This window comes from Heliconius melpomene, chromosome 12 (assembly GCF_056956725.1).
Source record: "Heliconius melpomene rosina isolate 202511_hmr_F chromosome 12, ASM5695672v1, whole genome shotgun sequence".
Lineage (NCBI taxonomy): Eukaryota > Metazoa > Arthropoda > Insecta > Lepidoptera > Nymphalidae > Heliconius > Heliconius melpomene.
This window is the reverse complement of record NC_140400.1, coordinates 15,790,650-16,944,082: the sequence shown is the minus strand read 5'-3', so window position 1 is coordinate 16,944,082 and position 1,153,433 is coordinate 15,790,650. Positions and strand designations below refer to the sequence as shown.

General features: G+C 34.6%; 50 protein-coding genes and 3 non-coding genes across 135 annotated transcripts; 22 read left to right on the top strand and 31 right to left on the bottom strand.

Moving 5' to 3' along the window:
- Positions 1–30,937: 30,937 nt before the first annotated feature.
- On the bottom strand, positions 30,938–34,798 carry LOC146534210 (uncharacterized). The gene is made up of 3 exons (XM_085193865.1): positions 32,524–34,798; positions 32,140–32,403; positions 30,938–31,875 (listed from the first exon to the last, which is right to left on the bottom strand). Exons 1-3 carry the CDS (start codon positions 34,796–34,798, stop codon positions 30,938–30,940), a joined length of 3,477 nt encoding a protein of 1,158 aa, XP_085049991.1.
- Positions 34,799–74,303: 39,505 nt separating this feature from the next.
- Positions 74,304–77,290, bottom strand: LOC146534209 (glucose dehydrogenase [FAD, quinone]-like). Its single transcript, XM_085194932.1, has 3 exons — positions 77,004–77,290; positions 76,521–76,651; positions 74,304–76,259 (listed from the first exon to the last, which is right to left on the bottom strand). The coding sequence occupies exon 3, from the start codon at positions 76,221–76,223 to the stop codon at positions 74,652–74,654; it is 1,572 nt and encodes a 523-aa protein (XP_085051058.1). The 5' UTR covers positions 76,224–76,259; positions 76,521–76,651; positions 77,004–77,290; the 3' UTR covers positions 74,304–74,651.
- A 19,426-nt stretch (positions 77,291–96,716) lies between these two features.
- LOC146534208 (uncharacterized) lies at positions 96,717–98,244 on the bottom strand. Its single transcript, XM_085194641.1, has 2 exons — positions 97,909–98,244; positions 96,717–97,650 (listed from the first exon to the last, which is right to left on the bottom strand). Exons 1-2 carry the CDS (start codon positions 97,981–97,983, stop codon positions 97,396–97,398), a joined length of 330 nt encoding a protein of 109 aa, XP_085050767.1. The 5' UTR covers positions 97,984–98,244; the 3' UTR covers positions 96,717–97,395.
- Positions 98,245–116,341: 18,097 nt separating this feature from the next.
- Positions 116,342–119,105, bottom strand: LOC146534207 (glucose dehydrogenase [FAD, quinone]-like). Its single transcript, XM_085194847.1, has 3 exons — positions 119,002–119,105; positions 118,509–118,639; positions 116,342–118,289 (listed from the first exon to the last, which is right to left on the bottom strand). Exon 3 carries the CDS (start codon positions 118,251–118,253, stop codon positions 116,688–116,690), a length of 1,566 nt encoding a protein of 521 aa, XP_085050973.1. The 5' UTR covers positions 118,254–118,289; positions 118,509–118,639; positions 119,002–119,105; the 3' UTR covers positions 116,342–116,687.
- A 9,453-nt stretch (positions 119,106–128,558) lies between these two features.
- On the bottom strand, positions 128,559–134,947 carry LOC146534206 (ras-related protein M-Ras-like). 2 transcript variants are annotated; one of them, XM_085195422.1, is made up of 6 exons: positions 134,806–134,947; positions 134,585–134,671; positions 133,617–133,770; positions 132,911–133,064; positions 131,973–132,135; positions 128,559–131,239 (listed from the first exon to the last, which is right to left on the bottom strand). In XM_085195422.1, the coding sequence occupies exons 2-6, from the start codon at positions 134,621–134,623 to the stop codon at positions 131,153–131,155; spliced, it is 597 nt and encodes a 198-aa protein (XP_085051548.1). In that variant the 5' UTR covers positions 134,624–134,671; positions 134,806–134,947; the 3' UTR covers positions 128,559–131,152. The 2 variants fall into 2 exon arrangements, with proteins under 2 accessions (XP_085051548.1, XP_085051547.1); XM_085195421.1 differs by having other exon boundaries at positions 134,585–134,677; positions 134,806–134,946.
- Positions 134,886–166,854, top strand: LOC146534205 (kelch domain-containing protein 3-like). 4 transcript variants are annotated; one of them, XM_085195416.1, is made up of 8 exons: positions 143,127–143,328; positions 148,871–149,071; positions 156,179–156,335; positions 157,476–157,630; positions 158,062–158,251; positions 158,818–158,964; positions 159,219–159,371; positions 160,805–166,854. In XM_085195416.1, exons 3-8 carry the CDS (start codon positions 156,182–156,184, stop codon positions 161,512–161,514), a joined length of 1,509 nt encoding a protein of 502 aa, XP_085051542.1. In that variant the 5' UTR covers positions 143,127–143,328; positions 148,871–149,071; positions 156,179–156,181; the 3' UTR covers positions 161,515–166,854. The 4 variants fall into 4 exon arrangements, with proteins under 4 accessions (XP_085051541.1, XP_085051542.1, XP_085051540.1 ...); XM_085195415.1 differs by lacking the exons at positions 143,127–143,328; positions 148,871–149,071 and adding an exon at positions 134,886–135,023; XM_085195414.1 differs by lacking the exon at positions 148,871–149,071.
- Positions 166,269–179,425, bottom strand: LOC146534204 (double-stranded RNA-specific editase 1-like). 3 transcript variants are annotated; one of them, XM_085195420.1, is made up of 12 exons: positions 179,354–179,425; positions 178,370–178,428; positions 178,215–178,246; positions 176,412–176,498; positions 176,016–176,084; positions 175,277–175,388; positions 174,228–174,349; positions 173,535–173,640; positions 168,543–168,665; positions 167,992–168,173; positions 167,622–167,871; positions 166,269–167,385 (listed from the first exon to the last, which is right to left on the bottom strand). In XM_085195420.1, exons 4-12 carry the CDS (start codon positions 176,463–176,465, stop codon positions 167,306–167,308), a joined length of 1,098 nt encoding a protein of 365 aa, XP_085051546.1. In that variant the 5' UTR covers positions 176,466–176,498; positions 178,215–178,246; positions 178,370–178,428; positions 179,354–179,425; the 3' UTR covers positions 166,269–167,305. The 3 variants fall into 3 exon arrangements, with proteins under 3 accessions (XP_085051546.1, XP_085051544.1, XP_085051545.1); XM_085195418.1 differs by lacking the exons at positions 178,215–178,246; positions 179,354–179,425 and adding an exon at positions 178,734–178,911; XM_085195419.1 differs by lacking the exons at positions 178,370–178,428; positions 179,354–179,425 and having other exon boundaries at positions 177,680–178,221.
- Positions 179,426–183,200: 3,775 nt separating this feature from the next.
- On the top strand, positions 183,201–195,173 carry dx (deltex E3 ubiquitin ligase). Of its 2 annotated transcripts, none has more exons than XM_085195413.1 (12): positions 183,201–183,512; positions 183,754–183,975; positions 185,754–185,890; positions 186,422–186,650; positions 186,874–187,137; positions 187,525–187,712; positions 188,495–188,591; positions 188,931–189,025; positions 189,474–189,713; positions 190,634–190,818; positions 191,226–191,334; positions 193,076–195,173. In XM_085195413.1, exons 2-12 carry the CDS (start codon positions 183,777–183,779, stop codon positions 193,277–193,279), a joined length of 1,947 nt encoding a protein of 648 aa, XP_085051539.1. In that variant the 5' UTR covers positions 183,201–183,512; positions 183,754–183,776; the 3' UTR covers positions 193,280–195,173. The 2 variants fall into 2 exon arrangements, with proteins under 2 accessions (XP_085051539.1, XP_085051538.1); XM_085195412.1 differs by having other exon boundaries at positions 183,202–183,427.
- Positions 195,174–196,234: 1,061 nt separating this feature from the next.
- Positions 196,235–198,388, top strand: LOC146534202 (uncharacterized). Its single transcript, XM_085194546.1, has 2 exons — positions 196,235–196,692; positions 197,167–198,388. The coding sequence occupies exons 1-2, from the start codon at positions 196,371–196,373 to the stop codon at positions 198,078–198,080; spliced, it is 1,236 nt and encodes a 411-aa protein (XP_085050672.1). The 5' UTR covers positions 196,235–196,370; the 3' UTR covers positions 198,081–198,388.
- A 20,127-nt stretch (positions 198,389–218,515) lies between these two features.
- On the top strand, positions 218,516–279,182 carry LOC146534201 (uncharacterized). Of its 6 annotated transcripts, XM_085195401.1 has the most exons (19): positions 218,518–218,711; positions 240,548–240,602; positions 241,584–241,698; positions 241,931–242,056; positions 242,166–249,130; positions 249,523–250,783; positions 251,066–251,283; positions 251,961–252,327; positions 253,506–253,598; positions 254,129–254,344; positions 255,482–255,618; positions 268,253–268,351; positions 271,537–271,612; positions 271,889–271,957; positions 275,183–275,272; positions 275,965–276,058; positions 276,463–276,610; positions 277,897–278,048; positions 278,620–279,182. In XM_085195401.1, the coding sequence occupies exons 2-19, from the start codon at positions 240,549–240,551 to the stop codon at positions 278,741–278,743; spliced, it is 10,404 nt and encodes a 3,467-aa protein (XP_085051527.1). In that variant the 5' UTR covers positions 218,518–218,711; position 240,548; the 3' UTR covers positions 278,744–279,182. The 6 variants fall into 6 exon arrangements, with proteins under 6 accessions (XP_085051523.1, XP_085051525.1, XP_085051527.1 ...); XM_085195402.1 differs by lacking the exon at positions 271,889–271,957; XM_085195397.1 differs by lacking the exons at positions 276,463–276,610; positions 277,897–278,048; positions 278,620–279,182 and having other exon boundaries at positions 218,516–218,711; positions 271,889–274,882; positions 275,965–276,016.
- Positions 279,172–284,643, bottom strand: LOC146534200 (uncharacterized). 6 transcript variants are annotated; one of them, XM_085195407.1, is made up of 8 exons: positions 284,435–284,640; positions 283,828–283,954; positions 283,479–283,592; positions 282,889–282,988; positions 282,487–282,638; positions 281,877–282,103; positions 280,669–280,889; positions 279,172–279,691 (listed from the first exon to the last, which is right to left on the bottom strand). In XM_085195407.1, the coding sequence occupies exons 3-8, from the start codon at positions 283,512–283,514 to the stop codon at positions 279,438–279,440; spliced, it is 990 nt and encodes a 329-aa protein (XP_085051533.1). In that variant the 5' UTR covers positions 283,515–283,592; positions 283,828–283,954; positions 284,435–284,640; the 3' UTR covers positions 279,172–279,437. The 6 variants fall into 6 exon arrangements, with proteins under 6 accessions (XP_085051533.1, XP_085051534.1, XP_085051536.1 ...); XM_085195408.1 differs by having other exon boundaries at positions 284,479–284,640; XM_085195410.1 differs by lacking the exon at positions 283,828–283,954 and having other exon boundaries at positions 284,479–284,643.
- Positions 284,644–284,882: 239 nt separating this feature from the next.
- eIF6 (eukaryotic translation initiation factor 6) lies at positions 284,883–285,933 on the top strand. Its single transcript, XM_085195411.1, has one exon. It carries the CDS (start codon positions 285,035–285,037, stop codon positions 285,770–285,772), a length of 738 nt encoding a protein of 245 aa, XP_085051537.1. The 5' UTR covers positions 284,883–285,034; the 3' UTR covers positions 285,773–285,933.
- A 670-nt stretch (positions 285,934–286,603) lies between these two features.
- On the bottom strand, positions 286,604–298,649 carry Usp30 (ubiquitin specific protease 30). 2 transcript variants are annotated; one of them, XR_014878603.1, is made up of 10 exons: positions 298,225–298,649; positions 297,370–297,542; positions 296,575–296,743; positions 296,194–296,363; positions 295,737–295,824; positions 295,362–295,507; positions 294,551–294,682; positions 291,827–292,041; positions 291,072–291,476; positions 286,604–289,044 (listed from the first exon to the last, which is right to left on the bottom strand). XR_014878603.1 is itself a non-coding variant. In XM_085195403.1 (9 exons), the coding sequence occupies exons 1-9, from the start codon at positions 298,493–298,495 to the stop codon at positions 291,347–291,349; spliced, it is 1,494 nt and encodes a 497-aa protein (XP_085051529.1). In that variant the 5' UTR covers positions 298,496–298,649; the 3' UTR covers positions 286,604–291,346. The 2 variants fall into 2 exon arrangements, 1 of the variants encoding a protein (XP_085051529.1); XM_085195403.1 differs by having other exon boundaries at positions 286,604–291,476.
- Positions 298,650–304,608: 5,959 nt separating this feature from the next.
- On the top strand, positions 304,609–315,072 carry Wdr24 (WD repeat domain 24). Its single transcript, XM_085194970.1, has 14 exons — positions 304,609–304,966; positions 305,055–305,171; positions 305,367–305,482; positions 305,983–306,089; positions 306,768–306,981; positions 307,635–307,723; positions 310,004–310,163; positions 310,512–310,696; positions 310,947–311,235; positions 311,979–312,357; positions 312,806–312,957; positions 313,228–313,460; positions 313,941–314,043; positions 314,743–315,072. Exons 1-14 carry the CDS (start codon positions 304,867–304,869, stop codon positions 315,031–315,033), a joined length of 2,535 nt encoding a protein of 844 aa, XP_085051096.1. The 5' UTR covers positions 304,609–304,866; the 3' UTR covers positions 315,034–315,072.
- Positions 315,073–316,925: 1,853 nt separating this feature from the next.
- On the bottom strand, positions 316,926–336,789 carry Rala (Ras-like protein A). Of its 3 annotated transcripts, none has more exons than XM_085194972.1 (5): positions 336,165–336,508; positions 323,554–323,730; positions 322,944–323,104; positions 322,252–322,426; positions 316,926–317,680 (listed from the first exon to the last, which is right to left on the bottom strand). In XM_085194972.1, exons 1-5 carry the CDS (start codon positions 336,216–336,218, stop codon positions 317,570–317,572), a joined length of 678 nt encoding a protein of 225 aa, XP_085051098.1. In that variant the 5' UTR covers positions 336,219–336,508; the 3' UTR covers positions 316,926–317,569. The 3 variants fall into 3 exon arrangements, with proteins under 3 accessions (XP_085051098.1, XP_085051099.1, XP_085051097.1); XM_085194973.1 differs by lacking the exon at positions 336,165–336,508 and adding an exon at positions 336,629–336,789 and having other exon boundaries at positions 317,581–320,922; XM_085194971.1 differs by having other exon boundaries at positions 317,581–320,922; positions 336,165–336,507.
- mio (GATOR complex protein mio) lies at positions 329,432–350,809 on the top strand. Of its 4 annotated transcripts, none has more exons than XM_085194968.1 (12): positions 329,432–329,814; positions 337,911–338,105; positions 338,473–338,616; positions 339,954–340,106; positions 344,676–344,868; positions 345,294–345,396; positions 346,658–346,805; positions 347,327–347,490; positions 347,587–347,680; positions 348,565–349,082; positions 349,425–350,110; positions 350,247–350,809. In XM_085194968.1, exons 3-12 carry the CDS (start codon positions 338,544–338,546, stop codon positions 350,410–350,412), a joined length of 2,298 nt encoding a protein of 765 aa, XP_085051094.1. In that variant the 5' UTR covers positions 329,432–329,814; positions 337,911–338,105; positions 338,473–338,543; the 3' UTR covers positions 350,413–350,809. The 4 variants fall into 4 exon arrangements, with proteins under 4 accessions (XP_085051094.1, XP_085051093.1, XP_085051092.1 ...); XM_085194966.1 differs by lacking the exon at positions 329,432–329,814 and adding an exon at positions 337,112–337,372 and having other exon boundaries at positions 345,294–345,393; XM_085194965.1 differs by lacking the exon at positions 329,432–329,814 and adding an exon at positions 337,113–337,372.
- Positions 350,810–350,944: 135 nt separating this feature from the next.
- Positions 350,945–410,847, bottom strand: HDAC4 (histone deacetylase 4). Of its 13 annotated transcripts, none has more exons than XM_085195374.1 (14): positions 410,575–410,846; positions 410,071–410,119; positions 364,204–364,316; positions 362,007–362,078; positions 357,808–357,930; positions 356,718–356,891; positions 356,569–356,636; positions 354,979–355,130; positions 354,478–354,582; positions 353,734–354,361; positions 353,206–353,586; positions 352,752–353,127; positions 351,987–352,513; positions 350,945–351,890 (listed from the first exon to the last, which is right to left on the bottom strand). In XM_085195374.1, exons 2-14 carry the CDS (start codon positions 410,102–410,104, stop codon positions 351,830–351,832), a joined length of 2,814 nt encoding a protein of 937 aa, XP_085051500.1. In that variant the 5' UTR covers positions 410,105–410,119; positions 410,575–410,846; the 3' UTR covers positions 350,945–351,829. The 13 variants fall into 13 exon arrangements, with proteins under 13 accessions (XP_085051500.1, XP_085051499.1, XP_085051505.1 ...); XM_085195373.1 differs by having other exon boundaries at positions 410,593–410,846; XM_085195379.1 differs by lacking the exon at positions 362,007–362,078 and having other exon boundaries at positions 410,593–410,847.
- A 495-nt stretch (positions 410,848–411,342) lies between these two features.
- LOC146534192 (transmembrane protein 222) lies at positions 411,343–414,900 on the bottom strand. Of its 3 annotated transcripts, none has more exons than XM_085195392.1 (5): positions 414,760–414,900; positions 414,261–414,395; positions 413,942–414,152; positions 413,731–413,861; positions 411,343–413,427 (listed from the first exon to the last, which is right to left on the bottom strand). In XM_085195392.1, the coding sequence occupies exons 2-5, from the start codon at positions 414,392–414,394 to the stop codon at positions 413,349–413,351; spliced, it is 555 nt and encodes a 184-aa protein (XP_085051518.1). In that variant the 5' UTR covers position 414,395; positions 414,760–414,900; the 3' UTR covers positions 411,343–413,348. The 3 variants fall into 3 exon arrangements, with proteins under 3 accessions (XP_085051518.1, XP_085051519.1, XP_085051520.1); XM_085195393.1 differs by having other exon boundaries at positions 414,620–414,766; XM_085195394.1 differs by having other exon boundaries at positions 414,624–414,766.
- Positions 411,379–412,539, top strand: LOC146534193 (uncharacterized). Its single transcript, XM_085195396.1, has one exon. It carries the CDS (start codon positions 411,379–411,381, stop codon positions 411,766–411,768), a length of 390 nt encoding a protein of 129 aa, XP_085051522.1. The 3' UTR covers positions 411,769–412,539.
- A 378-nt stretch (positions 414,901–415,278) lies between the features above and the next one.
- Positions 415,279–441,103, top strand: SMC1 (structural maintenance of chromosomes 1). The gene is made up of 27 exons (XM_085195371.1): positions 415,279–415,507; positions 415,575–415,695; positions 415,770–415,869; positions 415,958–416,106; positions 416,448–416,616; positions 417,066–417,278; positions 421,505–421,644; positions 421,760–421,868; positions 422,591–422,749; positions 422,958–423,065; positions 423,443–423,604; positions 424,223–424,434; positions 424,693–424,867; positions 428,031–428,153; positions 434,123–434,254; positions 434,437–434,502; positions 434,607–434,740; positions 435,022–435,143; positions 435,322–435,503; positions 436,531–436,653; positions 437,275–437,384; positions 437,452–437,596; positions 437,956–438,060; positions 438,291–438,365; positions 439,947–440,125; positions 440,370–440,547; positions 440,834–441,103. Exons 1-27 carry the CDS (start codon positions 415,396–415,398, stop codon positions 440,891–440,893), a joined length of 3,663 nt encoding a protein of 1,220 aa, XP_085051497.1. The 5' UTR covers positions 415,279–415,395; the 3' UTR covers positions 440,894–441,103.
- Positions 441,104–441,152: 49 nt separating this feature from the next.
- On the bottom strand, positions 441,153–459,902 carry Rbpn-5 (Rab GTPase-binding effector protein rabaptin-5). Of its 6 annotated transcripts, none has more exons than XM_085195387.1 (15): positions 459,692–459,902; positions 459,512–459,622; positions 458,717–458,854; positions 457,481–457,581; positions 455,869–455,991; positions 455,389–455,496; positions 452,364–452,430; positions 452,025–452,116; positions 451,228–451,460; positions 450,585–450,678; positions 447,248–447,423; positions 446,724–446,826; positions 446,390–446,506; positions 445,427–445,537; positions 441,153–445,199 (listed from the first exon to the last, which is right to left on the bottom strand). In XM_085195387.1, exons 1-15 carry the CDS (start codon positions 459,735–459,737, stop codon positions 445,032–445,034), a joined length of 1,788 nt encoding a protein of 595 aa, XP_085051513.1. In that variant the 5' UTR covers positions 459,738–459,902; the 3' UTR covers positions 441,153–445,031. The 6 variants fall into 6 exon arrangements, with proteins under 6 accessions (XP_085051513.1, XP_085051515.1, XP_085051512.1 ...); XM_085195389.1 differs by having other exon boundaries at positions 455,869–455,958; XM_085195386.1 differs by having other exon boundaries at positions 452,025–452,125; positions 459,692–459,901.
- A 705-nt stretch (positions 459,903–460,607) lies between these two features.
- LOC146534189 (uncharacterized) lies at positions 460,608–493,700 on the bottom strand. 2 transcript variants are annotated; one of them, XM_085195369.1, is made up of 4 exons: positions 493,265–493,700; positions 472,090–472,219; positions 461,725–461,869; positions 460,608–461,336 (listed from the first exon to the last, which is right to left on the bottom strand). In XM_085195369.1, the coding sequence occupies exons 1-4, from the start codon at positions 493,642–493,644 to the stop codon at positions 461,014–461,016; spliced, it is 978 nt and encodes a 325-aa protein (XP_085051495.1). In that variant the 5' UTR covers positions 493,645–493,700; the 3' UTR covers positions 460,608–461,013. The 2 variants fall into 2 exon arrangements, with proteins under 2 accessions (XP_085051495.1, XP_085051496.1); XM_085195370.1 differs by having other exon boundaries at positions 472,114–472,219.
- Positions 493,701–497,775: 4,075 nt separating this feature from the next.
- On the bottom strand, positions 497,776–500,232 carry LOC146534188 (uncharacterized). Of its 2 annotated transcripts, XM_085194672.1 has the most exons (5): positions 500,010–500,205; positions 499,343–499,757; positions 498,981–499,263; positions 498,389–498,529; positions 497,776–497,928 (listed from the first exon to the last, which is right to left on the bottom strand). In XM_085194672.1, exons 1-5 carry the CDS (start codon positions 500,053–500,055, stop codon positions 497,791–497,793), a joined length of 1,023 nt encoding a protein of 340 aa, XP_085050798.1. In that variant the 5' UTR covers positions 500,056–500,205; the 3' UTR covers positions 497,776–497,790. The 2 variants fall into 2 exon arrangements, with proteins under 2 accessions (XP_085050798.1, XP_085050799.1); XM_085194673.1 differs by lacking the exon at positions 499,343–499,757 and having other exon boundaries at positions 500,010–500,232.
- A 229-nt stretch (positions 500,233–500,461) lies between these two features.
- Positions 500,462–514,057, top strand: Cp110 (Centriolar coiled coil protein 110kDa). 3 transcript variants are annotated; one of them, XM_085194670.1, is made up of 6 exons: positions 500,462–500,590; positions 506,962–508,902; positions 509,298–509,486; positions 510,259–510,416; positions 510,931–511,016; positions 511,792–514,057. In XM_085194670.1, exons 2-6 carry the CDS (start codon positions 506,986–506,988, stop codon positions 511,857–511,859), a joined length of 2,418 nt encoding a protein of 805 aa, XP_085050796.1. In that variant the 5' UTR covers positions 500,462–500,590; positions 506,962–506,985; the 3' UTR covers positions 511,860–514,057. The 3 variants fall into 3 exon arrangements, with proteins under 3 accessions (XP_085050796.1, XP_085050794.1, XP_085050797.1); XM_085194668.1 differs by lacking the exon at positions 500,462–500,590 and adding an exon at positions 506,009–506,517; XM_085194671.1 differs by lacking the exons at positions 500,462–500,590; positions 510,931–511,016 and adding an exon at positions 506,279–506,517.
- On the bottom strand, positions 500,611–505,624 carry Icmt (isoprenylcysteine carboxylmethyltransferase ste14). 3 transcript variants are annotated; one of them, XM_085194674.1, is made up of 5 exons: positions 505,238–505,624; positions 504,758–505,016; positions 504,346–504,455; positions 502,683–502,790; positions 500,611–502,274 (listed from the first exon to the last, which is right to left on the bottom strand). In XM_085194674.1, exons 1-5 carry the CDS (start codon positions 505,451–505,453, stop codon positions 502,080–502,082), a joined length of 888 nt encoding a protein of 295 aa, XP_085050800.1. In that variant the 5' UTR covers positions 505,454–505,624; the 3' UTR covers positions 500,611–502,079. The 3 variants fall into 3 exon arrangements, with proteins under 3 accessions (XP_085050800.1, XP_085050802.1, XP_085050801.1); XM_085194676.1 differs by lacking the exon at positions 505,238–505,624 and adding an exon at positions 505,089–505,203; XM_085194675.1 differs by lacking the exon at positions 505,238–505,624 and adding an exon at positions 505,105–505,168.
- On the bottom strand, positions 514,046–527,063 carry Uba1 (ubiquitin-like activating enzyme 1). Its single transcript, XM_085194667.1, has 8 exons — positions 526,010–527,063; positions 524,384–524,794; positions 522,951–523,209; positions 519,769–519,944; positions 518,869–519,090; positions 518,022–518,273; positions 517,317–517,622; positions 514,046–515,139 (listed from the first exon to the last, which is right to left on the bottom strand). The coding sequence occupies exons 1-8, from the start codon at positions 526,742–526,744 to the stop codon at positions 514,366–514,368; spliced, it is 3,135 nt and encodes a 1,044-aa protein (XP_085050793.1). The 5' UTR covers positions 526,745–527,063; the 3' UTR covers positions 514,046–514,365.
- A 250-nt stretch (positions 527,064–527,313) lies between these two features.
- retm (real-time) lies at positions 527,314–580,069 on the top strand. 2 transcript variants are annotated; one of them, XM_085193908.1, is made up of 16 exons: positions 527,314–527,632; positions 539,861–540,010; positions 541,596–541,727; positions 548,072–548,201; positions 549,355–549,531; positions 563,091–563,206; positions 566,100–566,289; positions 566,609–566,697; positions 567,407–567,665; positions 568,052–568,170; positions 569,463–569,513; positions 572,640–572,765; positions 572,955–573,087; positions 573,835–573,956; positions 574,279–574,391; positions 574,863–580,069. In XM_085193908.1, the coding sequence occupies exons 1-16, from the start codon at positions 527,570–527,572 to the stop codon at positions 574,948–574,950; spliced, it is 2,058 nt and encodes a 685-aa protein (XP_085050034.1). In that variant the 5' UTR covers positions 527,314–527,569; the 3' UTR covers positions 574,951–580,069. The 2 variants fall into 2 exon arrangements, with proteins under 2 accessions (XP_085050034.1, XP_085050035.1); XM_085193909.1 differs by lacking the exon at positions 569,463–569,513 and having other exon boundaries at positions 527,437–527,632; positions 574,863–575,102.
- Positions 580,070–587,868: 7,799 nt separating this feature from the next.
- hfw (leucine-rich repeat domain-containing protein hfw) lies at positions 587,869–623,774 on the top strand. Of its 2 annotated transcripts, XR_014878534.1 has the most exons (12): positions 587,869–588,123; positions 612,093–612,191; positions 613,617–613,809; positions 617,374–617,499; positions 618,681–618,881; positions 618,972–619,141; positions 619,429–619,617; positions 619,933–620,091; positions 620,469–620,573; positions 620,860–620,955; positions 621,281–623,167; positions 623,199–623,774. XR_014878534.1 is itself a non-coding variant. In XM_085194097.1 (11 exons), exons 1-11 carry the CDS (start codon positions 588,097–588,099, stop codon positions 621,461–621,463), a joined length of 1,548 nt encoding a protein of 515 aa, XP_085050223.1. In that variant the 5' UTR covers positions 587,869–588,096; the 3' UTR covers positions 621,464–623,774. The 2 variants fall into 2 exon arrangements, 1 of the variants encoding a protein (XP_085050223.1); XM_085194097.1 differs by having other exon boundaries at positions 621,281–623,774.
- A 414-nt stretch (positions 623,775–624,188) lies between these two features.
- Positions 624,189–631,812, bottom strand: ais (DExD-box helicase 52). Its single transcript, XM_085194331.1, has 12 exons — positions 631,612–631,812; positions 630,728–630,979; positions 630,117–630,302; positions 629,005–629,257; positions 628,504–628,576; positions 627,879–628,091; positions 627,424–627,536; positions 627,240–627,340; positions 626,876–627,021; positions 626,422–626,502; positions 624,712–624,855; positions 624,189–624,434 (listed from the first exon to the last, which is right to left on the bottom strand). The coding sequence occupies exons 1-12, from the start codon at positions 631,687–631,689 to the stop codon at positions 624,218–624,220; spliced, it is 1,857 nt and encodes a 618-aa protein (XP_085050457.1). The 5' UTR covers positions 631,690–631,812; the 3' UTR covers positions 624,189–624,217.
- Positions 631,813–632,699: 887 nt separating this feature from the next.
- On the bottom strand, positions 632,700–735,689 carry br (broad-complex core protein). 9 transcript variants are annotated; one of them, XR_014878531.1, is made up of 10 exons: positions 735,627–735,689; positions 735,298–735,462; positions 683,422–683,453; positions 652,168–652,394; positions 649,771–649,953; positions 648,595–649,065; positions 646,772–646,931; positions 646,458–646,505; positions 639,735–640,052; positions 639,118–639,255 (listed from the first exon to the last, which is right to left on the bottom strand). XR_014878531.1 is itself a non-coding variant. In XM_085194030.1 (9 exons), the coding sequence occupies exons 4-9, from the start codon at positions 652,351–652,353 to the stop codon at positions 638,909–638,911; spliced, it is 1,395 nt and encodes a 464-aa protein (XP_085050156.1). In that variant the 5' UTR covers positions 652,354–652,394; positions 683,422–683,453; positions 735,298–735,462; positions 735,627–735,689; the 3' UTR covers positions 632,700–638,908. The 9 variants fall into 9 exon arrangements, 7 of the variants coding, with proteins under 7 accessions (XP_085050156.1, XP_085050157.1, XP_085050155.1 ...); XM_085194030.1 differs by lacking the exon at positions 639,735–640,052 and having other exon boundaries at positions 632,700–639,255; XM_085194036.1 differs by lacking the exon at positions 639,118–639,255 and having other exon boundaries at positions 639,287–640,052.
- TRNAL-UAA (transfer RNA leucine (anticodon UAA)) lies at positions 650,180–650,263 on the top strand. Its single transcript has one exon. It is a non-coding gene; the product is annotated as a tRNA-Leu (tRNA).
- Positions 735,690–777,329: 41,640 nt separating the features above from the next.
- On the bottom strand, positions 777,330–824,738 carry LOC146534179 (uncharacterized). 3 transcript variants are annotated; one of them, XM_085194613.1, is made up of 6 exons: positions 824,430–824,738; positions 811,186–811,970; positions 806,876–806,981; positions 801,971–802,067; positions 781,092–781,205; positions 777,330–780,910 (listed from the first exon to the last, which is right to left on the bottom strand). In XM_085194613.1, exons 2-6 carry the CDS (start codon positions 811,877–811,879, stop codon positions 779,942–779,944), a joined length of 1,980 nt encoding a protein of 659 aa, XP_085050739.1. In that variant the 5' UTR covers positions 811,880–811,970; positions 824,430–824,738; the 3' UTR covers positions 777,330–779,941. The 3 variants fall into 3 exon arrangements, with proteins under 3 accessions (XP_085050739.1, XP_085050741.1, XP_085050740.1); XM_085194615.1 differs by having other exon boundaries at positions 806,876–806,963; positions 824,430–824,737; XM_085194614.1 differs by lacking the exon at positions 824,430–824,738 and adding an exon at positions 817,257–817,302.
- A 7,788-nt stretch (positions 824,739–832,526) lies between these two features.
- Positions 832,527–856,266, bottom strand: LOC146534177 (uncharacterized). The gene is made up of 19 exons (XM_085194317.1): positions 855,929–856,266; positions 851,905–852,048; positions 851,565–851,689; positions 850,484–850,659; positions 849,760–849,890; positions 847,746–847,945; positions 846,245–846,430; positions 845,666–845,805; positions 845,139–845,290; positions 844,294–844,469; positions 843,892–844,058; positions 842,608–842,750; positions 841,741–841,998; positions 837,368–837,551; positions 835,691–836,100; positions 835,213–835,382; positions 834,632–834,741; positions 833,891–834,005; positions 832,527–833,651 (listed from the first exon to the last, which is right to left on the bottom strand). The coding sequence occupies exons 2-19, from the start codon at positions 852,044–852,046 to the stop codon at positions 833,229–833,231; spliced, it is 3,408 nt and encodes a 1,135-aa protein (XP_085050443.1). The 5' UTR covers positions 852,047–852,048; positions 855,929–856,266; the 3' UTR covers positions 832,527–833,228.
- Positions 843,379–843,452, bottom strand: TRNAS-ACU (transfer RNA serine (anticodon ACU)). The gene has a single exon. It is a non-coding gene; the product is annotated as a tRNA-Ser (tRNA).
- A 3,057-nt stretch (positions 856,267–859,323) lies between the features above and the next one.
- Positions 859,324–877,979, bottom strand: LOC146534176 (ATP-dependent RNA helicase DDX42). The gene is made up of 15 exons (XM_085194799.1): positions 877,546–877,979; positions 877,370–877,460; positions 876,794–876,960; positions 872,702–872,942; positions 872,346–872,502; positions 871,625–871,764; positions 870,799–870,898; positions 869,419–869,547; positions 868,246–868,420; positions 867,947–868,043; positions 867,453–867,603; positions 866,440–866,633; positions 865,870–865,979; positions 863,640–863,781; positions 859,324–859,513 (listed from the first exon to the last, which is right to left on the bottom strand). Exons 1-15 carry the CDS (start codon positions 877,785–877,787, stop codon positions 859,379–859,381), a joined length of 2,271 nt encoding a protein of 756 aa, XP_085050925.1. The 5' UTR covers positions 877,788–877,979; the 3' UTR covers positions 859,324–859,378.
- Positions 877,980–879,491: 1,512 nt separating this feature from the next.
- On the bottom strand, positions 879,492–881,080 carry Pym (partner of Y14 and mago). The gene is made up of 3 exons (XM_085194806.1): positions 880,906–881,080; positions 880,194–880,457; positions 879,492–879,878 (listed from the first exon to the last, which is right to left on the bottom strand). Exons 1-3 carry the CDS (start codon positions 880,937–880,939, stop codon positions 879,613–879,615), a joined length of 564 nt encoding a protein of 187 aa, XP_085050932.1. The 5' UTR covers positions 880,940–881,080; the 3' UTR covers positions 879,492–879,612.
- A 363-nt stretch (positions 881,081–881,443) lies between these two features.
- Positions 881,444–885,574, top strand: mip40 (Myb-interacting protein 40). 4 transcript variants are annotated; one of them, XM_085194804.1, is made up of 6 exons: positions 881,446–881,659; positions 881,753–881,867; positions 882,130–882,327; positions 883,524–883,674; positions 884,078–884,226; positions 885,231–885,574. In XM_085194804.1, the coding sequence occupies exons 1-6, from the start codon at positions 881,575–881,577 to the stop codon at positions 885,238–885,240; spliced, it is 708 nt and encodes a 235-aa protein (XP_085050930.1). In that variant the 5' UTR covers positions 881,446–881,574; the 3' UTR covers positions 885,241–885,574. The 4 variants fall into 4 exon arrangements, with proteins under 4 accessions (XP_085050931.1, XP_085050930.1, XP_085050929.1 ...); XM_085194802.1 differs by having other exon boundaries at positions 881,448–881,659; positions 882,124–882,327; XM_085194805.1 differs by lacking the exon at positions 885,231–885,574 and having other exon boundaries at positions 881,444–881,659; positions 884,078–884,230.
- On the bottom strand, positions 885,357–888,107 carry LOC146534173 (rRNA N(6)-adenosine-methyltransferase ZCCHC4). Its single transcript, XM_085194800.1, has 6 exons — positions 887,687–888,107; positions 887,319–887,560; positions 886,821–887,024; positions 886,428–886,632; positions 885,663–885,989; positions 885,357–885,493 (listed from the first exon to the last, which is right to left on the bottom strand). The coding sequence occupies exons 1-6, from the start codon at positions 887,981–887,983 to the stop codon at positions 885,395–885,397; spliced, it is 1,374 nt and encodes a 457-aa protein (XP_085050926.1). The 5' UTR covers positions 887,984–888,107; the 3' UTR covers positions 885,357–885,394.
- Positions 888,108–888,345: 238 nt separating this feature from the next.
- On the top strand, positions 888,346–893,322 carry P32 (complement C1q binding protein P32). Its single transcript, XM_085194801.1, has 5 exons — positions 888,346–888,701; positions 889,820–889,970; positions 890,764–890,960; positions 891,375–891,463; positions 892,873–893,322. The coding sequence occupies exons 1-5, from the start codon at positions 888,464–888,466 to the stop codon at positions 893,020–893,022; spliced, it is 825 nt and encodes a 274-aa protein (XP_085050927.1). The 5' UTR covers positions 888,346–888,463; the 3' UTR covers positions 893,023–893,322.
- Positions 893,323–897,018: 3,696 nt separating this feature from the next.
- On the top strand, positions 897,019–940,982 carry Pat1 (Protein interacting with APP tail-1). The gene is made up of 13 exons (XM_085194789.1): positions 897,019–897,205; positions 929,248–929,361; positions 934,836–934,950; positions 935,269–935,395; positions 935,744–935,911; positions 936,327–936,491; positions 936,738–936,945; positions 937,290–937,448; positions 937,953–938,058; positions 938,503–938,645; positions 939,154–939,319; positions 939,791–939,919; positions 940,512–940,982. Exons 1-13 carry the CDS (start codon positions 897,047–897,049, stop codon positions 940,622–940,624), a joined length of 1,872 nt encoding a protein of 623 aa, XP_085050915.1. The 5' UTR covers positions 897,019–897,046; the 3' UTR covers positions 940,625–940,982.
- A 2,219-nt stretch (positions 940,983–943,201) lies between these two features.
- AnxB10 (Annexin B10) lies at positions 943,202–951,940 on the bottom strand. 8 transcript variants are annotated; one of them, XM_085194791.1, is made up of 8 exons: positions 951,752–951,940; positions 951,193–951,369; positions 949,879–950,083; positions 949,419–949,498; positions 947,770–947,895; positions 947,145–947,277; positions 945,398–945,579; positions 943,202–943,598 (listed from the first exon to the last, which is right to left on the bottom strand). In XM_085194791.1, exons 1-8 carry the CDS (start codon positions 951,761–951,763, stop codon positions 943,539–943,541), a joined length of 975 nt encoding a protein of 324 aa, XP_085050917.1. In that variant the 5' UTR covers positions 951,764–951,940; the 3' UTR covers positions 943,202–943,538. The 8 variants fall into 8 exon arrangements, with proteins under 8 accessions (XP_085050917.1, XP_085050919.1, XP_085050916.1 ...); XM_085194793.1 differs by having other exon boundaries at positions 943,202–943,595; positions 951,752–951,939; XM_085194790.1 differs by lacking the exon at positions 945,398–945,579 and adding an exon at positions 944,708–944,889 and having other exon boundaries at positions 951,752–951,939.
- A 1,108-nt stretch (positions 951,941–953,048) lies between these two features.
- LOC146534169 (SPRY domain-containing SOCS box protein 3-like) lies at positions 953,049–963,799 on the bottom strand. Of its 2 annotated transcripts, none has more exons than XM_085194721.1 (6): positions 963,459–963,792; positions 962,979–963,175; positions 961,901–962,129; positions 958,738–958,968; positions 956,144–956,214; positions 953,049–953,730 (listed from the first exon to the last, which is right to left on the bottom strand). In XM_085194721.1, exons 1-6 carry the CDS (start codon positions 963,589–963,591, stop codon positions 953,644–953,646), a joined length of 948 nt encoding a protein of 315 aa, XP_085050847.1. In that variant the 5' UTR covers positions 963,592–963,792; the 3' UTR covers positions 953,049–953,643. The 2 variants fall into 2 exon arrangements, with proteins under 2 accessions (XP_085050847.1, XP_085050848.1); XM_085194722.1 differs by lacking the exon at positions 953,049–953,730 and adding an exon at positions 954,246–955,552 and having other exon boundaries at positions 963,459–963,799.
- Positions 963,800–964,559: 760 nt separating this feature from the next.
- LOC146534168 (uncharacterized) lies at positions 964,560–974,348 on the top strand. Of its 6 annotated transcripts, none has more exons than XM_085194727.1 (6): positions 964,560–964,697; positions 964,829–964,938; positions 967,159–967,282; positions 967,932–968,199; positions 968,632–968,835; positions 970,693–974,348. In XM_085194727.1, the coding sequence occupies exons 2-6, from the start codon at positions 964,863–964,865 to the stop codon at positions 970,864–970,866; spliced, it is 846 nt and encodes a 281-aa protein (XP_085050853.1). In that variant the 5' UTR covers positions 964,560–964,697; positions 964,829–964,862; the 3' UTR covers positions 970,867–974,348. The 6 variants fall into 6 exon arrangements, with proteins under 6 accessions (XP_085050853.1, XP_085050851.1, XP_085050852.1 ...); XM_085194725.1 differs by having other exon boundaries at positions 964,567–964,701; positions 964,837–964,938; XM_085194726.1 differs by having other exon boundaries at positions 964,567–964,701.
- Positions 974,349–974,786: 438 nt separating this feature from the next.
- On the bottom strand, positions 974,787–991,282 carry LOC146534167 (protein HID1). Its single transcript, XM_085194720.1, has 17 exons — positions 991,131–991,282; positions 990,845–991,058; positions 989,608–989,753; positions 989,092–989,145; positions 987,070–987,269; positions 986,533–986,674; positions 986,090–986,161; positions 985,738–985,932; positions 984,815–984,905; positions 984,197–984,427; positions 983,408–983,572; positions 982,935–983,067; positions 980,519–980,622; positions 979,974–980,116; positions 978,880–979,073; positions 978,302–978,460; positions 974,787–977,578 (listed from the first exon to the last, which is right to left on the bottom strand). Exons 1-17 carry the CDS (start codon positions 991,194–991,196, stop codon positions 977,515–977,517), a joined length of 2,373 nt encoding a protein of 790 aa, XP_085050846.1. The 5' UTR covers positions 991,197–991,282; the 3' UTR covers positions 974,787–977,514.
- A 426-nt stretch (positions 991,283–991,708) lies between these two features.
- ND-ACP (NADH dehydrogenase (ubiquinone) acyl carrier protein) lies at positions 991,709–993,202 on the top strand. 2 transcript variants are annotated; one of them, XM_085193989.1, is made up of 3 exons: positions 991,709–991,918; positions 992,261–992,374; positions 992,803–993,202. In XM_085193989.1, exons 1-3 carry the CDS (start codon positions 991,754–991,756, stop codon positions 992,980–992,982), a joined length of 459 nt encoding a protein of 152 aa, XP_085050115.1. In that variant the 5' UTR covers positions 991,709–991,753; the 3' UTR covers positions 992,983–993,202. The 2 variants fall into 2 exon arrangements, with proteins under 2 accessions (XP_085050115.1, XP_085050114.1); XM_085193988.1 differs by lacking the exon at positions 992,261–992,374 and adding an exon at positions 992,112–992,231 and having other exon boundaries at positions 991,710–991,918.
- A 758-nt stretch (positions 993,203–993,960) lies between these two features.
- Positions 993,961–1,002,919, bottom strand: LOC146534165 (uncharacterized). 3 transcript variants are annotated; one of them, XM_085193985.1, is made up of 7 exons: positions 1,002,666–1,002,919; positions 1,002,507–1,002,592; positions 999,644–999,790; positions 998,959–999,065; positions 998,503–998,646; positions 997,225–998,324; positions 993,961–997,016 (listed from the first exon to the last, which is right to left on the bottom strand). In XM_085193985.1, the coding sequence occupies exons 1-7, from the start codon at positions 1,002,802–1,002,804 to the stop codon at positions 995,941–995,943; spliced, it is 2,799 nt and encodes a 932-aa protein (XP_085050111.1). In that variant the 5' UTR covers positions 1,002,805–1,002,919; the 3' UTR covers positions 993,961–995,940. The 3 variants fall into 3 exon arrangements, with proteins under 3 accessions (XP_085050111.1, XP_085050113.1, XP_085050112.1); XM_085193987.1 differs by lacking the exons at positions 1,002,507–1,002,592; positions 1,002,666–1,002,919 and adding an exon at positions 1,001,763–1,002,050; XM_085193986.1 differs by lacking the exons at positions 1,002,507–1,002,592; positions 1,002,666–1,002,919 and adding an exon at positions 1,001,228–1,001,674.
- Positions 1,002,920–1,007,819: 4,900 nt separating this feature from the next.
- On the bottom strand, positions 1,007,820–1,033,658 carry Pfrx (6-phosphofructo-2-kinase/fructose-2,6-biphosphatase). 3 transcript variants are annotated; one of them, XM_085194714.1, is made up of 10 exons: positions 1,033,378–1,033,612; positions 1,016,023–1,016,148; positions 1,015,449–1,015,609; positions 1,014,814–1,014,948; positions 1,013,978–1,014,238; positions 1,013,007–1,013,225; positions 1,012,341–1,012,575; positions 1,011,785–1,011,912; positions 1,010,146–1,010,175; positions 1,007,820–1,008,696 (listed from the first exon to the last, which is right to left on the bottom strand). In XM_085194714.1, the coding sequence occupies exons 1-10, from the start codon at positions 1,033,535–1,033,537 to the stop codon at positions 1,008,607–1,008,609; spliced, it is 1,545 nt and encodes a 514-aa protein (XP_085050840.1). In that variant the 5' UTR covers positions 1,033,538–1,033,612; the 3' UTR covers positions 1,007,820–1,008,606. The 3 variants fall into 3 exon arrangements, with proteins under 3 accessions (XP_085050840.1, XP_085050842.1, XP_085050841.1); XM_085194716.1 differs by lacking the exon at positions 1,033,378–1,033,612 and adding an exon at positions 1,017,139–1,017,346; XM_085194715.1 differs by lacking the exon at positions 1,010,146–1,010,175 and having other exon boundaries at positions 1,033,378–1,033,658.
- A 4,435-nt stretch (positions 1,033,659–1,038,093) lies between these two features.
- On the top strand, positions 1,038,094–1,043,662 carry LOC146534163 (uncharacterized). The gene is made up of 4 exons (XM_085194719.1): positions 1,038,094–1,038,562; positions 1,038,923–1,039,011; positions 1,039,206–1,039,380; positions 1,039,856–1,043,662. The coding sequence occupies exons 1-4, from the start codon at positions 1,038,326–1,038,328 to the stop codon at positions 1,039,880–1,039,882; spliced, it is 528 nt and encodes a 175-aa protein (XP_085050845.1). The 5' UTR covers positions 1,038,094–1,038,325; the 3' UTR covers positions 1,039,883–1,043,662.
- LOC146534161 (neural cell adhesion molecule L1) lies at positions 1,040,131–1,095,547 on the bottom strand. The gene is made up of 7 exons (XM_085194717.1): positions 1,095,314–1,095,547; positions 1,095,083–1,095,234; positions 1,062,508–1,062,619; positions 1,052,323–1,052,513; positions 1,051,204–1,051,333; positions 1,049,182–1,049,322; positions 1,040,131–1,045,832 (listed from the first exon to the last, which is right to left on the bottom strand). Exons 1-7 carry the CDS (start codon positions 1,095,360–1,095,362, stop codon positions 1,045,675–1,045,677), a joined length of 933 nt encoding a protein of 310 aa, XP_085050843.1. The 5' UTR covers positions 1,095,363–1,095,547; the 3' UTR covers positions 1,040,131–1,045,674.
- On the top strand, positions 1,082,934–1,083,007 carry TRNAT-GGU (transfer RNA threonine (anticodon GGU)). Its single transcript has one exon. It is a non-coding gene; the product is annotated as a tRNA-Thr (tRNA).
- Positions 1,095,548–1,095,675: 128 nt separating the features above from the next.
- Positions 1,095,676–1,125,683, top strand: ksr (kinase suppressor of ras). 2 transcript variants are annotated; one of them, XM_085194857.1, is made up of 18 exons: positions 1,095,676–1,095,978; positions 1,098,143–1,098,280; positions 1,098,732–1,098,870; positions 1,099,333–1,099,449; positions 1,100,042–1,100,171; positions 1,100,657–1,100,759; positions 1,101,202–1,101,386; positions 1,109,911–1,109,993; positions 1,110,133–1,110,224; positions 1,110,595–1,110,733; positions 1,112,754–1,112,858; positions 1,113,302–1,113,396; positions 1,117,774–1,117,950; positions 1,118,426–1,118,611; positions 1,118,782–1,118,915; positions 1,119,197–1,119,328; positions 1,119,613–1,119,742; positions 1,120,385–1,125,683. In XM_085194857.1, the coding sequence occupies exons 1-18, from the start codon at positions 1,095,814–1,095,816 to the stop codon at positions 1,120,535–1,120,537; spliced, it is 2,403 nt and encodes an 800-aa protein (XP_085050983.1). In that variant the 5' UTR covers positions 1,095,676–1,095,813; the 3' UTR covers positions 1,120,538–1,125,683. The 2 variants fall into 2 exon arrangements, with proteins under 2 accessions (XP_085050983.1, XP_085050982.1); XM_085194856.1 differs by having other exon boundaries at positions 1,100,039–1,100,171.
- Positions 1,125,684–1,126,663: 980 nt separating this feature from the next.
- Rrp40 (exosome complex component Rrp40) lies at positions 1,126,664–1,127,627 on the bottom strand. The gene has a single exon (XM_085194858.1). It carries the CDS (start codon positions 1,127,403–1,127,405, stop codon positions 1,126,695–1,126,697), a length of 711 nt encoding a protein of 236 aa, XP_085050984.1. The 5' UTR covers positions 1,127,406–1,127,627; the 3' UTR covers positions 1,126,664–1,126,694.
- A 284-nt stretch (positions 1,127,628–1,127,911) lies between these two features.
- Positions 1,127,912–1,131,550, top strand: Rtc1 (RNA terminal phosphate cyclase 1). Its single transcript, XM_085194855.1, has 6 exons — positions 1,127,912–1,128,335; positions 1,128,461–1,128,646; positions 1,129,179–1,129,348; positions 1,129,770–1,129,904; positions 1,130,300–1,130,470; positions 1,130,798–1,131,550. Exons 1-6 carry the CDS (start codon positions 1,128,044–1,128,046, stop codon positions 1,130,996–1,130,998), a joined length of 1,155 nt encoding a protein of 384 aa, XP_085050981.1. The 5' UTR covers positions 1,127,912–1,128,043; the 3' UTR covers positions 1,130,999–1,131,550.
- Positions 1,131,551–1,153,433: the final 21,883 nt, after the last annotated feature.

The following is a 1,153,433-nucleotide window of genomic DNA, read 5'->3' as shown; positions in this document are numbered from 1 at the left end:
TGGGTAAATACGGTTACGGCGAACGAAATGAAAGGGGCGAAAAATTAATAGAATATGCCTTTGAATACAAATTAGCAATTATGAATACGTTTTTCAAAAAGAAAGCTAATAGAAGATGGACCTGGATTTCTCCTAATCAAAAAATTAAAAATGAGATAGATTTCATAATGACAAACAAACCAAAGTCCATTACAAACATAGAAGTCCTAAGTAGGATAAATTTTGCTTCTGATCATAGGCTAGTGAGGGCAACAGTAATTTTAAATACGCCAAAAAAAATCAGGACGACTTTCAGACCCACATTTAGTAAGTTAAAATCGTCAGAAGAAATAGAAAATTACACTAATCAATTGAAAATTAGCATTGAAAACCTAACAATGAACCAAAACGATGTACAAATGTACTATAATTTGCTTGAAGGAATAATATTAAATAGTTTAAAAAAGAAAAACGCGAAGAGAAATGTTAAGGAAAATTCTATTTTTAGCAGAAGTACGAAAGAACTTATAAAACAACGCACTGAACTAATTTTAATTAAAAACAAAGACAAAAACACAAGAAATAAACTTACAGTACTATTTAAAGACACAAATAAATCAATTAGAAAAGACTACGCCAAGCACAGGCACAATGTAATTACAAAAAATTTAAACAATTATAGAAGTACAAAAGTAGAGCTGTAAAAGAATTGAATATGCAGAAACCCTGGATACTAAAACTCAAACATAATTCAAAAGAAACAAGAACGAGGAAAGACGTGACAAACCTTGCGACAACATTTTACAAAGAACTATATAGAAGAAGGGGTGATGACAAACTAGTGGAAGGAAAGATACAATATGAGATGACATCCAATATAACGATTGAACCAATCAGTATGAAAGAGGTTTACGATAACATTAAACACTTAAAACCAGAAAGAAGTCCTGGGCCTGATGGTATAACAAATGAGGCTTTAAAATTGGGTGCCACTATCCTGATACCTCATCTTACTCTACTATTCAATCTGATACTTAACACAGAATCCATCCCAAAGCAATGGTGTACATCGGACATTATTTTATTGTACAAAAAAGGGAACCCACTGGATATAGTAAATTACAGGCCCATCAGTCTGCTTGCAACTATGTATAAACTTTTTACATCAATTCTATTAAAACGCATAACCCACGATATTGACATACAACAACCTATAGAACAAGCCGGTTTTCGCTCGGGCTTCAGCACAATTGATCACATACAATCATTGGAACAATTGATAGAAAAGTATAGAGAATTTAATAGAAGCCTATACATAGCTTTTATTGACTATACTAAGGCGTTTGACAGCATTAGCCACAGTTCAATTTGGAAGGCACTAGAAATGTCCAACGTTTGTAAAACATATATAAATATAATAAAAAACATATATAGAAACAGCACAAGTAAAGTGAAATTAGAAAACAGGGGAAATCAGATAGAAATTCAAAGAGGGGTGAGACAGGGCGATCCACTATCGCCAAAGCTTTTTATTTCTGTTTTAGAATATGTATTTAGAAGAATAACCTGGGGACAAGGGGGAATCGATATAGACGGAAAGTATATGAGCCACCTTAGGTTTGCTGATGACATTGTTTTATTATCTGAACAACCTAATGAATTAGAAACAATGATAAACACTCTAAATCAAGAAAGTCACAAAGTTGGTTTGGAAATGAACCCTTGTAAAACGAAAATAATGACAAACAGCTTTAAGAGAGATATTACAATAGATGGAATTGACATAGAATATGTAGATAACTATATTTACTTAGGAAAACAAATATCGTTTAGAAAAACAAGTAATGAAGAAGAAATAGAAAGAAGAATTAAATTAGCTTGGAAAAAGTTTTGGACACTTAAAGATTTTTTAAAAGGTAAATTTAGTATGAAAATGAAAAAAACTATCATGGACACTTGCATCTCACCCACTCTTTTATATGGATGTCAAACCTGGAATTATACAAACACAATAAAACAAAAAATTAACGTAACGCAGCGAAAAATGGGGAGAAATATATTAAAAGTCAGAAAAACACAAAAAGTTAACAATCATAAGATAAGACAAAAAACAAATATATTGGATGCATTCACCCAAGCCCTAATATTAAAATGGCGGTGGGCTGGGCACATATCACGTTACATTGATAATAGATAGACAATTCAAACAACACGATGGAAGGGCCCAGTTGGGAAAAGATATGTTGGTAGACCAATTAGCCGGTGGGCTGACGGTATAGCAAAAACTGCTGGAAAAAATTGGATGACTCTGGGGAAAAACAGAAAATTGTGGAGCGAAATGGAGGAGGCCTATACTCAAGAAAATGGGATCCATATCACCAAAACAAGATCTAACATTAATATTAATAACTAACAAACTAATTTACTTACTACTAAGATATTTAATTATTTACTTTTTACTACTAATATCTAACTAACAATATTTGTAAAAAAAAAGTGATATGTGAAATAAAAGGCTTATTATTATTATTATTATTATACTATTTAGTGTTAAAAAAAGATAAATACGATTTCATTTCAAATTATGGACCAAACTTATTTATATACTTACTAGTGGGCCCGGACGCGGCTACGCCCGCGAAATTATAAGCCTAAATAATTAAAATAAGTTAAAAAATAATAATAAGTGGAGATTTATTATTAGAAAAAATATCTGAGTAACAGAAATGAACAAACAAAAGAAGTAAAAGTAACTAAAGGAAATTCTTAATATTAGAAAAAGTACCTAAAGTTTGCCGTGCGCGCGTACTTATCATTTTTCTATTTTTCTATATTAAATAATTATAAATTTTTGCGAACAATATTAAATAAAATCCCAAATGATTAAAATTACGATATTTTAAGTGTATAACATAGGTATAGACAACCGAACTGAGATAAATTAATTATAAGCAGCAAATAATTACATAAAAAATAATAGTAATTCGAAAATATATAAAAATTTACAAAATTATCAAAGTCAAGATCGTACTATACCACTCGTAGGCTAGGTCATTTGGAATCAGTGACATCTTAATTATGTAAGACAATTGTCAGTGTGAGGGTATTTTACAGAATATAAAATAATAATACCCACATAATTATTTATAAAAGAGGAAGGGAACGGCTATAAAAAGTGACGTTTTTGATGGATTGAGCCAGTACGTCGTTATTCTGCCTGTCGTAAGGTGTAAAATTGTGACAGTGTTCAAGTATTTAAAATCAGTGTCATTGTTGGAACTATGAGTTTTAAAACGTGTATAAGTGTAAAGTGTTATATAGAAACAGTGTTAGAAGTGTGTATACGTAAAAGAGGAACAATAAATTGTGGTTATTAAGTATTTTATTATACTTAGCACCTGACATTTTTACAAATGTCAGAAGTGAGATCCAACACCTAAAGATAACTGGTGTTGTTACTACGCCCAAAGCAGACTAACCGGCGCACGACGACCAACACGGTACGTCTGCGACGGTGATCGTAGACAGAATAGACGCGGAGATAATCAGCGGAAGCGATCACGGCAACCGTAATAACCGAAGTTGTAGTCAAAAGCATAGTTATGGTCGCCGTCCAAGTAGCAGAAGGTACAGTCGAAATCGCAGAAGACGTGAACGTGAGGTACAGGGACGTCTCAGCAGGCGTAGGTGCGTGGTAGCAGGCGTGCCAGTGTGCGTGGTAGTAGTGTTCAACAAAGCAACAGCGACCATGTTTATAAGCCGAAGCGTGAACAGTATGTTTGCCGCTAGCGTGACAGCCGTCCAGATAGCCATCTTCTAAAGAAGACAATGAAAATCGTCTTCCTTGAAGTAAGCATCGTTATGAAGGTACGAGGATTTTATTAATAGTAACAGTAATATTAATCATCAAGTAGAAGTGCAGAAGCGGCACAATATGATAACAAAATTTTAATAAGATTTTAAGATTCAAAAGTCAAAGTAGTCGCTATAATTAAAGTCTCCTTTATAACAAATCTAACAGTGTGCTAAATGTCATGTTATAGTTTATTTAGTTAAAGTCTGTAGAAAAGTGAATCGCGTAAATGAACTAAGTGAAAATGTAATCAAAAAAAAAAAAAGTAATACAATTAACAGTGACGTGTTCTCAGTAAACGGCATTGTTTTAAATTCTTTCATTAAACTAGGAACTTTAAGTGAAATAAAAGGTCAATAGTATATTAAGTGAAATAAGGATGAAACGGAGCCTTCGATAGGTTTTGGTAACTCGACAGTTACACCCGTAGACAGTTATGATATTTAAATTATTATTGATGGCATTTTGGCAATAACGGAAGTGCTTAGTGTCTAATGAATATTTACTTAGGTTATGCTGTTACAGAACAAACATTTATAATGTTTAAGACTTACGATAATTTTAAAATAATAGCTAAATAAAATTATAATACCCGCAGTATTATCATTTAGTAGAATTGAACAAAAAAAAAAGTCTTATAAAGTCAAAGCATCAAACAACGGTTTAACAATGGTTAGTGTATAGCAATGGTAGATGTAATAAACTTATAGACGTGTAAAGAATATTTTGTTTTATAAAAATTAAATGAATTTGACGATAAAAATTGTAAACTTATTCTAAAATAACTTGTTGAAGACAAAAAGAAATAAGCTGTCAAAATAAAGTTAAAAGATAGTTATGTGTTTAAAAAATTATTAAAGTAATAATAGTAATTTAAATAAGCAGACCCCAACTTAAAGTAACTTAGAAATAGAAAATGAATAAAAAAAATAATAAGTGTTAATGTAGATATTTCATTAATGGAATACATATCGAAATTGTTTTGTGGTTGGTGATCTAGCAAATTAAATTAATTGATAATAGTGCGGTAGTTTCTCCGTTATGGCTCTTTAGATTTTATTCACTGGTCTAAAGGTTAATTTGGTGACATATTGTATTCATTGCGGGCAACTTTTGAAAAACGTGTTAATTCCTCGAGTTTCTCGCTGCTAGCGCTAGATTCCATAATGTAATTGGCACATCGAATAGTATGGCTAGTAAAATGAGCCACGCGGATGTTTTAAGTCTTAATCCAGTTTTAAAAGATAAACAGAACACTGATGTAGTCATTTATGTTTCAAGTAAATTCAACAAAGTGCAAAAAAAATACGTACGGTTATATTTATATTGTGTTTATCACAAGGCACCTAACAAAACCTAAAAGATTAGTAAAAAAAATAGTTAATTGTTTTGAATCATTGACATATTTTCTTAAACTATGAAATAATACAACCAGTTAGAGGAACAGATGCTAATTATGCAATTACAATATAACATTTTATTTTATATTTACTACTTCAGTTAGACTGACCAGATAGTTGACTTATAAGACAGACATTTAAAAACACGAATGACGTGTTAAGCCCATTGTTACCGTTATCTCTACTCCACGATCTAATGAGCAGGTGGAGATATATGTTCCAGTAGTGGTTTCAATATAAGAATAGTAAGGCGAGCAGCGCCATGTTCTGTTGGACTCTCATAGCTAAACAAATTGTTTATTTGTATATTTTCGAGCTTACTATCAAATGAGCTACTTTTATATTTTAAATTTGTACAATATAGAAAGTAAATATATTTGTCAGAGTATTATTTACAAATCAAGGTGTCATTAATTATTAGTTATAATTGAATTGAGAATAACAGTCTGTTTAGAGGTCTTATAAATAAAAGTTATACAAAAGGAAATAGAATACAGTGTTGCTGGTGCTAGTTACAAGTACTTTTTATATAGTAAATGAATCTACTTAATTCAAAGTGTCATTACTATTAATAAATAGAAATATTCTATATAGTATTGCTAGTGCTGTTTAATACGTACTTTAATTCAATCGTTAGCAATTGTAGACAATAATTGTGTTGTTAAATTATATTCATAATAAAGGAATCGGTTGAACGCCGACTAAGGTTTGAAATGTGAGTAGCAACTCTGATAGTCTTATGTTAAAGTCATTAAGCGTAGATATAGAAAATAAAATAGAGAAACAATTCGTAATAAAATTATAGATCAAGTATAAAAAAAAAAGGGTTAAATATATAATAGTATAAAAGAACCGCCGTGTAAGTACCAAAACGAATTTTTTGTTAGTTTTTCATAATATAAAGGTTACAAGTTTTTAACAAAAGAACAAATATGACATTTAAGATCTTCTCCCAATTACAAAAAGTGTAGAGGGGTTTTTATAGAGCAATAGTGGCTATAGATAAAGTTAGAGCGTGGGTAGTGTTGACCGTCTTTCTGGCGATAGTGATTCTCAAGCCAAATCGGATAGTCATAATGATAACGAATGTCAGTCTCGAATTATTTAATTTAATGAAGTATAAGTTGATAAACAGTCTAGATAAATTTTAATACTATTAAATAAATAGCATGTATGAAGGTTGATGACGGTGGACGAGGCTAGGGAGGTATGTAGGGGCCGTGGCGTTTGGCACTCCTTTCTCTCTGATTGCCCCGCTAGGGATAATGCTTTATCTATATAAAGCATGGAGTTAAGTGAAGTTAAAAGTATAGTATACAGTGTATACTTATGTCACGTAGATAAAGTATACATGTATATGGATTTATTTACTTCTAAGTGAATTGTTATGTTTAATGTATAGTTTAAGATTTAGTTTTAGAGCAATTGCTCTAGTTCAAGATGGCCAGATTGCCCTAGTTCAAGATGGGCAGATTGCCCCAGTTCAAGATGGGCAGATTGCCCCAGTTCAAGATGGGCAGATTGCCCCAGTTCAAGATGGGCAGATTGCCCCAGTTCAAAATGGGCAGATTGCCCCAGTTCAAGATGGGCAGATTGCCCCTGGTTTTAGTTGGGCAGATTGCCTCCAGTTTCAGTTGGACAGATTGCCACAGTTTCAGTTGGGCAGGTTGCTGCCAGTTTCAGTTGGGTAGATTGCCCTCGGTTTCGGTTAGGTAGATTGCCCCCAGTCTCGGTTGGGTAAATGGTCCCTAGTTTCTAGTTTGTCCCAGTTTTATGTGGACAGATTGTCCCAGTTTCATGTGGACAGATTGTCTCAAGTTTCATGTGGGTAGATTATCCCAGTTTCATGTGGGTAGATTGCCCCAGCTTCATGTGGGCAGATTGCCCCAGCTTCATGAGGGCAGATTGCCCCAGTTTCAGGTAAACAAATTGCCGCAAAGCTGATCACCTACCAATTTGGGCCAAGTAGACGCGCAGGTAGCTGCTGCGAGCTACCTCGAGCAGACCATCAACGGTGACATCATCTTGGACTCCGCAAGGTGCCTAGCAGGCTTCTGCCGCCACGTTTCACGGAGGATTCTAATCTTCGCTGGCTCGCAGCCAGTGGGAGTCGAGGAGGAGCACTGTGAGGAGGGACAGATTGCCGCAAAGCTGATCACCTACCAACTTGGGCCAAGAAGACGCGCAGGTAGCTGCTGCGAGCTACCTTGAGCAGACCATCAACGGTGACAACATCATCTTTCACTCCGTAAGGTGCCTAGCAGGCTTCTGCCGCCACGTTTCACGGAGGATTCTAATCTTCGCTGGCTCGCAGCCAGTGGGAGTCGAGGAGGAGCACTGTGAGGAGGGACATATTGCCGCAAGTTAAGGTAAACAGATTTCCGCAAGTTAAGGTAAACAGATTTCCGCAGGTTAAGGTTAGTAGATTTTTGCAGGTTTAGGTGAGCAGATTGCCACAGATTAAAATGGGCAGATTACTGCAGCTTAAAATGGGCTGATTGCCGCAGTTTAAAATGGGCTGATGGCCGCAAGTAAAGGTGGACAGTTTTCCGCAGGTTAAGGTGAGTAGATTTTGCAGGTTTAGTTGGGCAGATTGCCGCAAGTTAAAGTAGGCAGATTGCCGTAGGTTAAGGTGAACAGATTTCCGCAGGTTAAGGTGGGTAGATTTTAACAGATTAAAATGGGCAGATTGCCGCATCTTAAAATGGGCAAGTTATCGCAAGTTAAAGTGGGCAGATTGCCACAGGTTAAAGTGAGCAGATTGCCGCAGGTTAAGGTTAGCAAATTGAGCCAGGTTACATGAGTAAAAATTGGCCCTAGTTTAACATGGCAGATTGCCTTTAAATATTGTTTGTAAAAGCTGTAAATCTTTTTTGTAAAAGACATTATTACAGTCAATTATGTAAAAGTTATGAACCATAGTTCTTTTAGCTTTTTGTTTTTTTTTTTTGCAAACACGAGGTCGTGTTTCGGTGCAGGACGGCCGAACTGTAAGACAATTGTCAGTGTGAGGGTATTTTACAGAATATAAAATAATAATACCCACATAATTATTTATAAAAGAGGAAGGGAACGGCTATAAAAAGTGACGTTTTTGATGGATTGAGCCAGTACGTCGTTATTCTGCCTGTCGTAAGGTGTAAAATTGTGACAGTGTTCAAGTATTTAAAATCAGTGTCATTGTTGGAACTATGAGTTTTAAAACGTGTATAAGTGTAAAGTGTTATATAGAAACAGTGTTAGAAGTGTGTATACGTAAAAGAGGAACAATAAATTGTGGTTATTAAGTATTTTATTATACTTAGCACCTGACATTTTTACAATTATTTATTAGAATGTTACACATCCTATCCTATATCTTATAAAACAAAGTCGCTTTTCGTGTCTGTCTGTCGTTTCTAACTCTTCTTCTTCTAAACCACCCAACGGATTTTGTTGCGGTTTTCACCATTAGGTCGAGTATTTTTCGTAGAAGGTTTATATATAGTTTATTATTTGTACATTCTTATGTAAATTAACATAAATACGATAAATATGAATAAAGTCCTACCCGTTGAGACACTTTCGCGCATGCGCTGCTTTAATGGTAAGTACTATATGAAAAAAATGTACTGGGGTATTGTTCCTCTTAATAAGATCTACAAAAAAGTCCGCGAGAGCATATTTTTATCTTTTAAGGATAACGTGTAGTGATCATTTTTCTGTCTAAAAATAATAATTTCAATATATTTTTTATTGTGAGGGATATTTTTCCATAATGATATTAATCCTTATCCTTTAAAATACTTTATTAATTTTCTACGTTAAACGAAGATAAAATTTGCTTTTTACACAATTTCGAAATTGCGAATAGTTTTACAGAAAAACGCATTTAATTGTTGACACATCCCGCCGTTGACACATCAGCTGTATGTTACTCAAGTTTCACTTATCCCTTACTCTCAGCATGTAAATAAGGTTCTGCTTCTCCCTATTATTGATTATGCCGACTCGTGTTACTTAGATTTATCTCAACAACTACTAAATAAGCTTGAACGGATGCAGAATCTTATAATCCGATTTATCTTTGGATTGCGAAAGTTTGATCACGTAACACAATACCGTACTCAGCTTAAATGGCTCACTGTAAAAGACCGAACACAACTACACTCTCTCACTCTCCTTTACACAATCCTTTACCACCCTGTCACTCCTTCGTACCTCAAAGAACGGTTTAAGTTCTTGGGGTCGAACGCCCTCCACTTCAAACACCTTCGTTCCCGCAACAACAACCTCCTAGAAATCCCCTTAAGTCACACTAAATGCTATGGAGACTCTTTTACTGTCCAAACAGTAAGACTCTGGAATGCGCTGCCAGGTGAAGTTAGACGATCTCAGTCAATAAATATTTTTAAGCGTAGGCTTAAAAATTACTACCTAGAACAATATTTAAGATAAAGTCTCATAATATGTACGTTTGTATACATTTTCGTATTATTTTAATATGTATGTATGTATATTAAATAAATATATATATATATTACTTTCTTAAGTAATACTTATTCTTAACTTATACTTAAGTACTACTTATAATTTCTTGCATAAGTCCTGCACTTTTAATGGTTGCCTGTAAGAGATCACTTGCAGTGATAAGGCCGCCATTGCACATGTTAATTTAAGTACCTATGTATCCTTCTTTTTCTTTTCTTTTTCTTTTTTGTGTAAATTTTATATATGTGTATTATTTTTTTATTTTCTTTTCATGTGCAATAAAGTATTATTATTATTAAATAAGTATATTAGTTACGTTGGCCATTTAATGTAGATCAAAACTGTCTTTTACTGTTTTTCATTTTAATAAGTACTTTAGAAGTTGTTACAATATCAAAAAATGCTTGCTGCGAAACGGCTCACCACTCGCCATGCGTCCGCCGCGCTCGCCTGCCTTACACGCATCGGTGGTTCAGTGGTAGAATGCTCGCCTGCCATGCGGGCGACCCGGGTTCGACTCCCGGCCGATGCATTCTATTTAATTTTCCTCACCGCAGCCACATAGTGCTTGCTTTTTAACCACAAGCTCGAAAAAAAAACCCGCCTACCTCTATAGCAAAGATTTAGATGCGTTTGCACGTATTGGATAATTGGAGTTGAATGTATTATTTAAGCGCGATATATTTGGTTTCATATTTTTTATAGTAGTTATTAGTAGGTAGGTTTTTGTTTATAATTTCTTCCGTTTAAAAATAGTCATTTAAGTATCTAAAAAAAGTAATTTAAATATATTTTAATAAGTACTTGAAAAGATTAGTAGCACAGATTTAAAATTACGGTACCTACTAAAAAATCCTTGCTGTGTAAAACAATTGGAAAATCTTTATTGAAACTACGAAAATGCGGGTTGCATTAGGGTTTAATTAATCTTAAGTGCTTTGCAAACATACATTATATGAATAATCCAGTAGTAAAAGCGGGCGAAGCCGCAAGAGGGTCGCTAGTTACACTATAATTTCCATCAAGATGAAATGCTAAAAGTGACTATTATATTTATTTTCATAAGGATGAATATCAAATTATAGAAATCATCTAATTTTTGTTAATGTATACAAATCTATACCGGCGCGCGCCATGTATGCATTAAGCAAACTCACTTTGGGTGACGTTTTCTTAAAACAGCAAACTTTGCTAGCCGTTGCTTAGCAACGCGTAGCGACGATTGTTATTAACATGGCGGAATAAATTCCTTGTCAAATTAATTATTTTAATATATTGTTATATAACGAAAATATTACAAATATGAGAAAAAAAAGTATCCTATGTTCATCCCGGGACCCTCAAGTATCTCTATATGAGTATTTTATCACAATTAAATTAGCGGTTTGGCCCTGATTGCGTAAAGGACAGACAGACAGACAGACAGACAGAGTTACTTTCGAATTTATAATATAAGTATGGATAGTTGAATATTAAAAAATAAATAAGAATGAAGTACTTAATAAAATGAAATTTTAAAATAAAACATTAAATATAAAAAATATAGATACATGTCGATTTTCGAATATTCTTCGATGTTTTCTTCAGTTACAGTTAAAAAATGTTCCCTGAAATGTCACATTCGAAATCTGCAAACGACTCGATATCTGCAACGACGCAATTTTACGATTTAATGCTAATAATTGCTTAAAATCATAGCATATTCAAAAATTGCAGAAAAGGATATAAAACATAATTTAAATAAATTTAGGTATCATAAAAAATGTACATATTTAACTATACCGTATACAGTAGGATGTCCAGAGGAAACTTTGAGTCAATTCACTCTGTTCTCCATTTTAATAAGACAAAAGAATAAGAAAAACATATATAATACCTTTTTTAGTTCCATCCTGTATCCCACGCATATCACGGTAGGCATCGCGTTGGGTGGCGGGGCTCAAACCCGCGCTTGGTCTCGTTACCAAAATCACCATAGAACCGTAGCATAGTTTTTAATTTTGTCGAGTGGGAATTGAACTCACAATCTGTCGTACGCCTGTGTCACCTCTGTGTCTGTAATAGAGTAGTTAGGAGGAGTAGGTAGGAGCATAGGGCGTCTCAATTAATATTGAGATGGCGCGGACAACTCAAATAAAACCTAATTGGACAAATGTCTGGACGCGTCGTCTCAGCGCTCACGACTTCTGTACGACGGTCGTTATTAAACACAAGTATGTCATATACGCAATAATGGCTTCATTATAGACAATTTAAGGTTAGTGTAACATAACACTAATCTAAGAAAAAGTATAATAAATTAATGCCAAGTAAAACAAACAGGCTCAGTAATTACATATTGTAGTAAGGTTGTCGTAGCAGTAGTTTGACACCGACTTCAAAATTATAAAATCTTTGTAAAATTATTTTTCACTTTTTAGTTCGTTGTTAGAAGTCGGTTTTTCTTTTTGTTATTAAAAATTAATTTATTTTATGATTTTAAGTGATGGGTAGATCTTAAAATTATGCTTCTTAAACGAGTGGTGATGGTGGTGGTAGTGGTTCTCAACGAGTGGTTGTGGTTGTTCTATGTAAAACTTCATTTAATTAGGTATTATTTTTGTGCAAAGTTACATTTTGGTATATTAACAAGAACATACATAAAAAGTATTCGGGCGAATTGGGAATCTCCCTTTGAAGTTGGTTGAAAATGAGAACATCCTCTTTTTTGAGGTTGGTTGAAAAGAAATGTAACGATCAGAAATCTCACTTCTGACATCGAGTTAAAAAGTTTTTGCTTGTAACTATTACAGTATAATCAATATTTTACCAAAAAAAAAACAAACTTTCTCAATTTCACCGGATTCCATAATCGGAATCTAACCAAACTTTCACCAAATTATCCTTGAAGTGTATCCTTTCAAATAAAAAAAGAATAATCAAAATCGGTTTGCGCGACATTGAGTTATTCGTCTATTTGTCGCGCACATACCTAATGCAAATTTAAGACTTATGTGATTTTCTCATGGATACCATTGTCAGATATGGACCAAAAAAAATGGGACCATTCGGGAAGCTTCACCTTTCAAATAAAAAAAAAATTATCAAAATCGGTTCACCCAGTCAAAAGTTATGAGGTACATACATAAAAAAAAAATTAAAAAAAAAATACAGTCGAATTGATAACCTTTTCTTACAGAAGTCGGTTAAAAATACGACACAATGTGGGTGTAAAACTTCAAAAAGAAAAAATATGTAGTCCTTTCATATTTAAATAAAAAATCCTGAAATTATAAAATGATAAATGGTCCCTTGTAACACATGAACACATAGTCCGGTTGTAATTTCCCTTGTTTCTTGGTCGACTCCCGTGTCTCGACTCACTGGACGTCATGGGTCTAGCGCGTCTATTGTGGATTCAATCCCCAACTTTCTTTTATTAACCAAACAAACAACTTCCAAGTATATAAAACCATACAAAACAGTGAAAGCTTGAAGCCGCTCGCTGGAATACGTCTCCACAAATCCACGTCTGATGAGTTTTTGTCCATATCGCCTGATTTGCGACTTATAAAGCGTCGTCGATTTCTTATTATTTGTTTGTTTAATATTGCGCCTTTTTAAAATTATTTTTAGAACACTTATAAACATTTACACGTAATGGAATTTGAACCCAGGGTGAGTTCTCTTTCCTCTTGAACGGTTTCAAGGAGCACGGGATTTTATAAGGTTACTATAAAAATATTTTTCTATGCTATATTTTCCTTAAAATTATAATAAATTCTTAGAATTATTCTTACGTTTTCTAACACTTTTCTCATTAAAAATGGTTAGGTTCAACTCGCTAACATTCACTCAAATATCTGATTCGAGTAATTTTTGTTACCACTACCTTATCTACAAACTCGTAATTTCCACCTCGTGAAAATATTAACTATATGGTAAATCTGTTCCCAACTATTTGTCAATACCAAAACTTTAACAATATGGGAAATATTACAATGTCCTCATTCTCAAGTGACCCAAATACTTGAAACTCCACACAATGCCTGTTGTCAGCTCATGGAGCTTGGAGTGTAATCTGAGTGCCATCTCAGGTACCACACTCGTTTAAAATAAAGAACGAAATATAAAGAGTGAGCGGTAGTTGTGAAGAGAGAGACCTCGATTGACTAACTATCGATTGCTCTACACTTAACCTTAAATAATATAAGAATAATTATAATCCTCATTTGCAAACATAATTCAGAAACATCATTTTCAAAATACAATTGGCGGCAAACTTTTAAAGGCCAATAACCAATTAACTGAGGAAATGAAGCGGCTCTCCATCTTCTCTATTTATCGTAATACGAGATGATGATGATACTCTACGTATGTAATGTACTGTACAGTGTTTACAATAAGAAAACGGGAGACGCAACTAGTTCTTAGTTAATATGTTAACCTGTTTTCCGCTTTCAATTTGAATTCGAGTCATCGTGTTTTCAGTGACGGAACACAACGCCGCGCTTCGTCTTGCCATGTTGGGGACACGAGAACTATCTACTGCCCGGACCATCGCATTCGCAGCCAAACTTTAATAAAGTGGCCGCCCGTAACTTCATTTCAAGGGAGCTACATGTCTAAATTTCAGCGTTCTACGTCGCGTCGTCGTCGCGTCGTGCCAGGGAGGGACGCTCAGTAAACATCTTCAAATATTGTTGAGAGCATTCTGCCAGTCCTTCATTTTAGTTAACAACTATGACAGAAATCAAATATTTATTATTTGTCGATAGAAAAGGACCTCATTTATTGGGTGTTAAACTGTATATATTTTTTTTTTAGCATTATGCCGTATCTCACTTATAGTAGTGTTGGCAGAGAAAACCCAGTGTTGACATTTTCCGTTCTTCACATTCTGCTCCATTTTCAAGATATTGCACGGAAAGCGAGAGAGCAGCAGCAGCAGAGCGAGGAAATAAAAATAATTAATTCTCCGAAACCGAAACTACAACCGTCGCGCTTACAGTCATTACATTCAAATATATAAGAAAATTATTTTTTAAAGTAACATTTATACCAACCAATATTAATAAACCGATTTAATAAAACATTTAATTTTGTTTCGGTACAAATTACAAGTGGATTAGTGCGAGCAGCGGCGAGTCGCGTTACTTACACTCAATTACCCCGCACTCGCCCTCGCGTACTAACACTGACACTATACATTTCTCTTTCCATAATAATATTTTAAAAAGGCACAAACGTGCAACTGTAAACCCGACAGGTTGTGGGTTCCATTCCCACTGTAGGAAGTAAAATATTTAATATTTTCTTTTCCTCGCTCTAGTAACAAGACGAAGAGCGGCGCCATGTTCCGCCATTCAACACACAATGCTTCCAAACTTTCGCGGAAGGCAGAGAATGGAACTTAACTATAGTTCCCCGGGTGCCCTCTACCTACTCTGCTAACATAAAGCTGAGCGGAGCTGCCTCGAGCAAGTCGAATGTATCGTAGACACCTCTTAGTTACTTCAATTTGACAAAGCGGCGTGTGTGGTAATTATAACAGCAGAGCAAGCCGAGAGAATATATTATTAAGACACTCCGTTTTCCTCTTTCTACCAATTTTAGAGACTTACTGGTCTTGCGTATTATGTATTAGGGGTGGAGCTCAACGCTGTCAATCAATTTTCGTAGAAATTTCCTTCCACGCGCCACCGAACTGTGGAATGGCCTACCCGCGTCAGTGTTTCCAGGTCGGTACGATATGGGTACCTTCAAGAAGCGCGTCTATTTCTACCTCAAAGGCCGGCAACGCACCTGTAGCTCCTCTGGTGCTGCACGGGGTCGTGGGCGGCGGTGATCACCACCAGGTGACCCGAACGCTCGTTTGCCTTGTCCTTTTTCCATAAAAAAAAAAAAATCATACCAAACTTGGAAAATAAAAACATGTTGATTGTATATCGAAGCAAAGCGGCGTTGAGTTCGCGACAAGAGAGACAGACATCATAGCGATCACTGCGAGTCGGACTTCCGTACCAGTTCTAGTAAACTTCTAACTTTAGTTAGCGAGCAAATGTCGACATTCTGAGTTCACGGGGTAGTCCCTGTAGGTTTTGATTTTCGAAAATTTGCGGCAGAAGTCGCTGTATCTTTTGGCTTAGCGCGTTGGCTTAGAAGCTTGATTTTCCACGGCTCCAGGGACAGTATACCTGTGTATTTGATATAAATTTCAGCTTAATACCTCCACGTGTTCTTGAGAAAAAGGTGATCCTATTGAGTGATCCTATACTGGTTCCGTTATTTTGAACGATTAATACGATATGAACGATAGCGGTAACGATAAATGTTCTGTAAGGTTAGACTTGAACCCACAAACATTGTATCTACGACTGCACCACGGCGGCGTCAACACTAGTTCCGCAAAGCGGAGTAGGCAGAAGTCTATAGTAGCCGTGCAATGTCTACCAGAACAGTAGCTCGCGGCGCGCTGCTCTGGACCAGGTAGGAGCGAACATTTGCAATTCAATCGCTGCTATTTTAACTTATCCTGCTATTTCTGTCGCGAGAGGTCACGTGCTCCGTCACGTGCTACGGCGGCTACACTGCGGTGCGGCTGCAATCAATACATAATATAAAACTCTTCCATTCCAGGTGGACGATACGGAGCCAAAACTCTGAGGAGTGTAGGGAGCCACTAAGAGAGAGTTTCCCGGAATTCTTAAGGGAATAGGATAAAACGTGATTTTACCTTAGTAAGTCCTGGCACCATGGACATTGCGGGTGGCAGTTCGTAATAAATGTCGCTGTCATTACCTAGTTTTGTTACATTATTATTTGAATAAAGGAAAAATGAGGTCTGTATCTCATTTTTCCTTTATTCAAATTTCCTTAATTCCTTTATTCAAAGTCTGTATCTGTAATGAGGACTGGAGATTACTCTCTCCAGTCTCCAGTCACATAGAAGCTTTGTGACTTTTATAGAGAAACCCAGATTCCATGTTGTGTTCATTTAATATGTTATTTTTAAGATTTTACACTGTATTCCATATAGTAGGATAAGCAGAGGGAACCTAGTGTTAAATCATTCTGTTCGAGTCCAGAACCGTCGCGGGTCGACGGCCTCATTGTCTCATACAATTTATCTTTTTATTACTTTTCTGTAGTTTAAAATCTTACGTCAGCAGCAACATACATACGTATACTATAGTTATATATGTACTTAGGTTAGTTTGATATAATATGAGTGTAGGAAATTATAAGACATCGGCAGGCGGAAGCGGGCCGCGGCCTCGACGCGACGCCTGCATTATAAAACTATGTAGTTAATTTCTTTATATGTTTACAGATCTTTTTTCTTTTACGAGGAAAGATCTTTAAAATCATTTTAATATATGAAAAGATAAAGTAATCAAATAAGAAACGCTACGGCTGTCAGTTCAATCTGCAGGTTGTCGTAGTTACTAATAAGTTCGACTCTCTCCTAAGGTATCTATTCAGTATTGCACCTAGATTTAGTTTAATCATCGGGAATCTCCAAGCGTTCCTGAGATAAAGGGTTTTGACAGACAGACAAACTTTTTTTTCTTAAAGGGTACGGTACCCTAAAAATGGATTAATCATAAATTAAATCCCAATTATTTTATTTTCATATTCCGCTTTTGGTGAAAGAATCCCGCTTTTTTACGTAAAATTTTAAAAAATCCCGCTTTTCACCGAGAAAAAATCTGGCAACGCTGGTATCCACAGACCACGCCCCCCAGACCACCCCCACCAGACCACCACCCGACACCCTTCATTTATCACATTTATGAGATCGCGGTATTGTTTAGCTCTCCAATGATTCTGTAAAACATTATTATCTGCATTAACAATGGGGTCGGTGTAGCGCCGCGATGGTCGTGGATTTGATTCCCATTTGTTTTGGTGGTTATTATTTTAATTTCCTTACTGCTAACAAACCAAAACAAAGCGCTGAGTTCCGCAACCGAATACAAAGTCTCATAAATTAGGCGAGACATGGGGAATGGAGCGTTTCAACACTAAGTAAGTTTCATTTTACTATCCTGCTAAGGGTTCCGTATCAGCTTCATCAGTAGATTGTAGATCAACGGGAGGTACAACTTACAAAGTCACGTATTTAAGATTGCGGGCATTTGCACCCTTTTATAAATTACATATAAATTTGTAATGGTTTTTTCCTAATATAAATATAATTTTTATTTTCCTTACGCGTTCTTGACATAAATGATCTTGACAGACAGACAGACACAATAACATGCAGTGCTAGCTTTGGTCACGCAGTCCTCTACACTCTCCGCTCTCCGCTCACTGGAGGTACGTACGCGTTCAATTAATTATACTTACGAACTTGCTCATTTTGTGTAAACAAAATATTTTTCTTTTTTGATATTTCTTTATGAATTCCCTTTAATTTCCTATTTACTTTGCAATAAATCAGGATTTCGTTTGTATAATATATTTATTTTTAATATTACAAGGCTAACGAGTTCATGTGGTGTGTCAGGCAGTCCATTTATTGAGGAAGATTAAAGGCGAAGTCGCAGGGCGAGTGTAGTGAGACACTCGACCCGGGGGAGTCGTTTACTTAAGTATTCTGTTCAATTACCGCGCGAGCTGACGTCGTCTTCGGGGAGGACTATCACCTATTTGTCAATATTCGTAGTTACATTAATAAATACTTTTAGTTTGTTTTACTTTTATTATTCATACTTCCCTGTAACAAGACAATGTGCAGGGTAGAACGTAATGTCTTGAATTCAGTCGGAAAGCCGAGCTTGGTCGCGCATATGCAGGGTAGGCAGATGGAACCTTAAGTTAAGACACTCCATTCCCTACTCAGTCTTCAAGACATGCGTTCCGAGACGCGGAACCCAACTCTATGTTTTGTCTCATCACAGTATATAGATTGAACTTATTTCATTCGCCCTACAGGAAATCGAACCCACACTCTGCCTTTGTGCTACGAATGCCTCAAATATTTTAGTAAATGTTTCTAAGTGTCTCAAACGTCTCTTCTGTTATATTGTATTCGTCAACAAGTCTACCTTCAGATCAGATCTGATCATCACGGGCGGACGCTGTTTGTACTCCAAGTTCCAACATTATTATTAGACCTCGTTATTATATTACGTTCATATTCTATCATATTCTTTTGTATTTTTATTTGGTATCGAAGGAAATGTGGCTTAAATATTGGATTTTATTAGTAAGTTATGTGGTAGAAGCAGGTTACATTCGTTTATTTCGATATAAGATTACTAGAAATAGCCTAGAATAGCCTCTACAAGACCTGGATGAAGTGAAACAATGTCATATTACGTATTTACGGCTTTGGCTCCATTGTAAAATTTAGGCAAACCGACACGAAGATTCAGAAACCTACGAGTACACATACGAGTATGTATGTTGCATCTATATTTTTTATTGTTTATAACTTTTGTCTTTTACTTAAAGCTATTTAAATCAATCTCTCTCTCTCTCTTTGATGGGCGAATTAATCTTCGGAATAAAATCCCAGTAATATAATATTTATTTTAAAATAAACTCAATTAAATTCTAAATACCAAAGAACAATATAGTCTAAAGAAACCACTCAAAGTACTTAAGCAGTTTCAGATTTCTTTGGAGTTAATATATTCGTGGAAAGTTGGTAAAATTGCATGCAATCTTACTTTTAGATTAAATATGAGAGTCTCTCACGCTCCCGCCCCCGGCCCCCGCTCCCCGCCCCCGCCCTGTCCTCGCACGGAGCATCTCTACTTTGCATACAACACGCCACAATATTGCTCTCATTTGTCTAAGTGATACGCTTGAACAAATTTATTCTAAAACATATTAAATTCTCCTCTCCTGTTCAATCTAGGCAGACCTCACCACACCTCACGCCTGACTGCCATATACTCTATTTACTCTGAGTCACATACTATCTATATAATCTATATAATATATATAAAAGGACATGTTCCCACTGACTGAGGCAAAACGCACGCGCAGCCGTAATCGCTGATAGAAACGTGAAATTTGGACAGATGTTTAGTTTCGTAATCTGGACATCCACCAAGAAGGGATTTTGAAAAATTTTTATCCTAAAAGGATGAAATTGGGGTTCAATTTAAAATTTTATAAAAATCGACACCGATTTATATAAAATTTAAAAGGCCAACTGCCTAGATGTATACGTTGTGTAAAAAAATATTTTTTCATCAAATTGAAATTCAAAATATTCTTTATTCAAATAGGCAATTATTACAAGCACTTTTGAATCGTCGAATGAACATATGAACAAAAAGCTACCACCGGTTCGGAAGACAGTTCTGCTGAGAAGAGTCGGCAAGAAACTCAACAGTTGCTCTTTTCAAAATCAATAGTACCTTCAATACTTTTTAAAATAAATCAGCTTCACGTTGTATCTCTTAAATAGCAGGGCAAGGAGAGGGAACCCAGTGTTTAGTCACTCCGTTCTACACGCCAACTGATGCGAGTGTGGCGAGTGGCACTCGAATCACGCTTCCTTTGCTTTTAAATACTCACTATACTCAGTCAGTCGGCCCTCACCTTGACGTGCCACCAATACTTGCTATACAATATAATTATTGTTCACTAATTTCACTAACTACGCTGTATTTTAAATTTAAACTAAACTAAAATATATTAATATTTATGAGCTACCACGTCGTAGCGACCGTCACGGCGACGTAAGTGTTCACTGTAATCTATACTAACATTGTAATATTTAAAATGTATTGTAGTAATAATAAAGCTGAAAAATTTGTTTGACTGAATGCGCTAATCTCGGGAACTATTGATTCAAATAAAGAGATTCTTTACGTGTTAGATAGTTAAAGTATTAAGAAAGACTGCAAGCATCTTATACACTCTACATATAGTATTGTTTGAAATCAGAAGTGAAGTATATTAAAAAAACGTTAATAAGGTACAAACACCTGTTAACACATCAGAGGTGGATGGTAGTTAGTTACAACTTAATATTATCCACGGTCTCTAAATGAGGCGGAGCATGGAGCAGCGCCAGGTACCCTATCCGATATATCAACACTCGCTTTGCCTGCTCCAGCCCAGTGTTAACCACCAACAGTATACATAGTACGAGTATAGCCACTGCACCCGGCCCAGGGCTCCCGCGGGTGCTGCGGACGTGTCCGCGGATAGTTAGTGCTATCTAAAGATAAAGAAAACTGCATTCCTTCAGTTATCTGTAGGCATCTCCTACATACGCTACGTATTGCAATATATGCACTTAGATGTTTAGATATCTTTGTCTGGAAAATATTTGCATATCAATGTTTTCACACTTTTACATTTTTTAAGAACTTTTTTAGTACGTAGTAGTTCATACGAGTATGATACGCATAGTCGTTTGTATTTTGTATTTAATTTGGATTACGTATATTTAAAACACGATACGAATAAATATGTCCCCGCAGTATTTTAGACAAATTAAAAATGGCCCATTATTGTAGGTATGTGGTCCGCTGTTACTTTTGTCCTATTGAGGTGGACGAACATATTTAATTGTTCTACCCGTGTTATTTTTACTTCCTTATAAAGATTTTTATTTTATTTAAAGCTTGGTCATTTCAATTTGATCTTCAAGTTCGACGTTTATAATTAATTAACATTTATTATTTAATAAATTTATTTAAAGTTGGCAAGTCAGGTACGTTTCACTTTACGGTCATTTCAAATACAATACAATATTACAATTTTAAAACTCAAAGACTCAAAATACAATCTTATTATCGTTAAATATTTGAAATTGTCATTAAATAATATTAATTTATCGTTATTTAAGTTAGTATTGATAGTATTGATCATTTAAGTTACGATAAATTAATATTATTTAATGACAATTTCAAATATTTAACGATAATAAGATTGTGTTTTGACTCTCTTATAGGACGCATTCTTTCTCATTTTTAGCACGCATCATAAACTTTAAAATCTTACCTTCTTATTTTCAGTTTTCAATGACCAACTGAAATCAATTGATGATGTACTCTTCTATTATTAAGTTAACAGTTAACAAACTTATTGCACATTAGATCAAAGAGAAAAACTAATACAGTATAGTTTAAATGTACACAACATGTATGGCAGCGCGGCGACGGCGGCGGCGGTAGTAGCCAGCAGGAGCACGTGCGCCTCCCCTCGCGTCCGCGGCCTCACTGCCGGTGCCGGACTGCCGGCGCCGAGGACCGACCGCCGCTATCAGAGCCGCTATTCTTATGTTATAAAACAATATTTATGTATTTGTTACATTTTCCTTACCTTCAATCATATTCTGGCTGTATGTAGAGAATCTAGAGTTAAGAGTATTGAAATGTATGGCGTTGAGCTCTGCCACTCAACAGTCAGCGTCTCAAATCCGATGAAGACTGGGGAATACACTAGGACACATAATTTGCCTACCTTACTATGCGGGAAAAAGCGTGAAGTTGCGTGTTGAATGGGAAGATTTATCGCAATTATATTTAAATTGAAATTCCATATTTATTATCTGCACATTATAGAATAGAAGGACAGGGAGGGCCGTACACCGTCAAACGTAACAGCACAGCAGGTCGTGACGCGGCCGTAATAATATGATATAGTTAACGTCCTCCCGATGAACTAGAGCGTGAGCGTTGAGATCAGGGTGGAACTGGTGATTGTTTAGTAACAAAGGTGATTACTTATAGTACACTAATATGTTACCTGTGTCCTGTAGTATAGCATCCGCAAACTTAGCAAATCATACACACGACACGAACTTCACTCGTATAAATAATTTTAGAATGTACTTTAGAACTCGCAATTTACAAATTTAGTTTGAATAAGACAAGATTGGGCGTCTTACAGCACTTGGTGACGGTGAGGCCGTACGCGTACGCCGCAAGGGTAAATCTATCTGATCTACATTGCACTTCCGGGCCGCGGCTTCTTCCGACACCTGAGAGTTTGTACACTCGACTCTATATTACAAATTAGTTAAATTATTTTGTGTTTGTTCTTAAACAATATCTATATATATAAAATCGAAAGGTCACTCACTCATCGCGAATTCTCACAAACTACATGTGCTAGGAATTTCAAATTTTGCATAGGAGTTATAGGGTTGTTTTGGGGTTGAAAGTTTGTATGGAACTTCGTTACTACAAATGCTAGGATTCTCAAATTTTTCATGGACGTCACTTATAGGACGCCGGTACTCATGAAGACAGAAATAAATAATAACGTAGTTCACAAGGGCGAAGCCGTGGGCGGGCCGCTAGTAATATATATTATTATTATTGTATAAATAAAATATCTGTTTTTTTTTTTATTTTAAAGTTTTTTTTTTCTGAATTGATTTTTAATTATTCGAGTTGTTTCTTAATAAAATTTAACACAGTACATAATATCTTTTTTTTGGTTTTCATTTGGTACTAGAATAACTTAGGCAATGTTAAGGATGTTCGATGAATGTATGCAAATATTACTTTTATGAGAAGATTTTTTTGCTTTGGCTGGACAAGTCGTGGCATTGAGTTTCGCCAACAAACTCGCAGTGCCTCAAAGATAGTGTGGAATGTGAGGAGCACGTGGCGTCCTCTGTCTCAACGTGCGTCACCTCAGGAGGAGCAGTCACTCCTAGAGTGTTGCAGGCGCTGATGAGTAAGTAGCGAATGTTGTCCTGTGAATCTGTCGTGGGGCTGCATAGTGTCTGCGGTGGTGCGATAATTTAATTCAAATTATTTTCGTTTCTCTGGCAATAAAGCAGAGCGTGACACTCTCTCTCTCCCTGCTGCGTCAGATGCAATGCGAAGCTAAAAATATTAAAACTAATATAAAACTAAAGAAAATACTAAACTAACCGACCATAATAATAAAGTGAGACGCACCCAGCACACACAGTTCCAGCAACTCCAATTACCTGACAATAAATTGTTCCTATCTGAAGAAGTATTCATACATCAAACTTAATATCGAAAAGAAAAACATTGAAAACATCCGCCGAGATCTGTCGAGGGTGTCTGTCGAAGGTATCTGGCGAGAGGAGGGTGGTTTGCAAATAAATTGGATATGAGATGTGTTGCGCCTCGTGTCGTCTCATCGCGGGAAATAAGGAATGAGTAAACTGAGTTGAGTCAACCTCGTTACGTCTGTTACGCATTGCAGAGCCGTCTCTAAATCGACATGTAGAGATGCTTTACTACGTTTTATTATACACATCTTTTTAATTAATTTAGTTTGATTAGTAGCTCTAAATGCTACGGCCTTGCGTAGCGTGAACCTCTTCGTACATGACCTCCGGACGGGTCCTCCTCATCATTTTTACTTCTAGTGTCATCAATACTACTCGAAGGTTAACCAAGGTCTCCCGCTAACTTGATTTTGTATGATTTTTGGTTTTTTTAATATAAATTATAATATGACTTTGTCGAGTTGTATCTTATAGAGATGGTGTACTGTGTCATGGTTAACTTAATAATACTCTATGTTTAATATTAGCAATGTGGACGGAGGGAGAAAGAAGAAAGCGGAGAGCAAGTCATAATGAGTGTAGAGTGACCTATATATATCATATTATAGGGAGAGACGACTTGTGTTCACATAAATTGTTCAGGACGTTACAAAGTTTATCGCCCAGATGACAGTTCAATATATCAGAAGGAAGTCGGTCGATGATCTCTATAGAGATGGTACTTGACGTTTGTCAGTAATAATGTTTTATTAGGTGTAATACGACGGACAAGTGACCGCCTGGACGCTGCACGCCCCGTGCCATACGTCCGTCGTCAAGGCAACCGCCTTACAAATACAATACGTTAGCACCAGTCCCAACGAACAAGGCAATAATTGTAAACATGTGCCAAACGCTCTATTCTATAATAAATACATACATGTATTATTATAGAATAGAGCTAAAGAATAGTTTCTGGACAGAAATGTATTTAGTTTACTCCCTTCGGAACAGTGTCCGGTGTAGGTCACTCTAGAAGTCTAGACTCTAGTTTAAGTATTCATAGATATAATGTGGACTATAGTGGTTTTCGTAACAAAAGCTTTATTGGAAAGTAAGAAGTTAATAAAATGTTATCTATACCAATGAAAAGATTTTCTCACTCTAAAGGTTTTCTAAACAATTTCAAAATAAAAATACAAATAATATTTTGTCAGAATTTTCAATTTCAGTTTTAGTTAGACCCTCTACACAGCTCCAAAACAAATGTCCAACAATGCCCATTGTCCGCTGAATGTCACTCTAAATTCGTAAAACATGAAAATAAAACGTGCTACACGGCACTACCTGCTGTGTCGTAGAGTAAACCACATATATATATATACTCGTATACTCGTACATACATATACTGCCCGGTTAACCGGTAAACAATTGTAAATACTAAAAGTTGTTACTTTTTCCATACACATTAGTAAAGTCTTCTACAGAGTATCAATATATTTTAGTTAAAGATTACATAACAAAATAATTAATTAAGGAAATGAAAATCTTAAAAAAAATAGGGGACCGGGGATTAATGTAACGGGGGTAGATAGTAACAGCCGTTTTCATGCGTGAATATGAATCTTTTTGTTTAAACGTTTGAGCCAACTTTAGTTTTACAACGACAGTCATCGCCCAGGCCCGACCAATATCCCACCAGATGGCGTAGTGAATAGACGTGACCACGTGTTGCGACTAAGCCAGGTTACATAGAAAAAATACTTACGTAAACTTTGATTTTTGACACTAAATTGAACTACTGTTATATGTTGTTAATTAAGTATTTGGCTACAAAAAAATATTTTATTTGCTGTATAAAGCTTGGAGGTTTTGAGATTTTTGAATATGTTTATAAAACGAGCTCCTGAGGCATGTTGTACCAAATTTTTGGGGTAAGTCGTAACATATTAAAATTTTCCCCTGTCTGAAGGCTCCTATTCGTAAACGTAAACGTAGATCTGATAGGTATCAGGGTCGACGTAAGGAAAAATGTTCCGTTTTGACTGACACCCCAGAAAAAGAGAGAGACTATGGAGAAAAAATAAACAAATAACAACAAAAAGGTATGAAAGAAAAAACGAAAAGCAAGACGAACACAAAAGTAAAAGTAAATATTACATCAAAAGGCCAATACCAAAAGACAAAAAATAACAAAGAAAAATTTAAATTCCTATATATAATTAGAAGATGAAGATTGATACTGTCCTACATGTAGTGGTCTTTAAAGAAGACTGGATCCAATGCATGTCATGTTGTTTAGTCAAATTGAGAAGACTATTGAACAATATTAAATTAGAAGTTTACCCATTCATAATAGTGCAATCTAGTTTATTTACTGCCTGGAACTACGCTGACCTAGCCAATATAGATTAAGAGAGATCTTTTTTTAGCAGATTACATTTTTGCTAAGTGTGAAGCTCCTAACTAACCTAATTATCTATTGCATCTTAAAATAGAGGGGGAGATTAAAAGAGAGTCTACTTAAACATTTTGGATGCAATTCTAACATGAACTATAATTTATGACTTACAACTACACTACTTTACATGTATTTACATTTGCATACACAATTTTACTGAAACAAAAGTAATTGTTCAATATGCAGCTGCTCCTCTGCAGCTCTCTGTGGAAATCTTATATAGAAGTTGCAGCTTTAATATTCAGTATGTAAATGACGGGCGGCGCGCGCCCCGAGCGCGAGGCGGAGAGCGCGAGGCGGAGAGCTGGCTGGAGGACACTCCACACGGCCGCCACACACCGTCGTAACCGACATTATTAACTAATAGCTTAGGTGCTGTCTATTTAAATTTGATTAATGAATTTCTTTGGGTGTTCATTGAAATTAACATTGCTTTTTATTTTTTATTCTAAAGTTTCGGAAACGCTGAATAAAAAATAGTGAAATATTTAATGCTATGCTAAAATATATTCTCCGAAATGATATATGGAAATTCTATTTAATAATACGTTTTAGAAAATATGTATTAAAATTTGTACGTAGCGGGATTGGAACCCGCACCTATGAACCCTTCTTAACGCAATGTAGGTGTATTTGAGTGATAGTAAGATCTTACATTTCACGATGATTAAGCATTTTAAACGGAACTTGAAATTTCGACGGATTTTTGGGGGAATAATGAAATACAAAATAATCCGAATTTCAATAGAAAGGATGGTTGGAATTTTTTTTTCACCCTGGGACTAACCATACCACAGGGCAAGCAACAGTCCGGGGCGGTCGCTGGCGGCGTTGGCGGTAGTTTGATATAATGATGATATGATGATAAATAAGTATGATAATAAATTTATGATAATAAATTAATGTTTACTCGTTGTGGTTGACATATTGACAGTTGACATTTAACTTGTCAATGATCTAGGACAATATCATAAACAGTGGTTTTTGACACAGATAGCATATGATATTGCAATGTTTCGTTTTACGCTCACTATTGTATTATTTATATTAAGTACTCTATTTGATTTTGTCTAATTAACTTTGTTTTATTTTAATAACTGATTGCTGGCAGGCATGTGATGTAATTTAATTGATTACTATAGATTTTAGGTTTTTCTTTTTTTTTTTTTATTGGTGTTTTTTATTATTATAATATTTTATTATATATATATATTTTAATTTTGTTATTATAATATTATATTATTTATTTTATTATTTAGTTATTTATATTGTTAATTTACGTATAATCATATTTATATATAAATAAAGTATGCATTATAATATGAGTTCTAGTAGCGACAGCACAAATAATGACACATTTCACCAGTGTGCTTCAACGGCATCCGATGACAGTTTCCATAGCATTCCTGACCCGGAGCCTCTTAATTCCTTGTTAAATTCCAAACTTAGTTCCTTTTCCAAAAACTTTAATGTCGTGCACATCAATGCGCAAAGTATTCCCGCCCATTATCCAGATTTACTCGACTCTTTTGACGTTACAAACATTCACGCATTACTTGTATCTGAGACGTTTTTGAAACCTTGCTTGCCTTCAACGGCTTATGCTTTACCAGGTTTCCATCTTATAAGGAATGATAGGACAGAAAAGGGTGGAGGGGGTGTAGCTATCTACCTTCGTAGTCACATTCCCTTTACTATTTTAGATAAATCCCCTTCAGCCTACTCGAATTCCTTAGAGCATATAATTATTGAAGTTCTGTTTGGCTCGCTAAAGCTTTTACTTGGTGTCTTTTATAGTCCTACGCTACACATCAACTATTTTGATGTATTTGAGACTCTCCTAGAAAAATATATTCCTGGAGTTGATCATACTATTATAATGGGTGATTTTAATACATGTTTGATTAAAAAAGACACACGCGCAAATCGACTCAAAACTATAATTGACAGTTCCAACCTTGAAATACTACCCTCCAATGCAACCCATCTATTCCCTTGCTGTGCGCCTTCCTCACTAGACCTTATGATAGTCTCTTCAACAGAGAATGTTGCTACATTTGGCCAAATATCAGCTGATGCCTTTTCGTATCACGACTTAATTTATCTATCCTATAAAATCCGCCCACCTAAGCTTAAACCTACAGTGGTGATGCGAAGATGCTTTAATAGCATAGACAACGAAAAATTCATGCATGATTTAAATTGTATCGACTGGGATTGTATATTTGGCGCTAAGTCTGTCAACGACCAAATAAACATCTTTAATTCCCTTTTGATCGAACTATTTGATATTCATGCACCTCTTAGGCCTATTAAATTAAAACATCTCCCTGCTCCGTGGTTGACTAAGGATATTAAGCTACTTATGGCCAAACGCAATACTGCAAAGTCCAAATACAAGAAAAATCCTACTAATGAAAACTTGCATAAGTACAAAATACTACGGAACAGATGCAATAGGACTTGCAGAGATGCTCGGCGTAGCTACATTCACGCATCAATTGACAGCAACAACTCTAAAAAAACTTGGAAATTTCTGGACGCGATGGGTATAGGCGGAAGGCGTACAAAACATTCATCTGTCATAAGCAACTGCATGGATTTAGAAAGCCTAAATAGGTTTTTCTCAACTGTCAATCGGATGAATAGTAATACCAAAATGAAAACCCTCCAATCACTATCACTACTTCCTTATCCTTTAACTATCCCCTTTCTATTTACATCTGTCACTCCAGCAGAAGTACGAAGGCATGTGATGGCTATCAAATCTGATGCGACAGGTAGCGACAACATAAGCCGACGCATGATTTTGTTAACCCTTAATTCAGTTCTTCCTATCCTATGTCACATTTTCAACTGCTCCTTATCCTCTTGCGAATTTCCTGATGCTTGGCGTCATGCATTAGTGATCCCTATTCCAAAAATATTCAACCCCACTTCCTTTTCAAACTATCGTCCAATTTCCATACTTCCTTTCCTTTCCAAAGTACTTGAACGCATTGTGCACGACCAGCTATACCTGTTCCTATATAAAAACAATATCCTGTCCTCTTTCCAGTCCGGCTTCCGTCCTGGCCATAGTACAGTTACAACACTCAACAAAGTATGTGATGACATTAGATATGGCATTGATAACCAACAGGTTACTGTACTTGCGTTATTGGATTTTTCTAATGCGTTCAATACAGTTGACTTCGACATCCTTTTAGCAATTCTAAGGTCCATTAACATTTCTTCAAAAGCTACTGAATGGTTTTCCTCATATCTTCACGGCCGCACTCAAAGCATTAAGCATGACGGGAAGCATACTTCTCAATGTCATTTAGGCGCTGGCGTACCGCAAGGAGGTGTGCTGTCTCCCTTACTGTTCTCCATTTTTATTAACAATCTCACTCCACATATATCAACATCTTATCATCTCTACGCCGACGATTTACAAATTTATAAGACGGTACCTGCTAATGACACACCCAGAGCGATAGATGAAATTAATTCCAATTTACAATTAATTAGTTCTTGGAGTAAATCGTTCGGACTATCTATTAACCCAAGTAAATCTAATGTATGTATGTTTGGGCATCCTAAGCAGTTATTTAAAATAAAACCAAATCTCCCTCAAATCCTTTTTGACAATGTCTGCTTAGAGGTTAGTGATAGTGTCAAGAACTTAGGAGTCAGAATGGACAGCACATTTTCTTGGTCGCCTCAAATTGCCGAGCTCAGCCGTAAGATCTTCTGTGCTATAAGAAGTTTGAGAAGATGGAAGAACCTACTACCATTAAAGACTAAAATCTCATTGGCTCAAACTCTTCTTCTCCCTATACTTGATTATGCCGACTCGTGTTACTTAGATTTATCTCAACAACTACTAAATAAGCTTGAACGGATGCAGAATCTTATAATCCGATTTATCTTTGGATTGCGAAAGTTTGATCACGTAACACAATACCGTACTCAGCTTAAATGGCTCACTGTAAAAGACCGACGACAATTACACTCTCTCACTCTCCTTTTCACAATCCTTTACCACCCTGTCACTCCTTCGTACCTCAAAGAACGGTTTAAGTTCTTGGGGTCGAACGCCCTCCACTCCCAACACCTTCGTTCCCGCAACAACAACCTCCTAGAAATCCCCTCATGTGACACTAAATGCTATGGAGACTCTTTTACTGTCCAAACAGTAAAACTCTGGAATGCTCTGCCAGGTGAAGTTAGACGATCTCCGTCAGTAAATATTTTTAAGCGTAGGCTTAAAAATTACTACTTAGAACAATATTTAAAATAAAGTATCATAATATGTACGTATGTATACATTTCCGTATTATTTTAATATGTATGCATGTATGTGTCTATGTATGTATGTATGTGTATGTATGTATGTGTATGTATGTATGTGTGTGTATGTATGTATGTGTATGTATGTATGTATGTATGTAGTTTGTGTGTATATGTTTTTATATTTGTATGTATGTGTATTAAATAAATATATATATATATTATTTATTTAATTATATATTTTTTTTACTTTGTTAAATAATACTTTTTGCGCTACGACTTACTACTATAATTTCTTGCATAAGTCCTGCACTTTTAATGGTTGCCTGTAAGAGATCACTTGCAGTGATAAGGCCGCCATTGCACATGTTAATTTAAGTACCTATGTATCCTTCTTTTTCTTTTTCTTTTCTTTCTTTTTTTTTCTGTGTAAATTTTATATGTATATATTTTCTTTTCATGTGCAATAAAGTATTATTATTATGTTTTTTATTTTAATTTCTCAGCTTTTAACTGGCAAAGAACCATAAAAACGGGCATGCGCCAAGTAATTATGGAGTGCAGTGTGTTCAATTTTGTGTGTTAATATTATTTTCCTCTATCTGCAAGAACTTCCTCACCATCCTACACGTATTTAAAATAGCAGCTTTTTGTAGGGTGTGTATTATACTTTCTTCTAAGTCTATTATCTTTAAATAATGGTGAATGGCTTTTGGTACGACGCCAGTGGTGGATATAACAATTGGGACGACGTAGACTTTGTTTTGTTTCCAAATACGAGTGACTTCTTCTTTAAGATCTGCATATTTATTAATTTTTTCAACTATTGTTTTTTGAATGTTGTGAGTATTAGGAACTGCGACGTCTATCAGGTAAACAGTTTTATTAATTTTATCTTGTAGTGTTATATCTGGTCTATTGAAGTGTATGGTTTTGTCAGTGAGTATTGCGCGATCATAATATATTTTATGGGAGGTATTCTCCAGAACAGATTGGGGGGTATATTTATAATAAGGGATATTTGTGTCTTGTATAAGTTTGTGTTTGTGTGCTAAGATTTGATGTATTATATTTACTAGTTGATTATGTCGATGAGTGTAGTCCGTTTGAGTGAGGCTTGCGCAGGCTCCTGTTATGTGTTGTATGGTTTCTGGTTGTGTATGGCACCTGCGGCATTTATCACTTGTAACTGTGGGGTCTTTGATAATATATTTTCTAAAGTTTTTGGTATTAATTATTTGATCCTGAATTGCAATAATAAAACCCTCTGTTTCCGGGAATAAACTGCCTGTCTGTAACCACTTGTTTGAAGCTTCAAGATCTATATGGGGTTGTTGTAGGTCATTAGGGTGTCTACCGTGCATTACTTTCTTCATCCATTCTTCTATTTTCTTTTTTTGTGGATCTGTGTTTGCTAAATTTTCTGTACTTTGGCAATCATTAAGATTTAAAGGCGTATATTTAAAATCATTTTGGACTATTGATTTATGTATGTCACTTGACTGAGCTTTTGTATAAAAAAAATTTGATAAATTATGTAATTGTTTCTGCCATAAATGTTTTATATCTATTAGACCTCTTCCTCCATGTTTTCGTTTTATAGTTAATCTTTCAATTGCGGATTTAGGATGTAGATTGTTGTGTTTAGTGAGTGTAGTGCGTGTTAAGCGTTCTATTTGTTCGATATTACTATTTGACCATTTTACGATTCCAAATGTGTAGGTTAAAATTGGTATTGCGTATGTATTTAAGGCTTTTATTAGATGTTTACTTGATAGTTGACTTTTACAAATGGCGTTAATTCTCCTTTTATATTCATTCGTTATTGTTTCTTTGATAGCTGTGTGGTTTAATCCTTTCAGTTGCTGAAGTCCTAGGTATTTATAAAATTCGTTGGGTTCCATTGCAGTAATTTTATCTATTTCATTAATCACGTAATCGCCGGGCCGGATTTTACCTTTAACTATATGAACAATTCTACATTTGTCTAGTCCAAAGTGCATATGTATATCTTCACTAAATTCTGTTGTAGTATCTATAAGTGTATTCATCTCTTTATTGTTTTTAGAATATAATTTAATGTCATCCATATATATTAAATGTGATATTATTGTTTCATTATTGTCATGTTTAAGTCCATATCCAGCTCGGTTACATTTTAATAGGTAAGAAAGTGGGTTTAAGGCTAGGCAGAACCACAATGGGCTCAGGGAATCACCTTGATAAATTCCTTTTTTAATAGCTATTTCTCTAGTGTTTATATTGTAGTTAGAACTATGTAAATGTAGTGTAGTTTTCCATTGGGTCATAATGTTTGTTAAGAAATTAATTATTTTAGGGTTTATTTTGTAAATATTTAGTATATGTAGCAACCAAGAGTGTGGAATACTATCAAATGCTTTCTGATAATCGATGTACGTACAGTGCAAATTTTTATTTTTTGATAAGGCATGTTTCATTATGGTGGAGTCTATGATAAGTTGTTCCCTACATCCCATGTGGCCCCGCCTACAGCCTTTTTGTTCTTCTGCTATAATGTTGTTGTTCTCTATATGTTTATTAATTTTCTGTGTAATAAGTGAAGTGACAATTTTATATAAAGTAGGTAAACACGTAATTGGCCGATATTGAGACGGTTGTGTAGAGAAATTGTTTTTGGGTAGCATATAAGTTATTCCGGTAGCTAAAAATTCGGGTATGTTTTGTTGTCCAGAGATGATTTCTGATATATTCTTAGCTAATGAACTATGAAGGAAAGTAAGTTTTTTAAACCAAAAGTTATGAATTTTATCTATTCCTGGTGATTTCCAATTATGTAACTTATCTGTAATTTCTTTAATATCTTCTTTTACTATTTTATTGTAATCCATAACTTCTAGGTCATGCCATCTTTGTTCTTCTTTTGTTATCCAATCTGCTTGATTATTATGATATGTTTGCTCTTCCCAAATACCTGACCAATATTTTTCTAGTTCTTCTTTAGTTGGTGTTTCTACTTTATCTTGAATCAAATTTTGTGGTTTAAGTAAATTTCTATAGAATTGTTTTTCATTTCTGACAAATGTATTATTTTGAGCTTTTCGCTCTTGCGCTTTATTATACGTCTTTAATCTATGTGACTTAAGTGCTAATTTCTGCTTTAAAGTATCTAAAACTTCTTCCGGTCTTTTATTATTCTTTTCATGTTTTGTATGTACCTTTGTAGTTTTTAGTAAAAATTCTACTCTTTCTATTATTTTTTTAGATCTATTATTATTGATGAATTGTGTTAATTTTCCTATATCTGCTCTCAGTTTTTGTATATCCTTTTCTAATCTATGTTGCCAGGCTGGTTTATATTTGTTGCTTTTACTATTAATTCTTGAGTGTCCTGTAATTTTGTAGTTCAATTCTTCTGTTATAGTTAGCGCAGTGCAGTATATTAATGTATGTAGGTCTATAAGTTTTGTATCTGGAGAAATGTATTCTATAAGAATATTTTCATTAAATAAATTCGAAAGTTGATAAAGTTTGCGACAGTATCTGAGCTTTGGTAGTTTTGGTCTCATCTTTGGATCCATGCCTGCGTATAAGGTCAAATTAGTACGGAATTTGTCTATTATGATGCGTATGTATTCTTCATTAGGTGGTTGCACATTTACAAAGCCTTCAATGTCGTTCTCTAATAGCTGTGTTATCGTTTCAGTTTGTGTAAAACTATGAGAGGTTTGTGTTTGTTGGCTATTTGCGTTATATTGAAATGTGGTTGGCGAGGAAGTTCTTGTTTGTATATATGTGTGATTTGATATTTCTGTAATATTTACATTATTCGTTTCTTCTTCCTGTAGTTGTATCCTTACTTCTTCTTTTAATCGATTCAGTATTTCTTGAGATAGTAATTTATTTCTTTCTATTGTTCTTCTTTGATCTGAAATTCTTTGTTCTGATACTTTAATTTGGGGGTAATTTAGTAAGAATTGTTCGTGTAATTTTTTTCTGTATATAGTCATATCTGTTTCTAATTTAGTGATGTGGTAGTAAGTGCGCATGATAAATAGGTTTACATCTTTGCTCCATTGCATACGCACTCTAGGTTTACCAGCTTTGGTGGACGCGGGTAAAAAGGCATTTGCCTCCTGCGCAACATCCAAAAGCGGTGTAGGTGGACCTCTACTACAGACCGAAGATGTTGGTGATGAATGTACCGAAGGGTTATACGATGCGGTACTCGGACTGTACGGTTCACTTGGGCTATTGACTCTACTTGTGTATGTGTGTAAGTGTTCGGCTGTCGATTCTTCGGGTTGTAAATCCCCGGTGGGAGCCCGCCTGTTCAGCTCCTCACCACTGACGGTCCGTATGCTGAAACACCCAGCGTCAGCTCCAGGTGCGCCCCGACGATTGCCCTCGGGAAGCTGCCCTCTCAGTTTCTTTCTTAATCTGGTCTTCATATTTAATGGGTTACCATCGCCACGTTGGCCACGCCAGCAATTTATTCATCGTGTGTCCGCCCCCTACGTGATCAGGTGGTCGATCAGGACGTGTGGTTGGATTTTAGGGGGTTATTATTATTATTATTATTATTATTATTATGATGATGTCAACAGATGTCGGGTTTCCAAAAATGTATAATACTAAATATACGCGATTAATTCGGTTAAATAATTTCTTTTAAAAAGTATTTAAGTGATGTTCAATCGCATTTGTTTATATTCCGTTTAAAAGCTCACATTCAATAAAGCTCGTTATTACATTAAACTATTAGTAGTTGCATACATTTAGATAAAACTATTATTTAAATGAAACAAGATGATGAGCTCAAAGTATTTCAATTTATATTTATGATAAAAAGAAATCAAATAACATGTGTACTGTGTTTATACTTATCAAATGTAATAAAGGCCAATCTTTTGGTATTCCTTAGAAATAGATCTCGCGAGGCGGAGAGCAGCGCCGCGCCCCTCACGTACAGGCAGACTTGTGCTAGGTGTGTAGCTTAAAGTTATTTACATTACTAGTAAAATATATAATTACAATTAATAAACTAAAAAATGACCTCACGATTTATCTATTAGATTGTAACGTAGAGCTAAATGTTTGAAGCGCAGCTAGCTGTAGGTATTTACTTGAAAGTGCAGAATGCTAATATTCTTATAAAAAAATGCACAAAAATATATTAAATTTATAAAATAAATACAGCAAACAATACCGCATTATGATTCAAAATATACTTATAGTATAAGACGATCTCCACGTTGCCATGGCAACGTCTCTCCCGCGTCATTTCGTCCACCTGCAAGCACTGTACCACCTGATATCACCTATACCCCATTAGGAGCTCCGCTCGGGTGGAAGTGTTCAAAGCGCAAAGCTTATAAAGAGGATTTAATATCACCCCCTAGTGTGCGAGATAAGGAAGCTCCCCCGTCGCTCCCCGCCGCACCACCTGCATATACGGGAACCTGCCACTGCCCATGTCCGTACGCTTACATTAATTATTGAATGAATTACTTCTGTTTTTACATATAAGTAACCTGCGTACTATTATCTATATGTATAAAATGGAAAGGTCACTCACTCATCACGAAATCTCAGAAACTACATGTGCCAGGAATCTCAAATTTTGCATAGGACGTAGGTGCTCGCTAAGACGGGAGTTTGCAATATTCGACTTCTAAGGGGTTGTTTTTGGGGTCGAAAGTTTGTATGAAACTTCGTTACTACAAATGCTAGGAGTCTCAAATTTTGCATAGACGTCACTAGGACGTAGAAAGACAGACAGAAATTAATAATAGCATAGTTCACGCGGGTGTAACCGCGAGCGGGCCGCTAGTTAAATATAAGTCGCCTTTTGTATGATGCTTAGAGTGCTTATGTGCGAAAATAGCTGTTTGTACCAAGGGAAAAATAATTGAAAATGTAAATAAAATAGATGCTTAGATGGCTTAGACTTTGTTAAGAGAAAGAAACATGAAAGAATAGTTAAATGTACAAAATGATAAAAGAGATGCGGTTGAAACTCGGTTAACCCTTCAGTGCTAATGCAACTGGAGAGGGTTCTCTGTTAGACCGACGACAGTGCAGGAAGCTAATTAGAGAGGTATTTAATAATATTACCTATATTTAAATATTAGAAGGTAAAAAAGTGGGACATTCATTATTTTATTTTTATTTTTTCACTCTAGTGCAGCCAGAGCACGGTATCGGAATCCCGTCACTCAAGTACCCACTCGAGAACTAAATAAATGGTGCTAAGATATTATACTGCGTGAAGCTCAAAATATATATACACATGGATGAGAGAAAACGAACCTCATCTATCTAGTATGCCGTATCTCTAAACGAAAATGGCCGTGCAAAGTGGAGTAGGTGGAGTAGGAAGGCAGACCCTGGCAACAGCCGGGGCTAATGCCAGGAGGAAGTCGTCCAATCTTAAATTTATAAAAACTTTAATAATACTTTTTCCTTACAGTGTCTAAGTCTTCCTAAAACGAGCGCTTTCATGATAATAATTATATTTTACTGAACTTCTTAAAGTTTTTCCGTGGCATTGTTATCACTAAGGTTACTTCAAAAACACTGCCCTTCCCAATGAGTGAGGAGGGACCGGGTCTGGTCGCGACAGCTCCGAGGTATTCTTTTGATCGTGGCTTTAGAATATACTGGAAATAGAAATTATAAAAAAAATAATATAGAATTGGTCATTTGGTTGGTTAAACAAATGACGACTTACACTATATATTTTTTCGTGTTTCTGTCGTCATATTGGTGCCTAATGCTGCCAAACTTTAACTTAAACAACCATAGTAAACTTCCAACATTTTTTTCTGTTCTGGGTAGGCAGGGGGAAATTGGGAACCTATTGTTTAGTTACATTCCGGTCTTCATTATGATAGGTACTTCCGTTCTCCACTTTCCGCGGATTTCTAGAGGCATTGCATGTTGAGCGGCGGAACTCAACTCGCTTTTAGTCAGTTACTAGAGAGAGAAAATGAAAATGTTAAATATTTTGTTCCTCCGAGTGGGACTCGATCACACACTGCGCCCTGGCAGCCTCGATACCATCCATCAGCCTTTTAAGGTCCACTGCTGGACATAGGCCTCCCCCAATGCTCTCCACTCCGTCCGATCCTGCGCCCTTTGAATCCAGCGGGTTCCCGATACAATATCTCCAATTAACCAAAGTCGATATTAACATCCAGGACGGAGCTTTGATAAGCTGGTTGGTACCACTGCGCCACCACACGCTCCACCTACACCTAAGATACCCCGTTCCCCGCGCTTTGCCTCGACACAAGAGCAAACAAATAAAAATATAAATTAAAATAAATATTTAATTTCCTTGAGTGGGGATTGAACTTACAACGCTGGTCAATTTATAAATTAAAATAAATTATTGTATTTTTATTTACCAGTCAAGTTTAATAACATTACATGAGGCTGGCTGGCTGGCTGGCTGGCTGTATTATCTCTAAATACAATCTGTTTGTGCCCTAAAGCCAAACATGAAAGTGCCAAGAATAGGTCCGATCTGGGCACCTTTATATACCTACTCGCATAAAAGTAACACGGGGCGGGGGTGCGTTGTTTGTGACAGGTTATGTTTCGATTAGAATTCCGTAGAATTAGGTAAATTGTATCGTTTGTATTACCGTTGAACGAACTTCGTAACGTTATTCGAGTATGGGTAATAAAGTAACACTTATCATACGTATTAGAAATATGCATCTATACAGTGTTGTGAGGTAGAGACAGAGACGGCCTTTAATAAGTTACAAAATATATTAACTTCTCGACACGCAATGCCTCAAAAAAAAGGCGAAAAATGGGGAACGAAGTGTCTTAACACTGCATTCAATCTGCCTTCCCTACTATATGGGGGTACAGCGTGAAGAGGAATTAATTTAATCTTTTTAAATATTTGCTTTGTACAAAAATGTAGTTTAACCATTTTTCCTCTGAATTTTCATCAGGTCTGTATGGGCCGGCTGTACTCTAGAAGGAAGCGTAAGAGCCTTCATAAAGCAAATGGCTCCGAGCGCTCATAAAACAGTAAGCGCAAGGTAACTGCGTACGCGTGCTCTATTATATAGTAAATCTTAGATTTTTAGTATCCAATACACTTATATAATAAAATTAATTGATATTCCACGATGGTTCTAGGTTAGAATTTTTTAATTTGATGGTTCTAGATTTGAAAAAAATTAACATTTTTTTTCTATATTTCGAAAATATACTAAAGAAAGTCGATAAAATAGAAAGACGACAAAAAACCTTTACTTCCGCTAAGTTAGAATCAAACACCCAACCGCCGCGACCGACAGATGCCACTCGACGACGCCGCGAGCTTCAGTTACAACTCTAGGTAATTGTGCTCCTCTCTCCGCTTTATTCTTTATTATACAATGACAAAAGAAATTATATCAAAAAAGTTTTAAAAATTTTCCCAATATTATTATCAATACCATTCCAGCAGAAGACAATGGCAAGTAAAATTATTTGGCTTCGAGTCGAAAGATTCGCGTAAAAAGTCGAAAATGATTCAAAACAATGAATATCGTACGTAAATCGCGAGGAAAGGAAGGCAAAGCTGCGTTAAATGAATGAAATATGACTTGTGGAAATACTATTTCTTCCACCAAACGTTTGGCTTCGAAAACATTTTTTATCAATATTAATCGTATTCAATGATAACATTTTATTATTAATCATTACGATTTTGCTAAATGTATTCTCGGTTCGCGATTTTCTAAGCAAAGCAGAGTAGTTAAAACTAGTGCTAAAACACTCAGTTCCCCATATATCACTGAATTTATAAGACATTGCGCGGTGAGTAGTGGAACTCAATACCACACTTTTCCACAAGAACGATGAAATGAAAATTTAATTCATCGCTCCAAGTAGGAACCGTACTCAAAATCAAGAAGCCTCAAAGCTGTATCGATATATTTTATGTATTATATCAAATATTATTATATATTTCAAGAACACAGTATGAAATTGGAGGACGGTCAGATAAAAAATATGAAGACCCCCAGCGGACATGATGTCAGTCGACGAGGCGAAACAGGCATGTAAAGACCGTAGCTCTTAACGCTCCGTTCGCTTTTCGGGATAAGGCGAGAAGCTAAAAATAAACAAATTAAGTATGAGCTATGAGTTGTAAGAAGTCACACTATAGGAGTAGGCTCGGCCGTCTCCTTCCTTTGTAATCTCAAAACCAATTTCAATTTTTCCAATAGCCATAATTCTAAGAAACGAGTTCGTGCGAGAACATTCTCTACAGTGTTTATGGTTTGAGCTGTTCGGGATCAACGCGAGGCCGCCGTGGCGCAGTGGCACATGGTCAGACTGTAAGCGCATCCTCCGGTTGCGGGTTCGATGACACCCGTGGTAATTAATTATTTTCATTTCCTCGCTCTGGGAAGGAGACGAAATGCAGCGCAGAGTTCCGCGACTTACCACGCTGAGTGTCGGCGTGAAGCTGAAAAACTAACTTATAATTATTCTTTTACAATATACAATATATTTATTCGGTACTAACGTCGTTTTGGTTGGCCATGACGCGTCAACCCATTTATTTACACTCAGATAGCAGATGCTACTGCTGGTACTGCTGCTGCTCTCAATGGATGACAAGTGCAGTGAGAGTCGCCCGGGTCGATGTCGACTTGGGATCTGTCGCCTCACTGGACGTAAACAAATGTGCAATGGCGGTCTTATCACTAAAAGCAATTTCTTACAGACGACCAAAAGAAAAACGAAACAATTTAATATATAAAAGAATGCAGAAACGTGCAAAAGTACTGACAAATATATATCTATATATATAAAATCGAAGGGTCACTCACTCATCACGAAATCTCAGAAACTACAAGTGCTTGAATCTGAAATTTTGCATAGGAGTTACTTATAAGACGTAGGTGCTAAGACGAGAATTTGCAATATTCGACTTCTAAGGGGTTGTGTTTGGGGTCGAAAGTTTGTATGAAACTTCGTTACTACAAATGCTTGGAGTCTCAAATTTTGCATAGACGTCACTAGGACGTAACTATGGAGACAGAAATGACAGTAATAATAACATAGTTCATGCGGGTGTAACCGCGAGCGGGCCGCTTGTTTCTTATAAATATAAGAAATTAAAAAGTGAAATCACAAAAACTAAAACAAACCAATAAAAAACAGTCACAATTATGTGAACAAATAATTGCTTGAGGGTTTTTTTTATCAAATATATATTTTTTAAATGTTTCTAACTAATGTCTGATAGTTGTAAGTGTTCATTGACAAGAAATTATTAAATCTATATTTCATTTACTTTTTTGCAGTCTCACGCATATATCAGGGGGGGCAGAAGGAACTTAGTGTTAAGACACTCCTCTCCCCATTTTCTGCCGATTTTTTGAGGCATTGGGTGTTGAGTGGTAAAACTCAACGCCGCCTTTGTCTTGGTAACGGAGCGAAGAAATAAAAATATTAATAAATAATAATTCATCCTATGATGACATCAAAGAGTAAGCAGCGAGGAGTGAGGAGCCGTCGAATAAACAACACGAGAGACGACGGAGTGGCCGCTTCGGAAGAAATCAAAACAATTAAGAAATTTCATTATGTTTTAATGAGATGTTTACACCAAACTTCCGGACCTGGCCGCTGTAAATACACGCTGAAATTATTAATTAGTGTTTAAAATGTTTTTAGAAAACGTATTGAAATTCAATCTAGTGGGATTTGAACTTGTGCCACGTGGAAACCGTCTAGGCACTCTGCCACACCACTGAGCGTATATACTCCTCACTCTACACAGAAGTTCTCATTTATACTGTTAGCTCCTACTGTGTGGGGGAGGTTATTATCAGGTACGCTACGGTAATTGCTGAGAATAATATAATAAAAAATAGAAAAAGTATAATTTTGTTTTTAAATTTTTGTATATTATAAAAAATATTTCATCATCCTTTAGTATGGCATACTTTAAAAATGTTTTAATTCTTATATAAACAAAATGTTATATTTAAAAATGTTGTCAACATTTGTGTATCCCGGGTATCCAACCGGATGAGTTCCGCCAACAACATCAATTCATTTACCAGAGCGAGGAGTGGGGATCGCCCTCCGAAGCACTACTCTTGCGTTGCGTTTCTGAGTGAGTGAATAATGAAGAACAGAGTGACTTATCTTATTATGAAAATAATAAAGTGAACATAATAATAAGCGTTCGAGGTGGCCATTATCTAAAAGAAAAGCTTCCTAACTCTCACGTAATCCCTAGAGAAGGGAATTGCTCACGAAAATAATTAAACCAAAGGTGTGATCCTGAACCAACAAATTATGGTGAAAACAAAATGAAATATCTCATTTATACTTAATTCGTTTAATTGTCTAATGTACGTACGATATAAAATATAATATAAACTTCTGCTTTACTGTAGAAAGTAAAAGGTTTGTTTAATGCTTATTTGTTCTTCACGTTGTGTCATGCAGCAGGGTACGGGGACGAGGGAACCTAACCTAGTTAAAGCAGCCCGTTCCTCACTGTTCCTCCAGTTTTCCTCATAGATTTGACAATGAGTGCCGGAACTTAACACCGCAAAAATAAATCATTGCCCCGAATTAAACAAAAGACCGTCGTATTTACACTCAGAGCCGCCTCAATGATCTAATGTGCGATATCAGTATATCATTAGCTTTACCATATTAATGTTTAAAAGTGAAAAGTTTGTTGTGAGAGTGTTTGCTGTCTCCGCCGGTGCCAAGAAACCTAAGATTGATGGCAGAGTGCTTTACTTGAACAAAAACAAATATCTATACTTTATTTCTTCATCATTCACAATTTTGACGAGACTTTTAGTTTCCGTTCATTTAAACTCTTATTATTTCCTTCAGAAAAAGTTTATTTTGTTTAATATTTTCTTCCGCTTCCGAGTTATAATAATATATTATTTAAGCACGACATACTTGGTTACATCTTTAGGTAGGTAGTCTCTTGTTTATGATTTCTCTCGTTGAGGTATTCGTTGTTTAAGTATATATAGATAAGTTGTTTCTTTAAACTGAATTGAATGTCCATATGGGAACTACGAAAATACAACCAAAATACATACAAAGTATTTATATGGTTTAGTAAATAGCATTCAGCTATAGTCCGACCCAACTAATATTGCGCAGAATGCACGCTCCGCACCGATTCCATAGGAATCCCCGGGAATCGGTGCGGCGTGAGCAGGGGTGTATTTGTGCAAATCAAAATTGATTTTTAATATTGATTGATTGTTAAATATAACACTATAGTTCATAATAAATGTAGATTATACTTTTTACGCATGATTTGATATTAAAATAATTGATAAAATTGTCAATACTATTTACAAATAATTATTAAATATTAATTTATTTCGTATTGAGTTTTCGTAGATTCTCGTATAATATTATAAAACTCGTTTACTATAATTAATAGTATATTATATATAATTAGTTTAATATAATTTTTATACGATTTTCTATCAAAATAATTATACAAATATAAATAGTAATGGAAATCCTAATAAAAAATTTAACAGTATATTCGATAAGTATTTTAGTTAATGGCAACTATTACAATGTTTTTAATTATCTGTGTAAGAACAGAACTTAGCCGCGGAACGGCTAACTGAACTTTAGACGTTGAATAATTATTAAGTGTTTTAAATTATTTGGATGTTGTGAATATTAATTTTATCATCAATCTGATTTCTAAAATCGTGATTAATGTTTCGTGATCGTGATGATGTGACATGTGATTACTGAGTATTTTTCTCAAATGTGAAACTATTGTGTGTTAGTATTTGAGTGTACTATCAAAACATACATTCTTTTAAGACATTTAAACAAATGTTGAGTTTTTAATATTACTTATGATGTAAATATTAGTGCCAGTAAAAGGAGAATGCGCCAACGACGATGTAAAACAAATGTTAAATGTAAGTACCTTTCTATCGTAGTTCAATATCATTTTGTGTGTTAAAAATTTTGAATATAATTTCGTGAGTGGTTCAATAAACATGCGTTATTTCTAAATAATTTAATAATAAGGTTATATAATAAATTGACTTAAAGTAGGATTTTATTAAACAATTTTAATTAGGTAAGGTAATTGCGTCAAAAAGCACGAGATATCGTTCTTTCTCGTTCGGTTATGTTTTGACGAATGAAAAGTAGAAGTTAGACAATGCTTAGTATATTTGTAGAAGTATGTGTATGTGTGCGTCACACGAAATACAGGTATGGAGAATAATCGTGAATTGAAAAAAAAAAAATCCTACGTCCAAACTGTTGAAGCATCTTGATTAATTTCTTTAGCTCCGGGTTTGAAATATTTTACCCTATATGCAGTTTCGCACTAGCCTACGCTGCCTCTTCCACTCTGTATAGGAACGTAGTTCAATGTATTAAGTAAATAATTGAGTAGTTTAAGCGGGCGGCATTTCAAAGGGCGCAGGACCGGACGTGGCGAGATTTAGGGGCGGCCTATGTCCAGCAGTGGACGTTGAAAGGCTGATGGATGGATGAAGCGGGCGAAGCCGCGAGCGGGTCGCTAGTTGACTTATATAATAACGTTTTTTTATATATTCCGTAATGAAACAGACACTTATGCCATTATTCTTGTGTCATGTCTCTCATGAGAGCAACTCTCGATTTGAGCTTTGAGCTTTTTACAGTAAATTAGTTCTGTTTCCGGCAGTTCAGAGAGACGGTGGAATCCATCAGGAGTCTAAATCAAAGGTTAGTCTAATGACTCCCGAGCGGGCTCGAGCTCACATCCACTTCATGTAACATCAGACGTTTTACAATGAGGCCATCACGACGCCTACGAACATGATATATTTTTCAGAAAGTTCTTCACAAATTATTATTTTAGCTTTAAAATTTCGTTCGCGTTTAATAGTTGAAAATATTCTCGTAACGTAGAGGTGGGTGGACTTAGAGAGGAGCCAACGGGAGCTGAAATATTAAGTATTCTCTTTTGCCCTCCCGTGACATTGCCTTAGACCCGTGTTTATTTGAAGCGTCCACTTAATTAATTCTGGTGAAAGTAAATTTTGTAAACACATTTCTTGCTTGTAGTTATATTTAAATTTAAAAAATCAGCTTCACGCTGTATCCCGCACACAGCAACGTAGACAGAGGGAACCGAGTGTTGAGTGGCAGAACTCAACACCAGAGGGAAGAAAGTGGAAAAATAAGCGTAAATAAATATTTGACTTCGACGACTTCTTGTTGTTAGGCCAGTCTTGAGGGTTCCAGACTGCCTAACTATATGAAACAATTAAATTAAAACTGTGTTTCAATTCTCAAAAGTAAATTAATTAAATTCAAAAGAAAAGTTTTATTTTTTACAAAATATTAATTTCGACAACATTGTCGTTACAATATTTTGATTAATAGCTTGTAAAATAAATTAACGAGAGACGGTCGTTTATTTCCATGAATCCTGGAAATAAACGGTAGGATTATTGAAACAATTTATATTTTATATGAAATATAAATATTTCTGTAAAACCTTAATTCTAAAATACAGCGTTTGACCACAAGCGCGCCGGTTGTCAGTTTGATTCCCACTCAAAAGAATAAATAGTTTTTATTTCCTCGCACTTGTGGAAACTGGAAATTTACATTTTATAGTTTCTGAAAATATTGATATTTATTATAAAAACGTATGACTTATGGCTTTCAATAAGTTTTTTTATGTGCTCAATTTTGTTTTCAACAGAACATTTAATAATCCATCCATACCTACATATATTATAAATTCGAAAGTAACTCTGTCTGTCTGTCTGTCTGTTTTTTACGCAATCAGGGCCAAACCGCTAATTCTATTGTGATAAAATACACATATAGAGATACTTGAGGGTCTGGGGATGAACATAGGATACTTTTTTTCTCATATTTGTAATATTTTCGATATATACCAATACTAGCGGACGCGCGCAGCATGAAACACATGTTCAATTAAATATTTTTAAGAGTCTAAATATCAAATTTTATAAAAATCGGTGGCGATTTAAGAATTTTTCCATACAAACTTTCAACCCTTTATTTGCACCCTTAGAGGGAGAATTGTAGAAAACGATGAAACACGTGTTCAATTAAATAGTTTTAAAAATCTAAATTTCAAATTTTATAAAAATCGGTGCCGATTTAAATTTTTATCCATACAAACTTTGAACCCCCATTTTACCCCTTTAGGGATAAAATTTTTTAAAATCCCTTCTTAGTGGATGTCCAGATTACAAAAGTAAACATCTGTCCTCAGTCAGTGAGGACAAGTCCTTTTATATATATAGATATAGAATAGGTATTAAAATACTTATTAATTTGACATGCAATTTATTCCGCCGTGTTAATAACAACTGTCGTTGCTAGGCAATGATTTGCAAAGTTTGTTGTTAGAAAACGTCACCCGAAATTGCTTAACACACCTCTCTATTGAAAACTGAAAATAATTTCATAAATATATTTAATAAATATTCGTATAGTTCAAGCGGGCGTTGCCGCGTTCGGGTCCACTAGTAGTTATATATATTGTACCTATATTACCTACCTTTCAGAAAACCATGTCACTGCATATGATATTGAACTTTGAAAGTAAAAACTAAACTTCCCATCAAAACTTCCGAATAAGCTCGCAAAGTAATTTAGAGTGATCGATCCCCGCTCCCGAGGGGAGTGGGAGAGGACCTCCTCCTCCATCCTCCCACGCCCGTCTATTTGCGTAACAATACGATGTTACCAACATATTGGTTTCGGAGGCCGAGAGCTGGAACAGAGCCACTAGTCAGTAGCTTATTGAGACCCTCTTACAGCTACTGTATAATAGTACACGGACTCGTATACGGCCACCTTTACTAATACAATAAGGGCGAAGTGTTTGTTTAGTTGAACGCCAGACAGCCCACTGATCCTGGGGAGCCGGTAGGACATCGATTACGTCAGGTCGAGTGTCACTTGCCATTCACATCTATTACCCACAACTAGAGATATCATTATTTATGTTAAAGTAGAAAATTAAAATAAATGTATAGATATTACTTACAACTTTACGTTACTTGTTTAGTCCGGCGGAACTCGACGCCGCAAAAGAAAGGTGGAATTTTAATGTCGTAAATAATGAATCTTCTGAACCACTACGGCGAACGACGATTCATTTGTAATCCGACCGACATTATAACTATTATATAATTTATTATGTTAAACACTGTTGCCTAGTCACTTAAACGCGACTAGAGAAGACACTGACACTAAACGACGCGGTCTGTTCCGGCACCAGAGTGCGGACCGAGTCAGCGTCAGTCAGGTCTTACATCTGACCGTCATGACTCGTATGGAGTGTAAGGAAGCACTAAGAGGATATCTCCCCAAATTCCTACCGGAACGAGAAAAATGGGACTTTAGAACAGGAAGATGCGGGTTCAGATCATTTAGTATATCTCCATTAGCATCTACATTTACAAATAGAAACAGTACGCAATACGCCGCACGGTGTAATTGCAACTGAAAGCTTCACAAACTTTGGAAATAAGGCTGAATTAGTATCTCTGTTTCTAAGTTATCCATAACATCAATCATCCTCAATTAATAATAATTAAATAACTAAAGAGGCTACTCAATTTTTTTTGATGTTTCTTTAAGTTCGTTCGTAGAGCTACTCTCTTTATCCCGTGTAGCAGGGTAATACAAGAGTGAATGGCGACACGGCGACACGGCGTGGGCGAGAGTGCACAGAGATATGCAATTAAAATACACTTTGGAACTTTATTTATAACCGCGAGAGTGAACTTTTAACTAATTACTGCTGGTTATTGACAAAGTTTTCATTTTGTTCATTTATATGTATCATACAAATTTAATATTATAGTTTTATACAAAATACCGCTCATAATGTATCCCTCATAGCAGTGTGGTCAGATGGAACACAGTTCTGAAACACTCCGTTCTCCACTTTCTGCCAGAACTCGAGACATTGTGTGTTTCTCTCGCCAAAACGGGGATATAAGTAATATTCAATATAAAAAGGGATTGAACTTACAAGCACCACGTTTACAGTCAGACTCTCACTGTACTACGACGCCCTTTACATTTAATAGAGCAATATTAGGCATTTGGATTTTAAATAAATCTCTAAGAATTATATTTGACCAATTGGGGAATTGAACATCATTCCCTCAACACAATTCCCCATCAGCCACGAGTCCCACCACCGTCACGTTTAGAGACAGACGGGTCGCTGCGCCGCGGCGGCTTCAGAATCTAAATAAGCGCCACATACATGGAACCTTTTCTGCGTTGTAATAAAATTATATTAAAAATTTCGGTAGCGTAGTAAAAATAATATTATTAATAGTGTTATTTGTTCCATGCCCCAATTGTAGGGTCGGCAGGAAAACTAATTGAATGTAACAAAAACCATAAGCAAAGCTCGTAATTTATGAACAATTTGTCACCCCTTCTTTACTTTATGTGTGGTGCGCATTTAAACTTTACGTTTCTATTCCTTGACTAATCCAGATGACGATGAATCCCGCATACAGCAGCTTAAGTAGAGGGAACCTAGTGTTACGTCACTACGTTTTCTATTTTTACGAATTAATATTGAATTATATTTATGAACGGAGTCCCTTACCACTAGGTTCTCCCTGCCCTGCCTATGAATGACACAGCCGGGGGGTATCCGCGTCGGTACGTGGGGGGTACTCTAACCTTGTTTGTTGGGCGCAGCGCCTGGACGTACGTGTAAGTGTGACGGTAGTGTGTTACATCCTGGCGTGCCTGGAGGCGGAGCGCATTATTTAAATACTCTGGTATACCTACATGTCTTAAAAAGTTACATGTAAAAGAGTAAAAAGGTGGTAAAACATTTTGTATTTTTTTGAAAGCAATAGTAATGCTACTAATTTATACATTTAATATTTTCTATAGTAAATAAAAAGTAAGTTAGAAAAATTAACAGTACAAACCAAAAAATAATAATAAGAACCTTACGTTACTGAGTGACTGACAGAGAATACTCACACAAAACCAGTGGATTCAGAAAGTTGAAAGTTGGCATCTAGGTAAGTGAGAAGTGAGAAAATATTATCAAATAAGATAAGTATAAATCTGTTAACAACCCCCCGGGGTCCCCCCGGCCCGACCTCGGCGCTATCAGTATTTTCCACACGATCGACTAACAATTTGCCAAACTCATTGCGTAAAATAAATCTTCTAACGCAAGGTGTTTCTGTACTTTTATAAATGGCTACATTTTTCTACACCTCGTTGGGTGGCTGGCTTTGCTCGTTGAGTTTTCTTTTACTTTATACAAGTATTGTTGTTGTTTATGTTGTGTTAATTGCAAGTTTATTGATTCCCGCGCGCGTCTTTCACTTTCTCAAACTGAAATAAAATACTTTATACATGATGTCTTCATGAGTCCAGTCGTGGCGCAGGTCCTCACGTGCAAGTGTGACAACATCTTCTGCGCGGGCGCCGGCGGACGTACCCGTTCCCGTTGACCTACGATCGTGAACTTACTACGGATACTACTACTAGGTTCCCTCGGCCTACCCTGCTGTGTGCGGGATACAGGTGAGGCCTATATTTATAATTATTAAATATAGCACACCTACATAAAATGCAATGAATTTCGTTACGTAGAAACTGTATATCTTTATATAAATACTCTTTCTTTCCCTTTGGTAAAACAGATGCGTTGTTTCCAGTCTGTGCAATGTAATGTACTATGTATGTATGTATGTATGTATGTATGTAATATTTAGATTTATCTAAGGAAGTACACCCCTAAGGACACCTTAAGGTTGCCTGGCAGAAGCCGCCTGCTGTACAATAAAGTATATTATTATTATATTACTTTGTATAGTTTCATGCTGCATTAGGAAACTCTGAAATCTAGTGTTAAGAAAATTCGTTTAGGAAATGAAAATACTTCTTTCCCCAAGAGGGAATCGGATCGACAACCGTCACGTGTACAGTGAGACGCAGTCATCCAGTGAGACCAGGCCAGCACGAATCAAACCTCATACTTCTGGAACTTTTACAATCAATTTTAGTAAATAGCCTAAAGCAACATATTATAAGACAATCTTCTAAAACACAGAAATTTAGATTGTCCTCATAGCGGCATACTTCGCGATGACGTCACACGGTTAGCGAATGTCATCAATAGTTGCTTTCATCTTGTGAAAGCTTGTGGAGGCTGTGAGGGACGCGGCGGGACGAGGCGGGACGCGGCGGGACGGTAACTTGATTTACCTCAATATATTGGGAAATTACTTCGGAATATTTACTTTTACTTTGCTTTCCTTCGTAGCAGTTGTTTTAACGTATTTCAAGTGAATACATGTTGTTTTTCTTCAGTACTTGGCTGTTATATTTAAGATAACAAAATTTTTAGTGTAAATGGTAAAATTTTTAAGGCTATCCGGAAATATTAATTTCAGTGTTATCTATTACTTTTTTATATTTACCTTAACGGTGCATTCCGCATATAGCACGCAGGCAGGTTTTGAGTCATACGCTTGTGTCTCTGCGCAGCCGGTGATAATACCCGCCGTCATTTAAATTCTAATTGGCTACAATGAGCTACACTTAGAACGTACACTTCAAAACCAATATTATAAACCAGAAGAGTATGTTTGGTTAAACGCATCCCGCGCTGCCTCACGCATGTACACATAACACCACACCGCATGCCAAAAGAGTCACAGGGAAAAATAATCAGGCTCTATTTACCTGTCTCAAGGCAAGAAATGCAGATATATATATATATATATATGAGATATGAAGTTAATCTGTTAAATATCAGTATTTGTTAATTTCCACTCGTCACGGGTTCCTCTAGAATCAGTGACAGAGTGTAGAGGAGTGCCTAAACGTTTTCCAAAAGTTGAATTCCATTAGCTAACTCAATACAGCGGAGTACGGGAAAGCAATTTACCGCGGCCGCCTCTCGCGTACGAGGCACGTCACATGTCCACGCGAGTGTTAGATTGAACGTTGAAATATTGGATTCGATGTTTTTCTTAACTTCAAAAACTAATTTTAATATTTTTTTACCTTTCCGCTATAATCGGGGTACAAAACGGTAAACAGAGAGAACCTGGTGATAAGTAAGCTCTCCGTTTTCGACCGCCTTATTTTCGAGACATTGCGTATTGTGACGAATCTCAAAGCCCCGCTTTGTCTTGTTACCAAGGCGAGAAAATGAAAATAATTAATTTCCCTAAGCGGGAATTGAACGACAAGCCTTCAGGCCTCATTACAAATAGGCCTAGGGATTCTTTTTCAGTTCGGTTGCTCGGGTACATACATATGTTTTTAGTACTAAATAAAACCTTAATGTCACGCTAAACATATATTACAGTAGTGTATACTTGTATACTAATATTAAAAGCCGAAAAGTTCGTTTGACTGAACGGCGCAATTACATTATCTTGCTGTTTTCCGGAATATTTCGTAAGATTTATGTCGTTGATAATGTTTTGTGATGATTAAAAGCTTATGTTGAAAAGAAAAATATTTATAATACTATTGTATTATTCTCTTTAAAATTTCCAAAAAGTTAGATAATTGCGAAACTGCAAATGTGAACCTTAGAAATTGTATGAATGGAAAGACAGAGTAGCGCCAAAAGTGGGCTTCTGAAGGTAAAGACAAAAATAAAGCGTGAAAATTCAGAGAAAAGAAGAGATGAATTCTTAACAAACAACTTCCGGGAAATCACGAAGCTTGTCTGGTGAATGTTGTTTGTTAATCTGTAAAATAAAAAGGGTGGTTGCGGAGAGCGGAGACATATAAACAAACCAGCTTTTTATAGCGATGAAAGAGATGTATCAATGTGGTGACGCCTCAGCCTCATTTCACAGTGAAAAGCTGTGTCTTGATGAAGCAGTGAGAAGAGAGAGAGAGAGAAAGAAGTTGAGAGTGCCATACGGAGGCTGAAATGTAGAAAGGTACGGTAGAAAGGTGTAGGAATTAGCTGGAGTAATGTAATATATCATATAGCCTTCCTCGATTACTTAATTATCCGACACAATAAGATTTTCTATTACTTCGTAGTATCTTATAGGCTTGTGTGGTCTGACTCGTGTACCACACAAGCCCTTCACATTATATTTCTATACATATATATGTATATATATAATAACAACTGTTTCCATAATGTTGACAATTGTTTCCATAGTGAGCAATATGGTTTCACCAAAGGCAAGTCCACTACGGATGCGGGTGCTGCACTCCTAAAGCACATTTATGACGCATGGGCTAAGTCACAAAATGCTATTGGAGTGTTTTGTGATTTATTCAAAGCCTTTGATTGTGTAGACCATGAAACTCTGTTATTAAAACTATATCATTATGGTATACAGGGTACCGCCCTTGATCTTATTGCCTCATATCTAAACCAAAGAATCCAGAAGGTTAGTATAAATAATGTAAAATCATCTGGATCTCCTCTAAAGATGGGCGTTCCACAAGGATCTATTCTTTGGATCGGTCCTCTTTTATTTCTTATTTATATTAACGATCTGCCTTCTTATGTAAAGAACCTATGTGATATTGTACTTTTCGCGGATGATACCTCTTTAATATTTAAGGTTGACCGAAATAAAATAAACTAAGACGAAGTGAATAGTGCATTGTCGCATATTCTTCTTATTGAGTTTACTTTAATACAAAATGTTAAAAAACATAATTTTAGTCTACTAATTAAAGGAGAAGCTCTTAATGTGTCGGAATCAGCTATTTTCCTAGGTGTAACTATAGATTCTAAACTCCAGTGGAACGCTCATCTGGAAGCACTTGCAGATAAACTCAGCTCTGCCGCGTTCGCAATTAAACAAGTAAGACAAATGACGGACGTTGAAACTGCCCGACTAGTCTACTATAGCTATTTTCATAGTATTTTATCTTATGGAATGCTGCTATGGGGCAGTGCTGCAGATATCAATTCAATATTTATTCTCCAAAAAAGAGCCGTGAGATATATTTATAATCTAAGAGCTCGAGATTCTCTGCGAGATGTTTTCAAAGATGCAGGTATTATTACAGTTGCTTCCCAATTTCTATATTATAACATTCTCTTTGTCCGACAAAATATACTTTGTCATAGCAAAAATAGTGACAGTCATACGATAGGAACGAGAAATAAAGATAAGCTTGTTACACCAAGTTTTCGCCTCCAGAAAGTTAATAAATCCTTTATGGGTCTGAGTATACGTGTATATAATAAAATTCCGCAGTGTATTCTTAGTTTGCCACTACAAAAATTTAAAATATCTGTAAAAAAAATTCTAACAAGTAAAGCGTATTACACTGTTCAAGAATATTTAGAGGATAAGCATGTATGGAATTAATGTCTATTGAATGTAATGCAGGATAGCTGCCAGCTAATGTAATAGATTGTATCATTGATTTTGAAAAGAGCAACTGTTGAGTTTCTTGCCGGCTCTTCTCAGCAGAACTGCCTTCCGAACCGGCGGTAGCTTTTTATTCATATGCTCATTCGACGATTCAAAAGTGCTTGTAATAATTGCCTATTTGAATAAAGAATATTTTGATTTTGAATTTGAATTTGAATATATATATACTACGAGTATGTTTACATCCATACAAGCGTGCTGGGACGAGTCAGAGCTATTTCCAGCAGGTCGTCGCAAGCGTACGAGCTCCCGGTCAAATACTAAATCAGTCATGTTTCTAATTTCAGTGTTCTACACATTTGTAAGTAGTAGTAGGTATTTTTACGGCTGTGTGGAAGCTAGTTACCGGCCAGAAGAGTGAAGGCAAATGTTATATCTTTTCTCTATAGGAATATTATAAAGTTGAGAAGTTAGTGTGTCTGAGCGTGCTTATCTCATGAAATATCGAAGATCGAAGATTTATTTTGTGACGTTGTGAAATATGGTAACGACACTTTGTTATCGTAAGCAAACCCGTACGGAACACCAGTCCAGTGAACCTAACCTAACGTTCATCACGACAATAAAACTTCAGGGTGCTTCATCTAAACTACTACTGGCCGGTGGTTATGCCTGTATATGTGCACAGGCAGCGAAGTATTAAGACACTCCATTCCCCGGTGCTCCGTCGATTTTTCGAGACATTGACCATATTGAGCATATTGACCAGAGCAAGGAAATTAATATAATATATCATTCCCTCGAGCGGAGATCGAACTCACAACCGTTGCGTTAATAGTCAGAGAGTCCGCTGTGCTACGACGGCTATATCTTTTAATTAATAATACTTACAAACACACAGACGTCTGTAAGCGTCGCGTTTTAATTTTTTCTTTAATTAATTATTACACAGAAAGTTGGAGGTCGTTGTTAAAACTTTTAATGGCAATTCTGAAAGTTGGCGGTGATTAAAATGTTGTTCTTGTGTCTCTCTTATACGGATTTATATAATTTATGTTGTTTATGTATGTAGTGCTTTTTTTTTTTTTTATTTTAAAAAACTACATCCACGGGCGCATAGTTGCCCGTGCCTTTTTTTATTTTAAGAAAGTTCTTTTAATGTGGCGTACTTAATTTTGGGACAATTTAAACTGTACTTATATCTAGAGCTTATACTAGAGAGAGATATATATATAGAGATAGATAGAGAGAGATATATATATATAGAGATAGATAGAGAGAGATATATATATAGAGAGATAGATAGAGAGAGAGATATATAGAGATAGATAGAGAGAGAGACTTATAATAGAGAGGGTCTCATCCAACCCGGATGAGACCCCTACCGACATTTTTTTTTTTTACACATATTATTATAGTCTTTTGTATAATTATTATGTATATAGGTGTGGAATTTTAGATTTGGCCTGGCTTATGCAGAACGCCTTCCTTAAGTTTTTGGATCAGTGCCTCTATCACCCTATCGTCTCTTTGTGACATTGCCCCTTTTAGGTTCGCCTCCACCACCTCCGTAAATGAAGCGCCCACCGCTCGGCTGATGAAGTTGCCTATTGCGTCACCGCCATCGTCAGAGTAATAGACACAGGTGTTGGTGTGTCTCGTCACTGCGACGACTGCGTGAGAGACGCTCTCATGTAGTCGGATCCGTGCACGTCCGGTTCGGACGATGACGACGTCTGCGAATGTCTGCCCCTGGTCCTCATGGATAGTCATGACTCGCGAACCTGCTCCAGCTCCATATCCCTGGTCTTTCAGCTGCTCTTCTCCTCCTGCGTGTGGACCAGATATAGGGTGCCGTCGTTACAGTGTGGTATTCGCGCGTCGATATATCCGAGAACCTTTAGGGAGTGGACAATGGGGCTTGCGGAGTAAATGCTGTTATATACTCCGGCGAGGGTATAGGCAACGTCCATTGGGCTCGCTCGTCCAAGGCAACTCGCATGTGATGTTGGTTGTCAAGCTAGGCCTACAGTACCTTAATTCGAATAGATTTTGTCTGTCGATGTAAGGCAGCTGATTGATATCTCCGATGAGTGTGACCTCGTTCGCTCCTGACAGTCTGGCCGCCATAACAATGGCCCCGAAGTGGTTCATGAGGGCTTCGTCCACCGTTAGCCGGTTTATAGCTATTCCCTCATGAAAACCGTTGACTAAGATCGAGGCCATTGTTCGCACTCTCTTTGTCGCTTTCGTGCCAAGGCGGTGCGCCAGCTTCTCTCTTAGATCTTTCGCGGCCTCTACTGTGGTTGTCGCTACTACTTCCGTGTCCTCATCGAAGTGCTTGATAATGTGAGTTGTCTTACCACACCCCGGAACCCCATTTACCCAGGAAAGTTTTGGTAGCTCCCAATTCACGAAGGCTGCGCCCGGCTCAGGATCGCTTGAAATGGCGTTTGCCATTCCGAGTATCCTATCGTCCAGCATCACCCTCGTGCATTCGGCCACTACTACCACTTGGTCGCTCTCTGATGTAAGGAATTTGGGGGGATCGTCTACTCTTTCACTTTCGACCAGGCCTATAAAGCCCTTGGTGCTGCTATAGGCCGCCATGTACTGTCCCGTGAATGACACGGGAGCTGACGTTGTCATAGATGGCGGCTTTGGCTTCATCGAGTTCCATTTCCAGGAGTTTGAAGTTCCCTCTCTGGAAAGTCTGAAGGATCTTTTTACAGACATTGGTGTTTACCTCGCGGGTTGCCTTTAATGTGGCTAAGAACTCGATGAACGCATTTATAGCATGTTCCTTTGGGCTTCTGGCTATTTTTAGGTCAGGTAGTGTTATGTTGCCTCTGCTGTGCTCTAGTACGCCTTCGCGGTGTCCTTTTTGTTCCCGTTGATTTCGGGTATCGAAAAAGGCTTTGACCTCTCTCTCTTGCGTGCTAGTTTGGCGCACAGCCTTAGAGGCAGAACATTTTGGAGTTTCTTCGACTCCCGGAATGTCCTCTCTTTCTTCGGTGCTGGTTTGGCGCGCAGCCTTAGAGGCAGAGCATTTTGAGGTTTCTTTTTCCCTTGGAGCGACGACTCCCAGAATGGCCCTCGCCAAAGTCCTCGAGATGTTATGTTTGGGGGTGGGTGTGTTGGTCTTGCTTGTGGATGGCTCGGGGTACAGCTTCTCTTGCAGCCTCTCGGATCCGCTCTGCTTCGGCGTTTCGGTTGGAGCCTCTGTTGAGGGGGAAAGTAGATGTTTCTTTGCCTTTAGGAAGTCAAGGCATTCCCCCCTGTCTTCGTAGACGACTAGCTGGTGTTTGTGGGCGACCTTGAGGCATTCGTAGTAGTTTGCTATGCTGCCTCTATAAGGTTCTACCCTCATTGCGTCTACGCTTATGGTCTCAGGGGCTCCTTGCGGCGTGCATTCCCGAACTCTTCGGAGGATCGAGTCAAGTTGGGCAAAGGGAGATTTCTCCCCACATTCGAGCAATGCGATCACTTTTGGCGGTTCAGCCAGCCTTTGCCATGTCAGTGAGTCTATTTTTGCTGACCTCACCGATGTTTTACTCGTGCTTCCTTTGAGTAGGGCTGCTAGTCCTGGTGAAATTTGGACTCTATCCGGCGGTTCCGAGCGACTGAAACAACAACTGAACAAGGCTAAGCTCCTGACCCTTATTCCGGGTTGTCCGTCCGCTGCCTTCTCATTTAGCATTGCCATCACGTTGCTTGTGGCCAGTGTTGGTGGATTGTGCTGTGGCGGGTTTACTTTTGTGGTTAGTTTTTTCCACTTCTTTGGCAGGCCTCCTGTGATCTTTTTGAGGGAGGCCAGTAGTTTATTTATTGTTGGTTTTGTTGGTATTGTTGGTGTGGGAGAAGCAGGTGTCGAGTGTGTTTGTTGGATTAGTACGGGGATTGGAAGTGGTGCGGAAGTTGGTATCTGGGGAGCTTGTGGAAGCGGTGCAGGTGTTGTTGGTGGTGTGGGTACTGGTGTTTGGGAATTTTGTGTGAGTGGTGCAGGGGTTTGTGATGGTGCACGTGATGGTGTTTGGGATGTTTGTGAGGGTGGCGCGGGTATTGGCGCGGAGGGGGGAGCCACTAGCGAGCTGTTGCGTTTCGCGGCTGTTAAGATGGCTTCTGATTCTAAGATGGTGTGGAGTGATTGCTGGTCTAGGTTTTTGTTGATGGTGACCTCCAGCATCGCTCGATCTGAGCCGTATCTTGGGCAGTCCAGGATTACGTGCGTGACCGTTTCCTCACATTGCGGATCGCAGAGACAAGATGGGCTGTCCTTTAAGTGGAATCTGTGCAAGTAGGCGGCGAAACCTCCGTGGCCGGTCAGTAGCTGGGTGTCTGTTGGTGTTATTTTTGTTTTCCTTACCAGAGTATATGCCTTTTTGACGTCTGGTAAGAACAGCTTTGTGACTGATCCGGTTTGGGAGGCCTCATATCTCGCTTGCCATGTCTTGACAGTCTCCTCGCGTATCTGCTTTCGGATGTATGATACTGGTACTTTGTCATAGTCCGGTGCCGTCTTCTTTTTTATTGCCGCCTTTTTCGCCAGCTCGTCTGCCCTTTCGTTGCCGGGTGTTCCAACGTGGGCCCTCAACCAGAAGAACCGCACTGTCCTGCCCTCGTTCTGGATGTCACGTATGCAGCTCTTCATTTGTAGGCCGAGAGGGTGAGTCGTCGATGGGGATCTTAGTAGATCCAAGGATGATCTCGAGTCGCTTAAGATGTTGGTAGCGCTCGTTTTCGGCTTTTTCACCATCTCTATTGCCCTGAAGAGTGCATACATTTCCGACTGGAAGACGGTGTTGTGCGGCTCCAGGCGAAATGTGGAGAACTTCCTCTCCCTACCCTGGTCCCACAAGGTTAGGGCTGCTCCTACTTTACCCTCGATTTTGCTGCCGTCGGTGAAGATTAGGGGACCGGCTATTTGGTGTTTATCGAGGGTCTCCTGGTCGAGGCTCTCCAAGCGCATGTACTCAGTTGTTTTGAGTTGTGATGGGTGTGGATTTTGTAATGGTCCCACCCTGCGCTCTATTTCGCGTCCTGGTGCTAGGAGGTCCACGCAGTACCCCTTTTTGATCTTGTACAGATTGGCGGCTTCCTGGATTCGAAGGTCAAGGGGGATTAAGCCTGAGAGGACCAGTGCCGATGTCAGAGACACCGTCCTGTACGCCTTGCATATTTTTTGGGCAAATCCTCTTTGCAGCGAGTCTAGTTGTTTCCTTATCATCAGCTTCTCGGCTGCCGAAGACCACGCGCTTGCTGCGTAGAGGACGATTGGCTCTATCACCGCCACGTATATGGTTCTCACTATCTCGCCATTAAGACCCCACGTTACCCTCGCCGCGCACGCTAGTCGTTTGTAAATGTCTGCAGCTTTCTTGCATATTGCAGATGCGTGCGCGTTGAAAGTCAGCTTGGAGTCTATTACGAGTCCTAGGAGTTTTATTTCCGAGACCATACTCAGTCGGGTGCCGGACATGTAGACTTCGGGGGCTTCAAACTTGTGCTTCTTGGTAATTACCATCGCGTGGGTCTTATGCGCGGCGAAGCTCAGTTTATTTAGCCTTCCCCAGTCCTGCACTTCGGCTAGGGTGGTCTCGGCTTGGGCTTATAACTCACTAGTACTATGGCTGGAGAAAGCGAGGACCACATCGTCAGCAAAGGCCTGACAGTATATCCCTCTGGACGCCATTTTGTGCAGGAGTGAGTCCAAGACGAGGTTCCAGAAGGTTGGTCCGCCGATGGATCCTTGGACACAACCCTTCGTGGTACCCTTTTCGCTGGTTGCTCTGGCGTAGTTGATGATGACTCTTCGATCTTCCAGGTACGAGGCCACCAGGGAGTAGAGGTTTTTTGGGCATCGTTTCCGCACCAATTGGCTCTTAAGTGACGGCCACCAAGCATTGTCGAAAGCGCCCTCCATGTCCAGGGATACAAGGAGTATTGTCTTTTTTTTCTGTTTAGTTTCTGTTTTTATGTGTTGTATTAGGTCATAGAGTGCGTCCTCGGTTCCTCTTTGCGGCGTGAACCCATATTGGCTGGGATGAAGCGTTGGTAAAAGGTGCCACTGCAGTCTTCCCACTAAAAGCTTCTCGACCGTCTTCCCGAGGATCGGTAGTAGCCCTATGGGACGGTACGACTTTGGGTTGGTGTAGTCGTCCTTTGCAGGTTTACGAAGGATGCAGACGTGGGCGATTTTCCACTGCTTGGGGAAGTATGACAGTGATAGACACTTATTAGCTATCGCCAAGAATACCTCTCTGTCACAGTTGATCGCCATGCTGCATATGTCGGAGGTCAGGCCGTCCGGTCCCAGCGCTTTCTTTGGGTTCTGGCTCGAGAGAACCATCTCCAATTCCGCGTCCGTGAAGGGGGGGTCGTCCTCCGATAGGTCTTCAATCTCCGCGGGAGTTCTTCCTTCAGTGGCCTCTCTGACTCGCTTGTGCAGTTCGGTTTCGCCATCTACTTGGTCGTCAGGGTAGAACGTCTTTGCCAGGAGCTCCGCCGACTTATCTGGTGAAAGTGTTTCGCCAGCTATGTTCCTTAGCAACATATCGTCTTGTCTTTTGGACGTCTTCCTTATAACTCTGTAGATGCTGTCCCAAACGCTCTCACGGTCTTGAGAAGTGCAGAACTCCTTCCAGCTCTGGGTGGCTGCCTCTATTGCTTTCTGATGGTATGTGTCCCTTGCCTGCATGTACTCATCGACAGTGAACTCTCTTCGTCGGGGCGCAGCGTTCCGGATTCGGCGTTTCTTCCTAAGCACGTCAGATTGTAATTTGTCTAGGGTGGTTGACCACCATGGCGGCCTTGGATCACCTTTCCGGTCTCTAACTTTGGGTATTGTTCCTTTGTGTGTGTTGTGGACTATGGATGTGTAGATCGATAACATCTTCTCCAGTTCCTCCGGGCTCGAAACTCTGTGTACGTTATCTTTGGCTATGTTGTGTTCGGCTAGTGCGGCCTTGAAGGCAGTTACGAAGTCCGACCACTTTGCTTTCTTGGTATTGTACCTGCGTGTGGTGATAGGCTTCAGGGGTTCCAGTGCCTTTTCCAAGCGCAGCGCAAACGTTATTGCGTTGTGGTCGGATGTTACCAGACTTCGGTCCACTCTCCAGTTCTCCGCTCTGCCAAGCAGGGTGTGACTTATTAAGGTCACATCCACACAGCTCTCGTAACACCTCCCTCCTCTGTAAGTTTCGAAAGTTGGTATATTGCCCGAGTTTAGGACGTGGAGGTCCAGCTCTGTTGCGAAGGAGTGATACTCCGCTCCGCGATGATTTTCGGATTTGCTGCCCCACCAATGACTCCAAGCATTCACGTCGCCCGCAACTATCCGATGGTTGGTGTGAATTTTGGTGGTAGCCTTTTTGATTTGGGATAGATATGGGGATAAGTTCTGGTTGCCTTCTAAGTACACGGAGAGCACTCCCAACGACAGCGGTCCGGCTTTGAGATGGACGGCAGCCACGTTTTCGGTCACGATCTGGGGATCATGGATCACCTCCAGGGTGTTTCCGCAAATTATTATGGCCGCCTTAACCGGTTTCTGGCGGTTTAGAGTGCACTGGATGGTGGTTGTGCCTGGTTGAGATTTCATCTCACCTGTCCTTCCTACATACGGCTCTTGGACAAGTGCGATTGAGATACCTTCCTCTACCGCCACCTTGTATATTTCCGCCGTCGCCAGTTTGGAGCGTTGTAGGTTCGCTTGAACGAACCTTAGTTCGCTCCCGGTTACTCTGCGCACCTCGCAGGCGACACGTGGTGAAGTGTTTGGGGGGCTCTTAGCAATACTGAACCCTGGAACGTGCTATACCATCCCATTTTTGTCTTCCCGGGCACTCTAAGCTATAGGCTGTATGTGCCTGGTCCGCGATTTCCCTTTTTAATTTTGCGCAATTTGCACACCGGGGAGTTTCTAGATTCTGCCGTTTTTGGCAGACCTTCCCCGCGTGGTCCTCTCCGCAGTAACTGCATAATTCCGTTCCGGCTTTGCAGAGAGTCCGGGTGTGCCCGAAGCCAAGACATTTAGCACATTGCACTAGTGGGGATTGATCCTCCACCGTGCACCTGCCAAAGCCTATGTAGATCTTCTCGGCCTCGGTGAATCGCTTATATATCACCGGGGAAACCTGAAGTACGGGATGGCATTCATGGGGGTTCCGGGCGCGCTTCCTGTATCATAACATCCAAGAGGCAGACATGAGGATACGAACCCGTATCCTCATGTCTGCCTCTTGGATGTTTTGGAGTAGATGTTTGTTTTGAGATATGGTGTATTCCACAAGTTCCTCGTTTGTAAGGCAGCTGAGGACTCCCCTCACGCACACTATCGGGTCTTGATTGGTGGGCTCTTTTATTGTGAGGTTTTGTGACTTTTCAATTTGGCTTTTTACAATGTTCTTGTCCTCTTTGGTAGGGCACCGTATATGTATGTAGTGCTCACGCGGAGGTTACTCTAGTACAAATATATTTTATGATTCTCGTCCTGCTCTTGTTGTTTATTATGACCATTCTCGGAGAGGATAAAAAGAAGTAATAATTTCTTATTCCCATTTTGTGTTTATCAATGTGGAAAGTGGGGAACGAAGTATCTTAATATTAGGTTCCCTCTGCCTGTTCTGTTTGTGCCGGATACAGCGTGAGGTTGTTTTAATTTATTTTTAAGCGTTTTTACGCTTTTCCCTAGCATTTCCATAGCAAAGTATGTAAGGAAACCTAAGACGTTCTCTTTTTGACTATTCAACTTTGTAGTTTATCAAAACCACTAATTGATCAACAAGACAAGTTGACAAGCGCCAGTGGGTCGTGGGCAGTTGGAGTCCGATACATTAATGGAGCCGATACATTATGTGACATTCGATCACTTTTGTTCGCTTAATGGAAGCTATTGTTGTAATATTATTTTAGTATCAAGAGAAACAATAAAAAATATATACCTATGCATAGAGATATCTATTCGGCGCGACTCTTATACAATATTAAAGAAGAACTACGCTTTATCACGCATCTTTGGGGAACGGAGTGTCTTAACAACAGATTTACTCTGCCTACCTAACCTGCCTGCTGCTATAGGCGGAGATAGCGTATAAAAAGAAAGAGAAGGAAACAATATTTAATGTAAACCTTTATTCTACTTTGTAAACTATTTGCCTCATCAAAGTTACAGTACATGTAGAATATGATGCACAGCGTTAGCGTCTCCTTGTTCAGGTGTGGAGGAGTCTGGACGCAGGCCTCTCTGATGGTGCGCCGCTGAGCTCGAGCTAATTGTGTATTTGTTTAAGACAGTATCAGTAACAGTCATTTACAGGTGGCTGGGTGGCGCTGTAACGTGATCACTGTCACTTTGTTATTTGAGCCACTCAGGCAATTAGGGATTCGGTGTAGATGACATTTATTTATTCGATACAAAGTAGGTACAAGTTATTTTAGTCAGAAATATATGGTAATTAGATTTCGAGTAATGATGCCTGGGTGCGATGATTTTGGACTCGACTTTCTCACATGGTAACGAGTATATTTCAATTAAGTACCTAAAATTTCGAAAACGTTCGAGTTTTGCCATTTAATATGTAAGGTCGCTAGAAAAGACAGTAATTAAATTCATATTAGATATGACAATAATAGCACGATAGTTTCGCCATTTATTTATTAAATATGTTTTTTGTCTAAACAAAAACTATAAAAACGCACTTGGGGTTAACCTCCTCGTCTCACACAGCCAAGTAATAAAATAACCTAACCCGTTTAAGTTTTCATACGATTAAGGCTTATCCTGTACCGATCACGTCGTAAAGTAGAGGCAGTAAGAACACTGAAGCTCTTCCACGCCTCTTCTTTTCCTGCGATACAGTCTACGTACCATAAAGTATTTTATTTGAATTAAAATTCATGAGAGCTTTTTGAACATACTATTGCAGTATTAAAAAACCGCCAGTAAAAATCCTTTCATGAGAAAGTTATTAAATTTTATGCGAGAGATTAAAATCTTTCTGTAATAAAAGTGTATATCGGCACCCGCGTGGTTATTATAATGTTAGTATCATATTTCTACATTTTGAAAATTACCTCTTTACGCAGAGTGATCTTGCTCTAGTGCTGAGTTCTCTTTGTACAGAATCGTTCGCCGCATAATGCAAATGAAACTGAAATACGAGTACAGATGAAATATTGTACCTACTAAAGTTACAAGACTGACAATTTAAGTATAGAACATAGCTCAAGTATTTATTTTTTCATAGCGGGTGAATATTGTAGTACACACTACGGGAGGGGGGGTCGTTCGTATTTTAAGGTTTACAGTAAGACTTACACTCAAAAATAACGATAAATATATATATGATAAATTTAAACATGCTTGTGGCCATTTTTAATTTATTTTGAAGTGTCATTACATACTTAGAAAGAAAAATATTTTTTTTAGAAAATATATTCAAATAATATGTCCGGTGGGACGACCCCCTGCTAGATGGACCGACGACCTAAAGAGGTTGGCGGGAAACGGGTGGGTCCAAAGAGCTGAGGATCGAATGTGGTGGCGGGAATTGGGGAAGGCCTACGTCTAGCAGTGGACGATCGATGGCTGTCGATGATGATTATGATGATGATTTAAATAATTCGGAACGGCGCGGCGGACGGCGTCTCTCGAAAGCCGTCCAAGCAATATTGAAAACCACATTTAAATTGATTGAGCCGTTTCTAAGATTAGTTGGAGTTGTGTTGAGATCTATTGTATTGATAAATGTCTCCATAAATAGATTTTCTGTAACACATTTGTTTCATGTACAAACAGTGGTGAGTCACATTTTATTATATGTTTAGTCAATCTGTATTAAGTAGAACTACATTCTATTGATTGAAGTACGTACAGTGTACACAGTGCTCGTAGATTGATTTTTTTTTTTTTTTTTTCGGACTTGAATTTAATGCTGTTAGCCTTACTGGCCTTTACAGCGACACCGGGTGGGTAGTGCAGAGGGTACTCTGGCCCTGAAAATATGCAGGCACTGTGTGGCTGCCTGTGGGGAGTGCCGACGACGCAAGGGCGCCCCCTGCGGGGCTCGAACCTCGGCTTGCGGTCGTCGAGCGGACTGGGAATTTCCCTATTCTAAGCAAAGCCGGCCGCGACACAGAAGCCGCGACCGGGGGATAAAATTAGACTAATCTAAGGGAGCTAACGGTCCCTAACCGCTGGACCCGACGGCGCCGAGGCGCCGCCGGGCCGTGAGATAAGCTTGACTACGTCGTCGGTTCCGGCGACGACGGTGTGTGTGTCGTGCGTGTGTAGTGTGTTTCCTACCTACGTACGGGCCGTTTGCTACGGTAATGGCGTCATCGGGGTCTAAGAGGACGCTACGCGGGCGTCTACGAATCGCGTGAGGCGTGTAATTACACGCCTCGACGACGAGGGGGTTCGCGTGCGAGCCTGCGCGCTCAAAGTAGCGCTTCGCTAAGCGTTTGCAGTGCTCGTGAATCGATTCCAGTTCAAAATCTCTATGTAGGTCGACGTTGCGCACGTACCAGGGGGAACCTGATGCGATACGCAGGAATTTATTTTGCACTTTTTGCAAGGGAGCAAGCTTGGTGTGCGCGAACGCAACGCAAGCGTAAGTAAGGACAGGTCTAATACAAGCTTTGTATAGTGTCAGCTTATTTCTAAGTGACATTTTACTTTTCTTGTTTATGAGATAATATAATCTATTGAGAATGTACTTTGATTTATTGCAGACTTTTGTAATGTGGGGTTTGAAAGTTAATCTAGAGTCTAGAGTGACACCTAGATATTTGACCTGTTTTTCCCAGGGAATGGGTTTGTCTAAGAGATGGATGGTAGAGACTCTTATATTTTTATTGAGAGGGAAGAGTATTGCTTTACTCTTCTCGGGATTGACTTCGATTCTCCATTGGCGGAACCACTCACCGAGTGCGCGGGCCGCTTTCTGGAGTCGATCTTTTAATAGGATAGTACAACGCGAGGTTGTGAAGAGGGCTGTATCGTCGGCGTACATAGCCAGGTGAACACCCGGAGTGAGCGGGATATCACTGGAGTACAACGAGTACAGGATAGGACTTAGCGTAGAGCCTTGTGGCACGCCTGCGCGGAGGAGGCGGGGGGAAGAGAGAGTGCCTTCGACTTTATAGCGAAAGTATCTATTCGAGAGAAAGTCCCGCAGGATGTGTACGAGACAGTCTGGCAAGCCGTAAACGGCGCGCAGCTTGTAAATCAAGCCGTTATGCCAGACTTTATCGAAAGCTTTCGCTATATCGAGAAAAATAGCAGCTGTATTGCTGTGAAAATGATCCCTAAGGTTGTGTCGAGCGATATGCTCTACAACACGGTGGACTTGATGTATGGCGGAGTGTTTCTTTCTGAAACCGAATTGCTCATTACTGAGCAGAGAGTCGGCCTCTACCACCTCTGAGAGTCTAACGAGCTCGTGTCTAGATTGAGACACGAGCTCTGCAGAAATACGTACGCGTGAACGCCGCCAACCCGCCAAGCCGCCAACCCGCCAACCCGCCAAGCCGCGAGCAATTATGTAGGAGCGGGTCTGCGGAGTGTGCTCTTATGTTATACCAACTTGTGGAAACATGTATTGACATACTATTATTTATTATTAATCATATAACGAATAAGAAAATTAATAATAATAGTAACACTTTATTACACATATAACCTTGCAAGTTAACTTCATTATGAACATTTTAAAACGTTTTTATTAAGTGGAACGGTAATCATGTAATCTATCTATATATATAAAAGGACTTGTCCTCACTGACTGAGGTAAGACGCACGCACAGCACACAAATTTGGACAGATGTTTACTTTCGTAATCTGGACATCCACTAAGAAGGGATTTTGAAAAATGTTAACTCTAAAGGGGTGAAATAGGGGTTGAAAGTTTGTATGGAAAAATATTTAAAACGCCACCGATTATTATAAAATTTGAAATTTAGACTCTTAAAAATATTTAATTGAACATGTGTTTCATGACTTTCTAGAATTCACCCCCTAGGGGTGCAAATAAGGGGTTGATAGTTTGTATGGAAAAATCTTTAAATCGCCGCCGATTTTTATAAAATTTTAAATTTAGACTTAAAAATATTTCATTGAACACGTGTTTTATGGTTAATTAGAATTCACCCCTAAATACGTAAGCGAAGCTGCGCGTGTCCGCTAGTAATAATATAATAAAGCGGGAGAGTTTGTTTGTGAACTTCCAAAAAGTTTATAGCTTTTTACCGCATTATCAAACTGAAATTTATAAATCGCCTGAAACATACGGGCCTCTATAGAGCCCGTATGTTTTAGGGCCACAAGCGGGCGACATACTCAAATGTACTGGGTGTTTATGTATATTAGTTGAAATTATGAGCCGGTTTTATTTAAAGTATTATTCTAAGCTTAAGCATACATTTCCTAACAAACATGCCAGAAAGAGTTCTCTTTACAAAATCATAAAGTTAAAATATTATGCGGTATTCAAAGAGAGGACGCCAACGAAGTTATGAGGGTCCATGACTCCTGAGGGATGGAAATATGCGAGGAAAAGTAAATATTATAGATGTTTTACGTCCACGTATGAGATATTTGTGGTGTTTATTGTATGGGGGAATGAAATTCACAATTTTCACCTTTACAGTCACACGCTGTGCCACTGCACACGCTATTCGGCCTTCAAAAATGTTTAAAATATAAAAATATATGAAATTAAGATTATTTGAACTTCTTTCAGGATAGACATTAAGCAATTAAATTGTAACCATTCCAAAGTGAGATGTTCATTTAATAATTCAATAGTACTTGCAGAAGTGTATTTGGGTGAAGAATATTTTACAATCAGATATCCGCCTCACAATATTTTAGTCACAAATACGTAGAAGCGGCGTTCAGTCGTTCGCCAGTAACTGCATCTGCAAGACGCCGTCGCCTCAAACTATTTTCCTGAAACGCAAAAATGTAGTTATCCTGAACAAACAACGAGGCCGCTCTGCTTCCGGAATATTGAACGACCAATTACGGGGATGTTCCCAGTTTATGAAAATATTTGTCTGTGTTCCTTTTCCTGCTCATTCATAACTGAAACAGTCTTTGAGTGTATATGTGAAATAAATAAATGAAATATATGTTAAGGAAACAGGGAATATCCAAGTAGTAAGTGAAACCTAAACAACGTTCAACTTCACCGCCGACTTCACACCTACGACTCGACTTCGTGAATGGGGCGTTCATCACTCTTTACAAATGGCGTTTAATTTTTTATTTTGCTTGAAAAATCACTTTTTCATTTGTGGCAAATCTCTTACGTTTTAATTGCATTAGTATTTGATAGAGTGATTAAGACAAGACCGCTGTCAATGTAAGAAACACGGCTTCCAACAGATTGTCGTGCAGCGCGCGATCCGGCACGTCGCTACCCGCGGGGAAGTACTTAAATGTTCAAGTGGAAATAACCTCCGGGAAATCAGAATTCCATTAAAACATTATAAGCGATTTAAAACGTATTCATGAATATTGGACGTTAATTATTTCCTTCGAGACAATGAAATTAGGGTAAACCTAATTTCAGGTTAATTATAAAAAATATAATAATAATAGTCATAATTTCTTTTTCAGAGCTTCACGCTTTATCCCGCATGTAGCAGAGCAGGCAGACGGTGTATTTGCCTGGTGTATATTTCACTCTCCCGAGTAAGAATCTAACCTACAATCGTTGCCTACACAGCCAGAGCCGTGTCACTGCGTCAAGACGGTGTCCATGATACCTATTATATTTACTTTACCTTTGTAAGTTCATAATAATTCACCATTTTAGTTTTAAGTTTAATAGATCCTTCATTATTATAATATGTAAAGTTGCACAGACGCACCTCCGCACCCCCGCCGCGCCCCGCGCGCCGCTCCTCTCGGGGGCTCAGGAACTAATTAAACTGTTGTAAACTGCATTTTAATATAAAACTTGCAAGCTATAGCATTATTTGTAATATTAACTTATAATATTTAAATAATCAGATTAATTCTGCCTACCCTGTTATATGTGGGATAACACTTGAAACTAAGAAAATGATGTATCTATATCAAAAGAGCTCGTACGAGCCTCCGCCGGTCGTATATCACAGACTTAATTGACTGTAAAAGCTGTCACATATTTATGTTATATAAAAGTCTCAAGTACCATCTGCGTACTCTATTTTGCTAAAGATAGAAAATAATAAAAAACAAGAATCACAATACAACAGTTCAAAACACTAATTCAAATAAAATTTTACAAAACTACAAAAGCAATCAATTACGTTATATTAAGTTTCCAATATTTTAATAAACATACGAGTATTGCATAGAAACGTTAAAAATATTTCAATTTCCAACCGGCACAGGGGTAACTATATTGGTTGAATACTTGATAAATGTTCCTCTAGTGATGGCTGATATCCTTTACAACACTTTTAATATATGACTAAGGATGTGGCGCGTCGCGGGATGGGCAGAGGGGAACCAAGTGTTACATAATGGGGGTGAAACGCAACGAGGCTCTTTGTCTTGTTACCGGAGCGAGGAAATGAATGGTTCATTCCTCGAGAGGAAATTGAACCTACAACTATCGTCGATTCCTTCAAATCAAATTCAAACATATGTACACTCTCTGGTCTGCCTTCCTACTCAACCTACTCCACTTTACACGGTCTTTTGCGTCCTCGGTGCGCTTCGTTGGGCGTCCGGGAGGTCTCACTCCAACAAATTATATAGCAAGGCACGTAACGTGGCCAAACCATCTCAAGCGACGCTCTTGGAGCTTATCCGCTACGTCACGGACCCCAAGACTATCTCGAATGAATGTGTTGCGTATGCGGTCAGACCGCGGTACGCCGCACATCCACCTCAGCATCTTCATTTCCGTGACGTGAAGCTCCTGAGTGTGCCGAGATAGTGCTGGCCAACATTCGCTGCCGTATAAAAGATCCTTTTTTTTTTTTTTTTTTTTTCGGACTTGACTTTAATGCTGTTAGGAGGAGGCGAAAGTACCTATTCGAGAGAAAGTCCCGCAGGATGTGTACGAGACAGTCTGGCAAGCCGTAAACGGCGCGCAGCTTGTAAATCAAGCCGTTATGCCAGACTTTATCGAAAGCTTTCGCTATATCGAGAAAAATAGCAGCTGTATTGCTGTGAGAAGGATCCCTAAGGTTGTATCGAGCTATATGCTCTACAACACGGTGGACTTGATGTATGGCGGAATGTTTCTTTCTGAAACCGAATTGCTCATTGCAGAGCAGAGAGTCGGCCTCTACCACCTCTGAGAGTCTAACTAGAATGATTCTCTCGTAAATTTTACCTAAACAGCTGAGAAGGCTGATAGGTCGATAACTGGACGGGATATTCCGCGGCTTATTAGGCTTGGGAATGCCTATGACTATGGCCTCCTTCCATTCGTCGGGGAATGAGCACGACTTAAGAAGGGAATTGAAAATAATGACCAATAGAGATATGAACTGAGCCGGTAGGGACTTGAACATTCTATTAGACAATTTATCGGGCCCCGGGGCCTTCCTATCTTTGAGGTTTTTGATGATGACTTTGACCTCGTCTTCAGAGGTCGGGCGGAGCGGATATAAAAGATCCGATCGGACGATGCTCTTGTATATCAGCCCCTTGAACTTGGGCGGTATTTTGCGGTCGCAGACCACACCAGTGAACTTCCGCCAATTGGCCAAGGCAGCGCTTATCCGGCGTTGGACATCGTGATCAATGCCTCCAGACTCGTGCATAACGGATGCAAGGTACCTGAACTTTTCCGGCTTAAAGGCTGGCTCAGGACCTATAAGGATCGTGCTCGAGTCCGGGCTCCCGCAGGCCATGTACTCGGTCTTCGACACATTTAGTTTAAGACTGCCGTTCTCAAGCGTACCCTTCCAGAGATTCACTTCACGCTCCAGCGTCAGTCGGTTCTCGTCAATGAGTGCTATGTCGTTGGCATACATCATCAGCCATGGAGGCTGGTCCTGGATGTAAGCCGAGACAGTATCGAGCACTACATTGAATAGGAACGGACTAGAGCCGAACCCCGGTGAACCCCCACTGTAATCGGGAAGGGTCTAGTCTAGCCAACAGCAGTCCTAACCATAGAAGCGGTCACTATGTATGTTTAAATTAACTGAAAGTAAAAATCAATCCTTGTACAAGTTGCAAGACTTTTTACTTTACGTTGGAATGTCATAAAAACGTTTGCGTTTGATGATGTCGGTTCACAAAGTATCGAAAGTTTACAATTTCGTAAGTAAAATTATGAACTAACTGTTTTTATAATATTACGGTGACATATACATACGAGTATATATATTGGGAGTCGGTCGTGCCCACCCCGCACTCCCAATATAATCTGATTATTACGGAACTCAATTACGCCTCGCTTTTTATGATTCACGTTTAAATTGATACTGATTTTAGCTGACGTTTTGTTTAATGCCGCCGTGATGCAGTGGCACCACGTCTGTATCTGCGCCGGCTGTGGGTTCGATTTCCAGTCGGAACAATTTATTATTATAGTGGTAAAGTGGGAAACAGAGTGTATTAAACTCTTAACACTAGATTCACTCTGCCTTATTTACTATATGCGGGATACAGTCTCACGCTAAAATAAAAAAAAAACTGATGTTACTGAAAAAGAAACTTACAAGAACAAAAAACTTATTTCCAAAATAACCAAATTTAGAATAGATTAGTTCAATAAAAGCACATCATCTCACTACAAAGTTGTAACACTACGCTACGCTAGTTATTAATATATTTTCCCCTTTTTAAATAAAGTTAAAGCTCTTGCAAGAAATTAATGGGCATAAAAAAGAGACTTCCAAATGGATTAGAATTCTTAATTGCTTGGAGTCACTACAGTATTCATGAAGCGTCCCCCCCCCCCTCTCCCCCCACCCCCGGGGAGCCCCCGCGATCTGTAATCGATGGGACAATTACTGCAACAGCCTCACGCCACGGTCTCTCACCTAAATGCTTTAATTAGTCCTCCTCTGATCGCTATTCAGAGAGAGTTTCTTTTATTTCTTGAATTATTTTGTGTCTTTTGGTTGTTTATTGCGACTTTGCGTTGAATAATTTATAGGTTTTTATTTCGAGCGGAAGTAGAAGGATTCCAAAATTATATGCAGTTTGCTCTTATTTGTATGTATTCATGCACCAGATATGCACCAGACGGTCTTATGTTGCCCCTACGCCATATGAGCCTGTATTCTGTTGTACACTTAAGTGTTTCCTAATTTATTGTAATAGTTCTTGTAAAAACAAAAAAAAATGTATATTTTGTTGTTATTTGCATACCTATCACAAGCCTACATTTCACGACGTCCCAGGTCGTCATCAGGTACAAGAACCCGACAGGAACTCACAAATGTTTAATTAATTAACGGTGACAACGCACAACTACGTGCTCTGTAGAAGTTGATACTCATATTAATTAATGAACTAAAGTGATTATTCCGCAATGGTTTCAATTTAATTAAAAAGAATGACAATTTACTTTCAATGTAATGAGTCACTACAAGCCAGGGCACTACAACAGTACAGCGCGCCGCGCCCCACCTCCACAGATATACAACAAAAAAAATCAATTGGAATTTTCCGAACAGATTATCTTATAAAATATTCCATGCATTTAATTTTCATTTTCACTTTCTATGTATGTAGGTCAGGCGCTGTGGCGTGTTTCTTTCATTTCAGATTTGCTCATAGGATTATACAAAATACTATATAAAATAAGGTCGCAGTTAAACTTTATCTATACGTACTAACATGACAGTGCCGAAAAGTTTGTTTGTTTGGACGCGCTAATCTCAACAACTACGGGTTCAAATTAAATTATTCTTTTATTGCATAGTCCACTTATCAAGATAGACTATAGGTTATATTATTTTACATTGCCTTTTATTATTTATCATCTTCATCTGTGCAATGGTGGATGGAGCGGCTGTCTGTTGACACCATGATTGCAGCTTTGATCTGGGACAGAGAGAGATACCGTGGCAAAGTGCGGCGTTGAGGTTCGCCGCTCGACACGTAATATCTCGAAAATTGGGAAAATAGGGAATTGAGTGTTTTAACCGCTATATTTTAATACAGCATGCAAAATATAACTTTTCCATTAGTATTTTAAAAATCAAATAATAAATATTGTGAAAAAAGCCACAAGTGTTCCTAATCGAAGTGTTATCAGACCGCGCACTTCCTGTAAAAAGCAATTTCCTCGAGGCTCTGCTTGAATATTTCAAAATGAAGGATTTCAGTTCTTATCTATAATTGTAATCCTGCTGGCTCTCGGTGGGCTAGTCTGACTCGCTCTTGACCAGTTTTTTTAAATTAAAATCATATCTATATTATTATATTTTTATAGAAGCCGACGAGGCGCAAAAGAACAATGGAGTGACTGTATCGCTATGGTTGTGGGTTCGATGCCCACTCGGGGGAATTAATTATTATTTATTTATTTCTTCGCTCTGGCACCAAGGCACAACTCTGACGTTGCGTCCTCAACACGCAATGCCTCGAAACATCCGGCGGTGCGTGGGGAACGGAGTATCTTAACACTAAGTTTCCTCTGTCTAGCCTGCTATGTGCGGGATACAGCGTGAAGCTGAAAAAAATAAAAGTATCTATATTACAATGATTTTGTCACTTTACATCCGCCTCATCTCATTTAACAAAGTATTTAAGTATCGCTGGTTAATGTACACCAGAGGCACACCGTCAGTGACGTCATTTGATTTTGCGGGTCTGGGCGAGAGCTTGCATATTTATTAAGTATCTTATAAGAAGGAACATTTCCAATATTATTATACGAGTACATGTCCTAGCACAGCTTTGAAGGTCTTTCATTTATTTGGACACTCGATGCGATACCTTTTTAAAAATGGAAACCAGATTAAGCTGACATTATATTCCACTCCACGCTTCATCCCAGAAATAGTGTATAGATTAAAACAAGAGGTGAATTCTATAGTAGTAAATATTATTAAAAAAATATAATTATGTTATCAGAATAGGGATTACGACAGTAATTTGTTGAATTATTTCCATTTCACCTTTGGTGACATGAGAGCGACGGCGAGTTCCACCACTTATCACGCAATGTCTCGAATATTGGTTATAGCGGAGTAGCGGTAACGGAGAGTTTTGACGCTAGCTGTAAGAAGCTAAAAAAATAAGCAATAAATCATTGTATTTAAATGAAAAGTCGCTAAGAAGTTGCCAGTTTTACTCTGAAGAGGATGTCGTTGTTCCCTGAGACTAATTTACTTAGTAAACAAAATGAAGTTCACTTTGTTAACGTGACAATGTACAGTAGACAGCCTTGTCCGGGTTTGTTAGCTTCTCAGCTTTCTAAGTCTATTTCATGTTATAAGAAAGTTTAAAATGAAATTAAGTTTTATCTGTCCTGAGGTGCCAGATTATTCTCTTCCATCTATACTAATGTTATAAACTTAGAGAGTGGTTCGAGTTGAACAATTCTACTTGCGGTCAGAGCTGCTGATATCGTGTGTGAAACACAACTCATACTTGTCTATTAAAGACATTATTAGATTACAAAAATATTATTAGAAGAATAAAAATGGCAATTTTGTACAAAATCTTGTTGAACTGTATGTTGAATATAGTTATGAAGCTTGAACCCAAAGCTTAGTCATCTGATTTAATAGAAAACTGTTAATTGATTTAAATATTAATTAATTCAATGCATTAAATATAATAATAGCCATTGCAACCATATAGTATTTGACTGTAAGTCCGTCGGTTGTGAGTTTGATATCCGGCCACCCCGGAGTAGTCGGCGGCGTTGTTTCTTAATCATCCAAAGTCGCGTCCGAGGCTAAGAGATCGCTCAGGAGACCGACCTCTTTCTTTCGCTGTATAGACCAAGATGTCATTTCCGTGCGTAACGGGGGAAGCGAAGGCTGGCTAAAATAGCCAAGTGCCGCCTTTGAAAGCGCCCAAAACTGATAAGTTCCAGTTCCAGAGGGTAGCTTTCAAGCTTCTCGCCGATTTTGGCCATATGCTCGGACCTTGCTCTGGCAATTTGCCACTTCAAGAACCTAGAGGTTTGGTTATACTTCCTCTTCTTCGGATCCTTAATAACCAGTGCTTCGGTCCAGAATTGACGTGCTTCATGTTTGCTAAGAGCAGCAAAGCTTGCAAGACGAATCAAACCAAGGCTAAGATAAGATGAGTAAAATGTAAGCACCCATCCCAATCTGCTGCCGCGCTTAATGGGCACGGCACTGCCACGGCACATACCAGGCAGTGGTCTGAAAACCCAAAAGGAGCATCGACGTCGAACTGGTACGTTTCTGAATGTCAGCAGAAGATCCAATAAGGAGGCATTGTGTTACTGTTATGTACACGTCCAGGAGCCGCCAGACCCTACTATCTATTTATTTTCTTTTGTGGGAGTGATTGGAAATCGAACTCACAACCGTTAGTATGTTAGTATAGATATAGTCAGACGGTGTGCCTAGCTATAACAAAATAAAAAATAAATGAAACGCCACACTGTAATAAATTATATATTTTATTAATCTTCTCCGATCCTGCCAACAGGATAAACATAATAATATGGTTAAATCTTTCATTTATGAATTTTGTCACTCTGTGAGTGTTAAAGTATTCACTCTGTCTATGAAGTTATTTATTTAGTAAGTAAAGTTGTTGCTTCGTATAATATAAAAAGCTTACTAAAACATTATTTTATTGTTATTAATATAATATCACGTCTTAACTAAGTTTACACATCTTCAGTATATATGCACAGGCACTGCTTGCAACCTTGAACAATAATCTTCACAGCTTTGGCTTTATAGTAGAGTACTTTATTCTGAGATAGTCTGCTGCTGCTAATTATTGTAATATTTATTTTTGTATTCTAAATGCTGTATATTTATCCTGTAGCAAGAAATCTGATAAACGTTCTCCAAGTGCAATGATAGCCGCAGCCGTATTACCACGAGGTAAGAGAGGAAGTGCAGAAGCATCAGCCACCCGAAGGCTCTTGATACCTTTAACCCGCAACCTCTCATCCAATACTCGGCCCAAGGCTGCCGTGCCCACGGCGTGTTGTGCTGAGTGAGTCGTGTGTCTTACGTAGCACTCCCAGTAGCCGTCGGTGTCGAATTCAGGGCAGCCTCGTAAACGTAACATTTGTATGGACGCGTTGTATTTTTTATACACAGGCGTTTCTAAAGTATCTTTTATTATTTTAATTGAGCGGATAATTTCTTGCACGTCGCTATCGTCGGCTAAGTAATTGGGTATGATAGATGGAGGTGCCAGCGGATTTGAACTGGATAACCGAACCCAGCCTTGCGATTTCGGACGCAGGACCACGGGAGATACGTTTATATAAGCACTGTGCTCGTTGTCAGATATAACCTGCTCCATTATATCGTCATTGTATGCAGTGGAAGCTTCAATGATGGCCCGAGCTGGTTTCGCAATGCCTTTATCTGTGAACGCGTAAATGAACTGTGTTGTGGGTATTTCACACTCAGGACGATTATTTACCAACATGTTCGTTGTAAAATTATAACAATTTGTGTTAACGAAAGCAGTCACATCTGTCAAACTATTTGATGCAAGAGGACCGCTTCTGGTGGACAACCACCGTAGTGCTTGATACCCTTTAGACGCGATGGACAGGGGGTTCAAGATCGATCTGGCATCGTGATCTACCTTTATGTTTATCAATGGTAGTACGTGATCTGTCATTCCGTCACCAACAGGTAAGTCTGCCTTAACGGGAATGCCGAATTTCTCCAAATGTTCTTTAGGTCCCACACCTGACAACATAAGCAGCTGCGCAGTGCTGATGGCGCCAGCGCTCAGTATTACCTCGTGCTTTGCGAACACACGTAGAGTATAATTATAACCTCTGGTGATCGTCACTCCCTGGGCAACATTATCGTCATCAATGATAATACCACTGCATTGACTATTTTTTGCAATTTTCAAACGCCTCTTAACACTTTTACGGTTCAAGTAGGCCGTGGCTGTGCTAACTCGCTCGCCGTTTGAAGTGAAACCAAGTATTTTAGACACTCCAATTTGAGATTGAGCATTTACATCTGGGTTATACGGGAAATTTAATGATTCCATTCCTTCTATTATTCGTTCATGCCAGGGATTTCCAGAATTCTCGAAATAACTAATAGGTACGATGCCCGATGTGTTATGATACGATTGAGATGATTTCGGAAGGCGTTTGAGGTCTTCTAAGCCTTCGAATCGCAGAAAATAAGGTTCTATATCTTTCCAAGTCCAGCCCGTCATATTAAAATCGTAATCTTGCCTGTTGCCTCGCGTGTACATCATATAGTTGATACTCGTAGAACCTCCTAGACATCGGCCACGGGTGAAACGACAGCGTTGATTTTTGGATCCCAAGCACGACTTGTTATTAGGTACCGTATCGTAGTTCCAATCCATGGAAGTGCCGGCAAATGAAAATGTTGCTCCTGGTACCTAAAATGAATAATCTTTCTTTGTAATGTTAAAATACAGTTCATTCGTATATAAACATTATTCAGCTTATAATTTGAAAATACATGTATGATGTAAATAATATTTCACAGCCGTCATAGCAGCCGGCGGGTCGAGTTACGGTGTGCGTGTACTGTTCCCATTTATGGTACGTGGCGTTGAGTACCGCCTCTCATTACGCAATATCTCCAAAATCGGGCCAGAAAACGAGGACAGCAACGTTTTAACACTAGGTCTGTATACCTTAGTAAGTACATGCGGGTCTCCTCCAGCTTCAACCAGCAGCACACTGAGCCCGGCCAGGGCGAGGCGCGCGGCCACCGCACTGCCGGCCGCGCCCGCGCCTACCACCACGTAATCGAACTCATCACCATCTAGAAAATAAAAAATTGAGAGAAAAAAACATTAATTATATTTTACGACTTTGAAGTAAAGTTGTTCCACACTAAGAATAGAAAAATATTGCGCATAATCAATTTGTTTTTGTTATCCGCTCTAGTACGCGGTATGCACTACGCGGCGATGAGTTCCATCAATGAATGCGCAATGTCTCGAGAATTTGAAGGAAAATGGGGAACGAGGTGTCTTAATTCTGTGTAGCTTACGAAAACAGCCCAGGACGATGTTAAAAACTTTATAGATAATTATATTTTTAGAAGAATTTAATTTTTATACGGTTTATAGTCTAAGCAAAAGCAAAATCATTAAAAGTAAAACCATATTTACCAGATATATTATCACCGAAATATGCACTTCCATCCCGGGCAGTGCCTCCGTCGGCTAGCCCGCTTATACTACCGCCGAGCCATATCGCCGCCAGTGCTGCTAGCGCTGCAAGGTAGATACAACTTTACTCGGCCTGATACAGGCTTGTCGTGGCCCAGGATCACAAGCGTGTGACTGAAAACGTGATAAGTTGTGGGTTCGATTCCCACTCAATAGAATGAAATTTATTTAATATTTTTCTTTCCTCGCTCCGGTAACGAGGCGAGGTGTGGCGTTGAGTTTCGACACTTAACACGCAATGCGTCCTAAATTGGATGAAAAGTGGGGATAGGAAGAGTCATAATGGAAACGTAGAGTCTTGTCTCGTCGATATTGCCCTACATAGAACCGAACCAAACAAGGAAATAAAGAAAACTGAATATAAAACTAAAACATACTTTTTTATGTAATATTAATAACAGAATATTGTAGGGGACGTGGCCTACACTATTTAGCTGGAGATTAGCGGCTCGATAATAAAAAATAATATTTTAATTAAAAGTTGCTTTATTGCTTGCTATATGATAATACGCTAATGAATGCTACCGGTCCGCGGTCCGAGTATGCACTGCCCTATAATAGTAGCGCCGGGAGCGTGCTGAAAGGCTATGCCGCGGTGTTCGGTTACAACATTTGGACCGAACATGCTCCCGGGCCAGAGATAAATGATACATAAGCTATGATGAGATGAATGAGATGAACTTAAGAACTATTACAAGATGATAAACAATTTTTCTTATAACTAAGTTAAGACTAAATTATACAAAACAAAAATAAAGATTTTCTCTGATTAAAACAAATTATTTTGCTAAAAGATTTCGGCTACTAATGATAGGGGATGTTGCTTGGTTTTTAAATATAACCCTATCACAAACATATGGCTGACGGTCAGCCTTGCTCTGCTTTCGCGCACTTTCACTGACACTGACACTATTACTAACACTTGCACTACGGTTATGAAGAGGAATCTCTGGTGAGATGGCCACGGTCCGTCGCTGCCGCCACCTGCGCCATCCAAACGCTGCTACCGCTGCTATCGCTGCTATCACCAGGATATAGCATATTGTATACTGGTGTATGTCGTGGTAAGATATGATGTCCACTGACTCACTATCTTTTCGAAGCTGCTTCAATTTTAAATCGAGATCGTTTAGTGAATCGTTTGCGAAACTTGTAAAATTTAATTCTTGTTTTGGCATAGGTATGTTTAAAAGGTGATTAATTTCTGCGGGTATCGTAGGCGTAAAAATATCTGTCATTATCTTTAAGCTACTCTTTTTGGATCTTTGCGCATATAGAGAAAAATCCTTTCCTTTAATAAGACATCCTTCCTGCATGGTAACAATACCGACCTTGCTCAATGTTCGTGCTGTTATTTTATCATCGCATATTACACGCACAGTGTAAGAATCACAGAAGAAAAATAAATATTTATTTTCAGCTAGCTTTATCCATTTACGTTCACATGATGATTTAATTATTTGACAAGTGTGTGTCATTAAATCCTTTATACAAAAACGCTCATTAGTATATAAAAATGATATGATATTTTGCTGTTTACATATGAAAAACTGGTCGCTTTTTAAGCACTCTTGTAACTCGGTCTGTTGCAATGTAAAATAGGCATCTCGTTTTAAATTGATCGCTACGTAATCTGCTATAGGAATAACACTGACGGTGTTATTCTGGACTTGTTGGGGTACAGCTATTAGATGATAAAGTGTATACGAGTCTCGGTGTACCAAAGGTAAATTTATCTCAAATAATAAAAATTGCTGAGTCATCCTAACTCTGATATTTAAAAGACTATATATTTTAAATAAATCGGTGTCTAAATTTCCTAACGGTAAAGTAAGTTCTTGTGATAAATGTCCTGAGATGATGTGTAACTGTTGTCGAAGTTGTTCCGGTTGGATAAGATGAAAGTTGAGTTGTCCATGATGAACGTCGGTGATGGTGTCTAACATGGTATCTTGAATACGACGTAGATTTTGCAATAAGTTATTTGCTGTAATTGCGGAAAGTGTAAATTCCTCGTTGAACGAAATATTATTTAATTTCTGATCAATAATGCTTATTGAGTTATATATGTTATTTATATGCTTATTTATAATTTTATGCTGTTTCTCTATAGTCACTTCAGTACGTTTTAATAAATTATATTCGCCCTCAATAATAGACGTTTGATTTTTCCATAAGTGCAGTAGATGATTATTGTTTGCCTGTATGAGTTGAATGTCCTGTTGATACTTTTCTGCGAAATGTTCGTCTAATACGCCGAAGAGACTGTTTGCAACGTAGCCTACTCCATTGATAAGCCCGCGTCTCCGTCGTGTGCCGGTGTCCCCGCGCTGACGCATGAGCAGCTCATTGTAGTACTCCAGCTCGGTGTACTCATGTTTCAGTTGTAGCAAGGTAATGTTACAGTGATTGTTTAAATATGAGCTATTACATACTTTTTCCATATAGCCCGTCAATTTATTATATGCTTTAATTCCTTGCCAATAAGGTGACGTATTATAATAAACCACGAGTGTCCATTTGTCTTGAATTAATTTCATATTGTATAATGGGTTCAAATACAGTAAATTATAATTTTTTAAATATGTAATATTAAATTCACAGTAAGACGGACTTATAACATTCATAAATAAGATGAATGTAGTTGCTAGTGATAAAAGTGATATGCGTTTTGCTGGCCTCTGTATGCTTTCCTTTGGATTTTCTTTAGATTTACGGTCTTTGATGCTATTTGATGTTACATTTTCCGACTTAATTGGCAAGAGTGATAATTTTGTAATTGGTCGTTTGATTATTCCACTTGAAGTACGCAGAGTGACCACACGTACGTGATTATCCGTTCCAGGGAAAATTTCTACTACTCTCCCTAGGCTCCATTGTTGTGATGGTAGCGGCGACTAGTGTGACCGATGAGTTAACACGTGCATAAACTACGCATGCGTATGCCTTTTGAGATGCGTCGCAGAATCCATGCAACTCTATACAATCGCTCTCTTTACTATTTAACCACCTAGGTATATTAATTTTATTTATATTTATTATATCAGATCGTACTAAAATCCATTCAGTTAAGATTTCGTCGGGAACTACTTGATCCCATCCTAAATTCGATTCCCACACCTTTTGAAATATTAATTTTAATTTTAGTATAACTGGTGCTATCCAGCCTAACGGATCGAAAATTTTTGATATTTCCGAAAGCAAAATTCGTTTAGTAGGCTTTGATTGTATTTTTTCTGTTATATTGCTGTTAAATGAAAAGCTATCTTGTTGCGAATTCCAATATAAGCCTAAAGTCTTAGTTTTTTCTATTTTAAAATTAAATAAATTTGACTCCGTGCTAAGCTGACATTCCTGGTCGATATTGCTTAATAATTCCGCTTGATTTGACCTCCATTTCCTTAAATTAAATCCTCCAGACCTTAAAAGCATGTCCAAATTTTTTACTAGCTCTTGACCCTGCTGAATACTATATGCTCCGCTAACTAGATCGTCGACAAAAAAATCATTTTCTGAAATGTTTGCTGCTTCGGGATAATTATGCCTTTCATCGTCTGCGAGTTGCCTTAATGTCATAAGTGCTAAGAAAGGCGCTGCTTTAGTTCCGTACGTTACAGTTTTAAGCTGATAAAATGAAATAGGACACTCAGGAGACTCTCGCCACACGATTTTTTGATAAACTTGATCAGATTCATGTACAAAAATATTTCTGAACATTTTTTCTATATCCGATGTAAAAACGTATTCATATTTCCTCCATTTTAATATAAGCATCTGCAAATCTTGCTGTAAATTTGGACCACGGTACATAAAATCATTTAAGCTACTTCCGTTCGAAGTTTTTGCTGAGGCGTTAAACACTACACGTAGTTTCGTGGTGATAGATTCCGCTCGTTCCACACCGTGATGTGGCAAATAACACTCCGGTATCATATTTCTAGTGTTTTCTGTACACAATACCATGTGTTTTAAATTAATGTATTCATTTATAAATAGCTTGTAATCGTCGGCATATTTTTTATTTTTATTAAATTTACGCTCTAAATTTTTAAATTGTGCTACAGCTACGTGCTTCGACGAACCTAAATTCTGAATTTCGGGTTTCAAGGGCAGCCGAACTTCATATCGGCCACATTTTAATCGTTTTGTTGTTGATTTATATGTATTTATGCATTCATGATCTTCTGAAGACATATTTGAAACCTCGGAAATATCCTCTATTTCCCAAAATTTTTGTATGTCGTCAATGTTATTTACAACGACGTTGCAATTAAAAAATTGAGCATTCCCACATAAAATCCAACCTAACTGAGTTTGCTGTGCTATGGGTTGGTTTTCGCTATTATTTTTTATAATACCGGCCAAAACTATGGTTGAATAAATATCGGCACCTAATAAAAGATCTACTGGGCTGCTAATATGGAATTCTGGATCCGCTAGATCAATGTGCTCTAAATGCGTCCACGCTGGCTTTACGAAACTTCTATTCGGCAAATTTTTAATTAAATTATTCATAATATAAACTTCAGTATCAAAGGAAAAATTATTGTGTATTGAACAACAGGTGATATTGAGCATCCCTTTACAATTGCTTTCCTTTTCACCTACTCCGAAAATTACACCTTTACACTGTGATCTCTTTAAGCCTAACCTTTGTGCTGCGTTTTCAGAAATTAGAGAGATTTGAGAACCTTGATCGATAAGTGCTCTCATAGTGATTTTTGATCCATCTGAAGATATGACGTTTATTTTTGCCGTCGATAATAATATTTCTTTACAATTATTGTTAGGTAAATGTAAAGTGCTGACTGAGTGGTCATTGTTTTCCACATAATTATTTTGCGCAATGGCTGTTGTTTGATGTCCGTTTGGCGTCGTATTTATTCCGGTTTCGTGTAACAGCGTGTGGTGGTTTCCATTGCAAAGGCGGCATCTTTTCAATGAAATACACCTATTTCCGTTATGATTATACAAACAATTATTGCACAATTGTTTTTGTGAAACGATTTTATGTTTTATTTGTAATGGATATTCTATGAATTTTTTGCACTGGAAAATTCCATGCGGTTCTGAACAAATAGGACATTTTGTGCTTGCCACGTGTAAAGATTTTAAAGGCTTTGATGAGTTTTGTGGCTTGTAATAGTTGCTGCGAAATGTATAATTTTTATGCTGCTGAGGATGATTTTTATTATTAAAACTATTAAAATGGTTATTAGATGCTTCCTGTTTCTTTCTTGTTGATTCGAGAGTAGAAAACTTCCCTTCTAAATATTTTAAAAAATCTTGTAAAGTCGGCAATTCTTGTGGATATTTTAAAGATTCTATATAAGACGTATACGACTCTGAATCTAATTTTTGTGACAAAATATGCACAATAAGTGGATCCCATGAGCTAGTATCGACACCCAAATTGCGAACGGCGTGGATACATTCAAAAGTTGTATCATGTAGCTTTTTAATAATGTGTTAATATGAGCAGTAAAAATACGTTTTTTGTTATTATAACGATGATTTAGAATTTCCCAACATGTTAAATAATTTTCATGGCTAATAGTAAGATGTTGTATTAATCTTTCGGGTTCCCCTTGAACTTTACCTTTAAGAAACTGCATTTTTTGCGAATTAGATAAAGAAGAGTTTTTATGTATGGCTTCTGTAAAAAGATTTTTAAAAGCCAACCAATGCTGATAGTTTCCATTAAAGGATGGAATATTTATTTGCGGTGTGTACTTTTCGCGATACGACACCGAAAACATATTAGAGTTTAAAAGTTTCTTTATGTTGCTATATTCCTTTTCATGTTTATTAAATAGATATTCGTACTCTCCGTCTTCTCCGTTCAATTCAGCATCGATTTCCCAATGTAACGTGTCTATAGCTGTCCAACGGGTTTGTATTTGCTTGAGAATATCATCGTATTCCCATCTCTCCGATATTGATTCCATATCAATCGCTGATATAGTCCTAGAAAATGCTTTGAAGTTAAAGAACTGCTTTTTAAGCATGTCATCCAGTTTGCTATTTGAATCCTGGCTAACCTTCTTAGTACTTACGTACTCGCTCGCTTGCTGTCCTGCCGCGGAAGTTCCCGCTTGTGCTCCTTGAAATTCATCTTGAGGCTCCCCTAACTGATTTAATTGATTAAGTATAAAAGATTTATTTTCAGTATATTTCTGCTTTGTGTTTTCGTATTCAGAGTTAAGAAAATACGGATGACTCAGATTTTTAAACTCGCGTAAACGATCATCATTGGCCTCGTAATCCGACCAGTATGCCTCTAAATTATTTAATCGCCTTTTCAAAGACGTTTCTGATCTTCTTTCCTTGCTTTCTTTTTTGATATTAATTATAATCTTATGAATAGCTTCGCTAATCTCGATTTGTGTTTTAAATAAGTCTTCCATTTTTTAAAGATGAAAAAGTTAGATATATAAAAAAATAGGAACGATCTTACTTGATATATGACGCTACGTCCTGATGCTACGTCCTGCTGTTATTTGCTGATTATATATTTTAGCCTCGTGGCCAAATATTATTCTTCTGCTTGCTCGTTACACTCACTCACTTAAATAATTAGTAAAGTCACGATAATTCACTAAATGCTAGTCTTTGCTAAAAATGTCTTTTTATAAAATTGCTTAAAAAATTCGCTAGATGCTAATCCGGCTCGAAGGACCAAAATGTAGGGGACGTGGCCTACACTATTTAGCTGGAGATTAGCGGCTCGATAATAAAAAATAATATTTTAATTAAAAGTTGCTTTATTGCTTGCTATATGATAATACGCTAATGAATGCTACCGGTCCGCGGTCCGAGTATGCACTGCCCTATAATAGTAGCGCCGGGAGCGTGCTGAAAGGCTATGCCGCGGTGTTCGGTTACAACATTTGGACCGAACAAATATAATAATATATCTTATAAAACAAAGTTGCTTTTCGTGTCTGTCTGTTGTTTCTAACTCTTCTTCTTCTAAACCACCCAACGTATTTTGATGCGGTTTTCAACATTAGGTCGAGTATTTTCCGTAGAAGGTTTATATATAGTTTATTATTTGTACATTCTTATGTAAATTAACATAAATACGATAAATATGTATAAATACTACAGGTGACATCATTAAGCCTTCGTCTTTTAAACTTATTTAAATCTTTTAATTTGTTTAATATTTTCTCTGAACCAACTCGTATAACGAATACGTCCGCTACTTGTATAGATAATGTTTTTTGTCATTGTGAGACTGTAGAAAAACAAATTATTACTAATCTTAGCTCGGATCATTGTGGTCAAATGTTTTCGGTAATAGATAAAACAGTCGCAGAACGTAAACAAATATCAATTAGACCAATTACTGAAAATAAAATTAATCTTTTTAATAATAAAGTGAGTGAAAAAATTGCAAACTTAGAAATAACCGGATTAAATCCGAATCAGCTATATTGTAAAGTTTTTAATTTACTCACTACAGAGTTTGATAACATTTTTAAAGTTAAACAGATATATAAAAACTCGAAGTTAACTTTTAGCGACTGGGCAACTGTTGGTATATACCGAAGCAGAAATAAACTATATGAATTATATAATATGAAGCAATGGAAACAAGATCCGGCGTTCTTGTTAAAAGTTAGAAATTATTCAAAAATATTTAAAAAGGTATGTGTCCAGGTCAAGTCTATGCATATAAGAGCAAAAATTTTCAACTCTAATAATAAAATTAAAGCTACATGGGATGCTATCACTACGGTAACTGGGAGATTTAGAGCTGTCAGTGAACCTATTAAATTAAAAGTTAATAATATAATCTTAAATTCAGATTTAGAAGTGGCAAATACTTTTCAAAATTTTTTTTCTGATATATCTACTGAAGTAACACGTTCACTGCCATCATCTCCTTCGGAAGCAGAATTAATACTAAAAACCCATGTAAATAGTTGTAGACAAAATTTTGTGTTTAAGAATGTGTCACCAGATGAAATTGTCAAAACTTTTAAAAGCCTTAATTTAAAGAAAACTGGTGACTTATGGGGCATGTCTGTTAAAATTTTTAATTCAATTATACCTAATATTGCTCCTTACCTTGCTTTAATTTTTAACAATTGTGTAGAATCCGGTACTTTTCCTGATTTAATGAAATATAGCTAAATAGTGCCGCTTTACAAAAGTGGAGATAGATCTGAGCCTGGAAATTACAGACCGATTTCTGTTTCGCCATCCTTAAGTAAAATATTTGAAAAAATAATGTTCAACCAGCTCACAATTTTCTTAAATATTAACAAGTGTTTCCATAGTGAGCAATATGGTTTCACCAAAGGCAAGTCCACTACGGATGCGGGTGCCGCACTCCTAAAGCACATTTATGACGCATGGGAGAGGTCACAAAATGCAATTGGAGTATTTTGTGACTTATCCAAAGCCTTTGATTGCGTAGACCATGTAACTCTGTTGTTAAAACTAAAACATTATAGTATACAGGATACTGCCCTTGACCTTATTGCCTCATATCTAAACCAAAGAATCCAGACGGTTAGTATAAATAATGTAAAATCATCTGGATCTCCTCTAAAGATGGGCGTTCCACAAGGATCCATTCTTGGTCCCCTTTTATTTCTTCTTTACATTAACGATCTACCTTTTTATGTGAAGAACCTATGTGATATTGTACTTTTCGCGGATGATACCTCTTTAATATTTAAGGTTGACAGAAATAAAATAAACTATGACGATGTGAATAGCGCATTATCGCATATTCTTCGTTGGTTTGATGTTAATAATCTAATGTTAAATGCTAAAAAAACTAAATGTATTGAGTTTGCCTTACCAAATGTTAAAAAACATAATTTTAATGTAATAATTAAAGGAGAACCTCTTAATGTGTCGGAATCAGCTATTTTCTTAGGTGTTACTATAGATTCCAAACTCCAGTGGAACGCTCATCTGGAAGCACTTGCAGATAAACTCAGCTCTGCCGCGTTCGCAATTAAGAAAGTAAGACAAACGACGGACGTTGAAACTGCCCGACTAGTCTACTTTAGCTATTTCCATAGTATTTTATCTTATGGAATGCTGTTATGGGGCAGTGCTTCAGAGATATTCAATATTTATTCTCCAAAAAAGAGCCGTAAGATATATTTATAATCTAAGAGCTCGAGATTCTCTGCGAGATGTTTTCAAAGATGCAGGTATTATTACAGTTGCTTCCCAATTTCTATACTAAAATATTCTCTTTGTCCGACAAAATATACATTGTCATAGTAAAAATATCGACAGTCATACGATAGAAACGAGAAATAAAGATAAGCTTGTTACACCAAGTTTTCGCCTCCAGAAAGTTAATAAATCCTTTATGGGTCTGAGTATACGTGTATATAATAAAATTCCGCAGTGTATTCTTAGTTTGCCACTACCAAAATTTAAAATATCTGTAAAAAAAATTCTAACAAGTAAAGCTTATTACACTGTTCAAGAATATTTAGAGGATAAGCATGTATGGAATTAATGTCTATTGAATATCAGGCAGGATAGCTGCCAACTAATGTAATAGTAAAATATACCATTGACTTTAAAAAGAGCAACTGTTGAGTTTCTTGCCGGCTCTTCTCAGCAGAACTGTCTTCCGAACCGGTGGTAGCTTTTTGTTGACATGTACATTCGACGATTCAAAAGTGCTTATAAAGTTTATTTGAATAAAGAATATTTTGAATTTGAATTTGAATTTAAAGTCCTACCCGTTGAGACACTTTCGCGCATGCGCTGCTTTAATGGCAAGTACTACATGAAAATAATGTACTGGAGTATTGTTCCTCTTAATAAGATCTACAAAAAAGCCCGCGACAGCATATTTTTATCTTTTAAGAATAACGTGTACTGATAATTTTGATGTCTAAAAATAATATTTTTTTATTGTGAGGGATATTTTTCCATAATGGTATTAATCCTTATCCTTTAAAATACTTTATTAATTTTCTACGTTAAACGTAATAAAAAATTTGTAATATAAAATTTGCTTTTTACACTATTTCGAAATTGCGAATAGTTATACAGAAAAACGCATTTAATTGTTGACACATCCCGCCGTTAACACATCAGCTGTATGTTACTCAAGTTTTACTTATCCCTTACTCTCAGCATATAAATAAGTATATTAGTTACGTTGGCCATTTAATGTAGATCAAAACTGTCTTTTACTGTTTTTCATTTTAATTAGTACTTTAGAAGTTGTTACAATATCAAAAAATCCTTGCTGCGAAACGGCTTATACAAGCGCGTCCGACGCGCCCGCTTGCCTTACACGCATCGGTGGTTCAGTGGTAGAATGCTCGCCTGCCACGCGGGCGGCCCGGGTTCGATTCCCGGCCGATGCATTCTATTTAATTTTCCTCACAGGCAGCCACGTAATGCTTGCTTTTCATCAGGGTCAGAATACCCTCTTCAGCATTAACCACAAGCTCGAAAAAAGAAAGATTTAGATGCGTTTGCACGTATTGGATAGTTGAAGTTGAATGTATTATTTCAGCGCGATATATTTGGTTTCATATTTTTTGTAGTAGTTGTTAGTAGGTAGGTTTTTGTTTATAATTTATTCCGTTTAAAAATAGTCATTTAAATATATTTTAATAAGTCTTGAAAAGATTAGTAGCACAGATTTAAAATTACGGTACCTACTAAAAAATCCTTGCTGTGTAAAACAATTGGAAAATCCTTATTGACACTACGAAAATGCGGGTTGCATTAGGGTTTAATTAATTTTCACATTATCTTAAGTGCTTTGCAAACATACATTATATGAATAGTCCAGTAGTAAAAGCGGGCGAAGCCGCAAGAGGGTCGCTAGTAATAATATAAAGTCCATTACTATTTTAAGGAACAAAATTTTCTTTTGAAGCATTTTTTTATGAAATATCACGAACGAGTAGATAAAGAAATTGTTCAGAGAAATCAGATCTTCTAGAAAAATTACAATGATCAAAAAGTTTAAACAAGCACAAAGTATCAATTAATGTCTTAGAATAGAAAAGCATCAATCAATCTATATGTATACCTATGAAGTTCAGTAGAGATACGACGAGAAGGTCGATCTGGAGGCGGAGTGCGGCCTTCTTAAATCGGCCAAGTGTGAGTCGGGGTATGCTCAGCTTTTTGGCATCAAATGGTCGAATTATAATAAGTAGGTAAGATATAGGTTGTAATCGTCAGGGTATCGACCGTAAAGTGTGGCAGGCGTGCCCGCGACGGTGTATCCGCTTACACTGTAATACCACTATCAAACGCTAACTGAACTCTGGGCATCATGGACACAGCTTGAAACTAGAAAATTACAATTATAATTTACGAGTAGCATACAAACCGTTCAACTCCCCCATATTGCTCGCTTCCTTGTTTATTTACACACGTTTTTATTACTTTCTCGAATAACTTCAAGTCGTCAACATCCACTCAGCAAGCCCCACGACGAGTAGGCCTCCCGACCTTGCCGGAGTTCGTTATATATACAAAACTTAAACGCAAATCTCATTATAATCTTCCCCAATATGTCAAACTGTGATCTACTCAAGGCTAAGATTATCGTATTTAAAGATTCTTTACAAAACAGTATTGAAATGTATTATACGACAACAATTAAAATAATATTTATTTGTATGTACATTACGGAGTGTATATTTACATGTATGTAACTGTTAAATAACTTTATGCAAAATAAGAACTGATTGCTTAATTTGAACGTTAAATACATAAATAATCACCTCGGACCTGACAAGAACCGGCGCAAGAAAAGTTTTTTACAAGATATTTTCTTATATTGTTACTTAGTTAGTTTACGTCGTCGTCGTCACTAGTAGGTGCCTATGCGCTCGTATATATGTAATATAGTACACAGTCCTCTCCTATCTCTCCTCTGGACCTCGTTGCTTGCGACATTACCCATTTTACATCAATAAGTGATTTATTTAACCAGAGTTGAGACAACTAGTTCATTATGAAACAGCCTTAATAATTAGATATAAGGTTGTTGTAGCATCAGCTTTCTTTCTTTAATTTTTTTTTTTTTAATAAAAACGAAGTACGTTTTGGTTTATGTTAAGTAAATTTATTTTATACTTTTTAGGGTATGGTTTAAGGCAAGTTTGTTTTTTGTTATAAATTTATTTATTTTACGGTTATGTAAAGTGATGGGTAGACCTGAAAAGGATGCTTCTCGAGCGAGCACGTCGTGTCGTAGTACACATAGTACATAGTACACCTCAATCTTAATTTGGTATAGTTACAAGAACATCCGTAAAAAATGTTCGGATGAATTAACCTTTCCCTTTTTTGAAGTCGGTTGAAAATGAGAACATTAACTTTTTTTAAGTTGGTTAAAAAGAAATGCAACGATCGAGGAATCTCATTTTTGTAGTCAAAAATCAACAATTAAAACTTTTCGCTAAAAAACTACAATTACTACTAAGTAATTGTAATTTTCGTTGTTTTTCCTTGTAACTGTTACAGTAAAGATAGGTATTACCACTACTTAGGACATCTTTGGCCTTTATCATCAAATTGTGATTTCCGAAAGCAAACACGAGTCTTTATAAAAATTACCCAAATCCTTGTAAGTGTGCCTAAAACATTTGAAGGGTTCCTCAATTTCTCCAGGAACCCATCATCAGATCTTGATATGATTACCATGCGACCACCTGTGAGGTATCCTGTGAGGTACCTTTCAAACAAAAAACAATTCTATTTGATCAATAGGACGAAGGCACAAATAAAAACAAGCTAGGTTTAAACATTACTGATAGTCTCGTCAAGTATTGGTACGCCTTCACCGACATCACTGTCAAAATATTTTAATTTCATAATAACAGCAATTAAAAACTCAATTCACCACATTCAGTGATCAGTGTTTGAACTACAGACACGAAATGGTTACGTTGTGTTTGTACCTACTCGAGGAAATTAATTATTCTCATTTATCACAAGAAAAAGCGCGGCGTTTAATTCCACCACTCTACGTGCAATGTCTTGAAAATTGCGGCGGTGCTTGGAGTACAGAGAGTGACTTTGGGTACTGCTAGAACTTATTTGATACGTAGGCAAGAGCGCCGCGTTGAGTTCCGTCACTCAACGCGCCATGCCTCGGAAATCAGGCTTCCCCTGACTACCCTCCTTTTAGCGGGATACAGCGTGAAGGATCGAAGACGTTCACACCAGTTCGTCCATATCACACTTAATGTGCCGTGAAACGAAACGTCTATTTTTTATTAAACATAATTAATTACTTTCTGAAATACAAAAAAAAGATTAGATTTAGATTTTTTTTAACTCAAACCAATCGTGTCACGTGCGTCGTAGAACGCTCGCTGTAACCCGCATATAGCAGGGTAGCTAGAGCTAGAGTTAAGACACTCCGTTCCTCACTTTATGCACAATTTGAGACTGTGTTCCAGCACTCAATAGTGGTGGAAATCTATAATTTTGGAAAAACAGAGCCTGTAATCATTGTATTTATAAACAAAAAAATAATTATTAATTTACTTCAGTATCGAAGTTAACGATCCGTGTGACTACATAATTGTGGTAATTACACGTTTTTCTTCACTTTATTCGCAAGCGTCGTCCACGTCAACACTTAGTTGGTTAATTAAAATAATTTTATCCAATATTTTGCAAGTATACATATAATGTACGTTTAAAAGTTTATTACATTTTAATAATTATTAAAATTTAATATTCTTAATTAAGTCATTATCTCAATAATTAATCGTTTTATTTAATTTAGCATTTTTTAAAGAATCTATAAATTTAATTTATAGTTTTTTAATGTAACATAAATATTATTTTAAGTGGTAATATTCGAAAAAATTCTAATTCAAAAAAATACGCGCTTAGCCTTAAACCGATGAAATGAAAATCGACGAGTGGAATCGAACCTACAAACTCCTCCCTCTCAGTTCCTACCAGGCAGACCACACCCCGAGTCACTTACAGAATGCGTCCACGAGACTGATGAGACGATGAGAGACAGTTGACCTGTTTACGATAGTTTATTGGCCAAATTCGCTAAGTACTATGTTTCGGTTATAGATACAGATTTTCAATATGTAGGTATTCATTTCCAAATTCAATTTCCACTGAAAATTTGCTCAGTGGAAATTGAATTACTAATATAAGAATTATTTGTAACTTTACGAAAATTACATTATTTTGTTAGTTATGTTTTACATTTTAAGATTTGTTGAAATATCTACGGAATGATGAAAAAGCGAGATTTCCTTCATTCTTACATCATAAAGTTAAAGCAAAAAACGCTGCGGCGAGTTTTCTTATTTTGAAAATTAAAAAAAGTAACTCAAATATAAGATAAAAATTCAATGACACAGGTACAATGAACACTTCCTGATCCTTACAAAGCTTACGATTTCATATTTACACACATGGTTACGTCATTTAGGGGTAATTATTCCTTCTGTGCGAGCAGGGTCGATTTGTTTTTAGAAAATGAAAGATAAATTGATCGCAGCGAGACCCGAATCTGCTTCTCTTTGTAATCGTCAAAGCGCTGACTGCTAAGCTACTTGGTACTTGTTTATGCTACTACCATCTCAGTTGGGAGATTCTTTCAACCTCAAAATTATTGCAAGGAATTTGACAGAAGAGATATTAAATAATTGTAACAATTGGGGGTTGATCGCTGTTATCAAATAAATAAGGAACATCTGTCAGCAAGTGCGATGGTTCTAGGTTCGTGACCCGCTCTTAATGGGTACCTATCTAGCATCACGTTAAATCGACTACAGCGTGCTCTAGGGGACTTATTATATTATCTTCACAATGTTCCGTTGGGTATCAATTAATGAAAGAGCTTTCCTAGCACATTTGAAACAATATCAGCTGTTGCTCACTGCGGATATATCTTTTACATTCACAAGGAGGTATAAATTCTAGTTATTTTGTGAAAATTGATGAATGAAATGAAGCCGAGCAGGATGGAACTGTTTTTTTTAAAAGTAGTATCAAACCTTCAAGATCTTAAAATACAGTGCTCGCTCTAACATTATATATGTGGAAAAAAAGATTTTGAAAATATATCTTTACATTATTTAATAAATCAATTTATCCCATCAAAAACATAAATGTAAAATGAAAGCCAAGTTTTGTAATAAAACGTATTTTTTCAGCGATAAAAGAAGTGAGATGTAAATGTATGCCAAGTTCAATGGTCAGTCCTGAAATTTATTTTTAACAATATAAAATATTTTATAACAACTGAAAATGCCCATTCTTCTTACAACTTGGAGACTTTATTTATGTGTAATATCTGACTTGGCTAGTTTTCATAAGAATTTACAGTAGAATCTGAGTAGAATAGAATTTGAATACATTCATTTATATCGATGTAAATTAATTTGAAAACTTTCTAGTTTTCATAAGAATTTACAGTAGAATCTGAGTAGAATAGAATTTGAATACATTCATTTATATCGATGTAAATTAATTTGAAAACTAGCCAAGTCAGATATTACACATAAATAAAGTCTCCAAGTTGTAAGAAGAATGGGCATTTTCAGTTGTTATAAAATATTTTATATTGTTAAAAATAAATTTCAGGACTGACCATTGAACTTGGCATACATTTACATCTCACTTCTTTTATCGCTGAAAAAATACGTTTTATTACAAAACTTGGCTTTCATTTTACATTTATGTTTTTGATGGGATATCATTACTTTTTGTTCAGAAATTATAAGTAGGAAGATTACAAGTAGTTTTCCTATAGGAAGCTACTACGGCAAGAAACTCAAGAGTTGCTCTTTTTAAAACATAGTTTAGAGTAAGCGCTTCATAGGACATTTCTCTTCGCCAAATAAACCAAGTAGGACACCATTGTGATAATACACTTCTATCTTAATATTGTACAAATCTACTGCAGCCTTTATTTCGGAAGTAGCTCCGTACGTAGTTAAGCAAAGCATGTCTTCTTTAGAAGAGTAAGGATTCCCGTTTCGAGCGCTAGTGTAGATACTTAAATCATTCCAGTTACGCCATACGTACTCTACTATAGTCTCGCGAAATTTATTAGTTTGTTGTATATCAATACGCTCAAACAAAGAATATGCAATAGCATGGAAGAGACAGCTCCCATCGGGAGGCATTGGAACAATTCGGTGTAAGTTCTTGTTTCAACCACAAGCAATTCTATTGAACGACTCATTGTTCAACATGTCTTGGAAAAAATATGAACAATAAGTTTATTAAGTGCTGACGGAACCAATCTGAATTGATATGATCCCAAGGTCGACTTCGTTCTCTGCCGTTTTCATAAGTGAACCTAAAACCACTAAAATCATGAAACCCAGGCCAAAAAAACCATTAAAATATGAGCGCCTTCGTACAATAAAATATATCTAATATAATTAGGTATTTACTTTTGTATTATGGTCAATAATATTATGTTTTATTACTCTTAAGACGATATTTAATTATATATGAAAATAGATTATATTTATCTATGAATCTCGACTATACTTTTTATTTTGTTGATTAAATGACAGTTGTCAGATTTGAAAGTAATTAATGTATGCTGCGTTTAGAAATTTGAAATAATAATTATTATTTTTTTCTAATTTTATTATTTTGTTGGAATAACTCAACACGCAATGCCTCCAGAGTTCGATGGAAAGAGGGGAACTGAGTGTCTTAACACTAGGTACCCTCTGTCTACCCCGCTATGTGTGGGATACACCGTAAAGCGGATTTATTTATTTTTTATTATTTTGTTTAAGTAATTTTTAATTTTCTCTTTTTTTCTCTTATTTTTTTTATTAACAATTACTTAAATTTTTACTGTTAATAATTACTTTACAATTACTTCTGTTAAGATAGCTGGTAGGCTGACAATATATCAAATTAAAAATCAAACCAGTTTCACGCTGTATCCCGCACACAGCAGAGTAAACAGAGAGAATCTAGTGTTAAGACACTCAGTAACTCCACTTTCCATCGAATTCTAGAGGCACTGCGTGTTGAGTGGCGGAACTCTACGCCGCGCTTTGCCTTGGGGGAAATATAATTTTAAATAAATATTTCAATTCCTCGAGTGGGAATCGAACTCACAACCAGTCGGTTTTACAGACACACTTTGTGCCCCGATGCCACGACTGGCCTTACAGATAGTATATTATTATTAAATTTTATATATATTTCTATCAATATATATATATTTTTTATATTTATTTTTTAGTGTATTTTTTTTCTGTCTTAGGGTTCTGTACCTCGAAAGCAATAAAACAGAACCCTTATAGGATCGTATATAGGACTTAGTACTTAAATATTGTAATAATAATTTAATATCAAATACGTTAATCGACTATGCAAATACTCTTAGTATAATAAGTACTAAAACATATGTTTAAATTATAATAAATAATAATGAAGGATGTTAATCCATTTATTATCTATATATATAAAAGGACTTGTCCTCGCTGACTGAGGTAAGACGCACTCACAGCCGTAACTGCTGATGGTAGAAACGTAAAGTTTGGACAGACGTTTACTTTCGTAATCTGGACATCCACTAAGAAGGGATTTTGAAAAATTTTAACTCTAAAGGGGTGAAATAGGGGTTGAAAGTTTGTATGGTTTTTTTTTTAAATCGGCACCGATTTTTATAAAATTTGAAATTTAGATTTTTAAAAGTATTTAATTGAATACGTGTTTCATAGTTTTCTAGAATTCTCCCGCTAAGGGTGCAAATAAGGGGTTGAAAGTTTGTATCGATGTTTTTAATCAGCACCAATTTTTATAGAATTTGAAATTCAGACTCTTAAAAATATTTAATTGAACACATGTTTCATGGTTTTCTAGAATTCAACCCCTAAAGGTGCAAATAAGGGGTTGAAAGTTTGTATGGAAAAATCTTCAAATCGCCACCGATTTTTATAAATTTGAAATTTCGACTCTTAAAAATATTTCATTTAACACATGTTTTATGGTTTATTAGAATTCACGCGCGTCCGCTAGTATTTTTATATGTTTACGTGAAGCCCTTGAAGTCCACATGATGACAGGCTTTCTCAGGACATAAATTAGAGTCATTTTCAGCTACAAATGGAGACATATCTTATCTTAGAATATACTTGAAAGCATCGTGTTGTTTTAGATGGCTTACGTAAGTAATAGTGAAGTTAGTCTACAAAACAAATAAAATATTTACTAACGTGTGACATAAATAAAAGCAACATATATATAAATAATGCATTGCTCTTATTTTGTTGGCAGGCGCTACACTATAAGTAAATGTTCCTAATTGAATCTATTTATTGAAAAATTATAAGAAAATGTTAAAAAAATACTAGTTTCGGATTTTTTCCTTTACATACACCCAATTACTTAACCGGATGCTAAATTTCACCATTCCAGGTCATCTGGAACTTGGTTAACATTAAGGTCTATAGGTCAGTCACCCCCCTAAAAATTTACGATTTTTGGACGTCATTATCTAAATAACTGTTTGAGCTGTGTTTATGAAATTTAATGCACGTATACAGGTAGGGGGTCTAAATATTTGAGCCAAATATGACAGCTTTAGGTGGAATAGTTTTTGAGTTACGAATAGCTAAAAAGTGGCTTCAAATGGTTCGTGTAAAATAACACACGGTGCTGCTCGCCAGTTCTGTTCGTAAAAAAACTTGGCCACGCGCTCCGCGCGTTTTAAATAAAGTCCAGTGTCAATCTTGACGTAGAGAGTTTTATAAAATTTTGTAAGAAAGAAATGACAGAATCTAGATGTCTTCAAGTAGAAGAGGGTACGATAGCTCAGTCAGATACAAATTTATGTCTTTTTTTTTTATTTTAACAGCGGGCGCATAGTTGCCCGTGCCTTTTTTTATTTTATGAAAGTTATTTTAATGTGGCGTACTTAATTTTGGGACAATTTAAACTGTACTTATATCTAGAGCTTATACTAGAGGGGTTGCATGAGACCCCTACCGACATTTTTTTTTAAATGTTATTAACATATATAATTTATTTTATATAATTACTTTATACATGTATAGAACACCTTCGCCTATTAGATTTAGCCTGGCTCATGCAGAACGCCTTCCTTAAGTTTTTTGATCAGTGCCTCTATCACCCTATCATCTCTCTGTGACATTGCCCCTTTTAGGTTCCCCTCCACCACCTCCGTAAATGAAGCGCACAAATTTATGGTTTGAAATGCGTTATGGACGTATTACAGCTTCAAAAATGCACGAAGCTGCTCAGTGCACTACAAAAGATGGGTCTCTAGTGGAACAAATGTTTGGTGCTGTAACATTTAAGGAAGCTGCAGCTATCACAAGAGGAAAAAAGATTGAAAAATAAGTTATACATGAAGTTGTGCGTATTAAACCCCAGTATATGCTGTATATGCAGACCCCTATATTGATTGGCGCCTCACCTCGCCTTTTATTACATACCTTAATAATGGTAAACTAGACGCGAACTATCATGCACATGCGTATGACCGGAAAAAGAAAAGGCCTTTTTTGTATTGCACGTCGATTTTGAAACCTCAAAAAATGTTGATATACATGAAGTATTCTATGATACAAAATATTGTGATAATCTCTTTCAAAAATGTGTTAAATTTTGGGAGGAAAATATTTTTGATAAATTAATAAAATAAAATGATGTATTTTATGGTTTTATTATTTTTTTTACAATAAATTTAAAAAAAATGTATACCACTACTCTAAATGAAACAGACTGCTTTGTAGATTAACTATTCCACATGCTGAAGTCACCCCCGAATCTAGCAGGTCGACTTGTTTTAAATCTACACAGGCGTATGGTAACATGAACTTAAAACCTCTAAGTCTGCCGATATGCCGCTGCTATTTTCTTGGTCGGTTTTATTTTAGTGCTAACGCTAGGAGGTCTGATTAGAATATGGCCGTTTTGTTGCAGCAAATGCGTAATATTTTTAAATCCTCTATCAGCTAATACAGCTGATCCTTTAGGTAAAGCTTGCCAAATACCACAATCTTCAAAAATTTAAGTATCGGTTGCTCTGCCACCATAACCCGAAGTTGTTGTCAGGATTATTTAAATGTTGATGAGGGTTATATATTTCGTATGAAGAGGCGTTAGAAGATGTGTCGTTCAAACTACGAAGCGATACTAGATCTGGACGAGATATTATTTTCTTCTCTTTCTTAAAATATTTTTCATTAGTCATGGTTGATTTATGGACACAAAGGTATACAGTATCTTTTATTTTTACATGCACTCCCTTACTTTTTTTTGATATTTCCAAATACTCTTCCTACTTCCTACTACTATCTCTCCTACTTCTATCTTCTATTACTTTTTATTCTTCACAGCAAGCAATAAATATCTCTTCAGGTTTCTCAGTTACACTTAATATTGGAGTAACGATTTCTTCTTCATTATTTAATAGTGTCTCGAAATATTTTATTCTATGGCGTTTATGCACTGCAGATCTTTCCACTTTATCTTTCTTTTCTTGTTGACAATCAAATTTGTGAGGAACTGTACCTTTTTTAAGTTTTAATCTTCCACCAACCAGCTTATATTTAATATATTTTCCCATATCATTCTCAATCTAGAATAACAAAAATCTTATTATCTTAATTTCTCAGAACTAGAAGAACTAAAGAAGTAGATAACTTATATACTTATAGGAATTAAACGGTAACTCAAATAGTGTTGTTTTCGTGTACTCGGTTATAACGTATACATAACGGGAAATTTATAAGTTTTGATACCAAAGGCTCTGTACCCCTGGCCAAAATTACCAAACCAAATAAATGCAAACTACAAAAGTAAGCCCACTTTAAAAATGATCACTATACATACTTACATTAAACTGGTCTTCACAACAATAAACTTTGCTTTTATCTCCAAATGGATTTGCCTTTTCATAACTTTTAACCATTTTTTTCGTAATTTGGTAAAAAAAAACAACTAAAAAAAAAACTTAAAAAAAAACTAAAAAAAAACAACTTTTCCGGCGCATTTTTGGTTGTATTTGTGCATTTTGGCACATCACACCATTTTCTAGTTTTCACTGTACTTGACATTTTAGAAATTTGTGGTGGAACGCCAGCTAAAGAAGAGCGCGAACTGCGAGTGAACGAAGACGAACTGAGCGAGCGAGTTTTGCAAGACCTGTGACGTCACGCGAGTCGGTTATGGCCCGACGGAATCTCACGTCGCGCGCTTACTTTAAAGGACAATATCTCCAAAAGCTAATAGACGTATCAAAATAATTCTTTCACAAGTATTTTTTGTTTTTAAAAGACAATACGATGAGCTAGAATTAACCTAAAATATATTTATTTGCCCCTTTAATGTTACTTAAAATGTTGTTTTATTACTTGCCTAAGAAAAGTATTTCAAGTTTTGTGCCTTTATGTGTCTTCCGACCTTGCTCCTGCAAGTCTTTGAAGTAACACTGCTCCAAGTTCTTCATCTTCATTATTCTGGGAAAACAAACGATAGCTATAATAAATAATATAATAGATAGATAGAATATAATATTTATGTTTCGTGGTAACAATAGATTATGTAATAATCATTATTAAGAAAATCTTACCTTATAAGCTCACCCATCATTTATAACAACTTCTTTATTAGAATTATATTTTATAAACGTGAGTTTTTCAAGCACTATAGAATAATGGAAGTTTAACAAATATTTAATTCGTCTATTTGAATTTATATTAACATATAGATATATACTTAACTCAAATAAAAGTGCGTGCTAACGCTAAGGTTCCCCTTAGGCTATTTGAGCACGACTCGCGGCATCTTCTTGTAGCACCTATATATATGATTTGTACGTGAGCTCGCTAGCGTTGCTTTACAGTTTAGTTTACACACACATATTTAAAATTTTAAGCTATCATGGAAAATTTGATTTTTTATTCAATTGATATTATTTTTGAGGTTCCTTAGATTTTTAAGGAAAAAAAGGAACCCTTATAAGATCACTTTGTTGTCCGTTCGTCTGTGTGTCTGTCTGCCTGTCAAGAACATTTATCTCAAAAACGCGTTGAAATTCAAACCATATCCATAATTTCCTGACAAAAAAAATGTTTCTACATTTACTCAAAAAAAGATATACCTAACCGTTTATATCGTAAAAACGCGTGTTTCGACACTATCAAGGGATTCAAAATTCATAGCGTACATCTTGTTGCTCTAGAATTATGAAATTTGGCGCTAGCATCTACAGGTAGTACTAGTTCAGGAACAATTGCCAATCCGCCTTGAAAAGCCACCAGTTCAAGTGAGGTATCAAATGAAAGGGCTCTGGCTAAGCTAAATCTGAATTTCAGAAAAAGCTCAAAATCTTTATTTTTTTTAAGGAACCGTAAATCTTTATTTTTTTTAAGGTACCTACCGTAGCATAACCGAACAGTTTTCACTTTTGTATGGCAAACTTCCCTTAATGTTTAGTTAGTGTAAAAAGTTGTATCAATATGAAGCATTTTGTTCGACAAAATTGATAACACGAAAATAACTTTGATTACAAAATAAACAGCCCATTTAGGAATTGGAATTTGCTAATTTTTGCTCTACTAAAAACTGGGGAAATAAAAATATTTAAAACAAGTGACGTTCTTGAGAAATTGAGTGGTACGAATGGATTGTCTTAAAACTAGATTTTTTTGGTCTTTCCTGCTGTGTGCGGGATATAGCGTGAAGCAAAACTTATTTTTTTATTTTATTTACGGCTATAAAGCATAAAAACAGAAAAATGCAACATGGACTCGACAAATACACCCGCAGAAGGCGGATCTCTTGAAGAGCGTCAATATCGCGTTATCTAATTATCATATTTAATGGTTCTGTTTTGATTCGCTTTGTTGTGAGCGCGCTCGGACTATAGACGTATGTTTGAGCAATTATAAATTAGAAGTCAACAACAACTTAAATGATTTCGTAGGTCATCTGCATTAGTGGTATAAAGAAAAAATATATACTCGTATATAATTATAAGAATTTATGCATTTTTCGTTTTCCGCGCCGTCACGCGTTGAGGCATTGATAGCAGGGAAATTAAAATAAGTTGTATATAATACATCCCGAGTGACTTATATCACAACATACAGCTTGCTGGGACGGCAACAATTGTGCAAATAAAGAAAATAAAGACCCTAATTACTGTTAATTGGTCGTTCTACTAATTAAATGTTAAGAGGAAATAATTATAATTATTTAAAAAGCTTATATATTTTGTTTGGCTTCAGCCTGTATCCCGAAGGCAAGTAGAGGGAATGCCGGAATTTTCGAGGAACCGCGTTTAGAGTGGTAGAACTCAACGCCGGTGGCGAAATGGCTAAAAGAAGTGTTTTATTGACAATGGAGTGTCCTAACACTAGGTTCCCAGGTTACCTCTGCCTACCCCTACTACGTGGAGATAGTGACGTTTAAAAAGTACCGATATATATAAGCCGCGACAGCTAATATTCATTTTAACATATAACTTAGCCATTTCTTCGTTCAAGTTCGAAATTTACGTTTTATACCAAAGGCATTTTATAATTTCACTGTAATTGTTACGTAGTGCTTTACTTCACTGAAATTGTCTCAGAATTGATAGATTAATTATGAAAAGTAAATACCTTACACTTGTTTCCTTTAGTGGTGGTCCCATACATACCCCACTGCGGTCTGTCCCACAACGCCCTCGAATTATTCAATGTACTCACAGCTTTGAACAACGTACATGAAGGAAAACTATATTAGTTTAAATTAATCGCTGACAATCTTCTCAAAACAAACAATAACGAGTTACAATTATTATGAACATTTTAACTGTGGAGCCAAAAAGTCTCAAACAACCTTTCAATTGTTTTCTTGTTTAATCGGATAGATTGTTGACATAACTCATGTGGCTATATCAGACATAGTGCCGCAAACAGCAGGGCAGAGGGAACCTCGTATTAAGACACTCCGTTCCCCCCCCCCCCCACTCTCCCGGATGTAGAGAGATGGAGTGTCGTATCATTAGGTTTCTCAACCCTATCCTCTACTGTATAAAAAACATTATAACATAACAGTTTTTTAAACTGTTAAATGAAAAAAAAAGAATATTTTTTGTCATTTGTCACTGCATCACGGCGGCGTTTGGTATTTTATATAAGAAATTAGTTTTGTCCATAAACTAACAGTACTAACAAGTTGATAAATAAAACTAAAATACCTTTAGGGATACCTGTCTCCGCTTTATTCTTTATTAGACAACGACGAATATTATGTCAAAAAAAACGTTTTTTTTTCCCAATTTTATAATCGATACTATTGAAACGTCGAACATGATTCAAAAGAATGAGTATTATACGTAAATCTGGAAGTAAAGCTACGTCGCTCGTAAATGAGTGAAGTATGACTTGTGGAAATACTATTTCGCCAAACATTTGGCTTCGAATACAATTTTTATCAACATTTTTCTTCGCTTCGTTCTTGTTATTCGTCATTGACATTTTGCTAGGTTTATTCTTATAAGAATACAGCAGTGAAGCCAAAGGCATTACGTGGCGAGTGGCGGAACTCAGCGCTGCACTGTTCTCCAAGTGTAGTTGAGGTCGCGGCGGACACTTACGAAGAGATTGATGACAGTGGCGCAACGTGAGGCGCAAGAGGCATCGAGAGACCGCAGCGTTTGGCTAAAGCGGGAACCAAAAAATATACAGATTTAAAATATGTACTTGAGTATACTACAATATTGTAATAGACCTGTATAAGTTGTAAGAAGTTACATTGCAGGAGAGGCTCGGCCTTCGCTTTCCTTTGTAATCTCAAAACCAATTTCAATTTTTCCAATAGCCATAATTCTAAGAAACGAGTTCGTGCGAGAACATTCTCTACAGTGTTTATGGTTTGAGCTGTTCGGGATCAACGCGAGCCCGTCGTGGCGCAGTGGCACTCGTGGCGTCAGACTGTAAGCGCGACGGTTGCGGGTTCGATATTCCGCCACTTAACACGCGGTGTGTCATCATACTGCGTGGAGCTGATAAATATTTTTTACAATATTGCAATTGTCAAAATAAAAACATATTTATTCGGTACTAACGTCGCTTTTAGCCCATTTTTATAAATGACACGGCAAGCCCATTCATCTTCATCAACTTATTTATTTACAGTCAGATGGCAGCTGCATGTTTGGAGAGAATCCTTTTAACCCTGCTGTTTCGGAAAAAGTTCTAAATAACAAATGAAAATAGTAATAAATTTATTTGTTATTGTATTAGAAATATTAGACAATACTTTTTTATCAAATATTCTATTCTTTTAAGTGTTTATAGTATAAACTGTCAAATGTATTATATTTCTATACTAATATTATATTTGTTTAACGTGTTAATATCGGGATTTTTTCGAAACGTATGTAATTTATTTGTGTTGTAACTCACTCCGTGCACTCTGACCGCAGGTACCAGTGGCCCTTTAATTAAAGACATAAAAACAGACGCTTTAGTATCGCCAAATTTATTATTTTATTGCGCCATTACCGTTAATATCATCATATAAGAGCGAGAATAACAACGTGGAAACTCCCTTCCTAAATACAGACTGCCTACCGCTTACAACTTCGTTTTGCGTAGACTATTAAATGTTAAATTATACTCGAAATCCGTTTTTTCCTTACTTCTGGTTACTAGCATCTAAAGATAGTACTAATTCAGGAAAAAAATCAGAAAATTATACATTTATGGTTAAATCTTAGTAAATATTAGTATTAAAAGGGGGCAACATTTGGTATTAAAGCCGCTAGTTTAAGTGAGGTATCAGATGAAAGAGCGTTGGCTAAGCTAAGCTTGAATTTCAGAAAATTTTTTTACGGAACCGTCAGTGTGCGAGCCCGACTCGCGCTTGTCCGGTTTTTTTAGATTTGTCCGGCGTCGTCGAGTGTATGTATTGTATACAGGGGGCCCCATTATGCAGGGGCGTTCATACGGCGTGAAGCTAAAAACATATTCTTTTTCTTCATATTCAGAGCGATAGGCTCGCTCGCGTGTTAAGACACTATTCCTTAATTTCCGCCAAATTCACTCACTAAATCACTTAATATATATTTATTCTGGTTATTTATTAGAATCGTGAACACTTATTTCCTGACTAGCATTGTGTTAGATTGAAGTTTTACATGGGTCAAGCACTACGTACTCGAGAAGGATCCTTTGATCCATTCGGTCCTCGTCTAGAACATAAGAGGCTGAAGTGATCTACAACCTATTTTTGAATGCCCTTATAAACAAAAAAAAATGAATATGGATCAAGGGAAGTTATAACTTTAATCATAGGAAAGTAGTAAATACTTCGTCTACAAAACGTTACGGGAAGCTTACGCTATATCCCGCACGTAACAGACTGGGCAGACGGAACCTTCTGTTGAGAACATTGCGTGCAATGGTGACCTTGAAATGGTGAATGGTTCTCTGGAAGAGGTCATCTCTTCCAGAGAACCATTCAAAGTGTAGCGCCTGATATAAGGACACACAGCAAAAAGTACTACTAAAGTAGTCGGGGAATGGTTATATTTACTTTATTTACCTTTCCCACCTCTACCTACCTCTGGAAGACGAAGCGCGGCGTTAAGTTTCGTCACCCAACATGCTGTCTCTAAAATTCCCTTACTTACCTTGCTATGGGAGGAGAGGCATGAGTCTGTTTTTTTATGAATATACATACCTATCTACATTTATTTACCACAATTTTAAAACATATAACGTAGTAAAAAAACCAATTACTTTTAAAACGAACTTTTAATTAAATATAATATAAGCGAGTCTGCCGCGAGACGCGACTCGACGCTAATTACGACACCCCCCCCCCCCACACCCCCCGCGTGACTCACGTTGTCGACGGACTAATAGGAATATTTAATTTTACCTTATAACGAGGCTCCCTCAGCCTCCCGCTGTGTCCCTCATAGCAGGGTAGGCAAAAGGAGCCTCGTTATAAGACTCTCAGTCCCCCACTCTCCGCTCAATTTTTGAACAGAACTCAACGCCTCAAAGAATTATTTTATGAAGCAATAGATATAGATGAAGAAGACAAATGATGCAAGAGCGAGTGTTATATAAGACGAGGGTGGGCCGGCAGTTGCGCGGAGTAGAACACAATTAATCTTTATTTTGTACTGTAATGTTATCAGTGACCAGGCAGGTGGTAGTGCCCCTGTTTCAGGTGTTTGACTACCTTACCGGGTAGACAGATAGACACGATTCTTGCGTGAAAAGCTGAAGGTAGCCCTCGTCAATGTCGAATGTACGATAAATCTTCTTGACCTAGAAATCTTACAGTAAATTATAATGGCTTTTAAAATTGACAAATATATAAGTAGCAACTTGCCAGCATTTTCTAATAATGTTATTATTTTAAAACGAAATATGACATTGGATTCCACCGTTCAACATGTAGGTACTGTCTCGGAATTGAGTGAAAGAATACAAGAAAGAAGGTGCAGAAAGGTTAAGGCCTTTCATATTTTTTTAGTGATGTTTCCTTTGATCGACCGTAAATGTTTAAAACATTTACGTATGAATTTCACTGTAATTATTTGAGGAAACAGTAAATCCTACCCGTATGTAGGACTATAACATACAACATACACATGATCTTATCTAGATAAGGGAACATAAGATATAGACTCGTGTGGACCTCATCCATCAATAACAAAAGGTCGCTCCCCAGGGGTGGGCACCCGTCGACACTTGTCCATGGTTTAGTGACAATTCACGTTAAAGTCCCTTGTAACGATCTTTTTATAGAGGTCTTGTATAATCCTTGTTGCCTATTATTTTGCTTGTTGATATATGAATATTATTTTATGATTTTAATAACATTGAATTGAAACATCAAAATATATTGTTAACAAGGTAACAACAACAAAGGTGAGGCCAGTCGTGGCGCAGGGGCACAAAGTATACTGCCGCATCGATCCCCACTCGAGGAAAGGAAATATTTATATTTCCATTTATATAATGACCAGTGTGTTGTTTAAAGCTAACTATTGAGTTATTGCAAACAGCGTGACGCCCGTCCCGCTGAGCGCGGTACGGGCTCGTGTCACGTGTCACGTCGACTTCTATCAATTAGGGATGATTGAGTGGAAGGCAAATTTGTATTATATTCAATCACTGACACACCGTTTCCACGCTTTATAGTATAGGAATAAAAACACACGTGACTGAAACGTGAAACAACAATTTCAACGAAAATACGAGTTTATAAATAAGTTCAATTTCAAATAGTTTCACCTAGTTGCCTATATTGACCGAATACTTGATAGCGCCCCTGGTGCTGATTGTTTTGTTTTGTTTTAACCCCTAATTGACATCCCTTTAATCCCTGAGTAGAAAATATATAACAAAATACATTTATTTATGACTGAGTCTATGTCGCAGTGGCACAAGCGTTTCATACATGGAATAAGCAGAGGAAAACTAGTGTTATGACACTCTATTCCCCATAATTTCCAATACTACGAGACTCGTTGCCTTGTTAACAGGGCGAAGAAATACAAATATTTCATTTACCTGAACGGGAATGGAATCTACAACTGTCGCGTTGCGTTTACAGTTAAGCGGTACACCGCTGCGCCACTACGACCTCAAAATGTATAATAGTACAAAAAAAATCCTTATATATGACATAGTTGCTAGCACAGCCAGTGTTTAACTGTACCGTACGAGCGCAGTCGCGCGGCTGTCGCTGTAACATTCATACGCAATCGCCTCACGCGACAGACATCACACACACACACACACACGGTCAGGCTATGTGTTAAAAAATACCTTTTTAGAAAAACATATTACGTTCCTTATACTTTTTCTAGATAATATTTCTCTTTCCTGTGTGAATTACATTGTATTTTTTTAAATATTATGTTCGTAGCAGTGTAGGCTTTATATGGGAACCTAGTGTTAAGACACTCTGGTCTCACGCACCGCCCAATTTTCCAGACATTACTTATTGAGTTAGTTTCGGTACCAGACACTTATTTTTATCTCACAATCTCTATTTACCATCGAGGGAGCTGTTGCTCTACATACAGACAGACGCGAGGAGGCAACATTTCATATAAATATTATATCGTAGGAGCTGCGCTGCCCTCTGAGGGCCGCTGTCTTCAACTTTGTACTACTTGTATATAATATTTACAAAGTAAAACCCTCTTAACACACTCTCTCTCTTAACGAATGTATGCAAAATTAATGTTTGTTCTGAGCTCTAATATTAATACGCGCTGTATGTTCATTCTGTATTGCTCAGCCAGTTTATGAATGGATTTTTATTTTTTTATAGAAGAACATCTTCAAAAGTGATTCCATATAAAACACGTTATTGCGAATTGAATTATCGAATTCAGTGAATATTGCCTTATCCTTATACTCTACTGAGGCGTTTCAGTTGGTGTGCACAAAGCTCGGATCTGGCACCTATATATTTACCTAATACTAAACTACTGGTTTTTATAGTCCATGTTTCGAGGAAGGCTATAGGCTACGTTTCACACTGGCGGCGCCGGGGCGGACGTCTGACAGCCAACGAACTGATGAAACAACGACGTTAGAAACTTGAATTTTTGCATGTCGGTAGGTTAAAGAGAACTCGAGAATGAAATACGAGATTTTCCATTTTACATATTAAAGTTCATGCATATAAAATTGCGGACGACAGTTGACTAGTATAGCACGTAGTATTCAATTGTATTTCTAGAACACTTGTACAAATACAACGCTACGTAGAATGTCAAATACGATAAACACTGAAAAGGAACGTCTCTTATGTTATTAAATAACGAGAAGAGATCGCTCGAACAATACGAATACTGAAACAAAAATACAATTATATAAGATACCTTTTAACGTACGAGTAGATATCGTTATTGTATGTTTATTTTTGTCTACAAAAATATATTTTGTAACATTCATTTTCAATAACTGAATTAAGAATTATTTTTATATGAATCGCAGCGCATCGTTGGCCTACCCTCCAAACCCTCTTTTAGTGCTCTCCTTTACTTCTCAAGAAACCCACCTACCATTTTTCAGTGTTCTACGCCGTGTACTACACGTGTTCCGGTGTGCGATGTCTGTCTGTGAGTGACACTTCTTTCAGCTTTGACATTGAAGTCTCTTAAAGACTAGGGAGAACAATATATTTAACATTTAATTAATACGAGTTGGTGAAACAATAGCTTAGAATGTTGTTTCTCTTTTCAGGTCAGTTTGTGATTGATTAATGTTATACAATGTTTGTAAAAGTGTGAACATTTATTTACGTAATAAATCTCTCATCAGAGCAACTCAATTCTGGTTATAGTTTTACTGTTCTCCCTATTATCCAAGTAGCCACTTCGGAGATATTTACTAGGGAAGGCAATTTAGTTTAAAACTGACCTTTAACCGTAAAGGTTTTTTTCTAATTTTTCAGGCTTAACTTTTCGGTGGAGTGCGCATGACAACGTAGTCTGACGTCGTCCCTGTACCCCACGACCGGCCGGCAACGCACCTGTAGCTCCTCTGGTGTTGCACGGGGTCGTGGGCAGCGATGATCACTTACCATCAGGTGGACCAAACGCTTCCATAAAAAAGGTATATAATTTCCTCCCGTGGGAATAGAACTCACAACCGCGCTGTTGCGCTTACAGTTGCACGCGCGTGCCCTTCGCCACGGCTGGCCTGAAGTTAGTGGCTAAGTAGTTTCTTCTCTGTAATGTTAGCAAGGGAACGTCTTCGTCATTATTGTAGTCTGATATATTTATTCCTCACACATTTCGACATAAGAACTTGTCAATTTTTACCAATAAAATATTTTTTCCTTACAAAAAACGTTAATATTAGAGAGAGGCTTCGAAGTTAACTCAGATCAAAGAATCAATTTACCCATTTCAACGTCCAATTATGTAGTAACCTACATGACCAACTCACGATACAAAGATATCGAGTTACATGGTGAGCTTGGTGAAGGCCTGTGCCAGATTAATAAATAGTCAAGTGCAAGTCGGACTCCTCCACTATGGATGAATTCCACTCCTCCATTATTCCGTCAAATTTTATAATCGTGGACGTGTGTGTGCAAGGGAAAGTATAACATATAAAAGTTGACAAAGTTAAATTGTGGTCCGTATGCATTGACTTTGTATGAAATGAACTACAGCTATAATTTTGCGATGATTTTCGTCTACGTTCTACCGGATCCACTTCATACTAAATTCCACAATCATAGGTCAAAGGGAACTATGTGTATTGGATTTGATTAAGCGACAAAGTTCCATTTCGGTCTATTTTTTTCTGTTGAAGTGCGGAATCCTATAAACAGTACAAAAGCTGTAATTTAAAATAAGCTGGAGTAAAATACTTAAGGTCGCCGTAGCGCAGGCTAGCCGTGCCACTTCATACGCGACGGTCGTAGCTTCGATTCCCGTTTGGAGGAGGGAATTTATTATTTGAATCTATATAAGTGAATATTTCATATTTTTCATAGATGAAGGTAAAATAAATATACTTTAATGTCTGTAGTCTAAAGTTATAGTTTAGAGTGTTTCACTGAAACCAAATGTTATGCATTCAAATCTGTTCCTGGGGATGGCCCCACATGAGTTTGTTATAAACTTTAAATAATTCATTAAAAAATATATTAGGTCCAGGTGTCGCCTGTTCGTTGTCAGTCAGCCGCTAAGTAACAGAGGAGTGTTATCTGCTTATATCTAGGTGCATTGGAGTGGCGCAAGTCTCCCGACATAATCTGATTACTGTGAGACTCAATTAAGCCTCGTTATTTATGATTCGCGTTCAAATTGTTACTGATTTCAGCTGACGTTTTGTTAAATGCCGGGCTGTAGGTACATGCGACGGTCGTGGGTTCGATTTCTAATCGGGAGAATTAATTAATTACTCTTAATACTAGGTTCAGTCTCCTTGCTATGTGTGGGGTACAGTGTAACACTAGAACAAAAGAAAATGTTACTGCAAAAAGAACAAAAAGTCTTCAATTCTAAATTAACCAAATCGAGATTAGATTAGTGCTTTAATGCACCACATCATCTTACCAAAAAATTGTAACTTTACGCAGATACCGATACATTTTTCCCTTTTTAAATAAAGTTAAAGCTTCAGCCAGAAATTAATGGAAATAAAAAAAAGACTTTCAAATGGATTAGAATTCTTAATTGCTCCGAGTCACTACAGTATTCATGAAGTGTCACTCCTACCCCCCCCCCTCTCCCCTTTCGTCTCTTCCCCCCCCCCCCCCCCCGGGAGAACCCCGCAATCTATAATCGATGGGACAATTACATTGCAAACAGCCTCACGCCACGGTGTGGTGTTTCACCTAAGTGCTTTAATTAATTCTCCTCTGATCGCTATTCACTTTCAATAATAATTTTTGAATACATGATTTGAATACATGTCAACATGTAGAAACACCTAAAAGCCAACTTCTCCTCAAACTTGAAACATATTTTAATAGTAGGTATAAAAATAATTTACATATATCTATATACTGTAATAATGACGAGCGAACATTTTATATTTAAGTATTGTGTCATCCGTCAGATTACATTCGCCATTTTCAGTTATTTTCATTGAATTTTCGTGATTCCGTCCGTGGTTACTTTTGTTGTGTTTATTAATAAACACTATAACAGTATTTGCCGGAGACATGTCCCGTACGCCTCCGTCACTTGCCTCGTACCTTTTCCATAATAAAAGTGGACGGACGGACGTCTTTTCCATAATAAAAGTGCAACGTTGAGCTTCGTTACTCAATACGAAGTATCTCGAAAATTATGTAAATATAGAGAGTGGCGTGTTTCAATAGCTTTATAGCTTTACGAAAGTTATATAATTACACAGATCCATTACTTTCACAAAAATCCACGAACCATCGACACTTTTCTAAAATCATCTACTTTGTCATTATTAAATTCCTCACTCAATATAAGTGTTCCATTAGTATTTTAAAATTCAAATAAGAAATATTGTAGCATAAGTATTCCTAATCGAAGTGTTATCAGACCACGCACTTCCTGGGAAAAGCAATTTCCTCGAGGCTCTGCTTGAGTATTTCAAAATGAAGGATTTCAGCTCTTATCTATAATTGAGTAGCAACAAGATTTCGGTGTGGGCTTGTAACAGCTGTAATATTGAAAAAGAAAAAATACTTCACACTGTATCCTGTATATAGCAAGTGAGACGTAGAGTTAAGACTCTCAGTCCGCTAATTTTCGAGAACTTAACACTGGTCTATGTGTTGTTACCAGAGCGACTGTGCCGCTATGCCACAAGGACCGAACGAGGCTTTTGTTGCACATTGGGTTGACCCCTATATACTCCCTAAGCATTATACTAAATCTCAACTTTGGAAGCTGCTTAACTTCCGATATTGTGTCAATATCTGAAGAATCTTATATATAATATGATATAATGATATAATATGATAACGGAACGGTGGGCGAGTCGGACTCGCACTTGACCGGTTTTTTAAATAAAATCATCTCTATATTACGCCTTCGCCTCATCTCATTTAACAAAGTATCGCTGGTTAATGTACACCAGAGTACACTGTCAGTGGCGTAATCTGATTTTAAGGGTCTGGGCGAGAGCTTGCATATTTATTTAGTATCTTATAAGAAGGAACATTTCCAATATTATTATACATGTCCCAGAACAGCTTTGAAGACGCTTTTTCATTTATTTGGACACTCGATGCGATACCTTTTTAAAAATGACCAGATTAAGCTGACATTATACTCTACTCCACGCTTCATCCCAGAAATAGTGTTGGCAAAGGGAACCCATTTGAAAACTAACTGTATAGATTAAAACAAGAGGTGTATTCTATAGTAGCAAATATAAAATATAACATATATACATTATTAGATTAAAGACTACAATAATTTAACGAATTATCTTCATTTTCCTCGCTCTGGTAACATTTTATAGCGTGACTAGTTCCACTACTCATCACGCAATGTCTCGAAACTTGGATGGTGCGTGGAGAGCGAAGTGTCTTAACGCTAGGTTCCCTCTGTCTACCCTGCTGTACGGGATGAAGCATGAAACTGCGATAGTAGAGCGCTGTTTATTTCCGTAATAACAAATAAATATATTGGAGCCTGTTCTGCAAGCAAACAAATATGTTTCGTTGTATTTTAGGAAAATAATATTTTCTTGTAAGAGCTTTGAGTCGCAGCTGCTGGCCGAGGTTTTCTTTTATTTAGATTCTTTACATTTTCTGTAGGTACTCTACTCACCATAGTACAGTCCTTTTGATTGAGTTTTCGTACGAGCGGAGTGATGAGAATACTACAAAATAAAAGTCTCGCTAGCGTTCTTGCCGTACAAGATCAGATCTGATGTAAGTCCGAGTTCCTGCCTCCACACATCCACACACGTCACGTCACCCTCTCACGCCACGTCACGCTCGCTAGTCATTTGATTGCTGTACCAAGAAGCATTCATAATAATTTATCAGAAGTGTTAAACTAGAAATTAAATTTTAATAAGAATTTTATTAGAATTAGTTTCTTCGTTGAAACCGTATATTTTTTGCCAAGCGTTGCACGTTTCTAGTTCACTGTTTGTATGTACATAGATTGACTCTCTTCATGACTAAAGCGACGGCGATGTATAGAGTGCATGTTCATAGCCAGGAGCAGGGTTATGTGGGGGGATGGGGGCTAACTCAGTCGCCGGTGTCGCAGTCACCAGCTTATGAGATTATCTTGGTGCTTAACTAGATTGCTACTACATATCTATATTAGTTTCAATATTACCATTGAAAGCGAAATTATCATCAAAGCTTAGTAACGTAAGTATATAGACGTCATTTCGTTCTATGTTCTTAATATATCGTATGTTAAAAAAAGATTTAAAAAATAGATTCACGCGTTTTGCCGTAGCAGTGTTGTTGACACAGGGAACCTTATGTTACACTCCGTCCTCGTGCTGGTACTCGTCACACTTTCCACTCGACCGGCGGCTATATAAACTTATATCGATGTAAGTATACACACACAATGTTTTGAATGAGAGTATCTTTAAACAACTTTATGATAATAGTCTGGATCGTACAAATAATCTAATTAAATAATAATTGAATTTTCTTGAAAGCTTCAATAATTTGTGAAGAATAAAAAATACAAAAAGGAAGTTCGCCGCAAATTTCGTTACACTTGGCTTCGATATCGCGGTTCATTGAAGATGTTATACATAATACTGTGAATAATTATCTACAGGTATCGTAATTAGTATGGAAATCGTAAGAGTATTCATTTTAATGAATGATGTCGTAAATATATTTGTATTTTATATTTATTAATAAATGATTCAAAATATAATTTAAATTATTTGAACACGCGACATTTGTAAATCCATTGAAGGCAGCTGAGGCAGAGCACGACGTAGTGATAAAACACTTTGCTCATCACTTCCCAGCTGTGGGCTGTGACATCGCGACGATGCTGATGAGACGAGACTCAACATTCAACTCATTTATTATATTTTAAGAAGGCAAGCTCTGACTAATCTTTTAGAACCTAACCAATGACTTTCTCTGGATATCAGAAGAGTCAAGAGAATCGCCATGGGGACCACTCCGTAGAGAGAATTTGCTTCTAACTAAAAGCAAAAAACGGCCTTTTATAAAACGTTTCAATCAAGTTTTTTTTTTTTTTAAATTACTGAAGACCCGATTTTTTAATTAATTATTTGCTTTAGAATTTTTTGACTTCTTTATATTAAAAATGTACGGCCTTCCTCCTGCCTTACCCTTCTGTGCAGGAAAAGTCGTTAGGCGGAAAAAATAAGTTAATATAAAAGTTGTATGATACAATTGTGTGGGGAGTGTTCTCCCTATACTATACTAGAGCCCACGGTATTCTATTACTTTTTAAATAAGTTTTTGCGAAATTGGGCGAGGGTTTGTGATTTAGCTTTCTATTTTTGTACTACCCATAGTTCTGTACTAATATTATGAAGCTGAAAAGTTTGTTTGATTGAACGCTCTAGTCTCAAACACTATTGGCTCGAATGTAACTAAGTATACTAGTAGTACACTATTGTGGGCTTAACAACAAATAAAAGATATACTTACAATAAATCTGCCAGTCCATACCTTCTTAACAGTTAAGTTTAAGTCGTAAATAATTCAACACAGAAATATCTATACTTTTTTTAAAAGCGTATAAAAAATTGAACGAAGGGGGATTTGGGGCTCTCACTTTTGGAAGTAACCCCTCAAAAATAGTCTCTCAAAAACCAGACCATTTGTTTACAAGATCATTTTGAAGATACCTCAATGTTCAAGTTCCCTACTTGCTCCCTCACAGCACAAACAATTAATCTTCTAAATCATTACCATCACATGATAGGTTCCCGTTGATCTACAATTTAGAAGTTACGGTACGGTAACCTACGGTACGTATAAAGAAAAATTCCAAAAATTATTTTCCAAAAATTGATGATTTATATATTTTGTTATTGTATTTGTGTCACAGAAAAAAACTATAGCAAGTTTTTAACTGTACATAATTTCATACAAAATGTCAACTTTAATAGGTTATACTTTTCGTTTATCTACATTTATGAAATTGGTACGGAACTCTTGGTTCTCGAGTACGACTCAAACTTGACCGAAGATATTGATTGTTCTATAGATCTACCTTTCTACGTTTTATCCTGTAATAACTATATATTTAGCAATTATGTATTTGACTAGTAATACAAATATAGGCTTGGATTTTGACGTTAACAAATAACAAACTAACATTAACGTAATAACGGGCTCGTTGCTTATTACATTCATCTTCCACCAGATTTGTAAAAGGGAATATTAAATTGAATCATAGCCTTGAGGTAATTTGTTCCGGGAATTTCTGGAATCGGGAAAGGATCGCGGAATTTGGGGTAGATAATAATGAATGTTGACAAGCCTCCTTGGATCAGTGGTTAGTGGTGGTTAGTGGTGGTTAGTGGTGGTTAGTGTGGCTCCGTGAGGTTGAGAAACGATGTTGTGATATAAATATGGGATTTGAAGATTCACATGGATTTCTTTAAATTACCATTTTTATACGAGTAGAGTAGTACATATGGTCGATGCCCGAAGTAGGTAAATTACTTTTATTTCCTTTCCGCTCTGGTGTACAACGTCTCGTCATCTGGTGACGTTCTTTCACTTCGTCCCGCCAGGCCGCCACTCAACACGCAATGTTTCTAAAATGGGGCGATGCGTGGTGAACGAAGTGTCTGTAGCAAAACTAGGCTACTTAACACAAAAATAATTTTTATTCGAGCTAGTGGTTCATGAGGTGATAACTTTATAAAATTAATAAAGATTAGTATAAACCTTCAGGTAAATTAAACATTTGCTACAATTTCTCCAGAAATATTTACCCATTTTAAATAAAGTCAGTTTATGAAGAGCCCATGAATAAACCTTTTGGCGTAATCTTATAAACACAGCGACAGTAAGCGCTGCTCCCCTCCGCGACGTTAGCAAGGGTGAGACGTATAGCACAGCATAGCGTGTATCCAGTGTGTCGCCAGGACGACCCTGAGACTGACTCGTCTTTACGATTCAAGGCACGTCTAGAGACGATCCACGATCCTAAGATCCTACATCAGCTGTGTAAACTACAATTACCCTTAACGCTGACAGAACTTACAGCTCTACGACAATACGAGAGACTGGAAACAAGTCATGTACAAGTTATATTTTACAAAATTCGCAAATAACTTTTATTATTTGGAAAAACAATAGATAAAAAGGAAATATTAAAAAGCCTTATGTTCCTCACTTTTGATATTAATATTTTCATTTCTTCTCTGTGGATTCGAAGCAAAAGAGCGGCGTTCAGTTGCGTTCCTCAACACGCAATATCACCAGATTTTGGCAAAAATTGGGGAGTGAAGTGTTTTTATAGTAGGCTCCCTCTGAATACCGTGCTACATGCGGGATACAGCGTGAAGTTACAAAACAACACATTTACAAACTTTCAGAATGTCATAGGTTACTTCCGTCCGCAGCTGTCGCGCGAGATATTTATTTGTACCATTCACGATAAATCTACTTTATGAGACAGTATTAAGAAATAATGTTTTTGTTATATCGCAAATCACAATGTTATCTAAAATATCATATAAAATAGTTTCTTAACCGCAATCTTTCTTTCGAAATGGTAGAGGTTATATATTCATAAGCTTTATTGTTTTTATGTAGATATATAATTATCGATGATGATATCTCGATTTCTTCGTAATTTGTAGACTGATTTTAATATTTTTTTTTTATTTGAAAGAGCGTACTTTCCCTTTGGTCCCATTACTACCAAGTTAGGATATTTCATATATTTCTTATAACATTCATAATATATTTGTTTCTCGTAGTCGTCGTCTGATGACATTACTTATAGAAGGCTAGCTGTATACTAATAAGTTATTCGGGTAAACTTACGTGCGTGCCCGAGCTCCGCAGTAACTCTGACCGCAAGTAGAACCACTCTCTAAGTTTATAACATTAGTATAGATGGAAGAGAGTAATCTGGCACCTCAGGACAGATAAAACCTAATTTCATTTTAAACTTTCTTATAACATGAAATCGACTTAGGAAGCTGAGAAGCTTAAGCTAACAAACCCGGACAAGGCTGTCTACGGTACATTGTCACGTTAACAAAGTGAACTTCATTTTGTTTACTAAGTAAATTAGTCTCAGGGAACAACGACATCCTCTTCAGAGTAAAACTGACAACTACTTAGCGACTTTTCATTTAAATATTATAATGAGCGGTTACAAGTATTGCCTTCTCACTGCACCCACGCTACAACCAATTTCCGAGACAGGGTGTTGAGTGGCGTAGCTAAATGTTGCCCTTTATCATTATCATTCGTAGAGGGAACAATTATTACTTCAAGTGGGAATCGAACCCAAGCATGTTTCATGGTCTCCACGGTCACAGTTATCAATAACCAATGCGTATGTATAGCGGTGACATAGTTTTACTGTATTAGATCATGCCACTCTGCGCCCTGGTAATCCGGAAAGCACTATAAATATTCCCATAAGTGAGATTCAAACCCATAAATATTGTCATAGTACACATAAATGTAAGCGCTAATAGCCTCTTCAATATAACTAGTGTTACTCTCATATATATTTTTCTTTTGTGGGAGTGGAAAACCATTTATTTATTTTCCCTACTATTTATTTTTTTACTTTTGTGAGACTGACTGGGAATCGAACCAGCTACTAACAAAATAAAAATGAAAGGACACACTGCAATAAATTATACATTTTATTAATCTTTCCTCTCCTTTCTTTTCGATCCTGCCAGCAAGATAGACGTGTATGATATGGAAGAATATCTAATATTTGAATATTGTTACCGCATATAATGTTACATGATTATAAGAACATCTCATTTCATTAATATAAAATGTCTAACTAAATTGACTCATCTTGAGTACCTCTACCTATGTATTGGACCGCGGCACAAGGCACGGACACTGCTTGCGACCTTGAACAATAATCTTCATGTGTTAAAAATACACCACGGCTATAGCTTTATAGTAGAGTATTCTAGATAGTCTGCTAATTATCTGTAATGATTTTTTTTTTATTTTTTATATTCTAAACGCCGAATGGTGGTCCTGTAGCAAGAAATCTGATAAACGTTCTCCAAGTGCAATGATAGCCGCAGCCGTATTACCACGAGGTAAGAGAGGAAGTGCAGAAGCATCAGCCACCCGGAGGCTTTTGATACCTTTAACCCGCAACCTCTCATCCAGTACTCGGCCCAAGGCTGCCGTGCCCACGGCGTGTTGAACTGAGTGAGTCGTGTGTCTCACGTAGCACTCCCAGTAGCCGTCGGTGTCGAATTCAGGGCAGCCTCGTAAACGTAACTTTTGTATGGACGCGTTGTATTTTTTATACACAGGCGTTTCTAAAGTATCTTTTATTATTTTAATTGAGCGGATAATTTCTTGCACGTCGCTATCGTCGGCTAAGTAATTGGGTATGATAGATGGAGGTGCCAGCGGATTTGAACTGGATAACCGAACCCAGCCTTGCGATTTCGGACGCAGGACCACGGGAGATACGTTTATATAAGCACTGTGCTCGTTGTCAGATATAACCTGCTCCATTATATCGTCATTGTATGCAGTGGAAGCTTCAATGATGGCCCGAGCTGGTTTCGCAATGCCTTTATCTGTGAACGCGTAAATGAACTGTGTTGTGGGTATTTCACACTCAGGACGATTATTTACCAACATGTTCGTTGTAAAATTATAACAATTTGTGTTAACGAAAGCAGTCACATCTGTCAAACTATTTGATGCAAGAGGACCGCTTCTGGTGCACAACCACCGTAGTGCTTGATACCCTTTAGACGCGATGGACAGGGGGTTCAAGATCGATCTGGCATCGTGATCTACCTTTATGTTTATCAATGGTAGTACGTGGTCTGTCATTCCGTCACCAACAGGTAAGTCTGCCTTAACGGGAATGCCGAATTTCTCCAAATGTTCTTTAGGTCCCACACCTGACAACATAAGCAGCTGCGCAGTGCTGATGGCGCCAGCGCTCAGTATTACCTCGTGCTTTGCGAACACACGTAGAGTATAATTATAACCTCTGGTGATCGTCACTCCCTGGGCAACATTATCGTCATCAATGATAATACCACTGCATTGACTATTTTTTGCAATTTTCAAACGCCTCTTAACACTTTTACGGTTCAAGTAGGCCGTGGCTGTGCTAACTCGCTCGCCGTTTGAAGTGTAACCAAGTATTTTAGACACTCCAATTTGAGATAGAGCATTTACATCTGGGTTATACGGGAAATTTAATGATTTCATTCCTTCTATTATTCGTTCATGCCAGGGATTTCCAGAATTCTCGAAATAGCTGATAGGTACGATGCCCGATGTGTTATGATACGATTGAGATGATTTCGGAAGGCGTTTGAGGTCTTCTAAGCCTTCGAATAGCAGAAAATAAGGTTTTATATCCTTCCAAGTCCAGCCCGTCATATTAAAATCGTAATCTTGCCTGTTGCCTCGCGTGTACATCATATAGTTGATACTCGTAGAACCTCCTAGACATCGGCCACGGGTGAAACGACAGCGTTGATTTTTGGATCCCAAGCACGACTTGTTATTAGGTACCGTATCGTAGTTCCAATCCATGGAAGTGCCGGCAAATGAAAATGTTGCTCCTGGTACCTAAAATGAATAATCTTTCTTTGTAATGTTAAAATACAGTTCATTCGTATATATAGATTATTCAGCCTATAATTTAAAAATACATGTAAGATATAAATAATATTTGACCGTCATAGCAGCTGTCGGGACGAGTCACGGTGTACGCCTCTCATTACGCAATATCTCCGAAATCGGGCCAGAGAACGGGGAAAGCAACGTTTTAACACTAGGTCTGTATACCTTAGTAAGTACATGCGGGTCTCCTCCAGCTTCAACCAGCAGCACACTGAGCCCGGCCAGGGCGAGGCGCGCGGCCACCGCACTGCCGGCCGCGCCCGCGCCTACCACCACGTAATCGAACTCATCACCATCTAGAAAAAATATATTTTAAGTGAAAAAAGAAAACATGAATATATTTTACGACTTTGAAGAAAAGTAGTTCCACACTAAGGATAAAAAAATATTGCGCACAATAAATTTGTTGTTGTTATCCGCTCTGGTACGCGGTAGGCGCGACGCGGCGTTCCGTCACAGTTCCATCACTAAATGCGCAATTTCTCGAGAATTTGAAGGAAAATGGGGAACGAGGTGTCTTAATTCTGTGTAGCTTACGAAAACAGCCCAGGACGATGTTAAAAACTTTATAGATAATTATATTTTTAGAAGTATTTAATTTTTATACGGTTTATAGTCTAAGCAAAAGCAAAATCATTAAAAGTAAAACCATATTTACCAGATATATTATCACCGAAATATGCACTTCCATCCCGGGCAGTGCCTCCGTCGGCTAGCCCGCTTATACTACCGCCGACCCATATCGCCGCCAGTGCTGCTAGCGCTGCAAGGTAATACTATGTAATTACATCAGTTCTAATTCTGCGTGATAAATTTTAAAAGGCCTAAATATACAATATAGTTATTTAAGCTAAATTCTGGATGTGTTACGTGTTAAGTGGCGGAACTCAACGCCGCACTGTGCCTCATAGTCCTCCACCAAAGCGAGGTAACGAAAATATTAAATATTTAATTGTCTCGAGTGGTAACCGAACCCACTTTTTTTGTTGTTTGAGTGGCGTCTAAGTTCTTGGCTCGTCGATTTTACCCTAAAGAGAACCGAACTAAAACCCAATACAATAACAAAATATATCGAATAAAGCCATTGAAATAGATATTATATATTTTATAATAATAATTAACAGAATGTCAGCATCACGCTGTACCGGCATGCAGCAGGGTAGGCAGAGGGAACGTTAAAAAATAATAATATTAACAGAACATAATATGGTTAAAGCCCATTATTATTTAAAGAAATAAATTTTTCTTTTGAAATTTTTTAATGAAATATCACAAGATTGTAGAAGAAGAAATTCTTTTAAAAATCTAAATCATCTTTTAGAAAAAATACAATGAAAAAAAGTTAAAATAATAATTAATTAATATAAAAACATTAACATCAATCAGTATAATTTCTCATCGACACCGGAGTCGACTCCAGCCATCATTAAAGTTTCAGATGCGGCCTCCTAAGTCAGCGAAGTGTGGGTCGTGGTGTCAACTTACTCAAGCTCCCAGGCTCAAGTTTGGTGCTCAAGATATAGTCCTAAGTCGATCAGGCAGGCGTGCCCGCGACGGTGGATCCGCTTACACTGTAATACCACATCAAACGTTAACTGAACTCAGGGCATCATGGACACAGCTTGAAACTAGAAAATTACAATTATAATTTACGAGTAGCATACAAACCGTTCAACTCCCCCATATTGCTCGCTTCCTTGTTTATTTACACACGTTTTTATTAATTTCCCAAATAACTTCAAGTCGTCAACATCCACTCAGCAAGCCCCACGACAAGTAGGCCTCCCGACCTTGCCGGAGTTCGTTATATATACAAAACTAAGATTATCGTATTTAAAGAGTCTTTACAAAACAGTACTGAACATAATGTTTATACGTACATAATCATGTACAATTGTACATCACAGCACGAGGCACGAGGTACGAGGTATAGCGAATGTGTGCGATACGTAACATGTGTTCCTACAATATTTGATATTAGACAGAATGTTTTTTTATTTTATAAAAACAATAAACATATACATATTTAAATCCCAGGTGCCATCTGAGGCATATACAAAGTCAAAAAGTTATTTACTCAATTCACCGGCAAATTGACTCGGCAGACAGTGCGGCAGACGTGCGGCAGGAAGAGCCGGAAGGGAACTCGACAATCGACTCTTTTCAATGTAATTTAACAATAATTTAATTATTACATACACAGTGTCAGTACACTAGCAGTTATCCCGTATTATAGATATTTATATTAACTCCTATGTCCCTCATATATCTGTGTTAATATAAAAATATCATTTATAAAAATACTGTTTGTTTTGGATAATCTTAATCAAATATTGGTGCATTTTAATTCTCATAATCCTATGTACTATAAACAGTATAGTTTTACGGATAGAGTGTCTCAACACTAAGTTCCCCAGGGTTTCTGGGATATGCGGGTTACATAGTGAAGGTAAAAAAAGGGATTATTTAGCCTTATAGTGAGTGTTCTATGACGCACGTAAACTCATTGGCCTTGGATTTCGACAGAGTATTTTGTATTTTAGTAATTGAATAAAAAGGGAGTGATCGTTGCACGGCACATTAAGTGTGATATGAACGAACGTTGCTCGTATTCTTTATAGCTTCACGTGTGCACATATTATTTACGTAAGGTCACTTTTTATACTATTATTGGTATTATTACTGATACGTAAGTTTTGTGGGCCAGGACGAAGTCGGAAAGGGAGGAGAGCAGCCCCGTCGGTTCAGTGTACTGCCCCCGTGGAACTCGTTGACCAATACGGAGGCCACAGTACGAACCTTTGATCTGGCCTGCCAATACGGCACCCCAGCTTTACTTCAAGTCGCGTGCGGCCTCCACTGTGGTGGTTGTCACAAAGTTCCTGACTATGTGTCAGGATCTATCAAATTCAATTTTGGAAGTCTCCAGCCCACAAGATTTACATTAGACTTTGAATTGCTTGAGATGTTTTTTGCCATATTAAGTCTGTCATCCAGCATTGCCTTGTCGACAATCACATATGTTCCCGCTGCCTATCCTGCTATATACGCAAACAGGAAAAAAATATTTTCTTTATTTTTTCGATTTTTACAAATTTTGAATGAAACCTTAACCGAATTGATAACGTACTTATATTTTAATACACATGCGTGTGGCCCTGGACACAGGAAAAGTATTAAAATCATCGAGTTTCTACAAACATATAATACCAAATACTCGACTTCACTTCTTCTTTTAAGTCGGTTAAATATATCCTATCAATCCAGTTAGAGTACAGTTTCTTTTAATATACCTATGAGGATAAAAAGTGTACAACCTCGGTCTTCTAAATAAGGTGGAGGAGGAGAAGTGAGCCGTCGTCACGTCCGCGTCAACGAACACGCACACGAACCACTAATTAACCCTTGCAAAGATAAACACGAACCTCTCGCTCCAATGTTTAGGTCTGGATTTATTCAAATTACTTTTAAGTAGGTACAATGGGAATAAATATTTTATTATACAAATGTACGTTCCTGAACGATTGTCGTCACGACGCGCGACGTTACGACGTAAGCTTTCTCTCAAAACAGTATCTCTACAATAAGCCTAAAATATATTTTAAAATAATAATAAATATATTTTATTTGCCTTACCTACTAGGAATTCGAACACACCACCATTAATTATATTGTAGCAGAAGTAAATGTCAATGATATTTTAATGTTACTTAAAATGTTGTTTTATTACTTGCCTAAGAAAAGTACTTCAAGTTTTGTGCCTTTATGTGTCTTCCGACCTTGCTCCTGCAAGTCTTTGAAGTAACACTGCTCCAAGTTCTTCATCTTCATTATTCTGCGAAAACAAAACATAACAAATAAAGAATATAATATAGATATGTTTATGTTCAATGGTAACTTGGAGTTTTCGAATCTACGAGTACATGCTGTGCTTGCCATGAAAACGATGAAATTTCATTCTCACAAATGATGTTCTTTTAACTTTCCTTATGTCAAAAAACCGGAATCTTTATAGGATCTATCTATTATGTTTCTCGTGTATGTCTGTCAAAACCCTTTTTCTTAAGAACAAATGAAAGTATTAAATTGAAATTATTAACCAAAGGCAGAGCACCGCGTCGAATTCCACCACTCAGCATAAATAATTTGGCAAAAAGTGAACAGAACTGTTTGGGGGGTGGGTCTCTCAATCCATCAGTTTATATATTATATGTACCTATTAACGATTACGGCTAAACACGACTCAAATATGTAACGACTATATCAGTATACACGAGGATCGACGGTAGTAATGTCAATCACGGGCACCTACAACGAGAACGAGATTCCTTTCATTTCTGCGAGTGTCTCACTAAGAACTTCGCTATAAACGGTGTGTAATCACACAGAGTCGCACTTGTTTTGTTTATTTTTCAGCTTTACTTTACGGTCTGATCCACACAAAGTAAGGTAAAGCATTGGACACCTACACTAGGTTAATAAGACATTCCGTTCTCCAAGCACCGCCCAATATTCGAGACATTGAGTGTTGAGTGACGTAACTCAGCGCCGCGCGTTGTCTTACCTCAGCATCTACAAGCATCTGACTTCCTCGATCTCGGAAACGCGACGTGTCATAAAATAGTCGGTGCGTGTATACTAGGACCCGTATTTATAAACCGCTCTCAAGTTTTGAGATCGATCTTGAGATTCCGTTTTCACTCATAAAATGTATGAACGAATACGGGGCCCACCCATGCTATATATATCTATGAGGGATGAAAGATGCAACGTGAAAAACTATTAAGAAACGAAAATATTTAAGAAATGTTTAAGGAAACAAAGAGTCACTTCATAACACCAGTATCTACAATTATAAGTTACATAAATTCCTTAGTAAATTACTTAATTGATATTTGAATAATTAATCACAATTATCACAAAACAAAGAAAAATGCAACAAAGCGTCTTAGCGGAAGTATGTCGTAGTTACACAGCGAGTGCAAACTCGGTGCGCACGTACTGTGTTCACGCTGTATCCCGCAGATAGCGGGGGGGGGGGGGGGACAGGGGGGACCTTGTGAGGCAAGACACTCCACTCTCCACTCAATGTGCAATTTTAGTGACGAACTTTTTTTTACATACTTTTGCATTTTATCCGGGACGAATCCGGGAAAATAGAAACAGTGTATATTATATAAATAAAAAAACTCACCGCTACCCTTTGCCAGAGCAGGGAAAATAAAGTAATTGTAAATTTAACATTTTTTAAAAAGTTCTGAGGAAATACTTATTTGAGTTTTACGATTCAAAAAGAAACATAATATTTATGTATATAAAAAGTTGATAGCTAAGTGATTTATTTTTAGGTTTTAAGAAGCCAGAAGGGAGCCTAGTTCCGACACATTGCATAATGAGTGATCGGACTCAACGCCGCTTAGTCGTGTTACCAGAGCAAGGAAATGACAATAATTCATTGTATTAACATCGTGCTACTCCTGTCCTTTAAATAACTTATAGACATGTAGAGTATAAACTCTCTAACACAAAGTGAGTGAGCAGTAGGTTCTAACATCCCGACCCGCCGAGTCTATTTGAATAAACAATATTTTGAATATGTGTTCTATTTCCGAGCTCTTTATATAAGATACGTCCCACCAGACTTCAACATTAACTTATAATCATTATTAAACAAATCTTACCTTATAAGCTCACCCATCACTTATAATAACTTCTTTATAAGAGTTATATTTTAGAAACGTGAGTTTTTCAAGCACTATAGAATAATGAAAGCTTAACAAATATTTAATTTGTCTTTTTGACATAATATAGGTATAGGTATAGTGCGTGCTAACGCTAAGGTTCCCCTTAGGCTATTTGAGCACGACTCGCGCCATCTTCTTGTAGCACCCTATATATATAATTTGTAGGTGAGCTCGCTGGCGTTGCTTTACAGTTTACAAACACAGGTTCAAATTCGTCCCCGTGGGGAACGGCGTGTCTTAGTCTAGCTAGGTTCCTGTCTGACTAGGTTCCCTGTGCCTACTCTGCTGTGTGCGAGATACAGCGTGAAGCTGAAAAAACAATAATTATGTAGTTCAAGCGGGCGAAGTCGTGAACGGTAATTAACAGTGTTGAGTGGCGATCCCCGCGCCCTTGAACTATATAAATATTTATTAAATATATTTATGAATTTATTTTCAGTTTTCAAGTAGAAAATATAAGCCTAAATAATCAAAATAAGCCGAAAAGAATAATAAACAGATATAAATAAAGGAAATAAAAATTTTAAGATTAGGAAAAATACCCGAGTAAGTAATTGGAAGGTGGCTGGCACCGGATGGATGCGAGAAGCCCAAGACCGGGATGGTTGGCGCTTGATGAGGGAGGCCTACGTTCAGCAGTGGACGACGATAGGCTGATGAAAAAAAAAGTAATTGAAATGAACAAACAAAATAAGTAAAAGTAACTAAAGGGATTTTTTAATATTTAAGATAATAAATAGCACCTATTTAAAGTGAACACAAAGTAATAACGTACACGTAACTTATGGAATTTTTACTAATTGAAATGAATAAAAAATAACAAGTAAACGTAACCAAAGGAATTGTTAACAAAATAAACTAAGCAAAAACAGTTATGTAACGTAAAGTAAATGTTTAAAAATAGGTAACTACTACTTGAATAAACCAAAAGAAGTATCTTTATCAATGCACTGCATTTATTACTCTCCGCCCGAATTAAAGACTTTTGTCTTAGAGAGCCAGTCCTCCGACCACCTCATTTACTTTTACACTTTGTCCCCCGGAGCTGAAGCGCGACCGCAGGCAGGTACAGTGTTCGTAAGGTGCCTCAGATTAGCGCGTTCAAATAAACAAACTCTTCACATTTGTTAAACTACATTTGTATTATTATATTTCATAAATAAATATTTAACTCTCACTTTCCAATACAGACGAGCTACCCTACACTTGTTTGTTCACTTTATTCTATTTTTTATTTCAATTAATACTAATTTCAAATTGTTAGGATTTACTCCATAACGTGTATAGCACGTTACTTTTGAAACAATACTCTTATTCATTATATTATTCACATTTTAATTTTAAATTATTTATACCGTATGCAGCGCAGGTGAACAGTGACTGCTTGAAAACGCATTGATTGTAAGTAGGTTTGAATCCAATTTGTACATTAATTATTGTGCATAATAAATATTATAATTTCTTCTTTACGATGAAACAAACAACGGCGTTGGGTTTCGCAACCTCATTTCTCTATTTCTCAAAATTAGACCACAAATAGGCAAAGAATTCCTCTAGCACGAAATTCTTACGGCTTACACTGTTTACTTCACGCTGTATCTCAAACTTGCAGGGTAGGTAGAGGGAACTTGGGAATGTAATGTTGACACTACGTTCCCATTAAGATACTTCCGTTCTCCATTTTCTGTGGCGGACCTCAACATCGCGCTTTGTCCGCTACCAGAGTGCTTCACGCTGTATCCTGCACACAGCAGGGTAGTGAAAGGGACATAGTGTCAAGAAACTCCATTCCCCACTTTCTTTCGAATTTTTCGAGGCATTGCGTATTGAGTGTTGGAACTCAACGGCGGGGCTCTTTGCCTTGGTGCCAGAGAGGAGAAATAAAATTTATAATAAATAAAACTTCATTAACTCGAGTGGGGATCGAACCATTGTGACCATTGTGTCATTGGGTCCATTGGGTCATTGTGACCCCTGCGAGTGCATACCAGAACAATGTTCTCGGAAAATTGAGTAGAACGTGGGGAACGGAGTAAAACTTGGATTTGTTCGCCCTATCCTGCTGTATGCGGGATACGGCGTGGAGCAAACTTATTTTTTTCATTTTACTTACAGGTTTAATGAAAAAAAAAAATAAAATGCTATCAAAAATGTAGTAGGTATAAACTGGACGACCCGCACATAAGGTGGACCTGTCGACGAATGCAAACAACAGATGTAGGTACGCTAAAAGCTTATCGCGTTATCTAATTATCATATTTAATGGCTCTGTTTTGATTTGTTTTTTGTTTTGTGAGCGAAACAAGCACGCACAGACTTTTTGAACAATTATAAATTAGAAGTGGTGAAACATAGTTAGAGACAACAACAACTTAAATGATTTACGTGGATAACCCGCATTGGTTGTATACGTTTATTTAGAGGAAGGAAAAAACAAATAATTATAAGAATTTACGCATTTTACGTTTTTGATATAGAAGCTCAGATCAGATAGAAGCTCAGAGCGTCACTTGAGGCACTGATAGCAGGGAAACGAGAATAACTTTTATATAGCCACTACTACCCGAGCCACTCATACCCCGGGTGGGATCGAACCCACAACTAACACAAGCTAACTGATGACTGGGATAGCAGCAATTACGCAAAGCGGGCGCAATATATAATATCTTAGCTATAGCAATAAGTAGAGAACATTGTTAACAGATAAGCTTGCGAGTGTTTATTTCTACGCTTGATATTTTCAATTTCACACGCAATGTCTCCAAAATTGGGCGAAGTAATGGAAAACGTAATATGGTCTGTGGTTTTCTTGATTCCAACTTTAGTCATCGATTTAGTCTCGAATAAATATTAATAATTCACCTAAATTTTTAGCCCATTATCTCAAGCGGTTTTCCAGTTTCTGAAAAAAAAACAAATTAAATTTTATCGTTATTTTCACAGTAAACTCAAAAATAATTACTTTTTTTTCTTAACTCTTAGAACTCCAAGAGTTACAAAAGAAATATAATTATGATTTTAAAACAAAAAATATTCTTTTTTACCGATGGAAAAAAATATATTTTTGGCTTTTTGAAAAATGTCACTAACTAAATTTTGTCAAAAAATATCTTTAAAAAACTATTTTTCCCAGAATCTTGCGTTGAAACGTCGTACGATATTGTTATTTTTGTAACAACAAAATAATTTTTTTTCTTTTACCGAAAATATATCTTTGTAAGAAATAAACATTAAGAAAAAAAATAGCATACTACTTATATAGATAAGTTTTAGTGCGTTTGTAAGATTATTTTAACCGACTGCGCGATGCAAAGAGGGTAGTGTGTTTATGAAACTATGTATATGTGTGTTCCTATGGGACCAAACGCCTCAGCCAATTTTTATGGTTCTTACGTCAATCGATCAGTCCTAACCTTGGAAGGATCACTAAAGACATTAGACATCACATTCATGAATTTAGATTTAAAATTTCGTTAAAACAGTCATAATGGAGATGATCCTTTAATTTAAATCAGTTCATTAATTTGTGAGATTACGCTGTGTATATGTATATATACTTACGTGTAATTTCATTGCAATTACATGAAATGTTAAGACGCACGTGAATAAAGTTGGATAAAGATAAAAACAAGTTTATTCATACGCGTCCTAACATTTCACAACACTTCATTGACAAATTAACAATCAGCAAATTAAACAGTTTTCTTATAAAATGTAATTAAGTAAATTCCCATTATCTGTCTATTCATAAAAGAATTGATGTTAATAATTGATTAAACAATTACATCGTGTAACTTTATAATTTATTATGTTAATCATTCGTATTACTGCTGCCAAATACATGTAATAGTTCTATACCAATATAATAGTGAAGAGATTGTTTGGTCGAATGCGGTAATCTCAGGAACTACAGGTTCGAGTTGAAAAAATATCTATAAAAATAGTGGTCATTGCAGGATGGCCACCGGTACTTGTTGATTAATATAAGTTACTGTTGCCAATGCCGCTAGCTATTATATTATATTATATTCAAAGTAACGAACAATAGAATTAAATTATAAACCAAGTTCAGAGGCGCAGGGGCACGATCGTGCGACTGTAAATGCGACGAAAAGTGGCGTAAGTTCCCTGGGTCCCTTTGCCTACCGTGCTATGGACGTAGTACGTACAGAATACAAGAATAAATATAGAATAAATAAAAATACAACATTAAATTAACTATACTTACTTTCTTATTACCAAAATATTAGCTTTTAACTACGGCTTCGCACTCATGGTCAATATGGTGGGAATAAGAGTTGTGTAAGACACAGGACAAGCACCAAGTGCCCGGGGTGACTTGGGCCGCAAGTGCAGTGGGTTACACATCCTAAATGAATACGGAACCCGTAGTTGGCGAGATCGACGCGCACTCGACCGGTTTATTTTTATCAACAATTTTTAACTTCTAAAATCCAAATAAAAGAATATATTTAGATAAACATTTTTAATAAATACACGTTTTACATGAAACAGGAGTAACATCTACATACATACTCTTAGTTACTTAAGCCTAGCTATCAGCTAAGTGGAACACTTATATTAACTTCAATTCCTTTTTTGTCGTTATATTATTAAATAGTAATTATTTCAAAAGAACAATGTATACTGTAACAGTTTCTTTAGTTTTTATATTTCTAACGTATCGAAATGATAAACGTGATGTCTATAGAGTATAGTCCACTTCTATAAATGGACTCAACGCGTTCAAGCAAACTCTACTTTTATAATATTAAGTATGGATAAGAGAAGATTAGTTAGATTTATATTTCAAATTTGACCAATAAAAGTTCTAACCAAATAATAAATTAATTATACAATTCTATTTTTTATTTGTTTAATTAAGTTCATAAGAGCGAAAAACTTGTATATTTGCTTGTTTGTGTTTTATATAATACAAAAATTTTATGCATTAGAATACTTAAAAATGATTGATGAATCTGAAGTTATTCGTCATACAATACACATTGTTCTTACACTAATACTAAATATAAATATTTTGGAATAAAATAAACATAAAAAGTAGACAGAGATGAGTGAGACAGAGAATAGTTGTTTTCAACTATTACATCTTTTTCATTTAAAAAACTTAAGTCTGAGAACTTGTCTCAGAATAAAATTTAAAAATATATTGTGAAAATACAATGATACCTAAACTAACTATTTAATTAGCAAAGTAAAATTATACTTAGCAATTAATAATTGAAAGTTCTAAAAAATTAGTTTTATTTTTACTGTAACTCTAAGGCATGATCTAAAATAAAAATGAAAAAACATAGTGGTACAGAGAGATGGAGAACATAAAAGTATTATTATTTATTTATTGCGTACATTATCAATTATATTTATTTATTACATACATATTACATAGAATAAATGTCTATATAAAATATACATATAAAAACAAATTAACAAAAAGCAGTCACACCAAAGGAGAAAAATGCATAATAATTATTCATGTACAGTTGGTGACCTAAACGAAAATTACATATATTTATTACATATTTGAATTGATATATAGACATTTTTATGAAAATATAAATAAATCACTATAATATTTCACTCAACTCTGTCGACATTTATTAAATAACTCCATTATTAATGTTGCGATTCAGCCTTTATGGGTTCATAGTATGTCTAAAAGCACTAAGTCATTCTGCATTTATTTAATAAAACAGACAAGATTAATTTAAAATATCTTTGAAACTGAACGATTATTTATATAAAAATGTAACAATCAATAATACTTTTTAAAGTACAATGACTAGAAGAAGACTGGTGTAAATGTTTATAAATAAGTTATATATAAATAAATACAATTAATAGATAATTTGAGACATTGACCGTGACGGATTCGACGCCACGCTTGGTGTACCACAACGGGCTAAAGGAACTTCGCTCCAGTGTCAAGAGTACGTGTTTGAAGTTGAATCCCTCTATGATCAAATTATTTTACTTTAATTATTTTATCACATTATACATATATTCTTAAAATATAAGCCATTTCTTTGGTTTAGCCAGACAAAGAGAGCAAAAAGCAGAAAGTTTTTTTTTATAAATAAAAGACAATTTCTATTATTTTCAATTTAAAAGTTAGGCAATATAGACTACAAGACACAGCTAACCTCTTACTTTCAATATATATAAATAATAATAAGTGAAATTTGGTTCACATTTAACATATAAACGTTCATTATTATACACTAACATACATACATATATATTTTTTACATCTTATAATACTTTGGAATTTTAATTAATTTGGAATACATCATACAACTACTGGTCAAAACACTATGCAACATTTTAGTTTAGCTTATGCCAAAAAAAAACATTAGACTGAATTGCCTTTAGGTCGTAGTCAATAAAAAAATTAACAATAAAAATAGCTGATGAACAAATTGCATTTCAAGTATTCTGCATGTTCTTGAAAAATATTTCATTTAATTTTTAGCTTAGCTTTTGTCAAAATAAGTCTAAGGTATTGCCTTAAAATCATTGTCCTTAATAAAAATAAAAGCAACAGCCAATAAAAAAAATAAAACAACAATAAAAGAAAAATAGACAAATAAGTTTCTATTAATATATTTTTAGTTATATATTCTATTTATAATAATTTCTATTTATAATTATATATTGTGCTTTATACCAGAAGCAAATAGTAAATTCTTTTATGAATACTTAAAAATATATATTGCCATACATCTAAATTATTTTGTTATAAAAATATAATTCATGACCACCAAGAAACTTATTTATATTCTGTTTATCATATTATTTGTGCATAGTTTTAGTTTGTATGAAAAAAATCAATTAAGTCATCGAAACAATCGAGATTATAGTATAATCGAGTTTAATTATATATTATTGGTTATAGATAGAAGTAAAATTAAAACACAAATAAAAATCAAATATACAGATAAAATAACTTTTCTAACTCTAATAAACTCGAATAAACTATATTTATATTTTTGTGAATATCTAAATTATAGACAATAATAAATATAAATTAATATATCTACTTATTTATAGTAAAATGCATCGTCCAAAGAACTTTCTGCGACGTCGTTGTTTCTCCTCCTGTTGCGGATGGTTGCGGATTATACGGACTAGCTGTAAGGAATAATAATAATATTTTAATGTACTTATTTTCTTAAACGTCATACATTAATTGTGCGTTATAGAGACGTACTCAAGCGTAACCTCGTGGTTAGCAATATACCAGCGGAGTGTTGGGAGGAGGGAGCACATCTCAGACCGGAATGGCGACGCATCGTCCATAGAAACGTGGATGAAAACATAAAACAGCGCCCAGAACATCACGACGCTCAGCGTTAATTACTCAAGCGCGCATCAGGTCGTAATATAACTACATAAAACCACAGAAAGTCGCCATCGCAAACGAAGCGACTGTGGGTGAGATCACACATTTTGGTCGTAAAACAGAGCTTAACCCTAAGTTCTCTCTGCCTACCTGTATAAGTGACTGTGTGTGCAGTGTGTATTAGTCTCCTTGGCGTCGGCTTCTATGTATACAGGGTGTAACACGATCATTGAAGCAACAGAGGTCTGTCACCAGAAGTACCTATCCATTTTATATTTATATACATATATGTACACTGTACGGTCACTGATTTGCAACAGTTCAGCAGATATTTGGGAATTTGTGATAAACTAGAAACAATTGCAACAGGCAGGCTAGCTGTTCTCGTGGGTCTGCCCTTGTGATTTTTTATATAGTACAAAATAAACGTTTGTTTTATTAAAACTGGCCTTCAACTTTAATATAGTATAAGAAAAAATGTTTTGGGCTTATGAAAGTCTATTATTATTAACTTACTGATACCTCATGAAAAGCCGCATCAATGTTGAGAGGGGGCTCCTTTGCGCTGGTCTCGATATAGGGCGCGGCGAGCGCGCGCGCCAGCTCGCGGCCCGCGTCCTCGCTCACCGCGCGCAGGTGCACCAGGTCCACCTTGTTGGCCGCCACAAGCATGGGGTATGTTTCACTTTAAACATGGGAATATTCATTTAAAGGCCACCGTGGTGTAGATTTGCACTCAGGTGAATGGTTACTTTTAACTCAACACACAATGTGTCTTAACTGTGTAAGTCCTTCCCTTCCTTACCTGCTATAAGCGGACAGAGTGTGATGCTATAGGAAAATTATTATATTATGATAAATATGATGCAGATATGGTAGTCTCTGATTGTTTATATATACATATATACCTTTATGATATATATAACCTTATGTATGTATAATAATCTGCCTATTTAAATATAACTTATCAAAGCAAATCCTTACTAATATTTTAAATGTGGAGGTCAATGATGTTCACCTTTCACACAAGACCACTGAATAGATTTTTTAATGGAAAAAGACAGACCATGCGGGAGCGTACGGGTCACCTGCTGGTAAGTGATCACCGCCGCCCACGACCCCATGTAACACCAGAGGAGCTACAGGTGCAATGCAGGCCTTTAGGATGGACATAGATGCGTTGTTTGAAAGTACCCCAAGTCGTATGGACCCGGAAACACTGGCGCAGGTAGGTCATCGAACCTACGAAACCGCACAGTAGTGGAATGGCAGGAATCCAAGCTGTGTGGATGGTGTACTTGAGTTTGTGACATGTTTGGTGGTTAAAAAATTCAGTGTGTTTGATTCAGGTAACATAGCTTACATATCACAAATAACGCATAGACTATAAATTACATAAAGACTTTGTACAATTTGGCTACAAAAGGCCACCAGTATGAAAAAATAACAACAATTCTCACCGGTCCTTAACCCTTAATATCTGTGTGTGAAAGTGTCTTATATTCTCAAAGCTCTGTTTGTCAGTGACTGAATAGACCAACAGGAAGCCATCACCCTTACGCATGTACTGTTCACGCATTGCACTGAACTCTTCTTGACCTGCTGTGTCCAATACTGGAATGGAACATATAATAATAAATATAGTTAATAAATATTAGTTTTCTTATTTTTTTGTACAGTTTCATAACATATCCCACATGCCAAACGACAGGCAGAGGTTTGTTGTTTAGTTTTCGTCAAGCTTTGACGCATTACGTGTGGAACGACGGAATTCAACGCCGCGTTTTGCCTTGACACCAGAGCAAAGAAATGAAAATATAAAGCACTCAACAGGCAATACCTCCAGAATTCGGCTGAAATTGGGGAACAGAGTGTCTTACACTTTCTTCTGCCTACCCTACTATGTGCGGGATACAGCATGAAGCTGATAAAAAAATAAGGTTTTAATATTGGAGATGTTACTAATTAAGGTATACCTTAATAATTTAATAAACTGGATTAACTTAAGAAGGACAGATGGAGCCTTCTTTTTTTGTTAGAGTACTCGATTCCCTATTCACTGCAGCTAATTTAAGAAATGTTACATCTTAACTGGTGAAACCCAATGCCACACTTCAGCCATTTGCTGTGGGACTGAGTAATTGTTTTTTAATATGATTTACTTACCATCAAGTATACACCATTGTCCATCAACCTCAGTGTGTTGTATATAAGAGTCCTCTATAGTGGGGTCGTAATCTGTCACAAATAGCTTCTGAAAGAACTGAATGGTGATAGCACTCTTGCCCACACCACCATCACCTACCACTACTAGTTTTACCTGAAATGTGTACTTATATTACTATATATTGTAAAATATGGTAAAGACACTAGTTGATTCACTTGTTTTTAAGGGAGCTAAATTTATTGTAAATAAATCATTAAATAACAAATCATATTAGTTATTTTAATGTGGAAATATTTTTGCCATGTGAAATCAATGGCTAAATTAAATTGGTACATAAACAACTATAAAAATTGTCAAGAACTTTAATATTACAGATAATGGCAGGCAATCTAAAAATTAGATTGCTTGTCGTGCTCACTGAATGAAGGCAGATACATAAACATAATATTTTAGGCAGAATCTACAGGGGAAATAATAAGCACATACACCATCACAGTCTTTGAATATCGACACCGACATGGCTCTATGCAAATCAATTCTGAAAAATAATAATCAGCTCAGAGAATAATGTCCTTTTTATAAACATAAAATATCTGATTAATACAAAATGCTTGTTATTAGTGCAAAATTACTTGATTTTAGTTATTCAATATTTAAATAAAATATAAGAAAACATATGTGTTCCCTCTGCCTACTGTGTTATGTGCAGAATACAGTGTGAAGCTGATTTTAGATTTTATATATTTTTATTCCAAGAGATAACATTCTTATGTTATTTAAAGTAACAAAATTTCAGTAAGAAATACATGTTTTCGTAAATTTGTTTCATATTGTAGGATATAAGCAGACATTATATAATGTTAATGCAAGATACTAATTATAATCACAATTCATTCAAAGGTAAAAATATATAAGATGTAGTAATATTATGAGAATAGCTTAATTAACGAATTGCAATGAATCTTACCGTGGGTAGATTTTCGCTGGGAGGTCCTGGACGCGTCATAGTGACCTCTTTTGTTATCGAGCGACGCTCGTCAAAGCCTACCTCTATCTGTAACTAGAATTAGAATAGTTTACCTCTTAGCTCAGTTTATCTTCAATCGTGTAACGCCCAACTACAACTTGGCGTTTTCCCAAAATATATAAAATTATTATTTTATAAATCCAAATAATCATAAAGCTCACCTCATAACTTGTGCCTGCGTCGTTTAGTGTTTGGACGGCTTGTAATCAGTTTGACGGACGGAATATTGAATTTTTTGTGTGAATAATCGGTTTTTAGTGAATTTACAAACATAGGATAAGAATGACAGCGCCTGTTTTTGCTATCGTTTTTTTTTCTTGGGCGATTGACGCAAACGTAAATATTCAAGTGTCTATGTGACTTAAACAGATAACACAGAGTGAGTACAAATTATAAATTTAAATTTTTGTCAAAAATTAAGGACGAAAAAATAAAAACAAAAACTTTACTTTTTTAAATATTTATAATGTGTTAATTTTAAGATTTTAAAACATTTTGCCAAGATATATAAGGTTAAAATAGGTGCCGTAGCATAATATAATTTCTTACTATAATATAATTAGATAGTAAACATTGAATTGTATTTTTTGTATGCTTTTGTATTATTAGAATATGAACATGATTATTATATGTTCCTTGTACACAGATACAATATTTTCTAATTTATAAAAAAAATCACCTAGCCTTACAATATCGTTATAACTTAATAATTATTTTAAAACCTACTTACATTTAAGAAATCACCATTTTTTGTACTAATAATATAACATGTGCACTCCCTGCAACCGTTCCTATAATAATGCTATTTTTCTTACTTTGTAGATCGTGCTTCAACATTAGTTTCCAGTTGATTGAATCACATCAAACGGATGTATTTTGATTTCATGGTTCATATCTAACATAAATTTCATACAACTTGAATTTAAATAAGGTCGAATATTATCGTGAACAGTCGAGGAAAAGCGCGGCGTTGAGTTCCGCCACTCAACACGCAATGCCTTCAAAATTCGGCAGAAAATGGGGAACAGAGTGTCTTAACACCAGGTTCCCTCAGCCTACCCTGGTGTGTGCGGCATATAGCGTGAATCTGATTATGAATGTTATCTTTTAACCGAACTGCGACGAAGATTAAAAGAAGGTCTATGTTACAAGTGCATATATATTTTTTTGGACTTAGTGCGGTTTTTTAAAGCTATGGATCAAAATAAGAAAACTCAATACAATTACTATAACCTTTAGTTATATTTTAGCTTTGAACGCATTAAAAAAATATATGAATGTTTTCGTAGATAATATAGGGGAAAAAAGTCCTTTCAAGTTCTTTTCAAATGTATATTTTAGCTAAGTATTTCTCGGCATTCGGTGTTAAAATTCATTGATAGTTTCTTATACCTAAAAAATTAAATAGTAAAATAACCCTACGTTCACTAGGACGCGCGGAGACGCGCGCTGCCGCGCGGGTCACTTCTTCATATGGCGGCGGCTTGCGCGCGGCATTCTAGTGTATACATTTATCGAGAATGAACATGGAGGACGCTAGTTGCTTGTGAGTTTTATATCACAAACTAGGACGTCGTCATCGAAAGCAAAGACGATACTAGGTTCAATCTATTTTGAGTCAAAGACATAAGCCTACTTCTCTTACGACTTTATATTCCATACTAAGACTACACGAAGGTCGGTTTTTCAAGCACTTTAGGGTGTTGATTGCATCCTTTGCATGCTGGCGTTGAAAAGTGCTGTAAGATATTGCATTTTACTCAAAGAAAAACTGATAGTACCTTTAAGGTATAATTCACTTCATAAATCAATAGACGCCTCGTCCTTCATTTTCGTAGTTCTGTGCGTCCGTACGGCTCAAACCGCATGGGTCAACTGAATAGGTCTATATAGAATAATAAGAACAGGTCTATACTATCTACCCTGCGCGCGGTGCACGGCGGTGCGCGCGAACATTCGCGGCGACGCGCGGTCATGTAAAAAACAACATTGATTTGTTACAATCTTAAACCAGGCGGTGAGGGTACCACGCGTCGCCGCGCAGTCATGTGAACATAGGGTAACAGAACCGGGTAGAACCAGAGTAGGGCAACTCATCACAAATTTCTACCCTACCCAAAACCTTGAGAATAAATCACGAACAAAAAAATCAATACTCTAAAATAAACATAAACACACCAACTGTAGATAATATCGCGTCAGTGGGTTACTGACGACCTACTTTGCTTTCCTTTCGTCTGAACACCCAATTACTTTCTGCTGACCAAGCAACGACCTTCGCCACTGCTCGAGCTCAGCGAGAGATACTTTATAGTGATGATATCTGTTTATTAATTTTATACTCAAAGTTAACATATTTTTTTAAATAAAATCAAAATAAAATTAATAATATTGTTAAAGTAAAGAAAGTCAGTACGTATGATTTTAATTTCTGCACTATATTCATTATTTTGTGCTACTATACATTCCTGTCTATTTAATAAATTATTAGTACTGATTTCCAGTACACCAATTTAAAATACTTTTAAACCGATTTAATATACTTATAAATTGGTTTATTTTAAATCAATATTATTTTCTTTTACAAAAAATGCTGGTAAGAGTATAATATATAGGTACATACGTCTCGGGCACGGTAGAATAAAAACCAATCTATATAACCCTACAACTTCAATACTTATATTATAGAAGATTTTTAAATAATAAAATACAATTTAAATATTTGATGTGTTTGATTTATGAACTATTTTTTAGAAAATAGTCATGACTTTCAAAACCTAAAATGACAATGCTAATGAAACTTTTATGAATATTACTTTAGGTACTATTTTTACTAACATTACTTTTTCGCTTCCTATGTTTTTAATGAGTACAAGCAAATACTAATTAATATATAAGGGGTAATTGGGGGGGTGAAGTTGCTCGCGTCCGTAGGACTTACCACCATTTCCTAGATCCACATTACACGTGCCCCCCGGGTGGTGCAAAACGAGCAACAACGCCGAGTCACAGGCGGCGGTAACTAACCTGTCCGCAGCTGGCAGCCACAGGCCAAGAGGAACTAAATACTCTTCAAAAATTGTGACAATAGTACCTTGGGAAAGTACTGTTGAGTCATTCTCCCAACCCCTTTTTTAATATGAAAATGTCAGATGAAAGCGATTGTGATTTGTCATGCAACCCGGCTAACCCCCGGCGCCCTCCAGTATCCGGGCTGGAAGGTGTGAAATATGTTACCGAAGACTCCACGAGGGTGGATACCCAGGCCCCCGTGTCAGTAAATGCTACTGGTCAAAGTAAGAAATATATTCAGCAAGCGTTTCACCCAAGCCTGTTCACTAGACCAAGGAGTTTCTCAACTGGAAGTAGCAGGCCCAGCACAAATAAGGAAAAAACTCCCGAAGTATCTCTAGAAGACAAAAAATGCTTGCCAGACTGGCAGAAAGTTCCAGTCAATCTAAAGAAGAAGAGAAAGCTACGTGATTCACAGTCTCCTGAAATCACTCCTACCTCTAACATGTTTGATGGATTACCCCTTACCCAAGAAGCTGAAAACCCTAAGGAAAAGAAACCCAGTAAACCTCCTCCTATTATACTATATGGAATAGGAGACTTAAATAAACTGACCGATTTCTTAGAAACGGCAACAAAAAAGTAAACTTTTAAATACAGGATAGTGAACAAAACTCAAATGAGGATCATGTGTGAAGATGTAGAAGCATATAAAAAGCTCATCACAGCGGTTCGAGAAAAGGGTCTAATCGGCCATACCTTCAACAGAAAAGAGGATAGAAACTGCAGACTTGTTATCAAAAAACTGCACCACACAACTCCACACCAAGCTATAATAAGTGCTTTTGAAGAAACTGGAAACACTGTACTTGGTGAAATCATTAATGCTAGGTATGGACCTGATAAGAAGCCTACATCTACATTTTTTGTAAATCTGCAACCTGGACCTCAAAACAAAGCTGCAAAAGAAGTTAGGTGTATCTATCACCAAATTGTCACCATAGAAGACCCTAAGAAAAGAAATACTATTGTACAATGTCAAAGGTGCCAACAATATGGACACACCAAAAACTATTGCATGAGACTACCTCGATGTCTGAAGTGTGCAGAATCTCACATTACCAAACACTGCTCTAAAATTGATCGCTCCACTCCAGCAACTTGCGCTCTATGTCTTGGTCCACATCCCTCAAATTATAAAGGTTGTGAGGTCTATAAGGAAATCCTTACAAGAAAAACATCAAAGAGAACACTACCAAGGAGAACCGAACCCCAATCACAGCCTCTTAAAAACCTCTACGATAGAGAGAAGGATGGAAATGGTGTAATAATCAACGACATTAATGTAACAGGAAGATACAGTGAAGCCTTAAAAGACCCCATAAAAACTTATAACCTACGACCGAACCAAGAAACTGACCAACATCCAACATATGACCGAATAGAGCAAATATTCATAAAACAGTCTGAAAAAATTGACATTATATTACAACAGATGAGCACCATGTTGGGGCTCTTGACAACACTTGTTAACAAACTGTCCTCAAAATAAATAAAATTAAAATAGCAACCTGGAACGCAAATGGTCTTTCGCCCAACAAACATGAAGTTGAAATTTTATTAAAAACACACCAACTTGACATACTCCTTATTACTGAAACTCATTTTACTAACAGTAGCCAAGTAAACATGAAGGGTTATAACATATATACGACAAACCACCCTGATGGTACGGCACACGGGGGCACCGCTGTAATAATTAGATCCTCGATCGAACACCATGAGCTGCCACAGTATAATACGGAGTCTATTCAGGCTACCTCAGTAAATATAAAAGATAAGAACGGTCACTTCAATGTGTCATCAGTCTACTGTCCACCAAAACATAAGATAAAAGAAGAGCAGTTCACAGCATACATCAAAAGTCATGGACCTAGATTTATAGCTGGAGGAGACTGGAACTCTAAGCATGTTCATTGGGGATCAAGACTGATTACTACTAGAGGCAGAGAACTCAAAAAATGTGTTGACAAGAACAATCTAACGACGATTGCCACGCCAGAACCTACCCACTGGCCAACCGACACAAGCAAGTTGCCTGATGTCTTGGACTTTTTCATAATGAAAGGACTTTCTCGATACTTCTACCACATTGAATCCTGCTTAGACGGATCTTCCAACCACATTCCTGTGATTCTAACAATCAGTGTTAATGTGCTAGAGAAGCAAAGAAAATTGAGGTTGTACAGTAATAAAACCAACTGGGAATTATTTCGAGCCCTTGTTGATGACTCCTTACAACTACAAATATCTCTCAAGAATGAAGATGAAATTGATGACGCAGTTATGGCATTTACAACCTCAATCCAAATGGCTTGCTGGAAGAGTACAGAATCAATCGTTGCTAGAAATATGAGACAAAATCCTGTTCCGCTTGAGATTAGAGATATGATTCTCGAAAAAAGAAGACTACGCAGAGTATGGCACAATAGCCGGCACCAAGATGATAAAAGAGAGTTTAATAATTACAGTAAAACCCTTAAACAGACTATAAAAGAAACGGAAAATACATCAGTTGAGGAATTATTATCATCTCTAACCGCCACTAGTAGCACTGATTACTCACTGTGGAAGGCGTGCAAGCATAAAAATCACCCACTAAACCCTAAGCCCCCACTCCGCTTGGAAGGAAACAAATGGGCTAGAACTAAGCAGGAAAAAGTTAAAGCCTTCGCATTGCACCTCGCTAAAGTGTTTGTTCCCAACGAAGCTGCTCCTGGTTCAAATGAAGCCGATATAGATAATGTCCTACAACAACCCTTTCAACTGGACATCCCCCTAAACGCTACGACACCATCCGAAGTATTAAGAACCATCAGACAACTACAGAGCAAGAAAGCTCCAGGGTTTGATCTTATCGATAAGAGAGTCCTGTCAGAACTGCCACGCAAAGCAATAGTATATCTGACTGCATTGTTCAATTGTATCATTAGAGTCGCCTACTATCCTGCCCTGTGGAAGGTCTCCCAAATAACCATGATCCACAAGTCTGGTAAACCACCACATCAAGTTGCATCCTACAGACCAATCAGCCTATTACCCATCATACCTAAAGTGTTTGAGAAGATACTGCTGAGAAGGCTTATATGCGCTATGATCGAAAACAGTGTAATCCCAGACCATCAATTTGGTTTCAGAGCTGAACATGGTACAATTGAACAAATACACAGAGTGTGCAGACATATCAGTGATAGCCTTGAGCGAAAGGAATACTGCTCGTCAGCATTCCTTGACGTCCAACAAGCCTTTGACCGCGTGTGGCACAAGGGCTTGCTTTATAAGATCAAGTCACTCTTACCCCATAGCTTTTATAGTATACTGAAATCTTACCTCACAGATAGGATATTTCAAGTAAAAGAGGATGACTGCACATCAAGCTTCCATGAGATAAAAGCTGGAGTGCCGCAAGGATCTGCACTTGGGCCAGTGTTATACTCAATATTCACATCAGATCTGCCGCAGACACACGGAGTCACGTATGCAACTTATGCAGACGACACTGCCATATTAGCCTCTAGTAAAGATTCTACAGATGCTACTGTGAAACTTCAAGAAAGTATCTCCAAAATAAATGACTGGTTTAACAAATGGAGAATCAAAGTGAGTGCTAACAAATCGGTGCAGGTTACGTTCACACTGCGAAGGGAAACTTGTCCTCCAGTAACCCTGGGTGGTAAGGTACTGCCTCAAAGGGATACAGTGAAATACCTTGGATTACACTTGGACCGCAGATTAACATGGCGAAAACACATTGAAACGAAACGCAAAGAAATTAATCTAAAGTACAAAGGTTTATACTGGCTACTTGGCAGAAACGCAAAACTAAGGTTGGATAACAAGCTACTCATTTACAAAACCATCATAAAACTAGTCTGGACACATGGCATTCAGGTTTGGGGAGCCACGTGCAATTCCAACATAAAAAAAATTCAAACTGCCCAGAACTACATTCTGAAGCAAATTAGTAACGCACCATGGTTCATTCGAAACAATGAAATTCATGAATTCCTAGAGATGCCTACAGTGAGAGAGGAAATTCAGACATTTGCAGGCAAATACAAACTAAGACTGGACCGCCATCCCAATCAGCTTGCTGTCCAGCTAACCTTACCTGCCCTACTAAATCGTCTTAAACGACCTAGAACATTGAAGCTTAGCAACACTGACTGAGTACTAAGTCTATGTAAATATGGAAGATGTTCCTGCTGGGGATCATTTTCACACTACAAATCAACTCCAAACACATCTGCTCATAATCAGAAAGACTGATTGCATGATATATCAATTTAAAAAAAAAAAAAAAAAAAAAAAAAAAAAAAAAAAAAAAAAAAAAATTATATATAAGCAACGTTTAAAAATATATTGACAACAAGAGCGACAATTTTAATAATCAAAATAATTTATGTATTCGTTAAGGTACTCGAAGTGCAATGAAAAATATAAATATTTTTGTTATTTAGAGCTTAAATTAATTGATTCCTAACTTACAAATAAACATTTATTGGGAAAATATAAATTCGCAAAGAAAATAATAAAATAACGGTTTCGTAGCAAGGGTAACGCTTTAAGAAATGGCGGCGGCAGTTTCCCGCGTTTTCCTCGCGTCTGCTCTATCGATCTTGTTGCGTTCAGAAATGTTGAACTTTTTACTAAATTCTAATTAATATAAAATAACAATTTATATTTATTTTATTTCAAAGCAATATTTTTTTATTTTTGTTTTACTGTTTGTAAAAATTTAAGTCATACCAGCATACAAAACCTTTATATTATATTTTTTAAAAATGTTTTTCTGTAGGTACTGAAGAAAAGGTAAGTATTGTTTGTATACATATGTCATCTTAATTCTTATGAATGCTAAATTTGTGCAATTTATTTTCACCCTTCTACTACATCAAAAAGGTATTTACATTAGTAAGTTTCCCTCACAGTTCAATGACCCTGGCCACCCTAGAATTTTGTATAATGACCGCAAATTTATACGGCCTATTTTTAGTATTGCGGTCGGAGTTAACACAAACTCTTATATTATAATTAATTATCTAGATTACCTATATTATTTTCTACATATCCTATAAATTTATAGGAATAAGAAATATCTGATAGTTTTTTATAAAATCATAAGTGTACTTTTGTTACGTTACATACACTTTCTTTAATAGTTGGACCAATACAAATTGTGTGTATTAAAAAGTAATATTCTCATAATGAAATTGGATTTAAATTATTTTTTTTACTTAACTTTGTAACGCTTACCAATTTCATCATTACATACAAGCAAAAACTTAGTAAGCGGCCATTCTATAGTACATTTACATATATAATATTACTTAAACTTACCCCTACAACAGTAAACATGAATACAAATCTACGAATTTTAGAAGAATAAGGCATTTCTAAACGAAATCCTTCCTAGTCACAATCAGTGCGTCGCCGACTTTTATGAACTGCGCACGTTTCGTCCCCACAAACCTCATATGAGGGTCTATTTAAAGGAAATATAAATAAAATGTAAATAGTAAATATATAAAAACATATATATTTAAGCCTAATTTAATTTTGAATAATTGTGTGTGTCTGTGCGTCCGACATGAGATTGGGATGCTGAGCCGGTAAGTACTTTGTTTATGTATAGTTGACTGATGGAGACCCGCGAAGCTTGTATTTACTTATTGTTGTGTTATTTATCAAAGAAAAGGATGTTTCATTTATAGGAAATAGCAAATAGTTGTATGTTCTTAAATTTTTCATGTAGTATCGATTGCTTGTGTTGGGTTTATTGAACTTGGACTGCATTTATAATTATTTATATTAATATAAATACATTTAATGAGAATTGACACTAACTTAAATAGGTAATAGATCTTTTATTTATGAACAAAAAATATATTTTATTTATATCTAAAAAGGTTCATACATGTAAAACAAAATAATTACTTATGTTAAATTCACATGAAATATATTTTTGTAATTTAAAACAAATAACACTAAAAAATATATGAAAATATAAATAGCTCCTCCGGCCTATCCTGTTACATGAGCGAAAAAAAAGGAGAATGTAATCCGTAATTATAGATCGTTGTGGGGCAGCATCACAGCACCTGGCTGTATCCTTACCGGCTGTGGGTTCGATGGTTTAAAGTGCTGTTAATTACACTACAATACAGCGCCGTCTTTATACTCTTTACAATTCTATACAACTAGATGAAAGTAATCAAGAGATCAAAGGTCACTTCTAAGTACATCCCTCCTTAAATTAAATGAAGCGTAAGCGAAGCCAAACTTTAAAATGTCACACTTACTGGTATTTCCATTTGTCGTATTCTGCAACTACGTTTTCGTAGATTATATAATGTAAATCCTATAATTTTGTCTGCGCTTTGTCTTTCGGTCAATCGATAATTGATTTAACGTAAATTCATTATTTTTAGCAAAAGTAATCAAAATAAGTACTGGTCTTAAAATAAATGTAATCTAGAGATATACCCCAGGACAAGGACAAGAAAGCTGGTATCGATATAGGTCAAGCTATGTACCTACTTCTACTATTATATCCATACTGTGTGGGTGGAAGACAAAAGGAAAATGGTCAATTTGTTTATATGTATGTGTATATCATTTATTGTAAATGCTATTTCCTTTCTTCTGTCTGCTAAAGTTCTTTTGTACGCGCTAACTTCAACGAGTACTAAAAAACTCTTTCTGTGTTCGATACCTCATTTGTAGAGGAAGGTTATAGATATAGGATGTAACCTGTTCGTGCTCGCAGTTACTACCACTTAACCATGGACGAAGCCGCACATAAAAGCTAGTGCAGTATAAATCTGGAAGATAATCACTAGATATATCAATCGAACCCAAGGGACCATTCTGATAGGAGTGATGTGGCTCGCGTGGCGCCCGACGTGAGGCATCTTAATATATGACGGACTTATGATAAGCTTTGTTTGTTTGCATTGCTGTTACAGCTTTACAGTGTTGGGCGCTCACTCAATACAAACTGCTTCTGAGCTAATTATCTTTTAATATTGTTTGTTTTTGGTGATTTTTATTTTCTGATACTTTGTATCTAACTAATTGTTTCTTTAAGGAAAGCTTAAAGAAACACTTAGTTAAGAACTAATACAATACTTCATTTTCCGATTGTTGTGATTTTGATATATATATATATTACGAAAAACACGAAAAAAATGAGAATAACTTGAGTAGGCATAAGCATTTTAGATTTTAAAAACAAGCTCAGTCAGCTCAATTATAATTGAAAATTATCTCCATATAAAAATAATTAAAAGTACGTATTATAATCAACTTATTTTTACAAAGCAAATATAATGAAATAAAAGAAAATCGTTATACAATGAAACCCTCACAAACGAAGGCTCATTATCAGAACATGGGCTTCCTATTTACTGGGAAAATTGGACGCAGGAATAACATCTGACGTCACACATGAATCAAGTCAAAGAGACATAGAAATAAACGATACAATATAGACAAAGTATATCCATACCTATATTATAAATTCAAAAGTAACTCTGTCTGTCTGTCTGTCTGTAAAAGATAGTTTTACTTAATCAGGACCAAATCGCTAATTTAATTGTGATAAAATACTCATATACAGATACTTGAGGGTCCCGGGATGAACATAGGATTTTTTTTTTCTCATATTTGTAATATTTTCGATATATACTAATATATTAAAATATTTATTAATTTGACATGCAATTTATTCCGCCATGTTAATAACAACCGTCGTTGCTAAGCAACCATTTGCAAAATTGATGTTAGAAAACGTCACCCAAAATGAGCTTGCTTAACACCTCTCTATTGAAAACTGTAAATAAATTCATAAATATATTTAATAAATATTCTTATAGTTCAAGCGGGCGTAGCCGCGTTCGGGTCCACTAGTTTTTATATAAATGCTTGCTTTTGACATGGAAGACGACTTCTTACTCGTGTTAATTATTTTTTTTAATTTACTCGCTGCGGCAAGAAGACAAACTGGCGTAGAGTTACAGCACTCCACTGAGTGGTGAGTGGCTCTACTCAACTCAATATTGATGTCAATATAGTTGTGTTGTGATTTTACTTTTTTACTTTAAAGTAACAAAAGGAAAAAAAAATTACATTATAATATGCATTCAGAATTATGACTTAAACAGAATAGAAATTTTATTAATTTCTTAAAATAACGGTTCTACTTCCTATATTTGTAAAAAAAAAATCTTCAAACCCTCATAATTTTAAGCTTTATAAATAATAGTATCCAGTAGGGAGCGCTTTATTCAAAGTCACGCATGGATAACTTGCAATAGCAAGTAGAAAGGAGGACCGTGTACACCGTGTACACCGTGTACACCGTGTACACCGTGTACACCGTGTACACCGTGCTGGTAGGCGCAGGAAGGTCTAACTAAGCATGCCCTAGCCTTGTCGCGATGTAAATCGTGTTGTGTCTCGCAACGTCGTTCGCATGGACTACAAAAAGTAATTTCTCTGCCCCCTACAATCCATAAGAAACCTACGGACTTGTACTGTCGTCTGCGCTTTGTATATTTCAAACCTACAACCCAGGAGTAATATTACTACTTGCTATAAATAATTAAAAGACAATCGTTCAATCCACAACGACAACTGGAATAGAGTTAGTGACCCTCAAAAGCTACTGATGTTAGCTCAGTAAATACATCAATACACGACACAACACTACAGAAGGGGGAGTTGTTCTATTAATTTCCACGTACCTCCCTAACATCAGGTGGATTTCATCTCCTGTATTCGATGCTGGGGTGAATGGAAAAGGGAGGTAAGGGGGGGTGGGGTGCAGACATATTGCATTACCACCCCACGGGCCTTTCATAATGCATTTCAAAGCTGTGTATTGCGTAAATGCTTTTTTTTCTAATATGAATTGAGATATAAACTACGTATGATAACAAAGCGAAAACAAATATTTTATGTAGTTTTTTTCTTAAATAAATAGTAAATGTTGTAATGTAGTTGTTGTAATCCACGCCACTCTTATCTTCTCCTTTTTTTTAAAGGTTTCAGTTTAAAAAATATATAGAGAGGTTAAATTCAAAGAACTAAGAAATGTGTATGTGATGCGACACATTGCGGATTGTTGAGTGGCGAATCTTAACGCCGCGCTTCGTCTTGTTACCAGAGCGAGGAATCAAAACTATTTAGCCCCCCGAGTGGTAAACAAACCCACAATGCTGTGTCACTGCGGCACGACGGCTTCAGAAGAGCTAGCCTTCAACAAATTCTTAACAACGCTTAAATCATTATTCACCCCGACGCGACGTAGAGACGGGGATAAATTGACGACAGGGAGACAACCTGGCTACCTGGCTAGTGGGTGCGCACCTCAGGGTGTACTGCTGGTGCACTGCAGAGCTAGCTGTCGAGGTCGTTGTAGCGCAGTGAGACATCGTTGTGCATACGTTTCCCACTGTGAGGAATAATTATATTTTAATTATTTTAATTTCCCCCCACTGGTAGACAAAAGGCGGCGTTAATGTCCGCTATTTAACACGATATATTTCGAAAGTCGTTGGGAAATTGGAGAACGGAGTGCCATAGCAAGCTCTAGCTTACTCTGCTATGTGTTTCTTAAATCGTTTCGTTGATTAAATGCTACCTATTGCTTATGCAATTAATATAAGTACATGCTTCTATTGAATAAATTAGATTAAACTGAAAAATAATAAAAAACGGACTGAATGTTTAAGTCGACCTGTCCTTCATGTCGTAACGCTGGGTTCTGGAGCCTTCGATAGACAGCACGACTGAATACTGTTTGCATTTTAAATATTTGTTAAAAACTCCTTATTATAGACTATATAAGGATTTTTGGACCTATTTTTCTTAGTTTTTAAATGTTTACAAACATTATAATGTTCTCGTTGCCCTTCCTGCTATATAGTATAAAGCAAATAATTATAATTACATACGTACGCACCTACGTATTACTCTTCCGAGTAAAAAGTAACAACGTTATCAGTGGCATGACACATTTTAAATTTAATAATATTAGCAATAGAAACATTAACAGCTCAACAATTATATTAATTTTATAAAAATCCTTGATTTCACAGCAAGGTGTTGTAACTGTAAGCAGTTCACTTCCACAAGTTTGTCGCGCTCCTTATAGAGTACAGCTACAGCGTCCATTTGTTTGACTTGTAGATATAAGTTCAATTTACATATACTTGAAGCAAATCCACGAAGTTAAAATACACAAGTACACATTGCGACAATGTACATTTTATATACTTGGTGTATATTTTTCAAAACAGACATTATACCCGGAAGAAATATAAATTAACAAATATATTTCTTTTAACATTAATTTATATCTCAATTCCTCGATTTCACGCTATATCCAGGAGAAAGAAACTAGTGTCAAAATCCTCTGGCTCCACTTTATATAAATATAGAAAAAACACCATAAATAAATCGCAAAATACTTCGCAAATACTCTCAATTAGTATCGATATTCATCGTTCAATAAGTAATGACAAGCTAAGGAGTTAAGCTGCCTCGGAGCTGTCGGCCGGAGTGTTGCGTAACACTGAACTAGGGAGGGTCGTTCACCCTCTTCTTTCTTTCATCACCCTCACTTAAATATACACCCTATAGCCTAACCGTACAGTCTTATTTTAGAAAATACTAATATTTATAAATATTCAAGAACATGCAAACTTGCAATTTAGTGGTTAATACTCTACGTCTATTAGTTTTGAGTTCATTTCCCGTTGAGTTTTAAGCGTAGTCTTCTCGAACATTCCCCATGTTTCAAAATATTTAAGCTTTTACCAACTATGAGGTTGTCTAACAGGAACTGTGTTGATCGTGATCAATAATAACAAAAATACATTTGCCTTCATTTTTGCCATTTTTTATTTTTAAGTATCTTTACTTACTCCATTTCATCCACTTGTAAACTCACTTTTTTCGAAATAGCTTTCATCTTTTGTTCAGGTTCACATCCTGATACATTCAAAATTTATACGCTTTCAAAAAATAAGGCATTTTTCTTTCCTAAGTAGAATATTACTTTTAAAATGTTGAAAATATTGTATGTTAACTTAACTATTAGACACATCTAGTTGATTAATATAAGCTTTTCATTTTCCTTATTGGCAGTCCCTGCTACCGGAAATTGTCCCTGCCCCACATACAATTGAGAGCGGAAGGCGGCGGAAGCTGAAACACGTCGTCTTTAGCTAGCACTTCGCTCATCTCGCGTCCCAGTTCCCTTTTGAAAGGATCAACACAGTAACACATATGAATGTATAGCAAAGCTATAAGAAAAACATATCCAGCGCGCAGAATTAAATAAAACAGGTAATTTAATGACACAACAGTTTGCCGCATTCTGGCATTTCATTCAATAAAGTGCCCTGTTTTTCGAGTGGGAAGCGGAGAACGGTGTGACTTAATACAAGGTTCCCTCTATCTACACTGCCATATGTGGTAAAATATGAAAAATACAACATTTAAATAATACAAATATTTTATTATAACAAGATTAGCTTTATAATACCTGCTAGCATAAAACTTCAAATGAGCGTTATCAAAAGCATATGACCACAATTTACCCATGACTTCCCCCATGAATTGTGGATGCAGGTAGAGTGTTTTTGTTCTCATCAGACAGGGTGATAAGTACAATCGATGTCCAAATCCAATTTGCCACCCTCGTCCGCCGTCATCCCTGTCCCCTTGCCTTGTTAATGTTCTGAATTTTAGCTTTCCTCTCACATACCTATGTTTAGCAAGGTACGCAAATAAACCGGAGTGTACTAAATTATGAAATGCCAAAACATTTCTAACCTTCAAGCGTCGTTTAAAGTTACACTTTATGTCACTTTAAGACTTAGGTTCTTTTTCTTTTTTTTTTCTCTCTGCCATTACACATTTTATTCTTACCATTTAGTTCTTATCTTTATCTATGTATGTATGTAGTTTATATGTATATGTGTATGTATTTGTATGTATATATATTGATACGGCTATATTTATTTACGTATGCTTTGTATGTGTTATTTATGGTAAATATATTCTTATTTATTTTATACCCTTAATTATATTTTTTTTTTTTGCACCCTACCCCTATCTTAATTTGCTATGTCCTCTGCCTTAAGGTTGCCTGGCAGAAATTGCTATTAAGCAATAAGGCCGCCTTTTGTACATTTATATAATGTTATTGTATTTTTTGTGTCTTTTCTTGGGTGTACAATAAAGAGTTATTATTATTATTATTATTATTATGAAACCAAACGTGATTTGGGTCGTGGATTCGATCTTCACTCAGGTAAATGTTTATATTTCTATATAGGTACATTTAAAAAGAGATATGACGAAGGGAATAAAAATTAATAGGGTACTACCGAATAACCAATAAATATTTGGCAACTAGCATCTACAGGGAGTACCTACTAGTTTAGGAAACATTTAAAAACTATACGTTTGTGTAAATCCTAACTCGAGACTTCCAATTATTGTACGGAACCTTATATCAGCGAGCCCGACTCGTGCTGGTTTATGAGGTAAAGTGGTGTGCTTGGGCACGGACGTTTTAATTTTAGTACCTAGTAGGTAGGTATCTACTTAAGTTTACCACGTGCTTCGAACATTCCTCACAATGACAGATTATCTAAAGTTCCGTTAGAAGGATCATCAAAATCTTTTTTTTAAGTTATCAGTCGTATGTTTTTAGCTTAACTCCTGTATATCATATAAATAAAATAAATAAATAAAAATAAAAAGAGCCTTTATTTTCTCTGACCTGTTTACATAATTTATTTTACTTATAACTAACATTTTACACAATATATGAAAATATTTACTAACATACAATAGAATATTAACTGAAATTGTCCTTTTTTTTCCAAATGTTATTTTTTTTTTTTAATTTAAATTTATTATTCATTATTATTATTTATGCTAGTGTCAGCTACCAGGTCAGGCTGTCCTACGACATAGGCCTCCTCAAGTTCCCTCCACTTGTGCCGGTCTAGTGCTGTCCGTCTCCACCCCTTTGGCAGGTCGTCTTCCCATATTTTAATCTGTCTCCCTCTCCGTCTTTTTCCATTTCTTGGGTACCATTCTGAGACTTTTTTGGTCCACTTTCCTGCATGTGATCTCATCATGTGACCAGTCCACTTCCACTTAAGAGTTCTTGTTTTTACTTTGACATCCAACACTTTGGTAATGCTCCTGATTTTTGTTGCTTTGCATTTGTCTTTCAATCTCAGGCCCATCATGCTCCTTTCCATTCCTCTTTGGCATACTCCCAGCTTGTGTTCAATTTTCTGTGATAATGGCCAAGTTTGACAGCCGGGCGGCTGTCAAACTTGTATATCATAAGGCATAAGTATATGAAAAGAACCTAGTGTCAAGATACTTCTTTAATAAACAATAGACTTTTGGTCTATTTTTGACAGAGTGTGTTGAGTATCAGAACTCAATACTACATTGATAACAGCTTTGATGACACCAAGTATTTTGTCTAGTAGAACATATACATAAAAATATCTCATTCCCCCGAGTGTTCAACAAACTCACAACCATCACAGTTTACAGAATGTTTTTAGCTTAACGCTGTAACCCACAAAAAGCTCGGTAGGCAGAGGAAACCTGGGAGCCTAGTGCTATAGTGGGATACTCCGTCTCCATTAAAACACTATCTGTCGAATTCTGGAAGCATTGCGTGTTGAGTGGTGGAACTTGACGGTGCGTTATGCCTCCATAGTAGAGCAAGGATACGAAAATATTAAATATTTAATTTCCTAAAGTGGGAATCGAAACTACACCCTGACTCATTGCCAATTTTACTCTTGTGCCTCTGCTCCACTTTACACGAAAATGTTACTTATTAATAATAGAAAACAAGGCCAGCCTTAGTCTCCCACCAGATGACATCTGAATTCATTTCACCACTTTTTGCCTCACTGCGTTTGTTTTTACTTTTGTGCTTCAACAGAACGCTTTGTGGTTTATTCTTGTAAGCTCTACTAGAGTGCAGTCTAGAGTGAATAGAATTAGTAAGAAAATATAAGCCTAAATAAACAAAAAGAATAATAAGTGGAGACATATTATTAGAAAAAATATCTGAGTAATTGAAATGAACCAACAACAGAAGTAAAAGTAACTAAAGGATACTCTTAATATTAGAAGAAGGGACATTTGTAGAGATGAGTCATTTTGTTCACCAATTTTATGTTTCTTACGTGTCTAGCCGTAATCTAACTCAGTTACAAACCTGCTTACACCTAGACCTGGGAAGCATATTTGGGACAGAATGGGATTCATCTTCACTGTGATATTAGGTATAAACGTAAATTGACATAACCTCTCAACTCTAACTTAGACCTGCAACGAGAGCTACAGCCTCGTTAAAATACACACGCAGCATGGTACATTTATATTTTACATTTCATAGCGATCTGGTTGCGAAGTTGTGAGTAGCAGTCGAGAGGCCCTCAATTAAACTCTCCGGCTGCAGTTGGGAGGACGTAATCGCTCCCCCACCCCCTACCCTCCCCCCCCCAGTCACCCCCGTTGAATGCAACCAATGTAATAGACGGCCAGAAATACATTGCGTGGAATGAAACGTCGTTGTAGAATGAAATGAAATATATCGCTTCTAATTCTTATTTAATAAAGTTTTAAAATAATCTTACGTCGTAGATTTGATCCGACCCGATCGATTGAAAAGTTTAATCCCGAAATACATAACACAAAAAAAAAGTCTCAAAAAATACCAATTACACTAAAGGTCAGGTCAGAGAAATACATATTTCTGTTGAAACCTAAAAGAGCTTTAAACAAAAAAAGCGAGTGTTATTATAGCAGAAACGACGCTCCTATAGAGCCGAGCGAGTAGTCAGATGCTCATATAAAGTCTGCCAGTCTACACAAAGGGTACCTGGAGCAGGACGCCGCAGGTGCCTGGGACGTTGCAGCATCACGCCATTGTATAAAACAGTCATCCATAGCTTTTGTCTTTTTGCACTTGCTGACTTTTAATTAAGAAAATATAGGAATAGGCTTCGTGCGAGTCTCTTAAGTTCCTGTACTCAACACAAATGTATTTGTTGAGGATAGAAAATGGTTAATAGAGATCTATACTTGCTTTCGAATAAAACTAAGAGCTCACCGTTGTTAATCTAATTTTTTTTCATTAGTTTAAATTAAATAGTCGTAAACTACGATAATCGTTTACGTTGATGCTTAATGGCAAAACCACACGTCAATAGTGGGGATTTCCCCCAACATGGAAACCAGTACCTTCGTTACTCTACCAAATATCTGTCCCTAAAAGTAAAATTATAAAACGTTTTAGAATTTATATAAACAAGACAAGGCGCGTCGTTGAGTATCGTGCACCAAGCAATGCGTGGGGATCGGAGATTCATAAAACTAGTTCCCTTCAACAGATATATTGGGAATACAGCCAGATGATAAAAATGTATCAGTGAAGAACTAAATGACGAGACGTTGGGTTACGTTAAAAATCTGCAATGGATAACTGTGTAAACAAATCTTCAGTATTTATTCCAAAATATCTAGAATTATTACAATCACTATTACTAATTAGGATCACCCTTACAGCGCATGTGCTTATCTATCGTGCCACAACCCGCAGCTCACAAGGCACGAGGGGCACGAGGGGCAAGAGGGGCACGAGGGGCACGAGGGGCACGAGGGACTCCCCTCAAGCAAAACCAAAACGAAAACCACCCTCATCGCTCAGTCCACTTGTAGGTTTGTAAAAGAGAGGAAATATTTTGGTGTATTTAGACCAGACGTTTGCTAAACAAAGGGTTAAATTAAGAGGTTGCTTACCGGGCCATTCTGAGATTTGAGCTGTAAAGTAGTTAGACAGTGAGATTTATACAGTAGTTATACAGTTATATCATTTATATATTTTTTATTGCTTTTACATTTGTAACCACGAGGTCAAATACAGTCTGGCTTACTTTTTAGTTACAGTTAAGGGGCGAAAGGAGATTTTGTACAAAAAAAAAGGAATTTTAAAATATTAAATAAATATAATTTCAAAGATAAACTTAATATCCCTGGATATTGTCTGTAGATACTTCCATGGTTATATCACTGATAACAATTATCAACATTTTGGCAGTGAGTAGAGGAGGATATGGCTCCGATGGCTCCGGCTCCGCCCTCGCATAATGCTTGCAAATGACTAAAAGTTGCCACATTAATTACATTGGATTTATACTTTCTGCGAGGACAGCTAAGTACCTGAGATTAGTACCTAGACCTACCACGTTAATGGCGCTGATTGTAAGACCACGTGTGCCAATATGTAACGTAGCCCAAAATCAAATAATCGCAAATGCGTGTAAATTCGCTATGTAACTTTAGATAAATATTGAAATACATATGAATATGTGTTTCAATTTCAATGTTCATGTAACATAACTAAACTTGGACTACTTCCATGACGATTTCCGATTGCTCTTAATCTTTCCAGCTATAATATATCATCATTTTATCTGTGATGCTAAAAATAACTAGATTCACAGAAAATTGGCAACCGGCGCAGCCACCGGCCGGTCTAGTTCCGGCGAAATTTACGGTTATTGGCAAAATTCAAAAGATTCTGATTCTGTTGTTCTAGATTTTATATTTATTATATAACTTTAGTACCACATGCAGGTCAAAACACGAGGCCCGCAGACGACGCAGACGACGACCGAGGGCACAAATTTTATTACTTGATACTAATATTATAAATGTGAAAGTTTGTGAGGATGTTTATTCCTTTTCCACGCAGATACTACAGAACGGATTGAAATTAAATTTTATAATAATATACTTTATACATGAAAATAACATAGTTAGACAAAAATATTTGGCTATATTTAACAACAACTCTAAGCGGGCGAAGCCGCGATTAGATCGCTAGTAGTCAATAAGCGGTAGTTATAGAGCATGGAGGGGCCGGGCAACAAGCCCTGAGGGACACCCGACCATTTCATCACCGACATGCGGAAACTACAAAGAAAGCGAGGGGAATAATGCATAACGCCTTTTAAGTAACGGCAAGGCTTTAAAAGGGTGCCTTTTTATGCTTGAAATTGAAAAAAATTTGTGAACAACACTTTGTTCCGATAAAAATATGTATTTAAGTTTATTTTATAATTATATTTTATTATTTTATTGCACCCCTAGGGGATGAATTAAAATGAACCACGAAACATGTATTCAATGAAATATTTTTAAGAGTCTAAGTTTCAAATTTTATAAAAATCGGTGGCAATTTAAAGATTTTTTCATACAAACTGTCAACCCCTGATTTATACCCCTAGGAGATGAATTAAAATAAACCACGAAACATGTGTTCAATGAAATATTTTTAAGAGTCTAAATTACAATTTTTATAAAAATCGATGGCGATTTAAAGATTTTTCTATACAAAATTTCAACCCACATTTCACTCCTTTAGGGTAAAAGTTTTTCAAAATCCCGTCTTAATGGATGTCCAGATTACGAAAGTAAACATCTGTCCAAATGTCACGTTTCTACGCACAGCGGTTACGGCTGTGCGTGCGTCTTACCTCAGTCAGTGAGGACAAGTCCTTTTATGTAGGTATATAGATTAACAAATCGGTGCCAACAACTGTACCTAAAAAGTTAAATTTCATCATAAATCTATAAAAAGTTACAATACACGCATGCTTAGATATTTAAATGACACATGCAAACATACGAGTATATGTACCTGCCTGCATACTATGCAGTCGCCATCTCGTATAGTATAGTGAGTTTAGTTCCCACTCCGGCAGTTTGTGTAATTCACTAAAGTGATGCATCACTATGTTCTGTTAAGTTTTCATTTGATGCAATTATTCATGTTATTATATCAATTAAATGTTTTTTTACGAAGTGGCGTTGTTTATGATTTCTAAAAAAGTATTGAAATCCTATTTTGTTATCTTCTCATGTAATTGATAGTTTGAGAAACAAACAATATTGTACATGATCGAAGAGCAAAGTGGCCATACAACCACACTGGGCCTGGGACTGGGGGCCGTCACCACACACATACCACCACCGAGTCCACACCACCGAGGGGAATAATTAATTTCTCGAATAACGCCTTAGAAGTAGCGATGTTTGATTATTACGTCAGAGAAGGGATTGATATATAACGTTATTGTTTTTATTATTTACATACATCAATATAGATACTTTATTTTAGCTCAACGGTGTATGTGGCACCTAATTTTCGAGACATTGCGCGCTGTGTGGCTAAACTAAACGTCGCGCTATGTGCCTTGTTGTAGACCGAGGACAAGAAACCTGGATATTTCATCTTAATTTCATCTTGAATTGAACCACCAACCGTCGCGTCTACAGTGAAACGATGTGCCGCTGCTCCACGGCCCAAAGTATATAGTCATCGTTCCTCTATTCCAGGCGATGTGGGTGACGGTGGACAGCGGAGAGATAGTGACGGCGCCGTGCGCTCGCGGCAAGCACTCCGCCACGCTGCTGGGCGGCTACGTGTACGTGCTGGGCGGGCGTGGTGCGGGCGGCTGCGTGCCCTTGCGGGACTTCTGGAGGTACTGTCTTGGTAAGGCGTGCTCTTTTTATTAACTATAGTCGGTGAAGTGAAACATGTAACTTGTTATTTTGTTTTTAAACTTTCTCTTCAAAATGTTTGAGGCCGTCTTGGCTTAGCCGTTTACAGCTTCTTACTGTAAACGTGACGGTTGTAGTTCGTTAGAAATTACAATAATTGCAAAGAAAGAAAGGAATTAATCAGTCAGCCCCACCAGCGCAGCGCCGCAGGGCGACACGGGGGCAGAATATAAAAGCTCAGCGACACTTCTACGTACTAAATAAGCTTCAAGAAGCCAAACGCTTACGTAAAGCTCTACACAAAGCTTATACAACAACTTTGTTCCGTCGTTTATTTGCAGAAGCAATAAGAGATATCTATAATATTCTTAGTATAAGTTAGAAAGGAGAAAAAGCTTTATAGGAGCTCTGTAGGACGAATTCTTGTGAATTGATCTATATTTTAAAGCAAACGTCAATACAGATTACTCGTTTTACTCTTTATCACCCTTTACAAAACGTTTATTTACAATACGAGTACATACCACTCCGTTCTCTCGGACTATCCACTAGAGTCACTAGAGATGAAGCGTCAAGCTAAAAACGATATACCTTAATACATTTTAATATTTTACCCAATGTAATATCTTTTATTAATATACATACACAATATATTAGTGTGACATTTATCGATCCAATCCAGCGATTTTTTATTTATTATCCAAAATAATAATTTTTAAATTTTCTCATTTGTATGTGCACACTAACCTCAGTTATCATTATCGGGTTTAGGCAAATTTCCCTTAGCATTTAGTGCTTGTTCAGGCGGAAGGGTTCCGTACCTCAAAAGGTAAAAACGGAACCCTTATAGGATCACTTTGTTGAACGTCTGTCAAGACCATTTATCTCGAGATCAGTCTCTCAAAATACAAAAGAGTCAACGCAATAAAACAAATACGAGCACAAATGTATGATAATGTATAATCTGTCTTTGACTACAATCCTGAAGTTGTTACTGAAGCCTGATTGTTGTTAGATAGAAGCCGCGAGTAGTTCGCTAGTAGTTAACTTAATGGACTGTAAGCTACTATATTACGTTCTTTCGACCCTGTTATATGTACGAGCTATAATTAAGTAACAGGTTATCTTCCAGCATCAGGCAGATGGGAGCGCCTGCAGTGCCGCGGCGAGGCACCGCCTGCGCTGCAGGAGCACAGCGCGACGCCGCACGCCGGCAAGCTGTATGTGTTCGGAGGCGAGGCGGGCGCGCTTAGCTACGAGACGCCCTTGTGGATATATGATACTCAGGTGGGTTTCGATATTTTAGTACGCAATGCCTTGAGAAAGTGTCTTAATGGAGGACGGAGCGTCTTAACACTAATTTCCCGGGTTTCTCCTGGGTAGGCACCCTGCTATGTGTACCCCACCCATAGCAAGGTAAACAGGGGTAATCTGGGTAAGGTTAGTGTTAAAACACTCTGTTCTTGAATCCCAAAAAACCTTCCGACTTTTCGTTATTTCGTGTGTTAAGTGGCATAACTTAACACCGCCATTCATCGCTTTGTTACCAGAGCGACTTTTGCTTATTTTGCTGAATACGGGATACAGCGTGTTTTGAGTTTGATGAACAATGCACATTTCCACTAATATTAAATATTTCATTTTCTTGACTGATAAACGAACCCACAATCTGTCGCGTTTATTTTATACACGTCACGTACACGTCCGTGCTGTTACAGATACAAACGTGGCGCAAGCTATGCGGACAGACGAGCCTGCCTAAGGCACGCGGGTTGCGGGGCGCGGGCGACGGGGGGCCGCGCGGCCGCCGCGGGCACTCGGCGCACGCGCTCAAGGACTGCCTGCTGGTGTACGGGGGGTACAAAGACCTGAGGGGCTCCACCAATGAGCTGTGGGCGTTTCATTATGGTGATTGTTGGTTTTTGTTAAATTTTGGTTTTGGCAATTATTTCTTTTTCTAAAAACTAAACTATTCATTTAATGGTACAAAGTCATTTATTTATTTTATTTTCTTTATTTATTAAGGTTTGTTAGTGGCTATTACATTGTAAAATATATTAGTATTATGCGAAAGTCTTGCACTTATGCAAGTGCTGTGTTCGGCTTCACTACAATTACTTATAGTTAAACAATCATTTTAAATTACTTAATACAAGCATAAAGGAGTTGAATATTTACACTTAAAATAAAAACATCATCTGAAAAGTTCTGACACTTTGATTTTACGTAGGGAGGTCTTTTTGCTGTGTGTTTGCTTTTTGCTCTATCACATTTACTATGGGGAGTCTTTCTAACTGACCTGTTACCTGCCGCCGAATTCTCTAACTGCACAGTACGTCACAAACTTAAATACCATACCGTCACCACCTTCCACGCGCTACGCAACTGTGGTAGCCTCGATACGACTTGGGTACCTTCAAAGAGCGTATCTATTTCCACCTGAAAGGCCGGCAACGCACCTTGTCTACCCGCAGAGTCGGAGACGTGGCAGCAGGTGCGCACGGCAGGCGCGGGGCCGGCGCGCCACCGCCACGCTGCCGCGCTTCACCGCGGCCGCCTCTACGTGCACGGCGGGCAGTGCGACCTGCGCGACTGCGCCGACCTCTGGCACTACGACACCAGTAAGTACGCACACGTATTGTGCGCTCCCGCTCCCGTGTCTACAGCATGAAGACAAGAGAAAGTAAAAAAAACCAATTAAATCTGTTAAATTTACAATCTTTTTATTTCTGTTTTAAGGAGTTTTTCTCGAATTGCCTACATTGCTTCCAGTATTATGCAAAGATAATAAAACTCAGTACTTAATACGATTTTAATTTATCAAAAAATATCCTTACGCGCCTTGTAATAAGCAGTACATACTTACTGTGCGCAGTGTCGCGCGTGTGGAGCGCGGTGCGCACGCCCACCAAGCTGTCGCCGTGCGCGCGCTCGGGGCACGCGGGCCTGCGCGCGGGCGCGCACCTCTACATCTTTGGGGGCGAGGCGCGCGGGCACCCCACCAACGAGCTCTGGAGGTTCCATTTCGGTAACTATAACACGTCTATTTGAATATTCTAACAATTTCAGATGACATGCGGTATCAAATTTAAATTACCATGTAATACATGAATTCAGACCGGAAAATTCAATTGCATTGTTCTATTTGGTTACTTCTAATGTAACAGTCATTAAGGAGGTAGTAAGGTTAATTCGAGCAAAAAAAGCATATTTTCAATCATTTTTTTAAGTATTTAGTTTAATTAATATTTATTTATTTATATTATTTCTTTAATTATAGTATAATTACATGATAGCCACCAATACCAATAACAGCAAATCTTTGCAGACGTCTCAAAAAAAGTTGATTCATGGTGAACCGCACTAATTACCATGGATCAACTGAAAAACCAAATTGATTTCATTAGTTGTTAAGTTTCCTCAGGAAACGCTGTCGAGTTTTTTTTATTGATTTTTCAATTTTTACAAGGTTTGGAAGTCAAACATGGATTTTTCATTAAAAAATCAGAAATTTTGGTGTTTTAAAATAAGTTAAAATTAACATTACAACAGCATTACCTCGTAATTTATGTAAAGAAAGAGTATGCAAAATTTCAAAAGTATCGGTTCAGTAGATTTTCAGCTACAGAGTTCACCGACTTCGGAAAAGCTAAGTGTGAGTATACAACTGATCGGTAGAATGTAACGTTTTCAGCTGAAATGTATTTGATACATAACATTTTTTTTACCCAAGTGGGCACAAGTAGGTAGATACAAGAATTTGTGAATGTGGGGAGAATTTTCCACCAAGAAAGGGAAACCAATTTGAATATTAGACAAAAGAATCAAGCAGCTGCGAAAATTTCTCTGTACTGTCAGGTGTCAGGTAGGGAGGGCGGAAACTTACAACAGTATATCTCCGGAAGTTTAACTTCAATTTCTTTCAATTTTTTACAGAATATTCTTAAGATGTTGTACATTAACAAAAAAAAAATGCAAAAAATTACCTTACTACCCCCTTAAGTCATCTACATCATTCCTTGTATTTGAGCACGCCCGGTGTGAAAGTATAGTAGTCCGGCTAGAGTGGCAGGCACTGGACGTGCCGTATGACGGGAATACGCGTCTCAGTACTCTATTCCTTTTGCCCACCTATGGAGAAAGAATTCTCAGAATGAAAATTGGACTACTCAGTAATAAGCTCGCGGGCTTAAAATTTTTCATCGACTAATAAAAAAATGTAAATATTAATATCAACCAATTTTTGTAATGTGTGTCCACATAATGTGTGTCCACATATTCCTCCACTAAGAAGAAATTTTGAAAAATTTTAACCCTATAGGAATGAAATACTGGATGAAAGGACGGATGTTTCACGGTTATTAAAAATATATTTAATAAATATTCTTATGATTTAAGCGGGCGAAGCCGGCTGAGCCTGCTAGTATTATATAAAAAGTAATATTCATATGTTATTTTTAGCATCAGAAACCTGGGAACAAATAATGCAAAGTATAAAATGGCCGTCACCGCGCGTGGACAGCTGCGCCCTACTCATAAGTGGCGGCGACTCACGTATTCGCAGCGCCCCACCAATCACCCCCCGCATTATAGCACAACCTCCAACCACCGGGTTCCTTCGAGAGATCTCCAAGTTATCTGGTTTTCATATCCGACGAGCCGCGCGATGCTCGTACAGCGTACTAGCTGCGGAACAAGACTCCACCGAGAGCCTTCTACGGACAGATCGCTCCGACCTTACTAAATCGCGATCGGCCTACATAATCGACGAACGACAACCAGCAGACGGCGACGAGGGGCCTCTCTCCCGCAATCCTCTATCGGTTCCCGATTTCGAGGCCCTATCTCCTCGTGCGACCCTGGTGTACGTGGACTCTGACGACTCGACGAAACTGACGAAAGACGAAACGACCACGTCCGACTACGCGAGCGCGGACGCCGTGGACGCGGCAGCGGGGTTCAGCAACCCGCACTACCTGGGCCCCGACGTGCGCCGCCTCGCCGCCGCACGCACGCCCGACTCGGGCGCCGGCGACATCGAGCTGCAGGAGCTGGGCGCGCCCCGCCACGACGCGCGCCAGCTGCACCTGCTGCTGGTGGGCGGGCGCGAGCCTCCGCACGTGGCGCTGCTACAGAGCCCGCTCTCCATGTGGAGCTACAGGCTGCTGTAGGCCCGGCCGTCGCGTCCAAGGGAATAGAGTGAGAATACAGTACGATCGACGAGTGGTAACCGCCCTGAAATTGAGCTTTTGGATTTTTGCACATTACTCGCACGCGAGGAAAGGAAATAATTAATAATAAGTATATTCCTAAAATCAATCTACAGCTAACTTAAGGGCGGCCATTACTCGTCGAACGTATTGTATATGTATGTTTTAGTTAAGTAAACGTCGTCGTAGTCACCGAAGACTTATTATAATAAGCTGTTTCAGTAGATTTTTTAGACCGTCTTGAACAATATTATTTCTATGTGAAATAAATGAGGATATGATATGAGGATATGAGGCAAAATATTTTGTGGAAGTTATTAGCTAATTTAAATGCACTCAGCGCCTTAAAATAATAAATACATTGTACCTATAGATTATAAGAACTTAAAGATACCGGCCAAGTGCGAGTTGGACATGCACTAAAAGGATTCCGTGCCCTTTCACTTTGTTCAAAATCTTTCAAAATGTACCTGTATCCAAGCCAAATTCAATTAAGTATCCCCGTATTAAGTTTATTTATACCATAACAAAAATATATGAAGTCTTCAATTTTAGTGTTCGAAATATCGTCGGTGCGCCTGCCAAAACCGTTATGTGTATTTTTTTGATTTTTTTTATTTGATAAATAGCATTAAAATAGTACTCTGCATAGCCTACAAAAACAAATATGTAGTAATTCCGTCTGGAAGTCGATTTAACAAAATCGATATGTGCACATAATTTTTATTTTTGGCAATGACAAATTCGTTATGTGCATTTATGATCCAGCAGCAATGATTCGATGAGGGATGTAGTACATTATGTAATGTAATACATTAAGGGGAACCGTCACTCGAGCCCTACCTTATCGCAGTGGCGTAGCTAGGGTATTTGCTGCCCGGTGCGGCTCGGGGAACTTGATGCCCCTTTCCTGTTGATGAGTTCAAAAAAAAAAAAACAAACTTATCGTCAACTTTAATCCCTCTTTTTTCTTGATGAGTTCTATAAAAAAACAAAGTGATCGTCAATGTTGACTTCTAAAAAAAAAAAAACGTGATCATCGCCGTTGAGTTCTAAAAAACAAAGTAATCGTCGACTTTGATGCCCCTTTCCTTTTGATGCCCGGTGCGGCTTAAAGGACTTGATGCCCTTTAAAATGGTATAAAGTCTAAAAAAACAAAGAAAAAACACACTAATCGTCGACTTTGATGCCCGGTGCGACCGCACCGCTCGCACCCCCCTAGCTACGCCACTGCCTTATCGGTATATAATGAGGCTGAGCTCAAATCTCAGCCACCGCCGATAGAAATAGCAGATTCAGAGCGGGCAGGTACAGTATTGGTTGAAAATACGACTCATTTGTATCTAGATGAATCTACTGGAGAATTTGTAAGCCGGAAGTCAGCCGAACTCGGAACTGGTTCATACTAGATAAATAAGCTGGAGAAATCAAAGATATGGATATTGATGAAATATACAACAATAAAAAAAGTTCGACTTTAATACGAAGCAGAGAAGACACTTAACTAACGATACTTTTTATTCATGGACAAAGGAATTGTATGCCACCAAACCGGAATCATCTTCTGACAGTAAACCAAGAAATCCTTCTCGTAAGTCAGCTTCTATAAGAAACCTGTGAGAATGGTTTTAGGCTTATTGCAAAAAGTTCAAGTTTAATTATTATTGCAGAGCAAGCACATCACGACACACGTTTGACGTATACAGTGTCGGTTTTAGCACTACCGGCGCCCTGGGCGAAGTCATCACGTCACGCCTAACTAATACCTAACTACAATTCAATAACATCCAAAAAAGAGAATGGGTACAATGAAACAACCATCTATTTAAAAAAAATATTCAATTTATTGCCTGTCTATCTGCAAACTCTTTTATTAGGCATTCAAAGTCTATGAAAACGTGGTTTTTGAAAGTGCCCATGTCGTATTAACCTGAAAACACTGCTATAAGTAGGTAGGTATTCCACAGTTGCGTGGCGCGTGGAAGGAAGTTCCTACCAAACCGTACAGAAGTGTAGTGGCACGTATACAGATGATGTGCATGATACTTTAGTTTGTGACGTATTGTGCGGTTAGAAAATTCGGCGGCAGGTAACAAGTGAAACATTTCTGCAGAACACTTCCCTTAATAAATGCAGTAGAGAAAGCACAGCGAGGAGACATCTCTGCACAAAGCCAATGTGTCAAGCCTTTCACATTCATTCAATTCACAATTCAATCTCACAAGCATTGGGGCTCCAACGTTCCATATGTTGTATGCGGTGCGTATGTATCAAATGGGTCAACCTGTTACATGATGATGCACCAGCCCAGAGATGATAAGAGTACTCCATATGAAGCCGAACCTGGGCCCTATTCAGGGCCAATCGGTGTTTTGGCGTGAAATACTGTCGCGCTCTGCTTATTAAAACTAAATTTACCTAGTTATTTAAGGGATAAGCATTAAAGGCTTAGTCTATCTATAAACCTTTCCTAACCAATTTCTAACAACCCTTCGAGTTTTGTATTAAACATTTTTTTGTTAATTACTATTAGTATTAATAACCATAGGACTAATATAACGTACCTACTACTGTGTTATCGTTATCAGATTAATCATTTTCACGTAAAAAAGGGTCAAACCAACAATTCCTTACGTTTATCATTACTAATTATTAGTATACATATTTGTTTTAAATTTAATACATTTTTGTTATCCTCATAATAACATTAAATAAATCCGATTATGTTCTTTTATAAAACTGATATGTGCATATTTTTCACTTGTAAGAAATGGTGGTTACAAGACAAATCTGATATGTGCATCAAAATGGTTAAAAAAAATTATTGCAGATGACAAGCGACAATGATAAAATGTACCCTACATTTTATCATTATCGCTTATATCTCAGTTCAAACATAACATATTTTGTCACCATACTGCATTTATAATTTTTTGATAAAGCTATTATTTAATAAATAAGATTTTTTGTCTCTCCTGAAAACTTGACTAGAAACACATAGCGGTTTTGGCAAGCGCAACGACGATATATAAACAAAAATAAGTTAAAAGCACACACCTAACAGGCCTGCTCTTAATAATTTATTAGTTATTTATTGTGTAAGAAAAACCTTATAAATATGTATGTTTGTCTCGTCCATTACGTCTAACTTAAGGTACAGATATTATCAAATTGCAACAATGAAATTATTGAACGTAAGATTATCTATGAGACTACAATATTTTTTATTAGTAGCCACTTTTACCCTGTGTTCCGGCGACGTGTCGTCGAATCGCGAATCGTCTGTATTCGCGATCAATATTAGTGTGAACCTTTCTTAACTGGTTAGACGCAATCAATATTTTCATTTAGGATTTTTATCCGTACTGTCTTCCGCGAGAAGCTATGAGTATAAACTATTGACGTTAACAACTACTACTAAAGTACTATTAAACGTTGCCGATCTACCATCTTTAATTGGCAAAAACAATACAATTATATCTATTTTTCATTTACGCATGCATTTAATATGCCACCGTGGTGAATTCAATTCCAATTTGTGACATTTTTTTCAAACAAAATCATTGCTTTTTAAATAAGCAAAAAGTAAAAGGTTGTAGTAGTCCTTTCACGAAACGGTAAATTCGAGAACATAACAAATTACTTATTTGCAATATTTCAAAATATAGTCTGAAATTTCATTACAAATTTATTATTTTTTATGTAGTTATTTTTAATTGTTTATTAGAATAAGTTTTAAAATTAATAAGTTTACCTGTACATATTCTAATAGACAGACACTCTGTGTTCAGTGTAAGGCTTCAGGCTTTCCTAAAAGATAGACTGACACTGACATTAAATAAGTTTAAAATATGACACAAACCCACACATTTTGGTCCACCTTTGAAGCTTTTCCTTACCTGGTTTATTTTTTTTTTTTCAAATATTATGATTAGGATTAGGCTAAAAAACAGCGCTGTAGACGAAAAGGTCTCACAGCATTTGCTTCGCTTGGCATTTCGATGTCTATTTTTTGTGACAAACAGCTTTTTTTTTTAAATTCAAAATTTCACTATTAAGTTTTACTAGTAATTTATTATTCCTCTTTTATTTAAATATGGCAATAACAATAATTACATAAGAATTTGGAAACTTTTTGATAACTAAAATATGTTTTGTCTGTTGGTTTAACTTAAAAATAAACAAACGAAAAATGTTATGTAACTAGTTAAAATGTATATTTAGTCTTGGGGCAAGCAGTATTATGATAGTAATTAGTATTCATGTCTCTACTGAGCAATGGGTGTGAGTTCAAATCTCACTCAGACATAGAGAGAAGTTGTGTTGTCTATTTAGACAAATAGATGTTACATGAAAAATTAGAACAGAAAGATAAATCACTTAGCCATCTCTAATGAATGAATTAGATTACTTAAAGAATCTTAAAACTTGCTACCTTTACTATTGATAAGACGCGGTTAATATTATTTTCTCTAAAGTATTTTTTTATCATAATATGTAAACAATAGATCAAATATGTTTCAACTCATTCAATATCAAAGACAGCGAGTGATAAATCATTCCGCTTTTTTTTTTAATCCAGCATGTAAGTGTCGGATAAAGTATGAGTGAATATTTTTTTACAATATGAATTTATTTTCAGGATAATTTGTACGTAATTTCAACATGTTAGTCTGTTTTTACACAAATAATAAAAGAAAAGTCGATACTCGAATTGTCTTGTAAGGTAATTTATTTTTTTTGACAATTATATGTTTCAAATGTTAATAAAAAAACTGTAGGGGTCATTATATTTTATCGTTTTTTATTCTATCATATTAATTAAAAAAAAATACATCAAATAATTTCTTACTTTTCTTACACTTAAACACGATAAAAAAATGCTAGGGCTTTCAAATCTTTTTAAATCGTTATTTAAACATAATGCTTAAATAACGATTTAAAAAATAAAACAATTTTATATAAAAAAACTAAAAATCAGCTTCCCGATGTATCCCGCACACAGCAGGGTAGGCAGAGGAAACCTAGTGTTAAGACACTCCGTTCCCCACTTTTGCCGAATTCTGGGAGCATTGCGTGTTGAGTGGCAGAACTCAACGCCGCTCTTTGTTCGACACCAGAGCGAATAAATGGAAATATAAATGTAAATAAATATATCACTTCCTCGAGTGGGGATCGAATACACAACCGTCGCGTTACAGTCACACCTTGTGCTGCTGCGCCACGACCGCCTCTATTGATGAGTTCCTTTTATAATATTATTAAAATGGAAGCACATAACATTTATGGGCTATAATATATCGCCATTTTATAATAAAAGTAACAATCATTTTTTTGTACATTCTGCTGTTTCTGAAAACTAACGATAAAAATATTGTTTGAAAGATTCTAAAAACAAACAATGCTAAATTTAAAGATTCTACGGTAATTCCGACAAATTACAATAGTCGATATAGGTCACTTTATTTTATGAGTGTAATGTCGTATTTACCTCAAACAGAAATCGATCTTGTATCATTCAGTGGTTTTCTAATCTCATACTTACATGTGCCTTTGTCTCACTACTAGTCCTAAACGGCTGGCTCTTATGGACTAAAAACTACAAAAACAACTAAATCTGTACTAAACTTTCACTAGTACAAATGGGACTACCGTACTATACATAATAAGACAGAGATATAATCTATGCATAATATATGTACTCACACATTTTGATCTCATTTATAATCTTTAATAAAAGGGTAATGAAACTCAAAACTCAAATTTAACTTTGAATATATCTTCGCAAGCCGCCCTGGCCGCCGCTTTACGCGCTTCTTTTTTGTTGCCAGCTGGAAAATTTCAAAGAAAATGATTTTTTTTATATTTAAACACAGAATCAATAAACATAAAAAGTACACAATTAATAAGTATAATGTCATAATTCTACAAAGTATAAGTTCCTCACAAAAGTGACCCCGTCAATCCTCTGCCTAAGCTATTACATTGTGTGAAACAAGCAAGTGTATGTATGATCAGTATAAATGACATGTTTTATTTAATTTGTGAAACACGGTATACTACCCACCTTTCCCCACGTAGGTGATGCCGTCCACATCGACGGCAAGCGTGAACAGCATGTTCTGCGAGGAGTCCCCGAGCGCGGCAAGCTCGCGGTACTCCAGCTGCGGCCGCATGTGGGTGAGGAGCATGCAGGGGTGCATGGTGGCCGCGTGCGGGGGCAGCACGCGCGGTGGACGCGGCTTGTTCTTGGCGGGAGGGGGTGTGGGGTTCGGTCCCGTCGGTATTTCGGTGGCCTCCGAGTTCGTTTCTGATACCTGGAATATTGTGTTTGCTTATATATTATATCTACATATACGAGTATATCTTTTTTTTATAAAACCGCGTAACATCACCTGAGTATCAACAAGTGATAAATAAATGAACAAATAACTAACAGTGTACGGCTTCAACTGCGGTACTTTATGTCCCTCGCATTCCCACTCAGTAAACAATTTGTGTAAGGCGTACGACGCTAGCTGTATCATTGGCAATGCCTCTGCTGCTTCCTTTTCGCCTTCGCCTTCTGTGACGCCCGGAACTGAACCTGTATCTTCTACTGGACCGCCTTGAGGAGTTCCTGTATACAAATACAAAATATTCTTTATTCAAAGAGACTTGCAAACATTTTTGTATCGTAGAAAAAACAAGTAAATGTTTGTAAATTTTTTTTTTAATGCTAATCGAAGGAATGAAATATATTAATTTTCTCGCTCTGATAATCAGTCAAAGTGCAGCGTTAAGTTATGCCACTCAACAGCACAGGAGTGTCTTAATGGGAATAAAGTATCTTAACACTAGGTTCCCACTAGGTGTGGGATACAACGTGAAGCGAAAAACTTTACTCCATGAATATAATAATATTGCTTTATTTTGGAAAAAGATTTCTTGCCCAAAACACAAAATATTTAGGGAATATCTGGAATAATGTAATATATAATAGTATTACCGTGACCCTCTCCGTCCTCGTGGTCCCTGGCAGCCTCCGCGAACAATTTCTCCATACGTTTGATCATGAGGTCTCGTATCGCTTGCTCAGCTGCATTGTGACGAGCCACCATTTTTGTTTCACCTGCATGCGTGCGTGCATATACATAATGCGTGTTATTTATTAAATACTAGTGAACCCGAGCGCGGCTACGCCCGCTTGTACTATACGAATATTTATTAAATATATTTTTGAAAATATAAATAGATAAAAGATGCGTTAAGCAAGCTTATTTTGGGTAACGTTTTCTAACAAGCAAGCCGTTGCTTAGCAACGGTCGCATAGCGACGATTGTTATTAACATGGTGGAATAAGTTGCATGTCAAATTAATAAGTATTTTAATATATTGGTATATATCGAGAATATTACAAATATGAGAAAAAAAAGTATCCTATTCATCCCGAGACCGTCAAGTATCTATACAGGGTGGAATTGTCAGCTCCACTTTAAATGAAGCCACAGTTTTAACTACTCTATAAAAGTCTAATATAATTCAGAAAAAAAATTCCCAAAAATGAAAAAGTTATTTTTACAAACAAAATAAATAATAAAATTATCGTTTTAAAATAAAACTTCATTTGTAAAGTATAACATAAGCACGCACACACTTACCTGTCAAAGCGGCAACGTCGCATACGTATGTGTGCGTCACAGGATATACAGGTATGGATAAAAATCGTCAAATGAAAAAAAAATCCTACGTCCAAACTATTGAGGTACCTTGATTATTTTCTTTAGTTCTGGGTTTGAAATATTTTAACCTATATGTTACTTTCGAATTTATAATATAAGTATGGATTTTTCCTATTCTACATTGAAAACTAAACTCAGAACTCAACGCCGCAATATGATTCGTTACCAGAGCGAGGAAATTAAAATATTAAATATCTCATCAAGAGAATGAGATGAGGAAAGGATAGAAAGCAAGATCAGTGAAAATGGCAAGATACTAGCGCAGGTGAAAAAAGTGATATATTTGGGGAGTATATTCAATGGAGATGGAAGATACGAGATGGATGCGGAAAGGCGTATTGGTGCCGGTAACAGGGTTAACGGTGCCTTGGTTGCATTGATAAGACGGCGAAAAGTCCGCACAGCTGCACGTTTAGCCGTATACAACGCAGATTTGGTACCGACACTGTTATACGGCACCGAAACGTGGGTATTATAGAAGAAGAACGAAAAAAAAGCTAAATGCTGTGGAGATGAGATCTCTTCTTTTTACAATTAAATTACAATAATAACACACATTGCACATCATCACAATATCCATGCAAAAATAATAATAAAAATGTTAATTCTATTAAATTAGTTCATCAGAACATCTGTTGCTTGACGGGGGGCAAGCAGCTAGAGCTGGAATTATTCATGAACTCGGAGGAAATTAGTATTTTGTGTATTACTGAACATTGGTTAAAGGTGAACCAGCTCATGTTTAATTTCAGAAACCACCGGGTAGGAAGCTCATTCTGCAGAATCAACACAATACACGGGGGGTCGCTTATTATATTAAACAAGAACCTTAAGTTCAAGGAACGGAAAGATATTGTGTCCCTTTCTGTAGAATGTTCTATCGAATTAGCGTGTGTTCAATTAGAGCAATTCATTGTTATATGTGTATACAGACCTCCCTCCGCCAATTTAGAATTATTTTTAGAAGTAATGGATGAGGCCTTAAGCAAACTTACCAAGTCGGGTAAGCCTTTGTTAGTGTGTGGGGACTTTAATGTTAATATTTTGGAAAGTTTAAGTCCCACCATTAATTTATTAAGTCTTTTTAAGTCACACAATTTACTTAATTTATTTATGGAGCCAACCAGAATAACTCCTACGACCAGTACTTGTATAGATAACATATTTACTGACATTATTCCATGCTACAAAAGCATTATTAATAAATTGGATTCTGACCACTCTGGTCAGCTAGTAGAATTCTATAGTAAGAAAAAACAGGTGGCTAAGAAAAGAATTGCTTTTGTACCTGTCACAGCTAGTCGTTTGGAACGTATGAGAGTTAGTTTACTAACTAATTTACTAGTTTTAGATATAACTTTACCTCCCAATTCTTTGTACAATTCTTTTTTTTTACTCTTTTATTAATAAATTTCATTCAATATTTACTCCCAAAGAGATTACAATTACTGATAGTCCTATCTTTGGAGACTGGGCCACAGCAGGTATTTATAAGAGTAGGGAGACACTGTATATGTTATATTATGAAAAACAGTTTAATAGTGGTGAAGAGTTTAAAGAGTACTTAAAATCTTACTCTAAAATTTTCAAAAGAGTTTGCAAAATTGCTAAATCTTTATTTATTAAAACAAAAATCAGAAATAGTAATAATAAAATTGAAGCCACTTGGAAGGTTGTTAATGCCGAGACTGGGAGAACTAGGGTGAAAGATTCTAATTTTAAACTTAGTATTGACGGTCACATTGTTGATTCCGATTTGGAAGTGGCCATTGCATTTGAAAAGTTTTTCTCTACTTTCCCAGTCAGTCTAACAAACGATTTAGGTTCTTCCACCACTATTGCAGAATCGTTAATTAAAGACAATGTTCCCGAATTTTATAATGGTTTCGTTTTCCGTCATGTAAATTATTCAGACATTAGTGTAGCTTTCAAATCAATTAGTATGAAAAAGACAGCCGACTTGTGGGGTGTCTCAGTTAATATCATAAATTCTTTAATTGATATTTTGATTCCTGATTTAGTTACAATTTTTAATAGATGTATTGATTGTGGAGTGTTTCCTGATTTGATGAAATATAGTAAAATAACTCCATTGTTTAAATCAGGTAGTACGCAAGACCCCACAAATTTCAGACCGATTTCAGTACTACCTACGTTTAGTAAAATTTTTGAAAAGCTGATACTCAGTCAGCTTCTTACTTATTTTAATAAAAATAAATTACTGCACACAGGTCAATTTGGTTTCACTCGTGGAAGGTCAACATCTGATGCTGGGGTCAAATTATTAGAGAGTGTATTCGCGGCTTGGGAGGAGTCACGTGATGCCTTTGGGGTGTTTTGTGACTTATCCAAAGCATTTAATTGTGTGCAGCATAAAACTCTTATCAGGAAGCTACACCACTATGGTATAAGAGGCATTGCTTTGGATCTTCTCACTTCTTATTTAAGTGATAGGATTCAAAAGGTAAATGTCAACGGGAAACTATCACACGGGTCACCTGTAGCATTGGGGGTGCCACAAGGCTCTATTCTGGGTCCGTTTTTGTTCCTTTTGTACATTAATGACTTACCTCACCTTATGAGAGATATCTGTGAAATGGTGTTGTTTGCAGATGATACATCTTTAGTTTTTAAGGTTAATAGACAGCAATTGGAAATTGACGATGTAAACAATGCTCTTTCTAGGATATTACACTAGTTTAGTGCCAATAACTTGCTTTTAAATAGTAGTAAAACTAAATGTATCAGGTTCTTTACTAAGAATGTTCAACAAGTAGAAACCAGGGTTTTGATGAACAATAAGGAACTTAAAGTAGTTAATGAAACTGTTTTCTTAGGTATAACATTAGATGCTAAGTTACAATGGGGTCCGCATATAGAAACTTTATCTGGTAGACTTAGTTCGGCAGCGTATGCTGTCCGTAAGATTCGTCAACTGACCGATGTTGACACCGCGCGTTTAGTATACTTCAGCTATTTTCATAGCATTATGTCTTACGGCCTATTACTTTGGGGTAGTGCCGCTGACATAGATATCATTTTTGTGCTCCAAAAACGGGCTGTCCGAGCAGTCTATAAAATGGGTCCACGGGAGTCACTAAGGAATAAATTCAAAGACTTTAACATCCTCACACTACACTCCCAATATATTTACGACAACTTAGTATATGTGCATAAGAATATTAATAAATTTAATAAAAACAGTTACCTCCATCAATATAATTTAAGAAATAAAAATAAGCTTGCTGTGCCCTTCTCTAGGCTCCATCCATAAAGTGTCTCACTCATTCGTAGGTCAAAGTATACACTTTTATAACAAACTTCCAAACGACGTGGTTAATTTATCACTGAACAAATTTAAAAAAGTGGTAAAACACAGGCTCTGCCAAAAAGCTTATTACTCTGTTAAAGATTATGTTCGCGATAAAGATGTTTGGAAATGAGTTGCTCTATTTCTAAGTTAAAATTGTTAATTGTGATTTATAACAAATGTTGGCATTTAAAAAGAGTGGCCATGAGTTTCTTTGCCTGTATCTTCTCATGAGCTCAACCATTTGAACGGGCTTTTTTCAAGTCAAAATTGCACATTTTTTTTTGATTATTTTATTTTGCATTTTTTTTATCTTTTATGACATGTCCAAGTGAATGTTAAGCATTTTTATGGAATAAAGATATTTTGACTTTGACTTCTTCGTAGGATATACGGAGTCAGTTTAGCTGATCGAATCTGCCATGAAGAGTTACATAAAATTGCAGGTGCTCGCGTGGATATTACGGTGAGAATGAATAAGAACTTGGTTTGGGCACGTCCAACGTATGAGTGATGAAAGAATGGCTAAAAGGATTTATGATGAAAAAGTGAGTGTTAACTTCCCTGTACCCTCTTCCCCGTACGAGATGTACGGGGAAGACCTCAGTTGACCTTCGCAAACGCAGTACTGAAGATACTGGAGGAAGGTCACGTAGAAAGCATGAGGTAATATGAAAAGGTCGATGACAGTGGACTAGGCGAAAGAGGTGGTGACGTCTCTAACGTAGCGTTTGGCTGTCTGTTCTCTCTGAGGGGGACTTTATCCCTAGGGGGGTACCCCTAGGGATAAAGCATGAAGTTAATTTAAATATTCCAATTTCTCGATTGGGAAGCGCACCCACAACATGCCGTGTTTACAGTCCCACGCTTGTACCTATGCACACGATTGGCCACGAAATAATACTAATACGAAAAAGGGGCGGAGTCTGTAGTGTCATGCGGTACTCACCGTATCCCATGTACACCTGCCCGTCTACGTCCAGCTCCGCACAGAAGCTGCTCAGGGCCGGCTTGTAGTACTGCGCGCCGACCGGCACCGCGCACACCTTGAACTGCTGCTAGCACACGGGTGGACACATATGGTAGCAGGGTAGGCGACGGAACCTAGTGTACACTAACAACCAGAGCGAGGAAACGAAAATAACTAATTTCACAGAGTGGAAATCGAATCCACAACCGTTGCATTCACTGTCCGACACTGCGCCGCAAGTGCCTCTAAAACAGGGGTCCCCAATCGTTTCTTGATCCAGAACCACTTTCTTATTATTCTTATTAGCAAGTGCATGGTAAAAATACCTACCGTAATAATAAAGCTAAAATTTTAATTAAAAGCTAACATAACAAAAATCTGTAATTTCGTATTAAAGTAATTTTTACGAAAATATTTTAAAAATCATTGAATGAACGTATTCCAATTTATTTGAACGTCAATGTAATGTATGTTTCACTATAGAAACTATAAGCAGACATTGTATCGTCTTCACCTAGCCGTTGGGTCCGCAGCCCACGCTCTTCTCACTCACTAAATGTTAACCAATGGCTCACTTAAAAACCATCCGCGCACCATATTTTGGCTGCTCCGGACTACTAGTTGGGAACCATTGCTCTAAAAGCATGAAAAATAACCTATATATACACCCACATTGGCCAACTGTTCCCCGGACATGATCTCGTTGAGCACCATCAGTGCATTCTTAGGAGTCAAGAGACGTCTCAAGTTTTCATTCTGACGTCTTCGCCTCTCCTTGTTGGAAATCTTCTTAACTGTAACAAATGGTTATATTGTACTACATAGAAACGATTAATGTGATTTAATATAGCCTAGAACGTTACGAAACTAGCTTCAGTTCCGATAAGTGGAACTTCCAAACAGCTCCAAGTTCAGTTCCTACTATTCAATCTGAGGTGGTTAAACAAACAAAACTGTCACGTGAACATTGTCTCTCCATTAGGACTCCCTTTTTATTAAATTACATATAGTATAGTATCGGATATACTCGATATTATTAAAAATAGACTTTTCTGACCATTGATAAATTTAAGTACCTATTAGAATTGAGCTACAAAGCCTTATAACAAATGTTTTAGAGCTACTTCCTTGAAATTAGTGTCAACATTTTGGGAGATATATTTACAAAAAATACTAGGAACATGTAAATTTGGTGAGATGATATAGTTAGGATTCATACTAAACATAGTGCCGGTCGGTCTGTGATCGATTTGGAACTTAACCGGAACGATAGTAGGAATGCTCTTATTATTTCTCATATAAGGATACTTTTAACAGACAGATCGGACCGAGAACTAACCATGGCTACGCTATAGTGTGAATCCTCTCATATTGTAACTGCGATTTCGGCTCCGATTTTAGTTCCGATTCCGGATCCGACTCCGCTAAACCAAATTTAAAAACTACGATTTCGGTTTCGGTTCCGTTAAAACCACCTTTGTAATATTTCCAATATAGCCTAAATATAAATAGGCTATACTATAGCTTTCCTCAATAAATGGTCTATCTAACAAAATTTTACAGAATTGAATCCACAACCGTCGTCAATTTTTTAAACAACAGTATTGCAAGCAGATAAAAGAAAAAACAGTACGCTCTACGAATCTGAAGTTAAACAATTCGTCGTCAGTGCAATATTTCCTTTTTCTCTTCCCTGTGGTGTAACTAAAGTGAATACTCACCGCCAACTAATTTGGACTTCATCCAGAATGGCTTCGCAGGTGCATCAACATCCGCCACATCAGGTTTCACTTCAGAAGTGTTCGTCTCCATATTTTCCTGCTCCGTGGGAGTCTTTAAATAGGAATATAGGATTTGCTACATAAAATTGTTATTATATTATGAACTACACGTTTTCTCCCGCACATAGCTGGGATAGAAGCAAACTAGTATTAAGACGCTCCGATGTCCAAGCACAGCCCAATTTTGGAGAAATTACGTGTTGATTCTCGAAACGAAACGCCGTTAACAAAATAAGGGAATAAAATAATGTATTTTAAGTGGCAATCGAAACTGCTGACGTTTCGCCGTCTGATCATTACAACTAAAGCACCGCTAACCCTCTTACCGGCAGCAATACGCCTTTCCGCATTCATCTCGTATCTTCCATCTCTACTGAACATACTTCCCAACTTTGTTTTCAAAAGTTTTGTAGTTTAAAAGTACCATAAATGTATATTTGTAAATTAAAGGGTGTATTTGTTTTGCATTAATTAATGACAATGCCGTTCAAAATTATATGATTACATGTCATACAAAAATATTGTTGTTTACTTTTTATGTCCTAGTTTTTTTAGTATAAAAATTGGGGTAGGCATCACTTTCCCTTTTAACAACCTACACCCCCGCTCCTTCCTCCACCCCCGCACATATAAATAGTAATAAAGTACACTAATATATACGTAAAAACTAGGCTCTTACCTCAAGCAATTGTGGAGGTACCTGAGGTGGAGGGTTCATCGGCGTTTGACAGTTGGGCTCGGAGTTTTGCTGTTTTTTTAATAAAAAATAATATATCAATTTATGTCATATTTTTGAGAGCCTGTTTCATCTCTCTCAGTTATTCTTATCAAATAAATGTAAATGAAAAGGGGAAATGAATATAATTCATTCAATGAATATAATTCCTTTCCCTGAGTGGAAATCAAGCCCACAACTATCCTGTTTCCAGTCATATGCTGTCCCACTGCACCATCATTTTGCATTCATTTATTTTTATATACAAATCAGCAATATAAAATATAAAACTAAATATGCATAGAAATATTTTTTTCCATAACAACACACTAAGAAGTACTTAATAACATAGAAACTTACACTAATAGGTTTGTTGAAAGTCTGCACAAGTTCCGGTTGACGTAGAGGTCCCATATTGCCGTAACCCCCTCGGGGTCCACCACCAAACTGGCAGGAGTTAGCTGTATTGGCTATGTGCACTTACACTCACATTTATTGATGATATCATTTAAATAGACTTTCAAAAGTTTCATATCAATCAGGCAAAAAGATAATGGTAAAATTTTTAGTTTATTTAATTAACAGTTTCTTTGTTTACTTTTATATTACCAGTTTTTTAATTTTGCAAAATGGTTTATTCCTTTTATGTATGTATACCTGTATATATTTCACCGTAAGATTATAAACTTCGTTATATTACAGTGAGCTTAAAATATGTATATAGTAAAAGATTAGGCGATTTTTAAATGGTGGTTAGGTTACAAACTTTTACTTTATAAAGTAACTAACTCAACGTAACCGAACATGCAATCCGTGAACCTGCTGCTGCTTATTTTTTTGACACCTTTTTAGTTTCTTAGCTCTGTGGTCACAATGCGTATGGTCGATTTTGCTGTAAAAGCAACCAATCAGGGCCAGGCCTTAAAGAGTTCGCAATTTTTCGATAGATTTCAATTTTGCGCGAGATTTTATGAACTAACAGTTTTTATAATCTTAAGGTGACATATATGTATACACAAAAGATTAAGACTTAGAGTATATCTAATGAAACTACAGTAAAAATATCACTATAAGTTGTTTATTATTTTGGGTTGTATTAAAACATATACATCCACTTTAGCAAACCTTAAGAAACTATTGGTTCATGAAATGTTTTTTTTGTAATCAGAGAAAGACAATTGTCATTTTATTAATTAACTAAGAGCAGTTACTTTTTATTATTTCTCCATACTAAAAATCATCTCTCTTACACAACTCTTTCATACAATCAAATAACAAAATGGATGTGAGTGCACATTGGCCAAATTATCACACATTCCCATTATGACTGTAACCTTTTAAAATTGCAGTATTTAATAATTTTTCCAATTTGTAAATATTAAAATTACACTAAGACCACCGAGATGGATACACAATGTCAGATTGTGAATGTGACGGTTATGTGTTTTATTTCCACTCAGGATAATGATTTTTTTTTTCTTTGCTCTGGCACGCACAAGATAAAGTGTAGTGTTATGTGGGGAACATAGTGTCTTAACACCAGGTTCCCTATGCCTATCCTGCTATATATGAAAATAGCACAAAGGTTTAAAAAAATATATCATACTACAATCCCAAAAGGCACATACATATTAGAAATCTGCTGCAGCATTCTATTTAAGTCTAGAGAACCCAGTACGCTCACAAGATTCACCATCTTGTAATCGTAATGTTTTACTCAGCCTTCAGCCACCCTCTGAAAGGCATACACCAAATCCAGAAATAGTCATCACAGGCTCAAATCAAAAACTATTTATGGTTATAAGGATGTTTTGGAGCTGCATAACCGTAGCTTAAAGTATTGGTTATCCTAAATAAGAAAAACAAAGTATCTTCCAAATAAGATTTAAGCATTTTGGATCATTTGGGCTATAGGCAGTCTAAGTGAGACTTTTTACAACACATTTTAAATTTAGCCTGGCCAAGCCAACACTCTAGCACTTACTACCTAGATCCAAAATGTCACATCCTTAATATCCCTGTTTATTAATAATTATAGTAAGCAGTGCCTTGATGGTAGTCAGATATCATAAAAGACAAGAAATTAGATTTCGTATCAAATACAATATTGACACTAGGAAGTTAAGGTGTCAGCACAGTTAGAGAGTGGCTAGCGACTTTTACCAGTGCCAAGGGTCTAGAGCCACGGCATCGAGCTGTTACGACATATATATAATTAGTACTCTTATTATAGATATGACATGAAAAATTAAGATATTTAATTATAATATAGTTTTTGCAATTTACAGGGTTTTAATAAATATAGGTCTACAACTTACACCTCCAGCAGGAACGAAGGTACCGGGACTGTTATAACGTTGAGCTTTGCGGGGTGTATCTGTAAATTAATATAAGAAACTCGAATAACTACTGTATATTGTATGAAAATCAATATCTGCTATTTTTCAGTGCTTCTTCCTATTTAAAACACTATGAAACTATAAAGGTAAAGATAATTTAATAATGATTATACAATATTCATTACCACATAATCCTATTATACAAACGTAACGTAAAGTAGCACAAACCGCAATCAAAATTTTTTAATTACAAGCAAGTACCACAATGGCGGGTCTAAGCGTACACGATATAAATTATACATGCTTCTTCTAGCATTTAATAATTCAATAAAGACATACTCACATTTATTGTAAGACATATTACTATAGTTGTTATTTTAGAATATATATTTATATTTTAATCATTAACTAAATAAAAGGCAAATAATTTAATTTTTTATTGAAATAACATCATCAAGGAACATATACTAGAACAACATTAACTTTGACAATTTGGGCAAGTGCCAATACCATGTATTGTATATAATACGGATCAGCTTCAGCCGTCAACGTCAGACGCACTTTCACAGATTCAAAGATAAGTCATAGATTTAAAAAAATATATTTTAGCCTAAAAACAAAATACCACTAAATGCGGTGGATATTTTACATTTTAGACTTTAAATTACATTATATCAATGCTTTCGACTTTAATTATAAAAGCATCTATACTAAAGTAAGTATGAGGTAATACTAATTTTCTATTTACACCAGAGTAAAAAAGTGTTTTTATAATGCATAATATTTTTAGAAATGAGAAGAGGTAAATATAAAAATAAAATAATTTAGGATAGTCTGACGTTAGTTTAATTACAATGTATGACTTTATCTAAATAGAAATACAAATTACTAACAATTTAACAATCGTTATTTTTAATATATGAAATGAAACTACAAGTACATAATAAAATAGAACGAACTCACAGTATCGGCGCCAACCACTCTCAAACGATGACCGACTCGTAAAATAACTTGTACGCGGCCAACCGACCAAGGAACATACTAGTACGCGACTGAGCTCTTGTAGATATAAGTGGGGATGGTAGTAATGGGTATCGATACCGCACGTAGATCGATAATTGCTAGTAATCTATATAATTAGGTTTCAGAAGTGAAATATGAAAATAAAACTATACAACACTAATGTTACAAATACAATCTTATTTATTAAAAATCTAAATAACTATAAACTGAAGTATAAATAACTAGAAACTTATATAAAACACCAACAACATTCGAAAACACATATAGGTATTTACTCAGTGTTAATTATAGCAGCTCTTTTAACCAATTCACATTATTTATTAATTAAAACATTTAAATTACTTTATAACTTGCTAATAATGATCTATTAATCAACCTAATAACAAATCACATCGACTACAACACGTGTAACCTCAAGTATATGAGGGCCAAATATGTCTTCCCGCTAAAATTAGTAACTTAATAACAAATGAAAAGAGCGGGCTTTTTGATATTGACAGTGACATTGACATATTGCAGTACTATATTTGACAGTTGACATTTGTAGCACAGAAGTCTCCTAACTCGGCCATTCTGACCCTGCGTCGTCCCCGACGTAGCTGATCCAGTTGCCTGATCACATGCTGGTGCATCCCGATTAGCCCCAAAGTCATCGGCGTCGTTTCATGGCTGTATTGATGAAAATTCTACAGTAGTACTATATTCGCTGTCTTCATCATCTAAAATTTAAAGTTAATAAATGTCTAAACATTACAACATAAATGAATAGGCAATCAAAAGGTACAGACAAAAGATATAAAAATAAAAAGTTTTGAGAGCTCTCATTTTTAACCCTGTAAAATCTTCATATCCAAGTATGTTCAGTCCGGTGCAGCAAACTCTGGAACCTGTGAACAGAACAGTCAGAAGGCGTCCCCTCTGTCTGCCAGGACCAAATGTCCACATAGACGTCACATGGTCCACAAAGACCAAACGTCAGCAAGGACCAAACGTCCACAAGGCCATAATGTCAGCAAGGACCAAATGTCCACCTTGACCACAAGGACCAAACGTCCTTCAGAGCCACATGCTCTTCACAAAATCTTTCAGGGCCACACACCCGTCAAAATTTCTCAGGCCATATGCCTCATCAGACCAAACGTCTGATACAAGTCAAAGTCAAAAGTCAAAGTCAAAACACCCAACCCAACCCCATGTCTGTGTCCAAAGGGACCACACATCCAATTGAACTCCATAAACAAACTGCCACATTACACCAGTAATCACTCACTCACTCATTCAACCATGAACATCACCCTTAAGGCGCCCAAAGTCATGTGATAAACAGTCTGAATCATTCCGGTTACTAGCACTTCTAACCCTCTCCACCTCCTCACACTATAGCTCAATATTATTGATAACAGAGTCAGTTTGATATAAAATAGTTTTGTATTATTCCAATATTTAAAGAAGATATTGCGTCAGAAAGATTACGGGCTAACTTGGTAACCCCTGAAGTACATTGAGAAGGTGATGAGGTATCAGAGGCCATACTTTCAGATAATGTACCTTTGGGAAAAGTATCAAATCTAACTGTTAATCATTTAAATTTGTTTTTAACGAACTAGCATGACAGGTTGAATTATGAGAAGGAATATTATTTTGTGTACCTTTTTCAAGTTTGTCTAATCTCCAAAGAAATGCATTGTAATGCTCACCAGTAGAGGCACTCAGATACCTGGAGACACACAGAGACGCGTCGCGCATTGCAAGCAGAAGCGCGCATACACGTGCGGGGACGCGTCGCTCATCAGTATCAGAGGCGCGCAGACACGCGCGGGAACCGCATCGAGAGCAGTGGCGCTCAGGAACTTGTTGCGCATCGCGAGCAGTCTCGCAAACGCATCGCACATTGCGAGCAGAGGGTGTGCAGACGCACATCAAGATGCGCAGTAATGCGTCGTACATCGCGAGCTGAGGGCGTGCAGAGGCACACCAAGACGCCCAGGAAAGCGTTGCACGTCGCCAGCAGAGGTACACAGAGACGCGCGGGGACGCGTCACTTGTCGTGGGAGCAGAAGCACCTCATAGCGGCACGGCGGCGGCATGAATGTCCTGCAACAGAACCATGAAAGCACCAGCACGAGCGCTCGAGACACCCTTAGCGCTCAAGTCTCGTAACATGGCTTTCAAATGACTTAACCTATCTCGCTAACCGCGACCACGTGTCGTGTCCGGTCGACGTGATTTGTTTTGTGATTTACTTCCAGCATCACCCATATTTAACACTGTATTTCTATATAAGCAATAAATAATTTTAAAAAAGAGAAATGATGAAACTGGTGTTTTATTTGCTTTCACAAAAATAACAAAATTATAAAGTACAAGGATCTGGCCTGATGGGCTTAGATAGGTATCCCACTTCTGAAATTAGGTTTCAGAAGTGAAATATGAAAATAAAACTATACAACACTAATGTTACAAATACAATCTTATTTATTAAAAATCTAAATAACTATAAACTGAAGTATAAATAACTAGAAACTTATATAAAACACCAACAACATTCGAAAACACATATAGGTATTTACTCAGTGTTAATTATAGCAGCTCTTTTAACCAATTCACATTATTTATTAATTAAAACATTTAAATTACTTTATAACTTGCTAATAATTATCTATTAATCAACCTAATAACAAATCACATCGACTACAACACGTGTAACCTCAAGTATATGAGGGCCAAATATGTCTTCCCGCTAAAATTAGTAACTTAATAACAAATGAAAAGAGCGGGCTTTTTGATATTGACAGTGACATTGACATATTGCAGTACTATATTTGACAGTTGACATTTGTAGCACAGAAGTCTCCTAACTATATATATAAACATCAACTCGCATTTACAGTTACACGCTTGTGGCTCTGCGCCACTATGGCATCAAACATTATTTATATTATATTTAAGTAAAATACTTTGACATTTATTACCTCTTTATGAATTACATAGAAGTTAAAACACACAAGTTAATTAATATTTATTCGGGTAAAGCAGTAAAAATGTCAATTTTTAATCCACCATCTCTGAGATGATGCACCCCGGTATTAGCTTGAATCAGTTGATCGCATACACCGTAGAACCGTTCGAGCCTACTCGCTGCGCGTTTTCTATCGCATTTTTCATGAGTGTTCCGAAGAACTATTTGACCTGTTACCTACCTCTAAATTTTCTAAATGCATTGTACGTCACAAGCGTCGCAAGCAAGAAAGTACCATCCACACTACCTGGATACGTGGTACTACTGTGCTGTTTCGTAGGAACTTCCTTCCACGCGCCACGCAACTGTAGAATGGCCTACTTACGGCAGTGTTTCCAGGTCCATACGACATGGCATCCACCAGGTCCATTTTAAAGGGCGGCAACTCATCTGTAGCTCATCTGGTGTTGCACGGGGTCACGGGCGGTGAAATGAACGCTCGTTTGCCTTGTCTTTCCCATAATAAACAGCAGTAAAATAATATCTGAAATCACTGAGTTCATTCTCAAATTAGGACAGTACTTGGCGCTTATTTATTACGCATAGGCTTGAGGTTGGACGTAACAGAGGTAAAAGAGAACCAACATCTCTCTGCATACTCTGGGAGATAAATAAAGAATAAAAAACAAATGAGGCCACCCGTTAGTTCCCAAGTTACCTCTCCCTTCTACTCAGTGCAGCGTGAAGTAAAAAAAAAAACTATAAAAATTAGCGTCTGCGGAAGACAATGATATCATTATTTATTTGTTTTGTTATCTGTAGTGTAGATGTCAATTGTCAAGTTCACCCGTTTCGTTATTCGTTTTCGTTTATCGTTTACCCTTTCACGGAGTAACTTGTAATTTACATATTTATAAGTATAAAACTTGTTTTCAATATTAAAATGTTCCTCCGGGTTGATTTTTCCTTATTTTAATATATATTGTTGGAAATACTCACTGTGTAAATAGGTTGAAGCCAATTGTGAACGAGCTTATTAAAGCTAATTAGAAATGGTGTGTTTCTAAATTTATTTATTGATATGTCCTGATGCTTGTTATGTATTTTCGAGTTCTATATTGGGCAAAGGCGTAAAGCCAAGTAATAAATGATTTATAAAATATTTTTTGTGTCATATGTTTGCAGTTCCATTTGAAATAATATTAACATATTTTATGTCACTATAAGACAATATGGTTATTTGAACATAAATTTGGATGTTTTGTAGTAAAAGTGTTATTTATATCAAAAATCTAACTGGTAAACTTCTAAGTAAAAGCTACTTTCTGCACCATTCATAAAAAAGCAACTTACAGTTAATATTATTATATTACTATTTCAGGCATTCCGAAAACTATTATTATAATGTCTTCTGTCCACTGCGTTGTTGTGTGGGAGTGGCAGCATGAGGGTCAATGGTTGCCACATTCTCCTGGAGTCGCAAGGACTTTGGAAAGGGCTTATGCCAAGAAACTGACAAGAGTGGTCCTGTCTGATGCAGAACCTGAATTAAAAGGACATTATGTAAATTTAAGGACACTGACCCAGTGCTCTGATGCTCCAGGTATTTGTGTATAAAATATTTTATATAGACGTAGCTTGTTGAAAATAGCAGAACTTGACCTTTCACCTCTAGGAAATCCTCCAGGTGCTCTATGTCAGTTTTTTTACTTATGGACTATGGACCTTTGGGGGCTTACATATGGGGTACAAGTATCTACCACCTAAGAGATAGTAGATAGTTTCAACACAGATGTTTCACATATCAACTTGATAGCAGTACAGGAAAACTAAAAAATTAACATATCATGTGATTTAGATTTGAAATATAAAATCAAAGAATATATTAAATACCAAATAGTGTTGAATGGCAGAACCCAATGTAACTAAAAATATCACTCAATAAATAAAAATTACATCACTTGTGACTACTACTACTGTGAAGCATGATGGTTAAGAATTTTATTCCAACTCAAAACAAATTATTATTATATATGAATTTATATAAATTTCTGTCTGGCAAGATACATGGAATAGACTTCCACCATATAATATATACCAAACATGCAAGAAAACAGTATTTTGATAAAAGGTTTTCTCTGTCTATTCAGTTACAAGCAGTAAACAGCATGAACCTTATAAACACCTATTGTATTAACCCCCTATGCATGAGAGAAATGTTATAAATTTGACCTCTCCATGAAGTCTTAAATAAATGAATTAAGTGTAGTTTTTTTTAAATTGAAAGCTATATTCATTGTGAGTATGTGATGCTTGCGCTTAAGAAGAACTATACCCACTGCCCAGACAAGGTTGTATGTGTTTCTAAATGTATATATGATATGGTACACCCTGATGCATGTAATGTATATTGAGCAAAGCCCTGAATGTAAGTAATAAATGGTTTACTGTCATATATAAAGTAATGAATTGTCAAAGATTGTTTTGTAGATTTGAATTTAAAAGGTACTTATTTGCTTTGTTAAATAATAAAGTGAATTCAAGTGGCTAAGCTGGAATTATATATGGCAAATTTAGTTCATACTACCTAGCTAATACAATACTTATTGTGAACTCAGTTACATATAATAATATTTACCTCTTGTACCATATGCTTACAGTTTCATGTGAATTAATATTAACATTTTTTATGCCACTTTATATTAGCCTGGCTGCACACACAATATTATCGACAATATTTCGTCGTAAAATCTGACCCAATCGTTGAATAGTACTTGTTTACTAAAAATGTAATGTTTACTAAAAAAGGATAATTTAAAAAAATATATTTCTTTGTAAATATTGGGCAGATTTTATAATGCACTATTTTTCTTGACTTTATCTCGACATGCTTCAATAGGTGTATTCCATAGCTCTTGATAAGATTCCCATGTTTTAATAAACTCTATTAAATATTGGTTTTCTATGGAAGTAGTAATATTAACATTATTTTCACTATTTATACACTATTTTCTTCCACCTCTATTGAAGTCATTTATTCAACTAAAATGCCATGCACCAGAACACGGCAATATTATTGACAATAGCGTAGTCGTAGCAAAAAAATCTAGAAAATCTAGAAATCTACAATAATATTGACAACTGGCTGCACACACACAATTTTTTTCTGTATTTTTTTCTTTTTGAGCTTTATAATGTTGGTGTAATGAAGTATTAAATAAATAAATATTATTGACAATACATACTTTATTGACAATATTATTATAATATATAATATTTGAAGATAAATTTGTATGAGATCTTGAACTGGTAAAGCACAATTCATGAATTATTAAGTGGGTTTTTTAAATTTTTAATTCTGTTTGCTCATGTAAATTACAGGTGTAAGTGAATGTCCAGTACGTAGATCATGCTACAGTGTGCAGTCACCAGGCGGTCGCGGTGCTCGTTGGGAGTGGGCACGGTTAGCAGATCCACCAAGAGCTGCGGAGCTTAGATATGACGCTTTACCTATGGAGGTAGGTATATGTGTTTATTACGTGAATTTTTTTTTTTTTATATATGGGTAGGCAGAGGAAACCTGAGCATGTAGTGTAAAGATACTCCGTTCAATTTTATTTAGACACTTCCGTTCCCCAGTTTCTGCCTAATTTTGGAGGCATTATATATTGAATTGCGAAATATAAAATCAAAGCTGTGCTTTATCATAAACTTAACTTACTTAACATAATCAAAATATTTTCTGTTCAATTATTACTTAACTGGTTGTTTGGAACTGATGCCGCGAGGTGGCGCTAGTTTTGCTGTGCGCATGCGCGGCCTAATGGTTTATACGGACAGCTCTAATAACTTCACTTTTCTGATGTCAACCGCCGCCATTGTACCAAAATTTTGTACTGTTCAACTTTCCTTTATTAAACGCCTATATCAATATACAGTCCACTAATTTCAACTACCAGTAACCCCAACACTGGTACTTTTGAGTCTTTAAGTTGCATATAAATGCTTATTATAGATTCAAAGTATCATTTATTTTACAATCCAACCAGATACAATGTCGCCTGGAAGATGCATGGTCGCGTAACATAGAAGCAGTGCAGTGGGAGGGCTGGGTGCTGTGTCTCTCCAGCATGACGGCAATATCAATGACTACCGCGACACCCCTTCGCCTGTTGCGTAGGGCGGCGCACCCGCCATACCCGCTAACGAGGTCTGTGCCGCCCTCAGGGGCGGGGGCTGGGACGCCGCCCACACCACCTGAGAGGCCTGGCTTGGATGGTAAGTGCTGTTATAAATCAGCATCTGACTGTAAATGTTAATTGGTTGGTTAGCTTTGAACTAATATTGTTGTGTAAAGGTTTTTTTTAACTTATTTTTTTTTTATTAAAAATTCATAGGGTGGGCAAGAAATGAATATTATTGACAAAATCCCTAAATCCCCCCTTTCCTACAACCATGAAATAAAGAATCTATGTTATGTTAATATACATTTGTATCTCAGGTCGAAGACCACGCATTCCGCAACAGCACACGGGATCAAGTGTACATTCAGTCCAGTCAGTACAATCCATTCACTCAATGAAATCAGTTCAGTCAGTACAGTCCGTTCATTCAACAAAGTCAGCCAAGTCAGTCCAGTCAGTCAAATCCACTCCTGCACAGACTTTGAGAGATACAAGAGAGAGGAACGGTGCAAGGAGTGCATCTCCCAAAGATAAGAAACATGGACTGGCGAGGCAGATATTACACAATTTGAATATATTTAGTAAGTGTATTTATTATAAAATTTATTGTTATAGTTGAGGCCAATGTGGTGCATTAGTGTGTGGGTTCTTTCCGTATATAAGGGAATTAATTGTTTTTATTTCCCTACTTTCATAAACAATACTATTGTTACAAAAGGTAGCATTGAGTTCTGTCACACTATAGGCAGTGTTTCGAATTTGGACAAAATAGAGTTTCTTAACACTAGATACCTATTAAACAAAATACTGCAATTTATATAATTTCCAATTTTCACCCTCATTATTAGCTCTTTATAACCTATCACAGGTTGGGAAAAAATATAAATATACCAAATGTTTGTAGTGATAAGACAAATCTACATTTATGAAAAGTACAATAATCATTGTGAAATAGTAATATATTCTAGGTAACAACAACAAATCGTCTTCCACATCCACCGCAGCATCAGCAGCAGCAGCAGTATCAGCATCAGACTTGCAGCACGACGAACAGCGCCACACGGACGCTGAGTGCAGCAGCACTCGGTCGGCGCGGCGCCACAGTGTGGACACCGTGTCCACTTACCTCAGCCATGAGAGTAAGGATAGTTTACAGGTCTGGTGGCTTACTTTATTATGTGAAGAGAAACTGTCGAATATTTTTGACAAAATACATAAAGTTTTCAATTTATACTAATAGAGTTTGGTGTGTTGACCGCGATAATGTCAGGTACAATAATAGGTTCAAATTGATAAATTAAGATAGTGGCTACTGGTTGTAGGATCAATCCACACTTGAGTAAGTGAAATATTTATTTAAATGTATTTTTTAATTTCTTCTCAATGCCTCCAGAATTCCGCATAAAGTTGGGAATGGAGTGTCTTAACACCAGGTCCTCTATACCATCCTCTGCTGTGTGCGAAATAAAGCGTGGAACTGTTTTTTTTCGTAGATATGTTAAGGTCGTCGTGACGATGACGGTTTCGAGTTCCATTCCTACTAGAGAAAAAAAATTATTATTTATTAATGTTTTTATTACTTTGCTCTAGTGCAGAATACAGCGTGAAGTCAATCTAATCTATGTATGTACAGTGATAAATTACAATTTTATTACATTATATAGATATATATAATTATTTTATGACGCCGTTGCGACGCAGGAGCATAAGCATTCGACTTTAAAAGTGACTGTTGTGGGTTCAATTACCACTCGGGAGAAGGAAATGTTTAATATTTTCATTTTATCGCTCTGGTAACCAGGCAAAGCGTGGCTTTGGGTTTCGTCATGCAACACGCAATGCCTCAGAATTCTGTGGAAAGTGGAGTTAAATCAGCCCTGTGTTTTACCTACCCGGCTATGTGCGGGATACAACGTGAACCTATTGTTTTTTTTACAGCAAGCGTCAGTGGGCGAGCTTTTAAACTGTAGTACGGGCAGTGACGATGTATTTGAACCTGCGAGAAGAACTGACACTTTGTTTGTGTCTGACAATGGTAATATATTTGTTTTACTAGTTAATAAATAATAATATTACTTTGTTAGACTTTGTGCCTGATCGAAAATTATAGGAATGTCACTATTTATATTTTTTGTTTATATTGCTAATTAATTTTACGCTTACCCACATCTGCAGTTAACTTGATCTTGTTCTTTTTTCTTGTTACAATGCCTACCGTTGAACGCAAAATACGACTTTTAAGTTTATCTCGCGTTTCTTTAGATACAAATATATAATAAAAAAATATAGATACAAATATGTAACAAAAAGGACCTACCTGATTTCGCGGACACAAATATATAATAAAAAACTTGAATAAAACATCATTATACAGATTGTCAATTAAGCAAGGACCTACAACAGTTATCCCTCGCCTACGATCAGCAAGTGTCTCAAGAGTCAGACGAGGTAGAGCATTCAGAGGTAGAGGTATGAAACTATTTCCAATTTTTGTTAAATAAATTTAAGCTTCTACGCTGTATAAGCGCTATTAAGACACTTCTTTTCTCGCGCACCGCCCAATTTTCGAAACATTGCCTGTTGAGTGGCGGAACTCAACGCTGCGCTACGTCTTGTCAGAGAGAGAAATTGCAAATAACGCATTCCCCCGATTGTGAATTGAACATGCAATTAACCGTGGCGGTTAGAGTCAGATGCAATGCCGCTGCGCCACGACGGCTATAACCATGCATTTATGTACAGGTTTATTGTTCACATAACATCTGTTTATCTGGTCACAAATTAATCCGCGCCTCTTGGAAACCATACAAACTTGAACGGTATCCAATAGGCGCAATTAAAACTCTGCTACGTTAAAATTTTAATAACTTTAATATTAAACGTGTTTTTTTTTTCAATACTTCTATCGACATTACAGATGGAATTGGAGGCCGAAGTATGGAGATGGGTGTCTGAAGTATCTCACACCCAATGGGGAGCGTTGTGCTGGGCTTGTGCCCGCCCCCTCGAGGACAGTGTCTCGGCGGGTGCCAGAGGTTCAGGGGGTGCTGTGGGTGGTGGAGGTAGGGGGAGGAGGGCAGTGGCGTTGGCTGGATGTCACCATGTGCTGCATCTACGGTGTTTGTTGGATCATTTGGACGCGCTAAGAGATACAGGGGTTAGTTATGTTAGATTATTTGTGATAGTGTTGTATTAAATTGAAGGGTTGAAAGTTTGATGAGTCAGCTTCCCTAACACTATACACTATACTACCTACTATACTATACTATCTACTATTATATGTAGGCAACACCTCCTGTATCCTCATTATTAAAATAAGCATGACAACAGATTTTGAAAAATTGTTCTGTAATGTTTTCGACCTTCGACCGCTTAAACGAAACGGATATTTATGAAATTATGTAGAGGGTAATTCTAATAAACCCTGAAACACATGGTCAATGAAATATTTTTTGTGTGAGTCTGCGTCTGAATTTCAAATTTTATAAAAATCTTTTAAAGAGATTTAAAGATTTTTCCATACAAACTTTCAATGTTCACCCCTATTTCACCCCTGCTGTGTCACCCCATGTTAGGGATATTTCAAAATCCCTTCTTAGTTGCCTGCATATAATGAAAATAAACTTCTGCCCAAATTTTATGTTTCCATCCACCAGCGGTTACCATCAGCGGTTACGGCTCTGCATGCGTCTTACCTCAGTCAGTGGGAACATCTTTATATATTTTTTTTATCTATGTATATTATATTTCTTCAGAAAAGAATACTTTTTTTTAGAAGTTTATCAAGGCATGACGTTGATTGCCCTAATTGGCATTCAACACATCATAGCAGCCTGCCGTATTTTGTAGTTTATTTTTTCTTAATTATTATTATTCTTTAATAAGAAAATTATGCATAATTATACTGAAACATATTATTTTTGAATATTGAAGTGTTACTTTCCAGTTAGTAAAATATAGTTTTTTTCGAGATATAGATATTTTGCGCCACAACAGCCAAGTAGATCTTCTAGAAGAGCATCTTACGTACTTTAAGCATCTTACGTATCTTACGTACTTGAATTAAACTGATTACAGGAGAGTCCATACATAGAATGCCTCGTGTGCGGCCAGGAGTACGGCGCGCGCGGTGCGGGCGCTGTGGGCCCGGGCGGTGGAGGGGCCGCAGGGGGCGAGCAACCGCCCGGCTCCATGGCGTGGCGCCGACAGCCCGCGGCGCTGCCGGGACACGCGCACGCGGGGAGCATACTGGTCACTTACAAGTGAGTGGAGTGGAGCGGTATTGTACTGTCAGCGTGTGTCGCGGACGGAGGGGATTCGGAAACAATGTTATTTTCTGTGTCTACTAATATTTTTATGATCTTAAAGTAACAATAGATTGATCTGTCTATCATGATAGTGAATTTATGACTAATAAAAAGTAACTACCTGTGTTTTTTTGTAAAATAAGTACTTTATAGACATTGGCATATGAAATATCATATGTTATAATTATAATATATGATATAAGGTATAAGGTCAATAATTCAATAAAGAGACATAAATTTGTATGTAAAACATTGTAATGTTTTGTTAAGAAATTTTAATTCTTACAGGTCATTTACGTTGAATATTGGAAATATTAAAAAATCATAATAATTTGTATTGAATTCCCATCTTTCTTTCCCAGTTTCCAGTCGGGGCGTCAGGGCCCTCGTCACCCGGCGCCCGGCGCGCCCTACTACGCCGTGGGGTTCCCGCGACACTCGCTGCTGCCTGATACCGCTCTAGGACGGCAGGTGATACTACTAACATCATACTATATTCATTTAAGTGATGTTTTATATTTCATGTTTGGGGTTATATATATATATAACCCCAAACATAAAATATATATATATATATATGTAACGTCTTGTTGAAACCAGGTCCTGCTAGGCTTCAAAATGATGCAGTTGTGGGAAGAAAAAGTTACGTAGCATGTCTATATAGCGATCAGAATTTACTGTTACTTATAGTTTCGCTTATAGTTTCTTCCGTTCTTATTGACCTTGGACGCCCCGCAGGCTTTTGATTCCGTGTTGAACCCGTAGACTCAAACTTTCCGAACGATCTGATAACACTTTCACTAGGACATTGATTTAAATCATGTAAACTGAACTCAGGGCGAAATAGAGGCCGCGCAATAGTGCATAAATCGCCATTTTTGTAATAAGCCTTGACACAGAACAGAACTGCTCACCGGTGAAACGCTCCATGGCGACTAAATTTCCGAGAACCTAGCTACCTATCCCCACTACCGGCGCCCCGTCCCGCGCCCCGACCCGCGTCTCGCGTCCGTCACGATCAATCTGATTTGAAATTCGCAGGCCTTTCTGGCCCATCCTGTACTTGTATTCATATAAAAAAATACTAACAAAAGTTATACACTCTCAAATAACATTTAGAAAAAGAATTAATTTACATAAAGGAATAACTAGGGCCATCAAGGACAACCTACGCCAAGAAAAGTATTTTAGTATTTTGTTCGAAGGAGCCCATACCTACAATAAATTTCCTAAGGACATAAAAGATATAAAAACACTTTATAGTTTGAAAAACGCCATATTTTAAAGGAAGGAAGGAGATGAAAACAGTGCATTAATGTCATAACTAATATATGTATTTATTACAATATAATACTACACTATACCTCTAAACACTATACACTAAAGAAAGTAAAATAAGTATAATAATCTAACTAATAAATAAAACATTTAACAAAAAATACACTACATAAAATAAATAAACAATCTAAAAACACCATTACAAACATTTAATGGGTCACCTACCTTAGTAACATTACTCTGTACATTTGCTATCATTTTTACATTCATTCTGTCATTTTTACCCTTGCATCATTAAATATTCATACTTGTTCGCATTGTAGTGATGGGGAGATTAGGTTATTGTAAATTTCGCCGTATTATTGTGTACACCTATTGGATATATATATTTTGTACTTAATGTTTTGTAATTTTCTCTGTAAGTGTAAGCACTGGCGTAGCTAGGGTATTTGCTGCCCGGTGCGGCTCGGGGAACTTGATGCCCCTTTCCTGTTGATGAGTTCAAAAAAAAAAAAAACAAACTTATCGTCAACTTTAATCCCTCTTTTTTCTTGATGAGTTCTATAAAAAAACAAAGTGATCGTCAATGTTGACTTCTAAAAAAAAAAAAACGTGATCATTGCCGTTGAGTTCTAAAAAACAAAGTGATCGTCAATGTTGACTTCTAAAAAAAAAACGTGATCATCGCCGTTGAGTTCTAAAAAACAAAGTAATCGTCGACTTTGATGCCCCTTTCCTTTTGATGCCCGGTGCGGCTTAAAGGACTTGATGCCCTTTAAAATGGTATAAAGTCTAAAAAACAAAGAAAAAACACACTAATCGTTGACTTTGATGCCCTTTTCCTGTTGATGCCCGGTGCGATCGCACCGCTCGCACCCCCCTAGCTACGTCACTGAGTGTAAGTCAAAATTTCTAACCGTAAAATTGACATCAGGTACTAACAGTGCTCCGCACGGCGTGGGAACGCCGGGTCCTGTTCACGGTGAGCGCCTCGCAGACGACGGGGCGCGAGCACGTGGTGGCGTGGCGGGTGCCTCCCCCGCCCGCTGCACCGCACCACTACGTGCGCGCGCCCGCCGCGCTGCCCGCCGCCCTCGCGCGCCTGGCGCGCCTGCTGCGCCACACTGAGCCCCGCTAGTGACTGCCGCCCTTGCGACACTAGCGACACTAGCGAAATTACTAGATCATATGTGCGTATCAATGAAGGCCTCTTCTAACTCGAAGTTGCAACTACTGGGAGCAGCCGACCGAGACCAGTCTAGGAACACCGCATAATGAAACTGTATCCGCGATTACACTACACTATCTCTGGTGCAATAGATGTCATGTACCTTAATATGTAGAGTCATATCTTTATCGGTGTACACTGGAATTCTTCTTTAATTCTTCTTCTGCTTCTTGATACAGTGCTAATTTGATTTTATTTTATTTTGTGTACATTCCACATTTTATGGTGTATTTAAACATTACATTATGTTAATCTAATCTTCCATTTCATCAAGATAAAAATATTGTAAAGACTACGAATTTATATATTGGCATAGTTCACATATATAAAACAACCATTCTAGACTAGAAGAAAAAAGTTCGTATAAATTCATATTCCTAAACCATTTCTTACCTATGGCTTCGCTCCTGTAGTCATGTGGAAATAACTATTTCATTGTATGACATTCTGGAAGTAGGCTCGATTATATTGAAACTAATAACCGTGCGACAATCTATCGAAATGCTAATGAATATCATCTATGGTCTTCCTAGAAAAATAGACTAACACAAAAAGAACCTTATTTGACTCTGTACTTCCTGAAACTAGCGCCTACAGCCAAACAAACAGTTCAGCTTTATAATTTTAGCGTAATTTGAATCTATACATGACAAAATATATTTAGAAGAGTATATTGTAATTTTATAAAATATAAAAAAAATATAGGTCTTCCAAAATTAAATAGTTTTAGTTTGTTAATATTTTTTTAAAATGTATTGTAAGTAATTTTATCACAGACTGATGTGCATTATGATATTAAATTAGTTTTTTTTAATATATCTTGCCAGTATGTGCCTTTATTAGATATATAGGTTTACTAAATTTTATTAAATAGAATTTATTGTGTACACTTTCTACCTATAGAGTTATATGAAAAGTTAGAAATTAAAAAATATGATGCCATAATGGCCAGGTTTGGATAATTGTTATTCAATTATGTTTTGAACGTTGATTTGTAATAAAATTTGGGAAATTGAATTTGAACCACTTATAATAATTGTATCATCATGAAACTTGGCAGTTATCAATATGGTATCATCGACTTGGTCTGATTGGGGAGCTAGTACCTGAACAACCTGAACCTGAACTCTTCAGAGATTACTTACAGTAAACCACTCGAGTTTAGTGTCGTTAAACTTATAATTCCGCACACTTCTATAACACTTGTAGACTTGGTGCGGAAAGCGTGTCTTGTTTTTAGGTTTTTTTTAAATAGCGCATGCTATTATAAAAAAACGATGTGTCTATAAAATATTTGAATAGCGATAAAATTTGCACGTGTAAGATAATGCGGAACGTGTAGTGGGGGGTTGTTGTCCCAACGTCTGAGTGCCTCACGTGTTCGATCTCCACTCGGGGAGTGACTAAATACAAAAAATATTTTCCGCGCTCTCTGGTTGACAAAGTGCGGCGTTGAATTTCGCCGCTCATCACACCAAGTCGATTATTTAATTTATCCGTACATTGTGTTTAATTTTATAACAAATTTGGCTGACTTTTGTTATATATCAAGCATTTTTGTTATCTTAATATAAGAATTATATTAAAATTCCGTTAGAATATTTGACGAAGTGCGGGTTCCAATTCGATATTTTTTTTATAAAAATACTTTTAAGGTTATTGCAATTTTAATGTCTTCCTTTTAAACAGATCTTCCAATACGCAGCTTTAAGAGATATCCTCTATTGTATTTAAGATTTAATTTAGTCGTAAAACGATTTTTTTTCTTTAATAATTATAAAATATACACATTATGTACTATTTATATTATTTTTGTTTTATTTTTGATGTCGTTTCTTTTCACAGCGTGAGATTTAATTTTACATTTTCCGCCCGATAGATATAAAGTTCGAAACGCTTGAAGATGTCATATCTGGTCATATTTGTGAGACCCCTATGTGTAGTGCTTAATTATTAAAATAAAACAGCAATTCCGAAATTTAAGTGCTCGAGGTAACTTTGTAACCGCAGGTACATGGAAACGATTAATGTGATGTAATATAGCCTATAGCCGTCTTCGATCAATGAACTATCGAATACAAACATACATTTTTATTTCTTATTTGTAGTTCCTCAAGTTAACGCATTCAACCAAACAATTCAGCTTTATAATATTGCTACAGATAGCTATATACGCAGTGGGGAAGTGTTATCTAATTATATTACATAGCAAATATTACAAATAAGGTTATTTTTGTATACCCTTGAGACTTTTGTATTATTATAATGACATGCATTATAAAAACTATGCAAATTAAAATTGATTTTAATTTATAATATTAGTTAAATTATGTATATACACTAATCAAATAATATAAGAAAATTATCTTAACAATAAATAAACAGTCAATCATGCTTTAAAATATATTTCATTACGTTGATATGTAGATTTCTTATTGTTTAATATATAAATAGGTACTAATATTTGGAGAGCAAATAATTATAGATAACAATATATTATAACAAATAAAATAAATGAGTGTCTGTGTGTTAAAAATTGATGTTATACTTTTGATTAAACACCTAGTGACGTGCTAAAAGATTGTCAAAAACGATAGTATATAGACGAGAATGTCTCATAATGTATACTTATTAATATTATATAGCAGACAAACATTTTTGCTTGGATAGTCCATTTACTAAGGCACGTTATAGACTATTATTATTCATACACATACAATCATTTGAAGTTGAGATGTAACTTACTAAACCTGCGTTCAAAATTACCTCTGCCACTTAAAATTGGTCAAGTGTTACCTGTTACCTAGAATGAGCTATATTGAAAAAAATATTGACTGCGATACAGACATCATTTTAATTTTCATCAAAACATATCTGAAAACAAAACTAGTTTCAATGTAAAGTTTGTTGGGAAATTAATAAACAAGAAGTATTTAAATTGGATGTATAACAGGTTTAAATTAATTACACTTGACTACTGCTGCAGCTACAGCTATTCAAAATGGAAAACTATAATGAAACGAAATTGTCAGACCTATTGACTGAAAAGCAATTGCAGCATATATTGCATCAGATAGCATCAGGATCACATCTTCTCAGCTATGACCTGAGGCCAGCAAGCCAAGGTCTCTCCGGATTCCTTGGAGACCACTTCAGATTGACCCTGAACGTAAAACAAAAGAATATTCTGAAGAAAATCCACTTATTCGTGAAATCTTTGCCGCTGGTAAACAAGCCCAAATCTGAGTTTATCCAAGAATCAAATTACTCGGCGAGAGAGAACATGATGTTCCAGATTTTCGATGAAATACCGGGCGGTGACGGTAGGTGTCTACTTACGTATGTATAAATTTATTTTGTCTGTCTAAGTAAAAACTTACTTTTAATAACCCAAAATTATGCTTGATACAAATATATGAAGATGATGGATGAAATAATAGTAAAAAATAAAATTTTCGAGTTAAGTATTCAGTTCGAATCCGTTCAAATTTTTGTACGTTTCAAAATATTTACCGTACCTTATAAGTAGGTACATGTTATATTTTTATTACAAAATTAAAATAATGAGTAGGATAAATAATTACTATAGGATTTGATGCGTAATCTTATATTTGTGCAAATCCGTATACAATTGGGAATTCATGGGGCTGTCATATCTTGCATGCGATATCAGCATTTCATGCATGCTAGCGAGACATTGTGCAATAAGGCATAGGCTAAGATAAAATTTTTGAACCAAAAACTCCAATCACTCAGATTGTAATTTCTATATTAATTTTTTATAATTTTAATTTCAGGTCCAAATCCATGGCGAACAAAAGGATATATTCATAACGATAAAATTATAGTAATGCCTGACTTATCCGTAGAAGGTTATAAAGTTCACCCAGTTGAGAAGGAATTTGACAGAAATCATGCCTTAGTAGGAGTATCGTCGATAGCTCGATTCCACGCAGCCTTTTGTAATTATAGTAGAAGAACCTCTTGTAATTTCTTGCAGGAAAATAAACATGTAATGTCTGAACCCATATTTAAAGACTGTCCTTGGCTGAGGGCCGGGGTGCGTGTGACATATAATATTTTGAAAGAATATTCATCTAAATGGAAACAATATCCGGCAGATCTGTTAGACCAACTTACTAAACTGTACATCAAAGCCTGCGATATGGTCAAGGAGTACGAAGATACTTTAAACGTGATCATTCACAAGGATTTATGGGCAAACAATATATTTTTTAAATATTCAGGAGATAAACCTACAAACGCAGTTTTAATAGATTTTCAATGCACACGTTACGCGCCGCCCGCATTCGACGTCATGATATTCCTGTACCTCAATACATCACAAAAATTTCGGGATTGCCACGAAAGTGAAATTTTGGATCATTATTTTACAATATTTTCAAAGAACCTAGATGATCTTACTAAAATTAGAGTAAAGAATTACAATAAAGCACAGTTTCTCAAGTGGTGTGAAAAGGCGAGGTTGTTTGCAATGGTAGAAACTGCTCTTATTTATCCCTACATCATGATGGATCCGGAAGTCGCGCGGGACCATTTTGATGATTCTGACAAATACGTAGAGTATTTGAAGGATAGAACGTATCCTGTGTTATCACACGCTAAAGAGAATTCCAGTTACAGAGATAGTCAGTTGAGTATTTGCGAGGAAATAGTAGAGAAATATTGCATATTGAAAAACAGCCCTTAAGAATCTTTATTAGTTTCATTCCTTCACGCTGTATCCTGCATATAGCAGCGTAGGCAGAGGGAAGCTATGTATGTGTGTTAAGATACTCCCTTATTCACTTTTCGCCCAATTTTCGAGACATGTTGCGTGATAAATATTGAGTTAAAGCTGCGCTGCGTCTGCTTACCAGATTCCCTCGAGTGGGTATTGTCTTCATGACCAGCGTGTTTACACTCAGACGCTATGACGCTATATGCTTATAGTCTAAAATAAAAAACTGGCCTCGTTTTATTCTTTATACATAAAATTGATCACAAGATTGTTTTCAAACATTATCATATATTTTATATATTTATACAAGATTATGTGGATTGTGTAATAAATAGCATCCTTATAATGTGTTATAATTTAAGTCTAATTAACTAAATCTAAAAACTATCTAAGCCTTTTACGTGAAGCTTAAGTTTTGGTGTTACCAGTCACTGGTTTATGTAAATGAGTGAGTTTGAAATGTAGTTCGAACTACTTTTTATCAGATAACTCCTTCTTTAAAATTGGAATGAAAATATATGATACTCCGTCTCTACATATCGGTCAAAAGAACTAAGGACCAGAGTGGTAAGACACTCGCTATCAACTCAGCATGTTTTGTTTATGACGACGAAAAAACACACTGCAGTTGAACACGAACGAACGAAGCACGAACTCGTCTAATTAAAGGATAGTGTAAAACTACAGTAACATATCTAACGTCTAAATGAAGCTTGTGCTGGTTCATGTAGGTATTGCGTCTTCAGTATAAGTATTTAGTATTTCTGTACGCACAGGTTCAAAATGTGTTGTTTTTACCCATAGGGAACCTCAACATTAACCCTTTATTTATTAACGCAAAAATTTTTTTTTTAAGAAAAGCAAAAAATATGCATACTGGTAGCTTCTTTGGGCTATAAAAAACATTAAAAAAAATAAATTAAAAAATCATAATATGAAAATTTCGGAAAAACACGATGTATACTATACTATACATTGCTACACGTACAGGGATTATACCATTTCTAAGAATGTATATTATACTATACATTGCGATGCTTAGGGAGGGTGGAAATGTTACTGGTAGCTTTTAAAATATACTGAAAAATTATTGGAAATAACATGATTTTAAATAAAAACAACTATATTGATGGAAGTAAAAATGTTTAATTAAAAAAATCATTCTCAAACAATTTTTTGTTACAAAATAATAATTCAGAGATCCTATTGCTTGCGGTGGTACTCCAAAAAACACCTTCAATTCTTCACACAACAGAGGTGAACCTTACATTTTATGCACATGGTACGTGCCTGGCCAGCAGTACAGCTTTGCAGTACTTGCACATTTGATATCCGGTTATTTGCGGCCAATGGTAATATTTGTCATAGCCAATATCATTGCATGATCGTTAAGATACTGGTTTTGTATTTTTGCTTGGCGGGAAATCGTGTAAATTTTTCATTGAAATGTTTCGACTTAATAGTCGTATATAAAGCTAAAACTATTTTACTTCCAACACCCATAGTCTCTTCTTCTTTTTCAGTAATAATGTCCGTAAAAGTGTCATTTCATATGTAGAGCAAGAAGTCATACATGATGTCACACACCGACTCTGATTTAGTTCTTGAAACTCCATTTACAAGGCTTATTTGGTTTATATTGACGTCGATTTTCTTCTTTCTTCATTCTTTCTTGTAATTAATGAATGAATGAAATGTAACAGGCAATTCGGTGGTATCGGCATAAATATCAGCTGCATGCGTTCCTATCTTATAATCAGAAATTTGTAGGAGGTGTAACCTTTCGAGATTTGAATTTATCGATGCTCTGGAGAACTTTCTGTTGATCCAATCATTCCAGCTTCATTACTGTTACTAGCTCCGTCACTTGTGTCAGAGTCTGCATTCTCTTTAGGCACTAAGGAGAAAATGCGTCTAGCTCTATCACCCATAGAGTCTAAAACTGAAGCAAAAGAAACATGCAAAACACCAACACCAAATATAAGCCAAACCGTATTGTGTTATAAATAGGTAAATAATGAATGTAATATTATTTGTCCCTTTATACAGTTAGGTAGTCATGCAGTAATAATAATAATAGTATTTTTTATGGGAATCGAACCCACAACTTTGTGTGTAAGCTTTCTAGAACCACTATATCAAGGCGGCAGTACAACTGTCTTTCACATTATAATAAAATTGGTTTAGTATATAAGAAAGACATACTTGAAATTTACATTTTATAGTAAAGTTCCAAAAAATATTGATCCTGTGAAGTTGGCAATGTATATTATACTTTACACCACCAACGAAAGGTAAACGACTGCAACTGGGGCAATGTATAGTATAATATACGTTATTAAAAAACACGAAAAAAACATACTAATTCATATAGCGACATCAGCATATATATAAAAATGTGTAAGAACATACATTTAAGCATGTGTATTTTATAATAAACATACATATTTAGGAGTACAAACATAAAAAAAAATAAAACTTACCTTAGATAAATCTGAGCAGTGCGTCTCGACGGTTATTATTGACAATTTTTTTAAAACTATAATAGATAAACTACTATTTTTATTTTTGAAGTATAAATAAATGTCTAGTAATGTCATATGTTTAATAAAACTAAGTTAAAATTTATTTTATAGCTATCATATATTTTTATAAAGTTGTATGTATAGTATACTATGCAAAATGAAGATAAGGGTTAAGGCACTTAGTTCTCCACTTAGCACTGAATATCCGAAACATTGCGGGTTTAGTTAATAGAGCGACGACATGGACATATAAAATAATTCATTCCTCAGAGTGGTAAACGAAACCACAATTGTCGCGTTTGTAGTCACGCTTACGCCACTGCGCCGACGCGCGACTGCCTCACACGGTGTTATCATAAGAACTTCTATAATAAATAGGTACATAAGAACTTTATTACTATATAAATTATAATATATTTTCATACGCTTCAAAATATTATAGAAATAAAAATAAGATGCCCTGCTCTAGTTAACCTAAAACTAAACTAGTTTAGTTAAACTAAACCAAAACTTGGATAAGTATTTTATCAAATTGCCAAAACTTGTATTATCTCTATTCTCTACTACCGTTCAAGGAATATAACGCTTACTCATAGGTTTGCATATTTACTACAATAAGAACATACCTACCTATATTAAGAAGGACATTTAAAGTGCAAGTAGGTAGCTAGCTATTGCCTCAGCCGATGTGCGACCATCTGTTCAGATCTGTGTCGCGGCCCTTATACGGCATTACTGCAGCTTATCTGATTTTTAAGCTGCGGTATTACCTCACGCGTTATATATATTCCTCGTTCTACCGGCATTTTGTGTCTTAACGTTCTGTTTCATAAGTTTCCTTGGATATTAAGTGTGGAGAAAAGGCATTGAAAGTTTTATCCCAGTCAATTTTCATTTTGGGGCCTGAGTTTTTGGACAGTTGGACTAACCAGTGGTCTTCATTTTCTCCATTTTAGGTTAAACACCTTCGCTTTTATGGTCCGCAAGGGTCTTGGCTGTGACCTGCTATCTAAAAGTAAATTGCTATAAAAATTACTTAAAAGAGTCACTCGATCCTCTTCACACTTATGATCTATGCTGTGTACGTATGCACATAACCCCCCTCCTGCATTCGACATAGACGGCAGAGGACGCCGCGTCCCATGCAGGTACAACTACCCCTAAGATATCAGCATTTAACCCCGATATGATGTCATCTAATAATTCATTTTCGGTAGATAGAATTTCAAAGATTATCAAGAGTTACATTTGTTAGATCATTTTCTTTACAAGCAGTTATTTGTTCACCCTCCGTGACACCGCCATTGAGTAGATAACCTACCGTATCACATAATATTCTTGACATCATTTATATTAATTGGTTCAAGTTCGAGGATGCGAAATGAAAATTTTATGTTTTAATTTAACATTTTAAATATTAAGTATTCGGATCGAATCCGCAATGAGGAGATATCCAGAACAACAGGTACTAGCGGGAATGTCACGGTGAGAATGAAGAAAAATGTGCTCGTCATTTTCACGGTTTATCCCTAGCCAGCTATCTAGGTAACCAGAGAGAACGCACAACACGCCATGCACGGTATGACGGGAAGTGGAAGGCGGAGCCACAGATGAAAATGAAAGTTATTTAAAAATATATATTTTTATGTTAGAATCAAACCCAAAATCACAAGAATAAGTTCACTATAATTGCGTCACGATGAACTAATATGCAACTGCAAGCCTTATCCACAGGCTCAAAGTGGCTCAGCGAGCGATGGAGAGGGCTATGCTTGGTATTTCTCTACGCGACAAAATTCGTAATGATGAAATCCGTAGACGAACGCGGGTTACCGACATAGCTCTCAAAATTTGCAAGCTGAAGTGGCAATGGGCAGGCCATATTGTCAGGAGGGCCGACAACCGATGGGGAAGAAAGGTCCTCGAATGGCGACCCCGTCTCGGCAAAAGGAGCACAGGCCGCCCTCCAACCAGGTGGACCGACGACCTTAGGAAGACAGCGGGAATCCGCTGGATTCAAAGGGCGCAGGACCGGACGGAGTGGCGAGAATTAGGGGAGGCCTATGTCCAACAGTGGACGATAAAAGGCTGATGGATGGATGAACTAATATAAAATTAAAATGAAGAATTAATTCTCATAATATGTAGGTATGTACGTGTGTGTGTCCATACATACATAGACTACTGACGGTCGACGGTCGAATCGTTGAATGGCGACTTTAAGCGGATTAAGCTTTCAACTTTGATATTATTTATTATCGCTAAGTGACTTTACCATATCTGTATGCTCGTATTTTTCACATAAACTACGGCCCCTTGCTGTATGATACTTATAATTCATTAATAAAGCAAAAATATTGCGAAATAACTTATCCAAGGCGTTACAGATATTGAATATAAGTAAAAATGTTATTCAGTTAAGTATGTCGATCCTAATTAAACTCGTATTGTAATAAAATACACTCACTTCATCACTAAACAAACAAACTTAATATGTATAACTCACACAACAAACTTAGGCCTAAACTATAAGGCCTAAAGGCCTAAACTATAATTTAAGGAATAACTAACGTAACTTTGGTAACTAATGTAAATGTAATAGCACCAATATGGTACACTGAGCCGTGTGAGTTACTTTTCTGGGGTATATTTCTAACAGTGTTTTTCTCATATTGCAGGGTAGGCAGAACAGAAGGAACTTTACTTTTACTTTCCTTTTTTCTGAATTGAGGATGTTAAACTATTTTTGTTGGCTGAAGTCAACGCCGATCGCTTATCAATAAATGATGTAGTTAGGTACATCCATACATACCTAAGCAACGGTAATATGTCATCTGGAATTTCTAGAACTCGGTAGCCTACAGCCCACGCAAAGCCTTCTACGTAAATTAAATACGTAAATTAAAACCTATCATTTTGAAGATAAAATACGAAACGAAATTTAACAAAGTGTTATTTGTCCTGTAGTTTGCAAGTATGCGTAGTCTACCATATTTAGCGGTATTAAGATGCGAGGAAAATTAGATTTTCTACTGAAGGTGATGTCACTCGCCTTAATTCCTTTGAATTAAAGTTATAATTGTAAGCATATGGTTAATGAATGTAGGGCACTGGGTTACTGTATATTTGAAATTCATGTAAATAGATTATATACAATTGTTATAATGTGCTTTACGGGTGTGATGATGAGGACACGGAAACTGAAAGTCATATCGTGTTTTTTTAGTTTCACAGTATATCATTCATACAGTAGTATAGGCAGAAGAAATCTAGTGTTAGGACACTCCGTTAACCAGGCACCGACCAATTTTTGGGGCATTGCGTGTTCAGTTGCAAAACTCAACGTGAGAACTCAGCGAAATATGAAAATAATTCCACTGAGCGGGAATCGAACCCACCTCAGACACCTCCAATACAAAAACATATTTATCATTTAATAAGCATAAACATTACACCTAAACCAAATACGAGCGAGTCCGAGTACGAGTTATGTTAAACAGATTTCTCACTAATACGTTCCGCAAGTAGACAGATTATGCGCCATTCATTCCATAGATAACGCTACATCGACATATACGCTGGGTGGTGCTTTAGGCTTTTTTTCATAAGTTTTTTTTGAATAAATAAGAATAGAGAATTTTTATCACGCTGTATCCCGCATACAACAGGATAGACAGAGGCAACCTGGCGCTAAAATTTTTTCGAGGAATTGCGTGGCGGAACTCAACGCTTTTTGCCTTGGTGCCAGAGCGAAGAAATGAAAATATTAAGAAATAATAATTCATTCCCTCGAGTGGGGATCGAACCCACAACCGTCGTGTTACAGTCACACCCTTGTGCGCCACGACGACCTCGTAATATTACAATTTATTTTAGTGTCCTCGCTCCGGTAACGAGGCAAAAAGCGGCGTTGAGATCCGCAACTCAACAAAATTTTATTTCCTGTTTTTTTCTTTTTTGTTTAAGCAATCACATTGCAAAGCAAAATTAATGTTATTTTTGTCTTACGTAATTTCTTGTGTTATTTTGCGAGGGTTAATGGGAAGGTTGACTGGTCTCTTGTTATTGAAGACAAACACGTGTAATAAGGCTATCTGCTCGTTTACCGCTTATAATATTATAACTGGCGTTTTTACGTCTTCACAAAAATATTCATTATTTTCGTTAACTTCGTTTTTTTAATATATAAGCTTATATATTATATATTAAAAAGACCAAGTTAGCCCCTACCACTCTGAAAGCGCATTGACCACAAAAAACCATTCGTCGGGTCGCCAGTGTTCGAGAATACTCCTGCCGAGATGATGCTAATGATACAGTATCATCATATAGGACCTTGATGTTCCTAGTGACTGCCACTATCGCGATATAGTGGAAGAACATTTGAACCTCTCTCCCCTGTCCTCGCTGTGCATTCTCTACTACAGCTACACTACAGCGCGACTTCGTTGGAACTTCCTTCCACTCGCCTCTCAACCGTGGCACGGCCTATCTGCGGCCTATCTGCAGTGTAGGACCACGCACCGCCTCATGTTTGAGAGTGACTCGTGCGGAGTAGCGGAACTGAACACCGCGCTTTATCTTGTAATCTGTTGTCCCACGTCGGACACATGTTTTTATACGTTTGTTAAATTTAATCTAAGCTTAATGAAGAAATATTTAAAAGTACTCTCATTAGTAGTGAGGTACCGTAGATGGTATACAGGATCATATCTCGGTGTCGGTGCGGTCAGTGTAACGTTACATGCTGGCTCTTGCGACACTTGCACTGCGTACTTGCACAACTGCACCTGGTATGAAATTATTTATTTAGTATTAACTACCGACTTGGGCTGTATTACAAGTCTCTCGCATAGCTGAGTAGGCAGAGGAAACTTTGGATGGACCGTGCCCACCCCTACTGAACTTTGCTAAGAAAAATCATAGCCAAATCTAGTCAAAAGTAAAGCATAGCCCCGTTTTGTAAAACCCTCCGATCTCAAAACATAGTGGTGTGGCGGAACTCAAAGCGCGGTGTTTCCAATCTTCAGCTCCAGAATTCAGCGGAAAGTGGGGGAATGGAATGTCCTAACACTACGTTCTCTGTGCCTACCCGACTGTGTGCGGGATACAGCGAATACACCATATGTTACTGTGAACAAAATGATAAAGCTTGTCCTCATTCCTTCGATTGGTCAGCGGTCGGTTCGTTATTGAACTGCAGTATGTAGGTCACTGAGACGAGTCACACGTAATTATTTCGAAGGTAAAGGTTTACATTTTTGGGCATAAAATGATACTTGTAATCGACATGTACAAATACATTTTTTAATAAAAATAATATGTAATATTAATTTCGCAATTACGCAGCAAAATACACAAATACACAAAACACAGATATTATTTTTAGCTTCACGCTGGTTTGAACCTGGGAAGCTATAGACACTCGCCAAATTGTCAAGGCAGTGCGTGTTGAGTAGCGGGTCTCAATCCTGCGTTTTGTTTTGTAACCAAAGAAATACAGTGTAACACAGTGGCGAAAGCCATTAAAGCCGGTTTTTATTGCTTAAAGTGGTTATAATCCACACGTTGACTCTGCCCATCCGTCTTACCACCTGGTAAGACGGATGGGCACATACACCCCCACACATACTTTACATTACATACTACAAAGCTAAAAACTTGTAAATGTAGATCTTCTACTAAAACATATACTCGTAGTTACTTTTAGCATTTATGCAAATTAAACAAAACTCTTAAAAGCTTCAATTAGTTTCACCTCGAACAGTCGACGCCAACTTTACATTCGCTTGCTGATAAATCAATGTCTATTGTCTTTGAATATATGAATACTTTCTATTAAATATATAATCATAATGATTTAAGATACAATTAAAGAGCACAATGGGTAATTCTAAAGCATTCTCCACGACGCTGCCCGCGCAGGCTGAATCATTTGCTATTTTTGTTTATTGGAAAAAGTTTTTTTAATTATTTATTTGAAAATGAGGAACGCAATGTCTTAACCCTAAGTTCCCTCTGTCTAGAGTAGGCTGTGTGCGGAATACATCGTGAAACATTAATTATTCCATTTCCTTGAGTTGGGATACTCGATCCCACTGGGGACACTCTGTCCCGTTTTTAGTGACATCATACTTTTATAGCCACGACGATGAATCAATCAATACAACAAAATTATTTTCAATAAAATATTTAAATGCGCTACGAGAATAACCTCTAATCGTTTATCGTCTGTCTACCTTGAAAAATTATCATAAAGCTTTATAAGTTCTCGGGTGAGATAATATTTGCGAGATAAGCAGAGTTTGGGAATGCCTACAATATGTTATTGACGGTGTATAATTAGTCAGTGTGTCCTAATAAGGCGAGTGTCGACGCTGACGTCACCTGCGCCCACGCACAGCACTGATCTTGACTTCTAGATGCTATAATTGTTTAGAACTTATGGTAAATATACCGGCATCGTGTCTCACTGTAAACGGTAGATGGGTGTTACGGACGGATATATATAGTTTTTTCATATATTTCAATTTCCTTGCTAAAGCTTGCGTTAAGTTCAAAACTAGGTTCCCAAGGTCCCTCTGCCTACCCTAATATGTGCAGGCAGCTCGAACTTTAACAAAAATAACTTTTCCCATATAAAAATAGTACTTTACACATATTAGCAACATATTACTCGTATAATAAGATTTCTGTTTGTTGCTTATAAGTTGCGCGGAAAGCAAGATAACGCAAAAGCTGGGCCGGTGTCGATCCCCGCTCCGAGTGCATTCCCCTGTTGCTCCTGCGAGTTCTCTGCTGTATGTAGCACACTTGTCATTTCAATAATAACCTGTATTTAGACCTTTAGTAGGAACATCTTTGTAATACATACAATATCCCGATTATAGCAGAGTAGGCAGAGGGCACGTAATGTCACTATCATCCAACTTGCCTTGCTTGTGAAGTGGCAGTATTTAACACCGTGCTGTGTCTTATTACCAAGTAGGAAGGAAGCCCGAGTAGAAATCGGACACTGTGCCGCTGCGCCATGACGGCTTTAAATTATTTATTTTTAATTAATATCCCGTATTTTTAGGGATGAAGAGATATCTAAGCTCGTTCTTATTTTCCACTTAAGACTTTCAACAACTTTGAAGAAGGTTTAGGTGCTTTTTTTGTCTTAGGAAATTGATCAGCGCAAGCGTGCGACTATAAGCGCAAAAGATTGCGGGTTCGATTCCCACTTGAGAAAATGAAATATTTAATATTTTCATTTGGCAACTCTCATATGTCATGTTTCACTATTCTGCCAACTTCTCATGAGGTTATTACTAGTTTGTCATTGAATAAATGTGACCGCACGTCTTTGAGTATTCCGCTTACGTACAACCTGTGGAGTTGATGCCAAATATTAATAAATAACAATGCTTCTTATTTTTAACCGATTTCAAAAAAAAGGAGGTTCGCACTTCGGTGCTAAACAAAAAAATTATAAAAAAGAAAGAAATTTATTAAAAAAACAGATTTTTCTATAGTAGGGCACGCTAAAGAGACTTACTTCTTAAAAGAGCTTTTAATACTAGGGTCCATGTACTCTGCTTGACGCGTGAAGCTGGAAACAACCACAATGTCTTGTATAATCTGCTTCAGTTAAAATCAACTAATATGTTTATAAACAGCGCAATTGAACTACAATGGACACAATCATTTTGTTTTCATTTTTGTTCTGGCACTGAAAATGGTATGACGATGACGTCACGATGAGGTCACAGGTAGCCCTGGTCGCCTTGTCCTGGCTCTATAAGGTAACTTTAAAGGCCGGTTAATTGGGTGGCGGATTTAAAAGCTTACTGTAAGCTGAGGTAAGCTATAAAATATGTTTGTTGTTTGTAAGTAATTCGTATATTATGCTATTTATTTGACAAAATCATTAGTTTTAAGTTAAAATAAAAAAATGTACAGTATATTATTTAAATAAGAAAAACAGCTTGACGTTATTTACCCCACAGCAGGCCAAGCAGGGGGAAGCTAGTTTGCTCACTTTCCGCCAAACCTGTATTATTTTGAATCTGAATTGGACCGTACATACGGCGATCGCGGCCAAACGCTAACCACTGTGCCACATATACTTACGAGTACTAGGAAAACATTATGTATTCTCAATCTTATTTTCTTTTATTGTTAAAAATATATCCTTCCTGTTTCCTTTATGTTTGTAAGCAGTAAGGAACATACCTAATATATTATATTTTTAAATTAGTTATTTTGTGGAATTCCATGCTTAAAAAAGATATACCTATAACTAACTGTTTAGTCCTTGAACAGATTACTTTGTAGTCAATCTCGAGATAAATGGTACAGATAATCGGACTTCTGTCATTTATCTCGAGATCGCGTGAAATTAATATCAAATATTCAGGTCTTTCGGAGCACAGAAAACAAGATACGAGCATTAGTGTATCGGTTGAGTTGAATATACTCACCGCGTAATCAGGACCATACCATAGATATGAAGTTTGGCATGAAGTGAGAATTTACAATACAAATAAAAGAAAAAATCTGAAAAGTGAAAATTTACAGGTATTTCACAGAAAAAAGGACTAAAAATCTTATAGGTACTCATTTTACACGGTCAGCAAGTTTACGTTTATTATTCTTTTTCACCGCGTAATAAAAACCCATTGAGCATTTCTCGTAGGGCTTAATTATGAAATTTGGCAAACTTAATTTGTAAATTTTTTTAAAAGTTGTATTTTTCCATGACCTGTAATTGGTACGAAATTCTCGGTGTGTGAGTCCAACTCAGGCTTAACATGTTCTTATATGGGTCATAATCAGAAAAGTGGACATTTTCGAATTCGTAACGTAACTGATAAGTAACAACACTGATAATGTTTGTTACGAAACTGATGTCATAAGGCATTATACACAACAAAATAAGGATATTATATGAATAAAATATTGTTTTTTTTTATTTAATGAGACACAGATTAAAATTTTAAAGATTCAATCGTTGAATTAACAGATTATAAATGTAAGTAGAAAACATAACAAACTGACAATATGAACAATATAATAATGCTAGTTAGTAACGTAATAAACTTATATTTCTAGTTAGAGATCACAAAGTTAATGATAAAATTAAATCCACTTTAAAATATATCAAAATTTGAGTCGTTATCACTGGAATTAAGTTTAATTCTTTGTAAGTGTTTATTCCGCATATCTTCATATTTAATAGGATTGGTCTTTTTAAGACGTTCTCTATATCTTTTATGTATTTCAGCACTTGACATAGGAGCCATGACGCTTACTGAAAATACAAAAATATTTATCAAAAAATAATAATCACAAAATCACAACTGATTTCAGGCAGAATAAAAAATATTTTTAACTAAATCGGTTCAGCTGTTTCTGAGATTAGCGTGCACAATCACAGACAAACAAGCAAACAAGCAAAAAACTTAAAAATCATTATTTTTGGTTACTTTGCTTTATGAAAAGTCACTAATAGTTTTTTTCATATGCCAGCAATTTTTTTTTTCTTATATACATATCTTCCATATATAAGCACCGGTTCGACACAATTTTATTATAAACATATATAAGAGAACATTGGTACCGTAATTGTGAACTAGGCTTCATATTTTCTCAATTTCGTTACGTAACGAAATATAACGAAATTGAGAATGAAATCTGAGAAATTCTAACCCTTTTAAATATTTGCTCATAAGCCACGTGTTGCATCTACAAGCACTGAAGTTCTTTTTTGAGATTTTGTAAAAAGAAGCAAATAACATAAACAAGAAAACGAAATTATAGAATACTTACCAAAATAAAAGCCGTTTATAACCCTGAGATGTAATTTCACGCATTCCCTTTAAAACATTTGAACCCCTCAACTGCTGCGAGTACACTACTGGTTGTAGCTACGACAGCATTGACTTTTAGAATTATGGTGCCACAACAAAAAACAATATTAAACAACATCCAAAATAATTGCGTTCATAATTTAATTGTACGTTACTAGCCCTGAGTAACAAAAAGACAATATTTTGGGACAAATTTACTTAACTAATATATATTGTTTATTAAATAATGTATCAATAAAAGTAGTTCTATTTAATATTATGCATAATGTAAAGTAATATAAACATATCTGAAATCAAATAAAACCATAAACATTCGTAACAAATCAATTCTTAAAAAGTAAAGTGGTGAATGGGACACGAAAAATTGTATGGAAGCATTTTGAAAGGTTTTTTGCAACTAACAACAAATACTATTATTTGCCATAATACATTTAAAATATTACAAAAATCTTTAAGTTAATAAATAAATTTATCGTAAATGGCAAAATATTTAAATTATCTTTAAAATTGTATTTTTAAAACGCATTCAAAGTAGCGGGACAAGAAAAGACACAAAAAGGACACTTTTTCTGATTATGACCCATATAAGTTTCATTGAGTGTCAATAGAACTCATTCTCACTTCGCTACGAAATCTATTGATATCCCAACAGAATATTACAGTAATACAAACTAGATATTATAACAACTATAATAATGACAACTATAAGAAATTTCCATAAGTAGGTACCTAATATACAATTATTTTAAAATGTTTATTGGCAATCTTGTATTTAAATGTAATTACAATACATCCATGTGCACACGACCATTATGGTCGTCGACTACGGTAAATATATCAATTATGTAGGTAGTAGAAATAAGTATTTTTTTTTATTTCATGCTGTTTTCCGCATAAATCAGGGTAGGCACACTAAGAGCCTCCGCTCCCCACGCAACGCCCAATATTGAAAATATTCCGTCTCCAATATGGAAACCGAATATATTAACAGAGTGGTAAAACGAAAACATTTTAAAACATTTCTCAAGCGTGAATCAAACCCACAAGTAACTCATTTACTCAACTCAAACAATGGCCCACTGCGCCGCATTGGCCTCAATAATATCAATGAATATGTATAATTTTATAAGCAATCGGAGCTCGCAAAGGACGACCAGCTTGTAATACAGGGGACTATGAATCAGCGACCTCCGTCACACCGAGTCAGTCCTAGTTGTTGACATTAGCATTTTTACGTTTTCCTCACGCCCACGTATAAATTAATATTTAACTGCAACCATTATGTTAAACCATATGTAAATATAAACAATATATTTTTCTCAAATACTGACTAAAACATTATGGGTATCATTTCTACCCGGGAAATAATTTCGTAAGAGTTCCATACACAAAGGGTAAAACCCTGTTACTCTCCGGGATTGTATGTCTGACGAGTCGAAATTTTTACAGATGTTGTATTTATTTAGTTGATATGGAACATCAAATACAAACAAAACCGAATAAAATAAATGTTTAATCACGTTTGTTGTGAGGGGGCCGCCACGCCACGTGATTTTCTTAGTATTAGAAAGAATGCAAATACCATTTCTATCCCTCTATATCTATCTACAAAAAAAATTTTACAGCAATGCTATAGTTTCTTTTCCCCAGATGGTACAGAACCCTTCATACGAGGTGTGTTCAAAAAGTAAGGTGACTTTGTATTTTTAAGAAAAAATATTTATTTATTTATCAATATTTATGTTGTCCCCTTCAAAGTAATCCCCCTCAGATACAATACACTTATGCCAACGGTTTTTCCAATCGTCAAAGCACTTCTCATAAGCACTTTTCGGTATAGCCTTGAGCTCTTCCAGCGATGCAGTCTTTATCTCTTCAATCGTTGCAAATCTCCGTCCTTTCATAGGTCTCTTTAGTTTTGGGAACAAGAAAAAGTCACATGGGGCCAAATCCGGTGAATATGGTGGCTGAGGCATGATTGTGGTGTTGTTTTTGGCCAAAAAATCTCTCACCAGCAAAGATGAGTGAGCAGGGGCATTATCGTGATGCAAAAGCCATGAATTGTTTTTCCACAATTCCGGACGTTTTCTTCGTATTGCTTCTCGCAAACGGCGCATAACTTCAAGATAATACTGTTTATTGACCGTACGTCCATATGGTAAGAACTCCTGATGCACCACGCCGTGGTAATCGAAGAAAACAGTGAGCAAAACTTTGACATTTGATCGAACTTGGCTTGCTTTTTTCGGTCTTGGCTCATCTGGGCTCTTCCATTGGGACGATTGGACTTTGGTTTCGATATCATAACCATATACCCATGATTCGTCACCAGTTATGACCCTTTTGAGTAAATCTGGGTCGTCGTTGACGTCATTCAACAGTTCTTGAGCGATGCTAATGCGACGGTTCTTTTGGTCAAAATTTAGCAATTTCGGAACAAACTTCGCTGACACACGTCTCATGCCCAAAACGTTAGAAAAAATTTCATGGCACGAGCCAAGCGATATACCAACATCCTCAGCATGATTCCTGCCACTTCTTAAAGGCAGCCTTCTTTTCACGAGTCACCTCCTGCACCTCGTCATTCCACCACCATGTCTCCTTGTCGACGACACGTCCTCCCCTAGAAAGGCCAAGAACTCGCCTGCCCGCCGCAATGATTGCCGACTGAGCCCGATCCCAAGCATCCTGAGCAGTCTCGGTGTTAGTCGAAATATCATGACTTTTCACCTCTGCCAGGAAGTCGGTCTGCATCGGTCCATTCAGCAACCACCACTTGATCCGAGGCCTACGCTACGTTTCTCGGCTACTTTCTTCTTCGGAGTGACGTTAAAGTCCATGACAAGAAGACGATGTTGGGCCGTTAGGCTTTCGCCTGGAATGACCTTACAGTTAGTTACCCTGCCCATATGACACCGTCTGGTCAATAAGTAGTCTATTTGAGTTGAGTGGGACCCGCTCTTATACGTGATAAGGTGCTGAGAATTCTTTTGGAAGAACGTATTCACGACGGCCAGATCAGACGCAATACAGGTTCTCAGAATGTTTTCTCCCTCTGCATTGCGAAGACCGTGCCCAAAACCCCCGTGAACACGTTCATACGGCTCAGCAGCCTTACCGACGTGCCCGTTCAAGTCCCCCCCAACTAAGACCACTTCGGTAGACGGCACAGCAAGTAGCACCCCTTCATACTGCTCCCAGAATGTCTCCTTTTCGGCCGCGCTACATCCCGCCTGGGGAGCATAGGCACTGATTAAGTTTGTGATAACGCCCTCAATCAGTACCCTCACTCGCATCAAGCGGTCGGAGCGACGGTCAACTTCAAGGAGCCCATTCTGAAGCTCTTCAGAAAGCACTACCGCTACACCGTTTCTACCCGAAGGTGACCCAGTGTATATAAGCCGGTAATCCTGTCCGATGTTACGGGACTTATTGCCCTTCCAGCGAGTTTCCTGGAGGAAAGCACACTGGACCCGACGTGTCATGAGTACATCTGCGAGTTCCCTGCATCGTCCGGTTAGAGAGCCAATATTCCACGTTGCAAAGCGGAGTTTTCGTCTGGGTACTTGCGTCTTTAACCGTGCCCGTACTTGACACGGTAGCCCTTGCCCACTTGTCGCAGGTGTAGGGCGATGTGCCTGCGCGTCGTTTTGCGGCGATGCCCTAGCCGTACCCAGTCTGTTGTTGGTCCGTTCCATATTGTGGCTGTTTGTGGTTTTCCTGGAGCGACTGCCGTCTGACCTCCAAAACCCCCTTTGTGGGGAAAAACCGAGGGGTGAGGAAAATAGAGGGGGGAAAATAAAGGAGGAGGAGAGGGGGGGGGAGGACACCATTCTTACGGACTAAGAGTGGCGGCTCGAGGATCCGGGGTCGCGTACCCGTATGCCCACAAACCAATATCGGACAGGTATTAGTCTGGACACCCTCTGGAGACAAATGTTTTAATGTAATGTAATGTTTTAGTGTAATGCTTAAATAAATTATGTGTATTTGTGTAATTAATATGATACGATACGTTTAATTAATATGTGTTTTTACTAAAAATAAAATAAAAATATAGGCTTTCATGAGGCAGCAACATACCATCTGACCTGTGAGTGACAGTTAGCTAGCTAGTTCAATTCACACTCGGGGAAATTAATTATTTTCGCTTAACATGACTAAGCGCGGCGTTAAGTGCCGCCACTCAACGATTTCTCGTAAGTTAAACGAAGAGTAGGAAACAGAGTGTCTTACCACTACACTAACTATCCCTACCTACCTATGAGCTAGGATACGTGACACTACACTACTCTGCGGCACTTTACTTCCTTCCACGCGCCACGCAACTGTGGGATGGTTCCCGGCCCGAAACGACATGGAAACCTTCCAAAAGCGCGTAAAAAGAGGAATAAATAAGTATTAAATCATTTCGTTAGTTGATTATGAAACACAACGCTGCCATTATCTGAGTCGAGCGCAGACATCGAGGGAACATCTGTTTTAATATAGTCATTGTTGCACTTCAGGTGTGACACGACATGACATAGAGACGTCGAGCAACTGAAATAAAAAAATATATCTTTATTAGACCGAGTGCGACTTTGAATTCCGCACATTCACATGCAGCGTCTCGAATCACATCGGGGAATGGAGAATGAGGACACTAAACTATTACCCTGCCGTGAAGAATAAAGTAAAAGTCTAATTACAGTCTACATTAAATTCCCAAATACTCAAAATATTTTAAATGACGGTATGAAATCTAAATATGAAACTTAGCATATCGAATTCTTAGTTTATTGCGTAAAAGTTTAAATGTTATATTAAAACAGTACATACTATCATACCAATATTATGGCGTTATACCCTGGGATCCGACCGTTGAATCCTGCATATACCAGTTTTCTTAATTAAACCTATATTAATGAATAAAACATGATTAGTAGAACAGATTACACCTGGGTTGCCTAGAAGAATCCTGCCGCAATCACCTTTAATTACATTTTTTCGTAACTCGTTTTTGGAGAAAATTGCACCAATACGTTTTTTATATGAATCGCACATCATTTGAAAGATAATCCCATAAGGAATTGGAAAATTAAGGGTTGCCAGCTCTCAGTCTGCCGCAAGTCTAGGGTTGCCTGGTTTAAACATGTCACTAAATATTAATAATTTGCACTCATGTGTTTTTTTAATGAATTATATATCAAATTAAAGCTTATTTTTTTCTGAACACTATAAAACAGGGTTGCCTGGAAAATTCCTGCCGCAAACAGGGGTTGCCAGCGTTTGAAATATTTTATTCCGGTTCCGTTTGACTATGAGAATAGACGATGAAATGCGCGGCCTGCCTCATGTTTTAAAGTAAAATATTATATAATAGAAGGTCAATCTTAAAATCAATGTTTATTCTAATTGTTCACCTGTTAAATGATGATTTTAATCATATTAAGTACACGCAGAAAACTATTTAAAGATCATGGGGCAGAAGAAATCATCCTTATTTTTAAAGTAAAATAATGAATCTATAATATTGAGTCTTTGCAAAATCTATTTTCTAAATACTAATATTTATTTATTAATTTAAATTACCATTTTGAAACAATTAAATTATCTAGTTAAATAAATATTTACAAATATTGATCTACTATAAACTATTAATATATATACATATACATCATGTTCCCTTAATATAATGAAGGGTGACCATTATTGTGGATATTTTTTTTATTAATTATATTGAAAAATACATTTCAATGAACTCTCTCTCTCTTCGTCCTCTACTTGTTTGATTTGACAAGGCTTGCCGCAATTTTTTTTTTCTCACGCAATTTTTAATAATTTGCATAGGAAAGAAATATATATAATAGAATTATAATAAACAAAACTAAGTTAGCAAAATAAATTCGAAGAAAATCCGACAGTAATGCCGACTAATAAACGCTATTTACGGTTTATGACCAAGAGTCGGCAAATATCAATTAGTTGGCTATTTTTTACTATAGATAAACATTTAGCGGCGCGATACAAAGCAAACCAAATGCAATAAAATTATTTTCGAAGATGTATTGTTTCTAAATGCAATGAAAGTGCAGATGGCCAAATGAGTTGTTTTTGAGCATATTACTTAGTTACTTACCTTTCGTTTTGGAGTAAAGACGTTTTTACTTGACAAAAATGAAGATGTGTTTTTTGTGCGGCAGGAGTGAAAATGTGATAGAATTTAACAAGGAATCTCTCCAAAAGTGTAAAATTATGTTATTGTTTCGCCAAAAAATGAATTTTAAATACAGTGACATTTTTTTAAATAGTGAAACAATGCACAGTTATCATTTACAGTATTACAAAAAGTTCATTGTTTTAAAACAAAAATATAAAGAAGTATTTTTTAATTATTTTCTAATGCAAAACGTAAGTATACTTTAATATTTAATATTATATAGTTTAATAAAATGTAGACAATTGTGGCCGTGGGAGTTGCCTCAGTTTTGATTATACTAAGTTAGGGACGTTAGTGAGTGATTACGCTTTATTATAATTATAAGAACAATTCTTTCAGACCTAAATACCTTAAAAACTATCAGCACAGACGGAGAAGTTCTTGCTAGCGACATTTTTTTATCTATATTTTTTAATAGTTTTTATTAGTTGAATAGTTTTCATTTACTTTGCAAAAACGTAAATATTCGTACCAAAAAGATGGGCGCCATAGTTCTACGGATACGGACGGCGTTGTCAAATCAAACAAGCAGAGGGCGAAGAGAGAGAGATTGTTTATTGAAATGTAATTTTCCACATTTTCTTAATTAATAAAAAAAATATCCACGATAATTGTCACCTCTCATTATATTAAGGAAACATGTTGTAATTAATACCTTATAGTAGATCGATATTTGTAAACATTTACTTAATTAGATAATTTAGTTGTTTTAAATAACCGTTTTATTTAACTAAATATTATTATTTATAAAATAAATTTTGCGAAGACTCAACATTGTGGATTATTATTTTACTTGAAAAATAAGAATGATTTCATCTTTAAATAGTTTTCTGCGTGTACTTAATATGATTAAAATCATCATTTAACAGTTGAACAATTAGAATAAACATTGATTTTAAGATTGACCTTCTATTATATAATATTTTACTTTAAAACATAAGGCAGACTGCGCATTTCATCGTCTATTCTCATAGTCAAACGGAACCGGAATAAAATATTTCAAACGCTGGCAACCCCTGTTTGCGGCAGGAATTTTCCAGGCAACCCTGTTTTATAGTGTTCAGAAAAAAATAAGCTTTAATTTGATATATAATTCATTAAAAAAACACATGAGTGCAAATTATTAACATTTAGTGACATGTTTAAACCAGGCAACCCTAGACTTGCGGCAGACTGAGAGCTGGCAACCCTTAATTTTCCAATTCCTTATGGGATTATCTTTCAAATGATGTGCGATTCATATAAAAAACGTATTGGTGCAATTTTCTCCAAAAACGAGTTACGAAAAAATGTAATTAAAGGTGATTGCGGCAGGATTCTTCTAGGCAACCCAGGTGTAATCTGTTCTACTAATCATGTATTATTCATTAATATAGGTTTAATTAAGAAAACTCGTATATGCAGGATTCAACGGCCGGATCCCAGTCTATTAGCATTTGACTGTACATGATTATAGTGAGTTTAAGTCCGGTCCGTGCGTTCAACAAATAGAGTAAAATACAGGGTTAAACTCCGCTACCTAACATGTCAAGCAATGTTCTTAAAATGTACGATATTCAAATTCAAGTTCAAAATATTCTTTATTCAAATAAACTATTAAAAGCACTTTTGAATCGTCGAATGTACATGTCAACAAAGAATTAATATCGAATAACAAAGTTCTTTGCCTACTTAGCTAAAAACGTAAATATTAAACAAAAAACAGACTTACTGTAGTACTAAATTCAATATACATAATCATCAATAACCAAAGTCGGTTAACATTTATCTCTTAAGCCTGAGAGAGGGGTATGCGCCTGCGCATCGAAGCCTTCCACAAGCGTCAGTGATCGCTCGGACGTGGTACGCGCTGTACGTCTTCTCCGCACATTTAATTTATAATATCTATACATATTTATACAGCACCCCGAGTGACCTGTGCTCGAACGAACGAAATTTGAACTAATATAATATATCTAACATAGACCTAACAATTAGTTTCGAGTGTAGTTTTAAGTTAAATGGTGTAAGCAGCGGCCAGGTGAGTCACACGTCTAATATGTCATATACGAGTATGTATTATTTATTATTTAAATTCGCAACACCTCTGGAATTCGGCTGGTCCAGCCATACATACACCTTTTAGTTGCCTCGTACTTTTTTTTATTACTAAATAAATTATTTTTTTAGTCTCGTTAAAGATGTTTTAACGTATTTATGTCACAGATAATTTATATGTGACATATTATGTTTACAATTTATCTTATTTTCTTCCATTGTACATTGTTTTGTCAAACACCGATTGTTAAATATATGTATGATGTATAATAGATGCTCCTTTAGATAACTAGTCTTATATATAGGTGTTCCTATTAGATATTAATATAATATGTTATACCTACTTGTATTGATTGCTTGAAGGTAACGATGGTACAAACTTGATTGCACTTTTGATATTAGTTATGTTTGCTCAATAATTTAATAGGTAGGTCACATTTATAGTGACAATAATGAAAAAACACTCATTCTCCCCTTTTCTTTCTTCTATCATCTATGCCAGAGAATTGGAAGTTCAGTTCTGGTTCAACAGAAGGCGTTAAACACAGCACGGCGTTGATTTCCGCGACTCGACACGTAATGCTTCGTGAATTCAGCGGAAAGTGGGGAACGGGAGTGTCCTAATGGCGAATGGAGTGTTTTAACACAAGGTTCCCAGATTCTCTCTGCATACCCTGCTATACGTGGAATACGGCGTGAAGCTAAAAAAAGAACAAATGTATAAGAAAAATGTACTCTCAATTATTATATATATGTAAAAAAATATCATCAAGTGAAATTTAAAGTTTAAATTTTATACCGAGTGAACACAAAACTATATTGGATAATATAGATTGTTTTGTCAGTGAAGTCGGGACGATGTATTACTTAACATTTTACTTATAGCTCTCACATCACATTTATGTTTTGATGTAATTAAGTCTAAAACAAACAAAATACAATTTCGTGACAGTTCAATTGGAAACCCTTATCACGCGTCCTTTGAAGTTTTAATTAGGCGAGTTAACTTATACGTTTCGATTATAAAATGTTTTTAATAAAATATATTGTATTAAGAAAAGATATGACTACTTATTTTAAATTGAAAAGGAGAAGGTAAAAAATAATCACACAAAGGGAAAGTGAAACGGGACTCTATTACATGGTAACACTCTGCTATCTATCCGTTCGTCAGTCAAGTAAGGGACCCCCTTACAACATACATGATAATTTTTATCGTTTTTATAGATGATGGTACGGAACCCTCTGTGAGCGACTCCAACGTTGTCGGTATTTTTAAATAAACAAATATTCGTTAAAAGAGGACACTCGCCTTACTTTATCTTCTTCTTCGACTTACTTCGCCCTCGTCCTCAAATGGAACTAATAAAGAGTTGTATGTGACAGGTGCCACATTCTAAGGGTCCGAATTTCTATTCGAACTAGTATTTACTCGGCTTAGTGCGTTCAACCCAACAATCTCTTTAGCTTCATAATATAATATAGGATAGGTAGGGGGAACCCAGTGCTAAGACACTCCGTTTTCTGTTAAGACAAGTATATTTCTATAACAAGGGGCGCTCACCGGACCTCAATGTCGACTCGCTGCGCTTGCAAAATTTCGGTAGTGTTCACATGTTGAGCGAAGCGAGCATCAATTGTTTTCTAAACTCAGTTATAGTTACATTAATGACCTGATCAGTATCTATAGCAGGCGCCAAGCGTTACCCAGAGACATGTAATCCTGTGGGGAAATTTGTCACTTGATGATTCCTCAAGCCCATTGAATTTTGAGAATCATCATCATCATCATCTACGTGGTCATATCTATATGTTTACAAATTTTCATCTCAATCGGTCAAATCGTTTGCGAGCCTATTGGTGATAAAGAGCGCTCCGCTCGCTTCGCTCAATAAATATACATATTTACGCTTTACGTGGGACGTATAACAAAATAGGCAGAGGGAACTTATTGTTAACACTCCGTTCCCAATTTTTGCCCAATTTTAGAGACATTGTATATTGGCGTAATTATAGACTTGCTTTGTTCTAGATACACTTCATAACACTAACTTAGTAAACTGTATGTAAAGTGATATACTATTGTTATATTTAAAAGTGTTTCGTGCGCAATCGCCATTGTTCCTTTTGTGTCACTTCCAGCCCTTGTACTATAACAAGTGATTCATAATATTATATTAAAATTATGACTTAATAGAACTCCTCCTTTCATATCCTTGCTCTGAAAGTAGGGCACGGAAGTGTCTTAATGGGAAAGGAGTGTCTTAACTCTAGGTTTTCAGATTCCCTCAGCCTACCATGCTACGTGCGAGATACAGAGTGAAGCTAAAAAAAATGAGCTCCTCAGATTGTTTTTTTTCGGGAATTCTTGAGTATACTCGATGGTTGTCACTTCGATAACCGTTAAGACAGCCTCCTCAACTTAAACACAGTGCAAATTGAGGTTACGTTATTATGTCAAATCTTTACTTTGAAGTAAACTTTAAGACATAAAATGGCATTTCTCGTTATTTCGAGAAATCCTCTCTCTCTCTCCTACAAATTTAAAGTTTCAAAGTCCGGTTGTAGTCGTGTGTGCGTTGTCTGTCAGTCAATAAGCAACGGAAGAGGTTTTAAATCTCGATTTATAAGCGCGACAATCACAAACTATTTTTATCCTAAAAAATCTCACTAAAACTTCTATCTGTTGTACACAATGAGGTACCGTAATTTTTATAATTATATTGTCAAATTATGCAAATTAACTTGCTCAGCTAATAAGAGTATTTAACATTGCAATTAGACCGCTGAGTCCGTCGTGGTGCTCTGGAACAACGTTTGACTGATAACGCCCGTGATGGCTGTGGGTTCGATTCCCAATCGGAAGAAAAAACTATTTTTAATTCTCCGTTCTGTTGGACAATGCAGCGTTGCGTTTAGCCACTAATTAACTACACAATGTTTCGAATACGGGCGATTCTCGAAACTATATTCTCTCTTCTATCCTGGCATAATCGGGAAAAAAGCCTGAAACTGGAAAAATTTTCCCCTACTCGGCAGGATAATTGTATTTTTGATTTCAAATAAAATAATAATAACCTTTACCAAAGGTTCATTGCAATTGATAGAAATCTAAAACTATTCGTACAGTTTAAAATGTCAGATCTTATATTTTGATAAGACTCATTAATATAATAAACTAGGTATATTTTTAATGAGAGGCCGTCGCGTCGCGTCGGCGTAACCGCGGTGGTTGTGGGAATGAATAATTTTTATTATTCTTTCTGGTAACAAACAAAGCACGGTGTTGAGTTTTGCCACTAAACACGCAATGTCTTGAAAATTGGGAAGTGCGTTGGGGACGGAGTGCCCTCTGCTGGTATGTGGGTAAACCACGCATTTGTCCACTGCTCATTTGTGATACTTCGTAAATATTTCCTGAAATGAGCTCAAATCCCTCGTGTACAAATATTATAATAATGTATGTATATAATACAATAAACAATGTATATCTAAGTAAAAAAAGTAATGTGTGTGTTTATACACAAACATTATTTTTTTTATGTATTCTATTATTCTATTTTTTTAACTGCAACGATTAGTAGTCCCTGGCATCAGGCCGTTCATACAAACAAACTTTTAAGTTTTAAAATATAATATTATAGACTAGATAGAGTCTAGAGACTTAAGAAACAATACAGTTAGAGTAAAGCTAGCTACAACTAGATAAGCGTTCCGAGTAACTCCACGAGCCCGATGACGCGCTGGTAATGCAACACGCCGTCACCGGAGCCGCCAGGGTCGCGGGACAAAGCCGGGAAGGGGCACAATGTGCGCGGGCAGCGTGACTGACAATGTTATACAATGACCTATATAATTGTGTAATTACTGAGTAACCCTGCGTATGCACTTTTACTTGCTGGGAACATATAGATATTTTTTTTGTTTTTAAAGTTTCGTGTAACTGGGAATTGAACCCATAGGTATCGAATGTACAATTGTTGATAACTATAAATATTTTCACTACAATTGCAATTATTCTCAAAAAAAAAAAGCATTCAAGTGAAGTACTTATGCATGTATTTAACCAAATTTTTTATTTGCACCTTCGTCTAATGCTACTCAAACTCGCCCATATGCATTCATTTTCTATAAAATGAACTACAAATATAAATATGAAATACCTATAAATTAACACTTTTCGGATTTATTTGTAATTAAATTTTATACAAAACGTAGCAAAATCGTCGCATAAATACTCGTATCTTTTAATTTTTTTGAAGACGTTGACTTAAAACCTTGATTTTATTTGTACTTTAGACACAAATATTTGATATCAATTTCAGGTCTGTGGAGGTCCTAGAGCATCCACACGATCTCGAAATAAATGTTCTTAACAGACGGACAATAAACTGATCCTATAAGACTTACTAACTCACCGACCAATCACAGCGGAGTAATAATGAAAAATGTTGCAAAAACGGGAAAATCTGAAAACTTCCGTTGTAAATTGTATAGTGTTAGGCCCGCATTTATCAATGAATATAAACTCTCTCTTTAGAGGTTGATCTTGAGAGCGATCCGTTTCAATTCATAGATAATAGTTTCGAGTATAGAATGATTGAGCTGAAGTTCGACTTCAGAGTTGAGAGCCGCTTATAAATACCTTAATAATTCTTTATATTTTAACCTCGCGAGCGAAGTCACGCGTAGAAGTTATCGAACTATGCCATGCCATGACAGTAATATATCTGGTACAACATAATTAAAACAGTACTGACGTAAAATAGTTGTAATTGCTAGTTCTAATCTACACGGTGTCAATAACCTCGCAAGTCATAATATGCAGGACAAACGCAAAATTTAGATACGTGAAATTTAGCATGTAGGTAGTTTAGGGAGCCTAGCGGAGCACTAATAGAGGAGAATATCAAATCATAATTCTGGCGGGCAGAGGAAAAGGTGAAATTTTCAATGTTATGCATAAAATTTCCCGCAAGTAAAGAAGTGGGCAACAACTATTATATTGTATTTTGGTAGAATTTATATCATCAACAAAAATACACCTTTAAGTTGTAATTTCGTGAGTAAAATGCATTTTCTTATCAAAAAGAAGTCCTCCTTGAGTAGAATGTTGACTCCAAATTAAAATAATTTGGCGAAAATTAGCAATTTGATAACAATTACATACCCGTTAGTTGTTGCTTGCGAGTAAGTTGTAATTAATTAACGGTATAAAGCGATACAATGTGACCTCGCCGTCTTCTACAATTAAATATTTTTTAGCTTCATGCTTTAGCCCGCACGTAGCTGGGTAGACAAAGCGAACCTAGGAACCTACTGTTGAGACACGTCGTCCTCGTTAAGACACTTCTGGAGACATTGCATGTTGAGTGAGGGAACTCAACGTCGCGCTTTGCCTCATTACCAGAGCGAGAAAATAAAAGTTATCCACCAGTTAACCTACAAGCGTCGCTTTACAGTTAGACCCTGGATCTCAACTGTACTTACCTACCTGCCAGTATATTAAAGTATTGTCGTTTCTATAAAATATTATACATTTATATGTATGTAGGCATATACGTAGTACATAAGAGAGATGTTATTGCGCCATGACAAGACGTGCTGATAATAAGATCCTCGTCGTGCTTTATCATTTATTTGTATGTAAGTATTATTTAATTGCATCTGTGCCTCTTAAGTTAGAAATATATATATTAGTGATATATACGATCATTTTATAATATACTAATTTTTAGTTGCGGCTTCGCCTGCGTGCTTTGCAAGTATTAAAGTTGTCTCCGATAAGTGTTCTGTGTGCCGGAGATAATGGCCGCAGGTACAGTGATATCATAGCCGAGCCTTCTTCGATAAATGGACTATCCTTTAGATGTGCACGTTTAACCAAACAGACTCTTCAACTTAAATTCAAATTCAAAATATTCTTTATTCAAGTAGACTATTATAAGCACTTTTGAATCGTCGAATCTTAATCTTATCTTAGTATAGACGTTATTGTAAAAGTTTTAAGATTTACCACGGACACTCCCGTTCCCCACTTTCCGCTAAATTCTGGAGGCAGTGCGTGTTGACGAAAGCGGGGAAATCAAAATATGACATCCTCGAGTGACAATCGAATCAACAACCTGTCGCACTTACAGCGATACATCACACCACATACCTATAAAACACATTTACAGGAATTTATTATCTACTACTTCTACTAGTAAATACTATTTATTTACTATATGTAGACGTGCCTGTCTTGTCAATTGTCATTACATAACACTTTGCTTACATTAAAATTAGGTATTTACTGTCATTTATCGTTTAGTACTCTATTTAATATTATCTCATTCTCAACTCATTGGTTGGTGCCCACCCACTAGAAGATTCATTGGAGAAGAATAAAAATAGTGACTCTTTGATGTTGTTATATATAGGAATTAATATTAATTTAAATTCTACACCCACCACACTAATAAATAAACTGAGAATGAATAAAAATATATAAAACTGTGTAATATTTGCATAGCGTCGTCTTCAAATTAGGTATAATTTAGCTTCACGCTGTATCCCGCATAAAGCGGAGTACACAGAGAACATAATGCTAACTGACATGTAGAGTGGCAGATCTCAACGCCGCGCATCATTAGAACGAACAAATAAAATTAACTATTAATAAAAATATTTTACAAGAAACAAGACTGGGAGCCTTTCATGGGAGGGAGGGAGGTTTTCATTTTTCTCATTTGATCACCGAGACCCTGTGACTAACCAGCGGCGTCTCAAACGTTCTAGCAACAATACTACAATTGTATGCATCTATGTATAATTAATTAAAGTCATCTGCAAATAGACGACGCGCGTCGCATCTTATATGCCTTACGTCTTAACGCTTTGTCTCGGAGATACGTAAATATAAATATACTAGCGGCCCGCCCGCGGCTTCGCCTGCGTGAACTACGTTATTATTAATTTCTGTTTCCATGAGTACCTACGTCCTATAGTGACGTCCATGCAAAATTTGAATCTCCTAGCATTTGCAGTAACGAAGTTTCATACAAACTTTCAACCCCAAAAACAACCCCTTAGAAGTCGAATATTGTAAATTCCCGTCTTAGCGAGCACCTACGTCCTATAAATAACCCCTATGCAAAATTTGAGATTCCTAGCACATGTAGTTTCTGAGATTTCGTGATAAGTGAGTAACCTTTCGATTTTATATATATAGATCATGACTTCCTCCTACTGCTGTATACGTAGCGTAATCTGATTCGCCTCCACTTATGCTATATACCATAAATATGTCCACGCTGTACCCCACATATTACAGGGGTAAAAAATTAAATTGTATTATATATTCCATTTATCGAGGCGAGATGAATGTGTCATATGTCATACACAACAAAGTCGCGGGTTAAAGCCGAGTTTCTAATTAGTCGTAATGACTAACAGGAACTCGTAGAGGTCCCGGTCAGGTGACGAAGAGAAAAGTAAATTAAAGTAACTAACAAACAAACATTTACTGATCAAACAAACGAGTGCTATGTATGTAAAACTTTATTTTAATCGTTTGAAAATGAAGAATAAAAAGAAACAGTTACTTATACTTACACTCTTAAACCCTTATACCACATACTCGTAGCAAAGAAGACAGAATGAGCTTAGCGTTAAGACAAGAAAGTCTCAATTATTGATTAAATTTATAAAAAGAAAGGTTAACTTACGCATACCAATTAAATACAAAAAAAAACACTTTAATAAAATGCTGTACAAATACTGTTTAAAACAAAACTTGTAGCTAGCACATATGTTTGACCTTTGCAAATATTAAATAATGCAGACAGAAGAGGCGTCGAGTAGGTGTTAGTTTGTTTTTGTCGTCCACCTTACCTTCCGAATTGTTTTAGTATCATACTAATATATATTTTTCTGCTTATTTAAGAATTTAAAGTTTTTCTACCTATACCATATTCAACTCCAAAAGGCAGGCTATATTACGTGTCATACAGGTCAGCTATTTATGTTCGACTACGCGGGCGAAGCCGCATGTAAAAACAAGTATTATTTTTTTAATATTTCCAAGTAGGATAGTAAGCTGAACGAGCACACCGTGACCGCGAGGACCTCGTGTCTTGTGAGCAAAGCGCTAACGCGTTTAATTAGCGCTTTCCACGCTCCAGCGACACTGTCTCCGGGGAGTTTGCCTTTTTTACTCGAGTTTTGTAGAAATATGAATAAGAGGTGTGTGGTAAAAATAAATGGGGATTATTTAAATGTATTTGTACTTGCTAGTTAAAAATTTCACTTTTTAATTGTAGATTTCGTGGCGCAACGGCGACTGTAAACGTTACCGCTGTGTGTTCGATTACCATTCGAGGGAATAATTTAATTTTTGAGTATCTTAGCATTAGGTTCCTTTTCACTACATTAATATATTTTTTGTAGAAAAAGTCTATTTTTAATGATTATAAATGCTCTTTTTAAGCGCAATTAATACAAAATCACATAGTCACTAATTCATATTTACATATAAATGCTCCAACAACAAAACAAGGACAAATAGTACAATGTTTGTTTTTGTACACATGTTTATATTTAAATCATTAATTAATCATCAATTTCGGAGGAACTCTGATTAATTAACCTAAAAAGGAAAAATGAACAGGAAAATGAACAGGCCGTTGTGGCGCAGCGGCACTAGGGTGTGACTGTAACGCGACGGTTGTGTATTCGATCCCCATTCGAGGAAGTGAAATATTTATTTACGTTTATATTTCCATTTCTTCGCTCTGGTGTCGAGGTAAAGCGCGGCGTTGAGTTCTGCCACTCAACACGCAATGCTACCAGAATTCGGCAGAAAGTGGGGAACGAAGTGTCTTAACACTAGGTTCCCTCTGCCTACGTTGCTGTGTGCGGAATACGTGAAGTTGAACAGGAAAATATACACATTGCTATTAAACACAAATCAGAATCCAGGTACCGGGCAGGTTGAGGAAACGGAGTGTCAAGATAAGACGCTCACTTACCGCAGTGCTGGTATGGCGGAACTCAACACCACATTTTGATGAACATTCTCTAGAGTGAGAATCCAACCCACAAACATCGCATTTACAGCCATCATATTCCATAAACAACAACAATAATTGAAGTACGGGAAACCACCTGCATAAAGCTAAATGATACCTAGATAGGTAACGACTCGTAAATGGCGACAAATCTATGGTGATAAACCATCGCCCACGACGCCCGCGACGCCCGCGACGCCCACGACGCCCGCGACGCACGCGCGCTGCACTATTTACAAATAGACATGACGTGCCGTACCGTACTACTACGTACGTACGTGTACTTGATTTGATTAACGCCGTATAGTGTTAAACACTCTATTCCCATATGACCGCTCAAATTTCGAAACATTACCTCTTCGCTCCTTCCTCGCTCTGAAAACAAGACAAAGCGAAAAAGACTGGGGTGTCGTTAAATTAAGTTTCCCCCGCCTACCCTATTCTATACGAGACAAATGTGAATAAAGAAATGGAAATTTTACAGGAAACCACTTAAATATATATTAGAATCATAATCATAAATGTAGACAGACATTAGATAACGAGTAGGTTACGCCGGCGACCATCAACACCAATTGTACAACATTATTCCATCAAAGTTACTCGTCAGCGCCGAATTTAGTTGCGCCAGTCACTGCCAAGGCTCCCTCCCACCGACTCACATATTACCATATTTGCCTTTCGATGATCGTGTCAACTTATATAAGCATTCTATAATAACTAAATCGTGTAATGACGCTTAAATAGTATATGGATTGAATTTGTTCTATTGACGGCGTCTCACACGTCGCAGGTAGCTGCGCGATCAGGGGCTTTGCCTCATTACCAGAGCAAACAAATGAAAATATTCAATATTTCGTTTCTTCGAGTATCAAGGAGAATTGACAACCTGTCGCATGCTCGTGCCTCTGCGCCACCACAGGACTGATGTTGTTTTTAGGAATTATTTGTAATTCATATATTTTAAATATCTTTTTATATAATTACTAGCTTATTACCTACGACTTCATCCGCGTGGTCAAATAGAAGAGTTCCATATGACTTATGGAATATTCATAGTGATTTTCGATGTTTTTCATATTCTAAGGTGTTAAAATAGTACCTTTGAACCCGCTAGCAGGTGTTTGTTTAGGATCTCTCCACTACCTGCCCGGCTCCGGTCGTTCACACGCGTGCATACATTTACATACATTTTGATTTCGTGTTAATTACTCGGAATGTTTCTGAGATATGTATATTTTATTATTTAACTTTAAATTTCCGGTTTTTTCTTTTCTCTTGATTTTAATTATTGCATTGGATTCTTCATTAGCTCACAATGCTGATTACTAATATGTGAACTCGCGTACTTTTGATTATGTTTTTTTGTAAAAAAATATTTTTTTAGTTCGAATTAATATTTCTTGAGGTTAGCGTCTCTAAACGAACTCTTTAGTTTTATAATTTTAAAAAGTTTGTCTTATAGGTGTACCTAACCTTGCAAAAAAAAATATTTTATTTAGAGTGTATACAGTATCCTACTTATAGCAGAGTAGGCAGAGGAACCTAGTGAAAAGATAACGGAGACACGCTTCCTCTTGTTGTATCAGATTGAAAAAGTAAAAATATTAATTTTTTCGAATAGAAATCGAATCGACAACTGTTGCCTTACAGTCAGACGGTCTGGCGCGATGTCACTACAGCCTCAAACAAGTAGAGATGAAAATTCATTCTTCATTTTATTGAAGTAATCTTGTAGGTGTAGGCGCGGCGAGCACCACCCTGCTCACTCGCGGTCTGTACCGCGTCCTGCGCGTGCGCAGTTTTACAATAAACTCGTGTTTTGTCGTTTAGTGGATATTTTGGTAAGTGTTTGGACTTTTGTTAGTGATATTGGTATTACAATATTTATGTAAATTTTATTGTATATTTATACTTTTTGTTTTACACATCGCTAGTGTCGTGTAAGAAGGCGAGAAGAACGTAGCGTCTAATGACGTTCATAATATTGATTTTTTAAAGTGTATAATGGCGCGCTTTGATAAAATAAACAGGGAAATATGTTTTAATGTAAGCGTTGTTTCGGCGAACCCACAAGTTACCTACATATTTTAAAGTTAACTCATTTAAAATTGCACAAAGCAACCTTATAGCAGCTATTTTTTTTTCTGCAGAGGAGTAAATTTAGTGTTAATCTTTTCCCACTTTCTGCCTTTTTCAAACACAGCGGAGAAATGAAAGTATTGTAAATGTGATAATTACTTCGAGCGAGGATCGAAACTACAACTATTTACTAACATTTACCGGCGGCTTTGCCATAATCGTAGTCAAATAAAAATAATCTATATAAATGATAAATGGAAAAGAAAGTTACAATTCGAATTAGTAGTTTCAACGTTTTGCAATCTTAACCAGACTAACTCTTCAGCTTTATAATATAGATACATATATATTTAAGCTTGAGCATATTTTTTAATGACTCGATAATATCTAGACAACCCAGGTCCAGGTCTCGATTACAACTTGTTTGAAACACTACATTACTCGCACGACCGCTATTAAAGTAAAAGCTTAATTGGACGAGCAATCAAATTAAATATAAATTGATTGTGAATAATATTTATTATCACAAATCTACAATCTACATAAAAAAAAAATTGTGCTCTCAACTAGTCCGTTGCTTCTTGGTCTAAAATTTACTGAAGTATCATTGGTAGGGTCCTTGTAGAACAACTCTAAGAGAGGATTTCCTGAAATTCCTAATTAACTAATTATTATTATGAGCACTTTTCGGCACAATGGTGGTAGTGGGTTCTATTCCCAATCGGGGGAATTAATGATTATTATTTCACCGCCCACTACTAAACGCGTTAATATCAAGAGCCACTGATTCGAATTGAAAAAAAAAATTATGACCTGAACACGGGAGGTATACACTCGTTCTTAATAAGACTAAGAAAATACTTAAGTATATTTTGAATATAAAAGTGAAACAAACGAAACGAAAGGAACAATATAGTCCAAGTCCTTAGAAGTGAAACAAAAGTTGACGCAAGCGCCTCCTACATCCACATTGACACGATCGGTTCTCCATAATTGCTGTCTGCCACACGGTCTCATGTCTGATGTCATTTGCAAAAATAAGTAAATAAAAATTAACGCGAACCGACCGACGACGACGCCTTGACACAAATTGTTAGTACACGAATGTACATTATTTCTTATTCATTTATTACCTTTTATCCGTATATGCATTTACGTGTTATACATTTTTTCACTGTTTTTCTATAAGTATAAGTGGCTGGTGGTTGGATGTGGGATTGATCCCATGAATGTATTCTTTCCATTTTCCCGACTTGGCAAGACAACGAGCAAAGTTGAGTTCCACCACTCAACACGAAATGAAACTGAGCAGTGCGTCGGGAGAGGAGTGTCTCTTCATGAAGTTCCCTTTGCCTGCTATGCGAAGATGAAGCTGCTTAGTTTTCATTATACAAAGCAAGGAGGAGAAAAATACTAAAAAATCAATATTCTTTGACTCGCAAACGTATTAATTAGACAAACAAACAAACAACTACAATTCAAAGAACAATAATATTACTTAAATTATTATTGGAATCATTAGTATAGATAAATGCAGACGATGACGCCACTGCACTAAATGAGCCAGTCAATATGAATAAGGTTTTATTTAGCTGTGGGATGACGGACTAATGACTTCATTTTATATCATTTTATTAATAATAATAATCGTTGTTAGATAACTATAATGTGACAGAGTGAGTATAGATGTATGTTAGACAGCTTACTGTAGTCCAGTTATTACTTATTAGTGGGATGTTTTAAGGAACTCTTCGCGCGCCAGTACTTACTTGGTCGGTTTTATTTTCATAAATATAATCAGCTTGCGCCACGCCTGGCCTCAATTGCAATAATATAACGTTTAGATCCCTTATAATTCAAAAATATTTAACTTTTTTTATTAAAAGCTCAAAAGATAACTTACTTCATCCATGCGATAACGATAAAAGGAATGTGGTGACTCACTCCACCGTGCGTTAAATAATGTCCTATAACGACACATAATGTACTTTTTCATATATTATTTAATTTTATGTACACACTGTCTGGATCATCTTAAAGAAGTTATTTTAAAGAATTCAATGATATTTTCTCAGCAAAAGTACTTTGAGAGCCGGCCGTGGCTTCTTGTACAACTGACACTGCTTACATATTTATTATACGAGTACTAAACTACTTGTAACAGCATAATTTGATAAAAACTATATTGTTTTTTATATGTTGAATCATGTATAGGTTGGTTCCAATATCGTAATTGATGAACTGGGATATGAAAATAATTAATTTCCCCGAGCGGGAATCGAACCGTTGTGTTTGCAGTAAGACGGCACGACGGTCCTAGCTTCCGCTTTACATGTTATTCAAACAAGAAAGACTTAGTACAGAGATCAAATTCAAATATTGCTTTTAAAAATGGTTGACGTTTAATAATATTTTGAATAGTCGAGTTGATATTCGGTTGTAATGTAGTTGGTTGTAACACGATCGGTCGTTCTCATAACATCCTTTAACGGACGATTTGAAGTTGTAAGTTAACAGAACTAATGGTTTTAAACTTTTACTAATATCTTTTATACATAAGTAAAATGCCTTTTATGTGTGAAATAATTATAAATTAAATTTTAATGACGATAATGATTCACGACGCAATTTCCATCTCTGATTGCATAAAAAGTGGCGTTAGGTTCCGCCAATATCTCCAAAATGAGCAAATTCTACAGAATGGAGAGGTCTAAACTAGTGTTGCTGCTTAGCTTAGAACTAAAACTGGAAACCTCCATGCTTTTTTACGTATAGCGGGTAGGCACTCCGTTCATCACGCACTGGTCGATTTTCGAGACATTGTGTTGAGCTGCGGAACTAAATGATGTTCTTTGTCTGACCACAGCGAGGAAATAAAAATAATTAATTAAACCACGTGAGCATCGAACCCACATCCGTCATATTTCACCTAGTCTAATGGACTGTACAAAGATATATGTGTAGTCCAATTTAGAATATATTTAAAAAAGGCATTCCCAGATCCTTCTAGAGGTGAAGGTATAAAATATTCGCAAATGTTGGTGTTAGGCATTACACAAATAAACCTGACCGACCGGTCCAGGGCTGCGGCGAATCATCCTTTCAATATTTAAATATGTTTTTCATATATTCTCCTCTTGTTTAAGGATACTGTATTTACTAACCGACACGATGGGAAGTCGACGCTTGTGGGAGACAATTTTCGCTTGGGGTGAACATTTTAATTTTCTCACTCTGTTTACAAGACCAAGAACGGCGTTGAGTACCTGGCGGTACTTCAATACGACATGTCTTAATACTAGGTCCCCTCTAACCTACCTTGCTGTATGTGGAAGAGTACGTGAAGTTGCTTAAAGATTTTTCTGTGCTATAGAATAGTATCCATTCAGACTTAAAAGTATGCTTTTGAGACCATATTCTCTCTCAATTCCGGCGGTTAGCGGTTACAGGATAGCCAATATATGTTAAGTTTCTACTTCAACTGTTAAGGTTCATTGTTTGGTTTATACGACGATTTAAAAGAGCTTGTAAAAATATATTTGACCAAGAATATTTTGATTTTGAAATGATATATAAAATACTTAAAATAGCAACCCTGCGGCGCAGACCCTCAACCAGTTTCTCGCCGGCTAAAGCCCCACGTCCATACGACTACAATTAGGTGGAGTCAGGCGCTGCAGGGTTAAATTATTCCGATCGTCCACCATAAATACTTCACATTCATAAATCGCTGAATAAAAAGAATATTTTAAGAGAACATTGCGTTTATATCATCGAGAATTGTAGTGTTTGATGTTTTAACTGGAAGTTATGGATTTTCAACTGTTTATAACTGTATAAGTAGTTTCCTGCTACTCTGTTCGTTGACTTTTGGACGTACAGTCATTTCACGCATTTTTTCCCGTTCCCGTTGGAAGTTCAAGAAATTCTTTCTTATACCTACACAAGTGCCAGAATTCAACAATTAAAGTCCAGTAGTGTATAGTCTGCGTTGTCTTTCAGTCTCAATGTTACGATAAACCACTAAACCATAACGACTCTACCACGGTGATACCGAGTTCGAATACATAACGTGAGTGTTTATTATCAAAACTTGTAGGTACATCGACGTCACAAAAACCTACAATCTACCTATTGGGCGGTCAGGAAATAAAAACAAATTATTCATTAATTCTACTTGTGTCTTTACAATCTTACTCCTGGTGTATGCGAAATGAGTTTGAAAGGTATTTATATATGTATTTATATGTAAGTTTGTTTTTACATTTTTTATGTGTTATTCATACATTTAGGAAAGAAAAATACTTATTTAGAAACGTATAAAAAAATTACTACTTAAATATCCCGTTTAAAATTTTAATTCGTTTTCTAAATAAGTATTTTAATGATACATTACTCTTCTCTTAATTTTTGGTTATTTTTTTACTGTATTCCGTATAGCAGATCATGTAGAAGAAAACTTATTATTAAAAAAAAGGTTTGGCACACTTCGTACCCCATGCACTGCCCAATTCTAGAGACATTGTACGTCGAGTGCCGGCACTCAAAGCGAAATAAAGAAAAGGATAGAAAGAAACTAAACTACAAATTTTGTCCAAACTCCTAAAGCCCGAGTCTATCAAAATCTCTTTCTTACATAATAAAAATATGAGCATGAAGTAACGAGCCCCCAAATATCGCCAAGAGCCGATAGTCTACCAAACGCACCTCAGGTATCATAGAAGTCTATGAACGATTTTAAACGGCTCTCGCACCAGACATTCCTTTCCTCCTAGCCTGTTGGAATTATGTTAATGTAAGAACAATTATTATAATACATCTAGAACACGCATAGCTACTTTGTTTTGGTTGTTATTATTTTTAATGCAAAATTCTTCGTAATCAATCTTTACGTTATACAATTCTGGTTTTTATATTGAAGCCGGACCTGGTGCAGGGGTAATAGGCGTAGGGCGAGGTGGCTGTTAACGCGACAGTTTAGGAGTTTGATTTCCACCCGAGGATATGAATGACTTAATACTTTCAATTCCTCACTCTGGAAACGAGACGAAAATAACGTTCAGTTCCGCCACTCAACACGGATTGTCTCAATAATTCTGCGGATAATTTGGAACTGAAGTGCCTTAATAGAAACGGAGTGTTTTAACTCTAGGGAACCCTGGTTCCCTCTGTCTACCCTGTTAAATGCGGGATATAGCGTAAAGTTAAAAAAACTAGCATTTACATGCGGCTTAGCCTGCATGGTGACATGGAAATAATCATCCAAGTTAACTACGGCCGTAGATACAGCAGGGCTCATATCGAAACGATTAACGTAAGTTATAATTATAGCCTATATCCATTTATCGAGAAAGGTTATAACCTTCCTCGATAAATGGACTAAAAAAAAACCAACACGAACCAGCGCTTCCTCAGATTAGCGTGATTAACCTCTTCAGCTTTTTGAGAGCTTTTTGGATTAGGATTTTGCCGAAACGAATTAAGTGAACCGGTAACTTATCTATAAAAATAATTTCACGTGAAAACCGAATCTATAATCATCCCAAATACATTTAAATACTTAACTGTGCCATGACGGTTCTTTTATCATCATAGTAAGGCCAAATTTGTAGTTTGTTGTCAACCTTTGTTTTATTTTAGCGACACTAAACTGACGTAACTGACATACCTTATACCTTTGCATGCCTTCCCCTTGGTTGACTTACAACTTGCTTACCTCTATGTTAAAGCTTATCTAGTCTGCTTTTTATCCGATAATACATTTATTAAATATGGATTTTAAAAATGTATCGTCGTAAAATCCACAAAATCTATTAATATAATATAATCTATTTAAATCAGTTTCAACATTTCTATCGAACTTAAAATTATCATATACATATATAGTGTCAAGAACATACTAACATTGCCATAAAATAATAGATTTATTCAACGGTCTTAAAGAAGCGCGGGTTCAAACCCTGATACCTACTTTAAAAATTTTATACGTTTTCTAAAAAAGTATAAATTTACTTTACAAAAAACCGTAAATAGAGTAACCCCGCATACTCGACAGTCGACGCCCGTATGTATTCGTGTACATATATTCTGTTAACGAAACATAACACCGTGAGATATACGCTACGGCTTGAAACTATGATAATGAGAATTAATGAGATAGTTTCGTATTTATTTAAACATACCTACAAATAGATATAATATGAAATGTTGATGATTGTCAAGGTCGCAGGAAGCCGCTGGATACATTTATGTTTGTCCTGGCTAATTTTCGGAAATGCAGAACCGATTTTTATGGAACTCTCATTGAAAAAGAGAGACAGTAGGCAAACAACATAATATAGACGACTTTTTGTCCCGAAATGCCCGCGAGATCGGAATTCACGCGAGGAACATGTAGTTTAGTGGGTGTATTTTTTAGTTTATCTTTGAATGTGCGTGGCCTAGCTTTCGACGACCAAAAAGTATAGTAAAAAGTAATTTATTTAGTCGTTCTTCACTATTTGTTTAAAGAAAGACTTTGATTCCATTTATGTATATGTTTTTACGTAATTCGCGGTCAAACATGTTCAAATAAGGGTAAATGGATCATTACTATAGTGAGCATGTTACTTTGCCTTACTAATGTATCAGGAAGAATTGAATTTATATTTATCTCAACTAATTTTACATTTTCTTAGTAAAGTAGTAAAGTTATTAACAGTTTCTTAGTGGATCTTAATTTAATAAGTGTCTGCCCTGTAGATGTGATATATTTAAAAATTTATCAAGAGCGAGTCGGACTCGCCTATTGAGGGTTCCGAATCAACTATTCAATCTAGGGGTCACATGCTAGCCTCAGGTAAACAGGAAAAAATCTAGAACAATTTTAGTGCCATCAAAAGTTGACGTAACCACGGTATATACATGTATGACGCGTTCGTGAGGCGGAATAAATGACCATACATACGTTCTGTAGGTGTTAAGTGTCTCTTTTATCCTTTAAACACTCTTTTACGTCCAACTCCTGCGCAGTCGTAAATCTTTGTGATTTATGCCGATATTTTAATAGTAATGATAGATAAAGACTGGTGTAGAATAAAACATGTAGTTTATAGTGGCCTTATATGTATTTATCCTGTTTCCCAAGAGTTATCATATATACTGATAGTATTATAATGATAGATAGATGATCGTAGCTCGGGATCAGACCTCCGTTCTCACTCGAAAAATTTTCTGGTTACTAAGTGTCGAATACAAAACACTCTTGGACTGTCTTGGAGCTCTGACCACTGCGGCTTAGTGGTCGTTCTTATTAGGTGTATTAGGTTAGGTCTTCGTCTTCGTTCTTGAACGCTTATTACTACTTATTTGTTGTAAGCATCTTTGAACAATGATTTTTACTAATGTTCTTATACCTAAAGATTAATACTAAGAGTCATTATTAAATAATAATTTAGAAAGAGATTATATTGAAGATTTTTCTCAAAAAAAAAATTAGAATCCCCTACTATGGGTTTCAACCAACTCGCCTGTCATTAATAGCTAATTATTTCTGTGTTTTGTGCCCCTCTAAATGGGTACCGGATCCAAATGGACGTCAAAAGAAAGCATGTTACAGAAAGCCATCAGTTTTCACCTTCATTTCCCATGGATTGCACCAAATTCCCATATCCGGAGACTTGAAGTCGAATCTAGAATGATTTCGTGATCCGCGTCTTAATGTTTAAAGAACATTGTGGGTACAGTGAAAGTCTTTAATGCTATAGGTAGGTAGTGCTAGGTCTATGGGTAGCAAGTGATTTATCTTGTTTTGCTATTCATAAAAAATATTTATGGGACTTTATTATTTCCTACATTCTATCAAAATCCTGTCCGAACTCGATCAAAAAAAAATTATTATTCACAGACATGTTATCATTTTCCTTATTAATTAGTATTATTTTAATTAATAGGAGTCGCGAGCGATGTTTTGCAAATTTTTACTTTCACTAATTGCATATTAAAGTAATTTTCCTTATCCATTTCTTGGTAGAAATTCTTGTACTTTGGTCAAATTAGTACTCATACAGCTGCACGCGTTATCTTGCGTTTCAGCACGACGCAGAGAAGTAACTCCGGTTTCCGCTTTCTCGTGCGTGTTAAATGGCGGAACTCAACGCCGCGAATCATCAAAGCATTTAGTGAAAATGTTACAAAATCTATCTTTACGCATGAGTTTTTATGGGGTAGTCAGATTCAGAGGCAGATTTAGCTCTCAAAAACGAATTGGAGTATGAGTTCACTTTCTCGTAATAATGGTTACTATCAAGTTTCACAGTTGCAATATCTTCATTTATATGTTATACCGTCTACCTCAATAAACCGTGAAGCTATATGAAAACCAAAAAGCTTATCATAATTTAGTTGGATTTGTGCCCACAACGAAGTCTTAAAGAAACTCTGTTTCCCCTACTCTCCGCTGAATTTTCGGCACATTGACTGGCAGCATTTACCGCCATAATTTGTCTTGTTACCAGAGCACAGCGAGAAACTAAAAATAAATTGATTCAAATTCCCACGACTGGAAATCGAACTCACTACTGCGTTTACAGTCAAACGGCCTCTTTAACCATTTTGAAGATACTAACTTCGAAAATAAGTATGAGTACATAATATACGTACAAAAAATTGTAAGCCACATCTATATATAGTCGATAAGTTTACAAACAAACCCAACCTCGCACATCAATCATTGACCTCTAACGTGAAACAAATGAGCACTTTCGTTAACCAGCGCTAAGTACCTAGTTGGGTTGCTGATAACGACCGGTTGACGCGTGACTTGTGATTTCATTGAGTGCTGACCGTTAAGAGCGTAAAGAAACAAATATTCTTAACACTTGTGGCATTTTTCTGCTTTGTGTTCAGAAAAAATATCATTATTCGTTTCTAACTAACTAACTTTTAAAAAGGAAGGTCCTTTTTAAATCATCTCTATTCCTCGTTCTGTTACGAAAACAACGCACGGTGTCTAGTTCCGTCACACAATGTCTCAAATATTCGACTGTGTGCACATCGAATGAACCGAAGCCGAATGGACTGAGTGTCTTCATTCTCTGTCTTCCTAGCCATATGTGGGATACAGCGTAAAGCTAAAAATCAAAATGAAACATCTAAATGAAATAGGGGCACAAGCGTGCAACTATAAACTCGACAGGTTGTAGATTCGATACTTACTCGAGGAAATGGAATATTTAATATTTTCATTTCCTGGCTCTGGAATTGATTTCCGTCACCCTATGCGGAATTCGGCGGAGTGTTTACATGGTAATAGTGTCTCAACACTACGTTTCGTCTGCCTATCCTGCTACATTCGTGACACAGTGTAAATTAAAAAAAATCTGGATATGATATTCGTAAGGCATCCTTAATAAAATAATGTTCTATAAAAATTGTGTTCAGTAGTTACTTTATTTATCTTAAAAAGGGATTGGTTCACGTTTTTAATTTCGTAACTTTAGTCACAATTTTTGGTATGAGTCAAGCAAGGGGCGCGAGCAGCGGACTGCCTTTCAACCTTCGAATGACCTAGCAATTAAGTCGAAAGCACTTAAGTGATGCAACTTTAACTAAATATATTGGAATTTATTTGTTACTTGGGATTTCTTAACAGGCAAATGTTCTTGAACACTTGCGCTTATACCTAAACTGGGTTAGGGAGACGGTCAGTTCTTCATTGTAGATAATATCTAGTCGTACTAGTATACGCATACGGTATCGGTAAAGTAAGCCCACACACATTATAAAAATTAAAAATACTTTAAAGTTTAGATAATCATATTCTAAAGTAAAACAGCCAGTTACTATTACATCAGGAATATCGACGAGAGCGAAGGCGGTGTTTAGTTCAACGTCAAGTGTTATAAATGTCCAATCGACTTCGACAATCGTGTAGAGTTGTTATATTGCTATTATTTACAAGAAGGCGCTTTAGTTGATATTACTGACTGTATTGTCTTTAAATAGGTGCGGCAATAATGTCGTCCGTAATTCTATTACAAGTAAAAAGCTGAAACAAGCCCCAGCTGTCACGGATCCTTGTAAACTAAAAACGACTTGGAGACACATACATACGTAATATGCAAGTACTAGTATTAGTATTCCTTATACAGCGTTTGGGGACAAGGGCGTTTCGATATGGTCACTGGTGCGCCATATGGTCGGCCGACACCACCTAGAATGGGCAGAATGTGATTTTCTCAATAAAAAATAATCCTTTTTGGGCAGTGTTAGTGATTGAGATTGACAGCTATTGCGTTACAGCTGTCAGTTTAAATATTTGAACTGAAGTAAACTTATATGTAGAACAGTGTACCCGCTATTACACACTGACCGCAACTACACAAATGTTACACTCAGTAAAGGGGAGCTGACGTTGAAATTATAAAATGAACTTGTATTTCATTCTATTGCATGAAATATACACTTCTTATTAGTATTAGCAGATATTTGTTAGTTTTAGAAAAAAATATTACCTCCATTTAAATAACCATATACCGAACATGGAAAACCTTTGATTTTGTCTTCCAATCAGGCTTGTGTGTAACAAGTTTAAAAATATATTAAATAAGTGAATATAAAAATATTACTAAATGTTATCTTCCTGTAGTATTATAATTTTGAAATAGAAAATCTAACCGCTATAATTATATTGTCTCTTCATTTTCAGGATGTCTGAAGGAGACGTGTCCCTTATCCAAGACGAGGACGTGCTGCGCCGCATGGTGAGTGCCACTTACACTCAATAGGATCGTATGAAACTTATAGCAACAATATAATATACTTAACCCTATAGAGCACGATTTTTTGTTCATTTCATTTTATTTGTGCACGATTAAAAATATATACAGAGTGGAAGAGGCAGCGCTCCTTTTACTGAAACTGTATATAGGGTAAAATATATCAAACCCAGAATTAAAAAAATTAATCAAGGTACCTCAACAGTTTGGACGTAGGATTTTTTTTCATTTCACGGTTTTTATCCACACCTGTATTTCGTGTCACACACACATACGTATGCAACGTTGCCGCTTTGACAGGTAAGTGTGTGCGTGCCTATGTTATACTTTACAAATGGCGTTTTATTTTAAAACGATAATTTTATTATTTATTTTGTTTGAAAAAGTAACTTTTTCATTTTTGAGAATTATTTTTTCCGAATTATATTAGGCTTTTATAGAGTAGTTAAAGCTGTGATTTCATTTAAAGTGGTGCTGACAATTCCACCCTGTATATGTACATATGTTTGCTATAAATAGTTAGGGAAAAATAATAAAAATCAAGTTTGGAGAAAATACATTTTATTTGGTTCCCGATAAGGTACACTGGGGAAAAATCAGAGACTCGGATTTTTCTAGAGAGACTTTAGTTTCACTTTTGTTAGAAATAACAATGCTCACAGAAGTCGATGATGAAATTTTAAATTCTCGTCTTCACATTATAATTGCTATCGCTATCTATGCAAAACTAGTGATATTACTTTATCAATACACACATATACGTTTCCCTTTCCAAATTCGACAAATGTCCATATCAATTTTAATATACATATGAGTAAGAACCAATTTTACAGCTTGAGGTGAGTTTACTCGAGTTTTTCAGTAAGAAATATATAAAGACATTTTAAATGCTTTGTTGGTATTCGGGAGCTACCCATACATGAGTCCAATGATATACAAATTATTGTAATTTCTTTCAATTTCCAGTGGCAGCAGACTGAAGATTTTTCTCGAAAGAAGGAAATTCGGGCGCACATGTATAGACTAAGGGAGGAGCGTTTGCGCAACCTTTATTCACCAGAACCTGGAGTCGAAACTAAAGGTAAGTTCTTGGTTGAGAAAAGATTAAACTGTTGTGCTAATTACATCATGTATTTATTGAAAAAAATCTGTACATCTTCAAAACGTTCTACGAGTACTTATAACAAAGAAGTAAACAACGGGAAAAACAAAAAACGAAAGTATAATTAATACTTATTTCGGTATTTAAAAATATGAAAATAAAATATAATGTAGCATTCATAATCGTGCGTTATATTGGCCCCTCCCTGCAGGTTGTGAATTCTCATCCACGCAAGGTCATGTGAAGTCATTCGCTGACCAGAGCTTCCAATCCATGAAGAGCAAGGAAGTTCGAGACGCGGGCTCCCCGCCCAAGGAGTTCACTTACAGAGGCCAAGGTTCTTAAAGTCACCTGCCATCGATTACTCTAACCGAACTAATACCATTAACCAATAACGCATTTAACTCTTTATTTGCTATTTTTCCAATTTTTTAAACATTTTTCAGATCTCAAGGAGCTTTCTAATGCTGGATGGAACGTCGAAACTGAGAACAGAACCACTGATGATGGTCATACACAGGTTAAGTCAGTTCATGCTAACATTGAAGGTCGCTACGATGTTGACGGCGGTCATGGTCAATTTGCAGCCGTCGATCACAATAAACAAGCATTCACCGAGTATGAGGACGGAAATACTAGTCTTAAACGTAACGAAAATATTTCGAATACTGCAGCGCATGAACAAGTTATACAAAAAACAAATGATGGTACTCGATTTTCGTCGACAAAGAGTTCAACTAGTTCTTCATCTAAATTCGAGCAAATTTCTTCCAAACAAGAAAATGTGCCATATAGTGTGACTGATGACAATGACCTTCCTTTGCGGAAAACATTTAATAACAATCAATATGATAGTAACCGTAACGAAAATATAACATCGAATAAATGCACAAGGACAACTGATTCTGAACAAACTTTGACAGATTTTGATCACAGTGAATTAGTATCTAGGAAAATTGAATATCCCGATGAGAACACAAAAGTTATTGTAGAGACTAGGTGCCGTCCTGATGGTACTCGAGTTACAAGCACTAGGCGAGAGTTTCGTGCTCCTACTGTCCAAACAAGTCATTCTGAACATTCAGAGCACTCTTACCAATCTAGATCACAAAATAAATTTTCTACTCATTCTTCATCTGAGAAACGTACACATGTTAATGAATCATCGTCAAAAATCGTTCGTAATCTTTATGATGGCAATATAGTAGATTCTCAAAAAATAATTGATGATTTTGATTTTCAGAAAGTCAAAGAAATTGACTCTAAGAATAATGAAAATGATAACTATATTGACAATAATAAATACTCCTTAAAACAAACATATGAAAATAATTTGAATTCGGAAGATACTCACCATGTATCGCATATTGACGATAATGTTCAACACAACAGTTATAAAGTGACCAAATCTGTACATGATGTAAACGAAAATAAATATAATTCTACTCAAAACAATGATAATGACCAAAAACATAATGCTCACAAGACGCAGTATGTCCAAGATAATGAAGATCGTTCGTATAATATTAACAAAAGTGATCTTTCTATGAAGGACAATGAGACACGAACACACAATGTGGTTCGTGAAGATGTCGTTGTTGAATCAAAAACTAACCAATATCAGTCGACTTATCAAACTGACTTTTCTCAGAAAAAAATAAGCAATGATTGGAGTGCTGCACAACAAGCATGGGCTAGCACTCTTCGTTCTGATACACCAACTAGACCTTCCACAAGGGCCTCATCTCCTGGAAGTAAAACTTTCAAGTCAAGTGATTCATCCCTAAGAAGTAGTGTAAGTCCGGATAAAACTAATAGAAAGCCTTCCAGCCGTGGTGGTAGCCCAAGCAAATTAGATAGAAGTTCTCCAACTCGTACCATTTCTGAAAAATATTCTAGTACACACTCTTCTTCCACGATAATAGAAACGACGAAAAAATCTCGACCAGTAAGCCCCGAAAAATCTTTACAACACGACCGTCAACCAAGAACAAGTATAAGTCCGGAAAAAATGTCTCATACTGTTAAGAAATCAAGTCCAAGTCCAAATAGATCAAGGTATGACACAACACCATACAATTATGATAGGTCTAATTCACCTACTAAACTAAAAGATAAATCAATTTCACCAGAACGATTAAATCCTATTTTAAAGTCCAAGGAGAAATCAAATTCACCCCAAAGATTACCTTTAAATCCTGACAAAGAAGAACTAATTCTTCCCCAAAACGGCATTAATTCTGCCCCAAAAAGGCATCCTGGCTTTGAGTGCTCCAAGCAAGATCATCAATCTAACGATGAGTTGCCTCTAAAACATCATGATTCTGACTTAACGTACGAAAATCCAAAACCCGTTAACGTAGTTCAAAGGAAACCAAGCCTAAGTCCTGACCGCAAAAATAGAAATCAAAAACCGTCTTCCCCAACGAGAAGTGCTACAGAACCTATAAAAAGACAAGTTCAAGAGTCATCACCTATTAAACCTTCACTATATGAAACGAAAGCAACCCCTGCAAGTCAGCCTGGCTATATGAGACCTACTGCATCGTGTAAACCGAAGTCTACAACCGAAGAGTTACCAAGTGAGTTGAATAAACCCAAGTCTTCAACTGAAGATCTACCGTCACAAAATATTAATATACCAGCTGAGACCTCTACTAAAAATACGGAACCTCAGGACCGTAAAATTGTACATAAAATTAAAGAAGACCATTATAAATTTATTGACGAGGAAACAAAAATGTTCTCCCGAACAGACGTTCATCATAATAAATTAACAGAAACTGAAAGAACTCATAATAAATATCCTAAAAATCGGCCGTCGAGCCCCGACAAAACTTTAAATGTTTCAAGTAAAAATAGTCCTAATAGAGAAATATTAAACAAAAATAAACCATCAAACTTGATTGAACATATTCCGGGATCTCGCGTATCCCCAACAAGAAATATATCCCCAACCAATCATGTAACAGACACAAGTATTCCTTCCTCTTCAACGAATACAAAAGATGTATTAAGATCACAGAAAAGCCCATCACCGATAATACAAAGACAATCTTCAACTGATCCTCGTAATGAATTTCATAAGTCTTCATCTCCTACAAAAGAAGTCTCAAAAAGAAATAAAGAAAATTTTGAAGACACACCTGCTTTCATTCCAAAAGAAGAAAGTAATACAGTACCTGATAATACCCCTCTTCGTAAACGTACCCCATCACCAATAAAGAACATAAAAAATCCTAACAACAAACAAATAATTTCAGAAGATAATGCCACTTTTAATTCATCGAAAACTATAAAAAGGACTGATAATGTAGAAGAAGAATTCAATAATATCTCAATGAATAATGATAAACAACCAAGAAAAAGTGATTCTCCTAAAAGGGAGACTTCACCGCTCAAAACAAAATCCACTAACAGTAGAAAAGATAATATACATTTTACAGACACACTGATACATCAGTATACTGACAAAAAGGATACACAGAGAGATAGATCCCCCAATGATTGTAGTCAACAACCTTTAAATAAATCTCCTCGAAATAGCGTGTCTCCAGCTAAATCAGTTGTTCGTGAAACTAAATTTAAACAGATGTCTGATTTTATTGATACAGAAAAAAATAATGAAGAAATTAATAAGCGCACTTTAAAAGATCGGCCTAGACAATTAATTACACCTTCTACAAGTCCAACACGGAAACCTAAATACTCTGAAAATACAATATCTTCAGGGCAAAGTTCCCCAACAACATCTGTTAGTGGATTTGAATACTTTCCAGCCTGTAAAGACAAAAAAGTTGTGACCGACTTAGATGAACAAGAATCATACACAGAAAATGAAGAAAGCACTAGGAATGAAAGAAGCAAGCAAATAAATAATCAAATTTCAATCAAAAATCCTTGTAGATCGCCATCACCAGAGAAACGTCCAACAAAGGAAACGCTTCCAAGAAAAAGTTCATTGAAGAAAACTTCTAATACCCAGATGTCCCCTACAGAAAAACCACCTTCTAGTTTTCTTATTTCTCCTAATGTAGAAACAAAAGAATTTACCGATCATAAAGTCACTATCCAAGATCATCCTATAAAAGAGACCGGAAAACCCATCAAATCAAAGCCTCCATTTGAGAGACGTGAAACTTATGAAGAAAGATGCCGCAAAATTCTTGGTATGATTGAGACAGACACAACGGAATCGGAAGATACAATAGATTACACTATAAAAAAATCCAATATACCGACAAGTGAATGCAGTTCACCAAGTGTATCGCCTTGTCGTAGCCCTTCTCCCACTGAAAAAGCATCAAATAATGAAATTAAAAAAGAAAATACTGATAAAAAATATAAAGATGATTTAAAAAATAATTCTAACAACCGCAACGTCAGTAAAATTCCAACAAGGGAATCATCACCTAATAAACCCCACGATTCTGTTGAACACAAACAGGAATCACATACAGCTGCATTGAAAAATATATCTTTAGTCACATCAAACATAAAAAAAGAAGATAAGGACATATCTCATGAAGAATCTATACATATCTACAAGATTATCGATAAAATTGATGAAGCAGATAACAGCCGTAAACCTGCTGAAAAGCCTAAACTTAATAGTGTAAAAGAATCAGAAAAATTTATTCCGGAAAAACATCTAAACAGTCCAAGAGATCAACTTAAAGTACTTAATACCAAAACTTCTGAGGTTAAAATTATACCATCAATGGAGCACGATGTACAGCATGCCACTGAAAGTATAATGGAGGATAACATTAATGAAAATACTGATGATCAAATATCATGTGATAAAACCCTATTGTCTCCACAACATAAAACTTCAGTAAAACAAAAGGAAATCAATCATTTAACTGATGAATTTATTGTATCAGAAAAAGAAAAAGAAGTACTGAATAGAGTTCAAAAATCTCTACGAAAGCTATCACCGGATCGAAAAGAAAAATCTCCCATTCGCGAATATAACCCTTCTAAATCAGCTACTCTCCGTGACTTAGAAATAATTCCGAAACCTGACGAAACTGAAGATGTTACAACGCAAGAAGTGTCAGAAATATTTAAAACTTCCAAAAACATTATTAATGAACATGTCAACTTAATAGTAAAACCAAAATATGATGGAAAGGTTAAGGAACAAAAAACTTTAAGTAAGCCTCCTTCACGAAACGTATCACCGACGAAAAAAAATCATAGCGCATCTCCAATACAGTCGAGAAGTATTTCCCCAAAAAAACCAATTTCACCAACAGAACGACCTCAATCTCCATTAACGCCTAAAGTAAGTGGCATCAAGCCAAGAGAAACTTTATCTTCTCATATTCGCAAGCCCTCACCAAGTACATCATTACACACAAAATTAGAACCTTCATATGTAGATAGTAAAAAGAACACTACAGTTGCTACTAAGCATACAAATCACTCGAAGACAGTGCCCAATAAGTTGCTATCATCTAAAACCATTCAAGGAACTAATAATAAATCTATAGACCAAGAGTCAAAACGAATATCCATCATAAAAACTAAAGATGTAATTCGTAAAGATAATGAATCAAAAGTATCTCGAAGTATAAGTGATGTTACAACAAAATCGAAAAAGACTTCCCCTCAAAGAATTAAATCAAAACCCGAAATTCAAGTAAGTGATGTTACAACTGGGAAAGTAACCAAGCAGATCAATACTAATGCAAAAAATCAAAAGATTTCTCCAAATCAACCTCACACAAAATTACCAACAAGTAAACCAAAATCCGCTACTGCGCTTAATACATCAACAGATGATGATGACATAATAATTGATGTTCAACAAGCAAAATCTTCGCGCGAGAACTCGCCGGATCGCATTTGTCCAACCCCAGTGGGATTTGCGGAAGATGTAGGAACACCAAGATTCCCAGATGAAGTAAATGAACCAGATGATGAATATCAAAAAAGAAGTCATCAAATTATACACGAAGCTGAAACCATTGTAGATGATATTGTGGAAATTGATGAAGATGACGAACTATTTGTGAGAAAAACAGATTTTAATGAATATGTAGAGGTAGATGAAAGCTTAAATAAAGTGTCTAAGACTACAAATAAATATGAAGATACGTTACGTTTCAAAGATACTGAAAAGAAAGACCACTCTGACTTTTTAAATGAAAATTTAAAAACAGATGATTGCTTATTATCAGTTTCTGAAAAAGTTAATAAGTTTGCAAAGGGACCTACTAATACAGAAGTCCGTAAGAGCCCATCTCGAAATATTATTGAAGAGTTTGACAAGCATACATCATATCAAGATGATTATACTAAATTAAGTGTGAATGATAAAGCCCACTTATTTATAGAAACAGCAGAAAATGTAAAAGCAACAAAATCTAAGCCCAAACAAAAAGTAGAGCGCCCTAGTTTTAACGATATAGATGAAACATTAAAAAGTGACGACTGTTTACTTAGTGTTTCTGACAAAGTCAATAAATTTGTAAAAACAGCTGAACAATTTTTAAATGAAACCCATGAAGTTGAAGAGAAAGAAAAGAAAATTATAGAGGAACATGAAAAGATTATGAAAAAAATCGTAGGAAATATTGATGATACCACAATAAAATCACATGACGAAAATTATGCTTACAATGATAATACTTCTAGTACGAATACCGATAATGATAATAGACAAAGCTCTTTAACAAAAGAAACTGTTTCATCTTATGCGAAAATCAAGGACCCGGTACAACCTAGCATTAAAACTACTGAAAAACCTGCAGTAAGAATAACAACGTTACGAAGTAGCGATGCAGTGAAGAAAGCTAAAGCATTATTTGAAAATATTTCATCTACTACCCCATATAAAGTTTCCGATATATCTCATACAAAAGTTTCTAAATCAACAGATACACACAAAAAAAATACTAAAAATAATCCCAAAAACATGATTTCCTTAGAAAATAATTCTCAGTCAATTAAAGAAACGGAAAAGATAAAAGTTTCTACTTTTAATACCAATAAAGAAACTTTAAATGAAACCGAATATAAACCTTACTGTGAGAAAGACCGAAACAGCCCAGCTCATTTGAGACCACATTCACCTGAAGTTATCAAATTAAAATCTTCATCGAGTGATAAAATTGAGCATACTAACGATTCGTCCAATCCAAATTTGTCAATAATTGAAAAACCTCTAGATAAAATTCCGGGCTATCAGCGTCCCACAAAAACTAGTCAAAATAAGGAAGAAAGTAAAATTGTAGAAGAAACAGAATTAAAAAGCAGAAGAGGAAGCGGAAAATTTGGTGTAGAGCTTCGTAGAACTAGTACTGAAAGATCAACTCCTACAAATGAGCGTCGCCGTAGTAGTGTTGAACACCATCAGCCCTGCATTGAAGATATTTTTGACTTAGACCTCCTGGAACAAATGGTGAGTAAATATGTATATATTTTGATAGTAGTTCATATATATTTATTGATTTCAATTTACAATTGTATTTTTTATAAAAAATACAATGGTAATTAATCTTTTTTAACTCCTCACTGCATTCCCACACATTCAGTGAGGGTAAGCAGAGGGCATCTGGGAACCTAGTGTTATGACACTCCGTTTCAATTAAAATACTTGCGTTCACTTCTTCCGCCGAATTGTGTAGGCCTTGCGTAATGAGTGGCGGAAGTCAAAGTTAGTACTTCGTAAAGGATTCCAGAGTAAGGAATTGAAAACTTTAATACCCCCACACAGCCAGCCACAACTTCCTAGACGGTGTTTAAGTAAATTATAAAAATGGTACTGTAAATTTTAAATTGTTTAATTTCCAGTTGGAAAAGGTCGTGGGCTACGAGCAGAGGCGAAGAATACGAGCTCAAATAAGAATCGCAAAGAAAAATGTAGAAAAAGAGCAAATTGATTCATCAACCACCTTGAAAATAAGACAAAGTGTAACTAAAGAAACGAAACTAAGGTCACCGGACCGTCTACGTAAATCACCCGAAAGGAAGGTAAACATACAAAAAAATGTATCGCCAAGTCGACAAATTAGTCAAGTTAAGTCTTCCTCCCCCGCGCCCAACGCTAAACAAACTCAGCAAGTACCTTTATCATCAAAACCTCATGAATCAGGAAAAGAAGATAAGTCAACTCTAAATGAGTTTGCAAAAGAAAAGTCGGAAACAATTATCCACGAAAAATTACCAAGGCCAAAAAGTCCTTCCAGGCTATCTGTTAAAGTACCAACTAAATCGAAAAGTCCAATGCGTACTGCTAGTCCTGATAAAAAAAGACCTACGTCTCCAACCAAGTTATCGCCAGCGAAACCTAAATCCAATCGCTTCAATGAATATGCTTCTGCTTATATGAAAAAGGTGGGACTCAAGGATGACGAAAAAACAACAGAGATATCAAAAGTTAAGAAGATTTCTAATGAGGAGCAAAGAACTAAGAAAATGGAAAAACATACCGTTGAAGCCAACGTATCGTCGATTTTATCCAAAAAGTCCTCTGAACGAACTGTGACACATGATAATTTTGAAGTAAACACGACACAAATTAATGGAAAAAGATCACCATCGCCTGAAAATATTATAGATAAAAAAATCTATGAATCTGAAAAGAATCGCGTTTCTGAAAAGCGTACTTCTCCTGTCCGAAAAACATATAGTCCCGAGAAAATACCCCATAGTCTAGAACACAACATTCCCGCGGCGCGATCCCCAACTCCCAAAAGACCCCAAGAGTTAAGGCAAAAAACAGACACGGACGGATGTAAAACACACACAAAAAAGGAAATTATTATAACAACAACAATTGATATTGATAAGAAAATTCCTCAAAAACAAAAACAAGAGGAAAAACCATCTTGGGCGGTGAATAGAAATTTAAAAAAGACAACTGAGACTCGTACGTTTACAAAAAAGAAGGTGGAACCCGAAAAACCAAAGTACCGAGCAGTGAGTCCTTCTAAGGTGATCTCTAAGCCTATCGATGTCATCACGTCGAGCTATGGACCTGGACCCCTGGATGCCGACGGCAGGCCACTCTTTGGTATCAAAGCATTAAGAAACGGAGCTTCAAATTATCAAGGTACGTATTGTAGTCTTAATCAATATGATGTCATTTTTTATTCACATTGTAAATATTTACACAGCTGAATAATTTACTTGGTAAAGTAGGTGAGTTGTACACTACCTAAAGTAAATTATTTTGTTAGAACGTCACATACATATTTTATTGATAATCCAGCTATACCTTTTCATAGAAGTAACAGAGATGACAGTACGCACTTATAAGTGACTCGTAAGCCGTAAACGATAACAATACTAGTTTATATAAACTGTTGGCTAACATTTTTATTGGTAATCATAGTGAAAGGTACAGTTATTCGTCAAGAGTTCCACTCGCGGAACGGTGGTGAACCAGAGGGGACTGTGTCTGTGACCGCCTACTCCACGGAGCCTGAGGACTTGGAGAAATTGTTGCACAATCAGGGTGAGAAACCGTCTAGGATTCACGGTCTCGCTGCCATCACAACGACGAAGAAGTTCGGCGGCGACACCGGCACTACGTTTAGCGAAGTTCAAAACGTAAGCTCCTACTAATTTTATATAGCAAAAACTTTTGAAACTATAATTATTATAATCTATATTGAATGATTTAATCCATAACTATTATATGACGATTCCATATGTATTTTAATCATCTATACATTTACTAGCTTTGTTTTTCATTTGTACTTACATATACATATATAACATTACCTCATATACTATTGAAAGTTATTGAGTAAAGCGGTGTTTTTGTGGTCGATCTCCTTTCGGAGTAATGAATTATTACATTTGATTTTCCCGCTCTAACCAGACAAGGAGCATCTTTGTCACACACAATGTCTCAAGTTCAGGTGAAGTGTCTAGACTCTTTCTGCTTTGCGGGATAAAGCGTGAAGCTAAAAAATAAATATAAATAAAACAGGAAAGCCCCCTCTCATTTAGAGACAAGACTGTTTTTATTTGATTAACGCTTTATCCCGCACATAGCTCTGTTAATACCTACATTGTTGACGCATTAATACACAATAAGTTACTTGGTGGAACTCAACGCCGCACTCTTGTTACCAGAGCGAGGAAATTGAAATAATTATTAATTCCCTGAGTGAGTTCGAACTCTCAACCGTCACGTGTATAGTTGCACGCTGTTCCGCGCCACGAAGGCCTCTTGTTTAGAAATGTTGTGTAAAATAATATATTCCATTCACTAAATACAGAAAGAAGAACGTGCAGTTCTGGACCAGTTCACACATAGCGATCGCCGCGTGACAGACAGTAGAGTCACCACAAGCAATTTTGAAACATCCGACGACTTCATACAAAATGAGAAATTAGTTAATGTAAATAACGTGACGTATGTACAAGACAAGAGCGCAGAAACAGAAGCACATGAGAACCGTGGTCTAAAACAAATGAAATCTGACAAGGAATCTGTTAAGCAAACTACCAAAAGTCACAGTGAAAAAGACAAAAAAGTTGTAATGGAAAGAAGGGACAAAGAAAAATTAGATAAAAAAGAAGACAAGAAGACAGTGCGACAGAGTTCGGTGAAATCGCTTACAGAAAAATACATTAAAAGTGCAAGTAAGTTTTTTTTTTTGACTTCTCGATGCATCCCGTATACCGCATGTAAGGCAGAGGGACCTACTGTTAAAACACTCTGTTTTCCACATACTGCCAAATTTTTGAGAAATTGACGAGAAAATAAAAGTAATTCATTCCCCACGACTGGGAATCGAACTCACAAGTCAGACGCTGTGCCACTGCGCAACGGCCTCAAACATGTCATGCATATATTTATACATTATACATATATATTTTTATACATGTAATAAAATTGTGACTGTCTGTACGTACCTGTGGATGCTAGCTGCCAAATTTTATAATTTTAGGTTAACTGAAAGTACCCTATTAGTTTTAATTCCTTTTATAGTATCGAAATTCACGTTTTTTACGACATAAATGGTCAAATCTTTTTTTAAGGGCGACCTTTTTAGGAAATCAAGGGACTGTAGATCGTCATATAGTTGATATTCATATACTTATATGAATATCAACTCCATTTCTCCAAGCATTCCTGAGGTAAAAGCACAGTCAGACGGATGGATAACAAAATGATCTAAAGAGGGTTTTTTTTTCCTTAAAAGGTACAGAACCCTAAAAACTTAGGCATTGACTGCTAAACCTACTATTCAATTTTTTCCCTTATCGCCCTTTCACCTCCACTTCGACCCCGAAGCCCGAGGTCAAATGATACTCTCAAATAGGGGAATAATAATGACGGGACAAAAATGACCCAGTTCTAGGTAAATCATATTTTTTTCAAAAAGTATGGTTGCTGTAAAATTAATTATATTTTTAATTAAATAAATGTGTAAAATTAGTAAAAGTCAAAAAGTCTCACCTACATAAATTAACAAATAAAAAGGTTATATACAATCAAAGTTGCGTATGGGACAAAGTTGGGACTGCGGTGCTGTACGCGCGGTGCATTTACACTTATACGGACGATGTACGAAGAAAATGATTCAGTTTTGAACTAATGTCACGTGAATCGTTAACTTGTAACATTGTGAACACATAAATTTATCTTCAAAGTCAAGAATATCACTAATTTATGCGGCTAGTTCATAGAATGGAATAGAATATTGCACACAAAACATACAAATAACACAAAATATATATATTTATTATTAGTGTAAGTTAAAAAAATATAAATAGTTTAGTTAAGAGTGAATTTTCATTTGTTTCTGTTATGAAAGGTGAAACATCTAAAACCGAACGCCACGTGTACCCCAAGGCCGGTCTCATCCTGCGCACCTCCGCTGTGAAGGACAGCGGATCGAGCGATGCTGGTAATACTTTGATATATTTTTTGAAATAATTGATAGAACTCTGCATAGATGATAGTGATAGAACGCTACGCTGTCTCATAGCAGCGGCGAAATGAAAATAATTCGCCCCCAATCGAACTCACAATCGTCGCGTTTATAGACTGACGACCTTTAACATTGTATTAGTAATAAGCTTAAAAATATATTATTTTAACACAAAGACAATTATAAAATAGATATTAAGAAAATCCTGTACATATGAAATGTTATAAAAGCCATTTCATTTAAAATTGAATTTTATCGACGATATTTTCTTCAAGTTCACGTCGAGTGGGGGAGCTCAACGCCGCACTTTGCCAGAACAGGAGCGAGCAAATGAAATATTTGACAACCTATCGCGTTTTCAGCCGCGCGCTTGTGCCATTCTGCACTAGTTATATTAAATCACAATTCCTGTTAAATTACAATTACACTGTTTATTATATTAATATTTTATTTTTATTATTTTAATTACAATTTTATGCCTAAAACCAAATATTTTTTTTCCCAAGGCCGCACAAGGACAGACAGTGAACAAAGCCTGGGGTCTGATGACGAAGTGGTGACCACTACGACCACAGAACAAGTAGATGATGGTGTGAAGACCACGACCACTACCACCACCAGAACAAGTCACTCGCATGGTCAAGAGCGATCCTTCCTCGACAGCTCCACTAAGGTCACCGGGGTACAAGATATTCTTACGAGAATGAAGAATGCTGATATAGGTAAAATATTTGATTACTACATCCCACATTGCGAAGTAGAGAGCTTGTTATCACGTAAACTCTTATAAAAAATACACGTATATTAATTAATCTATATATATAAAAGGACTTGTCCTCACTGACTGAGGTAAGACGCACGCACAGCCGTAACCGCTGTGCGTAGAAACTTGAAATTTGGACAGATATTTACTTTTGTAATCTGGACATCCACTAAGAAGGGATTTTGAAAAAATTCAACCCTAAAGGGGCGAAATAGGGGTTGAAAGTTTGTATGGAAAAAAATTTAAATCGGCACCGATTTTTATAAAATTTGAAATTTAGATTTTTAAAAGTATTTAATTGAACACGTGTTTCATCGTTTTCTAGAATTCTCCCCCTAAGGGTGCAAATAAGGGGTTGAAAGTTTGTATGGAAAAATCTTTAAATCGATACAGATTTTTATAAAATTAGAAATTTAGACTCTTCAATATATTCTATTGAACACACGTTTCATGGTTTATTAGAATTCACCTCTCAATAAGCAAGCGAAGCTGCGCGCGTCCGCTAGTTAAAGATAAAGTTCTAGAAGAATCATGTCTTAGTGAGGTTTTAGTTAATATTTTTAAATAATATTGATGAGAATTTTAAGACGAAATTGTTTATTTCATTTTCATGGCAACGCTCCAAAGTAAATGTATCTACAGTAATGCTAATACTAGTGCAAAATCTAAATTTTTGCGCGTGCTGTGAGCCTGTGTCGTTGTGAGACGGGCGGTGTACATTTTGTTTTAACGAAGTAAAACACATCCAGATCGTAATACAAAACATTAAATTGCTTCAGAATCTTTTTTCTTAATAATTTGTTAGATAATAAGTGCCGTTACATTATACTATCGGTTGATAATGGAAATCGATTTACCTTTTTCTTATATGTATGTATGTGTTACGTATGTATATATGTATATATTCTTAACAAAATATTGCGTCAATAATTAAGTACAATTTAAATATAGAATTCTACTTCATATAAACTATATTTATATGAAATAATTCAATTTATTATACTAATAATTAAAGATGTACAGTTGCTTAGTTAAAGGCACTAATTTAAATTTTTGGTTGAATTAATTTAATCACGATAATCGGTTCGATGTACAGTGATAGAAGAAGGCGACACCAACGCTGACACGGAGGCGCGTGCTCTGCTGAACAAGTTCCTCGGCGCCAGCGTGCTGATGGCGGGCATGCAGAGCTACGTCACGGAGAAACCCTCTGGCAAGGTCGTGGTTAAACAGGTTAGTTTATATTACAATTATTTTTATTAATAGCCTTGTTTAGTCTAGATTATATAATTATGAGAGAATGCGGAATATCCGGGACGATACAAGATTTTATAATTTTCTTGAAGAAACTTACTGCACAAAAATATTTAAAACTCAAACAATTGAAGGAACATCTTTAATCACTTGCACTGTATGGAATAATTGATATTTTCACTACCTATAAATATTAATCAAGTATTAATACTTAAACAGTGTACTGGCATTATAAAGCTACGAGTTGAACGCACTAATCTCAGGAACTACTGGAATGGATTGAAACAAATATTTTTGTATTAAATTGTTCATTTATCGAAGAATAATAGAATGGTTTCGATTACCAAGGGCGCCCCGCTCAAAACATAAGCATCAAGTTGATTAATATGACGTTTTAATGGAGTTTATTCAACGCCCGCTGCAAATATGTTTTATGTTGACTCTTCTCAGTGTTTATATATAATTGTATATGATGTTGAGAGTACAGACGTAAATCGTATTTGGTTCCGTTAAATAATGGTTGAAACGGAGTGTCTTAACACTGAGTTAAAATGTCACTGCCTTCCCGTGCTTTGTGAAAAAAATAAAAAAATTATAGAAATATATAGAAAAGTAGTTAAAAAAAACAAAAAGCACTCTTTTCTTTGCCAAGTGCTATAGAATGTACCTACTCAGATTTCAAAATTACAAGGCGCTAAACTCGAGAGGTTTAATAGTAACTTCTGAAGTATGTCATTATTGAGGTCCTGACTCCATCATCAAACCAGCTTGATAAATGATAATGCTGTATTATTATATAGTAGTAGTATATACCTAAGCAGTTCTGCAACACAAGTCAACGTACCGATAAAGATAATATTCGTATGTAGTAATAAATTAGTAGTCGTAGTGTAAACCAAATACATATAAGGAACAGAATCCAAATGTTATTTAAATTGAATGTCCAGATTAGTTATTATGCCTTATTAGTTAATAGACACAGGGAGAATGAAATAATAATGAAACACTTCAGTAATTAGGGAAGCGAAACGACAACACACTATGTCTCCTTCGGCGGAATATGGAGGAAATGTCTTAACGGGAACGGAGTGTCATAAGTTCCCAGGTTCCCACTGCCTACGTGACGCAGCGATGCTGAGCGTGGTTTAGTCGCACTCGGGGGTTATAAATTATTTTAATTTCTCCGTTCTGGAAACAGGAGAAATAATGTCACTCGTGTTGCGTCGACTTTAGGAATAAAATGCAAAACCCCAATTTTTATTATCTTTGTAGAATTAAAAACAAGTCTGGTATAATTACATATAGGTATATGAATATTCAACTTATAATATTTACATGTAGCTTAATGCACATTGCACTCGAATGATGACTTGTCAGATGCTAAATTGGCATCGCTAGTGTTTACGGAAAGGGTTTCAGATGCAGGGGTTGGAGGCGAGCCAACTTTAAGTGCATCTGCTTAAAGAGACACTACGTCTAGAATGAACATTTCTAATGTTATAACTATTTTTATACATTTCAATTTTCCACTTCCCGCCGAATTCTAGAGGCGTTGCGTATAGAGTGGCGAAACTCAACGCCGCCCTTTGACTTACCAAAGCAAAGAAATAAAAATATTAAATATTTCATTTACTCGAGTGGAAATCGAACTCACAGCCTGTGGCTTCTACAGTCGCATGCTAGTGCAAATGCGCCACGACTGGTTTTACTAACTTGTGAACATTTTTACTTAGAAAGGTCAAATTTGACAAATAGGTAGATTGGAAAGTAGGGAACTAAAAGATTTCTCTAAACTCCTAGGGGAATATGAAAAAACGGGATTTTCCTCTTTTATATTTAAAAGTCCTTTTAAACTAAGTTGTAGACGACGACTAGTATGTAATAAATCCTTGTTTTAAAAATACTTTTCTCTTGCAATAATTACAAATAATATAAACAACTATAAGTCACATGCTTTATACGATTCAATCAAAATATCGACGCAGTTAATGCGAATGAGGCGGGTTTATAGAACTCTACTATTATCTAATCTAACACTAGAGACACTCCGTTGCCCACACACCGCCTAATTTTCGAGACATTGCGTTTTGTTTGGCGGAACTGAACGCCGCTTTTTGTCTTGACTAGAGGTAATGTCTCGTTATACAGATGCTCTTAAAGTTGGCTGCTTGATTTATGAACGTAGAAATATAATGCAAATAAGGCGTATTTATCGAACTCCACTATCATCTAATAAACAAAGCTACCGTTGCCGTTTTAAGACACGCGCGTGGAAGAAAATCGCCGCCGGCAAAAATAACCTAAACTTTTCACTAATACGTAACTAGTTTACAGGAAAATAAATCTTATTTTATCCCAAATACATATATCTCGGATGAAAATTTGCTTAAATCGTTCCCGTCTCTATATTTGGTTCGGTGACGTCAAAATACGAGTTACACGCAGTCAGTTCCCAGCAGCCGCTCTGGACGGTGCCCATTGCCTACAGACGTATATATTTATATAATATTATATATATACGTATAAGTATATAAATAACCATTTATTTGGTAACACTAGTGGTGACCGCTGTCTTGTTATAGTGTTTTTGAGGATTAATTGTCATCCACTCTATATATATATTTTTGGAGGTAAGCTTTTATTTTTCTATATATCTATTAATAATTTAAATTGAAGACATTGTGTCATAGTGGCATAAGTGAACAGTAAATGCGCTAGTTGTGGGTTCTATTCCCACTCGGGGAATGAAATATTTAATATTTTAATTTCCTCGCTTTGGTAAAAAGGCAAAGCGCGGCGTTGACTTACGCCACTCAATAACTCGAATATTGGGCGGTGCGTGTTTTAGCACTAGGTCTGCTCTACCTATACTAAATAACTCCTTTTATTTTAAGAATAGAGAATAGATACTACAGGGAACCAATTATTAACTAGAATTTATCCTATATAATTTCTCTTCTGTTGACTATAAAGAAATTAAAATTTTCGGATTACTATAGATATTTAGTAAAAGAATTGAAATTATCTCTGAATGCTCCCCTACACTCCTTAAGAAAACTTCCGTCACACAGTAACAGAAGAGTTTTATATAATTAAACACATATAAAAATTAGTAACTTAATTACGTTGCGAGGTCATGGTGTTTCGTGGTGCACAGGTTGCGTGATTTCCACACGAGTAAGTGAAATATTTAATATTTTCATTTGTTGACTGGTGTCGAATCAAAGCGCGGCGTTGTTCTCCACCACCGAACACTCATTGCCTCCAGAATTGGGCGGAAAGTCAGGAGTGGAGTGTCTTCACACTAGGTTAAGCTAGCGTGCAGCTGACAAAAACATAATTACAGCCAATCACGCACAGTGTAAATGCATCACGAATGGACGGACATTTAATAGGACGTAGAAGAAAGGAAATGAGATACAGTATAAGTGTACTGTTACAAACCGCATAAGCTATATGGGCGCTATACGAGTACATTATAATACATACAGTAGATAATATATTTTATACAAATTATTTTCACTAGAGTGAAGCAAACTCAGGCAACACTAGGCTCCATCTAGTGCTTAGACACTGCGCTCTCCACTCTTCATCCAATTGTCGAAACATTTCCGTGTACAGTGGCGTGGTCACCAGGGCGGGGAAATTAAATTATAATTTATATATATTCATTCCCCGAATGAGGATTGAACCCACAACCATCCTGTTTAAAGTCGGCCGCTGAAGGCCTCGTTATAGTTTATTTTTTATAATTTGTACTGTGGATAGTCTATAATGTAATAATAAAATACTTTCTATTGTCCTGTTTTAAATGCCAATGAGAATACATTTTTCCCGCTGATGTAGAGGTTAAAAGTAAAGTTAAAAAATACATTATGAAGCAATGTTTTCAGCATTTTATTATTTAATTGAACTCTGAAATATATGCTAACATTTTATGTAGCTATTAATGCGTGTTACCTACTTCCCATGAGGCACTTTCAACACATAAAATTACAAAGTAGTATTTTTTATGACACTGTGACATAAGAACGACATATTTTTTGGAGCGGAAATCTATTGAAGTGTTTTGCTATTATTTTCGGTACTTGCTTCGTTTCGAGTCTTGCAAAACGCGGTCTCGGCTCTTGGGCTGTGACCGAGGCTATGTGATGACAGACGGACTGTCACGGGAGGAATTTATGTATACATAATTGTACTCAAAGATCATTTTCGATTCACATTTTTCAATAATAACGGAAGTAAAATATATAAATTGCAGTCCAGATGGCAGTTACGCAATGTCCAGAAAATTGGGCGCAGCGTGGAGAACAGAGTGGCTTAGTAGTAGGTTTTGGAATACAAAAGTAACATCCTTTAACCTTCATCTTGAAAAAGCAGAAACTATTGACGATATCTGAACATGTGTAGAGAGTTAGAGACTCGTGCTGACGTCATCCAGTATTTATATTTCCTACGACTCTACTTTGTTTATTTGTGCTAAATAAATATTTCCGAATGTACATCGCATATACTCGAGATTTATATACACAAATAAAATGTGTGTGCGTCATTGACTCTGAACTTTCCAATGTTTATGGAATTTATAATTAAAATAGTCGTCGTGGACTTTGAAACATGGAATGGAAAATCTGTTTTTTCCTATTCCCATAGGAATTTTTTGATATCCTGTTTTAATGTTACCATACATATCCAAGCCTACCTACATACATGCCAAATTAGAATTTACCACAGTAGGTATAAAGTTCTACTTAATTTTAGATGAAATATGATTGATTTATGTAAAGAAAAAGATACTACTATAAAAGATACGTTTCGTTGCGGACTCCAAACAACACTTTTTAACAAGCTAGGTGGAGCTGGAACTAATTAACACGCACTTCTAATTGTTGTATAATCATGAAACTTGCAATTATATGTAGATTAGATGATAGTACAATACCAGTACCATCGAGCTGGTCTGATGATGGAATCTTGGACTGCCTCCTAGTAGACATATCGAGTTTGTGCTCATCACATTCATCTTAAATTCTGTTATTTTCGGTGTGCGAACTATTAATTTATCATTTTGGAATATTGAATTATTTTTTCGAAATTTCTACACTTTCTAATTTGAAATTTTATTAAATCATCGCGTAGTCTTAAAATAATGTGTAGAAAGTACAAACCCCAGCACGTTCCGGAGCTTTAGTCAATCATGTAAACAAAGTATGAAGCGCGTTTGTCTAATAATAACCAAAGTGCGATCTAAATATAGGCCACATGTGGGTCAAATACTTGAAATATCTGAACAAGTGGAATTTTTTGCTTAATATTTCACACCGTAAGCTATGAAGAGCCTAATGTCCTAGATAAAATTTGCTTAATTTCTTACTCTATAACATATTTTAATTTATCTCTAATAGATAGGGAGGCGAAGATGCAAACTCGGGATTTACTCGAATGTCATTGAGATCAATTTCTATTACTTCGGCTTTCCCTTCTAAAATAAAATTTAGCATGTAACTAACTTACCCTACCTTAATCTGATGCGCTCGAGAATGTCAGATGATCAATTTTTTTTTACTAATCTGATCCTTTATTCTAGACGCGCGGCCATGCATATGGAGCTCATATTTGGTGGAAGTACGTAACCGAGTATAATGAATCCCCAGTATCTTAATCTGCCGCGCTCGAATAAATCCCGAAAGTCCCCTCTTCGCCTAAAAATTTTTTAAATATTTTCATCAGTTTTTACGTTCCAAATAAGCAACAAATATAAAAAATACTTACCTATTTACAATAACATTAAATTATATGAATGATAATATAATGACAATGATACAAACTATCCCTTTCAATGAGAACCATTATTTCCATAGGCCCCGCCCTTTTTGCAAAAACATAACGGTGCTGTGATACAAAGCGTGTAAATGTTTTTTAACGTTTTATAATTTGTATATTGTACATACAGCGTCGCTTACCACTTTCTTTATGACGCAATTAAATATTAGCAAATCATTGTCTGCGTTTGTTCCGACGCGACGTGACGTCAGTGTACGAACGCCGTCTCTGCTCTCTGCGGGCCGCTACCACCGCGTATCGGGAATCTCGTGGATACTTATAACTAAAAGTTTTATCTGGGAATTCAGCCCTGCATGAGTTCAGCTGAAATGGATATAACGAAGAGTTTTATATGGCAGACTCTTCAACAAACTCCTCTTTTTTATAATATGAATATAGATAGTACTTTGCTTATCCAGAAATGGCAATTTAACATTAGAACATGTAAATAAATATCGCTGGTACAGTGCCAAGCGACGCGTGCGCAGCTAACGACCTCAGGCCTCTACTCTACGCCAGATTTGGTCGTGCGTCGGTCTTTCCACGAAAACGCCAAGGTTGGCTTTCCCTTCCTTGTCTTGTGCTAAAATACAAAGACAGTATAAATAGGTCACTTTGAGTTCTTTGTAAATATATATATTTCGCAATATTGTCGTGTCGGTTCTCGTGAGAATGTGTGTATATTTAAAATATCCTATAATATAATATCGTAAGGGCCAAGTAAATAAGCAAAGTAGTAGAAAACGAGTTGTCTTAATACTCTGTCTTCTTTGCTTATTACCAGGATAAGCGGTAAAAAGAGTGAATTTAATAAAAAATTGAGCCTGATGTTTTTAATATTAGGCTCAAATAACATTCATGAACCCAGCCTCATGTTACACTATATTATATATTTTGTACTCTGTGTAACAGTATTTAAAAAGAAATTTTCCGCAGCCACCGTAAAATAGAAAAGCTATAACAATGTACACAATAAAATACTCTACTATTGGGGGGCAATATATAAATGCTGGTCAGTGTTCACGCTATGATGACAGTGCGGTGTGCTCTACATGGTCATACGAGCGTTGACTTGCATTATGAGGGATTCTATGAATTAGTATGAACAAACAAACAGAGGATAGAGTAATGAGCGGATTCACCATACCCATTGTCTTATAATGGGTGTAGCAGAATATTAAACTAAGTGTTAAGACACTCCGCCCCCCACACATTTTCAATTTTTTAGATTTACTCCACCATACAACGCGCAATTGCGTGATGAATGCCGGAACTGAACGCCGCGCTTGGTCTACCAGAGCTGGGAAATGAAAATATATTAAATGTTATAACTCCCTCGAGTCGAAATTAGTTCATTAATTCACCACTGTCGCACTTACAAGTCGCTACGCTACGAAGACCTCTCGTTTTCTTTAAAAAAAACTGTTAAATCAGTAAACAGTTAAATACATCAAATATTTACTAATTAAATCAACTTTCTCTACAAAGACTTAGGAATTTAGAGAGGAGTCAAACAAAGGTGGCGTCAATTACAATACGTTTGTTCAATCTTAGTGGTTTCTTTTATCTCTGGATCCCGCTTAGACTGGGTTCGATCCACATGAGACACGAAGTCTGCTTCTCTTATAGACGAAGTTACAAAGTGTGGCGTTCAGTTCCGCTACTCACCGCACAGTATCTCGAAAATCTAACGGCAATTGTGCAACGGAATGTCTTATAATTAGTGTTAATAATTTCATTTGTTTGTGGTTACTACGCAACCTGAAACACATTACGTATTCAATATTGGTTGTTAGCGGTTGGTAGCGTCTGCCGCTACTATTGACATGCGCGTGCGCACATCGATAATCTTTCCCAGTAACAAGTAAATATTGAATATGGATATTATGAACTCCGAGAAATGTGCTATGAGTATAGTTAATGCTTTTCATAAGAGTAATCTTTGCGTTTTCTTTATTATTCATATTTGTTTTATACGATACAAAAACATAATAACGTTTGTTTTATATAATTATTTAACATTTTAAATGAATGTAAGTTATGCGCGACAAATCCGTTCAGAAAAGTTTAATTTAAAATGTTCTTTCTTCATATGTCTCACGTATTTTGCTTCGTAGTAGCGTCTATGTAAAATGCTAAAGCACTTCGTTTCTCGCCCTTTTTAGATAACTCTTGAAATTGAAAGCCACTTTCATATGAGTATGAACAAATCCATATTTAAAGAATCACCTAAAAAAACTTTTAATTACTATATTTATTCATATACTTTAAATCATAATTATCTCTTTATATTATGCATATTGTATTCTCTTTTCCACGTTAAACTCATCGAAATCGTTTACATAATCATTAAATGCGATCTTCTACTATCTATAATAAGTAACAACGTAACGCTATCAACCTGCCGGCCCACCTGGCGCGCGGCCAGACCTCTCGCCCTTTGTTGCTGGTTCTGGTACAGATGTCACCTGTGGACGGCGCCTCTTCCTACTCACCTGATCTAGTTTTTGCTAAGTTTACATAATATATTTAGTAATTGTTAGAAATATATGGTTTTTTGGAAATGGGCTGCTTTTTAATGAAGTCTTAAGTTTGTCAAAAGTCAAAACAACTAAATATTATTAATTTATTATTAAGCTAGAAACTGACAAGGGATTTGGCGACGATAATAATATTTAAGATAAATATTTGATAAAGAATAACGTAAATAAGATTGTTATGTTAAATATCACTAATAAAACAAAAGTCTACTATAATAGTAAACGACATACCTATAGACGTAAGTTTCAAAATTTTGTTTTCACTCATATTAAGTAAACTATTTATAAAATAAGTAAAATTTTTCCATGACTTCCCCATTGTGAGTGAAGCGTTGCGGGTGAGGTGGATAGTAAAACATGAGAGGTGGGTAATAAAATAAAGTTTCAGATCCGTCGTGTCACATAAACGTCGTAGCCGATGAAATTTTACAAAGTGTTTACGAGTTAACAAACTTATATATTACTAAATATATGTCCTAATTCACAATTACCGAGGACACTTAGAATGTGTGATAATACACTACTTTTAATTATTTCTATGCGATAACGGGTAATCTAGGGTATCAGAGAAACTACTTCCTACCGCACCTATTAGATGAAGAAAAGAAAAAGTGGAAAAGTAGTCTTGTATTTAATTACACATTATATATCACCAGGAACACCTCTTAAGTTTCGGGTATACCATGATAAAAGGATTATCAATATCGACCTACTAAATAAAAGAACAACCGAGATACACCAAGAATTCAGTGTTTCAGTCAATTAAAAAAACCTTCAATAATTTCTAAATCGCCACCTTTTAAATGTAAGCTGTCGCGTCGCGTCGCTGCATTGCAGCCAATGATCTAACATCTAATGTTAGTTGCGCTACTATTTTAGCACCGCCGCGCCACCGACACCGCCCGGTGACCTGCCAAAAATGTGGCCCACTGCTCTTCTGCAGAAACGAGCCGTGCATATTTGTCTTTTTCCGTTTCTTTATACCTGTCAACAGAGGTATAGGTTAGCCTCCTATAAATTTCTGTAAAATCAAAATCTAATTTAACAATTAATTAGCGCCTTCATTTCCGCCTTCATACTGTTTCGTAAGATTAGTCGGAATGTGGAGAACGAACTGTCTTAACACTGCAACCCCTCTGCCTACCTGATTTTAGGAAAAGCAGCTTTTTCAAAATTAAATACTTAATTGTCAGCTTCACGGTGTATCCCGCATACAGCAGAAATTTTACAATAACATAAAATAATTTAGTAAGTTTTAAGTTCATTAACTTAAATATTTTTATATTTTTTTACTTCAATTCAAAACGCTCGCCCCTAATTAATTTTAAACATTAAATCGTTAAGCTTAATAATTCCTTTTTAGTTCAGAAGCACATTTTTCAATTACATTGACCTCACAATTGTTTTTGAGACATCAATTAATGTTGTAATTGTCTCTATGTATGTACGTGCATGGAAGTATTAAGGTGAACCCTGAATACTTTCTAGTTATAGGTATACTACTTATTTTATTTTTAACAGAAAGTTAATTGCTACTTGCTGATACTCTCCGTCTCTCTTCCTCTTCAATCGGATCCACGTGACATTTGAAACTTAAAATTCAAAAAGAAATTCCCCTTACCTACAGATTTTGTCAAAACTAATTAATAATATAATAATTAAATTATTCTTTTTCTTAGTTCCACAATATGCCAGTACATCCGCCAAGATTAACAGAAAATTTTTCAAATGAAATTGCATTATAAAACAAGAATTAGGACTGCAAGAGGCAGACACAAAAAGCGGTCGTTTTGTTGCATAGCGTTGTAAAGCACAGCAAGTTTACTGTGCACGTGACCTAAGTATGCCGCAGGGTGACTCACCGTGTATATTTGGAGCGCGTCTTCTGGCGTTATTTGGGAACGAAATGACAAACAAATACATGTGTATGTATGTATCGTTAGTTGATGTTTGTCTATTTTTAGCTTTACTCTGCATCCCGCTCATAGCAGTAACCAGAGGGAAAGTGGGAAACTAGTGTGAACACATTCCGTCCCCATTAACACATTACCGTCTAATGCAGTGTTTCCCAACCTTTTTTGCTTCATGTCCCACTTTTCCATGATAAATATCCAAATTGCCCCCCTATAACTTTTCTAAACCCCGAATTGCCCCCCTTATACATCAATATGAAACATTCTATCTGTATAAACCACAACAAAAGGGTTAAAGTTGAAGCAAAAATTCCCAAATCGCCCCCCTTAATATCCTTAATCTCCAAGTGAGGCGTACGCCCCACGTTGGGAAACACTGGTCTAATGGGAATCGACTCTACAATAATACTATATACTGTTGCGTTTAGGTACGTTATAGGTACTTAAATATTTAAAATTTAAAATGATGAATTGCGACAGTATTCACTGAGATTTGAATGAAACTGTATTTGAACCCACGCTCCTTGGAATCTATCCAAATGCTCTAGTCAATAGAGTTTTAACCTATATGCTCTTATCACACTGTTTTGATGGGTTAACATCTGGCTGTAAGCACGGTGGTTGTGGGTTCGGTCGATCTCAACTGGCAATGTCTCTGCCATCCTTACTATATAGGGAAATATAAGACTTATATAAAAGTGAACATTTTGATTGCACGTTCTCGTGTCAGAAACTATTCCATTTATCGAGAATGTGCCATGGTCTGATGTCACGTCGCTAGTAGAACTAACGAGATGCTGCCGATATCTTCTGGGGGAGTGTGGACTCGCAGTATATCGGTCTCAAGGTCTATGAACACCGCCCACGAAAGAATGTCGGGATGTAGCGCCGCTTGGCACATTTTTTTCTTAATTTCTTCTGGTATTAAGGTTATTGTGTAATCAGTGTTTGTTATGTTACGTGAAGTTGAATTTTTTTTTAATAACTATATTTTTTTAGTTTTTCGCTGTTTCCCACACATAGCAGGGTAGGTAGAGGGAACTGGAAACTTCGTGTTAGGACATTCCGTTCCCATTAAGACACTTCGGTACCTCATTTTCCGCCGAATTCCGAAAGTGGCGATCTCAACGCCGCGTTTGCCTCATTACCGTGTCATTTGAAAAAACTAAACTTTAAAAAAAATCAAACATCAACTTCACACTGTATCCCGCACACAGCAGGGTGAGCAGAGGGAACCTAGTGTTAAGACACTCCGTTCCCCCCATTTCTGCCAAATTCTGGAGGCATTACGTGTTGAGTGGCAGAACTCAACGCCGCGCTTTGCCTCGACACCAGAGCGAACCTCTATAAATTGTAAAACCACAAAACACCTACCGTACAACTAATAATAATAGTGAAATCTATGATTTGCTTGACATTCCTTTTGAAACATTTTTCTATTAAGTTACTTTATATTTTTATTTACTGACTAATAAATGGTCTGATTTTTTGGGGAGAAACAGTCTGATTGTAAGAGCGACGGCTATGAGTCGCAATCCCAATTCCCAACTCGAGGCCATAAATGATTTTCATTTCCTCAAGCAAGACTCTCGAGTCCGAGTGAAAAGCGGAGAACTAAGTGTCGTGATAAAAAATTCTCACTACCTACTTTGCTAGATGAAAAAAAACGTGAACATATAATTTAATAACTTTCTCTACAACACTTAAAAAATTATAGGCTTAAAATATCGAATGAGTCACAGGCCACAGATAGAGAAATATCTGTATATTAAAAGAGCTGTCAACTTGAAGGGCGACCTCGGGCAGCCGTGACAAGGCCGCTACAAGCCGCTACAAGCCGCTACTATATTGAATTTTTCTTACACACCTTTGTCGCTTGTTATATTCTTTTAAAAAGATTAAGAATAGTATATAAAAAAACTTTATTAAGATTTAAAAAAAAAAAGTCAAATTTTAATAAGCGGAGAACGCAGTATCTTAACACTACGTTCTCTCTGTTTCTCGCTAAATCCTACAAATTCATACCCCGCACATATAAATGTGCTCGGAGCTATAAATTATTTCAGCCTAAACTCGAGTGGTTTTCTAGTAACAGACTGATACCATATGAAATATTATTTTTATTGTATTGTCACCTAAACTACTTACAACAGCCAAATCGTTTTTTTTTTTTTGCCAGACAGGACGGAAAGCCAAATTGAATAGTGATAATATTATATTCATTCTTAATATTTAATTATATATTTATTACAAGTGGTCTAAATTCAGTTACTTATTTTTTATTAAATAGTTACTAAATTACAAGTAGACCTAATAAATGTGTTTGAATACCACCAGGAAACCGTACAGAGCAGTGGTGGCAAGGAGACCAGCAGCCGCCGGGTAGAGGAGTTCGACATCGACCAGTGCTGGGACGAGCGTGTTTTACGCAAACTTGTGAGTATATTTATATAAGTTATGTCAATATTTATTAATAATTGAATAACAAATTTCATACACACTATTACCGAATTTAAAAAATAGAACAGAGCCTCAAAAAGTATATTTTATTGTTATATTTACAACAATATGTAATCATTGTGGATTCGAAGTCAATGCATAGACATGTTCCAATAGAGTCGTCTTTATAAGTTATTACATTTGTCTCCAAATGTAATAACTTTTGTCAGTGCAGTACAAAACATATCATAACTATAATTATAATTGCACTTTCTTTTTTTTTAGCAACACGTTGGTTTCCGTATATAGCGGGATAGATAGAGAAAAGGTAGTGCTAAAACACGCCGTTCCCCAGTTTGTGATGGAACGCCGCGCTTTATCTTTTTTACCACAACGAGAAAATAAAAATAAGCCAATGGTGGCCTCTGTTATTATTGTACTTAGACAAAAATATTACTGTCTAAAATTGTATTTATTACAGGTATAAGAATTATTATAGACATAGGTATATAGACGACTAAACTCACTTCCTTCGCCAACGCGCAGTCATCGACGATGACTGACACTTTAGTCGGAACACGGAGATGTCTCTGCCTCATGTTGTGAATATGCTGGCAGCAACACTGCACGAATATCCTTAACATTTTTAAAATTAATCTTATGATTTAAATGTTATACTATTATTATCATATTTGGATACAAACTAAAAGAAAATGAAGTTTAGAAGATCTCTCTGCCAAACGCAGAGATTAAAGACGTACACTTAATATAAAAAATAAATACGCGAAGTAGCAAAAACTAGCATTTGAAAGTAAAAACCTAATGGTAAAGGCCCCACTCAGAGACGTAATTTGTCATCAACCGGTGTGACGGGGCGCCCTCGATAACCACTAAGCACTAATTAAATAGTAAATAGATAAACACTTAAACGGTACACGTTCTATTAAGTTTCTAATCTACAGTCACATTAAATTATGATTCATACATTTATTTTATCTTCGTGTATATTTTTGTATTATCTATACACACTATAGTTATCTTTTATTTCATAATAAATATTGTTAAAAGTGTAACTCACTCCTCTCTCCTCTGTGTGCACTAATCTCCGGAAGGAAGGCTACCCTCTGTACAGTAGGCACTGTTGATTGTTGTTTTACATTTGAACACTGAGGCAAGCTGCAAATAAGAATCACTAAATTATATTTGTACTGAATATTGTGGATAAAACAAATGAAATTTTAAGGCTAATATATCGTAACGGATGTGAACCTGCATATCGTCGGTGCTTTCGTTGTAAGCATGTAAGTATGGTCACGTGGTCCGTGTTTGAGTTTCTACTGTAAAGCGGGCGGAAAGCGAAGAACAGTGTCTTTTGCGGCGTTGAGTACCGCTACTCAATACGCAATGCTTCAAGAATTCGGCAGTAAGTGGGGAGAGGAGTATTTAAATAATGGACTCCCAGGATACAGGTGAAGCTAATATTGCATATAACTTTAACGGTACAATAGCCGTAGTAAAAGATATTTATTAATCTTAGGATAATATATCTTGGAAGGAAATATAAATATTTAGACATCGTTCGTCCCAGATCGTTTTAAAGTATGAATGTGTTACATACACATAATTGTATAGGTTTCAACATTTTACTTATGCAATCATTATCTTTATCTAAAACGTAAAAGGCCAAGCTCAGTAATTATTAAAAAGAAAACAACGTGGAACAGAAGTAAAGGGAGAAAGTATTTCCAAAACCATGTCGAAGTACACTTAATGTGACAAAACCGTACTCTGTGTGTGAAATGTATGCAACAAAGAGCTATTGAGTGTGGTCAGTTCCGGTTCCCGCTGACCACTTCCGGTTCATTGTGAAAACTCTACAGAGACGCACTAATGATAATAGTACCATTTACTGTTTATTTATTAAATTATTTAAAAAAAATCTATTATAGACGCTTTCCGACGGCATTGGATAGTTTTTATAAACTTCACTACTGTTCCTGTTGCTAAAACACACTAAGATCTGTCCACTACTCAACCCAAACGGTTCTCACATAAAAAAAACAAGCAACTTACATCTTTATTTGGATTATTGAAAGTAATCGACAAAAAAAAGCAAGTGAAATTGTCCGCCGTTGTAAAACGACATTGCAATACTTACTTATCTGTCATTAGTTCATACCGTTTGTGCGGACGCACCGTCACCACTAGCCATCATAAATATTAACATTAAATATCAACACTTTTTAGGAACATATTTTAGGTATTCAAATATTAAATGAAGTTGAATTTTAAATTAAAGCTTAAAAGTTTATATCGGGTGTTAAACAGTTGTGACCTTCTTTGTGGATACAAAACATAATGATGGGTGTTACACAAGTAAGTGTCGCAGGCAGTTTGTTTATATCAATACTTAATTTCGAAAAAACCAGGAAACATTTCCACTTTAATTCGAAACAGTGTGTTGAGTAGCGGAACTCAGCGCTCTGCTTTATTTAACCAGAAAGGGAAAATGAGAATAACTTGAATATTATATAATATAATTAATATCATATAATTATACCCCATATTGGGTATTGAACCACTGTCCCACGACTGTCTCAAGATATTTCGTTATTCCATAATATTTTAATAAAAGCCATAATATAATCTTATACATTTAAAAAAATTTAATTTAGAGACATCGGCAAATGATAATTATTTGTGATATACTTTTACAGTACAACAGGAAATTTGACTTTCCTTATACCGAGTGAACGATCAAGACAAGTTCAGGACGGCTACGACTTGTTGACCGTACTGCACGTCCGTGAACACGTCTAGGACACGTATTAGGATCCCTCTGCCTACCTCGCTCTAGAGCTGCTTAAGTAGCGGAGCTTTAAAGCTTAACTCTAAACCTGAAACCTGGTGTAATATACATAAATATATTATAGTTTATATATTTTATTTGACGCTTCTGTATATTATCTTTACTTCACTATTGAATAACTGAATAGTTACTTTGGTCGTTCACTATATTTTAAACATTTGTTAAAACAAATTCTTTGTTTAATGTTAAATAATATGTTACATTTTTGTATGGATGGATGATGTCTCATCTACGATATATATATTTTTAACAACTATAGATAATACTGTATGTTTGCTGGGTGTTATATTTTAATATGCAAAATTCATTGTAGTTGGACGAGTGCAGTGACTACGAGCAGAGGCGCCGCCTGCGCGCGCGCATTCGAACCCTCATGGCTGAACAAGAAGGTAAAAGTGCTTACTAAGTGCTGCGATTTTTTAAAGATAAATATTTAGATTTTTCTATTTAGCATTATTGCCATAAATTCCTCCACGTAGCATGATTTTGAATTGATCTTCGATAAATCATTTCTGATGAACAAATATCATTTCATTACTTTTCACAAAACCTAAATTAAATCAATGCTTTGGTTCCTCCATTACTTTATAATTAATTTCCTACAAAACGGTATGTCAAATACCCGTTAGTAGGACGCTCGGACCTATTCGCTTACTCTGTGACAGCGTGCACGAGCGCGGTGACGGAGGCGCTGGCGGCGGCGGGCGCGGACGCGGAGCAGGCCGGCGAGCGCGGTGAGTCCCTCCTCCTGCCGCTACTGCAGGGGCTACTGTCGGCTGCGGGTGGCGCGCGCCTGCTGGCGGGGCTTGGCGCCGCCTCGCACGACGTGGTAGCAGACGTGCGGCGCTCGCTGCGGCGCCTGCGCCTGGCGCTCGCGCCGCCCAACGACCACCCGCAGGCGCGCGCACTGCTGGCGCTGGCCGACCGCCTCGAGGACGCGCTGGATGCTGCCGACCGGCTAGACGGCTGCAAGAAGAGGCCTCGCCGGCGCAGTCGCACTTATAGACATACGGTGGGCGTCACTAAAGAGGAACTGGAAGAGGCGAGACGAATGGTTGATAGAGATCAATTGCTTCCTGATGCGACGAAGAAAACTCCGTCGACTTCTTCTATGACATCATCGGCACCCAGCACTGAGGAACCTGCTACACCGGAAAGGAAACAAAGTGTAGACGAGCAGGTCAGTTACCATAATGCTATTGAATCGAAGGAGAAATCGGCACCAACCGCCCACAACGCCAGCCACGATATAGTGCCTAAAGTTAATAAAGACGCCTGTGTCGTTGAAAGAAGAGCACCGCAATCTCGTAAACCAGATTTTTTCAGACATTCTATTGCAGATTCAACACAGTCCGAACTTCCAAAAAGTGCCGCTGAACGTTGGCATTCGGAAACCAAGAGTAGTATTGCAGCTATAGCAAACAAATTTGACACAAAAGTGCAAAAGGAAGTTCCACCCCCGATAAGACGAGCCCCAATCAGTAGACCAACAGTTATGATACAGAAAAAACAAGACGAAGACTTACGTCGCTCTTCGTTTTACAGACCTCCTCCGCCTGGATATAATTTTGCGGCACCACCGGCGGATCTTTCTAAGCCTTTAAATCGTTTTAATAATAACAAACGTAACCGTATGAAACGTGCAAATACAATAGATATTGGGCGCCCTTTAGGAGGATACAAAATCGACAGCGACACAGATGACGAAAATTCAACTCATCAGGCTCCTAAAGTACCAGAATTTCAACCACAAACCGATAATGATAGAAAGTTCTTGGCATTTATGCAAAAGAATCAAGAAAATAATAGAAACGGTGCTGTTGGACAAACAAACTGGAGCAACCGATTCGGTAACATCAAAAACACTTTTGAAAGCCGAGAACATGAAGATAGTAATAATTTTACAAGTAATTCATCATCTGCTAAACGTTTTTGGCAAAACACAAATGATCCTTCTCACTCTCCGGCGCCGCGTCCTAGGAAATTTTTGGCTGACATTACTCCGGATATCGTTAAGCCACCCTGGGCTTCCCAGCGCAGGGACTCATTGCGATCTCAAATATCGACCCCACCACAAATGCCGCCTCAGCCGCAGCAGTTAGCCGCCTTACAACTACCACATAAACAAGTAGTAAAACCATTCGTCGCCAAACCAATTCCAGTCAACCAATTTTCACATGCACCGATGTCTGCATTTAAACCACCAAAGAAAATTGTGTCACCTACTTCTGCTTCGCCAAACGTATGGAGTCCTCCGTCTTCTAGTGTCCCGGTTTCACCCTTAACTGATAATCCAGATTTTACAAATACACTTAATCCTTTAAGCCCTACTTCTACAGCACCTTTTAAAATTTTAGCATCTGAGGTTGATAAATCTAGAAAATCCGTTGGATTAACTGCTTCTAAGTTTGACAATGATAAAATAAACACACAAACACCTGCAATACCTAAAACGTATGGATACCACCAGCCCACGACACCGACTCACGTATCTCAAAACTATTCGATTAAGCCTATACCGAGTCAAAATAATTTGGCGGCACCTGAATTAGTAAAAAAATTAGATGAATCAAAATCACTCTATAACCCTGGATCTTTAACTCCCAAAATAGACGCTCAACAGTTACAAATAGAATTTTATGAAAGGCAAATTAGAGAAAAGCTTCGACGTGATGCCTCAAATGAACGTCGCGATATCCCAACCCATAAACCTCCCGCACCCCCCGCACCTGTTTATACTATAGTTGATTATACATCACCAAGTGTTACTTCCACTTTTGTTCCCCTTCAGCAGACGCCCGACATTGAAAAGGCCAAAGCACACAAAGTCGATTACCTGCCCGATGTCGTCATGAACGAAACAAATAATTATGACTACATTTCACCTCCTACAACTAGGGTTACGTCCGTGAGCCCGGCAAAACCAAAAATTCCTCAGGAATACCAAAATGGAGTAGCTCATAAGAAGGAGTTTGAGGACGGAGCAACTACCGAACACGACAGTGTCGTAACTAAAGTGATGCGCGGACCCGTTCGCGGCGCCGCCACCATCACGGCTGGCGTGCGCACGCGTGGCGCCGCCGACAGCCTGCGGGGCGTCCTCGACAAGCTGTCCCCCAAGAGCGGGGCCACTCTCCACCAGGTACGGCAGCCGGCCCCCGTCCCCGCCCCCGTCCGCCTCGCGCCCCCGCACGCCTCCCCCCGCTCCGAACACGACGCCTCCCGGAGCCCCGCCCTCGCCGCCTCGCGGGAATCCATCTTCTCCAACGAGTCCCAAGGCAGCCGCGGCTCAAGCCCCGGTGCTGCGCTAGCACGTTCAGGCTCCTGGCACCGCCTCGGAGAAATTGCCCCGAAGGCGTCGTCACCTCGCAAAGTGGTCTCGCGGACGAAGTCTATGCACTTGTTGGCCATACCAAAACTGTACGAAGGAGGAATAGCTCACGAGGAGCTGCCAGAGAAGAAGCGAACCGTGGAGGCATACTTTACCGGGCAGACGTCGAGTCGAAGTGGCGCGTCGTTCGCGCTGGGCCGCAGCCGCACGCTGCCGGCCGTGTCGGAGCTGCAGTTCCTGGACGAGAGCAACGCGGACGACGCCTTCGAGGACCTCGTGTCGGCGCTTGCGTGAGCACATTCCATAGAGACGGGGAGAGGCGAGAGACGTGAGTCGTGTGTGTGTGGACTGTGGGCTGCCTGCCGCTTGTGTCGTCGCATGCTACCCCCGAGACCCCCTCAGACCCCGAGACCCTTTAGACCCCTCGCCGTTGTACATATCGTCGTACATTGTACATACATACGTGTTTATCATTTCATCGACTCCCGTAACAGTGTTATTTTGACTAATAGCTTAAGAATTATTTGTATGGTCTTGCTGTTGTTTTCAAGTGTTCATTTTAATGTTTTAAAACTGTGAACTAGTGTCTAATCATATACGCTTAAATAATCGTTCTTGTCGTTTGCAGAAGAGGAAGTAACTGTAACATCGAGCGTGAGGAGAAACTCGTCCGAGAAAACCGTTAGCAGTAGCACTACCACTATAAAAAATTCTAAAGGTATTTTTAACTCCTATTTCCAAATATTTGTGCAGTCATTTCAAGCTGATTTAGCCCTATAATATACTAAGTGGAAATGCATCCATCCCGATATATTTTTAATTTAGTTTTTTCAAAACATGTAAAATGAGAGCAAAGTTAAACGTTAAGTAATGTCTCGTACGTTCCCAATTTCACTGACAAAAGAATGGAAGAACTATATTGGTGCCGCGTTCACTCGGAAAATTCAAGCTCCTTTAAAGTCCAAATCTAAATTAGTACCAAATATCACGTTTCTAGCATATCTAGAAGAAGTAGATAAGGTTTTTGATGAGTTAGTCACAAAATTGACGGCTTCTAACATTAATTTATTAACAATCAACTTAAATCAGTAAACAGGGGGATTTAACAAATGTGCAAAGTTTCATGTAGACTATTAGTTATATTATTTATTAGTTGACGACTTTCAAAGGAAGTTTGAAAAGGTTCTTGTAAGATATCATAGCGCGTTTCCAGTTTTTTAACTGGGGCTTGTCTTGACATTAACAAAAAAAGTATTTAAAAAAAAACTTTCGCGATACTAATTGTAATTAGAATACCAATTATTACATAGGAGAAATAGTGACTACTATTGCTAAATTTTAGTAGGATATCTGAATAGCATTACACTTAAGACAATAGAGGTATATAATATTTGCATATGCATTACGCAGTGATCGAGAGCATGACCCGGCCGGCGCCGAAGCCTGTATCGCCCTTCGCCAAGTTCCGTCAGCTCGAGAAACAAAATTCTACTAACAGTCCCAAGTAAGTGTTTCTTATATACAAAATGAAATATAAGTCAACCCGACAACAAACGCAAACACAACTTACTTCCAACACGTCCCCATATCTTTATGTTAACATAATATATTTAGCTTGATAATTTATTTAATGAAACGTATTTATTTATTCCGGCAGCGTCAGAGGATTCGATCATACCTTCTGATAGGTAAAATACAATATTTGAATATAAAATATCATAATATACATGTATATTAGTCGCTTTTATTAAATTAGAGGCATCACATCGCTTCGAGAACATTGCTACCATACAGCATATAGCTCCCACATTCATACTGACACAGTCGCTAGACTAGAGATTAGAGCACTCAGTGGCGTCAGTGGCGTCAGTCGCGTCAGTCTAACAGAGGCGGGTTGTCCGGTTGTAGCTCCCCCCAGAGCCCCCAGAGCCCGCAGAGCCCGGGCTCTCCGTCGCAGCCCTACTTCAAGTTCACGGACCCCGCGCTGCAAGCCAGCGCCGTCACTATTAAAGAGCGCTTGCTGCACTGGTGTCGCGACAAGACCCGGGAATACGAGGTACATCCACGACCCCTGCTGCGTACCCCGGGACACACCCTACACTGCTTGTAATGACCCTAACACACTGAAAACTTACACTGGATATATTAATAATAATTAAAATTCCCAATTCCTTTATAATTTAAGTTATATTACAAAAAAGGTACGTATCAGGGCTGTCACAGTTACAAAAAGGGCCGACGCACATTGACTTTTTTATGGGCACATGGAAAATGGCCAATTTGAATGATTACAAAAAGCGGAGCAATGCGCGTCGGCCTGCAGGGAGCGCGGACCGCCGCCGACGTCGACAGTTCGACACCGTGCAGACGTATAATATCGAACTTGTTCCTGTTTAATAACATGTTTCAACATTTTAAAAAGAGGCAAAAATATATAAAAAATACATTACTTTTTACTACGTTCATCAAGTATTATAAAAGTTTTCGATATTGTGTGTCTAAAACACACCACCACCCTCACACTTGCTTACTTGACGCTTTATATGGCTAATGTATATATCGCTGTATAATATCATATTTGTATGTACACATATACTTATATACTACGTTTTATATCTATGACCAAATCTTATCACTTTGGATCAAAACGCAAAACTAAAATATTAAAAACACATGATAAACGGAGAGTTTTTAATAAATGGATTGATGTGACTTTAAGCAGTAATAAGAAGACTAATATTGATTGTAATATACATAATGTGTATTTGTGTATTCTTCCCAAGGTTTGGTGTTGTTTGACGTATATACAGTGCATGGATGCGTGTTTTTATGTTATATAAATAGTGAAAGGTTAATAATACATAAAAATGTAAAGATCAGCCAAGCCACAACCGCAACGGCAATCGGTTTTCACCAATACGAGAGAAAACTATACTTCTGCATGAAAATAGAAGCAGAAGTATAGTTTTTTATCGTATTGGTTACTTTTGCGAAACAAATAGTGTTTTTTGATCATTGTTTATGAATGAAAAAATATATCTTTGTAAATAATACAGTTCAAAGTCAAATTACACAGTGATAATAGCAACCAAATAGACTTCCCACACCTAACTTCAAGTATGCCATGTACAAATTTCACTTTTAAAATTGATAGAATAATCCATATTTCCTGCACATTTACACAATTCGGACAATATGGATCTCAGCAGCTATTCTTTGGGGGACCTTCAACAAATTATATATCAAAATCACAATCAAAGACTAGAGATATATCTAGTTCTCAATCTTTTTTAAATAACAAAAAATATTATTTAATAATCTGACCACTCCCGCTTACTCTAGAATGTGAAGCTGGAGAACTTCTCGACGAGCTGGTCGGACGGGCTCGCCTTCTGCGCGCTGCTGCACCACTTCCTGCCGCATGCCTTCGACTACTCTGCGCTGACGCCGGACAAGCGACGACACAACTTCACGCTCGCCTTCAAAATCGCTGAGTGGGTTTTTTCTCTGTATTGATTTTCTTTTTTGCTTTTTGTTTTCAACTTCACACTATATCCCTCACATAGCAGGATAGCAGGGTGGGCAGAGAGAACCCGGGACCCTAATGCTTAGACACTATGTTTACCACTTTCCGCCAAATTCCTAAGGAATGTTGAGTGTTGGATATCAAAGCGAGGAAATGAAAATATGAAATATTTCATTAATCGAGTGTGAACCCACACCCTTGACGATTATAGGCTCGCAATTACTTATAGCACTACGCGACGCGACGCCCCCGATGCTTTCTTCACTTCTTAGTATTCTAGTAAGCATAACAGTATATTAAATATATATATATATATATACTTTTGAAAATATGATTAATTTTTGGGACTAAATAATAATAACGAAAATTCGAAATATTAGTATGTATTTTACTAATAATTTAAAAAATCTATATCGATTTAGTATGGGCTTAGACTGAAAAATATCTCGTTTAAATAAATAACTGAATAATCTATAATATATTATTTTAAAATACGAGAAATATACAAAGATGTTAAAATATATTTTTTTGGTCGATAGTGAGAAGGCGGGCATCTACCCGCTGCTGGACGTGGACGACATGGTCGCCATGCGCAAGCCCGATTGGAAGTGCGTGTTCACTTACGTACAGTCCATCTACCGACGCTTCAAGGACGAGCAGTGACCCAGCTCTCCGTCCTCCGTCAGCACAGAGTAGTCGCTAAGCCACCAAGTCACCAAGTCCGTCTGTCTGCCCGTTCGTTACTCCACTCTCTCGTTCTTCTATTTATTATATTATTATATTAATTATTGTATCTCAAGGATATATGTGATTTTTGTATTAGATGTAAGCACTAACCTAAATATTTCGAGCGATTTTAAGTATTTAATTTTTAGTTGTTTAACTTCGACAAGGCCGGGGATCTCCTTCACTTATTTGCGAACATAAGCAAGATGTATCCTTTCAGACCGCATGTGACGTACACCTATACCTAATGTATTATATACAATTATATACTAACTTACATTATAACCGCTTAGTAATCAACTCATATTATGAAAAATGACTATAATTTAAATATTACCTAATTTATATGATAAAATAAAAATTGATTAACATTTTTGATATGAGTTTCATTTATTTCATATTAATCGTGGTGTACAGGAATATTTATTTTTAAATTAAATGGTTATGCTACGGCGACGTATCATCGCTACCGACAACATTACCAATATAAAAACACTGCTTAAACTTATTAAATATATAAACATTTGTGTCATTCTTTAAACTACCCTCTAAACAAAACTTCAATTTCTTAGCCCAAATAAATATAAAACGTAATTAAAAAAATAAGCGTTAATTCAAGTTTTTTCAATATCTACGTATCCAGTGTAACATCAGTTGCATCAGTAGCTTGATCTACAGTCCTGGTCTCCACTACTGTAGCAAGAGAAGCTCCAGGAGAGAGCTGGGCGGGAGAGTAGAGACTATGGGGAGAATGGGGATTTTGGGAGTTTTGGGAGTCGAGGGCGACGCGTACTCTCTGAGTGGAGTCGCGCCAATTCCGCCAGGACTGTTGGTGCTCTTGGATCTTCAGGAGAATCCACGTGGTAAGCAGACCGTTTAAAGCACCTGTGGATAGTTATTTAGTGATTGTAGATTGCGTATATCTTCATATTATAAAACTAGTGGGCCCGTGCGGGGCTACGCCCGCTTGAAATAGAAATATTAATAAAGAAATTGAAAACAAAAGATTCAGTCAATTCAGTAAAACAATTGTATAAAATAACTATTACGGCAATTAGCAAATTTGTCGACTTCCGTACTTTAAATTGACATAACTTTTTTACTTATGAACAGAATGTAATCAAATAAACACTATATATTAAAGCTTGCCAGAATCCAATAGTGAAAACCGCATCTAAATCGGTTAAGTCGATTCTGAGATTAGCGATAACAAACGCACAGACAAACGGCCAAATAGACAAAAATATTAAAAATCATTGTTTTGGGTTCTATTAGATTAATAAAAGTTCCCAATAACAATTTTTTAGTCGATGTAAGTACAGACACCGACCCTCTTGCGATTTTATTATAAGTATAGATAAAGTTTAACATATTATTTTATTATCCTTTTTTTAATCATTATGTAAAAAATGTTACAAAGAGTGAATTTGTTGGAAAATGTGAGGTTTCAATTGTGTAGCATAAACTGCAAGAAATAAAATTAATAGGTATATTTTTGTATAAAAATGATTTGTATATATAACCAATGAATAAAAATAGTTTCACATTTAAAATATAAATTACTCTTAAAACTTCCTTTATATAAGTTTTTGATATAATATGTACCGTGTACTAAAAATTCAACATAGCTAAAAGATAGATAAGTATCACTGAAGCTATAAATGTTTTTATGGATTTTTCTTCCCATTGATGTGAGAAATAACACTTAAAGTCATTTATTAACTTCTTTCACAAATTTTTCCTGTATTGATACATCCATAAATTTCCATTTTTCAGATTTTTACTTAAATAAATAGAAATATACCTATGAATTTTATTTCTTGCAATTGTCGTGTAAGTATTCCTACAACAAGCCCCCTCACCAATAACGCCGATGAGCAGCGACGAGAACAAGTTGGCGGCGAGCGCGGCGGCGCCCCCCCGCCTGCCGCCCGCCGCGAGCGCCGCGTCGCAGGCGTGCAGCGCGCGCGCCGTGCCCAGCACCGAGGCCGCGCCCAGCGCCGCGCCGCGCCACGCGTCGCCTGCAAGCGCGCGCCCGCCCGCCGAGCGCAGCCACTCGGCCACCGAACGCAGCCAGCACCACCTGTGCTGGTGCCGTGCCGGTGCTGGTTATGGGTACCCAGAGTACTCTCGTAACGGAGAATGTATTATTTTCATTTTACCACTCTTATGTTTAAATTATTGTTGATATTTCAAAAGAATTGCGAAACGTGAAGTAGGTGTAGGTACCTATTTCCGTAGAATAATATTGATTATTGTAAAATTCACTAGGAATTACACCATAATGAACATTCTAATTATTCATTGTGGGAATGCTGGGATAATTGAAAAGGTTATTGAACGAACCGTAATACAAAATCAATTCATACAATTGCTCCAATTAAACACAAAATGATGACGTTTCAATACACTTGGGGGCTGAGGATGTACTGAGCTCGTTTCTTAGCAACTACAAATCTACAAATAAAATTGCTATATCTGAACTTGCAATAAATCATTCTCGATGGCGGTGGTTTGCGCGAATATATTTAGACATGATGCGCAGTAAGGACGACTGATTGAATGTATACTTGTGTATCCAAATCTCTTTTATATTTCTAATTCAAGGCTAATTAGCGCTATTAGTTAAAAATAATTCGTTTTTACACGAAACCAAAATTTTAATAACCTATCAAGAATAAAAAAGGCACAAGCGACAAAGGTCTGTGGCGCCTAATAACCCAAAAATAAATTTAAATAAACTTTGTTATTGAAAATTATAGTATGATAATTGTTATTTAAAAAAACATAGTTATATGTATAGTTAATATAATATAAAAACCGTACCGTACAAAAATTTGAGGTTCCTTATATAAGAAATTCAAGCTTAACTTAGCCACACTGCTACAGCTATTTCATCTGATACCTGAATGAACTATCACCTTTAATACAAAATTTTACCCCCTTTTTAAGGCTATTATATTTTAGGATTTAACTTCAAACGTATAGTTTTCAGATTTATTCTTGAACTAGTACAACTGAGACAACTCAACGCCGTGCTTTGTCTTGTAAATGCCCCGGTTGTGCTAACTTGTGGCTCCGCGTGACGACGTAGTGGTGGCGGCACAGCTCGCAGTAGGAGGTGGCGGCCTGCAGCAGCCAGCGCTCGAGGCAGGAGCGGTGCACCGCGGCGATGGTGCCGCGGCACGCGCACGGCCGCACCAGCCGCTCGGCCGACGCGCCCCCGAAGCAGATGCGGCAGATGTTGTCCGAGTGGCTGCTGGGCGACCCGCTCGTTGCGTCTTTTTCGTTTGAACCCTGACAAATGATTACACAATCAAATGTTTCTTTAAAATGAAGCTAAGAACTTAAAAAAAAATATTTAAAATATTCATTGACTGGAATCTGCTGACTGGAAACTGGAATCCGGAAGGACTTTAATAGATAAAAATAGAATTAACTAGTCACATTAAAATTCTTATACGAGTATTATAATTATAACTTTTGTAATTCCAGTCCTTATAGAGAAAATTTGTTTGTGTTTGATAATAACTTTTAGCCAAAAATAGATATTTTAATAAAAAGTTTATTTTGATAAAATTTTGCAAGAATCATTGCATTATATGAAAAGCTAATATTTAAAATTCTGTGGTCCTAATCATTAAAACTATATGGTCTTTCGAGCCAGATTGCCTTTTTACCTGTTTCTTCAGCAACAAAGCGCATACGGAGCCTAGAATGGACACAGAACGCCGCGTAGGTTGTATCAACGACGATGCAGGGGACGACACTGTCAGCGAGTCAGCAATACGGGCGCGTAAGAGACGCTGCTCTTCACTTTCAGTCAGGCTTACTGGGAGATTATGTACACTAGTAAATATTTGCAAAGCCATTTTATTAGTGATGCAGTTAAAATATGAATAACTGAATACAATCGCGGCCAAACATCAAACTCTTCCGCTTTATTAATTAATATAGATTCACTCCATTCAAAGTCACAGGCAAACGTTTGAGTAACAGAACTGCAAAAAATATATACGAAACCGATTAAAACGCAAAATAACAACTCTGAGATCTAATTTTTAGGCGAAACTGATACAAACCAGGCGACCCAACTCCTGAAGAGTAACGACAACTTATATCAGTCTGTTGCGCAATAGAGCGCAAGTCCCTGTCGCGCTGCATGTTCGGTGGCTGATTCGGCTGTAAACAAAAACATTACCAAAATTATCAACAAATTTGACGTAATCTTTATACGATTGGGAAATTGCATAATTTAGTGACACTGATTGTGAATTCGAGCTTAATTTGAGTTTTCGGTTTTAAATAGACAAAATGTAATATTGAAATCACAATCTCCCTGAAAATAAAAATTCTAATTTCTGATCATTTTTATTCAAATATATTTTTGCAAGCGCGTTTAGAATAGTCGAATAAACATCTCTTAAGAGTTTCAATAACAAATTTATTAAAAGTTACCGTTAAGTTCGCGTTATGTTACGCTAATGAACACGCAATGCTTCAAGAATTTGGCGGAAAATAGGGAACAGAAGGGTTTTAATGGTATTGTTGTAACTTATGTAGGTGGTAGTGTCTTAACACTATGTTCCCAGGTCCTCTGTCTACCTTGCTATTTGCGAGACATAGTGGGAAGTTAAAAATATATATAGTTACATAAATTCCTTGTACTAACAGGCATGTGCAGTGAAGAGCAGCTGGACGCAGACATGCTTATAGTCACTCTGCTCTCTGACGCCCTCGAGCCCCAGTAAATTAGTAGTGTTTGACCCTCAGCTACGTTACATTCCTAAAAGAGCACAATGCTTTTTAAAATATCACTATCCCACTATCCCAGTAAATGACTGCAAAAACGATGGTTGAAGTTTTAATTCCACTCGGAACAACTGTGTTATATTGTTTAGATTTACCGGTAAAACAAAAAAAATAAAAAGACAAATTAGGGAAAAGTAAAAGGTTTTGTGTTATTTGTACATAGTCATTCCTGTAATTCGTACAAAAAAAGGGAATAGAGTTAAATTTACCCGAATTAAATTGGAATAACTGCAAGTCCTATGGAACTTAAATTTTACTCTTTGTAACGTGTCCTGTATATTTGGCCTGTAAATAGCAGGAGCGAGAACTGATCGTCTTATCTCCTGCACTCTATCGCTGGGGAAAGCAATTTCTTGATTATCTATAAAACTATTTAAATGAGTAATTTTATACATTTTATATCTGTTTTGAAGACATATTGTCTAAACAATAACATTCCACGACTAATATGAAAATAAGTTAAGAATTTAATAATTCGCGATTAAAAGATTTTCATGCCATTTTTGACATTTATAAAATGGAAAAGTTAGGTAGAATTTAATATTATATTTTTTTATTTTGACATATAAACTTTAAGCCTGAGCCACACACGTTAGTAGTTTAAATTTTATGGAAAATAATATTTTTTATAACAACCGATTATAGCCTTTAATTTTTTTCTGTGTGGAATATAAAACATAAACTCTCGCCACGATATTATTTCCGATATTTTCACGTTGAAATAGCTAAATATCTTTCCACTTCACGAGGAATCTACTGACTAAAGTTTCTGATTTCTAAAATTACAAATATTTGCTTGTTCGGTCAATTACTCACCGATTTTTTTTACAGAAAAGAGAAGGCAAACGAGTACCGAGTACCTGATGGTAGGTGATCACCACCAACCATGACCCCGTGCAACACCAGACGAGCCTTTGAGATGGAGAATTGGATAGCGCGCTTTTTGAAGGTACCCAAATCGTATCGACTTGGAAACGTTGTTGCAGGTGTGACCCAGACTATTAATTTCTTAAAAACGTTCTATACGTAATTAAATTTAAAGTATTTTTATTAATTAAGTCAACGAGGTATTTTTGCATTTACATCTTATATAATCTATGATCTTAATTTTTTTTCAACAAATAAACTAAAAAATATTAATAAGTTTTATAAAAAAATATAAAGAGAAGAAAGTTTTTGTTCCTAATTATTATATTGAACGCATCATATTGCACAATTTATTAAAGTAAGTAGCAACAAAAATAGCACACACATAAACGTATATATGACAGAGGCGTCCGAGACAAGGGGCTTTATTTTTTTGACAGACGTCAAATAAAACGCATTGATCGAGGTGTATCGCCTCTCCACGTGAGTTTAAATTAATTTTTAAAACATTCCGGCCCTCGGCGACAACAGCGAAGCTAAATAAACACCATGGCGGTTCGAGTCCAATTCGAAAACAATAATGAAGTCGGAGTATTTAGTAAGCTGACAAATTCTTACTGCCTCGTCGCCATCGGCGGCTCTGAGAACTTCTACAGTGTGTTTGAAGCTGAACTGGCTGATACGATCCCAGTTGTGCATGTCAGCATTGCTGGATGCAGAATCATCGGCCGTATGACAGTCGCCAACAAGAATGGACTTTTAGTGCCATCTTCTACCACAGACACAGAGTTACAACATATTAGAAATAGTTTACCAGATTCAGTCAAAGTGCAGAGGGTTGAGGAACGGTTAAGTGCTCTAGGTAATGTTATCGCGTGCAACGACTACGTAGCACTCGTACATCCAGATCTAGACAAAGATACTGAAGAAATTCTGGCTGACACATTGAATGTAGAAGTTTTTAGACAGACAGTCGCCGGCAATGTGCTGGTGGGGTCTTACACGGCGCTCAGTAACCGTGGAGGGCTGGTACACCCGAAAACTACTATTCAGGACCAAGATGAACTGTCATCTTTGTTGCAAGTGCCGTTAGTAGCAGGAACAGTCAATAGAGGTAGTGACGTAGTTGCCGCAGGACTGGTGGTCAATGACTGGAGTGCTTTCTGCGGCATGGACACAACATCTACAGAGATATCTGTTATTGAAAGTGTTTTCAAACTGAATGATGCTAAGCCCACTGCCATCACCTCCACCATGCGTGCTTCCCTCATCGACAGCATGTCATAACATGGGATTACAATTAAATTGTAATCAATGTTTATACATTTAAGTGATATTTTATATTTAATGTGACACATGGGTATATTTGTATAAATTTCCTGTCTACCAAACACTACAAAGTCTAAACTGTTTTTACTACATAAGGTAATAAAAAACAATAAAAACATTTTAATTTGTTTGATATGCCATTCCTGTAAGCTTTTTGTTGCTATATTTAATCTGTAGATTTATTTTAGGTTATATAAATTATTATTATGTCTATCTCTATGACTTGCTTGATTCAATTAATATAACTACATCTAGAACCACTAACAATTAACAAAAGTATAAATTTAATTAAATAAATATATAATGATAGCATGTCTATAAACCAATCATAAAGATAGTAAATGGAAATCATAGTAAAATAGACCTTAAAAGTAACAAAAAATCAAAATTTATTTAGATTGCTAGAAAACGAATGACATTTCCATAGTTTATGAAACCTATTGTTACGATACCTTTCGCACTCTATGCCCTATTTTCAAGAACTTGCATGATAAGTGAAAGTGCAACTACAATTTGTTTATTGGAGTGAAAAATTAAAGATATTTTAAATATACCCAGAGGAGTGGGGAGTGAGCCCACAATGGAGGATGTGCCACTGCTCCACAATGGCCTCAGTACAATATATTCAAATAAATGAAACTAGGATGAGAGTGATCCATCATTATATTGTATTTAAAGTTGAGTTAATACTTTGGAAAATAAAGGAAAAAATATCCACTTTTCAATTCAATTTTTTTTGGTCAAATCTAGCTGATCAATATATTATATACACATAAAGAAAAAGACAAATTCCTTATAGTAGACTTTATTTGTAAATAATTAGATCACACAGTCCATCCTATCTACATTGACACATCATTTCATCGGAAGCCACAATCTCTCAAAACAAATAGGAACTGAAAATATAATCAAAATACTAAACTATAACACTAAAAGATAGAGAAAAATCTATTTATACTAAAATTAAAAAATTACATAAATGTACTCAATATTTGTTTTATTAAACAATATTGAAATTGATAAGATTAATTTTCTGTCAGTTGTGAACGATAAACAAACAGGTATAAGAAAACTAAACAGGCTGTCTGTCTGCCTTTATTATAAGTGAACAATATTTACTTTCACACATATAATAGAGTAGACAGGAAACCTAGTTACAATACTCCATTCGTACTTGCACCACCCAAATTTCCGAACTTCATATATGTCGAGTGGCGGAACTCAACGCTGCGCTTTTTTATGGCAAAAGACATGACAAACGAACGTACGGGACCTGATGGTAAGTGACGACCTCGTGCAACATCAAAGGAGCTACAGGTGTGTTGCCAGTCTTTTAAGTAATGCACTGTTTGTTGTTACCAGAGCAAAGAAATGAAAATAGTTTATTTTCTCGAGGAGAAATCGAAACTACAACCGTCGCGTTTACAGTGAAATTAATACATAATACTAATATTTAACAATATTGACTAAAAGTGCATTAAAACAAAATTAATACAAAGCCATTCTCACAAAAATTAACATACAAGCAGTAAACATGTCAACATTATTTACATATATAGTAAATTGCTACTCAGATATGGCAGTTGAAAATCAACATTTTGAATCAAAATCAAATCTCTACTTTTGTTTGTGTTTATAATATATTAAATCATGATTTACATTTAATAAATGCTTTAAGCTAAATTAGTAAACAGTCAAGTGTTTATATATTTTAAATCTGCTCTCATAAGTACCTATTACAAACAATTCAATCTACTTTTTTTTTCAAAGTGATTTACATATTTATATAAAATAAAAATAACAATTTTATAATAATAATAATAACTATTGACAAGCAAAAAGGATTTTAAAATATTTTTTATTTTCCCTAACTTATTTAATACACAATATGTTAGGGGAAAGTTTAAAATGTTGCACAATAGATGAGATGATATTAATCGAAATAAACAAAAAAAATATTATAAATAGATATTATCTACATATATGAAGTTATTTATATACATTACAGAACATAGAAGTCGTGTACTAATCGAGACATTAAATAAATAAAACGCTTACAATAAAACATTTAGAAACAGTAATTTGAACACACGGGACTCGGCCGCGCGTCGTCGAGTCGTCAGTTTTCAAGAGGTGCGGGCTCGAATCCGCTCCGTTATTTGTTTACATTTCTAAATATTTTCGTGTAATAATGTGTGTATTAATAACACTTTAAAGTGTAAAAACCTACATTACCCGTATAAATACATTATACACTAAAAAAACGCTGCAACTTCCGCAAAGAGTATACATATACCTACTTTTAAATAATATTAAAGAATGGATTGATTTTTTTACAACCTCCGTAGCTTTTCAATAATTCGCCAAACAAAACAAACAAGTCAATTTGTAAAATTGATAGTTTTTAATCTGCACTAGCAAGCAAATTGCAACATATTCTTAAACTGAAATTAGACAATCGGCAAAGGATTTCACACATTTTGCAACATATTCTTAAACTGAAATTAGACAATCGGCAAAGGATTTCACAAAGGATAGCAAACAACTTTTACTTAATAGTGGTATAGTCAAGTTGTCAATATTTAAACAAAAAATAAAATTTATTTGAAATTTCTAATTTTTCTTCATATTCCGCTTTATTTATATATTTAAAAGCTTCAGCGTATGTATTTTTTTAGTGTATTTAACAATTTTGAGCACGATATTATTTACATTATTACAATATGTATATTATTTATATATATATTAATACCTGATAAATCGACACATGACTTGTGCGTAGTATTTTAGTCGATCCTTATTCGAAATATTTATTCATGTCAGTGCTATAAAACCGATTATTTAAATATAAAGCGTTTACATATTTCTCAAAAATATTATTGAAATTTTAGATTACCAAGAAACTATAAGTCAGCTATTTGTAAAGTTCAGAAAATGTAGATATGTTCAGGATCAAAAATGTGATAATGGTATATATTTAGGAAAAATAGGTGTTTTTACTCTAAAGATGACCATGTTTTTAATAAATTGCATTAAAATTTAATTTTAATAGATTTAATGCCAGTGACAACCCTAATAAAAAAAATAACTTTTAACAGACACTGTCATTTTGAATTTTAATACTACTTATTACTAGGGTTGTTCTTTTTATTATATAGCTGATAAAAAGAACTAATATTTTTAAGGAGCATATGCATCTGTTCATTCAAGTAAGTCATAATCTGATTCGCCTGAAAACAAAGAATATTTAAATTTAATTCGTAATAGATACTAGAATAAAGTATTCATAAGTAAATAATAATAATATCATTGAGGTCATTACTATGTACAAGAACAAGGTTATATTAAAAAGGCTTAATTTCACTACCGACTGATAAATTTCCGTAACCTAACGCTTCTTTTTCCTTTCCGCTTTTCCTGCATAGCAGGATAGCAGGATAGCCGAAGAGAATTTAGTACAAAGACACTGCGTTCCCCACACACACACACCACACAATTGTAAATCAATGCCACGCTTGGTCTACCACAATTGTGGAGTTTTTCTTTAGCAGCACTTCCGTTCCCCATTTTCCGCTGAATTTTTAAGGTATTGCGTGTTGAATGGCGGAACTCAACGAGGAAATGAAAAAATAAATTTTTCCTTTCACGGAGTTGTGTCCCTGCGCCACGAAGAACTGCATTTCCTTTCTTATTTGAATACGTAAAAAGAGATGGCATCTATAACTAAGTTAACAAGAATTTATCAGTTAGAAGTATAAATAATCCCTAACAACATTTAAATGTACACAGCCAATTTGCCAAATTCCTTAAGGATAGTGTTGAATTAAACATATTTTAAGTGTAATATAACTTTGTTTTTCGTCTAAGCATTTTATTAGGCCGAAAGTTAGTTTTTCCTGTATGGGTACAATATAACATGTTAGATTAAATAAGTAACAGTAATTTTTTTACAGGGCCACACTAAATGAGTCAGGGTGTGGCTGATTGATTATATTTATATTAGTTGTGGGTTCAATCCCACTTCCAGGAAAATGTGTGTTTCTTCTAATTTTGGTTTTATTATATGTGTGAGAAGATGCAGATGTATATATATATAATTATATCCTTTTTTTTTGGTTTAATCAAAATTTATACTTTATTTGGTTTGTTGTTTTGTTTCTCTTTACGAAAAAATTTCGGGACATAAATATATATAAGAGGACCCCCGCGGATTTGGGTCCACTTGGGTAGTAATCAAAAGTAGTTTTAAAACTTTTATTATTCTTATTTAACAAGTGCAGTTATTATATAAGATATACTTTTATTTTATGATTATTTATTATTTTGAAAAATGCTAACCTCGCGCAGAAGTGCAGTACAACTCTAAAATAGTGATGTATTCACTATACAATCAAATTCAATATTATTTCAGAATGAGTATTAAAGTGCAAAGTACGATATAAAATTCGACCCAAGATGGCAGAAGATACTAATCTATAAATATAATATGTATAGAATGATTAAAATAATTATGGCACAGTTTGATGTTAAAATTAAACAGATTGCGTTTAAAACCTTTAGCAAATTTCTTTCAAATATCTAACTGAATATTAAAATTGTGAATAAATAGTCTTTCGCACATCGCAAGTATAGCTTACAGATTGAAGATAACATTTTTATTTAAATAACAATTTTTTATTTACATTTCTATTGATTAAACATTGTTCAATATTTATTAATAATATATATAATATGATTAGCTATTAAAAATCAGTCGAACGGCCATCTTGGATCAAATGACGTGAAAGGACTTCCAAGTCATATCAGCTATATGTTTCATCTATTACATCTAATAAAATTTCTGAATCAAAATGGTGTAACACACAAAAAGTACTCGATTTACATGACACTGATTTAAATCTAACCGTGAAGCTTACCAGGGATGTATTCGGTTCAAGCTATAGGTTTTTGACGCTAGTGATGGGACAATCACAAAGTGCCAGTTATTGGCAATAATGGTCATAAGCTCGAATCAATTCAGCCAATCGCTTCAACTTCGCAACTTTACGATAAACCAATGATAATCATTGACACTATTAGTTCAAAAGTGTATACCGACCAGCGTTGCCAGATTTTGTCTTGGGAAAATGCGGGACATTTATCTCTTGAATTGTTGGTAGCTTATTACAAAAAATAAAGTTATTACAAAAGAATTATCTTAGTGCGTGGAATAATTCACGAAAAGTGGGACCATGTCTGGCCTGTCTGTAACACTTACATTTTGGGCTAATAATCGGGTCGTGTGGCAACGCTGATACCGACGTTGTAATGACACAATACCAACTCTTGACAATAATGATGTCCACAAGTTCCGACGTCAATCGCCAGCATTAACGACGACATCGATTGAATTATCAGTGTCCGTTTAGAATTGTGTAGTGATGCGATAACATCACAGTGAGTGAGTGAGTTCTTAACAATAGTTATGAACAGAAGCCCCAGTCGCCACCATAATTAATGAGATAATCGTTGCCAGTCATTGGCACTGGTAGCTCAAAAGTGTGTAGTGATGGGCGTCGGTGCGGGTTCATTAGTTCTCTCGTAGAATAGCATGTAGGCGGCGCAACGGAGCACTTCTTGTAGTGACACTTCGTGGACTAGAGTGTCTGATGTGTACCACCATCTGAGAAACATAATTAGTTAAAGGAATTATTTTTAGGTAGTTAATTTATAAAAAAGGAAAAAAATATTACAGAGAGATTCTAGTGTTAAGCCACTACATCCTTTCCTATCTTTATTCAAAATACTGTATGCATAGTGACTGAATTGAACGCCACCACCTTGTCTTATCGAGCTGTGGAAACAAAAATAATTCATACTTATTATTATTTCCTAAGTTTAGAATAACACTTTAAAAATGTAAAAAAAAAATAATTCATTTTCCTTAATGATAAATTATATAAAGCATCTAAAAATCAAGTTATTATCATTTCTTTCTTATATACAGTATAATTATAGTACAACTACACTCACCGCTTGGTCTCGAACCCGTTACCACGTCGGTACGTCGCGAAGTGTCCCGAGCGCGGGCCCCCCACATGCACCACCACCGCGGTCAGCTTGTAAAGGGCCCCTACCCCCGCACTCCCCGGTACACCCCCCGGGACGCCCTCGCCAGCGGCAGAAGCGTTAAGGAGGGACAGCCCCGTACGGAGGCGACCCTCGCTGAGGAGGGCCGCTAGGTCTGTCTGTAAACATATGTTTTTTTTGCTTTATTTTTTTATAGACAATCGGTTTCCCTGTAAGGCAATCCGATTCTCACTTCCCGCCAAATTCTGAAGGCATTGCGCGATAAGTGGCGAACCTATTAAATTAAAGTATTAAATATTTCGTTTCCCCCGAGTGAGAATCAAACTAATAACTAACTCCAAGCTATATTTATATAGCTATATTTCGTCGTTGCGCTTGCCAAAATCGCTATGTGTTTTTAGTCAAGTTTTCAGGAGAGACAAAAAAACTATCTTATTTATTAAATAATAGCTTTATCAAAAAAATATAAATGCAGTATGGTGACAAAATATGTTATATTTGAAATCAGATACAAGCGAACATGATAAAATGTACCTTTCATCTGCAATTTTTTTTTTAACCATTTTGATGCACATATCAGAATTGTCTTGTAACCACCATTTCTTACAAGTGAAAAATATGCACATATCAGTATTGTAAAAGAACATAATCGGATTTATTTAATGTTATTATGAGGATAACAAAAATGTATTCAACTTAAAACAAATATGTATACTAATGATTAGTAATGATAAACGTAAGAAATTATTGGTTTGGCCTTTTTTTACAGTATGGTACGTTATATTAGTCCTATGGTTATTAATACTAATAATAATTAACAAAAAAATGTTTAATAGAAAACTCGAAGGGTTGTTAGAAAGTGGTTAGGAAAGGTTTATAGATAGACTAAGCCTTTAATGCTTATCCCTTAAATAACTAGGTAAATTTAAAGTAAATAAAAAGCGAATTCAATAAGTATTGCAATAAACTTTATCAAGATAAGTAAAACTAAATTTAAGTAACATAGTCGCATTCGTGCCACACATATACATGGACGTATTTATCGTTACTACAGTAGATCTCTTTGCTTCGAACTCGAATATGGATGACCAAGGAATAGCGCCGCCGTAAGTTCAGCTAAAAAGCTGTTAGGCGAGCTCTGTCTTCTTGGGAATCGACAAGTCGAGTGGGTCAGATGACCCGATCTCAAAGAAAGGCGATGGTTCCGATCCATCTCACTAGTTCTCTTTATTGTATCCTCCTCATTTTTCTGGCTTCACTTTTTAATCGACTTCAGTGAAGAGGGCGTTATCAATTCGAGTATATTTTTTTTATATTTGTTACCTCAGAACTTTTGACTGGGTCGACCGATTTTGACTGGTGCTTCACATGTGGTTTTACTTTAAATTGGGCTATTTCTGACAATTTTACCCATGACAAAAGCACATAAGTCTTAAATTTGCATTAAGTATGTGCGCAGCAGTTGGAAGAATAACTTAATATCATTCTAACCAATTTCGATGATTCTTTTTTATTGGAAGGACACTTCAAGGATAGTTTGATGAGAGTTTGGTTATGTTCTAATTATGGGAACCAGTCGAAGTCGGTTTTTTTTTTATTGTTATACTTATTGTATACTTTAAACATGTGTGTCGTGAAGTGCTTGCTATGCAGTAATGATTAAACTTGAATTTTTGGCAATAAGCCAAAAACCATTCTCACAGGCTTCTTACAGAAGCTGACTCACAAGAAGGATTTCTTGGTTTACTTTCAGAAGATGATTCTGGTTTGGTAGCATACAATTATTTTATCCATGTATTAAAAGTATCGTTAGTTAAGTGTCTTCTACAATTGTATTAAGTACGCATTTCCTATAACTCTCTGCTTCGTATTAAAGTCGCGCTTTTTTTATTGTTGTATATTTCATCAACATCCATCTCCTCGAGGCTCGAGTGACGGTTCCCCTTAATGTATTACATTAAATAATGTATTACATTCCTCATCGAATCATTGCTGCTGGATCATAATTGCACATAACGAACTTGTCATTGCCAAAAATAAAAATTAAGTGCACATATCGATTTTGTTAAATCGACTTCTAGACGGAAATACTACATATTTGTTTTTGTAGGCTATGCAGAGTACTATTTTAATGCTATTTATCGAATAAAAAAAAATAAAAAAATACATAACGGTTTTGGCAGGCGCACCGACGATTTGAGGGCTGGCACACAACACAACTTTATGACGGCCTCAAATGCTTCGTTCCTTTATTATACATAATATGGAACTCTGGTGTATTTAGTGGATGTTTGGAACTGATGCCGCGGGATGGCGCTAGTTTGGCTGCGCCCATGCGCAGACAACTGATGACAATGCAGCTTACTATTACGAGGTGCGCCTATTACTATTTTTTTCATGTCGGTCGTCGCCATTACACCGAATTTTGTGTTGTCAAAGTTTCCTTTATTAAACGCCTCTATCAAGATATACAGTCTCCTAATTTCAACCACCAGTATCCCTAACAGTGGCGCCGCAAACTCAACGCCGCACTTTGCCTCGTTACAAGAGCGAGGAAATGAAAATATTAAGCATTTCATTTGCTGTATTTTATAAGGCTGTTACCTCAAGCTAATATAGGCATATATTAGATGGAGGATGAATGAATATTTTATAAAATTAGCCTACTTGTGGCCTCTGTTGTTGTGCGTAGGGCGCCATACTTAATATTTCAGGGAAGGCCACGTGGTCGCTACGCTTGGATGGTGCTCCGCCCCGCCACTCCACGCGGGATATCTGGAGCACTAGACATGATGGCAGCTGTGAAGATAAAAGGGAAGCAGGTTTATATAAATAAATCAACTCCATGCTGTATCCAGTACACAGGTGTGTAGGCAGGATGTTAAAACACTCACTTCCCCACTTTCCGCTGAATTCTGGAGACATTGCGTGTTGAGTGGCGGAACTCAATGCCGCGCTTTGCCTCGACAGGACACCAGAGCGAGGAAATATAAATGTAAATAGATATTTCATTTCCTCGAGTCGGGATCAAAGCCACAACCACAATCGGTTTTACAGTCACACTTTGGGCACCTGCGCCACGACAGGCACCGAATTGAATATCCTTAGTTTTATTTAAGGCCCTCTACCTACCCTGCTGTGTGCGGAGTACAGTGTGAAGTTGATTCATATTTTTTTATAATATTTATAATTGTGAATTACATTATCAGATCTCATACAAGTGGTATTTATTTTATTAAATTACCAATTTATACTACAATTTTATGGCAAAATTAAGTATGAAGAAACAAAGTATTGTTTGTTTATTTTAGATTTTTTTAACTTTCTACTTTATACTGCATACTGCACTGTAGTTTTTTTCTGCCTAACGTTGCATGGTGATTGGTGGAACTCAATGCAGGAAAAAACAGATATAATCTGACGATAAATCATTCTTATCTTTTGTTTTCAAATATTATAGTACATAATAATAACATACTTTCCCAAAATTGACAGTCCGTATGTGTTTAAAGTTCTTATAGTCAGAGTCTCCGCCGAACGGAGAGTTTGAACCCTTGTCCTCCGAGCACTTGGAACATCGCAACCCTTTAACTAGCTCAGGGGCTGTAAACGCGCGGAGTAAAGCTGAAAGTTATAAGAAAAACTAAATTATTTCTAATCGTGAAAAATGTTAACTAAAATGTTAAATCTAGCAAAATACTAAGTATTTCTATACCTAACTTTTTATAGATCATTGAACATTGTCTATTGTTATACTGAATGCAGAAATAGAAAGTACGACATTATGATATTACGCCATCATAGCCATAATATATATATTTTTTTATATTAAGGCAACAAAATTATATCTCACCAGCTAAGCTATAGGATCCAGAACGTCCCATACTAGCATTGGCCATAGACAATGTTACACTATCAAACTTGTCATAGCGCACAGGACTCTGAAATGAAAATATACATTATTAGCGGATTTGCCCGCATACTACATATAATAATTTTACTATCCTGCATTTGCCAACAGATTCATACATTCAATCACTTCGTAGCAGTATGATAGCACGTCATCGGCGGCAAGGGCGCCCCCCGCGAGACTCAAATTATTTTAATTTTACATTTTCTCGAAAAATATACGTAAAAATTAAATTCTATTAAAGCCGAAGATTATCTTTATTCTTCTTTGATGGAGAAAACCATACCATACCATATCTCTGGTTCTAGCTTATAATATTTATTTAATTTTTAATTTCACTACCCAATTCATACTGAGTAAGAGTGCCCCAGATAAGGACACCTCATAAGATGTCACTTACCTTAGTATTGCACACAGTACAGTGAGTCCTTGAGGCGAGGGTGCCCCTAGTGGGGGGTTGGGGAGCGGGACGCGCGGGGGACGCCGCCCAGCGACGCCCCACAGAGCTGAGGTGACAGAACGACCGCGACACACCTTTGGACAGCCTGGGAGGTGAGGGTAGGGGCTCCTCTGTTGAAAGACAAAATTTTCCTTGTTTGTTATTTGAATATTTATATCCCTGTAATCTCCCTGTTATCTCATATAAGCTTGATAGTTGAATCCTCATGCAATGCAGGAATGATTATATTTAAATTATGATTAAATTAAAACATTGAGAATTTAGTGGAAATATGAGAAATGAAGTGTCTTAAAACTAAAATAATAATAAGAGACCTCTGACCTGGATCAGCAAGTTCAGGTTCTCCAGGAGGTGCAGCAGATGCTGGTCTCGCAGGTCTGGATACTCCATCCCGCAATGAAAGAGGAGCTGAGGGTGGTGAGGCAGGAGATGCAAGTGCTGACCATGCTCGACTACTCCCTAGACCTAGCGCATCAGATAGACATCCCGGCTGTGAATGAAATGTGTTCATTATTTAATAGTTGATCAACTTAATCAGCAGCGAGGTGTTGGCATAACAGAAGAAGAATGAAAGAAGAATGAATGCCATGGAGATGTTATTTCTTCAGAGCATATGCGGAGTCAGCTTAGCTGATAGAATCCGCAATGAAGAGATACACAGAATAGCAGGTACTAGCGAGAATTTCACGGTAAAAATAAAGAAGAACATACTCCGTTGGTTTAGGCTCGGCAAACAAATGAGTGATGAAAGAATGGCAATAAAAATTTATGATGGAACTTTTCCATCATAAATTTTGATGAGAAAGTGATAAGAGAAGTAGCGGGAGACCTCAGTTGACCTTTGAAAGCACAATATCAAAGATATTGGAGGCAGGTCACATATAAAGCATGAGGACCTCCTGGAGGGCATGTATAAAGAGGTTGATGACAGTGACTGAGGCGAAAGAGGTATGTAGAAACCGTAGTGTTTGGTGCTCTATTCTTTCTGACTACCTACACTAGGGATATAGCGAGAAGTTAAGTGAAGTGAAACATAAAACATTCTGTATCATTGTCTTAAAAATTCTCTTTGTTTATAAATAATTATAAAACTTAAAATTATTAAATATATCTTACCTTTTTAGCCATAGCAGCAGTCTCTTCCTCAATACAAGACAACAACACATGTAAAAGCTCGTGGGCATCCTGCTGATCTGCGGGAACCACCCATCCTGCTCCCCTCAGAGCCTGTAATACTCCTAAAGGACAAACTGGTGTCCCTCTTGCTGATTCATGGGTACCATTTACCACTAAAAAAGAAAATAGAAAAAAACTAGAAATAAACAAAATATATAGTATTAAACAGTACTTCCCTCATAGATATTCATCATCGTTAGCTTCACGCTATAGGTAGAGGGAACCTAGTGTTAATACACTCCATTCTCCACTTTCTGCCAAATTCTGACAGCATTGTATGTTGAATTGCAAACCCCAACGCTACCCTTTGCCTCAACACCAGAGCAAAGAAATGATAAATATAAATTTAAATAAATATTTCCTTTTCTTAAGTGGAGATCAAACCCACAACCAGACAATTTTGCAGCACACTTTGTGCCCCTGCTCCACGACTGGCCTCAAGTTTAGTGTATTTTTAAACTTATACAAGAGAATAAAGCTAAGTTAAGATATAAATTATATAACCTACCTGAGGTGATATTAAATTTCAAAATATTGCACACCAATGAAACATATTTATAAAAATACTACTCAATACTACTAATATTCAATAAAATGTTAAATATAATTCTATATTATGTTTATGATTTAAGCACATACGGTGGTATGTGTTACTGTACAGAAATGAAACATCATAATTTAATTATTGAATAATTTCACATTCAGCTTTCAACAACAATAGCTCTATAATGACTTCTAAGATATACTTTTAAATATCAAAAATATAACAATCAAATACTTTAACAGATTAAAGACCTTCAATCACTGTGTATAGCGTCGTAATCATACTGTTATGTCCATCGGCCTTAGCGTACTTCTTGAGCCATTCAATAAAAATAGGACAGGCGGCCAGTGCTTGTAGTAGTGTGTTTAAAAAACAGGTCCTTCCCAAGTTCTGTAATCCTGCTATCTGGCCGCGACGTTTTCTAACCTTAGGAGCCCCTCCTGGCCCCCATAATACAAAGGCTCCAACCACCACCGCCGCAGTCAGCCCTGCGGCCACTAATATCCTATCTCCTCCGTCCATGGTCTCTACTTCAATGTATTATATATGTTTTCTCCATATATGTTGAAAATATTATCATTGCGACTGTTTTTCGTTTATAATTTATAAATAATAATTCATTTTTCCAATATTGAAAATTGATAATTCCACTCGTGACAACTAGTTTCAAGTTTGACAGAAGACATTATTACTTATCATTTCTGCACGAAATACTGGGCTCAAAAAAATATTTTAATTTTGATTGTATTAAAAATGTCTGTTGCTAAGCTAACAAATACCATAAGAATAATGAATTTAACTCTTAGCATATAAATATAAATTTAATTTAATATGAAAAGGATATTATTAACTTAATAAGATTGGCAAGACATGGAACGAAATTAAACAAAGCTTACGATCGTGCAAAATAGCGAAACTCTGTGGATGCCTTCTATCCCAACTTGGGGACATAGAAATATAAGCACAGTCCACATCTACTCAATGAATATAAGTAAGTAAGAAGAATAATAATAATACAGGTAAAAGCAATTTCAAATTTACATTTCTGATTTACTTTTTTTCTGTCATTTGTCGATTGATTGATTTCTCGAAATATGGCGTTTCGAGCGTGCCAGTTGAGCACAATTCATTTCGCCAATGTCACGTTGTATGGAAAACACACGAAGGAAATTGACCGGTAATAAAAAAGATAAATATACATAATTATAGAATACATGTAAAAAAAAAGAGATCCTGTGTTAGTACAGCCTTCACCTAAAACAAAACAAACACAAATTTACAATATATACACAACACATTAGATTAGTAATAAATAATATTTTACATGGGGGTTAATTTAAAGTTTTATTTTGTTAAGTTTAATATATTTACATAAAAATTTACATAAAGGACTAAACACAAACATTAACAAACACTGAACATTTAAAGGACGAGGGACTTTATGAGGGAGGACATCATATAAGGGACGAGTTAACTTAGGACAAGAGAAAAGGATGTGGGAAGGGGAGCCGTCGTCCAGGCCACATTCACACAGAGAGTGGTCCCTGACCCTGATCTTAGCTAGATGTACAGGAGTAGAAGCATGCCCAAGACGTAAGCGACAGATTGTTGTAATAATCCTCCGTTCAATAAACCTTTGAGAATAAAACCAAGGTCGCCTAGGAATATCAGGTTGAATAAGGGCGTAATACTTACCTTTATGGGATTTTGACTCACTCCAGGAATTATTCCAGGACTTATGCAGATGAATATCCGCAAGGGACATCAGATCTTGGGCGGAATTGGAGAAATGGTCTAATGTGCCACACTGAATAGCTGATTTAGCGCAGGAGTCTGCAGATTCATTCCCACTGATTCCAGAATGTCCTGGAATCCACACCAAAGTAACATCCAAACCCTTTAGATGACAAGAGTACAATTCTTTACGAATCCTTAAAACAATTGAAGATCTCAATCTACTATAAAATGGGCTTCCCTTTAAGGCCATTAAGCAGCTTAGTGAGTCAGTAAAAATAACTGTCTGTTTAAAATTGTGGGAATGTGTAAACAGGACTGCTTCTAACAAAGCAACAGCCTCGCCTGTGAACACAGATGATTCGGGAGGGCATTTAAATTGTAATATAATTTTGAATTTTGGTATCCAGCAAGCTGCACCAACACAGCTTTCTTTTGAAAGCTTTGATGCATCTGTAAAGATGAGGATGTGATTTGAAAAATTTTCATTTACTATGGATTGAAATTTTGTGTTGGTGCCAGGATCTCCCTTGGTTAGGCCAAGATTTGTGACGATACAAGGAGAATGAACTAGGGCGTTATACGGTGTAAGGAATAGTGGATTAGAAGGAAAACAAGTCAAAGGATTAGGAAGAGAGGTAAGTCTAAGGAAGCTATCAAGCAGGTATGGTAAAGGTTTGCCTTGAGGAATGAGATCAGCTAGCTTAGATAGCTTAGACCGTAGAGGATGGGAAGACAGCTGCAACATTTTACTCACAAATCGATCGGAAAGGAATTGTCGGCGGATAGGAAGTGGAGGATCTACACACTCCACCTGCAATGCATTGGTAGGAGTAGACTTCATCGCACCTAGGATAATCCGAAGACATTTATATTGTATTCGGTTTAATTTTTCAGTAGGTAATTTATTAAAGGGGTCTAACACAAATAATCCATAGTCAATATGACTGCGAATTATAGCATTGTACAGCAGTTTTTGAGTATAAGGGTGTGCGCCCCACCACACACCAGACACAGCTCTCAAAGCATTAATGCCTTTTTCACATTTCCTGCTGAGATATTCAGCATGAGCAACTCCGTTCAATCGCTTATCAAGTATTATGCCTAAAAATTTGACGTTTTCTGTTAGATGAATGGGAATATTATCACACAAAATTTGAAAATTTGGAATTACTCTCTTTTTTGTAAACACGACCGCTTGACATTTAGCTACCGACAATGCCAGGCCATGCTCAGAGAGCCACTGGTTAAGATAGTGCAAGGCAGTATTTAAGCGAAAAGTTATGTCCTCCATAGAATTTGAGCTGTAATAGAGGACGATGTCATCAGCATACTGAAGGATGTTACAGAAATTATTAACAGATAATTCAAGGTCATGTGTGTATACGTTATACAACAGCGGACTAAGAGCTGAACCTTGAGGAAGACCTTTCCAGACAAGTCTGGAAGGTATAGTAAGAAGCGGATGTCTTACAGATACCGATCTCCCGGTCAGCAGATTACATATGTAATGGGACATCCTCGGCGGAATACTCAGCTGACGCAATTTCTGCCTGAGCACCGGAAGAAGAACATTATCATATGCAGATGCGACATCTAAAAAGACACCAACCAAATACTCTCCTTTGGCAAAGGCTCGTCGAATATCTGTAGTAAGAATACTGAGACTATCAATAGTACTTAGCCCCTTTCTAAAGCCAAACTGAGAGGGCGCTAAGATATTCCTACTTTCCACTATCCATTCCAGTCGATTTTTCAAAAGCCGTTCAACAATCTTAGATATAGTAGATGCCAGGGCAATGGGTCTATAGGAATTAAAATCTGAAGGACATTTTCCAGGTTTGAGGATAGGGATAACAATTTGGGACTTCCATGAGTTGGGTATATTGCCTGATTGAAATATTTTATTTATCATGTTTAGAAAATGGTGTTTAGATTTATCATTTAATTTTGTAATAAAGGAGTAAGAAATACCATCCTCACCTGGACTGGTATCCTTTAAATCCGTTAAGACGTTTTTAAGTTCTTCAAAGGAAAAAGGAAGATCCATTTCCTCCGAAGATTCAACCGGCGTGGATATAAATAAATCTTGGGATGGGACAAAAGGAGGAGCCAATTTGTTTGCAAAATCGTTGAGCCAAACAGAAGGATTATTGGAATTGGGACTGCTGACATTGTTAAGAGATCGGCGAAATCTCTTAACATTTGTCCAAACAAGGGAAGGAGAGGAACGAGGACTAAGGGATTCACACAAACTTATCCAACCACGTTTTTTCCTTTTCCAAATGCAATTTCTAAACTTCGCATCCTTGCGTCTGTAGTCGATAAAATTTTCCATAGTCATACAGGCTGCGTATGACTCCTCGGCAGATGTTCGCCGAAGGACAGAATCAGAGCATTCCTGATCCCACCAGGGATTGAAATGCATCCAATTCTGAATGGAGCGGTATTTGGGGATATGTAGGTCAGCAGCAGACATAATAGCAGAGACAAACCCTTCATAGTAAACAAAGATACTCTCATAATTACCAGACTCAGAAAGATTGCACAACATGCAATCCACAGAGTCGGCGTACTCGTTCCAGTTGGCCTTTTTTAAATTAAATCTATGGGGAAGGGAAGGACTAGGAGTGGAAGGAAGTCTATTATTTAAGGACAGCAAAATCGGGAAATGATCACTACCATGGGTAGATGGAAGTACAGACCATGATAGTTGGGAAGCAAGAGAAGGAGAAGATAAGGAAAGATCAATAGCAGACCTAGGGTTCTGATTTGGATTAACCCTACGAGTCGGTGATCCATCATTGAGAATGCAGAGATCCACATCATCAATCATGTCCAACAACGAAGGCGAAAATCCATCACAGTAGTAACACCCCCACAAAGTGTGATGGGTGTTAAAATCACCCAGGACCACCACAGGGCTGGGAAGCGAAGAGATAATAGACTTAAGCTCTAGAAAGATGGAAGGGGAAGGATGAGGGATGTAAACAGAAAGGAAGGAAATACCAAGGGTCCTCACAGCAACAGCATTCAACTGTTGACTATGAGAAGGGAGAGGAATACGGGAATATGGAGAAGAGTGCTGGATGAGGATAGCACTACCTCCATACCCGTCATTTCTGTCCTCCCTCAAACAGGCGAAACCTGGCACCCTGAATCGGGAGTCAGGCACCAGCCACGTTTCTGAGAGGGCAATAATGACAGGATTATGCAGAGAAATAATATAAAGTAATTCATGCTTTTTAGCACGAATACTTTTACTATTCCACTGTAGGAAGGATAGTGGAGCCATTGTGAAGGATTTTAAAGATTTTGAGTAGGTTTTGGGCAACGTAGGACGGTAAAGGAAGTTCATCAGCAGTTGAGATTATGCTCACAAGAGTGTCAGTCAAAGCAATTAACAGATCCTTTGTAGATTCTGCTGAACTGTCAGAACCTTGACTAAGTGCACAACCATTAGGAAGGGATGAGGAACAATTGCTAATAATGGACTGGTGAGCTTGTCTATTGTATCCCTTTGCCATAGGAGCGTGGGGACGGGGAGCTTGGAAAACTGTTTTAGAATAAGATTTAGGGGAAGAAGCAGCAGGTCTGCTTTGTTGGGATTGGGAGTTTGTGAAAACAGGAGGTGAAAACATTTCCTTAGCAACATCAGCATAGGAACGTTGGACAGATGGAAACCGAGAGGATGCTTCCATATAGGAAATACACTCTTGCGACATAACCGACTTAATGTTCTGTTGTCTTACATACTCAGGGCACCCTTTTTCAGTTGCAAAATGTTTCGCTGTGCAATGGATGCAGGTTGAATTTTCCTGCCGGATGTCACATGCGTCACCAGTATGAGACTGGGAACACCTATAGCACCTTGGCTTTGACCTACACTGTGACTTAACATGACCAAAACGACAGCAATTAAGGCACTGGATTGTAGGATATTTATACAGTTCAATATTAAGGACAGATTTATAGGAGAATACTCTTTCAGGCAATTGTTGACCACGTATAGTAATTACAACAGTTTGAGTTGGGACCCATGTAACTACACCCTCACTTACATTCTTCCGGTTCATTCGTCTTGCTTTTATAACTTCTCCGCATGCAGTAGGGAATATCAGTGAGCCAACAAACTCTTCCAAAGACCATTCAACGGGAATTCCTTTTACAATACCCATTCTTGTAATATTAAATGTCGGGATTACACAAACATATTTACATAGACTAAGAACAGGATTAGCCAAAAATCTATTCGCTGCATCAGCAGACGTAAATTGGACACTGATTTTATTGCGACCAACATTTTTAACTCCATCATTAACTATATCACTAATTTTATTTGTATGGAGAAATTGACCAAATTTAATAGCTCTTATAGAGGTCCCTGCAGATGGGTCAGGAGATTCCCTTGACACATACACAATAAAGGGACCTTTATCCGTACTAATATAGGATTTTGGGGCTTCGGACATGGCAGGGTGGGTCCATACATTTTGGATGGAAGGAGTAGCGGTGGATGGGTCTATTATAGTTTTTTTAACTATATCCTGGTTTGAGGATGTTTCCTCACCTTGCCTTTTTCTATTTACAGCTTGAACTGTGGAATTTACATAACCCCCCCCAGGATCAGGGGGGTCAGGTGGAGGATCAGGATCCATCTTAAAATAAAATAACCTAACTATAAACTAAAACTAATCTAAACTATAAAACAGCACAACTACTTACTATTACCAATCACCTTATTAGTATGGATCTATTTACATTATTATATAATGTTTCCACTAAGTAAATAAGGAGTTTCACCACTAAAAAGAGATATTTTCACTAACACGTGTGTAAACCAAAACAAACGTCAGCGAAGTCCCCACCTATTTCCTGTCATTTGTCACTTTAACAATGTCAAATCTGACATATGACATATAAGTCTACATGTTGTGTTCTGCAAAATTTGTAAATAAATAATGTCTAAACTCTAAATTCATAGCATATCAACGTGATTATTCAGATTATTCTATTATCAGTCTGAGAGTTCAGGCAAGCGTTAGCTCTCAATTTATTATGAGTCTTCACGCTCTGCATTCGTGTTAAACTGTACTAGTTTTAAACTTGCTATTTTAAATGTACATTAAATATTTGGATTTTATACATTTTTGAATAAGATGATACCGTCAAATACAATATGTGTTTCACAAGAAGGACCAGCAAATGCGTTAGCTTTAAACAAAGATTGCAGTCAAGTTGTAATAGCTGGGCGTAATGGTTTGTATACTTTGTGACAAATATCTAAATAACAACAGAAATGTTATTATATCCCTATTTTTACTAAATATCTATTTATTTTTGACAGTATTCAAAGTATTTTTGATTGGAGACAATGAATTCTCAGAAGTATGCAACTTAAGAGTGGGAAAGAATTTAAATTTAAATTTTTCATCAATTGATGTAGCATGGAGCACAATAGAAGGTAAAAATATGGATTTTTTTATCATAGTTTTATAAAAATTTACTTATATAGTTTAAAAGTTCCAGTGCCAAAAAATTGTCCTTAAATGAATACAAGCTATAATTCATCAATAAATTAATTGTATTAAAATTACTTGCTTACGTTTTAATACTATTTTTATAACTATAAATTATTTACATTTATATTTGATTTTAGAGAACACATTAGCAACAGCAGCAACAAATGGTGCAGTGGTTGTTTGGAATTTAGGCAAATCAGGTCGCTCAAAACAGGAACATGTATTCTCAGACCATAAAAGGACTGTAAATAAGGTGAAGATATAATGGAAGACATTTTTTTAGCTAGTATCCTACCTTGTGTTAACATACTTCATTAGATAGTAACTGCCTATTTTTAAAATATTATAGAGTCAGGTTATACATAGACCAGTCATGGTGGAGGAGCACATGCAACTGTCAACCCGACAGGTTGTAGGCTCAAATCCCACTCAAGGAAATGAAATATTCTTTTTTATTACCGGTCAATTTCCTTTGTGTGTTTTCCATACAACGTGACATTGGCGAAATGAATTGTGCTCAACTGGCACGCTCGAAACGCCATATACCGAGAAATCAATCAATCGAAATGAAATATTTAATATTTTCATTTTCTTGTTTTGGTAATGAGGCAAAGCTAGGCATTAAGTTTCACCACTTAACACACAATGACTCAAGAATTCAGCAGAATATGGGGAACAAAACTGTCTTAATGAGAACAGAGTGTCTAGACACAAGATACAGTGTGAATCTAAAAAATATTATTATGTATGTAGGTTAGCTTCCACTTGACAGAGCCAGCTTTGTTAATCTCAGGATCTCAAGATGGTATGATGAAATGTTTTGATCTGCGGATGAAGGAAGTTGCTAGGACATTTATTAGGTATGTAAAGTATACTTTAAATTTGTTAAAATATATTGCAACTCAAAATAAATTGTAATTTATTATACACTGATATTTGTACATATTAATACACAAGTATGTGCAAAAATACTGTTTAATTTCAAACATATAATAGTGTTAGCATACTCACGTAAAAGTAGGTAGATTTAGGTGAAAAAGACTATAAAAGCAGTGGAATTGTGTCAAACACAGGCAGTTGCTGATAGGCAACGGAAGAAAGCTTATGTGTAGTATTGTTATTGGGTGAAACATATCACTTATTACAATTGTGTGAAATCTCTTTCAGAATATTTTAGAAACATATAGTGTATTGAGTGGCAGAACTCAATGCTTTTTGCCTTAGTTGCCTCTCAAGTGGGGATCGAACCCACAACCGTCGTGTACAGTCACACCCTTGTGCCATAACAACCTACTTAAATATTTATTTAAGAAATATTCAAGTTTTGAAAATATTATTTTTTTATTATTTTCATTTTTCTAGTTTGGTAAAACAAATGGTACTATTGACTACCACCACTTAACAATGTGTCTTAAGACTAATCTCTCTGCTTATCTTGGTGTATGCAAGAGCTGTGAGATGCTATAACATAAAGTTCTCACCTAATTAATGTACTCCTTTGTTATTTAGTGATATATTTGCCATATTTCATTCTATAGTAACACAGAATCAATCCGCGACGTACAATTCAACCCACACCAAGCCCACGTCTTTGCGGCTGTATCAGAGAATGGAACAGTCCAGCTCTGGGACAGTCGACGTCATGAGAGAGCTTTATATCAGTTTACAGCCCATTCTGGACCAGTTTTTGCCTGTGACTGGCATCCTGACGTGCCTTGGCTAGCAACTGCATCTAGGGATAAGACTATTAAAGTATGTAAAATAATATGAAATGTACGAGACATTTCATTTCGCAACTTTGTTAGCTTGGACTTTATGATGTTTGCAATACTATTTTCATTTCTAATAATTATGTATATACATAATGACCTCATTCAATAGCTAATAATTACATTAGCTATTAAATGAGGTCGTAAGATAAGGTTGTCTGCTTAGTCAGACCAGACTGAACGTTTTGTAAATTAATTATTATGATGTATACATATATTATATTATTATGCTTATCTCCTGACTATATAGAGAGATGAGAATAATGAAGACAAATAATCATTCTATTTTAGAGGCCGTCGTGGCGTTGGCTATTTCCTCGTTCTGGTAAGGAGACAATGCGCAACGTTGAGTTGCGCCACTCAACACGTATTGCCTCAAGGATTCGGCGGAAAGTGAGGAACGGAAGAGTATTAATGGCTAACGGAGTGTCTTAATACTAGGTTCCATCTGCCTACTCTGCTATGTGTAACGTATAATTCATTCCCCTGAGGTCAGATTGAACTAGAACGACGCAACGGTCGTTTGTCTCAACACAATGTCTAACTGCTCCACGATAGCCTCAAATGCATTTTCAGACATCTATTTTCATATTTTTCTTAAACATTCTAGTTAAAAGAGTTTTAATTTGGTTTTAGGTGTGGGATATTCACCCAAGGCCCAATTTGGAGCACACCATTTATACAATAGCATCTGTAGGCCATGTGAAATGGAGACCACAGAAAAAGTAAGTGTACCTTTTTGTATTTTTCGAAAAAACCTAGTGTTAAGCGGAAATTACCGAAAGGGAATCGAACCCACAACCGTCGCGTTTACAGTCGTACGCTGTGCTGCCACGCAGTGGCGGACTAACCCCGTCGGAGGCCCGGGGCGGTGTCGTTGAATGAGAGAATTTTGAAGATTTATAGTCTAATAAGTAGGTAAGAGTGTATGCGTACTTACTAACTTGAAAGTGAGGCCCTTTCATTCGGCTACCACCACTTACCGAGGCTTACGTTTCTCAAAGACACGATGTTGGGCCGTCAGGCTTTCGCCTGGAATTACTTTACAGTTAGTTACTCTGCCCATATGACACCGTCTGGTCAATAAGTAGTCAATTTGAGTTGAGTGGGGCCCAATTTATAGGTAATAAGGTGCTGAGAGTTCTTTTGGAAGAACGTATTCGCGACGGCCAGATCAGACGCAATATAGATTCTCAGAATATTTTCTCCCTCTGTATTACGAAGTCCGTATCTAAAACCCTCGTGAACACGTTCATACGGCTCAACAGCCTTACTGACGTGAGCGTTCAAGTCTTCCCCAACAACAAACAACAATTTCGGTAGACGGTATAGCAAGTAGAACCTCTTCATTCAGTTTTCAGAATGACTCTTTTTTGGACACGCTACAGCCGACCTGCGGCGCATAGGCACTATTTTAGTTTGTAGTTACGCCTTCAATCAGCACCCTTATACGCATCAAGCTATTGCAGCGACCCTCAGCTTCAAGAAGCCAGTTCTGAAGCTCTTCAGAAAGAACTACAGCCACACCGTTTTTACCTGAGGGTGACCCGGTGTATATAAGCCGGCAAACCTGTCCGTTATTGCGGGACTTATTGCCCTTCCAGCAAGCTTCCTGGAGGAAAGCACAGTGGACCCGAAGTTTTATAAGTACAACTGCGAGTTCTCTGCATCGTCCGGTTAGAGAGCCAATATTCCACGTTGCAAAGCAGAGTTTCTGTCTGGGTACTAGCGTTTTAAGCAGTGTCCGTACTTGACACGTTGTTGCGTTCCATATTAGCGGCGGATGGCGCTTTTTAAATGGAGCAACTGCCATTTGACTTCTAAAACCACTTTGAAAAAGTACGTTATAATTTTACATATATTATTTATGGACTATTTTAAGACCCCTTATAAGCACCCAAACCGATCTGATGGCTCAATCATCCTCCCAGACAGAGATGTACCTTTATTTTGCGCTCCTTCCGGAATGGCCCCACTTTCAGGTTAGTGAGTACACAAACTTTTATAAAATGACGTCGGTTTGGAGGCCCTAGGAACTTGAAGTAAAAAACTACGAAACTGGAACCACATGCAAATTAAATTATTTACATTAGAAAGATAAAAGTAAATTTAATTAATATAATGTAAACTACCGGTACAGGCTGCACTAATCCTTGTACCTTTTTGTTTATTTGAGGCCCCCTCCAACCTCAAACTTCCTCTTAAGTAGATACTATGCGTTTTTTCAAAGGCTTATTTAAGATTTGATCAAGGGAATTTGCACCATTTCGAGGCCCCCCAGGACCCGAGGCCCGGAGCGGACCGCCCCCGTCGCCCCCCCCTTAGTCCGCCACTGCTGCCGCGACACCATAGCCTTCCGGCCTTAAATCATGTTTGCTTATATTTAAAACTAGCGGACGCGCGCAGCTTCGCTTGCACCCTTAGGGGTTGAATTCTAAAAAACCATGAAACACATGTTCAATTAAATATTTTTAAGAGTCTAAATTTCTAATTTCATAAAAATCGGTGGCCATTTAAGAATTTGTCCATACAAACTTTCAACCCCTTATTTACACTCTTAGGGGAAGAATTCTAGAAAACCATGAAACATTTGTTCAATTAAATACTTTTAAGAGTCTGAATTTCAAATTTTATACAAATTGGTGCCGATTTAAAAAAAAATCCATACAAACTCTCAACCCTTATTTCACCCCTTTAGGGTTAAAATTTTTCAAAATCCCTTCTTAGTGGATATCCAGATTACGAAAGTAAACATCTGTCCAAATTTCACGTTTCTACGCACAGCGGTTACGGCTGTGCGTGCGTCTTACCTCAGTCAGTGAGGACAAGTCCTTTTATATATATAGATTATTGTCATTGTCTACTTTTCTTCCCACATTATTTTTATTGACTACATTTCAAGGAGCAAACATCAGTCACGAAACAGCATGATCTATTATACCCAAATTCTACATATACGTATTTGTATGTACATCCTATAATAAAGATATATCAACCCACACCAGGTTCCAAGTGGCCTCCTGCGCTCTAGTCTTGGACTGTGCCGTCCACGTGTGGGACGTCCGCCGACCGCACGTCCCCCTGGCAACGTTCGCGGAGCATCGTGACGTCACTACTGCTATAGCGTGGCAGGCTTCGCCAAATGCTTTTTTGTCTACGAGTCGGGTGCGATAATTTTTTTGGCTTAACACTGTATCCCGCATATAACAGGGTAGGTAGATGAAACTTTTTGTTAGGATACTGCGTTCCCAACAAAAAGTGGAACGCCCAATTGCAGGGCCGTATTTAGATATGTGGGGTACCGGGGCAGTGATGGAGTGGGGGCCCCATTAATTTTCGAATAAAATAATTATTTTTAAGTTTAAAATATTTATTTATAATTTATATTATAAATAAATTTTAAAAAAACATCTTTTCAAGGTAAATACCATTTACTTAAAAATACAAATATTAGCGCCGGCGTTACACTTATCTTAAATGTTACATTATTTTCCATATTTTTCGATTTTCTAGGACTGTAGCCTCTACCGGCATCGTTTCAGCGAGGCCGCGCACCCTGTGCTGTGGGCAAACCCGCACGGCGTGTGCGTTTCCGCGCGCGGCCATGTCGCCCACGCTCGCCCCACGCGCCCTCTGCCCACGCTGCCGGCTGCTCACTCCATGCCGCCGCCCGTGGAGCGACACGTGCCCGCGCTGGGGTGAGTTCGGGAGTGACTGAATGTGTGAAGGGTTGTTGTTGCATTGTCCTCTATGCGGATACGTCGCCTACGCGCGCCCCACGCGGCCTCAGCTCACCCTGCCGCCGGCCGCCGACGCCGCCCTCCCACCCGTGGAGCGAGACTTGCCTGCGCTGGGGTGAGCGGGCAGTGACTGCCCGCCCTACCGCCCGCCGCCCGTGAAGCGATAAAAATTGTTTATTAATATACATTATTGAATGTTTATTTGCAGTCGCAAACAACCTACAGCGGGTTCATTAAGCGCAGCAGCGCAAGCGGCCTTGGAGCGCGCCTTTGCAGGGGGCGCCGCCTCAGCACTATGGCGACACACGCCGACAACCGCCACGATGGCGGAAGCTGCGACAGAGGAGGCAGGGGTGGCGACAGCGGCGGAGCCGGAGGCCACGACAGTGGAAGGTGTGGTGTTGTCGTGTGCACGACAGTACCGCATTCGTGGGCACGCGCCGCATGTGTTGGCGGAACACAATGCACGTGTTGCACGTGAACATCAGCGATATATGGTAAGTCTATCTATTATGTATAAATTATGTGTCACTTTGTTTGTCCTCGATGGACTCCTAAACTACTAAACCGATTTTATTTAAATTTGCATGCTGTGTGCAGTTTGATCCAGCTTGGAAGATGGGATTGCTTATATCTCAATTTATAATTGTAACATTATTTTTTTATTACAAATGATTTGTTTCTTTTTGACAGTAATTTATAAGTCATTTTGGATTATCTGTTACCTTCAAACGGTTCTAAACAAATGGCGATATCTGTCGACCGTATAGAAATAGAGAAAGATTGAATAGATGGCTCTATGTTAAAAGTCCAAAAGTTTCATATATTTGCAAATATATATTAAAACAAGAACATAATTCAGTGTATTAAGTATAATTCAGTAGTTTAAGAGGGCGAAGCCACGACCAGGTCGCATTATATTAAAAATATTTTTTTGAGTGAGTTTGAGTTGTAGTTTAGGGCCGTTCGAACCTCTGTAGTTTGAGGCCACTCGAGGAAATGAAATATTTATTTACGTTTATATTTCCATTTCTTGCTCTGGTGTCGAGATAAAACGCGATGTTAAGTTCTGCTACTCAACACGCAATGCCTCCAGAATTCGGAAGAAAATGAAGAACGGAAGTGTCTTAACTTTAGTCCCCTCCGCCTACCCTGCTATGTGCGGGATATAGCGTGAGGCTAAAAAAAATTTAGAGTAAACTGCTATTACAAATAAACGCACATATAAATCATCCAATAGGTAAGCCACGTATGGGAGGTAGTGCGCGCCGTGTACAGTGCGCGGCCGGGAGAGGCGCGCGATGCGGGCGGGGCGCCGGCGCCCCTGCCGCCTGCGCCGCCGCCCGCTCTGCCCGCGCCGCCGCCTTACGCCGCCGCCGAGCCCGCGCCTCCGCCCGCGCCCGCCTGGGAGCACCACGCACACCGCCACAGTGGCGTGCTAGGCTTGCCCACGCATAGCATCTACATCCCGCCGCACCACGCGGCCGGTTGGGCCTCCGCCGCCGACGCGCACTACGTGGACGTGGACGCGGCCGATTGGACACTGCCCGATGAGGCCTTCCCGCTACGCGCGCCGCCCGCGCCCCGCGCGCATCCCGCGCCCGACGCCGACGACGCCGGTGAGTGCGGCTTTGAGGCTGAAGTCCGAGCCTTTCGCCAAAATCTGTAAGGAGCTTGAGAGCCGTCCGGAACTCATCAGTTTTAGGCCCTTTCGATTGGCCTTGTATAGGGTTCGGTTCATATGGTTCCAGGTTCGGCCTTATATGGAGTCTGCCGCTTTCTAACCGCACAGTATATCACAAACTCAAATACCATCCACACCTTCTGGATATGTAGCACTCCACTACTGTGCGGCTTTGAAGGAACTTCCTTCCACCCGCCACGCAACTATCTGCGGCAGTGTTTCCAGGTCGATACGACTTGGTTATATCGCCGAGCAGATCTTCACGCTGTATCCTGCACACAGCAGGGTAGGCAGAGGGAACATTGTGTTAAGACACTCTGTTCCCGATTGATCTGATGATTAGATGACATTTAATAGACAAACAAGTTATATATTTTGTATAGAAGGTCTAAACTACACTACATCTAACCAAGCGGGCGCATCGTCCCCGGGCGGGTCGTCGGGCTCCGGTTCGGGCTCGAGCTCCAACTCTGCGCCGCCGCCGCCGCCCTCGCCCACTTTAAAACGCTCCAATAGCCAAAATTGTAACGGTTCGGTGAGTAATAAGTAAGCCTAGTGTAATAGATTCAAGTGCTTTATAGTAATTGTTAATTCATTGGCATGACACATTGGCGACAAAAGCTCTAAGCTCAAGTCTTCTCAGCCTACAATAAGTCTGCCACTACCTAAGTGTGTCGTAGTGTAGCTTGTCGTGTGTACAAGTTTAAGGCGTGACATTTAAAAAATTATATGTTTAATATAAAAACATGCTTTTAAGGATTCTTATTTATTTTTATAGAAATAATGATTAATTTGTGTGATATAGATGGAGAGCGAAGCAACAAGCGCTGGGGCGGCAACTACCACGAATGGGGGCGGCGGTGGGGGCGTGCTCACAGTGCGCGAGGGACGGCGCGGCGCCTTGGGGATGGCGCTGGGGGTGGCGGGTGGCGCGCGCTTCCACGCGGCGCCTTTACTGGCGGCGGCGCTGAAACAACACGCGGATTTGGGCGATGTTCAAACAGCGGCCGTTGTGTGTTTGGCATTGCAGGATCACAGGTATAAATCATGATTGTAAATAATTATACTAAAACCTACAAAACTGTTCAAACAGTTTTGACTGCTGTATTTTTGATTACTTAAATTTAAGCTATTTTTCCTTTTAAAAGTGATTTTGAGTGAGTATTGTTGTGTTTATAAACAAATGTATGTTGTGTAAAGAATTTATCTCATGATTATATTTTTTATTGATGTTTAATTAAAAATTACAATTATAAAAATAATAAGTAGCTCGTAATGTACCTGTTATTTTATATTTTTATATAAAAAATATTTCTAGTTACATATATGTCCGATTTAAGGTTCTTCTTCTTTACTATTTTTTTAATTTATACTAAACGCAGAGAATTCACAATTTATTAAAAAAATGTGATTGCATTGAGTTCAACGCAACGCAAATTTATTTTGGTATGCCTAAGATTATAATTATGAAGTTTTTTTTATATTATTCATTAATGTTTATATATTCAAATGTTGTAGAAATGATCTGTTCCCGTACATCGATGAAAGTCTCCAGGAGCAGTGGCTGCTCGGATACATAGAGCTGTTGCAGAGACACAAACTGTGGAATCAAGCAACTGAGGTATATGATTATATATTTAAGAAAAATCCAAAGTCAAAGTCAAATAATTTTATTCAAAATAAGAAGTTACAAGCTTCATTTTTTGAACGTCAAATAATCTACTGCCAGTTCACTAAAGTTAATGCCTTAGACCTGAAAAGAATCAGCGCAAGAAACACATTTTAACATGTCTGACAATGATACTTTGAAATAGATTTCGGCGAGCATTTCATTCCCAAGGCGTGTTATCAATTATGTAATCATTAATTTGTTAATAACGTTTAACACACAAAAAAAACCCTTATGACTTTTCCCGCATAGTAGGATAAATTCCTATTTATACGCCAAGTATTAAAACGAAGGCGAAGTTTCGAGACATTGGGTGTCGGGTGAGTGGACGTCTGCCCATGGGAGGAGTAATTCTTCCGAGGGGCGATCGTATCTGCAACCATAGCGCGCATTGTTAGACGCTGTCTTATTTTGCTACAACGGCCTTAATATGTGCTACAGCCCGACCAGTACTTAAAATAAAAAACCTCGGCGGACATTAAGCATATAAGAAAACTGCCTGTCCATATTGTTCATATTTGAGCTGTCCAAACAAAATGGCTTTTTTAAACGAAAAGAATTTTCCAATTCGGACCAATAAGTCTTGATCAATCAAACAAATTCTTCAATTTTATAAAACTAGTGTAGATAAGTATTATTGATATTGGTCAGGTGATCCGGTGCGCGTGGGTGAGCAGCGTGTGGGGCATCTCGCAGCAGAGCACCACGCTGACGGCGTGCTGCGGGCGCTGCGGGCGGCGCTCGCGGCCGCGCGCTCCCTGCGACACGTGCGGGGGCGGCGCGGCGCCGGCATTGTGCGCTGTGTGCCGGCGCGCCGTGCGCGGTCTGTACGCGTGGTGCCAGGGATGCGCGCACGGCGGGCACCTGCACCACATGCGTGCCTGGACCGCCGCGCACCACCTGTGCGCCGCCGGCTGCGGGCACGCATGCCAGCTGGGGTGACCGCCGCCTTATGTATATTAATATATGCTTTTAATGATTTTCTTTCTTATTTTTGTTGAACTATAGGTATATTTTTGAAATATATTAAGTCGTTGAAACCATTGATTTGATTAACACTCTTGGAAAATGTTAAGATATTCGAAAAAAATATGTTATTACTAGCGGACCCGCGCGGCTTCGTTCTCTTGAACTATTATTTATTAAATACAATAATTAAAAGGGTAGGCAGAGGGAACGTTGTGTTAAAACACTCCGTTCCCCGACTTTTCGCCGAATTTCGGAGGCATTGCGTGTTGAGTGGTGGAACTTAAGCCCTTTGCGTCAACACTAGAGCAAAGAAATGAAAATATAAATTTAAATAAATATTTCATTTTCTCGAGTTTGATCGAACGAACGAACAACCAGTCGGGCAGTTACACACTTGCCCCGCGACTGGCCTTTCTTATTTAACCCATTTAGACCCATACTCAAACTAGCAGTAAATAAAAGGTTTTTTTAGGTAATAACTGATAGATATCGATGTAAGAAAATAAAAAACGTAAAAAAAAAATTATTTTGTTTTTATTTACATATAAAAAAATGCCGTCCTTAAACGGGGCCAATGGGCACATGTAGTATGTAAATTTTCGAAACTATTTTTGCGACACGAAATGTTTTATAACACTTTTTACACTATCAACGCGTTTTTTTTATGGCACATTGCACGTCTCAGTTGCTAGCAACATTTTTGGGAATAGTGGTCTACCCCGTGGTGCTGCAGACTTGGTACTGCAGAAGCTGCTGGTCGCATAAATACGTTGATGTTTTCGTCACTTAAATCGTGACGAGCGATGCAGCGAAAAAATCAAGCTAATCTATCTTGTTTATATTGGTTAGCAAGTGCAGGTGCCGCGAATTTGCAACAGCAAGATCCTATGTATGCGTGGATAAAACCCACCACCATTTTTTGCCACGTACAGCATTGCTATATAGGTAAAAAGATTGATCAGCCTGATCAACCCCGCCCATACCACACTGTAAAACCTTCGCACTAATAAAATGTGGTTAACTTGGTAAAAGCAGTAATCAAAATCGGCTCGGTTTTTCTTTTCGTATCCTTTACTGCTGAGTTTCATATTTTAACAATTCTTAAATTTCTCAAGACGACCTTGTATATTAGTCGTAGTTGGATCACTTTTACACCAACGGGGTTGCTCAAGATTACGGTTCCTCTACGTCTCTTAGCAAAAGGTTGATAATTGCTACTCTCTCAATTTTCATTGCTTCTATTAATAAGCAGGCAGATTAGCAGTGCTTCGTATATTGCTACACCTCCTTCGTCGATTAGCACACCTGGTTCTAGAGGCAGCGCAACTAAATATCGTCTCCGAACTCTTTTTCTTCAATAATTACAACTGCGATTGCTTCTTGAAGACCCTTATATTCATTGCGACCGCTAAATATCCTAAGAGTTATTATGAACTTTGTATGGACATGCGTATAAAAACATAAAAATTGACCTCTGATGTGCCCATTGGTCCCAATTGGGGACAGCATCGTAAAAGTTGAATTTGTCCTATTACGACTCTTCTTTTCTAATCAAATGTAATTATATTACATAGAATACTAAGTACTTAAATATGTTTTGTACAAAAACAAATGTATTTAGAATAAAAAGTTAAAAATAAAAATACTTACATTTTGCCTTCACAGATTTCGTGAAACAGCTTTACAAAAGGCACGAAATGAACGATTGTAAAACATTTTTAATTGGTTATCTTTACAATTCTAGACATAAACTGCATAAAAATAAAAATATAAAAAAAACAAGGGTACTATTGTAGGTGTACCTATTTGGGCACGGCGGGTCTATATGGGTTAACATTGAAATATGGTAAATAATAAAACGAAAATTCCTTATATACATATTTATTTACTAAACCTTACAAATAAATCGTAAAAATGATATAATACTGTTAAAAAATGGGTATGTATACACACAGGAGGTAGTAATGACATCACTACAATTGTAATTTCAAAAATATATACAAATATGGACATACAACAGTAAAATTCAGGCAGTATTAAATAAGTTTTAAAATATTTAAGGAATGTAACATATAAAAACTACATTCCGAGACAAAACTTAGTCTGACAAATTTGAAATTACTTTGAAAGGACTTAGGACTATTCGGACTTAGCTCTGAATACAATAATTTATACATGATAAAATGACCAATACAAAACTATAGAATAAGAAGAACACGGATCAAGTGTTTTTAAGACACTGTCTTAATAATTTTCAAATTTCTCATTTTGTCGTATAAGCCAATCCTCACAGATTATACATTAACTTCATATTTTTCCACAATAACAATCTTTGGACAACAATAAACAAATAAAACAATAAACAAGTATATAACTAAACCAAATGATGTGTTGTCAAGTGACGGCACTACGTGTTGATACCATCAGCAAAGGTCGCACGTACACATTAACAAAGTATTAGAGTATAAACGAGTACGAGCAAGTGACGTCACTAAGTGGTAGTCGGGTGTTAGACGATGGTGCAACAGGAGCGATGGCAGCGGCGCGTCTCCGGCGGCGACTCGGGGACGCTTTGCCCTCGCTTCTCTACGGACATCGTGCGGATCAGCGCGAGGAAGGCCTAGAAACGTTGAGTTACGTGAAATATTAAAAATATGGTCATCAGTTTATATCAAATGATCTTAGGCGAGTTGCTAGCATATTAACACTTAATGTTTATTATTTTCACAAATATATTATTTGAAATATCTTCTATTAAAAAGAACTCGTTTAATTAATTATAATAATTGAGATACAAAAAAAAACAAATACAAACCATTTTTGATAAATTCGTGGGCTCATGATGAAGAGAGATGTTATTATTATGCTTATTTTCTAAAGTTCCATTACTGATAGAACTTTAATTTTTAATAATTGTCAGTTAAATGTATCTATAGAGAAGATTATAATAAAAAAACTAGATTTTTTTGCAAATCAGTATAATTTTTGCGTGTTCATCCATTATAAATGTTCTGTTGCATTTAGTACACGTACATACACATACCTATAGCCTATAGGACACCTAACGATGTGTTACATTCATAGTTCCATCAATGAAAATATCTTAATATTTCTGCGATACATTATTACATTCACTCGAATATAAATAATTTAGCATTTTACCATTTCTTCATATTATAAGTTTCATATTGTAAGTTTAGAATTATAAATAATAATAATAATTCAAGGGTATTTTTTGATTAAAAAAATGATTATAAATATATGTATGTATATTTAACAAAATAATCTTCTGTATCAATTTAATATCAACCAAATAATCTGAGTGCCGTTAAAAGAAAATTTTAATTTCTTTTTTGTCAATTTAAATGCTAAATCCAATATAGACATTGCAATTATATCAAATGAGCGTGAAATGCACCTTTATTCACATACTTATAAATTTCGTTTTTAATTGAAATGAATGGTTTAGTGTCCAATTATGTCCAAATATTTGCTAGACATTAGTTATTTATTTATACATATACTTTATTGCACAAAATTACAAAAAAAACAATGTACAAAAGGCGGGCTTAACGCTAACCTTGTCATGTGGGATAATAAGTATGCAGGTGTGCAGAAGTAAAATATACATACATGTACATCCAATAAATATATAAATACATATACATATAATATATAATTATAATAAAATATTATGGATATTCTAAATAACATAAATAAATGAAATACATGAAAATATAAACCATATAATAATATAGCGTATTACGTACGCGCATTACGTTATATGCAAGAATATAAAGGCAAATAGTTAAACATGAATATATTTGTTTCGTTTCGTTTCGTAGGTATGATATACCTATCAATCATTATTCTATACAATAAACAAATATAAAAATCCTGTCGGTAACTTTTATTTTAATAATAATTTTAGTCAAGTAACAACATTATATCTGTATCATGAATTACTTTATAAAATGTTACTTGTTTACTCACATATTAAAGTATAACGACGTAATCGATAGTGCATAAATTTGAACCAGCATACTCTTAAATAAGTCTGGTTATGTAATTTCAATTCAATACACTACAATTATTGTTACATATAACATAATGTTTTTTCTTTGATTTTGAAATAAGCTACAGTTCGCGAGGCCTGCATTAGTTGTGAGTGATTACTCACAAAAACTCAGATTAAGGCTCGGCGACTGTTCTATTTTTAAGGAGATTTATTATATTATAATAAATTATGCTTATGCCGTAATATCGATAAAATGAGGCCTTTTGTGCCTCAAGCAAGTTACAGGCCAATATTCAAGTAAAAATATAAATTACAGGTTGAGATAAAAATTGTAAAATTTCGTTTGAAGAAAAAAAAAAAGATAATGTCAAAAATATGATAATTGTAACAAATTACTTTGATGTTTGCAAGCGAATATAAGAGCTTCTTAGTACAAAATATTGTGCACACTGTATTTATAAATAAAATACATTTTTTTATAGTCAAGTTAATCAATCGGACTGGTAAGACCAACAAGTATTCTAAGAGATCAATTATTGTTGGTACCAAATGTTAATTATTTTATTTATTTATATAAAAATTGCCGATTTGTTACTTAAGTAGCAATAAAATATATATTATTATTTTAATTATTTTGACATAATGTAATTTAAGAATTAATCAGGTGAAACAAAAACTATTCAACATAGACAAGCTGTTTGACACAAATGCGTTTAAGCCATCCCATTGCATAGTGAGCGGTGCACACATTTAATAGACAATATTTTTTTACAATCATTCACTTGTATTACAAAGCTTTTTAACATACAAAATATAAATTAATATCATTATAATGATGAAATTTTGTATAAAAATTTGAACGAAAGATGCAAATCTACACTTAATGAATTCAAGAATGTTTAGTTCAAATTCTTATGAGAAATTCCCATATAATATTTATAATTCTAAGTGTACATTACAAATTATAATAAAATTTATATCGTAATATAGACAAATGCAGACACTTGAGACAACACAAACAGCACTTAAATCTAAAAAATAAATAAACGAAATTATTCGAATCTAAATACAGTACGGTCGACGAGTCGTAGCCACTCTAAAGTTAAGGTTTCTGAAATTATGCGCATTGTTGACTCAAGGAGTATACGATCAAAAATTAGAAAAACCACGATCCGTCGAGCGTACTGTACATAAGTGTACTTTAAAGGAAAACTACTCCACACTATGAGCATTGCCTTATTAGAAAAATATAAATACATTCCATTACATATTATAATATAAACATCGATATTTTGGAAACACTCAAAATTCCATCAACTCCAATACTTTCATCATTTAAAAAATTATATAAAAAATCGATATTAAAAATACAAAAATCGCACGGAATTATTAAATCGCTCGAATGCAGTAATAGTAATGTGTAGTAAAAACTATTCTATACATAATATATAGATATAGAACATCACTAAATAGACAATAAACATGCAAGCAATCCTTTAAATACATGTCGTCGATCGAGTGGTGTCACTGGGGGTCACTAGGGTCACTAGGAAGTCGCCGAGGACACCACTCGACCGATCACCAGCACCAGTGTGGGCGAATATACATTAACATAGCCTTGCGTAGGTGTGGACGACACTAGCGCGCACTCAACGAGTCACTGCACTACGCGGGGCCCCTTGGCCTGGGGAGTGTGGCCTGGGGTGCCCGGAGGCCTGGGGTCCAGGGGCCTACAAGATAGAGCATTTGATTTTCCTGCGCGTCTTCCGCTTAACGTCGCCGTTGGTGGCGCGGCTGTCGTCGCACTTGCGCGAGCGGATCTCCCTCATCAGGTCATAGAACACCTTGAGAACAACATTGGGATCAGCCACCGACACACAAACAGGCACACAGCGCGCAACCCTCACCCACTATCACACAATTGACACATAATATATCAGGCGTACATTGCCTAGCGAGTTAAAATTTCAATTTACTGAGTTACTGACTGATTGACTTACGTCTATGGTTTGGATTGTATTTAAAAAAAATATCAATGAGAACTTTCAATTAAGTTTCAAAGTTCTTTTGATAGTTAATTTGTTAATAAATAATTATTAATTTATTAACGATTCATTTATCAACGATTCATGTGATGTCCAGAAGCGACTTATTTATTGTTAAATTAGCTTATACTTAAGAATATTAGTATTTTTAAATGAAATGATGATTATGATATAATGTTTCAGTAAATATTATCACAAAAATTACCAACACAATACCCCATCACCACACAGTTAAAAAATTCTAACACTATTAACTTTAGATTTGGATAGACTTATAACGACAGAGATCGCTGACTAAATTTCTTTAGACAACCTGAAGACAGCTGTTGTGATTTCCTAAAAACCTATTCTATATCAGCCTGGTAATGCAAAAATGGCCAAATTCTAAATTATTATTTTTATTACATATTTTAAATTTAATTTTGTATTAGAATTTTAGCCCATTTATCCATTGATAAGTTAGATTCGAACCTACAGTAGAAATTCGATTAACCGGACTAATTGTTGTCGTTAGTTATTCGGACAATCGAAAATCCGGATAATCGAATGTATAAAGAAAAGCTAGTTTTGTGTATGTGTACCATTGAACTGTTATATATGTATTAAAAGGAACAAGTACATATCAACGAAAATCACCGTTTGTTAAGAAAATATTAACATTTTCCAACATACGATACATATTCATATAAATTGCGTACATTTACATAAATATGAATTTTCTTAGATTTCTCTGTAATAAGTTGTGTAAAATAATTGTCGCAGTTCATAGTCCGGATAATCGCGAATCCGTATAACTGAGGGCCAGATAATCGAGTTTCTACTTTATATACCTAGCATAGCGCTGCCTGGCTGCATTAAATCATACCAAAGCCATCAAAAGCAGCCAAGCAGAGCTGTGCACAAGCATACTAGTGTGGGTACTGTAAACTCAAACTAACTTCATTACTATGAAAATTTAAGATAATTATAATTTAGATAAAACGAAATGTTTGCGTGAAATGTAAGTTATTAAGAAGTAGTTTTTTTAAATTAATTGTATAGTTTATAACATGGTTCTGACGCAATTAGAAATAAAATGTTTCATTTCGTCTACAAGCCAGTAACATCAGCTAGTTAACCCACCAATACCTTATCAACGTTATCCCTGGTCTTGGCCGAGGTCTCCACGTAGGGCACCTGCCAGTGTGCGGCGCGCTCGCGGCACGCGTCGAGCGGCACGCGGCGTTTATCGCCAAGGTCCGATTTGTTACCGACAAGGAGAAACGGTATGTTCTCGTCGTTTTTCACTCGGAGTATTTGTTCTCTGAAAAAAAATATGAATTATATTTATTGTGTATCCCGCATATAGGAGGAAACCTGGCCTTAAGAGACTTCATTCCCCACTTTCAACGATAATATTATATATTCTATTCCTCCGAGTACCCATAGCCGTCACGTCTGTTCCCCTGCACCAAAAAGTACGAGTACTCGTATATTCATATGTATATTCTTTACACAAAAAAATCTTTAAGTAATATTTGAGAAGACAAGCACCGCGTTAACGCCAGTCGAGGCGCAAAAGCACAAGCTTGCGACTGAGACGTGAGATGGTGGGACACTAGAGGAAATGAAATATGTAATCCTGCAAAAATCCTTGAATGTCTATATCCTCCTAAATGTCTATATATTGTTTATTATGTATTTTTTTAGTGCAATAAAGAATATTATTATATAATATTTTTTCGCCGCATTCACTTATGTAAATTCCAATCTTTTATATTAAATTAAATACGTAATTATATCAAACACTTATGTTGAAAATAAAACACCAAACAAATTACCTAAATTCCTGCGTAGCGTCAAAACTCTCCGGCTCAGTAATGGAGAATACGCAGAGAAAACCTTCCCCGGAGCGGAAGTAGTTGTCCCTGATGGCGGCGTAGTCTTCTTGGCCGGCCGTGTCCAGGATGTCTATTTGCACTTCCTCGCCGTCTAATACTACCTGTAATGTAAAAACAAAATAATATAAGATCAGATTATGTGTAATATTGCGTATGACAGGGGAATTTTTGTATAACGTTTACGTCGTCAGTTGTTTTGTTCCGATATGTAATGAATGAGATTTTTCTGGTTTTCAAGGCAAAAATAATTTCATGACCCAGCTATTGCAAGATACAACCATTGCGGTCATTCAGACAAAACTTACAATCCTTTAAATCTAGCTATAGCTAAATATAGCTATATAAAAGCTTACAAATGCTATAAAAAATATAATCACATTTACATCACAATCACATTTTTATAACCGGGAGGAGCGGCATCTCGGCCTCGCAACCTCGCAGCCTCGCGGGTAGTAAAAACAAACAATGTATCTATTTAGTATTTAACGAAATAGCTACAAACACAAAAATAATATAGAACCTGTAAATTGTATGTTTGCAATGTTGTTACCTTTTTCCTATAACTATCAGCCTTGGTGGGCTCGTAGTCCTCGACGAACTCGTCGTACATGAACTGCAGCGTGAGCGCGGACTTGCCGACGCCGCCGGACCCCACCATGATCACCTTGTGCAGCGTGGGCTGCGCCGCTGGCTTCTTAGACATTTTGGGACCCAATAGTCGGGTGCACTGGAAAATATATTAAATATTTTTATTATTTAGAATTGTTGCGATTTTGATTTGATTCGGAAATATTTTCTTTCTAATGTTAAAATAGGACACCATATAACCATTAAAAAATAGTTACTTATTTAGTTTTGCCTGCAAAAAATATATATATACAAGAGCTTATGTGAGTTGGGAACAAAATCAACCATTAATAAAATTATTTTCACTTTCCTGCTCTCATACACTACTACTCAACGTTGGACACTAACAGCTTCACTCGTCCTGTGCAGTTACATTATATATATATCTTCATCGAGCTTTAACAAATTACAACAAAAATGTTGAAGTTGTATCATTAAAGCTTGTCCGTTGTCTGTAATTTAAAATCAAGAACAAAAGGGCTGCGGCTCGTGCGGCTACTTTACGTAGAGATGGGGAGAGGATCACCATTGGGTGACTAAATCAACCATAATTAAAGCGTCTCCTATGTCGGGGATGTGACAAACATTGAAATAGATAGTGTAATTTACGTAAGATCTACAAGAAAACAAAAAGACAAAACCAGACTTGGCTTCCATTAGCCCAGAAAGTGCCTGTAACGATATGTTCAAAGGCGGTCAAGTTAATAGGATGAGAACCGTGTGAACGGAGTGATTTTAAAGACATTATCATCCTTTTGTTAAAGATAAAGATAGATTAAAGATAATTTTTAAATTATTATCTAATAGATATTACAAATATTTGGACAATTTACTAACTGATAAACATATTTATATGTAGGTAGGTACATTAAAAACCAGTAGGTATTCGTCGCAAAGTCAAAGTCAAAGTCAAAGTCAAAATATCTTTATTCCATAAAAATGCTTAACATTCACTTGGACATGTCATAAAAGATAAAAAAATGCAAAACAAAATAACCAAAAAAAATGTGCAATTTTGACTTGAAAAAAGCCCGTTCAAATGGTTGAGCTCATGAGAAGATACAGGCAAAGAAACTCATGGCCACTCTTTTTAAATGCCAACATTTGTTATAAATCACAATTAACAATTTTAACTTAGAAATAGAGCAACTCATTTCCAAACATCTTTATCGCGAACATAATCTTTACATCTTTATCGCGAACATAATAAGCTTTTTGGCAGAGCCTGTGCTTTTCCACTTTTTTAAATTTGTTCAGAGATAAATTAACCACGTCGTTTGGAAGTTTGTTATAAAAGTGTATACTTTGACCTACGAATGAGTGAGACACTTTATGGAGCCTAGAGAAGGGCACAGCAAGCTTATTTCTATTTCTTAAATTATATTGATGGAGGTCACTGTTTTTATTAAATTTATTAATATTCTTATGCACATATACTAAGTTGTCGTAAATATATTGGGAGTGTAGTGTGAGGATGTTAAAGTCTTTGAATTTATTCCTTAGTGACTCCCGTGGACCCATTTTATAGACTGCTCGGACAGCCCGTTTTTGGAGCACAAAAATGGTATCTATGTCAGCGGCACTACCCCAAAGTAATAGGCCGTAAGACATAATGCTATGAAAATAGCTGAAGTATACTAAACGCGCGGTGTCAACATCGGTCAGTTGACGAATCTTACGGACAGCATACGCTGCCGAACTAAGTCTACCAGATAAAGTTTCTATATGCGGACCCCATTGTAACTTAGCATCTAATGTTATACCTAAGAAAACAGTTTCATTAACTACTTTAAGTTCCTTATTGTTCATCAAAACCCTGGTTTCTACTTGTTGAACATTCTTAGTAAAGAACCTGATACATTTAGTTTTACTACTATTTAAAAGCAAGTTATTGGCACTAAACCAGTGTAATATCCTAGAAAGAGCATTGTTTACATCGTCAATTTCCAATTGCCGTCTATTAACCTTAAAAACTAAAGATGTATCATCTGCAAACAACACCATTTCACAGATATCTCTCATAAGGTGAGGTAAGTCATTAATGTACAAAAGGAACAAAAACGGACCCAGAATAGAGCCTTGTGGCACCCCCAATGCTACAGGTGACCCGTGTGATAGTTTCCCGTTGACATTTACCTTTTGAATCCTATCACTTAAATAAGAAGTGAGAAGATCCAAAGCAATGCCTCTTATACCATAGTGGTGTAGCTTCCTGATAAGAGTTTTATGCTGCACACAATCAAATGCTTTGGACAAGTCACAAAACACCCCAAAGGCATCACGTGACTCCTCCCAAGCCGCGAATACACTCTCTAATAATTTGACCCCAGCATCAGATGTTGACCTTCCACAAGTGAAACCAAATTGACCTGTGTGCAGTAATTTATTTTTATTAAAATAAGTAAGAAGCTGACTGAGCATCAGCTTTTCAAAAATTTTACTAAACGTAGGTAGTACTGAAATCGGTCTGAAGTTTGTGGGGTCTTGCGTACTACCTGATTTAAACAATGGAGTTATTTTACTATATTTCATCAAATCAGGAAACACTCCACAATCAATACATCTATTAAAAATTGTAACTAAATCAGGAATCAAAATATCAATTAAAGAATTTATGATATTAACTGAGACACCCCACAAGTCGGCTGTCTTTTTCATACTAATTGATTTGAAAGCTACACTAATGTCTGAATAATTTACATGACGGAAAACGAAACCATTATAAAATTCGGGAACATTGTCTTTAATTAACGATTCTGCAATAGTGGTGGAAGAACCTAAATCGTTTGTTAGACTGACTGGGAAAGTAGAGAAAAACTTTTCAAATGCAATGGCCACTTCCAAATCGGAATCAACAATGTGACCGTCAATACTAAGTTTAAAATTAGAATCTTTCACCCTAGTTCTCCCAGTCTCGGCATTAACAACCTTCCAAGTGGCTTCAATTTTATTATTACTATTTCTGATTTTTGTTTTAATAAATAAAGATTTAGCAATTTTGCAAACACTTTTGAAAATTTTAGAGTAAGATTTTAAGTACTCTTTAAACTCTTCACCACTATTAAACTGTTTCTCATTATATAACATATACAGTGTCTCCCTACTCTTATAAATACCTGCTGTGGCCCAGTCTCCAAAGATAGGTCTATCAGTAATTGTAATCTCTTTGGGAGTAAATATTGAATGAAATTTATTAATAAAAGAGTAAAAAAAAGAATTGTACAAAGAATTGGGAGGTAAAGTTATATCTAAAACTAGTAAATTAGTTAGTAAACTAACTCTCATACGTTCCAAACGACTAGCTGTGACAGGTACAAAAGCAATTCTTTTCTTAGCCACCTGTTTTTTCTTACTATAGAATTCTACTAGCTGACCAGAGTGGTCAGAATCCAATTTATTAATAATGCTTTTGTAGCATGGAATAATGTCAGTAAATATGTTATCTATACAAGTACTAGTCGTAGGAGTTATTCTGGTTGGCTCCATAAATAAATTAAGTAAATTGTGTGACTTAAAAAGACTTAATAAATTAATGGTGGGACTAAAACTTTCCAAAATATTAACATTAAAGTCCCCACACACTAACAAAGGCTTACCCGACTTGGTAAGTTTGCTTAAGGCCTCATCCATTACTTCTAAAAATAATTTTAAATTGGCGGAGGGAGGTCTGTATACACATATAACAATGAATTGCTCTAATTGAACACACGCTAATTCGATAGAACATTCTACAGAAAGGGACACAATATCTTTCCGTTCCTTGAACTTAAGGTTCTTGTTTAATATTATAAGCGACCCCCCGTGTATTGTGTTGATTCTGCAGAATGAGCTTCCTACCCGGTGGTTTCTGAAATTAAACATGAGCTGGTTCACCTTTAACCAATGTTCAGTAATACACAAAATACTAATTTCCTCCGAGTTCATGAATAATTCCAGCTCTAGCTGCTTGCCCTCCGTCAAGCAACAGATGTTCTGATGAACTAATCTAATGGACTTAACATTTTTATTATTATTTTTGCATGGATATTGTGATGATGTGCAATGTGCGTTATTATTGTAATTTAATTGTAAAGCTGGCTGGATCAAATTTTTGGAATTTAATAATAAATTAGAGCTAGAGGTTTCTACCTCTGTTGTCTTAGAAATTAATTTAAATGTTGAGAAATGTCAACAGAGTGTAAATTATTAGACATAATGTCCGAATAAATTGGAATGTCAGTCTGCTCAATAGAAGCAGTTGAAGTAGTAGCCAAGTTCTTGGCTGATAAGTCAAAATAATAGGATAGCACAGAAGCTATCTGTCTCTTAAACCTATGACCAAAATAATATTTACTTTGAGTCAGAAATAAAGTTTTACTAACTATTTTGTTAGTGTCAATTAAATGTAATTTGTCATTATATGTGCTTATGGTGTGCAGAGTAGAGTTTAGCTTATATCTGTAATTATTTTCCGCTTCTGGCTGATTTTTACAATAAGGAAATGTAAACAAAATTATTTTACTTATATCTAAGTTTAATAATGACTCACAATAGTAATTTAACTGTTGTTTGTTTAAATTTCCCCTATTACTTGATAATATAACAAGTTTGTCACACTTATTAAATTTATAACTTAAACTTCTTTGCATGAGAACTTCAAAGGATGCTGACGGATAACAAAAACTAACAGCTGACTGTCCCGGTAAACAAGAATTCAAAATTGAACCCATATTCCTTCCAATATCATCACTAAATAAAACTATGTTTTGTGCATTAACTAATGAACTAGGTTCATGAATTGATGCACCAAATGACTGCTGTGACCTGAACCTACTACTACTATTATTATGAAGGCTGTCACACAAGGGGTCGGTCAAGGGGACACACACCGGAGTACTTGCAGGCGATTTCTGAGATGAACGGGCACAATCACAAGAGTGATTGTTGATTAAAGAATCAAAACGTTCAGTATTATTTGTGGACAGTGTAATAAGATTGTCCATCGCCTTGGAATACTCTTGTATTTCGTTCAATGAATTGACATACTTTTTATTGAGTATATCAAGGGAGTCTTTTAAATAATTAATTTCACTTTGTAGTGCTTGTGTATCAGCTTCATAATTTAACCTACACTTATCTAGTTTTTTTGTGCACATTTCTAAATCATCATATAGTTCCAATTTGTCCTTACTTAATTTTGCACACTTATATTTTTACAAATATTTTATTCACACAAATATTTTTACTAGTTCGGAATCAAATTGAATTCAAGACTATTTGAAAATTACAGATCAGCCATTCTTCAAAAACTCAAACTCAAGCTCAATAATAGTAATAATTAAAATTTTGATGTTACAATAAATTCTTATATGATAACGCATTCCCAGTAAACTGCTGTGTAGACAGACAGACAGACAGATGTTATTGTTAGTGATAAGTCACGCAATTTTTTTTTAAGCACGTAACGTGCAATGTTATGTGTTAAACGGAAAGAAACATACAGAACATTTTTATAACCTACAGGTCCATATATATGTATAGATGTAGGATCCTTATAAGCACAATATCGATGTTCACGTAATGTGGACTTAAAAGGAAGCGCGTGGGCGAAGACGGGCGTCGCCACTTGTGTTGCCGAGACAATGAACTGATTCTATAATCTAGTAACGACTGGTCTAGATCTGTAATTCCCTATAATTTCACGCCATCGCGTTATAAGTTAGTTAGTTATAAGTTTTCCGTGACCTGACTCGTGTGGTTTTTACAAAAATTTCCAATTAGCACAATTACATGGTTATTTGCATTCTGAAAAGTGTTAATAACAATATAAATTATAAACAAATTAGTTTAAAATAGTTCAGTGATACTTCTGGGTAAACAACAACCTATTACTTCTTTTAATATAATCTTGTATTTTTAGCTTCAAGTTGTATCCAGTATATAACAGGGTGACAGAGCTATATAAATTTCTCGTGGAAAATTAAATATATGCCCACTTTCGTTTGGTGTTTAACTTATTTCGTGATTAATAGAAACCCTGAACGGTAGTGTCTCAATGGAAACAAAGTGTCTTAACTCTAGGTGTCCAGGTTCCCACTATCCTGCTATGGGCGGAAGTTAGCCAAAAGTACATCAAGATTAGTCAAAGGCGCGCACAAACAACGACTACAATCCTGGCGCCGGTATTCTTTCACGAGTGGCGTTGGTCAGTTATTATTTCTAAAATAAGTTTTTTATTAAATTATAAAACTCAAAAAATAATAAATTCATATAATATTTAAAAATCGTGCCACATCGACATTAAACCATGGTAACCACTAGAGAATAACCTTCCCTGGATGATAATTATGAACTGTTAGTGTTACGTCGACGACATATTGCAGGGTCCTAGTTAGTCAGTGCTGTGCAGTGCAGTGTTGTGCCCTTGCGCCACGAGGCAGTCGAGGCACGAGGAGTGTGTGACTTTAATAGTCGCGATCTTTGTCGATTCGATCCCCACCCGAGAAAACAAAATATTTATTTAAATTCATATTTTCATTTCTTCGCTCTGGTGGCAAAAACCCCGCGTTAAGCTCCGCCACTCAACAGGTAACGCCTCCAGAAATCAATTTTTAGGTGTCTACTCTACTGAGTACGGAATACAGCATGCAGCTAATTCCTAGTAAAAAAAATCTGATGAAATCCACTACCTTTTCAATCGCGGTCAGTCATAATAATCGTTAATATAGCCTTAACATTATACCTTGTTCATTTTACGTGACGTAAGGCGATAGGAAAAGTATTTTTTTTCTTTATCGCCAACTTGGAATGTTTAAATGATTTCGATAAACTAAACGTTTGAGCGTTTAGTGAGCATAATAGACTGGGATCCGGCCGTTGAATCCTGCATAAACGAGTTTTCTTAATTAAACCTATATTAATGAATAATACATGATTAGTAGAACAGATTACACCTGGGTTGCCTGGAAGAATCCTGCCGCAATCACCTTTAATTTCATTTTTTCGTAACTCGTTTTTGGAGATAATTGCACCAATACGTTTTTTATATGAATCGCACATCATTTGAAAGATAATCGCATAAGGAATTGGAAAATTAAGGGTTGCCAGCTCTCAGTCTGCCGCAAGTCTAGGGTTGCCTGGTTTAAAGATGTCACTAAATGTTAATAATTTGCACTCATGTGTTTTTTTAATGAATTATATATCAAATTAAAGCTTATTTTTTTCTGAACACTATAAAACAGGGTTGCCTGGAAAATTCCTGCCGCAAACTGGGGTTGCCAGCGTTTGAAATATTTTATTCCGGTTCCGTTTGACTATGAGAATAGACGATGAAATGCGCGGTCTGCCCCATGTTTTAAAGTAAAATATTATATAATAGAAGGTCAATCTTAAAATCAATGTTTATTCTAATTGTTCACCTGTTAAATGATGATTTTAATCATATTAAGTACACGTAGAAAACTATTTAAAGATGAAATCATCCTTATTTTTCAAGTAAAATAATGAATGTATAATATTGAGTCTTTGCAAAATCTATTTTCTAAATACTAATATTTATTTAAATTACCATTTTGAAACAACTAAAATATCTAATTAAATAAATGTTTACAAATATCGATCTACTATAAGCTATTAATATACATACATATACATCATGTTTCCTTAATATAATGAAGGGTGACCATTATTGCGGATATTTTTTAAATTAATTATATTGAAAAATATATTTCAATGAACTCTCTGTCTCTCTCTCTCTCTCTCTCTCTTCATCCTCTACTTGTTTGATTTGACAACGCTTGCCGCAACTTTTTTTTTCTCACGCAACTTTTAATAATTTGCATAGGAAAAAAAAATATATATATAATAGAATTATAATAAACAAAACTAAGTTAGCAAAGACTAATTCCAAGAAAATTCGGCAGTAATACTAAATAACTAATAACTAATAAACGCTATTTACGATTTATGACCAGGAGTCGGCAAATATCAATTAGTTAGTTCGCTATTTTTTACTATAGATAAACATTTTGCAGCGCGAAACAAAGCAAACCACATGCAATAAAATTATTTTCGAAGATGTATTGTTTCTAAATGCAATAAAAGGGCAAATGGCCAAATGAGTTGTTTTTGAGCATATTACTTAGTTACTTACCTTTCGTTTTAGAGTAAAGACGTTTTTACTTGACAAAAATGAAGATGTGTTTTTTGTGCGGCCGGAGTGAAAATGTGATAGAATTTAACGAGGAATCTCTCCAAAAGTGTAAAATTATGCTATTGTTTCGCCAAAAAATGAATTTTAAATACAGTGACATTTTTTTTAATAGTGACACAATGCACGGTTATCATTTACAGTGTTACAAAAAGTTCATTGTTTTAAAACAAAAATATAAAGAAGTATTTTTTAATTATTTTCTAATGCAAAACGTAAGTATACTTTAATGTTTAATATTATATATTTTTATCTATGTAAATAACTTCTAATACAGAATAAAATCTAGACAATTGTGGCAGTGGGATAGTTGCCTCAGTTTTGATTACACTAAGTTAGGGACGTTAGGAGTGATTGTGCTTTATTATAATTATAAGAACAATTCTTTCAGACCTAAATGCCTTAAAAACTATCAGCATAAACGGACAAGTTCTTGCTAGTGAAATTTTTTATTTATAATTTTTTAATAGTTATTATTAGTTGAATAGTTTTTCTTGGAATTAATCTTTGCTAACTTAGTTTTGTTTATTATAATTCTATTATATATATTTTTTTTTTCCTATGCAAATTATTAAAAGTTGCGTGAGAAAAAAAAAGTTGCGGCAAGCGTTGTCAAATCAAACAAGTAGAGGATGAAGAGAGAGAGAGAGAGACAGAGAGTTCATTGAAATATATTTTTCAATATAATTAATTTAAAAAATATCCGCAATAATGGTCACCCTTCATTATATTAAGGAAACATGATGTATATGTATGTATATTAATAGCTTATAGTAGATCGATATTTGTAAACATTTATTTAATTAGATATTTTAGTTGTTTCAAAATGGTAATTTAAATAAATATTAGTATTTAGAAAATAGATTTTGCAAAGACTCAATATTATACATTCATTATTTTACTTGAAAAATAAGGATGATTTCATCTTTAAATAGTTTTCTACGTGTACTTAATATGATTAAAATCATCATTTAACAGGTGAACAATTAGAATAAACATTGATTTTAAGATTGACCTTCTATTATATAATATTTTACTTTAAAACATGGGGCAGACCGCGCATTTCATCGTCTATTCTCATAGTCAAACGGAACCGGAATAAAATATTTCAAACGCTGGCAACCCCAGTTTGCGGCAGGAATTTTCCAGGCAACCCTGTTTTATAGTGTTCAGAAAAAAATAAGCTTTAATTTGATATATAATTCATTAAAAAAACACATGAGTGCAAATTATTAACATTTAGTGACATCTTTAAACCAGGCAACCCTAGACTTGCGGCAGACTGAGAGCTGGCAACCCTTAATTTTCCAATTCCTTATGCGATTATCTTTCAAATGATGTGCGATTCATATAAAAAACGTATTGGTGCAATTATCTCCAAAAACGAGTTACGAAAAAATGAAATTAAAGGTGATTGCGGCAGGATTCTTCCAGGCAACCCAGGTGTAATCTGTTCTACTAATCATGTATTATTCATTAATATAGGTTTAATTAAGAAAACTCGTTTATGCAGGATTCAACGGCCGGATCCCAGGGTATAAGTAGGTACATACAATACGTGTAATATGTAATTAGTTCCTTATGTTCCGGGTGGCCGATTACACTACTCACTACGCCTGCCATGTAAATTAACAAGTACAATTAACTATTATTGTCCAAAACAACACAGTAAATGGTTTTAATCTACTTTTTTGAGATTGTATTGATTATTTTATTATTTAGCACAGATTTTATGCTACGATGCATAAAACGGAAATGCCGGCGTTTTTATACCTGTATAAATATTTACATTGTTTTTTGTAGCTTTAGGGTCATCAGAGGAGGACAGTAAAACAAAAAGGGTAACTCTTGAGCACTTAGTGTTAGCAGTCGTCCACTTTCCGAATTCTGAAAACATTGTGTGTTACCAGAGCGAATAAATGAACATTCTTGAACAACACAACAAAGTCTTCAGCTTTATAATATTAGAGTAAAAATATAGTCCTCTGTATATTTAAGGACCCATTAAGGACTACGTTGAATTCGCGAGAGAAAACCGCAAATTTGTATTTTCATCAATAAATAATAAGAAAGGACCGAGCGAGCAGAAAGAGTTGAAATTAATTAAAACTACAAAATACAATACTCTTTATGAGTGGAAATGTGAACCTACATATTTTATTTAGGAGCTCGTTCGACCTAAAAATAACCTACTCATATAAAATAAACTATAAAACGTAGGGTTTCAAAATACATAGGAGCTAGAGATCTAAGCAAGTATAGTCTTACAAGCTCTTAACTTTCCTGTCTTATTCGTTTGTTTTGTTAGAATTGAGAACAAAGAACACGCGTGTATTTACAGTTCACTGCAAAAGAAGGCTTATGGAACCTGGGGGCCCAAGTCTCAAGACTTTCCGTTCCCACTCAGGGAGTTTCATTTTCAATACTTCACCACTTTGGCACTTTATGTTACAAAGATTCAATCTGCCCCATATTTTCATTTCCTCATTTTGGTAATAAGACAAATACCCTCAAAAATAAGCGGTGCGTGGAAAACTGAGTGTCTCACTCAACATTAGGTTAGTTCTCTGTGCCTGCCTACAATATCATCTCGCGTGGTGCACTAATAATTAATTGCTAACGTCATACAGTTAAACAGATTTGCATCCGTAGTAATGCTGCGGCATACGGCCTACTCCTCGAAGAGCGATATAACTAAACGAAAAATAATAATGCTTTTTAGGTATATAGATATTCATGTATTCATAGAAATTTATTAAATAATTAGTGACGCAGCGGCACAGTGTCGATTGTGGGTTCGATTCTCATTCAGGGAAAAATAGAAACAGAGTGGAGAAAAGGCGACAAATGGTCAACGATGTACCTACAATGTAGAGCTAGAATAAATATAAATTTACATTTCCTTCTATAATTTACGAAAGATACTCCTATCATGGTTAAATATTTATAAACCTGCGAATAGCATCGATCGCATTTTGTGATTTACAGACCACAAATTCATTTAATACTTATCTTTATATTAATACAATATTACTTAAATAGTTTTTCATAAGTTATGCAAATGGACGGCATGATTATACTTAAGAGACTTAGGTTTTTGTCTTTGGTACTGAATCATAACTATTTGAAAATAATAATCAACATATAAAGAGTTTCCTGGATTTAATTAAATATAAAATAAAGCACGCTTTTACAGTATATAGATGTAGTTGTATATAGATGTAGGCCAAGCTGTGATAACCACAAGGTAAAATTTAACTTTGTATCAAATAACAACTAGCAATAAGTGTTACATCTTTATGATGCACATTAGTTTGTCACAAAGTAATATCAGCATACATTGTTTTATTCTCATCATACAAATTAAAATGAAATTCCCGACACTTTATATTTAATATTGAGTGGTATATTTCAATGCAGCAATTTATATGCAATGCAGCAAATGGTAAAGTAAAAATAATATAGTCAAGCAGAGATCAAACGCCAATGCAACTTTATTCATGGCATTTTCAGTCAGTTACGATAGTACAGTTACCATAATGACCTGTATAAAACTTGATAATTCCAAAGTTTGAAATTCATATTTGACAGAGTTGATAAAAAATATTAAACTAGCCTGCTTGAACTACATGATTATTCATTTAATAAACAGAATTTGCTGACATCTTTAATGACTTCTAATATGTTTTTTTTTTCTACATTATCGTAATTTCAAAAAATAATACTTATTTAGAAAACATATAAAAATTTGAACATAGCAGAACTTAAACCCACTCATCCTGGTTGGTTTAAAGGAGGCACGAGTTCAAGTCCTACATTCAAATTTTAATGTTTTCCAAATAAGTATTATTTTTATAACCAAAAATGTTTATAGATAAAAATCCACAAAATACTACAAACTAGGAAAAAGTGATCTATTGAAAATTATGCTAGGAGGATAAAATAATGCTAGGAATCAGGTGAAAACTGTTTTATAAAGCAATATATATTTTACCGACAGATTAACATTAACTTTCACTAGCACTACAAGTTGTAACTGTACATTTTTATCATACAAAAGACAAGTGAATTTCACATTCAATACCATTAAGGTATTTTAGAAACAATAATTTTTTGTGCAAAGTATGCAATATAAGAATATAATTATTACAAGAAAAATGTATTCAGACTGGTTTGTTTTTAAATGCAAAAAGGTAAATTTCTGATATAACATTTATAATGTTTAATCAAGAGCCAGTAGTGTGACAAAACCATTATGTAAATTTACTTTCATTTAATGTTATAGTATGTTTGCAGTGAATTTAAAGAGTTAACTTGTTTCACTACAATAACATGATGTAACTTACATTCTGTTCTTCTAGAAAAGTTGATGATAATTGATATGCTACTGTAGAGAACATTACTCCTGAACACAAGATTCACTGCTTACTGTTGGTTTCATTTTATAGTCACTGAATCAATTAGGTAACAATATGTAAAACAATTGTCTGACAAAATAAGGAAAATTCTTCTATTATACCTATAAAAATTATACTAAGAGAGCCGAGAATTTTGTTAAGAAATCACTAGAAGTGAGTCACAGGCTGAACAGTGTGACAAGTGACAGTGTCTCATCAACGGTTCAGGTGTGTCTGATTAACCGGGTCGGCAATTACTATCAGACGTGAGAACAGTAAGACAATGCGCGTGAAACTGTGGGAAAACACAAGCCAAGAGGCGTTGCCACTGTAGTAAACAATCACGTCACTGCATCTAAATATGGCACAGTGTGCACCGTTTATAACATATTTAATAAAACAATGCGACTTACCCGTGTTTTGTATAGATTGTGATAGTGTTTCTTTTAATATTAGCTGTTTTTACCACTTTCGCTTGTACAAGTTCGCAAGAATCCTTTCCGTGAGCAATAATGTCGTATATCTGTCAAAATGATTATGTCGCTCTCGCTGATCGACATATTTTGTCTTTGTCGCTGGCTTATATTATAACTGATGGCGACATCTAGAAGCTTGTTATTGAATTTAAAAACCTAATCCTTTATATAAACAATAAATATAACAAATCAATTGAATTATCTTAAAAAGAGAATAATATAAAAAATATTTTTTTTGTTTAAGTTTAAAGGAAGAACTATGTAGTTTTAAAATTACGAATTAAATAATTTTACAATAAACACGGTTCTTCAATTAAGGAGCTAGTCTTGTGGTTTAAAATAAATCAATCTAGACGTAATCTTAATTTTGATCATGAATTAAATAAAGTACATCCTTACTATATTATCACATGTGATGTGACATTTGTCAATCTGTCAATGCAGATTACAAATATACAACAATGTCAAATGCAAATCATAATATTTTGTATTCGGGTATTCCATTATTTGTTAAATTTCTTATATAAATAGAAACTTCATAAAATAATATAATAATAATGTCCAGTAGTAAACTGGATGTTATTTGGTCACCTATACATCACGATAAGTTTGTTGTGTGGGGTCAAGATATAACCTTATATGAAGTCTTACGCCTGCAGGATATCGATAAAAAGAGTACCTGTATGTAAAAATGTATTTCTTTTAAAACCTTGTATAACTGAGGCTTTATATTTAATAATAGCAATATAATTTTTAAATTTTTATTTTGGCAATTTTGTTAAAACTTAATATTCATTATTATTAACAACAATTAACAAGGCATAGCAAAAGGGGGAAGTCCTACACACAGCAGGATAGGCAGAGAGAACCTAGTGTTAACACACTCTGCTCCCCACATTCTGCGGAATTTTGGAGTGTTGAGTGGCAGAACTCAACGCCGCACTTTGCATCGATACTAGTGCGAAGAAATGAAAATATAAATTTAAATAAATATTTCATCTCGAGTCGGGATCGAACCCATGACCAGTCGGTTTTCCAGTAACACCTTATGCCCTTGTGCCATGACTGGCCTCTGGGGAAGTACCATTACATTTTATTTTCATTGTACAATTTTTTAAGCTATGTGGGGTCATCACCAATAATAAATCATTGACACTGATCTTTGAAAACATGATTGCATAAGAAACATTTCATTATAATTTTTTTTTATATATTATAGATACTCAAATATCACCACACCATGGTGCAACAGTGGTTGCGTCACAAAGTGGTAATGGAGTTCGATGTGTTGATATCAGTTCTATAACAGATCAGCCAGACCCACTGCTAGCCTTAGGTCATGCTAGTGGCAAAATAACATTGAATAGCTTGAAGCAAACATATGATCCACTTGGTCTTGTGGGCAGGGAATTTGGTATGATAATTAAATTACTTTAAATTACACCACACAATTTAAAAGCGACTGTAAAATTAATATGAATATATAATGCTTACCTCCATTTGAGAATATATGGGGAAAGAAATAAGAATATAAATCATTTTGCTTTATTCCTATCTTGCTATCTCTGTAACCTGACTTCTCTCTGACCACCCTGCTAGGGATACAGCACGAAGCTAAGTTATGTTCTATATCATATAAAATTTACAACATCTAAAAGAACAATTTTTAGGATTACTGTTTTTTTGGCCAAACTACCTTTACATTAAATATTTATATTATTTTACTCAATTTGTCATTAATAAAACAAGATTATTTTAATTTCATTTTCATCATGTTCTAGTGGCAAAATACCCTCGCCCATGTAATTCAATATCATGGAACAAATCAGAATCAACCCTGCTGGCAGTGGGTATGGAGAAACATAGGAATGACAACTGCATATTATTGTGGGATGTAAATATATATGGATCGGATGAAAATGCTGGTAAGTAAATTTCTTTATACAAAATAAATATTCTTTATTGAATCAAGTCAAATTAAAAACACTTTATTGCACAAAGATGATAATAGATAGTTGGTATTACAAATTTTAATATAGTGCAAAGGCAGACTTATCACTATAAGTGATATCTTACAGGCAACCTTTTAGCCATACAAACTAATATAAGAGATTATATAATAGGTGCTCAAAGATATTTTTGTTGTTCTAAAAATATACATATACATATGTACCATAAAAGCATAAAACCAATACATATATGATTTGAGTTACTGAGGATGCACTGAGACTTGCTAGAAGGTACTAATAATGATTAAGTTGCAATTGACATGTCGTGTAGCATCAGCAATATCATCAACCACCATAATCGTATAAAATCAAGTCGTCAACGTAAAGATGAAAGAACAATATCAGAAAGTGAGTTAAGGTTATAAAGATAGAAAAAAGTAACAGAGAAAGTACATCACCCTGAGGTACCCCAGCAGAGTCGATAGCATATTATTGACTCAGTGCAATCGTCATAAGGACTGTTTGACGTTATAATGTTTACATTGTTGACGGTCACGCTACTCAACACGCAATGCCTCCAGAATTCTGCGGAAAGTGGGGAACAGAGTGTCTTATCACAAGGTTCTCTCTGCCTACATTGCTGTGTTCATGGTCGGTGAGGTAAGAATAAAACCATTCAATAGCTTTTGGTGATATATTGATAGATTTAAGTATGTATGTTCATTATGGCATCTTCATTGTCTATTCCACTTTTTATATCATCGCATACTTTATTGAGTGTTGTATCAATACTATGCCCCGGCCGGTAACCAGATTGGAAAACTGGTAAAATATTATTTTTCATTAGCTATAAAGAAAGTTGTTGATGTACAATTCTCTGGAGTACTTTGGACAGTTTAATGCCCTGACTTAAGAGGTTAACAGTAGTAAATTGCTTATTAAGTTGATCAAGATCCATTCTGTCGATGATCCATTCTACATTGTCGCCCAATATCTAAAGTGGCGGGAACTTCCATACTAAAAGAGAAATTACAGTGTATTTCCTTTTTATTTTTTTTTGTTTAATTATATTTCCTGTATATAGCAGAGTTAGCAGAGTGTACCTAGTGTCAAGACATTTACTTCACTTTGTGCCACATAGCATCATACCACAGCGAAAAAATCAAAATGATGTAAATAAATATCGTCATCCCGTTTTGGGATTTACAGTACTACACTAGACTTTACAGTTAATAATTCTAAAGAGCCTCTATGGTTTTCTATATATTATGTATGTAAGTTGTATTTTGTTTAACATTTCTTGTATTTTATAGCTGAAAATTCTTCTCTTGTCACATCACTAGTCCGTCCAATAGCGGAAGTAGGACTGGGTGAGACGGCACACTCAGTGGCATGGTGTAACTTTGCCCCTCGGACACTTGTTGCATCTATGAACTTGAAGCATATTAAAATTTTTGATCTAAGAGGTTAGTAGATTATTAAAGTTAGCAAGGTTTTTGTTCTCTTATAATTTATAATTATTATACAATAATTTTTAACCGATTTAAAAAGAAGAGATCATCAATTCGACGTAATTTACCATTATTATCTACAAAGTTTGTCCTCTTCAGTTAATATTGCTCCTATTTTTATTTAGATGCGCTAAAATATCGGTAGATGGTCAGGAACAGAAAAATAATTGTTTTTTAAGTAATCTTTCAACTATAATAAACATAAATTAAAACTAAAAAATAGAAACAAATATTTTGATAAAAACCGGCCAAGCGCGAATCTAACTCGCGCATGAAGGATTCCGTGCTATCTATAAAAACGGCAAAAATTCATGTTTATTGTATGATATGGGAGCCTCCCTTAAATATTTTAATTTAATTACTTATTTTTAAAGTGAATATATAACTAAATATTTTGAAAACATTTCAAACGCTTAATATTCTTAATTCTAATGTTAGAAATTTAGGGCTTATAATGGATTCTAACCTCACCTGGGCACCCCATATTAATTCAATCAGCAAGCGCATGCATTTCTCTTATCATACTCTTAGGCGTTTCCAATACTTCCTTCCTCACAAAACCAAAATTATGCTAGCGCAATGTCTTCTGCTTCCAATACTCGACTATGCCGATGTTTGCTATTTGGATGTGACCGAGGAGCTACTTAATAAATTAGAGCGTCTTCAAAATCTGGCCATACGCTTTGTTTACGGCTTGCGTAAGTATGACCATGTCTCCCATTTTCGAGCTCAGCTTAATTGGCTCCCAATTCGCCTTCGCCGTGATATGCACATCCTTATATTCCTTTTTAAAATCCTGAATTACATGAATTATCCTGTTTACCTGCGCTCCCGCTTTAATCTGCTTCCCTGTCCCTCACGCTCTAGGCGTTCGTATGTCATTCCGATGTTGGACGTACCGAAGAGCAATACCAAATTCCTTCAAAAATCCTTTACTGTATATGCCGCATCCCTTTGGAACCAACTTCCCAATCCTATTCAGAAAAGCCATTCCCTAAACTCATTTAAATCCAAACTTAAAAAACATTTGCTTAAAAGTGAACGTAATTAGACATAGCTTTAATCAGTGTTTCTAGTATATATTATATATATGTATATATGTATGGGTATATATTATGTATGTATTATATATGTATGTATATGTATATATAGTCGATTTAATAGTATATATAATCATATATTTATAACTTGTATATATATATATGTGTGTATGTATATATATTGTAGTATGTATTATGTATATAATGTGTTAGTTAATATATATATTTAGAGTTAATATATCGTCGTTGCGCTTGCCAAAACCGCTATGTGTTTTTAGTCAAGTTTTCAGGAGAGCCAAAAAACTATCTTATTTATTAAATAATAGCTTTATCAAAAAATTATAAATGCAGTATGGTGACAAAATATGTTATGTTTGAACTGAGATACAAGCGACAATGATAAAATGTACCCTTCTTCTGCAATAATTTTTTTTAACCATTTTGATGCACATATCAGATTTGTCTTGTAACCACCATTTCTTACAAGTGAAAAATATGCACATATCAATTTTGTAAAAGAATATAATCGGATTTATTTAATGTTATTATGAGGATAACAACAATGTATTAAGCTTAAAACAAATATGTATACTAATGATTAGTAATGATAAACGTACGGAATTGTTGGTTTGGCCCTTTTTTACGTGAAAACTGTTAATGTGATAACGATAAAACAGTATGGTACTGGTATATTAATCTTATGGTTATTAATACTAATAATAATTAATAAAAAAATGTTTAATAGAAAACTCGAAGGGTTGTTAGAAAGTGGTTAGTTTCCTAACCTAGGTTTGTAGATAGACTAAGCCTTTAATGCTTATTCCTTCAATAACTATGTAAATTTAATTTTAATAAGCAGACCGCGACAGTATTTCACGCCAATTGACCGATTGGCCCTGAATAGGTTCGGCTTCATATGGAGTACTCTTCTCATCTCTGGGCTGGTGCGTCATCTTGTAACAGGTTGACAAATACAACGTAGAGCCGTATGGAACGTTGGAGCCCCAATGATGTGTGAAAGGCTTGACACATTCGCTTTGTGCAGAGATGTCTCCTAGCTGTGCTTTCTTTACTGCATTTATTACGGGGAGTGTTCTGCAGAAATGTTTGGCCTGTTACCTGCCGCCGAATTTTCTAACCGCACATTACGTCACAAACTGAAGTATCATCCACATCATCTGTATACGTGCCACTCCACTTTGGTGTGGTTTGGTACGAACTTCCTTCCACGCGCCACGCAACTGTGGAATAGCCTACCTATGGCAGTGTTTTCAGGTTGATACGACATGGATACCTTCAAAAACCACGTTTTCTCCTTTTTTCTCTGATGTTACACGAGGTCGTCGGCGGTGGTGGTCACTTACGATTAGGTAACCTGTACACTCGTTTGCCTTATCTTTTTTTCAATAAACAAGGAGGGTTTTCCAAGCTGAAGCTAATAAGGACATATCTGCGATCGACAATCTTGCAATCTAGATTAACAAACTTAACAACTTTATCAATCGAAAATGAAATTGCAGAAAACATAGACTTTGAATGCCTAATAAAAGAGAGATAGAATACAAGGCAATAATTTTTTTTTTTTTTTAAATAAATGGTTATTTCATTGTTTCATTATTTCATATTTTCATCATTTTGGATGTTATTGAATTGTAGTTATGGGGCGCCGAAAAAACTTCGCCCAGGGCGCCGGTAGTGCTAAAACCGGCACTGTATACTTCAAACATGTGTGGCGTGATGTGCTTGCTCTGCAGTAATGATTAAACTTGAACTTTTGGACCTAAGCCTAAAACCATTCTCACAGGCTTCTTACAGAAGCTGACTTACAAGAAGGATTTCTTGGTTTACTTTCAGAAGATGATGCTGGTTTGGTGGCATACAATTCCTTTATCCATGAATTAAAAGTATCGTTAGTTAAGTGTCTTCTACAATTGTATCAGGTACGCCTTTCCTATAACTCTCTGCTTCGTATTAAAGTCGACCTTTTTTTATTGTTGTATATTTCATCAATATCCATCTCCTTGAAGTTTTCTCCAGCTTATTTATCTAGTATGAAGTGACCAGTTCCGAGTTCGGCTGACTCCCGCTGACTTCAGTAGCTTCGATCGGCTGACTTCAGTAGCTTCATCTAGGTACAAATGAGTCATATTTTCAACCAATACTATACCTGCTCGCTCTGAATCTGCTATTTCTATCGGCAGTGACTGAGATTTGAGCTCTGCCTCATTATATACCGATAAGGTAGGGCTCAAGTGACGGTTCCCCCTAATGTATTACATTACATAATGTATTACATTCCTCATCGAATCATTGCTGCTGGGTCATAACTGCACATAACGAATTTGTCATTGCCAAAAATAAAAATGAAGTGCACATATCGATTTTGTTAAATCGACTTCCAGATGGAAATACTATATATTTGTTTTTGTAGGCTATGCAGAGTACTATTTTAATGCTATTTATCGAATAAAAAAAAAATCCAAAAAATACACATAACGGTTTTGGCAGGCGCACCGACGATATATATTAGAAAAATATATATATTTTTCTGATATTTTAATAATTTTTTTTGATTGCACTGTGTTGTTATTCCGCTGTTTGGCACTCATCCACTTCCATAGGTTGGCTGGAAGAGATTTCTTTCAGAAATAAGCCCGCCATTGTAAACATATCTTTTTAACTGTTTTCTTACTTTTTTCTTACATGTGCAATAAAGAATATATATATATTATATTATTCTTCCAATATTTCTACCTGTTGCCGTTACCAATATCGAGTTGAAATGAACAAAAAATGACGTTTGTTCTATGGGTGGGGTGCCTTAAATATTTATTTTCAGTATTTGTTGTTATAGCGGCAACAGAAATATATGTATGAAAATTTCAAACGTCTTACTACATACAGCCTGGTAGCAGGAAAACGAAGGACCACGGAGTCTTAGTAATGGGTCCCATTTTACTCTTTGGGTACGGAACCTTAAATAAAACAAAAACTAAAAAGAAAATAGAAAATAGAAAATATTTTAGTTACTTCAGAGTAAAGATATTTAAAGAGTAACTAACAAAATTATAGATAGTTCTATACTATTTAAAATACGTTATTTTTAGGGCCTGCGTGAGCATTAGCATAATGGTATGTAGAAGGGATTTTAGATCTTACTAGCCGGCTTACGGGACGGCTAAGTTTTCTCTTGCCAATTGCCTGCTCCCTAAGACTTTGTTCATAAGCTTAACGCTGTATCCCGCATATAGCAGGGTAGACAGAGGGAACCTGGTAACCTAGCGTTAAGACAACTTTTCATTCCCAACTTTCCGCCGAATTTTGTGTGCATTGCGTATTGATTTGCGGAACTCAACGCAGCGCTTTGCCTCGTTAAGAGGGCGAGGAATTCCATTCTTCGAATGGAAATCGAACCCACAACCTGTCGCATTTACAGTCGTACGTCTCATTATTGAAATAATATTCAATTTGCTAACCGGTACAGAAGGTTCGGACCGGGCATCCAGCATGACGAGCTCGCGGCAGTGCCTGGGCGTGGCGTGCGCGCCCTCGGGCTGGCGGCTTGCGGCGCGCGGTGAAGCAGGCCTCAGCGTGTGGGACGTGCGCGCGCTGACCCGCCCCGTGCTGGTGCTGCCGCTGCCGAGGCCCGCCAGGAGGATCGCATGGAGCCCCAACAGGTCTGTATTTGGGTGGTGGCTCACCTCCTCCGTCCTCCTGCTCTCCTAGTAAGTTGCTGCTAGTGCTAAAGCTAGCAAAGACAGTTATGTGCGTGTCACCCCTGAATAGACCATTTGACCCTGTGCCAATGCTGTAGCTATGCGGGGTAATTCGTATTAGACCGATACAGATCTCGTGTTCGTGAACATCTTAGAGCACCCACACGCCATTATGTTCTGAACATTCCGTTCTGGTTAAAATACTATCGTTCCCAAGTGTCCGCCGAATTCTAAAGGCTCTGCGTGTTTAGTGACGGAATTCAACGCGGCACTTCGCCTCGTCACCAGAAGAATTGAAAATATTAAATATTTTAGTTCAGAGTGTGAATGGAATAATACACACAGAAAAATGAATATATGTTATAATAATTATAGTATGTCCTCAGGCCCAACCTCCTAATATCGCTGCAGCGCGACTCCAGCACGCTGCGCCTGCACGACATACAGCAAGTGCACGACAACAACGAGCAAGACTCGTTTGATAGCGTGGTAGATATAAACATTACGGTTTATTTTATTTATTTCTTATTTCCTACATGACGGACATATGATATACATCTTTTGTTATGTAATATATTTATTTTCAATATTATTAAATTTACATATTACTTAAAACTAGACAAAAGATACACATATTAAATATCTTTAAAAGAGTCCAGTTATTTATGAAAGTTGACAATTTGACTGTAGTGTTTACCGTTTACCGAATTATGATTTATATATTTATTATTGTATGCTTTGTAGTGCTATTTCTGTTATGTTAATGGAAATGTCTACATGTTTTACATGATTACATTAACTTATCAAAACATGGTCCTAATTAGTGAGCGATTAAAAAGCATCTAGTGTTGCTTACAAATATATTTTTTCAGCTATTCATGTTTCACTAATCTGTGCCTTCTATGTGCTGGATGAGAATATACTTTTATTAAATTAGTGAATCAATTTTACATTTTTAAATATAATATTATAAAAAAATACATTTAAAAATATAAAAAAACCACTCTTCCGAGGGCGGGACAAGGGTCCAAGCCATCGGTGGCTAAGGCTCCAGAGAGAGGAACCTCCGCACAATACACGCCGTCTCAAGTAACACTGCTTTCTGTACCCGGTTCTTGATCCAACAGCTAAGCGATAGCCTCTTAAGGTGTTCGTCGAGGCTTTTCGCTATTAAACCGTTAACCGAAACCACTATCGGCACAATGATAGCCTTTCCAGTACGGATTCAGCCAGCAGATGACGTCGCTGTTAGTTCAAGCTCCTGAAACATAGACAGTAGCCTTGAACGATACGCAGTGAGGTTAGTTCCCCCCTCTGTTGCCCTATAGTACGCACGCATGACACTCTCATTCAGTTGTTGAGACCATCTCATGCGAGGCACTTTACCACCGGTAGCGGGAGCCTTGTTGAGCATCCTCGACACTCCTGCCTCCAAGCCCTCCGATGGTGGGATGTCGGCGCGCCGGCGTGCTCTTAAAGCCGGCCTTTCCGACTCTGACATTCCTCCCTCCGAACCCGCAGTCGAAGCCGCAGTGCGATACTCGTCTTCTATGTGCTGGATTAAATACATTAAAATAATTATGTACAAAAATAAAGGATTATTTTCATATTCTAATATGGACATGGAACAAACATATTATTATTAACTTAATAGATAGAAAAATGGAATTGAGCTTATTATACAAAATTATCAACAAATCTAAATTACAAAAGTTAATAAATAATATATTAAGTAATTTCCACATCTCAGGTGTCAGCCACAGCCGCGCTAGAAGAGGGCGAGTTAGAAGAGGACGGCTGTGGAGTCATAGAACGTGATTTATCTATATGTGGGGCTCCGCTGGCGTCCTTTGGGTGTCATCCGACGCGCAGGGCCATACTGGCTCTGACTGTCTCTGGTAACCATGTGTTTATATAAAACTTGTCATAGAAAGCGTTGGTGTCACAATAATATTAGTGTTGATTTTCCCGTGTAATATGGTATTTATTTATATGTATGTATGGATAGTAAAATCTTTGTGATTATTACATATTTTAAATGTAATTTTATAACCTGATTAATCGCGTATATATAGTATTACAGACTTTGGAAAACTTCGTCATCCGTTTTTTAGCCACAACAACTTTACAACCCCTTTTTTGTATTCTCCATACAACGTGACATTGGCAAAGTGATTTTTTATTCGACTGGCACGCTCAACGCCATTGTTAAGGAACTGAACAGAACTGATAATAATTATGTCATCTGACAGACGATAGAGAAAGAAAAAGCACGATATAACTCATATTCTCATATAAGGAATGCACAGTAAATGTGCGAACACGTCGCATACGATTGCTTTCTTTTATTTGTGTCCAAAAACCGAGACTGGGCCGTGTATATCGAATCAGTGTATATCGTGTGTGCGGCCGGTTGCAGGCGGGTTGGCGGAGACGGCGCTGCGCGAGCGCGTGGCTGTGGCGTGGGGTGCGGGCGGCGCGCTGGCGTGGGCGGCGGGCGGCGTGCTGGAGGCCGCGCGTGCGCCTGCGCCGGACTACGAGCACGTGGCGCGCGCGCGCGCGCTTCAAGACTACGGGCTCAAGGTCACTCACATGTGTTATGCGAATTAAAAAATATTGTTTGTTTTAATTAACACTATTGTTCATAAATATTAAAAAAATATTTTATATTTTTTTTAGCCTGACTTGTGGCAAAATGCAGAGCTTGTGGATGATGAAGCTGTAAGCGCTATGTGGCATTTCCTCGCGCTGAGCAAGTCGCTCGTTGAGGACGGTGAGTTTCTTAACGGAATGTCGTTTTGAATATAGTTAACAAATGACATCTGCATATCAAAGAGTATTGACATATTGTCCCTATTTTTGGTGCAACATTAGATGTTCCAAACGGCACACTAGTAGTTGTAGTGTCGGTTTTCATGGACGATTCCATAAATTGCGAGAATACTTTTTTAAATCAAATCTGCTTCAAGCTCACCTAGTATTAAGACATTCTATTCTCCACTTTGAATGTTGAATGGCGGAACTCAATGCCGTGCTTTTGCCTTGGTGGCAGACCGAAGAAATGTAATTATTAATAAATAATAACTCATTCCCCCGGGTAGGGCTCAAACCCACAACCGCCATGTTATAGTCAGACATTAAAAACGAATTAAAAACGCCGTAGATTTAATTCATTTGGAAAGGGACAGGACCAAGTATGCGAAGTTGACTGCCAACCTTCACTAGTTGGAGAGGCACTTTAAGAAGAAGAAGAAGAAGTCAGACATTAATGCCGTTACGGCACCACCTTTTTTAATTACTTTAATTAAATTAGCTACTAGCAATTCATAAGTATAGGAATCTAAATAATGCATAACCAGTTTGAAAAATTGAACTACTTTATATGGTAAACCAAATATTATTATTATTTAAGTAGTAGTGAAGTTTTATATATAAAAAAATATCTGTCACTATTGAAGACTTTATACAAAACTGTAATATATAAATATTTATGTGCGAGACACAGCGAAGTTGATTTTTTTTTAATATTTATATTTCTTACATCCCGCTTTTCGCGAAAGAACTTCGCTTTATTACTTAAAATGTTTAAAAATCCCTGTCTTCTCTGAAGTAAAATCTGGCAACGCCAGTGTGTATGTATGTGTGTATGTGTGTCAGGTTGCATCCGCAACAGTCCGTGGAAGCACCCAGGCGTGAAGAGCGTGCTACGGCCCGCCGGCGAGGGGTACCGCTCCGAGGCCGTGCCCACGCTGCTGCCCGACCTGCCCGCGCGGAAAGTCACCGTGTACCGCTCCGCCGAGCGCACGCGCGCGCTGCAGCTCTGCGGCTGGGGCTGGGGCTGGGACAGCGCCGCCGCCGGCGTAGAGCGCGCAGAGGCTGCCGGCGCGCCCGCCCGCGCTGCCGCGCTCGCCGCCTTTCACCTGCGCCTGCGCGCCGCCCTCGACGTGCTGGCGCGCGCGCCAGCGCCCGCAACGCGCGTGGCCGCGCTCACGCTCGCGCCCGCCGCCCTGGCTGCCGCCGCACCCGCCGCGCCAGCCGCCGACGAGCGCCTGTGGCGCGACGCCCTGGCGGCGGCGGCGCCCGCGCTGCCCGACCCCTACCTGCGCGCGATGCTACACTTCGTGGCAGCCGCACTGCCGCCCACGCACTCGCCACCCGACTACAGCGCCGTGCTGGTGCGCAATCTAACTATCTCTATTATGTCATTTCCTTGTGTGGGGATCAAACCCACAAATCAGTGGCACGTTGTTCAAACTCGCCTATAATAGTCATTTTAGTTTTTTATGTCTTTGAGGATAAGCAAAATATTTGTATGAGTTGTTAAACTTTTTAAGGATTGCAAAATCTTATTTATTTTGCTTGTTATTAGATTTTTATATTGTATGGTAGCAATATTCTAATAAAAACACTCCCATATATGTACATTGCATATATGTACCTACTATAGTTTATATTACCATATGTTTCCGTGCAATTATGTCCGTTGCCATCAGTTTAACGTCAATATGTTTGCGTAGAACGAGACGGAGATGCGTCTGGAGGACCGCGTGGCCTTCGCGTGCATCTACCTGCCCGACGGCAAGCTGCACGAGTACGTGACACGCACCGCCGACGCACTGCGCGCGCGCGGCTGCCTCTCTGCGCTACTGCTCACCGGCCTCGCGCACGAAGGTCTAACCGCGCTGCAACGTTGGCTCGAGCGCGCCGGCGACCTGCAGACCGCCGCGCTCGTGGCCGCGCGAGCCGCGCCCGACCCCCGCGCCTCCGCCTGGCTGGCCGAGTACCGCGCGCTGCTGGACGCCTGGCGCCTCTGGTGGCCGCGCTGCGCCCTCGACGCCGCCGCCGCCGCCGCCCCACCACCCGCCGCCGGCGTGGCCTGCACCTACTGCGGAAAGCCCGTGGCCGCCGCGCACGCGCGCCCTCGCCCCGCGGGCGCGCGCCTCCCGCCACCCGCTGCCAAGATGAAGCAGGTGTCCTCATGCCCCAACTGTCGCAAGCCGCTGCCGCGCTGCGGCGTGTGCGCGCTGCACCTGGGCACGGGTGCCGTGGGCGTGACGGCGCTGGCGGCGCCACCCGCACCCGCGCCCGCCGCGCCGCCCCTGGCCGCCGGCCTAGGCGGCGGTGCACACTTCGGCGGCTGGTTCAGCTGGTGCGTGGCGTGTCGCCACGGCGGACACGCCGCACATCTACTGCAGTGGTTCAGGTACACACATATCATGTCTTTTTATATTATGAACTTTATTTATACAGAGAAGAATAATTAAAAAACATATAAATTACATTTTCACTGTGTTGTTTTTAATATTTTTATAAATATCACAATAATTAAAACATTCCAGCGAGCATTCAGAATGTCCAGTGAGTTCGTGTACGTGTCGCTGCAGCGAACTGGACCCACCCGACCCGGCACCGCCTCCCGCGTCTCCCGCCGCGCCGGCCCCGCCCGCACCTACTACACATGACCACGTGGATACTAACTTCAACACCGACTTGGGCAAAATTTAATTGTAAATAACAATTAAATGTTAACAAGTGCTAATTTGTTTCTGTTGAAATAATTAGCATTGGCACAGTTAGGCAGTTAAACCACAGGTAACAACACTATTATATAATAGTATATTGTGATTTTGAATAAATGTATCTTCTGTATTATATTATATTGCTCTTTTTGTTCTATATTTCTATATTATATACTTCTGGGATTTATTGTTAATGTATTTAGATTTAAGAGAATATAAGAAAACAAATAATGTAATATAAAAAACTTGAAAATCAACTGCAATAAAATAAATATTAATTGCGTTAGTTTTAAATGTTTGAATATAATAAATACTTTATATGTAAGTTCAAAGGAAATATATGAGTTATAAATTGATCTTTAAATAAATCATTCTTAAATATATATCTTCTTTTTTATTTTTACTTCACTGCAGTACTTTAATGTGAAATATAATTTAATACTAAATTACGGTTACTCTAATACATTCACAAAGAAAGTACTACTCTACAGAGAAAGGTAAATTAAGAAAAAAATAAATAAAAATACAACATTTATTTCCAAATATATATAATATATACATTTATTAAATAATTATTTCATCTGTATTTCCAATTTAACAATAAAACTCTCAAAGATACAACATTGTTTAAATACGACGAGCGAGACCAGGATCGCATCCGCACGCTCTCTCACACACGCACACGCACATACCCATACATGACATTCATACAAACATTTACTGACAGCCTTAGAAAAATATGTTTTTATATATATTTATAAACTGCGTGATGCACTACATGGGAAGGTTAAGTTACACTGAAGTACATGCGGATAGTTAAGAGTACGATCACTCCGCGACTACTGAGGAACGACAACACCCATTATTTGTATATATATAATATAGTATGTATACCGAATCTTTTTTATTATATCTTTATATAATTATAATATATGTAATTCACTACAATAATAAAATATCACGTTCGGTCGATACGACTCCTTTCCTTCCAGGACATGGAACACCGAGTTTATAAACTTTATTTTTTATACATATTTATACAAAAATAACAATATCCACAGCTACTATATGCTCCATTACACTACATTATACATTAGACTTTAGACATTAGAACGTATAAACATTTATTTATCTATATCATCTATATATATAATATATATATATTCTCAAACGTGAAGTCTTTGGTATAGATACAAACAGATAATACAAAGGTTCGACGGAATGTTGAAACAAGTTTCCGACAGTTGAGAGTCCCCGCGTACACTTAAAGCATATACATATATATATTATATTTTGTACACTTAACATTTTTCTACTTTAAAGCTTTCAAATTAAGATTTGTCTTAATCACCCGTGCGGGGATCGCCGGGGGGAGGCAGGGGTGGCCCGGAGGAGAGGGGGGCTCACTTGCCCTCGTCTTGCTCCATGGGCTCCTCAGATACCGAGCGCGAGCTCTCTGACCGGCTGCGAAGTAACATTATTATTAATATTTCATATTATAAATGCAGGTAATTATTATATAGTTGTGAAGATTATTAAAAAAGAGGTGCACGAACATACCTAAGCGCCAGCGGCTGCGTTTGTGGCGGCGCGAGCACGGCCAGCACGGGCGGCGGCTGTACCGACAGAGACGCCATGGCCGCCGCCGTGTCGGCCGCGTCGCGCTCGCTCTGCAGGCGCCCCGCTCCCGCACCCGGACCCGCGCTCGCCCCCGCCTCCAGCGCTGACACGCCCACCAGCGCGCCGTAGCGCTTGACGACGGGCCAGTGCGGCGCCTGCGCGGCGAGAGCGGCGCGGAGGGCGCGCTGCGCGTGTGGCGCGGGAGCGCGCGCCAGCTCGGCCAGAGGGGGCGCGGCCAGGCGCTCGCCGAGCAGCGCGCGCACGCACTCCTGGGCGCAGTCGCACATAGCGGGCAAGTCGTAGCCGCCCTCCAGCGAGAGCACGACGCGGCCGCCCGCCAGCGCCTGCAGGTCGCGTGTCATGTGCGCGAAGCAGGCGGCCGACACGTTGTAGCCGCCCATGGGCGCGGGGTGGCCAGCCGCCGCGTCGAACCCGCACGACACCAGCACGATCTCCGGGTCGTACTCCTGCACCACAAGACATGACATTTGAAGTTTAATATTTATTAAATTCAAATACAAAATATAATACCTTATAAGTAAAACAAAAACTTCAATCAATTCTTCGCTTACCACAGATTTTAATCTAAGATCACCACAATTTTTTAATGGCTTGTCTGATTTTTTTTTATTTCTTATTTTTCAATAATATTATATAGTACATAAATGAAGTCCATAGTGACAACGTAGGGGACGTGGCACCCACCTTGGCGATGGGCATAATGATGGTGCGGAAGGCGGCCAGATACTCCGCGTCGGCGAGCGGCGGGTGCCCGGGCCAGGCCACGTTGACGGTGTAGCCCAGGCCCGCGCCCGCGCCGCACTCCGTGGCCGCACCCGTGCCCGGAAAGAAGTTGCCGTCGTCGTGGCGGTGTAGGCTCATGTATAGCACGTGCGGGTCCGAGTAGAAGATCTGCTGCGTGCCGTTGCCGTGATGCACGTCCCAGTCCACTATGAGGATGCGCTGCAGGCCCAGCCGCGTGTGCAGCAGGCGCGCCGCGATCGCCACGTTGTTGAAGAAGCAGAACCCCATCGCCTGGTTGGGCTCTGCGTGGTGCCCCGGCGGGCGCACGATCGCAAACCTGGCGGAGAGCAATGCGTTTATACACGTTCTTTGTACACGAAACCGTCTTGCTGTGTGCAACAGGCGTGCAACGTACCCGTTGCGCAGCTCGTTGCGCGCGGTGCGCATAGCGAGGTCGAGCAGCGCGCCGGCGGCGAGGCGCGCGGCGGGCGGCGTGTGCGCGTCGCTGAACGCCGTGTCCGCGTCTACGCCCAGGCCGCCACAGGCGAGGCGCACAAGGCGCACGGCGCGGCCCTCCTTGCCGGCCTCGCCCGCGCCTGCGCCCGCGCCCGCGCGCCCTGCCCACGCGCCCACGTGCGCCTCCGTATGCACGGCTTGTAGCTCTTCCAGTGTGGCCTTGCGAGCGCGCGTGCGCTCCGTGCGCGCCGCAAGCCCCGTCTCGCACAGGCGCGCCCACACCGACTGCAGGCGCCCGCCGTGCTCCGGGTGCGTGGGTGCGTGCGCGCCGCACGCGCACCTGTACACAGAACACCGTTATACTGCGATCTTAGACTCCACAGACTCTCTTAATGTGCACTACTATTACAACTAAAAGCGTGAGCAAATAAAAATAACAGGAGCGCAAAATAAATATAAAAAGTGGATATACACATGAAAAAGTTACCCATGTTTGAGCATGAGCGCGTCGTAGGCGAGGCCGGTGGCGGGCGGGCGCGCGCCCACCATCGGGGAGGAAAGCGCGCGCGCCAGCGGGGCGGCGGCGAGGGCAGCGACGGGCGCAGCGGCGGTGGCGGGCGCAGGCTGCGCACTGGGGGGCGCGCGGCGCGCCGTGAGGTCGATGACCTCGCCCTCCTCCTCGCGCAACTGGTGCGCAGCGGCATCATGCGCGCGCGTGAGCACAGTCTTTCGGATCTGGTCGCGCAGGTAGTGGTGCGCGTGGTGCGCGGAGGGAGGCTGCAGCGCGGGGTCGCCGAGAGGTAGCGGCGCGGAGTGCGTGCGGCCGAGCGGGCGCTTGGAGAGGCGCGCGAGGGCAGCGCCCACGCCGTACGGGGCACCATCCGCCTCGGACACGGGCGGCAGCGGGGCGGCAGTGGGCGCGGCGGGCGCCGCGGGCACCGAGTGCGTCGGCGGGTGGCGCGGCGCGGTGTGCGCGTGCGGCCGCCCCAGCGAGATGTTGGGCAACGAGGGCGATGAGAATAGCAACTCGGGCGCACGTCCACCCTCTTCCTCCTCGCGGATGGGGGCGGCGACGGCGCCGGGCGGGGAGCCGCGCGGGGATGTGCCGTCGCAATCTGCGTACGCACAACATTTATTTTATATAAAGTACTTAAACGATGGATGGACACAAAAGTATTTTTTTCATAGTCCAAATGAAGAGCATCCAAAAAGCGACGATAGCGGTACTCACTGCGGTGCCGGATGCGCGTCTTGAGCGGGCGCCGCGCGAGCGGCGAGGCGCGGCGCTCGATGACGCGCGCCTTGAGGCGCACCTTCAGCATGTTGGGCTCGGACGCTGCACATGCGGTTATAGTAAGGACACCACGACGGCGACGAAGTCGTTGGACCTGACACGGCCGTGCCTTAGGTAGTGCTCGGTCGCACGGCACGTTGTAAGTGTTCATATTATTTATCCAACGATTTCGTAGCTCATCATGCATTCGCACACTTGTTAATGTTATGTTAATACTAAATACCGACTGAAAATTGTGTACACCATGCTACTGACAAATTATTTTACTACTATTTGAGCATCTTTATCTTTTATTATGAAATATTGATTTCTTATCAAATCAAATGTCGTCCAAACCACACATACAAATACTTTTCTAAGCAACTATTTTAAATGTTAGGAGCCATCAAAAACGACAACACATCAAAACGACAGTATACACAAGTATCATATTCATACCTGTTTTCCTCAAGGGGTAATCTGCGGGTGAGGGTTGCGGGGGCGCGGCGTTTAAAGCTAGCGGAATTGGCGCGGCGATCCGGTAGGGGTGCGCGGTGGCCGTCGCGCCCGTCGACGTAATAGACTCGCCCGACGACGACTTCACGATGCCCCTGTACAATAAACAATCTATACTAATATAATAAAGCGGAAGAATTTGTTTGTTTGTTTGTTTGTTTGAACGCTAAGATCTCTGGATCTACTGGCCCGATTTTCATTGTTTTTGTTTTGTATGAAAGCTGCATTCTTTAGAAGTGCTATAGGCTATATAATATTACATTACACATATATACTAATATATTTTAAAGTACATTCTAATTTGACATGCAATTTATTCTGCCATGTTAATAACAACCGTCGCGTCGCTACGCAACCGTTACCGCGACATTTTGATATTCATCCTTATGAAAATAAATATAATAGTCACTTTTAACATTTTATCTAGATTAAAATTATAGTTTACTGTAGAATATTCTAATAAATAATTAAGGAGATGTCACTGATTCAAAATGACCTAACCTTCGGGCGGCATAGTATGAGTATGACCGACGCGGACGGGCACATGACGTTGACAGTTTTATAAATTTTCATACATTTTCGAACTATTGTAAATGTTTATGTAATTATTTGCTGTTTATAATTAATTTAAGTTACACTTTGGTTCTCTTCTTATTTTATTTGATATTGCCCGCTAAAATTATCCTACTTAATAGAGAGAATTATTTAGTTATTTCGTAGAGTCGATATCTATGTACGCACGCACGGAAAACTTTAGGTACTTTTTCTAATATTAAGAATACCTATCCTTTAGTTACTTTTAATCCTTTTGTTGGTTCATTTCAATAACTCAGAATAACTCAGATATTTTTTTCTAATAATGTGTATTTACTTATTATTCTTTTTGATTATTTAAGCTTATATTTTCTTACTAATTCTATTGAAAATTGAAAATAATTTCATGAATATATTTAATAAATATTCTTATAGTTGAAGCAGGCGTAGCCGCGTCCGGGTCCACTAGTTATAAATAAGCTTAAATATTTAAATCGATATGACTAGTTTATGGTACACTGATGTTGATGACAAGTTGATTATTTATAATAAGTTTATAGTTTGAAAAATATAATTCTTAAATCTATACTAATATAATAAAGCGGAAGAGTTTGTTTGTTTGTTTAATTATTCAATTTATTAGTTTGTTCAATTTATTCTGCCATGTTAATAACAACCGTCGCGTCGCTACGCAACCGTTACCGCGACATTTTGATATTCATCCTTATGAAAATAAATATTATAGTCACTTTTAGCATTTTATCTAGATTAAAATTATAGTTTACTGTATAACATTCTAATAAATAATTAAGGAGATGTCACTGATTCGAAATCACCTAGCCTACGGGCGGCACAGTATGACCGACGCGAAAATATTCTTATAGTTCAAGCAGGCGTAGCCGCGTCCGGGTCCACTAGTAGTACTATAAAAGTAACGTTAATTAATACATTTAATTCAAATTAACATAACAACAATGGAAAGTGTAGTAAAAGCCTTACCAGTTTCTGTAGGGCGAACCAGGTACTGTTCCATTAGCATTTGCTGCAGCCTTCTTTTTGAGGAACTCCTGTAAAAAGTACACGTTTTTATAAGCACAACTTTATTATAAAATTGCCTTTTGTTATATATCTGTATAGAACCAACAAACCTGTAATTTTTGTTTAACTTGTGTGGAGGCATTGGCGCTGTGCTCATGCTTGTCCTTTTTCCGCAAGAGCTCGACACGGTCGCGCTCGTGCCGCTCGCGCGCCTCCCGAGCTTCGCGGGCCTCGCGAGCCTCTCGCAAAGCCGCCTCTTCCATTGCTTTCTGCTGCTCCCATAGCTGCAAAAATATAAAGTTTATGCTTCTTCTTTCGAAAAATGTAACGTTTATGCTTCTTCTTTTATTATACGCACAAAAAATTGATAAAATAATTTAAACATAATAGATACTTTACGCGGCTATAACAACGAAGTCATGAGTTTACACAAATAGAGTATGATACAGCACGTGCTCTAATGTGACATCCACCCTCGGCGATGCGTCATGGATTCCGCAGGCGTAAGCTATGGATAGAAATTACTTAAAATTTGGACTGTCTCCACATTTCTGCATATTTCCTATGTTTACACTAATTCTTCTGGGATATTGAATCACAATTGTAAAAATTGTGAAAGTTACAATAAACACATTAAACATAACATATGTCGTAACATAACATATTTTCACTCAATGTTTACATAACATGCAGCAGTACAATTGCATTTTTGTGTAATTTTAATCATCATATTTGCCTGTTCACAGCGGAACAAACAAATTTAGAGTCAAGGCCGACACGACACGCACTAGATACCGTCGCGCCAACGAGAAGATGGTGACAGCTCTAACGCTTCGTAAGCTTTGCTTGTGTTGACGCGGAAGCACCATCCCAGTGCATTATGAGTGATGTTATTGCAGAATACGGGCTAGGCCATTCACTTCTATTTATAGCCGAGTCCGCGACCGCTCCGTGGTTGCATATGTACGATTCCATTGTTATTTTTATTATCATACCGTTCTAATTATATGAATGCCTATCGCGTTTCACTAATAGATCTTAATTACGTGGAAAACATCTTGTAAAGCATTTGCCAAAAAATTTTTGAACGAGCTTCGCTGTGAACAGAATTTAATCCATTTGGCTACCATTGGGAAATTGCATAATCGATTACTGTTTCTTACATTTCTAAATATAATGAGAATGTTTATTTATATTTACTTTTTCGATATTCACCTTCAAGTGATGCCTTATCTGCTGCTCGTGCTGCTCGGCCAGCTGCTGCTGCTGTTGCTGGAAGTGCTGCAGCAGGATTTCTTGCTGTAGTTGTTGTTGCTTCTTTAACTGGAAAGTTAAACAAAAATCTTAATAATACTTTCAATCCGACATCAAGGTCAATCTGACCTTTATTGTAGTTAAAAGGATAACTCAAACGCCGTTTATAAGTAAGTTCAGCTTTTAAACGTCAATACTAGCGTTCAATTGCCGCCTTCTTGCGGAGTGCGAGTAGTAGCGCTGACCGGCGCAAAAGCCAAGTGGACTGTACCTTAATTTGTACAGTTGTGTGTAACTTATTCATAATTATGATGTTATAGTAGTAATAAACAATAACTAAACTAAACTAAACAAGATATTTGCAATTAAAAATCTACGTGATAAAAATTTAGCCACCACACCAATATCCAAATGTCACCGATACCATAAAATAAAAACAAAAAACGGGTGCCATATTCAAACAACAAAAATAAAATAAAAAATATAGGTGTAGGTAATAAGGAAAACCGAACATCGCGTGTTTTGTATGGAAGCTACGAGAATGCTCTGGAACATTATAATTTAAAACGTACAGCCGCACTCAAAAATCTCTATTAGCTTTTAACTGACATTTATATAGTTACTAGCGGACGCGCGCAGCTTCGCCCGCTTATTTGCACTTTTAGGGGTAAATCCTAATAAACCATGAAACACGTATTCAATGAAATAATTTTTAGAGTTTAAATTTCAAATCTTATAAAAATCGGTGGCGATTTAAAAACTTTCAACCCCTATTTCATCCCCTTATAGACTGGGATCCGGCCGTTGAATCCTGCATAAACGAGTTTTCTTAATTAAACCTATATTAATGAATAATACATGATTAGTAGAACAGATTACACCTGGGTTGCCTGGAAGAATCCTGCCGCAATCACCTTTAATTTCATTTTTTCGTAACTCGTTTTTGGAGATAATTGCACCAATACGTTTTTTATATGAATCGCACATCATTTGAAAGATAATCGCATAAGGAATTGGAAAATTAAGGGTTGCCAGCTCTCAGTCTGCCGCAAGTCTAGGGTTGCCTGGTTTAAAGATGTCACTAAATGTTAATAATTTGCACTCATGTGTTTTTTTAATGAATTATATATCAAATTAAAGCTTATTTTTTTCTGAACACTATAAAACAGGGTTGCCTGGAAAATTCCTGCCGCAAACTGGGGTTGCCAGCGTTTGAAATATTTTATTCCGGTTCCGTTTGACTATGAGAATAGACGATGAAATGCGCGGTCTGCCCCATGTTTTAAAGTAAAATATTATATAATAGAAGGTCAATCTTAAAATTAATGTTTATTCTAATTGTTCACCTGTTAAATGATGATTTTAATCATATTAAGTACACGTAGAAAACTATTTAAAGATGAAATCATCCTTATTTTTCAAGTAAAATAATGAATGTATAATATTGAGTCTTTGCAAAATCTATTTTCTAAATACTAATATTTATTTAAATTACCATTTTGAAACAACTAAATTATCTAATTAAATAAATGTTTACAAATATCGATCTACTATAAGCTATTAATATACATACATATACATCATGTTTCCTTAATATAATGAAGGGTGACCATTATTGCGGATATTTTTTAAATTAATTATATTGAAAAATATATTTCAATGAACTCTCTGTCTCTCTCTCTCTTCATCCTCTACTTGTTTGATTTGACAACGCTTGCCGCAACTTTTTTTTTCTCACGCAACTTTTAATAATTTGCATAGGAAAAAAAAATATATATAATAGAATTATAATAAACAAAACTAAGTCAGCAAAGATTAATTCCAAGAAAATTCGGCAGTAATGCCGACTAATAAACGCTATTTACGATTTATGACCAGGAGTCGGCATTAGTTAGTTCGCTATTTTTAACTATAGATAAACATTTTGCAGCGCGAAACAAAGCAAACCACATGCAATAAAATTATTTTCGAAGATGTATTGTTTCTAAATGCAATAAAAGGGCAGATGGCCAAATGAGTTGTTTTTGAGCATATTACTTAGTTACTTACCTTTCGTTTTAGAGTAAAGACGTTTTTACTTGACAAAAATGAAGATGTGTTTTTTGTGCGGCCGGAGTGAAAATGTGATAGAATTTAACGAGGAATCTCTCCAAAAGTGTAAAATTATGCTATTGTTTCGCCAAAAAATGAATTTTAAATACAGTGACATTTTTTTTAATAGTGACACAATGCACGGTTATCATTTACAGTGTTATAAAAAGTTCATTGTTTTAAAACAAAAATATAAAGAAGTATTTTTTAATTATTTTCTAATGCAAAACGTAAGTATACTTTAATGTTTAATATTATATATTTTTATCTATGTAAATAACTTCTAATACAGAATAAAATCTAGACAATTGTGGCAGTGGGATAGTTGCCTCAGTTTTGATTACACTAAGTTAGGGACGTTAGGAGTGATTGTGCTTTATTATAATTATAAGAACAATTCTTTCAGACCTAAATGCCTTAAAAACTATCAGCATAAACGGACAAGTTCTTGCTAGTGAAATTTTTTATTTATAATTTTTTAATAGTTATTATTAGTTGAATAGTTTTTCTTGGAATTAATCTTTGCTAACTTAGTTTTGTTTATTATAATTCTATTATATATATATATTTTTTTCCTATGCAAATTATTAAAAGTTGCGTGAGAAAAAAAAAGTTGCGGCAAGCGTTGTCAAATCAAACAAGTAGAGGATGAAGAGAGAGAGAGACAGAGAGTTCATTGAAATATATTTTTCAATATAATTAATTTAAAAAATATCCGCAATAATGGTCACCCTTCATTATATTAAGGAAACATGATGTATATGTATGTATATTAATAGCTTATAGTAGATCGATATTTGTAAACATTTATTTAATTAGATAATTTAGTTGTTTCAAAATGGTAATTTAAATAAATATTAGTATTTAGAAAATAGATTTTGCAAAGACTCAATATTATACATTCATTATTTTACTTGAAAAATAAGGATGATTTCATCTTTAAATAGTTTTCTACGTGTACTTAATATGATTAAAATCATCATTTAACAGGTGAACAATTAGAATAAACATTAATTTTAAGATTGACCTTCTATTATATAATATTTTACTTTAAAACATGGGGCAGACCGCGCATTTCATCGTCTATTCTCATAGTCAAACGGAACCGGAATAAAATATTTCAAACGCTGGCAACCCCAGTTTGCGGCAGGAATTTTCCAGGCAACCCTGTTTTATAGTGTTCAGAAAAAAATAAGCTTTAATTTGATATATAATTCATTAAAAAAACACATGAGTGCAAATTATTAACATTTAGTGACATCTTTAAACCAGGCAACCCTAGACTTGCGGCAGACTGAGAGCTGGCAACCCTTAATTTTCCAATTCCTTATGCGATTATCTTTCAAATGATGTGCGATTCATATAAAAAACGTATTGGTGCAATTATCTCCAAAAACGAGTTACGAAAAAATGAAATTAAAGGTGATTGCGGCAGGATTCTTCCAGGCAACCCAGGTGTAATCTGTTCTACTAATCATGTATTATTCATTAATATAGGTTTAATTAAGAAAACTCGTTTATGCAGGATTCAACGGCCGGATCCCAGGGTATTAGGAGTCGAATATTGCAAATTCCCGTCTTAGCGAGCACCTATGTCCTATAAGTAACTCGTATGCAAAATTTGAGATTCCTAGCACATGTAGTTTCTGAGATTTCGTGATGAGTGAGTGACCTTTCGATTTTATATATATATAGAAGATGTACAGATACTGAAAGTCGCTCCGGTTCCGCCACTCAGCACGCAATGCCAGTATTCTGTTTGCGCACCTTACTATACAGGGGGTACAGAAGGGCATTTATAGCTCGCCCGACGCACTGTCGTGCCAACACGATCCTTGAATTGTGATTAAGCAAATGAATGAGATAACTTCATTCATAAATAATCTACATAGAATGTATAAAGAAAACAATAATATTATTATAACACACACAGCAGATCACAACATCGATAACACTTGGATATAGGAATAACATTCCAGAGCGGCGCTGTATTAACATTTAGTCGTTGAATTTGACACGGTCGTTTGTATACAATTGTATAATAAAAGACTCACTTGCAACAGGAAATTATTTTCTAAAGTTTGTTTCGCTCTCTCCGCAATAGGGTTCTTTCTCGGGCTCTGACTCTGACAATAAGAGAGAATACATGTAGAATACCTTTGTACTTACCACAACAACGGCCAATGGAGTCTACAAATATAAAATACAAGTAAGAAACATATGTATGAATGTCTTAAAACAGGTTGGTCAGCTTTTTTTATATGTTTAGAGGCAGAAAACGTACTTGGCTAAAATCTCACGAGGTATTATTATAATTTGTACAGTCTCGGACATGTGACGGAGAAGCAGAGACGGCCATGAGCTTGGGTGGGAGGTGGGCTAGTGTTTTATAAATATTGAAGGAACACTTCCTTCCAGTATCGCTGTGCATATTTCTGGCGTCGCAAACATTATTTTGGTTCGATGGGAAAAAGAAATGGCGGGCGTCGGAATGCGCACGCGCCGGGAATAGCCGCGCCGACGGATGTGTTGCGCGAGTGTGGGCGGGGGCGGGCGTACACTGTCGTGCCTTACATCGTTACTTATTACATTTTGCAATAGGTAGTGGCTAGAGTCACGTCGTTGTGACGCAGAGATCCTGTCATTGAGGTCCAGTGCCAAGATGCGGGACGTGTATGTCGGATAACCGATCACTTATCTATTGTACAGTTCAAGATAACATACGCAGTAATAATAATACCATAATAATAAGTTTATATAATCTTTATAATTCTGCGCCAAATTAAATGATAAGAGAAGCGATAAAAATGATGAGTCATATCATATATACATATCATTAAATTTAAAGGTATATAAGAACCTAAAGTTTAGTGTCATTGAAATATATATATATGATAGGTTCAACCATCTCAAGTAGAAGAAGTAAATTCTGGACTATTGCCCGGATATAATCGGAGGCGAGGCGTCGCGTCGGGCCAACGTCGCGCACTTCATTGAGTACAACAACGAGTTATACCTCTCGGAGCATCACTATGGGATATTCGATCCTATCAGCGGGTTACGATAATGGCGAATGTTTTGAGATTCGCGACGGCCGGTACAACACGTGATCTAAATATATCCAGAGATTACACCGACGCCGCTCTATGTAGGTGTGCGTGTGCGTGTGCGTGTGTGTGTGTGTGTGTGTGTGTGTGTGTGTGTGTGTGTGTGTGTGTGTGTGTGTGTGTGTTTGTTCCACTTTATTTATATCGGAGTCGGGAATTTTTAAAAATATCACGTCCGCTTTAAAATGAAGCGGTCGCGCGTTGCAACGGTGGGAAAAGGTCAGGGGAAATTCGTAAGTAGTTCGGTTCGACTACCTGCGCCGTGTTTACAGCTCGCTACGTGAGGTAGGTTCGATTGAGCGTAGCCTTGCTCGTAACCTACGCGTCTAATATATCAAAACATTACCTTCAATTTATTGTATAGTATCGTACTATTTGTTTTCATTTGCTTACACACACTACTACCCAGTACAGGGTACTGTAAACGGGAAAGGTTATTGGTTGCATTACCACTCTCTGGTTATTACTACAGGCATGGTGTTAAGTCCGCCACTCAACACGCGTGCCTCCAGTATTCGGCGGGTTTTTATGAGAACGAAGTGTCTTAACACTCTCTTCCCTGATATGTAATGAACAGGCCCACGTCATTATGACTTCGCAATTAAATTGTAAATTTCCTTTTAACTTTAAGTTTTTGTGTGGGAAATACAAAGAAGCACATTTTCCTACAATACCAGAACTAACCTTGACTGATTATTACGATTATTCTGTTGAGGAAAACTTAGAGCATTTCAGCTTAATATACCTATTATTATGTTATTACTTTATACATGTAGGTACTATTACACTATTTATACACTATTTAATCGTATTGCGGTTTTATAAGTTTTATGCTTATCTCGTAAATTGTAGAAATATAAATTTAAGACGTGGTCGTCTTTAAACATGTAGTGGGAAAAGAATATATAAAAAAACGCATGTAAAATTTTGCCATAACGTCAAAGAACGCCTTAAACAAATAAAAAAAAACACTTGTCACTGATCCAACGTTTATATTAATGAACAAAAACTAATAATAATCTTAGAGTATAAAAATATGAAACTACCGAACAAAAATAACTAACAGAAATAACTTCAAATTCCCTATCATAGGCCCCAAGCCGTATTTGAACATTGCAAGGATGTATAAGATGGTCCAGCTCACCTGCATGATCCGCTGGTGGAAGCTGGTGTCGGCGGGCAGGCGCGGCGCGTGCGGCGGCGAGGGCGTGTGGTGCGGCGACCCGTCCGCGCCGCTGGAGCTCTCGTGCGCCATGTCTAATACACAAAAACAAACAACAAGTTACGATATGTATTACTAAGAATCTGACTAATACAACTATACCTTGTTTAGATTTCAATACCTTCTTTGAAATTTTCATAATACTTTGGAAAATTTACTCTGGAAGTCTGAAAATATACTCGTATTTTCATATAGCTTATTTTATTTATACATTTAGTACTAGAAAAAGGTATCTCTTTTTAATTTTCTTATTATTAGTAGGGTAGGTACTAGAAGTTTTGTTTTTGAAGTGTATCTTTTATACTTTTAATAAATTGATAATATAATTGTTTCTAAGAATTGTTTAACACAACGCGTACACATTACATTAAATAATAAATAAAATATAAACTGAAGTAAATAAATGTAAAATTTATCCTTAAAATGTAATTTTAGACATTTTGACATCTTATTACAAAACAAAAAGCTCACCCTTTAGTGATTGGGAGGTCTCCCTCAGGCGGACCTCTGCTTGGTTCTGATGTTAGACAGGGAGAACACCACAAATTGGGTACAGTAAGAGGGAGACCATAGATTCGAAGGTGCACTCGCTCCGATGTGACCTCTGCTAATATGACCTACATAGAGGGTCGCGGGGTCAGGGGGTGAGGCGGGTAAGGGGAGGGGCGGCGGATGGTTATTTTTAGACAGTCTATATTTAGAAAGGCTCCGGGCCCGACCGACCTTCATTCGTTTAGATTATGTTTTGATACTTCTATTTTATCGTAAATACGATTAATTTCTGATTAAAATTGTTATTTCGGTACAAATTAAGTACAAACACAGTGATGGTTTTATTAATAACCCGACTAGTCTACTATAGCTATTTTCATAGTATTTTATCTTATGGAATGCTGCTATGGGGCAGTGCTGCAGATATCAATTCAATATTTGTTCTCCAAAAAAGAGCCGTGAGATATATTTATAATCTAAGAGCTCGAGATTCTCTGCGAGATGTCTTCAAAGATGCAGGTATTATTACAGTTGCTTCCCAATTTCTATATTATAACATTCTCTTTGTCCGACAAAATATACATTGTCATAGCAAAAATAGTGACAGTCATACGATAGGAACGAGAAATAAAGATAAGCTTGTTACACCAAGTTTTCGCCTCCAAAAAGTTAATAAATCCTTTATGGGTCTGAGTATACGTGTATATAATAAAATTCCGCAGTGTATTCTTAGTTTGCCACTACAAAAATTTAAAATATCTGTAAAAAAAATTCTAACAAGTAAAGCGTATTACACTGTTCAAGAATATTTAGAGGATAAGCATGTATGGAATTAATGTCTATTGAATGTAATGCAGGATAGCTGCCAGCAAATGTAATAGATTGTACCATTGATTTTGAAAAGAGCAACTGTTGAGTTTCTTGCCGGCTCTTCTCAGCAGAACTGCCTTCCGAACCGGTGGTAGCTTTTTGTTCATATGTTTATTCGACGATTCAAAAGTGCTTGTAATAATTGCCTATTTGAATAAAGAATATTTTGAATTTGAATTTGAATAATATTCGCCTTACACGCCGACAACAATGTGCACAAAATAATTTATTGCATATTATTTATTTAACGTCCCTTAATATGTGAACGGTTTCTCGATTTTTTTTATTTTAAATGTATATACGAATATATTGTTACACAAATTACTATTCAATATCTGTATGATCGTAAGACTACGTGCGTAGAGGTTCGTAGAGTCTCGTAGACGTTCATCGTCTATCTCGTTCGCTACAATATACGTCATGTGCATGGGGAACCTACCTAGGAAATCTAATGTTACTCCGCCAACTTTTCGTCAAATTTGAGATATTGGTGTCGAGTGTCAGAACTCAGTGTCTTACATATTAATTGTCACGTGTAGAATTAACAAGGTAAAATTGTTAGATTATAATGAAATGCATAAAATACATATGGATATAGTATAGTATGTAGTGCACGCGTGACTGATTAGAGTATAAAGATTGGTGCTATTAAAAGTTTGCATATGGAACACGACCGCCTTATCTTATAAAACATATGTACATAATAATATATGGTTTATATTTAGCATGGGGCCCATGCTGTCAACTAGTGTGAGTGGTGAGAGCACCCCCCCCCCCCCCCCCCCCCGCTATTGTCTATACTGCTATAGTAGAGTACACCCCGTACTCTCGCGTATGTAAAAGCTAGTTAATGAAAATGTTCATTTTAATAGATTGAATTTTTTTTAAGAAATCTGAGTCCCGTCACCCTTTGCCAATTTCGGGACTAATAAAATACAACGTTTCCACAACCATCTTCCCAATGCACAATTTACAAGAACAATATTACAATGAAAACCACAACAAAGCTTAATAAATACTAAAGAACAAAACGTTCGCGGTAAAAATAGAAAGCGAACGCGACAAGTGAAGGACGCACCTCGCCCCCTGTTCCCGTCCCTCTCACACTCACACTACAAGCGCAAGCGGGACAGAGGCGGAGTGTAATAAACGTTGAAATTGTGAAATACTATTTATAGCATCGCACGCGAGCGACTTAACGTGCCTCCTCCAAATTTATTGATGGAAAAATACATTTGGAGAAGAAAATATATTTTTCCCGAAGTAACATACATTGACTTTATAAGTGAAACCGTTGAATACAGTTGGTATTTAACTATAATGGCCACTAGGCCACGACGGCCTGTTTTTGTTTAAAATATCATTATTTTACTACCAATATAAAAGAAAAGTACATTTTAGCATTGTTTAACATAGTATTAAAATCAGAACAAAATTGCATAAACACTATGATTCATATAACATAGTAGAATGAGCACGAAGCGGAAGTGCCCAAAACGATTATATCCACGTGCTAGTCCAAATTAATTTATAAATCAAACAAAAGTGAGAAACGTATACCACGTCCAATAATCGTAAATCTCGTGGAAGCTAAAAATGGAAGGGCATAAAACCCAACTGGCCGCTCCACATCCCGAAACACCACTATTCTACGAGGCGGCCGTCTATTTCCAACTGGCTAAATGCAGCCGCAGGAAGTGTTTTTGTATCCCGCAAGTAGCAAGTGTTAACACACTCCGTGGTTGCAGTCAGGCGCTGTTATTGCATGCACAATGGTGCATCTTTGCAATCGTGCAATGTACGTAGTACGAGACTGCGCGGTCACGTATTGGCAACGTGGTGGTAAGCTCGCCAAGCAATGTGAGGCACTTCCGGCCGCTATTACTGGACAGCGGACAGCGGGACTATTAAATATATTGGGATACGTAGAGATACGCTGTTTAAATATTTTATATAAATTGTGATAGTTAATAGTTTCGTTAAAAAACATATGTACCTAGTTTTCAAGTTAAAAAGTTACTTACTTTAATAATATTACTACATAATATTCAAAAACATATATCATGGTGCTTAAAAACCTTTTACATACTTTTAAATATATGTATATATTTACCACTATCACTACACCCATATTCAGTAGACAAAATCATCAAAAAAGTGTAATAAAGTGTAGTCTTTTAAAAACCAGTCCGTTTTTAAAAGAAAAACTTAAAAATAGTAGGACAAAAAATAATTATTAAATCACGTAACCATTACATGGGATATTGTTGATAGTAATTAAAGAGCACACTATTTAGTATAGAGCGTCGAGGTCAGGTGTGTCTTGCTGAATTAAATGTTGATTTGTATCCTCTTTGGAAGAAGAATTATTATGGGAAAAAGGAGAAAGGAGGAGCGTGAACCTTAAAAATATACTTCTGTAAGCTGGTCGTGAAACATGCCAATCCACAGGGTGCCAGTAAGTAACGTATCGTATAAAATATGACATAAATCGAAACACTCGGACATCTAGTTTTGGAGTGAACTGCGCAGGAGTGAATCACGTCTATAATTAGCTGGCTATAATTAGCACAGTGTACAGAGATACAGTGTTTGTGCCGCCGCAAGGATTCCGGTGTTATTGAGTCACGTGTGACTCTTTGTCTCGGTACCCTCTATATGATGTTATCCTACTGCTGGTATATTTATGACGGTACACGAGCACTACTACATGGATCAATGACCTAACACTATTGACACTCGACCCCGGTAGTTTTTGTGGACCTGTCTCTCAACCTGCCGCCGCCGACGTGCACCGCGGTCTCCCCCGCTTGGAGTGTCTTCTATAAACAGATGTACGCATTCCTATCGACCTATTTATATCTCGCACCTAATTCTGGATACAACCAATAAACTGTCACAGCTCACACGTTTTTCTCGCTGTAACAAACTTTTATTGGGTTGCTACTGAATTTAGATTAACACTGGCAAACAAAATCATCATAATTTACCATATACTTTTCATTTCATATAAAATTACTCGTTGAGTTTCAATTTATCAACTAAAAATATATATAGTCATTGAAATTGTAGAAACAATTTAATTGTTTTGGAAAATCTTGTAACATCCATCCAGATACTATTAATTTATTTAAAACTATCAACAAAACATTCGTTTTTTCATCTCATAAGTACAATGTAGTATATTATTTCGTAATGCATGCTTTATTTATTGTAATACTCTGGTTTTCTTTATGTATTACCTACCTTCAATATGTAAGATAAATAATAAAATCGATGTTTTTTATTTTTATTATTTTGATAGCCGAATTTTATCACAATTACAGATATAGCTTTTATCATTCAATTCAATATCATTTCATTCAACTCAAACGTTGTTAACATAGTCGTCATAGTCGGAAAAAGCGATAACATATTGGCTATTCATAGTCATTAGCATCATCTAGCAACTGTCACAAATGTCACTGTGTCATCCTATATCTTATAAAACAAAGTCGCTTTTCGTGTCTGTCTGTTGTTTCTAACTCTTCTTCTTGTAAACCACCCAACGGATTTTGTTGCGGTTTTCACCATTAGGTCGAGTATTTTTCGTAGAAGGTTTATATATAGTTTATTATTTGTACATTCTTATGTAAATTAACATAAATACGATAAATGTGTCTAAAGTCCTACCCGTTGAGACACTTTCGCGCATGCGCTGCTTTAATGGTAAGTACTACATGAAAATAATGTACTGGAGTATAGTTCTTCTTAATAAGATCTACAAAAAAGTCCGCGATGGCATATTTTTATCTTTTAAGGATAACGTGTAGTGATCATATTTCTGTCTAAAAATAGTAATTTCAATATATTTTTTATTGTGAGGGATATTTTTCCATAATGGTATTAATCCTTATCCTTTAAAATACTTTATTAATTTTCTACGTTAAACGAAGATAAAATTTGCTTTTTACACAATTTCGAAATTGCGAATAGTTTTAGAGAAAAACGCATTTAATTGTTGACACATCACGCTGTTGACACTTCAGCTGTATAGACTCAAGTTTTACTTATCTGTTACTCACACCATATAAATAAGTATATTAGTTACGTTGGCCATTTAATGTAGATCAAAACTGTCTTTTACTGTTTTTCATTTTAATATGTATTTTAGAAGTTGTTACAATATCAAAAAATCCTTGCTGCGAAACGGCTCGCCAGTCGCCGTGCGTCCGCGCCCGCCTACCTTACACGCATCGGTGGTTCAGTGGTAGAATGCTCGCCTGCCACGCGGGCGGCCTGGGTTCGATTCCCGGCCGATGCATTCTATTTAATTTTCCTTACAGGCAGCTACGTAGTGCTTGCTTTTCATCAGGGACAGAATACCCTCTTCAGCATTAACCACAAGCTCGAAAAAAAAAAACCCCGCCTGCCTCTATAGCAACGAAGATTTAGATGCGTTTGCACGTATTGGATAATTGGAGTTAAATGTATTATTTCAGCGCGATCTATTTGGTTTCATATTTTTTGTAGTAGTTATTAGTAGGTAGGCTTTTGTTTATAATTTCTTCCGTTTAAAAATAGTCATTTAAATATATTTTAATAAGTACTTGAAAAGATTAGTACCACAGATATAAAATTACGGTACCTACTAAAAAATCCTTGCTGTGTAAAACAATTGGAAAATCTTTATTGAAACTACGAAAATGCGGGTTGCATTAGGGTTTAATTAATTTTCACATTATCTTAAGTGCTTTGCAAACATACATTATATGAATAATCCAGTATTAAAAGCGGGCGAAGCCGCAAGGGGGTCGCTAGTTACCGATATTTATATAATTGTGTATGTTCCACATATAGCAGGGTAGGCAGAGGGACCTACCGACACTCCGTTGTGTGGCGGAACCCAGCACTTCGCTTTATCTTATAACTAGAACCATATGACGCTTCGCCACTGCCTCGATGGCATCAACACAATGATCACTTAATATATTAGTGTCAATCATAACACTAGTGTATTCAAAATAAAAATATCTAAAAAAGTAACAAAGGAGCCATCTAGTAGGCAACTAAAACGGGACGAGCGCTCCACACTCGTCCACGCTCGTCCACACTCGTCCACCAGAGGGGTACGCAGGCTATTTTTGACCAACAAAGGCTGAAACAAGTTGGTTGCCGACACAAACTCTAAAAATAGTCCGTTCGATACTTTCTCACTCGCGGGCTATTCTCGGCGTTGGTTATACAAGGGGCTATTTTGGAACCCTTTTGGTTTAGTTGTTGCGTAGTTCAGAATAACAAGTGTTACTACAAATATAGTAGTAAAACTGCTAGTATATTATGTCTATTTAATTACATTTTAAATGTTTTAATAATTATTGTAATGATGTAATCTTATATAACTGCATTTTTAACAGAGATACCTATGTTAACCATTTTACAAAAAAATATTTAATTACTTCAATTTTACTTTAAAAATACGATGTATTAGTACAATTTCCATGGGCGCATCTAGAGATATTTTATTTAGGGCTGGATTTTAGTTTTGAACAGTTTGTGTATTTTTTTTAACTTTTCAGGCTAATTACATATTAGTAGGACCAGCCCCTCATTCCTACCTCCATGACAATTTCTAAGTTCTATGACACGCTGCGTAGTAAAGTATCTAATTAGATAAGAAATGATTGCGTTTTGAAAGCAATTGATCAATAATATAATAAGGCGGGTAATGTTGTCTAAATTTAGTCAAGGCTGGAGCGGCCGCGTCTGCGCCGCGTGACTGACTCGCTATATTTAGATCTCTATTGACGGTTCCTCTTGCTTCTTGCTGGAGTGCGAGGGCGTGCGAGGGCGTGCCAAACAAACAATCAAATTAGAGGGCTTATACGGCTTAATTGTTTATATACGTTGTGGCGCAGAGGAACAAGCCAGCGACTGTAAAAGCTACAGGTTGTGGGTTCGATTCCCACTCGAGGAAATGATATATTTAATATTTTCATTTGCTCGCTCTGGTAACGAAGCAAAACGCAACGTTGAACCCCGCCACTCAAAACTCAATGCCTCCTGAATTCGGCGGAAAGTGGGGAACGGAGACCTAACACTAGCAAAGACACATAACATAGAATGCATAGATATACTTAGAAACTCATGATAATGGATATTTCGAACACACTACAAGTAACAAGTTATCGTGGCTATTAATAGATAATTACCGAGTTGTAAGCAAGGCAGTGCGAGGCAGTAATCTGGTCAAGTGGGAGACGGGCCTTGGATATGCATTACCGCTATCTGGTTGAGGAAACGTTCCGGAAATAGACGCCGCTATTGTTTGTTTCGTATAACCAGATTTAGTAAAGTTATTATTTAACAAAAACTGGTAGTTTTACAACCGAAGATTATACAAAAGTCAAATAAATAAGTAAAGTCAAAGCGCGAGATTCTCTGCGAGATATTTTCAAAGATGCAGGTATTCTTACAGTTGCTTCCCAATTTATATACTATAATATTCTCTTTGTGCGACAAAATATACAAGTAAAGCGTATTACACTGTTTAAGAATATTTAGAGGATAAGCATGTATGGAATTAATGTCTACTGAATGTAATGCAGGATAGCTGCCAACTAATCACAAGCAGTCAGTTAAATATAGCTAAGTCGTATATAATGATATAGAATTAAGATATATAAGAGGCGATAAAAAATATTTTTTGTCAACTGTTTAATTGGAACAGTTGATAGAAAATACTTCTTCATTTAATTTTAAATTTAATTTTAATTATATGTAAAGAGACTCGAGATCCTGCAGTCAAACTCACTAAGAGTTTTGCAGGACACAGTTTAACTTTATATGTATTGTTAAACGGTACTAATAAAAAATAAAAAAATGATGAAAAATTATGTAAGCATACACATATTTGGACAAGTCGATACATAGCAAGTCGGAAGACCACTTTAAATTATATACACGTTACTAAACAAATATAAATATTTATATTTGTTTAGTAACGTTACAAATCAAAGGAGGAAAACCGTGTATGAATCTTGCGTAAGACATCTCTAACCAATTATTAAATAATTGTTTTGGGTGTTGTTTTTTATATAGTTGGTTCGCCTTTGGTCTTACCTATTCTCTATCGAGGTAATATATTGTGTCATACGATGTAAGACATTAGGAATTAACACTGTACCATCTGTGCCATCAATGGTAATAATCAATATAGAAAATAACAAATCTGTATAATTGTAGTAATAAAAGGGCGTAGTGGCGCAATGGGACCACGTATGAAAATAAACGCGATGATTGCAGGTTCATTGTAACTATACAAACCATATGTGGCTATTATTCAAGAAATGATGCTGTAGATTGAATTACCTGTAAACATACAAAAAAGATTACTTTATATTTTAAAGGAAAACCAAATGAACTTAAAAGATGCTTAGGACTATAAAAATATTAAAATATCATATTATAAAGACTTATAGTCCAGTTTCATTAAGATAAAAAATCTCACAAATATATGAAAACAAAAAAGTTGCAATAAAAGTATATTTCCCCGAACAGTAAAACGGATGGAGTGTAAAATCGTTCAGCGCGGTAATTGTGCGACTCCCAACACAACACGTGACGGGAGTTATTTTTGCAACACAAATTGAATATCCGCGTACGAAACACTGTACTGTTGCTGCGCTAACATGTGGACAGGAATAAATAAAAATAATTTTATAATATCTACATCAATATTAATATATTTTTATTAGGGAACTCAACGCCACAGTTGTCTAAGCAGAGCGGAGAAATTATCAGCTTCACGCTGTATCCCCACTATATGCCGAATTCTGGAGGCATTGCGTGTTGAGCGCGCGTCAGTAGTACGTACTGACATTCAACATCCTAACTGCTAACTGCTAAGTGGTGGTGGTGGTGGTGGTGGTGGTGGTGGGTATGGTACGCCGCGCGACTGATAACGCTTCCGGCGAGGTTGTCGCCCTTCCGGCTCGTTATCGTTCATTTGCGATGACTTCTCGTTATCTGTACTACGCGGGGAGTGGGCAGTAGCTCGACGTTGAATTCCGAAATACCATATCTACATATATATTGGCTATCTACGCTACAATTATGCCTAAATCATTTAACCCGTAACATATCCAATTATTTCTATCAAAAGACAAAACCTCAATATCAACTGCAGCTTTATATTTAAATCAAATATATTAAAGCATCCGTTATTTTCAATATTGTCAAAATGTAATTCCATTATTACCAAAAAACATAAATAATTGAATAAGAGAAAGTTAGCGAGAAAGGTGGGCGTAGTTTCCTCCACTGCAAGGAGCGTCCCAATTATTGTGCAACGGAAGATTCCACGCGGGTCAGCCGACAGCACAAACAAGTTGTAAGCGTCTCCCGTATATATTATTGTTATTTTAGGCGAAATAAAATTCAATGACCTGTTTGTCAGTTCAACGAAGAGCGCACGTATTGCACATAATATGCTTTTTTAAATATTTTAGTTAAAAAATCCAGTTTTTTTTTCAAGAATTTTTTCTTAGTGTTCCCCTACACTCCTTATTCTACCAACATACCAAATTTTGAATACAGTAATTAAGTCTGTGCGTTGTCTGTAAAAGAAAAGTTAAGCAATCTTATTAGAGTTAGACTTTAAAATAATTGAAGTACAATATAGCCATTGCTACAATCATCATAGCGCAGTTGGCAAGTACACACCAGAGTGTAACGTGATATTTTAGGGAAAGTTTATGTTGAAAATGTAAAATGTAAACCTTACACTATATTTGGCGATCGACGTTAGAGGGTTCATCACCAAACTCAAAAATATATATTGTTACTAAAATATATATATACTTAGGATAGACAGTATACTTGTACAAGAGTATTTATAATGTGACTGCATAACCGAAAATTGTAATTTCGTTTATTTATTTAATAATTAAAATGAATGTAATAGAGGCTATTCTGAGAAGTTATCTGACGTCTATTATTCATCACTTCTAGTCCCTAAAAATATAATTATCATACAAATTTCGTTAAACTACAAAACAAGGAAAACAGTATCTTACGTAAAACTATAAATGGAAAACAAATCCACTTGTTTATTTAAAGCCTTCACGCTATAAGAAGTATAATAACTTTATCAGTAACTTACTTAGTTTTCCTGTTCTAAAATAGAATTGGCATGATAAATTTAACATAATTCAATACGGTTTGTTCGTGCAGAGGTTAACCTTCAAATGATATAGGTATCTGAAATAGATAATGTAAACGTGACGGTAGTTGGTTCAATTTTCACTCGAGGAAATTGATTCTTTACACTTCCTCGCCCTAGTGAGTAGACACAGCTGCGTTGAGTTCCGCCACTCAAAAGATACATTTTATTTAAAATTTGTTTTTAGAAACTAAAATAAGACATTACTAATCACTACTATTTAACTATTTACGTTATAAATGTAGTTAATTAAACATATATCAGTAATGTAACGCGACAAGTTGTTGGCGTCGCCGTCGACAGGCGACAGTCCATCACTTAGCCGTTACGAATGGTCGCCGCTATCGAGCATCAACATGATGGATGATGGACGGCAGATAATACATCAGACCATGGGAGATTCAGGACATAATGTGGCATGTGTGTGTGTGTGTGTGTGTGTGTGTGTGTGGGGTGTGTGTGTGGGGTGTATAATATGTATATGTTCTAACACAAAAACTTGACTATTTGTTTGTAAACGCGACAGTTGTGGCGTTGAGGTGTACAATTAAACGTCTCTAGGTGAAGGAACATTGTTGTATACGGGGCCATGGCAAAGTGTTAAAGTTGATAAATTTATTGTATTTTTATATCCAGATACGAAGTACGATTAATATAATCATTAATATTCTAATAATATTATGTTAAAATTACATTTCGAATCGAGATTTGACCGCGAACATGACCACTTGGGGATTTCATTACTTTTAATTTTCATGTTTTTAACAAAATGCATCGTAGAGTTATGTTACTTTAGGCGAAAACCAGGAAGCGGTCAATAGATTCTCTCTTTATATGCGGGAAAATAGAAAAAAAATTCTACGTTATGTTTGATCCTAACGTGTAGGTTATCAATTAGGTACAAGTTGACATGCAACCTCTATGGTAACATTATGAGCGCAGAGCGTCTAAAACCATTACGGTAAGACGATATGTGAAAACACCTTGGCCGCGATGCAGCAGACTCGTGGTCGCCGATGCATTTAGAACGTTGTAAGCAGTTGTATAGATAGGTATTGTTCTTTATATTATTATACATCTTTATGAGTTTTATTTGGATTCTTTGAAATATCTGCTGAACCACTGAAAATCGATGAACATACATGGGGTGAAACGGATAGGTCCTCAACCCATAGACCTTCGTTGATTCGAGGATCGCATTACATTCTGTACCTATATAATAATAAAAAAATAGCTCCTCGCTGTATCCTAAGTAAGTCTAGTGTTAAGACAACCCGTTCTCCATTAGCCGTGTAACTTTCAAGACATTGGGTGCTGAACGGCGAAATTGAAATTTTTTTTTTTACTATAGTAAAAACATGAGAATATATTAGCTATCGGTATTCATGCAGCTAACTATTAAAATCACAGAAATAAAAGAGACCAGTACAGAAGTACAGACCGCGCGTTAACATGGAACGCAATCCATCTCCGCGGACGCTGGTATTGGCAAAGACGACGACTGGGAACTAATTGTATTCTTATGATGATATCAAATATAATGTACACGTGTTTCTTTTAAAAGTATATTATATAAATAGCTTTTACCTGCGGCTACGCCCGTGTGTATAGTGCAAAAATAATTAAGAATAGTTTTTGAAATTCTAAATTTCAAAAAACCGCAGGCATCGTGGTTTAAATCAAAACTATTAACGAAGTGCGCAAACTCTTCAGCTTTATTATTATTATTAGTATCGAGTATAGATTATAGACAATAAAATAAATCTGTCAACTAGCAGTGTAAAATGTAGACACCATATACAGTCATATTATTACAAATGAAATTTTATAGTTATTGAAATAAATACAACAAATAAACAATGTCAAGCCGGCGTAGTCGGTCCACGAGGGATGAGCTGGCGCGCTGCCAATTAGGTGGCTGCATCGCGAGATCTCTGAAATTGACCTCCGCCGAGCCCAGAGCTGACTCACCAACAGTCATTAAGATATCTTTAATTTGACCGACCGACCGACGATGTGTGTTCTAAAACTACCTTTGCGAGCTACACACACAGCTTCAGTATCCCGCACATGTTTGAGGCTGAGTGGGACAAGAGTGGGAGTTATGCATCAGGTTAAGTATACTTTGTACGATACGATCGCTTAACTTAAATGAACTACCGAGTAGCGGCTGGCGGGTCTCCAATCAGGTGCCCGGCTAATAATACGCGGCCGGGCTCTCCGTTTATAGACTAACGAGAATAGCGCGGCCGCTGTTATAAACGTGCCTATATATATTAGAAACTTAGCACTTTAATATATTTGGAACCATTCATATTTTGGGACATCTCTCTCTGTTTATAAAAAAGCATTCCTTAATAAGTGATGTATGTAAAGAAATAACTTTATTTTAAAAATCCTAATATTCATAAGTATGCCCGTATTCAAAAAGATTTTACTTAAGATGTTATGTCTGGTGAAAAAATCTAATTCAATGCACTTCTACCTACTGCTCTCCTCAGAAACTCACTAGGTAGAGTACCCCACTATCGGAACCAACAACCTGTGAGTTTACGCAATTCTAAGTTATGTCTACTTATAAGGTATAACATTGAACGAGTAGTATCATCTAAAAATATTTTAACCTTAATTCAATCGTATTGAAAACAATCAAACGCCGTGACGCCAAAAATTTTGTGTCATAATATAAACACATACATGTACGTATGAATTGATTGACCTTGCCTCGTGTGTACCTCTAGTTGTCTTACATTTTATGTTTTTTACGTGTCTTGTGTAGCTATCCAACTTTTTGCGAATCCCCGCTTTAATACACGAAGCTTAGCTCAGCCAGCCCTCTTAGGGAGAAAAAGCGTGAAGTTCCATTTTCTTTTTCTTACTGAAATATATGACCACTTAGTAAGCTAATTGTCATCAAGCATCAGATCATCATGGCAGTCCAGCTTCAACTGGATAATATTTTAATATTTTTTTTTCGAAAGACATTGGTTGGATAAAACTAGATCAGTGTACCGCACACAGAGTTCACCTGTTGCGTGTCGTACTACTCGCGGTAGTGGTACCTACTGGAGATTGAACCCACAACCGTCGCGTCTTACCGTCCAAGACGGACTCATATACTTAATATTAATTTAATGAGATTTATTTATTTTTTTGTTTTATTTCTTTATCAGGTAAAACAAGGAAACAGCTCACAAGCAATACAAATATAAATATTACACAAACAAGTTAAATAAAACACAGAGAATAATATAAATATCTAGTAGGTAATGCAGATTCCAAATATTGTTTATTTTATTTCATGTTTATAGTAGAGCAACAAATGGTTTATTATATTTGATATGAGGTCGCGCTCATTCTGAATCGAATAACGCCCAATGTTAATAACCAATCCTAATCCAAAAATTGCTACCATAGATTGAAATAGACAGAGATGGAGGTAGGCATGCAGGTTAGTGATTGGATAGATATGTCGGACAGTACGAGATAGACGTCAACTGGAGATAGGAGATACATTATTAATATTGGACGTAAGACCAATTCGTAACATATTCAGTTACGAATGACTACAATTCAATGTTAGATTGCATGGTTATTAACCTAAAATAGCCAATACTTAGCTCCTAACTTAACTTTCAGTAATACTCAATTATAGCATTATTGTCTTTTTACGTTTAAGCCAAGTCCTTATTATGCCTATCTATTAATAAGATACTTTCTCCCGGGTTCCGCGCCGTCGAGTTAAAAATTAATTATTTCAAAATAATTTGCAAATTAAATAGGCAATAATTAAAACGAGGTCGCGCACACGAAACGCTTTTTCGAAACCAAGGTTATGTAACTTTTTTGAAAAGTGCACCTGACATTTTTGGGCTTGTTTCTTTAACGTTTTTGAGGATATAATAAGAATTGCGCGACGTTAAAAAATGCGTGTTGAAAGGTTACCTAAATTATAGTTACGAGTATTACACGATTCATTTCTGCATCGATTTTCAGTTTCGAATTTAATAATAATTGTAGTTGTACGTACTGAGCGAAACTTCGTATGAGTGAACTGATATTTTTTTTGTATACGTTTGGGCACATTTCAGCGCTCTACGCCGCGTGCTTTTTTTTAGCTTTGCGTTCGCGTCTGTCAACCGGTAACCGAAAGTTTATATACAGGGTGTCCCAGGAGTCAACGATAAAACGAAACCAGGTGATAGACCAAGTCATGACAGTTATAAGAAAAATATAAAAAAAAATCTTTGTCATGTATTTTTCATATTATATTGATTTTAAAAAATATCGGAAAAACCGACACCCTGTGATGGTTTTTCAAGTCCCAGGACTACAAATATAACTCTTTCTTCATTTTTTTTCTGTAATGTAATCATGAGTAACCCTTCTATGAATTGCAGTTTAAGATTTAAACATACCTGCATCAGTTTTCAATGAAATGTGGTGTTTTTGCCAAACATTAAATTCAAAATATTTACTACACCCAACTTTAACCGACTGTACTATAAAAAAAATGTACTACACTGTTTTTGCAAGTAGCTTTAAAAGTTGGCGCATTTAATCTGAATTCCGAAATGGTACGACACTTGCTGGATTACTTCTTTGTTGAAGAGAGAAAAATCGATATAAGTCCTGGGCCAGCCCCTAAGTTGGAAAAGTTCAGGTACCTTGGATCCGTCATGCACGAGTCTGGAGGCATCGATCACGATCTCCTTGGCCGGTTAAGAGTTCGGACGGTATCCTGCGATCACAGACCACACCAGTGACCTCCCGCCACTTAGCCCAGGCAACGCTTATCCGACTTAGGGGCTGGCCCAGGACTTATAAGGATAGTGCTCGAGTCCGGGCTCTCGCAGGCCATAAACTCGATCTTTGACACATTGCCAATATGCATTTCATTCATGGAGAATGGTTATGTAACGCAAATGCTGCAGCTAGAATGTATCGGAAAAGATACCAAAACGCTGAACGTCATCCCGATTATCGTGTATTTCGATTTTTCTCTCTTCAACAAAGAAGTAATCCAGCAAGTGTCGTACCATTTCGGAATTCAGATTAAATGCGCCAACTTTTAACGCTACTTGCAAAAACAGTGTAGTACATTTTTTTTATAGTACAGTCGGTTAAATTTGAGTGTAGTAAATATTTTGAATTTAATGTTTGGCAAAAACACCATATTTTATTAAAAACTGATGCAGGTACGTTTCAATATTAAACTGTAATTCACAGACGGGTTACTCATGATTACATTACAGAAAAAAAAATGAAGAAAGAGTTATATTTGTAGTCCTGGGACGTGAAAAACCATCACAGGGTGTCGGTTTTTCCGATATTTTTAAAAACCAATATAATATGAAAAATACATGACACAGATTTTTTTAAATATTTTTCTCATAGCTGTCACGACTTGGTCTATCACCTGTTTTCGTTTTATCGTTGACTCCTGGGACACCCTGTATATATGTAATATACACATTACGATTCAATTTCAAAAATAATATAAATAAATATTTGAAATTTATATATTTTATACAATATTAAGTGTAAATTAATATACTTTCATTTTTTAAAAGCAATTCATTTACTATTATTTATAATTATAAATGTACCTAATATTATTTAGGTAAGTAACGTATCAGCATACGTCTGCCTTAATTAAACAAATTATCAAAAAAATTAAGACATGAAAAGTCATGATAAGGTCTAAAAAATAGGTGCCATTATTATTCCCCTCATCAGCTGTAAGCGTGTGCCCCGTACACTTCCGTCGATTAAATCACGAACATATTAATCAAGGTTATATTTTAGCTTAAAACTGTGTGTAGATTTAAATCATTTTTTTTTAAATTAAATCTCAGGAACGATAAAATAGTTCGAATAAAAAATATATTTTTCAGTTGAATAGTTCATTTACCGAGGCTACGGTCGGAGTTACATGTGACATAGACAACTCTTACTTATTAGTTATTTCAATTTAAATATTTGCCATCTATCTATGGGAATCCATGTTAATAGATGAAAAGACATACTCTAAAGACGCTTAGACATCTTAAGCGTTAAAAGATAATAAAAGATAAAGACATACAACTCAAGACCAAAAGATCTACCTACTTACGGCTATTAGACAAAGAAACAATATAAGTACATACGTAAATGAGTGTTTTAATTAGAAAGTAAGTTTCATTAAATGCTACACGAAATTCGCGTACGCGACGTTAAACCTTACTCGGCCTCAATAATTTATTTAAGTTTATGCGTAGACTATATACGAGTATAGGTATATGTATAGTGTGTGTGAATGTGAGTGTTAGCTATCACGAAATTTATCATTCATTATAAATATTAATTGCGTAAACCATTTACGCAATTTCATAATAAATTTATTTTAAAAAACACTACAATTATTCTTAATTATTTCCTCTATGCTCATAATTGGCTTAAGCTAAGTAAAAGAAGAAATAAAAATATTGTACTTTATATTTTTAATTTTTGCATACGTATAAAACGAATGAATATCAAATATTCATATATTAGTTAAATAAAACCTTTTAAAATTTTGTCTGTTTGCCTGTTTGTCGTGCGTTAGCGTTTGTTCACGCTAATCTCAGAAACGGTCTAACCAATTACAAAACAGTTTTCACTATGATATTTTGGCAAAATTTATTTATCACATATTTTAATCGATTCATAAATAAAAAAAGTATATGAATATAAAATATTTTGTAAAACAAAATTGCTATAAAACAACTGAAACTGATAGAATTGGGTGAAACTTTAGTTTACTTTTCAATGTACTCGTATTAGATCGTATTATCTTTAAAATGATAATGTTATTAGAATGAATGTAAGTAATTAAAATTATTTAATAAATAATAGCAAAGTTTAAGCGGACGAAGCCGCGAGCGGGTCGCCAATATAACATATAATGATTTGTTATTTTACTTTTACTTGCATGGCACATTTCAGAAACTTGAATCTTATTCTCGAATAATCCAATTAGTGTTGTTATATATTAACTCTAATAGTGTTGTTGTTCATATATCATACCAAATTACTTATATTTTTATTTATAAAAAAACAAAATGATTCATAAGTAATTGAAGCCCTTTTTATTGAAGGACAAAAATTTCAAGACTCTTGATAATTACAATTTATTATAATTTTTATTTTCTATGTTATATAAGAAAAATCTTAAATATATAAATAGCCACTGCCATATAAAATAGTTTTACAATAAAGATAAGTTAACATACTTATTTTAATAGATTCTATTTTAGCATGAATGGAGTTAGTGTCTAAGGTCACAGTGACGTTATGTTTACGATCGCAAACTGTCTCTACGTAGGTTTTACTGGTAATCTCTAGTTATCTCCAGTAGTAGTTACTTAACGCTCAGTCACGGTAAAAATATCTTTTGAATATAGATACAGAATATAATAATATGAGTAAGTAAAACAATTATGTTCGTGTAGGTAACACATTTATTTGTTTGGTAAACTAATGTTGTATTTGTTATATATAGCCAGTGGTACAAACCGGCTTGTTTCAGTGCTTAGCGGCCTCCCTCATTACCTCCTCCCACGACAATTGAACTAACCTTTGCTCTATTCACTAACCTACACGCCGCCGTCTCCGCCTCTCAGTGTCATGTATTTTATCTAACAAACCACTAAAGGTCAAACTAAATAATGGGGAAATATAAAAGTCAACAAATTATAATAAAGGTTTAGCGTAGGGTGCAGGTCAGAAATGCTTCATTTGCAAAACCTACAGTTTATAGCCATGTTTGATGTAGGTACTAGCTTTTCGCCACTGACTCAGGCACGCAATAAAGAGGATTGGCGTGATCATATTAATATAGAAGCATAGATTTAAAATACTATAAAATGATGAGAATAGAGTAATTGTCCACAAGCAGGATGTAAAATTGCGCAAGCGCAGCAATAACTGGAGTGTCATTGGTTGCATCGTCAGAGTGCAGTGCAGCTGGTATATTTAGCGCGCTGGCGACTAGACATCATAAATTTTCATAATGATCCCTCCGCCCCCGTTACCCAATTCGGACATATTAAGAGCTAGCGATAAATGATCGGCCATTCGCTATCTTCTAATATTAATATTGATACACCCTGTTTGGTATGATGATACCTTCAACTGAACTTGTGGACTTCATGAATTATTTATTTATTTTAATATAATATAAATTTAATTTTATATTAAAAACCTAATCTACAATTTAAACCACGGACCGCCCCTGCGGTTTTGCAGAACGGAGAGTATGAGGAGTTCTTTATGAAATGATGGGGCTTTTAATGAATATTATTATAAGAGAAAAACGTACGGTTTAGTAATTTTTCGTACTTACCATTCTTTCCTGTACTTTTTGCCCATACTTCAGTTGGAAGGTGAAATCCGACGCTGAATTTGTTTTAAAGGAGCAAATGGTCGTAGATTTGATTTCTTATGTGCTAATTATATTGTCTGCACTATTAGTGAATTATATTAACTTTATATTTGTACATATTTATATTAGAAAAATGGTTTTCAAACAATGTTTAGTATATTCTTACATATTATGAATGCGAATTGTGGGAGATCCGTGAACATAAAAAAACACGCTAAATATATTGGTCAGGTCGTGTTCTGAATTTTAATGATCTAAAAATAAACACAATGACGCACATACTTACTAATTAATTTCAAAAATTCGACTCGACGCAGAGTGAACCGATTTTGGAAATAGAAGGTTAACCACAGTATGAAGGATATTTAGGTGATTAACAAACCTATACTTTCATTGGATATTTTAATTCTGTTACATTAAAATATTTTTTGCATATTTAAATTTTCGAAATATGTTAAGAAATTATTTGAGGTCTTCAGGTTTATGGACGAACTTGTTTTTATCTGCAGCTTTTCCCGCATCCTCAAATGAATATCAAAAAGAGGCCAGTCGTGGCGCAGGGGAACAAGCGTGCGACTGTAAACGCGATAAGTGGTAGGTTCGATTCCCACTTGATTTCCGCCACTCAACATGCAATGTTTCTAGTATTCGGCGGAAAGAGGGGAACGTAAGTGTCTAACCGTGAACAGAGTGTCTTGCCACTAGGTTCCCTCTATCTACCCTGCTATGTATGGGATGTAATAATTTAACTGGTGACTCACAAGTCATCGAAGCAAGATAGTTTAAGTGAAAGGACAAGTGACTGAGTCACGATATGTATGGACTATTTCGTGTTTTTGTGACATTTTATTAATTGCGAATACATTTTAAATGGCAGTAGTATTTTTCAATCGTTTTTGAATTCTGTTCATCTCGCTTTAGATAAAAAAAATATTTTACACTTGGCAAAACATGTAAATTCACAACTTAGGTTGAAAAGTAAGTGCTACACTAAACAACTATTGCCTGATAAGATAGAGAGCCTGATAGAGTGCCTCAACACTACATTGGCTCTACCTATCTTGCTATATGCAGTGTGTATTAGTACTAAATATAATTATTTGATTATATCAACGACGCTGCCCCATAATAGATTTTACGATGTCATAAGACAACGTCACCGAAGCCAAGCACATGTGAACCGGCCAAGTGTATGAAAACGAGAGATTTAATTACAGTGTCTTGCGCAATTTGTATGAGATTTAAAAATAATTACCTTAATCGTATGAATGGCAAACCTTTCAATGATAACATTAATCATGCACTCGTGCCGGATTACTTTCGTCTGTTACTTTACCTGCTTATCGTTATAATCTCAACTAAATATGTAGCAATGTTATCGTGAAACAATGTAATTATTTCTTGACTTATTATTTTATTATTTATTTTGCCACAAGGTTGACATCATTTGTGCCATATGTTTAAGTGGACAGTTCGTCTAAGAGGAAACCAAAACAATATCTATCATCTAACAATAGCATATATTCCGACTTTTCAGGCACAATCTGGTTGAGCAACAACAGAGCATCATATATATATATATCACTAAATCTATATTTAGATATCTTTTTAGCACAATAAAATTAGTAGTAGGTACCTACCAAGCGTGTAAGGTTTCAATGTAACTAGGCAGGAACCTGCAGCTTGATTGGCGTTGAGCGCTTGTACAGTATGCAACAGGCATACAGGCATAGGGTTAAAATTTACTTTTCTTACAGTGGAATTACATAGATCATCTCTCACTACTCCCAAACAAGGACAAGAACAAGGCAAGGCCGACTTCCGACTGCGCAGACGCGGAAACGTTGAAAGCAATTTCGCGCGCCGCTGCCTTCTAAACGGCATAGATGATAACTCACAGCTGCTTCTCTATGAATACCCACATTGTCTAATGGCATTCATTCATGAGAATTCAGAATCTATTTGTGTCCATAATAAATTACTTTTTATGTTCCAATTCGCCATCGTGGCGCAGTTGGACAGTTATTGACTGTAGGCGAAATAAACATGAAAACAAAGTAACGCATCACTATTTTCTCTCTCCCAGTACGTAGAATATAGATAAAACAGTACAATATCTCAAAATTTGTCAATATGCTATAAAGAAATAGAGACTATTATAAGAACTAACACGTATTAATATTAATTTATGATGTTAATTAACAAAATAATACCCGACAGAGCCGACAGGTTGCCCTTCGCCGGCCCTACTAGTACACAACCGTCAAGGCTCTATTAAGTTCCTTGTGTTTTTTACCGGTGCCGGAAGCTTAGTGAATAGCACTTTGTGTCTCTTGTTGTTTACGTATTTGTTATTGAAATAGTATATAAATAGTGTAGAACTTTATTATTCCGTTCTTATAATTTATATTGTCATAAACAAATTCTTAGACGACCAACTAATTTATAATAGCTAATAGCTACGAAGAAACAAACAGGTATTAGGTAGTAGATTATTAGTAGGTAGGTAGATACAGGAGTCGAAGTAAACTCTATTTGCGGGCTATTGACGCCAATGCGGTCAGTGAGCCATACAGGATAATCGAGTTGGACCATTACGAGGCATTTTCATATGAATGAACATCTAACGAGCTCATGACTAAGACGAGGTAGGTTAATAACAACGCAATAAATATAAACATTTTATTTGTACGTAACTAACGACTAGGTACGACTAATATTAGGTAAGGTTAAGCGTAATCTCGAAATCCCATGGAGATATCAAGTTGAAATCAATATTAAATATTAAGAATTATGCTTCTAAGTCTAAAGATATCAAAAGCAAATACTGCAAAATTAAAATTCTGAAATAAAAGTTATTGAAAGTTAAGAAAAACGAGCGCGTCCTTCATTATCCAATACACAATACACAATGCGAAGATGAGGATGTGTCGCTGTCTAGACAAACTTGTGTATTTATTTCGGTTGTTGCGCGTGCGTCATTCGCGAGACGCAAGCAACTCATAACGCGAAAAAGAATCCGCAATTGTCACTACCTACTATTCAATAGAGGCATACAGCTATACAGTACACTAGTAGACGATGATTGTGTGCCGGCCAACAATAACAAAGGAAATTTTCAACCAAGGTTTAGATTATTTAGAGCACGCCATTTTACAAATGATAGCAAATACCTTTTAACTGTTTATTTATTCTTCTACATACAATTTCCCCATATTTTAGTGTTAGAGTTCGCTCTCCGTTTGTATATTCTTTATTGCACTTAAAAAAAATTAAGATAACAAATGCAAATATACGAAAAGTAAACTCCCATCACTAGATTTGCACCTCTATAAGAGATTTCTTCCAGTCAAGCTGTAATCTGCATACTTGCTGTATGTAAGTAAGACAAACAAGAAGAATACAAAAAAAGCGGTTGTGAAACTAAAAAGAAAAAAAAAACTATTTATACATATATTGAAAATCTCAACCCTGCACTTTGTATCATTAGTTATTAATAAAAACAATTTAAAATTTAATAATCTCCTTAAATAAAACTCACGACCTACGTTTTAATATTACTAGTCGACATTCTGCGTTCAGCATAAATTTCTCTCAATTCTAGTTTGTGAGGACATTACGTCATCTCTATAAACAATGCAAGTGGGCTAACAACACTGTTATTGTAGCTCGTGTCGTTCAAGTATTTAATTTCCATAATTCTTAGATAAAACAGATGTTATATTTAGCTAAAGTACAGTTAAGTAGGTAATGTGTGGCCCACTAATACATATATTCGTATTTCTAAATATGCAATCCAATACTCTGCAATCCGTCTGTGAATCCTGTTCGTAAAGTGTGCCAATAAGTTGTGCACAACTGATCCATCACGTTTCCGGCATGGGGTCAGTGGCCCGCCGCTCCGACTCGCCTCTGGAACGCTGACTGGTTCCAGTGCACCCACCGGTCATACGGAATACCTATGGAATCCAACGATATTAACTTGACTGACTTTTTTTAAGTGTTTTATATTGTATTCTAGCAGTTCCAAAGTCAGTTAAAGTAAAGAACGACGAACGAGCCACACGTTTTGACTAACCTGTAGAGTACATCGACACGACAGTATCACGACGTGTATAGTTGGAATCTTAGCTCTACACTTTTTGAGAATGCGAGAAAATTTTGTGATAAGGCACTTCGTCTCACCACTCATTTCGTGTTCATTTTAAAGCAGTCGCTCTTTTATGTTAGTTATGTATATAAACTTCGCAAATGATAATCAATGAAATTTTATAATTTTTTCACCAGTTTTAAAGAATATTAAAGTCTAAGAATATTAAATTACATACTTAGAATGATTGTATATCACCGAGCCTATCATAAACTATGGCCACTTATGAAACAACTTACCTTACCAGCCTACTTAAATATTACTTTTTAACTGTATTATTATTCTTTATAACTTATTTCAATAAATACTTACCACTACGGACACTTGGTCCGTACCCTTTTTTATCTTATATCTAATTTCATTCATTACATTATTATTTATATACTAAATTATTACCTACCACTCGCAACGCCATGATAGTAAGTTCGTATTCCATTCATTGTAACATATATTATATAGAAATAAATGCGACTCTCCATTTTTTACAACATTCATATTTAAGTATAATTGTTTGCTTGGGGAGTTATGTTATGTCATCTACAAGCAGTGAGTACCTGACTAGTAGTTAAATAAAATAATTTATTTAAATGATATAAAATATAAACTGTCCGAGGTAGGTACTTTAGTGGATTGCACAATAGCTTTTTTTTTGTTTTTCTTTCTTTTTTAAAAATTTCAATATATTTATGGAGCATTGACGTCAATGAACTTTTTTGCATAATGTAGGTACCTACCCACCTGTAAGTTGCAACACATTCGGCCATGTGTTTTTTTAGTATTACGCAAGGTTTGAAGGTTATTTGGTCAACACTTAAATTTTTTAAATATTTCTTGATATGATAAAAGTCAATAAATCCTAGAAAATATTTACTTACAATTGTAGCTAATAAGTACAGAGCAATATCTGTTGCGATAAGAGTGTTTATGAACCGTTTAATATACATATAGTCATTATCGCGACATAATTTATTTCTGTTAACTCTTGGAATATGAAACGATAGTATACATCTATTTATAAGACGACTCGTGTGATATATATATATTTAAACAGACAACGAACAGACGAAACTAGACACTCGAAATTAGCAAATTAAATTCCTACTGGAACGAGAATAAACGGGATTTTCAATTTTACGTCAAAGTCGAAGCAACCTAGTTTTGCGACAATCATTTGATATTAAACTACCCTCATCAACTAATAAAAAAATAAGCTTCACGCTGTATCCCGCACACATTAACTAATGTTTACATATTTTATTCACTTCAAACACATAAACAACAATTAGGTACAACTACCTATTATATTGCTATAAAAAGAAGGGCCGACGACAACGTATGCTTCAGATAGCAGAGCATACGAGCGCCACGCGACCGCTTCATGTCTAAACAATCAAAATCAAATGACGTCTTATCAAATGAGACTATTTATACAAATGCAATTAAAAATAACGCCGCAGTCTCTATATACAGTGACTGTGCTAGATATCTGTTTGTAGGGAATGGCCTTTTGGTTGGTCAAAAATTGCATTTCAACCGCATTATTAGTATGAATCAAAAAAAGACAACAAAAAGGAGTAGATAAAAAATGGCTTGAACTATAAAGTTTCGTGGTGTGTCATTATTAAAAAAAATCCTCATGTATTTATTACAAAATAATTAAAAATTTGGAAAACATACAGCATTAATTATGAAATACAGTCTCCTCTTAGTGATTTCTTTTGCTACAAGTGTGATTGAAAGCTATAGTTATGAATTTAAATTCATTCGAAGGAATGTATAATATATTCATTAACTGCATCGTGGAAATGTAAATACATTTCCACGTGCAACGTATTGTAAATACATTTCCACGATGTAGTTAATAAAAAGAGGGCGACGACATGTCTATTAATATTTGCAATCACTTCGTAAGTTCGTAGTTTACAGTAATAATTAAAACGGACCTAACATAAAACAAATTAATTTGTATTATTTTGTTTTCTTTAGCACACTCACTCTTTTCCGATAGTTCCCTTGAACTATCATTTCATTTGTTACTAAGGTAACCAATTCCAAAGGTTTGTCTATATTAAATTTCTAATTATAATTCTAAAACATATTTAATAACAGTTCTCCTCACTTACCAACCTTTTCTAAATTCCAATTTATGTCATATTCGGTGTATTAATATGAACACACATCTATTTAGATATATTGAGCAAGTGGCACAAGCTACAGCGATATAATCTTAATACAATTCTAAAAGTAAGTGGTGACAACACACATGAAGTAATTTGCGGCGATATCAACCGAAGAAAATGATAAGAGCCGAACACGGATACGATACGCACACAAGCGCACGGCAGCGTGCCGACGAGTGCGCACTCACACCAGCGCGAGATAAAAATAGCAGCACCGATAACGCAAACACACCAACACACGCCCACGCACTGTACGTGAACTGTAATAAAAACATACATAGGCACGTCGAGTGCGCTATGAATAACATCCAAACTCAAATAGAACCATACGATTTGTTTATATAAACGCCTCCTAGGCCGGAGCGCCGGAGTCGAGGCAAATAGAAAGCTGTTTGCGAAAATATTGGGTCCCGACGAGATAAGGAGCCGCGATCCACTGGACCGGTACCGGTTCTGTCTAGTTCCAATAATAGTCCGAGGAATGTCAAAGGATTGCGGACTCACCTAAATTGATGACATACATGGCCTGGGAGCGCTCGAGCCGCTGAGCGCGCTCCACGGCCTGGTAAAGTCCGGAATCCACTTTAAGCACTTTGCAGAACTGTATCACAAACGGTATCCACTGCGCTCCACGCAAGCATCTTATGTCGGCCGCGGCACGACACGACGGACACGACACAACACACTGAGCACGTCGCGCTGGGTCGGACGACGGGCGGACACTGAGCGCGGGCGCCTCATTCACGCGCCCGCAGCGCCCGCGCCGCCCGCAGCACCCGCGCCGCCCGCACCTCTCTTTGGCAGAGCCATGCGGCGGCGTACGCCAGAGGCAGTGGTACTGGTTCCCGTGTAAACAGACGCCTCCTACGCTCAACTACAATAACTCTAAATTATAGTAAATAGGAGCTCTAGGTATCGACAGGTGTTTAATGACAATCGCACATGTTATAGTTAGGGAGGAGAAGCAGCAAACTCGGATATTGAATCAGATATTGACAGTTCACGGTTACCATGATGGAGGTGGTAGTAGGTAAGAGTTAAAAATGAATGAATGAACCTGAAAAAAAGCTCTTATGTAATAATCTGACGATTTGGATGTGACGCAAGCTCGTTATCGTTGTTTGAATATATATATATATATATATATATATATATATATATATATATATATATATACTAGTGGACCCGTACGCGGCTACGCCCGCTTGAACTATATGAATATTTATTAAATATATTTATGAAATTATTTTCAGTTTGCAATAGAGAGATGCGTTAAGCAAGCTCATTTTGGGTGACGTTTTATAACAACAAACTTTGCAAATCGTTGCTTAGCAACGACGGCTGTTATTAACATGTCGGATAAAATTGCATGTCAAATTAATAAGTATTTTAATATATTGGTACATATCGAAAATATTACAAATATGAGAAAAAAAAGTATCCTATGTTCATCCCGAGACCCCCAAGTATCTCTGTATGAGTATATTATCACAATTAAATTAGCGGTTTGAGCCTGATTGCGTAAAAGACAGACAGACAGACAGAGTTACTTTCGAATTTATAATATAGGTATGGATATATATATATATATATATATATATATATATATATATATACTCGAGCGCGTCAGATTAATCTATACTAATATAATAAAGCGGAAGAGTTTGTTTGTTTGTTTGTTTGTTTGTTTGTTTGTTTGAACGCTAAGATCTCTGGATCTACTGGTCCGATTTACATTGTTTTTGTTTTGTATGAAAGCTGCATTCTTCAGAAGTGCTATAGGCTATATAATATTACATTACACATATATACTAATAAATTAAAATACTTTCTAATTTGACATGCAATTTATTCTGCCATATTAATAACAACCGTCGTCGCTACGCGACCGCGTTCGTTACCGCGTCATTTTGATATTCATCCTTATGAAAATAAATATAATAGTCACTTTTAGCATTTCATCTAGATTGAAATTATATTTCTATAGAAATTATATTCTTATTTTCAAGCAGGCGTAGCCGCGTCCGGGTCCGCTAGTATATTTATATATATGGTCACACATGGCATCTTCATGCCCTAGACGTGATATCTCAAAATCAGACGATTATCTGAAGGGACTTGCTTAATCTGACAATTATTAATATTTTTTTAAACCAATACAATAAGCAAGTCAGCTTTACGTTGTATCCCGCACATAGCAGGGTAGGCCGAAGGAACCTAACGTTAAGACACTCAGTTCCCCACTTTCTGCCAAATTTTGAAGGCATTGAGTGTTGAGTAGCAGCACTTAACGTCGCTGTTTTGCCTCGACACCAGAGCGAGGAAATGGAAATATTAATTTGAATAAATATTTCATCTCCTGGAATGGAGATTGAACCCACAACCAGTCGGTTTTACAGTCACACTCTGTGCCGCTGCGCCACGACTGGCCTCAATTTTTTTATTCATTGAACGTAATCAATTGAAAAGCTCAAGAAATAGAATATAACTAAAACAATGTATGTTTGACAAATTTTAAAATAGTTGTTTGTTTAAAATAGAATACTTGTATTTATAAAAAAAAACTACAAAAAATTTTTTTTTTCAAGTATTTTTTTAAATTATTATCTTCATTGATGAGTTAGGGACCAATAAATAAAGAAAGAATGAGAGAGGAATATACGGTGAGAGGAATATATGCAATTCTTAGGTACATTAAAACTTATCGAACAATTTCTGTTACTTCGGCTTGTGGAATTTGTCATATTAGGTATATATTTTTCGTAATCCTTGAATAAAAAAAAATTAGCCAAGCTCGAGAATGTCGAGATAACGTTTTTTTTAACAACTTTGGAGCCCTTCCGCTCCTTTGCGTCACTCTCAAATTGTCAGATTAGTGGAATATACACGATTTAGCATGTAACTAACTTACCCTACCTTAATCTGATGCGCTCGAGAATGTCAGATGATCAACTTTTTTTTTACTAATCTGATCCATTATTCTAGACGCGCGGCCATGCATATGGAGCTCATATTTGGTGGAAGTACGTAACCGAGTATAATGAATCCCCAGTATCTTAATCTGCCGCGCTCGAATAAATCCCGAAAGTCCCCTCTTCGCCGCCCCTACTATTAAAAGTATTGCAAACATTAGGTCATGGCTTACGAGAATAAGATGCGGAGAACATTTTACCTGTACACGTGACAGACCTCACGGTTACAACTTCTTGAAAAAACTAGCACGACGCGACGCGGGCACCTCAAAGAAGGCAATCGGCAGAACGCATACCGAACATATGCGTTAGTATATGCGCATAAATTTAATAATCAGGCGACCAACAACCTATAAAAACTTCCTTTCGTAACTGAACACCAGCCAGTGTTTTCTTATATATTACAAAATATTAGCATAATAATTACAATTAATTATAGAAAACATAAATTAAGTTCAAAATGAAAAAAATGCATAATGCATGCTCGTGTATAATAAATCCAGGAACAACATGACATTTACACTTTACCTAATTAGGAAGCGGTCACATTATTTTCGAAAGAAAAACATTCTTGTTAATTTTTTTAAAGAATCCAAAGAATATTTAAAGTCTCTTCTGATTTAAAAAAGAAGTTTTCTGAAGACAAATTCAATTAATCTATTTTAGGGGATATACTTATAATCGTGTAACAAGGCCCCTCGTCCACATCATACCAATGCAGAGAAAGGGAACCTAACAATAAGACATTCAGGTCCGCCAGTTATTTGTCAAGCAAAATAGGGAGCAGACATCTTCCTATATACAAATATTTTTTTATTCTTTGTCGCGGCTGCTCAAGGGCATCCGACAGTGTAAAATGTAATACTAACAGTGAAATAAGTTCTCTCACGAATCGTTAGGCTCGAGTTACGAAATTATCTCAGCATAGCGTCAAAGTCGAGGCCACGCCGCGTCGCGCAGTCGTCAAATGTTTCAAGTTTATTACATTATTTGTTTTGAGACAACAACGAAAACTTTCATTGTTAACAAATTTAAAAAATATTATTTTTAATGAAATATTTAGTTAAAGATTAAAGTATAAAAGTACTTCATACTAAATCCAAAATATTTTATTCAAACTGCAAGTATCTTATCTCATCTGCTAAAACGTTATGTAAACATTACCTCGTCATGTTTATATTATTACTAGTGGACCCGGACGCGGCTGCGCCTGCTTGAACTATAAGAATATTTTCGCGTCGGACATACTCATACTATGCCTCCCGAAGGCTACGTCATTTCGAATCAGTGACATCTCCTTAATTATTTATCAAACTTCATAAGGATGAATATCAAAATGTCGCGGTAACGGTTGCGTAGCGACGCGACGGTTGTTATTAACATGGCAGAATAAATTGCATGTCAAATTAGAATGTACTTTAAAATATATTAGTTTATATGTATAATGTAATGTTATATAGCCTATAGCACTTCTGAAGAATGCAGCTTTTATACAAAACAAAAACAATGTAAATCAGACCAGTAGATCCAGAGACCTTAGCGTTCAAACAAACAAACTCTTCCGCTTTATTATATGGAATTTGGTGTCGGTGGAGAGGGGAGCTCAGATGGTCAATGCGCACTCAGCCCCTTAAGCCTACACTCGGGCCTAAAGTCCCAGGCACAGGTCTAAGATCCTCACCCTGCGATGCTGGTGAATCCTAAACTTATAAAGTTAAGAAAAATGTTTCATTGAACGCTCTAAAATTAGGAACTAATTACTTTAAATATAAATATACATTTATCGGGGAAGGTTATATTACATGACGTTAATCGTTTCGACGTGAGCCACTGTACCTGCGGTCACAAAAAAGATCACGTGATAGTACTTTGAGTACTCAATCAAAAAATTATAACAAAAAACGATAAATTTAAAATATGTTTTAAGTTCTAAGTGTGTTATATAAAAAAGGCTTTTAAAAATACAATAAACCAAAAATTACAACAAAGACATTTTACACAAGTGTCAGTAGCGAACAAACGATCGCGGCTGTCAGTAACCACATCATCGGCATATGTCTTAACAGTTATACCTTATTGACGTACGGAGTTCAAGGGCGTAACTATAGTAGATTTCAACAAATTCTGTTTTCATAACAGAACCAACCCAAAAAGGCAAATGACTAATGATGTATCTATTATATGTATTTTTCCGTATCGCAGGACAAGGTTGAGCTGTAACAAAGTAGTTCTATGTAATAAAATCTAAGAATCTAAATTACAAGTACTTCTAATTGTTGTATCATCATAAAACTTGGAACTTATGTAAAGATAGAGAGATGACAATACTTTATTATAGTATCATCAACATAGTCTGATGATGGAATTACAGTCTCGAGAATTCAATTTTGTCTTCATTGAATTCGTCCTATTAAGGTGTAAATCGTGTTTTTAATATTCAAAACTATTTCACTACTAATTATTCAGCCAAACGTTTGAACCCTGCATTGAGTGAGTAACGGAGTAATTCAACGCCGCGTTTTGTCTACCAGAATTTGTTTTTAAAAATATGTATATGTAAGAAAATATGTATATGTAAGATAATAATCGAACCACTTGTAAGGTAAGGTGTTTTCATATATCTTATATCCACAGATATAAAGGCGCCACGAGTCAAATGAAGACTCGGGCTCTATGGCGCTGGCTCTATCTTGTTATTTAACTCATCGCTACATATTATCATTTGAAGGAAGTGATAAACAAAATTCAATTAAATATTAGATAAAATTAACTAAACAGTCTAATTTTAGAAATAAAATTCTACAGATAATAATATTCATTCATAAATGTAGGTTTTGTGTAGTTTTATAATTACTTTATTATCTCATTTCTTCTATTTTAACTTAGTTTATTTACATTTTAGAAGCAAAAATGTTCTTAATATTAGGATAATATAGATCCATTAAATAATGTAGTATACGTATGTAATTTTCTAAAAACAATCCACACAATGAGGTTAAACATCCAATATGGTCGTATCGACGAGTCGAGCGCCCGCGCCGGCCGCGAACCCCGATCGTTCATGAATCGTTTATCAATGAGAGAAGTGATAACTGCATGATTAGGACAATTGTTGACTAGTATCGTGCATCGCGATAACGTATCCATAATTAAATATATTTTTTTTATCTATTTCATTAAAAAAAACTAAGTGTTGATTTTTAGGGTTCCATACCTCAAAAGGAAAAACGGAACACATAAAGGATTACTTTGTTACCTGTCTGTCCGTCTGTCAATCGCTTGTGTGTGTTAATTCTTGTAAGTCAACGCAATAAAAGATATGAGCGTTTATGCATCGCTTTTGCTGCATTTTGTAACAAATTCGCCGCATAATCAAAACCTAAGTGTGAGAACTTGCAGTACAAATATAGGAAAAAATCCTAAATGTGATAACTATAGATATTTTTAACATATCTCCCCTGCTAATAAAAATAATTATAATTATAAAAGAAACTATGTGAAAGAAAAATGAATAACAATAATTATAAAAGAAAAATACTTTTTAGAAAACGCATAAAAATTTGAACGTAGCAGCGTTTGAACCCGCGCCTCTTGGAGACCGTCCGAGCGCTCTGACCACAAACCCATATAGCCATAAGTAGAGCATACTTAATACATGTAAAAACTGTATTTAGCAAATTTAGACATTATAACAATATTAGAGTCATAAATCTTTGTCTTATCTAATCTGAACATAAGCATTCATTCGAACCCACTCGCGTCGTGAGCACAGTCAAACATTAGACAACTGACCAACCTTGGCGATATTTATCACATCATTATAAATAGCCAAACCAATATAAAAGCAAAGCGGCAACTTCGTATTTCATCCTAAGACATCAAACTATCATCAGATATTTAAAGGCGATGAAACAGCGGGTCTAGCCGGCGCCCAGCACCCTGTCTCGCGACTGTATCGTTACTCACACGTTGCCGTTACCGGCGTAAAGATTAATAAGACGATGTTTACTTTTACTATTAACTGACTCAACCCTTGACTGGACGCCTTCCGGCCTGGAGCCTAGGACAAAAGAGGGAACACTAATCATTTGCAAATATAAATGCATAATAATAATAAACTCACTTTATGTGAGGCACAGCGTCTGATTGTAAGATCGACGATTATGGGTTCGATTTCCATTCAAAGAAATTAATTATTGCATGACCGATGGATGTCGGATGCAGGACATGAGAGCCCATGGACTAACCATATTACAGACCGTGCATAGTGGAGTTTACCGACGTTCCGTTCCGCTTAACACACTATGTCTCAATTGAGGCGGAAAAGTGGAGAATGGAATGTCTTAACATTGCACCTTCCTCTGTCAACTAAATAAACGCCAAAGGATTCAAAAAAGTACCTAATGTTATATATAATTCATTATCAATTTATTCATTACCAAATTACTCAGTTAGAATTATTTTATATTAAGACTAGTGGGCGCGCGCAGCTTCGCCCGCTTATTTGCACCCTTAGGGATGAATTCTAAGAAACCACGAAACACATGTTCAATTAAATATTTTTAAGAGCCTGTATTTATTTTTTTATAAAAATCGGTGGCAATTTAAAGATTTTTCCTTACAAACTTTCAACCCCTTATTGGCACTCTTAGGGGGAGAATTCAAGAAAACCATGAAACGTTACTTACTTACTACTTTTAAGAGTCTGAATTTAAAATTTTGTAAAAATTGGTGGCGATTAGATTTTTCCATACTAACTTTCAACCCCTTATTTGTACCCCTAGGGGATGAATTGAAATGAGCCACGGAACATGTATTCAATAAAATATTTTATAAAATTTGAAACTTAGAGTTTCAAATTTTATAAAAATCGGTGGCGTATTAAAGATTTTTCCTTATTTGCACCCTTAGGGGAAGAATTCTAGAAAACAATGAAACATGTGTTCAATGAAATACTTTTAAGAGTCTGAATTTCAAATTTCATTAAAATCGGTGCCTATTTAATTTTTTTTCCATACAAACTTTCAACCCCCATTTCACCCCTTTAGGGTTAAAATTTTTCAAAATCCCTTCTTAGTGGATGTCCAGATTACGAAAGTAAACATCTGTCCAAATTTCACGTTTCTACGCACAGCGGTTACGGCTGTGCGAGCGTCTTACCTCAGTCAGTGAGGACAAGTCCTTTTATATATATAGATTAAGATTACAAAATATATTATAGTACTAGCGGCCCGCTCGCGGTTTCACCCGCGTGAGCTATGTTATTATTAATTTCTGTCTCCATGACTACGTCCTAGTGACGTCTATGCAAAATTTGAGACTCCTACGAGACTGAGACTTGTAGTAACGAAGTTTCATACCAACTTTCGACCCCAAAAACAACCCCTTAGAAGTCGAATATTGCAAATTCCCGTCTTAGCGAGCACCTACGTCCTATAAGTAACTCCTATACAAAATTTGAGATTCCTAGCACATGCAGTTTCTGAGATTTCGTGATGAGTGAGTGACCTTTCGATTATATATATATAGATATAAAGATATCTAAAAGAATAAAATTCAAGTTCCCGTAATGACAAATATGCTTAATAAAAATTGTTAATATATCGTTTAAATATAAAAATAGATTGACATATGAAATACATAGGACACATAATAATATACACCGATATTAGAAACAAACAATATTTTTATATAAAAAAATCTTTCTTTAAGATATGTCATATCCTGAATAATATTCAAATAATTATTGCGCATTTAAAACAACGTACATCGTTACAAATTTGTAATAGGTAGTTATTAGATAAGTACGAAAATATAGGTTATTTCAGGATTTACAGGAAAAGACAGCGCGTCATCGCAGGCGCCGGTGGCGGCGTAGAGCGCGCCGTCTGACACCGGCGCCGCGCGCTCAAATAACTTATAAACACAACTCAACACTGTTAAATAATTTAACTTAATCGATAACATACGTGATGCAGACCTTGAGGCCAATGTTCAAGGGCCTCGCCATTATAACTATTTTTAGAATTCGAATGGTGTAATTATTATGAAGACTATGACAGATGTTTCTATAGTGATAAGATCCATTCTACAGAAGAGAAAAAAGAAAGATAATCGAGTACAAATAGGATTATAGACCAATAGGACAAATAAAATAAAAAAATCGATTGCTTCATTAATAAAATTACATCTACTATCTAAAGTAAAGATATTAACCTAAGATGTGACCATCATTTACGACTTGTATAAAAATAAGAATAATAAAATGTATCCGGTTGAATTCGAAAGATTAAATTATATTAATCATTCCTATAAACCTAAGACAATCCAACCACAAGAATGTCATCTACAATTTGCATACCAACAAAAGGATGCGGTTTTATACAAAAAGTATTATAAAAAGTGTTATTGTAAGTCTGGGCAGTATCTATTTTGTGTCCGCGCTGGTGAATCACTCTGGGAAATCCAACTTCCGAGGTGTAGTTGTCACCGCTCCTGCTGGCTCTGAGCTTCGTGCGTCAATGTTGGCCTAAATTAACTTTTTTGAACTTGTTTATTTCTAATTTCCGCGTCATATTGTAGTTCGTTGTAATTAATAATATTCTATTGATTTAGTAGAATACATTAACATTTTTGGTGTGTGTACTGTGTAACATTGACAACACGTTACACACAATGTTATGTTGCTTGACCATGGACCATTGACCATATCTAATTACAATATCACTTTTTTCTATCACGTAGGTACTATCGCTAATGATATAGATAGAATGAATAAAGCGCCAAACTTGCTTGTGGTTTATTATGTTTTTTGAAGTCATCTAGTTCTTTTTTTTGTCTTTTACTCTCTTTTTATAAAAACGGAAATACCTCACGTTATATTAAAATTATTAATAGACTGAATGTTGAATGATGAAATCTGAATGTTCTTTCTTTCAATAATTACTATAGCTATTATAGACTGAGATCCGACCGTTGAATCCTGCATATACGAGTTTTCTTAATTAAACCTATATTAATGAATAATACATGATCAGTAGAACAGATTACACCTGGGTTGCCTGGAAGAATCCTGCCGCAATCACCTTTAATTACATTTTTTCGTAACTCGTTTTTGGAGAAAATTGCACCCATACGTTTTTTATATGAATCGCACATCATTTGAAAGATAATCGCATAAGGAATTGGAAAATTAAGGGTTGCCAGCTCTTAGTCTGCCGCAAGTCTAGGGTTGCCTGGTTTAAACATGTCACTAAATGTTAATAATTTGTACTCATGTGTTTGGCCATTTGAACACGTTCTTCTTCAAATTCACAGTGACATCCTCGCTAGTATATTCCATTCTGTGTATCTCTTCATTGTGCATTCGGTCAGCTAAACTGGCTGGCTAAGCATACCCTACGAAGACATCACATATTTCGGTCGGTTTACCCGCGTTTTGCTGCCGTATCACAGTGTCGGTACCAGCATTGCATTGTGTACAATAAAAAGTGCAGCTATGCTCACGTTTCGCTAGCTGCCGTTAATCCTGTTGCCGACAACAATAGGCCCTTCTAAATCCATTTCGTAACTTCCGTCTCTGCAAAATATACTTCCCAGATTTCAATCTCACTCATTCACTTGTCCATTCTTAATTATTTTTTTATTCAATATATTTTTATATTATAATTTTAGAGTAATCTTAAATCAAAAATTCTATTATTTTCACAATGTTTGATATTTACCTAAAACATTTAGACAAGGTATATTTAGGAGATTTCCTTTGCGGGCATTGTTGTAAACGGTATCTCTCAGCCAAACATAATATACCTACAATATATTATTCCTTAGATTACAGTGAACCGTCACAAAATCTTTTCCTCTAAGGTTTTGAAAATTAGAATTAACATTTCTGTTGAACAGAGGAAAAGAGAGAGCAGATATTTTTTCCTTTCTAAGTAAAATCTAAGCAATTGAAATAGTAGATTCGTCAATGAAATTGCACCTAAAAATGTTTTTTTCTTTATCGTACTTTATTGTCAACTTTTCCCTCAGTTACTTTAGATTATTTAAAACGAAACTGAATTGAGGGATGTACTCTGCCAAGTACACTTAAAAAACAAACCACTAGCATACAAGCAAACACACCTCGCACTGAAACATAAAAAAAATGGGTAAAAATGTGTAAAGTCCAGTATCCTTAGAAAAATAACAATCAACGTAATACAATTTGTGAGACAGGTTATAATAACCAGAGCAGATATTACTTAAATAACTAGTTTGAAAACAAAGAAGTCGTGCGAGACGTATTGTTTTAAGTGTGGCCCGGTAGCTAAGGCTACGTTCTACTAGTTGAGGTACGTGTACTCTGTGTTAGTCCGCGTCTAGATCGTAGCTGGAACCATCGTGATGGGTTGCCATTTGCCAATGAAAGAGGAAAAGTTTAACTATACTGTACACGAGTAAATATATAGTAGTAGATAATCTTCATATCATCACTTGACAGTTCCAAGAACGCGCGAGCGTGAGAAGAATACCATACTATACTTATTACCTTAACACTCATGCTGGGAGGAGTGTAGCAGCAAAATACTTTTCCGTATGTATTAGGCACATCTACATGCTTTTAAAACCGTCGTGCCACAGGGGCAAATGTAAACGCGACGATCGTGCCACCCTGGAGATTGAAGTATTTAATATGTTTATTTCTTCGCTCTGGTAATAGCAGGGTAGGTACAGCTGTATCCCGCGCGTAGCAGGGTAAGCGGAGTCCCGACGACCTCAACATCTCAACGGCCGTATACGATAGAGACACATCGTAATTAAGATGATCGGGCGTATCCACAAATAAATTGTTGATACGCCCGATGCTCCGATTGAAATATAAAATAAGTAACGAACATAATACTCCGTCTAGAGCTAGACACAAATCATAATCATTAAAAATATGAACCTTGAAAGTTGAAGCGCACCTTGAACTAAGTAATTGCCTTCTACATATGTACATAATAAAATAGTGGTAATGACCGTCTTGTACACTTACACACATATTTACAAGTCAAATTTTATTGAAATTCTTCATAGTTTCACGTTCTTTATTTCAAAAGGTTTAGTTATATTTTATAATAATAATAGCGGACGGTGGATATTATGTGCAGGATACAGCGTATCTAAAGCTAACAAAATGTAATAGGTACCTACACTTATTCAAGTTTTAATTTATATTCATACATAGGCTCTTACGTTACTGAAAGACTGACAAAAAATGCAGATGAAACAGATGAACATAGAAAATTTAAGTAAGATGGGGAGCACTAGGAAAAGGTTTTTCAAAATTTGTACGGGAACGGGAACAAACTGAATTTTCTATTTTATGTCTAAAAGTTCTCGCAAGCAAAGTTGCGGGCGACGAATAGTTACATATATACACGATGCTCCGAAAAGATCTAATAAACTTAATGATTTCGTTATGCTCAAGAGAAGTAATCAAAAACCAGAAGGCAAATGTCGTGCAAAAATACGCAAAAAATATACCACCTTGGAATTTTGGAATTCGAGAAAAAACTAAATACAACCAGGTCGAATATTATTTACACAGTGTTTACCTGTAGTTGATACATTTGGGCTTGGATTGACTGACATTGTGGTAGAGTTCAGTAAGGTCTTCACAGCACTGTCACAAAATAAATTGACATACTACATATAGATACTGATATTATGTATACATCTAACAAATACAACATAAAACAATTCATTCAATTTACAAGTAATAATATTTCACTAAGCATAATATTCTAAGGCCATAAACTAGATCAAAGTTATTCAGTAAACAACACTACGGCAACTGTTTGTATGTAATTTGTGGGATATAATATTTGTATTTAGGTGTAGCGCAAGACATACGCTCTCCCCGGCGGCTAGGCACCAACTGTCGCGTACCGGTTGCCAGGCGCTAGGGTGGGGGTGGGGGTGGTGGAAGGAAGCACAGCCTCCAGCCTACAAAATTATGTAAGGAGGGTTGATGCTATTTTTAGAGTTAAGGCGAACACGTAACTTCGTGAAATTTACAAATGTTTTAAGCTGAGTGAGTGTTTCGCGGTTTCTTTCCCCGGTTTCGCAAAAACCGACCCCCAATATTTGTTGGATTGAATTAGATCAAATTGCATTCTACAGTGGCTCTACCTAAGTGGACATAAACATAGAAGAGCACATTTAAAATTTTACTTGTGACAGCAGGACATAAAAACTTACCATAAAATAAACACAATAAAAAGCTATTATCATCTATCGAAGAGTAAAATCTGATAAGCGAAGAAGCGTAGATATAGTGCCTACAAATGCACTCTAGTGGGTATCCGGGCGAGAGGGCCGGGCGCCTCCCTCCACGTGCAACCCACCCACCGCCCGCATTTAATTAACTCCTACAGAAACAATAAACGTGTCTAACCGACAATAAATACTTATGTACCTAGTGTTAACTCAAATTTATTTGAAAAAACAATTTAAATGTACTTCTTATATGTCAGAGCAAAATATATTATAATAATTTAAAACAATTTGCTCTATAACAGTAAATGAAATGTCTCTGTGGCTGCTCGCTTTTTGCGGAAGGCTGGATGGAAGGGATTCTATCGGGGTTCTGGAGGTATCTGAGATTGTGGCCAATTTCATACAAAATACAGTAATAACAATGCAGAAATGCTGGTTGATTTAAAAGCTTGATATACATTAATTTCAGTTTGATACATCCACGATCTCTAGACAAATGGTCATGACAGACGGACAGACGGACAACAAAGTGAATTTATGTTTCCGTTTTGAAGTAAGGAACCCTAAAAAGTAAGAAAAATCTATTCAATAACACGTCAGTTATAGTAGACATGTAGGGAGCTATGCATGTTTGACGACAGACATAAAAAAGGGGAATTGAATGCATGTGCAAAGCAAATCATTTTGTCCATATATGTACTAACGAGACCTTGCGCTTGCTATTCTTCGATCATTTATGTAATGTTGCAATATATGTATACAAAGAAACAGGAACAGTTATAAACAATATACAGTACAAGCCTTCCGCTCTCGGCTTTGTCCGCGTTCTATCTTGGAAAACGATGATGTTTCATATAACATTTTGCACCTATTAGAGGTGGATTCCCTAAATATATTTTTAAAAGCTCAAAATAAAAATAATATATCGAGTAGGTAGGTAGGTAAAAATAATATATCTGCAAAATTGCAAGGTTCAGTGGTTTGAATTGTGCGTTGATCTTTGGGTGGTGTGTACCTACCTACATATAATGTGTCACCTTATAGCTTTTATATAGATACAAGTACAATATAGACATCGATTAAGAGATATTGAGAAAGATGTTATTGTGAGGAAAATAACGATGTATATTCTCAGATAGGTTACTCAGAACCTATTATATCATACGTCATCCTCATGTTGAAGGTTGAAGGACAAACTCCAAAGTTATTGGGTACTACTCATTCATCACTTACTCATTGTCTAGGATTATCTAATAAAACTTTAAAATTTTTTTCCGTTTTAATTGTAAATCAATCATTTTATTAACAACTGTTAATGGCCTATATCTGGGGCTCAAGGGCTCTAGAGTCAGCGTTTTGAAAACGTTCAAACTATTCATTTATAAAAGTAAGACGCAGTAAAAGGGAAAGCGCAATTCCATAGCATAGCCTTTTATACTTTGAGCTCGGTGGTTTAACAGCAAGTTGTAGGGGCTAGTGGAGTTATGTGGTATTCAACAACGATTCAAAGAAAAGAAACTGCCTAGCTTATAAACCATGATGTCATTCATTTAACAAGCAAAAGAAAAAATGAAATTTATAAAAGTATTTGTAACAGAATGACTATGATCGCAAATTCATAAATATCTTGAGAAAAGTTGCATTGGGTCGTGGGCGGCGTGAACGCTCGTTTGCCTTGTCCTTTTTCCATAAAAAAAAAGTCATCTTTCCTAAACATGTTTAAATCGATACTTTTGTAGCATACTTAGGAAGCGTTTGATATTACACGCGATAGTAACAGGTTCGTTTCTTCTCGGGGTAATATTTGTAGTTATAATTTTATTGGTCTCTAGGTAGACTAAGTTCACTAGATTATATACGTCAAGAAAAAAACAAGGAGAAACGAATATGTCATGAACTCCAATAATAGGGCATTATTATAACAAAATAAAGATTATAAAAAAATCAAAAAGAAAAACGCTTGTTCGATAGTCCTCGGGTGGGTAGATATGCTTAGGAAGCACCTGGATCCACCCGCCAACCACCCTAGCGAGGCTCGACTGCGTGGGCGTGTGTTGACAAACTGAGTTATCGAGTCTATTTCTAGACGGAGCCACGCCCATGGGGGCAGGGCGGCCCCACACCCCGGAGCCTCCCCCTAGGCGCCCTTGACCTTCCGTATCCAAACAACCGTAGTCACAACACGTTGAGACAGTTTGCTTATTTGTTCCTTTAATGGTTTTTTTTACAATATATCATTTTTATGATAATTTAATTTTTTTTAATAACTTTGTCTACCATCTTACATATTTGTCATGAAAGTCATTCCTTTAGAAAACTGTATCTAACTTGTCGTGTAGCCCCAATGTGAACGTTAGCAAGCTCAACTTTCCTGTGTCCGATTGATTGGAATTTGGATTACGAGTTCATTTCTGATGACAATGACGTTTGTTTTGTGTCACCGAGTTACACTAAAATTAAAATGTCAATTTTATGAAATTGCACAAAATTGTGAGTTAATAAAACTAATATATAAATTTATTGCTTCTTGTTGTGATTTTAGTACCTACCTATAATTTTTTTTAGTTTAGCTTAGCAGCCTCACACCCCACAACCTGGTGTTAAGATCACTACATGCCGATTGAGATACTTCTGTTTCCCTAATTCCCGCCCAATTCTGGAGACATTGTGTCTTGAGCATTGCATATAAGCTTGTTTTTAAAAATATTTTATAAGTTATTATTTTATTTTATTTATTTCAACTTATATAGTTATTGAAATTAATGTAAAGTCACTTTTACATTTGTATAAATAGTATTTTTTGCTGGCGGCTTCGGCAGACACAGATGACATGACCCATTATATATTAGTATTAAATACCGTTTATTTATTAATAGAATAACATAAATATCAGCTAACAGAATGCAAATAGGTACACGTTCTATAAGTGGAAGGCGTGAACGGAATATCTCAACATTGGGTTACTTCACCCACATTTACCTAAACACTCGGCTTCCAGCAGACCACACCGGTCAATTATTAATAAATAGATAGGTAATATACTACTTAGAAGGTTTGCCATTAGTCGTATTAAGAGTAATTACATTAATGAACATAAAGTATATTTAACTTTACTTATACGCTAATTGACGTAATACTGTAGTTTCCCAAATTAGTTAGAATAGCGGCGTTGGGTTAGACATACCACACACCATATTATTATTATTATAATCATTATCATAATAAACATATAGGCATGTTATTAGTAGAAGCTTGGAGCTGGCAAGCCTCTTCAATAGTAGAAGTTTACAATCCGCGCCCGCGCAAAACACTATATTTAACATCTAGACGCTTTTAAGACACAGTTTCCCACTGTGCATCTAAGTAATCCTCGAGGCATTGCGTCCAGGCGTTGGCGGAACTTAACGCCGTTAGCTTTGTTTTGTTCAAACCTCGAGCGTCCACGTCCCCGAGGTTTCTGGCCGCAGATTCAGTGATTTATTTCTTCGATAAATAGACTACCTAACACAATTTTTTTTTTTCAATTCAAAGCAATAGTTTCTGTGATTATTGCGATCTACCAAACAAACTCTTCACTTTTATAGATGCGGCAGGTACAACTTATCTGTTATGTGTACTGTTTTTTTAATGTTCGTTTCTAATTTCTCGAGAATAGTATTGCGTCATAGGTAACACAATTTAATATTGTAAAGCGCGCTATGCGCTATCACTTAAATGAACGATTACATCACTATTGATATCATATCGTGTTTTATCTACAATCAATTTCTTACACTAAAGGCCGTTCTGAAAAACCCAAACGCAATGTTAGCCTCAACTTTATATTCATATACAAAAATATATACCTACTTAAATAAATACGCGTTAAAGTTTTTTATGGCATTATCATGCTTAGTCTTGTTTTTGCATTGTTATATGAAAAAATGCTCAAACGTCTTTAGATTAAATTAAATAAATAAATCAGCTTCACGCTGTATCCCGCACACAGCGGGGTAGGCATAGGGAACCTAGTGTTAAGACTGCCTGCACTTCCTGCCGAATTCTGGAGGCATTACGTGTTGAGTGGCGGAACTCAACGCCACGCTTTGTTTCGACACCAGAGCAAAGAAATGGAAGTATAAATAAACATTTCACTTCCTCGAGTGGGGATCGAACCCACAACCGTCGCGTTACAGTCACGGAGCTCGGAGTTATATAGTATACATGGCATGTAACTGTTGTAACGTGTTAAGAACCTCCGTTCCCAACGCACCCCCAATTTTCGTTTGTTCGTTTGCGTTCACGACTGTGACACCGTGACAGGTTCCGCCGGTGCATCACGACGGTGTGACTAATGGGTAGTAATGAGAGACAGTAAATATGGCGGTTGTCAATTTAAATTGAACAGCAAAAGGAGTATTAATAGTTATAATACAAGGAGGCATTACAACACGCCCACTATGCTTTATAATCCTCGCTCGCTTCGCTCTTTGTAATAAACAAAAAAAAGTAAAAAAAATATTTTAAGTTAAACGGTTTTATATTGCAGATAAATGTACTAAAAGCTAAAAAATAATTTCATAGAAATTATGATTACTAAAATTTAATCGTGGGGCACGTCCAATATCTACAATTGAAAGACATAGCGTGAGACTTCACCCACCTAGTGGTAAGTAGCAAGTGTCCCCACGATTTTATTTTAGTAATCATAATTTCTATGAAATTATTTTTTAGCTTTTAGTACATTTATCTGCAATATAAAACCGTTTAACTTAAAATATTTTTTTTACTTTTTTATTTTTAAGTTTTTAGTTTTTATTTCTCATGCTATTCAATTCGTTGAAATGAGGCTCGATGTCTCATTATTGCAAGGTTAATGGAGAATGTTACGAACGACCCCCCCAGAGGTCCAATAGAGGGACAAGGCTATGTACAACAAGATGTGCCTGAATCTTGAGGGGAAAACGCTAACGACATATCATTTTTATCCACCTAGTGCCATAAAGTTCTCGGCGCGCTTTTACCTTGGGTGGTACCCCTAGCGACGTATCATTTTTAGGCACCCTATAGCCACACAGTCCTCGACAGGATACCAGATCTTGACTTAGGTGGGAGATTCATATTGTAATTGTGTATAGTATACTGTATTATACTTACCAAGCCCTATATTTTGATACCCATATTGATGGGATTGAAAACTACATTATCCGCCATTTTGTAGCAGTGGCCATCTTTGATTTTGATTTTGTATAGTGCACTGAATTCTACTTGACAAGCCCTTTCATTTGATACCCATATTGATGGGATCGAAAAAACTAACTTGTCCGCCATCTTGTAGCGGCGGCCATCTTGGATTTTGATTTTGTATAGTCCACTGAATTCTGCTTGACAAGCCCTTTCATTTGATACCCGTATTGATAGGATTGAAAAAAACTAACTTGTCCGCCATCTTATAGTGGCGGCCATCTTGGATTTTGATTTTGTATAGTCCACTGAATTCTACTTGACAAGCCCTTTCATTTGATATCCATATTGATGAGATTGAAAAAAACTAAGTTGTCCGCCATCTTGTAGCGGCGGCCATCTTGGATTCACAATAATATTGAATATGGATAATTGTATTGTCACCAGAATCAAAGGCGTATACCAAATTTCAGATCAATCGGTTAACGGGAAGAGGGTTAAATTTCAATTACTAAATTTGACCCAAACAAACAAACGGGGTGAGCTAAATAAAACCGTTTAAATACAAATTGACTATAAAAAAATATTCCAAATAGATTTTTTATAGCACTTATACGTTATAGCTACGTCGTACACGGCATTCTTGTTTTGACACGGCTATATAAAAATTACACACAACCCTTATTACAATGAAGGTAACCAACATACGATAAAACTAACATGATCCCAGCTCACAAGTATGTACATGTAGAGATAAATATTTCGGACACGTGGAAGATGACAAGGTCAGGGGGGCGTCGAACCGGGCGGGCGCGGGGGTGCGGTGCGGTGCAGGGAAGGGGGGAGGGGCGCAGGGCTACCGCTATTTATATGTAATCGATAGCGCCGCGCGGCCGTGGCCTTGCCGACATCGATCGTGACGAGCCCCCGACTCACAGCCCTAGATTTGTGGATGGTAGGGGTTTGTTTTGCAAGGATTTTGTTGATATATATATACTAGCGACAGAAACGCGGCTTCGCCCGCTTAATGTTAAAGTTTAAATAAATTGCAGCCTATATTCTACTCTTATGTATAAATTATGTTACATCTTAACAACCAATGTATGTCTGTTTGTTTCTCAATACAATGCCCTTGACTATATCAATAAGTAACATAAGCATCGTCAAAGATTCCTACTCAACAGAGTGAAATATTTAATATTTCAATTTTCTTCGTTCTGGTGTCGAGGTAAAGCGCGTCGTTAAGTTCCGCCACTCAACAGGCAATGCCTACAGAATTCGGCGGAAAACGGGGAACAGTGTCTTAATACTAGGTTCTCTCTACCATATTTTATACATAAACTAATTTGGGCAAATAGTGTACTAATTATTATTAGATACTGTATTTTATATGAATATAATATTAATACATAAATAAATGTTTTTCTGTGCCATAGCAAAATGTGTAAACTAATACTCATATTATAAAAAAATAAATTGGATACCTAAACTTTCATAACAATGTAGACAATATAAAATATTTATATTATTTATAGACAAGCCCAATGGTTTGGCCCACTTGAACTATACAAATATTTATTAAATATATTTTTTAAATTAGTTTCTACCATCACCAGTTACAGCTATTTGTGCGTCTATACCTCAGTCAGTGGGAATTTTTAACTTTTATATATATAGATAAAATGGTGAAGAATATTTCAAAATTTTAAATTAAAACACACATTTTATACAAAGTCATGTTATAATTTTAAATATAACTTTTTATAAAATGTATGTGTAAATGTATGTGTGTATGATAAATATAAATTTTAAAAAAGGTATATTATTTAAGTTTTACATGAACATCATTATGAAAGTAGTAAGAGCTAAGAACAACTTCAATAACTAATCACATATCATTAGGTGAAGGATAAGTTAATATGGTAATATTTAAAGTTATTACTGTATAGCTGTTTATTGAGTAATAAATATAATTGTAGAAACTTATGCCAAGGCAAATCTTAATTGGTGTCAATAATTTAAAAATTCTATAATTATTCTAGGTTCTTAATAAAGACTGTTATTTTATTATTATTTAAGATTATATAAATTGAATATGCAATTCTAACCTTCACAAGCGGAGCTGCCTGGATCATCTGCCATATTTTATACACTATCCTGTAAAGAAATTCAAACTCTTAAAAAACTTTATTATAAGAGAAAATAATATATAATTGTTTTTTTTTTATATTTACCAGTATTAAATTACTATACGAATATTAAATATAATTGGTCTACAAACTTGTAACAAATAAAATATTAACATGTTCATATCATGCTTCATTCATTACTAAATATTGACTTTTTAATAAATAGATAATGATCATTACATATGAGTAATACATTTGGCTACTAAATATTTCTTTAACAACTGCTAAGCATATTACAATTTAAGAATGGAAAGAAACAGTGCGAAGGTCAACATTGTGTTTTGATTGTAATATTTGGATAAGCGGGAAATTACAACATCAGTTGTTCTAATAAACGTTTTGAATGTAAATGAAGAGCGTGGTGAATATAAGTGTAATATTTGTATTTCGACCATAAACAACATGGGTATTTAATAACATTACATTAAAATTAATAATAACCCGTTTCAAACCAGCTGTACTTTCAGGAACTTATACAAGATTAACCGCAAACAACACAATATTATAGTATTTCACATGTATACAACATTATATATTACAACACAGTATATCAGCACATTATTAGAGACGTATCAATAAGTTTTATACAATTTTCTTTCAAAACAACAAGAAATGAATGTTTTGACGAACTTTTGACATGTTACGTCGAAATATTACTGTCTTATTTGATGCGAGTTACGTTTAATACGCACAATAACCTGCACTGACCCATTTATTGCGGGTCTGATTGGTCAATTACATTCTAACTAGAATCTTGTTAGCATTCCGCCAATAGCAAACTAGGGACTGCAAAATCAACAAATAATATTGTTTTAGTAAAATTAAGTACTTAGATATACAGTCGTAACGTCTCGTTGTATGCAATTTTATTTTTAATTTATAAATGACTGTCTTATTATTTTCTCACAGAATAAAAAATATTAAATAAAATGTTGTCTAATTTCGTGCATTTCTAAAATCTATTTTTTTTTAAGCGCATCTTTTTTGAAGTTCATACTTCATCTTTTCATGAACTTAATTATTGTGATAAATTATGACCATTTTTTTTCTATCTTTGAAGTTTCCTTAACTAATTCATTATCTGTACTTCTATTAACATTTTGACGGTGACATTGACATTCTAAAGCTTGAATCATATGGTTAATGTACGAAAACGAAGCTATAAATAATACTCATAAAACAATATAAGAATTGAATTGGTTAAGTGTTTATTGATAAACATACAAAATGTTCTCGTCGTTCTTTGGTAAACGGAAATCTTCTCCAGTTGATGACGATACTCCTCCTATACCTGGTGCAAGACCTGATGACGGTTTTGTAGTAGTCGAGCCTACACCTTCCGGGCAAGGAGGTATTTATCCTAATGTCAGTGGTCTATCGTACCCTCAGCGACCAGCGCCGATACCGCCAAATCAACAGAGGTTAAAAGTGGATACAAATTTTCATTACTTAGATGGAGTTCCTTTTACTCTTTCACGTGAAATACAAATGTGGGCAAACAAAGACACATATGCAACAGAAATTGGTGATCTATTAGCCTTCCTTACAAACAAATTAAGCCTTGAGAGATACAATTATGACTTTTCTGTTGAAAAGAGTGTTATAAAAGAATGTTAACTTTAGACTGTCATTCAATAACATACTATGCATAAAATAAAGGCAATGTCTCACTACACATAATGTTATTATATAAAATAGAAAAAAGAATAGTAAAATGAAAATTAAATATTTATTATTTAATGAACAAAAACAATGTAAAATCATGCATAACCAAGCTACCATGATAAACCCCTCATAAGTACCTAAAATTATTGCAATTGAATAGTTTTCTATAAAAAAAATTATACTTAATAACTTATGTGCCATTTATATATACTTAATGTAATAATAAGGTTATATCTTTGGACTTCTGAATATTTTTTGTGTAATATATATTTATAGTAAATAATTACATTAAATAATTCATATTTTGCATAAATCTAGATAATATAAAATAATGATCTATTGTACTTCCTTAAGTATCACTGGGTAAAAAAAATAACAAATTATAATCTTAAAATTATACTATTACAGAAAATATATAGGAATATTTAAATTACTGTAATTTAGAAAATTTCACAGAATATAAATATAGTATACAGCCATGAATATTATATATAAAAATATTTTTTTAATTATTAAAAATAATATTAATTTCAGTATAATTACCACTAAATTGTAGTTATAAGTTTTAAGGCCATTCTCATAATAAAAATATTTTGCATATTTTAATAAGTGAATATGTAATAATATTTAACATGAGTGCTAACAAATAATGATATAAAATTGATCATTTTTCCTATCTACACTTATTATCATATGTTATGTTAAAAATAAAATTTAAGCTAGTTAAAAGAGTTTTATTTAAAGAAACAATAATTAAGACATAATGTAAAAATACTATTTAAATCTGGCCTCTTTTTTTAGTTGATGAAAATAAAAAAAAATATTTAAAGATAACTGATTGTGGGTTCAATTCTCACTCAGAAGAATGATTTGTCTTCATTTTCTTGTCCTGATAGACAAAGTGTGGTATTGAGTTCTGCCTCTCATCTTATGATTAGGCAGAAATTAGGTAACAGAGTGAACAAAATTTTGTTAAAGCAGCAAATAATTCAAAAAGACTAAAAAAAAATATAACCCACCTTTATTAGTGTGTTTATGAGTTGGTTTTTACCAGTATCATTTATTTTATAAGTAAAACAACATCAAATTTATTAAGACCAAAATTTATCATAAATTTATGCAAATTAGGCTCACATGAATTACATATTAATGTAATATAATGATAACAACAGTTCTTCCTAGAAGAGATCATATGTAATAAATATTCATACATATATCTTTTATAATTACATTATTACATACATGGGTTGTTTATATTTATTTACATATGTGCCACAATGCTCTAATACGGATAAATAGTGCACAATATTACAATAAAATACTGAACAACTTGAATAAAACATTGCACAATAGACCCCTTGAAAAGTTTGAGACAATAAAACTCTCACTGTGATACTTGATTTCATACAAAACACTGATGTTTATTCAATAAGAGTAGAAAAAAAAATAACTCTAGTTTACAGTCTTTAGATTGTTACAAAAATTTGTAAATTTAAAGAGTAGTGTAGAGTCAGCTGCTTACTAAATGTAGCTTATATAGCAGCGGCTAACCCACATATAAATGCAACTATTATGAAAAAAGGCAGCCATGTCTTCATAAAAGCTCCAAAGCTAAAACAATTTTTCAATTTTTCAAATTTTTCAATTTTTTTTTGAAAATCAGATACTTCATAAAAGATAAAATTTGAGCTATAGGCCATTGTGGGTTCAATTCCTATTCAATGAATTATATCATTTTCTCAGTCTGAAGACAAGACAAACTACACTTTCTCCTTAATGTTTGAAAGTTTGTCTCGAACATAACAATAATGGAGTGTCTTGACCCTAGATTGCTTTTGGCTTGTAAACATTGCTACATGTGGGTAGTTCACGTTTTGATAAGACATTTTAAAAAATAGAATATGTTGGGTTTACCTGACATACTTTGAATATGGTACCATGTATAGAGCAAGCTTAACCATATTCCAATTTTTACATCCATCATAGCTCATGATGTTAAGTGCTGTGGCCACATGAGAGTGACAGTTATCATAAAATATTATGTGCTGAAAAATTTATAGGATTTAAGACAGTAAAATAAACCTTCTTTACTATTAAAAAGATTAAAACTAAACAATGTTAGTACCATTCTTTTCTTATAAATCTCTGAGGACTCTGCAACAGCTGCATCCCAACCAGCTTGTCCATTATTAGCTTTTTGAGGAGTTAATTGCCAGTATTTTGTAGGGTTTCCAAATGCCATTAAATCTTCAGATACAAAATATGGGCCAGCAAAATCTCTAATCACACCATTTGACATACAAATACCCATGTGCCCTAAGAAAGGGAAAATCCACCTGTAGAAGAAAAATAACAAGTAATTATATGAATTAATGTATAAAAGTGTTTAGGTAATAATACTAAAAATTAAAGAGCGCGTGCATTAGTTAATAAAAGCAACTTGCGTGAGAACAGGAATAGGCGTCCACACAATGCAATAAGGATATCTGGCTCGAGCATGATCAATAGGATCCATTAGTACAGCTTGTTCACGATCACTAATGTCTAAAGGACTGCCAGGACTTTGGTCACCGTTCATTCTACGAAACAAATTGAGGCTAATTATCCCAGGAAGCCATACTATTTAAAATATTACGAAAGCTGGTAGCATTTAAGTAATAATAAAGGTAAACTAATAAACGCTAACTCAAGTATTTAGTTCAATAACAAAATTAGTTTTTTTTGACAATCCAAGTACTTGTATTTGACTCATATTTCATTTGACGTTAACTTTTATAATTTATAAATAACAATTTTAATTTACCAACTTTATAGAAAATTTTATGGCTAAATAAGATTTTTTACGGTATCCGAGTACGGCACCGTATATTCTTTATAATATCATCCTTATTTTATTAATTACGGTAATAGTTTTACTTAACAGATAAATTAGCTGTAACTTACATGTACTATTTGTTAATCTGTGCGATTTTTTTTTCAGAATGCCACTTATACCTTGCTTATACCCAAGGAACATATACATATACTTATACCCTCTGGAGTGTCCTGTACGCTATACTTAGCTATACTTGTGAAGTTGTCAGTTTGTCAGTAATTTTGTATGGAAGTGAGATAAATGGAAAGAATACAAACGATTAAATTCGATAAAATTCAATATTAGGCGATTACTCAAAAATGGATATTAATAAAAATAAATAATTGATTTCTTGAAAAGTCGGTCGAATTAATATTTATTTATTATATACGTAACTAAAAAATGACTACGTCTACGTCGAAAGCGGCGAAATTGTAAATGTTGATAAAATTAATTATTTTAATAAAATTTATAATATGTTGGTTAGATATTTACATTTTAACTTTATTTTCTCTATAAATGTAAAAGTATTTGTATTATTTTTAATGAGTTGTTGTATTTTAGTGTTTTTTAAGTTCCATATGCTGTTTTTTGCTTTCCTGAGGTTGGCAACACTGCCTCGTATTGTTGACGAAAAATATTTCGCGCGAAGACGCCATAAATATTTGTGATTTGTTTTATTAAAATATCTTTTAATTAATAAGATAATAAAGAATTCTAACAAAATGCCTGCTTTTCTAAAGTATATTGATATGGAAAACTTTAAGTCCTATAGTGGCCACCACCGCATAGGCCCTCTGAAATCTTTCACCGCCGTTGTGGGACCTAATGGATCAGGTTCGTAAATGTTTTCGCCTTATATCATATTTATAATTCAATGTTACTGATACATTATTATTTTTAGGAAAATCTAATTTCATGGACGCCGTGAGTTTTGTGATGGGCGAGAAAACATCACTGCTACGTGTTAAACGACTTAGTGATCTTATACATGGTGCATCTATTAACAAACCAATCTCCAGAAGGTACAACTTAAATTTGTTATCTATTTGTTATAATAGTTGTCATGCTTTATCTAATTATTATAATTTCTGTCTAGTGCCTCTGTAACAGCTACATTTATTTTGGAAGATATGACAGAAAAACAGTTTCAGAGATCAGTTATTGGGCAGTCTTCTGATCATAAAATTGATGGCCATGTAAGTTACAAGTTACATTTCGATCAATTTCAATTTTGTTGTTTGTTGTTATTTGTACCCATATAATTTTTTTATTCTTATATTACAGTCAGTCTCAATAGGCCAATATCTGTCGGAATTGGAAAAATTGGGGATCAATGTAAAGGCTAAAAATTTCTTGGTATTCCAAGGTGCTGTTGAGAGCATTGCCATGAAAAACCCTAAAGAAAGAACTGCACTTTTTGAAGAGATTAGTGGGTAGGTCATTATTGTATGTGTTGAGTTGACTACATTATTTATCACCTTGTAAGTTTACTTGTGTAAAAGTTATTTTAACTTCACACCATATCCCACATATAGCAGGGTAGGTAGAAGGTATCTGGTGTTCTGACACTCTGTTCCTCATCCCATTGATACAGTGCATGTTGATTACTAGTCAAGAAGTCAAAGCCATGCCTTGTCTTGATCCTAAGTGGGAATTAAATCTACAACTGTCACATGACAACAAATATGTTTGCTAATATAGTCTTATGAGTCTTACTTATGTATATCCTTTGCACCTTTTTGCCTGTGTAAGTAAAATGATTTTTATCAAAAAGATCTGGAGTACTTAAAGAACAATATGAAGCATGTCGTGCAGAAGTGAACCGTGCTGATGAAGAGGCTCAGTTCTCATATCAAAAGAAGAAGGGTGTAGCTGCTGAGCGGAAAGAGGCAAAATTTGAAAAAGAAGAAGCTGAAAAATATACTCGATTGAAAGAAGAGCTGGTATGTTACGGTCAATAATAAAAAAAAATATATAAAATTTATTATATTAATATACTTTATTTCAAAATGAAATATATATTTTTTATACAATTTAATAGACAATTTCTAAATATGATTTTTTTTAAACAAAAGCAAAATTTACTTAACAAAAAATTATATAACAAATGAGGTTATACATAAAGCAGTGAGCTATGCAATATTTGTGTTTGTATATTTTGTTTTGTTATTGAGGGTAGTTGCAATATATGTAGTGTAGCATAGTTTCAAAAACAAGTTAAACCAACCAAAGTAGATGGATTTCAACACTATGAAATGGGCTCAATGTTTATTGTTTAATATAGTAATGTTATTTTTAAACAATTTTGATGTCCTCTCTTTTGTGTGCAGCATTAAGTTCTGTTTCACAATTGTAATATTTTATAATTTAAATATTTCATATACATCTATAGCAACAACAAAAGGTAGAGCTCCAGCTCTTCCACCTATACCACAATGAGAATGACATTCAATCATCGGAAGAGGAACTTCAACATAAACAATCAGAACTCACCAAAGTTGAGAAGAAAAGGCAGAAAGCGGAAGATAGTCTAAAGGAAAAAAAGAAGGAGGCTGGTACTGTGCAGCGGGAGCTTGCTAAGATTGAACAGGATATTAGGGAAGTTGTAAGTAGATTGGAATTGCATTGTAATTTAATTACATATATTAATAGCATCTCTGTAAATCTTTTTTTTTCTTCAGCTTTTCACGTCTTAAGTGGCTTAACTCAACACCAGAGCTAACATATGATTATATTAAATATTACATTTCCTCGAGTCGGAACAATCTGTTGCAATTACAGTCACATACTTGTGCCCCTGCGCCACCATTGGCTTCTATCTTGTGTAACATACACAAGAAATAGATTCCATATTTAGGAAATAAAAATATTTTTTTGAGCAGTTTACAGCAGTCATTTGGTGCATCAATTCATGAACCTAGTTCATTAGTTAATGCACAAAACAGTTTTATTTAGTGATGATATTGGAAGGAATATGGGTTCAATTTTGAATTCTTGTTTACCGCGACAGTCAGCTGTTAGTTTTTGTTATCCGTCAGCATCCTTTGAAGTTCTCATGCAGAGAAGTTTAAGTTATAAATTTAATAAGTGTGACAAACTTGTTATATTATCAAGTAATAGGGGAAATTTAAACAAAAAACAGTTAAATGACTATTGTGAGTCATTATTAAACTTAGATATAAGTAAAATAATTTTGTTTACATTTCCTTATTGTAAAAATCAGCCAGAAGCGGAAAATAATTACAGATTTAAGCTAAACTCTACTCTGCACATATAATGACAAATTTCATTTAATTGACACTAACAAAATAGTTAGTAAAACTTTATTTTTGACTCAAAGTAAATATTATTTTGGTCATAGGTTTAAGTGACAGATAGCTTCTGTGCTATCCTATTATTTTGACTTATCAGCCAAGAACTTGGCTACTACTTCAACTGCTTCTATTAAGCAGACTGACATTCCAATTTATTCTGACATTATGTCTAATAATTTACACTCTGTTGACATTTCTCAACATTTAAATTAATTTCTCAGACAACAGAGGTAGCAACCTCTAGCTCTAATTTATTATTAAATATCCCTTTGATCCAGCTAGCTTTACAATTAAATAACAATGATAACGCACACTGCACATCATCACAATATCCGTGCAATAATAATAATAAAAATGTTAAGTCTATTAGACTAGTTCATCAGAACATCCGTTGCTTGACGGGGGGCAAGCAGCTAGAGCTGGAATTATGCATGAACTCGGAGGAAATTAGTATTATGTGTATTACTGAACATTGGTTAAAGGTGAATCAGCTCATGTTTAATTTCAGAAACCACCGGGTAGGAAGCTCATTCTGCAGAATCAACACAATACACGGGGGGTCGCTTATTATATTAAACAAGAACCTTAAGTTCAAGGAACGGAAAGATATTGAGTCCCTTTCTGTAGAATGTTCTATCGAATTAGCGTGTGTTCAACTAGAGCAATTCTTTGTTATATGTGTATACAGACCTCCCTCCGCTAATTTAAAATTATTTTTAGAAGTAATGGATGAGGCCTTAAGCAAACTTACCAAGTCGGGTAAGCCTTTGTTAGTGTGTGGGGACTTTAATGTTAATCTTTTGGAAAGTTTAAGTCCCACCATAAATTTATTAAGTCTTTTTAAGTCACACAATTTACTTAATTTATTTATGGAGCCAACCAGAATAACTCCTACGACTAGTACTTGTATAGATAACATATTTACTGACATTATTCCATGCTACAAAAGCATTATTAATAAATTGGATTCTGACCACTCTGGTCAGCTAGTAGAATTCTCTAGTAAGAAAAAACAGGTGGCTAAGAGAAAAATTGCTTTTGTACCTGTCACAGCTAGTCGTTTGGAACGTATGAAAGTTAGTTTACTAACTAATTTACTAGTTTTAGATATAACTTTACCTCCCAATTCTTTGTACAATTCTTTTTTTTACTCTTTTATTAATAAATTTCATTCAATATTTACTCCCAAAGAGATTACAATTACCGATAGTCCTATCTTTGGTGACTGGGCCACAGCAGGTATTTATAAGAGTAGGGAGATGCTGTATATGTTATATTATGAAAAACAGTTTAATAGTGGTGAAGAGTTTAAAGAGTACTTAAAATCTTACTCTAACATTTTCAAAAGTGTATGCAAAATTGCAAAATCTTCATTTATTAAAACAAAAATCAGAAATAGTAATAATAAAATTGAAGCCACTTGGAAGGTTGTTAATGCCGAGACTGGGAGAACTAGGGTGAAAGATTCTAATTTTAAACTTAGTATTGACGGTCACATTGTTGATTCCGATTTGGAAGTGGCCATTGCATTTGAAAAGTTTTTCTCTACTTTCCCAGTCAGTCTAACAAACGATTTAGGTTCTTCTACCACTATTGCAGAACCGTCAACTAAAGACAATGTTCCCGAATTTTATAATGGTTTCGTTTTCCGTCATGTAAATTATTCAGACATTAGTGTAGCTTTCAAATCAATTAGTATGAAAAAGACAGCCGACTTGTGGGGTGTCTCAGTTAATATTATAAATTCTTTAATTGATATTTTGATTCCTGATTTAGTTACAATTTTTAATAGATGTGTTGATTGTGGAGTGTTTCCTGATTTGATGAAATATAGAGTAAAATAACTAAATTGTTTAAATCAGGTAGTACGCAAGACCCTACAAATTTCAGACCGATTTCAGTACTACCTACGTTTAGTAACATTTGCTGATACTCAGTCAGCTTCTTACTTATTTTAATAAAAATAAATTACTGCACACAGGTCAATTTGGTTTCACTCGTGGAAGGTCAACATCTGATGCTGGGGTCAAATTATTAGAGAGTGTATTCGCGGCTTGGGAGGAGTCACGTGATGCCTTTGGGGTGTTTTGTGACTTGTCCAAAGCATTTGATTGTGTGCAGCATAAAACTCTTATCAGGAAGCTACACCACTATGGTATAAGAGGCATTGCTTTGGATCTTCTCACTTCTTATTTACGTAATAGGATTCAAAAAGTAAATGTCAACGGGAAACTCTATTATTCTGGGTCCGTTTTTGTTCCTTTTGTACATTAATGACTTACCTCACCTTATGAGAGATATCTGTGAAATAGTGTTGTTTGCAGATGATACATCTTTAGTTTTTAAGGTTAATAGACGGCAATTGGAAATTGACGATGTAAACAATGCTCTTTCTAGGATATTACACTGGTTTAGTGCCAATAACTTGCTTTTAAATAGTAGTAAAACTAAATGTATCAGATTCTTTACAAAGAATGTGCAACAAGCGGAAACCAGGGTTTTGATGAACAATGAGGAACTTAAAGTAGTTAATGAAACTGTTTTCTTAGGTATAACATTAGATGCTAAGTTACAATGGGGTCCGCATATAGAAACTTTATCTGGTAGACTTAGTTCGGCAGCGTATGCTGTCAACTGACGTAAGATTCGTCAACTGACCGATGTTGACACCGCGCATTTAGTATACTACAGCTATTTTCATAGCATTATGTCTTACGGCCTATTACTTTGGGGCAGTGCCGCTGACATAGATACCATTTTTGTGCTCCAAAAACGGGCTGTCCGAGTAGTCTATAAAATGGGTCCACGGCAGTCACTAAGGAATAAATTCAAAGACTTTAACATCCTCACATTACACTCCCAATATATTTACGACAACTTAGTATATTTGCATAAAAATATTAATAAATTTAATAAAAACAGTGACCTCCATCAACACAATTTAAGAAATAAAAATAAGCTTGCTGTGCCCTTCTCTAGGCTCCATAAAGTGTCTCCCTCATTCGTAGGTCAAAGTATACACTTTTATAACAAACTTCCAAACGACTTGGTTAATTTATCACTGAACAAATTTAAAAAAGTGGTAAAGCACAGGCTCTGCCAAAAAGCATATTACTCTGTTAAAGATTATGTTCGCGATAAAGATGTTTGGAAATGAGTTGCTCTATTTCTAAGTTAAAATTGTTAATTGTAATTTGTAACAAATGTTGGCATTTAAAAAGAGTGGCCATGAGTTTCTTTGCCTGTATCTTCTCATGAGCTCAACCATTTGAACGGGCTTTTTTCAAGTCAAAATTGCAAATTTTTTTTTGGTTATTTTGTTTTGTATTTTTTTTTTTACTTTATGACATGTCCAAGTAAATGTTAAGCATTTTTATGGAATAAAGATATTTTGACTTTGACTTTGACTTTGAGAATGTATGGCTTAGTGGTCAGATGACATGGATGGTTTCTTTTTTTTATTATAAAATATTACGTGAACTTCATTATAGTTAATTATTACTCTGTCCTCATACAGGAAGCAGAAATATCCAAAAAACGTCCTACATTTATCAAGGCAAAGGAGCGCGTCACCCACACGCAGAAAAAGCTTGAAAGCGCAGTTAAAACGCTGGAGCAGGCGCGTAAAGCGCATGAGGCACACCAGGCTGATATCAGGTACTACTACCTGATCCGTAAAAAAAAATTAATTCGAAATTTTAGAAAGGAATTATATTATAATATTATAAAAAGTCCATTCAAAACAAAATTAGTATTTTGTACATATTAACAGTAAGCTAGAGGAGGAGTTGCGTCAGATCGAGGAGCAGAAAGCGGTATGGGAGGCCTCTATACTTGGCACCAGTCACTCCCGCGCTGATGTTCACCTTGAGGAGGCACAGGTAATATTTTAGTAAATCAGTTTCCGCTGTATCCCGCACACAGCAGAGTAGGCGCGCTTTGCCTCGACACCAGAGCGAAGAAATGGAAATATAAACATAAATAACTATTTCACTTCCTTGAGTATCCTCCTTGGGATCGAACCCACAGCCGTCGCGTTACAGTTACACCTTTGTGCCGCTGCGCCATGACGGCCTCTAACATACTTTAGTATTTTACTATATAATCCATTGAAAAAACTTTTTTTTAGTTTAAATCGGTATTCTGTATGTATTATGTATTGTATGTACAGTTTTTATATTTATTAAGTTTACTCAAGCTTTGCACCACAGTTTGCCCTCACTTTTAGATGTATCCTATCCTTGGATTGGTTGCCTGGAAGAGATCACTTTTAGTGATAAGGCCGCCTTTTTGTATTTTATGTCCTTAAAAATAATCATTGTAATACTTGTAAATGTGCAATAAAGACTTTTTATCTTATCTTCTCTGTTTATAGCAGGGTAAGCAAAAAGATACTCGTATAAGGACACTATTTTCTCTACTTTCCGTTCAAATTCAAGACATTGCGTGACGAAACTCAACGACGCGCATTGTATTACCAAAGAAAGGAAAAGAATGAGAATTGCATTTTCAAAGATAAAACAAGTGGCTTTCCACTGGGCAATAATGTCATCATGTAAATTTTTAAATTCTTTTTATAATACAAATCTCATATTGTTTGTAGATCCGCGAATACGAGGAGTTGAAGATGGAGGCATCGCGGCAGGCGGCGCGTTACCTGCAGGAGCTGGACTCCGTCAACCGCGAGCAAAAGGCCGACCAGGACCGTCTCGACAACGAGATGAGGCGCAAGGGCGAGCTGGAGAACAAGCATCGCCAGAAGGTAAGGGGCTAAACTAGCAACTACAAGTAGATGAACATGTCTAATGTCTCTCTGCTTACACTGCAAGATGATATAAGTTAGCAAAATATTTAATTTTATGGTTTCTTTTTATTAACTGAAACCTTCACAAGTAATTACTTTACTAAAATGTGTTATTTTATTGTGTTAAAATGAATAAATATTTATTTTCTATTTGTAATGATCACAGGGGCATGAGCGAAATGAGGCAATGAAACGCGTGGAGAAACTCAACGAACATATCAAAAGTTCAGAACAAGCTCTTGAGGAGCAGAGACGATTGAGAGCTGAACTGCAGGTTACAAAACTTTTATTCAACAGTGGTTGTTTTTGATCCCAATTTCTATCTAAGTAATAATTCTGAAAAATCTTCCAAGACCGTCCAAGCAAATTAAAGATGGATTGTAAATCAGCATGTAAAATATTGTTGTTATAAACAAATTATTAGTTTATTATTAAATTTCTGTCCCTGTAGATTATGATATTTATAAGTATGAAAAAAAATATTTTAATATTTATAGTTATTAAAACGTAAATGAAAGCAAAATTGTACCATATTAAAAATATTAAAATTTTTACAGTCTAGCTTGAAAAAAGTTATAGCACTTTTCCACTTCACTTTCACTTCACTTGTAAATCCTATAAATCATAAATATATTATTTTACAATTTTTAGGCTGACGTTGGTTCTTGCCGTGGTAAAGCAGCGGCGCTCCAAACCGCCTTAGAAGAAGTAGCCTCCCAGTTGGGGGATGCTCGCGTCGATAAGCACGAAGAGGCGCGGAGACGCAAGAAACAGGAGATAGTGGAGAGTTTCAAGAGAGAGATACCCGGAGTGGTATGTAGATTTCTTTTATTACATAATATTAATATTTTACTTTTTTTTTAATATGGGTAAATTGTGGGCTTTAAAATAAGCGATCAATCAAGAATTGTGTTGAGGCGCGCAAATGGAAGTCCAACCAAGTATTTTTGTACATACAACAAATTATTTGAAACATTTATTACTATTTACAACAGCGAGGAAATAAAAATATTAAATACTACATTAACCTAGTGGGAATCGAACTCGTTTAGTTACTTGTAAACCTGCAACATCACCTCACCTCAAATTACTTAATAGAATTAAATGAAAAAGTAACAAGGTAAAGTCAGCAGTCACGGTACAATATTGTGCGTGTGGTCGATTGCGCGTCGCGGCTGCGAGCCGAGTGGCGAGGTCGACGATCGAAGTGTTTCTTACCGGTCACTATGAAGGAAAGCCGCATAGAGTAATTAAAATATACTTTTTATAACATACATATTATTAAAAAGAAGAACTGGGAACAACTAGGTTTCAACCTATAATGTATGTAGGTTTTGTGCTATTTTGGCGGTTATTTTGTGTTCGATACAATATTTGCAATATATTATAATTATTCCGTTATTGCGCTTATTCTCTCGGTATCTCTTCTAGTACGACCGTATGATCAACATGTGTCAACCAACACACAAACGCTACAACGTGGCCATCACCAAAGTCCTCGGCAAGTACATGGAGGCCATCGTAGTGGACACGGAGAAGACCGCCAGGAGATGCATCCAGGTGCTAAAGGAGAGGATGCTGGAGCCTGAGACATTCCTGCCGTTGGACTACATACAGGCTAAACCATTGAGGGAGAGGTTAAGGTGAGAATAAAACTTATTTGACTCAACTTAAGCACAGCAATTAGTCCAATAAAATGGGTTCCTACTGTATTTATATTATTTATGATGTTAACAAATAATGTATTTAAATTAGTCAATTATTTTTAAAAAAGTTTTCTGCCTACAAAAATATACTTTAGTAATTAATGGTGCATGTGATTTAGAAAAATGACGTAATTGTCCAATTTCCCAGTTAACCTACACTTTAGACTATTTATTATTGGTGAAATTCATTGATAGAGACATAAAAGAGCCCAAAAACGTGAAGCTCCTGTTCGACGTGCTCCGCTTCGAGCCGCCCGCCATACACCGCGCGGTGCTTTTCGTCACCAACAACGCGCTGGTCTGCGAGACGCCAGAGGATGCGTCCAGGGTGGCCTACGACCTGGATCGCACTAAGAATAGTAGATACGATGTAAGTTGATAATGCTAATATAATATTACTGATAGATTTTTTAATAGAAGTAATGAAAACTGTTTAATAAAAAAAATTAACTATTAAATAAACTACTTTAATTTATTCAATAAAAAAGAAGAAACTTTAAACTGAACTACTGAGTAAAAAATTATAAGAGTTAGAATATTAAAATGTATATGTCAAATAATATAGTATATGTCAAATAAGGAACCTACTGCAGTCACACTCAAAATAGAATCACTACTAATATGTTGTTAAACGATGTTTGCTATTTGGATGTGACCGAGGAGCTACTTAACAAATTAGAGCGTCTTCAAAATCTGGCCATACGCTTTGTTTACGGCTTGCATATGACCAAGTATGACCATGTCTCCCAATTTCGAGCTCAGCTTAATCGGCTCCCAATTCGCCTTCGACATGATATGCACATCCTTATATTCCTCCTGTTTACCTGCGCTCCCGCTTTAATGTGCTTCCCTGTCCCTTACGCTCTAGGCGTTCGTATGTCATTCCGATGTTGGACGTACCGGAGAGCAATACCAAATTCCTTCAAAAATCCTTTACTGTATATGCCGCATCCCTTTGGAACCAACTTCCAAATCCTATTCAGAAAAGCCATTTCCTAAATTCATTTAAATCCCAACTTAAAAAACATTTGCTCAAAAGTGAAAGCTATGTCAAATTATGACATAGCTTTAATCAGTGTTTCTATATTATATATCTATATATATAAAATCGAAAGGTCACTCACTCATCACGAAATCTCAGAAACTACATGTGCTAGGAATCTCAAATTTTGCATAGGAGTTATTTATAGGACGTAGGTGTTCGCTAAGACGGGAATTTGCAATATTCGACTTCTAAGGGGTTGTTTTTGGGGTTGAAAATTTGTATGAAACTTCGTTACTACTAATGCTAGGAGTCTCAAATTTTGCATGGACGTCACTTATAGGACGTAGGTACTCATGGAGACAGAAATTAATAATAATGTAGTTCACGCAGGCGAAGCCGCAGGCGAGCGCCTAGTATATGTATATATGTATGTATTCAGATATTTTAATTTTTTTTTGATTGCACTGTGTTGTTATTCCGCTGTTTGGCACTCATCCATTTCCATAGGTTGGCTGGAAGAGATTTTTTCAATTCAATTCAAATTCAATTCAAAATATTCTTTATTCAAATAGGCAATTATTATAAGCACTTTTGAATCGTCGAATAAACATATAAACAAAAAGCTACCACCGGTTCGGAAGGCAGTTCTGCTGAGAAGAGCCGGCAAGAAACTCAACAGTTGCTTTTTTCAAAATCAATGGTACAATCTATTACATTAGCTGGCAGCTATCCTGCATTACATTCAATAGACATTAATTTCATACATGCTTATCCTCTAGATATTCTTGAACAGTGTAATACGCTTTACTTGTTAGAATTTTTTTTACAGATATTTTAAATTTTTGTAGTGGCAAACTAAGAATACACTGCGGAATTTTATTATATACACGTATACTCAGACCCATAAAGGATTTATTAACTTTCTGGAGGCGAAAACTTGGTGTAACAAGCTTATCTTTATTTCTCGTTTCTATCATATGATTGTCACTATGTTTACTATGACAATGTATATTTTATCGGACAAAGAGAATGTTATAGTATATAAATTGGGAAGCAACTTTAATAATACCTGCATCTTTGAAAATATTTCGCAGAGAATCTCGCGCTCTTAGTTTATAAATATATCTTACGGCTCTTTTTTGGAGGATAAATATTGAATTTATATCTGAAGCACTGCCCCATAGCAGCATTCCATAAGATAAAATACTATGGAAATAGCTATGGTAGACTAGTCGGGCAGTGTCAACGTCCGTCATTTGTCTTACTTTTTTAATTGCGAACGCGGCAGAGCTGAGTTTATCTGCAAGTGCTTCCAGATGAGCGTTCCACTGGAGTTTGGAATCTATAGTAACACCTAAGAAAATAGCTGATTCCGACACATTAAGAGGTTCTCCTTTAATTATTAGATTAAAATTATGTTTTTTTACATTTGGTAAAGCAAACTCGATGCATTTCGTTTTTTTAGCATTTAACATTAGATTATTAACATCAAACCAACGAAGAATATGCGATAATGCACTATTCACTTCGTCATAGTTTATTTTATTTCGGTCAACCTTAAATATTAAAGAGGTATCATCCGCGAAAAGTACAATATCACATAGGTTCTTCACATAAAAAGGCAGATCGTTAATATAAATAAGAAATAAAAGAGGACCGAGAATAGATCCTTGTGGAACGCCCATCTTTAGAGGAGATCCAGATGATTTTACATTATTTATACTAACCTTCTGGATTCTTCGGTTTAGATATGAGGCAATAAGATCAAGGGCAGTACCCTGTATACCATAATGATATAGTTTTAATAACAGAGTTTCATGGTCTACACAATCAAAGGCTTTGGATAAATCACAAAACACTCCAATAGCATTTTGTGACTTCTCCCATGCGTCATAAATGTGCTTTAGGAGTGCAGCACCCGCATCCGTAGTGGACTTGCCTTTGGTGAAACCATATTGCTCACTATGGAAACAATTGTTAATATTAAAAAAAATTGTAAGCTGATTGAGCATTATTTTTTCAAATATTTTACTTAAGGATGGTAAAACAGAGATCGGTCTGTAATTTCCAGGCTCAGATCTATTTCCACTTTTGTAAAGCGGCACTATTTTGCTATATTTCATTAAGTCAGGAAAAGTACCGGATTCTACACAATTGTTAAAAATTAAAACAAGGTAAGGAGCAATATTAGGTATAATTGAATTAAGAACTTTAACGGACATGCCCCATAAGTCACCAGTTTTTTTTAAATTGAGGCTTTTAAAAGTTTTGACAATTTCATCTGGTGACACATTCTTAAACACAAAATTTTGTCTACAACTATTTACATGGGTCATTAGTATTAATTCGGGAATAAGCCCGCCATTGTAAACATAACTTTTTAACTGTTTTTTTACTATTTTCTTACATGTGCAATAAAGAATATATATTATGTTTTTTCTTATAAATTTTATATGTAATACGGACTTAACATAGTATTTATATTTATTTAAATTTCTTATTTAATTATATTAACTAGAAAATATTGATATGACATTTAATTTTGCAGGCGCTGGCACTAGATGGTACATTTTACCAGAAATCAGGTATCATCTCCGGAGGGTCTTTAGACTTGGCGCGTAAAGCTAAACGTTGGGACGAAAAGCATCTCTCACAGTTGAAAGCTAAAAAGGTAATAATAATATTCTCATTTAAAAAAATGCTCTTTTCACTGTAGTTATGTTAGCCACTCCGCTCCGCCACTTGATTTAGAAATAATAGTTGCAGAAATGCAGGATATGCGTCAAGAAAGCAAATTTCGTTGTACGAAAATCAAAAAGTCTAAACGGGACTTATATTTTCAGCACATTTTTTTTTGTGCATACTGTTTATTAAAACAAAAGCTTTCAATATATTAATGAAAGCTCCAACATACAACCATTACTTTTTTTAGCTTCAGACATAGCCCTGCATAAGGTATGCAGAGGGAAACTGGAGTTAAGCTACCTATTAAGATTCCCTGACGTGACGCAACTTAATGACCCGCTTTGCCCTACTTACAACAGTGAGGAAATGAAAATGTTAAATATTACATTAAACGAATGGGAATCGAACGCGTTTATAGTCGTACCCCTGCGTCATCACCTCAACTCAAATTATTTAATAGTTTTGAAATGAAATGATGAAATTTTGTTATTTTCTTTTTCGCGGGTAGACAATAAACTTGAAAGACGTGTTTTTAAAGCTCTGTATTTTTTTCAAAAAAAAGGCTCTTAAAAGTACATATATGTGGTGAAAGTTTAATTACCTGTGTTTAAGTCAATAACAACTAAACTCACTCACTGTTTTCTACACTTTATACAATGACAATGACTACTCCTGTGGAGCAACTTATGAAAGGTATGGAAGAACTGTCCTCTATGTTCTCATTCAGAATGGGTGAGTTTGAGAAAAACTTAGTACAGTCCGGATATGCAGCTTCTAATCCCACAGTAAAATCTTTGGCTGCTGAGTTCAACACGTTCAAATCCGTGGTGTGGAAACCCCTGGGTTTATTAAAGTCTCAGGTTGAACTTGTGGCAGTTTCCACTGTATTGTCCAACCACTTCAGTGGATTTAATGTCTGACTTTAAATCCACTGAAATCGAGGCGTGCCACAGGCTGGGTGTTAAAAAAGACTCTGCCCGGCCTGTACTTCTCAGATTCACCAGTTGCCAGGCTCGTTCCAGTGCATGGAGGGCGAAAACTAAGTTAAAAGGCACTAAAATAACTATGACGGAATTCCTAACTAAATGCCGCCAAGATGTGTTTACTGCAGCCCGTAAGCATTTTGGTATTAAAAAATGCTGGTCAGCGGAAGGCATGATTGTTATTTTGCTACCAAATAAATCTAAAATCAAGATCTCCTCACAGCGCGAACTTAAACAACTGATAGAACAAGGCTCCGTAACGAAACCCTGACAACTTAGTCCTTTGTTTACATCACTTTAATATAGCCGGTTAACACCTCAATATAGACTTTATATTACTTTTCCATTGTAGGGTACATTTATATTTATGTTATTATTCTTGCTGTGGTAATTATAAAATGTATTTTAATTTTGATGTTGGCTAACTGTGACATAACATTTTGTTTACAATTCGGCTTTAAAATGTGTCACCTAAGTCATATGTTCGTATGCACAGTCTTGTCTTGTTGTACGTTCCATTCTATGTTACGCCTTTTTTCTAGTAATTCTATTATTATTATTTTTTCTTATAATTTTAAATGTAGTGTAAAATTGCATTTAATTCGACTTATACAGGTAATTTATATTGTAAATTTTATATAGTATCGTTATATATATATTTATTAAATTGTGTTTTATATATTTATTTTATATATTACTAGCGGACGCGCGCACAGCTTCGCTTGCTTATTTAGGGGTGAATTCTAATAACGCATGAAACACGTGTTCAATGAAATATTTTGAAGAGTCTAAATTTAAAATTTTATAAAAAACGGTGGCGATTTAAAGAATTTTCCATACGAACTTTCAACCCCTTATTGGTACCCTTAGGGGGTAAATTCTAAAAAACCGTGAAATATGTGTTCAATTAAATATTTTTAAGAGTGAATTTAGAATTTTATAAAAATCGGTGCAGATTTAAAAAAAAATCCATACAAACTTTCAACCCCTATTTCGCCCCTTTAGGGTTAAAAATTTTCAAAATCCCTTCTTAGTGGATGTCCAGATTACAAAAGTAAACATCTGTCCATATTTCACGTTTCTACCATCAGCGGTTTTGGCTGTGCGTGCGTCTTACCTCAGTCAGTGAGGACAAGTCCTTTTATATATATAGATAAATATACTTATTATAATTAATTTATTTATTTGGATATTTATATTATGTTAAATAAAAATGAATACTTTTCTTCTTCTTCTAGTGTTAATGATAGCGCGGATAGTGATAACGATCCTGATTCAGAGCCACTTTATGATAAGCTGTCGAAAACTTTTGACAATAATTGTTCTTCAACCCTCTCCCTGGTGCATATTAACGCGCAGAGTGTTCCGGCTCACCATTCCGACATTCTCGCTTCCTTTAGCTCTGGCGTAGTTGACTGCATACTTATATCCGAGACCTGGCTGAAACCATCACTTTCCTCTGCTTCCTATTCTCTTCTTGGCTATCAGCTATACCGCAATGACCGCACTAGTAGGGGTGGTGGTGGCGTCGGTATTTACCTCCGTGACTACATTCCCGCTAGTGTTGTCTTTTGCTCTTCACCTCATCCTGATGACTCACTAGAATGTCTTTTTCTAGAGTTGACCTTGCGTCATACTAAAGTACTGGTCGGAGTTCTGTACTTTGGACAGCATTCTTGAGAACCTTCGACCCCTCTACGAACACATGATTTGCATGGGTGATTTAAATACGTGTCTTTTAAAAAATGATCGTAGAACTCATCTACTAAAGGCACTAAACGAGTCCTATAATTTACACCTTTTACCTATGTCTTGCCCTACCCATTACTTTCCTAATTGTAGACCTTCTCTTTTTGATCGTCAAATGACCGCTCCGTTCTCCTTTCACGATCTTATTTTTCTATCGTATAAATTACGTCCTCCAAAGGTTAGAGGCAAAATTCATTTTCAGCGTAGTTTTAAGCATATGGATATTGAACGCCTAAGGGAGGATGTGAGGAACATCGATTGGTCTTCCGTTATGTCATCTACGAATATTGACACGATGGTACAATCTTGTAACTGCTGAACTGATTAACATTTACAATATCCATGCCCCTGTAAGGCCAGTTCGTATGAAGCATGCGCCTGCTCCCTGGTTAACACAAGTCATCAAGAATACAATGGCTAAGCGTGACAGAGCCAAATTAAAAAACAAAAAATCTCCTTCGCCAGAAAATCTTACAACCTATAAAAAACTGCGTAACATCTGCAATAGAATGTGTAGGGATGCTAAGCGTCGCTATTTCCATGACACCATTCAGAATCTCAGTCAAGCACAAATTTGGAGATTCTTGGAGTCGTTTGGTGTAGGCAAAACCACTGAAACTCGTCAAGTCTCAGTGGACCTTCACACTCACAATTCTTTTTTTAAAACCCCACCATGTAATATAAGTCCCCTTATAAAATCGGAAACATTATCACTGCTGTCACGTCTCAACCTACCAGACTCCATTCCTTTTAATTTTAAAGCTGTGTCGGAAGATGACGTCAAGAAGTGTATCCATTCCATTTCCACCAAAGCCTTTGGAATTGACAATCTCAGCCTTGAGATGATCTTTCCTGTGTTGGAAAGCATTGCACCAGTGGTCACCCACATTATCAACTTTTCACTGACAAGTAATGTCTTTCCTTCACTATGGAAGAGTGCCTACGTCATTCCATTACCCAAAACCTCTAATCCCTCCAATGTCGCTGAATACCGCCCCATTTCCCCCATGTCCTTGAATCTTTAGTCAATAACCAACTTTACTCCTTTACAGGAGTTCCGGTTTTATAATTGGCATTGTATAATAGAACAACTCATATTCTGTTAGAAATCTAAGAGTTCCCGTGTCTGAGCACATTCATAAATAAATTATTTAGTACTTTTACATATGAAGAGTTGAAATGGACATTTTTCAATATTTCATACAATCAACTATGCTCTGCTGGCAGTTTTTTCAGAGTTCTGGTTTTCTTTCAGGCTAAATATCGTAGAACTACTTATATTCTATTGTAAAATAAAGCGTTATCGCGTCTGAGTATCCTTTTATTAATTTTAAAAATTACTTTACCTTCGAACTATTTTCGAAACGAACGTTCTTTTTTTCTGTTTAAAAATTTTTTTCTTCGTAAAATTAACAGAACTATTGTTAAAAATTATCAGGAACTATTTTTATTCATCCCTATGAGTGCAGATCCCGCCCCGATTTTTATTTGCAAAAAATGATCTGCCAAGGGAAGTTAGCAGATCATTTTTTTACATAACTTTTTCAGGAGTAAAAACGACAGAACTATTTATAAAACCTATCAGGAACTATAGAACTCAGGTGCATGCGAAGAGAACTCCATTTTTTTTGATCTGCTGGACAATGCTCTGCTAAGTTCACAGACGTCTAATAATCTACTGTCTCCATTCCAGTCCGGTTTCCGTCCCTTTCACAGCACATTTGGAGCTTTGTTGAATATAACAGAGAACGTTCGGTATGCTATGGACAACACCAAGCTCACTGTTATGGTTCTGTTAGATTTCAGCAACGCTTTCAGCTCTGTTGACTTCTATATACTTCTTGGCACACTTCGAGCAGTTAATATTTCATCTGCAGCTATAAGCTGGTTTCGCTCTTACCTCTTCGGCCGCAGGCAATGTGTTAAAGCTAACGATATCACATCAACTTGGCTTGATCTTACTGCTGCCGTTCCTCAAGGCGGCGTTCTTTCTCCTCTTCTCTTTTCTATCTTTATTAACAATATTTCTAGAGTCATTACTTTTCCCTTCCATCTGTATGCGGATGATTTGCAACTTTACCGCCATAGTAATTTAAATGAATTGCCTGAAGCTATCAACCCCAAAAAATCTCAGAGTATCATCATAGGCAGTAATAAATTAAGACATAAAATTAAATGGGATACTGTGCCAGCGGTACGCTACTCAGATGTAACGGTTCCCTATTGTAACGAGGTTAGGAATTTAGGACTTATAATTGATTGCAACATGTCTTGGGCACCGCATATCATTGCAATCAGCAGGCGCATGCATTTCTCTTTCCATTCTCTTAGGCGTCTCCAATACTTCCTTCCTCACAAAACCAAAGTTATGCTTGCGCAATGTCTTCTTCCAATACTCGACTACGCTGACGTCTGCTATTTGGATGCTACTGAGGAGCTACTTAACAAATTAGAACGTCTTCAAAATCTCGCCATACGCTTTATTTTTGGCTTACGTAAGTATGATCATGTTTCTCAATTTCGTGCTCAGCTTAAGTGGCCCCCAATCCGTCTTCGCCGTGATATGCACATCCTTACCTTACTTTTTAAACTCCTTAACTACAAAAATTTTCCTACATACCTACGCTCCCGCTTCAACGTTCTCCCTCACGCTCTAGGCGGTCGTGTATCGTTCCGGCGCTTGATATACCAAGGAGCAACACCAAATTCATGCAGAAGTCCTTTTCCGTATATGCCTCATCCCTTTGGAACCAACTCTCTAATCCTATCCAGAGAAGCCCTTCCCTAAAATCCTTTAAATCCCAATTAAAAAAGCATTTACTTGCCACTGGGAACAATTAATATATATTCCGACAGAGTTTCAAATTATTACAATTCATTTTTCTTGTCATTTATCTCTTCAAAATAATATAATATTTGTGTATATATAAAATATTTATATTTATGTATGTATTTTTTTTCTTTTTATAGAATATATATGTAGTGTGTGTATATATGTATATGTAGTTTATATATATATTATGGTATATATATATTTATAGATTCAAATATAATATTTTTCTGTTATGCACTATATTCTCCCCGCTGTTTCACAGATATCCACTTCCACTGGTAGGCTGGAAGAGATTTCTTTTAGAAATAAGCCCACCCTTGTCAACAAAATTTTTCTTCTTTAAATTTCTGTATTTTGTTTTGTGCAATAAAGAATATATAAAATTTACAGGAAAAACTAACAGAAGAGCTTCGTGAGTCCATGAAAAAATCCCGCAAAGAATCTGAACTGACCACCGTCGATTCGCAGATACGAGGCCTCGAGTCCCGCCTCAAGTACGCGCTCACTGACCGCGACACTACGGTAATTGCTTTAACTATTCTATCCTTCAATGTACATAAAAAACATTATAGTATATACATAATATGTTGAAATATATGAAATCGAATAAAAAAATAAAAATACAAATACAAAAATTATATAAATCACATATAAATCAAATACAATACATAAAGCAATTTATGACATACTTTATTCTTTTACAGCTAAAACAAATAAAAGCTCTCGATGCTGAGATTGCTGAATTGGAACGCAAAATGGAAATGTTTGGTGTAAGTATCATTTTTTAATTATTATTTATAGAAAAGCAATTACTTAGAAATATATGCAGACCAATTTTGGTATTTTAAATATATAACCGGCATTTTATTTACAGCCACAAATTGAAGAGATCGAGCATACTATCCGCGCCCGCGACGCCAAGATACAAGAGGTGAAGGAGAACATGAACAACGTAGAGGATGTCGTGTTCCGTGGTTTCTGTAGAGATATCGGAGTGGCTAACATACGGTGAGGGATCGCGGGTTCATATATCTTGTGGTTTATGAACTATGTATTATGGCACAACAAACGGTGATGACGATGTAATAGAGATGACATTATAGTGAAAGTGGAAAGTGTCTGACATAATATATATTACATCTTGCAATTGATAAAAATGTTGTTATAAACAATGTATAGTTTTTAATTAAACTTTAATATTTAATTATTATGTTTATTTCGTTTATTATATATCATTATAACTTTAATAAATGGTACATATATAAAGACAATATATTTTCCCCATACAGACAGTACGAGGAACGCGAGCTGCGCGCTCAGCAGGAGCGAGCCAAGCGGCGTATGGAGTTCGAGGCGCAAATAGACCGAGTTGCGTCTAACTTGGAGTTTGAGAGGTCCAGAGATACACAGAGTGAGTTACTGTGTTTATCATTTTGATTATATAATATTTTACGTGGTCACTGTGGTAAGAAACATAAATACTTTTTTAAATTTTTCTTTAACTTATTAAAATTATGCTTGTGAGGCTGGCGTATAATCATATAATTTAAATATTATTGTTCATGACTTTAAAATATGTACTTGTATAGAAAACGTAACCCGATGGGAGCGTACAGTCCAAGACGGCGAAGACGAGCTGGACGTGAACCGCCAAGCGGAAGTCAAACAGCGCCAGGACATCGATCGGGAACTGCGGCGAGCTGACGCGTTAAAGGCGGAGCGGGCTGCTGCCAGGGGCCGCCAGGACCGCGCTGATGAGAGTGTGACTGCTGTATGTACTGTTATTTTTTCTTAAATTCAAATTCAAAATATTCTTTATTCAAATAAACTTTATAAGCACTTTTGAATAGTCGAATGTACATGTCAACAAAAAGCTACCACCGGTTCGGAAGCTGCCTTCTGCTGAGAAGAGCCGGCAAGAAACTCAACATGCAATGCATGCCTCGAGAAATCGCCGGAGAATTATGTATTATATACGTAAGGCTAAAAAATAAATATATATCACGTTATATTCCGTATATAGAGGCTGAGGCCCGCAGGCAGAGGCAACCCCACGCACCGCCGTTCTCAAGGCATTACGACGTATTGAGTGGTAGAACTCAATGTCGCGCTTTGCCTGGTTACCAGAGCGAGGAAATGAAAATATTAAGTAATTCATTGCTCCGACTGGAAATCGAGTCCACAACATCGGTTTTAGTCATACGGTTGTGCCACTGCGCCACAAGGCCCTCTATGTAGACTGATAATTATATACGAGTATAGCATGACTTGGCTTCGTGTTGTAGTGGTTGGATTTTCGTACTCGACTCGTAATGTCTGGGAAACGGAATATAGAGAATGATGTTATCTAACTCAGTCCTTTAAATAAATAATCAAAAGACAGACGTACGGGTTATAGATATGATATTTATATGACTTCAATCGTTTTAAATAACTTATTGAGCTATAACTGCATAATTATAATAAATGCGCCGTCGTGGCGCAGCGGCACAAGGGTGTGACTGTAACGCGAATGTTGTGGGTTTGATCCCCACTCGGGGAAGTGAAATATATATTTACGTTTATATTCCCATTTCTTAGCTCTGGTGTCGAGCCAAAGCGCGGCGTTGAGTTCTGCCACTCAACACGCAATGTCTCCAGAATTCGGCAGAAAGTGGTGAACGGAGTGTCTTAACACTAGGTTCCCTCTGAATACCCTGCTGTGTGCGGGATACAGCGTGATTTATTTATATTATTTATTTTACTTATAACAAATATATATTCACATGTTATTTACAATACTACAAATGTTGTTTCAGGCTCGCAAGGAAGTGGCGAATATACAGAAAGACATCCAGACAATACAGAAGCATATCTCCAGCATCGAAGCTCGCATCGAGAGTCGACGCAGCGACAGACACAATATATTGAGACAGTGCAAGGTACCACATGAATTAAATAAATAATATTATGTTGAGAATTTTTGCTCCACTTGCCCTGCCATTTGCAGGTGTAGTGTTTATTCAAACTCTTAACGTAATACCAATATGAAAACGTCAATATACTAAGAACTTTTCTTTTTATTGGAAACTAATGTAAGAACTAAATCACTCTTATGTAATATTTATTTTTATAAATTGCGTTCGCCAATAAAAAATATAGGGATATAGCTGCACCGTGTATCCCGCTTATAGGAGGGTCGGCAAAGGGAACCTGGGAACCTAGTGTTAAGACACTGCATTCCCATTAACACACTTTTGTTCCTCACTTTCCGCCGAATTCTGGAAGCATTGTAAGGCGTTGAATGGCGGAAATAGATGTTTTTGGACTATGATGCTTTGCCTTGTTACTAGAGCGAGAAAAATGAAAATATTTTTCTTTTCATTTTCTCGAGTGGGAGTCGAACCCACAACCTAGCGAGTTTAGAAATTTCGTTGTCGTCGTCGTCGTTCGTTCATCGTTCGTCGAGGATGTGTGCTCCTGCGGCACGACTGATCTTAATTAGCTTTCTGGTTTACTTTAATAATTACTATTACTATAATTATATTGTGTGTGTATTACAGATTGATGACATAATGATTCCGCTATTAGAGGGCAGTTTAGACGATACTGCGGAGGGTGAGACCGAGTCTTCCAGTCTCTCCAGCACCCAGCAGCATCTCAGGGACTCTAGGTAACTCATATTTCTAAATAAATTACCATAATAAATATTATTGTTAATATATTAACTTGTATTCCAGGCTCCGCGTAGACTACCGTTCATTAAGCGAGGCGCTAACAGACTTAGACGAGGCGGATGAAATCAAACGTAAAGCGGACAAGTTGCAAAAGGCCATCAACTCACTGCAGAACACCGTTGACAAGATACAGGCTCCTAATATGCGGGTAAGTATGTAACAGCTCTAGTAGACAGCGCGGAAGTGAGCTTCGCCAAATTACGGCCCTGATTTAAAACAATTACAGGGGAAGCGTGGCGGTTTTTATCTTATATATTTCTATGATTAAATATGGCTTATAATAAGTTCAGATTAACATTGCACCAGTTAATAGACATTTTATCATTAAAATTAGTTTTATTTTTCATTGCAATTAATAAAAAACCTTGTTATAATAATGTGTTGTAATTTTAATTTTTTTAACTAATTATTAAAAATAGATCTACCAGACACACTAAACTGATAAAAGTTATTTTTAAATATTTATTTTAAGTATTAAAGTGATATATATAATCATTTCAATTACAGGCAATGCAAAAACTAAACGAGGTACGTGAGAAAGTGAACGCGACTAACGAAGCCTTTGTAGCGGCTAGGAAGAGGGCACACAAGGCGAAGCTTGCCTTTGAAAAGGTATATTTTCCCTCTACTCGTACGTATAAGTCCGATTTTATAAACAGACAATAACATTTCAATAAAAATATATCTCTCATTTTTTTGATTTGTCATCATTTATCATTTATATGATATCAAATAACAGAATATTAATAATTATATCAATTTCATTTACATTTGGATCCAAACCCTATTGAGTAGCAATATTGCGCTTCCTGTAAAATTACATGTATTTTGTTAATTTGCAGGTGAAGAAAGAGAGGCACGACAAATTCATGACATGTTTCGAACATGTCGCAAACGAAATCGATGCTATTTATAAGGTAAGTTATAGACAATTGTGAAATTATATTAAATTGCTAGAAAGGAAGGAGCATTTCTTTGTTTGCATTTGTTTATTTGCATGATCTTAGCCGTATCCTATCTCTATGCCACTCTCATAATCCTGAAATCCATAACGCATTCACCATCGCAAACGGCGAAAGGCAAAACTCGGCGCCACGCTTCTTTTTTTTTTAAACGGTTTTATCTTGTTACTAGAGTGATAAAATGAAAATATGAAATAATTCATTTGCCTGTGTTGCCTTTAGAATTACATCACACACTCAAGGCCGCATCAGTCTTTTATTTAATACTGTTGAGCTCAGAGCAGTGCCTGGGTCTTGCGACAGATGCAGGCTTGAGGGGCCCTTTTACAGTGCACAAACACTCGCCTTCACTGCTCCAGCCCAATATAGCAAATTACCTCAAATAAACGAAGTACCGCCTTTTATAGTTTTATTTACAAATGTGGCTGCCTATCAAAGAACAATGCTGTTGCTATCTATAATAACCCATAGCAAGTGTGCTATGGGTTATTACAGATAAGTAAAACTGCATATTAGATACGGTAACAATTCAATTCAAATTCAAATTCAAAATATTCTTTATTCAAATAAACTTTATAAGCACTTTTGAATCGTCGAATGTACATGTCAACAAAAAGCTACCACCGGTTCGGAAGGCAGTTCTGCTGAGAAGAGCCGGCAAGAAACTCAACAGTTGCTCTTTTTAAAGTCAATGGTATATTTTACTATTACATTAGCTGGCAGCTATCCTGCCTGACATTCAATAGACATATTCTTGAACAATGTAATAAGCTTTACTTGTTAGAATTTTTTTTACAGATATTTTAAATTTTGGTAGTGGCAAATTAAGAATACACTGCGGAATTTTATTATATACACTTATACTCAGACCCATAAAGGATTTATTAACTTTTTGGAGGCGAAAACTTGGTGTAACAAGCTTATCTTTATTTCTCGTTTCTATCGTATGACTGTCGCTATTTTTTCTATGATAATGTATATTTTGTCGGACAAAGAGAATATTATAGTATAGAAATTGGGAAGCAACTGTAATAATACCTGCATCTTTGAAAACATCTCGCAGAGAATCTCGAGCTCTTAGATTATAAATATATCTTACGGCTCTTTTTTGGAGAATAAATATTGAATTGATATCTGAAGCACTGCCCCATAGCAGCATTCCATAAGAAAAAATACTATGGAAATAGCTAAAGTAGACTAGTCGGGCAGGTTCAACGTCCGTCATTTGTCTTACTTTCTTAATTGCGAACGCGGCAGAGCTGAGTTTATCTGCAAGTGCTTCCAGATGAGCGTTCCACTGGAGTTTGGAATCTATAGTTACACCTAAGAAAATAGCTGATTCCGACACATTAAGAAGTTCTCCTTTAATTATTACATTAAAATTATGTTTTTTAACATTTGGTAAGGCAAACTCGATGCATTTCGTTTTTTTAGCATTTAATTGTTAATACAAAACCTTAGAACCTTTTGTATATCTTTCTTTTGCAATTCTAAGATTGAATAAATAAATAATAGTACGTGTACGTCCGCCCGCAGGCGCTGGCCATGAACCAGTCGGCTCAGGCGTTCCTAGGGCCCGAGAACCCCGAGGAGCCCTACCTGGACGGCGTCAACTACAACTGCGTGGCGCCCGGAAAGCGGTTCCAGCCCATGTCTAACCTCTCCGGCGGAGAGAAGACAGTTGCCGCACTCGCGCTGCTCTTCGCCATACACAGGTATGTTACACATACCCATATGTGCAAAACTCCTTAGTCAATAATCCCACTATTATTCTGCCGTAAAAAAGTAAGTATCAACCTACTCCACTTTGCACGGTCTTTTGCGTACTTTTATATGCATTGTTATTATTAAAAAAAGTGTATTTTTTAATATAATACAGAAATATATATTAAATTAAATTAATGTCACAATTTATAATGCCTTAATTAAGTTTAAACTTAAAATTTCTTAAATTTCCAGTTTCCAACCCGCACCATTCTTCCTCCTCGACGAGATCGACGCGGCATTAGACAACACCAATATCGGCAAGGTGGCGTCCTTCATCCGCTCCAAGAAGGGCTCCCTGCAGACCATCGTGATCTCCCTCAAGGAGGAATTCTACGGGTGTGCTGATGCTCTCGTTGGTATTTGTTCTGAGGTTCGTGCGGGTCCATATACATCATTACTAATATATAAAATAAATTTTTTGTACTACTAGCGGCTTAACCGCGGCTTTACCCGCTTAAATTTATTGTTATATTATTATCCAAATTATACAAAATCTTTACATAAATTGTTGTATATGTGTTGTTCTTACGTTCGAGTTAGATTACCGTAAAGTTTCATCTTAATTCGTTCAGTAGTTTTTGCATGAAAGTAGAACTAACATCCATCCTTACAAACCTTTACCTTTATAAGATTTAATTTTATTTTTCCTCTTCCAGCCTGCGGATTGCCTCGTGAGTGACGTCGTCACGCTCAGCCTCGAGACCTATCATGATTAGTCTCATTATTTTTATAATTTCCATTTAGTTTTAGAAGTTATTTATGTTTAATTATTGTATTGATGCGAGAATAATGATATCTTCTTTTAATACTTTTAAGCTCTGTGGAATTACTTCATGTGTATTTTGTAACCATGACAAAGTTTAGTGCAGGTTTGTATCCACCACATATTTTATTTATCTCTTTTTAATAAAATATTATGAATTACAGTTATTTGCGTTTTATTCTAAATAAATGGGAAGTTAAATAAAAGTTCGGTTTTCGGATACAATATCGAGCTCTTTATTTACAATAAAATATCTATTTTACAATATTTGCTAATTTTATTTTATTTAACAAAACGTCGAATTGTCGACACAGTTCACATTACATGATAGCGTTATATTTGTTTTTTCTTCTTTTTGCTATTTATAGTAAAACAAGTTTAAATGATACTGTAACATCATCATTACATGTTGTAAAAGATTATGACTTTTATAATAATTTTTCACATATTTTGTTTTCATTTAACAAAAACAACGCAAAATAAAAAAAGACCAACAACGAGTCGGTTTTATTAAAAAATGTTATATAATCATTTAATAAAACAGTATACAGCACCTGTGGTAGTAACTTGCAAGTGGGGTAGGGGTAGTACATAACAATATATTGCAATATAGAGCCTGCCTCTATCCTCAATAAAAATAATGTCGCATTTCGAACCAGTTGTTCCTGAGAGTGCAGCGTCTTGCAGCAATCAGTGTCTTTTGTAATATTAATATAAAGTATCACATAATGTGAACATATCGCCTTCCTTTAACATAATAATAAATGTTCATTTCAGTTAGCACTATAAGTATCACGTGACCCGCGGGTCTCTTGCCCTATTACAGTCCGGTAGATGAGTCGTGGCCGCCTCGAAGTTGGCTGTAGACGGTTGCGCAGATTTGATTCAGGGCGACCACGACTCGTCGACCGTACTTTGCAATATTTTGGTTACGTTTGGTTCGGAACCCACAATAATATTATCTAAATACTCTAGAAGAACAAATATGTACATTCTGAATGAAAAATGTTCAAATGATTAATTTTGTGTGAAAAAATTATTGAAAAAATATTAAAAGTAATTTAATTTTTCAAGTAACACTCATGTAAAAAAAGTAACTATTTTATCATATTTAAAGTGGTTTTCGCACATTTAAATATATCGAAATTTACTATTGAAGAAACATGATTTTAGAACAGATTTTAAATATTATTTAACCGCTTTAGGTATTAATTCAGAAAGAGGGAAGTGGAGTGTCTTTAATACCATCTGTTTACCCTGCTATATGTGGGATACACCGTGAAGCTAAGAATATATTTTTTATAATCTTTATATATTGTAAGAGTAATGAAATCTTGGACAACAGATGTTTTTTATATCAATAGCTCGGCCACAAACTAAACAACTTGCAACTCATCGCTTGTTATGTATAAGTGTAACAATGACATTTGATATCCTTGAAAAAATAAATATTGCAGTAGACGACATCAAATTCTCTAAATAGTTTTTGTCGCATATATTCCCATATTTAACTTATAAAAAAAGGGCATTGTTGCAAAATGTTCATAGAGAAAATAACAATCAATTATTGTATAGTAGTATTTAAAATTATATAAGCCAAACAATAAAAAAAAGTAGTTTTAGACTACATACATACTATTATAATTATATTATTTCAAAACAATTAGCATCTATTCATAGCGTCTTAATGGGAATAGAGTGTCTTAACATCAGGTTCTCGGGTTCCCTCCACCTAACCTGTTATGTGCGAGATACAGCGTTAAGCTATCCATTTTAAAAATTATATGTAACGCGATTTGACTTGATGTACGTTAAGAAATCTGGTCTAGTATTTTAGTTGAGTTTCATAGAAGTTTTTACATAATATAATTGTTGGATTAAGATTCAAGTATATAATCTATCTATATATATAAAATCGAAAGGTCACTCACTCATCACGAAATCTCAGAAACTACATGTGCTAGGAATCTCAAATTTTGCATAGGAGTTACTTATAGGACGTAGGTGCTCGCTAAGACGGGAATTTGCAATATTCGACTTCTAAGGGGTTGTTTTAGGGGTCGAAAGTTTAAATGAAACTTCATTACTACAAATGCTAGGAGTCTCAATTTTGCATAGACGTCACTAGGACGTAGCCATGGAGACAGAAATTAATAATAACATAGTTCACGCGGGTGAAACCGCGAGCGGGCCGCTAGTACTTGATAATTGTATCAATTGTTGGTAGGACTTATAAATAAATAAATGTAATGTAACGCAACACGTGTAATCCCGCACACAGCAGGGTAGACAAAGGGAACCTAGTGTTGAGTAGTGTTTCATCCCCGATAGTGATCTGATAGCAACTACAACTACCGAGGCTGCCTCTTAAGTTTTTTTTTTTTTTTTTTTTATGGAAGAAGGACAAGGCAAACGAGCGTTCGGGTCACCTGATGATGATCACCGCCGCCCACGACCCCGTGCAGCACCGGAGGAGCTACAGGTGCGTTGCCGTCCCGTTACACCAGGGACGCAAATTCAAAGTCCGCACGACCGCCTTTACTCTGGTAAACAATGTTGCAGAAAAGCCCGCAAGACTTATCGTGGATGAGGCCTTAATGAACCATTTTGGGACAATCGTAATGGCGACCATATTATCAAAGGTTATATTCATCGGGGACATAAACCAACTACCCTTTATCGACAGATTAAAATTCTGCCAAATGCACTATATCAGCCCAAACTTCGTGACGACCATCAGTCAGGAGCTAGCGAGATCACATAGATGTCTACTGGATGTGACATACGCGCTCAACGAAGTTTATGACGGACAACTCGCTTCATGAGAAAATCGTGATACACGGGTGCTTTTATCCCTAGGAGATTCCCTCAATACTCTGTACTTGGTCCATATGCAAGGACCAAGATCAAAAAAGGCGTACCTAATCAGGAAAGGATACGGAAAAGGGGGAAACTCACGCATCCTGACTATCAACATTGACATCAGGACTTACATACGAGTTTGTAGTAGTCATCCAAACCAAGACCATCAAGAACGCCCTACACGACAGCATATCATACGCTGTCGTTGCTGTAACAAGGCACACACTGACACCGAGGAAGACGGTATCGGCAGGTTCATTAGCCGGGCAAATGAAGGTTCTGTGACTGATATAGTGGAACACAACATCAAAATGGCTATTTCCTACAGAGACGAGGACGCAATAAAAATACTACATAACCACCTAACTGCATCGCGATCAACATGATTAACGGCCACATAGTCGGACCTGACACACCATTCAAAATGTAATTAACGACCGGTTTACATTGTAAAAAAAAAAAACAACTATCTTTATAACGAATTAAATATAAAAAAGGCACGGACAACTAAAGTCTCTGGCGCATAACTACTCAATAAAAAAATCTAGTGTTGAGACACTCCTTCTCCTCCTTCCTCCGCCGAATTCTGGGGGCATTGGATGTTGAGTGGCGGAATTCAATGAAAATATTAAATATTTCAATTCCTCGAGCAAACTCGAACCCACAACCTATCGCGTTTACAATCACATTTAGTGCCCCTGCTCCACGACAGGCCTAATTATTCTTCTGTTACCTTTTAACACGGATATCAATAAGTATCTGTCGTCTGACAGCACATGCGACGGCCGAGGGTTCGATTCCTACTCTGGCAAAATAATTATTTTTACTAGTAAGAGTCAATTGCGCTTGTAGGCAGTTTGTGGAAAACAGTGTTTTTCACTGTGTTCCCACCATTAGGGATACAGCATGAAGCTAACATAAAAAACTGTTCCAGAATTCTAACATTTCCCTACATCTGAAGACACACTATAAGGTAGTACATTCGAATAAGTACTGTATTCGAATACTGCATAAGGTGTTCAGGTACTGAAGTACCATTTTCATATGTAGTGACAGCACCAAAGGTGTATTGGGTTCTATTCAATATTGGGCAAATTATAATTGCCGTCAACGCTTAAATATGTATAATTGATTAATTGTTTGCGGAAATCTCAATTACATATTATTGTAGTGTAACAATTAAAAAGTAATTAACTCTCAACACCGCGCATCTCTGGTAGTAGTGGGCTCTAGTCCGGCGAGTTGGGCGGCCTCGTACTGAAGTAGGGCGCACGGTGCGGCTGCAGCAGCGTGAGGCACACGGAGCAGACGCGCGCGGGCGCGGCGCGCGGCCCGGCCGGCACGTTGTGCGACGCGCACGACGAGCAGAAGATGCGTCCGCAGTGACGGCAGTGGACCTGCGGATTCGTGTTTACATCCTCCTATTAGGTTAGGATAATAGTGTTCAATAGATTAAATAACATCCTCAGTTAATTATTTAAAAATATAATTTTTTCATAACATTTAAAAAAAAGAAAATTATTGTAAGGGAAATTTCATTTCTACACATGTGATCTCGCATCCACATATGTGATCTTCGTCATTTTAATATTCTTCATATTAGTTAAACTCGTGTGGCGGGTACCTTCTTCTTGTTGGTGGGCAGGTGCGTATGGCAGGTGGGGCACTCGCTCACGTCCTCGTCGTGCTGCCACCGCACCTCCGTGTCCGCCTCGCGGATACGCTGCAGCTGCACCTGCACACAGCAACAAATAAATAAACATACATAATATGTACATCATATTTTCCCATTGTATCTTTTTTTAGTATTACACAAATCTCTTATGGCCTGAAAAGGGAGTGCCTAATTATACACTATTCTTATTCTTCTACTCTTCTATCATTTGAGCTAAACTCTATCTCTCACACTGTAGGGTCTTAATGCCTACTTTACTATGGGTGGGGTACAGTGTGAAGGAAAAAAAAATGACTACCCCTCACATCGGCAAAAAGGCATACGTTTATTGCTCAAATTAGATTCGCGCATTACTTATTGTATCTCTCTATTACCAACTGAATACAATTAGTAATTACTCTTACATAGCTACGTGTCAATTATATTAATAGTATCATAATACTGGAATATACAACATTACCAAATACGAAAGGGCACACGGCACACTTATTAAGTGGCGGAGTTAAGCGCCACACTGCATCAGAATGGCCAAATATACATTGAGAATTAATAATTTGTCGAGTTTTCTAAGTAGTGCTCGAGCAATTCAGTAATAATATGTAGCCTGTGGTCTATCAAAATTATTGTATAATAACAACTATGTATGCAATAATTTTTTTTTATGAAATTTATTCGTCCAAAAAGGATTTCTCTCAAAATATTTTATATGTAAATGTTTACACCATAATTCTATGCAAATTCATAAATCTGGGCATGAGGTTTTAACGATTACAAATCAAACCCACAACCGTCACGTTAGTGCCCCTGCGCTACGATGGCCTCAAAGCCTTAAGTGTGAATATTGCTTGAAATTTAAATAAGCACTTGTGTTTTCTTTAAGTGAATTTATTTTAGAAAAAGTTTTTAATCTACCTGCAACGACTGGGACAGTCTAACAAAGTCCTGTTGCACTTTCTCTCCGTTGTCGAGTTCCTGCTGTAGCACGCTCACTTTTGCACGCACTTCACTCACTTCGTTTTGTAGTCGCTTCTATTAAAACAAAAAAAATAAAAAAAACTTACAATATTTGTCCTTAATTAGTTGTAATGACGTAATATGCTGTACACTGTATATATTTTATTGTCTAATTTACGTATTTTAAACACGAGGCATTAAAAAAACCAAATTAGTGATAAGTACATAAATTTAACAATTAAAATAAAATAAAAAAATACAAATATTAATAAACTTGAAATCTTCAATGCACCTTGTCCTCTAATAATGATTCTATCATCTCGTTGGAATGCCGCAGCTTGTCTGCCAACTCCTTCATCTGTTCTCGCTCTGTTTGGAGCCTGTCCAGTTCCTCTCTAAAAAACAAATAGGCTCTTAATTCAAAAAAGACAATGAGAAATAATATTGATAATAGTGAGGCCGTCGTAAACGTGACGGTTGTGGGTTCGAGTCTCACTCTGGGAAATGAAATATTTAATGTCATCTTTTTTTGCTTTGTCAACCAGAGAAAGCGCGGGGTTGAATTCCTCCATTCCAAGCAATCCCACAAGAATTCTGCGGAAAGTGGCGAACGGGGTGTTTTAACACTAGATTCGCAGGTTCCCTCTGCCTACCCCGGTATGTGCATAAAGCGTGAAGCTAAAACAAAAAATAATAATATTAATAACCATTTTACTCAATATACAAAACATAATTTTGTTCACTTATTTAAATGTTCCGCTGATTATATATCTAATATAATTAGAAAAATGCAAATAACAGAAATGGATGTGGTACCGGTGCGTGCGCAGGTCGGCGGCGAGGCCGGCGAGGTCATCGTCCTTGCGCAGCAGTAGGGTCGCGTGGTGCAGCAGCTGCGCGCGCAGCTCCTCCTCGGCCGCAAGCGCGCGCTCTCGCCCCGTCGCGCACACCAGCAGCTGCTCGCGCAGGTGCAGCGCTTGCTCTTGCAGCTCCTGGGGGTTCATGTCAAGTGTGAATGGTACTTGTGCATCAAGTTTCAGGTATAACCTGTAATCACTAAATATAATTCAAAGTGCTTTTTTTTGGCAACTTGTATTAAGTACTATTTCAAGTTCATACTACAACCGAACGACAACACATCTTAAAAACAGCAACAGATTTTTACAAAGAATTATATACAGACAATCTAAAGGAACAAACAGACGATACAACATTTAAGGACAATATAAACCAAGAACCAATCCCACAGATGTTGCAAAGCGAAGTAAGAAGGGCTATTCAAACACAAAAGATAGGAAAATCACCTGGCGATGATAAAATAACTAATGAACTACTAAAAGCAACCATTGAACAAATAAAAAAACTTTTGCTCATATATGTAACCAAATTTTAGACACAGAACAAATACCCTCTCAATGGACATCTTCAACAATCATACTTTTGCATAAAAAGGGAGACAAGAGTAATATAAACAATTATAGACCTATCAGCTTAATCCCAAACTTGTATAAAATATTCATAAAAATTATACTAGAACGCCTGACCAAACAGTTAGACAGTAATCAGCCTATAGAGCAAGCTGGATTCCGATCCGATTTCTCAACAATTGATCATATACACACTGTCAAGCAAGTAATAGAGAAATGCAACGAATACAACCGCCCGTATTACTTATCCTTCGTCGACTATAATAAAGCATTTGACTCCCTGAAGCATAGCTACATATGGGACTCATTGAGAAACCAAGGGGTTGAGCAAAAATATATAAGAATAATAAAGCAAATATATGAGAAAAGCACAGCAAAAATACAACTAGAAAAAACAGGAAATCTATTCCATATTCAGAGAGGAGTTAGACAAGGAGACCCGCTGTCACCCAAGATATTCAACGCAGTCTTAGAGAACATCTTCAGGCAACTCAACTGGGACAACTTCGGCATCAATATCAATGGAGAAAAGCTACACCACCTGAGATTCGCAGACGACATAATCTTGTTTGCAGAAGATCCAGACACCCTACAACTAATGCTGCAACAACTAGCATCAGAAAGCAAAAAAGCAGGACTACCAATGAATACCAGCAAAACCAAATTAATGACTAACATGACCAAAGTCAAAATAGAAGTGGAGGAAGAGATTGAATATGTCAACGAATATATATACCTGGGTCAAGTAATATCAGTAAAGGATCTGCCAAATAAGGAAGTAGACAGACGAATAAATAACACCTGGCAAAGATACTGGTCTCTCCGTGAAATAATGAAGAATAAATCAGTGCCCATTTCAGAAAAATCAAAAATATTTAACACATGTATCCTCCCATGCCTCACCTACGGCTGTCAAACTTGGCCATTATCACAGAAAATTGAACACAAACTGGGAGTATGCCAAAGAGGAATGGAAAGGAGCATGATAGGCCTGAGATTGAAAGACAAATGCAAAGCAACAAAAATCAGGAGCATTACCAAAGTATTGGATGTCAAAGTAAAAACAAGAACTCTTAAGTGGAAGTGGACTGGTCACATGATGAGATCACATGCAGGAAAGTGGACCAAAAAAGTCTCAGAATGGTACCCAAGAAATGGAAAAAGACGGAGAGGGAGACAGATTAAAAGATGGGAAGACAACCTGCCAAAGGGGTGGAGACGGACAGCACTAGACCGGCACAAGTGGAGGGAACTTGAGGAGGCCTATGTCGTAGGACAGCCTGACCTGGTAGCTGACACTAGCAGAAATAATAATAATGAATAATAAAAAAAAAATAAAAAAAAAAAAAAAATATACAAAAAAAAAATTTGGAAAATAAAAGCTACATTTGAAAAAAAAATTAGCATTTCAATAAATTAACATTTGAAAAAAATCAAAAAAAAAAAAAAAAAGAAGGACAATTTCAGTTAATATTCAATTCTATGTTAGTAAATATATTTTTATATATTGTGTAAAATGTTAGTTATAAGCAAAACAAATTATGTAAACAGGTCAGAGAAAATAAAGGCTCTTTTTATTTTATTTTATTTATATTAAGTACTATTGCACTCATTTATATCTTCTTTTAATAGAGCATTTATTATATTACTATACTGACATGTCCTCCTAGTACATGTCAGTATAGTAATATAATAAAATAAATATAAAACAAATACTGAAATAATACCAAATACTATAATAGAACATAGCCTGCGGGAGCCGGGACTCGAGCACCATCCTTATAGGTCCTGAGCCAGCCGTTAAGTCGGAGAAGTTCAGGTACCTTGGATCCATTATGCACGAGTCTGGAGGCATCGACCACGATGTCCATGGCCGGATAAGCGCTGCCTGGGCCAAATGGCGGGAGGTCACTGGTGTGGTCTGCGACCGCAGAATACCGCCCAAGCTCAAGGGGCTGATATACAAGAGCATCGTCCGACCGGTTCTTTTATACGGCAGCGAATGTTGGCCAGCACTATCTCGGCACACTCAGGAGCTTCACGTCACGGAAATGAAGATGCTGAGGTGGATGTGCGGCGTAACGCGGTCTGACCGCATACGCAACACATTCATTCGAGGTAGTCTTGGGGTCCGTGACGTAGCGGATAAGCTCCAAGAGCGTCGCTTGAGATGGTTTGGCCACGTTACGCGCCGGCCTAAGAACTATGTCGGACGCAAGTGCCTTGCTATACAAGTTCCTGGGGCGCGACCTCCCGGACGCCCAAGGAAGCGCTGGTTGGATGTCGTGATGCAGGACATGAGAGCCAATGGTCTAACCACCGAGGACGCAAAAGATAGTGCAAAGTGGAGTAGGTTAAGTAGGAAGGCAGACCCTGGTAATAGCCGGGATTAATGCCAGGAAGAAGAAGAAGAAGAAGACTATAATAGAACATAGAATATAATAGAATATAATAGAACAATGACTGATGTAGGTGAGGACATCTTGACACAGTGGTAACTAACCGATTGGAGAAACGATAGTTATAAATTCGATCCCCCTTGAGATAGTAATTATATTTAAACTCATATTATCTTGTTCTATTAAGCAATGAGTTCTATAATATCGCAAATACAAGCAGCAGCAGCAAAAGGAGAACAAAGTGTCTCAAAATTATATATTCTTGGCCTATCCTACTAAGCTAATAAAAGCAGGAATCCAAAAAATATGATAAACTAAGAATCTCACCGCAACATTGTCCGGTAGATTGATGATTTCATTTTGCATCTCGGCCGCCTTCTTTATGTATTGCCCAATTAACATGTTGTTATCTTTTTCTAAACTGAAATAATAATAATTGTTAAAAATATTTTTTACTAGATTAAGTATATAAAAGTATACAATAAAAAAAATGCAAACACAAAATACTAATTAAGTAATGACAAATAAATGTTTGTTGACTTAGTTAACATTGTACAGATCTGATCTCTCTTCAATTAAAAAATGTAAATGGAAAGTAATAACTATTGATATTTCGAACTTTACACCGTAGACCTTACGTTCGGGCTTGATGCGATCAAAAGCAAGCCTATTTCAGTATTAAAAAAAATATCTTAAAAGTTTAAATCATACTTTCAAACATATCAAACCAACTCATAGAGAAAATCATCAATTTCATACAATATAAGACAATCAGCCGCCGTCGTCTGTAAGCGTGAAGGTTATAGTTTCGATATCCACTTAAGGAAACTTTCATTTATTTTCGTAACAAGACAATGCAAAACATTGAGTCGAATAGGGAACACCGCGTCTTAACATTAGGTTTCCACTACGTTCCCTGTCATATGATGGATATAGAGTGAACCTACAACAAAAAAAATTCTACACTCACGCATCCAACTTCCTCTGCAGCATTTCCCTATCAACAGTAAGCTGTGTCACTGTGTGCAGCGCTCGTTGTGCTGCTTCATCAGCTGCGGCTGCCCGCTGAGACAGTATTGTCTTGGCTTCTGTAAGTGCTCCGGAGAGTTCCGCCAGCTGGGCGGCAGACGAGGCGCGGTGGGACTGCCATGTGCGAACGGTTTCGTCTTGAGCCGCCCGTACGCCTTCTAGCTCGTCTGTTGCCTAGAATTTAAGGAGGTATGGGTTTATGTAAAGATGTACTAAGCATAACAAGGTATTAATATATACCACACTACCAAAACATACTAACAGTAGTCACAATTACATTTAAAACGGTAAGGCTGTTTCTATGATTGTGGGAACAGACTACCCCCTCTCCCATTCTTACACCCATGTATATATATATGTATGATACTGAAAAAGTAAGTAAAAAAAGTAGTAGATAAAATTCAGCATAACACAACAGACACATTATAACTTAAAAATAAAAATTAACTAAAACAGAGGCCGTCGTGGCGCAGCGGCACAACTGTCACGCGACGGTTGTGGGTTCGATCCCCACTCGAGGAAGTGAAATATTTATTTATATATCCATTTCTTTGCTCTGGTGTCAAGGTAAAGCTCGGCATTGAGTTCTGCCCCTCAACACGCAATGCTTCCAGGATTCGGCAGAAAGTGGGGAACGGAGTGTCTTAGCACTGGTTTCCTACTGCCTACCCTGCTGCGTGCGAATACAGCGTGAAGCTGTAGTAAAACAATACACTAAAAAATAACAAAGATAATTACCAATTTAAGAGCAAGTTCATGGTGTGCAGCTCGAGCCTGTTCTGCCACCAGCTGTCTTTCATAGTTGGCACACATGTCACACTGCTTGCTGTCTGCAGATACTGACACATAAATAATAGCTCATATATTTTATACAATAGTACATATTTGAGCTATATATAAAATAGATTTTGATTAGCCCAACATGATTATTTTTTACTCCATAGAAAGGCCAGAATAAAGAGGATTGGCGGACACCTTTGCCACCTGGCATACAGACAAACAAAATGGAACAAAAGGAAAATATATATTTCAAAAGGCTGATAAAAGATTACAGTTTTTAATATATTCAAAAATTACCCGATTCAGATTTAGTATCACCAGATTTGTCACTAGCACTAGCAGCAGTAAAGGCAGGTTTCACTTTCTGAAACATTAAAATATTTGTATGTTCTTTTTATATTTGTTTACACACATACATACAGTAAAACCTCAATTAACTAGACTAATCATTGTTGTCAGGCATTCAGTTCATCAAAAATCTAGATTTATGTACATAATGTTATTTATTTATTAAAAAGAACAAATACATATTAATGAATTAATATTTATTAAGAAATTATTATGCGACACATATATTTCATCATACTTACACAAATATTCTTTTAGATTACATAGCAGACTAAATTATTAAATACCTAATTTAATAAAATTAGTTTCAGTTGTTAGTCTGGTTTAGATAATAGATTATCTACTGTACTTATAAAAAAATCAGTCCTTTTCTTATTAATAAAAAATAGTTACAAACATAGTTTTTTATTTGAAATTTCATATGAGATTTAGAATTGGATGTATTAATCAAATTAATTGGGTGTAGCTTTACAAATATTTAGTTGTTTTAAATTTTTTTTTTATATATTTAGTTATTTTAATGTATTCTTACTAGTAAGAACTGGCTTGGAAGTCACCAAAGAATCACCAGCCAAAACTATTGTTGAATTTAAATTTTCATAGGTGATGCCTGGAGAAACCGGAGAAAGAGTATTCCCAACCAGCTCTTCAAATAAGTTCTGGGTTTGAGTATCTTTGTTTTAAACTATCATTTTCTAATGTAAATATATATTCCTTGGCCTCATGCAGTTATGATTTAAGATCAAACATAAATATCAAAAAACTACTTTTTTTTTTATGGAAGAAGGACAAGGCAAACGAGCGTTCGGGGCACCTGATGATGATCACCGCCGCCCACGACCCCGTGCAGCACCGGAGGAGCTACAGGTGCGTTGCCGGCCTTTAAGGTGGAGACAGACGCGCTTTTTGAAGGTACCCATATCGTACCGACCTGAAAACACTGCCGCGGGTAGGCCATTCCACAGTTCGGTGGCGCGTGGAAGGAAATTTCTACGAAACCGCACAGTAGTGGAGTGCCACGTATCCAGGTGGTGTGGATGGTATTTAAGTTTGTGACGTACTGTGCGGTTGGAAAATTCGGCGGCAGGTAACAGGTCGAACAGTTCTTCAGAACACTAACCATGAAAAATGCGATAGAGAACGCACAGCGAGGAGACGTTTCTACGCAGAGCCAAAGTGTCAAGCCTTTCACAGCTTACTGGGTCCTTAATGATTCGAACAGCTCTACGTTGTATGCGATCAAATGGGTCAAGCTGATACTGGGGTGCACCAGCCCAGAGATGAGAACAGTACTCCATGTGTGGCCGAACCTGGGCCCTATATAGGGCCAATCGGTGTTTTGGCGTGAAGTACCGTCTCGCTCTATTGATGACCCCCAGTTTCTTCGAGGCCAACTTGGCCTTGCTTTCCAGATGATCGCGATACTGGCAGTCACTCGAAACATTAAGGCCCAATATGCTGATACTGGGCGCGGCTAAAAGGGGAGTATTCTGAAAGACTGGCGATACGATAAATGGGGTTTTTTTAGTGGTTAACGCGCAAACCTGTGTCTTCAGGGGGTTAAATTGGACCAGGTTCTTTTTACCCCATGAAGAGACAATCTCGAGGGACGCCGCAACAGAAGACACAAGTTTATTTCGGTACTGTTCAGCGTTTTCCCGAGAAAGACTTGCGCGGCCGGAGTAAACAGCGTCCACCGTGCTGTCATCTGCATAGCAATGAATGCTAGAATCTTCCAGCATGTCATTGATATGCAGAAGAAACAGCGTGGGGGACAGCACGCAGCCTTGGGGCACGCCAGCGTTCACGGGCATATGATTGGAGCAAAAACCGTCGACAACGACCTTGATGCTGCGCCCAGTGAGAAAGCTGGCGATCCACCTGCATAAGTTCTCGGGAAGCCCATAGGATGGAAGTTTGGCAAGGAGCGCTCCATGCCACACTCGATCAAAGGCCTTCGCCATGTCCAAACTAACTGCCAGGCCCTCTCCCTTGCTTTCAATAGCCGCAGCCCAACGGTGGGTAAGGGAAACCAGAAGATCACCGGTTGAGCGACCATGGCGGAAGCCATATTGACGGTCATTAATCAATCGGTGATCCTCTAGATAAACCAAGAGCTGGCTATTGATGATGCTCTCCATGACTTTTGAGAGTAGGGAGGTGATGGCAATAGGCCTGTAGTTAGATGGATAGGATCCATCGAAAAAAAAAACTTACTTAGAAAACTATCAAGTTTTCTCATATTCTACTCTACACTGGTCAAGCCAATTTACTATTTTTTTGCAGATGCAGATAGAACAAAATAATTTAAGTAAATTTTTGACAATTCATTATTAAAATCTTTGTTTTTATTTATAATCTGCAGAAAATCTTGTTTTTCCCTCAGAAGTTGTTCGCACTGAATGCTACATGACTAGTTCCCTACTCTGCCTGATGGGCCTTGGTACAATGGGTCATCATTTTTATTTATTATATTTGCAATAGTATGCTTACAATTGTAGGTTAAGGCAATATAAATGTGTTGTTAGTTTATAAATGTTTATATGTGTTAGAGAGTAATGAGAATGCAATAAGCAAGGAAGATATTAGAATTTAAAATGTAGTTTGTTATCTCCGCGATGACAACCAACTATTTATTTGTCTATTTGTTATACTGAATAGCTGTCTAGTTGTTATACTGAATATGATATTAACAGTACAAATGTCTATATCAGAGACTTTTTCGCAAATTATACCAAATTTAACAATAAAAATAATTTTATGGGAGAAGTTTTAAAGACTATCCTGGTGTGGCCACAAGAAGAAAAAAGTTATCTAATTGTACACAAAAAAAGATGACATGACTGTGGGTTCAATTTTGCTTTGTAAAATGATGTAGGTGGTGGTTTAGCAGTATGTGCGCTGTGCCAACCCTATTTATGGGGAATATGCTGCTTGTTTTTTTTTTAAAATTAAATTTTAGCTTCAATCTCACTTTAGTTTCCTGAAGCTGAGCATCAGTTTCTCTTAGTTTGTTTTTGAGTGCTGTAATTTCCATCTCCAGTGGGTCGATGATGGATTTGAGTAGCTCATTGTCCTCAAACTGAAATTAGTAATTATAAGTATATTAATTTAGCAGTCAGCATTTTGTTTTAGTGACTGACTGCTTATTAATTTGTGAATAATATTGAAAATACCTTTTGGAGTTAAATATGTATTTCACAACAAAAAAAGTTCTACTTAATTGAAACAAACAGGCTGTCATATATACTGTATAAACTGTATGGGGGAATAAAATATTTACATTTCTTCACTCAGGTGATAATACAAGACACCATTTCATTTGGCCACTCACCTCACAAATTTAATGATGAGTGGGCAAACGAATACCTAACACTAAAATGCCTTTCTACCATACTACTTACGGAGGAGTAAGGCGTTAAGATAAAGAAAGAAAAAAAATATATAAATATACCTTTCTAACATTAGGTACGTCCACATCAGTATCAGCCCCGAGTTTCCTGGCGATACTCCGCACGAAGGTGGCCGGCGCCAGCGACAGCTCCTGCCAATCCCACGCTTTGTCACTCATGTCCTCCTTGATCGCATTTATATACGAAGTTATTTCGGACTTTTTTGTTGAAATGTGTATTTTTAATTATTGAAATGTATGTAATGGGAGATAATGTTAACATTTACAAATGACTAGCATATATTATTTGCATTTCTAAGTTACTAACCAATCCTTAACCTGGTTCCTCGATAAATGACTACCCAACACCAAAATATATTTTAAAATTTTACCCAATATTTCCTGAGATCAGTGAATTCAACCAAAAAACTCTTCAGTTTTATAATATTAGTATAGAATTATAACGAAGCTCATTCTGATATTTGTGTTTAACTTACATTCATGTTGTCTTTTTATGTACAGGACAGAAGCAAAAGATATAATATGTCGTGTTGAGTATTAGAGCATTTATAAACAAATGAAAGCTAGACATAAACTAATAGACTAAATTAAAATAACAAAAAAAATATTAATTACACATACAATTAATTGACGTTAGTTTTCCAATAAGAAATGTCATAATCATATAATTTCAAATTTGGCGTTAATTATAGAACAGATAATTTAAGTTTAATTCATAGATAATTCGACGCCCTACGTGTATGATTTTTATACTATATTTTATAACTCTGAAATTTATTAAGGAAACTATGTTTAAAAGGTTACCTGAATATTGCATTGCTGCAGTCTTTTCCACATTGCAGGTTTTAGTGTACAACACTATTTTTGTAAATATATATTCCCATATTATTCACAACAGATACTTAGCAAATTTTAAAATAAAAAAGTAATTTAGTAGGTAAAACTAAATAAATTATGCATGCGTAATTGACGTAAGGTATCTTATCTAAACACGTTAAAACGTTTAACTGTGAAAGAGTCATTTTGAAAAACGATACACACTAAGTGCCCTAGAAATGTTAAACCTCCTATTTTCATATTTTATTAAATATCAAAATATTTTACCTGGGCAAAATAAGTGTAATAATCTTTTTTTATGTAAATAACGTGATTGTAAAAACCAAATCATACATCTGATAAGCTATTGAAAATTTCTTTTTGAATATAGTTATATATATTAGAAAATAGAGATAAAGACGATAAGTTATGTAAATATTGTGCAATAAAGAATCCTTTTAATTACCTATTATGAATAAATTTAGCTCAAAAGAGAAAAACTGTCCATATATTATAACATCACTATAAGGCTACTTACTATGTGATAATGTTACAAGTTACGGTGGATGATAACAAAAAAACAGTACCAGTTAAATTTACATAAGTTAACAAGTCATGCTTTTGTGGTAATCAAATGTTTGTCAAAAATAATGTTTTCAAATAAAAATTCAATTGTTTCAAATTAAAATTTGTTTTCAAATTTCTTTAACATATAACTAATTTATTCAACTTCATCTAATACAAAATTATATTTTAAATTAAAATACACAATTAAAAAACAAACTTTGTTTAATAATTGAAATAAGAAAATATAAATGATTACTTTAAAAAATTATACCTGTTGTTGCTTTAGTTGATTTAGTTGTTGCTCCAATTCAATGTTCTTTGCTCTCAGTCTTCGCAACTCTTCTGTACCTGATGAGGATGCTTCTACTGTTTCTGTTGATATTTAAAAATAATAATTAGTGATTAAGGTTTAATATTAATAGACTTATGACATTATAATTTTTTTCTAAACTTTGCAGGGCACTCTGGATGATTCGGGAGAATAGATCACTTCAATTTTGAATAGAAAAATGTATGTATAAATTTAGAAGAAAAAAATATTAAAAAGCCTTGAAAATAGGAAACCAACCTAGTCCAATACCAATTTTTTATTCCATTTCTTGTATCAATCTGACTGTAATAAACTTATTGTGGACAATCCACAATCAGTTTAAAATAATTTATTTTTAAAAAAGGCAGTCATAGTAGAAAATGTTCTTAAAATACCTTTAGGGCTCCAAAAACAGGAAATTAGCGGCAACATTACAATAAACCCTAGCAAGTAAATGTGCTACATGATTGAGGAAAACAAAATTATAAATAACCTAATTGCGCCAACATAAATCATTATATTGTAATCAGATGAGATTATAATATTCCTAATTAAAATTTAAACTACTTTTTTAATACAAAAATAGTAACAATTTTTTACACAGATTCAAATATAGAAAATGAATACTCTGGTATAAGGAAATCAGTGTAAATGGATAGTAAGTACAGGATGGAGGGATAAATGGAAATATATTAGAAAAAATGAATGATGTGGTTTATCTGGAGAGTAAATTTAGTAGAGATGGCAGGTAGGAAATGGATGGGAAAAGGCATATTAGTGTCAGTAACAGAATCAATGTATACAATGCAAAGCTTTTACTAACTCTGCTGGGCAACAAAACCATGATTATAGTAAAGGAACACAGTAGAGGTGACGTCTATTTGTAGAATATGCTAGTCAATTCAGCTGATTAAACTGGCAACTGGATTAAACTGAAATAAATATACAGAATGGTAGGCATAGGTGATTTTTACCCATAGAGACTATGAGAGCTGATAGAATCCTAAGATGTATAATGTGAGAGCGACTGGTATGCAAGGCAAGGTCTGTTGAACTTTTAAAACATGTGTAAAACATGAGGACTGCTGGGGCTTTCTGTTCGTTCTCACTAGCCTAATAGAGATAAGGCATAAAGCTACAAAAGATATGTATTTATAAATGTATAAACCATTTAAAATATTTGTATAGGTAACATACCACTAACTAATAGTTGCAAGCTTTGTATTTCTGATTTCTGGTTCTCACTGAGAGTCTGCAGTTGTTGGAGCTCAGCACGCAATCCCAGAACCTCTGAGTCTAATTGTTGCTTCTCTAGCACCAATTTACGTAAATCCTCTGTAAAAATAATATTTTGTTTATTAATACATTAATACATATTACTATACATATTTATGTAATAATATTGGAAAACCCAAGACTCTGCACTGACAGTAAATGTTTTGGGTGTCAATCATCATTCAGGGAATGATTTACATGCTGTGGTAGGTCTGGAAAAGTCAAAATGCAATTTGTGCAATAATGTGCTATATGCAAAATAAAATTTAAATAATACAATTAATAATCGTTATTTTCCTTATTCACCATTCTAAGAAGTATATATACATATTCAATTCCATTAATTCCATTACTTAAATATTTTTTGTGTTACTTTAGACATTGCAGACTTGTTAGATACTTGTTATACATTAAACCAAAATAGGCTTGTTATTGCATTAAAATCAACAAAATATAATTATTAAGAAAGTTACATTTATGAAGACTTGATAGTTGTACAATTAGTGTAATTAAATGTTTGTGAATATTCATATTTAGCATAGAATTTTTATGCATTATTTACAGGTAAGGTCAAAATGTTTTTTTAATTAGGTAATACAGCTCTCTATCAATATAATTCTATTACCATGTTAATTACGCAGGGTGATGATATTACCAACCACACGATGACACCTGTGTTAAATAAAAACCAGAATGGATCATCAATAAGCTACAAACCTTCTTTTTGTAAGAACAACTCTTTCATTTTAGCTCTCTGCACATTAAATTCTTCCTCAAGTTCCCGCCTCGCATGCATGGGGGCCTCACCATCCTCACTCCTGGCTTCAACTTGAAACAGAAACACTTCTCAACTTCCTGCAGGCACATTTAGAAATAAAATAGTAACGTAAAACACACCTTTCGTCACAGTGGACTCGCTGGACGTTGCCGTTTGTTCGTCCATGGCGGTCCACTTCTTTCCAACAGCTAGTACAAGAATACACAGCTTCTAAGCATATTTTAATAACTAGAAGGTTAGCATGTAGAAAAACAATCCATTAGTAAAGAATATATGACGGTGATCACGAAAATAAGAAAATTGGTTGACAACTTGACAAATTGTAATGACAGGGTGGGATACAGATAATACAAAACTTAAAAAGTTACCATTTTAAATTAAAATGTTGTATATAGTAGCCATCAAAATAAATACTTATAAATATAAAAAAAAAAACTTGAAAATATTTGAAAGCAACATAAATTATTTTTTAATACTAATATTTTACTTTCATTAATAACGAAAGAATTATAATGTTGTGTACTTTTATATTTTTATTTCCGTAAAAAAAATGATCAATTAAAACTGTTGAACAATGCGGTTTGGAACAAAGCAAGAAGAATAATAATAAAGGATGACTAAAATGAAATAGAGACTTTTAATAAAAATTAAGTCAGCTTCACACTGTATCCCGCACACAGCAGGGTAGGCAGAGGGAACCTCGTGTTAAGATACTCCGTTTTCCACTTTCCGCCAAATTCTGGAGGCATTGCGTGTTGAGTGGCAGAACTCAACGCCGTGCTATGCCTCAACACCAGAGCGGAGAAATGGAAAAATAAATTTGAATAAATTTTAATTTATATCTTATTTTGAACTTAGTATGTATGGTATATTACGATTGGGCATAGTTGTCAGTTACTTTGCCAACAATATTTTATTAACAAATCTTACTAACATCGTCAAGCACAATCAGCAACCTCTACACAAGACCAGCAAGGCCAATGGGTACGCACCATTTTAATTAATATAATGGTAATTTCAAATAACACACTCAGATATTTGTTAAAACTTATATTTGAATTAGCAGCCATTTAAATTATCGTAGTTGAGTCATAACATATCTAAAAACCATATCTATTGAAACACATTCAACAGAATCGTTTCATCTTAAATAGGACAAATAAATAATAATAATAATTAGTAACAAATTACAAAATAATCTTTGACTAACCGACGGCGCCACCATCTAAATACAAAATATTAAAGAATAATTGAAGGCACAGACATATCACAGGTTCAACGTGTATCGTTATTTACGTTTTTACATTATTTACATTAATATATGACGTACACAGACTTGGATAAATGCAAATGTACATCATATTATAGATCCGTGCAGACATCTTATAGATCTTCTATAGATCTCCTAGATGGCGCCGTTCATTTAGCTACAATATGAGCCCTAGAAGCCTTGTCTTGCTTCTCTGAAACGTCTTCCGGTGGCTAGGTCCTCTAAACAAGGGACTTGGACAATATTGAAGTATATATGGCCCATGAGGTGTGCGGCAGAGGTGTTAGTGGCTTTGAGGCAGTCGAAGAGCATGTCGTCGCAGGTACAGTGGGATTTGCTGTAGAGGGAGTTATTGGTTAGGTTGTATCGTCTCGAGAAGGCGCGCACTTTACTGGGGCAGAGGTCGTGGGTTCGACAGCAGCGGTCGAGGGAGCGGTCGGCGCCGAGGTCGTGGTAGTCAGCCGCAATGTCACCTGTCCCGCACCATTTGGTACCTGAAGGAAAAAAATTGAAAAATTGTTCCAATTTAGAACTTAATTAATGTATGTTAATCGTTTATTGGAATAATTAGTTAAAAAATTTAAATCAAATTAAATCATCTCCACGCTGACTCCCGCACACAGCAGGGTAGGCAGAGGGAACCTAATGTTAAGACACTCCGATCCCCACTTTCTGCCGAATACTGGAGGCATTGCGTGTTAAGTGGCAGAACTTAACTCCGCGCTTTGCCTCTACACCAGAGCGAAGAAATGGAAATATAAACGTAAATAAATATTTCACACTCTCGTTTAAGTTTACTTTTAATGAAGCAACAATTTTTGAGATTTATTTTCTATAACAATTAAGTTAAAAATTATTCATCCACTACTTCAAGGACGTTACCAGGTATAATCCCCTGCAGCAGCGACAGCGGACTGCCACCAAGGAGTCCAGCATGAGCACCACCAGCTCGGAGACGATCTTCAGCGTCACCCCGCTCCCGCCAGCCCTCGCGTTTGTCTACGTCGCTGGATTCTACACCTTCCACCTAGTAGTAATAGGATTATAATATTATTTTTGTATGTTTTACCTGAATATATGCGTATATTTAAATAATAAATCATTTGCTTAAATACTTAACATATGTATTATTATAATATTTATACATAGATTCATGCTTTTTCCGCATAGCAGCAGGGTTGGCAGAGAGGCAGTTTGCGAGGGTTTTAAAAAGGACCCTGGAGTGTTGAGACACTCTATTTTGTCTCTGCCCAATTTTCAGATGTGGTTTTAGCATATAATACAATACAGCGAGGGATAGATTACAAAGAAGAAATTTTAAAGATAATTCGCTAAACATTAAATTCCCAGGTTCGGTCTGCCCACCCTGCTGTGTGCGTATACAGCATGAAACTATAATAATATATTTTCTTCTACAACAGTATATAAATCGATATTTTCTAGGCGTTTTCTATTCAAGGCATTGTATAGAACTTGAGATAAGGCTCTCCTCATTAAGACAAGAGCCTTTGATGTTCGATGAACGCCTAATTAAGAGACTTCAACGATCTAAGTCTTTTATCATCGGAACGCTTCCTTCTTACTTCACCGCCTACAAGTTGCAACTGCAAGCTTTACGTTAAATTAACGTGTTATTAAATAATTATTTGTCTTTATTGATAAAATATTAAAAGATTAATTTGATTTTATGGTAGTGACTTCAATAACTAGTGAAGAAAACGTTTACATTTTAAACAATTTTAATTTCTTAAAAATATACACAAATATACTATAATGCAACATATTCTTTATATCCTTGCTCTGCTTGTTACACACAAGATATAGGATACAATTATAAGAAAAATATTTTACCTATGACTTCCCATGGCCAAATGAAAATATCTAAGTATTGTGTATTACACATGACACTTCCTTAGAACCCGAGGGAACTCTAAGGTACATTTAACCGTATTCGATTCGCACCAGTACCTCCTACATTAGCATGTTTAACCAAACAAGCAGTTCAGATATATTGTTAGTATAGATATAAAATTTGACATTTACAAAGTCAGATCAGTTTCAATCAGATAACAGGCGCAGCGGGGTGCAGTATTAAATGTAATGTAGGCCAGTCGACGCCACTGCTTGTGGGTTCTATTCCCACTCGAGGAAATTCAATATTTAATATTTTCATGTTTCGTTCTGGTGACGAGGCACAGTGCGGCGGGAAGTGAGGAACGGAAGTGCCTTAATGGGAACGGGGCGTCTTTACAATAGGTTTAATATAGGCTTTTCGCAAGATACACTGTAAAGATAAAAAAATGAAATTAAAATATAAAGAAAGTTTAAACAACGATCGCAGGCCTGATATCCATGTAGAGTACACATTGTGGCGAGTATAGGTGAAAGTATGTTTTATTATGATTAGATGAGGTGGCGCAGCTAGGACGTGCTCAACTGCTTATGATAATTGTTAATTACTCAGTGAAAAATAAAAAAAAATAGGTATAACACTTTCACTGCTTTCTTCTGCTTTCTGCCTACTCTACTGTGTAGACCAAAGGAGCTAGTGTTAAGACACTCTAATTTCGAGACGTGTTCCATGCTGAGCTTTGTGTACTAGAGCGAGGAAATCAAAATAATTTTAAAATACTCATTTACCAGAGTGGTATTCGAACCCACAACAATTATATTTACTGTCAGAAGCTGTGCCTCTGCGTGACGACGACCTCTTTATTTCATATTCTTTTTTTTTCAGATTTCCTCAGATAGCAATGTAGGCAGTGGAATCTGGAAAGTTAGTGTTATAATTACGTGTGTGCACTATTCAGAATCTCTCTCAAGCGCAAGTTTGGAGATTCTTAGAGTCACTTGGGGTAGGTAATACCCTCCCGTATGGGCGGACGCCCTGGATCGGCACAACATCACTCTGCTGCGACGTGCGCAGAGGGTGATGGCCATCCGGGCGATACGGGGGTACCGGACCATCTCCGGTGAGGTGGCGTGCGTGCTGGCTGGAGTCATGCCGTGGGATCTGGATGCTCTGTCTCTGGCGTCGGTCTATTGCCGACGTCGTGGCCTAGCGTCCGAGGAACCGGCCAGTCCAGCACGCGCCGAGGAGGAGCGGGAAGCCGCATTAGAAGTGTGGGAATCCCGGCTGGCGACACCATCTGCCGGCCGGTTGACGATCGAGGCGGTTCGTCCAGTTTTCCGCCAGTGGTTAGCGCGGCGTCACGGCGTCCTAACCTTCCGCACGACGCAGGTGCTCACGGGGCATGGTTGCTTCGGGGGTTACCTGTGTCGGATCGCTGGGAGGGAGCCCGACGCTCGCTGCCACCACTGCGACGACTGCCTCGACGAGACGGCCCAGCACACGTTGGAGGTGTGCACAGCCTGGGCGTCTCAACGTCGCGCTTTGCGCGACGTCATCGGGGACGACCTTTCCCTGCCGGCCGTGGTCAAGGCCATGGCCGGCAGCGAGACGTCGTGGGACGCGGTTTCGTCCTTCTGCGAGGCAGTGGTGCTCGAGAAGGAGTCGGCGGAACGGGCGAGGGAGGCTTTTGCCGAAGTCGCCATCCGCCGTAAGAGACCGGGTCGCCGGAGGGCGGCACACGACCGCCGTCTTCCGCCCTAATGTGCCAGAGGGCGGTCAGCTTGGGGAAGCTGGCCGCCTACCAACCTGGCCCGAGAAGGCGCGCGCAGGTTGCTCCCGCGCGCTACTCCGAGCAGGCCGTCGAGGGTGCCCACACACCCTTGACTCCGCGACGTGCCTAGCAGGCTCCCGCCGCCGCGTTTCGTGGACGATTCAAGTCCCCGCGTCTCGCGGCCAGTGGCGGTCGAGGAGGAGCACCGTGAGGTTTTAGTGGGTATGCGGACGGCCTACATCTGCCTAGTCCGCGAGTCCCACATAACCCGCTCGAGTCCCCACTCGGGCCGGTATCCGTAAAAGGATTTCCTCACGATAAAAAAAAAAAAAAAAAAAAAAAAAAAAAAAGGTAATACCGCTGATACTAATTCTGTATCAATGTGCCCACTTCACTTAAATTCTTTTTTTACAACTCCACCTTTAAAAGTTAGCCCCAAAATAAAATCTGAAACACTTACGCTTCTATCTAAAATTGACCTACCCGACTCTGCTCCCTTTTCATTTAAAACGGTTACTGAGGATGATGTCAGGAAGTATATCAAATCTATTTCCACTAAAGCCATTGGTAGTGACAGTCTAAGTCTCGACATGATCCTTCCTGTGTTGGAAAGCATTATAACAGTGGTCACCCACATATTAAATTTTTCACTGACATGTAATGTTTTTCCAGCTCAGTGGCAAAAGGCCTGTGTTGTTCCTATATCTAAAACTTCCAATCCCACCTGTGTCACTGAATATCGTCCCATATCTATACTTCCAATCCTATCCAAGGTCCTTGAGTCCATCGTAAATGATCAACTTTACTCTTTCCTTTCCTCCAATAACCTACTGTGTCCTTACCAATCCGGCTTTCGTCCTTACCACAGCACAGTTACTGCGTTGTTGAATATCACGGAGGACATACGGTGTGCTATGGATAATACCAAGCTCACTGTAATGGTACTACTGGATTTCAGCAGCGCGTTCAACTCTGTTGATTTTGATATACTTCTGGGCACTCTTCGTGCAGTTAACCTTTCAACCTCAGTTATTGAATGGTTCCACTCTTACCTTTTCGGTCGCCAGCAATGTGTTAAAGCTAATACCCTGAGATCCGGCCGTTGAATCCTGCATATACGAGTTTTCTTAATTAAACCTATATTAATGAATAATACATGATTAGTAGAACAGATTACACCTGGGTTGCCTGGAAGAATCCTGCCGCAATCATCTTTAATTACATTTTTTCGTAACTCGTTTTTGGAGAAAATTACACCCATACGTTTTTTATATGAATCGCACATCATTTGAAAGATAATCGCATAAGGAATTGGAAAATTAAGGGTTGCCAGCTCTCAGTCTGCCGCAAGTCTAGGGTTGCCTGGTTTAAAGATGTCACTAAATGTTAATAATTTGCACTCATGTGTTTTTTTAATGAATTATATATCAAATTAAAGCTTATTTTTTTCTGAACACTATAAAACAGGGTTGCCTGGAAAATTCCTGCCGCAAACAGGGGTTGCCAGCGTTTGAAATATTTTATTCCGGTTCCGTTTGACTATGAGAATAGACGATGAAATGCGTGGTCTGCCTTATGTTTTAAAGTAAAATATTATATAATAGAAGGTCAATCTTAAAATCAATGTTTATTCTAATTGTTCACCTGTTAAATGATGATTTTAATCATATTAAGTACACGCAGAAAACTATTTATAGATCATAGGGCAGAAGAAATCATCCTTATTTTTCAAGTAAAATAATGAATCTATAATATTGAGTCTTTGCAAAATCTATTTTCTAAATACTAATATTTATTTATTAATTTAAATAACCCTTTTAAAACAACTAAATTATCTAATTTAGTAAATGTTTACAAATATCGATCTACTATAAGGTATTAATTACAACATGTTTCCTTAATATAATGAGAGGTGACAATTATTGCGGATATTTTTTTATTAATTAAGAAAATATGGAAAATTACATTTCAATAAACAATCTCTCTCTCTCTTCGCCCTCTGCTTGTTTGATTTGACAACGCCGTCCGTATCCGTAGAAAGAACTATGGCGCCCATCTTTTTGGTACGAATATTTACGTTTTTGCAAAGTAAATGAAAACTATTCAACTAATAAAAACTATTAAAAAATATAGATAAAAAAATGTCGCTAGCAAGAACTTGTCCGTCTATGCTGATAGTTTTTAAGGCATTTAGGTCTGAAAGAATTGTTCTTAAAATTATAATAAAGCGTAATCACTCACTCACGTCCCTAACTTAGTGTAATCAAAACTGAGGCAATTCCCACGGCCACAATTGTCACATTTTATTAAACTATATAGTATTAAACATTAAAGTATACATACGTTTTGCATTAGAAAATAATTAAAAAATAAAAAATACTTCTTTATATTTTTGTTTTTAAACAATGAACTTTTTGTAACACTGTAAATGATAACCGTGCATTGTGTCACTATTTAAAAAAATGTCACTGTATTTAAAATTCATTTTTTGGCGAAACAATAACATAATTTTACACTTTTGGAGAGATTCCTTGTTAAATTCTATCACATTTTCACATCTTCATTTTTGTCAAGTAAAAACGTCTTTACTCCAAAACGAAAGGTAAGTAACTAAGTAATATGCTCAAAAACAACTCATTTGGCCATCTGCACTTTTATTGCATTTAGAAACAATACATCTTCGAAAATAATTTTATTGCATTTGGTTTGCTTTGTATCGCGCCGCTAAATGTTTATCTATAGTAAAAAATAGCCAACTAATTGATATTTGCCGACTCTTGGTCATAAACCGTAAATAGCGTTTATTAGTCGGCATTACTGTCGGATTTTCTTCGAATTTATTTTGCTAACTTAGTTTTGTTTATTATAATTCTATTATATATATTTCTTTCCTATGCAAATTATTAAAAATTGCGTGAGAAAAAATCAAATCAAATCAAATCAAACAAGTAGAGGACGAAGATAGAGAGAGAGAGAGTTCATTGAAATGTATTTTTCAATATAATTAATTAAAAAAATATCCGCAATAATGGTCACCCTTCATTATATTAAGGGAACATGATGTATATGTATGTATATTAATAGTTTATAGAAGATCGATATTTGTAAACATTTATTTAATTAGATAATTTAGTTGTTTTAAAAGGGTTATTTAAATTAATAAATAAATATTAGTATTTAGAAAATAGATTTTGCAAAGACTCAATATTTTACTAAGATTCATTATTTTACTTGAAAAATAAGGATGATTTCTTCTGCCCTATGATCTATAAATAGTTTTCTGCGTGTACTTAATATGATTAAAATCATCATTTAACAGGTGAACAATTAGAATAAACATTGATTTTAAGATTGACCTTCTATTATATAATATTTTACTTTAAAACATAAGGCAGACCGCGCATTTCATCGTCTATTCTCATAGTCAAACGGAACCGGAATAAAATATTTCAAACGCTGGCAACCCCTGTTTGCGGCAGGAATTTTCCAGGCAACCCTGTTTTATAGTGTTCAGAAAAAAATAAGCTTTAATTTGATATATAATTCATTAAAAAAACACATGAGTGCAAATTATTAACATTTAGTGACATCTTTAAACCAGGCAACCCTAGACTTGCGGCAGACTGAGAGCTGGCAACCCTTAATTTTCCAATTCCTTATGCGATTATCTTTCAAATGATGTGCGATTCATATAAAAAACGTATGGGTGTAATTTTCTCCAAAAACGAGTTACGAAAAAATGTAATTAAAGATGATTGCGGCAGGATTCTTCCAGGCAACCCAGGTGTAATCTGTTCTACTAATCATGTATTATTCATTAATATAGGTTTAATTAAGAAAACTCGTATATGCAGGATTCAACGGCCGGATCCCAGTCTATAACGATGTTGTATCGACGTGGTTAGAGCTTACTGCTGGCGTCCCTCAGGGCGGCGTTCTTTCTCCACTTCTTTTTTCTATATTCATTAATAATATCTCTAAAATCATTTCTTCTCCCTACCATCTGTATGCAGATGATTTGCAGTTATATTGTCATTGCAACTTGAACGAATTACCCAAGGCTATTGCATCCTTAAATAAAGATCTCAGTGCTATAAAATCTTGGGCTGAATCTTTTGGATTGCTAGTTAACCCCAAAAAATCACAAGCAATTATTATTGGCAGTAATAAACTTAGAGTTAAAATAAATTGGGATTCAACGCCAAAAGTTCTTTATTCGGGTGTTGAAGTTAAATACTGTAATAAAATTAAAAACTTAGGTCTAACCTTTGACAGTAACATGTCCTGGGCGTCGCATATTAATGACATTAGCAAACGCATACATTTCTCTTTCCATTCTCTTAAGCGTCTCCAATATTTCCTCCCTCATAAAACCAAAATTATGCTAGCGCAATCTCTTCTCTTGCCAATTCTTGACTACGCTGACGTCTGTTATTTAGATGTGACGGAGGAGCTACTTAACAAGCTAGAGCGACTTCAAAACCTCACTATACGCTTTGTCTTTGGTCTACGTAAATATGATCACGTTTCCCAATTTCGAGCTCAGCTTAATTGGCTCCCAATCCGACTTCGCCGAGATATGCACATCCTCTCACTTCTGTTTAAAATCCTTAACTATCAACATTTCCCTTCTTATCTACGCTCCCGCTTTACCGTACTTCCCACTCCCACACGCTCTAGGAGGTCTTGTGTCATACCGATGCTTGACATTCCGAAGAGTAACACCAAATTCCTGCAAAAATCCTTCTCAGTCCATGCTGCATCCTTATGGAACCAACTCCCTAAAGCCATCCAGAGAAGCCCATCCATAATCTCCTTTAAATCTAAATTAAAAAAATATTTTCTTGGTTCCCTAAGCCAGTAGATCTTGAAAAATTTTTTAACTTTATTACCGCATTTTCATCTCTAATATATATATTATATAGTGTATGTATATTGTATATATATATATATATATATATATATATATATATATATATATTATATCTATGTAAGTATCTACATATACATATGTATGTATTTATTATATATGTATGTATATATGTATATATATATTTTAGCTGTATTTTGTTACTAGTATATAATTTTTAATTTCTTAAATTGTACGTTGTGGTGCTCGCTACTCACTCATCCACTTCCACTGGTTGACTGGAAGAGATCTCTTATAGAGATAAGTCCACCTTTGTACACAAAATGTCTTTATATATTGTTTATGTAATTTTTTTTAGTGCAATAAAGAATATTATATAATACACTGTTTTAAGATACTCTGTTCCCTATTAATTGAAATGACTTTTTTTATATTTAGCGAAGTGTTAGATACTTGTCAAGCAATATGTAGATCTACTTTATAGAAAATGTACCTATACGTCTAAGGCTCTGAGCATAAACCGATTTGATGGGGTTTTTTTTTCTTAATGTTGATTAACTTCAAAATTGTGATAAAAACATAGATATCTGTTCAGGACGAAAGCTTACAACAACGGAGTGACTACTACAAAAAGCCTCCCAAATGCTATTAACATTTTAAATCTCGAAACTATTTAAAATTGACATTTTAAACACGTATCGTATTGTTCTAGAAACGATAACGTTTTATATTCTCTTCTGATACTTTGTTGCAAACGTCTTTCACCATTTAGAAAAACCGCTATAAGAAATTTTACATGAGGAATGAATTATTATCATTTGCTTGGTCTAGGGACGAAAAAGCGTAGCGTTTAGTTGCGCCATTTAACGCCCAATATTTCGATAAATAAGTGGTGTCCTGCCTTCCCTGCTATATGCGTGAAAAATATATAAATAGCTTTTAAAATGTAGATATCTTGGTGGCAACAAGTTTATTATAGTCATTAGTTTAACAATCAACAGTTTTTAATTATCTACATTAACAAAATTATAATATTTATGAATAGAATAACATATTTCGTTTCATAATAGGTACGTCATTAACATGAAATTGCCAAAGTAGCACACTCAACAACGATTATGGAATTATTATTTAACGTCTATATGTACCTCTAACATAAATACCATGATGTTGTCTCACATCATGTCACACGTCATCATCATGTATCATGTCTCACGCACATAGCAGGGTATGCATCTGAAACCTGGGAACCTAGTGTTTAAACACTTCGTTCCCATTAAGACGCTTCCATTCACCACTCTCCACCGAATTATCAAAAATAATCTAGGCACTAACAATTTTAGAGGTGAGGTGAGATACTATTTATTAGATAAATATTTTTTAAGCCATTTAAATTCAACGGAGGAAAAAAATACTTTTTAGCTAAATAATTATGTCAACTGACCACCTCAGCCTACCCAAGAGCACAGCAAAGTCAAAAGTTTCATTTAGATACATTTTTAAGCTTCTTTATATTTAACGCACAAAGGCCGACAGCAAGTATGACATATAAAAATATCCAAAATCGTAGCACAAAGGCGTATGTAGTAGCGGCCAGTGACAGTTGCTTTCGTTCAAGAGCTGACTCTCATCTACGTTTAGCAGCTCTTTGAAGAACGAGGAGTAGGTCAAGGTGTATCACTTTGTGAGCACTGGTTTTGTTTGCATTTTCAACGCATTTCCCGAATTTGGAAGAAGATAAGTAATTATTCACGACATATCATCATTTATTTTAATAGAATTCAACCCTGCACTACTTATATATACATATTTATATAGAATTAAGTATTGTGACTTAAGAAATATGTCACTTAGTTTATTGAAAATATAAAACGGAGTTGTATTAATATTAATATTAGAGTTCCATAATTACAAAAATTGAATCCTTACAGGATCACTTTACTGTCCGTCTGTCTGTATGTCTGTCCGTATGTCTAACGGGCTGTCTAGACGATTTATCTCAAGATTGCATGGAAACATCGAATTATTTATATGTAAAGTAGAAAAAAATACAAACTTATATGTATTTGTAGTTAATTCGATACAAAATAAATGCAACCTCAACAACTTTATAAGTCAAAGTCAAAGTCCCCGTTAACCTACACTTATCAAATTTGTACCGAACCCTCAGTGGATGAGACCGACTTGCACTTGACCGATTTTAAAACTAAACAATTTTCTATAATTTACGCATTATATTTGTTTACAACATTAAAAAGTAAGATAAGTTAATATTTAAATTTAATTACCGTAAAACGGCACTTGATTTTCAACATTGAGCATTATATTACGAATATGATAGTAGTGACGAAATATATAAAGATTATCAGTCGTGGGGTCGATGTCCAGGATTAAGGAAATTATTTTAAGAACACTCTGGTAAATAAAGCGCGGCCCTGAGTTTCGCCACTCAACTTGCAATGTCACGAAAATTAGGGAGAACGTGGCGAGCGGTTTGTCTTTACACTAGGTAATGTAATATAATAACCAAATCACTTATGGGTGTAATTCTTCACGATCTTTTGATCTTTAGGCTTCATTCTTGAGACATTACGTGTTGAGTGGCGGAACTCAACGCCAATCCCTATTGGTCCAAATTAAACCGTCTTAAAGATACAAAAACTAAAGAAAATATCGATCCAAAACGTTAATCTGGCTCGAAGGACCAACTAATACTATGAAATAAATTAACAAAATCGTATGCGCAGTGAGTACCTGTGCGTAGAGACGTGATGTTACCTGCTGACACTGGCCCATCAGCTTCACCATTTGAGGGAAGCTGATGCCCAGCGGGCGGTTGATGCGGCTGAGCTGTCTGAGCAGGCGGCTTGTGTCGTCCTCATCACTGGAAACGATAAATTAAATAATTAACATTTTTTTAGCTTCGCGCTGTATCCTGCACTAAACAGGGTAGCTAACCTGTGAAACAAGTGTTAACATTTAACTCTGCACTTTGCCTCGTTACGAGGGCGATGGAATGAATATATTAAATATGTCATTCCTCCGAGTAGGAATCGAACCCACAATGGTCGATTTCACAGTCACACTTTGTGCCTCTGCGCAACGACTGTTCTGCACTTTCACATCTCAAATATTGGGGAGTGTGCGGCGTATGGAGTGCCTTAACACTCCCTACCCTGCTAAATGCGGGATACAGCGTAAAACTATAAAATATCTATTGAGAACTTAAATGAGATGGTAAGCGTCCAATTTTCATATGCCATCATTTACATGAATGGTCCATTTCAAAGGGTTATTTAACAAGAAGTAGGGCGACTCCGTCCTTCTAATGAGGAGATATTTTTAGTGTCGCCACCAAGAGCTGCAGCGTAAAGACAGCGTGACCTGAACAAAAATATGAATTGGGTCATAAGTCACGTATATTTAGACATCGCCTTCAGCTCTTGACCCTTGGGTTACGTTTATATTAAAAATACGTTGTTCTTGTAATATCTTGCATATTATTATGAGATACAATGGAAACATTAGATATGTAAATACATAATAATTAAATATTATGAGTTTTTTGTACAATCAAAATTACTTAAATATTATGTATATAACGCTACTCACACTAACACATTATTTATTAAAATTAGTATTTAAAAGATATTATTTTATGCTTTTTTGTCAGTTGATAAGATGTTCTTAAAAATCACATTTGAAGCAGAAGCCATTGTTATTTATTCAGACATATTTAGTACGTACATTTGTGGTTATTTTAGCCTGATACAAACTAAATTTGTAGTCGGCAAACTATTATTCAATTCAAATTCAAATTCAAAATATTCTTTATTCAAATAGGCAATTATTATAAGCACTTTTGAATCGTCGAATGAACATATGAACAAAAAGCTACCACCGGTTCGGAAGGCAGTTCTGCTGAGAAGAGCCGGCAAGAAACTCAACAGTTGCTCTTTTCAAAATCAATGGTACAATCTATTACATTAGTTGGCAGCTATCCTGCATTACATTCAATAGACATTAATTCCATACATGTTTGTCCTCTAAGTATTCTTGAACAGTGTAATAAGCTTTACTTGTTAGAATTTTTTTTACAGATATTTTAAATTTTGGTAGTGGCAAACTAAGAATACACTGCGGAATTTTATTATATATCATACTCAGACCCATAAAAGATTTATTAACTTTTTGGAGGCGAAAACTTGGTGTTTGTTACACCAAGCTTATCTTTATTTCTCGTTTCTATCATATGACTGTCACTATTTTTGCTATGACAATGTATATTTTGTCGGACAAAGAGAATATTATATTATATAAATTGGGAAGCAACTGTAATAATACCTGCATCTTTGAAAACATCTCGCAGAGAATCTCGAGCTCTTAGATTATAAATATATCTTACGGCTCTTTTTCGGAGAATAAATATTGAATTGATATCTGAAGCACTGCCCCCTCACTTATTATCTCAATTCCTCACTCGATGAATAAAGAAAAGACGAAATAATTTTATTTTTACTCAAAAATATATACGTTAAAACTTGAAAACATTATTCACAACATCAATAAAGAAAGTTGTACAAGAAGTTAATTGTATAATCTATATATATAAAAGGACTTGTCCTCACTGACTGAGGTAAGACGCACGCACACCCGTAACCGCTGTGCGTAGAAACGGGAAATTTGGACAGATGTTTACTTTCGTAATCTGGACGTCCACTAAGGGATTTTGAAAAATTTTAACCCTAAAGGGGTGAAATAGGGGTTGAAAGTTAGTATGGAAAAAAAATTAAACCGGCTAGGACTAACTAAGACTCTTAAAAGTATTTAATTGAACACGTGTTTCATGGTTTTCTAGAATTCTTTCCATAAGGGTGCAAATAAGGGGTTGAAAGTTTGTATGAAAAAATCCTTAAATCGCCACCGATTTTTATAAAATTTGAAATTTAGACTCTTAAAAATATTTCATTGAACACATGTTTCATGGTTTATTAGAATTCACCCCTAAATACGTAAACGAAGCTGCGCGCGTCCGCTAGTTCAATATAATTCTAGGTACCAAAGAAGACATCACCCAAGATACGTGATAAATTTTCACAAGCACGAGTTTCTTCAGTTAAGTGACCTTCGGACAGAATTTTCCTCAATTTGTTTCACTTTAAACTTCGAGGCTTATGCCAAAATTGTCTACTATTTTGCAAATGGAACCGATCAACATATAATTTAAATCAATAGCTGTATTATTTTATTTATATTTTGTGTTTACTTTCTTTTTATCTCTACTGAAACGTTTGATTTACTTAAACTAAGCGTTTGAAAGAAAATATAATAAAATAAAAATGCACAATTAATAATACATCGATATTTAAGAACCTTAATAATTAATGATAATTTCAGATATACCTAGTATTAGATATTACTGTATTTCTATTATCTAGAGCCTAGATTCTAGTTTTAGCAATTAGTTAATCAATATTAGGAACTAATAATTTAAAGGAATTATTGGGTAAAGACGTGACGTCAAACCAAATAAACCTTACATAACTGTGACGAGGCGCGACCTCGAACTCACTTTCTCCGCATCCTCGTAAACTGGTTCCGAAGATGTCCCATAAAAGTTGACTGGTAGAGTCGCTTCTTAGTGCCACACTGTGTTATGTTGCTTACATTTTTGTTTATGATTATATTTTGAAGATATTTTGTTTTTTTTTAGCTTCACACTGTATCCTGTACATACAACGTTAGGCTGGGGGAATCTGGGAACCTAGTGTTAAGACACTCCGATTTCTTTAACCTAACCCTTGAACTCAACCTTTGCCTCGTTATCAGAGTGAGGAAAACGACAATATTCAATATTTCATTTATTCGGATGGAAATCGAACCCACGACCTTTAGCTTTTACAGTCGCACTCTTGAGTTATATATTTTTATATTTTTTATCTTTATATTTAATAATAATATTTAAAACTATAAAGCTGCCTTACAACAAGAATCTAGGGTGCGATTTCCACTTCATGTTATTGTATAATTATAATTATGTCGATCGGTAACACAATAAAGCGCGATGTTAAATTTGGACGGTGCGGAGAGTAAGGAGTATCTTAACACTAGGCTCCCCCTGGCCTGCTGTACGCGAGATAGCGTGAAGCTATAAAAAAATAAAAACCTAGTGTCAAGACACTTCATCTTACGAAATAATACGAAACGTTTCTTTATGTTCGTATCCTAGTAAGCTATGTAGAGTTAGCCTTGACGAAGTAATTATATTTTGTACGACCGCGACTCTACGACCGACCCCGTTACATTGTCAATTTCGACTTGCAAAACTTTAGACACGTTACATTAGGCCAAACGATAAATTTCGTTTGCCTAATTTGAATATGAGATTTTATCGCACAATCTACCTACTATGTATACTTAGATCATTTTCGAAATTCTTATGTAATTGTATGTAATATGTTGTCCTATTTGAGCTAGTTAAATACAATTTTAGTATAATACATAACTGAGCTCCGCCACTCAGTGTACGCAATGCTTTAAATTCAGACGGAAAAGGAAGAAAGGAGTGTCTTGGAACAAGGTTCCCTGCTATATGCGGGATACAGCATGGTGCAGATAAAATAGTACCTAATCATTTGTTAGGGTGGTAGTGACCCTAAAACTATTGTTTATACATTGAATCGATTTCCACAAACTTTAGTGTTCCTTATAGCTATACTTATTTAAAACATTTTATTTAAGCATTCACTTAAAAGAAAACTCTTGATAAGTAAGTTCATAGCAGCTTATCACTTTCATCATTGAAATTAACGGAAGTAATGATAGTTAATCATTAGCCAGAAACAAACTAAAGTACTTAATTAATTATAACACGATGATTGAATCATTAAATACTTTCACACGATATCATTTTTTTTATTATTTTTGTATAAATTTTAATAAAAAATAATATTATTCATGCACTATACCTTACGTTTTAGTTACTTAACTGACTAAAATACAATTTCATTTTTATTATTAAAGGACGAAAGTAAGTTAAGTTAACAAGATTGGCAATGGGGCGTAATAAAAAAAACAATATTACATGATATGTTTTTTTAAAGGAACCTTCGCATTTAGGATCAGATGCTGTCCCACTGAGCCACGACGACAACTTTACAAAGTAACTACATCGTATATAGGATATGTGAAGCTCGGAAAGTCGGAAGCGTGTCGTCACAGTCGAGTAGAGCACGACGAGTGTCACGTAAGGAAATATAGCTTCCGGTTTGAATGTCCAAAATGCTACTTTTCTTTACGTCAGCTAAACTAGTAGCCGAGTTCATTATGAAATATGTCTTCTAGACTTAGAAAGATTATAAACATTCATTGAATTGTTCTACATCGGTTGTTATATCACGAGTTTGAAACCATCTAACAAACCACTGTCCTAAAGCATTATATTATTGAAAATTTTAAATTTTCTTAGGGTTCCGTACCCAAAGGCTAAAACGGAATAATAGCCCAAGTATATTTTTAAATATTAACATTTTCCAGAGCAGGAATCGGCAAGACACTACGAAGGCCTCAACTTTTAGTAGAAATTTTATGCTCATGCTGCATATTTATTCCTCGGCATGCCATTGTGAAATCGTATGCGAAGAGATGACACGTGAAACCTGTCAACAGGTGCGCTACTCGCTAGGTACTCGCTAGGTACCCGCTAGGTATCCGCTAGGTACCCGCTAGGTGCTCGCGAGTGTGAATTGCGATAATTGATATACCTATCGTTGAAATATGGCTCACTAGGTTACGTATGTATTGTCAACACGGTATACACACATTACTTTTACCACGAAGTCACTTTGAAGAACTCATAGAAGAAAATTGAGGGAGGTTAAGCTGTTGAATACATATATAGAAATATTTTTGCAGGTTCACGCTGAATTCCGCACTTAGTAAGGTAGGCGTGGGTTCGATTCTCACCCGGGGAATTTATTATTTTCTTTTCCTTGCTCTGATAAAAAGTTTCATAACATCAGGGAGGACTCTCCGGTCGTAACATAGACTTGGTCTATCTAGTCTGCTATACATGGGAGAGAGCACGAAGCGCGAAAAAAGGTTATTTTTAATTCCTATGTATTACCAACTTTTCAAAAACATTACGAATGGGCGGAGAAGCAAGTAAAATTTCTGTTTTCTCCGTTTCATCTACAGAGGCAAATGCAAATAAACGTCAAGTAAAATTATAGATTGTTTTTACATAATGAAATCTGCAAGTATTTGATGCAGGCCAGTAGATCGTTACACATTGTTATATTAATAAGGTGACACACTCTCACAGTACGCGGACCGCTGTAGACTTTGTAGGTGAAGGTTTCTCCGTACATTGCGGAAACAGTCAATAGAAAGTTAGCCACTTAGTTCCAAGCTGCCCCTCCAATAAAAAAACGGGGCACTCTACACCCTAACTTATACAAATAGACTAAACAAAATTATCACCAATATGATCATTCCCCTAGTGGGGGTTGAACCCACAACCATCTCGCTTACACTCCCACTCCCGACCTCATTGCACCACATTAGCGCAAGATCTAGAAGAAAAGTTTTTCTCAAACTTTCTTTCAAGGATAACTAAATACTAATCAATAGATATAAAATTCAACACATAAACATGACAAGGCCGAGCGAGGATTACTGACGTATTAATTCAATAGGCTTACTTAATATCGATCAAACGTATGACCTCACTGGTAACTTTGATTGTCCATTGTCTATGATGTATACAGTACAGCCGCTCGCAGAGACGAGAATTAGATGTAATTGACATTAAAATTATTTAATTTTAATTGTATATATTTGTTTGTAGAACGCTGTTTGTTGAACGTGTTTTGATAGATTGACTGGCTGAAGTTTGGCCAAACTTTGTCTAAGTAAAAACAATTAATATTACTCAGGAAGCCTTACAACAAGATGACAACGATTTTTTGGTTTAAATAAATTAAACAATACACAAACTGTAATTCATTAATAATGTAGTTCAATAATGATTAAGGATTGATAACCTAAATATGCAAATCATTAACTGTCCAGAAAAAAATATAAATGACTATAGCGCCTGGCGCTGCTTTCTCTCTCATTACTTCGCTAGGGATACAGCGTGAAGTTAAGTCAAATAAATATAAAAATAGCATACGACTTTTTTAAAAAAAAACTAATTTCACTCACTCTAAATTATAATTAAGAAAAGTCGTAAACATTTTCATAACACGGTTACCAAATTAAAAGAAAGTTAAAATTAAAATTAAGATATCAACATTCATTTTCAAGTAGATACCTACAGCTTTCTTCAAAAATCAATAAATTGCCTAATTATATTAATAATCAATACAAAAAGTCAAACCAGTATATTTTGTTTTATTAAATAAATAAATGTAATTTAATAAAAAATAATATTTAATAAATAACATCTCTTGCCAAATGATAATTCTAAAGCATTCCTTTGACAGACATGCTAACAACATACACAAGTTACAAGGGTATAATAATTTCGTCATAGCTTAGTGGTTAGAGCGCTTGAACGGCTTCCAAGAAGCGCGAGTTCTAATCCCGCTGGCCGCTACGTTCGTTTTCTAAACAAGTATTTTAAATATATATTTTATTCTGAATGTTATGTAAAATTTTATGTTTTTACTACATTCATATAGTTACATAATATTTTAATCGTTAGTGTACAATGTAACACAGGTTGTAAGTCACGAGCGACCGGTCAGCGACTACCTTCATCCTTGTGCCAGATTTGAAGTTTTGTAACTCCGCAGAGATGGGGCTCTTCTAAACATTGTTTAGTGATTGTGTGTTTATTGCATGCATTACAAGATATTTTAGTGAAAGTAGTTTTTGACTGCAGGTGGCATTACAATTTGTATATATTCTATTTAAAAAAAAATATAAACGTCTTGGATTCTGATATAACCAAAAAAGTGGAGGACAGGTCGCTCTCACTAAGTTCTTTTTTCGCAAAGAAACGCGGAAAATAACCAAGTTAAAATCAGAAAAACCTAAATTGTAATTGTATGACGAATAAATGACATTAACCACTAACTTACCAACACATTCAATTTATAACAATTAACTTATATAGAATAATACAGCGCATTTCAACGATCACTCGACCTCTACGTTCTAGGAAAAGAACTGTGACTCAAGCTGAACTGTGAACTAGGAAATGGGATATATCCTGTTGGCCGCGATTACTGACTTTGACTACTAAGACGAGGATAGTAGATTCGGGTCCAGTTTCTCTCTACCCTGGGATTCTACCATGGCGGTAACCCCATCCTCTGATAATGTGTCAAAATTTGATATGTAAAAATAGAATATATACATATGTAAGAATATGTGATTTTAAAAATATTACGCCACTACAGCCTCCATTTGTATCTGTTTAAAGACGACGTTGTTTCTAATAAAACACATTGAATATTAATCGATATATTGAAAGAATAAACAAAGAGTCGGTGCGTGTTAAGCGCGGGTTAATGATTGATATCCTTTAGCAAGTGTTATACGTAACGTAACCTATTAAATGTCAAGGGCTACTCGATAATGTCTTCATTAATACTGAATGTTCCGACCACCTCACAAACGAGTTATCTATAATTAATATTATAAAGCTGACATGTATGTTTGGTTGAACTTTTAACTATTTTTAGTTAAATTTTTTTAACAGAACTCAGCGACGCGCTTTGCAATATAAATATTAACTATTTGCGTTTACTATACAAATACGTTCCTCTCGTAAATTATCTTGAGAGACAAACAATCGAACAACAATGTGATTCTATAAAAGTCCCATTTTTTTCTTTTGAGAAAGAACTTCATGTATTTTTTTGATATATTCCGGTAATGGGAAAAGGAAAAAGAAATTAAGATAAGCTTAAACATCCTTTCAATTCATTTAGATCAGGGTTAGAGATAGATATATAAAGTGAGCAATGATAACAAGCTGAAAGTAAAAAGCCGAAATAATCGTCTCATGTCGTCCTCACGTGTACAGACAGACGGTCGTGACGACCGCACGAGAATCATTTGGGGACGGCTTTAAACGTAACGTTCGGACTTCGGAATATGTAATTTTAGTATTTATACAAGCTTTTATTTAACATGCGGTAATTAATGAGTTGCATTACTCAACACTCTTATGTCCGAAAGGACAGAAAATAGATCTTATTCTTATTTTCGGGAAAATTATCTAAATTAAAACGGAATATAAAATTTCTTCTACTAATTCCTACTTATTTGAATAATAAATAACCCAAGCTACTATAACTACAGCATAAACCATTCAGAGGTATTTCAACGTCCCTACTCGAAAGTCCCAACTCACGTGTTCTCCTGGAATCAACTGGTGGCAAGAACTGTCTGGGTATATTTTATATTATTATTATTATTATATTTTATTGAAATTGGTTCACGCGTAGTTAACACAGACAGGGGGAACCTGAGAACCTAATGTTAAGACACCCAGTTCCCATTAAGATACTTCCGTCCTCACTTTCCTCTGAATTCTGGAAGCATTGCGTGTTGAGTGGTGGAACTCAACGCTGCGCTTTTGCCTTGTTACCTGACCGAGTGAATAGAACTCACAACCTGTCGCGTTTATAGTATTACTAGGGGCCCACTCGCGGTTTCACCCGCGTGAACTATGTTATTATTAATTTCTGTCTCCATGACTACGTCCTAGTGACGTCTATGCAAAATTTGAGACTTCTAGCATTTGTAGTAACGAAGTTTCATACAAACTTTCGACCCCAAAAACAACCCCTTAGAAGTCGAATATTGCAAATTCCCGTCTTAGCGTGCACCTACGTCCTATAAGTAACTCCTATGCAAAATTTGAGATTCCTAGCATATGTAGTTTCTGAGATTTCGTGATGAGTGAGTGACCTTTCGATTTTATATATATAGATAATTAATATAATTATATGGACATAATATGTTTCAGATATATCATATCTGAAACTTAGTATCCAGTTTTCAAAAAAATGCATATAAGAAAGTTTTACATGATATTAACTTTTCCTGCGACTTCGCTCGCTTGTTGAAATGAAAATAATTAAGAACTGTGTATTTTGCTTTCAAAAGCTCTTAACCCTTATCTTCACAAAAATTTTTTTTTTAAGAAAAGCAAAAAATATGCATACTGGTAGCTTCTTTGGGCTACAAAAAACATAAAAAAAATAAATAAAAAAATCATAATATGAAAATTTCGGAAAAACACGATGTATACTATACTATACATTGCTACACGTACAGTGATTCTACCATTTTTAAGAATGTATATTATACTATACATTGCGATGCTTAGGGAGGGTGGAAATGTTACTGGTAGCTTTTAAAATATACTGAAAGATTATTGTAAATAATATGATTTTAAATAAAAACAACTATATTAATGGAAGTAAAAATGTTTAATTAAAAAAATCATTCTCAAATATTTTTTTGTTACAAAATAATAACTCAGAGATCCTACAGCTTGCGGTGGTACTCCAAAAACACCTTCGATTCTTCACAAAACAAAGGTAAACCTTACATTTTATGCACATGGTACGTGCCTGGCCAGCTTTGCAGTACACATGTACTTGCACATTTGATATCCGGTTATTTGCGGCCAATGGTAATATTTGTCATAGCCAATATCATCGCAAGATCGTTAAGATACCGGTTTTGTATTTTTGCTTGGCGGGAAATCGTGTAAATTTTTCACTGAAATGTTTCGACTTAATAGTCGTATATAAAGCTAAAACTATTTTTACTTCCAACACCCATAGTCTCTTCTTCTTCTTCAGCGATAATGCCCGTAAAAGTGTCATCTCTTATGTAGAGCAAGAACTCATACATGATGTCACACACCGACTCTGATTTAGTTCTTGAAACTCCATTTACAAGGCTTATTTGGTTTATATTGACGTCGATTTTCTTCTTCATTCATTCTTTACAAGAAAGAATTAAGAAATGAGGTGTAAGAGACACTTCAGTGGTATCGGCATGAATATCAGCTGCATGCGTTCCTATCTCATAATCAGAAATTTGTAAGAGGTTTAACCTTTCGAGATTTGAATTTATCGATGGCTCTGAAGAACTTTCTGTTGATCCAATCATTCCAGCTTCATTACTATTACTAGCTCTGTCACTTGTGTCAGAATCTGCATTCTCTTCAGGCACCAAGGAGAAAATGCGCCTAGCTCTATCACCCATAGAGTTTAAAACCAAAGCAAAAGACACATGCAAAAAACCAACACCAAATATAAGCCAAACCATATTGTGTTATAAATAGGTAAATAATGAATGTAATATTATTTGTCCCTTTATACAGTTAGGTAGTCATGCAGTAATAATAATAATAGTATTTTTTATGGGAATCGAACCCATAACTTTGTGTGTAAGCTTTCTAGAACCACTATATCAAGGCGGCAGTACAACTGTCTTTTACATTATAATAAAATTGGTTTAGTATATAAGAAAAACATACTTGAAATTTACATTTTATAGTAAAATTCCAAAAAATATTGAACCCGTGAAGTTGGCAATGTATATTATATTATACACCACCAACGAAAGGTAAACGACTGCAACTGGGGCAATGTATAGTATAATATACGTTATTAAAAAACACGAAAAAAACATACTAATTCATATAGCGACATCAGCATATATATAAAAATGTGTAAGAACAGACATTTAGGCATGTGTATTTTATAATAAACATACATATTTAGGAGTACAAACATAAAAATAAAATTAAACTTACCTTAGAGAAATCTGAGCAGCGCGTCTTGACTGTTATTTTTGACAATTTTTTTAAAACTATCATAGATAAACTACTATTTTTATTTTTGAAGTATAAATAAATGTCTAGAAATGTCATATGTTTAATAAAACTAAGTTAAAAAATATTTTATAGCTATCATATATTTTTATAAAGTTGTATGTATAGTATACTATACAAAATGAAGATAAGGGTTAAGCTCTGTCCTTTCTACAATATGTTTTATTGTTACTCTGCTCGTTTTGATGGTGTTGTGATGTTATATAGCCTATGTGCTTTCTCAATATGTAGACTATTAAATAAAAAGGAATTTTGAAATTGGCCAAATTATTTCTGAAATTAAACAAACTTTTCACTTTTTAAATATTAAGTTGACGCGACTTTTACAACTAAAGTCAATACCCATTTTATTACATAGATTTGTAAATGAGCTTTACAAAATTCTTTAAGATCATAAAACTTTAAAAGCACTAAAAATGGTGGGTTAATTAATTAGCTAGAAAGATACAACCAATAATTTAGCTAGAAAGGTATTTAAACTTAAAATTTATTACGATTTTTTACATGAAATTGTGATGCAAAAAAAAAAAATATAACAATATAGTTCGCAAAATTCCTCCATATTGCATAGCTGCGTCCGCGCAGATTCCAAAGCGGCAATTGTTCAATGATTGAATCAGTGACGCGCGTCCCCCACCGCTACCTCTGTCCCTGCCCCTGCCCCTGGGCCTGGGCCTCGGTGACACTTCTAGAAAACCATCTAGTAAACTACAATAGGCTACGATAATCTAGGTGAAGACATACAATATGGCATTAGTCAAAATGAATCGTCGAATAGTTTGTGATGTCCCATATTTGACATAATCATTTTGAATTCAATCCTCACTTAAGTAATGTATTCTTAACCTATCCCATATAGTAGGGTAGGCAGGAACTTTGCCTCGTTACCATCGCATAATATCAAATCATTCCTCCGAGTGAAATCACAACCGTTTACAGGCAATTACGAAAAGTAGTATTTTTTCTCAATGCACGTGGCGAACCTTAAACCTTGCACGTTGGTATTAAATAAAGCCTTCTAAGTACGACAGCGCAGATGCAATTATGAGATATGCTTAGCATTCAGATTTAACTACTATGATCTTGTTCCCACGTACTCCCGGGAGGAGACCGGTAATACAATTTGAAATGGGCACCCAGAGTCCTATCTAGTCTAGTAGATAGAAGCACACAAGCGTGCGACTGTAAAGGAGACGGATTGTAGGTTCAATTTCCAATCGGTGGAATCCTCGCTAAGTAACGAGGGAAAGCGCGGCGTTAAGTTCCTCTGCTCAACATGATTTTTTCATATCACTAACTTAAAAATTGTTTGGAAAATAAGAGATCAAGTGTATGTATGAATATATTTGACTTTCATTAATGAAATTTTCTCAAATTCCAGTGAAATGATTTACATTGTTGATATTGCGAATATTCTAGAAACTTAGATGATAAATCATATGATGAGATATGATTTATCTTCTATCTTTACGCGACAGTACGCGGGTCGTTAATAAGTAATTAGCTAACTATTTCACTTTGCTGTTGCCGCTTTCTATAGGACTTTACTTGACGATGGCCTCTCCAATGATAGGTATTTCTTATATAGTAGGTATGTTAAATGACCACAATAAGTTACTTAAGTTATAGATATGATTCGTATCGGGAGAGAATTAGTTTTCTAGCTCTAATTCAACAGGAAATGTCCCAAAAATTGCACGAAAAATCTATTGGATGGCTTGTAATGGGACACTGCGTCCTACTATCAATGTAATATAAAAGTAGATACTGGACCAAGAAAGTTGAAATTTGGCATATAGGTAGATGGGTCATAATCAGAAAAAGTGCACATTTTGTGTCTTTTCTTGTCCCGCTACTTTGAATGCGTTTTAAAAATACAATTTTAAAGATAATTTAAATATTTTGCCATTTAAGATAAATTTACTTATTAACTTAAAGATTTTTGTAATATTTTAAATGTATTAAGGCTTTTAATAGTATTTTTTGTTAGTTGCAAAAAACTTTTCAAAATGCTTCCATACAATTTTTCGTGTCCCATTCACCACTTTACTTTTTAAAAATTAATTTGTTACGAATATTTATGGTTTTATTTGATTTCAGATATGTTTATATTACTTTACATTATGCATAATATCAAATAGAACTATTTTTATTGATACATAATTTAATAAATAATATATATTAGTTAAGTAAATTTGTCCCAAAATATTGTCTTTTCGTTACTCAGGGCTAGTAACGTACAATTAAATTATGAATGCAATTTTTTTGGATGGTGTTTAATATTATTTTTTGTTGTGGCACCATAATTCAAAAAGTCAATGCTGTCGTAGCTACAACAAGTAGTGTTCTCGCAGCAGTTGAGGGGTTCAAATGATTTAGAGGGAATGCGTAAAATTACATCTCAGGGTTATAAACGGCTTTTATTTTGGTAAGTATTCTATAATTTCGTTTTCTTGTTTACGTTATTTGCTTCTTTTTACAAAATCTCAAAAAAGAACGTTAGTGCTTGCACATGCAACACGTGGCTTATGAGCAAATATTTAAAAAGGTTAGAATTTCTCAGACTTCATTCTCAATTTCGTTATATTTCGTTACGTAACGAAACTGAGAAAATATGAAGCCTAGTTCACAATTACGGTACCAATGTTTTCTTATATATATTTATAATAAAATTTTATCGAACCGGTGCTTGTATATGGAAGATATGTATATAAGAAAAAAAAATTGCTGGCATATGAAAAAAACTATTAGTGACTTTTCATAACGTAAAGTAACCAAAAATAATGATTTTTAAGTTTTTTTGCTTGTTTGCTTGTTTGTCTATGTGTTTGTGCACGCTAATCTCAGAAACAGCTGAACCGATTTAGTTAAAATTTATTTTCATTCTTTCTGAAATTAGTTGTGATTTTGTGATTATTATTTTTTGATATATATTTTTGTATTTTCAGTAAGCGTAAGCTCCTATGTCAAATGCTGAAACAAATGCTTTTTTTTTTTAGATATAGAGAACGTCTTAAAAAGACCAATCCTATTAAATATGAAGATATGCGGAATAAACACTTACAAAGAATTAAACTTAATTCCAATGATAACGACTCAAATTTTGATATATTTTAAATTGAATTTAATTTTATCATTAACTTTGTGATCTCTAACTAGAAATATAAGTTTATTACGTTACGAACTAGCATTATTATATTGTTAATATTCTCACTTTGTTATGTTTTCTTCTTACATTTATAATCTGTTAATTCAACGATTGAACCTTTAAAGTTTTGATCTGTGTCTCATTAAATAAAAAAAACAATAGTTTTATTCATATAATATTGTTATTTTATTGTGTATAATGCCTTATGTCATCAGTTTCGTAACAAACTTTATCAGTGTTGTTACTTATCAGTTACGTTACGAATTCGAAAATGTCCACTTTTCTGATTATGACCCAGATAAGAGAGTGTAAGAGAACAAGAAGCTAGAATTTCTCGAAATTCCTAAAAAAACCCGAAAAAACGGGATTTTCCTCTTCACGACTTAAAGCTTATGTTGTCGAATTGATAACCTTCTCCGTTTACAGAAGTCAATTAAAAAGAGATGTTTCATCAAAACCAAAACTTTCCTCAAGTGTCATGCAGCGTAGGGTATAGTGTCCACAATGGGTGGACAATTGGCCGTCACCGGTCACCCGACGCCCGCCGCGTCACCCGCCTCGTCGCCCGACTCCGTACGAGCGCACACAATTGCTCGCTTTGTGAACGATACGACACTCTGACTGAGCTATTGTCATGTCTTCCGTTATTTTAAGGCTTTTTTCATTCGCAACATCCTTAAGATTTGTGTTTGTTCGTTGGAAGATAGAAGACTAATTTGATAGTTTGATTCGAATTAATATTGATAGTTGCACAGATTACTGATTGTAAACGCGACGGGTGTAGATTCGATTTCCATTCAATGAATTATTTTCATTTCCTCACTCTGGTGCCAAGATAAAGCGCGGCGTCTAGTTCCACCTACCAACCCGCAATGGCTCTAAAATTGGACGCAAAATGGGTAAAACAGAGTGTTAGCACTGCAGCAGTTAGGTCTGTCCATCTTTTATTACAAGATCGAGTTATTTAAGTGTTGGTTAGAAACATCCATTGCTGGTGATGTGATTACATAGTACGAATATTAAGTAAGATTGTAATGATTGAAGCAATTTCATAAAAGACATGCAATGCTGATAGCATTGCTGGTTGCGTGAGATAAAGCTACCAGTTTAAAAAAGTAATGAGAAGATTTTAGTATTTTATTTATGTATATGTGCATACGTACAAGTAGGTAATGTATGACAAATTAGACAGAATTTATACTGAAATTATATGAATATACCTACAGAAAATCTATCTCTAATATGGAACCCTAAGTTCCATACCTTTTAAGAAAAAAAGGAACCCTAGTAAGATCACTTTATTATCCGTCTGTCTGTGAAGAGCCTTTAACTCAGGAACTCTTGGAGATATCGAGTGGACATTCAAACCATATACTCATATCTACGGCCCCGTAATTTCCTAAAAAAATGTTTTTTTTTTCTATATTTACTTAAAAAAAAGATATGGCCATTTATATACCAAAAAACGCGTATTTCGACACTATCGAGGGAATCAAAATTCATAGGGTACTTCTGGTTAACCTAGAATTATGAAATTCGGCAGCTAGTGTCTACAGGTAGTACTAATTTAGGAAGAAAACTGAAAAGTTTACATTTAAGCAATAAATTTCAAAATCTAATATAATGAACTGATAAAGTATAAATAGATGATAGGCTGGCCTAGTTCAAACATTATAACAACATGTTTTATTATTGACTCTTGCTTATTTAAAAAAAACAATAGACAATAGATTTATAATCTACATTCGTCATTTATTGATATGTCACTTATTGTTGACAGTGACAGAAGAAAGGCTAAAACAAACAAACATACAGCCATTATGTCGTTAGACAATGCGACGCTCACGCGAACTATCGCCCCACAATTACTCACAAACAAATAAATGCACAATGATTGCGTGCATAAATACTTTATTATATAGAAAATTGTAAAATACTGTAAATTGTTTTATCTATAAATATATTCTATTTATTTTGTGTTTATCTACACGATATATTTATTGAAGCCATCGTGGCGCAGTGAAACAGGCGTTTCGATGTAAAAGCGACAGTTATGGGTTCCATCTTCATTAAGGCGAATGATTGTATTTAAATTATTTTCATTTTCTCGTTCTCGTCCGCCGTTTAACACGCAACCTGTTTAGCAGGGTAGGCAGAGAAAATCTGGTGATAAGTCACTTCGTTCCCATTTTCCGCCAAAATTTGATCTATTGTAATTTGCCAACGTCGTAATTTAAACCTTATTAATAAGTTTAAATTAAAGGTTATAATAATGTTGTATATGTATATATTAATAATAAATATTTACATCGTAGGTATATACACCAATTTAAATTTTAAACCATAAATTTCAATTCTGAACATAACTTAAAAATGGCTTTACAAATACGGCACTAAAAGTGACCACTTATACAAGTTACATGAGTTGTTCAATAGAATGTGCTCCAACGATCTGAGTCTAGAATCAATTCGTCCTTGTATCTTTGACAGGTCTCCGCTTATAGGCGTTCTAAATATCTAATCTATTACATCTAATTACGTATCTATATATTTTTATTGCGAAATATTAGTTTAGTTGTAGACGGTTATTTTAGAATGTAATTACTTATTACTCTGTAAATATCGTGGCGCAGAGGAACCAGCGCACCTGTATACGCAATTGTTGGCGGTTCGCAGAAGGGAGCATACTAAAACAAAATGTAAAAAATACTAAAACTAAATATATAATAGCAGCATATAAAAGCAGCATCACGTTTTTTTCGCATAGTAATCAAGGCAGAGGAAGCTAAATTTAATTTTTTAAATGAAGATGCTGCCACTGCGCCGCCGTAGATTCGAAGTTGTCTGCCTAATAATAAAACACTTATGATCTCCACATACCATGCTACTTCTCCATAAAATAGAAAGGAAAGAAAAAATATAAAGTTACATTATAACTTACATTATATCAATATCTAGAAACATCTTTCTTTAAGTTTAAAATGTTAAAGAACTATATAGAAAGGTCAATATATGTATAACAATATAGAAAGGTCTAACGAAAGTGAGAGTATCAACAGTTCGATTAAATCACTTCAAATTTAAACTATTTTTTTTGTTTATTAACCTTTTGCTTGCTCTATAGTGGTATAGAATATTAAATTTAGATATGTAGGGGAAAAAAAGAACGGTCAAGTGTGAGTTGGGGCCGCGCGACGAGGCTTCCTTACCAAAGTATACCTACAATTATTTTTAACTAGCGGCCCGCCCGCGGCTTTGCCTGCGTGAACTACGTTATTATTAATTTCTGTCTCCATGAGTACCTACATCCTATAAGTGACGTCCATGCAAAATTTGAGACTCCTAGCATTTGTAGTAACGAAGTTTCATACAAACTTTCAACCCCAAAAACAACCCCTTAGAAGTCAAATATTGCAAATTCCCGTCTTAGCGAGCACCTACGTCCTATAAATAACTCCTTTGCAAAATTTGAGATTCCTAGCACATGTAGTTTCTGACATTTCGTGATGAGTGAGTGACCTTTCGATTTTATATATATAGATTAAATATTAATTTGTGGCATAAAAGGTTAATTTTTGTGATATATTTCATTTATCTATATTGCGAGTACTCACTTCTTGCCAAATTTCAGCACTCTAGGCCAACAAGAGCATGGATCCTACTGGTTTCGTTCACGCTCCGAATTTCATACAAGAAGTGGCGAAATAAAGTATAAACGGCTGAATGTTTTGATTTCGTTGATTAAAAGAGAGATCCATCCATCATCTCCGAGAGATTGTAGATGTATTGTTTTAGCTCGACACTTTATCCCGGTCCTTAAGAAAAGGGCCAAACGAACATATAGGCACATAGATTGTTTTATTTTAAAATACGTTATCAAAGAAATTTCACTTCAGCGGTGAGGGTCACCAATTCGAATCTTGTAAGAGGTATTTATAAAAGACAAATTTATAAGTTTGAAAAAAGTTTAAATTTTCTATCCTATCGTATCCTTGGGAAAAGAAAGAGACAGAACCTATAATTTAACTATGTACTAGTGTAATGACTTTTTAAATGGAACTATTAAGCCATCAATTCTGTGGAAGTACTTAACGAATAAAAGTAATATAACTCAGTATAAACTAAAAAATATAAATAGTTGTATCTTGTTGACAATATCAACTTAAGCCGAAGATTGGGAGCCTAGTTACACTGAACTATTGCTGGCAGAAGGAAACAGAGAATTCTCATTCCTCACTTTCGCCGGATTTGTTGCTTAGCAGAACTCAACCAAGCGTTTTTTTTATTTTTCACTTTACATAGATAATGAAAATTTAAAAAAAAAAATTTTTACCTAATATGATATTAAAGGCTTTTCTAGTGTGTAAAGCTATGTATAAATAAAGTGCCTGAAAATAAAAATAAACGATATTTACCTATGCACACTGAGTCGAAGCGATGCTAAACTTTTACGCTATTTTGAGGTGTAGATAGATAGGCTTACTCCATGGTATGGAGTGTCTCCAATTGTATAAAATATTGACTAATTATGCCCTTGAATACTTTGTCCAAGTGTCTAGTGTACCCGAATGTTTCCGGACACCGCACCGCGCACAAAATATGTTTTACAGTCTCTACTAAGATACAAAATGGTAAGTAATCACCGCCGCCCACGACCCCGAGTAACACCAGAGGAGGTACACGCAGAGATAGATGCGCTTTTTGAAGGTGCCCAGGTCGTATCGAAGTGGAAACACTGCCGCAGCCAGAAAGAGTAGGTGGTGTTAATGTTATGCATAACCATATAATGCAATGGACCAGGACACATCACAAACAACGCACGATACAAATTAGATAAAAAAAACTCGATTATATTTGTAACTAGAGCGTGACACACGTGTATACACCGACGATGACCTCGAACCTGCGACACTAAACGCACTTTGCACTACAGGCAAACTAGACATACTGTCACCAAGGTATTTTTGTATATATTTTTTCTTAAATATTATTTATAATCAAAAATGTTTATAATAAAAAAACAAAATGTTTCAAATTCAGATAGAAAACGGAAGGAATTACATTACTGACGTTCATTCTGATCGCCTGCCTTGATTTACAAAGCCTGAAGTTAAAATAATCAAAAAAATAATCAATAATATGACTATAAAACGTGACAAATATCAATGACGTGGAGTCAAATAAACTACAATCGATGAAGGATAGAAGTTCGTTGTCATGAAACAATATCTTGCACAAGAATAAAACAAATTACACTACGCTATAGCCAAATTGGAATTACAGTCTAACTTAACGAAAACATTATGGATTCTCATGGTGGAAAATATTTATATTTGTCGCTACACATGGAGCCCTCGTAGCGCAGTGGGCTACGCAACGACGGCTGCAAAGAAATAAATAAATATATATATGAATATACATGTGTACCTCTTTGAAATTCTAAGCACGCTGCAGTCAATGGCGACACGAAATCTTTTAAGAGATCTTGGTCAAGTACGTGAATAGTTTAACTTTTGTCCACTAAAGCATAAAAGATTCTAGAACGACGACACACACAGACATCATTCAAAGTTTAATGGATATTATAAATAATATATATAATATATATATATACATATATATATAATATATGCAAGTAAGCGAATATAATATAAAATAGGCTGAAACACTTTCCAAACACCAATAGTCGTAGCCATTTACAGTCAACCTTAATCGGAACATCCGCCACATATTCGCGAATGGCAAACTTTTATATGACACTGTACTGAACGAGAGGTACCTATAACGACATCTTAGAGTCCACTTTCTGACACTACCGCGTTGGTGACAGATACAATTGATCATGATATATGTATAATACTTAGGTATTTAAATTCGGTGGATCTACATCGGGGCAAGGACCTGTTAAATTCTAGAAGTAGCTGGGTATTGTTTGTTATTATTATTGCTATAATATAATTACGTTATGAGGCCATCGTAGTATAGCGGCATAGCTTTTGACTGTTTGTGACGATTGTGTATTCGATTTCTACATATATTCATTTTCTCAATCTGGTAAAAGACGTAGAACGGTGTTGAAATAGCGCCACTTAACACGCGTCGAAACAATGTCTCGAAATTTGGACGACGTTGGCTGTCAAGCGCGGAGCGGAGTGTTTTAACACTAGATTACCTCTTTCCACCCTGATATACTAAAAACAGGTTGCTTTTTTTTACAGATCACTCCTTTTCCGCCCTCCGAGTATTAACCCACTATTAAATCACATCATAAATTCATTCAATCATTTTGAACCTGTTAACCATAATTACCTCATATGTTTTTATTCTTAATATCTTTTTAACTTAACCGTTTAACTTACGGGATATTAACTTTATCCCGTAAGTTGCAGGGTAGGCAGAGGGAGCCTGGGAACTCTGTGTTTCACACTCCGTTCCCAGTAAGACACTTTCATTTCTTCTTTTTCAAGGTGTTGCGTTTTGAGTTTCAGAACTCATTGCCGCTCTTTGCCTCGTTACTACAGCTTTAGTTTAATTTAGCATGCTTCATGACGAATTAGTAGTTTCACTTATTATACATTTCAAACATAATGTTATGTTATTTTTCATTTTTCAATTCAATATACAAGAATGCATTGAACTAAAGCAGTATCCCGTGAAGCGACCGCTACGCTTAAACTATTTACATATTGTAACATTACTTTAATCTCAACAGACACTTTATAAGAAAATATAAATGGAAAAGAAAAACTCTTTTGTTCTTATTTATTTAAACGGAAATTGGAAAATTTTATGGCCAATACTTACGTTTACTGTTTCACAAGATAGCGAAGCTATAAACGAAACTTATTACAAAAAATACATATAAAAAGAAATAAAATAAAAAAAACCTATATATTTAAAAAAATACTTACAAAGTTTCAATGAGTTCACAGTTGAGTAGCAGCTTCTCTTCCCCAAGCTCCACCACAGCCACCGTCTGATCATGATAATAGATCATGCGAAGAGTATCATTAGCAATTCTTCTCCCCGTATAGGGTTTCACTCCAGCATCTCTCTTCTCCACCTCCGACCTGGCGCCCACACTGCCCACAAGACCAGCTAACGACCAGCTCGCCGGGAAGCTGAACGCAAATGGCTTCGCCGACGCCGACTGAGGAGATGACACCGCGATACAGCATATCACAATAACTGATATTAAAGACTTTATCAAAGCATCTGCCATCGGGGCGGCTCTGGTGAGAGCGTCCCTGGCAGCTCGGGCCGCGTATACTATCCGCTGGATCGACATCATGCGACCATGTCGCCTCGCCGCCGGTTTGCCGCCGACTGAGTCCGCGGTCTGTCTGTGCTGTGGAGTGTGGAGTGTGGACTGTTGAGTTGTGGCCACTTTCTTCGATGACGTCACGCCAATTTCACTTGTAACGTTCGATTTGTCAAATTGATGGAATTTTGTTATGTCAAATGGAAATTATGTCATTTTTGGTTTTATTTACTTTTATCTTGTAATAATTACGTTTCTTTCGTTATTTGTTCTAATAATAAATTTTATATTTATTTTATTTAGAGCTCGTGGCGCAGTGGCAGAGCAGACGTTATGCTCTGTGAACGCGACACGGTTAAGAGTTTGATTTCCATTCGGGACTAAGACATATTTTGATTTTCTCGCTCTGGTCACAAAATAAAGCGCGGCGTTGGGTTGCGCCACTAAGTATTTATATTTAATGTCTAGAAAATTGAGCGAACATAGAGAAACAGAGTATCTTATTAGATTCGTTTTGTGCGAGCACACGTGCTGTTAGAAATCTTTAAAATGCAAATTAAACTTAATACATAGATTTGTATTATAAATGAAGTGTTTTACATGCAGTGGATATTTGTTCGCATGATTCAAAATATTCAGATCGACCTCGAACCCAATAGAATAGAGCACATTAAGGTAGAGCGCCTTGTGTTTAAGTTTTTAGCGAAATTATAATTTCTATACGTCTTTTCTGTAAGAGATAGAAATATGTTTTTATAGTGAGAGAAGTCTCCGTCTTCACTTGATGTTGCTATTACAATTTTTTAAAACATGTTATATGCACTGGATTCATGTATGAATAAATATTACCCTAAACTAATAAAGATTTTGATGAAATCTACGGAGGGGCCACTCGTGGCATTGCGACTGTAACCGCGACAGGTTGTGGGTTCGATTCCAACTCAACGAAACGAAATATTTATTATATTTATTTATACTTTGATTTGTCTTAACTAGGTTCCCAAATGCCCTCTGCCTATTCTGCTATGTGCGTCACAAGCAAATCATCTTTAGTATATTTTTATATTAGCGGCAGAACTCTAAACGATGTCTGAAGCAGAAGTAGACCGATGTTTTATCATGTATGGTTCAAATATCCTGCGGCTGTTTGTGAAAGTGACCTCAAAACAGTATCAGCGACTTCCAAAATTCAACTAAATTAAGTTAATAGATAGTAAAAAATGCTATTTCTAGTTTCACTCTACATCCTGCAAATAACGTGGTAGGCAGAGTGTCTCTCTGTCTCTCTGGACTCTCTGGCGGTCCTGTCTAGTGTTAAGACACCGCCCCCCAAGCACTGCTTTATTTTTGAAACGTTACGTTGAGCGGTAGTGCTCAGCAGCGCTTTGTCTTGTAAAGATGTAACCAGAGAAACGAAATGAAAATAAATAATCCCCAAGTGGAACTCGAACCTACAAGCATCGTGCTTAGTCAGGCGCTGAGTTCCTACGCCAGGACTATACTTAAATTTTATAAGTCAATATGCAATGTCTAGAAATCTGACAGAATGTAGAGAAGAGAGTGTCATGACACATAGAGAAACTACTCTCTGCCTTCCCTGCTATTTGCCGAAGTATATAAACATCCACTTTATTATCATTAAGACATTTTGTACACCTCAGTGAAGAGATAAACAATAAGTAGGTAATATGAATAATTTAATAAATTTTCATAACAGTCATATTCACGGTCAAGATTACAAATTTCTCGTTGAATATTTTATTTTATTTTCATTTTTACCGAGTTTTTAATTGGTCTAGTTAAAATGGAGCTAATGGGAATGGATATAAGAGCGACATTTATTACTCAATGGAGTGTCCATTCAATTAAAAACGTTTCGTCAATAACCTAAGCTACTATCTGTTCTTGGCGTGACTGTAAGCGCGATGATTGCCAGTTCGTTTCGCACTCGGGCAAAATACTATATTTAAATGATGTTTAATATTCTCTCTTTGATTGAGCAAGTAAATAATTAGGCAGAAACTGGGGAGCGGAGTGACTTAGCACTAAGTTCCCACTACTTACTATGCTCAGTGTCGGAACTCAACGCCGCGCTTTGCCTTGTTGCCGGAGCAAGGAAATGAAACTAATTAATTCCTGCAATTGGGAATCGATTCCGCAATATTCACATATTTCCATATTACATACGAACAGCTTCAAAATTTATCCCGCACATAGAAGAGTATGCAAAGGAAACCCTTAATTTTAAGACACTCGCCTCGACTCCAGAGCGAAGAAATCTTCGATCAATTATACGGGTATAATTGATCGAAGGAAGAAATTAAAATATTAAATATTTATTTTCTTCAGGTGGGAATCGAAACCGTGACCTGTCGCGATTACAGTCACACTTGTGCCCCTGCGCCACGAGTGGCCTCGACATTAGATACGAATAATTGACTAAAAGAAAGTGTATAAATGGGTAACGTCCGTACTACGTATGAATAGTGTGTGCGTCCCGCTACGACCGACGCGCTGTTGTGCAAGCGTGAAAGTAATTAAGTAATTGGCGATGCGCACGCGCAGTCAGCGATCAATGGGTGGAAATCAATTCATTCTTTATATATAATATCATTTACAGATATTATTTGTTTTAATAAATAATAGAAAGAGGTAATTCACGTAATTTGTTAATTATAATTAGGATAGTTCAACTATACAACGATATTAGGTATGTTTGTTACATGGAATAATTTTATGAATTAGGAATAGATATCTATAAAAATGATAAAATGATTGATGATGAATGATACTATGGTATACATATGTATATCATTCTCTAATATTTAACGAATGTTGACAAAAAATATGAACCCCAAAATATATAATATACTTTTCCTTCTTCTTTGTCGTTTACCCCTATTATGTTGTGTGTACATTACAACAAAATTCTAGGAATGTAGAGTGAGATGAATCTATAAATAAGAAGTTTCATATATACCTATTTCATAATTATGTAGGTACCTGCTGGTACATACAAACATTTTAAGAAGGGCTTATTATAGGTACGTACTATATATTTGCATAGAGAACTATCAGGCGTTAAGTCAAAAGACGTCAATTAGCGCGTAACTGACGTTAAACTACATTCGGATAAGTAATTATAAGTACAAAGGTGTTCAATTAGGGCTAATAGCTTTGGAAATGTCGTATTGTCTCGTTTGTGTAGCGCTTAAGATAAAACTCACCGTGTAAACCTTAAAATGGACTGGAGTAAAAAATATCTTTATATTTTAAACGACTTCATATATAGAAAGAAAGTTGTAAAGCTTGCTTTTTACAAACCATATCGCGGCGTTGAGTTTCGCACTCTACAACGCCTCCAAAATTGGGTAAGTGGGAAAAGGAAGTGTTCTTTATTTCACAAGAAGACTGAATGAAGCTGTATCTTAACACTAGAAGGAGAAAATGAAAATAATCTCTACCAATGTATCTTACGAAACATAATTTACCCATCTTGTATTGTTTATTTATTTAAGTATTTCAATTTCTTGATATTCTCTATCATATAAAATAATTACCGATAATTAGACTAATAATAATTATCGTAGTAGGTATAAATTATTTAAATAGTAAAGAGTAATAGAGAGAGTCGTGACTCGTGATGCAGTGCCACAGCCTCTGACTGCAAATGGGGGAATGAATATTTTTATTTCCTATCTCTACCTAATAATAAGAAAAAGCGTGGCGTTAAATCTCGTCACTCAACACACAATGTCTTTAAAATTTGGCAGACAGTGGAGAGCGGAAGTGTCTTAAGGGGCAACGAAGTGTCTCAACAATAAATTCTCAGGTTCCTACTACCTGCTATTAGATTTTATCAACATGATAAAATATCGAGGTCGTCGTGGCGCAGCGGCACAAGATGTGACTGTAACGCGACGGTTGTGGGTTCGACCCCCACTCGAGGAAGTGAAATATTTATTTACGTTTACATTTCAGAGTCCGGTGTCGAGGCAAAACGCGGCGCTGAGTTCTGCCACTCAACACGCAATGCCTTCAGAATTCAGCAAAAAGTGGGGTACGGAGTGTCTTAACACTAGTTTCCCTCTGCCTACCCTGCGGGATACAGCGTGAAGCTGATAAAATATGCATTTGTCGAAATAATTTAATAAACTCGCGTTTAGTTATAATAAATTACTTTATTGTATTATAAATCCAATTGTAATGAGGCTTTAGGGAATACGCTAAAACAAACGTCCCTTTTATCTCAGCAACTGATAACAGTTGTAACGCTCCGCTGTGATGTAGAACGACCGGACCACCTGAATTTATCTAAAACAAAAAATCTATTAAAAAAATCATTTTCGATCTAGGTACTGTTAAAATTAATTGTAATTATGTTAATTATCTTTTGAAGTTTCTTTTTGTTTTCTCGATTTCTCTTTCATATTTTTTTCATGGTAGAATGAAAGAATGTGGGTGTTACATCTCGCTTTCTTCTTTCTTTTCTTTCTCGCTTTGTACTTAGTGTTATAATGCGCATCCCCAAATTTAGTAACCATAGTGTTCAATACACTAAGGTTACAAAATTTGGCGTTTGAGTGGCAGAACTCAACCCCCCGCTTTGTCTTGTACTTCGAAAAAACGGAAATAATTCATTACCATGAGAGGGAATCAAACCACAACCGACGTATTTACAGTCAGGCGATGTGTGTTATAAAAGAAGCGATAGAGAAGAAAGAGAAGTCGATCTAACAGAAGAATGTGTCGAATAATAATCAACATTAACTACCTGATTTACATCTTTTTTGTTTTCAGAAATTAGACATATTATATATTTTTCATTTAAATACTTAGTATTTTTACATTTTTTATTATGGATTATCTTTGCTCCAAAAGATACAGTCTTCATAACATCTTGTCCTAATACATCCTGAAATGTACAGTTATTATCAAAAATATATATTTCGGATCCTTTAAACATTTTTATAATATCATTTTAATAGTGTTTTGTTTAAGATTATTAGTGTTATGTTAACTAAAAAAAATATTGGTATCTTACCTACCTATCTTACTTGTACCTATATTTTTATTAACAAAAAAATCTTGTTTATTTTTTGTTAAATATCACGATGGAATATGATTGATGACTGATGTTATAGTATATCTATGTATGGAAGTACACTGTGGGTCTCACTTACTAAACGCGATGATTGTGAATTCAATTCCTCTCGTATAAATGCATATTTTTTCGTCTCTCTCCACAGTATATACTCAAATGCGGACTTCGTTATTGAAAATGGTACACATATGGACTAACATATTATCAAATAAGTACTATATAAGGTTTGCCTAAGGTATACATAAAATGAAAAACTTAACACCTTTGTTAGAGTCCATCCATAGATTCGAACACGTAGACCATATATTGGCTTAGCCTCAAAAAAATGTAATGATTTTATTTTAACGGCTGGTTCTATTTTCATTAGCGCCAAATTAGACATTTTCCTCCGAATATTCGTCGGATGATTCAGTAACGTTTCATTTAGGTAGTTTACATAATTTTTGTTTAATATTACTTCCGTAACATTATGTACGGTGCCATCGATAAGAGGATTAGTTTTAGCGTTAGCAATAATTGTGTAAGATGTTTTTTGTGTATCTGTGCTAAAATAAAAATAATTATAAACAATTAAAGCATTAACATAATTAATGATTAAAATATTTTATTAAGTTTAATTATTACCTATTTTTTATTGTACAAGTTAATAAATCTAAACAAAATGACGCTGTTAGTACATATTGAGATGAAATCAGACATCCCGCACACGTTTGCGCGGTTATATTAAAAAACGATTCAAAAATAGCAACTAAAAAGGGCGGTCTGTCTGGGTATCTATTATTATACATATTTGGTACATTATTATTATTATTATTGAAATCTTGTGAATATTTTAACATTGGTTTATTTTCTTCGTTTAATTTATTATAAATTTGATTTTTCCAGTTATTTATATTGTATTCGTTTGTTATAGTATTTAGTGTAGTGTATTTCTTTTTAATATTATGCTCCCATATCATTTTAGACTTTATAGGATCGCATTGCGATATTTGTTCACTTGTAAAATTGGATAACGATAAACTTAAAATATTTTCAAAGCCTGAAATTGAAATCAAATCATTATACAACGATATATTAAGCACACCTACTCACAAATAAGTATAGATATATCAAGGGAAACTGCCAGATTATATAAAATCAGGCCATTTCTGGCTTACTAAAGGTTCAGATTTTAACGGTAAAATTGTTTTTCACCTTCACAGACATAGCGTGTTGAGTGACGCACCTCAACGCCTTATTCACATTCTCTCTGCCCACTATGGAAGAACAAATAAAAAATACAAAAACTTACCTGGAATATTTTCCAATAAAAACAGGTATACTGCAATGTTCGACATTACTAATGAATGTTATCGTTTGTTTCATTTTGTTTACTTTAAAACAGTTTCTCAATTGGCTACTATTCGTAGCAACGTTGAAACAATTTCTTTCAAGTTTGTACACTCATAACAGTTCAGGTTAGGCAGAGTCGAATTAATGTTAAAACACTTCGCCACTTTCACGTTGACAATCACGCCACTGAAGTGGAACATGAATCTGGAGTGAACGAAAATAACAGTAATAGATTTAAAGCTAGTTTAAAAAGCAAAGCAAAATCTTGCTAACATGACTAGTTTTTAATGGTTTTTTTTAAATATATTATTAAACAAATATTTTTTTACGCCACGCCTCTTGGAAACCGCCCAAGAGAGCTCACTAACTAAACCATACGTTCTCATCGCGCTACATCGATACTCTTATATGCTTGTAACAACTTATTTCTGGTGCTAAGTTAGTTAAGTAGCTACATCTATTTAAGTTTGTGCATATAAGTATAGTTTAGATAATCGCTTTTTTAATTCAATTAAGTTATTGGCACAAAACATCCTTAAGGTATGTAATTAAAAAATAGATACTGAATACAACATTTATTTAAAATACACTCACAACCTGTTAACATAGAAAATGTTGAAATACAATAACAACAATTTTAGATACATTCAGTAATGCTTATAGAAAAATATTAATTTTCTAATAAGTAGTCTATATTTTATAAGAATCTAATAAAGTAAAAATAATTGTATACAACACGAATGTTATTATGTTGAAAAAAAAGCGTTATTTACAATTTAAGTTATTAATGAATCTACAGATTAATTCACGTTTAGATGTTTTAAAAGGCCGCAGGTTCAAATCCATATGATATAAATGATGTCTAAGACTTTATAGATATGTGATGTTAAGGATTATAGTCATATCAATGTTAAAAAATTTGTGTAACAAATTAAAACATCATTAGCCGTTAGAAAAATTTGAATATCAAATAACACTTAAAACACTATTAAATATTTTGCATACAAAGTAATAATTTGTAATTTAATCCTTTCAAGTTATCTATATATATTTGCTATATTTTTTTATTGCAGCCAGAGGGATGGGGTCTAGTGTTAAGACACTCGGTTTCCATTATGACACGTCCTTTTCCTATTTTCTGCGGAATTCTAAGAGCATTGATTGGGTGCTGAGTGGCAAAATTCAAGCCCGCTCTGTCTCGTTGCTAGAGCGAGGAAATGAAAATATTTGAAATTTTATACCCCTTGAGTGGGAATCGAAGCCATAATCGTAGCTTTTTCAGTCGCACGTTTGTGCTCTTGCGCCAAGATGGCTTTAAAATTCGTATACAAAAAAAAACAAAAATGTCAATGTAAAAAAAACAATAATCACACTATTATATTATTATGACTAGCTTGATATACGGAAACCTTAATTTTGATTTATTTTAACATTATAAATAAAACAAATTACTACATTTTCTTCTTATAGCAAGAATGTGTTTTGAAATTTGTTTATTTCATTTATTTTAGTCAACTTTAGTCTAAAATGTAGTGTCAGTAAATAGATATAAAATTTTTCAAATACACTTCACATTTTAAATATAATATGTGTAATACAGATTATACAATGAGAAACAGTATTATATATTACAGTGATTTTGTAAATGCAATATTCTATTTTTAGACTATTTTAGATAATTTGACGTGTTCTTATAGTCACAACATAAATTGAGGAGTTTTATGATATTAGGAGTTTTATAAAAACTATAAAAACAAACCTATAAAAAAGTAAATATAAATTTTAAATGCACTAAGAAATTTTTGAGTAATAGATTATTTAATTTTTTTTTTTCTATTATTATGAAAATAAAAAATATATTTTCTTCAATTTACTTTTAGTTAGTATTTTAATTTAAAAAATCTTCCATTAAGAGATCCAAGATTAGTTTTTTCTATATAAATTTCCATACATAACTAATCTTATTACTTTTCTTTGCTTATTTTTCTTTATATTTGACACAATTAATTATTTTTATTATTCTTTTAAATCACCATCGCCCATCAACATCAGGAATATAACCTTTAATAAATGGCAAGCCAGTTCCAACTTTTTTTTGGTATTCCAAATATTGGCTACCAAAGAATGATACGAGGAATGTCTCTTCAGCGAAGACCCTCTCGTTGAAGAATGTCCATGAGACTGCTGTGTATAAGATTATGCATACTGGGTTGAGGAGAATTATCTGAAACATAATAATTAAACAGTAGTGTTTGTAAAATTGAGTAAAAATATTTTTCCTGCATTAAATGCTCAGCAGAAAGGACCTAGTTGACATTCTCTGTAGTGTGATCGTAGTTTCTGGCCAAATTAAATATGTTGCTTAAGCTAAATAAATCAACTTCTAATTGGGATAGAGAGCAGATAAGTAAAATGATAGATAATACCAAGAAATACTGTTGGTTGTAGCACTCCCCTTTTCAACGCCCATGTTAACATAACAGAGTTCAAATTTCCCATTAAAGGATATTCAACAAGCATGTGTATCATAAATCTTACAGATTCTTAAAGAATTAAGTGAAAATCCAACCACTTTAACATTTTTCAATTCAGCTTGAAAATTTACAATAAAATAATTTAACAGAATGCTTACCTGAGTTCCAATAGACCAGTAGAACCAACCCACATAGCTAGGATGCCTACATATTGAATATACCCCATGTGTAACAAGCTGGTGATCTGGCCTTTTTACTGTTTGCACCTGGAAAAATATATAAAAAATATAATAAAAGGATTGTTTTTCTTTTTTAACTACCAGCAACTCACAATACCTCCAGAATTCAAATTCAAATTCAAATTCAAAATATTCTTTATTCAAATAGGCAATTATTATAAGCACTTTTGAATCGTCGAATGAACATATGAACAAAAAGCTACCACCGGTTCGCAACGCAGTTCTGCTGAGAAGAGCCGGCAAGAAACTCAACAGTTGCTCTTTTCAAAATCAATGGTACAATCTATTACATTAGTTGGCAGCTATCCTGCATTACATTCAATAGACATTAATTCCATACATGTTTGTCCTGTAAGTATTCTTGAACAGTGTAATAAGCTTTACTTGTCAGAATTTTTTTTACTGATATTTTCCATTTTGGAAGTGGCAAATCTAGAATACACTGTGGAATTTTATTATATACACGTATGCTCAGACCCATAAAAGATTTATTAACTTTTTGGAGGCGAAAACTTGGAGTAACAATCTTATCTTTATTTCTCGTTTCTATCGTATGATTGTCACTATGTTTACTATGACAATGTATATTTTGTCGGACAAAGAGAATATTATAGTATATAAATTGGGAAGCAACTGTAAGAATACCTGCATCTTTGAAAACATCTCGCAGAGAATCTCGCGCTCTTAGTTTATAAATATATCTCACGGCTCTTTTTTGGAGAATAAATATTGAATTGATATCTGCAGCACTGCCCCATAGCAGCATTCCATAGGATAAATTCGACAATAGAACAGAGTTTATTAACACACCAAGTTCCCTCTGCCTACCCTGCTATTTGCAGGATACAGCACGAAGTTAAAAATTAAATAACAAAGATTTTAAGTTAACTTAAGGATGTTGGGGCACCAACTATCAGGGCAGTAAGCAACAAGATATCTTTGTCATACAGATGGATGGAGCAGATTTTACTGAAGGGATATTTGGATGGAAGCAGTATAATTTAAATGTTTTGGAACACCCATTATATTTGTTTATAGTTTTAAAAACTCATTGGAAGATAAGCCGGGTAAAAATAACGAAACAAATATTCTCCATTAACAGTGTTATAGTTTAACATTAAAAAAAATATTTTTATATTATGACACAATACAATGTGAGATTAATATGCTTCAATGTGTCTAAAACTAAATATTAATTAAGCTATTAATTTACTACAATGCAGAAGCACACATAAAAATAAGATTCTAAATAAACAAATCATGCAACAGGACATGTAAAATGACAGGACACACAACACATAAAATAAAAGGAGTAGATTTTCAATAAAACAAATTAAATAATAATATGTAAACTGTATGGAGTTCCTCTCTTTTTTTATATTTTTTAGATTTAAAAATTTAAAATTTATTTCTCTTAGCTAATAAAGTATATATTGGTGGTGTCAATTGTATGAGGAAATACCTACTATATCAAAACTTTTATTGGGTTTTCTGTAACATTTTGAAAATTGCAAATACACCATAAATTCACTAAATAAACAATATGTTTCTAAAACAAAAATCATTTAAAAAGAATACTAACATGATGATTAAAGTTAGTTTTTGCCGTAAACATGGCACTCTTTCTCATGACTTCACCAACAATGCACATCAAAACCCCTATGTGGGATATCCAGAACACTGTCTTCATGCCTTAAAAAAATATGTTAATTTAATTTTAAATTTTAATTTCCTTTTAAAAAAATAAAAAATAACCTATCATGGTTTATTAAAACAGGATCTGTTTTTAAATAGCTATAAGTTCAACCTCTACTTGGGGGACCAATTATTTTCATTAGACTACTCTGGCAAGCAAAGTGTTTAGTTTTGACACTAGGTTTTCTCTGCCTGTGATAAAGCATAAAGTACGCAGAAAAAATTCACTTTAATTATTAAGACTTATTTTTCATGAAACTTAAAGATCAAAATAATAGAAAAGTAATAATAAGACTTACTTGGGAAACAATAATTTTCAACAGCAGCCTCTATCCAGCTGCCCACAGCAGCCACCCAATATTGCACACTATGATTTAATATAAATGAATCTATGGTCAATGTCCGAGGATTTGTTAGGGCCACTGATAAAAATTCAGAAAAATGGAACATCGAAAATGCCATTGCATAAAGACCAAATATATGGCAGCTGTCATCAAATGTTGCGAAATAAAATCCTGTTGCAAAAACTGCTCCCAGGAAAGCAGATCTTACTGCCACCTAGAATTTTAATAAAAACAATCATTCAACAAATAATATATTTCTAATAGCAAGGAAAATAAAATTGATTACCGCAGGAGATAATAACATTGTTTGAAATATACATGAGCAAATTAAAAAAATCTACAAACATATAGCCCATATAGTTTGTTAAAGTCGACTGTTGATATGCCACATACAACTTTAAATTCAAATGCTCGATACTAATTGGATCTACTTACATCGTACGTGAAGCCTTTTAAAGAGTATCGCAAAATAAAGTTTAATAGACAGAAATAAAGCGCCGGTCCCCAGTAGGTAAGCGCCCATAGTTCAGATGTGAAGCCTAGAACTGAAGCTGAGAAAAATGAGACTATGAAAACTAGACTGGAAAGTAAAAAACATAACATTGCATGTTTCGCCGCCGGGCATATATTTTTAATTGTTAATAAACTCATTTTTTCTGTGTGTTAGACAGATTTCGGCGTATAATGTATATATGAAATTTTAACATCTAAATTAAAATTTGTGCATAACTTATTAAATAAATTTTAATTCATTAATTTTATTTTGTGCTTTGATTCACTCGGATTCACTATAATTTTGTGAAATAGTGAATCATGTCAAAATTCAATGTCAACTTGACATTTGCAGAAATTTTATTTTTACAGTTACCGAAAACTATCCAAAATAATAAATGAAATGAGAAATTTCTGTATAACGTTTCGCTATTATTGTCATGTTTATCATGATATTAATCTAAAAAATATAAAAATGTTATTTTCGGCACTATCTTTATATTGGCAATTTTTTTTGCAAAAAGCTGTAACATATATAATCTTGGTCAAAATACAGCTTCTTATGATTAATAAAAATTGTTAGCTGTCACTTTGACAACACAATAAAATTGTTTTCAATTTCCATTGGTTCATATGATAAGCAGTTTTCATAATAAGATGTCTATTGGACAACACGCATTTCCTTTCCTGTTGTCATGGCCATAAATGGTGAAGTTTTTTCAATATATCTAGACTGTAAAACGACACAACATTTGTTTTCATAAATTCAAATTACGAGTATGCTGTTGTGAAGTGTTTATTTGTTGCAAAATTTAAGTCCGTTTGATTTTTGAATATTCAAATTATAAAGTAAAATGTAATATAAAATATATTTTAAATTACATATTTTAACCGGCGTATATACTAACTGACGTAATCGTACCATGACAACATAGTTTTGATCAGACAAATTAAAGAGTAAAATTAATTTCCTTAATATAAAGTATTTCGGATAATATAACTGTGAGTCTTGTAATTTCCTAAGTGTTTGTTGGTATTTTATACATAATAGGTGAAGTATAAGGCATGTATTTAGTCGGGTTCTAGTGTTCGAAGTTTTAGTTATTAGTATCTGATGTAATCGTGTCGCGATGAACGATCCGTGGGATGTTAAATCTGTGAGACAATCACACCAGTACATGTCTTGTATGAAGATTAATGGGATACCGCTTTTACCGCCTGTTGTAAGTTTATATAATTCCTTTTAAGGTACTTTTACATCATATAAAGGATTTCATCTTCTGCTGCGAAGCAATCATTTCATAAATTTTCTTTTGGATTATTTTATCTGTATTACTAAAGTTTTACATTTTTTAAACTTATTTAGCTTTGGTTTGGACAATGCATGATTATTTTTTATAATAGTAAAATAACTTTTTTTAAAACATTTCATATACATAATTAATATTAATAAAAAACTTTTGAGATATTATGTTGAGTGGCAGAACATAATACAGCATTTGTTCATATCAGAGGAACAAAATGAAAATAATTGATTACCCCGAGTAGGAATCAATCCACAGTTATACTTACGCTCAGATGATGTGCTACTGTGCTACAACAGCATTCAGAATATTATTTTAAATAAGCTGATCATTAAAAAATTAATGAATAAATAAATATTGCAGCTTTCCAAAGAATGCCGTAAAGAAATGCAGTATTATAAGTTACTAGCAAAGGAGGTAGAGAAACGAATTCAAACACTCAAGCCATTAATAATTGACAGTGACAGTGAATCAAATGAAGATAAAACAGATGCCCCTGATCTTCCAGAATCTGAACAAAGCTATGATGTACCTATAGAGAATGATCAACAAGGAATTATATCCAATGTTGATAAAAATGCTATAAATGAAAAATATATTGAAGAATCTACAAGCAAAATATGCACAAGCAATACCTATGATAATTTGTCATCGAATCTCACAGCAGATACAGAAAGTATCTCATCTAAACTATCTTCGAAACTTGTGATAGATTTGAGTCTCAGTATTAATGAAACCGGTAGAAATTTACTCGATAGTCCTAATTCTTCACAAACTCTTAATGATTTACCTGAGAGAGATTGTGTGTGTCCACAAAGAGAACTACTAAGTTCAGATGCTAGTAACACTATAAAAGATGATAAATTAAGTTTCAGTCTAAGCATAAATAAGGATGTTATGCCTGACCAAATAGCAACCATTCATTTTAGTCAAGATGGACCATCTTCCCTCAGTTCTAAAAGTTTCACAGGCTCTCTCAACGATATTCACACAGATAGTGTGAAAGAATCTCCGAACCCTTTGATACGTCAAAGATCATATACCCTTTTGAAACCTAGTCCCGTACTCATGGCCTATTTGGAAGTACAGTCTATTAACACTGGAATGGATGTTAATTCAATTTCTATGAGTGAATCAATGTCTAATATAAGCTATTCTAATAAAAAACGAAGAAGTTGGGACTTGGAATCAGCAAAAGAAAAATGGTCATCAATGGCTTTGGAATTAAAAGAAAAAAGTTTATCTAAAAATGTTAAAAGTGGAGTACAAAAACCCAACATGAAGCCTGTTAGAAAAATGGCACAGTCGACGCCGCCACGGGCGAAATCATTGGCAGTAGAAAAAATAAAACGTAGTCCCCTCAGGCCGTCGCCTAAATCTGATCCCATAAATAAATCTAAAAAGACTCCTAGCCCTGTACTGAACTCTGCGCAAAATACATCTAAGCAACCAATTCCTGTGACAAATCAGAAGAAACAAAATGATTCAATAAAAGAAAATAAAAAGCCTATTTCGGATTCAGAAGATCCGGCGACACGTGTACGAGAATTGTACGAAAAAATTCAAAAACAGCAACTCATTCAAATGGCGAATTTAGTTGAGAAACAGAAGAAAGAACAAATGCTGCTCCAGCAAGTTTTTGAAGAACAGAATAATTTACTTTTTACGCAATTGAAAACAATTTGTCCGAAATCGCCGAACGAAGTCAAAGAAGCATGGAATGACAGAAACAAAGAGATTAACAGAGGACCTGTTAGCTTGAGCCAGCTGATAAATCAGAAGCCTTCTGATAACAACCGTGAGAGTCCAGTAATATCTACATTAACGGAAACAAATAATTACATCAACTACTGTGATAATGTATTAAAAAAATCTCGAGATATAACTGGTAGTATGAAGAAGCAAGCCAATAAGAGTGTTCCAGAAACCGACAAGAGTCCAAAACCTAGTGAAGGTAGCCGCACTCGAACTCATTCTCCTGTCAGAAAAAACACGCCTACGTCTAGAAAGCTTGTGTACGAAACCACTGTATCGTCTGAACGCGACTACGACCCAATTTTGACCGATCGAACGAACGATACGATGGCAGATCTAAATGTTACATTTCCGTCGGACGAGGAATGCCATCCATGTTTACATAACACAGTTATAATGTGTGCGCCAGTGGAGAATCCCATACAAAACTCTATTGCCTGTCAATCTACAGATAATACTTTTAAAAATATGGATGCAACAATAGAGCATTCAATAAATAACATCTGCTTGAGACAAAAGAATGTCTTCAGAACACCTACAGTCCAAGAGGTAAGTAAAAGAGAAAAAAATGAAATTTTCAATACATACTATGAATTTTATATATTGTATTAATGTTGTATTAATTTGGTCTTAAAATATAATGTAAACATAATAAATAAATATAGATTTAGCTATCTCATTTGAATAGATTGATCTCATGTTTCTCCTATTTAGTAAAACTGCCTTTCATTTACTACAAATTTAGTTTCAATACCTCCAGTAGCAACCATCAAACTTTTTATTTTAATATAATCTTGATTTGAATCTTTACCAAATTTCAATATACATATCATCCTTGCCTTGTTTTTCTTATCCCAATCTCTCAACACACTTCTTCCTCCTTATCCTTATTCTAGAGAAAAATATATCTTTTCAAAGACAAAATTCCAATTTCCATACCTCAGCGAGCAGCAGCTACAAAAATAGTAGCTCACACTAAAGGTTTCCTCGTCCGTCGTCTCATGAAGACTGAGCGGGTCCAGGGAACTGTGCAAACTATAAAAGATGCACTGCTATGTGCACTCCAGCTGCATCAGGACCGCGAGGGCATACGAGGGGCTGATGTAGACCTACACAGACGGTTGATACAGCAGGTGACTGGGGATTGATAAGAATGCATGCGTGTTTTTTTTTTATTAAGTAGGATTTTGATTGGTTCAATGATTGCTGGTTTATGTAATTATTTCTCATTATTCTTGTTTGAATCTTATTACTCAACTATGAAAAGTTGTCTAAATTGAATTTTTAATGATGTAATAATATCATTTAATTATTGATTGTATTTATTTGGATATATTATTCATACGTAGTTTTGAATTTAAGTTGACATATCATATGTATATTTAAACCTATTAACCTAGAATAGTTTTATATTCAATTACGTTTATTTAAAAAACTTACTAAAAACTGTGATATCACTTATATTTAACGGGTCATAAATCACTCTCTAAGAATCCAGCCCGATGTCTTGTTATCATTTATGCGTAGTCCCTAAAAGTGAAGATTTATTGTAGAATTATTAATAAACTATCACTATTTCTTGTCATTAAATAAAATTTCAGAAATTTGACTTTTAGCGCGACAGGTTGTAGGTAGGTACATATTTAATATATTCATTTCTTTGAAAATATTATTTAAATATTTCTCGCGCCGTTGAGTTCCGCCACTCAACAAGCAACGCCTCAAGAATCTGGTTGAAAATGGAGAACGAAGTTTTGGCACTAGCTCCTTTCTACTTACCCTGCTGTAAAAATTACGTAAAATTAGAAATTAATTGATTTTCACGTTATATAGCATAAGTTGTTTTACATAATATTGCTAAAATAATAATAACACCACATAATCAGAACAATTCACGCTTCTCAGATAACAGCAGCATGTTACTCTCTCCATGATACATTCATAGCGAGTACGCCGTCAGAGAGGTGCGCCCTCATCGCCTCGGACCGCAGCAGGCGGCGCTCCCTGGCGGCAAGAATCAGTCCTCTGCCATCACATTTGCCACATAGAAATTATAGGCCTACGTAAGTTTGCAATTTTTTTATTTATCCTGGACAGACTAGAGAACAGACAAAACTCGCAGATAAAAACTGCGTAGTAGTCTCTACAACACGTTCATGTGCTACGGCAAAAAGATTTATCTGATGGCACAGGTCGGTCCTCGGACGTTGTTGTTATATTAAAACTAAAATTATAAAAAGATATAAAATCGGTTTGTGTTTTTTATTGGAACAATAATCACTAAAATATACTCACATTTACAAGATATATTTCACGTATGTTTAAAATTGCACTAATACTCAGGATGTAAATATCAGTACTATAAAATTTTGGTTATTGTGATTTATATTAAAATGATCAGAAATACCAGAATCGTAATAAAGTACTAAATGCTTGAATATTATACTAAGTGCTTGAATATTATATATACTACATATCATTCTAATATTACTAAATTATATTAATGAAATTTCAATAGTTATTAAGAAAAGGTTTTGGTATATATTATTTATATAAGTATGTATGTACAATTCTTAGAGATCTAATGTCACAAAGCCACAGTGGGGTGTTTCCGGCGCGCGCCAAGCGCCCTGCGCCCTCGCTTATGACTCAGTCCAATTATGGTAAAACTATATGTTAAATTAATGTTGCCAGCTTTGAAAATACACTTTATTTTTATGAATGCTGCCAGCTCGAAAAGACACTCTTGTTCTGTTAAAGCTGCCATCTATAATTTTTATTTTCAATTTCTTATACACATACAATAATTTTATACTGCTTTATACTGTTTTGTGTCATAATTTTTGTCGTCTTGTTGTTATATTTGCATGCATGTACATGCATACACTTGTTTATACATTAAGCATGCGAATTTTGATTCTTCTAGAAAAATGAAAAAAAAAATCATTCCACTCTTTGGCTTTTCATATTATAATTATACTATACTTAAGTAGTAATTTGTTTTATTACTGTTATTGTATTAATTTATGTTAAATATAAAAAAAATACCATAGATAGTCTTTAGAAAACGTATAAAAATTTGAACGTAGCGAGATTTCAACCCGCGCCTCTTGGAGACCGTTCCAAGTTTTTTTAAATATTTTTATGTGTTTTCTTACTTTTCTTTCCTAAGCGTTGAATAACACTGTAAATATGTAAAAAATATTCGTTATAAACATTTCACTCTTAATTTAAATTTTTCTCTCTTTATTTTAATCATTTCGCTCTTTATTTTAATTCAATTTTTATTATAAGATTAAAATAAAAATTGAATTAAAATTTATAAATTGGAATATCATATAAAAACAACAGTGTTTGGAAAGACGTTTATTGTAATGTCTTTGTATATACAATTCTACAATTTTAACTAACTTTTTATTATACTTTTTAATATTTCAGAGACATTTAGCAAGGATAAGAACCTACGCCGTTATATCCCAAGCCCACGCCGTCGACCCTGGCGCTGACATCCACACGGCACCCATTTACAATAAGAGTGTGCTTTGAAATATAAAATATTTCTATATATAAAATAATGTACATTCAAATTGAAAAATAGCTGAATTTGGGGGATTAGGGGTTGAAAACATTTTTGTCCAATTATAATTTAGCATACAAAAAAGTTGCTCTCTACGAATCTAAATTAATAAAAAAATATCGAAATACAAATGTGAAATGGCTATATTGTGTATAGTTCTTTTTCCATTGTAATTCTTTGTAATTTTTCCAATGTAATCGTCTTAGAACGATGATTTAAAAGTATTATTTTGGAAAAATATTGTCTAAACATTAATTTTCTATGTCATTGTGGCCGTGCTAATCAATTACAATTACATTTAGTACATAAGGAGTTCTACAATAGCCTAAAACCTAAAATATATATAATAGTTGTCACAAAAATATATAATATGGAAGTGTATCATTAAATATTGAAAAAAGTATTTATGAAATATTTTTGATGGTATACAGTACATATGAATGCATGCATATACAATTCTTTATTACTTTACTTTCTTTTTAATTTAATAATTATTTGTTTAATAAAAATGTGTTCATTCCAATAAAACTATAATACCAAACATTCCTTTGTAATAATACATTTAATTACAAATAATTCAAACTTGCAACTGTACACATTGCAGTGTTGGTACCGACGCTGTTATACGGCCGCGAAACGTGAATGTTACAGAATGTTGCCGTGGAGATGCGATCTCTTCGTAGGATATGCGGAGTCAGCCTAGCTGATCGAATCTGCGATGAGATACACAGAATGGCAGGTACTAGCGAGGATGTCACGGTGAGAATGAAGAATGAAGAAGAACGTGCTCAGCTGGTTTGGGCACGTCGGCAGAATGAGTGATGAAAGAATGTCAAAAAATATTTAGGTTGAGAGTGGACGAGGCGAAAGAGGTATGTAGAGACCGTAGACCGTTTGGCGTTCCATTCTCTCTGACTACCCCGCTAGGGATAAAGCGTGAAGCTGTGTATGCATGTTAAAAAAAATAAAATAGATAAGTAAGTTTAGTACATTAATATAATGGTATGATATGGTCAACAAGTCGTGGCTCTGAAGTTATTTAGGTCAGGTCGGCCACGACTATCGAACATACTGTAATTGTGAACTGAGGTTGTACAATGGCTTCCGATTTGGTGCGTATAGTAAGGGTAATATACAAAGAGGTTTGATAAAATACTTTTATTTTCAAACTAATTCGACATCGACAGTTAAAGCAATGGTTGTAGGTTCGATTCCTATTCGGGGAGAATAACTATTTTAAGTTGCTAGCTTTTACAATAAAAATAAGTACAAGTGGTGCATGACATGTTTTACATGGTGTACAATCCAAACAATTAACGTGATGAAATGTAATGCATAAATATTTCTTTTGATTCCAACCAGCAGTTTGAGATTAGAATGTTCAGCCAAACGGGCATTTTATATATTAGTATATATTTTCATTTCCCCTGCCATATGCCATATAGCCATATGGATTTTGACATACTAATATGTCAAAATGCATATGGCTCTGAAACAATAATAAATGGAAGAATAACTATATATAAGAAAAATATTATTTTGAATTATTTTTTATAATCAAAGCTCTTTTTGTAATATCCAAGTGGAAGTATATAATATTTTGTATTTTATTTATATTTTTATATCGAAATTTAAGTCTGATTTTAAAACTTATTATTTCTATTGTTGTAACATTTCGTAGTTTTCTTTAGATATTTGGTTTCTTGAAAAGCAGGTCATGGAATAAATAGTATTATCTAGTCATTAATACAAATCTGCATAATCTTATTTTAAATGTTCAAAAATAATATTAACTTTGTATGAATAATGTATGTCACTAATATTTCTAAGATGTGTATTAATAACAATGTTCTTTTTATACTGTTTTGTACTGACATTTCCCAAAGAACAATAGTGTATTTGACTATAAGAAAAATTTTATTGAACTTGTAATTTAATTTATAATATTTACATATTATTATCACAAAAAAATAAATAAAATATTTTATAAAAAACAAAGTTATTTTGAAATATGTTAAAAACAAATACAGTAGTGTTGCCAAATCTAAGAAATACCTAAATAGTCAAATACCCTATTCCATTATCCAAAACCAAACATAAGAAATAAAACGAAAATTTCGCTCGACATTTTTATTGTATTATTTCTCCATATACAGACCCCTCGTTTAAACATTAAAATTGAAAACGAATCAAAACCGATAGATAGCGCGACGTGAGCAAACAATTATACTACTATAAATATATGAAAGATACGTAGATAAAAGCGGTGTTTAAAGCACAAACGCAACACACGGTTAACACTATCACTGTACAAAGTCCAGGCACTGATTCGTAAACCACCTCCATTCCACTAATTATTTGCATTTAATTTAATAAATGCTACAAAAACGCCAATAGCTGATGAAATATTGGCCTTTTGTGTTATTCTCTTGATGTTAAGGCAGGGTGTATTTCACGTAGGGCACTTCGATGTCGTTGTCGTCCTCGTCGTTACAGCATAATTCGAAAACTAGGGCCTTTACATGCGGTTCAAGTTTCTTTTTGGATACTTTAGTAACCACTTCAGACATTGGCAAGTTGAGTCGTTCCTGACGCTTTGTTTTGGGCATGAAGAATGAGTATAACATGCAAACACCCTGAGAAAGCATAGTAATTTCCAATTTATGTTCATTTTTGAAGTAATCTATGAATTCTTGTAGAGTTACTTCGCCTTTCACTTCAAATCGGTCCCATAGAGTCCATTTCTTTTCATAATAAGTATTAGTTGGTGCTGAAATTGGTTCTGAGAAACCAAAAAATGGCAGAGCTAAATTGACAAAGCCATTCTTAAAAACTTCTAAATTTTTGAAGCCCTGGGCCAATTTGTATAACTCAAGACAGACCAAGCCTGCTACAACAGAAGTAGTAGTTGCTATGGCAGGTATAATTTTACCCGCAATAAGTTTAGACCTGTGCCTATCTGCCGGAGGTATCTTATAATTCGCCGCACGTAAATTAGAGGCAGCTACTATAAAGTCCATGTGAAAATTGGTATCATCATCCTTTTCAAAGTCTAGTGGGGTTATTTTCAAGGAGCCCAGTTTGCTAGGAGGTGGTAGGTCGGATACAATGTTCTTTACCCTGTCTTGGTCCATATCATCGTTGTTCTGCTGCAGCTGAGCGTCTGTCACTGCTATCTTCACGCCGGACTTCGGTTTGAATTTTGGTACCTGATAAAAGCAAATAAAGAAATTTAGTTTTTCTATTAATGATTAATAAAAGAAAATATAATTTTCCGTATATCTATATATATTAAAGGAGATGTTCCCACTGACAGATTAGACGCACGCACAGCCGTAACCGCTGTGCGTAGAAACGTGAAATTTGGGCAGATGTTTATTTTCATAATGTGGACGTGGATGTTAACCCTAAAGGGATGAAATAAGGGGTTGAAAGTTTGTATGGAAAAATCTTTAAAACGCCACCGAATTTTATAAAAAAATAAATTCACTCTGCGGTAAGGCGGTAGTGGCGCAGCGCCTCAAGGGTGTGACTTTAAAGCGATGGTTGTGGGTTCGATCACCACTCGAGGAAGTGAAATATTTATTTACGTTTATATTTCCATTTCTTCGCTCTAGTGTAGAGGCAAAGCGCGGCGTTGAGTTCTGCCATTCACCACGCAATGCCTCCAAAATTCGGCAGAAAGTGGGGAACGGAGTTTCTTAACACTAGGTACCCTCTGCCTACTCTGCTGTGGGCGGGATACAGCGTGAAGCTGATTTTTTTTTAAATTCACTGTTAAAAATATTTCATTAAATGTTTTTCGTGGTTTTTTTTAGAATTCACTCCCTAAAATGAAAATAATTTCAAAAACATATATAATAAATAAATAAATAAGTATAGTAGAAGCGGGCGATGCCGTCCAGGTCCGCTAGTCTGACATAGATTGTAAATGTTTTTTACAAAGCATCTCTTTAAATAATTAGATATTATGGTAAAAAATCTAAGATATCTTGTGTCTCTCTCACTCACTCTTACTCACAAATTACTTTAAACTTATCTCAAATAACCTAAGACTACTATTTGTATACAATATCCGTTTCGTCCCCGAAATGCCCCACAAATTCAAATTATTCTTTATTCTAATAGATTTTTAAAAGGACTTTTGAATCGTTGAATGAACATAAAGCTACCACCGACTGAGAAGAGCTGCCGGCTCAAGATACTTGCTCTTTTCAATATTCTGATTCTGCATGAAATTCAAATGATCTTAATTAACCTTTAAGTATGGACGTCGGGTCTCAGAGGCCCCTCTAGTTCTACGAATTCTACAAATCGGCCACTTCTCGGTGACCTTCGCCACTGAGTCGCTCAGTACCTTTCATATTAATAACAAAATGAATGTAGATAGCAGTGATTGTCTCTGGCTTCAAAATATGTGAGTATTTAACTTTCTAAACGGGGCCTGGGCCTGTGAGACAAGACGTCCATATTTTCCATATATAATGATTTCAAAACACCATATATTTTTATAATATTACAAGATTTATTTTAATATTTTTATTGTATTATTTGTATTCAAATGTTTTTATTGTTATATATCATTTTGCATTGTTTGTTATATATTTTAGTAATAAAAATATTATATACCTAAAAAGATTCAATTTCTTGAAAACATGTAAATTTTGCCCTGTAAAGATATATAGAAAGACAACGCATACTTATGTTGACTGCAATCGTCTTGTTTGCTTACATTGGTGTTGTCAAAATTTTTATTTTATTATGTAAGATGTAATTTTTTTATTTTTTTACAATTGTTAGAAATCATATTTATTTTATTATCTATCCTTTTTTTATAATATTATTTTCTTAAGAGTCCTCCCATATGTACAAAGACTGAAATTGTGACTTTAAGTTTATTAAATCATTGTGAAGCTTAAAGTAAAATAAAAAGCTACTTTATTTATATTGATTTTGTTTCATGAATAGGCTTCCTGTAAATTGAGGCATAAAATTGTCTTCTTCCCTTAATAAAGCAGTGGTAGTATAAGCAATAAATACACACCTCACAGACCCGACGTCCATATTAATGTTATAAAAAAATGACGTTCATAGTTAAAGGTTACAATCATTTTTATCATTCATATACTCTTGGACAGTATAAATAAGCTTTCCTAACATTAAGTTATACTAGTACATAGTTATTTTATTATTCTGCAGTGGAAAATTAATTAATTAATCTCATAAATTACTTATTTATTTATAGTTATATAATCATTTCTTTTAGTGAAGATTGATCCTATATCTATGGTGATTATCTTTATTACCCTGTCTTACTGCACCACAATGGCCTTTACTCGAAACTAACAATACAAAACATAAAAAGTAAAAGCACCACATAACTCACCTGAATCCCGCAAGCCACCTTCGCCATCCTCTCCCTATCAACACACGGCGGTAGGCCATACACTTGAGCCCTCAGATTAGCTGCAGCAACTACATAGTCCATATGCAATTCATCCTCAGGGTCGAAGTCCAATGGCGATGGGCACCTCTTGGGTCCAGACCAGAATGGGGCCCCACTGGTGGTGGTCTGGTCTGGGGGGAAATTATAGAGGAGTTGTTTGATTTGATTCGAATATTGTGCCTCCCAGTGTAGACGCGCCCATGTTACACAGTCGTCGAAGTTTAATGGCCGTTCATTGATTGCATTCTGAAATTTAACAAAATATTTTTTTATATTCTATTATTTAACGAAATTGTTTTTTATACATACACCATTTATGTGTTAAGACACTCCATTGCTCATACACTGCCCAATCTCCGAGACAATGCATGTTGAGTTGTGGAATACAACAGAATATAAAAAGAAATTTCTATTATAGTACAAATTCCTTCTAGACTTCTCTATACATCATCGCCTTGACAAGTGAGGGAATTCCAAAGAGTGAGCTGTATGTTCTGCAACCTCAAGATTGATACCCTTGAACTTATCCGTAGCCATTTGTATTTGTAGCCATTGTATGGTGTGCACAAGATAGCATAGGGGCATTCCTTTATGGTAAGAAACATAAGAAAATTAATATAAAACCAAACCAAAACATTTACATACCCTGACACTTTCCAAAGCGTCCAGGGGCTGACTGCCCGGCAGCTTCATGGTCCTCTCCAAGAAGTGAGGATCTCCGAGATACTGGGCAGCATGCTCTGCAGCCTGGCGGAACAGACCCTCAAACTCATCTCGGGCCCACTGCAGGGTGTGCTCGATGGCATTGGGAAAGTTTTTCAGGGTGCATATTGGTATGCTCTTCTCTGGTGGGTCTTGTGAGGAACTGTAGGACTCGGTTAGGAATGGTACTACTACCTGAAAGGTAATATTCATATATACTTTTTTTTTTTTTTCACCAATATATTATAGAGCTGACTAAAAATTATAATCATAATGAAACTGCTAGCAAATATTATGGTTTAACTTAAAAATTAAGTGATTTTGTAAGACCTTCCAGGAACTTCTAAGAAAATGACAATGCATTGGAAATAAAAATGAGGTCATTACTATCTCCATCCAACTCTATCACTTGTAACTCTTTCACTTTTCACTCACTGAGAGCTTTTGAAAGTAGACAAATTAGAGAAAATATAAATAATGAGTCAGTGTGGCTTAATAATCAAAATTATAATTAGCTTCACACTGTATCCTGCCAAAAGCAGGGTAGACAGAGGGAACCTAGTGTTAAGACAATCCGTTCCCCACTTGCCGCTGAGTTCTGGAAGCATTGCGAGTTGAATGGCGGAACTCAACGCCGTGATTTGCCTTGACACCAGAGCGAAGAAATGAAAATATAAATTTAATCATTTTGTTGAAGTAATATTTATATTAAAATAAAAACATATAGCATTGAGTGTCACCACCTAAAATATAAAAACATAAAAACAATAGCTCAAACAAAAAAACTCACCTGAGTATTTCCCTTAGTGCCGAGTGTACCACTTTCCAACAGCGGTTTCCTGTAATACACACACCGCCTGTCCATATAGATTCTGGCATCAACATTGTCCAGGGCGTTGGCAACTCCGTCCAGCTGTTCAAAGAACGCATCATCGTACACCGACTCTGTTTCAGGGCACACTCTGTTCTCTTGTGCCGTTACGTTCATGAGGGGGTTCATTTGTTTGATTACCTAGAATTTTATTAAAATAAAAAATACTACTAATACTAGTTCTTAAATGCTGCTTCAACCCCTGGTTAGATGAAAATTTTTAAAAGTTGTACACATTGTAAGTGCGGGAGATAATTCTGTATAATGTGTTACATCGAAACAATTAATGTGAACATACTTAATATAGCATATAGCTTTCCTGGACTATCCAGCACTAAAAATACCATTTTGAATAAATTTAGGATTTGAGTAAATTTAGCTTTAGTCATTGAATAATGACAGTTTCTGCATTTAGTAGCATGTGGGCTCTATTCTTATATTTAAAATGTATTTTCTACTAATGTATTTTCGTTTTCCCTCTTTGATAAGGCAAAGCATAGGGACCTGCCGCTGAACATACATGGTCCTTATATTAAGGAAGTTGGTAAAGATGTATCTTAGTACTAAAATCTAGTATAAAAATGTAAATAGACAAAAAAAAATAATAAAATGAATGAATGAATGATGGACATTTAAGATAGATTTCCAGCCTAAGGCATCTATTTGTCTAAACTAAACTCCCCTTGTCTGACTTGCACAATCAAAATTATTTTTGATCATCATTTAGCCAACAATAAATCAAACTCACGATCTTTATATCATAGTGGATCATTTAACACTACATTACAATAAAAACTATTTTTTTTTCCTTTTACTTACCCTAGCAGCCGTGCTGGACTTGGGTTTCTGCACATCATGGGGTCGGAACAGAAACTGCCTATTCAGATTGGACTTCTCTATTAGATCCATGTCGGTGACAGTCACCCGTCCCCCATCAGCCCCCACGCCTATCATCGCGAAGTTCTTTAGGAGTTCACAGCCTATGGCACCAGCACCTAGAAACGAAAAAAGATATGTTAAAAAATCAGCTTTACGCTTGTATACCGCGCATAGTATATTAAATATTTAATTCCCCTGAGTGGGATAAGATTCTATAAGCCACTAATTTAAAAATGTCAATTCTTATTTGATAATTTTGCAAAACAAGAAAGTTATTTTTCATTTTAAAAGGATGCTTATTCCCAAATTATCTTTTATAGAAATATACGGAGTGTTTTTGTCAGCACCACTTTAAATGAAACCACAGTTTTAACTACTCGTATAAAAGCCTAATACAATAAAAAAAAAACCCAAAACTGAATTGTTATTTTTTCAAACAAAATAAATAATAAAATTATCGTTGTAAAATAAAACATTTGTTAAGGACGACGCACGCACACATAAAACTATCAAAGGGACACCGCCGCACAAGCCTTATTCCGAAATCGAGTCGTAGGTATTGGCGATAAAGTTCAAAGTTGTTAAACCTTTAGTAGTATTTTTGTAGTAAAAAGTGTTTACGTCATTTAATTGCGTCACACGAAATACAGGTATGGATAAACATCGAGAAATGATAAAAAAATCGTACGTCAAAACTGTTGAGGAATCTGAATTAATTTCTTTATATTATGGGTTGGAAATATTTTACCCTATATGTTGTTCCCGTAAAAGGTGCGCTGACGCTTCCACTCTGTATATTTATGGTTTTTTATTTCAGATTCATGCTGTATCTTGCATAAAGCAGGGTTGGCTGAGAGCACTTAATGTTAAGACACTCCGTTCCCCCACGCATCATCTAATTTTTTGAGTTAGCAATAGTGTAGCATGTTGAGTTGAAGACGATGTCACGATTCGTCTTGGCCTTGGGCGTCGAAATAAAAATAAATCATTTGAAGGGAATCGAACCCACAACCGTGGCGTTTACAGTTACAACTGTGCCGTTGATTCTTTTTTTTTTTTATTTATTTGATTTAATACTACAGACGCTCGGTCCGTGCCGTTGGTTCAAGATCACTAGATATTATCTTTATATAAATTTTAATGACCCAGATAATTGTAGGAAAACATTAACTATTTTCCTTATTTCATTTCAAAACAAGAACTAAATACATTTTCTATCGATTTTAATTTATAATAACATTATTAAGTAGCATAAAAATAAAAAAAATAAAGAGGCTGTAGTGGCGCAGTACAGTGGTCTATCTTTCTATATAATATGAGTTAACATAAAACTTTAAATTAGAATATTAACAAAACAAACATTAAGGATATGGAAGAGTCAATAACCTTTAGTTTTAATTAGTGGTGTCTTGTCATTAAATGATGATTAATATAATTAACACTAGAAGCGCCGCCGTCCCATTTTTGTCCCAAACGCAAGTTTGATTGTATGTAACTTTTTTATTTGTCAATTTATGTAGATCAAACTTTTTCACTATTACCAATTTTACACCTTTATTTAATTAAAAATATAAATAATTTTATACCAGTCATACTTTTTGAAAAAAAATTAAAGCGCCCTTAAAAAAAGATATGACCATTTATATAGTAAAAAACGTGTAATTCGACACTATAAAGGAAATCAAAATTAATAAGGTACTTTCAGTTAACTTAGAATTATGAAATTTGGCAGCTAGCATCTACATGTAGTACTAGTACAGGAAAAAATCTGAAAACTATACATTTGTGTATAAATCTTAAAAAATAATAGCCTGAAAAGTGGTGTAAAATTGGTGTCAATACTAAATTTTGTCGTTAGTTCAAGTGAGGTATCAGATGAAAGGATGACCAAGCTAGGCTTGAATTTTAGAAAAACACTCGATACCAAATGTGGGCAATTGTAGGGTAGGTAAAGGGAACCTGGGAACCTAGTGCTATGCACTCCGCTGGCATTTTCCGCCGAATTCTGGAGGCATCACCACGCAATGTTATAAATCATCTGTGATGTATCACTGATGAAGAATATATTAATGCATTACTTGGCCTAATAATAATATTAACTAATTTCAATAACTTATAATTTTCTAAGAGTTATTCAGTTAGTTGTCACGACCTTAGAACGTATTTGAAATATTTGATTCTTTCTTTGTGTTTTATTTTTTGGTACTTTTATGTTTGTTAAAGAATAAAAATTGATTATTAAAGATGGTCTACATATTTACGAATTATTTTTATAATATTTTTTTCGTATTATACCAACAATCAACATAATAAGTAGAATGGGACAAATTTGTCACGACGGCGGTTCAAGGGGGGTCTCAATCTTCGGTACTTCTCTTCTGTAGTTTTTACTTTGAAATTGTTTTTTTTTAATTTCACACTGTATCACACACAGCATAGGGAATAAAGGAACCAAGTCTATTCCATTAAGACACTTCCGTTTCCCACTTTCTGCCCGTTACCAAAGCTCGTCACTTTGGTAATATAATATTAAATGTTTCCTTTCCTTGTTCAACTGTGTGTTGGAGTTCAACTCGCAACCTGTTGCATTTACAGAGTGAATCTACTGTCAAGACATCCAGATCTCCTCTTTGAGATATTGCATGTTACTATCTCTTCTTTTACTGTACAACCTCTTCCGTGTGTTCTCCATATAACGTGACATTGGCGAAGTGATTTTGTGCTCAATTGGCACGCTCGGAATGCCATAATAAAAAAACAGAACAGAACAGACATTGCATGTCAACACTGCATTTTATATTACCAGAGCAGGAAATTAATTTCTCTGACTGGTGACTGAACCCACCACAATCACATTTATTGTTTAATAGGACAGCATTAAACAGCAGCACTACTTCAGATATAAATCAGCTTCACACTGTATTTATATTGAGAACATGTACATATATATATCGCAAGGCCTTAGTGTTATGTCAACCAACTTTTTTGACTAGATATGGACTTCACTAATTTGTATGTGTATTTTTATATATTTTTTTATATGCCGCTACCTTGCTAGTACAGATAAATTAAGAGACAATCACTATTCAAGATTACTAGACTAAAATTATAAAAGTACTCACCAACAATAAAATACTTCAATTGACCAAGTTTCTTCTGGAACTCCTTGCCGAACACCGCAATCTGTCCATCGTATCTGGAACCTGTGGGCTTACAATTATCCTCGCTGAGGCCAGATCTGTCTTTGGGAAGGCACTCAATGGCATCTAAGTACAGCCACTGGACTATAGGGTGGAACTTTCCAGAACAGGCTTTCATAACTTCTTGAGCAACTACACCACCAATAGCGGCATTCATGGGGTTTAGATCTCCAGGTGATACCTGTAAATTAAATTAAAATTATATATATATCTTTAATTTTGGGTAAATTTCCACTCAGGGGAAATAATTATTTTAATTTATTTGTGTAGCAGGAGACATAGCATTGAGTTTTGCATTTTTTTATCGTCCACATATAATGGATCCAAATTCAATTTAAATTAAAGTAAATTAAATCTACACATATTTGTGTGAGCATGAAAACAAAAAGCTTAGTGTTTACATGCCTATTTACGCTACAAACATTATCCTTATTAGGACTTGAATGAACAAACTACTTAATAAAAAGGAAATTACCATTAACTGTTAAGGTTAAATGTTTTATACAAATGGTTGTGACAAGCAAGCATACTAATAGAATTATTATTATTATAGTTTATAGAATACAAGCGGCCCGCCCGCGGCTTCGCCCGCTTGAACTACATGATTATTAATTTAATAAACAGACTTGACTGACAGTCAAATTCATAGAAAAGCTGTTTCTGAATGAATAAATTAAATTGAATAATTTAAATTATAATATGAAATTATTGATTTGGGTAAGGATTTATAATACTCTTTGTAAAATAACTGTAATGATTGTATATTACAAAAAATACCCAAATCAAAATGAATAATCCAATATCAAATCCAAAATAATTAATCGAATATTGAATCAAAAATATTTAATTGAGAACTTCCTCCTTGTTTTGAAAGTCGGCTACAAACACAGATTTATTATAAGTATAGATATGGATTTCTTTATATTTGCAGGCAAACTAATGCCTTGAGTTCAAGTTAAAACAAAGCAATTGGTGAAAGTTTTAATTAAATCGGTTCAGTATTTTCGGAGATAAGCGTGATCATATATACAGACAGACAAGAAATTAAAAAAATATATTTTTGCTTACTATTATTCTTTTAAGGTGTCCCTATATCCATTTCAGTCAAAAATACTAAATGACAGATAAAATATTTTTACTGTTTTATTTTAAGTATAGATGTACAGAATTCTAGGTATTATTAGAGTTCTTAAAGGAAACTAGACTATCTACAGAAACTATACTAGACTATAGGAATCATGTCTTTATCTTTTTTATTATTACATATTACTTTATAAAAAATAGAAAGGATTTAATAATATCTCAAAAATATACACCTCAATTTTCAAGAACTAAAAATAATAAGCAAACCATACCTTGCAAAAAATCTCCATTAGCTCATTATTTATTTCGATTTCACCATTCTTAAACAATTCTTCGCTATCCACAATATTCTTCACATAATCACTGAATTTAGCCACATCTGCATCACTCCAAGGCTTCGGCAGACGGCCCTCAGCATCTTGGAATTTATGAAGAGCTGAGAAAGCTATGTGAAGCTGTTGAGGGTAGTCCATCTTACCAAAATCAGTGATAAGATACTCTGGACTCTTAATAGATTCGCTTAAGGGTTTGAAATGTAGTTTCTTAGGCATTTTAACTTGAGTGACAATGCCACCTCTGATGTATTTAGAAAAGTTGGTGGTATCTCCAATACTAAAAGTGTATGGGCCTAGCACTTTAATTTTACGTGGTTCACAGCCATTTAGTTCTGACATTCCTTGTACCTAAAAAGAAATTAAAGAATGAAAAGAAAGTTTTAATATTATTTTCAAAGCTATATTTATAAATGGATGAATGAAAAAATAGTGTCTTAACACTTCCCCTCGGCCTACCTTGCTGTGTACGGGATACAGTGTGAAGCTATATTTACAAAGCAATTAGATGTGTCATGGTAGTCAAAGGAAATCTAGTGTTAAGACACTTTGTTCCTTACATTGTATCCAATTTACAAGACAGTAGTTGAGAGGAAAGACTGAACTTTGAGATTTCTCTCATAGAGCTGAGAAATGACAGTGAGGATTTAGTGTTAAATTATGAAGTGTCTAATGCCAAACATAAAATAACACTTGAAATTGCCTTTCTAAGTAGTATTTATAATCTTCTAAAATTTAACAAAACACTAAATAAATTGTTATGGTAAGCTTGGTAATCAAAGGTAATAGTCATTCACTACACATCCCCAAAATGTGTTGTTAGGTGGCAAAACTCAACTCCACACTTTATCTTATTAATACTAGTATCTTACTAGAGTAGGAACAGAAAAACAACAAATTTCTTAGAGCGAGAATCAAACCCACATTGTATTAACAGTAATATTAAGTAAAATCTGTAATAAATTGTTTTATTACATATCAACAGTGAAGTACCAATACCTCCTAACTGAGAAAGCAACAGCAAAATTTTACACAAACTAAAAAAAACATTTTATTTCTTGACAAATTTAAAATGTTATTATTTTATTATTTCAAATAACAATAATATAATGTTTTATGAATTATATTATATTCCTATATATTTTAATAGTGTAGTAGATGTACATTTAAAATGAAAAACATTACAAAAAAGATAATTTGTTTAAGATGTCAGTTAGAAGGTATTGGTACTTCGCCGTTGATATCATACCCACTGAAAAGGCTGTAATAATGTAAGGCAGCCATATACATAGCCAAACAAAGCATCTAATCTTATTATATTCAGAAAAGGTCACATTCTGTTACTGGTTTAAGGTGATAAAATAAATAAATATACAACAAAGTTGAATATACTATGATTAATGAGTCTCAGTGATTCATGATGACAAAAAAACTGTTAGCATTTTATTTTAGGTCACCTTTGTATATTTAGAAAGACAATCATATTAGATTGTAACAGCTATAATTATATTAATTAGCTCCATCTAAGATAAAAGTTTCTTTGTTAGATAAGAAAGGCATACAAACCTCACTAAAAGTAACATAATCTCCATCTTCAAGACCATGGCGAGTATCGTCCAAGCAAGTAACTACCGCTTCGTATTCATGAGTGATGCCAGCGACCATTGCAGACACTGGGTTCTCACCAGTCACGTCCAAAACTGTGAATTCCGGTCCAAAATCGCAGAATACCTGCGAGAAAAGGCCCCTAGTGTCTGCAATGACCAAGGCTATGTTGTTAGCGTGCGTGATGGCGGCTACACGTTGCTGTTCTGACAAAGACGAGCCAGTTAGCACCACGACACGGAACTTCTTCAGGAATTCCTCATCCAAAACTCCGGAATACGCCGTTGTTGGTACATAACGATTGAGCTCAGCGAGCTGCTCACATGACGCCAGAGCTCTATTCTTACCAATGGCAGCCTCAGACAAATAAAATTGTGAAGATAAATCAGCAATAGTGCATGCTCGGTCGTCATGAAGGGTTACCGACTTAACGCCGCCGAGTATCACATTTTTAGCAATTTCCACTCCCAAGCCACCGAGCCCGGAGATCAGGACGTCGGAGCTGGCCATCCGGCGCATAGCATCGTGTCCCAGTACGTAGAGCTGCCGGGAGTACAGACTCTCGTCGATTTCATCTTCCACGCGCGTTCCATTGTTCGCCATTACTGAGGATTTACAACTCGCCTCTCCTGTATTTAGCTTCCGCTTTTTTGCCGGGGGGTCAACGGAATTATCGGCGACTTCAGCACTAGACATCGGGCACGAACGCGCACAATTTTGATGGAATTTTGCTTTGTGTTACTGCGATATAATAAAGAAATAATCTTCTTCATATAATTGCGGTCGACATTCGCGATTCGCTCTTCGCTTCGTTGAAGGCCCGCTTACTCACTGTCCTGAAGTTAGCTACAACCAACGTGGATTAAAGTTTTGCGGAAGTGGTTTTTTATATGCTATAGTTTATTTTTATAATATAAAACAAAATAAGGTATTAAGAAGAATATTTTTTATATTTTGCTGTTTAACCTTTTTACATTACCGAAAATTTTGTTCAGTTTATAAATTTGAAAAAAAATTACGATGTTTAGTGTGGTAATATAGAAAAAAGGAATAAAATAATTTTAAATATTATTCTATTTTTTTTAAATGTTATTATATTAAAAATTAGATGCTTCCTTTATAATACAGAAGTATATCCTTTTTTTCTCTCAATAATAAAATACATAGAGACATTCACTTTAACTTGATATTTAATATAATTTTTCATATAGCAAGCCTTGTTTAAAAGATGTCAAATATTTTACAGTTTGTTACGAACTTCATAGCGAATATAATCAATTCATTTTCGTACACTGCCGTTCGCTGTTTGTCGCGACTCGCGCATTTTGTCTTTATTTGACATTCGTTTACTCGTTTATTTTTGTAATGTTCAATAGCGAGTGAAGGGGAATAGTTATAATAAGACGGAAAAGGTTTAAAAGTGGACTTTGGTGAATAATGACCATAGTGTAAACTGCTTTCAATTAAGGATCTCGAATCCTTTTTTCTTTGAAAGACCTTTACTCTGCTTATTTGGTAACCATGGTTCAAGAATACGTTTCCCCCGTGAGGGTACACAAGTACTCGTTCGAGATGGTGATGGCTGTAAGTAATTTAGCATTTCAAAGTTAAAATTTTGTGAAACCGTAAAGTTACAAACTTGTTTACAACACATTATTTGACGTAAGGCATGTGTTTGATGCTAAAGTATGTTAAAGAGTCATACAATTACTTATTTATTACTTAATTGCTTACTTGTTTAAATAAAAGTTAATTAGGACATACTAATCTATCAAAATTGCATTGTTGGAATGTGTGTTAGTTGTCTATTATAATTATATATAATATATTGTATATTTAATGCTCTACTTAAATACATTTTAATTACTAAATTAATGTAAGTTTTATTTATTCTTTAAGATAATAATATTTGAATGTTTTGAGATATTATTTGTTTTTCTTATTTGATTAACATAAGTACATATTGTAAACATTATAATAAGTTACTACTTAATATTAGTGCTATAAACCAAAAGCAAAACCTATTTAGTAGCAGTCAAAATATGAATATGAATTTAACAACATACAAAAATAGATGACATTGTCCCAGTACTGTTGTTGAGTTCCATCACTCAACATGCAATGCTTCCAGAATGTGATCAAAATTATCATAATGGAAATGAAGTGCTCTTCACCATATCCCTCCCTCTACCTACCCTGCAAAATGCATGATACAGCATGAAGCTCATAAATGGTCAAATTAATATAAACTTATTAATATAACATATAAACATAAAGCTACCACCGGTTCGTAAGGCAGTGCTGTGTGTGCTGCTGAGATGTGCTGGCAAGAAACTCTTCAAAGTTGCTCTTTTCAAAGTCAATGGTACAATTTATTACATTAGCTGGCAGCTATCCTGCATTACATTCGATAGACATTAATTCCATACATGTTTATCCTCTAAATATTCTTGAACAGTGTAAGCTTTACTTGATAGAATTTTTTTACAGATATTTTAATTTTTGGTACTGGCAAACTTGTGGAATACACTGGAATTTTATTATATACACATAAACATATAAATGTATACATAAAGTATGTGGTGTTATGCTTACATTATCTTGACATTCCCAAATTCTAAAAGAAAATATTTTATGAGGAAATATTTAAACTACAATCATATACATATATGAACAGATTTTTTTTTCTTTTGGTGCATTAAGCAGAATAGGTAGAGGGAACTTAGTGTATGGGGAATGAAGTCTCTTATACATCATTCCCCATACTTGGATAGACAGATTTTTAAGACATAGTGGTGGAATTCAATGCCACATTATCTTGTTTCATGAGGGAGTGGAATACAATTATTTTATTGTGTCAAATGGGCATTGAACCCTTAAGATTATATTTACAGTCGGATGCCATGCTGCTGCACCATGTGCGGCCTCAAACTGATTGATAAAAATATTAATAAATATCACAAGGTTAGTCCTTGTTTAATGTAACTATTGTATAATTATACGCTTTAATTTAGGATCATTGAATTGAGATCTACGGATGGTGAGGTCGATGAACCAGACAATGATCTTTTGTACTTGAAACTGGGACGGCTTAATAAAGCGAAAAATAAGGGGCACGCAAGATTAGTTCGCGGATTTATGCTGAACTTAAGTTATGATTAACCTGTGGTCATGTATTCTTTTTTTACTTTTAAGCGTCTACAGCACTTTGTATGGAACAAGGTAGGTACAACCTACCTACCTAACAAAGACGGAATTTTTGAACACTCCATCTTTCATATTTTATCTAGACATCTCCTTCTCTTCCTCTAGATCCATCTCTCTCTTCCATATAACTAGACAAAAGAAATTCAAATGGAAAAGAAAAGTGCCCTAATTTTTTTTAATATTTAGGATCTCATTTAGCAAGCAAATAAGGCAAAACAATGACACAAGTTTCACTGCTACGTCTTGGTTTTATTACCATCTTACGAACTATATTTTTAAAACATAAATTAATATTGAGGCCGTCTTTGTACAGTACACATTTGTATGTACTTTGTACAGTTGTGGGTTCGCTTCCCAATCGGGAGAATGAAATATTTAATATTACTTTTTTTTTCTCACTCTTGTAACGAGGCTGAGTGTGGCTTTATGTTCCGCCTCTCAATACGCAATGACTCGAGATTTTGGCGGAGACGCGGGGAACGGAGGTGTCTAATGGTAACAGCGTTTGTTAATACTAGGTTCCCTCTGCCTACCCTGCTATGTGCGGGGTACAATGTGAAGCTAAAAAAAGCAAATAATATTCCTGTAAGATTGAACCCATGACCATCGCAGGTCATAAAAGTCTACTGAAAATATATCGTAAATAATGTTAGCATTGTGTGTCCGACTAATATAATAAATGTGAAAGTTGTGAGGTATACGTTTTTTCCACTACCACTCAAAAACTACTGAGCGAATTTACGCGAAGTTGACAGTAATATAGCTTGCTATACATATATCAGAATAACTATAATGTATGTAAAGATTTTGAATAAACTCTATAATATAACTAAACGGTTAAGCGGCGAATCCGGGTTAAGTTCGCTAATAAATAAATGTTGAAAAAAATTAAATACCTGTTTTTTTCTATTATAACGTTGATGTAACAACTGATGTAAGTTTTAAACGGCTAATGACAGAATGTCTCTCATCTCACAGGAAATGGGCTAGAATATGGGTTAAGTGTTTAGAAGAATGCAGATTTCATCAACATGCAGTCATGTTGTATGAAGCTGATATATAATATATACATATTTACCATACTTTGTTTGGATTTTTTCGAAGGAATTAATTATTTTTTACTCGTCTTTGGTAACGATACAAATTTGGGCATTCCGTTCTCTCACATAAAATGAGTAACCGACTGTCTATCGACCATAAACTTTTGGTTGTTTATTTAAACCTTTGGTTGCTCTTATACTATGTTACTTCAGGATATGGTGGATTTTTTTACGAAGTCATGTTATGCGTATTTACGTTACCGGTTGTTGCAAAACAAGTTCAACCGCTTATACCCACTGTAGTTAATTGTGGGCCAAACCTTACTTACTTATGATATTGAAATATAGTTCTTATTCGAAATACTTTGTGGCACTATAATATTTTAATGGCTTCTTAAGGAAAATAATAATATTACTATGAATAAAGTAACTAAAGTTTTTAAAATGTGGTCATGTTTATGTCTTTAAATTGATGTTTAGTTTTGTTATTGTTTTAATTGATATTGTCATGTCAAATAGAGGCCATTCGTGGCGCAGACGCACAAGCGTGTGTCTGTAAACGCGACTGGTTGTAGGTTCGATTCTCACTCGATGAAATGAAATATTTAATGTTTACATATCTTCGCTCTGGGGCAAAGTGCGGCTCAATACGCAAATAGGTTCCCGTAAACAACAGTGTAAAACTTAAATTTATAAAATACTAGCGGCCCGCTCGCGGTTTCACCCGCGTAAACTATGTTATTGTTAATTTCTGTCTGTCATGGACGTCACTAGGACGTAGTCGTGGACTACGTCCTAGTGACGTCCATGCAAAATTTTTGACTCCTAGCATTTGTAGTAACGAAGTTTCATACAAACTTTCGACCCCAAAAACAACCCTTAGAAGTCGAATATTGCAAATTCCCGTCTTAGCGAGCACCTACGTCCTATAAGTAACTCCTATGCAAAATTTGAGATTCCTGGCACTTGTAGTTTCTGAGATGTCGTGATGAGTGAGTGACCTTTCGATTTTATATATCCATACCTATATTATAAATTCGAAAGTAACTCTGTCTGTCAGTCTGTCTGTCTGTCTGTCTGTCTGTCTGTCTGTCTGTCTGTCTGTCTGTCTGTCTGTCTGTCTGTCTTTTACGCAATCAGGGCCAAACCGCTAATTTAATTGTGATAAAATACTCATATAGAGATACTTGAGGGTCCCGGGATGAACATAGGATACTTTTTTTTTCTTATATTTGTAATATTTTCGATATATACCAATAAATTAAAATAATTAATTTGACAAGCAATTTATTCCGCCAAGTTAATAACAATCGTCGCTACGCGTTTCTAAGCAACGGCTTGCAAAGTTTGTTGTTTTAAGAAAACGTCACCCAAAGTGAGTTTGCTTAATGCATACATGGCGCGCGCTGATATAGATTTGTATACATTAACAAAAATTAGATGATTTCTATAATTTGATATTCATCCTTATATGAAAATAAATATAATAGTCACTTTTAGCATTTCATCTAGATGGAAATTATAGTTTACTGTATAACATTCTAATAAATAATTAAGACGTCACTGATTCCAAATGACCTAGCCTACGAGTGGTATAGTATGACTGACGCGAACGGGCAGATGATTTTGATGATTTTGTAAATTTTTATATATTTTCGAATTACTATTATTTTTTATGTAATTATTTGCTGCTTATAATTAATTTATCTCAGTTCGGTTATCTTTACCGATGTTATACACTTAAAATATCGTAATTATAATCATTTGAGATTTTATTTAATAATGTTCGCAAAAATTAATAATTATTTAATATAGAAAAATGTTTAGTACGCGCGCACGGCAAACTTTAGGTACTTTTTCTAATATGAAGAATTTCCTTTAGTTACTTTTATTTCTTTTGTTTGTTCATTTCGGTTACTCAGATATTTTTTCTAATAATAAATCTCCACTTATTATTATTTTTTAACTTATTTTAATTATTTAGGCTTATATTTTCCGGGCCCACTAGTCCGGGCCCACTAGTCCGGGCCCACTAGTATAGATATATGTCGACTAGTGGACCCGGACGCGGCTACGCCTGCTTAAACTATAAGAATATTTATTAACTATATTTTCAGTTTTCAATAGAATTAGTAAGAAAATATAAGCTTAAATAATCAAAAATAATAATAAGTAGAGACATATTATTAGAAAAAAATATCAGAGAAATTGAAAACCAACATAAGAAGTAAAAATAACTACAAATTAAGTAAAAATACCATAAGAAGTAAAAATAACCCGTACCTAAAAACTACCTAAAAGGATATTTTTTGCCAGCAATATCAAATAAAATAAGAAGAGAACCAAAGTGTATTTTAAATTAATTATAAACAGCAAATAAAGTTCGAAAATGTAATAAAACCATCAACGTCATCTGCCCGTTCGCGTAGGTCATACAATGCCGCCCGTAGGCTAGGTCATTGCGAATCAGTGACATCTCCTTAATTATTTATTAGAATGTTATACAGTAAACTATAATTTCAATAGATAAAATGCTATAATGTTTATTTTCATAAGGATGAATATCTAAATGTCGCGGTAACGGTTGCGTAGCGACGCGACGGTTGTTATTAACATGGCAGAATAAATTGCATGTCAAATTAAAAAGTACTTTAAAATATATGAATTTATATGTGTAATGTAATGTTATATAGCCTATAGCACTTCTGAAGAATGCAGCTTTCATACAAAATAAAAACAATGTAAATCGGACCAGTAGATCCAGAGATCTTAGCGTTCAAACAAACAAACAAACAAACAAACTCTTCCGCTTTATTATATTAGTATAGATTACGATTGTTGATGACTTTGTCGTGGCACCACAACGACATGTTATGCACCCATTGCTGGATGTTTAATGTCTTGAATACGGGCCACGCATCACTGTCACTGTTATCACACGGCGCGACAGCTCCGTTCAATCAGGGGCCGTTGGCATCTATTGACAGTTTCCTATGAAACAATAGCAGGTTAAAGTTTTATATGAGACATTTGAAACTTTAAAGCAGACGCAATCAATGTTCGTAAATAGGTCTTTTCGTATACTTTTAAAGTGACATTTTAAGAGGCAAGATTTAACAACATCGTTCGTCTTGTCGTCGTTCATCATGCAGTCGTATGTTATCTACCTGAAAGATCAAAGTTTAGATATTTATAACATTTTTAAAGAGATTGCTCCGCGAGATTCTTTGTTGTGCTTGTGCTGACTTGAATAACAAATATGGTACAAATATGAAGCTTATTGCGACGGCGTTTTGTTTATATTATTGTTTTTAAGCTATATTAATTATTACTTAATAAGATTTCTACATTACGGCTCTATTAGTATAGTTGCATACTGGCTTTTTAAATATTTTTAAATAGAAATGTGATATATTTAGTTATTTTCTGTGTACCCAGTATGCTTAAAGTACATATAGGTGGTCGAATCACAACAAAAAGGAAGGCCAAGTAATTTTAGCACCTGCAAAAGTCGTTGCCCTAATAAAAAACGTTCAGTAGTTTTAGTGAAGGGAAATGCTATATTTTAACCTCATTTTAGTAGGCACTACGTTCGCGGGACACGCAAACTCAATCTTATCACAATTAGTGTTTGACACCGAAACTGAAATAACAGGAACTGATAACGGGTCAAACGGTGTGTTAGTTTATCTCGGTATGTATAGATAGATAACATATAAAATTGTGAATTTTTAATACTGGATATAGAGTTACGAACGGTTACACGGTATACAATTTTTTTTTATATTTATAAAGTGTTATTTCACATTTGGAAACAGAAATATTTTTTTAGCAGACGTATAAAAATTTGAACGTAGCAGTATTTGAACCTCGGTGCCTCTTGGCTGAACGGTTTGTTCAAGCACTCTGCTCACGTTTAGCTACGACGAAATTGGGAAAATATTTATAGAACATTGAAAAAATATTATTTGACTTAATAGAAACCGAGTATCCTAACACTAGGTTTCCAGGTTTCCTTTTTGCCTACTCTGTTATGTGCGGTATACATTACATGAGCAGACGTTTAGAACGGAAAATGGAAGTATTAAATTATTTATTAAAGTGACAATTATACCTAAAAAAAACGCAAACACTATCAAACGTCTAGAAAAATGCTATCCTAAAAAAATAGCACGTCCTTTAAAAAAATGAAAACCACTCTTAAAGCTCTCGTTTTGAGCGAAACGGAAAAAGGCACGTTATGTATACAACGTGAAGTTAGTTAATTATAAAATCATTAGTTCAGATGCCGACATTTTTACATAAAATATTTAAAACTGTTATCTCCCATCCATCAAGTAAACAAGCCACTAAACGCCCAAGGGAGCGATGATGTATTGACTAGTGTAGATGGATGGACATATTGTTGGTATATTATAAAGATATACTGTGGGTTGTGGCAGGATCTCAGACCTATATGTCTTATGTGGCCATGTTCTTACCAGGAGTTCCATCACTCAAAATGTAATTTCGGAGCGTGAATTATGAAATGTCTTTACAATAGGTTCCCTCTGTGCCTGCCCTATTTATGCAGAGGATACAGCGTAGATAAAATATGATTTAAATGCGCAAACATTTAAATTCTTATACAACAACGCTGTTCCAATTATATCGTAGTAACGTCAATCAAGACACCTACGAAGAAACCTTTCATTGGCCGACACAAGTCTGACTCGCTTTTGGCGACTTTTTTCTTTCTTTTCTTTTTATAATAATAATCTACCATGTAAACTGCCTGTACCAAATTATTTAATCTTTGAAATTTGAAAAAAAAAACGTTTTTTTCATTAAATATAAATATTAATATATATATATTGTGTCCTTGTTTAAATTGCCGCATTTACTACTTCCTTCTTCTTTAATGAATTTAAGCGTAAAGATATATTCTATGAATATTGGCTGATTGATATATTTTTAATTTAAAAAAAAATCGAATATCCTTTCGATACCATGTAGATCGACTGCTACTTGTTTAAAATAGTTTTTTTTAATTTATATGTTTTTCCCGGTATCACGGTATGCAGAAGGGATCTAGTATTAAGATACTCTGCCCTCCACCGTCCATTTGAATTTGTGACTCTCCGTGACGCGCTTCGTGTTATTGGTGCATGGAAATGACAAATAATACCGAACAACAAATAAAAATATTCCAACTTTAATCAGAATTTTTCTCTGAACCAACCACTACGACGTCGAAGCTCATATTCTGGTTCTAATGGTTCCAATTTGTTTTTTTTTTATGTTGGATGTGTTCATTTATAGAGGAAGGCTATAGGCATTATTACATCACGTTAATTGTTTCCACGTAAAGCACTGAAGGCACCCGCGGTCAGAGGTGCCTCGCACTTATTTGAAAATTTTGTGTAGTTTTATATCACAGGCTTCAATCGTCAGTGTCTTTTAGATCCGGTAGTTTTCGTAATTAAGTTATTAATTGACTGAAATGATCGGCCTCCACCAAAAGCCACAACACCACAACAGATTGATTGGTCATTATGTTTTGTTTGTGCAGTCTCTGTCAGTCACTCAGCCACGAAATGTTTTATATACAAATATAGATTTTCCGATGTAAAAAAGACGCCAGTAGTCGCGTAGATGCACTGGCGTGTGACTGTTAACGGGTCAGGTTGTGAGTTCGATTCCCACTCGAGAAAATGAAATATTTAATATGTATATTTTTTTCGTTCTGGTGTCGGGGCAAAGCCCGCAGCTTAGCCGCTTAGTTCGCCACTCAACGCAACGGCTCTAGAATTCGGCGGAAAGTGGTGATTTTAATGGGAACGGAGTATCTTAAATCTAGGTTCCCAGGTTCCCTCTGCCTATCTGCACATTGCGGGTGCACAGTGTAAATCTGAACAAAAAACCGAGGTTATTTGTAACAATAATACTTATTTTGTGGTTATATGACGGCCGCCGTTGCCGAGAAGCCTCACAGGCCACAGATAAGCGTTTTACATTATTTGTAGACATCAGTAGGCAGGTATTATTGCAATTGGATTTTGTTTTATTTTATATGAATGATGATTTTTTATTTTTTTTTTGTAATATGTTTAAGAAACAAGACAACGTGCAGTGTTGAGTTTTAATTATTTTTATTATTATTATTTTGGTAAAATACGACGTTGAGTGCCGCAAGTCAACAGACTAAAATATCTTAAAATCTAACAGAAAGTGGAGAATAGTGTCCCGACACTAGATCTCTCTGCTTACTTTATTGTATGCAAAATAAAACGTGTAGCTAAACAATTTCATATTCACAAGTAGGTTATTCATTTATTTGTTCTGAATAGATAAATGCTATTGCTATTACAAACAATGTAACGGACTCGTGGTATTGATTTCCAATGGAGCCACCCCAGTGAAGGGGTTCCTTTTGAGAAATAATGAATACATTGTTTTAAGAAATGTTCATATTCGTACTAAAGTTTGACGTACAACATTATTGTTTAATATGTGTATCTATGCGTGGACATACGGATCTGATAGATTTACCATGAGTCAACGCTACTAGAAAATTAAGAAGAGAATACTAACAAAAAAGTGTATACTTATAAAATAAAAAAAGCTTTCAGTACCGCCACGAAACCACGAAACGGAACGGAATGCTTAATTCCCTGCCAGCTACAATTTATTTATGTTGTTAGCATAAGTATAACTAATGGTAACAACATAAATAAGTTGTAGCTAGTATATAAGAATTTCGACGTAGCTTGATGAGAAGGTATGGCTTAGTGGTCAGAGCGCTTGGACGGTTTCTAAGAGGCGTGGGTTCAATTTCTGCTACGTTATTTTTTTATACGTTTTCAAAAAAAGTAAGAACGGTTTCAATTATCACTAAGTTCACTCAGGTTGATTTGAAAAATATATTTAGTGTAGGTACATGTTAAATAATCTCGGATAATTAGTAAAATAATCGTTTTAAGAACGATTAAAATACCTAAATAAATTAAAAGACCTTTAAATTAAGAGCAATTTAAATTTCCTCTCACGCAAACGATGACGCACTTCCTGTCACTTTCTCCCCCATTTTAAGGTACCCAGTAACCCACACACTATATAATTGTGTCGTTTAATGCGTGACGAACATGTTTGTTACTATTGGTTTGTATTTTGTATTCATTAATATATGTAAGCTACGGTCTCTGCACACCCTCGCTTCTTCCACTGTCAACCACCTATGCATATATGCCCCCGGTATCCTCCTCGGTGACGGTCTCTACGTCTTATGGATACTGTTTCCCCAAAGGTCAACTGAGGTATCGCTAGGTACTCCTTAGTTATGTCAAATAAAAAAATATATAAATACAAATACATAGTAGTAACCGCCTAAACGAAATATTTATACAATATCTTTAAAATACTATACCCAATAGCTGAGCGTCTTACAAAGTAAACATCAACAAAACCGGCTCACTGGCCTGCCAATGCCAAGGTCGGGTCTGACGGAGCTCTCGGTGTTTAGCACATTCCATTACTTACGTATTCATCAATTATTGTATGTACGTATGTATGTTATTGTAAAATGTATTTGAGTTTTATCTACAGAGAAGAGGAACCTACTTTAAGGCACTCCATTTTCCATTTTCCCCCAAATATGTTTAGAAATTGGAATTGAATCTACAATCCTTGCGTGACATAAGATACTTTTTAATAATTAATTATGCTTAATTAATTCTTATTGTTAGATAAAGCTATTTTACATGAAGAGTATCCGAGTCCCCGCACGTGTAGTACTATCCGACACACTAGTCGCTTAAGCGGAAAATAAGAAGTTAAATCGATATTTTATATGATTCAATATGTATATATAAGCAATTATAACTTGGCTCGTGTATCTATTGCATTTCCAATTAAATAATTATAGTTATAGTATAAAATACTTGCGACAGTCGTACGCAGGAGTGCAAGCGTTGTGAGTTTAATTCCCACTTGGAGAAATGAAATATTTAATATTTTACCTTCTTCGATCTGTTAACGAGGCAAAGCTCGGCGTCGAGTTCCGCTACTAAACACGTAATGCCTCAAGAATTCGGCGGAAAATGGGAAACAAAGTATCATAATGGGAAGTGCAGTTTTAAATTTTATTGTTCTGATAGTCAAAATGCGTAATTAAGTTCCACCAAAAATTGGGCGCAAAGTCCCTTTTCTTCTTCTCGTAAAGATTCTTTTCTCACTTTTCGCCGAAACTTCTAGACAACTTATCGAGTGGCGGAATTCCACGCCGTGCTTTGTCGTGTTACCAGTGCGGGGGAATTAAAATAACCCATTCTGCCGAGTGGGATCGAACTCACAACCGTCACGTTTACAGATACCCTACTGATCTTAGGTTATCCAATACAAATATAAGTAGAAAAACGTAATATCGATAAGGTATCGGAATGCTTAGCCACTTAACAAGCGTTTACGTGGATGCGGTTTGCGCTAAGATTGCTCAATTCGGATTTCATATCCGCGCCGGCGAGGTCGCTTGCCAAATAGCGGTAGAAGGTTGCGAGGGAGAGTGTTCTGTCTAAAAAACGTATAGGTATTTATAGTAGAGTAGCTTTTGTGGTCCTATAGTGCTCTTGAAAGCAATAAAAAAACTCTAATTTTTTCTTATCAACACAAGGACAATATCCATACATTGAAAGCTAAAGTTCAGTCAACCAGAATAAATACTTGATTTCCTCAATTGGGAATCGTACAACCTGTCGCGTCGTGTTTACATATCCTGGCCGGCTATAGGTAATAGGTATATACCGCTTATTAAGATACACTACTTAAATAAAGAGGTTTTAATCCATCTCCACTCCATGTAACGACGAGAAATTTTCATCATTTAGGAAAATGAATATTTGAGTGTAGCAACAGCGAGTAGCGACTGTGTGTGTAGTATGCGAGCGATGTTGCTACATCCACGTCAATAAACGTTGTTTCGGTAAACTATTCACGTTGCGGTCGGAAGCTTTGTACTCTGAAATAGTTTTGTGAACGATGTGGTATATGCTATTCTAGATGTTCTTTTTTAGGGTTCCGTGTTAAGAAATGAGACTGCTGCCCGTCTGTCTGTCTCTCTGTCACCGAGATCTCATGAACTGCGATTGTTAGACAGTTGAAATTTTAACAGATCTTTACAAAAACAAAGAGAGCTTTCCTAGATGTTTTTTTTCATTGTAATAATTTTACAAATCAAGTTCTTTCATTTAATACCCATATTAGGCGGGCTGTACAAAAATTTGTTATTGGCCATTTTGTTGCGGCGGCCACTTCGGATTAACAACAATATTTAATTTTAACAAATTTCATTGTCGTCAGAACTGAAGTTGTAATGTAGATTTCCTGGAAAATGATTCTAATTGAGTTTGCCAGATTTCATACACACCAACACACATGCTAAGACGGCAAGACAAAAGTTCTATTTTAATTAAAAATTAGCTACACAGTGCATATTTCGGTGCGCGTCGAGTGGCGCACTCAACACCCCGTTTTCGTCCTTTTTCTTTAATAATAAGCATTAGTATTAATATAGTAACCCCTTTATCACCAGGCGTATGAAAGGCGGTTCCCAAGCTGCCCCCAGATACCGGTGGTGATAGAGTGCGTGATAACGGAAGACAGTTGGTCGGCGGACGACTCCCAGCGGCACACCACTAGACGCTGCCAGCTCAATGTGGACGCGCCTTATTTGTTGAAAAAGGTAAAAAAATATATTATGACTGGTATTCATTTATTTTTAATGGTTACATCTAGTATAAATTGATTTTCATTAATTTTGTAAGTACGGTTATTGAAACCTTGGTTTCGTTAAGTGCCTTAAATACTTGTTGTCAATACTTATGCACCCAGGAGACTACTACTAAATAATTAGTTAAAATGGTTTCATTCAATTTAAGTTTTAATTGCGAAAATTATGGAACTGGTCTTTGAGTTTCGCTACTCAACACGCAATGATCCGAAGATTCGGCGGAAAGTGGGGGTGGGGTGTCTTAACACTAGGTTCCCTCTGTCTAACCTGCTATATGCGGGATACATCTGGACATTGAGCGGTGTGTGGAGAACAGAGTGTGTTAACGCGAGGTTCCCTCTGCGTACCTTGCTATATGCGGGATATAAAAGTACAACTAAACAAAAAAATATAAATGTTTTTACAATGGAGCAGAATTATTTTGATTGGCAAATATGCAAATGTCTGTGTTAATATTATTACAAATTGTAATCGTCGTTTATGTGAAGTATTGTAAATGACCAATTGTTTTGTTAACTCATTGTTTTTTTAAAAGGCCATACATATAATGTACGTAAATTGATTCGTTAAAGCGAAATACAAGTAAAGCGTCTAAATAACGTAGGTAGGTACATATAGCAGGTTAAATTCTTGGATTTATTATAATTTGTTTTTATTTTATATTTTTACCTTCCCGCTTCCCGTATCCCTCAATAGCAGGGTAGGCAGAGGAACCTAGTGTTAAGAAATGAAAATATTAAATTCTCTGAAACTAAAAAAAAACATAGATACACGTATTACCTCGCCCTTGAGGACTAAACAGTATACCTGCATATAATAACGTTAGACGACCTGATTAAAGTTCATCAAGTAGGCGTATCACGTGAGACATGTTACATTTTCCTTACTAACGAGGCGGGGATGCAAGGTAGGGCTTACGTTATTGATGAAATTAAACATTTAAATAAATTACTTTCATGCTGTACTGCGCATACAGCAGGGTTGGCAGAGGCAACCTAGTGTTCATACAATTCGTTCTCCATTTTTCACCTCACTTTTAAAGACATTGCGTATTGACTGGTGGAGTTGAACGCTGCGATCTCGTTACCGGAGCGCAGAGCTATTAATAAATCTCTCTAGTTTCCACTTTCCAACAAGCTGGATGACAAAACGCAAGCGGTATAGATTTCGGCCAAATCCAAACAGATTAGAGAAGACAGTTTGTTTGGTTAAATGCCGTAATATGCAAAATGTTTTTTTATTATTATTTGATAGTCCATTTATTAAGGAAGGCTATATTGAGCTACTAGGCACTAGACTTTTATAGATTTTATTATATCTGGCTATGAACGGCTGTTTGTTCCTCTTTTACGCAAAAAGTACTGAACAGACATAGATGAAACTTTACAGTAATATAGAGTAGATATATATCAGAAAATACATAGACTACAATTAATGTAAAGATTTTGTATAATTAGACTATAATAAAACAATTAGCTTAAGCGAGCAAAGCCGCGGGCGGTAAGCAACCAGTATACTCCCATATCGTTTGTTACAGATGATTGGAGTTGACTACATCTACTTCATCCAGAAGAACCACTTGGACCTCAAGAATAGAGTGCTGGAAATCGAAGCGACTAACGAAACTTTTGCTGCGAGAGTGTCTGTGATCGAGAAATGTAGATATTATGTAAGTAAATGGTTTATTCATTGATCAATTTTTCAAACAATTTTTGAAGAGTTTTATAAGGTTGTTTTTATAAGGTTATTATTATAAGGGTATTTTATAAGGTTGATTTACCTATATTAATGTAGTATAAGTAGTAGAGTCACTAATTAAAACAAGATGTTTGATTAGTTTTTTAACGATGTTGTAAATTTGTTCAATAGGAAATATCGCTATAGATTGGGCCAAAACGATCCAACCTGACTTAATGGCTATATGAAACTGTTTTTAAAGAATTTATCGCGTGACATTTGGTTATAAAAACTTTTTTGACCTGCATTTTGACCTTTTACGGACTGCTCTAAAGTTTTCGGAACAAAGGGTTCATGAAAAAATAAAATCGAAATACTCAAAGAAATACTTTACTACTAATAATATATAGCATAGCTCGAAAGTTTATTAACCACACCATTCATTGGTTTCTTTTGTTAATTTTGTAAGTAAGTAACAATACTTTTACTATATTTTATGACGTTGATGCTATTCTAATAGAATATTATTTAATTGGATTTTTAAAAGAATGAATTTACTTACAGACCAATGTATTAAAAATACAAACATATTCGCTATAAATTCCGCCATCACGAGCAACCTGTCTAACATGAAACATGCGCGCAATGAGGTAAACCGAAACAAAGCTTAATATAAAACAAATATTCGCTTCTGCCAAAACACCTCGCTAAGGTCGTGACGTAAGCGTCCGAGTCTGGAAAGCTTTCAAATAACTTATTCTAGGAAATACGTCTAACATACAGGATTATCCGGGTTCTTATCCATGTTTAGTTTATCTGGCTGTCGGCAGATGTTGTTTTATTCAATGCTATATACCGTATTATAAACAGAAGTATAGTCTTTCACCCTACTATGGCGAAGCAATAAGGAAGGTTATATTTTTGACGGGTATGTATGTATGTTCTCCTGTTCCCTTGTAGCTTCTAAAAGATTTTTTTATAGTTTGATATATGAGGTATTATTGGAAGCGTCTCCGTTGTCCGATGGTTATAGGCTATGTGACGTTATATTGAAATGAATATGTAGCCCTCTAGAGGACCTCTGCCCTAATTCTAACAGGGGATAGTAAAATAAGTACACGACCGCGACTGTCTTCTGAAAATGACAATGAATGTGTATTAAATATATTACGTGTATGCTATTTATTGAATTGATGGTAAATATATTGAATAGTTCATACGTAACAATTTCAGGTGAGAATATGTTCATATTTCATGCTTTTTTGAGCGTGATTTTCAGTAGTAGGCTTTTTTACTTTAGTATTTATTTTAGTTTCACCCTGTATCCCGCACTTAGCAGGGTAGGCTGAGAGAACCTAGTAAAAAGACAATCCTTTCCCAATTAAGACACTTCCATTCCCTGGTTCCGCCGAATTATTAAGGTGGTGGAGCTCAACGTCGCGCTTTGTCTTAAAACTTTTTCAACTTCTGATTTTTCTTAGAAATGGACAGTATTACTTTATATTTAAAGGAACAAAGCATTTAAATTAAGAAATACTCTAAACTTATTTGTAGGGTAAACAAGTAGGCGGATGAAGAGTCGTTTGATAAACGATTTCATTAAGATTAAGTCGAGGTCGAAGCAACGTCTCGAAAATAAGAGTAAGAAGTGGAAAGTCGGAAGCAGAGTGTCTTAATCATGTTTTCTCTTCATTGGCATCTTCCATGCACCTCAACGGCGTTTTTCTACGTACCCTGCGATGATTGAAAAAACGCGAAGCTCTTTTGTAACTTTTTTTTATCGCTTATCTATTGTTGAATAGTGGTTAATCGATTTTGCACTATCTATTTTTGTTTTTATTGAAAAAGCTAAAGGTTACCTTAGCCTGCATCTTAAATTTATCGGCTCATAAGTTTATCTAGAATTATCCTCTCTTTATACTTCTTTATGCAATGTAACACGGACGACGGACTAACGTGCAACGGTTGTCTATAGGTAGGGGAGTACTAGCTATCCATTTTACCTGCAGGTACGAGTATGTCCAGCGATTTTCAGTGGGTCAGCATGTATTTGAGAAATTGTGAATTTTCCGAAAAGAATAGATTCTTGAAGAATATTGGCAAATACAGCCAGACTGGGTTCACTTTGCTTCACTACTATTTTTACTTTATTAGTGTTAGTGATTTGTTATAGTTCCTTAAGTATACTATCTTAGGCGTAAATATTCAAGAATATAGGAGACCTTAGTACTGAATATAAAAGAGATTAAAAAAACTAAATTAGGATAAAATAGGTTTCGTTATTTATGAATCATCCGATGAATAAAGGGGATCGTATGAGGGGACTTGAAATACTCCAATCAATCTACTAAATTTGGCGGTTATAGGTACGTAGACTCTTCCCGTTCTGGTACCAATGGTTAAAAAATGAAGTCGTCGTGCTGTAAGGTACTAAACTTCACAAATAATTTAGAATAATCTTGTAATGTAATAGTACCTTTGCTATGGCTTCTAATTTAAAGTACTTCGCTTAGTTAGCCGTTTTGATCAGATTATCTAGATCAACTTTCGTCAAAGCCGTGACTTATGACGCGAGGTGGTGCCGTTCACGCTAGTACCGGGCATGGATGTACATATTCGTAAATGTAGCTAATATATTTAAGAGAATTGACAACTTAATTTACTTAGTAGAGAGAGAGACTTATGTGGCGCAGGAGTTTCTTAAAATGCAACGGTTGTGGGTCCAAACATTTTATATTTCATTAATTTCCTCCTTCTGGTAACGAGGCTAAACGCGGCGGTGAGTTCCGTCTCTCAACACGCCATGCCTCGGGAAGTATCTTAGCGTTCCTGTCGCTACCCTGCTATTTGCGGGATACAGCATGAAGCTGAAAGATCTACTTAGCATTTCATGGATATACAATGTCCATCGTTATACAGCAAGGTGAGTAGCTCAGAACGGTGCATAGGACTTGCAATCCGATCGTAGACTTCGAGCTGTATGAAAAAAATGCGCGAAATGTGTTTATAAAATATTTTTATACCTCTAAAAATAACATTAAAATAAAATACAAGTAACTTAAGTACTTTAGTTATTTGTATTTTATTTGGTTTATTTTTTTTGTTAGTTTTGCTATAATCTTTTTTTATTTTTATGATCGTTATTGTAAGATGTAAACAATAAAATTCACTTGATAGTTGTGGGTTGCCAATTTGAGGTTATGACTAAACTCTCTGATGAGAGATCTCAGTGTTGAGTTCCGTTATTTAACACGCAATGTTTTGAACTCAGGCGGACTGAAATATTTACGATATCTGTTAATAAATTAGCATTAATGTGTCAAAGATAAAAATATATACAGATATGCCCGTAGGTACATATATGTATATCATTCACGTTTAATGATGTAAATATTTGGAGCATTTATCTTTATCGTGTGTTTATCTTACACTCGATAGCATACTGTATGTTCGTAAGATGCGCCGTAACTCGTAAAACGTAACCCTGGCACGATTTAGGAGCGGAAGTGGTTGATTCGGCGGTATCAGTGTTTTCATTTTTGCCACTTTCTAAGAAGCGTCATTTCAGATAGAAGGTGAAGCTTATTGACTTTATGTATTTCCGGTATTTTTTATTAATAGAAATGGACTTCGTTTTGTTCTATTTTTTTTAGGGTTCCGTACCTCATAAGCAAACGCGGAACCCTTATAGGATAATTTTTTTTGTCCGTTTGTAAAGACCATTTATATGGAGATATCAAGCTGATATTAATATCAAATATTCAAATAGAATTATATTCATTCAGTATGGAATCCATACCTATATTATAAATTCGAAAGTAACTCTGTCTGTCTGTCTGTCTGTCTGTCTGTCTGTCTGTCTTTTACGCAATCAGGGCCAAGTCGCTAATTTAATTGTGATAAAATACTCATATAGAGATACTTGAGGGTCCCGGGATGAACATAGGATACTTTTTTTTTCTCATATTTGTAATATTTTCGATATATACCAAAATATTAAAATAATTAATTTGACAAGCAATTTATTCCGCCATGTTAATAACAATCGTCGCTACGCGTTGCTAAGCAACGGCTTGCAAAGTTTGCTGTTTTAAGAAAACGTCACCCAAAGTGAGTTTGCTTAATGCATATATGACGCGCGCCGATATAGATTTGTATACATTAACAAAAATTAGATGATTTCTATAATTTGATATTCATCCTTATGAAAATAAATATAATAGTCACTTTTAACATTTCATCTAGATGGAAATTATAGTTTACTGTATAACATTCTAATAAATAATTAAGATGTCACTGATTCCAAATGACCTAGCCTACGAGTGGTATAGTATGACCGACGCGAACGGGCAGACTTTGATGATTTTGTAAATTTTTATATATTTCCGAATTACTATTATTTTTTATGTAATTATTTGCTGCTTATAATTAATTTATCTCAGTTCGGTTATCCATACCGATGTTATACACTTAAAATATCGTAATTTTAATCATTTGAGATTTTATTTAATATTGTTCGCAAAAATGAATAATTATTTAATATAGAAAAATGTTTACTACGCGCGCACGGCAAACTTTAGGTACTTTTTCTAATATTAAGAATTTCCTTTAGTTACTTTTACTTCTTTTGTTTGTTCATTTCGGTTACTCAGATATTTTTTCAATAATAAATCTCCACTTATTATTTTTTTTTAACTTATTTTAATTATTTAGGTTTATATTTTCGCGGGCGTAGCCGCGTCCGGGCCCACTAGTTATTTATAAAAATACAATTTTATACGTCAATTGTTGCCTAATGCTTAGCTTTATTGAATCAGTTAGTCACATATTTCTTAAGTTTATAAAAATAAGATTTTTAAAACTTAAATTATATTGTTTTATTATGTGATCATTTATAAATAGTTTATATGAATCAGTTGGTTACAATTGCTTGTATTTCATTTCTTTGTTTGACGCAATCATGTATTATGTAAATACTATTTATAAGAAGAATTTATTTTTCAAGTAGATATTTTTTTCTCATCTGATACGAGTATATATTTTATAGTATCTTAAATACAATTCTGTAATTGGTCTAACCACATCGTGAATTTTGAGATTATTAAGGTTTTGACTATCAAATAATAACTTTTTTAAATTTTGCAGAAGACACAATTGAAATTTGTAAATAGTATTTTCGGATAATTGACATATTTAACATGTTTTTTTTTTAAAAGATCAAGAGAAACTAAGCTACCTTATTTATTGAAGACTCACGGCCTTGTATCAGCGACGAATGAACCTATTATATTCTAAAGGAAACAATGATTATTGCATTCAACAATACATCCAATATCATTAAAGCAAATGTAAATCCTTTTGCTTTATATTAGAGATGATTATTGAATAAATCTAACAACACATGTCGATACTCACGACTGACATGCAAATGCTAATTGGGCCTAATCGATAAATATATGTACAACTTATCAGTAGGTTATCGTTGTTTCAATTCATTTATGGCTAGGATTATTGTTTTGCTCTAAAAGGAAACTGAGCCATATTTTAGGTAGTGTGCCAAAATTGTTTCAATAAATACCTACTCTCTATCTGTTATTTAATTTTTATTGTAGCTTCAAGCTGTATCCCGCTGGAAAGGCAGAGGGAACCTACTGTCAAATGTTAAGGCACTACGTTCACCACTTTCTGTCTTTATTTTTTTTAATATTGCGTATTTATGGCCGAACTATACGCCGATCTTTGTCCGTAATATATCAATGAGAGCTATGAAATGAAAATAATTTATTTTCCCGGAGGGATCGAACCCACAACTGAAGCGTATACGAGTCATATGCTCTGCCACTGCGCCACGATGGCTTTAATTGTAACATAACATGAAGAAAATTATTAGAAAGAAATAGTAAAACTACTACTACTACTAACTATTTCTGATGATTTCATCGAGTGGAATGGACAAATATATAAATTTTCTCTTTTGTCCCACTTGTTCAATGAATGTTTGTTTACGTGAAGTCAGTGCCCGGTGGTCCGTTGATTCCTGTCCGAATCTTGCTGATCGGATTTAATAAAGCCAAATTACTTGTCGTTCCAGTTAGTACCTATATAAATACATATTGTATGTATTCAGAGCGTAGTGGCACAGCCTCTGACTGTACACGCGATGGTTGAAGGTACGGGTTGCGCTCGAGCGAGTCAATTATGTTCATTTCCTGACTCTGGTAATAAGAAGTTCCGTCACTCAATATAAAGCCAAAAATATGAATATATTTGGATATTTTAAACACAACAAATGTTCTATATTCTGTTCTTCTATACCAATGTGAAATATTTATTTAGGTACATCCCGAGAATCCGGAATGGACGTGCTTCGAGCAAAGCGCTCTGCTCGACGTCAAGAACTTCTTCGGCCTCGAGAGTACTGTGGAGAAAATAGCCATGAAACAATACGCCGCTAACATTGCTAAAGGTTTAGTAGATATGTTTGTTTGATATATCTGTATATATAACAAAATTAAAATAATTTCATAGCATTAAAATAAAAAGGCGGAATAGAGTTAGGACAATCTGTTCCCTAAGCGCCGTTAGACTTTAACGATGGGCTTTGTCTTGTTACCAAATAAAATGAAAACTATTCATTCTCCCGAGTGGGAGTCGAATCCACAACCATCGCGCTTTTTGTAGGCAAGGAGTTACTAGTTTAGATTTAACTAACTTTAGATGTATTACCTTACTATTTAACTACGTTACGAAATTCAATATAAACATAATATCGAATTGAGGACCAAGAGTCGACACTAGGTTTTCTCTGCCTACAGTTATAGGGGCAGAGGCATAAAGCTGAAAAAAATCCCTTGGAAGCGATTTTAACGGTTTAATCGGCAAGTTCCCACCACGCCCGCTACAGTAGCACTCATCATTTCTGTTTTTATCCTCGCAAACAAGAAGGACCTAATGATAAGTCCCTTGTTCCGTTCTACACTTTTCAACTGAAAGACATCTTACTACACATAGTAGTAGAAGTGGACCCGAGTATTTTCCTGGCCTGTTTGAACAATATGGACTTAGGAACCAGGACGTAATCTTGCAAAATGGCGGAAATTCGGCATCATTGTAAAGATAATGTCGATTATTAATTATTGATCGATAAATATTTTACATGATAAACCCCTTTAGTGGATTTGATTCTCGTTCGAGGGCGGTACTATTTTCTGCCACTGAACATTTCATATCTCGAGAATTGAGCGACGCCTGGAAAAAGGAGTGTCTTAAAACAAGGTTTCACAAATCCCGCAAATAGTAGCATACCTGCCTATCCTCCTATTTACGGAAAATAGCGTGAAGCTAAAAAAACACTTAAAGGTACATTAACGGTGAATTAAGTGTCTAATTTAGAGTGTTCACGTCAAGCTCGTTAGTAATAAAAATGTAAGTTAGTGTTAAAAGAACACAGAAAAGAACACTTTCATAGATTCGTGGCTTTTCGCCCCTTTGATCTTATGATGACTTTAAATAATATTCATTTTTACCCTTAATATTAAGTTAAACAAAAAGACAAAGACGAATCCAATTAATTATCAAAATGACCAAACTTGACTAAAAATCTAATACTTTTCCGGCAGGCAAAGAACTGATCGAAGTATTCATGAAAGAGGTCCACACCGATGGTGTAAAGGATCTTCGTCCCTGGTGTTCTACAGACGCTGGGAACAACCGCGTGTTACGAAGAGTGGTGTCAAGAGGAACTGAACCATTATCACCCAGACCCGTTGCAGAACCCAAAAAGCATTCTCAGCCAGGTATGTATTTGTCCTGTGCTTTTTTATTTTGTAGATATTGTTGTAGAGCACTGTAATTATACTTGGTTTTTCTGTCATTAAATATTTGTTTTCTGTATTCGTAACCGAAGCTATCGAATTTCGAAGATAAAAATGTATCCTTTGCCGTAACCGAATCCGATGTAAGAAGAGTTTTGGATAATTTAAGCCTTGTTAAAAAAAATAACAACAAATTGTCGCTAACAGGTTCTTAAAAAAGTAGCTCTCTCGAAAATATAAAATCCGCAACCGAAATAAATTAATAGTAGTTTCGGCAAATAAACAAAAAATCTATCTATACTAATATAATAAAGCGGAAGAGTTTGTTTGTTTGTTTGTTTGTTTGTTTGTTTGTTTGTTTGTTTGTTTGTTTGTTTGTTTGTTTGTTTGTTTGTTTGAACGCTAAGATCTCTGGATCTACTGGTCCGATTTTCATTGTTTTTGTTTTGTATGAAAGCTGCATTCTTCAGAAGTGCTATAGGCTATATAACATTACATTACACATATAAACTAATATATTTTAAAGTACATTCTAATTTGACATGCAATTTATTCTGCCATGTTAATAACAACCGTCGCGTCGCTACGCAACCGTTACCGCGACATTTTGGTATATATTCATCGTTATGAAAATAAATATAATAGTCACTCTTAGCATTTTATCTAGATTGAAATTATAGTTTACTGTATAACATTCTAATAAATAATTAAGGAGATGTCACTGATTCCAAATGACCTAGCCTTCGGGCGGCACAGTATATCCGACGCGAACGGGCAGATGACGTTGACGGTTTTATAAATTTTCATACATTTTCGAACTTTAATTGCTGTTTATAATTAATTTAAAATACACTTTGGTTCTCTTCTTATTTTAATTGATATTGCCCGCTAAAATTATCCTGTTTAATAGAGAGAAATGTTTAGTTATTTCGTAGAGTCGATATCTATGTACGCACGCACGGAAAACTTTAGGTACTTTTTCTAATATTAAGAATACCTATCCTTTAGTTACTTTTAATCCTTTTGTTGGTTTATTTCAATAACTCGGATAATTTTTTCTAATAATGTGTATCTACTTATTATTCTTTTTGATTGTTTAAGCTTATATTTTCTTACTAATTCTATTGAAAATTGAAAATAATTTCATGAATATATTTAATAAATATTCTTATAGTTGAAGCAGGCGTAGCCGCGTCCGGGTCCACTAGTGCATTATATTAATAAAAGTCAAATCATGGAAACGAATCTACAATTATAATTGCGTCACGTTGAAGTTAAATTTCAAATATCAATTTGTAAAGCAAGCAGAAAATTGTAACGTCTTGGAAAATGTTTATAGTGTTACCAAAGTATGCATTTATATTTAGCACATTACCTGATTCAACAGAAATACACGTTAGCTTGGATACTGATGAGTAAGAACTTACGTATAGAATTCGATCATAAAGATACTTACAATAAAACTAAACGTAATTAAACGAATATATAAATTACTTTATTTTTTGGAAAATATGAAAATTAGAACGTAGCAGAATTTAAACCCACGGCTCTTGGAAAGGGCTCAAGATCGCAAGCAAGCGCAGGTTAGAAGAGAATGCTTATTGAGGAAAAAATATGGAGGTTCAAGTTTTTCTCAAAAAGCATTTTGATTTCCTAAGTGTGAAGTAACACAAAAATGTTAAAAATTATAAAAAAAATAACCTGAAAATGCGGAACGCAGTACTAAGGTTCACAATACACTAGGTTTCCTCTGCCTAGCAAAAAAATAGGGGAACTCAAAGATACACAACATGATGGAAATTGGAAGATCATTTTTTTTAGCTTCATGCTGTATTCTGCATATGTTCTGTGTATACAAAGGGAATTTGGGAATCAAGTGTTAAGACTCTCTGTTCCCATCAAGACCTTCCGTTCTCCACTTTCCTACGAATTCTCGATGATGGCGATTGGCGGAACTCAACGCCGCGGTTAGCAGCGAGGAAATGAAAATATTAAATATTTCATTAATTAAGATTAAAGATAAATCGGACACTCCGTAACGTCACCGTAGCCTTATCGGCTATATCAATTTATTAGAATCTGTAAAAGACCAAGGGCCATAAATTAAGGCGATAAAGTTCCTACTCTTAATATTCTTTACCTAAGTATCAATCTAGACGGTGCGGCGTCTTAGATCGTAAACAATTCTGTTTGTAGACAACGAGTCTCCTTATTACTAGTTTTTAATAGATGACATTTATTATTATTTCTATACGAGTATATTTAAATAATTTGAGGCGTGTGGACACATTTCGCTTGAATTTTTAAAATGTAATATTAAGATATTTTAATTTTTCACTCTGGTTTCGAGGCAATGCGTTGCGTTCGATTCGGAATACAGCTTGAAGCTGAAAAAAAATGTATATAGAATTTCCATTTATTTTAAGAGGACCCTTCCCACATGTAGGGTACGTGGGTACTTCTAGGGGTCGTTTAAACATGTAAGACTTCCATTGCAATGAATACAAAGGGTCTCCAAAGTAGCCCAAGATATTTACGGGTGTTGACTGAATTAATATTTATCTTTGCGTAGGTTTCAGAAGTTTCACTTGCGTTTTCAGGACCACTGTTTCTGTTGTACCGTATATTGTAGGGTTCTGTTGTTTATAACTTGTTGACAGTATTTGATTATAAATATATGTAGTGGAGAGATATTTTATAACGTACCATTACTGCTTTATTTTCAGAATTTTCAACATTTTATAACAGAAAAGTAGTTGTTCTTTTTATACATATTTTCACAAGGTTTTTTTAACTTTAAAATTAATTTTAAATACCACATAATAATAAGTGGTTTGACCTTGTTTGTTTGTGCAAATTAGTTTACAAAATTCCCAAAACATATAATAGGGAAAAATAAATTTATTCCCTGAATTCCAGACTGCCTTTCACATAATTCAATAAAGAGGCGGTGTTTTAGCCCTTGTCGCCGCGCGTCTCTGTGAGGTCGCCGTGGACTCGTCGAATAATATTTACTTTTGTAGTGTGTGTTGTTATGCTTTTGGGAAATTGTACTTTAATGAAATATTAAAGTGTATGGAATACATAATTTTTAGATAAATTGTGGATTCATACACTTGGGTTCTGCCACTAAATAGAACATAGGCATTTGACGTTTCTCTTGCCAACAAATTCATAAAAAATATATAAACTCTATGATATCTTTCTTGTACGTATATTTGGGAAACAGATTGAAATGTGAAACGTTATCCTGCGATAGTGCTCCTGGATGCCAAATTTCAACTTTCTAAGTCCAGTAGTTTGGTTCGCGCGTCTGCCTCCGTTTTGTTTGCCCCTGCTCCACGACGACCTTAGCTTTTGTTAATAATATATGTTTGAATAATATTCTATTTCAGCATTCACTACAGATATTTTTAAAACAAATTCTTATTTTTCAGTTTAAAAGAAAAATTCTTTTCAATTCTTTTCAATTTAAAGGAAATAAAAATAAAAGTATCTATAACTTACATTTAGTCTCAGTTTTTCATACAAGTACCTAAATATGGCATTATGTAAATATATCGTGGTATAAATATTCATACGTGCTAGGTTTCAGTGCCAGCATCCTGCGATCGCAGCTCAAAAATTTGCTTCATTCCGCTTATCTGGCTGGATCACAGCCAGCGAGATTACAGGGACGAAGATTTATACCTCTCAAAGATCTTTACATAACGGTGTTACTGAAATCCATTTATGTCTATTATTATATTTGAGCTACATGCTGTATCCCGCATATAGCAGTTTAGGCAGAGGGAACCTGGTAACCACTTAATATGAGCCCAGAGTGTCTTGTCACTAATAAGACATTCAAGGCCCCATTAAGACACGTTACCCACTTTCTGCCTAATTCTTGAGGCATTACGTGTTGAGTTACATATAAAAATATTAAATATTTAATTTACTCGAGTAGGAATTGAACCCGCAACCTGTCACGTTTACAGTCGCCCGTTAGGGATGTACACCGCTATTGGCTTCGATGATTATTTTTTTTTAATTTTTACCTTTACCATGTATTTATTTAGAGTTCTCAAATTATTGTTATTAAATGAAAATACAAAATATGTTAAAAATGCATATTTTCCAATCTCGTTATTAATTTTATCACCAACTTTTGCGTAAAGCTAATTTACACGCTTGTATGATATTTTTAAAATCAAGGTAAACTTTAAATGACTAATTCATGTAAATTGGTGGCGCAACGGAACAACCTCTGACTGTGAACGACATGTGTTTTCATGCTAGGTGTCCTCTGTCCCTGCTCATGTCATGCTGGTGTGCCCTGTCTGCCCTGCTATATGCGGGATACAGCGTGAAGTTATTTCATTTCTGCTTAGACAATGTAAAAAACTTATAAAAACTAAGCCTAAAAATTTAAATTTATTAAATGCGCCCCTAAAAAATAAAATTTTCTTTTTCACAAAATTAACCTAAAATTGCTATTATCGTTAAGCTCGTGTAATATTCAGTCGAGGCATAGCTACATTATTCACCCGCCTCCCGCCCGCCTAATCCCCTTATGTGTGCCAACGGGTGTTTAACGCGACTTTTTTTACTTGTTTGGTACCTTTTGTTATGTTTTGTATGTTCATTATTATATCAACTATCAATATTTAGAGTATTTTCATTTCGGGAAAATGAAGATACGGCGTTGAGTTTTGCAACTCGACACGCTATGTTTCGTAGTGATTTTTTCTTCTTCATTATTTAAATTTTTGACTCAAATTTAAAATCATTTCAACGCTTTATTAAACAAATAGTTGATATAAAATGGTATAAGTTAATTTATAGCAGTAAAAATTTAATTAAATTATTGCATCTGTTTGAAATAGTAAATTAACATAACTTTGAAAAAATAATGTTAATAGATGAACGTTTTATTTATTTACTTATTATTTATTTGAGGCGCGGTGATGAGTTTCGCCATTCAACACGCAACGTGCGTGAGGAACGAGAGATCTTAACACTAGGATCCCTTTGTCTACCCTGCCGTATGCCGGATACAGCGTGAAGATTAAAAATTAATAAAAAATAAATATACTCAAAGGTACAATTTCTTCATAATAACTAACGTATTAAAATTAAGAGCCGAAAAATGAGAAGATGTTTAATTGCTTAGTAAAATATTGTGGATTAAATCCAAGCCGGTTTCAAGACCTGCTATTTTTAGGAGTTTAAAAAAATAGTACATTTCCTTAATCCTCATTTTCACTGTTATCCCTCTACATAATTTCTATCCTTCCCTATCCTAATCCTGCCCTTCTTACAGGTACTTCTAAAAGCAGTGGCTCGAGCAATCTTGCTTTGAGACAACAGTCTTCCCAAAAGTTGATTAAAAGTCGTAGTAAGTCAGCTCTATCGAATAGGGAAATGGATTCGAGCCGACTTTTCAACCAAAAGAGGTCAGAGTCTACAGGACCCAGTGACAGGAAAAAGTGGGACCTTAATATTTCGAAAAGTAAACAGCAATTGAACGATTCATCCCCGAAAAAAAACAAATATTCTCTTTTTGGCAGTAAATCTGTAACGAAATTTTACAACGAAATGCAAAGTAAAAGCGGTATCTGGCACAAAACGAAGGATGATAAGAAGAAGAAGGTGGCCCTCAGTAACACGGACTTAAAAATAAGAGACAATGATGATAATAGAGACAATGAACGTTTTAAAGCCTGTACTTGCAACTCGCGATCCAGTGCGGCTGAGTTAGTTACGAGGTGGGATAATTTAGTCGTAATGTTAGTTTGTGCGATCATTCTAGGGTTCCTCTTGTCCACGCCACTGTCGTTCCTCTTTCGGAGGGCACGTTAGACATATTTAAGGGTAACTTGGATGATTAATATACTTTTTGTTTATTATTTTTGTGTTATGTTTTATTTTTTTTATGTTTATTTATGTTAAAGACATGCTCCATGTCATTGCAAAATTAGGGTTAGGAAGCGAGAGCGAGAAAATAAAAATAATTAATTCCACCAAGTGTGACACGAATCCACAATCATTGTTTTTCAACAACATATGCTGTTTCACTGCGCTACGAAAATCAAATTTTGATATATATGCTGCGCCCAAAACATGCGCTCTGTCTCTAAATGGGTGGAAAAACGGAAAAGTCAGTCATATATCACTATTCATGTTCTCCAATATCCGCCGAATTCTGGAGGCATTATGTGTTGAGTGGCTCAACTCATTACTAGAGCGAAGAAATGAAAATATTTAATATTTTATTTCCCCAAGTGGGAATCGAACCTGCCACTGCGCCCCATATATATGACAATTACATTATATACGATATACATTTATGTATAATTTTCTCCACTTTGTAGGAATGTACAGTAGCTCCGTGTGTGGGCGCCGCGGCTTTGACTGGCGTTTTGGAGCTACTGCTTCCTTTATTAGAATTGTTTGCCAACTTTATTTTTGCTTTTTTGTAGTCATATTTTAATATTTTTGCTTTCTAATAACTTGGCAATAATTTGAAAAGCGAGAGAATTTCTCCTTTTGCACCAGTAGTTCTTGAGATTAGCACATACAACCAAACAAATTCATCGTCGTTATAATATTAGTAGGTATAGTTTACACACGTGTTGCGAATATTATGACATTCCATTATCTATCATTCAGAGTACATGTAGGTGGTTTCAGAGTGACCGTAGCTATACTTTATATTATACTAGCGGCTCGCGGTTTCACCCGCGTGAACTATGTTATTATTAATTTCTGTCTCCATGACTACGTCCTAGTGACGTCTATGCAAAATTTGAGACTCCTAGCATTTAGTAACGAATGACAAAGACAAATGTCATTAGTAACGAAGTTTCATACAAACTTTCAACCCCAAAAACAACCCCTTAGAAGTCGAATATTACAAATTCCCGTCTTAGCGAGCACCTACGTCTTATAAATAACTCCTATGCAAAATTTCAGATTCCTAGCACATGTAGTTTCTGAGATTTCGTGATGAGTGAGTGACCTTTCGATTTTATATATATAGATGTATAGTATAATAATAATAAAATATAATAATTAAGCCCTTTATTCACAACCACATATTTACATTTTAGTGTTGATGTTAGTCTTATATTAATGTTAGTATGAAAGATTTCATGTTCTAATACTAGTGTTAGTACTTTTAGTTATCCAATTCTTGGATATGAACCCCTGTGTGGGTGAAGGCCTCCTCCATCCTCTTCCATTCCTCTCTATTTTTTGCCGCAGATGTCCAATTTAATCCCGCAATATCTATAATGTCATCAGCCCACCGTCTTTTTGGCCTGCCTACCTTTCTCCTTCCTATAGGACCTTTCCAGCTTGTAGCTTGTATGGTCCACCGTTTGTCAGAGTAGCGTGATATGTGACCTGCCCATCGCCACTTAAACTTTAGGGCTTGAGATAACGCGTCCGTTAGCTTAGTTCTACTTCTAATGACTTCGTTTCTTATTTTATGTACTTTTCTTATTTTCAATATGCTTCTTTCCATAGCCCGTTGTGTCACCTGAATTTTTTGTTTTACGTCTTTCGTAAAAATCCACGTTTGGCTAGCATACAATAGGCAAGGTAGAAGACAAACGTCAAATACAGTTTTCTTTAGATTAATGGAATAATCTCCTTTCAAAATTTCTTTGAGTGACCAAAACTTCTTCCAAGTTATATTTATTCTCCTTTCTATTTCTTCTTCATTATTTCCTTTTTTTAATTGATACCTGTTTGCCCAAATATATGTAGTTTCCAACATACTCTATGTTACAATCTTTACTCTTAATGGGTATTTTAGCGCTATTCGTCATAATTTTTGTTTTACTTACATTCATTTCCAATCCTACTTTATTACTTTCTATGTCTAACGTGTTTAACATGATTTCTAGTTGTTTCGGTCTTTCGGCTAGGAGGACAATGTCATCTGCGAATCTGAGATGACTTAGAATATGACCAATAACGTAGATCCCTTGAAAGTGCCAATGTATATTATTGAATACATTTTCCAACACAGCAATAAATAGCTTTGACGACAATGATATATGTATAGTACTGCCCCATAATTATGATAAGATATTGTAAGAAAATGGCTTTGAACCAAGATTAATGTTTCTATAGACGGAAAATCATAATCATTGAAGTATTTTCCTATGTTACTAGACCCCGCTGTTAGTCCGTCTGTCTGTCGCCAGGCTCTATCTCATGAACCGTGGTAGTTATTTTTGCATTGGCTGCAGAATGGTAACTGAAGAAAATGTTTAAACATAAACAGCCATAAATAGTTATATTCTCCTTTGTTTTAGTTAATTTTCCTAGAACTGCTAAACTAATTGCCATATATAATATGGGACCGCCTGTAAGATTTGTGCTGCATCTGAACATAAAAAAGAATCAGGAATAAAAAATAAAACATATATCGAATTGACACCCTCCTTACTTTTTAATTTGATTTTTCAAGTAAGTAATAAATTTAGACTTATGTTTGACTTTCAGAAACGATTGTTTCTGGTTGAAGACTCGTTCACAAGAATGACTTCGATTCTAATTACAAAGAATACCTAGGATTTCTCTTAAATAATTTCAATGTAATCTTCGCTCGTTCTAATTCTACGTTATCTTGTGCCCTTGGCAATTAATGCACAGTACGGTCGACGAGTCGTGGCCGCTCTAAAATTAAGCTTTCTGAACTTTTGCACATTGTACACTCGAAGAAAATAAGCAAAAGTAAGGAAAATTCTATAATCAAATCTGCGCGGTCATCTACAGTTAGCTTTAGGTAGGCCGCGACTCACCGGCCGTACTTGGATGCTGAGGTAGTCATGGAGACGGGTTGTCGTGGAAACTTATTAAGCGATATGCCAATTTAGTTAGAGCCTTTGGCTTTAACTTAATAATGTCGAAGTAAATATAAGGTAGCAAACTGATACAGTATAGTAAAGGTAGATAATTATTAATAATAATAATTTATGATTATTATTGTAGACGTTAAATTCGCAGATCTTGAAAATATTTTTTTTTACAGTATATTATTGATTAACAATATGATTTTTTGAGGCCGTCGTTGCGCAGGCATAAGCGTGCTATTAACGGAACGGAACGGAACTTGGGGAATGAAATAAATGGGGAAATGAAGATCACTCTGGTAAAAGAGCAAAAGCGCGGCGTTGAGTTTCGTCACTCAACACGCAATGCCCCTAGAATTCGGCGAAAAGTGGGAAACGAAAGTGTCTGAATGAGGAAGACACTCTGGTCTTAACACTAGGTTCCCAGGTACTCACTTCGTACCCCGCTGTTTGCGGGATACAGCGTGAAACAAAAAAAAATATTAGACAAATTCACGTAACAAAATATATTTCATTTAATCATATAAGCGTTGTGTACTAGAGCACTGCCCAGGGAGACATTAGCAGTGACATATTGCAGTAGGTGAGGTCAAAGGACCGCGTAATTATCTTCGGGAGAAAAAAAAATAAGTTAATTACACCCTTAAGGAATGAGGTTCTATTTACTCTACGTTCCCATTAGAAAATTTGCGTTCCTCACTTTCCACTAAATTCTTTAGGCATTGCGTATTGAGTGGCGGAACTCAACGCCGCGCTTTGCCTCGTCACCAGAGCGAGGAAATGAAAATATGAAATATTTCATCCCTCTGAGTGAGAATCGAACCCACAACTCCCTCATTAACTGTCGCACATTTGTGGCCCTTATTAAATAACAAAATTGACATCAAAATTATATTCATTCAAAAAGACAAAGCTGAAAAGTCATAAAAGCTATGTTAACATATTTCTACTTAGTCGATTGTTCTACTCTGCAAAGGTTCCCACGCACGCCGTGAGCACGTGTGACGTCACGCGGACACTTGCTCTTGACATTGACGTCACATAGTATGGAACAGTCCAATCAATATTTAACTGGAGATAATGATATCTAATTATAGAACATTTTTCATATGAAAGTACATATTATGTGAATGTATTAATGTGAGTAAATAATGAAATTGCAGTTACCGCAAGTACTCGTAGAATTCTGACAATAAATGCATACTTTCAAAGTAATGATTTTAATAGGAGTAAAGAATAACCCCAAAAAAATACAATCGATTTGATAACCTTCGTTAAAAAAAACGTTAAGAAGTTGTTTTAAAAGAACAATAAAATACTGCTAAATGTGTACAAAACGCACTTGTATCGATTCTTATCTTCTGTATTCTGTAGGTTTTGTTAATATCAATTGTTATTTTACTCTCGGGCTCTGAGCAGACCTGGAACTTGCTACCCGAGTGTAGGCTTCCGGCACGTTTACAATGCGCTAACAGTCGCTTTCACTACTCGAGTGCTATAATTAATTTGCAATATTGAAACTAATTAAATACATATTTTTTTATAATTAGTTTTTTTTAACTTCACGATGTATCCGGCACTTACCAGGGTAGGTAAAGGGAACCTAAAAAGAAAATATTAATAAATGATAATTCATTCCCTCAAATAGGGTTGAATTCACAAGCGTCGCGTTACAGTCAAACCCTTGTGCACCTGCATCACTACGGCATCTATGCTAATATCAGTTAAAACAATAATGAACGTCTCTAAGTACGGCTAATCAGCATTCCTAATTGAAATTCAGCATGGATTTGTATTTTGTACGAGACGCAATAGTTATGTGATATTAAACACGGAAAGTATTATAATTCCAAGTTACATGTGCCTTATGTAAACCTAACAATGTCGATTGTATCGCTTGCTTAGTGGTTACTGGTCAGTGCCAGGCAGCGATGTCGTGGATATCGATAGCATAAAATGAGAAACGAGCAGTTTCGTGCTGCATCCCGCGTGTAGTAGCGTAAGCAGAGGGACCGTAGTGTTAAGTTCCGTTTAACACTGCCCGGCATTTTCGAGACATTGTGTGCAGAGTGGCGAAATTCAACGCCGCGTTTTCTTATCTTACCAGAGTTAGAAAATAAAAGTATACGTGTATATAATAAAATTCCGCAGTGTATTCTTAATTTGCCACTTCCAAAATTTAAAATATCTGTAAAAAAATTCTAACAAGTAAAGCTTATTACACTGTTCAAGAATATTTAGAGGATAAGCATGTATGGAATTAATGTCTATTGAATGTCAGGCAGGACAGCTGCCAACTAATGTAATAGTAAAATATACCATTGACTTTAAAAAGAGCAACTGTTGAGTTTCTTGCCGGCTCTTCTGAGCAGAACTGCCTTCCGAACCGGTGGTAGCTTTTTGTTGACATGTACATTCGACGATTCAAAAGTGCTTATAAAGTTTATTTGAATAAAGAATATTTTGAATTTGAATTTGAAAAATAATTCATTAACCTTAATAGAAATCGAACCCATATCCAACGTTTACAGTCCAGATGTTCTGCCACTACTACCTACGACGGTTTCATTTTATTTTTAATCATAATAATGAACAAAACCAAACCAGTGACCCCGATCCCGGGCCGCCCTTGACCCGGCTTGCATGCGCAAAGTTCTACACAATCCCCGGTGCTGGTGATAAATAGAACCTTGTCGGACTAACGGTGCACCAGACACTTGATTTATCGATATCCTGCATTTAAAACTTAAAATCGATTCTTGCATAATCTAATGCGCTTGTGTTTTAAGGGTGAAGATTTAAAATCAATTTTTGTATCTAATGTAATGTGATTATGTTTTATATGTAAAATTGTTGGAATAATAATTTAACTACGACCGCTTACAGTCACACGCTTGCGCCACTGAGCCTTAGGAGTTACGATATAAAATATTTGGCCTCTATCCCCACGCAACTTCCAATTTTTCTAGACATTTCTTGTTAAGTGGCAGAACTTGACGCACCTGTTTGTATTGGTAATTAAGATCCAATCATTGCCCCAAAAGTTTTTATCGTTTTTGATGTAATATAGAAATTACCAAACGGCCTTTTCATATAAAATTTCTAGAAAAATTATTAGACGTGGCGAATTATCCTCAATGTGATTTAGGTTAGATTCGAATTGACGCCCGCGGCGGGATCGGGGTCGCCGGGGTACCTATGTGCTTATTGCGAAAATCGATTTGGTTAAAATTTAATTAAGTATATAAAATATAGTTATGTATGAAGAAATATAAGGTAAATATGCGAAAGTTCTTTATTGTAGATTTACTCTTTTTACTACGTAGCGGGTGGGCAGAAGGGACATAGTGCTGAGACACTCCGCTCCCCACCGTTCCACACTAATTTCAAGACATTGTGTATTGAATGGTAGAATTCAACGCTGTGCTGAGTCAACCAGGGGAAATAAAGATAATATAAATATAATCCTTCCTTCGAGCGGAGATTGAACCCATGTCTATCTCTCGGACAGTCTATTTATCTGTATATGTATCACTCTGTCAGGCAGAAGCTGTCCCACTACGCTACTACGTCGTAACATCTCGCAAAGGGAATGAATTACTTTCATTCCCTCGCTCTGGTAACAAGACAAAACGTGGCGTTGAGTTCCGCCAATCAACACGCAATGCCAGGGAACAAACACTAAGTTCCCAGGTTCCCTTTACCTACCCTACTATGTGCGGGATACAGCATGAACAAATACATCAACAAATACATTCTAAATCAGGTCACATACACAACACATCTCGAACTAATCTGAGGTCGTTCTGTATAGATAATGTTATTTCATATTTATAAACATTCGGAATTTATGAATGAAAATACGGAATATATTATTTGAATATTTTACCATATACTAACAGGACTAGTGGCAGCCCGTGACTTTGTTTGCGTAGACTTTAACATAGAATATAAAAAAATCTTGTTTTTGTTAATTTACAGTAATCATCTCTTAGTGCTCCTTACTTGCAAATTTCAAGTATTTAAAGTCAGTAGTTTTTTCCATACTCGTAGAGCTATACATAGATTATGTTAGGTAGTAACGGTTTTTGGTAAACTAATTCTTTTGATGTATTAAGTTTTTTACTATATGCTAAACGATATGTATTTTTATTATTTCTGTTTTTTTTAATATAATGTGTGACATAGCACCAGAAATAATAAAAAATATTCTAATAGTGTTGACAGCAAAGTATATCTTTGCTGTCAACACTATTTAAGAAAATTTACAAACATTTATATACATTTACCTATATAGTTACCATATGTCACGGTTGTGATAGCTTTTGTTAGCTCTTGTAGGTGCTTAAATGTAAACAAAAAGCTCCAAGAAAAACAATAAATTTTTCAGAAGACAAAAGTTCTCTGAGCGATAGCGATAATAAATTACAAATTACACTCGGGCTTACGAAATCCGAGAGGCTGGTCTGATTTTTGTCAAGACTATGACTTATTTATTAAATAAAACTTATATAAACTATTATATTATTTTTTTTTCTTACTTTTTTTTAGCTTAACGCTGTATTTAAGGGTAGTGGAAATTTGTGCTTATAGAACAAATTAACACATATGAAACAATTCATGTAAAAATGTCGTATAGTTTGGCTATAATATAACCATAAGTTTAAGTTTATTGATATTCCTCCGTTGCAGATCAATATACACTAGATAGTGAATACATTAAACGTTACTTGGGCGAGCTCACGCCGATTCAAGAGTCTCGGCTGCTGCAATTAAGAAAATGGATCGCCGATCTACAGAAGGGAAAAGTAAGTAATGCTAAATTAATCGATCATAAGTTATTTTTTCTTTTTGTTTCAGCTTTACGCTGTACTCTTATTGATGTAGCAGGGTAGGCAGAGGGATTGCACTCCGTTCGCCACTTTCCGCCGAATTCAGGCAATACTGAGTGACGGAATTCAAAGAGTGTCTTAACACTATATCAGCTATATGCGGAATACAGCGTAAACCTAAAAAATATTAATTTTAATTATTCATTTCATTATTCCTTCAGATTATAATATTGTTTATCTATGACAAACTTTACACGAGTATACTCGTATATGGTAACTTTCCTGAAACATCAGCCCTAATTTAATTAAATCAAGTATATTACTTTTTAGACTAATCCTCTTAGCAATTCCTCCTTCATGTTATCTCGAGTACGAGAACTTGGCATCTGTTACTTAGGTAATAAATTAGTTTTAAACTTTTTGTCGGAAATTTGGGTAATTATCAAAATAATAAAAATAAAAAGGTTGTCGATATGTAGTAGCACAAGCGACTGTAAACGCGACGGTTGTGAGTTCGATTCCTACTCGGGAAAATTAATTATTAGGTATTTATTAATATTTTCATTTTTTTGCTCTGGTAATAAGAGCAACAAACAATTAATAAGATACTATTTAGCTGTATTAATAAAATTAGCAGACGTTTTAAAATTTTTCATTCGACTTGACATTTTAATATCTATATTTTTTATATTTTTCTTTTTAATCTTATATAGCCTCCGACAATGATTAATGCCAAAACAATGTCAAGTGTTTATAATTTTAATAAGAGAACCTTTAGAATTACATTCAGAATTTGGATGGAAGTATAAAAAGTTTTGATGATTGATCTCGCTTTGTCGTTCAATATCGAGCGTCTCTTCGGCCTTCAACACTTGTTTTAGAATACTCGACCCTTACTGACATTCCTCGTTTGTATCCCCGAGACCGGCGCGGCGTGGGTGTTCTTTTATACCTACTCTTGAGTTGCGTTTGAAGAAAGACCGCAATTGTGGGCCAAATATTTTTACTTTGGTTGGATAACTAATTTTGTTTACGTGGACTCAAAATGGAAAAAAATGTATTTTCCCGTTTTCTTATGTAAATGCGTATATCTATTATATAAATGCGTTTTTTTCCACACTCCAGTAAAAAGACAATGGCGGTGCGGTGCGTGGGTGACATACTGCCTAAACAGCAGTTGTCTAAACATAAAATACAGATAAAATATAAATTATATATATTTAGCTCCACCTCCACGCTCTCTCTCATATAGCAGGGTACATTAGGGACCCTAGTGCTAAGACATTCCGTTCCCCACTTAAAAATAATCTTGACATTACTAGGCTACATGTATGTTTCGTTCCTCGTTCCTATTTTAGACTAAAGAACATAACCTAGAGATTCAATATGCAGGAAGTATAGAATACATTTAAAGTAATAGTAATAACCTCACACTCAGCCTTGCGCAGGCTGCGGAAATGGGTGACAGCCGACGCGTACGTCGCGTCGCTGCGATAAATACAACAACAGTTTTTATTATATTTATTACATTTAAGAGGTGGTGCGGTGGCACAGCGGCAGGCTATAAACGCGACGGGTATGGGTTCCATGAGGGAGATTGGATTATTTTTATATGCGATTATTCGGAGTCACGCAACATGGAATGTCTCAAATTCGAACATTCTATGCATGATAAAGCGTGAGGAGTAAAAGTCTAGTTCAAAGGTTTACAATACATAGCGTCGTGTCCAGTGATGAGTGGTCGGTTCTCTGTGGCTGCCCCGCTAGGGACAAACTGTAAAGTTTAAGGTTATTATTTTTTAATTATATATTTACCTTTTAAATGACACAGACAGTTATGTAAATTTCTGCTTAGGATATAAATACAGGCGCCGTAACTGAAGCTCATGATTTATGGCCACAAATCTTGTTACGTGGAAATAGCGTGGGTAGATGTAGGTATATGCAGATTGTGGTGTTTGTCGTTTTAACTTTTTAAAGTAGGTTATTTTCTGCATTCAGTAGGATGAGTAAAAAAAAGAAGCTTGTCAACGTAGAGAGGGAAAACTTCGTGTTTAAACACCCTGTTTCCAGTTTTAAGGCAATCATCGAGATATTTTGTGTTTCAAAATTCAACATTACGATCTGTCCTTAGTGGAGAAATGATAATAATTTTAATTTTAATCATTCCCCGCGTGGGGATCGAACACACAACCGTCGCACGTGTATGCATCTGCGCCACGGCGGCCTCGAAAATTGTGCATTAAGCTCGAATAATTGAATTCGTAAAATTGTTTTGCTGTTCTCTTTCAAATTATAAATCTGTAGATTTTAAAAGAAGATCTTTAATCTTTTTTTTTTACTTTCTATAAACTTACTTTAATTAAGATTATAAGTAAAACTTTTTGTTACTGAGTTACTGGCAGACAACGCACAGCCAGAACTACTCGACGTACAACGCAAGGTCCTTTGGGTAGGAAGAGTATCCTGTAGAGGACCACTGTAAGGAGGATTTTGCGTAATACTTACGAGGACGGGAAATTTTGAGAATTTTATCTTTACGTTTCATAATTCACATAAACGAAGTTCAAGAATATTTAGAGGATAAGCATGTATGGAATTAATGTCTATTGAATGTCAGGCAGGACAGCTGCCAACTAATGTAATAGTAAAATATACCATTGACTTTAAAAAGAGCAACTGTTGAGTTTCTTGCCGGCTCTTCTGAGCAGAACTGCCTTCCGAACCGGTGGTAGCTTTTTGTTGACATGTACATTCGACGATTCAAAAGTGCTTATAAAGTTTATTTGAATAAAGAATATTTTGAATTTGAATTTGAATTTGAAGTTGCGGGCGGCAACTAGTTGTTAATAAAAAGCATTATTATCAGGTACCAAGTGACACAACCCTCCTCCGTTTCCTCCGTGCTCGTGACTTCAGCGTGGAGAAGGCGAGAGAGATGCTGTCACAGTCACTCCTCTGGCGTAAGAAGCACCAGGTGGACAGGATACTGTCGGAGTACGAAACTCCTGATGTGGTCAAGCAGTATTTTCCTGGTGGCTGGCATCATCATGACAAAGGTATGTTTTTTGTTATTTCTTGCTTTTTATTGTAATGCGGCTTCGTCTCCGTGGTCAAATGAAAAAGACAGCCTTCGCCAGCACAGCATCGTGTGTTGAGTTGTAGGTCGATTCCCAGACTAAAGAATGAATTATTTTAACTTTTTCATTCTGGTTAGTGCTTGCAATATCTCTGAATCTTGGCGTTACATTGGCAATAATTCCCTCTATTTGTATAGCAAACGCGGGGTGCTATGCTAGCGGGGCGTAGCGTAAAGCTTAAAAAATCAAAATAAATATTGAATAAGACGGACATTTATTTGTATCTTTATTGTGACAGACGGACGTCCGCTATACATACTGCGACTAGGTCAAATGGATGTTAAGGGACTATTGAAATCTATTGGCGAAGATGGACTCTTGAAGTTGGTAAGTTTATTTACATCAAGAATTTTATTTTTTAAAACATATTTGTCCCTGTAACGATGAAATTTGAATATGGCTTTTAACTATTTAAATTGATAAATACGCTTTCTTGATTTCTTAGTCTCTCAAATTTTCATTTAGAAAGTCATTTAAAAATCTGTAGTGGTGAAGTGTGACAGCGTCTGTCTCTAAACGCGACGACGCGACGATGCGGTTATGGTTCGATTCGATTCCCACTAGTTGAAATGAATTATTTTTATTTCCCCACTCTGGAAACTCTATTCACTTAGATTTATTTGAACTAAACTATAATAATTTTATTTAAATGATTATGGAAATCTATCAGGAAATGAATAGCAAAAATATTCAAAGTTACAATATACAGTCGGCCTATAGGAATTGAAATAATACTCAATAATGATGCCATCTTTAAATTCACAGCGCTGCGTTACAACGACTAAATCACGGGACTAAATATTATTAGTACCTCCATAAATACTTGATAATGTATGAGGATAAGGGCCAGTTTCCACCGCGAGTGGAGCGGGCCTATTACGTTGAACTCGCAAGAGTAAACTGCATACTTGTATTTCCACCAATAAATAGTCAGGTGGTACGGACCGATCGAGCGAGTTCTCTTCCTCCCAAAAAGCGGCAAAATTCGTGAAGACAAAAAATATAAAAAAAAAATAAATATAATATATATTTTCAGACACTTCACGTATGTGAAGAAGGTTTAAAACTGCTAGAAGAAGCGACCAGATCGTCCGAACACGCGATCCAATCCTGGTGCTTATTAGTGGACCTGGACGGTCTCAATATGAGGCACCTCTGGAGACCTGGAGTCAGGGCCTTGTTGCGCATCATACAGATAGTGGAAGCTAATTACCCAGAGACAATGGGTAGAGTGCTGATTGTGAGAGCTCCGAGGGTGTTCCCGATTTTGTGGACCATTGTTAGCACGTTTATAGGTAAGATATGTTTAAATTTAATATACTATGTCTTGCAATTGGGCTAGGGGCTAAATGGCAATACTTATAATATAATTTATAGAAAACTCAAATCTAAATTTACTAAGTTCGTTGCACTTTAAGTGAGTATATTTCAGAAATATTAATAACAAAATTAAGATCAAATAATAAAACAAAATCGGAATTTTCTTAAATGGAATCTTCATAAAACGTTTCGCCTCAAAATATACGCTCTATGCTCATGCTCTAAATCCAATAGCAAGTCTGTTGAAAACATTAATCAGTTTACTGTGTCAGTCATAGTTGACTGACATGACTTGAATCCATCAGTCGTACTGGCTGACATTACAAGATAACCTATTAAATTAATGTACTCATTTCTTTAGACGAAAACACACGTAGCAAGTTCTTGTTCTACGGCGGCAAAGACTACCTCCAGCCTGGAGGTTTACTCGACTATATACCTAAGGATCTCATCCCAGACTTCTTAGGAGGACCTTGCAAGGTATGATACTTAGACCACGTAAATAGCGTTAAATAAAAATAAATAAATCGGCTTTACCAGAAGCAGAGGGAACGTTTTGGCAATAAGTGGGGAACCACTAGTATTAATTTTAAATAGAATTTGTTAGTTAATAGACACAGTATAATATCTCTAGTCTGGCATTCCGATGGATTGATCCAGTTATTTGGAATCCTCTGGAAATAATACTTATAAACATCCGGGGAAATGATTTTACGCAAGACTACAATTTACACAACAACGTGCCTCAATGAAGCGTGGTGCAGAGGCGCAAGTGTGTGATTGTAAACACGGCTGGTCGTGGGTTCGATCCCCACTCGAGAAAATGGAGTATATATTTAAATTTATATTTTCATTTCTTCGCTCTGGTGTCCGTTAATAAATATATTACAGAAATAATATATAACACTGAACGATGAACAAAAGTAATATATTTTTATAGCTTCACGCTGTATCTCGTGTAGTGCTAAGTTACTCCATTCCCCATCTCAGAATTTTTGAGACAAAAATTATCTATTACTATAGTAACAACTAACACCTATAATTTTGTTTTTACGTAATGACTTATTTACTACAGCTACAATGAAATAATCCGAACATTTCAATTATCTGTCATCGGACTAGTGCGGTTCTTTTGTATTTCATTAATTAACAATTAATATTTTGTATTTATTTTGATCCGACTTGTTATATAAATGGGTTAAAATTAATACTTAACATATAGAATATTTAGACGTGGTACATACATATATAGAACGGAACCTTTATTTATAGTACTTTTTCGTAGTCTAAGCTATATGCTGAAAAATATTTTTTAATGCTAAAGAGTTTGTATGGTTAACTCATGCCAGGAACCACTGGTTCGATTTGAAAAATATATTTTTGTATTAGATAATCCATTAATCGAGGAAGGCTATAGATGATATAACTCTACGTTAACAGTTTCAATGTCGCCCATTGTACCTGCGGTCAGAATTACCTCGGGCACTTTGAATGTGTCATACACAACTCTTACGCCCGTATTTATAAATCGCTCTCAACTCTGAGATTATCATCAATCAATAAACATTATTAAAAGTTAAAGAGATCAGTCTTGAACGCTATCTTAAGATGCCTTTTCCATTCAAAGACTATTAAAGATCCTCGCTCTGAGCTGTTTATAAATAAAATACCATTTCTGGCTGGATTCAAACCTAATCCTACCACTATAGATATAACATGAATTTTATATAATATACTAACTCAAATGACATGTAACCTTTGTTTGACGACAGTCGGATATAGTAGATGCGTCGCTGAACGTGCCGCACCACTATTACGAGCATGTACGCGTGAGACGGTTGCAGTACAGTACCTAGCTGTTGTCGTAAACACGTACCTACGCTACATACGCTACAGCCTATACGTGTAGATTATGTGCTATTGTCTTTATATATTGATCGTTATTGCAAGAACTGTGCACCTGGAAGCAAAGTGGTATGGGTTCATGGTGGTTCTCGAATATAGTAAAGTACATAGAAGGGACCTAGTTATATGACACTCCGTTCCCCACACACCGCCAAGTTTGTAAACCTCTGTAGAGATGTGATTTTTTCCATCAATAAAACAAATTTACGTTATCATAATAACATGAAATATCTCATTGCTCTACTCCGGTAAGATAAAGAGCGGCGTTGAGTTCCGCCACTCGACATGCATTGTCTCGAAAATTATATTGTGCGTTGGGGACAGTGTGGCTCCTCCTATCTATATACAGCGCGTGAAGCTCTTATAAAATATATACATGACGTATAATATTGTTAACGGAAGCTCACGGTATTCCCGGTCGACAGGATTAAATGTTTATCATTTTGTTATATTTTTCCTCTTATTCATTACTATTAATATACGTACGAGACGTACACCGATTTCGGTCCGCCTGCTAAATCTGGTCTACATTTTTCGATACAGTATTAGCCTACCATTTTTAAGTACTAATGCTAATTAGTCTTTGGTATATATTCCATTTTTTATGCTAAATGCAAGAAAATTGAATTCCATTTCAAAATAGTTTCGTTCATTTTACTTGATCTATGATTTTAGTAAGATCTTTGTCTTTCGCGATTAATGCGGTTTAAGAGTTTCATTTCATCTCTTATTATAAATGTTATTGTTTTGGTTAAATAAAAATTTAAAGGGAGAAAATAAAAAAGGATATTACTTACTCAGCTAGAAAGGGTCAAAATTAATATTTTAAATCTGTAAATTCGAAGCAGCTCAATTTAGTGATCCAGCAATTTTAGTGTTAACCGAAACCTCCTTAATTAACTGGCTGTTAAAATAATAGATAATATCAATACATGCCAGCGAACTTCGCTTAATTGCTTAAACATACAAAAACCCACTATAGCAACAGAGTATTAATAATGACATAACATTATTAATATATAGTAATAACTATCATCCGCCTGGCGGTTTTATTAGTATCCTATTGATAGTACTCTTTTATCACGGCCTTTGACTTGTAATGTACATTCCACAGATAATTCTTTAAATATATAGTTTCCAAAAGTTTTGTTTTAAAGTGATTATTTTACCCTAATAATTGAAACCCACTTTTTTAAACTTTTTTTTGTAATTTAACGGATTGTGCGTTTTTGCTTTATACTATTTAGCTAGTTGGGCAGCAGATTGACAACTCTTTTGAACACTGACATGGTGATACCATCCAGATCGTAGTGTCTATTTTTTTATACGTTCTATGAACACTCTTGACGGACATGTTGTGGTCAACATGGTATTTAATTCGTGGGTCAGGCATAGGTCGCCCCATGTTCCACTATCTCCATGCTTGAGATTAACCTGGTGTACTCGTGGGTAGGTGCGTCTAGGGACCTGCCGCGTAGTCTTTGTCTTGAATAACAAAACGTCTTATTCAAATTTGGTCTCGGGTGTGGTAAAACAGCTTTAGTGTGGTTTCTCTCTACTTACTCGACAAAATTTATAAAAATCGTGAAATTATTCAAGGTTCATTTAGCAAAACCACTCAGACGTCTCAAGAGTATGCTAAGTGGATTTAAGTACCATTAATGCTTTCATTTTATAAGTGATTTTCTATAAAAATAGCTGATCGGCGTTAATTAGTTGAGCTGTCATTATATTTATAGGGTACGATTCAAATAATAACTGAAATTGGTCTAGCTACTCAATAATGTACGACATCGGCTACTAGCTTTGTTCTTTAATTACCGATATTCCTGATTTATCGATTGCTAATCAACCTTATTTCTTTTTTATATGTTTAAGTTTTGTATTATGAAATTATATATAATATTATTTATAATTTGATTGACTGATGATTGCTGACTGATGATTGATTGATGACGACGATGACTGATGACGCAAAAGACCAAGCAAAGTGGAGTAGGTTGAATAGGAGGGCAGACCCTGGCAATAGCCGGGATTAATGCCAGGAGGATGATTGTGTGACTAAATTTCCTTTTTCGTTTTCACTTGATGAATACAATGAAACTAATTATGAAATACTATATTTTTCTCAACGAGCCACTGTTTAGGCTGAATGGGCTTTTTAACAAAGCCATGACAGCGTCAAATGTAATATTGTTTTTCCTATATCCATATAGAATTATAACAACTATTTATTACGTTACACCGCTTTCTCATAAAGGCTAATAAACTTTATCTACGCCCTGTAAAATAACCAATCCGTGCAATTTCAATAATATATACTATATTATTGAAATTAATAGAATTCAAAGTCGTTTAGGCTATTGACTTATTTTCTCCATTTTTGATTAAAAAAACTTTTCCATAATTGATAAAAATATACGCATTTTCTTTGAAAGTCGACATATTTTCCTCTGATTCTTAATTTTATAATATACATATGATTTAAATTGGGAAAAGGGTAGATGGGAAAAGTTCTTGCAATTTCGATCAAATAGCACTATTGTGTAAAGTAAAGTGAAACTCGTCTATTCCGTGTCTCATCGTACATTAGCTTTGTCGTAAAAAACAAAAACACAAAATTTGTATAGCTACATCACTATCACTACGTCACTGCCATGACACTATAATGTCATTTTGACAGCTAGAATAGATTGTAGAATGCACAGATTATAACAGTTATAAGGTGATCACTCTATTATATTAATGTTTATTTCACTTCTATATTTATTAATTGAATAGTTATTTAATTCATATCTTTGTTTATTTTTATTACCCTAATTTATTGTTGTCTATATAAATTAAAGTAAATGTTGAACTTACAGTCTGTTTTAAACATGTAAAATAATAGTAATACTTAATTGTCAATTTATTATTATTAATATATTCTATAGAAATATAATAAAATATCCACATATTTACACATTCATAATCACTACATTATTACCTAAATATTTTTGAATACATAGAACAAAAGTTGAATATTCTTCTTCATATTATTACAGAGTTTCGTCCACGAAGGTGGTTTGGTGCCAAAGAGCTTGTACGTAAGCGGTGCCTTCACGGAACGCGATGGAGATCCTCTTAGCGAAGACAGTATATACAGATCAGTTAGCTTGGGAAAAGGACAGGTATTTATATAAATTACACAATATTTAACAAAAATCTAAAATCTGTATATTTTGAAGAAAACGAGTATTGTTGTAACATTAAATAAATAACATTAATAATATTTCTGTGATATCAAATATACATTTAAAATTTATTATGCATATTTACGTTGAAATAATGTTAATTCATCATATCACTCATTTGCACAGGTCCACGAGGTAATAGTACAGAACCGAGACCCGCAAAGTGTTCTAACGTGGGACTTCGACGTCATCCGCCACGACATCTCGTTCACAGTGTACCGCAGCGACCACGAGCTCGACCACCCAGACCATGCCGCTGGTGAGTTTTAAATAGACATTTTTTTTTATAATTTCACGCTGTATTCCAGCAGGGTAGACAGAGGGAACCTAGTGTTAAGTCACAATTTTTGAGACATTGCATGTTGAGTCTGCTTCTTCTTCTTCCTCATGGCATTAATCTCGGCGTATGTTGCCTGGGTCTGCCTTCCTGCTTAACCACTTTGCACGATCTGTAACGTCCTGTGTGGTAAGACCATTAGCTCTCATGTCCTGCATCACGGCATCCAACCAGCGCTTCCTTGGGCGTCCGGGACGTCTAACTCCAGGGTCAGACATAGCAAGGCACTTGCATTCGACATAGTTCCAAGGCCGGCGCGCAACGTGGCCATACCATCTCAGGCAACGCTCTTGGAGCTTATCTGCTACGTCACGAACGCCAAGACTACCTAGAAAGAATGTGTTACGTACGCGGTCAGACCGCGATACGCCGCACATCTACCTCAGCATCTTCATTTCCGTGACGTGGAGCTCCTGAGTGTGCCGAGATAGTGCTGGCCAACATTCGCTGCCGTATAAAAGTTTTGGAATTCAGCAGAAATGAAATTCAACGCCGCCTTGGTGCCAGAATGACAAAATAAAAATATTAATAAATAAGAATTTATCCCTTTGACTGAAGATAGAATCCACAACTGTCGCCTTACAGTCACACCCTTGCGCTATGACGGCCTCATAGTTTAGTAGTATACATTGTGAAAATGATGATAATTATTTACCCATTTCTTTCCAGCTATGTGTGTAGGCGGTGTTATCGCAGAGGAGTCCCGCTCGGTGTTAGACAGCGGGCGTGAGGGCGAGCACTACCACCGTGTAGAACCCACTCTGGTGTGCCACGATGGGGAGAGTATACAGGTTTGAAATTTTTAACAACACTAAGACTACTAAGATAATTGTCATTCAATCTTATTTCATCGATAAATGTGTATGTTTTATACTTTGGTAAGGTATAAAGATTTGAAAAGGAAACAGGATTTGAACTCTTGGAAACTTATCTTGATACAAAGATGAGCTTGAAGGTATAGCTTAGAGGTCGCAGCTCTTCGTAGTTTTATATGTTTTATTTTTCATGAAATATCACTATACAAACAAGCACAGTTTCGTTTAACATGAGTATATGCGATAATCAAATATCTTATTAAGAGATACATACCTAAAAATATATAATTTCTTCCAGGGCTCACACGTGATGGCCGTATGTGGTAGCTACGTCCTGCAGTGGCGGTGTGAGGCGGCGGAACGAGCACAGCTCATGTATTTCCATGAGACACTCGCCAGCCATCATTACCGGTCTGTAACTTAAAACATTTTAATATATTATTGTATTATTTTTTGTTATAGCGGCAACAGAAAGAAATACACCGTCTGTTAAAATTTCAACTGTCTAACTGTATAATAGACATTCTTTATAAGTATATAATTAACGCATCTGATGTATTTCTATGAGACACAGTCATAATTATTTTAGATAAAGTTAAGAAGCACAATACCTCGCTTTATGGGATAATTGAAAATAATTTTAAAATAATCATTTTCCCGAGTAGAGATCGAACACACAGCCTTCGCGTTTAAAGTCGTACCCTGTCCCATTGCACCGTGATAACCTCTAACTCAAAACTTATTTTTATAAATTAATTTTATCTTTTTTTTTTGTACGAAATAATGTATAGAAAAAAACTAAAACTTTTTTCATAGGTACATCAACTTTGACAAACACAACAAAAACATAAAATATGTATAATTTTTTATACCTTGTTCCAGCGGCTCTATGTCGAGTCTCCAATCAGCTACAAGTGGATTTTCTTGTCTAAGCAGCAAATCTGCCACAAGCTCGTGCCCCTCACGGTGATGCCACCCGTTAAACCCTCCACATGCCCTACAACCCCTTACAAGCCCATTACAACCATTAGAACCATTTACAACCCAACCCCTAAAAACTCCTGAACCTGTCTCTCCAGCACCTTCACCTCCATTATTGTGAGAAAAGGGATAATACGAAACAAGTACTTTTTTTGCTATTCTTGTGAAAAAGAGCAAATTGTGGTAATACAGATGTGGGGCATTTGAAGAAATCTAATGCTTTATCAATGTTTTTGTGAAGAAATGGGCAGTTTTTGGTGTTATGTAGGACATTTCATAAAATGCTGTAAAATGTAAAATGTCCGTATGTTTTGTCCATATTTTTATGAAGAAAAGAGCAATTTTTGGAGATATATGGAAAAAAATCTCCGTATGTTATCGATATTTTTGTAAAAAAGGGGGGCAAATATTGAATATTTTGTAAAGGGCAAGTGAAGTATTAAAACTATTTAATACAAAACTATATATTTGGGGCACTGTATGTAGAACAGGGAGGCTGATAAGTTCTACAGAACTAAAATAAATTCGACATATGGATAAATCTATTAGATTTAAAATTAAAGTTATTATATTATGTATATAAAAAATTATGACGTGGTATAAATGTTGAATTTCAAAATTTCTCTGTACATAACATTAAGGGACAAATTTTAACTATTAACAATAAGAATATTAATTCTAATTGATTCTGTCCTATATAAAGTTAACCGAAGTATGGAAATAAGCATGGTGTTGGTTTTATAAATAGTATAATAAGTTAAGTAGAACAATGGAATTAATGATAGAAATATCATTAAATAATGAATTTTACTAATTTTAATGATAAAATAGATAACTTGGAATGTGATGATTATTAGTGCTTAGTGAAATCTTAATTTTATATAGAATAGAAAGCCATATTTTGAATGTTCTAAATGTCTAAATAAATAATATACATTTTGGGACATATAAGTCCTTTGTGACAGCTTGTTGAATTGTAAATTAAATACAAAAACATAACTAGAATATTATGAATATACTTTCACTATCTAAGTATTAATATAATTGACAATAGACTGGTTATGTAGCGTGTTTTAAAAATGATTTCATCAACTTTTAGCGTAAATGGAACACATTTGAATGAATGTATGACTTTTAATTTAAGTTTAGACTTGTTTAAATGTTCTATTTCTATAAGAGCGTTTGCTCAATTTAAAACGAACTAAATAATAATTCATTTAGATAGGTACGTTTTAAATGTTGTCTGAAATTACTATAGCATATTGATTGTTTCTGGGGCACTGCGTGTAGAAATGTATTTCGGATTAATACAAGCGTAGGTAAATATAATGCGGCATATATTATTTTCTTATAATAAATGGCATGTGTCAATAGCTCGTTGTAAGTCGCCTTCAAGTAGAGCATATATCCACTCTTAATGAGGCCAGTCGTGGCGCAGGGGTGTGACTGTAAACTGCGGTAGATGGGTTCCTACTCGAGAAAATTAAATATTTAATATTTTCATTTCCTCGCTCTAGTAACTAGACAAAAAACGGCGCGGCGTTGAATTCCGCCACTCAACACGCAATGCTTCCAGCAGTCGGCGGCAGTGGGGAACGAAATAATTTTAATGGGGACGGAGCGTCTTAAGTTGTATTAACGGAGTGTGTTTATTCTAAACACCAGGTTCCGAGGTTTCCTCTGCCTAACCTACTTTGTGCAAGATACAGTGTGAAGGTAAAAAATCCATAAGACATGTCCTCAATAATATAACAGTGCTTGTTCATAAATTTCTCTCTTCCTCCTCCACATTTTTGAAATATTGCGTTAATACTAATTTTTAAATCGTTTGTCAATTATATTAGTTACTTTCAATAGACCTTAGTTTCTTAATTTAACAGCTACGTAAATATACGTATACTATAACATACTATTTGGTAAAAAAATTTAAAGAACAAACATAATTAAACAGATATTTGTATGTTTATTCATATAAAAATAAATTGTTATTGTATTTTGGAACTTTTAAGCAATCGCTTAAAACAATGATTATTTAGTGACTTAACACTTAATATTGTGATATAAATTGATTTTGACGAAGAGATTTAATACTCTCTTTCACAATTCCTTAGGAAAATAAATGGTAATACATAATTATATGCTCTTGATTTAGTGAAAACTGAAAACTTCCTACTTGACAAAACGTGACTGCAATCATATGCGATAGTCCTGGGTTCAAATGCTGGTTGGGTTTTTATTTTACTGTATATCGTATTGATGTAGTGTCGTGTCGCTAGTTTTCAAATATAACAAGAAAATACTACTAGATCCTCTAAAATCCTAATAAAATTTGCAATTTGCTTACATATCTAAACAATTTTTTTAAGTGTATAGTGCTCATATATATAAATATATATATCTATGTAAAATATGCGATTTACGTGTGTCTGTACAAGTGTGGATTTTGAGGAATGTTATCGTTGTAACAAGACGCGGCCCGTCACTGTAATGGCTGTGATACCTTTGCTTGTGATTGGCGGAGAAAAATACTGGCTCTTGCCACTTTTGGTAGTACTGAGCTTCTATATACGAGTATATGGTCTTTTTCATTACTTTTCAATTAAAAAATAAAGTACTCTGAAATCTGTAATGTTTAGTTTAAAAGTACACTCGAGTAGAGTTGTTCTAATCTTAAACTGAACTTACAAAATAAGTGTAATTACAATAACGCAATGAACAAATAATACAATTTTAAATCGATTCGATTGATTTGTATGTTCTCAGAGCTGTTATATCATTTCGTAAAATATTTATTTATATTTCTATTTGTTCGCTGTGGTGTCGGGGCAAAGCGCGGTGTGAGTTCCGCCACTCAGCACGCAATGCCTCCTGAATTCGGTGGAAAGTGGGGAACAGAATGTGGGGACACCCTACTGGGTGCGAGATACAGCGTGAAGATGTTTTGATTTGATTTTTAACTATATAATAGACATAACGACAAATAGTATTTTACTCTTACGCACTTAAAAAAAATGTGTTTTATTTATTATTTGTTACATTTTTTTTGCTGATGCCATTTTTAGGTCATTGTGATTACCTATTTCTATGTGTTTGTAAGTTCAGTTTTACAATGGATCACAAGCATAATATGTATCACAGTTTTAATTAATATTTTATACCGTATTGTCTAATATTAAATTCTATTTTTCATGATATAATTAAGATTAGCTTAAGTAATTTTACTTAATAGTTAGTTTTCATCACATAAACTATGTTTTGTTTTTATTACAAAATTGTCAATTAGTATATTCATATTTTATAATATATTTCCAATATATCTTTTGTTGCCGATTTATTAAGAAACAATGTAAAACCTCATATATCATAAGGATTATTAATGATTTTGATTTGTTAGTGAAAAAAGTTTATATGAAATATTAAATTGTGATTCGATTTAAGATGCGTCTGTTATAGAAATGTTTAAAAATTTAAATCAATTTTACCATATTAGTATTAAATAATGAAATGCTATCTGAAGAGTATCAGTTTAAAAAAAAAAGATATACCTCTTATCTTTATTCTTAAAACCGATATTTTTTTCCTAGATTTTGGATTAGAGGAGCTACAATTTAATTGTGTAAATAAAAACTGACATGTATCTTAAACCATGGGGCTGAATTCTTAATTATTAAATACAAATAAATAATAATATATACTATATAAACATAAAAAAATAAACGGCCTCCATTTTTTGTTAATTTCAATGGAATCCTAAAATAGCAATATCCTTTTGTATTCAATTTAAGAAATTGTTTTTTGATTCCTTTTTATATTATAGAAACAAACTACAGATTATATTCGAGTAATATAATTAAAGTGTGGAATTGAATAGAAATATTTTTCAAAAAACAATACTAATATGTATATAGCATGATAAGTGTTGTTAGAATTTAAATATAACTAAATTAAAACAGAAACTTATTAATATTATCGGTTATATGGAAAAACTAAAAATAATCTCATCCTGCTTTTACAACTGCCGAAAAGAAAAGTATTTATTGTATAAAAATTTGACCTTTGTCTGTACATTAATAGTGTTAATATACGATTACACTCCCTAAGGTTTGCTCATTGCGGTGAAGGAATTTTACTAACAAATAAAAAAGTCCTGAAAAATAAAAGAAAACACCTGTACACTAACATATCTGTTCAGAACAGTCCGGCAACCAGTAAACATCTCTGGATAAGCCTATGGGTGTGTAGTTCCGTTTGTGCGCTCCTATCAGTCACTCAGTAAGGCAAGAGTTTTATATTTGATACCAATGCTCAATCATCAAGAAAGTAAATAATTATTACTATTAAAATTATTTTGATTATTTATTATACATATTTCGCAGATTATAATAATATTGCTTCTATAATACAGACAAAAAAATCCTATTTTGATGAAAGAAATATAGATAAATAAATAATATTATAAATTTAAAATTAAGTACTTGGTAAAATAATAGGTTTGTGCGTCGCTCACGTTGTAACGAGGGAATTGTAAGGATTTTATTGAATCGTTAGTAATAAGTTTATTTTATGTTAGTTTTAAGTGGATATAAAAAAATGCAATCTAAGTATAATTTTTAGATTATATGTGATTATTTTTAATTTTACTGAAATATTTCGACTTATTCTTCATTACTATATTGATACGTTTGTTCGCAACCCCAAAACTTACAGCTATTTTTTTGTTTAGTGATAAAGTTCAACCTGTTTAGCAATAAGATATTCCCTATATAGAAGCAATTGCACAAAGCATACACATACAAGTATAAATGAATACTTTTATAAGACATATTGTTGTCATTGTATATTTTTGAACAGAATGGTTTAAAAAACAAATCAGAAATTAATTTAAGGATTCACCTGTTATATATATATTATAGTATTAAGTTGAAAAAAATTATGGATTTCTGGCTGAATCAAAGCCTACTATATATTTTGGCTGTACAGCTTATGATCATGGCATTGATTGAACAAAATAACTTCTGTCTATGTTTATTATTTGTAAAAATATGTAAACATTACAAACTTTGAATGTAGTGTCACTATTTCGAATAATAAATATAGTATAAATTGTCTTTTGTTTTTTTTTTTTATTTTTTATCTATTATATATCCATATCTATCTAACTAATATTAGTGCTTACATATAAATACTTCTATATTTTTATATGTATTGTATATATACATAATATACAGGGTGGAAGAGGCCGTGCTTCTTTTACTGAAACTGCATATAGGGTAAAATATTTCAAACCTAGAGCCAAAGAAACTAATCAAGGTACCTCAGCCGTTTGGACGTAGGATTTTTTTTTCATTTCACGATTTTTATCCCTGTATTTCGTGTGATGCACACATACGTGTGCGACGTTGCCGCTTTGACAGGTAAGTGTGTGCGTTTTTATGTTATACTTTACAAATGTCGTTTTATTTTAAAACGATAATATAAAATTATCGTTATTTATTTTGTTTGAAAAAATAACTTTTTCATTTTTGGGATTTTTTTTCTGAATTATATTAGGCTTTTATAGAGTAGTTAAAACTGTGGTTTCATTTAAAGCGGTACTGACATTTCCATCCTGTATAGTCTCTGACTATAGAAGCGACGGCTGTGGAACTGTGGGCTCTATTCCAACTTGGGGGAGTAAATTATTAAATAATTTCATTTCCTCGCTATGGTAACATCGAATCCTTATTTGTTGTTATTTTTTATTCCCATTTACATCCCTAGAACATCCCTGACAACCTCCCAAAAACTTCTCGAAAAGACGTCTTCAAGAAAAGATATATTTAATTTTAATTCGAATTTTATCTCACTATAAGCCTATAACCCTGTTACCTATAATTAATAAACAAGAAACAAAAACATATTTCAAAGGAAAGATGATAAAAGAAAATGAGTTTCAATCCCAACATAACGATCCGTGACGGATCGCGTAAACCCTTGGCCGATAGCGTTTCCAATACAAAACTTAGATACAGTACGGTTGTCGAGTCGTGGCCGCCCTGAAGTTAGACTTTATAAACTTTTGCGCATTGTTCATTCGATAGAAAACTATCAAATGCAAGGAAAACCAGCTAAAATCAAATTGCGCTATTCGTTGACCGTACTGTACTTATATACCAACTAACACAATACCTACCCAGTTTATGGCTATCGTATATTTTTCAAGCCTTTATGGTCACGATAAGAGCGATAATTTTACGCTTTGGAATATTGTTATATGTATGTTGCAAGATTACACGTAGAGTTGAGTTACCATGTCGATGTTTGAGCGAATCAATCTTTATGCCTTTTGAGGCCACTCGTGGCGCACAGGCGCAGGGGCACCGCGCCACAGGCTGTGGCCTTTGTAGGATTTTTTTTTTAATAAGCTAACTTTTACCTTCGTTGCCGAGGTCGGACAGAAATAAATAAAAGCTTAATACAATTCTTTTAGGAAAACTTGAATTTGAACGTAGCGGGATTTGAAGCCCTATTTCCTTTGCGTGGACCATAATATAAGACGTAAAATGAAAAATCCCGAATTCTTTAGTTATCGTGGAAATTTTCTCAAGTTAGTTCTCCCCTACCCTTAAACCTACCAACGTGCAAAATATCAACTCTCAAGTTCCATCTTCAAGCTGACGTTATGGGTGCTGTCTGTCAGGGTGTCAGTCAGTAGTGACTGAGTGCAATAATGAAGGCTAATTATTTGTAATTCTAAAAAAGTGAATATGTGATAGATTTAGATAGCATCTACTCTTTCCTATTGATAATCACTGCGCAGCTTTACATAAATCGTTATTTTTGTACGGAAACGGTGTTGTGCGCTGCCGGCCTTTATGGTGGAGACTAACGAAAAAAAAGAGTAGTTTACTACAATAGTTATAATAACCGAACCTATAGAGACTTCACCGTGACGGTGAGTAGTTTAAGCGCTTGAACATTTTGGACAGCAGCTTATGCTTTCATATCCTACGACGCGAAGTCTAATTTGTTTCTAGTATCTGCTAATGTAGAAAAAATACTTTTAAATATTATAAATTTAAAATTGTTTTTTCACAAAACAATGATATTGTGAGTTCGATTCTCACTCAGTGAAATTATTTATTTTCATTTACCACTCAAGCCTCTCCTCCACCTAGCAGTTTGGAAAGTTGAGCGGTGCGTGGACATCGGAATGTGATAACGGTGAGTCCCTCTGCCGCTGCTTGCTTACAAGCAAACAAAATATTTAAGTTAAAAAACGTAACTTACAACTACCGCTATGAACAAGGCTTTGAATAAAAAACTGCCCTCAAATCAGTTTATTCATTCAGGCAAGAGCTACGGTGCCACAGACAGACATGTCAAACTTAAACTCAGTCACTCCTCTTTTTGCTTCGGAGGTTAAAAATATACTTAAACTGTTATCAACGATGACTGACAAATACTAAAAAAAAACTTAAAATTTACGTGTACGGTGTATACAAAAGGCTGTTATAAATGTCTAATATATTTGTATGGAATAGGGCCAGAAAGGTATTTTTTCGATTTATAGTGCCCTAGTTAGTACAATATTTACGAGCGAATTGTTTCCAGGCGGAATTTTTGAAATAATGAACCGATAACACGTTGGATCTAGAGCTCGCTTGGATTAACACTTACCGATTGGGTTTTATACATCTTTTGTTATGTTCAAGAAGGGCAATGAGACATAATTCTCGAAAATTGGACAGTGCATGGTGGACAAGAGGTTTCTCACGCACTGCTTAATTTTGGAGACATTGCTTTTTTTTATGGAAAGCAACTTGTTCAGAAAAAAATCTAAAAACTATACATTTGTAGTTAAATTTGGTATTAGAGCCGATAGTTCAAGTGAGGTATCAGATTAAAGGGCTCTGGCTAAGCAAAGCTTAAATTTCAGCAAAAGCTCGAGACCTCCAATATTTGTATGGAACCGTCTCAGTGAGCGAGCCCGCCTGGTTTTTATAGAGAAACAAATAGTTTTATCGAGATTTGGCTGGTTTATTACAAGATACTTTTGGGGGGACTTTACTAAGTATTTAGGTATCTACATATAAATTACATGTTCACATTAGATGAAATAAAAATAACACAATTTTACATTAAGAAAAAATAAAAGAGCCTCACGCAGTATCCTGCATATAGGGTAGGTAGAAGGAGCCTTGTGTTACGACTTCGTTTTACCAGACATTGCATATTGCGTGGCGAGAGTTGGAATTGAACCCACTACCGTCGCGCTTACAATTAGACGCTGAACCGCTGCGCCACGAGGCTGGTTTTAATAAAATGTAACAAGAAACAGTTACAAATATAGATTATTCTAAAAAATATGATAAAATTATATCACTTACCAATATTAATTATAAAATATACACATAAAACATAATTGTACATAAACAAGTATATCTAAAGAATTATTCCGTATAAAAGTACCGTCGCGTTGGTAGAAATCACGTGTTGTATTCGCCACGCCGATACAGTGACCTGGACGACACGATCCGGGGCGAACAAACTAGTCTAGAACAGTTTGCTCATCCGGTCGGGTTGTCTTAGCCACTTGCCGAAGACAATGTCCAAAAGAATCACCAAAAAGTTTCAAATTTCTCAATGAAAATACGTTTTTTTAACTTTAAATACTGAAAAACCTATCAAAAATGAATCCTAAATGCGATTAATTAGTGGTAACAATTAAAAAATCCCACAAATTATATAAAAAATGAAGTTTTAATGTCGTTTGAAGACATCAGCTAATGTAATTCGTACACGTTTCAGCCCACAGGCGCAGGCTGCGCGCGCGCAGGCAGCACTGTCTCAATCTTAACACTGTTTGAACAAGTGTTTTTCAGAAACAATACTCAACTTTTCTACTATAAGGCTACTGTGATAACGATATATCGTTGGTTACGTAAACGTCTATATTATTATTTATGCACTTTTAAATTTAAAAGAAATAGTATTAGAAGTTTGTTTTTACAGGAGTTTTTGTTGTATGTATTATTGCGTGATTTTAACTTAGCAGGTATGAAATATTATAAGTAGATATTACCTGTGGATCCACCCGCGTGGTCAAATGGAAGTACCCGCTCGTTGTGAATGACACTGACACCGTCCAAGTGCGGGACGGTACATCGAAACGATGACCATGTATCCCGCAGACAGCAGGGTAGGCAGAGGGAACCTAGTGTTAAGACACTCCGTTCCCCATTATAGGCTATATCTATAAATGGAATCTAATAAAAATATATATTGTTTCTAATTGAATCTGTAGTTCCAGAGAATAACGCCTTCAACAATAATATACTTCAGTTCCAAATATAGTTCCAAAAATTCCAAATTTATAATATTGCATAACAGATCTGACATGGAGAAATCCACAAAAATATATACTTATGTAGAGTTCCTCCTTTCAACACCCAATATCTCTAGCATATCTTCCTCTATCATAACTAGTAACTAGACTTTATTCAAAAGTATTTAAAATTTAATTGAACTGTAAGTAAGCAAATACAAGTGTGAGGCGACCCAAATAGCGCGCTCGTAGGCATGGCTTTATCGATATTGATAAAGTTAACTACCAGGGGCAAGCGCGAGCGACTGTACCATGCCGTGCAATTAGTGTCTTTTTAGTATTTTTCATCACGCTGTATCCCGCATACAGCGGGATCTAGTGCTAAGACACTCTGTTCCCTCTTCTCCGACCAATTCTCGGGATATTGCCTATTGGGCCACCCAGAACTGTCGCGCTAAAAACAAAATGCCACCGTGGCGCAGCAACACAGCATGTGCCCGTAAAGCGTGGCAGAGCGGCACTTTCCGCTCGGTTTTCAAGAAACGATGGGAACAGCAAACGGTGTGTCTTGACTAATTAATCTAACATTACCCAGCTAGGCTAGCGTTTACTTAGACGAGTATGGGTAAATCCTGATATAAAATGTATTTCAATAATTATTAATACTACATATATTCCGTGTGATTTTAGCTTTACTTTATGTTCCAGCATTACAAGTAACAAATACACTGTATATAACCATACTGATGAATATTCGTATAGTTCAAGCGGGTGAAGCCGCGTAGGGCCCGCTAGTTCTTTAATATGACTCACAGACAAACCATCATTTTTTTCTTACGCCTGATTATTTTTTAAAGCAATATCTTCAAAATACAAAATCGTATGCATTTTTTTAAATATTTCACGTTTACATTTTTTTATTTGATACTTTTAAAAGTATTATTTATTTTAATAATTAGATTTTCATTTGCAGGTGTTGTGTAATTGACAGCAGAACTTAACGTGTATAGCAGTAGTTCAGAGCGTGCCATAGTGATAGGTGGGTTATTATAGCAGTTCCGTAGCTAGGGTATTTGCTGCCCGGTGCGGCTTAGGGGACTTGATGCCCTTTAAAATGGTCTAAGGTCTAAAAATAAAGTGATCGTCGACTTTGATGCCCCTTTTCCTTTTGACGCCCGGTGCGACGGCACCGCTTGCACCCCCCTAGCTACGCCACTGTAGGATAGCTAAGTACGAAAATTAGTATTAACTGTAATAAAATTAGTGTAGTTTAAGATTCTATATACTTATGTACATTATTATATTATTTATTTAATTGTTTACTTATTTACATTAGTATATCACTTATTTAATATTTTTAATCAATTATTATTATTTTAGATTAAGGGGTAAACTTATTTCCATTTCTGAGCTCTGGCAACAAAAGAATGCGCGGCGTTGAATTCTGGCATTCAACACGCAACTTATCGAAAATTGAACGGAGATGGACACTAGATCCCCTCATCCTATCCTGCTATATGCGGGTATTTGAACGTGACCGGTAGTATTCACATTGCGGCTGTAATAAACTAGTTGTAACTCAAACAGAACTAATCAAATATAAACGAGTTAAGTTTTACTATGCTATATTATACTTTAAATGTAATGGCCACTTGTATAAGTTTTAAGTTTAAGTTAAAAAAAAAACAAAAATTAAATTATTACCACGCTGTATCTCGCACACAGCAGCATATGCAGAGGGATCCTAGTGTTAAGACTCTCCGCCCCACTTTTTCTTTCTTTCTTAAGAATCCTGTTCTTAAAGAGGCATAATATTTTTTGGTTATTTCTGTATGTCCGATACTAAAACCCACGATCAACACCAGTGACGACAAATGGCCATTACTGAAAAAGCGTGCTATATTAACAACATAACAGTACCCCTTTTATACATTCCTCATTTATAATGATGTCATTGATTGCTATCGATTTTGTATAAAATAGACCTGACTTCTAAAAATGGCAACTGGATTATTAAAATATGTACATTTATTTATAGATATATGATTTATTTAATTTTTTAGTAAGTTGACACAGTCATGGTGCAGTGGCACAGCGTCTCACTGTAACATGACAGGTGGGTTTGATCCCCACTCGGGAGAATGATTATAATTATTTTCATTTCCTCACACTGCTAAACAAATGCGGCGTTGAGTTCCGCTACTGAACACGCAATGTCTCGAAAACTGAGCGAGAAGTGGAGAACAGAATGTCATTAGCATTAAGTTCCCTGCCTGATATACGAAGAAAAACGTGAAGCTGCTTTTTTATAGACTTATAGTAGATTCTTTAATTTTCACAACGAAGCATACTTGTGCGTATCTCGAGATATTTTCCCGGTGGGACTTCTCAGTAGTTTTGAACTAATTTTTTTATGTAAAGGTATTTTTCAGGCTAAAATTTTCGTAAGTAAAAATTCTGAAGTGGGCAAGTCTATTCTGAGGTGGGCCCGGATCCCCCGCCATTCCTAGTGGTTTCCATGATTCCATACCCATGGAGCATAGTTAATAAATCTGTGATGACGTTGAAGCCATCGCGGTATGGAAGGAACATGTGCCCACAATGGTTCTGGATTCTATTCAATAAATTTTAATTCTCCTGGTTATGATCAGCGCAGCTTCTTGAGAAAATTGAGCGGTAGGTGGGGAACGGACTGTCTTAACAGTCTCAACACTAGAGTCCTTCATCTAGCAGGATACTACTATATTTAGGACGCAGCATGAAGCTAAAAAAATAATAAAAAACATAATAGTTCTTTTACCTTATTTTTATAATTGAATTTACATATATTATAAAAATAAGGTAAATTGTCCATCTTTACGGCGAACACGTTGTCTTTACTCTTTTATATTATTTTTTATATAAACATATTTCTTATAAAGCTTTCGCGTTTATATTAAATTATCCTTTTTTTTATTTTTTTCATTTTAAATGCACACCTACTATACTATTAAAATATATATAAATATGATATAATTTATAAATCATTATATTATTGTTATTTGAAATAATAAAAATAATAACATTTTAAATTAAAACGTTTTTTTTAGTTTGTGTAAAATTTTGGTTTTGTCAGTTAGGAGTGAGGTATTGGTACTTTGCCGTCGATGTAATAAATATTGGTTAAAAAAATAAATAAACCTATTGGATTTGTATCTGCCAGTATCATCTAAGCCATAAGCTAATTCAGCCATATCGTCGTGTTTTTTATATGATTGTCAGAACCTATAAACTTTAACATTAGTCGTAAGTGGCTCCTAAAATAAATTAAAATAAAAAAAAATAAGACAATGAAAAAAATTTTTTAAATTAATTTTTTCCTTAAAAATGTATCTCATTTAACAAAAATATTTACATTTAAAGATAAAATAGAGGTCATACACTGACCAACGTTATCGCACAAAACAAAATTCTCAAACGGGAATACCGGATACTATTGCGAACCATACAAATTATCACCTATCTCCCTCGCACCTATAACTATTTCCATATTTAACGAATACAGCCGATCTTTCATCTCGCTCACACGTATAGAGACTTCAAGCTACACTCTTTTGATGCCAAGTTGGAGTCGAGCTGAATTAGAAGCTGCATGTCTTTTTTGTTAAAACGTAGTTTAAAAATAAAAAAAAAATCATAAAAATACAGATTATTAAGTGAAAATGATATTTTTTTTAAATAATTTAATATGGCCGGTTTTCGCAGACAAAGTGTGTTAGTTATTGTGTAATTGTCTTTTTGTGTTTATATTTTGTAATTGTGCAGTGTTTTGTGCATTGGAATTTGAAAATGACTACTCGTAGTCATATTGTTGATGTGAGTATAAATATTACTATTTTAATTATTATTATTAATAATAAATAATTATATAGACATGACTAAATATATGTAATGAGTGTATATTACGAATGTATAGTTGTTTTTTTCCTTATACAATTCCAAGTAGGATGAGTAACTTTTTTTTCTAATACACAAAAAGATTCCTTATAAATTTAGAAAGTTAAAATACACGGCTTTTCTAGAAAGCCATTTATTTTTCTCGATCACAAAGAACTGGCGCCATACCAGGTTTCATTTTGTTTTTATATTTTATTTACATACGAAATGAATGTTTTGTATATGTCGTACCTATAAGTAAACTTTTAAAATACGACTTGGCTGAGAATGACTAATAAAATATATATAATAAATGTTTTACAACGTTTGTTTAGATAGCACATTAATATTAACCGATTTAAAATAAAAGTAAGTTGGTCATTTTGGTATGTATGCAAGTGATATTGGTGGAATTAGTTAATATTCAATATAATTGTCTACAAATTCAAGTTACAAGTAGACGATTTATTTTGATTTAAATGAGATATATTGCAACTTAACTAGAAAAAAGTTCAAGTTTCGTCGAAATCGGTTCAGCGATTAGATATCCACGTTTTATGAAGGGTACTGTATTCGGTTCATTCCTTCTTAAATTACTTTTTGGTTCACCTACTATTTTACCCCTAGCAATATTCAACGTAGTTCTAGTAAACTTAATCGTATCTATCCAGTTTCATACCCCAGTTTCATCTCGGCAATGTAAATCGAAATCGGTCTAGCATTTTTAATGAGATGAGACGATTTTAAAATGTCATGTCGCAAGTTGTACATCGAACAACACGTAATTCATACGATAATAGTAGTTTTTATTTTTAAAGTTGTAGTGTACATATAATATTTTATAAATATCTTCTTATCTATATATATAAAATCGAAAGGTCACTCACTCATCACGAAATCTCACAAACTACAAGTGCTAGGAATCTCAAATTTTGCATAGGAGTCACTTATAGGACGTAGGTGCTCGCTAAGACGGGAATTTGCAATATTCAATTTTTTTGGGGTCGAAAGTTTGTATGAAACTTCGTTACTACAAATGCTAGAAGTCACAAATTTTGCATAGACGTCACTAGGACGTAGCCATGGAGACAGAAATTAATAATAACATAGTTCACGCGGGTGAAACCGCGAGCGGGCCGCTAGTATAAAATAAATGTATTTTTTAGTTTGGTTACCTTTAACTACAAAAAATTAAATAACTTCCCGCCGAATTCTGGAAGCGTGCGTGTTTGTTCCCTGCGCCACGCCACGACTAGCTTCAATCCGCGTTTTTGTTCTAAATGTTTTTAATCAAAATTTAATATTATATGCTGTTCCTTTTTTTTTAAATTGTAAAACAGTGTTTCCCTATTTTCAAAATGTACATTTAAGTAAGCGTGATAGGAAGTTACAATAGTTACCTAGTATAACTTTGAACCTAGAACCTTTAAGAATACTGTCCACACAGCGCTACCATGATATTTATACATTTTAATGGCGCAACAACAACGTTAAAATGTAATACAAATCCAAACATTTAACTAATCTTTGTACTATTTATAACTGGCCAGAGCTACTTACTCTGTCACGAGTGTTACGACACAACACTTACATAGCAACTGTCACATGTTATATACAGTGTTAAATATTTGACGAACGAAAAAATTTTTACGTAGTGGGACTTGGACTCTAATGTCAAGGCATTCCGTTCCCCACTTTCCTTTACTTACTAATTAAATAGCATTAGCCCAAGTGGGAAACGAACCCACCACCGGCACCGTCTAGTTTACAGTCAGACGGCAGTTTGGTTATTTTTCAATACAAAAATAAACTGAGTTTTTTTTGCATATTCTATATCTAATGAGTATTATAAATATGTTGGATTTGTTCTTTTATAGCTTAGCTTAATATGTTTCTGTTGTGTCATTTGCGTGGCGCATCCTTTTTTTGCTTCAAGCGGTATCCCGCATATGTCAGGTGAGGCAGAGGGAACTTAGCGTTAAGGCATTTCGTTCGCCATACGCATCGAGCTTTTTCTGAAATTCAAGCTTAGCTTACCCAGATGCCTTTCATCTGATACCTCACTTGAAGTAGCGGCATTATTATCAAATTTTGCCCCCTTTGTAAGGCTTTAACCACATCTGTAGGTGCTAGTCGCCAAATTTCATAATTATATCCTATTAATTTTGATTCCTTTTGAATTCCGCGTTGTTTGCGATATAAACGGCCATAGATTTTTTAAGTAAATGTGTGTAAATACGATTTTTTCAGGAAATCAAAGGACTGTAGATCTGAATATATGGTTTGAATTTCAGCTCGATATCCCCAACCGTTCTGAGATAAGGGCTCTTGACAGACAAACAGACAGACAGACAGAAAAATAAGTGATCGTATAATCATTCGTTTTTTTCCTTAAAAGGTAACGGTAACGGAACTGTAAAATTGGCCAATTGCGAATGGTTCCATACCGTATCCATAAAAATGGCATAAAATTGTCTGTTGTATGAAAGCCCCCACTTGCCTATTATATACATATAAATAATATTATCTATCACGGTCCATGAGATACATACAATATGATGATGAGACATACAAACAGACGGACACCGGAGTAAGTGTCCCGTTTTATCCTTTTATTAGTACGGAACCCTAAAAAAAGTAATTATGTCACGGATAAGAACCTGCAAAAACCTCAGTACTTAATCAATCGGTATTTAAACCCCGCTGTAGCCCGCAGATAGTAATCAAACACGGCATTATAATTTATTTATCATACAAATCGTGATCACGCACCAAAACATAACGGCGATTGTGCAATCACGAATGGCGGGTACTTTGAAACTAATTATTACAATCGACTGTGCTACTTTATACTTACAAAAAAGTAAACGTGACGGTTGTGGATTCGATACCCGCTCAGGGGAATGAATTGTTTATTCCTTGGGCTGCAGTCGGCACGAAATGTATCTAAAAAGGAATGGAAAGGGACTGGGTTGCTTGGGTTGGGTTGGATACAGCGTAAAGTTCAAACATGGGTTGAAGGTATAGTTTAACGCTTTTCGCGCAGTTTGCAGAACTACTGTAGTTTTAATTTTCAATATTATTAAGTAGAATTTGTGTAAATTGTTGTGTTAATTTAACTCCGAATTCTAGATTCTTAACGAACTTCACGTTGTAGTGCGAGTGGCAAATAGTGTCATCTACCCTGATATTGGATAGTCGAATACACACGCCTACTGCCTGTTTAATTACTGTTCATGTCGTGTAAAGACTTGTCAAGAAAGCTTTGTTCACTTCACTAGTCACAATCACAGTATAAAACAATTAGTGGTAGTTAATATATAGTTCTTGCGGCGCACTATGGGACGATTTCTATAAAAGCGTGCAAAAATGGTCAAAATAAAAGTCGTAATTTCAAAGTTCTGTTGATTGTTCTATATACTAGAATATACTATCTTATTGATACAATAAGATTTTTATTTTTGATAGCAGTTTAAAGTATCCAAAATGACCTTCAAACAATACACTTCGACATTTCCTTATTTTCCATACTGCATAGCGATATTTAAGCGTTAGTTTCGTAATAAATTTCTATAGTAACTATATTTATATTATACATTTTTATAAAGCTCATTGTCTCTTCTTTAAGAAAAGATAATTAGTGTATAATAAAAAACTTTATTTAAAAAGAAATCCAACATTTTTTGAAGTGTTATATTTTAACATTTTCATATTTTCAATTGGAGTTTTCACTGTTGCCGCTGTCGAGAAAATTATATTTATGTATACTACAACTATTCAAGAATTAGGGGAAAGAATACAATTTTGCGCATATTTGCGCCATTTTGATTTAGAGCAAAACAACCAAAATGTAATAAAATGTCAATTTTTGATATTTCATGAATACTGCTTTTATTTTAAATAATTGGCGTCCTATTTAGTTTTTTTTGTTCTATAAGTAGAAAAAAACTATCAGAATGTTTATTTTAACATGAAAAATAATAATATGTCTATTTTTGAAAGAGCATAGTTGTTTTGAATTATAACATTTTATGTGGTCATTCCAACCACAACATGATAAAATTATCATTTTTTTATGTGAATAAACAATATTATTTATTTATTTATAATAAATAAATATTTTTTTATATATACTTTATTGCACAAAATTACAAAAAAACAATGGACAAAAGGCTGGCTGAACGCTAAAGAGCATTCTGTCCCAGCCAACCTTGTCATGTGGGATAATAAGTATGCAGGTGTGCAGGAGTAAAATATACATATATACACATACATATATATCAAATAAATATAATTATAAATATACTATATGTATATTATACATAATTATAATAAAATATTACGGATATTCTAAATTATGTGAATACAAAATAAAATATTTAATTAATTTGATGTGGTTTTGCACAAAACACTTTTCTGGACAAGTATAAAAAGATCAATTAACTTGCTGCTTTCATTAGAGTAACCGGACTTTTCCGCATTGTTTCTATTACTGTTACCTTATTAAAAGATATATATATATATATATATTGCGCAACATGAGTGAATTCGTTTGCAGTAGACGTAACTTATGCACTTTTTAATTGAAGGAAGAAATACTTCTGAAATAGAAAACTATTTAAAGGAGAACTTCAATTTGTCGTCATCAGACGTACAAACTATAATGAACAACATTTAAAAAAAATGTTATATAATTCTTCAAACGATGTCATCAGGACTTGCTATAAATTCGATCAATATACACTTAATACAGCGCAATTATATGTTAACAAATATAACAGGTATTACATGCCTTCTTCAGTGCATAAAATTCTTATACATGGAGTTCAAATTATACAGTACTATGCAATTCTTCCTATTAGACAACTTTCTGAAGACGCTCAAGAAGCAAGAAATAAGGATTACAAAAGGCACAGGTTGCACCATGCCGGAATGTGTTCCCGACCAGCTGAGAATGAAGAGGTCTTGGACATTACAAGCTTCAGCACAAAAAAGTGTAACTATATCTAACGAACTGTTTGACCATGCTACAGAATTTCTGCAAGTCACAGAGTAAATTCCTTGTTTACGTCACTATTATTATTAAAATTATTTTTATATTACATATGATACATCACTTTTTTGTTTAACAGCCTAGATTCAGTTTACTTAAGTTACTTTTAATGATTTAAAAATAATAATAATTTTTAAACATCTGTATAGCTCTTATTTATGACGAGTTCTAACTTTGAATTTTTTTTATTAAATAAGTCATGACTTTTATTACTATCTATTTTATGTCATTGATAGCAAATATATTCAAGTATATATATGCAAAATTTCAACACTTTGTGATGAAAACTGAATGAGTTACGGATTTTTGACACGAATCGCGTCATTCCGTCCCACTGTGCCGCGTTGAGTTTCGCCACTCAACATTCCTTGTTCGCCACTTTGCCACATTGCCTTCAGAACTTACCGGAAATTGGGGAACGGAAGTCACTTAATGGAAATAGAGTGTTAAAACTAGGTTCCCAGGTTCCGTCTACCTATCCTGCTACGTGCGGAATACAATATGAATCTAAAACAAATATAATAGGTACAATTCATATATTGTTTACAGTTTTGAAATAATTAATCATTGATACGTAACACGAGACGGAATGACACAGTCAGTTGCTTCTATTTATAGCCTAGGTTTTCAAATACCTATCAAATACGTACTAATATGTATACTTTATAGATACTAATATTCTATGTAAATATCCTATTGTTTACTGACACTTCAGTACTAAATGTATACCGACATACGAGTGTATGTAATGAAAGTGAGTTATCGCATGATTCAGTGCTAACGACGGGGAAGAATAAATAGTGATATTTCAAATCATAATGTTGATTATGGAATTTGAACCCGTTTTTATCGTTTTTCTTGTCGATTAATATTTATTTAAGAGTAGACATATGTTATCTAAAATTATAGTATTTTTATAAAAAGTTGATGTTATATAGCCTTAAGGGCATGTGGTGGGTCAACGATAAAAAATCTTAACAATATCTTAACTTAAAATATGCCTTTATTTCACCGAATTAACCAAACCCCACCCTTAGTACAGTACAGGCAGTTGTCCGATATCCTCTGAAAGTAGGCTGTATAAGTCTGGTGTAGGAAAATAATCAAACTAGTACCTGTAACGAAATGTATATATTATCTACTTTCTTAATTACTCATTTCAATGATATCTATAGAGATAGTCATATTTTTTAATTATTTTTAAATTTTCTTAAATTTTATTCTAACAACACATACACACATACAAACTTTGCGTGTGTGTATATTAAAATCACAAAAAAATAAAGTACCTATTTTAAAATTTATATTAGAATCGACGATATATTCAAAATATTTAACATAATTAAATAGAAAAGCTTGTGCTTCATTTTATACAAAAATATATTATATTTTTTGTTATCGATTTCATAGTCGTAAAACTTACAGTTAAGTTACTTCAAATGCGTAATTAATTAAATGATATGTATCAATCAAAGGAGCGCCGTCGCCCGTGGGTGACAGTTGAGAGGTCTCGCCGCAATCGAGTTATCTCGTTGTGTTTGACCGCACTTGCTTGTTAGGACAGGGCACTAGCATATAAAGCGTATGTGTAGCTTTCAATGTTAATATTTGTTAAATATAAAAAAAAAGATTGAGGGGCAAGGTTCACGTCAAAAACATGATTACCCCAGACTGTGGAGGGTGTGAAAGAGATATGCAGAGGTCGCAGAGTTTAACGCTGTTTCCTCGTGCTACCCTAGTAGTTATAAAAAATTGAGCCTAAAAAAATAATAAAGATATCATCATTTACAATTCCTTTAAGGAAAGCACCCCGAGACGTATGAGTATGTTACGTGGTTTTGACGGCTGTTTGATTCAGGCAATTTTGTATAGCTCATTATAGCGCGCCGTCAGAAGGCATCTTTAATTCTCTCTAATTGCTCCACCATTATGTAGACTGACTGCATCACGTCGTTTGTCTGTTCGATGTCTGTAACATTCAATATATCAACTTAATGATAATTAATGAGATTATAATAATATAAACACATTATCTGTGCTAACTTACTATTTGCAGACTGCGGCTCTCTTTTGTAGTGGCATACGTTTCAAGTGGCACGGATTCAAATCCCGCTACGTTCCTAGTTGTATAGAAAATTAATCTCAAAAAATATACAAATATCAAAGTCAATATGACTAACTACATATATATTTGTAGAGTAATAATATTTAATTAATTAACGTTTTTTACTGCTAAATAAAATTTAATTTAGCTTAAAATTTATAGTAATCAGCTATAATTTTTTGCAAGTTGTTTAAAAAAATGATCTTTTTGATGTGTTTTAATTTGGAGCATATCGAGATTTGATATTGAGCCAAACGTTATAGCCTCATTCACACAACTTTTATTAGTCGTTAATAAACATAGATATGTTAGTTTAATAACATCTAATGAATTTTATTTTTGTTGTGCGTGAGTATGCCTCTTGACGCATTCTAAGTGCTGTGCTGAGATGACTAACTGCAGGTACTGTGGGCAACAATTAGAGATCTAATAAATGGACACAATCATATTTTTTAAATCTGAACCGGTGCGGTGGTTCCCGAGATTATACAGTGTATATGCGTGCGAAGGTACTGAGAATGTTAGTTTTTTATCTTTACAAATTCCCTCGTGCTATCTAGACAAAGATAGCTCCTTGTGTAAAAAGTATTTATAAACTAGCTTCAACATATTTATAAGAATGATAGATAAGCTTCAATTTTACCACAATTTATGTAAGTTACGTGCATTTTTGAAATCTTCCAATAAAATAACATAACTAAATAAAATAACTAACAAACTTTTTAAAATAAAACATGTATTATATTCATTTATCTTTTTAAAAATTAAGATTTAAATCGGAAATGTAAGTTTATTTTTTGTTTATTTTTTACCTTAAAAGTATTTCAACCACCTTCTAATTCCGTTCGACGGATTATATCGTATTTACAAAAAAACCTGTTCTTTCAAATCGTAGTAGGTATGTAATATTATATTCGAGTATTAAAGGCCATTGCCTTTGCTGTAATTAATATTAATCATCAGTGTTTTTGACACCGGTCTGACGCAAAGGGGCCTATGTAAATGCATACGAATCTTGTGGATTCAAACTATACTTTATTTTGAGACCAAAATGAAGTATTACTAGTAACTTGTAAAAGAGGCAGATCCAGACCTTGGTTGAACTTGTTGGTGCGAGAACAGAGTATCTATTATAGAGGGGAAAGACCCTTCCGGAGCTTCATCTTCATCTTCAGAAGAGGTTGATGACTGGCCTCAATCTGGCAATATAACTTATATCATATCTAAAAAAATGTATATCATAAAAACCTATAAATAAACTAAAAACTATTCGTAGACTACCTGTTTCAGATGTCCAAGATAGATTTATTCCTCTATCTACAGACAGATGATCGTACTAAGTACTATTCGCTGTCTGACGTGAACGTCTCGTCACGTCTACTTTCACTATCTTTGTATAACTGCTAATGCGGATGCATTTAACAATATTTCTGTAAGCTTTGCGCTGTATCCCTCGTAATAGCAGGATAGGTGGCAAAGTGGTGGATCTCAACGTTAATACTGAGACACTGTGCCGCTGTGTTCTTGTGTGAAATATACAAGGAAGTATTTAGAGATATTATCTTGGGATAGACTTGAACTTTGAAAAGATATGTTCGTATAATGGTATTTTTCATTTTGCAGAGCTATTTTTTGTTAGTAATAAATTTCTGGAGTGCTCACAAGACTTCTAGGGTGGGCACGAACCACACGGTCCTCCCTATACTTGCGCCCTTGGAAATATGGTTAACGAGTAGATACGAAACCCAACGTGATGGGTGTGGGTTCGATTTCCACTCGGTGGAGTTATTTTCGTTTCGCTATGAATTCGATATGAATGTCTTGAATTTGAGCGGAAAGTGATACGAATACGGAATAGTTTAACACTGCACTAAAAAAATATAATAATTCTAATGTAATAACCATTATTTAAAACAAACTCTTATCGTTAATTAACTAAAATATTATAAAACATATCAGAACGTCTAAGCAACAAACGCATTTCATATGCTTAATTTGCATACTGACGGCCCGCACTCGGACTGCATCGCCACTGGAACTATTAATAGTTTTATTATAAAATCTAGTTAGATATACATAAACTACATATTTACTTACATAATATTTTTAATTTAATTGAATAATTTAAATGCCTCATGAGTTTTATTGAATGTATTAAGGTCATCATTTTTATTTATTCCATTATGGCTCAGTGATGGCTAAAAGGCCGAGTCCTCACTTTTTTGTTTAGATTTACGCTGAGTCTCCCACAACGGGTAGCAGGTAAAGCAGGGGGACCTGGGAACATACAGTTAAGAGACTCTGCTCCCCACTTTTCTGAACTTTCCTGGAATCCTCACTCAAGGGAATAATTATAATATTTTTTCAAATTTTCTCGTTTTAATTTTGTTAAAAAAAGACTAATAATGTTATATGCTTTTTTAAAAAATAATAGTTTAAAAAATAATAATAAATATAATCATATGTAGGTGTATATTATGATGTACATCATGGTGGTGGCGGTGCTTCATTCATTATTCCACTAAAACTACAATGGTACTTTGTAAGAGACCATAATTTAAAAAAAATTGAGTATCTTGACAAAAGCTTGGGGAAAAATATATATAAATAATTGTTATGTAGAAATATTTATATTCATATTTTTTTAGTTTATTGCAATAACAACTTAATAAAAAATACATTGAAATTCTAAACTCATACAAAATAAACTTTGCTTCTCGAAACTTCCCTCCCAGCGCTGCGTAATGTAAGGTTTCCTTTCGTTTTGCATTCGATGCACACGACAAACAATGCATCTATACGTGCAATGGGTTTTAGATGCAATACATGAAGCTGTTGCAGTTGAGCTATTTTCCATTTTAGCGTCACGCTGTATCCTGCACAGAGTAGGGTAGGCAGAGGGAAGCTAGTGTTAAGACACTCCGTTACCCACTTGCCGTTGAATTTTTTAAGTCATTGCGTATTGCCTTGGTAGCAGAGCGAATAAATGAAAATAGTAATAAAAATAATAATTGTTTACCCCGAGCAGGTGTCAAACCAACAACCATCGCGTTGTGCATGTTAATTTATGCTACTTGTATTTTGCACTTGTGCCGAGATGACAGTAAGCTGTATAAATATAACAAAATTGTAACTGATCGCTGTCTGTATATAGAATATATGTGAAAAAATCTATTATTATTGAGGACATGTATCAATGTAATAGGACCCAAAACAAAGATTTGTATATTTTTTGTCTCAGAAACGGTTTAACCGATTTAAATGTAGTTTCACTTCTGTATTTTGGAAATTATCTCGCAGCATTAAGTGATTGTTTTACTTAAGTCAACCGAAGCCGCGGGCGGGTCGCTAGTCTTAATAAAAAGTCAAGTCATAAGTAAAACGAGGAGATTAAATGCCGTTTGGTCGTCGACCTCGCGGATGCAAAAACACGATCCGTGCATCTTGCACCGCGATATTTACGTGTAATACTAAATGATATTATATTTATTGAACACCACCCGCCGCGCCCTTGACTTCGTTTGTAATTTGTGTTTTTGTTGGAAATAATACTAGCATTGTGAAGTTGTGTATTTACTTTTGTTTAATATCATATTTTATGTTCGACGCCGTCGTGGCACGGTAGCAGAAAGATGTGACTGTAAAAGCGACGGGTGAAGGTTGTGGGTTTCATTCCCACTCGAGAAAATGAAATAATTAATATAATTTTATTTTCTTGTGGTGTTGAGTTCCGCCACTCAATACGCAATGCTCCACAATTCGGCAGAAAGTGGGGGAACGGAAGTGTCTTGTCTAACTAAGAAACCCGGTAGCGTTCCCAAGTTTCCTCTGCCTCAAAAATTACTGGCAAAAATCGTTGCGAGCAAGCGTTCCATCGGGAACCCCCGAATTGATATGTTTTAACGTATGTATAATATAATATCTCATAATTAAAGTGATAAAATTAAAGAAGCACGTCAAATATTTTGGCTGGGAAGGGTTGGCAACAGTCGTCAAACATAACTCATTATCAATTATTACAATAAATTGACACCCCGCAGAGAGAATACGTCGTAAGTAAGTACTTACATCGATAGACGCAATGGCTTGTTCGAAATAAAATATTTAAGACAATGGACGTAATACAATATCTTATGGGCTATGGCTCATATAAATTGAGATAAAGTGTGGTGTTGAGTTCCGTTATCCAACATGTTAGGGGCTTCGCCTGTTTAGACTATACCCACCAGTATGAAATGAATAAATTATAAATACTCATATATATCTTCTTCTTGAAGCACTCTGTTTTTAAAACTCGCTTTGCCTCGTTATCAGAGCAAGAAAAAAATATTAATAATTCATTCCCCTTAGTAGAAATCGAACTCACGACACATTTACAGTCGCATAACGTCTGCAAATCTCAAACCTATCGTAGGTTCCCATTCACCAAAGGAACCATCGACACAATATAATTAAATATTCATCCGAAGCTAGCGGAATGTGTGTTTACGCTAGAGTAGCGTTATCAGCTACAGTTGATAGCTGCTGTTTGCTCGTTCCTGATAACAGAGATGATTGCGCTGGTTTACTTTATCTATTAATTACAGATGTTACAGTTGTGCATCAATTTTATTTTTAAACAAAATTAAAATGGTGAGTTTCATATCAATTTATATTATAATATTATAATTTGAGGCCAGTTGTGGTTGAGGGCCCCAAGCGTGTGACTACACGGCAGTTTTTGGGTTCGATTCCCCCACTCAAGGAAATGAAATATTTATATAATAATCATAATAATTTGGTGGAAAGCGAATAATGAACGTGTTAATGGGAACGTAGTGTCTTAACACTAGGTCCCCAGGTTCTCTTTTAATTTTACTTTTTGCTTTTTCTTTGGTTTCGAATTTGGTGACGGGGGGCAGAGGAGCTCGGACAGTGAAGATGAGATTAGACCTACCCTAGTGTCGCAAGGCCCAGACACTACTCTGAGTTCCTTATCTAACGCTATGAATGCTCAGTAGTTTCTCCTCGTTTATACACAGCCAAGAGGCAAAAGTTAGTATAAAAAAGGCACTCCTTCCTTTTTTCTGCAAATGAGTACAATAAAAACACTATAATATTGCGTAATATCACTTTATGTTATTGCCACGACTGAAATAGGAGTGTAGTCATAAAGTACGATCCGATCACAAATATGGCTGCAGTGGGCGTCCCTGCTCAAACCACAAACAAATCATTCCGTTTATTTGTATTTAAATCCTCCTCTGTAATTAGTATTTTATAATGTTTTTATCTGTGCGAATGCGAATTTACCACTTCGTCGTTAGAAGTCTGTTAGAAATCGGTATTAAGTACATAAATTACCTTCGAAATGAAATATTTGAAAAAAATATAAAACAAGAGTTATTGATAGGAGAGGCAAGAGACCTCGTTTGATCTACGAGAACACAGTATTGATGATACTGAAGGAAGGTTACGTAAAAAAATTGAGGTCATTTATGATCATGTGTATTTATGAGAGGAGAGGTTGATGACAGTGGACGAGGCGAATCAGAAGGTGCGTAGCGTTTGGCGCTCCATTCTCTCTGGGCTATGACTAGAATTAGGACTGGGTGGTTTTTCACTAAGTTCCCTCCATCTATACCTAAAGCTTTCCGAGAAAAAGCGTGAAACTAAAAAAATAATAATAAAGAACTGTCAAAAAAAAAAACCATGACACTGCCACTGGGATGCCAACGAGTAACCTTGGTAAATGATAGACGGCATTACTGCACATGAGTCACTGTGTCACTAAGACCGTCTTCTCAACATATTTTACAAGCAGGTGGGCACTAAGTGGGTGGTAAAATCTTATTATAGACATGAGAGACTGTATGTTGTAATGTTATTTAATATTTTATTTATTCTCTCGCGTCGTTTATTTGTTTTATGGTTGTTCTGTTTCTGTTCTGTTTGTATTGTTAGATATACCCAATTTGTAATATTTATATCCGTCTATACAGTTGTAGTTTGTACAATTTTGTGTTAAATGTGTTCCGCCACCTCGTGTCTTAATGGGAACGGAGTGTACTTAACACTAGATTTCCAGGTTACCTCTGCCTACCCGAGGGAACCCTGCTATGTGCGAGATACATTGTGAAGATAAAAAAAATAAAAATAAAACAGTTGTTTAGTTAGTATATAATAATACTTGCACGCGAAGGTCGTGGATTCATATTTCATTCGAAAATAAAATCTTCTCTTTGAAATATTTTTTTTTCTGTTGCGATTAAACGGTATAGTTACGTTCCCGCCACTTTTTATTATCAACACAATATCTTTGCTTAGGCGCAAAATAAAACAGAGTGATTATTCAATAAGTTCACTACAAAATGCTAGAAATGTTAATGCAAAGGGAGCAAAGAAATAAACCGTTTTAAATAATTCATAATTTATTTGTCTCATAATAAAGTACCTCATATAAACTGTAGCTGCATCAACATCCGGGCGTATGACATGTGATCTTTGACATTAACTAAGATAAAACAGGAGGAAAATTATTAAATTAATAATTTTATACTCGAATAATATTTACATTAGCTATGTGTTTTGCATTAGCATTAGCATTACGATGATATTCTTTATAATATTTTACTATAATATCATTTTTTTGCTCGGTGAATTACAAGTAAACAAAATTAACGAGAAGCTAAGTTCCAATAATATTAAAATGATGGAAAAATATAGCGTTTTTTTACTAAACGGCTGAAGAGTTTGTTTGGTTAAGCGCGCTAATCTCGGGATATGATTTAAATTGCCACATTATTTTTGTGTTGGATGGTCCATTTATCGAGGAAGGTCATATACCCATATTACATCACATGTACCACCAATAGGGGCTCATGAAAGCATGGTGCGCAACTTATTCGTGGCGCACGGCGCGACACATACGAGGCACAGGCAACTAAGGAGCTTAGTGTTAAGATACTTCGTTCCCATTAAGACGCTTCCGTTCCCCACTTCCGCGAAATTCTGTGACCTACGCCACGAGACCACGACTGGTCTCAAACTGACTAGTTTATGGAAGCACCTTCCGTGTTCTTTACATTGTATAAAAGACGTATTTCATAGTCCACCTTCACTGCGTCAATATTTGATTAGAGCTAGGTTTTGTACCGTTTATTTAGGGCGTAGTCAAATCGCCGCACCCAAGTCCCTGACAGAGTCGGCCATAAATCTACACTTTTTATAGATACTAAATGTTACCTAAGTGTTTTTTTTGCAATTCTAGCGTAGGTAGGTACTAGGTATAGACTCTAGGTAACTAACATACCTGCAGTTGCCGTGGTTCGGACGGTTCTTGTATAATTTGCTACATTTAATAGTACAAGTTTTACATAACAATAAAACTTGTATTATTGTGGAGAGACGATGCACAGCATCTGTGAGAGGGCGTTGTATACTTCCCTTTGATTATCCAATGATGTTCACTTCCGGTGGCGGTTTTCGACCAATCAGCGATTCGGAAGTCACGTGGTCCCAGGTGGTAGGGCGCCGGTTTGAATAAAAGCGACGCCGTTACGCTTCTAACCTCATAGCAGATTCTCACCAGGAGCCTTAAAATGATGCTGTGCATCGTCTCTCCACAATAATACAAGTTTTATTGTTATGTAAAACTTGTACTATTATTTGGGATGTGACGATGCACAGCATCTGTGAGAGACGTGTTTATAACTCCTGGTGACCACGCACGACGCTATGTGATTAAACTTACAACAGAGTTAGTAAGATGGCAGAATGATCATAAAATGATAACATTGCATATGAGTAAAATTGATTTATTGCCTAATAATTACAAAGAATTAACCAAAGTAAATCACCCTTATTTCCTTAATTCATTATTGTACTGGATCAAAATTATTTGCAAGATTATTCACACCTTGTGTATTAGGTCTACTTATTATTTGTTTGCAGTAAAATTTTGCAAAGGTATTTGAACTTTGCCAATTACCACGATTGAGAATTTCTTCTAAGGGGAAATTTTCATACCAATTTAATGAAGCTACGGCTGAGCGAAAGCTCCCTGAGGGTGCCGAGATGCCGGCTTCTTTTAATAAGCTTTTCACCCAGTTTCCAATAACGGTACGTGAAGCACTCTGGGTAGGTCCTCGAGTTGACACAAATAAGGCGTCATTACACTCAACCGTTCTCCTTTGATTGCCCAATTGAATCACCTTCCTAATCCAGTATACTGGGCACACGTTCTGATTGGGATGACAAGATAGCTTCCACCCAGATTGCCTGTATGTAGCTGTGTCCGTTTTTGAACCGAAAATTGGATATAGAATTACGTGGTCCTTGATGTTAATAAAATTGCCCTTCGAAATTCTGAGAAGGGTAAGATCGTGAACACGTCTGCCGGATGCTAATAATAAAAGACAAGCACATCTTCGAGAGGCTTCATATAAATTATTATTGTTAACCGGAGGACACCGTTGCAGCCAAGCCAGTAGATCGCTTGGGTCCCATGTAGGACATTTTTGTGGTTTAGGACTCTGAAGAGAGAGTATTGTTTGATAGGCTAACCTCTCTTTTAAATGAAGAAAAGCTAAGAACCTCGATAGACTAACACCATTAGGGACCTTGGCATTGAATTTATTTATATAACAAAACTGTAACCAACGAGACCACGCTGGCCCATAAGTTTTAAGGGTTGATTCCCTCCATCCTGATTTTAAGAGTAATTTTTCAGCTATTGACCAATTTTCTATGATATTACCCCAGCTGCTATCTTCCAGGCGAAGAATTCCATTTCGTGAACGAGAGGAGGAGGGAGACCGGTGCTCTGATCTATCAACACTTGATCTAAGTTCTCGATTTTCATGGGCCTGCTCACTGCTCGCCGCCGTAGGTCGGGTAGCCAATAGGCTCTCCGCCACATTGGTGCTATTATTAAATATATCCCTTGGGCCGAGTTCAGGTGGTGAAGAACCCGTGGTATTAGACTTGGCGGCGGAAAAATCCACGCTAGATTGTATTGCCATGGACGACTGAAGGCATTGCAGAAGTCTGCTGATCGATCCCGATGATCTTTGGTAACGTACCTTTTCACCACTCTCGTCTCCTTGCTCGCAAAAAGATCTATCTGCGGCGTCCCAAATTTTTGAAACACCCTCCTCCGAGCGGGTCGCAAAAGGTGCCACTCTGGTATAATCTTTCCACGGGACAACCTGTCTGCAACACTGTTGAACCTTCTCGGTATGTGTTCTGCAGTCATGATTATGCTTTCTTTGTCCAACAACTTCATTAACTGATAAGTCATGTGCAGGAGTGCTGTCGATCGTGTTCCTCCTTCCTTTTGCACGTAGGCTACTACCGTTCGATTGTCTGATTGAAGGTGTAAGTGAGAACCCTTGAGTTGTAACCTGAAGTACTTGACTGCTGCTATTATTGCAAACATTTCCTTTCGGTTGGAATGCCAATTCTTCTGATTGCATTTCCATTTTCCTGATATCATCTGATCGTCTAAGTGTGCCCCCCACCCGAAATCTGCTGCATCTGTAGTCAGGAAATGCTGTATGAACTGATTGTGTAACCTGCTCCGGGCCAAAGGGCTTTTCAGTGTTGTATTCCACCATAGTAAATCCTCTATCACTGGTGATGTTACTTCCACTTTCTCTCCGGCTGGTTGATCCACATGCTGCCGTATCAGCAGTTGCAGCTGACGGCAGTGAAGACGTCCCCTTGGTACTACGAAGGACGCGAAGTTCAACATCCCTAGAACTATCTGTGCTTCCTTTATAGACATCTTCTGTATTCGGAGCACTCTCTTTGTCCTTAATAATATTTTGCAGATTTTTTGCGTTGGTAAGCCTTTGTAATTCACCAGAGTGTTCCATATCACGCCTAAAAATTCGATCTTCTGGGTTGGTTCGATTACAGATTTCTTGTAATTTATAGTCAAACCTAAGGACTCCATGCATTTGATCACTACTTGCACGTGAGTGCGAAGAGTAGTCCTCGATTGATTTACTACGAGAAAATCGTCCAGATATACTATCACTCGCATACCCTTGGATCGAAGGTACTGCGCTATCCAATTTGTGAGCGACGAAAATACCTTGGGGGCACTCACACAGGGTCGGAAGAACTCCAATAGCTTGTCGTATAGACTTGATGGAGATAATGTAATATTAGGTGAGGCTGACCAATTGATAAACTCTTGTAAACTATGGTTTAATAAATCTCTCTGAGAAATTAAAGCATTACATAAAGCAGCCAGTATTCTCTCTGAACTTACTACATAATCTTTGTTCTTTGCAAAATGTCTTAGCTCATCGTTAATTTCTAAGTCAGTAAAACCTGGCGTGGCGCTATGAATTTTTAATACATCTACATATCGCACATCTTTCCATGCTCTCTGACCAAACTTTTGCAGACCTTGAAGCCTTCTCAAATTTTCCGGCTTAGCTTCCGGTACTTTAGGATCTTTGGCTGCCGTATTTACCTCACTTAATCTCAAGCACGGAACAAGACTATTATCAGGGTTAATAGGTTGTATTAACTGAACCTCCAGCGCTGTACTAGGTCCTGGTGTGGGTTCTGTTGTATGCGGGCTTGGCAGGACATTAGTGCTCGGCGTCGATGATTTATTACAACCGATATTTTGTAATAAAATATTATTTAATAGAGATATTTGGTCAACAAGATTCTTAATATCAAGAGATGGCTCACCTGTTCTCCTCCTTTTTACCTCCGATGACAATCCACATGTCGACGAACTTGAACTTGCTGATGAAGAACGACGCCTGCGATTTGATGAAGATCCTGCCAAGCCCGCTTCCGAGTCCTCGACCGCACTACTGTGACCCGGAACCGCGTTGTTGCACTGATTATGCTCCTTCATTTCTTCGTTATAACACTTCACTTTCAGCAATTTTACTCCGATGGGAAATAACGACGCTATGAGGTTAGTAGTGGATTTCATTCGTCCGGCGCTTGCGCCGGGAAACAGTACAGGGCGGTTGCCCTTCTTCTGCGGTGTCTCGCGGCGGCTATTACGATAGCCGCGTCATTGGGGGATGGCCTGGGAGCCAAGGGGGAATCGGGTTAACTGGGGGGTCAACGGGGGGGGGGAAGTCGTGGTGAAGGGATGAGCTGTGTGCCCCCTGGGCGGTCAGCCAAGCCAGGTGAGACTCACGGTTACCCGTGAGAGGCCCAGCTTAGGCGACCAGCGACCGAAGGGGCAGCTCAGGAGGCGGAGTTAGGTAGGGTGAGGATATCCCTTGGTAGGCGCATCTTGTCCGGTGGCCTGGAATGCCATGGCGCGATGTCCTGGAGATGTGGGTGGTCCGATGCATCGGCGCGGCTGTATGCGTTGCGCGCGAGCCGGCCGATGTGTACCTCCAGGCTCTCTATTCTGAGGTCGCGCTGGATGGTGGTGTTCCGAACGTAATAGGGAGCCTGGGTGACGCGCCGGAGGGCGACGTTTTGGACCACCTGTAGGACCTTGCGCTGGGGCGCACTTGCGAGCGCGTACCAGGCCGGGGCGGCGTATGTGAGGTGTGGCCTCACGTAGGACTTGTAGAGGGCAAGTCTCGTGCGCAGCGGTAATTTCGAGCGCAGCAGCGGGCGGAGGTGGAATAACGCCACCTTGGCAGCAGCAGCGGCCTTCTTCACCTGCCTGGACATCTGCAACCTCCTGTCAATGGTTACGCCCAGGTAAGTGATCTCCTTTCTCCAGGGAACCTGCTCACCCAGCAGGCGCAGCGGAGGAGGGAATCTCAGGTGGCCTCCAAACAAGATTGCCTGGGTTTTAGCCACGCTGAGGGTGAGCCTCCACTCCGACAGCCAGCGGGGGAGCAAGTCGAGTGCTCGCTGGAGTTTGGTGGCGGCGTGGACGGGCGTCAGGCTCTTCGCGAGCAGGGCGATGTCGTCGGCGTAGAGCGCCAACGTCGAGCCCTGCTCTAGCGGGATGTCATCCGTGTAGAGGGCATACAGGGCAGGGGATAGTGAGCTGCCCTGTGGTACCCCGGCGGCGATGAGGTGGCTGCGGGAAACTGCACTCTCCACTCTGACGCGAAAGGTCCTGCCGTCGAGAAAGGCGGCTAGGACGGCGACGACGTGGTGCGGGGTTCCGGTACGGAGAATCTTCGTCAGAAGGCCTGGGTGCCAGACGCGGTCGAAGGCGCCGGCGACGTCCAGGAAGGCTGCACATGCACTCTCCTTCCTATTGGCTGCTGCTGCGGCGAAGTGGATCACTCGGGCCACTTGGAGCGTGGTTGAGTGGCCACTTCGGAAGCCAAACTGTTCGGGCCGCGGTTGCAGGTGCGGCTGCAGGAGTGGGAGTAACATCCTCTCGAACAGTTTGGCGATGGCGTTCAGAAGCGTGATGGGGCGGTAGCCCTCCGGTTTCCTATGATCCTTCCCTGGCGCTGAAGAGTCTGGCCGTTGCTGCAGTCAGTCGGTTGTCGAGATGGCGTAGGGCGCTGTTTGTGATTCCGTCTGTTCCGGGAGCCTTCCTGGGCTTGAGGCCCCGGATTGCCTTCTTCACGGCCGAAGGTGAGAAGAATGGTGGATCAGGAGCAGTGAGGGCCTTGAGTGAGGAGAGGCGCGTCTTCACCTCCTCTTCGACCTCGGCATGGAGGACTGGGCACTCACTGGGATTCGGCTGGAATTGGGCCGCCAAATAATCCGCCAGCATGTCGGCTCTCTCCTCTGGCTATGAGGTTAGAAGCGTAACGGCGTCGCTTTTATTCAAACCGGCGCCCTACCACCTGGGACCACGTGACTTCCGAATCGCTGATTGGTCGAAAACCGCCACCGGAAGTGAACATCATTGGATAATCAAAGGGAAGTATACAACGCCCTCTCACAGATGCTGTGCATCGTCACATCCCAAATAATAAAGAATTTATTTTAATAACGTCCCGCAGAATATAGTATCTAGTCACAACAAGACATTGCGTATTGACTGGCAGAACTTATTTTTTGACTAGAATTACGAAATTTGACAAGGAGTGAGAACTTACAGCATAAATAAAGGAAAAAAATAATAAATATACAGCTAATATCACAAAAAAGTTATTCCAAAGTTATTACAACTTATATCTGTTCTGTATGATCTTATATGATGAATAAATACATACGCCCGCAAATTTAAGTATGGCAACTTTGTTCTTTCCCTTGACCCACAATTTACAATCATGCAATTGGTACGGAATCCTCAGTGGACTACCCCAACTCACGCTTGTACACCACACCACATCTACAGAGATGTAGAAGACAAGTGATGTAGAAATTACATGAAAGAGACGTCGTGGAGCAATGAAAAAGTGTCTTAAGTGTTATGGTTGTGAGCTCGGTCCCCCTCAAGGGAATGAATATATTTAAATAACTTTCCATTTCTGGAAGACATAACGCGGCGTTATCTTTCGCCACTTAACATGCAATGTCTTGAAAAAAATATTTCATTTAACAGTAGGTTCCCACTGCCTACACTGCTGTGCGGGGAAAAAGCGTGAAGCTGCAAATGGAAATACCGACCACCACGATATCTGCTTGTTAGTAAAATATAAAAATTATATTGTTTAAAGTATACGAGAATACTAAGTATTGTTTCACAGTAAAATTATGTTTCTATTCCATCATAGTCCACATCCCTATTATAATGAAACAATTATGTCTATAATTACTTTTGCGACCGGAGGCAACCCATTTAAAAATAAATCCCGCGGAACTTGTTTAATTATGTCATTGTTGATGTTAGTATAGGGACGTAATGGTCATTCAAATCATGGTTCAGGTGGAAATTGTAATTGTAGACGCGATCGTTGCGAGTTCAAATCTCGCTTCGTTTAAATTTTTATAAGCCACTCTCCGCACTCCGCTTCCGCCTCGCAAATTCGGGGAAAAGTGGGAAATTATCTTAATGAGAAAGTTTCTTAACACTGGGTTCCCAAGTTCCCGTGCTTTATCTCGTAATATAATAAGGTAAACAAATGGAATGTAGTGTTGTAATTTCAATTTTATTATTGGAGGTCTACCGAAAGCATAAATTAGGAGTTTAATTTTTTCTGTGCCCCAAAGGAGTACAGACCTAATTATTTAATATTAATTTCAGTCTATTACCACCACGTGATCTTGAAGATAATGGTTTTGACAGACAGACAGACCGATGTGAGGCTATTGGGGTTTCGTTTATTTCTTTTTAGGTACAGAACCCAAAACAGACTTATTTTTACGATATTTTGTATACAATTTTGTTATTAACATTAGTCAAAATACACTAACATGGTATTTAGAGCTTATCATTGAAATAGCGATTCGCGAATGATAACAGCTGTGATAAGGTTATCATGAAAGCTTGTTGTTATCGGACAGGTTAAGCCTGACGAGGTTTATATATTATGCACTATCTATGGTCTATATAACGTCACTTATAACTTACATTACTTTAAAAATATTTGTTCTATCTAGCTCTTTTAAATTTTAGAGGCTATATGGACCTTTAGTCTGTAGTTGTTAGTAACTCCTAAATTCTAAGAAATTAAAAACAGTTTTAGCTAATTTCTTAATTCTTAAATAATATTATTTTTTTGCTTCACGCTCTATTATAGCAGAGTAGACAGAGGCAACCTAGACGTTCCTTTTGCCTTAAAAGGTACGGAACCCTAAAGACATTGATTAATACAGAAAAGGTAAAAAAGGTAGGTTGGTATTAAAAGCTGGAGGACACTCAACTAAAGGCACATCCTTTAAATGAGTCGAGTTGAGTCCATAAATTAAGAAAACGACTTAAAATGACTCCCAAATTCGCACACACGCGCACGTTAATGTAAATTTCAGTTTAATGATGATGATAGTCATCGAGCAGCTTCCTAATTATTCGTTCTAGTATCCACGTGTCTATCTTTTTTTTGCGAGAAGACAATAGAAAAAAATATTGTATTTTCTTCGTCAGACAATTTGTCTTTAAGGGAACTTCTGATATTAACACGTATTTGTTAACGTGTGTAATAAAATCGACGAATTTGAACCACTTGTAATAATTGTATAGTCATGAAAGTAATATGTAGCTTAGGTTAGAATACAATATTATGGTATCGACGAGCTGGTGTGACGACGACGTCAGGACCTGAATAGAAGCTACTAGTAGACCATTCGAGTTTAAATAGTGATACTAGTGCTAATATGCACTTGTATCACTTCGTGTAAAAAAGTGTGTTATTTTTTATTTTTTTTTAAATTAAACATTTTATATTAGAAACTCAGATGAGGTATCTCCACTATATATACTACCACTATATATCTCTTAAGATAAAACCGCCAGAGACGCACCTTTATACCGTTAAAGTTGAAAGGAAGTCGTACATTGGATAATTGAGCACTGTCGGTCGAGTGGAGACGACTCGCAAGGACCTTGTCTGTGGACATGTCACGAGAATGCTTAAACTGAGATAATATTAAGTATGTATATTGGTAAACTAGCGGACGCGCGCAGCTTCGCTTACGTATTTAGGGGTGAATTCTAATAAACCATGAAACATGTGTTCAATGAAATATTTTTAAGAGTCTAAATTTCAAATTTTATAAAAATCGGTGGCGATTTAAAGATTTTTCCATACAAACTTTCAACCCCTTATTTGCACCCTTAGGTGGAGAATTCTAGAAAACGATGAAACACGTGTTCAATTAAATACTTCTAAAAATCTAAATTTCAAATTTTATAAAAATCGGTGCCGATTTAATTTTTTTTCCATACAAACTTTGAACCCCTATTTCACCCCTTTAGGGTAAACATTTTTCAAAATCCCTTCTTAGTGGATGTCCAGATTACAAAAGTAAGCATCTGTCCAAATTCCGCGTTTCTATCATCAGCGGTTACGGTTGTGCGTGCGTCTTACCTCAGTCAGTGAGGACAAGTCCTTTTATATATATAGATTACTATTAATAGAATGAATATTATGTTATGTTTAACGATTGATATCATATATCATCTTCATATTACTAAAATATGCATAGAGTTTTTTTTGAGCTCACCTTGTATCCCGCTCTTAACAGGGTATGCAAAGGGATCCTGAGAACGTAGTGATAAGACACTGCGTTCCTCACTTTCCGCCGAATCCTGTAGGCATTAGGTATTGAGAAGTGGGACTCAGCGCCGCGCTTTGCCTTGCTATAGACTAAGCAAATGAAAATATTAAATATTTCATTCCGCCGAGTGGGTTCGATCCCACAACCTTCGCATTTACGGTCACACGCTAGTGCTCCTGCGTCACGACGGCATCTGGATACGCTATATCTAAAACACGTACTTACATATATAATTTTCTGATAAAATTGTAATGCCCGCTGCGTATATGAAAATTATAATGTTCCATACGATTTCCAATTCTAACTTCTAACTTTCTCCAGTAACGTGTTACGTTTGCTTTTCTCACTAACCGGATAGGCAATTTAATAGGCTCGAAGCCTAGATTTTTAATCATAATATACTTACCAGTATATATGTATAGTATTTGCGCTTCTTAAAATTTTTAAGGAGACACAATAAAAGTTTGTAAATAGTCTTTCCGCATGTATGAACATATTTCTTCCTAACTTCTCTAATATATAGAAGATGCATTTAGAAATAGTATTAATAATATATTTTTCAAAATATATTTTCCGGAATTCGGCAGAAAGTGGGGAACGGAGTGTCTTAACACTAGGTTCCCTCTGCCTAGCCTGCTGTGTGCGGGATACAGCGTGAAGCTGATTTTTTTTTTAAATATATTTTTCTATTTGTTACAGATAACAATATGGTGGTGTGTCACGGCGTTCCTGTTGTCTCGAATGGGACTTATAGAGACGAGGATGGAGGAAATCGATCCCAAATACAAAAATTTAGAGGTAAGTAAATATCTATAGTAAATATTAGCTCTTACTTAAGCCACGTTAAGATATTTGATTTGTATACCAATTTTATTGGTAAAGAGCCCAGTAAGAAACCCAGTGTTAAAATATCTGGTGGCAAAACTCATCGCTTTTTTGACTTGTTGTTATCAGAGCAAGGATAAGCAACACACGAAAGCAACCTACGAAAGTTGTCACCTAATAAATGAAACTCTTTAACCGGATTAATCGCGTATATTTTTATACAAAAACCCGACGTTTCGAAACTTTATACAGATCACTGATACACTAACTTGGCTTTGGTTTGTGATTGTGTAATAAGGTGGCTCTTAACTCTAGTTTCCCAGGTTCCCTCTGCCTATACGTAAAGCTACACTACATACACTGACCAGATAGATTATCCTTGCCTGAGTTAAGAGCAAAGACTGGCATGTTTAAAGATTCCACCACGATGGTCGAGAGCGTTGTTAGTTCTCATGACGTTAGCGAATTCCCTTGAACAAGATTTCTGGTATACATCAGTTGAAATAGATGATTATTCATATGTGGTCATTCCTATAATTAAGAACATTATCTTCACACTTAAACTCTTGACTCTTATCAATAGGGTTGAGGTACTTTTTTATTCAGCTTCGCGCAGTATCTCGTATTTAGTGCGGTAGGAAGAGGGAATCTAGTGTTAAGATACTCCGTTTTCCACTTTCCGTCCAATTTTTGAGACATTAAACGCTAAGAGGCAATAACAATTTTCCCGTGTCCATAATATGTTAAATGAATAATATGTTAAATGAATAATATGTTAAATATGTCAAACATAATAGGTGTATAAAGTATAGTGCGCAGTTACCACACTTCGGCCTTTATAATTTTAGCATAGCTTGCTATCTTCACTGGAAACCCTCAGGCTAAGCTTTTGACCATAATTTCGAGTATCATGCTGAGATTGGCTGGAAAGAGAATTTAAATTAGTTTTTTAACAGCTTTTCATATAAAACAATGTTCATCTCGTGACTTTCCTTTGATATTTTTGCTGTCTTTCGGTTTACATCCGGTAAAATGGATGCATTTTGTTAAATAAATTTGAACAGAGAAGGCATAAATCCTCCTATATTTTGTAAAATACCAGACCAAGACAGGGTATTTCATGTCATTGTCACTACCTAATTTTTCCTTTTCATGAAATGTGCAGAGAATGTAATGTCCATAAAGGCCGTCGTCTCGTTGTATATGCGGCGGTTGTACGTTCGATTTACAGTAGGGGGAATTAATTATTAATTGTGTATTTAATAAGACTGAGAAAGCGCGCAAAACTTCGATATCTTTTCTCGAAAATAGTGAACGGAATATCTTAACACTAGCACTCGCCTATCCTGCTATTTGTGGGATACAGTGTGAAAGTTTAAAAAAATGTAATCCTTTCAGCCGTACCCACCATCTACAGAGAAGCCGAAGCCAGAGCCGCCGCGCGTCGAGCTGAAGATGAACAAGTGTTTCCACATGTCCCGCGACCACTGCCCCACTGACGGGCAGAAGTGTGTCCGCGTGGACGCCGTGTCGGTGTTCTGCTGTGACATTGATAATAACTTTAGACTGAAAGAAGCTCTTACTATGACCAGTAAGTACTAAAATGTTTTAGTTTTTGTAAGACAGAACATTTGGCTATTTTAGTAGTATTATACAACTAAATTAGACTTATTTGAAATATTTAACACACAAAGTATCTAAAGCTTGCCGGTGTGTGGGGAACGCAATATCTTAACACTAGATTCCTTCTGCCTATCTTTTTATAGGTAAGATACAGTGTAAAGTTAAAAAATAAGAAATACATTAAGACATAAGTTCAATTGATTTTGTCGTAAACGAAAAAACCGTTATTGGAACTTACGTCTCATTAAAACCGGAATTTGAAAAACAATGAAATACGAATAATATATATTTATTTTATACTTAAAAAAGTGAAAAAGATCGTAATTTTTTGAATTTATAAAAGATATTTTTATCCGGTGTTCCAAATAGATATAGGTACTAAAGTATTTTACTCATCTTCAAAAATATATGAGATGGGTGGATAGAAAGGAAAATTTTAATAGATTCTTACCTAGGAGCAATAAATATGTTTATTGTTATTGCGTTATTAACGTTCGTTTGTATTTACTAACAAAATAAAGTAAGCAAGGCGATAACTCACAGTAAATGTCAATGCAACTGGAGGTGCAAAGGTCAATTTAGACTCGAACATAAGTCAGCAACCGTACGTAACGTAAAAATTCAATTAAAAAAATATATCAAACATTATTAAACCGATTTCCTATTATTATTTTCGATTTCTTGGGATTTGTTCTTAATTTGTATTGAAACTTCTCTACCCTTACAGTTACCCTCTACATTTACTTACACTGTCGTATGCGGGATACTACTACTAGCGTGGAGCTACATATAACAAATATGCTTATAATACAATAACAAAAAAATACATAATTCATATAAAAAACAATTTTCAATTAAAAATTTCAATAGAAATAAAGAGCATATCTAATTGGCGTTACAAATCACGGAATGCGCAACGCTAGACCACGCGGCCGTCGACGTCGTTAACTATACTACTTCTTGTTTACACGGTTAAGTAAATATATGATGACTTACACAGTTTAACAGTCACCTCCATTGTCCGAGTCCTCTTTTTGTGACATTTGTTTGAATGCCGCCTTTGATTAACTGTTGTACAATTTTAGTTCCAGAAGTTCGTTTTTCATGTTCATTTAGTTTCACGCTGCATCTTGATCATAGCAGAGCACGCAGTGCGCAGAGGGAACCGTTCCCATTAAGACACCTCCGTACCCACCTTCAGCCGAATTCTGGAGGCATTGCTTGTGGAGTGGTGGAGCTCAACGCCCCTCAACATACTCTCTGGAGTTTGGCCATTGAGAAAATTAATATGAAACTTGTTTAAGAATCGATGCAACTAGAACATTGCGAAATTTTTAAATGCGCATAAAAGATGAGTTATTTGTTTATCTCCAGTTGTCCTTGATAGCGTTACCTGTACCTGCTGTACGTGTATTTATTATGCAAAGAAGGTACAGTCCAAGAAAAATCACCTTAACCTCTATAATTGGATAGTTAGTAATATTATGTAATTTTATTCAAAAGAGGCCAACAGTAAGGGGCAAGACTGTAAACATGACGGTCGTAAGTTCGATTCCCACTCGAGGGAATGAAATATCATATTATATGTCGGGAGGCGTATGAAAATATGCCGTAAAATATAATATAGTATGTTTGGCGTAAAGTGAGTAACGGATGTAAAGAGCTAAGACACTTTCTTATACACGCAACGCTCCAATTTCGAGACATTTCGTATTGACATTATCACTGCGACTGTAACGCGACAGGTTGTGGGTTCGATACCCACTCGAGGAAATAAAGTTTAAAATTTCCATATCTGCACTCTGGTAACTGGGAAATGGAATGTCTCAACACTGGGTTCCCAGGTTCCCTCTCCCTACCTTGCTATGTGCTGAAAAAATCATATTATAAGCCTTATAATACTTTGTAGTATACCTATACAGTCTTCCTCATAGAACTAGTTTAAGGAATCTTGTCGGTAACGTGTTTCTTAACCGCAGTTTGTCTATTTATAGTCATTCTATATTAGCAATATCTGTAGGTAGTCCGGCTTGCTGCAGCTATTAATGTAATGTCATCGTCTCTACTCTACCAGATATCATATACATATTATGTACTGGGACGGCGAATGACTGTAAACGTGACGTTTGGGGGATTGCTTATGTATATTCATTTTGCTTAGATTCTGGTGATAACACTAAGAAAAATTAACGTTGAGTTTCGCCACCCAACACTCCGAAATTTATAGGAAGTTTAGCTTAAATTTAGCTCATGGATTTATTTGAAGTTTTTTAATTACTATTACCATTGCAGAGGCCTATGTCCAGCAGTGGACGAGGACAGGCTAATGATGATGAATTACTGTTTTATTTAATCATTAAATTATTTATTTTTATTCGGCTACATAAATTAAGCTTAGAACTTATCTCTAGATATGTAATTCCTAAGGGAGTCCTGTTAGTTTGTTTGGTTTACTTGACTCTTTTTACGTAACTAACTCCCGCATAGCAAAATAGGCAGGGGGAACTTAGTGTTATGAGAGTTCCTCATTTTCGATCAACTTTAGAGACATTGCATTGAGTGGAGGAACTTAGCATCAAATCAAAATCTTTACAGCCGTCGCGTTTACAGTGATATACTGTGCCGCTGCGCCATGATTGTCTCAATATTACTTTAATAATTATAATAAAATAATATTCAATATTTTTGAAATTATTAAGTACTAACGCCACCTGCTCGTGGCTTCGCGCGCTTGAACTAGATGTTTTTATTAGTATACTAATCTGCATTGCTTTCGTTTACTGATAATAATGTCATTGTAAAAACAATATCTATAACCATATTGAAAAGCAAAGTTTTAGCCAATTCAACAAAACAGTTATTTATAGCAATTCTCAAACAACATTCCTTGGAATGGTACATTATTATTAACCGATTGAAATAAAACAAACACTAAAGCTTCCGAAAATACAATAGTTTTTCGTTGTATTAGGAAAATATTTTTTGCCAATATTTTTTTTTCTTGTTTTTCTCTTTCTATATAAAGACACAATTCCGTTACCACTTCATTATAAGTTTAGACCGTATTTAAGAAGCACAGCACACCGCGGTCGCTGGTGACATACAAACACACGCTATAATTGTTAGCGCGACGCAACCTTGATAGCAGAAATAGCTCGTAATCAGCGTAAGAGCCATTGTATGCGCGGGCGCAGATGTTAATATGTTTTGTGAGTTTTTTGCATAATAAAACATTGATTTATGGATTTTTGTTAATACCTAAGTAGAAACTTAGCTCAAATTCTGGAGTAAGTTCGTTGATTCTCAAAATATATTACCAACCACACCGTGCGCCTATATTTTTGACTCCACAGCCTCTTCAAAATGAAGCATTCAGATATTATTAATATTTTTTTAAAGTGCTATTTCACACTTAGGAAAGAAAAAAATATATACTATAAACATAACGTTTACAATTTACGTTAATTAAGTTTACTATAATTATATTATAATTAATTTAATTTACGTTCGTAATTTGTGTATTTTATTTCAGTGACACAAAAAACGACAAATCTGCACGTCCTGAACGCGACACTCGATGAGCTCGACGTGTCCCAGTCGGTGTACAGGCGACTGACTTCGATGGCCCTTACCGATGGAAACATAGGCAAAATTATAGGTAACATTATTAAAATAGAAGATTTAGTTATACATTTAGACCATATTGCTCTAGAATTTTCATTCGTTTTTGTATCTTATAACTTTGTAGCCTCGTATGTACTGATATTATTAGACAACACAATTAACACTGAACAAGGTGGCTGTTGGTTCGATTCGAGCTGAAATGATTGTTTTAATAATTGTCATTTCCCCGCTTTTGAAGATGAAGCACGGAGTTGAGTTCCGTTACTCATCACGCAATGCATGTAAAAGCTTGAAGCTGTTTTATAATATACTGCTGAAGTAAGCTTTACATCCATTGGAATTAAATTCGTCACCTTGTGGTTATCCATCATTGAAGTATTGTCAATGTTCATATGTTGCTAGCTGTTGATAGGGAATATTTTAAAGCCTGATCGAGGCCGAGAACGGGGACGTCGTGGCTGGACTTCCCCGATGATTGTGAGTTCGATTCCCTCTCGCGGAAATTAATTAATTTAATTTCGCCGCTCTGGTAACCTGATAAATACTTACTCGGAGTAAGTTCCGCCGCTCAATACGCAATATCTAGAAAATTGTGTGATGCCTGGGGAGCAGACTGTCTTAACACAAATATCATTCTGCCTATCCTGCTACGCGGGAAAAAGCGTGAAGCTGAACTGAATTATCACTTTAATAGAGTAGATATGTGATAATCATCATTATTTGACAAACAATACCACAATTAAGATCTTCATTATATTATTTCACGCTAGTCGAGGATTTTCAATTGGAGCTTAAAAGAAATAATAGCAGTAAGTATAATTTACTTTTGAAAAACTGAACAAAGCGTTTAGCAATAATGACGATACGGTGGAGGAGTTTACACGTGTACTTATGATTGATTATGAGTTCGAATCCCATTTGAGGGAATCTAATCAGGTTCAGTTATACCTATAAATTAACTTATGTAGAAATAAGTTAATATGAAGTGAAGGAAATAAGTGAGTAAAATTGAAATACAGAAATTATATTACCCAAATTAAAAATATTTAGTTATGATGGACCCACGATGCTATGTGTTACAATTTTAATTGGGCACCCAGTCGCTCGACAGAAATAGAGTTATCTCCTATTAATAGGTCTTTAAAAATTACTTTATAATTATAATATAAGTAATAATTTAATATATAACAAAAACAATTTTATGGAATTTTCCAGGCCAGTTCCCAAAACACTCTTCCATAGCGTGTCTGAACATCTCAAACAACAACCTGAGCAGTGCGACCCTCCAGCCCTCCATACAGAGACCTTTCGCGTACCTCTTCACGCTGACCGTCTTGGACGCTTCCGCAAACAATTTAACGGAATTTCCGTTGAGCTTGGTGCAGAGCAATAGAAAAATATCTGTGGATTTATCTGGTGAGATGTTTTTTTATGTCTGTTAATATAACAGAATGTCCACTTACTATGTACATAATAAAACAATGAAACAACAATTAACTATTTCAGGTAACAACTACCTCCCCTGCAAGCATTTCCTCAAAGCAATGGAAACCAACAACAGTTCGCTTATAACATTTCTCAACTACAACAAGACCTGCTGCGCGCTAGATCTCAGCTTCAACTGGTTTAAAGACGTCAGGATTGTTCAAATCGACTATTTACGTGTGCAGAAAGAGGTGAGAAACTTCTATAGTCATTCATTTTCTCGCCGTCTCGCCTCGCCGTCAACTGCCTCCTGGATCGGTTATAGCTTACATAGATATCGACGGATTGACTAAATATAGTCGACGACGACTCGACTGGCTGAATGAATTGAATTCGGCAGAAAGTGAAGGCAGAATGTTTTATCACTAGGGAAGCCCCTGCTAAATATACATATATGCGGGATACAGCGTGAAACTGAATAAGAAAGATCTTTCATGTGCACCAATAACAGGTTATATTAATCCTACAATGTCTCCAGCTCAACGCTAGCTGCCGCAACATCAGGCCCGCGAACGCGAACTGCACGTGCATCGGCGACCGGCTCGAGGTGGACGGCGATGGCGAGGTCACCAACACCGTGGCCGTGGACTGCTCCATGAGCCACCTGAAAGACTTGCCCACCAATCTACCACCCAACACGGTCAAATTGAATGTTTCTTATAATAATGTGAGTATTATTTTATTATAATTATGTATTATACATGTAAGATAATAATTATCTCATTAGAATTTGTGTACAGGTGTGTGTGTGCTACAGGTTGTGAATTCAATCCCCACTCGAGGAAATATAATGTTTAGTATTTTCATTTCCTCGCTCTGGTAACGAGCCCAGGGATGCCTCTAGAATTTGGCGGGAAGTATCTTAACACTGGGTCCCCAGGTCCCCTTGGCCTACCCCGCTATGCGCAGTATACATGATGAAGCTAAATAAACACTGCTACATTAATAGTTATATTTTAATATTTATATTATTATTTTCCAGATAACTTCCCTCCAAGCTGTCTCAGACGACCCGACGTACGAGCACATCAAGTATCTTATAGTGGACCACAACGACATAGCCAATATAGTTGAACTGGAAGGCACCAAGTTCATAGATAACTTCATGATATTCTCTATTACTAATAATAAATTGAAAACTGTAAGTATTTTTTCATTGTATTTTTTGTGCGTGTGTGTTTGAGAGAAAGTTTTTTATGTATTTATTAAGATTTACTCTAGTTATCATGGCTATTTTGATATTTCTTAAGAAGTTGATGCGCAGCTACTTCATGAATTAAAAGTCGATCTCACTGAGCTAAATCGTAAAATGACAGAACTTATTTATGTATGTATACGTAAACAAAGCGCGATGTTAAGTTCCACTACTCAGGGTGGAACATGGGGACGGAGTCACTTAACAGTAGGTACCCAAGTACCCTGCTTTATGCGGGATGCGGCGTGAAGCTAAGAAAATGTATCCTACATTATATAGGCAACTTATATTTAATATTTCATATCACTCTCATTCTCTTACAGATCCACACATACGTAATGTCAAACAGATTTGTGACAAAAGGTCCGTCGTTTTCAATCGCCGGGAACTACATACACTGTGATTGTAACACTGAGAAAGTTTTGAAGGTATGTAGAAAATACGCATATATGATAATTTTATTATTACTCATTAACAGAGTAGGTACGTTAAGGCATTCATAGTGCAGTGTGTCAACATATCACTTTAAACGCGACGACTATGGGTTCTAATTGAAATCAGAATTGTTTATTTTCATTTTTCCGTTCTGGCAAACACGCGATATCTTTGGATTTGGGTAAAAAGTTAAGAATGCAGTGTCTTGACTCTAAATAAACTTTAATAAAATTAAAATTATATAGTTCACAAAATAATATTATTTTTATATTATTTTAGCCATGGCTTCTAGAAAACTCCAAAAACATCCCCGACTTTAAAATCTTGGCGTGCGAAGACAATATGGGATATGTTGTGGATCTTAAAGAAGTTGAGGTAATTGTAACATTTAATTTATATTTTGGGGTCGTGTTAATTTCTCTTTCAATCAAAAAGGAATGAATGAATTAATATTTTCATTTCCACGCTCTGGGAACAAAACAAAGTGCAGCGTTGAATTCCGCCACTCAATATGCAATATCTTGAAAATTCGGCTGAATGTGGGGACTGAAGTATTTTAACACTAGAATCCTTCTACCCACTTTGCTAAAGTACGAGATACAGTATGTTCCTAAAATATATAGTTATATTTTTATATTTACATAAAAAAAATTTAAAGATTGGTGAAGAATTTTATTTATTTATACATATTAATTTCCAGGTCTGCCACACACCAAGAGACTGGACGGACTATATCTATTACATAATTGGACTAGAGGTTCTAGTCCTAGTTCTTTTAATAAGTAAAGTGTCATATGACTATTGGGTGTTTAAAACAGCGGGCTATCTACCTTGGCCGGCGAATAAAATGCCAAGATTGCCTTGTGATTGGTTATGTGAGTGATTTTAAATACAATCCAGTTTATACAGACTGTATTTGGGACTATATTGTACTATATTCGAGGTCGGATTTGATTACTAAACAAAGTTCATTCAAAAAAAGATTGTAATATGAAGAAAATTATTCAATGACACGGACAAAATATAGTGTTAAAAAAATAAAAGTAAAAAATTATGAATTAGACTATATTCAGATAATTGGACTATACTCAAAATTGAGTTAGTACGTTTGCCATGTAAAAGAAGAGTTGACTGATGACAGTTTATTTTAGGATTGGTGGTTTTTTCTTTTACCTGAACAGTGCTTATAGATTTATAATTTACGTGTAAACAAAAACTTTATAGTGTTATTCCACGTGCGGGATTTCAAGCCACGCCTCTTGAACCATCCAAGAGACGCGGATTCAAATTCCGGATTACGTTTCCTAAATAAGTGACTTGAAAAATGTCTAAAAGTGCTGTAAATTTACACAATTATGAAATACCTATACGAAAAATATAGCCTAAACTCAACATATTTTTTATGATTATTATTAAAAAATCTAAATAAGTCAAGCATTACGCATACGCATTGTAACATGTTAAATGAAAAAAAAGTAAAGTTATTAAATCATTAAAGTATAAAAAGACAGGAAAGAAAGAAAATGAGACTGTAAATAGTGCCTTATGTGCTTAGAAAGATGTAAACAATTTTCGAGTTCAATTATTTTATTAATTTTAGAAGTAAATAATACTTATTAACATAAATCGTCAACATTGTATCGTCAAAATAAAAGTATCGCATCTCACAATTTTTGGCAAATTATTTTTTTTTTAAATCTTATAAAACTTACTCTAAGAAATTGGAAGTCACTCTCACAAATTGGAAGTCATCGTGATTGTAAACGCGACGGTTGTGGTTTCATTTAATACTTGAAGGAATGAAATGTTTAATACTTAAATTTCCACGTTCGGGTGCAAACTCAACACGCAATGTTGAAACGCATGTTGGGAATGGCAGTTTCTTAATGGGGAACGGAGTGTCTTAGCACTTAAATACTAATAGTCCCCATGTTCTTTCTGCGTACTTTGCTACGTGCGTGCTTTGGTCTAGCGTAAGGCTAAAAAATGTTTTTTTTTTTGAGATATGTTTTTTTTTATTCTGAAGGTACTACTATACGATTTTTTTACTTAGTTTTTACGATAAATATATATATATTAAAATCAAAGATTTTCGTACCTATTTTTTATATTAAGTTTTAATTGTATTTTTCTATTTTGTGTTATAGAATGATGATTGAAATGAGAATGTACATATAATAAAGCACAGCGAGTAAGCAAATTACTTATTAATTTTCAACTTTTAAAGAGTTTTTATGTTTATAAAAAGTTGTACATAATTCATAATAAATGTTTTATACACTTTAGATAGAATAATTTAAAACTTTTGCCATTGTTCGTGTTTTTTAAATATATTTTAGCTTTTAATGAAATAAAATAAGAGGAATAATATATAATTTAGAATTCAACATAAAAATTAATATATATGAATGTATAGTATAGAAATTTATTTAAGTTAAAATTATAAGTAATCCATCATGACCAAACATCATGGTCGTGGATGTGAGCACCACTCAAGGAATGTTTGTATGTTTTTAGGCCCCGTCACTTAATACGCAATGTCTTTAAAACTGAGCTAAAAGTGGGGAACGGAGTGTTTTAACACTAGGTCTAGCTTCCCTCCCTAGGGAGGGAACTAGGTTCCCTCTAACATATTTTGGAATCTCTGGTATTCAATTATAGAGGCTTATTATTTAGTTACTTATAAGCACATTAGTTTGATTGAGTTCTTACAATTTATAGTAAATAATCAATAAAATTTCATTTTCAGTTCTATTATGATATGTATATTGAATAGCGATGGTCGTGGATTCAATTTCTAAATCCAGAGGATTAATATGTGTATAAATAAAGGTAAAATAAAGTGCTAAATTAGAGTTCTTTCTGCATATACAATATTTACTAATGATTTAAAAACTGAATATTTATTAAGAATATTTATGAATATCTATTAAGGCGCAGGACCACCAGCGTTCGACTGTAAACGCGACAGGTTAAGAGTACTTATTATTAAGGAGAAAAAATTATGATTGTAAGAACACAATCAAAATAAGTAAACTTTAAAGTTATGCTCGAGGCTTTTCACAAAGTGCCATAGATTGGCATAAGATTAATTAATTATATATTTGTATATAAATACAATGAAGACTGTATATTTTGTAGATGTTTTATGTTTAATATAAAATATATTGTAAATAAATGGGTTTTAAGTCTTATTATTGTTTTATTTTTGTAGGCCAGTCGTGGCGCAGAGACAAATGTTTAACTGTGAGCAATATTAAGAATATATTTTTTTAGTTCCAGCGTAAATCTATTCGAATTCTAATCAATCTATTATATAGAAAGAGTGCTAGACAGAAGTTTACCACTTTATTCTCCACGAACCGTCCAAGTTTCTGGTCATTACATATGGATTATTGCAGAGCGAGCTAATAAAAAAAAATTGATACATATGGGAAAACCCCGACTAGGAATCAAACTTATTACCGTCGAGTTTACAGTCAGACAATGTGCCACTGCGCAAAGACGGCTTCGTCACATTTTGAATCATATTTTTTCTATGTGTGAGACATAATGCAAATAAGTTAAGGGTTTATATAATAACAAAGGAAGAAAAAAATACCAAAATGTTTAATCATAAAAAAACATTTATTTCTATCTAAGCTCTAGGTTTAGCAAATTTCTTTTTTCTTTTTACTTTGCCTAATTTCTGAGATTTATTCTTATCTTTTGCCTTTATTGTCTGTTTCTTTTTTACTGGACTTTTGAGGTCGCCATTTTGAATTTTCCTTTGTTTTTTCGGTTTACCGTTCTTTACTTTATCTGTATCTTTAGCATTATCTGTTTTCGTTTCATCTTGACCTTCGAGTTTTCGTCTGAAAAAAAAGATATTATTAACATTTCTAGATAAATAAAATCTACAACTGACTGTAAATGTAACGGCTGTGGGTTCGATTCCCATTTGGAAGTATTATTTAGTGTACTTTCCTGGTTCTGATAACAGGACAAAGAGCGGTGTTGAGTTCCGCCAGTCAACACGCAATTTTTGGAAAGTTGAGTGGAGCGGAGTGTACGGATATCTTAGCATGATTCCCTTTGCCTACATTGCTATATTGGGGATACGTGAAGTTATAATAAAAATAAAAAACATACTTCTCAGGTTTCTCCAAAATGGTAGATATTTTATCTCTCCTCGGAGCTTTCTTCAATAATTTCTTCCTCTTATTTGGATCCTGTTTTAATTGTAACATGTATTCGGGAACTTCACAACCTGATTGTTTCATTACCGATGCTATACTGTAATTTAAAAGATAAAAATTTAATATCAAATGAAAACTTTTTACTGTGAAATATATTAAACTAGCGACCCTCTTGCGGCTTCGCCCGCTTTTACTACTGGATTATTCATATAATATATGTTTGCAAAGCACTTAAGATAATGTGAAAATTAATTAAACCCTAATGCAACCCGCATTTTCGTAGTTTCAATAAGGATTTTCCAATTGTTTTACACAGCAAGGATTTTTTAGTACTCTAATTTTAAATCTGTGCTACTAATCTTTTCAAGTACTTATTAAAATATATTTAAATGACTATTTTTAGATAGTTAAATGACTATTTTTAAACTGAAGAAATTATAAACAAAAACCTGCCTACTAATAACTACTACAAAAAATATGAAACCAAATATATCGCGCTGAAATAATACATTCAACTCCAATTATCCAATACGTGCAAACGCATCTTAATCTTCGTTGTTATAGAGGCAGGCGGTTTTCGAGCTTGTGGTTAATGCTGAAGAGGGTATTCTGTCCCTGGTGAAAAGCAAGCACTACGTGGCTGCCTGTGAGGAAAGTTAAATAGAATGCATCGAACCCGGGCCGCCCGCGTGGCAGGCGAGCATTCTACCACTGAACCACCGATGCGTGTAAGGCAGACGGGCGCGGCGGACGCGCTTGTATAAGCCGTTTCGCAGCAAGAATTTTTTGATATTGTAACAACTTCTAAAGTACTTTTTTATATTGAAAAACAGTAAAAGACAGTTTTGATCTACATTAAATCTCCAACGTAACTAATATACTTATTTATATGCTGAGAATAAGGGATAAGTGAAACTTGAGTAACATACAGCTGATGTGTTAACGGCGGGATGTGTCAACAATTAAATGCATTTTTCTGTAAAACTATTTGCAATTTCAAAATTGTGTAAAAAGCAAATTTTATCTTCGTTTAACGTAGAAAATTAATAAAGTATTTTAAAGGATAAGGATTAATACCATTATTCAAAACTATCCCTTACAATAAAAAATATATTGAAATTATTATTTTTAGACAGAAAAATTATCACTACACGTTATTCTTAAAAGATACGAATGTGCTGTCGCGAACTTTTTTGTAGATCTTATTAAGAGGAACAATACTCCAGTACATTATTTTCATATAGTACTTACCATTAAAGCAGCGCATGCGCGAAAGTGTATCAACGGGTGGGACTTTATACACATTTATCTTCTTTATGTTAACTTACATAAGAATGTACAAATAATAAACTATATATAAATCTTCCCTGAGAAATACTCGACCTAATGGTGAAAACCGCATCGAAATCCGTTGGGTGGTTTAGAAGAAGAAGAGTTAGAAAGTTCAGACAGACACGAAAAGCGACTTTGTTTTATAAGATATAGGGTAGGATAAAACACATGTGTAATCTCACATCCACATAATATATAACCTCACATCCACACATGTCAGTGTAAGGAGAAGGAGTGTCTTAACACTACGTTCCCTCTTCGTACCCCACTGTATGCAAGATACAGCGTAAATGCATCTATATAAATTATAATTTTGTTACAATCAATTTACCTTCTAAGATTAACAACGTCGTCCTGAGTAAAGAATGTGATAGCTCTGCCTTTCTGTCCCGCTCGACCTGCTCGACCCACCCTACCAATATAAAAAAATATTATATTTCTTTAATTTATAAACGAACTATAATTTAAACATTGACTTTGTAATCTTTAAAAAAATATTATTTAGGAATTTTCTGTCACTTAAATAATAAGGATCCATATGCAATACTAGTTTTGCAATTGATTGCAAGAAATAAAAGACGAAAAAATTTGAGTTAAACTTACTGTTGCTTAAATATGTTGCACAATAAAGTACAATTCAAAGGCACATTTCAAATAGAAATATCTTTGATCACAGAAAAAAAAATATAGATCATGGACAAGATAAACTTTAGTAGCTTAAGATCGGTTTAAAGTAAATTTTAAGTGAAGTTTTTATAACTATTAATAAAATATGTATTTCATACCTATGTATATAAGCAATGGCGGACGGTGGAAAATCATAATTTATGACCAAATTGACACCACGGAAATCGATACCGCGACCCATCAGTTCAGTACATATGAGCACCCATATACGACCCGTACGGAAACTACGTACTACATTATCTCTCTGAAAACAATACACATATGTACAAAAAACATTAATACGAAAAAGATTCTTTCGAAGATGTTTTAAAAACATATATAGTTGTAATTAATGGTGTATATAAAATTAAGTTTCAAATTATAATATTGTATAGTATAGCAAATATAGTATAGAAAATATTGATTTTTATATATATTTTTCATAAATTAATTAAACCAAAAAAATAAGGAAAAGTATCCTACTTGCGTCTGCGTTCTGTCCGCATGTATGACGTCAACGTTAATTCCATCATATATAAGCTCTTTAAATAATTGTTTTGCCCTATCCTTACTTTGGACAAACACTGAAACAAAATACATAATATTATATAAATTTTAGTGACGCACTTTTTAAATATAAAGATGTTTTCTTTTTTGAATAATTCACCTAAGACGGGTGGTTTCAATCCTTTTTGCACTAACTGTCTGAATGCTACAAGTTTCCCGTTCTCATTACCGCAGAACTTTAGTTCTTGTTCTACTGTAGTCGCTGCTGCATTTCTAAAAAATAAATAAATAAAGTAAAATAAAAATTTAGGGTTCCACATTCACGAAATACTATTGAACTGATTTAAATGAAACCCGTGGAGCACCACACACGGAGCACACAAAGGCGACAGGTTGTAGATTCGTTTGCTACTTGAGGAAAAAATATTTAATATTTTCATATTCTCGTTCTGGTAACGACGTAAACCGTAGCGTTAAGTTCCGCTTTTAAATTCGGCAGAAAGGAACAATGAATATCAAATAATTCATATCCTTCAGTTGAAAACTAGGCCACAACACGTCAGGTTAATAATAATAAAAAAGTCTTTCTTAAGAAGTGTGTGTGTGTTACACTACCTCAATCCAACAGTAATATTGATCAACCCTCTCATATTGTTCCGTGACCATTTACCTATGACAGGTGTGTGGGTCGCACTGAACATCGCTATTTTAACTAATTTTGTATTAAATGAACTTATTATGGCGTCCAACTGTTGTCTAAAAGTATTCACTTCTTCTGTTGTACCTTCAAATAGTTTGTCGGCTTCGTCAATTATTAACCATTGGACTCTAGAAAAAAAAAATGTTAAATTAGTATAATATAGTTTTGTATTGCTTTACAACTTTAGAAATAGGGAACTTGAGTGTCAACACATTCGAGATATTACATATTAAGTAGCGGAACGTCAAATCGTTCTTTGTCCAACCAATGAATCAAATCCACAATTTTATTTACAGATACGGTCACACTATGTCTCTATCAGCTTTGTCCAATCCATTATAATAATATGTATGATCTTCAAAATTATCTAACTCACAAACTGCAAAAAGTTCTAAAATTTAGAAACTCATTGTAAACTAATTGAAAAACTCGAAATAACCTGTGTAATTTCTTAATATTAGTATAATAGAATAGTTCTAGCAAGTAGTAAATGGTTTTGTACATAAAACATATTATAAATAATTAATAAAAGAAACTCACTTTCCTAATGTAATGCCACAATTTTCTTGATTCAGTAGATAGCATAACCGATTTGGCGTACTTATTACTATATCTGAAAAGAAAAACAAAATATTTATGTATTTTACATTTAACCTCATCCCCCCCACTTACCGTCGTATTCTTGTATTATTGTGTGTTAACTGGGGGAATTCAACGCCGCGCTTTGCTTCGTTACCAGAGCCAGGAAATTAAGACATTAAATATTTACATGTTATACACTTTAACTGTGGAGATAGTATCCATATAAAATTATAAAAAAAAATTTCAAAAATCATACTTCAAATTAAGATATTACTATAAAAGTTCTTTAGCAGAGTAGGCAGAGAATATATATTCAACAGTATAGTACATTACTAATTTCCATCTAGATTCGGCATAACATGTTAGGAGCGAAACTGACTATTAAAACCACATAAAACACGACAATCTAATGTAGTTATATATTACTGTTGGTATAAAAGGATCTAAGAATTGACATACCACTCTTCCTAAAAGTAGCCTCGCGTTCCTTTACTTTACTTTCTTTCACACTCTTTATAACTGTACACCTTAATTCAGTACTAGCGGACAATCTCAAGGCCTCCCTATATATTTGATGTGCCAACTCCCTCGTGGGACAAAGCACAAGGGCTCTGGGACCACCTTGAGGAGCCCCAAGAAGGTGGAATAAAGGTAGGAGGAAAGCCGCAGTTTTGCCCGAACCTGTTGGTGCCGTTGCTACTATTTGACGACCCTGTTGATTATTTTAATATGTTCACTAGAATATAATAGAGTAAACATTTTGGGTCTGCTAGTTAATAATAACATTTAAAAAAAACATATAAATTGTAAAAATCTTGTAGTCTAATGGAATCTACTAAGAGTGTTTTTTAGTTTTGTGTGTATCCCGCACATAAAATTCGCCTAAAAAGGTAGCCTGGGAAACTAGTGTTAAGATACTTTGTTCCCATCAAGATACTTGCCTTCCTCACTTTCCGCTGCATTCTGGAGTCACTGTGCATTGTGTGGCCCAACTCATCGCCACATTTTACTTCGTTACCAGAGGGAGTAAACAAATGGATTGCCCTGATTGGGAATAAAATCCACAACTGTGACACATTTGTGCCCATGTGACAAAACAGGTCTACCTATACACCTTTCATCTTAGTTTCACTAAAAAAAATTAAGATGAAAGACATATTTGGTATTATATTCTGCATAAACTGCTATATTCAGGTAGGCAGCGGGAACCTAAGATTAAGACACTCAGTTCCTCACACATGTTAACTATCAACACATTGTGTGTCCCTGATAAGGGGAATAGAGCTTACAACAAATGCATTTAGATTCATATTATTGTTTTAACAAATAGATAATTATATTTTATTCACAAGTAAAATGTGAAAAACCTTTTTGATAAACTGATATCAGGTTTTTCACATTTCTACAAGTTACATTCAGTTACAATTAAAAGGTATAATTTAATATGTCATACAGTAACTTAATTACTTATAACTTATTAATTGAACTTACTGGAGGATCATATAACAGCATCAAACAGTGGTAATTATATTCAAATCAAATTAGAATTTAAAAATTATATTATTATTTACCTCCAGAATACAAGGCAAAGCTTGCCGCTGTATTGCAGTTGGTTCTGTATATCCACAATTTCTTACAGTATCCACTAGCTCCTTTGCCACATTGTATTTAGATACTAATTCTGAAAAATCATTTAATGCACCAGGAATATGTCGTCCTACTGCTTTAATGCCATGTGCATTTCGAAAATGATTTTGCTGAAATATTAAAAGAAAAAATTGTTGTTTATTCAGTAGTCAAATTATTTACACTTTCTAGCACTTGTAGGAAGATAATTTTTTTATTCAATTTCCCCAATACCAATCTTAATGGAAATTGCTCCATGTAGTTCTATAATATATAAAAACAAATGCTAACAATAAAAAGAAGAATAAGAATGTTGATTTGATTTGTTAACTGAAAGGACTCTTGAATGGTTTCTGCGAGGATTGCTCCTATAACATTAAAATTTTTGTTCCTAATTTGTCCAATGTTCAATTCCAATAAAACAATTGTTTACTTTAATACTGACCTATTTATTAAAATATGCAATATATAAAAAAATCCTACAATTAATTGTAATAATGTAAAAAGTAATAAAATTAAAAGAAAGGACTATTTTAAAAACAATTAATATACTAACCTCTTCTAATTCAAGTTTCTTTTTTAAATCTTCAGGGGAAAGTTTTGATTTTTTCTTCTTCTCTTTCTTTTTTTCTATATTCTGTCCTTCCATCAATTGTAAATCGTCTTCACTGTCTGAGCTACTATTTTCTTTTTCAGATTCTGATTTTATTTGAGAATTGTCATTTAGCTCTTCTGGTTCATCTTTTACATGCCCAGGTTCTTCTTTAATTTGTAACGATTCTTTCTTTGTTTCATCCTTAAGTTGGCCCTGTCAATGTCTAATTGTAAATATACGAAACATACTTTGATTCCCTGAATGTGTATAAAATTGTCTAAAATAGGGAATTTTTTAGGAAACAAAATAAATAAAACATATGTAGACTAATATTACATTTATATGATACTAGCGGCCCGCCCGCGGCTTCGCCTGCGTGAACTACGTTATTATTAATTTCTGTCTCCATGAGTACCTACGTCCTATAAGTGACGTCCATGCAAAATTTGAGACTTCTAGCATTTTAGTAACGAAGTTTCATACAAACTTTCAACCCAAAAACAACCCCTTAGAAGTCGAATATTGTAAATTCCCGTCTTAGCGAGCACCTACGTCCTATAAGTAACTCCTATGTAAAATTTGAGATTCCTAGCACTTGTAGTTTCTGAGATTTCGTGATGAGTGAGTGACCTTTCGATTTTATATATATAGATAAATCTTTGTTTTATAAATCTAAAATAAAAACCACTTATAATAATAGCTCTCAAAACCTGCATGCTAAAGTGGCAATGGGCAGGCCATATTATCAGGAGGACCGACAACAGATGGAGAAGAAAATAAAAATAATCAAACTACTAAGTGACAAGTAACAAAATCTACTAAGTGTTAGGTTATACTATACTTACATTGTTATTCAAACTCAAAACACGCCGTTTAAACGTAAGACCTTTTGTAAGTTTCTTAAAAATATCATATGCATCCATTTTTCATATAAATCATTTAAAATATCTTAATTTAATAATAAAAAAACACATGTGAGATCCACGATACCGCCAGATATACAGTTCAGTTCTTTATTTATGGCGCTTCGAGCGTGCCAGTTGAACCGACAGATATAACAAATATGATTTTGACAGTTAGAAAATGACGTTGTCAAATTGACATATAATGTTACGTTCATAAAAATAAAGTTATATTGATTAGTAAAATAAAAGTATATGTATATAAATATGATACTAAAATTTACATTTGATATATGTCAATATCAACCCAGACTTTGTATTTAACATTTTAGGACTGACGAGAGCACTTCCACTCGCAATTGCATTTAGAACTCGCAAAACATTAGATATTGGAGTGAGCAAAATCTATATCTAATTGATCCCTTGATTCTTTTTGTGGGAGCAAGTAAAAAATAAGTTTATGTGTCAGATGTCCAAACAGAAGACGAGATTCGACAAAGAATTGCACGTGCATTTGATAAAATTAAAAATTTAGTCACGCAGACGGATCTACTGACTAAAGAAAGACAATATGTTACTAAGATGCAATTTATGTATTCATAAACATGTACACTTCAAAAATTTATAACTCTACCAATTAATAAAAGGACAGATAAAAGATAGATGTAAGTGTGTATAAATGACAATAAGTGTTGCATTGATCATTCTTTACAAATGGTTTTTTTCCGTTTTATCTTACAACGATTAATTTATTATTTATTTTGTTGTTGGCGGAATTCAACGCTGGCCTTTTCAAAGACGAGCGAAGAAATGAAAATATTAACAAATAATAATTCACTCCCTTAAGTGAGGATCGAACACACAACCACTGCGTCCACGTCAACCCTTGTGCCCTTGCGCCACGATTGCGAGTTGCAATCTTGGCAATCAATGTAAGCATATGTAATAAGCGACACATTAAAATTAAAAAAATCTTCATACTACATTAAATCATACATAAAGGATTTTGGCGCGAAATAAAAATACACATCATCAATGGAATCACTGCGAGTTTATTAAATTTTATATTTTCATTACATCCAACTGTTCATATTTTGCATAATATATCAAAACAAAGGACCGTCAATTACAACCCAATTAAAATTAATTCTGATTGTCAGATTCAAAGATACTTAGAGTACTAGTTCATCCGACTTTGATATGTTCCTACTGCGCAGCCCGCTTGATTCCTTAATCACATATATCAACAACATCAAAACAAGTAAAGACACCTCCATTTAATAAATATTGAAGTCATAAAATTAATAAACTTTTATTTGTTTATGAAAATTTCTGAACGAACATCAATTGTTTCAATAAACAGCGCCAAATTTGAGTGACAGTTGTAACTTAGCAGAATATGTCGCAAAAAAACTTTATTTTTCAATAAAGTTTTTATTTCTTCGCGTGTTATCAAATTCTCTCTGTTATACAAGTGATTAGTGCTCAAATGGAACGCTCGAAACGCTATAAACTAACAACTTAACTGAACTGTGAGTACAATTTTAAATATCATTTGTTTGTTATTAGTTGTTATGACTTCACTATCTATTAAATAATCTCAATTCATTATAGTCGACTTTCATACAATCTACAACAAGTAGTACTTTAAGTGTCTTGACTGAGGATGTTCCAACTTACAACAATTTTTCCAAGAGGATTTCCTAACTCACTATAGGGCGGTCAGCCACATCTAGTACCTTATCGATCATTACACAATACTATGAAACAATTTTGTACATCCCGCTCCAGAAACTTTCCGAACATGTAAAGTATAACAAAAGTCACTAACTAAATGTATTTAAAAACATATTTCACCTCTTTGATCAACGATGGCAAACTATAACTTTTACAATAGTAACACAATATTAGTTTAGGCATAATATAAAACGGCCGTAAATGTTACCACATAGGTGCGCTATCTCGCGCGTGCTCTGAGTAAAAATAAAAAATAAATTAATAAAACGTGTATATCTCCACAATGAATCGAGGGTACGTATCACTTAGACGAGAAACCTTAAACAAAACGTTGTTACTAATAAAAACGCAGATCGTGCATATATTAAATTACGTAAAAAAAAAAGAAAAATCTAAACCTAAACGTGTCAGCAAAAATATAGTGCAGTTAAAATTAGAATTGCCACTTAATTAACATTGACATATAAATTGATTTTCTTAAAAAAATATTTCTGTGTATAAAATGTGTCACCCAAGCGTAACAAGTAGCGCGGGGGCAATTCCGCTAAAAAGTCGACCGGGACGCGCGTAACAATACATATACTACCATACCACACTACTTGCGATAGAAAATATCTTAAATATATCGAGCGTGAATACTTTTCTCAATAAATAACGCCCCTAATAGGCATAAAAGGGAAAAGAACACGCACCAGTCGAGTTTTTAGCGAAATTACTCTCGCGCATCCTCATTTGTAGATAAAAAGTTAGTTCTATCAATATATTGTATGTCGTACATAAGTGGGGTATATTGTAAATACTTTTAATATCAGCAGACGGGCTATCAACGACGTTGCTCGACAGGGGAGGCGAATGAACTACATAGTAATAATATAATACTTCTTATTTTTATATAAAAAGACGTAAGTGCACTTTGATTTACGGAACTATGATTGTTACTATAGGTAGATAGGGATCAGCAGATTATTTATCATCAACAGCGCTCTCTGGTTCCGCACTCGTCTATAACTCTTATTTAACAGTAATAAATCTTTATCCTTCTATGCAAAGTCCTCTAGGACCTCTAAATATAGGAACACTGCAAAAGTATAAAGAATAGGTACGTCAGAGACACTTGTTAGGCGGTTGCGACGAAAATAATATTATATTGTGGAACTGTAAAAATTGAACGATCGGCCAATTTTTATTGTGAACCGAAAATCTTTTGATACTTGGATACTTTAAAAAATCTTAAGATAATCTGCAATTGATCTCTTCACTTATTGATAAATATGTGTATAATTACTGAGGTACTGTGGCAGATTGGAAACTATTGCTATAACTGTATTTATAATAATTATATTAAGTGGAAGATACTGTATATATTAAAGCTATTGACTTAAGAATATAACGACTAAATGTATATATTTTCATCACGACCACAGACAGAAACACCAACGACTTATTCACCGAGTCAAATAATAACAACGAACAAACCCGTGGGACATGACTAACATCACACTGCGATTGTTCTCGAAAAATCTGTATAAAAATATAAATAACTAGAATATAAAGTATTGTCGAAAGAAAACAAATAGCAGTGATAGTACATCGGGATATAAGTCGGTGCCATTTTATCCTGCTAGCTTTAGGTGAAGTCGATTTATTCTCAAAAACGGCTTTTGCGTCCCCGGTCGAGCAAATTTAAATTATTTTAAATAATTATCTATTGTGATCTGGTGTCCTACGTTTCTGTTTCGGGACTCCCCCCAGAATAGAAACGTCGAACGATAAACTATTGCATTTTAAATATGGATATGGTAACAAAAATAATGTATGTATGGAAATAACTATGTAACAAGTGCTATAGTTTGACAATATCTATAATTATTGTATTTATAAATATAAATGATCACGATTGTTGACTTGTCCTGGATAAACAAAGTAACCCATGTCCTTGTTGTAAAACTACTTGGGCCGACGCCGCCACCACTTATTCTACGCGTATACATTTATTAAGTAGGTATATCAAGTAAATTGTTTGTCAGGAGATATTTAGTTACCCTTTCGGTAGACCTCATAATACAGTTTGTTTAAAAGGCGGACCAATTGAAGCTCCAAGTGGTTTTACACAAAGAATTAACTATATTAAGATTAAAAATTAAAAGATTTATCAAAGATAATACTTAACATTATTGGAGGTAATACTTAGATTTAAAAAGCAAGATTGTTTTGTGAAACCGATTTGTGAACTATTTTATTGTTAATGTCATCTTAATTACGATATTTACATTTAGCATTTCCAGTGCCAATTTTTGTCTGTAAATGCCGTTAATATTTGCCCTGTGTTTTATTCTATGCCGCTTCGTCTACTCTATCGGCAGTATAAATGGACAGGTTTAGCAAAAAAAAAAAATAGAATTTCCCACATGGCACCATGTAAGTAACTTTGTCTTATATTGATAGCTTAATAAATTCGAATAATATAAAATAAATCGCTCGTGTAGCTATCACTTACTTACATATTGCCAGTCTGAACATCTTATACTTTACTTAGTGTAGGCTATTGTAAGTTGTACTGTTACGAAGGCATCCCGTTGTTGATTATTTTGTGCATTACCTACTTTAGTAACACAGTCGGTTGATTAAACGTATTTGTTAGTAAACTTAAAATAAACTATGTTGACTAAGCCAAACGAAAAAAGTGTAGTAATTAATCGAGATGATGAAATAGTTTATAAAAAAGAACTTATCTCACTTATCATCTTACTATTTAAAAATGCAGTATTTTGGTATACATTGCAAAATAATATTCTTTTTGTTTCGCTGTTTTTTTGTTTTAATTTATCTTTTGCTGCGATTGCTAAAAGTGTTTTGCCGACACATCCAAACTTAACCAAATGCCCTATGCCTAATAACAATCACCAACGGCTGTCTCCGATCTGATGTAATTCGCAGCTGTCTACTGAGATCAAAAAATTTAGAATTACGAAATATTTTTATATTTTACGAACGAAAAATTGGTGGGTAAAATAATCCAATTTTTTTTCTTTCAACAAAGCAGTCAACAACAAGCTTTCAAACGGCCGAACGAATGAAATGATTGCACAGCGAAAACAACAAACGCAACACTAAAAAAACATTATAGAAAGACTAAGTCCTAAGTTTCACTATTAATAAATCCATTAGTAGAATATATATAAAAATCCTTTCCGTTAATGATTTTATCTATTCACTATTTTAGTTAATAATATCACGAGGCTTTATTCCCGAATGCCGCGATCCTTCAATTATGTATTTATGTCTAACTTATAACATATTTACAATTCAAACTACCCGCTTGCTTTTTCTTCTAAGCTCCCTAAGATGATACTATGACGATATTTCCGAACCGATTACGCTCTCGGAATCTAAGACAGCCAGTTTAACATTCAAATAAAAATTAATATATATAATAAAAAAAAACAAAATATGTGAGGTATTACGAACATGGAGGTACGCGCGTTATTACCGGGGAATACCACGCTTTTTATAAAAAACCCGAAAAATCATGATAAAAATCAATAATAATTTGTTTAACAAATTAATTTAAGCTGAATATAAAAACTTATTTAAATATATTTGGAATTATACCAAATAACATTCAATTAAAACTCATATCACAAAGTACGAATATGTAACATTCCGAAAAAAGGAAAAAAAACTTACATTATATATTCTAATTAAAAAATTTACCCTAACATTTAAAATAAATGCAATTCAAAATAAATCTTAAATGTTGCTAAACTTTCAGGCTCTATGGTTCTTGAAATTGAAGTTATAATTAGGTATATGATATGATTGGAACTAATTATATTATTTGTATTTTTCATAAATTTCGATAAGATATGGCACAGTTCAATATTAAAATCATTTTTCAGAATGTTTTTATTCTACCCAAAAATAAATGCGTATTGGCAAAAATCCCCATTTTATCTCTTTGGCTTGTGAAATATCACGGCGTAGAAATGTTTAATTCCTGCATATTTATAGATATTTGTGTGATATGTTTGTTGGGTTGCTTAAATGCAGATTTATTTATATTATCAAAAACGAATTCGATAACACCCTGAGAAGATATGTATTTAGCCAAATGCGGTACCCAAGCGATTACCTACGATACAAGTAAATAATAATATATTTTTACATCTGCAGCCATCTTATGGTCAATCCTAAGACTTAAAGAATTTTGAGAATATAATAATAATCTAATAAATTTTCAATAACGAGACGTCCGCTACGTTGGTCGACATTTGAATAAGAAACCACTATACACTCATAGAGAGAAATCCGAAAATGGATACAGATTAAATATAATTATGTTAATGAATACTTAATATCTACGTGATTTATACAGAGAAAACGATATTATTTCAGTTTCGCGATTTGAAACCACGAACGTATACGATCGTCAATTCTACAGCTTTTCGAAGACCCACACAGTTGGCTCGCTAGCTTTCTTCGCTTATTTTTGTCATATAACCCTGTAAACAAGGATTTGCCAACGGGCAACTCCCCAGCATTTACTTCTCAACTTCTCCCACCGTCAACTCGTTCGCCAACTCTTACTCATTCTTTGTCAGTTCGGAAATCTCAAACCATTTAATAATCGCAAGACGAACGAAGGCACGGCTACTTATACATTGATCAAAACGTCTTTATTGAAGCCAAAACGCACATAGAATACACATATTGTTCGTAGACGTAACACTTTGTACTTTTTAAATCAGATTCTAAGTAGTCTTTTATTTTTTTAAAACATCAACATTTTTTTTTCTTTATTTTTTTTATCTAAAAATTTTGGTAATTAACTCCTAAATAATCTGTATTTAAATTTAGATTTGGCGTTCCGAAAAAAGTTTCTTTAAAAAATATTTTCTTTCAATATTTTAATATTTACTGTTTAAAATTTGTACGATTCCGTTTGTACAGTTACCGATTCTAATTTGACACTAGACATTTATCGAAAAGTGATTTTAAAAATGTAATATCCTCTTTAGAATAGAGTTGGCATAATTTTGGCAGTACTAGATATAATAATACTTTAGTATTGCTCTGAATTACATTGTCATTTTGAACACCGTTTGACCATTTACTAAATGTCGCCTTCGCCTCTGTCACAGAGCGGAGTCCGACCGAAGCGTAACACTAGATGACTCCTACGACAATACTGTTCATTTTTAAAACTAACGTCAATATTTTACTACCATTATAATACAATTAACCATTAAAAAATGCGGCAGAGTCCTGCAATTTTGGCATAGTCCGTATATTGCACACGTACGCTATCACTATCGTGTTCGAGTTCCGTTTATCAAAATTCAAACAAACATTTCGAGTCCAGCCGGGGGTGGTGAACCATGCGTGCCTTGTATGTATATAAAAAAAATATTCCAAGTGTTTGTTTTCGAGGACTTTTAAAAACCAACCCCGGAATTTAGGGCACGCGCGGTACGCCAACCCTGGTTCAAGCCATGGTTTGAGGTCATTGAAGGCCGGGTGGAAGTTGCGGCGTGTGATCAGCTCCCAGATCAAAGAGATGATGCGGCGACGGCGCCAGAGCACTGTGCAGTGCCGACGTCTTGAGCAGCCGCTTGAGCATTCCACTCGATCCTCGATGCTGAAGACTCTTGTGGGTTGTCAAGGAGTTCTTCGTTCTGTACCTCCGGTGGCAAAACTCGCACACGTACAACGTGTCAGATTGCTCGTGTTTATCTTGGAAATGTCGTTTCAGGGAGTAGTAACAAGAGAATGTCCTGCGGCAGTAGGGACACTCTTGTGGCTCGTTGATACCGCCAGCTGTCGGCGGGGGCATACGGAGGGGCGGAACAGCTGTAAATGTAAAACAATTACTATACTCTCGTTACTATTGGGATGTCTCCTCGTGTTAGTTGGCAATCTTGCTTTCAATAGGTTTAATAGCGTTTATATATTATGTATGTTTACATGTATGAGGTTTTTATAATAATACTAATAGTATGCACTGTACACATTGACTAACTACACAATAATCACGAGTTTATTTAAAATTTAAGGAAATTCTTTCAACCACAATGACACAGAAACACGTGATAACAAAAATGATAGAAGCATGCTCCAAGCAACACAACAACGTCAAAACTGCGTAACCCGCTGGGATGGGGTCTTTCGGGGTTTAAATTGGAAAATAATAAACTTAAAAGAAATTAAAATAAAGTAACAAAACTGAAATAGAAAAGGGACCCTTAAACCTAGATCGTCTATCGAGAATGCTGTTAATGGATCAGCGGTCAGTAGTAACCCTAGGTGGCTGTCTATAAACAGAATCTAACCTTTGTGAGTGGTGTTAAGTACGGCCGTGGGGTTGGCCTCGTGGTGATTCTCTTTGCTAGATGAATGCTGCCGCACGCCGCGCCAACTCCGTCCCAGTAGTCACTAAAAAAACCGGATTTGATCCGTTTCCCCCGGCCTCGATTTGTGGTAGGTGTATATGTGGGTCATTAGGGAATTCCTCGAGCAGTACACCCTTTCACAGATAGTGCACCTGTACTCCTCTTGTCTCTCTGCATGTTTGTCTGCGATATGTCGCTTCAAAGACGCCTTTGAGCACAATACTTTCGTGCATTGCATGCAGGTGAATAATTTTTTACCTGAAAACAAATCGAAAAACAAAACAAATATGGGGTTGGTCCCCGGACCCGATAAAATAAAATAACACCTTTATAACCTAGCTGTTATTCTTTTCTAAGTAATCATATTTTCGTTTTGTGAACTAAATAAAACATTGGAAAAACAAGGAGTGAAAAAAGTGATTGAAATCATTATTAAATAAAAATAAAATAAAAGTAAAATAAAAGTAAAATAAAAAAGAAATAAATATAAATGATTGCGAAGCTACAGTGGCCAATGAAGTGTTAGAACAAACACATGCAGATGGCGGGAAAAATATATTTCTTTGCAAAACGGGGCGTGAAAAGCGCTCAACAAAAAAACAAGTGCACTACAGCTTTTATACTACTTTGAAGCATGTATCTAAGCGAGGTGTTCAATAAAACTAACATCAGTTTTTTTTGTATATTTGTTTTTATTAAAAACGCCATTATCATCAATATTAGGATTTATGAAGTTCGGTTTAACGATTACAATTACATTTTATGAGTAGTTTACGTCAAGGTTTAAAAGTAAGAAAAGAACTATTTGTAAATATTATAGGTGATGTAAAATTAATTGAATATTTAATTAAGAATATAACTCTAGATTGGTGCAGCCCATTAAATAGATGTTTTGAAATGTTCCAGATACATTCGCCAAATCTTCGTCTAAATAATAGCGTTTAATGGAAGACAAACTTAATTTTTTTTTGGCACCATTATTCCCACAATAAAATGGGCTGCATTACATACACAGATGCCAATTATCAACAAAATACTAAGATCCAAGGACAGTATAATAATTTAAGAAGAAAAAAAAATAATAATAAAATTTTCAATACAACAACCAATAAATTAATTTTGTTTCCTTATAAAATAAGTAAAAAATGCCAACAAGAAGTATAAGAACACATCGTATAAGGTGATCACGCCTGCACGTGCGGGTAGAGAAAAAAAATAATTACCTTAACACGTAGAAAGATAAAAACATAAACAGGTCACAGAAACAGTCTTAAACTTGCTAAGATCCTAACTAATGTAGTTTCGACAGGGATGTGTTCTGCTCCTTAGAACACGGTGTAGTATCGCCCTCAAAACATACCCATAGATCTCTTGAGATCCCCAGAAATAAAACTTAGCCGCTACGAGACATTATAAATAAAAAGATCCTCGAATCACCAAAAATAAATTTTAAATAACACCGAACCGAAACAATCACGCTTCTGACTTAGTTTCTTTTTTCTCTATAAAATTATCAATTTAGTAAATAATTGTACATTTTATTCTAGAAAATACGCCTAATAGTGTACAATTAAAATGCGTACTTAGTCTAATCAGTCTATAGCGCTTATTAATTTTGGCATAACTTTTTTGAATAATTTTTTTTTCTAAATAAAATTCACAAGATCTTTCGACTGTTACATCGATAGCCAAAGTATTACTGACTGCCACACTTAGCAGCACATCCCTGTAATTGTAAATTAAACATGTAGATGCTATTACCGCTACGAATTCAGATAAACCTTAATGTCTAAATAGTCAACTAACTTAGTTCCCAAACCCAAATTAACAATAAAAACTATCACTAAATTACTACACAAAAAACAACAAATCTACGTCTTACGTTCAAAAATCTTGCAATAGTTTGTTTTTGCAAATAAAACTTAACATTTTTTTCCCTCTCATTGTGCACGGAATGTTGCGAAAACAATTTAGATCCTTTTTGGATAATCCCATTTTTCCTAATTTCACTAACGAACATCGTTCCAATTTAGCACCAAGTCTCTAGTCTTCCAATTGTTTAAAAGTATCGTAATAAAGCTTATCAAATAACTAAACAAATTTAATGGCTAAGCGTTTATGCATTTAATGATAACAACATAATCTTAACGTATATTATTAAAATTTACTTTAGGAAGCCTCATACGTTAAAGTAGCGATACCTCATAGGCAACGAGTGTTCCGAACACTACTCCTAATCTTTTTTAGAAGTTATACTCAAAATATGTCTTTTGTCCAAAAAAATGTAAAGCAGGCACTAATAATATTACTTAGTGTATATTGTTACAATAAATTATGTGTTTACATTTACACTTAGATAATATCTCTTATTGCTATAAAAAAAGAAATATAACATTGATTTGGCGAAGTGACTCGCCCAAAAATAGTGATGTTTATTTAACTAGATAGATAATTAATTATATTAAAATGAAAAATAGCCTGTAAGTCTAGATTCAGACAATTAGGGTTTTAAAAATCTAGTACATTTATTCTCTACAATATGTTTAAACAAGCGAGCACTATGAACTATTTAAATCAGGAGCCATCTTAACGGATCTACGTATACGATTGAATAACATACATTGATATGATAAGTTAGGAATTACACGACCCAAAGTAAGCTGTTCTGAATCTAGACAGCAATGAAAAACGTCTAAAATTTTGGCCTAAACAAAAATATTCGTTTACATCTATGTATGTATGTATGTATGGCAAGCAGAAAATTGTATTATTTAAAAAATTCACACTGTTGAAATTTAGGAACATTTAACACTGAGAATTATTAAGATTTAGTTATTACCTATTAAGTATTTTTATTTTTTATTAATAAATGTGTTGTTTATTTTACACAAAAAAAGGAATAGCTAAATCGTATAATAATAATAAGTTTAAAAATGTTTACAGTATGTCGAAAACGTAAACGAATAATTCGACGATAACAAATAACGAACACAAGTTAGTGATAAACTTAAGTTGGAAAAAAGTAACTTAAAATCTGACTAAACTAAAAAAATATATATTATAGCCATAATGATTCGCTTAAATGGCACCTTGCGATTCACTTGCTTAAAATGCTAGTGCATTTTACAAAGCATAACTTGGAAATAACTCAGAAAAGAAAAAAATAAAGAACAAACGAAACAAATAGTCGACTAGATAAGATAGAATAACAGTAAAATAAAGTAAAAATAGTCGACTTTAATAGTGATATGAAGTTGGTTGTGATGTCATTATCTATTTCAATATCCTGGTTTTGTTTATATGGTATGTTACAATTAATCCTGGGGTCACCGGGACGGCTAGGAAGGAGTGACTAACATTCTCTGATGGCCGATTTAAAAAAAAAATTTGCTCTCAATAATAATAAGGTGTGAAATATATTTTAAATGGACTCACCTTGCATTGTTGTAACTGTTAAAATTAAAAAAAAATTAAGACGTAGATCAGTTCTCTTAGCCTAGCTGCCCCCGTGACTTTGTCTATTACTTGTTTGGTATTGTAATTAGTACTGTTATGTAGTGACAGTGCTGCGTGGCTGTTTAAAGTAATTTCTCGGTTCTATGGTGCTATGTGTTCTGTTTCAGTCTTACAGTCAATGAACTAAAACACCTAAATAAAATAATAAATTTGAAAAAGCCTCATTAGCCAATTATATATTTGTGTATATAATTTTATTTATTTTTAAAATAGATTTTTTAGTAATCTCGTATAAATATCTAAGTGTGAGATCATGAAGGTAAAAAGTACAGAATAAATTATAAAAAAAAACGAATAATTGCAAAACGCCGAAAAATGAACACAACGTTGAAAACAATATGCCTCTTTTGTTACTTACAACGAACACTGTTCCTTTTTTATAAATTTAAGCCTAATATATAAATTTACAGCACCAAGATTTTTCTCTTTTCTCAAAATATTAAAATTTACTCTTTCGCCTTATTGTCACACATTTAACATAGTGTAAAATTCAGGAATCCTCTTACCGCAGTATTGCACTTAGCGGGCGTTTATTAAAACTTTAACTTTGACCAAATATCGCCCTCCCTTGTTTAGATTGGAATGTTAATTTCCATAAAATTTATTAAAATGAGTCAGTGCCAGACGACCGGATCGCGTCTACAAGTCCCGAGATAAACATTTAAAAGAGTAATGTAAATAAAATAAATCGACATTAACACGTCAATAATCTCCACGCGGGATAAAAAATATAAAATCATCTACTATATAGAAAATTAAGTACCCAGTACCCGCTTTAGGTGAACGGCTAGAAGTAACGCCAATTGGTATTCTAAGTAAATTAGAGAAATGTTAAAGTTAAAAAAATAAAAAAGATCTCTAGATAATTGTCAAAGGGACAACTAAAGGCGGTACTGAGCTTCTGAAATATAAAAAAATGAATTAACTTAGACGTTAAACTGATCTTTGAACTTGTAGAAGTCGATGTTAGGTTGGGCGGGCGGCAGTTTCGCCTCCGCAGAGAGGTTCTGCGGTTGCTGCTGGGTCGCGCGCTGGCGGCGGTGGTAGATGCTCTTGTGGTTGTTGAGGGAGTTCAGGGTGCGGAACACCTTGTGGCAGAGGGTGCACCGGGCCGAATGGAGCGGCTGCAGGTGCTGCTGCTCAGTGTGACGCTTGAGCGTGAGCCTCGTCGACAGCAGCTTGCCGCACACCTCGCAACGGTGACCCGTCCCCAGCGGCCCCACTGCGCCACACATAACGACCAACATTAGCGCATTAGTCTCGGGTCTAAACAACCCTACATACCAACACCACAGCGACCGTCTCGACGGGTCCCAAGTTTGGAACCAATTGGCACAGTGTGCCACTTGTGGCAAATTTCGAACCTGTGTAGAGGCAATTCAACACGTAATCGACTAATGCGCTTTAAAGTTGGTTGTTATGTGTACCGATCAGATGTTCCAATTGGTTCCATGTGTAAACGCACCGTCGCACGACGGCGGACGCTTACACGAAAGCGTTTTAGTAACAATAGATACATAATATAATCTGGCGATGCGCATGCAAGGTACACGTAAAACTATGCTATGTACAAATGTTAGGAACATATCGCGTTACATTTTTTTATTAAACTTAACAAAAGTCTAGGGGCAAGACTATGGCTATGTAGGTGGTCGGGATGGCAGCTTGGTTTCCTCGAATGGCAACGTGTATGGCAAATCGCGGGGGCGTCAATTGACAGGGTAGAAGGGGCCCTGGCCAGAGGGCGGTTGCTGCTTGCGGTGGTAGATCGACTTGTGGTTTCTGAGACTATTCAGGCTGGAGTAAACCCGCCGACAAATGTTACAAACGGGCTCCCTGGAGGGTCGCATGTGAACGTTTTGAATATGTCGTTTGAGCCGGGTCAGGGAAGACAAACTCTTGTTACAGGGCTCGCATCGGTACTCTTCCTGGGGGGTGCGGGCGCCACCTGGTCACAACACAAGCATTTAGCCCCATCGAAGCTTCCGAACGCACTTTTAATGCACTCACTATCGTAGCCTCTTTACTCAAGCACCGCCACCCCCCTTTATTGATGATAGCCATCCGACGCGTCGATTATGCCAAGCGGTATTAGTATATTTTTTCCTAACTCGACCTACTTAGTTAAGCTTGATGATTGTGTAAATCTGTTGTTTTCGGTTTTGTGGGACGCGATCGGTGGATGGTTTCAAATTTCTCGAAAGCATTAGTATTCTTCAATGAATTAACGCAACTAAAATTCCATTGTCCAATCTTGCGCGTCCCCAGCGATATATTTCCCAAGACAATAATGAATAATTAAGTAATGCGAGATTGTTTTTAGAAACATGAATGATTCATGGGATCGCGTATTTGGTTGAATTGAGACTCGGTCAGATTCGATCACAATTAACATAGTCTTTAAATTTTGAAAGCTAACAATGTAATACCTTCGTTATATTCTCTCCGATTTACTGACACAACTTTTCTTTGTTTATTATTATTATTATTATTTATAGCCAATTGAATATGTAAAGTGCGTTTCGATGTACAACGATTAGGGGTAACTTAATGAAATAATCAAAAATAAAAACGTGGAATAATTCAAACATTGTAAGTTAATAGAGAAATGAAATAAAAAATAACTAAATCAGGATAAAGGGGACTAGGAATTTTGTCCTACCGTTACTTCAATATATCAAGACACATCTAGAAAACAAGCTAGCAACCTTCGTTGTATAGTAAACATTAAACTATATATAGTAACAATACAGTAACATGCACGCCACGTTGCGTTTTGGTTCAATGATCAATTCTCATTTCCACAGAGCGGTCATATCTGACAAATGAAAAAAGATACACACGAAAGTCCATCGAACCATAACACAAAAAGCTAACATTAATATTGAATACAAAACACAGAGCATAATGAAGACATATACAGGTTAGGAGTAGATATAAGTATAATACATATATTATCAATATGTCACGTGATAATTGCCTCATACATTTTAAATATAAAACCTATTAATGATATATAAACCTAATAATGACAGAGCAGAGAGGAAGCGGTGATGGTGGCATACGACAGACAGTGCATTAAAAATATCGTTTGTTCAACATATGTATGCATAAAATAAACTTGTTGCTAGACAAGCCGCCACTCACCTTGAGATGTGCTCGCCATTCCGTCAGGCGCCAGCGGGCTCGACAGACCTGCAAGTAGCACATGGCTCTTAATCACTCGATAGAACCAATTTGCTATTTTTACGAGTAACTTATCGCTTAAAACCATTTTATTGACCACCACCATGAAAAGCTATTCAAAATTATTTATTAATTTCTTTAATTTCATCCTCATCAGAATCTATTTAATCGTGTTATTGTTATATAAAGTCTTATTCTATATTAGGATTTCGTATATCAATATAATAATAGCATAGCACACATAATACTATACATATAGTAATAAAAATTCATACCAGCCAATGCAGATGGATCGTTCAGCGCCGTCATGCCGTAGCTATAATTGTGAGATGTGAAGAGCTTTGTGTCGGCGGGTGTTAAGAACGGGGATGTCGGTAGCTGTGGTGGTGGTGTGCGGTCGTCTTCAGCAGAGCTCGCGCGTGATGGTGGGCCTCCCTGAGACAAAGTTGATTAGGTGTTAGCAATACTCAGTTTATAATTAATCTTTGATTCATAAAAGCTGAATTTTAATCTTTTATTAGGCTCTTCTTTTGTTTCATTATATGCATTTTTCTATAAATTTATTAAATGAAAAAATATAGAACAGTACTCATAAAATATATAAAAAGTGATTTGGTAAGAATTGCATTCTTTCATATGATATTTTTGTTGTACCGTACTGGAGACAATGAGGTGAAATAACAGAGAATTGTGCAGATTCACGCTAATGGCAGGCAGAGGGAACCAAGTTTTAAGACACCTCGTTACCAGTTTTCGTCCCAATTTTTAAAATATTACTGGTTGAATGACGGAAATCAGCGCCGCGCTCTGTCTTGTTACCGAGAAAACGAAAATAATTCATGTCACCGAGTGCAAATCAAACCCACCAACATGGCCATGGCACCCGCTGGCCGCTGCGCCGCGACAGACGGCTGTGTAGGAGGACTGTGTAAATTCTTCTAATTTATTTTCAATATAAAACCTAACCTTATAAAAATAGATATTTTTTTCTAAAATACAAAACAATAATCTCAACTTACCATAATATTATATACTTTGTTTATATAAATCTTACAAAAGTACAAAATATACAAGTTTAGACGTTAATAAACTCGACGCTGATACGAATTAAAACAAGCCAAGTACCAACTATAGAAGTTAGAATGCCAATTTAACTTTGTAATAACGGAGGTTCTTTTATCATACGATATCTAAGAGAGGCTGAATGGCTCTGGCTCTGTGTGACGGCGGATAAATGATAATTACTTACTTATTACTTAAATTTAAGTTAACTGTTGTTCTTGTGAAGCTAAATTCTATTACATTTTATAATATTATTACTAGTTTTTACAAGCGGCTTTGGTTGTCAAAAGGTAATGAATAAGAGTTGTTAAAGGTACAAAGCACTCTCGAGGAGTGCAGTAAATGAACTATATAACGCAATAAGATTTTTTCAATTCGATCCTGTTCTTCCTGAGATCAGCGCGTTCAAACAAACGAACGATTCAGCTTTATAATAATTTAAGTAATTAAATATAGAAAGCATAGAAGTAAAGAAAACGCAACTCAACGACGCACTTTGATTTAATACAACAGTGAGAATCGAATCTACAACCGTCGCGAATTAGGAGCTGTGCTGCTGCGAAATAAAGATAATAATTGACTGTCAAGGTCGGTACGTGTACCATATGAGGCTATGAGCATTAGCTACACGAGCTGAACGCCTCAGTCGTCGTGTCATACGAGCCTACCTTAATTCCGGGTAATATTCTAGTTACAATTACAAGTCTCTAATACTCAGTAAGTGTCAATGTCACACGTGAGGTGGTTGCGTCTTTATTTTAAGATGATTCTTAATTCTGTCTCTAATAATTTTGTTTTAAATTACAGTTTGTCTATAATTTTTGGCAAAGCGAAATTATTATATTTTTAGACATATCTATGGTAAGCTAGCGCTGCGCTTTATTTATGACAACAACGAACAACTGTTATGTTATAGCTAGGTAAGTAGGTACCTACACAATAATCTTTTTTGTATTTGAATTTAGTTTAATATATTTTCATTTTTCCTAATAAAAAATATATTTCTAAAAATACTTAATTGTTTTTTGGTACTTACAAGAGGTCTGTGGTGGGAGTGCGGCGGCGTATCATCTGTACTCCTATCGATATCTGGATTCGACTGGCACATCAGTTCCAGGGGTTCGTTTTTCACTTCATCAATGAGCCTGGGGGATGGAGACGAGCTCGAATTGGAAATGCCGTTCCCGTTGTTCCCTTGTTCGTGGGCGCGAGTGTTGTTGACCATTGAGTGATTTTTTGTTGAGAAATCATGAATCTGAGGCTGGTCATTGTTGTTGTCGTGGCGGGCTCGCTTGATGACGTCAGGGGAGTTGTCAGCTGAGCGGGACATGCGGCGTGGTGGGAGATTAATGCGGCGCAAGATAGGAGGAGGATGGAGGAGAGCTTCCTCTAGTTTATCAGTATAAATCGGAGTGTGAGGAGTTTGAGGAGTGTGTGCAGGATGGGGAGGAGTGTGTGGAGAGGACGCGGCAGCTGCAGCTGCTCGAGCGATGTTCTGCACGAGAGGCTGTAGACAAATGTCAATAATTTTGTTAGGTTTACGCTGTATTCTACATTCAACAGGGACACTCTGTTTGCCACGGACCACCGAATTTCCGAGACATTGCCTGTTAAGTGGAGCCAGTGAGATTAGATTTTGTTTTAAATGTGAAATGTCGAATTTTTTTTAAAATACACTGTACTATAAAAATGTATTAGTCAAAGTATTATATATTAATATATTGTAAATTTATTTTAACACCATTTGCATATTGAAAGCATAGCTAATTAATTCATTGGTACCGTATATCTAATGTACCTAATAGTGCACACGTCTAGACGAACATATCTAATAACAATGCTACATATTGATGCTCTTTGTTTTTTTATAATTTCAGGACAGCGTTTGGCTATGCGGGATATATCCCGCACACGCAGGGTATACAGAGGGAACCTGGGAAACTAGTGTCTATTTTCCTACCCCCCGTCGTCTTTGCGTGTTAAGCGGTGGAACTCAAAGTTGCGCTTTGCCTGGTTTCCTAAGCGAGGAAATAATATTACTAAATATTTCAATTCTCTGAGTAGCAATCGAACCCACAACCGCCGCGCCACAACTGGCTTTAAATATATAGATATCAAATACATAACTAAAAATATACAATATTTTAATTAGTGAATTAAGTTACTAAAAATTTGATAGTTTTACTAAGTAGGTAGGTAAAGGTAAACTTACTCCCTGGGCATCATCGTTCTGTGTCAGACCAGACACGCGTAGCACTTCGGCGGTCTTCAAAAATGATGGTAGGCTCTGTCTATGGACATTCACTTCCCCGTGGTAGATGAACTCCACCAGGGCCAGGAGATCCGTGAAAGCGACGTCCTGGAGCACGATGACAGGGTGCTTGCATGGTGTTGACTGGAAGGTTAATGGAATTATAGAAAGCTTATATTTTTTGTTATTAAGACATTGTTTGTTTTTTCAGGAAATAATGTATTTACTGTAAATGGATTATTTAATTAAAAAAAAAGCAATTCGATTCAGTAGTTAGATAAGCGTGTTCAACTAAGGAAATTCTCGAATTTTATAATTTTTGTATAGGTCTTATCTTATTAGTTCAACTTATTTGAGCGATTATCGTCAAGTCAGGTTGGCCGAGTGGTCTAAGGCGCCAGATTTAAGCTCTGGTTCCCGATTGGGAGCGTGGGTTCGAACCCCACACCTGACAAATTTTTTCCTTATATTTTTAGTATTTTTTTAAAATTATTTTTATTATTAATTTTTTTTTACTTATTTTTATATGATATGAAGAAAGCACACTTTTTATTTAGTTAAATTGTTTTTTTATAATAAACTATTTTTTTAACATATTAGATATTTTTTTATTTTATTGTGCTATTAATATATTCTCATTCATGGCATTTTTTAAATTGTGCCGTCCTTTTAAAAAAGGCATTAAAATGCCACAGGCGGAGCACAGTGTCAAGACTGTTTTCTGTTTTAGCCTCAACTTTCGAAACATTGCGTGTTAATTGGTGGAACTCTACCCAACTCAACTAAAGCGAGGATATTCACAATAGTATTTAAAATTTTAATACCACGATTGGGAGTCGAACCCACATTCGTTGCGTTTACAGTCCCAGACCACCGCGCCACGACTGCCTCACATTGAGAAACACTTGTGTAATTCGGTACATACGTGAGAATTAAAATGATTCATAACATTTTGCAATATAATATTTAGCTGATTTCGCCCGACGATTGTTTCGTATATTTAAACATAATTGATGAATGAATGGACGTAGGTTTTATGAATAAATTACTATAAATATATGATTTGAGAACTTAGTGTGACTGTAAACGGGCGGGTGTGGGTTTGATTTTCATTCGGGAGACTGAATTATTTAAATTATTTATTTTATCGCTCTAATAACAAGGCAAATCGCGGTGTTCAGTTCTGCCACACAATGCCTCGAGAATTCGGTGGTGCCTGGTACCCTTCTATGTGAAGCTAAAAAAAATTAAAGTATTGTTTACGTCCAGAAACGCTTATTATCGTTCAACTTATGTTACATCGTATGTTTAACGTCATTTAACCTTTAATTACTCATCTCATATAATAGAAAAAACTATATTGTACTTAGTTGATTTTTTTTATTTTTTTCCTTTGACTCCAAAATTTTTTTAAACTTTTTTCTGTAAGGTATCTCGCATACAGCAGAAACCAAGGCAACTAACTAAACCTGCATGCCTGCCTTCATGCATGCATGTGTCATACACAACTCTTATTTATTTCCCTTTTGCCATAATCAAAGAACCATACCATACCATATTTCTCTTTTACGCTAGTAACAATATATGTACATCATACAATATCTTATATTACTAGTAACTATATGGTGGTCATACTATACCGACTTACTATTTAAAATATTATGTAAATATTTGCGCAGTTTTTTTAGGAAAATGACAGCAATTTTGTGAATAGTGAATAGATTTGTCACGTCATTTGAAATATTCTATATTATAGGCACTCATTTATGTTCTGTTGGTTGGTACATATGTTTAATTTATACTATGTAATGTAAATGTAAATAAATATTTTTTTAATGTCTACCTACATTTTTGAAACATTATTTTGTGACTTTTAATTGAATTTTTACAATATACCTATAAATAGTGCAGTGTAGGTATGTATGCAAATTAAAATGTAATAATTAAGTAATCGAAGAAATGTCTATTAATATAACATGTATATATGTAGGTACGTAATTTCCCCGTAACATAAATCGGAGAGATTTCTGCGGAACGGGGTTAACGTATTATCATAATTAATTACCTTGAACTAAAAAAAGGTATATGGACATATATAAAAAAAAATAGTAATTATTATTTTTAATTTGTTTCAAGCAATGTCTCAATGTCTGTCTAAACCAAACAAAAAAAATCGTTGAAAGCACTAAAAAGTAAACAAAGCAACTAGAAAAGATCTTCAGACGCTAGAAAATGTTTTCTTGAATCAATCAATCAAATAAGAAAATTATTAAAACCGATTCATCCGTTAGGGAGCTACGATGCCACAGACAGACATACACGTCAAACCTATAACACTGACACTACTAAATAACCCACCTTTAGCAGTTCCCTGAAATAAGGGCTGCAGGCGGACAGCACCACCCTGTGTGCCTTCAAACTCTTTCCATCACACGCGAGGGTGACATCTACGAAGTCCTCATCGTCCCTCAGGTTCTCGAAGGCGCTTGTTATGCTACTCTGATAATTATTCCACCGGAGACAAAAGTGCTGTGTGTCCACCATCTTGTTATCTTGTAGTCTTCAATTATCGAGTCATGTGATATCTGTGGACAATAACATTATAGATTTTAATATAATTTTGTAGGTAGGAGACAATAGGTTGTTTTGCTATCAGAACTAAAAGAAAATAAAAATAATTCAATCTTTTGAGTGGAAATCGAACTCGCAACAATCGTTTGCAGTCTGACGCTGAGCCGCCGCGAATCTTTATAGGTAAAATACATATTTTAGATAATATTATATGAGTATAATTAAAGGATATAAATACTGTAATTTTAATAAAATTAAAAGGAAAACGCATTGTTCAATTCTATTCTAATATTAAACAAATTCTAGTAAGTCAAGAAGGACATATTTGATTATGCTTTATATTTAGTCACTTTCCTCCTATTTTATCAGACACTAACTTCGCCACCTTTGCCTCGACACCAGAGCGAAGAAATGAAAATATTAAATATTTCATTTCTTCGAGTGGGAATCGAACCCACGCACGTCACACGCTTGTGCCCCTGCACCACGAAATTTCAGCTCCACTGCCCAAGCCTAAGTTAATAAGAGTTTTACCGTCACCTAATTCAAAATGATTTTTTCTACTATTGTAAGTACGCCTTCGTACTTTATAGTAATGAATGTGATGTTAGTTCTAGACAGGCTGAGATCGTTTCGTTTTTTATTTCCATTTTTTTTATCAGTTCAAGTTGTTTGTACAATTATATTATACTAGGAACTTTTGGTTATCTAAACGTGAAAACCATCGTTAGTCAGTTAGTAGAAGTCTTGGTCCAGATTTATCAGGGGTCACAGATTCATTTTATAGGTTTGTTGTGCGAAAGTAATAAATTATTTGAAAAACAGTTGTCATAACACTATAGTCTTAATTATTCTTAATTAAATGACGCCTTCGTGTGCGTGGTCGAAGGTCTTAGGATAATGATTATAATATAGTCATATTATGATCGCTTCGCTTGTAAGACTAGGTGCGGTGTTGGGTTACACTAATTCGGTCAAAAAACGGAGAAAAGAGTATCTAACTCCAGTTTTCTTCGTAACATATTAAATACTAATACTTCGTAACATGCTAATACTTGACAGAGTGTGAAGCTGAAAGGACTCCTTTGCCTACCATGCACGCGTAAAAAATAGCTTCACGCTTTGTATAGAGAAGGCAGCTTTAGTGTTAGATCACTCCCACTTCCCGCCCAAGTTTTGAGACATTTCACCTAATTTTCGAGACATTGCTTTATCTTTAAGGACAATTTAAATATAATCATTTCCGATTGAAACATACAACCATCGCGTTTAAGTTCACACGCTAACCTCAAAAGTTCTTGTTTCCGAGTATAATAGAGCCTTATCATGTCATCCTTAAATAGAAGACACTTATAATTATATTAATATTGTATATTGATTGCAATAATTGCGTAAAAATGGGACATATATGCAATAATTTATAATGTCATAAACAACGTGCTATCTCATTTTTTATCGTTTGACCTCTTTTCTTAATCACTATTTTATAATCTATTTTATACTATTGTTGTTTTTTTTTTAATTATAAGAATTTATTTATGCCTAAGATCGGAAGATGTCTTTATAACATAAGAAGTTTGCCATAGTTACTGGAGGCATTACGTGTTGAGGGGCGAAACTCAACGACGCGCTTTGCCTCGTTAAATGCGCGAAGAAATTAAAATATTAAATATTTCATTTCCTCGAATGGGAAACGAACCCATGTCGCGTTTACAGGCGCATGCCTCTATGATAGCGCTACGACTGGGAGTGTTTATTTTCATCTCATTTTAAGTAAGCATTGTCTTGTAGGTTTTCTTGAATGTTGTTGCTTATAAGGGATTCAGCGAAATTCTTAGGACAATACTACTTAAAAACTTTTGGGAACAAAAACTACCTTCGTTTTCTATTGTTATCCAAAATAAAAGTTTTTCTTATATAAATCAGTAGCGTAGGCTTTGGGTTAATTTGTTTTATAATTAGAAAAAAAATATTTTAATTTTAGTTCCAATTATTATTTTTTACATTAATCTTTTCAATATTGTATATTATTACACCATTACATGCAGTTATGCATTGTCAAGTTACATATAAATGTCCGTAATGTTAGGTTTACGGTTCTTAATTTTTAAGTTTGAGATATTAATTTTAATTATAAAAGCATTTCTGCCTCACATTTTCGTTTAGCTTCACGCAGTAGGCAGAGAGTAAAGTAGTGTTAAGGTACTCTGTTTCCCATTGTCCGCCTAGTATTTGGGCCCATTGCATGTTGAGTGGTGAAACACAACGTCGCACTTTGCCTTGTTACCAGATCGAGGAAATGAAAATCAATCATTTCACCGATTCGGAATCGAATCCACAACCATCGCGTTTACAGATTATTCCTCAAATTTTTCCAACAAACCATAATTAACAGACTTGTACGTGCTACAACTACAAATAAAAATTGGAATTAGAAGTTTTTAAACATTCGTAGACAATAAAGCAGTAACAATGCTGATCGTGTTACTGACGGTATGCAATCTACGAGTCTACATCAACATGCTCTTTTTGTCTTTACTTATTTTTTACTTGGATTTTTTAAGTTATTTTTTTTCTTTTTTACTTTGCTTCACGGTGTATCCCGCATATAGTAGGTTAGACAAGGGCAATTCAGTGTTAAGACACTCCGTACATGCGTACATGTTGTGGAATTCAACGTCGCTTTTTGAATTGGGATCAGACACTGTCAGTTTCCGCCGCAAACTTAAAATATAAGTTGTTATACGTTGAGATTTCTAGTATTTCGTGTTTAAGAGTATTAAAATGATTAATCATACATTATACAGATCTAAAAGGACCGTATTGTAGTCTAAATATAAGGGTTGTACAATAACTTCAAGCCCCACCTATTTGTTAGACTTCACAAGACTAAGAGACTTTGCAAATTTTATCTATTCAGAAACTGTGAAAAGATTCTCTTTGATTTGTGTCTCAAGTTAAAAGATTTTAATTGAATTATTATCGTCGTCCACTAATTTGTTTGTTTGGACTCTACGAGAGACGATTAGTCGTGTTATGGAAACTCCTGCCTTGTCCCTTTCCTGTAGAAATTTCACGAAATTCCTATAACTGTCTAAGCAAGCAAAAAATTTTTCTTCTTAATATTGTCTAACAATTAATGAGTAACAGAATAATTTTATGATATTTCTTTACCAGATTTTTTAAATCTAAGCTGTCATATATTAGAATAGGCAGAAAAAAACCCGGTGTTAAAACGTGTTAAAGACATTTCAAAGCAGAGAATTGCCAATAATTCATTCCCCACATCGAGGATTAACCTATTACCCATCACTTGTAGAGTCAGATGTCGTTGCACTTCAGCACAATGGGAATGGGACAGGTTACTAATAACCTAGCTAATTACTAATAATATATTAGGTACCATAAGTATAAATATCAACGAAATTTCCCATATTAGTAGGGTCAGATGTAAGATTAATTAATCCAAAATATTTGTGTTCGCATTATCTTTCATTGTATTACTAACGGCAGAACTAACGAAAAAAAAAAATTATTTGTCATTTCACTTGTACCACTCTTTAGCACTCTTTAGCGGAATTCTTCTGGACAGTTCGTTTTAGTCATATTTAAAAAAACACCGTACATCTTTTGAATAAATCAATCCTTTTTGTGTTTTTCACACCTCTTACAAAAGATTTACATGTAGAGATAAATAAACGTTTACAATTCAAATAAGTATATAAGGGCTAGGGGCGGTCTAATAATATAATGTAAGCGAATACCTATGTGGTTATTTTAACTTTAGTAATTTAATGTGTTTTTTTTTAATATATTTGAACACGCGCCTTCGACGTTATCCACGAGATCCGGTACCTACGCTACGTTAAAATTTGTATACATTTCTAGAATACTTATATAGCGGTTTTAATTTTTAATGTCATTAAAAGCTAAATCAAAAAAATTAAATGATTTTAATATTTTTGATTTAGTTAAAATCTAAAACCGACCTAGTGCGAGTTGGACTCGAGCACAAAGTGTTTGCCTTAGCGGTAACAAAAATACATCATCTGTGAAAAAAAACAACTGTCTATTTCTCACGGAACGGTACGGAACCCTAAAATTTTTTTTTACCCACCGTTATTATCTTTCCTTAACTATTTTTTATATATATAAGCATGATATACATTTTATATAATACTTATTTTGTTATTAATATATTTTATCAATACATTACTTAGATAAAGATTTAGAAATTATATTATAACGGCATTAGACTATCATATAATGATTAATTATTATTTATAATTGATTCTTTTACGTTGCATTGATAAATGTAAATGATAATGCATTATATTGAAAAATGTGGGATGTGAAGGAGTAGCGGAGCGGCACAGTGTCTGACTGTAAGCGCGGCGGTTGTGGGTACGATTTCCACTCTAGGGAACGCATTGTCTTCCTTTCCTGTGTGGGCGAGTTTAGCCACTCACAATGTCTCGAAAGTGGACGGAAAGTGGGAAACGGAGTGACTTAACACTAGTTTCCTCCTTATTACACTGCTACACGCGGGATATAGCTTATATATCAATATTATCACTATGCAAAAATGAATAAACAATATGGTTATAATATATAAAATATCTCGTGAAGCATACGTTTTAATAGTCAAAATATCCTTCCTGCTACCAAAGTTATCAAATATTCAAATTATAATTCTACTAATATATAATAGCCAAATGTAGCCAATAGCTATTTAATAACTAAACTCGGTTAGTTATTTAAAATAATAGGGGTATAATTCGATAATATAGTATAGCATTCACTAAGTGCTGCGTTAAGTTCGGCCAGTGAATACGCAATGTATCTAATCGTCGTATTAAACATATCCACTCTGATTTTTTTGCTCTGATAAAGAGGCAAAGTGCGGGGTTCTGTTACGCCATTCAACACGCAACACGCTGAAAGTGGGAAATGTGTCTTCATGAAAATGGATTGCCTTAACACTAGGTTCCCAGATTTCCTCTGCTATGTGCAAGATATATCGTGAAGTTAAAGAAAAAAAAAAGAATGGGAACTAGGACTAATTTATTATATAATATCACAAAAATATACAGTAAAACATTTTATATAACAAATTGATGTTGTGAACAGTATTAGAAGCGGGTACATCACCAGGCCGATAGCCGGCTGTTATCGCGTTTTTTTTGTAAATTTAGCGCTTTATCAAAAACCTAGGCTACCTGATATCTTATCAGCTGTATAGTTTAGGTTTCGGAATGTTTCTAGCATAAAATAATGAATTATTCGAATCATATGATATTTTTTGGTTATGTTAAAACATGGACGCCGTTGTGGCGAAGCGACACGAAAGCGAAGCTTCTTCTCCTTACATAAATTGTAGACTACGTGTTATTCTAATGTATAAGCTAAAAAAAATTATTACTGTAAAATCATTCATCATCAGTAGTTTTTACGTGAAAAGGGGACAGACGAACTCACAAATTTTCTCATTTTTTACCTTCACGCTGTATCCCGCACATGTCAGGGTAGGTAGAGAGAACCTAGTGCCAGATATTCCATTCTTCGTTTTTCTGTTTCCACCGAATTATGGAAGCATGGTTTTTTGAATTTTTATATCAATTAAAATATTAAATATTTAATTTTCTCGAGTGGAAATCGAATTCACAATCCACATGCTTGGCGCCATGACTGGTATTTTTCACATTAATGGTATAGTAGGATAAATAGGATATATCGAATCAACAATCATCGTATCTACAGACCAGTGCCGTTTCAAGAGGGCCTCTTAAATAATTTATATACGAATAAAATTTTTTTTTAAATTTTTATTACTTGTAAACGAAATATGGTCTAGATATCATGTTATCTTTTCATAATACTATATTTAGATTTTCACATACATAAATATGTATAATGATATTCTCATTATAATATGCAAAAAATATGTATAAAAGTATAAGCATATCAATAATTGAACAGGTGTTTCTCAAAGAGTAACAATAGAGTTTGCGTTTTAGTTTAATCTATATAAAACTCTGTTATTGAGTCCAAATTGCGAGACGCAGAACTCTGAAATTTAGAATGAGGTGTGAAGGCGTGAGCAAGAAGATGTTGCGATTTTTTTACGGGGACGGAAAAAAGCAACAATTAAGTTCACGCAGACGGAGTCGTCAGCTATAATTAGTGCTTATATAATAAAAAACGATCAAATATACCTGTCTAAAGATGACATATTTTACCATTATTAACTAACCTTTAAATAAAATGAAAATAATTAAAAATTGTATAGACATATGACAGATTTAAAATGCCAACTAGATAAATCCAACATAAAAAATGTTTCAATTCAAACCAGTAGTCTTGGATATTCCCGGCAGATAGATCCCGGCAAATTCTTAAAAAAAATAAAGGGTAACGTGAATTTATAAGAAAAATATCAACTGTCTATCGAGTGATTCTGAAACCGTATGTGCAAATATAGATAATATTTAAATATAACTAATTATGTCAATATGACATCAGCTGTGAAATAAGGCGAAACTAATTTTATTAAATAAGAAAATATTCTAATAAGTGAATTTAATTTAATTTAGTTTTAAGCTGTATCTCGCATATAGCAGGGTAGGAAGAATAAAACTAGTAGCGTTATATTTTTTCTACATATACACGGACTTCAACGCCGCGTCTTGTCTAGTTACCAATTCATATATTTAAATATTATATTTAAAAAAATGAAATATTGAATAATTACGTAAGGAGTAAATTCACTTTAGAATTAAAAAAATATCGACTCGAACAGATTATATTTGTCCACTTTACTTTAAGGGAAAAAGCGTGAAGCTGCGATACAAAATATATTAATTTCAAATCGACAGTAATAAAAAAATTGCACTAAATAAGTCTAAAATACAACACCGTTATCACAAAAAGTACTAAAAACTTAGGTTTTATCTACTTATAGTTTAGTGTCAGAGCTCAGACGTCGTGACCGGGGCGATATCAAAAATCGACATTATTATAATAGGTTTTTTTAAATACATATTATATCTATCTATTAATTGGCGTTGCTCCAGCAAAGATTAAAACAAAGAGATAAATAACAAAGTGTATGCATTTGTTTTTTTTTTAAATATTTTTTTCTTATCTATCGATATCGGTTTTGAAATAAAGAAGCCACTAAGCTTTCATTTATCATATATTTTTCTCTGTGTGTCTATTTTTCTCGGTGGCGGAACTGAACGTTACGATTTGTCTTGATCAGTGTGAAGAAATGAAAATAAATTCATCCCTCTGAGTGGGAATCGAACTCACAAGTGGTAATTTTAAGAAATCTTCTATTAGTGCTCCCCTATATTCCTTAAGGTTCCTATAAAATTTCAGCGTTCCACTCTTCTTTTGTCTTCTTTGTCTATTTTTCTTTAACAAAGATCATACATTCAAAGAAAAATCATTTATATTGAAATGTATTCATATTTACATATGTTACATGTTTTCTTTATATTATCTTAAAATTACAACGTTATTAAAATCGAACCTAAACTTATCAGATAACTCGATTTGCACAAGTCATTCGTTATCTGATGCGTTTACATTTGAGAAATTTGCTGAATATTTTGGTACCATTTTTTATGTTTACCGCTTTTTTTTTCATTTACCAGAAAGGGCAGAGAAAACCTATTATCAAGACACTCTGTTCTCATCTTTCCGCCCATATTTGGTGACAGTGCGTGTTAAGTGACGAATTATTAATTTCCTCGAATAGTAATCGAACCCTCAATCATCTAGCTTACAGTTAGACGCTGTCAGTGCTGCCCTGGGCCAGGATAGTTAATGTGTACATTTGAATCTTTATAAAAGTGATTACTAAATCGTATTTTTAGTATACCTATATATAATTTTACAAAATTTTAACTCAACCTACCTCTATAAACGCAACTGTCCTCTTAAATGGAACAGTTTTTCTTAAATCTGCAAGGAAAATATTTTTTCTTTTATTATAATGTCTATATACGTATTTAGGTGAACGCCGTTATGTTATCATTATTGTTGTATATATTGTTAATCGACTAATCTAGTGATGAGGTAAAGTGACTTTGGTTGCCAGGACTCTAGGAAAGTGTACAACGTAGTGATCTTTCACTAAATTCTCTTTGTTTTTTCCTTATATGTAGGTAACACTATTAATATATTAATTATTTGAAGCCGTCGTGGTGCAAAGGTGTAACTGTAACGCATCGGTTGTGGGTTCGATCCCCACTCGAGGGAGTGAATTATCATTATTTAATATTTATTTCTTCGCTCTGGCAATAAAATGAAAGCCCGGCGTTGTTTTCTGCCACTCAACACGCAATGCCTCGAAAATTCAGCGGAAAGTAGGGAACGGAGTGTCTTAACATTAAGCTATTTCGTAGTTTAGTGAAGCTGATTTGATTTATTTTCAATAAAAAATGTTGTCTCTCGTCGTAGTATATAAATTGGTAATATCGTTCAAGTCATTTAAAACCAAAACCGTAGCTTCATTAACTTACGTAACAAAAGCCTTTAAAGCTCCATTCACAACGCACACATACAAAGCACACCTATTTACATACGACCACACACGACACCCACACGTAGATACTAGACACGCTATTGGCCCACTTTCGCTTTCGCACAGAGCCTACATAGTTGAAATACCAAATGAAATGCTCTGGTTGGCCATTCAAAATTTGACCTTCATTCTGATTGGTTGATTCTCGCTCATATACTTGCTGTTTACGGAAATAATGTATAGAGCCTCCGTAGTTTCCGGGCCTTCAAAACTTATATGTAAACGCCTTCACGTTTGATCGAGTTTGTGATAGTTAGTTCACGTTATTGTTATCAATGTAGGCTTGGCTTCAATTTTATACATACCTATATAATAATAACAAATATTTTTTGATTATATGTAAAAATGTACACTGTATATAAACTACAAGAGCAAATATAACTAGCCTATAAAACCATTTGGGAGGACATGCTTTTTTAGACTTGTGAAAATATTTCAAGTATCCTTATTTAATAACATTATTCCTTTTAAATTTAAATAATTCCAAATAAACAATTATTGAATTACGTTGCAATCTGCCTGTAGCAGGGTAGGCAGAGGTAGTCTAGTATTGAAACACTCAAAAACTGCTCACCACTTTAAGTCGAATTCTGGAAGCATTGCTTCTCGATACTAGAGCGAAGAAATCAAAACATTAAATATTTAATTTCCTCAAGTGTGAATCGAACCCACATCCTGTTGCGTTTACACTCGCATGCTTAATCCCCAGAGCCGCAGACGCAGTAATGATATTGTATGTGTGAAGCAAGTAATCATTTACTTAAGATTGTAACTAGTTGACAAACAAAATATGTTGCTAACATAAGTTAAGCGATATAACCCAAAAATGAGAATAAAAAAATTAAACGTCAAAAAATTTGAAACACATTTTGAATCATCTAAGAGATTGCTTTTGTGCATTAGTAGCGAAACATACGCGGCTTGGCTCGCTTAACGTTAGCTATATTATAGCCAAATTATACAAAAACCAAACTATAAAATGTATATTATTTATTAGTAGGTTTCAGCTTTGCCGATAACATTAGCTAAGTCTACAATTGTACTAAAAGAGCATAAACTAGAAAACTCCACAAAATGAACTTTGTTAAATTAAAATATTGAGTTAAGTAAACAATTTTGTTACATTATCAGCATTACAAGGAGTCCATTTTTTTCAAAGTCAAATGTTATCAAAGCATAGAACCACTCTTTCTTCGAACACGTGCTGATATAAAAATAGACAGTCATTTTTGCAAATGTAGTATCTACCTACTAAGTACATTTTTTGTTTTATTTGCTTCATGCTGTATCCCACATTTAGTTCAAGACGTTGCGTGTGGAGTGGCGAAACTTAACGCCACTCTTTGAAAATATGATTTATCACTCCAATGAATGTCAATGTACATAACGTAAGTGAAAAACAGAGTGATTTATCACTATATTTCCTATCTCCTCAAATGTAACAGGTAAATGAAAATATTTTATACAATACGGGAACTCTACATTTAAAATTGACGTATGTAATAGCCTTGTATATAGTTATTTATAGAGACCGATAGAAAGGCATTAATAATTAAATAAATTAATAATATTTAATGTGAACAATAAAGTGCTTTTTAACATAATAATTGTTACAATTGTTATTATTCTTCCTTATTACATTAGGTTTTTGACCCGAGCAATGACACTATTATATGATAGCTGATAGCACTAGTTGATGTTCTTGAAAATTTGCTTCTAATAAATGAAGATTCTAAACGTGTTTTAAATGTAGTCATATTTAAAGTAAGCACTGTAGATTCGGCTATTATCGGCTGGGGTAACGATTTATTTTCATTTCTTCGCTCTAGTGTTGAGGCAAAGGCCCGCAACATGTCACTTTTACAGTCACACGCTCGTGCCCTGGCGTACCAGGACAGGCCACGAAAATGTATTTCTTATTTATTTAAAAAATTATAATAACTAATAATACTATGCTATGAGTAGAAATATTTTTATGTGTTACTGTTTTTTTTTATATTTGTCTAAATAACATGATCAAAGATAATTTTTACAAGTATACCTGGAGGAAAAATATGGCAATATATTATGTAGGTTTTTATTTTCAAATAGTAGAGTGCAGAATGAAGTGTTTTATCTCTCTTTTATTTCACTCTATTTTCTTAGCAAAACATGCGTAAACATCTGTAATGAAAGTGCTAAAACGTTTAGATTCCAGTCTTGCGGCTAGAAATGTCTATGTTTGCGAACTAATATTTAGACAGCGTATTAAAAACGCGATAACATTGCACTGCAGCTAGTGCTGTGGCGTGATAGTCGATGGATTACTTTATATATTCGTTTCTATTAAAAATTTTTCGAATTCGTTTGAATATTAATTAATATTATGATTAATGACTCATTACTTTTTCGTGTATTATATTCAATTTAATACCGAAGTTTTTTTTATTACATATTTTTTACTACATATCCAATCCAAAAAAACTAAAAAGACAAATTAAATTTTATATTTTTAAACAAAAAAAATAACAGCCATTCATTATAAAATTACGTAATTCATGTAAATATAAATTACATAAGCGAGTACAGCAAATAAAATACAGATAATAAGCGTGACCGTTATCAGATTATCGATGTCGACGCGTCACATCACTAACCTAGGGCAGGGCCACTTATCAGTGTAGGAGATTGTGCGAAATATATGAAAAAATATCACTACAGATAACGTGTGCCGAATTATAGTAGATTAGACTATTTTATTTTTTTTCTATTTCACTATTATTCTTGTTGACCTAGAATTGTTATAAAATAATTATCATGTGAATGTTTGATGCTACTTTACTATTTGTGTTCTATTTCGTCGTAATTTATATGAGACATGTCTTCCCAATATTCAAGATCTAATTTTTATCCTCCTAATTTTTGAGGCATTTAGGCAACCCCGCGCTTTGCCTTGGCACCAGAGCGAATAAATGAAAATATTAATGGATAATATTTAATTCCCCAAGTGGGAATTTGTATATATATAAATATATAAATATTTTTTATCAGACAATGAATAATAAATATAAAACTTGCACTTTACGGCAAAATGTGGATAATGAAGAGATTTCGCACTCAATTTTAAATATGGGCCTAGTAACTAACTTATAAAAACATGTAATTTACTTAGTAACTAACTCATACAAAAGATAATATCAAAATTTATATCATTTATTTAATTATAAGTTTTGGTTGAGATGCCTTTATGTTTTCAAATATATTTTTTAATCTTTTATCTTTATCGTAATAGCACTAGTATAGTGCGTGGTGCATTTTTAATATATCATAGTATATGAAGAATATATTTTTTGTTTTCTTTTTAAATGATAAGCCTACGTTTGCCCACGTCAAGCCTGTAATAAATAAGATTAGCTTTGATGCGGCCTATATGACATACGATTGAGTAGAGATACCTGTTGATACTCGGTTAAAATACCTCCAAATTATATGACTTAGGAACAACAGGAACTCTGAGTTAAGACACCCCGTTTTCCACTTTCCGCCGGATTTTCTTTGCTTTTGCTTTAAAAAAAGTATTTTTTTACTTTTTATAAAATATTAACCAAAATGAACTGTTCGCCTCTATATTTAACATCATAGCCGCAGCTTAGCGGTCTCCGGACGAGGGAGTGTAAACAAAATTGTGAATTGACATATTTTAAATAAACAAAATTAATACATACATATGTGTGTACGTATGTATATGTACATTAGAACGTACAGGAAACCTATGTTTTTGTTTATTTATTAATACGAAACAAATGGCAACTGGTTAGTTTAATTCTTTATTTTAAATGAAGTTAGAGAATTAAGAATTCATAATAGAGAAAGAGAGTTGAATACATCTTGTATTTTAAATTAAATATAAATATAAATATTAGGTAAAATATTTGAGCGCTATAAATTTGTTTAAGTTTATTCGGATTGGAAAATACAAATATCTGAAAATTTCATTACAAATATCTGAAAGAAATATACAGGCAAATAATTGTGACGACATACAATAATTGTGATGACATAGGGTAAAAAAATATTTAAGTTCCTAAAAATGGAATAAAACATAGTCACTAGACTATCTCAACTTAACTATTAAAAGGCAGAAGGCATGTTAAGAATATGTTAAAAAAATATTCAAGCAACTAAATCTACTAACATGAAACCAAAGTGAAGCTTGAACTAAATTTCCTAATATGCTGATTAAAAATGTATTATCCTAAACAATGCCCTCAACACGTCCCATCGGAAGATGCACAATCGTTGCACTTACAATGACCATTGCATAATATACAGGGTGGCCGCATAGGAATATAACCTTTACAATTTGTCATATAGAGTCCAATTCGATTGAAACTACAGTAAATACTTGATTTCGAAAGATTTCTTATGACAATCGTTTATCGCTAATTGCATATTCTAGGTAATACCGTGGCGTTGCTTATTTTATTTTGTCTTAAGCGGCCATGTAGAGTAAGTCTCTATATGCTGTCTGCGTTTTTTATATGAATAATTTGAAATATATCATATTTTTAGTAAATTATTTCGTTGTTTAAGAATTCTTTTTTAACCCCACTTAGAAATCTTACTTTGCACATATTCTAAATGTATATAAAACTTTTTCGTTTCTGAGTGATCGACAGACAGCGCATAGACTATCGCAAATTATTGTGCTTATTAAATAAGTTGAAATTTGGCATGTAACTAAATTAGGAAACCACACATTTAAATTTTACATCTTTACATTTACGCAAACAAGGTTGCGGGTAACGACTAGTTTTGCTTAAAATTTGTATTTTACTGTAAATAAAAGACCTTACAATCAAACCTACATAGTACATACACAACATATAAACAATAAAACAATTTTTGCTTAGACCGCGACGTATTGTTCAGATGTGCAAGCACATACCTCGAGTAACTAAATTGCTAAATTTTAACTTTTCTTAGAACTTATGTTGACCTCTTAATTATTTTTACTACGAATTAACTATATATATTCGATTTCCACTTGGAGGGTTCAATATTGTAATTTTCTTGCTCTTGTAACAAGACCCAGAGCCAGGTTCACCTGGCCTTAAGTGTCGTCACTCTACACTCATCTTCCTAAATTGGACGGAAAATGGGGAACGTAGTGTTTAAACTCTAGGTTGCCTCTGCCTGCTCTACGATACGGGACCCAGCGTGAAGCTAACTAAAAGAATAACAGAATTCAGGTGATGATTACTATCGGCACTAGTAATATTCTCGTACCTCTCTACATAATCTCTTTTGTTACACCACACACAAAATCCTAGAGTACTTATACCTCAAACGGAAGTCGAACTCCTTATGATAGATAGCAACTAGAGACGCTGATACAGAACTAGTTCTTTGAAATATTTTTAAAGTGACATAGACCACCGTCAACGGTATCCAGTTTCATACGGAGATCGGTGATCGTTGCGCAAGCGTCGGTGTTTCATTGTTTTAATATTATTGCTTAATAAAAACTTTCCTAGAAGTGAGTTATTAAATGGAATTTGTAGGAAAGTGTTTACTACAACTATTGTATTTCCTTTGGTGACGTATTTTTGATTTATGATTGTGACAGAGCCTAATATTTCGAGCGAGAATTATATTCCCGCTGTATCCCGCATGTAGCAGGGTAGACAGAGTGAACCCAGTATTGAAGTGGCACATATTTGGCCCTGGATGCCGAAATTTGACACAACTTATGACGCGGTATCGAGTTCCTTTATTTAATATGCAATGTCTAAAAATTGAGTGGTCAATGGGGAACGTAGAGTCTTTACACTAGGTTCCTTTCCTACTATGCGAGAAAAAAAGTAAAACTTCTTTATATATTACTTACTGGGTAAAAATTTTATGAATTTGCGCACGTGCCCTAGGCAATGTTTGGTATACTTATTTAAGTACCCGCAATGGCTGTACACAACCAGACTTGCCAGCCTTTACGTGACGTCAATAATTAATTATGTACTGATTAATATCGAATATTGCAGTAAATTTCGCTTTTCACTGTACAGTTTACTACAGTGATTGAAAGTCCTTACAATGTATGTAACGAGTTAGTTAGTTTCAGAGTTAAAAAGAACTATCTTTTTATATATATTTTTGTTCTTACGTATTTTATTCCTACGTTGTTCACTTTCCGCCTAGACTCGAGCCTTCGCATGCCATGTGGCGGAACTTAATGCTGCGCTTAGTATAATAACATAATATATTAAATGAAGGTAAATTTTTCAATTTAATAAGACTTTCCATTCTCCGTTGTTTCAGAGAACTTATTGCTAACTAATAAAAACTCTTGTGTTCCAAATTTAGATATAATTTAGACAATATGTCTAAATTCTATCGAAATTTAGAATGAAATACCGTATTATATACATTCCGTATAATACATTTTAAATTAATTATTTATACATACATTCAGATATACATATATTATTTATGCGACTGTAACACTGTAATCGTTGTGTTTTTTTAGCGCTATATCCTGTTTAGTCAGAGGTTCGTCTAGGCTGATAGTTGTGGTATTATCGAATGCACAAATGTCTACATGAGTTAATTATACAGTTCATTATAATTATGTATATTTTTTTATACTTTGATATTTTTTTATTTAGGCGATTTTAATATCATGATTTATAAAAAAACTTTAGAGATGAGCTTGTTTTCTTCGCATAAGTTCCTCTATTCTCTACCATCTTCTAATTAAAAAAAAATATATGTTGCCAAATTTCAAAATTCTAAAATATATTTTAAAATTTTGCGTTGCTTATTTGTGCTCAACACAAAGTGTCTAAACAGAGTATCTTAACAGTTCCCGCCTACCCCGCTACATCCGGAGTAAAATAAGAAATCTATTAAAAAATCACAAACTCATCATAATCGTTCAATTTTTCTTCTACCAAACTGTAGTAAAAATGATGTTGAACGAACATCAAAATCAATGCACATTTGATGCAGTCCAATAAAGCACCGGCGTGCGGGTGAAAATGCATGAATAGAATGCATTTTAGTTGGTCTATTCACTTAGTTGCGATGGAGGCTAGTATGCGTTGTACAAGCGTGCTCGAAACACTTAACACGAGGACCTGGAGCACATAACATAATTGACTTTGGTGTATTAGTCACTGTGATAAAAATAATACTTTGTATTAACAAATTTTTTTCATGTTTTTTTTTGTGTCACTGCCATATTATTGTATGGCATCACTTTTATTTTATTATGAAAATCGTTGTTTTACCTAGATTTGCTTGTTTTTTTCTTTCAGTTTTTTGTATGCTTTATAAATTAAATATAGTAATGATAGAGCTGAATCAAATTAATTGAACAAATAAAGGTTTAAATGAAAAAGGATGTGTGAGAGAGAGAGAGAGAGAGAGAGAGATAGAGCTAAATCATGCTCTACATCTATCATCTCTATCTAAGCTTAACGCGATCAGTTATATTTTTATTTACTGAATGATTTATTTTATTTCTTTATCTTCATCTTCATTTGAGATGTAAAAATAACTACCTCTTCATAGTAGTTCAGAGTATATCACTCTGTTACTGTCAGCCTATTGTTAGGTGGAGGCAAACACCGCAATTCGTCCATCCAGACTGGAGGAATGATTTACCTATTAAATTTTACAACTATTAACTTGATTAAACAACTGTACATTGTACGGTCATTGCCATATTTTTAAGGAAAACCGTCTGAGCGTAAATATTTATTGCAATAATTAACTTGAATAGTGTAAATCTATCTCGTTGTATGAGTCGTAGCTAATTAGAGGTGACCCTTTATATATGTATATATTATTGATAAATATATGTTGTTGATAATTTACCTTTCGGTTATTTTATCGTTAGTTTTGTTTTAGTTAAGTTTCTTAATGTATTTGCTATGCTATAGCAGGTTAGAGGGAGCCTAGTGTTAAGACACTCTGTTCCTAACTGTCTTGCCGATTTGCGGGATATTGCGCGTTGAGAGTTGGAACTTAACGCCACGCTTTTTAATACCGATTTATATTTTTAAGTACTGTAGTAACAAAATCTGTTAACGCCAAAAACATCACATTTATTTACTTGAACGTATATTTATTAATTATTTCTATATTACAATCTTATAAATATAATGGATTTTCTTTATGTACAAGTCATATAAGTAAAGCTTTCGATCTATGTCGGCGTTAAGTGAAGAACGGAGTGTCTTAACACTTGGTGCCCTCTGCCTATCCTGTTATGGGGATAGCAGCGTGAAGCTGCTTTTGCTTGATTTTTAAATAAATAAAGTTGTTGAAATACGAACTTGTGTACGTATAGACTCGAGGTAGGGAACTTTTAATATTTTCATTTTCACTCTGGTAACGAGGCAAAGCGCGGCGTTGAGTTCCGCCACCCAACACGTAACACATCCAGAATTCGGTGGATATTGAGGAATGGAAGTATCTTAATGGAGTGTCTTAAGATTATGTTCCCAGATCGCTCTGCCTACCCTGCTATGTACGGGGTACAGCGTAAAGTAAAAAATACGTTTTTTTTCTTGGATGTCTTTTTCTTATGATTTATTATATTATTCTTTAAATATCTAGGTATTATATGACTGAAATTTTCACTTTAAATATACATAATATGTGTATACAAGTTTCAGTCATATAATATGTAACTTTAAATAATTGTAACTAAATTTACTATGGGTTATGGGTAACGAAGGATTATGTGCAGCCTTCAATTCAGTTTGTAAATATTTCGCTGTTTGTTTTATTGTTTGAAGTCGGTAATTTTTTTGTTAAAAAATATTTATATAAAAAAGTACTACATTATTACATATAAAAATTTAACTTATTGGGATTTGAACCCATGTCTTTGTTGTAAAGAATTTTATCAACAATTTTATGACGACTTGATAATAAATTCATTCAATTTTGTTAAACATAAACACAATATAATATGTGTAACCTTGATGTGACCAGTTAGCCAAATAATAGAATGACAGATGTTTCTAGATCGCAGGTTCGATGTATGCTTGAGACAATTGTTTACGTAGGGAATAGTAATTATAATTTTTAATTGTAAGCCTTTTCCCGCTTAGCAGCGTGGGCAGGGAAAATGTTGAGAGAGTTATATATATATAAATATATATATATATATATATATATATATATATATATATATATAATTTTTATTAAAGTTATTATTATTGATTTGATATTTATATTATCGTGAGAAGTAGACTTTTTAAACATAAAATTGATAATATTTTAGTAAATCGAAGTTAGTTTTCAAACGCTAGAGTAACGTGATCTAAGTTTATAATAAGCTTCTTTATATCTGTCTCTAGTCATTTCATATTGATATTGGTTTAATCATTTAATTTCAAATATTATTGGTAATATTAGCTTCAAGCTGTATTCCGCATAAAGCAGGCAGAGGGAACTTAGTGTTAAGACACTCCGTTTCCCGCTTTCCGAGAAGTTTTCGGACCATTGCGTATTGAGTGGACGTATATATAATTTTATTAATATGCAAAGCTTGTAAAAATGTGTGAAGATATAAATATTTTTGTTATAATATGTTAAAAAAAACTGTTATATACTTACACATACCACAATTTTGCCACATAGAACATGAGAATCGAACCCATTTCCTATTTTTAAATATTAGTTACGCTAGTAACTATAAGTTTTATAAAATACTTAGTGATAATAACATTTAGTGATGCAAATACAACGCTCATATTGTTTAAAACGTTATCTGTAGTACCTAATCAGAATTAATAGCCAAATTTCGTATGACGTAACACATGTAGAGTTGCATTAGAATTATAATGAAGAATATTATTAATAATATAGAAACAAAATTATTATTAAATAGTATTATTTATATTTGTTAGGCTTAGAATTTTTTAAACAATAAGTTTAAGTTTAATATAGTTTAAACTTGAACTATACCGTGTAGCTGCGTACTCAGTTGTTGCGAATTTTAATTAAAATTATTAAGTTAAGCTATTAATCTTATTTCCTTAACTCTTACTTACTATAAAAGAAGGCATTCATTGTAAGTAGACGATGCAATGTCTAAATTAAATACTATGAAAAATGTTTTCAGTTACTTCGGTTTTTGCATATATGAGCATGATTTCACGACATATTTGATTAAAAATAGACATGTTCAATTAATTTCTACTAATTATCGATTATATATTAGAATATTATAATTAATCGTGATAACTAAATATTAAAAAAAACACACACACATACACAAAAAACTATCGTCCCGAATTGAGGTTATCCAGCAAAAACAGTTTAGCGCAAATAATATAATCACACGACTTTGCTCCCAGCTATCTCTATGATAATATAAAAAAAAGAACTCACCGAAAAAATATTTAGTTACGAAATCCAAACACAGCACTGCACTTTTATTTGTTAGTAAAACTAGGAGTGATCATCGCGCGATCGCCGGCCGGTGCCGACTGACGGCGCGTACGCATTCCCCCCCACCACGTTGAAAATGTCGCCAAAATAATCAGAAATGCCGCGAGATGAAAGTGAAGGGGTGCGTTCTGTACGAGAGGCTGTATGCTAATTCTCATCCCCTATTTTTCCGGGGCGGGGATGCAATTAAAAGCCGCGCGTGCGTGGGGGTTGCGATTAGAACGTCTGTCACTTTTTTACTTTTTCCTAGTCTGCCGGTTTTAGATCGATGAAAGTCTGGGATGAGTTGTCGTCGATATGATATTTATGCATTTGCTAAAGATTGTTAGGTCCGTTAGTTAAATTAATTTTTGGATATTTTTTAAATCTCAATATATATTTTTTTGTGAATATCATATTAAAATACGGACTCTATAATACTATTGTTTCTTTCTTTGGTTAATTTAATTTTAATTTAATTTAAAAATGATGTATAATTTTGCATTTATTATAAATTTTGCTAATGTTTCTTTACATTGTCTGTTAACGACAAATTTAAATTAAGAAAATGCCACTAAATGTACACATTAGCAAATGCAAACTTAGAAACATACATACATAACATGTAATCAACATATGGATAAATTTTGTTGAAAATTTGATAGCATAGATCTGAAATTTATAATACGAAAGAAAAAATCCACACATTATTAGATTCGAGCGGCATTGAGAACTTTCATTTACGACGGTTAAACCAGATAGTCTCTAGCACTACAGCTACAATAGAGTAGGGTGCGTGCAGCGATGTTGCAAGCTCGAGCTCGTGCAAGTTTACGTTGAGGACCTAATTTGTACGAGTATTTAGAGCAAATTGTAAGCTGACGTTACCTCAACACTTGTAGTAGGAAAGTATACTAGAGTTATCTACAATTTATTTTCATGTAGGTGCATATGTAGAGTTTAAATGTTTATAATGTACAGTGGGGATTTTGCTTATGAAAGAGTCAGTTAAAGTTTATGTAATGTTATACATTTAATAAGTAGAGTGAATTAAGGATTTTTTACTAAGATTAATTATTTATAAAAAAAATCATGAACAAATCTAAGATAAATATGAATAAGCTAACATTTTTGGATTTACATAAATTTTACTTTATAAAAAAATATCTTATAATGAAAAATTCTCTCGAAATTATTATTTTAAATTTATTTATTCAAGCACAACTAACAACAGAAGAGCCGTAAATAAATAAAAATATCACATAGTACAGGACCCTTATAAAGAACTAAAATAAAATTAAAAATGGATTTTTAAATGACAATGGACCAATTTTTATCATTGTAATAGACAAAATTTGCGATCCCCTAATTTTATTAAGATACGGCCAACCGTCTCTGATGCATCGGTTATTGCTCTTAAAGTGATTACATATGCAAGAATGTCTAATGTCGAGGTCCGAGCGCACTTGCAGGCCAGCTACACCCCTGGCCGTCTGTGCGTTGTATTTACATCATAATACATTACTTACAGAGATCCGGTCTAATTGTTTGGAATAGATCGAAAATCAAGTCTGGCGAGATAAACGGTGATGTTTGCCAATTATTTCTTTGACACCCAAAATAAGTGTAAGCCACTTTTTTGAAATAATTATTATTTAAATAAAAAATAGTACTCACCTCTGCCTGCTTGCCGCTTCAAAACAATACAACAGAGTCACAGTGAGGTGAGAGTCCGACCGGAACACGAAACAAAAGTTGGGAGCGGAGACGTTATCACTAATTTCGAGTAGAACAGAGGAAGAACGGCTTGGAAACTGTGTGTCCAATGAAACGTAGCGGGCGGAAGCGCGGCCAATCCGTCACGCCCGCCACACACGCACGTGAGAAAACTTTTGCTAACTTCCCGAAAGTTTGCCACGCGTCGAAATAGTTGCGTAGATACGAGCCCGATACTCTACTGATAATTGGTTATTTTTTTGGTCGCGACCACCCGTCCGGTCCGGTCCGGTCGGTCTGCAATATTAACAGCCGCGTCCACCTTTTGTAATGAAACGTTCACACATGCTTCCGCATTACCGTCCCGATGCCATCAATAATGAAGCCGGGCGGGAAAAAACAAAACGGGGCACCTCTCCCGGCGAGGCGCCCGCCGACACTACAGCCTCCTCGTCAAAGATCAGAATTGCATATCTGGGTTGCGTTAATGAGAGGGGGTGGGCCCGTGGGGGGTCGAAAAAGTGGCACCGCTCGCGCGCGAATATAAATTCATCGCCAAAAAATCATTACGCGGGGGGTGGTATTACGGCCCTCTGCGCGAGTTTGTTCGTATAGTTTTTAAATCGGGCGCTCACTCGGCGTCGCGGCGCCGCGGCGCGTGGCCGCCGACTGCACCACGGGCACCACCACCACCGCCACTACGGCCACTACTTGCACTATGCCACATCTATCACGCATGCACTCAAGACACACGCTCTCGGTCCCGACTCTAGCGCGGGCGGGTTCCGTCTGCGCTACGAAACCGCCGTAACTACTTGTAAACTTTAATTGATAGCGCTCACATTGGGCAGTTGCCATGCCTCACTATTGAGATAATTGACACATTTTATATTATTAGCAAAATTAGGGAAAAACAGTACGATTAGAGGGGAAAAAATATTCCACGTATGCAAAATTGTGTTTTCAACGACGAATGTAATCAATTTGTGCGTAGGAAGCGGCACACTTCCGCACACACACACCCACACATACAGCCTCTATGTGTGAGAGTCAAATTAAATCTAATACAAAATTGCGTTTTATGTTCGCTAGTGCGTGTTGGTGTGTGGGGGCACAATGCGAACGCTCGGTACACTCGGCCCGATAATTATGCATTAGGCGTCTAATTATTATAATTAACACTTTTTTAATATAACTTTTATATATTAAATATAAATGCTTTATGGAATTTGATAATGAATAATATTATATTAAAATTAGATAACTTAAGGATGAAGCAGTCGTATATCTATTAGTAATAGTACAAAAACAGAATAAACAATAAAAAAATCTCTATGTAGAGTTTTTTTATGTGCACTTTGATAGCTATTTGAAATGAGCATAATGAACAATCTCGATACAGAAACCTTTCTTGAACACACGTCAGTATGCTGTGAGCAAAGGGAGCACCTACAAAGCGACTACGCGGCGTAGCTTCTACGCTTCACTTCATAATACTGAATGCACGACTATGTTACTTTTTTGTGACTTTTGTCTTTTATTAGGCGTGTTTTTATTGAATGTTGTAGTTTTTTTTTTGACATATCAATATCCCTAATTCTTAATATGTTAATTTAATATTGTTTATTTGTAAGATTATGTTAGTAATAATAATAGTATATTGATATTCAAACAATCATATTACAAATGTAAATTAAAGCACTAAAAACAGACTGAAACAAAACAAAAAATCTTAATTATGACTAAAGACAAAAAAAAGAAACACCTAGTAGACAATAACTGAATAGATTAGCATAACGCGATCGACTGTACTTTAAAACTCACACAAACTTAATGTTAAAAATGAATTACCAACACAGTCTCCCTGCCACCCCGCTACACTCATTTTCATTTCGATGTTTTTGGGTTTTTGCGCAGAAGGGGGGCCCCCACCCTAGGGGGAACCCCCGCCCTATGAAAATAGGATATATTTTTATGTTTTATTTGCCCGGAAGCTCCAGCTTAGTTGCATGTTTATTAGAAGTTTTTATTAGTAGAAACAATAAGGTATTTTTTGCGTTTTTTTTTCATCGGTACCACTATAGGATGATTTGCGATGACAATCGTATCGGTTAAGTCACGGAATGTTTGTTTTTGATTAGGTTTAGTTGTTCAGTTTATACTCGTAGTGCTGTACCAAGTACGGTTAGATAGTGATGGCAGTGAAGAAACTATTCTAACAACTGTATAATATCAACTACTACGACTACCAAGTTGAGTTTGATTTTGTTGTAAGGATAATGAGAATAGTTCCCTAAATCCATGGGTAGATTAGTAGAATTTTAAAATACCAAACAATAATAAAAATACACTTTTTAGTTTATTTATTTTTGATGATTAATCATTATTAATAGGCATTGCCCAAATTTAACAAAATCAAGTAAGAGGACCTTTGCCTTAATTTAGACGACTAAGCAATCTTAATAACGCAACGAAAAAAAATATAATGAAATAAAATCAATTATTTATATTTATTAATAGTAAGTGTGAAATAACACCTTTTAGGCATTTAACACCCGATTTTATCTCTGCCTCACGCATTTTCCCACATACATGTAGCTGGGTAGTCAGATGAAGATAAAGTAGTGTTAAGACACTGCTTCCATTTTCCACCTAATCATCGAGACAATATATTTTGAGACAAGATCCCAAAGCGAGAAAATGAAAATAATTAATCCCTGCGAGTGAGTATGGAACCCATACGTATTTCCATAGTAAATATATAGTTACGAATCAACTTTATCCATCCTCAAGTAATTATGAATCCAAAAATAAGATTTACCGTCCCCAACTTCACGATTTAAGATGAGATGAGATAAAAGGATTCATTTCTTTCGCGTTTTTCTCTTTAAAACAATTTTTTTTTATTTCAATATTTATTAGAGTTTAGATATTTTGTCATATTATATTTTGGAAGCCGTATAAAAATTTCAACGTAGCGGGTCCACGGTCTTGTATGCTATTCAAAATGCGGGTTCAATTCCTGCTGCGGTAAATATTTATATTATCTTTTTAAACATTTTTTTTTCTAATGTAAAAATTATATTATGCAGCTTTGAGTTCCGCGTTAATACACAATGCGTTCTGAATTTGGCGGAAAGTGGGCAAAAGATGTATCTCAATGAGAACAGAGTGACTTAACACTAGATTCCCAGGTTCCGTCTGCTGACTTTGCTATGTACGGGATACAACGTAAACGCTGCCGTACACTTCTATACATTAGAACATTTCTTTTTCTACCCTAGTAGGGCATAATTAGATGCAAAATTTTGTTTAAAAAGTTTAACAAGTCATGGCACTTTTATTCCACCATCAAATGAAACTCCATTCTATTGGGAATAGCCGCGTCAATTTAGAATTAATATTTTTGCACATTTCCTGCAAAACTTATATTTCAAGTAATTATACGAAATTATTATTTGCATTATTATATAAGCAAAACAATATTTTTTTATAAGAAAAATATTTTTTTAGCTTTCCGCTGTATCCCGCTTATAGCAGGGAATGCAGAGGGAGCCTAGTGTTGATATATCCCATTCCCTCTGTAACGCTCAATTGTCGTGGCATTGCATGTTGGGTGGCGGAACTCATCGCAGCCTTTAATCTTTTCAGAGAGAAGAAATGTTATTTACATTTCTTTATCCCTAGTGTTACTGGAATCCACATCTGTCGTGTTTATAATAAGACGTTGTACCCTGGCCAGGACGGCGTATATTAATTTTAAGTCTTTATATATCTAGTTTATAAAAATATAATATAATAGTATTTGAATCTACGATGCGGAATTAATGCGGATCTGTATTTAAAAGTGAACAGTAATTTATTAATTACTATCCTTTACTTCATTAAGAGTTGCGTATGACAGGACATAAACGTCCGGCACTGCGGGTCCTTACAGCGTCACGTCGTTGCCGCCGTGAAGTTAGGTTTTCTGAACTTTTAGCGCATTGTTCACTCGGGGAAGAAAATAATGAAAAGTAGGAAAAATCCTAAAATCAAATCTGCGCAGCCATCTACAGCTAACTTCAGGGTGGCCAGGACTTGTCGTTGACCCTCTCTGTGTCAGTATATCCGAGTCACTTCCCTGACGGCAAGAACAGGGTGTTACATCGAAACGATTAATGTAATATATGTTAAAGCGATACAAAACATATTCTTCAATTCGCACCAGTAGTTTTTGAGATTAGTGCTCTCAACAGAATAAACTCTTCCGTTTTATATTATTACAATAGATTTTTTAATCTTCTACTTTACAACCGAAAATGTTAAAAAAAAATGGGTTAAAGAGAAAACGGTGAACTTAAGGTTTCACTATCAATCTATGTACATGTGTACGTAAAACTCTTTAGTTAATAAAAATGCTTAGACTGAAAATGTTGAAACTTGGCTTATAGTTTAGTTTAGGTAGTATAAGGGAGCACTAAGTGAGTATTTCTTGCTATTCCCACGGGGACGAAAATACTTGATTTGCCAATATACATCTTAAAACCCACGCAAACAAAATTTACGGGCGACGTGAATCTAACCATAAAGGACTTAATAGAAGTAACCACATTCATTACTCACTATTAGAACTATGCAAATTTCAATTCTGATCCTGAATATTATCTTCCTTTTATAAATAAAATCTAAGAAACTATTTTAGCTTATCATCCTTTATGCACCTATGAAAAGATAAAAAAAATTATTGCGTATTATTATTAAAATTTACGTTTAAATAAAAAATAAAGATATGTTAATTAGGTTATTAAGAAAGAAAATATATTTTTAATAGATATTGATAACGGAGATTCATGGAATATGCATCTGTACCAATCCAAAAATAGTATATATATATATACATACAAGACGGTTATGGGTTCGATTACCATTCCAGGAAAAGCTTATACTTATAATTCCTCCAAAACTACAGGATCGAATAATATGCAGTGTTTTAACACTAGGTTCACCCCCTATGTACAGGAGTTAATTTACATTCTAAAATGTGTGTACATAATATTATACACAAAACGAATAAACATAAACACGTGATACTCAACAAGTAATGAGTCCAGAAATCGGCTGAAAAAGGAGAACAGAAGTGTCTTAACATTAGGTTCCTAGGTTCCCTCTGCCTATCTTATTATATGCGGGATACAGCGTGAAGCTAAAAAAACAAAAAAAAGTGTTCCATTCAATCGTTAGATGAAAGTTTAGTTGCTATCTAAGCCTTTGATGATTTTACCTTTTTTATTTTCCTACACATTCAGCGAGAGTGGACGAGGGTGCAGCGTGCAGGAACTTTGAAATCACCCCTTTCCCAATAATAGCATACAGTACTTATGTAGTTTAATATTTGTATGTATTTAAAAGGGTTGCCAATCTAAAGAGTGTCAATCGGTACATGTTAGTAAGCCATTGATCTTTTTGATATGTAATTAGTTAGATTTTACGTATACCTCCGCCCGGGTGGTAAACGGGGGTATTGTTAGTTGCGTAGGATAAATTAAAAAAAAGCTTCCGTTCATACCAGGATAGGCTATAGTTAGCGGTAGAAGCGACTAATTTTGTGATAAATAGTGTTAGTACTTCCCCACTCAACAGGCAATATCTCGAATTTTGGCTGCAAAATGGTGAACTACTACTAACTATACAGGCGTGAAGTTGCAAAACAAGTTTTTGAATTAACTTCTTAAATAAAGATAGTTTTTTTAAAGTCAAAGTCAAATTCAAAATAAGAAGTTATATGCTTCATTTTCATTTACCACCAATTCACTAAAGTTAATGCCTCAGACCTGAAAAGAACCGGCGCAAGAACAAGTAACCTTTAACACATAGACATCGTTTCATATTTTTTTAAATTGTGATATAGAAAATTCTCTGACGTTTCCTGGGATCCTATTGTAAAAGCGTACATATTGTCCCATAAATTAATTACGGATTAGATGCAATCGAGTAACAGGTGCACTAAGCTTAAGCCTATTTCTGGTTTAGTTACTTATACGAACTGCGGCGTTAACGTAACTAAAAATAGGCAAAAAATTTAGAACACAGATAAAAAAACAATTATTTGTCACAGTAGGATGGGATGATTATGATATAATGATTTCTTCTTGCTATCCCGATAAATGTGATGTAATTTGGTTAAAAATATACAGTACAATATACGCGGACAAAGGTAGCCTACTGAACAGTGTGAATAAAGGTAGCATACTAAAGGATATTTAACCCTTAAACTTTTACAACAATTTTTTAAGAATAAATTCTAACACTAAAAGTACTAAAAACATTTCTATCAAAAATAACTGTATCTTTTATTAATAGGCTTCAGAAATCTGCGTAATCCAACTCTCACTTAAATTGGTTTTTGCCAGAAATAAATACACAAGTTGTAAGATTTACGTCTTTACTAAAAATTTTATGTTATTTTTAGCTATTCAAAGATGAAGTCATGGCAAAGTCAAGGCGCAGGGGCTCAAGTGTAAGACTGTCAACGCGACACGTTGTAGGTTCGATTCCGACTCGAGGAAATGAAATATTGACTATTTTTAATTTCTTCGCTCTGGCAATGAGGCTAAAAGCGCAGCTTTGAATTAATAATGATTTATAATATAATGTACTATAGCCATCCTTGATAATGGACTATTTAATAAATATAATCTAGCTAGTAGTTCTGAGATTAGCGCGTCAATACAAAATCTTGAGCTTTGTAATATTAGTATAGATACCGTTTCTATATAAGGCGAAGAGTGGAGAACGACGTGTCTGCTGTTTATACTCCGTAAAATAAAAACGTAAATATAAAAAAATTGCATGAACTAATTTATATGAAATTTCATATTAATATGTTTCTGAGCTCCGCCCCACAACACGCAATACCTCCAGAAATAGATGGAAAGTGGAGAACGGAAGAGTCTTAATGGGAATGGGAATCTTAATACTAGGTTCCCAGGTTGCATTTGGAACAGGATGTATCTTTTACCGCTATACCTATAAGACGATGTTAATCACCTTTAAGACGATGACGTATGAAATTCATTCGGTCCGTTTGTTAGTCGGTAGATATTTAATTTTATTGAATTTCTGTCCTGGTGCATTGCCACATAATCAGTCTGAAAGTCAGTCTCGTGTTTGTCAGAGGATGGTATGTTGCCACTAGGTTAGTGGCAACATACTATTCTTTGCTTCCCTGGACGAGACGAAAGTATTGGGTGGCGGAACTTAACGCCTTGTAGCGTGATGTCTGACAGACGGCAAACGAACGGCGATAAAACTTTTCTAGAAATAATCCTATAAACTTAATTAAACAACAAAATCCACTAATTATCTCATCCCATTACTACCAGAACCGCTCCACAATACCTATAACCAAAAATATAATAAAAAAAACAAGCGAAATCCACACTCAGAATATTAAAATGGAGTACATTTTTTTTGTGTTGTTAAAATATAAACATCTTATTCATTGTAAAAAGCTTAACCCTTGCTATATATATAATGAGCGGGCCACCCCGGCCGTGGGTTGGGTCCTCGGTGGGCATAATAAATTCATTTGCTAGTTTTTCCAATAATTCCCGCGATTGGTGGAAAAATGGTCTGCTTTCATATTGAATTGGCCGGCCATCGTTTTATCTCTTTTTATCCTGGGAGATGCATGTTTAAATTGTACGTACGTATATACGTAATCTTGGATTTATTAAAAAAAAATTGACAAAATAGGATTAAGTAAATTTGTAGATATTTTAGCGAATGTTTTGCATAGATAGATTAGTCTTAATGTTAGAAGTTCTAAGGTTCTAGTAGCTTCACGCTGTTTTTCGTAAGTAGCCGGGTTGGTAGAGGGAACCTTGTATTAAGATACATTGTTCCTCATTTTCCACCAAATTTTCGTGACATCGTGTGGCGATCAATGCCGCAGCTAAATGCAACGCGAAAGTTTTTCGGTAATAATATATCCCAAGAATGCACTATTTTTTATCTTTGGCCATCTCTAACATAAAAGAAAACCTACAAAATAATCTAAGAAAAACGACAGAGTAATTGATTGATTATCCACTTTTAAATGAGCACGTCGTTAATTAATCAACCAAATCAGATAATCGTTATTATAAAAATACCAAAAAAAAAACATATATTTTATTTTTTAACTTCACTTTTTATTATCCCTAGCGGGGTGGCCAGAGAGAAGGAAGCACAAAATACTACAAAAAAATAAATTATAAATAAAATATCCTTAAATACGCTGCGCTTACGCAAACTCATATCCTCTGTACCATATACATAGTTTTTAAATGCAGTCCTATGGTTGGGGCTACCTCCTATATGTCGTACACATTGTAAAATCTAGTACTAAATATACGTAATTAATCCGATTTTAGATTTTCATTTGAACGCTAATTGACATCTCTAAGTAGGGCTGAGGTATTATTTAAAATTACATAAATTGTATTAAAAAACATCTTGAATACAGCAACGAGGTAAGTAAAAGTTACAAGGACAACCTTCACAGGGTTCTATTGAATAGTAATGAATATAATGATGCACTCAAATTGCGTTAACATAATTTTAATTTGACTTTTAATTAAATTACGAAGTGATTTTATAAATAGAAGAAAGATGCTGTAATAGAAATAGTTACATTTAAATAAAAAATCTTGGTTATATTTAATTTTAAAATATGCACCTCCAATGTTTTTCTATTAAAACTAGAATATAATGTAAGCGGTCAATTAATTGAAGAGGTTCTGGTTGAGTTTTGACATTATTTTACCAGAAAAATGGGTAAACTGAGTTACCTCTAGTGGTTTAAAAAAACAAATGTCAATCATTACGAATAATAATACTTTTTTTAGTCTCCAATTACGAAATTATTCATATATACACAGCTTTGGACTGCTACTGGTGGACTGGTTTTTAGGTGTTCTTTTCTAGCGCACATAGCAGCGTAGGCAGAGGGAACCTGGGAACCTAGAGTTAAGATATTCCGTTCCCAATAAGACAGTCCGCTGATATCTGGGGGCATTGCGTGTTAAGTGGCTGAAATCAACGCCCCGCTTTGCTTAGTTACCAAAGCGAGGAAATGAAAATATTAAATCCTCGTATGAGAATAGAACTCCTACCCTGTTCCGTCTATAGTTTACACACTTGTGGCCTAGCTAGCAATTCCTTCAAATTTCTGTAAATCAGTCCAATGTCCTGTATTATTAAGTAAAAGGCGAAATAAACCTCTATAGTATAGTATAATAAAATAACTAAACCAAACCAAACTACTCGTCTAGTTATGTGTGTAACTATCGCGTTAATAGGCATTATCCCTTAGAGGCGTCCTAATTGCGTCATTATAATGTCGACTTCCATCAATTCAAGGGTTGCTATATTAAAATTAGTGAATAAAATAAAATATATCTATTCTGGTAACGATGCCCTTAAAATTCGGCGGAAATTGGGGAACGAAAGTGTCCTAATGGGAATGGAGTGTCTTTACACTAGGTTCCCAATTTCTTTGCCTACCCTGCTTTAAGGAGTACTTCGAAAAGTAAAAAAAACCATATAGCAAGGTTGATAGAAAATTCCCTGTTTTGAGGACATTTCGAGACATTACGAGATATTCGTTAAGTGGCGGAAATCCACGCTGCATGTGTTATACTATATACATAAATTATAAGAACCAATAATTTTAAACTTGACCCTAAACGAAAATCTCGTTTTGGCGTTAGGGCTTCTGATACTTGATACCTGGCCAGGCCAGGGTAAGCGACCGCGTGACCATTTGTCCTCTAATATGTAACTTAAGATGGTATATAAAAATAGAAATTCCTACTTACCTGATGGTAACGCTGAGACGATCTGTACAACACAGATACGATTTCCTCGTACTCAAATAATTCTATTTTTCATCTACCCATAGGGTTTTGTCATGATACCTATAGATGCTTGTCGGTAGCGGATTTTGCATTTTGGCCTTACAATTAGTGTGATCGTCTACATTTTGAATATAAATATTTTACTGCCTACGATTGTATTTGTATTAAAAAAAATGCGACTAGTTATATGCATTTTTTAAGCTTCACGATGTATCCCGCATAAAACTAGGGTAGACAGAGGGAACTTAGTGTTATGAAACTCTGTTTCCATTTTCCGCAAAATTTTCGAGACAGACCGTCTATCTCTCTCTCCCGAGTGGGAATCAAACTAGCAGTTATTATATACAGTCAGACCGCGGCTCCACTGTCCTGTAACGGCATCAGAATACTACTAAATAATTCTATCTTAATTTAAACGTGTTTACTTACCTATCCAGAGCTTCGTCTCGATCACGCCGAATCTGTAAAATAAAGAAATTTTGTATCAAGACCTGGTCTTACTTTTGTTCATTTGTTTTGTGTTTTCTTTATTGAAAAATTTGTACATTAGATTCTTATTCGGGGGAACTTCCCTTTATTTGAGAAATTCGGAGAAAAATGGCGAATGGGGCGAATTTAGAACATGTAGAGTTATATACATAGGTACTAGATTAGAACTTTAGTAACGAAAAAGTCAAGAAAATTTACAGTACAAAAACATTTATATTTTTTTCAGCTTCATGCATTTTCCCAAATAGATTGGGTAGGTAAAAATTATGAAAAAAATGAGGACCACATGTAGGAAAAAAGAAGGTCAAACCTATTATTGTTTCACAAAAGAAATAATCATAGAACATTTTGTGTATAAATAACTATCATCTGTACAAACATTTGTATGGCGATGCAAACAATTATATAGCAAGAATCTGAAGAAACGATATTGCAAAATAAATGTATGCTAATTTTGTAATGGTAGTGGGTACGAATCTACCTCACTGTATATCTATATTTAAAACTAAACAACCGTCACGAATTTGCCTGCGTGCACTATAATATTATTATGACTACTTTATTGTAAAAGAGACGGCTATGCTTGATTCCACTCCGGGGACTGTTCATCTGGTAACAAGACAAAACGCGGTGTTCAGCGCCGCCACTCAACACCCAATGTCTCGAAAATTGGACAGTGGATAGGGGAATGGGGAGTATTAATACTCAGTTTCCTTTTTCCACCCAGTTATGTATGGGATACAGTATGAAATTAAAGAAAAAATCAAACACGTATATGTAGTATATTTTAATAGTTCCCAGTTGCTAGCTGACTCACATTATAGTCGTTAGAAAATAAAACCATCTGTTCAAACGTAGACAGAGTTATTCCAATATTGTCTGAATATTATATCTAGATTTAAATAATAATACTAGATACGCTTATCATAAAGGTCGTGGATTTATATACCAGAGGACAAATAAATTATTTACAGTTATTGTACAGAACAAGGAGGACAAGGAATTTACATCGAGGTCATTTCGAGGCTGTGGTACATTTGACTGCAAAGGCGATGTAGGTTCAATCCCTATTCGGTGGAATTATTATTTTTTATTTCTCCGCTCTCGTACAAGAAAAGGCGATATTAGATTATTTCATTCAAGACGAGCTAATTTTTTTTTCTTATTTGTCTCTATCTTATAATAATCTGTCGTAATTGTCTATAGGTGTTCTTTGGTGTAACTCAACATCACATTTTTGTACCGCATTGTTTTTATTATTTGGAAACTAAGGTCTGCAGTTTACTTCTATTACTACTACTATTTATTATTAACCAACTGCTTCAGTAGCATTTATGTATATCTAAATATGAATCGCCACTCTACTCTTGCGAGTAGAGTCTCGAAAAATTATGCGGAAAAGGAAAATGAAGTGTCTTAACACTAGATTCGCTTTGCACATCCTGCTATAAGCGGGATATTTCGTGAAGCTGCCTTTTTTATATTCATACATTACATTGATACTAAAATATTATTAGCACGGTCGCTAATTTTCACACAGATTTCTATGAAAACAAAACGAAAAACCATATGAGACAATGCGAGTCCAACGAACGTTGAAAGTGGAATTTAAATATGTAAGGAATTAGGGGTGCGTGGTGTGGGGCTGGGGGACACCCCTGTGGGTGGTTTTTTTTCAAAACTAGAAAGAGATGAACACGCTTAGTATCGCGATCTGGGCGTGTGACTCGTGAGTGGGTGAGTTAGACAGATCGGTCTTGAGATATCTTTTTCTCTTATATTTAAATTGGTTATATTTCGTAATTTTGTTTGCGTGGTCTTTATTATTTAGAAAATGGAACATTTTGTTTTTACTATTTCCGTTTCCAGGCTCAGGCTGCTTACTATTTGAGTCATTAAGTAAAGGAAAACTTAATAAAAAAAAAACTAGGCTTGATCAGACTAAACTATGGATACATCACGAAATATTTAGCATTTTTAGAGTGAAATTTGTACCAATAGATATATTTATTAATCTAACACAACTCAATAGTCTTTTTTATGGAAAAATACACAAATTGGTAGGAAAACCTAGTTTTAAGTGGTTAACTTCACCCATGGACAAAGGAATTGTGAATTCGTTTGTGATCTTGAGAATAAATATATCCTATTCCTTGCCTTTAATTGTAAAGCCCAAGAAAACCAGAAAAAAAATTTTAATAAAACGAATATACGATAGAAAAATAAATTACTACACGGTAGCCGTGTCCTCGTTATCAATAATATCAAATATATTTTCGCTTATTTAAATATTATAACAGTTTGATTAAAATATTTCGTTGTTTGAAACAAAAAAATACTTATAAAAATACACACAGTTCTTTTTATAATACATTCATGCATATATTATAAACTTATGTAAATTATAACTATTGATCGTCAAATAAGGCATTGTTGATTTATATTCTATTTTAGATATTCAAATAGTTATGTTATTAAATAAATACGAAAAGCGTCACAACGTATCGGCAATTTGTGTAAATATAAATTTAAATAGATATTTATACATTTTTATAATTTTCAAAATGTTATTTCATACTTAGGAAAGAAAAATACTTTTTAGAAAATGTATAAAATTTGATAGTAGTAGGATTTGAACGCGCGCCTCTCGAGTGGTTTCCAAGTAACTAGATATCCATATATTTTTAAGATAGACAAGATTGCCATTTGTGGATAAATTGTCTGTTAGTTGTTTTTGATATTTTTTTGTTGTCCAAATATTAATTAGTTTAAACTAATAAATAATAAGTTTGAGCTAAGAGGTCAATGTGGCGTAGTAGAACAGCATTAAACTGTAATCGACGACAGTTGATGGTTCCATCACCACTCACAGGAATGATAACGTTTAAATATCTCGAACTCGGGCAGAGATTAGTGGGGATCGTAACCACAACCAGTCAGTTGCCTTTACAGTCACACTTTGTGCCGCTGCGCCACGGACTGGCCTCAAAAAGAAAAACGAAAATCAAACCAATATCTTAAGATCTATCTCGCGATAGAACATCCAGAGGGACCCACGCACGCGCCGTAATGAGCGTTCGCGGGGGGTAGTTAGACAATTTTACAACTGCGCCTCACGGTTTTTTGGAGATTCGCGTCGCTAGGTGAGCTTTGTAGATTAAAAGGGTAGATATGACGTCACCAAGTAATGATAATGATATAGCGTAGGTAAGGTTCCGTGTTTGTCTGTTTGTATATATTTTTAGTTTGTTTTTAATGATGTGTGGCAGTTGTTTTAAAAATATTTTAATTATAATAACTAACAAAAAAAAAATAACATACTGAACCCTCTTGATGCGACTATTATAATGAATAATCATTTGATTATTATTTCTTATCATAATTAGGAAGCATTTTTTAATAGTAAGAAGTAAATAACGTTTAGCGATCAAATGCAATGTTAAGGACGACAACTAGTCTAGAATAATATGAAGAATGTCTTCATGATCTTAAATAAAGAGAAGATAAAAAGAAAGTTCGTAGGCAATATACAAAAGTACCACAACGAGCCCACGTCTGATATCACAATACTCTTTGACAACATCTGGAGGTGAGTACAAATTTGCATATGCCGAAATAATTTAGGGGGCATTACACACACACACACACACACAACACACCCAAACGTATCACTAATGTGTGCCAACTAAGAAAATGTATGAATATAGGCGCCTTTCATTTTATACTCTAGGGGAAGTACGATCAATGGAAAAATACTTATGGAGAGAATAAGATGTAGAGACTATTTAACTTAAGACGGTTGACTTAAATACTTGGTAGCGCCGATTTTTGTTTCGTTTTTGGGTGGACTTTTTATTATTTCGCTTCGATTGATGATTTGTAGTCAAGTGATGAAACTCAAATTCGTGTTATCGATATTCGATTCGTTTCAATTTTTTAAAAATAATATTTGTAAGCTAAGGAGAAAAATATTCAGAAACGAATAAAAATTCCAAAGAAACTGGACTCGAACCCACACCCCTTTTAAACGGTCCAAGAGATTTAGTGAATTTGATGAAACAGTATGGCTCAATAGATATGTATTAGATAATAAATTTTACTTAGAGATTTCTTTCTTCATTAAAAAAATGTTTTCATATAGACCGGAGGCCAATGTGGCGCAAGAGTACGGCTATTACGGCGTCTAATTGTAAATGGTTGTAGATTGGATTCAAACTTGGGGAAATGGATTATTTTCATATTCTCGCTTTAGTAATGGGACAAAGAAAGATTCCACTACTCAATACGCAAATTTGGTGGAAAGTGGCGAACGGAGAATTTTAACACTAGATTCCCTCACTTTACATAGGGGAAAAGCCTGAAATTGCTTGTTTTCTTGCAACTATTGATATATCGTGCTTCAGGTTTATTCATTGTCACTCCAGTGGCAATATAATAAAATAATTTGAGGTTAATCTAAATTTGATTTGAAAATAAAAATATATATCTTTATGTACATTTATATGTACATAAAAACAAATGTAAGTAGTGTAATTGTAACTCTTTTCAAATTAGGTTGAAATTTTTAAATGTAAAAGCTCTATAATTTAACATACACCCGACTTGAGGCTTAACATGCTCTAAAGCCTAGTTATAAAGAGTTCTAAGCCTGTAGATTTTACTACCCTGCTAATGCTGTATAGAATTTTATTTTAATATTAAAATTTACATTTATGTGTAATTTCTACAATTTCATATAAAAAACTATTCTTACATGGGTTTTAAATAAAATTAGTTACTTTGACTTTTGTTTATTGTTTCTGAAGGGTTTAGGTTAGAAAAAGATATTGTTTTTAAAAAGTATGATTTATACACATAAATTGTGCGATTTTGTTTGGTTCGTGTACTTATAAATATTTAATTCACTCTGTTTGAAGATAGAGTTAGGCTTAAAGAGCATAACATAGGGATTTCTCTTGAATATTCTTCTAGGGAAGAACTATCATTATTTGCTTACTAAGCAAGTAATTTTCATACATACATATTTAAATACATATACGAACAAGTACTGAGGTGCGATTGCTCTACATACAAACGACCTTGAAAACTATTCATCGAAATAGATTTTTTAAACGTCAGGATATTTTTATTTGAGCGACGGGCACGGTAAAAGCGAGAGTGGCAAGAATTTGAGCACTTTTTTAAAACCCCCACGAACGAACAAATGAATGAAAAATATTTTTTAGGCCACGCGTCCGGTCGCAATTTTTAGAGAGATCGGCTTCTAAAAAAAAGACATGGAATGGAAAAAATACATGCGTCCCTGTGTTGCCGGCGGTTGGTGCTTTTTTGCTCTTTTAATTCCACTATTACGTATGAAAGTGAAAGCATTTGATTTTTACCCGTTCACAATATTTTTTTTGTATTATTATATTGCTCCTCTAAATATCGGTTATGTTTTTGATGCAAACAAAAACTGGCGGTTGTCGGGTTACAATTTTTTTTGTTGGCGACCGTGTTTTTTCTATTTGCTTTTGTGTACAAATAAATTCATATTTCATATTGAATTCACTTGGATTTTGCTTTAATTTATTTTCCAATTGCTACTGTAGCTTTTGTATGCATATAGCTAGCATATTATAGTAATTATGAGTGTATGTACGTACATGCGAGTGAAATATGGATTTTGATCTACTAAATACTTAAATTATAATAAATAAGAAATATATTAGCCGCTTAGGCTATTGTAACAGCAAAGAAAAACAAATTAATAAGTCCGCTTAAATTAAAAAAAATAAATAAAGTGAAATCAGCTGAAAAAAGTAATTCAAACATCTCAACACTCATAATGACGTCGTAAGTTCAGTAATAACCATTACAACTAATTAATAACTAATTATCGATTAAATTATAAAGCAAAGCGCTAACTAAGATAGCATTGTATCGCGTTTTGACAATCCAAACGAGCTCATACGACAGGGCCGTAATAAAAATTATATGCTTCAATTTACGATGGTATGAGGGGTGGGAGGCCAAAAAATGCCTCCATCCCCCCTGATTGCGGGATCGAATCTCGCTAAACGAGAGGGTGAAAAATTTCGCGTAGAGTGGGAAGGGCCCGCGATACAGTTTTTTTCCCAACATTATCCGAGTAACTATGCGGTACTGGTTTGTGTAATTATTAAATTTTTTATTTTATATAACTTCCCTACCCCTTAACTCGCCTTTGTTGCTAGTTTCTTAGATTATGAATTGCTTGTGTGGGCTTTGGGAATCTTAGGCTTTGTATACGTATTAGCTTATCACATTATTTTAAAATTATTTATTATTATTTTGTTTTATATAACAGAATAAAGTGCTAAAGTTGAACACCCTGAAATTCTTAAGCAATTAATATATAAATATTTAATGTAATGATATGTTAAATTTTAAGTATCATGATATATTTCTTATATAAACACTAATATTTTTGGGCCTTTACGCCGTTTACCACATGAAACGCAGATAAAACGTACTGTTAAAACACTCCGTTCCCCTCTATTCGCTATTTGAGACATTTTGTTTTTGCCAATGTAATTTAACGTCACACTTTGTGTACTACAGCAGGGAAATGAAAAAATTGTACGTAAAATGATTAAGATCCTACATACCTACTTGGTATTTTTTTATCTTAAGGTTAAGAATCAATGCTTAGTTTTTACATTACAAAACAGATTTTTGCTTAGATAAAAGCTAGTAAATCAGAGTTAGCGTAAATTTTAATTACTATCTGTAAATTTTTCTCAAGAAACGCACGTCAGCGTATTATAAATGGAGCTACGGCGCTCGTAGCGTAGTACTACGGCGTAGCGCGCCTACGTGAAAATAAATAATTCCGTAGCACCCCTCTAATTATGTAGAGCAAAGGACGATTCATGAAATTCCTTGAGAAAATATAGACTGCCTGAATGGTTTAAGCTTCGTTCTATAATTAGTAGGCAGTTTTAATTTTTTTAAGTTTTATTTAAATTTTTTTAAAAATTTTAATTAAAATTTCCGATGGCAAAAGCTGGTTGTTGCTTTTTAAATATTTAGCAGGCTTATTATACAAAATAAAGTTGTATATTTAAAAAATAAATCAATCAAATTAAATTTAAATAGATAAACTGCATTAAACTCGTGCATTAACTCAAAAAACACTTGAGATGTAATAATTAAATATAGTTATATAAATAAAACGATAATTCGGCTAAGAGACAATGTTCATTAGTATAAATTAACTTTACGATGGTCACTAGTTCATAAATATTGTTTATATTCGTATTACTTCTACTTAAAATTTACTATTTTACGTTAATTTATGTAGAACAATGTACTTGTAAAATAGTAAGTTCTGGGCTTCCCCTCAAAATTTGAGACATTACGTGTTAAGTTTCGGAACTCAAAGCCGCTTTTTGTCTTGCCAGAGCGGGCGATTAAAAATAATATATTATTTTTTCATTCATTATAGGAATTATATATTATTGGACATTATAATATAATTGAGAACTAGACATCTAGCATTTAGCGAATACTATTAATATTTGATGTAGAGTATTTTGTAAGATGAAAGGTGTAATGCTAGTATGCTTTGACGATCTAGATTTGTGATATAAGAATAATGTGTAGCACAAACATGTGACTGTAAACGTGACAGGTTGTGGGTTCGATTCCCACTCGATGAAATGACATATTTAGTATTTTCATTTTGTTTTTTCTCTTTTTGATAACGGGGCCAAACGCGCGCGTAAGCCACAAAAATTGGGGTACCGGGTACTTTATTATTACGTATCGTCTTTATAAAATGCGGAAATTGTCCAAAAAAAAAGAAACTTCTCAAGGAAATTCATTCATATCGAAAAAGGAAGTGTGCCTTATATAAATAAACTATAAGAAATAGGTCCCCAGTTTTGATTGTATTAATATTTGAACACATTTTGTATCGGAACGTAACGTTTCTAACATATTTCTTGTTTTAGTATTGATATTCGTAGCTGTGGTAAGTTTGCGGCGTTATTTTTATTGCACGGCTTTTGACCGTCTAAGGGTTGTATTTTTAACCCTTGTGAGCATGTATGTATTAGTAAAGTGTAGAAAAATGTAAAGTTTGGTCATTTATATTTAAAAACTAGTATTCGCGTAGTTGCGTGAACTTGAGATGTAAAACGGAAAAATCTATTTTACGCGTGCCCGTATTAATTTTAACAAACCCCTTTTTTGATCCCTATATTCCCATTTTTTAAGTTAAGTAATTTCCGCCGCTAAACATGCAATACTTCTAGAATTCGGCGGAGAGTGGGGAACGGAAGTGTCTTAATGGAAAGGAGTGTCTTAATACTTGGTTCCCAGGTCCCCTTTGCCTACCCTGATTTGCGTGATATACAGCGTTGTGTTAGAAAAAAAATATTAGTTACGTTATTGCGTCGTCTGTCGTCCTATAATATTTTCTGTCTTTGCTTGTCGCCATTTTCTTAACTGGGAGTGTGAAAGCAAAACTTAGACAATGTACAATGTTAATATAATATATTAAATTTATATATTAATTTTAGGTTATTCTATAAATTAAAAAAAGTATATTAAAATGAGTATCCATCATTTATAATTATTAAAAAATAGACAATCAATTTATCACCAATGCGAAAGTACCCTAGTACCTACATGCTTGTTACATTTTTTTTTATAATGAGCGTTATAATTAATTTTATTTGATCTCATTAACTTGTTATTCGCGTAACGCAACTTCCGCTTCCCTCGAGTTAGCTATTGACGTCACAGATTCTATTTATATCGTTGTCAGTATAAAACGTTATTTTACATCGTGGTTTAGCTGAAAGCGTTAATTATAAAGATATTTTTTGATAAATTATAGATTTTTTATATAAATTGTAAATAATATACTGTTCAAATGTAAATATTTACAAAATGATTGTTTTTTTTTCTTGTTTACGTCTATTTAATATTGGCGTTAGTTTTGTTTGGTTTAGTGAGATTGAAAACTGTGCTTTCTTTATAGGTTTTGGTTAGTGAAAGTGGTTGCTTAGTTTTTATTTGCTTTGTTCTCTCTTTTTTTATTAATATGGTCGATGAGTAAATAAATTTATAAGTCCATGAATGGGAGTCTCATAGTCCATGAATGGGAGTCTCATAGTCCATGAATGGGAGAATCACAATCGTTAAAATCAAAATATTATTTATTCAATTATGCCATTAAAAGCATATTTTAATCTTCAACTTATATGAAAATGTCAGTAGTGTCAGACAAAAAATTACCACCGACTCGGAAGGAAGTTCTGCTGATATGACTGATAATGGAAAGAAAGTCAACAGATATTATTTTAAGATTAGTTAAATACGTCTCAATTGTATTACGACAGCAAAAAAAATCTAAATTAGGTAATTAACCGACAACACTAAAAATAATTATTTAGTCAAGCTCCAACCAAAGGAAATGTACACCCTCGATATTACTACACGTAACCCCAAATGTGTACGGAACATGCATACCTACAAACATACATCCATACATTATCGCTAATTAAAATAGTATTAAAATACAAAAAAGTCCACTCCCACCAAAAATCGTGCAAAAAACCGTTGCCCAATCGAGGGGGTGTGTAAAAAAGGAATTGTATAATAACTTGATCACATTTAAACTTATACGTTTTTATATATATGTATGTATGTATGTATATATATATGTGTATGTATGTAGTTGTATGTAGGCGTCACAGGGCGGCTGATTAAAAATCATGACATGCGCAGAATAATTTAAAAACTACCGGAGGCTGGGTTAATTTTTAAGTATTGATCAAAAATTGCGTGTGTCGGGGCGGTGGGAGGCTGGGGTGGGATGGCATGGCGTGCGTGAATTAGATTTTTTTTTATTTTCATCTCAAATTTTGTCGTTAGAAAAGTTGTTTTGTATCTGTTTTTCGGAGTATTTCCGGTTTTGATTGTTTATTTATTTTAGATTTAGATTTTTTATATTTGAATAATTAGTAATATCTGGTTAAGTCAACGTAATCGAGATATTTAAATATGAATAAATAATATAAGTAAAGTTCTTATTTTTTATTTGTATTTAGGTATAAAATTAATAGAAATAAAAGTCCCCCTTTTAATTATGTAAGGCTTGGTGCGACTTCAAATTCATTTCAGAAAAGTATCGTATTTCATTATATCCAATTAAAGGAAGACCAATATGTTATATTATTAATAGAGGATTTTACAGTTAGATGTTTAAGATAATAAGTGATCTGACTTTCTAATGCAATTAAAATTTAAATGATTCTCGATGATCACTGGTTTATTCTAATTATAATAAATGTTAATATATATATAAGTATTTTAATCGCAAGTGGAATGGATCGATTTGTATTTTATTCAATATGCTTGAAATAATTAAAAAAATATCTTCTGGTAACAAGACAAAGCGATTCGTTGACTTTCACAGTGTCTCGAAAACTAGGCCGTGCATAGGGAATGTCTAAACACTAAGTACCTTCTACTTACTCCGCTATATGCGGGATACAGCGTGAAGCGCTTCATTTTTTATTTAATAATATTATAGCATTCACTTCTTAACGGCGTAACTGTGAACAAGTTAGAATCCGTCATGTTGTTACGACAGCTTCCTTATGCTATCTCTACGCGAGGCAAATGCCAATTTAGTTGTGTCACTTATATTTATTATGCGACGAAAGTTGAAAGAGTTAGTTATTTTTTTCTGTAGCTTTACACTTTGTCAGTAGGCACAGTGAATCTAGTGTTAAGACACTCAGTTCTTCACGTTAGTGAAAAAGTCCATGTAAATATATATTTTTTGAAAATTACAGATTTTGTAGTGTGATTTTTCCCAATGTCATAGCAGAGTAGGAAAATTAAAATTAAGAGTGGGAATTAAACCAACAACCATCACATTTCATCATAGTGCTGCAACACTACGGCCTCTTAATAGTTGCTTTTTATTACAAAATTAGCTACTATTTTTCCCAATCAAAAATAATATATATATACAAGTACCCAAAAATCCATAATCAATTAAACAAAAAAAAATATAAAAAAGCCTAAACACAAAATCAAAACCAGATATTAGAAGTGCGAAAGCGATCTACCCGCATATGTATTGTATGGTGTAAGAGTAGAGTATAATTTAAAAATACACAAAATACGGCCACTTCTAACCGTCGGGGGGGTAAAATGTTCCCCTGCCCTGCTACTTTGCGTATTTTTCGGTATGCGTGGCAGGTGGCGACCCCTCCGCGGGGGGGTTCGTTAAAAAGCACCCGAGTACGTAGTATTATAAAAGTTGGGCCTACGTGTAAGTAGTGGTGGTAGGGGGCCGGGGGGGACGGTGCCACCCTCCTACCTAGTTAGACAGTTAAAAGTATGCGGTATTAACGAAACGGAAATGAATATATAGCTATGTACCGTTTTCGGGAGGCTGTGACGCCGCGGGTTAGATTACGAGAATGCTTGGTGCTTTCATTTTGGTGTGTTTTTTTATACTTTTTGTGTCGAGTTTAGAGTTTTGTTTAGCTCGCGTGTAAAATATTTATATCTAGGTGTATGTATGCATATAAATAATTAGTATTTCAATAGCTTTTTATATAGAAACGAACAGACAATTTGTTAGTATTGTGAAAATCCATATTTAAGACAATTTTAAAGACACCCGGAGTTTAACGCCGAATACTGTTTGAACAGACCGAATATAAATGATTTTAATAGAGTTACTGTATTGATATTATATTTTTTTAGCTTTACGCTGTATCCCGCATATAACAAAGTAGGCAGAGGGAACCTAATGTTAAGACACTCCGTTCCCTACATTTACCACTACGACTTGTGAGTTTTCCATTGATTTTTTACCTTTGCCACCACGACAGACGGCCTTTATTATAATTAATAATATGTAATTAATATTGTATTGGTTTAGAATAAATGAATATCATTGTAGTTAAAAATGTATTGTATTAGAAACGGTCGAGTGTTTTAAATATACTTGATATTGTTTTTATTTTTACAACAATCGTTCATTATTGTGTATGAAAGATGAGTTCGTTTTGTTTTGTTTTGCGTTTCATAATTAATTATAATATTAGATTCGTTAAAATGTCACTTAAGAGATATAATGATATGTTATTTGCCTTTTGTTTTATGTTTCGAGAACATAACTAAGTAAAATAAATTAATAATTTGTTGAATATATAATAATATATTAAAGCTGAAAAGATTGTTTGGTAACATACACTAATCTTAGGTACTGATGATTAAAATTGATAAAAAAATATTTGAAATTGGAAAACCAGTCGGTATAATGCATGTGTATGAATAATAGGATTTAAATAGAATCAAAGTTTCATAACACTAAGTTCTCCATACCCTGCTGCATGCGGGGTACAGAGTGAAGCTAAGAAGGACGTAATTTGGGTCAAATTCAAATTTTCAAATTTAAATAAATGCACTAAAATAAAAATAAATATATTTTAAATTATACATAACCATAAAATAAAACCATTTAGAATTTAAACACGAAAATATGTTACAAATAACTAAGTCAGCGTTATAAAAATGTAACTCCTGACATTTTTATTGGAGCAACACATCCGTCGCGAATAAAGGAAATTGCTATGAGATTTCTGCAAGGCTCTCGCCGGTCAAGACATCGATTCGACCGCGATCTTGCCGCCCGCGGCCATAGAGGGGTGATACAGTGGTTTCTTATACGAATTTGTGTTGAAAATGTAATAAAACATTGTATTGAAGTTCATTATTTTGTTATACACATATTTATTAGTAACATTGTATTGTCGTTTGCATTAACGATTTGGTCTAAAGTATTATGTGCGTGTTTCAGTATTGAATGAATACTCAATATGTCAAAGATTTGACGCATTTCAACGCCGCGTTTTGTCTACCAGATTAGATAAATTAAAATAATTTAAATAAAATAATTATTTCCCCGAGTTGATTGAAACATGTGGCATTGGAATAACTTATGCTACTTTTTCTTTGCATTTTTTCACTCTGTAACTGATGAGTTATAGTCAATTTATCATTAAAATGTATAAAAAGACGAGGAGAAAGATAAGTAAATGGTTGCTGATGTAGCAGTAGTAAGTAGACGAGATCGACACTAGACATCGATACACGTCGTATGAAAGTGTGTGTACTCGTATTGTCTTACCTACTGCAAGCGATAATCTTATACGAGTGTGTGTTCATAATTGCGAAAACTATTTAGTTTATTTTAAATGTAATGCTTTCGTGGTATAGTTTGGACGAATTTGAAATATAGAATACGACGTCGACGATATAGACGATTTGCAAAATAGAAGCCATTAGACAATATTGTAATAGTTTAACTTTAGAAAACCAGTAACATTCAAAATATTTTCTAATCGATATAATTATCTTCTCCGTTCAGTACTTGCTAATTTATTCTATCAATAATATATTTTATTGATATCTTTATATACAATAACAGAAAAGTAGAGTAAGGACTAGTGATGGTCCATGTAGAGAATAAAAATGCTGAAAAATTAGCCAAGCTAAGAGAACCGTGGCTATAAAAGGCGAACGCTTAATATTTTTGTTTTACGACGGCGCACTAGATCGGATAGTAAACCAAATTTACTGCCGAAACACAGCTTCCCATCTAAATAATAAATGCGAGATTTCCTACGCACAGGCATTGGAGTAAAACAATTTATTACAAAATGTAAACAGGAAGAGCCGTATTTTCATTAAGAATACGAATCCAATACCCCCCTACCACCCAGGAATAGACCGAAAATACCCAGTTATGATTAATTCCGAATGCGCCGCGCATTGATCAAGGAACCGAGGCTTTTTACTCCAAACTACCCATCTCTACCTCCATCCCCCCTTGAGGGAGCGAGACTAATGCAGCGTCCGCCGTCTCACTCTAAAACAAAGATGCTAAAACTTCTTTCGCTAGTATGAAGATTTTAATTTCATATTTTTGACGAAACGGTTCTAATTTTCTGGCGATCTACAATCGAAATACGACTCTACCGGTCCTACAACAAAATACAATTCGGTAGATGAATACACAGTACTTGTTTCCATTTTCTAATTCCGAATTAGTTTTCGAAGTGAAAAGATACAGTCCCAAGACTGTGTGGGCGCCGACCATCAATTTAGACTTTGATAGCTTAAATTTAGGGGAGTATTTTCCTTGGTGAGTGCTCTGAAGAAATAATTCTCGAGTCGTACCCCGAAATTAGTCGAATAAGGGGAAAGGGGTTCATACGATGGGTGGTTTTAAAAGAAGAAGGCAAAAAGGTGGGGATAGAAAGATGCGCAAAGACTTAGTTTGCGAGGGGTGGTGGGGGTGTTATAAAATATATAATTCTATACTTACAATACTTGTAAATACGGCACGCGGAAGTACTTCGGGCGTACCGTCTTGAGATGAAAGATCGATTGCTGAGGATGCTGTGTGTGAAATATGTTTTTACTCGAACTTAAGTTTCGAGTAATTTTTTGAAAAGGGTATTTTTGAAAAGCTATTTTTTTTATAACTATTTATTTAAAAATTTAGGCACTCTCTTATGAGCAGTTTATTATAGCATTCAAAATGACTAATATATATAAAAAAAGGTTGACTAGGTGCATGTAGGGCAATAACAAAATGGAGTGTCAACAACAACAGCGTACGGGGAGACGGAGTATTTTAATACTAACTTCTCTCTATATACCCTGCAATATAAGGAATTAAGCGTGAAGCGAAAAAAGTTTCCTTAAGTTGTACCCAAGGGAAAAACTGAATTATTAATAAAGTATTTTTTTTAAGAACAGCTATCATCAAGTAATAATTAAATATTCAATATATTTAAAAATAAAAATTTGTATCACTCCAGTATAAATAAAAAAAATCTTAAAGCAAACTAAGAAAATCTGATTTACGATGTCTCAAAGATCAAGTGATCTAAAACGCTCTACACAGCTACATTCGCTGATATTTAGTCGCGAAACGGGATGTATTATAAGGCGTAGTTGTTTAAAATAAGAACGGGGGACTGTATTTGTACAGTGCTTGTTAGATCGGAAAGCACAGGTTCGATTTTTAATAAATAAAATATTTAGATAATTTTTTACGACTGTATATCATAGGTGGATGATTAATTAAGCTAAATTGTGAGAATATTATGAAAAATCAGTGTAGTTATTTTTTTTAAACCAACCTTTTTTTTAAATTTATGTGCAAATTTAATGTTAATAAAGATTCATGTCCTAAAAATAGTTTATCAGTTAAGATCTGTAAAATTATGTAAAACCATCGATAGCTTATCATAATTATACATCGAATATAATAAATTTATGTCCGGCCGTGTGGTGCCTTTCACTAATTTGCATAAATGTAACATTTACTTAAGAATTTTAACTTTAACTGGAGTGAAAAGGGATATAAAATGAGTCTCTAAACGGTGTCTACGCAAAAGTAAAAAAATAATGATATGATTGCAAAGTTTAAAAATACTTAACTACTTACTCTATATTAGTGGGTTTGATTACAATCTTAGATTTTTTTATTGTAAATAAACTATAATTTTAAGTAACATCCAGCTACTAAAGAGAAATAAAAATCTCAACTCTACATTCTCTCTGCTTATTTCTCAAAAAATACGATTTTTTTTTTTAAAATATACATATTTTTTAAATATAACCCAATGAAGCTACGTATTTGATCCGCTCATTTCGCGCGCTCAGTAAAAAGTTGTGTACGGGGGGTCTGCACTAGCGCCTACGCCGTAGGCCCAGGGCTGTGAACCGTTGCTACGTTAATTAATACTTTTATTTTATTCCGTATTTGTGTTTTAAATGTCTAATTGTTAGATTTTTTGTGCCTTTATTTTTTTCTAATTTTATCTTTCTTATCTCTTTGTTTATATAATAAGAGTGTAAAAATTTATGATTATATTTCGTCGTTATGAACTTTCATTATTAATATTTCTTAAACATAAAGCATAATAAGGAAACCTTTTTTAAAATTTATATAAAATGGCAAAAATATATTTTATAAGTAATCAATGATTATGGGATTGATATAATTAAAACATATTATAAGACATTTAGAGCCAAGATCTGAGATTGTAAAACCTTTGTTATCTAAATTAGGTAATAAAAATATAACTTTCTTAATTAATATCTTACCAATAATTCGTTTCATATAATATCATGTATCAATATCAATATTTGATATATCAACATATACATACATATTATATGTTAAAAGTATCTTGAGTACAAATACAGAAAGTACTATTAAATTTCAAGTTATGATTTATAAAATTATCATCTTTCCATTTCCTATCGTCTTGAGAGGCAAAGTTGGGGGTTGCTAGCGCCTACGAACTACGCCGTAGCATTAGGGTTGCTTGTTCTTTATACTATTGATGAATAGAATTTAAATAGGAAGGAAATATATTTTATTATTTATATGCAAATGTGTAATTAATCGTGTTATTTTTAATATTATTTTTTATTTGAGGAAATTAAGAGTAAGCAGTGTGTAAGATTGTAAAGAGTGTTAGGTCACTATTATTTTTTCTTAGTTTTACGCCGTATCCCGTCGGGTAGGCACGAGGAAATTAGTGTGTTTATACATTTTATTCTTCACTTTCTCCCCAATTTTCGAAACTTCGTGTTGAGTGTTGAATCTCAACGCCTCGCTTGTGCCGCTGCGCCACATCGGCCTCAGTATCTTATTATATTTGTTAAAATAACGTTTATACTTTTTTTGTGTACATTTCACTAAGTAACACGTAATATAGAATGGGTCAAAGCTAAATTCAAAAGAGTTTTTCTACTAGATCCTTATTAGACACTTTTTCTTTATGAAAAAAAAGAAGATGACTGTTACATGTATAATATACTTATACGTATTATAACTATAAGAAAATTTCCCTATTCTTATAACATAGAAATTCGCGAGGGTTACAAAATTAGAAATCACACACCCTTATGAGGCCCCTAAAAACTTGAAAGTTCATTACACCCCGGCACTATCTAAGACGCGTCCCCCCAGGGAGGGGGTGAACTCATTTATCAATATATGAGATGAGTACTGTTTCTTCAGAATTGATTATTTTCTAAGAAACCAAGGGTGGATTTTAGAAAGCTTTTGATGTTTGGATTTCTTGTGAATGTTTGTGAGATCATTGATTTGAGTTTTCGTTTTTATTTTGTATGTGTTTTATGTAAATTTTTGTGTAATATGTTTATATGTCATTTGAGAAATTATAACATAAGAGTTGGCATTATTATTTTTTTATGATTGAATCAATCAAAAATGTAGCACAGATAGACTGTGTGGTATTTGTGAGTTTAGATTTGTTCATGTTTTTATATCTATGTCTATGTTAATATTATAAAGTTAAAGAATTTGTTGAGTTGAACTCATTAATCTCAATCTAATTATTGACTCGAATATAAAAAGCTTTTTGCGTTTTGAGTCATGGCGTGTTAAGTACGCGGATCTCAACGCCGCTCGAATATGAAAATATTAAATGTTAGACACCTTTGTGCCATCACGACAGGCTCAAGTTGTTGCTGCTAGTGTACTTATATGAAAATAATAAATTTGATTTCATTAAAGCACTCGGATTGGACATATTAATTTATTATCTCTATATTTAATTCTGACATATTATATACATTACTTATACTAAATGTACATACCTTAAGGAAACTTTTCTCAAAATTTGCCACCATTTTCTTAGATTTTCCTTGTACAAAATAAATAGCATTTAGAACGGCATCTTACACAAATCTCAACTAAGTTGGGAACAGACTTAGTAATGCTTTCAGCGTTTTTTTACCCCATTGTAGAAAAAAACAAAAAGGGGTGTATACGGGGTGTATTCAAATTTACTTTTGTAGAACTCTTTCATTATATAATACAAATTGCTAAGTATTTACTGCGGTTTTGTCTACTTTTGTTTTGTATTTCACTTTAAATAATTAGTCTAACGAATGTTATTATGTTTTAAAGTATAAGTACGTGGCTTAACTGTATAATTACACATTACAATAATGGAGAATATTTTTTCTAATTAAAGCTAACCCGTAATTTTCTTAAAAACTGCATGAGGATATGACCGGCAGAGGAAAGTTAGTGTTAAGACATTTCGTCCTTATTAAGATGCTTCCATTCCGCCGAATTCTGGAGGCATTGCGTGTCGAATAGCAGAACTCAGCATCGCTTTTAACCTCGTTACCAGAGTGAAGAAACACACTCAACACAACATATATTTTAATACAAAAATATGTTTCTAGATTACCTATTATTGAAATTAGGTTGTAAATTGAAATGACAGCTACGTCGATACAAACATAAAACAACATTGTAAAAGCTAAAAAACATTCACATTTTATTAGTACAATAAATTTCAGTTACAGAATTACGGAATATATAAAACCTTACCGTAAAAACTAACGCTATCAAACGCGTTGTGGTGTTGGTGAAAAAAATCAGAACGTCGCCCCCCCATCCCTTTTTGACTATATATATATATATATATATATATATATATATATATATATATATATATATATATATATATATATATATATATATATACTGTATATATATATATATATATATATATATATACTGTATATATATATATATATATATATATATATATATACAGTTTCACGCTGTATCCCGCATATAGCGGGTTATGTAGGGACCTCAGTTATAATTTACTTCTTTCCGCACGCACTGTTCAACTTTGAGACATTACATGATGAGTTGCGGAACTCAATGCCACGTTTTGTTTATTATATACATCGTTCTCGCATAACAAGGTAAGTAGAGAGAACTAGTGTTAAAACTCTCCATGTACCGTCTAAATTTTGAGACATTTAGAGTAAGAAAATGAAAATAATTCATTCGAAGCCGCAACCGTCATGTTTTCAGTAAACCCTGACCCACTTCGTCATGACGGCCTCAACCACCCCCTATATTAAAAATATAATGGGACATTCGATCTTAAAGCCTATTGTTACTATCAAAATTCGTTGTAACAATGGAAGTACGAAGTTGATAAGTCGAATGTTGAGTGCGTGGGGTGTTTTAACTACATGGCTATATATAATGCGCCCTGTATGTAGCTTTAAGATATTTTTTTAGGGAAAAGAAAATGAAACACCGCCTGGCTGTAGTGGATATGATTATGGATTCGACTCCGCTCTGATTTCCGCTACTCAACACGCAATGTCTCAATAATATAGTGAAAGTGGTGGGCGAAGTGTCTTAACACTAGGTTTCCTCTGCCTACTCTACTAAATGGGGAATACGTGGAGCTGAATATTTTCATTTAAAATTAGATGTTCTCTTTTCCCATAAGATTTCATCTTGTAGAAATTTTATTACTATAAATTACTATTGTGGATCACTTGGAATTTATTGGACTGAAAACGATGGTTGTGGGTACAAATATCTACATTTATAATTAAAATAAATGTACCCATATATTGGTACTAATAAATAAAAACTTAATATGAATAAATGAAAATTAGTAATCGGAATCACTTACCGCAAACTCTCCGCCCTCAATAATCAACGAAATAATATTTAACACAAAATATGAAAGTACTTAAACAAAATATACACCCCAAAATCATTTCTTAAGAATACTATAAAGGGAAGTGATACCTTCCGTATCTATAGACGTGTAGAAACAAATATACAACTACCTACAAATATAATAAAACATCTGCATAGACACACAGACACAGCCACTAACACAAATAAGCAATAAAGTAAGCGGTAATATAAAACTAAGAAACATCAACATCTTGGCCCCCACCACCCCTATTTGGGGGGTAATTTCCCCCCGAACTTACTAAAATACTAAAAACGGAGATACAGAGGGTGGCACCCCAACGTTTTCTTATGCAAGATGCTTATATTTTAACCTAAATGTTTGAGAAGATTCGCGGCGCTGTTTGACTTGTGAGGATTTTTTTGATATAATTTTAGTGGCTATGATTTTTATATTCAGCTTAGTAATTATCGTATTCGTAATTTTGGTTTCATTATGATGTAAATATGATTATTATCGGTATTTTAAAATGAAATGAATTGATCACAAATTTTAAATTAGGATTTTTTTATTTATTATAATAGTCACGTGTAACTGAACGCACATTGAAATATAGTTTCATTCAAAAATTGACCTGGACGTGGGAAAATTGGCACAAAGCGTCCGCGTCCAATAAAAGCATCAAGCTAAAACGCGTATGAAATGAAATTAAAAAAAAATCAATGAAAACATCGGGCGAAAAAATTCAACCGAGTTTTTTCCGATCTTTATTTGCTTTTGCGAGAACTAGTGAAAGCGAAAGGCTGAAAAAAATACGTCACTATTTCTATCGTACGGGCGGTGGATAAAAAAAAGAAAAAAGGCGAATGGCCGCCGAGAGTGAGAGTTCTATTTTCAAATTGCCCGCGCGCCGACATCGTTTTATTTTATTTTTTAAATGCATTTTTTTCGGGCACATGTTGAACAAGACAAAGCTTTATTGAGGCTATAGATTACAATATGTGCACAGATTATCTAAATTGAAAACTAAGCGGCCATTTTATGTTTTGGAACGTCAGATAAGTGAGTTGAATTTTTTTATGGACTTTCACGTTAAATCACGTTTCTATATAATATTTTTTTAAAAATGCTATCCCGCGTATAGTATAGAGAAGGCCGAGAGGAACATCGTGTAAAAACACGCCGTTCCCTACAGACTGCCAGATTTTAGAGATATTGCATGCTTAAATGCGAAACTCAATGCTTTTTAGTGTCTTGTACAAGAATTCAACACCACAAATGTGGAATGCGGGGTTTAGCTTCGTTTCGTTTCCGTCAAAGTCAGCTTTCATTCTATTTTTGCATACACTTTCTCGTCCCACTTTCTACATTAAGTGCATTATTGATCAGTAAACAAAGATAACATAATATAAAAAATCAGCTTGGGAATCAGAGTAGGAATATAGTGTTAAGACACTCCGTCCCACACGCACCGCTCAGTTGTCATATTAAAAAATATGGGAATCGAACTGAAAACCGTCGCGCTTACAGTCAATCGTTGTCGGTATCAAAATATTACGCGTATAATTACCACAAGTTCGGTTGTAACAGATAAAACGACAGGAACATGGAGCGATCGTATCGATAATGTGTCATATAATTATAAAATGAAGCGGTTTTTATCTTTTTCCTACACGGACATACATACTCACCATACACCTGCTAAAATGCAGGTGTCCGTCCACGCGCCATCGTCAATCAATATTTGTAAACATAATATATCTTTTTAAAAAGTTTTTTAAGTTTAAGTTGTATTTTTATGTAAAAAAAATAAAATGTATTTTAAATACTTGGTAATTACTTAGGTGCCCATATTAAATTGAAAAATACGTGGATACCTATATACCCGAAAGTATTAAAAACGATTTTAATAAAACTTCCACTCTTTCCAAGTTAATATAAGTACTATATTTAAATTAATAAGTATTATCTGAAGATGATGTTTGGTTTCAGAAATTTTTTTTGAGCAAAGATACAAACTCTCTCCCTAAGATCTCTATAGGTATAGATATTATTTTAAAAACATCGGGTACGGAAGTGTCTTAATGGGAGCGAAGTGTATTAACACTAGTTTAGGGTAGGCATAGGGAACCTCCCTATGCCTACCCTGCTGAGGGCAATATAGCATAAAGCTAAAAATAAAACAATATCACATACACACATATCAAACTGATAACCTCGTTTTCTTGAAGTCAGTTAAAAATTATCGACAATATATGGTATTGATTGAAAGCTGCTTGAGAGTATACATTAATTAATTACTAAGTAGGTTCTGATTGCGGATACAAACGTGTAAACGTGTTTTTGCACGCGATCGATATGATTTCGAATTCTTAGTATCTACATATAATTGAGGCAGTCGTGGCGCAGCGGCACAAGGGTGTGACTGTAACGCGACGGATGTGGGTTCGATCCCCACTCGAGGAAGTGAAATATTTAACGTTTATATTTCCATTTCTTCGCTCTGGTGTCGAGGCAAAGCGCAGCGTTTAGCGCCTCCAGAATTCGGCAGAAAGTGGGGAACGGCATGTCTTAACATTAGGTTCCTTATGCCTACCCTGCTGTGTGCGGAATACACCATGAAGATCTTTTTTTTATACTTATAATTCTATAGGTACTAATATTATAAAGAAGAATTGTGTTTGTTTAAACGCGCTAATCTTAGAAACTATTGGTGTGAATCGATAAAACAATTTTAGTACTGGATAGTGTATATATAGGAAAAAAACCTTTTTCAATCTGGAAATCGAACCCACAACCATAATTATTGACATTAGCTTAAACAATGTTCATTTTACAGTATTATAGTACGGAGATCGTTTTCACACTCGACTAGATGTGTGCTACACAGCACTTGTCAGCCACTTGTAGGATCCACGTATCACATGTTGTTCGACTCTTACACCGCATTACATAGTGCGGTTCACCCTTAATCTTTCCACCCTATCCACTTTTGGAATTTAGTTTCGATTTTAATATATTGTATGTTTGGAGTATATTTCCTTTTTTGTTTTGGGGGAATTCCCGCAGAAAGCGAGTCAGTCAGAGTGTATCTAGTTTTAAGACACTTCGTTTCTTTTGCGCCGCCAAATTTTCGAGACATTGCGTATTGAGTCCCAACACCGCGCTTCGTCTTGTTATCAGAGCGAGGAAATGAAAATAATTAATTTCTCCGATTGAGAATCAAATTTACAACCGTTGTGTTTATTTTTAGACGTTGTGCCGATACGCAGCCACGGCTCTATTTGCCAGTTTTTTAAGATATTTCGTGTCGAGCGACGGAACTTAACGCCGCTCCTTCCAGTTCAAAGTTTTTACCTTGTGGCATTAAAAAATATTCAGTTATATGTGATCATACCCAACATAAATACTACGGTGCACTTAAACTTTCAACCCTCTTCCCCCTAACTTTTAGTTTGTATTACATATACCTTAAGTTTAACATGTTTTAACTTATACGATATCTATATATCTTATTTTAGATATGTTTTATTGAATTTTGAATACTTATAAAGTTTTTTATTCCTTTCTTTTGGCAAAATTTGATGTTTGTCGATAAATTCCCACACAACACACATTATGATATTGTGCCGTTTTAATAAACAATGTTACGGAACGCTTCGTGCGTAAGTCCGACTCATACTTGGCCGGTTTTCTCTTCTTCTTGCTTTTTACTCGCACTTTACGCTGTGTCCCGTTTCAAGTAGGGTAGCCAGAGGGCACGTAGAAACTCTGTTCACCACTTTACGCGCAATTTTCGGGACATTGCGTGTTGAGTGGCGGTAATCAACGCCGCGGTTAGTCTTGTTACTAGAACGAGGAAAAAAATGTAATTCTTTCCCTATAATGAAAATTAAATCCAAAGCGTCACGTTTACAGTCAGATTCTGTGCAGTAGTGTCATGACAACCTCTGGAAAAATATTCCTAAAAATATATTTATTTTTCAATAAACGAACTATAAGATATTACAAAGTTTTATAAGAAAGGATACAAAGGAAGGGCCCTGAAGTACACTCGAGTATAATACGTCTTCAGTATAAGAGCTTAGGAGTGACGGTTTTAGATGTTTAAAAACGAAATATTTTGTACAATACTAGCGTAGCATCTGGCGTTGTACGCAATTGTAGGTTTGATTCTCACTTAGGGGAAAGAATTATATTTATTGTTTTCGGTATAGTAACAAGATAAATCGCGGCGTTCAGTTCTGCCACTAGACAAACAATATCAGGCCAGTCGTGGCGCAGGAGCATAAGCCTGCAACTGTAAATGAGTCAGATTGTGGATTCGATTGCCACTCGAGAAAATTGAAAGATTTAATATTTTAATTTCCTCGCTCTGGTAACGAAGTGAAGCGCGGCGTTGAGTTCCGTCACTCAACACACAACGCCTCCAAATGGCGGAAAGTGCTTTTAGGGCTCCCTCCGCCTACCTGAAAGCCGTCAACGGAGTGTCTGCACAGTAACTTCACTCCTACTCTGCTATACACCGAATGTACCAACAATCCGACTAAAACACTGTAGACTAAGCCATATAACATAGATTGATTTCAACCACTAATGGATTTAGTATTTCAATTAACCATTTTAATCAACGGGAAAAAAGCAAATTAGCTTTTGCGACACCCACATATATATGTATGTATGAATGTATGTATGTAGACACGTTTGTATGTATTGACAATCACCCCATGGCGGCAAGGGGTATCCTCGAACGCTGCGCTTGTTATAATTTGTACTATTTTATTATGCAAATTATAATGTCATTTGATTGTGTTAACTGGCTGAGATGGTATTGGGTTCGAATCTCGATATTATAAACCTCGTCTGACGATTCAATTTGTATCGATATAGTGGAAAAGTAAGGAGTGTACGGAAATAAATAGAAAGTTTGTTTTTAGCTTCACACTGCATACCAGAATGGTCCCAGGGAACATGTGAACCTAGTGTTAAGACACTCCGTTCCAATTAAGAAATTTCCGTTCCCTACTTACCGCCGAATTCTGGAGGTTAATAGTTTCATTTCCTCTTTCTGGTAAGGAGACATAGCTTGACGTTGAGTTCCGCCACTCAACACGCAATGCCTTCGGAATTCGGCAGACAGTAAGAAAGGGAAGGGTCTTAATGGGAACTGAGTAAGTTAACATTAGGTTCCCAGGTTGCCTCCGCGTCAGCGTTGAACTAAAAAAAGGCATTATACCCAAAACATAATAAAAAATACTTACTAAAATGATTTACCCTATTTATTTATTTTTACCGTCGGTAATGTGACATTGTTTATACTGCGCTGCTTACATTTTTATTTTTATTGACCTTTATTTATCAAGTTGACTTCAATTTTCTAGACATTGAGTTGTAGAATTCATTGAAAAATTTGTCTACCAGAGTGAGAAAATAAAATTATATAATTTATATTTTTTTAACTTTATTCTATACTCTGCACATACACAGCTTGGAAACCGAGAACTAGTTAAGACACTCCGTTCTCTATCACGAGACATTATCCACTTTCAACCGATATCTGCAATCAATGCATCAGCATTGCGTGTTAAGTGGTGGAACTCAACGCCAAGTTTTGACAGTTATATGTTGGTCTCCGGCACCATGACGTACGTTTAAAATTACACTTAAAAACGAAACAACCTTTAATTTAAATTGTACTTCAATCAATTTATTATTCCATATCTATTCTATAAATCAATTAATTGATAAATTAAATTAATCTAGTAGTAACATAATCAACGGATTGTAATCAACATGAAAAAAAGGTATATTAGCGTCAGCGACACATTGGCCGCAGTGTAAATATATAATAGGGTATTTAAAATGGCGGAACAAAAATGCGATGCTCTCACTTGTTTAAAACCTGGGATGTGTCTGTTTTTTTTTTAATTTTAAGTCTTCCATTTCTCCTCTTTATACTATCTTTTATGTACTTTGAATGGAAATAAAGTTATATTTAGATCGTGTATTGACTAATAATAATCGATGCTTAATGTTTGCTTAAATTCTAATAATATATTTTTTTAAGCTTCAGTTAGTGAATAGTCACAGAATACTGATAAGCCACTCCGTTCCTCATTTTTCGTCCAATTTTCAAGACGTTTCGCGCTAAGTGGCGAAACTGAACGTCGCTCATTGCAAAAAAAAAAAACAAGATATGATAGCAAAGCTGTCAATTTCCGCCATTCTACATGGTACCAACACGCAATTGATACTTGGGCGGCGCCTAGGGAACAGTGTCTTAACACTAGGTTCCCGGGTTGCCACTGCCTACCGTGTTATGTGCGGGATAAAACGTGTAGCTTAAAAAAAGTAAAGTTATTTAATAGCAATTCCTCCTAGTTTTGAAAATATAATCAAAAACTTCCAACATGAAGTAACAACATATAATTTTTAAAAATGCATGAATTATTCACTCCAATGAACGGATGGACAATTTAAATCGGTTCTACGATTACGTAGCAATGAGAGGCGTGTTATGTGGCAAGTACATACAAACACACGCACATACCTATATATAGGTACATAAAGTGAGGGTAATACATAGAAAAAAGTAAATAGTGATAAAAAAGCCGCACTTTATTATGAGCCGATCAGATGGGTAGGAAAATTTTGTACGTTTGTATGTATTGGTTTGGCTTTGGGGTGTTTTTTTTTTTGAGTTTTTTTTGCGTATTTTAGGTGAACAGAACACTCTCTTAAGTCACTCTACCTTTTTGATACCTTAGATTAATGCTAATTTATGTTAAGTGTAAATTATTTAACATTTTATCTAATTATTATTATTTCATTTTAGAATATATTATAAAGTCATTGTATGTTCTATACGCTTAGCCTATATCATAGTAAAAAAAAACGTTACGTACATTCATAATTATGGTTTTAAAACAATGATTATTTCATAAGAATAAGTTTTATTATTACAAATGATTATAGAACATAATTTTAAATTAATATATTTGTAATTCAGCAAAAAAGTACTTTTTGTCTTCACGTTTATGATTGTAAAAGAAAGAACTCTATCTATTTATTCCTGTAGGAGTTCTTGCGATTAATGCGTTCAACTAAACAAACTCTTCTGATTTATAACACTTATATAATGAAATTCACAACCGTCGTGTCCTGACACCCCAAAGCCTCGAAATAATTTAACAAAAATTGTTATGCTAAGTTAAACAGCCTGTATAACACAAGCGCGTGTGAGTGTATCGATACAACTCACATATGCATCCACGCACACACACAGCATCGAGGTCACTCAGTCTTTGTGATGCAACACGAAAAATATAAATTACCCGACGACTTTGGAAAGTTTTTAAATATCTTCACTTTTTAGGTGAATCGAGGACTTTTTAAATTTGCAACGTAATTACTTGCAATAGTATTCTCATTATATATTTTTTAAAATTTTAATTGAGATACTTAGTTATGGTAGATTAATATATTTTTAGTTAGCGTTACATTTTTTTTAATCAAATTGAGATTGAAGTGGCGTGTTTTTATACATTGTCATTTTGACTGTCTGAGTATTTTTGTAGCAGGGAAAAAGAAATTAACACTTTTCTTTTATAAATACAGGAACTTTTAATTTGTTCTTATAAAGAAACTTATATCCACATATGTTTAGGTGAGTCTATGTGGATCTAGTGTCAAATCACTACATACTACTGTAATTTTCTAGAACATATAGATTATCGTAACAACATTAGATTTTTTAAGAGCCTTTTATTCTTTAGTTTTTATTACATTTTTATATTTATTTTAAAAATTTAAAATACAAATTATAAATTAGATAATCTAATATCATATACATATATTCTTAAGGACATCATGGCACAGTGGTGCAGCATCTGAATGTAAACAGCAATTGTGTGTGCCGGTCAAGTGAACGAGTTATTTACATTTCCTCGTTCTGGAAATAAAACTCACTATTTGGTAGAAAGTGCGGAACGGAGTGTCTTAACACTGGGTTGCCTCTGCCTTCCGTGCTATTTATGAAGAAATAATAAAATATATTTATTTCCATTAATTTATTAACATAATTAACAAACTTATATCAGGTTTGTTACAGAAATACAATCAAAAGGTTTATCGGCGATAAAAGTTTTTGTAAGAGAAATTACATAAAATAAAATAAATCTATAAATAAATCACATTAGTTTACGAAAGCTCATATATTATACATAGCCATTTTTACTCAAATGACGTGTTACATGTCATTGATAAAAACCTTCAACGTCATGCCTTAATATGGGAACGATACCATATCTAAAATATATTTTTTCTTTTTAATATGGAGAAATTGTCAGTTTGTAGCTAATTTTTAAATTAACACTTCACGACGTCAATTATTTACAAACATGGAATAAAAATAATGTGAAATTAAATGTTTACGTTAAATTATGACTCATTTGTTGATTACAATATAATACATATTAATATGGTAAGTGACCGCAGATTCATATCCAGACTGAAGCAATGTTTGTATAATTTGTTTGTAGTTATAGCCACCATTTCTATAGGTTATCTTAAATTAATATAATAATTGAAAACAAAAAATGATTGATAACGATAAATAATTATGATTGATAAATAGGTAACTAAGGGTCTCGAGTTCGGGCGGAAAATGAAGAAAGTCGCTAGAACTGTCATTTTATTTTAAAAAAACTTAAGGCTGTTAATTTTTAATTTTTTTTTCTTCAAGTCCCAAATGTGGCGGGACTCAACTCTGAGCTTTCTCTACCAGAGCGAAGAAATGGAATAATTTAGCAAATTAATTAACCTTTTATTAATATATAAAATTAATACTATTATTGAACACAATTCGTTTGCAATAATATTTCCGTTTACTGCTCCCGCTGTATAATATTAAGAACAATCGTGTCATCTTACATCTTAAGTCAATTCATCTTGTTTAAGCTACACAAGTTATGTACATACGTACACATACGTATGTACTCGTATGTGTACGTATGTCCCACTTACAGCCACTAAAAATTTGGGTCAAAGACTTTAAAGTGTTTACCATTGACTGTTAGGTGTATTGATATTTATTAATATCGAATTTTGCGTTTGTGTTGTCCTTTTATTTTACTATGTCAACAAAAAAAAAATAAGTACTTACTTTGTGTCGTCATAACGTGCCTAGCGTCTTTACTTTAGGTAATATATTTTTGTATCAGCTTTTGTCATAATAAACATCTTGTTTTGTTTGCTTTCTAGCGAGAGACTATATAATAGATATTTTATATTAGGGAATTAAACATTTATTGTGCTTTTTTATTATAAGTCCAAATAAACTCTTAGAAATAAAAACATAAATAAGATTGGGATTAAATTAAATCATTTGCTCTACATCTCTGCCTTATACATGAAAAAAAGGCTACCTCTTTTATTTGAACTATAATTTTTATTTACTTCACGCTATATCCCATACATAGCATCCTGCTATGGCAAAGAGGACGTAGTGTTAAGACACTCCGTTACCCACTTTCTGTCCCAATTATTGAGACGTTGCGAATTGAATGGTGGTAGACAACGCGTCGCTTCGTTTTGATACTAAAGCGGGAAATTGAAAATATTTGTTCCTTGAGGTAGAATCGAATCAACAACCATCGCGTTTACAGTCAGATGATAAACTTATTGTATTTCAATACAAATCACAAAGTCTATCTCCACGTTATCGAACATTAACTCTATTGCCAAAATGCAGTGCTTGTCGCGAATACGCATTATAAATCGACATTCGTTGTACGTTTGAACGGCAGGGAAACTTTCAAATCGTTTTTTTTTAAACTTTTTTATCACTTTATTTTGAATCGATCTTTTCCGCGTTTAAATTGTTTATTATAGTTATTAATAATTTTAAAACATGTTTTTTTTTATACTAAAAGGTTCACTTTATGTGGCAATTATCAAAAAAATAAATTAATTACACAAAACCATTAAAGCATTATAATTAAAATGTTTATATATAAACATTATACTTTATTAGTTACGCTAATTTAATGCAATAATAAAATCGATTTACATATTCTTGCGGGTTCACAAATTGAGTATATAATATCGATATAAAACATCGATACTTAATGATGCCATTTGGTGGATTTCTCGAATAACAAGCACTGAATCGATGTACATTGCATAAAATGTACTGCGACGTGAGAAACCTGTCCCGCCCGACCTTTGTCTTTAACATGCCGCCGCGTAAATTACAAATAAAAAATATTGAACATAGGTCCTCGTATAGGAGAGGTCAAGACAAAATTAATTTTAATGTTGCACACGCTTCACAAGTTTGTATGAAAACGAAATGCACACATTATGTGATATGTTACGTCATACTTTTATATTTCTGCATTAATTGGTAATTTATAATTATTTTTTTATAATTACTACACTAAATAGTTTTTAAATGTTTACCTTATGCGTAATAGATTTTTTTTGTTATATAATATCGATTAAAATACAGTTTGCGTTTCACAAATATCGATATATACAGTTCGTTCGCTCGTTCGTTTACCATATATAGGCTATCTGCAGATCTTAAAAAAAAATTAAAACGTATCGTTGTAATTTGTACTTTATGCGTTTGTATGTCAAGAAAGATGACGGTGGCACTTAAAAATGACTTTAACTATACCGGTCGCCTGACATTTTGCTTAATATTAGTTATTACTTTCGGAGGTCACTCTTCTCATTATATTTAAAGAACATAATTAAATAGAATAAATTATTCATTTAAATATACAACTAGTGTTCACTTTTTCTACGAAATATACAATCCTGACGACCATACGTTGAAAAAAACAATGAGGATATAAAAAATAATATGAGTGGTAGTCATTTTAAAAATTATTACTGTTCACTGTTATTTATAAAAATATTGTAACTTAAATTTATATAAGTAAAGTTAGATACCTGTAAGCATTTTGTTTTTATCTCCATAAAAAGTATAAGAAAATAACCCAACGATATATATTTTTGCAATTGACCCAAATAAGCCACATGGCCGCGCCGATTTAACGCGCATCTGTGGCTGTAGTAGTGAAATTGCATACAGACTGCGTACGGTCAGAAAATAATGATATTAGTGATTGTTTTCCCTTTTTAGCTTTATGCGTCCTAACTTACAGAGGCACAGATAATATAAAGTTAAGACACTCCATTCTCCGCTTCTTACACATTTTAGTGTTTTATACTCAACTGGCACGTTCGGAACACTTTGTCACAACAGAACAGGACAAATTGCAATATTACTAAGACATAAAATATCGTTTGGTTTTCACTAAGTCGGACTAAGTAAAGTGAACATTTTTTTACGTATATAGAATTAATTTGAGAAAGAACCAAAAACTATGGTTAACACCATCAGTAATAACTTTGTCATTTTCAGCGATCTGAAATTGAATAAGCTGATTTTGTATTTAAAATTATTTTAAATTACCATTGTGTGGCTTAAACTATATATTTATAAATTAAATAATAATGCCAACTTCATCCTTAATTGTATAGAAGCAGATGTTATTTTTATTTCTTTTCATATTAACCTATAGCCGTAATATAAAAAAATATATAGACAATTAATAACATTTTGATGATAAGTCAGATTGACAGGTAAACTGATTTGAAAATATTCATTAACTTAAATGTTATTACCTGCCTGTAATACCTGTTATTACCTTAAATTTTGTATCAAAAAATTTGCATTTTTAAAGTTAAATTTCCTTTTTTAAATTTAAATTTGGAATAATTTTATATTAAACCTAATATTTTCTTATTTTTGTCTTATAAAACCTAGCGTTTGATTTCACTCGAATACAAAGTGATTTTTAATACATTCTCGATGAACTGAAAGTGCACTTGAATTAAAACTATTTTAAAAATGAACCTGCAGTCATCGTTTACTCTGAACCCGCATCATAACATGTTGTCAAAAACAACGGTTTCATTAGCGTAACTAATAAAATTAAAAATATTATCATACAAAAAACAGAACAAAATACAAAATAAATTGTATTAAACATATTAATCAGGCATAATAGTATGCAGACGTTACGTCCAATGACAGGCGATATTGAATTGTGGGTGTGCATGTGTGTGTATGTGTTAATGTGTGTGTATGTGTCATTCTTTCACACATTTTTGATCACTATATTTTTATTTGCATTACACGTGGGTGTGTGCGTGGGTGTGCGTGTGTGCACTAATTGCGATAGCTACTTCATTTAAATTTCGTCAGCCAGCACAAAGTAAGGAGTGTAAGTTGGAAAGTTGATATTTTTGAACGATAAAAGTATTTTAAAGTTTAATTTTTATTGATATTTTTATTTATATAATATATAAATTAACTTATAATGTTCTTTAACATTTTTAAAGTGTTCCCTACTTAGAAAAGAATTTTTATTTAGAAAACGATTTAACGAAAACGAAAGAAGATTTATTTAGAAAACGTATAAAATTTGATCGTAGCGGATCTTAGCAATTATCTTTAGGTAGCGGAAGTTTGGCTGAAAATAGACAGCAAAAAAAAATGGCTAAGTTCCACCACTCCACTACAACCTTTTAGCCAGTTTTCAAAATACAATAAAATGTAACTAATAAAGTTATTTAAATCGCTACGACTGTGCATACAAATGAACATATCTTGTCTTTTTATATTGTCTTCGAAAGGCTCAAAAATAATGGGGTCATGCTTTGATTGACTTTAAAAACGCGTTATTGTGATTTAAAACAGTATTATATTCAATTTGTTTAGGTCGTTTGCCTTTCATTGTTATTACAATAGGCTCTTGGCCATAAAGTAGATTAAGACTGTAAGTGTTTACATCGAAACGTAGAAATTCCAAATGAATAATGTATTCAAATCAGGTATAGTTTTCTTTGAAAAAAAGAAGTAGCAGTATTTGTATCAAACTAAAGTAAACTAACGAACGCCATTACGTATATAAATAGACACAGTATACAACTTTAAACAGAACTTGAGACATTCTAAGGTGAGTATCAAAACTCAACGTCGCAATTTATCTTGCCAAAGTGAGGAAATAATTTCGTTTCCCCTAATAAGAATCGAACATAGAACTATCGTGCGTACAGTTAGATGACCTCAAAGTGTGCAATGATCTCAAATATAATTTTAAACACACATTAAGTACAAAATTAAGGCTCTTATGAACATAAGACGTATATAAGATACGTAATAAATAATAATTATAATGGTACAAAACGAGATTCCTATCGGTGTCGGTAAGGAAACGAGGTTGCCTCGCGAGGTCTAACTCGTTGGCTGTATATTTAATTGGCAATCAAAATTCGATTGAAATTTCTTTCTACTTACACTAAAAAGGTAAATGTGATTACAGTTTAAATTTATATAAGTACGTTTAGTCGTATGTATGTAAATTAGTTAGGTTTCGGTGCAATTTTTCGGTTTCTTTTTTGGTACCGACTGCTATTGTAATAATAATAAAATATTGAGCAGTGCTGATGGAAACCAGACAAGGGAAGAGTTACTAAGATTAATCTTAGGCAGACTGTAAAAAAATAAACTTGATTATAAGAAACAAATGTTACTTAAATAAGTCAAACAATCATAGATATTTAACTTTTATAATTTCTATGATATTTTTATAACTTAATTATAAGAACCCATTATTATCTCGAGTATACGGAGGATACTGAGAGACCTACGCAAAGAAGAGGCTGTTGTTGTAGCACAGAGGCACAGATTCTGCATGGAAATACGATGGGAGTTCGATTCGGGGGAGTGAAATATTGTTATTGAATCACTTTGAAAACGTACCAAGTGAAGTGCTAGAAGCCTAAGTGGCGCCACTGAATTCGCAGTGTATCAAAAATTGAGGAGAAAGTAGGGTACGGAGTTTTTTAGATTTGCCTTGCCCACTTTGATATATACGGGATACAACGTAAAGCTATATTTAAATATAACAAAAAATAATAATATCAAAGATCTCAAATAATGTCGTTTATAGCATAATAGATGTCGTTAGCTCCACAACACAATCGAATGTAACGCCACGTAATTGTTTACTTAATTTGCAAATACTTTGTGATGCAGTTGGATCTAGTCTAATTGAGCGTGATAGTTGAAATCCAATATAGTACATATTAGTGTATAGTAGGGATAGTATGGGAAAAATATAATAGTTAAGTGAATCTAGGAGTCTCTTGATATTATTATTATCATCATAGTTTAAGTTTTTTTCAAAGGTCTCATGTAAAACAAACGAAAAAAATGATGACATCCCAAAATAACACGAAATCACCAAATCAACGCTTATCCCATTTTACAAAGCCCGATAAGCGGTCCATACAGCCGGACATTACGCCCTCATTTTTATTTGGCACATAGACAAAAACAACCTTTTTTCTTTATATAGCACGCACACGCAAAAAAATATATACTACCATATAAATATATACATCAAAAGTATATATTATATGTAATTTTATCTACGAACGATTATGTGCCTTGTTGATTACTTAATAGGTGGCATAATCGTGTGGCTACCACCCCCATTTGGGCGTACGAGACTGGACAGAGTTCAATAATTAGTGAATGTTTTTTAAACAGAATTGAAAATTTGAAATGAAGTTTTATTCGGGCTGATTGAGAATTTTTCAATTGGTAATACCGATGAGTATCCGCGTTATATTCTCCTCTTTTTTTTATTTGTTCCGTCCTCCCGACGGCAATTAAAAATGGATTATTGCATTGTTGTCGTTTGTTCAGGTGCTTTTTTTTCGTTGTTTTCTTTCCAATATTATGCTTATTGTATATATTTGACAGGTTCTCATTTTGTATCGTTTCGCGTGTATTGAAAATGTATGTGGATACTTGTACGTTTGGTTCAAACTTTGCGTCAGCTATAGTAAGATCTGAATGGGTACTGAGATTTGTTTTTACTGTTTTGATTGTGGATGAAATTTATTTTATAGTTTGTTAGTTTTTGACTTTTATAGTGTATTGAAATGAAGCACCATCGTCGTGAGTTCGAACATTATATGTGGTCATATTTACATTTTGGTTTGTTTAGACGAAGTGCAAATTAGAGCCGTTCGTAGGAAAGTGAGTGTCTTAAGAATAGGTTTCTCTTATTTACCTTAAAATAAGCACTAGTTAAAAAACTCAGATACGGAATCTGCTACCATAATCTCAATCTTTAACATACAAAATTTAATCTAAATCACAAGATATCAGATCATTTATAAACTCGAAAATACACCAAAAGATCTGCCTTCTTGGAATTTTTATTATCTATGATGCGTACAATCTTTTTACTCAGAATATAATGTGGCCAAATCATTTGATCTCCTCGCATCAACACTTTGTGTTATACAGGGGTTCAAATAAACTGGTTGAGTCAACCAGTGTTAGATGATCTACGTAATATATAGCAATGTATAGTTGTAAGGGCCCGCTTGAGTGGTCTGTCTTACAAAGGGCCAAGGGCTCTCGAGACTTGTCGAGCTAGATCGAAGGGCAGGGGGTCGAAAGAACTGGATTGAAATATAGACGCGTACACGATAGACTTATAATATGAATTTAGTTTTGGTTATTTTTTTTCTTTGCTTATATATTTTTGTGATAATATTAATTATGGGGCCGTCAGTACTCTTAACGCGACGGTTGTGGGATCGATTATCACCCAAGAAATTATTTATTTTCATTTGTTCGACAAGACTCGTTATTCGTTGGTAACAAGACAAAGCATGGTGTTAAGTATCGCCACTCTTTTGCAGTGTTACGAAAATTGATCAGTACGTAGTGTCTTAACACTAGATTCCCTCTACCAGCCCTAATTTTTTTATATAATTTATTATTTTAGTTGCATTCAGACAAAATTAATTAACATAAATTGAAAAAAACTTAGCTTCACGCTTTATCCGTAGTGGGGTAGTCAGAGAGAACGGAGCGCCAAATGCTACGGTCTCTACATACCTCTTTTGCCTCGTCCACTGTCATCAACCTCTTCATACATGCCCTCCCCCGGAGGTCCTTGTGCTTTTTACTTGACCTTCCTCCAGTATTTTTGATACTGTGTTTTCGAAGATCAATCGAGGTCTCCCCCTACCGCTCACTTTTCCATCATAATCTTTTTTGCTATTTTTTTATCACTCATTCGTTCGCCGGGCCCAAACCAACACACATACACCAACATAAATTTAATCCTAATAAATAAAAGTCCTAGTCTTAGTCCTGCTAGGTTGAAATTTTTATGTTTCTTAATATTTTTCTCATTTTACTATAATCACTTTTGAAAAAGCTGCTGTGCTGTGTTTGATAACGTGTGCAATTGAAAACGAAGATTATGAGCACAAACATTATTTTAAAGAATATTGTTAACAACAGAGATACCTACCTCGATATTATTCGATAAAAAATGGTTTACACCATTTTGTACGTCATATTATATCTATACTGGTGATCGCCCGCAACTTTGCTTGCGAGGACTTTTAAACGGTAAATTAAAAATCTCGATTTTTCCAGTTACCGTACGAATACCGAAAAACTCTCTCTTAATGTTTCTCTACGCTCACTAACCTACCTCATTCAACTTCAATTTTAATTTTCTTAGTCCAGAGGTTTTGGCTGTGCGCTGAATGTCCATCACTCAGTGATAATAGAAAAGCTTTGTGTATACAGAAAATTGAAAATCATAGTGCCTCGTTATCAAATTTTCTCTCCACGCCTAATTAGGAGCTAATATGAATAATTTTATCTATTGTCATGAAAACTAAATAATAAAAAATCTAAATTCACTCAAAATCTATCAAAATTAACTTTGCCAAACAGATTGAAATGTTTGAAACGCACACACATAGCATAGTGGTTACAAGTAGTTCAAATAGCGACACACACATACATATGTTCTCTATATTTGTGTGTGTAGGATGTTAGTGTGTATTAGGGTCGACGTCCAGCGCTTTTGAAGGATATATTTTAGATATGATTCTCACTAACTTTGTGTTATATTTAACTTTTTAGGCTAAAATAATAATATTTTTGTATCTTTCTTATAATATTTTAATTGTGATAATGTACAATTTATAATATTATAACTAAATGAAGCTACAATAATATAATATTATCATCATCATTCATTATTTGATAATTAGAACCCTATGGTTATAAAAAACATTACAATCATTCTCTATTATTATTCATTAACACAAATACATATTTAATCGAAAATCTAATACCATTACTTCATATCATCATTAGAACAAACCTACTCACACAACCAACATACTATAAACACACATATAAACAAAAGATAACATTCGACATATAGCTTACATGTGTAAGTCTATCCTTCCTTGACCTAGAGACTCGACTATCACGTCTAGGTCAGGATCACTATATTCGACCGCCATAGCTTGAGCCCCCCACACTCCCGCCCCATACAGAACCATTGTTGGTTCCAACCAATTGTATAGAATACCAGGGCTCAAGTTGTTCTGGACATGTGTACCGACTAGACGTATGCCAGACGAGGACTGCGGTTAGACTACTTTAGTGTGAATTTGAATTTCTAAATTGTTTAACCAAAAGGTTTAGTTGGTTGTTAAATACCAAGTTTATAGTATGTTTGTGTGGTTAACTGATATGTTACGGTTATGTTGTTATGATTAGAAAAGATCGTTCGGCATTTGGTTGTAAACTCGACGCTTGTGGGGTCCGATTCCTTGTGCGGGAATGAATTATTTTTATTTCCTTTCTTTGGTAGCAAGACTAATAGCGGCGTTGAGTTCCGCCGCCAAACATGTAGTGTCTCAAGAGTGCCTATCCTGCTTTATGCGGGATACAGCGTAAATTCAAGTAATAGGATTTACCGTATTCCAGTTTTGAAAATGGCTAGAGATATAAAAGATTTTTATACTTTACTTTTGTTAGCTTCACTCTGAATCCCGTACAGAGGGAACTTGGGAACCTATCATTAAGACACTCCGTTCCCGTTAAGGAACTTCCATTCCCGATTCCCCGCTGAATTCTCGAGGCGCAATGCCTGGTTTTCAGAGTGATTATTAAAATAATAAATATTTCATTTTCCCGAGTAAAAACCGAAACCAAAACCGTCGCGTTTAGTGGCAGGCTTGTACCACGTGAGGATTGAACACTGGATTCTCTGCCTATCCTGCTATATACGGGATACAGTGTGAAGTGAATGTATTATGTATATTTCGCATTTTATATATAAATAGTAGCAAAGTCAAGGGATGGGAATGCAACGGTGAACGACCGCCGAAACGCATCGCGAGGCAAGGTCACGCACACCAACGCGCCGCTGGGGACCGTGAAATTAGAAATTCTAGTGATTCGACGACTTCTAATCGATACTATATAGAATATTGAGTTGTTACTCTTTTTCTTATATTTGCTATTTTGTTTTGTTTAAGCAACTTAGCGCTAGACTCTAGAGATACGATACTCCATTCTCTATTATTGCTTAATTATATTAAATTTCTTGTAGCGTCAAGAAGCCTCCTTTTCAACGTTGTATTTTAGGACTTTTTTGCAAGATTATTAAAAAAATATTTACAAATAATATTTATCGACTATTAAAAATACATCGTATTGTATTTTTAACTCTAATATGAGCTTATAGCATTAGCGACGCGACAAACAATATACTGCCTGTATAATAAGAAGTGACAGTTACAGAATATCAATAGATTACGATAACGACCTCCTCAAGTCGTATTAATTTACCATCAAGGCTAAGTTGGCATTAAAATTTTTCGTACAGGACATATCGGAAATTTAAAAAATCATAAATCACTTAAACAGGATGTAATGATTTTAAAAGACAATGCTTTTTTATATATACTATATTTATAGAGCTACTGTCATAAGGTTATAATACAAGTTATTATAATTTAAAATTTGTTAACACTTGAATAACATGGTGCATTGGACTTTTAAAATATACGATAGTATGTAAATAAAAGAAATATATTTTTTTCGTGTAGTGTTCAGTTACAATCCAACGCGATGTATGATTAGCTTACGTTTAACGCATTTTAATATTGAATGTATTTTGAAACTATATTGTTATGCGTCGACTTATATATGATACTCTTGATAATACTAACTTTAAGATACAAAAGATACAAGAAAAAATATTTTTTCGTCTATAAACACATCACCTATGCTGAAAATAAATTTAAAATGGAAGAAATTATTATTTATTACTTTAAAAATTTAGACAACATTTAGATATGCATATATTATATGCATATCTCAATGTTGTCACCGTATTAAATAGAAACCATTGCAATTGAATTACGTTGACCTCAATCGAACCTGCCTAAAAATACTAAATTTCCAAATTTATATGTACAGAATGGAATGGCACTATAGTTTGGAAGGTCAGTCGTCAGTAAATAGGAAGCGAAATATTATTAAAACGTCAAATTTATAAAAACGCATTTTATTATTTATAAATATGTGTATGTAGATAGGTACAAGAAAATGCAATAACATTATAAATGTGTTATTATCATGCCTCCATCAGCCTTCGTCACAAGGCCAACCGGGTTAATTGTGGTTGATTCACATCAAATTCTAGTGGATGTGTTTTGCTTTAAAGGTGAATATGTAAACCAGACGTTATTTGTATAATATTCAATTTGAATTATAAATAAGAATTGCAAGATGCATACATATTATATTGCTATACAACATATCCGCTTTCCATATATAGAAATACTAGAAGTTATTCAAATGAAGTTTATTGGCTATTTTAACTTGTGAAATAAGCAGACGGAACTTAGTGACATTAAGTTTTACTGTACAGAGTACACACCTCTCATCTGATCTGTGTCATCGCATTTAATATATGGATATTTTAATCTTTCTTTCAAATCAAATATAACCTCAGAAACGATTGTATAATACTACGATAAAGTACAGTGTTAATTTACTTTAACATAAAACAATTTTACTTTAACATAAATTTTAAATACGAACATTTACTCAAGTTTCTATCGAATACCTTACTTAATTAATTTTCGTTAGATATCGACAAATGTTTCGTACATCACTACGCGATCAATGCACTACTTACATTAAATTCAGTTTTACCATAGCCCTGCTTTGAAACGTTTATTTTCGTAATGTTAGGTTCGTTTGGCGTATACCTACTACTGGTTTATAATACATTTGACAGCAGACGTCACGTAAATATGTATTATTGTTTTACAAATGGCTGAATAATGAATATACATTGTTTCTGGTTTCGATTGTTAAAAAATATTATATTTATAATATATTTTTACGCAAAAATATTTAAACATTAGAAATTAAGAGAATATAGAAAAAATACATCTATAGATAATACCACTATGTATCTAAATTTCTACTAAATTAATAATTTACATCTACAATTAATTCTTACATCGACTTTTGGCTAATGACAATATTACCAATAGTATAAATATCAACTCAATGCCGCAATTTATTACCAGAGTAAAAACATGAAAATATTCATTCATTATGATTAATTCATGAACCAAAAACCGTCACATTTACAATCTGAAGCTATGTATGTGTCTATCTAAGATAGTACATTTAAAGTACATAAAAAATAACATTAAAAAAACACATTTAAAATCATAAAAAAACATCAACAATATCTCAAAGCAACATAAACCTAATTTCACTTTCAACGAATACAGATTGGTCATAGATCTAAAATAGATTTCTAGACCTAGTTAACATAATACAAACGTCGAGTCGCCTAGGTCATGCTCTAGACGTGACGTGTGTTGTGACGCGAGGTGTTTTAGCTCCGCCCGTGAACTCGGGCGTTTGAATCTTGACCGTATTCAATGATATCTATAAATATGTATATGACAAAATGTAACTGTAGGCTGTCTGTACGTAAAATTTATTAGAAAAGCTATTATTGATGGCATTTATAAATGTATTTTTGACTATTTGTCTGAGGTTTGTGTCCTTACAACTTAATGTACGTAACTTTCCTTAATGTTTAGTGTTTGTTTTATTTCAATCGGTTCATAAATAGATTTATATATATATTTCAAACAGGAAGTCGTGGGCGCGTAGGACCTAGCGTGACATCTCATTCTCATAGTCTCAAACCGTTTAAGTGATATTGCGTTGTGCTTTTTCTAACAATAATCATTTTTTTGTTAAAAGCGTCTCAATGGCATCACGTTTACTTAAAAATGTTAAAATTTAAAACTATCATTACAACATTTACAGTATAAATTTAGTCTAAAAGTAATTATATTAAAGTACAATACTTTGAAACGTCCACATTAACACAGGCGCATAAACTGACAAACACAAATACAAGCATTTATAATAAACTTAAAACTCACAGAAATTGCTATCTCGTTAACGCTCTCTAATTATGTCGAAATAATGCATAACCGGCCATTGTTTGCCCAAAAATCTTTTTGAGCAAATCTCAAAAATGCAGATGGCGCAATTAAAAAAAAACAACACGTCGGAACCAAAAACGACAAGATGGCGGCCCTATTTAGATCCTGCCTTCTATTGGCGCTAGCATTTAAAAATGGAATGCAATGTCCTTGGCGGAGTTCGTTGACCTTCCGATGCATTTTGGCGGTTTTCCATTAGCAGCCATTTTGTCGTAACCGCCATCTTGTCTAATTTTATGTTTTAGACCATCTGATCTGATGTTAGGGTGTATATTTGTTTACTTGATTGTTGTGATGCATTTGCAACTGACGCATCCTCTAGTTTATCTAATTTCGATTTTATTCCGTGAGCATAAAGTACATTTTTTGTTGTATGAATATTTCTGATTATTATTCACAGCTATTCAATTTTGGTCCATACTATAAGGCTGTAAGGTGTAAATTAGTGTATAGAAATAAGAAATTCAGCCGAAGTCTTATCATGACCAGTGAAGGTGAGCTAGACAGGGAACTTTTTCATTTTGGTAGCGTTTTAGTACTTATGAAGTTTTCAAAGGGCTTAACTTATTAATTTAGTTAGAAGTACGTTGATTGTTAAATGCTTTCGTTTATTAATTTAATATAGTTTTTAATGAACATATTGAAATGACGCTGTTTAGACGTGGTTAATGCTATATATTCTGGGTTCGAAGCGTAGTTGACACAAAAACTAAATGTTTCAAATTAATTGTATACAGAACGTTTCTGTTTTGACGGCGTTTTTTAGCTTCACCCTGTATCTCATATATAATAGGGTAGAGATAAGGAACCTATTCCTAAAAAGTGTGGAAATGAAAATAATTCTATCTCCCGAATGGTAATCGAAATCACAACCTAAGCGTCTGCAGTTAGACGCTTCGCCACGATGGCATCGTCTTTCCTATTGTTTAGTATTATTTATAGCTAAAGTTATTATCTTTTTGGTGGAACTAGAAATACACTGATAAATACTTTTATTTGAAAAACCGGATACTCCTCAAGAATGTTTCAATTACACATTCCGTATGCATTAAGAATAACAATCAATATAAATTTAACCTAAAAATGTCTATCTCATTAGTAGATTCTGGTCACGATACTGTCTTTATTTCTGAGGAACGCAGATTGTTGTATATAGGTATTTGTGTAAGGCACCGACCGTGACCGTCTCTACGTTTTAGACAATCCCCTGTATTAGTGGATAAATTTGAAAGTCAAATATGAAAAAGACGACATGGTGAAATTGGGATATGCCTGACTGAACGGTATGGTAGTTTGGTATGGTAGTTTAAATTTCAGACGGAGCAATGCTTATATATTCGAATATATTTAAAATTCTTTCATTAAGTAACTGACAGACAACGCGCAGATGAAAGTACTGGACTTAGAAGTTGTAACTTGGCGTATTGGTAGAATAGATTACACTCCTCTAGAGCATTGAGAAAAGATTCTCGGATATGCCTCAAGAACGGAAATCAACGGGTTTCCATTTTACCTCGTAATATATGCACAAAGAAACGACGACAAATGTACATATATTATTTTCTTGGTTTGATCTCCTGCAATGTCTTGGATTTAGGAGGAAAGTGTGTCGGAAGTGGTCGGAGTGTCTTAAAATTAAGTCCAGTCTGAAGCTATGACTTGGTTGACTTTTAATTTCTCTAAATTGAATAAAGGAAAGAAAAGACAAAAGAATTCATTGTCAGTCTTTTCCTATAAAAAAAAAACAAAAATCTTAGAAGAGGTATCATTTTTGTTACTACAATAAATAACATATTTTTTCTAAGAACTGTATAGACTACTTATCGATGTTCCTCAATTGTATAACAGCAGTTGCCGTATCTTGTGCAATACTGTAGAAAGCTGGCCTAGCTTTGTTAGGCACGTAGCAATGATGTAGCTGATACGTTTGTATTAGTTGCCTTATAAATTAGAAAAGAAAACGTGAAAAACGTTTTAGAGGCAGTCGTTGATTAGACGCGTCTAGTTGTAACGCGACGCGCCCCGATTTCTATTCATGGAAAAGAAAGATTTTCATTACATCGCTACAGTCAACAGGCAATGTCTCGATAATTGGGTGTTGCTAGGAGAACAATATGTCTTAATATTTGATTTCCTCTGCCTGTTCTGCCTCAATGCGGGAGACCTTACAAAAGCAAGAAAACAAAGTGATTCATCATAATTTTGAATTCTTCTTCATTGTAGAGACATTATAGAAATTAGTTAAAAGCTTAAAATTAGTCAAAAATTATAGGAATAGGGCGAAGGAATCCATAGGAAATTATACGCGGAAAAATGTTCCTTCCGGTGTTTCTAGAACGACTTTAAAAGGGTTAATGTACAGTTTAAATTACATAATATATAAAACATAATATGTATATTGGAATTTAAATATAATTAATATTATGTCTTGACTTAACGACAAAAGGTAACGCCACTTCTGTATTTGCCAATTCCCATTAGAGCACTTCCGTTGTCAATTTCTATGAGAGTAAAATATAGAAAAATTGTAAACAAAAAAAATGAACTAAAATTGAAATTCCGCCCAATAACGAAGCTATAAGCAAATCAATCAATCTAGCCTTTATAGGCTTTATGAAGTATAATGCATACATAAAGGTATGTATGTACTCGGCTAGTACTCTAAAATACACGCGGCGAGCCATCTATTTCAGAGCTTTCGATAAAAAAACATAGAAAAGCACGTTTTATGAATGGAACTGGCACGTATGTGGAGCTTTCACGAAAACTAGGAAACTAGGAAAATACTGAAAATGTTCACTTTCAAATATAAGTGACTATTTGGATTTATGGATTATTTATTGTTATTTATAGTTATTCACATTGTTATTAGGACGGAGAAGTTTGTCGCGCAAATTCTTTAGTCGTCATTAGTCGTTCTCTGTGTAATGTAGATACGTTATTAATATGGAATGGATTTTGTGTGTTTATCTGTTTATGCATATTTATTTATATACATTTAAGTAAATACATTGTATATAAAAAAATGTATGAATTTTGAAGTATGTACTTGTATCTATATTTATCAGTACAGGCTATGCTTAAGGAGACAAAAAAAGGATTCTATTTTTGTCTTGGAAATTGGTCGGTGCGTCCAATACGGAGTGTTTTAACTCAAATTTCCTCAAATATAATTTATAAAATAAAAAAATATAATTTATCACTATACTCCACACGCACTATAGTTGTACATGATGACGTCAAAGCCACGTGCATGACGTCACATGCGCCGTCACGACACGTGTAGTACGCATTGTTAGAACTAAAACCTATCTCATTCATATTCCTAGGCTTCACTATTGTTCTAGGTATAATATAAACACTAACTTTCATTTTCATATAACATTCGATTTCTAAGCGTGTATCGCAATAGAGTATGGTTTAGACTTTTGGAGGGAGAAACGTAGGGGTTTTGATTATATAGGCGATGGATAGGAGTGCGATTCCCACTCACAGAAATCATCTCTTGTAACATACAACGCGTTGTTGGGTTCCGCAATCCACCACGTAATATCTCTCATGTCAGTAGGCTACAAGCGCAGAATGGAGTATTTTAACACTACTACGAGTATATAATACTACACTATTTCTTCACTATAGCTACAATAGCAATAACACAATGTCTCCAAAATTGAGTGGTGCGTGGGAGACGGAGAATCTTAACACTAGGTCTTCCCACTACCACACACGCTATATGGGCTATTTAGAAGCTGTTACATAAAAATGCAATTTAATATTTATTTTCACTCAAATTTTCTTATTCAGATTTCTAAAATGACAAGGTACATTTGAAAAGCTACCTACAAAATGTTTTATTCTAACCCTTTCTAATCATGTATGCGTTCGGGGAAAGTGACGCAAACTAGGGGTGCGTTTAATTTATTATGAGCCCTTCTCATTAGTTACATTTTTGACAAAAAAACATAATTTACGAGTACATAAATCTCTCTATATATTTTTATACTAATATAAGAAAGATTAAGATTTTGGTCAGTGGGAAGTGCTAATCTGCTAGAACTACCGATTCGAGTTGAAAAAATATTTTTATGTTAGAATATCTATTCGACAGTCGAAAGACGTTATCGCCGGTATAGACTAGTTTATTTATACTTAACATTAGGTATTATTTACTAGTTTAATTATATTTAACAAAAATATCTTGATAATTTTTTTTTAGCCTTCACGCTGTTTTCTGTGTCAGGTTAAGTAGAAAGAACTTAGCGTTAAGACATTTCGAGACATTGCTTGTTGAATAGGGAAACTCAACGCCGCTCTTTGTCTTGCTGACACTCACAACGTCAGCTAGGTCCACTTCACCACTGGGTAATATCTGTTCCCCATTAAAACACTTTCCCTATACATGTTAAATATTTCATTCACACGAGTAGGAATCGAACCTACAACCTACGCGTTAACAGGCGTACGCTTATGCCCTTGCGATAAGACGATCTCATAAGTATGTATATAGAAAATTAAAAATCTAAATGTCTGTAACTTAACTAAAGTTATTGTAATGATACGCAAATAAACGTAGTGTTTTGACTTTAGCAATTTGCAAGTAGACATCAGATAAGTTTCAAGGATGAGGGTAATGTACCACTACAATTGTAGTGCTTGAAGTCTGCTGGCTGATCTAGATATAGAATTTAAATTTGCTTTGATAATATATCAGAGGCACCGATTGTAATTGTAAACGCAAGGCAACACGAACCTACAACAGGTTCGATTCCCATTTTGTGAATTATTTTCATTCCCTCGCTCTCGTAATACGGTAGAGAGCGTGGCGTCGAGTTTTACCAGGGCGTACGGAGACGGGAGGGCGGAACGGAGGGTCTTAGCACTGGGTGTACTGACACCTGCTTTCTGAAGAATAAGGCTTGGATTAAAAATTAGCTTGAAATAAAAATATACTAACACAATATTAAAATTATATTTATTAAAAGTTCGAAAATTTTAGTAAATAAAGTCGCATATTGTTATTTGACTCTGACGAAATTATTTAATTATAGTTTTTACTAGTAAAATAAGTTCCTACCTATATGGCAGAGGGAACTTAGGTATCTAGTGTTAACAAACTGCATTCCCATTAGGACACCTCCGCTGCATTCTGAGGCATTGGGTGTTGAGTGAAATAATATCTGAAAGGTTTGCTGAATCCATATGATTAACGCAATTTCAAAAATTCTTCACCTACATTATAAAAAGGATAATATTATATTACCAGGAGTTAAATAGTACCCACAACTATCGAGCTAATAAATATATAATGCACAGCGACGGACATATTAGTACTTTTTCTTATATTTATTAGTATTATAAGCTCGGTGCGCATACGCTCTCCACCTCGTCAGCCTTGAGTTGTTTTTTTATCTATGTAGGAAAATAAGAGTCGTAAGTCTATTATATATTTGAATACTCGATTAACCTTTGCCGTTTTGTATACAGGTTTTAGTTAAGTAGATATCTTGTGTCTTTGTGGCGTTGTGGAACAGAGTGACTGTAAATGTACGTAAAATTGGCCGGAGAGTGGAAAAATACTACGTTTTCTCTGCCTAGCCTACTATATCTATATATATAAAATCGAAAGGTCACTCACTCATCACGAAATCTCGGAAACTACATGTGCTAGGAATCTCAAATTTTGCATAGGAGTTATTTATAGGACGTAGGTGCTCGCTAAGACGGGAATTTGCAGTATTCGACTTCTAAGGGGTTGTTTTTGGGGTCGAAAGTTTGTATGAAACTTCGTTACTACAAATGCTAGGAGTCTTAAATTTTGCATAGACGTCACTAGGACGTAGTCATGGAGACAGAAATGAACAATAACATAGTTCACGCGGGTGAAACCGCGAGCGGGCCGCTAGTACAGAATATAAAGTGAAGCTAAAAAAATAGAATTTTTAGGAAGGGAGAATTTTGACACTAGGTTCCCTAGTATGATCAGGATGTAGGCGCAGTTAAAAATAATAATAAATAAAATTAAGCAACAATAAGAAAGAGAGTGTCTTTAGTGTCGTCAAGCTTATCAAACTCAATAATTTGTGAAGCTTTCTAAAGACTGTTCGTTAACTGTCCAGAATCCGAGGCTTTGCGTGTTGAGTGGTGGAATTTTGTTTTGTCTACAGCAAGTTATTGAAAATAATTCATTTTTCCAAAATGAAGATCGAATTTACAATCATCGCGCTTACTTTAAATCCTACTACTATACTGAAAAGAAGAAAATCATCGTGTCCATTCAACGGAAGTTGATTATAAAAATATTTATAAATAAAGACATAAAAGAACACTTCATGTTAATATCTTAAGTAATTGCATCCTTGCATAAGGATCTTGTATTTACTGATTCTAAAGTAACCAAAATAAGGTTTTTACAGCAGTATATTGTTTTTTCTTTAAATTGTTTAAAAACTTTGAATATACCTACATGATTGTTTTCCAAAAGAATTGGATAAAGCAGTTACGCCGTCATTGTCACTTAGTGACGATGACCCATAGGAGTTTCCACTTTGACTTGGCTACCATGGACGGTGCCAACAAATAGTATTGCAAGGATGTCTTCTCTGAGATCCTAACAAACCTACATTAATGTTCATACACTATTTCTTATTCTCTAACGGATCTGTATTAAAATTATTAAAGGTTATTATTTTAGAAAAAAAAAAAAATCGGCGGAAAGTGAAAAACCGGGGCGTCTAAATTGGCTCGGAGTGCCTTGACACTAGGTTACCAGATTCCCTCTGCCTTCCCTGCTATATGCGGCATACAGCGGGAAGCTAAAAAATAATCATTTTAGAAACTTTGCATTATAATTTTCGGTTGGCATTCACGGAAATACTTATTGACATTATGAATTATCCTCAATTGTAATCACTTCGTTCTCTTTTTTATAATCAACTTATAAGTAATTGAAGAAAAAATAATGTTTTTGAATCAAACATTCATATTAGCTTTAAGCCTTCACGGACTACACAATCAATCAGTACAGTATTCAATACTTTTAAGTCTAACAAATCGCGCCCTTTAGTTCCCACCTGACCTCCGTCAAAGTAAACCCGCTGTTATAATCTATTTTGCACCTTATAATTACATAAATAAAGTACGTTTTCTTATAAAAGTAATAAATTGCATACGAGAATAGTATATTCGATAGTAACTCTTAAACTTTACTCTTAAAGTCTAATTTAACTTAACGCTTAACATTTTTAGTGACACAATAAAACATCAATCTAATTTTAAACCTTATTTACAAAGCATAAAGTTCTTTTTGGCATAAATTCATTAAGTCTCAAGGTTATCCAAAGACAAACTGCACTTTTCCTTGTCCCTTCATGTGTGGAGATGCTTTGGTTAACTATAAAAGGGCTATCGCTATGGTTTTTTTTCCGGTCTATAGTCTATAGCCGAAATTTTTGTAGACTCTAGTCTTTTTGTCTAGACCTTTAGAACAGGTTCATCTAAAATTCTATAGAGCACGACTAGAGAGTAGGATGCGAGCATTTTGTGTTGTATTTGATGTTTTATTTTAGGTTTCTTTGCGATGTATTCCGCATATAGCAAGGTATGCACCTAGTGTTTTCTATGCGCCGTCCTGTTTTGGAAATATTGAGTAACATGTTAAGTGGTGAAACTCTACGCCGCTCTATGTCTCGTTACCACAGGATGAAAATAGAAACAATTAATTTCTCCGAGTGATAGAGAACTGAATTTGTCTTAAACTTATTCTTCTACATTTTGTATTTTTACGCATTTTCCTACACCACAGGCTAGGCAAAAAAGGCTTAGTGTTCACTCCTTTCTCCTTACGTGAATTCGAAACATAGTGTAAGTGTCTTAACACTAGCTTCCCAGATATCTTCACCTACCCTGCTATGTGCTGGATATAGCGGGAAGCCATAAATAAAGCTGAAGAGTTTACTTGGTTGAACACGTTTGAAAAATCCTTTCTGTCTTGGCTAGTCCAATCATCTAGTAAGGCTATATATAGGCTATGATGCACCACGTTAATCGTTTCCATGTTAAGTACACTGCTTAGTTGGCGTTAGTTACCTCAGGAACTTAAAATAATCCTTATCCTTATCCTTAATTCCTTATCCTTGATTCCTGTTATTTCCATTTGAACAAGAGGTCAAAGCCGTAGGTAAATACTAGTAAACTCCTAAGCATTTATACTCGCTCGACTCATTCACTAAATTGATCTTGAAACCGAAATTGACATTACAATATTGTAATAGATAAAAGACCACCGCTTTGTTAGCCAAAGAAAATTGACCGGAAGGTCTCTATTCGGCAATGTGAAACCAAGCGTCATATAGTTCCCATTCTTGAAGAACAATCTGCGCTTGTTGTTTAATTTCTTTTTTTTTCTTAAGCTAAAAAAAATTCTATATCATAATGAATTAAAAAATCTGAGAAGAATATATAAACTTGCACAATTTTAAAAATATAATTGTATATATAATAGTGCAATTTCGTCTATAATTATACTTTATAGATTTTTGGAAATAATATACATCTACAATTGAGCCAGACCAGCCCCATGTTCAGTGATTATTCAGCTGATTCCCACTAGGGGGAAAGAATAATTTTAATTTCTCCGCTCTATTAAAACAAACTGAAGAGTTGACTTCCGCTTCTTTACTCGCAATGTCTCAAATTTAGATGAAACGCGCTGATGCTAGGTCCTCTCTGCCTACCCTGCTATATGCGGCATAAAACGTGAAGCTGAAGAAGAAATATATATCCCCTCGACAAGGAAATGAGTCTGCAACGATCAGACATTTATACAAGTCCCAACTGCGCCTGCGCTAGTAATTGAATAATCTAGAAATAGATGGGAAAAGTAAGAGCTGTCTCGATTTTGATATAACATAGTTTTAAAATTATTTGCGATTTTATGAGAGTATTAAGTGAAGCTAAACTTACTGCTTTACAAATAAACGTATTATATTTACTAGTATTAAATCTGATGAAATGAATAATATATTTTATTATATTATAATAAATATATTTTCTATATAAATTGTACAGAAGATGTATTTTAAGAAGCAGTATTTTATTGTGTGATTTGTTCTATCACTTAAAAATATTAGATTTTTTGTATTAGAGATTGACAGACGACGTACAGATAAAACTACTGGACTTTTTAAATTTGCCACTTAAGTAGGTTAGGGAGTATGAGTGAAGTAGGAGTGGATAGCTCTAAGAAAGCATATCAGGAAATACATAGAAAACGAGAAGAAACGGGCTTTTTTATTTTACCAGTCGTAAATCAAAGTAGCAGGCGACTATTCCAAATATTTTTTTTTAATTTATCAGAATCTCATACAAAATTTCCTGTTAGAATTTTACCAGACCTTATACGTTAAGACGTATATGATATTATGATTAAATTTTCCACTTTAAAAGAACCTTTTTTTCTTACTAATAATAATATTTAAAATTTTTGTACATGGGAAAAATAAATACACACGTTGCCATTATTTATTTACTTATTATAAACTATAACACACTAATATATGGATGATATTCATCAATTTTAGGTTTCATCTCCCAGCGTAGTACCTATAAGATATTTATTTTTATATTCACGCTGTACAAAGGGGAGACCTTGTATGTCGTTTGGCGGAACTCAACGCGATACTTTGTCTTCTTAACAGAGCGAGGAAATTAAAATATTAAATAATTATTACAATTTACTCTTTCGAGTGGGAATAGCACCCAGAACATAGATTATATGTTTACAGTAGTGCGGCTTACAAAACAGGCGGAAAGTATAAAAAATTAAATCCAAAATATATTAAATCTACAGAAAATATATAGTAAGATTAAGATTAATTAACTATAGTAGGATTATTTACGTCAGATGTTAAATATAGGACTAACCCACATTTAAAATAAAAAGACAAAGAAATGTGAAAAAAGTAAAGTACTGGGGAACGCGTAATGGCGCCACATGTAAGTATTTATAGTCTATGCGTTATGTTATATTTTATCTGTGCAAGCGCATGGCGGATGCATTTTATTGAAAGATTTGCAGTTTGAAAAATGTAATAAAAAAATCTTGTCTCTTATCTCCCTTCGTAACTATTTAAAAATATATAGAGAAACACATAGCTAATTTTTTACACAGCTTATTTTTTCTTAAATTTATTACTAAAAGTTTTATTTAAATAGTTGTAAACTTCTTTTTTGAAATCAATACTTTTTAGGTACCTTGGTAATTTTTCCCATGAGAGTAGCTTAGATAGAAAACCAATCACTTCACAGACATCTTATTGGATATTTTTATTGAAAAAATCGACAACTAAATTTAACATTTACCCAAACAGAGCTAATTTTTAAACTATGTAGCAATTCTTTTTAATTACACAAAATAAAGACTACTAAAAGTTGTACAAAGGTTATAAAAAACTGCATACAATTTTCAAATTTTCGAATGTGCAACAACATGGCGGTTGCGCCCGCGCACTTTATAGGCTTCGAAAAAAACACAAAAGCAAGATGGCGGACTTTCTCGGCAGTGCCTAGTGACGCTGACGTCACTGGACGACGTGTCCTTGTGTCTAGCATCTAGTTAGTATATTTAAAATTATTATAAATATATATTTAAAGCTAAAAACTGAGTTTTACAATACGTGAAAGTCCTTTGTGTTGAAAGAAAATAATTTACAAGTATAAATAAAATTTTTAAATGATAGTGGAAATAAAAAAAAACAGAAAATCTACTTACCAAAACCAAAACGAACCAAAAAGTCACTAGAGTCCAAACAAAATTCTAAATCATAAGCACAACACGACACAAGTCACTGCAGCAGTCTTTGATATTTTATTTAAAAAAAGAAAAAAATCTTGAATTTGCAAATTAAAAAAAAATTATGCCATAATAGAGAGGGTGCTGTAAAAAAAATAAGATATAAGAAATAAAACACTTGGCCCGCCGACAGAGACACAACGCTTGTTGGCAATAAAAATTCCAATTAGATTATGACCAGCGCGAGTTGGAAAACTTAAATGCTCAATAGTAGAGATGTATTTGCTAGAGAATGATTAAAAAATTACCAGCAAACGTTATAAGCCGAAAAATCTAACCTAACCTAACCCTGTCGGGCGGGCGACTGGCGGGCGTGTAGGGGCCGCATTGCCAAATATTTTTTTTGCATCTCGGCCGAATTATGCACTTGTATGCGACTTACGTCGTCCCTTCATTGTAGTGGTGCGACGTGTACGGACACCATTTTTATACGACGCTAGTGTGTGTGACACACACACGTGGGGAACAAACGAAATTTTTATCAGTGTGCGTGTCCCTTTGCTTTGGTTTCCTTTAAAATTCGACGTGTTATGTAAACATGGTGAATTTTGTGATTTTTTTTTATTTTAGGCTAACATTAAAATGTTTAGCCCTAAAAGGGGTCGACGCCCGTTGTATTTTTCGGGAACTCTGACTAATTCCGGCGAGAGGATATCGTACAACGTACACCAAAGCCGACAGAAGTAGCTGCGCAGGCGCATGCGAAAAATTCAAACATTGCATTGCATTTGGAAAAGCTATCTCGCGTTGGCCATTGTGTACTTCCTCGTGCCGATAGCCTTGGATGCGTTTTATTTTTATATTATTGATGTAAATCACTGCAACGATAAAGCGCAATGGTATCGTCAAATCGGGTGACTGTAAGATTTTTATGCCACGTTTTATAGTCCTTTTTGTTTCTACTAAGAAATATTCCGAGCATACGCGCTCGTACCCTTCAACGGAACCGGCAAGGTCGTATTAGACTCATCTATTAATAAAATCTTTTGTGTACAAAATATAAAACGACCAACCTTTTATATCATTTTACGTGGAATTTCAGTTATAATTATCATAAATAATAATTAGCGCTGAATACAAGCGAGTCCATTACACCCGAGGGTGAGTTGTTTAAAAAATAGGTGTACTAGAATACTTTTTACATAATTTTACACTCAAAAATGTTAATAAAATGTGCTATAGAATATTTTTTATTAGTCTGCCGCATACAGTGGAAGAAAACTACTAATACGTCACTACGTTCTCCATATCGGATCCAGCTTTTTATGTTGATTAATACAAGTACTACCGAACTCTATCAACATAATCATAGAAATAAGAGACACGAGACATTACACAAGAAATTAAGGGTGCAGTAGGACAGTGTCTACTGTAATCGTGATAATCGTGGGTTCAATCTCCGCTTAGGGGAATCGTTAAATTTATATTATTTTCTTTTCCCTTCCGGCAGGCAAAGCGAATCGTCGTATTGCGGCAATCAACACGCATTATCTCAATCTCTTTTGCATGCTGATTCCATAAGTTTATATTTCGATTAAGTTATTTTGTATTTAGATATATTTATTTTTATATTGCCTAGATAAAAAAAAATATTACTCAAGAGTTATGCCATTTATCAAGTAAAATAGACGGGATAAAATAATAAAGTGATTCGTCTCTAGGTTCTCTCTATCATCTGTTCTAAATATCATTTCATAATTTTTTTGTATCTTATCGCTTTCCATCTTTACTAGTAAAAAATATATACATATACCCAAAAAATATTTTCTTAAACTAAATATAAATGAAACTAAACAAGCTCACTAAAACGTGTACGCTTCAGTAAACTTAACGCACAGATTACGGCGTCTAATAAAAAAGGCTCCCAACAAAATGGAGCAAAAAATCCGGTAAAGGTCAACTGGACTTCACAGGTGCCCTAAAAATAGAATAAAAAATACAAACTATCACACACTGACCGGACAAGTAGGGAAATAGTGAGTTAGGACAGGAGCGTATTGCGAATAATAACCAGTTTTTTCCATTATTTCTTTTTACATTTTAACCAGTGGTTAGTTATTGATGCTGGTTATTTAGAAAGTATTATATTTTGTATTTTTAAATTTTTACAGGCCTTCGTGACGCATTTTTCCAATATCTGATTATAAAATCGATCGTTATGGGTTCGGTCCCCATTTGAGGTGTCGGCTGAACTATGGATATTTAAACTATTTGCTTTTGCCGCTCCGGTAAGACTAGGTGTCTACACAATGTGACCCGTCCTGCCGACCCTGCTATGTTGAAAATTAATATATAAATCATTCATATTCAAAGAATGTTTCCCAAATTTCTTATTAGATAGAACACGCGTAGAATTTTTTTAATATATTTTTTTAAATTTTTTGTAAAAGTTTAAAGATTTTTTTAATATTTTTAATAAAATCTTACTAGACCTTAAAAAATCTTGTTGGAATTCTTGTGCTTCAGCATTGTGTGACGTGCACTTATATAAAAATGCTCTTGATTATCAATTAATGAAACTATTATTTCCCTTACGTTCAGATGTATTATGTTTTTTGCCGATAGATGGATTTATAAATTTGGCGTACGTGAACTCGAAGATTACTAAAGTACTGGATGTCGTGATCACTATAATATTTACGAGTTTTAAACATTAATTTCTAAGTAATATTTTGATTTCCTTGCTGTTGTAAGGAACGGAGTGTCTTACTACTACGTTCCTAGGTTCCCACTGCCTACCAAGTTATGTTCGGGATACAGGGTGACGCTAAAAACAATAATAGCAATTTCTATTTCCAAATAAAATAAAACAAACCTTTAAACTAAATACAACTGAACTGTCGAAATCGCTAATTTGAAATACCTAATAGGTCTGAAACGTCCAATAGCGGTTAGTTCATACAATTTTAATCAGAGAAGAACGAATCTATCCAGTTAGTTGTCTATATGTCAATTATAATATAGGTGTACGTCGATTGGTTTTGTATTTTTAACCTAATTGTTGCTAATTGCATCTGTCTGTTAATTAATTTTGTATACACTTTGCTCTGGTAGTACGGTGATGTTTGGTGACAGACTGACTGTTTCAACTCTTCATGATTTAACGTGATTGAAATTATTGTATTGCTTATAAAGCTTATGCGTTAGATTTTTTAATTGTAGGGTTCCGTACCTCAAAAAGTAAAAACGGAATACTTATAGGGACACTTTGTTGTCCGTCTGTCAAGAATATTTATCTCGAGACCGCGTGGAATTATTATCGAATATTTAGATCTATAACTCCTTGAAGCACAGAAAACACCAAGCTTCTAAATCAACGCAACCAAAAGATAAGAGCATTTATATTGCGGTTTATATTAAATTTGCCGCGTAATCAAAACCTGTAAAGTATTTAGTGGACCTACAGTTTTAAAATTTGTAGCGAAATGACAACTTACACTACAAATAAAGGAAAAAAACCAAAAATAAAAACTTATTCATATTTCATAGAAAATAATAATTACAAATTTTCATTTTGTGTATATACCCGCAAACTTAAGTTCGTAACTTTTTAAACGTCGCGTCGTGTGTTGAGTGGTGAAACATTCACTGTCACGCTTTCCATTGTTTCTATTGCCCTGAGAGAAAAAATGAAAATAATGAATGCCCCCCAGTTTCGATGCAACTTACAGACATTCAGACATGTCTCAAAAAATAGTACATAATATATACATTAAAATCCTACAATTTACTTACACAAATATCCTAATAATCAATCTTCGAGTTCTAAACAAACATTATTAAACGTTTTATGACTATAGTATACTATAGTGTAGTATAATATAAGCATTCAACACATGCGCAAGCGCATTAGACCGATAGCGCAGGGTTGTCGGCCGCACGCCCTTGTTAGAAAAAGGACGATTCGTATAACCATACGTGCTACGTGCTGCGTGCTAGTGACTCCGACTTGGAGATGCGCAACGATGTGTCATTTAGTGACTGGAAATTATGTAGCTTAGTGATTTCTAGACTCTGGACTGGTCTATGGATTCGACTCTCCTCTAAAGCAATTATTTATTTGGTATTTATTTTAAACATGTTTGATATATTTTTGTACAGCTTAAATTATTTAAATTGTAATACCAATTTTTATTGTAATTATAAATATTAACTACAAGCTTTAAGCCCACGATAATATAGTTGAAGTTCCAGAAGTAACTGTGCCCGCAGGTACAGTGGGTTTCATCACGAAAACGTCTTATAATATAGCTTCCTTGATAAATTGCTTATTCATCACAAAAAATATTTTCCAATTCAAATCATTAATTCTTGAGATTAGCGCATTGAACCAAACAAATTCTTTAGCTTAATAATAATTAATATTGGTGTAGTACCTACACGTTGATAAAAATTATCGAGAGGGATAACCACCGTTTTTTTTAAATATTATATCTTTTTGCTTTACGCTTTGTCATGCATAGCAAGGTAGGTATGTCTATAACATAGCATGGTACAATGGGACACTTCGTTTTCCACTTTAATTTTTATTTATTTTTTTTTTTTTTCAGCTTTACGCTGTGTCCTGCATGTAGCAGGGTAGGCAGAGGGAGCCTAATGTTAAGACGCTCTCCTCCCTTTGCCATATTCTGGAGGCACTGTGTTGAATTATGTTGAAGTATGCACTTACGCAACGCTTTGTCTCGAGACCACAGCGAAGAGATTAAAATATTAAACATTTCATTCCCTCGAGTGGGAGTCGAATTCACAACCAGGTCGCGTTCACATGCTCGTGCCCCTGCGCCACGACTGGTCCCAACGATATAATGAAATAATTATCATTAAAACGATATAAATATCATCATAAAACTAATTTATTTTGGGCTTTTGCCCGTGGAAAAAGTAGTGTCTGAACACTGCTCTATTACTCTACCCATCCTACTATGTGAGAGCTGCTAAAAATATAATTTATATTTTATTATTATTACACGTAAAGAACCCAAAATGTTTTGGTATAATCTCTAACAAATAATCTTCGCTACTTCTCGTCGTATACGTGTACGCACACATGCGCACGCGCAGGTTCGTAGACACTTTTGTTTCGGGACACTCGTTTGAGGCGAGGCTTAGGCCTTTTTGTGTTTAGCTTTTTATTAAATGTACTGAATATTTTCAAGCTTATTTAGTTATATTTTAGTTTAGATTTTTTAATGTAGAGTTTTTTTTATTTAATGACTTTGTCGAGTTCAAGTTTATAGTCAATGGAGGGTATAATAAAAATATATTATTAATATAAGAAAATCCCATTTTTTACCGATCGGGACGATCGGGATGCTGAGTTTTGTATACAAGAATATTAAAAAACGAAAATACAATAAAGAAGAACCTCTGCTTGCTACAGTTGTACTAATTTTTTTTTGTGCTAATACACAAAAACACAATGAACACAATGTTTCGAAATTTCGAGACCTTGCGTGTTGAGTGAAGGAACATGAGGATCGGTAAGAAAAGTCTAAAGAAAAGCAATTTATTTCTCCAAGTGTGAATCGAACGCACAACCATCGTATTTACAGTGTTTTACGCTGTGGCGCATTACGACGACTTCAAAGAGGAAAAATATTTGAATTAAAAAAATACACCCGATCATTAATAAATAGCCTTTCAAATGCATAAAACAATGTTGCTGATGAAATTTTTAATGTACAATGCAAATATTGGCTCGCAATTAGGGAAGTGTACCCGAGGGACGTGAGTTCGCATCGCGATTGGGGCCACGTTGTGCTGCATCCGAAATTAGTTTCTAAAATATTGATAGGGCATTTAACTCTATTGATTTTTTTAGGTAGATAAACACATCTATTGTAGGGATATATAACGTTCCTAGCTTTTTTATTCTTTTTTGTAAGTATCGGAGTGCCTCACTTCGCTTCGTTCTCTGTGTTATATATCGAAAAAACCTTTTTCGAGGACAGTCGTGTTGCAGGGCCACAAAGTGTGCTGCTAAATCGACTGGTTGTGGGTTCGATCCCCGCTCGAGAAAAGAAAATATTTATTTAAACTTATTTTTTCATTTCTTCGCTCTGGTGTCGAGGCAAAGCGCGGCGTTGAGTTCCACCACGCTATACCTCCAGAACTCGGCGGAAATTGGGGAACGGAGCCTGCCTATTTTTGATAACCATCAGTATCCGTCCTGTGTGTCCGTAATTGATGAAGTTATTTTTGAATTCTAAATATTATCATGTACCATGGTATACGTATTTGTATTATTATTAACAGCAACGATTAATGATACGTAATATAAACATTCAACTATCTTCAACATATTTTCTTTTTGGGTAGTTCCCGAGGATAGAGCGTCCAACCAAACAAGCTTACATATAATTTAATAAAGAACGCATCATTACAATCTTTATTCAAAGCATTCAAAATCGCTAATAGATTCGGTCTAACCAAATATAATTCACCTTGCTAGTCCCAATGACACTACAATGATAATTCGTACAATTTAACCTCTATGACATTGGTCTAGGCGAACAGACGGACAAAAACATTAGATTCATATGTACTATGTATACGTATGTATATACAATAGTGAATCTTTGCATGTCATTCGAATTTTGTGAATATTTTATTTGTTATAGATTTTAATTAGGTTTAATGATATTTTATGAGGCCAGCCATGGCGCAGGAGCACAAAGTGTGACTGTAAACGCTACTGGTTGTGGGTTTCATCCCTACTTGAGGAAATTAAATATTTATTTAAATTGTTATATTCATGTCTTCGCTCTGGCACCAAGAATCCGCCATTCAACACGCAATTTGACGAGAATTGGCTGGAAAGTGGGGAACAGTGTCTTAACACAAGGTTCTATCTGACATCTGGCCATGCGGGATACTGCGTGAAGATAAAAAAAGAATACATTAAAAAGTATATAGAAACCTTGTGGCATAATAAAATACTTGTAGTTCTACTAATATTCACACATACGTATTTGTTTTCGTTATGTTATGCAAACGTTTAAAAAAACCCAATGTGACCTCCAGTTTACGATGTCTAGCTCATCTAAGTCTAATTTTAAAAATGCAGGTACAATTTTATATTAGTGACAATTTTAAGAATAGGAATGCGATATCAAATAAATGAACTAAATATAAGACATTGAATATGAGGTAGAGACTCAACGCCGCGCTTTGCCTTTAAATTTCTAACATAAGAATACTGTCAATAGACAAGTGCATATATACATACACATCTCAAAAAACTCTATCTTTTTCTAACGGTTACAACTTATAATATATACAATTGATTTTCAAATCGCGAGGATCCCTTGGACTCAAGGTTAGATTAGTATCCTGACCTCGTCCACTGCCTTACTTTGGTCCGCAAATGCAAAGAATACACGATTCAGTATGTTATATTAATGTTTTTAACCGAGAAAACAATGTATTTTTTTCAAAAAATAAAACAATATTATTTTGTTTTATGTGATTTATGTTATACATGAAGATTCAAAAAGGTTTATCTATTACTGAAACATGTGTAGTTTTCATAAGTCATAGCATTGTAGACCAAGAAAGCTTTGTCAAGGCACTCCAGTCTCCAATTTCCTCCCAATTTGTATAATATTCTTTTCCACTCCTGCGTGCTTTGCTGACCAAAGCGACGACGAATTGAAAATTATTAATTCCCTGAGTAGGAACTACTAACACTGTGCCGCTGTGTCACGACGACCTTAGCAAATCGACTTTATTTTTTTTAGCTTCACCAGGATAGGCAGAACCTGGAAACCTAGTGTTAAAGCACTCCGTCCCCATTAAGAAGAGAAAATATAAGCAAACGTAATTTTTAATTATTAATTTAATAATATTTTTTTACAAAGACAATATCAAAAAATGCATGTTTTATTTGGATATATGTAAATGTACGTTATATTAAAAAAAACAATAAAAATCATAGATGATTGATAATAATATCTTCTATACCATCGACAAGTCGTAAGCACCCTGAAGCTATCTGTATGGATGGCTAGCTAGATGGTTGCACAGGTTAGATTTAAGGATTTTTGTTATATTTAATTATTTTCTTGTATATTTCACAATACGCAAAAAGCAATTTCGTGGCGTTCAAACTGTCGTAGATGCCAAGCAGATGACGTCACTCCTGCACGCAAAGTGACTAACTAGTATCTCAGTATTAATAATAAATAGTCAAATTCTGTAGACAAAGCCGGATTTGAAGACATTAATTCTATAAAAAGCTCGTTTTTTCCTGTCTCCGTTGCAATTTTTCAAAAAAACCTTATTTCTTGACTCGGGGAAATTAGTTATTTAATATTTTAATTTTCTCGCTCTGGTAAAGACAAAGCGCGGCGTTGAGTTCCACTACTCAACCCAAAATTCCCAATAATTCAGCGGTGCGTGGGAACGGAAGTATCTTAACACTAGGTTCCTTTAGCTTACCCTGCTGTAAACGAAATACAGTGTGAAGCTACGAAATAAAAAAAAAATATAATCTAATAGTTGGCTAGTGGGCGAACACCTACACATAAGAACATTACACATGTATGTGTGTGTAAACATAGATTGACTAATGTGTGGGACCTACCACAACGCTACCTGACCTTCAGCTAGCGGTCACTGACACTCGAAACATGCAAATGTATATTTATTTATATGTTAATAATGTCGATATTAGATTATAATGTTTTTTTAATGAAAATACTACATTTGATGACTGGTTGAATTATTTTCGAGAATCCTAAAGTTCCAGAAGAAAGAGCTAGAAAAAAATCGTTATTCTAAAATATAATTTACTCTACATTTTATATATTCCCGCTGAAAATGAAATATATTGCCTTTTAATTCCAGTACTTTATCTGTGCTCTGTCTCATAGTCACTAAATAACGGAAGTAGGTATATAAAACTAGCGGCCCGCTCGCGGTTTCACCCGCGTGAACTATGTTATTATTAATTTCTGTCTCCATGACTACGTCCTAGTGACGTCTATGCAAAATTTGAGACTCCTAGCATTTGTAGTAACGAAGTTTCATACAAAGTTTCGACCCCAAAAACAACCCCTTAGAAGTCGAATATTGCAAATTCCCGTCTTAGCGATCACCTACGTCCTATAAATAACTCCTATGCAAAATTTCAGATTCCTTGTAGTTGCAGTTTCTGAGATTTCGTGATGAGTGAGTGACCTTTCGATTTTATATATATAGATTACCTATATTTTTCATTAATTTTATTATACTAAGCACATGTTCAATATCCGCAGGTTCCGTTTAAAATACCAAGGCAAACAGTTAATTTAACTCTTATTTATAGATAACGTGTGTTGGGTCACGAATCTCAACGCGACACATAGAAAACTCACATTTATTTTAGTTTAATTAATTTCTTACTATACTTTATTTAATAACCATTAATAAGACTTGGATGAATATCAAATATTAACAATGGTATTAATGAATATCTCAAATAACCAATACAAGATCTCCACCTACATGAAACCACTGTGGCATAATGATTCATAGCGTTAGTTTATTTTTATGAAGTAAGCAAGTTTTTTTACGATCACAATTTAATTTGGTGTCAACGTCCCGGCGAGGTCGCGCGGACGGCACTATTGCTAACAATGGTCTAGGTCATGTCCGTTTGAATCAAATATTCTATATTAATTTAAATGTTTGCCTATTTGTTTTGTTTCGAATAGGTATAGAACCACCGTCCACCTTCTCCCTAATTTTAGAGATCTCGCTTTCACTGGCAGAAATCAATTCGCGTTATGTCTTACTTTAGTTTACTATTGTTGAAGAATCGTTTAAAAGAAAATGATATCTTAGGTACATTTTTTTCAGTTTCACGTTGTGTCGCATGTTGTAGGATAGCCGAGGGAGCCTAGTGTTAAGACACTCCGCTTCTATTGCGTGTTTAGTGGCGGAACTTAACGTCGCGTTTTCCCTCAACACCACACCAAAGAATCAATTCTTCGGTCTAGTATTGAGGAATATTAGGCGTACATTTCGCATAATAATTAATTTGTTTACAAATGTACAAATCAGTACAAAAACACGATGCTTATGCTCAATTGTTATTTTTATACGTTGTTTACGAAAGGAAAGTACAAATATAACAATTTATGTATATACTAGTGTTTTGTTGCAGCTCCATCCCCGTGGGTCGAGCTATGGCTGTTTCTTTATATCCGGTTTAGGCGGGTAAGCGTGCAAAAATATATTCTTTTACTACAAAAATCGGCTTTTTTGTCAGCTTATTTTTTTTTCTCGCTGTATCCCACATATAGCAGGGCAAGCAGAGGGAATCTTGTGTTAAGATATACGCATACCCCACTTTTCACCGAATTCTCGAGGCATTGAGTGTTGGGTGGTGGAACTCAACACCTCGCTTCGCTTTGTTTCCAGAGCAATAACATGAAAATATAAAATAATTCTTTTCCCCGGGCGATGTAGCTACTCCATCCACGACGAGCTAATATAATATACATGTATACAAAGTATTATTTATTAATCTTTCTCAACTTGACTCTTTCCAAATGTTAATATAATGCATTTATATACAAATATCATGAAGATGCAGTAAATATCTATTTTGTTTATGAACGTCAACAAAAAAGGAAATTTATGAAATTATACAACGTATATGTTGTACATTAAAATATGTACACTTACAATACTTACTTTATACAAACAGGCAAGACTCTATAAGGATTAATTAATTGATATATATAATTGATTAATTAATTTTAATTAGTTGTAATAAAAAATATATTCTAAATTAATAAAAAATATATGATTAAAATACGAAAAATATAACTTTTTTGACAATTGCTACCATTTTTTTGCCACGTTGATGAAAATAGAGAAGATGGGAATTAATAGATATTTCTATGGTCAATAGATTAACCCAATAAAATCTGGCCAATAGTTTTCCAACGACGTGCCCTATTTTGCTAGTGTATCTAGTCCATAAATTTATTGAAAACCTTCCTTTTTAGTTCAGATTAGGTAAATTCTAACTTAGCAACCAGTTCAAGGTTAATCAAAATCAGTTCAGTAGTTTTTGAACAAGGTTATATGCATTTCTGGAAGGGCCATGGAAGTGTCTTAATGGCATCGGAGTTTCTTTACACTAGGGCTTTAAGCTCCCTCTGCCTATCCTGCTGTTTAAATTACCTCAAAAAAAACTATACCTTAATAAAAAAAATGTAGATAGTATAAACCCTATTAGTGTAATATATGCAAATACATTGCTCGATAAAGTAGCGAACATGAGGATTAATGTATCTAATATTTTACATAACAGGTTTTGTATATAGTTAAAATGCAAATTTCTAGTGCGCTTTTTAAATTTAAAATTCGAAAAAAAAGACAAATGTATTATCAAAATGTGCATTGTCCTTATATCTAAAATAAATGACTGAACGACTGACAGACAACATTCTGTCATTCTGTTGAGGCAAAGCGCAGAATTGAGTTCAGCCACTCAACACGCAACACTAGGCATCCTCTGTCTACCTGTCTACCATGCTGCATGCGGGATATAACGTGAAGCTAAAGTAATATAGGTTAGGGAGTACTACGAGAAGATTCCTCGAAATTCATATGAGAAGAAAAGAGATTTCAATGTTATATCTCAAGTAACTTTTAGTAAATAGGGTGATTACACATGGGACAAAGCGTGCGACTGCAAACAGGTTGGTTCGATTCTTATTCGAGGAGGAGGAAATGACTGACGACATGAATATTTAACATTTTTATTCTTTCTCGTTGAGTTCCGCCACTCAACACACAATGCATCCAGAATTCGGCTAAAAGTAGCAAAAAGTGTAGGTAAGATTGGCCCAAAATTTGCGTTTTTTGTATTGTAGGTATACTAATAATTATTAATTTCTATTTTTTATTTAATAATTCATATGTACAAACAGTTATACCTATGTGAAATTTAAAAAATCAAACGTAAAATGAAGGAAAAAAATATTATTTTTTCAACGGTATTATAGCAACTTAACGTAACAGCTCCGTCACTTATCTAGCGCAAACGTAGACCTAGGTCGGGGCTTAGACTCGGCTATATACAGCTTGTTTTGGTTTAGTAAATGGTCAACTTTATAAAAAAAAGTCAGTCAGTTTTTTTGTATTATTTTTTCCTATTATATAGGATCTACTATACATGTTTATAAAGAAAACAATTGATGTTATTTTTAAACGCTCTATTAAAAAAGTTGACTTACGTAAAACAAATACGGTACATCGAATGTCTTTATATAAAAATAGGCCATACTTAATTATTAGACTTACAGGTCAACAATATTTTTTTTCAATCTGATTTATACATTTAAGATAATAAATAATTATAAAATTTGATGAAAACTTACTACTTTATTTTTTGTCTACTACTGGAGGTAATCTAGTGTTAATACACTCCATACCCGGCGCACCGTTTAATTGCGAAATATTGCATGTTGAGTAGCGTAAATCAACGCTGCGCTGAGTCTTATTACTATAGCTAGAAAATGAAAATAATTCTCTTTTTGCTACCTAACTATTAGTGATAACTATTTTCAAACAAATAAAAACAACCTGTATAATATATAGAAGCGTTAGTAATTCTCTAAGCATCTCAACGAGGTCAGTGTTTCGGGAGATGAAATATTATTCGAGGCCAACACTACGCAACCAGTTATAGACGTTAGGCCAATGACCGTCTAACTGAAGTGTCCTAGAATTGTTATTAAATTACAGCTTCACGCTTTTTCCAGAATAGAAAGAAAGAATTTACTATTAAGACACTCCGCTCTCAACTTTTCAGAATTTTTGATATTGTGTGTTATTTGTAGTGCCTGTAAAAGCATAGAGTTTGGGCTCTTTAGATTCGCCTTGACAAATTATTATGTTCATTTCTCTAGATCAAATTGAGGCCAGTCGTGGCGTAGGGACACAAGAAGTATTACTCGAAGATTTGAAAAAACTGGATTTTCCATTTCACGCCTCAAAGTCGCCGCAAACAAAGTTGCATGCGAAGACTAGTTTCAATATAAGGACAGACAGCCAACATAATTTAAAACTGAAGTGTTATGCTTATTTCCTTCTACGAATACGTAGACCTTGGTGGAGTGAACTCTCCTTGAACTCCCAGCTAAATATCCGTTTGGACGCTTTGTATTTTGAGAAAACGGTTGTACCTACTTGCCGGTTATTATTTACTTTGTTATATTATGTTAATTATCAATGTGGTGGTCGTTAACGTCAGACGTTAACGTGAGACAGTGGTAGTAGGTTCTTTTTTGCTAATTAAAAATAAATTCGCAAATTCTTCCAAAATTTTTCACGTGACGTTTCGTTACGTGAACGGGGAAATGAAAATACTAAGTATTTAATTCTAATGGGAATCAAACCCACAACCTGTCACATCGAAGTGCCTGTGCCACTACGGCCTCAATAAATAAGTATGTACATACATTATCTAACTAAATTCTATTTGTGCATGATGCATTCGTGTTAACGCCCGCCCGACCGTGACCCTTAGAGCCGGCCAATACCTAACGCCGAAGTTTTATCTCGTACAAAATTTATTAAAAAATATATAAAAATATATATTCGTTTACAAAATTGTATAAATAAGTTGGATTTCCTTGTGTTAATAATGCTTTAATAAAGATCTTGGGTTCGAATCTTTGTTGTGACAATAATTGTAGTGTATTATTTTTTGAACTGAAAATCAATTTACATATTGTCATAGTCTTATCATAAAGCTTTCATTTTTTTGGAGTTTATCAAAGTGTCACCTTCCTCCTTTTGTGGATATTGCGTTTCGATTGGCGGAACTAAACACCGCGCGTTTTTGAATGAAAATATGGAATGAAAAATGTGTGAAAATATATTTTCCCGAGTGTAAATCAACAAACAGTCCAATTTTTCTATATAAGTATATGTTATTAGAACGAACGTCAAGGACTTGGCCGGTCGTGCGTCTAACTTGCATACATATGTATAACATGTAGATTAGGTTAGGCCATGAGTGCAAAGGCAGTGGCATAATATAATGAAATATTTGAATTATATTCAAAAAATATTTAAACCTGTTGACACCATTCATGGCGCAGGCACAAGCACAACTGCAGCTGTAAACAAGACAGGATGTGAGTTCTTTTTAAACAGACTCTCTACATATTAAAATGTCACTAATTTTATGCAAAAATCAAGTATTAGATTTTTTACTTTTGACTATTTAAATACAATATTTCAATATTAATCGTACGGCTTCTGCAATATTACAAGAAGTCTATGTTGTCCAAGAAGTCCAAGAACCATATTATTGTGTTTTAACGGATAGTTGCCTATTCAGGTGGATTGTACCCTAATATTATAATTACTTCAAAGGATATGTATTTTCTGATCGAGAGGTAAATTACTTGCATAGATGTTTTTTTAGCTTCACACTGTGTCCCGTACATAGCAGGATGTCTTTTGTTACTTTGTTCCCATAAGGACCCTTGCGTTCCCTACTTTCCGCTGAATTCTTGAGGCATTCAATGCCGCACTTTGCCTCCTTATCAGCGCGAGAATTAAAATATTAAATATGTCATTCTCTCGAGTAGAAATCGAAACCGCAACTATAGTATATGTAGTATAAACAATTTGACATTGACATAGCGTCCGTGACCTAGGACTATCTTTGTACGCTTATCACGTCCGACGGGATCCAGTATTTATAACTACAATCATTCTAACTATATAACTATATTTATGTAGTATAACATTATAGTATATACTTCTAAAATCTAAATTTAAAGCTATTTCTTACTGAAAAAGTAATGGATATTTAATAAGTATCTAATAGATATTTGAGACCAGTCATGGCACAGGGGTGCCAGAATGTGGGACCACGACAGGTTGTGGCCTCGATTCTCACTCGAGGAAATGTAATATGGAATATTTTCATTTCCTTGCTCAAGTACCTCGCCTAAAAAAATAAAACACTTAGATAACACATATTTGTTTCTTAGCTTTAGTCTGTATCCCGCAAGAAGCAGGTTAAACAGAGATTAACCTAGCGTGAAGACACTTCACTCTCCACTCTCATATTACATTCCCCGTATAGGGATCGAATCGTCAACCATTGTTGTTTCAGCTACGCAACAACGGCGTATCCGTGAAACAAATTTTAAGATACTACCTTTCCATATTAGGTATCAATCAAATACAAAAGTCAATACAATTTTTTAAAAAATACATGATTCAACATTGAATTTGAGGAGTTTTTTCACCGGTTACACATAAATATTTGCCCTACATCAGGTCTTCGACCGTTAGAGCAGTAATTGAGCACAATGGCTGGAGGATGTGAAAGAAAATTTACCGTCAATTTATTATCTTTTACTCACATATGTTTGAACGTGATTTTTTCAGCTTCACAGACATTCCGGTCCCATCTTTACGACAAATTTTCAAGACATTGCTGGTTATTAACGCCGCGTTACGTCTTGTCGATAGAGTGAGGAAATGAAAATAATTCCGCTAATTGCCAATCGAATCTATAATATACAATCGGGTGATGTGCCGCTGCGCCACGACGACGCGACGGTCTCTTAAACGTGAAATGATTTTGTTTATTTTCAAATTGCTTCTCCAATGTAAATTACTAGAGAAAAATATTACTGCATTTACCACTCTCCTTCTGTTTAGAGTTGCTCAATGCGCAATCCACAGAGTGTTTTTCCATGTGAGATCCGAAATTATTTTTCTTTTTAGCTTCACGTTTTTCACACATGTAGGAGACATAGAGTCTATTCCCTATGCGTCCTATGGACTCCATAGTCAAGATATTGTGGTCTCCAGGGAAAGTAGTGGAACCTAACACCTTTCCTTGTCAGAGTGAGAACTATATTCCTCGGAGTAAGGATGGCACCTAAAACCATCGTCCTTTAATCAAATGGTGTCGCTCTAGGCGTTATACATCTCTACGTAACATACATATATTATACATATATAGGAACAGTACATTAATGTCCCCCGTGTGATATTTGAAGTCACAACTAAGATACTGTGTAGTCTGGGGAAACAGAAGGTTCCCGCGTCATAGCATTTCCGACGGACGAAAGTTTTTGTTTAAATTACCGAACGATGCAAGGGCAACGACTGACGAAATGACGGCGTCTGACACTAAAGGCGATGGTTATGGGTGCGATTCCCACTTGGGGAAAATAATTATTTCTTAGCTTTGGTTATAAAATAACGCGCGGCGACACAAGGTTCCCTCAGCCTACCCTGCTATATGTCGGGAATACTAATAGCCTACACAAAGATAAGGACCACGTGTCCGTAGTGATGATATATACTCGTATGCAACTATAAGAAACTATTTGTATGTGTTATATCTACATAAGTATTATTTATGTCTAATTATTAAATGTATTAGTTACTAGGTTGTTGCTTTGGTTCTCAACCAAAGAGAAAAATACTTTTATGTGCTAGCTCCGTTAAAAATAGAAATTGCGGCGTTAAGTTACGCCACTCAATAAGAAGTGTCTTGAAAACTGAGGGGAAAGAGGCGAAACGTCTTAAAGGGAACGAAGTGTTTTAGGACAGTTACGTCCAGAATTTAGATTCCCAGATTCCCACTGCCTACACTGTTCGTATGGGATATACCGTGAAGTTAAAAAAAACCTATTTGTCTACCTAATGATAAACAAATAGATTTCCTTCTGTTGTTTAATAATATAATACGTGAAATTGGACATAACGCGTAACACATACAAATATATATATTTTTTCATAAATTTTCATACATAAATAAGTATACACAAACATAATGATCGTAAATTTGGTCTAAACAGCTGCGGTCGTTAGCCGCGTCACCCTCGAACACTATAATCTACTCGTATTTACGCACCGCACACACACGAGGAGAGTCCATGGGTGTGTGACTCCTGAACCGAATCTCTACACTTTGGGTACACTGCAGTGCAAAAAAAGAATAACACTAAAGTACTGTGAATTTAATTAAAGTACACAATTATAATAGTTAAAGAAAAGAATATATGCATATCAGAATTATCGAGGCAATACGTGTTGAGTGGTGGAAATCAACGCCGCGCTTTCCATTGTTGCCAGAGCCGAGAAATTAAAGTATTAAATATTTTATTCCCCCGAATTCACACAAAAACCGTCCCGTTTAGAGACGCTTGTGCCCTGCACCGCAACCACCTCCAATAATAGCTAATGTATGTTACATAATAGTCTACAGCAAGTAGATACTATTTAGACATTCCATGAATTCACTGTGCTGGAGCACATCCTTTCTGAACCGGCATTAAATTCAAAATTATCCTTCTGGTGCTGCCTTCTGGTGCTGTCTTCGAACTACTTTCTAGAATTTAATTGGTCTTACCTCTAGACAGGCTGAGATTTTTTTAGTAAACAATAGAGTGATTACGTTGTTATACTTAATCAAATTACCTCTGATGTCTCTGATCTATTACTAAAATTTCATAGTTGTAGTTTTACGGGAAATATCCTTTAAGTTTTGATTACGCCGTGATTTACATACAAACAACACCAAAAGCTTCAGCTTGATATCTCCACGTAATGTTGAAGTAAATGACAAACGGACATCAAAGTGTGATCACTTTATAAGGATCCTGATTTTCGCTTTTGAGGTAAGGAACCCTACAAAGGTATGTATGCATGAACATATAAAAAAATAAAGGTAACTTCGTGTCAATGAATAACTCGCCCTATGTCACCTTGAATTTGTTCAATTAATTATATCTTTGTTTAGTAATTTCGTGATAAATATTTTTTATTTATTTTGTAAAAAAAGAAATAGTTTTGAGAACATCAGTAAAAAATATCGTAATTTTAAGTAATTACTTTAAACACAAAATATATAAATTATAATAATAAGTAAACATAGTTTCACACTGCACCCGTATATAACGAAGTAAACAGAAAGAGCCTAGAGCCAAGACCGTCTGTACTCCCATTTCTGCACCAATCCGATACATTGGTTATTGATTAGGGAAACTTATTCCGCCGCAGCTTGCCTTACCAAATCGAGGAAATAAAATAATTCTTTCCCCCCAGTGGGAATCAACATAATTCTGTCTCCGCCACGGTGGTCTCAAGTAAACAATTAACAACATATGTACATATATTACTAGCAAGTACATTAAGTATGATGTTAATAACTTACGTATATATAAATGTATATATTTTCTTTCTAAATACAATACTATATGTACATATAATTTTGAAATAAAACGAACTCGACCATTGTGGCCAATCAATCTGCACGCAGATGTAAAGTGCATTGCACTGTGCATTTGCCAAATATTTTTTTCTAAATATGTAACGTCGGTCGCTGGCCCCGGGCGCGAGTATCGGGGAGTTTTAGATCGGCGCCTGCGCATATTACTTGCGCATATATAATATGTACATGTATGTACAGAGTCAATGATTTACTAACTTTATATGTAAACGTTCATTCACCTAAGAGTTGTGGACGCTTAAAATTGTTTGGTTGAGTAATTTGTGTGATATAACCATTGTGGTTGAATAGTGGGAAGTTTTAAAAGTTACTAGTTCGAGATCTGATGGGGGAGAGGACTGGGGTTTTATTCTAAATGAAAAAAAAAGACTTCTTATCAATTATTTTCCCTTTTTTTATACATTGTATACCGTATATAGCAATATAGACAGAGAGCTTACTTTGATCTAAAAATGGACTCTACTCTCTACTACTCTATTACTATATGTATATGGGATTTTTTTCTTTATAAAATTACCTGCGATATAACACGTGGACGACAATTTAAGATTTCAACAAAACGAAGAACGCCGTTGAGTTTGAGCACTCAAAACATAATGTCTGGAAAATCCAACGGAAAGTGTGAACGGAATGTTTATCGTTAGGTTTCCTCTACTATATATAAAAGTAAAAAAAAACACGAGAATAAAGAAAAAAAATAAATTATTATTACCTACCAAACCATATCTTTAAAATTACAATATTCATGTAAAATACAAAATATTTTATAATTATGTGTTTTTATTATTATTTTTTATAATTTTTATTTTATAATTATCTACCTGTTATTTACAATTACAACAACAATACTAAGATTTTGCAAGTTCTCCCATTTCCCCCTCAAAGTTCAACGAATCTAACTAAAGACGTTCGTTCACCTAAGATTTGGGAAGGATGATATTTAATTTGGCTGGTCTGGCTGGACGCGTGTAAACCACTATTAATAGATATGTAAATATGTTGATGTGAACATTGAAATCAAGGTGCATGACGAAACACTTTATTTTATTTAAATGATATTTTTTTTACTTTAGAGTTAATTTCAGTCGTAACGCAAGGGCACAAGTGTGTGACTGTGAACGTGACAAGTTGTGGGTTCGATTTCCACTCGAGGAAATGAAATATTCAATATTTTAATTTCTTTTGATGGTTTCACGCTCTATATATCGATGTAAATATCTATCACAACTCAACATCATTGATTGATCTTAAAAATACGTCTTAATAAACCCTAACATTCTTCTGCCCACAAAACAGAAAAAAAGAAAATGTAAAGTTGTATTTTTTAACAATATGAATAAAACGTCAACTAACAAAACAAATAATACAATACGGGAATAGGACAATGAGAAAGAAACTGTTATAAAATAGATACAAACATACATATGTATGAAATATACAAAAAAAATAGAGTAACTTTAACCTGTTACACGGTCGTCTGTTCACCCTTCTTAACCTTCCGGGTTGTCTACACGTTTGGGGGTTGGTAAATAAAATACTTATAACATACTAAACTACCCTTCGGTTAAGAAAATATTTTTGTATTCGCATATTTTGAGATGTTTTTATTTATTTGTTGGTTTTTTTTTGTCACGTATTAATGACAAAGTAAAAACTGGTTAAAAGTAAGATAACAATAATTTTATTATTATTATTATAACTAAAATGTTATTATATTATATTTTTCTTGTTCTTGAAGTCGTTTTCGTAGCGCACGGAACGAGTGTGTTACTGTAAGCACGATGGTTGTGGGTTCGATTTCCACGCGTAAAACCTTAAAATGAAATGTTTACTTATATTATAAAGCACATTTTAATCACACTTATAATCCATTACATTACTTTTCATTTCAGAAGTTTTAGACACAAAATTCTTTGCCCATGTTTATTTTTATATCAATGTCATTTTCAGAACTTTAATTTGAACACTTTAAAACTAGATCTATAACTAAAAAAATCGCTCTTTTCAACCTACTTACTCTAACAAATATGATCTACATAGACTATATGTATAACACAAGGGGTTATTCCCATGAACTTGAAACTACCCGGTCAAGAGAGAGAGTCGCTCTCCTTGACCTGGCGGCAGGCGTATTAAGTGGTCATCATGCTTTACACGCACTATCCTTGCAAAATTGGCTGGAAAGAGGAGAACGAACAAGATACAGCGTGAAGCTGAAACAAAATATTATTAGTTAGTTTACCAAAACTGTGAGGCATATATATACATACGTCATTGTTGAGTGATTATCAGCAATCGTAACATTTTCTCTTTATTTTGGAAATTTTAGACACTACATTCTTGCCTTATAGTAGTATTAGTATTTTTTATATTATACATAGAAAATTAAGACGAGATCCAGAATCGAAAATTCACTCTATTCAATTCAGGTCTACATAGACTCTACATGTATAACACAAGGGGTTGTTCCCATGAACTTGAAACTACCCGGTCAACTAGTGACCCTCCTCGACCTTACGTCTGGCGTGCCACGTGGGGTGGCTGGGGGGAAGACTGTGAATGTGTGTTTGTAGGGCAACAGTGTTAAGTTAGGGTTGTTCGATAAATCGAAGTTCATGCTCGTATGTGATGTTATATTATTATTGAACAGGAATTGGATTGGTCTTGACATCATTGTTGCTGTGAGATCGAATTTAGATCAAATTTAGACTGGGAAAAAATGGTCATTAGGAAAAAATAATAGTAATAATATATACAATAAATATTAATTCAGGCCAGTCGTGGCGCACTGGCACAAGCGTGTGACCGTAACTGCATCAGGTTGTGGATTCGATCCTCCCTTGAGGAAATGAACATTTTCATTTCTTTGTTCTGGTAACAAAGCTAAATTGAGTTCCTTTACTTAAAACTCGACGCCTCCAGAATTCGGCGGAACGTGAGGAACAGAAAAAAAAATGTCTCGATGAGAACTGAGGTCCTTACTTTACGTTCCCGGGATTCCTCTGCCTACCCTGCTATGTGCGAGATACAGCGTATAATTAAAAAATTCTAAATTCAAAGAGGCAGTCGTAGCGCGTTGGAACAGCGAGTGACTGTAAAAGTGACGGTTGAAGATTCTAGTCCCATTCGGATGAATGAAATTATTTAATTCCTAGATTTCGTAATAAGACAAAACGCGGCTTCGTAGTAGAGAAAAGAGTGTCTCTTCCTTAGGTCCCTTATGCCTACTCTGCTATGTATGAGCGGGATACAGAATGAACTTATTTATAGAAAGCAACGCTTAGCGATCTATTATTATAACGATGAAACGATTGCAATATTGCGATCTAAAGCTGGGAATAAAACACAACGGTTACTTCACACTGCTCTACGTCATTGTCCAGATAGACGTTTGGAAAAGTAAAATTGAAGCAGTCATAAGTAAAGTGGCCTAAAATAGATTTAATAAATTAAAATAAAAAGGAAATAGCTTCACGTTATATTGTGCTTAGCAGGGTAGGCAAAGGGAACCTAGTGTTGCGATACTAAGTTCCCAACGTTTCGCCTAATTTTCAAGACATTGCATGTGTAGTGGTGGAACTTAACGTCGCACTTTGCCTTGTCATCAGCGAGATGAATAATAAAATTAATTCTCCCGAGTCGAACCCACAGCCTTCGCATTTTCAGTCTGACAGCGTCGGTGCCACGACGGCCTCAATGATAATTTAAATTAAATATTTATTTTAATTAAGCACAAATAGAATATTAATATTCATTTTAAAAATGAATACTTGGAATTGTGGGTGAACTAAATTCCATTCGTGTGAATGTACATATTTAACGTAAATTTAACTTTGGGTGTAATTATGTTGATTGAAAGAATAGTATTCAATTTTGTCAGCTAAACGAGGCCATCGTGGCGAAGTGTGACATCTTACTTATAATTTCGATCCCTGCTCGTAGAATTTTCTTTATTTCCTTGCTTTGGCATAACGAATATGCTGTATGCCGTATTTGAGGCAAAACAGTATTAAGTTCCGCCACTCAACCAGCAACGCCTTGAGAATTTGGCGGAAAGTGGAGACCAGAAGTATCTTAATGTGAACGAAGTATCTTATCATTAGGTTCCCGCGTTCCCTCTGCCTGACGTGCTATGTGCGGCATGAAGCTAATACCGTATCCCATGGGAAATAATTAAAAGAAGTACATCTTTCCCAGATATACCACTTTGGTTCTAAAATAACAATTATCTATTAACTATAAAAGCTAAAACAGTACAAACATAGTAACGTTTTGTACTATAAGAATTATTTTCAACAGCGTCCCATGCATTGATCATCCACAATGGGCTAGAGCGCTTTGTTTACGATGTTCTATGAGCGCGAATAAAGATATTGTGATACGGGAAACATTTTGAGTTTCAAAAAGATTGTTATTATGCTAATTTTTACTGTTTTGTATGTATGTATGTTTGTTTGTAAGTATATACGGAATTTTGTAAATTTTGAACATGTCATTGTAAAATTCACGTTTTGTATTGCATTGCATTTCCGTATTTGATTGTTCTGAGATGTAGAGACCGGTTTTGTTAATTTACTTCGTATATGATATTTGGGCTTAAAGTATTTGACTTTCAATAATGATTTATATATATGTACACTTACAGCTTTAAAATACATAGATTCATAAATTTTGCCGTTGTTGCGCAGCAGCAAAGCGTCTGACTGTAACCCAAAGGATTGTGAATTCGATTCTTACTTGAGGTAATGAATCGTTTTTATTTCTTCGCTCTATTAAAAAGACAAAAGTCGACGTTGGGTTCAGCCAGTTAACATGCAGTCTTGAAAAATAGATGAAAAGTGGGAAACAAAGTGGCTTAACACTAGGTTCCCTCTGTCTACACTTGGATATGCGGCATGCGAATAACAGCACTCGAATATTTATTACATTTTTCAAGTGTTGTTCCAAAATGCGTAAGTTTAAATCCACCGCCGTCTTTATTTTTCTAAATGTTTTTTTTAAATATATCAATCAAAGTCATAGCAACGACTCTCGCGATATCTCTACAATAGTCTCTACCTTCCTATCGCTTAGAAATAATAGTAATGTCAGCACAAACTATAATAAGCTTTTATAGGGGCCTATTCATCTAACATAATGACCGGATGCGAATCTTAGTCTATTGAAAGGAGGCTTTATTTGAATACTAAGCACTAAGCAGGTGTACTCGGTAGGTACATACAAAAGAAGAAATAGTAAAAAAGTAAACTAGGAAGGAATAAACTAACAATTGCATCACAAGTGTTATTAGACATATTCATTAACATTTAATATATTCATTCACTCGCTGTGGTAACGAGGCAAAGTGCGGTGTTGAGTTCCGCTACTCAACACGCAAAGTATTAAGAATGAGTGGGAAAGGGGAGAACGGAAGTGTTTTAATATGCATACAGCGTGAAGCTAACTCACAACTAAAAAAATCGGAAATGCAACACATACAATAATTATGAATCTATGATCATGTTTATTGAGATTTACAAAAATAAGACTGCAAAATAAAATTGTGTATATTTTTTAGCTTAAATTTGATTTATTGAGTTGTTCGAATTGGATTTTTTTAAATCATTTGATGTAGCATATAGTCCACACTTTCTCGCTTATAGCAGAGTAGGCATAGGTTACCAGAGCAAGGAAATGCAAACAACAAAGAAGAGAATAAATCAGAGAAAATAGCTTTCTTTAAAGCCTTAAGTGACTTGACCATATTCACCACATTTTTGAGATATCAAATTTTGTGCAACTATGAGTAAATTGCAGTTTTAAAATTAAAAGTGTTAAATATGTACACGCTGTATACCCCATAGCAGATTAGGCTGAGGCAACCTATTGTTAGGACACTTCGTTCTCAACGTAATATGTGATTTCAGAGATATATTGTCAATATCATAGGGCAGATCGCTAAAAAACAAACTAGAACAAGTAGAACTAGGAAGGAATGAACCAACAATAGCTGTCTCACTCGCAGCGGCACACACCCACGTATAGACGTATCGGCGTGTGTGGAACTATCGCGTAATCTACGAGAGGGTACGGTTAGAAAGAAAATTGTCATAGTTTTTGTGTTATTTTTATTATTTGATTTTTGATAAGAAATCTATATGTGTATAGTATATATAGTACTGAAGTAAGTAAAGTAAATAAAGCAAATCGAAAGTAACAGATTTACAGAAAAGGCTAATCTTTTTGTAATAAGAGAAATTATATGTATATATTCAATCATATTATATGTAAGGTGGCGTAAGGGTATGTAGTGTAATATATGTGCTGATAACTAGATGTCACCGTGTCTTTGCTGTATAAATTAACGCAAAGATTTGGTCCGGTTGGATTATTAACAGCCTTTTACACTTAGTTCACGATCACTTCAACTTACTTACAACATTACACAGAAGGTCTAATGATCAAAAATTTTGAAAACTTGATGCATTGCATTACGCAACATATTATCAAAAAATATTTTCTTTTGATAAGGCAAAACATGTTTTGACTTTGCTTACCGTGCGTTTTAAGCAACATTGACCTATTTGACTTAAATATAAAAAAATAAAATAACCGAACCTATGACCATCACGTGGCATATACTACATACACACAAAAAATCACACAAGCCACACATTTTTTATGCCATCAGTAAGATATCAGTAGTGTGTGTGCTAGACGTCGCCTAGACGCGATGACCCACTGCCCGGCGACCTTGCGTTTCTTATGTTATTCTCCCATCTCACTCGCTCGTGCGTCTATTGATAGGAAAGACGTGGCTTCAAGGTCGGTGGTCACAGATTACCGGCTAGAAGTGGCATTCTATGATATACATACGCTTGTGTACCGGTAAACAATTATCACGTTGTTTCCTGCATATATTATAGTAGGTGGAGGCTAGCGTTAAGATGTAAGAAGTTTGAGCTGCCTTCGGAACCGGTGGCGACTTCCATTTGGGATTGACACTACTGACGTTTTTTTATTTAACTTGACGTTTTATAGTCTCTAATGTAATAGTCCTAAATGGAATTTAATATAGAATATTTTAGTTTTGTTAGAAAATCCTAAATTATTCTATTTATTTCGATTTAGCTACTCTATTTTTTTCGTGACGTTGAATCCCGCTTATAGCAAAGTAGGCAGAGCGGCCTTACTGTTAAGATACTCCTTATCAGTTCATTAATCGATTCCCCCTAATTATATAAAATTATAACAAATAAATAAAAAAATAAATATTTTAGCACTACATTCTCCAGTAGTCTCTCTCTAGTCTCAGTAGTGTCAGTCCATGGCGATAAAAAATGACATTCTCATATACCCCTTTCGCTGTATACTCTGTGTACGGCAGACGGGCTCACGTGTGGCGTTGCTATGGCAAAACTAGTTTGCACTTTTTATATCTATACCTACATCCTACATACCTCCACATATACAGGGAGTACGGGATTGATAAAAGATTTTTAGTACGAACAAGTCTAAGGTAGACTTGTCTAATAAAGTTTTTTTAGGAAATAGTTTCTTGATTAGAATGCTATACGATTTATATCGTATAGAAATACTATCGGCCGACACGCGTCCCCGCCTGTTTAAACTGATTGTTATATTGAGGCCATCGTGGCCCAGGAACACAAGGGTGCTGTAACGCGATGGTTGAGGATTCAATCCACACTCAAGAGAATAAATTATTATTTATTAATATTTTCATTTCTCAACTCTGGCACTAGTTCAAAAGCCCGGCGTTGAAATCCGCCATTAAACACGCCATGTCTCGAAAAATTTGTCGACATATTTCAAAATATTTAATTAAAACCATTACAGACACAAACGAAAAATAACAAGCTGGCAGGATTTCCCACATTCTATCTAATTTTCGAGACATTGCAGCTTGTGTAGCGGAGCTAAACGCCGCTCTTTTTTCTGTTACCAGGTGGAGGAAGATGAAAATATTTTCTCCCTCGAATGAAAATCTCATGCACAACAAAAAAAATCGTATAATATATATAAAATATATAATATGTATGTAACATACAAAAGTACCTACATACATACATATGTATTTTTAGATTCATTTTTCTTAAGGACGTTGTTGCAAAGATGACGCACATTTATGAATTATAATGAGATGGCATATGAAAAATGGCGCCTAACCTTGCAAAGTGATTTTTTTCACAAAATAATTGCTTAATAAAATAACCGGTGAAGTGCGAATTGAGCTCGTCAACCGAGGGTTTTGTACCAATTTCATGATTCTATAACCGCAGGTCAACGGTAGGTAAAACTTATAAAACTTGACAAACTTATGTTGGCTATTATAAATAAACTATAATTATAAGTTTGTTATGGTTTTTGAAAGACATACCTGTCAATAATTTTTTTTTATTTATTTCTCACTTCTTGCTAAATTTAAAGATTGTAGGCCCAAAGAAAACACAGGTATGTACCCTATAGCCACACCCATAAATAGTTGAACCTTTATTGTGTTCACTTGGAAGCTTCATATTTCTGTATTTGAAGAGACTGTAGACTGCATCTTTTCTAAGACCTTCAGATTGTACTTTATATACCTAGGCGCAGGGCGACTGTCAATGCGACACGTTGTAATTAAAATACATTTAATATTTTAATTTTATTTCAAAAGTGAGCTTATTTATACATAATTTTTGTTGCATTTTGTATGAAATTCGCCACTTCATGAAAAACTATAAATGGGATGTAACCATGAATCTAATACAGCTAAGAAATTTGGTATAAAGTGAAAGCTTGTAATACAAATAAAGAAACAATCCGGAAAATGTAAATTTTTAGTAAATAATCATTACAAACGAAGGAGGAGGTTCAGTGGATAAACATGTATGGAATTAATGTCTATTGAATGTAATGCAGGATAACTACCAACTAATGTAATAAATTGTACCATTGATTTTGAAAAGAGCAACTGTTGAGTTTCTTGCCGGCTCTTGTCGCAGAACTGCCTTCCGAACCTGTGGTAGCTTTTTGTTTATATGTTCATTCAAAAGCAGCCTGTGTTCCCCAACTTTCACCCAATTTTCGAGACATTGAGTGTTGAGTCGCAGAGCTCAACGCCTCCTTTTACCATGTTCCCAGAGCGAAGACATGATTCACCGAGTGGAAATCGATCTCACGAACGTTGCGTCTACGGTCAGACGCTGTACCGCTGCACCATGGCGGCCTCAGTTATATTAGTACAGACACAAAATAATGTTCTCATTCTGTCACATGACTCCTTTTCATGCAATAACTAGACAAGATTCACGAAATCATAATTAAAACATAACGAACAACTCAAATATAAAACAAGACATTAATATAAAAAAACCGACATTTGTAATTTAAAAAAGTAATGACGTCCCATTTCGCGGGAAAGAGAGCTCAAAAATTAAACACTGCAGTGTGCCAGTTAAAATTATTTTTTCACCCGTCCCGTTGTGTGCCTTTGGCTGTTCACGAAAAAAAAAATAAAAAGACACAAACACATATGCGAATCCATCATGCGAACGACAAAACACGCACACGATTACACACAATCGCACGCACACACAATCTCCAGACGCACACACGCAACAAAAATTTGGTGTTCTGATAATCAAAAATTTCGATCGATGTGTGCGTGTATCCTCATGCATGCATTATATTTACACGATAGTTCTATAAGTATTTATATGTATCTTAAATTAAGCCTTATTATCATGTTATTAAGGTTGATTCGCGATCGCCATATAATTATTGGGCTGCATTTACTTGCATGTGTGCGACGATGCGATTCGTTCGTTTTGTTTCTTTTTTAAATTTCACCGTTTAGTTCAATCTATTTATTGGTTGTGCGCGTGTGTGCGTTGCGGTTACTTGTGTACACATGCATGCGTGCTATAGTGTGTGTGTAACGAAAGTGCGTAGAAAAATTGGTTATAATTATGTACCTACTTATACTACACGTCGCCTTCGGCTTTTCCTGCGATAACAATGAAAAACTCAAATTAATTATCATCATTGAGACTTTTTGATTGCTTCCGCAAACATCTATAGTGGCTTATTAATAAATAATAAGTAATCTGTATTTTATACCTGTACCTAGTTATATTTGTTTTTGGGGCTAAAACACTGAGAGTGATTGTAAGATCGAGTATTAGTTGTAATTAAGACAAACAATGGAAGACAATACGCGGCGTTAGGTTCTGCAACACAACACGTCATGCTTCGATCATTGGGCGGCAAGTGAAGAACGAAGTCACTTAACACTAATCTCCTACTATGCTGAAAAATCGATTAGCTGCTTACTATGAAGTATATATTTTTTTCTATTTTTTTAATCTAAATGGATTCTTAAACGAGTCTTATAAGAATAAATCCCGCAATGTATCCCTTGAATATTTTTTATTTAGTATAATTTTGATTTATTTTTCCAATAAGATTCTTGTAAGAATATTTAATGAGGCCATCGATACGCAGCTGCACAGCTTCTAACTGTAGTGCGTATCGCAGGTTCGATTCCCACCGGGGGAACGAATTATTTTCATTTCCTCGCTCCTATAACTAGACCTCTTAAATTGCTGAGAAAACAGAAAAAGGAGTGAGTCTCATCTAGATATCCTACTTTACCTTGCTATATGGGATGAGGGATGCAATGTGGCTGCTGTGACGTGAGCATACTCTTTACAAAAATTTTCTTCACTTCAATTTGACTTCCAAGGCTACTTCTACAATATTTTAATAAGCATTTATGAAATGAATTTGTAAAAGTAACGCTAATATAAACTTATAGTTAAGAAGGAATTCAAAATATCTTCCAATTAGTGATATTTAGACCGTAGTTGAGCTACCGTTAGAACATATGAGAGCACTTACTTTTATAGCGACCGTTAGAGCAGTAGGCTTTGAAATTTTAAAGTAAAATTAAATAATTAAATTATAAAATTGCTACTTAGAATTATATGAGTTAAACTAGTTTTTGCCTGCGACAGTGTTCGCGTGTTTCAATAGAATTAATTAGTTGTGAATGACACCCTAAACATTGTCTAAGTGTGGGGGTAACTCTGACCGCTGGTATTTGAAGTAGTATAATGTTATGCCTTCCTCGATAAATGGACTAATCGACATAAAAAATATTTTTTAGATTTGTACCAGTAAGTTAAGTAAGTGCCACTGGTACTTGAGATTAGTGCGATCTACCAAACTCTTTAGTTTTATAATATTTAATATCAATTGGTTCACTGTTCAAAAAATGGCTGTAGTCTAAATAAGGCCGTGAGGCCAATTCCAGATCGAGACATGTTGTTTTTTTTTTTAGATATTGATATATTGGATTCTTTATGTTTCAAGTAGGTATTTGTTTGGGCTAGTAAAATTAAAAATAAATGTATCTTTAACTTCATGCTTCACTCCGCACATAGCCGGGAAGAACCTGATATTCGACGGACTTCAACGCAGCACTTTGTCTACCAGTTCGGAGAACTGAAAATAATTATCCCTACGGTTTTGAATTAAACCACAACCATCATGTTTTTACTGAACCGATTTCTAATGAAACTGTTGCCAGAGTTAATATTTACCACATTTAAACCAAAAAAGATGATTGCGACATGATATTTAGTTTTCTAGGAACTTGTGGACAAGCGTACAAACAATCATACTCTTTCGATTAGCACATGCACCTGGGAGCCAAAATGGATCATGGTCCTCAAATATTATTCTATCTGGTATATCTATCCTGGTGTTGAGCTCCGCCACTCAACACTCAATGCTTCAAAAAATTCTTCGAAAAGTGGGGATTGGAATGTCTCAATACTAGGTACACTCAACACGCAATGCATCGAGAGTTCGGTGGGAAGTGATGATAATGGAGTGTTTTAACACCAGGTTCCCAAGTTTTCTCTGTCTACCCTACCATGTGTGGGTTACAGCGTGAAGCCCATTAAAAAAATATATAATATATAAGTACATATAGATAAAAAATTCTTAGTCATGAAAATGCGATAGTTGTTGGTTCGATTCTCACTCGGGGTATAATTAGTTACTATTGCAGCATGTAGGATGTCATCACCAAGCACAAAATGTCTCGAAACTGGACGGATTGGAGAGGAATATAAAAAAATATTTTATTATTTAAAATTACATCTTAGAAAGTTATATTTATTTTAAGCTTGAGGCTAAAGTATGTCACTATACGAGATAATTAACATCTTATTAAAATTTATAATTATTATTATGTAGGTACGATATGAGCTAGTTTTTATATATTTTAAAACAAGCTTCACTCTGTATCTCGCAATGTAGTAGGCAGGCAGGTAGTAGGCAGAGGGAACCTAGTAGTAAGACACTCCGTTCCCCACTTCCCACCGAATTCTCAAGGTATTCTATGTTGAGTGGCGGAATTCAACGCCGCGTTTGGTCTTCATACGAAAACGAGGTAATGAAAATAATAAATAATTCATTTCCCCAAACGGGAATGCTTACCTAAACCAATACATTTTTATTATTTTTTTATCTTCTTTATATTAGTAAAATTGACATCATTTTTTTTATATATATTGAATAGGCTTGCGTTTGACTGCATCAAGTCTGGTGAGCGTTGATGCGATCTACGGTGGGATCATTCTTGGGCGTGGTGGTTGTCAAGTCTAAAACTTCTTATAGCAATTACAATTACATATACAGCATGTAGAGGGAACCCAGTGCTAAAACATTCCGTTCCCCACTTCCCGCTAAATTCCGCTTTTAAAAAAAAAAAAAATCGTTTTAAGAAAATCCGCTTTTCCAGACATTGCGTGTGAATAGAAAAGCACAACGTCGCGCTTTATCTTGTTACTATAACAAGGAAAACAATCCAAAAAATTGAAAGTCGACCCCACAATCTTTTAACCCCAAGTCTCGATTTTTTACATTCATGGTGATTCGTCTAATACCTCAAGTAATCTGTAATACTCATCAATAAAATCTTAGATAACTTTAAAAGAAAAATAATTCCCATTTAGCTTAGAAGTATTTAATCGCAATTACGATCTGGATTCGAACTGACAATATTATTATTATATTACATATACGTACGTCGTATAAAGGGAGAACACTGTGCATAGTAGTGCATGGCGCGCGTGTGTGCGTGCCGGGTGAAATGCAACTTGTTCTAAGTAGCCTCGGCAGCGGTTGTCAACTGTTTTTGTATCTAATACTTTTAGAAAAATAAGAATTATATATGACAGTCGCAGGCGCAGGGGCACAAGTGTGCGACTCTAAAAGCGACAGGTTATGGGTTCTATTAAATGTTTAGCATCTTAACCTCCACAATTGGGCAGAGAGTGGAGAACAGAATGTTTTAACACTAGGTTCCCTTTGCCTAGCCTACTATATGCGTGATACAGCGTGAAGGTAAAAAAAAGATTTTATTATTTTTTAATCAAGCATCGTGTTTGACAGTGTGTCGTTGAGACATGACGATTTAATTTAAAGTATATTAGACAATTATATATTACCTCCTTCGTGTCTTCTCCATACAACGTGACATTGGCGAAGTGATATGTGCTCAACTGGCACGCTCGGAACGCCAGATTTAAAGAACCATACCAACCAATTATATATTTCTATTATAGACACTGTATGTTATGCTGTTTATTTGTGTAATAAAAGCCTGTGTTTTCAAATCTAAAGTCGACAATGCAATGATAATTCATCATTAAATTATCTTTACCGTAGTCAGTGGCTCTTGCAGAGCACCACGATAGAGATTTTAGTGGAAATTATGGACGGCCTCCATCTGCCTGTACATGAGTCTCACATACCCATTTACGATAAGAGGATTTCCTCATCGTAAAAAAATATTTCTCTTTCCTTTGCAAAGTTACGGGATACTTTGAAAAAATATATATTATAGTATAACTCAAGCATGGTTGTAAACAGTGCGTTTTTGCAAGTTTCTAGTTAAATGATTTGATCAAAAATGATATAGAAGATGTTGCATAAGAGAAAATGTTGAATCTTAATAAATAAAATTAAAAAAAACACATGATAATCTGAAACTTATCGTTTCCGTCGCTCTACAATAGGCCTATGAAAGGAAAACTGAAAAGCTTAAAAAATACCAATAAAACAGAAACATGAGGCTATCATAGTCTAGTAGGGCAGTGTCTGACTGTACAAGCGACGGTTATGGGTTCAATTCGAACGAAGTAGAATAAATTATGATCATTATAACTCATTTCTTCGCTCTCGTAACTCGTACAACATGCAATATCTCGAATTTGGTCGGAACCTGCCTGCCTATCTTGGATCGGGATAGCATGACTGAAAAAAATACAAATACCCACACAGACAATACCTATAAACTAATGGTGTCACCAAGTTCGTCTGATGACAGAGCCGGTACCTACCAGTGAAGAAGTTACTAGTAGACCACTCGAGTTAATCTTCGTATAATTTGTAGCTTCGAGCACATTCTATAGCAGTTGTGAGACTTGGTGTGAAAAACTGATGTTTTTAATATACTTTTAAATTATTTATTGTTTTAATTATTATTCATACATTATGAAAATGAAAATATGCATAAACGTATTAAAAATTTAAACGTATTTTAAATTTATTAACACAGTAAACAACATAAAAAAATGTTACAAGCATATAACAATTTCGACGTAGCTCGATAAGAACGTATGGCTTAATTGACGACGAGTATTTGGACGGTTTCTGTTAGGCGCAGGTTCGACCCCTTTTACTTAAAAATAAAAGCGAAAGAAATAAAAACCTAAATCACATATTAAATTCTAAAAATCTAAAACTTAGAGACAAGTTTAAATATACATATACGAGTATTATATACAAAAAAACAGTTCGCAGCACCTGGCATAGAGTAATGTTACAGGTAACAGGTATCGCGGCCATTTTGGAAACAGTTTTTAGTGCTTTCGAAATTCGGGTACCTAGGCCGATGACCTCCGCGCCCTACAGGGACTGGCTGAGGAAAATGAACGGTGGGACCTTCACATATAGGCCGTTATCAAACAAAGTGGCTCCAAGGGCTCGGGACGCGAGGCCAGGTGTCTTTTGAACACTAAAATACGATTTGAAACGTGATAAAAATAGTTTGTTAGTAAGTTTAGATTAAAGTTTATGTTTAGCTTTATATTTATATTGCTTCATTGTTTTATTTTTTGTAGCTTCACGCTTTATCCCGCGTATAGTAGAGTGGGCAGAGAGAAACTAGTGTACATGCTAAGAAACGCTTTGGCATGTTACCAGTGCAATGAAATGACACTAATACGTTTCCTCAAGTGGGAATCGAACTTGCCACAATGGCTTTAAATATGTTTTATATTTATATTATTATTTATATATTTTATTGACTATAATCTAGGTTTACAGAGATTTATATTATACAATTGAGTTGTGCTTGAAAGATCGGGTTACCATACCTTTATAAATAAGCTAACTATCTTTAGTAGTGTGTTAGTGTGAAAAAATAAAAGATAAGCAAAGAGAAACTAGGGACCCACGCATGGTCTAATAATCATTTTAAGATATTGTGCGTTAAATAGGGGAACTCAACGCAACTCAAAGTGATAAATTTAAAATAATCGGTTTCTTTTAATGAAAATTTAACCTACAATCGTCATGTTTATAGTTAGACGCTGCACTAAGACGGCTTCTATCTAGATACAGAAAATAATTAACTAATTATGTCATAAATAAGTGACATTCTGAAGTAAAATTTACCTTTAAACACAAAGTTACATAAAATCTTATTATTAACCCAAAAATTTCTTAATCCACCATCTTATTTATAATACTCGACATAAATGAAATCGATTTTACGTTAATAAAATAAAAATCGATTCGCATTATCGATTGATCATTTCGCTTCTTATACTTAAGTATAATAATACAGCTAAAAGACATTACAATAAATAATAAACGGTTTTACAACTTCATTTTAGCACGCTGTATCTTCTACCGGTTTTAAAGATTTAAAAAGGGGCTAAAAGCTTGATAGATTAGCGAGACAGCGCGCTCTGTAAACGTGACGTTAGTGGGCTCGATTCCCACTTGGAATGAAAATAAATAATTCATTCCCCCACTCTAGAAAGACAAAACGCGATGTTGAGTTCCCTGTCTCTACACGCTATATGTGGAAAGCGTAGACTAGAGTGTCTTAAAACTCTATATTCTTTCTGTCTACCCTGCTTTATGCAAGATAAAACGTGAAGCTCACAAAAAGAATCTAACTCTATACTGTTTCGAAGTTGTAGTGTTCTTAACACACGGTTGTCGTGGGCTTAAAACATTTCCATGTTTAGGGTTCCGTAACTTCTAAGGAAAAAACTTTCTTTTTGTTTTTTATAAGATCACATTTGTTTGTCTGTCAAAAGTTCCTGTTGACCTAGAATTATGAAGTTTGGCAGCTAGCATCAACAGGTACACTAGTTCAAAAAAAATCTGAAAACTATTCATTTGTGGTTAAATCCTAAAAAATAATAACATCAAAAGGGGTGCAGAATTTGGTATTAAAGCCGCTAGTTCAAGTGAGATATCAGATGAAAGGGCTCTGGCTAAGTCAAGCTTGAATTTCATAAAAAACTCGAAATCCTTGGTGGGCGAGCCCGATTTTTCTAGTTCCTATGTAACGAAATGAAAAGGATGGAATGAAAAACAAAACAAATGCTTTACGTTGTGTCCCGCATATAGTAGGGTAGGCAGAGGGACCACGTGTTGATACATCCTCTTCTCCACGCATTCGAATTGATTGACGTAAATGAACGCCACGCCTTGTCTTGTGGATTCGATTCCTATTCGTAGGGATTGATTATATTCTTTTTCTCGCCCATAAAACAACAATAAAAACATCAAAAAGTTGAGTTCCTATACTCATCACGCAATCTCTCAAAATCTCTACATATCCTGTTATATGCGAGATATGGTGTGAAGCAGGAAAAAAATCACTTTTATCTCATTTATAACAACTCTTAAGCCCAAAAACACAAACCTTTCTAGAATATTTGCCATTACAAAATAAAACAAAGTGGGCACATAACACAAAACGAAATCGAATTAGTCCTTACTTTTCATATATTTGTTTGGGTGACCGCTAACCCTCCCATCGAGGAGAGGTCCATCGAAAAAACCCCTTTAGAGTGAAAAGTTGGCAACACCCTGTATCTATTTACATAGAGACGTGGATTTTGGGCGATACAAGGGATTTACTTGTACATAATGTGTTTTATGTACATTTGTACATTGTACATAGACCCTTTGGTACAGTGTGTCATTTAGAAATGAGTGACTTGTTGTATGGTGGTGTGTTAGGTGATTTTAATGACATTATGTGACAATACATTAATATACTATCAACGAGCTGGTCTAATAATGTAGCCAAGACTTGAATAAGGAAACTCTTCAGAAGTTACTGGTAAAACACTCGAGTGTAAACTCATGTAATTAAAAACTCAGAGTACATTCTAAAGCAATTGTTACACAAGAGCATATTTTTTAGTTTATCTTTCTATTACTATTTATTGTATAACTATTTATTTTATTTCACGAAACCAGGAGGAAATTAAATATTTAATATTTTCATTTCTTCGCTCTGGTGTCGAGATAAAGCGCGCCGTTGCTACTCAACACGCAATGCCTCCAGAATTCGGCTGAAAGTGGGGTGTGGAGTGGCTCAACACTGAACTCATTCTGTCTACCCTGCTGCATGCGGCATACGGCGTCAAGCTGGAAAAATAATTATGTGAATATCATACAAAACTAAGCTTTATTACTCAACAAAAATGATATTGCAAAAAAACAGATCATTTCCGTAGTTTCATATAATAAATCTTATTTTGTCAGCAGTAACTCACAAACGGTCTACGATCGTGTAAAGGATGCTGAAAAAAACATTATTGGCGTTTGTAACGATGCCTCAGGGCGACATCGACCTCCACATATTGGGCCACATGACGGTTGGTCTAATTTACAGGAGATGATGAACTGTCTAGCTTTGATCTGAGAGTATAGTTTTCAAAATGTAAGAAAATAGGTCCTAAATTACCAATTTACTGAAACACTGATTAATTGTAAATTAATTACGGATTATGATTTAAATATTTATAGGTCTGGTTATAAGACCATAATATTTTTGATGTTCTATTTAGCACAACGTATATTAAATTACAATACAGCTTATGAAGACAAACCTCGGTGTTGACTTCCATTACTCAATACAAACATGTCTTAAATTTGGGAAGAAAATGGAGTATATGATACTAGGTTTATTTTCTGCCTATCCTGTTATTAGTAAATTACAATTTTACGTTGACAACTACATTCATTCTTCCACATGCCTCAAAATTTTAGAATGACCTACCAGCGGCAGAGCTTCTGGATCGATAAGACCTAGGTACCTTCAAAATAGAAGAGAGAGATGCGTTCGCTTACGTTTGTTATAGGCTTATAACGCACCTGTAGCTTTTTGATGTTACTTGGTCATGGGTTCCAGTGATTACTTAGCGTCAAGTGATGCTAACGCCATTTGCCTTTTTTCTTTTATTTAAAAACTTAACTCAGTTTCACGCTTTATCCCTAGCGGGGTAGTCAGAAAGAACGGAGCGCCAAACGCTATGGTTTTTACATACCTCTTTCGCCTCGTCCACTGTTATCAACCTCTTCATACATGCCCTCCGGGGTGTCCTCGAAATTTTTACGTACTTTTCTCTAGTATCTTTGATACAAAGTGTGTAAAGGAGTGTCTAATTTCGTCTGCCTACCCTGTTATAAGCGGGATACAGTGTGAAACTGAAAGAAATGCAAATTCAGCTACATTAAATCGCCTACACTCTTCACTTGAGCCAAACATGCCCAAACGAACCCTATCTAAAATCGTTTTAGAAATAAAACGTACAACACTCCAGTAGGAATTAGAGGGGTTCTCCACTAATATATTTGGAAATAATAACCCAACCTGCACCTACCTATGTAAGTTATTTTAATGCTCACCCTGTAGGTAAATAATTTTACCAAAAATATAAACGGCTTACCCTTATCAAAGATAGGTATTGAGATATATTTATTTAAGAGATTAGAAATTGGAATACGTTGTGTATAGAAAAGAGTAGATACACATATTAATTGTATTTTTTTGTATATATTTACATTTTACTCCTTGTGTATGTGTGTATGTGTGTGAGAGGGAAAACTATGGACAAATCTGTTTGTTCTTTGTTATGTTCGAAGTCAACGCCACGTGTTATATAACCAGACTGAGGACTAAAAACTCAATATTATAAACATAATATTTCATCTTCTCTTACATAAACCTAAACAAAGCGGGACTTGTACCTGCACTTCTTGTGAACCTTTCGTAAAATCGGAAGTGCCAATCCACTACTGATTCTTATAAGAAAAGTAATTACTTTTTTAACTTTTGAGGTTAAATTTGAGTGTTTTACGTAAAATTGATACTGATTTGGAAGTAAACAAAAAATCATGCGTCACTAATGACCTCACTCCCTTTATTCAAGTGTATTGTGCTAATAGACAACCATATGGTACAGTCGTTGTGTACTTTGAAGGATAAACGGAAGGAATTAAGTGAAATTATTTTGTAATGATTTTACTCTATATTCACTTTTCTCCTCTTCACTTAAAATTGTCATTTGATTAATCGTGTTTCTACTAATAATTTTGAGGCCATCGTGTCGCCGTGGCACAACAAAAAGGTTGAGAGTTCGATTGCCATTCAGCGGAATGAAATGTTTTCATTCTCTCGCTTTGGCAACACAACACGCAATGTCTCCAAAATTCGGCAGAGAGTGGTCAATGTAGTGTCTTAACACTATATTTAACACTTGTGTTAAGAAACTCCGTTTCCCACTCTATACCTATCGACAGAATAGGTAGGAGAACCAAGGTTCCCCTACCTATTATATATACTATATTGTTTTAATGTTAAGACACTCTATTCCCCACTCTCTGATTTGAGTGGCAGAACTCAACACCGACTATCGTCAGGAGATCCATCAGAACAATAAAATTAAAATAATTAATTCCTCCAAATCATAATCGATCCTACAACCATGGCGTTTACATTCTCATCTTAATTTAAATTATTAATAACACCTGCATCTCTATCAAAAACTCAAACGAAACCAACCCAAATTCAACCTAAAACAAAAAAAATAACTCTCTAATGATTCATTCTAAAGCTAGCGGACATATTTAAAACGAACTTGCCCCCACATTCGGTAGTTAGAAAGGGCGAAACGAGACCGACAAAAAAAACCAACCCCCTAGCTCTCGGGTAAAAAATGCGTAGTTTTAGCTAATCTACATGAGCGGGGGCTGTTTAAACTGGGTCGGGTAGGCTTCGGGCTTTTTAGCGGGGCACAAAAATGAGGGGGGTGGGTGGTGTGTGAATCGGATGTATTATGCGTGGAATCTATTTATGTGTAATAAAGTGACCAGCTTTCTGATAATGAAACGGGAATGGTTCTATAAATTTTTTAAGTAGGTAGTTTTAGTGATTTATTGTTTTTTTTTAGTTAGTATCTGAATTGATCGTACTTGTACCTAATTAAAAGTTATAGTAGTGGATTCAATTCCTAGCTTGGGAAATAATTATTTTAAAATTAGATTAGACAACGGTACTAAATTCCGCAAAGTACCGCCGTAACAATCGAAGTGTCTTGTCATTGGCTTTCCTTTGCCTACCCCGATATATGCGCAAGAGTAAATAACAATGAAGCTAGGCTAGGAATAACGCAAGTAAGTGACAAAACTAGTATAACTTATGTGATGTCACTACACACGCAATAGAAGTAATTTATGTTTGTTTTATTCAATATTTTGTACAATCGATTGTAACTGTTTGGAATTTTCTTGGGGGGGCGTACAAGCGTGTGACTTTTGTGGATTCGATTCCCACTCAAGAAAATGAAATATTTAATATTTTCACTTCCTCGCTCTGGTTAGTGCTCCGTTATGGTTCACTTAAAATGCAACTTGAAGTTTAATTTAATTTTAAATATATATATACCTTAAAAAAATTAAAACTCAATCAACAATCAGGACTGTCCGTACCTCATTACCCCGTATGGCTACATTATTCCCCGTTAATATCGGTTGCTACGGCAACGGGATGTTGCATCTCGATTTTTCGTCGCTTTTTCCGTTGTAATGAAATGAGGTGTGTGAGGGTAAAGGGGAGAGTAAAGGGGGGGGTGGGACACGCGTGTTCTCAATTATCCGCAGTGAATCAATAGCGACAGGGTAGTTGCCGCCTTTATGTTTATTTGGTAATTTCATTTTAAAATTCTCATTGTTTTGTACCGTGCTTGTATTGTTTTTATCTTAGATACGTGCAGGTGGTTGTGAAGGAAGGTCTGGTTTAGTTCCTAGTGTATATAACTTTTTGTGTAGTATTATTATATTATAATGTTTTATGTATAACTTAAACTAAGTTACTTTATCCTGAAATATATCAACCTATCTGATCTATACGTGTTTGGTTCTGTCTAAAAATTATATATTACAAAAAATACTAATGGGACTGTAATATCAGGATCATAATATGTTACAGCACTAATGCTGTAACATAATTTGGTGCTTTTTATTGGTGCTAAGTATTAAACTTTTTCAGAAAACTTATAAAAATCATAAAAGCGGGACCCGAACCTGTGCCACTTAGAAACGATCCAAGTCCTTCTCATTCTGTATGGCATTAGTCCCTTTCTTTATTGCCATAGTCTTACTTAGAGTGTATCATACACAACTCCTGGTTAGAGGATGAGGATGAAGCCGCAGTAAAAACTATCTGCGGCTTCACTATTAAGTACTAGTACATTTTATTTCAATATTTGATTGTAATTAACATTCCATGCTCAGAAAAGAAAAAGAAAGTACCTACATTTTTTTTTTATATTGAACCACTTTGTTCTTCTTTGTAAATACAAATATGTATTTTTAATTGGCACTTTACTTATATAGAAATAACAAGATATCATTTAGATAAAATAAATCGAGAAAAACAATTTTAGTATTGACATATTGGTATGGTCATGGTTTATTTCTCGTGTATACAATTGTATGTAGGTAAGTACATTAAAAAAAACAAATATATTTATTTCAGTGATAAGAAGAAAATAATGAGATCTATTACTTAGTTTTGCCTCTAATATAGATCGGGTACAGATTACAAATTATTTGATATAATAATATATGGCTTCACGGTGTATCCTGCATATAGCAGAATAGACAAAGGGTACCTACGTAGTGTTGTGACATGCAGTTTCGAGACATAACGGGTTGATTGGCGGATTTCAACGCCATGCTTTGTTTTGTTACCAGATCTAGGAAATCAGTCTCACGCTGTGAAGCTCGTATGAGAAAGTGAAAATAATGTATAACCTCAAATGGGAATCGGACCCACAACCAACGTGCTTACAGGCAGTGTCACTGCACCATGATGGCCTCACTAACTATTTTTACATACTTAAACTGTATGTAAGAATATCAGGAACTACAGGATCGAATTGAAATAAATGTTATTCTAATAGATGGTCCATTGTTCCATTTATAGAAGAATTAAGAATTAGTTTCACAATGTATCCCGCACATAGCAGGGTACTCAGAGGGAACCTGGGAACATAGTGTTAAGACACTCCATTAACTAAACGCCGCGAACACTGCACCGCACTGTATTTGTGATTTGATATAAGCTACATTACCTCACGTTAATCGTTTTGACGTAACTTGACACTATGCCTACGAGCTACGGTCAGATATACGTTGGGCACAAAGAATGTATCGTGTATCATATTCACTTCATAGTTATTTTCATATGACCATAGGGACGCAGCCGCAGGTAAACTAGTAGTATATGTTTTTATTCTCTGTTATTTCATTCAAATATTTATTAAAACTGCCATCTACTAACATTTTCCTGTATTTCTGTAGAGAAAATTCTACTAACTACAAGGGTGGCTTTTACGGACTTTTTAACCCCTCATGTAGTTCTCCCACCACCCAATAGATGCCGCTAGTATCGTAGTTTCCAAAAGACGCGGTAACCCTGTATGTTCAATTTTTTATACGTTATTATATTTAAAAATGATTAATTAATATTTTAAAAATTAGGCGGTGCGTGTTGAATTAAGTTTTTAACACTAGCCTGCCTGCATGAAAATCGCAACTCTGTTTTTTTTTTAAAAAAAGAAAAGGTAGTGTTAGGAAAGTCTATCCTCTTATTAGAACTAAAGAAATTTGGCATCTATACCGTAGCTTAGGTGACACTACAATAATGTAATATCAGATGGAGCGTGGACTTGAAACTTGGAACTCTTCAGAGGACTAGTAGACCACTCGAGTTCAGACTATATATTTGGACAAACTATATATAGTTCATAGCTCAAAGCACATTTTATAGCACTTACAGCACTTGGCGTAGAAAAGCATGTTTTTTACTCTATTTTTAAACTATATATTTTATTACAGGACTAGTATGACTGTAAACACGACTGCTACGGGCTTCGATCTGGTGTCGAGGCAAAGCTCCAAAAGCTCGGCGGAAAGTGGGAAACGAAAGTATCTTAATGGTAACGGAGTGGCTTAACTAGGCTCTTCCCTTTGCTATTAAAAATTATTACAGCAGTACTGGGCATAAAAGAAAACACAATAAAAATAATTCTCAAACGTCTGTTATTTATAAAATTAATTTCAAATCAAATTACCAACATAGGCAAATCAAAATACAATACATTCTAAAATTTTCTTTTTTAATACTTAAGTCGTACAACATATACATATAAATAGATTGCTTGGCACATATTCGTTATTTAGGACGGCGCTAACTAGAACATAATGCAATTTGATTTTTTTCCTATACATATATATTGTATTTATTATTTATAAATCTCTCTTAAAAAAAATCTTAAAATTTTTATAATAAAAAGGAATAAAAATAAAAACATTTTTTTTATATTTATCGCTTAAAAAACTATAACTGAAAGAGCCGTAGTAGGTACTAAAACATCATAGATCATTGTACACGTGGCACGGTATTTGACCGAAAACGCGACGGTTGTGAATTCGATTCCCACACGGGGGACTGAATTATTTTCCTCGCCCTGGTAACATAACAAAGCGCAGTTCCGCCTCGCAGCACGCATTGTCTCGAGAATTGGGCGAAAAGTTGAGAACCAAGGTTAATACTAGGTCTTCTTCCTTACCCAGCTTTATGAGTAAAAACTATATAGAAAACCTTAAATTATAAGTTTACAGTAATTTGCTTTTATTATTAAGCTTATAAAATAAAGATAAAATCACAACTTGTTTGTCCCTATGCTTAAAAGAAAGTTAACTTTAACTTAACGGTTAACATTTAATGCCATTATTTTAACTAAAGGTACATTATTATCTCCAAGATCTATAGTTGTCGAAAACAGCTTTTGTAATTTGCTATAGCCAAAAGGGGTATAAGTTCAATTTCATCAAAAATATATTAAATAAGTATGTAAAAAGGGGCAGGGTGTCTAATTTTCGAGACATTCCATTTTTAGTGGCGGAACTCAATGCCGCTCTTTGTCTGGTTACCAAAGCACAGAAAATAATTTATTGCCCCGAGTGGAAATTGAACCCACATCCGTCGTGATAACAGTCAGACTCTATAAATTTGGACATCATGCAACTGCATTTTATAAATAACCACATAAAAAAACATATTTTTTTAATTATTAACACAATTAAATATAATAATTAAATAAAAAATATACAATTCAGGAACACGCAATTAATGATTGTTTATTTATTATATCTTATGCTAATAATTATTTTAGAATATACATTACAAAGCTAATTCAGAAAGTAACTTGTGAAGGGCAAACTGTGATAGATTACTCTTTTCCTACATAATAGATGAGAAAAAAAGAAATAAGAAGAGAAGATTCAAAGAGAGAGTTTAGTATTTGAACGTTAAAAAATCTAGATGAAATATTTGATCTATGTGGAGCTCAGATTATTTGTAAGTCTGTATTATTATTTGAAATAATGGTGGTAGCGACTAAACCAATTTCGATAAAATTTTCTGAAATGAAATTGGAAATTTTCAGTGCATACTACTTTTGGATTGCAAACCACTTGATATTCCTGAGCTAGAATTAAAAATAACTATAAACAGTTAAAATATGTATAGTATTTTGATATACGATAACAATCACACTTTGCCCGATAAGAACAAATTTATTAAAACATTAGCTATTTAGACTATAATAGTAATACTAAAGTGGAATTTGTACACTCACGTATTGTAATGAGAGTGGCAAATATATTGATCTTTATTGTTGGCTACACGCTAAAACCCGCATACAGCAGCGGAGGTAGAGCGAACTAGGTATTAAGATACTCAGTTCTTAATACCTAGTTCTGCCTAATTTTCGAGACATTAGCTACAGTCAAGAGATAATCTTGGTATAAATTCAAAAACATTTGCTATTTGTTTATCACGTGATAAATATTCACCACTCCACCTTACTCAGCAGTGTCAAGATATTTTCTATCTACAAACATCAATAGCGAAGAAAAATCAACACAGACAGACATACAGACTACTATAAAATCTCTATATAGCAACATTTAATGAACAAAATGATGGACAAACAGAAAAACAGTCCAATAGAAGCTTATGCGATAACTACTCACTTACTACGAGAATTTTACAAAATTACACCCTAGTAATTGTGATACCAGTCACTGTACTGAAAATTAATAAATCTTACAAAAAAGAAATCAAACAACTCTTCAAGTTTTACTCATAATATTAAATTATCGGCTTCACGCTGTATCCCGCACACACAGGGTAGGCATAACATAGTGTTAAGATACTCCGTTACCCATTCTCCATTGCGTATTGTGTTGCGGAACTCAACGCCGCGCTTTGCCTCGAAACCAGAGTGAAGACATAAAAATATAAATTTAAATAAACATTTTCTTTTTATTTATTGTTTACAGTCACACCCTTATGTCTGGCCTCTTATTAAAGAGAATATTAAGTGAAAAAAAAATCTAATCAAAATACTATCATCGTTAGATGTTGCTAATGTTGCCATTGGAAACTTTTTCTACACAGGGGTATAATAATATTTTAAATACAATTAACCTTTGGGGCTTATTTAACCATTGACAATAATAACACGAAAACAAATAAAAATAGTTTGCACATCATCTGGTACCACTTAGTCTTACCAAATTCTAAATCAATCCTTGATCATATTATTTACATTAAAAAAAGAGATAGAATTAACTTGTGCTATCAGACTTTCCTGATTCACTTTCTTCCGTAATTGTTATCATCGGGGGGCTGTCGAAACTTTCTCCTGGTGAAATTTCGTTGTTGAATTTCTCAAATTTGGGCGAACTAGTATGTATTGCCTCTTTCACAGATTCATACATATCTGTTGTTATAACTGGCAACGAACCTCTCTTCCCTTTAAAATGGTTTGAAGCGTCATCTGTAATTGGTTCTCTCATTTTCGTATTGACATCATCTTGCTTAACAGGCACACTCTCTGCTCTACTCAAGTGTTTTATTTGCACTTTATCTGATATGGGTATAGCCACTCCGTTTTCTATTTTCTTTTCTCTCTGATCGTGCAGTTGTTGTAAGCTGAACTCTCTAGCTTGAACATCTGAAAGTAAAGGTCCATCTGTCGAACCTTCAATGGAATATGGTCCTTGTAAAATATCATTACCTATAATTGAATCTTGTTTAAAAATAGCAGCTGTCACCACTGGTTTGTCTGGATCTGTTGGTGTTTTACCAATAAGGGGTTCCTGAGAATTATCATGGACTATTGTATCCACAACTTCATTTTTAGATGTATCGTAACCAGCATATATTGGGTAGCCAAAAGGACCTTGATCATATCCCATCTGGCTGCTGTACGAATAGCTCACATTATGAGATCCAATCGATGACATACTAAGATCTGAAATAGATAGGCCTGTACTTGACAGTGCCAGAGCCTGCCTTTCAAACTTCCCACTACTTCTTTCACTATCTTCTTCAATTATGATTTTCCTTTCTAAATCTTCTGGTACTCGATGTATGAGTGCTTGATTTGTGGAGATCTGAGGATCGTGAAGTGGCGAACTCTGAAGTGTCTTATTGGGTCGATACGCTGCAGATTGTTGAACTTCTACAACGAATATACCGTCGTTATCCGGTGAATATTTCATTTTTGTTTCACGACCATTTTTAGTTATATCCTGGAATTAAAATACATTTCTTGATAATTATTGAATATTTTTTAATTAATTGAATATTGTAATAATATATAATTGAATATTGTTGATGTAAGAAAGAAAAGGTGAGTAAGAAAAGTAACCACTATCATCGGGTACAATTAGTAATATTCGTGAAGAAAACAATACATAAATTGCATCTTACGTTTCTCTCCTCTGTTTCCACGATTAGGTGGTTATTCTTCAACGTCATAGTAAATATGGAGCCGTTGGCTGGAGGCGTGTCACCATTGGTACCATTTTCATCTGGTGATTTTAACTGAAACAAAGAAACAAGTTCAGTATTAATTGTATTTTTGTTTTAAAATTTATTAGAAAATATGTACCCTACATATCTCATCCTTAGCTTATTTAGATAATCTCAAATATCACTATGATGTGTTTTACTACTATCATAACTTTTTGCCCCTATATCAGAGTAACATGAAGGAATATAGAGTTTAAACATTCCGTCTACCAAAGATAGAAATTAATAAAATTGAAATATGATCATTCCCTGTGTGTGGATCGAACCCCATATACATCGTGCTTAAAGTCCGATGTTCCACTGCTTTACGACATTCTTACATTAAATAACAATATTTATGAATTTGATCACTATGCACATAAGCGACAGATATCTTTATCGTATCGTCCCATGACGAGAGGAAGAAAAATGGAAAAATAAATTTAATTATACAAAAATAGTCTTCAAGTGTTTTATTCTTTAAAATAGTTCTCTCTGTTTTCGCCCAATTTTCAAGACATTGCGTGTTAATGGCGGATTTCAACACCGAGCTTTGTCTTCTTACAAGAGCGAGCAAATGAAAATAGTTTGACTACCCCATGAGAGAATCGAACCCACAATCTTCGCGATTACATTCAGACGCTACACCTCTACGTCACGATGGCAGGTACTAAATTAGTATTTAATTTTACCCAAATTCCCAAACATCACAAATATATTTTATAGAAATTCTTTCAAATATGTACATTCATATTTTGCATAAAGCGTAAAAGACATAAAAAAATCATTTTACTTAACCCTTTAAGGTATAAATTGACATCACTCGCGAGGTATGCTATCTAAAACATGTTTTATGTGTTCATAAACAGAATCCAAATGTAATTCTTAATTTTTTGGACTAGGGTTGCCATGTTGATGGGAAATTAAATTAATATATGCTAAATATATAATCTGTGCTCAATTTTTTGTTAGAGAAGAAAAAATGCACATTATCAAACACCTGAACTTCTAGTTATACAAAATACATCGATCGTCGAATATGTGTAATGTCGGGGTGAGGTAATATCACTATAAAAGCAGAAAGTAGTGAACAGAATGACTTCTCATTAGATCTCTCTGCGTACTCCACTACATGCCGGAGACGAATAGTTTGCAGAAATATATTATTTTGTTAACATCACTTTTTCTAATTTAGAAGATTAGAAAGTATCGCATCAAAATAATATTTCACGCGGCAGTTACGAGTTCTTCATATATATAATATATTCAACCCACAATACTATAGTACTATATGCAGAATACAGCGTACAGCTGAAAAAATTAAATAAAACAACAGAGTGACGAAAACAAAAAAATATTTTTCCTTCAAGTGGCAACCCTAGCATCATCCGACATTAACTTCATTTAGAGACGAAGTTGGTTCACGGCGATGTGTTTTTCAAAATACGATTATTATAAATAAGATTTAGGAAAGCCTTAAAACGAGATGTCAAAATAATATTTAGATTTTTTACATTTTTGTTACTTATGCATTTTACGTTTACATTTTAGAAGTCACTAATAGACAGAAAGTTCAATATGTACCTACATATATTTTTACACGGTGGTGAATCCCGCGCATAGCAAGATAGGCAAGACGAACCTAGGAACCTAGTAACTAATTCTCCTTTCCCATTGAAAGAAAGTAACGAAAAAAGAAACGAAAACTTTATAATTATAACCTTTTCCACAAGAGGGAATCGACCTCACAACCATCACATATACAAATAGACACTACCAAGTTACGGTACAATATAAAACATTACCTTTTTTTAGCTTGTAACTCTATCCCGTAAAGGGAACATGAGAGAGAGGATAGAGATAGAGGATCACCGATTGATTAATGACCGTCAATATGGCTTCCGCCATGGTCGTTCAACCGGTGATCTTCTGGTTTACCTAACCCACCATTGGGCTGCGGCTATCGAAAGCAAGGGAGAGGGCCTGGCAGTTAGTTTGGACATGGCGAAGGCCTTTGATCGAGTGTGGCATGGGGCACTCCTTGCTAAACTTCCATCCTATGGGCTTTCCGAGAATTTATGCAGGTGGATCGCCAGCTTTCTCACTGGGCGCAGCATCAAGGTCGCTGTCGACGGTTTTTGCTCCAATCAAATTCCCGTGAACGCAGGCGTTCCCCAAGGCTGCGTGCTGTCCCCCACGCTGTTTCTTCTGCATATCAATGACATGCTGGAGGATTCTAGCATTCATTGCTATGCAGATGATAGCACGGTGGACGCTGTTTACTCCGGCCGCGCAAGTCTTTCTCGGGAAAACGCTGAACAGTGCCAAAATAAACTTGTGTCTTCTGTTGAGGCATCACTCGAGAATGTCTCTTCATGGGGTAAAAAGAACCTGGTCCAATTTAACCCCCTGAAGACACAAGTTTGCGCGTTAACCACAAAAAAAACCCCTTTTATCGTATCGCCAGTCTTTCAGAACACTCCCCTTTCAGCCGCGCCCAGTATCAGCATATTGGGCTTTAATGTTTCGAGTGACTGCCAGTATCGCGATCATCTGGAAAGCAAGGCCAAGTTGACCTCGAAGAAACTGGGGGTCATCAATAGAGCGAGACAGTACTTCACGCCAAAACACCGATTGGCCCTATATAGGGCCCAGGTTCGGCCACACATGGAGTACTGTTCTCATCTCTGGGCTGGTGCACCCCAGTATCAGCTTGACCCATTTGATCGCATACAACGTAGAGCTGTTCGAATCATTAAGGACCCAGTAAGCTGTGAAAGGCTTGACACTTTGGCTCTGCGTAGAGACGTCTCCTCGCTGTGCGTTCTCTATCGCATTTATCATGGTGAGTGTTCTGAAGAACTGTTTGACCTGTTACCTGCCGCCGAATTTTCTAACCGCACAGCACGTCACAAAATGAAATATCATCCACACCATCTGGATACGTGGCACTCCACTACTGTGCGGTTTCGTAGAAATTTCCTTCCACGCGCCACCAAACTGTGAAACGGTCTACCCGCGGCAGTGTTTCCAGGTTGGTACGATATGGGTACCTTTAAAAAGCGCGTCTATCTCCACCTCAAAGGCCGGCAACGCACCTGTAGCTCCTCTGGTGCTGCACGGGGTCGTGGGCGGCGGTGATCACCATCAGGTGACCCTAACGCTCGTTTGCCTTGTCCTTTTAACATAAAAAAAAAAAAAAATCCTAACGTTAAGACATTTCGTTCCTATTAAGATATAAAACAATATTTAACCTAATATAAACAATAAGTAATCTAACATAAACAATAACCAACCTAATATAAAATGATTTACCAACGAAGGACTACGAGCAGACTAAGAGTTGTGTTTGACATAATATAATTCAACACATTCTCAAGTAACTCTGACCACAGGTACATTACATAAGGCATTCCTCGATAAATGAACTATTATTATAAAAGAATTCGCCAAATTCAATAATAAGTTCCTGAGATTGGCTCGTTCAACCAAACAAAACTGTTCAGCTTTACAATATTAATAAGTATAGCAAGTATAAATAGGTGCATACATCAATATTATTAGGTATCAAAGGCACCTTGGGGCTAGGGTAGCTGGGTCGACGGCCGGTCGATGCCCGCTTTCGGCCATCTTTGCTCTGCCCAAGCTCTCGATCGCATTGCACTTTTTAGATGCACCTACTCTTGCCATACTATCTAACGACCGAGCAGAGAAAACTTTGGAGTCGTGTATTTTATTTTTTTCTTAAGACGCTACTCACATTTTTGCTTATTTTTTTTAGCTTTTTATTTTTGAGTTATTGTACGTAGAATGGTGGAACTCAACGTCGCCCTTTGTTTTGATATCAGAGCCGGAAAATGTAAATAATTAACTCCAAACTTAACGTCAGACACTGTGCAACCACACCGCAACGGCATCAATAGTATAATTGGGACATTAGCGATACATAGTCGTGGGTTCAATATCCTCTCAGGATCAACGTTTTGTACAATAAGTGTCAGTGACACTTAACATCAACACGACCAAAGTAAATTGAATTGTTACTAGTGGATAGCAAAAAAATTCCTAAACTAACCGGGCAATGACCGGATTTATTCGTTGATTTTCCTTGTTAAAATAAAATTTAAATGAAGCTTTTTCCTGCATAGCAGGGTAGGTAAAAGTTTATCACTCAATATTCAAGATATGAATGACGAAACTCAACACCGCAGTTTGTTAAGAATAATACGTTCAAATTTAATAAGCTTCGTTAAATATAACATTAAGTTTAGTCTTATTAATCCTTTTTTTCTCTTTTACTGTGATTTTTAGTGTCGTAGGCAATAAAAATAACACTTTAAAAATGTTAAAAATACATTCCTTCTAAATAGATGGAATGTATTTTATGCGGATGAATATCCGCATAACGTATTGAGTGACGTAACTCAACGCCGTATTTTACGTAATCGAACCGAAAATACAAAAATATGTTTAGCTGAATCATTCCCCCCGATAAGAATCGAACCCATAACAATCTCACATAGAATTATTTATATAAGAAAATTTATATTAATCGATTCTTTTCCACTCGAGTCCCAACAAAATCGCCTCAGTACATTGCACTACCGAGCTCGTTTGACTAGATTTTTGGCAGCGCGCCCCTCCCGCGGACCACCGCCGAATTCTTGTATAAGATTTTGACGACTTAGCTCGGTTTTTTTTGTTAAGTCACTCCCATACATCTCAATATAGATATATTAATGCAATATAAATATAATAAAACTATGACATAATGAAGCATAATTTAGTGGCGCAGCGGTAAGAGTGACGACGGTTGTGGTTTTGATTCCTGTTTCATATTTCACCAATTATTTTAATTTCCTACATCTTGTAACAAGACAAAGCGTAGGATTAAGTTCCGCCATCTGAAGTCGTGGCAACACCTAAGCGTCCATTGTTGCGATAATTAACAGCATTTCCTGATAGTGTGTCCAGCATAATATGCCAAATTTTAAAACGTTATATATTTGCATAAATATCATTTAAAAATATATCATATTTATCTACGTTTCCCTCATCATTTTTTTCATTCTACACCTTGAAGTTAAATAATTAAGAAAAAATCCTATTTAAAATAATAATAATACATTAATTAAGAATATAATTAACAATATTTTAACACGCTCGAAAAAAAATACAAAACTAAGTAAATTCAATGCATTTTAAATTAAAGAACTTGTATTATATGTACATTTTTTATTTTTTTTAGTTTCATATATTATATCCAGCATAAACAGGGAATCCAGATAAAGGGAACCTAGTATCAGTTCCCAACTGTCCTCGTAATTTTCGAGACATTGTGTGTTGAGTGGCAACATTCATCTCCTTGTCGTAAGACTCCTGGTAGTAATACCAGGGTGCGAAAAAAACCTCCGCGTGCGAATCGAACTCACGACCGTCGCGTTACAGTCACTCTCTGTGCCGCTGCGACACCAAAACTCACATATGTATGTGTAGAAAGAATACTAGATATTGAACTGGGCATTGTAACCACGATAGTCGTGGATTTGATGTACACTCGAGAGAAAAAGTACCATTGAATTACTTTCATTTCCGTACTCTGGTAAAGTCCGGTACACATTAATAATCAATATTTATCTAAAAACTTAGCTCGAATCCGTAGAAGGTTTTTTGAATCTACAAACACAGTAAAATCAAAAGTGAACTTTAGATAATTATGTTAAATATGTATATTTTTGTACACTTACGAGTAATATAACGGCTAAAATTTTTTATCATGATTTCGTCTGTGCAGAATCTACCTGCTATTATCATATTGAGGACAACATAATCAATAAACGAGTATTCCGGAACAAACATACATACATACATACATACATTCGACATGGAATTAAGAGTATGGCCATTAACGTCGTGTTTCTGTCATATTGAGCTGATTCTGATCAATAATTGATAAATCTCAAACAAAAATTATATTACCAATAAAAAATATAAAAATAATGAAACTTATATTTATCATTTGTTTTTGTTTTTATAGTTCAAACAAATTTAAATAATTTAAATATGCAGTTTGCATTATATTTTTTGTATTTTACTAAGTAATATATTTAAATCATAATTGTTGTGAAGCCGGACGCAGCAAATGCATATTGTGTTTGCTTTCAACCGGCTGTACATAACTGCATAAAACTCGTGTAATATTTAGTATTTTTTTTATAATATTATTGCAAACCTTAATTATAAAAATAAAAAAAAACGAAAAGCCAACATACAACTACAATGGCGTCTGTCAAATTCAAACTCACAATAATCTTTATCCAAATAGATTTTTATGTTTCCAAAAATGATTCGATACATCTATACTAATATAATGAGGAAATGGTCACATTCATCAATAAAAAAATTACGAGTATATTACTTTACAAATTATCGACATAAATGGCTATAAACAAATCTGTTGAACACGTGCTAAACTGAAGGCAAAGTCTACTATTAAAGTTTCTTAATTACAATTAAAATTAAATAAAATATGAAATTACAAAGAAAAAAATACAATTTTGTCGGCCTTCAATTTTTTGGTAATTATTATTTCATAGCATGTTTTATATTTAACTTGCCGTACCTCTTGTTTTATTTGATCTTGACGCGCATGACGGTGGCATTGAAATTTTTTTACGTCAATTGTGTATACATAAATGATATTTATCTTTTTCGTATTTTTTTTATTTGTGTTTATTTTTTGGTTTCTGTTTGTTGAAGACTTATTATTTAATCATAGCGAGGCTAGTAGGTAACATTTTTAAAGTAACGTTTTAAAACAATCAAAAAATATTTAAATCTGGTCGCTTCCTCTAGCTGGATCCTAATTTTTTTTGATTGAACCTAGTATTAACACACTCTTCGCTTAATTTTCGAGACACTTCTATCTTCGAGATATTTCGTACTCAATTTTCGAGATATTTCGTATTCATTGCTGGAACTTATGCTCGTTGTCTTGTTACCAGAACGAGGAAAAGAAAATATATTATTATCGCAAATGAGAATCGAACCAACAACCGTCACGTTTACATTCAGGTTCTTTGCAGCTGCGCCGTGGCGGCCTAAAATATTTTTTTGTTCTAATTAATAATTCTAAATATGATATTGGGCAACCACCAAAACACAATGTCTGTTAGACTGCAGAGAACCAAATTACTTAGCTCCCTTTGCCTATTCCACGTCTAGAATAAATATTAAAAAGTAAAACGCGGTAACATTATAAATTTCTGGGCAAAACAAAACATAAAATAATATAATATAACATAATAAAATTAGAATCGCCATGTTGCCCACTTTACGACTGACAGTAGATACGATCTGTCGTAAATACTCACAGTTTTACAGCGCACTGTAATGTGGAGAAACTCGAGGGTAACCTTCAAAAGATTTGTACATTTTCGTCCGAGCTTTTGAATTGAGATAGCATTTATGTATTTTTAATGAGTGAGTAAAAAAATATATTTAAAATTTTTACTTTGTAAGCCGTCGCCGCGTCGTAGATCTGACTAGCGCGACGGGTGTAGGTTCGTTTTCGCTTGCTCTGGTAACAAGATAAAGCACGGTGTTGATTTCCACCCTTGAACGGCGGAAATCAACGTCTCGCTTTGTAAATCATTTTTAAAATTACGTACGATTTTGAAAATTGGGCAGAAATTGGAAAGCGGAACTTTTCACGTTCACTACTTGGTCACCCTTCTCCCTGTTTCATTTGCCTGGAATGCAGCCTAAAACTAAGATATATAACTTAAACAACCTAAATAAGAACCGAGTATAACAAAAAGAAAACAAAAACTTATTTCTTTCATACGACAATTCATGAACATGAGTATTACGTAGCGCGCCTACGAATAGATACTATACGCTATCTACGTCTAGCCGTAACCTCGTAGCCGTAGACAGACTAGCTACGCTAATAGCTCAGCGCTAGGCAAACAGCACAACATATATTTTCTCTGTAAAAGTATTTAATATTTTTATTTTTTTTTATTCTTTCTTTTGCATAACAAAGGTAGGCAAAGGGGACCTAGTGTTATTTCGTACCCCACGTATCCAACATTTCTTGAAACATTGCTTGTTGAGTGCTGGAACCTATTCTTCACTTATTTGCAAATTTTAAATACTAGATAAAGCAGTACAACATTAACTTTAATGATACTTAAACAAACATGCGGCGTTGAGTTCAGCCACTCACGTAATGCCTCCCGAATTCGGCGGAAACAGGAGAACGGAAGTGTCTTAACAGATCGGCGGTATCTGTACGGAAGATATATAAAAAATAATGTTATAGAATCATTATTATTATCTGCCTCTTTTGCTTCAATAAGGTTATAAATAAAAAAATATACCGTTTTAAAGAATGTGGTTCGACAAAATTATTAGAAATAAGTAATAACTGTTTTATTTAATTGCATGAAACTTTAGTTTTCAATATAGATATTATTATTAGAAAACGGGAGTAATGCAGATTAGTAAATTAATAATTATGTACTTCAAGCCGGCGAAGCCGCGAGTGGGTCAGATTGGCCCAAAAACATCGCAAAGTGGCGTAAAATATAAACGCAGGTGTAATTATCGATATCACAGCAAGTGTCCATTCAATAAGGCATTTTAGTATATGTAATTTACACATTTTGAAGCTGAACAACTGTCATAATATTATTTAATTGTCAATTATGACCTGCGGCTTTCATTACGTTTACTATATATCAGAAAAATATATTTTTTTAAAATTTCAACTTCTGTTTTAAATGCATTTGTATTTTAAAAAAAAAATAATAATTCGTAATGTCCAAATTTACAGCCGCAAAAGGACTAAAACTCGGCAGTGCGGCCACCATGTTTGTAACTCTGCATAACGGTCTTGGTTTCGATTCTCAATCGATGCAATATTTAAAATATGCCTCTCTAAGTTCCAGCTATAACTATACGAGTATAATAAAATTCAAGTCACTTAATTTCACCCACTTTGACGTGTTTTATGATCATTGAACTTGACAAGTATATATAATTTATCCTGTATCTATACTTCTTTCTATACTAATATTATAAAGATGTACTGTGCTGTTTGGTTGAACGCGCTAATCCTAGGAACTACTTGTTTAATTTACATTCAAAAAATATTTTTATGTGGAATACTGCATTTATGTAGATAGGCTCTGTGTATATTGACAAATGACGTTTATCGTTTCGATATACCTACTATTTTAATTATTATCATTTGATCACGGTGGCGACACTTAACCTTGTAGATCATATAACAATTCATTGATATGGTGTCATCGAGCTGGTCTGATAATGAAGCCTGAAGGTAGGGGACGAAACCCTATTAGTAACACCGAGTTAGATTCGTCTTGACGATTACGATGTAACTGAATTAACTTTAGATTCTTAAATTAATATTATTATTTTTTTTGAATAAATCATTTTAAAATATTTTCATTAGACCTTGAGGTCTAATTCAAAGTCAAATGTGAACCAATTTTTGAGAGCGGAACGAAACTCAGCGATAGGTTTTATTTACCAGTTTCTCCTAATATTTTTATTCTCTTGAGTCGAAGTCGAACACACGACCATGGCGTTTACCGACGTGGTCTGGCGCTGTACTACTGCACATCAACGATCTTTATCAGGACGAAATATGATATTCCTTTCCTTGTCCTATGATGCAATAATATCGTTAAAATAAATATATAATAATACTATAATTTATAGCCGTTAAAAAAAGCCAGAGACAATTAAGGCCAAGTCCACACCCACGTGCAATTTTTTACTAAAGTCGAATATAATGTAATAATTTAACATAATGATCGACATTACGTTGGTAATAACGAACAATTTGAATTAAGGATTTTGTCAAATAGTTTCTTAGAATTTGTTTTATAACTGCCGGCCCGCGCGCGGTTTCGCCCGCTTGAACTATACAAATAAATATTTGAGTGTAGTAAAGAAAACTTGATTATTTATAAAGTGTACGTATGGTTTATCTGTAAAATTTTTCACTAAATAAGTTGTTATATAAGTCCTTTGGGAATTTATTTGATGTTGTTTCACATCTGTCTAAGTAGGGGCGCGCGGAAACTGTAGTTTGTCCCGCGTGTATTCCGATTCCGTGAGGATTCCGGGATAACCCATATTTGCTCCACAAACCCCTCTGCCTATCCTGCTATATGCGAGATACAGGGTGGAACCATATTTTTCTTCATAATAGTCTCTCCTTCATATCTACAAAAATAATATTTTTTATTAAGTAACAACAACCAAAACTTTTAAAATGTCTCCTTGTAATAACTTTCACACACACACATGACATATTTATCGATTTCAACAGTTTTGCGCTACTTATGTGAATTCTATGCCCGAGTCGGCTTCCGAGAAGGCAGCTTTCACTCGTTACGAAGGCTCTAACAAGAATATATCGCACTGAAACGAAAGGTCACGAATAATCGAGTATTCATCAATGTTTCATACATTTACATTATAATAAATAAGATTTGGAAAGTGGTATTGTGGGTCATATGTGTTGAGTTTCGGCACTCAGCACGCTATTACGTGTCTGGAAAGTTAAGGGAAAATTGGGGAACGGAGTGTCTTAACACTACGTCCTCTTTCTCTATCCATGTAAAACTAATTTCGGACTCAATTTCAATTTAGTTTTTTTCACGACATTGTAGACATAATAGCTTAAATGTTTATTAAATTTACGAAAGTTACACGTTTATAAATTATACGTTGAATGGATCACCCGATGACAGATTAAAGGCGGCGTAAAAAAGTAATTTGAGGAAATTTGGTAATATTCGCTTATATGTATTTAAAGTACGTAACATATGGTATTTACTGTCGCCTTCGTTTTCATCAATTTCGATGTTTTATAGTAAAAATGGATTATATTTTGTATTTTAGCTACACTTAGTACGCAGGGTTCCCCTCGGAACGGAGGAAATTCGAAACATTGCTTGATAAGTGGCGGAACTCAACGCTGTGAGTTATCTTGCCGGAGCAAGAAAATAAAAACTATTTAAAAAAACATAAGCATTAAGTAAAATAATAATAATCAATGAAAATTAGAAATTTTCACGGGACATAACTTAACTAAACTTTAAAATTAGCACTTACATACATTTATAATGCATTATATATATATAAAATCGTTCAAACTCCGTTTAAACAACGCACATACACTCGAGCTCAATACATTGCTTTCCAAACCAGATCTACCGTTAGTTCGGTACAAAGATGCTGTGGCTAAAGTAATTTGCCCAAAAAATCTCACATCACTCTTATTTCTTTTTAAATAAAGTAAAAAATCGTTTAAAAATATTTTTTTTACATATTTTAGTAAGTTTGTTGTGTTATTCGTCCGCATTCAAAGAGTGCAAATGACTTAGCCGGAACTACAAAATGCATTTACAAAGAAAAACAAAAGGTGACAGTACGTATTGTAACCGAATTGGAAATAATGAGGTAGTTGAGCGATCTCTTGGGTTTTTTGGTTAGTAATTCTATTGGGTAACTTGGGTAAGGAGTACGATTTTGAGCAAAAATTATAACAAATGTTTGATAATTTTGATTTTATAATACTGAGCGCAGCGGCACAAGCGTGCGTCCGTTAAAGTACAGGTTGTAGTTTTGATAATTAATATTTAATTTCCTTGAGGGGTAAAGGAATTTAAATATTTAATATTTTCTTTTGTTCTCACTGGCGAGTTCGCCACTCAAGACGCAATGCCTCCACTATTCGATGGAAAGTGGGGAACGAAAGTGACTTAATGGGAACGGAGTGTATTTGCGCTAGGTTCACAAGATCCCTCTGCCTACCCTGTTAAATGTGGGATTCAGCGTGAAGCTGAAAAAAGAGTTCTTATAATTGTATAAAGTTTTTTTAAAACTAAAGTGACAGATTATTTTGACTACATTAATTAATTGATTTCTTATTTCACTTTTTATCTCGTAATTAAAACATTTATTTTTATTCCGTCAATACAATCTTTGTTTTCAAAAAAACAAGTTACTTATTGAACATTTTGAAATGTTCAAAAATAGCTTTACGACTTTTGGAGAAACCAGAGTCAGAAAATATCCAACTTCGCGCTACGATAGTGGGTTCGATTACTGATTGGAGACTTACATTTACTCAACACGCATTGTCCCAAAGTTTTGACGGTTGCAAGTAGCAGACAGAAGTGTTTAAGCACTGGCATATCTCGAGTGGTGAATTCGATGGAAAGTGGGGAACGGAAATGTCTTAATGGGAACGGAGTTATACATATTAACACAGGTTCCCAGGTTCCTTACCTAGGAAAATCAGTAAAATATTAACAATTGAACATTCACATATTGCCAATGTGACGTAAGCTCTATATTGACAACATAGTGACTAATCTTTCCGTTGATATGCAAATGTCAAATATTCACCGCAATGTTGACCGAGTAGAATCACGTCGTAGAATTCGAAGCCGCTGCCAAGTGCTAATTAGAAACGTAACCTAACTGTTGTTTAGTTGTTACTTTAAAAAATGGGTTTATACCGAAATACAATAAATAAATATATATGAATCGACATATTTTTATGGGTTTACCTACAACTAAAGGATTTTCATAATTAAATATATTTAATTTTTTTACGTATAAATTGCTCTATGACGCAGTAGAATAGAGTCTGACTTATAAATCAATTGGTATGGGTTCAATCACTACTGGAGGATATGATTTTATTTAAAATATTTTTATTTTCCCGCGGAGGAATAAATCCGCAATTTATCCCCCGAGTGGCAATCGAACTCCCGTCGCGTCTACAACCAATGCATGTGGCGATGTGTCATACCGGCATTAAAAACGTCATTTTCTATTTCATTTTTATTTAGCGTCACGCTGTATCCCGTTTTATTATTATGTTATACGTATTAACTAAACATTCCTGTCACTTTTTCCCTAAAAAAAACTTTTTTACAGACACTGTGTGTCAGGCGGAACCCGACGACGCGCTCTATTTAACCAGACCGAAAATGAAACATAAATATTTTAATTAACAAAAACATATTGAAGCCAACACACTCTGACTGCTAACGTGACGATTACAGGTTTGATTCCCAATCGGGATAATAGAATGTTCTGATTTCCTCGTCCAAGACAAAGCGCGGCGCTTTTTTGTTGTAGAGTTCCGTCACTCAACACGCAACTTAATATTAGGTTCCTTCTCACTACCCCATTATCTGCGTGATAAGGAGAATTTGGACAAAAAAACTATTCACTTAGACCTCATTGAATCCTTACAAAACATAAAATATAAGTACCTACTATTTAATACAATATAAAGTAATCAAAATATTATCAAGTAGCTTAATAAATATTGTACTCCAATAAGGTAACATAATACGAAGTATAATAAAGTCGATACTCACGAAGCATTTACTTCTGATATACTAAACACTCTTAAAATAAATTGTAGTTTTTATCCTCCGAGCTCTCCGCATGTAGCAGCGTAGACAGAGAGAATTTAATGTCATGACACTCCCTTCCTCATGTAGCATTTAATGTTCGAGACATTACGTGTCAAGTGATGGAACTCATCGCCACGCTTAAGGTTCCTTTAGCCACAAGCCAGTTCCATCATCAGATCAGCTCAATGATCCGCGTATAATTGCCTAGTTTCATGACTAGGTACAGTTAAAGGATTGGAAGCTAAATTGATAAGCATATTTAAAATTCGTTTACCAACTAAAGCCGAATAACAAGTACCAGGATAGGATATACATATATACATCCCCCCGAGCGGGGATCAAACTTACAACCCTCGCGTGTACTGTCCGCTTCAACAGCCCGCGTATGGCGTCATTCACTGTATATTTAATACTAGCGACCCCCTTGCGGCTTCGCCCGCTTTTACTACTGGATTATTCACATAATGTATGTTTGCAAAGCACTTAAGATAATGTGAAAATTAATTAAACCCTAATGCAACCCGCATTTTCGTAGTTTCAATAAGGATTTTCCAATTGTTTTACTCGGCAAGGATTTTTTAGTAGGTACCGTAATTTTAAATCTGTGCTACTAATCTTTTCAAGTACTTATTAAAATATATTTAAATTACTATTTTTGGATAGTTAAATGACATTAAATAATACATTTAACTCGAATTATCCAATACGTGCAAACGCATCTAAATCTTCGTTGCTATAAAGGCAGTCGGGTTTTTTTTTCGAGCTTGTGGTTAATGCTGAAGAGGGTATTCTGTCCCTGATGAAAATCAAGCACTACGTGGCTGCCTGTGACGAAAATTAAATAGAATGCATCGGCCGGGAATTGAACCCGGGCTGCCCGCGTGGCAGGCGAGCATTCTACCACTGAACCACCGATGCATGTAAGGCAGGCGGGCGCGGCGGACTCGCTTGTATAAGCATAACGTCGCGAGGCGCGTTTCGCAGCAAGGATTTTTTGATAGTGTAACAACTTCTAAAGTACTTATTAAAATGAAAAACAGAAAAGACAGTTTTGATCTACATTAAATGGCCAACGTAACTAATATACTTATTTATATGCTCAGAGTAAGGGATAAGTGAAACTTGACTCGATACAGTTGATGTGTGAACGGCGTGATGTGTCAATAATTAAATGCGTTTTTCTCTAAAACTATTCGCAATTTCGAAATAGTTTAAAAAGCAAATTTTATCTTCGTTTAATGTAGAAATTTAATAAAGTATTTTAAAGGATAAGGATTAATACCATTATGGAAAAATATCCCTCACAATAAAAAATATATTGAAATTACTATTTTTAGACAGAAATATCTTCACTACACGTTATTCTTAAAAGATACGAATATGCCATCGCGGACTTTTTTGTAGATCTTATTAAGAGGAACAATACTCCAGTACATTTTTTTCATGTAGTATGTACCATTAAAGCAGCGCATGCGCCAAAGTGTCTCAGCGGGTAGGACTTAATACACGATTGTCGTATTTATGGTTATTTACATAAGAATGTACAAATAATAAACTATATATAAACCTTCCCTGAGACATACTCGACCTAATGGTGAAAACCGCATCCAAATCCGTTGGGTGGTTTAGAAGAAGAAGAGTTAGAAAGTTCAGACAGACACAAAAAGCGACTTTGTTTTATAAGATATAGGATTAATAATTATTCCACGTTGAATTCCGCCACTCAACACGCCATGTCTCCAGAATTCGGCGGAAAGTGGGCAACGAAAGTGTCTTTATGGTAACGGATTATTCACTAGATTCCCTTTGCCTGCCCTGCTAAATGCGACATAGAATATGAAAATAACAGAAAGAAAAAGATATAAAATTAAGATGACCAAACCAAACTCTTACGATATTTGTACTAAAATTTTATGGTTTAATTTGAGCTTTTGAATATAAAAGGGTGAAATTTTACGAATTAGCTTTAAGTGTATTGTGTCTGTATTATTACAATATCATAAAACGTTTCTTTGGTTTAACGCGCTAATCTCTCGACTCGGCGTGACCTAATATTTTCATTATATTTATTTCTCACCAAATTAAAAGAGTGGGAAACAGAGTGTCTTAACACTAGATTCCCTCTGCCTTCTCCGCTAATGTATAAAACTGCTTTTTATAAAAAAACACTAAGTTGCTTAAAGACAATACGAAGTATACAAGAAAGTCTTTCAATATACGAACTAAAATTTATCGTTTAATTTAAGCCCTGCGATTGCAAAAACGTGGTTGAAACCTCATGAATAGCCATCACTACACACCTATACTGTAGTATACTGTAGTACAGTATACTACAGTATAGGTGTACTATACGCATGCTACTATAGTAGAGTGCGCGGGACCGGCTCACGCACACACGGCGGTGTTAGGGCGAAGGGAAATTTTGGTAATCATTTATAGCTTAAAGTCGATACGATTAACGAAGATGCAACTAAACTTGCTTTTAACTGCGGTTTTGTTCTCGTGGTCAAATTCTTGTATCTAAGTTACGTCGGAACTTCGAAGGCATTTTCTAATAAATGGACTATTTGACACAAAAAGATAAATAAAAATAGTAATTCCTAAGATTAGTATATTTTGTGGTGTTTTGTACATTTTGTTGTTAAGATTTAGATTAAAACGATTTTTAATTCAATTTCATACAAAAATCGATTCAATTTTTACGCTGTATACCGAAGAAATGTCGTCTCTTTTTCGAGACAATGCGTGTTGTGCTTCGGGAAACAACGTCTGTTCTGTTTTTCAGAATCTCGTTCTGAAAAATGCAAATAAGTCATTTCCCGGGTGTAATACCAACCCACAGCCACACTCATAATTCAAATATAATTTAATTACAGTATGAATATACCTACTCACTTTTTTATACAAGCTTTGAAATTCTATCAATAGTATTATTCAGTAAATGCAGCTTTTAACCATTCTACAATTTTCACTACTTTGAATAAGTATATAAATAAAACGTTTTATATTTATTTAAACTGTACAAAAAGACCAGTAAAAGCTTTTCAGGTCAATTAACTTTTACTATCATTCGCCACCATCGTTCGCTGAGACAGCATTTAACTATTTAGACGGTGGTTGTGAATTCTATTTGTAACAAAACGTCGTTTCTTGAATAAGAATTGAACCCAAAATAATCGCGTGTACTCAGACTTCCCAATAGTGCCGCGATGCGTTAAAATACTATATCAATAAACCAAAATATCACACTATTTTCTTGAACGAGGTTTATTTTGCGTGAGTGTGTGTGCTGACTTAAGTGTGCATGTGTGTATTTGTATGTGTGTAACAGTCATTATTCGTAAGTACTAGAGGATAGAATTGTATGTATAGATTTTGGCTGTACAGTCAAGCCCATGTTGACATGGTATGATTTCGATAAAATTTTACTCTACAAAACTAATATTAATAGCGTCTATATGATTTTAAAACATTTAGTAAAATACCGTTTACCGTACATGTAACTTAAATCACCCCATTGTTTACTTACGACAAATTTGAATGTTAAAATCCTACATAACTTGGTAAATCCCTTCGTAGTAAGCACACTCTTAACAAAGCAAATATAATTACTAAATTATCTCCACCTAATTAAATTAATAATTTCTTGTTGAACACATTTAAAAAATAAAATTAATATTATAAGTTTTACTATCAACAAAGTAAGATAATCAAAATGTGGCCAAGAGGCCAGTCGTGGCGCAGGGGCTAAAGCTTGCGACTAGAAATGCAATTGGTTGAGTGTTGAATTCCCACTCAAGATAATAAATTTTATTTAATATTTTCCTTTTCCTCGCTCTGATAACGAGGCAAAGCGCAGCATTGAGAAACCAAAATGTCTAAATGGGAACAGAGTGACTTAACACAACGTACCCAGGAGCCCTCTACCTACCCTTCCATGTGACGGATAGAGCGAGAACATAAAAAATATCAAGTTGTAGATAGATTTCTCGTACGAAATGAAACTATATCCTGTAAAAGCTTACATTCGGAAAGCTTTTAAATCGAAGTCAATCAGTGACGTTCGAAACTCAGCACTTTAATTGAACTAATTGGTTGTTTACTTGAATCTTTGCATTCATTTTGTGATATGTAATATTAAAGGTATAGGACAGGTATGTTTTTTTAGCTTTACGCTGTTCCCAAATTCTAGATTTCCACTTAATATCTTTAAAATGGACTGAAAATAAATCAAACAGCTCTTATTTATTCTTTTCAAGATTTATGACAAAAAATAAATAATACTCAGACGAACTATATACAGATTCGCACATTCTGCAGATGTTCTTTTTAGTTTATCATCAGCTTCACGCTGTATCCCGCACACAGCAGGGAACCTAGTGTTAGATACTCCGTTTCCCACTTTCTGCCGAATTCTGGAGGCATTGCGTGTTGAGTGGCAGAACTCAACGCCGCGCTTTACCTCGACACTAGAACGAAGAAATGGAAATATAAATGTAAATAAATATTTCACTTCCTCGAGTGTGGATCGAACCCACAACCGTCGCGTTGAGTCACACCCTTGAGCCGCTGCGCCACGACGGCCTCTTAGTTTACAGGTAATAGATAATCTTCGCAATTTAAAATCTAATACATTTAAAAAAGTATAAAACGGTAAAAAAATCGATTTTACATATAAATTTATCCCCGACTGTACTTTGAAAATTCAAGCACCCGCACTTGAGCTAACTGCCAAAATCGGCGCAAGCGCATAGGTCAAACGCACTCAACCCGTCCCGCTCTGACGCGTGCGTGCGAGCGAGACGGATATATCACCAAATATGCAGTCGACCAAGTATGCAATGGTGATTTTTTTGCCATTTTTCATCTCCTTTTTAATATACTTAAGAACATTAGATGGAATTGTGATGTGTTTTTTAGCTTGACGATGTATCCTTCATATAGCAGGGTGGGCAGAGGAAGCCTAGTGTTAGAACTCTCTGTTCACCACGCACCATTCAATTTTTGAGACATGGTTGACAGATAGTGACGGAACTAAACGCTGCTTTGTTTTTTTACGAGAGTGAGAAAATGACAATAATTAATTTTTCGAGTGCTTTATAAATGTATTATGCTATAGATAATTTATCGATAAATACAGAAATTATAAAAAACACTTTTTTTATAAAAAATATTAAATTAACGAATAAATATCTATAAGCTTTTGAGTATTTAATTCGAACGTGAAAATAAATGACGTATTTTTTTATTAATAGATTAAACTGCTGCGAACAATATTAAATAATGATTTTGTAGGATCAAATCAAAAAGGACATTCAAATCTAGAAAATTGGACAGTGCGTGGAAATCGGAGAGTTGTAACATCTACCCTGGTATTTTATTAGCTTGATTTTGTATCCTTCAGTATAGGCAAAGAGAACCTGAGAATATAGCGTTAAGACATTCCGTTCCCATTAGGATATTTTGGTTCCTCACTTTTCCGCCGATTTCTCGAGGGACAGCGTGTTGAGCGGTGGACCTCAAAGCTGCCCTTCGCCTTGTTACCAGAGTGAGGAAATTAAATGATTAAATATTTCATTCCCCCGAGTAGGAATCGAACTAGAAACCGTCGCGTTTACATTTGAACGCTTGTTCCCCTGCGCCAGGACGACCTCATGCGAATGTGCGAGAAAAAGCGTGAAAATTCAATTTATTATAATTTTAATAACGTTTTACATTGGATATGAATAAAACACAAAAAGGAAATTTAATCTAAGCGTTTTCCCTTGACAGAAATAAATTTAGATAGCGAGGTGGAACAGAGGGTTGTCATTCTCATATTTTAATAATACATGTCCCTTCTAACCCAGCACTAAATATTTTCCCCCCACGAGTAGTTTGTGCAATAAATGAAAAAAAGAAAAATAAACACAGTTTTAAGTTTATTCTATTCGTTTTGCAGAACAATTGATGACTAAAAACTTTCTGTGTGTATTGGATACCTCATATATTGAATAAAGGCCAGTCGTGGCGCAGGAGAATAAGAGTGCGACAATAAACTCAACATGCTGGGTTGGTGGGTTCTAATCTCACTTGAGGAAATGAAATATTTAATATTTTTATTTCCTTGCTTCGGTAACCAGGCAAAAGGCTACTTTGCTATGAGCGAGATAGGAGGGCTTGCAATAAAATGATATTACATAAAGTGAATCGTTTCTATGTAATCCACTGTCCTGCACTCCCGCACATAGAATGTCTCAAATGGAATGTTGCGTCATACACAACATACCATTTGACCAGATGGGGTAATCTGAACGTAAAATCTGGTAAACCAATTATTCGTAGACGCTTGTTATAACTAAAAATTAAATCTTAAAGCTTCACGGTGTATTCCACATATACTCGTAGTAGGGTAGGCAGAGCAAACCTAGTGTTAAGACACTCAGTTCCTCAGTTTTCACCGAATTTTCGAGGCATTACGTGGTGAGTGGCGGAACTCAACGCCGGGCTTTTACCGTGGTACCAAAGCGACAAAATGAAAATATAAATAAATAATAATTCATCCCCCGACTGGGGATCGAACCCACAACCTTCGTGTTACGGTTACACCCTTGTGCCACTGCGCCACGACGAATACATCGATTGCATTTGTATTAATTTTAATAAAAGTTAAAGCTTATAAAAGAAAAAAGACACTAAAAACCATATCGTTAAGCTCGATCGAAATTAATTGCAATTTATTTTATATACACTCAAAGTAAAAACTCCTACGAAAAATAAACAGCAATGTTTCACTGACACCATTTCGCTATAAAAGTGTAATTTAGCACTTTAGAAGTTTAGAGTAACGTTATAATACAGTGGAAATTAAACATGTCTGGAGCTAACACTGTCTACTGTACAGGAAAATAATATTATACTTAAATAAATCTTAATAGAACGCAACGTGACAAACAAACTTTGAACAAACGTTCAAATCTAAATGGGAAAAACGTTGGTATTTCAATGTCCCTGGACAGAGTAAGTCCTGGTGTTGTTACCTTCTGTCATTATACTATTGGAACAGAAACGGAATAATTTGTATTATAACTTTTATATTTGTATCAGTTAGTTTTCAGTTCAGCATCACGTTCTATTTTCATCATCTTATATTCTGGAGAAATATTCTTACATGCGTCCTTGGAAGGTCACTAGACCGGACCTATAATATGGATGCTCACATTGAGAAGGCACCGTGACTATACTATAGTGGCAATATAGTGTGGACTTTAGACTTAGGAGGCGATATATTATTTTTTTTAGCTTGTAGTTACACAAAATATGAAAATATACTGTACGTACCTGTTGATGATTGCTCTCTGGCTTGTCACTGCTATCTGACACTGAGGAGTCTGCAGGTTTCTTGCACCATGTGGGACACCACCGTCGGAGCATACACCTGTACAAAAATATATGTTATATCAAACGATAACAAATTACAGTCAATGGCCATTTCTAAGGGCCCTCTTAAACCAACACTTGTATCGTAAATCCCAAACTACCGCATCTAAGCCCATCAGTCTGCAACGCGATACCACGGACACCCACGTCCTCACGGTGAATCCATATAATGCTTAGTGTTTTTTTACTTTCACGCTGTATCCCGCAAACAGCAGGGTACGCAGAGACAACTCTACAGTAAGTAAAAACACTCCGTTCCCTACACACCGGCTTATTTTCGAAACATTACGTGTGGAGTGGTGGAGAAAGAAAATATTTGATTCTCTTAAGTGGGAATCGAGCCCACAGCGGCCCCTGGTAGGGTGCTTTACAGTTATTTATTACTATTACTTTGAAATACAAACCCAATTTTATTATAAAATCTGTTAAAACTTCATCGGAAGTCTATAATAGGATTCTAACTCCTAAGGAGCCAATTCAAAGGCGTCAAAACTTTTCAGAGTTGTTTGTTGTCATGAGATTGTGGTTTACTTTCAAAGTTCAAGAACGCTATGACGGTATAGGTAGTGAAATAATATATGAGTGGTAGTAGATTCAAACGAAACTTTGATTCAAATAAAATATTTACAGTTTTTAAACTGCTCTTTACTTTGTTATCGATCTTGAGATGCTATTTTAATGAGTTATTAATTTAGTAATGGTGTGGTGTTAAGTTCAATTACTCAACGCACATTTTCTCGAAAGTTGGGCGGTGCGGTGCGTAGGGAACGAAATGTGTTAATGCTAGATTTCCATGCCATATACAGGATGCTACATGAAGATAAAAAAACAGAATACGAAACAAGTCAAAGAATATTATTAAAAACGTATATATTTACAATAATATCAAGAAATTGTTACTTAAACACAACAGAAAACTTTGCTCAATTTAAGTCTTTTATTTTCGTCTCCGTATCACTGAAGTGATGTTTGGCATTAACTTTTGGACAAAGTCCAGATCCGAACAGTTTCCGTTCAAAGTAAGCTACATATTTTACAAACTATTAAAGAAATTGGGCGAGAAACTGAGTAAATAAACTTAGTGTGGCGTTAAGTTACGTTACTTTAGATTTAAGTGAGCATATTTTGTTTTTAGAGATACATTTAGTTGATACTAGATGAAAATTGAAATGGACACAACTGAGAGTACTGTACGTATATTCGTGGCGTACCTCTGACCGCATGTACCAGGTTAGATTAATTCGGAACTAATATCGAGATCCGATAGAGCCTTCCTCGGTAAATGGACTGAACCATACATTTTTATTTCATTTCCACTCATTAAACAGGACAGGACGTTGAACCAGAACGAGGAAAAGAAATTAACTATTTCTTTCTAGTGGGATTCAAATCCACGACCGTCAGGTATACAGTCAGACGCTGTACCTCTGTGCTAGAACAGTCTCTCCTCGAACATTAAAAATTATATATCTTTTCTCTTTTTTATCTTCTCCTATCCATAGATATAGTATAATCACGGGTAAACGAACGTTATACCACCTAATTAAATGAAAGAAAGAAAAAGTTAACAATAAACATATCTCCAAGTAGAAAACGAACCCACGACCACTCACAACGATAGTAATTTTTAATCAACCTAACATATTTCACATAAATAAAAAAAGTAAAAAAGCTAAAACTTTTACTATGGCGTCCAACGTGGGCTGAGCTCCGAGAATATTAGCTCAGAGACTTAGCCTATAAAAGGATCTAAAAGTTTATTCTAAAGGTTAGAAATATCGTAAAGCCTTCGAATAAATATCTAAAACCGCTCTCGTGGCACAGATTGGACTTATCTGATAGTAAATAATGATCATATGGTTAAATCTAACACGAATAAATGTTTATATTCATAATACGTTGAGGCCAGTCGTGGCGCAGGGACACAAAGTGTGACCGTAAACGCGACTGGTCGTTGCTTCGATCCCCACTCGATGAAATGAAATATTTATTTAAGGAGTGGCGGAAACGAATTTTGGGAGGAAGGGATTGTCTCCAAAATTCGGAACTAATATCGAGAATGTCTTAAAAGTAGGTTCCTTCTGCCTACTCTACTGTGTGCAGGATACAACGGGAAGTTAATTTTTTTTAATATATTTTAGTTTTTAATACGTTTTTATTAACTCCATCCGTAGCAAAAGTAAAATTTTATTTATTCCGTTCTCGTTCTAGAATAGTTTGATACCTAAGTCAAAAACTAAGTCTGAAAATAAAAAAAACACTCAAACATCAGTTCAAAGCTAAAGTCTAGAAAATGTAGAAATTTTACTAAAGAACATTTTCTGATCTTGATTTGAAAATTATTACAGGACCAGGACACAGGAAAGGTAATATACATTAGTCTTTAGGTAATTACAATATTTAAAAATACCATGTAACGACGACGGGACGAGCGCTCGCAGGAAAATATCTCTAGATACAGTAAGACTCTTAAGTTTACTGAAAAGTGGAAACTGGAACTCTAAGATAAATAACCTACAAGTTGTCTACTTAGTGGCGGTTTATTTAAAGCTGCACAGTGAAAGCTTTTAGCAGGACCTCTTTAGCTTCGGTATTCTTTTTTATACTTGGCCGTCGTGACGCAGCGTATATAATGTAACCGCAAACGTGTACATAACATGGTAGGTGGAGGGAACCTGGGAACCTAGTGTTAAGACACTCCGTTACCCGCAAGGCATTGCGTGTTGAGGGGCCACTCAAACGCCAAACTTTGCCTTGTTACTAGTAACGTTTGTAACGTTTATTCACCGTTGATGAAGAGAAAATATAGGTATCATATATATAAATTTTTATGTACGAGGAAAGACCGTTCAGACACGAAGGCACTAAGGAACATTAGCTATACCCAAAGAGCCTCTTATATTAGAAGCATAAACAATCTTCCAAGTGGAATTCGAATACGCAACCACTGCGCCCAGTTCCATAGCAACTATACAACAATGGCTTCTATAGTATCAATTTTCATATAACTCTATTACCATAGACACTCGATCACGCGGCATCATTTAATTACACTGATGAAGGGTCGCGAGGGTATTCTGACTTCGTTATGTTACTATTCACCTTCGTAACAGCGTGTACATATATATACATACATATATAACGTAATTCATGGACGTATTAGTTATAGGTTTTATCCAGTTTAATGTTAAATTTTATATTTTTTTTTTCATGTCTTGAAAAATAAGTGAAGCTGATTAATTAATTACTCGGTCTTAATATCAGTTGAAAACTTTAAGACCGGACTACTAACTTATCAAACTGTACGTATCATAATAACCCCAAAACTAGCCGCATATTGCCACAAATAACCATTTATTATCATCGATTAACAAGAATTATTGCCTATGTCCTAGACTTAATAGTGCGGTATGCATTTATGGATGCCTATGCTATAGATAAATTTATTATTATAGCACAACTAGGAACTTATATGAGATAGGTGTGAGCTCGACTCCCATTCGGGGGGATGTTTAAATGTAACTTCGTCTTTTCAGTTTCTTGTTATTTCTCAACAAATGTATAAAAATACCTTTAAAATAATAAAAAAGCATATAGTGAGTGAGTGTATACTCTCCTCTGTATCTATCGCTCTATATATGTCTCACTATATTACTTTGGATAGTAAAAATATGGAAAATCTATAGAAAATGTAGTTTTTATTATATAACTATATTAAAGGCGCAGCCGACCAACGTCTGAGTGTAAATGCGCCGATTGTAGGTTTGGTTTCCACTAAGGGGGATGAATTATTTCCTCGCTCCGATAAAATCGAATTTCGCGACTGAACACGTAATTATTTGGTTCACAGGAGACGGTATATCATAACTTTAGGTTCCTTCTGCCTAACCTGCTGATTTAATCTATCAAAATGGATCAACATTTGACACTCTCATACAAATATTACCCGATAAATCACGTTGTTAAGGCGCAAAGCCGACCCTTTGGTCAAAGTACTCATCGTTAACCCTTGCGTAAGGTCTCAATTGTAATTAAACTAGAATAAATTAATACTGTCAGTTTCGGGAATTAAATATTTAATATTTCATTAATTCGTTACGTTTCCTAACTCATCAAGCGTAGCCCGAGAATTCGGCGGAAAATGGGGAACGGAATTGACCTAATGGGAGCAGGACAGAGTGACATAACTATATGTAATACCCTGCGATGTGCGGGATGCAACACATGGAAATTAAAATGTTAAATATACGAGAAATAATGAGGAAAAAGCCGATTTTTTTTATTTTACGTTCACGCATACAAAGTTGTGAGCTAACTAATGCTATAAAATATATATAAAAGAGTGTATGAATTCACACTAAAAGTTCACAACTAGAAATTCTAGCGTAGTATGAATTAAACGTGTAACTGAATTGGCTGTAGTGTCTGGACGAAGTCCAAAAGGCAGGTACATATATACATATGCAACTTTTACATACAAATAAACTGTTTAAAGTTTTTTTTAGAATTTTTAATAACAAATAAATAGTTAGGTGTATCTTTCCTTAGCTTCACTCTGTATTTTTCATATAGATATTAATTGTTAAGACATTCCGTTCCGCATCTACCTCGTATATTTCCAAAACATGGCGTGATCAGTAGCGGAATCAACATCGCGCTTTGTCACAACAAAGCGCAGAAACGAAAATTATTAATTCCCTCGAGGGGAATCGAACCTGCAACCATTGCACTTACATGCAAATACAATACCAACGCCATGATAATCTTTAAATAAAACACATACCTAAAAGTTTAAGTCAAACTTACCTAACCAGAAGCGTGGCGAAGAGCACAGTCAAGAGCGGCAGAAGCGTGGCGAAGCACGCCAGGAACAACGTCTGCACGTCCGTGAAACCTGAAAACATGGACACAACTGCGACAGGTCATATGCCTACAGGCATGTTACCTGTAGCAGGCGACTGGACATGTTACGAGTATATCCTCGACTTAGAGTGTAATCTTAGTTAGTTAAACTTATTTTATTTCATGTGTTTTATATGCGTACAAATTGTGAAAATTTCCTGATAATGTAAGTATAGTTATTGTTTTCTTACTAACGTAGCAGGTTTACACTCGAAGCCGACGATATTAGTAAGACAAATACAAAAATATATGGAAAACGATGAATTCTCTTTGTTTCTCATCACAGGCCAGAAATGGCGTCAAGTAGATAAAAAATAAGAAACTTTATCAACGCGCTTTAAGTTCTTCATAAATTTTAATGGAATTAATAAATATTTTTACTGTTGAGTAACGTCTGATTGTGTGTATGATGGTAGTGAATTCGACTCTCACTCAAAGAACTTATATTATATTGTTGTCTATTTATTGAGAAATTCTATAGGCTATATTAACGCTACGACCATACGAAAGAATCTACAAGTTAAAGCTAATATTTTATATATAGACCAATTACAATTTCACAAAACATATATATATATATACTAGTGGGCCCGGACGCGGCTACGCCCGCGAAAATATAAGCCTAAATGATTAAAATAACTCAAAAAATAATAGTAAGTGGAGATTTATTATTAGAAAAAATATCTGAGTAACCGAAATGAACAAACAAAAAAAGTAAAAGTAACTAAAGGAAATTCTTAATATTAGAAAAAGTACCTAAAGTTTGCCGTGCGCGCGTACTAAACATTTTTCTATATTAAATAATTATTAATTTTTGCGAACAATATTAAATAAAATCCCAAATGATTAAAATTACGATATTTTAAGTGTATTACATCGGTATAGATAACCGAACTGAGATAAATTAATTATAAGTAGCAAATAATTACATAAAATCTATATATATAAAATCGAAAGGTCACTCACTCATCACGAAATCTCAGAAAATACATGTGCTAGGAATCTCAAATTTTGCATAGGAGTTATTTATAGGACGTAGGTGCTCGCTAAGACGGGAATTTGCAATATTCGATTTCTAAGGGGTTGTTTTTGGGGTCGAAAGTTTGTATGAAACTTCGTTACTACAAATGCTAGGAGTGTCAAATTTTGCATAGACGTCACTAGGACGTAGTCAAGGAGACAGAAATTAATAATAACATAGATGACGCGGGTGCAACCGCGAGCGGGCCGCTAGTAATTACATAAAAAATAATAGTAATTCAAAATCTATAAAAATTTACAAAACCATCAAAGTCATCTGCCCGTTCGCGTCGGTCATACTATACCATCTCCTTAATTATTTATTAGAATGTTGTACAGTAAACTATAATTTCCATCTAGATGAAATGCTAAAAGTGACTATTATATTTATTTTCATAAGGATGAATATCAAATTATAGAAATCATCTAATTTTTGTTAATGTATACAAATCTATATCAGCGCGCGCCATGTATGCATTAACCAAACTCACTTTGGGTGACATTTTCTTAAAACAACAAACTTTGCAACCCGTTGCTTAGCAACGCGTAGCGACGACTGTTATTAATATGGCGGAATAAATTGCTTGTCAAATGAATTATTTTAATATATTGGTATATATCGAAAATAATACAAATATGTGAAAAAAAAGTATCCTATGTTCATCCCGGGACCCTCAAGTATCTCTATATGAGTATTTTATCACAATAGAATTAGCGGTTTGGCCCTGATTGCGTAAAAGACAGACAGAGAGACAGACAGACAGACAGAGTTACTTTCGAATTTATAATATAGGTATGGATAGCATACACACACTCTACATTCACACCTATATACAAACATACATACACTCATATACATATATAAAACACTGTATGCAAGCAACCTTGCTCCATTTCAGAACAAACCAAGACAACGGGTGACATATTAATCAACAAAGGTATGAATGAAACACGAGATTTCTTTCTTTTAAAGTTGAATATTGCAATACAAATAATTTAAATATTTCCCCGATGTATTAGGGAAAAAGAGAAAAAATAAATTAAATAAAAATATCTAAATTAACACATAAATATTTATTAATTAAATTTAGTTAAATACTTTATTATAAAAAAGTGTCATCCAATACAAATTAAATTAAAAAAACTTTTTTAAAAACAACCTTAAAACTTGTTTTTAAAATGTGCCTTATTTTAGTATATTATATTTGTGCATTAAATTCCGTCGCTAAACGCGCTAATTATAAAAATCTAATGTTTCAGCATTCCCCAAAACAAAATCTCCAGCTAATACTATAAAAGGAGATAATTCTTTCACTATTAACTGTACCTACAAATCTTTTCTTCACAAATCCCGTCACGTAGGTACTGAGCGATGCTATCAGAATACAAAAAGGATATAAATTCTCCCTCGTTTATTTGTCAAAAAGGTTCCTCAGGGCACCGTGATGTGGCGCGTTACTTTGGTAAATGGCTTAGTCGACACAAACACGTGGTAATTGGTTGGTTTAATTATTGACGCCACCGTAACGTAGTGGAGCGGCGTCTCGTTGTAATAGTGATGATTCTGAGTTCAATTCCTTGATTATTTTCATTTTTTCACTTTAGAAACGAAGAGGGCAAAGGCAGGAAGAGAAATACTAATAGGAGATTCCACTTAAGCACGATAAGTAGGAAGAATCTAATATCTTGACATTCGATTCCCCCTGCTTACCCCGCTTGAATGGAATAAGTGGAATGAATTTTAAAAAATACAAAATTATTATTTTAATATTTTTCTGGTATTTAGGATCGGCTGAACTTATAAATTCAGCATTTGACCTAAATTCGTCGATATAACCTGTATGATATTAAAAACGACTAATTGCCTATGTGGGTCATGACACCGATGTGAGAAAGCTTCTTATGAACTTATACAGGTATTAAAGTAACTACTACCTCATAACAACAACTACGGTAGGTATAAACTGTTATGGTGGCGCAGGCGGACAAAGTGTGAATGTAAACGCAACTGGTTGTGGGTTCTATCCCCGCTTGAGAAAATGAACTATTTATTTAAATTTATTTTCATTTCTTCGCTCTGGTGTCGAGGCAAAAGCGCGGCGTTGAATTCCGCAACTCAACACGCAATGCCTCCAGAACTCGGCGAAAAGAGGGGAACGGAGTGTCTTAACAATAGGTTCCTTCAGCTTGCTGCTGCCTTGCTGTGTGCAGTATCCCGCACAGAGTAGGGGTAGGTACAGTGCGCGGCATACGGCGGGAAGCTGATAAAAAATAGTAAAAGATTCAGTTAAAATCTCAACTGAATCTTTTAATGTTTCTTTAATTCATTTTATAATGTAAATATATTGAATATATTAAATATTATTTAAAATATACACTTTAAAAAAGAAAAAAAGAGTAGTAATCTAATCTTGATATGATTACTGCGCCACAATAGCAGAGTCACGACTATCCTATAGCTCAGCAGGGTAGGCAGAGAGAACGCCACGCAACAGGTACCGCCCAAATTTCACGACGTTACGTGCTAAGTGGCGGAACTGAACGCTGCGCTTTGTCTAAATGCTCCACAATGATTAATACACATTTCCACATCAATTATGTATACAATAATGAGATAAAACGATTCAAACCACCAAATATTGGTAATAAATTTAGTGGTACAAATTAAGCGCAGGTAAAACATGTCAGCCGTTTACCCGTCAGAGTGACAGTGACGGTTTCGTGATGAATAAATCCATGGAATAAAAACTTTTGAAACCACAATGTTAAAATTATTTTTTCGCTTTATAAGTATATTTTTTTTAGCTTCAAGCTTTATACGCGCGAAACTCTACTTTGAATCGAGCTGTGAATGTAACGCTAATGTAAATTTGACTATTACGTTGTTCGAGAAAACAAAATCGTACAAAAAGATATTAAAATATTTACATTACATTCCTTAGTGTTGGATTCCAATCCGTAATGTTACAACACAGTCAGACGCTTCTCTTTGTGGTAAATTAAGAATATAAAAACATTATGTGTGCTACATAATTTCTTTATATTCTTGACTACATACAGAACAAACAAAAATATTACTTTCAAGTGAAAGGAAAAAAGAAACAAGGGAGAAGAGACTTCTCTAAGTCATCCTTTTCTCTTTTAATTTAGCTTTAGCTTTTATACTTGTTATTTAAAATAGAATAATTACTCACTTGTGTCTGGCGCCACATCATTGTCCACGTTGTGCGCTGTAATATTCGCCAAATTATAAGCACTTTTATTTTCATTTATATTAGAAGGCTTAATAACTTCTACAAGTTCCACATAATCGACTTTTCTTAACACGTCACTACTATTACGATTATATTTATCTAAGTTATTACCACTAAAGCCATCTTTAGTTCCGTTATCACTACTGCTATTTATCTTAGCGGCTATTAGGAATTCAAATTTTGGCATTTCTGCAAATTCAGCACCCGACCTAAACAAGATATCAGTTAACCTCTCCTCTCTATCGGATTCTGAATCTATCATTTCATCCAATAAAGGGCTTGATATGTTTAATTGTTTTTCGAAACCTTCTGGATCATTTTTTGGCATTTCTAATATACTAAAGTTGTCTTTATTACTATTTCGAGACAGCGCTTCGTCCCTGTCTTGTTCAGCATTCACGATGGCTTCCATTTGTGTGTTTGAACTTTTATTAGTCTCTTCTGGTGTCTCGTCTTCATCAGCAACGATAAGGGTATCAGAATTAGATTCTACAGGTATATGAAAAGTATCGTTATTCGGAAAATTCATTATAATATCTGTTGAGTTGAAGGAATAGGGGCGTGAGTGGACCAAGTCGACTGACAAGAGTGCGTTGAGCAAAAAATAGAGCAGCTTTAATTTCACATTCGTCATTTTCTTTGCGTTTTTGTTTCTCGTCAAATATCCATCTTAATTAGCGAAAGCTCTCCTCCTTCATTATTATTCCATCCTCGCTTAGGCCAATCTGAAACAACGATAACTAATAAGTATCAAACTTTATGGTCAGATTTACTAAATAAATCATTTAAGTGCTGCTTTTTCTCAGCTAACTTTGTTAAAAAGCTGAAGGGAGGGCGGTATAATATGATTTCCTCCGCAGATAAAACATGCCTTGTACCTTTTATGGACATTTTTATACTGAAAATATATTGCGAAAAACTGAAATATATTTAAAGCGACGTACAATTTATTAAATTGCTAATGGGGCTTTTGTATCCGGTGACCTCATTTCGGGAATAGCAGCTCGTCTGTAATATTACCCGTGTGAATATTGTTTCTCTTATTTTACTACTTAAATCGTAATTTGCAGCCGTCGTCGCGTCGCTGTGGTATAGTGTCTGACTGTAAACACGACGGTGGAAAGTTCCATTATCAGTAGGAGAAAAATATTATTTGCATTACTCAACACGCATTCTCTCAAAAATCTTATCGCTAGGTTAGGTTGCTTAACCTTCTATAGGGACTACAGCGTAGACCAAAAAAATCGTAATTAACATAGGATTTAGTTTTCTTCTTTGTTCAAAATTGTTTTATTGTAATTACCAACTATAATTAATTAATTTAGTTTTATATAGAATGAACTCTTGTACATAATAAAAGTAAATTGAAAGAACAACTAACAAATCTCTTGTTTTCTCCGTTCGCCGGTTTTTGTTTAAGACAATTTGTATAAACTGCAGACTGTTGTGGCGCAGTGCAACAGTCGTGGAAATAAATTATTTTTTCTTCCTGGCTCTGTTTAAGATAACCTACGACGTTTAGCTCCACCACTCAACACTCAATTATACTCAATATTTCAGGCGGAAAGTGTTAAACAGAATTTTCTAACAATAGGGTCTCTGTCCACCCTGCTATATACAGAGTAAATCGTGATTTTTTTAGCAGAGAAGCCAAAGAAAACTTTGGAAGTTAGTAGGACATTCCTTTTAAATGAAGGCACTTACGCTTACTACCTCTCGCCTACTTGTGTGCGGAAACCAACGCCGCGCTTTGCCTCGATACCAAAACGAGGAAATGAAATATTAAAAAATATATAATTCCCAAGAGTCAACGGAACCCACACCTGGTATCACTGCACTACAAGGGCCTCATAATTTTTTATTTTTTAAAGCATTCGACCATATTGTAACATGTCCATTGTACCGTAGCGTAGGGCTGTCACAGTGACCGTCAGGTTAATTATCTATTAATAGATAGTCAATAATAGCTGGCGCTGATTTATTGTCACCGGCGGAGCGCGCCGCTTTACTGTTGTGTGTGAGATGCATTCTTCATATCTGCGGTCTGTCTTGTTGGAGCAGGAGAATGAAAATAATGCATGAGTGGGAATTAAACCCAAAGCCGTCGCATATGGAGTCGGATGCTCTTCTGCTGCGCCAAAACGGTATTAATTATATGTCATAAAATAATAAACTTCATTTAAGTTCAAAATAGAGATTTATTTATTTTTCAACTTTGCACTGTTTCTTAACAGACCAAAGTTAATAAAATTACAATTCATCATTATCGGCACACTTCAATCTACAATCCCTTTAGTTAATAAGGCAGAGGTGTCGAAGCAATTATTTATTTTTTTAACATAATAAAAGACAATAGAAAATTTCAATACAGATCAATTGAACATTCGCTACGGAATGTGGTCCTCTTTGTATGTGAGCTGAGCGGCACTGACGCAACATCGATATTAAGAATTCCAATTCAACCTTTCAGAGCTGGAATTATTTTTATTTCCTCGCTCTAGTGAGAAGACATAGAGAAGCGTTAAGTTTCCCATGATATGCGAAAGATAGCGCGTTTAACAAATATGGAATATGTTTAGTATCAGCCTTTTACTATTAGTAATAAATAGGCTTATTAACAAGAATTTCAGATTTTGAGAAAAAAATCACTTATAATAACATTTGATTAATTAGAAACTAGACCACCTGAATGTAAAAAATGACGATTGTGGATTCGATTTCCATTCGGGGGATTTCCGAGCGTGGCATTTAATTGTGCCAATGAAGAACAGGGTATCTTAACACAGGGTCCTCATGCCTATCCTGCTATATGCGGGATACAGCGTGAAAGTAAACAACAAAAATCGAATAATCTCTATGGAAAGTGGTATTTCCATATGAACTGAATGATACTGACGCAACATCAATATTAAGCATTTCAATACAAACTTACAAAGCTGAAATATATAAGTATATTGAATACAAGATTAAATATATTCCACTTGTACTTCGTTCACCTGAAAGTGAATTGAAAACGAGAAATTGGTATAAAAGAATTGTGAATACGACGTACGACAACCAATCTTATAAATACGTGTCAAAATTTTACGTATTTTAGACAATACCGATCTTTTTTATTCAATTACATTTTTATTTAGTGTTTATTGGCTTTCAATTGGCTTAATACAGTAACGAGTTCGATTTTCAATTGAGACAAATACTCGTAGAGACGGTCAACGAGTCGTGGTCGACTAAATGTTAGCTGCGTGTATTTAAAACTTTTTTTTTAGTTTAGATTATTTTCTTACTTATTTCAGAGCGGCCTGTCTCTCAGAATCTATAACATAAACACATAAGTTTAAGTTTAAGTTAAGAAATATGTCATATTTCTTTGATGACCATATTTTTTTTATTTCAATCTTTATCTCGCACAAAACAACAGGGAACCTAGTGCCATTTGTTGCTTAACGCCGATTTTTTAAGATATTACGTGTTGAGTGGCGGAACTCAAAGCCATGCTTTGGCTTGTTACGACCCTTACAATTTTAATAATTACCCCTAATACCTATCATACATTGTCTTATCGCTAATCCCACCATCCATTACGGCCATGATTGATCGCCCCCATGAATGGGACAGTACTGACGCGTCGGCCCATCACATCGATATTAAAATTCCCAAACAAATTTAATAAAAGCATTATGTACGGAATTGTTCGTTACAAAGTAAGTATGTCGCGTTTAAGCTTTGTACGCGGTGTTTTAATAAATATTTTGTAACTATTGTATGGAAAAATTAAGGTAGGTATTACGGTTGAGTAAAGAAAATTTTATATATTATATTGATCGTTGATTGTAATGTGTTTAAATAATTTTTAGTTCTTCTTTAGTTCGTGAAACTCGTCTGGTCTACTAAAGAGAAATATATATAACTAAAACATATTAATCCTCCGAGTAGGACTTAAATCCACAGACTTCGCCTTTACAGTCAGAGGCTGTCAAGATGCGCTACGATTAACCTACCATTGTGTAACTAGAAGGGACTCTTTTCTTTAAAAAATAACAAATAATAAAAGAATAAAAGAACAATTCCTAGGTGTCTTTATGAACGACAAAACATTATTTTTCCTTCCGACTGGTGAAAATAAAACTGACACTAACTGGTGAAATACAAGCTGGGAGGAGTCAAGATAAATGACTATAACTCAATATTTACGGCGAGACAGTGGCGACTTGGTGGCAGGACGATTTATACTGCCTATCTGTTATCATGAATCGGGCCGTTTTATATATTGTTATATACATATTTATATCTCTTTCTATTTTTTACTTTTTTAATGTTTCCTCCATATTTTTGAATTGGCGAAAAGCAAAAATCTAATTCACTATTCGTCGATGGTGTAAGCCAACATAGCCTTAGTTGGCTTTTCAAGATCATAGAAAATTCTATTACATTATTTTATCTTAATTATTTTCTATTCCCACGGTAAGGCAAAACGTAGCGTTGAGTTTCGCCATATTGCATATCCGTAATTAAAGTGCAACACGTGCTGTATGAATTATTTAATATTTTAATTTCCTTCTTTTAAAGAGGCAAAGAGTGGAGTTCAGTTCCGCCACTCTTCACGCAATGCCTCTAGAATTCAGTGGAAAGTCGGAAACGGAAGTATCTTAACACTAGGTTCCCACTTCCTACACTGCTACGTGCGTACTATCTGACACTCTAGTCTATCAGACTTGGTTCCTATTTTATACTATGTAACATCGCAGAAAGTCGAATACCAAAAAGTAATAAATACGTAAGTCGCAATAGGTAAAGAGGTAAAGTGTTCTATGCGGTAACACGTTTCCCCTCTCACGTGGCACGTAAAGTTCTGACGGCGGAAAGGCATCATTTTCAGACAGCTGCCTTTAAAACACATTTCTCTACTCTCTCTAAACTACATACTACTAAAATGACTAAAGGCCTATTCAAATGATGATTCAATGACTAAACTGCCATTTTTGTAGAGAGAAAAAAAAACAACTAATATATATCAAGAATAACTGACTATATGTTGACCTCTGGTATGGTGGATTTGAGACTTCAAAAATTTTATGAGGTTCCAGGCGGTAGAAAGTTTGCAACCGTCCTCTCTATTGAAATTAGGACTGGTGCAGTAACAAAACCTTTGTAAAAAAGCCTGTTACAACATACACATGAATATCTACTTTGATGGCAAACCTAATGTCATTACAATGTTGCTATAGTACTTAACCGATAGTGCCTTCAGACCGAATATCCGTTCCATGTTTTGAATCAGATTTCTGTTTAGATATCACACTTTCAGTGCCTTTATGTAAATTTTATTATACCCCTTTTTTACCTTTACAGTAACTACATAAATACTACTGATAAAATAAAATTTTAAGGAAATTCTTTACATCTCAATATAAAAGAAAATGAAAGATTATTTTTTCAGTTTCACTATGTGTCCCGCATATTACAGAATAGTCAGAGGGATATAGTGTAAAGACACTCCGTTTCCCACGAACGTTAAATCAAATCAACAACCATCGGCTGGTTCGATCCCCGCTCTACAAAATGAACTATATAATATTTTCTCCTCCCTCTACCTCTCCCAATATATAAGTATAATTATATTGTATATATAAAAGTGTAAAGTGACTAACCCAGATATAAAGGCACAGCCAATATCGCTGCAAATAGTATCTCTAAATTTTACACAAAACCTAGCACAAATAAAAAATTAAATAATATTAGTGTTAATTTTTTTCCTGTCATCAACCCCAAATGTAACAATCTCGCTGAAAACAAAAAACTAAAAACAAAAAGATCGACAGCTCCTGGTGTCAACCTGGCATCGTGCCACGGTGCAGGAATCAAAATGTGCGAAAGGTCAATCAACTTAAATTTCTACTGCAATATAGGGCCATGTTAATATTCTTATATGTATCTAAAATTTGATTTTATTATATTTTTTATGTCATTGTATACTTATAGCAAAATAATGTGCTGCGCTAGGTACTTACTTTTTATACAATTTCCCAAAGTTGCATAATGGATACCGAAACCTGGAGAAAGAGATATTTTTTTTAATATAAAACCTGTAATATAAAAGTTTCTACAAAAACAATTTTTTAACAGCTCCTAGTCTATCTGGCAACGTGCCTCGATGGAGGGATCGAAATGCGAATAAAATGGAAGGACAATTGACTAGGTATGCTTTAACAGCAAAATATTCCTATACGATCTACACTTTAATTTTATACTTGTATTACTACTTGGAACAATTGTTAAATTTAACATAACATTACAAAAAAATAATAAAAGTATAATAGTATAATAGGCGAATGATGTTCAATTCTATGTGAAATAAGCAATTCCTTGAATGGGAATCAAATTTAATGTACAACGGTATAGTACCGAAACAGACACTGTAATAAGTCATTCAAATCGACATAAACATCCCAGTCAGGAGACTAAGAGTCTCATATAATCGAACTCAAAACTTTCGCGTTCACAGACAGAAGATGTGCTGCTGCACCACGAAAACCTCAAATGTTATTAAAATAATTGGATAAATAAACTAAAATTATATTTTTACATTTTAAAAGAGAAGATTATAGATATGTAGGTCAAGAGTTACGCTTTCAAAGGATTTAAAAAAATATATATTTCATAAATTTTCATAGTTAACCTAGATTTGTATCAATGTCTCTGTCTATTGAATGACTTCTTAGCTCATTAGTACGGAGAAAAGTAAATGTTCTTTATAACACTATAAATTATTATAATTCCTCTCCTATAATTAGTTTTTCGTTCTTATTTAAGTACGTACGACATATTATTTGTCGTGTACAATTAGGAGATTGATCGTAGCTATAAAACCCACAAGGTTTTTCCTGTGGCTCCACCTGGGAGGTCAAAAAAAATGATATTGTTGATGACAGATGACATCCTCTTAGTGGCAGAACTAACACTGGTCGCTAATACATCGAAATATAATTAATTCTTCATTTCTTCCATTTAAATATTAATATAGTTTTATATCCCTAAAAAAGGCACATTGTCTAAGAAGAAACTATTTTCACTTCCGCGCTCTGTTAACTAGACAAAGCGCAGCGTTGAATTCCGCTGCTCAATACCCCGTTAACTTAAAGTTTGAGCGATGCCCCTCCACGTACCTCGCAATTTTTAATTTAACGGAGTCTTTTAACAATAGGTTCCCTTTGCCTACCCTACTATATACGGGATAGAGCGTGAATCTACGAGAAAGTGAACATTTATTCTAAACGCAGAATATTCTAAAAGAAGGCTTTCAGGTAAGTAAAAGAGGGTCACCAGTTACATAAATATCTTGGCCCCTAGTACTAAGTCGTTTGACACGTTTAATTTTATATGAACTCGACACAGGTGTATGTAATATTGCTATTCACATTTCTATTTATAATTCGTTGAACAAAATATTGAACGAAAATATTAATTCTCCTGACTGGGAATATAACCCACAACTGTCGTATTAACAGTCGCACGCTTGTGTCCCTGCTCCATCACAACCTCAAGTACACTTCGTAAGTACCCACTTTATAATATGTGAACAATACAAAAGGAAAAACTATTATTAATCAGCTTCACGGTGTATCCCGCACACTGCAGGGTAGGCAGAGACCCAGTGTTAAGACACTCCGCTTCCCACTTTCTGGATGCATTGCGTGTTGAGTGGTAGAACTCAACACCGCGCTTTGCCTCGACACCAGTATCCAGAATTCTGCGGAAAATGAGAAACGGGGCGTCTCAACCCTAGGTTCCCTCTGTCTATCATATGGTATGCGGGATACAGCGTGAAGCTGATTTAATTAAAAAATAATAATAATATCTAAAATATATATCTAACAATAGCCAGTAAAATCTCTAAATTCACGAAATTCAAACTTCGATAAAATATTAATGAAAAACAAAAACGTTACGCGTTTAATTGGCAAGAGTTTCAAGAATTCTATAAATTTTAAAGGTCTAATTAAGAAAACAACCTGTATTTTCTTAATGGAAAATATTTAAGGTACAAATTACAAATACATTTTCATTCAAATTGTTATAATTCTTGAATGGGGCCTTTGCATGCCTATCCGGACACACACTCCATTCCAATTAAGACACTTACGACCCCCACTTTTCGCCGAATTCTGGAGTCGTTGCGTGTTGAACTGCGGAAGTCAACGCTCCACGTTGCCTCGTTACCAGAGCGAGGAAATTAAAATATTAAACATTTAATTTCATCGAGTGGGAATCGAACCCACAATTTGTCACGCGTAGAGTCGCACGCTTGCGCCCTTGCGCCTGGCTCACTGGCTGACGGCTCTGACGAGTGGCAAAGTACACGTACGGTAATATTGTCCAAAAATATTATTTCACACATTCAATCTATCAATTTATATTCCCAAATAATATTGTGCCTATATTTAAATTTCAACGCACAATAATGTGAAAAATAAGTTTAAGAAAATACGTTTCTAGAAAGTATGGCTTAGGAATCAGAGCGTGGACGGTTTTTAAGGGGCGCAGGTTCGACTCCCAGCACGTTCAATGTTTTATATCTTTTCTTAAATACTTTTCCATTCTTAGTAAAGGATAACACTTTAAAAAAGGTTTTATATAATAATTATTCAATAAAGCAGTCTATAAAGAGATCTGTTTAATTTAGGCGCAAGACTCTCAGCCATTTGGTACACTCGCCCGTTGAAAGTGATCACATTTGAAAGGGATTCGAGGGTCGAGGATAAATCGACACGAGTTAGCTGCTTTAAATTTAATCGCAAACTTTTTTTTAATTCTATAACACTACAGACATTTGGTCTGTACTAGGTTCACCTTATATCGCACATACACATGTTATGAAAATACGATACCATTAAGACACTCCTGTTCTCCATTTTACACGGAATTCTGTAAAATGGAGGAAAGAAGTGAGGCATTTCATGTCAGTGGTGGAACTCTTGTCACCACTTTTATCTCGTTGCCAGAGCGAGGAAATGAAAATATTAAATATTTCATATCCTCGAGTGGGAATCGAATCCACAACATGACGGTTTACAGTCGCTCGCTCGTGTCTTTATATCTACTAGGTCTCCTCTGACTACTCTGCGATATATTGAATTTGAATTTGAAATTCACTTTAGACAAGTTTAAGAGTCAGCTTATAAGGCAACCTGTTTGATTTAGACGAGACGACCCGATAAAGCTACTCGATACATTCGTCAAAGGACTACTCAAAGGGAAGTCGGGGGAAGATTGATGACTTGCAACGTTAACTTCTAATGTTGATATTTTGAAAGCACTTACTTTATATTGAGATGTTTTTTAATTTCAAGCTTAAGGGAAAGAGTAAAAGATGGACATAAAGTGGGGAAGACAGTAAATCCTAGATTTCCTTTGCCTACCCTGATACAGATGGAAGCTAACATACCCATGATGCCAATCACTGAAGCTACGCTAAGCTATGCTTAATCGCGTAATTTAGCAGGAGAGGTAGAGTTTGAGCTCATTGTGTTATATACGTCTATAAAAAAAATTGTAATAACCGGCAAATCCTACCGTTTTACATATCATTACTTTGGAGCTTTAGAGAGTCAATTCACAAGTTATTTTACAGGTTTCAAGGCAATGAATAACACCTCAAATACACTTTTTAGTTTCATATAAAATTTTTAATGTAGCGTAGGATTTGAACCCACGCGTTTTGTAAACCAGCCTAGCAGCGCCGGCTTAAATCTTCTACTATTAGTTTGGAATAACACTTTAAAAATGTTTAAAAAAACGTGAGAGAAATACCGATACAAAAAAAATATCACTAAAATTCCTCAATAACGTTGAGTTACGCTGCTCAACATGCAATATCTAAAACTTAGTCGGAGTGTGAGGAACGGGATATAAAGTGCAATAAAAAAAAATCTGAACAGTAAAAATAATATGATTTTTGATCGTTTTTGTTTATTATTTAAATTATCTTTTTCATAAATACATTCCGGTTGAATGTATTTACTATCTACATTATTGTTAATTGCCTCGAAACATGTAATATTTGGGTTCACTGTCATCACCACCAAAGTGTAGGAAAATGAAATGAAATGTGGACTAACAGCCGTCGTGGCTAAGAACAAGGGTCATATTTTAGACTTTATTAATTTGTATGAATCAGAGGTATAACAGCGCTCTAATGTTTAAACGTTTTTATAATTTTCCTATCCATAATATAATAAGAAATATTCCGAAACGAAATGATTTGTCAATAAGTTAAACACGGTCATTTTTCTTTTATTAACTCGTTTACAGAATAGAATCAAAAATATAGCATATTTTCAGCAGTTCTTGAAAAAAATAAGTAAATTGTTCCAACTGTTTTGCCCTCAATCAGAAAAGGGGTCAAGCATTCAGTTCAATGCTGATGAAATGGATAAAAGGTAACAGAGTAAAAAATGAATGTTACAATAGGAAGAATGAATGAACGTAGTTTGAAAACGCTGTCTTCTCTATCTGTGATCTGCATCACGCGTAAAGAAGGGTAGACAGAGATCACTTATTATGGAAACACTTTTCTCTGATTTCCGTCTGAATTGTGGGTACTTGTCCGAATTCCACATGAGACGTACACACATATATTTAAGTAGATGTTGAGGTCATCGTGGCGCAGCAGACCAAGATCTGATTGTAAACGCAACGCATTCAAACATAGCAGGATGTTTCGGGGGCCATGATTTAATTAAAACTCTATCGATAGAAAAAATAAAAATATTAAAATTTATTTTCTTTATGTACAAAAAATAAAGAATATAAATATTAATATTTTAGAAAATATTGTGCTAAAATTGCGGCTTTCAGCCATAAAAAGTAACCTTATCCAATAAGTCGTATATTTTAAGTAAAACGGTTGAACAGTCCCCTTTGAAATTCGATTGCTTTCAACATTCGAGTGAATGGAGTGGTTTCATGCAAATCAAACAGGTTGCCCTTAAGAAAAGTTAAACATCCCTTGCAGAAAACTGACTTTTTAAAGTCGATTTGTTATAATTTTTTTTCAGCTGCACTTTGTTTCGGAATATAGGAGAATACGCACACTTAACCTAGTGTCAAGACACTCCATTCTCCATTTTCCAAAGGAAATTAAGACATTGCATGGCGGAACAAAATACTGATAGTCAAGGTGATTTTAAGTTCAATTTGCATTTAGGATAATTAATGACTTTCATATACCCGCGTTTATTTATTATATATGAATGAACGCGCGGTGCTTAATACCGACAAAGCGCGGCGTTGAGTTTTGTTATCCAACCCACATTGCTTCTAACATAAGAAAGAGCGTCCATCTCCACCTTGAAGCCCGACAACGCGGGGGTGATGACTTACCATCGGGTGACCCGTACGCGAGTTTGCCTTGTAAAAAAGCCTCGTTTTTTCCACAAAAAGCAATGTTCTTTTTATCCGCCTAGCTGAATGCCCGAGATGTGTAAAGAAAGAAAAAAACTGACATAAGGCAAAGTTCCGCGTGGTATTAGACAATTGCTTATTCTTAGCTTAAGACGTCTGGAGCTTTTCACTTTATTAGCCTGAGTGACGAAAACAGAAAAAAACAGAAGAAAAAAACAAATGAATGACGGTTAACGAAACAAATAGCTGTATAAATTTTAATTTGGAATTCCTAACCAAAGAGGAAAGATTTGCTATTAAAGTTGCCAGTACGACAAAACTCCAATAATAATAATAATAATATAATACTTTGTTGCACAAATAAGAAGAGAAAAAAAAATACAAATCATTAGAAACACGATTAACAAGTGTGCAATGGCGGCCTTATCACTAAAAGCGATTTCTTACAGGCGACCAAAGAAAAAATGGAAGGATTAAATTTAGAAAAGAAGGCAGAAATGTGCAAAAAGTACATAAAATATATAAACCAATATTCAGAGAACACAAAATAGTTTAATACATACATTTATACATACATACATACATACATACATATCTACACAAATACCTACATACATACATATATACATACATACAACAATTAAAGATAAATACATATACAATTATAATATTGTCGTTTTATGAATTGAGTTGGAGATAGTAAAGTTTAAGACGTCGTTTAAAAATCCCAATTGACTGAGACCGTCTTACTTCCAGCGGCAACTTTTTCCATAGCTTTACTGTTTTAACCGTAAAAGAGTCACTATAGCATTTCGTGTGGCATAGAGGAATTTCGAGGATATGGTTAAGGTGGGAACGGAGGTTTTGGGAATGGAAGGTGTCTGACCCCAGGAACTTAAAACGCTCCTTGAGGTAGGATGGTGTAACAGGATTGAAAAGGATGCTATAAGGAAGAGTGAGGGCATGCAAATTACGCCTGTATTCTATTGGCAACCATTTCAGTTGAGTACGAAACGTAAAGAAATTAAAATATTAAATATTTAATTCTCTCGAGTGGGAGTTGAAGCGCGGCGTTGAGTTCCGCTGATCAGCTTCGGTTGCTTGGACGATGTCAGTACTATGTTAAAATACACATATTTATTATGTGTGAAATACCATTTTCTTGTGTTCCTGTTGGAATTTCGGGAAATCCCTCAGTGCAACCTTATAATCTCCAAAGACCTTTAGACTGTAAGACTCGGCCTTCTAAGCCACGTAGTACCGGCTATTCGCTGTCGACCGGTCATTCAGTAAGGAAAGAGTTGTATGTAGATAGAGATAAGTGATCATTGTAAAATATCATTATTTTCTTAAGGTCAAGTATAACAATTTACTTCTTTGTGTATTTTTGAATAAAACATATACATGCATATCTTTCATAACAACCAAAAATAGTAAATTAGTTATATTTACATAGCATAATGAGAAATTAAATTAGTTTAATTTAATAGTAAGTAGCCTTCGTGGAGCAGCGGCACAGCGTCTGACTGTAAATGCAACGGTTTTGGGCTCCATATCCCCTCAGGAGAATCAACTATTTTCATTTCTTCCCTCTGGTAACATGACAAAGCACGGTGTTAAGTTAATTTCTGCTACTCAACACACAATATCTCGATAATTTGGCAGAAAGAGAATTACAGGAGCAGTAGTAGTGTATTAACACCAGGTACTCTCTGCGAACCCTGATACATGCGGAATACTGGGTATGAAAAAATGTCTAAAATTACAATAACAAAACTCACCGATTTCATCCCAAATCAAATCACACCATAAACACTTCTCACTTATGTCACGAAATTTATTGGAAAAAAAACAAACTGTCAAATTATACTCAAAAACTGTCAAATATATAAGTCGCACAATAAATCACTGTTACGATCAAATGAATACCAATTCTAACATTAATTTAATATTAATCACGTTTAAGAACATATTTTGATGATATTTTCAATGGTAAAAGAGTGTTTTACTAAATATAGTCGTATTAAAGACGTCGTGTCCCCGGGATGTTCGCCGCGTTTCAGAGGCTGAGTCGCCCCAGTCGAAGCTCCGTAGTGCGCAGTACCTCTTGCGTAACAGTATTGTTACAAATTAGATAATTCACACTCACTCAGGTCGTGGTACGTTATTTATTATATATATTACTTTATTGTTTTCATTTTATGTTTGTACAAAAAGTTTTAGTTGGATCATAATCTGTGTAATTCAAATATTACTAAAAATTAATATAAATATTTTGGATGAAAACAAAAAACATAGCCATATATCATTAGATTTTAATATTAATATTAAAATCTAATGATATTACAATAAAACAGATTTAAACGAAATATTTATCTATCTATCTATTATTAAGCTTATGCAGCTTCAAGCATCCCGTATCTTTCGGGAAAACCCTTAAAGCGCATGCGTGAACTCAAAAATTAGAAAGAGATAGCGATATTAAAGGTGTAAATTTCCACATAAAAAGAGAGACGGCACGATTACGGAGAGTTGCATATAATCTGGCTAATTTGTTATCTAGGCACGTCCGAACAAAAAAATGTGTTTTTATTTTTACTACCACCATTTTAACATTTATTCGGTTTGCATATGAAATATCCTTCATAGGATAACTCTAACTAATAATCATTTATTAACGAGGATAATTTTTCTAATATGTTTTATTAATTTTATTAAAAGCTATGTATGGCCAGTCGTGGCAAGAGTGCACGATTGTAAACTCCTTCATTTGAATACTCCTTCATTGTAAACTCATTTCATTAGAATAAAAAACTTAAATAAAGTTGTTTAACTAATTTTACTCACTCTGTCTCCAAGAGGAACTCAATGCTGCGCATCGTTTTGTTACCGAATACAAATATATAGAATGATTACAATAAATCACCAAGATATCTGTATTCAAAGACGAACGAAGATATTATCATACGTATGAAATATCATAAAAAATTGGCAAAAAGATAAGAAGCGGAGTGACGTAACACTAGTTACATCCGTCAACCCTGTTTTGCGGGACAAGGCAAGCTATATTTGGAAATAATTTTATTAAAAATAGCTGTTTTTTTAAAATACATTTCCAAATATCTACAGTGCTACAGTAACATTCGTAGCGCCAGTGGGAGCCGCAGCTAAACCGCTTCGAGAATAATTCATTAGCTCTTGTTTAATTCACGCCGCTACCTGCTCTTTTGTACTAGAAATTAGAATACTGTAGAATATGTTTGTTAGAAAAAGCCCGGCGTTCAACACCGCCTCTCAGCACACAATGTCTTAAAAAATTCGAAAATCTCTCGGCCTATCCTGCCGTGAGCTGGATACAGCGTGAAGCTGATTTTTTTTTCAATAACTTCGAGTGGAAATCGAACTTATAACGGTCGCGATTACAGTCGCACGTTTGTGCCGCTGCGCCACTACGGAGTCATATATAAATATATAATTTAAAATGTATAAAATATAAACTTCTGATATAAAACTCAAGTAAAATCTTAGTACACGAGTAACCTAGTTTCAAACGTTTCCCACCGAGACTCTGAACGGTCTCGTTCCGCTGCTCCTTAATAGAAAACTTTTTATTTTTACCTTATGGCCTTATGTTATAAGAATTTATTAAAATTGTAAAATTAAAGTGTCGGCTGAGGAAATCTAGTGTTAAGGCTGTTAGCCACGCACCGCCCAGCATTCGAGGTATTACCTGTTGTTCCTCGAGTGGGAATCGAACCCATAACCTGTTGAATGCCCTTTGTCTAGCTCCCGCAGTCTGCGAGGATATAAATATAAATATGGTCACTAAACTTAATTCCAACCCTAGCGGGATCGAATCCACAACCACTGTGTCCACATCCAGACTATGTTCTTTTCCCGCGTCAGTCCCTATCCTACGGGGATTACGCAAGCTGTGTTTTACACATAACTTTGCAGGATATATAAAGATAACCTAGTGTCAAAACTCTTTCCGTTCTTTCACTGCAACGTTTTATCTTGTCAATGCAGAATATGCAAAATGATTCATTTCCCCAAATGGAGATCGAACCCACAACTATCTCAAAGTCATCACTCTCAATTTGATATCTATTGTATTTAAAGTTATATAAGCTTTCTGGCTCTTAACCTCCTTTATGTAATATAGACGTGGGTGTATAGTCTATTTAGTTTATTCTCTAAGTCATTTTCTTTGTAATGCGATAGCAATATGAGTCCTTTTTATTACTTTACTATATTATATTACATTTTATTATATTCTTGCGAATTTTGCATAGCTGGATCTCATGCCTTTTCGAGACATTGCGTGTTGACTTTCGGACCTTAACGCCGTGCTCGATCTTGTTCCGAAAACTTAAAAGTGAAAAACTGCTGCCCCTATTGGGAATCGAACCCAAAACCGTCACGTATACTATACAAATATCCAGAGCAATTTGCGGCAAAGGTGTTTAATTTGGTCATTCATCTCCAGTGCAGGAGCACAACACGGCACTCACGGGCCATTATTCTACTTAGATTTATAACAGCGCCGGCCACTGATTTATAACGTCAAGCCCAATTAATATATTTTAAGTGGGCCTTCTTTGCTAGATTTTTTTTCAGCTTCAAGCTGTATCCCACACTTAGCAGGGCAGAGGGAGACTAGTGTTAAGACACTCCGCTCCTCTCTAGCGAATTTCGGAGGCATTGTGCGTTAAGTACCAGAACTCAATGCCGCGCTCCAGGGCGAATGAAAATATGAAAATATCAAATATTTCACTTCCTCGAGTGAGAATCAAACCCATCACCCGTCGCGTTTACAGCCACACTCGTTCCACTGCGCCACGACTGGCCTCGCTATATAATATAACACATAGGACATGTCCTTGCAGGCGTTCAATTACGCTCACAAAGATTTATCTCTGCATTCAGCTTCCGACATTTGACAGATCGCCTTGAATTGGTTCTGTCTACCGTCTACCGTACGTACGTACGCTGGCTCTAATTCTTTAGGTAATATCTCGAACTGACCCCTACTCGGGGATAATGTTTATGTTTATTTTAACTCGTTTTTCATTATCTACAAACTCGTCTATCCACTTTATTTATTTCTTCCTGCTTACTTGCTATCACGGCATACTTGCGAATGCCTGCCGCATGCTCGTAGCGGCATTCTGTGAACAGACAGATTACTAACACGTCTATTTTCAATATTGACTCAACCTTCACGCAAACAGATGAAGTATTTTCATTTTCCCGCACAGTGTAGCGTAAAGTTTCGTCACTCAAAAGAGAATTAATTATTCTCTTTTAAGAAAACGTATAATAATTTTAACGTAGCGGGATTTGAACCCTCTTAGAGAGCGTCCGAAGCAATATTTTTTATATTAAAATTTCAAGACTTGCGTTTAACCGTATCAAGCTTAGTGTTAACGTTGAAGCAGTCTAATAAACACTCGTCCACGGTGGTGCCACTGGGCGCAGGGCGCAGTCGCAACACTGGCTGCTCTCTGCCTACCCAAACTAAATAAAATGTAATATATGTTTTAGCTACAAGTGGTAAGGGTGACAAATAACTCATCAATTTGCAAGCTGCCGACGCCTGCGCAGAATTGGCTACAACCGGACAGAGCGGGCGACAACAATGCAACGCGCTACTACGAGTACTGTGATACAAGTGGGCAGGTACGTTATATAAATATGGGATTTTTCCATTACGGGAATTAGGTATAGATTAGAAATTTTATTTAGGACAATAAATCTATATATATAAAATCGAAAGGTCACTCACTCATAACGAAATCTCAGAAACTACATGTGCTAGGAATCTCAAATTTTGCATAGGTTTTATTTATAGGACGTAGGTGCTCATGGAGACAGAAATTAATAGTAACGTAGTTGACGCAGGCGAAGCCGTGGGCTGGCCGCTAGTATAATAATATATATAAAAATCTATCCTTACCTAATGACAAGGCATAATCGAAATTATGGGACTTATAATATCGCACAACATGGTAGGTAGAGAGAACCTAGTGCTAAGACACTCAGTTCCTCCGTTTGCGCCGAGTGAGTGGAATTGAGTGGCGGAACTCAACGCCGCGCTATCTTTTACCAAAGCGAGGTAATAAAAATAATTTATTTTCTCGGGTGAAAATCGGAACCACGGCTTCAACTAAAATATTTCGCATATATGTTTCATTACGATGGGCCGACGACATAAAGAGGTTGGCGGGAAGTGGATGAGTCCGAAAAGCTGAGGATCGAGTGTCGTGGCGAGAATTGGGGAAGGCCTATGTCCAGAAGTGGACAAAAGATGGCTGTTCATGATGATGATGATGATTATGTTTCCTTACAGAATACAATTCACCGAAATAGGAATCGACCACTGCTTACTTTAAAACACATGATTTATACAATTTATATTTAACTTTCTTATATAATCTATGTAACACTATTAAGCAACAGTGTTGAATATATCAAGAACTACCAATGCAAGAACAAACTGACCTGGTTTGAAATTGATCGTTAAGTTATTTTTAACTTGCACTTAGAAGAGCAGTATATTTATAATACTTATATATTTATTAAAGCCGTCATGGCACAGCGGCACAGCGGCGACTGTAAGTCCGAATGGTTTTGAGTTCGAATCGCACTCGACGAAATGAAATATTTAATATTATCATTTCCTCGGAAGGAAAGTGTCTTAATAGAAACGGACAGTCCTAAACCTACATTGGTAAGCTCCCTCCGCACCCTTGGAAACAAAACCAAACGCGGCGTAAATTCGTCAACATGAATGGAGTATCTTAACACTAGGTACCCATACCACTACGACGCCTCAGTAGAAGGCCCGCCTATTGCGGGCCACCGTCGCCTTCAGGGTGCCCCGGGGTTTCTCCTAAGGCATCCGCAGCCTCGATGACTTAAAAGAGAATCACTATGACCCTCCAACAGTAGCTCCTCTGAGGTAGGGGGAGTTGAAGATGCGCATACCGCCTTCTTCTACCCCCTGGCCTACCGCGGCGGAGCGAGTCTGCATTCGCGCTGGACTCACGCACCCACTACGCGGTCTCCTTCAGTGCGATAACTTTCGGAGAAGTAATTCGCAGAGATCACAGCAGACCAGTTCCTCTCACAGTCCAGCATAATCCCCACCACACTGGAATACTAAGTACCCTGTTCCAATGTTTGCGAAATACAACGTCAAAAAATATCTATACTTGTCCAAATCGGATTTGAACCCATAACAAATATTCATCAACACAATTTACTTATATATTGTGTAAATACAAAGATCAGTCTGTTAGAAAATCTTTTTGTCTTGATTTTGTATACCCCATAAATAACATGTTATAAAATATTAACAGAACGAGCGCTACGGCGTAGCTCTTGTTACATTCTACGATTTAGAACAAAGTACCTTTTGAATTAAATATGTTAGGACTAGCGACCACCACGCGGCTTGGCCCGCTTAAGCTTATTGTTATATTGTAGCTGAATTATACAAAATGTTTACGTAAATTGTCGCCTATATGTTGTTCTGATGTAAAAGCTATATTGCTGTAGAATTGCATTTAAATCAGTTCAGTGATTTTTGCGTGAAAGTGCAAACAAACATACATCCTCACAATCTTTCACATTTAAAATATTAGATGGATATATTGGATAGTATTATTACTTATTACCACTATTCATTAAAGAGACAAAAAATATCCTATATCTATCGATCTTTTTTTGTCAAAAACAAAAAAAAAACCTAAACAAATAAAAACTGCACTCAATTGATTTTGAAAATGTATATTCCATAATTATAACGAATTCTAAGACACTTCATATTACATCAAAAGCCGAAAGCTGTAGTACATGCCAGAGAAATGTATATACGTACATATGTACACTCGAAAAATATTACTCTTCTTCCGGCGCAATCGGGTAAATACAATCAATCACTATACAATACAGCCCACGAGTCGTCGCTGTTGGCTACAAATTTTATTTTAGAATATTTTGTGGACAGTTAACAATGAGCAAAATAAGGCGGCCCCGACACGTTGGCCGTACTGTACTAAAAATATCGTATCGTCGTCGTGTCGAGTGAAAGAAAGCGTATCTGGCGAACACCGACCGGTATCCAGTTCCGGTACAGATATTTGTTTTTAGCCGAGCTCAGCTCCAACGGAAGGGAGATTAGTGAAGCGATTAAAACATTTACAAGCAAACACGTATTTTATATACTTTATGTCTTGAAGCATGTAACGTAAGAACATGTACGATGATGATTGGTTATTATAATCTTTGTTAATTTGTTTTTTTTTTTTACACAGTGTTCAATGGTGGGAAGTAAAAAAAAAATATATAGAATATTTCCACGGTCGTCGTGAGCAACTACTAAAATAGATAAATTGTTTCGGTAATTTCTGTTCAAATCTATTTGTTTTAAATCAGATTATATTACAGTACTGTAATTATAAAATATTCAATCTTAAATAATATTTTTAAATATAAAACCCCAAATAATGACACTTTAAACATAAAAATGTACTGTATTCCTATCCTATTCCTAGTCCTATTACTTTGAAACATGTCCTCCAATAATAGACTTTATCATACATCTTCCTTGTACAGGCAGTACACATATCATGTGGAATGTAAACAAACATGTGGAAAATGAACCCAAAGTCACATCTCAATTAAAATTCCCGCAACTGAGCAATAGCTATGAGAAACAAATTAAATATTGGATAATAATTAATCGTTGTATAAATAAGCTGTCAGTGATATTTCTAATTTAAGCTTGTAACAACACGGTTCGCTGAAATTTATAATGAAAGTAAATTTGCTGAGAGCGCGAAGATCTGATACTGGGTAAATATACTACGGTGGCGTAAGTTTGTTAAGTTTAAGTTAGATTATTATTTTAATTTTATAATTATATTTTTTTATAGCTTCATGCTGTATCCCGCACATAGCAGGATAGGCAGAGGTGAACCTGAAATCTATTTTTAAGACACTCCGATATCGTTAATATGCGGTTCTCAACTTTCCGCCGTATTCTCTAGGCATTGTGTGTTGAGAGGCGGAACTCAACGCCGCACTTTGCCTAGTTACAAGAGCGAAGAAAATGAAAATATTTAATATTTAATGTCCTCGAGGTGGAATCAAACCCACAACTCGTTGGGGTTACAGTCGCACGATTGTGCTCCTGCGCCACGACAAGCCTCTAAACTATATTTTTAAAGGAAAAAAATAAATTTTCGTTTAAAAAAAACTGGAACACTGTGTTTTCCATATTATTAACATGATAGGTAGAGGTTTCTCAGAGTTAAGACACTCCATTGCCAGATTTTACTATTTGTAGTCGAAAATAAATATGCCATACATACATATTACATACACACATTCATTAGTAACATTTCCCTACAATAATATTCAAATGTAAAGAACTTCGAGTGTTATAATTGGAGCGGAGATTCATTAGACACCCCTACTCCCCAGTAAAGGGGTTATAAGGGGTTTTTAGAAAGGTTACGTTTATATATCAAAATGTAGCTTTTTGCTTATATTTTTTTAACTTCATGTTCCATCTTGCAGAGCAAGGTTAGGCACAGGGAAACTGGGAACTTAATATTAAGACAATCCGTTCCCCTCTTTCTGCCGTATACTTGAGCAATGCGTGTTGAGTAGTGGAACTCAACGCCGTGCTTTACCTTGTTAGCTAAAATAAGTAGAAAATAATCTAATGTATTCATATTATATATTAAATCTTCAATTAAATAAATAAACAAATAATATAATATTAATAAATCACTATAAAAACAAGTGATAACATTTTTCATATAATTTATACAGGAATATGATGCAACGAATAAAACAAAAGAACATTAAAGGTTAGAACTTTTATTAATATAACAATCGTTTTTTTACAACAATAAAATTACCCGTGACATTTAGAAAGTGATATATTATATGGCTTATTCGGTGCAACAATGACGTAATTGCACTTATTTTTGGTTTAACTGAACAAAAACAATAAAAATAATTTATTTTACAAAAACAATAAAATGTGTATTTTTAAGTCTTATTCCACATTTAGAAAAAAAAATACTTTTTGTAGAAAATGTAAAATACCCTTGCCTTAGTTAAAACATATCATAATGTATAATTTAAAAAAAAAACCAAAAAATAGGCTTGTAGAGCCTTAAATCGAATGGTTTACTAGTAGCCTCTGAAGAGTTCCACTATTCAGGTCTTGGTTGCATCATCACATGAGCTAGTCGATACCATACCATATTGTATTATCACCTAAGCTACGTACTTACTACCAAGTTTCTTTCTCAACACAATTATTACGAGTATATCAAATTCAATTTTTAAGATATTACATAGTTTAAAAACCTAATAAAAACTTGTTAAAAAGGAATACTACTACCAATATACTTGATGGGGTAGTATGGGTTAGTGACCTGGCCACTTGGACCGTAAACAGGAGGCGGGGGTTCAAATATCATTACGAAGATTTTTGTAAGAGCTTTCTTAAAAAAGTATTTGTGTTATTTAACGCGCGAGAGTACAACCCTATACCCTCAATCTACAGTAATCCTACTGAGCCTATACGAGTCGCCCACAACATTGTTACTTTGTCTTTGAAAGAAATTCTTCGCTTCCAAACCAGTTTCACCAGTAGTTTCATTAATAGCGGTCGCCACATCATTAGTTTTACCATTCCTACGTCCTAAAGTTAAATTATATCTAGAAACTTCAATTCCTACATTTCTAGAAATTTCTATTCCTATATTTCTAGAACTAAAGCTCCTGCCTAAGCTTTTGGTGCGCTTAACGCTGAATTTATTTTTAGGCATTTTTATATCGTTTATAGGATTTATAATACCAGTGCATTGATTTCGGACATTGTGGATCGTTAATTTGGAAGACATGAGCTCTAGCTGTCTCATATGAGTCTCCATTATTTGGAGTCGGGATGGATCGTATGTGGAATGACGTTTTTGCTGAAAAAAATATATTTTTTTCATTCCTGTTAAAGTATTTGTAAATAAATATTATTTGAGGCCGTCGTGGCCCGGTGGAACAAAGGTGTGACTGTAAAAGCGACGGTTGTGGATCCGATCCCCTCTCGTAGGAGGGTGAAATATTTAATATTTGTTATTTTCTCGCTTTATTTTCTCCCTATCCTGCTGCACGTTCCTGCTATTTGTTATCCCAATTAATAAAATAAACCAATAATTACCAATTCCTTATTCCTGGGCAAGGGTGGTGGTTGTGGAGCTTCATCCCCGGATACGTAGTCTGGTGGCTTCGCCCTGTAGCGCTGAGTGCCTTCTATTGTTGGAAGTTTCCATGTGCTAAGTAATTGTGAGATAACAAATACTTATAGAAGTATTTTTAATGTACAGTACGATCGACAAGTCGTGGCCGCCCTGAACCTAGCTTTTTTGAACTATTGTGCATTGTACACTCGGGTAGAAAATAATCCAACTGCAGCTAACTTCAAATCGACCACAACTCGTCAACCGTACTGTATAAAGTAAATTGTCATTACTGTCAAGGAACATTTCGATACTGGACAGTACTGGCAAGGATAGGTAGTAAATGATATATTATGACTATATGATGATGATTTTTTCGTCTTTCTTCAGCTTTACGTTCTAAAATGGATGATCTCTGAGTACGTCTCTCTCATCCACTGTCCCCGACCCGCATATGCCTTCATAAATCAGTGATAATGACTTTACTTTTTTACTTTCTGTCCATTTCAGAGACGGCGCATGTTTGATATGGTGAGATAAGATTGCGCACTGTGTCTGGAAAACCAAGTCCAATAATATTTTTAAAATGAAAAGGGATATATTTTAGAAAATCGCGGGTACAGTCACGAAACAAACATATATACAAACGTTTATTATACGCAGGAATCAAACCCAAAGCCTTCAACTCATCAATCATTCGCAAACAGTAACAGTAAACTCACTGATTATCTCGTTCAGCGGATCTCGCTCTAGATGCTTTAGCAAGACGATGTAAAGCGAATAGCGCCCCTTCCTCTGCCACTCCAACCCACGCGCATTGTTCCTGCAAAACCTGTTACACAAACATAGGGGTTCAAATCAAAAAAAGGTTCAAAGTTTTTATGTTTGTATTTTAAAAATCTATAGAATCAAACCTATCACACTCTAATATTGTAGTAAAAAGATAAAGAGTAAATAAACATAATCTCCTCCGCTACCTCTACCTACGTGCCTAGCTCTTATAAGACCTCTTACCGAAATGTACTAGATTCATATTTTTTAAGAACACAAGTTGGATTTTGATTTAAATTTTTAGTATAATAGAATTATTACAAAACAACCATTGAATAAAATTTAATTAAGTACTTGCTCTAGAGATGTAAAAAAAAATGGCAATTGCAACGCCAAGCGCTCGCCTTTGTTACAAAATTAATCCAAACCCAAGTCTCCCAAACCTAATCTCGCATCTCTCTCATCATCGCATATTATAAGAGTTAGTCATCTATCGGGTATTAAGAGAAAGCTAAAAACAAACTTTACTTACAGTAAACTTGCCCCGTTGCAACAAAGTGACTACCAAGTCTCCCAAGCACAGATGCAATCCTCCACCCTTGTGTGCTGTGTGTGTGTTCAGAGGCACCCCGTACAGCGACAGCACCCACTCGTCTTGTGACGTCCACGTGTCTTCTACATCTGATGTTGCTGATTCATCTACTAATAGGAGAAATTAATAGTGACTTAGTACTCTATCCTCTATTCTCTTTGAACTACATGTGAATCTAATGCGAAAATCTTAAAAATTAGTAAGAAAATAAATTTGCTACTAAGTAACTCGCTGACTTAAATTTTCTAAGCTGACTTAGAACAATTACATGTTTAAAAAATAATGCAGGTCTCTTAGGTATAACACAAATACATTTATAATATTACAATTTTTTCATACATTTTTACAATTCATTAAAAAGTTCGAGCTCCGCAAACAATAGGTGGCATTGTGCTACAAATATGAAAAAGCGACTTACCACATACCCCATCTTTAACACCATTAATAAAGTCCAGCGTCTCCAAAATACTTGGTCTACTCAATATATCTTTATGTCTCATAGAAGACCCAGCAGACCGCGGTCTTTCCTTCACTTCCCGTATACTATCTACTGATTCCGTATACACTAAACTCTTCAAAGTATGATACTTCCGTCTCAAAGTCTTAACATCTGACTGATTTGTGATTGATATTTCTGGAAAGCCATGAGACGTGGCCGGTCTACTTCTACGAGATCGTCTTCTGACTTTTGGAAGGTCTATTGTATGAGTGTCAGAATTGGAAGGTATAACGTCAGGTTTTGTTGTGTTTCTCCAAAAATTACCGTTCTTAACGCTGTTTAATATATGCTCTGTGCTGTCATGTCGTGGAATCTGTTTTATATGTTGTCTGGAATAAGAAAATCCCCTTATAAAAAAAATCTTACCCTTACATTATTAAAGAAATCTATTAAAAGCGTATTTCAATGATAATCATGTTCAAATTTAATGTATGATCTTTGAAATGGTTGTAGATTAGAACCCAAATTAAAAAAAATTACAAGTTTCAAAAAAAGTAGTACACATACATTTCTTACACATATGTACTACTAAAACTATATACTAGTTAAAGCCAAAAATCCAAACATGTAACCAACTTAAGGTGAAACAAGAGACTCTACAATTCCGTTTGATGTTAGATCTTTGACAAGATAATAACAAAATCCCCAGTTGCTCAGAGGTCCGAGATAAACGCGTGCCTATCAAATAGTGGCCGATGCGGGCGGAATACTAATCGGCTTGTACGTAACTTACAAACTTTTGTTATAAAATTTTTAATAGCAAGGAGAATTAAGTCACTTCGTTCTATACTTTTATTGTATTTTTAACATTGCATATTTGATTACTAAACTTAACATCGGAGTATGTATATCTAGGCATATCGAAATTACTACATGACTCACAACTTACTTAAACAACATTTAAAAGAAAATGAAATAACATTATGGTGTCGTCGAATCGTTTGATAGTTTCCCTCGTTGCAGCATTAAAATCCTCTTTGATATACAGCGAGCGAATAATAAATTGCAATAGCAGTGTTTACTTCTATAAAATAGACTTCAATTTTCTAGCTTTACGTTATATCTTTAACAAGGTAAGCAGAGAGAAAGTAGTGGCAAAATATTATGTTCTTCCGTTTCCGTTTGAATCCGGGACATTGCGTCTTGAGTAGAGGACCTCAACGTCATATTTTGTCTGTCGCTTCAATTAACTAGCAGTTCCTGAGATATGCAAGTTCAGCCAAACAAACGCTTCAGCTTAATAATATTAATATAGACATTACAAGTTACAGTTTGTATCAGACGCAGGACAGGGTGCAATCTAAACTTGGCTGAAGTCTCTAACTCTCTGAGCGTTCACGGTAATTACATCAACGCAACAAAGCTTAATATGTTGTAATAGATTAACTTTGAGCATTGCTTAGTAGTAATGTTGAAATGCAGAGTTATTGATTAGTCAATTAGTCATCAATTATTTGTGTCTATTACTGTAAAATGCGAAAATCGAAATAATCGAAAAATGTTACAAAATTGATAGTTTTGAATAAATCGAATTATAACATACACAAAACATTCCCTATCCTTCTATATATATAAACGCGTACTAAATATACTCACTGTCCACTAAGCGCAGTATGAAACGCCGCCAGCACGCACCGCCTCGCCAGCCGCAGCTTGGCGGCCGCCTTGTCCCGCCTGCTCAGCGTGAGCACGCGCGTCCCGCAGCGCCCGCCGCGGGGGGGCAGCTGGACGGGATAGGATAGCGCTAGGCCGTCCCCAGTCGGGAATACTAGGCGGAAATCTGCCCATTCAAATACAAAATAGTACATGTCAATGTCAGTCATGAAATTAATACTTCTTTTCTAACTACGTGTTAACGTATAGAATTAGACATTCGCGTCATATGACTACCTTTATATGTATACTCGAATAAACGGCGTTAACACAAATATTGTAAAGCAACTTTACCAAACAAATTTCTGATTAAAAATTCATTTGATACGTTAAAGCAAAAGTACAAACAAAACTCCAACAACAAATTTTCATAAAATAAGACGTGATATCGAAAGTATGAAATTTCTGTTCTTTTGTTCAGGTTCACATTGTATCCCACATTTGACAGAGTAAGCCGAAGTAATAATAAAACAATTTCAAGACACCTCCTGCTTACTTTCCGCCACACTTTCGCGACATTGCACGTTGACTAGTGGAACTCAACGCCGCGCTTTCTCTTATTACCATTGCTAAGAAATGGAAATAATTCCCACTGAGTGTAAATCGAATTCACAACCATCACTCAACACCACTGCGCCACGACAACCTTATAAAATAATTTATTATGCCATATAAAATTACGCAATATTTATAAATAGCTTATTATAGTACATTTTTTATATTAATGTGATTATATAGCAATTGTATTTATTACTATCATTTCCTCGTCTAAGAACCTTTTATCAAAGAATGACCCCGCAGCCTGAAAGCTCTCTTGAACTTTCCGATCCCTGATTTCCCGGGGGCCAAATGAACTTAGTAAGTTAGACGACTTCCCTTTTTACAAACATATTTATTGGGTATTACATTGTTTTATATAGCTTATTAAAAAAGGATGTGTAAATAAACTATATAGCTACTTTTAAGGAATAAAGACGAGGGAAAAAACTTATTCTATTCCCGACCTTGAATTCGAGACAGTGTGTGTTGAATTGCGGTACTCAATACCGTACTTTTTTCTGGCCATAACAGAAAAATGAAAACAATTTATTGCTCCGAAATCAAACCCGCAAATATCGCCGTCAAGCTTTTACAGTCAAACATTGACCTACTACGCCACGATATCCTCGTATATGTACATACATAATATTTATTAATCCTTTCACATATCTCGCAATTGCTGGAGACAAGGCCTAATTATATTATTTTACTTATCTAAAATTAATAAGATGTATTTGGAATTAATCTAATTTCTATTTATATATTTTATATTATTAGGTATAATAACATATGTCCCGAAAAGTTGAATGACATGTGACGGGGGACCATAGTCCCGTTTAAGATTTGAACATACAACCATCACATTTAAACATTGGCAACAGCGTCACAATAGCGTTATAAGAAAAAAATGCATTTTCAATCGATAATGAAGAGTTAGACGGAATTTTTTTGAAACACCGTTCAGTTACAAGGGATTTACGAGTCATTGTCTTTTTTGGCTTAAGCAGTAGGTACATAGATGGTAAAATTCTAGAAGAGAAACTATCTTTATTTTAAGTTATTAGGCCAACTTGAAAGTGTAATAGCATTTTATTAAAATCACGAGGGCTATGGGTTTGCTTCCCATTTAGGAATAAGCGCACGTAATAGGTTTATAGAATTAATGATAATTAAATAATACATATATGATTGTTATCATAAATAATGTTTGTAATTGACATTTGACACTTGTCATTGATTTGTAGTTTGATACATCTGCCTATGATTTGCTGGCTGGTGATATAAAACAATGGAATTACGATAATATTTGACTTATAGGATTATTGAAAATGTATTATCCTCGGCGATCTTTATTATAAATGTTACAAGATTTATCATTATTATAATATTCAGTGAATCAACTATTATTGTAATTGCAAATGTGGTACGTATAGTACAGGTAAGTTATATGTATTTATCAGTATAAATAGTTTATGAATTAGCCCAGTAGCTGGAGCAGTGAAAGGCGAGTGTTGTTATAACGTAAAGGGATCCCTTAAGCCTACAATTGTGGTTACAAGTCCACGGCACTGCTCCAAGCTTCAGATCATTTAAAAGGTAACATAACGTTACTTATGGCTACCATCCGCTTCTGATGTTGGTTCGATACGACAATCCTATAATTCATTCAGACAATTATTGTATTTTATCACTATTTATATTATCTACTATCATGATTCTAACACACGCGATGTTTTAAATTGGGGCAGAAATTCTCAATATTAGATTCTCTCTACCGAGTCTGTTGTTTGGTAAAGAAATATACTAAAGTTAGCCGTATATCTATACATATTATAAAATTGTAGCTGATCGTGGCCTGTACATGGAAGATAAATGAGAAAATTTATTATTGCAGACAAAGAAATAAATTTAGTGTTGCGACTTGCTAGTATTTAATGGACTTTTTTTATTAGTATTAGAATAAAGCTTCCACAACAACAGATTTAGCTGTTTTAAATGCAGGTTAAGTTAGGTTAGCTATTTTTAAGTTCGTCCTGAACCTGAACGCAGAACGTCGCCCTACTGCGACGGGCGCAAAGGGTGATGGCCTTCAGAAATACGAGGGTATCTGGGTATGCGGGATACAAATAAATATATTTTTATGATATCAATATCTCTTCTTTTTCTAAAACATCTTGTCCAAAACGCTATCAATTTTTAACCAAAGTACTTTGAGCTATCGGTTTCGTTAACATCCTTTAAAAAGTAACAATCAAAGACCAAATTATAATGGCCGTATTAAATTTGTAAGCCATACCTTAAAGTCACGTTGAAACCAATTTTTAATCTTAATGGGATTTCATTCTATATTTTTTTGTTTTGTCCTAAGTAGTATTTTTTATATGTAATTTTTATTTAAAACAAATATTTTGTACCATCTCCACTCTTATTTTATTTTTTTTGGTTTATGCTATAATTGGCACATAGCGGGGTAAGCAGAGGGAACTTGAGGACCTAACGTTAAGATATTCTGTTCCCTTAATGCCGAGCTGCACGCTACTAGAGCTAGGAAATAAAAATATTTATAAATGTTAATTTTAATTAGTTTAATTATTTTATTTTATATTATTTGTACTATTACGATAAAAGCTTATTTTTATATTATATAAGTAACAGCTATTGAAATAAACTGGAACATCATTATGACTTTTTCAAGAATATATCGAGATTTGGCTGGCCTCATCATCTCTACTATAATACTTCCGGTACCAAATTTAAGTATAACCATTCGGCTAAATGGGGCTCGAACCCACGACCAGTACAGGCTTAAACAATTTAAGAAACATTACCAGCAAACCATCTTTTATTAACGTTTTATTATATTAGTATAGCAAAAATCTAATATTTATTACGTCAACGTATTTCAATAGGGAGTATTGATGAACGCAATATTCGAGTATATTTGCTTGGAGGGAAACATATTACATAATTTTGATAGATCTTCCTGTTTGTTTGATTGTATATAAGAGAAGAGTAGTAGGTTCGTTTTCAGTATAGGGTTTGTTGAGTTATTTTTGTCTGAAGTTTATTCGGCTTCGTGTAATTTGTTTTTTTTTAGCTTCAGGCTGTATCTCGGGCATGGTAAAGATAACCAGAAAACCTAGTGTTAAAACACTCCGCTCTGACCATGCTGACATTTTTAATATTCAAATTTATTTATATTCAACTTAAAATCATTCTTAATTCAAATGAGAAACTATATATTGCATGTTAGTGAAAATTGAAAAAAAAAAAATTGAAAATGAAAAAATATTGCACATTTACTTCAACTCTTTAAAATATTATAAAATAATTGAAGCTTTACGAAAAATATAGTGCTCTTGTGTATAATAATTGACTATGAAAAGTTCTGAACGTAGGTCGTTCATTATTATTAGTTATATTATGTAAATTAATATCGAATGCACCGTGTGGTGGTACACGGTTTTACCCGCTTAGATTGATTGTACACTTTACATAAAATGTAGCCTATGTGAAATTCTAATGCTATATTTTTATTACTGTGAAATTGAAACAAACATCCATACTCATGTACTTTCACATACGTAATGTATTAGTTGGAAGTAAGATTTTGCATTTTTCTTAAATAGAAGTATAAATAGGGGAAGTCGATAAAATACAGTTGCTTTCCAACCAATTACAATATATTAAGGCATGGAGTGACGGAATTTTGGCGAAACTCCGCATTATATGTTATCTTATCTTATTTTACATAAATTCAAAGAAAAAAAACTCACCAACATATCGATATCTATCCACCAAATCAACTAAATTCTTCGCCCACGCCATCTTTCTAGAAGCTTCTAATAAACCAAGACAAGGGTCCATGCCCTCATGTACTTTCAAACAAAATTCTTCTAAGCCCTCAAATTCTGTGGAATACTTTTTAGAATCAAAATCATCTAAGAAATAGTAATTCTCTTGAGCTGTTATTTGTAAATCGTTTAAAAATGGCTTCAAAACTGGTCCGAGATATTTTTTGTCTTCTTTTGCACCTAGAAATGTACAGCTGGTTAAATTCAGGTATAAAATCATTTTTTTTTACTTTACACTTTATCCCACATACACCAATGTAGGCAGAGGGAACCTACTTTTAAGATATTTCGTTCCCTACGTGCTGCCCAATTTTGAGGACATTACTTGTTGAGTGGTAACTCAACGCCGTGCCTTGTCAACAAACGCGATTAAATTGTAATATAATCATTGCCCGAATAGGGATTGAATCCAAAACAACCTGTCCCATTACTATTTCAAATATGACAAATTCTTAAAAATTATAATTAAAAAACCCTAGCTCTTATATCTACACATATCAAAGACCCTCGTTAACCATAATAACACTTAACTATATCACTGACAATACCTTGTTATCTTAAAATATAATTTTCACCTTAATTAAGCTGAAACCGACATTTACTATAAATAATTACAGGGCAATGTTATTGTTATTTATTTTGTAATTATAATGTCTATAGGAGCTTAATTAGGGGTTCAAAGTTCGATTTTCGGAGGTGAATTATTTGTATAGGCGTTATTAGATAAACTACTACAAAAATTTGAGGAAATGAAGCGAATGCGATTTACATAAACTCGAACTCACTTACCTCTATATAGCCAATGTAGAACACTCTTCATGACACCAGTATCGTCATCTTCTGATGTGAGCTCAGTGTCTCGTCTCACTGCATCGATAAGACAAGAGGAAGACGCGTCGTAATAATCACGTAACTTATGCCATTTTTTACTCCTTATTGAAAAAAAAATTCAAATAATAAATGCAATAAAATAAATACAAAAAAATATATATTAAAGTATTATTTTTTAGCTTTTATTATATTTCACGGCATCATTACTGTGTTTTGAAAATGTATATCAGTATAATAAATTCAGTTTCACAATTTCGATTATTGAAATGAAAAAAAAGTAATTTCGTAGTTTTAGAAGACGAAACTATGAAAGCTATGCACGCCGTTTTTCAAAAAAAAAATCAAAATGAAAAAATCATTACTTAAATTCCAATTTACGTCATAATCAAAGACAAAAATTTAAAACACAAAGGCAGTAAAATTCTATATTTACTTGTACTTCTACTTTACAAGTCATAAACAAAAAGAATAAATCCTTAATTTGAATTATTTCAATCGTCTAAGTCACACAGTCTAAATAAAAAAAAGTGAATCCCTAACTTCTAAACTTAAGAGAAAATGAAAAGAAAAAGACAACAAAAATCTGACTTTAACAATTAGGCACGTCGCTGCCTGCCCGTCGTTGTATAAAAATAAATAATCAAGTGTAATGACAAATGAAGCTAATTTTTTTATATTTTACAACCAAAAAATAAAAAACAAAACCATTGTGCATTGCTAGCTTTTGAGAGGCCCCGGCGAGATTCGAACTCGCGATCTCCTATTTAGTAGACAGACGCTTTAAACAACTAAGCCACAGCGCCTACACTAACGAAGGCCCTATCTTATACCTTTGTATTAAATTTTAACGGTAACCGCGGCGGAGGGAACCTAGTGCTAAGACACTCGATTCCAGATATTGCGTGCTTAATGGCACATCATAATACCACGTTTTATCAAAATTATAGAATTAAAACATTTTACGATATTTTAGTGTAATTTCTCATAAATTGCAAACTTGTAAGCTAAATTACTACATTTAAAATTAATAATAAGCTATTACATTTTGGCCGTCGTAAGACAGCGTTAAACTACAAACCACGCGGGCGAAGATTATATGGAAAAGAATTATTTTCATTTCCTCGGTCTGGTAACAAAACAAACGCAGCTATGACTTCCGCCACTCAACACGCGTTAACACTAAGTTACTTCTTCCTTGCAATATGCGGGATACGGCGTGAAATTCAATAAAACAATATTTACCTATAGCTGCTAAGTTCCTTATCTTCCCCTAGTGTTTGGTGGAGGTTGTGGAGGTATATATCGCGGGCCTGGTCCAGCATGATGGCCAAAATGTGGATCAGATCCTCTATGTGTTCGTGTTGAGAGGTTGCTTGGATGAGATTAGTGCGGAAGGTGTTCTGGTTTTCCTGGAAATTAAGGTATTAGGAATATAATATTTATCTAAAGTTATGTGTGAAACAAGTAAAATTAAAATAAAACATATTAAAAATGCTTATCTTTTCAAGTACACATGTTTTCTTATCGATTAACGACATATTAGCAGCTATATTACTGTAAAGTTTTATCTAAATCCGTTCAGTAGTTTATGCAAACTATCATATTTATAATATTGTGTAGGATGTTTAAAATAATCACACTTACGTAACTAATCATATTCTTGCAATGCAACAGTTCTTTGGTGACTCTGCTCAAATACCCCAAAGGCCTCCCCGTGAGGCTCCCCGGCTTCACGTTTGAGGCCTCCCATTTGCAAAACAAAGCCCCCTCTAACTTCTCCGATGGGGACGAGGGGATGTCCTCCGCAACTGCGAATAGAACTTTGTAATATGTTATACTTTATAGCATTTGGTATATTTTGTGTAAATTTTAAAGGGTCTCTTTAGTTATGTATATAGAGGAGAATTTTTAATTCGTACATCTTAACGTCCAGCCAAATTAAGAGAAACCAAATTAAGAATTACTTATAGGTCCGGACTGTTAATCCTCATAAACTATTGGGCTTGTTTATTTTCTGTTTAGTTTTACGCAGTCGGGGTTTTTGTTTATTTTAATATTTTTTTATTTTATTAACATAAAGATAATTATAGTTTTTATTTTCACCTATTTATCTTACTATTCAATTAAATGTTAGGGTTGCTGATCCGAAATACGCGAGAGATATTACGTACGTTTAATGCAGTGACGATACAACATAATAGAACCCCGTGCGACTGTAAACGCGACAAGTTGTGGGTTGATTTCAACTTGACGAAATTATATATTTAATATTTTCATTTCCTCTCCTCTGGTAACAAGGCAAAGCGCGGCGTTGAGTTCCATCACTTAACAAGCTACACCTTTAGAATTTGGCGGAAAGTGGAGAATGGAAGGGTCTTAATGGGAACAGAGTGTCTTAAAAAATTAGGTTGCCAGGTTCCCTCTGGCCCGCTAAGCGGGATAAAGCCTGAAACTCAAAAATAATAGTACTCAACAAATAAACAACAAACCGGCAATCCTCTGTAAATACAACAAGCAGTTTTTCACAGCCATCGCGTCTTCCGTCCACGAGCAATGGCGCGAACCGCGTCTCACTAAAGTATTACGGTCGGTTGCGTATACGAATCCTGTGGGGCCTCCTACTTCACATATGTGGAGAATACTGGAGGAAATGGTTATTAATCAAAAGACAAATATAATTAAAATCAATGTGTAGTTTTAAATAACTCTGGCTGACTATAATCACGATAGTTCGATTCCCACTCGAAAGGATGATTTTAATTAAATTATTTTAATTTCCTACTCTGGTAAACAAAGTGCGGCGTTGCATTTCGCCACTCAATACGCCATCTCTCTACCAAAGCGATCGAGAATTGGAAATGAGAGAGATTAGGAATCGAACCTGCAACCGTCGCGCTTACAGTCTCACCCTTCTGCTACCAGGCTTCGACGTTAACGTCGTCAGTTTTGCGTTATTTTATACTTTCTACCAAATACATAACACTCATATATGAATAATAAATAAAACAACACTAACTTATCCAATACAACCAACAAATGATGGGCGACATGTACGGACCCACAGAAGCGAGCGGCGTTACGATACATGGCAATTCTCTCCAAGCGCTTCCTGAAGGCGCACCAGGCCATATACCGACTTAATAGCTGAGCTGAACCCTAAAACAATTTACTTTATATAAGTTTATAGAGTTTTATACATCCAAAAAAGGGGAACTCGTTTTTCGTTTCTTCGTCTGTCAAGACCATTTATCTCGAGATCACGTGAAGGGATCAAGCTGAAATTAACTATTTAGGTCTACGGTCCCTTGGAGCACAACAAAAATCAAGCTACTAAATCAACGTAATCAAAAGCTACGAGCGCTTATGCATCGTTTTATTACCACGTAATCTAAATTTATAAAGTACATACTTCATATGGTCTACAGTTATGAAAATTGGCAAGAAGTGAGACCTTATTATACAAATAAAGGTAAATATATTTTAATGAAAGAAATCATTAGGTATTATTTTATACAAAATAGCTACTTCATGCAAAATGAGTTCAAAATATTAAAATTATAATACCTAATATAAAAATGATAAAAAACCGACTTGCCTCAAAACATCCGTCCCTCATTTTATCAACCAAACTATTCAACGCCCCCGCGATCCTGCCCACAGGAGATCCATGGGCACAGTGGTTGTCTAACATTGCCTCTAAAGCAGGATGCCATAATTGCCAGGTGGTAGCGCGTTCACTTGACATTGATGTAGGGGGACCTATAGCGACTGCATAGTAACCCTAGAGGGTTGAATTATATTATAAGCATTTGGTAAAATCAAATCAAAGTCTGCAGCTTCATGCTGTATTTTGTAGGTATATATCAGGGTAGGCAGAGGAAATCTGGAGTGTTAAGACACTCCATACCCATTAGCGTATCTAGAAATATTTTCTGAGTGTGGCCTGGACTTTAGTATTGAACAGATATGTTCGTGTAAATGTTTTTCTTAAGTTTTCGGGGCAAATTTTGTTGTTAGTAAATTTTCTGAACCAGATCACCAGAGTCACCAGACTGTTCTGGGGTGGGTCACGGCCCACCCGGTTTCCCCCACGCCCATATCCGTACGTCGGTACCCCATGCACCGCTCAATTGTCCAGGCATTGCTTATTCAAAAGCGGCACTTAACGCCGCGGTTTGTGTTTACGCATCTTCTACCTATTCGTCATTGCAATCCTTCTAAATTCAAGACATTGCGTGGTTGATAAACACGACAAACTTGTCACTTAGACAAGTTGCCAAACTATACTAATCCTAACTTTATTAAACTAATCCTGAATTTTATTTTACTCTAGCCAAGTAGGGAAATGACAACAACAATTTAAACATTATCATTAATCCAAGTGGGATTTGAACTCACTTTAATAACATTTACAGTCACTGTGTCATTGCGCTACAATAGCTTCATACATAACTCAACTTTCAGGTCATAAACTTAAAGTTACTTTAAGTAATTAAGCGCCTACATGTAGGTACCGTCAGTTGTTAAAACTTTAAAATTTCCTATTAAATACGCCCACGCTCGAAATGATCACGTAACTCAGTGAAGCCCACAACATTGCTAAGAAACCCACGTGTAATAACCTAAATTCACAGACGAAATTACTGTTATAATACAGAATTAGTTTTTACATTAAAAATAAATAAATAATAAAAATACAAGGCAAACTTGCGTCTCGGGTCACCTAGCAGTAAGTGATCACCGCCGCCCACGACCACGTGCGCTGCAAGGTCGGCATTTTGAAGGTACCCAGGTCGTATTGACCTGGAAATACTGCCGCAGGCAATCCATTCCATTCCAACTTAAAGTTCCTACGAAACCGCACAGAAGTGGAGTGCCACGTATCCAGGTGGTGATGATACTTGAGTTTGGGACGTACTGTGCGATTAGAATATTCGGTAGGCAGGTATCAAGTCAAACAGTTTCCTAGAACACTCCCCATAATGCCATAGAGAACGCACAGTGACGAGACGTCCCTGCTAAAAGCTAAAGTCAAACCTCTGCCTACCTTGCTATATATGAGATACAACGTGTAGCTACAAATAAAAAAAACTTACACTCTGAGCAGCAGTGTAATGCAGCAAAGCCAAGGGATGTGTCAAAGGCACCCTCGTGGTGTAGGAATTGGGACTGCAACCCGCCACGTTTACTCCAAGCACCAGTTTAGCCTCGGCCTCGCCCGCCCCCACGCGCACCATCACCCACGACGCCCCTTCCACTATCGCTAGGCGGCGCTCCCTGCTGCCTTGATGGGATACTAAGGAAAAATGAAAATATAAATGTAATTGAACTACGACTGATGACGAATACACATAATAAAATAGTAACTGATCACTGTCTGTACGTGTACATGGAAAATAAATGAGAAAATATGTTATTGGAGGCATTTATCAATGTACATAATATAACTTAAAACGTTGTTTTTGTAATATTTAATTTTTATGTATATATACACTATAAATTCACAAACAGCTCAACCGTTTTAAATGTTGTTTTCACTATTGTACTTTGACACTGAACTTTCCTGAACATTAAATATTTATTATATTTAAATCGATCATAAATAAAATAGTATAATAAAGTATTTTGCTCACTTTCCCTACTTTCCACCAAATTCTGAAGGCATTGTATGTTAAGTGGGGGAACTCGAAGCCGCGCTTTTTTTCACCGCGGTCTAAAGCGAGAAAATTAAAATATTAAATATTTTATTTCATTAAGTGGCAATTGAACTATCAACCTGCTGCGTTTACACGCAGTAGTACTTGTAGCCCTGCGCCACGACAGGCCTCTATATAAATTCGAATTCAAAATATTCTTTATTCAAATAAACGATTACAAGCACTTTTGAATCGTCGAATGTACATGTCAACAAAAAGCTACCATCGGTTCGGAAAGCAGTTCTGCTGAGAAGAGCCGGCAAGAAACTCAACAGTTGCTCTTTTCAAAATCAATGGTACACTCTATTACATTTGCTGGCAGCTATCCTGCATTACATTCAATAGACATTAATTCCATACATGATATAAACAGACACGTAACATAAGTTACAATACGTACAGTATATATGCGATATAATATATTTCACATATAAATATGTAAATAAAATTAGGTATTATAAAACTTTGTATATTAAAACAAATCAAATTATAATGTAATGTGAAACTGTGATGTCGATGCAGTTAATGCAACAACTTTGAACTAGGGGCAGACAGGGAGAACGCGGTCAATTAATAATATAAACACAGAGAATAAAAATCTTCTGGAGTGGAGCACTAGGTCCCAAGGTTACCTCAGCCTATCTGCTATGTGCAAGATACAGAGTGAAATATTTTTATATAGTAAATAGGTTTAGATAAAAGTTTGCAGTCTAATTCTATTCTATTCTAATAAAACTAATTCAGAAAACTGTAATTTTTAATTACTGGATATCGTTTCTTAAATATTCACATTTTATATAATAAAATATGAAAATTTAAGAGATTAAAATAATTTCGAATAACTCATTCCACTTATATAATTTACTTTAATATTTTCTTTATAACATTGTACAGTGTCCATTATAAGAGATATTTTAGTATTGTCCATTCTTTCTTAAATCCCTATATATTTCAAATATGACTATACCATGAAAAAATGGCCTATCGTAAAAAACTTAGAACCAATAAAAAATCTACTAAATCCAAATTAGTTTCACTAAACTTTTCCTCCCGCTGTTCGCAGTTGCCCCACTCACCCCTAACTTCATAACTGGGACATTTCGAGTTTTAAATGGATTTGTTAGCAAAGTTAGTTTTCAGCTCAGTTTAATTTACTGTTATAATATTTTGACTTTTGTAAATATGGCGAATAGGTTGAGAAAGTTAAATATGAAGTTGAGATATTTGCCTTTAGTTTAATACGTAAATTTTTTAATTTTGGTGTTAATTTTTATTTTAATGTTTATTTTTATTTAATTTTATGGTCATATTTCATATAAAATTCATAGAATAATAATAAAAAATCAATGTTTTTAGTTGAGGTACAGCCTGAAAGCACGGAGAAAAAAGAATAATATTTAAAATGAACACTTACCTCTCTCCAAGTAACAGTAGCTGTAAGGCCGCGCATGGGCGGCGGCGCGCGCGCTCAGTGCGCGGGAGCCGCCGCCGCGCGTCTGCGTACTGAGCGCGATTAATTCCACCCATTTTTCAATTATTTTGTCCCTTAAATATATACCAATATCGACATTTAGTAACTTTATATTATAATTATTATAAAAAAATTTTAAAGAAACGTATTACAGTTACACATTTGTAAAATATTTCCAATTATTCATTAAAAAGAAAAGCGTATTCTCTAGGTATTTAAAGTTACTTTCCTCTGGTACTAATTAAATTAATATTTTCCTTTATATTTAGCAAAAATAGGTAAAAATAAATAACAAAGTATTATTTAGAACTAGATTTTGCAAATAGTGTAGTTAATTGATACATATATTATTTGTGTATATTGTGTAAATGTAGATTATGGGTTGAAGACACAGGAAGCAAGCAGTCGTTAAGCACCGATAACGATTAATCATCAGTAAGTTGTTTCGAGTACCGTATATTCAAAAATGCGAAAGATAATGACAAAACTATTTAAATTAGTTACTAATTGTTTAAAATAGAAGCTGTCGTAGCGCAGTGACACAAGCGTTGTAGTCGTAGGTTCAACTCTCACTATACACTACAATATATAAAAAATGCTTTCATTCTCAAAAATAATATCAAACTTAAGACTATGCACCTATAGAATCAACAAAATTTAATTTTACCTGCATAGATATCCTGAAGGAGTAACAAATTCAGTCCATTTCTCCGCTTCACGTCCAGATAACTTGATTTTCCCATAACCAATTGGTCCTTCTTCTAATCGACAGTCGTCGTTATCAGAGTTCAGGGTTGGTAGAGAGTCTAAAGTCACTAAGTATTCTAGTGATCTGGATCGCATCTGATAAATTAAATTATTATTATTGAGATATTTCTCATATATTTCAAAGAGGACATAGAGTAAAACGTTTCCCTACTTCTATACATACATACATAAAAATCTTCTTTGACTGACTGAGTACTGACAACGCAAAAACGAATCTCTAAGAGTAGGTTTTTTAAAATTTGTACGGCATTTTCAATCTTACGTCTAAAAGTTCACAGATAGAAAGTTCTGCTGCAATAACAACTATGATTTCACCAGGTAAGTCAACCTTTTGCCAACTTTGGGAATATTTTCATAGTGTTTAGATTGCTTAACTTAACTTATTATATTTGTACACATCGCTGCCCAAATTAATAAGTCCTATTTACTTACTTAATTCAATGAATAATAGCCCTTGAAGTTTGAACAAACTAAATTTGTATAGTTGCTAGAAGTTAGTAAATGGATGAACATCGTTCATTAAACATACAATAGGTACACAAAAGTCCATCTTAAGACATAAAAGTCTTAGCTTAAACTTTATTGAACAGTTGATAAATAATTGAACGTTTTGATTACATGGTGCAACCGCAAGTGTATATGTATATGTGCGAAGAAATCGCATTCCAATTCAAATTTGTTTATAATAAAATTATATTCTGTTCGATCCAAGCTTGAAGAATGATTATAGTTAGTCCGTCCTCTTATTTCTATCTAGTATATTATTAAACAGATACTAAATAGATTATATATTAGACAGAATAAATGATATATTACATAAAAAGGCTCCAAAATGAACAAAAATAGATGAACATATGATGAACAACTAGATTTGACAAATCTTTCGTAAGTAGAAGTAGATATTTCCCCGGCTTACAAAATATTTGTAAAACCGAAAGAAAATTTAAATGAGTCCAAAAGTTACAAACAAACAAACAAACCTTCTTCTCTCTATGCAAAGCGATGAGATGACAGCATCTGAATCTTGGATCTCTTTGACCAGCTCCATCTACGATCCGTTGCACCAGGCTTTCCACCGCACATTCTTTTTCTATTGACATACGTCCTGTGTAAATCGTATTTAAATTAATTAAAATAATTATAGAAACTTCTACTAATATTTAGGAAGAATTCAAATTTACACACTTTTAATGCTCTACTTGAATGCTATGCAAATTAAAATTTTATAAAAATATATTTTACTTTAAAAGAACTTTATAGTTGATAATTAATAATTGAAAGTATAATTCTCATACATTAAAACATTAAGTATGTACCAACCATTCTGATCCTCTTCATACAGGGTGTCCACATAGGAGTTAAGAGATCGTACTTGCTGAGCTGAAAACCGTAACCCTGATGCAGAGAGACGTAAATCTGACCCTGGTGTGTCCACGGCCAGGACAGACCCTCCCGACCCCATAGCTAAAGTAAAATAAAAGAATATATACAGATTTATTTATTTACATCATTCCTCTTTCTCTACTCTCTAAGGAAATATATCTGTAGTACAAACATAATTAGATAAAATTGGAAATACAGTTTTCCTAAACATAGGAAATAATAATTATTAAATAATAAAGGTTTTCATAAATGACAATTATTCATAAATGAGAATATAGTTTTTTCATTTTCACGCTGTTCCCCGCAAATAGTACAGTAGGCAGAGAAAACCAAGTGTTAAGAATTCTGTTCCCTACTTTCCATCCATTTTTCGAGGCATTGCAGGCGGTACTCAACGACGCCAAATATAAATTTTGCCAAAATATTTTTGTGCAAGTATTGTTGTACGAGTATGCTACAATAGCTTCAAGATACACTGTTTTTCCCGCATACCAGCAGGAAAGAAGCTAATGACAAATCAGTCTAATTGCCCAATTTCACCGATCTATCCTACCAGAGTGCGTCATGACAAGTAATTTAAACATAAATAGCTCAAATTGAAATCGAACCCACAAACGTGGCGTTTACAGTCGGTGGTACAGCCCACTGCGCCACGTCAGCCATTTCTGATCGTGTATGTAAGATACCTTAAATGAAGTTATATTACTAAAGTTCAAATACATTTCTTTTTATTTCCTGGCTTTGGAAACAAGACAAATCGCAGGGTTGAGTTCCTCCACGCAATGTCTCAAAAATAAGACCGCACCCGACGAGTGTCTTAGTATTAAGTTCCCTCTGCCTATCCTGCCATATGAGAGACACATCGCGAAACTAAAACAGATATAAATAAAAGAATAATTAGCTACAATTGATCGATTATAAAACATCAATTATCCACGCCATCACACACCACACACAGCATGGGAGAAATCAAAGGCACTTGTTATGTCCAGCTCCCAACATCCGGCGGAACTCGTTCAGTCATTATGCGCTCCCCGGCCGCCGTGCGCAACGGCCGTGAATGATTGCGTTTATTTACATGATTACTTCTTTCAGAGTTCATACAAATATATGTTGGGATCATACAAAAAAGGTTTAGTAGTGCGTAAATTTGATTCAAGCTAATGTTTTTTCTTTTGTAAAATAAAATGTTATTGGGCGAAGATAGTTGTGAAAAATACGATAATAAACATCTTCCCGCATATAAGGCATGTAGGAGGGTAGGCGGAGGGCTTTTCGCCCCAGTATGAGACATGGCATGTTCTGTAGTTGAACTCGACGCGACACTATTATGAGAAATTAAAATAAATCATTCCCTGAATGGGAATCCAACCAACTACTATTGCGTTTACAGAGAAATACAATGTATACAAACAAACACTAAATAGATCTCTTAATTTAAATTAAATAAGTATGAGGTGAAGCGGCACAGCTTCTGATTGTAAACGCGACGGTCGTGGGCTTGAGTTCAACTCGGCAAATGAATTACTTTCATTTCCTCGCCCTGGTGGTAGCAGGGCGAAGCCTTCAGGTGCGCCAGTCACCACGCAACGTCTGGGAAATCAGCGGTGTGTGGAAAACGGAGTGACTTCACCCCCGCTATTTTCGGAATGAAGCGTGAAGATAAAGAAAATTAATACAGTTAAATATAGTAATTTTTAATATCACAATTGTTTTCAAAGAGGTGTCGATCATTTTCTTAAATTAGCGCTGTCTGATGTACGACATAATTATAAATAGATTAAATTAATTTACTTTCTTTGAATTCTAAGTATGTGGCCTTCGGACGTGCCTTATGAATATTTAGTATAATCTCGACAATGTCACGTAAAACAAAGAAGACACGAAGATGACAGAATGAATAAAAGAGTTGTTTATTCATTTATAAAAGTTTCCTGTTCATAGATAGAAAAATAACCAAATTGTTGAGACATTGTTGAGCGTCGCTTGCCTCATTACCAGAGTGAAAAAATAACATTAAACAATTCGTGCCCCCAATTTTATATCGTATTCACAACCGTCGCTTGTGCCCCTGCGCCACGACGGTAAATAAATAAATACTTCATAATTAAAAGCATTTTTTTCTATGCTCCAAGGAACCGTAGACCTGGATATTTAATTTATTTCACTTGATATTTCAGACAGACAGACAGACAGACAGTCTGACAGGGGGACAACAAAGTGATTCTATAAGAATTGGCTTCTTTTCGTTAAACGTATGGATCCCTAAAATAATCAGTTTCGTCCTGATCATGAAAATGTCGACAAAACTCAATCATCAACGATTGACCAGGCTGTACATTCATATAATAAAATGAGTACAATACACATCTATAATATTAGATATAATTATTTCTTATTAAACAACATACATCTAAGCTATTTTTATATCGCTTCGCTAGTTTTAAATTTAAAAAATGTAGATTTTCTAAACAAAAATCAGGTCAACGCGTATAGCTCAAGCACTTTTTTGCGAGTATTACTTAAGAACATAATAAACTCATGGGAAAACCAGTTCAAGGCGACGCCTTGTAAATGTGACAATGGTTAACTATTTATATTAACTTGGATAATTCTAACCTTCTGCCATTATAGTTTCAAATAAAAATAAATATCATGATGTTGACGAGTTAAAATAAGCAGCTTCACGCTATATCTCTTATAGCGGGGTAGATAGAGGGAAAGTGGTGTTAAAATAAGAAGACTCTTTCCCAATTTTCGAGGGGTGTTGAATTGTGGAACTTAACGCCGCGTTTTACCAGTCAAAATAAAAATAAGTATCTATTTTTTTGTTTTTCAATTTAAATCGATCTTTATTTTGAAAAAATGTTCTTTACTGTCTACACGTTTAAAATATATTTTCCTAAGTGACGGAATTTAATGATTAACGCCTACATTAGTTAACTACATAGAATCAGAGAACGCATATGTAGGAACGTACATAAAATAAAAGAAATACAAATCTAGAGACGCCTCAATATTATTAACCACTATTAACATTATTAAAGTTAAACATCGTGTAGGAACTAGCTATAGCATAGACTTTCTGACTGCAAGTACGACGGTTGTGGGTTTGATCCTCATTCGAGGGATTCATTGTCATTTCTCCTCTCAACACGTAGTGTCTCTAATCCGAGCGAAAAGTGAGGAACGGAGTGTTTTAATTCTCTCTAGTTAAAGTTCTCTATGTCTCACCCGCTAAGCTGATAAAAGCGTAAAGCTACCTTCTTACATACATAAATTTCCTTCGTGTTTTTCTATGATTACACCGTGTGCCGCTGTGCCTCGAGCGACTGCTTGACGGAACAGATAATGTTAATAATTAGAAGTTTTACCAAAATTGATGTAATTTTACCTTTAAAATCTTCAATTATCGTCAACATATACTTATCGCTAGTGCCTTACAATGTAGAAGGTCAAACCACTCGTGTGTGACGCTTGATTTGTCATCAAGAAGATAGAAGAAAAAAATTAAAACGAATTCGAAGCTACTTAACATAATTGAGTAATATTTTATAATTTAGTTCTTTTCTTATAGAACTATAGAATTATATAATGTAACTAAGGTTGTATAGTCTTTTTGGCGTATCCACGAGTATATTATTTGCTGGTTTAAGAATTTTTGAATAACAATATATAAACATATTATATTCGAAAATATATGCTTGTAAGTCTGACTTTAATTATCTTAGTATTTAAGACAGTTTCACGCTGTATCTCGCATACATCAGGGTAGGCAGAGGGAACCTAGTGCTAAGACACTCCGTTCTCCACTTTCCGCCGAATTTTTCGAGGCATTGCGTATTGAGTAAATATTTAAGTCACTGCCACTATATTTATTTTATTGATAAGTCAAAACAATTTATCAATATTAATTTAAAGTATATAAAAAGAATAATAATTAAAACAAAATGAAACTCACCTTTTAATAAAAATATAAAAAATCCATAAAAACGTACATCACAACAAAAACAATTGAAATTAAAAACCAAAAAATATTATAAAATAGATTGTAATTATATAAACTGTCAAAATTGCCGCCTTTTTCTTTTTTATTATTGATAGATTATATAAAGAGTCAGAATTGCCGCCCTTTTTTTCTTTTTTTTCACGCCAGCCGGCACAGACACTCGATCTAACAGCTCTCACTGACAAGTGTTTGGCGACTGGCGATGGCGTCTGACGGTGACGAGTGGTCGGAAGTACGGTTGATTGTAGTGTTTTGTACACAAATGGATACTATTGTGTGGTATTTCCGTTATTTTTCGTTATTTTTGTAAGACTTTTGATATTTTTGTGAGTTTGCTTTGAAGTATCTGAAATAGGCAGGCAGTATATTTGTTTGATAAATACAAATTGTGAAAAGAATTACAAAATAAATTTAAAAGCTAAATAGTAGTGACTACTGTACTAGAAGACTATTTAATAAAAATAATGTTTTAAGATATTCTTTGATTATTTAAAGCAATTTTATTTCTTTGGAATTTGTATTATATAGAACATAAAAATCAGCTTCACGCTGTATCCCGCACACAGCAGGGTAGGCAGAGGGAATCTAGTGTTAAGACACTCCGTTCCCCGTTCTGCCGATTTCTGGAGGCATTGCGTGTTGAGTGGCAGAACTCAACGCCGTGCTTTGCGTCGACACCAGAGCAAAAAAAACAACATCCACAGAGATTAATATTTTATAGAATAAAATGTAGGTAGTTACGTACCATATATACTTTGTTCATTGTAAATTGTATCAAAATCAATACACCAATATAGTTAAGAACCAATAACCGACAGACATAAAAACATTTCACAATGACAGATGATCAATTTTTACAATTATAACATGATGCAAATATTTAAAATTAAATTTAGAAAAGTCTAGAAGTTTTTGTTGTATTCTAAAATGTTTCTAACAATGACTTTAATTACATATCAAGGTTGACATCTAAAGGACTAGTTCGTAATTCGATATGCACTATTTGAGATACTTTACTCGGTATACTATATTATTTTGAATGTTTAATAACAAAAATATATTTAATGATAAAAATATCTTTATACTTTTCAGTATAAGTATTCAGTCATCGTTGCATAATAGGATATCATTATTTATTCTCATTTAGTATCGAGTACGAGTACCTAACACTAAAACTAAGTATCTATACGATGACACATTGTCTTTCAAGGACATCGCCATTGAACATTAGATTCTCTCTTCCCATGGTCCGAGAATTTTTATGTATTTTTGACGACGAGAATGAATTATTTACAATAGGTATACGCTCTAGCAACAAGGAAAAGCGCGGCGTTGAGTTTCACTGTTTAACACGTAACATGTCGCGAAAATAAGGCGGTGCGTGGAACACAGAGTGCCTTAACACTATGTTCCCTCTGCCCAACCTGCTATATGCGTGATACAGCATGACAAAAAACATAATAGAATCACCATTAATTATTGTATTATTTTTTTTGTAACAAACAACGTGTACCATTAACTTATACTAATGTATTCACGTCAGTGTCTGAAATAGTTCCCTTATCAGTCAAAACACTTTATCTTTAAAGTTTCGCCTCAAAGTCTGTTCGAATTAAAAAGTTATTAAGGACGCCCTACTTCGACTCATATGGTACGAAAATTAAGCTTATTTACGTTTATATACGTATACATAAATTGTGTGTGTGTGTGATATTATCATAAATATTTATTAAACAAAAATTTATCAAATATAAAATTCATGTCATTCAATTCATGGCATATTTAATATAAAAGTCTAAGTTTAATGTAAAAACAATAGAATAATTTATTTTCATTTCCCCCCCCTGTGGTCAACGACTTCATTTAAGGTTATCGTTTCGCGACGTTAAATTCCGCCATTTAATGCACAATGTTTCGAAAATTGGAAAACGGGGTTTCTTTATACTGAGTTCCCTCTGCCTACCTTACTAAGCGAAAAAAAGTATACAATATTTTTATGTGTGATCATTTCTATAGAAAATAAGCAGAAAGAACCTAAAAGTACCTAATACTATATATACCTACTCGTATTACTTGTAAAATTAATTATATGTAATTTTCATAAAATAAATTGTTTTCACTACAGGTGAATCCAGAGTATTTCTTAGTATTAAGTATTAGAACAAATCGTAGCAGCTAATCGCTCCACCGATCGGTGTAGAGTAGAGAAGTTTTAATTTATTCTACTAACTGTCGGTTGGCACGCCACCGCCCGCGCTGTGGCAGATGTGGAGTTTAAATGGTTTTACATACGATATAATAATATAAAATAAATCAAATAAAAACAGCTACACACCTAGTGATAAGACACTCCGTTCCCCACTTTCTGCCGAATTCTCGAGGCATTGCGTGTTGAGTGGCAGAACTCAACGCCGCGCTTTTACCTCGAAACAAGAGCGAGGAAATGAAAATATAAACGTAAATAAATACATAGTTTTCTTCCTCAAGTGGGGATCCATAACTGTCGCGTTACAATCACACCCTTGTGCCGCTGCGCCGCGAGGCCTCAAATATAATAACATCTATATGTTAAATATTATTATATATTAACATTGTCCTTTATGAAGAGAATATAGTAGGTAAACAGATTTTAGAAACAATACACTATAGAATATAATTCTGTTTTCGCTATCCGCAATGGTTTTATTCATCCATTTTCCTATATTTACTAGTATTTTAGTACTTAAGTAAATTGATATGAATTCTTAAATATAATTAAAATTAAACTATAAGTCAAATGTGAAACTTGGCAATTTTTTCTTTTTTATTTGTCTAATTCAAATTATATTGACATTAAGATAAATTATAAACACCACTCAATGCAAATAATAATTTATATTTATTTAATAAATGACAGATGACCGCTATCGTTCTAGAATTTAGAGTCACGACTTATAAAGCAAACGAATGATGATATAACTCTTTCAAATCTAAAAGAGACTGCTGAAAATATTGTAGTATTTAGTGATTCCGATATTTATTTGAAATAGAGAAAGAATGATTAAGGGGAAAAAATAACTTTTTATATCGGCTGTTATAACAATATATTATTAGAAGCTGTCATGGGGCAGGGGCACAAGTTGTGGGTCCACTCGGACCAATAAAATTCGGCGAATTTCCTCGCTCTGATAATATTCAGCGGAACATGGGGAAAAGAGGTGGGGGATCGTTTTTAATAGTAAATATTTATATAATTTATACTTAAAACTTTACCTACCTATATAGGCGTTTTACTTTCAATTGATACAATATCAAATATATTTATAAAGTATATAAAAAGAAGATGGGTAAAAATAAAACAGGCAAAATGACAACAACGCTCATATATTCACATGACATATGTAGGTATATACACGTAACACGTCACTCCCATCTGCTGCGTTTACCGCCGCGGCGCACCCTCTCGCCCCTCTCCTCCGCGTCCGTGGCCGCGGCGTTGACTCCGGGCTGCAGGACCGGCCGCGTTTGTTCCCACGAGTGGTCTGTTGATGCTGTGAACTATATAACAAAAAAAATAAATATTATATATTTGTTTATCCATTTATTAGTTTATCACAAAAGTACAGTGCAGACCGCGAGGTCTAAGCTGAGCTATGCATTTGTGTGAATGTTCAGTTTTTTATAGTGACATCTGAAAGCTTGGACTAAACCGATTTATACTGCCTTTTTACAACCGGCTGCGTTACATATCTTAATTTGTTATTTTAGTGTTCCATTGAAATATTTAAAAGTGAAAAATACAGTTAGTCATTATTGTACATGAAAGAAAAAATGTTTAAGACAAAATATTCAAATTCAAATTCAAAATATTCTTTATTCAAATAGGCAATTATTACAAGCACTTTTGAATCGTCGAATGAACATATGAATAAAAAGCTACCACCGGTTCGGAAGGCAGTTCTGCTGAGAAGAGCCGGCAAGAAACTCAACAGTTGCTCTTTTCAAAGTCAATGGTACAATCTATTACATTAGCTGACAGCTGTCCTGCCCGACATTCAATAGACATTAATTCCATACATGCTTATCCTGTAAATACTCTTGAACAGTGTAATACGCTTTACTTGTTAGAATTTTTTTTACAGATATTTTAAATTTTTGTAGTGGCAAACTAAGAATACACTGCGGAATTTTATTATATACACGTATACTCAGACCCATAAAGGATTTATTAACTTTTTGGAGGCGAAAACTTGGTGTAACAAGCTTATCTTTATTTCTCGTTCCTATCGTATGACTGTCACTATTTTTGATATGACAATTTATATTTTGTCGGACAAAGAGAATGTTATAATATAGAAATTGGGAAGCAACTGTAATAACACCTGCATCTTTGAAAACATCTCGCAGAGAATCTCGAGCTCTTAGATTATAAATATATCTCACGGCTCTTTTTTGGTGAACAAATATTGAATTGATATCTGCAGCACTGCCCCATAGCAGCATTCCATAAGATAAAATACTATGAAAGTAGCTAAAGTAGACTAGTCGGGCAGTTTCAACGTCCGTCATTTGTCTTACTTTTTTAATTGCGAACGCGGCAGAGCTGAGTTTATCCGCAAGTGCTTCCAGATGAGCGTTCCACTGGAGTTTGGAATCTATAGTTACACCTAGGAAAATAGCTGATTCCGACAAATTAAGAGCTTCTCCTTTAATTAGTAGGCTAAAATTATGTTTTTTAACATTTTGTAAAGTAAACTCAATACATTTAGTTTTTTTGGCATTTAACATTAGATTATTAACATCAAACCAACGAAGAATATGCGATAATGCACTATTCACTTCGTCATAGTTTATTTTATTTCGGTCAACCTTAAATATTAAAGAGGTATCATCCGCGAAAAGTACAATATCACATAGGTTCTTCACATAAAAAGGCAGATCGTTAATATAAATAAGAAATAAAAGAGGACCGAGAATAGATCCTTGTGGAACGCCCATCTTTAGAGGAGATCCAGATGATTTTACATTATTTATACTAACCCTCTGGATTCTTCGGTTTAGATATGAGGCAATAAGATCAAGGGCGGTACCCTGTATACCATAATGATATAGTTTTAATAACAGAGTTTCATGGTCTACACAATCAAAGGCTTTGGATAAATCACAAAATACTCCAATAGCATTTTGTGACTTCTCCCATGCGTCATAAATGTGCTTTAGGAGTGCTGCACCCGCATCCGTAGTGGACTTGCCTTTGGTGAAACCATATTGCTCACTATGGAAACAATTGTTAATATTTAAGAAAACTGTGAGCTGGTTGAACATTATTTTTTCAAATATTTTACTTAAGGATAGCAAAACAGAAATCGGTCTGTAATTTCCAGGCTCAGATCTATCTCCACTTTTGTAAAGCGGCACTATTTTACTATATTTCATTAAATCAGGAAAAGTACCGGATTCTACACAATTGTTAAAAATTAAAGCTAGATAAGGAGCAATGTTAGGTATAATTGTTTTAAGAACCTTAACAGACATGCCCCATAGGTCACCAGTTTTCTTTAAATTAAGGCTTTTAAAAGTTTTGACTATTTCATCCGGTGACACATTCTTAAACACAAAAATTTGTCTACAACAATTTACATGAGTTTTTAGTATTAATTCTGCTTCCGAAGGAGATGATGGCAGTGAACGTGTTACTTCAGTAGATATATCTGAAAAAAAATTTTGAAAAGTATTTGCCACTTCTAAATCTGAATTTAAGATTATATTATTAACTTTTAATTTAATAGGTTCACTGACAGCTCTAGATCTCCCAGTTACAGTAGTAATAGCATCCCATGTAGCTTTAATTTTATTATTAGAGTTCAAAATTTTTGCTTTTATATACATAGACTTAGCCTGGACACATACCTTTTTAAATATTTTTGAATAATTTGTAACTTTTAACAAGAACGCCGGATGTTGATTCCATTGCCTCATATTATATAATTCGTATAGTGTGTTTCTGCTTCGGTATATACCAGCAGTTGCCCAGTCGCTAAAAGTTATCTTCGAGTTTTTATATATTTGTTTAACTTTAAAAATGTTATCAAACTCTGTAGAGAGTAAATTAAAAACTTTACAATATACCTGATTCGGATTTAATCCGGTTATTTCTAAGGTTGCTATTTTTTCACTCACTTTATTATTAAAAAGATTAATTTTATTTTCAGTAATTGGTCTTATTGATATTTGTTTACGTTCTGCGACTGTTTTATCTATTACCGAAAACATTTGACCACAATGATCCGAGCTTAGATTAGTAATAATTTGGTTTTCTACAGTCTCACAATGACAAAAAACATTATCTATACAAGTAGCGGACGTATTCGTTATACGAGTTGGTTCAGAGAAAATATTAAACAAATTAAAAGATTTAAATAAATTTAGAAGACGAAGGCTTAGTGATGTCACCTGTAGTATATCTATATTAAAATCTCCGCATACTATTAAAGATTTACTATTCGAACTCAAATTATTAAGAACATCCTCCATTTTCTCTTCAAATACTTCAAAACTAACTGAGGGGGGTCGATACACGCATACTATAATATGTCTATTAAATTCAACGCAGGACAGTTCAATAGAACGTTCGTCGGAGAGAACTACTATATCTGGTCGCGATTTACAACGTATATCATTTCTTATTAATATAAGCGAGCCGCCGCGGATGGCCTTCTCTCTAACGAACGAACTTGACAATTTATAATTTTCAATATTTACTATATTACATTTCGAGATCCAGTGCTCTGTTATGCACATTACATGAATATTGAATTTTTTTAGAAATAATTCTAGTTCCAGTTCTTTGCCTCCTAGGCCTTGCATATTCTGATGTACAATGTTAAATTTAAATTTAAATGACCTAGGCGTTGTCTTATTGTCTAGTTTAAATTGGAACTTACATCATTATACTTTACAGAAGTATTATTAGTACTTTTTATTTCTATCGTTATACCATGTACAACGGGGTTTTGTATATTATATGCTACTAAAGTAGCAATTTGTTTTTTAAAATGTAAAGGTAGATACAATGTATCTTCTGTCAACTTACAGCTATTATAAATAAACTTATCTAAATCTAAATAAAAAAACGCGTCACTATGACGTTGAGTCGCATTATACAAGGTCATATTTAAATTATAAATATACCTATTTTGTCTATCTGTAAGGCAAGAAGAATATGGAAAAGAGCATATAACAAATTTACATTTACTTTTACTATGTAATTTAAGCAAGTTTTCTATACTCTTTACCACATCTTGTCTCCTCACTGACAAACTATTTCCATGTAATAGTACAATAGTACTATGCTCATTTACATTCATAGTCATAATTTTCTTAATATTAAACTGGTAACTGGCTCCAGGCGAACATGCATTAAATACTGAATTTGAGAAGTGGTGACTAAGTAGGGACCCAAAGCCTTGACCTAATTTATCAGATATAACAAAAATATTTCTTGATGAGGAGCGGGAGGAATTGACAATATGTAAATTATTTTTCTTATTTTTATTGAGTAAATTAAATATTAAAAATAAAAATAGTGGACACAACACTGTTCTTGATTTCACGCTGTATCCCGCATATAATAGGGTAAGGAGCGAGAAAAAAAGGACAATTTAAAAAAGGAACATGTATTTACCTGATTATACTGCGATCTGAATGCCTGTTTGAGTGACGCGAGGCGGTTGGTGGCGGGGCCGCCCTTCTCGGAGGGGGCGGGGACGGGGACGGGAGCGGTCGTCTCTTCATTGTAAGAGGGCAAGCCTGGACGCTCCTTATAACTATATCATAAAAAATACAATAAATCTTCTTACTAATATTATAATTGTAAAAGTTTATATAATTTTGTAAGTGATAACATAACAATATATTTAACCGGGCAAAAATATTTTAAAAGTGATAACATAGCAACCGGGCTTAAAATCGAAGGTCTTTTTTTGTAAATTTTAGTTAAATAAAATATCATGTATGTAACTGTAGTTTCATTTTGAAAAATAAATATCTTTAAACTGTATATTAATACGGTACAGTCTGACTGTACCGTATTAATAGTCGAGTCGTGGCCGTTTTGAAGTTAGTCTGCGCAGATTCTACGCAAAAATTCAGAAAGCCTAACTTCAGAACAAAAAACATTCTTTACCAAAACTGGACAAGACTTACCAATTATCAACTTATACCTTCTATCATAGCACTGTTGTGACGAAAAAGATACTTAGATAAATATTCTTATGAGAAAATTATTTGAAAAAACTATAACATTTAATTCCGTAAGACCACTTAAATAAATAAAATAAAAAAAAAATTCATACTATAGAGAAAACTTAAAAAATATACTTATTTAAAATACAAGACTTTTCTTGACGCCATTTGTATCGCAGGGTCAGAAACATGTGACTGTAAACGCGGCATTCGATTCCCATTCGAAGAAATTAAATATTAAATTTGGTGTCGAGACAAAGCAAGATTGTGGTAGTTATAGGGGCATTAAGCTTATGAGTCATACCATGAAGCTCTTCGAGCGCATGATCGACCTCAGGCTCCGCCGAGAGTGTACTGTCTCTGAGTCTCAATATGGATTTCAGCCAGGATCGGGCACCATGGACGCCATTTTCGCCCTCAGAACTTTGATGGAGGCATACAGGGAAAAAAGAAGAGCTCTGCATGTGGCCTTTTTAGATCTGCAGAAGGCCTTTGACTGTGTGCCTCGTCAGTGTATCTGGTGGGCATTGCGATCCAAAGGGATCCCTGAGACCTATATTGAGATTATCAGAGACATGTACCACGATTCCGCTTCTATAGTTAGGACTGCTGTTGGCGACACTGGACCCTTCCCGATTACGGTGGGGGTTCACCAGGGCTCGGCTCTTAGTCCGTTCTTATTCAATGTAGTGCTCGATACTGTCTCGGCTCACATCCAGGACCAGCCTCCATGGCTGATGATGTATGCCGACGACATAGCACTCATTGCCGAGAACCGACTGACGCTGGAGCGTAAAGTGAACCTCTGGAAGGGTACGCTTGAGAACGGCGGTCTTAAACTAAATGTGTCGAAGACAGAGTACATGGCCTGCGGGAGCCAGGACTCGAGCACCATCCTTATAGGTCCTGAGCCAGCCGTTAAGTCGGAGAAGTTCAGGTACCTTGGATCCGTTATGCACGAGTCTGGAGGCATCGATCACGATGTCCATGGCCGGATAAGCGCTGCCTGGGCCAAATGGCGGGAGGTCACTGGTGTGGTCTGCGACCGCAGAATACCGCCCAAGCTCAAGGGGCTGATATACAAGAGCATCGTCCGACCGGTTCTTTTATACGGCAGCGAATGTTGGCCAGCACTATCTCGGCACACTCAGGAGCTTCACGTCACGGAAATGAAGATGCTGAGGTGGATGTGCGGCGTAACGCGGTCTGACCACATACGCAACACATTCATTCGAGGTAGTCTTGGGGTCCGTGACGTAGCGGATAAGCTCCAAGAGAGTCGCTTGAGATGGTTTGGCCACGTTACGCGCCGGCCTAAGAACTATGTCGGACGCAAGTGCCTTGCTATACCAGTCCCTGGGGTGCGACCTCCCGGACGCCCAAGGAAGCGCTGGTTGGATGTCGTGATGCAGGACATGAGAGCCAATGGTCTAACCACCGAGGATGCAAGAGATCGTGCAAAGTGGAGTAGGTTGTGTAGGAAGGCAGACCCTGGCAATAGCCGGGATTAATGCCCGGATGAAGAAGACAAAGCAAGGCCTCCAGAATTCGGAGGAAAGTGGAGAGAAGAGTGTCTAAACACAAGGCTTCCTCTGTCTATGCTACATGCGGGAACAAAATTAAATAGAAAAAACAAATGTTTAAAACTAAACAATAACAGCCTCACATACCCTAATCCACATCCGCCTATGTTGAGGTTTTTTCCTTTGCCCTTCTTGAAGCGAGATTTGCGGAACCACGCAGACTGCATCGCGAGCTGCATTAGTTCCTCTGGTACTTCCTATTACGTATATTATTAGTTAATATTAATATTTCAACGCTTTTGTCCTGAAGAGACATTACACGTTTCGAGATCTAACAACTAACGTGGAACGGCAAATAAAAGAACTTGGCCAATTTTTGGATATTGCCCACTACAGTACTTTAGAAGATTAAACTATATATATACATATTGTGTTAAATGTTAATGTTAGAAGTTCTTACTATCTTATCGTAGTGTGTGTAGTTTTTGTACTATGCCAGTGACACTGTGTTATAGTTCATAAATATCTGTAATGAATAATATGAATGTTTACTAAAATATGTGTGAACATCTGTGAAAATCCATTAACGTTTATAAATGTTCTAAACTCCTGTTAATGTCTATACATGTAAATTAATGGTTATTACATGTAAAGCAAATATGATTGAATTATCGCAACTGCAATAGCTTGTGTAACAAATACGTTTGTGTTTGATACCTGCTGTGCGCCCTCCAGGTTCCTCAGCAGGTGCCCGGCGAACTCCCTGTCCTTGTCCCGGGCGAGCAGCGTGTAGGCGGTGCCGGGCACGCCCGCGCGCCCCGTACGCCCCACGCGATGCGTGTGCGTGTCCACGTCGCGCGCCACCGTGTAGTTCACCACGGTGCGAATGTGGGGGATGTCGAGACCTCGAGCTGGGCGACGTGAAGGAAATATGTCACTAACTTGTCCTTAATATGTTACTAACTCGATGTTAAGTTGTTATTTCTCGGCGACGACCATGTGACCACTCATCCACACATGTGATCACTTATCTACACATCTGACCACTCATCCACACATGTGATCTCACATCCACACATGAGAACACTCATCTACACATGTGATCACTCATCCACATTTGTGATCACACATTCTCACATGTGGTCCCTCATCCACATATGTAACCATTCCTCTATATATGTAATCACTCATCCACTAAGACATCAATTTCTCGACATTTGTATATCTAGACGAGCTCATTGGGATTAGAACGATTAGATCTGAACCAAATATTCTAATAAGAATAATAAATACATACATACGTAAACTTTTCCAATTATAAAAAAAGATTTTGAGCAAATTTCCATTTATAAAGGTGAACCTTATTGTATATCTATTCTGCAAAAACAGACTTTTCAGAACGATTGTTCTAAATTGGATATAATTAAAGACAAGTTTTTCCTATCTGAAAAGACTTAAGAAATATTTGTGCAATATCAACCTCGATCCAGACAGTTCAATGCTGATAAGTTTAATACGCAAAAACACAAAGCTGTAGGTTTTTAACCATGATTTGCTGGTCAGATTATTAAATATGTCAACGAACTAATCCGGAAATGTTTCCTAGATGAAGATGATGATGAAGATGAGTTAGCAGGTGAATAAATGAATCAGAAAATGAATGACAGAAATTAATGAATAAGTGAATTAACGAATGACTTATTAAGTGTATAACATCAATATAATCATACCAGCAACATCAGTAGCAACCAGAATGCTTGTCTCCTGTCTCTTGAAGGCTGTGATCACCTTGTTCCGGTCCGCCTGTTCCATGTCGCCGTGCAAGAGGAGCGCGTCGTACTGCTGGATGCCAAGGTTGGCAGCTGTTTGTTCCGCTTCCAACTGGAATATTAGTTATTTGTGGGTAAAATTGATTGAGGAGTTTGTTTGTTTGTTATCTAGATCAAAATTGAAGAAGTAGGCAAAAAGTAAACTTTAGTTTATGTTATTTAGATATACCTGTTGCTACAATATTGTAGTAAATAAAATTTCATTATGTTTAATGTCAATTACAACAGCAAAACGAAAATATTTAATAAATATTCTTTAATATTATATTTGAATCCAAAGCTACTATAGCATATTGTAAATACTCAATTTGTTTGTTTAAAACTATTTATTAGATTGCATCATAGAAGATGAAATTATATTTTTTATATTGAATTTATAAAATAGTGTAATTTACCTTTTTAGTAACAAATATTAAGACACTTCCGGCGGATAAGAATTCTACTAAATTTTCTAATAACCAAGGCCACTTCTCTTCTGGTTTGTTGAATATTCTGTAATCATAATAATGTTGACAATTATATAAATAAACAATAATTTCACAGAAAACTAAGAAAGTTGACACATAAAAACAACCCCTCTTTTTTTATGGAAGCCATTTTTAAAATTAAGCCTGCCTCTCCGGCCGCACATGCGCGCAGTTTGAGCGCACGAGGGCGAGTGGAGGTATATGACAGACAGACAGACAGCACTCACCGCACCCTCTGCGTGACGAGCCTGGCGGCCTCCCCGGCGGCGCCGTGCTGCACGCGCACGGGGTCGTGCAGCGCGTCGCGCGCCAGGCGCTCCACGCGGCGCGGGAACGTGGCCGAGAACAGCAGCGCCTGCCGCTCCGGCCGCACGTGCGCGCAGATTGAGCGCACCTGCGGCTCTGCGGGAGCGAGGAAGGTGGAAGTTTTTATATATTTGCATAAGTGTGCGCTTCATATATAAAATGGACACATACGTAACACACGCACTTAAGATCTATATTCATACGTAGAACACGCACACATGCGCGCAAGCAGAAGTTAAGACAACTATAGTCTATTCATTTGGTTGTGAGACAAAATGTAAACAAAGAAAACAAAGTACCTTATAAAAAACCTTTTATAAAAAGGCGAACTTTTTTATTTCTATTTAATTTTTGTAGCAAAGGGTTTCAACATATATGTTTCTAGCAGTTAGCTGTAGTGTTCTTATATTAACTTTTCCATGATTTAAACTAAACAATAAAAAAAGATTGCAAGTAGTTTAAAAAACTATTTATTTATAAATTAAAATAATTTTAATTTTATTTTTTTGTAGCTTTGAATTAGATAAACAGTTATAATTATATTGAAATCTAAAATAAAAAATATTATTCAGTCTATAATTTATTAGTATTGAAATGTATTCGAAGTTTGAGAATAAGATGCTTCGGTGTTGCGTTTGGATGTTTTAACATGTCAACTATTAAATATACTTATTATATTATTAAAAATTAAGAAAATAATTTAAGTCATTTATGGTATTGGATTTGTATTAAATCCTAAAAACTTGTATAAGTTATACAGACATGTTTATATAGTATTATTTACAGTGCTATTAGTGCATTTACTACTACACTACCATAGTTATTTTCATAAAATATATTAACTCCATTCATCGTGACCTATAAAGTAACCTTATTCTGGTTTGTTTATCTCATGTCTCCCTGAATATGGTGTAGCACAAACACTACAAAATTTCTTATAGATATAGCCATTTCAGAGTTAGTTCTCTTTAAGTTATGAACCCGAAAACACGCTACCTTAAATGTTCCATAAAAAATTAAAATATATAAAAAATCCAAATACCTATAATATTTAAATTTTCATAAAATATAACAAACAAACAATATTGACTTACCAAAACCCATATCAAACATCCTGTCAGCCTCGTCGAGCACCAAATAAGTGACTCTTTGCAGATTGGTCGCTTTACACTTGATCATGTCTATCACTCTGCCGGGTGTCCCCACAACAATTTCTGCCCCATCTTTAAAAAAAATCATAATTTTCAACGTTTCATTCATTTCATTATAAAAAAAACTTCGCTTACGTAGCCAAATACACATAATTAATGATTGTAAATGACACATAACTTATTCTAATGATACTCATAGATTACAACACTACACACAGTACACCCAATATCTACATCGAGTGTCTTCGTATGGACACGAGTGACTCTAATTCCAAAATTTATTGTGACGCGAATTGGTGTGTCCAAGTGTCTAGTGTAGTATAAAACTTTTCTGAAAAGGTGTGTCACTTATTATTAAATCGCACCACGCACCATCAACTCATTTACATTATCATCAGTTTTCTCTTGAACTGGGACACAATTTCCGTATACTTACCCATAGAGACTACTCAGTACATGTGTAAACAGTAAATACATTAATATCTGACATCTATGGCTGTGGTAGTCTATTCGTACCATAAGTGCGATAGATGATTGTAACTGCAGGTTACATGAAAACGATTAACGTGATATTATATAACTTCCTCGATAAATGGACTATATTTCGACGTAATTGTCATGTATCTATGCACTTATCTATTTATTTATTTATTTACTTATTTATTTATTTATTTTTATTATGTATGTGTATTCTATGTAGTTTATGAGATAGTATTTATGCAGGTGTATAAATATATATATGATTGATCGCGCCATGCCCTGTCTTTTAAATAGATTCTTCTAAAATTAGGTTGCCTGGAAGAGATCACTTTTAGTGATAAGGCCGCCCTTTCACATTTATTTTTTGTACGTTTTTTTTTTTTTTTGTTCTTGTTAAATATTTAATATGGTGTGAAATAAAGAGTTTTTATGTTATGTTATGTTATGTTATGTTATGTTATGTTATGTTACAAATAAGAACATTTCAGTTCTAACCAAGAGTTCCTGAGATTCGCGCGTTCAACTAAGCAAACTTCAGCTTTGTATTATAATATAAAAATATGGATTTATAGATCTGATTTGAGAAGAATATAAAAAGAACAAAAATAACCTAGTACCTACACACATCATATAATACTCCAACGATTATTATATAATCATTTACGGACATGGCATATAGGGTGTCGGAATGCAGTGTTTTAATTTACTAAATAAGAAAAAATAAAATAATTTTACTTATAACCATAGTATAACGATGTCAAAGTCCAAATTATATATTTTGTTTTTCGATTTTCTAGACTTTGATGTCTTAATATTTTATGCCTAATTAATAATAAAAATTACCTTCTAACGCTTTACTCTGTTCCCATTTAGAGCCACCACCGTAACAGCAAATACAACGAATATTGTATACTTTGCCAAATTTCTTTGCCTCCATGTATATCTAAAATAAAAAAATTAAAGCTGATGATGTTAAAACACTTCGTTCCCCACGCACTGCACTATTTACGAGACATTGCGTGTTGGGTGGTGGAAATCATTTATTATTATTTGGTATTAAGAAAGTTACAATAAAATATACCGTTCAATATGAATTAAACATGCAAATTATGATTATCCATATTTATTGAATTTAAAATAGATTCACCAAGTGTTACTGTAAACGCCACGGATTGTTGATTCGATTCCTAATCCAGGAAATTAAAAATTGAATATTTTCATTTTTTCGCTCCGGCATCGAGACAAAGCGCGGCGTTGAATTCCGCCACTCAACATGCAATGCCTCCAGAATTCGGCGGAAAATGAGGAACTTAATACTAGGTTTTCTCAGTCTATCCTGGACAAATTGTGCCTCAGTTAAGACAAAGAATCAGAGGAATACATATATAATTATATATGCATATCTTAGAGGAGACTCGATTAAACGGACTCACTAGCTAAATATAGGGATGTATCTTGGGAAACTATTTTCTCAATAAGTATTAATCAACTAACTTTGAAAATTTTAATTCGTTTACAATATATGTACAGACTACAGTAATATGTCAAAAAAATTAGAACCTTCGATTATATGGATATTCGATTAGCCAAATGTCATTAACCACTAGCCCAGTTACTCTATAACACTAAAGTAATTTAAAAAACAACCGATAACGTATAAAAAATATACCTGCTGAGCCAATTCTCTAGTAGGTGCCAATATGAGTCCGATAGGTCCATCTCCGGGTGCCAACTCCTTCTGATCCATGATATGAACTAGCAAAGGCCATAGAAACGCTGCCGTTTTACCTGAACCCGTACGAGCAATACCTGGCAAATAAAGAAAAAATATTATATTATTTCCCTATATTCAGTTTAGAATCGAAAATATTAAATATTTCATTTTCTGAAATGGGAATCGAACCTACAAGCGCCACGTTTACAATCACACGCTGACCCCGACCACATCTAGTCACTCTTTTTTGTTTCTTAATACAAAGTTGAATATTAATTAAAATCCTATTCATTTCATCATCATCAGCCTGTCCTCGACCACTGCTGGACATAGGCCTCTCAAATGGCACTGAGCTCGATCTTCGGCTCTGCCCATCCAGCCGTTGCCCGCCACTTTGCGAATATCGTCACCCCATCTAACGGGAGGACGTCCTACATTACGCTTGCCGAGGCGTGGTACTATTCATTTAGTTATTATTTATTTGTATATTTATGTTTCCTTGAATTTAATTAAAAAAATCATAAAAAAAAAGTAGCTATAAAATGGAAAAAAAAAATTAATGATATAGAGTGATCTCAAAATTATAAAAAAAACATTTATTACCACCTTTCCACCCAAACCAAAAATATCCTTTAAAACGTAAAATGAAAGAAAAATAAACGGTTAGATAGCTCACCAATAAGATCCCTTCCCGACAATGCAGCCGGTATACCAGCAGCCTGTATGGGCGTCGGCTGAGTATACTCCGACTTTCGTATCGCCTTCATTAGTTGTTCATCGAAGCCGAGATGGGCAAAGCTGCTGACTGGCTTTGGAGGGTCTGGGCCTGTTATCTGTTTGAATATATATTACTTTATTATATCCTGCAAATAGTAAGGTGGGCAGAAGGAACCTAGGAACTTGTGTTAAGACACTCCGTTTCCTATTATGATACTTTTATTTTCTATTTTCCACCGAGTTCTTGAGGCATTAGGTGTTGAGTTACGGATCACACTGTTTTAGTAAAGCTATACATAAAAACATAACACTCACTTTAACCCCCAAGTTCTTCTTCAACTCCTCAACCTGCTGATGATCAAGTTTCTCTATATCAGCATGTGGAGTGTAGAAGTTCTTTTCAAATGGTTCATATTCAAACTCTGAATGGTCTATGGGTGGAAGGGGATCTATGAACTTCTTCTTTGGAGGTGGTATGGGGTTCCCATCCTCGTCATACTCTATTTCTACATCTGAACCGTCGTCTTGTGTTGTAAGCGGATGATCTTCCATGTATCTGGAGATATTAATAAGAATCGATAACATGAATTGAGTGACAAATAACAAGTGTTATTGTAATTACACTTATTTGTATGTGTTTTTAAGTTCAGTTTAAGAATATATCATCTCTCTAATAATGTATTGTAAATGACAAAATTGTATAAATGGCACTAATTGAATAATTATATTTGTTGAGCCATATTGAGCTAGAGCTGTGGAAGCAGTTGTTACTGTTAGGGACAACTGAAGCTTAAGCTTAGGCAAATATTTGATGTAAATTGATTTCTTTTTTTGCTTCACACTGTATTCCAAACCTGGGAACCTAGTGTTAATAATATAAGTAACTCCGTTTCCAATAAGATACTTCTGTTTCCCATTTTCCACCGATTTTTGGAAGCATTGAGTGTGATTGGTGGAACTCAATGTTGCGCTTTGCCTCATTATCAGAGCAAAGAAATTTTTTTTTTTTTTTGTTAGATGATCTGCGATCAGTCGATAACTATGAGCAGATTAGGTGAAGGTAAAATGTCTTGCCAGGGAGCTTCCCAATGGAAGCAGCCTTTTTCAATGTCTGGAGTCTAGCTTTTGAATATCATGTCGCTTTAAGCGCTCATGGTAGCTGACATTAAGTAGGTCAGATGCAAGGATATTAGGGTGATTCCTTAGCCGGTGTTTATATCTTTGAGCTGAGATCCTTATTTCATCTTTTACTGTGTTGATTTTCAATGCTTCATGTATTTCGGCATTTGTTATAAACCATGGTGTATTGGCTATGTCTCTTAAGATGCCATTCTGCAATCTCTGTATAATTAAAATGTTGGAGTTGCATGCGCTTCCCCAGAGTTGGAGACCATAAGTCCAGACTGGCTTAAGGATGGTTTTATAGATTAGCAGTTTGTTATCTATGGATAAGACTGAGTTGCGCGCCATTAACCAGTACATATTTCTGTATCGTAAGTTGACTTCATCCCTTTTTGTTTTTATATGTTTTTTCCAGGTCAGTTTGCGGTCCAGGTGCATTCCAAGATATCTGATAGTATCACTCTGAGGTAAGTAGTTGTTTCCTAATCTAACTGGTGGAGAATCTTTCTTTCTAAGGGTGAAAGTGATATGTGCGGACTTTGTAGAACTAGCTCTGATTTTCCACTTTTGAAGCCAGTCGTTTATCCCATCAAGGCCTTTTTGGAGGGTAGCAGATGCTAGGTCAGGGTTTTTGTTACTAGCTAGAATAGCGGTATCGTCAGCGAAGGTAGCGGTAGTTGTATGACATGTTTCTGGAAGGTCTGACGTGTACAATGTGTATAGTAACGGGCCCAGAACAGAACCTTGAGGGACACCTGCTTTTATATTATAAAAATCTGAAAATTCTCCATCCTCTTTGACTTGGAATATGCGGTCTGACAGACATGATTGCAACAACAGAAAGTAGCTATGCGGAACTGATTTTTTCAGTTTGCAGAGAAGACCCTTGTGCCAAACTTTATCGAACGCTTGTTGGATATCTAGGAAGACCGCAGAGCAATATTCCTTATTTTCGAAGGTGTTTCTTATAACTTCACAAACTCGGTGAACTTGTTCTATGGTAGAGTGGTAGTTTCTGAACCCAAATTGGTGGTTTGGTATGATCTTGTTTTCAGTGAGTATTGGAGTTATTCTGGCTAAAAGAAGTTTCTCGAAAAGTTTGGAGATTATTGGCAGGAGGCTAATTGGTCTATAGGAGCTCGCAGTATGTGGTGGTTTACCAGCTTTGTGGACCATCATTACAATTGATACTTTCCATATCTGTGGGAAGTATTGCACCCTCATTATTCCATTAAAAAGAGTAGTCAAGTAAACTATGGCATTCTTTGGGAGTTTTTCCAGTATTTCTTTGGTTATCAGGTCAAACCCAGGAGACTTATTATTTTTAAGTAGACTTATAGCTCTTCTAACTTCGCGAACTGTTATTGGTATGGGGGGTAGAGATAGTTGGAGATCTTGGTTTAAAATGTTTTCAACTTCCCTCTCCGCCTCTTCGCAAACATCTTCGTTTGGTTTGAATACATTGGCCAGATGTTTAGCGAATTCTTCACTTTTCTCTTTGGCAGTCTTAATCCATCCATTAGTATCTTTTATCGGGTATTTAATGGCGTGTGGTCCCTTAAGTGTTTTAGATATCTTCTTTAGAGAGAGATTCGGAGGTAAAGTACCATTAAGGCTTTCTAACTTATCCTGGATAGTTTTATTTTGCGCCTCATTCAAAATTTCTTTTAATTCTTTAATGGCTTTATTCAAATAAGTTTTGTCGCGAGGTAGTCTAGTATAGTGCCAGATGCGACGAAGCCTTCTCTTTTCTAACACTTTTTCTTTAATGTCAGCTGATATGTTTCTAAGAGTTTGCTGGTTGGTTCGGGGTGGAGTGTTTTCCCAACATGCCATTTGGATAACGTTAGTTATATGAAAGGCTGCCTCTTCTATTTCTTCTGGTGTCTTGAGGGACCTTTTCAGATTTAGGTGTGTATCTATGTATTCCCGGAAGCTCTCCCAATCTGTATGTCTGCTGCACAAGCATTCAGGCATCGCATAACAAATTAGTGTTGTACTAATAGTAAGTAAAACTGGAGTGTGATCCGAGCTACTATCATGACATGACTCTGCTTTTAGGTAATGTTTTCCAAGTCCTTTAGTAACGAAGAAATCGAGGAGGTCTGGTTTCTTTTTTGGATCGGTCGGCCAGTATGTTGGCTCTCCAGTGGTGATGGCATCCAGGTTGTTATTATCAAGACACAATTTAAGCTGCCTGCCTGTGGTGGATATCAATCTGGAGCCCCAATGAGTGTGTTTGGCATTCCAATCACCTCCAACAACAAATTTACATCCCAGGGTTGAAAAAAAGTCAGTGAACATTGAGCTGTTAATTGTATGCCTTGGTGGACAGTAGATTGCTGAGAGACTGAAATGGCCAAACTTGTCTTCCACAGATACGGTGGTTGACTGAATATGGTGAGTTTTGTATTCAGGTTGAGGATGATGTTTAATAGACTTCCTAATTATGATTGCAGTACCACCATGGCCAGTGCCGTCCGGGTGATAAGTGACATAGGTTTTGTAATCTTTGATACTGACTAAGTTTTTCACAGTGCAATGTGCCTCTGAGATCAGGACTGCATCAAGTTTATGGGTATTAATCAGGAGTTCTAGTTCACACTTATTTGGAGCTAGTCCGTTAATGTTCCAGGTGGCTATTTTTAGCGTCATTATTTTAGCTTGGTGACGAGGGTAGTCAAGAGACTCATAAGAGTACTCATCTGTTGTAAGAGGTAATCAAATTGTTTAGCTTGGTTTTTAAGTAGCTGTTCAACTGTGTTGAGTGGTAAAGAAGAAACGACTTCATTATCTACATTCTTGAGTACGTCAGAATAAGTGGGTTGTGTTGTTGACTCTCTAGTATATTCTTTTGTGAATTTCATATTTTTTGCGGGTATGTTACGTTCCACGTCAGAAAATTGAGTCAGGAGTGCCGGTTTATAGAATGTTTCCATTTTATTTAACTTCGGTTTTCGCCTTGCAAGAATCTCTCTATAGACACTAATTAAATAAAAGCAAAGAAATTAAAATATTAAATATTTCATTTCCTCAAGTGGACATTGAACCCACAGCTGTCACATTTGCTGTGGGGTTACATACTTGTGCCCCTGCACCATAATTGGCCTCTTTAATAAAGTAATTCACATTATACCTGTTTGCTTTCACATTTTAATGCAAAAGATAACAAGGTGTTTATTTACTTTTCTCAGTGTATAATAATTTAAATTTTTAAATAAATATTTTAGTCACATTAAAAAAAAATTAAAATCATTTACCAAAACATTTATCAAATTTACTAACTTATAATAACTTTCTTCATCGTCCATATCATCAATATCACCCCTTGTGCCTCTTGCAGTGTCTTTGCCGCTAACCTCATTTTCCTTACTGGTCTTAAGGTCTTTAGCTGCTTGCTGTTCTAGCCCCGCCATGTATGCGTCTAAAGGATCCTCCTCATCATCATCTGCCTGTGTTAGGAAGAAATATTACATAAGCATATAAAATTTATAAAAATCAAAAAAATCAGATTATTAAATATTTTTATAGCTTCATGCTTTTTCCGACATAACAGGCAGAAGGAATCTCGTAATAGACACTCCATTCCCCACTTTCCGCCCAACTCTCAAGACACTTGATGTGAAGTAGTGGAACTCGCTGCACTGAGTCTTTTGTCTACTAAACCTAAGAAATTAAAATATATATAATCATTCCCATTATTGAACAACAAAACTTCCACAATGATAGTATTTTTAAACAAACACTGTCCTACTGTGTAACAACAGCCCCCAATTATTAACTATTAAATTTTATTGTATATTTACATTTTTGGAATTTAATTTTTAATAAATTATTAGAAAACCTTTAGTTTTCCCTTACCCTAGAACTAGTAGCTTCAAAAGTAGGACTTCCAGGTGCAGGAATATATGCCAGAGCTGGGGTGGGAGGTTCCTCATCTTCATCAAAATATCTAAAAATAATACACATTTCAATTATTATTTTAAATATATAATTACATAGTTAATTTCTATATTATATTTCTTGAAATCACTTACTCATCTTCAGTTTTCGCTCGTCTTTTCCCAATTGACCCTAGATTACCGGTGACTGCTGTTTCAGTAATAGAGTTCATGGTAGAGTACCCTTGCTTAGAGAGACCAGAAGCTGGTGGAGGAACGGCGTGCATCGAAGCAGGAGGTGGTGGAACTGCATGCAATGACATGTTAGACGGGTTTCGTTTGGGCATTGAAAAGCCAGCAAAACCAAAGCCTTTATTTCCACTCGAATTATAACTCATTTTGTATATATTTTTCTATATGTTATATAAATAAAGAAACTTTATCATCACTTAAGCGTAATTACTAAATTAAATATATCAATAAAAGTTTAACTAGTCGTTAGCACTGCATAATATAATTTAGGTTAAAATTGAGAAATTAGATATTTTCAATAAAACCAACAACAGCTTACAAAACGTCAAACTTAACTAAATGTCAATTTACACTTCACAAAATGTTAAATATTGCCAGTAGATAGTTACAGAGTAAAAATAAAAATATAGAAATTTATAATAATGGACACACATTACGGTATGGTAAGTAAAGGACACTATTGTTTTATCACATCACATGGATTAAACATTATATCATTTCGAATACAAAGTTTCAACTAAGATTAATATTCTCTTAAGAGTAGATATGGGAATTTGACCACTGTTCTGTTCTTTATTTCGTTATATTGTTTAGGCGTTCCGAAAGTACTAATTGAGCACTAAGTACTTCATCAACATCAGATTGTATGGAGAACAAATGCAGGGGGACTGTATAGCAAGAAAGAGACAATTTTATATAATAGGAGAATTGACTCAGACATTTGACCACCGTTCGGCAGTTTAACATAGAAATGGTAACCCTATACAAATTTGACATCTAATTGTTGACAATGACAATTCGCATATAAATGAAATCTCACTACCTGTATTCTGTATAAATTTACTATTCAATAATAAATTCACCAATTTAGTTCCTGCCTAAAAATGTTGTTGCAAGTTTTTGTTCTAGTATTTTGTTTACTAGGTATTAGCAATGTGGAGGCGGCAGGAAGTTACGATTTTGGCGATTTCTTAGCTACTGTTTTAGGTGTTGGCATAGCTGTAGTAGGTATTCTGGCATGCTTAGGTAAATATGCGAGACAGCGTGCAAGAAACGAGTTTATTTAGTGTGTTTATGTAAGTATTTTGAGTTTACACAATATCTAATTTACATAATTAATTCTGTTTTAGTTGAGAAAAACTTGTTTTATTGTTATATTTTTCATGCAGTGTATGTTATGCTCTATTAGCCAGAAATCATAAATAAATTGCTTATTTATTTCAGATAAAAAAGATATGCCAAGAAGACAACTCCACATTATATGTGACTGAAAATAATATAATCTATAAAAAAGCTATATATCATAATATATGTAATATGTATAGCACAATATAATAATTTTGTAAATGTTAAGTGTTACTTCTCATTATAATTCTTAATGTATTTGTTTTTTGCAAGTTAAAAATTATATTTGATATAAATATTTTTATTACTATTTTATTTGCCTTATAATAGCTGTCCCTTCAAAGTCTTATAAGTTCTCATTAACCTACTACATACATACAATACTTATATATTAATATTATAAAGCAGGAACTACTGGATCAAATTAAAAAAGTATTTTTCTTTTGCCTGGTCCATTTACCAAAGAAAACTATAGGCTAGGTTTGCTTCTCATTCATTTTTTCAATGTAATCCACTGTACCTGTGGCCAGAGTTACATTGGGGCCGGGTACTTAAAATGTGTCATGTTAAGTTTTTTAAATGGTTTTTATAATTTCTATTTGACCATGCAGGAGACGCCACAGGTGGAAGCTAGCCATATTAAAAACTTATTAATGTAAATTGAGTATTAAAGGATTTTTTCCAAAAAAGAACTTTAGTAAATAGTGAAAAGGAAAATAAAAATGTTTTACTTGTAAATAAAATTTTAATCTTGCCAATGCTAAAAATTTGCACACTTGTACAAGAAAAAAATTAAAATTAAAAAAATTGATTGTCAATAATATCTTAAATTATTATTATTTTGGCTTATTGATCACTAACTTTATCTAATGTTTCTATTTCTTTAATAATTTCATTTTTTCTGGTTATTTTCTCCTTTTGCTCCTTGTCAGGGTTTTTTAAGGTGCCAGATTTGATTTTGTCTTCGAGTGCTTCAATCTCTCGAAGTTTCTTTTTTAAATTCTTTAACCTTTTCACTGGGTCTACTTGTGTGGGTGGAGTTTGAGATGGATTGTTAAATGTTGGTTCTGTTATTTCACATTTTATGAGTTTTTCTGCAACATCATCTACTCCTATAAGAAAAAACAAGATAATTATTATTATCATTTAAATATGAACAAAATATAAAGAACTTTGTTTTTTAATATTATTTAAATAAAGTGTAATCAAGACCATTGTCATGCAGTGACCCAGCTTCTGACTGAAAAGGCAATGGCTGTGAATTGAACTTCCTCTTAGAGGAATGAAATATATATTTTATTTTCATTTTCTATCCCCTGGTAAAACACAAAAAATGTTATATCTTAAAAATCGGAAAGAAAGTGAGTGTGTCTTAAAACTAGGTCCCCTGTGTACACAACATGTAACTGATAAAAAATCTCACTAACCAGTCTTCTTTTTCTTTTTCTTCTTTTCAACATTAACAATCATTCCAGGAATAGGTTGTATAGTACCTTTCTTAGTTTTTTTTACCTCTGCTGCAATTTCTGGAGTTAAGCCTACTGGAAGTCCTGTATTTTGTCTAGCTTTGAATTGTTTGCCTTTACTCTCATATAGAGGTACTTCTTCCTGCGGAACATATCCATCTTTGATACGTCTTGGTTTACGCCAGGTACCATCTGGGCGTTGGGTGGCAGGTATGAATTTACAGCCTAAAATTGAATTTTATTTTTATGTTTTTTAATCATAATATATATATATATATATATATTTTTATGTTTTTTAATCATAATATATATATATATATATATATTCTTATAATTTCTAGAAATTTCATATACTAAACACACTCAAGATGTTTACGTAAAATAATCGCAAGAAAACTATATAAAAAAGATAATAAATATGTAACACTTGAATTCTTGCAGTAATTTATTACTTCACTTTCTACAGTGGCACAATTCTTAAAGCGATTTTATTCACTTGTGTATTAAAAATTTTAGTAATATTTAATTAGAGTACATACATATATTGATAGATATATTACTTTAGGTATTACTAAAAACGTAATAATGCTTCCGCAAATATAAATATTGACATATTGATTGTTAGTTGTAGTCACGGACATATCCCCATATTATTTATAAATTCCATCCTCACCGTCAGCATCGTGTTCGTATGCTGTTGTGGCCATTGTAATTAATGCAACGTAACTGTCCTTTATTATTTATAAAATATGTGTTTTATGAAACAACCTTGTTTAACTCTGGCAGTGCTATTTTCGTAACATCGGTCGCTGTTCGCTCCAAGTACTTTGACATTTGATTAAAAAAATATATTTAAAAGTCAATGTCAATATATATCTGAATCATATTTTTACATTGTTTTTTTATTTGTTACAAATAATGCATATAATTATGATCATAGAATCACCACCGTAGTCGTTTTTGATAGACTGAACATTTTATAACTAATTTTAAAATATAACTCAAGGTTGTTTGCCTATATTTACTAACTTACAAAATTTTCTTTATTGGACTATCTTCACATATAAATTAATTTATTAGAAAGGCCTTAAAATTTTATGATAAAATTTATATTATTTCGTTTATTTTATAGTATTCGGCAGGCTAATGCAGATAAAATAAAGTTATTTTACAAAGTTAACTACAGAATACAGACTAATGTCAATTCTCCTTTTTAATATTTTATTCTGTTATTTAAAGTCTAATGTTGATTTGTTTAAATCTGTTGTAAATGTTATTAAGTTTATTTTTTATTGTCTGAGCTGTCTATTATATTATTTATTAAAATATTTTAAAATTTATAATGCCATTATCAAAGCGCCGAAGATTATTTACACCTAAGAAACATAAAACTAAACAAAATAGCAAAGATCAAGAAGAACCTAAAGGTAAACTCGAAATGTTATAAAATTTATAACATTCCGATTCTATAACACAAAATATGCTTAAAATATTACTAAATAAAATCGATTACTTAACAGAAAATGAGGTGACTACAGCTCGCGGGCGCCTTAAAGGTGCTTTAATGGAAATGATGGAACCAATAGCTTATGAATCTGATGAGTCTTCTGAATATACTCCATCGAAACGAGACAGGTAAAATGGTCTTCGTTCAATGTTTCATATACAAATCAGTTCAGTTCAATATTGTTATGGTATTTCAATAATTACAAATCTAAAGTATCATTTGATAAATTATAAAAATATAGTACAATCTCATCAATTCAGCCTATTAAAGAAGCTGCTGGATTATAATTGCATTAATGAATTGTATAGGGAATAAAGTTTTTCTTAGAAAATTTTTCTGTCTATATGGTTTTTATCAATGATTTGCAAAGAAAATTAAACAAAGTTTCAGAAGTACAATAAATGAAGAGCAAAAAGAGGAATCTTCTGATGACGAAATAAGGAGAAAATTATCGCAGAGACAGTCATATGTGCTAAAACTTTTTGATAGAAGTGTTGATTTATCGCAATTTAGCGAGAATTCTCCTTTATATCCTATATGCCGAGCTTGGATGGCTAATCAACCTAAGGCTAATTATAAACAGATGGGGTAAGTAACCTTTACTTATTAAAATTTTATTTTTAAGTATAGTTTGAGTGGTTACCAGAGCTTGGAAATAATTTAATAATGTATTCCTCTGACTGGGAATCAAACCCATAACCATCATGTTTACAGTCAAACTGTGTCAAATGCATCATCTCCATGATTTTTGGCCTTAATTATTTGTTTATTTTTTTATTAGTCCAAAAATTCACTACAGACACTTGGTCCCTACCCTTTTTTACCTTATTGTTATATAAAAAATCCTTATCATATATATTAATGACATTATTATAAAATATTATTTTTATCTTTATATAATTTTTATAAATTCCAGTCTATGGGACTTCTGTGAGTACACAACAAGTTTTTTTTGTGGCAGTCTTACAGCAAAGCAATAGGTTCTCTTGGTCAATATAGGGTAGTTGATTTACATCTCCAATTAAAAGTACTTAAGTTACCTTGGCACCAGAGATTTTGCCTGCCATTGCTCCAAAGTAGTTAATTAAACCTTTGTCAACTATGAAGCCGTTACACTTGTCTGATTCTAGTTGTGCTCCGTTTACCAGCATTAAAGCCATAATGTGGATTGTACACTTAACCAAATTCCCTATACATACATAGGCTGGCTTCCATCATACTTATGACAACTGTATCACTAACCACTTATACCACTATCGATGTTGTCGTACTACACACGGGAACACCGTTGACCTACATCATCTTGGGCACCTTCCACATATATAGTGTAGTGGATTCCAGAGTGCTATCTAGGCATAGAGCCTTTACCAGCATTCTTGCCTCCAGCATTCATCCTCCATCCTCCATCCCATGGTGGTTACTGCTAAATGCATTTAGCAGAAGCTATCATGGGTTCATTGGCAAGCATGCTGAACTTCAGGTATCTTGTTCTTCTGGTTTTCTCTTCATTCAACTCGACAAAGCCAGTTGTTACACTGTATGCTGACATAATTATTAAAAAATATATATTTGATCATGTTTAATGGTTACATGTTTTGTATACCAGTGATTAGTATGTATTACATTAAATGTATTTCAAGGTCATTATTGCACTGTGGACAGATTCTGCTTGTCCTACTTTACCATAACCATCTCATGATAATTTTAATGTGCTAATTATAAAAACAAAGTTTGGAAATTAATTAATAAATAAATGATATACAAATTTACTATGATATTTTTAGTTCTTTATACAACAGTAAGGAGAGTCCAGGGATGCAACTGTTAGACGAAATGTTTGAGCTGCCTGGACCTGAAGGACCACCTATATCCAGGATACCTAGCTTATTACCAGAGCAAAAAGCTTGTAGCAAAGATAATATAAATTTAAACTATGTAAGTGTTACTCAACGCCGCTCTTTGCCACACTATCAGAGAGCAAAGAAATGAAAATATTAAATATTTCATTCCTTCGAGTGAGAATCAAACCCACAACCTTTGTGTTTACAGTCGCAACCTTGTGCCCTTGCGCCACCACGGCCTCGTATATATTTTTCTATTTAAAAATATTGTATAAAATCTACACAACCTCGAAGTACAGTTACGGTCGACGAGTTATCGTCACCCTTTAGTTACGCTTTCTGAACTTTTACCCATTGTTCATTTGGAAAGAAAAAAATAAAAAACAAAAAAAGTCTTAAAATCAAATGTGGACAGCCATCTACAATTATCTTCAGGGCGGCCACGACTCTTCGACTGTACTGTAATGGTATAAAAGCATGTATGTAATAATTCCCAGCGTGAGTCCCCACCTCCATCCAAGGAACAGCTACTCCACCAGCACATGAGTCGGTGGACCAATGTTCGTACGGCGTGGCTTGAACGAGCTACTGTAGTGGAATCAAGATATAATGCGACACAGGCTGTGCTTAATAAGATTAATGTTAAGTAAGTTTTTGGAGGTATTTTATTTAATAATAGATAATCTAGTGCACTACTATAAGGTCACTATATTATACAGGATGGAAACGTCAGCGCTCCTTTTACAGGAACATCACATGGGGTAAAATATTTCAAACCCATATATAGGATTTTTTTCATTTCATGATGTTTATCCATACGCAGTCGCATCGTGTGACGCACTTACGTATAGATACCAATAATGTACACTACTACAAAAAAAAATTAAAGGTTATTACCTACGACTCGATTTCGGAATGAGGCGTGTGCGGCTTAACAAATGGCGTTTTATTTTACAACGATAATTTTATTGTTTATTTTGTTTGAAAAAAACATTTTTAATTTTTGGATTTTTTTTTTTTTAAATTGTATTAGACTGTAATTATTTATCACAGTTAAAACTGTGGTATCGTTTAAAGTGGTGCTGACAAAAACACTCTGTATGCTATAGGTGTGCTGTCCTACAATTTAAGTTAGTGTTCTACAGCCAAATATACAAATGCCCTATATAAGTAGTGTGGTATAATCGCTGCTTTTGTCATTGAATAGGGACTACTACTACATTTCTACCTTCGGCCTGTACCAATACTAATAAAGTATTGGTACAGGTCAAAGGTAGAGTTGTGTAATTATATATTTTTTTTTAAGAAAACGAAATATTTCTTTTCCTTTGTTATCATTGTTTTAGATTTGTGTAGGAAGTAAATTAGTGAACACATGTTAATTTTTTAAACGGTTTTATTTAGCTCATTAACCATTTTGTAACTGAACCTTTAAACTTTTTTCTTTCCGTGGGAAATACATTAAATGTTTTTAAATAAAATAAATAAATAAATAATAAATAAATTGTTTATTCATCAAGTTTCATACATAATCACTAGTGTTTTTAACTAGTTTGTTTATAAATAGTGTCTGTACGCCCTTTAATTTCTTTACCTACTTTTTATATTTTATAATTTGCATTTATATTGTTTTTTTTTCTTTCTTTTCAGTGCACTTTAAATAGCAGTGGCTTTTAAAAAACGTTTGGATTTCGTTTTTAGTGAAATATCGATTTTACAACACAACTTCAACTTAATCAAAGAAATCAGAAGACTGTTTTTAATAAATGAAAGGCATTTTAATTTTTATAACAATTTATTTTGTAATCTTATAATCATTTCTTTAAAGATCCACGCTTCTTTCTTTTAATCTGATTGTTGTTTTGTGGGCATTCAGACTTTTTGTGACCCTTTTCCTTGCAATTATAGCAGGACTGTAAAAAACATTTAAAATAAAAAAATATATAATCCTAGTTTATACAAATTATTTCTTTTAATAAATAATTAAAATGTTATATGTTGTTTTATTTATATATTGTGACTTTATTTAATTTAGTGAACCATTAAAATAAAATCTTTAAAGAAAGTCAAAATTTAAGTTACCTGTGATTCAACAATCATACCACAAACATGTTTCTCCTGGCAACATCGGCTGCACGTCTCACAATGAACATATGTGGGTTTAACACATTTCTTACACTTATTACAATGTTTATAAGTCATGCCATTTTTGCTGGTGCATTCCCTGCATTTGGTGCAATGGTCATTACTAGTGGACACCCAAAATTTGCATTTATCACATTTCTTATAGCTGCTGTCATTTGATAGATCTATGGTGGAAAATGGCAGATTTGTGAAGAAACGAACTGGTGATCCCAATTTTCTACCACTTTTTGAGTTTTGGAATTTTTTGTGGTTCTGATAGTCAACCTGTGATAATGTTATTGTTAATATTAAATAAATTTTAGTATTTCATACAGAGTGTTATAGATAAATCTCTTCTAGCTTACTTTCATTTAGCATTTATATTATAAGTATAAAAAGAACAAAGCATAATGCATGCAACAAAAAAATTCAACAAATTATAAATGAGGCCAGCCAGGGCTCAGTTCTAGATATTTTTCTTGGTGGTGTGAAGTATGCAAAATTATCAACATTTTTATGATACATTTTATAGAAAAAAATAATACAGATACAGGTATATATATATTCCTAATAATTTATTTATAGATATTTATGCAACACCTGAATAAGAGTTTTATTTTCATATAAATTTTCAAAACCACTGAACTATACGTCAAATTATAGACTGACAAATTTCGGAAAAAAATCTAATTAAAAAATATGAAAAAGTCTAGAAATACTTACCCTATAATCATGCATTTTAATATCTGGCTCCATATTAATAATATAAGGTTCAGCAAAATAGGGGAAAGCCCAAATAACTGGTAACATTTTGTCTTCTGTTTCACAAAGTTTACTGTATGTACCTGATAGTTCTCTTATTGTGTGAATTAAAGGTTCCACTCGGCCACCAAATGGAGGGTCCATTACTATACATAGACCTTTGTTTCTGTAATGGATATCATAAACATAAATATTAAATATATTATAATTGATAAACACCCAAAACAAAAAGCATTAAAAAGTAACCCACAACTTGTTAAATTTACAGTTGCACACTTTATGCCTCTATGTCACAACTGGCCTTACGATTAATATAGATATATATATTACATAAAAAATATTGAAAACATTTACTTAGAAGCCTTCATAAATTTCTTCAGTACTTTTTCATCTTCATTGCCATTCAAGAGGTAATTATTAAACATGTTGTACCACAAAAATTTATTAGGAGCATAAAACAAGTGGTGTCGAGTATCATAGTCCAGTAAGAGAGAGTCAAATTCAAGGTGCTCTTGAGCTGCTTCATGGACAGAAGGAGTGCCAATACATAGTAAATTACTAAAAAAGACAATACAATAAGGTGAATAATATACAGACATTTCTATCAAAATTAAAGTGACTGAAAACTGATTGATACTGAAGGAAAAGTTTCAACAAGCCATAACTATATGGGTATCATATTACACGTGCCCTAAGGAATGTGTCATCCTATTCCAAACTAAGAATATATTTAATTTAAATAAAATGATGTTTTCCTGCTAAGTGATTTTTAGTTTCACAGAAATTTGTGGAAAAACATACATATATTTTAAAAAATTTACATATATGCTCAAAACTCAATATTCAAGTTACCTTATTTTATTATTCTTCAATATTCCCAGTATCGTACTGGTAGATTTCTTAGAAAATATATACTGCGCCTCTCTCTGATCATCTTCAAGTGGTGGTAAGAATGAAGTAGGATGTGAAAGTTGTTCTTCTGTCAGTGGCATCACTACCTTATGGTCTTTTAAATGCTTTTTACTTTGAGAAATGATATATAACTCTTGACAAGTATTGCAAAATGCTCTATCTGAAGGATGACGAGATCTAACCTGAAATGTGCCATTTATAACTCATTTTAATAGATTTATTATAATATATATAAATCATGTTAGTGAAATAATAATAATAATAACACATGATAAATATTTATTAGATTAGGAATAAACAAAACTAACCTCTTTTAGGTTATTCCATGCGACAGTTTTATTAATTTTTGGTATGAGATTATAGTACTTCTCATTGCGCTTTCTAAAATTCTCCTTTTGCCAATCTTCTTCATCAATATAAACGGTGCAATCCTTTTTGTTTCTACAAGAGGCACACGCAAAAAACCTGCCTTTTTCACTAGAAAATAATAAAGTAGGTCCATGCAAGCACAGTGGATGGTTTGTTACGTCTTCTACAATGACTTCAATTGGAGAATGGCTTTTAAATGAACCTTCCGTTGCTATAAATGATCTCTTTTTGCCCATTTTTTTGCAGTTTATTTAGATAAAATAATTAGTAATTCGCATAGAACACAGTGTGTTCAACACACTTCCACAATCAACACGTGAAAGTGACAAATAGGGTGTTGACACTTGACGTTGAGTGGCTGTGGGAAATGCCATATATTTGTGATTATCAGTATTTTTTTTATAAGTATAAAACGTTTGTACGCATACTTTTTTGTTTATCATATTGTCTTGGACAAGACTTGCTACCCCATTAATAAAATATATTATAATTAATTACAGTACGTAATGTAATACAGTCATAGTACTATAACTTAAGTTTTCATAGACTTAAAAAATATGTAAAAAAGATATGTAGATTATTCTCACAATTTTACAAAACTGGTAATACTAACCCAGTGTGGTCTGCGCTTTGATATAGCTATTAGCGTTTCTTTTTCTTGAATCTTGACAATCTTCACATTTTCTTGAATTAACGCTAAATAATTAAATAACAAAATGAGCGGCTTAGTGAGAACAGCACACAAAGTTCTTCAGACATGCGTAAAGAATACGGGACTCACAGGATCGATAGTATCCCGCACCCAGGTCCCTGTAAAACGTGACTTTACCAGAGGAATATGGCATATGAGCTGTTCCAAGAGAATGGACAGCACCTCAGCTTCCTCAAACCTTCTACAGAACCACTCAAACACCTGTAGCTGCGGCTGTGGACTTAAGGCATTGCACACTAAAGGTAATTTTGTTCACCCCCCCCTATGAATTTTGAGGTTAGGATTGCGCCACACAAATTCATATTTAATTTTAAACTACTTTTTAATCAAAGTATGAAAATTTTTATGCTTTGTAATACCTCTAACCGATTTGAATAATCCTTGTTACTTATTGGTTCCACATTACACACCAGTCGAGACGCACTTATCGCCTTACCGGCCGGAAGGGAGAGAATTAAGTTGATTATGAAAATACCTATCAGGTGATAACTCTTTCACCAATACACAAAAACTTTTGTAAAGATTTTATATGGTTCAGTTTAAGTCTGCCCTCAATAATAATGCTTGACCATTGTTTGATAAGCCTTCAATATTATACTAGATTATTAAAATTATTAATCTTGGTAGATCGCCAAGATGAAAAATCCACATCCACTAAAGCCCTTGGTGAGTTCCTTATCCTTATTCCCAATCCTAATTTGATATCTTTATTTATATTTTATACATAGTTAGTGTAGATCCGTTGTAATTTAGAGAATGAAATTGTTTTGTGTAGATATTGTATTAATCTTTTATTGGAAAGTAAAAAAATATGAATAACATAGTTTAAGTACTGTATTACAAAATCTAAACAAATAAGTAATGATAAGGGTCTTCGCTCGAATAGTTTGGTGAGTCCAATTAAATTTTAGTGAAGGGACATATATGAAGCCTTTGTGGCATAGTGGAACAGCCGACTATTAAGGTGATGACTATGGGTTCTATTCTCACTTGCAGCTATAAGTTGTTTGACAGTACCAAAAACACATGGTTTGAATAACCATTTTTTTAACACTTAATGAAATGTTGAGTTTAACTTTCAACATGCAATATTCCTAATGCATATAGAAAGCAGTGTCTTGATACTAATTTGTCTTTGCTGACCCTGCTATATGTAGGATGAATAATAATAATAATAATAATACTTTATTACACTAAAATAAACAAATCAGAATCAGTAGAGTAACAGTAATTACAGAAAGACAATACAAAGTGCAATGGCGGTAGTTAAAAAATATATGTATATTTACAACTTCTTAAGTAAACATTAGAGTAATTCAAATATCTGTATAATTATTTTAATAATTACTTTTTATTAAAGGTGAAAGAGAATTAGTGGAATTTTTAACTGAAGAAATAGTCGCTGAGAGGAAAGCTCAAAAATTAAAGAACTTGCCCACTGAATTAGAAGGTTTTGCTGTCAAGGGTGATGGAGCAGAGGTAGTGCTCAGCAAGCAATTGAAAGATGAACTGTAAAAATCATTTTAATTTTAACATATTAGCTTTATCTGTAATCTTACATTTTTTAACCACTTTGTCCAATTTCCTGAAAGTTTGCTACATACTGTAGTATGAACTTTGAAGTTCTCTAGTAGAATTATACTGAACTTGATGATGGTATAGAAAGGAGCTTGGACAGTTGAGGAGACTTTTAAAGCATCTTTAAAGGGGCTTGAGGAACCTATACTTTGTAACAATTTCTGCTCTAGTCCTAGTTTCTCTCTCTTTGATAAAGACTCTTCTCATCTTATAGCATGAACTGAGTGTTCTTGTCAAGAAGACAAATGCACATAGTGCTGTAATTTTTTTCTTATTAAATATTTTTATATCTTATATTTAATTTTCATCCCTGCAATTCCACATTTTGACACTCCGATGGGTGTCACAGCACCAATTGCAGGGTATAGAAAAACAATACTTACATCCAGGACCATTCGACTATTGTCAGGGCTCTGTATAAGGGTATTGGACATATTCAATTATTAATAGTGTTGTAAGTTTTTCAAACACATGATTATTATAAATAATTGAAAATATTCATTGAATTATTAAGATTGCTTAGTTTTCTATTATTTATTTACATATTTTCTTTTTGATTTCTGTTTGATTTTCAAAGTCTGAATAGATATAATATGAATCTCAATTTAGCAGTTCTTACAATATCTCCAAATGGCCAGAAAGTTGTTATTTTCCTCTATGCGACTGAGAAGAGTGAAATATACAATGTAAATATTTTTTATAATTATTGTGATACATATTTTACAGAGTAAGAATTACATTCAATGTCAACCACACAGTGGATTCTGAAGACTTTGCCGAGGATGCCCAGCCCGATAAGCAGGAGTTTTCTGAGATGAGGTCCAAGCCCCAGTTTGAAGTAGACCTGGTTAGGGGAGATACTACACTTGGGTTCACTTGCTCGTTCCTACAGGAACAAGCTAACGCGGGTAGCGATGAATATAGTGAGTGGTTGTTTTATTTTTTCTTATATATTGTGAGATTAAATAATTTGTTTTGAACCAATGTAGTATAGTGGGATAATATTTGACAAAAAACATTTGTTTTATTGAATCTTATTTGAAAAACAATTTTAAATTGAACTGAAGAATAGTTATTTATCTATTCACAATTATATTTATTAAAAACATCTGAATTTGTCTTGTACTTAAAGAAATGTTGATGATAAGAATATATATTTGTGTACCATGTGTGATGATACGGTAACAGCATTACATTACTAAATACATAATGTCCGCTTTTGACACAGAATCGACAACAAAATTATTTTTAATAACTTTTCTAAATCATTTTATATTACTCTACAAGATACATTGTTTTTTGGGTAATTTCTATATATTATTTTCCTTTTCTTCAAGATGATGTTTTCGGTATCGATGAAGTGACACTACACAAGGGAGAGTGGAACGACAAAGTATATGCTGTAGCCGGTGATGTGTTAGATGGGGTTAGTATTATTATATAATTTATAATATTTCATTATTGAAAATGTTTTGGTTCTAACATGCAACTATTAAAATACTTGTTTTTTTTACGATTTCAATAAATACTAAATAATCACTCAGTTTCTTGATTAAAAATATTTCATTTTTATTATCTGTACTTTTATTGTATTTATTAAGTTAATATCTATGAAAGGCTCTTTTTTAAAAGCTTTTTTTAAAATATAATTTTGTATATTTCATAAAAAATATTTTAATATATTTTTTTAATATATATTTTCTAATTGTTTTTATTTGAGAGCTTTTATTTAATAAAAATAAATCTATATCTCCCAGTTCTTAAATATCGTTATGACCAATAACATAATATATCGCATTTTTTCACGAAAATGAATAATAGCTTCATGGTGTCATGGTAATACGTACACTGTATAAACCGAAAATACCCGAGTTCGATCCTGCCTCTACAAATAATTTCCTAACCCCATTATCCGCCATACTTGAGCTACGTTACATAGTAGTGATCGAGTGCCAAAAATTGGGGGAAATTAATGCTGCCAATATGAAGTTTGTATGTCACTATATGTGGGGTATATTCATTGAGGTTCTACATTTTCTTTTTATTTTAACCTATGAAAATAAAAAAAAAGTTATATAAAAATATCATTACCGTTTTTAAATGATTTTATATTATAATTTTTAAAATGTTAAAACATTATTTTTTTAATTTTTTAACCTTTTTTTTAGATTAATTGTATTTTTAAGGAAGTGAAGTTTTGTCTAAATATTTTAAATGAACCTTTTGTTTTTAAATAAAAAGTAAATATCGTTTCTTTTTTAAATATTGTTTTGTGATTTTTGATAACTTACGTAGACACACGGAAAACTTACTGCAGCTTTGCAAATTAATAAAATAATTCTAATAAAATTGAAATAATGGTAAAAAAAACTGTAAAAAAAAATATTATTATATTATTATTTATACATGGTGGAATTGTCAGCGCCACTTTAAATGAAACCACAGTTTTAACTACTCTATAAAAGCCTAATATAATTCATAAAAAAAATAATTCACAAAAATGAAAAAGTTATTTTTTCAAACAAAATAAATAATAAAATTATCGTTTTAAAATAAAACGCCATTTGTAAAGTATAACATAGTCACGCACACACTTACCTGTCACAGCGGCAACATCGCTTACGTATATGTGCGTCACACCAAATACAGGTATGGATAAAAATCGTGAAATGAAAAAAAATCCTACGTCCAAACTGTTGAGGTACCTTGATTAATTTTTTTAGCACTGGGTTTGAAATATTTTACCCTATATGCAGTTTCAGTAAAAGGAGCGCTGCCTCTTCCACCTGTATAACCTGTATTCTCTATCTAAAACTATATTTTCTATTTTTTCAGTATTTATATGACCTGTTGATGAATCTATTAGAAGAAAAGGGTATTAGCAACGAATTTGTCCAGAAACTCGCGGATTTCAGCACCGCCTATGAACATTCTGCGTATATCAACTTATTAGAAAGCATTTCTAAATTTACTATTGGAAAGTAAATAAAGACGTTACCAATTAAATATAATATTAGTATGTAGACATTTTCTGTAGAACCCTACTGCCTCGATAAGTGACAACTAAAGATTTTTGTTCAGCATTTTGTATTGTATACAAATATATTTTTTTGTAATTAAAAGGATTGAAATCTTCTTTTTGTGGGTTTTGCAGATACTGAATTTATGTTATTGTAAATGGTGAGGCATTTATTCTGTTTTAGTACAGCTTTAAACAATATTTAGTTTTAAACAACAGTGTTTGTTTATTTTAGTGTTTAGTTGTGAATAAATAATGTTCATGTTTGTTTTTGTTTTATTTGGGCATCATCTCAGCCGGTAAATAAAGTTAGTGATAGAAAAACATTAAAATATTTTTATATTTACATATAGTTTTGGCTTTTTATTCAATAAATTATTTCTTTTTCCTGTGCATATATATGTGTTTTATAAACATATCTGATTACTTTTTGAGGTAGGCAGGAACAACCTAATAATATTTCGAATCAGTCTCAGCCTCAGGTCTAGTAGTTAGCTAAGGAAGAAATGTCCGGAAAAAATAGTGTGTGCTCTTGTTGTCGTTACCATCCAACATAATATCCTGCTTGAAGAGTGACAAATAATGAAATATCAAGTATTAGACATAGATCAGAGCTTGGTTAAACAAGATGTTAGTAGTAAATATCTAGTCCATTTACCATTCTGTCCAACATAAAACAAAGATTGAAGGCTATATTACCTACATAAAGTGAATTGTTTCGTACCTGCTGAATATGTCATTTGTCAAATACAACTTGCTTAATTCTATGGTTAAATTATGGCCAAACATGTGGGTAAAAGCTTGTATTCATTTTTTCCCTGCAAAATTGTGTGGTAGATAAAAGGAACGTAGTGTTAAGATACTTTGTTTCCCTATTTACAAGAGATTACGTGCTAGTAGCAGCAGCATAACTTAGCGTTGCCCTTTATCTATATTCAATACAATTCTTTCTCCAGAGTGGGAATCGAATTCCCAACTTTCATGTTTACCGTCACACTTTTGTCTCACGACGCTACGATGGCGTAGTATTAATATGTTTTTTAACTTCACACTGTATGTTAAAACACTCCATTCAGCATTTTTCGCTTTGATTGCGTGTTGAGTGGTTGAGAGCTCAACGCTGTGCTTTTCCCTTGTTGATAAAGCGAGTGAGGTAATGAAAATATTAACTATTTCATTCTCTAAAATCTCATCTAAAATTGTGAATCGAACCCACCACCATCGTGTGTATTGTCGTACGCATGTACTCCAGCGACCTCATATTATTCTAATATTAATTAACATAATACTTTATTACCTACTGTGTAATTGACATAATTATTATGCAATTAATCTACATTTATAATGGTTGGTTGAATGGGAACAATAGTGTAGATCATGTTTTTATTGTGAAGTCGCATCAATGGTAGATATTGAGAAATGTTGTCATTTTTATTGACTATTTTCTATGTTTTTGATTCCTTATTTGTGGCTTCTTAATATTTTTATGAACATTTTTTCTTGTATTCCACTTTAGATCAAAATTCAAAAATTCAAAATATTCTTTATTCAAATAAACTTATTATAAGCTTTTTTAACTACTTTTGAATCGTCGAATGAACATATGAACAAAAAGCTACCACCGGTTCGGAAGGCAGTTCTGCTGAGAAGAACCGGCAAGAAACTCAACAGTTGCTCTTTTCAAAATCAATGGTACAATCTATTACATTAGTTGGCAGCTATCCTGCATTACATTCGATAGACTTTAATTCCATACATGTTTGTCCTCTAAATTTTCTTGAACAGTGTAATAAGCTTTACTTGTCAGAATTTTTTTTACTGATATTTTAAATTTTGGAAGTGGCAAACCTAGAATACACTGCGGAATTTTATTATATACACGTATACTCAGACCCATAAAAGATTTATTAACTTTTTGGAGGCGAAAACTTGGTGTAACAAGCTGTAGTTTTTTTGTTTTCCTAAGTAGATAAAATTCAAATATGAAAAAAAATAAAAGTACGTTATTTTTTTTATAATTTTAGTTAAGCTATTGTAAATAAGTACTTATAAAAAGTATTAGTAGCAAAGATTTCAATTCGCAGATCTAAAAAACTAAATAACTCTCCCTCTTTCTCTAAATATCTATACTAATATAATAAAGCGGAAGAGTTTGTTTGTTTGTTTGTTTGTTTGTTTGTTTGTTTGTTTGTTTGAACGCTAAGATCTCTGGATCTACTGGTCCGATTTTCATTGTTTTTGTTTTGTATGAAAGCTGCATTCTTCAGAAGTGCTATAGGCTATATAACATTACATTACACATATATATTAATATATTTTAAAGTACATTCTAATTTGACATGCAATTTATTCTGCCATGTTAATAACAACCGTCGTTGCTACGCGACCGCTACCGCGACGTTTTGATATTCATCCTTATGAATATAAATATAATAGTCACTTTTAGCATTTTATCTAGATTGAAATTATAGTTTACTGTATAACATTCTAATAAATAATTAAGGAGATGTCACTGATTCCAAATGACCTAGCCTACGGGCGGCACAGTATGACCGACGCGAACGGGCAGATGACGTTGACAGTTTTAAAAATTGAAAATTTACATTTACATTTTCGAACTTTATTTGTTGTTTATAATTAATTTAAAATACACTTTGATTCTCTTCTTATTTTATTTGATATTGCCCGCTAATTATCCTACTTAATAGAGAGAAATGTTTAGTTATTTCGTAGAGTCAATATCTATGTACGCACGTACGGAAAACTTTAGGTACTTTTCCTAATATTAAGAATACCTATCCTTAGGTACTTTTAATCCTTTTGTTAGTTCATTTCAATAACTCAGATATTTTTTTCTAATAATGTGTATCTACTTATTATTCTTTTTGATTGTTTGAGCTTATATTTTCTTACTAATTCTATTGAGAATTGAAAATAATTTCATGAATATATTTAATAAATATTCTTATAGTTGAAGCAGGCGTAGCCGCGTCCGGGTCCACTAGTACTAATATAATAAAGCGGAAGAGTTTGTTTGTTTGTTTGTTTGAACGCTAAGATCTCTGGATCTACTGGATCGATTTATTTTGTTTTTGTTTTGTATGAAAGCTGCATTCTTCAGAAGTGCTATAGGCTATATAACATTACATTACACGTATATACTAATAAATTAAAATACTTTCTAATTTGACATGCAATTTATTCTGCCATTTTAATAACAACCGTCGTCGCTACGCGACCGCGTTCGTTACCGCGTCATTTTGATATTCATCCTTATGAAAATAAATATAATAGTCACTTTTAGCATTTCATCTAGATTGAAATTATATTTCTATAGAAATTATATTCTTATATTTCAAGCAGGCGTAGCCGCGTCCGGGTCCGCTAGTAGTTTATAATAATGAAAAAACCTTCCTTCAGAGGTTTTAAAAACAAAAGCTAATTTATTTATTATTTTAGTTTATTTATTCATAATAAATTAAAATAATATTACAGGCAGAGGGAACCTAATGTTAGAACTTTGTTTCCCAATCACCGCCGAAATTTCGAAACATCGTGTGTTGGCAGAAATTAATGCAGTGCTTTGTCTTGGTACCTCCGAGTGGCAATCGAACCCACAACCGTCGCGTTTACAGTCAGAGATTTTCACTAGTAGTAAATATACCGAGGCCGTCTGACTGTAATGTTATAACAGCTGATGAAATCTATCCACATTGATTTATCTTTCCCTCTTGTTGTTGTTTCTTATCACATGACCCCCAAAATCGTGATAAACAGCTCATTTGACGGATTCATATTACTAATTATTTCCACCAATAGCAATGTAGAGACATTTTAAATTGACCAATGAGCGTTAAGTATAAATAATATTGACTAATCGAAGCTTCCAACACCGACATGAACATCGCGCGATTCGATCCGAGCTGTCATCGATATTCGCCAAGCAAAACGATTCATTTCACACGGCGAGTTTTATTCTATCCCTCCAAAATGGCTGACGCGTCGTCGTCGGTGCAAGTGAAAAAAATACCCGACAATTTATACGAGGTGTGCTTAACTAATTTAGTGAACTATCTGCAGAAATCCAAGTGCGAACGGAATGATTTACGATCTCTCCCGGACAGCATCCTCATGGATGTTTATTATAAGGTGAGTGCCAAATAGATATGTAGCTCTTATCTACAAAAACAGTCCCGACAAATTCACCGTTACGCATAACTATTTGATGTATTGTGTGCTTTATTTATTTTATTTATTTATGATATTTGCCTCGTGTCGGGTCACGGTCATGTGATGGCTGTGGGTGCGTCGGTAAATCACTTTCACTGACTTGCTAGCTCATTCGTCGTACGATCCCTGTTCTTTGTTGCGAAATCTATCGCGTTTTGTATTATACAATGTTTTTATTAGCCTTTCTCTTTTGTTTTTATTGCTTGAAATGTTTTTAGTTTCTGGCGGTCAAGACAATTAATTAGTACTTCATTAATATTATTTATATTAGAAAAAAATCTGTTAGTCTATTTTTGTAATAACCCTGAAAGTTTTAACATCGATCAATAGTTATCTACATTTATCTTGTTGTAAAGTTTTATGTAATGTAAAGAAAAGATTTTTGTGTTTATATAATAAATACTGTACGACATTTATTATTTCAGTATTATTTTCCATAGGTAGTTAAAATATCTATACACATACACATGTGAATTGAAATATTTCGCCAAACTATGTTTTTTTTTTAAATAAATCCTATAACAGTATTTTGAAAAGCCCAAAGCTATAAATGTCTATATTACAAACACTTACTAGTTTAATAAGAAACATAACATACAACATTACCAAATATAATTATGATAATTAGATTTTTATATACAAATGTTTATTTATATATAGGCCAATTTATATTTATTACCATTTCAAAATATTAGTTTAAAACTAAAAATCGCTTAAGTTTTTATCAGCCACTTTCCACTTTTGTTATCAAGTCCTAGCCACCAGGAGAGAGGTTGAGCCCAAATTCGAGGGTTTTACTAATAGATACCCCAAGGTTTCGTCCGCTATCTGATCATCTCCGATCCGATGTAACCATATTATTATACTGTGGCGTAAACTACATATAACTGCCAAATTTCATGACGATAGTACTATCACAAGTTGGTCAAATTCAGGTCCTTACATTTTATTACATTACATAAATGTAGCTAACGAAAGGAAAGTGATTTCTGAATATTCTTCTCTCCACTCCATGGTGAAGGACTTATCCATACTTATAGTACCTACGAAAATGTTATATATTTAAACCAAACGGGAAAGGAGGCCATTCGTGGAGCATAGCCCAAACGTACAATTAATATTTTTATTTTCCTCGCTCTGGTGACGAGACAAAGCATGGCGTTGTTCCGCCGCTCAACACGAAATATCTCGTCTTAATACTAGGTTCCTCTGTCTACCCCGCTAAATGCAGGATACAGCGTGAAGCTAAATAAATACAAATAAAATGACTAGTCGATTCTCTACTGAGCCACAAAGATATTAAATACAATGTCGCCATTATTAAAAGTATCAATGTAAATGTTATCGTCTGACTTCTTTCCATATTGGGAATGACTTCCTACAAATTATTTCCAACTGTAATATCTGGTCGAGTTGAACTTTTATTTATTTTTTGTTTTTACTTACAATGTAGCTGTTTTTTTTATTGTTTTTACATTATTAAAATGTTATTCCTCTCTAAAGAAAGATGTTTTTTAGAAAATGTATATTTCTTTTTATTGAAACGGGACTAGAACCTGCGCTTGTTCATCTTCTTCGTCGTATGGCGTAGTGGTCAGTACGCTTGCACGGTTTCTAAGACGCGCGAGTACGAGTCCCGCTACGTTCAATATTTTATATTTTCTACAACAATACTTAATATAAGTAGGTAAAATTTTGCGTGAAATAAACGTTACGAACAGTAGGTGTAGTGATGTAACTTAACGCTGCTGTTTGCCTTACCACGGAAATCACATAATTCATTCGCCCCGATAAAGAAACCCACAACAATTTTTAAATTACAGTTTTTTTATGGTCCACGGGAATATATAAAATTTCAATATAATAAATATATATATTTTTATTGTATTTAATAAATTTAAATTAGATTTATGAGCTGCGTGTTACGTTTTTATTACTGTTTCAACCTAGATATTTTTTTATATATCGTACTGTGATTCGTAATTGGTACTTTCTTAGAATAGTTTTTTATAATTCTCATTAATACTTAGGATTAATACGCTTTAAAAAAAAGGAATAAAAAAAAGGAATCAAAATCAAATTGTAAACGCGGGGGTTGTAGGTACATTCGATCCCTTCTTGGGGTAATGAATTATATTCCTTTTTGCATTCTGGGAAAGTGCGGCGTAGAGTTCCACCACTAAAGTGGTGCAGTATTTCGAATTTGAACGGTGAACGGAGTGTCTTAACAGTAGGTTTGCTCTGCTCACTTTGCTGTATGCGGGATATTGTGAAACAAATTGTGAGACCAGTCGTGGTATAGCGGCTGGAGAAAATGAAATATTTAATATTTTCATTTCCTCGCTTGGTAACGAGGCAAGAAGTCTCACTATTGAGTTCCACCACTCAACAAACAAAGCCTCTAAAATTCGGCGGAAAGTGGGAAATAGAAGTCTTAATGGGAACAGAGTATCTTAACACCAGGTTCCCAGGTTCCCTCTGCCTGTCCTGTTATGTGTAGGTATAAAATGTAAAGATAAAAAAACAACTTTCTCCCTAACAATATATTTGTTTGCAACTAAATATTATCCAAAGGTAAAACCATACCTTATCTAGTAATTAAGACATAAAAAGTAGTTTTTACGACATACTTTGTTTTTTACTAGTTTTTTATTATCATTGTATGTCCGTAAGATATTTTACGTGTTTAATCTCGATCGCGTGTTTAAAGTGTAATAATCTCGGGACATTTCTATATTTTTCATAATTATGAAATATTTGACGGTTACTATTAAGTATTAACAAGTCACACAATTGTCAGTTTTCTGAAATATTAAAAATGTCTAAAATATTTATTTACAAGACGGTGTTCAAAGTGAACAAAAAAAATACTTAAATATACATTTTTTACCTTTAATGCCTTTATCTAATCAATTAACGTCTTTATAATATTAAAAAGCAGCTTCACGAGGCAATGCATATGGAGTGGCGAAACTCAAAGCCGTGCTTTGTCTACTTACTTTAGTGGAGAAAGAGAATTATTTTAAATATTACTATCCCGTAGTACGAATCGAATCTGCAACCATCACGCTCATAGTCGGATGCTATCTCTACGAAGAGCTGAAGACCGAGCTCAGTGGCGTGCCATTAGAGAGGCCCATGTCCAACAATGGACGACGACATGCTGATGATGATGATATCTGTATAATGTTCCTATCGATATTTATATAACAACAAGCAAATTCACGTTATAAACTAGTATTAATGTAAATATTATATATAGGTACTATACGCATTTAGATACTTTGTCAGGCCATTGCCACACAATAAAATTGAAACATACTGTTACACAAAAGTGCCCACAATGTAAGTTTGATGAGTCGCCGTTACCATACAGTGTAGGAATATTAGATTTCATTTTAAACATAGGTAGGGTTTCTTTTTACAATGTTTTATATATTGATACTGTATTTATTATCTTCTTTGAGGATTTCGAGTGTATTTACATTCTTTGTACGTATTGTATCAGTCTTTATTATGTAGACATTGTAATGATAAAATGCTTGCGAAATGTTTTCGAGAACTTCTAGATAATACGGTTACATTATGGATGATAGGAAAGATTTTGCCTTTTAATTTTTTTTTACTTTAACGCTGTATCCCGCGAGTAGCAGATGAAAAATGGTGTTGAGACACTCCGTTCAGCATGCACCGTCCAATTTTCGAGACATTGAGAGCTAGAGCAGAAAAATGAAAATATTTTAAATAGAACCACTCCACCGAATGGGAATCGAACCCACAACCATCCGCGTGCTAAATGCAATGGACGGACAGTTCGATTGTATTAATAGTTTTATATAAATACGTATCAAACGCGTATTTCCCACTATAATTCCGTGTAAATCATATCACACGTGACAAACAATCGCACATGAGAGCATTGATTAACCTCCATACCGAGCTTAGATAACGTTTATGAATATGCAAATATTTTGAACATAAAGCAGAATATCTTTCAAAGCCCTCCAAGTAATATTATAATCTTGTGTTTTATCGGTTAAACCTACAGTATACTACATTTATATACGGCTTCGCTGGGGTGGTTAAGGCGAAATATATAATAGATGTGTATGACACACTTTAAGGGAAGATCCATACTAGCAGTCACGGTTCGTTCTGTTTGTTATTAATATTCTTATATAAAAACAATCAGAGCATTCAGGCCAAGTTACCAAGCATTCCCGACCCGACTTCGGGCACTCACTAGTCACTAAGTAACTGTGACCTAGCCTGTTAGGAGATATAAGCCGGAGGAAGGATATTAGTTTAATGCAAAAACTAATAAACAGTTTAAGATAAAACTTTACAGTAATATAGTTTATAGGGGAGAGCGGGGCCAAAAGTTCCGATTTTTTTTTAACCTCAAATATTGCTACGAATACTTGATTTTAGTATTTATACAATATAATCAAATTAAACTTACATATCTAGACTTGCAATTAAAACAGTAATTTGGGGTATTCTTTGTAAGACTTTTTTATTATGAATTTTTTTATGACTGAAGTCGGAAAGTAACAACTTACCCCGACTTGGGGCAAGTTGTTAACAGACCGGGGTAAATTGTTACCATATTTTTAAAGCTATTATGTGCAAAATAAAAAACAATAAATAATCGAAAAAAGCCTGTTTATTTAAGAAATAATCAACAGTATCGTAATAATTACCAGGCGCAAAAACAAATCTTTTTTAACCGACTTCTGTAAGAAAAGAAGATTATCAATTCGACTGTTTCGTTTTTTTATGTATGTTACTTCATAACTTTTGATTAGGTGAACCGATTTTGATGATTTTTTTTTATTTGAAAGGTAGTGCTTCCCATGTGGGAACCAATTTTTTTTTGTTCTATTTTTGACAATTTTGTCTATGAGAAAATCACATAAGTATTAAATTTGTATTGGTACGTGTGCGACAAAATGACGAATAACTCAATATCACGCCAACCGATTCTAATGATTCTTTTCTTATTTGAAAGAATACACTTCAAGGATAGTTTGATAAAAGTTTGGTTAGGTTCTGATTATAAAATCCGGTCAAAATTGAGAAAATTAGTTTTTATTTTGGTAAATATTGCTTATACTGGAATAGTTACAAGGGAAAACTTTGTTAAAATTATTGTCAGAAGTAAGATTCCCCATCGTTGCATTTCTTTTCAACCAACCTTAAAAAAAGAAGTTTTCATTTTCAACCGACTTCAAAAAAAGAGAGGTTCCCAATTCGCCCGAATATTTTTTATGTATTTTCTTGTTAATATACCAAAATGTTAGTTTCCACAAAAATAATACCTAATTGAGTCAAGTTTTACATATCACAACAGATGCCACTCGTTAACAACCACAACCAACACTCGTTTAAGAAGTATCCTTTTAAGGTTACTTATCACTTAAAATCGTGAAAGAATTAATTTTGAACAAAAAAAAACCGAGCCGAAAAACAACGGAAGTAAAAAGTAAAAGATAATTTTACATAAAATAAAACTTATTTTGATTTTGTTAAACCAAAATAATAAACAAAAAATTTATACCTTTAGGTTTTTGCACTTAATATGTATATGTAATTCTTTGGTAACAGTTTTTATCTTATTCCTGCAATCTTTGAAAACTACATCCGCTGCTTTTTTCATCAACTCATATGGCACATAACCTCGAGTTGATTTCCGAGCATAAGTCCGCATGTTACTAAATTGCAATATTTTTTAGTATGAAAAATTACAATATTTACATCCCATTATTGGTACAAATGAATTGGCGAAAGTTTTTCGTCACAACAATAGGTCACAACATGCCCCAAACAAAGGGAACATCTAGCCCCAAAAACACGTGTTGAAAAAAAATTAAATACAAATGAGATATAGAAAACATAAATAATTTACAAATAGTGTTCCGAAATAGTAGGTAATATAATGTAAAAAAAACACTAACATACTCGAGGCTAATCGTTAAAATTTGTGAGATAGACCAAAAATATGAAATGCAAAAATATTTACAATCGTGCACCAACGACACCCGTGTGCTATTCCATTGGTTTCGGGTGCCACTGGATTGTTCAATATGCTGGCCATGGGTGCGCTATCACATTGCATTTCACTATATGTTTACTAAATATTCCTATCACTTTTCTCCGCGAAATTATTTCCATCGGAACAACTTACCTCGGTAACTTTTAGCCCCGCTCTCCCCTACACCAGAATAACACATAGACCCACATAATTATTTATGTTAAGATGTTTTATAATTTAGCTATAATATAAGTAACTAACAGTAACTTTAAGCGGGCGGAGCCGCGTGTATGACGATAGTATAATATAGAAGTGAGCTGTAGGTTTTATATCGTAAAATATCTTGGCCTTTGGTACTTTGTGCCTACATTAGTTGCAACAGTGGTTTGTTGCACTAATCGCAGCTATTGAATCTCTACACGGTGCGTTGGTTGAATTAATATTATAAATAGACCTACACACTAGTTGAATGGAGAAGAACAAAAGGAAATATTAACATTACATTTTTTTCCCTTTTTGTTTTGTTTATTATTAAAGATTAGCGTATATTGTGATAAAAGCCTTTGTAATTCAGATTTGTTTTTTTTAAAAGATATTATTACACTGGATTGCAGATGTTAACGCTGCACTAACAACAACAGTCGTGGCTTATTAGACATACTCGTACACTTCAACTCTTCTACTATAGTGTTGTAATTTTTAAAGGAACAATAACAACACAACGTTATTATAAAAATCAATTACTATTATTATTATATTATTCTAATCGGTTCACACTGTATTCCGAACTTAGCAGAGTACGCCGATTGCGTGTTGAGTGGCGGTACTCAACGCCGAGCTTTGCTTCGTTACCAGAGAGAGAAAATGAAAACATTAAATATTTCATTTTGTCGGATGAGAATCGAACCTATTACTTGCAGCGCGTTTGTGTCTGCTTCACGAGCCCACGTCTGGCCTCTCATATGTCTCATAGCATTCTCAGCTATTACTTTTATTTGAACACGCTGGCAAAGTCGAAGTTAGAAGCTGGTTGGCTAATGAAATGTATTTAAGAAAAATTGCTAACTAAAAACAATGCCCATGCCTCATTCATAGGAAGGAAGCTGTACATAATTACATTAGTTATAATGTAACGTAACAGTTACGTAGATGGTTGTAGTCAGACGAGTAGTCTCCACTCACAACAGCTTATACAGTATATACAGTATAACTCATTGATCGCCACAAGAAGTTTTAATACGTTAGACTACTTCCGCTGTAATCGATTTTGATAACTCAAGTTAATATTATATCACGCTGTATCCCGCAAGTTGCAGGGTAGGCAGGGGGAGTCTGGGGACCAAGTGTTAAGACAGTTCCCCACTTTCCGCCGGATTCTGCTTTATCTTTTTACTAGAGATAATAAATGAAAATAATAAATTCCTAGAGTTAGTCAGCCAATGTGTCACGTTTCTCTTCTTAATAAGAGAAATCAAACATTCACTTAGAATCCTTCTGGAATGTTCGCGTTGTTTTGATCGGCGCGCCGTCGTGAAAGGTGTTTGTTATGCAGATGGGCGCGCTCATCGAAAGTGTCTCCTTCCATTGAATACTGATAATACGATATGTTAGTTAGCGTCCATTACGATAATTGTTTTTGTTTTTTTAATAATTGGGGCTAAAATTATACTTTCTATTCTATTGTCACTAAATGCCGTAACAGGAAAACATACTGACTGACTTTTAACACCATTTCCCCCATTTTTGGTTATCAATGAAGTAACTATTAAGTAAGAATTCGCAACATTTTTCATTGTTACTCTTGCTCCTATTGTTTATGAGGTCATGCAAAATAGCATATAGCGGTCCTGGATAAGTGAACTATTCAATACAAAGAGATTTTTTCAATTAGAACCATCAGTTCCCGGGATTATCACGTTTAACTAAACTAAATCTTCAACTTCAAAATATCAATGTAGAAGTGTACCTAAATATACAAATCATGCTTAAAGTATTAGAACCAAATCAAAGATATAAAGCTTTCTTTGAAATTAACTATTTTTGGATGTATTATACCACTTAAAAAACAAATATTCTATCTATATCACATAAGTAAACATAAATTATAATAATTTAGCATAAACATAATATAATTGTAATAAAAAGATGTAATTTATTAACAGGTTTTAAATGTGATTATTTTTACAACTGTCAAGACGATACGATAATAAAATAAAAAGATGATTCTGTATGTATAGTATTCGGCGTCGGCAACTTTGTTTGCGTGGACTTTGACTTAAAATGGAAAACCCGTTGTTTTCCCCCGCTCGCGTACTAATCTTCTCTTAGTGCTCTCCTGCACTCCCTGACCTATCTACATCGCAAATTTCAACTTTTAGTAAGTTAAGGTCCAGTTGTTTCGTTTTTGCGTTGTCTGTATGTCAATCAGTAAGATAGCTATATTATCTAAAAGAAGGTTCTTAGCATAATAATGCAAATGATAGTATTGAGGCTGAGCGGTGTAACTTTGAAAATTCTAGAAGACTTTAGTAAATATATGACGTATATTTGTCTTAATCTTGTTGCATTGTGCTTAGAATACCTGCCTCGTAATGTTAAATTCGTTTCACGTGTAAAGTGTAATGCACGTGGTGTTGTGGGTGTCATTTTCAAACATATTATTATTCTTTTTCTTTTCCTTTTTTTTATTGTACACTACAAGTGTGGTTGTTGTGCAATATAAAAAAACAAATCCACAAGAACTTATCCATAAGAATAAGTAGCCTCTTTCTCATCACCTCATCACTTCCAGACTACCTTTAGGGTGCAAAGATACTGTCATAATTTTAAGATGGTGGGTGGTGGGCGTAGTTAGAAAATATAAATAAAAAAAACAATAAATGTATTTAAATATACAAAACAATATTAGTGATACATAGATAGTTACACGGCGTGCCATTGAGTTTCGCCGCTTAATACAAATTAGATTGTTTCGTGCTGTGCGGGATAAAGCGTGAAACGAAAAAAAATAACACTTAATAATTTCCGAATTATAAGTTGTTTAATTAACATTACAATCTAAAAATTACAGCCACTTATACAGTGTTATACTATGAAATGAATATTTATATAACCTTCCTGTAATTCATAAAAACTAGACTTGTAAGTTGTAATAACAAATATATTATACTAGAAAAACTGCTGTTTAAATCATGTAGATACTTATGTTAATTAGGTATAATACTTTTTATATAATCTTTAAATTTACCGTAGAGGACCAAACTATGAACGAACTATGTCGAACCAACGACCATCGCATCGCCATTATAGGCATGATGGATTAAGAGGAGGTGTCTGCTTCCCCTCGATGTTACCTTCCTTTGTCTTTAATGAATCGTGACAGGTAACGCATGTTAATTTTATTTATGTTGGAACTGATCGCGAGATATTGTGGCCGTCATTTTTATCGCATATTTGATCTCGGTTTTACCAATTTATATATTCACGAGGATGCTTATTCGGTGTGACTCATGCTCAGCAAATAGTTACTCCGGTAGAGCAAATAGAATACTATGTACATAACGTTTATTTTTTATTAATTAATCTTAAGATGATGATGAATAATTTGGATCGTATCGAAACCTGTTTAATCAAACTCCTGTTTTGCAGATTGGGTTAGATAATAACTCTATAAATGTCCAAATGCGTTGGCTTTTCCGTCTATTTAACAAACGGGGCAATCTATTGGCTAAATTTTTGGGACTTTTCGTGTTCAGTCGCGTTGCCTCGTTTGTTAGAAAAAATAATTCTTTCCCCTGAGTAGGAAATTAACACACAATCATCACGTTAATTCAGTAAGACGCTCTGTGGCTGTGCCACGGACTCAAAAAATATAATCATAATATTATACTGTTGTGTTGTCTGATTATAGTTTTCTAGGCGTTAGTCTATTAGAATATGCCGTTATCGTCGCCACAGAGCAGCGGCGCGGGTGGGATGTTCCTAGGTAACACTTTCTACTGTACATGATAGTTATTTGGTGGATATTCGAATATTTTAAACTGCAACTGCACTGCAGAGTTTATGCTGGATAGCGCGATTGAGACAAAATAGACGAATTTTATTAGACGAATACGAATATTTGATATTTTAATTGCATATTTTATACGCAATTTCGCCACTTAACACGCGATGCCTCCAAAATTTGAAATAGAGGAACGGAAGTGTCTTAATAGAAACAGAGTGTTTTAAACCTAGGTTCCCAGGTTCTCCCTGCCTACTCTGCTATGTTTGGGATACGACTTCATCCGCGCTATGGAAATAATAATAACGAGTTGCATATAGTACATGGACACATTTTAAGTACGGGATTTGAATCTGACCACAGGGACAGTGGGTTATATAGAAACTTCTTCGATAATAAATGATAACTTAGATACTCGATAACGTAGTAGGTACTTACTGTAGAGCACCATAATATATATATTTTTTTAATTTGAGCCAGTTGCTCCAAAGATTTCCAATCCTCCAAAGATTAGCGCGTTCACTCAAAGAAACTCTTCAGCTTTATAATATTAGTACGTATAGTATAGACCATTATAAACATCCTTGAATACCCATTTGTGTGGCCAGACGGCGTTCAACTGGCGCCATGATAGCTGCAAATTAACGTGATACCCCCTTTTAGTCAAACAATATGCGACGTAGAAGTGGAGAATTAATGTCCTGTCCTGTCCTGTCATTTGATCCTGTCTGCCTAGCCGGCTATATGCGGGATACAGCCTGAAGCGGGACAAGATAGGTGTAAATTAGATGAATAGGAAAACAAAACAAAAAACAAGCAAAAGCTACCAAATTAGGTCATTATTACTCCACAAAGATTCCGCGATCGCTCGAAACTGGCCCGTCCTTTACCGTTAGACATGGCGCACTCGGTACCGCTAGCGATTAGCATTTTTAGGTGAAGGCGAGCGAGCCTGTGCCCCGGCGTTTTGTAATTGTGACGCGTGAACTACTACGAGTCCACCGACTATTTGGACTGGATTGGTTTTCATTTGGACGGATGTCGTGTGTGACGCAGAGGAACAGCGTCTAACTAAAAACATGAGGATAGTGGGTTCGATTTCAACTCGTGGGATGAATTACTTTCGTCCTGTCGCTCTGGTAATGGTGACAAGATAGGCGCGGCGTTTATTACTGCCACTCAATACGGAATGTCTCAAAAATTGGAGGTTGCGTGGGGAACGGAATGTCTGAAGACTAGGTTTCCTCTGTATGCGGAATACAGCGTGAAGTTATATTTTTTTAATCCAATTTGTTATATGGTCTGTAAATAAATATAATACTTTATACTTGTATAAATACATATTTATAACGAACTTCATTAATATATAAAAAATAAGTATTTTGTATAGTAAGTGAAATATGAAACATTATGTATGGCAAATTGTTTTGTTTACGCTCATCAAACTTGAGCAACCTGAGTAGGTACATATGTGCATACTGTTGTGTGAACATTGCCATATTAATTATATACTCGTAGTTGCCAGGTGAAAATATTGTTTATTTGACGAAGATAGTTTGATCGGTAGCGGTAACAAGAAAAACAAATAATATTTTAGAAATGATTGTTAAAATAGAATCACTGCGTGAAGTGTATAATAGTTACATTAATATATCCTCGCTCTGGTAACGAGGCAAAGTGCGTCGTTGAGTTCTGACTTTTAAAAAGTGGGGAACGGAGTGTATTAACACTAGTTTCCCTGGTTCTCTTAGATAACGAAACTTAACGATGCTATGTCATATCAGAGTGGGAAAATGAAAAATAATTTATTTCATACATGTCTTTTTTACTATGATATCGCATATTTGATATGTATATTGAAATTTTACATATGTCTGAAAATTTAAAGTTATATCGAGATGATTCTTTTTGATTTAAATTATGTATACTACCACCTTATAGGACAGTTCGAATTAAATCAAAATCGGTATATTATTGCTTCAAATCTTTTTTAATTTATGATTTTTTTTAATATTCACCATGATGTTCAATTTTCACGTGGGAATTTTGCATTTAACATATTATGTACGTTGTGGTTTTTCTGTTCTGGTTCAGAAATCATGATAACTTATATTACACAACTAGTCTTCGCACGCAACTCTGTTTGTCGGTATTATAATACCGTTTTGTTGTCCATGTAAATGAATATTCCATGCATTACAGGGTAGTCAGAGGAAACCTGGGAACCTAGTGTTAAGACACTTCATTTTCATTAGGACACTTCCGTTCCCCACTTTCTGCCAAATTCTGGATGCATTGCGTATTCAGTAGTGGTTACGCGAGATAATATAAAAAAAAAACTAAAAAGAGCTGTAATATAGGCGTAGCAAGCGTCGACCTCCACTGTACTTTTGCTTGACCTACTCTTAAATGATGCCGGGCTCAGAGCTTTTAAAAAAAACGGCAAAGTTTTTTCCCCATTGAAGAAAATATGAAGTGCTCGGTCGCCTGAGAGGCAATTTTCTAAGTTGTACAATAGCTATAGTTATAGGCGTTGTGAACATATATTAGACCAGCCGTTTGCTCCGCCACTCAATACGCAATGCAGGAAATGGGGAACGGGGTATCTTAACAGAAGGTTCCCTCTGCCTACTTTAATTTGAATTATTACTTTATGTTCATATAATATAGAAGTGAAGCCGTCATGGCGCAGGGGTACAAGCGTGCAACTGTTAAGGCGACAGGTTGTCAGTTCGATTCCCACTTGTAATATTTTCATTTCCTCATTCTGGTAACGAGACCATGCGTGATGTTAAGTTTTGCCATTCAACATGCAATGTCTACAAAATTCGATGGTAAATGCTGTGTGATTTTTTTTTCATTATTTTAAAATGAATAAGCCTTCTCTTCGTTTCATATAATAATAAGCTGCGAGTTGCGCGCTAGACTTAGTGAAATTTTTATTACGCTGAAGTTTTAGAGCGAAACGGTAAATCCGTTCATCCATTCGCCAATTAAAGCTGAAAAGATATTTCCACAATTTGAAAAAATCATAGACAGTTCTAAGAAACGCTCCTATGAATAAATTAAGAATTAAAAAAATCAATCCCACTGCATAAAAAAATAAAACAAACAAACTTAATACTTTTAAATAATTTATTAGCTTACAAATTACAGATATATGACATTAATTCTGCAAAAATTCGCAGTCTTAGTATTTCACCCAACAAATGGCCGAACGGTACATCTTAGATGACCGAAAAATGAATAGATAGTAGAAAAGTAAAGTAGTTCAATTCACTTTGTCTTTGTACAGTCAGTTTTTATGGTCTACATGTGTAAGTAATCAGGTCAGATACTGTTCCCGCGTGATACAAATAAACGTTAATCCCCATAATACATGGGGAATTATCTTTATTGCGAATTGGCTAATTAATGTCAGTGCGATTATGAGATTGAAATAGTATCTAGGTTGAGGGTTATTCAGAGTAGAATACTCTCAACACGCAGTGCATCCAGAATTCAGTGGAAAGTAGGGGACGGAAGTGACTTCTTAATGAGAACGGAGTGTCTATGTGCTCTTACGTTATTGATTGACTAATAGATAACTTACAGCTGGAGCTATGCGACGAAGGTTTAGCTTGTAGGTTGATATGGGTGTGTAGGGGAGTACTGAGGGAGGATTTTTACGCAGATGCAGTTGCTACAAGTATCTAAAACGACAGACAGCCAGACAGAGCAGTGATTGCTAAAATTGGCTTAAAAATGTCAAAATGGCAGCGTCGTTAGTCATCTCGGCATAACGGCCCGCGGTCTACCGTTACGGTATATAACTCACGCCGCCCACTGCTGCTGCAATTTTTTTTGTCTCGACACATAAATCAGGTTCGAATTAATTTCTGTCTGTGTATGTATGTATGTATATATATTGTTGTTTGTCGTGCTATTTTGATATAGAAAGTTTTGGTACGTTTTTAGGGTTCCGTACATTTAGAGTAAAAATGGAAGCCTTCTAGGGTTCATTTGTTGTCCAATTTTTTTTTATTTGAATTTGATGTAATTAACTTTTTTTTGTTCAAATCAATAAGTTCAATCAATAAATCAATATAACTAAGATCATTACGACTACTCACAATATTTACAGTTTTCTTAAAATAAAAATAAATAAATCAGCTTCACGCTGAATCCCGCACACGTCAGGGTAGGCAGAGGGAACCTAATGCTAAGACACTCCGTTCCCCACTTATTTTTTTCTTTACTTATATTGCATCCAGTATTGTATTAGAAAATACATTATACTCCGTTCTATTCTTAGAAAATACATTATAAATGACATCCACTTATACACCATTTAAAATTATTATGTCAGTTAATTTCAATAAGAAAACGTGATCGTCGTAATGTCAGTCGCTAGTTGATGATTGACAATACTTGAATATTATATAGTGTGGTCATCGTGACTTACAGGGCAAGAAAGGAGTAAAAAATCATAGCGATTTTATATGACTCATTCTTATAATGTTTAACAGTTTTTTTTATGAGCTTGGAAAAAAGATTTTATATTTTTTTGTATATTTTAACGAATTTTATGGTGTATTAATGATCGTATTATTTGGATTTTATTGTTAGATCCAATGTAAATTGATTATATTTAAAAAATATAAATGCTATATTTAAACAACATGTATACATCTGATTATCAATACGATGGTTGCGGGATCGATTCTCACTCAGGGAAGTAATTAATTATATTTATATAATTTGGGAAAAGGCGTTTCTACACTAGTTTCCTCTGTCTCCATGGTGACATACCCATATACTTTCCTTCACCAACTATAAGTAAAAGTTTATTCGTGTCAACAGAGCAAGTTCAATTAAAACATGAGAATTATGAATAACAATTTATCTAAGTCGCGAAACGTTAAAGTGAAAGTTACATCCTAAACTTTGTACTCATTTTATATATTTATGGCCGTTTAACAGTTGCGATCGAAATGGAAGTTGTAATTGCTGTCATTAAAACCATTATTTTAATTACAGTTATTATTTAATTGCTATTATATAATAAATTTTATATTTATTTAAGTTTATATTATATTGTTTGTAAAAACCCAATGGTCTTTTTTGTATCTATTGTGTTTTATTGTTATTTTTTAGTGTGAATGTCGTGAAAGATGTCGGTTCTCTTTCTATTGTTGTTTTAATAGCACTATGGTGGTGTAGTAGAACGGTAGAATGTTTGGCTGTAATAAAGATGATTATAAGTTCGACAGCGATGAAAATATTAAATACTTCATTTCCTCGAGTAGGAATCGAACCGACAACCTGTCGCGCTTGAAGCCGCACGCTTGTGCCCTTGCGCCACGACTTGCCTCATATTGTTGAAGGTCAATTAAAATAAAACAACACATCAATCAAAGTACAAGTAACTTTGAAACTCTGAAAAGTGACCTTGTGCCGCGCTTCACCATCAAAGGCCAACGAAAGTGAAACTTTCGTAAGCATTCATTAGTTTCCCATTCGAAAGTTTTACACAGAAATTATTCCCAAACAGGGTGGATAATAGCTAGGTATATAGGTACCTACATAATATGAATATGGGGTGTATACGATTCCATTTTGCCGATATTCGTGAAATAAAAAAAATTAAGGTTGGTTATGAGTTCTATTCCCATTTGGGGGAATGCATTATTTTCACTTCCTTGCTCCGGACACAAGACACAGTCCCCGAAATTGAAAGGTAAGTTAATACCGGAGTGTTTTAACACTAGAGTCACTCCGTCTACCCTGATAAAATACGTAATGTAAAATAATGTTTGTGTGTGTACAAAAACAAGTCTGTTTTTAAACTGTTTTGCTTCCGTGTTACTTTCGATTCATTAATATTTGGCATAGATTTAGTGAGCAGATATGTCAATGTCGCGAGTAGTTTCGCTTTGATTATTTATTGGCTTATAACGACTAAAATGGAACCTACTAATTACTATAAACATACAACGAATGAATAATTAAACAACTTACCGGACCACAGACCGTAACGCTACATCAAAAATAATTACAAAATTTGTAATTCACCTTTATTTACAGATTTCTATTAAGTATGTAAGTACTAATGTCGCATTTTAGTATACGGAATATTTTTTTCTTTTCATTGGAGGTAAATTCATGGTTTATTTATGATGACTAGTCATCGCCCTCAATTTTGTTTGTGTGGACTATAAGATGTTAACTGCAAAATCTCGTTTTCTGCGTTGTACTGCTGTTACACTGGCGTAATTAATATTTTTGTAAATGTTAAATCCAAAATACACATTTTAGCAGCACAGTAGGTAGTCTTCATGCCAAATTTCAATGTCTAAGTCCTGTAGTTTCGTCTGTCAATCAGTAACGGAAGAGTGACAGTCAACTGGGAATGAAAACTAAATTTAATTTTCAATTTAACTTGAAGCGATTGTCTAAGCACAATGCCTATGCAGCTTTCTTTTCTCGAACTGGTCTAACACGCGACAGTCCCTTTCGCTTTTCAAGGTGAATTTCACCTAGACCCGGTTAGATAAGCTCGATATAATATTATGTATAATGTAATGAAAACATAGTAGGCCCGCATACAAGTTCATTTTAATTTATTTATGATGTGATGATATTAATATTTTTACTATTTTTTACTATACATTTCTTTAAAAGAGGAAAAGAAAAGCTATTGATAATGACTAATGAAAACAAGAATGTTCTCCGCGTTACACCAACAATAATCAATAATCATTATTAATCACATTTGTTAATAAATTTTTAATTAGCAATTTAAAGTTACAACACAAGTAGAAAATTATGTTTTGTTCACAATTATATCATTCATTATTAAAAATTAAGCCATATTTTGCCGTTTTTGTGTCGTATAGAGAAAACTTTAGTAGTAGGTACAATTCAATTGTACTACTAAACTAAAAAAATGGTTTTTAAGAAAGTATACTTAACATTAGCATTTATGTAACAGCTTCAAAGATAAGTTTCATTTTTTTTTTATTATATTCATCTTTTGGATTCATCTTGTACCTATCCCGCATATAGCGGGGATCGAACCTAGGGCCATCGCGTTTACAGTCAGCTTTGCCACTGCGTCACTAAGGCCCGCCTTAACATCGACATTTGAAACTTCCATTTTAAATATTATAAAAATAATACATTAATAACACAAAAAATATTAAATTTATTTAAATTCGGAAATATGATAGCTTGTCATATTTTTATGATTATCACAAAGATGCGAAACTTTCCTCTCACATTGGTCTCTCATGACACACGTGACAGCTCCTTTCGCTTTTCAAGGTGAATTTCACCAACGCACGGTTAAGGCGAAGAGGTAAATCTATTAGAATATTAAATAAATAAAAATGTCATAGTTACATACTTGATATTGGTGAAAGTTTGCAACTTTAAAACTTAAATATATATACTTGTATACCTATAGCTTTTACTTAGTACCTAGTTTGTTTTTTAGCGTCACGCTATGTCCACGCAGGAGCTATATTATATTTAATAAACAAATATCACCGCTACCACGACAATCACCATACCACCCACCTACCGCTTCTACCACCACCACCGCTTCCAGACAAATATCAATGGCGTCATTGCGATGTTGTTAACATATATTTTAATTAAAAAATTAAGATATAAATAAATATAGGTACCTACATAATGTTGAAGCAATTAGATTTAATGAACTTGTGTTTTTGTATTGTTAACAAGAACTAAGTTATGTTCTTTATTTTAAAATATATGTTTTATTTTTAAAATAAAATACATAAATATGCAAAGATAATATAATTTAAATTACACATGAAAACTGACACATACGTGCATAATTTGTTATATTGTGGAATTCGGTAAAATTTTCGAAAACATGATTTTCCTCAGTCCAATCAAGTTCACTTTCCATTGAAATAACCTTTACTTAAATGGAAAGTGAAAATCGGAGAAATCTTTCACTTCATTCTCTCTGGCTACCAAATAAAAAAATATATTATGTTAAAAAATATATAGTATGAAAGAAAGCTCTACTCTCCCTTAAGGCACGCGTGGTAGAGACGAGATTTCACTTTCGCACAGTTACGTAAATAAGACCTTTATACGCCATCTAGATATTAAAATATTATTAGCTTTAAAACTTAGATAAACTCAACTTTCGAGACATTGCGTGTTGAGTGGAGGCGGAACTCAACGCCGAGCTTTGACTATTAACAATAGAACAAAAAGGTTAAAATGATCTATTACGTTTTAATTGTCACGTTACAGTCAGACGCTGTTGTAGTCACAGCAGTCTCAATATAATTGTTTTCTTGTAATTATTCTGTAACAAATAATTATTTTCCTTACGAAATATATGTTTTATGATGAATTTATATTTGTAGTGCATAATATATGTAATTTTAAATAACTAATGTAATTTATATGATATTTCTGTTTTCAGGTAATGCAGTTAAACTATGCATGGTGTAGAGCCGTTGCTCTAATTTTATGACTCATTGTGTAAGTCAATTTGAATTGATAAGTGAAGTTCACGCTTAAGTCAAAATAAATAATATATGGTATAAAAACCAAACAAATCAATTAAATTAATTAAAACACTTTTCCACTGTGCTCTGAGTTATAAATGGTATGCCTAAACTCAAGCGGTTTTCTAGTAACTACTGACGAGTTCCACTATTCAGGTTCTGTCTCCATTCTGGGAGACATGCCACAAAGAGGACCTGGTGACAAGACAATTCGTTTCCCGCCTAAATTGGTGACATTGCATGTTAATTGTTAAGTATCGAAACTCAACCCCCAGGATTATATTACCAACCAACGCGAACACGACTGTTATCTATTTAATTACTTGTATGTTGGTAGCATATTCAAAATTATGGACATAAATTACTTGCTACTTTATAAAAGAAAAAAAAAAAGAAAAAAATATCCAGCCATAAACGAATATATTTTTAATGTAACAATTTTCTCAGAATTAAATCGCTATCCAGCCGTCAAAATAAGACATGTTAAAGTATTCATTTATAAATTATTTGAAGTATTTTTAAGTAGGTAGGTACATTGGGCTTCCAGGAATAGCTCACAATGTGCATTCATGTGAATTGCAAATGCGGTGTATGACTCGTTTGGTTCGATAGGTAGACACCTCCGGTCGAACTAATACAACCAAAATAAATGTGTGTGTACATTATATATATTATATAGTTTTTATCTTCCCGCTGTATCCCGCATATGGCTGGCTAGCCAGAGGGAACCGGAAACAGGGATCTGATAACCTAATCTTGAGACATTCCGTTGGCGCTCAATTCTCCCCGAATATCCCCGCTAGGGATAAAGCGTGAAGCTACTCGTAAACAACCCTAAAAATAAGTTGAATTCAAAGTACAACAATTGAATGTGATTATTGCCTAAACTTATTTTTCTATGGCGTCTTCACAATTTATTAAATTGTATAAACAGGGTCTTTTCTAAGTCAATTTTGATTTGTCGTCTTAATGTATTATTATTGATTCTTAGCGAAATAAAAACAAACAAAATTTTAGAGACGTTTTATTTTATAAATAATCAATATAGATATATTTTTATCAATGACCTTATCAGTGGCTATTACTATTTGACAATATGCCAACACTCTCTCGAATGTATGTAGGTTGAAAACAAAAGTCAATCAGAGCGACGGTGTCCACGCTTATCAATATGCACCAGTTAAATAGGTTGCGAATACGAGTACATTCCGGCCGATTGCGAAATAGACGACGATCTGAATTCTATTTGCGCAATATTTACTTATTATATGACTAAACTTATACTCTTTTGTGGGTTGGTTAAAGGAGAATAGATCTATATAGCTAATATTTTGACTTTGCCTCTTTTACTCGATAATATCGGAAAAAAATTAGTGGGGAACGGCGTGGTACTAGTTTTACCCGCTATGTTGAGAATGAAGCTGCTTTTTTAACTTGTTTGTTTAATAGCGGAAAAATAGTAGAAGGTATTTTAAAAAATCTATTTTTGTGCGAAACTAGGATTAATCGTACTATAAATTATAATTATTATTTTTAGTCTTTTGCCTTTGGCCAGTCAAATTATAGCAAAATTATTAGTCTACATTACAGAAGTCGAGGTACTACAGAATGCGTTGGTTATAGACCTGTTAGCAAACCTTGATGATGAAAATAGTCTTGCCAATTGTGAATGATCTATGTATTTATTTAAAGACATAAAACACCTTTAGGCCTAAGAAATTACTGTTAATCATGTAGTCTTGTTTATCGATGTGGATTGAAATCTAGACTTCACTTGCTCATCTACAAGTAGTCGTTTTAGGTTTGTACATTTGGTTTATTGCTTCCGCAATCCGCATCGTCAAACATTCAGCAGCTAAGATTTTGCGTACAAAAATTTCCGTGTTTATAGTTTAAAGTAGATTGTACTAAGTGTATTAGATTTAATATATTTATTTTACACTCTCAAGGTTAAAATAGTTCTTTTAAGTTATCCTTGCAATACATATTTGTTTATATAAGTTGAGAAACTATAAACGTTTGTTACCTACCAAACGAAATTGATGACGATGTGACACTAGCAGCCCACACGTGGCTTTGCCCGCTTAAACTTGTTGTTATATTATAGACAAATTATCCATCTTTTTCATAAACTGAAGCCTACATGTTATTCTGCTTATTGTAGAGCTCGTCTGTTCAGTAGTTTTTGCGTGAAAGTGGAACAAATTTACATCATTACAGACTAGATATTCTGAAATTGACGTTTTATTCTTTTCAACCTACAAACTATTGGACATTATTCCGACAAATGTATTATTAATTTTTCTGCAACTTGCGTCATTCCATATTGGATAGTAGCGTTGCAAGTAATCTCGGTAATGTTAATTACCAACCGTAGACACTGACTACTGCGCCACACTGTCTTGGGTTTTTGTATTGAGCACCGCGCACGTGACATTTATCATTTTTATCAATACAGTAATGCAGTGGCTTGGTCAAGGTGATATACTGTATAAATTATTAATCATTTATTTTAATTGTGTTTTTAAATATAGTTAAAGCTATTTTTTTATATTATTTTGTTTATGTAAAAAGGCATTGCATGCTACTTGCATTTCATTTGCAATTCGAGGTGTTAATATTTTGCAGTGTATGACTACTTCACGCTTTTTGGGGTAACTTGTAGTGCTAACATTTTTTTTCTTCACGCTATATCCCGAATATAGCAGGGTACACGGAGAGAACTTAGTAATATTTGTTAATACACTTCTTTTTATGCCGATGGCGTGTTGAGTTGTGGAACTCAGCGTCGAGCTTTGTTTTGTTATTAGAGCTAGGAAATAAAATTATTAAATAATTCATACCTCTGACTGACAATCGGTGCTACAACCGTCGCGTTGATTATTAACACGTTGTGCCACTGTGCCATAACGACTTCGACTACCATGACTACTTTTATATTGTCTAAATAAGGTTATTTGCACTTTCTTAAGGCACTACTCCAATTCAAGTCAATAGAGCAACTCTTCTTTAAACAATAGATACAATATTCTCTTTGCATACAGGGAATCTAGGTTTCCAGTCCCGCGAGACGTATACAGCACTTTGACATGGATTCCAATAGAAAATACGTAGAAACAACTAGAATGTGACAGAGGTTTCTTTGCCTACTAGATATTTCTCTTCCCGCACATAGCAAGGGTAGACAGAGGAAACCTATTTGTAAGACAAGCCTTCCATCGAGTTTTGAAGACAGTGTGTGTTGATCGGCGGGACTCAATGCCGCGCTTTGCGTTATTATAAGAGCGAAGATATATGATATATTTAAATTCCTCGAGTGGGAATGGAGCCCATAACCTGTCGCTTACTTCTCGTTCTATATTACGGAAGTAATAGTCTACAATTAAAGTACATATATATGTAATTAAATAGAAATCTTCGACTGCATTTCTTGTGCATACTGTAACGTAGTATTTTATTTGAGAACTGTGCTAATGGCCGCCTTATACGTTTGTTGTCGGTTACATAAGGTTACGAGAGAGTTCCGTTGCACTGCAATCGCTATGTAGGGCGCTAGGGCAGCCTAATGAGCCGTTTAGATAGATACGAAATTTACTGTTTTTTTTATATAACATCGTTACCTAGATATTACGCGATGAGTGGCGGAACTCAACGCCGTGCTTTGTATTGCTACTAGTGCGTAGAAATGACAATTCATTCCCTCGAGTGGGAATTGAAACCACAACTGTCGCGTTTGCAGTCAAACGCTCCCCGTAATTGAGTGGAATGTGGGGAACATAGTTTTAACACGAGGTTCTCTATGTTATCGTCGTTTGGCTTAAAATTTATATTAAAATTTAATTTCATTTTTTTAATTTAATATGTTATATATTTTTTTATTTAAATGATAAGGTAGGTATGTAATTCTGGTTTTTTTATCACTGTAATTACGAGTTCTTGTAGATATTATTGTAGTTTTTATTATAATTTTACTTAATTTTATATATAATATACATATTTATATCTCGTTTTATTTATATCTAATTGTCCTATAATATACATTATATAATTATGTATATAGAAATAGTTTTTAATTTATTATGACAGATTATTTTTTTATGAATATTACAAATTTTATTATTCTGGAAATTTTCAACTGCTTATTTCCGCAAAGCAAGCATAAGGAGCATAGTATTAAGACACTTCGTTGCCCTATTTATCGTAACACTATGTTGAGTTGCGGAACACAGCGCCGCGCCGCCGCAGAGTAAGGACCGAACCCTCAACCTAAGCTTTTACAATCAGGAATTGCACCACGACTGCCTCAATTTTAAACATTAAAGTAAATATTTCCTTTTTCTTTAGATGTAACTTAATTGAGTGTTCAATAAAAAACATATTTGGTCACTAAATACCAACTTGTTGATTTGTAATAGTATCTATTTGGTCGAGTATGTGTGCCACGTTTCTAGTCTCAGACCGTCTAGGCCTCTAGGCATTCTAGGCACCCGGTAACCTGGTGGCCCGCTTGCCCACTTGCCGGGTGTGCCTATGTATGTAATGTCAAGATGTGAATGTTATTTAATAGAGTGGTTAGAGGTTTTATTAGGTGGTTAGGTAGTGTTTTTTTCTTTTCTTTTCTTTAACAGTAGTTGTAAAATTTTGTTTTTTGGTTATGGTTTTTTTTAGCTTCGTGCGGGATACCCTCACACAGCAAGCAGAGAGAACCTAGTGCTAAGATAATCCGTTCTCCCCTTTCCGCCAAACTTTTGAGGCATTGCGTGTTTAGTGGCGCAACTCAACGCTGAGCTTTTGCCTTCGTGCCAGAGCGAGCGAGAAATGATAATAGATATTAATTAATATTATCATTTCTACCCACTCGTATTATCGTTCGAACCCACAAGTGTCGCGTTACAGTCACACCCTTGTGCCCCTGAGCCACGACGGCCTCAATTTATTTTTAAAATATATGTAAATTTGGGTTAATTACGAAAGGATGATTCTGCCATTTAAGTGCAATGCCTCCGAGTGGGCGGAATCGATGTAGCACTGTCTGCTTTTTATTTGAGAAGCTACTTGTATATGTAGACTTTTTTTATCATATATGTAGCAGGTAAAATAGATGGAACCCAGTGTTAAGATACTCCGTTGCGTGTTGAGTGACTGATCTTAAAGCCGCGTGCTTGTCTTGCTAACAGTGCGAGGAAATGAAAATTATTAATTTCCCAAAGTGGAACTTGAATCTGCAACCGTAGCATTTACAGTCAAACACTGTGCCGCTGCACCACGACGCGACGGCCTGTACCCCTTAAATGAGATTATTAAATATTTAAATAAGCTATGCCATTAATATAATGTAAAATTATTTCAATTTTATGACAAATATGCAATGAAAATAAAATTAAAGCGGTGTAATTGTGTGAATCACTCATTAATATGTATTAATAAAGATAAGTAAATTACGGATTTTTTTATTTTTTTCAATGACATATTTCAGTTTTTTTGGTGTTAACGGTATTTTAACGTATCATTCTGTTATCATATTCATCTGAATTGTGTTCACTAGTGCTTGATACTGGCTCCGTTTTGGTTTTTTGTATCCTTAATTATCATTAATTTTAAACTATATTTTATAGCACTACCGTTGGGGAAAGTGTGCTTAAATCGAGGCCAAGTCAAGTGTGTTGTTTTTTCTTAGATTTTACTGTAAAATTATTAGTAACGTTAAAAAAGTTTTACAATTGATTAATAAATAAACATTAATATTTAAATAATATTTTTCCTTATAACTATTACATGACAATCTGTTTCCGGAGTGGCGGAATTCAACGGGAATAATTTAAATATAAAAAAAAAAAACAGGTCAGAATCGAACATACAACCATCGCGTTTGTGGTGTTTGTAATGTTTTCAAGAGAACTAACAACATTATATATTTAAATAATATGATAATAAATGCATCCGTAACAATAATAAAACAAAGCTTTCTTATCAACGCACGCGGATGTAATTTACATTAAATATACAATATACATATATAATTATGTTATATATGAATGTAATGGTCATTGACACATCCAAATAGATAAAGTAGGAAGTGAATTAGAACCAGCAGACGAAACGATAGGTTATTGTCTACGGTCTACGGGTGATTCATACGCATAATTAATTATTAAAATTAACGCTCACTTTGTTGTCTTACATGATGTAATTTTGATTTATTTAAGTTTCACAGTGTATCTCGCGTATAGCAGGGTATGCAGAGGGACCCTGGGAACCTAGTGTTGAGACACTTCTGTTGTTGGCTACTTTACGCCGAGTCCTGGAGGCATTGCGTGTTAGGTGATGTCTTTGCCTTGTTACCAGAACGGGAAAATGGAAATATTAAATATTTTATTCCCCTGCATGGGAATCGAACCTACCACAGTCACGAAAACCTGCCTCACGCAGATCTGGATGATGTAATATAATAGAAATATTGTGTACAGAAGTATGATTGGACGATTAATTGTTTGAATTTGCTACTTTGTCTTGTTTTATATTTTGTACGTAATTGTAGTCTTAGAAATGTAAACCTATAGTACCTAGATATTAATTGTGTATTTATATTTTAGTCCACTCTTATTTATATTGTTATCTTCTATATTCAAATGATGTGAAAAAAAAAACATTATTGCAAAATAATTTATTAGGATACGATGAGGATTCGTTGTTGTCATAATTGAGTAGGTACGTCATGTATAAAAATACCAATATTCAACAATATAAACCGCTGCATTGTGCTAGAAATCAACGTGCAAATGTCTCGAAAATCAGCTGGAGAGTGGGGAGCGCAGTGTCTTAATACTAGGTTCCTTCTGCCTGCCCTCCAACGCGACTGTCGTGGGTTCGAATCCCATTCGGAGGAATAAATTATTTTCTCTCTGTCGCTCTGGTAACAAGACAAGCGTACGCGGCGATGTGTTCAACCACTCAACACGCGGATTTTCACAGGGCTTACCCTGCTATATGCAGGATATATTATGAAGTTAAAAATATCATTCTTTATATTAATACATACATGCACATGTTCACCAAAATATAGTATTAACACGATAATCAAATTAGCACATAGCCTTGTCGCGTGACTGCGCTCGAATTCTATTTACTTCCCGCTGTTTACGTCACTATTGAGTCAATTACAGCATTATCTATAAAAGTGTATCATATTAAGATAAGAGACTCCATTCGCACTTAGCTAAGTTCATACATCTTTGTGTCCTTGGTTTCATTAGAAAAAACGTTAGGTAATAAAAATTTAAAAAAAATTTAAAGTAGTATTTTTATTTAAGTCGTTTTTGTTATTTACTTTAATTAATAATTTATAATAAACTAGCTGCCCGCTCGCGGCTTCGCCTGCGTAAACTACGCTATTATTAATTTCTGTCTCCATGAATACCTACCTACGTGACGTCCATGTAAAATTTGACACTCCTAGCATTTGTAGTAACGAAGTTTCATACAAACTTTCAACCCCAAAAACAACCCCTTAGAAGTCGAATATTACAAATTCCCGTCTTAGCGAGCACCTACGTCCTATAAATAACTCCTATGCAAAATTTGAGATTCCTAGCACATGTAGTTTCTGAGATATCGTGATGAGTGAGTGACCTTTCGATTTTATATATCTATACTAATATAATAAAGCGGAAGAGTTTGTTTGTTTGTTTGTTTGAACGCTAAGATCTCTGGATCTACTGGTCTGATTTACTATGTTTTTGTTTTGTATGAAAGCTGCATTCTTCAGAAGTGCTATAGGCTATATAACATTACATTACAAATATGTACTAATAAATTAAAATACTTTCTAATTTGACATGCAATAACATGTTAATAACAATCGTCGTTGCTAAGCACCGGTTTGCAAAGTTTCTTTGCTGTTTTAAGAAAACGTCACCCAAAATGAACTTATATTTTGATATTCATCCTTATAAAAATAAATATATTATATAATATTTAATAAATATTCTTATAGTTCAAGCAGGCGTAGCCGCGTCCGGGTCCACTAGTTTATTATATATAGAATAAGTAATTTTTATCTCATATTTGATAATATGATTGTTCCATATTTAAAAAAACTGAAGGGTTTGTTGTTTGAACGCAGTAATCTCGGGAACGTCGCATAGTCGATTTATCGAGGAATATAGAGCAACGTTAAACGTAACCTCGACCTCTTAGAATGGGTCATGTCACATGTGTCATATACAAGTTTTAATCCAATGAAATGGCGATCTTATACAGAAACTATTTGATCACAAGAGCGGAGCCGCAGGTGAAAGCTAGTCCAGATATTTGTTACGTTAGACGTAGGTAGTCGTCCGCCGTATCAAGATCGATGCGTCCGCTGCATGTGTTTACGCGGTGGCCGGTGTTATTCCACAATCGACGTCCACGTACTGTCGCCCGTCGGTGTGGACGTTTGATGAGGATATTCTATTGTTTTAGTTTACGTAATAATTAACTGGCCGTCCCCCTGTTCTGATTGGACTACTAAATCTTTTATAAACATTGATGTTATTTAGCTTTGATTGAAGATAATAAGTATATTTGGAAACGTATAAAAATTGCAGGAATCGAAACTCGAACTATCGAATAAGATGATGTTCAACATATTGTGTCTGATATCGAGAACAACACTAATATAATTTTTTTTATTTTATTTATCTATTATTTCCTCTGCATTGCATTGAATTTATATAGTTTTTTTTAAACATGAAACGATAGCGGTATGTATGATGCAGTTAAATTATACGACGAATATGTTATTAATCGTGTAAAAAGTATTATGCACGGCCAATATAACAAGCTTATCTGGGATTAAACTTGTAAGTTGTAACCAACTTGTGCTAATGCGCCGTTTTATCAGATAATCTATTTTGCCTCTCGATTATAGTATTGACATATAGTTTACGCTATTTTAACTTCACGCTCTATTTGCAAATAACACCCTGCCATATAGATACTTAATGATAAGGCAGCATTCCCCGCTTACATCCTAAATTAGATGGTCTGGGTGTTAAATGGCGGAGAACAACGCCGCATTTTAATCTTAATTGTAACTATCAATAACTGTTAACGAAAAAAGTGTCGTATAACTCTTGATACACCTTTGCGATTAAGATAATTAGCTCACGTCAATCTTATCTCTGTAAGTAGATCATTAAATGCGAGTCTCGAGGCGAACTGATGTAGCGAATCATCGGAAACTGTGTGGCGGGGGTCGATGACCCGCCAGCCAATACTGAGCATTGAGCATTGAGCGAGCTGACCGGTCAAGGTTTTTACAATTGTTTGTACACGTGCAATTTAACAAACTGAATGCACTATTGCCATTTATGCGGACAGAAATAAATTGAGATAGATAGGGCTAGTAGAGAAACTTGGCGATCACCGCCGCGCCGCGACCTTGAGCTGAAACAACGCACTTCTGTCAACGCGCTTTGTCTTATAACCAGAGCTTTTTTTAATATTTTAAATATTCCTTGCCCTAACCCGAACCGGCTAAGATGAAATTCCTCCCTACGAGGGTTGCCTGTAAGAATATTTTATTGTATTTTGTTATACTGAGCTTGTGTGTGCAATAAAGACTTTTCGATCTCGAAGATATCTTTTTACCTACGTATTTCATTCCCCTAATTGAGAATCGAACTCACAACCGCTACCCTTACAGTCGCACACTGTGTCGCTGAAACTTGACGGCCGGCATACATAATTATATTATGATATTACACTAAGATATAAAAATGTCCTAGATTTATTAAAATGTTGATTTATTGTTTGTCGAGAGAATCGATATTATACTTTTTACCTTTTTATATTTTTTTATTTCTTTATTGCTGTTGCTATATTTGTTTATAAAATCCGGCTCGAAGAATTTAATTTGACACGACGCGAGGCTATATAATAATGTTTACTTGTCTATTTATATAAACTTAATATTTTTCTTTTTTTTACAAACATAACGTCTTGTATTTTCAACTTCCAAGATTGAAAATCATGCAATAATCGAGAGCAGGACTTCTTAAACTTTTGTCATTCACGACCCCATTTATGATTGCGAGTTTCTTAACGACCCCCCATACAAATATAAAAGAAAAATAAATTAATATTTTTTGATGATTTATTTATTAGCTAACAATATACAGATACATATGAAAATATATAATTTTAGAATTCGTTTTGAAATATACAAAAATCTAAAATCTAAAATTGCACAAAAAATTATAAAATTTGATTTATTATATATAAATATTTGACATTAAAATCTCTCGCGACCCCAGAATTTTGCTACGCGACCCCTTTTGGGGTCGCGACCCATAGTTTAAGAAACCCTGATCTAGAGTGATAATATAATTTTACCAAAATTAATATTAATTATCTATTATTAAAAAAATTTACTCTTAACTTTAATACTTTGTTTATACAAAGTATAGTAAGTAACTGTACAAATGTATCCAAGTGTAATTGTGTGGGACACGGGTAAGTACCGTATTGGTGTCATCGCGTTCAATGCCGACGCAATCGATCTATGCCATCTAAAAACTTAGTGCTCAACTGTCATACCCACCCATGTACAACACTAATGTGTTTGTAATGTTGCCAGTGTTTAATATGTATAAATTTATTATATTTAATTAAGTGTAAGGTATAGGAGCTCAGCTACAGTAATTGTGTTATTTAAATGTATATCTTGTATTATTAAATTCTTAATTTTTTTTATATATATATTTTTCTTTTTTATATATTACAAGTCCTTATAATTCTCCAATTCATACAATTCTAGTCGTATAACTGTATAATTAATTTTAATAGGTAAGCTTATATAAAAAAAGTTCGATCAAATTCTGTTGATTGACCGACTGTTGATATATCATTAAAATACCTATGGACAAAATTATATTGAATCCATAAAAAAAGTTATATTTAATTAATTCTTCGTTACTTTTCCGTAAATAACATGTGCAATATACCTATATGGAAAACGTAAAAAAAGATACTATACTAGATAATAAATAAGAGAGGTGTTGTTTTACTTGACGCACTGTTAGTGTTATTAATAGTATTATTAACTTAATATTAACATTTATATTTACATAAATATATATTTACAAAATACCTATATATTACAGTTTTTATGAATATCTCGAACATTCTATGGGCAATATTTTCAATACAATATTATAAACACGCCATTGTTTATTCAATCGAGTTTTCATTATGGCCGATCGGCGACGTGATCGACATTGATTTTATTCGCATCAATGTTTGAAACGTGTTTTTTAAATGTTTTATGTTAGTAATATATATATATGTTATTTAGTTATTATTTTATTGATTATTTGAAGTTTATATTATATTTATTTTATATCTTTTTCTAGAATTAAAATTGAATCTCAATTCCCTCTCGACGAAAATTTATTTATTTACTTTTTGCTTGCGATATAAAGTTTTCTGTAAAGTTTTTTAAACCTATTTTTATTTAAGTTAAAACTGTCTAAAATTGCAATGTCACCTCACAAGATTGACAAAAGATTTTTAGTGTCCAATTATAAAATTTTATTTAAAGACCATTGTTACATAAAAATGTCAGTAGTGTCAGTCACCGGCTCGGAAGGCATTCGTTGCTGTCTTAAAATATAATGTAAATAATATAGAACGCTAAAAATAGTGAAACTAAAACACATAAAATAACGAACTGCGCGTTTGTATTGCTCATCATTAGCTATGAAAAAGTCCACAAGCTCACATGTTATGTGTGTGCAACCATTACAGTTCAACCACAGTAACGGTTATTGGTCAAATGATTCATTTCTATTATTTACACACCTTCCTTGTTGTGTTGTTAGGTGAGAAGAAATACCAAGAATTTTGAAATAAATGGTAAATAACAATTTTTTACGCTGTCGTGACACAGTCGCGACATTGGTGGGTTCTATTCCACTCGGGGTATAAAATATTGAATATTTTTTTCCTCGCTTTAGGAACGAAGCAAAGTGCCGCATTGAGTGTCAAGAATTCGGCGGAAAGTAGAAAATGGAAGTGTCTTAATGGGAACGAATTGTCTTAACTCTATGTTCCTAGTTCTCGTTGAGGGATGCGTGAAGATATAAAAAACGACACAATGTAAAAGCATGAATTTAGAGCTTAAACTCATGTAAGTAGGTATTTACATATACAAGGTGTGTACACACCTAGGTCTAGGTTGTTAGCATTAGTACCGTTCATTCACGTCCGCTCCGTTAATTAAATTTGCGCTAATCCTACTTACTAACTAATTAGCTGTGCTAAGTACTTTAGTGTTTTCTAACGACTAAATTGGATAGGGTGGATCATGGATATTCGTTACAGTGTGTCTAATTGAACGTCGTTCTTGAATGTCGTTAATGCTCAATGTGAGGAGCAGATGTTTTATGATGCTTAAAGTTTATAATGAGGCTTATATAGGTATGTTATGATTTGTAATTGATTATGTGAAGAAAACTGCAGTTTATATAATGTGTTTTATTGAATTAACTTATAATAATTCTATTGTTGAGCTCTGAGCAGTAGGTCTGAGCGTGGGACTTTCGACCACAGGCGTAGGTCATGGGCCCCTTTACAATGCACTAAGTTTCTTCTTAGTCTTATAATAATTAGCATATTAACTGTTTACAGCTTATATTCCTTGATCAAACGCTTTTTTCCTGTCTACTAATCATAAAGTATTGGAAATGTAGGTAGCTGATACCGTATTATTGATCATTATACTCGTTTGTAAGCAAACAATGTTTGTTAGCGAAATTCGATACCACGAATTTGTTAATTCACAGTATATACGCAGATAGTACATTTAGCATTTATTTGTTATTTAGTAATGAATGGTTACTTATTTTAGACATAAGCTAACAGCTGCACATGCTCATTACTACCACGAAAGCGTGTTGTTATTAAGTAATTACTTATAGCAGCATGTTTGTCAAGCCATTGCTAATATTGAGCATGCTAATTTCGAGCATCCTAGAGAATCGACAGCCGCTTTGAGCGCGTCTGAACCTGTAGGAGGGCTACAGAAGAAGTGGCTTTCCATGTTTCACCACCTACACTGCAACACTGGCAGAGAACTTATTGAGCATGTGTAGCTTGAGTAATTGCTTAATAATAGCATGCTTTGGTGCTAGTAATGATCATGTATAACTGTAGCTTTAATATGCAAGATGACATCTCTTAATTATATATATGAACGTCTGTTGAAGGCTCCTTAAACTAACACGTGATCCAGGTACTGCTTGGAGCTCCAAACGCACTGTAAATCCATGGAATTCTGAGACATTTCCTCTTTATGTAATAATATTAAACATATATTTAATAAAAAAATATTAAATAATTGTTTCAGATGCTCCAGGAGAAGCGTTTATGCATCCTGGGTGCGGAGCTATCAGAATTGGACATCTTCGAACGCTTGCTGCGGTTCTCCGGTGCTCAGTTACGACTTTTACAGTGTTTTCAGGTATCTATATTATTTATTATATTTTAGAAAAGGTTTACTACTTGATTTTGCGTTGTACCGGAATTTTGTAAGGATATGTTAGTTTTTTTAGTTTCAAGCTGTGTCCAGCACGTCACTGAGTAGCCATAGAGAATCTGGGAACTTAATGTTAAGACACTCCGTCCCTATTAAAACTCTGGCGTTACTCACTTTCCGCCGAATTCTGTAGGCATTGCGTGTTGACTGGCACAACTCAACGCCAAACGTTGCCTCGTTACGCCAGAGGAATAGGAATCTAAATCATAATCTGACGCGTTTACAGTCGAATGCTTGTGTCTCTGGCCACCACGACTACGAAGGTAAACATTACGTAATGTTCACAATTTTCTATAACAACACGAAACGAGTCACGTTGAGAATGACGTGGACTGTATTCATTGAGAAGCTGCCTATCGCACTCGTTCGTGTCGTAAACCGTAACTAATTTATATATTTTTATTATATCTATTCCAATAGAAGATTGTGTTATATAAAGATTCCTTTAAATTTATGTATTTATTTGATTTAATAATTTTGATTATTCGAATCAAAATTACTAAATCTATATATATATTATTAAATCTATATATTTAATCTCACGGTGTGTCGAATTCGGACGGAATGCGGAGAATTCCTAGAGAAGAGAGTCTTTACGCTGTATTATCTGTGTAGGGTACTATATGCGGTACGAAGTGTGAAGCTATAAATCTTTTATCACTTTAATTGGTAGTATTATATAAATAATATATTTAAAAGGAAAAATAAAGTGTCTCTTATATTTCTCACATGTATTAATTATACATAGGAAGTTTTGTTTAAGAACAATTGCACTGTTATTAATGAAATTGTTATAATATTGTATATATGCAATTAGCAACAAATTAGCATCCTCGCACTGTTTAGCCGCCTATGACCTCACACAGAGATAGTCTTACTTCAAATCTTATTTCAACTGTTAGGTGATGGTACGTGATGTAGTGGAGCGCGTTGGTTATTGTTCTCCATGTATCGCCCAATTTTCTAAATACTGTATGTTAAATGGCGGAAATCAGCGCTGTGTTTTATCTTGTTACAAGGAAATTTAAACGAATATTTTAAATATATATTACTGTAAATACAGAGTAATGTACGAGTATAGTTAACAAACAGTATAAATCCAGTCGCCAGGCGGCTGCTGTAGCGACCAATGTCATTTCTATTAAACAGTCAACACGTCAATAATGCGGCCTGATGATGCGTGCACGCAACTGTCAATTGGACAGTTCTTGTAAGGATTCCAGAGACGGCAATTAGAGTTTAACTGACATTAAATTGGTACATTTGAATGTAATATACGGTCTATTAGTTAAATGTCAAAATCTATACATATAATAAAAATGTATGTGATCGCTTTCTTAAGATTTTTCTGAGAAAATTAGGGGTTATTTATCAATGTTAAACAACTTAAAACTATTATTTTTAATATTTTATCTGTCGGTCTGTACGTTTGTACACGCTGAAAATAACTTAACCGATTTAAATGTCGTTTTAACTTCCCATAACATAACATTTATCTATTATTGATGCTAAACCACATCAAGATAATAAAAAATAAATTAATAAAATCCGATCATGGGCACTCCTTCCGAAAGGTAAGTTTTCCACGCTACGTACATTTTATAGCAGTTTGGCGTCCCTCTGTCAGTTGACAAAATTATTATATCAAACTACCGCCAACGATTTCTTAATTGCCTTTCACAGTCTAGAAAACTTTGAATTAATTTCTTGCGGTTTGAACATATGATAATATTCTGTGTTAATGTAACCGTTAGAGTTCACATCTAAAATTAACAAGATTTAATCTTTGTACTATAATAATTACTATATTAATATAATATATTCCATTAGTTTTAATAAATGAGATTTTTTCGAGTTCAGAATTTAATTAAGTAATTTATCCTCAGTATGATTGTACGCAATTTATCGTAGTAATAGTTCGGACTAGTTTGATGCGATGGTTGTCGGCATGGAACTAAATGGAATGAAACATTTAGATAAACGAATCTATTGAAAGCTAAAGTCCAGGCCCCCCCCCCTAAAAAATCTCTCTAGATACGCTAATGGTTGTCGGTTCTATTTTTTCGTTTTAATGTTTATACTAAAAAAACTGGACAACAGCGAGTCGAGCTCGTCCACCGAGGGCTTCGTACAAAAATTGGATATTTCGAGCTTTTTCTGTAATTCAAGCTTAGCTTATCCAGAGCCCTTTCGTTTGATATGTCACTTGAAATAGCGACTAGCCTAACTATCCATTTCACTTCACCAAACCCCATAGGTACTACCTATAGATACTAGTTGCCAAATTTGATAATTCCAGGTCAACCGGAAGTACCCTATTAATTTCGATTACCTTTATATTGTCAAAATATGCGTTTTTTCCTATATAAATGGCCAAATTTTTTTTAAAGTAAATGTCCTGTTTTTTTTTTCAGGAAATTTTGGGACCGTAGATCTGAGTATATGGTTAGAAATTCAACTCGATATCTCCAAGCGTTCTTGAGTTAAAGCTCTTGACAGACGGACAACAAAGTGATCTTATAAGCGTTCCTTTTTTTCTTAAAAGATATGGAACCCTAAAAAACATCAAAATTGTTTGATAACTCCAATGCAAAAATATATTTTCTTACAATTCATACCAGTAGTTTCTGAGATAAACGCGTTCAACTAAACAAGCTGTTTAGTTTTATAATATTTAAAGTGGAACATCCTCAAATGAATCATAGCATGACGTCGGTCAGGATACTAATTAAATGTAAAAATTAAAATAGAATTTAATATGCTGTTATAAAATTGTAAGTATATATTACTCATACCATTTAGATTATGAATATGTATGACGATTAACTAAACAATAAAGTAAACAAAAAAATCACCAGCCAGTCCACCGTCCACCGTAAACTCGGGTCTCTGAACTCTCTTGACTGACAAAGTGACCGACTTCTTTTTACTTTTATTCTTTTTTATGGATCAACCAATATTAATATTCAAAATTCAATCTTATCAAAATTATACTTAAAAAATGTTCATACATCAAAGCCTGTGTGTTGATTTCAACCTCAACCTGACTTATCTTGGTCCTAGGTTACCTAAAATGAATGGAACTACTTGAGATTTACTTATATGGATTTTTGAATTCAATATACTTTTTAGGCAACAGTTAAAGATAAATATATATATGTTTAATGTAAGTGTTAGTAGGTTATTCACGCTTATGTAATATCATATGACTACGACCGACCACGTGGCTGCGCACGCGCTTGCACTAGAGCCAATTATATTATAGCGCCCGTTGTTACATCACACTGTATCTAGTTCTCAATCAAATGGCAACCCATCAATTATCGGCTGCCAACATGGTTGCTATCATGTTTTAAATAAATTGAAAAAAAAAAAATTTGGTAATTTATAAGCGTAGATTCTGACTGTAACCGCAACGGTTGGCGGTTTGGTCCCCACTCGTGGGAATGAATTAATATTTTCATTTCTTCGCTCGGGTCCACACGCAATGCTTCGACAGAAGGTGGGTACGGAGTGTCTTAACACATTGATTTGTTAGTTTAATTATTATTATAAGCATCATTATTTAATCTTAGTAAAAAATACTAAAGTACACGCAACCAATATGTGTGTTTGGATTGCGTGTGCGAGAAAACGCTTGTTATTGTTTTATTTTATAAACAACAGCTGTTCAAATTATTGCGAATGACGTCACGTACACACTCATTACTTAAAACAATATAAGCTATTTCTTTATTGGAGGAACTAAAAACAGCTTAACGCTGAATCCTGCATGTAGAGCAGGGTAGGCAGAGGGAATGTAATGTTAAGACACTCCCTTCCTCACTTTACACCAATTTTTTTCGAGGCATTGAGTATTGAGTGGCGGAATTCAACGCCAGACTTTTGCTTTGGTGCCAGAGCGAAGAAATGAAAATATTTATAAATTATAATTCATTCCCCTGAGTGGGGATCGAATTCACAATCGTCGCATTACAGTCACATCCTTACATGCACCACGACCGCTTGACCGCGATATTGAGTCGATGTAATAGAATCCAAAACAATGATTTACAAAAATTTCGTCCCTTTTTCTGTTTGTCTGTGCGTCTGAGGATCTCAGGAACAGTTTAACTGATTTAAATATACCCCTTACTTATATTTTAGCAAACTTATTTTCACTGGGCTAATTAATAAAAAATATATTAATATACAACATTTTGCTTATCTGACTTGATGTTTTACAGTGATTTTTCACTGTTTTTTTAAAATTGGTTGAAACTTTAATGTATAAATAAATAAATGTATAGTATAAGCGGGCGACGCCGCGATCGGGTCGCTTGTTCTACATATAATGCAAAGACCCATAATCTTATTTCCATTCAAATTTAATTAGTTTCTATATAATTCTATTTATATATTACTATTTATATATATTTCTATTTACATAATTTATTATCATATCAAACATTGCAACAATGTTGTTAATAGACTACTATCGATATCAGGCGTGTCGTATATTACTAATATATTATTATGAGGCTTCTCGATGTTTACATTGTAAGAATGCAGTGTAACAAGTAGTTACTAAGTTACTGACCATAGCAGTATGTGAAATACGATACCTTTTATAGTGTTGTAAAGCTTCATTACTGTCGGTCTTGTTGCTAAGATGATGATTCGTCACTTATAAACATTGATTTTTAACTGAGTATCTAGTTGTGAAGAATTAGTACCCGGTGTTGGACACTGCCCCCCCTCCCCCACGCGTCGTCTAATATTCAAGGTATTCCATATTGAGAACTTACAGCTCTATTGCTGCGCCACGACAAATGTTGAGAAACGAGTACGTAATTAACTTAGCAAATTTAATTGTCAAAAACAAAATGGATTAAAAGATATTTAAATATCGATTATTTTTATTTCTTTTTTATTACTCGTCAATTATCGCTTGTACAGTGTTAATAATATATTAAAGGAACTTACATAGTTGTATAAGTGCTACTTATTACAAAGTAATAAAATGATGATTATATTAATTAAGTGCGAAAATGAGTTATGTGACTAAATACAATGTTTGAACGGAATGGGAACTAGTCTTATAAAGATAAATTTTACAATTAAATATTTTGAATAAGATTTACAATTAAATATTTGATGAGAATTGCCTAGGTATTTCTGACCGGTACACAGTACAGTGGGTTACATTGATTGAGGTTACATCGCACCTTATAACCTTGCTCGTCAAGTGGACTTAAATCCAAAAAGAATTTTTCAACCCAAACCAATAGTTAAGATAGATTACTATTCTATATATTAACTATAAAATACAGAAAAAAGCGACTGCTCACTCTTTAATTATTAAAAGTAACTAATTTTTATATATAAATTTATTAATTAAAATGTACTATAATTTCCAGGCGGTGATAGAACACGGTTCCAAACTATCAGCAGAGTTGGCCAGCGGATACTTGGCGAGGTGTGACGCGAATACAAAATCTCAAAACTCACTCATACAGCTTGGACTAAGACTTGGTAATAGTTACGGTTTTCTTTAAATGAAATTGTTACTGATATTTACGTTGCTTAATAGTTTTACTAATATTATATAGAGAAGAGACCAGTCGTGACACAGGGGTAACACAATCGTGTTACGGTATACAGCGTGAAGCTAAAAAAACAAAACTTAAAAAATCTTCATCGGTATCCCATATAGCATGGTAGCCAGAGGGAACCTAGTTTTGGGACACTCAAGAGAGTGTCCCCGCCACTAAAAACCAACCATGAGGAATGCCCTCTTTTTGTATCATCATGTAAGTAAATAAATGAATACATTTTATTAATTATTTCCAGGTGGTTTCCTTAACGAGGCCGGGTGGTACGCGGACGCGCAGCGCGTCTTACTGAGATGCCGAGACCTCTGTCAAGCGCAGCCGCAGACCACGCACTATAAACGACTAACTTTGGAATGTTGTCACAGGTGGGCATTTTAGTACCTGTTTATACATACTTCTATACTAATGATATTAAGTACAATGATATAAATAAAATAATTAATAAATTTTGAACTCTAATTTTAATTTAGATGTGATGAAAGTTATTCAATTAAAGTACAATATCTATTAAGTAAAGGCATAAATCGTATAAAAATGAGTTGAGTATTACTTTAATTACCTCCAATGATGTTTAATGTTAATACAGAAGATACATTATAAGGCTGAAGAATTAGTTTCATTGAACGTCAATAAAATCTCTTCTGTTTATTCACTATTGTAGGTAAATCCTAGTTTTAAGCATAAAATAACGATAAAAATCTCTCAAATTTCAGACTACTCAACACACAATCAGCCTACTGCTGTTTCCCAGCTGCAGCTGAGACCTACGCGCTAGCACTGAAATTACTAGGCATAGAAGAGGAGAGCACTAGCAAGTCACCCGGCGATGTTTTCTCAGAGAAATATTGTCTAAATGCCTTGGAGGATGAGGAGATGAAAAAGTTAGTGTTTTTTTTTTGTTTTGATTAGTGCAAGGACTTTGAGAATCGGAGGTATAGTAAAATATTTCACAACTTATTACATATACAAAACAAAAACAAATTTACTGTTTAGAGAACAAAGTTGTGATTATTAAAAGTAATTATATTTCAACTTTTCAAAATTACGTACATATATGTATTATGCTATTGTTTCGTAACAAAACGCGATACAATGGCGTATGACTGTTAAAGCAATGGTTGATTATTCTCATTTTTCGTCTTTTGTAAGACAGGGACAGCAGTTTTTACAAACAAACGTTCTGAGGGGACGACGGGGCGCAGTACCCACTGCGTCCCGTCATCGGCCTGGGAGTGGGAACCACCTAGTCCTTTCGGTTAAAGTTAACTGTTTAAATTTATTTTTTTCGTTTCACAGATCTTCGTGTTCAGAAGAATGGTGCGGGGCGTGGGGTGTCTCCACTCTCCTGGCCCGACTCTGCAAGGAGTTCAGCGCTTTGTTCTTCGTCCGCTGCGACTACAGCGCCGCGCACCGCTGGAGCATGAGGGCGCTGTCGCTGCTCACCCCGCACACGCCCGTCAAGTGAGTGTTGTCTCTTTCTGACTCATGTGCGTATTGTATATCTGTCTCTTTCTCTGACTGCCCTTTATACTTTGTCATGTACAATAAAGCTCTAAGAATTTGTCATGTTATTGTCTCTTTCTGACATGATCTTCTACATAACCCAACATACTGAATGAAACCAAAATTTGGTTTCATAAAAAAAAGTTACATGAGAAATATTTTATCAGAAAAACAAAAAAATAATCATCCCTTTTCAATTTTCAGAATAACAATAGAAGTACTGCGGGCGTGCGGCAAGGCCTGCGTAGTTAAACGCCGTTTCTCGGAAGCAGGGCTGCTAGTACGGCAAGGCGTGGCACTCGCCCGCGCGGCGTTCGGTCCTGCGCACCCTAGATACGCGGCTGCGTTGTTGGATTACGGGTTTTATTTGTTAAACGTGGACTCCATTACTCATTCTGTTGCTGTGTATGAGGTGAGTTAACATTTAAAATTGGCTGAGGGACCGTAGTGGTAAGAAGCTCCGGTTCCCACTATCGTGTTTAGTAGCGGATTTCAATACCGTGCTTTGTCTTATTATCTGAACAAGAAAGTGGAAATAATTCATTTACACTAAGTGGAAATCGAAACTACAACTGTTGTGCTTATATAGTTAGTCAGACATCTCAATTCGCTACAACGGTCTTCGTTTTCTATGCTCATATTTTACAAAATAAAATACAAATTTATCTTACCCTTAATCAGAACTGGCAATATATATTTTATATTATATATAATCTATAGATGATATTAGACGTACATTTGACGTATGCTTGACAGGAAGCATTATCAACATTGCGCCGCGTGTTCGGCCGCAGCAGCCTTCACGTGGCGACGGCGCAAGAGGACCTCGCTTACGCGTTGTACGTTCTGGAATACTCTTCTGGAAGGTTCTACAAGGCGAGAGATCACGCTGAGCGGGCGATACGTATTATACAGGTGGATGGGGGTTCGACTATTTTGATTTTGTGCTCTATTTGAGAGAATAGTAGGGGCTGTAATGGCGTAACGGCGGTACAACATCTGACTGTAAACATCACTAATAAAATATTTATATTACCTTTATTCTTTCCCCTATTTTGCACTTAACAACTTTCATGGATCGGCTAAACTTACTTACTGCTGTACTGTTGTAAATGAAAATTTTGATTGTATTTTCTCTTATGTATTGCATTGCATTAATGCAATTAGGAGTATAAACGAGCTTTCGAAGTTCGTGTATGAACACTCCAGGAAATTAAATATTTAATATTTTCATTTCTTTGCTCTGGTAAGTTAATCGAGTTCGGCGGAAAATGGGAAACGAAAGTGTCTTAATGAGAACGGAATGTTTTGACACTAGATTCTTAGCTTCCCTCTGGATGTTCCCTTACTATGAGCAGGATCTATCGTAAAGCTTAAACATAAGTTATATAACGTAATATATTAACTTTTATTTTTCAGAACCTCGTACCTCCCGATCATTTGCTATTGGCATCCGCGAAACGTGTGAAAGCCCTTATATTAGAGGAGATCGCTTTGGACACACCCGCGGGGCAGGACATGAGAGGTAAATTTATTTTAACTTTAAACTTTATTCCTCTACTATAGCATGGTAGGCACGGGGAACCTAGTGTTAAGATTCTTCGTTCCCCAATTTCCGACGGATTTTCGCAACATGGCGGATTTAACAAATATTTCATTCGTCTGTGTGGAATCGAATCCACAAATGCCGCGATAACAGTCATACACTATGTTACTGCGTGCATTTAGCTTTACTTTAGCAGGTAGACAGAGCCTACCCTGCTATGTATAGGATACAATGTATCAACCAACCTGGAAACTTAGTGCTTAAAGCAATCTCAGTTCCACTCCACTCCGTTTTACCATTAAGACACGACGTTCCCTACTTTTTCATGTCAAGGCATTGCAAGGCATTGCGTGTTGAGTAGAGGAACTCAACTCCGCGTTTTGCTTTTTTATAAATTAATAAATATAAAATTCTTTTCCCCAGAACCGAGTCTTCTAGAAGAATCCGAGTCCCTCCACAAAGCAGCTCTAGAGTTGAGTATGATGGCGTTCGGTGAGAAGAATGTACAAACGGCAAAGCATTACGGCAACCTTGGCAGGCTTTATCAGAGCATGCAGAAGTTCCAGGTTCGATTTCCTTTTTTTATACTTATAAAAAATAAATTAAAAAAAAATGGAAAAATTTTCTGTTTACAATATGCATAAAAATTTAACGCCCTTTGAAATTGTCCAATAGCGCGAGTTAAAATCCCGCAAAAAAAAAATTTTTAGTATTTTCAAAAAAAAGTATTTTTCTTTACTAAGCGTAGAAAATTCAAAAAAGATTTCGGTAAGTTTTCGTTAATAAATATTCTATGTAATAAATTATTCTATACTTCATTTACGTCTCATTTTACATACTGTGAGATAAATAATTAAGATATTTTAAAAATATTTAAATTTATTTGTTATTTATGTATTGCCTGTTAAATTAAATAAGTCATGGTATATGTGTGTTATAAGATCTTCGATTACACATTCTATGTTTGATGTATTTTTATTTTAGTAAGAAAATGTTTATGTATATTTAAAACAATTTCGACCGTCCGAGTGTTAGTATTATATTAATAATTAAATTAAATCCATTCTTCAACAGGATGCAGAGACAATGCACTTAAAAGCAATAGCAATTAAAGAAGAACTTCTGGGTCCTGAAGACTACGAAGTAGGTCTGAGCGTGGGACACCTGGCGTCGTTATACAACTACCATATGAACATGCATCGCGCTGCTGAGAAATTGTATTTGCGGTCGATTTCTATTAGTGAGTACCGAGTGTTATTTTTACTATGAAATATCTATTTTTCTAACTATCTTATCTGTTATTTTTTTTTATTATGTATCACTAATCGGAGGGCAGTCGTGGCTTAGGGTCAGAAGCGTGTGACTGTATGATAGGTTGTTGGTTCGATTCCCTCCGAAAGAAATTAAATATGTAATATTTTTATTCTCTCGCTCTGGTAACAAGAAAAAGCGTGATTGAGTTCCGCCGCTCAACATGCTCCGCACTCAGTACTTAGTTATTTTATTTTGAACATAATATTAGGGCATATATGTAATATATAGGTATTTTTATTTCAATGGCGAACATATCGGTGGTAAAATTTCCGACCATGCCAAATAGGTTAAAAACAATTAGAAATGACCTCCTTTCTTACCTGTGTCAGTTTTTCATTGATCCACTAATCACCCCTGTATAATTTCAATATGTAAATAATAATTGTGTTTATTATAGGTCTAAAGTTGTTCGGCGAGCGCTACTCGGGTCTGGAGTACGACTACCGCGGGCTCGTGCACGTGTTCACGCAGCTCAAGCGCCACGAGCGCGCGCGCCACTACAATGCGTTGCTGCAGCACTGGCACGGTAACAGTTGCACAAATTGCACAAATCTAGCAACTGAATGTATACACCTGTATTTCAACTACTACACTTACACTTCTTCATACTTTTATACATATGTTCTTTCAGTTGTCTTTCTACTTAAACGCCCATGTTTAGGGTATTTCGCATCTCATAAAGAAAAAACGGAACCCTTTTAAAATCACTTTGTTGTCCATCTGTCAAGACAATTTATTTCAAGATATCAAGCTGATATTAAATATTAAACATTCAAATTATGGATAAGAAAATATATAAACTTTTAAATCAACCCAATCAAAAGACACAATTTTACTTGTGTTTGCAATTATTATTCCACTCTTAGTTACACTAAACATTAACACAATTATACTTGCATTCTTACAATTATACTTACTCACACTTATATTACATGTTAAAAATGTGTAAATACAACATTTTGTAAAAAAATTATAAAAAGTTAAAAAAAAGAACAATATTTGTTTTATAATAAATGCAAAATTACTTAATAACTCTACAAGATACATCGGCTAGTAAATGAGTTTTATGTAATGACAAATGTTTGTATTTATTTTATACCATAATTTAATCATTTCAGATCTCAGAGAACAATCAAAAGCGGAACAACAACCGGCCATAGGTGATGAAAAAGTAATTCCTTTAGACCAACTACAGTCAAAGTTCTTTAGTACCGCCACCGAGACCCACTGACTGAACACCACGGGATATGAATCCCGGACCCAAGTCAAACTTATCAATCCCGCGGGAAATTGAAGAAAATATGTGTAACTTATAAAGTTACAATGATGAAGTATGGAAATTAAAGTGAAAAGTGACAAAGTGCTTATGAAGTGTCAGTACTTATATATCAGTGACTAAAAGTGTGTTGAATAGTTATATTGTATTGTGTAATAGTTTAGTGTTAGGCTGTGCATTTGTGGCGTGACAAGTTTGTGTATTTTTTATTAAATATATGAAATTGTATAGTTAATTTAAAGTTCTTAGAAAAATCAATAATTTAGTTTTTAATTTATAATTGAAGTATAATTAATATATATAAAAAAAATTATACATGTTTTTTTTATCTCCCTGAAAATTTAAATAATACAAAGTAAGTAATAGTCACTTTTCTTGGTTTCGAGTAATATAATCAGTTTTCTTCTTACATATGCTCAAATTTTGTCACGTCTACTCAGTGTGGGTTCACTCCCTGCACGGTCAATACGCACAGTATTTATACGAACACGGTAGATAACTGCCATTAGCTTTGCGCTCACAGCCTTTTTGCTATTAAACTTTAAATAAATAGATAAAATTCATTTATTATTAAATTTAAAGGTTTTGAACTTCAAATTCATATTTTTTAATATTCTTTTAATTTGTTACTTATTTATACCATATACCCAGATAAATTTTATGAAGTTATAAGTTCAGTTCAGTTTTTTATTTATGGCGCTTCGAGCGTGCTAAAGTTATTTCTCTAATGTTTGTAAAACATTTTGGCAATTTCATTAATATATAATTTACTAAATATTTTTTTAATAATATGATTTTAATATATCTTGGAATTATTGATTGGGCAAACTAAACAAAACTAGTGACGATTTTTACATAGAAATTTCAATTCTGATTTTGGATGAATTTAAGGTGTAAAAATGCGAATGTGAAGATTAAAATTACGAATTTGAGGTTAACAACCAATAAAAAATGTTAAAAAGTATTCTTAAATAATTTAATATACATACATATTATATAAATTATACACTTTGCTATACTCTTCTCATATTATTATTACTTAACTTTGTATGGGAGTGCAAAGCTCACACCAAAATAAATTTTACATAAATAAACAAAATGCTTTGTCATTTTAAAGTAATTTTTTATATGAAACTAGATATTTAATCATATTATAATCGTAAGTTATAATATAATGTAAATTTGTATTTATTACATATTTTTATTATTATACACATATTCTTTGGTTTTTTTTTTTTCATTTGATTAAATTAGTAAATATTTTTTTTAATTTAATTTTATCTCTTTCTCATCCGGTACTAAAAAATTTAATTTGGATCAATTATTGTTTTTTTAATACTATTTACCACTAAATCGATTAGATGAGTAAAATTTCTTTTTAATAATTAATTTAATTTTTCTTTGTGCCTTCATAAGATTTGAACATTTGAAATATTTATCTCGAAATTTCTTTTGATATTATTCTGATTCTTATCTCATAAACTAAGTTAAAAATCTGCGTTCTAAAAATGTAGTCTATACTTAAATGTACGGCTGCTCTCACACGAAAAATATCCATCAAAGTGCCTGACCTCTAGAACTTTTGTCGAAAAAGAGCCAAGACTAATGTGAACTCGGTCTTAACAAAATTGTACTACTTAATAATAATATAAACATTAAATATATTATTAAAAAACACACTTTGTTTTTGTTATTTAAGGAACGTTATGACGTGTGCTTAGTGGGATTCCTGGATTATATGATAATTAAGATCTAATTATCATATAATCCATGCATGGGAAAATTCTACTAAAACAACAAAAATTATATTAAATTGTCATTTTTATATGTTGTAATTGTTTTGGACTACTGTACTCATTAAATAGTTCAGTATTATACTTATTTTAAAACTGAGCTTACTGTTAGGGTTAAATGTGCATTAAAGGCCCTTTAAACCTTCATTTCACACACACTTCACAAGACTAACTACCCAGACGCTAATGGTCATCAAGTGACACCATGCAATTCAGTCATTTCTTTTCTTCAAATCATAATCTTATTTAATGTTGCCAAGTAAATAAATATGACTCAATAGCCAGCTCTCATAAGCGTAAGGAACCACTGATAAGTTATTTGTTTATATTGCACCTTTAGAATGAAAGTAACCTCAAATGTGATATTGTCTAACTGAAACTCTTCAATCACCACTCTCTGAATTATTGCTGTGGTGTAGTATTATTTTAATCTTAAATATTTTGAATATATTTTTCCAGTTAATTGAATTTTGCAGTATAGATATTTTTTTACTTGTGTCCATTGAGTGGTCTTCAGTTTTTAATTTTTTAATTTTTTTTTGATTATTTTAAGAACAAAATATATGAAATAGAGGAAAAAACGTGATATATGAGAAATAAGAAATTGCCATATTATATTTCTAGTTTCTATTACATAAAAAGTGTACATTGTAGGTACTTGAGACTTATTTACTGCGAAGCTTAATTTAGCGAAATCTAAATTAGACAAAAACTAAAATGGTACAAATTAAAACACAAATTTATACTTATAGTAAATGAACATTTATTTTCAATCAAAATGAGAAGAATAAATTAAAGCTTAACACACACACTGGTGACAATATGAGAAATGGAATGCCTCTAATATATTTTAATTCAATAACAATTTTAAAATTCAATCAGTATCAACAAACAGTTTGCAAAATAACTTTATCAAGGCACAGTCAAGGCTACAAGTAATCTAAAAAATATAATTAAATATCTATAAAAAATTTAAAACTCTCATGTTTCTCATACAAATTCGAGTATACTCCAATAATAATCATAAATTCATAATTATACGAGAAAAAAATAGGCATTTTCCAAAACTATGTCTTCTAAGCAGGTCCCAGAAGGGCGACGAGGGCCCGTTTGTAGTCGCCTGAAGTCTCGCCCTGCTACACCCGAAGTTATGAGAATCGAACCCGCAACAATTGTCGTAGTGCAAGAGTTCAGCGCACAGTGGGACATGCGTAAAGAAACGCGTCGTGATTAGTATTGCGTAATATTTGAAAAAGTGAATTATTTACTTTTTTTTTGTTTTATTGAGAGTTCATGCTAAATAATTTTTATTAAGCTTGAGATTATACATACTTTTTATTATTAGTTTAATAATTAATAATTGATAGACAGAAAGAGGCTGTGTTTGAAGTTTGACTATTTCATAAGTATTATGACTTAATAAATATTCTTCAGTAGCTCGTTAAAGTAAAGTTCAAGTCAAATACATTTATTTCAGTCTACAGTCATTACTGTAGACTGAAATCTTAAATATTTATTTATTTAGTTATTCAAAATAATAGTATTTCAGAATACTTTTATAAGTAGAAAAAATCTCCCTCACCTCCTAATCCAGCAATGAAGATGCAGAGAAAATGGAAAATTAAAACACATTACAACACATAAAATAATACATAGTCACAGATAACTTATAAAAGTCGATAAAAATAAATGATAGTACAGTAGAAACTTGTAAAATTTTGAAAATAACTTATAATGTGCTTTAACTTATTAAAATTAAAAGTGCTGGGGTGTTGGCAATACTTAATTAAAAATATATATATTTATTTTTAATTCTCTGTATAACAATAATAAATATTGTAAAGTTCTAGCAGTGATTTAAAAATGAAATATAATAGTAAATAAAAATAATTAAATAAATAAAAAAGATAATAAAGTATTACCAACAATGAAGCCAAGCATATTTCAGCTACATAATATATATAAATATATAGATTTATGCAAATAAACATTGGCAATCATTTAGACACATTACAGTAACGTTACTTTATATGGGGGGGGCGGCAAGGGTTTAATCACAGGAAATGATAAATTCGTATGATATTCGTATACATCAAATACAATATGCCATATATTGTTAACTTTGACAATCTAATCTTAAAAAAATATTGGGCAAATGGAAGTAAAGTGAGGTCGTAGTTTAGTAAACAAGCGACAAAACATTCCAAAAAAACACAAAAAAAATTAAAAAAGACAAAAAACTAACCGAGATATCACTTTCCAGAGTCTTATCGAACAATCGTTCGTACTCCCTCTTTATATCGCCCAGGTCTATTTCCGAGCGGGTCGTTATCACTCTTATCAGCACCTTATCAGCAGTCCCGGCGCCCTGCATTGCGTCGCGAAGGCGCTGGGCGAACCATGCCGGCGCATTCTCCACACATTCCACTAAAACAATAATTACCTGATCAGTTTTGAAGTCACCAACGGAGAAAAGAGAGTCGAGTCACTATGTCACGCCAGGGTGATGGTTAACGCTGAAAAGTAAAAAACCTGAAAGAAAAGGGAACTTACCTTTTTCCGAATTGGCGTTGGTGACACAATGTCACTGACTATGACTCCGTGACATGGGGTGGTGGAGTGGAAATGATAATCTTGATAATGTGTTAACCTGTCATGACGTACGCACACCAATTGTTAAGCATATAAAAATTTATCAATATTATATATTTTAAAAATAAAATGATTTCACTGTTATTTTCATAAAAAACATCGAAACCAAAAAATATCAAGACAAGCGTTATTACAAGGTATGTCAATTGTAACACATTACGACGATGACAAGTTAACACGCCACATGACAGGACATGACACGAAGTACTGGTCACGGTCAGCATATATTCATGGCATGACACCATAACACGCCGTCACGCGGTGACGTGACACCACAACATACCCGCACTTCACTTTCCAGTGTTTTATCGTAAAGACGTTCATATTCCCTCTTGATGGCGCCGAGGTCCAGTTCTGATCGGCTCACGACTATACGTATGAGAGTGCGGTCGTCAGTTCCCATTCCTTGCATTGACGCTCGGAGACGACTCGCGAACCAAGCCGGTGCACTTTCTACACACTCCACTGGAATGTTTTCGTTTTTTTTGGGACGAAGACAGAAGAAAAAAATTTTTTTATGATTGTTATTATGTGTGTAAAGCTTAGAATTACAGTAAGGTCCGACTCCTGTGTAGATGTAATTTTACTATTTTTGAGTGAACAAAGCACAAAAGTTCAGAAAGCCTATCTTCAGGGCGGCCACAAGTCGTGGACCATACTGTACCATTCTAAATATAAAAAATATTTAAAAAAATATAGTTATTATTATATTTTAAGACAGAGTATGACTGTGTAGGTGGTGGTTGTGGATTGAATCTTCACAAGTGGAATGATTATATTTTATTTTTCTTGTCGAGATATTGACTATGAGAAATTGAATGGGAAGTGTACTTAGTTCTACGTTGTTTCTGTTTACCTAGCTATATTATATGAAATATACGTCTTAAAGCTGTTAACCTTTTATAATGATAACTTTATTTGTTAAAATTAGATTGGGAAAACGAATTACTGTTGTAAAAAGCCACTAGCCACACTATATAGAACCCCACTGTTGATATTAGTTATAAAACTCAAAATAAATAAAATGTAAAATTGTCCAAATTTCGTTTTCCAAAGAAATGGGAACGGAGTGTCGTGACAGTATGTTCCCTCTATCTACCCTGCGGTGTCCGGGATACCCCGTGAAGCAATTTTAATTTTTTTTTCATTTGAGCTTTAGCTAATAGGATAAACCATAATATACAACTGTAAAGTCAAATAAAGAAAAAAAATGTCTAAAGTTACTAAAAAATACATAAAAAAACGAATTATTCTTACAAAAACCTAGGTATTTTCTTTTAATAATAATTGAGAAACAAAAAAAACTGATAGAAAAACGAACACGAAACGATCCCTTAAAAACGACTGACAAATATCAATTGGTAGCTTCCTTTCGAGTCTGAGAATGCAAGAGTGTCAATTGTCGTTAAATTTTATAAAGTCGTATGCCTATACATCGTTTAAAATTTCTATTTTTTTCATTAATCTTTCATATCCTCATTATTGGCTCTTTATTGTTAATATAACTCGAAAGATTATTTAAAATATTATTCTCTGGTTTAATTAATATAATGTTTTGTGTTTCAATACAAACAATGTCTATTGAATGTAATGTAAAAATAATGTCTATTGAATGTAATGCAGGATAGCTGCCAACTAATGTAATAGATTGTACCATTGATTTTGAAAAGAGCAACTGTTGAGTTTCTTGCCGGATCTTCTCAGCAGAACTGCCTTCCGAACCGGTGGTAGCTTTTTGTTCATATGTTCATTCGAAGAATCAAAAGTGCTAATAATAAGTTTATTTGAATATAGAAAATTTTGAATTTGAATTTGAATTGAAACCATAGCTTTATTTGGAAAAAAAGCTAAGAAAAACCCATTATACAAAAAAATAAGTCAGTGTCCACTAACATACAATAGATTTTCGACACATTGCGTGTTGAGTGTATGTGTCACCAGAGCGAGCAAATAAAAAATAAAATAGAATTAGAATTGAACCCACAACCATCGCTTAGTCACAGGCCTGCTGGTAACAATTCAATACTAACCTATGGCAGAGAGGGCGTCCTTCAACTCTCCGTCTATCTCCGCCTTGATGGCCTGCTCGATGGTCCTCCCCGACAGCTGCTTGTACGCTTCAAACACCAAGCGGAGCTGCTCGAAGCTCTCGTGGGCTAGTATCTGAGGAAAGCCGACAGAAACATAGTTTGGTATAATTAAGTTTTGCATTTTAACATTTTTATAAATAATCTATATATATTATAGCCTACCTCGATAAATAAATTACGCAACACAAAAAATAATTTTTAATTTGAGCCAGTAATTCTTGAAATAAGCGTCTAATCAAACGAATTCTTCAGTTTTATTTTTTAGCTGCACGCTGTACCCTGCTTATAGCAGGATAAAGAGAGGGAACCTAAGTGTTAAGACGCTCCTTTCCCATAAAAACACTTTCCACCGAATTCCGCAGGCATTGTGTGACGAATGGCGGAACCACACATTGCCTCGTTACCACAGCAGAGAGTAGGTATCGAAACCACAGCCTGTCTAGTTTACGGTGGCAGGCTTGTGCCTATGCGCCACGACCGGCCTCAAAACATAGCATTCAGATTAATGTAAATCCTGTAACTTGAATATAATATATTCCATTATCATATTATAAACCACATTTACCTTATTAAAAACCTCCTCATCCGTCCCCCATTTGGCTTCGCCCGCGTCGTACAGCTGCTGGGCGCACTCCCCTGCCCTTTGAGGGTCCACACCCGCCTCTTCGTCACGAGCACCCTGTGTTGAGCGCTACATGACACGTGCTGTGTGTTCCATGCCCCGGATGAAACGACCAGACATGGGTATAGGGATAGAGGAGAATAGGGACAATCGGGCCCGGGATTTCTTAAAGGTTATTATATTTTTTCGAAGTGTTTCTTTTGAAGTGTTCCCCTTCATATTAAGGAAGAAAAAAATACCTCCATACTAACATTTTAAGATGGCACAACTTGAAATAGCATCAATAAATATCCGAGTATAACGCTACGCGTAATTTTTTTGTTTTTAGCTTCACGCTGTATCTCGCACAAAGCAAGGTAGGTAGAGGGAATCTGAGAATCTAATCTTAAAACACTCCGTTACCATTAAGACATTTCCATTCCCTACCTTCCGTCGAATTCTCGAGTCATTTTGTGTGTGCCGGAAAAAAAAAATAAAATAATCTATTCCTCCGATTGAGAATCGAATCCACAACAAATAAAATAACATAATCTAAAAAATATTGCCACTGGAACATAAAAAAGGTACATAAAATTCACTTTCTAACGACAACGAAATAAAAGGAGCGAGTGAAAGGAGGCTCTGTTTGGGCGTTCATCCGAGGCAAAGATTCTGCTTAAGCGAAAGTAAAGTTTGTGACAAGCTTTCTATTTCACTATCGTGCTTTTATAATAAAATTACTTGTCTTTACGTTACATTATCTTTTTTCTTCACGCTGTATGCCGTACACAGCTGGATAGGCAGGGCGGACCTACTAACTTAATGTTAAGATACTTGTTCTCATTTAAATCATTTCGTTCGTCACTTTTTGTCTAACGTAACATTTTCATACAAAAAATATACATTTTTAGAATCTCGTATAGTTGACAATGTTACTTCTAGATTCAGTCTTCAATTCAAACAATGTAATGTAACAAATAAAAATAATATTTCTCGCCAATCTTTCCTTTTCCCTTTTTAGTTACACACAATAATATATTTTAAATACACCGAGTGGGACCCGAACCTGCGACTAGCACGTAATAGTCAAGCTGAAATTGTTTCACATGATTTCATTTGTTAAAAAAACTTCAAAATCAATTTATAACATATCAATTTCAAAAAAGACGTGACGTATGAGAATACAACTAAATACATATATCATAAATATTAATTTTATTCAGCGTCAAGCTGATACTATTTATTCAAGTGGTTTAAAAATTAAATTATTATTAATATAAGCTATTAATTATTAGCTGAGAAAATCAACGCACAAGCTATTGTTAGTGTTAGTACGTTAGTCAATATATGTTATTCAAACTTTGTTTTAAGAGGCCGTGTAAATGTCTATATTTCATAAAAAAAAATTACACTGAGTGGCACTCGAACCCACATGTGACAATTACGTGACTTATTTAAAACATACAAAACAGTGACATGTGACAAACACAAAAAAAAAAGTTTAATATATCAAATAAAAAAAACATTATTTTAACGTATAAACATTCTATATATATAATTATTTTATTATTAAAATAAAAAAAAATTGTACTATATACGTAATTATAACTTACAGTAACAATGAGCGTCAGAAGCCGCCGGAAGTCACCTGAAGTCTCGGAGCACATGTGCTCAGCGAGAGGACGACTGTACACTGTATATAAAAAAATTATCTAAATAATTTTCAAGATATGTGTTAAGTAGCGTAACTCAATGCTGCGCTGTCGAGTTATCGGAGCGAAGAAATGAAAATAATTAACTCTCCCGAGTGGGAATTAAATTCATAATCATTGCATAAGTGAAACCTTGCTATCTATTTATATAATTATTTCTTTCCCTAAATGAAATATTAATAATTTCCTTGCTCTGGTAAGAAAGTCGACGATTTGTTGGCTTGTTTCATTCACCCGGGGGAGTGGGAAACGAGCCATCAAATCGTCGCATTTACAGTCGCATTCTTGTGTCCTTGCGCCATGACGGCCTTAACTGCCTGGCCTGTTCCACCTTTAAAAAAAACTAAATAAAATCACTTACATCTCTCATAATTCTCAACAATCTCTGCTATCTCTGGCTTGGTGCGAGTGCACAGTATCTCGACGAGGACTTCCTCATCGGTGCCCATGCCCTCCATACAGTGGTTCAATTCTTTGCAGAGGTACTCCGCTGGTGGTAGCATCAGTGCTACTATCACATCTTCAAAATGACCACCAAGCTCAGATTTTAGATCTTCTATTATATTCTGTTTTTGTGGGAAATTGTAATTGTTTTATATTGTATAAATAGTTTTTTATAAGTTAGATTTGTAATTACAATGTTAGAAAATCTATATTTTTCTTGTCAAATGGTATTAAAAAAATTATGTTTTAAAGAATGTTATGTTTGTTAACATAAAATGAAAAAATATATATCTAAAGACATTGTCTGAAACATCATACACTTGATATTTGTAGGTCCAATTATCTCTCTAAAAAAGTTTTAAATAATTGTCTTAATGATGTCAGTGAGAGTTATGAAAGTGCAGGAAGCAATCTCTTTAAAAAAATATTTATGAAAAATTTGTACCAAATAAATTTAAGAAATAAATTAAAAAAATGCTAGGTTGTCTCTCTGGCTATTTTAGACTAAGACTTTTATTAATTACTTGTGATTGAGTCATCAGTACAAACCTTTCAACCAACATCACAAATTTACTAGAAAAAATCTTATAAAATACCCAAAAATCTGCCTTTCGTGTTTTTTTATATTAACAATTCTAAAAGCAATCTATTATAGCCTAAAAGTGGTAGAGTGGTAATACAAACAATCCTTTAGAGAAACACAACCATTGTTTATAGATGTTATGTAATAATTTGCACCATTATTAATGCTAGTACAATGTTGACCTTGATATGATAAATTACGAACATGTTGCTTTAACATTGTTTTAAAATGTAAAATATTGTATAGATATATATATTTTTAATCTCTAGAAATCTCTTGCATGTAAGACAATACATAAAGGAAATTTAATTTTTCTTTTTACCCCTTCTTCAAGACATATTCAAGATCTCATTCTATACATGTATATAGGTTGCAGTCATCAGCGTACATGACATCCCCAGTGAGGATTGAACTTGCAATCCACATAGCGGGTTAGGCAGAGGGAACACTAGGTTCGCTCTCCCCATCATATATTTAACTTCCCTTAACATAATTATTTAATTTTATTCATAATGATTGTTATTCTAAAAATTATTGTATGTATACAATATTTTTTACTTATAATTATGGAGGATAAAACTTTTTTTTTTTATTTCTTTTGTTCTACAACATGCATAAAAAAATACTCTTCCAATAAACAATACCTACCCTGCCATACTCATGAGTGAATGCCTGAGAAATGGCTTGACGCTGGGCATTAGACCGTGTAGTCAATATATCAATAATAGTCTGCTCATCAGTTCCAAAGCCTTTCATTGCTGCTCTAAGGGTAGCTGCATCTTCCGCCGCATTGAAGTTGGTGACACCATATACAGTGGGCTCACGCTAAAAATGTTTAACCAATTTTTATTTATTTTGTCTTTTGTAGCTCTGAATCGAATCTGAATATGTAGCAAAGTTGGCAGAGAGAACCTAGTGTTGACACCTCTTTCCCCATGCACCATGCTATGTTCCATATATAGTGTATTTAATAAATTCTTAATTCCTACTGTAATTATGTCAATTACTAAATTAAAATATATAATAATTGAAGTATATTACAGTGATGATTCATATATAATTTATATAATAAGTAGTTGAAACAAAAAAGTAATAGGTCAAGGCAATTTCCCGCCCTAAGCTCAATTACACCCTGATGTCATCAGGTTCCGCCCTAAAACCTTTTAGTAAACACTTTAATAAAAATAAAACGTTTTCATCTACTTACGTGGGGAGACATTTTATAAATCTGCAACGTAAAACTGAATAATTCAGATAATGTATCTAAAAATAATTGTAATGAGATGTTATTTTTATACAAAATATAAATTTTTCACACGAAAACACGAATAACTGATATTACTGCTGCCACGAAAAACACCGATGTCCGACTGACATTTCCTAATTAGAAATTAAGAATGCCGAGTTGATGACGTCATTGACATTTCAAATGTAATGTTGCCATAGTAATCTTTTTCTTTCAAATTAATGATACCATGGCATGCTCGAAGCGCCACAAATTAAGAACTGAACATTGCTGGACATAGGCCTCCCCCAGGGTGCGCCAGGGTGTGCCCAGGGCTCCCGACCAAAAGTATCCCCGATCGAAGTAAAAAGCATGAGGACCCCCGGAGGGCATGTATGAAGAGGTTGATGACAATGGATGAGACGAAAGAGGTATGTAGAGTCCGTAGCGTTTAGCGCTAGGAATAAAGCGTGAAGCTGTGCTGTACTGCTGCTTTGCTGAGTTTAAATAAAAGAACATTAATATTCTTGGAAATATTTATTAAAATTATAAACCACTTTCTTATTTCTTATACAACAGTTAAGTAATATGTTCTCATTCTATGTAAATGTAACATAGGCGTTTAATAAAGGAAACTTTGACAAGACAAATTTCGGTGTAACAGCGACGCGACATACGCAAAGTGAATAATAGGCGCACCCATCGTCAGGGGTCCCGCGCATGCGCGCAACCAAAGTAGCACCATCCTGGGGCTTTTAAACACGTGATGTTCTATTAAAAATGTATTAAATTATAAATCTAATATTTATCAGTTCAATTAGTATCCATCCGTTCGACGCTATATCCCGCACACTGCAGGGAGGGCAGAGGGAATCTAGTGTTAAGACACTCCGTTCCCCACTTTCTGCCGAATTCTAGAGGGATTGTATGTTGAGTGGCAAAACTCAACGCCGCGCTTTGCCTCAACACCAGAGCGAAGAAGCGGAAATATAAATAAATAAATATTTCACTTCCTCGAGTGGGGATCGAAACCACAACCGTCGTGTTACAGTCACGCCATTTTGCCGCTGCGCCACAACGGCCTCGTTCAATATGTAACAATGTCCTACTAATTATGGGCCATCTATCTATAATTCAAGACTTACTTAAAAAAAGAATAAAAATTTTACATATTGAAACTTCAGATGTGATAAAAGAGAGAGAGAGATTAAAATAATTAAAATATAATTTAAATAGTCACTATAGATAGCCAATAGTTTATTTCGTAAAAGTAAAACAGTTTTTCTATGATTAATATGATTTCTTTATTAAATCACACATATAATGAAAGTCACTTAATAAATAAACATTGCGATCATCCTCAACATTTCATGCAATACTAGCTTCCCTACTTATTAGCTACATCTACATGTAACACAAACAGCTATAAAAACATACAAATATAGTCGATAATTTAATTGAAAATAATAAGTCACTGTTTTATTACAAATTCTTGTCTAGAAAATTAATTTTATTGATAAAACTAGTCAAGAGGTTAACAATACATTACAATTAAAACAAGAGCAGGTGCAGACACGAAATTGTTAAGGGTGTAATGTATTATTCATTGTTTTTCTTTTCATATAAAAAACTTTCAAATTTATTTTTACAGAAAAAAAACAGAAATCAATCAATCGCCAATGTTTATAATTTCTATTATAACATTACCTTGTGTATATCATAACATGCTAGTTGTGAATTAAAATTAAATTAACCATTAATGACAAAAGGATGATTGTTATAATTTATTCCCTAAATTTATTCTAGAACAACATTTAAAAGCTACATTTATACAATAAATAATAGACAAATAAGAACTGATTAAAAAAAGGTTTTTACTCCCAAACAACTACCCGGTAGTCTCTATCCACGCTGTCTACATAGAAGCCATTCATATATGGACTTGGAAGAACTTTGTTTAGCTGAAAAAAATCATTATTTATTTTAATTATACATATATGAAGATACCAAGAAAAATGGACTGTAAATATAAACAGTATAGTAGTTAAGAGTTAAACAAAACGTAACATTTTTTTTTTAATTTACAAATATTTATGAATAACACTAAAAACTTGGACAGCAATAATGTTTGTATCACAAGACATAGAATAAAAATAAATATATAATAATAAAAACTATAATTATAAACTATATATAGTAGTCATAACTAAAATAAACTTATAAGAACAAAAAATATATATCAATTTTATTTCTGAGTTTCTTGCGCAGGTTCTTTGCTTTCAACGTTCAAAAATGAAGCTTGTAACTTTTTACTTTGAATAAAAATATTTGAATTTTTAAAATTTTGAATGGAAAAGACAAATTTGGATAGCAGGCATTATAACTAAATAGTTAATTATATATTTTTTTAGATTAATTCAAAATAATTAAGTAGCATACATATATAACAAAACAATGAGAAAAATAAAACAAAATATATCTATCAGAGATCTTTAATATAAGCAAATTATTATTGACACATTTTATAATCACAGACATTTTTTTATCTATAATCTATAAAACATCAAATTATTATTTTTATATAAATTTTAACTGAATTTAAACACATACCAATGTAATTTAATTAAAACATATGATTGACTACTTAATATCTACAATATAAAAGTAATAAATAAATAAAGTTCTTTAAATATTATGTTTACTCATAACATAATGCTAATACAACTAAATATTAATAAAACAGTTATCAATGAATCAATTTTTTTTTAGGTTTTGTAGATAGTAAAGCAGGAAATAGTAAATCTGGAAGTTTATATATTCGAATCCTGCGTGAGGCATTGTTTGCAAATTGACAACCACTATTACACTAACTTACTTACAGCCCGCGAAGTCTAGCGCCTATACAGCTTTTTGACAACCGACCTGGCCTACACCTCTTGTGCTGATGGCAACGTCGCGTTTTCACTTTTAACATTTTATTTTTATTAAATAGTGTACGTGACGCTGTTCTTGACAATATAAAGGTAAGATTAACTATTAACTCAAACGAACATCAGACAAGAGTAAAAAATTATGTAATATTCCGGCAAAGAAATAAATCTAACACTAGGTTCCCTCTGCCTACCCGTCTGTGTGCAGGATGCAGCGTGAAGCTGACTTAAAGAGTTTGTTCGAATGAAGGAACTTTCGAATAGAAAAATCAATTTGAAAATTTTGGTTTGGAAGTTAATTGATAGATAGTTAATTTCCATTTATCACCACGCGGTTGAGTACAGTGGTATATCTATATTTAAAATTGTATGATTACAGCTAGTTACTATTAAGTGACCACTCCGTTTTGAAATAAAATTATTAATCATTAATATAATTAAAAAAAATATTATTGTTATGAAATAAATATTAAAGATAAATGTAATAATGGGTTTAAATCTATCTATGACATAAACGCAGAGTATAAAATTGTTTTACTTAAAAAAAAGGTCAAATTGAATTTTTTTTGTAACAAATATACACATACTTATTTTTATTTAAAAAATAGTGTTGTCTACTTAAAAAAAGGCAAACTAGAATTAAATATACATTTTTCTATAATTTTATGTCCTTGCACAAACAAATAAAAAATCATGTCATTGTAAATGAAAATGAAACACAAATACACAAAAATGAAAGTTAAAAACCAAATTAAATGGACGTAAATAATAAATTCTAATTCGATTGGTTAGACAATACGAAATATGGCCCCGCCCTCTGCCTACGGCGCCTCCTCATGCAGGATGACAGGGTCTATAAATAAAGAATATATATCTAACTTGTGGTATTATTCTTTTTTTTATTTTTATATGCTTTTCTTGTTATTTGAAGTAATTTATAAGTAGTCGTAGTATTTGGAAGTAAAGTATATAGTATGTTTTTATTGTTAATATGTAAATTGAAAATTATTTTCTATTTTTTTTGTATTTTACTGTATTATATTTTAGTGTTTTTCCTGTCATGCAACATGTGATAATTTAAGAATATTGTAAAATGTTAAAAACAATAAATATTATAAAAATACCAAACCAAATAAAAGATTAAATTGCATATTTTAAAGATTGTTAAAGGAATTAAACCTGCTAAAAAGAAATTTTAGTATTTTTATAATTTAAGATTAATTGACGATATGTTAAAATATGAAATAACACAAGTACACATATGTATGTATGCATAATTTTAGTTGTGCTGCCCAAGTTTTAGTTAATCATTATTATTTGTATAATAATAAAAAGACATATAAATCGTATGATATTAGAAAATCGATTTTAATATAATTATTGAAATCGATATTTATCATCAAAATGATATATGAAATGGTGCAACATTATATTTACTACTTACCACACTATTGTTAATTTTCACTTCAGTCTCAGTTGTGTCTTCACTTTCGCTTTCATCAATTATATTGTCATCTGTAACATATAGAAAAATATATTTAATTTATTTTACATAATAAAATGAAATCAGTGACTATATTCCAGTTCTAACACGTACTTGCTATATTTGAATTTCAATTTAGACAATGCATATTCTATGGCGGAAATCAACACCGCGCTTTGGCTTATTAGAAATAATAAAAAAAATATTCTTCAGGGATTCTACCCACAGCCGTCGCGTGTACCGTTAGACATTGGCCCACCAAGCCAACGATAACGTCAAGTACTCATATCAATGACTATTTCCATAGCAACAACAAAATAAATCTATAAATGATTAATTGTAATCAATATAATTAAAATTGTTTATACATACAAAACATACTCGTAGACTGTACAATTTTAATTTCTTATATATTATTTCTTTTTTTTTTTCAATTTAAGGTCAATGTAATATTTTATCTGTTTATTACTTGATAAGAATTTTTTACACTACTACTGATTAGGAAATAACCTATATTTGAAATAGTTTGTTTGTTTAGGGGTTATTGACTTTGACTTTTAGGCCAGAGGTCGTGTGGGTTCGATATTCACTCAGGGCTTCGCCTCCGTGTTGACATGGAAATAAATAAGAGTTATGTTACGGTAGCTTACATCGAAACAATTCGTGATGTAATAAATAATATAGGATAATGTTGATAAATTAACTATCCAGCAAACGAAGCTTTTTCTAGTTTGAGCCTGTAGTTTCTGGATTAGCGCATTAATATGACGAGCATGAGCACGAGCGTACGACTGTAGACGCGACTGTTGGGTGTTCGATTCCCATTGCGGGAATAAAGTATTTAATATTCTCAATTCTTCGATTTCCTCGCCCTGGTAAAATCAAAGCGCGGCGCTGAGTTCCTCCACTCAACTCGCAATACCTCGAGCGGCGGAAAGTTCGCAATGGAGTGTGTTAACACTAAGTTCCCTGTGCCTTTGAAAGTTAAGAAATAAAAGTATGCAGTATTAAATATTACATACTTTATGTTTATTGTAAAACTAAATATATATTTTTATTTAATATACGTAGGTACGGTTAGAATAATGTAATCTCTGTTTAAAACAAACAAGCTACAAATGATTAATTATATTTGATTTATATTAACAATGAGAATGCAAAGTATTCCGTAAGATTATGATAAAAAATGATGACGCGTTCGTTACTCGCGGCGGTACTCGATTCAAATATTGTTAAACAAATCTTTTCTTGAGTGAAGCGTTCACTTTAACCTATTTATCTTTATGTTTTCAGAAAGTGTGTAAAACATTATACGCAGTGAGATTCGAACATGCACCTCTTGGAAACTGTCTTCTGAACACCTAAACAGTGGCACGGATTCAAATCCCGCTACGTTGAAATTTTTATACGTTTTCTATAAATATTTCTATAAAAATTTAATTTCAATATGTAAAATAACATTTCAAAGGTGTCAAACAAAGCTTAATTTTATCACATATACCTATCTACTGCATTCTAAGTCGAGAGACAAACATTAATGCGTAGAGATAAAACAAAAATATTATTGACTTTTATATAGAGAATTAATAAAGTGAAGATTATCCATGAAAATGGAACATATAAAGTAATAAAAAGCGGCGTCACGTTTTTTCTACGTAGCAGGTTAGGCAGAGAGAACCAACAGTAAGGTAAGGACACGCCTTAACTTGAGACTGAGCTCTTAATTTGAGATTAAGATATTGCTATGAACGTAGGAATGCGGGGGAGGGGGGCTGTTCCGTGCCCACTACACAATATATACTAACAAAAAATTAAGCTTGAAAAAAACATTTACACAAAAAGATCCGTTCGAAACAACAGTCAAAGCCTCCGTCAGAAAATATCTGTGGATGTTGTGCTGTGAGTGACGGAACTCAATGCCATAAAAAATATTTTATCTGCCAGAGTGGGGGGGGGAATCATACCTTCGTCGTTTTCACTTCCACTTTGTGTTTTTATTTTTTTTCATTATATGCATATGCGAGAATATTTTTATTTAAAAGAAATGTAGTTGGAAAATTTACAGCGTTTAGTTACGCCACTAATGAATCGAAAGTGGTCAATGGACTATAAAACCAACGGGGCTTCTTTATATACATAAGTACTCGAGATAGTGTTAGAGAGAATGTATGTAGATAAATTATCTTATTCCTTTCACGTGAAAGTAATAAGATAACATATCTACATACATTCCATTAATGATCACGTACTAAAAATATAAACTATTTTATATACGATTTTGATTGATTAATGTTCTAATTCTATTATTTGACTTCTCCAAACAATTACATTAGGAGATTTAGATTTTTTGTTCTTTTTGTTGCCAAGTAACAAAGATATGAAAAGTTGAGTTCCGCCACTCAACTTACAATGTCTCGAAAATTGGGCGGAGCATGGGGAACGGAATGTCTTAACACTAGCTTTCCTCTACTCCAAGGGATGTATAGCAGGGTTGGTAGGTTCAGGTTGGTAGTTGAAGCTAAAAGAAACAAAAAGGAATCTTAAGTCAAACTTACCCTCAGAAGGCAAAGTCAACCAAAACTGCGATCTAAACGTATACTGAAGTCCGGGCGGTATCTCCGATCGTCTGTCACTATTCATAGTACTCGCTAATATCTTTGCGGCGTCTACTAGAAGCGAGGCGCGCCAGGAGGCGGCGTATATGAGTCTCATGGACGACTGGGCTGCTGTCGAACAGATCATTGGGTATAGGGCTTCGTGGCGGCGAAGATTGCAGAATGCTATACCTGTAATAGAATGAGAAATAAAATGTAAAACAATGAATTAATATATATTTCAGGTTGTCTCCGGCACACAGCAGGGTAGGTAGAGGGAAACTACTGGTCGCACGCTTGTGCTTTCAACTCAACTTTTTTGTAACCACGCTTTTATTAGCTTTACCTAAGTATACCTTAGATAGTAAGGATTCTTACAAGATCCTGTTGAGTTGATCCTGAACTGTTGAGTTTCTTGCCGGCTCTTCTCAGCAGAACTGCCTTCCGAACCGGTGGTAGCTTTTTGTTCATATGTTCATTCGACGATTCAAAAGTGCTTATTATAAGTTTATTTGAATAAAGAATATTTTGAATTTGAATTTGAATTTGATCCATGTAATCGGCTTTCTACTATATGATTAGAAACGAAAAATTATTTATTATAATGTAACCCGTGTTGTAATGTTGAATATATCAATAGGTATTAGGTAAATGGATATACCTTATCAAGTTGTTAATGATTGTTGTCACATCTTGACATTTTAACAAACAACAATATGATTATATATATAAAATAAATTAATAATAAATTAATGTATTGTTTTGACTGTTCGAACCAGTCCTGACAGACAAACGGGCGCCCGCTCTGTCTACCACCGCATGTGACCACGGACTACTGTAACTACTATTTTCGAATATATAATACTACTAGCGGCCCGCCCGCGGCTTCGCCTGCGTGAACTATGTTATTATTAATTTCTGTCTCCATGAGTACCTACGCCCTATAAGTGACGTCCATGCAAAATTTGAGACTCCTAGTATTTGTAGTAACGAAGTTTCATACAAACTTTCGACCCCAAAAACAACCCCTTAGAAGTCGAATATTGCAAATTCCCATCTTAGCGAGCACCTACGTCCTATAAGTAACTCCTATGCAAAATTTGAGATACCTAGCACATGTAGTTTCTGAGATTTCGTGATGAGTGAGTGACCTTTCGATTTTATATATATAGATATATTGTACGCGATTAATCCGGTTACATGGTTTCATTTAAAATATAACCATACACTACTTTTATAACGCTATAGAGAATTTGTTTATTTGAGTAAGTACGCTAATCTCAAGAACTATAGGCTTGAAAATATATTTTTGTACTGGACAACTTTTTGAAGTATTACTATCTGATATATTACTTTACCTTATTTGTTTAGGTACAACCTATTGCACAGGCGCGGCGGTCAGAGTTACCTCGGTCATTTGTTTATTTAATTCCCTTTAAAACGCGGGCGAACCCGCAGGTTAAATTAAGTTATAAAATAATCGGAATAACAAATGCATTAATAAGGAAACAGATAAGCCGTACACGTTAGGATCTTTGTACACTGACATCGTTATCACTGACCTTAAATGACCTAAGCTTATCGTAGTTATTGCTCTAATTGATACTAAAACAAGTATAGATAATTATAATTGCTCGAAATAAATTGTAGTATAAAAGAGAGAAAGTTCTCCCGTTGGCTTTATAGTAACTATATACAAAGAAACCGAGTCGAGGCCGACACTGTGCACTAAACGCGACGGCTGTGGGATCGATTCCCACTTGATGGAATGAGATATTTAATATTTTCAATTTTTCGCTCTGGTATCGACGCAAAATAGAGCATTTACTTTCGCCACTCAACACACAATGCCTCAAGAAATCGGCGGTAAGATGGGAACAGTAATAATGGGGAACTGGTACCCTTTGCCTATTTGTCTTGACGCGTCCCATATAGATTCCTTCTAATTTTATAGTCATTACCTAGAGACACTAGGTTCCCATTAAGACACTTCCATTCTCCACTTTCCATAGAAGTCTGGAAGCATAGCTTGTTGAATGGCCGAACTTAACCCACGAATCGAACCCACATTGCACGACGATAAAATTATGTAAATTAAAATCACATAAAGCAAACTAACCATGAAATTGAAAAAAAAAAGTTTGTACGTCTGTATTTTTAATTTGGGAATGTTAAAAATAAGACAATGGTAATATATTTTTTTTGCTTAAAAACTGATTTATAAGATTTAGCAAAACACGTGCAAGATTAATTTAAAACTTTATAAAATCCACTATTACGCTGATTCTCGCAAATAGCAGGGTAAAGAGAAAGGAGTGTCAAAACACTCTGTTCCCAATTTAAACATCGAGTCATGTTTGGCGAAACAAAACGATGTACTTATACTGTCTTTACCAGAGGGGGGAAATGTAATAATTTATAGCCTCGAGTGAAAATCAAACTCACAACCATCGCGTTCCCATCGAGCACAATGGTCAAGACATTTTATTAATGTATAATTTACATAGGAATTCTATTTTGTCTTATCAGTTATCATAGTTTGTATAATTAATCTAAAAACGTGAGGCAGACATCATACTATAAACATATATTAATATATTTTTTTGCTTCAAGATGTATCACTCACCTAGCTGATTAGGCAGAAGGAACCTGGGAACCTAGTGTTAAGACACTCCGTTCCCATTTAGATATTTCCGTTCTCAACTTTTCGCCGAATTCTTGAGGCATTGCGTGTTGAGTGGCGGATTTCAACGACGCGCTTGGCCTCGTTACCAGGGAGGAAATTAATATATTAGATATTTCATTCCCCCGAGTGAGAATCGAATCTACGTGTCGCGTTTTTAGTTGCACTTTTGTACCCCTGCCCTACGACGTTCTCAAACTATTAAATATGTATAAGTTACAAATAATAAACTTCATGTATCACATGAATATCATTGTGACATAGTTGAACAGGTAAACGCAATGATTGTGGATTCTATTCCCATTCCTAGGAATGTGTATTAATTCGGCGGAAACTGGGGAAAAGAGTATCTATTAAGGTACTTAATATCATTTACAATGTTCCGTCTACCTACCGCGCTATGTGCGGGATACGGCGTGACTCAACAGCTGGGGAACATACCTTGAGGCTTTCTATTAACATAAAACTCCAGTGTCCCTCGCCACATATCAACTCTGACACCAACAATGCTGCCACGGCAGAACCCCAAGTAGTCTTTAATAATAACTGCATTATGTCTAATAGCACCAGTGTACGATAGGCCATAGGATTCGGTATCCTTGCCTAATAGTGATGTGAATATAAATTGGGAGTCGACTATGTTAACTTTGTCAGAACCCAGGCCTACCATCTGTAAATAAAAAATATATATTTGTACCATTTCTAATATTTTGTAAAGTTTTTGTGTCCAAAGTAAAAAAAGAAAAATATTTAACACTGGTATTTGAACTGGTACCACTATGGACATGTTATCGACATAAATATGCTGAAACATACATTCCGTTGTGATGCAGTCGCAGAGGGGCGTGATTGTAAACACAATAGGTTGTAGATTTACGAGGGTAACCTAACCTAGGCAGAGGTACCAACCATGCTATATGCACGATACTGTTCAACATTTAAAGATAGATAAACAAAAAAAAAGAATAAAAGATAAGAGTATCAATGAACTAAACAGGAATTCAAACAATCTTTATCCACACATCTGAAAACATTTATTATTAATATATAATTTTAAACTTTACAATTTATTCCTCACATATATGGTGTTTTCTTACCAGATTGAAAAAATAAAAATAATTGCCCATACATTTGCCAACAATGTAACAATTTTTTTTATTATTTTGTATTACAAATGCAAAAATTGAGGCTATTGTGGCACAGGGGCAAGGGTGTGACTAACATGACAGTTGTGATTCAATCCCCACTCGAGGGAATGAATTATTATTTACAAATATTTTCAGTTCATTGCTCTTGCCACAAAGGTAAAAGCCCGGCATTGAATTCCTCTAAGTGAAGGCTCAAAGAATTTGACAGAAAGAGGTCCCCTCTGCCTACCCTGCTGTGTGTACCCCCGGGGTACAGTGTGAAACTGATTTATTACAAAGTCTAATGACGAGTATATTATATATAATTAATCCTGCCTTCTGAAAATTAATAAATAAAAACAATTATAAGCTTAAAAAAATTATTAACTCACAATATCAGTGCCATATGTTTCAGTCAATATCTTAACTTCCCAATAATAATGGTAATTGTGTAAAAATGGTGTGTCCCCTTTAGCCGCAGCTGTTCCTGAACTATAAAGGGGGTGGAAGGTCACTTGTTTCTTGTCTTCACTGACCACAACCCAGCTAGACCCATTATTATCAGGCTGTGTCCAACCCCATTCACTTACTGTTGAAATTTTATTGTTACTTATCATTACCAATTATTGATCTGAACTAGAAAAGATGTATTTTTTTGGCTTTAGCACGATGAGTCCCGCATATAGCAGAGTAGGCAGAAGGAACCTAGTGTCAATACATTTCGTTTCCCACGAATTGCCCAATTTTCGAGATATTGCATGCTGAATGGCAGAACTCAAAGGACGCGCTTTGTCTTGTTACCAAGAGCGAGGAAATGGAAATAGTTCATTAACCACATTTCATTGTGAATTAAGATTACAATAATATTTTACCGTCATTGTCTTCACCGCAAGTACAAGAACCCAGCTGTGTCCATAGTACAGGTGCTTTTTTATTCCAGCATTGGCAATAAGGCTTCGCACACCTTTCGTCACTACCAGATTTAGAGCTTAAATTGATCAGCATCGTGACCGCATAAATAATAAGCTATAATATCAAAATTGCTAATTTTTCCAATAACTCGCTACAGGTAAAATTTTGTAATGCCAGTAAATATAACACTCTACGGTTCTCACGTAATAAGACCCACAGCAACATGTATGAATATTCCGTTGAATTCCTTTTTTATCAATTAATAAGCGACTATTTACAAGCAAGAAGAACAAATAGCACAGCTGATTAGCTGAAAACAGTGAAAACTAACGAGTGGCAGTTGAAATGATATTTATACGACCTCTCGCTACGTTAAGAAATATGATAACAACTAACAAATTTTATGTAATATATTCATTGTAACATAATACATAAAATTATTAAAAAAATGGCAAGATTTAACTTTTCTATTTCTATTTTAAAATATGATGACTAAATTGTGTATATACATAATTTATTTCTAAACGGTTCTTTACCGAGAAACTTCCGGAAATATCGTTGTAAAATGGCGGGAATTTAAAATAGCTTTAGCCATTGTTTGTTATTTATTATTTTGAATAAAGAAATAATGTAAATTTTTACGCAACGACGCAAAAGAAATGTAAATTTCGGTAAAAGTTATTGCTATAATAGTTTTTTTTAACAGTAAACATTTTTATTCTCTTAAATAATAACTAAATTGTGTAAGTGTTATTTGGGACACCGTAACAAACTACTATTTCACCAGAAGCATTAATAATCTCCATTTAACATACATTACCTCTGTATTTACTTCTTAAATTATTTTATAAAATGCAACACCCAAAATGTCCAATTTCCTCCCCAAAATGTATTGATTTGTAAATTATTCCAGGTATAAAGTTGGCAGTTCTGTTTGTTTTGCTTTGCGCACCCCGCCCACTAATGGCTATGGCTGTCAAGTGCATTTATTGAAGTGGTTTATTCTTTATTTAATATTATACTGAATTTAATTAAGAAAAGAACATGTATATTTAGTATATATAACATATTAGGTAAATAATAGATAGAATGTAAAATTATTTAAGTTAAAATCTAGTGTGATTTTTGAAGTTTTCTAAACTATCGTCATGTGTTAAAATATTTTGAACAGAGCACCTAACAAAGGTTTTCATAAAACAGTAGGTAATTACTACTTTTTCTATATAATATTTAAATACTTACTTGTATATTAAATATTTTTCTATTGACTCATTTAAATATGAAGTGAATAAAGTAATTAATTCAATGCAGTCACAGTAAAGCTTTTAAGATCATTAGGGAGGTGCAATTAAGGGTAAGCTCAGATGCATTTCTGGATTGATAAACGGAGCCAGTGCTCATACAGCGGCCGTCATCGCGTACCGTCCTCCTTGTCAGCTGGTAAGCAAAATATAAATAGTTAAGAAATATATACGTTATATATTTATGTCCAATATTTTTTTATAATGTTTGTCGTGACTTGTGTTAGTTATTTTACGGATTTTGCATGGGTTATTTAAGAAATGACTTTGCCAATGTTATATAGAATAATCAGGATACAAAAGAAATTGTTTGGTTTAAAATATGGAGGAAAAATATTCCTTTAAAACCATCATATTAGTTTATTGACCACATAAAAATTACAAAGTATTATAAATTCATTAAAACATGTTTTATACAAAATTTAGTGGAATTGTACTTATTCCATACAAAAAATTGTGTTAAAATTTATATACATATAAATTAGTTTTAAAACATATAGGTTTTAATTTATATTTTATTTTTTATATGTATAACATTTAATAATACTAGGTTTGCTTAGTAAACCAAAAGTACACTAAAAGGATTGTCATTCAATTAATATTCTTCATTGGTATTTTCAAAATAGTTATTTCTTTTGAATGTGATAAAACAACATTTTTTACAGTTTGTGTTTCAATTTAAGCCCTCTGTCTATATTAATAATTGATTAAAATTTCGAACATTTATGATTGTTTAACACAACTAGCTTTAAAATAACTTTAGCACAAATAAAGCTTTATATTCACTACATGCAAAGTAGTGAATATAAAGCTTTATTTCATTAAGGCCAACATAGAACTTAGAAGAGTGAGCTGCCTACATAAATTTTGACCTATAAAAGGTGGAAAGGACTAAGCAAGTAGAGAGTTGAAGTGAACTTACTCAGTTCTAGAGTGTTCCCTAGAACTGAGCAACTTAATTACAAAATATAATACTCTTTGTTGTTGGAAATGTACACCTATTTTATTTAAATAAAAGGAGTCTATTCATCTTAAGCAATACCCACTCTTACTCTTTTGCTGTGGAAACAGGGTGTTACAGTAACATAGTAAAAGAAAAAAAACCTACATTACACTATCAATAGCACAGTACCACATAAGATTATATATTATAAGTCACTGATAGACTTCACCTGTAATGTAAATACTAATAAAAATACAAAGACCACAAAAAAGTGAATGGGCATATGTGAACCTGTGGATGTTTTTATATTAATTAAAAAAACATAGTGTACAGACCCTCTGTTTGCCAGTTGATGCCAGAGACTGTTTTTTAGACACAAAAAAGTCATAAAATATTTAAATTTAAATAAGATAAAGATGATAGCTTAGCCAGTGTTATATTTCAATATATGACAGATACAGAAGCTTTAACTATACATATAATATAACAACATTGTGGTTAAATAAAAAAAAATAGCCTTAAATAGCAAAAAATGCATATTTTAACACTATAAAAAGAATCAAAATTAATAGGGTACATCCGAATAACATAGAATTATGCAAATTGGCAACTAGCCGATTATGAAATTTGTGGGTAAATCTTAAAATAATACCCTTAAAAAGGGCTAATTTGTATTAAAACCGCTAGTTTAAGTGAGGTATAAGATGAAAGGACTCTGGCTAAGCTAAGCTTGAACTTCAGGAAAAGCTGCGCCCAACTCGCACTAGTCCAGTTTTTTAAATAATTTGTGACCTAATTTTTTAAATAAATAAGCTTTTACCTTATTAAAATTTAGTTTTATGTGAAAATGTTATTTAATGTGATTGTGGCATGCTTGGTACATACCTGACTAATGGCCATTATAATATAAGGAATACTTGAATATAGCAAATTGTAGCCTAATTCTATGGCACCTGACATGCAATGTGACCTAACACTAAAGGTTGCTTGTCACCTTTACTAATTATTTGTATAGAATATGTAATAAGAATGTGAATATGATAGGTATATTTGAAATGTAGTTACTTATAGTAAGGTATGCAGAGATATTATATTTAAGTATGTTACATTTGCCATTACTTTCCTTCCATATTCGCGTGTCTGGTTAGTGGACCCTTATACCAAGATTTTTATTCCATACAGGAATTATGACCCAGGTCATGCTACTTCCATTTAACACTTTTTGTGATTGAAATTTGCAGCAAGTAAGCAAAGAGAACGTAGTGTCCAGACACTCCATTTACCGCTTCCCACAAAAATTTCAGTTAATAGTAGTTCGCGTCCAGTAGGCTCTTGTGATTAGCTCGTTCAACGGAATAAAGTCTTCAGTTTTATATTATTAGTACCGAATATAGATATATTTTTCAATCACACCAGGCGTGGGACGGTCGCGAGGCCGCGTGTGCGCAGCGGCGGGCCGCAAGGGCATGGCGGCGCCGGTACACCGGTTCGCGCCCGTCGACTGCGCGCCACGCCGTCCTCGACCACTGCGCCACTATGGGTTATACTCTTTTATTATACAGATAACTGAAATTTGTTACTTATTAATAACAGCTATGACTTGTGCCTTCTGATATGAATGTAGATTCGGTTCCAATTCGTGACAATTTTGTGGATAATTTCATACTACTTAAGTAACCAAGGTGCCAAGGTATTGGCATTGGTTGTTATATTATTTTAATAAAGATAATGCTATAGAAACTTTAAATAGATCGGTTCTTTTTTTAGAACACTTATTAAAACTTGAACGTAGCGGGATTGAAACCCGCTGTGACTACTAAGGGTAGTGGAAATATGTAAAAATACACACAGATACGCTAACAACATGAATAACTTGCAACAAGCGTTTCGTTTCGATATAATTTGATGGGAACGTATGTATAGCTGTGGTCACGTAGGCGCTTTCACGGTTTCCATGAGGTGCGGGTTCAAATCCCGCTATGCTCAATTTATATAGGTAAATTTTCCAAAAAAAGTATTTTACTGTGTGTGGTGTGAAATAACACTTTAAAATGTTATAAATATTTAAACATATCGAATTATTTATATAAATTGTTAAAATTGACTTATTAACTTTTTAACGAAGTAACTAACCTAAAATTACACAAAACATTTCCGACAATTTACGTCCAAAAAAAAACATTTTAAAGGCCACCACCGATGCCAGCGGTACATTCGACCCGACGTCAAAATGACGAATCTAGTCTCTACGTCGAAATACCTCCAGAACCCCCCCAACCGACCATAGCAAGTCTTGCAGCAGCCCGTAGCGTGACTCCGGACACCTTGTTGAGGACCGCAGCCCTAGGGCTCCACCACTCGCCCATGATGGCGCCGCATTTGAAGTTCGGCATGCTTGTATCTTTTGCCCTGGCTACGGTTTTCTTAGCTGGTGCAAAGTATTATTTTGATAGACAGGTGAGTTCAATATTTTTGATTTTATTGATTTTAGATTGAGTGTTATTGAAACTGATTAATTAATTGACTGACTGATTGATTGATTTATGACGTAAAATGTATCTTATTGACCAAAATTCTATCTGAAGGAATGTAAAATTATACGTAAATAAAATAAAGGAATACAACATTAATCCCTCTCAGCCATTTCCTGCTGGTTCGCTGAACTCCGATTAATCAACTGCCTGAATGACTCATTGATTGATGGAAAATAAACACTTTTTTAATGATTTCCCAAGCTGATACAATAACGCGGTTAATCCAGAAGTGTGTAGTGGCCTGGGTGCAGCGTGAAATGGGCCTTTTCTCTTTGTAGGAGTAGGGCTCCGCCCCCCGCGAGTGTCCTCATATATCATGTTAATTTTTAATATATCTAACTAATTATTTCCCCAGCTGGTCCGCAGTAACGGGGGTAGTTCAGAGGTAAGTGGGGAGGTGGGTGTGGTCTGTGCGGCTGTGGCCTGCGTGTGCGGGGTGGGATGCGCCCTGTCCCTATGCAGGAGTAGAGCTCCGCCCCCGCAGGCGCCCGAGCGGGTGTCGTCGACTGCTAGACGGCCGTTACCCAGGACTCCGACTCGTGTGGTTAATACGAGAGAGGTGGGTTGTAATGTTATTTTTTTTATTACTTTACGAGTCCAAAAGTTTGTGGTATGAAAGGGTTCTAAATTAAATGAAACAAATCTATTTTTCCTTTTCAATATAATATAATCACGCTTAAGCTGAATACATTTATTGGATCTATGAATTAATTTTTCTAAGCCGTCGAAATATTTTTTTTTTTCTATCGCCTCAAAATGGGCCACAATTGTCTCCTTCACCTCATTGTCGTCGGAAAATTTCCAAAGTCTTTTTTTAAATTGGGGAACAAATGAAAATCACTAGGGGCGAGGTCTGAACTGTAAGGTGGGTGGACTAGTGATTCGAAGCCGTGTGTGTGCAGAGCAACCATTGCAACTCTGCTCTTGTGAACTGGTGCGTTGTCTTGCAAGAGCAACACACCCGTAGCCAACTTTCCTTGACGTTTTTCTTTGATGGCCTCCTTTAATTTGTTTTGTATCGATGCGCAGTATTCTCCGGTTATATTTCTTCCCTTTTCTTTGTTATCATTCAGTATTATCCCCTCACAATACCAAAAAACAGTAGCCATCAACTTTCCAGACGATTGTGACACCTTGAATTTCTTTGAGATTGGTGTGCCCTTTTTCCCTGAGCCCCTTGTGCCCTTTTAGCCTGAGCCAAAACAGGACACCATGCAATGGCATCATTCAGGATTTACCAGATAATTTTCTCAATAGTTTCAGTTTTCTTCCGGATTGACTTGTTTAGCAGGCGAGTGTTCGTAAACGAATTAGTGGTACCGATCGATAGTGGACTATCGATAGGCTATCTATATTCAATTGATAGTAGTCCGATAGAAAGACTATCGATATTATAATCGATAGTATCGATACTATTGAATGTCTAGGAAACAATAGTATCGATAGAATCTATAGTATCGCAACTTAGTATGCGATCGATAGCAGTGGCGTAGCTAGGGGCGGGCATCAAAAGGAAAGGGGCATCAAAGTCGACGTTTAATTTTTTTAAAGGTAGCCAATGTCACATTTTATTGTCTGACGCTTGATCTACGTGAGAGAAGAAGACACTTTGAATCTGGTTTTTTTTGATCATTTTAAAGCGCATCAAGTCCAAAGCCGTACCAGGCAGCAAATACCCTAGCTACGCCACTGATCGATAGTCCACAACAATTGATAGTATCGATACTATCGATACTGTCGATATTATCGTTTCCTAGTTCGTAAATTCAATACTTACTACTTTTCTGACTGGGAGATACGATACTATCGATAATATCGATAGTATTGCATTGTCCGATAGTATTGTACCCTCGATAGTTCATCGATAGTTTCCATACTATCTATTTAATCGATAATATAGATCGTTGTATCGATCGTATGGGCTGTTTTAGATTAAAATTATCGATAGTTTGGCAACACTAAAACAAATGACGCAACAGGGCTGAAATTCTATTTATATACTAATGATGAGTCCCCAAGTATAAGCGAGCGCCCATTATCCCCACTCCATCCCCTCCATTCTACGAACATTTGGACCACCCTTCGTATTTAAATACAATTATTAACACAGACATTTGGTTAGTATCCTTATTCTCTTTATATATTTTTTATTTAACAGAATTTCCATTTATTTATTTATACTAAATAATTCCTCTTAAGTCTGAATCTAAGACTTCTCTAATTCATATTTTCTTTTACTTCGTATTCTTCTTGTTCTTATTTTAATCTTAAGGATTTTTTAAATATTTGTTTTCATAGTTTAAAATGGGTAATTATAACGTCATTACGAAACAGTTGAAAAAATCCACTGGCGATAGTTAGTACATACAATTACATAGAAATAGAAAATATTAATAATTTATCGTTAATCTTACAGACAGCAACTAATGAAACGGAAGACATATCATTAACAATACTCTCTCGTCCGGAAAGAGACCGAGAGCCTGCAAGGGAGAATGAGGGCGAAGCACCCCCTCCATATCACATCGCAGTGCTCCTCCCCACGCGTGGGCCCTCGCCCCCTCCACCAGCATATTCTGCACTCAGCTAGCAGAATATTTGCTCACCAGAGCTGATTATATAGTGATAGTGAGACAAATGATAGTGATATGGTGTCACTATTAAGTGTTTGGGGTATGGTGGTGGATTAGTGCTAGTGATACAGTGTTAGTGTTGTTGTGCTTGTGCGATATATGTTTGTGTCTTTTTTTGTTTATGATATGGTTTTTTTTTACAGGTGTCAATTTTTTTTTTGTTTATTTTGGGTTTAGGTGGATATATATGAATTAGACTTATAAAAATCTGTAATTGAGCCTACATTAAAAAGTTAATAGCATTAATGAAAGTTTTATAATTTTTATTTATGTCACAATTATCATCTTTATTTAAATTTTTTTATTATTATTTTTAAATAACTTATGCTGTAGTTTATGAATGTTGTATAGATGATGAATATTAATGTGTTGTTTAAGGACCAACATGTTATTTAATAATTGTAATAAAAATTGGTGTGCCATATTTATTTATAGGTCAATAGATAGATTTATATATTGTAAAGGCCTAAATCACTTTCACTGTAACATTTTGTTACTTTTTTTTAACTACATGTTGTATTCCAAAAATATTGCATTGTACAAAGAGGCAACCTAGTGTTAAGACAATCTGTTTCTCAGTTTCCTCTTGAGAAATTAGTTATTGAGTTACAGAACTCAACACTGTGTTTTGTCAACACTAGAATGAGGAAATTATAGTGTCACTGCACATCCTCAAATAAAATGATGTTTTTTTTTTCTTAATGTTTTTAACATTTTAAGATTTTTTTTCAAACTTAGATGTGATGTAATAATTTTGTATGGTATCAAAAATAGCACAGTAACATGTAAGTTATAATTTCTATATCGTAGATAATTTATTTGAAATCTATTTTATTAACAGTATTTTTTTTTCTACAAGTTAGTTTTTTTTTTTAATTAAATAAGTCAAAAGGGCTTTTATAAATTCGAATGCGTGAAATTGAGTTAAAAATATTATTTCAATGTCTCTAAATAAATGTAAAAAATAAAATGAACTGAAATGAAAATACGAATTTTATGAAAAAAGATTCATAATTAGATAAAATTAAATCAATGTTTATATAAATGTCTGTAGATGAAAGAATTATTTTTATTGTAAATGAACAGACATGCATACATTTTTTTTGATAGAATGAATAAAACTAAAATAAAGCAAATATCCTTTACTTTAATTAAATAAGGCAAAGTGCGGTGTTAAGTTCCGCCATTAAAAGGAGACTAGTGTCGTAACGCCGTGCCCTTTTTACCCATTTTGATATATAGGTAAATTTAAAAAAAAGCTCTGTTCTGTTATAATACAAATATTTTTTTTTATACATAATATTTTCATTAGAGATGCTTTCTTTTGTAGTTACGAGTTTAATTCCCAGTTTAATAAATCAACTAATATTGTTTGAAAAGAAAAATTGCAGTCACTATTTACTTATAATGACCTTAGCAGTTGATCTTCTTTTGTATTTGTTTTTCTGTTTGATTAAAAGAGGAAAATATGATTTCCTGTAAATCTTAAGTGACCTGGATAAGAAAGGCATTTTCATTGTATTTTGCTTAAATAATCTACATAATTTATAATTTTAAAAAAGTAAAATTGATGGAATTAGTGTTTCGTCCAGTGTCTAGAGTACTATAGAAAATATTTTTTATACATATTATTTTTTAAAACGACTCACTTAATAACTTTAACAAATGAAAAAAAAAAGGCTACAAATTTTACTGGTAAATTTCTGTACACAACTTTTTATTTCTTTTTTTTATTATTATTTGTAATTATATAATAAATCTATTAACATTTAAACAGTTAACAGATATTTGAACTAAATTTGCTAATTATGAAATTAAAAAAGAAAAATCACAGATCCACAAAATAATAATATGACTAAAATAAAAAATATATTAAAAATAAAAAATTAGAGTGAGCAAGTAATATGTAATTTTATATGTTTCTAACATAATAAAAAAATGTTTTATAATTAATATGTACATTTCATTTGTCTCAATATAGCTGATATTAAGAGGCAAAAGTATGGAACAGATTATCAAAAAAAATAGGTCTTAAAATGCTTAATATCTCCTACTTTTATTTCATTGTCATAAAATTTGACAATTATATGTGGATTAGATGACAATATAATATTATGGTACCACCGACCTGGCCTTACGATGGAATTAGAATATGGCAGATGAAACTTTGGGCTATGGAGGTTATGCTCTTCACATTCGTGTTATTAATGTGTTCTGTTGAAAAAAAGCGTTTTTTTTACGTTTTTGTACTTTATTTTGAATATTAAGATGCTGCCATTTTATTATCTAGTAACAAAAAAAAGGAACCTTGCTCACTCTACTCCATTTATGTTACACAAGTTCTTTATATTGTATACAGTTATATCATAATATATCAATGGCTTAGTTAAATAATTAGTGGGAAATTATGAATATTGATAAATATCTTCTACTAAGGCTAAGTTCATTAGTTTTTACATTGTAATTAGCATTAGACATTAAGTATGACAAATTGATCGCTTGTAATATTGTTTTATAAGTACACAATTTTATTCCAAGCAAAAATACAAAAAATAATTAATTTGTCTGATAATAATTTTTAAATAAATATTTTTTGTTAAATATTCAATATGGAAATCATTACATTTAACAAAAAGGTTTCTAAACTGTTATAAAGTTTCTTAAATGTCAGATCTCTATGAGTAAGATGCATTAATACTCATTGCATTAATTTCTGCCTTATCATTATATATACTTATTTTCTTTAAGTCAAATAATATTGTATATTGTTACAATTAGTTTGCATTTGTTTCATAATTTCCATAATTTGTAAATGATAAAATTTTGTAAACAATTTTTGTTTATAGTATTTGTTGATATTACACATTCAATAAATTATTATATTCATCAAAATGTCTTTGAAAAGTTAAGGATACTTTTTTTTTATATAAAACTATTGTTTTTGATCTCGTAATTGTTGCTTTAAATTAGAATAATTAATATTATTATTAAACATAAAATAATGTATAGCGGGTCCAAGTTCATACAAAGACCCATTATAACATGAATTTAGTGAAATTAATGTTAGTTATGTCTAGTCAGACATTTTATATTGCAGATTTTTTAGCTGTATGTGAAAAAAAATTTCTTGCCTATGGATCGATTTTAATGGGTCCAGCCATGATACGTTTTGAAGCGAGTTTTCGCTTCATTATAAGGACGGTAGATAAATGTATGTTTACCTGTAAGAAAGAGGAGCGTGAGAATTTTTTATCTCTTTCTACTCATTTTTTTAGGCAATAATCTGCAATATATTATGTGGATATTAGTAAATACTGAATGTGATGTATTCATTTGGCGTTCGTTAATTATTGACAGTGTTATTTTTGTATGTACCTTTATAGAAGGGACTGCGTTCGTCTTTGTAACTGACGCTTTGAATAAACTTATTATAACTGTCTTTCTATTATTTATTTAAAAAATTTGGTGACAAACTTCCATTTTATTTTACTTTTCAACTTGTCTTCTATTAAAATATTACTCAATAGATTTTAAATAAAACTTTATATTATTGTTTCTAATTACTTTGTTTTGATTAAGAATATCAAAAGCATTTTAAAAATTTGACAGTTACATAAATATAATAATAGTGATATAAGAACATTCAACACACAGCAACACTAAAGTGATCTAATCACAAAATTATATTTAAAAATATCAGATTTTATCATTGACTATTTAATTTTTAACTCATACAAAGTAGGGAGAACCTAGTAAAATTAAAAATATCTTACATTCTTTTAACTTTCTTTTTATTTTAAATAACAATAAGGTTAGATCACTTCACCAACAGCGATTTAATAAAACACCAAGAACACAAAAAATCAAAGTCCGAAGCTCATATTTTAATTTAATCATCATTAACATTTAAGTACAATTAAAATAGTGATATTATAAAATAAATATAATATTCCGATGAATTAATTAATCTACCTACATTATGCTACATACAAATAGTGCATGAGAAATAAAACTTATAATTAATATAGAATGTTAATCATTTGGTATTTCGCACATAAAATATATTTTTTATAAACAATTATTTTATTGATGTTGTTATAAATGAAAAAAAAGATCGCAAACAGTTAAAAACATTTTTTGTAGTTCTTCTTATTGGTTCACTGAAAATCTTCGTAATAATAAGTACCGTCCTTTAACCAATAAATATTTTGTTACATTTTTTATGTATGTTTACAAAACGATTTTTCATTTAATTACTGCAAATATCAATTTAAAACAAAATAAAATCATTTTTGGATTTTTTATCTGTTATTTTTTAATTTACAATATATGGAATGCGTGACAATACAATAAAACTGTTTATATATATATATATATATATATATATATATATATATATATATATATATATATATATATATATATATATATATATAAAACAACTTTATTATCATTATGACTATTATGATTGATCTAATTTGGATGTGCCCTGTTTATTACCTGTTATTTTTTTAACAAAATAATCATGTTAAAAGGTGTCTGAAAAGTTCGTAATCTTTTTCTTTTTTAAGGACCCTTGACAACAATTTAATAAAGTATTAGAAACAGTACATAATTATTTTTATAAAATGTGGGCAGATAATAATGCCGAAAACAATATAAAAAATATTAAGAAACGCAGTAGCTTTAAAATAAAATAATTTATATACATATGTAAGTAAAAATAATCATTGTGAATAATACAGGCACGTCCATTTTTTTTATTTAGTTATAATATAAATAACCATATGACTAGGGTGTCCATAAAAGCTTTGTAAAGCGCTTCACATCATAAGATATGTTACATTTAAACTAAAATAATAAGAACATTTATTAACAATATTTAGTTATATTTAAAAAAAAAATATAAAATTAAAAGTTTTCATTAACAAATCATAAGAATGAGAATTAGTTATTCGAAAATGAATGTCTGGTCGATTTTTTTTTTAAATTAATGTTGTATATCCTTTAAATTGAAAAAAATACTTGTATCGGTCCGCCATTGTGATAATACTAAAGGTAGACTAAATATAAATGCTCAAGTCACTTTTAATTATATATTTTTAAACATAATTTTAATAACGAATTTTCAAATAAAATGAATATATTATATTTTGGGAAAGAAAAATAAAAAATACGTATATAATGCTCTAATTACTCTTTGTTCAAAGAAATTACAAAACTTCTTTTATTTAAGTCTTCATGTATAAATAAATAATAAAAAAAACTTCTGTCTCATTTTACTGACATTTTTTTTTGTTTAAAACATTGATATACAATAATTAAACAGCAAATAATTAATTTAATTAACCTACATAATTACAAACTATACACAGCATGCTAATAATAAATGTTTATTATCGTTCAAATTAATTTACATTGTTTATTTTTTATTTGTTATATAAGATAATGATAATAAAAATAACTTCGTAGTTCCATAAAAATGTTTAGGAACAATGCGTTTTGTGGTAAAATATTACAAAAAAAAAATATAATGGTTTTCTTTTGATTTCACTGATTGATAAATAATATTTTTATTAATATAATTAATATCTCTATTCCATAGATTTATGATAAATCACGTTTATTACGTTCAAAATGTTCAAATTTAAAAATATATTTTAAAACATTTTAATTTGAATGAAAATAACATTTCTTTTTTTAATATACTTTTACATAACAGCTGTCATCAAAGCGATCGAAGCGATATTGGGTCACACAAAACACTCAAGACACATTTAGGGAAAATTTTAATCCCTAAGTCCAATTTTCTTGTTTCCTTGGCTTCACCACTATATTCCGTATATAGCATGGTAGACAGAGGGAACCTAGTGTTAAGGCACTCCGTTCCTCACTTTCCGCCGAATTTTGGAGTTGAATGGTGGAGCTCAAGGCCGCGCTTTGCTGTGGTAATGAGTACCAAGGCGAAGAAATGAAAATATGGACTATTTCATTTCCTCGAAAGGGAATCGAACCCACAACCTGTCGCATTTACAGTCGCTGCAGAGTTAGCAGTACGCTTGTGCCCCTGCGTCATGACTGGCCACAAAAATCCAATTTTCTGACTAACGATATTTATCAAAATTATGATCACAATATTTAAAAAAAATACTAAATACTAATAACCACAGACAGCCAATAGTTTTTTTAATCATACAACCAATACTTTAATTTATCTATTATTTTAAAATTATTACAGATATGTATAGTAGACAAAATAATATATGAAACAAAAAATATTAAAAATAAATAAACTACATAAGAATGATAAATAAATATATAATATTAATAAAGACAATGTCAGAAATAAAAATCTCTAGACATTTCTTGTTTAAATACCACATAAAAAAAATTAACAATTAAACAAAATTGCATTGTTATTATAATAAGCAGCCACATGATTTCATTAACAAACATAAATAAATGATACATGCACAACACTGATTTATTAATTATTAAAACAAGTATAATTTTAGACACAAATGTGACCCAACAGTGATGTAACAGAAACAATGACAAGGCAATTGTCTAATACAATTATACATAAAGCTATAAATTTTAAAAAATCATACCCGCTGTATTTCAAAGAGTTTTACGTCTGTATCATACCATATTGGAGGGTCGACGTTACTGAAATATGAAAAATAAACAATTAGAAGAGTGATACTTTATTAAAATTCTGAAATAATTATCAATTATTGGGAATTTTATTAAATCAAATAAATTATATCAGCTTCACGCTGTATCCCGCACACACACGCATGTATTAAGACACTCCGTTCCCTACTTTCCGCCGAAATCTGAAAGCATTGCGTGTTGAATGGCGAAACTCAACGCCGTCCTTTACCTCAATAAATGAAGAAATATAAGAATGAAGAAATGAAAATATAAATTTTAAATAAATATTTCAATATCTCGAGTGGGAATCCAAACAACGACTAGTCGGTTTACAGTCACACTGTGCCCCTGCGCCGACGACTGGCCTCAAAACAATAATAATAGAATTATTTTAAATGAACTTCTTTAACCGGATTAGTCGCGTATATTATACACTTTTGGAAACTCAGTCTGGAAGAGTCCAGGGTATCACACGAGGCAATTAAGAAATCGTTAACCGGTAGTTTGATATAATAATTATGTCAACTGACCACGTGTGATCACAGACGACTGGAAAGTTTTCGAAATAATAGTATAAGTACATGATTAATTTAAAATGTGAAATATTCGCGAATATCAAAGATTTTATCATAATAATATATTAAAAAACTACAAAAAAGCACTTATAGGTATCGAAGGCCACCAAAAGAAGTAAAGCGGGTATCTCTAGTACAGAAAACCTCAAAACCTACTTACCGTATATAAATGACTCCCCACATATAAGTCCTGAACCAGGTGGCTGTTCCGGCGTTGGCCTGGTACTTTCTGATGAGAATGGGATGAGGTACCGGTAGAAGACCCACGAGGGTACCATGCTGGAGGAAACGTAGTATCTCTGATTCATCTGTTAATCCTCTGGAAAAATGAGTCCAGCTTTGGTAATGTATTATAAAGTACATTTATTGTACAATACTAAATATACATCTTTAATTTTATTGCACAATTTTCTATACAATAAATAAAAAGGCAGAGAGATCTGAGACGTCTTAACAGAAGGTTTTCACATTTTATAACAATATGTTGAATGGCGGAACTCAACTTTGTGTTAAGTTAAAATAATTAATTCTTCCTCATAAGGATTGATATTTGATAGGCAGAAGAAACCTATTATGATACTCCATTGAATAAAGTTGAGAATGGAGAATGGATCTGATATAGGGGGCATTTATCAATGTAATAGAATGACTTTTATTATTATTTTTTTCAGTTTGTTGGTTTGTGAGTGCGTTTGTGAACGCTAATCTCTACATCTACATTTCTACAATTCCACTCACTTATCAATACATATCTTCTCCACCTGCGGCACGAGGACCTGCAGTAGCCTCATGATGGTCTGTAGCGGCAGCCTCGCCCTCCAGCTCGAAACCCACTCACTGCTTGGACGCCAGCCTTCTTCCTCACCTTTATCACCTTTGGGGAGGCGTTTAACGCCTAAATCCTCTTCGGGTATGACGCGAATTGTGTCTTTCTATGGGAATAATTATTGAAAATTACATGAGTTATAATATAGTAGCACTTAAGACTTTATATCTATACGTTTTGTGCTATTAATAATAAATGCACGAAAAATTGCAAAAGCAAATTAAAATATCTCGTAGCAACTTAAGAATTGATATATCAAGCTATATCAAGCTTTCGGATGTCAGGATATTTGTCAGCTTCACGCTGTATCCCGCAAGGAGGGTAGGCAGGGGGAGCATAGTGTTAAGACACTTCCCCACTTTCCGCCGAATTCTGGAGGCATTGTGTGTTGAGTGCTCGACGCCGCGCTTTAGCCTCGATACCAGAGTGAAGAAACGGAAAAATAAATTTAAGTAAATATATCGTTTCCTCCAGTGGGGATCAAACCCACAACCGTCGCATTACATTCACACCCTAGTGCCTCTGCGCCACGATGACCTATATTTGTATTTTATTAAAATACCATCATAAGTTTAATGTTATTGTCTTCAGCTATACAGAACTTGACAGATCTCAACACCACACTGTATCTTACCAGAACCAGCATTTGACAACAATTCAGTCCCCCATCGTTTTATACCACATATAAACCAAATAAGCAACAGACTCGCGTAACAGTACGTGTGGTGGACGCAGATGAGCAATGACATTTAACAATAGGCCACACCAGGGAGGGGTTAAGAAAAAAAAAGTAATTCCCACAGCGACCCCAATATTTTATAACACAATTAAAACATTTAGTATATATTGATGCCGTTGTGCCACAGAGGCACAAGCGTGCGACTGTAAACGCGACGGTTGTCGGTTCGATTCCCACTCGGCTAACTAATTATTTGATGAAATATTCTAGTAAGGAAGCAAAAGCATAACCAAGTATAGTTTTGACAAATAAATAAATAATATATACCTGCGTGACAGTGTGCGTAGTGGACTCGTTGCTATGATCGTTTCTATCAGAACTGCAGTCCTCTCCGTCGCCGTCTCTCCGCGGCAGCAGTTGTTCTCTGGCTGGCGGGTGAGCTGATTCCTTTTCCGTCATAGTACCTATTGCTGTAAATGTAAAAAATAAAGTAATAAAAATATTTAATCATTCCTCCAAGTGGGGATCGAACCCACAACCATCGAATATACAGTTGGATATTTCCTAAATATACTCGTAGATAAAAAAAGTCAGGCGAAAATCTTATAGCCCATATATCGCATAATATTAAAAGAATGCAACTCGTTAACTTAAGATTATATATAAGAACTACAATTGACAGATTGGTAACATAACATGTATATAAAGAAATATATTGAAAAAATAATCGTTATGTAATATAAAAAACGCAACGACAGACGCAACTTTTATAAACAGAATAAAAAAAAAATTGTTTTACTATTTTTGTATAATACGTGACTAAATAAAACAAGTTTTAATTAAAAAAAAAACTATATTAATTAAATAATTACCCGGCGTGTCAGGTAGCGTAGCATTTAGAGTTCCAGGTTCCGCAGGTTGAGCTGGTCGCGAACCCTCCATGGGTGCTTCTGCTACGGACTCCGTACTACGAGACCTGGGGGACATAAATAATATATTTATTAAAATGTATGTGTTAAAAACTAAAAGAAAATAACTTTATCATGTTCATTGAAAAGCGACCATAGTATTACTTAGTTTGTAACGCTTCCACACAATCCAGGATTTGCGACTGAACTGAACACGATTTCGAACTACAATTTCCACACTCAGTGTAAAAATTCTAAGAGATCTTAACCCTTAAATGCATATTGTATCAAAAACGAAACAGAAAGTTTTACACGATTCAGAGCCCTTAAAATTTTTACTACGCATAATTTTGACTTATAATATAAACGAATAGTGGTTTCTGAAAAAGTAAAGCATAGTGATTGGTCCGCCTTTTTATGATGCGTTCATATGTCATTGTTCGCTGTCCGTTACAAGTTTCAACAACAAGTGAATTTGAAAGTTTTCATCAGGTGTTATTGAATGAATCTTGAAGCTAATCCAGATAAAAAAAATATTTTATCGTAGGTAAGTACTTTGATTGCATGGTACCATAATATTTTACATTTGAATTTTATATTATAAATAATAAAAGCATTTCTTTTGCTTGTATCAAAAATGAGACATCATGCATTTGGGACTTTGACTTGTTTACATTTTTGCTTGGTTGCGGGCTTGAGCTTTTTATGTATTTTGTTTTAGAATGGAACGTAAAAGAATTGCCGATAAGGATATTGAAGATTATTTAAGCCAGTTAGAAGGTGGTTACTTATCCGACGACGGTAACGAAGTAGATGAAAACGATTTTGAAGAAATTCTAACTACTGCAGAGCTGCGAGGGGTAATTGAAGATGGTGAGCAATTTGAACCTCAAGCCGATGTGCAAGACCCTCCTGTGATAGAAGATCCTTCTTTAATTGAAGACCCTGTGTCAGGTATACACAATAATACTAGTAGTGGTAGCCAACCAATTCATGAAGCTATTGATGTGCAAAGGCTTATATGAAAAAAGAAGTCATTTATATCCCAAGAAGATAATATTCGATTTCAAGATTGTAATGATCTTCCTGCATGAATAATGACACTAGAAACGCCTTTTCAATTCTTCTCCTATTATTTTACTCCGGATTTCATCAGCAATATAACTGAAGAATGGAACAGATACTCCGTTCAAAAGCAACCAAATCGTCCTGATTGTGTAACTGACGTTGAAATACGTAAATATATGGGGGTATTGATCTTCATGTCTGTGTACCAAAACCCAAAAAATGGGCTTTCGGCCCATATCTGAAACTATGCCTGTAAACAGTCAACAACAAGTAACTCGTACTTGGGCAGATACAGAATCCGCATGAAAAGTAGGAAGTGGTACATTAGACTATTCCATCATCTTCTTGACTTGACGGTTATAAATTCGTGGGTCTTATATAAGCAGGTTTGCTATAAAAAGAAGATAGCTGTGAAATATATATTGAATTTAGTAGAGTTTAGAACAGAACTTGCAGATGTTCTATGTAAATATAAAATCCACACCCAACCTGCAAGAGGTCGACCAAGTAGTAGTAGTAGTAGTAGTATTCTTAACGGTACTATAGAGAAACCAGCTCCTAAGCGGAGGAATACCCTTCAGGTAGTGCCATCAACAGACATTATACACGATGGTACTGACCACAAACAAATACGCACGGATGATCGCATGCGCTAAGCTGCTAAGCAGCATCAAATGTGAAAAATGAAGTTTTTATGTGTTCAAAAAAAAATTCAGACTGTTTTAACAAGTTCCACATTTAATTGCTTATACCTAATAAATAATTCATTACTTTGCAAACATTTTTCATTATTCCTGAAAATAGAAAACACCTTATCAAAAACCCAAAATCTCTAAGGGCCGTGAATACTTGATTAGGTATTAAATGCATGTTGTATCAAAAATGATACCATACGTTTTTTGATAAATATTTATGATAGTATTACATAAATATTTATTTTACTATTTTTCCCGTATTTGTTAGCCATATATATATAACATATATTTTTCTTATCACAATAAAAAAATCCATGCATTTAAGGGATAATATTGTAACAATTTGATAAATGAACCATCGCATCCCACCACCATTTCCTACTTTGAGCAAAGATGACCCTAACCTAGAATTTTAAATACATCGATTTTTTTGTAATCCTACGCTGCCACTGTACTTAATTAGTTGAAATTACATCACAAGTGTTTCACTTTTAGAAAAAAAAAGACTTTATTATCAGTTCTTCTATCCGCTACGTCAAAGTTCCCTGTGTAAGACAATAAACAAACTATATATTTAAAATGCCAAATGCGGGATAACGCGTGAAAAATTACCCTACCTAGGCAAGGCCTTGGCGCCTAGCACGGGCGTAGCGGTGGCACGCGCGATTGCGGCGTGCTCGTGCGGCAGGTTGGCGAGGCTGTGGAACACGGCACGTTTGCGGATAATCGTGTACACCAGGTTAGAGTTACCTGTAGGAAAATTCATTATTAGTCATCAATAATATATATATATATATATTATTGATATATATATATATATATATATATATATATCAATTTTTCTACACTGGACTTGCATCTTCATAATTTTTATTTGCAACTAAGATATATATTTTGTGTTAATAATGAATTGTTTCATTTTATCATCTAGAGCAGTGTTGAGACTATGATTTTTTCTTCTTTTACATACATATTTCTAGGCTAGGTCAGTGATATGAAAAGTTATATAATTTTCAAACAGACGAAGTCTCGAGTAGGAGCTTATTCATTATGACATGTTTACTTTCACAAAAACTTTTATGGTACTTACCATCAAACTGATACTGTATCATGTTATTGAACATCTCTAGCAAGAAGAACACCAGGTGATGATGATGAGGTCTGGAAAACAAGAACCAAGGTGTGCCGAACGCCTCGAGGAGATGGAGGAGTTTTGTGGACGCTACCATTGACAGCGTCTTCAGGTAGGGGGAGACTAGTGGAACAAAAAATATGTTTTAGTATTATTTTAACAGGGTAGGCAAAAGGAAAAAGCCTTGAGACATTCCCTGGTTTTTTTCCGTCGAAATTTAAGTTAAGTGGCCGAACTCAACGCCATATCCTTGCTCTTTCTAGAGCGGGGGAAATGAAAATAAAAAGAACACCAAGTTGCGGTGATGAGGTCTAGAGAACAAGAATCAAGGTGTGTCGAATACCTCAAACATGTGAAGTTTTGTGGTAGCGACCATGATAACGTCTTCGTGTAAGGGGTTACTGATGGAGCAAAAATGTTTATTGACTTTCATTTTAGCATAAAGTACTCTACTTTAGGCTGAGAGAAACTAATTAACTTTAAAGGTTTAGACATTCAGTTCTCCTCGTTCTGAGACATTGTGTGTTGAGAGAAACCCAATGCAGTGCTATGTGTTTGAACAAGAAAGAAAAAAAGTAGGAATCGAATCCACTACCATCGGGCGTACTGACGCTGTCCCACTGCGCCACGACGGTTGATAAATACATAATACTCAATTTTTAAATCATATATTTTTTCTTCAACAGGATAAGACGATACATTATTTCTAAAAAAAATAAATAGCAATAAAAAACATAAGAAACGTACCATTAACCAATATAGTCAACAAGCAATCAAACAGCGGCTGCAATCTCTGGTGTCCAGTGGTCACTATCTTGTGGAACACAACCACTAAAAGGTCGGCGTGGGTTCCCGTAAACACCGGTATGTCCATAGGCACGGTGGCCGTGTACGGCTTGTTTAGACGGACACCGAAGTTCCTTTCCCCGGATAGTAAAAGGAGGATGAACACGCCTATGTGCATGAGGCCTACTCGGGCTAAAATAAAAATAAGAAGTAAATTTAGAAATAATTAATAAACATTAATATAATAATAATTAGTAAATATTAATAATAAACGAAATATTTAGTATAGTCTACTGTGACTTGGGGTATTATTAAAAATTGTGATCTCCAATTTATTTAGCAATGAATTTGGGTGAAAAGTGGAGAATTGAGTGTTCTCTCTACCTAGCCTACTATAATATGTAAAATGTATGAAGCAGAATTAATAATTATTATATGTATTTAAATATAGATTATACATGGTTTCATACTAATATATTAAATTGAAAATCATATGACTTATAATAAGATTATTGTTGTTTTTCTCTTAAACTTTAATAAAACTGTGAAATATTTAAATATAAAAAAATATATACTAACATTGATCTGCGCGTGAATCATTCAAGTGGTACAAAATTGGCACCAAAACTTCTAGAACGTCGCTACTTTTCAGTACATAATACATAAATTTCTGAAACATAAAATTTAAATATTAAATTTATACATCTAAAATTAGTAAATTTAAATATTATTTTATAAAAAAACTTGTAAATGAAAGAAAAAATTAATAAAATAGCTAACTAAAACAATTTTAATATTAATTATAAGTAAATCTAATCTTTTTAAAATACTTTACATTATCAAATAAAACCACAATGATAATCGAACCCGCGTTCGATTTAGGGTAAAAATAATAATAATCTCGGTAAGAATTATAATAATTTCGGCACAAAATAGAACCTTACACTTTAACTAACTTAAACCGAAATGGCTTTCTAACTACGTTTTCTGTAACTACGTCAAATTATCTATATATATATAAAAGGACTTGTCCTCACTGACTGAGGTAAGACGCACGCACAGCCGTAACCGCTGTGCGTAGAAACGTTACATTTGGACAGATGTTTACTTTCGTAATCTGGACATCCACTAAGAAGGGATTTTGAAAAATTTTAACCCTAAAGGGGTGAAATAGGGGTTGAAAGTTTGTATGGAAAAAAAATTAAATCGGCATCGATTTTCATAAAATTTTAAATTTAGATTTTTAAAAGTATTTAATTGAACACGTGTTTCATCGTTTTCTAGAATTCACCCCCTAAGGGTGCAAATAAGGGGTTGAAAGTTTGTAAAGAAAAATTTTTAAATCGTCACCGATTTTTATAAAATTTGAAATTTAGAATCTTAAAAATATTTCATTGAACACATGTTTCGTGGTTTATTAGAATTCACGCCTAAATAAGCGAGCGAAGCTGCGCGCGTCCGCTAGTACTTATATATTATGAAAAATATTAATTACAACTCACCTTATTATAATCACACATCTTCCAGAACAACACCAAGAGTTCCTGATGTAGAGCCACCTTCTTGCTCGAATTAGGCAAGTAGGTCTGCTGCAGGGGATTGTTCAAGAGACGCGTCACTCCACGGAGAGCGAAGTGGAAGTCCTCATCACGGTGTATTCGAGAAAGATAGTTGATGAAGAGATTGTCTGGGAGACGCTGAGGAAAGAACAGAATATCTTTAGATGCTTGAACAGCTTGCCTTAATTATTAATATTAACTTCACAACAATCACATTTTATATATTCAATATTCATAAATGCAGAAATGGGTGTAATTATCATTATAGGTTAATATTATTTATATTAACTTGTACCTCGTCAGAATCTTCATTTATGGCATTACTAGTATCATGATCTAATGTCACAATTAGAACTTGTAAGGCCACCTGTAAAATAAATATACAAATGTTAATGCTCCTCTTGTATAAATATATTCCAATGTTGTTAGTAAAAATTATTAACATTACATCTTTATCATCAAAATAAAAATTCCAATTAAAAAATAAAATAGATTCATAAATAATGAAAAGAACTATGGCAACATCTATAAAAAATATTAGATTAAAGATATCACTCATTTACATATTATAAAGAAACATAAATAAAATTTCATATATATATATATATATATATATATATATATTTTATGTTTCTTTATAATTTAATTATTACTTTAGTATATTAATAAATTAAATTCTTTATAAGAAGAAAAAATATTTATAATTTTTTTAATTACTTAAAATAAATCTAAACTTACCTCAACCAAAGGCTCTAAGGTATCCGAAAACAACAAATGGTTGTATGGCAATCCGAGACCTACTGGGTCATACGAACACACTGTGTTCAAGAGCGACGTGAATAAAGGTAGGGCGTGACGATTATCTGGACTTGTGAGATATCTGTAAGGGAATTGGAATTTCTTTTACAGCTTCATGTTTCCCGCGTATAGCTGGATAAGCTGAGGGAGTTTAGTGTTAAGACACTCTGTTTCTCGTTTGCCAAAATACAAAAGTAAGCCATGCAGACAACAATTTAAAAAACATTGCTTTGGGTTCTATGACATTGTCTAAAGCCATGTATAGACACCAATCTATTACGATTCTATTTATAATCCAATTCTCAATTAGATGAATAAATATCGATATCGACACTTGTCTTCCCTGTTATGTGTATGCTATACAATGTGAAGCTAAAAAAATCAATTTAACAAAAAATTCTTAAAACCCCTATTTTAGTTAATAAATAGTTAATACCTCCGACAACGAAAAACCTGTACAGATAAAAAATTACTCACGCAATCCACTTATTGTGATGTGTGGCGGCCATGTTTGCCGGTTTGTATATAGTTTCACTAAAACACGTTAAAAGAAGTCGTAATAATTCAGTCCTGGCGGCCTCGTGCTGAGCGTTCCGAGGCGGGCTGCGGGCGAAACCCACGCCGCCCGCCCAGATGTACTCGCAGCTGTCTAGAGACGATAGTTCTTCTGCACGTTCCTGAGAAATAGGGAAGTTTAGGTTATATGAATAATAATATACAGTGGGTAAAAAAAGTATTTGCACACCTAATTTTTTTTAAGTTACACCTAGAGAAACACAGAATGATTTCAGTTAATTATTGTATTTAATAGCTTAATCTATATATATTTAGAATTGATTATTAAAAATTCTAAGAAAACAGAAATAAAAAAATTAGATGGTAAAAACACCTTTTTTAAAGTCAAATAAGTATTTGCACACCAACCATTCCCTAGATACAATGTTATTCCCGCGACATTTTGTCACTTTAGGTAAAATGTGAACATTGTATGTATACATGTGAACATCGGGAAACGTATTCTAATAACGAGACATTTGTTTAGTGTTCAGAAAAAATCTTGAAGCCAAGATACCGAAAGAATTTGAACTGTCGTTATCGACGCGTGAAGAAATTATTTTACTCCGTAATGAAGGTTGAAGTTATCGCCAAATCGGGTCAAATTTAAAGGTAAATTACTCGACTGTGTAGTAAATTATAAAAAACCGAGAAGAAATGGGTAGTGTTGAAAATAAGGAAAGGTTCGTTCTTCCGAAGAAGCTCAGTACGAGAGAAAGGCGACAAATTTTAAAATCGGTACAAAATAAACCATTTACAAGCGCTCAAAGCTTAGCAAATGATATCGCATCAAGTTCAGGTAAGGTGGTCTGTGCCCAAACTGTAAGAAACGTACTGGGTAATGGTGGTCTTCGTAGCAGAATAGCGAGGAAAAATTCTTTCATAAGTGAGGCCAATATAGCAAAAATACTAACTTTCGCGAAAGAATACTTAAATACCCCTTTAGAATTTTGGTACAATTTTTTTTTTTTTAACTAAAGCAAAGTTTATCTTTTTGGAACGGACAGACAAACATTTGTGTGGTGCAAGCCAAATACTGAACTGCAGGCGAAACATATGCATAGTACAGTCAAACACGGCGGTGGTCTTGTGATGGTTTGAGGCTGCATGACGGCAAATGGTGTGGGAAACTTGGCTTTTATCGAAGGAATAATGAAAGCAGTAGATTACGGTAAAGTGTTGCGCGATATTTTGTCTTGCAGCGCATCAAAATTAGGCGTAAGTGAGACATACTACTTTCAGTAGGACAATGATTCTAAGCATACAGCTATGAAAACTTAAGGAATGGGTGATGTACAATGTCCTTAGAATGCTGAAAACTCCGCCATAAACGCCAGACATCCACCCAATAGAAAATTCATGGCATCTGCTGGATTAAAATTTGAGAAAAATGAAATTTTTAAATAAAAATGATTTGAAGGGTGCTTTGGTGGAGAAATGGGCTCAAATCTGGATTTAAACAACGTCCAAATTATTGAAATCGATGCCAAGGAGATTGCAAGCCATCACTGATGTTAATGGAATGGACACAAAAAATTAAGTGTCTTTACTATCATTTATTATTGATTTTTTTTACAAAATACGTACAAGCCGGTTGGTGTGCAAATACTTATTTGACTTTAAAATATGTGTTTATACCGTCTCATTTTCTAGTTTCTATTTTCTGAGAAATTTTATTAACCAATTCGAAATATATATAGATTAAGCTATTAAATACAATAATTAATTAAAAGCATTCTGTTTTTTTGTAGATGTAACATCAAAAAATTAGGGTGTGCAAATACTTTTTTTACCCACTGTATATTTTAATTAATTAAAAAGAAAAAAAAATAATTAAAAATTGTGGAATATACATTTCTAATTATACATTAATTATTATTGCGTGTTACAACTACACGAGATATCAGCAAATTTTTACGTATGTGAATATTAAATTCTACTTACTGGTCCTGATCTCTTTGTGCTCACTACCGTAAAATCTGGGCAAAATAAAAGATCCTGTAAAGCAAATATTTTTTGTTATGAATTATGAACAATAAAATTGAATAAATAATTCTGGAGGCATTGCATGGTGAGTGGCAGAACACAACGCCGCACTTTGCCTCGACACCAAAGCGAAGAAATGAAAATATAAACGTAAATAAATAATTCACTTCCTCGAGTGGGGATCGAACTTACAACAGTCACACCCTTGTGCCGCTGCGCCACGACGGCCTCAAAATTGAACTATACAATATAACTTATAATTATAACTTTTATAGATGACGTACATTTAATATACTTTTATGCACTTTAACAGTCGCATGCTTGTGCTCTTACGCCACGACTGGCCTCTAAGTTCATCATCTTATTTAATTATTATTCAATTCCAATAACATCACATACATGACAACTTGTTTTTTTTAATTAGAGAATATACATTCATATTATTAAAAAAATAAACAATTCTATAACACTTACACAAATAGCGTTGACAAGCGACTGTGCCAGTGGAACCGACTCATTCTCACCCGACGCAGGTAAGGACGACCAGAAGAAACTGTGCCACTCGGGCTCCTCGAGCATGTAGGGTAACACGCGGGTTAGTAGACGTGCGCAGTTTAACGCTGGAAAGATAGATATTTTAAATATAAACGTATATATATATATATATATATATGTGAGGCCAGTCGTGGCGCACGGGCGTGAATACTGACTGTACTGGTTGTGGGTTCGATCCCCACTCAAGGAAAAGTTTTTTTTTATTTATATTTCCATTTCCTTCATTCTCGTGTCCAGGCAAAACGCGGTGTGGAGGTGGGCCACTTAACATGCAATGCCTCCAAAATTCAGCAGAAAGTAGGAAAAGGAATGTCTTAACATTAACACTGGGTATATGCTTAGAGTTTAGATATAAAAAAACAATGTAAACCAGGTTAAAAGTCCATTATATGTGAGAATAATAATATCATAATTATAGGCACTAGCATACTTATAGGAAAAATGTATTTTGAAAAAATATTGTTAGTTTTTAAAATACATGGGAAAAATATATGTAAAATTATGCAATTTTTTTCAGCTTCATGAAGCTTCATGTTCTCACATATAATTTTCAAAATTATATTTTTTATTATAGTGATATAATTTAAAATTGTTTTTTGCTTTGTGTTTATTTCTTTATCATTTATTTATATTCTTATTTATCTACTATAGTGTATAAATGATTCATTAATTTTTATATACACTCTATCATTGCAATCTCCAGCTAATATTAAAAAAGCTTCAGTGAGTCATAGTTAACAAGTTCCCTTCACATTAATATTATGCCATCAGTTCAGAGTAGATAATAAATACAAGCCTTAGTGTTATTCTCTACTTTGTTTGAATTTATGACACTGCATAGATAGTAGAACAACTTTGTCTGTTAGAGCAGAGCATTTGACAATGAGTTCAAATAATTCATTCCCACCAAGTGAGAACCAAACCCAAAACTATTGTCTGCCAAATTCAGTCCTATTGGGCCATGCCACTTTATGTTCTACTTCTATAGTCATAAAATATGAGAATATATGTGATTATTAAGCTATAATCATATTATTTTGGACACAATTTGATCGTTTTAAAAACCTATTTATGTCATCAATATTTAACAAATGAAATCAAAAGCAAAATTATAAATCATTTAAATATGTTACAAATCTGATTTCTAATAATATACCTGTTTGCTGTTCCCGTTGTGTTCTACAGCTACTATCGACTATTTTTACTAGCTTTTCTACAGCCTTGTATACAAGTGTGGCTAAATTGTTTGGTGACTCTTCCCGTAACGCACGGATCTCCGCTCCGGGAACCAATGCGAACACATCTTGTACATTTGTCACGCTTTCTGACCAGAATTGGTCCCAAAAACTTTCATCACCTGCGTCAATAGGCTGAAATAAATAAATCCAATCAATAATACTATCACATTCTCAAATTGCGTAGGATGCTCAATGATTTTTTACCTGAGATTTAGATGTTAATTGAACAACAGCCTTTCTAAAGTTTAATTTTGTATCAGCGTTACCCATTTCTGTTATTATATTTATTTATAAAAGAATAAATTCATTTCCAACATACGTCTACACAAAACAAAAGGAAAATGACAATTGACATGTTGGAAGTTGACAGTTCTTAGGCTTGGTACACATACATGTAATAGTGATTCGTGCTCAACTGGCACGCTCTAAACGCCATAAAATTAAGAATTGAACTGATCATACATGTAATACCTAGAAATTTAAAGAATATTTGTATTTTACTGTTGTTATTTATTATATTTATTATGTTATATTGCTTTGTTTATCGATAGCGGATGTATATATAAATTATAATATATAATACTTAAAATGATTTAAATAAATCACTATAGAAAACTCGGACAAATAAAAATATTAAATGTGTAAACTCTGTACCGTAACATAAACTATATTTTTTAATACGTGTGCTCCGGCATTAAAATACGATACCGTAATCAATAAAATCAATTTTTAACATGACCAACATTATTTCTTAAATATTTTCTGTAAGCAGCAAGCAACATTTACATTCTATTGTCAGTTTGTCTACGCGATTTTGAAGCGGAAAAATGGCTGCTGCAAATCTTGTGCGAAGTGTTTTCAATGGATTATTACGAAAATCCGTAACGTATCAAGCACCGGTTGTGTGCAGATTATCCACTGTAGTCTTACAGCAAAAATATCACACAGTGAAAGCCATTACTAGGACTTACAGTATCCAGCACAAAAATGGGGTAAGACTTCTTTTCATCAATAAACCTTGTTTTATCTTCTTTATCACATGTCCCATGGTAATTTTGAACATGTATTAATTAGTTATCTTTATATTTTGTGTAGTTTTATATTTACGGATTTTATGAACTTCAATAATATAACCTTATTTCTGTTATTGCATAACGAGAGTATATTTCTAAATGTAATGTTTAGGTGCTTTTACCGCGTACCAGACAGTACGCCACTGGTCCCGTGCATAAAGTAACCAAGGAGCAGATCGCCGACCGGGTCGTGAAAGTGTGCAAGGCTTACGACAAACTTGTTTCAACTCAGGTACATTTATTTGTTTCATTTTGTTTCAGAATCAAAAAATCGCTATCCGCAACTATAGTGGAGGTGCTCCGCTGTCGCTTGATCTAATTAAGAGTAGAGTTATTCTAGTTCTCCAACTGTATGATAAAATTAAGCCAGAAAAGGTAGAATTATTTTTCAATTTTTAAAAAAATGTTTTTTATCTAACTTACATACTAATTTTTATACCAGTTGCAAGACATCTTTATTTTAACACAGCTATATTATGAGTGAGATTACTATCCAATATGTCATATTACTCATTGAATAACATTGTGTTTAATCAGATATTGCATACAAAGTAGTACTCTAGCATTTAACTTCATGCTGTATCCCTCACAAAGCAGGGTAGGCAGAAGAACCCTGGGAACCAAGTGTTAAGACACTACAGTTTCCCACTTTCCAGGGAATTCTGGAGGCATTGCAGGTTGAGTGGTGGAGCTAGCTCAATGTTGTGCTTTGCCTCAATACCAAAGCAAGAAAAAGGAAATATGACTCAAGTGATTTTATAAACTAATTTATTTTAGTCTATAACCATTCTTTTTTATTTCAGCTTTCCCTCGACTCCCACTTTGTACAAGACCTGGGACTTGATTCATTAGACCATGTAGAAATAATCATGGCCATGGAAGATGAATTTGGATTTGAAATACCTGATGCTGACGCAGAAAGGCTTCTTAGACCCAAAGATATTGTACAATACATAGCCGACAAAGAAGATGTATTTGAATAAACTTAATTTCAACACAATCTCTGTTATTTTAGACCAATGAAATAGAATCATAAATAAACCTTAATTGCCACTGGTCTATACTGTTTGAGCTTAGTTTAGAAAACAAGTTTATTTTTAATATCTCCTTAATGTACGACTAAAATGATTGAACATCTTAAGCTGTACTGTGATGTACAATGTGTAAATTGTTTTTATTAATTATATGGCTGTTAGAATAGATCATTTGTTTTTCATTTGATCTCTGTAACCTGTTAAGTGATAATAAAATGGGAATTTTAAATATGTTTAAATATTATATTTATTTTATGTTCCTATCTTAACAGGAGTAGCTTAACACTTTATTCTGTATATAGTATACTAGGAAGGAAGGAAAGAAAGGAGAGAGGAAAAATAGTGTCGTGACACTTCTCCACCTTCTGCCCAAATTCAAAACATGGCATATTGTATAGGGCAACTCAATGCTGCATTTTGTTTTACTGCTTTCTAAAGTTTGACAGTAAAGGAAAATGAAAATAATTAATTTTCTGGGAAAAAAATTACAAATCAGTAATTTATTTTATTGAAAAATACTTGAGAATTCAGCAGTTACTGGCAGAAGTGTCTTAACATTAGGTCATGTTCATTCTGCCTACCCTGCTATGTCCAGTATAAGCATGAAGCCAAACAAAATAATTTCAATAATAACTATATCATAAAAACTGCAGTACCACTTGTCACTAGATCTACTTTTATTTAAATATGTAACATAACATATTAACAATGGATTAATAGGAAAGACCACTATGGCACAAAAGTCAGACTATAGTTGCTATGGTTGTTGGATCAATTCCCATTTATGGTAATGAATTTTCATTTCTACCACTAGCTACTGGCTGTAAGCGGAGAATGATATATTAATACATATTCATAATACTAGGTCTGGCTACGTCGCCAATGTGGGATAAAGCATAAAAACGTGATTATAAAAAAAAAGTTTATGAATATTCATTTTTATTTTATACAAGTGACGATAGATTAACAGCATCCATCCAAAATAAATGTAATACTTTAAGCATAAGAAACACATCAATATTTACACTAAGCTCAACATTTGTTCTCACATTTCTTACTAAATAACAAAAAACATGTTAAATTTTACATCAAATATTTACAATATATAATAATAAAAAAATACATTTACAACTAACAATAAAATTTAGAAAACAAAAAAGATCTCTTTTAAAACAAAAAAAAAAACAGCCTCTCAAATAAAGATTTTGTGTCAGAAGTTTCATCAAAAACGGGCTAGTTTTTTTTATTGAGTTATCTTCTAATATTCGAAATGTAGTAAAAATAAGTAATTGAAAAATAAATCATAATAATGATCACAAACTATGTCTGGTTTTACATCTATTGGCTTGACCTATCTAGAATTTGCTACGGTTTTTGTACATTGAAAATCATCACCCATTGTAAGTTGTAGTTTTATTTAAAAAATATCAAATAATAAGAAAATTTATACCCGCAAATACATCATTGTTTTGCAGTTTTAATAGATACGGAACCATTAGTGCGCGAGACCGACTCCTTTTTAAGGCGGTTTATTTAAAATATTGATAAAGGAATTTGAGTGGAAAGTTATTATGCTGATTTTGATAATGAATTTTATAAAATATTTTGTAATACATACCACAAATTTGTATAAAACTATCAAAATAACTATGTCAAAAAACATTATTGATCAGATCAATGAAATGCGACAGTTGTGGGTTCTTATGTTTTAGATGTCACATTTTGGTAAATGTGATATACAAAAAAAATTACAAGTAAAAAAAACATAAACAAAACACTGAAAACGTTTCCACTCACATTGTAATTTTGAAATGTGAAACAATAAAAAAAAAGTAAAATTTAAAACACTAACAACTTTTACTACAGGTGGATGACATTTATATGATATAAACTATTGCTAAATATTTTTTAAATAACCGGAAATTTGGATTATAGACAAAAAATATATTAAATAGATTGAAATATAAAAAATAAATAAAAACTTATATATAGGAACTTATTATCAATGCAATATGTATGATTATTAATTTTTATTTACAAAAATAATTATATTTATGTAATTTAAATTTAACAACATATAAAATATTATTTGTTGGTTTTCATTTGTATTTTAAATGTGCATTAGTGAAGTCATTTTAACAGACAATTTATAAAAAAAAAAACAAAACTATTGGCTGTAATAATCCAGAGTCTAGTTATCTCAAATTAAAATAACAATAATATTTGAAATAAATAAAACATATTATGATGTTGGTTGTGAGGTCAATTCCCAGTACAAAATTAATTCCACCACTTCAGTATGTTTTACTAACATACCAGACATGTCAGTGCTGTGTTAAGTTAAGCTACTCTCGTTACAAGTGAAGTCTTGAATCCAATACAGTCGAGATGAAAGATGCAGTGTGAAATTGAAAATAAATTATTTTATATAAATGACATATTATTTATCTTTGTATTTGAGAGAAATATCAGTAAATTATTCTATTATATTTCTTTCTTATTCACATTTGTAATTATAGGATTGTCAATATTTTATTTGTGCAAACAAAGTCAACATTATATAATATGTTGGCAGCAAGGAACAAAAAAATGGTTTTGAAAAACTTATTTACATATAACTTTAAAAAAGTTTTTAAAGTATTATATTTATTTAGAAATTCTGGCATTCAAAATAAGGAATTAGAAAATCTTATAAATTAGGCTTGCTGCCACCATGCTTACAGCAAGCAACATATTATAACCCATACAAACAAAGCATTACATTAATTGTTTCTTCTATTTTTACACAACACTACACAATCCAATATTGACACTAAATAAGGAAAAAAATGTTACTAAGTGTCACAGATAGTCTTAGATTGAAATTCACTTGAATTATCCACTGATTCTAATCAGTTTGGCTTTACGCTATCTGAATCTATTGGTCCTCGCCCGAGAAGCTGAACGTAGCCTTCTCCCAGCATTGGGATTGACTCTGGCCACCCTCACTATAGGTTGTAACAACAACCCTTGCAAAGCTCTCTTTTTTTTCTTCTTCTCCTCATCACCCTCAGATGATGATCGCTTATCATCTTTTTCATCACTTTTTATAGGAGATTTTTCATTAACTTTATCATGTACTACAACTTTTAGGTCCAGTTGTAATTGTTCTTCATCAACTTCCCTCACCTCTTTTGAAGGTTGGATAGGGTTGGGAGATTCACAAATTTGGAGCTCAGTCAAAGTTTTATCATCTTTCTCATTTTCTGACAGTGTCTGATCACTCATAGTGTCTTGAGTGGTGTCATCATCAGGTTCCACAGATGATCTGTCGAGACTGCTGTCTTTTGGCTCCACACTACTGGTTCTTGAGGTTTTCTTGGATTTCTTTTTGTTAGGCCAACCAGTTTTGTTCTTCTTTTTGAATTTGCCTCGTCTTATTCTTGTGCGGGTGGACTCTTGGTTGATTTCATTTCTTATTATATCACAATCTTCACACTCAGAGACCAAGCTGGACACATCAGGTAATGTTTTGGCTGCTATAACAGCTGTGTCATCACAAATTAAATCATCGGCAATGTCATAATCGGTGGGTTCTTCAAACACTTCCGACAGAAACTGCTGTAGTCTTTCCGAGGCTTCCTGAGTTTCAGATAGTACGGGTTCAATTTTCATATTGCTATGAGTGTCACTGATTGTATCTTCAGAAGCTGTTGATTTAGCATCATCATGTTTCCTCCTGTGCAGAAGGCCAGCAGAGCCAAGAATTGCTAGGGTAGAAGCATGTTCTCGGGGTGACTTCCTTGGGTGTCTCTCTAAGGCTATGAGGGCTGTGGTCCTCTTCTGTTTCCGTATCCTCTTTTTCTTCATGCCTCGGGTGCCATAGGACCTTGAAGGTCCTGGCTTCTCTCTTTTCACTAGATCACTTAGAGGACAGCAGTTTGGCTTGAGTGGTGGTAACTGACCTATTTCATATGGTAACTTTGGTGACTTAGAGTACAGTTCTGTAACAACAATATTATCTATTAATGTAGTTATATATTTAATGTTTTACTTTATAATTAAGAAAATTATCATATAATAGAAAAAAACATATAAAACAAATAATTTGCGAAATTTTTGAACTTGACTGAAAAACAAAAGTTGATCACACAATTCTTAAAATAAACACTTTTTAAAAAAAACTTAAATTTTAAAAATTAGCAAAATTACCGAAATACTGAGGCACATTCTTCGTAACCAGTTTATCCTGGTCCTGTCGTTTGAAAGTTTCAAACCAGGGTTCACTATGAGGAACAGATTCAAACGCAAACTCCAACTGTTCCACTGCTGGTGTATACTTCAACTTTCCATCTTCCCATTTCATACATCTTTCCGAAACCTCCCTTAGAGGACTTACTTCTGGTTCAGTTTTGTCAAGACTTTGTTCTTTGTCAGGTTCTGGAGTTTTCTCTTTTAATTTGAATGTTTCAGACGTAGGTGCTTTAGATGTTCTTCTTGCTCTTTTGGCTACTGGTGGCACTCTTCGTTTCTTTCTTCTTTTATCTTCTGGCCAGCTATCTTCTTCTGAGGATTCTTCTTTCAAGGCCACTGGTCGTGCTAACCTTTGTCTTTCTATAGGCGGAGGTAGTTTTGGCGGTGATTTTTTCCTGGATTTTACCACATCTACTTTTTCGTCTTCATCTGATGAAGTAGAACTAGTCGAACTGGCTCTTTTTGGAAACATAAACTGTTCAGCTTCATCACTTAACACTGACAACTCAGATTGTCTGATCTTCCTAAATTTAACAACTAAAGGCTTGGTTCCATTGACAGTTGGCGGAGATTCCTTCTTTTTAACAGCAAAACCTCCACTAGACCTCAATTTTGTACTAACTCCCACCACTTTATAGTATTGTCGATCTTCTGACGTTTGAGACTCACTTGTTCTTTTACTACATCTCTTTCTCTTCTTATCTTCTTCTAACCCTCCATTACGTTTGGGGCTTGTATTGCCATTAATATTATCAGGCGAATGTGATTTCTTAGTTTTAGTTTTAGGTTCCGTATCACCATTACACAATTTTCTAAGAGATCTACGTTCACCATTAACTGGGGTGGCTTTATCTAGGAATGTGGTGACATCAGCTCCTGATGTTATTAAGGAGTCCAAAGCTAGGAAGTTTGTGTGGTCTCTGACGAAGGCCAGGTGGTGTGGTGACCGCCTGTGGAGGGCTGCATCTACATAGTCTGCGTTACACATTTCACAATAACCTCCTCGTTGTTCCTTGTCTTCTTTCTCTTTTATACGTGGACGACTTTTTCTAGTCATTCTGTAACAAAGTATACATAATTTTAATTAAAAAAGAAAAAACTTAAAAAATTTGGGATATACATATGTAAGAATTTTTAACAAAGATTTTATGTAATTTATAATACTAAGGTCTTATAACTAAGACTAAATCCATGACCCTAATTATTTAAAACAAACTACAATAAAATAATACTTACTTTTGTATATTATTATTATTCGACGGAATTGCGTTAACTAAGTTCTCTGGGGTTTCCTTTTCCTCTCTCTTCTCTTTAGGCGGGTCGGGTTCTAGCGATATGTGAGGCCACTCATCAAACTCTTTAAAAACCGGCCGGCACAATCTAAAAAAAAAAAATTTAATCTTTAAAAATCAAACAAACAACTAGAAGAGTTGATAATCTTTAACGGCTGAACTTATTTTTTGAATCATTGTTCAGAATACATTTACTTAAGTTATGTATCAAACTAAAGAAAGTAAATCAAAATCAGTTCATCCATTTGGGAGCTACAATACCACAGACCGACATACTGCTACACAGACACGTCAAACTTATAACACCTCCCTGTCTTCGACAGGGGGATTAAAAATTAAGAAAAAGCAAGTAAAAATAAAATTTAGAAAACTTCTATATATATAATATAACAAAGCATACTTGTCCAAAAATTCAATCTTGATAAAATGTTTAGTGAAGAGGTTGATATGCGTTTTACGCGGCGCCGCGAAGAATGTGTCATACAGTTTGTCCAATAGACTTATAGCCTGAAATATTAATAAATGTTGCAATAAATATATATATGCATACATAGAAGAATATGATAGAACATTAGTAATATTAATAGATTATATATAATTAAAAAGCTATGTTAAGAAATTGTTTATAAAACTTACTAAAGTAACTCAAATTAGTATTGTTAATAATATATAATTTTGTATTCCTATACAAGACAGCACAGCATTGAGTTTTGCGACTCAGCACAATCTCGAAAGTTGGGCAGTGTGTGAGCACTCTGCCTACCATGTTATATGCGCGCCAAAGAGTGAAACGACAAAATCCACGTAATTGAGGGGTATGAAAGCAATAGTGAAATAACTTTATAAAATTGAGCAAATTTTTAAATTTATATATAATTAATGCAATTTGTAATTAATGTTATTTGAGTAATCTATTCCAACAAAAGGTCTAATCTGATTCTGGTAGACACAACAATGTGTTATGACACAATAGAAATTTTAGTTTACTCTTTTTCAGTATTTTGAGAGTTGAGACTAAAGCTCCTTTGCTTTTATACCTCTCAACTCTAAATATATATATATTACTATAAATTTAGGTGTTCTACCTTTTGTACGGTGAGATGAACGTAGTTTTGCGGCTGAGATAGCCGCTGCAGCATGGCATCGGCGCGCGCGCGGCCCTCACGCCGCGCACATCGCGCCTCCGCGCCAACTACGTGCGTCACACGTGATGTTAGGAATATTTCCTCTCTCTGAAACAAAATACAAATATTATTTACATTTGAGGCCAGTCGTGGTGCTGTGGTACAAGAGTGCCACTGTGAACGCGACAGGTTGTAGGTTCGATTCCCACTGGACGAAAATTAAATATTTTCATTCCTCGCTCTGGTAACTAGATAAAATGTTGAATTCCACCATTCCACACACTTATAATAGTTCCTGCTCTTATAATACATAATGCCATGTTAATTTCCTTCCAATTCAAAGGGAAAGAGAAGAATGGAATGTATTGAGTAATACTAGGTTATCTCCGGCTATCAGACTGTGAGAGAATAATACTATCTATCAAAATAGTGTTCTTTCTACACATTTGGAAGAATTGGTTCAAATGATTTAGTTTTAAAACAGTCCACCCTCATCAAATCTGCTAAAAGTACTGAATGTAACTGATTGCAGATAAAACTGAAAGAAAAAAAAAACAGTCCATTGAGTATTATATTGACTTGCAATCTGAATTAAAATGTTTTGTTATTTTGATATACAGCACTTTGTAACTATACACTGTTATAGCAATTAGCAAATTTGTTGAACTAAGTACTTTAAATTGACATAACTTTTTTATTTATGAATCAATTGTAATAAAACAAACCCTATATGTTTTCGGATGCTTGCCAGAGTCTAATAGTGAAAACCATGTCTAAATCAGTTAAGCCGATTCTGAGATTAGTGATTACAAACGCACAGACAAACAATTTAAAAATCATTGTTTTGGGATCTATTATGTCAATAAAGGTTCCCAATAACATTTTATTTTAAATATCTTCCAAGTACAGACACCAACCCTCTTACGATTTTATTATAATTTGATATAATCATAATGTCATTGTTATGATTTATTAAGCATATAAGGTGCATGATTATCATTAAATATACATTAAAAATATTTATTGTTGTATGAAAGATAAATAAACTATTAATGAAAACAATTTAAAAAAATTAATCCAGTGAAATAAACAAATTATGTATTATATAACACACTTGTTAATTAACCACAAAACAATTTCAATATATTAATATTGTTTTACATTGTTTATTAATTACACAAAAGTACATATATTCATAATAACATTGATTTAAATTGTTTACCTAGAATTAATCAACAAGACTAAAATGTTGCCAGTGCACAAATATTAAAAATATTACTAAAAATATTATACAAATTACTAAAAATATTATATTTTTTAAAATGTTAATTTTAAGTGGCAACTCCAATTAGAAATGTCATGTCATACAACATTTTAAATAATTAAATCAACAGACAGGGACAATGTGAAAGTCAGCAGTATGCGTTTATTGCTTGACCTAAAATTAAAAGTGTAGCAGTCTTGCAATTGTCACCATTTGCAACTTGAATGCTGATGCCAGCAATTAGTTCACAGGTAGAATATAGTTTCATGTAACATATTTACTTGGAAATGTATAAAGCTGTGTGCGTAAACGCGTGTCGTCGATATGGTACAATTGAAGTAGCCGTGCACTCGAGTTTCCTTAATATACAGTCGGCATCGACGCCGGAACGAGCTCGCGCCCTCCGTCGGTACGCGCCAACCGTCCCGCGCAAAAAAAAATAACACTCCCCTACTAATATACACACAATAATCATCCATAACACTAGCGTCTTAAGAATGACATCGCCTTGGCGACACTATAGTAATATCAACTGTCAAAAATTAAGCATACACACGCGTAGGCCAAAGAAAACTACATTTGAAACGGCTTTTAAATGGGTGTAATGCAACACGGCGCCCGGCCTCGGCACGATGCATTTTGCGCTGCGACGGCGGCTCTAACGCTACCATACAAAAGATGACCTAAAATCGAACGCTAGCTACGCGCGCAACTACCTACTCAGAACAAGTCACTTTTAAACTGTTTTCTAAACAATCCTGACTCGATCAATGTGTCAGCCAGCACGTGTAGGTATCCTACCGTATATATACTTACACAAAAGCGGTCCGCGAGGCCCCCGCACGCCGCTTATCACAAAAATAAGTAACTATATACTAGTCACAGAGACGGCCACTTCGTCACCATAAAAAAATCCTCCAATCACAATATTAACTGTGAATGTTAATGGACACGAATGCACTCTGTACGTCTTAAGTGTTTAAGAAACAATTGTTATACTTTTATTTGTAATTTCTACACATTTACTAATTAAATTCGTAAAAGTAACAACAAACACAAATCTGTCATACAAGATGGAGATATTTTGCGTTAGTTTATGTTATGTTCACGGGCGGCGCTGTCGTCGCGTGGAAGGGGAACGGCTTGTTATTGGATAGCGCGGGGAAAACATTCCATTCTATACTTTTTCAAAGTGAACATAAACGTATAATAAAAATATTAAATATGACAAAGTTGTTCGATATTATAACAATTAACTACTGTGTATTTATTAAATTAATCAAAATACTATTAGTAATACCACTCTAACTTGAAAAGTAAAATAAATTTTATCAGATATTTTAAGCTAAGTCTATAAAAGAACACCTAAAACGAAACGAGTATAATGCGACCAAATCAAAAACGTGCTATAAATATAAATTTTGACATGTCTCTGACCTACCAACACGAGTTTGTCGTTTTATATTGTTATATATAACCACAAAACTGCATAGAAACGTCTTGCAAGTTATTTTGCAAAATAGAAAACTTTTGGCGGCAAATATGTGTACTTGTACTCACCAGGCCCATGTCCTGTAGCCTTCGCGAAATCGATCTGGACAATGTGGGATCTTGAATATCCAAGTAGAAACAGAAGTTTTTTCTGACTGAAAATTTATGCTTACGTTAGTATTTTTTTATCACCATGTAACAATAATTTACGTAACCATCGCAACGTACTTCTGTTATATTTCTCTTGCAGCTGTAAATTTGAAACCATCATGTCACAAATTAGATAAAACTGCACAAATAACAATATAGTACATTTGTCAATTTCCACTACACTAATAAGCTTGTGAAAATTATTGACATAGCACATTTCTTATACGATAAAAAACTTTGTGTGTACACTGCCATTGGTATAAAAATCACATTTAAAGTAATCCTAAATTAAATAATATTACGTTTTGACCCCTGGAAGACAAATGTCAGTGACAGCTGAGATCTATAGACAATAACACACGTTTATCAACGATCTATGGTTGCCAATCGATGTGGCAATCGATATTTTACAATTTTTAGTTATCTGTTGTAAATATTAATAGGTTATTGTATTAAATCATAATATTAGTTATTTAAACATAATATTAGAAGATTAATGATAAAAAGTTATTACAAATGTGTATCTTATTTTTAAAATGGTAAATGTCAAATATAATCTTTAGTTTATTCATCATAATGATTGAATATATATAGTTTTCCAAGTGTAATACTTAGAATAACATTTATAAACCTACTCTACGCATTTCTGTAAGCCGGAACACGGTCTGGCTATGTATGTAGCGGGCGTCGGGCAGTACATGCCGTCTATATACGTATTTTATCGATTACTCACGTAGTATTATGTGTATTGAAATGGATGGATATATACATGGGTAGGATAGTCCGCGCACGGTCCGTTTATTTTGCTACTGTATTTAGGTCATTGCAATGTTGATATAAAGCTTTAAAAATTTACGTTATATAACGCTGTTATAAATATCACTCTTCAAATGCTTTGTGCTCAAATGATGATGATTTTTCGATTTCTTTTTGGTTTGAAATATTTTGCAGAAACTCCTACGTTATAATTATTGTCCCTAATTGCGACTTGTACACACAATAACCGTTTTGATATTAACATCTGCGCTATAATAGGGTTGATACATAAGTAAAAGTAAACAGAAAGAGTATATAAGAATTTATTTTGCTCGGTATTTTTCTAAGATAGACGAAACGATTAATTCTCATTCGTTTGAATTGAACAGTCAGTCAATTAAGCCGTTAACTGAACTGGTGGAAAGAATAAGGCACAAGTAAGGAAGAAACAATTAAACCAGAAACAAAGGAAGCTGAATACAGGAAATTGCTATTTTCGCTTATATTATAACAGATAATCTATACTTTTTTGTAAGTTACTTGTTGTGGATAAACTCAGACACGTAGATGTTCTAAGAATTTTACAAATAAAACACAAGGTATAAAAAAATAGTTTAAATCTAAATCAAAGTTATTTGTTGCGAATTGTGATTACTATTCATGATAAATAAAATATATTATTTTATATAAAATATATATATATGGAGAATTGTACATATGTATAAGAAACGCCATTGAATATACAGATTTTTATATTAGTTTAGCATGATAAGAAAAAGTAATGTGGCGTTTGGCTCCAGTAATGAACTCACAGTGTTTCTAAAATTCTCGGCGGGATTCGGAGAACAGAATTTTCTATCACTTTTTTTAAAAGGCATGTAACTGAAATACGTTTGATATAATTAGGATCAAAATAATACACAAATCAAACATATTTTCTAGTATTCATAATTGAATGATTTCTATTACTGTACAATCCAAAGGGCTTTGATAAATTCTGCTGATCATATATTTCGTCTAACTTCAGTATTGAGATTTTTTCGTAGATTAATGAATCAATCAATCACAACTAATGAACGGTGCGTCGCCCTTCAGCTTAGAAGCCAACAGTCTTCCTTGTAAAATATTACCTATCTTAGTTTGCATAGTAATAACGATCTACTGAATAAAACTTGAAGAACTTTAATTATTTATTTTTGAAAACATTGCGGGCCATTGGGAAGCATCTGATTGTACACGCGGTGGTCGTGGATTCCGTTACCTACATATTTCATTATTTTAAACATGCGTATGAGAATGGAATACAAAACTCTTCATACAGTGTAATACGATGCATACATTCTGAGAATAGATGGAGTAGGTGTGTACAACGAGACCGCTCTTTAGATATAGTAGCAGACGCGTCACTTCCTTTCGTACCAACTTGATTGAAGTAGCTTACGCAACTCTACTAATGTTATACTAATGTTATTTATATACTAGTACTATTTCGTTTGCTTCTTCATCCGCTTGATATACACTTATATAATGAACAAGTATTATTTATATGAGGCCTGTCGAGGAGCAGTTGACAAGCGTACGACTGTAAAAGGAAATTAAATATTTAATATATATATCAGTTTTTCGTTCTTGTAAGGCGCGGCGTTGAGTTCCGCCACTCAACACGCAATGCTTCAAGAATTGGGTGGAAAGTGGAGAATGGAAGTATCTTAATGGGAGCGGAGTGTTTTAACATTAGATTCTCAGGTTCTCTCTGTCTACCCTGAGACGGGCGATATGCAGCGTGAAGCCAAAAAAAACTATACATATAAATTTTCCTCTTAAAGTTTACCGTTAATGAAAAATGTCATTGAAATTCGTTACATAGAAAGATCTAAGTTCATCATTGGGAAGTGGAACTTGGAAGTTGCACTTCCCAATGATGAATCTTTTTTTTTTTGATGAACTTAGCACAAATTACCTAGATGGTACAGAAAATTAAGTTACGCCACTTTTCAAAGCTGCGTATAGATAAAGGTAATAGTTCATATTTTTATTATCACAAAATTATATTTTTTATTACTATATATACTTATATTTAATTTCTTTGAATGAATCAAAATTTAGATTTTGAAAACAATAGCGACATTTAATATCGCTACATACAATTTAATTTGTTAGGAACTTTCGAAAATTGTCATAATTGTGAGGTGCAAACGCAAATATGCGTTTTAAAATTTACGTACGTTACGTATATATTCTACGTATAAATATTTAAGTAAATATAGTCATTTATTTTAGAATCTATGAATAAGTCGTGTGTGTATAAATATAAAAAATCGATATTACAATTCAGTTGGTAGTTGGATTCTAATGAGTAGTGCCAAGAATGTTTCATGAACGACACTATTACTTCTTATTTCGAAAATTTTACGGAAGATGGCGTTTATTATGAAATGAACAAAAATAATTTGTCTTAAATATTCTGGTATTTATTGACTTACTATTTACTTAATTCGCCCAACGGATTGGTCTAGCCCTTATAAGGGGTTTTGAAATAGTACCATAAATAATATATGTAAAATTTAGGTTTGCTAGTGTAACGTAGTTTACGTGAGTATTAGACCACCTATAAGCCTGTAAGATGTCTGGTGGGAATAAGCTATAATGGTCCATCTAAAGCGTCTGGCAATAATAAATATGCATTTTTATATAATTCTTAAAAACATATTTACACTTACGAGCGGTTATTCTTTAACATAGGTCAACGTGGTTTTAATGTGCTTTTTGTCGGCGGACCTCTGAAAGTGCCCCACTTTCGAGCTAGTAAGTGCGCATACCGTGTTAACTAGATATTACACTAATAAGCCTCAAAATTTTAGCTTTGCTAAAATGACGACGATCTGGGGTCCCTTGGATCTCTGTCTATAACAATTACCTGGAAGTAGAGGAATTATACGTACTATCATCAACTTCATCAGCAGCAGCTCGATAGTATACAATGAGGCTTCTATAAATCCCTATGATATTTAAAAGATTGTCTAATTCCTAATTGTCCAGAAATTGCCATATCAGCTTAGTAATGCTATCAGATGATATTTACAAGAAGAATATATTATTATTTTAAGAAATTATTGAGGCTCATGGCTCAATAAAAGCGTGACTGTAACGCGATGTGACTTTTGGTTGTGGGTTCGATCCTCACTCGAGGGAATTAATTATTATTCATTAATATTTTTATTTCCTCGCCCTGGCATCAAGACAAAAGCCCGTCGTTGAGTTCCGCCATTCAACACGCAATGCCTCGAAAATTCGTGGGTTTTCCTCGATTTCCATTCCATCATTACACTCGGACTTTGTGGTAATGGGACCAATAGTAAATGTACGCTCACTCAAATAAATTAAGTATTGACAAAATCAATGGACAAATCACGGAGAAATCGAAGGATATACATGAACAAATATAGTTAACGAAAATACAACTTCTCCTTTTCGACAAAACAAATCGGTTAAAAATAAATAAAACAGTAGTGAGTCGTGCGTGACCACAGAACACATTTACTTGGTCGTGACATAGCCGAGGTCGCGCATAGCCGTCACAGTGTGGCATGATGGCATCATAGATGATACACATATACTAGAGGTAGAGATAGCTGTGCCACTGACAAATCAGAAATTTTTGCCTACGATGCCCTAAGCGCTAGGTGTCGCTAGTTTCTTGTTGAGCATAGAACCATACCTATATCTAGATCTATAACTTTTATTGTATCGATTAAATATTGATTTGGGGATTAATTAGAAAAACAAAACTTATGTTATTTAAATACTTTATTTTTTAAAAAAAATATAAACAATAGCAGTAATAACAAAAATACAATGGTAATCAATTAAATTCATCATATTTCACTTCGCTAACGGCCAATGGAATTAGGAATGTTAAAATATCATTAATTATCATTATTTATTAATAAATTGAATGTCAATACTATTCTTAAAGGTTTTCTGTCGCTAATTACTAGCTGTGTCTCCATTTATATTACTCATGTAAGGACCTAACAATATTTTGCAGCTTTATCATAGCTTTTGCTTATTATTATTATTGTGTAAAATGTTTTCTGTTCTCCTTTTTCTTTTGTAATCATGCTTATGTTATTATATATATATTAACTTTTTAATTAGTGTATAAATACAAATATTTGTAAAGCCGGACACGATATACGCATGCAGTGTTTGCTTTCAAACGGCTATACATTATTGTTTCTACATTGTGCTCGTAATATTACTCATTCAAAATGTAATAGCCACTAGCAAACCAAATCAAATAAATAAATAAAATATTCTTAGCTCTCAGCTGTTATTTATACTGTTTAATTAAGAATCATTACGAAAATGATTTTTTTAACCAGAATATCATTGGAATTGTCACCATTAATTATGTTAATAAATATAATTGATCGCTATTTCAGCTTTAGAATCGGGATAAATAAAAACCACAGACCCACTTAAGATACTTATAATTAACTATTAAATTATTTAACATCATAAATATACATTACATAAGAGACACTTTGTAAAAAAATCTTTTACAATAAAATTGTTAATATGTATTTACTTATATTACATGAATGTGATTGTAACTACAGAGATTATAAAAATATAAGAGTGGGAGTTACACAAGATGGGCAGAATTATTTACATTTTTGTACAAATATTAAAAAAAAATCCATATATTTTATACACAGTTAAAGTAGAATATGTCCATAGATACCAAGGCTCAATTATACACTTTTCAAAGAAAATTATTATTAGAAAAAAAATGTCTTTGGTCGTTAAGTAGCGAGATTGTGTTATTTAATACAAAATTTAGATGACTAAGTATAAAGTTTTTTTAAAATTAAATTTGATCTTAGTATAGAAACACACTTATTAGAAGTTTCTGCCAAAAGTAAAAAAAATGTACAGATATCATGTGCACCTTGTTACCGAGATTTACAATAAAATACACAAAAGTATTTTTTTTACTATATATAATATAGTAAAAAAAAATTTTTTATGATTATAATAGGTGTTTTGCTATATATTGTTTCTAAGTATGTATGTATATTGTCATGAGAAAACGCGTAACTCCACACATTTGAGATGGGAATGGAAATGAAATTAAATTTCATTTTTTTTATAATTTTTATAATGCGGTTACATGAAACCTAAACTCACTATTTCAGTCTCAAATTCGACTCACAGTATAGTCTACACCAACACATTTAAATAACTGTATATTCAATGGTTAATTATCGTAATTATCTTTATTTTCACCGTTCGTTTCGCCATTAAGAATTGGTGGCACTGGCGGCTTTATAGGTGGAGCTGGTATCACCTGAAAAAAAATAAAATAATTATAAGTAATTCCCGCCATTTTTTGTCATTTTAGTAGTAACGACAATTTATATAATTATAAGTATATTTACAATGGATGTAATATTGAAAAAGTATAATTATGTTAATATTGAAATAAAAATAATTGTTTATAACTAAAAATAAATCAAGAAGAATATTTCTATCGAAAACACACCACAAACGAAAGCTGTCAGAATATTACACAGATTACACATAAAAATAATTCAATCAATGAATTGATTTAATTTCATACTTATATACTTATAATATTTTATAAAACGAAACAAGACAAAAAAAATAAGATTTTGTATATTTTAATATTGTGTTATAGTAAATGCTCAGTATTCAAAATTTATTTTATTAATTAACTAGATTTAGATCAATCAACAAACTCTTCTTTTCTCTTTCAAGTAACAACTTTTAAGAAGCTCAATGTGATTTAAATATTGTTTAATACTATTTAAATGTCAATTATCTTAGAATTAAAAAAAATGGAAATTGGAATAAAAAAATAATGTCTTGCCACATTGATGTTTTGTTGGTGACAAACTAGGATTCCAACGTTTACTATAACATATTATCCATTGTTAATAATATAAGAATAAATACACACTATATAAAGTTTTATACAATAAAAAGTCACTAACTTCTCTATTCTAATGTCCCAAAACCAACACTCCATCACCACTAAATAAGATAGTGACTTAACTTGAAATTTTGAAAAAAATCCCGTCTTCATTTGAAACTATTCTTATCATGCTATGAAACTTTCTATACTATCTTTAAAAATAGTTATTTTGTCGGCATGTTGCTCATAAGTGTTAATATTTAAAAAACTTTTTTTATAAGAGATTTTATTTTTATTTATAAGATAATATTGTACTGATACAGTATAATCCATATGTACTACTTATAATGAGATAATAACATTAACCCGTTAATAGGGAATTGCGTGTAAGAACTCCATATAAAAAAAGTACCGCTTTGAGTTCCGTGAATTGCTTCGGAACGTTTATTAGACATCACGAAATGAAGCAGAGTGAGAAATTTAGCAGAGAAGATAGAAAAAGTAATTTACAATAATCAATTGGATTAATTGAATATAAAAAATTTTGTAATTTTGGTATTTTTGGAATAGATGTTGTAAAGTCAGCAAAAATCAAATAAAATATTAGTGCTTTTTTCATATACATATTTATTTGATTTTAAAATGAATAGAATTTATAATAAATTGTCATTTCAAAATTTCTTAACTTTTACGTCATGTTTATTTACAAATATTATATTTAAGATTTACAAGAGTAAATATTTTTACCTATCATTCAAATTTTAAAAATCTTTATTTTTTTTACATAATTTTTATTAATAAAGCAATTATTCAAGCGTAAAGCAACATGGCGACAAAATATTAGTATGAGGATTTGCGTACGTCTGTGCCAGATGTGTTGTCATCTTCGTCCTGTTTAAAAAGTGAAGGATTTATAAAATATTTAAAAAAATCCAAGATAGTGGTGCATTTTAAAATGAATAGCTAAAATTACAGGATAAATATATATTTGATTAAAATATAGTTGGTGTAAGTTTATTAAAGTTGATAATTTTTTCTTATTTATTTATTTATATATCTTATTATAATCTCTTACAAATAAATACTAAAGCTAAAACTTTTTACACATAACTACAGAAATCATTTAAAATTGTAATTCTTACTATTTTTTTATTTAATTCATTATGCACAGATACCATACTTTTTGATTATATTTCTAATATAATACTACTTTAGTATATATGACTAAAATTATATTGCCATATAAATAGACGAAAAGACTAGTTTTAATAATATGAATATTTTTTTAATTTTTTTTTATATTTTTAAATGTATCTTTTTTATAATAATTTATATTTAAAAATGTAAAATTGATTCACTAATTTAATAAAAGTATATTCTGAATATTTCTTAAAATAAATGTTTTTTTTTGTAATTATACAAAAATGCATTAGTTTTTATTAATAAATATATTAAACTTAATAAACATTATTAATAATTAATAAAAATTTAAAATAATAAACATATTTATATTATGTTAGTTACTATAACATTTGAGAAATTGTAACTGCGAATAATGGTTTTGGATTTGAATACTATTATACTAGTAGAGAAAAGGAGACAAATAATCTTTAGTCCTCTTGGATAAGACGACAAGCATTTTTTCAGCATTACGCTGTATCCTACTCAAAGCAGGGCAGAAAGTGAGAACGTAGTGCTAAGACACTCCGTTCTGCAGTTTTTCGCCGAGCTTTGCCCCATTACCAGAGCGAATGAAAATATAAATATTTTATTCCCCCGAGTGCATTTCCAGTCGCACTCATGTGCCCTTGCTCCTCTCACAAAGGCCTCTACGAAACATATACATATTATACACGTCTCCCTCAAAAAAAAAAAGAAAACGAAAATTCGTCTCTGCATCCACTTAATGTCATCTAAATATATATACTATTGAATTTCAATAATAATTGTATGGTAAATAAATCAATTCATAAAAAAATATAACGGTTTCTGTTAATGACGTGCTGGTTTCTCTATAAATAGTTCTAATAACATTACCCGTTAATAGATATACCCGTTAATTATAGAATTAATAACATAATCTCTATATATCATAAAACAGTAAAAATATTTTGTCTGTACATTTAGTATTTTGGACAGAACGTGTCAGAACATTACAAGTTTATAAGAACCTAGGTATCATCTTTTTATATAGTTTTGTGAATACTTGTTATATATGCTAACAAAACTACATATATCTTATCTGTAGCCGTGGCGTGAGACTGTAAACGCGACGGTTGTGGATTCTATTTCTACTCGGAGAAACTAATTATTTAATATTTTAATTTCCTCGCTCTACATAAACAAAACGAGACAAAGCGCAGCGTTCAGTTCCTCTATTTAACACCCAATGTCTTAAAAAAATCGCGGAAAATGTATGTGACTATGTTCCATCTGCCGACCCTACTATATACTATATATGGATAGAGCGTGAAGCTGAAAAAAATGACTCTTCACTCACCGCGGGCTTAGGGCGGTGAGTATCAACTGCGTCGACAGATAATTTTATATGTTCCTCGCGACACCCGTAAGCCACTGGGGTCAACTTTATCACCGTGTGCAGTGGCACATGGAGGTACGGCAGTTCTTCTGTAATTTTGACCAAAAAAAAATCTAATTAGTTTTTTTTTTATATATTTTAGATTTATACAGTATATAAACCTCTCGTAGGGTTAACACATAAGTTGTCAAAGAACCAGCCATGTCATCTCTGCCTGGGAGGACATTTCCAACATGTTGTCTTTTTCCTACCTCCTTTGTCTTATCTGCTTATGGTTTCACTTAAGTCACTCTACATGCAATGCCTCCAGAATTCGGCGACATATTTGGAAGTGTTTTAGCAGTAGTGTGGGAATGGAGTGACTTAACATTAGATTCCCAGCTCCTTCTGCCTATCCTGCTTCGTGCAAGATAAAACGTGAACTAAAAAAACTATACGTATGAGTAATGAGAACAGAAACATTTGCGCTTGCCTGTATGAATATGTGTGGTTGTTTGTGTGTATGTATGTTACTCACCAGCGGACTTATCCAAGAAATAAGCCAGCAGACATCTCATGACCGCTTGATGGGACACCACCAGTACGTTGCCTTGTCTCTCCAGCTCCATGATAACGGGTTCTAATCTCGCCACCAAGTCTTCGTAGCTCTCGCCACGGGGGTATCTATAGGCGAACTTATTAGCGTCGCGCGCGTTGAAATCTGAGGGGTATTTCTCTTGAATTTCAGCGTAGGTCATCTCTTCACAGATGCCCTGTCATATAAAATGTTTATATATTTTTTTGTGATACTGTACTGGTAATAATTTGCGTCCTTTATTTTAAAGATGACTCAAATATGAAAATGTAACATCACCATACAAATGCAAATTTTATATTAGAATGTTGTTTCTAATTCAGCTTCAGCCTTTTCTATGCCTAATTTTAAAAAAAAATTGTACCGCGTTTACTCGTGACACCGAAAAGTCATTTCTTTACAATTCAACACATTCTTAAATGATCAAAACTATATATTGACTAACAAGAAAAATATAGTCCAAAACATCTCCTGTATACACACATAAAATATGAACACTATCCAGTACACCACAATTCAATTCACTCATTCTATTAGTATTAGTACACAAAAAAACAAAAACCCCTTAAAATACCTAAAAACTCCCAAAACCCACCAATCATCACTCACCGCATCAATCTCATTCAACGCCTTCCACCTCTCCTGCGGCGCTTTGACGTCCTTCACGGTCTGAATGGCGCGCCGCATCCACGACGTCCACACGCGCAGGCCCGGTATGCGCTGCTGCTCGATGTAAGTGGCGAGCGCGCCCGCGTACTGTTTGCCGCGCGCGGAGAGGGAACTGTCTCCGCCTATGCGACCGACGAGATTGTGCATGCTTTCTCCATGCTAGGGAAATGGATACGAAATAGTTTTTTTTCAGCTTCACGCTGTATTCTTCATACAGCAGGGTAGGCGGTAGGAACCTAGTGTCAAAACACTCCGTTACCCATTTTCCGCAGAATTCTGGAGGCATTACCGGCGGCATTATTGCGTGTGGAATGGCGGAACACAACGCCGCGCTTTGTCTCGAACCAGAACGAAGAAATGAAAATATAAATTTAAATAGATATTTCATTTCCTCGAGTGGGGCTCGAACCCACAACCAGTCACACTGCCCCACAACTGGCCTCAAATAATTGATTACAAAAAAGCCAATACAACGTACAAGACAAGTTTTTTTATATAAGCACAGAATGTGCAAAGTTGTTTTCCTCAAAACAACCAATGAAAAATATAATTTAATCTTAATAGCAAGAAGGATAATTATTTCCCTTATTCTCATGATCTCAGGTCATGTGAACAGCGGACATCAAGATTCGAACATTAAGTTACAAGGATAATTACATCAAAAGAGATTATAGATAATAGTCTCAAACACTTTTTTTAAAAAACTGCATGAGCTATCCTATGTATTATTAACATTAATATTTAAAATTCTTCCATAAATAAGAATGATGATATAATATATTTTTCATATCATTCAGAATATATATCAATTGTGATGACACCAGCGTATTGTTTGGCACTTAAACAGGGTTATTCTTACATGTTTTAAAACTAAAATTTACAAACTACTATAAAAAAATAGTCCAACTCACCCTAGTCAAATAAATGGTCCTCGGCACAATGTGTATATTCATCAAGTAATACACAATTCTACTTTGTATGTGGCCTTCATGTTTATGGACTACCACTTTCTCCCCTGTGTCATAGATCTTCATGAAACTGCATTCAGACTCCAGGGCCTCGTCTAGGGGTTCGTATTTCTCTTTGTAATGCTCTATTCGTAGGAGGAAGTCGTTTAGAACGTTATCTGTGTTTTGTATGTTTGTATAGTCCGGGCTGCTCACTTTCACTTCCTGTAAGAGAAAAAGATATAAAAAAACGTAAAAATATATATGTTGCGTCACGTCAATTTTGTGCATATTCTCATATTTCCATATATAAATAATAATAAAAATATTTTATTCCGCATAATATAATTTTCGTAAAATGAATAAAAAATTTTAATAAATTTTTTTACTAATTTTTTACTGGCAACCATTACGAAATAGTAGACGGGAAACGGACTCCCAGTTCGATGTAAAGTCAGACGGAAGAATTTGTTTATGTGGACCATGTTATCCAATAATATTAACATTGTAGATTACATTTTTTTAACAAATTCATCAAACTACTACCATAAAATCTTATATTTGTAATTATTGTCTCAAACATTTTTTCTCTAATAATAAATTTCGAAAAACGATATGATCAATCAAGTCAAAAATGAATGAGTCCAAAAAACAGAAAAATAAAAATAAATTATTTTTTATAACAATCTTAAGTAACCAAATAAAGAGAGCCGTAAAGTCTAAAACACAGTGATTAATCACTCACAGATACTAGTAAAATAAAACCTAACAACAATAAAAAAAAGTAAAACACAACATACCATAATATTCTGTTCAATGATCCGCGGATCATCGCAAATGGACTCCACGAAGAACAACTTGAAGCCCATTTTGTGTACAACGATGTCGCGGATCATCCGCCGTCTCTCCATCGTGGAGTTGGTCGCGTCGAACACCTAGAGAAATATTAAACCTACTTTAATTTTTTTTTTTTCCACTTTCCGACGAATTCTGGAGGCTTTACGGTTTGAGTGACAGGAAATGGAAGCCGGGCTTAGCCTCGTAACCAAAGAGCAACGAAATGAAAATATTAAATATTTCGTTTTGACCTGTCCCATTTATAGTCGCACGCTTGTGTTCCTGAGCGAGGGCTGGCCTCAATTTCGCGTACTTTGAAGTGTGCAATAAAGACTATTCTATTTTATCATTAGCTACCCATACATAATAAAGGTCGCGTGTAAACACTACGGTCGTGGGTTCGACTCACACTTGAGGGAATGAATTACTTAATATTTTCATTTCTTTGCTCTCATAACAAGGAAAAATCACCCAATACTTAATACTGCCTTCGCCGGAAATTTAAAATGGAGTCTTTCAACACTAGGTTCCTTCTGCCTACCCTGCTTTATGTGGGATATAGCATGAAGCTAACAAAAACAAAGAAGCTCAAATTCACCGCCACTTCACCACCCTTCACCAGCCACTCGCACACGTCATGTAACGCGTCCAACGCGCACTGCTGTCTTATTGCCATCGCTTCCTTGTTGTCAGCCCTGAAGAACTCGTGGCTCGTGTAGGCGGTGGTCGCGTGACGTCTGTACTCGCCTAGGTTGAATACTGGAAAAAATATATTAAGGAAATTAGTTAAGAAACATTAATATAATTTATTATTTTTTTAAGTTTCATGCAATATCCTGGTAATCAGTGTAAAACATTAGATTTTAAGACACACCATTCCCCACACACCAAATCCAAATTTTGAGACATTGCATTTGAAACAGTGAAATTCAATGCCATGCTTTGTCTACAAAAACAAGAAAATAAAAACTGATGACCTCAAAAATAACTTTTTTAAAAACATATAAAAATAAACTAGTTAGATATAGAGATACCAGTGTCTCTTGGAGATTGTTTAAACTTTCCGACTATGTTCAATATTATACACATTGAAGGCTAAAAAACAAAATAAAAAAATATATTTTGTAAAAATATACATCCTTAAATATAAATACAAAAAGAAAACTCCTTACCCCTAGTATTAATTCCTATCCAATTGAGATATCTTGAGAGTTTTTTTGAGATGTAGGTCTTGCCGCGAGCAGGCAGCCCGACCATTGCAATTACATGCGGAATGTTCACATAGTTTGCTCTTTCACCTGTAAAATTAAGGTGGTTTATGAAAAATGAAGTTTATTTTTATTATATCATATATCAAATCAAGATATAAAAGGAGTTAAGTCAAAATCTCTGTTATGTACATTACAACATTTCTTATTTCAATTTAATGAAAGTTATACCAAATAACTGATAAAGTATTTACTAGTGTTTACTGTATGTCCACAGAAACTTTCAGATTTTATAGTGTAATAAAGGTTTGGCTGCTTTTGGTTCCCCTACTATTTAGGTGTGCAATATAACAATACATAAATAAGGCTTAGTTTATGTAAGAATTTTGACTTCCAGTAATTTGAAGTTTTTACCTTGTATTTTTAAATCTATTCTTAATAAACATTATTTATTAAAATTAGTAACAAAAAAATACTAGGCATAGTATGATAGTAATTAAGAATGAATATATTACATTTATAATCTTACTCCAAGATAAATTTTAGAATTTTTATTCTCATCATATTACAATTGATGATGCTGATAAAAATAGCCATCAATTACTTTAAAATGGCACTCAAGGTTAAATAGTTTAAGAGGAAAAGAAGAAATCATAAATTAATATTCAAACTAGCATCTTTATAACTATTTTGCTATGGTAGGTGATAGATAGGTAAATGCAAATAACCAAGAGTCAAAACATAAACCTATCAAAGCTGTCGAGATAAATAAAGTAAGTAGCCTAGCCAGCATTGAGTGATCAGCACATGATTAATTAGCAGGTTCATTAAAACAATGACTATATTTATACTAAAAAAAGTTGTGATATTATAAACTATATATTCGTGGAACAATACGCTGTAGGAGGAAGAACATTATCCTTATCTATTCTAATTAAAAAAATAATAACATTGTACTATCATTTTGCAATGTCAAGATATCAGAAATATTGTAACAATGCGTTATCGCTCTAGTGACGGTTAAATCACATTAGAATATGCCTTTCTCCTTCGTCATTAAACTATGAAAATTATACTGACCATCACCGAAAAATTGTTTATTTAGATACTTCCAACCCTCAGCGCGGTTGTCCTCGGAATCCATAGTTAAATGAACGCTTTATTGTATGGGTGCACGTGTAATAATGGATTATTATTAATGGCCAGTTTATTTTAATTATAACGATAGTTATTACGACCACATTAAATGAACAGTAATTTGCAACTGGCGAATATGAATGTCATACTTGATCCATCAAATCGATAAAATGTCACAACTGACATTGACAGTTAATTCAGTAAAGGGAGAGGAGGGGAGTATGGTCGGATACTACTATTATATTATTGGATAATTATTTGCTTTTATTGGTGCAAAGATATTAATATTAAAATCGTGTTTTAATTAATTTAAATTTTCAGCTTGAATATTAATTAAGTGCACTTGCAATATCTTCTAACTTTGCTTTTACTATAAAGTTATTTATTATAAGAACAATATCATTCAGAAAATTTAAATATATGAAACATATTTTAACTTCAAAAGCAGAACTTTGAAAAGCGATATACTAATATTCAAATTCATATAGTGTTATATCTTGCTTAAAATATATTTTTAGTATTTTTTTTGTATAAATAAACGTTTATAATTAACGATAACGAATCTAAACAAAGCATGTGTTTTTTGTTTGTTAACAGTTGATATTACATTTCCTTATCAGTATATTTAGATAAATAAAAAACACCGAGAGTAGATTATACCTATAGCCAGAGTAATTTGATAATTGTTATTTTAATAAAACGGAACATTAATTGGAATTTATAGGTATAATAAGACACTCCGTATTTCAGACTTACTTTAGTTTTGCCAGAGCATGAAAATGAAAATATTTCATTCTCCCGAGAATAATCGCATTTAAAAATTGTTAATGCCTTTCCACTGCGCCACGACAGAGATAAATATGAAAGGTACTAGAACGTTAGATAAATGAAAGATAAAATGAGATGATACGTAACCTTTAACCCGCGATGTCAGCAGAAGTAGATAATAAGAGACATACTTATTACGTCAATATCTAAATATGCAATTTAAAGCAGAATTTATCTAGTCACAAGTTGTTAGTTTTAAAATTACCTTTGTATAATAGATAGATAAGTGGATATTCTTTTATTATTTATCTATAGTAGGTTATAATGTTTGTTTACATTAAATTAAATTGTTTATATTTTGTATTTTAAAACGTACATATAATGATATGCAACCTAATTGAAATACAACTATATAATGTTATAAATGAAAAGCCTGATAATGAATATTGAATATTTATTTATACTTTTAAATTATGATGATTGTTTTATTTACCTACTAGCAGTTACTTTTCTCTCTGACAAGTTTAATAGTGTGTACATAATTATATATTTATTTTATACTAGGGGACCCGAAACCTGCTACGCCCGCTTGAACTATACGAATATTTATTAAATATATTTATTATATTATTTTCAGTTTTCAATAGAGAGATGCGTTAAGCAAACTCATTTTGGGTGACGTTTTCTAACAACAAACTTTACAAATCGTTGCTTAGCAACGGTCGCATAGCGACGGTTGTTATTAACATGGCAGAATAAATTGCATGTCAAATTAATAAGTATTTTAATATATTGGTATATATCGAAAATATTACAAATATGAGAAAAAAAAGTATCCTATGTTCATCCCGAGACCCTCAAGTGTCTCTATATGAGTATTTTATCACAATTAAATTAGCGGTTAGGCCCTGATTGCGTAAAAGATAGACAGACAGACAGACAGACAGACAGAGTTACTTTCGAATTTATAATATAGGTATGGAAACTTAAATAGAAGCTTTGTAATTATGTAATGTACGTCGGAATTATATTTAAAAAATTAACATAAATGAAATAACACTAGATAAAAAGGGCGCGGACAATATAAATAATAAAAAAAATCACGGAGTCCATAAACTAAAAAAACATACTTGCGGCTTCGCCCGCGCTCTTAAATGGAAATAACTAACAGTTGTGTATGACACATGAGATATTGTAGATATGTTTCCGACTCCGAGGTAACTCTGACCGCAGTCAGAGTGGACTACATTGAAAGGATTGACGTCATGACATAATTCAGCCTATAGCTTTACTCGATAACGGACTATCCAACACAAAAATGTATCTACAATTTGAACCAGTTGTTCCTGAGATTAGTGCGTTCAATCAAATAAATTCTGCAGCTTTAAAATATTTAATGGTTCATAATAAGTATGGGCAAGGAAGGGGTAAAAAAATTAAAAAAAAAACCTCTTCTCTACGCCGGAATAGAATCGGCAACTGTTACGGCTCCTTACAGTGATGTTTCACTTTGGTAAAGGAATATTATTTATAACTAAACGTGTCTCGGATTACATTGTCTTCTTAATAGAAACGTTCTTTGTAAATAACAGAATGAGTGAATAAACAAAGAAACAAACATAAAGTAAACATGTAAACCATTCGAATTTATGTTATGTATAATAGTGTATTTTTAAAATTTTACTTGGAACTATATATATATTTTTCTTTCAGTTTTTTCATTTGTAAGAATGTTTTCTGCTACAATAATAATATCGTTATCGTTAGGAGTCATTAAATAATGTTTTGTTGGACGTAAAGAATACTTAATAGAAGTTAAAAATAAAGGCGTTTAGTTTTTGAGCGAATTCCGCGACCACCTGTTGTGTTATACTCGAAATTTAAAAATTTTCTTGCTTTATTTTGGCAGAAAACGGGGAACGCAGTGTATTAACACCAGGTTCCCTCTGCCTACCTTGCTGTGTAGGTATAATATTTGTTTTTTTTAACCTTTTTTAATATAAATTAAAATATTTTCATATAATATATTATATATCTATTTAAGGCCAGAAATAGTGTTGGCATCATTCTATTTCCCAGTTTGGCAGCTCGCTATTGTTTATCTCTTGATCTTTACCACATGTACTGTGCAGCTTTCCATCTGACACACCCGACAGACAGCACGCACCTTTGTTTGTTTCGATAGGCACCTTGTATCCCATACAGAAATATTTCAAGTTATTAAAATACTTTTACCTTAGAAAATTAATTCCTTATACATAATATAATTTGTAGGAATACCTTGCAAAGCACGTACAAGATATTACGTGTATATGGGTAGGCAACGGAACCTGGGAACCTTGTGTTAAGACACTCCGTTCCCAACTTTCCATCGAATTCTCGAGGCATTGCGTGTTAGTGGCGAAATTCAACTTCCCGCTTTGCTTTCTAGCCAAGCCAGAAAATAAAAATATTAAATATTTAATTTCTGCGAGTAAGAATCGAACCTACAACCGCGGCGTTTACGGTCACACCTTTTGCCACCAGGCCATGGCGGCCTCTCTTATATTTTCAGCTTTACGTTATATCCCGCACACAGCAGCCGGCAGAGGGAACCCAGTGATAAGACACTGCGTTCCCCACTTTCCGCCGAATTTTTTGAGGCATTGGGTGATGAGTGGCGGAACTCAACGCCGCTCTTTGCCTCGACACCAGAGCAAAGAAATGAAAATATAAATTTAAATAAATATTTACTTATCAATGTACGTATAAATAATTAAAAAATATATATTTTTAATTGAAATACAATGTTAAAATTGGACCTATTAGGTATTTAATTAGACTAATATTTGGCAAACCTCCACAGTATAGTATATTGGCCCATTTGTACACTTTATATAGACTACGTACTAGACACGCCCATACATTTGCAAATGAAATGAAATTAAATAGACAAACAGACGTTGTGCTTCGAAATCGCTATAGATTTTTTCTTAATGTCAAAAAAGTAATGAGTCAAAAATTTCTTCCTTTTAAGTATGGAAATGATGATATTTCTCAAATTTGTAAGGTCTATCTATATACGTTAAAGCAACAGGTGTTTATATTTCACTCGATAGTCCTACAACGTCACATCCGGTCAACATGAATGGCGTCTCAATGGACGGTAAGTGCACTGAATTGGATCCGAGGGCGCTATACTATTGTACCAATATGGCTCTGGACAGATAAGTAGAATACTATCAACTTTATATTTATTGAATTGCTTTTTTAATTTATAGCTTCAGGCTGTATTCCGTATAGAAGGAACCTAGTGTCAATATACTCCGTTCCCTGCGTTCCACTCAATTTTCTAGACGATGTGTGTTGTGTGGCGGAGTTGGGCGTGGACTTTGTCTTTGTTACCAAAGCGATTAAAATTATACCCGAATGGGGATCGAACCCGCAACAGGCACGTTGATAATCAGCCGCTTGTCGGTATCAGGACGGGCTCCATTATAGTTTTAAACATAAACATTTGCTTCAGCGGAATTTTAAGTAAATATATGTACTGTCGTCGCTGTAATTAGACATACTTATGTGTCGAGGATATCGTCAGAGTCGGACCGATAGACAGATGGTTTTGAGTTTGACTCTTACTTGACATAATTTTCCGCTCATTTTATCCGAGTATTTTATTCCCATAGGTTCGAAATTAAAATAATATGTGATTTATAATCTATTATTAGGTTTTATTTAATACGTGAATACGTAGTTTTAGTGATTTTTAGGGTTCCGTACCACAAAAGGGAACTATGGAACCCTTATAGAATCACTTTGTTGTTGGTCTGTCCGTCTGTCAAGTCAACGTAATCAAAAGATACTAGCAGTTATGAATTGATTTTCCTGCATTTTATATCACCGCGTAATCAAAACCTATACTGTACTTCCCATAGACCTACAGTTATAATTACTTATGATACGAATAAAAGAAAAATCCGAAAAGTAAAAACATATAGAAAAAAAATTATAGAAAAAAAATTAATAAACAAAATTAATACAAATGCCCGCAGATTAAATTTATTAACTTTTATAACTTGTATTTTTCGTTGACTTAAAATCCTGAAATTGGTAAGGAAGCCTCAAGTTCTCGCAAGTTCTACTCCGTTTTCTACTATCTGTCATAATATCTATTGACTAGATCGAGAGTCACACGTTAATGGGTCATAATCAGAAAAAGTGTACATTTTGTGTCTTTTCTTGTCCCGCTACTTTGAATGCGTTTTAAAAATACAATTTTAAAGATAATTTAAATATTTTGCCATTTAAGATAAATTTACTTATTAACTTAAAGATTTTTGTAATATTTTATTATGTATTATGGCTAATAATAGTATTTTTTGTTAGTTGCAAAAAACTTTTCAAAATGCTTCCATACAATTTTTTGTGTCCCATTCACCACTTTACTTTTTAAAAATTGATTTGTTACGAATGTTTATGGTTTTATTTGATTTCAGATATGTTTATATTACTTTACTTTATGCAAAATATTAAATAAAAGTACTTTTATTGATACATTATTTAATAAATAATATATATGAATAAAGTAAATTTGTCCCAAAATATTGTCTTTTTGTTACTCAGGGCTAGTAACGTACAATTAAAATATGAACGCAATTATTTTAAATGGTGTTTAATATTAGTTTTTATTGTGGCACCATTATTCTAAAAGTCAATGCTGTCGTAGCTACAACCAGTAGTGTTCTCGCAGCAGTAGAGGGGTTCAAATGTTTTAGAGTGAATGCGTGAAATTACATCTCAGGGTTATAAACGGCTTTTATTTTGGTAAGTATTCTATAATTTCGTTTTCTTGTTTATGTTATTTGCTTCTTTTTACAAAATCTCAAAAAAGAACTTCAGTGCTTGCACATGCAACACGCAGCTTATGAGCAAATATTTAAAAAGGTTAGAATTTCTCAGACTTTATTCTCAATTGCGTTATATTTCGTTACGTAAGGAAACTGAGAAAATATGAAGCCTAGTTCATAATTACGTTACCATCGGAAGATATTTATATAAAAAAAATTGCTGGCCTATGAAAAAAATAATTGGTGACTTTTGATAACGTAAAGTAACCAAAAATAATGATTTTTAAGTTTTTTACCTGTTTGCTTGTTTGTCTAATGGGTTTGTGCACGCTTATCTCAGAAACGGCTTAACCGATTTAGTTAAAAACATTTTTTTATTCTTCCTGAAATTAGTTGTGATTTTGTAATTACTATTTTTTTCTCAGGAGATAGTGAATTAATAAATATGTAGTTCAAGTGGGTGAAGCTTTTATTTAAAAACAAATACATTCTGTACTAGCGTTGTTAAAGATCTAAACAATAAACATAAAATATTATTAAATATCTATTGATACATATTTTTTTATTTTCATTAAGCGTCATGGCTCCTATGTCAAATGAAAACACATAAAAGATATAGAGAACGTCTTAAAAAGACCAATCCTATTAAATATAAAGATATGCGGAATAAACACTTACAAAGAATTAAACTTAATTTCCGTGATAACGACTCAAATTTTGATATATTTCAAAGTGGATTTAATTTTATCATTAACTTTGTGATCTCTAACTAGAAATATAAGTTTATTACGTTACGAACTAGCATTATTATATTGTTAATATTGTCACTTTGTTATGTTTTCTTACATTTATAATCTGTTAATTCAACGATTGAATCTTTAAAATTTTAATTTGTGTCTCATTAAATAAAAACAACAGTAGTTTTATTCGTATAATATCCTTACTTTGTTGTGTATAATGCCTTATATCATCAGTTTCGTGACAAACATTATCAGTGTTGTTACTTATCAGTTACGTTACGAATTCGAAAATGTCCACTTTTCTGATTATGACCCTAATATCTGTTAGGTCGCATTTCAATATACAGATTTACACGTTGTTTTACAAAAAAAACACACCTAATATCATTATAGCGTTTGTGACGTCACTTGTTCTGTTTGTATAAACACCTCGTTGTCACTGACTTAGGAAATTAGCGCCACTCTGTTAACTGTAGATAGATTGATCCGGTTTTAGTTAGTTAGAATCAATAGAGATTTATGACTATTAAATTATAATATATACGTTCTAAAAGGATTCGTATTTGATTCTTTTATTGGTGTATGTGCCACGTAGTAGAGGGAATCTGGCAACCTAGTGTTAATTCTGGAGGCATTGCGGAATCGTGTTGAGTGGTGAAACAGAGCCAATGAATATATTAAATATATAATTTCCTCGAGTCGGAATCGAACCTACTATATGTTGCAATTACAGTTGCATTCTCGTGCCCCGGCCCCCACAATGGGCCTAAAGGATTAGTTAATAGGTACATTTTTTTAAATTACTTTGCGAAATGTTTTTCTTTCTAGGCGGAAGCTGAATGTTCTAATACTTCAAAAGAAGTATAACACAATGTTCTTAGCGTCGTCTAAAATGTAAGGAACGAAATTCGGACCACCACTGTCAAAATCAAATTTGAGGCGTTGCATTAACATCTCTGAGAGTAGTATAATCTTTTAGCACTTAGTTACATCCAGCATATATCACAGGATTAACATTTTAATGGAAAATTTTATTGACATTAATCTACAGACAGAAACTGGAGCGTAAAGTGCGTCACTGTGAAGATAAATACTTGGAAAATTGAACGGCTACAATGGAGATATATTCAATGTTCAAGTTATCGAGAAAATTTATATTAAAGTTTATTAGAAAATGGTGGTTTTATTAGATAATTTGAAGATTATTATTTTCGAGGTTTCGTTTGATATCTTTTCTTTTAACTTTTAAGTAGATATTTCTAGATAATGAATTTCTCATGTTTTTCTCTAAATTATATTTCCATTTCAATAAAAGCTTGCTCGTTTTAACGATATTGATTTTAGCAGAGATATGATAAAAAAAGATAAAAATAAAAGAATCCAATTTCTAATACCTGCCCATGATATAGTTACATATGACTTTTAATTACCGAGAAATTTGTAGACAAACGTTCCGCCGCTCAACACCTCGAGATTTCGACAAAACGTGGGAAAAGGAGTGTTTATAACAACAAGTAACCTCCTCTGACTACTATACTATAGTGAAGTTAAAGAAATATCTTTGTTTTACTTGGATGAGCCTAGCTACCTTTTTAGGACTCCGTAGGTAAGGAAGTTTAGGTAAGGAGTAAAACAGGACTCTATTAATAACCACGCTGTCTAGTCTTGTTGTCTATCACCAGACTGTATGACATGAACCGTGACAATTAAACAGTTGAAATTTTCCCAAATTATGTATTTCTGTTGCCATTTTATCGACTAAAAGGCAGAAGAAATAAAATATTTGATAGGGCTCCAATATAACAAATATTTCTTCTGCTAATTTTTATAGATAATGTGTAGCATTAGACCTTCACACGCGAGTCCCACTCGCACTTGGCCGGTTTCTTTAAATTACACATACATAATCCACTTCACGGCTATCGTCTGGTAAAATATATAAATTTCAAGGACTCTACACATATAGCGTTCACTGTTAGGTCTATCTACTAAATCATTATCATAAATTAAATTTATATTGCATTGGCTGCATTCCAATTTGTTTATTAGTCTTGCAGAAGATAAAAAAATAATTTAGTATATATTCTTTTATTGTGTTTAATTTACAGTATTTTTTTAATCTATAGAATCTAATAGAAGATACGGAATATACTAGAAAATGAATGAATATAAACCTGTTGGAGTTAATTGGATATTAGATCTAAGCGATAAGCTTCTTACACATGCGATCGTAAACTATTAGGTACAGATATTTTTATAGATTCTTGGGTAGGAATGAATGAACTCTACGCCGCGCGTTGTCTTTAAATTGTAGTAGAGCGATTGAATGGTAATAATTCAATACCACTAACGGGAATCGAACTAACACCCACCCCTTTTACCTGCAGACGCTGTGTCGGCATCTTACCATCAGCTTAATGCCTATTTGACATAAAGTTTCGAAAATGAAAACAACCCTTTGTTCATTGTACACGTGTAAAAATATATTCAAGGTTAGCAAATATTAATTTTGTTTTTTTCAGGCAACCGGTGAGGATTAGCAATTTGGCGTAGGGGCGTGACAGATTATTGGTTCGATTCCCACTCGAAGAACTCAATACGCAATGACTCCAGAATTCGGCGAACAGTAGGGAACGGCGTGCCTTAAAACTAGGCTCCCTCTGCCTACCTTGCTATACTAAAGCGTGAAGATGAAAAAAATAATAATAGAGTCATAAAACACATTATAATTTATACATTATAATCTTGTACTTCTAATATCGATCGTAATAAAATAAAATAATATCAAAATAATAAACTTTAATGTTCCATTAACTAAACAAAGGTATGTATTTTATTTCACTGAAGCGACAAAAGCACAGACCGAGTCGTATTTAGAAGTACTTGTATGGAAATAAACAATATAATAAAATATGTTACGTACAACTTTGGCTAGCTACTAAATGATAAATCTACTATTCATCACAAAACAAATTTTCTAATCTAAACCAGTAGTTCCTGAGATTAGCGCGTCCAAACAAATACACTCTACAACTTTATTTTATTCAATATATAAAAGTACCTATATACTTGTATATATATATATATAATAGTATAAAATATGGCGGTTATCATCACGCGCGCCACTCGTGGCCATTATCGCTGCGGAACGACGTTAAACATATTGCATATTTGTTCAACAGTTAAGACACGCTAGTCCAGTGTTCTGTGGGTCAAGGTGAATAGCAGTTTCAAAGGACCTGCCTTACAAGTTACATTATAATTTATATATTAATTGGTGTTTGACGTGGTACCGTCTTATGCAGACAGCTCGCATGACTCACTGTCACGTTCCGCCTGAGCCGAGTGTGCAAGCGAGATAGCGACACAAACGATAGAGAGATAATAATGTCTCTTCTCTTTCTTTTATTCTTGTAATAAAAATAAATTTGTATACTGCTAGCGACCCACCCGCAGTTTCGTCCGCATGTACTACACAGTTATTTATTTTCTCATGTAAATTACTTTTGTCATCTTTTATTGTTTAAAGACAATATCCACATATGGATGCTATATTTATGCTATAGTTTCAGCCAATTCAATAAAACACTTGATTTTTAGTTAATTTTCTTTTCTTTTTAGCAATATTATCACAGATAATTATTAAAATTGACATATGTTTTTTTTTAATGAACAGCTCGTAATAGTACCTACAATGTAATATTGAATGTTAAGGGAAGATTGATAAAATACAATAGTGAAAACTGCATCCACATCGACAAAAATTTTAAAAACCATCATTTTTGATTCTATTATATTAATAAAAGCTCTCAAATATAGACTCTCTCATATATTTTTTTATACAAAAAGTACCAATACAAACATATCCTAGCCAATTGCCTAGAATCTACAGCAACGATTTATCAATTGATAAATTAACAAGGTTGATCGATAAGAACGAGATTAACAAATAATTTGCATATAATAGATCGTCCTTTACTATATAGTATTGTTTGACTTTGTAAAAATATATCGATATAATATGTCGATATGTTATTATATTTATATTAATTTATGTAGGTACCTACTGTCGTATCGTTTTAATAGTAGATATCATTTTCCTTATTTCTATTATTACATTTGTAGATAATTGTTGTTATTGTAATGATTTTGATGCATTTAAGATGAATTTGAGATTTATCTGATGATACACGATAGTAGTAGCTACATTCTAACTGTACTAATTAAATGTGAAGTTGAGAAATGACCGCCAGTATCAAATATAGACGTGTCGCAAGCCTGCGACTGTTAACGCGACGGTTGTGGGTTCTATTTCCACTCGATCCACGGAAGCGTCTTAATGGGAACGGAGTGTGTTAACACCAAGCGCCCAGGTTGCCTCTGCTTACCTTGCTATCTGTGGAATACACCGTAAAGCTAAAAAAAATCAAACTTAATAATTTAAATAACAACACTCATGTAAAAATATAAATTACTAAAGATTAATTTAAGAGTTATATTCATATTTTTGCTCGAACAAGATAACATTTCTTTTGGCATAGCAACAAGCAAGCTATAATTTATAGCAAATCGTAAATTCCACGTGCTCCGATGAATCACAGCATGCGATTCCCACGTGATAAAAAGGGTATACTGTATATATATATGTATGTATGTATGTATGTATGTGTCAGTGTAGCTGTAGATTTTTTGTTGTAACCTCTAAACTGGAACTTGCTATTTCTATACACAGCATAACCTTACAATAAGGATCATTTGTTGTCTTTTTGTGATACAGATTGTGATGTATCAAATTAATAGATACTTCCCATATAATATTTTTTTTATTACTTTTATATCATAATTTTATATGATCATAATAAGATCATACTTTTTTCTTATCATTTATGCGTGTTGATAAGACTGGGTGCAACTTGAATTCTACTCAAATATAGACTTGCGTCTATATAATAACTTTTTGACTGCATTACAACGGCGCTATAATAATAGATAATTTTTTTTAAAAAAACCAGCCAAACGGCCCTTTTTTTTATTAAATTAAATACAATTACAAGTTTGCAATGTAAGTCACTGAGCGTGTTCCGTCGCGTAAACAATTTTAGATTTCATGGAAACGGTCGACATTACGATACGGTCGCTAAATAATGAGGAGAGCATTCTCCATTCTCCAATTGTCTTATTTCTTTTTTTACATTTTCAAAATAGATATAATTATAATGTCTCGCTTTCTTTATCGAAACTAAAAAAAACTATAAAATATACAGTAAAAGTAAATTCAAGATTACGGAACGGAGAAGTGAAAATAATTCCCTCGAGTAGGGATCGAACCAGTGGCTACGCTACGCTAGGGTATTTGCTGTCCGGTGCGGCTTTAGGAAAAAAAAAAAAAACAGATTCTAAGTGTTTTCTATTCTCACGTAGATCAAGCGTCAGGCACTAAAATGTGACATTGGCTACCTTTAAAAAAAATTAAACGTCGACTTTGATGCCCCTTTCCTTCTGATGCCCGCTCGCACCCCCCTATCTATCGCGCGGTTTCAACGTGTCAGGGAATACGATTTTTTTTTAAATATTACAAATCTTTCTTTGTTTCGTTTCGAATTAAAACATTAATACTATATGAAAGTGCGTCTTTTGTCGTTGATAGTAAAAAAATAATAGATTTAACGAAAGTTGTAGCTCTATCACGCTTATCACACATGACATTTTATTTATACACAAAGAGTATAATATGATACTGCAGAGTGTAGTGTGTACCGCGACCGCAGCTTCTTTTATATAATATATAAATAAAACATTAGAATCCCGGAGTTTTAGCGATTGATGCATAAATTGAAGACACTCGGTTCCCCGCGCATAGCATTTTTTAATAAAAAAATCTGCCTTAAAATCGAAGTAATAAAGAATTTAAAAAGTAATAAAAAATGTAAAAAGACACTGAATTGGCTATCATCGACCCATTGTCAGTATTCCCATAGAATTATAGGGGTAATGTTATGCTTACAGCTTAGGTAGATTTTCAAATATAAGAAACTACATCGCTGGGTGAGTGACTTTTAGAAGTAAACATGACTATAAATTATATTACTAAAGCGACTATTTTTAGAAAATATTTATTTTTAATTTTATCAAAGGTTACGACATTACATACTTTCTTTCTCACACAGTCATATACACAGAGCGTGATATTGTTTTAAGGTGGATTAGTGGATTAATGGATTTGAACCTGTGCCTTTTGGAGATTATCCAAGTTCCATTTTATGACATATATACACGTATAGCAGGATAGACAGAGGGCACCTATTGTTAAGACATTTTGTTACCCTCTTACCACCCAATTAATGTGTGTTGTGCTTTTTGTCAACCAGAGGTAGAGCGGGGGGAATTTTCATTGCGAATTGATAGTAAATAATTAATAGATATATTTTTTTGTAAGTTGAACGAATTTGATTCGTACATAAATTTGCTGTGAAAAATTATGAATTTGGAGTGAAAAACCTATATAATCTTTCCTTCGTAGCTCTCATAGTCGAACTTACAACTGTCGTGTTTACAATCATACGCTATCTCAGTGAGCCACGACGGCTTACTAAAAATATTTTAAAATTGTTTTAGTAGTTAGGTATTCATTTGAAACTATAAAATGCATAATATTTATTACACGATTTGCGAGCTCTTTGTTAGAATTATCGGGCGTTAGTCATTTAGTAATCAATTATATAGAAAAAAAATGTAGAGTAAATAAAATTGTTTGACTGCCATTGTTATGAAGTCCAGAGGTCAGGGGTGAGGGGCGTACCTAGATACATTTTCTGGGCGGTCTTGGACTTTAACTTTGCACAAATAGGTTAATGTAAATGTGTTTTTTTCGGGCCAATTTTATTGTTAGTAATTAACTTTTCTGGGGTGGGCACCAGTCTATTCTCGGATGGGCACGGATTTAGACATTTCGTGTTAAGTGGCGGAACTCCGCGCCATATCTTCACTACTAGAGTGAGAATATAAAAATAGATTAAATATATGAATTCCATTAAGTGGGAACTGAACCCACAGCCATCGTGTCTACACTCAAACATTACTCCACTGCGCCACGACGGCGTCATAGTTTTATTTTATTGGCTAAAGATTTAATTAAAAAATAAACGAACCAAGTCAGGTGTAACGTTATATAAGTACTGTACTCTGTAGGTCAAGAAGCCGTACGCCAAGGTCGTCGCTTATTGAAGTACGCAAGTATCGAGATTGCAATGCTATTACGTCTCAGTACGTTGTAAACAGAAAACTAATAATATTTTTAACATTGTTACGTTTTTTTCATTCTTAATGTCTGAAAATTCAAAAACCAATGTCTTGAAAATTGGGCGGTGCTTGGGAAACAACAGTCCACTCCTCGTTTTGTTTGTTTTGTTTTTTTTTTTTAAATATCAAGTTCCTCTCCGTTTTCTCTTGGCGTGTTATTGTTGTCATAGATGTGGGTCCGATCCTCACTGTGGTTATAGCAGCGTAAGTAGAGGCCCCCGACACCACGATCCCTAGTATCAGCCCTATATTTAAGACATTGTGTTATTGTCGAAACTGAACGCCGTGCTTTGTCAATTAAAACGGGAAAATGAAGCACAGCCATCGCGTACCGTCAAGCACTGACCCACTGCGCCACGACGAATTTATTTTTAATTAAACATGTCAAGAATTTTACAATATTCACACTCTATAAATTAATGTGTAATTTAGTGCATAATAGATTTTTTCCTAGAAAATTCTTTAGGTATTCTAAATAACTAAATGTTTTTCTTCAATTATGACTCAGATTTAATTGTATTTAACTTTTTTTCTTTAGAAATAATTATTTCAAGTTGTTTAATGTGACTCATTGTAATTAATTGGGTAAAACATATTTTAATTCAACATGCACATTATTTCTTTTTCCTTTATATTCTTGACAAATAAGTGGCAAACACGGCATTATTTACTTTCTGAATTTTCTCATATTTTCTTTAAATATCATTTCTACGTTAAGCGTACTTGAAATCATGGCCGTGTCGCACTGGTTGCATCGTAACTACGTCAAAATAAGACACTCAGACAGTGAAAACACTCGTTTCCCCACCCACCGCCCTATTTTTAAGAGATTGCATGTTGAGTAGCAGAACTTAATGCCGCGATTTTAATCTTCTTACCAGAGCGAGGGAACAAAAATAATTTATTCCCTAGAGTAAGAATCGAACCTACAATCGCTGTGGTCGGAAGCTCTATATTTATAAAATTTGAAATTTCCTACTTTAAACAATAATATATACGTATTATTTTGTATCTGTATGTCTTTTCCGTTCTACATAATATTAAATAAGGATTTCCCCTTTAGGCAACAGAAATTAATGACAGATAATAATTAATGATTCTTGAAAATAATTGCAAAACAATTTAAAGAGTTTTATTCTGTTTATTTGGTGATAAAATAATTCTATAAGCACTTATTACAGCAAAGTTTTTTTAGCGTCACGCTCTATCCAGCACACAGCAGGCACAGGGAACCTATTTTCCGTCCTATTCTGGAGGCATTGTGTTTTGATTGGCAAAGAAAATGGCACCAGAGCGAAGAAAATGGCAATATTCATATTTTATTTCCTGGAGTATGAATCGAATCCGTAACCTGTCATATTCTAAGTCACACTTTTTAGCCCTGCGTCACGACAGGCCTCGAGCTGAGGTCATTTTTTTAAATTATAAAATAATAATCCTTTTCTTTAATCTTTTTTTGATAATTATTACTACAAAAGTTAATTTATCCTTAATAAGTTAAAAACCAAAAGTTCTATTGTAAGTACTAAATGATTTCAAACAAAAGAAGCAAGTTCGCTTTTTTGTAAAAATTAAGAGGAATTACTGTAATAATCTCCTTTTATTTAAAGTCGTTTTATTTTTTTTAATTGCTTTTAAAGTATTCATTTAAATTATTATTTGAAAGACATTGTTTTATATAATAGCTATTGTAGAGCCATTATTTTATTTTATATACAAAGCCAAAAACATTGTCCTAGCCTCATTAATATATATATTTTAATATTTTAAAAATTATACTTTTTTACAGGTTTTTTTTGTACCCTAGTTAGTCATTGTCAAGTTCGCAATTATCTTGCAATTACAAGATAATATTTTAAATTAAACTTTTCATATACTATGAGTATTTTTAACGACCTAACTAATCTATTTAACTTTACCTCCCTTTAATAAATAAATAAGTAGAAGTAATCATTAAATAACGCTCATATTCCATTATTTTTTCTTGCGATTTGCTCGCAATAAGAAACAATAAAAAAATTGTATTGTCGGCTTCAAATGTAAACCTGCAAAACTTTTTTTTTTTGCGTTATGTCCATTTTTATATTATTTGAAAGGGTAAAAGTACAAAATTAACCTTTATTATACAGAAGAGAAGACAAATCAATTTTCGTAACTATAAAAATCTTCTGATAATACTTAAGTACTTAAAAAAAAATTAACGAGGTTTTTTTACTCTTCTGATAATAATTAACTTTATCAGGTTTACACTCTAAGCCGATCTTCTATTTGCTTGAGGTAAGTATAATCGTAGGTACAGTAGGTTAGACCAAAACTATTAACATGATATAGCCTGTAATCTTCCTCGATAAAGGATATCAAGCGCAAAAAAAATCAACTCGACCTTGTAGTTCCAGAGATTAGCGCGTACAAACAAACACACTCTTCAGCTGTATAATATTAGAATAGATATAGATAATTTAAAAGTAAAATTAAAAAGAAAACTTACCTCAAACGACGACTAAACACAAAAAAAAATCAACTCACAAACACTCTATCATCACATTTACCTCGTATAGGGAAAGGCTTCGTCATAATAGTTTCAGAAGTCGGCGGCAAAAGCCGCTGGGTCTCCGGCGACATGGCGCTGGTACACTGGTTCAATACCGATTTGGGGTCGCAACTGCCCGCGCCTCGGAGGCGGAGCGAGGGTCCGTTTAACACGTCCATCTTGTCGCACTATCGCGACATGACTGAGGACTGGGTGTATAGAGCTATCAGAGGAACTGATGATCTCTTGTTTTCAATTAATTGACTAGTGCCACTGAGTGTTAGAAAATTACACCTTTTTTTTTATTAAGTCAGAATTCTATTACAAATAATTTATTTATATTTTTAAAGTTATTTTAAATAACATAGAGTCTATGTAGAGTGAAGTATTTTGTGGAATTACTCAGGTTTAGTATTGATATATTGATTTTAGTTGTTATTGTCTTGATCGCTTTAAAATGCACTTGAAACAAACGCGTAGAACAGTTTATTTATATAACAACATAACAAATACTATTGTACCAATTTTTTTTCTACTTAAAAGTTTTAAAAGTATTTTTTTTCTGTTTTATAATATTTATGTAAAAATTTTAAATAACACTAATGAAAATTATAATTAATATAAATAATTCGGAAAGTACGTCTGTTTTGGTCCGATGTTGAAATTAAACTGTCTAGCGGCAGGAATTTTGGGCATGTTGCCATAAAGCGTCACGTCTACCTACATTTGTTTTACGTCATAAGATTTAATATGCACCTCTTTCTATATTTATGAATGTGATTTTGCTTATTTGTGATTTTTTCTGGCCGTTGTGATGTAGAATGTCTGATAATCATGATGGTTTTAGTTTCGGTCCCTATTCTAGAGATTTCCACGCTCTGATCAGGGAAAGGCGCGGCGTTGAATTCCGGCACAAGCGTAATGAAAAAAAGCCTAATTTTTTTTCTTTTTTTAATTCTTAATTTTTTCTTTATTGAATTTTACCCCGAAATTTAGATGTCCCGAACGGCACAGATATGGTCCCGATTTCCATGAATTAATCCACGCACTATTACATTTTTTCATAACTTTATTATTTAACAATTATATAAGTTAAGTACTATTAAGAGTTTCAGAGATAAATATCCCGCTTTTCCTTGTGACAAAACCTGGCAACGCTGTTACAAGTACTTCTAAGTCGTCAAGGTACAAAAGAATGTCATTAGTGTTATCCCTACAGAAAGCTACAGTCGCCTCGCCTCGCCTCGCCTCGCCGACGATTCAACATACTCGTGTAATAACTCGAATTCGGTGATTGATAGATGTCAGAAATATGATTATATTTGTAGATTTGTTTTAAGGAAACTATGTCATAATATACAATTTACGTATAATTTTAAATGCATTTTGTTTAATGTATCTAATATTGATATTTTATATTCGAAATAGGTTAGTAACCTGGATACCTTCAAAAAGCACCTATCTCCACCTCAAAGGCCGGCAACACACCCGTAGCTCCTCTGGTGCTGCACGGGGTCGTGGGCGGCGGTGATCATCGTCAGGTGACCCGAACGCTCGTTTGCCTTGTCCTTTTTCCATAAAAAAAAAAACTTGTAATTTACTGACTTATTAAACGTTTATTTTGTATTTAGGCACTGTTTTATGTTAACTTTTCTAAAAGGCTTGGAACCTACTAAAACCGTGATATTAGTCACGTAACAAATGTACTAGGATGACATCAGACCTGGAAATTTGCATAGTAGTGGCAGAGATTACCTCAAACAAACAGCTAATTAGAGAGGCTTTAATATACAATATGCAGAGATTATGACAATTACGACTCTACATACAGACGTGGGAATAACTTTGCTAACTTTTTTATACTAGCCTTTACTCGTGACTTATTCTATGTAATCTTAAGATATTTGCTTGAGAAATAAACTATAAAATAAAAATGTACTAGTTCATTGAAAAAGCTTTTTCTACATAGTTAATGTAACCTTACTCCTTTATATTATAGACTTTAGAAACTTTCTTTATAAATGTCCAACATTTTGCTAGAAAGCGATTTGTACCACTCTTTTCAGTCGGGAAATGGAAATTGGGAATCAACGCCGAGGAAATGAAATTTAACAATATTTTATTTTCCGGAGTGTTAATCGAACCCATAACCGTCGCTTTTAGTCGCATGCTTGAGCCTCTGCACCACGACGGCCTCTACGATTTAGTCATAATGCATATTTTTTAGTTTCCTTTCCCTCGAAATCTTAACAGTAGGTTCACTCTGCAAACCCTGCTGTATTTTGACTCTATTAGAGAGACATCGCGTGTTCGCTCTCACGTAAGTATCGACCAAGCAAAGCTACCGTTGGCGCTGAGCTGAGCTGGCACACTTCATTTTGACAGTGACTACGTGACCTTTAACTCGTATCTTCTAAACTATTCAAGTGCAAAAGTGTAAAAAAATTGTTTTTCTATAATAAAAAGTGTTTCAACAATAAAATGATAATTTTCCTTAAAAATATTCTATTAAAAATATATGAATACATTACATAATACAAGATAATATTTTAAGATATCAAATATGTACTTTGATTTCAGGTTCTTTATGATATGCGACCGTAAATTCTGCAGGTTGTGGCTTTGATTCCTTTTTCTCGCCTGCGTAATTTAAGTAGAGTTACTAATTTTTTTGTACATGTAGTTTTAAAACACCGCTATAGCACAAAAATGTGGTCTAAAATCTTATATATATCCCCGAACTATAAATATATCACATATTATTATCTATTCTAACTTCTACGTCGTGGGTGTCAGGATTTAATACCGGGGATTCACCAATAGGTCTGCTAGGCATAAATAATTACTATATAAGTAGAGTTTATGCTCATAGCTCACGTGTGATAGGACACGTTGCAATTATAACGGTACTTATGTGCGTTAAGAACGTTTGATGTTTTTTTTATTTTCACGCATCTATCTTTTTTCCCGGGGGTTGAGAAGGGAGAAATTATTAATGCAACTATTAATAATACTTCCTTTTGTAATTCCCGTTCCTTTTAACCATATTTGTATATAAATGTTAAAATAAAATAAAGCAATATAATAAAGGAACTCTACTATACAAAAAAACATTATAAACTCCTATAATTTACTACAGATATTTCCATAAACAGTATTTGTAGGGAAAATAATACGTGACTTTGTTTACCTTTTAACTGGGCCACGAATACGACTTTAGTTGCAATTTTTTTATCTTCCACTGTTATAAAGACTAATATTATTTTACATATATAGTTATTTTCTGTACTTTTAATAAATATATACAGTATTTAAAACTCATATTATTATATTACATAATTTTAAGTACTTATATAAAATTTCGTAATCGATCACATGATTTAAGAACCTGTCTTTTCTAGGACACGGTCGGACGGAGTCAACTGTCGCTAACTAGTTTCTTTATTCCATTGTACGTAATGAACAGCTTTTTCTGGAGCGGAGTGGTTATAACGTGTAGAGGTCGTGAACTCTGGACGTTTCGTACTCAGAAGGAAACTTGGTTATTTAAGTAGTTAAAATTATATATTTTTAGTATTTTGTAAAGTGTATAGAAAATGGTGATGGGCCTTAACTGCCTTTTCACTATTCGGCCAGTTAAGTTATATTGTGTGTTGAATATCGGAACTTAACGCTGCGTTTTGTCTTCTAGACCGCGTGAATACTAGGTACTATATTTATTTTGTACCATTAACGATGTTATGGTAAAACATTTTGCAAATTTACTTGAATTATTTTTCAATTCTTTCTGTATAGGCGGCGGTCTAGCCCATATATTCCCATTGGTGTCGAAATCAAATAGGTTTTATACAAATAGAGCTTTACAAGTAAGTTTAAATCGTAGAACATAAGTCACTTTTGGCTCAAAACTACTCTAAAGGCAGTTCTGCTTATAATACTGAAAGAGCTGGCACGAAATTTAACAATTATTCATTTGAATATAAAAATTAAAATATAAAACATTGCGGGTTGGGTGACGGAACTCAACGTAGGTTCCAGTAATTAGCAGAGTGGGCAAAATTAAACATTTTAAATAAACCCGATGAAGTTCTGCGCTTTCTCTTGTTACCGTTGTAGGAAAATAAATAATTCATTCCCGGAGCGGGAATCAAACTCTCAGCCGTCACGTTTGCGACGCTTCTGCGCCACCACGGCCTCGATCTAAGGCCTCGTTCTTAACTTTTTTTCATCATCATTCATATTTTTTATATTAAAATTATACCAAAAAAAAAATTTAGTAAATACTCTTAAAAACATTTTACATAGTTACTTACATACATTGATATGGGTCATATTCAAATTCACTTAGGTAGACTTTAATAGAAACTGGATTTAAATGAGAATTATCCAGTCGCACTATCAAATTGATCTAGATCTTGCGGACATTTTGAGGACTTTGAAAAGTTTAATTTTAAATGATAATACCGCAGAGATTTCATGTAACACTTTCTAAGTTAGAAGTGCCTTTTTTTTTCTTTTTAGCATGCTAGAGGAAAACACTGCCTTTCCCATTTTCCTTGTGGAGGCATTGAGTGTTAAGAGGCGGAACTCTGCGCCGTACTTTGCCTTGACACCAAAGCGAAGAAATGAAAATGTTAATTATTTAATTTCCTCGAGAGAGAATGGAAACTACAATCTGTGGCGTTTACAGTTCTCGTACGCCACGAGAGTTCTTCATTTTTATAATGTTTTAACTTATTTTTTACTTACTGTAGGTAAATTCAAAGTGATATAAAAGGGGCGCAGATTTAAATCTTGTCAGCGAAATTTTTGTTGGAAGTTTTATGTGCTCTATAATAACTTTTTTTGCGTGTATTTTTCCTTTTTTTAAAAAATAAAGCCATTTTCGTATGCCTTAGTAGCGGAAAAGCCAGAGAAAACGGGGCGCCAAACGCTACGATAAACATTTATAGTGTAGTAAATTTAAAATGAACATGTTCCGTTCTGTTCTCGAAAATGTACCAAAAATGAGATCTCTAATGGTAAACGACTTAGATATACCTGAAATTCCCCTCAATCATTGTGTGTGGTGTGAAGAAGATTTGGAAGATAGTATTCCTTCAGCCAGCGAGGAGTTGGAAGTGAAGACCACCAGCTCAGAGTCCAGCTTGGCTTTGTCTAGAGCCATGACTGATTCAGAAATTGACTATGAAAGATACAGACGTGTACGTATATTTTGTTTTTGATTTAGAAGTGATTATATTTGCAGTGAAAAGACATTTATGTGATTTAATGTCAGTAGTAATATTCGAATTTGGTCGTATAGTCATGATGAAAGTAATATTGTTGAAGTAAATTGGTTGTCCTGTATTTTATAAAAAAATCATGTAATAGCATGAATGTTTTTTTTCATTATTAAAATAATTATTTTATTAATTATACATTCTATATTCATTTTATATAATAATGAATTTATTCATATTTTTTTTCTGACATTCACAAACTTCATTGGGCTTTAGTAGTTTGTTACTGTATTACATTTAGTATCTATACTTTATTTAAAATACAATTTCTTTATATTTCAGTTAAAAAGCCGAAGCTTTAGCGATCCGTGGGTGCAGATGAGATCATCTATTGCAGCGTTTCCTCCAGGGTACTTGGACTCTTTGAATAGGTATTTATAATAATGAAGTAGTACGAAGTAGAAATGCATCAGAAGAGATAGTGATACCGTGGAAGTAGGGTCAGGGTCTACTAACACGATGTTTGAGGATTCGATCCAACTCGGGGTAGCGAGTAGACTAAATACATGCATCAAGTTCTTTTAAATTAAGTAAAATTATTTATAATTCATATATTTATTATTAGTTTTAAAGACACGCCATCTGAGAGTACTGAAAATATCTACTTAGCGAAGCACACATACAATGAGGAACTGAAGTTGAAGATGGAGAGGTTTTTCGAGGAAGAATGTCGTGTCTTCTCTCCTGACGACCCGGGCTTGATACTTTTGGAAGATGCTTTAAACAATGCTGATTTAAAGGTATTATTTTGGGTAGTCTTGGAGGCGTAAAACGTAAAACCGACGACTTTGTTCGATTTTCACTCGGCGTAAAAGCATTTATTTATAGTGAACAATATAATTATGTATAGATTCTAGTGTCTATATTTAGTAAATAAATAAGTAACATGAAAACAGCTCCATAAAACATACCTACCTAATTTAATTAATGTTTTAAAATAGAATAAAATGTGCATAGGAGTTCTAGGGCGGCAAAATAAGTATTTTATATAGAAAATATTTAATTGATTATTTATATAAGTCTGGTGGGGATTTTTTAAGTCCCCTCATTTATTTTAGCTTCACCATTTATCTGTATATAGCAGGATAGACAGAGAGAACTTCCTGTTAAGAGTTAAGGGCAGGGAAATGTAAATAATTATTCTTAACAAATATCTCAGTGAAATGCTGATCCCCCATATAATTAAAATTTTATATCGGAATATTTTCTTTCCAGGATTCGGACTCGGACGTCGCTTCCTAAACAATATTTTTTATATAATTATAATTTTTATAAGAAATTCTATTTAATTTGAATATATATATTTTTGGTTTCAGTTATTGTTTAAAAAATTAGATAGTACAAATAGCTTATTATAAAAAACAAATGCTTACCATTGTGAAAAATAGCTAAAAATTCTTTCTTCTATTTATTGTATCAATTTTATATAGAACAAAGAGAAGAATTATTTAACTTTATTTTAGTAGTAGGTTGGAATAAAACAACATATATTTTGTGTAAAATGTATTTTTAATGGGAATGATTTCCAACATCACAATAACAGGTAAAAACTATGGCATCGTCCACAATTTAGTTTACAATAATAATAGAATACCAGCAAAATTTTATTATTCAATCATCAAATATTACAAATTTTGAAATGCTGTCGTTATTTTAAAAGACAATGTTTGAATGTTACTTAACTTTTTAGATAAATGAAATAAAGCATTTTAAAATTAAACTTATTTTATTTCCGATGCTTAGAAATACAATATATAAGGTATCATATAATTGAGTCTACGTCATAATTAATTTATAATAACAAAACAAATATGTTTCTAAAAAAAAATAACAATGTTTTTTAATAACAAATTAAGTACTTATATTTTTATTATATTGAAGAAAAATATAATTTTGCTGGTAAATACAACGAACAACACAAGTAAAATATAATTAAGTTATTGCACATACAAATTTGGAATGGGATTTCATTTTATTTATACAAATCATACAAACACATTAATTAATTATTCGTTTCTTTTTGAATCACATTTTCAGTCTGTCATTGATATGACATTGAATAATCATCAGATATTAAAAAAATATTATTAATCTGTTGGAATTTTTACATAATATTCATTGCAAATATTAATAAAGTTTAAGATAAATTAATAATAGATTCACACTATGCCCTATTCAGCATTTCAGTGGAGGGAACCCAATACCTCTTTCGCCTCCAGGGGTCATCATCACCAGTATCTTTAAAACTGTGTTTTCAAAGTTTTTTTTTATTTTAGATAATTTTTCTTTTGTAACAATATATCTAATTAATATGTCTGGAAGGGAAATAAACAAAGCCAGTAAAAGAAAATACAAAATGCGCAGTGAACGTGCAGGGCTAATATTCCCAGTAGCAAGGGTTCACATTTCGTAGAGGAAACTCAGCAGACCTCGATTCATCTTACTGCTGCACTGGAATATCTCTGCTCAGGATAAAGGGAAGCCAATTTCTTCATCTCTTCATCTTTTTTTATTGCCAAGAAATATATTGTTAACAATAAAAAATATTGAAGAAATAGATAAAATGCTACTCGGAGTGATAATATCTTAAGGTTAAGTGGTGCCCCAGATATTACATCAGTTATTACTTAAAACACAGCAAATAAAAGTTATAATCATAACAGTATTGAAAATAGCGGAGGCTCCTTACAAGAATATTGATTTTCGATTTAAAAAGTTGTTATTTGAAATCGATTAAGTGACTTTCTAATTTATGTTACAATAAATTGTGGTTGTAGTGTGTAATATTATATTTATTAGGAATAGCATATCGTCGTGTTTACAGCCAGACGCTGGTCCACTGCGCCGCGACGGCTTCATAATATTTGTAATGAATATTATTGTGAGTGATATAACAACATTGTATGAAAATCGTGATAATATAATTTTATTAACATGTAAAGCGTTTTTGTTTAAACTACACTCGCATACTGTCGGTTACTGTTTCACTTAAGATAGGACGATCAGATGAAGAAAGACAGCTATAATATTAATTATTATATTTTTACCTTTAATAACGTATTATTTATAGATAAATTAATTAAAATATATGTAAATAAGAGTAACAAAAATACTCAAATTTTATATATAAAGTAGAGAAAAACAAAGATATTAAAAAGAAGTATGTCCAAATACATCACTAGATGGCGCTGTTGTCTTTTTTTATAATTAAAAGAGCCAAAAGTATTCTGTCTTTCCTCTCAGACCAACTTAAAGTTAACCTTAAAATTACTTAATATAGAAAAATATTGCCAATTAATAAAATATATTGGTAACACATCTTAAATGTAGATACATTGGCAAATTAATTAGATTCGCTGCCCTACACCATGGACGTGCTTTCAAAGGCGACCTTAACCTATGAAATTACTTTAATATAAAGTAAATGATTTATATTTAAACATGGGCTTGGTGAAATTATTGAGAACATAATATTTTTAGACCAAAAAAAATATTAAAGACTAAAAAAATGCATAATTATTACTTTTATTCATTCATTTTCTTTTAAAGAAGTAAAACTAGTAAAATAGTTTATATTTATTTATATATTATGTCCACATATAACATAGCTGCATTTTATACAAAAATAAATATAAGTTGAACTAATATTCTATTACAATGAAATTTAAGTTATTGCTTTGAAAAATATGTAATTACAATTATAATTTTTATACTCATCAACCAAAAAATTTAAATAAAAATATTTTAAAAACAAAAAACACACAGTTAAAATAATCACATTTTGACATTTACAACAGAAAAAACAACATTGAAAATTAAATGAGACAGAATAACGTGTAATATAGGAATAATTGTATTATAAATAAAAATATGTTTTATTAATAACATACATATATCTATAAATATAAAAAATAATTGCCTTTGTTAAATTTTTTTATTAAAAAAAGCAAAACGCAACGGCACAATAAAATAAATCAAAACAAAGCGATAAATCTGTGCTACATCTACACTACACATTCAAGCTGCACTTACCTGTTTCTAAATTAAAACATTGACAAATAGAATTGAAAAAAAAATACATATGTATAAACAAAAAAATACTAACAGGTATTTTTATTGCGTAGTTTAAAAAAAATCAAAATTGTGTGTGAAATTAAATAATACAGACTATATCTAAAACTGTAATAATTAAAATTATTGTACTTAAAATTATTCATATAAATAAATAAATAATGATATATACACAAAAATTTAAAGCTAATTAAACATAACAAACACAAAGCAAAGCTACCATACATTGATACCACCTTTACCCCCGTAAAGTCAATCGATACCACGCTTACCCCAGTCTTGATTCTCGATCTGTCCTAGCCTACGTGCCGTCTACAGCTAGCGTACATCGTCTAACCTAATACAACCCCACTATCACTAAAGTTACAATAACTCGCTATAAACATTGTAAAAATAAACTGCGGAACGCTATTTCGTAGCAAACAGTATTAATACATAACGTTTCATATAATTTGGATTAGTTAGCAAAAAATATCTTTTATAAAGTCACAGCAATGTAATATCATTATTATTATTATTTTTTACTCAATAAAAGGAGAAACAATAAGTATAGTACAGTTTAATTGGAAGCAAATACAGATTGGCAAGAGTTAATAAACATAGTCAATTAAAGAATCGAAAGAACTGCATAAATACACGAAAATGACTACATAGAACTGCCTTACTTTATCATAAGAATCAGCATAATCCACAAGAAGCGAGTTGTCCATTTGAATATTTACACTTTGTCAAAGCTTCTATCAGTTTCAGGAAGATCATGAAATACTTATACTATATGTTAACTATAAAACACGTGAGACTCAGTAAGCTGTGCACACACATGACAAGAATCAAACACATAATTGACATAACACGACGGACAGATAATTGCATTAGTCTATACGGCCGAGAGCGAGCCTAGCGGAAGGTACAGGATTGTCAAGCAACTTTATTGGTTACGATTGATGTCCTATTACGCATAATTGAATTCACGATACCAATATTTACAAAGATTTTATTAATAAGAAAATATTAAATTTAGTATAAAATGTAAAACAATTAGATATACCGATGGCAGCAATCGTAAGATCATATTTGGAAAGGATTTCAAAGGCAAGAAGTAGGTGAGCACACAAAAAGGCAATGAGCAAGGACAAAGGAGGGATGAGAAGTTTACTCCATAGCGGGACTTATAACAACAATTTTATTTTTTATATTAATGTTATGATATACAAAATATTAATTTATAGCTGACTAGATAGATACATACGTTCCAATGGCGCAAATTGAAAGTGAAGATTTTAAAACACATATTTATATACTCTTTCATTCTAAGGCGTTCCTGATATGCATACACCGTGTATACAAAAATAAACTGCTCTTCAAATCGATAACAACATTATAATCCATTTGCTCTACTTACATTAATTTTAATAAAATTCAGAAACATATTGATTTGTCATATAAATTGTAATTGATCTCGTAAGTATGTAATGATATGTGAAAGGTTGTCTCAAGTAATTTTATTACAAATACTGTGTAATTTAGCTTCTTTTTTCGTATTCAACACAATATTGCTACAATATTTTTATTTGTATAAGATATATTACCAAATAAAACTGTATGTGAAAAATATTTTAATACAGCTGTTATTTATTATTTTCAAATTTTACATGACAAATCAATATATCAATACAAAATTTATATTATACGCTTCATTGCCTTCAGGTGTCTTAATAAATCTACTTGCAACATTTATCTATTTACTACCATATTGTCATTTGGTAATATCGCTTTTGCTTTTTGTAAGCTGTGCTCCTTAGGGCTAACACACACTGGGCAGGGGAAGCTCGTCCTAAGCGCCCTTATAAAACACGATTAAAAATCTATGTCTATATTACCCTAAGCATTATATGATAATCGTGTAACAGTCTCAACAGACCTATATTTTAATAATCTACGCCTATTTCAGAAAGATCTACCATTTATCCGAAGACCAAGCGTGAACGATCGTACATTTGGAAGAAAATAATCACAGTATAAAAATCACAATTGAAAATAAAATAAAAACGTGTCTTTTCGCGTCTCTTATTAATTATCTGAGATCTATTTACAAAAATATGATACATATACAATATATTATTGCAAAAATAAATAATTAAATTACGATTTATTATAGCTAGTAACATTAACAATTCATTTTGAACGGTAAGCAATATTATTCAAAATTACATAGGTATTGGCGGTGCCACTGTCAAAAACGACCAAGCCAGTGTCAGCCTTCGACGCCGTAATGGTGTAAAAGTCTTTATCAAAAGTAAACGCAAGCATTATTTCTTGTAAAGAAATTGTGTAGAACTCAACCGTGCTAAAACTGCCAATTTTAGCATTTTGCAGTGGCAATACCAATACTTAAAACTCGATTTTCTTATACATTAAATGTAATCTCTCTCTGTAGTTAGAGCTATCTACTCTTAATAGTCTGTTTTCTCAAAGTTCCACTTCCGACAATAGTTTGCGAAACAGTGAACTTTGAAAAAAAAATCTTTTATTTTTAATTCGATCAAACGTCGAGCGCAATAGCTAACATTACAAACTATAGAATATTCTATCGTTCCCATTCAATATTACAAAATAATCTTTACGTAGCACTTGATATGTCCACGGTTACCCTTGGGCCAATTGCCTGTCACATTATTCATTAGGACATATGATATTGCCTTCCATCAATTTAAAACTTCTAAAAACTGCGTATATATTGGTAAATTGCAAGTAATATTTAAGATGGAATCGAGTTTCAAAACGACCCAAGCCACTAAAATCTATTACTGATACGTATTTAGATTTGAGCACAATTTTTAAAAATTTAAGCATCATGGCCTTGCGAAGCTTAGCTGTCAAACCTTTTTCCGGTACACTTACGATCATGATAACAGCCCTGAATCGGTAAGATAGAATATTCTAAGGTTCAGTATAGACGAGAATCAGACACGCCGAGGTTTTCCAGGACCTGGACACTCCGTCGACTTGATGATGGACGCAGCATAAGTTTCCCTTGGCCTCACGGGATCCGATTCCATGAATCCCGGATTTAAAATGATATTAGGCACTAATTCTATTACATCTTGCTCCTCTGAATATTCTGTTATTGGTATGAAATAACATAGGTAACAAAGTCAAATGGGTAAAATTCGATCCAAAGGGGGTAAAAGTAGTTAATAAAATGTTCTCGGGTTAATACATACCATCACCATGTGTAAGTGTGATTGTTTGTTAGTGTGCAGCCCCGCAGTCCAAGCGTGCGTTCCAAGCGAGTGCGATAGAAGGGAAAGAAGAAAAATTTCGAATGAATAAAAATGAATAAATGTAGCTTAATAATTATCATTAGAGATTATGCAAAACATGCGAGTAGATAAAATATTTTTGACAACTCACTCTTAGTCGTTTCGCGAACCTCCAGTTTGAAGTTGGCCAATATAGTTAACTACTAAAGATGTTACAACTAAGGCGATGAAGCAAAATTTTCTAAGAGCAAGTTTCAATTACATGTCAGTCAATCAAATAAAATTTTATTTTAAAATTGTAGGATAACTTTAGCATTTTAATGTTATTTAATAACTTCATATATTTTATATTTTTAGAACAAGTGAACCCTACCCTAGAGTTTAGCACAGATTTATTCATGCATGGTACTTTTCTCTCGTTTTACCCGATGCAAAGGTCAATCAGCAAAAATAAAACCCTGCACCTAAACCATAAGTAGGCTTACGTTTGCTTATATTTCAACGAATATGTGAAAATAAAAATATTAATCAAGTATTAGAAACAACGTTAAGGTATATATAAAACACGTCATTCAAGGTATATTTTAATTCTCACGTTATCCTGTCTCAATATTTACATTTTATTGATCGTTTTTATGTACTTTATATTTAATATTCTTATGTATATTTAACCTTATTTTATCTAACTATTATAATATTTGCATTATTTGCTTCTTTGGTTTAACCACTAAAAGATTATTTATGGTGCGAAAGTAGAAAAGTCTAGTGTTTACAAGTGGTCCAAGAATATTAAGTGGTCCTAGTCATAAGAATATATGCTCATATGGAAAGGCATTCTATTCAATATGAAAATAGGGAATATGAATTGAGAAAAAAAACTTTATATCTAATAAGCCCTTCTATATTTAAGGGTTACTTCGAACAATATCTAATTTTTATACTATAAAGTCAAAATTTTGGAATGTATTTTTTAGGGAATCAAAATTACTCAATCAAACAGTCAAACACGTGGATGATAAATAAATAAAAGCGTTTTGGCAAGAATTCATCGTATACATAATAAGGAAAGCTCTTCTATCACTAGTTCTACTAGAAATCAGAATTTACAGCTTTTATTAGATATGAAAAAAAAAATAAAAGCTTAGGCAGAGGGAACCTACTGTTAAGACAGTTCGTTCTCAACTTTCTGTTGAATTTTTCAAGACATTGCGCGTTGAGTGGCGGATCTCAACACCGGGCTTTCGCTCTGTTGCCTTTCGCATTTTCTCGCAATTCATTCCCTCGAGTGGGCATCGAACCCACAACGTTCGCCTTACTGTCACATCCTTCTGCCACCGCGCCACGGTGGCTTCTAAGCTATTTTAAATTTCTAAAAGCTATTTTATTTAATGTATTTAAAAATCTACACTATCACCTGGCCTAGCTTTCTTGCTTCAAGCTTCTACCAAAACTAATATCTATAAGAATATATCCCTTGTAGTAACTAATGAGATAAATCCTCCAACTATATCTCTCTACTAATTACTTTCAAATCCAAACGTTATAATTGACGCCAAGTTTGTTGCTTTGGTCCGTTAACTTTAATAGTAAAGTCTAAAGAAAATTTATTATAAACTAAAATACATATATAAACAAATATAAAATTGTTTTAGGTAAAAACAAGGGTTTTGAAATAACAGAATAGAATTTAAAAGTTATTGTTTTAAAATTAAAGTATAAGTAAACAAAATATATGTATATATAGAGTTCTTTAGACTTTATCATAATTATATTGCATATTTAATTACCTGATAAAATTACATTTTGTATTGCTTTTTTGGTATTTTCTTACATTATACTAAAAACGCGTAGCACCTCTTTTACAATACCGCAACAAAGCTACGTAAACTTCTTTTTATATTTTTTATTTTTATATAAACTCTACTTAGTACTACGTAAAATTGTCTTTTTGTGTGTTTTTATTATTGGCACTTTAAGTAGTTTTTTTATATAAAGTAGAAGATAAATGTTTGTAAATTGATAATTATTTACTAATATTATTATTATATTTATAATAATTATAGTCGTTATTAAAGCAGAGTGTCAATTACGTGTTTAAAGTTTACTATATCACTATACTATATTATAACATATTAAAATATCTAATAAGGCTCTAAAGTATCTAATAAAAATATTGCTTTCAATTTGAAAGGAAAATCTATTTTTTTGCACTATAGCTTCACTAACCTATGAAATTTATAAGAATGTTTTAATTTGTTTAGTATAATAAATTTAAATAGTAATATTCGTGTTTTTTTTGCAATCATAAGATTGACTTCTTAGTTAACAAACTATAAAAAAAAATTGATATCTATTTAATTTTAATTATTCATTTTTTAACATTTTTAGCATTAAACTTAGCATGGTAAATTCAAATGTGCTCTTGTGAAAAATACTAAGTAAGATATTTTTAAATTAGATTTTAAATACGATAACTTTGGTTAGGCCATTTTGCTCTAAGGATCTCAAAACTAATATAGATATAGTCATTATCTTTAGTTAAAAAGACCCCACTATACCTAGTCTACTTTGAGATAATGCTAATAAAAGGCAATGTTTATTCATATCGACATCTCATGATATCTGTTTGTGGTACAGAAGTCAAATTCGCGCAAATATTCATAGCGAATTTAACTTCCATATCACTGTCTTATGCTGTATAATTAGTTCAGACGAAAATTCTTTTAAAGTACATCTTATATTTCATATCGTCTTACATATGATATTAAATATATTATGATATTAAAGATATATTAGAGCTAAAATTAATATTTTTCACTATTTTAGTCTTGATTGCAGGTCTTAGACATTTAGTAATTGGAATTTTAAATATAATAAAAAAATCGCCAATTGAAACATATAATTTAAATAAATTTAGATAGGTACAACCCTGATGATCAATATTACCCCATTAATAATAACTGTACCTACATAATATCAACCCATACAAAAATACACTTCTAGTATTAACACCTGCAACCATAGTGAAATCCAGCATAATAATACAATTTTACAATAATATCAAGTCAATACAAAATAATAGTTATATAGTCCCATATACATGTTTAAATAGATTTTTCAATAATTTTCGCGGTCCCAAAACCCGTCAGTGAAACAGAAAGTACAGACGGGGCAAATTGGGCCGCGAGGTCGGTAGCTAGGGCTCACCTGATCTCCGCCACTCGCGGCACAGGACAGCGCATGTACCCGCCGCTAGGACGGCAAGAGTGCCCATCACTACGCAAACCGCTGCCACCCACGTGCGAGTGTCAAAAGTCTCCGCGCCTTCTAGGAAGTGCTTGTACAGTTCTGTGGATAATTTATTTAATAATAGTATGTAAGTATATTTTGTACTTGTAGGTGTGCCGTCATGGCGCAGTCGAACAGCGTGTAAATACGACGATTGTGGGTTCGGATTCGCTTACGTTTCGTTCGCTCCAACACTTGCTTAGGAGAATGGATTATTATTAAACATTTTCATTTTCTCGTTCAGGTGATGATTTTTCAAACAATGGAATAAAATAAACCTATGTGGGATATTAAAAATGCAAAGTAACATTTATTACGTGTGACATTGTAAACATAATAACATAGCACGTTTTTTATGTTCACATATTTTCCTCGTTTCGTAAATGAAAATTTATATAAAAAAAAAGATTTTTATTTTAACTTTATGCTTTATATAGCATATTTTTTTTCTATCGTCTTTTCCGAGAGAAAATAGTACTACAACACGGCTTTTTCCAAGTGGAGCTCAAACAGCGTCGCAGTTCCTTTTACTAGGGCGGGAAATAAAGTTGATTCATTCTCTCACGGCGCGACGGGGTATCTGACTAGCAACCATCGTGTTTAATAAATAAGTATCATCTCATAATTACCTAAACATTTGAATAATTAAATTTAAAACTAATTTTACAATATAATATTTTTATGTTCAAAAGTGGGGTAAAACGAGAAAATGATTTTTTTTAAATAAAAAAATATACGTATGGGGGCATTAAATATGAGAATGTTAATTACATGTAAAATTACGAGTTAAGTTTATTTATAGTATTTAGCTGTAATATTTTTTTTATGTTCATATATATTTTCCTCATTTTGTAGCGTACAATAGAGATATTTTTATCGTCACGCTTTATGACAGTAGGACTGCATGTAGCAGGATAGACCGAAAGAACCTAATGTTAAGACTCTCCACTTTCCACCTTAAATCTGAGAAACCTTAACCAGAGAAACTGCATGTTAGAGGCGGAGCTCAATATCGCACCTCATCTCCCAGTTCAGGAAAATAAAAATAATTAATTCTTCCTAGTGAAGATCAATTTATTATCAGCTTCACCTGTATCCCGCATGTAGCAGGGTAAGCAGAGGGAATCTAGTGTTAAGACGTTCAACGCCGAGCTTTGTCTCGATACCAGAGTGAGGAAAAATTAAATATTTCACATCCTCATAAAATTAAGAGGGAATCCTCAAAATATTAAGTGGGAATCGAAGCCCCAGAACCCGCACTAACTTAAAACAGATATTTCAACGAAAAATCACTCCATTCTCCCAATCCATCCCATCAGTTCGCAACAACTACAACAAAAAAAAACCGTATCACAGTAACCTAACAAAAGAATCCATCCCAGATTCTATTCTAGGGACGAGTTCAATAGAAATGATTGGACAATGCAAACAAACGAAGGTAATCGAGTTCAAACGCTACACGAACGACCGAAGCCGGCTAACTTTAATACGCTTAGTGACTTGCGACCCGCTATTGTTTGTTAAGAAGATCAGTTGCTATCTAGTCAGTAGGTACAGCGTGTTAGTGTCTATAATGTTTAATTGGCACGGTTAGTTCTTAATTATTTCTTAATGGTGATTATATTTAACATTATTTTCGTTTAGTCGCGTTGGGAGATTGAGAGGCGTTGAGTTTTTCCACCATACAAACAATGTCTCGAAAATTGGGCTGAAAGTGGGTATCGACCAATCTACAAGATAATCGTAAAAGTCTGTCAAAACAATTTTCTTAAGATCCTAGCTGAAATTTATACCAAATATATGCAGATATAGTCTCTTGAAGCACAGATAAGGGAAAGAAAAAAAAATATATATATCACAGAATTTATCCCAAGAAAAACTATAACGTGGCCGAATCCGACTCGCACTTGCCCATTTTCATAATTTTTTTCCCAAACGCACCTGCTTCCTGATCGCTGTATAGCGTGGTGGCGAGCACTTCCACGGGCGGTCCGGGCCCAAGGACGTTGTTGGCCCACACTCTGAACCAGTACGACGCGTTCGGCTCCAGGTGGTACACGTCTATTTGCCTCTGTAATGCACGATAGTTTGTTGCATTTAGAATTTATATTAATTTAATTTATAGAGAACATAGACAAACTCTTCAGCTTTATTCAAATTCAAAATATTCTTTATTCAAATTGAGCGATTGTGCGACTCAAAACTCTTGTGATCAAATTGAGCGACTTGACAAGCACTTTTGAATTGTCGAATGAACATATAGACAAAAAGCTACCACCGGTTCGGAAGGCAGTTCTGCTGAGAAGAGCCGGCAAGAAACTCAAGAGTTGCTCTTTTCAAAGTCAATGGTATACTCAGTATATTGTTATAATATTAGAGAACACATTTTCTTTGGTTAAACTCGCAATTGCATCCACAAAATCATTAAATACACGCAAAACCGAGTTATAATTGAAAAATAAGACAATGCCAACCTCTTGCTAACTAACGAACGTTAGTTACACTAACGACTCACGTAAGCCGCGCGCCGGGACTGCGCCGCGAACTTTGGTTAAGTAAAAACTGTATTTCATTCTACGATGATAGAGCGTGGAAAAAAATTAATATTTTTATTATGTTTTCTTTAGTTTCGTTTTAACTAAATCTAGAAATCTTTTTTTTATCTGGCCTGGCCTCAATTTAATGATATTCTTAAAAATGAAATACTCTAATACTATTTATTATTCGCGGTTATTCAAATATTACATGGTTATTTACGACTCTACCACAAACACAAATGCATATATAAAAAAAAATAAGGCTACCTATAAAAGCTAGAGGTAGCGTGACATCTAAAAACACTTTTCGCAAAGTATCACGCAACTTTGACAGATTTATGTGTCTGTAAAGTTATTTAAATGTTACCAGTTCTAACATTTCAAATGTCACCAACTCTATGAGTCACATAGCAGAGTAGGCGCAAAGGAAAACGGGCTAACACTAGGTTCTTAGTTTCCCTAAAGAATCTTAATATTAATTACTAAATGAAATAAATATATAATTAGAATTACACAACTTTACCGAATTAGGACTAATATGGTTAGGACTGATGGGTTTCCACGCCTCCAGGGTGCCGTTGATGGGCGCAGCTGAGCGGTACTGCGCTGTGAAGTCCATTATGGGATGACCGCCGTCCGCAGCCACGTTCCATAGTATGATGGCCAGTATTGTGGACGCGTGGACCGTCACGTTTACCAATGGAGGAGGTTCCGCTGTGGACAAGGAAATGTTTATGTTAGATGTCATATATCTATTGGCATTAACACCTATATATCAAAATATATAAAACACTTCCATTACTGGTCACTGGACTTAGAACATTGAAGATTGGTATGTAGGTACGTTAAGCGCGACGATTTATTTATTGGAAACGTGAGAGAGAGAAACGAGAACGGAAAAAACGGTATTTTACATTTTAAGGCTTATTTTAGAGACTTTTGCATGTTGTTTGACAGAACTCAACGCTGCGCTTCGTCTTGCTACTAGAGGAGAGAAATGAAAACATTTCAATCCACCAAGTGATTACGCCATGAGGTCTTAATTACAACTTAATTATAAACACTAAAGCTTATTAAAAGCATATTAAAATTTGTACAAGATTTTTTTAAAGATTTACTGAAAAATTAAACATTAAGAAATTACTTTGAAAAGATGACAAACTGGCGTTTGTGTACAACAAAATATTGGGTCGCTGAAACCTTAGCGAAACGAGGTCGCGCCTTTACTGCTTAAGTAACAATCATGTTTAAGATTCATTTTCATTATACGAGTATAAAGTTTGTTTCTTTTGGAGAAATTAAAGTTGCGCAGTTTGAAAAATTATTAATTATTAGAGGCACAGCGACTGATGGTAAACGCGGTTCTGAGATCAATTTCCATCTCTCGTAAAAAGACAAAACGCTATGTTAAGTTCCGCCACTCAACACGAAATGTCTCTAAAATTGGGTGGCCGTTCTCCACCAACTTACCACACGAACTCGAGACATTGCGTGTAGAGTGGCGGAATTAAGCACCGCGATTTAGCGTGCCATAATAAGTCCTAACTGGGGCCCTACACCACCAAAATCAGGTCAAAACCTCATATGTAGGTATATGAAAGAACGAAAATTAGCCTAAATTTAGATATATTTAAATTATGGTTGCTTTGCAAATGAGCGGTTTGGGTAAAACTCATTAGATACCATGGCATGTATTTTATATGAATGGCCATTTAGCTCAGTACAAAAAATGTAATATGTTTTTTTATGATTTTCAGCTTAGTGATATTGAGGTCGCAGTAGGATATCGTCTATCTGTATTCGCGATGGTAGTGGGTTCTCACTCAGGGGAATAAATAATATTTAATTTACTGTCATTTAATCGCTCTCGTCGACGTACCACGGCGTTGAGTTCCACTCAATACCTCGAAAATTCGGTAAAATATTGCGAACGTCTTTTTATCATAAAAAGTTTTAAACTAGCAATTAATTTAACATATAGGAAAATTTCTTTTTATCGCTCAACTAATTACCAACAGGAAAATGAGAAGTTTCGAGATATTATGTGTTGAGTGGCAAAAAACGAAACCGCGTTTTATCTTGATACCAGAAAGAATAAACAAAATAGATCATTACTCCGAGTGGGAGTCAAAATTTTCTTCGTTCTGGTGTCGAGACAAATCGCGGTGTAGACTTCCGATACTCAATGCACATTGCCTCCAGAATTCGGTGAGAAAAGGGGAACGGAGTGTTTAAGCACTAAGCTCCCTCTACCGAACCTAACCTGCCGTATGCGGTATACAGCGTGACGCTAAAAAAACTTGGAATTTAAAACATATATGTATACCCATTTTTAATACGAACCTATCAAAGAAACACCCATCGCAACTCCTAAACTTTGCAATTTAGACACATCTCAACTGATAGGGCAAACATTTTTAGAGTAATTCAATTGTGCCAGCAGATGTTTTGAGGCAAGCAGTAATTAAAGCTAACGAGAACGACCGCAAAATCTGCACACAAAGCGAAGAGTGACAAAATAATTAACAATGACAATGTGGCAGTCTTCAAAAGTTGGGAGCCTCTTTTTAGTTTTCGTGTACTTAGATAAATATGCTTGTGTAGTAATATCTCAGATATAGTAGTAGATGGTGAGAATTTAGTGTTAAGACACTATGTTCTCCACTTTTCATGTAAATTTCGCGATAATGAATATTAAACGGTGGAACTAAACGCCGTGCTTCGTCGTCTACCTAGAGCGAGGAAATAAAAATTCATTCCCCTGAGTGGGAATGTAGCGGGTTTGCCACTTAAACGCTGTGTCGCTATGCCATGAACATCTAAAATAAATCGTTTGCAAAAGGAATTAGAAAAATCACGCTTTTACTGTACATATTCCATACTGCAACAGTGGTAACCAATTCATTATGGAACTGGGGACGGTTAACTGGGACATTTGCATCTAATACGAAGCTAACGACATACGGAAATTGTGAAGGAAATAGATTAACTACGACTACGTATTGGATGATTATACATATTTAGATGTCCAATATTTATTCGCATACATTTTTGCGTGGTAGGGTAAGAGTCACTTTGATAACATAGCAATCCATTCTCCACTTTCTACTTTCAGCCAGTTTAGAAATGGGACCAGATGAAGAATGTCAACGATGTAGTTAATGTAATATGAATTAACTAAAATATTTTATTTTTAAGTAAAATGTGTTTGAGACGCAACTCACACTTTTTTCGTACAAAAGCTTCAAAATAATAGTTTAAGTGGAGTGAACCAGTGTGGATTGAACTAACAACCACTGCGTAAGAGTTAGACGCTGTCAGCTTGTCGATTTTTAAATTTCTAAGTAACTAAAGCTACAAGTAAATAAATGTCAGTTCAATCTCCGTAACCGCCGGGAAATGCAATACGAGTATATCAAGCGTCAGTATTTAATATTTAATGCAACTAACGCGATCCAAATCCTTTAAAGTGGGTTGTATTTAATACTAGTTTTTGCGAATTGCATTTTTATAGTTTTACTTGCAAATTTTTATGACTAGACTCTTTTGTGTTTAAATATAAGATTGGTTTGCTCCCAGATTTCCTGTGCCTACCCTGTTATGCATGCGGAATACAGCGTGAAGCAGTAATAATATGTGTAATTTCACCAACACCTATAAGATATGCAAGAAAAAAATATTATTTCGAATAAATAGTTGAGATAACCGCGTCCAACCAAACAAACTTCCGGTTTATAATATCAATAGAGATAGTACGGAGGTATAAAACACAAGACTATAATAAGAATAAACTATAAATCTATCACTCTCAAGTTCCATTCAAGTCCATAATACATCATGAAGAAGAACATTTCTCCGTGGTTTGAACATTTTCCGAGAAGTGTGTCTTGTATTCAATGGAACTCATTTATCTTTCTTGTCGTGTGACACACTGAGACCCTTCCTTAAAGGCTCCATGATTGCCAAGGGGTTGTAGGGGTTGTAGGGGTTGTAGATAAGACGTCTATATTAACAGCGATTTTGAGGCGAGAAGTTTTTGCTCATTCCTCAGGATTACGGTTATTTTTTACTTATAACCAAGGATATTATTCGAGCATTTCTTTTTTGCTTATGAAGCTACTAGAGGCAATTAGAATTCGGCGGCGCAGTATGTGACTAAAAACGCGACGGATTCGATTCTCAATTCCCCGTTACTCAATGTGCGGCGTTGTATTCCGCCACTCAACCACCATATCTCGAAAATTGGATAGAAAATGTAAACCTACATAGTTCTTTGGGTTGTCAAAAATTCTTACGGGAACGGGAAAAACGGGACTTAACACTTTATATTCCACGCAAACTTAGTTGTGTATAGTAGTTGTTACAACTACTATATTATTTAATCTACTAGAATGTTTTTATTTGCATTTCGTAGAAGTAGGCAGAAAACTAAAGGCCAAGATAATTTAATTTCGTAGAATGGCGGCGCGATTGTTTATCTTCATATGAATACATATTGCATTTGTACACAACGAGACTATGCACTGTGGCATCTCTATTGTAGGTACTCGTGCTGTAAACAAAATGTTATTGCACATACGAGCACGTACCTAGCTACGAGTACATACATACATTTGCTCATATTGTTCATTTCTCAACATTGTCGAGAGTAAAGACTACTTGTAAAAATACAACTGTATATTATTTTGTATCTTATAATACTTATATAGTGGCCATCTTTGTGATTGCGATTGTCAACGGGAAGATTGATTTATTTAAATTTTCTCCCTTTGGTAACGAGACAAAGCGTGGCGTTAATTTCCGCCACTTGACATACAATGTTTTGAAAATTAAGCGGAAAGTAGAGAAGGAAATGTCTTAGTAATGTAACTAGATTTTAACATGACCTAGGATTTTTAATACGGTTATATTAACCGTAAAAAGAAAAAAAAACTAAATAATAATTAATTCCACTATATATACAGGTAGACAGCAAGGCACCGCAGCTGTAAATTATTCGGCCACGAGATATGTATTATTCATCCGTAAAGCTAGGGATGGCCTCTGTGGGGAATTATGAATACCTCATTAAAACCACTAATTGGCTGTTGGGATTAGTACAATTAACGTTTATAACATCATTTAATTCGTATAGAGGTAAGCTCTTTGAGAATTATTACGTAAAATTCGTAAAGTAAGTACGGTAAGTATTCTTTTCTTTAGTCGTTATCATACAGTAGTTCTTCATTTATTGAGATATACAACTAAGCTTTCCAATCTTGCAATGCCCAGATTTCGGTATTCCGAGATCGCGCATAATTTCCCAGTTCTGTATGTTGAGGGTTCGAGAGCGAGGGATCTGCGTGATTTGCGGGACTCGAATGAAGGATTTACATGTCCTCTCAAGACCGCGAGAAAAGCAATTGAAGATGTTTCGCTATTCTGTTTCAATCACATTTTGCAACAAGACTTGGAGTTAACTTGGAAAAAAACAGATTTTCTATTTATTTGAACTCACTTGTTCGTTCACTTAATGTGTTAATTAGTAGAACATTCCATTGCTATTCGTCTTACCAGTGTAAGTAAATGAAAATTATATATTCCGTCGAGTGGGGATCGAATCCACTAGATCGTATTATATAAATCTTTCACGTTGTAACTCTTGCGATGCACATCCGGTAAAATATATCAAAACGTGTACCTATCTTTAGAACATATCAAGATGGAGATTTTAATGACTATAATTCAAGAAACAACTATAATTAGCAGAAGCATTGTTTTCCTGTTGATATCACAACAAACTTAGATAATTGTTTGTAATTATTTTAGTTTAAATGTTTCTAATTAAGCCTTTGGCTGTAATACCTGTAATAACATGCTTAAGTAAATAAGTACTTTTAAGACCATCGTGGTGCAAAGGGGTAGTTTTCGACTATAAAAGAGATGTTTATGGGTTTGATGCCGACAGAGAGGTCTTCTCTTTCTCCCTTCCGAATTGTCCAAGTTATTCTCACTATTTCCACTTTGGCAGCAGAATGCCTGAAGATCCGACGGGTTAGTAAGGGATTCATCACGCAATATGTTGTAATTAAAGAACGAACGAAAATTAAAGAACCTTAATTTATGTGTTTTAATATTAGACTTCCATGTTCCTTCTGCATTTGCAGGATTCAGCGTGAAGTTAAAAAAAGTGTTATACGTAAAAATATATAACGTACATACTCTTAAATATCTACAATTAAATATAATTTACTTAACTGTTCTCATTTGATAATTTAATTTAAATGAACCCGCAACCGTCGAGTTAGATAATTAAAAAGTTTGTACAATCTGTAATCGACATTTGCTGACAATGTCTTTAGATAACGAAGGCCGCCCGCATCTAACGCTACCTCGGCCCTTTGCTTTTTGTAACCGGAAACGATATTAATACTTTATGCTATTTAGATTTGGTTTAACTTTAGTTGTGTATATATTATACTAGCGGTCCAATACTTATTTATTACTTAAGTTTGTTAAGGTAATATTCATGTACTTAATAAATCGTTATTTAAATATAGTTGTTGTTGTTGACGACTAAATAATATATTAAAGTACTTAGAATAATGAAGAACTATTATGTTTTCCCAGGAAAAAGAAAATAAAGCTAAAGTGTCTTAAAAACTGTTGAACCGCCATAAATAGACTCGTATTAAGTCGAGAGTACGTTGTTAGGGTCAAGCGTGGCATTTTCTTGCGAACCTAGGGAGTTATATGTGAAAAATAAAATACAAATATAAGGCTTATTAGCATATAATAAAAGTACCGAGGAGACCACCGTGGTGCAGCGGCAGAGCGTCTGTAAATAAGGCGGTTGTGGGTTCAATTTCCCCTCGGGGGAATGTATTGTCTTCATTTTTTGCTAAGAAAGCGCGACGTTGAGTTCGCCACTCTTAAAGGCATTCTCACGAAAATTGGCGTGGGAGACGGAATGCTTCATCGCTAGGTTCCCTCTATATAGGTATATACCATACAGTGCGTACGTTTACGTTTTTGTAATAAAACTTTTCTTCCTATCATTTAAGCATTTTACAAGAAATTTGAGAATTTTATATCATTTGTTTATCGAACTTTGATTGCGTTACCTACTGTTTCCAAATTGTCGATGTTTAAATTATTTCTTAGACAACAAAATTTTCTCCAATTATAATTTAATATAATTTTCTTTATATTTAAACAAATGTTCGCGGTAGATAGACAGCCAGCCTGTTGGAAGCTCAGCGAAAACTTTTTATGTTCCACAATATAAAAACACTGTAATCCTAGCCCGTAGAGGGATCTAATATATAACAAACTTTACAATGCAGCTTGGAAATTGTTTTTAATATAAAACTTTTGATATTGTGAACGCAACTATAAGAAATATTTAAGATATAAAAAAAAAGATTTTATAATTTTTTCTAATATGACGCACCACTCGCACTTGGTAAGTTAGCTGAATAAAAAAAGAAGCTTTTCTTTTCCTTCATAGAGCTAACCTAGTGTTAAGACACTCCCCATTCTGACAACCGGAGTGAAATAACCCCCAACAAAATTACCAACACGATAGAGTAGAAGAGTGTGATATGTCACGTTGGTTTTCTATGTAGCTTTCATCGTCCTTTAAGACATAGCATGCCGCAACCTAACGCCGTGCTTTGTTTACCCAACAGAAACAATTTAACCTTTTTTTTGAGAACAAATATTTCATCATGGTGTTGAGTCTGCAGTTCAGCTGTGTCATAGCCAAATCTCTTTGTAAATTTAAGAAATCAGGGCATCTCATTATTTTGAAGATGGTGCGGAAATTGTATCTCATTTTGTCGATCTTGTGACAAGCGAGTAATAAGATTCAGCTTTAAAGCTCCAAATTGCGTAAGTTTTGTTAAAGCCTTTCATGGCACAGGAAATTTATGAAAATAAATACCAAAGTCAATGTTCATTTTACATATTAGATATATAGGGTTCCGTACAAAAGGAAAAAGCGTGAAAGAAATAACGGAATCGGATATTTTAATCGGAATGCATTACTCTATTGTGAATACGTCTGTCAGATCTACAGTTCCTTGGACTAAAAAAATAAACATCTATGTTAACAATCAAAAGTTAGGAGCGTTTATGTTTCGTTCTTTCCTTTTTCAAATAGATATTAAACCCCCTGTAGGCAGGTGACATTCGCGCTTGACCACGCAGGGTATGTGCAAAGAAGATACTCTACTTTGGAACTGGTCATTTCTTCTGAAAGGGGCTCATAATAAAAGTAAGTCGCTAAGCTTTATTGCTTTGTTTTCTGCAACGTTTGAAAATATACTATCTAACCAAATTCAAAATTCTTTATAAGAAGATTTTAAAATATGGAAACTTAGGTAGTTGCTTCTCTCAAACAGTAACTTTTAAATAGATCTAGAAGTTATGTAATTATTTTATTATGAGGCCAGTCTGTGTAAACGGTTGTGGCTTCGATTTTTCACTCGATGAAACGAAATATTTAATATTTCCATTTTCTTCCCTCTTGTGTCGATGTAAAAAGAGTATAAGAATTTGAACGTAGCAGGATTTGATCTTTACGTTTTCTGTAATGGCATTTATCCTTCCTTCCAACATGTGTGGCAACATTTAAGAAAAGTTTAAAATATTTAATATTGCCACTTTCCAAATCATGCTGGGATGCTTAAAATATAAATATTTTAGTAATACATATCTTACCTATTTAAAATATGTCAGTATGTATATACCATGGTTATCTATTTAAAGTCACATTGTGATGTACCGGTGTAGTATAGGTACGCGGAGGACGTAGTGGACGTGAATAATGACAGTTATTAGGCGACCTTCATGCCAGCAACACGACTCCACTACTGTACGTGCGCACTGTACTATGTACAGTGTAGGTACCTAGTGACTACGTGTATGCTCTCTTAGACATGTAACCTAGATTACTGAAATTCTTGAAAAATATGAAATTTCAAATGTGCGTAATACGTGCTTTGAGATCAATTGTGGCGCTTGGGTACAAGCCTGTAAACGACAGGTCGTGGGTTCGATTCCCAATGAGGAAATTAAATATTTTATTATTTTCATAACATCGCTCTAGTATGCATAATTCGGCGTTGAGTTTTCCAGCATTCAAAACGCAACGCGTTCAGAATTCGGCAGAATGTGTTAACTCTAGGTTTCCTCTACGCTACGCTGCTACATGCGGGATTCATATTTTCAACCACAACTAGCGCAGTAAGAAGTCTCCGTTCTGCACTTACTGTTTATCTAATACACATAACATATTATCTGGCGGAACCCAACACCGCGTGCTATTCGAAGTCGAGCAATAAATAATAAATCCAGCCTCGTTACACGGCAGTGTAGAGTTGCCATAATGAAGCCAATTTAACAGATTGCTCCTACAGTCGGGATTATTGTGCTGAATGTCATTAAATTGTTTGTTCGAGTTGATTTTACGTATCGTATTACATGTAACGACAATAACGTATATTTAAGAAATAATATATTTTTTATTTTCTGTAGACAACAAGTAGTTGGGTGATATGTATGTAATATTTTAAATAGAATTATTTTTACATATACCAAAATAGATAAAGGGAACCTAGTGTTATAACGTTCCCTAACCTTCTGAATAGGAATCGAATCTCAAACGTCAAATTTACATCAAACCTTACGCTACGCTGCTCCGCTACGATGGTCTCACAATATAACAAAATTAGGCTAAATATTGATACTTCGCGTTATATCTGGCCACAGCTATTAGAACCATGTAGGTGAAGGACAATGCCGACAATGCGACTAGGTATATAATAAACACAAAAGGCATTACCTATTGTCGCAAGTGTAGAGTATCGTTTAAATAAAGTATTTTTTTTTACCGTATTTGAGATGAGGCAGAGAGAAATAGTGAAAAGTGATACAGTTCTTAACTTAATATCTTTTAAGGACTCTGATTTGTCAAGTTTTCAGTTTAACTCTTTGTCTCGCAAATAGCAGGTTTCGCCGCGTTAGCCTAGTGTAAAGACACTCCGTTCTTCATCATGTAGCGGAGCCAAAGTGGAATTTGAACTGACAGCCATTTAATCTAGTACAAATATCCGTAAGTACTAAGTATAATTTTTTTTTGCTTTACGCTGTTTCCAGCGTATATCAGGGTGAGAACCATGTGTTAAGATTTCTTCTAGTCACGGGCCAGGAAACAAATATAATTATTTTATCCACATGATAATCGAACCCACAACCATCATATTGCAGCCAGAAAATAAATAAAAATAGGCTATTAAACTATTTCATTCATGTAGCGAAAACATAGCGCAGTTTCAACAACACATATGTAGGTACGTATTTCAGATTTATAAACCGAGTTGAACAGTACTTTTGCCTGTTAAAAATTCAAGTTGAAATTTTTTGGTGCAAGCAGTTTCGTTTCATATGCTATGAAAATAACATCTCATGACCCATGAAATGTTGTGAAAATAATTATTTTGTTTATTTGTTTATATTCATAGTTATTTTGTATTAATATGGATAGTTATATATTATTAAGGCGTGCGTGTTGATTGACGGAACTTAACACCGCGTTTTGCCTCATGACCAGGGTGAGGCAATGAAAATAATAAACATTTCATTCCCTCGAGTGGAAATCGAACACGTTAAGAGACTGTTAACTAAACTTTTGACTAAGCTATAATAATATAAAAATAATACTTACTTCTCACTGTGAGATTGACTCTATCAACGTACGCTGTTTCGTTCTCCACGCTACACTCGTACAGGCCCTCGTCGTCTACGTCTACTTGCTTTAGCAGCAGGCCTCCGTCCGACTGGAAAAAATTATTCAAATTTGAAAAATATTCACATTGTATCGCATATAACAGGGTAGGCAAAAGGAACCTAGTTTTATGGTACACCATTCTCCAATTACCATCCAATTTTCTAGTCAATATGTTGATTTTCACGTGTTGATTGGCGCATTTGATGCCGTGCTTTGTCTTGTTCCAAGGAAGTAGGAGGTTTGAGGAAAGAATTAAAGAATATTTCCCGGAGTAAGGCAAGTAAGGTAAGTTGGCGAATCTCAACGCCGCGCTTTGTCTCGATACTAGAGTGAAGAAATGAAAATATTAAATATTTAATTTCCTTGAGTAGGATCGAACCTACGACCTGTCACGTTTACAGTCACACGCTTGTGCGCTTGCACCACGACTGGCCTAGTGGTTACAATAATTACAATATAGATCATTCGAGAGAAAGTTGCAACTTTGGGTTCTGCTACGTTTAATTACAATATATAAATATTGCCAGAATTATCTATCTGTCGTTCAAAATGCAGGTATAAAAACCTGCATTACCTTACTTTAAATCATCTTTATAATCAAAGTTATATTTTGGCAGGCGAAAGTAGTAAATTTAATTTACTTTAGTTAATAATTTACAGATAGCTATATAAAATTATATGTATACTGTGTAGGCATCGGCCTTGCGGTGGCGTTGCCTTGAATATCGATCAATATGGTCGTCTCTGGTAGCTGAAACTACTCCAAAACACCTTCTGACATTTCTCATGTACAATAGGAATCGGGAAGTGACTTGCCTATAAGTTCACAGTGGTTGTGGGTTCGATTTTCACATGATCGAAACATTTCAACGTTTTGGCATTACTAAACGCGGCATTGGGTTTTGCCATCAACATGCAATGCGAATCGAATGTTCTCAAATCTCTAAGTCATTTAATTGAGACAATTCCCAATGATAGTTAGTTGAGTTTTTTGTCTCAACACTAGGTTCCTTCTGCCTACCCTGCTGTGTGCGGGATAAAGCGTGAAGCTGATTTTTATTGTAGTATTATTCACATTCACACCTTTTCTTAGAAAAGATAAATTTCGACATAGCTTTAATTTCGATATATGAGTATGTTTGTCCGTATGTCTTGATTGGCAAAATAATATTTTTTTCTACATGGAGATCTAGCTCATCATAAAAACTACACAAAAACGTTTTAACTTTGTAATTTTTCCCATTAAGCCATTTCAACCAAAACCCTCGACAAACCATTTCTCCGCAACCACAGACGGCACGCCGCGTGCCGGCGTCACGTCAAAAAGGGACGCAACAGCCTATTTACGTGACGCAGGACAAAGGGTACTCGTTGCGAGGACGCTTGAAATGCTCAACCGTACTGGAACACGGATCCCGAAGGATTTCAATTGGGGAATTTTTTTAGCAAATAGTTTGTTTGGGTCCGCTTCCGGTGCTTAGGTCTTTTATATGTTGTCGGTGCTTTAGTACAATAAAAAATTGATGGGGATAAAATAAATATTTATTACGTTTTTATTGATGCGTATAAGCATGCGACTGTAAAAGCGATAGGTTGAGAGTTCGATTCCTAGTCCAGGAAATAAAATATTTTCTTTTTCTTGCTATGATGACTAGGCAAAGTGTGGCGTTGAGTTGAGTGACGCCACTCAACACGCAATACTTTTACAATTCAACGGAATGGAAGTGTCTTAATGGGAACGGTATGTCTTAATTTAATTTATTAAGCTAAAAAAATAACATTTTCTCCCACCGAGGAAAGTTCTTAAATACCCGGGGAAAATGAAGAGGTTTTTGCAAAACATTTATAGAATACTTATATACCTACTTGCAAGTTTATAATAAGAATAACCATTGTTAATAATAATGAACTATTGTAACTTATAATTTATTCTACTCAAGTACCACAAAATGAAATAGAAGTCAACTAAAATAAAATAAAAGAAAAAAATAACAAAGAAGAACTAATAGCTACCGGTCTGATACACTAGACCGACTTGACAAATTACATATCGATTTCACGATAAAAAGGAACGGATACTTTCTTCGATTCACAATTAGAACAATAGCTTGAAGCCTTAATTATAACTTTATCTTTTTTTAGGTTCACGCTGTATACCGCTTATAAAGGGTAGGCAGAGGGAAAGCCAATGTGTAGAAAACAGTGCGGTGCACAACACAGCACAAAACAGCGTGCTGAGTAATAGAACTCAACGCAGCGCTTTGCCATGTCATCTGAGCGAGAAAATAAAAATATCAATGATTTCTTCTTCCGAGTGGGAACTGAACCTGCGACCGTTTTTTTCGTGCAACATTTTTTCGAATAGAAACATTTATCAGATTGGAAATCGAACCCACAATCTTCGCGCATTCTACTGTACACGTTCTAACTTCTCCTTGATGACTAACAACAAGAAAGTTATCACTTAAAGTAGAGCGAAATTCTAGACAATATATTATATTCATGCCTTTATAAGCTCGCTTCAAAGTTTTCAAGACAACAGATGTATAAAGACGAACAATTATTAAATTCCTTTTGCACGGTTATTAGTTTTTATTTATTTTCTCTACTTCATGCTCAGCTCACAAGGTAATTCCGGTAGGCAGATAGAACCCAGTGTCAAGACACTGTGTTCTCCATTTCTCGTCTTATTTCTACACATTGTATAGTGAGTTTCGTGAACATCAAATCTTCAAGCATTGCGTTTACAGTCAGATGGTGGAACTAAACCACGATGACCTATTCTATTATATATATTTATGCATGTATTCCCCTCGGGCCGTCACCGGTGTGCAGTGGAACTATCCACAAGCTGCGATTTCTTCAGCTTCACGTTACATCCCGCCCATAGTAGGATAGGCAGATGGAACCTAGTGGGAAGACACTCGTTCAGTTCGCCACTTTCCGCGATTTCGTCTCATGCAATATTTCTAGAAGACCAAATACCTCATGTTGTACCAAACGAGCGATTTGATAATAAAATATCAAATACAATATACAGGACAAAAGACGAAAAATTGTGAAATATTTCACCATCATGGTAATACAATACAATTGTTTAGTACTATTATTGAATGATGACATAAATCAAACAAATTCTCTGTTCCAGAGGGTGGCGAATTACAGAGAATGGCTCGTGACGACCGAATCGCTTTACAACATGCAAATGTATCGTTGAAAAATTTAAATTCTGAATATTTTCTTTCAATCCATTCAAACTTTATCACGCACTCGTTGAGTAAATAAGTTTAAAAACGGCTTCGGTTGTTGCATACTAAGTGGTTTTGTAAGTTTTGTGTATTATTGCTATTGTTGAATAGATTTTCATTTAATTTCTATTACTATTAAAAACACGCATTAAAAAAAGGAGGGATATCTATAAAATTGTGGAAGAGACTTATTATGTTTGCAATGTATTTTATACAATACATTTTCCTTCGCTCATATCTTGCTGTGAGGAAGGTATAAATACCAAGCCTACCTCACGACATGATACCCTTTTTAAGGGTACAATATGACTGTTATCATTTAAATTTGGCCCAGTTTTGCCATAGGGGTACAAGCGTGCAACACTACGTTCCCAGGTTCCCAAATACAAAAGGCAGCTTATATCTGTATCGATAAAGTTAACAGTATTATTAATGCAAAATCTCACACATGATTGAACATAAGCTCCTTGACTAAGTGTTCAATCTTCGTCTTCTTATTCAAATTCTTAAAACGATTTTCGTATGTCCATTACATTTTCAATAACATTGGAGTGTCCCTGATTATTGGAGTATACGACAGGAGGGTTCTTGCCTAAATCTATTTTTGAAGGAGTCAGTCAGTTTAGGATTATTTACCCATTTTCCTTTCGATGAAGCACGAAATTCCTTTTAGAATAAAATTGAGAACACTGAGGATTTAACCAACTTCCTACGATTATGACTAAAAAATATTTTTTTAAGTTAAATTATTACTATCATTCTTCTACTATTAGTAACAGTACCTCCAACTAATAAAGAACGGTAATGAAATTTGCATTTAAAGTAAAAATTGAATAGCTTCACGCTGCTATCCATTTTCCAGCAGTAGGCAGTGAGGGAATAAAAATAATTCATTCCACCAAGTAAGAATCGAATGGACAACCGCTGCGTTGACACATCAGACGCTATGCCGCTACGTCACAACGCGACGGCACGAAAAATAAGACAATCTATACTAATATAATAAAGCGGAAGAGTTTGTTTGTTTGTTTGTTTGTTTGTTTGTTTGAACGCTAAGATCTCTGGATCTACTGGATCGATTTACTTTGTTTTTGTTTTGTATGAAAGCTGCATTCTTCAGAAGTGCTATAGGCTATATAACATTACATTGCACATATATACTAATAAATTAAAATACTTTCTTATTTGACATGCAATTTATTCTGCCATGTTAATAACAACCGTCGTCGCTACGCGACCGCGTTCGTTACCGCGTCACTTTGATATTCATCCTTATGAAAATAAATATAATAGTCACTTTTAGCATTTCATCTAGATTGAAATTATATTTCTATAGAAATTATATTCGTATATTTCAAGCAGGCGTAGCCGCGTCCGGGTCCGCTAGTAAAGTTATAAACTACCAAACCCCATCAACATTATAAAATAAAATACATTTTAGGTACTATTTCTCCACAAAGATATTTTACGTAGATTAGCCGCGCGGTACAAGTTGGGCGTTTACGTGTCGTAAACAATTTATAGGTTGCCGTTAAAGTCGGACGCCACACGACTTAGAGTGGTTCTAGCTTAGGGGGCTTTGGACGATAATGTTAGAGGAACATTTTATTTTAAAACATTCTTATTTAAGTAAAGAAAACTTTCTTTTATATCTCTTATACTTATCTGTTCTTTTACGAAGCAATATACGCTAAATAGAAAATTTAGTGACAAAAGTTTTTATTTCTATACACGGTTGATAGTGTGGTTTTTAGCTTCTGTATGATGTATCCTGCATTCAGGAGGGTTAATAAAGGAAACCCCGAGTTAGAACACTCCGAAGTGTATTTAAGTGAATATTTTAATCTTCCCACAATTCCTGTAATTTTCTGAATGGGCAGAGAGGTCCTCATGATAGGCCTCTTCATCTCTTCAAACGCATTGAGTGCTCTATGGCAGAACTCAATTCACTTTCAGCTTTTTAGTTTTCACAAAACGAAACAACAGTCTTTCATATTATGTAAATAAACTAAAAAAAAATCTTATCTAGTCTATTTATAAATTACTGTTTTGTTATACAAAGGATGATTAATGGCGGTGCGGGTGAAAAAGCTGAATTTTCAGGCCATCGCTTAAAGGAGAATTCACGCGATCAAATGGTTATTACCATGTACCTATACACGAACACTTATTCAAATTGTAAATTTTCTTTTTTACAAAAATCTTACAGGTACTTTCGAAATACAAAGTTAAGACCGGATTGGTAACAAAATTCTCAATATAAAGATTAAAAATATTCAATATAAAAATTAATATTTTATTACGCAATAAAAAAATGGTAGCTATTCTGCGTGAAATTAATTGATCTTAATTTCACACACTGTAACAAACTATAGCATTGGACTAAAGACCTTTAAATATAATGAAAAATTCAATTTCAATTTCTATACCAACATGAAATGCTGAAAAATAAAAAATATATATACATAAAATACTTAAGAATTTCATCATAAAAAAGTAATACAATTATTATAAGGATACCAATACACTTGTAAATTTTACATCTATAGAATTTAGAAATATAAAAACTCAATTTTCTTTTATCTTTTAAAAGTCCCATACGCTCATAATCGTATATTCGAGCGGTCGGTCAAATAAGAAGCGGTAGAACAACCTGCATTCGACAAGCTATCACTGGAAAGGGGCGAAATGGAATATTCCAATAATTTTTGCATATAAAATCATTCTATTACGGAACTTTCGATCAAATCGGGAGGGCTGGTAGTACAATATGAAAAAAATAAAGTTTTGAACGATTTATATAGTACAGATAGATGTTTCTATATATTTTCTGGATTTTCATTGTCAATGTTTGAATAAATTACAAATTGATATTCTTTATTCACTATGCACGTTAAGCTATAGTGGTGTAGAGGGACAACACTTGATTAAAAACGCTACGATTACTTTTTAATATAATGTTTTTCCCTCTTTTGTAAACACGGCGTGGAAGATTGGACGAAGAGTTTAAAACAGAGTATCTTAATACTAACATATACCAGAGGGAACCTAGTGTTAAGACATTTCGTTTCCCAAATACAGAGTAGAGGTACACTCTGCTAAAGAGTATGAAACAGAAAAAAACAACTTAAGAATTTAGATCACTTGATGTCTCTAAAATAGATTATAATATACATTTATAGAGATAATAATAACCAAGGATAGTCTAGGGGGTAACCAGAGAAAGTAAGGCTGTCGTGGCGCGGTAGCAGAAGTACGTGTGACTGAACGCGAGGGTTGTGCGTTTGATTCCCACTACGGAACATTAATTTTTATTGTACAATATTTTAAACTCCTCACTGTGATAAAGCGTGACACTATGAAAAAATCTAAAAATATATTCAAAAACCATAGGTACTTCTATAGAGGTAATAAAAACCAGGGTATGTCCGGGGAGCCCCCTCCCAGGAATGTTTATTGTGGTAAGGGAGTGTCGCGTGAGGGCGCTAATTGAAAAGCGTCGTGTATGTAAATTGAAAGCACTTTGAATCGTGTTAATTTTTTTATACAGAAAAAAATGTGATAGGGCTGCTCAAAAATTCCTTTATACTTTTGTTATTGAATTATACAAAAATATTAGTATATAGTAGAGACAGTTTAAATTATTATTAGATTTTCTTACTACTTACTTACTTATATATTACATAATTTTAAGAAATAAAAAAAATTGCTAAACTATACAAAGAAAAGATTCGCCTTAAGGATTAGAAAGCGCTATGTACCTATCCATCATATTTGAAAAAAATACAAATTCAATTATAATACTAAAACAACTCTTACTTTGAGAATGCTATATCTCTACACTAGTTCACCTCAAAGGAATAAGCTTTTTTACTGCGGACAATGATACCACCATTTATTTATAGTTAATATTATAAATTGTATTACAATAATTATTTAATAAGCGATAATTATAATACTTTAGTGTACTTTTGTAATACTTAGCAATATTATTTATTATCATTGTTTTACGGAGCGAATTCTTAGTAAGCTTTTAGTGCTAAGGTTTGACGACCAATAATAGACTCATAATAGTCACACGTTTTATTTTAGCTATAAATTATCTTTGTCACTGTTTAGGGGAAAAAAATATGAAAATTGCTTTATAAAATTACATATATACAAAGCGCGGCGTTGAGTTTCGTTTTGAAAATAATAGTCACTGAAATGAAAACATGTCAGTAACTATTATCTTTAATTAATTCCTCCGAATGGGAATCAGACTGAATCTGATGTGCCGCTGTACGATGGCCTAAAACTAAGTTTGTTTTTCCTCTCAATAACTTACAAAATTCCTTTAAAACAAACACCAAGTTATAATATATTAAGTAAATTCAATATATGAAAAAGGCAAATATCTAAAATGAGAGCCGACTGAAGAGACGCTCTCGACCTCGCCGACGTGGACCGTTGGCTATTTAAGAATAAATATTTAATAATATTATAGCACTCAAATTGCTCCCTGGCGACGATAGCAAGAGAGCTTGGTAAACTTTGCTAATTAAATAAAAGATTGTATAATAAAGTAAGGAAATCGTAAATTAAATTATATAGTTTAGAAAAAGCAACTAAAAACAGGCTTTTTATTTGCACAAAAAATATAAAATGTTATAAATTATATGAAGACAAACTCAAGTGGTTTTCTGACCATCTTTCAAGAGTTCTATTATTCAAATCCTCCTACTATGATCAGACTAAATTGACCATACCATATTATACTACAGTACTATAGTACTCTCACGAGTCAAATTCAGTTACTTAGACCTGTATTTATAAATCGCTCTCAACTCTAAGGTCGCTCTAGAGAGAAATTTGGAGAAGCCGTTATCATTCATAGATTATCAGAACTGCATCTCAAGATAGACCTCAGAGTTGAAAGTTGATTAATAAATACGGGAGTTAGATTTTATTATATAGTTACAAATTAGTAAAATATTTGTTGCAGGTTGACCTAATAAAAGTGTGTTAAAAAAGCAGCTTCATCTTTTTTTTCGTGCTGAGTGGCAAAACTCAACGCCACGTTTTTTCTACCAGAGCGGAGAAATGAAAATAATCCAATTAATATTATCGATGTCCAAGTTGGTGAGGATGGTGTTGGTTATGCTACAACTAGAGGTAAAGATTTTGTAATTGATTTGTTTTGTAGAAAACACAAACATAAAGTGTACGGCTGACACTTAACTGACAGCTTAAGCATTACCTGCTATACTATTAAATAGTTCCATTAACAACAAGCAATTTTCGTCTAAATTCTTAATATACATATTATATTAGACGAACAAGATCTATGGTATCGCTGAACGTCGACGAAAGCCACTTCTCCTTAATGACGTCGGTGACCTGAATGAAGTGGTTTCACTTTTGCACTGATGACGTCACTTTTCAGATGACAACGCCTGAAGGCTAAATGAGAATAGTAATTTGGACCAACATCGTCAACAGATAACGAAAGTTTTGAATATACTGATTGAAACCGTAAGTAAAATGTGATGATAAAAATAATTTGATAACCAAAGGTTGTTCACCTAGATCGAGACATTGATCGTCTTGTCTTCGTAAAATCGACGCCCTAAATCTTTGTGTCTGGACGTGCGTGACTCAACCGGCAAAGGGCGCATTTCCCACCCCCTGCCAGTATTAATCATGTCTGGGGATGCGTGCAAGGAAACCCTTTTATTTATATTCCTGTGAACGTGTTTGATTAATGATTTAATTTGTTCATGATTCGATATATATTAATTTTTAAAATATTAATTATTAATTAATATGGCGGAGAGTGGGGGGCGGAGTGTCTTACCAGTAGGTTTCCTCTGATTTAATTTAATTTTTTAACTTCATAGGTAATTGCGTAGCACTATATACGAAACCCATTCCGACTCAGTTAAAACTTTCGAGATCTTATATCTTAGCGATAAAAAGAGGGGAGCTTGCGGTGACTCAGATTCTGTTGAAGGGGAACATCCGTGACAAATTGGTAACGTTACACGATTTTTCAGATGACAAACGAAATAAAAGCTTTAAAAAGTTTAATAAAAATCTTATTTCAAGACTTTTTAAATTGTTATTGTACGCTAAGGAATGAATGTATGGCTTAATTGGCTTGGATAGTAACTAAAATTTAAAAAGTTAAAGGTTTAAACTCTCTAAATAATAAATCATTATTGTTGAACTTTTTCTGATTTTTTGTAGGTATATAATCTATGTTTTGCGCGACACCCCTCAGATACTCTGATGTTTATTACTGCAGTTTCAACTATAACGTGGATTTAAATCACTTCATGTTTATACGACATTAGGGATATAGAATATTAGTATAATGTGTAAAATGTTGTCGATAAACCTCAATAAATCTATTAGCCACCACAAAATAATTTTTCAATTCAAATCATTAGTACCTGAGATTAGTTTCGATCAACCGAACCAACTCTTCAGATTTAAAATATTAAAGTATAGACAAGTATAAATGTTAACCAGAAAATGTCTGCACCGCAAAATACAATGCACTTAAGTGAAGATATCCGGTGTAGTCGGTGTAGTACGCTGTTATAGTTTGCAGGTGCTGCTCCAATATTAACAACAATATGTCTAAAAGTTCCTGACGCTAATATAATAAAAGCGATAGAGCGGAAGTTAAGAACATATGATATACTCATCATATTAGATATTTTACACCAGAATTTTAGAAGTAAAATTGAAAAGATACAATAGTTTATGAAAAAATAAAATTATATAAACACAGTGTGTTGTGGCGCGACTGGTTGTGGGTTCGGTTCGCAGTATGTGACTTAAAATATTTAATGTTTTCATTTAATCGCTCTGCGCCATACTTCTATTCTATCCACATCTAAACCACTACTGAAACAGATTACTTCACCAACATGACTAACCAAAAATAACAAAATAAAAAAATAGGAAACGAGTTAATATATTAGTAGGTACTACGAACATTTTCCGTATTCAAAAGAAAATTATTTTAAAATTTTCATCCCCATCTCGAGGGATCCACTTCCTTTCCCCTAATAAAAGCATCCGCTCACTTCCGCTATTAAAATTGCAAGCAGTTATTCCATTTAGAATGAATTATTATTGGTTTTATTGATCTTCTCATATCAGTAAATGTAATAATACTAATTGACTATTATTATTAGACATGATAAATAAAATACGTGTTATATTTTGTTATATTGAGAAATAAATGTTAATAAATAAAAAGTATTTATCTCTAAGTATATGTATAATAGGTACATTGTATATCCTTACGTGAAGGAAAAAAGTAGCTTCATGCTATGCCCTGTATACATCACGAGTCCAAAGTCTTTACACTACGATCTTACAGGGGAACGGAAGCGTTTAAGGGTAACGGAGTGCCTTAACATTAGGTTCCCAGGTTACCTTTGCCTACACCACGTGCAGGATACAGCGTGACGCTAAAAAAACCTTAATCTTACAACCCCGCAAAATAAATGTTATGTACATAAATCTTCACGTACCTACATAATATAAATAAAAAGTTATCATCTCTTACATTCATAATAGACTATTGTCGTACGAAATCTAATTTGAACAACGCTTTCTATTAAGTAATACAGCTTATGCTATTCCTGACTTCGATAGAAATTTCATGGACTAGATTAATTTTCCAATTAAACGGTTAACGTAATACCTATATACTTATACTAGCGGCCCGTCCGCGGCTTCGCCTGCGTGATCTACGTTATTATTAATTTCTGTCTCCATGAATACCTACGTCCTATAAGTGACGTCCATGCAAAATTTAAGACTCCTAGCATTTGTAGTAACGAAGTTTCATACAAACTTTCAACCCCAAAAACAAACCCTTAGAAGTCGAATATTGCAAATTCCCGTTTTACCGAGCACCTACATCCTATAAATAACTCATATGCAAAATTTTAGATTCCTAGCTCATGTAGTTTCTGAGATTTCGTGATGAGTGAGTGACCTTCGAATTTATATATATATAGATAAAGAAGTATTCATGTAAAAAATATATCGGATTTTTATACTATCTTCTTTATATTTGCAGTTTTTAACTTAATTTTATGGTTTCAATGACTAAAAAAAATTACAGACTGTTTGAATTGGATATGTCACGTTCAACATCAGCCAAGGCAAATGTTTACAAGTGTTTCTGTGTATGAAATGTTTCACTATGTAACGTTGCTTTGATTTCACTACTATTTTACAATAAAATATCAGGAGGATAATTTGTATAAACAAGAATGTAAGTTCCTTTTATTTTACAGTAGACAATGGACTAAAAATTTTTCAAATGTCGATATTGAAATACTCTGGGCACTGTGTCTTGCACTGTTAAGATGATTTTTTAAAATGTTATAAACTTTTAACTACAATTTAAATATATGTTGTTTATTCGTATATATATATATTTTTATATTTGTACGAAAAACGAGACAGACACTATAATTTTTGTAAAGTAGCTTTACAGCATGTTCAGCTTGCAGACACTAAAAGTCACTCTAAGCAATCACTATCGTACGTTTAACTATTGAAAAAGCAAGAACGTTAGACACTAATCATCGCAGAGGTAAAGACCGCCATTGTGTGTCGTACTTCACTTTGAATTGTCTGGCTGTTGCAGTCAACAGTTCATTGGTAGAGCGCTTTGTTAAGAATCAAAGCTTATAAAAGCTCTGTTTACGATTACGGTTTTATGTAATAACTAGCGGCCCGCTCGCGGTTACACCCGCGTGAACTATGTTATTATTAATTTCTGTCTCTATGACTACGTCCTAGTAACGTCTATGCAAAATTTGAGGCTCCTAGCATTTGTAGTAACGAATTTTCATACAAACTTTCAACCCCAAAAACAACCCCTTAGAAGTCGAATATTGCAAATTCCCGTCTTAGCGAGCACCTACGTCCTATAAGTAACTCCTCTGCAAAATTTCAGATTCCTAGCACATGTAGTTTCTGAGAATTCGTGATGAGTGAGTGACCTTTCGATTTTATATATATACTAGCGGCCCGCTCGCGGTTTCACCCGCGTGAACTATGTTATTATTAATTTCTATCGCCATGAGTTCTGCCATGAGGTCCTAGTGACGTCTATGCAAAATTTGAGACTCCTAGCATTTGTAGTAACGAAGTTTCATACAAATTTTCGACCCCAAAAACAACCCCTTAGAAGTCGAATATTGCAAATTCCCGTCTTAGCGAGCACCTACGTCCTGTAAGTCACTCCTATGCAAAATTTGAGATTCCTAGCACTTGTAGTTTCTGAGATTTCGTGATGAGTGAGTGACCTTTCGATTTTATATATATAGATATAAGATAAGATAAGATAGATTTAGTTCAAATTCAAAATATTTCGAATTCAAATAAACTTTTGCAAGCGCTTTTGATTCGTCGAAAGGATATGAAGCTACCATCAGTTCGGAAGGCAGTTCTGCTTAGAAGAGCAGGCAAGAAACTCAACAGTTGCTCTTTTGAATATTGAGGTTACAATTTCATTGTTTAATACAATACTACAATGGTAGCTATCCTGCATGAAATTAAAATTATCTTAATGAAACATAGTGGTTTGCAGTTACTTTAAATTTCAAATCCATCCAGGAATACTATTATAGATCCTGTGTTTATACACAGTATAGACCATAATTTTTTTTTTTTTTTGGAGGCCGCCGTCGTACCTAACGTATATTTGAACTGACTGAACTGAACTCTCTGAAGACATAAAACATGACCAAGCTAAAATTCAAGAACTGTAGAATTACGCGATTAATAAACACTACCCACCCTTTTATTAACAGGATACAACGTGAACTTAAAAAAAACGTAAATTATATGGTAATTTCACAAATTACCCCTACCTCAATTAACAAAGGGTAGCTACAAGCCAGCTATCAACATTGTGCATCTCCATTGTGTAGCGAGCGTGTATCGACTGTCGCCCATTCATTAGTCGCTTCACATCAGTGCCTTTGCAGATGCGTTTGCGTCATGGATAGACCGTTGAATCTTACTATTTGTATTATTTCAGTTAGAATGACTTTAGAATCGGCAGGAATCAAATATTATTCGGTGGAAATGGGGGACGGAGTGTCTTAACACTAGGTTCCCTTTGCCTACCGCATAGTTGATTTATATATATTGGATTGCTATTTCGTGTTTAATAATAAATTATTTTACTATGTAAAGGGGACCATTGGTTATATTACAAAAAAAGCATCACGTACCTAGTTTTAACTTAAAAATAAATTTGAAAAACCCAAATAACTTTAGAATGTGAGGAAAATATAAAATATGGGATCAATCAGAGCAGTACCAGTTGTTTATATCCTTTCATCAACTAAAAAAGGGCTAAAACCACTCTCGATTAACTCGCCTTTCAAACAAAAAAAAAACACTAAATTGGTTCATTCGTTCTGGAGCTACGATGTCATCGGCAGACTTACAAATACACACAAACACAGAGACATCAAACTTATTTTAACAACCTCTTGTTTGTGTCGGGGGTTAAAAACGACTTCACTACCATATAGCAAAACGAATTCAATAACAAGAGCCTATGTTACCTATTTATTATATTATCGATAATATACTCATTCTCATAAAAGTATTTTATAAAAAGCGCATTTATAAACGTACAAGTGAATACAACAAAAGTTGTTTTATTCCAATAAACATCCATCCAATAATATACTCGTATGTATACAATAACAAGAAGTTTTTTCTTTATCTAAGCTCGCTTACAAAACGCTGAAAAGGTTATTCAATGTGGAAGTTAAAACAAAATGTATAATACCATACATTTTTAGGGTCCCTTACCTCAAAAGGTAAAAACCCGTATAGGATCACTTTGTTGTCCGTCTGTCAAGATAATAATTTACCTTAATATCGCACAGTTAGTTATATATGTCTATGGTCCATTGAAGCAGAAAAAAAATAGCTTTTAAGGTAAGGGTATTTTCAGCTGAGTTGGAGTTGGTACGGAGCCCTCGGTAGGCGAGTCACTCGCACTGAACCGATTTTTTTTATACTTATATTATAAAGTCAATATTATTCACGCTTTATAAAGTAAAAAAAGCTTTTTTAAATATTAGCCTGAAGTTATAATATAAAAGCTTTGATACGGATTCATATATTTAAGGCTCAGTGGGAATTGGCTTTGCTTGAAAGTTGTGGGTACAGTCTTAATTGGAATTAATGCTTAGGTATATTTAAAAAATACTTGCATTTTCAAAAATAGAAAAACAGTTAGAAATAATAAGCTATTAAGCATGTTTGTATTTTGTAAAATGTTGTTACTGTACTAAGGAGAACAGTAGTTAAAAACGAACGGACGTCCTAAACGTTTCCCAAGAGGCGCGAGTTCAATTCCCTCGAAGTAAAATTTATATTTTTGTACGTTCCTAAATATTTTTGGAAAACAAACTTGATTCTCATTGATAAACGTATACAAATCGAATAAAAAAAAAATTATAACCCATATATTTTCATAAGCCTTTCCAAATTTCTATAGGCACCTATAGCTTAGTGCCCGAAGGTAATTAAATGCAACGACCCCAGCAATTCCATTAACAAAATGAACGCTTCAAAAAGCTCCCTGTTTACTCAGCATTCAGGTAGAGTTGAAAGCGATCGGCCTAATGGACCGTATCTATACTGTATAGGCAATCCGCGACCCTGGCACATACATTCATACTTATATTTATATATATGTACATAGTATCACAGAATAAAATCACATATGCTTAATTGAAACGCAATGTATCACGTCATTGTAGTGCACGTTGGCAACACTGATTGTTGTGGATTAGTTACCACTAGTACCTACCTCTATTTATATTAAAATTATTTTATTAGTTTATAAAAAAAAAAATAGGACAAGCACGAGTCTGGCTTGCCCACCTAGTGTGCCGTACAAAAATTGGAGGTCTCGAGCTTTTTTTGAAATTCAAGCTTAGCTTAGCCAGAGCCCTTTCATCTGATACCTCACTTGAACTAGCGACTTTAATAACAACTTTTGCCCCATAAAAGGTTAAGCCTTAAAAGATTAAGGCTATTATTTAAAAAAAAATTAAATTTTAAATATTTGATTTCCTCGAACCTACAACCAGTCGCGTTGTGGTATCGCACTTGTATCCCTGCGCCACAAATGGCCTTAAATATAAATTATGTTACATATATACTGCATAAGATTTTTTTTTCCAGCCAGTGAAAGTAAGTATAACAACATGTTTCAAGAAGGTGTGCCTTCGTATTTATTAATATTTTTCTCCTCCTGATGATCTCAGGTTCAACATTTCATATTTCTGTTAGCAATAATGCTCTTTTCAAGGCATATTAATAGCATGTAGGTGTAGGTACATGTTTACAGATTAACACAGGTCGAGGCCAAATCGATTAATCCACTTTTCACTTTTAGCGAGACTAAAAAAAACAGCAATTACTTTTATATATAAAGATAGATAGATACCATGCAGGTGACTTAGCAATCAGGAAAGCATCAACTTATGACGCAGCTCGCCTTTTACCGTGTCGAGGAACTGAACAAAGGAATGCTGTCAAGGCCGTGGAGACTTTCAACGCCGCCTCTACAAGAGTCTGAGAACGTCTTGTTTATATCTCGTTTCCACTTTTTTGTACTAAAACGGCGTTAAATTGTAAAAAAATGGATAAAAATAAATTGTAATTAATTACCACGTTGGTACAATTAATTATTAATTATTCTCGTATATTGGTGTTTGTGGTACAGAAAACAAACAAAAATCATATAGTAAAAATATTTATAAATTTCTTCGCTCTGGTGTTGAGGCAAAGCGCATCGTTGAGTTTCGCTACTCAACAAGAAATGCCTCCAGAATTTGGCAGAAAGTGGGGAACGGAGTGTCTTAACACTAGGTTCCCTCTGCCTAGCCTGGTGTTTGCGCTATACAGCGTGAGGCTGATTTTTAATTAAGATGAGCTTTTATTATTAAATATGTAATGACTAAAAGGCTCACTAAAAAGTTTTATATCCGTTCATATTTACTTCTCTTTTCCATAACGTACCTATAAACAAATCGAAATATACACAGTATTTAAGCGACACTTGATCGCGGCGTTTCATTGGCCAATTATTTATTGCTACCGATAAAGACACCAATGCATACAGCTTCTCACTGGTTCGTTAACTGCTTACTGCCAGAATTTTGGTCGACATACTGCATAAAAGGAGAGAGGCAGGTTGTGGTGCAGTGGGCACAGGTGCGTGACTGTAAACGCGACAGGTTCGAATCTCACTCGAGAGAAATGAAATATTTAATGTTTCCAGTTTTTGGGTTTCGAGGCAAAAGTGCGGCGTTGAGTTACGCCACTCAACGCTCAATGCCTTCAGAAATTGGTGGAATATGGGGACAGGAGTGTTATCCTAATACTAGGCTCCCTCTACCTCTACTGTAGCAGGGTACATGCAATCATTATACAATTTATAATTTGGTAATTTATATTATTAGCTATAAAAATATATAAAATTCTATAATTAAATTTCAATAAGATTATTAATTTACATAGGTAAACGTTAAAGGACACCATCCTTTCAAAAATTTATTTCGGCTGATACAACCTAAATCCTACAATCTAAACGCCTCTGACAAATCAAGTTAATATAATTCTTTGAGTAATACTATCATCTGTATTCATATTATATTCATTCTTTGTAAAAATTGTACATTTTTCCTGCGTAAAAAGTTTTAGAATTCGGAACGAGTTTCGATACAGTTCAGAGGTACGCGAGTTCTGGAGCAAATTAGCAACTTTCCTTCAAGCGATAAAGTAGGGAATAAAACAAGATAATATACAGTCAGTTCAATTTTACACAAAAAGAAATTACTTTGTGAGTTTGTTGAAATTACATTAAATATTTCAACAACAACAACTTAGCGCTGTATCCCGCAGTCATAGCAAGATCGACAAAAGAAGGAGTTAAGATATTCCTTTCCGGACACATGGGTACCTCATTTTCCACCAAATTCTGGAACCCCCAAACTAACCCCGGGTTTTGCCTCGTTACCAGAGCGAGGAAATGAGTATATTAAATACTCCATGTCTTATTGTGAGAATCGAACTTACAACCTGTCGCGTCTACAGTTGCACACTTGTTCCCCTGTGCCCTTGGCCTCATTAAATGCTAATATTTTTCGTTTTTTAAGTTCGTGCTGTATCCCGTAGGTATATATCAGGGAACTTCTCCACTATGATTAGTGGAGAAGTTCCCTAATTTACAAGTCTTATTATCAGAAAATAACCAAGTAACCAACCCCTCGAAGAAATGATCGATTCCACAACCGTCTTATTTCTATATACAGCCTAAATACAGTCTAAAATAATATGAACACAGTATACTTAAATAAACCATGCTAGAAATTTAGAATACATACATACTTATCCAAAAATATTAGCGAGTTATAATATAAGGGAAAGTCCCTCAAATTCCAAGTTAACCTCAAATCACGGAACGTATTTCAAGAATTCGGGTCACTTCATTCTCTAGGGAAATATACGATATGTTTTATGTGAACACATATCCGCCTACATTTTATGACGTTGGCTTAGCTATCCTGGCTTTTAATATCGAACTCTAAATATTATTTATTCAAGTAGGCTATTACAAGTATTTTTGAATCAAGTTATCAGAAAAAATCAGTAATGTCAGTCCTAAAGGGACCTACCACGGGCTGGGAAGTCATTTCTGTTAAGAAGAGTGGGCAAGAAGCTTGCTCTTTTAAAACATATCCAAATATTATCTACGTATGTGAAAAATACATGGCAGAGGGTGCGTAGTGGTTAAGACACTCCGTTCTCAACTCTCCGTCAACTTATAGAAGCACTGTGAAACTAAACGGCACGATTGTCTTTGTTACCATAGCCAGGAAATGAAGGTTGCCGTTGCGTTTAGTCACATGTTTGTGCCACTGCGCCAGGATGGCCTACGTGAACGTGAAATCCATCGTCGGCAATATTTATTGTTGTTATGTACCTACCCTACAAATGTATGTTTATGTTGTATTTATTTTTATTGAATCCTGATTTTTACAAACATGTTCTATTATATATAGTATTCCGTTACTATATTTAATTAGACTCAATTAGAACAGAAAAGAAATAAAACGATAAAGACAGAAACCAAAGTGAGCGCAAAAACACAAGGAGCAATTAATGCTGATCCACTTATTCCATACGTCGGCTCTCATTAAGGCCCTACGAATATTGCCGCAATATCTTTATATTGGACTATACTGGACTGTACTGCACTGTACTGGACTGTACTGGTTGAAATAATGAGGTCAATGACTCCATCTAGTCTCACGGTTGTGGGTAATTACTTTAAATGTTCTTGATTAAGGATTACCCCGATGTCTGTGGATTGTCGTTTAAGTGGTCGTTTTTATGAATTGGGCTTCTCAGATTTTTCTTCTTTTCAATTGTCGGTGTGGAAATTTATTATGATGTGGTTTTTCTTTTATTTTTATTGTACTTTGATATTCGAAATTCATTATTACTTTTCATTACATTTGAACACGCCAAAAGTCAACGGAAATGAGGAAACGGAACTGTCTTAATGAGAACGGAGTCTTAACGCTATTTTCACAGGTTTCCTCTGACATGTTTGGGACACACCGTGAAACTAAAACACGTGTGCTATATTACAGGTTTTTAACTGTGTCTTTACTCACCGAGTTAGGTTGACGGACAACGCATTAGACGGAGCAAATTTGATTGTTGTTAGTACTTAGAGAGGATATTCTGTTTTTCAGTTGGAACTACAGAAGAAAGAAATAGTATGGCAAAGTCCACGCAAACCAAGGTACGAACGACAACTAATTATAATTATTATGTACCTATTCAATTAATTACGATTCGTGAAATTTAATTTAAGCTTTCAGCAACTCTCACCATAAAAAAACAGGAAATTGTTAATAAGATATGAAAATAAAAATTTCTTTCAGTAATACTATAAAGTGCTTAACAATGGTAAGGGTGCTTATGGTTTTCGAATTGGGGTAGCGTTAATTTGATTCACATCGGACTGAAAAATAATCTGCAATAGTACAATTTTTCATTCAAGAAAACGTATAAAAATTTAGAGTTTTTAAGTGTCTTCCTATCTTATTATCGAGTAAAATTTTAGGGTTCTAATTCGGGGTAGGCAGAGTTAACCTAGTGTTAAGACACTCTGCTCCCTACTTTCTGCCCTATCTATTCAGGAGACGTTGCGTGTTGAGTGACGGAACTCAACGACGCGCTTTGCCTCGACACCAGAGCGAAGAAATTAAAATATTAAATTTCCTTAAGTGAAAATCGAACTACAACCTGCACCAAGACTGATCCCAATTCAATTTGTTTGTAATGAAAGACAATAACAACCTAAATATGAAATAACGACACAATTTATATGCAAAAATAAAATATTAAAATGACAAAATCCAAAAGATAAATCATGAGAGACTAAAGAAAAACCAATTAATACGAACGCAATTAACAATTTCCTGTTCGTACAAATTAACTGTCTTGTTGCGATTTTTTTTTGTTTTGCACAAGTATGGAACAAGGATAATTAAAATACAAGAAAAAGATACGACATAAATGTGAATAAAGTAATGAAGTATAAACTAATCAATGTTAAAAAGTAAAATTTAAATATGTTTCAAAATCATATGTTAATCACTTATCGAATTAAAAATAATATCAGGATGCCGTTGTGGCGCAGGCACAAGCGTGTGGCTATAAACGCGACGGTCGTGGGTTCGATTCCCATTCAGGGAATAAAATATTTAATATTTTCATTTCCTCGCACTGGTAACTAGGATAACTTCCGCCACTCAACATGCAATGCTTGGTAAAAAGTGGGGACCGCAAATGTCTTAATGGGAACGGAGTGCCCTTCTATAAAAAATATAGAGAATGTCGTGGTCTATTGGGATCACGTCTAATTATAAACACAATTATTGTGGGTTGTATCCTCTCTTATTACGATATCTAAATCTCCAATTTAGGAGATAAATAAGTTGTAACAAGCGTATAAGAAGTTGGAAGTTCGGCGTAGCTTGATGAGAACGTATGGCTTAGTGGTCAGAGCGCCTGGTCGGTGTCCAGGAGGCGCGCGGGTTCGACTCCCGCTACATTAAAATTTTTATACGTTTACTAAATAAATATTCTTTCTTTCTTTAGTGTGAAATAACACTCTAAAATATTTTAAAAAATGATAAAAAAATTATTCTTCTTAAAATAATTGTAATTATAAGTTAATTAAAAGCATCTAATTAACAAAATAAGCGAATAGCTATTTTAATTTAATTAGCGTTAATACCTAAGTGCGCAGTAAGTTATCAACGACAATTTATTATGGATGCCATGCTACAATGTTTCCATAAACCTGCTAATATAATAATTTTTTTTTCAGCTACACGCTTTATTCCACACGTGTTGTACGTGTTGAATGGCGGAATTCAACACCGCGATGGTTCTATCAGAGCAGGGAAATTACAATAATTATTGTATATTCACTCCCTTTAGGTGGGAATGGAACCCACAAACCGTCGCGTCCCCCTTTTTCGTTTAAATGATATTGATAATTTTTATTTTACAGAAAAACGCATACTTTTCTGTAAAATAAAAACGTACCATTATTAAGTTATATTATTTAAAAACGATACAATACTTTAACATACAAGTGAGACATAAAGCGCGGTGCTGAGTTCCGCCACTACTCTATACGCAATGTTTCGAAAAACTTTGCGGAATATGAGTAACGGAATGTCTTAACACTAGGTTCCCTCTACCTTCTCGGCAACACGCGGGGCACATCGTGAGACACATACACGTGACTACAGTACATAAATTAAAAAAAGAAACTATCGGAAAATTCATCGAACAAATGAATTTATTAATTTCAATTTAGGCAGACGAAATCGATAGCCGTGTTTGCCTCATTACGCCCTAGTACGTCTGGGAGTGCCCTTTTGTTTGCGAAGACGGTTCATTCAATTGACTGATTGGAATGATAAAAATATAATTGTGGCATTTTACTAATTGACGACCAACAAACCAAACGATTGTTGGTTGAAATCTACTCCTTATTGATCATCCTATTTGGTAAAATTAATAATAGATACTTGGGGAATTTCAACATTTTATTGTTCCTCTCTCTGAGAGGGTCAAACACGGCGTTAAGTTCCGCCAATCAACTCGCAATGTAGCGTCTCCGCTCGAGGACGAACCGACGGAGCTAGGTTTTCCCTGTTAAACTGTAGAGAGATAAGAAAGAATGATATACCATTAAAGGATCTCCGCCCTCAAGTACACATACTACATATGGACCGTTTATTTTGAGAGTGGTGTAAGTCCATTTTCTTTTGTGTCGAGAAAATTAAAGGTTAGCATATTTGTTGATTTAAAAATATAGGCAAATCATATGAGGTCTGGCATTGTTTCTATTGTTTTATCAACATTTAATTTGATTATATAAATTTGTTTTTGGCTAGGAGACTAGACTAGAGAGATTTTGGCTAGACTACGATAACACGTGTATGTATGTATCAAATATTAATTTAATAAATATTATTATTATTATTATTATTATATTTATGTGCTGTAAATGGACTTACACCACTTTCAAAATTAGACAATTGTAAAAATCGTTTAATTTCAATTTCGAAAAATCAAATATCGCCAAAAATATACTTCATTTTAATATAATTTTGTTTACAAATACGCATAACAACACATAAAATTTTATTTTAGACGTAAATTACATTGTCATTCAAAGAATTTACTTATTCTCTGCATGTGGTAGTGTTTCAAAATATGCATGATGCACCGGAGGTATATAGGATAGTAGTGCTTCATGTCTTTATATTTTTTGTACGTAATAGGTCTGGCATTTTGGAATTTTTCACGTAATATCACACGTAAACCTATAAATATTATTAGTCTGAAAGTTTGTAAGTTTTTTTTTTGGGTAAAGGTATCGCCAAAAGTACGTAATAGATTGGTTTCAAATTTAATAGAGCTAGAGTATGAATTGGAATAGTACATAGACTACATTGTATTTAAAAATTCAACTCCTAAATAATATAAAATTAGAAAAATCTTAATAAGATTGCGGATTTTTCTGCAAAAACATGGCACTACTGTTGTTTTTGTTGTTTTTTTAATTCGGCAAAATACGGGCAAAGATACGGAGTCATATAGCCTTGTCGTATTTATTTTCTTCTCACAGGTTATGCGCTGTACATTTTCTAATACATTTCTCTATTTTTTTAATATCTATCTTTCAACTTACGTGTAGTGGAAACACGGAGGGGAAACAATGCAAATGAGTCCGCGGGTGAAACCGCGGGACACAGCTAATATAAAATAAATGAAAAATAAAAAAAAACACTGCTCGGCATCCATCTGCTATGCCACCTACCTCTGTCAATTGGACTTACACCACTTTCATAATCGATGATGATGCAATTTCATTTACCGACCGATTTTAAGTTGTAAAAACAAAACATGGGATTTTTTTGAGAAATTAAACACTAGAATAGAATTAGAGACTAGTTATATATAAAACTAGAGACTAGTTATATATAAAAAAATTACATTAAATTAAGCATGAATAACGTGATAGCTCATTTTTATTAAAAAATGGACTTACACCACTTTCAAAATAAACGGTCCATATAATAATTTAGCATAAAATAATAAATATTTTCTATATACCTTCATATATTTACGTGATTCTTAGCAAACACAAGGAACTTACATTCTCTTTATACTTCGTTTAAGTTAGCGGACCTAAATTGACTACTTTGTCTTATTTAGGGCTGGCAGCAACATGTGTACATATGTCAAGAGCAAAAAACCTGAAAAGTCCTTTTAGATAGGAGTCCCGCCAAGGTGCAACGGGACAGCCTCTGATTGTAAACGCGAGGCAACGCGTACGGGTGTTGGTTCAATCCTTACTTCAGGGGAATGATTATACTTAATTTATTTTCATGAGACGTTGAATTCCACTATTTAACACGCAAGATGTCGAATGTCCGGTGTACACTTCAAGCTGGATTACTCGTGCCTGCCCTATTATGTGTCAAAAAGTGTGAACCTACTTTTTTAGATAAAAATTCCAACAAACAAGCACAATCTCACTTACAACATGAATCAGACAAATTATCATATCATCTCAATACAATTGACCATCAACGATAATAATTTTCTAGCAAGTTCCAATAATTCGCGACAGAGACGAACGCCTAATGGAGCGTTGATTATCTTCAATTTAGCTAACAGTGTGCACCAGTTCAGTTCAGATTGGGCTGAGGTTCTGTTGCATCAATTAGGTATCAGTTTGTGTGTTTAAAATATGACAAAATAATATTGTGATGGAATCCAGTAGACGGTAGAAACTTGATTACATGGACTACAGTCAGAAATCAGACATTAATAACCAGGACAAGGATAAAAAAAGGGCGAGTCGGGCTCACCCACTGAGGGTATCGTACAAAAATTGGAGGTCTCGAACTTTTCTAAAATTCAGGCATAGTTTAGAGCCCTTTTGTCTGATACCTTGCTACTACTTGAATTAGCGGCTTTAATATAAAATTTGACCCCTTTTAAGGCTATTATTTATTACGATTTAACCACAAATAAGTTAACCGGAAGTACACGAATTTTTTGCTATTTAAATCTATTTTTTTGTCTAATAACTCAAAATCAAAATGAATCATATATTAGCAAAACACAATATTCTCCCTCTCTCTCTCTTCTGTATTTTCTTTCATATGATTCAATTCAAACAAGACAATTGCTCACACCAGCACCTATTTCCCAAAGGGCAATTCTCTAAACACTTCCTGTTATCTTCGTCTTCCGTCTTATATAAAAGTCAGGCAAGGACAAATACGTTAGCCACCATCCAGATTGCTCTGATACAAATTGTTCTATTATTTCTATCACGATATGATATTTTACGATGTGATCGCTTAATTTCCTATTCGACAGATTTTTCCATTACGGCTAAATTTTTCCATTCGTTCTAGATAACTAGTACTTAATCTTCTGTGTCTTCGTTCTCAGGCTGTATTAATAAAGAACAAAAATTAAAACGATTGTGGATATGCTTATTATTTCGTTATTTCCAGCTTTTATGGGTTGCTCCCGTTGGGCATAAATTTCACGTACTAGCGACCCATCTAAGGCTTCGCCCGCTTAAATTTATTGTTGTATTATACAAAATCTATAAATCGTAGAATATGTGCTATTCTGATTGATCACGCATCTTCACAAACTTTTTCATTTATAATATCATATTGCATAATCAGAGAGACTAAACGTTCAACGGTAGAAAACGACTTTGTTTTATCTGTATATAATAATCATGAAAACGGCAGAAACATGGAAAGGAACATTTCCATCTTATACAAAAACTAAGTAAAAAAATTCGATAAAAGTTAAAAACTCATTCTCTCAACGTCACGTATTAGTCCTTCAAATGTCTTGGCACGGTTCGTTACGCTCTACACATTTTAATAAGACCCATTAAAAAATAAAACTGTTGCGTCGGATTATACATGCTATATTTGTACGCTTAAAAATCAACATTATTGTTTTTTTTACATAATATTTAAAATTTTGAGGGAAAAATAAAAACAAATGATTCAAAGATTTTTTTTAAATTTTTATAGCTTCAATGTGTAAACAGCAGAATAGGCAGAAGAAACCCAATGTTAAGACACTCCTATCTCCACATACTGCACAATTTTCAAAACACTGGCTCTAATCATCTTTCGCTCGCACTTTCTGCTGAGTTCGGGAGGCATTGTGTGTTGAGCGACGTAGCTCAACGCCGCGCTTTGCCAAAGCGAGGAAATTAAAACTATCATCATCTATTTTCCTCGAGTGAGAATCTAACCCGTAACCTGTCGCATTTACAGTTGTACACTTATGTCCATGTGCCACTACTGGTCTCACGCTAAATCAATATATTTCCACAAATAAAATACTGTGGCTTGATTGATTTTCGTCAATACGGCCATTTATTCACCCTGTAAGTATCTACATTACGAGAAACAGCTGTATAATGGAAGGTCTCCCCTTAACATACGAACGGTTAAACGGAATTAAATTTATTATAGGTAGGTACCATAAATAGATATAGTACTGAATTTATATGTGATCTTTTCCAATTTGGACAAATTGGATATTTTCTTAGTGAAATCCTCTTCTATTGAATTATATGTGATACGTACTTCATATAGCGTGCTGTTTAAAGTCTTACATTTCTAATACTACAAATTTTCTTGTAGCTTCACGCTCTATCCCGCATATAGCATGGTAGGCAGGGGGAATGTGTTAAGATACTCCGTTTCCATTAAGACACTTCCGTTTCCCACTTTCCGCCGAATTCTGGAGTTGGAGTTTATAGCCGCATTGTTTACCCTATGTCCACTTTAAAATCTTGTTTCAAATAACATTATACTTCTGAATTATATTTAAATTCTCCCATTGAATTTCAAATAGCTCTTCTTAATGCATCCATAAGGAAGCCGAGAAATAATTTCCTTGGGTTTCTAATACAATGAATAATTCATACCAACATGAATTGAAATCTTTATACATACATACTCGTATGTAGCTTAGATGATCATCTAAGTAATTTTTTTAGGTTCACGCTAGATATATGTGGGCATGTAGCAGGGTGGGCCAGAGAGACGCTAGTCTTAAAACACTCCGCTTTCCACTTTCCGGCGAATTCTCGAGGCATCCCGGTCGAACTTTTAAATTTGGATAAACGTCTTACAACTTATAACGTATTTTAAGCAACTGTCTTATCGGAACTTTGTGAAAATCTCCCTACAGAGATGCTAACAAAATAAACAAGCTGTAACAAGTTAAGTTAATTTTTTTATACGTTTCTAAAAAAACAAATCTGGTACAGATAAGAATACATAAATAAATAACACTCCTTAAGTCTTAGATAAAGTACAAGTCACGGAATCTAAGATCTTTTCTACCGTCGGCTGATCTTGATAGCATCGGCAGTATCAATAAAATGCGGATGGAAATCCTACGGGTGATCGCTTTGATGATAAGAATAAAATTGCAATTAACTTGCTTGAGATGAATTAGGGTTTTTGTTTATATATATTTCCCGCACATTACTTTAAATATATATAGAAGACTAAAAAGGAGGGGCAAAATGAATATAATGTGTCCCAAGAATTTAGTCATTTGTGCAAAACTTTAGTCTTACGAAAATTTACTTATAGCGATAATATACATATAAAAGAACTTTAAAAAAATCACCTCAAAGTGATAAAAATAGCATAAAATATGCAAAAAAAAACACTAATATTGAATAAAAATTCCCTTAAAACAGTTTCAAGTAACCATTTCTACTACGGCTGAAGCATATGCAAATGGGCGTCGACGTGTGCCGAGCTAAGCGGCTTTCCTTTTATATACTTATTTACTGAAGCGGGAAAACGTATAACGTTCATATAAAACGATTTGGTACTTGTGTGCTATAAATTTTATTTTTATTTTACTTGTTTGCCTATCAAATTGTTTTTTTTTGGTTTGTTACTTATGTAAAACGTTATGGGAACGGAGTGCCTTAACACTAGGTTCATCTCCTGGGCTACTGCTGTGTGCAGGATTATATATAATAAATTTTAAAAAAAAATTGTTGCATTAGCTCTGAACTTTTAACTATTGTTTATAATAGTGGTGCAATAGAACAGTATCCAACTGAGCAGGCGATAGTTTGGACTTCGATTCCTACTTCTTAAGACATTAAAGCACAGCATTTGGTCCTCCGATTATTGCACAACTTTGGGCGGAAAGTAAATAAAAAAGGAGACCAGAGTGTCTAAGCACTCTTTTCCGTCTGCATAATTCTAAATATGCTTACAAAACTTATTATAAAATCACTATGAATTTCATAGAAAGTCTTATACAAAAGCCCACGCCCTAACAAAACTTTGTGCTTTACAAATCTCACCGGGCGTTTGGAAGTTGGCTTTGTTTCCTTAAATACTGGGTTTTACATCATTAGTATAGAAGTGGCTTAGGGGTGTAAGCTAGAAAAAGAATGTTTCGAAAATGCAAATAAGCCTTGTCTTTTTGGTGTGCCTGCGCCATGATAGCCTATATTGAGTAATGTAAATCTTTGAAAAGCAATCAGCAAATGGAGAGTTATTAGCTTATACGACTTTCTTATTAGCTTTACGCTTTATCCCACACACAGCAAGGTAGGCAGAGGGAACCTAGCGGTAAGGCACTCTATTCCCCATTTTTTGTTCTTGCCGTTAAATTATTTATCAAAAGAAAGAACTCAGTAAAAGCACAATTTACTCTAATTGATCTAACAAATACTAGTAATGATTATACAAAAAGCTTTTATGACTTTTAAAAGAAAACACCTATAAAGGGTTAAACCTCGCGTGCCGATTGACAATCATCGTATATTATCTGCAGCCCGGGAGTTAACCTCCTGGTCGCGTATGACGTCCTGGTAATCTATTTACATTACAATGCATGCACGCACGCCCGCCGCAGTAATGGCTCGATGCGGTATTTATATCGTCTATATATACAATATTCATATAAGTTATATATTTGTGTTCTGTATGTAGATGGTCTAACTGTAAAAGTGACTGTCCGATTTGGAGAATATATTATATCAATTTCCTACAAGACTCGGCGCGGCGTTGAGTACCGTCACCAACACGCAATGGAAATGAAATGTCTTGACGCTTTGTTCTTTCTCTCTGTCTATATGTATACAATACGGGGTGCGGGATACAGGTTAAAAAAATTAGATTATGTAGACTGCAGCTTCAAGCTTATTCCCACATAGCGCAGTAGACAAAGGGAACCTAGTGTTATTACATTCCGTTACCCACTACCGGCAGATGCTTTACTAGCATGACATTTTATCCAGCAAATAACAAAGTAGGCAGAGGGAATCTACAGACAAGACAAGTCACTTCCGTTGCCCACTTTCCGCCGATGTCTGAAAGTATGTATACCTACATGTAAGATGTAGACTTTCGTAGTTTCTTGTAACCTGTAGAATAAAATTAATTTAAGCGGCAAATGTCCAAAAATAGGAAACAGCTGCTTAAATTTCCAATTATATCTAGCAATAGAAATAATCAATAAACTCGTTTCACAATACTAAAATACTCTCGTAGGAAAATCCATTTCAGGAGACACTCGTGGAACAGGCGACGCTAAGTGGACGCCGTAAATGCACTGAGACCGTCACATGTGGACGCGATGCGCTATAAATAGCAATTCCACCGAATTAAGACATTGACCAATTAATTTTACGACCGTACGTCCGTCCGTCCGTCCGTCTGATAGCAATGATACTGTTTATTGTGGCTATGTGCGTCGTGGCGCAGCGGAACCGCGTCTGAATATAGGCGCGACGGCTGTAGGTTCCATTTCTATTATTGGAAATTAGTTGTTTTCATTCTCGCTCTTCTAACAAGAGAAAGGGCGGCGTTGAGTTTCACTTCTAAACGTGTCATATCTTGAAAATTCAGGGAGAAAGCGAGGAACGGAGTGTCTCAACACTGGGTTCTCTCTGACGATTTTGTTATGGATTCTTTACTAGGATTGAATATATAATATTGTTGCTATCTATCAGGAAAAACGGAGAACTAATAGGTAGTAGTGTAATATATTTCTCCATTATCAATTTCTTATCTCATGGGACAAAGGGCGTTTGCGGATTCAACTCAATTCGTAGTGTATCGCAAATTAGACAGAATGTAGTAAACGGAGTGACTTACCACTACCCATGTATACCTAGCCCGCTGTATGGGAGATATAGTATTGGGATATGCATTTTACGATCGTCCGTCCGTTCGATAGCAATTATCGTCATTGTTAAACCCACGAGTGTAAACTTTGTTTATTTGCTAAATATAAATAAGACGTGCTGTACTGAAGGCAGTTAATTAAATTCTATTTTAAAGCAAATAATTCTAGAATCAATAGAGAAAGTTTCTTAAAAAAATGTACAAAAAATAGTTACAGTATACGGTAGGTATATAAGTTTTTAAACCAAAAATCTAAAGAAAAGTGAAGCTACTTTTGAATTCATATTTAAATTATAAACAAACAATGTCAGAATGCTTGTTTAGGTGCTAGGCCGTGAATAATACCTAACATATTTGAGAAACTTAAAATGGAGAAATTTTAGTTTTCATATAACACGTGTTAATTATTTAAAGTGAAAAAAAAAACTTGAATATGAATTTGTATATAAATATAAATTCTTTGTACATATTTGAACAGTTTGTTGAAGTCTTTTAGTAAGTGCAAGCATATTATTGTTTTTAATTTAAGTTCACGTTGTATCCCGTACATAGTCGGTAGGTGGGAATCTAAAGTTATAAGCATTAAAAATAATTAATTTCCCCGAGTGGGAGTCGAAATCAAAACTATCGCTTTTACAGTCGGACGCTGTGCCGCTGCGCTACGACGGCCTCAATTATATATTTTTTATCTGTAGTTAAAATGTATTTTTCAGGGTGGGCTATGAAAATGCAATTTTACATTCAGAGATTTTGCAGATTCTGTGTCATTCGTGTTTAATTTATACATTTGGTGATATCGAAGTCATTCGTTTATACTCTATATTCACCAGCAACGTGAAAACCATTTATCAATGTAATTAAAATGTCAAACTTAATGTAATTTAAAGAATACCTAGCTATACAGATTAATGTAAAATATTAGTTTATCGTTTTCATAGAACTTAATTGTTGTGGGTTCAAATCACACCCGATTTTTCCACTTGGAAAAATATTTCTTTTTTATATAATTGAATAAAAACAGGCAGAGTAGATTTTACTTGTCATTTCAAATGGAAGATAAATTAAAAAAAAAGTCAGCTTGCACTGTATCCCGCATACAGCAGGGTAGGTAGAGTGAACCTAGTGTTAAGACACTCCGTTTCCCACTAAATAAATATATAATTTAACTTTCAAAGTATTAGAATTATAAACGAATAAAATAGAATTATATATAGAATTATAAACGTAAAATCTTACAAACTAAATTATCAGTTTAATCGTTATACGCCTTGCCAGGATAAGAATATTGTAACAAGATAGAAGTTTTAACGAGCCATCACAGATTGCCAAGAGTTGAGTTTGTTAATTTATTGAATTCTAGAATACTTAGCGTTAACTATTTACTTTGAGGCCAGTGTGACTGTAAACGTGACAGGTTATGGGTTCGATTCCCACTTGAGGAAAGTTATATTTCATTTTTTTTATATTGAATAGGCTTGCGTTTGACCGCATCAAGTCTGTTGAGCTTTGATGCGATCTACGGTGTGACACGCTTGCCTAGTAGATACCTATTCACTCTGTTTTTGAAGACCCTCATATTGTATGTCATAGGAAATACAGATGCCGGCAGTGAGTTCCAATTTCTCGCAGTGCGAATAAAGAATGTAGCCTCAAAGCGTTTCGTTGGTACGGTAGCAATTTCTACCATACAAAGATGGCGTGAAGCTGTATTCCTAAAAGTTCTAAGGTAATTAGTAAGGGGGGTAATTTACATTTTCCTCGGTCTCGTAACAAGGAATTCCGCTGAGCGGAAAGTGGGAAATGGAAGAGTCTTTAATGTGAATGGGGAAGTTAAGTTTCTCAGGTTCACTCTGCCTACACTGTTATGTGCGTACGTGAAACTAAAAAAAATTGAAATTGATTTGGTTTTACATTCAACAACATTCAACACGCGAGTATCGAAAATTGGATGGCAAGTGGGGAACAGAGTGTCCTAACACTAGGTTCACTCTTCCTACCTTACCTAACCTAAGCAGATTTCAACTAATACATAAGTTACTGTTATTGACAATCGTAGGACTCTCGAGTAGCCGACACGTCTGGGAGTTAGATATTGATTGGTTACAATACCAACTATATACATACCTATAAACATCTATCGTTCTATTTATATTATTTTATCATTATGGAATTTTTATACGTTACTTTATCAATAAAAGTAATAGTTTTAAACACAGCATAGTTATCTGGCGTACATCGTACCGGAGCCGCAAAAGGGTGCGACATAAACACGTGGATCGTAGATTCGATTCCCACTCGGATGAATAAATTATTTTCATTTCCTCGCTCTGGTTGATGGCCGTCAACTGGAACGAGGAAATGGACAAGGTATTTTATTTGTAATTATCACTAACTGTCCTCTGACCACCACGTTATATGAGGCATACAGTGCGAACTTGTGTATTTACTCAAGTAGTTGAAGAAGTATTTGATAGGCGATCTTAAAGTTACCCAAAAAAAAATTGTTTCTTAATTTTTAAATAAAATTTGAGTTGAATTCAGTTTAACTAGAATTACGTTTTATATTTCTATTTTTTAATTAAGTATGTATTTTATAACATGAGATAGGAACCATGTACCTTCTTATTTTGAATAAAAATATTTGACTTTGTATTTTATAAGATGACTTTTAAGAGCGTTAAAAGTTTAAACAGGTGTTAATTGATAACGACAACTTAAAACAGTCTTTCGTTTGTTGCAAGAATAATATTTTCTATCTAAAACTGAATTGACGTATAAAATTTATCCATTTAAATAACAATAATAACAATACAATTATTACACCTTAAATTATACCTACATAAAAATAAACGTGTAAAAGTTATACGGTTTTTTCCTCATAATAAAAATATTTAATTTATTTATAACTCTGTAAGTAATATTAAAAAATAATAATATTATTATGTAAACAATATTGTTTTTTTAATAATCTCGAATACTGTACCCACTTACAAAATACGCAAAGTTAATAGTAATATTTTTGTATTTTATTTTCCGCGGAAATAAAGAAATGCTATATTTTTTTAATGTTTGCATACGAAAATATCAACTGATCAAAATATATTTTTCAACAATTAGAATTAGTATATCGTACAGTCGCGTGACCTTTGAAACTTTACTTTATTGCTAATTGAAATTGATAAAAAAAACTTGTTCATTCATTTTGATACTTAATAGTGAACGTAAAAAACTATTATCCATTAACAATAATTGTAGTACTCATGTTGTTTTTGTTATTAAATAATATAATGTAACGTGTTTTTTATATTAAATTTATATTGTTTTTATAATGTTTATGTAATGTGTGTATTTTTTTATTTATTACATAATTTTTCAAAATCTCACCAGTATTTGATGGTGTGTTCTGTTGCCTCTATATACCCACTGAACGTTAGAATTTTGCAATTGCAGCAAACCGCCACAAGGAATCGTAACATTCGTTCCCTTGTCTGCAGCAACTTGCCGAATCTCAACTTCTTCGCTCCGGGCCCAAGGAACTAATGAAAAATTGAAAACTCATAAGTAAAAAAATTAAAAGCGTGTACTTACAGATTTTTTTTATTCAAATTTATTTACCTTCTATTCCAAGGCAGAACAGAGGCACCAATATACGTTTAAGAAACATCCTACAATATCTACATCTAAATTCTAAGAAAAAAATCCACAATCACTATCTAACCACGTGAAGTATAAAAGATTTTTTTTCTAACTAATTTATTACATTACACGGAATAAAAACGACGGAAGGCGAAATAATAGGAAACAAATCTCACAACAAACGTCTTCACTCCATTGATAAAAGTCATAGACTAGATAAGTGTCATAATCGCGTGTAGTTGCCATTTTAAAAATCGAAGTTAGCGAAGTGTGCGATAACAGCTGTCAAACAGTTGTCTATGGTGCGATGTCGGGACGTCATAGACAAGAATATAGATTTTCTTCGGACATGGCCGCTGTATCGGCAATACAACACCTGCAATGTTTTGTATATTCATATTCATTTTTTATAATGAATAAAGAGTTTTTTAATTATAAGTAGTGATTAGTGGTTCGAGTATAGTGCTGTGATATTTGTAATGGATGCGGAGAACGAGAACGAAAAAAAGAGAATCCGTGATGCAATTCAGATGATGGAGACCATACAGTCGATGATCGACGTCTCGGCGGACAGGCTCGAGGGTCTGAGGACACAATGCTCGACCAGTGCGGAGTTGACACAGCAGGAGATCCGGACCCTGGAGGTAGGATATGGTCACACTATGTTACGTGTTATGGAAACAAGTTGTGCCCTTGAACGGCTTACCAGGGCTGCGCTTCAAGGCCTCTGGGCTCAAGGATCGCGGTGAATAGTTCATTGCCGTTGTAGAAAGTGTGAGCGCGCGCATACCCAGTCGCCTTGAAGTTATACTGGCCTATTTTCCACTACGGTGTTGTAACGATTGTATACTAGAACAATATTACGAAGTCATGTCGTACTAGATATTGTGATGAAACTATAATCGAAATAAATTATGTCATATAGTATGAATTAGGATACACTTAAAATAATAAAAATACACATTTAGTTATTTATTTTTGACTTATACATTTCAGAAATATTTTAAAACAAATGTGTAACATTTAATTATTCAAATATTCGTGAATTTAAATTATAATACTTACATCCATTCACCACCATGCCATTGAAGCTATAAACATTTATTACATATTAATTATATAAAAATACAAAAAATATCTTAGTAGGCTAATGGGTGGGATTTCCACTAAACTATTTTTTTTACTAGTTGAAATTCATAAACAATAGGTATTTTGCAAGTCAATATGAACTCTGATATAAATAATTTATATGACAATACTTTATTGGAGTCAACAATAGTTGCTTAAACCTTATAGAGAAATCAACATTGTATTGTATAAATACATATAAATTATTCTATTTTATAATTATGAGTGAGATATATTTTTTATTTTATAGGTACATATTTTTTTTATTATATTCTACAGAAAAATGTTGTCTCTTCATATATTAAACTTTATAGATTTTATTATTGTATTTTATTATGATAAAATATCTTATAATTTTTATATTTTAGCTTTATACTGTGTCCTACACATAGCAAGGTAGGCAGAGGAAACCTGGAAACATTGAATTCCCCATTATGACACTTCTGTTCCCCACAATATATTTTAAAGGATTGTAAATATAGACATAATACTTATGTTGCCTGCCTGAATAATTCTGATTAATTTAACATATGTTTTTGCTTTTTACACAAGTAATTATTATTATTTAATAATAAGTAGCAACTATTGATTTCTTTTAGTATCATACATTTCCTGCATATACCATTGTATGCAGAGAGAACCTAGCATGCTCACTTCCTATTGTCCACTTTCTGCTAACTTCTAAATATTATATTAGAAACCAATACTGCAATTTGTTGTATTAACATAGGAAAATGAAAACAATTTAATATGAATTTAATTTAATTTGAATTAAATATGAATTTCCTCTGATTGAAAAATATTACAATATTAGGAACTACTTGTTCATTATGATAAAATATTTTTTTTTAATTCATTTATTAGGGAAGATCATATAGGCTATGTTAATGTTTCAATCAAATATATGTTCGCTTTGAAAGTAGATGTCTTGGAAGCTACTATTTCAAATAGAAAACACTATTTTAATTTTAAATAGGAAGACTATGGGCTATATTACATTACATAATTATTTTTAAATATCCAACAAACTATATTTGCAGTCTGATCTACACCCTCATTAAAAATGTGTCATGTGCTTAATTCTAAGTGGAGACACCATTTGATTATGCACAAAGCCACAGTTAAATGCATTATATATATAAATCAATCATTTTAAATCAACTAAATAATTTTTAAAAAAAAGTTGACTGTTAATGTTTACTGCTACAACATCAATCAAATTACCCAATAAGTTTTAAAAAATAAATATTATTCAACAAGTAGTTTGCATACAGGTTTATGTTTAATCAAATTAATTGCTACACTCATACTATATAGTGAGTCAGATGAATCATGTGTATTGAATATGTAAATATTGTCAAATTTTTGTTTACATCAATATTTTTATTATAAATATTTGGCTTTTAAATACTGGCTTATGATTTACTGGTGGTATTATATGAATTTGTAACAAGATTATTGTAGTTTTTTTTTATGTAAGTAAAAGAATTACTTATATATAGAAATTTGGCATGACAAAGCACAGGGTTAAGTTTCACCACTCAACATGCAATGTCCTGGTGGAAATAAATTATGACCCTCACTGGTAAAAAAATTCAACAAAGAATGTCTGAAAGTTGGACAAAAACTGTATAAGAAAAAATAATCTAAATTTTTATTATAATTTTGATATCTCTCCAGGGTAAACTCGTGAAACACTTCTCCTACCAATTGGACATTAAGGCGCAATTCGTGGAGGAGATCCAGCGCGAGCTGGGTCACGTGCCGAGCCTGCGGCAATGGCTGCGCGTTGTGGGGCTCAGTGTTGATGCTATAGAGGTAGGTTCGGATTAGTTTTTCAATATATTTAGTATCTGTATCTGTAGTTTTTCGTGCCCTTATAAAAAATATGTTATTTAAGATTTTACAATATATATCTTATTTTGAAACATTGTTTAATGATAGGCGACGTGTTGCAGAAGCGGCATAGCGCCTGACTCTAAACACGACGGTCGTGGGTTCGATTGCATTTGGGGGTATGGTTTGTTATTATTTCCTCGCTCTAGAAATATGATAAAGTGCGACGTTGTGTTCCGCCATCTGACACGCCATGTCTCCCAAAACTGCTGTATGTGGGAAACGGAAGCGTATAGCTGCTGCTGCATCGTGTAATGTGTAATATATTTGTAGACAAAATGTAGCTTGAAACATTATAAAAATATAGAAATAAAGAGACATTTTTTAGACGACATAATTATATAATTTGAATATCTGAATCTACCCTCCCCAGGCAGTGTTATGCCGAGTATCATCACTAGAGACGCTTCGCGAGCGATCCGAACATGAACTGAAGGCGATGCTCTGTGGGGCGAGAGACGAGGAAGTCAGGAGATTGTGTCGGGCGATGCAACGGTTGAGGAGTTATACTGGTAAGTGTGTTGTGTATCTTTACCCGACTGCGTTGAAGCGCAAAAGGAGGGTTGTGTTTTTAGGGCTTATATACCTATGTCGATTGTTGGTTCCTTTTGTTTCTCCGTGTAACTTAAACCAGTAAATCGATTTCGATAAATCCGTCGTGGGATTTGTCTTGATGGTGCGATTTTTGCTGGATATTAATATTAATTTAGTTTATGACTTCTCAAAATATCTATCGATACGGAAGACATGGGATTTTAAGTTTTATAGTTTAGTCTAACAAAGATACGAGGGGCAACAAGTTTTTGAACAGAAAGTTTGAGGGACCATAGTTTGGGTGATCTAACACTAAAGTGGCTAAGACCTTTTTTTATAAAAAATTGGATATTAGTTAATTAAAACTAGTTTTACGTAGCATTATTTATATTAAACTTAAAAAAATAGTTTCTATTTAAAAAAATATATAAAAATTACAGAAGCCCTAGCCCGAGGAGATGGTGCAGTGGAACTGCCTCTGTACTGGGACTCGTGGGAAAGACATGGGAGAGGGTCGCCAAGAGCTAGAGATGATAGGAACTCTAATCATAAGAAAGGTGGACTTTTTGAATAAATATAATTAGTTCAAGTCTTACTTAATATAATAATAAAGCAGATTCACATTTTTTTCCTTATAGAGGCATAAGCAGAGAAAAGGAAACACAATACCAATTTTTTAAGCTATATATACGTGATGTTGACTACCCATCAACTCATCACTCATCACTCTTTGTTTACCAGAGCGAGTGATTGACAGCAAATTAAATATAATCATCCCCATCCCCATTCATTTAGGTCAATCGTGGCGCAGGGCACAAGTGACTGTAAACGCGTCGGTTTGTGGTTTCGATCCCTATTCACCATCATCAGCCTGTCCTCGTCCACTGCTAGACATAAATTCTCAAGATTCGACAGTAAGTGGGAAACGGTGGGGAATGTAGTGGAGTGTCTTAACACTAGATCGCCAGGTTCCTTCTGCTATGTGCAAGATAAAGCGTGAAACTAATCATTACCTGCTCTGGAACATGGACATCGTGGCTTTCAGTTTGACAGAAAGTGAAATTGAAGCTACTTTTTTATCTAGGAGTTTACACAAAATATACAAAAAAAATACCAAGTATCTATAAATCGCATTTTCCTTTTTAGCAGGCGGTAAATCTCCCACCACACCAATAAATAAACGTAAACAGAACGTGCATCTGCCAGCGCCCGCTGCACTGACGAAGTCCAGGTCACACGAATCACAGTTGTCAGTCAAACCTGATGCATCTGACTTAAGGTAACATCTAGATTTAAGACATCTATGTTTATGATCACAAAAAAAAACTTTTTAAAACATACTCATGTATAACTATTTTAAAGTATTTTCGCTTAAGAAATAAAATATATTATATTTTCACTATTAAAATAATATTTATTTATTTATATTCTTTATTGCACAAAAAAAAAAATGTACAATAGGCGGGCTTAACGCTAACAAGCATAATACATATTTGCATTAATGTAATTATAATGCAATTATTTATATTTCACGTTTTATTTTAATTTTCATATTTGAAAATTTCTCTAGATTAAAGTAAATCATAATATTATGTGTCATGTATTTTTTAGTTATCATTCTCTAACATACATAATACGGTCAACGAGTTCAGTTCAGTTCATTTTTGCTCATCAAAAGGAATAACAATGCGCAGCTAACTTCAAGGCGACCACAACTCGTCTACCATACTCTACTGTACGATGTACATGAATATTATTTTCCAGTGACAACAGCCAATCGTCAGCCGTGTGTACTACAGAGGGTAGTCCTCCAGCATCTCCCCGAGATCCCGACCCCGACCCGCCGCCCAGATATTATAATACTAATGTGAGTCTTATAATATCATTTATTGTTAATATCTTCACACTATACTTATATATACTTACCGCAGGGTAGGCAGAGGGACCCTAGTGCTAAGACACCTGCTTCCCCATGGATCAAGAAGAAGTAACAGAAGTTAAAGTCGCGCTTTTTCCCGGTACTAAAATAAGGAAATGAAAATAATTTATTCCCTCGAGAAGTAATACCCACAGCCGTCGTGCTAGATTGGTTTTCAAAGTGTAGCGTTCTATTTTAAAAATAAAGAGTTAGCAGAGGTTAGTGTTAAGATATGTACGACAATTCCCTCTTTCTGCCCAATTATCTTGACATTACGTGTCTAGTGGTAGAACTCAACGCTGCACTATGTCTTCTTGCCAGTGCGAGAAATTGATAAGAAATATTTCTATTTAATTTTTTATTAATACATACATTTTATCATAATTTCCAGCCCATTCCCCCGATCCCGGCGCCCCGGTCGCCCCGCACTACTACAATAAGCGGGTGCATGGCCCACGACATAGCTCACAGGTTCACAAAGACATTCAACATGATAGCGACCTGCGACTACTGTGATAAGCAAATGCTGTTCGGTTCCGGACTAAAGTGTAAGGAGTGCAAGTTTAAGTGTCATCGGTGAGTGTATATATGTTAAATAGATTAAGTGCGGCGTTATCTCTTAATCTGAAATATGATAATCGTCTCAATATGAAATATCTCGAATTTGGGTGGAGAATTGTGTGTCTTGATATAAGGCTCTCTCTTCTTATCAGAAAAAATTAAGCTAAATTCTTAGAATCAATTTAAATGTAGAATTGGTTTTTTTTACAATTTTTTAGAGTTCCTTCTTCTTCCTGGCATTAATCCCGGCTATTACCAGGGTCTGCCTTCCTACTTACCCTACTCCACTTTGCACGATCTTTTGCATCCTCGGTGGTTAGACCATTGGCTCTCATGTCCTGCATCACGACATCCAACCAGCGCTTCCTTGGGCGTCCGGGAGGTCGCGCCCCAGGAACTAGTATAGCAAGGCACTTGCGTCCGACATAGTTCTTAGGCCGGCGCGTAACGTGGCCAAACCATCTCAAGCGACGCTCTTGGAGCTTATCCGCTACGTCACGGACCCCAAGACTGCCTCGAATGAATGTGTTGCGTATGCGGTCAGACCGCGTTACGCCGCACATCCACCTCAGCATGTTCATTTCCGTGACGTGAAGCTCCAGAGTGTGCCGAGATAGTGCTGGCCAACATTCGCTGCCGTATAAAAGAACCGGTCGGACGATGCTCTTGTATATCAGCCCCTTGAGCTTGGGCGGTATTCTGCGGTCGCAGACCACACCAGTGACCTCCCGCCATTTGGCCCAGGCAGCGCTTATCCGGCCATGGACATCGTGGTCGATGCCTCCAGACTCGTGCATAACGGATCCAAGGTACCTGAACTTCTCCGACTTAACGGCTGGCTCAGGACCTATAAGGATGGTGCTCGAGTCCCGGCTCCCGCAAGCCATGTACTCTGTCTTCGACACATTTAGTTTAAGACCGCCGTTCTCAAGCGTACCCTTCCAGAGGTTCACTTTACGCTCCAGCGTCAGTCGGTTCTCGGCAATGAGTGCTATGTCGTCGGCATACATCATCAGCCATGGAGGCTGGTCCTGGATGTGAGCCGAGACAGTATCAAGCACTACATTGAACAAGAACGGACTAAGAGCCGAGCCCTGGTGAACCCCCACTGTAATCGGGAAGGGTCTAGTGTCGCCAACAGCAGTCCTAACCATAGAAGCGGAATCGTGGTACATGCCTCTGATAATCTCAATATAGGCCTCAGGGATCCCTTTGGATCGCAATGCCCACCAGATACACTGATGAGGCACACAGTCAAAGGCCTTCTGCAGATCTAAAAAGGCCACGTGCAGAGCTCTCCTTTTTTCCCTGTATGCCTCCATCAAAGTTCTGAGGGCGAAAATGGCGTCCATGGTGCCCGATCCTGGCTGAAATCCATATTGAGACTCAGAGACAGTACACTCTCGGCGGAGCCTGAGGTCGATCATGCGCTCGAAGAGCTTCATGGTATGACTCATAAGCTTAATGCCCCTATAACTACCACAATCTTGAACACTGCCCCTTCCCTTGTAAATAGGGGTAATAAAGCTAAGCCGCCACTGATGCGGCATCTTACCAGTGTTCAAGATATTATAGCGGTTGAGATGTGATACCACTATTTAATATGATCTTATTTATTTTACACTAAATGAGTAAAATTAAAAATCCAAATTTTGTGGAGAAATTGTCCAAATTTATTTAACTCACAGATACGTGAAGAGAAAATGATCACAGAAGGAAATAAAGAAATTTAAATAAATACCAATAGAAAATACAAGCTAAACTAGCACGTAATAGCAAGAAGTTAAGGTTGAGAATTGAATGCAAGCTAAGAGAGCAATGGATACACAAGTGAATGTCGCAAGCGATTCTAGCCGACTCTTTAAACGTGGCGATGCTGGCTAGCAGCCTACGGCACGCATAACAAAAAACTCGGAACAGGTTTGAGTTGTTCCAATGCGCTGCGTGCGGATGATTCTAGTAAATATATTAATATTAATTTAGAATAAGTAATGTTCCCTACAGTACTCCCCCCCAGAGACCTGGTTAAGGGCGATAGTAGTCTGGAAACCTAATTCTTCTGCCGCTTCTTGTCCGCTTCTGAATTGTCTGCTCCACGTTGGATTGAGAGACAGCCCTTGGTGCTGTTGTTATCCTCTTTAATACAGGAACGGCCTCTCGTGTAACATATGCGGGCTTGATCCTGTCCACACTAACGTTATTAGGCTTACCACATATGTCTATTTTGAAATATTTAGGAGTCCTCTTGAGAACCTTGTATGGGCCTGCATAAGGTGGTTCCAGTGGTTTGCGGACGTGGTCCTGCCGTAAAAAAACATGTGTTGTCTCTGCAAGGTCAGCTGGCATATAAAAAGGACCTGTCCTATGCCATGACGTGGGCTTCGGTGAGAGTCGTGCCATACCAGCACGAAGACGAGTGACCAGATTTGTGATATCTGCTGTCTTGTAATCTTCCGAGGGTGCAAGAAATTGCCCTGGAAGTCGAAGGGGCTCCCCGTAGACCAGCTCAGCCGCTGAAGCCTGAATGTCATCCTTCCAGGCACTACAGATGCCCAGCAGCACTAACGGAAGTGCTTCTGTCCAGGTCGAAGAGGGATGGCACATGATAGCTGCCTTCAGCTGCCGATGGAGTCTCTCGATCAAGCCGTTGGAAGCTGGATGATACGAAGTAGTCGTAAAGTGATGTGCACCAACCATGGCTGATAGTGCCTTGAAGAGATGCGACTAGAATTGCCGACCCCTATCGGTTGTAATTCGAAGAGGGCAACCAAATCTTGCTATCCAACCAGAGAGAAGAGCGGCAGCACAGGAATCAGCTGTGATGTCCTTAAGTGGGAATGCCTCAGGCCATCGTGTGAAACGGTCGATGACAGTAAGACAATATCTGAAATCAGACGAAACAGTTAAAGGTCCGACGATGTCGAGGTGGATGTGTTCAAACCTCGATGTAGGAGTTGGAATTGAGGATAAGGGAGCAAGGGTATGACGGTGAACTTTGCTCTTTTGACAAAGTACACACTCTCGTGTCCACTCTCTACAGTCCTTGCGAATCCCTGGCCATACAAATCTCCGTGTAACCAGCCGCACTGTAGCTGTCCACCAGGATGGCTCAAGCTGTGTAAAGTTTCAAAAACTTGTCGGCGAAACTTCTCAGTAATGAACGGGCGCGGAGAAGACATTGATACGTCACAGTATAACTTATGGTTAGAGTCTGGCAAATCTACCTTAGCCAGTTTTAACGATGAGCCTTTTTGAAGCAGACCTAGCAGTTCAGGATCAGTATCTTGAGCAAGTGCTAGAGCCTGGTAATCAATAGATCGACTCACCTCTTCCAGTCGTGACAGAGTATCAGCCACTACGTTCAAACGTCCTGGTAAGTATTGAATAATAGTTGTGAACTGAGAAATATAATCAAAGTACCGATATTGGCGCGGTGAGCATTTCTCCCTGTTAATGTTGAATGCATATGTGAGAGGTTTATGATCCGTATGAATCACGAAGTTTCGAGCCTCAACCATGTGTCGAAAATATTTAATGGCTTCATAAATGGCTAACAGTTCTCTGTCGTAAGGACTATACTTCTTCTGCGCAGATGTTAATTTTTTAGAAAAGAAACCAAGAGGTTGCCATACGTTATTAACACGTTGTTGAAGAACTGCTCCAATTCCGACATCAGAAGCATCAGTGGCAATAGCTAGCTCTGCAGAAGGATCTGGGTGAGCCAGTAATGTGGCTTGAGATAAACAAGTCTTACATTTTTGAAAGGCTTCCATCATCTCCGGTGTCATAGTGATCGGCTTAGCTCCTTTCATCTTAGGTCCTAGAAGCGCAGCATCTAATGGTGCTTGGATATTTGCGGCGTCGGGAATAAAACGCCGATAAAAATTGAACATACCGAGGAAACGTCGTAATTCCTTAGCAGTTTTCGGCACATTGCACTCCTCTATGCTCTTTACGTTCGTCTCTAAAGGTTGAGTCCCAGAATCTGACACTAGGTAACCAAGAAATTTTACCTGTCGCTGCCCGAAGACACACTTGGATGTGTTTATCAAAACACCATACTCTTTGAGCCTGGTGAAGAGTAGTCTGATGTGGCGCTGATGCTGTTCTTCAGAACTGGAAAATACCAAAATGTCGTCTAAGTAACCAAAACAAAAGTCATCAAAATCACGTAGCACTTCGTCCATGAACCTCTGAAAGGTTTGTGCTGCATTGCGCAGTCCGAAGGTCATGTACGGGAACTCGATAAGTCCAAAAGGAGTTGTAATGGCTGTTTTGTGGATATCATTGACGTGTACTGGTATTTGATTGTACGCCTTGACTAGATCGATAGTTGAAAATACTGAACAACCAGAGAGTTGGTAGGAAAAATCCTGGATATGGCGTATCGGATACCTGTCAGGTACTGTGCGAGCAGTGAGTGCTCTATAATCACCACATGGTCTCCATCCGTCGTCCTTCTTCTTAACTAAGTGCAGAGCGGACGACCACGAACTGTTAGAGGAGCGGGCAGTTCCCTGTGACAGCATATCGTCAAATTCTTTTTTGGCTGCTTTCAGTCTAACTGGGTCTAAACGACGAGGTCTACTGGTAACCGGTGGTCCAGGAATGGTTTTGATGTAATGCACGGTATTATGCTTAGGTAAGGAAGACGTACCTGATGGTCTCGTTACCTCTGGAAACTCATGAAGCAGCTGATGGTATTTTGATTCTCCCGAAATGGCTTTGACTGACGCAAGGTCATCGGAGATATTTTCTTTTATTGCTTGTACTGACAGAGTAGTATTTCCATCGACGAGTCGCTGACATCTGCAATCTACAAGAAGATTGTAAAATATCAAAAAATCTACGCCGATAATGGGCTTTGAAACATCAGCGATGGTAAATTTCCAGGTGAAAGTACGCTTTAGTCCTAGGTCTAAGTGTAACAATGCAGGACCGTAAGTATGAATGACTGTACCGTTCGCCGCCATGAGTTCATACTTTGTCTTGGTACAGGGCGCCTTGGTAGCCAACCGTGGAAAAACGCAGAGATCCGAGCCAGTATCAATGAGGAAAAGCATTTTTGAAATACGGTCGGTAATGAAAAGACGGCCTGTAGGTAAAGGGCAGACGTTGGCCGCTACTTCCGGCTGCCCAGAGAGTTTTCCGACTCTCCGTAATTACATGGCTGCACACATTTTTTAGCATTTGAACCAAATTTAAAATGGTACCAACATTTTTGTTGGGTAGTTGACTTCCTGCGATGTCTGGAATGGCTCCGGGAACGCTCTTTAAATTTTGATGAGACCGAGTTGTGACGTACCTGGGTCGAGAGTTCCGATACCTGCTTGGTCAGGAGTTGGATCTGCTTGGCCATTTCTTCCAACATGGAGGATGCAGGGGGTGTGGCCATCGCAGATGTGCTTGCGACCTGTGGTGATGAGGGTGCTATCTCATGCACCTTGTCTGCCAGGTCAGCTAATTTTTCGATAGGCAGATCAGGCTGTGAAGCTATAACCGTTTGAATGTTTTGTGGTAATCTACTCGACCATAATGTTTTTAAAAAATCCTTGGGGACAGATGAACCCGCAAGATCTTGCATGTATCGCAGAAACTGTGATGGCTTGCGATCACCTAGCTGCTCGTGCCTCAGCAACTGCATCACTTTCTTTTCTTGAGACGCAGACAATCTTTTAATCAGTTGCGTTTTAAGAGTGATGTATTTATCCGTCTCGGGAGGAGAAATGATAATATCCTTCACCTCCACAGCAAATTGATTTATCTAACTGAGCGGCAACGTAATAAAATTTTGTAGTATCACTTGTTATATTAGATAAAGCAAACTGACCTTCAATTTGTGAAAACCAAAGGGCTGGTTCTTCCGGCCAGAATGGTGGAATACGCACGCCAATTCTGCACACGTGTAGTCGCGTCCTCCATCTTGTATCAGAGGTCACTTGCCAAGGTCGTCAAAATGGCCTCTTGCCGTTTTAAATCTTCTTGCCAGCAGTAAACGTAGGTATTTATTGTAGTGCTCACCAATTTAGGGGTCACCAATATAGCGGTTGAGATGTGATACCACTATTTAATATGATCTTATTTATTTTACACTAAATGAGTAAAATTAAAAATCCAAATTTTGTGGAGAAATTGTCCAAATTTATTTAACTCACAGATACGTGAAGAGAAAATGATCACAGAAGGAAATAAAGAAATTTAAATAAATACCAATAGAAAATACCAGCTAAACTAGCACGTAATAGCAAGAAGTTAAGGTTGAGAATTGAATGCAAGCTAAGAGAGCAATGGATACACAAGTGAATGTCGCAAGCGATTCTAGCCGACTCTTTAAACGTGGCGATGCTGGCTAGCAGCCTACGGCACGCATAACAAAAAACTCGGAACAGGTTTGAGTTGTTCCAATGCGCTGCGTGCGGATGATTCTAGTAAATATATTAATATTAATTTAGAATAAGTAATGTTCCCTACAATATGGTTAAAAAGGTCAGTAAGCATGAGCACACCAAGAGAGCCCAACGATTTCCACGCTTCGATCGGGATGTCGTCAGGTCCCACCGCTTTTCCGTTCTTCATGCGTCGAAGGCAATTACGTGTTTCGTCAAGGGTTATTGGGGCAAGAAGTCCGAGGTTAGGCGGTGGGTCGTGATGAAGACTGCATGGGTGCTGAGTATTCAGCAACTCCTGGAAGTAGCTTCTCCATCTCTCCTTCACAGAGTCATGATTACAGAGCAGCGTGCCCTGGGAATCTCTGACGCAAAGACATTTTGCAATATCTTGCGTCACTTTATCCCGGGAACGTGCCAGTTTGTAAATGAGCTTCTGCCCCTCTACAGTTTCAAGTTTATCATACAATGGTGACAAACTCTCACTGCAGGCTCTGGCTACAGCTCTTTTACTGGCACGTTTAGCTACTGTATACTCCAGTCTGTCTTCAGGAGAGTTGGATTCCTGCCACTTCTTAAAGGCAGCCTTCTTTTCACGAGTCACCTCCTGGACCTCGTCATTCCACCACCATGTCTCCTTGTCGATGACACGTCCTCCCCTAGAAACACCAAGAACTCGCCTGCCTGCCGCAATGATTGCCGACTGAGCCTGATCCCAAGCATCCTGAGCAGTCTCGGTGTTAGTCGAAAGATGACTTTTCACCTCTGCCAGGAAGTCGGTCTGCATCGGTCCATTCAGCAACCACCACTTGATCCGAGGCCTACGTTTCTCGGCTACTTTCTTCTTCGGAGTGACGTTAAAGTCCATGACAAGAAGACGATGTTGGGCTGTTAGGCTTTCGCCTGGAATGACCTTACAGTTAGTTACCCTGCCCATATGACACCGTCTGGTCAATAAGTAGTCTATTTGAGTTGAGTGGGACCCGCACTTATACGTGATAAGGTGCTGAGAATTCTTTTGGAAGAACGTATTCACGACGGCCAGATCAGACGCAATACAGGTTCTTAGAATGTTTTCTCCCTCTGCATTGCGAAGACCATGCCCAAAACCCCCGTGAACACGCTCATACGGCTCAGCAGCCCTACCGACGTGCCCGTTCAAGTCCCCCCCAACTAAGACCACTTCGGTACACGGCACAGCAAGTAGCACCCCTTCATACTGCTCCCAGAATGTCTCCTTTTCGGCCGCGCTACATCCCGCCTGGGGAGCATAGGTGCACTGATTAAGTTTGTGATGACGCCCTCAATCAGTACCCTCACTCGCATCAAGCGGTCGGAGCGACGGTCAACTTCAAGGAGCCCATTCTGAAGCTCTTCAGAAAGCACTACCGCTACACCGTTTCTACCCGAAGGTGACCCAGTGTATATAAGCCGGTAACCCTGTCCGATGTTACGGGACTTATTGCCCTTCCAGCGTGTTTCCTGGAGGAAGGCACACTGGACCCGACGTCTCATGAGTACATCTGCGAGTTCCCTGCATCGTCCGGTCAGAGAGCCAATATTCCACGTTGCAAAGCGGAGTTTCCTTCTGGGTACTAGCGTCTTTAGCCGTGCCCGTACATGACACGGTAGCCCTTGCCCACTTGTCGCAGGTGTAGGGCGATGTGCCTGCGCGTCGTTTTGCGGCGACGCCCTAGCCGTACCCAGTCTGTTGTTTTGTCGGTCCATATAAGTGGCCGGAAAAACCGAGGAAGGGAGAGGAAAATAGAGGGGTAGGATAGGTAGAAGGAGGGAGCTAAGGGAATAAGGGGGGGAGTTAGGACACCATTCTTACGGACTGGATGAGGATGTAAGAGTGGCGGCTCGAGGATCCGGGGTCGCGTACCCGTATGCCCACAAACAAATATCGGACAGATATTAGTCAGGACATCCTCTGGATTAAGTTCCATACTCGGAAATAAATAACGGAACCCTTCTAGGATCACTTTCTTATCAGTTTGTTTTGATCCTTGTTCTGATAATCTCATGGAGGTATCAAGCTGATATTAATATCAAATATCCATGTCAGCAGTTAACAGAATCAAAAAATACGATATTTCAAACGGGTTTTCCAAATATTACAAAAGTTCAATATTTATTGTTATTTATTGCAGAGACTGTGAAAGTAAAGTTCCTCCGTCGTGCGGGTTACCGCCCGAATTTGTTACTGCTTTTAGAGAAAAATTCCAGAAAGATGGTAATAATAGTTTCTATTCATTTTTCTTTGTTAGAATTGTATAATTAAATAACTTAAATTATTAAAACGTTATAGTCTATTTAAACTATCGAAATAGTGGAAATACCCAATTTTATTTACAATCAATTTAATTCATCAGGTGGTTTGTACCTAACGTCAGGCGCGCGTGGTGCAGCGCCGAGTTTAACGCCGAGTCGACGACGACCGCCTCCCGCGCCGCATCATCACCCTGTATGTATATGTGCATTTACTTACAGTTGAAACCGTCGTGGCGTAGTGCTAGTGTGTGACTGTGAACGTAACGGTTGTGGGTTCGATACCCACTTTCTAAACTTATGTAGGTTGTTCAGTTGAGAAGGAAATAATCAGAAGAAAACTCACTCAAACAATATTTCTCACTACACCCTCATATTGATGCTAACCTGGTATTTATATACCCATGTACAGGAAGATTGACCTGGCCGCCCTGAAGTTAGATTTTATGATATATTTTGCTAATTGTTCACTCGGAAAAAAAATAAAAGTAAAAGAAAAATTCTAAAATCAAGTTTGTGCAGTCATTTACAACTAACGACTTGTCTAAAATAAAATGTTGTTATAGCATTCCCAATGCCCTGACTCGTCGTCGAACACGTCGTCGTGCAACAGCAGCACGCCGTCGTCGCCTGCGCTGGCCGCGCCCGCCACGCCGCAGCCGCACCCGCACACACACCACAATAAACAACAGTTTCATTTTCCTGGTGAGATCATAGACACACACTCACTCAGTAGACTGAAAAGACAAGTATGCTCTCGTGACACAATACATACACAAATAAAGTGCACACACATACGCTAACACACGCGTAGGGACCTGCACAATCAAACATAAACGAATATATGTACAGACGCACACTTGCACAAGGATAGACATAAAACCATACATAGACACTTCATACGCATATACACACTAGCAACACACAAAATACGTACATTTCATCTGTAAGAAATGTTTAACATAAAAATTATACACATTGTAAGTATTGTCACAAAGGGTAATATTAAAAGGTAGAATTATATATTTTTGATAAAAAAAGTTAATAAAAATATCGTTACTGCGCATAATCACGTAGAAAATATTAGCTAGTAGCATTATTTAGTGACAATTTATATGAAAATGCTTGTTTTTTCTTAGTATTTGTAGTATACCTCAGTATATTCGAGTTGCCATTTTGATATAATTATGAATCACTTAGAAGTCATATTATACTATTAATAATATTAAGTACACTAAACGGAAAGGTTTATTTAGCACTATACTAGAATTCATGCTTAAGCTTAAAGCGCATATTTATCAAACTATTTTAAAAAATATAGCTTATAATTTTTTTTTACACATATATTATTAAAAGGTAGGTAAATTTTCTTAGAAAAATAAATATTATATATCATTTATTTTTCAATTCAATCAATATTTACTTTAAAATTGTTCAATTATTGAATAAACTTTTGGATATTCGAAATTTAAAAAAATATATCGTTGCTAAAATTGGTTTCCTAAATTACATTGAAATTCTTTCAAGTCTGTCTATTCGGCTCATATAACACGGCGTTAAAACTGTCGATGCACATCAGAGGTGAGTCTTATAGTTGTTTAAAACCATCTAAGTGTATATTTATATTCTTATTTATGTTAAATTAATGTATGGTTCATGTTAAAATGCGTATGTAACTACCCAATAAGCGTTCGTTAAATCACTTGATATTTCTCTTGTCGTCCTTTTCTTGCGAAATAATTAGAAAGAGACAAAATCACTACTTACAATGTTTGTTGTTATGTCAAAAATAATAAAATATATATTATTTAAAATCAAGATAGTGATTTAAATTTTTTGAATTTTAATTTGTTGCTTAAAATTATATCGTTGGTTAAATAAGAGAGTCATTTTCATATTCATTTTCTACAGTCGTAAATTACGGTTAGTGACACATTTCAGACACATCTAGCGTTATTGTGAAGAATCTTGATTTTCAAAAGTTTTAAATTATGCCATTTCTGTTTAACCGATGATAGATATTTTATATAACACAGTACAGTGTCATTTCACATGTATGTACAAATTTAGAATCATTTTATGTAATACATATACGTAGTAGACTAGAGTAGTGTAATAGCCATTTAGTTATCTCAAAAGCTTTTTCAAGCCTTGCATATGACTTTAAAGTTAATCTCTATTTACAAAATTGAATCTACTATCATCGTTAGTTGATATAAACAGCTCTTTAAAATGCTTTTATTAGTTTCTTCTGTATTGATTGATGTAAAATATCTTATATAATATATTTTGGCCTTTCTTTTGTCGTTCAATTTGTTAGAAGGTTTTCATTCTTTGACAAAATATTTTCATAGCATGAACTCTGTATTTTTAGGCGTCATATTTCAGGGTTTCCTATCACAAAGAAAAGAATGGAACTCTTAAAGGATCAGTGTTGACCGTTTGTGCCAAACATTGTATGTACTTCGCTGCGAAATCACAACTAATTTGTGGTGCTTCCCGTCAATATAGAATTATTATATTTTGCATAGAATGAAAACTATAGTAAAAATATAGATATAAATAATAAATCGATGATTGGAAAAATATATTTCGTTGATTGAGATATAAATTTTGTTCATTTCCTGAACTACCGCAAAGTCGAGTCGTCCTTCAACTTTTGGAGTTGTGGACTTACAATCGTGAAATTAATATAGGATCAATAAATCTATTATTATTATTATAGAAATAAAGACACCAGTGTCAAGTCCAAACCACACGTCCACAGTACAATCGCCGGCTAGATCCCACGTGGAAATTAAGGAGGAGCTCACTTCTAGTATTAAAAGTGGTATGTTATAAATTTTTGTAAAGAAATAATTAATCAGACTTAAGCATTTTGAAATATTATTAACTTCATTTATTGTGTACAATTACAATTAATATAACATTAGTAGGATTTCTATTTGTAATACAAAACAGTATAATATTTTAAAATATTTTTTATAATTAGTTTGAGTTCAACGTACAAGTGATGGTACAGGCAGCTCAGGCTTTTTTTTATCTTCTGGAAACTTAGTGTCAAGACAGCCTGTTCTCTGTAAGGCACTCTCCGTTTAATTCTGGCGCATTGCATTTTGAGTGGTGGAACAAAACGTTACACTTGGCCTCGTTACCAGAGCGAAGAAAATGAAAATATTAAATATTTTATTATTTACTTTAAATGAGAATCGAACTCACAGCCTGTCGCGTTACCATTCGTATATTTATGTAAACATATATGTTTTGTTGTAGAGGGCTCAGGGCGCGTGTCCCTCAGCGGGTCTGGTTCGACGGACAGCGGAAGACACGACCCTACATTAGACAACAGGTGGCCGAGACAGAATAGTGTAAGTTTTTTTTATATATTTTCAAAGATGTCACGGTAAGAATGAAGAAGAGCGTCAGCCTCAGATGGTTTGGCCACTGAGTGAAAGAATGGCAAAAAAAATATTTGAAGGAAAAGTGAGCGGTAAGAGAGGTAGGGGGAGACCTCGGTGGACTTTCGAAAGCATAGTATCGATGGTGCTGGAGCAAGGTCACGTAAAAGCATGATATAAAGATGACGATAAAACATACCCCTTGGAGGGCATGGCATGTATGAAGAGGTTGATGGTCGAGGCGAAAGAGTTATGCAGACACCGTAGCATTTGGAGGTCCGTTCTCTCTGGCTACCCCGTTAGAGATTTAACCTTACTTTGTACCCTTTATTCAGTGGGATAGGCTGAGGGAACGTACTATTAATTATTACCTCACGTTTCAATTTAAAAATTCTTTAATATTATAAATATATATTTTTTGCTTAACGATGTATCCCCGCATGTACCAGGGTAGGCAGAGGGAACTTGAGAACCTAGTGTTAGGACTCCGTTCCGTTTAAGACACTTCCATTTCCCACACTTCCAAACGTATATGCTATGTGTATAATTATTCTACAGATATTATTTACAGCCGCATCATATATTAATAGTTCCTAAAACTATAATTCTTAAGTACTTTGCTTCACGCTGTATCCCACACACAGCAGGGTAGGCAGAGAGAACCTAGTGCTAAGACACTCCGTTCCCCACTTTTTGCCTAAATCTGTAAGCATTGCGTGTTGAGTGGCAGAACTCGACGCCGCGCTTTGCCTTGCCACCAGAGCGAAGAAATGAAAATATAAACGTAAATAAATATTTCACTTCATCGAGTGGGGATCGAGCCCACAACTTGAACTTGATTTTATTTAGTTTTGATTTAAGTACTTATAAATCTATACTAATACTAGCGGACCCGGACGCGGCTACGCCTGCTTGAAATATAAGAATATAATTTCTATAGAAATATAATTTCAATCTAGATGAAATGCTAAAAGTGACTATTATATTTATTTTCATAAGGATGAATATCAAAATGACGCGGTAACGAACGCGGTCGCGTAGCGACGACGGTTGTTATTAACATGGCAGAATAAATTGCATGTCAAATTAGAAAGTATTTTAATTTATTGGTATATATGTGTAATGTAATGTTATATAGCCTATAGCACTTCTGAAGAATGCACCTTTCATACAAAACAAAAACAAAGTAAATCGATCCAGTAGATCCAGAGATCTTAGCGTTCAAACAAACAAACAAACAAACTCTTCCGCTTTATTATATTAGTATAGATAATAAAGCGGAAGAGTTTGTTTGTTTGTTTGTTTGAACGCTAAGATCTCTGGATCTACTGGATCGATTTACTTTGTTTTTGTTTTGTATGAAAGCTGCATTCTTCAGAAGTGCTATAGGCTATATAATATTACATTACACATATATACTAATAAATTAAAATACTTTCTAATTTGACATGCATTTTATTCTGCCATGTTAGTAACAACCGTCGTCGCTACGCGACCGCGTTCGTTACCGCGTCATTTGATATTCAATCCTTATGAAAATAAATATAAAAGTCACTTTTAGCATTTCATCTAGATCGAAATTATATTTCTATAGAAATTATATTCTTATATTTCAAGCAGGCGTAGCCGCGTCCGGGTCCGCTAGTGTATTATATCTCTTGTTGCAATGCTTGTCTTTTAATATTTTAAAATAGCCGTGTTCATTTGGAAAACAAAGAGAAAGAAATAATATGAAATTTATACTTCCCGCAATTTTATTTTACTTGTTAAGATTTGTTTTAAAGTTCACAACAAAGCTCCCTTCTCCATTAGTGTCAGAATTAAAAATACAACTAATAATATTTTAACTGTCATAGTAAAAAACGTAAAAAAACTCGAGCCCATCTCAAAGATTCGTTTCATTCTAAAATTATAATATAAAGACGTCCCTGTTACTCAAACTTATGTTCGTTGAGCTTTAAAGTTCTTAATAGCTACAAATTGAAGTAACCGAGCTTTTATCAGATAACAGTTTATTTATAGGCGTGTGACGTCACATGCCACTTGTAATTACGATTTTATGTCGGACCTTTCGTCTTAACATGTTATTTTTTGAGTTTGTTTTTTATTTCTATTCCTTCATTTGTATGTTTTTTTAAATATATATTTTCATAAAAAACAACTTTTATAAAAGAGATTTCTTTAGATTGAATTTGAAATGTATTTGTTTGAATTTAATTACTGAAAATTGAAATAAGATCTTAATATTCCCAATATGTAATATTACTATTTTTCCAATTAATACTGTACCTAAGACCAAATGAAGATCCATTAGAAAGAAATTGTTAGTATCTAAACATGTAGTAGGCTCTATATACAAACATGAAATTTGATGTAGGTCTATCTCAGTCTCGTATTTCTATCATATAAAATTTTGTAATGTGAAACCTAATTTATCTCATATATTATTATTATAGCTTAAGATTATTTTTTTGTTCGACCTTTAACCTTTTAAACCAAAGCGCTTAACTTTAAAATGTCTTATATATTGTCATATAGTATTGTCTGTATAGGTATCGGTAATCTGTTACAGATTCAGGCAGGTTTAAAGTATATTTTCAGGATAACCAACAGGATAGGGTGAAATTTTTAAAAAGAAAAGCCGTCAGCTGCTACGCCAGTAACAAATATAATAAGAAATTAAGATCGATCTGCACAGAATTTTGGGCTTTATATTATAGACAAAGTAATAAATACTATGTCTAAATATTTGTGACTGTAAGCGCGGCGGTTGTAGATTCGGTTTCAATTCGGAGAAAATTAATTCAAAATTAATTCTTGGCTCGCTCTGGTAGGCAAAATGCGGCATTGAGTTTCGTCACTCAATGTCTCGGAAATTTTAGCGGAAAGTGGGGGACGGAGTGCCGTACCACTAGGTTCCCTCTGTTTACTCTGCTATATATGAGGGATAAAACGTAAATATAAATATGGTCAAAGCAACCTAATAAGTATTAAGTCGTATTCCATAAATGTCTCATTCAAGTAACGTTTTAGATAATTGTTTGTTATTTTAACCTTTCTTTGTGTTAGCACATTATATACATAATATTTTTACCTGCATAATCTTTTGTTAATTCATTATTTATTATATAAACTTTTTTATTAAAAAAAATAATAAGGTGGTTAGTTATATACAAAATTAACTTTTCATTATATTTTTTACTTTCTCTCAACGGTGTTTTAATAATGAAGTTTCTCTACTTATATAATAATTTCGTTCTTTATTTTTTATCAATAAAACATTTCTTTAAACAAGCAAAACCACGAGCCACAGCTTGTGTCAAAAAGCGTTAAGTTACATTTCATCGACAGTAAGTTGTCGATGCAAGCTTATCGTCAACATCCGTCCACATTGAGATAACTGATTCACTTCTGCATGTCAGTTTGACCGCGAACGTTCATAACTGTAGGTACATGAAAATAATTTTATTTTTAAAATAATTGAATTTTTTAAAAAAGAGTATTTTTTATATTAAAGAAGTGACTTAATATTTTTTATAGTTTTTTTTAATGTGAATAATTGTTTGTGAGTAATTTTGTTGTCTAAAGTGTGATTCATAAAAGTTATAAATATGAGTACGTTTCTACATCATCGAAGGATATTTGAAGAGGTATTTTGTTTTTATCTTTTTCTACATCTTTACTGCGTCGGTATTCTGTCAACCCCAAAAATGTTAGTAACAAAAAATTAGCCCTAAAAAAATTAAGAAAATAGCTTCACACGACCATATCTATCTGTTCAAAGATAAAATCCAGGATCCCTCACAAATATTTCTAGATACGCCCATGCTTCTTGCATATTCCTCAGATTAGCAGCTTACAGTAAATATTTATTATTAAATATTGTGTGTTCTGTTCAAATAAATTCAATTATTATATTTTATTTGTGCAACTTTCAAGAAGATAAAATACATAAGTTTCCTTAAAAACAAAAAACAGATAAAGTATATGCTAATTAAATTATTAAAAACAGTTTTGTTTGTTTACCTGTTTACCTTAACATAAGGATAAAATTATGTTATTGCTAATTGTAACTTTATCCCTTGCCTTTCGAAACCCGAATTTAAGCAAAATATGAAAAATAAATTCTTCACGTTATTCACCTAATTACCATTAATTAGGTTATAACAATCTCGTAGGTGCAAAACCATGGTTTTATTATGGTAATTATACAGCCTCAACGTGCATATAGTAGGCTAGGCAGAGGTAATCTGAGAACCTAGTGTTAAGATACTGTGTTCCCATTAAGACACTTCCACTCATTCATGTATATATAGTTATTAACATATAAAATTTCCACAATCACAGCTATCAATGAAAGAATGGGACATACCCTATGATGAGTTGAAGCTATTCGAGATGATCGGCACGGGTCGTTTCGGCACCGTGTACCGCGGCAGCTGGCACGGCGCCGTCGCCGTCAAACTGCTGCACGTGAACGCGTTGAGCGACCACTCTGTGCCTTTGGATACTTTTAAACATGAGGTTTGCGTGGATTTTTGTTAGTTTTTGTGTTTGTTCTAGGTATAGATTTATGATGGTACAAAAATGCTGAACCTTATTTGGATTTTGTGCAAAAATTCATTGAACACTCTTAGAACGAGCTTTTTTTAGTGAGTTTTTAGCTAATTTAAAATATGTAAAACAAATAATATATTATGGTAAACTTTAACCTTCAACTTACTGTCCTTCAATTGACTGGCTTGATCAGACGAAATTTATTTGCAATATCTAGCCAAGGAGAAACATTTACGTAATGAAATGTTTTATTTGCAGCGATTTACATTTACACATTTAAAAAGAAAGTAGTCCGGAAAAGGAAAGTAGACGGCTCTGATAAGTAGTCACTACAAAGTATTCGAAAAGTTAAATTTCCAAATATTTTATACTAAAATATACGTAATTAATAAGGTCAAAAGTTAATTTGAAACTTATTCATAACTTTTTTCTATCATTCCAGGTAGCAACATTCAGAAAGACAAGACACGAAAACCTGGTACTCTTCATGGGCGCCTGCATGAAGCCGCCCCGCCTCGCCATCGTGACGTCACTGTGCAAGGGGATGACGCTCTACACGCACATCCACTTGCGCAAAGATAAATTCACGGCTAATAAGAGTGTCATTGTTGCACAGCAGATATCGCAGGTACGTTCACTGGTTGAGGCAAGTTTGGTGAAAATTGTGAGAGAAAAGGAAGAATATATAAGTCATACTCCCTTTCTAGAATCGAAACCATAACCGTCGCATTTACAGTCAAACTAAGATCCTACAGCCTCAATTTTAATTCAATATTTACATATTTTGAATTTTTTCAGGGTATGGGCTATCTCCACGCGAGAGGTATTATCCACAAAGATCTGAAGACAAAGAATATATTCCTCGAAAATGGAAAAGTGGTTATCACCGACTTCGGACTCTTCAGTGTCACTAAATTGTGTTTTGGAAACAAGTTAGTATATTTTTTTACATTATAATCTTAAGTATACTATAATACATTAATCAAATTTGGTCTAGAGTACAGACTCTAGTATTGTGTGAAATGAAATATGTATAATTTAACCAAAAATTATGGTTCTAGATTATAAAATCATGTTTATTTTAAATACTTCAGGGCATACGCTATGCAACTGCAATTTTTCTAAACAACCTATTATTTACGCACATTTCTAATTAATTCTTCAACAACCTAAAATATAAGAAAATTAAACACCTTTTAACATTTATCCACAGTGCCCGCGGAGATAGCCTAGGTATCCCACCAGGATGGCTGTGCTATTTGGCACCAGAATTAGTACGAGCGTTGCGGCCGCACGCCTCGCTACATCTGCCCTTTTCTAAAGCCACTGATGTTTATGCTTTTGGGTGAGTTGAGGTGTTTATGTTTTATTTGAAAATGTATTAAATTTTGAACGTAGCAGAATTTGAACCTGCGTCCCTTGGAAACCGGCCAAATCCCGCGGCTGAATATATTTTCTTGATTTATAATTGAGACTCGATTATTATAAAATATTATAATGGTTCTTATTCGGCGATACGTGGGGAACAAAGTACCGTAACATTAGGTTCTCCCTATCTACTTTGCATCATGCTCGCATACAGCGTGAATCTAAAAAGCAAATAAGAAATAATTAAAATGACTATTCCAGAACGGTTTGGTATGAGTTGTTGTGTGGAGAGTATCCATTCAAGGGTCAGCCGCCTGAAGCCATTATATGGCAAGTGGGCAAAGGCATGAAACAGTCACTAGCTAATATGCAAGCTTCTAGAGATATTAAGGTGAGTTGCTGTTATTTATTTATATATATTTATGAGAATTTAATATGTTTTTTCAGTTTCAAGTTTTTTTGCTGCACAGTAATAGATACACATATTAAGACACTGTTAACAATTAAATACTTCCTCCTCCCACTATCCACCGAAGTCTCGAGGCATTGCGTGATTGTTGGCAGAACTCAACGCCTCTGCTAGCCTTGCTTTGTTACCAGAACGAAGAAAGAAGAATAGTAAATATTGCATTCTCCCTGAGTAGTAATCGAATTCACAAGCGTCGCGTTTACAGTCACACCTTTCCATCGGGCTACAACGGCTTTAAAGCGCCCGAAAGACGTTTTAGTAATTATTTACAAAAATAAACTGAAACCTTATTGTTACACACTTTATATTTTACTTTCATATTACCTAAATATTAAAGTAAAACATAAACAATTCAATTGCTTCAACGTACGTAACTTACCGCCCGGTACGTTAGTTACCCTTGGTTATAATTAATGTTAGAAGTTATTGTATAAATTAAATTCACTCTTGTTTTCACAAGCACTTATTTAATTATAAGTTAATAGTAATAAATGAAATAAGGAGGACTCACTTTGTATGTCCTTGGTGAATTAACATAAATGGATAATATTTTGTCCATTCCAGGACATCCTGATGCTGTGCTGGTCGTATCACTCACCAGAGAGGCCGGACTTCTCCCGCCTCTTGCCTCGTCTGGAGAAACTCCCCCGCAAGCGCCTCGCGCGCTCCCCCTCACACCCCGTGCACCTCTCCCGCTCTGCAGACTCTGTATTCTGAGAGAGGCGACTGAGGGAGTGTGTCAGGCCCTAGTCTACCACTTACCCCACTGTGAGAAACAATACTATATATTCTATATATTTTCTTTTTCTTCTGATTCTGACTTCTGAAAGAGGTGAATGACGTAAGGTGTCAGGCCCTATGAACTACCCCACTATTACTGACTATTGTACCCTTCAATTCCTCGGCACTGGGGAGTGGGTGCCAAAATAGTGTATCCAGCCCCAGTCCACCATCTTTCTTCATTTTCATTTTATACTTGACTATTTCTTGTCGGAAAAAGTTAAAAACATCCTCACTCCCCCATATATAATTACATAACATTAACATAACTTACAGGATGAAGAGTGGTACGTACTTTAATGCAACTATCTCCTTTACTAAAATACAGCAGGAACTAGGATATCCATATCTACATTCTATTTATAGGTATAATTTTTCCTCCTAATCCCCATATTCTTATAAATATTATAAGTCACTTTTCTCATTCTCTAATCCATTAGTGTCCCCATTGTTCTTTGTCATTTATTATAAATTAGCATTGGAATTTATTTTATCAACAGAATGAGTTCCATCTTCTTTAGGCCTTTTTATCGTGATTCTATGATCATATCCAATTTTCTACATAGCTACTAAAAAGTAACACTAGGGCCAACAAACTTTTTGCAATGTGACCTTAAGTGTATAATAAAATACCTCATTTGTCTATTCAGATGAAACTAATGTAGTATGTATGTATAATAATTATTATTATACAAATTATAAAGCTTAGAGGTTTTTTTTAAATTACAAAATTACTTGTGAAAAAAACTGCTTAAGTAGCGCAAGATTTTTTTCTGTTTGTGAAACATTTTCCATTATTTATTACATTAATAACAAAATTTCAAAAAATCTTTAATTGAAATGCATTTTTATTTATTACTCTCCTTAATATTTAAATGACATGATTTTTTTGACATTTTGTACTTATACAACTTTTGAACCATGCAATAAGTTGAATCTCTAAACTTAATAATTTGTCTATTGACGAATCAATGTAATACATTTATGACTTAGAAATCCATAACTTAATTAAAATCTTTATACGATTTATTTGTAATTCAATTAATTTGTGCCGTCATCTAAAAATATCAATTGTTTTCTCTGGTATTTGTAACGACGCATTTTATGGTATAATTGTGTATTTAAAAAATTAAATTCAACAATTTTATTATTACTCATGCTTTTCTTTTAATTGTCAATTTATAAGTGACAGTGGTGTTTGTAAACTTAATTAACTGTACATTTTGTATTGATTAATTTTTATATGTTTTATAACATTTCCATTATTGAAATTGCTAAAACACGTGTCCTTTTTAATGAATAAAGTAATAGATTATAAAAGTAATATTATGCTATCTTGACATTTTTATTCACTTTACAATAACTTCAAATGAGTAACTATTGTCATAATAGAATTGCGACATTTTAATTATTTTGATTATTGGGGGACATCTTTCTTAATTTTCAATATAAATATTCTAATTATTATTATTAGTTAAAAATTACTTTTCAATTATAAATTCCTTATAGGTCCTCCATTGAAGCAATTCAGCCTTACAATTTGTACCGTTGAGCAAAATTTGTTATAAATAAAAAAAAACACGGGTATCGATACTTAGTGAAACTGGTGTTGAGCACTAAAATAATATTATTTTAATCTATAATGTTCTACGTTTACACTTGGCAGCTTATACATAAGAAAAAAGAATGTTTTAAATGTCTGTGGTCAATTCTGATTTAATTTAAAATAGTTTTAACAGTCAATTATAAAGCGTAAAATTGAAAAAAAAATATAATACTAACGCCTAATATGAAGCAATATAAATAGTATTTAGACAAAATACTGATGACGTCAAACAATCATGACCGAATTTAAATTACTCTTTGCGTTTCTGTTTTTGTATTTTTTTTAAGTCTATCTACTTTTGTATTGTCAAGGGTCAAGTGTGAAAGTAGCCATTAAGTCTTGATCTCTTGATTTTAACGATAGATTAAATTATATTTTCGTATTAAAAAAAAAACGTGAAAGTTGACTGTTTCAATATAATTGTAAATATTGTATAGTGTTACTGGTTTTGCTGTGATGTAAATGCAATTTTGTAAATATTAGTCATTATCTGTATTATGATAAAATAAAAAAAAAAACTATGGGACTGAAGTCGAGACGAAGGTATATTTAATTCTCCATAATATTTAAATAACATACCAGTATTTTCTTAAAAACTGTAAATTTTCTATAGGCATGTCTTATTTATTGTTTGAATTGCGTTTTAAAGACTTGTACACTTTTATTGTAAATCGATTGTGTAAATATTAAAATGTGTTAAAAAAACGATTTGTTTTAGACGTAATTCGTTTTGTATGTAAATAGCTAATGATCATCAAGCAGATTATTATAAGAGATTAAGTGATTTTTTTCTGGCATTAGTGGTTTGGTTATAATATAAAAACCAGGTTTAATGTTAAAAAAATAACTACAATTTAAACAATATTTTTATTATTTAATTAAACTACTAGCACTAGATTGAGGTTATTTAATAACTACCTATAACTTTCTGCTAATTTTCATATAAAATGATATCTTACCTGTATCAGATAGGTCAAGTAATTTAACAGAAACTTATATGACAGTTGTAATAAGCAAAAAATATAAATAAAAAAATATGGTAACTATGGTTATAATTGCGACTGAACACAGAATACGTATTCATATAGTATATTTATCATATTTACAGTACGGTCGACAAGTCGTGACCGCCATAAAGTTAGGCTTTCTGAATTTTTGTGTATTCTTTAATGGAGAGGAAAATAATACAAATTAACAAAAATCTTAAGTCCAACTACAGCTAACTTAACTTCAAAGCGGCCACTGCTCGTCGATTGTACTGTAAATGTCGATTAAAAAAGAACATTCCTGTGAGAAGCTTTCTTTAAGGTGATGATACATTTAAAGAATATGGTACTAAGAGTTTGGTTATTTAATCTTTTTCTTTATTTTACAACTCTAAAAAATGCATGTATTTAAAAAAATATATTGGCGAAGTAATTAGTGCTGAATTGGCACGCTCGGATCGCCATAATTAAAGAACAACAACATAAAAAAATATATGTTTGTATTTAAAATTTAAAATGCTATTTAAATTGATTGATAGAAAAAGGTTTCTTTATTATATTACGATTTTTAATTGATTGCCCCCTTTACTTTCATAAGAAAAGTTCAAATAAAATAAATAAAAGTATCTTAATCTATATATATAAAAGGACTTGTCCTCACTGACTGAGGTAAGACGCACGCACAGCCGTAACCGCTGATGGTAGAAACGTGACATTTGGACAGATGCTTACTTTCGTAATCTGGACATCCACTAAGGGATTTTGAAAAATTTTAACCCTAAAGGGGTGAAATAGGGGTTGAAAGTTTGTATGGAAAGTAATTTAAATAGGCACCGATTTTTATAAAATTGAAAATTCAGACTCTTAAAGATATTTAATTGAAGACGTGTTTCACGGTTTTTTAGAATTTACTCCCTAAGGGTGCCAATAAGGGGTTGAAAGTTTATATGGATAAATCTTTAAATCGCCATCGATTTTTATAAAATTTGAAATTTAGACTTTTAAAAATATTTCATTGAACACTTGTTTCGTGGTTTATTTAAATTCATCCCCTAGGGGTGTAAATAAGGGGTTGAAAGTTTATATGGAAAAATCTTTAAATCGCCACTGATTTAAATAAGATTTAAAATTGAGACTTAAAAATATTTCATTGAAGACGTGTTTCATGGTTTATAAGAATTCACCTGCTGCAAATAAGCATGCGAAGCTGTGCGCGTCCGCTAGTTTTAATATAAAAGTTCTAATTGAATTACTTTACATTATTTCTTCTGTCCCTATTAACATTGACGGATGTGAAAATCGGCCCCTTTACGGGAGAGCTCCCCAAAGATTACAATGTTAATATTTTTATTATGTACGGTCGTGATTAATGAAAATGTAAAGAACTTTAATATTAAAGATATAGATTTTCATTAACCACAACCATATATGAAAAATATTAACATTTTAAACTTTGAGGGGTCTCCTTTAAAGTGGCTTATTTTCACATCCGACAACGTTAATAGCGAGAGGATTTACTCACTATTTAAAAATATGTATAATGGAAACAATGCATGCAATATGCTTATATTTAAAACTACATATTTTTATTATATTGTTCAGAAAACTTCTTTATTAATTTTAAATAATATTTTAATTGAATTAATATTATACATATCTTAGCACTATATTCCTTGAGGTGTCCCATTGTTTTACCTACATGTATACTAAAGAGGCTTGTCGTTGGGTCCGTTTAGACTGATTTTAAACTGGGTAGTCCTACATGACTTGATGTGCCACATACTAATCAGCAAAACTTCAATATTATAAAGATATACATGAAAACATAGCTATATTTTAATATTAATTTCAATTCATCCAGTATGGTCTGAGAAATGTTCTTTAAAATCTAAGATAGTTTAAACTATTGTATAACGCTTGTATATATTGAACATTAAATTTTAAAAGCGCATTTCATAATAATTGCATAATAACAAATTTATGTTTTTAACAATAGCAGTGGAGTTTTAAAGATATTTCAATGTATACAAGTTGTTACAGCTCATTTTGTTATTTTATTGTTTTACTTAATAATTATTGATTATTATATTATAATAGGCGAAATTATTCTGGTCAATGAAATCCTATTAATAGTTAGTTGTTGTTTAAACAGCGTTGTGCGATACGGCCACAGTATGTTGTATATAGAGAGAGTGGCGTGGCTTGTTCGATTCTATTAATAATTTATTTCAAATAAAAAAATACAGCTGTTTATATTGGATTCCCTAGTAGATTTTGTAATAAAATATAATTTTTAATCACTTTGATAATTTTTGTCTCAAATTATTTTTTACCTGTGCCAGTTTATGTTCAAGTAAAATTTAATAATTAAAACCAATAAAAAAGTTGTTTAATCTGTACAGAATGATCGAAACAGTTTTACATATGACTGTAATAAGATTTCTATCCATTAGGTTAGTTGCATTTGCCAAAATAAACCTTCATCACTGTTTCTAGTTGTTTTCTTATAAACTGATCATCATATTACTGACACTTACAATTAAATTTGGACAAAATGCTATTTGTTAAATATTTTTAACATTTTTAAAGTCATTCCATACTTAAGAAAAATGTTTTTTTGCATAAAATTGAAACCCCCACCTCATTCACATTTTATACATTTTCCAAAAAGTTTTATTATTTTCATATATTTTACTTTTTTAAAGGTCTAATAAGTAGGCTTTCAACGAAAAGAAAATTCAGCCATGCACCAAGTATTGAATATTTGCCTAGGTTATTTGCTGAGTATTAGCCTCTTGAGGAAATTAAATATTTACCTAATATTTATATTTATTCACTGGTGTCGAAGCAAAGCACAGATGTCAGTTTCACCACTCAATAGGTGATGCCTTCAGAATTTGGTGGAAAATGAGAAATGCAGTGTCTTAACAATAGGCTCTGTCTGCCTACCCTGCTTTGTACAGGATAGTGTGAAGCTAAAATAATTGGTTGGTGTGCTGCAACAAAAGTTGTATTGATGTGATTGATTTTATATTAGTTTGTACTTATGCCATGCAATAAGGGTTATATAAGAAATACTCGAAGACAACTCATCTGTTTAGTACAATTTCACATGTACCAACCAACTATTTTTAATGTGACTGTAGGCATAGGATTAGTTTCATATTGGGCCACTATAAAAAAGTACATCACTCAGTCAAAGTCTCATACACTATAAAAAATTACAATTTCAGTTATAACAACCAGTGAGGGTGTTTATGAGTCATAACTGGATTGTACTGTAATTATTTGAGTGAAAATTATTTTTATTGTACATATGTATAATATCTTCTGCTTCAATGCATAATTATAAGCAGCCAAATAGGGTCAACATTTGTTGTAAATCTAGTTATAATTTTAAAAAATTGAAAAATATCTGCATGCCTCCAGTTGTATTTATTCCATGAACTGCATGGTAAATAAAACAAAATGTACTTTTTACAATTACTTTATTATTTCATAACTATGATATGTGTCCAGCCAAAATAGCAGCTATATTATTACACATACTTTTGATTTCCTTATCATTTAAATATTCTGCACCTAAAATAGCACTACCAACAGCAATTGTTTCCCTCATAGTTTTAGCCTTTATCCATATTCTACCATTCATGCCTGCAGCTAACTCAAATGGCCATTCATTCTTTAAGGAGGGAAGTAAAGGACAGTTTGGGTTTAAAATTTTTCTAATAAGATTCAACGAACACTTGAATACAAAACCGTCAGTCAAAACACCTAACCTTCCCTTTTTCCCATGTGAGTCTACACACACTAGTTCTGGCTCCATGTCTTTGCTTGCTACTAACATTTTAGCATAAATTGCATCTCCGACTTCCACCTCAGGTCTGTTCTTCTTAGTAGCTCCTTCAAATGATAAGTAAGATAAAGCAGCAGTTAAGCTCCCCCCGACATCAACGCGGAATATATCTCCTGACTTTTGTACCACTACACCTATTACATTTTCTCCTCTAGATGGAACATATCGCTTCTGATAGCTATCCACCCAATACGTGCCAGGGTTTCTTTTTTTCAGCACGCCTGATTTGGTAATGTAGACACGATCGACTTCTTTTCGAAGCCCCGGTCCAATAATCACTTTAGATTTTTCACCGGCTTCAGATATATCTTCGCAGTAGTCCCCAGGAAGAACAACGTCTCCGATTGATACCTTCATTTTTAGTTGCTTTGCATGGTTCAATTAATAGAGAAATAAATAATGTTATTTATTTGTAGTTACACATGCGATCACGATTGTTTGAAATTAGATGTCAATTGTCAATTGTCATTTGCTGTGGTAGTAATCACAAAACACATATACCAAAATGTGACAATACGTCAAATCTGAATTTAGTAATATGATTTTAGACGACATTAAAATTTTACATAAATTTTGTCAAAAAAATAACCTTAATTATCATTTAACAATATGAAATGCAGAAATGTCACTATTAAAAAATATATAGGTTAATACAAATTAGATATATAATAAAAGCATTTATAAGGCTTTAAGAAAATAAATAACAATTTGTTTTCAGACAAATGATTATCTTTTAACAAAATGAAAAACTGATTCTTTAATAGTAATAATTGTAGAATGTAATACCACTTGGATGTTTTCAATTATGTTTATGTAATAGGAGCATTTTACAATGTTTTAAGAAAATCCACATGGCGTAACTGTCAAATTGACGTTTTGAAATATTTAAATTTAGAATGTATTGTTGTGACAACTTTGTTCTTTTACTACACGTGTCTATATGAATATTTATTTATTATTATTAATGTGAAGTTCCAAAAAAGATATTCCTTAAAATGCCAGCAACAATACATAATGATATTTTAGTGTACAAAGGCAGCAATTTTTTTCGTCAGAGGTTGTTATTATCAACGTTAAGTGGTCGTTCTATTAAAATAGAGGAGATTCGCAGTACGCACGATGATCCTGGCCTCAGAGAGTACGAAATAAACTTAGTACGTTTATTAGATAAGATAACAAATGGTTCTAGGGTAGAGTTAAATGAAACTGGCACATCATTATATTACCAACCAGGTATTCTGATTGGGGGACAAGTTACACATTCTTGTTGCACACAGAGAGGAATAGGTTAGTAAATTTTGAAGTGAAGTGAAGTGAAGCTGTCTTATATATAAAGTAATGTATATTAGCTTTCAATAGTAGTGTTTTGCCTCATTATTAACATTTACAAAAGTAACAAATAATAATTCCAGGTTACTATTTAGAAGTGCTACTAGCATTAGGACCATTTTGTAAAGAACCATTAAATGCAGTTCTTCAAGGTGTTACACATCATGAATTAGATGTATCAGTGGATAAAATAAAGAGTACAGCTCTGCCAATACTGCTGAAGTTTATTCTGGTTGATGATGGTTTAGAATTGAAGGTTGTTAGAAGGGGTAAGTACATAATAACCTTTTTAAAATTGATTAAGATGTAATTATTTACATAACTATATGTTATTAATATATTTGTTGTATAGAATGAACTGTTAAGTATTTCGATGTGATAATTAATTATTTTCATATCCATGTTTTGGAAGGCCTAGTGATTTACATTCAGCCTGAAAATGGAGAGTAAAGTGTCACACAAGATTTCCCTTACCTTTCTTTTTGTAAGCAAGACATTGCGTGTTAAGTGGCATAACTCAATGCCACGCTTTGCCTCAACACCAGAGCAAACAAATAGAAATATATACTTAAATAAATATTTCACATCGTAGAGTGGAGATCGAACCCACAACCGTCGCGTTACAGTCACACCCTTGTGCCGCTGCACCAAGACGGCTAAAATTTAAAATTTTAAACATTGAAGAATTTGTTTGGTTGAACATACAAATCTCAGGACCATGGAGGCAAGCCATAGATAGAAGCTTGTTAGTAATAAATGCACTTAATTTTTTAAACAAACATATTATTGCATCATTACCAGGTGCTCCCCCACTCGGTGGAGGTGAAATAGTATTCAAATGTCCGGTAAGAAGACACTTGAGACCCTTACAATGGAGGCAATGGGGCCTTGTTAAGAGAATACGAGGAGTAGTGTATGCTTTACGAGTGTCACCCACTATGGCTAATAGAGTTGTTGAATCTGCTAAGGGGGTATGTTACTTTAACATTTTTTAAGTGTTATTCTATACTTAAATGGTTTTTTAGAAAATACATTAAAAGAAATTAACATGTCAATGGGATTGGTCAATGGGATTTCAAACTTGTTCATTAAGCCATATGTAAAGCTTTTCAGCGAGTTCAAATCTATATTTATTATTAAAAAAAAATGTGTATACATTTATAATTTGATTGTTAATGTATTTTGAAGGTTTACTCTTGTATATATTCACATAGCAGAATGGGCTGAGAGATCAGTAAAGATACTTTCCACTCCACTACCTTATCCCATCCCCATGTCTTACCTAAAAGGGAAAATTTAAATAATTTACCTAATCTGTCATGTTTACAGTCACAAATTTTATACAATTTTATGAAAATTAATAATGTTTTAAAATCATTTACATTATTCTAGGTAATGTTGAAATTCCTGCCAGATGTATACATAAATACAGATCAATGTAGAGGCCCCAACGCTGGGAAGAGTCCCGGTTTCGGGATTAGTTTGATAGCGGAAACTAATGAGAAGACCTTCTATTGTGCTGAAGCAGTAAGTAATGTTAAAATATTACTTAGTTGCCCTCTGTCTACTCTGCCTTATGCGGAATGTTGCATGAAGGTTCCTTTATTTTCATATTGTATATTTTTTTTATCAGCTTCTTGCTGTATCCCGCACACAGCAGAGTAGGCAGAGGGAACCTAGTGTTAAGATACTCCGCTCCCCACTTTCTGCCGAATTCTAGAGATATTGCGTTTGTAGTGGTGGAACTCAATGCCGCGCTTTGCCTCAACACCAGAGCTAAGAAATGAGAATACAAATTTATACTTCATTTCCTCGAGTGGAGATCGAACCCACAACCAGTCGCACTTTACACTTTACAGTCACACTTTGTGCCCCTACGCCACAATTTTCCTAAGTACTCATATTAAATTTTTTTCATTCAGAAATCAGCAGAAGCAGGTACAGGTGAGACAACCCTACCTGAAGACCTAGGTAAAGAATGTGCAGAAAAGTTGTTAGATGAGATTTATCGTGGTGGTGCAGTAGATTCAGCATTTCAATGGATGCTAGCACTTTGGATGGCTTTGGGACAGAAGGATGTTAGCGAGTGTGTTGTATGTATTATTTGTTTCTTTTTTAGCGTCACTCTTTATACAGCAGTAGCGTCCCGCGGCTTCGCCCGCTTAAATTTATTGGTATATTAAAGCCAAATTACAATATGTTTTCATAAGTTGTAGTCTGTGTTATTCTGATGCATAAGCTTTTTTTATTTATTTATTTATTATTATTTTATTTGCAAAACCAATAGAAATAACATTAGGACATTTATTACATGTTATCTAAATCTGTTTTGTAGTTTTTGCGTGAAAGAGGAACTAACATTTATCTATCTTCACCTATTTATAAAGTCAATCATTTTTTTAAGTCAATCATTTTTATAGGTGGGACCACTTTCTGACTACACCATTAAATTTCTACAACATCTTAAGGAATTTTTCGGAGTGATGTTTAAATTAGACGTGATGAGAACTGATGATGACGATGAAGCATCTGATGATGAAGAGATCCTGGGAAATGTTCAGAAGATCAAAATGACATGTGTTGGCATTGGTTATGTTAATATTAGCAAGAGGACTTTGTAAATAAATGTTAATTCTTATATGTTATTTTATATTTATACAATTTTGTATATAATTTCGTGTCTGAGCGAAATAAGGTAAAACCAAAAATTGTCAAAGCATTTTAATTCACATGATATGTCAAGATGTAGTGCGTTTTTCGTAAACCAAAAACAAAAATAGGTAAGTACAATATAAAATAAATGCCCGAATGAATAATTAGTAAGTTTTAAATTTGTTTCTTTTGGCTTATCAAACAACAGTTTATTTTAGCTATCATCATCTCAGATCAGGCCACTATGGCCTCTAGAAATAATATAATCCTTTACGACAAAACGTATGAAAATCAACTCGCGTCTGTTGGGAACAGCTCTGATTACTAAACCATACGTTCTCATCAAGCTACGTCGAAAATCTTATACGCGCGCTTACAACTTTTAAAACCATATTTTTCATTCTTAAGTGTGGAATAATACTTAAAAAATTTTAAAATACTTTATTTTTGAAATTCATAACTCTAATGCTACTTTGGTACTTGGAAAATACAAATCATCCTGAAAATAAATGATACAACAACATCAATTTTTATTTTTATATTTCCTATTCACATAATATAACTTATTCTAAGAATTGTAAAATAATTAAGGCACATTTTGGAGCTACATATCTTTCTATAAAAATAGTAAAACCATGGACAATATATACATTTTAAGTTAGAAAAATTTCGTGACAACGCCTATAAGTAGTTTTGTATAAAAAATACAAAAAAGTATAAAATTGGCAGCGATTTTTATTTTTTTTATTTAACTACAAAAATAGAGCACATTGATAGTTATATACCGTTACTAGCGGCCCGCTCACGGTTTCACCCGCGTGAACTATGTTATTTATTAATTTCTGTCTCCATGACTACGTCCTAGTGACGTTATGCAAAATTTGAGACTTCTAGCTTTTGTAGTAACGAACTTTCATACAAACTTTCGACCCCAAAAACAACCCCTTAGAAATCGAATTTTGCAAATTCCCGTCTTAGCGAGCACCTACGTCTTATAAGTAACTCCTATGCAAAATTTGAGATTCCTAGCACTTGTAGTTTCTGAGATTTCGTGATGAGTGAGTGACCTTTCGATTTTATATATATAGTTATACTTATAAATACGACAGCCAATTTGTAAAAATAGCTCTACTTTTGTACATTCAATAAGTGAGTATTAGCTTTTAGGCCCGTAGTTATAAATCACTCCCAAGATAGTAATCGATTTTGAGATATGTAATTTATTAGTGAAAACAGAATCTTAAGATCAAACTTAGATAACTGTGTATAAATACAGGCCTTAAATCTGTGCTTGGCATAAAGTGTTGCCATTAAAAAAATAATATTTTAAAATATAAATTACAATGAGAGTATTTTTATAAAATTATAGTAACCTGAGTAAAGTTGACAACCCATGTACTTAGATATGACTCACGGGTCAAATATAACGAATTCAACAACCGACTATATAAAGTTACAACCTCACAAAGTTATTTTGTTTAAAAATACTAATGTAAACACGACAATGTCATCTCTATCCTTTTTAATAAGAAAAATCAGCAATAAAATCATCAAGTAAGTTAAACTAGACCTTTTAATAGATTTTATTACAATTTCTTAAGTCAGATTTAAATATATTTACTAATGAATGATTTTAAACATCACTTGGAATATCCACGACTTATATAGGGGAATTGTGCTTAAGATGACATACTTTTTGTTTGAAGATAAATATTTCAAACAAATAAAGTGATCTGAGAACAGCATATTGCGTATACTATTATATATTTCATAATCAACGAAATTATTTTAGTTTCAGAACAATCATCTTTCAAACATCATAAAAACAAACAAAAATCGCACTTAGGTCGACCAGTGTAAGACGAAATAACTACAGGGTAAAATGACATACTTAGTATGTGGCATAAAAATGCCATCATTATTTGTCGAGCATAGTTTACAAATAAATAGTTTCTTCTTTGCTGGGGGGCTTTTAAACAGTATTAAGGCCAAATTCATACATGTTGCAATTTTTATGAGGTTGGATTCCGTTATCAGTCACTTCCTTTTCCAAAAGGGAAATAAGCTTCGTCACTTGCGGCTATTGAATGCCCTTGCTCTAGCAGCCTTATCCATGTCTTCTTGTGACCAATATATATTCGTTTGTAATTGCCAGGCATTTTGTAGGTAAAGCAAAAAATACATCGATTCTATTTATAAGGGTAAGATAGTATGCCATCTTATACTCACGTCTTGTATGTCATCTTACCCAATAGATATATGAATTTAATTTTAACCGTTGTGACAAAAGGTTATAGGTTAGGATGCGCTTTTAGCGTTAGTTGTGTCATATAATAATCCTATTTTACATTTATAATTAGTTCAAATAGAAAATCTTTATCTTACATGTCTTTTCACCATCAAGCAAAAGCGAAAGAAAAATTTGTTGCAATTGAAAATAACGAAAACATGAATTACTTGCCCATCTGCATTCACTTTCAGCCATACTGAATTTAAGCACTAGCTGCATCTACAGACACTCTCTAAAACGTCACAAGATCGCACTTAGCGCTAATAGTTTCATCAATATTGGTAGTGTGTCATCTTATCATAGTATGCCATCTTGAGCACAATTCCCCTAATTAGTATAAACCCAACAAAATAACTTTACAAGGCTCACATCTTCTATCACACATCCTTCTCATTGCACCCCAATCCCGCGGACCAGTTGCATATCCCTCCAACGGGATCGAACGACAGTCCTTTGGGACAGATGTACTCCCATCCGAGCACTGCGCCGCTCTCCATACGAGCGCACGAGATGAACTTCTTACAAGAGGTCGGATGCGGGAAGTTACCGATGTCGAGACATTCGATTTTGCCTGTTTATAAAGAAATTTTTATATTGTACTTTATCTTGAATAATTAGTAGGTATACTTGTATAATAATACTAGAAAAGCTTAGAATTTTTATTTTGAAGCATTGTTTGCTTTAACTGCTTGTAACAAAATAACGAAACCTGGACAGGAAACGCATAAAAAAAAAATATGTAAATCTTGTTTTAAAAAAACACATACTTATCTAATAAAGGGACAGCTAAAAGAATAACTAACCTTTTCCACGTAAAACAACCTTCTTCTCTCCTTCATAGTTCACCGCTATTTTCTCTTCACTATCGTCATAATAATCATAATCAGTAATCGGTCTTATTGACGCGACCGCTTCTTCAACTTTTTGAACTGGGGGCTTCTGAAACTTAATCTTTTGAACTGGACGCTTTTGAATTGTAATTTTTTTAACCGCTTCTTTCTCACTAACTTCTTCTTGAACAATTTCTTTAGGAGTTTCTTTCTGTATGGGGTTTTTTCGAATTTTCTCGAATGGTTTTCTCGTAGTTCTAGGTTTTTGTGTGGTTTGTGGTATGACAGGTGTGGGTGATTGTGTGGTGGAAATTCTTCGATAGATAGTTTTCCTTCTAAGTGGTTTTCTCGTAGACGTTTGTGGCGTCGTTCCCGGTGACAGGAATTGATATTCATCTAAAATTTTGGTTTCGGTTTTTTAGTAAAGTTTTAATCAAATATTAGAAATATTTATTAAAAAATCTAAGGAAACATTTCTAGGTACTAAATAAAAAATATAAAGTTTAATTTTAAAATAAATTGATAGAGACAATATTTTAAGTTTAGAAATTATTTAAAATCAAAATTAAACGAACAAAAACACAGTTTATTTAAAATGAGGTTATATAATTCTGTGGTTATCAGAGCAAGGAAATGAAGATACAAACGATGTGTTCGTTTGCATCATATAAATTTCTTCATATATATTATCACTATTTGGATCTTTATGACATGGTTATTGCATAAAGGGTTTTTAAATGTAAATATCAGCCTCCTTTATAATAGCGGTTTTAAAAACTTTTAGAAAAATTTATCGTTAAACAAAAAAAAATAAAACGGCAACGATAAGTCGCAATGGTCAAATCTATAGAATAAATAAAAAATTGATTATGCTTTAAGCCATAAGGCATAACGTTGACTTTTAACTAACAATTACATGATTACAATATTATTCCTAACTAACTTTTAATTAATATAAGTAAACTCACCATCATATGCTTTAGTAACTGGCGACTCCAACAAATATTCCCTGGTGAAGTACGAAGGCTCTTGCAAGCCTTGCCCACCCGACGAATACTCCACAAACAATGGTACCGGAATCTTCTCGCTAGAACCCTCGTATCTAGCTGTAGATGGACCCAAATCTGACCTGACCGTCGATTTTATATCACTATCTATATCAACCAAGTTCGGGGAAAACCCTGAAGGTCGGGACTTGCTGGTAAATCCCGTGGGATAAGTAGGTGCTAATTTAACAGTGGACTCATCTAAAGATATAGTGTTTAGGGATCCCGGTCGAGATACCCGGGATTCGTAACTTTCTGTAGTGTACGGTGTAGGTTCTGTAGGGTTGTAGCGAGCTGTGGATTCCGCGTTTTGTGAACCCAAACTGAGTGTTACTCCGGGAAGTGTTGGGTTCGTATTTGAATCTGGTTTGGAGAATCGACTGGTGAATGAGGATGTGGTGAAACTGCCTTCAGCTAACCTTGGTGTGTTAGTGTCAGTAGGACTGTAATTAGGTGTTGAAGTTTCCACTAGTCTCTGTCTCGTGCTATAGGTTTGAGTTTCGTCTGAATAACTTTGCGTTTTGAAATATTCTTCAGTGTAAGCTGGATTGGTGAACTTGTAATCTACTATGGTTTTAGGTGTTTTCTTCGTCGTGAAGAACTCTTCGTCGTAGTCTGGTATGATCGGTATGGGAGCTGCTAAGAGCTGGTGTGCTGCTAATGCGACTGCAGTTTCAGCACTTATATCTGTTGAAAAATAAATAGATGCAATTGTTGTTGCAAACATAAATAAATGCAACAGTTGTTTTTGGATCAGCTTCACCCTGTATCCCGCATAGAGCAGGGTAGGCAGAGGAAACCTGGTGCTAAAAAAACTTAACTAGCAACTCCTATAGTTTACACAATATATTTATATAAAATGCTCAAATAACCTCAACCAAATCACATAGATATCAATAAAATTGGCACACACCAAGAAAATCGAAAGTTGTCCTTATCCCTATAGAATAACTTACCATCTGAAGTAGTTTTTCCTTCCGTAGTTATATCAATTTCTTCCGCACTCGCCCTTAGTTTTAACAATTCGTCCAATTGATTTTGTTTGAAGCTGGCGCTGAACTTCTTACTTTGTCTTTTCTTTTCTTCTTCATTTGTTGCTGATGGATTCTGGTCATCTACCTTGAGTTGAACGAGAGGACGCCGTCTTTGGACGTTGACAGACGTTCGAGGTGTGCTCGGTCTTAAAGAAGGATCTTCTATGGCATCTATAGGAATTAAAGTATGATTAAAGAAAATATTTTTAAGGTTAAATTTTTAGGAAGAAAATTGTTTTTATTATGGAGTTTGATTTTATCTACGTAGTTGATTTTCTAAATTGGTTTGATTTGATGGTGTTTGACGTTATAAAACTTCATTCAAAGTTTGTAGAACAAATGTTTTATTATAAATTTTCTTACCAATATCTCCAATATCCTGTAAAGCCTCTTCACTCTCGACTAGAGCAGTGGTAGGTTTAGCTGTGGTAGTAGTGGTGGTGGAAAGTGGACGACGTCGACTCGCTATTCTAAACGGTCTACGTGATGGTAGGGCAGCTTGAGTTGAGCTTACGGTTGGTTTGGCTGTTGTGGCTATTAAAGAAAATTATAACGTTATTTTCAATTGTAATTATTTGTAGTCCTTCACTAAAGAAAATTGAAATAATATAAAATATAAATAGAGTTTAAGAAATTTATTAAGCAGGAGAAGAGAAGAATTATAAAATATAGAATTATAAAAATTCTATGCGAATAGAGTGTCTTAACTCTAGGTGCGCCTACCCTGCTATATGCGGAATACAGCGTTATTTTTAAAAAAGCTACACATTTCTTATCGCATGGCAAAACCAGAGGTAAAGGTAGTGTAAAGACACTCCGTCCCTCAATATCCACCCAATTTTCGAGACATACGTGTTGAGTGGTGAAACTCAACGCCGTGCTTTATAAAAAGTAAATCCTCTGAATGGTCATGGAATCAAACGTACAAGCGTCGCTTTTACAGTCAGATGTTGATGTTTATGATTGATATAGATCGCCTGTGCTATTATGTAATTTTCTTGTATACATTTCAGAAAAAAAAGTATTACTCAAAACAACAACAGATTTAAACCAATGTAACTGTGTTCGTAGACCGAGAAATTGCCGGATGTGCGTCTCGCCTGTCCGTATACAACGGCGCTGGTTAAATGTGTTCGTTAAGGAAAGGTTAGACTAGATTTCAAACAATCGAGTCTCAGACAATGGTCGTTTTGGTAGATAAGATGAAGTGAGAAACACCATTTAAGTTCTATTATTTTAGCATAATAAACACGTGTTCTTTTTTTCTTCAGATATTTTTTTATGTGGCAGCTTGGTAATTGATCTAGTCTAGTCTAGTCTTATGATATTCTGTTTCTCACTTTTAATAGAAATAAATCGAACCCACAACATGTCACGTAGACAGTTGCACGCTTGTGCATGGGCCAACTCCATGCGTGCAACGCCATGGCTGGTCTCAATATTATTATTTAAATAATGATAATAATTATTATTATATGTATATTTTATACATTATGAACGTTACTTTTATAAAGTGGTAAATGATTTCCAACCACTTGAATTGCAATTCAAAAGTATAAAAAGCATCGATTAAAAGTTAGTTAAAACCATTTTATTACAACTTTTCAGAATGAATATAATCGGAATTACTTTTATGCTATTGTTTACATTTTGTTTTTATTTTTATTTTTTTAATGTTAAAACTGTGATATAATTTTTACAGGTATATTAACCTGCTTAAGTTTAAAAATTGTTGATGGATAAAATTATATTAAGTGCTCGTAGTCAAATCGATTGTATATCTACAATGTCAACTGTTGTTTATTTTTTATTATTGATATGTCAATTTAAGAGCATTGTGGTGTAGCCAACCAAGAAAACCACTTTTTTCTCAACTTAATGCTTAAACCCGGCGTTTAGCAGCATAGGAAGAAGAGAGGGACTAGTAATAAAATATTTTGTTCTTCACAATTCATTCAAATTAATTGAAAAAGAAATTGATATTTGAAAATATTACTATAGCGAAAAAATAGAAATAATTTATTTCCCCCAAATGATGATTGAATCCGCTAGCATTTTCTTTGCTATTATTGAATATATTAAACAAATCATACTTGTGTATGTAAAGTTGAAATAAAATGTTTCTCTAAAAGGAACCTGTATGTAATACTACAACAAACCTCAATTATAACATTGATTGATCTGCTCCCATTTCTTTGATCCATACATTTCACAACGAAATGCGGTAAAATGCTACTTTTAAAAGGCCGTACTTTAAAAATTATATAAAAACTTTTCCTTATACGTAACTTGTAGGTATAATTTTTTGATCTGGATACGTACTAGGAAACAAGTTTTATAATACGTCGTTGAAATTAAAGTGAAATCTCAAAACTAAATAAAAATATGCGTTGTGCTTATCTTTTTTTGGTGAAAGTAAAAAAATATAATAATTTTTATTTTTGAAGTATAATAACTTATTGTAAAAATCTAGTGGAAAATTTTCCTTAGAATCATTTTATATAGAAGACGTATATTATAGACTTATATAAGATTATATAAAATTAAAATAATATTATTTATATAAATTAAAAATCATAAGCACAAAGTTTGTGACATTTTTTTAATTCTATCAACATTCTTTTATAATAATGTATTTGGGAAGCACTTGTTAAGAGTATTATATAATGTAATAAAATTATGTAAAGCATTGTGAGAAATTACGCGTCGTCGTATGTCCATTGTCTTCGAAAGAATTAATATAATTAGTTGCTAGTTTATTTCTTAAAATTAATTTTGGTTGAGATGTTAATTTTATCAATAGATTGACTCTAACTTAATATTTAGAAAATGCTAAATTGTCTTTAAAATTATGAATTTATTATATAATTATATCCTACATATCCATTTTATTATTGCTTTTAGTTACAAAATTTTATAAATCTGATTAGTAAAACGCAAAATTACACGATGTACACACACAATGAGAATTACAAATATTAATATTACTTTAGACGTTCCTGCAAGTGGAAATCCAACCTATAATCATAGCCTATAGTGTATAGGCCTAGTCTTTGACAGCACAGCAAATGACTAAAACTGTGTCATATTTTTAGGTTATTAAGTTAATAAGAATATAATTTTTGGCATACTTTTGTATGGAGGAACATTAAGACATACGAAATTAAATATTAAGACATTTCGTTTCCATTTTCCACTAAATTGTCGAAACACTACGGTGGGTGGCAAAACTGAATCCTGCGCTTGTTTACCAGAACAATTAAGCAGTTCAAATACAATCACGCCCCCAGGTAGGATTCGAACCCACAACCGATGCGTTTACCACTACACCATATTGACCTCGTATAAACGTCGTTTTAACGGTCGAGTTGCTCAAGAGAAAATGAGCGGAGAAAATGCGCGTGTCACAAGAACGTGGGACTGTTGGATGAATGGATAGGATTTCTAAACAGGTCGTTATCCCACGCCACTAATTTTGTTTTATAAATATGTAAATATTGTTATTTTAAATGAAAAATAAAATTAAAAGACTTTAATTTTTTTTTCAGTTCGATATGTATAGGGTAAATGTAAATAATTTACGTGCCTTAATAGTAATTATAAGTATAGGTTTAAAATGACAGATGAAATATGTATATCCTATACCTTGCGACATATCGAGAATAAATTTTTAAACCTCAAACAAATGTGTGGCCATTGCAAAAAGTTAAAAATATAATTTTTAACTATAACTATAATGTTGAATAAAAATAATTTCACCCAAACGTAGTAGAATATGCAATAAAACTCTAGTAGTTTCAAATTGATTTGGTAAGTAAATAATCGCAAAATGTTAACACGTCCATCAATTGTATGTAATCAGATTTAGCGGTTAAAAAGGTTAACTATTGTATGATTGAGATAAGGCGTTTAGATCATAGAGATTATTGAGAAGAATTAACGCCATTGTACTTAGTAGTTAGTTAGTAGACATTACTGAACTGAAAAAAGGTTTGCAGGTTCAAATTTCACACTGGAAAACTAAAAAAATGTTACCTTTTAGCGTAACTGAACGACGATAGTTTGAATACTATTTTTATTTGGTTTTATATATTTTGATAATAATATATGTAATTTTTTTTGTCTGTTTAAACAAAATGCAAGTTGTACTTTTTTTGTTTGCATTTTTAAATAAAATAAAATTAAATTGTATCAAAACAATAATAGATGTCGTTATTGCAAGCAATTTTGAATTGCCAATATATATAGCAATGGGAAGCTCAGTTCCTATTAAGGTACTTCCGTTCCGCATAGTAGATTCTTTCTGTAGATTTCACACAACATCAAATCCATGATATAATTATAAACAGAAATCAATGGAATCTGTGGTTGTTCTAAAACTTATACGTATAAGTTATTTTGACAAACATTCTCGTCACTAATAATTATCTAATAGATAGATTGCGTAATGCAAGAAAGCCGTTACACTTGACCGGTTGCTTTCACCTCGCCACAGCTATAGCCGCGGCGCGCGGTTTCTCTCGCTTTTTAAGGCAACTTGTAAGCTGTTAGTCAGGCATGTCTATATTTGTTATTGAGATAATATTACTGTCAGTCATTTGAGCTATTTAGTTATATTGCGTTTAAAAAAAAGATACAAGATTTTGCCGATTTTCGTAATATACTATTTCTGTCTTGGAGTGTGTGTTTCTTCAATGTGTTTTAAGACACAGAACGGAGCTCTATAGTTCTCCTTACTATGTATGTATAAAAACTGAACTACATATCTTTTATACGATTTAGAGAAAACAATTAATATAATTGTAAATAATTAGATGTATAATTATAAATAGTAATTAAATAATCATTTGCAGTAAAATTAAAAATAATTATACATAACGTTACGTTCATCTACTTTGAGGAAATAATTAAGAAAAACTAATTTTCAATTAAATATGTAAATATCTTTCTTTTTATAGCCGGTGTAATGGTAATTTAATAAATATATGTATAGATATTTTATTTACTTCACGCTTTTTCTCGCATACCCTACCATGCGAGAAAAAGCGTAAAGAAAACACAATGTTAAGACACTGTTTTCCACTTAACCTAATGCTGCGCCTTATCTTGCCAGAGCGGGAAATTATAATAATTTCAATATCATAATTTCTCCGAATGGAGAGAGAAGTAATATCGTTCTTTGAGAGAACTAGGTAGGTAGATATATACGGACAGTGTTATTTCTAAGCGAAATAATAGTTGTCATAATAAATTACTATTTTTAACTGTACAGGTGAATCTTCAAGGTTTTGCTGAGAACTTGACTCTGCAATTCCAACACCGTGAAGCATTTCGAAAGCGAAAATCACGATAATTTATTATCTATCAAATATATGAAATAAAACTTTATTTTATTAGCGGTAGAGTTCAAAGCGGATTGACAGAAATTATTAGCATATATGATTGGATTGTTTGTATACAAATATTAGTGAGTAAAAGACACCGACCATGACAGGTGTTAATAAGAACTTGTCTTGCTTTGATTTTGAATTAGGAAAAAAAATTTTGGAAAAACAGTTTCCAACTTTAAAAAATATTAAAAACTTGAATCTTATTTAAAGTAATAACAAAATAATATGTTCAAGAAAGAAATGCTGCTGTATTGTTTTTTAAGCATCTTTCTAAAGTAATACCGGCGGAGGGAGCCTAGAGCGAAGACACTCCGCTCCCCACTTTTCACCAAATGGAGATCGAGCCCACAACCTTTCGTCATTACAATTACACGCTTGTGTCCCTGCGCCAAGACTTACTTCTTTATTTTTCATGACATTATTTATAATATACCACACATTATAATACATATATAATTATTTTAATTAGCATGGCGGCAATGCCTTCAAAAACGTAAGCATTAAAAATAAAACAGCAAAGTAGATCTTTTGATTATCAAAGGATATTATTAAACATTACTAAGCAAATAATCGCTGCGTTTTAAACAAAATTACTCAACCTTACATTAATCGTTCGCGTGAGAACGTTGGTAACGTGTGGCATGCACAAATACCACACATAGGCGCCTATTGCATTAGAAATTTGTAATATTTCAAAAATTGTTGTCGCTTTTTTGCCATGGACGTCTGGTTCAATGGTACAGTACTTGTAATTGTCATGCTCTACATATAAATTATATTGGTTCAATTGTATGGTTATTTCGAAACTATATTTGCGTGACCTAAGATTTTTTTTGATTTGATTTTTTTTGCGTAAGATTTTATTACTTTTTTGAGATTCACGCTGTATATCGCTCATAGCAAAGTAGACAGAGGGAACCTGAACTTCTGTTCCCTCGAAATTTCCGCCAAATTCCAGAGACAATGCGTGTTCAGTGGTGGAATTCAACGCCGCGTTTTGCATCGACACTAGAGTGAAGAAATAAAAATAATAAATATCTAATATTCGCGAACGGGAATTGAATCCACAGCCGGTCACGTTGACAGTCAAATGCTTGTACCGCTGCGCCACTACAGCCCCAACTTATTACTTATTACTAATAATAATTATTAAATTATTGCCTTAAGACGTAATAGGTATGTATGTATAGTAAATATGCTATGACGGATACATTCTGTATACATAAGACTTCAACGCGCAATAAGTTTGCATTACAATATCGGTATGTGCTTAATGAATACTAAACGTTACGTTCGCCGTCTAGTTAAGAGGATTTAAGTTGTAAGTGAGTAACTTTATAAACAAACGATATAAAGTCACTCATAATATGATAAAAAAACGTAAAATCTTATCATATAGAGCCATCTGTATGTATGTATATCATTATATAGTCATGTACTTTATACATTTAGCTAATGATAAATATGATCTAACTTCTTGTTGTATATGAGATACAGTATGATGCTGAAGAAAATAGGTCGTGGCGTTGAGCACCGCAATATCTTGAATTTAGGCAAAAATATAAAAGTGGAAAACAGAGGGTATTCTTCACTGAATATTACTATATTTAGTAAAGAATATCCTGCCATACGAAAAAAAGCATGAAGCTGATTGACATAAAACCTACTAGAAAATATTTAATATTAATTTCTTGATAACTCGTCACACTGGTCCTCTTGTAACAACATCTCACATCCTCCATCAACATTCAAGAGAAAACACGCGATAGGAAATGATGGACACACAAACACCAGAACAAGTTTAAGCGATTTCATTAATAAAACATGTTCTAGACGACCTTATGTCTGATTCATTATAACGTGACAATTACACAATTTCAATTGTGAAAATCTACATACCATTATAGTCTTTATTTTAAATATAGTATAGACTTATTTTGCATGTAAATATTTATCCAACTACTCTAAATGATATTTGCCAAGAAGATAAGGACGTCAAGATATTGTAAACACTGTCACGGTCGTTTGTACTCGTTTCGTGTATATGTAGTACTAAGTACGTGTTGACCTATAGAGTATGTTTGTAGTAAGGTTTTATTTTGGCCTTAATTTTGCTATAATGTATATTTCCGTTTTGAAATAAATAATTAATATGCCTTTACTTATCGTAAAGGATTGAAAACCTCAAATCTAACTCCATTATGAGTTATATGTATATTTAAATAATACAGTGAATTTTCACAATTCAGCAGTATATAAATTAATAGCAACAGCATAAAAGTATAAAAAAAGTAAATTGGAAATGAAATAAAAGAAAAAAACTATAGAGAGAGGTATTTGTTAATAAGCGTTGCTAGGTCTTCTCTACTAAGTTTAATGAGCTCTTATAATAGTGGCCTAGAGTAAAAAAGAGCCAAAAAACTGTTTTTTGATTAAGACGGTAGTTTTGACTATTACAAATTACTTATTATTTGAGAATATCACTATATCAATATAACGTAAAACTAGTAAAGCAGTTTATGAAAGACAACTAAAAAAGGAGAAGCAGAGAAAGCTTTGAGTCATCCGTTCCTTATTTTCCGCCCAACTTTCAAGACATTGCCTGATGAATGGTGGCACTGCACCTGACGCTTTACTAAATGTTATTAAAGTAAAATATTGTATAACTGTATATAACTTTAATGTTGAAATTAGTGTACTTATTTTCATGAATTACTAATATATTATTTCGTTCTAACTTCGTACTTCAGAAGGTATATTTCATGTTTAACAACTTTGCCACACCTCCATAATACCTAGTTTATGTTTCGAAACCATAACAAGTAGCCTTCTAGTATCAATGATTGGCGACGTGTCTTTATTCAAGGCGACATATACAAAAAAATCTAAAGAAAATTCTGAAGCGTCAATTAAATAACTTTCAATATACTCTATGAGAATCAAAGACCTATGCACTGTACACTCTACATGAGATCTTCATTTAAAAAACATAACAAGCTATTTTAGTAAAAAAATAAGTGTAAAAAATAGTGAATAGAGTCGTTATTTGTGTGTACACAATAGGAAATTGCGTCATTTGTATAGAATGCAAGAACCGGACTCACAGCTCGCCCCTCCAAGCCGCCGGCGTATGAAGTTGCGCGGTCTCTCACTCCGCTGCGGCGCGACCGTTAAAGATGTCTTATTCTCCGTTTTCTCCACATCATTTTCATTTTTCCGTAACTTGAACCTGTTGTTGCCGCGTCTTGTGAACTTGTTCGTGGTTGTTTCGAGGGATGGAGTGGTGATGTCGGAGTCAGTGACGTCAGGGGGTGCGGTGGCTTTGGTCCGACGAAGGAATGGACGACGCTCTCGTGCCTGTTGACAAACATTAGGTTAGTATGTGTTTTATTTACTAGAAAGCTTATTTATAACTTAAAATTATCTATACCTTAAAAGTAACTTAAAATTGAAATACAATATAGATTTTTCTTTACAATAACAACAATTATTGTAAATACAGAGGCAATTTTGTTTCTATAAAACCTAAAAGATTTAAAAGAGAACTTAAATTTACAACATAAAATATTCACTCAAGTTTGTTACATTGTTTCAATATTCAGACTGTAAGTACTCTCTATAAGATAGCAATCACTAGATACAAGTATCCTATAGACGTTGCGGTTAGATTTGCGGTCAGTAACGGATATTATCAGGTCACATATACCAAATGTATGTTATATATTTATATGTAAAGGTATTATTTTATATAAATAATCAATCAATTTCAAGCTTTTTCTCGAATAGCAGCTAATAGCTAGACAGGTAGCCTAGTGCTGAGACTCTTCATTTTCTATTTTCTGCCTTATTTTCAAAACAATATTTTTCAAATTGCGAAAATCAGCACCGTGCTTTTTTTCTATAGATACTAAAATTAAGTAAAGATATAACATTTTTGTATATTTATGAATTATTGAGAAATGATTATTAACTTTACGTAACATGCACATCTTCTGTTTATAATATATATTATGACAGTAAATCCATGTGTCGTGTGAAAGTGTCGTTGTAGCACGATAGCACAAAAAAGGTTTAAAACTTTTTTTCATTTCGAAAGTTAGTACTTAATTATTGTATAATTTTTAAACCATATATTTTTTTATTTTTAAACGTGTTCCAAAACTTTAGGCACTTTAATAATAATTAAAATTTTAATTAATTTGTCCCGCTCTCGGAAGAGTGGTTTTTTTTTATATTTTTAAATGTATCTTTTTTATAATAATTTATATTTAAAAATGTAAAATTGATTCACTAATTTAATAAAAGTATATTCTGATTAAAATTTAAAAATTACTCGTATATAGCTAAGATAGACACAGTATGGTTTTATTTTAGCGTTGGTTGTGAGTTCGATTTTCATGGATCCTCCCATCGGTTCTGATATACAAAGCAAAGGAAGCTGTTGAGTACTACCAATAGGTTAACCTCTGCCTATTCTGCTACATGTGGGAACAAATATGAAGCTACTTTTCTAAATTGCCATATAATTTTACAAACATGTTTGAACGGAAAATACACATAAAAATGTAAATGATCTGTTTTAACCTACACACAAGTAAAAAACAAACTAATAATCAAATACAATTATCATATTAATCTGTTTTACGAGTAGGTATAGGCATATTATACGTTTTATATACGACACGTTTATTTTAACATTCTGAATTAATTCGTAGCTAAATATTTATAACTTTCGAATGTTGCTATGCGAATACTAATAAAAAATTATGAGTGAAATATTATAATAAAATAATGAATAATTAATTAACAGCTTTCTTTTTTTTACAAAAAAATATTCACGTCTTTCACTGGAGTTTATTAAACATAAGTTTGCGATTGACATGTACTTTCACGATAAGAACTATATTTTCCATATAAGGATATATGGAAAATATAGTTCTATCAGACCTAATAGAGACTTGTGCCGTTATACTGTATCGCACATAGCAGGTAATATAGTGTTAAGACACTCAGACTTTTCGCTGATTAAGGCATTTCGTGTTCAGTAGCGGAACTCACTATCGTGTCTTACATTGATACTAGAGCGAAGTAATCAAAATTTAAAATATTAATTTTAAATATTCTCTGCTATATAACACCTAAAAAGATTCACGCGTTGGTTAAATAAGTTTCTCAGTAATACGGCGTTGTACGTTGAGTCATCTATAGTGGAATAAGGCTCGCTTATTTACATAATAGCCATAAATACGTCTAACTAATGATTGTCTTTGGCTCTCTTTGTTTAATCTTTGGTTATGTCATTCTCTATTTACGTTTCAATTGAGTAATGGAAGCGTGAGGTGAAATATGAATGGTAAGTTAAATATTTTAATTAGGATTAGTTTTAACCTACGTCTTTGTCTGTAACGTGAGAATAACTATAAGCTATATATGACACATATTTTTCAAATTTGAACCAGTACTTACTGAAATTAGGGCATAAAATGTAAAAAACTCCAGCTTAATAATAATAGTCAATATGTTGTGAACATTTAAGAGAGTGTTTTGAGGTTCAATTAATTTGGTTTTAAATATTATAAATAACATTTAGTTCTTATAGTTTTCATATATTTTAGTTTGTATGTAAAGTAATCATATAAAAAATATATATTTATATGTATGTCATTTAGTATTCATCGAATAGAATGCTATTTTTAAAAGTCCAACTTACTTTAAATTTTCCATAATACAGTCGATCACGTAATTTCCCTTTCATAGCAACATTACACAATTTTCCATATGTGATATACATATATATGTAGGTATCAATTTTAACTATCACCGGTACAGTTTTTAACACCCAAAACAACATATTACATAAATTGACGTAACTCGATCAAAACTTGTTCGACAATTTTTTACGCTACGAGTTAATTGGTCGGTGAAATCTTAAAAAACGCTAAGATTGACGATCTATGTAAGATTGACTATATAGAGATAAATGCAATACATTTTTAGCTATAGTAAGTGTATTACGAGTAGTTGTCATCAATTTAAGTACTGCTTGTACAAAAAAAATAGATTACATATTACAGCTTTCATGTGGCACATTTCTAATTAAAAACGCGGTGGTCGTAGTAAATGCATCGTAAAACCAAATACCGCGTTGAGTTCCGCCACTCAACACGCAATATTACATTTTTCGGGCGGGAAAGCGGAGAACGGAATGCCTTGGAGATATCTAAAAAAATGTGTAATGTAAATTCTGCTCTCTATTTAAAATAGTAGAGCTTACTATATATAAAAAAGTTTTGTAAGCTCTCGGTTACCATTTTGACCTTGGTATGTACATATTTGACAATGTTACATACTGATAGTCATAGATTCGGTTGTTAAGAACTGAGTGGGCGGCTTTAATTCTTATGTTATGGCTTTAACAAATGCCTAAACAATCAACTATCCTCCCACATTTACTACCCACATCCAAATCATTATAGGATGTTCTATTATAGAATATTTTAATATTAGTTCAGGCATAAGCGTGTGAGAACGCAATGCATTCAGAATTCGGCAGAAAGTGGGAAACGTAAGTGTCTTACTGGAAACGGGGTGTATTAACACAAGGTTCCTAGGTTGCCCCTATTCAAACTAGAAATATAATTACGTACATATATAATTATAGCTCAAACCGGTTTTAAAATTGAATATTAAGCCTTTAGTTAATTATCTAGAACAAAAGTAATGGACCGATTAATATCATGTTATTAGCTAAATTAATTTAAATTAAACTCACAATTATGGATTTGTAGTTAATTTCATACAAAATGAATGCATATGTCCGCAAATTTAAGGTTGTCAACTATTATAAGTAATAATTCCCGTTGACCTACAATCCTGAAATTGGTACGGGAACCTCGATGGGCGAGTCCGATTCGCACTTAACCGTTTTTATTTGTTTTTAATAACCATGAAAAAATTATCTAAATTATTTTATAATTGCATAAATGAATAAAATAAGCAATATTAATTACTTTATCATCTTTTATTCGGTCTTTATTCTCTTTTTATAAATATATCTTTTAAAGGAAATGAAAAACGTGTAAAACTCGAGTTATTTCAACTATTTCAACAGTAAATTATTATTTGAAATGACAAACAATGTCAACAATAATAACCAAACTAACAAAAGCTATAGGAAGTTATAAAGTACAGTGGGTAGTAGGTAGTAGGTACAATATATAAGAATGTCGTTTCAAGGTAAACGAGACTCTTCGAACGAACTTGTGAGGTTTTTTTGCGAGTAAATGACCACAGGTGTCGTGTTTTTTTGCTCTTATCTATTATTAAGAGGATTTCTTTAAAAATAATCATTGAAAATTCTAATTAAAACACGTTTTTACATGTACTTGTTATTTATGTAAATTTATTATATGAAAATATCAAATTGATAAGCTTTATAAATTTAGTCTAATAAATAAGCTTAAGAGAATAAAGAAAAATCGTCTTTATCAAAATGAAGGTACGCGGCGATTATGTATTTTATGTCTAACAGAAATATCTTAATGGGAACGGAGTGTCATAACACTATGTTCCAAGGTTCCCGCTGCCTTCACGAATGAAGCTAGAAAAAATATTTTCCCAAGGGAAAATATTGAGATTAGCTAAACAAGATTTTTTTCGGATCCGAGCGGTAAACGGATAACAGAGTTTCTAAATACTAGTTTTTTCTGTCGACTCCGCTATGTGAAAAAAAGCAAAAAAAGTTGAAGTTGTAACATTAGACAAAATAAGTCGTTACATACCGTAACAAAAAACACACAATATTTCTTGAAATTATATAAAAATAGAAAAAAGAGTTATCTTTTACTGGATATAGGTTATAATATATTTTTTATTAATGTCTTATAAACGTGATTATTTACATGAAAGCTTAAACAACTCAGCTCAAGTATATAAATGTATACCTACACACTCGCAAGTAGTTTACGCTATAGCATTGCTGACTATTAAAGGTCATTTGTGATTAGAATACTAATTTTGTATTCATATGTTTGTATATAATCCATATGTATTTTTTATTTATATTTTTGATTACTACTGTATGTTTTTGTGTAGTTGGTTAAGAAATATAAGAAAATTAATGTATATGTTTATATTTTCTTAGAGATTTTGTTACATTTATTAGAGAAATGTCATTTCCATAGAAATTCTTATAATTTTTCACTAAATCCTAAATGATAAGTAACTTGAGTTAGAATACATTACATTTAAAATTATTTTTTTTACAAAACAGAGTGAAAAGTTATTGTTTAGTGAGAGTTAATAATTAGGTCTATAAACTATATATAATTGAAATACAGACAAACCAAATTCTTGAGATCATGGCGTTCAAGCGAACAAACTCTACAGCTCTATCTATTACGTAGAAATATAGGTATATGTATGTATATTAGAATCAAAGAGATTTTAGTATAAACAGTTTGCATACAGCCATACATATACATACATGCATGCATGTTGAAACTAAGCACGTGGCCGGCCTTGGCTCAGTTCGAACTAAATTAGCATTTATAGGCTCCATTTCGTTTGCTTTTGTAACACACGATGAGTTAAATTACTAATTCTATTAACTTGGAATTGACTAACACCGACTACTGAATGTTTAAATCGATGTGAAAGAAAAAAGATTTAAAATAAACTTTTATCTTTAAAAAAACAAAAACTTAAATAATAATTTATTCCTCTTGTATAATAAAGTATATATAGTATTTTTTTGCTATATTTATTATATATTTTCTTTGATATACGTTGAAAACCTAGGGAGATGTCGCTCTCTTTTTCATTTAGTATTTTTTTACAATGAAAATAATAAAAAGCTTAAAACTTTAAAATTGGAAATAAAAACACTTTGACACTACTTTGAAGGTCTAATATTATGAAAGTTGATGTTTACAAAATCTATTTCTACTAACACATTTATTACTCAATATTAAATAGAAAATATAAACACAAGAAGCCTACGTACTATACTTTCCAGATTTGCCTATTTTGTTCAAAGCGACCATTTTATGTAATTAATGATAAATCGAAAGAAAGTTAATTTGCCAATATGTAGAGAAAGCTCGTTATTCCGGAGATATTGCGGAACGTTGAGGTATGCGTTTGCTCATTATGCAAACTATGTTTGTTCAAGATCAAAGCAAGTTCTTGTAAGAAAGTACTTGTGTATTGGGTGATATAACAATAGTAGAGGTCATAACTTGAAGGTATTTAAATAAATATTTTTTTTATAAGGGTATTTAAATAAATATTTTTATATTTTATAATTTTAGATTAAGAGCAGTTTAGATTAAGAGCACTTCACGTCTTTTCCCGTATATATTGATAGATAGTTTCGTTTCCCATTTTCTGTCCAATTTTAGAGATATTTCGTGGTAAGTAACGTAACTCAACGCCGCGCTTTCAGTGCCTGAGAAAAAATACCTCGGAAAATGGAAATACTTTAAGTTTAAATAATCTTAAAATAAGAATCGAACCATCGCGTCTACAATCAGAAGCTGTCCCATATCCATGATGAAAAAAGTTAATAGTATGTTTAATACTAAACATTTTAATATAATAACTGATATCAAAGTAGATAATAACAAATAATCGATATATACGTATTAATAAATAAAACTAATTTCAACCTTTTTAAAATGAAGGATGAATGAATCATATATTCAAATGAACCGACATATTATCAAGACATATCGATTGGATTGAACGGATATGATACTCAAACATTAAATAAAAATATGTGTATGTATAAATATTTTAGCTATTATATTTATTTATGTAATTAGTATATGTAAATTGGGAATAAAGTAATTCTATATGTAGAGAATCTAGGGGTCAATCAGGTAACAAGGCAAAGCGAGGCGTTGAGATCCGCCGCTCAACACGCAATGCCTTCAGAATTCGTCGGAATTCGTTCGAACGGAAGTGTCTTAATAGTAACGAAGTGTCTTAACACTAGGGTTCCTCAGGACTATAAGCCTCATGCGTTGATCCCATAACAGAGTAGGCATAAAGGCTTAACTGTTAAGGAATTCCGTCCTCTATTTTTGCGTAATTTTAAGATGTTGGGCTAATAAAATAATTCAGAAATAAACGATTAATATACCATTAGTTTTATTGAAGTATATTAAAAGTAAAAAATGTTTTTGCCTTTACTATTATATTTTATACGTGTACGGTGTAGGATATTGCGAAAAATGTCATCATCATTATAAAAACAGATATATTTTCCGTACATACCCACATACGAGTACACATACGAGTATATATTACATATTATCTTTAACTATGTCGCTAAGAATTTCCTTAACTTATGTATAAGTGAGTTATATAAGCTGCCTACGCCCTACTATGAATCATAGAACCTTTTATAAAGGAAACGTGATATAATGCATGTCAACGTGTAAGTTTTATTCAATTATATAAGGGTCGGGGGTGCCCACTTTTCGGAAAAATCCGAGACACAGTGTCTCGGTTTTAAGTGTCGAAACTCAATACCGAACTTTGTTTAACTATAGAAAATAATTAATTTTTGGCCTCAATTATAATTATAATAGATACCTTTTTAGTAAAGAACACAGTGATTAGTTAGTACGTAAATAAGTTAAGAGAACTCTACTTTTTAATACTTTCATTTCGAAAAAACCAAATATTATTTTTATTAATATGAAGCTGTAACTTACAAGAAATTAATGTTCACTTAAAAAAGGGATATTACGTAAGCACTACTATGATGCGTAACACAAAATTATCATATCATTTAAATATATTTAAATTAAAACTAGTTCCTTACTTACTCTGCTAACTTGAAAAAAGTTTTTTTTTTGGTTGGACTCGCTTAAATTTCATTAATTGATTATTATAATTTCGAGTTTTTAAACACGTTATTCAAATAAATAAGTAATAAGAATTGTAAAACTAGTTAAAATAACGAAGAGACGTCTTTAATTTTATTCGGTTATTCAAAAAATGTTATAAATAATTACTTATATCAGAACTTGGAAATTTTGTCTATTTATTTTATTTTAATTTTATTTAAAAAAATATTTATTTATTTATTATAAAACTCTGTATTCCTCACATAGCAGGAGAGACGGAGGGAACCAAGTGTTAAAACGTCTTCCAGAGCGGGGAATATTAAATATTTAATTCTCCCGAGTGGGAATTGAACCCAAAACCGTCCTATTTACGTTATTAAAATGTAAATAAAAACTCCATATAACAACATAATATAATAATTATTTGTGTTTTCTTTCAACAATAAAACAGTAAAATCTAAAGATCACGCCGCAGCATCCGAGTGAAAACGGCTTTCTCTCATCTCTGCACTGTCTAACCCGCCGCGGCCGTTACGTCACACTTCATTAATATTTAGCTTGTTTTTGTTTATACTGTATCTACAGTACGTACAAGGCATAGTGATATAATATTCCAGAATAAAGTTTCATATAAATCTCTAGTTATACTAAAATTAAAACACTACAAACGACATATAATATCTCAAATTTGAGAAGAAAGCGAAACAGAAAAAAAATAGTTTTTTCATTTTTATAGAAGCACTGAACATTGAAAGCTGTATTTTTTCTAAATGTTAAATTACGATTCATCTCTCGGTTCTAAATAAAAGCCACAACAGCAACGGAGTGTTTTAACACTAGGTTCTCTTTGCCTGCACTGCTATGTGTGAGTTACAGATAACCTTGCAGAGGAGGAAGATTTCTCGAAATTACTTCGGGTACGGGATATTACGCAAACGAAATTAAGAAGTGTAGCTCG

Excerpts from the sequence above, each read along its gene's own strand:
- LOC146534210 (XM_085193865.1), bottom strand. The coding sequence starts at position 34,798 with ATGAAGACCAGATTAAGAAAGAAACTGAGAGGGCAGCTTCCCGAGGGC. Across the intron at positions 32,404-32,523 it reads ACTTTCTTACCTATTAAAAT|ATACTACAACAGAATTTAGT; the intron begins GTAACCGAGCTG and ends ATACACTTATAG. Across the intron at positions 31,876-32,139 it reads TTGTAAAAGTCAACTATCAA|CTCAGTCAAGTGACATACAT; the intron begins GTAAACATCTAA and ends TTTATACAAAAG.
- LOC146534209 (XM_085194932.1), bottom strand. The coding sequence starts at position 76,223 with ATGGATTGGAACTACGATACGGTACCTAATAACAAGTCGTGCTTGGGA.
- LOC146534208 (XM_085194641.1), bottom strand. The coding sequence starts at position 97,983 with ATGGTTAAAAGTTATGAAAAGGCAAATCCATTTGGAGATAAAAGCAAA. Across the intron at positions 97,651-97,908 it reads GTTGTGAAGACCAGTTTAAT|ATTGAGAATGATATGGGAAA; the intron begins GTAAGTATGTAT and ends TTGTTATTCTAG.
- LOC146534207 (XM_085194847.1), bottom strand. The coding sequence starts at position 118,253 with ATGGATTGGAACTACGATACGGTACCTAATAACAAGTCGTGCTTGGGA.
- LOC146534206 (XM_085195422.1), bottom strand. The coding sequence starts at position 134,623 with ATGACGCGTCCAGGACCTCCCAGCGAAAATCTACCCACG. Across the intron at positions 133,771-134,584 it reads CCAGCGAAAATCTACCCACG|GTAAAACTAGTAGTGGTAGG; the intron begins GTAAGATTCATT and ends TACACATTTCAG. Across the intron at positions 133,065-133,616 it reads ACAATGGTGTATACTTGATG|TATTGGACACAGCAGGTCAA; the intron begins GTAAGTAAATCA and ends GTTCCATTCCAG.
- LOC146534205 (XM_085195415.1), top strand. The coding sequence starts at position 156,182 with ATGTGGGTGACGGTGGACAGCGGAGAGATAGTGACGGCGCCGTGCGCT. Across the intron at positions 158,965-159,218 it reads CCTCTGGCACTACGACACCA|TGTCGCGCGTGTGGAGCGCG; the intron begins GTAAGTACGCAC and ends TACTGTGCGCAG. Across the intron at positions 159,372-160,804 it reads GCTCTGGAGGTTCCATTTCG|CATCAGAAACCTGGGAACAA; the intron begins GTAACTATAACA and ends TGTTATTTTTAG.
- LOC146534204 (XM_085195418.1), bottom strand. Across the intron at positions 168,174-168,542 it reads CGAGGACGGAGAGGGTCACG|GAACTCCTCAAGGCGGTCCA; the intron begins GTAATACTATTA and ends ATTTGTATACAG. Across the intron at positions 167,386-167,621 it reads CATCACCTACGTGGGGAAAG|CTGGCAACAAAAAAGAAGCG; the intron begins GTGGGTAGTATA and ends GAAATTTTCCAG.
- dx (XM_085195413.1), top strand. The coding sequence starts at position 183,777 with ATGTCTTCTGTCCACTGCGTTGTTGTGTGGGAGTGGCAGCATGAGGGT. Across the intron at positions 189,026-189,473 it reads TAGAGCATTCAGAGGTAGAG|ATGGAATTGGAGGCCGAAGT; the intron begins GTATGAAACTAT and ends TCGACATTACAG. Across the intron at positions 191,335-193,075 it reads ATACCGCTCTAGGACGGCAG|GTACTAACAGTGCTCCGCAC; the intron begins GTGATACTACTA and ends AATTGACATCAG.
- LOC146534202 (XM_085194546.1), top strand. The coding sequence starts at position 196,371 with ATGGAAAACTATAATGAAACGAAATTGTCAGACCTATTGACTGAAAAG. Across the intron at positions 196,693-197,166 it reads TGAAATACCGGGCGGTGACG|GTCCAAATCCATGGCGAACA; the intron begins GTAGGTGTCTAC and ends TTTTAATTTCAG.
- LOC146534201 (XM_085195397.1), top strand. The coding sequence starts at position 240,549 with ATGTCTGAAGGAGACGTGTCCCTTATCCAAGACGAGGACGTGCTGCGC. Across the intron at positions 250,784-251,065 it reads CGGAGCTTCAAATTATCAAG|TGAAAGGTACAGTTATTCGT; the intron begins GTACGTATTGTA and ends TGGTAATCATAG. Across the intron at positions 252,328-253,505 it reads AAAATACATTAAAAGTGCAA|GTGAAACATCTAAAACCGAA; the intron begins GTAAGTTTTTTT and ends CTGTTATGAAAG.
- LOC146534200 (XM_085195404.1), bottom strand. The coding sequence starts at position 284,013 with ATGTATAAAATTACTCATTTAAATAGTTTTATAGATAATCAAGAAATT. Across the intron at positions 282,989-283,478 it reads GCTCTTCACTGCACATGCCT|CCGAATCAGCCACCGAACAT; the intron begins GTTAGTACAAGG and ends TTTTGTTTACAG. Across the intron at positions 279,692-280,668 it reads GCTGCTCATCGGCGTTATTG|GTGCTTTAAACGGTCTGCTT; the intron begins GTGAGGGGGCTT and ends AACTATCCACAG.
- eIF6 (XM_085195411.1), top strand. The coding sequence starts at position 285,035 with ATGGCGGTTCGAGTCCAATTCGAAAACAATAATGAAGTCGGAGTATTT.
- Usp30 (XM_085195403.1), bottom strand. The coding sequence starts at position 298,495 with ATGGACGGAGGAGATAGGATATTAGTGGCCGCAGGGCTGACTGCGGCG. Across the intron at positions 296,744-297,369 it reads CTGCTGCTATGGCTAAAAAG|CCGGGATGTCTATCTGATGC; the intron begins GTAAGATATATT and ends TTTCATTCACAG. Across the intron at positions 295,508-295,736 it reads TGGATCCTATAGCTTAGCTG|CTTTACTCCGCGCGTTTACA; the intron begins GTGAGATATAAT and ends TATAACTTTCAG.
- Wdr24 (XM_085194970.1), top strand. The coding sequence starts at position 304,867 with ATGATACCGTCAAATACAATATGTGTTTCACAAGAAGGACCAGCAAAT. Across the intron at positions 306,090-306,767 it reads GTTGCTAGGACATTTATTAG|TAACACAGAATCAATCCGCG; the intron begins GTATGTAAAGTA and ends TTCATTCTATAG. Across the intron at positions 306,982-307,634 it reads CTAGGGATAAGACTATTAAA|GTGTGGGATATTCACCCAAG; the intron begins GTATGTAAAATA and ends ATTTGGTTTTAG.
- Rala (XM_085194971.1), bottom strand. The coding sequence starts at position 336,218 with ATGTTCTCTACAGTAGCATATCAATTATCATCAACTTTTCTAGAAGAA. Across the intron at positions 323,105-323,553 it reads CTGATAGTTATAGGAAAAAG|GTAGTATTAGACGGCGAGGA; the intron begins GTAACAACATTG and ends TTTACATTACAG. Across the intron at positions 322,427-322,943 it reads GACGCTACGCAGGAATTTAG|AGAACAAATACTCCGAGTGA; the intron begins GTAATTTGTTTG and ends ATTTTTTTTCAG.
- mio (XM_085194965.1), top strand. The coding sequence starts at position 337,249 with ATGTCCAGTAGTAAACTGGATGTTATTTGGTCACCTATACATCACGAT. Across the intron at positions 338,106-338,472 it reads TCTTGTGGGCAGGGAATTTG|TGGCAAAATACCCTCGCCCA; the intron begins GTATGATAATTA and ends ATCATGTTCTAG. Across the intron at positions 347,491-347,586 it reads TTCAAGACTACGGGCTCAAG|CCTGACTTGTGGCAAAATGC; the intron begins GTCACTCACATG and ends TATTTTTTTTAG.
- HDAC4 (XM_085195372.1), bottom strand. The coding sequence starts at position 402,172 with ATGTCAGTCAATCCAAGCCCAAATGTATCAACTACAG. Across the intron at positions 353,128-353,205 it reads CGCAACGAGCTGCGCAACGG|GTTTGCGATCGTGCGCCCGC; the intron begins GTACGTTGCACG and ends GCTCTCCGCCAG. Across the intron at positions 352,514-352,751 it reads TCATTATGCCCATCGCCAAG|GAGTACGACCCGGAGATCGT; the intron begins GTGGGTGCCACG and ends CTTGTGGTGCAG.
- LOC146534193 (XM_085195396.1), top strand. The coding sequence starts at position 411,379 with ATGTTCTCGTCGTTCTTTGGTAAACGGAAATCTTCTCCAGTTGATGAC.
- LOC146534192 (XM_085195392.1), bottom strand. The coding sequence starts at position 414,394 with ATGAACGGTGACCAAAGTCCTGGCAGTCCTTTAGACATTAGTGATCGT. Across the intron at positions 414,153-414,260 it reads ACGCCTATTCCTGTTCTCAC|GTGGATTTTCCCTTTCTTAG; the intron begins GCAAGTTGCTTT and ends TTTCTTCTACAG. Across the intron at positions 413,862-413,941 it reads AGATTTATAAGAAAAGAATG|CACATAATATTTTATGATAA; the intron begins GTACTAACATTG and ends TAAATTTTTCAG.
- SMC1 (XM_085195371.1), top strand. The coding sequence starts at position 415,396 with ATGCCTGCTTTTCTAAAGTATATTGATATGGAAAACTTTAAGTCCTAT. Across the intron at positions 423,605-424,222 it reads AGAGAGAGATACCCGGAGTG|TACGACCGTATGATCAACAT; the intron begins GTATGTAGATTT and ends TATCTCTTCTAG. Across the intron at positions 435,504-436,530 it reads CTGATGAGAGTGTGACTGCT|GCTCGCAAGGAAGTGGCGAA; the intron begins GTATGTACTGTT and ends ATGTTGTTTCAG.
- Rbpn-5 (XM_085195386.1), bottom strand. The coding sequence starts at position 459,737 with ATGGACGAACAAACGGCAACGTCCAGCGAGTCCACTGTGACGAAAG. Across the intron at positions 446,827-447,247 it reads GCCGACCTGCGCACGCACCG|AGAGGAACTGGACAGGCTCC; the intron begins GTACCACATCCA and ends TTTGTTTTTTAG. Across the intron at positions 445,538-446,389 it reads GACTGTCCCAGTCGTTGCAG|GTGCAGCTGCAGCGTATCCG; the intron begins GTAGATTAAAAA and ends TGCTGTGTGCAG.
- LOC146534189 (XM_085195369.1), bottom strand. The coding sequence starts at position 493,644 with ATGATGTCGATCCAGCGGATAGTATACGCGGCCCGAGCTGCCAGGGAC. Across the intron at positions 472,220-493,264 it reads TGTGAACTCATTGAAACTTT|TGATGAGGACGACACAAGCC; the intron begins GTAAGTATTTTT and ends TATCGTTTCCAG. Across the intron at positions 461,337-461,724 it reads GCTGCAGGGGATTATACCTG|GTACCAAATGGTGCGGGACA; the intron begins GTAACGTCCTTG and ends TTTTTCCTTCAG.
- LOC146534188 (XM_085194672.1), bottom strand. The coding sequence starts at position 500,055 with ATGTCGAACATTGCAGTATACCTGTTTTTATTGGAAAATATTCCAG. Across the intron at positions 499,758-500,009 it reads TTTATTGGAAAATATTCCAG|GCTTTGAAAATATTTTAAGT; the intron begins GTAAGTTTTTGT and ends TTTCAATTTCAG. Across the intron at positions 499,264-499,342 it reads ACTTGTACAATAAAAAATAG|CACAGATACACAAAAAACAT; the intron begins GTAATAATTAAA and ends TTTTTATTTTAG.
- Icmt (XM_085194674.1), bottom strand. The coding sequence starts at position 505,453 with ATGAGTTTATTAACAATTAAAAATATATGCCCGGCGGCGAAACATGCA. Across the intron at positions 505,017-505,237 it reads TAAAAGGCTTCACGTACGAT|GTGGCAGTAAGATCTGCTTT; the intron begins GTAAGTAGATCC and ends TTAAAATTCTAG. Across the intron at positions 504,456-504,757 it reads TGAAAATTATTGTTTCCCAA|GCATGAAGACAGTGTTCTGG; the intron begins GTAAGTCTTATT and ends TATTTTTTTAAG.
- Cp110 (XM_085194668.1), top strand. The coding sequence starts at position 506,425 with ATGAACGATCCGTGGGATGTTAAATCTGTGAGACAATCACACCAGTAC. Across the intron at positions 508,903-509,297 it reads GAACACCTACAGTCCAAGAG|CGAGCAGCAGCTACAAAAAT; the intron begins GTAAGTAAAAGA and ends TCCATACCTCAG. Across the intron at positions 511,017-511,791 it reads TATGACTCAGTCCAATTATG|AGACATTTAGCAAGGATAAG; the intron begins GTAAAACTATAT and ends TTAATATTTCAG.
- Uba1 (XM_085194667.1), bottom strand. The coding sequence starts at position 526,744 with ATGTCTAGTGCTGAAGTCGCCGATAATTCCGTTGACCCCCCGGCAAAA. Across the intron at positions 523,210-524,383 it reads TAATGGAGATTTTTTGCAAG|GTATCACCTGGAGATCTAAA; the intron begins GTATGGTTTGCT and ends TTTAATTTACAG. Across the intron at positions 518,274-518,868 it reads GCACTAAGGGAAATACTCAG|GTAGTAGTACCATTCCTAAC; the intron begins GTGAGTTTTTTT and ends ATTACCTTTCAG.
- retm (XM_085193908.1), top strand. The coding sequence starts at position 527,570 with ATGGTTCAAGAATACGTTTCCCCCGTGAGGGTACACAAGTACTCGTTC. Across the intron at positions 527,633-539,860 it reads CGTTCGAGATGGTGATGGCT|GCGTATGAAAGGCGGTTCCC; the intron begins GTAAGTAATTTA and ends CTTTATCACCAG. Across the intron at positions 540,011-541,595 it reads CGCCTTATTTGTTGAAAAAG|ATGATTGGAGTTGACTACAT; the intron begins GTAAAAAAATAT and ends CGTTTGTTACAG.
- hfw (XM_085194097.1), top strand. The coding sequence starts at position 588,097 with ATGACTACTCGTAGTCATATTGTTGAT. Across the intron at positions 588,124-612,092 it reads CTCGTAGTCATATTGTTGAT|ATAACAATATGGTGGTGTGT; the intron begins GTGAGTATAAAT and ends TATTTGTTACAG. Across the intron at positions 620,956-621,280 it reads TGGATCTTAAAGAAGTTGAG|GTCTGCCACACACCAAGAGA; the intron begins GTAATTGTAACA and ends ATTAATTTCCAG.
- ais (XM_085194331.1), bottom strand. The coding sequence starts at position 631,689 with ATGGATGCATATGATATTTTTAAGAAACTTACAAAAGGTCTTACGTTT. Across the intron at positions 628,577-629,004 it reads GGCTACTTTTAGGAAGAGTG|ATATAGTAATAAGTACGCCA; the intron begins GTATGTCAATTC and ends TTTTCTTTTCAG. Across the intron at positions 626,503-626,875 it reads GCCATTGCTTATATACATAG|GGTGGGTCGAGCAGGTCGAG; the intron begins GTATGAAATACA and ends TTATATTGGTAG.
- br (XM_085194030.1), bottom strand. The coding sequence starts at position 652,353 with ATGGTGGACACACAGCACTTTTGTCTCCGGTGGAATAATTATCAGAGT. Across the intron at positions 649,954-652,167 it reads ATTTCAGGGAACTGCTAAAG|TCAACACCATGCAAGCACCC; the intron begins GTGGGTTATTTA and ends TTAACCTTCCAG. Across the intron at positions 649,066-649,770 it reads AGAACGATGATGCCCAGGGA|CCTCTCGTGCAGAACATCGC; the intron begins GTAAGTTTACCT and ends ATTTGTCTACAG.
- LOC146534179 (XM_085194613.1), bottom strand. The coding sequence starts at position 811,879 with ATGACGAATGTGAAATTAAAGCTGCTCTATTTTTTGCTCAACGCACTC. Across the intron at positions 802,068-806,875 it reads TTCGCCACGCTTCTGGTTAG|GTGTATGCTCCGACGGTGGT; the intron begins GTAAGTTTGACT and ends ATTTTTGTACAG. Across the intron at positions 781,206-801,970 it reads CAGAGAGCAATCATCAACAG|TTAAAATCACCAGATGAAAA; the intron begins GTACGTACAGTA and ends TCTTTGTTTCAG.
- LOC146534177 (XM_085194317.1), bottom strand. The coding sequence starts at position 852,046 with ATGGGGTCGGGAGGGTCTGTCCTGGCCGTGGACACACCAGGGTCAGAT. Across the intron at positions 851,690-851,904 it reads GTATGAAGAGGATCAGAATG|GACGTATGTCAATAGAAAAA; the intron begins GTTGGTACATAC and ends CGATTTACACAG. Across the intron at positions 834,006-834,631 it reads TCCGCTGAACGAGATAATCA|CACATGGAAACTTCCAACAA; the intron begins GTGAGTTTACTG and ends ACAATTACTTAG.
- LOC146534176 (XM_085194799.1), bottom strand. The coding sequence starts at position 877,787 with ATGAGTTATAATTCGAGTGGAAATAAAGGCTTTGGTTTTGCTGGCTTT. Across the intron at positions 877,461-877,545 it reads CGAGCGAAAACTGAAGATGA|ATATTTTGATGAAGATGAGG; the intron begins GTAAGTGATTTC and ends TATTATTTTTAG. Across the intron at positions 865,980-866,439 it reads ACCTGGAGGGCGCACAGCAG|GAAGTACCAGAGGAACTAAT; the intron begins GTATCAAACACA and ends TATACGTAATAG.
- Pym (XM_085194806.1), bottom strand. The coding sequence starts at position 880,939 with ATGGCCACAACAGCATACGAACACGATGCTGACG. Across the intron at positions 880,458-880,905 it reads ATACGAACACGATGCTGACG|GCTGTAAATTCATACCTGCC; the intron begins GTGAGGATGGAA and ends ATTCAATTTTAG. Across the intron at positions 879,879-880,193 it reads GAAAAAGAAAAAGAAGACTG|GAGTAGATGATGTTGCAGAA; the intron begins GTTAGTGAGATT and ends TTTTTCTTATAG.
- mip40 (XM_085194802.1), top strand. The coding sequence starts at position 881,575 with ATGCCATTATCAAAGCGCCGAAGATTATTTACACCTAAGAAACATAAA. Across the intron at positions 881,868-882,123 it reads ACTCCATCGAAACGAGACAG|TTTCAGAAGTACAATAAATG; the intron begins GTAAAATGGTCT and ends AATTAAACAAAG. Across the intron at positions 882,328-883,523 it reads GCTAATTATAAACAGATGGG|TTCTTTATACAACAGTAAGG; the intron begins GTAAGTAACCTT and ends TGATATTTTTAG.
- LOC146534173 (XM_085194800.1), bottom strand. The coding sequence starts at position 887,983 with ATGGGCAAAAAGAGATCATTTATAGCAACGGAAGGTTCATTTAAAAGC. Across the intron at positions 887,561-887,686 it reads CATGGAATAACCTAAAAGAG|GTTAGATCTCGTCATCCTTC; the intron begins GTTAGTTTTGTT and ends GGCACATTTCAG. Across the intron at positions 887,025-887,318 it reads TTGAAGAATAATAAAATAAG|TAATTTACTATGTATTGGCA; the intron begins GTAACTTGAATA and ends TGTCTTTTTTAG.
- P32 (XM_085194801.1), top strand. The coding sequence starts at position 888,464 with ATGAGCGGCTTAGTGAGAACAGCACACAAAGTTCTTCAGACATGCGTA. Across the intron at positions 890,961-891,374 it reads CGCGGGTAGCGATGAATATA|ATGATGTTTTCGGTATCGAT; the intron begins GTGAGTGGTTGT and ends CTTTTCTTCAAG. Across the intron at positions 891,464-892,872 it reads CCGGTGATGTGTTAGATGGG|TATTTATATGACCTGTTGAT; the intron begins GTTAGTATTATT and ends CTATTTTTTCAG.
- Pat1 (XM_085194789.1), top strand. The coding sequence starts at position 897,047 with ATGGCTGACGCGTCGTCGTCGGTGCAAGTGAAAAAAATACCCGACAAT. Across the intron at positions 938,059-938,502 it reads CGCGGGGCAGGACATGAGAG|AACCGAGTCTTCTAGAAGAA; the intron begins GTAAATTTATTT and ends TCTTTTCCCCAG. Across the intron at positions 939,920-940,511 it reads GTTGCTGCAGCACTGGCACG|ATCTCAGAGAACAATCAAAA; the intron begins GTAACAGTTGCA and ends TAATCATTTCAG.
- AnxB10 (XM_085194791.1), bottom strand. Across the intron at positions 947,278-947,769 it reads ATGAGGAGGTTTTTAATAAG|ATACTAGCCCACGAGAGCTT; the intron begins GTAAATGTGGTT and ends GGCTTTCCTCAG. Across the intron at positions 945,580-947,144 it reads GGACGCCCTCTCTGCCATAG|TGGAGTGTGTAGAAAGTGCA; the intron begins GTTAGTATTGAA and ends AAAACATTCCAG.
- LOC146534169 (XM_085194721.1), bottom strand. The coding sequence starts at position 963,591 with ATGCTGATCAATTTAAGCTCTAAATCTGGTAGTGACGAAAGGTGTGCG. Across the intron at positions 958,969-961,900 it reads TGTTAATAGAAAGCCTCAAG|GTATAGCATTCTGCAATCTT; the intron begins GTATGTTCCCCA and ends ATTCTATTACAG. Across the intron at positions 953,731-956,143 it reads TGAAAATTAACAATAGTGTG|CTAAACAAAGTTCTTCCAAG; the intron begins GTAAGTAGTAAA and ends GATTTTTTTCAG.
- LOC146534168 (XM_085194727.1), top strand. The coding sequence starts at position 964,863 with ATGCATTTCTGGATTGATAAACGGAGCCAGTGCTCATACAGCGGCCGT. Across the intron at positions 968,200-968,631 it reads AGTATTATTTTGATAGACAG|CTGGTCCGCAGTAACGGGGG; the intron begins GTGAGTTCAATA and ends TTATTTCCCCAG. Across the intron at positions 968,836-970,692 it reads GTGTGGTTAATACGAGAGAG|ACAGCAACTAATGAAACGGA; the intron begins GTGGGTTGTAAT and ends TTAATCTTACAG.
- LOC146534167 (XM_085194720.1), bottom strand. The coding sequence starts at position 991,196 with ATGGGTAACGCTGATACAAAATTAAACTTTAGAAAGGCTGTTGTTCAA. Across the intron at positions 987,270-989,091 it reads GCACAAAGAGATCAGGACCA|GAACGTGCAGAAGAACTATC; the intron begins GTAAGTAGAATT and ends CCTATTTCTCAG. Across the intron at positions 983,573-984,196 it reads GTTGACTATATTGGTTAATG|TCTCCCCCTACCTGAAGACG; the intron begins GTACGTTTCTTA and ends TTGTTCCACTAG.
- ND-ACP (XM_085193988.1), top strand. The coding sequence starts at position 991,754 with ATGGCTGCTGCAAATCTTGTGCGAAGTGTTTTCAATGGATTATTACGA. Across the intron at positions 991,919-992,111 it reads GTATCCAGCACAAAAATGGG|GTGCTTTTACCGCGTACCAG; the intron begins GTAAGACTTCTT and ends TGTAATGTTTAG. Across the intron at positions 992,232-992,802 it reads ACAAACTTGTTTCAACTCAG|CTTTCCCTCGACTCCCACTT; the intron begins GTACATTTATTT and ends TTTTTATTTCAG.
- LOC146534165 (XM_085193985.1), bottom strand. The coding sequence starts at position 1,002,804 with ATGTGCTATGTCAATAATTTTCACAAGCTTATTAGTGTAGTGGAAATT. Across the intron at positions 998,325-998,502 it reads AATAATAATAATATACAAAA|AATGACTAGAAAAAGTCGTC; the intron begins GTAAGTATTATT and ends ACTTTGTTACAG. Across the intron at positions 997,017-997,224 it reads GAATGTGCCTCAGTATTTCG|AACTGTACTCTAAGTCACCA; the intron begins GTAATTTTGCTA and ends TTGTTGTTACAG.
- Pfrx (XM_085194714.1), bottom strand. The coding sequence starts at position 1,033,537 with ATGGACGTGTTAAACGGACCCTCGCTCCGCCTCCGAGGCGCGGGCAGT. Across the intron at positions 1,014,949-1,015,448 it reads TGAAGGGTGGTGAAGTGGCG|GTGTTCGACGCGACCAACTC; the intron begins GTGAATTTGAGC and ends ATATTTCTCTAG. Across the intron at positions 1,011,913-1,012,340 it reads TTTCTTGGATAAGTCCGCTG|AAGAACTGCCGTACCTCCAT; the intron begins GTGAGTAACATA and ends TCAAAATTACAG.
- LOC146534163 (XM_085194719.1), top strand. The coding sequence starts at position 1,038,326 with ATGAACATGTTCCGTTCTGTTCTCGAAAATGTACCAAAAATGAGATCT. Across the intron at positions 1,038,563-1,038,922 it reads ACTATGAAAGATACAGACGT|TTAAAAAGCCGAAGCTTTAG; the intron begins GTACGTATATTT and ends TTTATATTTCAG. Across the intron at positions 1,039,012-1,039,205 it reads TACTTGGACTCTTTGAATAG|TTTTAAAGACACGCCATCTG; the intron begins GTATTTATAATA and ends ATTTATTATTAG.
- LOC146534161 (XM_085194717.1), bottom strand. The coding sequence starts at position 1,095,362 with ATGTTTCTTAAACGTATATTGGTGCCTCTGTTCTGCCTTGGAATAGAA. Across the intron at positions 1,062,620-1,095,082 it reads GAACACACCATCAAATACTG|TCGGACGGAGGCCTGCTGCT; the intron begins GTGAGATTTTGA and ends AATTTTTTCCAG. Across the intron at positions 1,049,323-1,051,203 it reads ATACAGCGATCAGGAAGCAG|AACTGTACAAGCACTTCCTA; the intron begins GTGCGTTTGGGA and ends AATTATCCACAG.
- ksr (XM_085194856.1), top strand. The coding sequence starts at position 1,095,814 with ATGGATGCGGAGAACGAGAACGAAAAAAAGAGAATCCGTGATGCAATT. Across the intron at positions 1,118,916-1,119,196 it reads AAATTGTGTTTTGGAAACAA|TGCCCGCGGAGATAGCCTAG; the intron begins GTTAGTATATTT and ends ATTTATCCACAG. Across the intron at positions 1,119,743-1,120,384 it reads AAGCTTCTAGAGATATTAAG|GACATCCTGATGCTGTGCTG; the intron begins GTGAGTTGCTGT and ends TGTCCATTCCAG.
- Rrp40 (XM_085194858.1), bottom strand. The coding sequence starts at position 1,127,405 with ATGAAGGTATCAATCGGAGACGTTGTTCTTCCTGGGGACTACTGCGAA.
- Rtc1 (XM_085194855.1), top strand. The coding sequence starts at position 1,128,044 with ATGCCAGCAACAATACATAATGATATTTTAGTGTACAAAGGCAGCAAT. Across the intron at positions 1,128,336-1,128,460 it reads TTGCACACAGAGAGGAATAG|GTTACTATTTAGAAGTGCTA; the intron begins GTTAGTAAATTT and ends TAATAATTCCAG. Across the intron at positions 1,129,905-1,130,299 it reads CCTTCTATTGTGCTGAAGCA|AAATCAGCAGAAGCAGGTAC; the intron begins GTAAGTAATGTT and ends TTTTTCATTCAG.